The sequence below is a fragment of the Aotus nancymaae genome, unplaced genomic scaffold (assembly GCF_030222135.1).
Source record: "Aotus nancymaae isolate 86718 unplaced genomic scaffold, 86718_ANA_hifiasm-v0.15.2.pri h1tg000006l, whole genome shotgun sequence".
NCBI lineage: Eukaryota > Metazoa > Chordata > Mammalia > Primates > Aotidae > Aotus > Aotus nancymaae.
The window spans coordinates 74197410-75235000 of record NW_026988417.1 but is presented as its reverse complement, the minus strand read 5'-3'; the positions used below and the strand labels follow the sequence as shown (position 1 = coordinate 75235000).

General features: G+C 38.9%; 4 protein-coding genes, 1 long non-coding RNA gene, 2 other non-coding genes and 5 pseudogenes across 16 annotated transcripts in view; 2 read left to right on the top strand and 10 right to left on the bottom strand.

Moving 5' to 3' along the window:
* HNRNPD (heterogeneous nuclear ribonucleoprotein D) overlaps positions 1–8616 on the top strand; it is a 28767-nt gene extending 20151 nt beyond the window's left edge. For all 4 annotated transcript variants that reach the window (XM_012446938.3, XM_012446936.3, XM_012446937.3 and 1 more), the window contains one exon: positions 1–8616. This exon is cut by the window's left edge and continues 556 nt beyond it. The gene's annotated coding sequence lies outside the window, so the exon portion shown is untranslated.
* Positions 8617–42815: 34199 nt separating this feature from the next.
* On the bottom strand, positions 42816–44075 carry LOC105713363 (cyclin-dependent kinase 4). The gene has a single exon (XM_064364604.1). It carries the CDS (start codon positions 43982–43984, stop codon positions 43076–43078), a length of 909 nt encoding a protein of 302 aa, XP_064220674.1. The 5' UTR covers positions 43985–44075; the 3' UTR covers positions 42816–43075.
* Positions 44076–141034: 96959 nt separating this feature from the next.
* On the bottom strand, positions 141035–141846 carry LOC105713298 (prohibitin 1-like; annotated as a pseudogene).
* A 14287-nt stretch (positions 141847–156133) lies between these two features.
* LOC135272029 (U6 spliceosomal RNA) lies at positions 156134–156238 on the bottom strand. The gene has a single exon (XR_010340138.1). It is a non-coding gene; the product is annotated as a U6 spliceosomal RNA (small nuclear RNA).
* Positions 156239–198743: 42505 nt separating this feature from the next.
* On the bottom strand, positions 198744–199804 carry LOC105713268 (heterogeneous nuclear ribonucleoprotein A3-like; annotated as a pseudogene).
* An 81527-nt stretch (positions 199805–281331) lies between these two features.
* On the bottom strand, positions 281332–282948 carry LOC135269936 (uncharacterized). The gene is made up of 3 exons (XR_010338183.1): positions 282866–282948; positions 281796–281853; positions 281332–281441 (listed from the first exon to the last, which is right to left on the bottom strand). It is a non-coding gene; the product is annotated as an uncharacterized LOC135269936 (long non-coding RNA).
* A 642-nt stretch (positions 282949–283590) lies between these two features.
* Positions 283591–889125, top strand: RASGEF1B (RasGEF domain family member 1B). Of its 7 annotated transcripts, none has more exons than XM_012447000.3 (17): positions 283591–283707; positions 408299–408346; positions 492331–492384; positions 720252–720335; positions 858586–858768; positions 860498–860620; positions 861351–861488; positions 869015–869230; positions 869716–869790; positions 871160–871255; positions 871369–871471; positions 874602–874681; positions 876032–876127; positions 881507–881602; positions 882250–882373; positions 884145–884217; positions 887727–889125. In XM_012447000.3, exons 1-17 carry the CDS (start codon positions 283639–283641, stop codon positions 887749–887751), a joined length of 1683 nt encoding a protein of 560 aa, XP_012302423.2. In that variant the 5' UTR covers positions 283591–283638; the 3' UTR covers positions 887752–889125. The 7 variants fall into 7 exon arrangements, with proteins under 7 accessions (XP_012302423.2, XP_012302424.2, XP_021525308.2 ...); XM_012447001.3 differs by having other exon boundaries at positions 283592–283707; positions 869018–869230; XM_021669633.2 differs by lacking the exons at positions 283591–283707; positions 408299–408346 and adding an exon at positions 691057–691191 and having other exon boundaries at positions 492351–492384.
* LOC105713331 (ATP synthase subunit d, mitochondrial-like) lies at positions 350046–350644 on the bottom strand (annotated as a pseudogene).
* On the bottom strand, positions 549561–550864 carry LOC105713330 (large ribosomal subunit protein uL3-like; annotated as a pseudogene).
* Positions 748039–788908, bottom strand: LOC110568023 (zinc finger and SCAN domain-containing protein 5A-like; annotated as a pseudogene).
* Positions 838383–838736, bottom strand: LOC105713332 (small ribosomal subunit protein uS8-like). The gene has a single exon (XM_064364586.1). The coding sequence runs from the start codon at positions 838734–838736 to the stop codon at positions 838383–838385; it is 354 nt and encodes a 117-aa protein (XP_064220656.1).
* A 107487-nt stretch (positions 889126–996612) lies between the features above and the next one.
* On the bottom strand, positions 996613–996727 carry LOC135271899 (U5 spliceosomal RNA). The gene has a single exon (XR_010340024.1). It is a non-coding gene; the product is annotated as a U5 spliceosomal RNA (small nuclear RNA).
* Positions 996728–1037591: the final 40864 nt, after the last annotated feature.

The window sequence follows — 1037591 nt, the reverse complement described above, 5'->3', positions numbered from 1 at the left end:
ATGTAGCAACTAAGATTTATATGAATATTTTCCCAAATGCCCAGTTTTTGCTTAATATGTATTGTGTTTTTTAGAGCAATTCTGGATAAACGTGCAAAAGTACCCCTTTGCACAGATAGTTAATGTTTTGTGCTTCCATTAAATAAAAAGTGAGGACTTAAGAAAATCTGTTAATTATAATAGAAATGCAGCTAGTTCAGAGAGATTTTTAGAGCTGTGGTGGATTTCATAGATGAATTCAAGTGTTGAGGGAGGATTAAAGAAATATATACCGTGTTTATGTGTGTGTGCTTTTTGTTTGATTTTTATTTTCCATTTCTCAAAAGGTTTTATTTTTTTGGTTAGGGGCTTAAAAATTCCAGACTGGGATTAGAAGGTGTTATGCCTAAGAATTTTTTGAGTTACTGTAGTGAAGAGTCTTAAGTGATAACTATAGGATTAAGTCAGAATTGTTTTTCCTGTCATTTGTTGGATGGTTCTGGTTTCTGTTATTAGCATTCAGGGTATTGATACCCATCAGCTTGGATGGAAAATCCTTTGTAGGTATTACTCAAGTGAATGTTAGAGTTCCGCACTGAGTGGTAAACTAAGACTTTAGTCAGTTACTTCAGAATGCTCGGAATAGTGTATTAGAAAAGTAATAAATGACAAATGGTATTATAATACAGTTCTATAGTAGAGTGAAGTGATGGAATACCTTTTTTCTTGCTTTTGTGGAGTTACATCTGATGCTAAGAATTTGACCTCCAACTAAGCAAACATTTTAATGAACAAAAGTTAGTGTTACTAAAGTAAAACTTTCTATGTTAAGAGATCCAAGTTGGGGACCTGTGTCCTGTTTTTATAAAATCGCAACACAGGCTCGTTTGTTTTCTGTGTATATGGCTGCTTTTGTGTTAACAGTGTTAAGTAGAGTTTAGTAGTTAGGACAGACCTGCAAAGCAAAATAATGTACAGTCTTGTCTTTTTACAGAAGAGTTTGCTGACCCATGGTCAAAATCAGTGAAAATTTTTTGTTATGGTTGTTAAGCTTAGGATTATTTTTGGTATCAAAGAAGCACTATGCTTATTTTCTGTAAATATGGCAAAAAATTTTTAGAGACAGAGTCTCCCTCTTGCTCATGCTGGAGTGCAGTGCTCACTGCACCCTCCAACTCCTAGGCTCAAGTACCCCTTCTCAGCCTCCTGAGTGACTGGGACTACAGGCGCGTACCACTGTGCCCACTAATTGTTTTATTATTTGCAGAGACAGGGTCTTGCTATGTTCCCCAAGCTGGTCTTGAACTTTTGGCTTCAAGCAGTCCTTCCTTGGCTTCCCAAAGTGTCAGGATTATAAATGTAAACCACTGTGTCCGTCCATCACATCAAAAACTAAAAGTGTGGGTAGAGGGTAAAACCAGATTGGATTAAAATTGGGTTTAGTGTGACTGAAAACATGCTCCCAGATTAATTTTGATTCTTTGTTAAAATGTTCACAGGCTACACATTTGGCAGATAATTAGTACGTACTGAGAGACCAACGCTACTTAGATTTAATTTTATGGTTAATTTTGGAGATCAAACCTATTCTTAAAAAACAACTTGTAACCTGATTTTTGTACTATTTTATGTATGTCTGACTCATTTAAATTGCAATTCTTAGCCATTTTTAGCATTACCTCTTGGCCTAGGTAATTTTCTGTCCACTAGACACGAATTTTTGAACTAACAAGAATTGAAGAAAAACAATTTTTTTTTTTGAGATCGAGTTGCTCTGTTGCCCAGGCTGGAGTGCAGTGGCACAATCTTGGCTTGGTGCAACCTCCACCTCCCAGGTTCAAGCGATTCTTCTGCCTCAGCCTACTGAGCAGCTGGGGCTGCAGTCGCATGCCACCATGCTCAGCTAATTTTATTTTAATTTTAGTAGAGACAGGGTTTCACTGTTAGCCAGGATGGTCTTGATCTCCTGACCTTATGATCTGCCCGCCTTGGCCTCCCAAAGAGCTGGGATTACAGGTGTGGGCCACCGAGCTTGGCCTGAAAATTTTTTTTATATATGTTAATTTGGTAATGAGTTTCATGTTTTTCTTGATGGTTTTCTGTATTCTAATCTGAACTGTTCTTTTTGAATTGTTGAGTACTGTTAAGTTGGGGCTTTGCCATTGTTCTGGGGTTCTCTGCCTCTCAATTTATGATCTGTTTCCCAGATCCCATGGCTTTGTTGTTTGGGTGCAGGACATCTTCCAATAGCTTTGAGACCTTCCTGTCTGTAAAGTTCTGTTTTGCACTGGATTACTAATAAATTTATTTTATCTTTGAGACAAAGATTTATTTTATCTTTGTCACCAGGCTGGAGTGCAGTAGTGCTGTCTTGGCTCACTGCAACCTCCACCTCCCTGGTTGAAGTGATTCTCTTGCTTCTGCCTCCCAAGCAGCTGGGACTACAGGTGCATGCCACTGCACCCAGCTAATTTTTGTGTTTTTAGTAGAGACGAGGTTTCACCATGTTGGGCAGGATGATCTCAATCTCCTGACCTCAGGTGATCCACCCACCTCGGCCTCCTGAAGGGCTGGGATTATAGGCGTGAGCCACTGTGCCTGGCCAGAAGTTTATTAATATTTTCTGAGATGGAGTTTTGCTCTTGTTGCCTAGGCTGGAGTGCAATGGCATGATTTCAGCTCACTGTAACCTTCGCCTCCCAGATTCAAGCCATTCTGCCTCAGCCTCCTGAGTAGCTGCGATTACAGGCACGTACCACCACGCTAGGCTAATTTATTTTTGTATTTAGTAGAGATGGGGTTTCACCATGTTAGGCTGGTCTCAAACTCCTGACCTCAGGTGATCCACCTGCTTCGACCTCCCAAAGTGCTGGGATTACAGGCATGCGCCACTGCACCTGGCCCCAGAAATTCATTTTAGATCTTGGGTCTTATATATGGAATCTTTCTTAACTCTGAAATCACTTGAGATTTTACCAGTGTTCTTATATTTCACAACTATATCTTGGGCTTGTTTCATACATTATACTGGGCACTCTGAGTCTTATCATTTTGCTCTCTTCATCTCCCACCGCAATCTTTGTTCTCTGGAGTTCTTACTTGGGTATAAGACCTGGACATGTGTTTCTGTAGTTTAATCTTTAAATTTTTATAAAGACTGGTCTTGAACTCTTGGCTTCCCAAAGTGCTGGGATTACAGGCATGTGCCACGGCACCCTGCCTTATCTTTCAACTTTTAGAAACATCCCAAAATTTCAATTGTGTCAATTTCTTTTTTTTGGGTGGGGGTGGCAAGGGCAACCGGGTTTCTCTCTTGCTGCCCAGGCTGGAGTGCAGTGGCATGTTGGCTCACTGCAGCCTCCGTTCCTGGGTTGCAATTCTGCCTCACCCTCCTGAGTAACAGACTACAGGTGCACATCACCATGCCCAGCTAATTTTTGTATTTTTAGTAGAGACGGGTTTTGCCATGTTGGCCAGGCTGGTCTCTTAACTTCTGACCTCAGGTGATCCACCTGCCTCAGCTTCCTAAAGTGCTGGGATTACAGGCGTGCGCCACTGCACCTGGCCCCAGAAATTCATTTTAGATCTTGGGTCTTATATATGGACTCTTTCTGGGATTACAGGCGTGAGCTACGGTGCATGGCCGATTGTGTCAATTTCTTTTTTTTTTTCTTTTTTGTTTTTGAAACATCGGAGTCTCACTCGGTTGCCTGGCTGGAGTGTAGTGGCATGATCTCGGCTTGCAACCTCCGCCTCCTGGGTTCAAGCAATTCTGCCTCAGCCTCCCGAGTAGCTGGGACTACACGTGTGCGCCACCACACCCAGCTAATTTTTGTATTTTTAGTAGAGACAAGGTTTCACCTTGTTGGGCAGGATGGTCTTGATCTCTTGACCTTGTAATCCACACCCGCCTTGGCCTCTCAAAGTGCTGGGATTACAGGTGTGAGCCACCATGCCCGGCCAATTGTATCAATTTCTAAGACCACCCCCCATCTGTTATAAATGACATACCAACATACCTTTTTCTCTAAGATTATTAATGATAACCTGTATAAATGTTTGTTTCCAAGATACTTTGTTTTCCTGTTGCTTTGGCTTGTTTTCATGTTAGAAAATTTCCTTAGATGTTTGCTGATCCTTGGCTCATATTTAGGAGTGGAGCACTTTAAAAGCTAATTGGATGTTATGTGTGTGGGGCTAGCAGGGGAGCTTTTCAATCATTGGCTTCACTGTTGAGTGATCTGGCTGTGTCATTTTATTGAGAAATTACTTGATATATCCCTTGTTTTGTTTTCTCAAGCTGGTCGGGCTCACCAGAGAAGTCTTACACTCTCCTCGGTTAAGGATTTAAAAGGTGGTCAGTTTCTGATCCCAGTGGAGGAAAAAGAGGTTGAGGGATCTCAAAAAGTAAACTTTTTTTTTTTTCATCACTGTGCCTATTCGGTCTAACAGCCCATTCTTGCTTAAGAGTACATCTTCAGTTTTCTGCCAGGGTTGGGGAGTCAGTTGCCAGCAGAACAGAGGATCTGGAGGTTTAACTGATTATTATTATTATTTTTAAAGACGGGGGTTTCACCATGTTGGTCAGGATGGTCTTGAACTCCCGACCTCGGGTGATCCGCCCACCTTGGCCTCCTAAGTGCTTGGATTACAGGTGTGAGCAACCATACCCGGCCGGTTTAACTGATTGCTAACTGAATTTCAGTCAATCCTCTTTTGACTTGTTTTATCTGTGTTTCTACAGGTACTTGGGCTGCCAATTCCTATATCTTTCGAGGGAGTCAGAGGGTTCTGTGATGTAATCTGTGATATCCACACTGTGGACAGCTGGCAGAATATTGTTTTTTCTTTTGCTTTTTGAGACAGCCTCGCTCTGTTGCCCAGGCTGGAGAGCAGTGGTGCGATCTTGGCTCCCTGCAACCTCTGCCTCCCAGGTTCAAGTGATTCTTCTGCCTCAGCCTCCCAAGTAGCTGGGACTACAGGCATGTGCCACCAGGCCCAGCTAATTTTTGTATTTTTAGTAGAGACAGGGTTTTGCCATATTGGCCAGGATGGTCTCGATCTCTTAAAATGTTGTCTTTTCCACCCCGCTTCCCTCAGTTTTTTAGATTACTTGTTTTTAGTGTGACTTCAGAAGAGACTGGGCATGACAGACTATTTTTTTGCAGCCTTTTTGTATAGGTGGGTGGTTGGTGTAAGGTTTAGGGGAACAAAAAAGGACAGGTAAATTGAAATACTAACAGGGAGCTCAGTACTCTTCTAGAATTTGACCAACAAAGTAAAATTCACAAGTAGTTTGCTGGTTTATTATCAAATCAACCTGTATTTACTAATGGGTAGTGTTATGTAGCTTTGGTCTGAATCCCCAAAATAGTCTTGTAGACTCTGGTTAGAATCCCACTTTTTCTCAAGTAATGAGCTTTCTAGGTCTGTTGTGAATCAGATTTTGATACCTTTTGGTTTAGTAGGCATCTGCTATCAGGTGAGTTAATTTCTCTTCCGTGGGTCCTGGGTTTCCTTTTTTCTGTTTCTTTCCTAACCTTCAATGTGTATAGGGTTGCAAGTCATGTAAGCATATTAGTCTTTACAACTTGGGATGTCATTTGCTTTATTGTTGCACACAGTTTAGAATGTATGTTGGTGTGGAACACCTGTCCAGGTGTCAGTTCATGCTTACAGTTTTGAAAGGTGGTCTCAATGTTAGGATCCAATTATTAAGCCCTATGTTGTATACTTGAGAAACTAATTTAGTCTATGCTTTTACTATTTTAGTGCTTGGGAAAGTTTCTTTTTGTAGTTAACACTAGTACTTCAAATGTATGTGTAGGGCCTTTGAGGTATTAGGAATTTTGGAAACTGGAAGGATATAATCTCTTTACCACAGTATTTGTGTTGATCCTGAAATGTCTTGAGTTTATTTTGTTTGGAGTCTAACCTGAAATGTCAAAACCTAGGATTATAATATAGCATCACATCTCAATAAAGTAAGTTTATTTGGAAGCAGTTTCTTAATATATCAATGAAGTAACATTTAAGGATGATCCTAAACTATTCATAAAAATTGATTTTTTTCTTTTTTTTTTAGAGCTACCTTTCTTCTTTTTTTTTTTTTTTAGAGAAAAAGTCTTCTTGCTCTGTCTCCCAAGCTGGAGTGCAGTGATATGATCACAACTCACCTCAGCCTCAACCTCCTGCAAGTAATCTTCCACCTTAGCCTTCTGAATTGCTGGGACTGCAGGCAGGCACCACCCCACCCCCCTTATTGACTGATTGATTGATTGATTGATTGGAGACAGAGTCTTGCTCTGTCGCCCAGGCTGGAGTGCAGTGGCGCAGTCTTGGCTCATTGCAACCTTCCTCTCAGGTTTAAGCGATTCTGCCTCAGCCTCCTGAGTAGCTGGAATTACAGGTGCATGCCACCACACCTCGATAATTTTTGTATTTTTAGTATATACAGGGTTTCACCATATTGGCCAGATGGGTCTCAAACTCCAGACCTCAGGTGATGTTCCTGCCTCTGCCTCCCCAAGTGCTGGGATTATAGGCATGAGCCATTGCACCTGGCCTAAATTAAACTTTTTTTGTAGAGATGGGGTGTCACTATGTTGCTCAGGCTGGTCTCCAACTCCTGGGCTCAAGTATCTGCCTGCCTTGGCCTCCCGAGGTGCTGGGATTATAGGCATGAGCCACTGTGCCCAGCCTAAGATAATTTTGACAGGGTTGAGAAGGGTATATCTTTTCTTTAATACTGGCCATATTCAAATTATTATTAAGCATAGTTTAGGAGTCTTGCCTGAAGATTTCCATGGGTAAAATGATTCTAGCAAGATGAACATTCAGTTGTGCAAATGGAGTCTGCTTGTCCTGTAAGTTGCTAACAGTTGCTTGTAATCTGGTAAATTCAGGAAGGGTTGATTATAATCTGGTTGGCACTTCAAAGAGGCTTGTAGGCATCTACATCAGAATCACTTAGAATTGTCTGGGAGTGTTGCCTGGGATTCTGTATTTCACACACCCCAAGTAATCTTAGTTACACTCATGTGTTAAGGACTTTAATGTGTTAACTCTTTAAGATAGAGTTAAACACACTGTTTCCTAAGGGTTTGTTTTTACATCTTCTGTAAAAAGAAAGGTATATGTTTAGTAAAACCACTCAACATTTTAATTATGGACCTTAAGTCTAGCTTGAAAAAAATGAAACAATTTTTGGTATTCTAATGAGTACAAGATGACAGTGAGCAACAGTAATGTACTAAGTCAGGGAAAGTAGATGATGGGGGTGGCTGCAGGTTGGGAACATGGCGAGTTGGTCTGTATGGTTTTAAAATTCTCTACAGCCAATACATTCCCCTTATTGTCTGTATCTTGCCTCTGCCCTGATCTTAGCCATCCATTGCATTATGAATTGGTAATCAACAACTCTGATAGAAATTGATTTGCAATTTTCTAGAGTTGGGCGGGTTATGTATTGCCCTATTGTCCTTAGCGACTTTTTGATTCTCAAGAAGGTTGCATAATTCTAGCAGCCTTCCATTATAAATGGCAATAGTGTAGAGTAGCTGAGATAAAGAATAGTATCCAGGGGACTATATAATTTAGGAAGATAAAGCAGTAGGGTGATTCCTAAATGTTAATAAATTTCCTCAGCCCTGTAAAGGCAGGGAATTGGAGGGGCGACAGGTGTTCTCATAAGGGCAAGGAAAAAGGACCTTACAAAATTATTATATTAAAATCTGAAATGCTTTATAGGATTTAGGGCCTAAGTAAGAGTATGGTGTCAAGTCTTCAAAGAAAGTAGAGATAGGCACTAATTTATTAAAGAGTGATAATAGAGGTTGTTGGATTCTATTTTGGGAAGCTTTAAGTCATTCGGTATTGGGGAAGGAGTACTTCAAGGTTAATTCATATAGATTTAATTTTGTTATAAGAGACTGTATTCTGTTTGCACTCTAGAATTAGGAAGGTTACTTTCCTGGCTTTTGTATTTCTCAGGAAAAAAAGAATTGGAAGAAACTTAAGAGGTCTGTTAACACCAGTACCTAAACGTGACATTTAACTTGGCATGGAAGCTATGCTTTGAATAAACACTTGAGAAAAGGAATTTTATAATTTCTTTTTTGTTGTATGGATGGCCTTGGATTATACAGAGCTTAACATTTATATAAAACACCAGTCTGAGACTGATAAAATGAAACCCTTTTTATTTTAAAAATTGGAAGAATGGCACTTTATTACAGTGTAGTTAAGATTGGCTAAGGCAGTAAATAAAACTTAGAAATGCTCAAATTTGTTGTAAATTGCTTTTACAATCATTAATATATAAAGCATGCTACTACTAATCAATTAGTTTTATGTATTAAGACCTATCAGCATGTCTTTTTTTAGTATCTGGTTGACTTTGACATGATGTTCTCTGTACCATTTAACATTTTCAAGACATATTCTCCCCAAGCAAATTCTGTTGGAACCAAGTGTTTCCAGTTCTAGAAGCTTACTTCTAGAGTCTTCATATGAAATTTACATTGGGCTTTCATAGGGTTTTAATTTGCACTAAATCTTTTTTTCTGAAAGATTACTTATGTTTAAAGTATAATGTAGTAGTGCTTTTGTCTTACAATTAAACTCTTATAGCACTCATGCATTTTTTGCACTGTCTTTTTTTTTTGACTTAAGCTTTTTTCTCTTGGATCAATACCTTTAAATAACATAGGACTTATTAGTTCAAAAGGTAAGGCAACTACTGTAATGTTGAACACATCACATAAAATTTTTAGATGATGGGATTCTTTGTAAAGTTAGATAGCTTATGCACAAGTAGTATTACAAATTGATCACTGAATTTGATGGAAGGAAAATGGCAATTTCCAGTTTTCTCCAGAATGTTTATGAGGCAGGATATTGAGGGCAGGAAGATTTTGTGGGGATGTTCAATCTTTGTCATCTGCTGGGCTTGCTGTTGAATGTGAGACCACTGTAAATGCTAGTACGTGTTTACCATTTTATGTTACAACACTTTTGGATAATGGTAAATTGAATTTCATAGCTTGGAGCAATAATGTTAACAAAAGTACTCCTCCTTAATATAAATGCACTTTGTTTCACTATTCCAGTTTTTACTTTTGTGTCTCGAGAACTTTTAAAAGAATGTGGGTCGCTTAGTGCTGCTCTGCTAAGAGAGAAGTCACCATTATGTTGGGTCATGGTGTGGTGCTAAGCAGGTCTGCTCCTCAACAAATGACCCCTTTGTCTGTAACCAGCTTGTGATTTGCCTTTTTGTTCTAAAAAATCAGAGGCCAGAATTAAATAATGGTTTTTGTTATTCTATGTTCTGCCATGATTCCATAATGAGATTCTATGAGTGGCTTGATTCTATAATGGGATAATATAAACTTTCAAAACAATTTAAAATAATCCTTTTCAGACTTATCAAAATGTGTGGGACATTCTATTTGGCAAATTGACAAAGTTTCCAATTTAATACATTCAGTGGAATAGATTATTTCAAATGAATGCTTTTGTGGCCCAGCTCTGTCGTTTGCCCAGGTATACTGGGTAAATTAATCTCCAAGCCTCAGTTTTTCCAGTTTTAAAATTATATTACCTTTCTCAGGTACGGAGATTAAATGATAGTCATGTAAAAAGTGCTTTGAGGTTAGCAGTTCTCGACCTCATTGTGAGGTTAAACACACACTTTGAGGCCCTATCCCAGGCTTATGCAGAATCTTCAGGGGTGGAGCCAAGGAACATGTATTATTAAGATCATTGGGTGACTGATGCTGAGGACTGAAAATGAAAGCTTCACATTTGTTGATATTACCATGTTTAAGAGCTATGGAAATCATGCATATGAAAATATCAAATGTTAATACTTATATGTGCTGGGCAGACTGAATACAAAGAGGAGTGTGATGTGGCCAGGCTTGTGGGGAGTAGAGACAGCCATCAACCATGATGGGATGAGTCCCCTTTCTCAAAGTTTGCTTGAGCACCCTCAGGGTTGTCCCTACTTTTGCTTCTGCAGCTCTTCTGGACTTCCCTGGCTGATAAACCTAAAGGAGATTTGTCATAGAAGCCCTATGATTTTGGTGACTATTAGGAAAGAGAAGATGAGCAGAAGGGAGGAGTCAAGGTAGGCTAACATAGTCTGTAGATTACAGGACAGCTGTGATCCTGTTTATTGAGATTGGAAATAAAGTCATTATTAGCAACTTAATAGCAAGTTTTATGGGGGAAAGGAAAAATATATAGTTTGGGTATCTAAAACTGAAGTGTGTGCATGATAGTCAAATGGGTATATCTAGTAGAGAATCGGAAAATGATTTGGAATTCAGAAGAGGGGTTAGATCTGGAGAGGGCAATGGCATGGGAGTGAATAAGAGAACCTTGGAAAGTGGGAAATGAAGAGAACCAAAGCTCTGCTGTAGGCCACTTGAATGACTGAAAGATTGCATAATTGAACTCCACGAATGCATAGTCCACTTTGCGCCACCCCCACAGCAAGCTGTTCCTTTCTCTTACTAGCGCAATAGACTTGGGCCTGTGACAATTTATACTTCAGTTTTCTCATGTGTAAAATGAAAATAATAGTAGCGCCGACATCAGGGTTGTGAGGATTAAGGAATTTCTAAAGTACTTACAACAATTACTGGCACACAAATGCTCAATGAGTTAGTTGTTGTTAACTGCACTGCCTTTATCTATTGATATAAATTCAATTTATGACACTTCATGGTAGAAATAAGTTTGATTTCTAATAAGATCCAATTCCCATCCCACTTATAACCAGTGGGATCTTCCTCAGTTATTTGAGCCTATGTTGATCACCATCTCTTAATTTATTCTCTGCCATGCAACGTACCACTTAAATATTGACACTGTTGCTTTAACCTGTTTATGATATTCGTTGAACTTCCTCCCTCAACTGGAATGGAAACTTTCTTAAAGGATTAGAGACAGGACTTATACTTTTTTTTTTTTTCAATTTTGGCTCACTGCAACCTCTCCCCATGTTTAAGTGGTTCTCCGTACCTCAGGCTCCAGAGTAGCTGGGATTACAGGTGCCCGCCACCATGCCCGGCTAATTTTTGTGTTGTGTTTTAGTAGAGACAGGGTTTTGCCATGTTGGCTAGGCTGGTCTCAAACTCCTGACCTCAGGTGATCTGCCTGCCTCGGCCTCCCAAAGGGCTGGGATTACAGGCATGAGCCACTGCGCCTGGCCGGGTCTTACACTTCTATATACAATCATTTTATTTGTCAAACATCAGTTAGTTCTATAGATGTAGTGGCTTAGGATAAACCATAATGTTTTATAATTGTTTTGGTGCAGAGTAGGAGCTTAATAATATTTGAAAGCATAAATAGATGAAAAATCTAAGATCACTTAATATTTGTTTCTGCCATGTTCTGACAGTTCTAGCATAAATACCAGGGAAACGATCCTTACTAGGCAGCTTTCAACAGCTCATAAAAATATAAATTATCTTGAAAACTCTTAAATTCTAAAGACTGCCTTAGAAAACAAGTATTATGTGGGACTTCTTGCTTGGAACTAGGGCGATAGCCTGGCTTTAAGCATGCTACTAGTGAAGAGGGAATTGCAAAGACACATGATTCACTTAGACTTTTGGGTCTTGGTATCCTAATATGTAAAGTGCAGGGGTTAGATTAGGTGATCTTTAAGTTCACAGTTTTCTATCAATAATTATACTAGTACTCATTGGTGATTAGGATACAAATATGTTATCTTACACATAATTTTAAATTACAGAGATGGTTAAGAGGCAAGTTTTATAGGGTTTCAAAAATAATGGCAGCAAAATACATGACTATTCGTCTTCCCACTACTCTTGTCTTTACCCTGCCAAAACAACTTACTAAACTGGCAACAAGTGAAATAATACAGTGTATCTTGTGTGACCCATAATTAAGGGATCTTAATTATTACTCTCTGGGTTCCATGGCTATATGCCACAGTAGGGCTTATCTTAGCAGTCGGTAAAATCTTAGCTTTCCAGCTGTGTGACCTTGCACATGCCATTTAACTTTGCTATTTTCTCATCTGCAAAATAAAGCTGATAATATGAACTAACTTACATAGCACTTTTATGCCAGCCACTGTTCTGTGTGCTTTATGTGATACTAACTCACTTATTAGTGTTATTATAAAATTAAACAAGACACCCCTCTTCCAAAATACTTAGTACATTGTAACAGAGTAAGCATTCAACATATTGCCTATTTTTCCCTGTGTCTAAACTACAGAAACTCCAAAATTTCTAACATTTAAGATGCTTTAAAAAATATTTTGTGAATGGAAATGTGGTACTGGATTGGGAGGAAAATGAAGTTGGTGATTATTTAAAATGCTGATATTTGATCATTACCAGAATTAAAATGAGTTATCTAGAAGTCAGGCTGTCTGTTCCCCAGGAATCACTAAAGGACTTTTAAAACAGACTTCAGACCTCATTTTCCCACTTGGGAAACAGAACTCATGACACCTTGTTACTAACTGCAAATAAAGTTGGATGCTTTAGTTATTAGAAATCTTAATAAGTTGAGGTTACTGGAGGTAGTGTATTTTTTTTAAAGGCTGTTAAGATGGTAAGATAGGAGGAGAGGACCTATGATTTGTTAAGAGAAAATGATATAGTCATTTAAGTCTATTAGTTTTTTAATCCTTACACAAGGAAATACATAGTATAAAACACAGTAGTTTGAATTTTCATTTCAGATGAAAAAATTGTAGAAGAGGTAAATGTGTATCTCTGAACTGTACTCATGTTAAAATTCTCATTTCTAAAATCTGATTTTAAGGTCAAGGTCATTTCACTTCTGGGTAAGCAGGAAGATTACGATAATTTAATCAATACCATAAATGCAATTATCTTTTTCTATTAAGTAATGGTTAACATGTAAATAGCATTTACTATGTGAGAGACTTAACTACTCATTAAGTATTATGAACCGCCCCATTTTACAGATGAGGAAAAGGTGCACAGGTTAATTAGTCTGTCGACATTACAGAAATGGGAAAGGAACAGTGACAAGAGTTAAGGGACAAGGAAATACTTCCAACCTCCTTTTCCTGCAGTTTATTACCACTAGAGAATGATTTCAAAACTGCTGGTTGTAGAAGTCTATAATTACCTATAGCCATTTATTGGTGCCTGTCGAGGATGGGGAGGAAAAGGGTCATGTTGGTATTACATTGTACTTAAAAGAATGATAATAATTGAAAGGAGAATTGCAACAGTGATAATTACGATCTTTTTGAAGTATTTCCACCAAATCCTCCTAGGAATCTTTCTTGTTTTGTGGAATTCTTTGGCCTGAAATAAAAATAAATACAAATGTCATGTTTTGCTTTCTTTCTGGATTAATGTGTACACTCTAATACTTCTCAGAGCTATCTGAAAGAACAGATGTAGCTTGATTTTGACCAATCCTAAAACCTCTTAATAGGATTCAACAGATTTTTATAAAGTGATGCATCAGGGTTCCAGGTGGCTGCCTTATTGTGTTCAGCTGTAATTTTATTAGCTTTATTAACTTTGTGACCTTGAACAAGTTATAATTCTTTGAGCCTCAATTTCCTCATCTTCTTGTACAATTTTACTTAAATGCTATCATCTCTTACAATCATTGCTGCCTCCATTTCCATTCTGAAAACCCTATTCTCCTTCAGTAGTTTTTCTCCATAGTACTTATCTCTTATCTAACATTACATAAATTTTATTTATTGTTTGTCTGGAATATATGGTCCATGGAGGCAAAGATTTTTGTGTTTCAGTCACTGCTGTAGTCCTAGAATGGAACACTGCATGACATACAGCAGATGTTCAGTAAGTATTTGTTGAATGAATGAATACATAAATCTATAAAATTGGGACAACAGTGCATACCATATAGTACCCTAGATTATGTGGATTAACTGAGATACTGAATACAGGACATCTAGACAGCCATATAAGAGTAAATTATGTCATTATTCTTGTTACACATTTTTTTTTTAAGACAATTACTCCATCATCCAGGCTGGAGTGCAGTGGCACGATCTTGGCTCAGTGCAACCTCCACTTCCTGGGTTCAAGGGATCTTCCCACCTCAGCCTCTCAAGTAGCTGGGTCTACAGGTGTCAAAATTAGTCACCATGCCTGGCTAAGTTTTGTGGAGACAGTTCACAATGTTGTCTATGCTGGTCTCCAACTCCTGGACTCAAGTGGTCCAGCTGCCTCAGTCTCCCAAAGTGCTGGGATTACAGGTGTGAGCTACTGGGCCCAGCCAATTGTGCCATTTTTTAAATGAATAATGAGATACAGATTTTGTTAAGTGTTTTGTGATACAAAAATGTTTCATATTTTAACCCAGTTAAAACTAAATAAAATAGCTCACTTTCATTAACATGCAAATCATTATTAAAAGAATTCAAGGAGTGCTGGGTGCACCAGCTCACACCTGTCATCCCAGCACTTTGGGAGGCCAAGATGGGTGGATCACTCAAGATCAGGAGTTTGAGACCAGCCTGGTCAACATGGCGAAGCCCCGTTTCTACTAAAAATACAAAAATTAGCCAGGTGTGGTGGCGCATGCCTGTAACCCAGCTACTTGCAAGACTGAGGCAGAAGGATGGCTTGAACTTGGGAGGCAGAGGTTGCAGTGAGCCAAAATTGCACCATTGCACTACAGCCTGGCTGACAGAGCAAGGCTCTGTCTTAAAAAAAAAAAAAAAATATATATATATATATATATATATATATATAACGATTTCTGCTTCTTATATAGCTATGATACAAACACATTGCTTGCTGTTTACATGGACTTCTGCTATCTGCACCTGGATAAAAAGTAAAATTGTAACATATTTCGATTAACATTCTTCATGTATCAGATAAGTTTGTTTACTCAATATGTATGGTGACTTTCCACAAGCAAAGTCAACTGTACACCATTACAGTGTATGCTATAAGTGGCCTTGGTCCTGGTATGCCACAGCCTCACAATTCTAATGTATATAAGTATGGGAGCCCCAGCTTTATATATCCAAGATACTATTGGTTATTTGCAAGGATCTGGCATATGGAAGCAAGGTGACTTGCAGGACGTTATAATTTATTGAGTGCTTTAGATGCAAGTACTATATGACACACATGTATTTTCGCATCATAGTATGCAATACTCATCATAATCTTGTGAATATTCCTATTTTACAGTGTTGAGGAAAATGAAGCTCAAATAGGTTTGAGTTACTTGCCCAAGGTTGTATAGCTAGTAAGTGGTGGAGATGGAATTCAAATCCAGAATTGCATTACTTACACTGTTGTATGTAGAATTTTTTTTTTCTTTTTTGTAGGAATTTTTAACTAAGGTATGAATGGAGTTTATATTCTCTTAGATGATTTACTTTTTTTTTTAAATGAAATATGCATATATAGTTTGAAAAGGCAGAAGTCTACGAAGTTTATGAGTAAACACAGAAGTCTCTTGTTCTATTCCTTGCCACCCCTGAACCTATTTCTCACAGGTAACTACTTTTAGTTCTTTTTGTCTGTTTCGTTTATTGCTGTATCCCTATTATTTAGATCAGTGGCCCTCAACTAGGGGTGATTTTGCCCTCCAGGGGACATTTGGCAAAGCCTGTAGACATTTTTGATTCTCACAACTAGAGAGCGTGCTACTAGCATCTAGTGAATAGAAGCCAAGGATGCTGCTAAATATCCTACAATGCACAGGACAGGCCCCTCACAGTACTCAGTTCAAAATGTGCTAAGGTCAAGAAATCTCAACCTAGAACAGTGTTTGATATATAGTGGGTGCTCAATAAATATTTGTTAACTGTACCTCATTTAGAGGTTTACTCTTTCCCTGGAGTTTGTTTTCCTCTGCATTTCTAGAAAGCATATATATATTTATTGATTTTTCTGTTTTCATCTATGGAAAAGAGGATTTAACTCTTACCATACTCCCACATTCCCCTTCCTCAAACATACATCTTTTCCTTCTTTTCTGTTTGTTTAATCAAAACTTTGTAAATATTAACTGAGCCATGGATTAAATTGACTTTAATGCATAACTTTTTGGTTTTTCTAGAGCTAATAATATGCTTTTTTTTTTTTTACACTGCTCCTTGCAGAGCAGGGCTACCCCGTAGGCACTGTGCCCAGAATAGCCATGTACCTATTATTAATTTGGTTGTTACGTTGCTTCTCTAGAGCTAATAATATACCTATAATTAAACAAGATGTTTTCAATCCATTAACCATTATTTAATTCCCAAACTCTCCAAAGGAGCTGAAAAATATCCCTCTGTTGTTCATTCCTGTGTTGGATCTTTCTGCTTTATATTGAAGAAGTCCTTAATGAAGACTTTTGAACTGCTGTAGTCTGGTTTGGTGGGGCTCCATACAGGTTTGCTATAGAACTTTAATCTTGGGATCATCACTAATATCCTGGTAGTGTCCCCCTCTGGTGTTGTTTTCTGTTTTTTCAATCTCATGTCTTTCTTGATTTATTCACTATTATTGGTGGAAAATACCTGCTAAAAACTTTATTAGAAAGGATACATGGAAGGTATATTTTTGAGAATGTAAATGCCTAGAAATGTCTTTATTCTACTCTCACATTGAATTGGTAATTTGGTTGGGTATATAAACTTAGTTTGGAAATCATTTTCCCTCAGAATTTTGAAAGCATTCCTCCATTTTTCTTTAGCTTCCAGTATTGTTATTAAGAAATTCAATAGCATTCTAATTGCCAAACCTTTTCTTTCTTTTGCCTCTCTCTCTGAAAGATTTCACAGTCCTCTCTTCTTGTTTCATGTTCTGTAATTTCAAAATTACAGGCTTTCCTGTGGTCCTGATTTCTGTTTGCTGAATCTAGAAACTGATGTTATTTAGTTGTAGGAATTTTTCTTATATCACTCTGATTTCTTCATTTTCTTTTTTGGAACTCCTGTTATTCATATGTTGGATCTCTTAGATTGATTCTTACTGTCTATCTCTCTGAATGAATATTTCAACTTTATATTACACTCATTCTATACTGAATTTTGATTTTTTACTATTGTTTTAGTTTCCAAAAGCTCTTTTTTTCTGTGAATAATCTTTCTGTTCTATTTTAGGAATATATTTTCTTCTATTACTTCTCTCAAGACATTAGAGACTTTTTTTTGAAAACTGAAACTTTCTTTTGTTCCTGCTTTATATGTTTTGTCTGAGTTCCTTTCTCCCATTTTTTTAATTATAAAGAATTTTCTGAAATATCTCATGATCTTTATTGTTGATTTACTAAAATGATGACTGGAAACAGTATGAATGAGTGAGGCCTGTCATTTGGTGGGCTTCACTGTAGAATAATTTGGTGTGGATCTAGCCATTTCATTGAGGGTATCTGTAAGTTTTTTCCTTGGATGAGTCAGCTTTTGTAGAGAGGAATTTTCTAATCTCTTGCTGGGGTAAAACTGGGTAGGGTAGATGTTGGCGAGTGAGCACCGCATTCAGGTTGTAGACTTCCACTTAGGTTATCTGATGTTAATATACTCATCACTCTGGACTCAACTGGACCTCATTTCTGAGTTTAGAGCCTCTCTACTGAGATGTCTTTAGAGAATAAAATTTCTTATCCTTTGTGGGGGATAAGGCGGGGAGGCAGCATGGCTGTATAAAATAGGGAAGGGGCTCATTCGGTAACATGATCCTTTTAAAGACTTTACACGTACTTTTTTATTTCTAGACTCATACTGTATGTCTACATGTCTACTTTTAGATGTACCATGTGTCTCCAACTTCTTATCCTTTCCAAGGTTCTATGGCTTGGATAATTTGCATTTTAATGCCTCTTCCTGCTATTAACTTATGCTTTGTCTGCTCTACTGAGGCTAATAACAACAGACATCCAGTTTCAGGGTGAAATAAAATATCTTAAAAATGTTCTTTTGCCATAGTTTTCTCAGATTTAGATGTTGCCTCTTTTCCTGTAAGAGACACTTCATACAGTCATATGCTGCATAATGGCATTTTGGTCAATCATGGACATATACAATGGTGGTCCCATACAATTATAATGCCACATTTCTCCTGTACCTTTTCTATGTTTACATATGTTTAGATACACAAATACCATTTCGTTTCAGTTGCCTAGAATATTCAGTATGGTAACATGCTGTACAGGTTTGCAGCCTAGGAGTAACAGGCTATTCTATATAGCCTAGGTGTGTAGTAGGCTAGACCATCTAGGTTTGTGCAAGTGAACTCTATGATGTTCACTCAATGATGAAATCACCTACTGATGTGTTTCTCTGAACGCATCCCAATTCTTAAGTGATGCATTACTGTATATTTAATGAAAAAAATTAATAGATCCATTGATATGGTGGATTATGGATCTCTATAATCCTGCCACTATTACTACCTAGAAATACTAGATAAATGACAAGGAGCAAACTTTTAAATGCAAAACTGAACTTAAAAGAAAGTAAGAGTAAGGCCAGGTGCAGGAAACTAGGAAAGCAGTGAAAATTCACACTGATGCTGCTGCTTCTCTGGATTTGGGAGAGTGATAAAGATGTTGGTGTCTGTCGTCCATGGCTTAGGATTTTGGTGCTCACAGGGGACAAGAGGCTAAGCCTGGGCTCTCATGAGGAGTACAATGGAACCACACTGAGGTTCCATCCTTTCTGGCTAAATAAAAAACAAACAAGAAACTAGTAAGTGTTGGAGACAATGTGGAGATATTGAAACCCTCTTACATTGCTAGCGTGAAGTAAAATAGTTCAGCCAATATAGAAAACAGTTTGGCAATTCCTCAAAAAGTTAAACATAGAATTACCATATGATCCATCAATTCTACTCTGTTGTATACACAAAAGAGAATTGAAAACTGGTTTTCAATTATGAACAAAGTTCTATTCAAAAAACAAAAACGTGTACACAAACATTCATAGCAGCATTATTCACAATAGCCAAAAGGTAGAAACAACCCAAATGTCTATTAACTGATGACGAGATAAGCAAATTGTGGAATATGAGATATTGGAATAATGGAATATATTTTAGTCTTAAGAAGGAATGAAGTACTGATAAGTGCTATATACAACATGGATCAAAACATCATGCTAAGTGAAAGAAGTCCAATACAAAATATCGCATATAAGTCAATTAATATGAAATATCCACACTTAGTAAACCCATAGAAACAGAAAGCAGATTACTGGTTTTCAGGGGCTGCTTAATGAGTATGGGGTTTCCTTTTAGGGGTGATGAAAATGTCTTGGAACAAGATAGAGGCGATGGGTTTACAACATTGTAAATACACTAATTGCCACTGAATTGTACACTACAAAGTGTTAATTTGATGTTATGTGAATTTTACCATGTTAATTTGATGTTATGTGAATTTTACCTTGATCAAAAAAAAAAATTCTGCTCTGCAGTAGAGAACAGATTGTGTATGTAAACTTCCTACTCAAACCTAGCAGCCTCAAGGTTGTTGCAAATAAAGAAAGATTAGGAGTGGGAAAACAGAACTGACCATAAGTGCAGGATGGAAATGAATTACAGTCATCTTTCAGTATCCATGGAAAGAGGAGGGCTTGGTTTCAGAACCCCTGAAGATATAAAAATCCAAGGATGCTTAAGTCTCTTGTATAAAATGACATGGTATTTGCATAACCTATGCACATCCTCCTGTATACTTTCAATCATTTCTAGATTACGTAGAATACTTACTACAAAGTATTATGTAAATAGTTGTTGTATTATTTATTTGTTTTTTAATTGTTGTATTGTTATTTTTAATTTTTATTTTTTTGAGTCAGGTTCTTGCTCTGTTGCCCAGGTTGGAGTGCAGTGGTGCAATCATGGTTCACTGCAGCCTTGACCTCCCAGGCTCAAGTGATCTTCCCACTCAGCTTGTTAAGTAACTGGGACTACAGATGCATGTCACCACACTCAGCTAATTAAAAAAATTTGTTTTAGTAGAGAAAAGGTCTTGCTGTGTTGCTCAGTCTGGCTTCAAACTCCTGAGCTCAAGCAATCCTCCTGCCTTGGCCTCCCAAAGTGCTGGGATTACAGGCATAAGCCACTGTGCCTGGCTTCTGTCATTATTTATATGTGGTATGACTTCTATGTAGAAAATGCAAAGAAACTTGTAGACAACAATATTACAATAATAGAGGAGTTCAGCAAGATTTGGGTTATAAAAAATACTTGTAAAAACTGATGTGTTGGGCTGGATGTGGTGGCTCACACCTGTAGTCCCAGCACTTTGGGAGGCCGAGGTGAGCAGATCACTTGAGGTCAGGAATTCAAGATCAGCCTGGGCCAACTTGGTGAAACCCCATCTCTACTAAACACACACACACACACACACACACACACACACACACACACTCTCTCTCTCTCTCTCTCTCTCTCTCTCTCTCTCTCTCTCTCTCTCTCTAGCTGGGCATGGTAGCAGGTGCCTGTAATCCCAGCTACTCGGGAGACTGAGGCAGGAGAATCACTTGAAACTGGGAGGCAGAGGTTGCAGTGAGCTGAGATCATGCCACTGCACTCCAGCCTGGGCAACAGAGCAAGACTCCCTCTCAAAAAAAAAAAAAAAAAAGAAAGAAAAAGCAAAAACTGATGTGTTCTTATTCAGAAAGAAAATTATTATGGATTTAAAAAACTACTATCAAGCAGAGTCCTATGAATAAAAAATATTAATTTATAATAGCAACAGAAACTGTAAAATATAAAGGAATAAACCTCACAAAAGGTATATGAGAACTTTATGGAAAAAATGATAAAAATCTATTGAAATATTTTATAAGAGACCTAGAAAATGAGGAGTATCATGTTCAGAGATGGGAAACAATATTTTAAAGATGTCAATTCTCTCTATATTAACATAATTCCAATGAACATACCTATATTTGTGTGAGAGAGTGTGTGTGTGTGAGAGAGAGAGAGACCTGAGATGTAGATTCTAAAATTCATTGAAAGACAAGCCTTATCAACCCAAATTTTAGTAAGTATAAAGTAGGCAGGCTTATCCTACAAGATATGAAGAATCCTTCTAAAGACATAGTAACTAAAATGATATAGTACTGGCCCAACGATATATACATAGACCAGTAGAATAGGATATATAAATCAAAAGGATAAAAACTGTTTGTAATCCCAGCAATTTGGGAGGCCAAGGAGGGTGGATCACCCGAGGTCAGGAGTTCGAGACCAGCTTGGCCAACATGGTGAAACCCTGTCTCTACTAAAAATACAAAATTACCCGGGTGTGGTGGTATGCGCCTGTAATCCCAGCTACTCAGGAGGCTGAGGGACAAGAATTGCTTGAACCTGGAAGCCAGAGGTTGCAGTGAACCAAGATTGTGCCATTACATTCTAGCATGGGTGGCAAGAGTGAAACTGTCTCAAAAAATAAATAAATAAAAATAAATAAACAAATTAAAAACCCCACTTTGTCTATGAAAATTTTATATGTGACAGGGTTGGCATTATAAGTCAAGTAGGAAAGGATAATCTAGCTAAAAAATGATGTTTGGACTACTGGTTATACAGAAAATAATAAATGATTCTTATCTCACATACCATATGCAGAAACAAATTCCAGGTGTTTCAAAGATCTGTTTGAGAAACAGAATTTAGAGCTATTAGGGACAATATAAAAGTATCTTTATAACTTGGGGTAGGGAAGAGTCCTTAAATAAGACATAGAAAGCACAAACTATAAAGGATAAGACTGGCAGATTTGATTATGTGAAATTTAAACGGTTTTGTCATAAAAGGTTACTATGCACAAAGTTAAAATTATTTATTAAAAATTATTTTTTCCCTACCACATTGTTAAAAATTATAACCTGGTAATCCCAAGTATTAGAAAGAATAGACCAGGTGTGGTAGCTTATACCTGTAATCCTAGCACTTTGGGAGGCTGAGGCAGATGGATTGCCTGAGCTCAGGAGTTCGAGACCAGCCTGGACCACATGGCTAAACCTTGTCTCTACTAAAAATTCAAACAATTAGTTGTGGTGGCCCATGCCTGTAGTCCCAGCTACTCAGGAGACTGAGACATGAGAATCTCTTGAATTTAGAAGGTGAAAGTTGCAGTGAGTGGAGATTGCATCACTGCACTCCAGCCTGGGCAACAGTGCAAGATGCCGTCTTAAAAAAAAAAAAAAGAATTCAGAGTGCAACAGGAACTCTCAAGTATAAATTGGCATAACACTTTGGAGAGCAATTTTGAAATATCTGGTAAAATTACACTTGATCTTAGCTGAAAGGCCGAAAAGCGATATATCTGGTAAAATTAAAGATGCACATATTTCAAGATTCAGCAATTCTATTTCTATGTTTATATTGTAGAGTAAGGGTCTCCAAAGTGTGGTGTAAGCATATTTAAATCTGGGGATTACCACAGTCAGACAAGAGATACAGAGCTTGCAGTGAGACTGTGAGTGGTCTGGGGGTGAGCAGGAGGGGAATTTTAAATATGATCCAGCTGTTCTGTGGGATATTATTGAATAATGAAAAGGAATGAGATATTAACACATACAGTGGCATGCATGAGTATCAACAACATTGTGCTAAGTGAAAAAAGTCAAACACAAAAGATTATGTACTGTATGATTCTATTTATATAAAATTCTAGAAAAGGCAAAACTATAGTGACAGAAAGCAGATCAGTGGTTGGTGAGGCTGTCAAAGGGCATGAAGATTTTAGGATGAAGGAACTCTTTTATATTTTGATTGTGGTTGCATACTGTATACAGCTACCAAATTCATCAAATGCTACCCTTAAAATGAATGAATATTATCATACGTAAATAATACCTTAATTTTTTTAAGTGAAAAAATGGAGCTAAGAAAAAAGATTTAGGAGGTAGAATCAATAGAACTTGGTACGGGCACATTTTGCTTTACATAGTGGCTGTGTTTCTAGAAAAGATGTACAAAAATAAATTGAAAATGCTCTAAGGGAACTATCCAAATTAGTATTTAGACAATTTCTAATAGAGAATTTCAAACATACACAAAAGTTGACAGAATGACATAATGAAACCCAATACACTCAACAGTTTTAACAATTGTCAATTTCTGGCCAATTTTGCTTCATTTATATCCCGTTCTACTTTTACCTTGCTACTCAGTTATTCTGAAGCAAATGCTAGACATCGTATCATTTCAATCATGAAAGTTTTAGTATACATCTCTAATAAGTAGAGTTAAAAAAAATAACCACAATACCATTATTATACCTAAAAAATTAATAGCAATTCTTGAATGCCATCTAATCTCCAGCCATAGTTCAAATATCTGATTATCTCATGAAGTTATAAATTTTCATTTTTACTGTTTGTTTGAATTAAAATCCAAATAAGGACCATACATTGCAATTGATATACCTTTTAATTCCATTAAAAAAATTATTATTAGCTGGGCACAGTGGCTCACGCCTATAATCGCAGCACTTTGGGAGGCTGAGGCGGGTGGATCACCTGAGGTCAGGAGTTCGAGACCAGCCTGACCAACATGGTGAAACCCTGTCTCTACTAAATACAAAAAATTAATTAGCCAGACATGGTGGTGCATGCCTGTAGTCCCAGCTACTTGGGAGGCTGAGGCAGCATAATCACTTGAACATGGGAGGTGGACGTTGCAGTTGGCCAAGACTGTGCTATTGCACTCTAGCCTGGGCAACAAGAATGAAACCCTGTCTCAAAATAAATAAATAAATAAATAAAAATAAATTATTATTATGGCCGGGCATAGTGGCTCATGCCTCTAATCCCAGCAGTTTGGGTGGACTGCTTGAGCCTAGGCAACATAGAAAGACTCCACCTCTACAAAAAACACATAATTAGCCAGGCATGGTGGCGAGCCCCTGTAGTCCCAGTCACTCAGGAGGCTAAGGTGGGAGGATTGCTTGAACACAGAAGGTCAAGGCTACATTGAGTTATAACTGCACCACTGCACTCCAGCTTGGGTGAACGAGTGAGACCCTCTCTCTCTCTCTCTCTCAAAAACAAATCACTAACATTTTACAGAGACGGAGATCTCACTGTGTTGCTCAGGGTGGAGTGCAGTGAATATTCACAGGCACGATCATAAGGCATTGCAGCCTCAAACTCCTGAGCTCAAAAAACCCTCCTGCCTCAGCCTCCCAAGTAGCTGGGACTACAGGCTTGTGCCACTGTGCCTGGCTTTAACTTCATTTTAAAAATCAGTTCTCCTTCTCTTCTTTTTACCTTTGTAATTTATTTGTTGACTAATCTGTATTTTCTTAATGTAAGGACTCCTTCTATTATGCAAATAAGAACCATTTAATTTAGTGGGTTTCTTTTGTTTTCTTTTTTCTTTTTGGAGACTGTCTTGCTCTGTCACCCAGGCTGGAGTGCAGTGGCATGATCATGGTTCACTGTAGCCTCAATCTCCCAGGTTTAAGCAATCCTCTTGTCTCAACCTCCCAAGTAGCTGGGTAACTGGGATTTCCCCAAATGCCTTACCACTGCGACTGGTTAATTTTTAATTTTTTGTAGAGACAAGGTCTGACTATGTTGGCCAGGCTAGTCTGAAGCTCCTGAGCTGAAGCCCTCCTCTGGCTTTGGCCTCCCAAAGTGCTAGGATTACAGGCATGAGCCACTGTGCCTTGCCATGGGTTTTAAAATTTGGATTGTTTTATAATTATTCTTTTAATATTTTAGTTGTATTCCAAGAATTTTTTTATGAAGTCATAGATTGGTGACATAGGATGATCCCACAGTCTGCCTACTGTGTTTTTGGTTTTGGCAATTTGTCTCAAGGGCCACAATCCTATGACTTACAGCACTGTTTGGACATCAACACAGGTGTGAATCACTTACAGTTGTTTGGAGATCATCCATTCTATCAAGGAAAGTATTCAATCTTTCTTCTTTATCCAAAATTTTATCAATATTTTGTGTCATAACATTTTTTACATCAGTCACTTGACGGCTAATTGTGGAAATGGTGCTGTCACCTTGATTTTTATTGTATTTTATCTATATAGAAATGAAATGTAGAAATTTTGTTTTTATAAACAAAATCCATTATAATATACTGTACAAACTGGAATGATAATGTGAAAGGCATATCTCACTTGTTTTTCAGTATAGGGAATCAACTAAATTTCATATTGTCCCACCTTAATCTTGCAAAAAAAAAAAAAAGGCAGAGGGAAGGGGTATATCAAAGTATTCAATCTGCAGTGTAAAGTTTTAAAAAATTTAAATGTATTTATTTTACAAAATATACTTTATTTTTTTAGAGCAGTTTTAGGTTCACAGTCAAATCGAGCAGAAAGTACACAAATTTCTCATATTTATTCCCTTGGTACCACAAACACAGCTTCTCTCACTATCAACATCTTGGACTAGAATGGTACATTTGTTACAACTGATGACCCACAGTCATTATCACCCACAGTCCATAGTTTACATTAGGGCTCACTCTTTGTGTTGCACCTTTTATGTGTTTGGACAAATGTAAAATGACATGTGTCCACCATTACAGTATTATACAGAATAGTTTCACTGTCCTTAAAATTCTATGCTCTGCCCATTCATCTCTCCCTCTTACCAGGCGCTGGCAACCACTGACTTTTTCAGTCTCCGTAGTTTGTTTTTCCAGAATGTCATAATAGTTGGACTCATATAGTGTGTAGCCTTTTCAGATTGGCTTCCTTTAAGTAGTAATATGCATTTAAGGTTCCTCTATGTCTTTTCATGGTTTATTGGCTCATTTATTTTTAATACTGAATAACATTCCATTGTGTGGAATTACCACAGTTATATCTATTCACTTATTGAAGGACATCTTGGTTGCCTCCAAATTTTGACAATTACAAGTAAGGTAGCCATAAACATCCGTGATAGTTTTTGTACAGACATGTTTTCAACTCAATTGGGCAAATACCAAGAAGTGTGATTGTTGGATTGTATGGTAAGAGTATGTTTAGTTTTGTTAGAATCTGCCGAATTGTCTTCCAACTTGGCTGTACCATTTTGCATTCCCACCAGCAATGAATGGAGCTCCTACTGCACCACATCCTTGCCAGCACTTGATGTTGCCAGTCTTTTGGATTTTGGCCATTCTAATAGCTATTGTATTTCCTTGTTAAAACTTGCAATTCCCGAATGACATATAATATTGAGCATCTTTTCATATGTTTATTTACCATTTGTATATCTTTTTTTGGTGAGATGTCTGTATAGGTTTTTTTTTTTTTTTGGCTCACTTTTTTTTTTTTTTTTTAAACCATCATTCTCAATGAGCCACTTGATGCTTATTTTAAAATCAGGTTCTAAAAAATTATTGTTGTTGAGTTTTAAGAGTTCTTTATATATTTGGGATAGAAGTCTTTTCAGGTTTGTCCTTCTTTTCTTTGTTATTTATTTATTTATATTTTGAGACAAGGTCTCACTCTGTTGCTCAGGCTAGAGAGTAGTGGTGCAGTCACAGCTCACTTCAGCCTCAACCTCCTGGGCTCAAGCGATTCTCCCACCTCAGCTTCCCAAAGTGTTGGAATTACAGATATGAGCCACGGTGCCTGGCCATATTAATCTTTTGCAAACATTTTCTTCCAGTCTGTGGCTTGTCTTCTAATTTTTGAGAGTGTCTTTCACAGATCATTTAAAGTTTTAAAGTTTGTCATTTTAATAAAGTCTAGCTTATCAATGATTTCTTTCATTGATCATACCTTTGATGCTGTGTTTAAAAAGTCATTGCCAGCTAAGTACGGTGGATAACACCTGTAATCTCAGCACTTTGGGGAGCTAAGGTAGGAGGACTACTTAAGACCAGGAGTTCAAGACCAGCCTGGGCAACATAGGGAAACCCTGTCTCTACAAAACACAAAAAATTAGCCAGGCATATGGCATATGCCTGTGGTTCCAGCTACTTAGGAGGTGAGGTAGGAGGATCACTTGACCTTGGGGGGTCAAGGGTGCAGTCAGCTGTGATTATTCCACTGCACTCTAGCCTGTCTCAATAAGTAAATAAATAAAAATCATTGTCATACTCAAGGTCACTGACATGGTTTGGCTGTGTCCTCATCCAAAATCTCATCTTGAATTGTAACCTTAACCCCCATAATCCCCATGTGTCAAGGGAGAGACAAGTTGGAGGTAATTGAATCACAGGGGCAGTTTCTCCCATGCTATTCTTATGATAGTGAGCAAGTTCTCATGAGATCTGATGGTTTTCTAAATGTGTGGTAGTTCCTCCTGTGTTCATTCTCCTTCCTGCTGCCTTGTGAAGAAGGTGCCTTGCTTTCTCTTTGCCTACTGTCATGATTGAAGGTTTTCTGAGGCCTCCCCGGTCATGTTGAACTGTGAGTCAATTACACTTCTTTCCCAGTCTAGGGCAATATAGCAGTGTAAAAATGGACTAATACAGTCATCTAGATTTTTTTCCTATGCTACCTCTCGGGAGTTTTATAGTTTTGCATTTTACATTTAGATTTACAATCCATTCTGAGTTAATTTTTATGAATGGTGTAAAGCCTATGTCTAGATTTATGTTTTTGAATGTGGATGTCTAGTTGTTCCAGCACTATTTGTTGAAACAACTATATATTTTCTCCATCATATTGCCTTTGTTCCTTGACTATATTTACATGGGTTTATTTCTAGGCTCTCTATTTGATTCCATTGGCTTATTTGTCTATTCTCTCACTAATACCACACTGTCCTGATTATTGTAGCTTTATAGTCTTGAAGGTGGGTAGTGTAAGTACTCTAACTTTGTTCTTTTTCTTCAATATTGTGTAGGCTGCTCTAGGTCTTGACGTCTGTGTATAAACTTCAGAATCACTTTTTTGACATCCACAAAATATTATAATGCCTTAATTGAGACTACATATCCCAGTCAAAAGTTGGGAAGACCTGACATCTTGGCAATATTGAGTTTTGCTAACCATGGACTTGGAATATCCCTCTATTTATTTAGTTCTTATTTGATTTCTCCCATCACTGTTTTGTAGTTTTCCTCATACAACTCTTGTGCATAGTTTGTTAGATTTACACCTAAGTATTTCATTTCTTAGCTGTTAATTCAAATGGTATTTGTGTTTAATTTCAAATTCCACTTGTTCATTGCTGATACATAGGAAAGAAGTTGACTTTTCTGTATTTATCTTATATCCTGCAACCTTGCTATAATCATTAATTAGTTACAGGATTTTTTTTTTTTTAATGATGATTTTGGCTTTTGTTTTTGTTTTTTTCTTTTTTTTTGAGATGGAGTCTTGCTTTGTCACCCTAGCTGGAGTGCAGTGGTGTGATCTTGGCTCACTGCAACCTCTGCCTCTAGTGTTCAAGTGATTCTCCTGCCTCAGCCTCCCAAGTAGCTGGGATTACAGGCTCGTGCCACCATGCTTGGCTAATTTTTGTATTTTTAGTAGAGACGAGGTTTCACCATATTGGTGAGGCTTTTCTTGAACTCCTGACCTTGTGATCTGCCCAGCTTGGCTTCCCAAAGTGCTGGGAATACAAGTGTGTGCCACTGTGCCTGGCCTGGATTTTCTATGTATAACATGATCATGTTATCCACAAACACAGCTTTATTTCTTCTTCCCAATCTGTACACATTTTATCTCCTTTTCTTGTCTTATTGCATTAGCTCAAACTTCTAGTCCAATGTTGAAAAGCAGTGAGGAGGCTGGGTCAGTGGCTCATGGCTGTAATCCCAGCACTTTGGGAAGTTGAGGGGGGTGGATCATCTAATGTTGGGAGTTTGAGACCAGCCTGGCCAACATAGTGAAACCCCGTCTCTACTAAAAATGCAAAACTTAGCCAGGTGTTGGAACATGTGCCTGTAACCCCAGCTACTTGTGAGGCTGAGGCAGGAGAATTTCTTGAATCCAGGAGGTGAAGGCTTCAGTAAGCTGAGATTGTACCACTGCACTCCAGCCTAGTGATAGAGCAAGACTCTGTCTAAAGAAAAAAGAAAAGAAAAGAAAAGAAAATCAGTGAAGAGTGATGAGAGAGGACATTTCTTCCCTTGATCCTGATTTTAGTGGAAAAGCTTTGAATTTCTCACCACTAAGTAATATTAGTTGTAAGTTTTTTGTAGATATTCTGTTTTTTTTTTTTTTTGAGACAGGGTCTACACTGTCACCCAGACTGGAGTGCAGTGACATAATCTTGGCTCACTACAACCTCTGCCTCCAAGATTCAAGCAATTCTCATGCCTTAGCCTCCTGAGTAGCTGGGATTACAGGTGCATGCTACTGTGCCTGGCTAATTTTTGTATTTTTGGTAGAGACGGAGTTTCACCATGTTGGCCAGGCTGGTTTCAAACTCCTGACCTCAACTGATCCACTTGCCTCGCCCTACCAAAGTGCTGGAATTACAGGCATGAGCCACCATACCCAGCCAATATTCTTTATCAACTTGAGGAAGTTAACCCCCATTTCAAGCTTTTTTCTTTTTTTTAAATCAAAAATAGGTGTTGGATTTTGTCAAATGCTTTCTCTGCATCTATTGATATGATCATTAGATTTTTGTTCTTTAGCCTATTGATATCAATTCAAAATTGATTTGAAAATCAATTATACTAATTATATTAATTGATTTTCAAATGTTGAACAAAGCTTATATACCTGGGATAAATCCCACTTGGTTGTGGTGATCATTTTTCTTTTTCTTTCCTCTTCTTTTTTTTTTTTAGTCTCTTTCCTGGGTATAATTTTTTTGATACATTGTTGTATTCAACTTGTCCATATAAGTTGATTTTTGCATCTATGTTCACAAGTGATATTGGTCTATAGTTTTCTTGGCTTGTAATATATTTGGTTTAGAATATTAGGGCAATGTTGTCCTCAGAGAATGAGTTAAAAGGATTCCCTCTGCTTCTATCTTCTGAAAGACATTGTAGAAAATGGATAACATATCTTCCTTAAATGTTTGATAGGATTCATGAGTGAACTTATCTAGGCCTGGTGCTTTCTGTTCTGAAAGGTTATTAATTATTGATTCAATTTCTTTAATAGATATAGGCCTAATCGGATTATCTATTTTTGATACATTGCCTATTCAGTTTTGGCAATTATAGCTTTCAAGGAATTAGTCATTCTTCTAGGTTATAAAATTTGTGAACATAAAGTTGTTCATAGAATTCTTTGGTTACATTTTTAATATCCAAGGGATCTGTATGTCTCCTCTTTCATTCCTGAAATTAGTAATTTGTTCCTTCTCTTTTTTTTTTCTTAGTCTGGTTAGAAGCTTATTGATTTTATTGATCCTTTCAAAGAACTAGCTTTTGGATTAACTGATATTATTTCCTGATTTCAACGTCTATTTATGCTTCAACTTTATTATTTATTTTCTTCTGCTTACTTTGAGTTTAATTTGTTCTTCTTTTTCTAGTTTCCCAAAGTGGAATTGTAGATTGTTGATTTTATTATTTATTTATTTATTTGAGACAGAGCCTTACTCTGTCACCTAGGCTGGAGTGCAGTGCTGCAATCTTGGCTCACTGCAACCTCCATCTCCAGGGTTCAAGCGATTCTCCTACCTCAGACTACCAAGTAGCTGGAATTCCAAGTGTGTGCCACCACACCCAGCTGATTTTTTTATTTTTAGTAGAGATGGGGTTTTACCATGTTGGCCAGGCTGGTCTTGAACTCCTGATCTCAGGTGATCCACCTTGGCCTCCCAAAGTGCTGGGATTACAGGTGTCAGCCACCGTGCCTGGCTGATTGTTAATTTTAGATTTTCATTCTTGTTTTTGTTTTTTTTCGTTGGGGTCTTGCTCTGTCATCCGGGCTGTACTGTAGTCATTAATCATGGCTCACTGCAGCCTTGACCTTCCAGGCTCAATCGATCCTCCCATCTCAGCCTCCCAAGAAGCTGGTACTGCAGGTGTGCAGCACCAGAGCCAGCTAATTTTTTTGTATTTTCAGTAGAGATAGGATTTTGCCACAGTGCCCAGGCTGTTATCAAATTCCTGGGCTCAAGTGATCCACCTGCCTTGGCCTCTCAAAGTGCTGGGAAGCACTGCATCAAGCCTATTCTTTTATTACATATACATTCAACTCTATAGATTTCTCTCTAAGTATACTATGTATTAGTCTGCTTTCACACTGCTGATAAAGACATACCCAAGACTGGGAAGAAAAAGAGGACTTACAGTTCCACATGGCTGTAGAGAACTCAGAATCATGGCGGAAGGTGAAAGGCACTTCTTACATGGTGGCAGCAAGAGAAAAATGAGGAAGAAGCAAACATAGAAACCCCTTATAAATCCATCAGGTCTCGTGAGACTTATTCACTATCATGAGAATAAAATGGGAAAGACCAGCTCCAGTGATTCAATTATCTCCCCCTGGGTCCCTCCCACAAGATGTGGGAATTCTGGGAGATAAAATTCAAGTTGAGATTTGGGTGAGGACACAGCCAAACCATAGCATTCTGCCTCTGGCTCCTCCAAATCTCATGTCTTCACATTTCAAAACCAATTATGCCTTCCTAACAGTCCCCTAAAGTCTTAACTCATTTTCATTTCAGCATTAACCCCAAAGTCCACAGTCCAAAGTCTCATCTGAGACAAGGCAAGTCCCTTCTGCCTCTGAGCCTGTAAAATCAAAATCAAGCCAGTTACTTCCTAGATACAATGGGGGTCCAGATATTGGGTAAATATAGCCATTCCAAATGGGAGAAATTGGCCAAAACAAGGGGGTTACAGAATCCATGCAAGTACAAAATCCAGTGGGGCAGTGAAATCTTAAAGCTTCAAAATGATCTCCTTTGACTCTGGGTCTCACAGCCAGGTCATGCTGATGCAAAAAGTAGGTTTGCATGGTCTTGGGCAGCTCTGACCCTGTGGCCTTGCAGGGTATAGCCTCCCTCCCAGCTGCTTTCATGGGCTGGCATTGAGTGTCTGTAGCTTTTCCAGGTGCACAGTGCAAGCTGTCAGTGGATCTACTATTCTGGGGTCTGGAGGATGGTGGCCCTCTTCTCATAGCTCCACTAGGCATGCCCCAGTAGGGACTCTGTGGGGGCTCCAACCCTACATTTCCCTTCTGCATTGTCTTAGAGGTTCTCCATGAGGGCCCCACCCCTGCAGCAAACTTTTGCCTGGGCATCCAGGTGTCTCCATACATCTTCTGAAATCTAGGTGGAGGTTCCCAAACCTCAATTCTTGATTTTTGTGCACTGGGAGGCTCAACACCATGTGGAAGTTGCCAAATCTTGGGGCTTGCACTCTCTGAAGCCACAGCCTGAGCTGTATATTGGCCTGTTTTGGCCATGGTCGGAGTGGCTGGGACACAGGGCACCAAGTCTCTAGGCTGCACACAGCACAAAGACCCTGGGCCTGGCCCAGGAAACAGTTTTTTCCTCCTGGGCCTCAAGGCCTGTGATTGGAGGAGCTGCTATGAAGGTCTCTGACATGTCCTGGAGACATTTTCCCTATGGTCTTGGGGATTAACATTAGGCTTTTTGCTACTTATGCTAATTTCTGCAGCTGACTTGAATTTCTCCCCAGAAAATGGGTTTTTCTTTTCTATCTCATACCCAGGCTGAAAATTTTCCAAACTTTTATGCTCTGCTTCCTTTATAAAACTGAATGCCTTTAATATCACCCAAGCTACCTCTAGAATGCTTTGCTGCTTAGAATTTTTTTTCCTCCAGCTACCCTAAATCATCTCTCTCGAGTTCAAAGTTCCACAAATCTCTAGAGAAGGGGCAAAATGCTGCCAGTCTCTTTGCTAAAACAGAACAAGAATCACCTTTGCTCCAGTTCCCAACAAGTTCCTCATCTCCATCTGAGACCATCTCAGCCTGAACCTTATTGTCCATATCGCTATCAGCATTCTGGGGAAAGCAATTCAGCAAGTCTCTAGGAAGTTCCAAATTTTCCCAACATTTTTTGCTTTCTGCACATCGCTAGCCAGTTTTTCCAACACCTGAGCCCTCCTAACGGTTCCAACCTCTGCCTGTTACCCAGTTCCAAAGTCACTTGCACATTTTCAGGTATTTTTTCAGCAACGTCCCCCTCTACTGGTACCAATTTACTGTATTAGTCTGTTTTTATGCTGCTGATGAAGAAATACCTGAGACTGGGGAGAAAAAGAGGTTTAGTTGGACTTACAGTTCCACATGCCTGGGGAGGCCTCAGAATCATGGTGGGAGGTGAAAGCCATGTCTTACATGGCGGTGGCAAGGGAAAAATGAGGAAGAAGCAAAAGCGGAAACCCCTGATAAACCCATCAGATCTTACAAGACTTATTCACTATCACAGAATGGCATGGGAAAGACCAGCCCCCATGATTCAATTACCTCCCCCTGGCTCCCTCTCACTATATGTGAGAATTCTTGGAGATACAATTACAGTAGAGATCTTGGTGGGGACACAACCAAACCATATCATATGGCTTTCACTGTATCCCATGTTTTGATACATTGTATTATCATTTTCATTTAGTTTGAAATATTTTAAAATTTTCTTCAAATTTCTTCTTTGACTTCTGTTACTTAGAAGTATGTTGTTTAATGTCCAAGTATTTGGGGACTTTCCAGCTATCTTTCTGTTAATGATTTCTAGTTTGATTCCACTATGGTTTTAATCATTATATATTGCTTAATTTATTTAAAACTTATTAATGTGCGTTTTATGGCCCCAAATGTGATCTATATTAGTGAATGTTTCTTGTGAGCTTAAGAAAAATGTGTGTTCTGCTGCTGTTGAATGAAATACTCTGTAGATGTTAATGATAACCAGTTGATTAATGGTACTATTTAAGTATGTTCTTTCTAATTTTCTGCCTGCTAGAACTGTCTGTTTCTGAATGAGGGGTGTTGAAGTCTCCAAATATAGTTGTGGATTCATCTATTTTTCCTTGCTGTTGTATCAGTCTTTGCCTCATGTATTTTGCCATTCTTTTGTTAGGTGAATACACATTAACAATTGTTATGTCTTCTTGGAGAATTGACCCTTTTATATAATGCCCCTTTTTATCTCTGACAATTTTCCTTGCTCTGGAGACTGCTGTTTGAAATTAAAATAGCTACTCTAGCTTTCTTTTGATTAGTGTTAGTATGGTATGTCGCTCTCGATTCCTTTACTTTTACTCTCTATGTGTCTTCATATTTAAGGTGGGCTTCTTTTAGCCAACATATAGTTTTGTTTTTTTGCTCCACCAGGACAATTTCTGTCTTTTATTTAGTGTATTTACACTATTAATATTTACAGTGATTATTAATATAGTTGTATTAATATCTACCATATTTGTTACTGTTTTCTGTTTGTTGCTGTTTTCCTTGGTTTCTATTTTTGTCTTCTACTCTCTTCTGCCTTTTTGGTTTTAAAAAATTCACCATTTTATATGATCATATTATTTCCTTTTCTCTCCTTTTAAAAAAAGTATCAATTATACTACTTACTTTAAAGAAATGGTTTCCAGGCTGGTGCAGTGGCTCACATCTGTAATCCCAGAACTTTGGGAGGCTGAGGTGGGTGGATCACCTGAGGTCAGTTCATGACCAGCCTGGCCAACATAGCAAAACCCCATCTCTACTAAAAATACAAAAATTAGCTGGTGTTGTGGCAGATGCCTTTTTGGCAGCCATTCAACAAGTGTCTAGGACTACTACCCAGCTACTCAGGTGGCTGATGCAGGAATCTCTTTAACCTGGAAGGTGGAGGTTGCAGTTAGTTGAGATTGTGCCACTGCACTCCATCCTGAGTGACGGTGAGACTCCATCTCAAAAAAAAGTGGTTTCCCTACAGTTTGCCATGTACATTTACCACTAATTCAAGTTCACTTTCAAATAATACTATGCTAATTTATGGGTAATGTAAGCAGCTTTATAATATCAAAATAATCCTAACTCCTCTCTCCTGTCCCTTGTATCATTTCTACCATTCATTTTACTTATATATAAGCTATAATCATCTAATATAGATGCTCCTTAATTTGTGATGGGATTATGACAAGATAAACTCACTGAAATTTGAAAATATTATGTGTCAAAATGTATTGAATAACACCTAACCTGCTGAACATTATAGCTTAGCCTACCCTACCTTGAATGTGCTCAAAACACTTACATTAGCCTACAGTTAGACTGAATCATCTAACACAAAGCCTATTTTATAATAAAGTGTTGAAAATCTTATGTAATTTATTGAATACTAAACTGAAAGTAAAAAATTGAATGGCTATATGGGTACTTGAAATACAGTTGCTACTGAATACATATTGCTTTTGCACCACCAAAAAGTTAAAAAAATCATAAGTTGAATCATCATAAATTGGGGACTGTTTGTATATCGTTATTATTTTGAACAAACTGTTACCTATTAGATCAATTAAGAATGAAAGTTTATATTTTACCTTCACTTATTCCTTCTGATCTTCTTCTTTTTTTTTTTTAGCATACATTGTGGTTTGAATGTGTCCCACAAAGCTCATGTAATGGAAAGTTAATACAATAACTCAATAAATGTGTTCATTATAATATCCAATAATCCAATAAATTTCTGTTGATTATAAATTTCCCACTTTGTAGTATTCTGTTCTAGCAGCACAAAATGGTTGAAGACAACACAGATCCAAGTTTCTGACAGATACATTTTTCTTTATCTTAGATTCTATATGAGTGTCTTATATTTTTAAATCTTTTCTTTTGTCTTTAACATGATATACTTAGGTGTAGCATTTTTTTTTCTTTTTGTATTTATTCTACTTGGTGTTCTCTGAACATCCTGGATCTGTGGTTTGATGTCTGACATTAATTTGGGGAAATTATCAGTCATTAGTGCATCTAATATTGGCTCTTTTCCTTTCTTTCTTCTCCTTCCGGTATTCCCCTTACATGTATTGATCCTCACAAAAGTCTATGACTGGGCCTCCACTGAAGCAATTTGTCAGTTACTGTTTAGGTTTTTCTACCCTATTACTGGTTCACTTGAAGGTTTCTGCTCATGGGTTTCTGTTCTGGTAAGTTGTGAATCTCTGTATTCGTCTGGAACTTCAAGTGGCAGCAATTCGCCCTATGATAACACTTCTCTGATGGATATACAAAGAATTTTTGACTTTACAGTTTGGCCAGTTTGTTACTTGTTGTTAGGATAGAGTGGCAACTTCCAAGGTCCTTATGTGGTGGACCCGAAACTGGAGGGCCATACAAATATATTTTGTGATTATTATTTCTTTCTTTTTAAATATATATATATATATATATATATATATATATATATATATATATATTTTATTGCATTTTAGGTTTTGGGGTATATATAAAGAAAATGCAAGATTGTTGGATAGGTACATACATGGCAATGTGGTTTGCTGCCTTCCTCCCCATCACCTATATCTGGCATTTCTCCCCATGTTATCCCTCCCCAACTCCCCACCTCCCACTGTTCCTCCCCTAGTTCCCCCTGACAGACCCCAGTGTGTGATGCTCCCCTCTCGTGTCCATGTGTTCTCATTGTTCAACACCTGCCTATGAGTGACAACATGCAATGTTTGATTTTCTGTTCTTGTGTCAGTTTGCTGAGAATGATGGTTTCCAGGTTCATCCATGTCCCTACAAAGGACACGAACTCATCGTTTTTTATGGCTGCATAGTATTCTATGGTGTATATGTGCCACATTTTCTCTGTCCAGTCTATCATTGATGGGCATTTGGGTTGGTTCCAAGTCTTTGCTATTGTAAACACTGCTGCAACGAACATTCATGTGCATGTGTCCTTATAATAGAATGATTTATAATCCTTTGGATATATACCCAGTAGTGGGATTGCTGGGTCAAATGGAATTTCTATTTCTAAGTCCTTGAGGAATTGCCACACTGTCTTCCACAATGGTTGAACTAATTTACACTCCCACCAACAGTGTAAAAGTGTTCCTATTTCTCCATATCCTCTCCAGCATCTGTTGTCTCCAGATTTTTTAATGATCGCCATTCTAACTGGTGTGAGATGGTATCTCAATGTAGTTTTGACTTGCATTTCTCTAATGACCAGTGATGATGAGCATTTTTTCATGTTTGTTGGCTTCATATATGTCTTCTTTTGTAAAGTGTCTGTTCCTATCCTTTGCCCACTTTTGAATGGCCTTGTTTCTTGTAAATCTTTTTTAGTTCTTTGTAGATTCTGGATATTAGCCCTTTGTCAGATGGGTAGATTGCAAAATTTTCTTCCCATTCTGTTGGTTGCCGATTCACTTTAATGATTGTTTCTTTTGCTGTGCAGAAGCTCTGGAGTTTGATTAGGTCCCATTTGTCTATTTTGGCTTTTGTTGCCAATGCTTTTGGTGTTTTAGTCATGAAGTCCTTGCCTATGCCTATGTCCTGAATGGTTTTGCCTAGGTTTTCTTCTAAGGTTTTTATGGTGTTAGGTCTTATGTTTAAGTCTTTAATCCATCTGGAGTTAATTTTAGTGTAAGGTGTCAGGAAGGGGTTCAGTTTCTGCTTTCTGCACATTGCTAGCCAGTTTTTCCAACACCATTTATTAAACAGGGACTCCTTTCCCCATTGCTTGTTTTTGTGAGGTTTGTCAAAGATCAGATGGTTGTAGATGTGTGGCGTTGCCTCCAAGGCCTCTGTTCTGTTCCATTGGTCTGTATCTCTGTTTTGGTACCAGTATCATGCTGTTTTGATTACTGTAGACTTGTAGTATAGTTTGAAGTCAGGTAGTGTGATGCCTCCAGCTTTGTTCTCTTTGCTTAGAATTGACTTGGCTATGTGGGCTCTCTTTTGGTTCCATGTGAAGTTTAAGGTGCTTTTTTCCAGTTCTGTGAAGAAGGTCAATGGTAGCTTGATGGGGATAGCATTGAATCTATAAATTACTTTGGGCAGTATGGCCATTTTCATAATATTGATTCTTTCTAACCATGAGCATGGAATGTTTCTCCATCTGTTTGTGTCCTCTCTTATTTCCTTGAGCAGTGGTTTGTAGTTCTCCTTGAAGAGGTCCTTTACATCCTTTGTTAGTTGTATTCCTAGGTATTTTATTTTCTTTGTAGCAATTGTGAATGGGAGTTGGCTCATGATTTGGCTCTCTGTTAGTCTGTTATTGGATTTTGTATCCTGAGACTTTGCTGAAGTTGCTTATCAGTTGAAGGAGATTTTGGGCTGAGATGATAGGGTCTTCTAAATATACAATCATGTCATCTGCAAATAGAGACAATTTGACTTCCTCCTTTCCTAATTGAATACCCTTTATTTTTTTTCCTTGCTTAATTGCTCTGGCTAGAACTTCCAATACTATATTGAATAGGAGTGGTGAGAGAGGGCATCCTTGTCTAGTGCCAGATTTCAAAGGGAATGCTTCCAGTTTTTGCCCATTCAGTATGATATTGGCTGTAGGTTTGTTGTAAATAGCTTTAATTAATTGTTTTGAGATATGTTCCTTTGATACCTAGTTTGTTGAGAATTTTTAGCATAAAGCACTGCTGAATTTTGTCAAAGGCCTTCTCTGCATGTATTGAGATAATCATGTGGTTTTTGTCTTTGGTTCTGTTTATGTGGTGGATTAAATTTATAGACTTGTGTATGTTGAATCAGACTTGCACCCCTGAGATGAAGCCTACTTGATCATGATGGATAAGCTTTTTGATATGCTGTTGCAATCGGTATGCCAGTATTTTATTGAAAACTTTTGCATCTATGTTCATCATGGATATTGGCCTCAAGTTTTCTTTTTTTGTTGGTTCTCTGTCGGATTTTGGTATCAGGATGATGTTGGTCTCATGAAATGATTTGGGATGGATTCCCTCTTTTTGTATTGTTTGTAATAGTTTCAGAAGGAACATTACCAGCTCCTCTTTGTATGTTTGGTAGAATTCAGCTGTGAACCTGTCTGGACCTGGACTTTTTTTGGTTGGTAAGCTATTAATTGCAGCCTCAACTTCAGCCCTTGTTTTTGGTCTATTCAGGGTTTCAAATTCTTTCTGGTTTAGGCTTGGGAGGGTGCAAGTGTCCAGATATTTATCCATTTCTTCCAGGTTTACTGGTTTATGTGCATAGAGTTGTTTGTAGTAATCTCTGATGGTAGTTTTTATTTCTGTGGAATCAGTAGTGATATCCCCTTTATTGTTTTTTATTGCATCTATTTGATTCTTCTCACTTTTGTTTTTTATTAATCTAGCTAGTGGTCCATTTTGTTGATCTTTTCAAAAACTCAGCTCCTGGATTTATTGATTTTTTGAAGGTTTTTTTGTGTCTCTATCTCCTTCAGTTATGCTCTGATCTTAGTTATTTCTTGTCTTCTGCTAGCCTTTGAATTTTTTTTTTTTTTTGATCTTGCTCCTCTAGCTCTTTCAATTTTGATGACAGGGTGTCGAATTTAGTTCTTTCCTTGCTTCTCATGTGGGCATTTATTGCTATAAATTTTCCTCTAGACACTGCTTTAAATGTGTCCCAGAGATTCTGGTACATTGTTTCTTCGTTCTCACTGGATTCAAAGAACTTTTTTTTTTTTTTTTTTTTGAGACAGAGTCTTGCTCTGTTGCCAAGTGCCAGGCTGGAGTGCAGTGGCATGATCTCAGCTCACTGCAACCTCCAACTCCCGGGTTCAAGCAATTCTCCTGCCTCAGCCACCTGAGTAGCTGGGACCACAGGTGTGTGCCACCATGCCCAGCTAATTTTTGTATTTTTTAGTAGAGACGGGGTTTCACCATGGTCTTGATCTCTTGACCTCGTGATCTCGTGATCCGCCTGCCTCAGCCTCCCAAAGTGCTGGCATTACAGGCATGAGCCACCGTGCCTGGCCTCAAATAACATCTTTATTTCTGCCTTCAATTCATTGTTTATCCAGTCGACATTCTAAAGCTCGTTTCAGTTTCCATGACATGGTGCTGTTCTGAGTTAATTTCTTAATTCTGAGTTCTAATTTGATGCCTGTGGTCTGAGAGACTGTTTGTTATGATTTCTGTTCTTTTGCATTTGCTGAGGAGTGATTTACTTCCAATTATGTGGTCAATTTTAGAGTAGGTGCAGTGTGGTGCTGGGAAGAATGTATATTCTGTGGATTTGGGGTGGAGATTTCTATAGATGTCTATTAGGTCCACTTGGTCCAGATCTGAGTTCAAGTCCTGGATATCCTTGTTAATTTTCTGTCTCATTGATCTGTCTAATATTGACTGTGGAGTGTTAAAGTCTCCCCCTATTATTGTATGGGAGTCTAAGTCTCTTTGTAGGTCATTAAGAAGTTGCTTTATGTATCTGGGGTCTCCCATAATCAGTGTGTATATATTTAGGATCATTAGCTCTTCTTGATGCCTTGATCCTTTTACCATTATGTAATACCCTTCTTTGTCTCTTTTGATATCTGTGGTTTAAAGTCCATTTTATCAAGAGACTGGGATTGCAACTCCTGCTTTTTTTTGCTCTCCATTTCTTTGATAAATCTTCCTCCATCCATTTATTTTTAATTTATATGTGTCCTTGCATGTGAGATGGGTTTCCTGAATACAGCACACTGATGGGTCTTGACTTTTTATCTAATTTGCCACTCTGTGTCTTTTGATTGGGGCATTTAGTCCATTTACATTTAAGGTTAATATTGTTATGTGTGAATTTGATCCTGCCATTTTGATGCTAGCTGGCTGTTTTGACTGTTAGTTGATGCATTTTCTTCATTGTGTTGATGGTCTTTACCATTTGGTACATTTTTGGAGTGGCTGGTACTGGTTGTTCCTTTCCTTGTTTAGTGCTTCTTTCAGGAGATCTTATAAGGCAGGCCTGGTGGTGATGAAATCTCTCAGCAACTGCTTATCTGTAAAGGATTTTATTTCTCCTTTGCTTATGAAGCTTAGTTTGGCTGGATATGAAATTCTGGGTTGAAAGTTCTTTTCTTTAAGGATGTTGAATATTGGCCCCCACTCTCTTCTGGCTTGTAGGCTTTCTGCTGAGAGATCCACTGTGAATCTGATGGGCTTCCCTTTGTGGGTAACCTGATCTTTCTCTCTGGCTGCGCTTACCATTTTTTCCTTCATTTCAACCCTGGTGAATCTGATGATTATGTGCCTTGGGGTTGCTCTTCTTGAAGAATATCTTTGTGGTGTTCTCTGTATTTCCTGGACTTGAATGGTGGCCTGCCTTGCTAGTTTGGGGAAGTTCTCCTGGATAATATCCTGAAGAGTGTTGTCCAGCTTGGATTCATTCTCTCCATCACATTCAGGTACACTTACCAAACATAGATTAGGTCTTTTCACATAATCTCATATTTCTTGGAGGCTTTTTTCATTTCTTTTCACTATTTTTTCTCTATTCTTGCCTTCTCATTTTATTTCATTGAGTTGATCTTCAATCTCTGATATCCTTTCTTCTGCTTGGTCGATTCAGCTACTGAAACTTGTGTATGCTTTGCAAAGTTCTCATGCTGTGTTTTTCAGCTCCATCAAGTCGTTTATATTCTTCTCTAAGCTGCTTATTCTAGTTAGCATATCACCTAAGCTTTTTTCTAGGCTCTTAGTTTCTTTGCATTGAGTTATCACATGTTCTTTTAGCTCTGAGAAGTTTGTTATTACCCACCTTCTGAAGCCTGTTTTTATCAATTCATCAGATTCATTCTCCATCCATCTTTGATCCCTAGCTGGTGAGGAGTTGTGATCCTTGGAGGAGGAGAGGCATTCTGGTTTTTGGTGTTTTCATCCTTTTTGTGCTGGCTTCTTCCCATGTTAGTGGCTTTATCTACCTGTGGTCTTTGTAGTTGGTGATTTTCGGATGGGGTCTTTGAGTGGACATCCTTTTTGTTGATGTTGAAGCTATTTCTTTCTGTTTCTTAGTTTTCCTTCTAACAGTCAGGCCCCTCTGTTGCAGGACTGCTGGAGGTCCACTCCAGACCCTGCTTGCCTGGGGATCACCCGCGGGGGCTGCAGAACAGTAAGGGTTGCTGCCAGTTTCTTCTGTTATCTTTGTCCCAGAAGGGTACCCGCCAGATGTCAGCCTGAGCTCTCCTTTATGAGGTGTGTCTTTGGGTATACAGGGGTCAGGGAACTGCCTGAGGAGACAGTCTGTCCCTTATAAGAGCTCAAGTGCTGAGCTGAGAGCTTGGTTCTTTTGTACAGAGCTGCTGGGCAGGTACGTTTAAGTCTGCTGCAGTGGAACTCATAACTGCCTCTTTTCCCAGGTGCTCTGACCTAGGAAGGTTGGCTTTATTTATAAGTTCCTGTCGTACTGCTGCCTTTTTTCAGAGATACCCTGCCCCACATGGAGTAGTCTAGTCACAGTCTGCCAGCAGAGGTGTTGCTGAGCTGCTGCAGGCTCTGCCCAGCTGCTGTGTGAACTGCCTTGGTATTGGTGGACTGCCTTGATAGTGGCAGACGCCCTTCCCCACACTGAGCTGTACCATCCCTGGTCCAGCTGCGCTTGCTGCGGAACTCTCAATCCAGAACATTTTGCTTGTTTTGTGGAGGTGGTACCTGCCGAGCCAGATCACCTGGCTCCCTGTCTCAGCCCCCTCCCTTTCAGTTGAATGGGCAGCTCTGTCTCCCAGGCATTCCAGGCGCCACTTGAAACGGCTCCCTAGATTTGTGTGAGTTTCTGTGCGCCAACCCATGGCACCAGCTGTGCTGAAAATTTGTGGCACTTTTTGGCCCAGGAATCTCCTGGTCTCTGGGCAGTGAAAACTTATTTGGAAATGCTGTTAGCACTCACCCTCTGTGTTGTTCTTGCTGAGAACTACACTCTGGAGCTGTTCCTATTCAGCCATCTTGGATCCTTCCCTGTATCTCCTATATTGGGCTTAAGAAAAATTAGTGGGTTTAGGTGTTTTGAGCCTGTTTCATCCATTATGAAGTTCTGTATCAGGTTTTTACCTAATTTTTTTTTTTTTTTTGACCATTTTTTCTTTGTTTTGTTTTTCCTGTATAAAAAAAGACCCCCAATATAAAGGTAGGGAAAGGGACACAAGGGAACATACCCCTTAGTGTAGAGAAATAGGGGGGCAGAAGGAGAGGCCTCAGAAGGAGAGGTAGGAGGGGAATGTCATTAAGGCAGCAAAGTAATCCCTGTAGAAAGATGGAGGTGGAGCCTCCACAGCCTCAGAGACAAAGGCAGAGACTGCCCTCTCAGTGTCCAGAAGGGAAACGGCAGCTTTTCTTCCTTCCATGGCAGCCACTTCATTGCTCACTCCGGATTACCTTCATCCTTATGTAGATAAGAGTGCTGCAGAGCTCGAAAGGCAGAGATTCGCTTGTGTGGGTTAAAAGTCAGCATTTCCAGCAGCAGATGTGCTCCCAACTCCTCCATCTCAGGTACCACCGACTGCACTGGGCGGGGCCCTCTGGGGTGAAAGGCTCCACGGGGCAGAGATACATCTCGAGGCCAGTCATCCTCTGGAGGCAGTCCAATCAGGTCAAAGATTTTGCCCAACTGGTCAGCTTCAGAGTTTCCGCAGAAGAGAGGCTTTCGACGAAACATCTCAGCAAAGATACAGCCAACACTCCACATGTCCACAGGTGTTGCATATGTGGACTGCAGAAGAACTTCAGGAGCTCGGTACCAGAGTGTAACAACCACGGGTGTAAGTGCCATCTGGTAGCTGTAGATTCTGGCCAGGCCAAAGTCAGCCAGCTTGACTGTTCCACCACTTGTCACCAGAATGTTCTCTGGCTTCAGATCTCGGTGAACGATGCAATTGGCATGAAGAAAATCTAGGCCTCTTAGAAACTGGCGCATCAGATCCTTGATGGTCTCAGCTGGCAAGCCTGGTGGGGGTGCCTTGTCCAGATACGTCCTTAGATCTTGGTCTACATGCTCAAACACCAGGGTTACCTTGATCTCTCGGTCAGTTCGGGATGTGGCACAGACATCCATCAGCCGGACAACGTTGGGATGCTCAAAAGCCTCCAGTCGCCTCAGTAAGGCCACTTCACGAACTGTGCTGACGGGAAGTCCTCCTCCAGCTCCTCCATTGGGGACTCTCACACTCTTGAGGGCCACAAAGTGGCCACTGTGGGGATCACGGGCCTTGTACACTGTCCCATAGGCACCGACACCAATTTCAGCCACTGGCTCATATCGAGAGGTAGCCATTCTCAGATCAAGGGAGACCCTCACGCCAGGCCGGGGTGCTGCGGGGGCGGCCCGTTATCGGGGCCCCGGAGCCGGTTCCTGCGGCCCCATACACCCGAGCTCGGTCCCGGGCAGCTGGACGCAGAGGGCCCGACCATAGACACCCCTAATTTTTTTTTATCAGCTATTGATGATGATTGTCTAGGTCCATTATTTCATTAGGGATTGCACAATGGTGGCATTTTATCACCTCTTCATCATTTATTAGCTAGAATACTTCCATAAAGAAAAATGACTTTTCCCTATCAACTTTCTGGCTCGTTTGAGGTATAGTTTATACAGGAATGTTAGAATAAATGCTTGATTCCTTCTTTTTATGTTTTCCGAGTAATGAGGTGGATCAGTAGTACTTATCAAAGTTGACTAATGAAAAATTTTTCCACCTTTGGTAGTATCTAGGAACTCATGGAGTTTAACCTATTTGATGAGTTAAAATTCACTGTAGTTAGGGTCTTTTTTGATGCTCAAATGATTCTATTACTGGCCAGAGGCAACTTTTTCAAGTTGTCTCCTAAAGTCTTTTGACATGAGCACAGACTTTCATACCATCCTTGTGTTTGATAGGACAGCATATTTCTGGCTTATATGTTTCCTTTCCCATATTTGGAATCAGGCTTGATTTCTTTGAGGGGAGGGTGCTGAAGGAAAGTGCTGAAGGAAAGAAGTATTTAGAGACTATAATCCAGAAACTAAGGTGGCTCACTACTGTTGAGGTTGGTCATTGTTTCTAGGCTTTTTCAGTGGATAGGGTAGGAAATTTTTTTTTAAGAGAAAATATATCATTCATGTGATATATTTTCAATTAAATATTTTACAGTATGTACTTTTTTTTTTTTTTTTTCCTTGAGACAGGATCTGGCTCTGTCTTGCAGGTTGGAATGCAGTGGTGTGATCTCTGCTCACTGCAACCTCCGCCTCCTGGGCTTAAGCCATCCTCCCACCTCAGCCTCCTGAGTAGCTGGGACAAGTACGTACCACCATGCCCAGACAATTTTTTTTTTTTTTTTTGCATTTTTTTTGTAGAGACAGGGTTTCACCATGTTGCCCAGGCTGGTGTGGAACTCCTGAGCTCAAGTCATCCGTGCCCACCTTGGCCTCTCGAAGTATTGGGATTACAGGCATGAACCACTGTGCCTGGCCCTAATTTTCAATTAAAATTTGGGATTAGAAGTTTTACTTGACTTTTTTTTTATTTTATATTTGCAGCTCTTCTTTCTGAAAATCTTGAGTCTTTTTTTTTTTTTAATTGCATTTTAGGTTTTGGGGTACATGTGAAGGACATGCAAGATTGTTGCATAGGTACACACATGGCAGTGTGATTTGCTGCCTTCCTCCTATCACCTATATCTGGCATTTCTCCCCATGCTATTTCTCCCCAACTCCCCACCCCCCGCTGTCCCTTCCCTAGTTCCCCCTGACAGACCCCAGTGTGTGATGCTTCCCTCCCTGTGTCCATGTGTTCTCATTGAAAATCTGATGTTCAGGATATATCATTAATTGACAGAAGCCGGGTGGAGAAAAGTGTGCATGATGTGCTATTATTTATCTATCACATCATAAACTACCATACGGAAGTTCGAATGTATATACAGTAGTCTGTCCAATTTGTGGCTTCACTTTCTGTGGTTTTTGTTACTCATGATCAACTGCAGTCCAGAATAGGTGAGTAAAACGCAATGAGATATTTTGTGAGAGAGAGAAACGACATTCACATAACTTTGTTACAGAATATTGTTATAATTGCTGTATTTTATTATTGGTTATTGTTGTTAATTTCTTTTTGTACCTAATTTATAAATTAAAGTTTATATTAGATATATATGTATAAAAACACATAGTATATATTATAGGATTTGGTACTGTCTGTGGTTTCAGGTATCCACAAAACTGGGGGTCCCTCAGATAAGGGAGGGCTACTGTATGTACTCTATATTGTAGTCTTTTTTTTTTTGAGACAGGGTTTGGCTCTCTCATCCAGGCTGGAGGTCAAGTGTAATCTCTGCTCACTGCAACCTCCACCTCCTGGGCTTAAGCCATCCTCCCACCTCAGCCTCCCAAGTAGCTGGGACCACAGGTGTGCGCCACCACACCCAGCTAATGTATTCTTATAGAATGTATTTCTTATAGGAAAAAAGAAAAGGAAAAAAAAGAGAAACCAAAAACTTGTTCAAAATGGTTACCTACACTGGGGGAAAGAGTAGTGAGGAGAGGAACAGAATGAAAATTAAACTTCTTGAAGGAACTGCTTTGCAGATTTGACTTTGGAACCATATGCATGTTTTGCATAATAAAAATGTTATTAATCAAACTTTCAAAAAAGTAACCATTAGGGCCTGGCGCGGTGGCTCACGCCTGTAATCCCAGCACTTTGGGAGTCCAAGGCAGGTGGATCACAAGGTCTAGAGATAGAGACCATCCTGGCCAACATGGTGAAACCCTGTCCCTACTAAAAATACAAATATTATATGGGTGTGGTGGCATGTTCCTGTAGTCCCAGCTACTCGGGAGGCTGAGGCAGAAGAATAGCTTGAACCTGGGAGGTGGAGGTTGCAGTGAGCTGAGATTGCACCACTGCACTCCAGCCTAGTGACAGAGCAAGACTCCATCTCAAAAAAAAAAAAAAAAAGTAACCATTAGAAATCAGAAACAAAATGAGAAAGAGGCAAGAGATGATGGTGGCTTGGTAACTATGTGGAGAAGAAAAGCAATGGGATTTGCCAATGGATTGGATTTCAGTGTAAAAGAGCCAAGAGTCAAGAATAATATAGGTTTTAGGCCTCAAGAACTGGAAAAGTGACATGTGGAAGACTTCTGCAAGAGGCTTAGCTTTGGACATAAGATTGAGATACTTTAATTAGACATTCAAGCAGAGTAGAACAAGTGGATATACAAGTCGAGTTCAGAGAAAAAGGTCTTCAAAAGATTCAACTTGGAATGCAGAACATAAGTAAGCAAACAGCAAATGAGGAAAGTATCTCTTTTTAAAATCATTTCAGCTAATTTTGTCTGTGAAGACAAAACTAGATTATTACCATTTTGCACTCCCTAATAAATTAGTGGCTCTTGGGCCTAGCAATGAGCATCAATGGCTACTAACATCTCAAAAGGAGATATAATCAGATACTATGTACCATCTGATGGAAAAACATTTGTACTATAGTCCTGCTGAAGGGATCGAGCCTCTGGGTCAGCTGCTTGGTAAATGGTGAACTGAATTTTGAGTATGCAATCAACAAAGCTACACTGTGGGAAACTGTCGGTTCTTCAACAATAAACTGCAAGGAAAAAAAGAAGAAATGAAGGGGGAATAAGTGGATTTAAAGAGATTTAAAAGACATCAAATATAAAAATAGGCAGGACTGGGCTCTCATCTGAGGATGTGTATTTGGGTGCTGAGGCAATGAAGAAAGAGGGAAATGACTACTATAGAAGCTGGGATGGTGTTTGATTTTGCGGGGATGGAGGAAGCAGAGATTGGGAGACGACAGAACATATGGTGGGGGTGGCTGGCAGGACTCCATTTTCTTTGGCCTAGGTGATAGTTGCTGCTGGGGGATTCCCTTGCAACACCTCACAAAGCTATACATTCATTAGATTGACTTCTTTGTATCTCTGCTTTACTTATAAAACAAACCTACTCTAAAAAAATGAAGAGCCTTAAAAATAATAGAAGCTTTCTTTTCCCTCAATTCTTCCTTTACTAGCAACTGTTTTCAAGGCTGATTTAGGCCATACCATGTAATGTCCTAAGTGAAGCTTAAGAGTGATGTCCACTGTTTTTTTTTTTTTTTTTTTTGTTGTTGTTTTGTTTTGAGACAAGGTCTTGCTTAATTGCCCAGGCTGGAGTGCAGTGGTGAGATCACAGCTCACTGCAGCCTCAACCTCCCTGGCTCAGTCAATCCTCCCACCTCAGCTTCTCGAGTAGCTGGGACTATACAGGTATTTGCCACCATACATGGTTAATTTTTTTGTAGAGACAGGGTTTCACCATGGTGCCTAGGTTTGTCTCAAACTCCTGGGCTCAAGGGATCTGCCTGCCTTAGCCTCCCAAAATTTTGGTATTACAGGCGTAAGCCACCATGCCCAGCCAGCCACTGTTCTTGTTCTTTTTAAAGATATTTTAAGGTAGATGTTTCCTTTTCTATTAATGAAATGTTTTGGGTATACCCAAAAGAATGAAGAATAAGATAATAAGAACACTTTTAGACACGGTACCCAGTTACAGATACCGTTAATTTATCTCCTGTATACCCTTCCTCAAATTTATTTTCTCTTTTCCATTTGAAGAGGTAAACACTATCTTAATTTGGTATTTATCATCCCCATTCGTGATTTTATACTTTACATATAGAAGTTCTCCTTTCTGAGGGTTCAATCAAGAGTATGTGTAACTAGTATTTATGTCATCATCAGAATTATTTTCTGGTAACTGTTCAAAGTAGATTTGTATTAGAACTTACCTTACCTCCCCATTTGAATTATGGTCTTTGGTTTAGCTCTAAGAAGCACTAATCTAAGCACTTTTGCTGCTGCTTCCTAAAAATAAATTGTCAGCATTTACTTTGCAGAAGAGTGTAGTGTCTTTCATTATTCTCCTCCTATATTTACCAATGTTCTGATTAGTTTATTAAGAAAAACCAGTTCACTAGGAGAACTAATGAGTGGGGATTCATAATGCATGATAACAGTCAAGTAATCCTGAAATATTCATATGAGTCTGAAGAAAAATATTAAAGTCATATAAATATGCATATAGTATATGTATATACATGTGTATGTGCAAATATAGGTTGCACTACATAATCTTATTTTTACAGTCATATCTTATACATGGTTTCAAGGCTGGGAAGCACTATCTAATCAAACATCTTTTCAGTAACCACTAGCTACTGAAACTATAAATAAAATGTTAACAGTTAAGGATATTCAGCTTTTATTTTCTGAATACCCTAAGCAGTCTCCTTACCTATTTTTTAAGATAAAATTTTTTATTCACTATTGTTCACTGATCTCTTTATAAAAACCAAACAACTGCTAAGAACTCTTACACCTGTTTCTTTCTTTCTTTCTTTTTTTTTTTTGAGACAGAGTTTCGCCCTTGTTACCCAGGCTGGAGCGCAATGGCGTGATCTCGGCTCACCGCAACCTCCGCCTCCTGGGTTCAGGCAATTCTCCTGCCTCAGCCTCCTGAGTAGCTGGGATTACAGGCACGCACCACCGTGCCCAGCTAATTTTTTGTATTTTTTTTTTTTTAGTAGAGACGGGGTTTCACCATGTTGACCAGGATTGTCTCGATCTCTTGACCTCGTGATCCACCTGCCTCGGCCTCCCCAAAGTGCTGGGATTACAGGCTTGAGCCACCGTGCCCAGCCACACCTGTTTCTTATAAGGTTCATTATTTGGGGAGAAATTTGCAAGATACTATGACTATCCAGAATACCTTAAATGTAGGCAATTATATGAAGTCCCATTAATTCACTTTAGAAGTGTGAAAGAAATCTGAAAGTTACCCAAGAAGCCTTGAATGGTCATAACACCAATTAGTTTTTCCATTTTCACAAAATAACACAAAATAAAAACTTTCATGGAAGGGTAAAAGTTATTATTAATCGTAGAAAGTAAAACCTGAAACTCTTGGTATTGCCTGAAAAGTCCTGGTAATATTTTCTAGAGAAGGATTTCCTAAAAAACTTGAAAAATTAAAGAAATACATAAACTCACAGTTATTAGTAATGGAATATATCCCCACCTTTTCCCCCAAGTGTACAGCATAAACATGATATCGTAGCAAAATTTGAAACAAAACAAATGGCAACATGAGGTGGTAAATAAGTGACAAAGTGGGTTCTAGTTGTGTTTCTAGAATTAATGTGTTGCATGACTTCATGACTTGTCTGGGTCTGTTTACTTGTGGGGAGAATGAAGAGATTGGACAGATGAGCTCTAGAATCCTGTTCAGCACTAGGATTCTAGAATAGCAGTTAGTTGGATCTCATGATTAAACTTTGGTACTAATATTTTTCAAATGGATATAAAAGTTTTTATATCCTTGGCATGGAAGGAAAACATGATACCTTTTCTTTCCTTTTAACCTGAACGATCCCTTGAAGCTCCTTGCTATTCTTTTTCTCCTCCCTTGCCAGCTTTCTGCACAGCAGTCATTCCAAGACTTTAATCCTCTCCTCCAATTATATACCGCCCTACACCCTCTACTTTCTTCCTTTCCTGTATGCTTCACCAAGAGACGCCACTTAAGGCTTATGAAAGATTTTAGCTTTCTCTCTCCTTTCTTAATTGACAAATTAAACAAACATTTATTGAGAACTTACTGCCAATTATGTATTAGGCATTGTATACTGGAAAGACAGAGATGAAGACTAGCCCTGTCCTCGAGTTTGATGGCAGAGACAGACAAGTAAAAGAAGATTCTAATTCAGCCTGGTAAATAGTTTGGTAGAGGAACGTATATTAAATTGTGTGTAGAGGAGGCTTCAAGGAGAAAAACTGAGAAGAGCCTCAAAGCATAGAAGTTATACTGCTCAAAAATGGAGAAAAGTAATGTCCAGGTAGAGGGAACAGGAGATGCAAGGGGAGACCTTGGTGAGATTGGAGAACAGCGTGAAGTTTGGGATAACTGGAGGACGTGGGTATGTGGGGAAGGGAGGGAGGTAATCAGAGAGGGTCTTGAGTGCCAGGCTAAGGAGAGTAGGTAATATAATCAGTAGCCACCAAATTATTTTAAGCAGGGGAGTGATATGATCCTATTTGCTTTTAGTAACTATCACTGGAGCAGCAATGTGAAAGCTGTTTTTTAGTAGGACAAGGCTGAAGTCTGAGAGATTAGTTAGGAGGCATTTTCAATAAGCCTGGTGAGAGGGGCTGGGATGAAGACATAGTTCAGAAACAAGGAGACAGAGTTGAGATACACTTAGGAATACAAAACTGATAGAATCGGGTGATGTATGAACAGATGTGAAGGGGAAGAAGGGAAGCAATTGAAGGTGACTCTGTCTCTAGGTTAAATAGCTCAGTAGAGCTACTAAGCAAGATCAAAAATACAGTCACGTGTCACTTAACAGAGATATGTTCTAAGAAATGAGTCATTAGCCAGTTTCCTTGTGCAAACATCATAGAACGCACTTACACAAACCTAGGTGGTCTAGCCTACTACATACCTAAGCTATATAGTATTATCTATTGCTCCTAGGCTACAAACCTGTACAGTATGTTACTGCACTCAGGTCTGTAGGCAATTCTAACACAATGGTATTTGTGTATGTAAATATCATAAACATAGAACAGGTACAGTAAAAATGTGGTATTATAATCTTATGAGCCCTGTCATATATGTGGCCTGTCATTGGCCAAATCATCATTAGGCAGTGCACGACTGTATATGAGGAGGAATCTGTTAGGAAAGACAATTAATTTAGTTCTGGACATGACATGTTCTATGAGGCAATCTAACTCAGGAGAGAGAACTTTGGAAGTGGGTTTGGCTGTAATCAGAGGAAAGGTGTTCATGGATGTGAATGAGTGTGTCAAGTTAAAAGAGGACTACAATGAGAACCTTAAGGAACACAGCATGTAAGGGACTGGTAAAGATGAGAGCCCCAGGAGGAGACTGAGTCATATGTCTATATACACACTCTCCTTTCCTGAAGACAAAGAGGGTATTCCTCTAATCCAAGGCTCACATCCCTTCTACCAAATTGGATTCCATCCTTTTGTGCCCCTTCAAGCCTTACTCCACCAATAGCCCCCTCCTCTCTCATATCTTCTACCTCTTCTTTCCATTAACTTAACATACATGTGAAAGTTTTCCCTATATTAAAGAAATATAGGGAAAGATCCAGGTGCCTTCCTGGATCATGCTGTGTCTAGCTTTCACTCCATCTTATTCCCTTTCTAAATTTTTGAAGGAACTGTCTAACCTCATTCTCCCTACTTCCCTATCTCTCACTCACTTGGCCTAAAGCAACTGGGCTTCTGCCTCTGCTCTTCTCCCAAACTGCTCACAGTACAATCATCAGTCATCTCCCCATTGTACAGTCCAATGAACACCTTTTAGTTCTTGCTCAAGGTGTTGACTGGACTAGACATGAACTTACTGGGGACATGCTCAACTTACTGGGGATATGAGAAATTCTTGTAAATTTCTTCTTTTGCTTGTAGGACACCACAGTTCACATTTGGTGACCCATCTCTCTACTCTCTTCTTAAACTATGTTACGACGTTTGGTCCTCCTCTTTTCTCACTTTCTATACATATCCTGGGCAATCTTATCCATTTCTACTCTTTTTAACAGTCTTGACTCTGAGTGCTAGAGCAATATATTCATACCTACTAGACATTTTTCTGACTTAAAACCTTTTGGAAACAAGGTGGAAAAATAAATACACAAACAGATTGGCCATTTTCAACAAGCAACAAAATTCAAGTCCCAAAGTCTATTCTTCTCCCCTACAGTCCCTCCCACCATTTTGCTCCTCTTTCTATGTTCTCTTTGTAGTTCAATGCCACGTATGAAAAAATTCTAAGACTCATCCTATACATTACCTTGTCCAGCATTCGACGTGTTCAACCAGTTACCAACTCCTGAGAATGAGGTTTAGAAAGTCTCCTCATCTGCACCATCATTGTCGTAGTGCAGGCCCATAGATCTTTTACTATAAACTATAACAATACCATGCTAAATGGATGTCACCCTCCCAATCTATCTTCCGTAACCAGACGAAACTTACCAGAAGGTAAATCAGATCTTGCTATTTCTCTATTTATAAATCTTAGTTGCTCCCCAGGTTCTCTGGGATGAGAAAACAGCTGTATATAGGACCCTTCATTTGCTGTCTTCTGCCCACTTTCCTGGCCTTATCTCCAGCCTCTAGACACTGCAGCCCTGTGCTCCAGCCACACTGAGGTTCGTGGGAATCCCCAAACATACCATGCTCTCTCCTCTGCATGGAGTTATTCTTACCCTTTCCTGTGCCAGGCCAGGACAAATTCTTACAAAGTTTATAAGCCAAGCATCCATCTTGAATGCTACAGGAACATTCGCAACCTACCTCCGTTGAAATGCTTTTTACACTCTAGGACAACTGTCTATAGCCCTCGGATATAAAGGGATAAACGCCAAGCTCGTGTTCACTGCTGAATCCCCGACATTGTTTACTCTGGGATTTTGCAACAAAGACACGTTCGATAAATGTGTGCTTAACTGCAGGTCATTTCTATGCAGGAGAAAAAAATATTAGGGTCTATTGGAGTTGGACCTGGGTACAAATAGTCATCAAACCCAGCACGTGAAGCGCCAGCCCTGACCCCTAGGTGGCGCACGTGCGGCTGCCGCCGGGACACCAGCCTCTCGCGGGGACGGGCCTCTCGCGGGGGCGGAAGCTTGCGTCCCCGGAGCTGGTTCTGGACGACCTCGCAGCTCCGCGTCCTGAGGGGCGGGCTTGGCGGTCTCCACCCTCGAGGGGCTGAACCCGCGGGGGCGGAGGCGAAGATCCCAAGGTGCCTGATAAGAACCCCCAGTCCGGGTCAGTTCCGCTAGGACCGTTCGGCCATTAGCAATGCAGCTGTAGATGATCGTCAGAGCGTGCGGACCAGTGAAGGAAAGGCTTCTCTAGACCTAACCGCCCGCGACACCCTCGGGGCGGGGCTTCGGGAGAGGACGGTGCGTGCGCAGGCGCGAAGAGGGACTGATTGGCAGGGAGAGAGGCGGGGCCGTCTCCGGCCCCGAGAAGTGCATTTGACGGGACGGGGGCGGGGTCTCTGGAGAAACCTGCTTTGAGTGACAGTCTTCTTAAAATCATTTGTCGAGCGCCAGTATACTTCATAGTGTTTACCTCCTTATGATTCATTCATAATCCAGAGCATGTGAAATGTAGACCTTGATTTCAAGTAAAATACGGTCATTAATCCAAGCATTTATTGAACGCCGGCTGTGCGGTAAATGCCTTAGATTCCTGTGTATGCAAATAGGTCGGCCCTGACCCTGACATTGAGGAGTTCATATTCTAGTAGTGGTTACAAAGGCACATGCGGACAAACGCCAGTCTCAAGTGATACGTGTGTGCTATCAGGTAAAGATGAACAAAGTTGCAGAAGCTGGGTTGGAGAGCTAGCAAAGCTTTCAAAGTTCCTGACTTAGAGGATGGGTTGGCATTCTCTAAGTGGAGAGGAAAGAAAGACAGGCGAGTCTAGGCAGAGGGAATAGCTTCTGTAAAGGCTTGAAAGAAGGCAGGTGGGTTTGGAGGATGACTGTGGCATCAGTATGGCAGAGAAAAGGTGTATGGAAAAGTGGGTAGGAGGGCAGAGTGGAAGGAGTGGTAGCATGACTTTTGTTGTCTTAGACCTTGGGTGCCTTGACAAGAATTTTTTAAAAGTGTGTTCTTACATATTTTCATCATCAAGGTATTATGATAGAGTGGAAAGAGTTTGCCTTTGATGTTAGACAAACTTAGATTCAAATATGGGCATTGCCGTGTACTCTATGCGTTTATATAACTTTTTTTTGACCTCTGAGCTTTTTATTGACCTCCTGCTCCCCAAAAGATCCCCTGCTTCTGCTGGCTTAATGTCTTAGACATTAATGCTTTGGTGTCATTGGTCTCAAACTCCACTTTGCCATCCACTATCCAGCGGGTGGTGGTCTTTTGGATGGTTTGCATGGAGTTGCACTACCCAGGGCACCACCAAGATCGAAGTCCTCACCATCTTCCAGCAAGTGGCGGTAGGTGGCGATCTCAGCCTCCAGCTTGACTTCGGTGTTCAGCAGGGCCTCATACTCCTGGGCCTGGCGCTGTCCCTCTGCCCGTGTCTGTGCCAGCTCTGACTACAGATGCAGCAGGATCCTGTTGAGCTGCTCCATCTGCAGGTGTAGTAGGCCTCCACCTCCCTCAGACTGTTCTCCAAGTTGGCCTTCAGATTACTCATGGAGTCCAAGGACTGGACTCATATCAGCAGCTCCAAGCTCGGCGGACTGCGTGGTGAGCACTGTGGTGCTCTCCTCAATCTGCTGAGACCAGTACTTGTCCAGTTCCTCTTGGTTCTTCTGAGCCAGCTCGTCATATTCCGGGCCTGGATGTCTGCCATGATCTTGGTGAGGTTCTGAGATTTGGGGGCATCTACCTTCACGGTCAACCCAGAGCTGGCAATCTGGACTTGCAGGCCTTTTACTTCCTCTTCGTAGTGAGCAGCTCCTTCTTGAGAGCCTCGATCTCTGTCTCCAGCTGCAGCTGAGTGACATTGGTGTCATCAGTGACCTTGCAGAGCCCATGGATGTCACTTTCCACCAACTAGTGCATGGCCAGCTCTGTCTCATCCTTGACTCTAAAGTCATCAGCAGCAAGACGGGCATGTCAATCTGCAGAAAGATGCAGGCATTGTCCACAGTATTCGCGAAGATCTGAGCCCTCAGGTCCTCGATGGTCTTGAAGTAATGGCTCCAGTCTCTGACCTGGGGTCCTTTCTTCTCCAGGTGCTCCTGGATTTTGCTCTCCAGCTTCTGGTTCTTGGTCTCCAGGCTTCTTACTCTGTCCAGATAGGAGGCCAGGTGGTCATTCAGGCTTTGCATGGCCTCCTTCTCGTTCTGGATGCCTCCCATTCCTGCCAGACCCCTGGCTATCCTTGTGGCTAGGACTCTGGACCCCATTCCGCCTCAGAAGCTGGTGGAGTGGGACACTAGAGCCCCCGGCACCTATATAGACACTGGTTACGTTGCTGACCAGCTGGGTGCAGTAGCTGGGCTCCTGGATGGAGCCCAGGGACCAGTAGTTGGTGGAGAAGGTGGAGCCAGTGGTGAAGCTCATGCTGTCGGGGGAGGAGAGTGAGGGAATAGGACTCAGGCTTTGCCAACAACCGCGTTTATGTAACTTAATCTTTCTGAGAGTCAGTTTTCTAATTTATAAAATGAGGGTAACTGTCACGTTTAAATGAAGTAATTATGCAAAAATATTAGCATACAGTAGTTATGCAATTGCAATCGTTTGTGATAAGCACACATATCACTTTCTTGCTACCAATGGTGTAATCTTATTTTTTTGGTGTTTTTTTTGAGAGAGTCTCACTCTGTTGCCCAGACTGGAGTGCAGTGGCATGATCCCAGCTCACTGCAACGTTCACCTCCTGGAGTCAAGTGATCCTCCCACCTCAGCCTCCTGAGTAGCCGGGACCACAGGTGTGTGCCACCATGCCTAATTTTTGTATTTTTAGTAGAGATAGCGTTACTCCATGTTGGCCAGACTGGTCTTGAACTCCTGACCTCAAGTGATCCACCCTCCTTGGTCTTCCAAAGTGCGGGGATTTCAGGTGTGAGTCACTGCACCTCAACCCAATGGTGTAACCTTAAAGAAAGACAATCAGTATCCTTTTGGGTGCCTGTCCGGGAGGTAGGTAGTCAATTCCATTTCCTTTAACACAGTGTAATCAAATTGGATTTGACAAGGAAGGAGCAAAACTGGATGTACTATAGCTCCTGAGAAAAATGCCTTGTTGAATCATGTATCCTATATACAGGAAATCTCAAATCAGTGTATCTTATCAGCTTGATAAGTGTGTCTGTGTTACAGGCAGGGTGACTGATTAAAAGCACTGGTCACATTACTTATACTGGGAAGGGGAAATTTGTTAACTCTGGGGTAATGCTTTTGTATAGTCTTAGTTACGGTAAAAACAAGCCGAATAAACCTCACCACAATGTAGTGCGTTTAGCAAATAGTGGAGCTGAAAGTGACTGGGCAAAGAGATTGTAAGTTGTAGTAATGACAACAAGCATTTGATAATTGGAGAGGTGTCTTTGGAACCTCCCCGTCTTGCTCTCCCCTTGTCATATTTTAAAGTCATCCTGTGAAGCAGGTGTGTTGTGTGCACATTGCATAGTCCGTATATTCAGGCCTATAGCAATGCAAAACTTAATTTATAACAGAAATCTGTCTTTTTTGAGCCCTTTCTCCCTGGTGAGCTTTCAGCACAGCAGTCATTCTAAGCCTTTAATCCTCCCCTCCAATTGCATATTGTCCCTTGTGCTTTCCTTCCTGAATGTTTCCTGTAGGCTATATTCTCCCTGATAGCCAAGGCTTACTCTAGTCAATGCCAGGTTTCCTCAGTTAACTCAGGATTTCTCCCTTTCCTTCTTTCTCCATGGGGTAGCATCTCTAAGTACAGGAAACTTGGTGGAGGGAAAGATCTTCCGATTCGTGACCTTCGTCCCTCTAAGGTGGCATCTGCAGCTACTGTTTGTTTTCTGTCTGTCTCTGATCATCAGTCACACACTCCACTTGGAACCCCAAGGCCCCTTTAGGTGCTCTGGTTCTCTCTCAACCACTTTTGTGGTCCTCTTGGGGGTGAAGAAAAATTCCCACTGCTCCCACATGCCATTCCGAGGCTGCAGGAGGCTCCAGAGGCTGCATCACACCATGCTCTCCTGTTGCTTTCTCCTGTCATGCTGTGTCACTGATGTGGGGAGCGGCTTTTAGACCTTACCTATTTGGGAAGCAAGCCCTTGAATCTCCAATTTACTGGGAGTCTTCTCATCACCACACTCCATCACCCCTCACCTCCTAGAGAGGACTCTAGCTAGTTGGAGTGCTTCTTTCTCATTCTGTCCTTCTCTGACCTGTCATGTGGACATTCCAGCAAGTCTAGGTAGGGAATCTCTGACCACCCTAGGTATTCTTCCAATTTATGCCATGAACATTGGTTGTCTGAAACCTTTTTTTGCCCCATATACTCTGTTTTCAGAGAGTTCCCAAAATCTATTTTGAAACTTTTGAGAATGAGAAGCTTTTGTCTTACCCTCTTCTTCCTCCGTCTCTCCTTCCTCCTCTTCCATTTTTTTCGTTCTCCATTTTTGTGCCAAAGAGAATAATTGAGAATGAAAACCACGGCAGGTAATATAAAATATCACAGACATTCCACCTTTCCCTTGATAGACTTATAAAATCTTGAGGGTGAGAAGCTAGGATCCTGGGAAGGCAAAATGAGACATTTCACTGTTGTTAATTTCTTTCACAACATGCTTTTAGACTCATCACTACTTTCATTGACTGGTGAATGCTACTATCATTGCTTTTTATTTTGTGGATTTATTTATTTCTGAGACAGAGTCTTAGTTGCCCAGGCTGGAGTGCAGTAGTGCAATCTTGGCTCACTGCAACCTCTGCCTCCTGGGTTTAAGCAATTCTCCTGCCTCAGTCTCCTGAGTAGCTGGGATTACAAGTGTGGGCCACCACACCTGGCTAATTTTGTGTTTTTAGTAGAGACTGGGTTTCACCATGTTGGCCAGGCTGGTCTTGAACTCCTGACCTTAAGTGATCCACCCGCCTCAGCCTCCCAAAGTGCTGGGATTACTCGCGTGAGCCACTGTGCCTGGATTATCATTGCTTTTTAGAGGTTAGCTTTCCAGTAGGAAGAGCCAATGCTTTTTTAGTCATTTGACTTCTTAGGCCACTAGAGAGTTTGTAAGTGTTTTATTAGTTGGAGACTTTCAAGCACTCACTAATTCAAGATGCGTCTTATTAAGTATTGAAGTTCTCTTATAAAGAGTTGCTCTTTTACTTGTTGTTGTTCAAAATGGAAAATTCTTATAATTTTTTTCTTTAAGTATGTGATCACTGTAAACATTCAGGCTGGGTGTGGTGGCTGACGCTGGTAATCCCAGCACTTTGGGAGGCCCAGGTGGGAGAATCACCTGAGCCCAGGAGTTCAAGACCAGCCTGGGAAACATGGTGAAACCCCATCTCTACTAAAATACAAAAATTAGCTGGATGTGGTGGTGCACAACCTGTGGTTCCAGCTACTTGGGAGGCTGAATTGGGAGAATTACTTGAGTCTGAGAAGTCAAGGCTGCAGTGAGTCATGATCGCACCACTGCATTCCAGCCTAGGCAATAGAGTGAGACCTTGTCTCAAAAAAAAAAAAACAAAAAAAAAGAAAAATCAAACAATACTAGAGTAAATTCTATTTTTACCATCCCATAAAAAACCACTGTAATAATCTTACTTATATTTGTCTTTTCATTTTTGTGCATTTTGTATACATTTTTCTGAAAACTTTTTTTTTTTTTTTTTTGAGATAGGGTCTTATTCTGTTTTCCAGGCTAGCATGCAGTGGTGGGATCATAGCTTACTGCAGCCTTCAACTGTTGGTCTCAAGTGATCTTCCTTCCTTTGCCTCCTGAGTATCTGGGAGTATGGACATGCCACCATGCTCTGCTAACTTTATTCTTTTGATTTTTAGGCAGGGTTTCATTGGTCACCTAGGCTGGAGTACAGTGGCACAATCTTGGCTCACTGCAGCCTCAACTTCTCAGAATCAAGTGATCCTCCTACCTCAGTCTCCTGAGCAGCTGGGATGACAGGTGCATGTGACCATGCCTGGCTAATTTTTGTAGTTTTTATAGAGACTGAGTTTCACCGTGTGGCCCTGGCTGGTCTTGAACTCCTGTAGTGAAGTGATTCACCTGCCTTGGCTTCCCAAAGTGCTGGGATTACAGGCATGAGTCACCATGCCCAGCCTGTTCTTTTTTTCCTTTTTTTCTTTTTTGAGATGGAGTCTCCCTCTTGTTGCCCAGGATGGAGTGCAGTGGCACGGTCTTGGCTCACTGCAACCTCAACCACCCAGGTTCAAGTGATTCTCCTGCCTCAGCCTCCCAAGAAGCTGGGATTACAGGTGTGTGCCCTGCACCTGGCTAATTTTTGTCTTTTTAGCAGAGATGAGGTTTCACCATGTTGGCTAGGCTGGTCTTGAACTCCTGACCTCAGGTGATCTGCCCACCTTGGCCTCCTGAGTGCTGGAATTACAGGCATGAGCCACTGTGCTTGACCTGTTTTTAAAATTAACAATGTTTCTTTGACTATCATATATATTTCAGATGTCTCCTCTGAGTTTTGTCATTTGATTTTTCTTTTTCTTTTTGGTGTCTATTTCTTTGTAGACATTTTTGTTGGACTGTAGTGCCATGCTAGGCAAGGCCTCTTTTTCTATCCCCATCCCCACATGTAAATATTGTCTTTTTTTTCTGTTACTTTCATCTGTTTGCTTAATGTTTAACTCTTTAATCCACCTTTAATCTATTAATCTTGTTAATGGAATTTGTTTTTGTGCCCTTTGTGAGGTAGGACTTTGCATCTTCCCAGATGGACAGCTGACTATTTCATAACGCTTACTGAATATCTTTTTCTCACTATTTTTTTTCTTTTTAAGGGATGGAGTTTCACTCTTTTGCCCAGGCTGGAGTGCACTGGGGTTATCATCACTCACTGCAGCCTTGAACTCCTGGCCCCACCCTCCCATCTCAGCCTTCCGAGTAGCTGAAATTACAGGCATGAACCACCGCACCTGGCTTCCACAGTAATTTGAAATGCCACTTTTACCATAGGTTAAAGTCCCATATATATATATACGGGACTTTATATATATACATATTTGTTTTTCATTGGACTTTAGGGTTGATTTCTGTGCTAATATTACAATGATTCAGTAATGGTAGCTTAAATGACTACATTTAACAATTTGGAGAGAATTAATATATTAACAATATTCAGTCATTGAGTCTTCTCATCTAGAAACATGAGTTGTCTTTCTGTTTATTCTACTGACTTCCTATAAAAGCTCTATGAGTTTTTTCATAAAGGCTTGACAAATTTTTGTTAGTTTATTCTGCGATATTCTGGTTGTTCTTGTTAATGGAATTTGTTCTCCACAATGTTTTCAAACTGGATAATTCTGGCATGTAGAAAATCTATTAGCTATATTTAATTATTTGCATATAGTCCGTGCTCCATTATATTTTAATTTTTTAAGGCCGGGACTTCCCATAGAGCACAAAGAGCGCTGCTCAACAATCTGAACATGACATTAGGATACTGTTGCTGACTGTCATATTAGACTTTTCCACTATGCTTAGCAACAAGTGGAGGAAACCTCAGATAACAATATTTGTGGAAACTGGATAATGATTTGAGGTAGTGTAGTAAGAAGACATTGAAGGGACTTTGGCACCAGGCAGACCTGGATTTGAATCCTTACTTTGCATCTCTGAACTATAGTTTGTTCTTTAGGCTCATCTCTGTGCCTAATTTGTAAAATGAGCTAAGGCATGAAAAGCATAAAGTGTATAGTGACTGGTCCCTAGTAGGTGTCCATAATGGGGGTAGCCATAGCAGATGGCAGTTATGATCATGATGGTTTCATATTGTCTTGTAACCAAATCTATCCAATAAGATGCACATTAAAATATTTTTTCTTTTCTTTTTTTTTGAGACTGAGTCTTACTCTCTCATCCAGGCTGGAGTACAGTGGCATGATCTTGGCTCACTGCAGCTATCCTCTCACCTCAATCTCCCAGGTAGCTGGGATTACAGGCATGCACCATCACACCAGGCTAATTTTTGTATTTTTAGTAGAGACGGGGTTTCACCATGTTGGCCAGGCTTGTCTCAAACTCCTGGCCTCAAGTGATGAGCCTGGCTCAGTCTTCCAAAATGCTGGGATTACAGGCATGCACCACCATGCCTGGCTAATTTTTGTATTTTTTTGTAAAGATGGGATTTCACCATGTTGCCCAGGCTGGTCTCGAACTCCTGGGCTGAAGCAGTCCGCCTGCCTCAGCCTCCCAGAGTGCTGGGATTATAGGTGTGAGCCACCGCACCCAGCCCAAGATGCATATTAAAGAAAGCCCAGCCTGGACTATGTGAGATGCCTCTTTATACATTTAGAGGACATGTTTGAGTCATCATTTAAGGCACATGTTACAGAAATTTTCTAAAATTCTTCCTTTCGAAAAATGTGTTATACGTCAGTCTCCCCTCGCTACCTTATAAATTTCCAGAAGACAGGGACCACATATTATCAAATCTTTTTATCCTCAGTACCTCACACAGTTTTGGACACAAATTAAGTGGCTGCATTTCATAGTATGAAGTACAATAATTTATTTAATCATTCCCCTCCTATCTCCACTTTTTTTTTTATAATACAAAAGAAGTTGAATTCTAATTTTGCTCTAGGAACTATAGTCAAATTTAAGAGAGCACGTACAAGTGGCAAACATCGCCGAAGGCCATCCAAATGTGGGCACTGTACTATCCCGTAGTTGGTTTTAAATGTAGTCGGCATGTGAGAGCCAGCAGAGGGAGCACAGAGCACAGCTTTGAGGGAGAAAGCAGCCTACAGTTGTGCTAGGGAAGAATTGAAAGGCTGCTCAGGGCTTTTGCAGAGGAAGGAAATGAGAGCTGGGAAGAAGGTGTTTTCTCATCTTCATTCTTGTCTGCCTTGTTCTCTTTTGTAATTCATTCATGCTCAGACAGGCCAGTTCTCATCTTTTGTCCCCGGCCCTGCAGCTTTCCACAGCTCATCCCTATCCTTTAGTTAATTACACAAGAAGACCCACAAGTGCCACCATGTTCTTCATGTTGGTTTCTCTTTGGGCCAGCTCAGTTACTTAGCTCAGATGCAGTGGGTGAGTATTGGTGAGATTCCCAGAAAAACACCGAGGAACCCAGGAGCCTTGATCACACATCTGTACTGAATAAAGCCATGTAGGGACCTGAAGGATGGGAGAGAGGACTGGCCTTAGCTCATCTCTGCACTAGGATTTAAAGAGGCAAATGAAGGCTGGCCAGGGAGTATTGTAGGGAGTGGAGTTTCTGGAGAGAGGAAAGATACCACTTCCCGTTACATTGTCTCACATAAGCAGATCTGTGGCAGGCACAGAACCACATGTGACATGTCCCTGGCCACAAATAAGCTAATGTAGGCTGGATTTCTCAACTTTTTCTCTGTAATACTAGAGTGTTAATAGGTATTGTGTAAGAATAAGATTTATAATCAAATATGTGTATGGATTAAAAAAATTAAACAGTTTACTGTGGAAGTTCTTAGATCCTTTTTTAGGCACATTAATATGGTTTATGAATTTCTGATAGAAGGGTGTATGCTATGTGGGCTTTCCCAACTTATGTGGACTGAATTTTATTTCATTTTATTTTATTTCAGAGACAAGATCTCACTACCTTGTCCACACTGGACCTGAACTCCCATACTCAAGCGATTCTCCCCACTTAGTTTTTTGAGTAGTTTGAACTATAGGTGCATGCCACCATGCCTGGCTTAATTTTTTTAATAAATTGTATCCTATGAGATGAGTATTCTATGAATTACATTTTGGAAAGTGTTGAAACAAATTTGCCTAATGTTTAGGAAATTAGGTAATTAAACCACGAAATATAGCCATAACACTTTCAAAAGGCCACTGTTTTCTAAGGTCTCCTGTGGCTTTTAATTCCCAGAGAAGTGTGGAGGTGTGAGCAGGGTGGTGAAGGGAGGCATATCAGAATCCTGAGTGGGGCTTTTTGAAATCTCTCCCTCTCAGTTATTTCTATAACATTCTCACTATCTCTTCACTATGTTTGAGGATCTTTTGAATAGTGAGCCACTGCTATTACTGGAAATAATTGCATCTCTCAGCTGTATTGGAGGAAAGAAAGCAGTTGTAAACCATTGTTATACAAGTCGAGTCAAAAATTCTCTACATGGCTGGGCACAGTGGTTCATGCCTATAATCCCAGTACTTTGGGAGGCTGAAGTGGGAGGATCGCTTGAGTCCAGGAGTTCAAGACCAGCCTGGGCAACTTAATGAGACCCCATCTCAACAACAACAACAAAATAATAAATAAACCCCAAAATTCTCTGCATGTTGTTTGAAGTTTTCTATTGTATTCTCCAACTTCAGTGTCTTCCCTACTTTAACCTTCTCTGCCCCACATTAACCACTCATAAGATACTCATGTCATAAGACACAATCTATTAACCACTACCATAGCCAATTTAGTTTACTCACTTACCTGAGATTATATTATGCTGGTTACAGACTGGAAGCTTCTGGTTATACAGTCTTTCCCATGCTCTCCTAATTCTTTCTCCATCTTTCAACATTTAACTTAAGTCTTACTTCCTTCTGAGGTCCTTGGTAATCTACACCTATATCACTTAATTTGTACATTACTGGTTTTAGTCATTAATTGCATACAGCCAATTCTTTGTTACCAAATTTATTTGATTTCAAAAGTTTATAAAGTTGATTGGTTTGGAATGTAGAGCACATTTCTCTGCAGAAATATTGTAGCTAAGTCAAGGCACATTTGCAATAAAAATAGTAGAAAGCAATCTCTAGCGATTAAACAAATCAGAACTCTAGTAATTAAACAAAACAGGGAATCAATAAGACTGAATTAACTTATTCTCATTTATCTTGGGGTGCTGGTTTTTAAGGAAGAGTAGGTTTAATTAAAAGAGGATGAAGAGGTATTAGAAATTCATGGATATTCTGAATGGGCCTTATGGGGCAATTTCATAGAAGACATGGGCTCTTTGTTATGTCTTCATTATTTTGCAACCTCTAGCCCTCCATTTCCATGATGCTGGTATCTAGCTACTAGTGCTTTTGTACTTAGTTATGATTTGGATTATTTTTGGCTTTAAAAAGATTGTGGGAGAATGTCAGCAAAAATAGCGGAGTAAGGACCTCACAAAATTTTCCCTTCCATAAGAGCAATGAAAAAACTGGCAAAAATATTCAGAATTAACATTTTCAGAACTCTAGAAATTAACCAACAGCTCGTAGAAAACCAGGGATCATTTTTGTAAGAACAATAGCTGCATCTCAGTAAGAACAGTGAAGTCTGTGGCATTTTTAACTAACCCTAGTCCTACCTTCCACTTTCCAGCTATCAGTAACATTAAAAAATAACAATCTGTACTTTTGGGGCAGCCACCAGAGTGGATCCATAACTCTTTCAAAGCCTCGTTCTCCAAGAATTGTCATCCAACTTGTCTGAGGGTTCCCTAGAAGACCTCAAGCCCCTTTCTGCCCTGGGTGGGGTGCATTGTAAAAAATAATTGTAGGCAAATGTTTTAACTTTGCCTACAAAGTTGCCTGAGGTGATGGACAATAGTTGGGGCAAAATAGACTAACAAAAAGTTTAAAAGGAATAACTGGAGAATGAAATATGCATAGGGGCTTTGAAAAGCTTTGATATATTCCTGGTAATCTGAAGGTGATTTAAATGGAAGGGCTGTAAGTATGCTTAGAAAAGAACTGAGAAGACTCTAAGCTAAGCTCTCACTTCTAGTTTATCTTGAGATTCTGTACAAGCAGGAAGTGAAGACTAAGGTGGAATTGTAAAACATTCTAGTTTTAAAGGCATGCCCCAGTACCCACACAAAGTCGCTCAGAAAACTCTGGGAGATGTATTGGTTCCAAGTATTTAAGGAAATCTCTGTTTAATCATTAATTTGTAAAAAGTTAACCAAGTAAAGACAGGAACATGGCAATGAATACAGACTTTACAGAATTAGTTCAGAATAGTCACTAAAACGAACAACAACAAATCCTGTAGATGATGGGAAAGGAATTTGATTGTAAGAGTTGTAACATTATATATATATTTTAATTTTTAAATTTTTTTGAGATAGAGTCTCACTCTTTCGCCTAGGCTGGAGTGCAATAGCGCAATCTTGGCTCACTGCCGTCTCCTGGGTACAAGCAATTCTCCTGCTTCAGCCTCCTGAGTAGCTAGGAGGCAATTATAGGCACCTGCCATTGTGCCCAGCTAATTTTTGTATTTTTTGTAGAGACAGAGTTTCACCATGTTGGCCAGACTGGTCTTGAACTCCTGACTTTAGGTGATCTGCCTGCCTCAGCCTCCCAAAGTGCTGGGATTACAGGTGTGAGCCACTGTGCCTGACCAACATTATATTATTTTTAATGTCCAGTTTTCAACAAAAAATGAGTGTGCTTTACTAAGTTTTGAACTTACTTGGAATCCATTACTCTTTCTTATTTTCTATTTTTCCCATTTTGTATGGGAATGTCTGTCCTATGCCTGTCCTACCATTGTATTTTGGAAGCACATAACTTTTTTGGTTTTATAGGTTCATAGCTAGAGAAGAATTTTGCATCAAGAAGACTTGTCACTTGTCTCACCCATATCTAATTTAAATTTTTTTTTTTTTTTAGAGAGAGTCCCACTCTGTTACCCAGGCTGGAGTGCAGTGGCACAATCATGGCTTACTGCAGCCTTGACTTCCTGGGCTCAGTCAATCCTCCTGTCTTAGCCTCCTGAGTAGCTGGGACTATAGGCATGTGCCACCATGCACAGCTAATTTTTGTATTTTTTTTTGTAGAAACAGGGTTTTGCCATATTGCCCAGGCTGGTTTCAAACTCCTGGGCTCAAGGTATCCTCCTGCCTCAGTCTCCCAAAGTGCTGAGATTATAGGCATAAGCCACTGCATCTGACCTGATTTAAATATTTAAGTGAGACATTGGACCTTAGACTTTAGAGTCAATCTGGAATGAGTTAAGATTTTGGGGGCTGTTGAAATAGAATAAATATATTTAGCATGTGAGAAGGACATGAATTTTGGGGGACTTGGAGTAAGATGCTATGGATTGATTATCTGTGTCCCCACAAAATTCATATGTTGAAACCCTATTCCCCAATATTATTATTATATTATTATTATGGTATTTGGAGATAGGCCTTTGGGAGGTGAGCAGGTCATGAGCTTGGAGCCTTCATGCTGAGATTAAAATGCTCTTATAAGAAGAGATGTAAGAGAATTTACCTCCTCCCTCTCCGCTGTGTTAGGATACAATGAGTCTACAAACCAGGAAGAGGCCCTTGCCAGACACTGGAACTGCTAGTGCTTTGATCTTAGACTTCCCAGCTCCCAGAACTGTAAGAAATACATGTTTGTTGTGTAAGCCACCTGGGCTATGGTATTTTTGTTATAGCAGATGGAAATAAGAAAAAGTCCTTCAGGCTGAATTGAAAGAACCTTATACAGGAACTCAAATCTATATGAAGAAATAAAGAACACCAGTAAGGTAATCATGTAGGTAAATATTAAAGGCATATACATGTATTTGTTGTTTATTATTGATCTTTTTTCTCAAATCTAACTTAGAAGATAATTGCATGGGGCAATAACTATAGATCTGTATTGATGAGCACATAATGATAATAGCATAGAGGAGTTGAACTATTTACAGCATTTAAGAAAATATGCCATTGGGTCAGGTGTGGTGGCTTACGTCTATAATCCCAGAACTGGGAGGCCGAGGTGGGTGGATCATTTGAGGTCAGAAGTTTGAGACCAGCCTGGCCAACATGGTGGAAGCCTGCCTCTATTAAAAATATAAAAATTAGCCAAACGTGGTGGTGGAGACCTGTAGTTCTAGCTACTTGGGAGGCTGAGGCAGGAGAATTGCTTGAACTTGGGAGGCAGAGGTTGCAGTGAGCTGAGATCACACCACTGCACTCCATCTCAAAAAAAATTTACACACACGCACACACACACACACATATATGTATACCATTGAAATTAAGTTGGTATCAATTAGGACTAGATTGTTATAAACTAAGATGTTAATGGTAACTCCCAGGGCAGCCAGTAAGAAAATAACTCAAAAATTGATAATAAAAGAGTTGACAAGGGAATTAAAATGGTACATGAGAAAATATTTATTTAACACAAAAGAAGGCAATGTTGGGGGACTTGAGGAACAAAAAAGACAAGTAGAAAACAGCAAAATGGCAGACTTATGTCCTACCTTATCAGTAATTAAATTAAATATAAATGGATTATGCTCTCTGTTTAAAAGCAGAGATTGGTAGAATGATTTAAAAAAAGATCCAACTGTATGCCATCTACAAAAGATACACTTTAGATTTAAAGGCACAAGTAAGTTGAAAGTAATGGATGGAAAAAGATATGCCATGCAAACAGTAACCAAAGAGATGGAGTAGCTTTACCAATATGAGACAAGTAGACTTAAGACAAAAAACTTCACTAGAGACAAAGAAAGACATTTTGTCGTGCTTAAAAGATCAGTCCATCAGGAAGACAAATTTATAAACATATACGCACCTAATAACAGAGTCCCACATTAAACAAACTAAGAACTCAGAGTTGAATTTAAAAAAAACCAGAAAATTAAAAAAATTGTAGTTGGCACTTCACTTTCAGAAGGGGAGACGACAATTAGGCAAAAAATAAGTAAGGAAATAGAAGACTTAACACTATAAAGCAATGATGCCTAATAGCTAACCATAGGACACTCCAAAAGCAAAATGCATAATATTCTCATGTACCTATAGAAAATCCTACCAGGTAGACCGTATATTAGGCTACAAAAGAAACCTCAAGAATTTAAAGGGATTGAAATTATTACAAAATATATTATCCAACCACAATTCAATGACATTTGAAATCAATAACAGAAGGAATTTGGAGAAATTCAACATGTGAAAATTAAACAACATACACCTAAATAACTGAGAAGTCAAAGAAAAAAATCACAAGAGAAATTCAATCACACTTTGAGATGAATAAAAATGAAAACACAACGTGCCAAAATATAGGATGCAGCTAAATAGTACTTGGAGGGAATTTATAGAAATACAAATTTCTAAATGCAAATTCTATCAATTAAACAGTCGACAACTCTTTAGATTTAGTAGAAAATCCTAAAGAATCCACTAAAAATCTGTTAGAACTAACAAATTATTTCAGCAAGATTTCAGGATACAAGATAACATGCAAAGTTCAATATACAAAGATTAATTATAGTTTTAGACACTTGCAATGAACAATCCAAGATAAAATTAAGAAAACAATTCCATTTATGATGTTATCAAAAATAGTTAAAAGGATAGGAATAAATTTAACAAAAGAAGTACAAACCTTATAGTTTGAAAACTAGCAAATATGTTTGAAAGAAATTAAAGATCTAAATAGAAGAAATCCTATGTTTACAGATTGGAAGACTGAACATTGTTAACATGACAGTATGCTCCTAATTAGTCTACAGATATGATACAATTCCTATTAGAATCCCAGTTGACTTCTTTATAGTAACTATCAAGCTGATTCTAAAATATGTCCAGAAATATTAATAGCCAAAACAATCATGAAAAGGAAGAACAAAGTACAATAGTTACACTTCCCAATTTCAAAACCTACTACAAAGCAATGGTTATCAAGACAGCATGGTACTGACATAAGGATAGACATGTAGATCAATGGAGTAGAACTGAGAGTACAGACATCAGTCCTACATTTGTGGTCCACTGATTTTTGACCAGGGTGCCACGACCATCCACTGGGGAAAGAATAGTCCCTTCAACAAATGTTGCTGGGAACCTGGATAGTTATACACAAAAGAATGAAGTTTGACCTTTACCTTACACTGTATAGAAAACTAACTCAAAATGGATGAAAGACATAAATGTAATAGTGACAACTATAAGACTCGTAGAAGAAAACACAGCCAATAGGTAAATCTTCTTGACCTTGGATTTGGCAAAGCATTCTTAGATATGATGCCAAAGGCATAAGTAACAAAAGGAAAGATAGATAAATTGGACTTAATCAAAATTAAAAATGTTTGTGCTTCAAAGGACACCAACAAGGAGGAGAAAGGTAACCCACAGAATGGGAGATAATATTTGCAAATCATATATCTGATAAGGGACTTGTACTTAGAATATATAATGAACTCTTACGACTCAGTTATAAAAGACAAGTAACTCAATTAAGAAATGGGACCTAAATAGCATCTCTCCAAAGAAGATATACAGTGTCCAATAAACACATGAAAAGATGCTCAGCATTATTAGTTATTTGTAAATCAAAATCTTTTTGAGATATCACTTCAAACCCAGTAGGATGGCTTGAATCAAAAAGCCATATAATAACAAATATCACTGAAGTTGTGGAGAAATCAGAACCTTTATGCACTACTACTACTAGGAATATAAAATAGTGCAGCTGCTGATAGTTTCTCAGATGATTAAGCATAGAGTTACCATGTGACCCTGGAGTTCCACCCAAGAGAAATGAAAACACATAAAAACTTGTACATAAAATTTTAAATTATTTTTAGTTGACACATAATAATTGTACATATTTAGGGGGTACAGTGTGAGATTTGAATACATGTATACAATACACGCATATATGTGCAATGATCAGCATATCCATCATCTCAAATATTTATTATTTCTTTGTGTTGGAAACATTCAAAATCCTCTCTTCTAGCTATTTGAAAATATAAAACAAAAAATTGTTAACTATAGTCACCCTACAGTGTTATAGGACACTAGAACTTATTCCTCCTATGTTGCCATACTTATGTACCCATTAACCAATCTCTCCTTATTCCCCTGTCTTCCCACTGTTTATAGCCTCATGTAATTACTATTATACTCCTTATTTCTATATCATTTTAAAAAGATTCCATCAAACAATATTGTAAATGAGAAAAAATAAAAAAATAAAAAATTAAGATTCCATATGAGTGACAATATGTGTTATTTTTTTTTTGCCTGGTGTGTTTCACTTACGAACATAATCATGGCTATACTAATGTATATTCCCACCAACAGTGTGTAAGAACTCCCTTTTCTCTACATCCTCTCTGGCATTTGCTATTTTTTGTCTTATTGATAAGACATTCTAACTAGGCTGAGATGATATCTCATTGTGGTTTTGATTTGCATTTCCCCGATAAGTAATGTTGAGCATTTTTTCATATACTTCTTGACCATTTGTATGTCTTCTTTTGAGAAATGTTCAGATCCTTTTAAAAATCGTATTATTATTATTAATTATTATGTTGAATTTTTTGAATTCCTTGTGTATTCTGCATATTAATCCTTTGTTGGATGAATAGTTTGCAAATATTTTCTCCCATTCTGCAGGTGGTCTATTCATTCTGTTGATGGTTTCCTTTGCTGTGCAGAAGCTTTTTAGTTTGCTAGAATTTTATTTATCTATTTTTGCTTTTGTTGTCTGCATTTTTGAGGTCTTATCCATAAAATCTTTGCCCAGATGAAGATCCTGAAGCATTTCCCCTGTTATCTTCTGGTAGTTTCTTAGTTTTGATCTTACACTAAAGTATTTAATCCATTTTGAGTTGCTTTTTGTATATGGTGAGAGAGAGAGCTCTAGTTTCATTCCTCTGCATCTGGATGTCTAGTTTTCTCGGCATTATTTGTTAAAGAGACTGTTCTTTCCCCAATGTATGTTTTTAGCACATCTGTTGAAAATCAGTTGGCTGTAAATATTTGGATTTATTTCTGGGGTCTCTATTCTGTTCCATTGGTCTATGTGTCTGTTTTTAGGCTAGTACCATGCCATTTTGATTATTATAGCTTTGTAGCATATCTTGAAGTCAGGTAGTGTGATGCCTCCAGCTTTGTTCTTTTTGGTCAGGAGTGCTTTGGCTATTCAGGGTTCTTGGTGATTCCATGTGAATTTTAAGATTGTGTGTTCTTGTATGTGAATCTTTATAGCAGCATTATTCATAGTAGCTGAAAGGTAGAAACAACCCAAATGTCTGTCATGGGTTGTCAACCCAATGTCTGACAAATGGAAAAATAAAATGTGGTGCATACTATAATAAAACATTATTAAACCATAAAAAGAAATAAAGTACAGAAAAATGCTACAACTTGGTTAAACTTTGAAAATATGCTAAGTGAAAGATGCCAGTCAAAAAGTCTACATATTACATTATTCTATTTATAAGAAAGTCCAGAATAGGGAAATATATAAAGACAGAAGACAGAATAGTGATTGCTTTGGGCTGCAGGAGGGATAGCAGCCCAAAGGGAGGATTATAACTAAAAGACATATTACCTTTTTCAGGTGATGAAACTGTTCTAAAATTGGTGATGGTTGGACATATCTGTAAATTAAATCTGTGAACTAAAAATCATTGAGTTGTATACTCTAAATTGGTAAATTGTATGGTATGTAAGTTATAGCTCAGTAAAGATTTTTTTTTAAATCTACAATCTGATCTTCTATCTTAAATAGAAAAAGAAGAACAAGACAGGGTGTGGTGGCTCATGCCTGTAATCCTAGCACTTTGGGAGGCCAAGGTGTGTGGATCACTTGAGGTCAGGAGTTCGAGACCAGCCTGGCCAACATGGTGAAACTCCTTCTCTAATAAAAATACAAAAATTAGCCAGGTGTGGTGGTGCATGCCTGTAATCTCAGCTCCTTGGGAGGCTGAGGCAGGAGAATTGCTTGAACCTAGGAGGGAGGCAGAGGTTGTAGTGAGTTAAGATTGTGCCACTGCTCCAGCGTGGGTGACAAAGTAAGACTCGGTTTCCAAAAAAAAAAAAAAAAAAGAGAGAAAGAACAAATGAAACCCAATATAAACAGAAAGAAAAAAATTAGAGTGGCAATAATGAAATAGAGAATAGAAAAACAGTAAAGAAAATCAACAAAACAAAATGCTGGTTCTTTGAAAAGACCAACAAAATTGAATGAAAAAGTAACTGATTGGAAGTTAAATAATAATAATAATAATAATTATCTTTAGAGACATGGTCTCATTCTGTTGCTTAGGCTGGAGTGCAGTGGTGTGATCATAGTTCACTGCAGCCTTGAACTCCTGGGCTCAAACGATCCTCTCACCTTAGCCTCCTGAATAGCTGGAACTATAGGCATGTATCACCACACCTGGTTAATTTTTAAATTTTTAGTAGAGATGGGGGTCTTGCTATACTGTCCAGACTGGTCTCGAACTCCTGGCCTCACTGTCACCAGGCTAGAGTGTAGTAGTCCTTCCACCTCAGCTTCCCAATGTGCTGGGATTATAGATGTGAGCCACTGTGCCTGGCCAAATAATTATTTATGTATTTGGAAAACTGGATTTGAGACCTAAATCTGCTACTAAATTTCCGATGTGAGTTTGAGAATTTCCCTTAACCTTCTTAGGTTTCAGTTCTTATTTTTAAAATTAAAGCAGTTCCCCAGTTTCTACTAAAAATACAAAAATCAGCTGAGCGTTGTGACACGTGCCTGTAGTCTCAGCTACCTGGGAGGTGGTGGTTGCAATGAGCCGAGATAGTGCCACTGCACTCTAGCCTGGTGACAGTGAGACTCTGTCTCAAAAAAAAAAAAAGCAGTTCATTTGGATTCAATAAAATCTATTTCAACAAATTTAGCATTTGCAAGGCAAGGTCCCACCATTAATAAGATATAATTCCTGTTGTACCAGATGTGAATTATTCTGTGTTGCAAACTGACCTCAGCCAGTTTGGCCATTGTCAGTGGGCAGATACTCTCAGTTAAGGCTGGTACCTCTGATTATTGGAGGTGGGTGGAAGCTGTATCTCCTTTGCTACAACCTTGCTAGCCAGAGCTTTATTTGTTTCGACAAAAGCAAGCTTTGAATCAAATTTTGCCTCAGGTACAAATATCTATTGTTCCGCAAGCACTAAATTGTATAGCCAGTTCCTATAATCTCAGTGAAGTCCTCATTCTCTCTCCTTTTAGGTTCCTGAGCAAGATGCTTGCATGAAAGATTCACTCTAAGGCCAATGCAAAAATATTGTGAAAGCAGGATCAGCTAGCCTTCCAGTTGGGTGAAGCAATCAAATTCTTTGTTTTGATGTAGGTAGGGGGTATCATAGCATTGAATGCACTTCTATTTCTAGAGTCAACTCTAAAGATGTTAAGCTGCTAGCCTTGCCTGATTCTTATATCCCATTCATCAAAGGGCAGAAGTGTCTGCACGATTTGTTAAGCTAACTTAACTACACATCGAGAACATCACTCATTTCACCAATGAAACATTATATCTAACCTTGCATCTGCTATCTATTACCACGATGATACTGCATAATAAACAATCAGAAAGACTTAGCACATTAAAAAAATAAGTTTATTGCTCAAGTGCCTGAGTTCAGTAGAGGGTCAATTAAGCAGCTCATCTGTTCTTGCCTGGGTTTCCCTGTACATTTGGGGTCAGTTGGCTGTTGGCTGGGGCTACTGGGGCAGCATAGTTCTGATCCATGTGCCTGTCATCCTCCAGAAGACTATGCAGGGCATGTTCTCATGGTAATAACAGAGAGGCAAGACCAAATAAGCTTAATGAGCAAACTCTTTCCAAGTGTGTGCTGATGTCACGTCTGCTAACACCCTACTGGCCAAAATAAATTATGTGACTGGGGCAAACACACTCTCTGTAGTGGAAGGGCACTGCTGTTCTCACTGTTATTCTTCTCTGTAATGTTGCCTGTTTCTGTTTTTGAATTAGGTGTAAAATTTAAAAAACCCAAGATAAAAGCAGTGCAAATTATGTTGCTTTCATTATCCAAGGTCTGTGGCTGTGAATTAATACATGCCATAAATTCCTATGTCAGAAAACTGCTTTAGTGTTGTATACTAGTCATTGGTGTCCATGGAGGAAATATTTGCCTACTGTTACACATCCTTATCAGCAGTGTTAGATACCATGGTTTAAATGGTACTGGAAAATGATTTTTTAATCTGGCTTATCTTTTGAGGCTGTCAATCTTCAAGTAGTGAGTCTTGCTGGGGCTTTATTAACTAGATCAAATCAAGAACACTTCACTAACCTATGAAGTTGGAGAATAGAAATGGAGAAAGTTGAACATCATATAAACTAATTTTTGTATTGTCCACTTGGTGGTAGAATTGTTTTCAGAAAGTAATGTGAAGAGTAATGAGCCAAGTAAAAGAGAAATAGAATTTTATGAATTCTTAGCCAGGAGAAAAATACAGCATATGTTTTAAATAGGTATTCTAATCAGCATTATTATTTTTATTAAGGCATAAAAGATAATGTAATCCAGGGTAGGTGTGTTTATATAATAAGGTTTTAATGTTTTTATTTTTTTAAGGAGTAGTGATAATTCTATTTCCCACCACATCAAATAAGGCTACTTGCTTACTGGTTAGAGTTCAGTGCTCAGAAATACAGATTTTAGAGATTGTCTTAATTTGGGTATTCCTTAGCACCATTTAATCTTTTTTTTCCTCCTTTTAAATTTAGAAAAGTCCTCATATGAAATAACACTATTCTTACTACGTTATGTTAGTCCTTCCTACTCAGAGTGTGCCAGGAGTTCAAGATCAGCCTGGGCAATATGGCAAAACCCTGTATCTACAAAAAAAAAAAATATAAAAATTAGCCAGATATGGTGGTGCACACCTATAGTTTCAGCTTCTTGGGAGGCTGAGGCAGGAGGATTGACTGAGCCCAGGAGGTCGAGGCTGCAGTGAGCTGTGATCATGCCATTGCACTTCGGCCTGGGCAACAGAGCAAGACCCTGTCTCAAAAAACCCCCAAAACAAAAAACAAAAAACAAAGTGTGGTCAGCAACATTAGCATCACTTGAGAGCTTGTTAAAAACATGCAGAATCTTGGCTTTCACCCCACACCTACTGAATCAGACTGAAATTTACATGGATGATCCCCAGGTGATTTGAGTATAGTTTTACATGCACTGTTCTCCACTGGTGGAATGCAAACAGTGGATGATGAGGTACAAAGGGAAGAAAAGTGGGACAGATGTCAGGACTGGAACCATTTAACAGGTATTCATGGATCTATTCTGAACTTTTAATTGCCCATGCTCCCGCACTGGAGATTGTGTTCAAGAAGCCACCTGCAGTTCTTTTAGATTCTAAAAGAAAGAAAGCAGAGTGTGTCACTAATTCACCAACTTATCAATAAATCATTAAAATACAGGAGATTCTATTTTGGCCTAGCCAGCCACTGATAGTGTGACATTTGATAGGGCATTAATCTCTGAGTCTTTAGCTTCCTTATCTGAAAACAATAAGATGGTTGGGCAAGTTCATCCTTTTCAGTTTTTTGGAAAATGCTATGCTTTTAGGCAGGGTTGATAGTCAACTGGTAAATGCAGGTGGCTCTGTCCCCATCTTTACACTGGGTTTTGTTTGGAGTGGCTGGTGCCAGTGACCTACTGGTAGTTGGGTTGTTTGAATATTTTTCCAAACAAATACAGAGGAACTTGCCAGGTGCGGTGGCTCTGCCTGTAAGCCTGGCACTTTGAGACACCAAGATGGGAGGATTGTTTGAGCCCTGAAGTTTGAGACCAGCTTGGGAAATGTAGCGAGACTCTGTCTCTATAAAATTTTTTTTTTTTAGGCTTGGCACAGTGGCTTACACTTGTAATCCAGCCCTTTAGGAGCCTGAGGTGGGCAAATCGCTTGAGCCCAGGAATTTGAGACCAGCCTGGGCAACATGGTAAAACCCTGTCTCCACTAAAAACACAAAAATTAGCCAGGTGTGATGGTGTGCGCCTGTAATCCCAGCAACTCAGAGGCTGAGATGGGTTGATTTCTTAAGCCTGGGAGGTCAAGGCTGCAGTGAGCTGTGATCATGCCACTGCCCTTCAGCCTGGGCGACAGCGAGAGACTGTGTAAAAACATTTTTTTTTTTTCTAAATGTAAGAAATAATTATAAGGCAGCTAAGTATCAGGGACTGCTAGGGACTAAGTATCACCATCATAAGTTCCAGAGTACTTACTTGTCATGGGCTCAGATACATGTCGATGTAGAACTGAGGTATCAGAAAGTTGAATTAGGCAAAGCAGAGAATGGAAGGTACATGGGCTTTAGTGTCAGTCTTGGGTTTCCAAGACTAGTTCTGTTGTTTACTAGTTATATGGTTTTGAGTATATTACCTAAAATCACTTAGTGTCTTTTTTAGGCTCTAACATGAGATTAACATAATAATAACATGTACCTCAAAATAAAATTGTGAGGAATTGATAAGAGAATTTATGTAGAGGGTCTGGCAAGTGATAGATGCTCAGGAGATGTTAGTTTCCTTTTCACTTGTGTGTCCATACCCAAATAATTTGTATATAGAACTTTACTTCTGCAAACTTCTGTAAGGTGATAACAGAAAATGAACAAAAACAACAAGTACCTTAATAAATTACAGAAAAAGATAGCTAATTGTTAGAGCAATTCTAGCTGGGGTGGAGGGAGATTATACATCCACCTGAAACTCTTGCCAAAATAAAAGGTGGACTTTCTTCTTTCGGCCAGTGATCTTTCAACATTTTTGCTTGCATGCCCTCTTCAAGCATTCTGAAAAAACAAATACACAAAAATAGCTATGTATTCCACATACGTTTTAAAGTTGACATCTATAATTTTTCATCATAAGTTGAAATAGTTGCAAAGGATATGATTTCTGGTATAATATAAATATTACCATTTGAAAATAAAACTATGATTTATTTATCATAGATTATAATATTTAAAGTAAAAAGCATGCTGGGGTATACCAATCTACATGGTGGACCATTCTGAATTTTTACAGTTCTCAGTGAGAAACAGCTTGGTGAGGACTTGCTTTCCCCAGCATCTCATTCTGTGTCCTGGGTGCTCATTTAACTTTATTTCAAGGAAGGGAAGGTGAAAGGTTACATATTTATTTCTGACAGTTCAACATTGCATCTTTGAATAAAAGCTGGGGTTGGCAATCTTTTTTTTTTTTTGAGGAAGAGTCTCACTTTTGTTGCTCGGGCTGGAGAGCAATGGTGCAATCTAGGCTCACTGCGACCTCCACCTCCTGGGTTCAAGCGATTCTCCTGCCTCAGCCTCCCAAGTAGCTGGGATTACAGGTGCCCGCCACCACACCCAGCTATTTTTTTTTTTTTTTTGTATTTTTAGTAGAGACAGGGTTTCACCATGTTGGCCAGGCTGATCTTGACTCCTGGTCTCAGGTGATCTGCCCGCCTCGGCCTCCCAAAGTGCTGGGATTACAGACACCAGCCATCATGCCCAGCTGCCAAACTTTTTCTTAAAGGACGAAATGGTACATACTTTAGGCTTTGAGAGTCATACAGTCTCTGTTGTAACTACTTAGCTCTCCCACTGCAGTGTGAATGTGGTCACAGACAGTACATAAATGAATGCTCAGGCCTGTGTTCCAATAAAACTACGTACTCTTTTAGCAGTCACTCCTCATCTCCCCCATCACACTCATAACCCCCATCTCCCATCCTCTGCCCCATCCCTAGGCAACGACTTACCTACTTTCCGTTTCTGTGGATTCAGTTATGCTGGACTTTTGGAAGCCTACTTAGAGCTTGCTCTGGTGATTTGGTAAAAACCCAATTCTCTTTATTAAATCTCTTTTTGCTTAAAATGCCTTGAGTGGTTTCTGTTTCTTGTACTGAACCCTAACTGGTTCAGTCAGAGTTAAAGGAAAAAAATGAATGATAAAGAATTTTCACTTTTAAAGAAGAGTTTTTTTCATTTTTTTTTTCAAGATGGAGTCTTGCTCTGTTGCCCAGGCTGAAGTGTCATGGCATGATCTTGGCTCACTGCAACCTCTGCTTCCCAGGTTGAAGTGATTCTCCTTCCTCAGCCTCCTGAGTAGCTGGAATTACACACATGCGCCACCACTCCCAGCTAATTTTTGTATTTTTAGTAGAGATGTGTTCTGGGAACCTAAGCCTTTGACTTTATACTTTCTGGCTTCATTCTTTAAAATATGTCTATTAGCTTTACAAGACACTTTTGTTTGATTCCCACAAAATGCCATGTATTTATTATTTAAAACTTTTGAACAGTACAGACATGATGGTCTTACCTTTAACTACACTTTCTAGGGGTCACCATAATTAACAGATTTTATCCTTTGAGATCTTTCTCTGACACAGGAGCTGTAAGGGAAACTTACTCTGTACAGTAGATGACTTCTTGAGGTGTCTCCTAGGATCTAAGATCTACATACAAAATTAGTGTGTTTCTTGAAAGCCTAGCACAGTGCCCTAATGGTGATACTTAAATCAATCTTTGTTGATACTGACCTCTAATTTAAATAATTCAGAGCCTTGACAAGGAGCTGAAAAGTAGATCATATAAGACATGAGTCTGAAGTGCACATTTTTATAAGATCCTTTTATAAAAATGCCTCATAGCCAGTGCTTTTTTTTGTAATTAAATACTTCATTCACTTTTTAAAAAATGTGGATACCTAAGTGGGAGCTGAACAATGAGAACACATGGACACAGGGAGGGAACATCACACACCAGGGCCTGTCGGGGGTTGGGGGGCTAGGGGAGAGATAGCATTAGGAGAAATACGTAATGTAGATGATATGTTGATGGGTGCAGCAAACCACCATGGCATGTGTATACCTAGGTAACAGACCAGCACATTCTGCACATGTATACTCCAGAACTTAAAGTATAATAAAAAATGTGGATACCTGTAATACAGAAATAACAAATGTCCTTTTTGTCAAGTGTTATTTTTGTGATGTGAACAAAATGAGGTGATTCTTTATGCTACATCATAGTCAGTAAAAATAATACTGACAGTACCTGAATTTATAACTGTTTTATTAATTGCTTTATATTTTACTTCATAGGACTTTGAAATGTATCTTATTTGATCCTAGTGAGGCAGACTTAATAAGGTTATGCCCATTTTAGAGATGAGTAAATAGAGGCTAACAGAGGTTCATCAACTTGTGAAGGTCACACAGTTAGTGGTAGAGCTTCAACAAAAACATTTTGACCTTAGCGTTCTTTTCCCTATGAATACACATAACATTGTCTAGCAATTGCCTTTATTAAATGATGATTGGGTAAGATGATTTTGGGGGACAATTTTGGGACAGTTGGCATACGCTCTGCAATTTTCGTGTATTGTTGCATCACTTTCTTATTTTGAAAGCCAAATGATCGTTTAGCACAGTTACTATAACTCAATAAATTAGTTGTGGCCTGATGAGGGTGCTCTTATTCAATGCATGATTTGAGAATTGATGCTCAGTCTAGTTTATAACATCACATATTGCTTAAGTAAATGAGTGTGTGAGTCTGTTTATCTTGGACCAAATGGAGTATTTAGTTTAGCTCTTCCCCCCTTTTCAAACCTGTGCAAAGAACTGGAACCTCAACTCTCCCCCTTATTCTGAAGACACCACAGTATAGATTTAAAACAGTAAAGAACCTTCCAAAGATCAGATTGATTTAACTCTGATTCTGGAGGGAGAGTGTGGGAATACTGGAAGGGAGGCTGGATCTGTCAAGCACCAAGAATGGTAAGCAGCTGAGGAAACGCCTTTAAAAAGCCCTTCTCACCCTCTTCTCCCAACCCAGGCGTAGCAGTCCAGGCATCACATAAGTAGGATTCCTTTGTGCAAACCCTCAGTTCTTAGATTAGCTTCCCTAAACTTTTGGCTGACAACAAAAGTTTTGAAGTGTACATTTGTCCTTCTTGATTTACTGATGGAAAAATTACCTTTAGGTTCTGCTTTTGTATCCTAGCTGCCCATTTATGGACTGACATGGGTAATGCCTTCCTAGCTGGACCTTCTTCCCCACTTCCACCATCATACACACACACACACTCAAGTGTCTCTCTCGAGCAGGTGCTGTTATACCCCCTAAGCCTGGGAGGCTCTAGGTAGTATAGGAACACACTGCGCTCTGTCAACGCGTTAAGCATTTTCACTGGCTTGCCTTTGGACAACATATTAATTTATTGAAACCCATTATAACTTGGAATATTTGATTCCTTAAATTAAATAGTGTCAGACAGCAGTGACTCTGCCACTTCCTAGCCGGGAAACTCTGGACAAGTTACCTAACTTCTTTAGTTTTCAGTTTCCTCTTTTACAGAGTAGGGCTAATATAATGGTACCTACCTTAAAGTTTTCTGTAGGAAAACCAATTAGCTTATGGCCTGATCATTATGTCTAGACTATCCTTTGAAATGAACTGACTTTGTACTTTGTGGCTTCAGTCTTTTAAAAAATGTTTATTAACTTTTAGAAATCATTTTTCTTTGATTCCTTAAATCAGTGGTCCCTAATCTTTTTGGCATCAGAGACCGGTTTTGTGGAAGATAATTTTTCCATGGACCATGGAGGTGGGGTGCAGGGAGATGGTTTCAGGATGATTCAAGTGCATTACATTTATTGTGCACTTTATTTCTATATTACTACATTGTAATATACAATGAAGTAATCATACAACTCACCATAATGTAGAATCAGTAGGAGCCATGAGCTTGTTTCCTGTAACTAGACAGTCCCATCTGGGGGTGATGGGAGGCAGTGATAGATCATCAGGTATTAGATTCTCATAAGGAGTGTGCAGCCTAGATCCCTCGCATGTGCATAATAGGGCTTGTGCTTCTGTGAGAATCCAATGCTGCCACTGATCTGACAGGAGGCGGAGCTCAGGCAGTAATGGGAGCCATGGGGGGCGGCTATAAATACAGATGAAGCTTTGCTCCCTTACCTGCCACTCACCTCCTGCTGAGCAGCCCAGTTCCTAACAGGCCATGGCCTGGTACTGGTCTGTGGCCTCGGGGTTGGTGACCCCTACCTTAAATGATAAAACATCATGTATTTATTATTGATATATGACAAATACCCAGTATTATTAAACATACTTGGTCATAGGCCCCAACTTTAGGCACCAGGGTATTTTGGAGGAGGGCAGGACTAGTAAGAATAATCGTAGGAACAATAGCTTGAAATAGCGACCAAAGAATAAATCCTATAAAGTCAAAAGTAGGAGCTTAATGATAAAAACTTAGGGTAGGAGGAGAGATTCAGGGTCCACACAGGAACTTAGTTGTCATTTTGGGATGTAGCATCTTTGGTATAAGTGGCAGTAAAGGGTGCTCAGATTACATTGGGAATCCCAGTAATTCCTTCCCTAAGCAGCCTAATAGGAAGGATGACTCAGTGAAACATCCCCAGATTGAGTGCTGGAGCAGCTCAGGGAAACTCGGATCAGTCCATGCATTACACCCAGAAAGAAAGAGGTAGAAAAATCTACAGATTGGCACCTGAAATGATAAAATACAAGTATTTGCCTTCCTCCCCCCGTGTTTTACTCTTTTACAGTTTAATTTTATACATTTGAGATGATGTAGGTGCCCAGGATTTTTCTAGACAAGAAAGTGCTCATTTGGAGATCTTGGATATTTTTGGTTTGGCACACTTTTTATAGCAATGGATTATTGAATTCCAGAGCATTTGAAATGATACAATTGATATGATTTTTAGTGCTGAAAAAAGATGACTCTCCCAAGCTTTAGAGACTTAGATTTGAACTTTCCCTGCTACCTCTTGATGTCTCTGAGACTTCAAGTCACTATTAAAATGATTAATTATTAAAATTTTCTGAGTCTCAGCTTCAGCATCTGTACAGTGGGGAAGTAAGTTGCACTTCATGGAGTGGTCCTGAGGACTGAATGCAAACGGTACACAAAGCACTTGCAAAGCCTCCCAGCACAGAGTTTGCAGTCCAGAGTATAAAACCTATGATTTTTAGTGCTGAAAAAAGATGACTCTCCCAATATATATAAAACCTATCAGTGATGTTCTTTTTCTTACTATCACGAAATTGGTGTTTTAAACTTATCCTTGTCTTCCTTCTCTGTTTTCAGCTTCTTAAATGCTGCATTGAAAGGATGAAATAGAATGGATGTGAAAAAGAGTTTTCTGAGAAAGGACAACTTTTAGAGAGATAAGATACTTACTGGACTCAAGAAAAGATATCAAATCATGGTGTGCATTTCTGCGTGTGTTTGGGAGAGGAACTGAGGATGGTTATGTAAAAGGAAGGATGTGTTCAACTTAGAAGAATTAAACCTCAACCATCTGTCTTTTCCAAATGGCATTCTTGATTCCAGAATCTTAGGTACAGTGTAAAGTTATTGATGGATACTATAGTAGCCAGGCTAAGCTGAGCTATTCAGTGGAACAGATAAACCTGAAAATCTCAGTGGCTTAACACAACAAGATTTATTTCTTTTTAATATCACAATCTGATGTAGATTGGGTTGGTCTCCTGCTTGGCTTTCCATCAAGTGACAACTCAGGGATCCAAGTTGCTTTTATTTGGGAACTGTCATCTTGAGAGCATTTTGTTTCCAGCTGTATGGACAGGAGATAGAGAAGGTGTGGGGAAAGTGCATCCTTCCTGAATCACAAGTGATACATCACTTTAGCTCACATTCCATTAAGAATTAGTGACATGATCCCACTGGGATTCATGGGGTCTTGAAGTATATGGAGCACATGGATATTTGGTGAGCATTAACAATCTCTGCCACAGAAACATTACCTCTATTATGTTATTCCATATACTTTATCTTCTCATGGTAGATTTTGCATAGAATTAGTATCAGGAAAAGGCTTTTCTCTCCTAAAGTGTTGGTATGCTTTTTGTTTTCCTCTGGAATCAGGAACTTTAGATTTAATATTAATGACTATCTAATCTGAGATTTTCAATAGCATCGTGTATCCTATTTCTCTACTATGTTTCTTGAATCATTTCATTATTGCATTTTAACTGACAGATTGTATTTGATTTTTTAAAAAATTGCCATCATCCTTTCTAGTTTTAGCTCTTCATTTAATGAACACTTACCAATAGCTGATGTATTAAAGGACGGTTTTGTCTGCAACAGAAAAACGAATAAGTGGTTTAAGCAATAAGAGTTTTATTATCTGATACAAGAAGTCTGGCAGTTCCAGGATAGGTTAATTCAATGGTGTGATATCATAGAGTATCATGTATACTCACTTTTTCTGCTTTATAAATCTCAGTATTTGGTGGAGTCTCCCCTTCCTGTCACATACAGCTTAGTAGTTTCAGGTGTCACCTGCCATGGTAGACCCTAGTCAGGCCTGGGTCTTGTGATGCAGGAGACAAATGATACAGACTGGTCATCATGACAGGGCTGCAATGTGGTGCCACCAGGCATGCATCACACTCATCATATAATATTAGATTATATAATCTGTGGAAAATGTTGCAAAATGATGCTGATGGCAGGGTCAGAAATTGTATCCAGATTTGGATGTTAGATCCAGGCAAATGGCTTATTGAAAAGAGATTTCTCTTTAGAGAGAAATCATGTTGGTGTACCAGGTGACATGTTTGGTTGGGGGTAGGGTAGGGGACTGTTTGGATAGCGTGGTAGTGATAGAAGTGGTGAGAAGCTGGATTCTGGATATAGTTAGAAGGATTTACTGATCAGTTGGATGTGAGGAGCGAGAGAGAGAGGTGTTGGGAATGACTCCAAGTGTTGGCCTGAGTGATGGGAGAAATCGAGTTGCTATTTATCAAGACAGGGAAGACCAATGAGTTTGGTGCTGTCATAAAATAAAATGCATTTTTAGCAACAACTGGAAGTAAGACATGGCAAGGAGTCTGGACTGGGCTGAGAGTTCAGATGGAGCTGGAATCAGAGTGCCGCCCCAGGTCCTGGGACTCTGCCAGGCAGGAAAGACACTTGGCATGGGCAAGGACTCCAGTGTGCCACAGCCTCTTCATTTTTTCCCAGGCCACATTTGTGTCCACGCGGAATTTGGCTACAAGTGTTAAATTTACAAAGACCTCTGATACCCATTATCCCACCCAACCCTCTGGAGAGCCTTTGTAATGTGGTAACTGCTCTTACGCACATAATCAAAGATTTGAAAACAGTCTCAGAAAAGCCATAATTTCTATATTCATTGATTTAATGAACACTTACTAAATGCTTATTTATTTATTTTTAGGGCAGAGTCTCAGTCTGTCACCCAGGCTGAAGTCCAGTGGCATGATCTCGGCTCACTGCAACCTCTGCTTCCCGGGTTCAAGTGATTCTCCTGCCTATCTTCCAAGTAGCTGGGATTATAGGCATGTACCACCAGGCCCGATAAATTTTTATACTTTTAGTGGACACAGGGATTCACCATGTTGGCCAGGCTGGTCTCAAACTCCTGACCTCAAGTGACCTACCTGCCTCTGCCTCCCAAAGTGCTGGGATTATAGGCTTGAGCCCCTGCACCTGGCCTCAAACTTTTATTAAGTACTTACTGTATGTGATGAAATAAACCCCAGTTCTTCTGATTCAAGGCTAGTGTTCTTTCCACAAATCTACTTCAATACATCAAGTCCTACTTCTCTTTCTTTCTATATTTACCTCATAAATATTCCTCTTCTGTCATTTGTGGTTTTGAAATGTCTACAAATTCATGGATACTATTCACTTCTAATGAATAGAATAAAGCAGAAGCGATGGAATAAAACTTCAGAGCCCATTTCATAAAAGCCACTGTGGCTTCCTACTTGTTCTCTTGCTCTCTCTCTCGGATCACTTGCTCTGGGGAAGCCAGCTGCCATATTGTGAGCAGACCTATGAAAAGGCCCACTTAGTGAAGAACTGAGGCCTCTGGCTGATGGACAGATGGGTGACCTTGCAATCAAGTCTTTTATCCCCAACCAAGCCTTCAGCTGAGACTGCAGACTCATGAAAGATGCTGAGCTAGAAGCATTCTGCCATCCTAATAAGCTGCGCTTGAATTTCTGACCCTTAAAAACTGTGAGATAATAAGCACCTGTGCTTTTTTTTTTAAGTATTAGGTTTAAAAACCCTGAAAAAATAAAGAAGAAAAAAGATGACTCATAATCTCACCATATTACAAAGAATAGCTATAGAAAAATTCCAGTAGTATAAAAAGGAAAAATGAAAATAACTCCCCACCATCCCTGATCTTTAGTTCTTTTTCCCACAGTGACATTTTCTTTCCCAAGAAAATGTTCATGCATATGCAATAAATGTGTAAATCCTTTAAGATGTTCACAAAAGAATCATATTGTATTCATCTGTAAAACTTAATATTATATCCTGAAGATGTCTTCATATAGTACATATACATCTATCTTATTCTTTTTAATGGATTTCCCATAATTTAATGTACCATGTTTCTTTTAACCAGTCCCCATATCTGGACATTTAGGATATTTCTAGTTTCTTTTCTGTTATAAAAATGTGGCGATAAACATTTTCATGCTTTTGTGAGTACCCTCAAGTGAAGTCCTCTGGATGGAATCCTGGCATCAAGTTGTATGTGCATTTAAAGTTGATGCTATTCACTTGTTTCACAATCTTTGCGCCGAGTTTACACTGATGAAATATGAGAATGCTATATCGCCACAAACCTGTGCATATTGTTGATAGTAAGCATCATTTACTATTTTCTGACCATATGCTTTTCTTCTTTTGAGAATTTTTGTGCCTAGAAGACTGCCTATCTTATTATATGTAAGATAATAACGTGATAGCTAGCATTTCTGAGGCTTCTTGTGCTTTGCATATATTTACTGTTTTGATACTTACAAAGACCCAATGAAGTAGGTGCTATTATTATTTACTTATGGCTGGTGGGAAAACTGAGCCATAGAGAAATTAAACAAACTGTCCCAGGTCATACAACTAGGAATAGGGGAGCCAGGATGTGAATGATATGGAATTTTAAAAAATGAGTAGTTGAGTGAATGAATAAATGGATGACCTGTTTACATCCTTTCTCATTTTAATTGAATTTTGTTTCTTTTTCTTTCTTATTTGTAGGATCTTTGTATATATTATGAATATTAACTTCTTTCCTATTCTACATGTTGCAAATATTCCCTCTGGTCTGTTACTTGTCTTTAACTTACTTATTTGCCACCTTTTGATCAAAGTAGTAAAAAATATGACCCCAGATATTGTTGTTAAAACATATTTGAGGAAAATGGTGATGATAATTTAGGTGTACAGAGAAATTCTGATGTGGGTAACACAGAGTCTTACAAAGTTAATCTAAATATGAAACATAACCACAGGGGAGTTAGTCACTTTGTTCACACTGCGGTACTTTAACATTACAGGTCCCCTTTAGGCATATTTATAATTGAAAAAGAAGGTGTTGGGGGCTTTTATATTATTAGATTGACATTTGGGGAAATGAATTTTTACTGTATATGCAAATCTATAATCCACCTGGAATTGGTGTGAGGAAAGAGCTCCAATCTATTATTATTACCATGATTATTATTTGAGGCAAGGTCTTGTTATGTTGCCCAGGCTGCCTTTGAACTCTTGGACTCAAGTGATCTTCCTGCCTCAGTCTCTTGAGTAGCTGGGACTACAGGTGCACACCACCATGTGTAGCTTTTATTATTATTTTTTAAATACAGTTAACTAAATATCCTAGGAGTATTTATTGGTGTCTGTCCTATTCATTGATCTGTTGTACCAGCTCCATCATATCGAGTTTCCATATGTGTGAGAACTGTCTGTCCCTTCACCAATACCAGTATCTTAAAGCCTTGTAATATTTTTTGATATCTGGTAAGATAAGCTCCTTCACCTCCAACTTGTTCTTCTTTATTGCTTTCTTGGTTATTCTCAGACCTTTGCTTTTCCATATGTTCCTTATAGAATCATGTTGTCAAGATCTAAAAAAGAGCATCTTTTGAGAATTTGATTAGCATTACATTCAAACCATGGATTGGTGTGATGAGAATTAACATTTTTATGACACTGAATTTTCTAATCTGTCAATATGATATTCAGCCTTTTTTTAAAAAAATGAAGTTTTATAGTTTTATCAGAAAAGTATTGCTCATCTTCGAATAGGTTTTTAATTAGGGACTTTATATGTTTTTGTGCTATTATATATGGTATGTATTCATTAAATATTTCCTTTTTGTTGACAGGGAATGGAAATGCAGTAGATTTTTATACCTTGATTTTGTATTGCTCAACTTTGCTAAACTCTCTTATTAATTATTAACTTTCTTATTAATTCTCTTATAGGTTATTATTTAATCTTTTACATAGACAATTACATCATCTATAAACACGACTGCTTGTTTCTTCCTTTTGATTCTTTATTTATTTATCTTGCATTACTACACTGGTTAGGATACCCAACCAATGTTGAGTAAGAGTGGAAGTGCAGGCACTCTTGTCTTGTTCCTAACCTTAAAGTGAATTCTTTCAGTGTTTTTTTTTTTTGAGACAGAGTTTTGCTCCGTTGCCCAGGCTGGAATGCAGTGGTGTGATCTTGGCTCACTGCAACCTCTGTCTCCTGGGTTCAAGTGATTCTCGTGTCTCAGCCTCCTGAGTAGCTGGGACTACAGGCACATGCCACCACACCAGGCTAATTTTTATATTTTTAGTAGAGACAAGGTTTACCATGTTGGCCAGGCTAATCTCAAACTCTTGACCTCAAGTGATCCGCCCACCTCAGCCTCCCAAAAGTGCCAGAATTATAGGCCTGAACTGCCGTGCCTGGCCACTTTCAGGGTTTTATCATTAAGTGAAAAGTTTGCTATAGGTTTTTATAGATATTCTTTATTTTTATTTTTAAGTTCTGGGGCACATGTGCAGGATGTGCAGGTTTGTTACATAAGTAAACATGTGCCACGGTGGTTTGCTGCACCTATCAACCTGTCACCTAGGTATTAGGCCCAGCATACATTAGTTATTTTTCCTAATGCTCTCCCTTCCTTTACCTCACTCCCCAACAGGCCCCAGTGTGTGTTGTTCTCCTCCCTGTGTCCAAGTGTTCTCATTGTTCAGCTCTCACTTACAAGTGAGAAAACGTGGTGTTTGGTTTTCTGTTCCTGCATTAGTTTGCTGAGGATAATAGCTTCCACCTCCATCCATGTCCCTGCAAAGGACATGATCTCATTCCTTTTTATGGCTGCGTAGTATTCCATGGTGTATATGTACCACATTTTCTTTATCCAGTCTATCATTGATGGGCATTTGGGTTGATTCATGCCTTTGCTATTATAAATAGTGTTGCAATAAACATATGCGTGCATTATCTTTGTAACAGAATGATTTACATTTCTTTGGGTATATACCAAGTAATGGATTGCCGGAGTCAAATTTTTATAGATATTATCTGCTAGGGTAAGAATTTCTAGTTTGCTAAAAGTTGTTGCTATGAGATTTATCAAATACTTTCTCTGCATCTGTCGAGGTAATTGTATAATTCCTTCCATTAATTTTTAATGTGGTAAACTATATTTTCTGATTTTCTAATGTTAGACTAAGTTTTCATTCCTGGGGTAAAACCAACTTATTTGTGACATATTTTCTTTTTTATGCATTGTTCTATTGTTCATCAATATTTTCTGTATGATATTTGCATCTGTGTCTCCTGGAAATATTGGGCTGTAATTTATTTTGTCCTGCCCTCAACAAGTTTTAGAATCAAGGTTTTCCTAGGCTCATAATAAAATGAGTTGGCTTGTAGATGTATCACTCCAATCTCTGCCTACATCATCAAATGACATTCTCTCCCTGTCCGTGTATCCAAATGCATCTCTTCTTTTAAAGACATCAGTCATTGGATTAGGGCCCACCCTAACTCAGTAAGACCTCATCTCAACATCTGCAAAGACCTTATTTCCAAATAAGGTCATATTCATGGGCACCAGGAGTTAGGACTTGAACATATCTTTTTGGTGGACACAATTCAACCTGTAACACAAATATGTATATGTAAGTCACCTAAGTGTAAGATTAGTCAATATTTTTACCTTCCTTTAGACAGCATAAGGATGTTAGAGCATTTTACTGCTTTCAGTCCCTTTCACTTATATGATATCATTGCTGTTTTTCTTTACCACACAAGCTTTTTTTTTTATTGTTGTGTTTATAGTCTGCGTTTGTTTAGATTTAAGCATGCATTTGCCACTTTGGTTATCAATCCATTGTCTTCTTGTCTACATTACTGCTGTTGAGCAGTCAGCTCACAGTACAATTGCCATTCCTTTGCAAATAATCTGTCTTTTGTTAGGGTGTTTTTTTTTTTTTTTAATTTCTTTTTCTTTTCTGTTCTGTAGTTTCAGTATAATTTGTTTAGTTGTGTTTTATATATCTTGTTTGAAACTCATTGGAATACTCGAGTCTGTGGATTGGTATCTTTTTATCAGTTCTGGAAAATTCTTAGCTATTATATCTTCAATTATTGCCTCTATTCTCTATCCTCTTCCTTAAAAAAACCCTTCTATTAGAGGTTTATTTTATATATTTATTTATTTTTTGAGACAGAGTTTTGCTCTTGTTACCCAGGCTGGAGTGCAATGGCTCGATCTCGGCTCACCACAACCTCTGCCTCCTGGGTTCAAGCAATTCTGCTGCCTCAGCCTCCCAAGTAGCTGGGATTACAGGCACGCGCCACCATGCCCAGCTAATTTTTTTGTATTTTTAGTAGAGACGGGGTTTCACCATGTTGACCAGGATGGTCTTGATCTCTTGACCTCGTGATCCAACTGCCTTGGCCTCCCAATAGAGGTTTATTTTTAGTCCCTTTCATTCTTTCTTCCATGACTCAATTTTATTTCATATTTTCCATCTTTTTGACTGTTTTTTATTCTAGATAATTTTTTTCAGACTCATCTTCTAGTTCACTAACTCTTTTGTCAACGATGATACTTTTTTTCCAAATCTACTTGGGTATTTTTATAGTGTGTTGCTCTTTACTCATATTTTCAATGCCTTCATTTATTCTTTATGTTATATTATACTAGGCTGTATTATACTTATAGCAAGATGCATCAGAGTATTCTAATAGCTGAAGTCTTGCAGGTCTGATTCTGCCAACAGCTATTTCTGCCTCTAGCATATGTTGTTCCCATATGTGTTCAGTGTCTCTTTTGTTTGTACAATGAGCTCATATTTTTTGGAACTCATTTGTGATCATTTCTTTTAGTTTAGGCTGAGGGTATCTTACTTCAGGGAGAATCTGCCCTTGTATCAGATAGCTGCAGCTATCACCAGCCTGAGGTATTTTAAATTCTGAGTGAATCTGAATTTTTTAGGTAAGAATTTGGGCTGCTATGAGGCCCAACTGGTAGATACAAAAATTCTCAGGGTTGATATTCAACACCAGGATTGAAATGGGCAATTTCCCTTTTAGAGATCTGGTTTTGGTTTTCTATTCCACATGAATTTCAAGGATGTAGTTTCTTTGGGGATAGGCAGTTCCTGCTCTGTGTGGGACCATCCTCTATGTGCCTCACCTTTTGGGATGGCTTTGATTTCTATCCTCTATGGCCTGTGGGTTAGTCCATTCTCACACTGCTATAAAGAATTATGGGAAACTGGGTAATTTATGAAGAAAAGAGGTTTGACTCACAGTTCCACTGGCTTACAGGAAGCATGGCTGGGAGGCCTCAGAAAACTCACAATCATGGTGGAAGGTGAAGGGGAAGCAAGGACCTTTTTCACATGGTAGCAGGAAAGAGAAAGAATGAGGGGGAAAATATCACATACTTTTAAACCATCAGATCTTGTGAGAAGTCACTTGCTATCACGAGAACAGCAAAGGGGAAATCTGCTCTCACGATTCAATCACTTCCCATCAGGCCCTTCCTCCAATTCAATATGAGATTTGCATGGGGACACAAAGCCAAGCCAAATCAGCCTGTGAGGCCTTGAAACTCCTGTGGCTCAGCTTCATACATTTCAGTGAATCCCTCAAGGTGAAAGGTAGCTTCTGTGTTCTTCCTCTCTGGGCACCATTTCCACCCAGGGTTTTCCCTCTGAATATTTATTACTAATTGGAATACTCAGCTTGTCATTTAGAAGACTAAATATATTTTATTCAGTATTGTCTATTGTTTACAATGGTAGTATTAGCCATAGTACTTAGTTATCCAGGTTGCTAGAATTGGAAATCCAACATTTTTGTTTATTTGGCTCTTAAGCGCAGTTGAAAGCTAGCTTAGTTACATGCTATTTAGTATTTTTTTAAATTTAATTTTTTTAATGCCTTGCCCCTTTGTGTGAAAGTGTCTTAGAAGTAGGGACTCTGGCTCATATTTATTTATCTATATTTTATTTTCTGGAATGATTTAAAATTTCCTTCTTGTTCTATGAACACCATAAAAAATTCCATTGCACTGTAATCTACATTATATCATACATATTGGATATTACATCCAGAAAGTGACACAAAATAATTTCTCAGATGATGTCTTGATATGTACTATGTAAAATATGACCACTGTCTTAGACGATTTCTGTGTTTTTGTTTCTAAAGATTGTATACATAAAACAGATCCAAGTGTATAAGAAGTACTCAGGGGCTGGGCATGGTGGCTCACGCCTGTAATCTCAGCACTCTGGGAGGCTGAGGTGGGTGGATCACCTGATCCACTTGAGATCAGGAGTTCAAGACCAGCCTGGCCAACATGGCGAAACCCAGTCTCTACTAAAAATACAAAATTAGCCGGGCGTGGTGGCTCACACCTGTAATCCCAGCTACTAGGGAGGCTGAGGCAGGAGAATTGCTCCAACCCAGGAGGCAGAGGTTGCAGTGAGCCAAGATTGCACCACTGCACTCCAGCCTGGTCGACAGAGTGAGACTGTGTCTCAAAAAAAAAAAAAAAAGTTTACAAGGATGCTTAAAGATACTTTTGCAGTTCTACACTTAAGGTGGTGGGTTTTTGGGGAAGTCTGGTGCATGGACTTGGATGTCAGACTGGTCTATTTGGATTATGCTTTTTCTGTACTGTACTAACTATATGTACTTGGTAAATAACTTAATTTCCTGGCCTTCAGTTTTCTTATTTGCAAGATGGGTACAATCATTCTGATATCGTGGAGTTGTTGTATTAATAATGTTTGCAAAGAGTCTGTCATATGGTAGACATAATTATTATTATAGTTAACTTGACCATTTCCCAGGGCTTCTAGCCTAGTAGCAACTTGGTTTTTAGGTATCCGAGCCCTACCATTGGGCTCCTAATAGTCACATTGTTAGTTAAGACTATCCACGTACCTCCTGGATTACTCCGGTCCTATCTATCAGTCCCATAGCACTACCCATTTTACGGACCAGCACCCTAAATGGGAGTAGGAAGTCAAGTAGATACTGCCACAGGTGCAGCCTTGACCCTCATTCTCCAGGCTTCTGTGTCTTGGTGAATTTGGCTACTTCTAGATTTTTGCATAGTGAATATTACTATGGCAGAAAATCCCTTGTTCCTTTGTAGGTAATCAAAAGACGAATATTCTTTGAATTTCTTATTAAGACCAAGTCATTCAATATTACCTGTAGTCACTGGTGAAATTTACTTAAGAAGATAGGGAAATATTGCCAGAGGGTGACCTTCACGAGTTTGTCTTTTTATTCTTCAATACAGACTCAAGGAGAAGGCCTGAGAATAGCATGGAAGCCAAAGGCTGTAGAACTTACTGTTATTCCTCAAGCCACTTACACCTTAACCAAATATGAAGAAAATTGAAAATTCAAAATAAGTTTTGATGAAGACACCTTTTTTCCTAATTTACTTCTACATTTGATGTGTATAGTCAATAGTGTTGATAATATTAATGTGACTACTTCATGTATTATTACTAGTTTATTCATTTAAAAACTAATTTATCTATAGGGCAAGGATTTTCTCTGTCTCTTTTTTGAAAACTCTGACTCTAGAAACCATCAGAACTTTTCAAATACAGATTTTCAGTGCACTGTAACCACTTCAAGGCTGACTTCCAAATCTGTCCTAGTGGTACTATGGAAACCTTTTAATGTGGTGCATGGGTCATATAATTATAAATTATAAACTCTTGCTCATTTTGATACTTTTGGTATTCTTAAATAAAACTTGAAAGGGCAGGAAAAATGCTTCACAGGGGAAAAACAATATAGTAATTGTATTTTCTCTTCATTGAATCAATGCTAATTTATTTTAATTACTCTTTATTTAAAAATTTTGTGAGAAATAATATATATATTTTTTGAGACAGGGTCATGCTCTGTTGGCCAGACTGGAGTGCAGTGGCATAATCATTGCTTACTGCATCCTCAACCTCGTGGGCTCAGTTAATCCCCCCTCCATAATCTCCTAAGTAGCTGGGAATGTAAGTACTCACAACAATGCTTTGCTAATTTTAAACTTTTTTTGTAGAGGTTAAGTTTCACTATGTTGCCCAGACTGGTCTCAAACTCTCAGACTCAAGGGATCCTCCTGCCTGAGCCTCCCAAAGTTTTGGGTTTACAGGTATGAGTCACTGCATCCAATCTGTAATTTATTTTGGTCTTGTAAAGTGTAAGTCACTCAAACTACTGACCTATCAAAAAAATCAGTTTTGAAGTAGACAACAATATAGAATTCTCAAACTAGGCTTTGTTCTAGTTGTTTTTTTTTTTTTTTAAGGATAATCAAATTCTAAATATAGTTTCTAATCAATTTATACATCATTAGAAGCCACATATTTTAAACCAGTTTGGATTTTCTGTGATTATCACTCAAACTTATTTACTAATTATTTTTCTAAATAGGAAGATAAATCTCCACACAGTCTTTTCCCCTCTGATGATCCCATAAGAAATCATTTTGCTATTAGCCTGGAAATGTTCCAAAAATCTAAGTGTGGTGGCAGTCTGCAGCATGGTATCAAGGGAGACATCAGATGTTAGTTCAAATGTGACTTTTATGCTCTTGATCCCACATCTGAAAAGTAAAGATGCAATGTGTCTCTCAAAAGGTGGTGCTGAATAGGAGTGTTCTATCTCTGTCAGCTCATCAGCCTCTGGGGAAGTACAATCTAAAAGCCATCAGTAGGCTCCTGGGCATTGCCTTTAATCTGGGTCTTTTTTTGGGTCTTGAAATATGGCAGGAGTAACCAATTTAAAGCAAGCAAATGCTAATCATGCAGAAGCCAGCTGTATGAGCAGCTCTCATCTGGGGATTTAAAAACACTTTGCAAAACACAAGTCATTAATCTTTACAGTGGTCCTTTGGAGTCATAAACATCCATCACCACCCATCTTTGCCACTGGGAAATCTGGAATTTCAAAGGCATGGTGCAGAGCTGTACCCAAGGTCCTCAGCAGGTCCCATAATCCAAGCTGTGGCCAGACCATAAGGCTCTCGAATTAATCTAGTGAGCAAGACACAGTGGGCCAGTGGGGACTTGTGGCTGACAGGATGGGGCCACTTTTGGGTCTGTGAAAGTGCTGGCTCTACCTGGACCCTGTTCAAATTCTCTGTGTAATCGAAGACGTGTTAATGGGAAACAGAGTGAGCTGTTACTTCTGGCTTTGGTCTCTCCCTTTCCCTGATTATTTCTCTCTCTACAGGTCTCCCTTTCCTGTAACCACTCTCTTAACTTGATTTATCATGTTTGAAGCCATAGATTCATAGCCTTTTAGGACAGGAAGAAAGCTCAGAAATCTACTGCTTTTAATCTCTCCATGAAATTGTGATAATCTGGGCAGGGGTGAAGTTATTGGCAGTGAAGTCTTAGGCATAAGGGAAAAACTCTATTCCTGTTGCTTTATCTTTTCCTCTGAAAATTATTTGCTCGTGGCAGGTGCTACATAAATATGTTCTGAATGAATGTATGAATGAGTAAAACCATGTTTGGGGTAATGGTTGGAAGAAAAGGAATTGTGGCAGTGGTAATTGTTCCAACATTGTTCAGGTAAGGCTCAGAGATTTGCTGATGATCCTTGTCTTCTGATTGTTATCTTAGTGGCTGGTACCTTTAACCTGTTTACATCCCTAATTTTACAGAACAAAATACTAAGGACTGCAGAGACTTTAAGTGATCTGCCTAAAGTGTCGTAATTCTTAAAAATGCAGGCATACAGCAAACTATGAGAAATTACTGGATTCTTTCCTACTTGATGTAGAACCAAAAAGTAATTGGTATAATGTCTCTGGACAGTGGGTTAAAGTCCTGATCTGTCCTTTATTATTTGTGACTGGCCAAGGTCACTTAATTTTAATAAGCAGTTATTTCTTCATCTGTAAAATGCTAATAGTGATGCTAACTGAACAGGGTCATTGTGGAGATTAAATAGGAGAATGAATATGAAACTGGTTAGCAGATGGTAGAATATTATATATTAATAAATAGGTATTTTATAATTCTGTTTAAATGTTAAGGTTCTTATTGAATTTTTTTCTTACTGAATTACATATTGCAACTTATTCACCATGACTTATTAGACTTCCAGACAAGTTTGGTAGTTATTTAACAAAGGCTGTATCACTGAGGAACGAGATTTTGTAAATATGTCTGGGGCGTGTCAACCATACCCAACAAAGAACAATTAGGTATTGCATCACTGACAATGTTGAAATAAAAATATTAGGAAAGATATTGCAGGAAGTTTGAGGCTTCCTGTGTGTGAGAGAGAAGGGAGTGGGTGAGGCAGAATGTCTGTGAATATTATAAGCCATGAGATACATAGTTGATAGAAAACTTGAAGGTAGAAATTTGGGCTTTACAGTTTTAGAAAAAGACTTTATCTATATATAGGTAGGTAGGTATGTATGCATGTATGTGTGCGTGTATGTATTCACCCATCTACTCACTCCCAACCCCATCCATCTATCCTGTATCCATAACAGATGCTTGGTTGTCTACTCAGTAAACATTTCCTACTACCTCTTCCCTTCTGGAAAACACACCTCTTAAGTGAAGCTGAAAATGACAGATTCCCCTTTTTTCAACAGTGAATCGTATTTATATGACTCCATTTTGACCAATGAGATGTAAAAAGGATTCTTCCAGGGTGTTTTGGGGGAAGATCTTTCTCCCTGTTAGATTTGTATGAGGAGGGAATTTTTTTTTCTCTTCCTGTTCTGTGCCCTGTGGTGAGAAGACACGATATTTGGAGTTGTTGCAGTGATCTTACTTCCGTAAGACAATCAACCAAAGGATGAAAACCCAATATGGTGAGCATACCAGAGCCAGAAGATGGAAAGTGCCTAGGTCCTGGATGACATCGCAAGTTGCTGGACCAATTCTTGAACTACGTGCCGTCAGATTTCATCGTACTTGAAATAATTAGATGTCTTTGTTGCTTAAATGACCCTAAGTTTGGTATTACCTTAATGCGGTCATAGGTATACAAATATTCTCTCTTATTTTACTTTATTTTTAAAGAGACAGGGTCTCACTTATGTTGCTTAGGCTGGAGTGAAGTGGTGCAATCACAGCCCTCTTCAGCCTTGAACTCCAGGCTCAAGTGATCATCTCTCCGCAGCCTCCCATGTCCCGAGTAGCTGAGATATAGGTATGAGCCACTGTGCCCAGTATACAGGTATACTCTTAATTTATTTTTTCACTTTTTTGTCTTAGAAAGAATTTAAGGTATGCCACAATGCAGCATGGTTAAAGAAATTTGGAATAGGTGAAAAAAGAGGCAAAAAAAAAAAAAAAAAAGGAAGATAGAGAGAGGACTGATGTTAACACACAGAAGGTATATCGTGAGATCTTGTATACTTACTAGGAGAAAGCTAAAGTTTTATTTTGTGGGAAAGAAACACTGTTAGCATGATGTTCAATAGTTTCCCATAAAAGTTTGTTGAATTAAGAGTAATAGCCCCTGTGGGCAGAAGCTCCTTCCTTCTCTCCTTCCCTCTTTTGAGTATGAAGATTTTAGCATGGAGAGTTGGGGAAGTCTCCAATGAACAAGTGTTGAGACTGAGGCACTAAAGTGCCATTATCAAATGGTTTCCTGACCCTGGGACTTTTCTTTTTTTTTTTTTTTCTAATTGTACTTTAGGTTCTGGGGTACATGTGCAGATCATGCAGGATTGTTGCATAGGTACACACATGGCAATGTGGTTTGCTGCCTCCATCCCCCCATCACCTACATTTGGCATTTATCCCCATGTTATCCCTCCCCTACCTCCCCCCCGCTGTCCCTCCCTTGCCCCCTCAACAGACCCTAGTGTGTGATGCTCCCCTCCCTGTGTCCATGTGTTCTCATTGTTCAACACCCGCCTATGAGTGAGAATATGCGGTGTTTGATTTTGTGTTCTTGTGTCAGTTTGCTGAGAGTGATGGTTTCCAGATTCATCCACAAAGGACACGAACTCATCGTTTTTTATGACTGCATAGTATTCCATGGTGTATATGTGCCACATTTTCCGTGTTCAGTCTATTGTCGATGGGCATTTGGGTTGGTTCCAGGTCTTTGCTATTGTAAACAGTGCTGCAGTGAACATTTCATTGGCTACTCTGCCAAAAAGAAAAAGGGAACTCATCTGCAGAGTGGAAGGCTGAGAAGATTAGAGACTAGTCCTTGGATCTCAATTCTAGGAATCTATTAAAAAGTGACAAAACATGGAAAGTGTTATCACTACAGAATTTGTAATGGCAAGTACTAAAAAGAACTTAAATCGCAACCTAAAAATATGGGGACCATATTGTACAGTTTCACATTGTAAGGGTAAATTATGGTTTATCCATTTGATGAAATGTTACGTGGTTAGCATTTATTTACACACTTCTACCCATATTTACATTTTCCACAACAATCACATGTCCCTGTCTAAGGTTTCACAGTTGACTCTGGGTCCAATGGAAACACATTTTCTCCCCAGAACAGCGAAATGTAGCATCCTATCAGTCAATGCCACCACCTCTGGGGGATGTTGGTTTCCCCCACCCAACCCCTTTAGATCCAGCTTGCAGAACTGCATTCATTATCCTCCTTGGTTCAGGATACACTCTCATCATTGATTCTGAGTGATGATCATACCTGTTTTAATTTGGTTAGAATCCCAGCTTGATATCCTATATTTCAAAGACTATATTATAAAGTTAATCACACAATATACCTTATATAAAATGGGGAAAAAGTGGATAAAAAAAGTATAGATTAAGAAGTAAAGAAGAGAGATCACTCAAAGATGGCCGCTTAGGAGGAAGTCGGGATTGCAGCTCCGAGAGAAGGCGCAGAGGGTGAGTGGACGCCGCATTTCCAGACGGACTTTTACTGCCCACAGACCAGGAGATTCACAGGAGGAAAAGCCCCACGGGTCGCCAGCACTGCTGGTTTGAGCGGAGTGGCCGCTCAGCCTACGCCCTGGAGCGGAGGGCAGTGGCTTCTTATGCAGAGCGAGAGAGACAGAGTTCCCTCTGAGCCAGAAAGGGGAGCTGAAGCAGGGAGCCAAGCCAGGAGACCCCCGGGCAAGGGAGCGCCAGGAATCTCAGAGCCGCTGCTTCAGCTGACGCAGCGGCACACAGGGCAGCAGATTTTAACTGCCCACAGACCAGGAGATTCACAGGCGGTAAAGCTCCCTGGGTTCCCAGCGCCGCTGGTTGGACCGGAGCAGCCGCTCGGCCTGCACGGGGGGCGGGGAGCAGCGGCTCCTTGAACAAAGCAAACAAGACTGTGTCCCCTCTGGGCCAGCAAGGGGAGCTGTGGCAAGGAGGCAAGCCAAGAGATTACCGGACAAAGAGGGCCCCTCTGGAAACACGGCTGAATCCGGGACGGTCCAGCTGTGGGGGAGGGGCGTCCTCCATCGGGAAACACCCTGAAGTTCCGGGGCAATTTTCCGTAACCAAGACAACCCGCCACTACAGAGACTTCGTCACTACAGGGGCGGGCCAGCATAGCGGAAGCAGTTCTAACTACACTCACAGGACTGCAGGGAAGCTCACACGGAAGCTGGGCGGAGCCCACAGCAGCTCAGTGAAGCCTCTGCAGGCTGAGTGTGACTAGACTGCCACCTTGTGGGCAGGGAAAACGGTAGCAACACAGCTGAAAAACATAAAGTGCTAAACCCCTGAGCCAGAACACCTGGGGAGAAGAAAAGGGGGTTTATGAGTTCAGCTGCTGCAGACTTAAAATTACCAAAATCAGAAAGACAGCAACTACAAAGTCAATAGGCGGATAAATCCACAAAGATGGGAAGAAACCAGCGCAAAAAGGATGAAAACACCCAAAAACAGAACACCTCTCCCCCTACAAGGCAGCGTAACTCCTCACCAGCACGGGATCAAGACTGGACGGAGAATGAGTGTGATGAAATGACAGAATCAGCTTTCAGAAAATGGATAATAAGAAACTTCTGTGAGCTAAAAGAACATGTTCTAACCCAATGCAAAGAAACTAAGAACCTTGAAAAAAGACTTGATGAAATGCTAACGAGAATGGACAACTTAGAGAGGAATATGAATGAATTGATGGAGCTGAAAAACACAACACGAGAACTTCGCGAAGCATGTACAAGTTTCAACAGCAGAATTGACCAAGCAGAAGAAAGGATATCAGAAGTTGAAGATCAACTCAATGAAATAAAACGAGAAGGGAAGATTAGAGAAAACAAGGTAAAAAGGAATGAACAGAGTCAACAAGAAATATGGGACTACGTGAAAAGACCTAATCTACGTTTGATAGGTGTACCTGAATGTGACGAAGAGAATGCATCCAAGCTGGAAAATACTCTTCAGGATATTATCCAGGAAAACTTCCCCAACCTAGCAAGGCAGGCCAAGATTCAAGTCCAGGAAATACAGAGAACACCACAAAGATATTCCTCTAGAAGAGCAACCCCAAGGCACATAATCATCAGATTCACCAGGGTTGAAATGAAGGAGAAAATACTAAGGGCAGCCAGAGAGAAAGGTCGGGTTACCCACAAAGGGAAACCCATCAGACTCACAGCAGATCTCTCAGCAGAAACCCTACAGGCCAGAAGAGAGTGGGGGCCGATATTCAACATCCTTAAAGAAAAGAACTTTCAACCCAGAATTTCATATCCAGCCAAACTAAGCTTCATAAGTGAAAGAAAAATAAAATCCTTTGTGAACAAGCAAGTACTCACAGATTTCATCACCACCAGACCAGCTTTACAAGAGCTCCTGAAGGAGACACTACACATAGAAAAAAACAACCAGCACCAGTCACTCCAAAAATGCACGAAATGGTAAAGAGCAGCAACACAATGAAGAATCTGCATCAACCAATGGGCAAAACAGCCAGCTAGCATCAAAATGACAGGACTAAACTCACACATAACAATATTAACCCTAAATGTAAATGGCCTAAATGCCCCAATCAAAAGACACAGACTGGCAAATTGGATAAAAAGCCAAAACCCATCAGTGTGCTGTATCCAGGAAACCCACCTCACATGCAAGGATACACAAAGGCTCAAAATAAAGGGATGGAGGAAGATTTACCAAGCAAATGGAGAGCAAAAAAAAGCAGGAGTTGCAATTCTCATCTCTCATAAAATAGACTTTAAAGCAACAAAGATCAAAAGAGACAAAGAAGGACATTACATAATGGTAAAAGGATCAATACAACAAGAAGAGCTAACGATCCTAAATATATATGCACCTAATACAGGAGCACCCAGATACATAAGGCAAGTTCTTAAAGACTTACAAAGAGACATAGACTCCCACACATTAATATTGGGAGACTTCAACACACCATTGTCAATATTAGACAGATCAACGAGACAGAAAATTAATAAGGATATCCAGGACTTGAACTCAGACCTGGAACAAGCAAACCTAATAGACATTTACAGAACTCTCCAGCCCAAATCCACAGAATATACATTCTTCTCAGCACCACATCACACCTACTCTAAAATTGACCACATAATTGGAAGTAAATCACTCCTCAGCAAGTGCAAAAGAACAGAAACCATAACAAACAGTCTCTCAGACCACAGTGCAATCAAGTTAGAACTCAGAATTCAGAAGCCAACCCAGAACCGCACAGCCTCATGGAAATTGAACAACTTTCTCCTGAATGTTGACTGGATAAACACTGAAATGAAGGCAGAAATAAAGATGTTCTTCGAAACCAACGAGAATGAAGACACCACATACCAGAATCTCTGGGACACATTTAAAGCAGTCTCTAGAGGAAAATATATAGCAATAAGTGCCCACATGAGAAGAAATGAGAGAACTAAAATTGACACCCTATCATCAAAATTGAAAGAGCTAGAGGAGCAAGATCAAAAAAACTCAAAACCTAGCAGAAGACAAGAAATAACTAAGATCAAAGCAGAAATGAAGGAGATAGAGACACGAAAAACCCTACAAAAAATCAATAAATCCAGGAGCTGGTTTTTTGAAAAGATCAACAAAATAGACAGACCACTAGCCAAACTAATAAAAAAGAAAAGAGAGAATAACCAAATAGATGCAATAAAAAATGATAAAGGGGATATCACCACAGATGCCACAGAAATTCAAACCATCATCAGAGATTATTACAAACAACTCTATGCACATAAATTAGAAAACCTGGAAGAAATGGATAAATTCCTGGACAGTAGTCTCCTCCCATGCCTAAACCAGGAAGAAGTCGAAACCCTGAATAGACCAATAACAAGGTCTGAAGTCGAGGCAGCAATTAAGAGCCTACCACCCAAAAAAAGCCCAGGCCCAGATGGTTTCACAGCCGAATTCTACCAGACATACAAAGAGGAACTGGTACCATTCTTACTGAAATTATTCCAAATAATCCAAAAAGAGGGAATCCTTCCCAAATCATTTTATGAGACCAACATCATCCTAATACCAAAACCCGGCAGAGACTCAACAAGAAAAGAAAACTACAGGCCAATATCCGTGATGAACATAGATGCAAAAATCTTCAATAAAATACTGGCAAGCCGACTACAACAGCACATCAAAAAGCTTATCCACCATGATCAAGTAGGATTCATCCCGGGGATGCAAGGCTGGTTCAATATACGCAAGTCTATAAATGTAATTCACCACATAAACAGAACCAAAAACAAAAACCACATGATTATCTCAATAGATGCAGAGAAGGCCTTCGACAAAATTCAACAGCCCTTTATGCTAAAAACCCTCAATAAACTAGGTATCGACGGAACGTATCTCAAAATAATAAAAGCTATTTATGACAAACCGACAGCCAATATCATACTGAATGGGCAAAAACTGGAAGCATTCCCTTTGAAATCTGGCACTAGACAAGGATGCCCTCTCTCACCACTCCTATTCAATATAGTACTGGAAGTTCTAGCCCGAGCAATCAGACAAGAAAAAGAAATAAAGGGTATTCGATTAGGAAAGGAGGAAGTCAAATTGTCTCTATTTGCAGACGACATGATTGTATATCTAGAAGACCCTATCGCCTCAGCCCAAAATCTCCTGAAACTGATAAGCAACTTCAGCAAAGTCTCAGGATACAAAATCAATGTGCAAAAATCACAAGCATTCCTATACACCAATAACAGACTTAAAGAGAGCCAAATCAAGAACGAACTGCCATTCACAATTGCTACAAAGAGAATAAAATACCTAGGAATACAACTAACAAGGAACGTAAAGGACCTCTTCAAGGAGAACTACAAATCACTGCTCAACGAAATAAGAGAGGACACAAACAGATGGAGAAACATTCCATGTTCATGGTTAGGAAGAATTAATATCGTGAAAATGGCCATACTGCCCAAAGTAATTTACAGATTCAACGCTATCCCCATCAAGCTACCAATGACCTTCCTCACAGAACTGGAAAAAACCACCTTAAACTTCATATGGAACCAAAAGAGAGCCCGCATAGCCAAGTCAATTCTAAGCAAAAAGAACAAAGCGGGAGGCATCACACTACCGGACATCAAACTCTACTACAAGGCTACAGTAATCAAAACAGCATGGTACTGGTACCAAAACAGAGATATAGACCAATGGAACAGAACAGAGGCGTCGGAGGCAACACAACATATCTACAACCACCCGATCTTTGACAAACCTGAAAAAAACAAGCAATGGGGAAAGGATTCCCTGTTCAATAAGTGGTGTTGGGAAAACTGGCTAGCCATATGCAGAAAGCAGAAACTGGACCCCTTCCTGACACCTTACACTAAAATTGACTCCAGATGGATTAAAGACTTAAACATAAGACGTAACACCATAAAAACACTAGAAGGAAACCTAGGCAAAACCATTCAGGACATAGGCGTAGGCAAGGACTTTATGACCAAAACACCAAAAGCATCGGCAACAAAAGCCAAAATAGACAAATGGGACCTAATCAAACTCCACAGCTTTTGCACGGCAAAAGAAACAGTCAATAGAGTGAATCGGCAACCAACAGAATGGGAAAAAATTTTTGCAGCCTACCCGTCTGACAAAGGGCTGATATCCAGAATTTACAATGAACTAAAAAAGATTTACAAGAAAAAAACAAACAAGCCCATTCAAAAATGGGCGAAGGATATGAACAGATACTTTACAAAAGAAGACATACATGAGGCCAACAAACATATGAAAAAATGCTCATCATCACTGGTCATCAGAGAAATGCAAATCAAAACTACATTGAGATACCATCTCATGCCAGTTAGAATGGCGATCATTAAAAAATCTGGAGAAAACAGATGCTGGAGAGGATGTGGAGAAATAGGAACACTTTTACACTGTTGGTGGGAGTGTAAATTAGTTCAACCACTGTGGAAAACAGTGTGGCGATTCCTCAAGGACCTAGAAATAGAAATTCCATTTGACCCAGCAATCCCATTACTGGGCATATATCCAAAGGATTATAAATCGTTCTACTATAAGGACACATGCACACGAATGTTCATTGCAGCACAGTTTACAATAGCAAAGACCTGGAACCAGCCCAAATGCCCATCGATGATAGACTGGACAGGAAAAATGTGGCACATATACACCATGGAATATTATGCAGCCATTAAAAAGGAGGAGTTCACATCCTTCGTAGGGACATGGATGAACCTGGAAAACATCATTCTCAGCAAACTGACACAAGAACACAAAATCAAACACCACATGTTCTCACTCATAGGCGGGTGTTGAACAAGGAGAACACATGGACACAGGGAGGGGAGCACTATACACGGGGGTCTGTTGGGGGGGAGGGGGGATAGTGGGGGGGTGGGGAGTTGGGGAGGGATAGCATGGGGAGTAATGCCAGATATAGGTGAAGGGGAGGGAGGCAGCAAATCATACTGCCACGTGTGCACCTGTGCAACAACCTTGCATGTTATTCACATGTACCCCAAAACCTAAAATGCAATAAAAAATAAAAAATAAAAAAATTAAAAAAAAAAAAAAAAAAAGAAGAAGTAAAGAAGAAAGTATATAATATATAGCTACTACAGTCCTCATTTATGCAACTGGCCAGAAGATTAGAGTTGGTATTTATAATCCTTTTTTTCTACCATTTATTCTGTGTTCCATTTGCTCTCAGTCAGCAGGTTGTGATTTTTTTTTTTTTTACCTGGTGGGTGATCCAAACTCCTATTTCTATTGCATGTGAGCCTTTAGTTTTCCTGAATGAATTAAGTGGCTAGGTTTTCTATTCATATTTTACCAATGGGCATGGCGGTGCTAGGAGCCACCATCTCCTGGTTCCACACATATTCCTCCCTGGCCTCATGGCTGTAGACAGCATTGCCTGTTTTTGATCTCCAAGCCCAGTAGGTAGGTCTTTGTTTTCCACTGTTATTTGTCTTTAGATTTTCTTTTCTGGGTGACAGATAAACTTATTTTATTTTTCAGCACTGCTATACCTTTGAAATATTTTAAATTTCTCATTACTGTACTTTTGCAAAGGAGGTGGGAGTGAGATCAGCTCTGCTCTACTATACTGACACACTGTGGTGCCTCAGCCTGATTCCCTCCTCAGGGATGGCACTCCCCTGGCTCCCAGGTTCACAGCTGTGTCCTTCACTGCGATTTACCTTGGACGCAGGTTACTGCCTCACCCAGGCTTATGCTTCCTTTTGGCTGATGTGGCTGTACAAATGTCTACGTGCTTGCTTCAGTTTGGAGCAACTTCTGCAGGGCCATCCCAACCCAGAGCTCCCTGTAGATGGGCTGGTATCTCAGCTGCAACTGCTTTGCTGTCAGCTGCTCCCTTTAAGCCCTCCTGCCATTCTCAACTCCCTACAGGTGAAGCAGCTTATTAACCTCCTTACAAGTGAGGTGGAGAGCAGAGTGCTCCTGAAAACACTCAGCTCTCCACCTCAGAGTCTGTTTGGGAACCCGTCTAAGACTGGAAGTTCGCCAGAGAAACCATTCAGTGCCCTGCTAATGAAACCTGTGCTTTAACTGGTGCGGTGGGTATCTATTATATTTTTCCTAGCAAGCCTTCTCTTTTCTGGAACTTGTTCTTCTTTTGGAAACTTTCATTCCCTGTGACGCCAGTGACATTATTTATTGTTAAGAACCCATATTCTTATATGACTTTACTTTTTATAATTCCTCTTTTGGCTTAATCTAGTTCAAACTTGGATTTCTGCTTTTTACAATGAAGCATTCAAAAGTAGTTCACTAGGTTAAAGCGTTATTTTACCAACCAGTATATTAATAGGCATGGTTTATTAGATTAACCAACTTGCAGCCCCCAAAAGAGCAGGTTTTAAGATAAATGAATTAAGAAATATAGTATTTGTTATTTATTTTTCTTAACATAAAAAATTGTACATACTTATTGTGGAAAACTTGGAAAGTAGGAGGAAGAGCTCATAATCCCACTGCCTAGAAATACTTAACTGTTTATCATGATTATTTCGTATATTGCTCTATTCTTTTATCTAGAGTTTTATGTTATGTATAGATATTTTCTTTTAGAACAATGGAATCATACTGTTGGTGAGCTCTTTAAAATGTTCTGATATACTATTAAAATATTTCACGTCATTAAGTATTCTTCTATCACATGCTTTTTTAAAAAAACTTTTATTTTAAGTTCAAGGGTACAAGTGCATGTTTGTGGTTTCTGTTAAAGTTGTGTCATGGTGGTCTGTTGTACAGATTATTTCATCACCCAGGTATTAAGCCTAGTACCCATTAGTTATTTTTCCTGATCCTCTCCTTCTCCAACCCTTCACCCTCTGAAAAGCCCCACTGTGTGTTGTTCCTCTCTGTGTGTCCATGTGTTCTCATCATTTAAACTCTCACTTATAAAAAGATGCAATCTTTGGTTTTCTGTTCCCGTGTTAGTTTGCTAAAGATAATGGCCTCCAGCTCCATCTGTGTCCCTGCAAAAGACATAGTTTCATTATTTTTTATGGCTGCATAGTATTCCATGGCGTATATGTACCACATTTCTTTAACCAGTCTGTCACTGATGGACATTTAGGTTGATTCCAAGTCTTTGCTATTGTAATAGTGCTGCAGTGAACCTATGCATGTACGTGTCTTTATATAGAATGATTTATATTCCTTTGGGTATATACCCAGTAATGGGATTGCTGGGTCGAATGGTATTCTGTCTTTAGGTCTGTGAGGAATTGCCACATTGTTTTCCACAATGGCTGAACTAATTTACGCTGCCACCAACAGTGTATAAGCATTCCTTTTTCTCCACAACCTCATCAACATCTGTTATTTTTTCTTTTTAATTCTGACTGGTGTTAGATGGTATCTCATTGTATCATATACTTTTTAAATAACTGCATAGTATTCTACCATATGGTTGTATTATAATTCATTGAATGAAACATAAATTCAGGTTGCTTCCAAATTATTGCTGTCATCAATGATGTAGCAAATGAGGTCTTAGCCAAATCTTTAAGCATAATTCCTGGAAGTGTAACTGATGAATCAAAACATTTGTAGATTTTAAGAGCTTTGATATGAATTGTGAGATTGGTTTCTAAAATGAATATATAACCTTACACAACAGCAGTTTATAAGAGTACACTTTTCTAACACTGAGTTGTTTTCTTTAAAGAATGTTGTCAATTTGATGGGCAAATGGTGCTTTCTTTAATTTATGTTTCTTTAATTACCAATAGATGAGACATATTTTCATGTTTATTGTTTCTCTCTTTGGGGTGTGTGTGTGTGTTTGTGTATGTAAATTGTGTCCTTTGTCCATATTGTTTTGGCATGTTAAAAATTTTCTATATTTTACGAAGCAGATATTTTTTCCAGTTTGTCATTTGCCTTCTAATTTTATTCATGGAGTCTTTTGATGTGTACAGTCAAATTTAATAAGTTTCTTCTGTGGTTTCTGTTATGCTTGAAAAGGCCTTCTCCCACCCAAAGGAAGAGGAACTTTGCTGGGAGGTGGGGTGACCTCTGAGGGGAGACAAAAGGAAATAGACAGAGAAGAAGGCGGACTAAACCTGCGGCAAACTCCAGAATCCTGACAGGGGCCCTGGAGTTGTGTCTTCTACCTCCCTCATTTTACAGATGAAGGAGCAGTGGTCTGGGGAGAATAAGAAATCAGACTGAAGTAGCAGATTACAAAGTCTCATAATAACAGCATTATCCATGGAGGGATATATTATGTTTTTGTAAAAAATAATTAATTTAGTGATGTTTAAAAGCTTAAAACTTCCTTTCATGCTCATTTTATATTCTAATGCTGGCCACAATATTGAAATAAGGAATTAAAATTGCCCCTGCAAGCTGATTACATGTTTACACCTAGAATTGATGGTTCTAATTTCTTTTTATTGATTGTGTAGCATTTTATAAAAGCTATATGGATGTCATGGTGCTTACCCAAAGCAAACTCACTGTAGCGATCATCATCCATCTATAATTGTTAACAGTGTCCACAAATTAAACTGGAGGAACTTGAATCTGAAGAGGAAAAATAGGCTGTGTAGCATTCAAATTGTGGTAGCTTGTCTTGTTGGCTCAAGGACTGGAAACAAATGGCAAGTAAGTGAATGTTCCAGAATCAGGCCTTCCGTCCATGAAGTAGTATGTAGGGCTGCCAGATTTAACGAATAAAATGTGGGACACCCAGTTAAATTTGAATTTCAGATAAACAATGAATAATTTTTAATATAAGTCTGCCCTATGCATGATTTGGGGCATACTTGTACTATAAAATTGTTCATTGTTTATGTGAAATTAAAATTTAATGAAGCATCCTGTTTTTAATCTGGCAATCCTAGCAACAGGGACGATTTGTTATACATATTAAATACTAAACCCCTTAATTGCATGTATTATATGAGGTTCTTTCTTTAGCACTCCAACTGTAGTAGCTGAATGAACAAGATACTTTCAAGGAAAAGTGGACCAAGAATCTCACCTAGATGAGAAAAATGGCATGAAGAAGTAGAAATACTCTATTAGTTTCCAAAGGCTGCTGAAACAAAGTAGCACAAACTGTGTGGCTCAAAAACAATAGAGATTTAATGTGTCATAGTTCTGGAAGTCAGATGCCCTGAAATCAAGGTGCCAGCAGTGTCCTGCTCCCTCAGAAACGTGTAGGAGAAGCCTGACTTGCCTCTTCCTGGCTTCTGGGTGGCTTGCAAATAATCCTTCTTGTCCTTGGTTTGCAGCTACAGCGCTTTAATCTCTGCCTCTTTCGTCACATGGCAAGTGTCCTGTGTGTCTCTCTTCATATGACATTTCCTCATTTTATAAGGACAACAGTCATATTGGGTTAGGGTTCACACTAATGACCTCATCTTACCTTGAATACATCTGCAAAGACCCTGTTTCCAAATAAGGTCACATTCATAGGGAACAGGGGTCAGAATTTCAATGTATCTTTTTGGGAGAGACAATTTAACCTATAACAGACATGCTTGCCTAATATCCTTGGTTGCATGTTAAAAATTAGAAAGCAACTTTTACTGAAGTCATTTTACTGTTTGCCAATTACAAGTGCAGATACTGCCAAAATCAGTTTTTGATTGGAAAGATTTTCATTTTTGAAAGAACATATAGATATTTTTATGTGGGATTCTAGAATTTAAGCTTACATGTTTGGCCAGCAGCCCAAACTTCATGCTAGAAGGAGAAAGCTCTGAGGACTGCTGTATTAATCAAGCAGAAGTTTATATTTTTCTGACCATAAGGTAAATTGTTCCTTTAAAAGAAAATAATAGTATTGCTCTTAGACTCTCAGATGTGATGGTCAGGTGAAGGCCCCCTCTGCAGTCCTAGAGGGATCCCTCATAGCACTTTCAGTGACTTTTAGAATCAGTGTCATAAGAAGTGTGTGTGTGGGGATGTTATACAATTTCCAGGAACTTTTGCTCTAAAAAAGCATTTTAATTTTAAAGTACTTTAGGGGAGCATTTAGACAACAAAGTCAGAAGAACTCCTTAGTGGTGGATAAGTAACAAGAGCCTAAAATAACAGTAAAGGTGTCCAAGTAACACTTGCAATTAAGTTATGGGGTTGGTATCACATGGTATAGTTCATCATAGGCTAGATCAGGTCAATTTTCTAATTCACACTGAGTCAAGAAAAAAAGGGCATTTGAATATATATATTCTTGGAAAGACGACATAACAGCATTAAAGGAAAATTTGAAAAAAATTTTTTGAAAAAATTTAAAATTGCCATAATCTCAGAAACCTTATGCAAATATGTTCATTTCTGCATTCTACCTCCCACTCTTTTGTAGCACAGTGACATACCATTTTAAGGTTGGTGATTTCCCTATGATAAAGTAAAGCATATTTTTGTAAATTCAACATGTTTCCTTCTTTGAAAATGAAGGCCATCCCAACTTTAAAAGACATCTTCAACTTTGACCTGTCATATAAAAAGATCACAATAAAAATATTAAGAAATTGTTTGGCATGATGTATAAGGTTGGGTTGTTGAAACAGAGGACATTGGTTGGCCTTGGGAAGGACTGTAGGCTGAGTTTGTTTTTTTTTTTTTTTTGAGATGGAGTTTCACTCTTCTTGCTCAGGCTGGAGTGCAATGGTGCAATCTCTGCTCACTGCAACTTCCATCTCCTGGGTTTAGGCCATTCTCCTGCCTCATCCTTCCAAGTAGTGGGGATTACAGGCATGCACAGCCATGCCTGGCTAATTTTTTGTATTTTTGATAGAGATGGGATTTTTACCATGTTGACTAGGCTGGTCTCAAACTCCTGACTTAAGGTGATTGGCCTGCTTCAGCCTCCCAAAGTGCTGGGATTACAGGCATGAGTCACTTCACCCAGTAGGTAGGCTGAGTTTTTAAAGTACAAACTCATGATTCAGGTTTACAAATGTTTTACCCAAATTGTTTAAGTCTAGACGTATTAATCTGTTCTCACGCTGCTAATAAAGACATATCCAAGACTGGGTAATAGTAAAGGAAAGAGGTTTAGTGGCCTCACAGTTCCACGTGGCTGGGGGCGCCTTACAGTCATGGTGGAAGGTAAAAGGCACATCTTACATGGTGGCAGGCAAAGAGAGAAAGAGAACAATGGAAAGAGGAAACCCCTTATAAAACCATCAGATCTTGTGAGACGTATTCACTACAGTATGGGGGATACTGCCCATGATTCAATTATCTCCCACTGGGTCCCTCCCACAACATGTGGCAATTACAGGAGCTACAATTCAGGATGAGATTGGGGTGGGGACACAGGCAAACCATATTATTAGATATAACAAATTATATTGCTTCTCATTATTTTTGTGTGCTAGTTTGAGGAGAAACTGCCTTTTGAAATGGATTCATCTCTGATATGTTAATTTCACAGGATATTCTTTGGCAACATCTATTAGTCGCTAACATAGAGCTTCTCTAAAAGCTTTCACAGTGTAATCAGGCTAATGCATTTTTTCTTGGCAAATCCTGACCCAGTAGACCTTTGGGTGCTTGGATATTCCCAAGATAGGAAGGACCTTGATTGGGAATAAGTGGACTAGGAAAGTGATAGGGGAGCCTCATGTGCATCTTTGCTTGACCACATTTTAAAGTTGAACCACTGGTTGACTTAACCCCTTCCCATCATCACTTCCTCTACTTTGCCATTTCTGGTGTTTCACAGCTGGTAACAGAAGCCTCTTACCTACTGATCTCATCTTGACCCAGGTTCAAAGCCAGTTCTCATGGAGGCCGGACATCACAGTCTTAGGTTCCTTACTCTCTGCTTAGCGTGAATTGTTTTCCCAAACCTGGGATTTGGCTACACCTCTGGGCTTCAGCCAGACTGCCTGACTCTAAGCCCAGGTTTCAAGCTCCAGTGACTACTGGGCTCCAATTCTATTCCCTGTGCCTCATCCTGTCTACTCCTGTATGCATTGCTACCTGCTCTGGTTGTCAGCTCTGGTGCCTCTTAAATTGCCTTGTTCTTGCCAAGCCTTTTCCCAAGAGCCAGGACCCTGCCTTGACTTCTGAGCTGGGTCATGAAGGCTCTGCTTTTACCCTGGACAAATATTATAATGTCACTCTTCTTTTCCCTTTATTTATAGCTCCTATTTTTACCCATGTGCTGAGAACCCTCCTCCATTCTTCTTTTGGATTTTCTTGGAGGACCTTTGTTTCAACAACTGACATTGTTTTTATTGTACCCAGCCCATGTCCTTATGTTGGCTGGGTCTGTCATCGAGTGGCTGTCCTAACCTGGTTCTGAGGCCTATCTGCTGAATATTTATTTATTTTTTTGAGACAGAGTCTCTCTCTGTCACCCGGGCTGGAGTGCAATGGCGTGACCTTGGCTCACTGCAACCTCCGCCTCCTGAGTTCAAGTGCCAGACACCATGCCCAGCTTAGTTTTGTATTTTTAGTAGAGATGGGGTTTCACCACATTGGTCAGCCTGGTCTTGAAATACTGATCTCACGTGATCTGCCTGCCTCAGCCTCCCAAAGTGCTGGGATTACAGGCATGAGCCACCGTGCCCAGCCTATCTGCTGAATCTTTAATTCCCTTCCTCCCTACCTGCTCTGTGCTGCTGTGAAACTCTATTTTGTCTTATACCAAGTTCTGAGACACAACAAAATGGGCCCACTATTTCTGAATGATTTGTGGATTTTTGTCTTGAGAGTTCAACATTCAGGTTTTGAGAGTTCAAGTTCATACAGTGTGATACTGGTTTATTCGAGTTCCTTCTTTTCTATATTATCTGTTAAGGACCTTCATAGAGATAGCTTGTAGCACATGCTGAAAAAGTATTTACTGACTAATGAGTGCATGAATGAATGAATGGGTAACCCATTGAAGGTTGTTCAGATGAAAAAATCCAAAGCTCAGGAAGGATATCTGCTTGAGGTCATTCATAGTAGATAGTAGAAGAACTGGTATTCAAAACCAGTTCTGTTTAACTTCAAAACCCATAGGAAAACACCAAAAGTGACAGCTAATTTGTGTAGTGGAAGAAATACCCTTGGGAAGCCAAGGTGGGAAGATTGCTTGAGGCCAGGAGTTCAAGATCAGCCTGGGCAAGGCAGCCAGACTCTATATCTACAAAAACTTAAAAAAATTAACTGGGCATCTTGTGCAGACCTGTGGTCCCAGCTACTTGAAAGGCTGAGGTGGGAAGATGGCCTGAGCCCAGGAGGTCGGGTCTGAGGTGAGCTATGATGGTGCTACTGCACTCCAGCCTGAGTGACAGAGAGAGACCTTATCTCTGGGGAAAAAAAGGAAATACCTGTAATTGTCTCTTTAAGAAGGGAGTATTTCAACAGGTGAAGAGGAAACACTGATAGGTTTTAACCTTTTCACGTGGCTTCTAGTTTTATGGATTGTGTCTTGGAATGTTGACTGTGAGCTATTGTATTGCTGCAGCATCTGTGATTACATTGGAGAAATGGCAATTGCTTTGTGTGTGACCCAGTCAATGTGTGACGCTCCTCGATAGCTGTGAGAATAGAGTTCTCTTGAGAGACCCCTGGAAGAAGAAAAGCACCAAATGAAGATTCAAGACTTGATTCATCATATGTTTATAACATGGGACAAACCTGTACCCCAAGCCATAGGTCTGATGTTTTGTGGTCATACACCAAGGCAGGCCTGAAACAAAAATGTTTTTTTTCCCCCTAAGACCTAAGGAAGGTGTTAGGAAGGTCTTCAGAGGCTCCTACAGACGCCTCAGTACTTGAGATAACTTTATGTAGAGGATTTTCATCTTTTTTTCTTTTTTTGGTGCCATGGATCCCTTTGGAAGTCAGAAGGATGTTTTTGAATGCATTAAATGAAATATATAGGATTACAAAGAGAACTAATTTAATTGAAACCTGGTTACGTTACAGTAGGTCTAATAGCTGCTGTGATTTTGAAGTAGAGATGTTAGTAAATGATATGGCAAGGATCCAACAACAATGTGATGTGATATGGAAATATTTGGCCTTTTGATTGGTGACAGATTCATCGGTGCTGCTGAAAGTACCGTGGCTTATGCCCTGCATTATGATAGAAACTTAAGTTAGGGGTTTGTAAAAAAAAAAAAAAGAAAATAATTTTTTTTTCTCATCCATGTTCATAGTGCTCTAGGTAAAGAACCCCTTCTCTTTGGGTAGGAGTATAAACTGGCTGCAGAGCAGCCACAGCAAACTCAGTCACCCAGGCCTCCCATAGGTGGCAGAGGAATCTGTGAGGCAATTACTATGTGACAATTGAGCCCAGGTTCATTACTTCACTTCTTTATGCATCACTTTCTTCTGTGTCACTGAATGAGATGTGCTGGCTCCATCCTTATCCGAAGGTTAAATGTAGTGGTCTATGTCAAATAAAATACGTCACATGCCTTAGAAGCAAAGTCTATATTTAGTAGGTGTAATTTTACCCAGAGAGAGGAAGGGAAAATTAAATGGGAGAGATTAGTTTTCATTATTCATGATTCTTTCTTTTTCCAGTTTTTTTTCTCTTTGATCCCCTTCCTAATAAATATTGCCTCATGATGATAAGGCATCATTGTAGGATCATCATTTTCAAAAGATCTGAATTAATCCTGTATCTTCCTTTAACAAAAATTTGGTTTGTTATCATATTACTATTAATAATTTAAAATTTTCTTTGCTAGTTAAAAGGTACTGAAAGAAAAGCCAAAGAAAAGAATAAAATCACCTGCAACTGTTCAACCATTTTTGGGAGATACATAAAGAAATGAAAGTGATTCTGTTCTTTGCACCTCTACCCTACAAGAGAAAGACAATAATGGTGTGATTTTTAAAGAATTGCCAACTTTTTGCAGCAATGGCGTGTGTGTGTGTGTGTGTGTGTGTCTGTGTGTATATGAGTGTGTATTTTATTGTCTTTTTAATCATCGTGGTAATACTAATGCTTTTTTTACAGGGTGCTTTTCTATATCCTTTCTTTGGTAAGGTTAGTGTTTTTGGGAGTGGCAGTTCTATTTCTTGTGGTCCTTGAGTTGATCACAGAACACTGCTGTCTCCTGACACTGAGACAAAAAATTAAGACCAAAGTCTGGTTGACCATAGGGATTCATTGGTCAGGAATAGGTATTTGAAGGATATTCTCTAGATTGGTGCATTCAACAATCTTTCAACATCTGCTTCCTTTGCTATAGAGCTTGGAATGCTAATTTTCCCAGATTCCTTTACAGAGGTGTGGCCTTCTGACACTATTCTGCTAATAAAAAGTGAACAGAGGTCTGCTGAGGGTTTTGGAGGAAGTCTTTGCTTTCTTGAAACTGATGCTGCTACTTCTTTATTATCACCCTGTCCCCAGTGATGTGTTAGTTGGAGCAGCAGTATATTAATCTGTTCTCACACTGCTATAAAAAAATACCTGAGACTGGGTTTTGCTTTTCTATCACGTTGTCAGTCTGCAAATTTTCCAAATGTTTATGCTCTGCTTCCTTTTTAAGCATAAGTTCCAATTTCAGATAATTTTTCTCAAGTTCAAAGTTCCACAGATCTCTAAGGCAGAGGCAAAATGATACCAGTCTCTTCACTAAAGCATAGCAAGAGGGACTTTTGCTCCAGTTCCCAAGAAGTTCCTCATCTCCATCTGAGACCGCTTCAGCCTGGACTATATTGTCCACACATTATCAGCATTTTGGTCAAAGCCATTCAACAAGTCTCTGGGAAGTTCCAAACTTTCCCACATCTTTCTGTCTTCTTCTGAGCCCTGCAAACTTTTCTAACCTTTACCTTATTTCAAAATACAATCATGCCTTCCTCACAGTTCCCCAAAATCTTAAACTCATTCCAGCATTAACTAAAAAGTCCAAACTCCAAAGTCTCATCTGAGACAAGGCTAGTCCTTTCTGCCTATGAGCCTGTAAAATAAAAAAGTTAGTTACTCCTAAGATACAATGGGGTATAGGCATTGGATAAATACTTCTATTCCAAAAGGGGCTAAAAGAAAGGGGCTACTGGCCTCATGCAAGTCTGAAACCCAGCAAGGCAGTCATTAAATCTTAGAGCTCCATAATAATTTCCTTTGATTCCGTGTCTCACATTCAGGGCACACTGATGCAAGGGGTGGGTTCCCAAAGACATGGATGACTCTGCCCCTGTGACTTTGCAGGGTTCAGCCCCCAAGGCTGCTTTGCAGGTTGGTGTTGAATGCCTGTGGCTTTTCCAGGTTCAGGGTGCAAGCTGCAAGTGGCTCTACTATTCCAAGGTCTGTAGGGTGATGGCTCACTTCCCACAGCTCCATTAGGCAGTGGCCCAGTGGGGACCCTGTGTGGGGGCTCCAATCCTACATTTCCCTTCTATACAGCCCTAGTAGGGATTATCTAGGAGAGCCCAATCCCTGCAGCAGCAGGCTTCTTCCTGGACATTGAAGCTTTTTTTTTTTTTTTTTTTTTTTTTTTTTTGAGACGGAGTTTCACTCTTGATACCCAGGCTGGAGTGCAATGGCGCGATCTCGGCTCACCACAACCTCCGCCTCCTGGGTTCAGGCAATTCTCCTGCCTCAGCCTCCTGAGTAGCTGGGATTACAGGCACGCGCCACCGTGCCCAGCTAATTTTTTTTTTGTATTAGTAGAGACGGGGTTTCACCATGTTGACCAGGATGGTCTCGATCTCTTGACCTCGTGATCCACCCGCCTCGGCCTCCCAAAGTGCTGGGATTACAGGCTTGAGCCACCGCGCCCGGCCTGAAGCTTTTTTTTATACAGCTTCTGAAATATAGGTGGAGGCTCGCAAGCCTCAACTCTTGCACTCTGCACCTGCAGGTTTAACAACACATGGAAACTGCCAAACCTTATGGCTTGCAGCCTCTGAAACAGTGGCTTGAGCTGTACCTGGGGCCCTTTGAGCCATAGCTAGAGCTGAAGTGACTGGGATGTGAGGAATAATGTCCCAAGGCTGCACAGGGCAGTGGGGCCCTGGTCCTGGCCCAAGAAACCATTCAGTCCTCCTATGCCTGTGATGGGAAGGGTGCCACAAAGATCTCTGAAGGCCTGGCATGGTGGCTCATGCCTGTAATCCTAGCACTTTGGGAGGCCGAGATGGGCGGATCACTTGAGGCCAGAAATTCAAGTCCAGCCTGGTCAAAAAAGCACAACCCCATCTATTACAAGAGGAAAAAAAAAGAAGAAAAGAGAACAAGATCTGTGGAATGCCTTCGAGGGCTTCTCCCCATTGTCTTGGCTATCAACACTTACCTTCCTTTGACTTATGCAAATTTCTGAAACCTGCTTGAAATCCTCTAAAAATGGGCTTTCTTTTTTACCATATGGCCAGGCTGCAAATTTTCCAAACTTTTATGCTCTGCCTTCCTTTTAAATGTGAGTTCCACGTATGAGCATAGGCAGTTAGAAGCAGCCAGGTCAAATCTTGAATGCTTTGTGACTTAAAAATTTCTTCTCCAAGATATCCTAAATCATCATTGTGAAGTTCAAAATTCCACAGATCCCTAGAGCAGGGGTACAATGCAGCCAGCCTCTTTGCTAAAGTATAGCAAAAGTGATCTTTACTCCATTTCCCAATAAGTTCCTCATTTCCATCTGAGACCTCCCCAGCCTGGACTTTACTGTCCATATCATTATCAGCATTCTGGTTACAACCATTCAACAAAGTCTGTAAGAAGTTCCAAACTTTCCCTTATCTTCTTATCTTCTGAACCCTCCAAATTGTTCCAACCTCTGCCCATTACCCAGTTCCAAAACTGCTTTCACATTTTCAGGTATCTTTATAGCAATGCCTCACTCCTCAATACTAATTTTCTATATTAGTTAATTTTTGCACTGCTGTCAAGAAATACCTGAGATTAAGTAATTTATAAATCAAATAGGTTTAATAGGCTTGTGGTTCTGTAGGCTGTACAGGAAGCATGGTAGCATCAGCTTCTAGGGAGGCCTCAGGGAGCTTTATCTAATGGCAGAAGGTAAAGCTGGAGCAGGACTGAGAGAGAGAGGGGAGAGGTACTACATACTTTTAAGCAACCAGATCTCATGAGACCTCAGTATCATGACAGCACCAAGGGGCATGGTGTTAAACCATGAGAAACCATCTCTATGATCCAATCACCTCCCACCAGGCCCCATCTCCAACACTGGATATTATAATTTGACATGAGATTTGGGTGGGGATACACATCCAAACAATATCAGTCCCTTGTAGTCTATTGACTATTGACAAATATGGGGAAATATGTCATTTAGGGAATTTGATGTAATAAAATGATGAACTATTTCCTTTTTTTTTTCTTTTTTTTGAGACGGGGTTTCACTCTTGTTACCCAGGCTGGAGTGCAGTGGCACAATCTCAGCTCACTGCAACCTCCGCCTCCTGGGTTCAAGCAATTCTCCTGCCTCAGCCTCCCGAGTAGCTGGGACTACAGGCGCGTGCCACCATGCCCAGCTAATTTTTGTATTTTTAGTAGAGACAGGGTTTCACCATGTTGACCAGGATGGTCTCGATCTCTTGACCTCATGATCCACCCGCCTCGGCCTCCCAAAGTACTGGGATTGTAGGTGTGTGCCACCGCACCCGGCCAATGATGAACTATTTCCAAGACCTAGCAAGACATTTATATCGGACATAAGCCTTTAACCCTTTCACAATAAGCCTTTAACCATTTCTCAAGTTCCTTGAGAAGACTCTCCTTCTCTTGAAGGAGTCACCTTCATTTCAGTGCTTCTGCCTTTGTTGGTTCATTTACTTTTTGGAATCTGAGTTGAAGCTTGGATCTGTTTGGCATTCACAATGCAAATTCTGGGCCCTACCTGAATGGAATTGCCTATTTACTCTCATATTTGGCTACAACACCACTCAAGGCATGGTATCTAGTCTCCTGAGCAGGTTCTGAGGGGTGGGATGGTCAGTTCCAAGTGGATCTTGATTAAAGGACGCTGGAGACAATAAGGAACAGGACAAATAAGCCCTCCTCTTTTTTTCCTTTACTGGACTGTTCCAGGATGGTTATTCTTGTAGCCAATTACAGAGAAGTCCCTGTACTAAGTGAGCTCCTGCTGAGTGAAATGTTGTGTCTCTGCAGATTGTTGTGGTCAGTGGCTGGTTTCACTTGCGTAAGTGACACAGCAATACATTGCTTCATGTATTTCCTTGCCTCCCTTTCCTTTCTTCTTACTGAAGCCTTTTTGGGCTTATAACTTCCTAATAAAAATTTAGCACTTTAATTCTTACCTCAAGTTCTGCTTCCTGAAGGATTTGTGCTAAGATATCACTCAGTATATCTTTTGTGATGGTTATCCTACCTAGCAGACCTTAAGGCTATGGATGATTGTAAGATGCAGTGAACTCTGATATTTCCAGAAATGCTTGTTTCAAAAGCAGTTCAAACTAAGGTCTCATATCTCGTGATATTACGCTATGGTTTTTGAAGTTCACCAAAAAAATTCTTATTGAGAAAAATAAGATGACCACTTTATCATATATGATTATCTTTTCCTGATCATACATGTAATATATAGTCATTGCAGAAATCTCAGAAAATAAAATAAACTAGAGGAAAGACACCACAATTGGTTGATTTCTTTTTAGACATTTTCTCTCTCTATATATGCATATGCAAGTATGTATGTATATGGATGTGTGTATATATATATTTATAGATATTTACATGCATCTTTTTATAAAAATGGGACCAAGCGATCCATTCTGTTTTGAAGTCAGCATTTTACATTCAATATGTTATGGATATATTTCCATTCCATTAGTTCTACATTATTCTTTTGCCTCACTGTATAATATTCCGTAATTGTTATAGGATGGGCTAATATTAAGTAGGCTGTTGTGAGAATCAAATATAGAGTAATATATTTAAATGTTGTTAGCAAACTATAAAATATGATACTAGTGTAAATTATAATAATTATTCTTATTTGCTGGACTAGAAAGTTGAAGACATTTTGTTTGTGGTTATGTTTTTCTGTTGAATCTATCACTTTAGCCTTTTTCTGAGTCATCCATTCTGAAGAGGTTAAAATAATAGTAATTGAAATTAGTGAAACTTTTCCTGCCGTAGGCATGAGATTTGAATTATGCTGCTCTGGAGATAATGTGTGAAGGGTATTGTGTGAGTTTAAGTTATCTTGCCTCTTTGGAGGGCTGGTGAGTCTGACTGATAAATGAACTCATTTTGTCTAACTTCTTTATGCATGCTCATCTTTTTACATTTTTAACAAAAAATGCATGACCACTGCATACGCTTAAGGAGCAAATGTGCAGTGTAATTTCAGACCTGTCAACCCTTTCTGATATTGCCGAATGACTTTGGCTGTGCAAAGAATAATGTCACCTGGAGGGGCTGTAATAATGAGGAATTTTAAAATCAATAATAGATAGAACTAGTCACTGCCAAGGTTTAAATTGTTAGGTAAATTAGGCACAAGTCCCTAGTGGTCATTTTTGTTTCTTCATGATTATCAGGATTTCACTTACTGGATGACCAGAAAGCCAAGCAAGTGATTTGAGTGTCTCCTAAAGGATATATATATATATATAAAATAAATACATATATAAAATAAATATATATATAAAATAAATATACATATATATAAAATGAATAAATAAATATATGTATATTTATTTTAACCTAAGAGTGAATGCCTGGATTTGGATAGGAATTGGCAGAATGTTGGGTCTTTTGTGTTGAAATAACCTTTAGTTAAACAAGTTGTTAAACATTATCATTTGACATTACAGCCTACATAATGTAAGACACTGCTTGTTTGGCAGCTTAAGACAAGGTTTCATTTCACTCAAGTATTTGACTCTGGTGTTCTTGATAGCCAAGGCATTTTTCAACTTTGAAGATTCTTTGAGGATTTTACTTGAGTCAAAAAACCTCAGTGAAAGGAACAAAGCGTTTTCTTTAAGGGTAAACAATTCTGAATTTGGCCCAGAAAAATGTGGATTGTTCCTTAGCACAGCAGTCTTTTTTTTTCCAAGCAGGGTTAATAATGATTAATGTTTTATTTATAATATTAGCTCGAGAAACTGCAAGGCTGTTGCTTCAGAAAGCTGCCTGAGGAATCAGAGAGGCTCCTTTCCTTTTCTGGGAAAGACACTGTGCACGGTTGTACCTGAAGGAGGCTGAGAAACACCTCTGGTGTGCTTCAGGCTTCCCTCACTTTCCCTGCTGCTGAGGGAATTGCCTCATTGCTACTCACCCTCTCCTCCCCCAGCTTTCATTGGAGAGAGATGGATGTTAAGCTGCAATTAAATGCCTAGAAACTTATTTGTGTTATAATAAAAACATATAGTATTCCCCTAATCAACTTGCAGTGTGGTAATGAAGCAGGGGAAACATGAAATTGATAAAATTTTTTAAGCGTTTTTGGTAGTACTGTTTAGAGTTTTGGATTCTGTTACTGTCAAAACACAAATTCACCTCCTGTGGTGCTGATCAGATTGTTTGTTTTTCTTATTTATCAATTAAACACTTTTATGTTTACCTTATTAGAAGGTATTTTGTTTTTGTGGGAGGGAAGGGAAGCAGGGTGGTAGCTATTTATGAATATTGGTTATTAAGATGTGCAACTTGACTGTGGATCTGCTTCCTTTCAGAAAACAGATTCTAACTAAGATTTGTGGTTACTCTTCGGTGACATTTGACACAGTTTTCTTTAGCAAAGCTGCCCTTTGTTCAACCCCAGTAGCCTTTGCAAATGATTTCTTTATTCTCTTTTTCTTCTATGAGTCTTAGAAAATGGCTTGTCCTTGGTATGAGCTGTCGCTCAGCCATTAATTAGCATGTGTCAGTAAGGAGGTGGTACTAAGAGAGGTCGAGAAAGAACTTGAAGTTGGGGGTGGTCTGTGCAGACATAATACCAACTCTGTCTTCATTGCCCCCTCATATTCAGCCAGTGAACCCCCCCACCCCACCATATTATTTCCAGAGACTTCAACATCATTCTCTGTTACCACGCTGGCTTTTACATATTTGTTCCCTGCCTACTCTTTGATTACTTCAAGTGTGAACAGGTAACAACTACATCAAGGACCTACTCCTTTTCAAAAGACACAAAGGAAAGACATTATTTCTCTTTTCTATTCAATGGTATAGACATTCTGCCCACATTTGTTACTGACATTTTGTTATTGATTGTGGAGATCTGATGTGGGCCCAGGAACATGTTAAAGGGAAAAGAGGATTCCTCATTCTTCAGAGCTGCTTTTCAGTTACATAATTGTGCTTTATTTAAAGCATCACGACAGGCACATAGTAGTTGCCCAAAAATATTTGTTAAATTGCTAAAAGTAATATTTAACTTTTGCAGAGTGCTTACAATATGCTGGACACTATTTTAAGTGCTTTATATGCACTAGCTCATTTAATTTAACAGATGAATGAATGTTAGGAACGATAACAAAAGAAACTGCCTTTCATCTGGGCAGATGCTAATCTGGTCAATATTTCATTAAAATTCCAGGACATGTTCAAACTGGCTTTTGAGGCTGATAGAAAATATTTACTGTATGTACCCAGCTTTGAAAAATTTTTACTTTTAATTTCTGCGATCAAGGTAGATGTTTAAATAATCTTCTCAGGGATCTGAAGAAACAGAAATAAAATTCTCTCTCTCTTTTCTCAGATTTGATAGAGTGATTGGATGTTTGGAAGTTGTTATAAATTAAAATTATTAAATCTTAGTAGTATTATCTCATACATATTTGAAAATGGATATTATAATTTTATACCACAAATGCTGTATAATAATAAACTCTTAGCAGATTGTTTTGTGATCATACAGTGTTTCCTAAGAGGTCTTCTGCAGGGAGAACATGACTGTTCAGAATATTATAAGAATTATACATCTTTGTTGTAGTCTGTGCCTTTTACTTAGGATCTCAATAAATGTTTGCTGAAATCAAAGATAATTTGGAAAACACACAAAAAATTTACATTCTCATCAGTAAACACATCCACTATTAGTGTTTAGAGGAATGTCATTCCAGATTTTTTTTTCTGAAAGGATAACAAGCACATATTCCATTTATTACAAGCTTTGTAACTATTATTTCAACTATTTTTTCACAACAGAAATATCTTTACATCCCTTTTCTTGTTATAATAGGAAATATATAACAAATTCAAACATTTAGAAATGCATTAAGTACCAAATGAAATTTTTTATAATTTTACTTCCAAGAGGTAACATTTTTAACTATTTTATTCATCATTTGAAATACCTACTTATTATTCCATTCAGTTGGTATAACCATAATTTACTTAGTTTTTTCATTATTATTGGGTATTTAAGATTTTTCTTCAAAATGTTGCTGTTATATATACTCCAATGAATGTCGTTGCACATAAAGCATTTCCTATATTTATTTCTCTAAGACAAATTTCTCAAAATGGAATTATTGAGTAAAAGGCTATGAATGAATGATAGACCTTTGATAAATGTTTTAAATTACTTTCAAAATGGTTATGCCTGTTTATACTTTCAATAGGGGTATATACAAATATCAGGTTTGGCCGGGCTTGGTGGCTCACGCCTGTAATTCCAGGATGAGGTAGGCGTATCATGAAGTCAAGAGATTCAGACCATCCTGGCCAGCATGGTGAAACTCTGTCTCTACTAAGAATACAAAAATTAGCTAGGCATGGTGGCACGGGTCTGTGGTCCCAGCTACTCCGGAGGCTGAGGCAGGAGAATCGCTAGAACCCAGGAGGTGGAGGTTGCAATGAGTTGAGATCTCGCCACTACACTACAGCCTGGCAACAGAGCGAGACCGACTGCCTCAGAAAAACAAACAAACAAACAAACAAAATCAGGTTCACAACATTGTTGCCAGTATGTATTATTATCATTCAACAAAGCACTTGCTAATTTCATGAGAAAAAGTAGCACTTTTACTGTAGTTTTATTTTGCATTTCTTTAATTTCTATTAGAACATTTCCCAATGTTGGTTTGTCAGCTGTAGTTTCTTTTGTGGATTATTTATTATAAGGCTATCAGGTTTCCCTTATTGTATATGTGAACCTGTAAGTTGCAGAAAGAGTTATTGTTTATCTACTACATAAGCTAAATTTTTTTCTCAGTTTATGCCTTTTAATTTTTTTTGATTTGGAGAGATTTCCAATTTTTATGCGGTAAGGCTATTGATCTTGTTTCCTCATTGCTTTTGAGCTTAGGAATACCTTCTTCCAGAGGTTTTTTGGATTTTCTTTTTCTTTTTTCTGTTTGTCCCACTTAATTGATGCTAGGGGGCAGGAGGAGACCTGGAGGAGTGTATAAGGGTAAAGGGCCCCAGGTCGGGACAGGGCAAATATTGACGCCTGGCTATTACTGGGCAGGGAAGACGGTTTCCACTGAATGCACAAAGGGTGAGTAGCAGCTGGTACTTAAGGGGCAGGTGCTACTTCATAAGCACGTGCAGTGAGACATGGTCTGTGACCAGGACCTTTCTGGAGCAGAGGAAGAGAAGGGACAGATAGAATCAGCACTCCTTCACCTAGCACCTTCCCCTTCCACCCACTGAGAGTTTTTCTATGCTACAAGCTATAACTACTCAACTTTTTGATCCATCTGGAGATGACTATACTTATGGCAAAAGAAGAAGTTCTCTATTAGTTTGTTTTTCACATTTTTATTTTATTTTATTATTTATTTATTTATTTTTTGAGACAGGTTCTCACTCTGTCACCCAGGCTGGAGTGCAGTGGCACAATCATGGATCATTGCAGCCTTGACCTCCTGGTCTCAATAGATCCCCACCGCAGCCTATCAAGTAGCTGGGACTACAGGCACACACCACCATGCCCATCTAATTTTTTCTATTGTTTATAGAGACAGGGTCTCACTAAGGTGCCTACGGTGGTGTCGAACTCCTGGGTTCATGTGATCCTCCCACCTTGGCCTCCCGAAGTGTTGGAATTACATGTGTGAGCCACTGTGCGCAGCTGGTTTTCACATTCTTGTCTCATTTTCTCAGCATCATTTATTAAGTAACTTTTCCTCTCCTGCTTTATAATGGCTACAATATCATACTGTTAATTTTTAGGGTCTAAGTTTTAGGGCCACAGGATGTAATTCTGGTTATTTATTTGAATTTAGGCATATGGGCCTCTTACTCTTTGTATATATATTATTTTAACTACCTTAATTTTGTGATTGGTTCAGCAAATTTTTTGAGAGGTTACATGTATCCAGCTCAGTAACTTACAAATTTTTATTTGTAAATAGTCTTACCTGCTTATTCTTTCAGGTGAATTTCAGAACATTTAAAGTCTTCTTAATCCTGTTGGGATTTTAAATACAAATATACATTTTGGAAGTCTTTATATATTTATAATAATTTTCCTATTCTTGTTATTCAAATATTATTCTATAAATATTTTTGTTTTTTTTTCATGATGTATGTATCTCTCATGGAAATTTTCCCTTTAAAATTTTTGTTCTATTGTAAATAAAATCTATTTTAAAATTATATTATCTAATGAGACTACTATATTGGAATGTTATTGATTAAAAATATTTATGTTGTATCATGCCATTTTTTTAAACTCTTTTTTTAGTTTTACTAGTTATTGGAATTCTCTATTTGAATATTCAAGGTAGTCACTAATCTGCAAATAATGATAATTTTGTCTTTTCCTTTACTGCATTCATGACTTTTGTTTCATATATTTAATACTAAATATTGATAATAGAAAGCTTCCTTATTTTGTGCCCAATTTTAATACTATGCCTATATAATTTATTAAGCATGAAGCTGGTTGTTTGTTTGATATATAAATTAGTTTCTGTTTATTGGGTGTTTATTATGTGCCACACTCTGCTATGTATACATGAGGTTAGTGGCGGCATTTTTATTTGATCTGGGTCTGTTTAACAAAGTCTTTTCTCCTTTTTGTCCTTTTTTTTCTGGGACGGAGTCTTGCTCTGTCATCACCAGGCTGGAGTGCAATAGTACAATCTTGGCTTACTGCAACCTCAGACTCCCTGGTTGAAGCGATTCTCCTGCCTCTGCCTTCCGAGTAGCTGGGATTACAGGCATGAGCCACCACGCCCAGCTAATTTTTGTATTTTTGGTAGAGACGGGGGTTTCACCATGTTGGCCAGGATGGTCTCGATCTCCTGACCTCATGATCTGCCCTCCTCAGCCTCCCAAAGTGCTGGGATTACAGGTGTGAGCCACCGCGCCTGGCCCTTTTTGTCCTATTTTAAAGCTACTAATGAAATCAGGAATGGAGGTTAATTTTATTAAATGCCTTTTTGGCATCTGGGTTTTATTTATTGATGTTATAATATTATGAATGTATGTTTCATCTTTAGTATAAATTGATATTCTTCCTTATTCAAAGAAAGTATTTCAGTGACTTCTAAGTATTCATATATTAAGATAAAAATACAAATGACAAGTTGGGGCAAATGATTAAATGGTAAATTATAGATTTTTTTGTTTGGCTTTTTCTGTTACAGCACATTGTATTCAAAATTTTCTCACTACTGGGTCATTTTTGTTTTCTATGCTTAATTTTATTTGGTTATCATAGGTGATATTTTGTTGAATTATATTTGCTAACATTTTATTTGTAATTTCACTCTTATACTCTTAAATGAAATTTTTCTAAGTTTCTTTCAGCTCTTTTCTTTCCTTTCTCTTCCCTGTCCCTTAGCCTTTCCAATTTGTGCTGTCTTTGTGAAGTTTTAGTATTCAGGCTATATTTGCTTTTCTAGAATTTATGAGGTTGTTTTCCATTTTTAACTTATGTTCTTTCTGGTGCTAGATCCATTTACTTCATGTGATACTATCTGTTCCTCAAATTTTAAAAGAATTTACCTGTAAAATATGATGAGCTGGGAACATAACCATTCTGGTAAACAAGATAAGTGGGAGAGGAAAGTTGGTATGTGTTTTTTATTCTTTGAAGATTTCTGCCCTTCTTTGCAAGTTAATTTTCTTTTAAATGAGAATAATAACAAGGACCTTTGTACCTTTGAGATTAAGCAGTATCTTCAACTGGAATTTTCCTGGTGCAGTAATTACATTTGCTGCTCCATCAGTTCAGACTTGATGGTCTGTTGACATTAGTGTTGCCTGAAAAACTTCTTGATGTTCTTGCTCTGCCCAGGTGACAAACCCACTTATTTTCCTCTTTGTTGGCATCTTGTTAAGAGCATTTCATTGTAGTGAGGGTACAGTGTCTTCCTCCTTTGGGAAAAATCATGATGTAGTGCTGAGAGCATGGACTACTTTGGAGATCGATGAATCTGACTTTCCAAGCCAACCACACTGCTTATTATAATGTCAACTTTTCTTATCTCTTAAGTGAGACTAGAAATAAAGTCAAGCCATTGGCTTTATGGAAAAATTAAGTGAAAGAATCTTTTTCAAATGCTGAGCACAGATGGTAGTTCTTTTTATTCAATGCTTCATATTCATTGCTTCTTTTTTATTATACCAACAGTGTCAAAATATAGTCAGAAATGTGAAAGATGTTAACTTTTTAAGTAAAAAATTAACTTTATTGAGGTATAATTTACATACAATAAAATGCTTCCATGAGTGTATATGTATATTATTTTTAATTTTTAATTATTATGGGAACATAATAGATGTATATATTAATGGGATACATGTGATGTTCTGATACAGGCATACAATATGTAATAAACATATCAGGATGAATGGAATATCCATCCCCTCAAGTATTTATCATTTTTGTGTGTTAGGAACATTCCAGTTCTACTCTTAGTTATTTTTAAATACACAGTAAATTATTAATGACTGTAGTCACCCCATTATACTATCAAATAATAGATCTTATTCATTCTATCTATGTATATTTTTGCACACATTAATCACCCACTCCATTTCCCCTCCCCCCACGCTACCCTGCACAGTCTCTGATAATGATCATTCTACTCTACATCTTCATGAGTTCAATTGTTTTAATTTTTAGTTTCCACAAATGAGAGAGAACAGTGAAATTTGTCTTTCTGTGCCAGGATTATTTCACTTAACATAATGTCCTCCATTTCCATCCATGAAACTGACATGAAATAACAGGATTTCATTATTTTTATGGCTGAATAGTATTCTCTTGTGTCTTATGTACCACATTTTCTTTATCTGTTCATCGATTGATGAACACTTAGGTTGACTGCAAATCTTGGCTATTGTGACTAGAGCTGCAATAAACATGGGAGCATAGGTGTCTCTTTGATATACTGGTTTCCTTTCTTTTAGATATAAATCTAGCAGTGGGATTGCTGGATCATATGGTAGCTCTATTTTTAGTGTTTTTGAGGAACCTCCATACTGTTCTTCATGGTGGCTATACTAATTTACATTCCACCAACAGTGTATGAGGGTTCTTCTTTCTCCACATCCTCTCTGGGATTTGTTATTAGTTTTTGATGACCATTCTAAATTGGGTGAGATGATATCTTTTTGTGGTTCTGATTTGCATTTCCCTAATGATTAATGGTGTTGAGTATTTTATCATATACCTGTTTACCATTTGTATGTCTTCTTTTGAGAAATGCCTGTTTAGATCTTTTGCCCATTTTTAAATCAGATTATTTATTGAGTTGTTTGAAATCCTTATGTATTCTTGTTATTAATCCCCTGTCAAATGGGTAGTTTGAAAATATTTTTTCCCATTCTGTGAGTTGTCTCTGCACTTTGTTGATTGTTTCCTTTGCTATGCAGAAGCTTTTTTTACTTGATGTAACCTCATTTGTCCCTTTTTGCTTTGGTTGCCTGTGCTTTTGAGGTATTACTAAAGAAATCTTTGCCCAGATCAGTGTCCTGTAGAGTTTTCTCAGTGTTTCCTTTTAGTAGCTTCATAGTTTAAAGTCTTATATTTAAGTCTTTAATCCATTTTATTTGATTTTTATATACGGCAAGAGTTTCATTCTCTTGCATATAGATAACCAGTTTTCCCAGTACCTTTTATTGAAGAGACTGTCATTTTTCCAATGTATGTTCTTGGCATCTTTGTCAAAAGAGCTCACAGTAGATGTGTGGATTCATGTCTGTGTTTTCCATTCCATTGGTCTATTTGTCTGTTTTTAATGCCAGTACCATACTGTTTTAGCTATTATAGCTTTGTAGTATAATTTGACGACAAATAATGCTACTCTTCCAGTTTTAGGCTTTTTTTTTTTTTTTCTCAGGATAGCTTTGGCTATTCTGGGTCTTTAATGGTTATTATAAATTTTAGGATTATCTTTTCTATTTCTGTGAAGAATGTCATCTGTATTATGATAGGGATTGCACTGAATCTATAGATTGCTTTGGGTAGTACGGACACTCTAACACTATGATTCTTCTGATCCATAAACATGAAATATCTTTCCATTTTTTGGTATCCTCTTCAATTTATTGCATCAGTGTTTTATAGTTTTCATTGTAGGAATGTTCAACTTCTTTGGTTAATTCCTAGATATTTTATTTCATTTGTAGTTATTATGAATAAGATTACTTTTTTGATTTCTTTTTTCAGATTGTTCACTGTTGGCATAAAGAAATGCCATAAAGATTTTTGTGTATTGATTTTGTATCCTGCAAATTTATTGAATTTGTTTATCAATTCTAATAGTTTTTTTGTGGAGTCTTTAAGTTTTTCCAAATATAAGATCATATCATCTACAAGTAAGAATAATGTGACTTCTTCCTTTCCAATTTGGATGTCCTTTATTTCTTTCTCTTGTCTGACTGCTCTAACTAAGACTTCTCGTACTATGGTGAATAACAATGGTGAGAGTGGGCATCCTTATCTTGTTCCAGATCTCAGAAAAAAGGCTTTCAGTTTTTCCCTGTTTAGTGTGACACTCGCTGTGGATCTGTCATATATGGCTTTTATTGTGTTAAGATATATCACTGCCTATTTTTTAAGAGTGTTTATCATGAAGTGATGTTGAATTTTATTGAATGTTTTCTCAGTATCAATTGAAATTATTAGATTCTGTTTATATGAGATATCATTTTAATTGATTCGCATATGTTTGACCATCCTTGCATTCCTGGGATGAGTCCCAGCTGGCCGTGATAATGATCTTTTAAATATGTTGTTACATTTGGCTAGCTAGTATTTTGTTGAGAAATTTTCATCTACGTTCATCAGAGATGGTGGCCTGATGTTTTCTTTTGTGTGTGTATGTCTTTGTCTGATTTTGGTATCACGGTAATACTGGCCTTGTAGAGTGGGTTTGGAAATATTCCCTCCTCTTAATTTTTTTTTTTCTGGTATAGTTTGAGTAAGATTGATGTTAGTTCTTCTTTAAATGTTTAGTAAAATTCAGTAGTTAAGCCATTGAGTCCTGAGCTTTTCTTTGCTAGGAGACTTTTTATTGCTTCAATCTCATTACTTATCATTGGCCTATTCAGATTTTGGATTTCTTCATGGTTCAATCAGTAGGTTGTATGTGTCTAGAAATTTATCCATTTCTTTTAGGTTTTTCCAATTTATTGGCATATGGTTGCTCATAATAGCCTCTAATGATTCTTTGAATTTCTGTGCTATCAGTTGTAATGTCTTCTTTTTTATTTCTGATTTTGTTTATTTGGGTCTTCTCTTTTATTTAAGTTAGTTAGGCCAGTGGTTTTTCAATTTCGTTTATCTTTTCAAAACACCAACTTTTCATTTTATAGCTCTTTGGTTTTTTTTTTTTTTTTTTTTTTGCTATCAATTTCACTTATTTCTTCTCTGATCTTTATTATTTCTTTTCTTCTATAAATTTTAGGTTTGGTTTGCTCTTTCTTTTCTAGTTCTTTAAGATGTATCATTAGGTTATTTATTTAAAATTTTTCTACTTTTATGATGTGGGGACTTATTTGCTATAAACTTTCCTCTTAGTACTGCCTTTGCTAAACCTGATAGATTTTGGTATGTTGTTATCCCATTTTCATTTGTTTCAAGAAAATTTTCAATTTTCTTCTTAATTTATTCATTGATCCACTGGTCTTTCAGGAACATACTATCTAATTGTCATGTGTTTGTATAGTTTCCAAAGTTTCTCTTGTTATTGATTTCTAGTTTTATGCCATGGTGGGCACAGAATATATTTAATGTTATTTCAATTTTCTTTCTTTCTTTCTTTTTAATACCATGGAAAGATCAAGTGAAAGATTTCAATTTATTTGAATTTTTAATGATTTATTTTGTTGCCTAATATACAGCATATCCTTGAGAAGATGAATATGCTGAGAAGAAAGTGCATTCTGTAGCTATTGGATGAAATGTTCTGTAAATATCTATTAGGTCCATTTAGTCTATAGTGCAGATTAAGTTTGATGTTTCCTTGTTTATTTTCTGTCTGGATGATCTGTCCAATGCTGAAAGTGGGGTGTTGAGATCTCCAACTGTTATTGTATTGGGGTCTGTCTCTCTTTAGCTCTAAAAATATTTTCTTTATATATCTGGTGCTCCAGTGTTGGGTGCATATGTATTTACAAATGATATATGCTCTTGCTGAATTGATCCCTCTATCATTATATAATGACCTTCTTTGTCTTAAAATCTATCTTATTTAATACAAGTATAGTTACTCCTGCTCTTTTTTGGTTTCCATTTGCATGGAATATATTTTTTCCATGCCTTTATTTTCAGTCTGTGTGTCTTTATAGGTGAAGTGAGTCTCTTGTAAGCAGCATATAGTTAAGGTCTTATTTTTCAATCCATTCAGCCACTCTATATCTTTTGATTGTAGAGTTTAGTTCATTTACATTCACTGTCATTATTGATAGTTAAGGACTTACCACTGCAATTTTGTTATTTGTTTTCTGGCTGTTCTGTGGCCCTCCTTTCTTCCTGTCTTCCTTTATGTAAAAGTGATTTTCTCTGGTAGTATGTTTTAATTTCTTTTTTTTTTTTTTTTTTTTGAGACGGAGTTTCGCTCTTGATACCCAGGCTGGAGTTTAATTTCTTTTTTTAAATTTATCTGTTGTAGGTTTTTGATTTTAGGTTACCACGAGGCTTGCTTGCAAATAACATCTTATAACTCATTATTTTAAAATGATAACAGCTTAACACTGATGACCAAAAAGCACTCCACTATTAAACAAGCAAAAAGAAAACTAATAAAAACTCTACACTTTAATACCATCCTTCCCCAACTTTTTAACTTTTCACTGTTTCTGTTTCTATCTTTCAATACTATCTATCTGTTAAAAAGTTGTTATAGTTATTATTTTTGATTGGTTTGTCTTTTGGTTGTCTCATTCAAGATATGAGTGGTTTAATATCACTATTATAATGTTACAGTAGTCTGTATTTTTTTGTGCACTGTTTTCTTTTTTCTTTCAGCAATTTGAATATGTCATGCCATTCTTTCCTGGCCTATAAGATTTCTGTTGAGAAGTCTGCTGTCAGATGTATTGGAGCGGCTTTATTTTTTTTTTAATTATTTTTTGTTCAAAGTAATTAATTCAAGATGGAGCTCCTTTACATGTTATTTATTTCTTTTGCTGTTTTTAGGATTCTTTGTTTATCCTTGACCTTTGGGAGTTTTGTTTATTAAATGCCTTGAAGTAGTCTTATTTGAATTAAATCTGCTTAATGTCCTATGACCTTCTTGTACCTGAATATTGATATCTCTCTAGGTTAGGAAAGTTCTCTGTTATCATTTCTTTCAATAAACTTTCTACCCCAATCTCTCTTTATACCTCTTCTTTAAGATTAATAACTCATAGATTTGTCCTTTTGTGGCTATTTTCTAAATCTTGTAAGCATATTTTATTCCTTTTTGTTTTTTATTTTTTCTCCTCTGAATGCATATTTTCAAGTAGTCTATCTTCCAACTCACTAATTCTTTCTTTTGCTATATCAATTTTGAGTTGAGAGACTCTGAAGTATTTTCCAGTTTGTCAACTGAATCTTTCAGCCAGAATTTCTGCTTGATTTTTTAGTTATTTAAATCTTGTTGTTAAGTTTCTCTGAGAGGATTTTCCTAATTATTCCCTGTATTTTCATGAGATTTTTTGAACTTCCTCAAAACAGCTATTTTGAATTTTCTCCCTGTAAAGTCACATATCTCTGTCACTGGGGGATTGGTCAGTGGTGACTTAGTTCATTTGGTCGGGTCATATTTTCTTGCTTGATGTTGATGCTTGTGGATTTTCATCCATGTCTAGGCATTGAAGAATTAGGTATTTATTTTAATCTCTCAGTCTGGGCTTGTTTGTACCCATTCTTTTTTTTTATTGCATTTTAGGTTTTGGGGTACATGTGAAAAACATGCAAGGTTGTTGCATAGGTGCATACGTGGCAGTGTGATTTGCTGCCTTCCTCCCCTTCACCCATATCTGGCATTTCTCCCCATGCTATCCCTCCCCAACTCCCCACCCCCCGCTGTCCTCCCCACTCCCCCCCAACAGATCCCCGTGTATAGTGCTCCCCTCCCTGTGTCCATGTGTTCTCATTGTTCAACACCCGCCTATGAGTGAGAACATGTTGTGTTTGATTTTGTGTTCTTGTGTCAGTTTGCTAAGAATGATGGTTTCCAGGTTCATCCATGTCCCTACAAAGGATGCGAACTCATCGTTTTTGATGGCTGCATAATATTCCATGGTGTATATGTGCCACATTTTTCCTGTCCAGTCTATCATCGATGGGCATTTGGGTTGGTTCCAGGTCTTTGCTATTGTAAACTGTGCTGCAATGAACATTCGTGTGCATGTGTCCTTATAGTAGAACGATTTATAATCCTTTGGATATATGCCCAGTAATGGGATTGCTGGGTCAAATGGAATTTCTATTTCTAGGTCCTTGAGGAATCGCCACACTGTCTTCCACAATGGTTGAACTAATTTACACTCCCACCAACAGTGTAAAAGTGTTCCTATTTCTCCACATCCTCTCCAGCATCTGTTGTCTCCAGATTTTTTAATGATCACCATTCTAACTGGCGTGAGATGGTATCTCAATGTAGTTTTGATTTGCATTTCTCTAATGACCAGTGATGATGAGCATTTTTTCATATGCTTATTGGCCTCATGTATGTCTTCTTTTGTAAAGTATCTGTTCATATCCTTCGCCCATTTTTGAATGGGCTTGTTTGTTTTTTTCTTGTAAATCTGTTTTAGCTCGTTATAAATTCTGGATATCAGTCCTTTGTCAGACGGGTAGGCTGCAAAAATTTTTTCCCATTCTGTTGGTTGCCGATTCACTCTATTGACTGTTTCTTTTGCCGTGCAGAAGCTGTGGAGTTTGATTAGGTCCCATTTGTCTATTTTGGCTTTTGTTACCAATGCTTTTGGTGTTTTGGTCATAAAGTCCTTGCCTACGCCTATGTCCTGAATGGTTTTGTCTAGGTTTCCTTGTAGGGTTTTTATGGTGTTAGGTCTTATGTTTAAGTCTTTAATCCATCTGGAGTCAATTTTAGTGTAAAGTGTCAGGAAGGGGTCCAGTTTCTGCTATCTGCATATGGCTAGCCAGTTTTCCCAACACCACTTATTGAACAGGGATTCCTTTCCCCATTGCTTGTTTTTATCAGGTTTGTCAAAGATTGGGTGGTTGTAGATATGTTGTGTCACCTCCGACGCCTCTGTTCTGTTCCATTGGTCTATATCTCTGTTTTGGTACCAGTTCCATGCTGTTTTGATTACTGTAGCCTTGTAGTATAGTTTGATGTCTGGTAGTGTGATGCCTCCCGCTTTGTTCTTTTTGCTTAGAATTGACTTGGCTATGCGGGCTCTCTTTTGGTTCCATATGAAGTTTAAGGTGGCTTTTTCCAGTTCTGTGAAGAAGGTCATTGGTAGCTTGATGGGGATAGCGTTGAATCTGTAAATTACTTTGGGCAGTATGGCCATTTTCACTATATTAATTCTTCCTAACCATGAACATGGAGTGTTTCTCCATCTGTTTGTGTCCTCTCTTATTTTGTTGAGCAGTGGTTTGTAGTTCTCCTTGAAGAGGTCCTTTACGTTCCTTGTTAGTTGTGTTCCTAGGTATTTTATTCTCTTAGTAGCAATTGTGAATGGCAGTTTGTTCTTGATTTGGCTCTCTTTAAGTCTGTTATTGGTGTATAGGAATGCTTGTGATTTTTGCACATTGATTTTGTATCCTGAGACTTTGCTGAAGTTGGTTATCAGTTTCAGGAGATTTTGTGCTGAGATGAGGGGGTCTTCTAGATATACAATCATGTCGTCTGCAAATAGAGACAATTTGACTTCCTCCTTTCTTAATTGAATACCCTTTATTTCTTTTTCTTGCCTGATTGATCTGGCTAGAACTTCCAGTACTATATTGAATAGGAGTGGTGAGAGAGGGCATCCTTGTCTAGTGCCAGATTTCAAAGGGAATGCTTCCAGTTTTTGCCCATTCAGTATGATATTGGCTGTTGGTTTGTCATAAGTAGCTTTTATTATTTTGAGATACATTCCGTCGATGCCTAGTTTATTGACAGTTTTTAGCATAAAGGGCTGTTGAATTTTGTCGAAGGCCTTCTCTGCATCCATTGAGATAATCATGTGGTTTTTGTCTTTGGTTCTGTTTATGTGGTGAATTACAATTATAGACTTGCGTATATTGAACCAGCCTTGCATCCCCGGGATGAATCCTACTTGATCATGGTGGATAAGCTTTTTGATGTGCTGTTGCAATCGGCTTGCCAGTATTTTATTGAAGATTTTTGCATCTATGTTCATCATGGATATTGGCCTGTAGTTTTCTTTTCTTGTTGAGTCTCTGCTGGGTTTTGGTGTTAGGATGATGTTGGTCTCATAAAATGATTTGGGAAGGATTCCCTCTTTTTGGATTATTTGGAATAGTTTCAGTAGGAATGGTACCAGTTCCTCTTTGTATGTCTGGTAGAATTCGGCTGTGAATCTATCTGGACCTTGGGCTTTTTTTGGGTGGTAGGCTCTTAATTGTTGCCTCGACTTCAGACCTTGTTATTGGTCTCTTCAGGGTTTCAACTTCTTCCTGGTTTAGGCTTGGGAGGAGGCAACTGTCCGGGAATTTATCCATTTCTTCCAGGTTTTCTAATTTATGTGCATAGAGTTGTTGGTAATAATCTCTAATGATGGTTTGAATTTCTGTGGAATCTATGGTGATATCCCCTTTATCATTTTTTATTGCATCTATTTGGTTATTCTCTCTTTTCTTTTTTATTAGTCTGGCTAGTGGTCTGTCTATTTTGTTGATCTTTTCAAAAAACCAGCTCCTGGATTTATTGATTTTTTGTAGGGTTTTTCATGTCTCTATCTCCTTCAGTTCCGCTTTGATCTTAGTTATTTCTTGTCTTCTGCTAGGTTTTGAGTGTTTTTGATCTTGCTCCTCTAGCTCTTTCAATTTTGATGATAGGGTGTCACTTTTAGATCTCTCCTTTCTTCTCATGTGGGCACTTATTGCTATATATTTTCCTCTGAGACTCTGTCCCAGAGATTCTGGTATGTGGTGTCTTCGTTCTCGTTGGTTTCAAAGAACATCTTTATTTCTGCCTTCATTTCAGTGTTTATCCAGTCAACATTCAGGAGAAAGTTGTTCATTTTCCATGAGGCTGTGCGGTTCTGGGTTGGTTTCTGAATTCTGAGTTCTAACTTGATTGCACTGTGGTCTGAGAGACTGTTTGTTATGGTTTCCGTTCTTTTGCATTTGCTGAGGAGTGATTTACTTCCAATTATGTGGTCAATTTTAGAGTAGGTGTGATGTGGTGCTGAGAAGAATGTATATTCTGTGGATTTGGGGTGGAGAGTTCTGTAAATGTCTATTAGGTTTGCTTGTTCTAGGTTTGAGTTCAAGTCCTGGATATCCTTGTTAATTTTCTGTCTCGTTAATCTGTCTAATATTGACAATGGTGTGTTGAAGTCTCCCACTATTATTGTGTGGGAGTCTAAGTCTCTTTTTAAGTCTTTAAGAACTTGCCTTATGTATCTGGGTGCTCCTGTATTAGGTGCATATATATTTAGGATCGTTAGCTCTTCTGTTGCATTGATCCTTTTACCATTATGTAATGTCCTTCTTTGTCTCTTTTGATCTTTGTTGCTTTAAAGTCTATTTTATCAGAGATGAGAATTGCAACTCCTGTTTTTTTTTGCTCTCCATTTGCTTGGTAAATCTTCCTCCATCTCTTTATTTTGAGCCTTTGTGTATCCTTGCATGTGAGGTGGGTTTCCTGGATACAGCACACTGATGGATTTTGGCTTTTTATCCAATTTGCCAGTCTGTGTCTTTTGATTGGGGCATTTAGTCCGTTTACATTTAGGGTTAATATTGTTATGTGTGAATTTGAGCCTGTCATTTTGACGCTAGCTGGCTGTTTTGCCCATTGGTTGATGCAGATTCTTCATTGTGTTGATGCTCTTTACCATTTTGTGTGTTTTTGGAGTGGTGGTACTGGTTGTTCTTTTCTATGTGTGGTTCCTCCTTCAGGAGCTCTTGTAAAGCTGGTCTGGTGGTGATGAAATCTCTGAGTACTTGATTGTTCACAAAGGATTTTATTTTTCCTTCACTTATGAAGCTTAGTTTGGCTGGATATGAAATTCTGGGTTGAAAGTTCTTTTCCTTAAGGATGTTGAATATCGGCCCCCACTCTCTTCTGGCCTGTAGGGTTTCTGCTGAGAGATCTGCTGTGAGTCTGATGGGCTTCCCTTTGTGGGTAACCCAACCTTTCTCTCTGGCTGCCCTTAGTGTTTTCTCCTTCATTTCAACCCTGGTGAATCTGATGATTATGTGCCTTGGGGTTGCTCTTCTAGAGGAATATCTTTGTGGTGTTCTCTGTATTTCCTGGACTTGAATATTGGCCTGCCTTGCTAGGTTGGGGAAGTTTTCCTGGATAATATCCTGAAGAGTATTTTCCAGCTTGGATGCATTCTCTTCGTCACATTCAGGTACACCTATCAAACATAGATTAGTTCTTTTCACATAGTCCCATATTTCTTGTTGACTTTGTTCATTCCTTTTTACCCTGTTTTCTCTAATCTTGCCTTCTCGTTTTATTTCATTGAGTTGATCTTCGACCTCTGATATCCTTTCTTCTGCTTGGTCAATTCGGCTGTTGAAACTTGTGCATGCTTCATGAAGTTCTTGTGTTGTGTTTTTCAGCTCCATCACTTCACTCATATTTCTCTCTAAGTTGTCCATTCTCGTTAGCATTTCATCAAGTCTTTTTTCAAGGTTCTTGGTTTCTTTGCATTGGGTTAGAACATGTTCTTTTAGCTCACGGAAGTTTCTTATTATCCACTTTCTGAAAGCTGATTCTGTCATTTCATCACACTCATTCTCCATCCAGTCTTGTTCCCTTGCTGGTGAGGAGTTGTGCTCCCTTGTAGGAGGAGAGATGTTCTGGTTTTGGGTGTTTTCATCCTTTTTGCGCTGGTTTCTTCCCATCTTTGTGGATTTAACCACCTATCAACTTTGTAGTTGCTGTCATTCTGATTTTGGTGATTTTAAGTCTGCCACAGCTGAACTCATAAACCCCCTTTTCTTCCCCCCAGGTGTTCTGTCCCAGGGAGTTAGGGCTTTATGATTTTCCGCTGTCTTGCTGCTGTTTTCCCTGCCCACAAGGTGGCAGCCTAGTCACACTCAGCCTGCAGAGGCTTCGCTGAGCTGCTGTGGGCTCCACCCAGCTTCCGTGTGAACTTCCCTGCAGTCCTGTTTTTATGGGTGTAGTTAGAATTGCTTCTGTTATGTTGGCTCGCCCCTGAAGTGACGGAGTCTCTGTAGTGGCGGGCTGCCTTGGTTATGGCAAATTGCCCTGGGAACTGCAGGGTGTTTCCTAATGGAGGATGCCCCTCCTCCACAGAGCTGGACCGTCCCGGGTTCAGTTGTGTTTCCTGTGGCGCTTTTTTTTTTTTTGCCCAGGAATCTCCTGGCTTGACTCCCTGTTTCAGCTCCCCTTGCTGGCTTAGAGGGGACTCAGTCTCGCTCACTCTGCACAAGGAGCTGCTGCCCTATGCCCCAGGTGCAGGCCGAGCACCGTGCCGGTCTCACCAGTGGCGCTGGCAGCCCATGGAGCTCCTCTGCCTGTGAATCTCCTGGTCTGTGGGCAGTAAATATCCACTGCCCTGTGAGCTGCTGTGTCAGCTGGAGCAGCGGCTCTGAGATTCGTGGCGTGTTTTTGCCTGGGAATCTCCTTGCTTGACTCCCTGTTTCAGCTCCCCTTGCTGGCTTAGAGGGGACTCAGTCTTGCTCACTCTGCACAAGGAGCTGCTGCCCCCTGCCCCAGAGCACAGGCCAAGCGGCCGCGCCGGTCAAACCAGCGGCGCTGGCGACCCATGGGTCTCCTCCTCCTGTGAATCTCCTGGTCTGTGGGCAGTAAAAATCCGTCTGGAAATGTGGTGTCCACTCACCCTCTGCGCTTTCTCTCGGAGCTGCAATCCCGAGTTCCTCCTAACGGGCCATCTTGGATCCAAATCCTGTTTGTACCCATTCTTCTTGAGAAGGCTTTTCAGGTATTCAAAGGAATTGTGATCTAGATCTTTGGTCACTGCAGTCATATTTTCACTAGAGAGCACCCTGTGTCCAGTAATGTTATTATTCTTGCAGACTTCTACTGCCTTGGTGGGCTTGGGTAAGATGGGGAGAATTCCCTGATGAGGCAGTTTCTCATTTTCTTTCTTCATTTTCCCTCAAACAGGAGTCTCTTTCCTTCTCTCTCTGTGCTGGGCTGCCTGGAGTTGGGGGCGGGGTGACACACACACTCCTATGGCCAGTACAGCCAGGACTATCCTGGGTCACATCTGAAGCCAGCACAGTACTGGGTCTTGCTCAAGGCCTGTGGTGACTACTGCCCAGCTACTACGATATTTATTCAAACCTCCAGAAATCTTTAGTTAGCAGGTGGTGAATCCTTCCAGGACTGGGTCCTTCTCTTTGGGCAGCAGGTTCCCTTCTGGCCCAGGGTGAATCTAGAAATGATATCCAGGAGCTAAGGCCTGGAATTGGGCCAATTGAGAAATCTGCTTGGTGGTGGTGGTGGTGGTGGTTGTTGTTGTGGTGGTGGTGGTGGTTCTTCTTCTTCCTCTTCCTCTTCTGCTGCTGCTGAGTTGGTACCCAGGTTGCAAGATAAAGTCCTCTTTGCTTTTCCCTCTCCTCAAATGGAAGGAGTCTTTTCCCCAGCTGCACTGCCTGGAGTTGGGGGAATAGTGACACAAGCACTCCTTTGGTCACCGTAACTGGTGTCTTGATGGATTATGTGCACTCCAATTCCACTGGCTTCCAGCCCAGTGCAGCTCCCAGACTTGCCCATGGACTGCACTCCTTGTGGCCTGACTGCCTGTCAAATTTATTCAGGACTTCAGGGCTCTGTACTCAGCTGGTGGTAGAGCTGACTGGCACTCAGGTTCCTTCCCTGGGGCAGAAGATTCCCCTCTGGCTGAGGCTAGTTTAAACGCTCCCTTACTTCTCTAAGTACACAAATTCTCTCTCTGCCGGCTACTGTTGGGGGTGAGATGCCATACAAGACTGTCTTTCTTACCATTTTCAGTGCCCCTTTCCTTATTTTTTTTGGCCTGTTTCTTGATTCAGGCCCTTTTCCTTGATAGAATGTTAAAACCAGGTGTAGTGATTGCTCACTTGATTTTTGGTTCTTATGATGGTGATTTTTTACATGGATAGTTGTTCAATTTGGTGTTTCTGTTGGGAGACGATTGCTGGAGAGTTCTATTCAGCCATCTTGCTCTGCCTGTCTTCCATAAGTTTTGAGAAATGTATACACAATCAAAATATAGGACATTTCTGTCCACCCAAATGGTCCCCCGTTCTCCTTCCCATAATCCCCATCTCCCAATCTCAGTCGTAGGCAACCACGGATCTGCTTTCTATCATTATGGATCATATTTCTCTTTCCTGCAGTTTCATATGAATGGGATTATGAAGTAGGCACTCTTTTGTGTTAGGTTCCCCCCTGCCTACCCTCCAATGTAATGTTTTAGAGATTCCTCTATGTTGTGGCATGGAACAGTAGGTTTTTTTTGTTTTTTTTTTTTTTTTAGAAACGGGGTTTCACCATGTTGGCCAGGCTGGTCTCGAACTCCTGACCTCAGGTGATCCGCCTGCCTCAGCCTCCCAAAGTGCTGGGATTACAGGCGGGAGCCACTGCGCCTGGCAGTAGTTTTAGTTTTTTTGGTAACTGAATTTGGGTTGTTTTCAGTGTTTGGCTATTATTATTATTATTATTATTATTAACATTGCTATAAACCTATGTGTACTTTTAAAAATAAGTTTGTAGTTTTGTTTTCAGTGTTTTTACAGAAAATTAAAAATTATTCTTTAGAATTTTTGTGGGTACGTAGTAGGTGTATGTATTTATAGGATATGTGAGATGTTTTGATACAGGCCTGCAGTGTGAAATAAACAAATCAAAGAGAATGGAGTATTCATCCCCTCAAGCATTTTTCCTTTGAGTTTCAAACAACTCAATTACATTTTTAAAGTTATTTTATTTATTTTTTATTTTTTGAAGTGATTTTACCTTTACTTCCTTCACTTTAAGCCAATCATGAAATTTCGCAGTTATTTCTGGGGTGGGGGCAGAAGGAAGGCCGTGTTAAGAATCATCCGGGCTGTGGCCCAGTCAGCCCACAGAGGTGCAGGCAGTGTGGGTCCTCACTGAGGCAGCTGGAGGAGCATGGACTGTGCCACTGGCAGGTAGGTGATGATCTGAGAGCGTGACAGCTGGTACGTGATGCCCTCTGCAGCTTCCAGCTTGTGCAGCTCAATCAGGCCATCCCCTGTGATGGCCATTGAGTTGGCAATCAGCTCAGCTGCCTTGGAGTCGCCCTCAGCAGAGATGATGGCTGCCTTTTTCTGCTGCTCAGCCTTTTCCACCACAAATCTGGCCCTCTCTGCTTCCCGCTGAGCCACCTGTTTGGCTTCCACCACTTCTGCGAACTCCTTCCTTAAGGTCAGATGCATCAAGAACATGTTGTCCAGGATGAGTCAAAAGGTGGCTGCTTGCTCCATAAGTCATTGTTCACCTGCCTGGAGACCAGCTCTCTCTGGGTGATTAGCTTTCCAGCATCAAAGTGAGCCACCACTGACTTGAGATCTCAGTTGTGATGGACGGTAGCACAGGCTCATCATAGTCCTCTCGGATGCAGTTGAAGATGTGAGGAAGCTGGCTAGCAATAGGCAAAAGAGGATGCACAGTGTGATGTTGACATTCTGTAAATCTTTGCTACCAGTAATGACTGGCACATTATGTGGCCAAGAACAGCAAAGATAATTGGTTTCTATACCCATGGGATGAGAAAGTGAGTCCCTCACCCTACCACAATGTCCTGTACTCCATGGAATCGGTCAAAGATGACAACTTTGTTCCTATCATTCATATTATATAAGGCAGAATTCATCATGCCTCCTGCATCAGCTAAGGCCAGGCCAAACTTGCCAATGGACTCAGACACTTTGGCAGTCATATTTTCTTCTGCTGGACCCTCTTACATCTGCTTCCACTGTCAAATAGTTTATCCAAGTGGCTATATTGTTTTACGTTTCTACCAGCTATGTCTAAGAGCTCTAATTGCTCTATATCCTTGCTAACACTTGATATGCTGTCTTTTACATTTTTAGCCATTTGAGTGGGGATGCTGTGGTAACTTATTGTGGTTGTAACTGTATTTTCTTTATGACTATAGATGGGAGTATCTTTACATATGTTTTTTGGCATTCTATGTACTCCTTTTGTGCAATTTTGGTTCAAATATTTTTCCCATTTTAATTGGGTTATTGGTCTTCTTTTTATAGAGTTACAAAAGTTCTTTATGTATTTTACCTACAAGTCTTGGCCAGATATATGTATTTTTTTCTAGAAGTTTTATAGTGTTGTTTTTATGTTTAGGTTTATAACCCATTTCAAATTAATTTTTGTGAATAGTGAAGTAAGGATCAAGGTTCACTTTTCCCCATTTGGATATCCAGTAGTTCCAGCACCATTTGTTATCAAACACAGATTGACCATATATGGGTGGGTGTTTTTCTGGAGTCTTTATTTTGTTTCATTAATCTATGTGTCTATTCTTATGCCAATGTGACTTTGTTTTCACTACTGTTGCATAATTAAGTCTTAAAATCAGGTGGTATGAGTACTTTGTTTTTATTTTTCAAAATAGTTTTGGCTTTTTTAGGTCTTTTACTTTCCTTATAAATTCTATAATCAATTTGTCAGTTTCTACAGTAAAGCCTGCTGGGATTCTGATGGAGATTATGAAAAATCTATAGATCATTTTGGTAAAAATTAACATCTAATCAATATTGAGTCTTCTGACATGAATATAGGTTATGTCTCCATTTTTTAGGTCTCTATTTTGTCTCAGCAATATTTTATTATTTTCAGTGTAAGGCCTTGCATTCATTAAAAAAATTTGTCCCTAATTATCTAATATTTTTTGATATTATAAATGGTAGTATTTTAAGATTTCAATTTCTAATTGCTTCTAGAATATAGAAGTAGAATTGATTTTAGGTATTGTTTTTTATCCTGCTACCTTCCTAAATCACTTCTTTCTAGTAGCTTTTTTCTAGATTCCTTAGGATATCCTATGTTCGTTACCATGTCATGTCTACTAATATAGGAAAATTTACTTCTCCTTTTCCAATTGGTAAGCCTTTTATTTCCTTTTCTTACATTATTGCACTGGGATAGGACTGCTAGCAAAATGTTGAGTAAGAGTAGTGAGAGAAGGCATCATTATTTCTGATTTTAGGGGGAAAGTATTCAGTTTTTCACTATTAAGTATGATTTTTTCATCTGTCAGTTGAAGAAGTTCCATTCTATTTCTAGTTTGTTGAGAGGAATTAACATGAATGAATTTAGATTTTAATTAAATGCCTTTTCTGTATTTATTGAGAGGATCATACTGTATTTATCCTTTTTTGTTAATATAGTGAATTTGCATTGATCACTTTTATTTTATTTTTATTATTATTTTTGAGATGGAGTTTCACTCTGTCACCCAGGCTGGGGTGCAGTGGCATGATTGCAGCTCACTGCAATCTCCACCTCCCAGTTTCAAGCAATTCTCCTGCCTCAGCCTCTTGAGTAGCTGGGATTACAGGTGCCCACCACCATGCCTGGATAATTTTTTGTAATTTTAGTAGAGACTGGGTTTCACCGTGTTAGTCAGTCTGGTCTCAAACTCCTGACTTCAGGTGATCTGCCTGCCTCTGGCTCCCAAAGTGCTGGGATTACAGGCATGAACCACCGTGTCTGGCCACATTGATTGCTTTTCTAATGTTAAATCTTTTGTTTCTAAGACAAACCCCATTTGAACATGGTGTTTTACTCTTTATATATTGCTGGGTTTAATTCTGCCTAAAGTACCAGTTATTTCATAAAATTGGGTACAGATCACATAGGATTTGACATAGCTTTAGTTCTGTTGAAAGAGATAGTGAGATGCAAGGTACAAGGTAGAGCAGCTTTTTTTCTAAAACTAAGACTAAGAGTAAGACTGTAATAATTGACGAAAATTGGTGATTTGTTTTATTGCTATAGTACTAACTGACACTAAGCCAAAGCTTTCTGTTTTATAGAAATGTCCTTAGAAACATGGGGAAATTCATAGTGAATATAATTTCATAAGAATTTCCCTTCCTTTTTTGTTGAACTTGTCAGTTTATATTCCGGCTAGTGAGTTATGGAAAGCTTTATAAATGGACTTCAATTACTCTACCTGCCTTGAGAGTTGACAAATGCAATAGCCTAGATGTTTTACGTGGGCTCTGCAATCCAATATCAAGGCCTTTCTTCCCAATAGAATTTAAGTAATGTAAACAAAAAAAGGGCATGGGGGAATGAAAATGTACAGAGCAAAGTCCTTAGGAGTAAATCAGTTTGAGTGATGATATAAGGGTTATGCTTGGGTTACTATTGAGGATTGTTCTGCATTGTATTATCTGGGCTATACATGTAGAGTGGTCTTTAAGATTGCCGCTAGATTTCTCACAGTGGAATCTCTGCCTCTGGTGAGAAGTAAAGTTCCTACTGGAGCCTTCAGGGCAAATATGTTGTGAGCACCTAAAAATATTTAAAAAAACATCCCTTACATTTGTGTGGAAGTGTATGTGTCCTTTTGAGATGACCATACTTATTGCCCAAGGACCTCCAGGTTCTTCCAGTGCCTCTTGCTGTGTCCACCTATAGAAAGCGATAGCCATCCCAAGAATAACCTAGAAGGCATGATTAGTCAGCAATCACCAGTCAACACATTTCCTATATGTATGAGACTCAGGAGTTCTGCTCTAGTGTGAGGACCAGAAAGCAAGGTCTGCACACAGTTCAGTGTCTGGTATATTTTAGGGGCACATCTAATGTCTGTTTATGAAATGTATGAATATTCAAATGAAAGAATGTTTGCTAGTTTAACTGAAAGTTATGATGTCAGAACTACCTGCATGTGATAACTGTAGACACAGTTCAGTTATTCCTGGGATATAGATTTTAAATATTTGAGGAATATTAGCTCTTTATTGATAAGGAATATTAGAGGAATGAGGAAGAGAGGACTAGCTGCTACAGGTTTAACCTTATTAGGAAGGTAAGCAAAAGCCAATGGTTTTTAAAGTGTGGTCTGTGTTATGTGGATCAATAGCATCAGCATTACCTGAGATGTTAGAAATGCAAACTCTCAGGCTCTATCCCATTTATTCGGAAACTCTGGAAATGGGGGCTAAGCACTGGTATTTTAATAGGCCCTTTAGATAAATCTGATGTATGCTAAGGTTTGGGAACACTGGTATAGCATATTTGTTCTCAACGCTGGCTGCAAAGGATACAATCGCGTGAGGAGTTTTTAAAATATACTGATGGCTGGACCCCAAACCAGATCGATCAAATCGGAATTTCTGAGAGTTGGGGACTTGATGTTTATTAACACTGGAGCAAGGATGTTTGTTATATATTCCCCAAGTGAGTTTAATGTTCAGTCAGAGATAAGAACCACTGACAGAGAGCACTGGTTTGATTCTGTTACTACTTGTTTTGGTTGGTTTTATATTTGTATTTTTTATTAAAGAAAAAACTTATATATAGAAAATTGTGTGTGCAACTTGATAAATTATTATAAGATGAGCATATCCATGTGGCCAACACCTGGGCCAAGGTATAGACCATTACCTGCACCTTATGATCTCCTTGAGTCCTTGAACTTTCTCCTAATCACTACGGTCTCCCACATCCTCTCGTTATGATCACTATTTCAACTTTAAGCATTATTGATTTGTTTTGTAGGGCATTATTTTTAAAATGTGTGGTCCTATATCATTGACATCAAAATCATCTGACATTCCTATTAAAATACATATTCATGGACCCCACTTCAGACCTTCTGAAAGGGTAGAAGTAGAAATTTCCATTAGGGATGGAAGTAGAAATTTTAAAACAAATTCTATATTTATTCTTTTGCACTAAGATTTGAGAACAACTGTTAAAACAATTATTGCTATCACTCATTGAGACTCTCTTATGTGCCAATCCTATTCCAAGTGTTCTTCATATATGCACCTTATTTAATCATTACAACAACTCTCTGAAATAAATCTTATAATTACTGCCATTTTTTGATAGTTGAACAGAGTCTCATTGAGGTTCAAAGACTTGCCCAGAGGTCTTTGAACCTCTCCTGCTGGTGAGAGCTGGATGCAGCCTCCAGAGACTGCGTGCTTAACATGCTTATTCTGTTTCCCTTAGGGAAAGCAGGTAGGAAATGCAGATATATCAGAATAGCACTGCCCCATCACTAACCTTTTTTTAAAAAATTGATCTGGAATTAGGAAACATTCCAAATTTCTGTTGAGAACAACCCTTGTTTCCCCCTCCTTCTTTTGATGTTCTTTTATTTTGCATATATTGTTCAAGATTCCCACATAAGGCCAGGCGCGGTGGCTTATGCCTGTAATCCCAGCACTTTGTGAGGCTGACTCAGGTGGATCACTTGAGGTCAGGAGTCTGAGACCAGCCTGGCTGACATGATGAAACCCTGTCTCTACTAAAAGTACAAAAATTAGCTGGGCTTGGTGGCACACATCTGTAGTCTCAGATACTTAGGAGGCTGTGGCAGGAGAATCACTTGAACCCAGGAGGAGGAGGTTGCAGTGAGCCAAGATTGCACCATTGCACTCCAACCTGGGCGATAGAGCAAGACCCTGTGTCAAAAAAAAAAAAAAAAAAAAAAGATTCCCGTGTGAGAAAATAAAAATTATTGTTAAAATTTTAGTGACTTAAGGTACTGTCCCCTTTAGATGGTTTCTCAAAAAAATTGTTTAGTACTAAAAGGTGAAGTTTGGAATGGAGGAATTAGGCAATAGTAGATGGGCCATTTCAGGTAGAAATGAGATATGTTTGGCTCGGGCCATATTAGAAATTATGGGTGAGTGCTAGTACAATATATCTCCTGGTCTGTTTGGTGAGAATGTCTGTTAGAAAGAAACTGCATTCTCATTAGCATTGAAATTTCAAAAGTAATACAATGGTTGAAATACTTAGCGTCATCTTTTTTAGTACTATAATACAAAACACAAAAAAATATGTACAAGTGTTAGCAAATTAGGGGCCCTTGGGCCAAATCTTGGCCTCCAGCTATGAATGGTTTTTACAATGTTAAATATAAAATAAAAAGACTGTTGGCCTTTCTATTAGAATACTTGCTTAAGAACTGAGGACATTGTCTCTTGGCTTGCAAAATCTAAAATGTTCTTCTGGTATAGAAGATAACTCAAACATTGCAATTTACACCAACAAAAAGGGGTGCAGTCATGTTTATATCACAAAAACATAATTTTAAAAAATAAAACATAAAAACTCAATTAAGATGTGTTTGTTGGATGGGTGTGTGTGTGTATAAGGCAAAGGCCTGGGATCCTGCTCTCAGTTGTGTTTGAGTGTAACCCAATATGGCAGTCCCTGGACTCTGATTATTGACTGACAACCAGCCTACCTGAGCCTTCCTTGCAGTTGGGCAGTTAGATGAACATCCCCCCTGTAGCACATCTGTATTTTCAAGGGCCTGCTTATTTTCTTCCTAAGAAATCAGTGAGCACTTGATAACTATACCTAGGAAACATAGCATTAAGATTTTATTGTAATATCTCAGACAAGCCTGGAGCTTTTTAGGAAAAATAAACTCTCCAAACCTGCTTTCCTCAACTCCTCCCATTACTGATTGCCTTCCTCATATCGGATGTTGGCCTAGGTCCTTTAGATGGTCTCATTTAATTCTCTTGACTTCTCTGTGAGATATTATTATCTTCCTTTTACAGATGCAGAAATACAAGACACAGAGAATTTTCTTAGAGCTTTGGCTCTGATTCTTCAACGTGTGATGCAGGGATAGGGAAACCAAACGGGTGTTAGGCAGAAACACAGGGGAAAAGGGGAAATCTCTACAATGAACAATAACCTAGGAGAGCATTATTATTGGAATCTCTAATTCATACATAAATAGGAAATCTCATTTTTTTCTGGAGCGTGCAAGCAAATTAAAAAACATCCTTCATGCATAGCACGAATTTCAGGAGCAGATGCTTACTTTGCTGTTTTTTTGTTCATTTTCTATTTGTTTTGCAGGCCTTGGCAACAGGCCAGCTCTATATGTAGGTGGTACAGAAAATGGCCCAAATGCTTGACTTCTCTGTAGCTACAATGTGAGATTAAGGATTTGGGATGTGGGCTTCCTTCCATTCCACCGTCTTTTTTTGCCTATTTACTGATGTGTGAAATGCATTTAAAAAGAGACAAAAACTTTCAATCACTAATTGAATATACACTTCTTTTTTTTCTTATACTTTAAGTTCTAGGGTACATATGCAGAACGTGCAGGTTTGTTACATAGGTATTCACATGCTATGGGGGTTTGCTGCATCCACCACCCCATGATCTACATTAGGTATTTCTCCTAATGCTATCCCTCCCCTATTTCCCCATCCACTGATATCCCTCCCCTAGCCCCCCACCCCACCCCCTGCTATCCCTCCCCTAGTCCCCCACCCCCTGACAGGCCCCAGTGTGTGATGTTTCCCTCCCTGTGTTTATGTGTTCTCATTGTTCAACACCCACTTATGAGTGAGAACATACAATGACTGGTCTTCTGTTATTGTGTCAGTTTGCTGAGAATGATGGTTTCCAGCTTTATCCATGTCCCTGCCACCTTAAACTTCATATGGAACCAAAAAAGAACCTGCATAGCCAAGAAAATCCTAAGCAAAAAACAAAACAAAACAAAAAAACAAAGCTGGAGTCATCACACTGCCTGACTTCAAACTATACTACAAGGCTACAGTAATCAAAACAGCACGATACTAGTACCAAAACAGAGATATAGACCAATGGAACAGAACAGAGGCCTCAGAAATAACGCCACACATCTGCAACCATCTGATCTTTGACAAACCTGACAAAAACAAGCAATGGGGAAAGGATTCCCTGTTTAATAAATGATGTTGGGAAAACTGGCTAGCCATATACAGAAAGCTGAAACTGGATCCCTTCCTTACACCTTTTATAAAAATTAACTCCAGATGGATTAAAGATTTAAACACAAGATCTAACACCATAAAAACCCTAGAAGAATACCTAGGTAATACCATTCAGGACATAGGCATGAGCAAGGACTTCATGACTAAAACACCAAAAGCAATGGCAACAAAAGCCTAAATAGAAGACACACTTCTTAGCAGCAACTCCCAAATACTTTCATACCACTCCCTGTCTCAATCCTGGCACATATCATGCTGTGCAGACAGGGACTGCAAGTTATACTTCCATGTCCACAACATCCAGCACACTGTCAGGCCTAAAATAATTTGCTTATTAAATATTTGTTGAATGAATGAGAGCATACATTTACACTTATGGAAAAAATGACTGACACCAGAACTCTCTCTGATAGCTGCTTTTGACAGAAATGTGTCTGGGTGCCTAATTGGTGAGGAAAGATCTCTAGGAAAAAGGGGAAAGAGTCAGAGAGAGGAGACAGAGAACACTAAAGCAAACTTTGTCTCTTTCATAATTTCCCTAACAGTCAACTTCACCTTGGCTAGCTGAAAATGGAACTATTTGAGCAACATGAGAAAAATCTCATAAATTTATTCTTGTGCAAAATTAAGCCAATGGGTAAAGTCTTTCTAGTGTCCGAAGTGCCTAGCATGCTACCTAGAGCTACAATACTAGCGACAATAATGAAGCCTTTTTTGGAAAATGAGTCTTAGCAGAGTACTTCAGTTTTGTGTGTTGGCAGAGTTTTTGTTTTTCCTTTTTTTCTTTTTCTCTTCTATGACTTGTTTTTAAGATGTGGAGTTAGCAGCCATCTACTTCACTGACTTAATCTGTAGTTCCTAGGGAACTGTTGTGAGGCGGTGTTCATTGAATCTAGTAAGCTGGAATTAGTGGCCTGTCCACAGCAAACTGGAAGTGCTAGACTGGAAATGCTCAGAAATTAATCCCTCCAGGGAGTAGTCCTCAACCAATGAGTGATGGGAATCTGAGGACAAATACCCCAGCCCCCTTGCCTCTCTGGGGAGGCATCTTAGGTAGGTGTTTTATACCGTTTCCCGTTTTCCCATAGGGTTCAGCTCCATTCACTCCCAGTAGTAGCTGCTTGAGAACACAGCCTTTATTCTCAGCCTTTCCTTCCATCTCTCACTTTCCACTCACCTACTGCAGGTAGTGCTTCTTGTGTCTCCTCCAGAAACTTCTTGCATTTGAATTCTTGCCATGGGGTCTGTTGAGAGAATGAGTGGCAGGGGAACCAAATGTCACAGAGAACCCAAATGAAGACAATGGGTTTTGCTCAGTAAACACAAGTATTTTGTGATCATCATTTAAAACAAACTTGTCCAACCCATCACCTGTGGGCTACATGTGGCCCAGAACAACTTTGAATGCAGCCCAACACAAATTCATAAACTTTCTTAAAACAGAATATTTTTTGTGATTGTTTTTTTTTTTTTTAGCTCATCAACTATCATTAGTGTTAGTGTATTTTATGTGTGGCCCAAAACAAGTCTTCTTCTTCCAATGTGGCCCAGGGGAGCCAAAAGATTGGACACCTTAAAAACTGCTGTGTGTGTGTGGTTTGGTTTTTTTTTTTCTTTTTTGCTGTGTTGGGGTTGGGTAATGGAGGGACAGGGATGGGGTGTATGGCTTTCCCTTGACACTTGACTTCCCTGGCTTACTGTGGGCTGTTAACCCATTTGTGTTGAGGGGGTGAGAGGCATTCTCGTCTACAAGTAACTGCATCATTCAGGAAAATCTCCTTTGCTTCACAGAGTCCTTTGCCGTGGGCCTATTCATCAGCTCTGGCGCAGCTGATATTGATGGCATTGCTCAGAACACCTCCTCAGAAAAGCCCAGATGAGAAAAGCTATTTAGTTTCCATTTTAATCAGGTGCCAGTGCCCCTTTGACCTTGTCCCTGTGCACTTCCTTTCCCTCACCCGGCAGTGTTCCAGTCGCACCAGCACGTGGTGCATAAATAGAGCATTTAGTGAGGGTAAGGGGTGAGGCTGCTTTGCTCCATGCGATGTGTCTCCCTGAGTTACACAATGTGGGCTGCAGCCCTGTAGCACGGGACATAATAGGACAGCAGTGTCACACATTATGAACGTGTCAGGATGATGAATTTACTATTACAATATCACCATTGGCAGCACACATCATGCACTATATCTCAATCAGTCATTTTCCATGGTTACGTATTGTGTGGAATCAAGCTTTTTTTTTTCTTTTGGTTCTGAGTGATGCTTGTAATAGTGGTGGTGAGAAGAGAGGCAGGAGTGGATAATAATTTTGGATAGCCTTGTTTAACTGTTGTTGGCAGGAGGCTAGGGGCCGTGGAGGGGTGTGTGTACGTGTGTGTGTGTGAGAGAGACAGAGAGAGAGAGAAACAGAGAAACAAGGAGAGACAGAGGGAGAAAGAGAGAGTCAGAGACATGGGAAATGGGAATTGGGAGAGGGAAAAGAGGACGGAAGTAATGTTATTATTAAAGCGATTAAGCCTTAAAGTAAAAGTCTTTATTAAAAGTCATTTAGGACACTTATGCCACATAAGAATTTACCTGTATTCCAAATTAAAAGTCATTTAGGACACTTATGCCACATAAGAATTTACCTGTATTCCCCTTCCAGGGCCAATTTGCTCAAACCTAGGGTGGGAAATTAGAAGCTGCTATTTGCGGCCACTACTGGGATATCAACCTGGAAAATGATCTTTAGCGTCTCGTGTTTCCTCTGTTGCTTTCAGCTCTGCCGTGAACCCTCACTCGCCCTGTGGCTGCCGGTTACTGCTGGAACACTTAGGCACGTCTCACTGGTACAGAGACAGGAAGGAATGCAGGGACATGCATAGGACATGCAGAGAGTTTGATCTGAATGAGGCATCCTTTCTATTGCTGCTGTCTTCCTTTATTCTCCATTGCAATATCAACACCACACACAAGGCGATGGGAGTGTATCTGACTTACTTTGCTGCAAAATTGAGGGACAATTAAAGGGTGTGAATTGAAAACTTAAATCTGTGTGATAAGTATGACCTTTAAGAAGGTCTATGAGGGAAACATCAAGAAATGAAATGCTTCACAGTAGGGTTCCTGTCGTAGGCAGATTAATAGTTAAACCAAAGATGTCAGATTCTTATCCCTGGAGCCTATAAATGTTACCTTATAAAGAAAACGTGTTTGCATTTGTGATTAGGCTAAGGATCTTGACATGGGGAGATTATGCTGGATTATCCAGGTGGGCCCTGAATCTAGTCACATGTTTCCTTAAAAGAGAGACAGGAGATTTTGCACATAGAGGAGAAGCTGATGTGGAGATGGAGGCAGAGATTGGAGTGATATAGCCTCAAGCCAGAGTGCGAACAGCAGTGAAGCCTGGAAGAAGCCAGGCCCAGGTGCTTCCTGAAAGCCTCTGGAGGCAGCAGCATTCTCCTGATGCCTTGACTCCAGACTTCTGGGCTCCAGAACTGTGAGAGGAAACATTTGCATTTTCTTTTTCTTTTCTCTCTCTTTTTTTTTTTTTGAGACAGAGTCTCTTTCTGTTGCCCAGGCTGGAGTGCAGTGGTATAATCTTGGCTCACTGCAGCCTCTGCCTCCCAGGTTCAAGCAATTCTCCTACTTCAGCCTCCCAAGTAGCTGGGATTACAGGTGCATGCTGCTACACCCAGCTAATTTTTTTTATTTTAGTAGAGACGGGATTCACCATGTTGCCCAAGCTGGTCTTGAACTCCTGAGCTCAGGCAATCTGCCCACCTTAGCCTCCCAAAGTGCTAGGATTACAGGCGTGAGCCACCATGCCTGGCCAACATTTGTGTTTTCTTAAGCCACCATTCCTCTTCTCTTTCCTCTTGGAGTCAGTTTTCCCAAGTCTGAGTGGCTGGGCCTAAAGTAATTGTGGCCATCCCACTCTGGGAGATACAATAGTGGATTAAAGCATGATAAAACTGTCCAGATGGAAATGGAGACTCTGGCAGTCTCACATTATGGTCCAGGGTGAATAGAAATCTCTCTTTTGTGTCCTCTTTAAGCTCTCACAAAAGTATGAGTGCAATCACTTCTGTTTATTCTCTGAACTTACATGCATGCATGAGTGCATGAGCGGACACATACACACACACACACACACACACACACACACTCCTTTTGGGGTACATGTGAATTCTCAGAGACAGTGCAGTCTAAACTCATAGGAGAAAGAAAAAAACCCATCCCTGGCTGCCTTGTAACTTGCAAGGTGTGATGCTCTCCACAGAGTCAGGCAGTTATACTATTATGCCAAATGGTGTGGATTCCTTTCTTTTCTTTTCCCTTTCAGATTGCACCCCTTTGGGGTCTTCTGGAAACAGAAGGTCTAATACTGAACCATTGGGCTCCTGATGGCTGTCCCCTTAGTTACCCAAAGATGAATACTGAGATTATTGCCTTGAGAAGGATTCCATTAAAATTATAGTCTAGGTTTTACAAGGCAGAAGGCAGGTGACTGACTTATTTTCCAGTTCGCTCAGTTGACTGGGACAGTGGGACCCTGGTCAGAAGGGCTGAGAGAGAAGAACTAGTTCTATCACAGATGCAGGCAGAGGAAGCTCTGCTTCGCTTGGGAGTTGTGTTGCCAGTTGATGGTGCGGCAAGATTTAAAGGAGGGCTAAAAGCTCACATGCCCAAAGATACCCTAACCTCTTCACCAGTCAAATTCTCCACCATTAACAAGAGCTCAGTATGTTACAAATCTGGTTTCTGGAAAGCAAAGTGGAGCCTAGATTGGGCTGTCTTTCTCAAGCTCTCTCCCAGGACACCTTAGCTATGTTTGAGAATGCCCATCTTAACATCTCTGCTAATAGTGTTAGACTTTTTAATCTTGTGTCACTCTTTTAAGTAAGAAATAGGGTCCTACTCTGATTTTAATTCACATTTCCTTGATTACTAGTGAGATTAAACATCTTCTCATATGTTTATTGATGATTTGGTTTTTTTCTTGTACAAATTTCCTATTAATACCCTTTGTTCTTTTTCTGTTTGTGCAATTTCAGTTTCTCATATTATTAATTTGTAGAAATTCTTTATGTATTCCTGAATATATAATACAATTAGATGTTGCTATATCTTCTCCCAGTCAGTTGCTTGTCTTTTCACTTTATTTTTTTAAGGAGGGGTTATGTGGGATTTTATTTTCTTATGTAATTGAATTTATTAATCTTTTTTCTTTATGGTTTGCCTTTGTGTATCTCATTTAATAAATTGTTTCCTACTCTTAGGTCATAATGATATACGACTATATTTTCCTGCGAAAGTTTCAGAGTTTTTTTATATTTAAGTATTTCAATCCATGTGGATTTTAGTTTTTATATACAATATAAAGTAGGGATATAAATTATTTGTATATGTATTTCCATTTGGAATCTGTGTTTTAGAATTATTTATTTTGATTATAATGCCACCTTTATATGTAAGTGTGTGCATGTGTGTGTATACATGTATAAATGTATATATATGTGTGTGTGTGTGTATATACATAAATTATATCATATGTAAATTGTCTCTTGTTGGGCGTGGTGTCTCACCACTATAATCCCAGCACTTTGGAAGGCTGAGGTGGGCAAGATTGCTTGAGCTCAGGAGTTTGAGACCAGCCTGGGCAACATGGTGAAACTCTGTCTCTATAAAAAACACAAAAATAGGCTGGTATGGTGGTTTGTACCTGTAGTCCCAGCTTGGGAGCTGAGGATCACTTGAGCCTCGGGGGTTGAGGCTGCAGTGAGCTGAAATCATATCACTGTGCTGTAGCCTGGGTGACAGAGTGAGACTCTGTCTCAAAATAATAATAATAAAAGCAAAACAAGCAAAATGAATACATAAATAAAGTTTCTGTTCTCTTCCATTGATCTGTTTGTCTATTTCTGCCCTAATACTCACAGTTTTAATAATTACAACTTAACAGTAAGCCTTGATATCTAGAACAGTAAAATTCCCCTCCTCCTCTAACTTCTTTAAAATTATCTTATTATTCGCTTTTTGCCATATTTTTGCATGTTTTAACATAATTGAGAACATGTTATGTATATAATTTCATAACCTGCTACTTTTCACTTAACTTGATAACATATGCATTTTCAAATGTTATTAAAACTCTTGACATTTAAAACAGCTCATGCTATTTCCCTGTGTATGCATCGTATTTTATTTAACCATTCCCATATTGCTGGATAGTTGCTTTATTTCTGTATTTTCTTATTATAAATAATAGTACTATAATGAACATCTTTGTGTATAAAGTTTTTTTTCCATCTTTAGGATGATTACACTAGAATATATTCTCATAAATTGAATATAATTAAAATTTTATTTTTAAGAGAATTAAAAATTCTCCCCAGGAATTTTTGAGACTGTGCATTTAACCAGGTCTTTATTAGCACTGGGTATTCTTACTTTTTAATTGAAAGACAAGCTCATCTTGTTTAATAATTTTGCCTCTAGCTGGCTCTGAAAAGATTAACTTTTCTAACAATATTGAGCAATATTCCTAAATATTGAAGAAGGAATAGGCTAACAATAATTGTTTGCATGGGATGACATTTGAATGAGAAAGAGAGAAGGGCCTAAAGAAATTAATCCTGAAGTGACTCTTCTATTTTCATATCAGGAATGAGGATATTTCTGTTGATTGAACTAACTATTCTCATTTCTTCCCCATGTTTCCTGATTACATATGCAGATTTTAGAATATAGGGCTTTTTGACAGATTACTTAAATCCCAGTGAGGTGGAACAGCATTCAGATTGTTTATAATGACTATCATCAGTGGCAAATTAGTTTAGCCTGTCTCAGTTTATTCTGTTTGACAGCTTCATGATTATTTCACACCATAGAAGCTGAAAAAGAAAACACGTGTAAAAGAGAACTTGTTTTATTTGTCATTTAATTAAATGAATAATAAAGACTGTCTTTAGGACCCTGTCCTGGCCACAAAAAGAAGCTGAACCTGAAAGATGAAGCCAATTAGAGTTTCCTAGTAGGTTTGCTTTACTATTTTCTTTCTGACACACTAACTCCTTTTTTATTGAATTCTGTTAAGTTTGTGTTTTTCTAGGAAGGAAAGTTAAGAAATAGACAACTCATGGTAATTGCATGATTGTTTGGCCTTTAGAATGTATTATCTGTGACCCATATCTTCTAGCCATGAGTTTGAAAAATGATGCACTTTTACCTGTTACTTATTACAATCAAAAGGTTAAGAATATTTTTTTAATAGTGTCGTCGTGCAGGTGCCATGCTAATCTTCTTTGTATCATTCCAATTTTAGTATATGTGCTGCCAAAATGAGCACAAGAATAGTTTTGTTTCTGCAAATTTGCTTCTTGATGATCTGCTTGGTTACTATCTTTTCTTTAGGTTCAACAGATGTTTTGTTCTAGGCCTGTTTCACCAGCTTCTAATCAGTGTCTCTAATTAGTGCAAAGTAGTGTTGGTAGCATAAATTGAACACACTAAGAAAAATGGATTTATTCATAGGAAACATGTTATAATTTCCTTCCAATAATCTGGTTTCACAAAGAGAACATGGGTACCTACCTGGGACTGGACATTTATCAACATGGGGAAACAGCCATTCACCAAACTCACCGACATGAGGGGTAGTGTAGAGAAGAGATTAGGAGAAGGGCTGCCTGTACCAGAAACTGCCTGGGTTTGTGCGCTGATACCACTATATTCTATTGTGTGACCTTGATTAAGTTTCTTAATCTCTCTGTGTTTCAGTTTACTCATCTGTGAAATAAAGTTGTAAAGATTAAATGAATTAACATTGTGTACATTGTTTGGCACATATAATGACTCAGTAAATATTTGTGATTATTATTAGTTTCCATCTGGAACCTTGAACACAGTCCAAAGGTGGTGAACACATTGGGTCTCAGGGAAACTTCTGGGGCCTCAGTCTATTCTGAAGAAATTATATGCTAATGTCACAGGTTGAGTTGCCTTGGAAGAAGCCTCTGAGATTAGCATGCAGGAACGGTTCTGAGATTAGCACTAGGGACTGTTCTTGGGATTATCCCCTGTGGAAGGGAAGAAGCAGATTGGGTGGAGGGAGTAGTTGGGCTGTGATGTTGTCTCAACAAACCCCTCAGCTAGCCACATGGGAGTCTGAAGCTGGTATGGCCCTTCAGAGTTGTATTGAGTTGGGGCTAGAGGTGGAGGCCTTTATATTCCTGAATCAACCAGTCAGTGGCTGTGGGCTTCCCAGGAAGCCGATGTGACCTTGGGAGCAGAAGGTTCTGGAATCCAAGGTGGTTCTGGAAGAGGGCTGGCAGCTGAGGACAGAATGTCAGCAGTACTCCCAGCAGCTAGAGGAATAAACTCCTCAATCCTGAAGGCTTACCGGGGGGGTACGTCATAGTATCCACTGTAGTCAGAGTTCCACTGTGAACTTTGAGGTCACTGAATCCTACCTCACCTTCCACTCCTGTCCCATTTGCTCATGTGGTATTTAAGCCACCTCTACATGTCTACCTTACTGCACTTTGTCCCAATTGATCCATTCTTTCACAGCTGCTCCTCCTGTGGACCTTTAACCTTCTTGTCACTGTTATCCACTGTTTTTCCCCGACCTCCTGGTCAGATCTTCACATTCATTTGGGACGCTGACCCCTGACACACAGTCTTCCTCTTCTGTTTAGCTCTGCTCCCATTCTAGGCAACTTCTCCATGTAAATGATCCAGTTAACAACAAATTGGCTTCACAGTTCTTCATCACTCAGAGTAAGGCAAGTTCTTTCCATCATCATTACCCACTCCAGGTCAAGCCAACTCTATTTCTCACCGGGACAGCTGCATTTGCCTTTCCAGAGCCATATGTGCCCCACTCAAACCTGTTCTGCAGCACTGGGAGTGTTCTTAAGACATGGATGATGTCTTTCCTGCCCTGCTTAAAACTTGTAAGTGACTTTATTTTGCATATAGAATAAACCCTTAACCCACAGTCTGCAAGGCTGTCTACGTCCTCTTCTCTAGTTGTATCTTGCACCACGCTCCACAGTGTACTCTGCATTCTGACTGTACTGACTTTCTAAGTTATTTGAAAACTCCATGATCCTCTTGCTTTCTTTGAGTGTCCATTACTGTCCATCTCTAATAAGCCCCCACCTCATCACCTAGTCAGTACATGCTCCATACTTCAGGAGCCATTGAATCATCTCTCTGTTAAGGAAGAATTCCCTGACTCTCAAGACTGTATGGGAGCTCCTATTACAGGCTCTGGAAATACATTTCCTTTTCCCAGAACTTAGAACAAACTGCAATGGAACATTTGTATGGTTTCGATTAATATTTGTCTTCTCCTCTTGCATATCTGGAAGTGCTTGCCCTCAGATCTATTTCTTACACTTTCCTTGTTTAGAACCCTGCTGCAGGCCATGGCTCCCAGGCTTCTGACTCTGTGAGCTTCAGGCTGGGTTTGCCTAGTGTCAGGCAATGGCAAGAAATTGGGGACTGGGAAGAACAAGGAAGATTATTTCTTGCTTTGATTTTCTGCTTTGGACTGTAGCTCCAGCAGCAGCTCTCTTCCCAGTGGACCCATCTCCTCTACACAGACCAATCTTCTGGTAGGTGGCCCCAGCCCCTGGGCTCCACTAATATAGTCTCTTTCCTTTGTCCTTCTACCTAGGGGTGATAATGGATTCCTGCTGTTACTCTCTGGGTACTTGCTGCCCTGTTTGACTTTTCAGATACTCCATCCCAATACCCTGCATTAAATTCCCTATGTAGAAAAGACTTGAAGTGGTTCCTGTTTTCCTGATTAGACCTTGACTGATATATACCTTCTGTCTCCTCCAATTCAGCAGAAAACTCCTTGAGGGTGGGACCTGTGTTTATTTTTGCTTATTGAGGTATAACTTGGATCCAGCACAGAGACTGGAAGGAATCTCAACAGCAGTGTAAGAATCACTGGGAGTTCCTGTCCAGTGATTTGTACGCTGGAGTCACTGGGAGTCCTATCCAGACTATTTTGTGAAATGTCAGATACTAACATAACACAGTCTGATGGCAATTTGAATCTTCTGACTCTTTCACTCTACTTTCACCACAGCTAAAAAACAGTTGTATAGAAAATATAGAAGCAGAATTTGTAGATGTTTTTTATAGGAATCTTTCATCAGAAGATTACTATAATGTGTATTTTAATGTGTATAATAATTTTCCCTCCCCTCCCTTCCCCTCCTTTTCCCTCCCCTCCCCTCCCCTCCCTTCCCCTCCCTTTATCCCTCCCTTCCTCCCTTCCCTCCTCTTTCTGTCTCCAGTTTTCTCTGTTGTTTTTGGAGTTGAGCCCAGTCTCTCTCCTCCACTGCAAAACCCCATTGCAGTGGTCCCTACATCTCTCATGATGGTCCTGAATGAAGTCTGTCTTACTGTTCTTTACCAAGTGTCATGAACAATTTTTTCTTTCACAGATGACAAGGTAAATTAATTAGAAAATTAATTAATTAAGGAAAAACCCCAGAAGGAATACAATGCTGGGGGTGGGTGGCTGGAGTTTAGTTTTAGCTTTTGCATTTAATATAATATCAGTTGCAAGCTGTGATTTGACCTAAGCCATTTTGTTTTTGCATAACTGTGAGGTTTTTTTGGGGGGGAGGGGTTGATAATAGTAACCACCAAAAAGTCTAAAGTGGACAAGGGCCAGCTGTACTCCTATATACTGGTATCAGGTTACATTAACAGCAAGTCCAAGTCTTAAGAACAATTTCTCCACACACGCAGATTTTATATATAAGAATTTATTAGCAGCAGTCACAAAAATCATTAGTATCAACTGTTTTGTAAAGTTGATGGAACTTTACACTCTGTCCTCTTAGCTGTCACCGTGACACCTACTATGTATTTATAAAAATTAAAAAAATTTAAAAGTTAGTTGCAGAAAAAATAGTTCTTAGTAGAAATTTAAAATAAATGATATGGAGGGGTAAAAGTCTTATTTACTGATATTTATTTAAACCTTCCACTCTCCAAAAAGAATTTAAAGTGGCTTAGAGGGAAGAATAAAGATACATATGAAATAGTTCACAAAATAAGAATCAAGAGGAAAATTGTACTATAAAAGAAAAAGGGTAGAAATAAATATGCCAACCATAAAACTCCTAAAAAGATTTCCAATTCAGATTTTTTCCCCAAGCACCAGATTCACATATCCTGTTGCCTGTTGGATTTGAATTAGGATATTTGTACTTTAAGACAGGGTTGAATGTATGTTTGCATTAGTAAATTTAGGTGGCCCCTTAAGTATTCTCAGTTGCCCTAACCAGAAATCAGCATCTGAAGTGGGGTCAGCTAGTGCTCTAATCAAGAAGCCCAGCTCCAGCACTATACAGATGTACTAGTAGACGTACTTCTCAATCTTTTTCTTTGATCAACACCAGAGCTTTAGTAATAATTAGCATAATGAATGTTAAAAACAGAGTTTCACTGATAAAATTAATAGCCCAGAGGATGTTAGCAATGAGATCTCAATGGAGAAATTAGTGAGATTTCACTGGTATTTACTGAATAAAACATGTACTTCTGAGACACTCTTCTCCCTCACAAGACAGAGTGTAAGAAGATAGCTAAGTCCATAGTCTCAATCTTTATGGACAGTACTTGAGATTTGGTATCTAAGAAGTCTTCTGTCCAGTCATTGGGACTGAAGACTCTAGATACCTAATGCATTTGCCACAGGTGAACTTTTTTTTTTTTTGAGATGGAGTCTCGCTCTGTTACCAGGCTGGAGTGCAGTGGTGCGATCTCTGCTCACTGCAGTCTCCACCTCCCAGTTCAAGCAGTTCTCCTGCCTCAGCCTCCCGAGTAGCTAGGACTACAGAGATGTGCCATCACACCCAGGTAATTTTTGTATTTTTAGTAGAGATAGGATTTCACCATGTTGGTCAGGATGGTCTTGATCTCTTGACCTCAAGATCCACCTGCCTCAGTCTCCCAAAGTGCTGGAATTACAGAAATGAGCCACTGTGCCCCACCAAGTGAACTTTTCATGACAGTGTCTGTCTAGAACCATGGCATCTACTCGTGTCGCCCTGCTTATGTGACCTCTCTGGGATGCACTTCTTTTTTAATTTTTATTTTTTATGGGCATAAGTAGGTGTATTTATGGAGTACATGAGATATTTTGATACAGGCATGTAGTGCATTTTTCATACAGGCATATGGGTTACCCTGTGTGATAACCCATCACATCAGGGTAAATGGGTTATCCATCACCTCAAGTATTTATCATTTCTTTGTGTTACAAACATTCCAATTATACTCTTTTAATTATTTTAAAATATACAATAAATTACTGTTGACTGTGGTCACCCTTTTGTGCTATCAAATACTAGATCTTATTCATTCTATTTAACTATATTGTTGTACCAATTAATCATCCCACTTCTTCCCCCACCTGCCACCCACCACCCTTCCCAGCCTCTCATAAACCATCCTTCTACTCTTTAGCTCCATAAATTCAATTGTTTTAATTTTTAGCTCATGCATGGGAATAAGAACATGTGCAGTTTGGCTTATTTTACTTAATACATGTTCTTCAGTTCCATTCATGTTTTTTGCAAATGATAGGATCTCATTCTTTTTTATGGCTGAATAGTACTCCATTGTTTATATGTACTACATTACATTTTCTTTACCCATTTGTTTGCTGATGGACACTCAGGTTGCTTCTAAATCTTCGCTATTGTGAATAGTGCTGCAATAAACATGGAAGTACAATTACCTGTTTGATATACTGATGCCCTTTCTTTTGGGTATATACCTAGTAGTGGGATTGCTGGAAAATATGGTAGTCTATTTTTAGTTTTTTTGAGGAATGTCCGTACTGTTCTCCATGGTGGCTGTACTTATTTACATTCCCACCAGCAGGGTAAGAGGATTCCCATTTTTCTGCAACCTTGTTTGCATTCATTGGTCCCTGTCTTTTGGATTACAGACATTTTAACTGGGGTGAGATAATATCTCCTTGTGGTTTTGATTTGCATTTCTCTGATGATCAATGATTCTGTGACTAACTTTTAAAACTATGTGCAGGGTATTTACTGTCCCTTCTATTTTCATCACTTTCTTTAAATTACTTCATATTTCAATTCAGTTTTTGATATGGATACACACACACTCTGTCATGCATGCACACGCACACAGACACACACACACACACACACACACACACACTGTTTTTTGGTTGCAAACAATGTTTATTTGGGCAAACTTCCCTGAGCAATGAAACCGATGCACCTTGCCATTAAGCTGACAAAAGCAAGATTTTGTCCTTCGTATTTTCAGGTAAGGACTTAAACCTAAAATTTTTTGTTCTTGTTTCCTTCACTTAAGTTATCCTGCCCTCAATTGCTTGCCCCCACACACATCAAGCTCAAGCATCGCAGTTTGACTTTAGACTGCTGTGCTGGCAGTGAGAATTTCAAGTCAGTGGATCTCAGCTTGCTGGGCTCCATGGGGGTGGGACCCGCTGACCAAGACCACTTGGCTCCCTGGCTTCAGCCCCCTTTCCAGGTAAGTGAATGGTTCTGTCTCGCTGGGGTTCCAGGCACCAATGGGAAATGAAAAAAAAAAACTCCTGCAGCTAGCTTGGTGTCTGCCCAAATGGCTGCCCAGTTTTGTGCTTGAAACCCAGGGTCCTGGTAGTGTAGGCACAGGAGGGAATCTCCTGGTCTTTGGGTTGCAAAATCTGGGGAAAAGCATAGTATCTGGGCCACATGTCTCTGTTCCTCAAGGTACAGTCCCTTACAGCTTCCCTTGGCTAGGGGAGGGAGTTCCCCAGCCCCTTTCACTTTCTAGGTGAGGCAATGCTCACCCTGCTTCTGCTCACCCTCTGTGGGCTGCACTCACTGTCTAACTAGTCCCAGTGAGATGAACTGGGTACCTCAGTTGGAAATGCAGAAATCACCGGCCTTCTGTGTTGGTCTCCCTGGGAGCTGCAGACTAGAGCTCTTCCTATTTGGCTATCTTGCCAGATCCCCTGTTCATGTTTTTATAAATTCTTTTGTCTTCATCTTTGTTTGGGTTAATTTGAAAGCTTTGTCTTCAAGCTGTGAAGGTCTTTCTTCTACTTGTTTGATTATATTTTTGAAACTTTCCAGTGTACTTTGCATTTCTCTAAGTGTGTCTTTCATTTTCAGAAGTTGTGATTGCTTTTTATTTATGCTATCAATTTTTCTGGAGTTTTTTTGTCCATATGCTATATTATTTTTTAAAATTTCTTTAAGTTGTTTTTCACCTTTCTCTCGTGCCTCCTTGAGTAGCTTAATAATTGACTCTCTGAATTCTTTTTCTGGCAATTCAGAGTTTTTTTTCTTGGTTTGGATCCATTGCTGGTGAGCTAGTGTGATCTTTTGGGGATGATAAAGAACCTAGCTTTGTCATATTACCAGAATTATTTTTTCTGGTTCCTTCTCATTTGGGTAGAGTATGTCAGAGGAAAGATCTAGAGCTTAAGGGCTCCTCATCAGGTTGTTTTGTTTCATGGAGTGACCCGTGATGTGATACTTTCCCCTTTCCCCTAGGGATGGAGCTTCCTGAGAGGTGGACTGCAGTGATTATTATCTCTCTTCTGGGTCTAGCCACCCAGCAGAGCTACTGGGCTCTGGGCTGGTACTGGGGAGTGTCTGCAGAGTCCTGTTATGTGATCTGTCTTCAGGTCTCTCAACTGTGGATACCAGCACTTGCTCTGGTGGAGGTAGCAGGGGAGTGAAGCAGACTCTGTGAGGGTACTTGGTTGTAGTTTTGTTTAGTGTACTGGTTTTCTCAAATGCTGGTTGTGCTAGCAGTGAAGTTGTCATATGGACAGACTCAGGACCTCTGGTTAGCCAGGATGTTATAGGTGATGGAGTTAGCTGTTGTTTTCTCCTTTCTTGGAGCAGCATTGTTCTTTTATGAGTTGCTGTAATGGTTTGAGTTCATTGGCCTCCAGCTAGCAGGTGGCACTTTCAGGAGAACATCAGCAGTAATAGTACAGGAGAGATACAGGTTTGCTCTAAGGTTACCTGGATAAGTGTTTGGGTTTCTCAGGTGATAGGCAGGGCCATAGAGCTCCCAAAAGGTTGTGTCCTTTTGTCTTTGGCTACCAGGGTTGGTAGATAAAGGCCATCAAGTGGGAGCAGGGTTAGGCATGTCTAAACTCAGACTCTTTTTTGGTAGGGCTTGCTGAAGTCACTGTGAGGGATGGAGTTGTGGTTCTCAGGCCAATGGGGTTATATTCCCAGGGCGATTATGGCCACCTCTGCTGCATTACATGTTGCCAGGGAAGTGAGGGAAAGCCAGCAGTGATAGGCCTCACCCAGCTCCCACACAGCCAGCAGGGATAGTCTCTCTTCCACCATGCCCCACCAACAGCATCAAGTTTATATGCAGGCAGCAGGTGAGCAGGGCTAAGAACTTGCCCCAGGCTATAAGCCTCCCTGCTGAGAAAGCAAGAAGAGCTTTCAGGTCCCACCCCTCCCTGCCTGCTGTGGCTTCTGTGCTCATATTTGTACTTCCCATTCACCCCACCCCTGATTCTGCCCAGGTAAATTTATGCTTGGTCAAAATTTTTAGAAAGTTCAGCTTGAAGTTTCCTTCTCCCTGTGGTCCTTCCCGAATTGCACTGGCAGTGCCCACCCTTCACACCCCACCCATTCCAAGGACCCTTAGGAGATAGAGTGAGAAATGGCTTCCCCGGGAACCGAGAGTGCCTATGGGGCTCTTCCTGCTGCTTTTTCTTTTCTTTCCCTTTTTTTTTCTGTTTGAGATGGAGTCTCACTTTGTTTTCCAGGCTAGAGTTCAGTGGCATGATCTCAGCTCATTGCAACCTCTGCCTCCTGGGTTCAAGCAATTCTTCTGACTCACCCTCCCGAGTAGCTGGGACTACAGGTGTGTGCTACCATGCCGAGACAATTTTTATATTTTTAGTAGAGATAGGGTTTCACCATATTGACCAGGCTGGTCTCAAACTCCTGACCTCGTGATCCACCTGCCTTGGCCTTCCAAAGTGCTGGGATTATAGGTATGAGACACTGCACATGGCCTGCTTTTTCTACTTTTATATTTCTCTCAGCTCTCTCAATCTGTTTCATCTCTAGGTAAGGTTAAATTCTTCTCCCATGATCTAGATTTTCAGGCCCCCCAGTGAGGATGTGTGTTTGGAGGTAGACATTCCTTCTCTCACTCTTTGGACACTCACAGTTTTTTGACTGTCTCACAGAGTTTGCAGCAATAAGCTGCTTCTTTCAAAGGGTCTGTGAATTCTTTCAGTTTCCTTGGTATGTTCCTGCAGTAGTTCTTGGAGCAAAAGTTCGCAATGTGAGTCTTCACATGCTGTTCTGTTCATCCGAGTAGGAGTTGCAAGTTAGTCCTTATACTTTTATGGTTATCTTTGATTCTAGATTAAGTCTGCATCCTTGTCTTATCAAAGTTTAATATAAATGAGTACTTTTACCTATTCTAAGAAATTCAAGACCTAAGAACACACTGACTCCATTTATACACATCAGGATCTATCATTGTTATATATTTAATTCTTTCTGTATTTTAAGCCCCACAAAATAGCATTTGTATTGTTTTATACAATTAGTATTTATTTCCCACTTTTTAATCTTCATTCCTTTATTTCTTGTATCTTTAATATTCTCCCTGAGATGATTTTTTTTTACTTGAAGGACACTCTTTGGTATTTCCTTTTGTGTGGGTCTAGAAGTGGCAAATTCTCTTATTTTTCTGTTTGTATGAAAATGTCCTTATTTTATTAGCATTGTTACAGAATATTGGTGTTGGGGATAGTTGGCAGTTGTTTTCTTCTTTCAGCATTTTGAAAAAATAGTACTCTTTTTTTTTTTTTTTTTTTTTTACTTCCAGGTTTCTGTCAAAAAGTGATATTTTCTTTTTTCTGAAGGTAGTATTTCATTTTTGGGGGTGGCTGCTCTCGCGATTTTTCTCTGTTTTGTTTTTCAGTATTTTTATTATGGTTTTCCCAAGTGTATTTTACTTCCATTTATCTTGCTTGGGGTTGACAAGGCATCTTGAAATTTTGACTTGATATCTTTCACCAGTTTGGAAAAAATTCCCTGCCATTATCCTCCGATTACTTCTATCCTCTTTCTTTTAAATTCAAATTACCCTTTCACTATAGCCCCTATATGTCTTACCTTCTTCTTTTTTTTTTAACCCCAGGCAATCTTGTTTATTTTTCTTTCAGTTGGCGCATTTTTTGATTTATTTTCCAATTCATTAATTCTCGTTTTGTATCTAGTGTACTGTTAAGCCCATATAGGTAATTTTACATCTCAACTATTTTATTTTTCAATTTTGTAATTTACCTTTGGTTCTTTTTTATATTTTCTGGTTCTCTCCCCAAATTAAACATTCTATTTTTATTTCTTTGAACATATTAAGCATAGTTATTGTTTTGACACACAGCTCCTAAAATTGTTAGAATCTCTGGAGTGATGAGAATGTCTTTTGTGAGACATGAGCTGACTGGTAGCTGGGGCTCCTAGATAGCTTCAGGATGTTCGCTGGTCACCAGAAAGACCAAGGAAGGATTATGGAGATGAAACTTTCAGCTCCATCTCCCAATCTCCAGGGAGGGGAGAGAGGCTAGAGATTGAGTTAACCAACAATGGCCAATAATTTAATCAATTATTCCTACATTAGAGACCTCCATAAAAACTCCTGACAATTTTGAAAAGCTTCTAGGTTGAACATATCAAGGTGCTGGAAGGGTGGTGTGCTCAGAGAGGGCTTGGAAGCTCCACTCCACTCTTCTATCCCTATATCATGCCCTCTGCATCTTTTCCATTGGGGTGTTCTTGAGTTGCATCCTTTGTACAAAACTGCTAATAATAGATAAAGCTCTTTCCTGAATTCTGTGAGTCATTTAGCAAATTATTGAACTTGAAGGAGGGCATTGGAGAATCCTCTAACTTTGTAACCAAGTTGACAGAAGTGCAGGTAACCTGACATCTGACATTTGTGACTGGCATCTGAGGTGAGGGCAGTCTTGTGGGACTGAGCCCTTACACCTGTGGAGCATGATGCAAAAGTTGGTTATTTAGCATCAGAAATGAATTGAATTGCAGGACACCCAGTTGGTATCAGAATTGGCTGGGTGTCAGGAAGAAAAAGCCTCCCAGTTTGGATCTATTATCTCCATCCATTTTTTAACTTGTATTTTACATTTATGCAGGAGTATTATGTAAATAAACTTGTGTTGTGGGGGTTTGTTGTACAGGGTATTTCATCATCCAGGTATTAAGCCTAGTACTCATTAGTTATTTTTCTTGATCATAGTATACAGCCATAAAAATGAATGAGATCATCTCCTTTGCAAGGACATGGATGGAGCAGAAGGCCATTATCCTTAGCAAACTAACATAGGAACAGCAAAGCAAATACCACATGTTCTCACTTATAAGTGGGAGCTAAATGATGAGAACACATTTCTTTATTTCTGGTTGTTTGCTGTTGTTTACTTTTGTCTTCAGTCACTTTGTCTTGTCATCTCATGTTTCTTGGTAATTTTGACTGAGTGCTTAAGATTATGAAAAACTAGAGATAATTTGTAGCTCTAGCTGTTATCTTCCTTTCAGGGAAAATTTATATTTGCATTTATGTAGGCTAGGTACACTAGCAATCCCAGATCTTCTTAATCAAATCAACATTTGAAATGACAAGAAGTTGAGTTTCAACCTCTGATTTGCTTTTAGTTTATTCTTACTCACACTCATAGTGGGTAGGTCCTCAGGATCTCAACCCAGTGTCAGAGGATTTGTCAACTGTTACCCTTCTTAGTGGACCCTGAATTCCAGTCCTTGTTGTCATAGCCCTGTGAATGTGTTAAAACCTCTGATCAGCTTCTGAGCCTCTCAGCTGTTTCTACTGGAACACTGGCAGAGTTCTTTGTTAGAAAAGCGGTTCCGAAGTCCAGGCTCAGTGCTTGGGTTTCCTTATTTTTGTGTATGATGGCTATGTAATTCTCCAATTCTTTACTATCTTTCTTATGCCTTCAAACAGATTTTTAAAAATATTTATTCAGTTTTTCAAGTAGTTTTCAGCAACATGTTTGGTCTGATCACTGTATGCATTAGTTAACCCTCTTTCATATGCCTTTAATTCTCAAAGGACTATATTCTTGGTACTCAAGAATTTCTGGAGTAAACACAGTGACTACTTTAAATTATGATGAGAATATTCATTTAAATATGCTTGAGATTGAATGAAAAGATGTGCCAGTTTATAAAATAATTATACAATTGAACTATCTGTCTCCTTATGTCCCAAGTTGCCTTTTAAACTTGCCCCAATTATAGGCAAAATGACCCTGAATTTCTTTCCTTTTTTTCTAAAATGGTACATTTATTTTTGGTACAGTGTGAGTAAATCACACTGCACCTTAGTCTTTTAGCACATCTGAGATCGGATTTTAAATAAACAGGGCTTCTGAACCATCTATGTAAGTCAGCTGAGATCAGGAAACTATACTTTGTAAGTTTAAATCTTTTTAGGTTTCTTATGTTTTTAAATCCAATTTAGAAATTAACTTTTCTGTTCTGTGGACAAATGAAGTGGATTTTGTTCACATTTGAGCCAGAATATTAAAGAGGAAATAATATCCTCCTGAATGTCAGAGTGTTGACAACAAGGTGGATTTGAGTAAGAGACTCTTTCAGAAAGAGACAGATGAAAGTCAATAGGAAATAAACAAGTTTCCTACAAATCTACTCACGACTGAGAAAATTTCCTCCAAGAGCTTGTTTCTACTCCATCATTGTAAAGATTTTGTCACCTTCATGCAATTTCTCTCATTTAGTAGACAAAGCGCAGTGTGGATTTTATCATTAGTTATCATGATGTATGCCATATTATTATTTCATCCCCACTTATTAGTTGCATTGTCCTAGCTAAGCATTGTACCACAGTGTACCCCCAAACCAAGAAAAATTGAACTGATTTAATAATTCTTCCTGCTCTCCTGAACCTGGAACACTTGGGGTTTGACATTTTTTGTTTTTGGACTGGGAAAACCGTGTAAAATTTATGTAGAAAGCATCAATTCTCCAGAGATATGAGTGAGCCAAAATCAATTTCTTTTCATGTTATATAACTATACTGCAAGTGACTAGATAAAATGGAGGGAAGTAAAATGAAATGTATAAAGTGGGTTTCAATGGAAGAATTTTAATGTTATAGCTTATCACATATGGGTATATCACCTATATTATTTAAACAACTATGGTTAGAAAGAAAAACAAGATAATTTCATATTCTATGGGGCAGAAAATGTGCTCACAGTATTTTTTTATTTAGTAAGGTTTGTGGCCCATTTTCTAGAAAATGTTCCTATATTTAATGATATGTATATATGCATAAAATCCCACATATTACTTCTGATTATATTGGTTACTTACAACTTTTCATATGGCGGTTATTATCATTTTATAGTTTATATATGCACATTATATTAACTATTTCTTTAGTGTCGATGAGAAAACAAATCATTGGTATGAGAAAACACTGGCATTGTAAGATATTCTTCTGGAATTATTCAACCTTTCACAAACAAATGAGAAAGATTATAGGATTAGACCAAATCCTGGATTTCTTTTCTTCTCTGCCCATCTGTATTCATTATAGTTGAAAGATGGACAAATGAAGCTATTGGTAGCTCAGTCTTTAAAGCTTTATTACAATTTAAAAGCATTGGAAGAGAGAAAAAATGGAAAAATCTTATCAAGGGCTGGAAATGATCATCATATTAACTAGTTGAATATTCCTGTTTAAAGACAATGAAGAATGAAGATAGGGTTGTAAAGATATGACTTCCTTATTGGTATTACTCTATATTCTCAATTTCAAAGAATTGAGCACAGAGCTGTTAAAGGCCTGTGTCAGAATGCAGAACTGACAATTGGGCACAGAAATGAAATCGGTCAGTGATTTTCAGTTCTATATAAATTGCATCAGGCAAGTCCACAGCCCTGGCTAGAACTCTCACCAGAACCCAATACTTCTCTGGACTGTTGCTCTGGCTATTGTTATACTTCCTGGATCCCAAGAGAGTAGACAGAGAAAAGAACAAAGCCAGGGAGCACAAAGCTGCCCCAGGAAATGCAGAGGCTATCATTAGTCTTCTCCCCATATTCATTCTTCTCTCCTTTCCCCAAAGCACCCTTCTTTTAATACAAGAATTCAACTTTTGTCAACACAGTCCATGGGCTCTAGGGGAAGCTGAGTACATCTCTGTTTCCTGGGACTCCTTGAATGGCATCAACACAATTCTGTCTCTACTGCCACAGTGATTGATTCTGGAATAGATGTGTGTCACAATAACAGATGATTGCTGGGGATCTTGGATAGAGTAGTTTCTTTGTCTTTAAGAGAGGGCTTCCTGGAGAGATGCCTACTTTTCCTCTGGACATGTTTTTGATGTTAAGCCTGCAACTACTATGGTCAACTTGAAGAAGACATATGGAAGAAGAAGGAAGAGAAATAGGCCAGAACCCTGACCAGACCGTATCTGACCAATGCTTTTAGAGCTGTGAGCTAATAAATTTCTGTAATTGTTCATGACAATTTAAGGGTTGTTTACTTCAGCAAAGATTATCTCTCCTGATAGAGAAAGGAGGTCCACTTTAAACCCAAGTGGTTTCTTATCCAGAGGACCACCCACAGGGTCTGTTTCAAGGACTCCTTGGCTTATTTGATCTAATAAGAGAGCTACAGAGATACTCTCCTCTGGTCCAGATCTATGTAAAAATTTCACCATTTGTGGTCACGCTTTTCAAAGTTCTCTGATTTATAAGCCTAGAGCACACCTCCATAGGCCACCCCTGCTAGAATGGATTCTCTGCATGCAATCTGATCTAAATCCTCATGACTGGTGCCCAAAATGCCTGCCATGATCACCTCCAGGTTATGGAATACAGATCAAATGGTTCATCTCTCTGCTAGGGCCTCATTTCAACACAATGTCTAAGAAGAAGACCCGTTGGTGGAAGATTCATTCTCACTCATAGACTTCTTCCTGGCTTCTCTAATTCCCATGCTACTTTTGTGTTTTATAAAAGTATTAGTCCAGCAACATAATCATTTTCAGGAAAACCTGTTGAGTCCTTCTCATCTGAAAGTGGAAGCTATTTTGATAGAGGCAATTTGCCAGTGGAAAGGCTTGCTTAGGTGTGATAATAAAGCTGGCACCTAAATGATCTCTAAGTAGGCCCAGTAAGAATATCTGGTTTGCACTCCAAGGATAAATTATCTATACTGGGGCTATGACATGCTACAAATAAACTTTTACAGTGAGAGATCTATGATACTCATGTTGTAGCATATTATAAGCTTGCAATCAGATAGGAATGTATTCTATACTTTCTTTTAATAGTTACCATCAAGTCAAGAGTAATGGTTTTCATGCTTGGTTGAGAATTGGGGGTAGAGTAGAACAGAGCATGTGGAAGTCATAACACTTTAGATATGACACCTTAAAGCACTCATGTATTTATTACTATTCTAAGCACTAGGCAGATTTTGCAGGTAGAATATCTGACTCTGTTATGTATTTAATTCCAGTGCCACTAAGCTTCTTTGTTCTAACCATAGGGCCTTTCTCTGTTCATTGTTCTAGCCACAGAAATACCAGTCTAACATCTAAAAACAATTGCAAAGCAATTACAACTTTTGCTATAATCTCTTGAACAATGCCAAATAAAGATGACATAACACACTGCAAAACTTCTAAAAGCTTTTACTTGTCTTATCTTGCTAAAGTCTCATGTATCAGGGTATGGTAGATGACTTGAATCACTCCTACTCTCTCCAAATTCTTTGGAACTTCAAAAGCAGCCCTTACTGGCGTTTATTTTCTTGTCCCTACTCTCTTATTTTCTGGTTCTATTTGCCTAGAGTAAATTTTGGCCCTTTCCTATAAAAATCAGTCAAGCCAATATAGGATTTTCTGATTCTCCCTGTCACCCATTTTTAAGATCTACATAGTGAGACCCAGGAATTGTGCATATGAAGACATAATTTTCCTTAGCATCATTTAAAAAATTGTATTTATTCATTTTTTTTAGCATCACTTTTGATGTGTCCAACAGTTGCCTCTCCAACATCTCTTCCCACCACAGCCCCATTTACATGGCACATTTCTGCCATCAAAGGGTTTTAAACAGAGGAGTGACATGATCATACTTGCATTTTAGAAAGATCACTCTGATGGTTATTTGAAGAATAAGTTGAGATTTAGTTGGAGTAGGGAGGAGGAGAAGAGTAGGGAAATCAATTTAGAAACCATAGGATTGTCTAGAAAAGAGATGTTGATAGTTTGGACCAGGGTGGTACTAGAGCAGCAGCAAAGGAGATAGAAATGAATTGAAAGGTTTGAGATATATTTTGGTGATTTCTGGCTAGGGAGGAAATAGAGCTGCTATCCAGAGTAGGGAATGTAGACAGAAGATCTAGTTTATAGGGTAAAATATTGAGATTGGTTTGGAGCATGTTGAGCATGAGTTCTATGGGATATCTAGTTGAAGTGTTCATTCAGCGTTTGACTTAGGTAAGTTTAGGGGTGAAGGCTAGAGATATGGTTTTTGGAGTCATCAAAACCAGCTTACAGTTGGCTTTTGAGCCCATGTATTGTGATGAACCTATCTTGGGAAGGCGTATGTACTACTAAGGGTATTAGAGGGCTGACAGCAGCAGGCCTGGGAGCACTGCTGTCTAACAAGCGAACAAAGGAAACTTGAGGGAAACCAGGAAAAAATAGGACAGCCTCAGAACTACTGGTTTAGACCAAGGGAAATAGAATCCTTGGTCTGATCAATAAATAAATTAGACCACTGCAGATATAGTGCTTACTTCTGAGTGCCAGCCTTTTAAAAGGGCAGTGATAATCACAGTGTGTCAGAAGGAAAACCATCAGATGCTGCAGAATCTGGAACCCATGTCAAAACAGAGTGGTGAATACTTTCATATAGAGATGATATTTACAGGGAACCTATTTGCTATGCTGAAGAGGGATTTAACTTGGTTTTTTTAGTTCCAGAAGGAATAATGAGGGATAAAGGAAGCACATTTCAATCAATATAAAGAATAATTTTTACCAGCTATTGAAAAATGGAATAGATTTGTTTAGATTGAGCACCCTTTAATAGAAGTGTGTGGGGAGGACCTGGGTGACCCCCAATGAGGCATGGTGGAACAGGGACTCCTGTCCTGAGTAAAAGGTTTAACTGTTGAGGTAGTTTCTCATTTTAGAAGTCAGTGATTCCGTTAAATTGTTGTCTTTCTACGTATACAATTTAATGCATATATTGTAGGCCAGCACACACACAGGGTCTGTGTTTGTGTCATTCAGTAAGCTTAGGGTGAATAGAAGGAGTGACATTTTATTCTTTGGAGATTGTAAGTGAAAGTGACATGAATCTACACCACGTTCACATGGGCACTCATGAAATTTTGTTGAGAAGTCCTCTGAGGGAGAATGTTTCAGTATTGAGTCAGTTTTGTGGCCTTGAACTGAGACAGTTGATGAGACATCTTATAATAAGAATAAGAGGGCAGGATGCCCTAAGGGCTTCACATACATTTATATCAAAATGCTGTGAAGGAAAATCAATGTTTTGCTTCTGGCAGTGAAAATCCAAACCTCACCAAATTACTGGGGATGAACATTTTATTTTCAAACACTAGAGAGAAGAAAAAAGTCCCCCCAACCTTAGCAAGTGCTTCACTATTGCCTCTGGTTGTGACATGGTATGATAGGCTTGGCAATGACCCTATTTTGGAATTATAATTCATTCCTTATTTCATTCGAGTGTTTTTTTCTAAATTGCCTTGGTGAAATGCTTCCCAATCACCCAATGTAAAATCTCACATGACACAATATTTCATTTCCTCTTTCTATGAATTATGTTTTTCCTTAATACTTGTCTTCTTCAGAAAGAGGATCTATTCTGCACAGTAAAAGAAACTATCATCAGAGTGAACAGACATCCTACAGAATGGGAGAATTTTTTTTTTTTTAATTTTACTTTAAGTTCTGGGATATATGTGCCAAATGTGCAGGTTGTTACATAGGTATACATGTGCCATGGTGGTTTGCTGCAACCATCAACCCGTCATCTACATTAGGTATTTGGGAGAAAATTTTTGTAATATATCCATCTGACAAAGGTCTAATATCCAGAATCTACAAGGAACTTAAACAAATTTACAAGAAAAAACAGCTCCATTAAAAAGTTGGCAAAGGACATGAATAGACACTTCTCAAAAGGAGACATTTATGCAGCCAAAAAACATATGAAAAGAAGTTCAACATCACTGATCATTAGAGAAATGCAAATCAAAACCACAATGAGATACCATGTTGCACCAGTTAGAGTGACAATTATGAAAAAGTCAAAAGACAACAGATGTGGGCTGGGCATGGTGGCTCACATCTGTAATCCCAGAACTTTGAGAAGCCAAGGTGGGCAGATCACCTGAGACCAGGAATTTGAGACCAGCCTGGCCAATTTGGTGAAACCCCATCTCTACTAAAAATACAAAAAAAAAAAAAAAAAAAAAAAGTTGGGTATGGTGGCAGGCATCTGTAATCCCAGCTACTTGGGAGGCTGAGGCAGGAGAGTCGCTTGAACCCAGGGGGCAGAGGTTGCAGTGAGCCGAGATCTCACCACTGAACTCCAGCCTGGGCAACAGAGTTGAGTGAGACTGTGTCTCAAAAAACAAACAAACAAAAAACAAAAAATAAAACCAAAAAATAGATACTGATGAGGTGGTGAAGAAAAAGGAATGCTTTTATACTGTTGGTGGGAGTCCAAATTAGTTCAAACATTGTGGAAGACAGTGTGGCCTGTCTTTACACTGGGTCTTGTGGAGGGCGGGTGGGGAGAGGGACAGCATCAGGAAAAATATTATAGCCAATGCACGCTGGGCTTAATAGGTGATGGGTTGGTTGATAGGTGCAGCAAACCACCATGGTACACGTTTACCTATGTAACAAACTGGCACATCCTGCACATGTATTCTGGAACTTAATAAAATAAAATAAAATAAAATACAAAGAAGGATCTCTTCACAAGGATTTGAGTGCAAGTGGTTTATTTGGGAGGTAACTGCAGGAAGCCCAGTAGGGGAATGGGAGGGTGAGACAGGGAAAGGAAGGAAAGCAATTCAGGGTGTGTCAATCAACAGATTACTACCGTGGACAGCTGGGATTCAGTCCCACTGGGGATCTCTGGGAGCCTGCACAGTATGCCTTGGAGTTGCTACGTGTGAGGCAAAGGAAGCTGGTGTGTTTATCTACCCACTCTCATCACTCTGTGGTCAAAGGCTACTGTGTGGGGGATAGGAGCTTTAAATTCCCAACTCTTCCATTCTCTGTGCTTGGACATGTGTCTTCCAGCTGTCAGAGAAAGCCCCCTGCTTTGCTTTGTAGTAGAAGCCTTGGGGTCAGAGTGGATGAGAATGGGGAGTCTCAAGGGAATTTGAGAAGGGCACTGACAGTATCTGCTAGAAAGCATGTTATTCCCTAATGGACTGGGTATTTTACTTGTTTATCTCTATTGTGTCTGTCTCCCATTATCACATAAGCTTCATGAAGACAGAGACTTTTCTCCGTTTTGTTCACTGAGTGGTACTAGAAGCATGACCACTGGGTTATCCATTCAGTATTTAACAATGATTAATTAGTGCCTACTCTGCCCCAGGCGAGAGTACTGCTCTCATACTCTTTGATGCTGCCATGTCCAGCAGGTAGGTAGATCTCTGCTGTTTTTGCAGCTAATCCTTAGCCTATACTGGGTCAAGAAATTAAAGGGTAAGATGATAATTAGACAAATACTTTGCTGTAATACATATTTTTGGTAGCTAAATAAATAATGACAGCATGACCTGCTAGGCCAGAGAAAGATCAGTAGGGTGTGGGAAAAAATGCAAACAATAGATTATAGAGCTTACTCTAACCCTGACTTCCGTAGATAGTCTTTTTGCTGACTGAGGGGTCTGGATACATGGAAACCCAAAACCAAAGCCTGCCACTGGCCAATGATTGGATTCAGGTCTCAGGAAGTTGCAACCTTAGGATCATAATCAAGGAAGATATTTTTGCTTAAATCTGGCAAATTGCACAGAAGACTCATTGAGTTTATGATTAACACCTCTTCGGGAGCATTTTAAAAAACGATGTACAACTGTTAAATGACATTGCATCTGCACTGAGCTTTTTTCCTGCTACTGATTTGTTTCTACCTAAGTTTAGAATATTTATTTAAAAATATTTGGCCCATCTTTTCAGCTCATCACTGTTCTCTTTCTGAGTTCCAGTTTTATCACATCTAGCTTCCTATTATTTCTTAATTTACAAGCCAATATTTAGTTCTCACTTATCTGCTCTATCCTTTGACTCTAATCCACCCAAAACTTACTCCATCCCATACCCATGCCCAAGCTCCTATTCTTTCTGAACACATTATAGATAATTAATTATTCTCAAAAACTATGAGTCCTAGTATATTTTTAAATTTTAATCAATAGGCAAATGAATTTTGATTATACATTATTTGTATATAGCAATACCTCTTTTCCCTTCTATTAGTGATGTTAATCAAGGGTTGACCAGACTGAAAACACTTTCAAGTTACATTTCTACAATTTCTACCTTTGAATTTTTCCTCAGTGGCCAAATATGTAGGCAGCCAAAGGTATAGCTAGTCCATAGCTCTGGTAATCGTTCTTGTTAACACTCTTCAGTGTTGCTTCTAACAGGAGACTTTCCTGTAACCAGCACAAGAATATGTACCGTTTTTAAATCATTAGTGGGAACCTCTAGACTGTATCCCAAAGTGGGGAGGAAATTCATTTCTAAATGCAAATTGGAAACATTTTAAAGTTTAAAGCAGGGAGAAAAATTTAGAGTTGTTTGTTTTATGTAGTCACATCTGGCTTGGTAACAAAACTTCAAGAAGAGGCAACTTAGGGAGGTTTTGGTAAATTAGGTTATCATCATTTAATAACATTTTTGAATATTATTTATCATGCGTTATTAAGCTAGGCATCACGTGAAGCAAGATAGTCATAGCTAAATGCCTGTAGGAGAATTAAACATGGTTGGAAGGTTCTGTACCCTAATTTGTTAAGGTTTACTAACAGCGTCTGTGAGTAGAACTAGTGTTTACTGGGTCTTTTTTGTCCCAAAGATGGTATTTAGACAACAGCAATCAGCCAAATTATTAGGCCATGTGGGATCCACTAAGGCCTTGCTGGAGACCTTAATCTTTCAATTCACAGAAGCAACCAACAACAGCGGCACAAATATGCAAATGAACAAACCATGTGGTTCTGCAAACACTAAAGAATAAATTAGAAGAGTAGAGAAAAAGCCTTTACATTATGTTAAAAATTAGGAACAACAAAATGTATGTTTTAATCTATAAGCTCTCTTGGTATTCCATAAAGGTTTTCTCTCAAGTAAAACAATGCACTAGCTGATGTGATAAATTAGCAGACACCTTCTTTGGCGTGAAGTATTCCTGTGTTGCAAATCACTGATTTTATTAGATGGTAACACTAGCAGCAGTCTAATGCTGCCTCATGAAAAATCCATAATAATTCAATCTAATTTTAATGATCCTGGAAAATAATAGTAGATATTTGAGAACAGTCTACTTGCTCATATTTCTAGTATCTAGTCATATCTGTGGAAGGGAATGTGATTCATAGACTTTTGTTGCTATTTTTTTTTAACAATGGATGAACCCAACTCAGTTTATCTTCACCTGTCCAGTTCAAGATCATCTCTCCCCTCAGCATATTTCTTGCATCTTGTTTACAGCTTGTTTACTTATTCACTTGGGTTCTAAGCTCATTGGAGGAAGATCAAAAGTAACTCAGTTGAACATTTAAACCCATTATAACTCTTGAACGTGGTAGAAATACATAATGGTTTACATTTTTATTTTGGAGAATAACTGGAAATAATTGTGTGGAGTATTCTCTTTGGACATATCTCTAAGATAAATAAAAAATGGATGAATGCTAGTCTTGGAGTAGACTGTTACTCTGTCTTACTTGCCTTCTAATTTCATTTGTTTACTGATATGTAAATCTTTATTCATGTGACACCTCCATTGTGTGAAAGTCATGCTATTTCCTGCTAATGCAAACCCTCTGGGAATTCACAAGAGCTTGACGAGTTCTCTCAAATAGGGCTCTATATCTTTTCTCTTTGACTATAGGGAATGATTTATCCATCACAGGGTCAATATTGGAAAAGAACAAGACATTACTATATTTTTGTGTGTTCTGATTCTTGTGTGTTAGCACCACTATCTACCCATCAATTAGACCATATGCATTTTTCAAATATCTCACAATAAGAGAACATGAGAACATGCGACTTCTCAAGTTCCACAGTTGTTTAAATTACTTTTCTAGATACAGATAGGTATATTTATTATATACAAATAGTTATCAGAATATGTTCTTTGCCTGATTTTGCCTGTTTGAACTATCATTTACCAACAAAAACTGCAGTTACTTTTGCACCAGCCTAATATTTACTTTAATAAAATATTACTTGATCAGTTACCCATGTTTCTATTACTGTCCATTTTCTTGTACATATGCTGTTAGTGTGGTGTATATTTATTGGTGTACAATTTTAGCAGTATGAGGACTGATATTATTCTTTTGTTTTATTACATTTTATATTTATTTATTTGAGACTGTGTCTTGCTGTGTTACTCAGGCTTGAATGCAGTGGCATGATCATGTCTCACTCCAGCGTCTCACAGTCAACCTCCTGGGTTTAAGCAATCCTCCCACCTTAGCCTCCTGAGTAGCTGGAACCACAGGCATGTGCCACCACGCCTGGCTAATTTTGTATTTTTTGTAGAGATGAAGTTTTGCCATGTTGTCCAGGCTGGTTTTGAATTCCTGGGCTCACATAATCTGCCTGCCTCAGCCTCCCAAAATACTGGGGTTACAGGCGTGAGCCCCTGTGCCTGGCCTGTTTTATTACATTTTAATGGCTTTAACAACCATTTGTGTCTGATGCTACTAAGAAACTTATCCTTTAATAGATATGTAATACTTTGAAAATAAGTGGTAACTGGAATTTCTTAACAGAAAACCTGATTACTAGAATTATGATAAAAGGGTCTGTTCAGTTTCCTCAGGAAGACTTAGAATAGACTCTAGGTGGAGAAATGCTGATTGAAAGTAATGCAGAGTTTACTTGCTAAGTTTGCTTTATGGGTGTGTATGCCTATAACAGACTGTTTACCTGACTCACTATTTTTGGAGGTTGGGGAGGCTGCATTCTATTCTCTGACATATTGGACAATTACTGTTTCTGCAGATATTCATGACTAGCCCTAGAAGTCCTTGTGTTTTTATGGCTCAGATTCCATCTATTTCTTTAGTCTTACATTCATATACTTTTACTGCCAAATCTACTTGGTCCATCCTATTGTTCCTCGGTGGGTAAAAGGTTTATTGATTCTCTAAAGATAGAGAACATATTCCAGATATCCTCTTTATCTGGAAAATAACTGATTTGGACCAAACCTTATAATAATTTATTCTCATAAACCTAAAGAAGAAATAACTGTCTTAATTTAGAAATTTTGGCTAATCTTTCTTGTGGCAGATGGAAATGTCAATAACCATTCATAATCTCTCCAACTAAAGTATGAAGAGTATTTTGTTTTTAATTGGATTTTTTTTAAAGTGTGAAAATATCTTACTACAGCACATGGTTTTTGCTGTTGTTGTTTTCCTCCTGAAATATCTGCTAGGACTTAGCCTACAGGATAGTTGACTCTATCTTCTCCAGCGAAAACAAGTACTGGTACTGATATCTTCAACATATAGGCTCAGTCTCTCCAGTCCCTAAGTCAAACCTTAATTGATCCTGAGCAAGGTGGACCTTCTATTAGACTCTTGGGCAGGTGGGTAAAGAATGCAGCTGTAGTTGTACAGCTGTAGTTTCTGTATCCTGTGTGATTGGAGTAAAGCTTGAGTTGTCAGGTAGAGTTGGACTTTGGGGGTATGCATACTTTAATACACATACAGCTCCTTACCAAGATGGTTCTTTCTTTCTTTCTTTCTTTTTTTTACTTTTTTAAAAAAATTTTACTTTAAGTTCTGGGGTACATGTGCGGCTTTTGCAGGATTGTAACATAGGTATACACATGCCATGGTGGTTTGTTGCCTTCATCCCCTTGTCACCTACATTAGGTATTTCTCCTAATGTTATCCCTCCCCAATCTCCCCACCCCCTGCTATCCCTCCCCTAGCCTCCCATCCCCCAACAGACCCAGTGTATGATGTTCTCCTCCCTGTGTCCATGTGTTCTCATTGTTCAACACCCACTTATGAATGAGAACATGGAATGCTTGGTTTTTTGTTCTTGTGTCAGTTTGCTGAGAATGATGGTTTCCAGATTCATCCATGTCTCTGCAAAGGACATGAACTCATCTGCATAGTATTCCATGGTGTATATGTGCCACCTTTTCTTTATCCAGTCTATCTTTGATGGGCAGTTGAGTTGGTTGCAAGTTTTTGCTATTGTAAACAGTGCCACAATGAACAGACATGTGCATGTGTCTTTATAATAGATCAATATATTATCCTTTGAGTATATACCCAGTAATGGGATTGCTGGATCAAATGGTATTTCTATTTCTAGATCCTTGAGGAATTGCCACATTGTCTTCCACAATGGTTGAACTAATTTACACTCCTACCAACAGTGTAAAAGCGTTCCTATTTCTCCATATCCTCTCCAGCATCTGTTGTCTCCAGATTTTTTAATGATCCCCATTCTAACTGATGTGAGATGGTATCTCAATGTAGTTTTGATTTGCATTTCTCTAATAACCAGTGATGATGAGCATTTTTTCATGTTTGTTGGCCACATAAATGTCTTCTTTTGAAAAGTGTCTGTTCATATCTTTTGCCCACTTTTTGATGGGGTTGTTTGTTTTTTTCTTCTATGTTTGTTTCAGTTCTTTGTAGATTCTAGATACTAGCCCTTTGTCAGATGGGTAGCTTACAAAATTTTTTCCCATTCTGGGGATTGCTGGTTCACTCTAATGATTGTTTCTTTTGGTGTGCAGAAACTCTTAAGTTTAATTAGATCCCATTTGTCTATTTTGGCTTTCGTTGCCATTGCTTTTAGTGTTTTAGTCATGACGTCCTTGCCTATGCCTATGTCCCAAATGGTATCGCATAGGTTTTCTTCTAGGGTTTTTATGGTGTCAGGTCTTATGTTTAAATCTTTAATCCATCTGGAGTTAATTTTTGCAGAAGGTGTAAGGAAGAAGTCCAGTTTCTGCTTTCTGCACATGACTAGCCAGTTTTCCCAACATGATTTATTAAACAGGGAATCCTTTCCCCATTGCTTGTTTTTGTCCAGTTTGTCAAAGATCAGATGGTTGTAGATGTGTGACATTACTTCTGAGGCCTCTGTTCTGTTCCATTGGTCTATATCTCTGTTTTGGTACCAGTACAAGATGGTTATTTCTTTTATATACTGATTCTTCCTAATACTAGCTTATTGCCTTCTTCTTGACCACATTTCCAAATGCTCTCACTTGGAGCCCTACTTCCAAGAGATCTAAGTTGCCTGGACATAAAAATAAGATAGAAGGAATCCAGTTGTCCAGAAGATAGTAAAGACCATCTCTAGAGCATGTGGGGGACCTATTTCTGGTTTGGCCTAACCTGTATCCACTCTCTGAATTCTTATACTCCTCCTTATATCTGTGGTGTTTCCTAAATAATGGATAGCCTAATTTGGGAGGCACCTTGTACCCTATACTTACTGTATCTTTTCTTTCTTTCTTTCTTTCTTTTTTTTTTATAGAGGTGTAGTCTCACTATGTTGCCCAGGCTGGTCTCAAACTCCTGAGCTCAAGTGATCCTCCTGCCTTGTCTTCCCAAGCTGCTAGGATTGCAGGTGTGAACAGCCATGCCTGGGCATGTCTCTTTTCTTAACTTTTCCTCAGTTTCCGAAGTTTTCCACAGCATTAGAGCAATGAATAACATGGACTTTCCTGTCTGTGATGTTGTGGTGGTTGGTGCTAGAGTATGGGGAAGATATTTAATAGCATTCCAAGGGATATATAAAACCACAAGATAAGTTGGTATCATTTCCCAAAAGTTAAGCTATTATTTCCTAAAGTTCTCCAGTTTAACTTGGGCTCAGTGTGGGCAGTTCTGCTGCTCCACTTAGTGACCACTGGAGTTACAGTATTTAAGGTGGAGTGTTTGAATGATTAAATCAGAAATGGGATCCTTGGTAAACTGAAGACTTTATTTGGGAACCAAAAAACCTAAAAACCAAAAACCTTCCATTCATCACTGAACTGTGTATTTTTCCTGAAAAGTATGTGTTTTTCCCTAGCAAAATTTTGTTGGGGGTTATGTTACTGAAGCATGAACAGAGATGAGTAAGTGGAGGTGTTATGTAAAGGCATACTGTACTCAAAAAACGAAGACCTGCAGCAGATTTAAATTCCAACTCTTGTTATAACTTCAAAAGATTGTGAAAATACGAAAATGTACATGAATCAAGTTTTAAAATACTGCATGATGGGTGGATGAGGCTGTCCATTGTACCATTTGTTTGAATTCTCAGGCATGGTTTGGCAGTACAAGAACTCTGTAACATTAACAAATTCAATGAAAAGTAAATATATGGAAAAAAAAAGATGGAGTGTTTGAGATGGTTTCTTTACTAATGTGACTGGTGCTTCAGCTGCAAGGGCAGCGGGAGCTGGTGGTTAGCCAGGCATCTCTGTCTCTCTCCACACAGTCTTTCCATTAGGGTAGCTGAATCTTTTTACATGGTGGCTCAGGACATCAAGAGAGAGAATTCCAGGAAGACAAAGCTCATTGTGAAAGTATTTACTAAACTTCTGTTTGCATTGTACTTGCTAATACCCCACTGGGCAAAGGAAATCACATGCCCCCACCTAGAGTCAATGTGGAAAGGGCTTGAATACTGAAGACATGATTCAGTGGGAGTCAGCAATGGAGTAATGTGCCATGAATTTTAAAGATGAAGCATGTAATTTCAAGATAACTTTACTCTTAATGGTGGGCCAGGACTCAGCTATACTGGATAGTGCATTTCCTTTTTTCTGTTGTTGAGAACCAGTCCAAGCCAGTTTAGTATGCACAACTATTCACTTCTTTTTGGTGTATATTGGGAGTTGTTAATGATTGGAGGTAATGAGGGTTAATTACTCTCTCATAACCTTGTATCAGGTTATTAGAATAGCAAGTCCCAGACCAAATTCTACTATTCACATAGAGTAGCATGTCTGAAAGCAGGCACAAAACAATATTGAACTACTCTGTAAACATAGTTTAGGGATCTAGCCTAGGGCTCTATTCCTAAGTATGTAGGTTCCAGAGCTCACTAGAATCTCTCATCCTCTTTGTGTAAGCATGGAGAACATCCATAAAATATTTCTAATTTCCCAAGTGGAAGCTGAATTTTTATCAATTAACCAGCCACAAATCCCACCAATAAAAACCCACTTCTAATATTATGCTGATTAGAAAAGCTCCAACATTGAAGGAAGACAATAATGACTAAAGACCTTTTAGTCTTTTCTAGTGTATGACCTTTCTAATAAAATTAGCTAATCATCCCTAAAAGTAGATATATGATCAGGGCAATATCCTGTAACAAGTATGTAGCTGTAATAGACACACACAATCTATACTAAAGAATATTAAAATAAAATGGGGATAAGTTGGTCAAAGGGCACAAAGTTATAGCTACACATGATAAATAAGTTCTGATAATCTAGTGTGCAGCAAGAGCGTAGATACTAAATATTCTCCCCATAACAAAGATGACAATATGTGAGGCAATGGTATGTTAATCACCTTGATTTAATCATTTCATAATGTATACATATATTAAAACATCACTTTGTACACCATAAGCATATGTGTTGTTAATTTGCCAATTATACCTTAATAAAGCTGGGGTAAAAAATGTATAGATACAATAGTATGTGCCTTTAAGGGTGCTTTGGTGGAAAAATTGGAGAAGGCTTTACCAGCTTCACCAGAAAATTAGTACCTTGAGGATTATGCCTTGTGGATGAATTGCTTCTGAGAACAGCAGTATCCCAGTTCTCAAGTAACTGTTTCCAAAACCAATCTAAGTTTCATGCACATATGAAAAATCCATAATGTTAAAATATTTTATTGTATTTTAATTATTTATTTTCAAACACACACAAAAATAGAAGCTGTACCGATCACTCAGTTCAGTGAATATCAGTACATGACCAAGTTGCTTTATCTCTAACTCGCCTTTCACTTTCCTCCCTGCTCTTTACATCAGATACATTATTTAAAAGTAAATCCCGGATATAATGTCATTTCATCTTAAAGCACTTCAGTGTATATTTCTAACAAGGAATAAGAGTTTTCCTATTAGCCTAAGAATGATACTATTAATACACCTAAAAGTGAACAATTTCTCTGTGTTGTTAGTGTTCAAATTTCTCTGAATCATAAATGTGTATTTATAATTGCAGATGCTCCTCAACTTACAGCAGGGTTATGTCTTGGTAAATCCACCATATGTTGAAAATGTTACAAGTCAAAAGTGCATTTAATACACCTAAGCTATGAACATCATAGCTTAGCCTAGCTATGTGCTTAAATATGCTTAGAACACTTGCATAAGCCTACAGTTGGGTAAAACCATTTAATACAAAGCCTATTTTGTAATGGTGTTTAATAGCTCATGTAATTTATTGAGTACTGTTTTGAAAGTGAAAACCAGGATGGTTATATGGGTACTCAAAGTATGGTTTCTACTCAATGCACATCAAAAAAATTGTAAGTCAGGGACCACCTGTAATTTGATTCAGGATTCAAACAAGGTTGCATTTGGTTGGTACATACTTTGGGCCCCATATTTCCGCAAATTGGTAAATTCAGAGCAGGGTTTTTCAACCTCAGCACTCTTATCAATTTGTACTGGATAATTATTTGTTGGGTAGGGGGCACTGTTCTATGTTCTAAGTTGTTTAGCAGCATCCCTGGCCTCTGTCTACTAGATGCCAATAGCACTGGCTTCCACTGTGACAACGAAAAATGCCTCTAGACATTTCCTAATGTGCCCTGTGGGCAAAATTACCCCAGTTGAGAGCCACTGAATGGGATTTAATCCCACTGATATTTAATATTTTGGCAAAAATCTTTCACCATTGATATTTCTTATTCCACTACATTACAAGCATCTCGTTTTGATCATGGGTTCAAGTGTTAGGAACATGATTCATTAAGTTTCCCATTTATCTTTTTTTTTCCTTTTTTTTTTTTTTTTTGAGATGGAGTCTCTGTTGCCCAGGCTGGAGTGCAGTGGCACCATCTTAGCTCACTACAACCTTTGCTGCCCAGGTTCAAGCGATTCTCCTGCCTCAGCCTCCTGAGTAGCTGAGATTACAGGCACCTGCCACCATGCCCAGCTACTTTTTGTAGTTCTGGTAGAGATGGGGGTTTCACCATTTTGGTCAGACTGGTCTTGAACTCCTGACCTCGTGATCCACCTGCCTTGGCCTCCTGAAGTGCTGGGATACAGGCATGAGCCACCGTGCCCAGCCAGTTTCCCACGTATCTTATGCCAAAGGATTTCAACAGCTGTTGATGATCATTGCCTAGACCAATTGTTTTATTAGGGATTGCAGGAGAGATTTTCTTCCTGCAATTTTATCTTCTTTCAGCACTTATTTTCTGGAATTGTTCTATATAGCAGAACTTTTCCTCATTAACTATCTGATCATCATAAAACAACTTCTGCAGGAGTAGGAGAATAAATTTTGTTAATTCTCATTATTTACCTTTTTTCTGAAAAATGAATTGGTGTCCAATGAGTCTTTTTTTTTTTAGTATAACTCTGAATGCATGGCTTTAAAAATATATTTGATGCATTTTAATCCACTGTGATCATTATTTTTTTCTGATGCTTGAATTGCCCTGTGGGAAATATGAGCCCCTTAAAGTTTGCTCCTGTCTCTTTTGACAAGAATGTGGTCTTTAGTAAGTTTTAAATTTTCTGGTATGACAAGGTGTTATAGGATCATCTCATACAATTCCCTTTTCTAGTCTTGAAGTCAGCCATTTTCCTAAGAAGTCTTGGTTTGTTTCACTGGGAGTTTTTATTTAGTGATCATGATCTGTGTGCTAGGGGTGCTCATTGATTTTGAGTTTGTGTCTAGGTTTTTCTGGAGAATAGAGCTTGAAAGTAAGTTTTTTCTTTTAAAGAGAAAAATTCGATGAGTTCTCACTGATGTTTCTAATCAAATTTAATAGTATAAAGATTTTTATTTAATTCCTTTGATATACTATTTGCATTTCATTTCTTTTACACCTAACATTTTATTTCTAATGACTTAATAATTACTTACTGGACGGCAGAATAGGAACAGCTCCGGAGTGCAGTGCCCAGCAAGAAGAATGCAGAGAGTGAGTGATCACCGCATATCCAAACAAGTTTTTACTGCCCACAGACCAGGATATTTCTGGGCTGAAAAGCACCACAAGTTTCCAGCATGGCTGTTTCAGCCAGTGCCGTTGGTCTCCGAACAAAAACTCGCACAAATCTGGGCAGCTGTATCAACAGGTGCCTGGAACAACTGGGAGATAGAGCTGCCCATTCAACTGAAATAAAGGAGGCTGAAACAGGGATCCAGGTGATCTGGCTCAGTGGGTCACACCCCCCACAAAGAAGCAATCTGAAATGCTCTGGATTGAGAGCTTCACAGCAAGCCCAGCTGGACCTGAGACAGTACAGCTCGGTAGGGGGAAGGGTGTCAGCCATTACTGAGGCAGTGCGCCACTACCGAGGCAGTAAACCACTACCGAGGCAGTCTGTCATTACTGAGGCAGTCCGCCATTAGCAAGGCAGTCCACCATTACCGAGGCAGTCTGCCTTTACTGAGGCAGACCACCATTACCTTGGCAGTTCTAACAGGAAGTTCACATGGCAGCTGGGCAGAGCCCACAGCAGCTCAGTAATGCCTCTGCTGGCAGACTGTGGCTAGACTACCACCTTGCTGGGCAGGGCATCTCTGAAAAAAGGCAGCAGCACATCAGGAACTTATAAATAAAGCCCCACCTTCCCAGGACAGAGACCCTGGGGAAAAAGTCGTTTATGAGTTCCACTGCAGCAGACTTAAATGTACCTGCCTGAAGCTCTGAATGGAAAATGGAGCTCCCAGCTCAGCACATGAGCTCCTGTAAGGGACAGACTGTCTCCTTAAGCAGCTTCCTGACCCCCATATATCCGAAGAGAACCTTGTAAAGGAGAGCTCAGGCTGACATCTGACAGGTACCCTCTGGGACGATGATAACAGAGGAAGAAACTGGCAGCAAGCCTTACTGTTCTGCAGCCCCTGTGGGTGATCCCCAGGCAAGCAGTGTCTGGAGTGGAGGCCTCCAGCAGGCCTCCAGCAGGCCTACAGCAGAGGGGACTGATGGTTAGAAGGAAAACTAAAATACAGAATGAAATAACTTCAACATCAACAAAAAGTATGTCCACTCAGAGATCCCATGAGAAAGTCACCAACTACAAAGACCACAGGTAGACAAATCCACAAAGATGGGGAGAAACCAGTGCAAAAAGGATGAAAACACCCAAAACCAGAATGCCTCTCCTTGTCCAAGGGATCACAACTCCACACCAGGAAGGGAACAAAGCTGGGTGGAGAATGAGTCTGATGAATTGACAGAAACAGGCTTCAGAAGGTGGGTAATAGCAAACTTCTCTGAGCCAGAAGAACATGTTCTAACCCAATGCAAAGAAACTAAGAACCTTGAAAAAAGGTTTGATGAAATACTAATGAGAATAAAGAGCTTGGAGAAGAATATAAATGACTTATGGAGTTGAAAACACAACAAGAGAACTTCTCAAAGCATACACGAATTTCAATAGCCGAATCGACCAAGCAGAAGAAGGGATATCAGAGATTGAAGATCAACTCAATGAAATAAATGAGAAGGCAAGATTAGAAAAAAAAGAGTGAAAATAAATGAACAAAGCCTCCAAGAAATATGGGATTATGTGAAAAGACCTAATCTATGTTTGATAGGTGTACCTGAATGTGATGGAGAAAATGAATCCAAGCTGGAAAGTGATCTTCAGGATATTATCCAGGAGAACTTCCCCAACCTAGCAAGGCAGGCCACCATACAAGTCCAGGAAATACAGAGAACACCATGAAGATATACCTCAAGAGGAGCAACCCCAAGGCATATAATCATCAGATTCACCAGGGTTTAAATGAAGGAAAAAATGCTAAGGGCAGCCAGAGAGAAAGGTCAGGTTACCCACAAAGGTAAGCCAGTCAGACTCACAGCAGATCTCTTGGAGGAAACCCTACAAGCCAGAAGAGAGTCGGGGCCAATATTCAACATCCATAAAGAAAAGAACTTTCAACCTAGAATTTCATATCCAGCCAAACTAAGCTTCATAAGCAAAGGAGAAATAAAATCCTTTATGAACAAGCAATTGCTGAGAGATTTCATCATCACCAGGCCTGCCTTACAAGAGCTCCTGAAAGAAGCACTAAACATAGAAAGGAACAACCAGTACCAGCCACTCCAAAAATGTACCAAATAGAAAAGACCATCAACACAATGAAGAAACTGTGTCAACCAACAGGCAAAATAACCAGTTAGCATCAAAATGGCAGAATCAAATCACACATAACAATATTAACCTTAAATGTAAATGGGCTAAATGCCCCAACCAAAAGACACACACTGGCAAAAAGCCACTGGATAAAAAGCTGAAACCCATCAGTGTGCTGTATTCAGGAAACTCATCTCACATGCAAGGATGCACATAGGCTCAAACTAAAGGGATGGAGGAAGATTTACCTAGCAAGCAGAGAGAAAAAAAAAAAAAAAAAAAGAAAAGAAAAAAAGGCAGGAGTTGCAATCCTAGTCTCAGATAAAATAGACTTTAAAGCAACAAAGATCAAAAGAGACAAAGAAGGGCATTATATAATGGTAAAAGGATCAGTGCAACAAGAAGAGCTAAGTATCCTAAATATATATGCACCCAATGCAGGAGCACCCAGATACATAAAGCAAGTTCTTAATGACCTACAAAGAGACTTAGACTCCCACATATTAATAGTAGGAGACTTTAACACTCCACTGTCAATATTAGACACATCAATGAGACAGAAAATTAACAAGGATATCCGGAACTTGAACTCAGACCTGAACCAAACAAACCTAATAGACATTTACAGAACTTTCCACCCCAAATCCACAGAATATACATTCTTCACAGCACCACATCGCACCTACTCTAAAATAGACCACATAATTGAAAGTAAATCACTCCTCAGCAAATACAAAAGAATGAAAATAATAAACAGTCCCTCAGACCACATTGCAATCAAATTAGAACTCAGGATTAAGAAACTAACTCAGAACTGCACAACTTCATGGAAACTGAACAACTGGGTCTTGAATGTCAAGTGGATAAACAATGAAATGAAGGCAGAAATAAAGATGTTCTTCGAAACCAATGAGAACAAAGACAGAACATACCAGAATCACTGGGACACATTTAAAGCAGTGTCTAGAGGAAAATTTATAGCAATAAATGCCCACATGAGAAGCAAGGAAAGATCTAAATTTGACACCCAGTCATCAAAATTGAAAGAGATAGAGGATCAAGATAAAAAAAAAAAACTCAAAACCTAGCAGAAGACAAGAAATGACTAAGATCAGAGCAGAAATGAAGGAGATAGAGACACAAAAAAACCCTTCAAAAATCAATAAATCCAGGAGATGGTTTTTTGAAAAGATCAACAAAATAGACAGAATGCTAGCCAGATTAATAAAAAAGAAAAAGGAGAAGAATGCAATAAAAAATGATAAAGGGGATATCATCACCACCAATTCCACAGAAATACAAACTACCATCAAAGATTATTACAAACAACTCTATGCACATAAACCAGTAAACCTGGAAGAAATGGATAAATTTCTGGACACTTGCACCTTCCCAAGCCTAAACCAGGAAGAAGTCGAAACCCTGAATAGACCAATAACAAGGGCTGAAGTTGAGGCAGCAATTGAGAGCCTACCAACAAAAAAAAGCCAAGATCTAGATGGGTTCACAGCCAACTTCTACCAAACATACAGAAAGGAGCTGGTACCATTCCTTCTGAAAGTATTCCAAACAATACAAAAAGAGGGAATCCTTCCCAAATCATTTTATGAGAACAACATCATCCTGATACTAAAACCTGGCAGAGACTCAACAAAAAAAGAAAACTTCAGGCCGATATCCATGATGAACATAGATGCAAAAATCTTCAATAAAATACTGGCAAACTAATTGCAACAGCAAATCAAAAAGCTTATCCATCATGATCAAGTAGGCTTCATCCTGGGGATGCAAGGCTGGTTCAACCTACACAAGTCTATAAATTTAATTCACCACATAAACAGAACCAAAGACAACAACCACGTGATCATCTCAATAGATGCAGAGAAGGCCTTTGACAAAATTCAACAGCGCTTTATGCTAAAAACTCTCAATAAACTAGATATAGATGGAACATATCTCAAAATAATAAAAGCTATTTATGACAAACTGAATGGACAATATCATACTGAATGGACAAAAACTGGCAGCATCCCCTTTGAAATCTGGCACTAGACAAGGATGCCCTCTCTCACCACTCCTATTCAATATAGTATTGGAAGTTCTAGCCAGAGCAATCAGGCAAGAAAAAGAAATGAAGGGTATTAAGTTAGGAAAGGAAGAAAGTCAAATTGTCTCTATTTGCAGATGACATGATTATATATTTAGAAAACCCCATTGTCTCAGCCCAAAATCTCCTGAAAGTCTCAGGATACAAAATCAATGTGCAGTAATCACAAGCATTCCTATACACCAATAACAGACTAAACGAGAACCAAATCAAGAGTGAACTCCGATTCACAATTGCTACAAAGAGAATAAAATACGTAGGAATACAACTAACAAAGGATGTAAAGGACCTTCTCAAGGAGAACTATGAACCACTGCTCAAGGAAATAAGAGAGGACACAAACAGATGGAAAAACATTCCATGCTTATGGTTAGGAATAATCAATATTGTGAAAATGGCCATACTGCCCAAAGTAATTTACAGATTCAGCACTATCCCCATCAAGCTACCTATGACCATCTTCACAGAACTGGAAAAAACCACCTTAAACTTCATATGGAACCAAAAAAGAGTCTGCATAGCCAAGGCAATCCTAAGCAAAAAGAACAAAGCTGGAGACATCATGCTACCTGCCTTCAAACTATACTACAAGGCTACAGTAACCAAAACAGCATGGTACTGGTACCAAAACAGAGATGTAGACCAATGAAACAGAACAGAGACCTCAGAGGCAATGCCACACATCTACAACTATCTGATCTTTGACAAACCTGACAAAAACAAGGAATGGGGAAAGGATTCCCTGTTTAATAAATGGTGCTGGGATAACTGGCTAGCCACACGCAGAAAGCAGAAACTGGACACCTTCCTGACACCTTACAATAAAATTAACTCCAGATGGATTAAAGACTTAAACATAAGACCTAACACCATAGAAACCCTAGAAGACCTAGGCAAAAACCATTCAAGACATAGGCATAGGCAAGGACTTCATGACTAAAACACCAAAATCATTGGCAACAAAAGCCAAAGTAGTCAAATGGGATCTAATTAAACTCCAGAGCTTCTGTACAGCAAAAGAAATAATCATTAGAGTGAACTGGTAACCAACAGAATGGGAGAAAATTTTTGCAATCTACCCATCTGACAAAGGGCTAATACCCAGAATCTACAAAGAACTAAAACAGATTTACAAGAAAAAAATCAAACACACGCATTCAAAAGTGGGCAGAGGACATGAAGGGACACTTCTCAAAAGAAGACATATATGAGGCCAACAAACATATGAAAAAATGCTCATCATCACTGGTCATTAGAGAAATGCAAATCAAAAACACATTGAGATACTATCTCATGCCAGTTAGAATGGCAATCATTATAAAATCTGGAGACAACAGATGCTGGAGAGGATGTGGAGAAATAGGAATTCTTTCATACTGTTGGTGGGAGTGTAAATTAGTTCAACCATTGTGGAAGACAGTGTGGCGGTTCCTCAAGGACCTAGAAATAGAAATTCCATTTGACCCAGGAATCCCATTACTGGGTATATATCCAAAGTAGTATAAATCGTTCTATTATAAAGACACATGACAGGTATGTTCATTGCAGCACTGTTTACAATAGCAAAGACTTGGAACCAACCCAAATGCCCATCAATGATAGACTGAATAAAGAAAATGTGGCACATATACACCATGGAATACTATGCAGCCATAAAAATGATGAGTTTGTGTCCTTTGTAGGGACATGGATGAATCTGGATACCATCATTCTCAGTAAACTGACACAAGAACAGAAAATCAAACACCTCATGTTCTCACTCATAAGCGGGTGTTGAATGACGAAACACATGGACACAGGGAGGGGAGCATCACACACTGGGGTCTGTTGGGGTGGACTGGGTGTTGGACAGTGGGGGGTAGGGCAGTTGGGGAGGGATAACATGGGGAGAAATGCCAGATATAGGTGATGAGGGGATGGAGGCAGCAAACAGCATTGCCATGTATGTACCTATGCAACAATCCTGCATGATCTGCACATGTACCCCAGAACCTAAAGTACAATAATATATATAATAATAATTACTTACTGTTTTTCCTACAACATATAAATTTCAAAATAATATCATTATTATTATTAACAATATTATTATTGAATATAGTTTAGGATTTCCTTGCAGTTATTTTTATTCTTAGGCTATATACCTTTGGGGAGAGAGATTGTTTTATTCACTTTTTATTTTTAGAGTTTAGTTTTATTTTCAATTTTAAATTAATTTTTAATAATTATGTAAAACATTTACTTGGTTTCTCAATAAGTGCTATGAACAAAAAATAATCAGAGAATTTGCTTGCTTATGCTGCTATAACAAAATACCTGAGACTGGGTAATTTATAAATAATAGGAATTTATTTCTTACAGTTTGGGAGGCAGGGAAGTTCAAGATCAAAGTGCCAGAAGGTTCAGTGTCTGGTGAGGCCTTCTCTATGCTTCTAAGATGGCACCTTGTTGCTACATCGCCCTGAGGACATCACCTCTATGTCTTCACATGGCCCCACCCTTAATATTATGACACTGGTAATTAAGTTTCAACATATGAATTTGGAGGGACACATTCAGATTATAGCAGAAGTCTCGCTTCCATTTCTGCCCCCTCTACTCTATTCCCTCCCTTTTCTTAGAGCATGCACCCTCAATGAAGGTGATACTCTTCCCAAGGGGGTAAAAATTTGTTTGGGTGTTGTGTGAAAAAATTTGAATAGTCATAATGGTTTGTGGCCCTCCAAATCTCAAATTTACCCAACGACATCTTGTTTCTTAGTATTTAATGTTTGTCATTAGAGAGAATTTAAGCACTTGAATTTTTCCTTCAGGAAGATAATAAAGAGATTTAGAAACACTGCTTACAGGTGATCATCTTGTTATATTTGGATATCCTTCCATTTAATCAAAAATATATTCATATAAGCATACAATTATATGTTTGTGTTTTCTTCTTTCTTTGTTAAAAGGCACAAGCCTTATACCTGTGCATACACACTGTTTTGCCCTTGCTTTTTTTCACTTAATAATATATTTTGGAGAAAACTCTACTATGGCAAAATGATCCCCAGCTGAGAGTAGTGCTCTATAACAATACTGAGAGCTTTCTCATTTCAGCATCATACCATTTTGTGCATGTACCATAGTTTATTCAAGCAGTAGCCTATTGATAGGCATTGAGTTGTTTCCAGTGTTTTGCTATTATACAAAGTGCTGCAATAAATGCCTTTATGCTTACTTACATAATTTTACTTCTTTGCTAGTGTATCTTTGGTAGAATTCTTAGAAGTGGGATTGCTGAGTCAATTTGTAGAACTGTATGTAATTTTTCTAGATATTGCCTGAATTCCCCTCCTTGGGGACTGTACTACTTTACATTTCCAACAGCAAAGTATAAGGGTGTCTGTTTTTCCACAGCCTCACCACAGAGCATGTTGTTAAATATTTGGAATTTTTCCCATATGTTTAAGAGACATTTACTTTTCTTTTTCTGTGAACTGTATCATTTGCCCATTTTTGTATAGGTATCTTCATATTCTTTTCTAATAGTTCTCTATTAGAGGTATTAAGACCTTACAAATGATTTATGCTGCAAATCTTTCCCCAGAAACCTCCACAAAAGTTTATGTTTGTCTTTTGATTTTGCTTGTGTTATTTTTTAATACAAAAGTTTCTTTTTTGTTTGTGATTAAATTTATCACTTTTCCCTTATCACTTCTGGATTTTAAGTCAAAGAAGTTTTCTCAAATTCCAGGTAACAAAAGAGTAACCCATGCTTTCTACTAATACTTATATCATTTATTTATTCATTTATTTAACATTTAGATTCATTTAGAATTAATTCTGGCATATAGTGTAAGAAATGACTCTAGTTTTAAATTTGTATGCATAACTAACCAGATGTCCTTTAGATAGTACATTTGTTCCCTACTGATTTGAGATGCTGCTTTTATAACTTTCTAAACTTCTGTATTCAGTGTAGTATACTTTTGGATTTTAATTTCTTTTCCTATTGGTCTATCTATCAATTTGCATGCTTATACTGAAGGCTTTATAATATGTTTTAATATCTGGCGGGGTGCTAGCCTCCCTTCCCCATTGTTATTTTTTAGTGTTTCCATTGATATTATTGCTTGTTATTTCATATAAAATATATAGTTAACTTGTCTATCTCTGAGAAAAAAATGATATATACAGGCATACTTCAGAGATATTGTAAGTTCAGTTCCAGACCACTACAATAAACAGAATATCACAATAAAGGAAGTCACATGATTTTTTTGGCTTCTCAGAGCATATAAAAGTTATGTTTACACTATCGTATAGTCTAAGTGTGCAATAGTATTATATCTGAAGAAACCATGTATATTTCTTTTCTTTCTTTTTTTTTTTTTGAGACGGAGTCTTGCTCTGTCACCAGGCTGGAGTGCAGTGGCACAATCTTGGCTCACCGCAACCTCCGCCTCATGGGTTCAAGCAATTTTTCCACCTCAGCCTCGCAAGTGGCTGGGACCACAGGCACGTGCCACCATGCCTGGCTAATTTTTTTGTATTTTCAGTAGAGACAGAGTTTCACCGTGTTGGCCAGATGGTCTCGATTTCTTGACCTCGTGATCCGCCTGCCTCGGCCTCCCAAAGTGCTGGGATTACAGGCGTGGGCCACCGCGCCCGGCCCATGTATATTTCTTAATGAGAAAAATACTTCATTGCTAAAAAATACTACCACCTGAGCCTTCAGCACGTGGTAATCTTTTTGCTGGCAGAGGGTCTTCCCTCATTGTTGATGGCTACTGACTGATCAGGGTGGTGGTTGATGAAGGTTGAGGCAGGTGTGCAATTTCTGAAAATATGACAACGGTAAAGTTTGCTGCATCGATGGACTCTTCTTTGATGAAAGATTTCTCTGTAGCATGCGATGCAGTTTGATGCCATTTAACCCACAGTTGAACTTCTTTCATAATTAGAGTCAATCCTCTCAAACACTGCACCTGCTTTATCAACTAAATTTATGAAGTATTCTAAACTGTGTGTTGTCATTTCAACGATGTTAACAGAATCTTCACCAGGAGTAAATTCCATCTCAGGGAACCACTTTCTTTGCTCATCCATAAGAAGCAAGTTCTCACCTCTTCAAGTTTTATTGTAAAAGTGCAGCAATTCAGTCATATCTCCAGCCTCCCCTTCTATATAGTTCTCTCGCTATTTCCACCATATCTGCAGTGACGTCCTCCACAGAAGTCTTGAACCCTCAAAATCATCCATAAAAGTTGGAAGCACCTTCTTCCAGACTACTGTTAATGCTGATATTTTGTCCTTTCGTGAATCAGGAACGTTCTTAATGGTACTTAGAATGGTGAATTCTTTATAGAAGGTTTTCAATTTACTTTTCTAAGATCCAACAGAGGAATCACTGTCTATGGTAGCTATAGCCTTACAAAATATATTTCTTAAATATTAGGACTTCGCCGGGCACAGTGGCTCAGCCTCTAATCCCAGCGCTTTGGGAGGCCGAGGTGGGTGGATCACCTGAAGTCAGGAGTTCGAGACGAGCCTGGCCAACATAATGAAACCTGTCTCTACTAAAAATACAAAAAATTAGCCGGGTGCCTACAATCTCAGCTACTAGGGAGGCTGAGGCAGGAGAATCGCTTAAACCTGGGAGGCGGAGGTTGCAGTGAGCCAAGATCACGCCATTGAACTCCAGCCTGGGCAACAAGAGCAAAACTCTGTCTCAAAAAAAAAAAAAAAGAAAAAGAAAAAATTAAGAGTTGAAAGTTGAAATTACTGCTTGATCCATGACCTACAGAATGGATGTTGTGTTAGCAGATGTAAAAACAACATTAATCTTCTTGTACATCTCCATAAGAACTCTTGGGTGACCAGGCACATTGTCAATAAACAGAAATATTTTGAAAGGATTTTTTTCTCCTGAGTAATAGATCTCAAAATTGGGCTTAAAATATTCAGTAAACCATGCTGTAAACAGATGTACTGTCATCCAGGCTTTGTTCTTCCGTTTATAGAGCACAGGAAGAGTAGATTTAGCATCATTCTTTTTCCCCCCAATTCCTTTAAACTTTATTTATGTGAACAAAAGAACTTGAGACAATTTAGCTCAATTATAATAAAATGTTCTCCAAGCATTATTTTGACCAGGTACCCAGGTTTAAGTTATGAACATTGACAGTGTCCATTATATAACCACACTTGAAGTTATTAAGGACTTAACCATTTTCTAATATTAGCCCATTTTCTAACTGCTTTTCACATATATGCCCATTAACAATGGAATGTCTGTTACATTTATTGGGTTGTGAGTGTTTCTGGAAAACTGCAGTATGTGTGAAGACCAATTTCCATGCTGGCATTGCATGCATGCAAATATTAATGCACAGAGGCACAGAATTAGCGCAAGAGAGCATATTCAAACATGCCTCATTCCCCTTTTTATTGCTTGTTTTGCTTAGTACTTCTTAAAACAAAAATAAGAATCTTGAATTCATTGTTCAACTGCCAAAGTAATGGCAGGGCACATACTCAGGGCTTGAATGAAATTGTAAGCACTAGCTGGCGCAAAACAGTAGACATTGGTGTATGTATACCATATATACATATGACCTTATTATCCAAAACTCTTCTCAACCAGGGCCTTTCAAACAAATTGGTAACAACATGATTTATGTTAAAATATACACAGAAAATAACAGTGTGTTCTTTGGGAATTTAAGAACTCAGACTATCCAAATTTGAATTCATGTCTGTAGGAAGTGAGAAGCTTGTACTAAGCAACTGTGCTACATTTCTGCTGCAGCTAGGTTATTTTGGACAATTATACCTAAACTATCCTTGGTTTCATCCAGCAAAATGTATAGGGTACCAACAGGAAAGGATGCCAGCCAGTTAGGGGTTTAATAACGCATTATTTTTATTCTCTTGCTCTGAGAAATTGTATAAAAAAATTTAAACCAAGGAAAATAACTCAAGATGTATGGACCTCTTATGCTTTAAAAAAAACAAAAAAAAAAAGGCACCCACCAATTTGCTCAGATATAGCAGGCTTAATGGTCCTATATTTTGAAAAGTTTTTAAGAATGGTTTCTAACATAGGAGAGGGAAAACATCCACTATCCCTTTTCAGAATTTTAAATGGAGGGAAGTAAACATTCTTTACACCCAGAACCTATGGCAGCAGTTCAAATTTGACCAAGATAAATGTAGAATGGAGATGTTCTAAACACAGCTAGGACTCAGCAAGTCTAACACAGTAAAATCATATGATTACATTTTAAAAGAAAATGCGCAAAAACCAAATATAAATTTTGAGATTTTTTTTTATTTGAAGGTAATCTTAATGCTATTCAATTTACAAATGCTAATTTAAATACTCAATCCTATTTATCTAAAACACACACTGCAAATACACAGATATCTATTCTCTTCACATGTCAGTGTCCATTCATATCATGGTTTGGAAATGGGGAGAATAGATTCCCCTTAAACTGCAAGTCAGCAGGTGTTTCTTTTCAGTTAACTTTAGTAAAATGCATACAAAATAGTAATTAACAATGATCTTCTTTACTTGTTAACTCACAAGGAAACACCTTCAAAACTGCATTTTGTTAAAGTTTCTGTGCTAAAACGTAGAAAGACTGAAGTACACAAATATTGAAAAGTTAAAAATTCCTCAGTTTTTTATTCCTGGTACCACTACCACAATTTACAGGACAATATACCTGATGTAATGAAAAGAAAAAGACAAAGACAAAGCTACAATAGATAAAAGACCTCAGGAACGTACATCTTATTGACACTACATTGTATTTATCAATAGCTGCAGTTTTTGCAAACTGTGGCTATGACAGTCCTGAACAAGAAGGGTTTCCTGTTTAAGCTGCAGTAACTTTTCTGACTATGGATTATCATTCCTTCTGTGGCAGATTTTTACATTTCCTCTAATGCACTGGGGACAACTGTCTCAACTTGCAGCTTTCCTGAAAGCTATTCACTCTCTCTCCTGCTAGGAACTGTAGCCCTTTACTGCTGTTTTTAGAAACTTCTGCTGTCATATTCATCACTTCCACCACCAGATCCATAACCACCACTGTAGGAACTGCCCGAGCTTCTTCTACTGAAACTGCCCTCTTTCATGGGTCCATAATTTGATTGTTGTCCACTGTAATTTCCAAAATTATTACAGTTCCCACCATCACCATAGTTACCACCACCAAAATTTCCTCCTTCATTGTAACCATCATGTCCTCCACCACAGTCACCATATCTACCACCTAGGTTTCCATATCCTGGTTCACTACCACCATAGCCCCCTCTACTACTGTAACCAAGACCACCGCCATAGTTGCCACCATCATCTCCAAGTGTATTATATCCACCATCACCTCCTTCATAACTACCTCTGCTACCACCACCTCCACCACCATAGTGCCCTCTTCCACCAAAGTTTCCACCACAGCCAAAATTACCTCCACCACCTCCAAAGTTTCCTCTGCGACCCATAAAATTTTGCCAAATCCACTTTCACGACCTCTCTGTGATCCAGCAAACTGCATCTCTTATTTAGAAAGGGCCTTTTCACTTCACAATTATGCCCATTATTAGTGTGGTATTTCTGAACAACAATTTTATCAACTGTATCATGATCATCAAAAGTCACAAAAGCAAATCCTCTTTTTTCCACTCTGCCTGTCCTCCATAACTTCTATGGTTTCAATCTTGCCATACTTTTCAAAGTAGTTTCTCAAATTATATTCTTCTATATCTTCTTTAATACCACCAACAAAAATTTTCTTCACTTTTAGATGGCCACCAGGCTTTACAGAATCCTCTCTAGAAACAGCTCTCTTTGGTTCCACTACACGCTCATCAACCTTGTGTGGTCTAGCACACATTGCTGCCTCCACCTCTTCAACACAAGAATAAGTTACAAAACCAAAGTCCCTGGAACGTTTTGTTTGGGGGTCTTTCATCACTACACAATCTGTGAGTGTGCCCCATTTCTCAAAATGTTCTCTTAAATGCTCATCTGTAGTTTCACAGCTCAGATCACCAACAGACAGTTTTCTCAACTGCTCTGGTTCATTTGGATCATGGCCCTCCTCCCCACCGCGGTGGCGACAGTGATGGTGGAGTTGGCTGGGGGCACCCGGACAGTGGTTTTACCTCAATTTTGAGAGATTTAGCATCATTCTTAAGGGCCCTAGGATTTTTGGAGTGGTAAATGAGCATCAACTTCTTCAACCTACTAATTCAACCTGCTGTATTAGCCCCTAACAAGAGTCATCCTGTCCTTTGAAACTTTTAAGCCGAGCATTGACTTCTCTCTAGCTGTGAAAATCTTAGGTAGTGTCTTCTTCCAATAGAAATCTGTTTCATTTATGTTTTGTTATTTAGTGTAGCTACCTTCATTGATGATTTTGGCTAGATCTTCTGGATGAGTTGTTGCAGCTTGTACATTGGCACTTGCTGCTTTTCTTTCCACTTTTATGTTGTGGAGACAGCATCTTTCCTTAAACCTCATGAATCAACCTCTGCTCCTTTGCTAGTTTCCAGCCTTTCTTCTCTAGCTTCCTCACCTCTTCCAGCCTTTGTACAACTGAAGAGAGTTAGAGCCTTGTCCTGGATTAGGCCTTGGCTTAAGGGAATGTTGGGGCTGCTTTGATCTTCTACACAGACAACTAAAACTTTCTCTAGATCAGCAAGAAGTCTGTTTCACATTCTTATCATTCCTGTGTACACTGGGGTAGTACTTTAATTTCCTTCCAGGACTTTTCCTTTGCATTCGCAGTCTGGTTAACTGTTTGGCACCAGAGGCCTATCTTTCAGTCTGTCTTGGCTTTCAACATGCCTTCCTCACTAAGCTTAATCATTTCTAGCTTTTGATTTAAGGTGAGAGATGTGCAACTCTTCCTTTTACTTGAAGACTCAGAGGTCATTGTAGTGTTATTCATTGGTCTAATTTCAATACTGTTGTGTCTCAAGGCATAGGGAGGCTTGAGGAAGGAGAGAGATGGAGAAATGGCCAGTCAGTGGAGCAGTCAGAACACACACAACATTTACTGATTAAGTTTACTGTCTTTTATGGGCTAAGTTCATGGCACCCCAAAACAATTACATTAGTAACGTCAAAGGTCATAGGTCACAGATCACCATAACAGATATAGTAATAAATTTTTAAAAAATACTATGAAAATTACCAAAAAGTGACACAGAGACATGAAGTGAGCACATGCTGTTGAAAAATGCTACAAACCTTCAATATGTAAAAAATGCAGTATCTGAGAAGTGCAATAAGGTGAAGTGTATTAAAACGAGGTATGGCTGTATTTTTCATTGGGATTATGTTAAATTCATAAAGTCATTTAGGGAGAAATGACATTTTCATGATGTTGAGTTTTCCTAACAGAAGCACAACGTGCCTTTTCATTTGTTCAAGCCTATTTCTGTGTCTTTCCCAAGTGTTCTACAGTCTAGACACATTTTGACTGTCATACAATGTAAAGAGCGAGGCTGTCTCTCTCCCATCCCACACACAACTTCCAGTACATATGTTTTCAGACTCATCCTCTCATTTTTGTAGTTAAGATCATTTAAACCTGATTCTTCCTTTCTGGAAATTTGGGAGATAGGGAGAAGAACTGCACGTAGAATGGTAAGGGTATGGGCTTTGGAGTCAGACTGCCATTGGTTTAAATTTGGCTCTGTCATTTATCAGCAATGTGACCAACAGCAAGTCCTCATTGGCAAAATAGAGATTTTTACCTGTACATTACTTCATTCTTATGCTGCTATAAAGACATATCTGAGACTGGGTGATTTAGAAAGAAAAGAGGTTTGATTGGCTCATGGTTCTGCGGGCTGTACAATATTCTGCTTCTGGTGAGACCTCAGGAAACTTAACAATTACAGCAGAAGGCGAAGGGGAAGCAGGTACATCTTACATGCTGGAGCAGAAGGAAGAGAGAGTGAAGTGGGAGGTGCTACACACTTTCAAACAACCAGATCTGGTGAGAACTCTATCATGAGACAGCATTAGGGGGATGGTGCTAATATTGGAAACCACTCCCATGATCCAATCACCTCCTACCAGGCCCCACCTCTGACGTTTGAAATTACAATTCAACATGAGATTTAGGTGGGGAGACAGAGCCAAGCCATATCACACCTTTTGTGAAAGTAAGAATTGGATAGGATAACATATATGAAGCAGCTAGCACAGTGCCTGATATGAATAAGAGCCCAGTTTAAGTGGTAGTTGTTACTTGCCCTGGGCAGTAACAATTCTGGTAGTGAATAATTTCCAGTATGGAATTGAAAACCCTATCACAGGCCTCCTGATGTGTTTGTAACATATCATACACTGTTACATATATTTTTAAAGAATCTGTCCATCGTCCACCCATGTTAATTTCATTGATTTCTGGCAATACCATGCTATTTTGAGGTTTTCTTATTTTACCATGAGTTGGCATTTTTCAGACTTTATATTTTGTCTCACTTTTACAAAATGCTGGAGTAACCTGAACATAGTGGCAGAAGCTTCACTAGTCTGAACAGTGATGGATCATCTTTTCCTGGAAGCCATCAATCAACAGTAGCTAACAAGAATATGGAGTGGGGTAGGAGTGGGAGGGGGTACGAAGGTCACTTTACTTGGTTCACTGACTACTTGCTGAGAGCCCTTTTGATTGATATAGTAAAAATTTCTGCTGATTGCATCACTATTTCAGGAGAGTGTTGACTTGCTCTCCTCAAGCAGATTTCTGATTTTAGTTGAGAATCAGCATTCTAAACTTTTACCATTTCATGCAGACAGCAACATTAATTGAGCACCCACTGTCTACTGAGTGCTACTGAGTGCTATGCAACAGAGTTAATAGTAAGTAGAAGGCCACAGATGGCTTGTCTTAGGGGTTCGGGCTGGCTGTACTGGCAGAACATGGATCTGGCCGATGGGTCAATTTATTGATTTAAGGAAAGTGGGCTGGTGAGTGCTCAGACACCATGGAGGGTGCAGGGCTGGGTGTGCTAGTTGACCTGACATGAGGGTCACCACAGGGAAGCCAAGGTAGGGGCAGGAATGAAGATTCTTTGTTGTAGTTGCAGGGAGTGAAGCTTGGTGCTGTGGCCAATAGACCAAGAAGAGGCAGTCATGTAGTCCTAAAGCCTCGAATGAAAGCTATGGAAATCGAGCAGATGGTGGGGCAGAAGGTATGTCAAGGTCAGAGGCAAGTAGCCAGCATTTCTCTTGAGAGGTGGGTTGCCCTGATAGGCTGTGAGGGGAGGTGCCACCCTTTGCAGAAGACAGCACAGGACAGCCCTGGGAGTCAAGCCAGTGAGCAGGGTCTCAAAGAACCCTGAACTCAGGGTGGGAGAGGCCCTGTACCTGGAGCTAACGGGCATCCAGCAGGGATGGAATCATATCAATAATAGGAGCATCTTCATTTATTTAGTGCTTTTAATGCTTCAGAGAGCTTTCTCCTCTCTTACTGCACGTGTATAAAGTGCTGCCCTTTCCCTGGGGAGACAATGCCAGTGGCTTCCCATCAGCGCTTGCCCTTTACATTGTTTTCCCAGAAGTGTTTATAGACTTGTTTGATTAAATCACACTTTTCAGTCTCATGATAGCCCACAGGAGTTAGAGATGTCAGGGTGAAACCATGTATTGTCCATATCCTTACACTTTTTGAATTAAAAAATTTTTTTAATAGATTTGGGGGATGTAAGTGGTGATGAAGTATACTCACACTTTTCTGAGATACGAACATACAGATATTCATTTTTTCAACTGAAAATTCGTATTGTGCATGCACAAGGTAGCAGGCACTGCTTTGGTGCTATACATGTACGCATATTTCTATGTAAAAGATGTGTGTATATGTTATTATCCTAGAAAAGCTCCTTATACCCAGAAGTCAGACTGGTGGTGGCCTCAAACATTCAGAACACAAGTTGGAAAAGGGTCATGAGGGAGGCTAGAAGCTGCAGAGGGGTAGAGACTTTATTCCATAGGAAAGACAGAATTGCCCTCAGGCAGTTGCTCAGAACCACTGTGTGTATATGCAGCAGATGACAGCAGCAGGACTCACAGACCTCGGTGAGAAATGACAGCTGACAGCAGAGGGAGGGGACAGAAGAACTCTTGAAAGCAGAATCATTTCTTTTGAATTCTCTCTGGTTCTTCAGCACAATGGTTTGAGACCATTTCGTTCTGAGCAGTGCTGCATTAAATAGCACAATAATTAATAGCCCTAATGCCACTAGCTCCTATTTGCATAGCTTTAAAAAAATACAATTCTTTACACTACATTGTCTTATTAAATCAACGCAAAGTCTCTATGGCAGCATTCGTCAGAATCACCTGAAAGCTGTTAAAACACTCATTGCTGCTTCCTTGTCCCTACCTCCTTCCAACTTGACTTTCTATTTCAGTAGGTCTGATGTGGGGCTCTGAATCAGTCTTCCTGACAATTTCCCACATGACTCTGCTGCTGCTGGCTGGGGCCACACTTTGAGAACCACTGCCCTCCGAGTATGCATGGCTTCTTGTATTATTATTGTCACTATTTTACATAGGAAAAATGAAGTTTCAGAAAAGTTGAGTTACTTAACCAAAGTCACACAGGTGGCAGATTTTAGACTTCAGTTTGTCTTTGAAGAATAAGCCATATGTTTTTTCAACTTCGTGCTATTGTCTCAGATTTTTTTCCTAAAAAAAGATAGTTTAACACACGCTAGATTTTCTTCAAAATACTTGAAATTAAAACCTTGTCATTCTAGTCTATTAGAAAATTTATGTATATAACATATTCTTCCTTGACAACACTGGATAGGGTTCTTGGTATGTCTAGGTTCTGGAGCACTTAGAACATTTAAGTAAATGCTAAGACATTAGGGTGACTGGGTAGAAAAGGAACACATGGAGGAAGTAGGATTTGAAGTGACTGGGGCAGGTGCAAATCCTTTGGAAAAGAGCCATGAAGTAGTGGAAAGGCATGAGAGTTAGGAGATCAGAAGGAAGCTGGTATTTTAGGAGCACTTCCCTGCATGGATAATTTACCTAACCCAGAATGATTGTATTGACTTTGATTTGATGTTGCTCTTCTCTAGAGGGAGTCTGTAAGGGTTTTCTCCAACTAAACAAGCATTCTGCTTCCATGTTTAGAATGCCTAAGAAAATATCCTATTATGTTCATGGAAAATATCCTATTATGTTCAAGAAAATATCCCTTATGTTCATGTTTATGTGTCTATTTTTCTTCTCTGTGAGTGATTTCCCAAGTCCTTTCTAAACCAATTACAGAATTATGAAGAAGCCTCTTAAAAAGCATCTCTAAAGGTATTTTAAAGAAAATTCTGAGATCACTTATGTCCTTTCATTTCAAGACTGTGATAGCTGCCATTAGTGCAGAGATGTGACATTTGTCTTTCATGGTGTAACCAGGCTGGATCATGTGGGGTTCAGTCAGGAAAACAAAACCCCTGTAGACATTTTAAATATGGAGAGATTTAATATAGGTATTGAGGTGCTTACAAAACCACGGGAAAAACTGGAAGAGTGAAAATTGTAGGGACTGCCATTGGCTTCGGGTTTACGGCCACAAAAAAGCAGAGGGCTATTGCTGCTCGGAATCAGGAACCTGCAGGAATGCTGACGGTGGCATCACAGCTTTCCTCAGTCCTAAGGGGCTGAAATGAGAAGGAAATAAAGAAGCCACTGAATAAACATTATCTGTGAAACTCACGTATTTGTCTGCCAGTGCTGCCGGAGGAAGAAAAAAGAACGTCTTCTTCATCTCTTTCACCTTACGAATCTTGCAGGAGTACAGTTTTAATGATGAAATCTAAGACATTTCAAGTTTGCAGGATCCATTTGGAGTAAAATTTATGTCACTGCACAGATGTGACTTTTTCTTCGAATTATCAAGTAGGGGTGGACACATGGAATTTTGCTGGAAGTAGATGTGTTCACATCTCATTACCAAATCTCTGAGCTATGAAGTTTCACTGCATTTGCAGTTTCTGTATTTGGTTTTGCTTGACAGGTATTAATGACATACTGATTGTATTTTTATTTATAATAAAACCTAATTCTTAGGAATCATGCTTCCATTAATTAGATTCCCTCTCCCATAGGCCTTCTTTGGAAAGAAGTTTTATCACCGGAAAACAGGAAAGTTTTAAATTTTATCCCCCAAATTTAACAATATATCTAATTACTCAATTAATACAAGCCTGTTATGGTTTAAATGTGTCCCCCAAAGTTCATATATTGGAAATGATCCCTAATGCAACAGTGTTGAGAAATGGGACCTTTAAGAAGTGATTAGGTCCTGAGGGCTTTGCCCTCATGAATGAATTAATGTCATTATTGCAGGAATGGTTTAATTATTGTGAGAGAGGCTTTATTATAATGGCAAGTTTGGCCCTCTCTCACTCTCTGGCTCTTGAGCATGCTCTCTTGCTCTCCACCTGCTGCCCTGGGATGATGCAGCAAGAAGGCCCTCACCAGATGCCGGCCCCTCGACCTTGGACTTCTCAGACTCCAGAAATGTAAGAAATAGATTTCTTTTCTTTGTAAATTACTCTTTGGCATTCTGTTATAGCAACACAAAATGGACCAAGACAAAGTCTGTTATACAAAAGTGGGAAAAAAAATAGTATTTTATATATTTATTTAACTAATATATATTTGTTTAATCTGTGCTCCTTTATTGGAATTCTAATTGATTGCAGGTTTTGTTTTTCACTTTAATTACCAAAGCTGATATAAATGCTCTGATTTATGCATCCTACAATAAGCAATATCCTTGGATAAGTTCCTAGCAGATTTTTAGCACCTAAAATGATATACTTTTAGAAGATTTTAAAATACATCTTTATAAACTGACTCCCAGGAAGATTAGAACACTTTTAACCTACTACCTGTGAATAATAGTTCCCAGTTCTCTGAACTCTTACCAATATTGGGTCTTATATTTTAGAAAGCTTTGCTAATCTCATATTTAAAATGTATTTAATTGTTTTAACTTGATTTTCTTTGATAACTAGAGAGGATGAAGATTTGTTTATATGTTATTATCTTTTTACATGTATTCTCCTAATAAAATTACATCTTTAGCCTATTTTTCTATTGGGTTGTTAGACTTCTTTTAAAATTGACTTATAGTAGCTCTTTATTAATTAAGGATAAAATCACTTATTCCTTATTTATGTTGGATATATTTTTCTCAAACTACTGTTTCCCTTTTTATTTCATTGTTTTATTTCTGAAGAATTTAAATTTTTTGGTTAATCAAAATTTCTGTCTTTCAAGTAAATGGTGTCTGCTCTTGGGGTCATACTTTAAAAGTCTTTCAGCACTCCAATATTATGTAAATATTCAACTATATTTTCCCATGCTTTTAGAATGTTATTATCTATTTTTATTTATTTATTTTTGAGAAGAGTCTTGCTCTGTTGTCCACACTGGAATGTAATGGCATGATCTCAGCTCATTGCAACCTCCACCTCCAGGGTTCAAGTGATTCATGCCTCAGCCTCTCTAGTAGTTAGAATTATAGGCATGCACCATCATACCCAGCTTATTTCTATATTTTTATTAGAGATGGAGTTTCACCATGTTGGCCGGGCTGGTCTTGAACTCCTGACCTCAAGTGATCTGCCAACCTCAGCCTCCCAAAGTGCTGGGATTACAGGCTTGAGCCACCATGCCCAGCCTGGAATTTTATTTTTAATTTACACTTTAATTATATGAGGAATTTCTTTCATTATGGAGAGATCAAACCAGGGACAATGTTCAAAGTAGTTAACAACCATATGCTGTAGGTACTGGCCAGTCAGAATGAATGCCAGCCATAGAACCTGGGTGTGGCCAGATTTGTAGTTCTTACCAAATACCAGCCCTGGATGAGATTTATTTTTTTTTCCCAGTCAGTGGTTACCCTGATACAGATTACATCCTTTCCCCATTGACTAAAAATGTCTTATCCTATATTAAATATTTTTGTATTTGGATCTCTTTCTAGACTTCATGATTGACTTCTATTTGTAAAGTCAGCACTGATTATTGTAGCTTTAGAATATGTTTGAATATACGGTGCAACAATTCATTAACTCCAGGGTGGCAGGGAGACCATCAGAAAAAATAGCTAATGCACGCTGGGCTTAATGCATAGGTGATGGGTTAATAGGTGCAGCAAACCTCCATGGCACATGTTTTCCTATGTAACAAACCTGCACATCCTGCACATGTATCCCAGAATTTAAAATAGAATAAATCAACATAATGTAATAACCAAGCGAGTTAGAAGGAAACGCCATGCTCTGAGTTCAAATTATGAGTCTTTTATTCAGCTGGTGACAGAGAGTCAGCTAATGCTCAAAATCTCTCGGCCCCGAGGAAGGGGCCTGATTTCCCTTTATACCTTGATTTAGGCAGAGGAGGGGGCAGCCTAGCTGAAGCGGAATTTTACAGAAGCAGAACAAGCAAGTTAGTAGGAAGAGGCTGGTAACCAGGGGGCAGGAGGTTCCCAGGATTGTTGGTTGCTAAGGGTATTTCCATACAATCACTAAGAGGGATAGCAGGGGGAACTTTCCGTACAATCAATCACAAGGAAGGTATTCACAACAGCAGGTAGACTTGCCAAGCAGGATGCAGCTACAGTGGTTACAGGTGCCGTGAACAGTGTGAACCACTCTCAACGCTTCAAAGCTTTGAGTGCAGCGTGACCCAGTAATGCACCTGAGGGGCTGCGGCAGGGAGGGACAGGCTCGAGAGAGCTTGACAGGTTTGCTGCTAAGATGAAGTCAGTTAGGCTAACCTAGGTTAGGTTATCACAATAACATAAAAATTAAAACTGATAAAAGACAAACCAACAAGCAAACAATTCATTAACCTTCTTTTCAAATCACTGTGACTAGCAGGCAAGGAACGGTGTCACCATATTGGTGACACATAATCTTCAGGAGGTAATAGTGCTTCTGTTACACAATGAAGGCAAGGAAGAATATGTTTTGCTCTCCAGTGTCCCATTGGCACGCCTTTTGATGCTGTCATCCCCAGTGTCAAAGGTAAGTGGACAAATACCACAGCTATAGTCTTAGATGGACACCATAACAAAGGGCTTAGACGCCACAAGAGTGTGGATGTGAGCCACCTCACCAAGCAAGTGCCCAGAGCAGAGGAGTGGCTAGTCTGTCTTCCCTTCCTCCCTCCTTCCCTTCCTCCCTTCCTTCCTTCCTTCTTTCCTCTTTCCTTCTATCCAACCATCTTTCTGTCTGTGTTTTTATCTCTCTCCTCTCCTTCCCTCTCTCTCACCCCTTCTCTCTTTCTCAAAAAAAGGCAAGATACTAGTTAAGTGGGCTCATACATTTTAGAAAGGCCCAAACAGAATTGCCAAGAACTGCATAAGAACATTCTGTTTCATAAAACCCATAGTTCTGTAAGAAGCTTCCACCTAGATAATGACATAATTAGGGATGATTATGTCATTAGGGATGATGTAGGCAAATATAAGCTCAGCAACCAAAGTCTACAATAGAACATGTGTGAAATGTTTAAAAATTACTGAACAAATGCCATGAAGGAATTGCTTGCTGTCTTTTGGAAGTTAAAAATAAACTAGATGTAGGTTTCTCACTTTTGAAAGTAATAACATAATTTTCGTAAAAAATTAAGAAGGTCATATGGAGGCCTTCTCATAAAGCAAGACCTCTTCCAAATAGTTTCTTGTGTATCCTCTTAGAAAGTTTCTACATATGCACAAAAATAAAGAATATCCCTTAAAAATACCTCCACCATACAGACGTGAGATAATACCGAATGTAATATTCTGCAGTTAATTAACACCAAATTTTAGACCTCTTTTTACATCCCTATATAAAGACTTATTAGTCTTTACTGTATACAGTAATATGCTCTATAAATAAATCGTAGTTTATTTTACTAGGTGTTTTTAGATGCTCATTTGACAGGTTCCAGAATTTAAAATTTTATTATTATTTTTTAAAGAGATGGGGTCTTGCTGTGTTGGTCAGGCTGGTCTTGAATTCCTGGCCTCAAGTGATCCTCCCACTTTGGCTTTCCAAAGTGCTAGTATTACAGCCATGAGCCACCACACCTGGCCCTGGTTCCATATTTTTGTTCTAAGAAAAGCTGCTGCAATGTGATTATTGTACAGTTAACCTTTTTTTTTTCTTCTGAGATGAGGTATTGCTCTCTCACCCAGTTGGAGTGTGGTGACATGATCTTGATTCAGTGCAACTTCTGTCTCCCAGGCTCAAGAGATCCTCCCACCTCGGCCTCTGAGTAGCTGAAACCACAAGCCTATGCCACCATATCCTGCTAATTTTTTGTATTTTTTGGTAGGTGTGGGTTCTTGCCATGTTGCCCAGGCTGGTCTCAAATTCCTGAGCTCAGGCAATACACCTGCCTTGGCCTCCCAAAGTGCTGGGATTACAGGTGTAAGCCACCATGCCTGGCCTATTGTATAGTTAACTCTTAAATAACACAGGTTTGAACTCTGTGGGTCCACTTACAGGTAGATTGTCATCCACTTCTGCCACCCGTGAGACAGTAAACCTCCTCACCTTCCTCAGCCTACTCAACACGAAGATGATGATGATGATGACCTTTATGATGATCCACTTCTACTTCATAAACAGTAAATATATTTTCTCTTTTCATGATTTTCTTAATTTTCATGATTTTCTTTTCTCTAGCTTACTTTATTGTAAAAACATAGTGTATAATACATGTGAAAATCAAAATATGTTTTAATTAATTGTTAATGTTATCAGTAAGGCTCTGGTCAACAGTAGGCTTTTTGGCAAGTCAAAAGTTATGTATGAATTTTTGCATGGGGGAGTCAGCACTGCACTGTTCAAGGGTCAACTGTATTTATATTTATTGTGTATTGGTCAAGAAATTTGTGGATAAAATCTCTGAAGTAAATTCCTGCAATAGAAAGTATATGCATGTAAAACTTTGGTAGATAGTGCCAACAGCCCTCAAAATATGGTGCCAATTCATTTCCTTACTGATAGTGTATACAAATATAGAGGAATGGTTAACATACATATTTCAATTAAAAATTGTTCACAAAATCGATTGAATTTGCCTAGTTTCAAACCAGAGTGCTACACCAGGCTCCTAGAAGCAGAGGTCTCTGAGACGCTAATTCAGAAATTACTAAAAATCAGAATTATTTCAGAAAATAGGCTAAGTAGACACTAAGTCCCTCTGTTTTCCATTTTTGAGTCATAGTTCTTACATAATTTTCCTTAGGAGATTGTTTCTAATATTTCTCTTTTTAATAATTTCAGCTTTTATTTTAGATTCGGGGGTACATGTGCAGGTTGTTACCTGGGTATACTGCACGATGCTGAGGTTTGGGGCGCACTTGATCCCATCACCCAGGCACTGAGCATAGTACCCAATAGTTAGTCTTTCCATCCTTTCTTCCCTTGCCTCCCTTCCCTTCCTTCCTGCTCTAGCAGTCCCCAGTGTTTATTGTTGCCATCTTCACGTCCATGTATACTCAATGTTTATAACTTATAGGTGAGAACATGCAGTATTTGATTTGCTCTGTTACTGTGTGTATTCGCTTTGTTTCTAATATTTTAATCACATATTTTGTTGGCTATTCATTTCCCTTCCTTTGAGTTCCTTCTGATTGCCCTGATTTAATTCCCTTTTAATCATATTGAATACTTTCTCTCATTTCCTTTAGAAGTTATTTGTTTTCTCCACTTCTCAGGTACTGCCTAATTATTTGCTGTGTGGATTGTGGGTGCCTTCATGCCTGCATGCTTTCATATTTGCCTACCTTAGTTCAATGATAGTGTCACTGATGTTATCTTCAAATGTTTCAGTATTTTCCTTGATCAGTAGAGCTTTATCCATGTGTGAGATTAGTGGTCAAAGTAATAATTATTTATAAGACTTAATGTGATTAATTTTATTATTTCTGTTATGAATGTAAATAATGTATCTCAAGTCAGATGTGATCTTATGTAACTCTTTTGTTTTATAAAACACAATCTCTATAAGTAATTAATATTCACATTATTTTTTAAAAATCACTTTATAAGAATACAGCTGTCGGGCCGGGGGCGATGGCTCATGTCTGTAGTCCCAGCACTTTGGGAAGTGAGGGTGGATCACTTGAAGTCAAGAGTTTGAGACCAGCCTGGGCAACATGGTGAAACCCTGTCTCTACTGAAAAATACAAAAATTAGCCGGGCATGGTGGTGCACGCCTGTAGTCTCAGCTACTGGGGAGGCTGAGGCACAAGAATTGCGTGAACCTGGGAGGTGGAGGTCACGTCAAGATCACACCACTGCACTCCAGCCTGGGTGACAGAGCGAGACTCTGTCTCATAAATAAATAAATAAATACACCTATGAAACCATCACCACAATTTATGCCATAAACATACCCTTAACATACCCATATGTATCACCTCAAAAAGTTTCCTCCTACCCTCTATATTATTTTTTTGTGATAAGAATACTTAATATAAGATCTATTCTCTTAGCAAATTTGTAAGTAGAAAATACAGTATTGTTATTGTTTATTTTCTTTATGAACATTCACTAATGATTTCTCAAAATAATTCTGACAGCTTTACATTTCTTTATTGTTAAGCAATCTGTATAATGAGCTTGTTTATTTAGATAAGACAAGTTCAAATTATCATTCATAGTTTTGTGGAAAATATTAGATTGAGATCTGATAGCAATGAAAATATAGTAACAAATATTAACAATTGTTACCTCTGGATAGTGGGGAGTTCTTTTTATTTTTTTGCTTACCTATATTTAAAAATTTATTAATAATAACCATGTATGGCTTTGTTTAAAAAATAAATAATATTTTAAACACAGTGTGTTTTTCAACTGTGCTCAGAGAACACCCATGGAGAGAGAAAGAAAAGAGTGTAGAGTGTATGAGACGCTGGCTCACAATTTATGATTCTGTTCCTTCACTGATTCTTAAGGGAGTTGAGCAAAAATAATTTTTGTGTCCTTTATTCTTACTAGAAATGGATTATTTAAGCCAGTGAATATACTTAATTTTTCAAATTTTATGACCTTGTATATGAAAAAAAAATCTGTGAACACTGGAGACTTTCTACTTGCAAATAGTCTTTTCAGTTTTTCCTGAGCAGAATTCTTTGCATTCCAAAATGAATATATTAAGAATCTGTATTAATTTGCTAGACTGCCATAATAAAGTACTACGAACTGAGTTGCTTATATGACAAATTTATTTTCTAACAGTTCTGGAGGCTACAAGTCCAAGACCACAGTGTTGGCAGATTCGTTCTGAAGGCCATCTTCTTTTTAATTATTTCAGTAGTTTTTGGGGTACAGATAGTTTCTGATTACATGGATGAGTTCTTTAGTGGTGATTTCTGAGATTTTAGTGCACCCATAACCTGAGCAATGTACACTGTACCTAATATGGAGTCTTCTCTCACCCTCTTTAAACTTCTCCCTCCCCCAGGTTTCCAAAGTCCATATAATTCTTATGCCTTTGTGTTCTCATAGCTTAGCTCCCATTTATAAGTGAGAACATACAATATTTGGCTTTCCATTCCTGAGTTACTTCACTTAGAATAATGGCCTCCAGCTCCATCCGAGTTGCTGCAAAAGACATTATTTCATTTCTTTTCATGGCTAAGTAGTATTCCTTGGTGTATATATACCATATTTTCCTTATCCACTCGTTGGTCAATGGGCACTTACTTGGTTCCATATTTCTGCAATTGTGAATTGTGCTGCTATAAACCTGCATATACAGGAGTCTTTTTCATATAGTGACTTCTGTTCCTTTGTGTAGATACCCAGTAGTGGGATTGCTGGACTGAATGGTAGTTCTACTTTTAGTTCTTTAAAGAATCTCCATACTGTTTTCCATAGTGGTTGTACTAATTTACATTCCCATCAGCAGTGTAAAAATGTTCCCTTTTCACCACAGCCACACCAGCATGGACTGTTTTTTGACTTTTTAATTATGGCCACTATGGCCAGGAGTAAGGTGGTATCTCATTGTGGTTTTAATTTTCATTTCCCTGATGATTAGTAATGTTGAGCATTTTTTTATATGATTGTTGGCTGTTTGTATATTGAAGGCATCTTCTCTTTGTGTCTTCACATAGTCTTTCACCTGCCTGTGCCTATGTCAAATTTCCTCTTCTTAAAGAAACAGTAGTCATACTGGGTTAGGACTCACCGTAATGATCTAATTTTAGCTTAATTCTGTAAAGACCCTATCTCCATATAAGGTCACATTCTGAAATACCGGGGTTAGTACTTCAACCTAGGAATTTGGGGCTGGGGGAACACAATTCAACCCATAACAACATCTGAAAAACTTTCCTCTCTGTTGAGAAGTCTTTTGGTTCTATGACCACATAGTGGATGTTATACAGTAGTATTTAACGTTTTTTGAGTTAGAAATTTTTTTGAAAATGAAAAGTAGGGGCATGGCACCCAGAAAAAAAGCACACATATATTAAGTTTCACATCAAGGAGTTTACAAACAGCTATCCCCATCCTCAACCCTCTTTCTCTCTATGGATCCCTAGGATCAAGAATCCTGGTGCAAATGCTATTAAAACCACGAAGTCAGGGAATTCAGTGATCAAATCATCAACTAGCTCTTCGAAAGTCACACAACTTAGCAAGCAAAGTTCATTGGTACTAAGTTACAATTTTATATCTTTCACCTGAATATTGATAATTGAAGAAACTGAAAGCAGTCCTGTAAAACTCATCCTCAGTCCAGCAAAACCGAAGTCTAAGTATAGGTCAGCAACTCTTCCAAATGACTGGAGCAGTTCTCTCAGTTTCTAAAGATGTCTCCTGATGCCAGATTTTAAGCACAGATCAATTGTAAGGGATGACAGTTCTGCTTTTGGGCATTCCCTGGGTTTGAGCCTATTAAGGGTGAGATGCAGCTATGCTTGGCTGCACCTGGAACTCCAATGAGGTGTGGTCCAGCTTTGGTTAGTAGTAGATAAGAGAAATGTTGGCTAATTGGGTAGACATTCCACTTGAGGCTTTTTTCCATACAGAACCCATCAATGCATGAGGCTCAAAAGGAATTTAATATTACTTGAAGCTGGGTCAGATTTCCTGAGCCTGGGCCTCTAATCAGTTCCTGAAAATGAGGAGGATTAAGATATGGTTAGCTTTGTTATCATTCATAAATAAAGAAGATGGAAAAATTAAAGTCAGCATTTATAGAAGTGAGCTTGAGATGGGCCCTGTACCATATCAGTGAGCTTTCTATAGAATATGTGGACTTGAATTAATGTTTGGACATGGTGCCGAAAATATTTGAATGATTCTGGGTTTTTTTTGTTGTTGTTTTTTTCTGGTACATTATATGAATGTGTCCATCTGAGGCCAGTTCCTTACTTTTTGTTTTGTTAGTACAACACCTTGGAAGGGTTTGTGAGGAAAAGTAATTAATTTGGGTTGATTTTATTTCAGTGTTCTGAGACATTATGTAGTTCTAACTTTTGCTTTACAATTCATTTAGATTTGATTTAAATCTATTGTCAAAACAAAATTTAAAATGCTTATTCAAGAATACAGTGAAACTGGAAATCATATAAAATTCTGCAGTATATAGGTACATCAAAATTCTGTACACAGGCCAGAAATACAGTAAAGCAAAAAAAGCTTGCAAATATAACAGAAAATTTTAAATTAAATTATAAACTTTTAATGGATCTGTAGTTTTATACCAATGTATTTCATTTTCTTTGTCTTTTTATTCATATGAAAATTTATGTACTTTTGAACCTATGTTGTTTTAATTTTTTTTTCTGGAAATTAATTGCTCACTAAAAATTATTAACAAAATCTAATTTTACTTAAAGCAAATTGATTGATTAATGTATGAAATAAACCTATATAATGCATAAAACAAACTTATTTAAAGAAGGGAATTAGAGATCCTATACTGGATAAATTAAATCAGTATCAATATATTAATATTTTTATTTTTTTCTTAAATATGAAAACGCTTTCAATGTACTGGTTGATTTTTTTTGTCACTTAATTAACCTGCAATTGTCTGTGCTATTTAAAAAAACCTCACAAATATACAAAATTAATGTTTTTCTCTTCCTAACAAGACTCTTAGGAAAAGGTTTATGGGTTTGACATTACATGAAATACTCAAAACAATGCTAAAAGACTAAACAATTATCAAATTTTAACCTTACTAGTGGAAATGGTATTTACAGTTTTGCATACAGATGTCAAGAGTTCCTTAGAATTAATTTTTTTAAAAAATCTGGCTTAGAGTTTATTCAGATTTCATCAGTTTTCCTAAAGTCTTTTTTCTGTTCCAGGAGTTAAGCCAAGATACCTCATTGCATTTACAGTGCATTTTATTTTAGTCATTTATATATTTTAGTCATTTCTATTGTACCCATATTTTATTATAATTGCCAAGCAGCAGAAATCTTGACCGGGGTGTGTGTGTGTGTGTGTGTGTGTGTGTGCACGCATGCTTGGATTTTTTTTCTTTCCTCCTGTATGGAACAATGGTAAAAGTCATCTTTTGGGATTTATGGGATTTAGAATCAAAGTGACCTAAATTTTTTTTAAGTGACCAGAATTTTAATCCCAATTTTGCTACTTAATTTTGGGGCATTGATTAAATCACCCAAGCTCTCTAAATTTCAGTTTCTTCTCTGTAAAATAGAAATAAAAATGATAATACTTATCTCAGTGAGTTGTAAGGACTAAATATGAATATACAATAAACTACAGTAGTGATTGTTGCTATTATTATTACTTATTGTCTAGTGAAGATGCTAAAGGAAAGAGAATTATCTAGCGAACAGATTGTCAAGGATGATTTTTTAAAATGGGGGTGGGGGAATGACACAGAAAAGCCATAACTTGAAAAATCAACTCTGAAATAATCAAGAATCAATTGCTTGGTAAAATTAAGAAGGTTTCCTATTTCCTGCCAGCATATTTATATCAAAGTGTGTAACATGGAGCCTGTTTTGTTACTTGGCATGTTCCTGGCCATTTGTAAAGAAAATGTTCAGCAGCTGTTGCTCTGGGAGGCAGATGGATGGATGACATTTATGAATTGTATTTTTCTGATGGAGAAACTGAGGTACCAAGTGGTTAATTGTTTTTCCCAACCTTCCACATCCACGAAACATCAAATTTGAAATTATAGTTCATGAATATCTTCTGCCTTCCAGCTATGTGCTGCAGAAAGGAGTTACCAGTGGATGAGATGGGAAATGTGGCGGGGCTTGCTCTCAGGGAGGCCAGCTGAAGAGTGGTGCTTTTGTGTTTGGTACAGATGGCCAACTGGTAGTGCTTACCAGGGCTTCCCTCCCCTGAAGCCCCCACCCTCAAGTGACAGCTTTCTGCATCTTCTTGTCTAATTAAACTACCAACAGAGAATGCCAGTTATCTGCTCGTGTGACACCTCTGAATATTAAGTAGCTTTTGTAATTAATTATTTTTTGAAAGCCTTGATCCTCCATAATTAAATAAATCTTTGAGAATTAATAATTAAATAAATCTTTGAGGTTAGCACAGAATATGGACTGAAAACCGCCATGAGTGACAACTTGGCTGCTAGGGAAGAATTTTGCATCCAATATAGTGTCTCTATTGATCAATCTTTGAGGCTCTGAATGCTCCCAATACTAACATCACAATGTTTTTTCTTTCTCTATATTCCTGTGCACCCAAGTGGAACCAATAGTTCTGCACAGGATAAGATATAAAAATGCAGATTGGCTTAAATAACTTACTGCCCAACAAGGCAGCCTGTGTAGTACATGAGAACATGCCATAAGCAGCTGTCTGATTCATGTCACCCTTAGAGTTGTGACTGTCATGCTATTCAATAACTTTTGTGTCCTTTTGTACTGGCAGTGACATGGAGACCAGATAATGGATGCTGACAAGATCTGGAAATCAAAGCCATGGAAATGGTGCCGTTAGTCAGGTGGCCGTGTTCTCTGAAGAGCTTGTGGGGTTTTGCAGACAGGGCTGGCTCACCCCGGAGGACAATCTAGTATGTCACCACTGGTAGCTCTAGATGGGGAGTTTGCTTTCTTTTTTTGCCTTGGTGGGGTCAGACAGCTGGGGAAGCAGGACAGACCTGCTGCTGCAGGGATATTCTGTCTCCAGGACCTGGCATCATGTGATTCGGTTTGTTTGATAAAGGGGTCTAGGCTCTTTGCTGCTTGAATTGTATAGTGCACGTGTTTAACCAGAAGCAGCGTGGTGGAAGGAACTGTGAGTAGAGTTAGGTGAGCAAAAGTGGAAAACAGGTCATACCCATGCATACATTTACAGATTATATCCTGTCCATTCTCTTCACCCTGTCCCCTTCTCTTTCTTCCTTCCTGCTTTCCAGTTCCCCATCTTTCCCCTTGTCCATGTGTCCTGAGTTTGTATTCTTGTTTGGTTGGCATCTAATCATGTGCTTAGATTTCATCTTTGAGAGTAATGGGATTATACCTTAGCATTACAGAATTTTACATGTAGATGCTGTCTTAGGAGTTCTGGACAAGCCATAGAGACTCTTGAATCTTACATATTCTAAAAAGATTCCAGGGTTCCTGCCAGGGGTTTGACTTTTTGTTAGATAAACTAAGAGAACCTGTGAAAATGCAAATCAGCAAGAACCTGGGAAGTTCTTACCAGCCTAAGTGAGGCAGGATAGCCTAAAGACAAAGATCATAGCTGATTAAGTTAGAGGGGGTTGGGGGTATCCCAGCTCCACCATCCTGCTTTGTTTCTGTGAGTAAATTACTCAGCTAGAGCTTAATTCTAGTTGTAAAATGAGGTAATAACAGCTATTCCACATAGGGCTGCTATTTACAATAGCAAAGCCATAAAACCAACCTGAGTGTCCATCAACAGTTGGTTGGATTAAAAAAATATGGTGTGTGTATATTTATATGTATATACCATGGAATACTACACAACCACAAAAAAATGAAATCATGACCTTTGCAGCAATGTGGATAGAGCTGGAGGCCATTATCCTGGTGAACTAACACAGAAGCAGAAAATCACATATCACATGTTTTCACTTATAAATGGGAGCTAAATAAGGGGTGCAACATGGCCATAAAGATGGTGAAAACAGACTCTGAGGACTCCAAAGGGGGTAGAGTAGGAGGAAGGTAAGGGTTGAAAAATTACCTACTGGATACAATGTTCAATATTTGGGTGATGGATACACTAGGAACCCAACCCCCATCATTACACATGTGATATCCATGTAACAAACAAGCACATGTGCCCCTGAATCTAAAATTAAAACAAAAACTTAGGAGTGCTATCTGGCTCAGAAATTTAGGTAAGGTATAAGGATAATGGTTCTAATGATAATTATCATTGTAATGATATACATTGAATGATGTGTACTCCATATATCTTGTCTTTTGACATAGTTGTTTATTTTGAATAAGTACTATATCTGTATCACTTAAAATTAAAAAATTTTAAGAGATATTTAGTAAAAGTTTTCCTCCTTCCATCTACTGAGTTACCATCTCCCAGAGAAATAAATAATGAATGCTTTTCATTTCTTCTATAAACTCCCAGAGGTGTTTTACACATAGACAAGAAAATTTGAAAATACACACACACACACACACACACACACACACACCCCTATATCTTTTTCCCCTGCTTCATGGCACACATAGTAACACATTCTACATTGTTCTCCACTTTGTGCTTTGTCTTTAGTTAATCCTCACAGCAGTCCTACATGGAATAGCTGTTATTACCTCATTTTACAATTAGAATTCGGCTCTAGCTGAGTAAGTTGCTCAGGGCAACATAGCAGGATGGTGGAGCTGGGATCACCCCTGCTGTCTAACTTGATCAGCTACGATCTTCCTGCCTCACTCAGGCTGCTACAGACTCCCTAGGGTTCCTCCTGATTTGCACAAGTTCTCCAGGGAACCCGTGCAGTACTGAGTCTAACCACAGACTCCAGCCAATAGTTAGGAGCAGAAAGACTCATTCAGCTCTGCAGCCATTGGCAATTTTTCCCATGAAGTAATGATTTTTTTAAAATTGCAGTCAAATACACACATAACACACAAAATTTACCATTTTAACCATGTTTAAGTGTGCAGTTTCGTGTTAAGTACATTCCCATTGTTTTGAAACCTATCTCCAGAACCCTTTTCGTTTTGTGAGGCTGAATTTCTATACCCATTAAACAACTCTCCGTTCTCCCTTTCATCAGCCCCTAGTAACCACCCTTCTACTCTGTGTCACTAAGAATTTGACTACACTAGGTACTTCTTATAAGTGGATTAACACTGCATTGTCTTTTTGTGACTGGCTTATTTCACTTAGTGTAATGTCTTTCAGATTCATCCATGTTGTAGAATGTGTGAGAGTTTTCCTTTTTTTTTTTGAGATGGAGTTTCGCTCTTGTTACCCAGGTTGGAGTGCAATGGCGCGATCTCGGCTCACCGCAACCTCTGCCTCCTGGGTTCAGGCAATTCTCCTGCCTCAGCCTCCTGAGTAGCTGGGATTACAGGCACGCGCCACCATGCCCAGCTAATTTTTTGTATCTTTAGTAGAGATGGGGTTTCACCATGTTGACCAGGATGGTCTCGATCTCTTGACCTCGTGATCCACCCGCCTCGGTCTCCCAAAGTGCTGGGATTACAGGCGTGAGCCACCGAGCCCGGCCCGAGATATTTCCTTTTAAAGGCTGAATGCGACTTCAGCGTATATACCACATTTTCTTTATCCATTCATTCATTGATTACACTGGGGTAGATTCCACCTTTTGACTGTTGTGAATAATGCGCCTGTGAACATGGATATACTAATATCTGGGTCTCTGCCTTCATTTCTTTTGGGTTATATATCCAGAAGTGGAATTTCTAGATCAGGTGGCAATTCTATTTTTACTTTTTGAGGAACTACCATACTGTTTCCACAGTGCCCACAGTAGTTACATTCCTACTGTCAGTGCCTAAGGGTTCCAACTTCTCTATATCCTTGCTTACACTGTTATTTTCTGTGTGTGTATGTGTGCTTGTGAATGTGTGGTTTTTTTTGATAGCAATCATCCTAATGGGTGTAAGGTGGCATTTTTTACAGCATGCCATTAAACATATTTCTTAATTCTTGTATTGGGCACACCTGCCACAGACTTCAAAGTTCTTCTCACCTCCCCAATTGTTTTTTTTTTCTTTTTTGTAGAGATGGGATCTCACCACATTGCCCAGGCTGGTCTCAAACTTCCGGGGTCAAGCGGTCCTCCTGCCTCAGCTTCCCAAAGCCTTGGGATTACAGGTATGAGCCACCGCACCTTCAAGAGGGAGCCTGGCCAGGCCCTCCATAGGAAAGGGTCTATGGAGGAACATCCAGCTCAAGGCCAGGCGAGGCTGGCAGCTCAGCCCAGCATACCTGCTCAGACCCCTCCACCCACCTGGGGTCCTTGGTGGCCTCACTGTGACTTAGTGTGGTTGCATCTTTTTGCTTGTGATTCCCCAGCAGAAGGACTTTCCTGACCTTTGTTAAAAAGAGAGGATGGGCTTCCAAATGCAGAGGAGCCTTTCCCGTCTCATGGGTAACTCACATTCTCCATCCTTCCTGGATGATTACTTGCTTTGTTAAATTTTTCATTCAGTAAGTAAAGTCATTGTGAGATACGTCCACACTCCACTTCACGATGTCCTTTTTTGTTTGAGACAGAGTCTCGCTGTTGTCACCCAGGCTGGAGTGTGATGTTGTGATCTCAGCTCACTGTAACATCCACTTCCTGGGTTCTAGCAATTCTCCTGCCTTAGCCTCCCATGTAGCTGGGATTACAGGTGCCCGCCACCATGCCCAGCTAATTTTTTTGTTTTTAGTAGAGACAGGGTCTCACCATGTTGGGCAGGCTGGTCTCGAACTCCTGACCTCAGGTGATCCACTTGCCTTGGCCTCCCAAAGTGCTGGGATTACAGACGTGAGCCACTACGCCTGGCTCACAGTGTCCTTTTAAAAAATCCTCCCTGAAAGAAGATGGCAATATTTTTCTTCTTCAGGGTATATCATGTCTTATGCAGACTCCCTATGTCAGTGACTCAGTTGGACAATTTATTTATTTGTTTTAAATTTATTTTATATTCCAATAGGTTTTTAGGGAGCAGCTGGTGTTTGGTTACTTAAATAACTTCTTTAATGGTGATTTCTGAGATTTTGGTGCACCCATTGCCTGAACAGGATATACTGTACCCAATATGTAGTCTTTTATCCCTCACCCCCTTCTCACCCTTTCCCCTGAGTCCCCAAAGTCCATTGTATCATTCTTAAGCCTTTGTGTCCTCATAGCTTAGCTCCCACTTATGAGTGAGAACATACAATGTTTGGTTTTCCTTCCTGAGTTACTTCACTTAGAATAATAGTCTCCAATTCCATCGAGCTGCTACAAATGCCATTATTTCATTCCTTTTTTAAGGCTAAGTAGTAGTTCATGGTATACCACACTTTCTTTATCAGCTCATTGATTGATGGGCATTTGGGTTGGTTCCATATTTTTGCAATTACAAATTGTGCTGCTATAAACAGACATGTACAAGTATCTTTTTCATAGAATGATTTCTTTTCCTCTGGGTAGATAGCCAGGATTGCAGGATCAAATAGTAGATCTACTTTAAGTTCTTTAAGGAATCTCCACGCTGTTTCCATAGTGGTTGTACTAGTTTACATTCTCACCACCAGTGTAAAAGTGTTCTCTTTCACTACATTCATGCCGTCAGTCAGGCAATTGAAGTGAGCCATTTTTTCTCATCTCTGGAGATCTTTCTTGGAAATGAGTAGGTGGCTTGAATCACTCAGGGACCAAGTGTGGCCTGTGCTCAGTACCACAGTGAGGTATTTATCTGTATTCTGAGACTTCGCCTCTACATCTCCTCCAAGACTGGAGGTTACTAGGAAGGAGGTAGAGCATGTTAGTGTGTGGTGCAATCTATTCTCAACCTATCTCCTGTATGTCCCTAAATACAGCAATTAAACATATATGACAATATAGAGATAAATGTTGATAAGAGGTAGCGAAAAGAGAAAACCTTCCCTTTGAGTTAAGGTGAACAGTACCTGGGCACTGACACTAACTCCAGAAAACTCAACATCACTATTGCTTTGCCAATTTCGTTTGTTACCCAGAGTTCTAAGATGTTTAAAATCCTCCTATTTCTCCTTCTCTGCTGTTGACAGTCCTGATTAGTGGAAGCCTTGGAAATATCTAACAAATCCAAAAGCCTTTATTTATTTTGTGGGCTGGTAGATGATCTTAGCAGCCTGTTTTCTGAAGTAGCCTGTACTTCCTCTGGATGTCCCTTTAGTTCTTACTGTACTGATAAAGAGCATGATATCATTGTTATTCTCATTGTTACTCTGGCTGTGTCCTCTTCATTGGTAATGTACTACCAGAAGTCCTGGCTTTTTCCCCACAACATGTTCGTGGAGACTGTGTCCTCAAAAAGATTTAAGAAACTCCTAATTTCTAATAAGAATAACACCACAATTGAAGACCTACAGATTCCTACCAATTCTCTTAGAATCAAATACATTGAAGGTATGATAAAGAATTTGTCATTAAAACAAGAAATATCTTTCTACAAATTTTTCCTTTGAATGCCCCCAAGTGGCTCCACTAATTCAGGTCATATAAAGTAAGCATAAATGTATGGCATGTGTTGTTTATTTAAAAGGCCCCAAATATGCATAGAAAGTAAACACATCTCTACAGTGTGAGAAATTTGGCCACATCTACACCTTTAGGGTTGAAGAAACTTGAGGAAGATTATCCTGCCTCATTTGATAGATAAGGGGAATGACCCTATAGCCTTAAGGTCACCATGCTTACATTAATTCAGATGTAATTAATGACAGTTTTTTTGGAGACAGAGTTTTGATCTTCTTGCCCAGGCTAGAACCTCCGCCTCCTGGGTTCAAGCGATTCTCCTGCCTCAGCTTCCCGAGTAGCTGGGATTACAGACATGTGCCACCACGCCCAGCTGATTTTGTATTTTTAGTAGAGACAGGGTTTCTCCATGTTGGTCAGGCTGGTCTCGAACTCCCAAACTCAGGTGATCTGCCTGCCTCAGCCTCCCAAAGTGCTGGGATTACAGGCATGAGCCACTGCGCCCGTCCTAATTAATGACAGTTTTGGTGCCTTTCTTAGAACTTAAGTGCAGTGTGGTATGCTTATCAGAAACCTTCTGTTATTATGTTATTATGGAGGGATTTATTACAGAAGGACTTATTACCCCAGCTGTAGGAGTGTTGGCCTTGGACAGCACCTAGCCGAGTCCCTCTCTGGGACTTGCCCTTGGCTGCAGACCCTTGCTGAACTTGCTGATTCTTTACCCAACGTCACCCTCCTATTCCCAAGGCAGTTTGCACCTAATGACTAGGGTGTCTTGGTTGATGCAGCGGTATAAATGCCTGGTGTCTTCAGCCCTAACAGGAACAACTCTGAAAAGTCAGTAGGATCAGCTGAAGCCATAGTTGTCCCTGCATTGTGACCCAGCTCCTCCTTCTGCCCAGTGCTGCTCTCCTCCCTCCCCTCCAGGCATTGGTCCTGAGAGCACTGCCCAATAAATGTCCTGCATGCAACTTCCATTTCAGTCTGCTTCTCAGGGAGCTGAACTGGGGCATTAGACAAACCTTTGAAGGATATTCTGGATTAATTGGGTCTTTTAAAAAATTGTACCAAGAAGTTTGAACTGTCTTAAACTCTTTGTAAATTTTCTTGGAGAGTAAACATGAAAGTGATAAGTTAACTCAAGTTTCAATATATATGTATATGAATACATATGTAATATATATATATATTACTATTGTTATCACTTCTTTTTAGAGACAGGGTTCTGCTCTGCCACCCAGAGTGGACTGCAGTGGCTTGATCATAGCTCTCTGCAGCCTCCAACTCCTGAGCTCAAGCAATCCTGCTTCAGTCTCCCCAGTCACTAGGACTACAGGTATGTGCTACCACATTCAGCTATTTTTTTTTGTTGTTTTTGTAGAGACAGGGTCTCCCTGTATTGCACAGGCTGGTCTCAAACTCCTGGTCTCAAAAGATCCTCCCGTCTTGTCCTCCCAAAGCACTGGGATTACAGATAATATGCTACTGCACCCAGCCTATAACATATTATATACAAGATATGTTATCTACAAGTTTATATGCACACACATTTCTAGTAATACTGCAACATCTCAATAAGAACTTTAATTGGGACAGGTTGGAAATGATATATTCTCTTAATTTACTAGGTTTGTTTTTTTTGGCATTCTTTCCTTTCCTTATGCAACAAATTTACAGTTATCAAAGGGAGCAGGAAACTCCCTGGGTTTTGTGTTTGGGAGAAGGGCAAGATGATCGGTGGGAATAAGGAGATGGAAGATATTTATGAGCTGGTTTTGTGAAAATTAAATCTGAGGATTAAAAAAAGAAATATGCAGAAAATAAATATTTGTGGATCCTATTATCTAGAATTAATAGTTTTAAAAAATTGTCATATTTGCTCTTTAAACATATGAAATAAGATATTACAGACACAATACTTAAGATTTTCTCTTAACAACCCTTTGAAGCCCTTGTCCTTTCTGCTCCCAGAGCTTGGCTGAGTCACTGGCCAGCACAGCAGCAGATCCTTGACATGAAGAGCACTGATGGGTAAATGCGGGCATGAGCCAAGCCTGGGGGTTTACTATTTAGCATCAAATGAGCAGAATGATGAAATCAGTGTTGAAAGCAAAACACACCATTTCTGAATATGGACATTCAATAATAATGGAGTTAGGAAGGTACAAATCGAATTCCAGCCAATGAAACTTCAGTGAACAAACCCTTTGGGAAAATAGCTCTTTTATGATACTGCCAGTAACATTTTTAAAGTCTTCAAAATTTGCCGGGATTGCTTGGCTTGTGTAAAGGGGTTTGGAGTTCGTAATAAATTCATGCATAACACATCCCTGAGTAAATATCTTCTCCTCCTTCCCCGTTCCAGTAAACCCACTGCTGAGTCACATGAGTCAGAAACCTGGGACTCTTCCTAGAATTCTTCTCTGGCATGCCCAATTGACTTAGCCTCTAAAGAGTTGTTCAAATCCCTTTCTTCATCTTTATGCTTACGTCTGTCTATTTGGACCCTCGTTAGTTCTGGATTGTTCTATTGCAGAAGCTTCCAGATGGCCTTGATACTTTAGATCTTGCTCCCCTGCCACCTACCCCACTCCACCCCACCTTACGCGCAGGGTTTACACCACCACCATAGGTGCTTCCTAAAATGCAAATCTGGCAGAGCATACCTTAAACAAAACACTCCTTGGCAGTTCTCCACTGCTCATAAATTAAATCCTAGCCCTCCCCCATCCCCCCAGGGAGGGCTCCAGCCCTCTGCCTTCTGGCCTCCGCCTGGTCTTCAGGTTCATGCACCATCTCTCCAGGCTCATACTTTATATTCCTGTAATGCTGAACTGATTGTATACCCCCACCTCCAAATATTTTACAGCTCCATGCCTTTCATCAGGCCTCTTTTTTTGTCTTGTAATATAACCCTAGATTTGACCACTTCAGTTGGCTAGCTCACGCTTCAAGACTCAATGCTGGTGATTCAGGAAATCTTCCATCATCTCTTTCAGTGGGGCTCTCTATCTGTTTTTATGTCTGTCCTTCCTCCTCTACTGTAAGCTCTGAATCTTATTAAACTCTGCATCCCAGCATCAAAAACAGTACCTACATTTAGTTGTCCTTATAAGTGTTCATTGAGTGCCAGGTCAGGGCGGGTGGGAGAGAGGTTGAATTACTCTTCAGAAACCATGAGTGTGTCCAGATCTAAGCAGCATGTGAAATCCCTGTTGCTGGATGGAGCATCAGTGAGACAAGGGGAGCATGCCCAACATGGGCGTGAGCAGAAGCCTTGCCTTACCTGCAGTGGTCTCCTCTCTAAGAAGGAGGTGGACGGCTGGGCTCCAGGTATGTTTGAGTATTTGCTAAATCTCTGAGAGCCTCTTGGGATCACATGGGCTAGATCACTGGAGTTGGGAGAGATAGTATGGACTTCATGTCATGGGGCAAGTGGAAGGGAAGGGTGAAGGTGGTAGATGGGACAAGATGTTATTGAGCACTGCTGGTGTACAAAAAAACAGTAGCAAATTTTGCATGGAAGGGACTGCTCAGATGACGTATTCCTCCCTTTCTTTTTCTTCTGCCTCTTCTTTTCCTTCTTTTCCCTTTTATTATTCTTTTCACTTCATCTTCCTCTGCCCTTCTCCTTTAGTTTTGCAGACATACTACATTTTGTGTTCCAAATGACCCTTTAATGGTAGTGATATATAAAAAACTGTAGAGAACATCTGTAGAAGTACAAAATAAATTTGGGCCCAAAAGGAGGATTGAAATTAAAATGAAGGAAAGTAAAGTAGTTCATTAAGTTTGGCATCACCAGCTTTAAAATCAACTGTAAATTAAGCACTGCATTACACAAAGCACATTGCCTTGATGCATAAATCTAGTATTATTCTTGCTGCTAAAACAAAGTACATGTTCAAGATGATGAGTTGTGAACCCCAATGGGAAAATACATGGGGTTAGGTGATATGGTACAATGCTTAATTTCCCCTAGCCTCTGTCCATCATATGTAAGGTATTGAGTTCCTTTGGTCATTTGTGGATCACAATTGGCATAAAATAGTTATGACTTTTTGTCAATGGTTTGAGATGCTCAAGATGAATACTAGACTTTAGAACATTTATATTGCAGATAAAACCACCAGTGATAGGACCACATAAATACCTGATGAAATTGAATTTATGGCATTTTTTGCATTTTCTGTGTTTAGTTTAAAATATGTCCAAAGGCCAGGATATCATTTCAGACTCTTTTCACAGTGTGGTCTTTTGACGTGCATTAGAATAACCTGAAATGTCGTTTTGATCCCTGGGCCCCACCTCAGAGCTACAAGATCGGAATAGCAGGGAGCAAGTCCTGGGCTCTGTGGTTTGTCTGAAAGCCCATCAGAGCCCATTTTCCACGTATGCTCACTTAGAGTCTTCTGATTGTGCATTATGAAAGTGATGGCTGGTATCAGAGTAGCATGGACTGAAGCAATGAAACATACCTTAAGCTCCAAATGATGTTGGATGGAAGATAGAGTTTGCTGCCAGAAATAGCTGAATTGGAGTTAGAAAGTATAAATGTGGTACTCCTTGTGCTAGACAAATGGCAAAACTAGTGAGCTTTGAGGAGGCTGACTTAGTGGTGGGGAAGGGTTCCTGGGTGGCCAGGGGAAACTCTTAATGTAGTGAGATGACAAAGCAGTGGCTCAGTGTCATGACCCAGGAGGTCAAGGTCTTAACCACTGTCAGAGAGTCTTAGCCACAATTGTATTTGGCTCCCTGAATCATGCACAGGAGGTTTTTTCTGAGCACAGTCCTGACCTTCAACAAAACCACACAGGGAAGTGGGCTGTTTTGTAGGCTGTGAATTGCATCTGAGCCACAGCCAATTTCATCTGCTGCTCTGTACAGCTCCTGGGCCTTCAGCTAGCCAGCCCTTCTGCCACTGTGGTGAGGCAAGCCTGCAGTAAAACTGCGGTGCCAGATGCATATGCAATCGGCCCCTTTTTCTTTGTGCATGAAACAGAAAGTCATATCATGATCCATCTTCATGGCTTCCAACCCATTTGGGGGTATCTCAGAAGCATTTAAACACATTTTCCTGCTCTGATCCATTTCTTCTTCTGACAACTTGAACAGCACTCTTTTATATAACTCCTGTATCTAGCAACGTAATTCCTAATAAAGTATATCAGTAAAAAGGGACCCTCTATTTTATTTAATAGAAGCATCACTGTCCATGATATACTTATATGATGTCTTAGAAAAAGATATTAGATTTATTGCAAAAATTTTTCAGGCTACTCTAGCATTGGGAATATGTGAACACTCACTACTAACTTAGAAGCTGTTGCTTCTCCACTGCTCTGCCCAGATTCATCATGAGCAGATCGAGAGGGTTATGGCTCACTTGTTTAAACTCTGAGTGTTTCTTTCTGGCTACAAGAGAAAATATTTGGGCACTGTGAGGTCTTGGACGTGCCACCATCCTGATCGCATAGAGAACCCAGAAGCTCTGCTTCTGTGCCAACCAAAGCTAGAACATTCTTGCAGACCTCCAGATTGTGGTGCTTACAAAACTTTTGGGGGACGCAGCAAGGCTGCCTACACTGAGCTGAGAGGGAGGATAAAGTAAGGCAGAGAGTAAAGGCCTTCTACCTTCGGGGTCTGTGACAGTGTTGCCCACCGGTTCCTGCCTTCTTGCTGAATCTCTCTGATATTTCTAGACTCTGGGCCTTGTCTGTCTGGAGCTATGACACCTGTTAGTGCCTCCCAGCTTACCTGACCTCCCTGGGATGCACTTGCTTTTTAATTTAATTTTTAATTTTATGCATACATAGTAGGTGTATGTATTTATGGGGTATGAGACATTTTGATACAGGAATGCAATGAGTAATAATCGCATCGTGGAAGATAGAGTCTCCATTCCTTCAAGGGTTTATCCTTTGTGTTACCAACAATCCAATTATACTCTTTTAGTTATTTTTAAATGTACAATTAAGTTATTATTGACTATGGTCACCTGGTTGTGCCATCAAATAGTAGACCTTATTAATTCTTTCTAACTACCTTTTTGTACCCATTAGCCATCCCCACTTCCTCTTCGCCCCTCCCACTCCCCTTCCCAGCCTCTGGTAACCGTACTTCTACTCTCTGTCTCCATGGGTTCAATTGTTTTGATTTTTAGAACCCACAAATAAGTGCAGTGTTTGTCTTTCTGTGCCTGGCTTTTTTCATTTCACATAATGACCTCCAGTTCCATCCACATTGTCACAAATGACTGAATCGAGTTCTTTTTATGGCTGAATAGTACTCCATTGTGTATAAGCACCACATTGTCTTTATCCAATCATCTGTTGATAGACACTTAGGTTACTTCTAAATCTTGGTTATTGTGAACAGTACTGCAATAAACATGGGAGTACAGGTGTCTCTTCCATATACTGATTTCCTTTCTTTTTAGCATATACTCAGAAGTGGGATTGCTAGATCATATGGTAGCTCTATTTTTAGTTTTTTGAGGAACCTCCATACTATTTTCTATAGTGGTTGTATTACTTTAAATTCCCACCATTGATGTATGAAGTTTCCCTTTTTTTCCTCCACATTCTCGCCAGCAATTGTTATTGCCTGTCTTTTGGATACAAGCCATTTTAATTGGGGTGAAATGATATCTCATTGTAGTTTTGATTTACATTTCTCTGGCAATCAGTGGTACTGAGTACCTTTCATATATACCTGCTTGCCATTTGTATGTCTTCTTTTGAGAAATGTCTATTCAGATATTTTGCCTACTTTTTTTTTTAATTGTACTTTAGGTTCTGGGGTACATGTGCAGATCATGCAGGATTGTTGCATAGGTACATACATGGCAATGCTGTTTGCTGCCTCCATACCCCGTCACCTATATCTGGCATTTTTCCCCATGTTATCTCTCCCCAACATCCCCATCCCCCACTGTTTCTCCCCTAGCCCCCCAGTAGACCCCAGTGTGCGATGCTCACCTCCCTATGTCCATGTGTTCTCATTGTTCAATACCTACCTATGAGTGAGAACATGCGGTGTTTGATTTTCTGTTCTTGTGTCAGTTTACTGAGAATGATGGTTTCCAGATTTATCCATGTCCCTACAAACGACACAAACTCATCATTTTTTATGGCTGCATAGTATTCCATGGTGTATATGTGCCACATTTTCCTTGTCCAGTCTATCATTGGTGGACATTTGGGTTGGTTCCAGGTCTTTGCTATTATGAACAATGCCACAATGAACATACGTGTGCATATGTCTTTATAATAGAATGATTTATAATCCTTTGGATATATACCCAGTAATGGAATTCCTGGGTCAAATGGAATTTCTATTTCTAGGTCCTTGGGGAACCACCACACTGTCTTCTACAATGGTTGAACTAATGTACACTCCCACCAACAGTGTAAAAGTGTTCCTATTTCTCCACATCCTCTCCAGCATCTGTTGTCTCCAGATTTTTTAATGATCACCAGCTAACTGGCATGAGATGGTATCTCAATGTGGTTTTGATTTGTGTTTCTCTAATGACCAGTAATGATGAGAATTTTTTCATTTGTTTGTTGGCTTCATAAATGTCTTCTTTTGAAAAGTGTCTGTTCATATCCTTTGCCCACTTTTGAATGTGTTTGTTTTTTTTCTTATAAGTCTGTTTTAGTTCTTTGTAGATTCTGGGTATTAGCCCTTTGTCAGATAGGTAGATTGCAAAAATGTTTTCCCATTCTGTTGGTTGCTGGTTCACTCTAATGATTATTTCTTTTGCTGTACAGGAGCTCTGGAGTTTAATTAGATCCCATTTGTCTATTTTGGCTTTTGTTGTCAATGCTTTTGGTGTTTTACTCATGAAGTCCTTGCCTATGCCTATGTCCTGAATGGTATTGCCGAGGTTTTCTTCTAGGGTTTTTATAGTGTTGGGTCTTATGTTTAAGTCTTTAATCCATCTGGAGTTAATTTTAGTGTAAGGTGTCAGGAAAGGGTCCAGTTTCTGCTTTCTGCACATGGCTAGCCAGTTATCCCAACACCATTTATTAAATAGGGAATACTTTTCCCATTGCTTGTTTTTGTCAGGTTTGTCAAAGATCAGATGTTTGTAGATGTGTGGCATTGCCTCTGAGGCCTCTGTTCTATGTTCCATTGGTCTATATCTCTGTTTTGGTACCAGTACCATGCTGTTTTGATTACTGTAGCCTTGTAGTATAGTTTGAAGTCAGGCAGCATGATGCCTCCAGCTTTGTTCTTTTTGCTTAGGATTGTCTTGGCCTTGCAGGCTCTCTTTTGGTTCCATATGAAGTTTAAGGTGGTTTTTTTCCAGTTCTGTAAAGAAGGTCATTGGTAGCTTGATGAGGATAGTGCTGAATCTATGAATGGCTTAGGGCAGTATGGCCATTTTCAAGATATTGATTCTTTTTTCTTTTTTCTTGCTTTGTTGTCCAGGTTGGAGTGCAATGGTCTGATCTTGATTCACTGCAACCTCCACCTCCCGGATTCAGGCGATTCTTGTGCCTCAGCCTCCTGAGTAGCTGGAATTATAGGCATGCACAGCCACTATGCCTGGCTTTTTTTTTTTTTTTTTTTTTTTAAGTGGAGGTGGGGTTTTACCATATTGGCCAGGCTGGTCTTGAACTCCTCACCTCAAGTGATCCACCCTCCTCAGCCTCCCAAAGTGCTGGGATTATAGGCGTGAGCCACCACACCCGGCCTGGACTTCTTATTTATTCTGGTTATTAATCTCTTGTCAGATGGGCAGTTTGCAAATATTTTTTCCCATTCTGTGGGTTGTCTCTTCACTTTTTTGACTGTTTCCTTTGCTCATGGGATGCCCTTTTTATTAAGACTGAATCTTGCAGCCTTGTTCACCTGCCCTCGCCTCTCTTGCTGGCAGTATCTATCAGATCCCCACCTAGGAAACCAGGCCTTGGGTACTGACTCCTCCTGGCTCTCCAGCTTCCATTTCCATCAGAACCTAGATCCTACTGAGACATTGACTTAGGCCCTATGTGGGCAGGCATTATGTTGATTTGCTCATTCTCATATTTCCTGCATAGTAGCTACTCAATTATTGTTGGTCAAGTGTAGAATGAAGCTGTGTACAGACTATGGCATTTTAAAAAGGAAATCTACATTTTAGGGTTTGGAACCTTGAAGGAAAATCATTTGAATAAAAGAACACGAAAGCTATGATTCCATTTCTGTTCACAGTAATTCCTGTAGTTCCCTATAGTTATCAAGAGATATTTCCTACATTCTTTTCAGCTCTTAGGACTAACAGATAAAAATAGCTTTACCATTCCAAAATACTGACTTAAAAGCATTATCCTTTCCACACCCTCTGTAATATGAACATACACAGAAGGGTAAAAAAACTCTCTAAATCAGAGACTTAAGTTGAATAGTACTGAGGCTTAAAATCTAGAACAGTCCACTGTAATTGATGATTCTGACTCCAGAAAAAATACTCTCATCCCTCCCCCCAGCTCAAATATTATAAGAGCCAACTTTTCCACCTAAAACTTCTTGGTAAACAAGATTGAAAAATGAAACCAATGATACATATTTTATTATCTCAGTTCTTATATATTGTAAAATGAGAGGAAAAATCACTATGACCCTGCTGCCTTAACTAAATCCACTTCTTGCTACTATGTTCCTAATATTGGGATGTTAGTATCTTTTCTGAATTAAAGCCTGAGCTGAACTAACACAATTCATCCTTTTTTCTTTCGTGTTTTAAATTGATTGGATTTGACTTCTTGGTGGTGGTCACTGCAGCATGGCAAATGAACTGAGGCTGATATCACAACCAAGTTTTTCATGAAATAAATTAGAAATTTTATTCTTCTTAAACAGAAGGAACTAAAAAAAGCAAACAGACTCTTAAGACAAACCAAACCTCAATAAGAACATATGTTTTTACATCAATTTTAAAGGAGCAGAATGTACCTTAAAATAAGAGGAGCCCAGTGAATCCTTAAGTTGGTCTCTGTGTTTATGTGGTAGAAAGATGGACAGAAAAGGGATTCTACTATCTTTCCCATGACAGTTTCAAGGAGCAATCATCGTCATAGTGATTAGTACTTGCAGGAAGCTGTAAGTTTGCAAATGTTTTCCCATCCCAGCCTCTCAACAATCTTGTGATGCAGTAGGATAGGGAATCTTGTTTCCTAACCTCATCTTATACATAAGAAATGGGTGCTCAGGATGTTATAAATCTTAGTAGTAAGAAAGCAGTGGAATTGCGAATCATACATCTTGCTCATTTCCACACATCACCTCCTGAGATAGTGACTGCTATAGTTCTTTGGAGGCTGACCAATTTCATTAGCTATGGATGGCCTGAAGATTGGGGTTGGTATGAGATATTTACTTTTCATGCAGTTTTTTGGGGAGTTTTTTTTTTTTTTTTTTTTTTGAGACTGAGTCTTGCTGTATCACCCAGGCTGGAGTGCAGTGGTGCGATCTCAGCTCACTGCAATCTCTGCCTCCCAGGTTCAAGTGATTCTCCTGCCTCAGCCTCCCGAGTAGCTGGGATTACTAGGCACCCACCACCATATCCAGCTAATTTTTTTTGTATTTTTAGTAGAGGTAGAGTTTTACCATATTGGCCAGGCTGGTCTCGAACTCCTGGCCTCAAATGATCCACCCACCTTGGCCTCCCAAAGAATTGGGATTACAGATGTGAGTCACTGTGTCTGGCTCTGAGTGGGCTTTTAAGGTGTAATTTTGTCAGGCTGCTTTCTACCCAAACCCCTTCCTGAGCTTCCCTTGCCTCAGGAATGATGATGCTACACCATGTGGCCCCTGCTCCGGCCTCTGACACTCCAGCTTGACCCCCTGCTCACAGCATGCACCTGCCTCCTTGAGTCTCTGGAGCAGGGTGCTCTCCACTGCCCAGCTGGTCACTCCTACTGAAATCACAAAAGTCTGCTCCAGGAGAGACATCCTGACCATCCTTTCCTGAGCATGGGGTTTCACCATATTGACCAGGCTTGTCTCAAACTCCTGATCTAAAGTGATCTGCCAGTCTTGACCTCCCAAAGTGCTGGGATTATAGGCCTGAACCACTGCACCTGGCCAAGTTTCTTCTTTTAACATGTATTTAGGATGATTGCCCTAGCATACCATTGCTTATTTGGTCCATATTCTGGAATAAACATTGGAATTTTGTCTACCTGGAGTTTATTCAAATAAACTATTATCTTTGATATAAATTATGTCAAACCTACAATAAAAATAAATTTGAAGGATGTCCAAATTTGGTTTGATTTCCTTTGGATGCTTTGTTGTTGGGTTTAAGTGATGACATAATTCAGTTCCTGACAGGAAGTAGAATGAAAGTCTCATGGCACTGCCAAAATATGTCATTTTCCTTTTAAATTCCTTACTCACTTGAGTTTTGCTTTTTTTCTGTTGGAGAAAGAGACATTAAAGCAGATTTACTCTATAGCTAATTCTTGGTTATATTTGTGCACAGTCCATTACCTGCAATTCTGAATTCCTGAAAGCATTGAAAATCCTCAATTTTTCTATAAGTTTGGTACAAACTTATTTGGTGGAAATATCAGACCTAAACTAAAACGAGGCTATTTCTAGTTATTATTTATTTCATTTAATGTGGATATTTATGTATTTTGCTACAGAAATACTAGTACAAGGTGCTGTTCAAATCTTGTTTAGGGTATTACCTAATTATGATTGTACCATAAAATCAAAAAATTCTGAATTCTGAAATGCATCTGGCCCCAAGGTTTTTGGGTAAGAGATTCTAGATTGGTTCTGAAGAAGAAGAGGGAGAATAGGTGTGGATAACACAGAACAGTGGAGTGCAATAGGGTAGACTACGTTACCTTTCATCCACATGAGTGCCTTCCATTGTGGAAGATTACACATCTATACCCTGTTGGACTCAGGTACACCCATATGACTTTCTTTGGCAAATAAATATGAACAGAGGAACCACTGTCATACAAATTTTTAAGAGGCAATACATAGCTCTCCATTCTCTCTTTTCTTTCTGCCATGAGCTCAGCAATGCTCCAGATGAGGGCTGGAGTCCTGCCTCTTGGGTCCCCAGTGATGCCTGACATGGAGCTCTGGCTGATCTGCACTGGAGATGTAGCAGGAATGAGAAAAACACCTGTGTTGTTTAAGTCTCCACAGAATAACTTAGACCATCTTCACCGACACATACAAAATCATATGTCCTGTGATGGAGACATCCTTTCAGGTAACATCTGTGGGTACTGACACAGTTAAGGTGACCAATGCCGTCATCGTCCTCTAGGCGTCTGCCACCTTGCTACACAAATGAACGGTTAAGAAAGAGATGCCGTATCAGGCCTGACCTGCAACACAGCCTTTTTTCCTTCCCAACCCCAGTTCTGGTTTCCATATGTAGGCCCAAGGCCAAATGTCCCCTGACTAAGTATCCAAATACATGCTTAGATATTAATACATACATTTTTTCTTACCTTACTGGATTTAATAAATTATATAAGTAAGTCGTGCTTACTATCATACATCAAATGCAAAAGTATACATAGAAAAAAATGTTATTTTCCTTTCATCTTGTTTCAAGGCCACCCCTAAGGTAACCAATGTTAATAATTTGTTGTGTACTCGTCCATACCTTTTTCTGTACAAGGCAAATATATATAGATACGTAGGGTTAGTTTTTCATATTATTCTACTTGGAACATTACTTTGCCAAGGACATCCATCCAATAAAAGATTAGGCTTAATTAAGTCCTTTAATTATTAATACCTTCCTTTATTGAATGTTTAGGCTGTCCAAATTACTCTGATAAAGGCTTACATATATGGAATCCTTTCGGCAACTCTGTGAAGTAGATACTGTTATTATTGGCATTTTCAGTTTGAGAATGAAAATTGAATAATTTGTGAGTCACCTAGCTTAGAAAGTGGTAGAGCAAGAAACAGGCAGTCTAGCTCTTAACCTCTGAGTTATGTTGCTTCTCTAATTGCATAATAATCCATGAATGAGGGGAAAATAATTTATTCAATCATTTCCCTACTGATTGGAGATCGAGGTGATTTCCTCTCTTTTTTTTTTGCCACGGTCATTGATGCTGAAATAAACCACACTGAAATAAACAATGCCAAAATACATACTGATACCCTTATTTCTGTTGAAAAGAATATCACATTGATTTCTTCTTGTGCCTAATTTGAGAATATTCTACCCACTCTGGCAGTCTCAGTCCTGATTAGGCAAGGGGTCCTGTTTCTCATAATTCCTACTCCAAGGACCAGTTAGGAATTCTTGTTTCACCAGATCCTCTGAACACTCTCTGCAATACAGGACAGAGTGGGGAACACTGTTTAAGTCAATGCAGCCTACATTTAGAAACAGGAAGAAGTGAACTGTAAGGGATTATCTTCTCCTAGATGTGTCAGATGCAATCACACGACATGAATTTATGAAGTGAAGTGAAATATTTGTTTTGATTGTTCACTGGTTAAGAATACACTCTAGTGCACAATCTTGACAGACATCTAGGGCAGCTACTCTTACTGTAAGAATCTAGGTCAGGGTTGCCCAACTTCTAGTGTAGCAGTCTCATTTCATTAAGGAATTATGCAAAGAAACCTCAGTCGGGTCTGTACAATTGGCTGCTTCATCTTCAGTATTTAATATTATGGAAGCCCCAGCAATTGCCGTTGTTATTGTCTATTGATTTGTAATGTTTTCTTCTTTGTTGTTCAGTATAGAGTTTGGAAAAGCAATTAGCTGGGTACTTTAAAAAAATGGACATACTATATTGAAAGTGGACAAATAATTTAATATTAAATAATTATTGAAGATATTTATATCAGACAAACTCCCACATATTGAAGATGCTTAAATTGGGGTTTTGCAGAAACCTGAAAATTATTTAAATGGAAATCACTAAAAATCTCTAGAGGTATGTTTTAAAAATTTAATCTAGAAGCACTGCAGGGTAGGTATTTATCAACAGATTGCTACAATGTGCTACCGTATGAAAATTGGACAGTGAAACAGACTCAGTTACTTTTAGGTAAATTATTCAGTGCAATGCAGAGAACAAAGTCATAGCATAAATTGAGAGATCTTGTATTTGTGGTTGGGAAGTGTGTTTTTGTGTTGGATAGGGGTTGAGGGTAACCTGTTCTCCTTTAAATTGGTTCTTTTAGTATGATGTAGGCTTTAGGATAACCAATAGTCTCTCCTACTGTATGTATTTGAAAAAAAAAAATGCATTCAAAATCTTAAAAATTGAGGATTGCATAGTTAAGAAATTCTGCCGTCAAAAGCAAAGCATCACAGCATCTCTGTCCTGGAATGCCATTTTGTTCATTTCTCCCCTCAGCACTTCCTTCCTTTCTGTTTGCATTTCTATTAATGTAGGGGAAGGGCACAGGACCATTTAGGTATGAAGCCTCACACAAAGCATTCAGGATGGAGGCCTCAATCAGTTCTTCTACTCTGTTCATGTGAGGGTAGGGAAGGTGACAAATATTTTAACCGGTCTTACATTATCTTGAATGCCACTATTTTCACTAGCAGGATCCTATTTCTACATTCATGATGCTGATTAAGATGCCCCCTAATTTAACCAAAAGAACTCTCTTTCTGGAATTCTTTATTGTAATTAGCAAAGGCCAGGTGATGGCCAAGATACGAATACATGAAGTGCAAGCAGTAGTCCCTCCGGTGTGTGGACTTTTACCCCGTTAATATGGGCTCCTGATTGGGACAACTGACTGTCTTTGAGTAGAGCTTAAGGTAACTGACATGGTTTGGCTCTGTGTCCCTACCCAAATCTCATCTCAAGTTGTAATCCGCACATGTCAAGGGAATGACCTGGGGGGAGGTGATTGGGTCATGGGGGCAGTTTCCCTCATGCTGTTCTCATGGTAGTGAGGGAGTTCTCACAAGATCTGGTGGTTTTAAAAGTAGCAATTTCCCTTGTACTCTCTCTGCCTCCTGCTGCCCTGTGAAGAGGTGTCTGCTTCCTTTTCATATTCTGCCATGATTGTAAGTTTCCTGAGGCCTCCCCAGCCATGTGGAACTGTGAGTCAATTAAACCTCTTTTCTTTATAGATTGCCCAGCCTCAGTTAATATCTTTATAGCAGTATGAAAACAGGCTAACACACTAACACATTCTTGTGTTCCATTGTCTGTGCTGAAGACTTTTAAAGTAAATGATGGACACTGAACCATGATGGACACTGAACCATGATGGACTTATGCAAACCCTTAAACTCAGCTGCTCTCCATGTTGTTGCTATCTTTCCATATTCATGCAGATTTTGCCTTTGGCCACGTACTCATTTCCGTTTCTAGCACAGTTCCTGCCCCAGTTTTACTCATGACAACAGTTTTCCTTTTACATGTAAGTGGATGAAGAGCAGTAATCTGGTTACTTTTCTGAGTGATCATTTAAGTTACTTTATTTACTATTGCCATTGAGCTAAATGCAGTTAGTTTTGGCCTGAAAGATTTAAAGATCTGCTAAAACAGAAAAAATATTTAGAAGTTTCCCTTTGGTGTGGAAAGATTTCCACCTTAGTATTTTGGGGTTCTGCTTCCTTTCACCTCTAAAATGAGGGGTTTGGACCAGAGTAGCTCTTCCTTCCCTGTAGCTTTGATAATCTGAGGAGGTCGTCCTTGCCCCAGCAGAGGCTTTCTTAGGCTAAGCTTGCAGCTGCCTGAGAAGTCAAGCTATGGAATGGGGCCTGCATTTTAAAAGGACTGCTCACTTGAGTATGGGTCTTTTCCCTCATGATGGTGAATCAGAGAATTCTTGTCATCACTATTTGATAATTCAGTCAGCTCTGTTCTGGTAGTGACAAATGGATGTGTATGGTAATAGTACCAAGACTCTGCTATCGGTGGGGCATCCTTTAGACTAGGAAGTACATCAAAGGGGAAATCTGTGGGATTCAACTCCCTTCTTTCAGTTTTTATGCAGTCATCGATCAAAAAAACACGATGAGTGTAGCACATCTCTCCATCTTTGCTTTTAAATATAGTTCTGCTCTCTTAGCAGGTTGCATAATTTGTTCAAGGCAGCAAAATCTCTTTGCTTTTGAATATTGAGAGTTGTCTTAAAGGAATAATGGGGCTGGTATTGATGTCTGTATTTAATCTCAATTTAAATATTATTTTATAGTAGCCTTTTGCTTCAATGTCCATTTATTCTTTAATGATAGAGTTATTCCTCATTATACAGAAATTCATCATAGTGAAAATGAAAAGAAGAACTTATAGATATAGATATTTATTTGATACACAGTATCTGTTGATTAAATTCAAGGAATGTGCATATTCCTTGTCTGATGTTCTAACAGAAGGACTCCATTTGTTCATTTGTTTCTGTATTTTCTTTGCTGCTTTCCTCTCTGTTGTCTCTTCTTCAGTTCCTGAGATTTTGCTCATTTCAAAAAAGGGAGCAGCTTAGACCATGTGGTTGGACATTGTCTGAGCCTACTAGTCATGAGAAAATATAGAAAAAAGAATTGGCAGAAATTGGCCACTTTTCCAGTCCATTTTTTTTCCCTAGAGAGTTTAGTTTAACTCTCTCTGCCTTTCCTTTAAGTCATCAAACCATCAGGTTAAGCAAGGACAAACCATATACACTTAGAGTCATATTTTGATTATTCTTAATTTATCAGATATTTAAAATTCAGGGATGTAATATATTTTTTCTATAATCTTAAATTGTAATTTGTATTATGTTTTAATCCAATCTTTCTCTCTCTCCACCTCCTGCTTGTATCTTTTGGAATAATATACTTTTCTTTGCCTTTTGTTGCTGATGCTGAAGATATCTCATGACACCCCAATTCTTACTTAAATTCATGTTTGGTCAATCTGTTTGCTTTCTCAGGCCTACTCTTTGCATTTTCCCACCATGTTCTGTACCCTGACAGTTGGACAGTTTCAATAGGCTAACCTCACACTCTGGCTTTAGGTTGGCTTGGCCAATGGGAGTGTTGGCAGGGATTAGAGGGAGGAAGGAGCCTGAGGCCTGAAGGTGACCTCCCTTCTCTCTTTTTGTAGTGTTCCATGGGTAGGCTCTATTTCTGGCCTGGGTTATAGTTTCTGAAAAATGCCCCTAGACACACCTTCTTTGTCTCCAAATTATAGTAGTCACATTGTCCCTTTAGGTTTGCGGGTATTAACAAGGACCACTGATACTAACTCTGCATTGTCTCTTAAGGTTTCCCCACCTGCTGGCAACCCCACTGTAGACAGGCCCTTTATTATACTTTCCAATTGGTGTTCGCCATCAGTTTCTTGCAGGGGTCCTGATATGGTTTGCCTGTGTCCCCACCCAAATCTCACCTTGAATTGTAATAATCCCCATGTGTCAAAGGTGGGCCAGGTCAAGATAATTGATTCATGGGGGCAGTTTCTCCATCCTTTTCTCATGGTAGTGAATAAGTCTCATGAGATATGATGGTTTTATAAATGGGAGTTCCCTTGCACAAGCTCTCTTGCCTGTTTCCATGTAAGTCATGACTTTGTTCCCCATTCTATTTCTGCCATGATTGTGAGGCCTCCCCAGTCATGTGGAACTGTGAGTCAGTTAAACCTGTTTCCTGTATAAATTACCCAGTCTCAGGTATGTCTTTATTAGCAGCATGAGAACAGACTAATACACGTCCTGATAGATAAGCTAATTCAATGATACTCATATTACTGAGAATTAGTAGGGTATAGTGGTTACTTCCGTTTGGGGAAAGACTGATCTAGGTTTGACTACATTTTCATCACTTACTAACTACGAGTAGAAATCACTTAACCACTCTGAGCCTCAGTTTTCTCAAATTTAGAATGGGGATGATATTACCAACTTTACAGAATTGTTACAAAAATATGTATGAGTTATCAAAAATGTTATTATATTAGTTTGGATATAATATATATAACATAGAGTAATTAATATAATATAATATAGTATACTATAATAATATAATGGTTAAGTTCCCCCTTAATATACACTGAATACCTTCCTACTGGTAAGGTCTGGTAAATTACCAAGCAGCTATTTATTTATTTTTTTGATGGAGTCTTGCTCTGTCTTGCTCAGGCTAGAGTGCGGTGGTATGATCTCAGCTCACTGCAGTCTCCACCTCCCTGATTCAAGCAATTCTCCTGTCTCAGCCTCCCAAGTAGCTGGGACTACAGGCGTGTGCCAACACACCTGGCTAATTTTGTATTTTTATTAGAGATGGGGTTTCATCATGCTGGCTGGGCTGGTTTGAACTCCTGACCTCAGGTGATCCACCCATCTCAGCCTCCCAAAGTACTGGGATTAAAGGCATGAGCCACCTTGCCAGGCCCAAGCAGTCATTTTTCTTTTTCTTTTTTAGCTCCCCCACACTTTGTGCTGCTGATATTTGTGTTTCACATTATGTGGACTCCCTCCACCCACCATGCCTCACAAGTTCCTGCTTATCTAAATGGCACTATGTTTCCCATGGGTGGTGGCAACTGCTCTGACGATCTTACCTTAAGTCTGTGGGATTTGCAGATGAGTCTTCTTCAGATGGTGAGTGGTGGAAGCAGGGGTCCCTGGTGAAGTAGAAGTCATTTGCTGGTGTCTTCATTCTGAGCATTGGCTGCTGCTGACTGTTCAGATACTATGCATTATTGGGCAATCCAACTGCTTAGAGGATGGGTTTTTTTTTTTTCTCTCTCTCTGTCTCTAAAAAAAAAAAAAATCTCTAAAATATTATGAGACCATTTGCCAAACCCTGAGAGGTGTTGCAAGGATCAGCTAATTGATTATTTTAAATGTTTTGAAACTGGCAGAGTGTTAGTAAGAAAGGCAGGCTAAATAATTTTAGCAGGCTCAATGGGAGTACAAACTGTACAAAATGACTCTCTTAATTTGCTTTGGTATCTAATAGAATTTGCCTATTGTATAACATGCCCCATTAAAATGAGTTATGTGTGTTATTACATTAAAACATGACCTGTGAAAATGCTTTAAGATAAAAAGAGGTATTTGGGAAATATACAAAGCTTTTGTCAAAAGGAGTTGCAGCTTCAAAAACCACTTGGGTTTTTCTGACTCAAGGGAGGCCCTGTGAAGCATGATTCATTTGTTAAGAGCCTATTGTGTGTCAGGTGCTGGAGATGTGTTACCATAGTTCCCAGCCTCAAAGGCCCATGGAGTAGAAGAAGAGGCAGATATACAGTCAAAACTCTTTATGTATGTGATAGGGTTACCATGGATGAATATACAATGTACAGAGTGATAAAATCAAGTGGTAATTAGCTCAATCTAGGGGGAAATCAGGAAGGATTCATAAAAAAGAGAAAGCTTGAGTTGATCTTTAGGAATAAGAAAAATTTGCCACCTGATAGAGGGATGAAGAACATTACAGACAGCGGGAACAACATATGAAAAAAATTTCTCTCTGTGTCATTCAAATATCTTAAAGAATTTCAACTTCCTTTATATCCGGCTTCTGTCTTATTCTTTGCACAAAGTAGATATTCAATTAATACTTGTAAATGAATGGTAGTGGGTGGTAGGATTATACATAGTGATTTCAATTTTATTTATTGGGCTTGTCTATATTTTCTAGATTTTCTGCAATGAACATGTCTTTCTTTCATAATTAGAATATTTAAAAATATTTGGAGTAGGGTTGTCAGAGCCTGGCTGCAGTGGAGGTGAAGGTTATTGTGGTGAAAGAAGTCAGTAGACTTTGGGCTTTGGTGTTTGGGGACAGCGGTGGGGCAGAGGCTCGATTGTCAAGCATATTGTTGCAAATGAAGCTAGAAAGATGGGTTGGGGATCATATTTTTGGACTTTATGTTGCAGATGGAAAACCATTGAAATTATTAGGCAGAGGGATCATAGTAAGTGTACTCTGGCAACACTGAAAAGCATAATTTGGTTATGGGAAAGATTTGAGGGAGGAGGACCATTTGTGAAACTTTTATAATCCAGGTGGGAGGTATGGAAAGTTCTGTTTGGGTAGGGGAAGAATATGATAATGCATTTGGTTTTAGACAGGATAAAGTTAAAGTGTTGGTGAGATCATCTTCAGGAAGGCTAAAAAGTCCTCAGAACAGCTCGAGGAGACAGATCAGCACCTAGAACATCACTGAGGCCGGAGACCTGGGAGAACTGGGGGAGGAGGACGTCTGGGATGTCACAAAGGCAAGAGAAAAGCAGGATAAAATGGTCCTGTAAAAGCCGGGGGAAAGGAGGGGAAGGTGGTTTGGAAATGAGCAATTTGTCAGGAATGAGGTTATTTTCTTTTCTCCAGACCTTCCTCTCCCTCTCTGCTTTCAGGTTTCTGCTCAAAAGACCTTGCTTCAGAGATGTCTTCCCAGACCACCTACCTAAAACAGCACGCTTCATCACTTCCTATCACCTTCCCTGAGCGCCGTTTTAAAATGTAGATTTTAGTATTATTCAGATATGATGAGATCAACAGATTAGGAGAGAGCTGCCCTTAAAAAGGTAGTTTGTTACTCACAGTTCTGAAGAAGACGGGGCATGGCATGCCATGGGAGGCTGGTGGCGGCAGGGTGTCACTCAGGGAAGGACCCAGAGTCAGTCAGGAGGAAGAGGGGAGTGAGCAACAAACATTAGCAGGAGCGTTTATTGTTGTTTTGTGGGAAGGAGCAGGAGAAGCAGGGTGAGCAGATTCGGGATTGCCTAGTTTGAATAATTTCACTGCTTTGGGGAATAGGGCTTGTCCCTAGCTGTTTGGTACCTGGCTCTGGGATGACTAGGGCAGGGAAATAGTGACCTGAGTGTGAGAGCCCAGTAAAGGAGGTGATTGGGATATGGGCTTCCAGTTGGCTGGTTTGCACATGAAAGACACACTCTAAGAATTGGCCAGCTCTGGGAGGAGCAGTCTCTCCAGAATCAGTACAGCCCCAGATGTCAAAGCATCACAATAAAAAGACATACTTTCTGTTCCTGAATTAATTCATTTAGGATGTTGGCCTCCAGCTATATCCATACTGCTGCAAAAGACATGGTTTTATTCTTTGTTTATGGCTGCATAGTATTCCATGGTGTATTATGTACCACATTTTCTTTATCTAATCCACTATTGATGGGCACCTAGGTTGATTCCATGTCTTTGTAGAAGCTAAACATTGAAAACATATTGACATAAGCATGGAAACAAGAAACACGGTAGACTACTAGAGGCGGGAGGGTAAGAGGGGAGTGTGGGTTGAAAAACTACTTATTGAGTACTATGCTTACTACATGGGTGACAGACTCTGTACCTCATGTCAGCGTCATGCAATATACCCACGTAACAAACCTGCATGTGTACCCTTTGTATCTAAGACAAAAGTCAAAATTAAGAAAAAATGAATAAAATAAAAAGTCATGCTTAGTATGAGCACCAGCTGTCATTATACTGCACGTTTATTTGCTTATATGAAGTGGTGCCAAGACTGGAACTAGGGTAACTGAGTAAGGCACTCCCCTTGGGCACAAAATGTAAGGAGGGCCCCCAAACTATCGTCAAGATTAAAAAAAAAATCTGTTTATTATAAGAAGCACAATTAACACAAAAATATGAACAAAATATTAAAATTTTATTTATGTATTTATTTATTTTTGAGATGGAGTTTTGCTCTAGTTGCCCAGGCTGGAGTGCAGTGGTGTGATCTCAGCTCACTGTAACCTCCACCTCCTTGGTTCAAGTGATTCTCTTGCCTCAGCTACCCAAGTAGCTGGGACCATAGGTGTGTGCTACTATGCCTGGCTAATTTTACATTTTTAGTAGAGATGGGGTTTTACCATGTTGGCCAGGCTGGTCTCAAACTCCTGACCTCAAGTGATCTGCCTGCCTCTGCCTCCCAAAGTGCTGGGATTACAGGCGTGAGTCTCCATGCCTGGCCAAAATATTGAAATTTTAAATAAAGACAGGATTAGTAGCAGTGTTGTTCTGAGCCGTGAAACAAAAGAGCCTGAAATAAAAAGAGAAATCATTATCTTTTGTTTTTTAAGAACGATGGTATTAAAATAGTGTTTATCTTGGTTACTGAGTTTTTTTTTGGCACACCCTTACCATTTGCATGATGGGCAAGTGCCTTGCTTGCCTCACCCTCCTCCTGGGGGGAAACACCATGCGGGACCCTGGGATGGGGTAGAAGGTGGGAGAGAAATCAGGAGCTGAGGTTTGGCTGTTCTTCAGAGAAGGTGTGCCTTTTACAATTATCATTGGTTTAGAACCATTTAGTTTTAATGAGAAGAACCATGTTAGTTAAGAATATGTTTGGCAGCAAATAACATAACACTTTGGCTTAAGCAAGTGATGATTTATTTTTCTCACATTGCAAAAAATCTGGAGGTGACCACTGATGGAGTTGTTTCAGTGGCAGTGTAAGTTGGATCTGATGTCTTTCTGGGTTTAGTTTTTGTTTTTAGAAGAAGGAGCACAGTCCACCTCTGTCCTTCACATCAAGAAAGCTCAATTCTTATAAGGAACATGATTGGGGAAAAAAAATCAAAGAAAAACAAAAAGAAAAGTCTGTCCTTTTCAGAAATATTGTTCTTCTTCTTCTTTTTTTTAAAAATTGTACTTTAGGTTCTGGGGTACATGTGCAGATCATGCAGGATTGTTGCATAGGTACATACATGGCAAGGTGGTTTGCTGCCTCCATTCCCCCATCACCTATATCTGGCATTTCTCCCATGTTATCTCTCTGCAACCTCCCCACCCCCTGCTGTCCCTCCCCTAGCCCCCAACAGACCCCAGTGTGTGATGCTCCCCTCCCTGTGTCCATGTGTTCTCATTGTTCAACGCCCGCCTATGAGTGAGAACATGCGGTGTTTGATTTTCTGTTCTTCGGTCAATTTGCTGAGAATGACAGTTTCCAGATTCATCCATGTCCCTACAAAGGACACAAACTCATCGTTTTTTATGGCTGCATAGTATTCCATGGCGTATATGTGCCACATTTTCCTTGTCCAGTCTATCATTGATGGGCATTTGGGTTGGTTCCAGGTCTTTGCTATTGTAAACAGTACTGCTATGAACATATGTGTGCATGTGTCTTTATTATAGAATGATTTATAATCCTTTGGATATATACCCAGTAGTGGGATTGCTGGGTCAAATGGAATTTCTGTTTCTAGATCCTTGAAGAATTGCCACACTGTCTTCCACAATGACTTAACTAATGTACACTCCCACCAACAGTGTAAAAGTGTTCCTATTTCTCCACATCCTCTCCAACATCTGTTGTCTCCAGATTTTTTAATGATTGCCATTTCAACTGGTGTGAGGTGGTATCTCAATGTGGTTTTGATTTGCATTTCTCTAATAATCAGTGATGATGAGCACTTGTTCCTATGTTTTTTTGCCTCATATATGTCTTCTTTTGAAAAGTGTCTGTTCATATCCTTTGCCCACTTTTGGAAGGGTTCGTTTTTTTCTTGTAAATCTCTTTTAGTTCTTTGTAGATTCTGGATATCAGCCCTTTGTTAGATGGATAAATTGCAAATTTTTTTCCCATTCTGTTGGTTGCTAGTTCACTCTAATGATTGTTTCTTTTGCTGTACAGAAGCTCTGGAGTTTAATGAAATCCCATTTGTCTATTTTGGCTTTTGTTGCCAATGCTTTTGGTGTTTTAGTCATGAAGTCCTTGCCTATGCCTATGTCTGGAAAGGTTTTGCCTAGGTTTTCTTCTAGGGTTTTTATGGTGTTAGGTCTTATGTTTAAGTCTTTAATCCATCTGGAATTAATTTTAGTGTAAGGTGTCAGGAAGGGGTCCAGTTTCTGCTTTCTGTACATGACTAGCCAGTTTTCCCAACACCATTTATTAAACAGGGAATCCTTTCCCCATTCCTTGTTTTTGTCAGGTTTGTCAAAGATCAGATGGTTGTAGATGTGTGGCATTGCATCCGAGGCATCTGCTCTGTTCCGTTGGTCTATATCTCTGTTTTGGTACCAGTACCATGCTGTAGCTTTCTAGTACAGACTGAAGACAGGTAGTGTGATGCCTCTAGCTTTGTTCTTTTTGCTTAGGATTGTCTTGGCTATGCAGGCTCTCTTTTGGTTCCATATGAAGTTTAAGGTGGTTTTTTCCAGTACTGTAAAGAAGGTCATTGGTAGCTTGATGGGGATAGCATTGAATCTATAAATTACTTTGGGCAATATGGCCATTTTCACAATATTGATTCTTCCTAACCATGAGCATGGAATGTTTTTCCATCTGTTTGTGTCCTCTCTTATTTCCTTGAGCAGTGGTTTGTAGTTCTCTGTGAAGAGGTCCTTTATATCCTTTGTTAGTTGTATTCCAAGGTATTTTATTCTCTTTGTAGGAATTGGGTGTAATGGGAGTTCACTCTTGATTTGCCTCTCTGTGAGTCTTATTGGTATATAGGAATGCTTGTGATTTTTGCACATTGATTTTGTATCCTGAGACTTTGCTGAAGTTGCTTATCAGTTTCAGGAGATTTTGGGCTGAGACAATGGGGTCTTCTAAATATACAATCATGTCGTCTGCAAATAGAGACAATTTGACTTCCTCCTTTCCTATTTGAATACCCTTTATTTCTTTTTCTTGCCTGATTGCTCTGGCTAGAACTTCCAGTACTATATTGAATAGGAGTGGTGAGAGAGGGCATCCTTGTCTAGTGCCAGATTTCAAAGGGAATGTTTCCAGTTTTTGCCCATTCAGTATTATATTGGCTGTGAGTTTGTCATAAATAGCTTTTATGATTTTGAGAAACGTTCCGTTGATACCTAGTTTATTGAGATTTTAGCATAAAGGGCTGTTGAATTTTGTCAAAGGCCTTCTCTGCATCTATTGAGATAATCATGTGGTTTTTGTCTTTGATTCTGTTTATGTGGTAGATTATGTTTCTAGACTTTTGTATGTTGAAACAGCCTTGCATCCCTGTGGAGAAGCCTACTTGATCGTGATGGATAAGTTTCTTGATGTGCTGTTGCAATCGGCTTGCCAGTATCTTATTGTAGATTTTTGCATCTATGTTCATCATGGATATTGGCCTGAAGTTTTCTTTTTTTGTTGAGTCTCTGCTGGGTTTTAGTATCAGGATGATGTTGGTCTCATAGAATGATTTGGGAAGGATTCCCTCTTTTTGTATTGTTTGGAATAGTTTCAAAAGGAATGGTACCAGCTCCTGTTTGTACGTCTGGTAGAATTTGGCTGTGAACTCATCTCTACCTGGGCTTTTTTTGGTTGGTAGGCTATTAATTGCTGCCTCAACTTCAGCCCTTGTTATTTGTCTATTCAGGGTTTCGACTTCTTCCTGGTTTAGGCTTGAGAGGATGCAAGTGTCCAGGAATTTATCCATTTCTTTCAGGTTTACTGATTTTTGTGCATAGAGTTGTTTGTAGTAATCTCTGATGGTAGTTTGTATTTCTGTGGAATCGGTGGTGATATCCCCTTTATTTTTTATTGCATCTAATTGGTTCTTCTTTCTTTTCTTTTTTACTGATCTGACTAGCATATGTCTATGTTATTGATCTTTTCAAAAAACCATCTCCTGGATTTATTGATTTTTTTGAAGTTTTTTTTGTGTCTCTATCTCCTTCAGCTCTGCTCTGATCTTAGTTATTTCTTGTCTTCTGCTAGCTTTTGAGTTTTTTTTATCTTGCTCCTCTAGCTCTTTCAATGTTGATGATTGGGTGTCAAATTTAGATCTTTCCTTGCTTCTCATGTGGGCATTTATTGCTATAAATTTTCCTCTAGACACTGCTTTAAATGTGTCCCAGAGATTTTGATACGTTGTGTCTTCATTCTTGTTGGTTTCGAAGAACATCTTTATTTCTGCCTTCATTTCATTGCTTATCCAGTTGATACTCAGGAGCCAGTTGTTCAGTTTCCATGAAGTTGTGCGGTTCTGAGTTAGTTTCTTAATCCTGAGTTCTAATTTGATTGCACTGTGGACTGTTTGTTATGATTTCGGTTCTTTTGCATTTGCTGAGGAGTGATTTACTTCCAATTATGTGGCCAATTTTAGAGTAAGTACGATGTGGTGCTGAGAAGAATGTATATTCTGTGGATTTGGGGTGGAGAGTTCTGTAAATGTCTTTATTTCTGCCTTCATTTCATTGTTTATCCAGTCAATATTCAAGAGCCAGTTGTTCAGTTTCGATGAAGTTGTGCAGTTCTGAGTTAGTTTCTTAATCCTGAGTTCTAATTTGATTGCACTGTGGTCTGAGGGACTGTTTGTTATTATTTTCATTCTTTTGCATTTTCTGAGGAATGATTTACTTCTAGTTATGTGGTCAATTTTAGAGTAGGTACGATGTGGTGCTGAGAAGAATGTATATTCTGTGGATTTGGGGTGGAGAGTTTTGTAGGTGTCTGTTAGGTCCGCTTGGTCCAGATATGAGTTGAAGTCCTGGATATCCTTGTTAATTTTCTATCTCGTTGATATGTCTAATATTGACAGTGGAGTGTTAAAGTCTCCCACTATTATTGTGTGGGATTATGTCTCTTTGTAGGTCATTAAGAACTTGCTTTACGTATCTGGGTGCTCCTGTATTGGGTGCATATATATTTAGGATCATTAGCTCTTCTTGTTGCATTCATTGATCCTTTTACCATTATGTAATGCCTTTCTTTGTCCCTTTTGATCTTTGTTGGTTCAAAGTCCATTTTATCAGAGGCTAGGATTGCAACTCTGCGTTTTTTTTTGCTCTCCATTTGCTTGGTAAATCTTCCTCCATCCCTTTATTTTGAGCCTATGTGTATGCTTGCATGTGAGATGGGTTTCCTGAATACAGCACACCGATGGGTCTTGACTTTTTATCCAATTTGCCAATCCGTGTCTTTTGTTTGGGGCATTTAGCCCATTTACATTTAAGGTTAATATTGTTATGTGTGAATTTGATCCTGCCATTTTGATTCTAGCTTGTTGTCAAAAACATTCTTCTAAAACAAGTTCTTCTTAAACTTCTTGCTCAATCCTGAATCAGATGACACCCTCACCCCTTCCCTCCAGCCACACAGGAGGCTGAGAAAGTGAGGAACAGGACTGACAAGACTGACTAGGACTAATCTTGCTCTGTTGCCTGTGGTTGGGCATTTTGTCCTTTTTACAGGGTTGGAATTCTTAGCCTGAAAGATTAGGAAAGCAATTAATGGTGTCTGCCACGGGACCTTTGACTGTTGACCTCCTTCCACAAAAACAGGGATATTGGTACCTTGGCATATTTACGTATTTTTCTCCTTTTACGTATAGTAAACATCTTCCTTACTGTCCTGCATGGTATCCAGCCTACTGATTTTTATGGACTTAGAACCCTGTGGTATTAAAGGGTTAGTGTGTTGTATCCCTGGGGATCAAGCCCTCCAGACCTGAGGAGAGGTGAACGTGGAAAGCATTACAATCATGGCCTGCTTTCTCATAAATGACTCTGAATTGGCTGTGTGTTTAAATCTTTACTCCTGCTGGGCCTTCTGTCCAGGATCCTTACCTCATCACTAGAGACAGATGCTATTCCTGGGGTGAAGACCCACGGAAATGGATCATGACATTTTTCTCTTTAGCTGTACACTAAATAAGCAATCACTATTTATTGATTTAGAAAAGTTCCTGTCTCGGATTTAAGATCCAGTAGAATGTGATAGAGGTATCTGGGATTCTTACAGCATCTCATTAAAAAAAGAAGAGTATGCAAATTCTATGGTCTGGATGTCCAAAAGTCAAACCCATGTCTATCTACTTCCTATGTGGGAGTATTTTAATATGGAAGAAATGAGTTTACTAATACTGTTTGGAAGGAGAAAAGAAATGGAGAACACATCTGAAGAAGTAGCAAGGAAGTTTAGATGTGTGTATGGAAAGCAGATCCTGATTGGGTGAGTGTGGAAGAATCTGTGTTGATGGACGTGCACTATGAGTCTCCATATCAGCTTTGACTGCCACTTGCTTCTTTACCTTTTGTTCTCTGCTTCCCTGAGCCACGGTAAATCCATTGCTTGTTCACGTGATTCCCTTCTCTGGTATATTTGCCGAGGAAAGTCTTCATTTTATGCACACATAGCATACTTTTAAGTTGAACCATGTTTTACTCTAGATCCCTAAAGTTAGATGAGTCCTAACTGAGTAACTCAGTCTAGAATTTCTTTCCTTGCCCTTTGAAAGACTTTTCCAGAGATAGTGTCTTCATAGGAACAGTGAAAAAGACTTTGCAGGGCTGATCCTAACTGCATTAGTTGCAAACCGGATGTGAAAGCCTTGATAAATATGTAACTGCACTTGGTTGTTTTCTAGGTAGTGTTCAAAGAAAGAGGCCCTGGTCCTGTCTTTTGGATACATATTATCTAAAATTTTTTTAAAGTGTAGAATAATTGATGGTGGTGATTGTTCTACTTCTTATCTATAATGCAAGACGTTGTTATCTTTATTATTTTTCAGTAGTGAGAATCAGAGGAACTGTCCTATCAGCTCTGTAATTATAACCTTAGATTGCCTTGCTTCTTGCTCAGAACCTTTCTTTGCTTGCATTGACTCACTTTAAGAAATCAACCTTCCAAAGATGCACCTGCTTTTCATACTCTGTCTGAAAACTCTGAGCCTAATCTGTAAGCTGTGAAAAATGGACACTCGCTTCCCCTAACGAGACAGTATTTCAGAACCTGTGTGGTGTTCTCTCTTGCTTCAGTAATTCAATAACATTCAAAATAATATTAAAAAAAATAAAACTCCAAATAAAAGTTAGTGTGTATTCTCATCGGAGATTTTCTACATAGCTAAAATAAATACATCTTTTGAGTTTGAGGGTGAAGACTGAGGAGCAAGTCCACTGAAGTGCACATCCAGTCTAGATCTGCTGACTAGACAGTGTGATTGGGTGCTTTGGACTATTCCAGCCTTCCTCAGTTGGGGTACTAACTTTTCTAGGTTCTCTCTGATATCCCCAAGGGAGGTTCTTCCAGAATATTTTCAGTATAGTTTTATAATTCCTGGCATAAATATTTGTTGGATGATCAAATGTCTGAATACCATGCCTCTCTGAGCCTACAATGGACTCTTGACATTTCTGGTGACCGTCTCTGGAGACATTCAAGAATCCCCAGATTTGTGCATACCAAACACTTCTGGGGCATAGAATTGTCTCACAAAAAGGATATTTTTCCCACTGGCTAGAGCAGTCACTGAAAGTTCAGGATTTTCTACCCTGTCTTCATATAGAGCATACTGATTCTTTTAAGTCCTAGATCCAAGTCCATTGCCAAATTTGACATTCTACTCTTTAATGTGTTAAAAATTCTAGTGGGAACTCAAACCTGGATTTCAATTTGAAATGCCCTTGAGATTTCCTCATTATGCTGCAGGTACTAGGTCTCTTTCATTCGTCTGGTGACATTTACTCTGGTATTACAAGATGGCACCTTGTCTGTCTCACGGCAATTACTCTGTCCCACTGTGGCAATGTTTCCGTTTGCGTTTGTCCTGAGAGTGGTTCCTACATGGCTGATGCCCACTGAAGCTGATGCCTCTGTTGCTAATGCCAGCCAAGTCCTGTGCCCAGGAAGCACAGGATGCCAATGTCTGATGTCAAGGCCCTGCTGTCTGTACTAGGAGTGCTGGTTTCTAGGCCACAGAGCTGCCAGCATGAGGGCTCGGAGGCCCTGTGATGTTCTATCTCATAAAGGGCAAAATATTATAATTTTGCTATTTTTCTGCTTCTTAGGCACCCATTCCTTATCCAAGCCAAATTACAAAATAATTCAAGTTGTAATTCAGAACTCCTTATAGCATAAGAGTGTATAGGAGAAATGCAATTTAAAAAAGGTAATTTAAGCAATGTGAAAAGTCTGGTAGTCTTTCTAACCACTGTGTCTGTAATATGCCAAACTTGGGGAGTTTATTCTTTTTTTGATTTTGGGAAGGAATTGTATACTATATGTGACTAAATTCTCAAGTCAACATATAAAGAAAAATAATGAAAATAAGCAAGGAGTGCTCAAAATTCTCTTAAATTGCTCATAGATAAATATAGATGGCTGTATTTAATGTCACAATGACGACTGACATACCATCTTTTAGTAAATCTAACATGGCTGGATTTTCTAGCAGCATTGAAACAAATTACTATTTATTTGACTGCTAAAAGTAGTTGTGTTTAGGGGCCATGTTGTATCAGAAATATAGCTTTAGATTCTATAATCCTATGGAATCTAGCAAGATGTTCCTGCTGTGAGAGGTGAAAAACAGAAGCCAACTAAGGGAAAAAATGGGGCGTATTCACTTCTTCCATGACATAATAGTAAAAGTAATAAAATTAACATTTATCAAATACTTTTAAGCACATTACATACACAATCACTTAATCCTTATAAAAAACTAGAAAGTGTCATCATTCTACCCATTTTATAGAAAGTAAAATCGCGGCACAGAGAGGTAGAGAAGTCAAGAGACTTGCATGGTGAGAAGGTGGCAGAGGTGGAGTTCAAACTCAGGCAGTCTAGCTCCAGTGCTTTTGTTCTTAACTGCTTTGCTCTACGCTTTTCACCACGATTGCACTAGTTCACTGATCTTTTCCCCTTTTCTCTCTAGGAAGGATGGAATTTAACAACTTAAACATTTTTAATGATGAGATTTTCTTGTTGTAGCAAAAATTCAAATGATACTAAAAGGCATAGAGTATACCATAAAGAGATGATCACCCATATTCTCGTCCCCACATATAACAAATGTTAGGGATTTGTGTATTCTTCCCCCTGGGATTTCTTTTAGCATGCACTCAAACATATATTGTTGTTGTTCAGTACATACTTTAATTTCTCTTTTCACTTATCAACGTCATAGGCCCCTTTCTGCATCTGTTTATAGAATTCCACCTCCTCCTTTTAAAGAGCTATTTTTAGCCACACGCTAGTCCACTAAATGAATAAACTATCATTTATGTTTGTGTGTTTCCCTATTGATGAACAGTCAGGATTTACAATTTTTTGCCAGGTTTTTACTATTATAAACTCTTGGCAAACATGCTCATTTGTTCTCATAGTCTTCTGTGGATTTATTTTTTAGCTTTATATCTTTAATCCACGTGGAATTTATTTTGTGCAGGAAGTGAGGTGGGGATTACAGTGATTTCTTGACTTTCCTCATTCTAATGATTACTCACCTGAAGAGATCCAGTCTCCAGGCACCCAAGTAAACACATTGCATCTGTTACAAAAATACATCGAAAACTGTAATAAGGGGGAATCTCTGTGGTGGAAAATAGTAGGTAGTGTTTAGGGAAGAGGCAGCAGAAACAGCAGGCTCGGCCAATATAGAACTGAGCAGAGAGCTCTGCTTTCAGGTTGGAATGCTGCATTCTAATTAGCAATATTACTCCCAAATGTTTAGCTGCAGTGGTGGGGGGATTAGAGACCCCTGCTTTCTCATCGTAATTCAGAACCTGAACATCACAGTGTCTAATTAGATCTTCTCTCTTTTGAAAGGTCAGCCAATAAAATTGTCATGTCTTGTCATTCAAGGTCTAGAAGTTACTCTGCTAGAAGCTTGATGGATTTTTTTCAAGTTAAAAATTGTCCTGTTCCTGTCTAGTGTCTTTTAGTAACCTTTGCTAGACTAAGATTCTGGCAGACTATCATGCAAAAGACATCTGAAATCCTTCAGCCACTTAGAACAATTCTAGTCCTTTACGTATTTTTTCTTTATCACTTTGGACATTATGCCAGAGAGAGCCTCTCTACCTTAAGTCTTGTGGTATGTTTTCTTGAGTGTTTATTCACAAATCAACATTCAATTCACTCTTTGTTTTGGATCTTGGATACTGTAATTGAATATTACTTTCAATTAATTTCCATGGGAAAGAAATCCTAAGATAAGCTATGCTCTTCTGGAAACATTATCTTTATACAGAAATTAATGAAGCCAGATTTTTTCCCAATTTTATTGCTTGGCTGTGTCTAAGTTGGGGAGATATCTTGATTCTTTTACATCACAAGATTCTTAATTAGAATTCTGTATGGGGTGACAAGTTCAGAGGACAAAAAGTGCAATTATGGGCAACCCTTCTGTATGGCAGTTGCTGCTGCCTGGCTCCATTGACTTAGCCCCTCCTGTAGAGGCATCCTCTTGGTTCATTGGACCACCCATCTCAGTGCTCAGAGCTGTTTAACTAAAAAGTCTAAGGATCTGATATATGGAGAAGGGTATTCAGGGCTGACAATGATCATTATTACTATTTTACTACTTGTGATTGTCATCTAAACCACTAATTTCACACACAGGTAAGACCCAACTATTTTAGTTACATTCTAGGTTAAGTTTTGTGGGGTTATGAAGGAAATCTCATCACTACAAATACCAATATTTTCTAAAGTGTGGCTGCATCAGATTACCTGGGTATTTAGTCAAAATGCCAGCTGTTGCATTCTATCCCAGAACCAGAATCTGGTGGTAGACCTCAGGAATTTATTTTTAACAAGTCTCCTATGCTATGTACATTAACGTTTGAGTATCTGATTTATAACATTTCTTCTACAGGAACAATGTACTGCTGTTTCTAACCAGCTGGCTTCAAAGTATACCTTTGTGATTTTGTGTGTGGGTATATTGGGTTTTGCCTGTGTGTGAAATCAGTGGTCTGAATGACAATCACATTTCTAAAGTGTATAGTAAACAACTGGTGAATAGATTATGGCTCAGGACGTTTAAGGTTTAGTTCTAAGGTAAGATGCTGGGGACTACACTGAGAATTACTACGAGAATTAAAGCACAAAATGAATATTCAGTTGGAAGGTGAAACTGCAAGATTTTTGCAAATCCTGTGAGACTTAATCTCCCCAGGGTTACTTCTGGAAGATCCCTTTTTTTGTGCTTTGTGTCTAGAGATGACCCTTTATCTTCTCTTTCCCAGTGTGGTAGACTCCTTCTTGATCTATCCAGCCATAAACAGAATTTGTATAGAGGACTGAGGAATCAAAGGGAAGTAGTTGGTCACACTGCCGTATCACACAGCATAGAATTCAACTTACAATCATGTATTAAACATTCCTGGCCTTGACAGTGTTTTTGGCCATCTCATCACAGGATATGTCTCACCAGTCAAAGTCACTTCATATCATATCCTGGCCACTCTCTTTCTGGCTCCTTGGTCTCCTTCACTTCTGTCACCTCTCCAGGCATGCTCTCAGGACTGCCAAGTTTTTATCATTCTTTTATTCAGAAAACATCAACTCATTCTTGTTTGAGCTCCTACTCCCAAACTCCCCCTAGAGCCAACACCAACCAAGGTGCTTTGTTGCATAAAAGGGCTACCTACCTTGTCTTTTCTTTAACAGAATCCATCCTCCTTAGAATATAATTTTGGGATTAAATAGCATTTTCCTAAGGTCTATTATATATTTCTATATAATATGTAGAATATATAATACATTTCTATATAACAAGGTCTACTATATATTTCTTATGTGGAAAAATTAATTCTATGTTGGCTTTCCCAAATGCATAAAAGCTGAGAAGAAGTTTTTCCTTCTTACATTATCAAAGAATCTTTTTGCTGGGAGATGGTCATCTAGAAAAAGTTAAGCAGAATTTTTGTAAGGTTTTAAAAGGCAAGTACACATCAGGGCCTCTCAATTAATCTCATCAGCCTTTATGACACTTTTACTAACATATTAAAAAATACATCATTTATATTTGTGGCCAAATAAAGGAAATTAGAATTATTTCCCACTTGCTAGCAAAAAGAGTTCCGTGATGCCAGGTCAGTGGCATCTACAAGGTCACTCAGGGCGTTCTGTGTGACAAATCATATTTTGAGAATAAAGCAACAGAATTAAATTGTTTTCAGTGGGATTTGCTTTCTTGCAATCTTATCTTTTGTATATCTGAGAGCTTTCTGTTTTGCCTGGAAAGTCATTTTCCAGACGAGAGATCATTTTATTTAGTGCTCTTATTTTCTTGGTAAGTATTCTAAATTTTTCCTAATAATTCTTATTTTTATGCACAGTGATTCTCAATTGGTGAGAAAATTATGATCTCATAATCTCTTTTCCTTGTACTTGCTGAATGATTAGCCTCATTTGCTGTGTGGGTTCCACTTCATGGTTGTGAAATGATGAGTCTCCCTGACTCTGGCTGAGCATGTCGTCTTGATGGCTTTGACCTTTTCCACGAAAACAAGGGAGATGAAAAGATGTGACATGTGTGTAAATTGTCACTCAAATGGGGTTATTTTGGCCAACAGTTCAAAATATATGCTTTGCTAAACTCCCAGAAGGTACCAGTAGGCATGTTTTGTGTTTGGGTTTTCTAAGGCATATAAGAGTCTCATTATTTTTAAGCAATAAGGGTTTTTAAAAATCCGAATTGATCATTAAAAATAAACAGTGAATTTATATCCTGAATCACAAGATGTGTGAATAAATGCATTACAGATTCCCAAGGAAAATTCTGCTCTTGAGTGGTACGGTTAAATTTGCTTCATCTGAACTGTAATGGATATTACTTCCATGCATTTAATTGGGGTAACTGACAAATTTAGATTCAGAGCATTTTGATGACTTCAAGGGATGTATAAATATCTTACCAAATCCATCAAATGGTATTCTCGATTTGGTTAGGGGGTCTCACTGTAGTAATTTGCAGGTGTGACTGATATTAACTTATAAATTTCCTATGACTAGTCCTTTGTTGATTTCAGGCTTCCCCGCATTCGGTAATGATTGCTCAGCAAGCATATTTCACCTTCCATCTCTGCAGGCCCTTTATTGCTTTGAGATGTGCCTCTGTGTGTGTATGTTTGTGTGTGTGTGCACTTATGTTTTTAATAGTGATACATGAGACAATATTTCCCACCAGAGCATATTAATATGAGCTTTTGAAGCCACTTCTTACTTGACACATTTCTCTCTTCACTTGGCTGTGCTTTTAGTTAAGGGGGCTTGGACTGTGTTTGACTGGCTAGGCGATGACAAAGCAATAATGACAGTGTTGAAATATACACATGCTCTAATAATCTGTATAACATCACACCTGGTGGATGGTCCAGTACTGTGATATTATTTTTAGTAATCCCCATCAGGGTGGGCTTAAAGTCCAGCATCATAACTCTAATATGTTACTGTCATGGAGCTGATAAATTAACATATGGGTGAAGTGATTAATCTTAAATTTTGTTTTTCATTTTCATGACTGAAAATGAGATTGTCGTTCTCTGACATTAGAACATGATTTTTTAAAGTCATCTGCTTTTCTTTTCTATCGCTAAAAATTTAACCCTATGCCATTAGATTGCATAGGGTTAAATTTATCACCGGTTTTTGACTCATTTTGGAGACTTTAGAAACAACTGAAATTGAGCTACAAAGATGAGTATAAATTTATTTAATCCTCACAGCAATTCTATGAGGTTGGTACTTATGTTATCCTCACTTTAAGAATGAGAGACTTAAGTACAGAGAGATGAACTAATTCGTCTGAGGTCAAACAATCAGGAAACTGCAGAACCGAGAATTGAACCTAGGAATGGTTTTGATGCTGGAGAAAAACACACAAAAACAGAACACTCATGTGGTACTTGTCCTCTTTTTGTAGTATTTCAGACATACTAACACTAAAAAAAATTCATTGTTTATCTGACATTCCAGTTTCAATATAAATGAGTTCCCTGTATTTTATCTGTAAATTCAAACCTAAGTTCTTTGAATTCCATGTTCTTAACCTTTGTGCTAATTCTAAGACCCAGGCTTAATTGGTTGGTGTTGACTTTGCACATCTTACGTAATGTTTTTCTATATCTACCCAAGGTTTTTGGTTATTGTTGTTGTTGTTTGTTTTTAGTTTTTTTTTTTTCTATCCAAGTTTTTATTGTTCAAGGAGATTCTTCTTTAGGGGTATAGCTCACTATCCATGGTAGTGAGAAAGTTAGCAAAGTCTTTAATTTGCTTTATGACCAGCATTGTGTCAAAGATTAATGAGGGTTTGTTTTGCCCCTAATGGAGCTCATAATCTAGTAGAAAAGATGAATATGTAAAAAGCTCATTCTATTAAAATAGAATAATAGTTTTTCTGTATTATGAGCTGTTAACTACCCTTAACAGCTTTGGGGATAGCATCAGAGAGTAGGGAACATTTGAAGTGAGCCTTGAAGGACGAATAGGAGTTCATCAGAGAAAGACATTCTGGGTAGAAAGGAAACGATGTGAAAAAAGGCAAATATCTGTGAATGTGCATGGTGGAAACATGTTTTTGGTTTATTTTGAGATAGAGTCTCGCTGTGTTGCCCAGGCTGGAGTGCAGTGGTACAATCTCGGTTCACTGCAACCTCCTCCTCCTGAGGTCAAGCGATTCTTGTGCCTCAGCCACCTGAGTAGCTGGGATTACAGGTGGGCATCCTCATGCCTGGCTAAGTTTTGTACTTTTTGTAGAGATTGGGTTTCGCCACATTGGCTGGGCTGATCTCAAACTCCTGGCCTCAAGTGATCCATTTGCTTTGGCCTCCCAAAGTGCTGGGATTATAGGCGTGAGCCAGTGTGCCTGACCTGAGACATTTTTTTTTTTTTTTTTTTTTTTTAACGTAAGGTATATGTGATCTGCTTAGTAGTGGATGATGAGAATTAAAGAGTGGGCTATGGATATGACTTCAAGGACTTCAATGCTATACACAGAAACTTTATGCTAGACAATTGGGAGCCATTAAAGACTTTTAAACAGAGAAGTGATGTGATCAGATATATGTTTTAAAAATATAACTGTAGTAGTAGTGTGGCAGATAGGAAAAAGACTATGGGTAGATTGGACAACTGAGCCATTTTAAAAGCACTGTTGATCATTTCTTCTTTGTGATGGGTTGGATGTTGCTATGGGCTGAATTATGTCCCCCCCCAAATTTCTATGTTGAAGCTCTACCCCTCAAGGTAATGGTATTTGAAGATGGGGCCTTTGGGAGATAGGCTTAGATGAGGGAATAAGGCAGGGTCCTCACAATGGAATTAGTGCCTTTTAAGAGAAGACATCAAAGAGTGCTATCCCCAACCCCTCTCTGTGTCCTCTTCTGAGGACACAGTGAGAAGATGGCCATCTTCAAGCCAGGAAGAGAACCCTCTACGGAAACTGACCATGTTGGCACCTTGATGTTGGACTTCTAGTCTCCAGAGTCATGAGAAGTAAATTTCTGTTGTTTAACCCACTCAGTCTATGGTATTTTGTTATGACAGGTCAAGGAGACTAAAACAGATATGCAATTTGTTACAGGCAAAACTTAAGTCAAATGCTCCAAAGTTGACTTTGAGGACATACTCTGTAAGAATCCATTCATTTTATTTCTATGATGTCCCAACTTCTTAATTAATGCATAGAAAACAAGAAAATAATTTACATGGGAAAGTAATATGGTCCAGTACTAATGCAGAGTATTAATATAAAAGAATTTGTCTATTTTGTCGTGCCATTAGAGAAAGCATGCTACCTACCATTGATGAAATTTTGTTGGCTAATCCACTTTGTTGGCACTCTTCCTGTTTGCCCTAAAGACAGGTTCTTGGTTTTCTTCAACCTCATGAGTGACTGCGGAAGCTTGTCTATCAGGACTAGAGATCCCTTGCCTTCTGGCTTCTGGTTGGGTTTTGCCAATGCAGGGAACTGAGAGGACATCTAAGAGAGGCAGGAGTATGCAGTCCTGTTCTTACTATGCTGGACCACCGAGGTTGGCTGCTTCCGTCTCTTGAAAGGCACAGTCTCAGACTCAGGCATGCCCCCTTTGAAAAAGTTCTTCTCTCTGGCTTCTGATACTGCATGTCCTATTCAGGTCTTGGGTGGTAATCTTTTCCTTCCCAACCACCATCATCTTACTAGCCCCGGGTATGGTTCTATTCCTTGCTGATTTCCTTCTTTTTTTCCCATTGAGAAGAGAGAGAAGATTGTCCTAAATCATCAAAGGAGCTCTGCTGGCTTCTAGATATTATATTGGAGAGGAGAACAGCTCTGTGCCTATGTACAAGTCCTTGGCTATTCCTGGAGTCTGCAAGAGGATTTGGCAGACCAAAAGCACGGTATTGGTTAAATTAACCAAATGCATAACACAGTTCCATCTGTCTTGGTCATACTACATTAGCTTGTAAATTTTATTTTTTTAGAGGTAAAGTAAAATTAGGGAAAAATTGAGAAACAAATGTAAAGTTGCCTGAGAATGTATACTTCAGGGTATTACAAGTCTCGGAAGGAAAAACAAATTGCTTAGGCACGAGTATGGAAGAAAGAGATCTGGATGTATGTTATCAAAAATGTAAAGGCATTTGGCTGGGTGCAGTGGCTCATGCCTGTAATCCCAGCATTTTGGGAGGCTGAGGCAGGCGGATTACCTGGAGGCAGGCAGATCACCTAAGGTCAGGAGTTCGAGACCAGTCTGGCCAAAATGGTGAAACCCTGTCTCTACTAAAAAGACAAAAAAATTAGCTGGGTGTAGTGGCACATGCCTGTAGTCCCAGCTATTAGGGAGACTGAGGCAAAAGACTTGCTTGAACCCAGGAGGCAGAGGTTGCTGTGAGCCAAGATCATGCCATTGCACTCCAGCCTGGGCAACAAGAGTGAAAGTTCGTCTCACAATAAATAAGTAAATAAATAAATTATATGAAAACCAAACACTCATTCATTTCATCACATGACATTAGAATATGCAGAGGGATTACATAAGATAGGCATTGAGTAGGAAACAAATATACAGTACACATTTTGCAAATTGTACCATGCTACATAAATGAAAGTTATGTATTACAATAGTAATCCTATTTTTCAATATTCTACCGTTATTAGGGTATTCTGTCCAGACCTAATACAGGACTATTGTTTTTTGTAAAGATGGCTTTAATTTAATCTCATCTGCTGCAAGTAATTTATGATCTCCTTAGTTATCTTGCAACCTTGTGCTTCTGTGAGACATAAGACATAATGGGGGGAAGATGCTTTAGCTCTCAAAAGGAAATCTGAAATGTATTCTACACATCACACTTAGATGATGATAATGTTAATTATTGAACGTTCTCATAAGAGGATCTGAATGCATTGTGAATAGAATAAGCAACAGGAAGTCTGAGCTAGGTAAAGATGGGAAGTGCAAATCATTCTATTAATGTCTTAAATGCATGTAGGTCTCAAAGGCATACAGTTTCCACTCCTGTACATGATCTTAATGGAGCTTCCCCCTATTTTGTGGAAAAGGAAGTAGAAGCTGTTTGAGTTTGGGACCCAAAGTGAATATGTACAAAACTGAGACTATAATCTAGGCCTCCTAACTTTTACTTTTATGATAAGTTGCCCCAGCTTCCGCTCTTTAAAATGCTACAATTTTGATAGGAAATTTGTGAGCACATTGAGGGAGAATGAAACCAAACAGCCCAGTCAGTCTCTTAAAAATATGTGACTTGCCACCATAAGGTTCTATTCATCTGAACATTATGTGGTTGGAATGCACTTGTTATAATTAACAAGTTCAGCAGGACCTTGGTAGCAGAGGATAGACATTGAATTCAGAGAATAAATGCTGGTTCTTGGTAACTTTTGACATTGATTTGGCTGTATTTGTATTTGATAAAGTTGCTTTTACTACTTTAAAATACTTCAAATGGGAAACCTTTATTTTGACCTCCTTGGAAACCTTTTGTAAATAAACAGAACTCCAAGTCCCAAGTGAATAATAGTGCTCAACTGTAAATTTAATGCAACAATTATTTCAGTGCTGCCACCCAACTCAAGTAAATCAATAGCTTCCTAGCTGCATTTGTACTTGAGGATTGTTGTGGCAGTGGCAAATTTATTGCTGCAAATTTGAAATGTGAGTAATTAATACCAATGGTGTAGTATCCTATCGATACAGCTCTGGTTGCCCAGTTGGAGTAGGGAAGGATGCTCTGGTGCACTTTTCATGGCTAATGCAAATTAGATACTTGTGGGAATAAAGTTCTCTCCTTGATCTGTGGCAGGAGATAGCTAGTGTGCAAGAGTTCATTTCAGACTGTAATTAGTTTATTCATTAAGGTTTGGGAATTTAATGACACAGCTGCATGAGGTACCATTGAAAGCCACCTGAACATATGGCAGAAGGCTAATGCAAATTCAGTTCCTGAAAGAAAAAGGCAAAATGGTGCAGCTCTGTGCTCTTATTTTACATCCTGCAGTGATTCCTTGAAGCAGGGGTAGTGATCTGAGTATATTCCAAATCTTCTAATATGCATTGATTTTAGATGGGGGTGATATTTATTTTCCTTGAATGCTACACAAAGTACATATAAATGTATATAATACATCCCCACATGCATCCTTAGACATCTAGATACATAGACAAAAGACTGAACACTGTTCTTTGATTCCCAGCAAGAAAGGCTAACATCTATATCTACTAATAATGATTGTCGCCCTTTCTGTTTTTTAGAGTTCATTATTAGTCTAACAAGATTTTAAGTTTGATTAGAGGTGTTTACACACAGGTGAGATAAAACTATTAGTTGTATCTGACCTTTGTAAGACTTATGGGTATTCATACATATATGTAAAATTCAACCTTGCTTGTGCAATATAAGCACTTGGATAGAGAGCTTATCTGAAATCTGTTTGTATTGTAAAGACTAATCTAACTTCAGACTTAGCCATATTTATGTAAAGTTTAAAATCCATAGAGCACTTGACTTACAAAAACCAAGGATTGTAATTCAAGTAGGTTATAGAAGGAATCAAATTTTCATTGTTAGGAAAGAAGCCCAGTAGGTTGAAAACATTGATTGGAAGGAAGCAGAACTCGAATTGAACCATTATGCCAAGCCGTTCTTATGCCTTTCTCTATTCTTCGTATATCTCCTATAAACATTCTAAATGAAAATGTTATGAGCATCCAACCAGAGAAACAAACAAGTGCTGAATTGTGACAGATCCCTCATACTTTTGTTCTTGGCAATTGATTTACTCTACAATTAATGCCAAAAGCTATTTATTGACTACATTGTGTGCCTATAACACTGTGATGTCTTTTTCTTGTGACTCTCAATCCATATTGATGGATCACACGAATGAAACAAAATTCTTCTCCCATAACTAAGATGTTGAAACAGGAAGGATTTTGCAATAATGCACAGTAAGATGATACTAGAGGCCATTCCTGAAAGTCTCAGTATAAGGAAGCTTTATATCCTATTTTGTGATTTTCTGTATTGTCTAAGTTGTGTTAAAATGTGTGTGCATGTTACTTTCATAATAATTCAAAGGTTTTCATTTTCAGAAATAGAGTTGTTTATTTTTTCTGGGCAGAACCTAATATTTGTGGCTATGGGAGGCAGGTGGTTGCAGGTACAACCATGGCTGTACGTGGTAGGCTACGGAGATGTTAGGCTTCAGAGTGAGAACGGGGGCTGAAACTATCCATATCAGAACAAGCCTAGCAGCAAATTCAGCCAAGAAATGGGTTGAATTAAATGAACATAAAATTATTTTAAGTGGTGATAAAATCAAGGACTCAGGCAGGTAGCATAATCCAAGATCTAGTCTGATGGTGGTCATGGAGCTGAAACAAAAGGAATCAGTAGTCAGATGAGACAGTGCTAGGATCGAGAGACTTTCCTAGGTGAGGCAGCTTTTTACCTCATTCCCCTAAACTTTCATATCTGTAGGAAAAATAATCCCCATGACAGAGAAATAGCTACACAAATGTATATAAGAAGAGGCCTGAGGACATACGTGATGGATGAGGGAGTGCAGGCAGACCTTTACTCCAATCTTATTTATATCCCTGGTGTTAACCTCATGATTATATTACCACAGAGAATAACAAGATATTTTTCCTTACAGTCTATGGACAATTCTGCTATTAAAAAAGACAAAACAAAAACCTTTCACTGAGGCATGGTGGCTTACGCTTGTAATCTCAGCACTTTGGTAGGCCGAGGCAGGTGGATCACTTGAGGCCAGAAGTTCGAGACCAGCCTGGCCAACATGGTGAAACCCCATCTCTACTAAAAATACAAAAATAACTGAGTGTGGTGGCACACTCCTGTAATCCCTGCTACTCAGGAGGCTGAGGCACAAGAATCTCTTGATCCTGGGAGGCAGAGGTTGCAGTGAGCCAAGATTGCACCACTGCACTCCAGTTTGGGCGACAGTGAGACTCTGACTCAAAACAAAACAAAACAAAAACCAACAAAAACCAACTTTCCTGTGGGGGTGAGGGGAGAAGCAGCAGAGTTCCACTTCTCCTAGGATCACACGAATTTGGCTGGATTATGTTTAGACTGTTTTGTTTTTTGCAAAGACGGTTAGTGAAGGCTGTTCCTCCCCAGAATATGTGTTTTCTAAGGAGTATCTGTTGAGGCTAATTTCTGATTACTCAAACTTCTGCTGATGTTTTATGTGTGAAGAAGAAATAAAAGTTAAAATCTGCCATTGTGAATTTTATAATACTTTTGAGGAGACAAGAGAAACAATCATTTTTTCATTTTTACATTCAATCATTCAGCAATTATTAACTATACTAGATGCGATATCTAAAACAACAAACAGGGTAGACACATTTCTGCCTTCATGGACGTTACCATTAAATGAATTACTTAAATGTCACAAAACTTCTGTTTTGCTTGTCTGCTCCAAATGCCCTACCTTCTCACTTGAATCACTTTATTTTTTCTTTATTGCAAATGAAGAATAGTTCAAAAATTAAACAAGGCCTTGTAGTGTTAAAGCTTTGCTAATTTTACAAGATGATTTCAGCACATTTACTATTAGCTGGTGAAGAATTGTGATAATTAAAATTCAGCTATATTAATTAAAACAAATGAACAAAGTCTGTTTAATGTCCTTTTCCTTATAATTTTTAATTTCTGTTTTGCTTATCCTAACTTTGCAGAATTCTGTAGTTCTCACTCGGGTTTTCCTGTCATAAGGGAAATTTATGAAATTATGCAGCCCAGGAAGCATGAAGGACTTCTACAACATAATATCTGAATAAATGTAGGGCCCTTTGGGTCGGCTCCTTGAGACCAATAAATTTAAACTGATAAATTCTAAAAGTCAACCTTTACGCAGTATGTTTATATGGTATGTTTTAAATTTATATATAGTATGTTTTAAAATTCTGATCAATGTTTATTATTTTAATATGCTGGAGTTAAAACTGAGTTCCTGTATGTTTACATTCCCCAAATCTCCTTGGGAATTAAAAGCTATATTTGTGATATGAAATCAACTAAATGAAAGCTACATAGAAAATAGACAGGAAGCAAGAAATTATAACAAAATGTTAACAAGTTTGCCTCTGGGTACTGGGGTCATGAGGTTTGTGTTTGTTTACATCTTTTCTATATTTCTAAGTTTTCAAAAATGAGCACATAGAATGTTTTAGAAACTACGGTAATAGAAAATGCTAAATAATTTCGTGGGTTGAGATGTTTCCAGAGATAGGACTTTTCTTTCAAAGCAGGTCTCAACTCTCCCTTTAAACAACCCATTCACATTCAAGATGGAGACATCTTTGGCTCATTTTGTTTTATGCATTGGTGTTTCATAAATTTCTTTAGAACCCTAACTCTTTAGGTCCTTTTAAGTGAGTTTGATCCAGTGGAAAACTTAGCTTGATCCATTCCATTTAATCCAACTTTGGCAGTATAGTGCTGCCCTGTCATTTAGTGTAATATCAACAACAATAATAATAACAATATCTTTGCAAAGTGCTAGATCATAGTCATGAAGACTTTTGAGGGAAATCAGATTCCCATCTGCCAATATGATTTCCACCCCAACTCTAGATCCCCAGAATAGGAGAAACTTAGTAAGTGGTTCCAAATGAAATGACAGGAAGTTGAGGCTGGCTTCATGAGAGTGGGGTGAGGTTTTAGGATATGCATTTTATACCCAATAAAGATATGGACTTTGGAGTCCAGGCTTTCGTTTCAGTTCCTAACTCTGCCACTGGATAGCTGTATGAGCTTTGACAAATTAGTTAGCCTGTCTGAGTTTCTCATCTAAGAAGTATACTAATGTGGAAGGTAGCTTCTACCTTTCAAGGTTATTGTAAATAGATGATGTACATAAAACATTTACCCTCGTGCTTAGGACATGTAGTTATTATTGTAACAGGAGAAAGTTGCCTATGGGGTAGAAAAGTCCTCAGATAAGTTAATATCCCTGACTACCTAATTTAGGAAAGTCAGTCCTTTCCAAGAATAATTCCCAACTCTGACAAGAAGTTATGAATTTCTGTGGCTGAACACTATTGGGGTTTAGAACCTTGTTAATAGCACTGAATGGTTCTGCAAGGAATCAGTATCGTGGCCACATACCAATTAACTTCATCCTTCATTAGCAATGTGTGCCTGCCGACATTACGTCTTTGCTTATCTTACCTCACAAGGATGCCATCCAGGAGAACATGTAAATAAAAATCCACTTGTTGTGTCTTCTGTTAGCAGAGCAAGTGTAGGGTAAGCACCATTAAGGTTCAATGTATTACACTAGCCTCAGTTGAATGAGCCACAAGAAGTACTCCATCTAGGTTGAGGAATGCCAATTTTGAATGACAAAATGGCACTTTCTAAACTTAGACCTGAGTTTTACTGGAGGTGTTGGGCATTCTTTCTTCATATCACAAGAGGAACACAGTTCAAAATTGAGCCTGCACTCGAGCCTGTTTGTTGCCTCTTCAAGATTACAATTGAGCATATTTTACATCCTCCTCCTTTTCCTTTTCATTCTTATCAAGAATTATTTACTGAGCAGCTATTATGGCCAACACACTAAGCCAAATTTAGAAATATCCAAAGACGTAAGACAGAATCTCTGTCCTCCATATCTGCTTGGGCAGTTTAGTTATATACAGGGGCTGTAAGAGCCATAATAGAAGGTAGTTTTTGATGATGAATACCAGATGAATTTTTTTATAAAATATCCTGTATTGACAGTTTGGAAAAAGTAGAGACCACGCCTTTTGGTCTCCTCCAATAACAGTAGTTGAAAACATTTTACTTGCCTTCAATTTTCTCAGATCACAGCAGGTGCTGCTGCCTGATCTACCTTTTCTGTGGGCAGTAAAAGTCTAAGGTGTCATTTGGAATTTGACAGTCATGCTCCATTAACACTAATGAGTGACTTATGGTTAAATCTTCATGGATCAGCCTGAACATCTCCCTGTAGGTATTGGTTCACATTTCATTTCAATGGGCATCACATCAGCCTGCACTAAAACTGTTTGCATCATTTAACCTGTAAGGTTGTCCAACAAACCCATGATTTATAGTTTGGAAAGTATTCAGCTTAGTCCAGGCTGTTACTGAAAATTTCCTGATTTCTTGATTATAGTTTCATGTTCAGGTCAAATACAATTATAAATTTCCAGGACCTAATTGTTTCCTGTAGGACTTGGGTCAAGATATAGTATATGTGGAATAGTAAGACTTTTAAATGACTGTGCTAACAATAATGGAATCATATAAATTTAGTTCTAAAAGCTAGAGGTTTAAGCTACACATCCTTGACAACTGAGTTGCCAAACTACATATATGTAATAAACTATACATAGTTGACTTTCTAATGATTTATAAACTAATTTTCAAATTCACAGGCATGTAGGTGAGTAATTTTTAAAAATGCTTTCATGAACAAGATAAGAGACCTCCCAAATCCTATTTCTATTTTATACACAACTCTGAATAGTGCTTATATTAATTGTATTTACCTTGATCGCAAATTTAACGTCAGGACACATTGTTTGGATGTATAATTCAAGGTCAGTAAGAAGGTGTTTTGTTATATGATTTAGTCATGAGCCACAGCTTGAGGCATCACCCTCCTACCACTAATGAGTTGCCTCCAGATTTTCCTCTATAACTACAAGATTCTGAACCTTTGAACTGCTCCAGGGGTGGGGGTGTCTTTGTGCCTGTGCGTTTGCTCTTTCGTTTGGGGAACTGGTTGTCTACAACCTTTTTGTAACAAATCAAGTGAATCCCTGTTGCAGTCTGGCTATTACATTGGGAGACATTAATAATTGGCAACTTGTAGCTGTCATAATGATGCTGGGGATTTTCCAGATGGCTTTTCCCTTTCTCTTGAGAAGGACTAAGACTTGTGCTTATTCCCTTTGATGGGGTTTTAATCAACAGACATTGGTCATGGCCCTTGACTCACAGTAGAGACAGGAGTCACATGCTTGCCAGAACTTTGCTTTTCTGATGAAGGAACAAGGCTACAGGAGCGCAGGTATAGGGTGTTTTAGGATAAAGATGGTGGAAATATTGGAGCGAGTGGGAGTGAGAATTTAAAAAACAATTGGCCAATGGGTATAGTTAGTGGGTACAAAAATATATTTAGAAAGAACAAAACCTACTATTTGATAGCACAACAGGATGGCTATAGTGAATAAAAACTTAATTTTACATTTTAAATAACTAAAATGTACAAATAATTGGATTGTTTATAACACTGAGGATAAATGCTTGAGGGGTTGGATACCTCATTCTCCATGAAGCGATTATCATACATTGCATGCCTGTATCAGAACATCTCATGTACCCCATAAATGGTACACATATTATGTACCAACAGAAGTAAAAAATAAAAAATTGCCTAATTAAACTTTAATAATAACTAAGTCAGTTTTAAAGGGAATAGAAGCAGGAAGTTGAGAGCATTATGTATCCTTTGGGCCTTGGTGCAAATTGAGGTAGGCACTCAAGTTTAAATTAGGAACAATATGGTAGTTTCTACTATTTTTATAGCAAATAATTTTCTCACATTCAACTTTGTTCACCTCCTTGTCCCTCCACATCTCTCACTCAATCTTAAGAAAAAGAGGAAAAAAAGTATTCTGTATGAAGTTTCACAGTTTAATGTTCTCTAAGGAACATTCTGCTTCAGCATAGGGACAGTGGTGGTTGGAAAGTCTCTTTCCTGTGGAGCTGATGAATGTCCCAGCATCAAGCTGCTTTCTGCCTTACAGTCGTTGTGAACAGGCTTCCCTTGGTCTAAACTCCTGTTCCTAGGCAGTCCTTTAGGACTCGGCTTAGATGTTACCTCCTTACCTACTTTCCTTGACCTGCTCTGTCTATACAGCTCCTCCCCTCCCTGCTCTGTGACACCCTCAGCCTCCTGACTCTGCTCCATACTTCTTTGTGGCGCTCATTCCTCCTCTGTAACTGTGCATTGTCTGCCTCTCTCACCACAAAGGAAGCTCCATGAGGACAGGCACTGTGTCTCTTACTGCTGTACCCCCAGGTATTAGTACCTTATAGAGATTCAAAAACCATAAGTTGGATGAGTGTATTCACCTTCCACCTTAGCCTCAGAATGTAGAACCTGAGCCTCTAAAACATGCAGCTCTCCTCTGCTTGTTGCATTATCATGGATCCTCTATTCTCAGATGTGCAGTTTCCCATACTTTAACATTTCTAAAATCAGGGTACACATTAAAAACACACCTTTAATGTGGCAGTGGTTCCCACCCCTTAAATCTGCTACTAAACTGTTATACAATTAAATGTGTCTTAGAATCAAGAACATTATGGTAGATAGAAAAATTACTGCCTTCCCCCAAGATATTCATGTCCTAATCCCTGAAACCTGTAAATATGTCACCTTACATGTCAAAAGGGACTCTGCAGATGTGATTAAATTAAGGATCTTAAGATAGTGAGCTTATCCTGGATTATTCTAGTTGGCCCATGTATTCACAAGGGTCTTTATAAGAAGGAGGTAGGAAGGTCAGAATTAGAGAAGATATGATTATTGAAGTAGAATTTGGAGTGATGTGGGGACACAAGCCAAGGAATACAGGCCTCTAGATGCCAGAAATGGCAAGAAAAGGAATTCTTTCTCCCTTAGAGCCTACATTAGGAACACAGCCCTGCTGACCCATTTTAGATTTATTTCTGACCTCCAGAGCTATCAGATCACAAATTTGTAGTATTTTAAGTTTGTAGAAATTTGTAACAGCAGTAATAGGAAATTAATACAAACATGCTATTACAAGCAATAGGATATATTGCATTCGGGAAATTTTAATGTCCAGTTTTATAATCTTTTTGTACATTGATAAGTTATGTTATTGATTTTATCTCTCTGGTAACAAAATGTCATTGATGTTTCAGGATCTAGACAGGTTATAATCGTGGAATCTTTTGATGCCGTTTTGCAGATGCTGAAAATGCCCCCTTCATATCCTCTTGATCTACATCAGAGGTCACCTGTAGTTATTTCCTATAATAGGGTGAACAATCATCTCAGTTTGCCTGGGACTTAAGAGTTCTCAGGATGCAGAACTTTCCGAACTAAAATCATGAAATTCTTAGGCAGACAGAGATGGGTTGTTCACTCTACTTGTACATGGGGTGGCTCATGCATATGATGAGGATGTTCTTTGGCTGTAGCCCTTCCGCTTCAGATAGACACGGTGGGAGTTAACACTGCAGAAACATTTATCAAACAATGAAGAGTAAGAGTTGGTGCATATGTATCCAGCTTCCCTGCTTCCCAGTGGGAACATTCTGAGGCATGTTTCATGCAATCTTCCAGACCGAACCCAATTGCCCATAGCACTCATCAATGACCCTCTTATTGGCTCACCTTCCTTCCTTGTCTTACTTCTTCAAAACTCACTGTGCTTCCTGGATTACTTCTCAAGTAAAGCATTTGCACTCAATCCTTGTCTCATGGTCTGTATTTGGATGAACCGAAACTAGGACATCACCATAGCCTCAAGCGTCTTACGTAATGAAGTGCAAAATCCTTAACATAAGCCCAAACATATGAACCCTGTTTTCCCCTTGAGCTTCCCTCCTGCTACCCTTTCTCTTGCTCACCAGTGTCAACTACACCAGCCATGATTCAGAAACTAATCTGTTCCCCATTCTTTCTTTGACATAGGCATTTTCTTTTTTTTTTTTTTTTTTTTTTTTTATTGCATTTTAGGTTTTGGGGTACATGTGAAAAACATGCAAGGTTGTTGCTTAGGTGCATACGTGGCAGTGTGATTTGCTGCCTTCCTCCCCTTCACCCATATCTGGCATTTCTCCCCATGCTATCCCTCCCCAATTCCCCACCCCCCCGCTGTCCCCCCCACTCCCCCACAACAGACCCCCATGTATAGTGCTCCCCTCCCTGTGTCCATGTGTTCTCCTTGTTCAACACCCGGACATAGGCATTTTCACTTGTTGCCAGAATGCTCCTGTCACGGTCATCCTTTAGGTCCCCACTTGAATGTCACTTCCTCATAGAGACTTCCTCCCGCCCTCCAGACTATGAATAACTTTCCATGATCCTCCTGTGCTCTCCTTCATGGTACATGCTCCAAATGACATGAGCCAACTAATTATAAGGATGATTATCTGTTTATATGTGGGTCTTGCAAAGGATCTGAACACACTAATATCACATGGCATGAATATAAAGTAAGGTTTATTGAAAAAGTACAGGCAAAAGGGTTATCATGGTGCATGTGTTCTTATGATCTGTTCTCTGGCTGACTAGCTGAGATGCAAGCTGGGCTAGGCACATCTCGACATATTGTGGGAAGTGCTCCAAGAGAGGGACCCTGCTGTGTACCATTGTACAGATTTATAAGGAAACTGGAAGAGGCAGGGACATCTAGTCAATATGTAATAGTAGAAGCTTCCTGGACAGAGAGTTGATGGCCTGATTAGATAAGTGCTTAGCCAGGAGATGTATCATCCCACTATTTTTTTTTTTTTTTTTTTTGGTGAGACAGAGTCTCACTCTGTTGCCCAGGCTGGAGAGTAGTGGCATGATCTCAGCTCACTGCAACCACGGCCTCCTGGGTTCAAGCGATTCTCCTGCCTCAGCCTCCCAAGTAGCTGGGACTATAGGTACGTGCCACCATGCCCAGCTAATTTTTTGTATTTTTAGTAGAGACAGCGTTTCAGCATATTGGCCAGGCTGGTCTCAAACTCCTGACCTTTTGATCCGCTGGTCTTGGCCTTCCAAAGTGCTGGGATTACAGGCATGAGCTACTGCACCCTGCCCATCCCAATTTTTAATGGAAAATTCCATTAGTTAAAAAAATTTGAGTTTGTACTTCCAGTGTATGTATATTTATTTATAAGTTTATACATGCACCACTATTAAGCTAAATGTTAAATTGCAGAGAAGCTGAGTTTTTTTCTTCTTTAAGATAATAATAAACAAAAAATAAATAAAAATGAATAGAAGTTGAACAATGTCTTTCCATATGGTAATAGACCACATATCACACTTTGAAGATTATTGCCCTCGAGCAGTGCTTTCATGAGCAGACAAATCACCTGGGGAGCTTGTGGTTTGTGATCCGGACTTTCAGTAGTCGGCCTTTAAAGAATCTTGCTTTCCAAATATTTATAAGCCACTGAGATGTGGATGCTCAGGTTAGACAGGCTGAAACGATCTTTTCTGTTATTTTGGAATGATTTTCTTCTGTCTCATGCCTTGCTCTTACCAGGCCGAATCAGTGGCATGTGTGTGACCTCCACTGTGTTGCCCACTGGAAAATACACAAAGCAAAGAGCAACTGGGCAGGGTGAAAGTTTGTTGACTCTTCATTTCTCCTGGCCTTTGAAATTGAATTATCTATTTTTATTCCTCTGAAGAGATTGCAAGAACACATGGAATCCCACAAACAGGCTCTACACTGGGTGCTTTTCCTGCTCCATTTCATTTCATATCTGGCCATAACAGCAGAAACCAGTCTGAATATAAAGAGATGCTATGTGTGTGTGTAAAGCTTGGCTTTCCCTTCTGATCCTCTATTTGACCTGCTGTGAGGGATGGGGCAAACCTCTCAAGCTCCCTGTGCTTTGGGATGTGGGGAGGATTTCCCAGTCAGTGACAGTCTGAGTGATTTGTAGGCATTTGTGTGCTCATTGTCTTGCCCTCTAGGCATCAGCAGTGTTGTATCAGGAGGGCAACAGGGTTCCAAATAGATTTAATATTCCTTGTATGAGCTTCAACCATCTGCCCGCCAGCTCACAGTGTGAGCATAATATATGTTTCCAGAATCAAACACAAAGGGCCTATTCTTTCCCTTTCGTTTTCATTTTTTTTCAAAGCCTTTTAGTTGAGATCATTTGTGTTTTCTTTGTCTTTTGTAATAGGTTACTAGGGTCACCCTTTCTGCAATCATATTTACTCTCACTTTGTTTTCCGATGCCTCTGGCATATTTAAATAAATCATCTCCCTTTTCCTGATTTCCATCTTGCCCCTACAGAGTATATCCCTGAAATAAACATCTATAAAAATCTTGTGATGAGCCCATGAGGTGATTGGGATTAAATGACAGGTATTCCCGGTGGGGACAGATTAGACCATGGATACCTGAAAATTCTTTCCAGGCTAAATCTGAGTGCTGTTTTCCTGAGGGATGAAACTTTAGTTTTTTTCCTCCTTTGAGAGAAATCTTGTGACTGTTGATGGGCCTATTCTAGTAGCTGTAGCTCATTGTACGACTACAGTTATTTGGTTATTGGGTCTTTGAACTAGAATCCTTTTCTCATTTTTTTAAAAGGTAATTGACATGAGTGATCTTGAGCTCTAAAGAGAAGAATATAAGCTGAACCAAGCAAATGGAGTTCTTATCTTAAAAACTCACTTAGGTTAGAAAAATTTGGTAGCAGAATTTGGAAAACTCTTTAATTTACGTGAAAGTTGGGTGGGCATACCACTGCAACTCTCCTAGCACTATTCGGCAAGTGTGGGCAGGGGTGAAGATAGTAAAGTAAACTTGGAATGCTTTCTTGTGCAGGCTTAAAAGCGTAGGGATCAAAATTCTTCAGTTCTGCTCATTTTTATTCTGTCAGCAAAATTGGCATTGTTTTGCATTAGACAGTGCATAATTAAAACTGCTTCCTCTTTAAACACATTCCACATTCCCTTCTCACTCTATGGTGAGGCTGAGCAAGCCCAATTCTTGCTGCTCTTCTAGTCTAAGGATGATGGGATGCCAGGTGAGGATGTGGGTATGGAGGACTTCCTGGATGCCTATTCAGGCTCCATCTCTTCCTAGCTCTGTGACCCTGGGAAGGTAATCAGCATCTCATGCAGTGTTTTCCTCAGTTGTAAAGGAGGGATTATGAAGGTATCACCCAAAGGAGTTCATGACATGATCACATGTAATAATGCATAATAATATATGTAGAGGGCTTAGCACACTGCCTCCCAAATAGTAACATGCTGGTTATTGTTACTGTTATTATACTACAGAAATGAAACACGGAGAAAAATGGACCTGTTGATTCCAGATCATGACTTGTTCTGTTTGGCTCTGGAAGATGTCTGAAACACACCTCTGTCCATGGAGAACTGAGAGGTCCTGAAGAATGAGAAAATAGAAATGGCATAAAAGAAAAAGCTTTGGTTTAAGTATGTGGCTGCTATAGAATTCATGGAGGTGTGTGATTGGATGGAAACGTCTCTCCTTTTCAGGCTGGTGCAGGATTAGCCTTGCTCACTCCCCAGTACCCTCAGGTGTTTAGATTTGGTCTAACTCGAGTCATTTTTGACCTATATTGATTGCGAGACTGCTAGAGCCCTCTATCAATGGTGACAAAGGGGTAAACTTGTCTAGAACTCTTTAACCAAGTATCAAACACAGAGCAGATCTGGACTGTGGCGGATAGGGAGAAATGAGCCAAAGTTTAGGGGATGGGGTGGATCTGGCCAGAGGCAAGAGTCTGTGCAGCACTTGTCCCAGTTGTCTCTCATGTGGACTTCTACTGACACAGGCTGCACCAGTTAGGTGATGGACCAGTCCAAGAAGGGGTGGAAGCAATGAAATGCAAATAAAAATGATACTTGCCTCAAGTCCCTTCTGGGTGATTTTTTTGACCTTTAGGTTTCTGGCTCTGTTTCCCAAAGAGGACCCAGGCTGGCTCACTGTTCAATACTATACCTCCTGCACCTCTGCTTTGTAGCAGCTGGCTCCCTTTCTCTGTTCCTTTGCCTGTGACCTTTATGCTCTTTGATCTCTGCAGCCACCATTACTTACTTGGCAGTGCACAGTCCTGGCTCGGATGCTTCCTTACCTGCTATCTAGCTATGATCCTACTCACTGCTGCCTGCTGGGCTCCAGGGGCTCCAGATTGATGCTTCACTTCCCGCCGAAGTGAACACTAGCTCTCCACTCTTGAGCTGTGGTTCCTAAGGGGTGGCATAGCCTTGATGCCATTGTGGGTTTTGTGGTTGTCACACAGTACCAGTCTCCTCATTGTCATTAGTGTTGGTCCAGGCACTCCCACTATCACCATGGTGAACCGGGTCCTTTGCCACAGCACAATGACTCTTACATCAAATCCCATACTGAGGAGAGGGGTGGCCTATTCTTGTAGTTTATTAACACAGCTGTAATATTGTAAGTTTTCAATTTTCTCCAGTTTCTCTCAGCTCATTTTCTCCAGGCTGTGCCTCTCCTGTGAGTCATAATACAAGTTCCCTTTAGGGCTGGATTAGGAGGGAACTGGCATCACATTGAATGGCTTAACTCCTTAAACAGCCTAACCTCCTTTGGTGCTGACCATTAGTTGATTAGACTGACCTGAATCTTGAATCTTTCCCATATTAGAGAATGTGTTCTTCCCATCCAGGACAGCCAGGGCATGAGTTGGAAGGTTATGTGTATTTGTTAGCTCATTAAAGAATCTCTGGTCATCAGTTTCAAGATATAGTGCAAAGATCCTTCCAGGGAGTCCCAATATAGTGTTTCAAATAAGGAAACTTAGGCTCACTGTGCCCGGACCTCAAATTGTTATATAAGAGGAGTAAAGTTGGCTGTGATGTGGGAGTGGTACCCCAAATCCATGATGCTGAGTTCTCTCTTCCTTCATCTGTCTTTCCCTTCCTTCTTTCTTCTTTTTTTTTCACCTTGCTCAGAGAAAAGTTCATTTTTCAGTCAAAGTCTCAGTCCAACATGGTGTTGGGGCAATGCCTCAATGGAAAGGGTATGTGTTATCTATCAGGAGATTTAGAATCTGGCCGCAGCTCTACCAATATAATAGCCATGTAAACTTGGGCAAAAAATGTAACCTCTCTGTGCCTCTGATTCTTTAATTGTAAACTGGGATTTGAGAGAGAGAATATGTATATGTAGTGGGGATTGGATGAAATAATCTTAAAAACACTCTTTTGAATGGATATTGGCTTCTAGCAACTAGTGATGGAAAATGCCTGGTATACACAGGCTTTGCCACCCACCTTCTTTAAGGCAGAATGGGGGCCCAGACAGACACGACATGCTTGCTTACTGTACCAAGAAAGAAATGAAACAAATATTAAATTTAAATCAATAGCATTAGGTGAACACAGAAGACAAAACTATTTTCTCCCAAATTGTTTTGATTGCTGCTAGTAGCTGCTATTTGGTATGCAATCCATTCAGATCATCAAAAGCCAAAGCAACATACAGTGCATGAAAAGCTGTTGTAATTGGCACCATTGTAACTCTATACGGTGTGTGATCTTAGCCGGGAGGAGGGAGAGTTGGAGGATAACTTGTAATCTAATTTTCTTTGTTGTAAAATAGAATGTTACCATTGAATTTCTGTGGAATAATAATTATAACATCTTATACAAATAGAGTGTCTTTCTCAGAAGGTGCTTAAAGAGCTCAGTAGACATTCATTCAACCTTGTAAACGTAGTAAACCTGGCTTGCTTGCATTTCTCTCAACTGAAAATTCCTATTAACCAGCGTCTCTCCTCATCTGTCCTACTATGATAAATGATTGTTACGCTGGTGAACCTGACACCCTGAGAAACACTGAGGTGCCTTCTGAGTCATCAAATAATTATGAAACCTTCAGTAGACTTTCAATGTTAATTGCAATTTAAGACAGCCTAATTTTTTGAAAAGTAGTAATTAATATGCCGCAGAGACAATAATTGGTCAGAATAGTTGGTTAATCAGACTGCTCTATTTCCTGACCATACGAAGTGCAGAGTTTACAATAACTGTAACACAGGATCTCTCTTTAAGAACCACAAAGGAAGCAGGGTAAATGAAAGTGTTCTTTGTGACTTGACAGGCATAAATTACCCAGAATTAATCATTCTGGGCAAATGACAATTTCCAAAGGTTGATTCTTCAACTTCAACATTCTCTTGTAAACTAAATCAGAAGAGAAAATAAGTATGTTTTAAACATAGATTATATTTGCCTCTTAAGACTTTCACATTTCTAGTTATTAAGGCTATTGTTGATAGTTGTTGGCTCTTAGCAGCAATGGTGAGTGTCTTTAAAATCAAATTTTGGATGATATTTAGTAGAGCCTTTTCACAAACACCAGAGATTACTTCAAGAGACTGTCAGTGCAGTAGATTTAGTTGTGTTAACTGGTCCATCCTAAATGATTTATTAAAATGATAAGATCTTAATTAAGTTAAACTTGATTACTTAAAAAAAGTCTAAGTTCTTAATTATGAGATTGTAAAAAAGTATTTAAATTGGTATTACACTCAAGTTCATGGCAGAGAATCTAGAAAATTAAAGAATGTGTAAAGAAAAAATAAAAATAATCCATAATTTCATCACTCACAGAGAACTATTAATGCCTTTTGGTGTATTTCCTTCTATTTTGCCCCTAATCTATACACATATATGTTAAGTATTTTACAAATTTAGGATATGCTACATATACTGTATGCTGTCCCCTCTTGACATTACATAAAGACATTTTCTAGGTCATTAATTATTCTTTTAAAACACACTTAGTTTTGATTATATGTACCACACTATATTAAGCCACTACCCTGTTGTTTTTATGGTTTACAAATTTTAGCTTTATAATGCTGTAACAAGTCTCCTTGTTCATTTGTTTGTTCATATATTCATTTATTTAATCAATTTTTATTGAGTATTGCATGCCAGGCTTTGGGCCATAAGCTGAGGATATATCATTAATCATCACCCTAGTAAGAGTTAACATATTACTATTATGTTAGGTCCTTCATTTGTATTAGTATAATAATTATATGAATATAATCATTTTAATAACTGAGTATAATAGTATTACCTAATTAAGTTCAGGTATTATTATCTAACCAAGTTCAGGTATTATTGTCCCTGTTTTCCAGATGTGGAAATGGAAGCTTAGAGAATTGAAGTGACTTGCCCAAGATCACTCAGCTGGCAATTGGGAGAGCCAGAATTCAAGCCCAGGCAGCCGGAGTTCAGTCCCAGTCTTTTAGCCATGGTGATTACTGTGTCAGTAGAAAAGATACTCACTTGCCCTTACAGACATGAAACAATTTTAAATGCCAAAATCTTTGAGTGATTCTCAGATTATTTTCTTAAGATAAACTCTAGAAATAGAAATACTGGGTGAAAGAGTATGAACAACACTTCTAGCAAACAATACTGCAGTCACAGTCCTAAATGGGGAAAGACTGTAGATGATAAGATGATTTTTTAGTGTGCTTTCCTTCCTTTTCTTTTTTTGTCCTGGGTCTCTGTCCTTGCTGTACCAGCTACAGGAAGAAATAGACATGGTAGTGATTCAGGCCTGGGCATGCCCTGGAGAAAGTCTGGGCAATGCTTTTGCTGTTGAGGCAGGGTCAGTGGGTTGCTGCCTTTCAGACGTTTATTTCCTCTACAAGACATGAGACATCACAGAGGAGGGGGCATAGGGAGGAAGAAGCCATCAAAGGAATGAGTCTAGATTGCAAGTAATGTATACCCTCTTAAGATGAATGTCACCACAAGAAAATGCATCTGCTCAGTAAAAATCACCAGGTTCAGTTAAAGATTGTTTTTTTTTAATAGCTGCTCCTTGTAGAAGAGGGCTAACTCCTAGGCAGTGTGCCCAGAGTCAGCCTAAAGACTTAAAACATTTCAATTAGTATTTAGTACAGTCTCCTTTGCACCCACACCAAAGATTATTCATATACAGCAAGTGACTATTTGTAAATATTCCCTGTGCTCCTCATTATTGCACTCCCCTTCTCAAGTCCCTCTCTCTCAAATGAACATCATCTGTCCTTTGCCCTATCTCCTAGTGCTCAGCACAGACTTGATTGATGGATGTTCTAGGTTTGATTCCTGGCTCTGCCATTAACTCTCTGTGTGGTCTTGGATTGATTCTCAGTTTCTCTCCTTTAAAATAATACAGAGTTGTGTCAATCAAATGAAATGCCATGTGTAGCCACTGAAATAGCAAATCTTTATTGAGTTCTTATTATTGGTATCACAAAATAAAACACTGTTCCAAATGTTTTAAATACACACCTTTACTTATTCCTCAAGATAATCATGCAGGAAGCAGGAGTTTATGTAGCTTCATGATCTTCACCCTGGAATTACTTCTGCAATATTACATGGCAAAAGCAACTTTGAAGATGCAACTAAGGTGACTAATCAGCTGACTTTAGAATAGAAAAATTATCCAGGTGGGCCCAGTGTAATCACATGAGACCTTTAAATGGTAAACGTTTTCTCTGGCTGTTGGCAAAAGAGAAAGTCAGAGAGATTTGAAGCATGAGAAGGACTCAATGCGGTTTCTTCTTGAAGATGAAGGGGGCTGCATAAAGAGGCCAGGCAGCTTCTAGAAGCAGAGTGGCTTTTGGCTGATAGCCAGCAAGGAAACAAGGACCTCAGACTTACAGCTGCAAGGAACTAGATTCTCCCAACAACCTGAATGAGTTTGGAAGTGGCTTCTTCCCAGAGACTCTAGGTAAGAGCACAGCCTGGTTGGTTTTAACCTTGTGAGACTCTAAGCACAGAACCCACTTGAACCCACAGACTTCTAATCTACAGAACTATGAGATAATAAATGGGCATTATCCTGAGCTGCTAAATAGTGGTGATTTGTTATGATAGCAATAGAAAACTAATATAAACCACTTGTGGTAGTTGCCTTTATTATTAAACCCATTTTGCAGATGAGAAAACTGAAGTACAGAGAAGCAAAGTCACTTTTCTAAGTGTCACATTTATTAATTATATCTTAGACAATTTTGTGCTGCTATAATAGAATACCACACACTGAGTAATTTATAAAAACAGACATTTATTTCTTACATTTCTAGAGGCTGGGAAGTCCAAGATCAAGGTTGGCATCTGGTGAGGGCTGCTATCTGCTTCCAAGATGGTGCCTTGAATGCTGTATCCTCTGGAAGGGAAAAATGCCACTGCATCCTTACATGGCAGAAGACAGGACAGGAGGGGTGAACTCCCTTCATGAACCCCTTTTATAAGGGCACCCAATCTCATTCATGAGGGTGGAGCCCCCATGACTCAATCACTTCCCAAAGGCCACACCTCCAATACTGTTGCACTGGGGATTACATTTCAACATGAATTTTGGAGGGAAAAATTCATATGTCAATCCATAGCAGTATCAGAAATGGGATTTAAATGGAGGTAGTCTGCCCCCAGAGCCCATGACACAGTGCCTGAGGCATTCATAGGTCTTTATTACACATTAGTTTTCTTCTATTTCCGTTTTAGTACAGCCTGGGGGTACCTTGCTGCCACATTTCTTGATTTTGCTGCTGGGGGTTAGCTGGTGGTGTGGCAGCGTTCTGGAAAACAGAGAATAAATAAAAATAACTTACTTAGAACATTAGTTTTACTCATGGGGGGTAGGTCTTTTTGTTTTATAACAAGCCTGAATATTTCATAGGGTAGAATGCAGAAGATAAAACCGATAGCCAAAAAAGTTTGAGAAGCACTGAGATGGCATATTCAAATTAATTTAGTGTGACATCTTTCCTCTTTTATCCCTTAAATTCACAGTGAATTTGCTGCACCAGCTAGAATTCTGGAATGGCAATTAACGAAATCGAGACCCAGCTATTTATCAGCATCCATCTTCTGTTCATCCTGTCCAACAGGCATTCGTAGAGTGTCCACTCCATGCCCTGGGTGTCACTGATACAGTATGACTTCAAGTAATAAAAACTTTTCTAGTTCTGTTTCCTTGCAAATAAAATCAGGTGATTTGACACAACTTTCTCTAGGGTCATATCTGTCACCAAATCTAGTGTTTTCTCAGTCCTCATAAGTTTACGTCAGCATTTTTTACATAGTAGGGCCATGTTTCTCAAAGTATAGCCTGGGGTACCATCTACATCTGAATCTCCTGAGATGGCCCAGGATCAGAATCAAAATCACTGGATCAGAAACATAGGTTGGGGGCCCAAGACCTCTCATTTTAAACATGCTGTATAGGTCATGCCATTCTTATGCACGTTAAAGCTTGAGATGTACAGCTATGGGGGTGCAGAATAAATACATAATACAGGCCTGGCCCTAAAAATGTCTTTTTAAATGAAAAGACAAGCCTTACACGTTTGAGACAAGCTCAGGAGCCGGGATTCTCGCTCCTGAACTTCAGTGAATCTTTTTCAGGTTTTGTTTCTTTCCCTCCCCAGTTTGGAGGGAAAAACAGGGCCACACCTGTCTCAGTCACCTGGCTGTGCCGGTCCTTGGCTCTTCTTGCCGGAGCTAAGGACAGGGCGGGAGCTGTGATCTTGGAGCGTATCCGGCCCAGGCCCTAGTGCATACAGTCACCTTTCCCTTTTGGGGGCTTACCTGGGCCTGCCCGATTCACTGGTTTGGGATAATGTGAGAACAGGAGGGGGAGTTCCTCCTCCGAGGCTTCAGGAGCCTTTTCCCTTTCCCAAAGGAAGGGCGGGGCGGCGCCGGCCGGTGCGGGAGCCCCTGCGGGCGGCTTGCTCCCGGCTGCAGCGACTCTCCCGGGTCAGTCAGCGGAGCGAGGCGGCCGCCTTTCCACCTCCGTGAGCGCTGCCGAGGGGAAAACTGGGGCTCGCATCCACAGACCTTCCCCCGCCCCGGCCGCCCGCTCTACCCTGGAGCTTCAGGTATCTGCTCCCGCCCGGCGGAGTCGCCCGAGTGGCCCTGCCCAGGGGCGGGGCGGGCCCGTCCCTGCGCCACGGCGCTGCGCCCGCCGGCGGCCCTTGCCCGTGCGCGGCGCCCGTCCTGCGGCGCCGTCGGCCCGCCCGCCACCCCCTCGGCGGGGCCCTTCCCTTTACTATGGTAATAGTGACATTCAGCGGGAAAGGCTAGCGCGGCGGCGGCGGCGCCCCTGCTCCCGCAGCGCGGGGCTCTGGCCGCTGACCCAGCTGCGCCCACTCGCAACGTTGGACGCCGGGGGCGGGCGGCCGCCGCTCTCTCCCGGCCCGGCCCGGCCCGGGCCCTCAGCCGCAGCCGCAGCCGCGGGGCAGCCCCCAAGCCACGGCCCCGGCTGGCGTGCGGGCTGCAGGCAGGATCCCGGCGCTCGGGCTCTGGCGCGGGGTTAGGACAGAAGCGGCGCGTCGGGAGGGACCCTGCCTCACCGCTTGTATATGGCAAAGTTTCTCGCCGAGCTCCTGGGCTGCACGTTGCCGAGCAAGGGCGCCTCTCCCATGTTTGAGGTAGGTGGAGGGTGTGTCCCCTGAGGGACCCCTGGCCGGCCCGCGGTCCCCGCGAGTTGACACGTGTGCAGGCTCACCTGCCTGGTTTCCACCTGGCCATGGGGGCGGGGCTGGCAGGGGAGGAGGGCGAGGAGGAGACCCGGAGCTTAGGAGCCCGGATTCTGGCTCCTGAACCTCAGTGAATCTTTTTCGGGTTTTGTTTTTTTCCCCTCCCCAGTTGACAGGTGAACACGTTTTCTGTCAATCTGGCTGAGTTCTGCCAGTTGCTCTTTACCTAAAATGCCAGGATGTCTAAAAATGAGCAGTATCCTGCAGTCCTCTTTGCTGCCTACTTTGTTTTTTCCTTTTAGTCTGAAAAACAACAGAAAAATCTTCGGGCAAAAGGTTTCCACCTTCTTACCTCCTCCAACTGCTCCCCTCCCCCAATCTCCCGCACAGCGCAAACTCCATTTAAGTTAACTTGTATCTTCTGTGAGTGAGATACACCAGGGATGAGGAGGGTTAAAAAGGGATTTGCCAAATCAGGTGAACAGACGGCAATTCCTAAGGCAGGTTCGTCTGATTGCTCACACCTGCTTGCGGTGGCAGTGCTGCTGCGGTGAGGCAGCTTCGCACGGAATCATTTAGGAGAGGGCTGGCTGGCTTTCCTATACTGACCACTCAGTAGGGAGAGTTTCATGCTGTGGAACCCCACCCCGGCCTCATCTCTGCGGTGAGAACAGAAAGTGTCCTTTGTCTCTTTACCCTGCCCTTCCTCAAGAGACTGCCTGACACGCCGGCCTGACGGACTCGGCCAGGTTAACCAGTGCTGCTGGCCGCGTTGCACTGCTCTCCTCTCTCAGTCACAGTCACGGTAGCCTGACGACTTTCCAGGCCAGCCACTCCAGGAGCTGCCCCAGCCTTCCCTGTCTGCAGTTTCCTGACTGGCCAGAGAAACACAACTTGGTCTCTTCTCTGGTGAACGCAGGAGTTTGTCCTTCAGCAAGGCTCCTCTTCAGGTTCCAGACTCTTAATATGTTCCCTGGCTGCTGGTGAGTCTCTTCTCACCTTTGGCACCTGTAGCTGTTCTTACCTTCTGAGATTTTAGGATCACATACCTTTGATTTTGAAGCTCAAATTACCCAACCCATAACCTCCACTGTGTGACAGAATGGCTTTTAAGCAGGGAGATCCCAATAGTAGGTGATAAGGAGGAGCTGGGAAAACGAGAGTGGTGTGGGAGAAACCAGGCTGAAAGGCTTGGGCAGTTGGTAGCCTGAAACCTATAAAATAATGAAGAACCTGGAAAAGTTGTTTTCCAGACCTGCTGGGAAAATTAACTGTCACCTTTGGCATGCGACATCACTGCCCATTTGCTGGTCTGTGAAGTGTTATGTAGCATTTGGGGGTCGCTCTGGAGACCTGAGATACTCCCTTAAATTGCTTTTCTCTTTGGCTTTCTCTTCACTTGTGTTTGGATTTTTGTTCTTAAATCACCAAACATGCCCAGCGATTTTGGTTGTGTATACTGCCTTTTGGTTATATATTTGGTTGAATATTTCTGCTGCTTTTATCCTCCAGCCAATAGATGCCCCATCTTGATTTTTCAGAATGATTGGCTCCCAATCATTCCAGAGAGGAGGCAGCCTATAAAAACTAGCCACAGACATATTTAGACAATTAAAAAAATGAGCAGCTGTTTTGTCTTTGAAGAGTTCCCAGGAAAGGGAATTCCCTCAGTCCTTGGTCACGCCTCATGTCTTGTTCTGTGTTATTTTCCACCCATCTAGATTCAGGAGCTATTTGTAGCATTTGCCTTCTCTGTCTTTTTACAAAGGATTGAGTCATTATTGGCTGACTTGACCTAACACATCCCACCTAGGTATTGTTCTTAATCAGTATTGCTGGACAATCTAGGTAATCATCCCTTTCCTACCTCTGGGGAAAATCAGTGCCCAAAGATGAAGAACTGAGTTAGGAATGTGCTTGAGGATGCTGGGTTCTCAGGCAATAGCCCCTTCAACACACTGTCGCTCATAAATGAAGAGGCAGTCATTCGGGAAGGAAGGAGAGAGAAATGTGTAAGAAAGATATTCTTAAACCTTTCTAAATATTCATTTCCAAAAGTGAAAGTGCTAGGACACTTGAGAGAAATTTAGGCAGCTTTTCATTTTCACCAAATGCTCCAATTCTAACTTTGGTTATCTTTAATTTCAGAGAGATCAGGAGAAGAGATGGATGTTTTTCTAATGAATGGCCTTTGGTTTCATTTTGGTTAGAATGTGGACAAGAATGTAGTTTCCTCCCACTCAGGCCATTTAGGTTTGCACAGAGGATATTCACCCTGAGAACTGAATCTGGGACCTCTTAATGTGTTTGCAGTTGTCTGGCAAGAGGGAGCAAATGACAGGTTATAGAGAAAATAGGGCCAAAAAAGTCACTGTGGTTGAAAAGGAGCTCCAGTGTGTGCCTTGCGGCACGGAGCATGTATACCGGAAACACAAAGTGTTTTAATGATCATTTTATTACCCTTTTGCTTTATTTTATCTTAGTAAAGTATTTCAGTTTGCACACCAAGTTGTTGAGAACAATTAAATTTCTAGAAAAAAGCAAAGGATCTTGTTTACCCCAGGACCATGGCTGTGCCCTGAGCACTGGTCTGGATATTTGGAATAATGATTGTGCCACACCAATGCAGAGCACCTACAGAAAGAGTGGGCTTGCTGTGTTTTCTGATGTCCAGAAGCATGCAGGCAGGTGGGTTTCAGACCTTGCAGGTCCCTGTGTGCTTGAATGGATGGATTGATGTCTGGCCCTGGCATCCATTCCTCCCCAAGAAGCTCTGAATTATGAACCTGACCTCCCCCTCCAGCCCCAGTCTTGCTTTTCATGGTGACTTAGTAGCATTTGGGGTGGTAGTCAGTGATGGTGTTTGAGTTCCAGGACAGGAAGTGGTGGGAAAATAATATAGTCAGAGGCTGTTACTTTTTCATCTTTTGTGCCCCTCTTCCCTCCAATCCACAAATCCGCATTTTTATTTTCTTGTGTGTGTTTTTTTTTTTTTAGACGGAGTCTTGCTCTTTGCCAGGCTGGAGTGCAGTGGCACAATCTTGGCATACTGCAACCTCCGCCTCCCAGGTTCAAGTGATTCTCCTGCCTCAGACTCCCAAGTAGCTGGGACTACAGGTGTGTGCCACCACATCCAGCTGATTTATATGTTTTTAGTAGAGATGGGGTTTTACCATGTTGGCAAAGATGGTCTCGAACTCCTGACCTCATGATCTGTCTGCCTCAGCCTCCCAAAGTGCTGGGAGTATAGGCGTGAGCCAGCACGCCTGGCCAATTCTGCATTTTTAAATCCCTGTTATTCTTCATCATCTTACCTGGTGGTACACCTTTAAGAAGCCAAATTCATTGGGCTGAACACGTAGAAAAGGGATGTTTAATTCCATACCACTATTCATGATTATGGTCTCCAGAATTGACAAACTCATGTATACTGTCTGTGTTTTTGCATTGTTTTCTGTCTCCACTTGTACTACTGCCTAACTGTGACAATACATGATAACTATCAGTTATTGCCTACTCTAGGCCAGGCATTGTTCTGAAGGCATACTATACATGGATCGCAGCTATCCTTTACGTAGTCTCATGATATAGGTGTTAACAACCATGTGTTACAGATGAGAAGATTAATGTTTAGAGAGCTTAGTTTGCTTAAGATCACTCTTGTAATGTATGCTGGAGAGAGGATGCAAACACAAGTCTGCTTTATCTCAAAGTTCACTCACCTTCTCCAACTATAGTTACTTGATATTCTGCAGTTTGTTTTGTTTTGCTTTTTGTTTTACCTTTTGTTTTGTTTTTTAGCTTCATTCTTAGATATATTCTTTTTGGAAGAAGGAAAGACAATCCCCTATTCTCTCACTGCCCTGACTTTGTTACCATTGAGATGTGTATCAGTCAGTTTTCACACTGCTATAAAGAAGTACCCAAAAACAAAAAAAAGAAAAGAAGAAACAAAAAGAAGTACCCAAAACTGGCAATTAATGAACAAAAAAATTTTAATTGACTCACAGTTCTGCATGACTTGGGAGGCCTTAGGAAACTTTCAATCATGGCAGAAGGTGAAGGGGAAGCAGGCACCTTCTTCACAAGGTGGCAGGAAAGAGAGAGACAGCAAAGGGGGAAGAGCCCCTTATAAAACTATCAGATCTCCTGAGAACTCACTATCATGAGAACAGCATGGGGGAACCACCCCCATGATCCAATCACCTCCCACCAGGACCCTCCCTTGACATGTAGGGATTATAATTGGAGATGAGATTTGAGTGGGGACACAGAGCCAAATATATCAGGATGGCACAAATGTCTTATTCCCAGAGACATTTAATCAAAGGCTGATCGAACTTGAAGTTGTTAAGGGCAGATTCAAGTTCAATTGCCATGGTGATTTATAGATAGCTTCTATTTATTGAGCATTTCTGTGTATTGGCTTGTTTTATCACCCCAATGATGCGGTAAGTGATATTGTCATCCCTGTTTTGGAAATGAAGAAGCCAAGGCTCAGAGTGGCTACATGAATTGTCCAAGGTCACTCACCTACTAAGTGTCTGATCTGGAAGGTAAATCCTGGATTCTGGTGCCACAGTGCTTTGCTAGCTATCCGTATTGACTTACCTGGTTTTGTAGCCTCTGATTTTTTGTCTCATCTACTCTATCTTTAGTACTATTACCAAAATCATCTTTCTAAAAGCCCAACTCAACATGGTGCCCATTTACTTTCCACAAATGCTTAATTTTTTTAAGTCTGGCATGGTGGCTTATGCCTACAATTCTAGCATTTTGGGAGGCCAAGGCAGGAGGATTGCTTGAGGCCAGGCTGGGCAACATAGTGAGACCCTGTCTCTACCAAAAAAAAAAAAAAAAAAAAATGGCCAAGCATAGTGGCGTGTGCTTGTAGTCCTAGCTACTTGGGAGGCCAAGGCAGGAGGATCGCTTGAATCCACAAGTTCTTGAGCTTGCAGTGAGCTATGATAGTGTCACTGCACTGCACTTCAGCCTGGTGACATAGTGAGACCCTGACTCAAACCCAGTTTTTTAAAGTTTTATATATTTATTTTTTAGAGATGGGATCCAGCTATGTTGTTCAGGCTAGCCTTAACCCGCTGGACTCAAGGGTTCCTCAAGCCTCAGTCTTTAGAGTAGCTTGGACTACAGGCGTGCACCACTGCACCAACTACTTACCCCAGTTCCATTAGTGGTTCACCACATGTGCAGATTCAACAGGGTATGCAGACTTCCTCCACAGTATGGTCACTGCCTGGTTAACTTGCCTAATCGTTCCTTCCTATCTTTATATTCCTAATATTCTAGCAAGTTTACTCCCATTTCTTGATTATGTTCTCTCACTTCCAAGCTGTTACTCTGCCCAGAATATTCTTCCCCTAATAGTCATCTATTGAAGTTGTATCTTTCTTCAAGGTTCAGCTCAAATCTTACTTCCAGATCCACCCATCTTGAACAATATCCAGCCTCTACCAGAGGCCCACTGAATATTTTATGTGTGTGTGTGTTTTCTGAGACCTTGGACAACTTCCTCTTTGAATTTCTCTAAGCTCCAGTTATGTCTTCAATGGGGATAACAGTAGTGCTTAATGCAGGGTGGTGACTGTTAAACGAGTTATTGCCTGTGAAGCACTTATTTAGAATAGTGCTCAATACGTGTTAATTGTTGAGGCTCTTGCATGTGTCTCTGTCCTCTTCAGTGTCAGGAACCATGTATTTCTTAATTCTCTAGTACCTGGCATGTATTTTGGACACAGTTTTGCATCAAATAAATGTCTGATGGATCAAAGTGATTTTTTAACCCTTAACATTCATAATTTTCTTTGCCTTTACATTATTTACTGTTTTTCTCAAATCCAGATTTAACTGGGTACCCTGTATTTTTATTTGTCAAATCTGGTGACCCCATCTTACCTTCTCCCTCTTTCCTCTAGAACCCTGCTCCTAGAGTCCAATCCCACTTACCTGCGGAATCCTTGTTCTTACCCTTCTCTCTTTATAGCTCCTACTCTGCCCAAGATCTTGTCCCAAGCCAAGGGAGCCACTTATAGGGAATTGCAGCTGGGTCAACTGTCTGTCCACACTGCCTTACTAGTATGAAAATGTGGAAGTGAGCAAACTTCCTATTGCAGTATCAGGGCTGTGACTGAGAAGTGTGTAACTAGCATTCTATTTATTCATTCTTAATGTGTTCACCAACTCAGTCATTCATTTACTCAGCAAATCTTAAATGCTTTCTTTGTGCTAGGCACCCTATGGAAGCCTTGTTAAGAGACACTCAAACTGTTTTGACTGTGACTTATGGTAAGAAATATATTTTACATTGCAATCCTGGATGCACTGAGTTATTTATAACAATGAAATTAATTTTCAAGAATAATACTTTTCCTTATGACATGGGATATCCTCTGATCTTTGCAGTTTTAATCTTTCTTTTTTATTCTATTAAAAAATAAACTGATAAAGACCCACTAAATTGATTTCATGGGTTATGACCCACAATTTGAAGAGCACTGCTATATAGGATAAGATTCTATTTTTACTAAACAGTTTGTATTACCCCATTATCCCAGTACTATATTTATACATCATTACACTATACATTGGGAGATTCTTGTTGTCTGTCTTGGGAAACCAGTCACCATGTAATAACATTATTTTTTGGGGGAGAAAATGTTTTCAGAGTTTCAAACTACTGACTTGCCAAACAGAATTTGATAAATATTCTGTCTCTGAACTGGGAAGCATTTGGGTAAAAGATTTGGCATGTTACCCAAACATATTTTATGGTATGGTTTTTAATTTAAACAATGTGCCTGAATTTCAATGATTTCTCTCTTAGCACCCACTAATGACAAATGTGCTCCACTGGTTGGATTGATTTCCCGGGCTACATTTTATAAATCTTTCAATTTTTATATTTTAGTTAACTCCATCCCTTCTCTCCTTAAAATGGATATACTTTCAAGCAGTTTTTTTCTTTCACTCTCATTTGCCTGTTAAAGACCTTAATTTTGCCCATTACAATTGAATAGCTGCGTTCCTTTGTCTAAGTGAATCTTGTACACTCGCATCCACTTGGTCATTCTGATGGGCTTCAAGCATCTAGAGGATGAAACTCATGATCAGACTGTTTTGAAAGCAAATAACTTGGACAAGTATGGCCATAGCTTCTCTGACTAAATGTTGGTGGATGATCAGAAGAGAGAAGTTTACTTCGAGAATAATAGCTCCTATTGCCACAGCTGGGCTGTCTGTGAGGGTCATTTGAATTTTAAGCTAATGGATACTGGGTTTGTCTTGTAAATTCACAATTCAGTTTGTTTGAGGGCCATTGGATTGCTCTACCACATCTGAGCCATTGTATATGCAGGGGCAATTCTACTTACCTTTTGTGTTGCTGCTTTTAAACTCCACATGTGGTCCTAAATGCTCGCATTTCATTTATAAGAATATTTGGTCCCATTATGATTACATCTGTCTAATGGTTTCTTGCTGAGAAACTGTTATATGATTTTTTTTTTCTTTTTTTAGTTTGATAAGGAAAGGCTGGTGTTTCAAATCTGCCAAATGGCCAGTGCTGACAGCATGTCATAGGGAGCAGGGATAGGAGTTTAATTCTTTGATGTATTTCCCTTTGCTTAGTTCTTTTCAGTTTATAATGGTGTTCTTGTGTATTATGAATTTCTTTACTTTGCATGTCTTTGATAAGATATAGTAGGTCCAATAGTGACATGCACATTAGGAGAGTTCTACCTACCTAGAGTTGCCTACTGAGGTAGCCCATAAATAAAATGGCAACTTTTATTTATCTGAATTTGTGATGAGTAGAATCTGTGCTTTCTACCCTTCAAGATTCTTAAATGTAGTCTAGGCTTCGTTCTCCAAATACCTATAATATATTAAGAGTATCTTATATTCCTTTCAAGCCCCTACATTTTCAAACCAAAATGGAAGCCTCATTTTCCTCCTGGCATCCACCTGAAACCCAGTTCTCCTTTCCAACTCTATTTCAGCCAAAAGTGCCCATTTTCTTTTCACCTTAAGTAGCACTTTGGTGCCATCTTTGCTTTTTCTCCCTTTTCCTCCATGGACAATTTGTCAGTGACTCCTGCAGATTCTTTCTTGGATTTATACCTTTCTTTTTATCCGTATAACTCTTCATTCACTGATCTGACAAATGTTTATTGAATGTCTGCTATGACCTAGGAGCAGTAGGGCCCAGAGAGAATTTCATAATAAGTGACTAATTGTTTTTCTTTCCTCAAGTCTTACTTCTCTCGACTCTTCCTGAATAAACTGCTATTATACCACAATGCCTTTTCATCATCACTTTCCTGCATAAGAGTCTACATGACTTCCTATTTCCAAAGGGTCAAGTCCCTAAATTCTGCCTAGATTATTTCTAAGGTGTTCTAGTAAACGTCTCACCCTGCCTAGCCAACTTTATTTCCTGCCATTGATTTTCTTCAAGGATCCTCACATGTTCAAATACAAATTCTTGCCTTTGTTTATGCTATTTGGCAGTCCTCTAACATGACTTATGTCCATTCTTTCTGCTCTTCCTTAACTGAACCCTACGTAATCTTCAGGGCCATATCAAAGAGGCAACCCTCCATGAAGCATTCCCCAATATAGCAAAGAAACTCAGAACATGCAGGCTGAGGAACATATATTTGACTTCCAATCCTGTCTCCTCTACTTCTCAGCTATGTGACCTTAATAAAGTAAGTTACTTCTTTGTGCCTCAGTTTTACTTTCTGTATAATAATAATAATGATAACTATTTCATTGAGTTGTCATAAGAATTAAAGTGGTTCAAATAAAATACTTAGCATAGTGTCTGGAATATAGTAATTGACAAATAATATGTATAATAATTATTATAAATTTCCCCTTGACCCCAAACTCTGAATTATTCCTCTTCTTTGACTATCTTAGAACATATTGTATACTTTTCTGAATGTTCTGCACTGCTGAGAAAAACATAGGTGCTAAATCAATGCTTATTAATTTTGAAAACATGCCTTGTGCTGCTTTAGCAGAATCTAGGAACCAGTTTATTTCTGAATATATTTAATTATATTTCATGAAAATGTGACAGCCGCTGTCCTTTAGTGATCCCATCTCTGATCTATGGGATGTGTATTAATGTTAACTTAGGCAGCAGTTGTGTAAATGATGATAATGTACTTTTATATACAACTGTGACAGAAGCAGTACTTGAAAAATGTGCCAATTATAAATGCCACTTAAATGAAATTCAACCATAGTTTGCAATATAATTAAATACAGAGTATTTTTTATTTTTCAATTGGGTTGCAAACATGTATCCTCAATGTAGGTCAAGTGAAGCGAATCCATGCCATAAGTCAAGATTTTATTAATCAGACTTTTGTTTTCCATGCCGTTGGTGGAGGATTCTGGCTGGAAGTCAGGTTAGATTACTCCAAAAGTAATTTACTCCAAAGAACACTTACCCAGTGGGTTTCCGTATCATATTTCCAGTGGGAAAGTAATGATGCCCTACTTCTCTGGAAGCTCTGTTGGGTGCCTGGAGACATGGGAATTTACTTTCATGGAGATTATCTGAACTTGACTGTAAGTCAAGTGAGGGTACCTACAGGGAGGCACAAGGGGCTGAAAACTAAAGAATGACAGTGTTACCAATTGCAAAGAACCTGCATGGGGAGTCCTTAGACCTGGATTTGGAGTCTAGACCATCTCCTCACAAGTTGTGAGCTGTTGGAGGAAATCTCCTTACCTCTCTAGTGTCAGCTTTCATAGCTTGAAAATCAAAGTATCAATATTCAATTTGCTTCACTCACAGAAAGTATGTGAGGCTCTAGTATGGTAGTAAATGCAAATGACTTTATAAAATGTCAGGCATTACACAAATGTAAATTGTCATTACTGATTCAGTAATGATGAGAACAGAAACATAAGGTGTATACTTGGCATCCTGGGCATGCAGGAGCTTGCTGGGGAATGGATTGTTAGGGGTGGTATATAAATGATGAAGGATCGAAATGTTTCTATTTGAAGGGTAGAGAAGGAAAGATGAAGCAGTCAGAATTTTCAACTAGAGCTCAAGGTTTATGAATCCAATGCTCAGGTCACCAAATAGGCATCTCATCTTTCTTCGAAAAGGTGTTTTGGAATGCTTAGGAACTTTGGTGACAGGCTGAATTTCAGGCAGCCTTAAGATGCTATGGTTTTATTTTATGGAGATTTTTTTCCTAGAATTATGTTATTCTGTTTAGACTATGATTGCGAAGGGATATGGTGGGAATTAATCTGACCATGATTAAGACCTCAGAGGAAGGCTGCAGGCTTGAATGCATTCCTAATGGTCAGTGGAGTTTACAATTTGCCTTGGGCAGAGTCTAATTTTCTAGAGAAAGTACTTGATTTATTTTTAGTTTCTCACCATGTCTAGTATATTTTACCTTAAACAGTGCGTCCTGCCTTGGGGGAGCCCTATGGAAGATACAAAGTAGGGTAAGGTTAGCCTAGCCTTAAGCTCATAGACAGATGGGGAAGAGTGACTGCTTGAGTGGTTCATTCCCCTTTTATATGTAGGTCCCCACAATGGCTGTAACCACCGAGGCATATGACAGGTTCATATGTCTCTTACTTTGAATCTTCATACTTAGCTTTTGTGAAACTGGGTTAGGCATAGACATCTCTGGGATTTAATTTCTTCTCTGTAAAGTTGATGTTTTAATAGATCCTACCTTATGAGGTAGTAAGGTAGTGTATGTAATGTACTTAGCTCAGTATCTGTGACATAGTTATTCATAACAGCAATAATTTGTCTACCAAACTAGTCCTGGAGCATCCCATGGTTTTAATCTTTAAAATTCTTATTAGTAACTATCTAGAATTGTGCTATTACTTGCAATAGGCACAACTGTATTGTAGTCAAGGGGAAGGGAGGGAATAGAGTATAGAGAAAAGGAATAGTGAGCATTAAAAAAAAAATCTGAATTGTTGGGTCAGAAATTCCATTTCATTCTTTGTTCCAAGTGTAATGCCAACTTTGTTATTAGAACCATGTTAAAACTTTCTTCTAAGAGTTCAAAATACTTCCATACTTACCCTTTTATATCTGTGACTACTGATGCCTAGAAGGAAAAATAACACACTCGACATTCTCCAGGCAGTCCCTATCTGGTAAATGAGAACTTCTCAAGGATCAGTAAGTAGAAGTAACAGAGGCAATGTTCCTAGATGGTATTAAAAAATTTCCCAGAGGTATATAATACATTTATAATGGAGGGCCCCCTTGCCATGTCAGAGCTGAGATTTGTCTATGTCCATTGTATGACAACCTCTGGAGTCTGTATGTAGCCAGATAGTTACATAGATATTAAAGTACTTCCTGAGAACTCAACTTTGACTAGGTTTAAGAATAAAATTCTATCAACATAGGGGAGGAGGGATATCAGTGACAGAAGACCAATTGGAAGGGCTGCTGGGCTAGATTCAGAAACAGGGTCTGAGGGTCTAGGATTATAGACTGCAGAAACAGATAGTGGCTGGTGTTTGAACTCCCTCCTCTTTCTCTCTGCCCCCTGAGTCTAGTGCCCTGTGCCAGGAAAAACAGCTTAACATATCATGACCCAAGCAACCCTGCCACAGTGCCCTTTCAGAGAGCAGAATCAAAGGAAGCAGCTTTTTCAATGCAAGGGAGCACTGGTGGCCTGGGCAGAGCAGTCATGGGCAGTTTGCTGCAGGGGTGGTAGGGGTGCACAGAGCACCTGGAGCCAGCCTGGTCCAATGGCTGCCTGGATTGTTTCAAGTGCTTACATGACATAATTCCCCCAGAGGACACCTCCTGACACCAGAGGGAGGAGGGATCCTTGGAAGAGAATTTTATATTCTTAGGGTGGGAGTGCGATTATGTGGCTAACACTATTTGAGTGTAAGTGATAAGGTGACTTCCTTCGTAATTGTATTTGTGTACATAAAATGGGTCCATATAATCCTGTCAACTTCCTTCTTTCCTATTCCATTCTTGAATCAGTGTTTCCCACAGGTTACAGGTTGGTCTTTTGTGAAATCGAATCCTCCACTGATACGGTTTGGCTGTGTCCCCACCTAAGTCTCATCTTAAATTCTAGTTCCCACAATCCCCACATGTTGTGAGAAGGACCCAGTGGGAGCTAATTGAATCATGGGGGCAGTTACTGCTATGCTGTTCTCATAATAGTGGGTGAGTTCTCACAAGATCTGATGGTTTTATAAGGGGCTCCCCACCCCCGCATCCCCATCCCTGCTCATTCTTCTTCTTCCTGCTGCCATGTGAAGAAGGACTTGTTTGCTTCCCCTTCCACCATGATTGTAAGCTTCCTGAGGCCTCCCTGGAACTGTGGAACTGTGAGTCATTTAAACCTCTTTCCTTTATAAATTACTCAGTCTCGGGTATGTCCTTATAGCAGCAGGAGAACAGACTAATACATCCACCAAGCCATTTTTTTCTCACAACGAGCTTACTTTTGATGTTCATTTTAACCACATTTTATATGTGTTAAAAAGTATTGTTTGTCTGTTAGGAGAAAGTGGGGTGGTCTGGAGAGGTCAGTCACACACATAGCCACATGCAGACAGAAGGACAGACAGACAGGCACACAATGATTTGCAACTGAAATGGCCATGATGATTAAACCACATCATGACCAGTAAAGTGACTCAAGAAATCTCACTGATTTTATTTACCAACTTTGCTCCAGACCTTAAACATGCTTGTGTACCTGAGGCCAACCTCACAGGATACTTCTCAGAGGTTAACAAACTGAACTTACTTTCCTTTAGAAAGGGAGTTTCTCTTGTGCCTTTTTCTTGTCCTCCAGCTTAGGGAGTTCCTTTCTAAGAATCTGTGACATAGCTATGTGCAACTTCGTTTTTTCCATCTTACTCTGCAAATAGAAACTGATTTCATTTTTTCTCATGTATAAAGAAATAGTGCATCTGATTTCACAAGCCAGAAAGAAATGATTGGAAAGCATCCAGTCAAGCCCTGGGGAACTCCCTAAAATTACCCTCTACCTTATGGACTATCCAGATTGTTTGTATGTGTGGCTGGGGAAGATGGAGGCAGGGAAGAGGGACTTGGGAAATACAATTTTCTCATGCCCAGATGCTGAGAGCATGTCAGATGGCTGGGTGAGTACTCCTGATGCCTCCTGTGATTTTTAGGAGTCTATTTGCTTGGTGCCAGGTTTGCATGTCCAAGCAGCTGGGCAGACCCTCGGGGTTCCTAGTCAATGCAGCTCTGTCTCTCTGCATGTTGTGTGGACTTTCCTTACATGTGAATACTTCCTAGACAAATGGGGGGACTTTTCTTGGCCTACCTTGGGTTGCATTTTTGATTTGGAATTGCTGTGGGTTGGAGTGACTAAGAAATGCTCTCATTTTGCAGAGTTGATGGGCAATAAACAATATTAATGGTTCTTTAGAATTTATCAAAGCATCTTATATACATTATTTTACTAGAAACAGAAATGTCAGGGAGCTATTTTATCCTATGTACAGATGGAAAACTAAGGATCAAAGAATTAAGAAATATTAGCAATTGGAAAAGAGCTTGAGTCTAAAATTGTTTAATCAGTTTTGCAGATAATTAATTTACCACCTTTTTCCATGTAAGCTTTCCTTCTTAATAGGGTAATGGTTATCAGGGATTGGGGTGGGAGCAGGAAATGGGAAGATGTAGCACAAAGGATACAAACTTGCAGATATGTAGGATAAGTAAGTCTAGAGACTGAGTGTACAACATGCCGTTATAGTTAATAATGGCATTTTTGTGAAGAGAGTAGATTTTACATGCTCTTACCCCCCTCCCCACACACAAAGGGTAACTGTATGAGATGATAGATATGTTAATTTGATTGAAAGCAGTAACTATTTCACTATGTATAAGTACATCTAAACATCATGTTGTGTACCTTAAATATATTCAATAAAAAGATAGCACTAGAAAATCATCACCAATTGAAATCATTAATATGAAATTTTTGAAAATCACAAAGTATTACAAAAATATAAGGTATCTATCTCAAATAGAGTTTAGGACAATGCGGGGTGCACCTAAATGCCATAAAATGTTATTGTTATTTAAATGAAAAATTTCATCATTAGTAAAGGGCCTTTACATTTCTGGCCTTGCTCATTTATGTGAATACAAATAGGAGCAGCTTTAATGATATGTTTCCAAAATCATTCCCAAGGCTTTTCTGTCTCACAACATTAGTATAAATCACATCTGTCATTTCTGACCATCTCCATCTCTTCCTTTGATTTCATTATATCACCGGGTGAAGAGTACCCAAGCTATGAACTGTAGAGAATAGTTATATTTTTCTCTCTGGACAAATTATTCCTAAGGTGCAGCTGGTTGGGGTGATGACCCAGGATTTTATGTTATGGAATCTTCTGTTCTGCTGACTGAGAGGATTATCAGTGGTAGAGAATAATCAACACATTTCATGGGACAGTGCTTTGTGGATTTTGAAGCACTTTCACCAAATCTCTCTTAACAGCTTTTGATACTTTATTATTCCCATTTGATAGATTTAGAAGCTGAGGTCCAGAGAGGTAAGGTGAATGTACTGACATAACAACAGGCAGAAACTGATGCAGCTAGGACTTGAGCTCTAGGTCTTCTGTTTCCAAGTTCTTTCATTCCTTCTAGGGTAACCTAGGTGTTAACTGTGTTCTCTCACCAGTATAAGGAGGCAAGCAAGACTCATATACATTAATCATCTCCGTGATGACTTCAACATCACCAAAGCAAAGAGGTGACACTTCCCACTTTCTGTATCTAAGGCTGCCCTTTAGTGATTATCCTCTAGAGTTTAACTTTGAATCATTATTCTCACCTGACACTATCTGTGTGACCATAGACAAGCTACCTAACAACTCTAAGCTTCAGTGTCTTCATCTGTAAGGTGGGGACAGTGGTTATTATGAAGGTTTAATGAAGAAATATATGCAAAGTGTTAAGCACTATGCCTGGCATGTAATTAACATTAGGTGCTACCTCTCTTCTTATTTTTCTTGTTTTCTACTTTATGACTGGGCTTGATTTACAGGTTAGCCAGGTTCCTCGTGTATTAACATTTTTGGAGGGGCAGGTATTCAGTGGACATGTGATGAGGGTGAGAAAGGCCTAGGAGAAGACACCTACTATAGACTTTGTCCTCAGCCCACATGGAAACCAAATTAGACTCCAGAGCACTTGCGGTGATAGAAGATTGGTTCGATTTTTTTTCTTGGTAAATAAACCAGTGTTTGTTTTCCTTTGTGACGTCTCTTGCCCACCACATACAATGTGCTATGCTGATTGTTCGTTGAACAAGTTTTTACATAGTCCCAATTATGTGTTCCATATGTGTACTTGTGGCTGTAACGATTACAAATAGAACAAGATGTTGTTTCTGCCTCAAGTTTACTTGAGGAGGCTTGATTTCTAAGCACAAAAATAGCGTCCTATTCTGAGCTGAGGTGTGGTAGAAAACCACTATGTCTGTTCTAGGGTAAAGATTTCATGAGCTAAGTCTCTTCCCAACATGCTTCCAAGTGCTGTGACACCACTTAAAATATTTCTTCAAAAGGAGTTCATTACAGAAGAAACAATGCTTTTCCAAATTGATGCTATAAATAGGCAGAATACATTATCATTTGTATCTTGCTACTTTCTAAGACACAAGTAATGATTAAAAATGGTAAAAAATTGAGATTATGTCTGGGGTTGTATCTGGTTGTAAAACCTTTTTCAAATAACGGTTCTTTATTGGATTTTCTGATTTTGTTTTGTAGTGCCTTAGGCAAATTACTTTCCTCATATGTAAAATGCTCTAAATGAAAAGATCTCACTGGACTGTGCTGCACATTAAATGAGATATGATGTGAAAACACTTAACTTTCACTCAGCGCCTGGCACATGGTAGCAATATGCAGTTAGCAATATTTTTCTTTCTATATTGATGAATATGCTCCTTGTCTTTCCTAGACTAGAGGTTTAAATGAAACCTGCTTTTGGAGTCCCTCCTCCTGTTGTTCACTTTTATTCTGCTATCCCCTGGAGCATTTTGATGTTGTTTACAGCTTGTCATGGCTCCTCATGCATAGCCCATCAAAGAGTTAATAATGCTGTGCTTCAACCTTTCTGGTTTGCTGGAGCTACTTAATCAGAGAAATCATTATAGCTCATTTCGTGCAACCCATTGATGTCCAGAGCAACTAATTAGAGAGAGAGAGTATAGAAAATCAATCTTTACTATAACATTGACACTTCTTCCAACTTAAGCAGTTGGTTTGCTTACATTCTTTGTGCAAACCTGTGGAGATCTAAAATTATCCCAGATGACTACCTTAAAGGGTTCTAATAGGCTCTTGGTGTTAGAATAAAGATTATTTGAACATTAAATACATAGTCAGAATTTGGAAGGGATCTAACACATTACATGAGCTCACTGGACAAGTAGTTTGCACTCATGACATCATTAAAGAAGCTCTTGGAGAATCTAGCCCATTTATAAGTAGAGGGAAGAGGATTGTGTTAGGTATTTCCTTTAGCACTGCAGTTCTTGACCTTCCCCACCACAAGTTCCAGGAAGCCAACCTGCATGAAATACAGCAGTAGAGTTCTCTTGGCCTCAGTTTCTAATTGGGTTTGGCCAATGAGGAGTTTTGCTGAGAGAAACTGGAGGCAGTGAAGACTGGGCAGGCAAGACATTTGTTGCCACTATTCCCTACATGTAGGATTTCCTTAGGCTGGCTGTGTCCCTCTACCTAAGATCACATCTCTTGTAAGGTGGTCCTCACCATACAGCCTCTCTCCAGTTTCCTGTTATTCTCCCTTCTCTTGCTACTTTAGGGTTAGTAATTGGGCATGTTACTTGCCTTAAAATATTGCACGATGTCTTGTGGTTTTCTTACATCTTTCCTGTATTTTTGTAAAGAGTCAAAGTTTTATTGAATTTTCCTTAAGTTACCTAATTTGAATATAACATCTGTTTCCTACCAGAATACTGAATGATAGAGGAACAGTAGCAACTTCTTGAAAGATCTGAGTGACCATCTGAATGACTGGTTTGTCAACAATTCTGTCAATTCATTAAAATGCTGTGTGGTTCATTATATATGCATGTAAAAGTGGATAAATTCACAACATGAATTCACAAGAATGATATATAACGATGTAATTTGTTTGGGTTGCAGTTTGTAGTTAAATGAAAAGTGATTTGGGTTGAATGAGGATATTATTAGAGCTTCTGTAAATGTCAGTCTTAAAACAGTAGAGTGTTTACAGATGTAGTAGAACACAAAATCATTGCATCCCTGCTTCTTAACTTGCAAGTGAGGAATTTGAATCCCCAAGAAGTTAGATCTGAGTTGGCCAAGGTCAGATGACTAGTATATTGGTTCATTATACTGCTAACACAAAATATTACCATAAACTTAGCATTATAATTAACCAAAATTTATTTCTGTCAGCTCTGGAGGCTGGGAAGTCCAAAATCAAGGTGCCAACAGATTCTGTGGGTCCTCACAGAAGCTGTCTTTCAGTTTAACCTCACTTGATGGAAAAGTTAAGGAGACTCTCTTAGGCCTTTTTTGTAAGAGCACGAATGCCACTCCTGAGAGCTCTGATCCCATGACCTAAGCACCTCCCAAAGTCCCAATTTCCTAACTCAATCAACTTGGGGTTGAAGATTTTAACATATGAATTTTGGAAGGACTTACATATTCAGACCATAGCAACTAGTGTGTGGCAAATATGGGTCTTAAATCTCATCTTATGACTCTAAAGCTAGTGGTCATGGATTTCCATTTGTTTTTGAAAGGGGAATTAAGTGCAAGTGAGGAATTTAAGTTTACAGTAAATCACCTGTCATGTCAACTTGGCCAAACAAAACAATGTTATGATGATATTAACACTGTTTTTAAATTTGTTTATTCATAAGAGGATTTTTTGCTGCATAGTACTTTTTGCTTTAGAAAATGTAACATACTTGTGATGAGTGATAAATTATAAAAACATTTAGAAAGGAATCCCAGTTCCCAAATATATTTTATTATTGAAAGAGTTTCCAGGGAACTGGTCTCGCTTCACTCTTTCATATTAGAAAATTACTGTATTTTCTATTGTGTATGTGGTATGTGTACCCTGAGAATTAGAGTGGTTATTACACAGAAAGTGTCAGTGTTTCTGCCCTTAACATAACAGCCTAATGCAAGGGAGATAGGGTAGGGATGATACCCAAAACTGACACAAGAACAGAAAACCAAACACTGCATGTTCTCACTCTTAAGTGGGTGTTGAACAATGAGAACACGTGGACACAGGGAGGGAAGCATCACACATCAGGGCCTGTTGGGGGATGGGAGAGCTAGGGGAGGGATAGCAGGGGGTGGGGGGATTGGGGAGAGATAACATTAGGAGAAATACCTAATGTAGATGACAGGGGCATGGATGCAGCAAACCACCATGTCATGTGTATACCTATGTAACAATCCTGCACAATCTGCACATGTACCCCAGAACTTAGAGTATAATAATAAAAAAAGATAAAAGTAAACAGGGTAAAATTTTCTGCTTAAGCCAACTGTTAGGCCTTACTAGATAACCCCTTCAATTAAAGGGTAGGGCCCTGAAGTCGAGGATGAAAATTTACATTTTTAAACAGTCTCTTCTACCTTTTACATGTAGGCAGGGAAAATGATAATTGTTTAGTAAATGTTTGGCAAATAAATAAATGAAACCACAGTAGGTGTTATTTCAGTATTTCAAGAATAAGAAAGGGAGTTTGGGCTGGGTATGGTGACTCATGTCTGTAATCTTAGCACTTGTGGAGGCTAAGGCAGGAGAACTGCTTGAGACCAGGAGTTTGAGACCAGCCTGGGCAATGTAGTGAGACCCCCATCTCTAAAAACATATATATATAGTAAAAAAATTAGCTGGGCCTGGTGGTGCATGCCTGTAGTCCCAGCTATTCAGATGACTGAGGTAATAGGATTGCTTATGGCTGGGAGGTTGAGGCTGCAGTGAACCACTGCACCACTGCATTGCAGCCTGGGCAACAGGGTAAGAGAGACCCTGTGTCAAAAATAGAAAGGAAAGAAGGAAGGAGGGAAGGAGAGAGGGAAGGAAGGAAGGAAGTAGGAAGGAAGGAAGGAAGGCAAAAGTAGGTAGGTAGGTAGCTTTGGTCTAATCTGTGTTTTATCCAGCTCATAGTTGCTAGGCTAGATGGCTTATGCATTGGGACTATTATTTTGCTATATATTGTGTGAGAGTGTGGTGACAATTTTTTCTATTTGGGTTTGTATCTAGAAAACCCAATTGGATTATCAATTCAATATTATCTCTTTAATATTAAAAAGTGAAACTGTTTAGGTAAACAAATCAATAACATGATGGTTTAAATCAATTTTACTATGAAACAACCACTTTTCTTGCGCATAAAACCTTGAAAATTAATTAACATAATCTGTATATTGGGTTTAGTTTTTATACTTTTATATTGATGCATAACAACAGTCACTCACACCAGTCGTTGTGCTAGTTTGCTTGCATTTTTATAATGTACTAAGATGACCTTTGCTCTAATTCTGCTTTCTAGTGCAGAATTATATAGTAACATTAGAGTACACATTACTATATTAAATGCATATGTTAGAATTTTAAACTCTAAAATTTGCTTCTGTGTAATGCAAATATGTTCAATTTGTTTAAAACATCATATATGGGTTCTTGTCTTTTTAATATCAGCACTGGCTTGATTATATTTTGAATGGTGAAGCTTTCTAAGAAAGATCTATAGAAAAGATAATGGGCAAGCATGTTTACTCAAATGTAAAAATTATATTGTGATCATGGCATTTCCTTTAAAAAGAAAGTTAAATAGAAAGTTATACCATTATCCTGTAGGGAGGGTGACCAATGCCATTTCATTTTATCAAATTAGTTCTCTTTGTACCCAAAGGTGGAATAATACAGACCTAACAGGTTGCAGGACTCATAGACTGGGCCATATGTGAGAGTAGGTAAAGTCACTATATGCATATGTTTGTCTCTCTTTCTTCTTCCTTTCTTCCTTCTAAACTGATAAGGGCCAGGAAAAACTCCCACCTGTAAAAATGCACAGGTATTTCTTTTTCTTTTTTTACTCTTTCTTTTTCCTTTCTGTCTTTTAAGAGTAGAAAGCTCTTTCTCAGAAAAGATGTGGCAAGTTTTCTTGCTATCCCTAGATTCACTCTCTTCCTTCCACACTTCAACAAATGTGAAGTTACTGTCCCAGCAAGAATCTCAATATTAGAAAGTCATAACTATATCTATTTTTTCATTGTTGGATCCCAAGCATATAGCAGTGTTTTCCAGAGAGCAAGCTTGTAAAATGAATATATGAATGAATGAATTTATAAAACTATACCTTCTTTTTTCCACGTCTTCCCTTCCACTATCTCTTTCATCGTCACTAAGAAAACTTGAATGATATTCTATTTCATGAGTGTACATACTTAAGAATATAAGTTGCTTTTTTTTTTTTTGAGACAATCTTGCTTTGTTGCCCAGGCTGGAGTGTGATCTCAGCCCACTGCAACCTCTGCCTCCCAGGTTCCAGCGATTTTCCTGCCTCAGCCTTCCAAGTAGCTGAGATTACAGGTGTGCACCACCACTCCTGGCTAATTTTTAGCAGAGACTGGGTTTCACCACATTGGCCAGGCTGGTCTTGAAATTCTGACCTCAAGTAATCTGCCCGCCTCAACCTCCCAAAGTGTTGGGATTACAGGTGTGAGGCACTAAGATGCTTTTTTTTTTGATAGGCTCCTTCACTCTTTCTCTTTGGCCTTGAAGGTTTTCAGATTTGACTCTCATATTAACCTGATTACATTTGCTTTAAATATTGAGGGTGGATAGGAAGGAATGCTAGTATCCCTAATGTGCTTTTCCCTTCTCTGGAAAAGCACTGGGCCCTCAAATATTTTAGGGTGACACTGATTGTAAATTCTAAGATTTATATTGTGATAGCAACTTTAACATTGTTTAAATTGATTAAAAATATGTGCGTATATCTGACTTTTTAAGTTGATACATTTAAAACTGTTCAAGTTACTAGTATCATTCAACAGAGGAGTACAGAAACAAAATTTAATGCATTTATTTCACTTTTTTGGAGAATTTTTTGTGTGTTCATTTTTATTTCCTGAGGCATTTTCTGTACAGATCTTTAATCAACATTAATTGGAACAGTTAGATAGTAAATACAGGAGGTTTTCTTCTCAAGGAAAATAGTATCTGTTTTATTCCAAGATGTTGATCATTTTGAAAGGTGTTACAAACAATGCAAATAGAAAAAATTCATTATTACCATAAACATTACATTAAATTGAAATATTAAAACTATCGGCCAGGTGTGGTGGCTCATGCCTGTAATCCCAGCGCTTTGGGAGGCCGAGGCGGGTGGATCACTTGAGCCCAGGAGTTTGAGACCAGACTGGACAACATAGTGAAACTCCATCTCTACAAAAAATACAAAAAATTAGCTGAGTGTGGTGATGTGTGCCTGTAGTCCTAACTACTCCAGAGGCTAAGGTCGGAGGATCACTTGAGCCTGGGAGGCAGAAGTTTCAGTGAGCTGAGATCTTGCCACTGCATTTCATCTGGGTGACAGAGTTAGACCCTGTCTCAAAAAATAAAACCAAAGGCAAAACTATCCATGAACTTTTGCTACAATAACTTTTAAAACAACCCTTTTAGCTTTTCTCCTTTTCAGTGGCCTTTCCTACCCATGGTGACTGTCCATGGTGCTGAAATTATACTATTATACTGTCTTTTTAGACATTTTATTCTAAGTCCCTCATTTTCAATGAATGTTATGGAGTGCTTAACCTACAGCTTGTAATGCTGATCAGGAGAAGAATCCATGTGCTTTCCCTATTACTCAAGACTGGCAAACTTGTCTTCAAACCTGGAGGATCCCAACTAGAGTTAGTTAAATGTGTAAAACTCTAGGGTTCAATTTAAAAAATGAGTTACTGTATTATGAGTCTTCATAAACTATTTGGATACAAGAAAATACAGAGAGACTTTTTTTTCTGTGTTGGATACACTGATGAAATGTCACCCGCTTGTAACAATCCTTTTGAGGGCTATAAATCCTGTTTGAATTAAAAAAAAAATTCTGAATTATTTCTCACCTTTGAGTTTTTTGAAGGCCTTCTTAAAATTCTGACTGACTTTGAGGTACATTTCTTTTTTTTATTGCATTTTAGGTTTTGGGGTGCATGTGAAGAACATGCAAGATTGTTGCATAGGTACACACATGGCAGTGTGATTTGCTGCCTTCCTCCGAGGCCATCACCTGTATCTGGCATTTCTCCCCATGTTATCCCTCCCCAACCTCCCTACCCAACACCGTACCTCCCCTGTTCCCCCCAACAGACCCCAGTGTGTGATGCTTCCCTCCCTGTGTCCATGTGTTCTCATTGTTCAAAACCCACTTGTGAGTGAGAAGATGTGGTGTTTGATTTTCTGTTCTTGTGTCAGTTTGCTGAGAATGACGGTTTCCAGATTCATCAATATTCCTACAAAGGACACGAACTCATCGTTTTTTATGGCTGCATAGTATTCCATGGTGTATATGTGCCACATTTTCCCTGTCCAGTCTATCATCGATGGGCCTTTTGGTTGGTTCCAGGTCTTTGCTATTGTAAACAGTGCTGCAATGAACATATGTGTGCATGTGTCTTTATAATAGAAAAATTTATAATCTTCTGGATATATACCTAGTAATGGGATTGCTGGGTCAAATGGAATTTCTGTTTCTAGGTCCTTGAGAAATGGCCACACTGTCTTCCACAATGGTTGAACTAATTTACACTCCCACCAACAGTGTAAAAGTGTTCCTATTTCTCCACATCCTCTCCAGCATCTGTTGTCTCCAGACTTTTTAATAATCACCATTCTAACTGGCGTAAGATGGTATCTCAATGTGGTTTTGATTTACATTTCTCGAATGACCAGTGATGATGAGCATTTTTTGATATCTTTGTTGGCCTCATATATGTCTTCTTTTGAAAAGTCTCTGTTCATATCCTTCACCCACTTTTGAATACATTTGTTTGTTTTTTTCTTGTAAATCTGTTTTAGTTCTTTGTAGATTCTGGATATTAGCCCTTTGTCTGATGGGTAGATTGCAAAAATTTTTTTCCATTCTGTTGGTTGCTGGTTCACTCTAATGATTATTTCTTTTGCTGTGCAGAAGCTCTGGAGTTTAATTAGATCCCATTTGTCTATTTTGGCTTTTATTGCCAATGCTTTTGGTATTTTAGTCATGAAGTCCTTTCCTATGCCTATGTCCTGAATGGTTTTGCCTAGGTTTTCTTCTAAGGTTTTTATGGTGTTAGGTCTTATGTTTAAGTCTTTAATCCATCTGGAGTTAATTTTGGTGTTAGGTGTCAGGAAGGGGTCCAGTTTCTGTTTTCTGCACATGGCTAGCCAGTTTCCCCAACACCATTTATTAAACAGGGAATCCTTTCCCCATTGCTTGTTTTTGTCAGGTTTGTCAAAGATTGGATGGTTGTAGATGTGTTGTGTTGCCTCTGAGGCCTCTGTTCTGTTCCATTGGTCGATATCTCTGTTTTGGTACCAGTCCCATGCTGTTTTGATTACTGTAGTCTTGTAGTATAGTTTGAAGTCAAGTAGTGTGATGCCTCCAGCTTCGTTCTTTTTGCTTAGGATTGTTTTGGGTATGTGGGCTCTGTTTTGGTTCCATATGAAGTTTAAGTTGATTTTTTCCAGTTCTGTGAAGAGGGTCATAGGTAGCTTGATGGGGATAACGTTGAATCTGTAACTGATGGGGATTACAGTTGAATCTGTAAATTACTTTGGGCAGTATGGTCATTTTCATGATATTGATTCTTCCTAACCATCAGCATGGAATGTTTTTCCATCTCTTTGTGTCTGCTCTTATTTCCTTGAGCAGTGGTTTGTAGTTCTCTGTGAAGAGGTCCTTTACATCCTTTGTTAGTTGTATTCCTAGGTATTTTATTCTCTTTGTAACAATTGTGAATGGCAGTTCATCCTTGATTTGGCTTTCTTTCAGTCTCTTATTGGTGTATAGGAATGCTTGTGATTTCTGCTTGTTGGTTTTGTTTCCTGAGACTTTGCTAAAGTTGCTTATCAGTTTTAGGAGATTTGGGGCTGAAACGATGGGGTCTTCTAAATATACAATCATATCGTCTGTAAATAGAGACAATTTGACTTCCTCCTTTCCTAACTGAATACCCTTTATTTGTTTTTCTTGCCTGATTGCTTTGGCTAGAACTTCCAATACTATATTGAATAGGAGTGGTGAGAGAGGGCATCCTTGTCTAGTGCCAGATTTAAAAGGGAATGCTTCCAGTTTTTGCCCATTCAGGATGATACTGGCTGTTGGTTTGTCATAAACAGCTTGTATCGTTTTGAGAAACGTTCCGTTGATACCTAGTTTATTGAGAGTTTTAGCATAAAGGGCTGTTGAATTTTGTTGAAGGCCTTCTCTGCATCTATTGAGATAATCATGTGGTTTTTGTCTTTGGTTCTGTTTATGTGGTGGATTATGTTTATATACTTGCAAATATCGAACAAGCCTTGCATCCCTGGAATGAAGCCTACTTGATCGTGATGGATGAGCTTTTTGATGTGCTGTTGCAATTGGTTTGCCAGTATTTTATTGAAGATTTTTGCATCTATGTTCATCATGGATATTGGCCTGAAGTTTTCTTTTTTTTTGTTGAGTCTCTGCCAGGTTTTGGTATCAGGATGACGTTGGTCTCATAAAATGATTTGGGAATGATTCCCTCTTTTTGGACTGTTTGCAATAGTTTCAGAAGGAGTTATACTAACTCCTTTTTGTTTGTCTGATAGAATTTGGCTATGAACCCATCTGGACCTGGGCTTTTTTTGGTTGGCAAGCTATTAATTCCTGTCTCAACTTTAGCCCTTGTTATTGCACTATTCAGGGTTTCGACTTCTTCCTGGTTTAGGCTTGGGAGGGTGCAAGTGTCCATGAATTTATCCATTTCTTCCAGGTTTACTGGTTTATGTGCATAGAGTTGTTTGTAGCAATCTCTGATGGTAGTTTATATATCTGCAGAATCAGTGGTGGTGTACACTTTATCATTTTTTATTGCATCTATTTGATTATTCTCTCCTTTTTTAAATTAATCTGGCTAACAGTCATCTATTTTGTTGATCTTTTCCAAAAACCACCTCCTGAATTTATTGATTTTTTGAAGGGTTTTTTTTTGTGTGTGTCTCTAGCTCCTTCAGTTCTCTTCTGATGTTACTTATTTCTTGTCTTCTGCTAACTTTTGAGTTTTTTTGATCTTGCTCCTCTAGCTCTTTCAATTTTGATGATAGAGTGTCACATTTAGATCTTTCCTTGCTACTCATGTGGGCATTTATTACTATAAATTTTCCTCTAGACACTGCTTTAAATGTGTCCCACAGATTCTGGTATGTTGTGTCTTCGCTCTCATTGGTTTCAAAGAACATATTTATTTCTGCCTTCATTTCATTGTTTATACAGTTGACATTCAAGAGCCAGTTGTTCAGTTTCCATGAAGTTGTTCAGTTCTGAGTTAGTTTCTTAATCCTGATTTCTAATTTGATTGCACTGTGGTCTGAGAGCCTGTTTGTTATGATTTCTGTTCTTTTGCATTTACTGAGGAGTGATTTACTTCCAATTATGTGATCAATTTTAGAGTAGATGTGATGTGGTGCTGAGAAGAATGTATGCTCTGTGGATTTGGGGTGGAGAGTTCTGTATATGTCTTTTAGATTTGCTTGGTTCAGATCTGAGTTCAAGTCCTTGATATTCTTGTTAATATTCTGTCTCATTGATCTGTCTAATATTGGCAGTGGAGTGTTAAAATCTCCTACTATTGTTGTGTGGGAGTCTGTCTCTTTGTAGATCATTAAGAACTTGCTTTATGTATCTGGGTGCTCCTGTATTGGGTGCATATATATTTAGGATCGTTAGCTCTTCTTGTTGCATTGATCCTTTTATCATTATGTAGTGCCCTTCTTTGTCTCTTTTGATCTTTATTGGTTTAAAGTCTATTTTATCAGAGACTAGGATTGCAACTCCTGCTTTTTTTTTGCTCTCCATTTGCTTGGTAAATTTTTCTCCATCCCTTTATTTTGAACCTATGTGTGTCCTTGCATGTGAGAAGGGTTTCCTGGATACAGCACACTTACGGGTTTTGACTTTTTATCCAATTTCCTAGTCTATGTCTTTTGATTGGGGCATTTAGCCCATTTATTTTTAAGGTGACTATTGTTATGTATGAATCTGATCCTGCTATTTTGATGCTAGCTGGTTGTTTTATCCATTAATTGACGCAGTTTCTTCATTATGTCGATGCTCTTTACCATTGTTACATTTTTGGAGTGGCTGGTATTGGTTGTTCTTTTCTATGATTAGTGCTTCTTTCAGGAGCTCTTGTAAGGCAGGTCTGGTGGTGACGAAATCTCTCAGCAATTGCTTGTTCGTAAAGGATTTTATTTCTCCTTCGCTTATGAAGCTTAGTTTGGCTGGATATGAAATTCTAAGTTGAACGTTCTTTTCTTTAAGGATGTTGAATATTGGTCCCCACTCTTCTGTCTTGTAAGGTTTCTGCTGAGAGATCCAGTGTGTCTGATGGGCTTCCCTTTGTGGGTAACCCGACCTTTCTCTCTGGCTGCCCTTAGCATTTTCTCCTTCATTTCAACTCTGGTGAATCTGACAATTATGTGCCTTGGGGTTGCTCTTCTTGAGGAATATCCTTGTGGTGTTCTGTGTATTTCCTGGACGTGAGTATCGGTCTACCTTGCTAGGTTGGGGAAGTTCTCCTGGATAATATCCTGAAGAATGTTTTCCAGCTTGGAATCGTTCTCTCTGTCACATTCAGGTACACTGATCAAACGTAGATTAGGTGTTTTCACATAATCCCATATTTCTTGGAGGCTTCGTTCATTTCTTTTTACTCTTTTTTCTCTAATCTTGCCTTCTCATTTTATTTCATTGAGTTGATCGTCAATCTCTGATATCCTTTCTTCTGCTTGTTAATTTTGCTATTGAAACTTGTGTATGCTTCACAAAGTTCTCATGTTGTGTTTTTCAGCTCCATCAAGTCATTTATATTCTTCTCTAAACTGTTTATTCTCGTTAGCATTTCATCAAACCTTTTTTCAAGGTTCTTAGTTTCTTTGCATTGGGTTAGAACATGATCTTTTAGCTCAGAGAAGTTTGTTATTACCCACCTTTTGAAGCCTGTTTCTGTCAATACATCAGACTCATTCTCCATGCAGCTTTGTTGCCTTGCTGGTGAGGTGTTGTGATCCCTTGGAGGAGGAGAAGCATTCTGGTTTTTTAGGCGTTTTCTACCTTTTTTGCGCTGGTTTCTTTCCATCTTTGTGGATTTAGCTACCTGTGGTCTTTGTAGTTCGTGACTTTTCGATGGGGTCTCTGAGTGGACGTCCTTTTTATTGATGATGAAGTTATTTTTTTCTGTTTTTTAGTTTTCATTCTAACAGGCCCCTCTGCTGCAGGACTGCGGGAGGCCCACTCCAGATCCTACTTGCCTGGGGATCACCTGCAGTGTCTGCAGAACAGTAAGGCTTGCTGCCAGTTTCTTCTTCTGTTATCTTCATCCCAGAAGGATACCCGCCAGATTTCAGCCTGAGCTCTCCTTTATGAGGTGTCTCTTTGAATATACGGGGATCAGGGAGCTGCTTGAGGAGATAGTCTGCCCCTTATAGTAGCTTAAGTGTGAGCTCCGTTGTTCTGTTCAGAGCTGCTGGGCATGTACGTTTAAGTCTGCTGCAGCAAAACTCATAATCGCCTTTTTTTCCCAGGTGCTCTGTCCTGAGAAGGTCGGGCTTTATTTATAAGTTCCTGACGTGCTGCTGCCTTTTTGCAGAGATACCTTGTCCAGCAAGGAGTTAGCCTAGTCACAGTTTGCCAGCAGAGGCGTTGGTGAGCTGCCATGGGCTCTACCTGGCTGCTGGGTGAACTTCCTTGTGGTTTTGTTTATAGAGGTTTAGTTAGAAGTGACTCGGTAATGGCGGTCTGCCTCAGTAATGGTGGACAGTCTCTGTAATGGTGGGCAGTCTCTGTAATGGTGGACAGCCTCAGTAATGGTGGATTGCCTCAGTAATGGCAGACTGCCTTGGTAATGGCAGACTGCCTCAGTAATGACGGACTGCCTAGGTAATGGCGGACCCCCTTTCCCCTACGGAGCTGGACTGTCCTGGGTGCAGCTGGGCTTGCTGTGAAACTCTCAGTCCAGAGCATTTCAGATAGCTGGTCTTTGTGGGGGTGGGGCCCACTGAGCCAGATTACCTGGCTCCCTGTTTCAGCCCCCTTTTTTCTGTTGAATGGGTGGCTCTGTCTCCCAGGCATTCCAGGCACCAGTTGAAATGGCCACCCAGATTTGTGTGAGTTTTTGTGTAGAGACCTGCTGCACTGGCTGAAATAGCCATGCTGGAAACTCATGGCACTTTTCAGCCTGGGACTCTCCTGGTCTGTGGGCAGTAATAACTCGTTTGGAAATGCAGTGATCACTCACCCTCTATGTTGTTCTCACTGGGAACTGCAGTCCAGAGCTGTTCCTATTTGGCCATCTTGCTCCTTTCCATCTCCATATTTTTTAATGATCGCCATTCTAACTGGCATGAGATGGTATCTCAATGTGGTTTTTATTTGCATTTCTCTAATGACCAGTGATGATGAACATTTTTTCATATTTTATTTTATTTTAACTTTAAGTTCTGGGATACATGTGCAGAATGTGTAGGTTTGTTACAGAGACTATAGCTAGTAGTAATGTATTGTATATTTCTGAGTAGCTAGAAGAAAGGAGTTTAATGTTATCACCACAAAGAAATGATAAATGTTTAAAATAATAGATATGCTAAATACATTGAGCATTTAGCATGAATGATCATTTTACAGTGCACACATGTACTGAAACACACTGTACCCTGTACATATGTACAATTATTATGTGAAAATTCCAATTAAAATAAAACTTTAAAAACTGGATTGTTCACTTATTCACAAATTTGTCTGTAAATTAATATCAAATTTAATCCTATAAACATATATTTTGATTCTAAAAAAAAAGAATAGTTTAGAGGCTGGTACAAAGGATTAATTGTATGTTGTTGAAGCACAGGCAATGAATGATGAAGGCCGGTTAATTAAAATAACACAGACAACTTTGAAAATGTCTTCAGAGCCAATGATTTCCTTTAAGGGCTTTTTAAATTTTTTATTTTAAGTTCTGGGGTACATGTGCAGGATGTGCAGGTTTGTTATGTAGGTAAATGTGTGCCATGACAGTTTGCTGCACCTATCAATGCATCACCTATGTACTGAGCCTAGTATGTATGCCTTAGCTATTTTTCCTGATGCTGTCCCTCCCGCTGCCACCTCCACCCCTGGCAGGTCCCAGCGTGTGTTGTTTCCCTCCCTGTGTCCATGTATTCTTATTGTTCAGCTCCCACTTATGAGTGAGAACATGTAGTATTTGGTTTTCTGTTCCTGTGTTAGTTTGCTGAGAATGATGGTTTCCGGCTTCATCCATGTCCCTGCAAAGGACATGATCTCATTCCTTTCCATGACTGCATAGTATTCCATGGTATATATTTACCATATTTTCTTTATCCATTCTATCGCTGATGGGTATTTGGGTTGATTTCATGTCTTTGCTATTGTGAATAGTGCTTCAGTGAACATACACATGCATATATCTTTATAATAGAATGATTTATATTTTTTTGGGTATATACCCAGTAATGGGATTGCTGAATTAAATGGTATTTCTGGATCTAAGTCTTTGAGGAATTGTCACACTGTCTTCCACAATGGTTGAACTAATTTACATTTCCACCAACAGTGTAAAAGCATTCCTATCTCTCCACAGCCTTGGTAGCATCTGTTGTTTTTTTGACATTCTAATAATTGCCATTCTGACTGGTGTGAGATGGTATCTCATTGTGTTTTTGATTTGCATTTCTCTAATGATCAGTGATGTTGAACTTTTTTTCATGTTTGTTGGCTGCATAAATGTCTTCTTTTGAGAACTGTCTGATCCTGTCCTTTGCCCTCTTTTTAATGGGTTGTTTGTTTTTTTCTTGTAAACTTGTTTAAGTACCTTGTAGACTCTGGATATTACCTCTAACTCTGTCAGATAAATAGGTTGCAAAATTTTTCTCTCATTCTGTAGGTTGTCTATTCACTCTGATGATAGTTTCTTTTTCTGTGCAGAAGCTCTTTAATTTAATTAGATCCTTTTTGTCAGTTTTTGCTTTTGCCCCTTGAGGGCTTTGAAATACACCACCTGTGGTCTTCTGGTTGAGGTATAGTTCAGGGCCAGTGCCTATTAGTGGACAGCACTTAGTAGCTATGGAGGCAGATGCAGAGTCAGAAGATGAAGAGGAGGAGGATGTAAAACTTTTAAGTATATCTAGAAGGCAATTCACCTGTGGAGGTGATAGCAAGTTTCCACAGAGAAAAATAAAACTTGCTGCTGATGAAGATGATGATGATGATTTTGATAATGAGGAAACTGAAGAAAAAGCTCCAGTGAGCAAATCTGTATGAGAAACTCCTGCCAAAAATCAAACCAGAATGGAAAAAGACTAAAAACCATTAACTAAAAGATCTAAAGGTCAAGAATTCTTCAAAAAACAGGAAAAAAAATTCCCTTTTTTTTTGAGTTCTCATGAGATCTGAAGGAAAAAAACTCTCAAAACACCAAAAGGACCTAGTTCTGTAGAAGACACCAAAGCCAAAATGCAAGCAAGTATAGAAAAAGGTGGTTCTCTTCCCAAAGTGGAAGCACAGTTAATCAGTTATGTAAATAATTGCTTCTGGATGAATAACCAGGAGGCTACTCAAGATCTCTGGCAGTGGTGAAAGTCTCCTTAAGAAAATAGTTTAAACAGTTTGTTAAAAATTTCCCTTCTTAGGCTGGGTGCGGTGGCTCATGCCTGTAATCCCAGCACTTTGGGAGGCTGAGGTGGGTGGATCACAAGGTCAGGAGTTCAAGACCAGCCTGACCAAGATGATGAAACCCCATCTCTACTAAAAATACAAAAATTAGCTGGGTACAGTGGCGGGTGCCTGTAATCCCAGATACTCAGGAGGTTGAGGCAGGAGAATTGCTTGAACCCAGGTGGCAGAGGTTGCAGTGAGCTGAGATCTTGCCACTGTACTCCAGCCTGGGGGACAGAGTGAGACTCTCTCTCAAAAAGAATTTTCCCTTCTTATTTGATTTCTGTAACAGTTGATCTCTGGATGACTGTTTTATAACACAGATTAAGAACTTTCCCTACTGTGTTTGATAAATAAATGTCCAGGTTCCACTGCTAAGAATGTGTTTTCCAAAATGCCTATTTGGTTTTTAAAGATGGAACTCCACCCTTTGCTTGGTTTTTAGTATGTATGAAATGTATGCTAGGATATAGTAGTTGCAGTGGCCAGACATGGAAATGGTGGGAGACAAATATGTACATGTGAAATAAACTCATTGTTTTAATAAAGTAAGAAAAGAATTGTAATATTCGGCCTTCTGACATCAAACTATACATTTGTTTTTCTCCCAGAATCTTATAACTGAAAAACTATATTCGAGTATGATATTCCTGTATTAATTTATTTTGTAAGCTTTATTTTGTTTCATATTCTCAGTCTTTGCCCATATGATAACAAACTTCTTAATAAAAATGGAAAAAGCATTAGCTTTGGATGACTGTGTTCATTTTAATGGTCGTGCTGAATTGACCAGACAACTTTGACTAAATTAACTGTATTTATGTGTAGTTCCATTCACACTTTTTAATCTGGGTGTCCTCTGTCAACCTCTCTTTTTTTTTATCCCTGTTATTCCTGTCCTGCTCAAGTTGGCATCCATACCCAGCAGTTTCTCCATGGGTTTTTGTCCTGGAAGGAAGCTTTTGTTTCTTAATTTTGAGATTTTATAAGAGCCACCCTCCTTCAGCCCCTTCAGCCCTTCCTTACTGAGAACCTTTTGCACTCTAAATTGGAATGTGCACTTCTTTCGAGTCTCAGCCACTGTCCTCATTTGGCCTGCTGTGCTTTCCAGTGACCACTGGTTGATAATTTTTGAGTTTTCCTGTTCTCAGATCCCTTAGATATTCTGCTTATTTCTCTTATCTTTTACATGGTAGCTGATACCCTATAGGTCTTGTGGCTGGCTGGTGGTTTATCTGCTCACATTTTCAGGTTGCTGGGGAAATTTTAGCACCTCATTGTTACCATAATGCAAATATTGGCTATGAGTTTTTGGTTTTGATATTCTGCTTGCTTTGTCTGTTTTTATGGAGTGGGGGCAGTGGGTTGGGGAGATTTAAAAACTGTATTGTGGTTGCCATCATGTTCCCAGAATTCCTCCCTGAGCAGTCCCTTTTACACATTTATCTCTCTATTTGAGATATTGCCAACAGTTTTCTGGAAGTGCTGACCCACAGGTTAATTAAATGGAAACTAGACTGTGATAAAAGAAACTAGCCTCGCTGGAGGAGGCTTGCTGGTACAATTCTTTTAATGCAGGAGTTTAATTTTTCTGGATGTGTCTGTCTGGGGCTTGGGATACATTACTTCCTTATTACTCAATTTGCAAATATGATGGCAGTGTATATATCATTTTTATGCATTTCAGATATGCCATGAGTCAATTTCTGTTCTCCTGTTCTATAAACATGAGAATTACTTTAAAAAATAGATTTAGCACCATTAGCTTAAGACTCAGGTATTGGTTCTATTCTCCATCACCAGAATTGTAAAGAGATTTTACTTTTCGCCATGTTGAGTACTTTTTTAAGTCTTCCCATGAGAGAAGGTTGCTTTCTTTTCTTTCCCTGACCTCATGTCTTTCTTGGTCTTAAAAACCATTCAGGTTGGGAATAAAGGAGGTGAAAACATTCTTAGGGTTTTCATTGGCTTCAAATCTAGTGTCAATATTTCTTTGGGAACTTTGCCTCCTTTTTAAGGAAATTAATCATTGTAGAAATAAACATGTCATTTGATCATTTGAAACCTTATGAATTTTTATTTAAGTTTAAAATTGATTAGAAGTGGTGCTGGTAGTGATCTGGGGTGAGTGAGAAAGGAAGGAAGCAGAATTCATTATCCCCCCAGATCTATCACACTCCAAGGACATTTTCTGAAGAATGATTATTGTGAGTGTGTTGTTAGACTTTAGCATAAAAGGTGAGTGTATTAGCAATTTTACCTAATTCACAGGAGAGGAAAATGGGAATCTGAGAAATTTCCAAAAGACCAAGAAGATATAATTAATTCTCAAACTTCTTCCTTGTGTTCTATGCTCAGCTATAGAAATGCCTGAATTTTCAATAGCAATAATCATTGATTACCTACAGTTTCTCTTACAATACCAATTTTTACTTAATTTTCAGGGAGATGCAGAAAACCCTCATTTTGGGAACTGTAGAAATTGCTACTGATTATACACATTTTTGTGGGGTGCATAAATGGACTTTGATGTACTGGAGTTGGATGATTTACAACAGGAGATGTTTTCTCCTTATTTGACCTCACTTCTTGTCCCAGCACAGCTCATCTGCTCCTCTCTGGAGTCTTGCTGTGTGTGGTGCCCAGTTCATGACTACTTAATGCCCAGTTCTTCACCCTTGCCAGGCTATTTGCCACCATCTGAAAAGCCTCCCACATCAACTACATTACTAAGGGTTAATCTGTCGATTCTTATCTCGATCAAAACTCTATTCCTGCAGGAAATCTTCTATAAATGCTATTCCTTCTGAGTGTGCCACTGGGGCAACATCCCTCTGGCACGTGTATATTCAGTTTGAATAATAATGCTTCTCGCTGCATTTAATGTAGCTTTCAGTGCAAGCTGAGATCTTAATAAATAATTCTTAACTAACTAACCTATCACCTTTCCTTGTGGGAAAACCAGTAGGTTAGCTTCATATATCAAAAGTTTTTATTCAGGATTTGAGTGTTTTAGCACAAAACAAATATTCTATGAAAACTAGAGGAGGATGAGTTTAGGTGAATTAGGTTTCATAGTAGAACTTAGTTATTTGTATATCAGAACTTAAATATAGCATGTAGTAATAACTCTATAAATGTTTTTTTGAATTATAAAAGTAACCATTATATATTACCGTGTGCCAGGCACTCTGCCAAGGAATCTGGACCATCCTTTTTAATCCTGACAATACTTGCAAGTATGTACTATTACTGCACTTACTTTATAAATGGTGATCTTGATACTTAAAGAAGCTGGGTAACTTGTGGAAGATTACTCAGGCAATAAATGGTAGACCTGTGTTTTCTTTACAGGCAATATGAATTTAGAGTTTACATTAACTACTTCATTCAATCCTAATTCCAAGAATAAGAACACCATGATAAATCATCTTTTTTTCCTGCCCATTTTACCATACCTAGGCAGATTGCAGATTTCAATAGCCCAGAACAGTGTTTCACAAAAACTTTTTCTTGATAAACAGCATCAGAATCACTATATTGTATAACTGATTCTTTGAATAAACATTGCCAGGTGGGATGTAATCTAAGTGCAGCTTTGTTTTTTTCTCTCACTATCCTAGTTTTGTTTGGAGATCCACTCCACACTAATTCGTGCTTTAGGAAGTTCTCTGCAGCAGAATCTAAAACAATTTAAGTCCTGCTCACTGTCCTATGAGACCTATCTGGTATAGAGTAAACATACATATATCCATTACCCCCATAAATTCTGTGAGCACAGACTAAACTAAGCTGGTGGGACTGAGTTCAGTCTGTGTTCCCAGAATTTATGGGGGTAAGGGATATATTTAAGTTTTCATATGTACATATCCTCAGACATTGTCACTTTTTTAGCAGTAAGTTGAGCCTGCTTTCTTTCAATAGCCAGGAACACATTTCAGGCCCTATGAATGATCTTGTGGGAGTCCCCTCTCTTTTCATACTCTGACCCTTTTTTATATCCTTGTTTAGATGAAGCATCCAGTGTTATTGAACTAGGTTTAATAATTTCTTTTATGGATTCTGCACATGGGAGGAGTGAGTGAGTGAGGGGTGTGGTTCACACTTACTTTGATATCTACCATATTGCTGCCAGTGCAGGACATTTCATTTTGTCCCTCCAGAATCTCTCTCAGGTCCTCTCTATCCTCTTGGGCAGCCCAAGAGACTGAGCTGCATAAACTGTATCAATGTGCTCCTAAGGGAACCCTCTGACTTCCTGTTGAGATTTGTTAAATGAGAGTATCAGAAGAAGCAGGAAGAAGTGGGGAGAGTAAGGTGGGGGTGTTGTTTCCCTGGGTTCCCTCTCTGGGTTTCCTCTCTGGGTTTCCTTGGGCTGCCTGCTTCCCTCAACAAACAACACAGCTCTTGTCAAGCAGTTCTCTCCACCCACCGCCTGTACCCTCCGATTCTGGTAACCAGTCTCTTTCCTTGCCCTTTTGGGTCTAAGGAAGTTAATAGATGCCTTACTGTTACTAGTCCTAGGATGCTGCATTACCCCTTGTGGCTTCCCTATACGCTGCTCACACCTTTTGTGAATTCTGCCTTTATGAAACATCCCTCAGTTATCTCACTTCAGTGTGTCATGTCTTTCCTGATGGGATCTTATTTGATATGACACCTCAGTTGACACTGACAGAGAGATGCTGCCCTTTTAACATCCTGTTACACATGTTAAAAATATAGTTTCCTTAGATCCCCATCAGACCTACCTAAACACAATCTCTGGTGGTAGCCTTTGGGATCCTGCATTTTAAATAAGAATCTGAGATGATTCTAATGCTCACTAGAGATTCAGATTTAATAGAAGCTATATTAATCTGGCCTTACACTGCTGTAAAGAAATACCTGAGACTGGGTAATTCATAAAGAAAATAGGTTTAATTGGCTTATGGTACCACAGGCTATACACAGGTAGCATGGCTGGGGAGTCCTCAGGAAACTTTCAACCATGGCAGAACATGAAGGAGAAACAGGCACATCTTACATGGCTGGATCAGGAGGAAAACAGTGAAGGTGCTACACACTTTTAAACAACCAGATATCATGAGATCTCACTGTTATAAGAACAGCAAAAAGGAAATCTGGCCCCATGATCCAGTCACCTCCCACCAGGCCTCTCCTACTACATTGGGGATGACAATTTGACATGAGATTTGGGTGTGGACACAAATCTAAACCATATAATTCCATATCTGAACCTCTCCCAAATCTTATGTCCTCCCACATTGCAAAATACAATAGTCGACTGGGTGCAGTGGCTCATGCCTGTACTCCCAGCATAGGCATGTGTTGAGAGGCTGAAGCAGGTGGATCACCTGAGGTCAGGAGTTTGAGACCAGCCTGGCCCACATGGTGAAACACCATCTCTACTAAAAATATATAAAAATTAGCTGAGTGTGGTGGCATGTGCCTGTAGTTCCAGCTACTCAGGAGGCTGAGGCAGGAGAATTGCTTGAACCCAGGAGGCGGAAGTTGCAGTGAGCCAAGATCACGCCATTACACTCCAGCCTGGATGAAAGAGTGAGATTCTGTCTCAAGGAAAAAAAACTAATCATCTGTTTTCAACAGCTCCCTAAATCTTAACTCATTTCAGCACTACGCTAACTCAAAAGCCCATAGTCCAAAGTCTCATCTGAGACAAAGCAAGTCCCTTCTGCTTATAAGCCTGTAAAATGAAAAACATGTTAGTTACTTTCAAGATACAGTAGGGCTACAGGCATTGGATAAATATACCCATCTCAAAAGGGAGAAATCGCCAAAAGAGAGGGGCTGTGGGCCCTGTGCAAGTCCAAAACCCAGCAGGGCAGTCATTAAATCTTTAAGCTCCCAAATAATCTCCTTTGACTCCCATGTCCCATATCCAGGCCACACTAATGCAAGGGGTGGGTTCCCAAGGGCTTGTGCAGTTCTACGGCTGTGGCTCTGCAGAGCTCAGCTTCCATGACTGCTCTCACAGCTGGCATTGAGCGCCTGTGGCTTTTCTAGGTGCACAGTGCAAGCTGTCAGTGGATCTAACATTCTGGGGTCTGGAAGACAGTAGCCCTCTTCTCACAGTAGCTCTCTCATGGTAGCGGTGAGAAGAGGACTACCATGTGTGGTAGATCTGTGTGGGGCTCCAACCCCACATTTCCCCTCTGTACTGCCCTAGTAGAGATTCTCCATGAGGGCTCTGCCTCTGCAGCAGACTTTTGCCTGGACATCCAGGTGTTTTCACACAACCTCTGAAAGCTAGACAGAGGCTCCCAAGTGTCAACTCTTACCCTCTGTGTACCTGCAGGCCTAACACAGTGTGGAAGTGCCAAGGGTTAGGGCTTGCACACTGCGGAACAGCAGCCTGAGACATATCTGGGGCCCTTTTATCCATGGTTGGAGCTGAAGTGACTTGGACGCAGGGAGAAGTGTCCTGAGGTTGTGCAGGGCAGTGGGGCCCTGGGGTTTTTCCATGAAATCACTCTTTCCTCTAAGACCTCTGGGCCTATGATGGGAAGGGCTACCAGGAAGGTCTCTGAAATGTCTTGGAGGTATTTTCCCATTTTCTTGGCTATTAACATTTGGCTTCTCTTTGCTTATGGAAATTTCTGCAGCAGGCTTGAATTCCTCACCTGAAAATGGGTTTTTGTTTTCTACCACATGGTTAAGTTGCAAAGTTTTCAAACTTTTATGTTCTACTTCCATTTTAAATAGAAGTTCCATTAAATAGATGTTTCATTTTGAAACATCTCCTTGCTCACACATACACTATTGGAAGCAGCTAGGCTATATCTTGAAAGCTTTGCTGCTTAGAAATTTCTTTTGCCAGATACCTTCAATCATTGTTCTCAAGTTCAAAGTTCTACAGATCCCTAGAGTAGGGGTACAGTGCTGCCAGTCTTTTTGCTAAAGCATAGCAAGAGTGACCTTTACTTCAATTCCCAATAAGTTTCTCATTTCCATCTGAGATTACCTCAGACTGGACTTTATTGTCCATATCACTATCAGCATTTTGGTCATAAAAATTAAACAAGTCCCTAGGATGTTTCAAACTGTCCCTTATCTTCCTGTATTCTTCTGAGCCCTCCATGCTCTTGGGAGGGTGTATGTGTCCAGGAATTTATCTGTTTCTTCTAGATTTTTTAGTTTATTTGCATAGAGGTATTTATAGTATTCTCTGATGGTAGTTTGTATTTCTGTGGGATCAGTGGTGATATTCCCTTTATCATTTTTTATTGTGTCTGTTTGATTCTTCTCTCTTTTCTTCTTTATTAGTCTGGCTATCTATCTATTTTGTTGATTTTTTTAAAAACCCAGCTCCTGGATTCATTGATTTTTGAAGGGTTTTTTTTTGTGTGTGTGTCTTTGTCTCCTTCAGATCTGTTCTGATCTTAGTTATTTCTTGTCTTCTACTAGCTTTTGAATTTGTTTGCTCTTGCTTTTCTAGTTCTTTTAATTGTGATATTAGGGTGTTGATTTTAGATCTTTCTTGCTTTCCTTTGTGGGCATTTAATGCTATAAATTTCCCTCTAGACATTCCTCTAAATGTGTCCCAGAGATTCTGGCATTTTGTGTCTTTGTTCTCATTGGTTTCAAAGAACTTCTTTATTTCTGCCTTAATTTTGTTATTTACCCAGTAGTCATTCAGGAGCAAGTTGTTCAGTTTCCATGTAGTTGTGTGGCTTTGAGTGAGTTTCTTAATCCTGAGTTCTAATTTGATTGCACTGTGGTCTGAGAGATGGTTTGTTATGATTTCTGTTCTTTTGCATTTGCTGAGGAGTGTTTTACTTCCATTTATGTGGTCAATTTTAGAATAAGTGTGACACAGTGCTGAGAAGAATGTATATTCTGTTGACTTGGGGTGGAGAGTTCTGTTGATGTCTATTAGGTCCACTTGATCCAGAGCTGAGTTTCAGTCCTGAATATCCTTGTTAATATTCTGTCTCATTGATCTGTCTAATATTGACAGTGGGGTGTTAAAGTCTTCCAGTATTATTGTGTGGGAGTCTAAGTCTCTTTGTAGGTGTCTAAGAACTTGCTTTATGAATATGGGTGCTCTGGTATTAGGTGCATATGTATTTAGGATAGTTAGCTCTTCTTGTTGCATTGATCCCTTTACCATTATGTAATACCCTTTTTTGTGTCTTTTGATCTTTGTTGTCTGTCTTATCAGAGAGCAGGATTGCAACCCCTGCTTTTTTTTTTTTTTCTGCTTTCAATTTGCGTGGTACACATTCCTCCATCTCTTTATTTTGAGCCTATGTGTGTCTTTGCATGTGACATGGGTCTCCTGAATACAGCACACCATTGGGTCTTGGCTCTTTATCCAATCTGCCAGTCTGTGTCTTTTAAATGGGGCATTTAGCCTGTTTACATTTAAGGTTAATATTGTTATGTGTGAATTTGATCTGTCATTATGATGCTAGCTGGTTATTTTGCCCATTAGTTGATGCAGTTTCTTCATAATGTCAATGGTCTTTACAATTTGGTATGTTTTTGCAGTGGCTGGTACCTGTTTTTTCTTTCCATGTTTAGTGCTTCCTTCAGAACTTGTAAGACAGGCCTGATGGTGACAAAATCTCTCAGCATTTGCTTGTCTGCAAAAGATTTTGTTTCTCCTTGGCTTATGAAGCTTAGTTTGGCTGGATATGAAATTCTGGGTTGAAAATTCTTTTCTTTAAGAATGTTGAATATTGGTCCCCACTCTCTTCTGGCTTGTAGGGTTTCTGCTGAGAGATCTGCTCTGAGTCTGATGGGCTTCCCTTTGTAGGCAACCCAACCTTTCTCTCTGGCTGCCCTTAACATTTTTTCCTTCATTTCAACCTTGGTAAATCTGACGATTATGTGTTTTGGGGTTGCTCTTCTCGAGGAGTATCTTTGTGGTGTTCTCTGTATTTCCTGAATTTGAATGTTGGCCTGCCTTGCTAGGTTGGGGAAGTTCTCCTGGATAATATTTTAAAAAATGTTTTCCAACTTGGTTTCTTTCTCCCCATCACTTTCAGGTACACCAATCAAACGTAGATTTGGTCTTTTCACATAGTCCCATATTTCTTGCAGGCTTTGTTTCTTTTCACTCTTTTTTCTCTAATCTTGTCTTCTCACTTTATTTCATTGAGTTGATGTTCAATCTCTGTTATCCTTTCTTCCACTTGATCGATTCAGCTATTGATACTTGTGTATGCTTCACAAAGTTCTCATGCTGTGTTTTCCAGCTCCATCAGGTCATTTATATTCTGATGGAGCTCTAGCAATTCATCTAACTTATTCTAGTTAGCAATTTGTCTAACCTTTTTTTAAGGTTCTTGGCTTCCTTGCATTGGGTTAGAACATGCTCCTTTAGCTTGGAGGAGTTTGTTATTACCCACCTTCTGAAGCCTGCTTCTGTCAATTCATCAAACTCATTCTCTGTCCAGTTTTGTTCCCTTGCTGGTGAGGAGTTGTGATCCTTTGGAGAAGAGGCATTCTGGTTTTTAAAATTTTCAGCCTTTTTGTGCTGGTTTCTCTCCATTTTCATGACTTTATCTGCCTTTGATCTATGATGTTGGTGGCCTTCTGATGCAGTCTCTGAGTGGACGTCCTTTTTGTTGATGTTGATGCTCTTTTTTTCTGTTAGTTTTCCTTCTTACAGTCAAGCCTCTCTGCTGCAGGTCTGCTGGAGTTTGCTGGAGGTTCACTCTAGACCCTGTTTTCTTGGGTATCACCAGTTCAAGCTGCAGAACCGCAAAGATTGCTGCCTGTTCCTTCCTCTGGAAGCTTTGTCCCAGAGTGGCACCCACCAGATGCCAGCCAGAGCTCTCCTGTATGAGGTGCCTGTCGGTCCCTATTGGGAGATGTCTCCCAATCAGGATACACGGGGGTCAGGGACCTACTTGAGGAGGCAGTCTGACCCTTAGCAGAGCTTGACCTCTGTGCTGGGAGATCTGCCACTCTCTTCAGAGCCATCAGGCAGGGATGTTTAAGTTTGCCAAAGGTGCACCCACAGCCGCCCCTTCCCTCAGGTGAGAAGGGGGTTTTATCTATATTTATCCCTATCCTAGGGAGAAGGGGGTTTTATCTATAAGCCCCTGACTGAGGCTGCTGCATTTTTTTTCTTCAGAGATGCCCTGCCCAGAGAGGAGGCATTTAGAGAGACAGTCTGGCCACAGTGGCCTTGCTGAGCTGCAGTGAGCTCCATTCAGTTTGATCTTCCAGGTGGATTTGTTTATACTGTGAGGTTAAATGCCTGCATAAGCCTCAGCATTGGCAGTTGCCCCTTCCCCACACCAGGTGTGCCAGGTTAAGCTGAGACTGCCGTGCTGGCAGTGAGAATTTCAAGCCAGTGGATTTTAGTTTGCTGGGTTTGTGTGTGTGGGACCCACAAAGCCAGACCACTTGGCTCCCTGGCTTTAGCCCCTTTCCAGGGGAGTGAATGGTTCTGTCTTGCTGGTGTTCCAGGCACCACTAGGTTATGAAAAAAAATAAACAAACTCCTGCAGCTACCTTGGTGTCTGCCCGAATGGCCGCTCAGTTTTGTCTTTCAAACCGAGGGCCCTGGCAGTGTAGGCACCAGAGGGAATCTCCTGGTCTGCAGGTTGTGAAGACTGTGTGAAAAGTGCCGTATCTGGACTGGAATGCACCGTTCCTCATGGCACAGTCCCTCATGGCTTCCTTTATCTAAGAGAGGGAGCTCCCCAACCCCTTGTGCTTCCTGGGTGAGGTGACACTCCACCCTGCTTTGGCTCACCCTCTGTGGGCTGCACCCGGTGTCCAATCAGTCCCAGTGAGACGAACCAGTACTTCAGGTGGAAATGCAGACATCACCCACCTTCTGCATTGATCTCAGTGGGAGCTGCAGACCGGAGCTGTTCCTATTTGGCCGTCTTGCCAGCAACCCTCCCCACAACCCCACCATAGCATTCTTAATATCCAATCAAGTTCCTCATTCTCCCAGGCTTGATTCCCAACAAAGTTTCTCTTAGTCATTTTCCATCCAATGGCTCACTCATTCTGCCCATTGGATATACATCTCCAAATGTCCTTGTTATATTTAGAGTTGAGTTCAACCTGTTTCTTCTAAAGTAGTCTCAACCCTATTGCAATGATCTTGAATAAAGTCTTTCTTGCTTGCCTAACTAGTCTGGTGCAATTTCTCTTTGACGATGTTTCTTTGTAAAAATTCTTTTTCTTATTTTTGTTATTGTAGTATCTTCTCCTATGAACCAGACAATACTAGTGACTTTTAGAAAACTTGTCTTTTTTCTGCTTTGTTTCTACAGATTTGGAGAGGCTTTTTTTTTTTTTAATCCCTAGGAAATATCTTTTTCTCTGCTTTTTATATTTAAGAATGGGGCACTATTTGGATTGGAACTTCTGTGTGTGAATACTTATCAACTGGTAGCCTTTACTTCAGGATGATTGGGCTAAGCCATTTCATTGCCTCTACCTCCTTCTTCATTGCCCCATGAATACTTGCTCCTCCTTTCTGAGGGGCTGTTTAGTTTCTCCAGAAAGAAATTTCCCAAGCTTCTACTTGTTGGGGGAGACAAGTGCAAAGTTAAGTGAGTTCTGGAAGCAAGGGTGGATAAGAATCTGGGAATCTCACCTTTAAATGTGTGGTTTTGTGTAATTGCCCTATTACAGTAGTCTCCCTGTACCCATAGGAGATACATTCTGGGACCCCCCAGTGTATGCCTGAAACTGCACATCATGCCAAACCCCATATATACTGTTTTTTCTTCTACATACATACCTTGATAAAGTTTAATACACAGTAAGAGATTAATAATAAGGACTATTACTAAAATTGGACATAAAACATACTATAATAAAAGTTATGTAAGTGTGATCTCACTATCTTTTTCTCTCAAAATATCTTATTGTATCTTACTTATTTTTGGACCTGGTTGACGACAGGTAACTGAAACCACAGAAAGTGAAACTTCTGATAAGAGGAGACTACTGTATTCGTTCAGATATTCCTTACTTTCTGTGCCCCTGGCATCCCCAGCCCACAATGCCTCCTATTCACTAGATTTAGTGAATCTAGTCTCTTGCAGGTTGGGAAGGATGTTTAGAAGTCAAAGGGCTTTTCATGCAGATGCCCAGTCAATCTTCCTGTTTTCAGCCCTGCACAATTTTCTACTCTATGTAGAGATACAGAGTAATTCTAATTACTGAACATTTTCATGATTCTGAAGACATAATCAACTGGTTTCTTTCACTGCTGACTTAAGATTAAACTTCCTTAGGTCTGCTAAATCAGGATCATCTGTCTGTCTGTTGTCTCCTTTCCTTCCTCCAATACTTTGTTTCTGTCTTCTAATTTTTTTGGTTGGCCTTTCCCAAAAGTGGAGTATCAGAGGTATTCAACGCATCATGTTTAACAGGAAGTAAATGTGTACATTTTAGAAAGTCTTTCAAAATCTTTCTTAGCTAATTATCTTCTCATTTCCTTTCAGTCAATAAGAAATTCAATTCACCTTAACATCCCAGTCCCTCCCAACAAACTTAGAATTAATAAATGATGATGGAACTATTGATTTATTATGTAAATAGATACACTGTGTTTCCTTGGTACTTTTTAAAGGTTATAAAGCAGTACTATATTAAATAAATCCAACGAAGGAAAATAATTCACAATAAAGAGAATAAATTACCTAAGTGAAAACTACCTCACCCACCATATTGCATTTAAGTTGAGAATTGTCATAGTAATCACCTAACAATAGGGATCCATATTGATTTTTACTGCAAATTACATCAGGGCTCTGCCCTGGAGTTAGATTTTAAATCTAATTCAACATTGTCTGAAAGTGCTTTCCGAACTATAAGTGAGTTGTAATTTAAACAGAAAAAAATTACAGACCATGGCAAAACAACATATCTGACTAGCTTATCCCACATGAACTGAGTTGAGAGCTTTTTCATCATCCTTTATCATAGCATGGTCTGACCTTGTATTTTGGACCAAGGAGTTATAAATTGGAATATTTAAGACCAACCCCAGTGGAATAAAACTTCCAACAAATTAAGAATTAATAAATGATGATGGAACTATTCAGACATTAAGATTGGATATTTCTTTTGTTTGTCAAAGCCATTTGAGTGAAAAATGAAAATCTGATTAGAATTTAAGGAGATGTAAATGAAGTAAAGAAGTAGCAGGATTAAATTCCTGTTTGCAAAAATCCAGGGCTTGTCTTTCTTTGGGCTAATGCCTCAAATCTCTACCTTCCTTTTAAAGGATATAGAAGTAAACACTGACAACAGCTTTTTCTAAAAGTCAAGAATAATTCTTGGATCAACTTGATCATGTTTATCATTTATACAAATTACATTTGGTAGTATCTGAGATTTTTGAGAAATGTTTTAGTTCATTGATCAATTCAGCCACCCAAAGGACCCTGTTTAGAGTAGGGTCCTGAAGTGTCACACAAACAGTACATTTTCTTGGATGTTTGGATCCAGCACAGGGTTTTAAATACCTTGTAAGTAGACAGATATGAATTTTTGGTTGTGAAGGAAAGGATATAGAAGATTAGCTCAATTGACTCCCTCCACATTCCATTCCAAACTCATGATACAATGTTACAGAACACTCTCCCACATTTAAAAATGCCTCTTATAGTTCAATAACTTGACACCTGGTGATGAGGCAAATCAATTACTGAAGAATCCTCTGGCATACTTCTGTTTTGATAAGTAATCCTTAACAATATCCTTTCAATAAACCTCTTTTACCAGTAAAATGAGATTTATTTTCAGATATTCTTTCAACAAAGTCAAATGGTCTTCCATATAAGGAAAGATATAGTTAGACTATTGTCAATATTTCAGTCTACAGATATATGTTAATTAAATATCTCAATATGTCCTGGACTATAAAAAAACATGTTTTCTTGTTTAATTTTATGAATGCACCTACCATAGTGCCAGTCATATATTAGATAACTAATAAACATTTTTTTGTATTTCAATAATGCCCACTATAAAATAAGTCTTAATAAATAAAATATCAAATAAGACTTCAGCCTTTTAGGCAAATGAAGAGATAGTCAAATAATAGTCTTAAAGTAGATAATAGTTACCTATCACTTTTAGGCAGAGTTGATATTTAATTAGTATTGAACATAAACTATATCAGTTGGTGTATAGCCACTGCTCTGAACACCTACCCATTCCACTGCCCTCAGTACCCTGGCTGTCTACAGTCCAGCAAGTAAATAATGGAAGCCTGGCACAACAGGATGTCTGCAGGGCTGAGGGTCTATTTTGATTGGTCAACATCTAGGATATATTGTTAAATATCTTGACTATTGCCCTTGTTAATATCACCTTTCCCCACTCACCAGGTGATAATTACTTAGGGAATGTAAATAAATTTTAATAGTAGCTGGATGTAGATTTTATTAATATGCAAATCAGTTCTTTTTGGGTGGGGAGAATAGAATGCATTATTTCCCAAGATCTCTTCCTTGGAAATGTTGATGATTTGCTTGAAAAATGCTGGATCTCAGAGCCTTGAACACATGACTTTACATTTCAAATCTTTAGGAAGGGATATCATATCTCTGTTTCCCAAACTTAATTGTGGAGCCCTTTTTTGCCTTGAACAGCAATTAATATCAATGGATATAATGCTAACTAAAATCCTAAATATTTAGGATACCTCTTTGCTTATCTTCGTATGTGTAAAAGATTAGGCTTATTTTTCAATTATCATTTTTTTTTGTTATTGTTTTAAGAGAAAGAAAACTTGTAGACTGTTGTTTTAGTTCAGCTACGCTAGGTCATTTTGTGGGAACATATAATCCATAAATGTTAGTGTTCTGACATAAAAGAAGTTGCTTAACAACACAAAAGTTGCTGTGAGTGGGGACACTGTTCTTCAAGTAGTGACCCAGTGATGGGGCAGTTTTTTCTTATGTTGGGGAGCAGTGGGAATGTTTGGTGAGCCCTATTGTCTCTACCACGACTATATTGAAAAGTCAGGAATATTGTCTAATATGTTGATTGTCCTTTGGTTTTATTTTAATAAATAAATAACAAGCTACATATTTTTATCTCCCTCCAAAAGATTTTTATAGTTCTGCAAATTAGCCATTGAAAAGTATCAGTAGGCTCTGCCTAGCTCATTCTTAGAATATATGTCAGCACTACATGTTCAGACATTTTGTTCAATCTGTGCTCTAGACAGACAGGGTTGAGTTTGGTTATCAGATTTCTGTGCTCTTTGGCATCTTGTTTACATATCATTATCGTTCATTTCAGTGTTTCTTATTCTTTGTGTCCGTTTGGTTAATGTGTGTCTAGATACTCAAAGAACAACTCTATTTTTTTTCTAGACATCAAAAGTACTGTCTTTTACCATGATTGTTTTCCTAAGAGACAGGTAAGAAATCTTCCCTAATTTTGGCACAACTGACTGTCTCTGTTGAAGAGATGTGCTTGTCTTTGTTATCAAGGAGATAGTGCAAAAGGATATGAACACTGACAGAAGTTGAACACATTATCCTGCAGTGCCTGGTCTAACCTAATTGCTGTTAATTTTTCAGTTTTGTAAGTAGCACATTCACTCACATTTATTCAGATGTTGGTAAAGCCTCCATTATTACCTCCTACCTGTCAGGCTCTCGGGTGTCATCTACCTGAGTCTGAACATTTTTATTGGGAGGAAAGAAGCTACCTTAATCTGGTGTAGATCAATGCTGAAGGATGCTGTAGTAATGCAAAGGATGAGTCCCTTCTTCTGATGAGTTAAAATTTTTCCAAAGTGATTTGGACTTAACAACCTTCACTAGTGTAGTATTTTTGTTTTGTTTTGTTTTTTGTTTTTTTGAGACAGTATCTTGCTCTGTCACCCAGGCTGGAGTACAGTGGCATGATCTCGACTCACTGCAATCTCCACCTCCTCGGTTCAAGTGATTCTAGTGCCTCAGCCTCCTGAGTAGTTGGAATTACAGATGAACACCACCATGCCCAGCTAATTTTTGGTATTATTAGTAGAGACAGGGTTTCACTGTGTTGGCCAGGCTGGTCTCAAACTCCTGGCACATTAGTGTAAGTTTTCATCATGATGCTGTGAGTAAATATCCAGGAAAGCTCAGTGGCCACAACTGTACCTGACACTTTCTTTCTTGGGTTCTCTTACTCTTTCTTTTTCTTCCTAAATTCTCCTTAGCAGGTATGGCCTTTGTGAATTTAATTTTAAAAATTCATAATTTAAAAAATTCAGCACGTACTGGTTTGCAGCCATATTATACTAAGCCCCTATTGGCAGTCTTTTCTCCTGGCTTTGAGAATTCAGAATTCAGTGTTTTAAGAAAATAGTTTTCTTTACCAAAAATTTTGGGACCCAGTTTAGAGTGTAGAAAAGGAGAAATAATTTCCTTTCTACCCTCTGTAGTTCTTAGTTGGAATAGACCACTGTAATGACAGACAGATTAACAAGAGAAAACAAGCAGAAGTTTAATAACGTGTATGCCTCCTGTCTGCATGGGGAGTAACCCAGAGAAATGAGTAAATGTCTAGAGTAAATCTTAAAGAGTTGTCAGGCTTAAATACCATTATTTTCTTTTTCTTTCTTTCCCTTTTTTTTTTTTTTTTTTAGTTGGAGATTCTCTCTGTCACCCAGGCTGGAGTGCAGTGGCATGGTCTCGGCTCACTGCAACCTCTGCCTCCTGGGTTCAAGCGATTCTTCTTCCTCAGCCTCCTGAGTAGCTGGTTTACAGACGGATGCCACCACGCCCAGCTAATTTTTGTATTTTTAGTAGAGATGAGGTTTCACCATCTTGGCAAGGCTGGTCTTGAATTCCTGACCTCGTGATCCACCTGCCTTGGCCTCCCAAAGTGCTGGGATTACAGGCATGAACCACCATGCCTGACTGGATCTTTAAAATAAAAAATAGAATTTAAATTTAAATTAAGAAGCAATATATGCTTACTGTAAAATATTAGAAATAGCAGGGAAATAAAAAGAAAAAAAATTGCCCTTAACTACCACTCTGCCCCAAAAATAACTACCGTCACCATATTTGTGTATAATATGGATTTTGTAACTTCTTCTATTGGTATAATTTCTCATAGTTGCAATAATAACATAAATACATTCCATGTTTTTTTATTTGCATTTTGTAGACTCTGTTCCATGTTTTTTTTTTTTTTACATGATCTTCATATTTATCATTTTAGTGGCTGTTTACTGCTTTACTGGGTTAAAGTGATGATTGCAAAATGAGTTATAGTTAGAAGAAATTGATTCTTTGTGAAACATTTCTGCTTCTGTTTTGTTTGTTGTTTGAGCAGGGTTCTGGGATACAAAGGTCATTCTCCTCTTCACCTGGGCCATGTGCACACCTATTTCTTTATTACTCTTATTTTCCCCTTTTTGCTAATACTTGGAATAATTTTTCACGTATACATGAATAATATTGGAAACTTATTTAGAATGAAATAATGAGTGAAAGAAGTGGTCTCTGAAGATGATCTTTTTGGATAGTGTCAAAGGCAGAGGTTTTCATTTTTAGCTGACATTTCATTCCAAGTGAAAATAAGACACTGAAGCTGTATTTTGTTAACTGCAAAATTGTGCATATATGTCTGAGGAATTTTATCACACATCTTATCAAATGATCATCAGTGTTTCTAATTGATTGATTACAATATGTGTACTTATTTGAGCATATTCTTGGGTCCTCTGCATTCAGATGGCCTGATTTGTAATATATGCCATTCTTTTCCATGGTTTGCATATCAGAGATGATGCTTCCCCCTGCCCCGCCCCCACTGCTGCTGCTGCCTCTACCTGGGATTATGCAGATTCTGGTTTAAACCTCTTTATTCTTTTCTGCAAGTGCACAGCATGATGGACTTCATTTCTGCGAGTAAATGATAATGGATTTCAGTTCTTACCAGTGACATTTGGAAACTACATATCTTAAATGGTATGTGTGCCACATAATACAAATGATTACCCCGTTATAACAATGTGAAAGTGTAAATAAAAATGAATGCTGTAAATATATAGAGGCTAAATCTTAAAATGAAAGTAAGGAGTCCTAATTATTTTAATGGAGCCAATTTTATGATTTTTTTCAAGCTGGATGTAAAATACAATCTTATCTATAGTGGGTACTTTGGATAATCAAGGGAAGGCCGTTAGGAAGGGCTTAATTTATTCTGTCAGATGTTCAGGGCTCTAAAACATTTCAACAAATCAAAGCCATCACTTGAGAAATAACAAAGATTAAAAGCCAGCATTGGATACCACAAGCCTGCATCCTTCCTGCCCTTTAATCCAAGTAGCAGTTTTACATTAAATAAAGCATACTTATCATTGATTAGCACTTATTTTGATCTCACTGGGTGTACAGTGCTTTTTGATGCTCTAGACGTCAGAAAATTCAGTTTCCTGTCTAAAATAACTGAGTTTCTTTTGTTTATAAAGATAAACATAATGTGTGAAGGGTGCTGAAAGAGTTCTGATAAATTTGTCAGACCTGGGCTTTACAGCTGGGATCTAGAGGAGGAGGAGAATCAGAGCAACAGGAAAGGGCCCGTGGAGTAAGGGTATTTGGAAAGAGCAGGGGTGTTTCCCTAAAGAGTGGTGACCTTGAGAGATGAGATTATTGGAACCTCAGATTCCAGTGATGCTTCTTGAGGCAAAGAAACCGTTGCCTTATTCCTTTATTCCCATTTACTACTAGCAGAGAATGGGAATCAGTTTCCTGCCTTTATGAAAACATTGTAATGAGCTTCTTTTTCTCATGCTGCTATTCTGTAAGAGGAAGAGGAGGCTTTTCTGTTCCAAATGCCCGGGGAGGACCCTTCCTCATTTCATATTCTTGAATCATCTGGGCCTTTGCACTTGGAGTATTGACTTGTAGCAGTGACACCTCTACCTCTGCGTGATATGTCTTTCAAGTGAGAAGGGTTTCCTGATCAATACTGAATCAATTTATGCTGGCAGTCTAATTGAATGCCTCCCTCAGACAAATAGGTCACTTGGGGAAAGGGTAAAACCTTGATATGCAGATCTGAATCGAAGCCCCCAGAGAAAGATGTTTTAAAAATATATATTCCTCTTGACAAGTAGCCTATGTAACAAATGCAGTGCTAGTTATTTGCTCAGCAAAATGAGCATAAATCAATCTTTTATATCCTTGTTTTTATTGGATTACTATTATACTTTAACTTCATCTCTGCAGAGAGAGTGCACAAAACTCTAGAATGACCCCTAGGATGAGAAATTGCTGCCCTAAAGTTTTGGGTATGTGGGTATCTCTTTATTAAATGGCATACCATTTCCATTTAGCAAATTATATTGATGATACTTAAATTATTTGACATTTTTAATATTCACAAATTACGGCTTTTCTAAAGATGAGCTTGGTTTTTCTCAGTGTTCTCTTGGGAACTGATGAGAAGAAAGGGTCAGAAGACTCTCAGCTGAGTGCTCAGCATTGCGTTTGCTTCTTCCTAAAAGAAGCAAAAAAAGAAGCAAAAAAGTGTCTTCTCTCTTTTAGTCCTTCGGTAGCACTATATCCAATTTACAGCAGGAAACACAGAAAGCTTGGCTAACTTACTGGTATGAACCAAACTCTGGTGTCTCCAAGGCCCAAATACTTTTTTTCCCTACAGGGTTAAATAAATTTTGATATCACTTATTAAGATGGTATTGGGGATAACCCATTTTATTAATCTTTCATCTACTGAAGGAAGCCAGAATATATCACTCCAAAGATGTCTCTTTGACATAAAACTCATTTTGAGCTGAGGGCTAATGGAAGGCCGCAGTCATAGGAAAGGCTCTCTGCTCTTCCTCCACCCCATCACCCACCTTTTTGCCCTTGTACGTATGTTTACAGCAGGACCTATATTTACAAAGGCAAAGGTGTCTGGCCTCCCTTCCTTACCAGGGAGAACAAAGGTTAACCGCTGAGGACAAATCTAGACCCTTATCAGCCTGGAGAGGACACCAGAGTTATCTACATAACACACTTTACTAACTAGTCTTTACCATTTATTTGCCTTACCACAGTTTGCTGCCCCTAGAGACTCAAATGTTCTTTACCTTTGTCTTGACACTTTTCTAAAAATTTACTGTTCTTTTTTGAAGATGCTATATAAGCTGGAATTCAAAACCTCCTCTTAGAGAATTACTCATTCCCTGAGTGTCTCCCATTTATGCATATGGAATATGCATTTTAATAAACTGCTTGTTTTTCTCTTGTTAATCTGTCTTTTGTTATGGGGTCTGTCCCACCAGTGAACCTAAAAAGAGGAAAATTATTTTTCTTCCCTTATACTACATGACATGAAAATTTACGCATTCTTTGTGTATTAGTTTCTCATTGTTGCTGCAACAAACTGCCACAAACAGTGGCTTAAAACAACACAAATTTGGTTGGGCATGGTGGCTCATGCCTGTAATCCCAGCAGTTTGGGAGGCCGAGGTGGGTGAATCACAAAGTAAGGAGTTCAAGACTAGCCTGGCCAAGATGCTGAAACCTTGTCTCTACTAAAAATACAAAAATTAGCCTGGCATAGTGGCAGGTGTCTATAATCCCAGCTACTGGGGAGGCTGAGGGAGGAGAGTCACTTGAACCTGGGAAGTGGAGGTTGCAGTGAGACGAGATCATGGCCACAGCACTCCAGGCTGGGTGACAGAGTGTGACTCTGTCTCAAACACCACCACCACCACCACCACTACCACCACCACCACCACCAAAACAAATTTATTATTTTTCACTGCTTGAGGTCAGAAGTTCAAAAATGGGTCTCACTGGGCTAAAATCAAGGTGCCAGCAGGCTTGCATTCTTTTTTAGAGGATGTAGGGTAGAATCTGTTTTCTTGCCTTTTCTAGCTTCTAGAAGCTGCCCCAGTTCCCTGGCTCATGGTCCCTTTCTTCATCTTCAAAGCCAGCCACGACTGGTTTAGTCTTTCACACATTGTATCACCCTGACCTCTGATTCTGCCTCCATGTCTCTTGTCTCTGACTCTGACTGTTTCTTCTACTTTTTGCCCACTTTGTAATCCAGGATAATTTTATCATCTCAAGGTTGGCTGATTAACAAGCTTAATTCTTTCTGCAACCTGAATTCCCCCTTGCCACATAATCTGACATATACACGAGTGCAGGAAACTAGGACGTGTACATCTTTGGGGGGATATTATTCTACTTCCCATACTCTGTGAAGTCTTTTAGCAGAATAATACAGTGGCAAGAGGCTCACTGAAGTCACACTGCCTGAGTTCAAGTCCTAACCTTCTGCTTCCTCACTGTATGATTTGGGGCAAGTCAGTCAAATTATCTGCCTCTTGGCATCTGTGTCTGTAATATGGAAATAGTAATTTATGGTGGATGTTGAGATACTGTATACAAAGTGCTCAGCATATGCCAGTTTATGACATAGGGTAGATGTCCAATAAATATTAAACATGGGGCTCTGTGTTCCATAAGGTTTCACAGATATTGTAATGTTTATATTCACAGTATGGCTCTTACTGTAAATACATCTCTAGTTGATTTTAAACTTCTTTTAAATCAAAGTTGTAATTGTAGAAAACAATATGGCTTACAATTAAAGGAAACCTAATGGGGGAATCTACCATACTAATTTTAACATAATCATTTGATTTTTAAATACTTCTAAGTCTTTGCCTACAAACATTCTAGAGTTATTTGCAAGCTTCTAGAGAGTAGGGACAATGTCTTTGTTCATTTTGTAGGCACTGGATAGAACATAAATAGCAGGCAGTGATTGTAGGTGAATTACTGAATGAATCCAAGGAGGCTGAAGTGGCCAGGGGTGAGGACAGAGGCTGGGAAGTGGTAAGGCTTTTGCATTCTCACAGTCCTTTTGCTGCACCAAAAGTACACCGGCAGGCCACTTAACCTTGCCGTGTTTAAATCTTCTCAACCCAGCAAAGACGTAGCAACTTTTTTAGAGCTGCCTTGATGAATTCAGTGAATTTGGCTTTAGTCATGTGCAAGTAACAGAAAACTGGGCTCAAACAGGCTAAAGCAATAAGATGTTTATCAGCTTTTGTAACTGAGAAGTCACGGAGGTAGGTCAGGCTTGGGGCCAGCAGTTCACCTGTGCCATCATTTTGTCTCTACCTTTCTCTTCTCTGTTTTCACTATGTCTGCTTTAGTCTAAGGCTGGCCTCTCTTATCACAAGACAGCTGCTAGCAGTTTCTAGTGCTCTTTGCTTCCTTGCTTCTGTCCTGCAGGAGAAAAAAACTCAGTGGTAGTCACAGAGGAGTAAAGAACTAGCTTTCTTAAAAACTAAGAAGCTTTGGGAGGCCGAGACGGGTGGATCACGAGGTCAAGAGATCGAGACCGTCCTGGTCAACATGGTGAAACCCCGTCTCTACTAATACAAAAAATTAGCTGGGCATGGTGGCGCGTGCCTGTAATCCCAGCTACTCAGGAGGCTGAGGCAGGAGAATTGCCTGAACCCAGGAGGCGGAGGTTGCGGTGAGCCGAGATCGCGCCATTGCACTCCAGCCTGGGTAACGAGCGAAACTCCGCCTCAAAAAAAAAAAAAAAAAAAAAAAAACTAAGAAGCGTCTCTTCACATCTCATTAGATTGAGTCAATGATCTTGACAATTTGGACCAATCACAGTGGCCAAGGAAAAGTGGTTGCTGACCAACTTAAGTCAATTAGAGTCCACCTTTGGCTGTGTGTGTGTGTGTGTGTGTGTGTGTGTGTGTGTGTGCAGTTTTTTCCTAAAGTGAAGTTACCAAATAAAATGTAGGATGGCCAAAATACTCAAGCTGCATGGCGGGAGACGTTTATTCTGAGCATCAAACCCAACAAAAATGTAAACAGCTCAGCCCATCTGGGGTATAAAAGAGGAAACTTCTCCCAGGCAATGAGATCTGGCAGAGTGGAGTCAGGGTCTCTTATACCTTTATAAGCAAGTTCCTTTAATCATCCTTCTTGCTCATCATCTTGTTAATTTATGGAGTATTTCCTAAGGCTTTCAGTACAGAGATTTGCTTTTAAAGCATCAAGTACTTCATTTATTCACTTGCAAGGATTTATTAAACACCTACTCATGCAAGCTGTTCTGCTGAGCACTGGGGATTCAGAACTGAATAAAAGAACAGCCCCCAAGTTTAAAGATCCTACTACCAAATAGAGCCCCTGAACTGCTAGGATTCTTGTTTGGTTTCAAGGATAAATTCTTGTCAGATTCTCAGTCAGACTGTAATTGGGTCAAGAAAGTGAAGTCTTTATGTCTGTACCTGAGCAGAAAGAACTCACCCGCTTATATCAGAGAGTTCAATGTTGGGGGACAGAGCTGATGCATTTTGGAAAGGTCTCAAGTAGTCTGGAAGACAGGTCCATAATCAGTAACAGAGATTGACACAACTTAAACTTCTTGTATTAAGGTCGTAAACATAGGACAACAGGGAGATGGGACAGAGCAATTGAAATTGGGATATAGAATATTGTTGCTACCTGAAATGCATTCCACAGGGATCTAGGGTGAACTGAATTGAAAGTGGTTTGAAACTATGCAGTTGCATCACAGTTCATGACCTCTACCGGGAAGCCCTTGGGAGGAACCTAGGATCCAATCTGTCAATTAAAATCCTTCTTTCTATCCTAGAAGTAGGCCATCTGGGTCATCCTGAGAGTTTCTACTGTTGATGAACTTCACATCCTAACTGCTTTCTCTCTAAATTACTACCTCCCTAGGGTAGAAGTTGTAGATCCCTAGATGCATATGAAACTTACTTAAGCAATGAAGTGACTTCCTGCAGGTCACCTTAGGAAATCCTGAAGGATAGGGGTCTAGGCTGGTGGCAAAACCTAGGGTTAAGCCAAGTTGCTTAAACTGTATCCACTCATGTGGTTGCCATTCCCTCTCAATTTTGTAATGTTTGAGTGCTGGATGGATAGAGGAAGCCTAAGTATATTAAGACACATTTAGTCTTATAATCAAATAAAATTTCCAAGAAAACTAAGAGGACCCACATTTATTACGTTTTGGTCATTATTATACATGTGACAGTAGTCATGGTGATATTTTCTGCCAGTTATTCTAGTTCGTATTACTTTGATATAGCCAGACCAGTTTTAAGTTCTCCATTCTTTTTGGTAGTTTTCCAGAATCCATAAAACCAATTAAGACAAATTGTCAAGATCCCTAAAGGAGGCCTGTCAAATAAAACCCGCCGTCCAACTGAGTGCTAAGGAAGGTAAGAATTAAAGCAAGAGAGATACCATCTCACGCCAGTTAGAATGGCGATCATTAAAAAATCTGGAGACAACAGATGCTGGAGAGGATGTGGAGAAATAGGAACACTTTTACACTGTTGGTGGGAGTGTAAATTAGTTCAACCATTGTGGAAGACAGTGTGGCGATTCCTCAAGGACCTAGAAATAGAAATTCCATTTGACCCAGCAATCCCATTACTGGGCATATATCCAAAGGATTATAAATCGTTCTACTATAAGGACACATGCACACGAATGTTCATTGCAGCACAGTTTACAATAGCAAAGACCTGGAACCAACCCAAATGCCCATCGATGATAGACTGGACAGGAAAAATGTGGCACATATACACCATGGAATATTATGCAGCCATCAAAAATGATGAGTTTGCGTCCTTTGTAGGGACACGGATGAACCTGGAAACCATCATTCTCAGCAAACTGACACAAGAACACAAAATCAAACACCGCATGTTCTCACTCATAGGAGGGTGTTGAACAATGAGAACACATGGACACAGGGAGGGGAGCACTATACATGGGGGTCTGTTGTGGGGGAGTGGGGGGGACAGCGGAGGAGGTGGGGAGTTGGGGAGGGATAGCATGGGGAGAAATGCCAGATATAGGTGAAGGGGAGGAAGGCAGCAAATCACACTGCCACGTATGCACCTATGCAACAATCTTGCATGTTTTTCACATGTATCCCAAAACCTAAAATGCAATTAAAAAAAAAAAAGAAGTAAAAGTAGAACTACCGTTTGATCCAGCAATCCTACTACTGGGTATCTACCCAGAGGAAAAGAAGTCATCTTTTGAAGAAGACATTTAGATGTGCATGTTTACAGCAGCAAAATTCACAATTGCAAAATTGTGGAACCAACACAAATGCCCACCAATCAACAAGTGGCTAAAGAAACTGTGATACATGATGGAATACTACGCAGCCATAAAAAGGAATGAATTAATAGCATTTGCAGCCACCTGGATGAGATTGAAGACTATTATTCTAAGTGAAGCAACTCAGTAATGGAAAACCAAACATTGTATGTTCTCACTGATATGTGGAAGCTAAGCTATGAGGATGCAAAGGCATAAGAATGATACAATGGATTTGGGGGACTTGAAGGGAAGAGTGTGGGGGAGGGATAAAAGACTACAAATATGATGCAGTGTATATTGCTGAAATAATGGTGCACTAAAATTTGACAGATCACCACTAAATAATACTCATGTAACCAAATACCACCTGTACCCCCCAATAACTTATGGAAAATTTTAAAAATATATATTATAGTACCTTCTACTATTTAAAAAAAAAAAGAAAGCAAGAAAGTAAAGAAGATGAGAGTTCAAAATGCCAACTTTACGACTCCTAAAGGATCACTTGGAGTATGTGTTTAATCAGATGTTCCTATCTAGTCGTAGACTGTGCTAGACCAAGGCCCATTCTCTGTGGGTTGGGGTGACAGATGTCAGGGTTGCTCTTAGAGGACTACAAAATAACTAGGAAATAAAAGAGAAGAGCTGAGCATGTCCAGTTTACTCCTTTAAATTTATCCTTTAGGCAAGTCACTCCCTTAGCTCATGGGTGTTACATTAAATAAACTCCCTCCATGTGGAAATCTTCATCAAAAGCAGAGGAGTGTTCCTTTTAATGCATAAACAGTTCTTTTCATATTGTATACAGTTTAATCATCTGTTTATAAACAGATTCAACCACACTATCATCCAAAGACATGATCTTGGATTTAAAACAACTGTAGACCTCCTCTATCCATTATTATCCCCTCTTCTACCCCTGTTCCTCCTCTGCATGCACTAAATCTGGTCACTGGGCTCATGCTTCTGGAGGGTCTCTTTTGTATTTATTTTAAATTATTTGATTATATTAACTCTCATTATTTAATGCTACTCATTGGGATTGTAGCTTGTCATATGCTAGTCATTTTATATACATTATCCCAATTCATCCATAACAAGCATTAGGAATAGGATTTATTCTCATTTATAGAAGCCAAAATTGTCTTTTAGAGAGGGTAATTTATCCACGGTTATAGAGATAGTAAGTAGTAAAAATAGAATTCTAACTTGTGTTTCTTCACTCCAAAAGCCTATACAAGAGCTGTGACCGAAAGAAGCTGGTAACCCCAAGTACTTATTTCTGTGGTTTTGATAATGTTGAAGGCTGGATCTGAAACAGGTGAAATGCATCTATCATGTTATATAAAGTGAGCAAGGCTACGTCAGTCATTCTTTCCTAGGAGAGGAATGGTGAAGAGCATAGTTGGGTATTGAGCTCTCTGGAAAGGGAGAGGAAAGGGTAGAGAAAAGGCACTTAATATAGGCATCTGTCCTCCTAACCCCCCATTCTACATAGAAGTTAAAAGCTAGAAGGCTACAGCGTTGTTTTCTAGCTTTCCTGCACATAGTAGGATGTGGACTTGGAAGAGGCTTGATTTACCTTTGGGTGGGAGCCCTGAGGCAGAGAGAGTCAGGTGTGTAAACAAACAGTGAGTTGCGTAGCTTCTTGACCTACTGTTTTCAGGCGTCCTCAGTCACTGACTCCAAAAGGCCTCCTCCCTTTTAGGCTCCTCTTTCCTTTCCCTCCTCCAGGAAGGACATAGGGTTTTATTTAACAGGCCCCCTTCAAGAATCCTGACAACTTATCTTAATGGTATTTATGGATGCTGGAAAACAAACAAAAAGAGTGGAGAACTTAAAACTGGTCTGGCTATATCTAAGTAATACTAATTAGAATAGCTAGCAGAAAATATCTCCATGACTACTGTCACATGTATAATAATGACCAAAAATGTCATAAATGTGGAACCTCTTAGTTTTCTTTGAAATTTTATTTGATTGTAAGACTAAATGTGTGGTTTCTTTCTTTTCTTTGAGACAGAGTCTCATTCTGTTACCAGGCGCCAGGCTGGGATGCAGTGGTGCAGTCTCGGCTCACTGCAACCTCTGCCTCCCGGGTTCAAGAAATTCTGCTGCCTCAGCCTCCCTGGTAGCTGGGACTACAGGTGCACGCCACCATGCCCAGCTAATTTTTTTTGTATTTTTAGTAGAGATGGGGTTTCACCATGTTGGCCAGGATGGTCTCGATCTCTTGACCTCATGATCCGCCCACCTCGGCCTCCCAAAGTGCTGGGATTACACGCTTAAGCCACTGCTACCGGCCAACTAAACGTGTTTTAATATACTTGGGCTTCCTCTGTCCCTCTAGCATTTAAACGTTATAAATTGTGAGGGAATGGCAACCTCATGAATGGATACAGTTTAAGCAACTTGGCTTAATTCTAGGTTTTGCCATCAGCCTAGACCCTTGCCCTGTGAGATTTCCTAAACTGACCTGCAGGAAGTTACTTCATTGCTTAAGTAAGTTTCATATGCTCCCAGGGATCTGCACTTGCACTGCTAAGAACTCATCGCCCCATAGTCAACAAGGGATTCTCTGCTGTTAGCGGAGGAGGAGAAGGACAATAAAGTGAGTGTTCAATGTTTCTCTTTAGGGGAGTAGACAGCTGTGCACATGCGTATCTGTTTCTGAGGATACATGATTTCCTGATTATCTTTGTCTCTGGAGCAGAATGCTTTCCTTCACTTTCTTCCTGGTGAATAATGCCATAAACATCTATTACTTTCATCTCTGAAAGCCTTGTGTGTTCCACTCCATCTACAGCCATGTCCCAAACCTCTAATCAAAATATTAAGGCAACCTGTCATTCAAATCCATCTACCTGCAGCAGTGCCCTAGACAAAGTCATCATGTTGACTACCACGTGCACAGAAAGTTGCTTTTTGATTTAAGAGACACTTGAAATTGTTGTAGCTCAGTAATAGTGTGCTGGTAATGACTACTTTTCTTCTTTTCTGATTATCTGGATGTCTGAGAAGAATAATGAACATCTCACCCAGAACTATAGGCAAAAACCTACACCTCTGGTGTGTGAATGACTAAATATTTGGTGGAGACTTGTGGGATACAGTGGTGAGTTATTGGCTTGTTATGTAGTGTGGGCCTGTGTCACACAATCAAATTCTTAGTTGAAGAGAGATGGCAAAAGGAGATTTTAGAATATTATTAATAATGTTTCTGAAACAGTTAGGATTTCTCATGACAGGGAATTATTCCCAGGTTTCTGGTTCATTGGTAATTTGAGTTTGCCTTTATAGATTTGCTCATTTTTTTTAATTAACATTAAAAAGTAAAATAAAATTAAGGCCACAAAAACTCATTATCTTTGTTTCTGTACTGCCCAAGAATGCTATGGAGTAAAAACTCCAGGAACCTAAACTTGATTTTAAATTCTATCAATAAATGTAAAAAAGGAAAAGAAAACCACGTTTTATTCATTTTTCTCACTCTCTGTCCATCTTCTTTAAAACAAAAGTGGAACTGCTGACAAGATTCTGTTCCACTGGTTTCATTCTTAGTTGGGGTAAAGAAGGAGTCTATCAGTCCTTTCTTTAAAATTGTACCTTTGAGACATTCATGTTGTTCATGGAGTACTTAAGAGTTTTGCTCTTGAACTGATTCCAAAGCGGGAACTCATTTACAGGCTTCAGTATGAATATGTAATCCACATGTCCTTGAGTTTGGCAGGACCATTGAAAAAGAACCAACATGTTATATGTGATATATTTTTTATAAGGCACATTAGTGCCATGTATTAGATTGAAATGGGCAGGTGATTCCAGCCTAAAACATATAGTTTGATGAATCTAGCTAATCAAATGTGGGAATTTGATTTGTGTTTAAGTTTCCTTATCACTAAAGAATAGTTTGACTCAATTTTCTTTGTGTAATTGCAAAGAATTGTTTGTGGTAGGAAAAATTCCTTGAACTTGCCAGAGGGTCTTTTTGCCTTTTCTATTAATAGCTCACATTTCTTGAGAGCTAATATTGGCCAGCTCTTGTGCTGTATACACTGGTGCACTGGTAAATATTTAGGAACTGACTCTCAAAAATAGTTCCAATTTGTGGCCTTTGCCAGTTTCTATGGTGTAAATACTCCCACCATCATCAGTTTCAAGCCACAAATGTGCTGTCACTGAAGGGAGTTGGGAAGTAAGAAGACATGCTACCAGAAGGCTCTTGTGTACAAATAGGAGTCAACTTCGAAACAACACTGGCTAGATGGGTACATGTGCTAACTCTTAATGCAGCGCTATGATTTAGATACTGTAACTGCCACATTTCAAAGATGAGAAAGCTGAAACACTGAGAAAATTAACTTATCCAAGTGACAAAGCTGGTAAGTGGGGCATCCAGGATGGGCACACAAATAAAATGGCTTCAGAGTTCATGCTGGTAAACACTGCACAATCACCTTCAGCCTTAGTAGTGGTTTCACCTCCAGTTCTGAAGTTTGGTGGACATATTGTTTATTAATATGAGGTCACTGAGTATGAAAATTATAAAGTAGAAAATTGTATTAATCTGTAATTCATCTATATTTTTATATCTTTGTATGTAAGTTCATCTTTGTAAATTATTTAAGATAATGGTTATAAGTGGTCATCATATGGGGGCTAAGATTCTGTCCATTTGGGGAATATGTCTTAGGGTAAGTAGAAACCATCTCAAGAGTGAGTGTTCTAGTAGAAAATGGAGGGTGGAGAGCCCCTGTGGACGGATGAGGGATGATGGGTAGGGTCTGCCAGCAGGGACTGAGAGCCCAGGTTCCTGGCTGTGAGTCACATGTTACCTAACTGGAGCAGCTTTCTGGACCACTTCTACCTCAATTTCCTAGGAGTGCCTCTACGTGTCTGCTCATCTGCCCATGAGCCCCAGAGAGTAGCTTGAACTCAGCATCTCATAAGTGCGGGTGTCTCCATCATTTGAGCTGTGAACCCCAAGTGAAGGTAATATGCCCCTCAGTAACCTCTTGATGTTGAAATTTTGTTCTTTGGGTAGAGATTTAAGTATGTAGGAATGAATGATCTTTTTTAAGGAAGCCTTGACTCTGATTTAGGTATAAGATTCTGTTACCAAGAAAATTATAATTAACTAATTACTATTTATTTAACATTCAAACTCAGGGCACCCACAATGGTATCTATTAGGTTGTTGCAAAAGTAATTGCAGTTTTGCCATTACTTATTTTTTTTTTTCTATTGCTGTCTTTCTTTTTTATCTTTTTTTGGTCTTTTTCTTTTGCCATTCCTTTTAGTGACAAAAACCACAAACACTTTTGGACCAACCTAAATATATATTTATGTAAATATATATTAATATATAAGTATAATTCTTATGTAATGTATGTAATATGTAATTCATATGTGCCCTGAAGGAAGTTGCTTCCCATCACCTCTAGTACTGTTTATAAATCATCTCACTATTTCATATGTGCTATTCGAGCATTGCACAGTCTACACAAACAGAAAAAAAATGCCTTTTCTTGATAGCTCCACACCTCTACTGCTGTGCGCCTCCCCTGCCTCACCTCATGCCAAACAAGCACCAAAACCACTCACCTAAGATCTTTGCGTCTGGATCAGACTTCATTGTGAGTCAAAGGGGCTTACATTCTTCAATAACATTAGTAACTTGAAATTGAAATTTAATTTTTTGTATTATCATTCACAAAAAAGCCTTGTTGCAATTTCCTCCAACCTAAACTCTAGTTTACTTTCATTTTCTTTGTTTTCAGTTTCTCTTTTCTGTCCCCAGAAAGTTCTTCTATTTCATTGTCTGTTTTTCTCTATTCAACTGCTGCCAAAGTCAGCTCCAGGCACCATTCTCTTCAAACTAAAGTCCCATTAATACTGACCTTTTCCACCCTCCTCCACTTGCCTTTAAAGGGGGAAGGGCCATGCAGAGCATTCGTCCTCACCGATGTGAGATATGCCCTTGTGCACACACCCCCAACCTGTGCCCACCGGGCAGAACCAGCTCACTTTGATTCTGGTAACAATTTGATTTGATTTTTCCTTTTCACACAGGAAACATGTAATTCTAGGATTTTCTCAAATGCAGTGTGGTTATAGACGTAGTAATGATATAGTAGGTGAAATTATTGCTTAGTATGATCGTTCAACCATGCAGTCTGTTTTGTCCTTCAGAGGCTCCATCTTGTTTATATCTTTTAATTTCAATATCAGTTTCATTGTTTAAATTAATCCCATTAGTGTAAGGATGGATTTTATGGAATAGAGATTATAGAATTATTTGGTAACAAGAATCTGTGTTCAGGTGTGTTCAGAGGGTGGGTGCCTTTTGTAAACAGGCCCAAACAAACTTGGATAGGCTTTTGGGTAGATCTTAGTAGCTACCTAATAATTAGAGGGTATAAGGATTAGCTATCCACTCCTCACCCCCAAACATACACATCCTTGACGCCAGGTTGTAATGAAAGCAAGTCTTAGATTAAATTTTTCCACTCATGCAGGTGCTTATTAGCAAGCACAGTTATAACACTTGTTCTGCAGGTGAATGAAGCCACAGTTCTCTCCTTTTTGGTCTCCCAAAATGTCTTACAGGCAAGGTTCACTTGAGGCAATGCAGCCCTATTTCAGTGTCAGGAATCAGTAAACTATTGGGAAACCAAAAATCTGCCGACCCACTGGCTGGGCACAAGATGTTTAGTGATTAAACTACAGCTATAAGGCTCATTATATTTTGATACTGTTTTCATGTATTAATACATGTAGGGGTGTGTCCCAATCCACCTGTTTGGAATCCCTCTAATTTCATCTGTGGTAACCCATTTCTAGAATCTGTTATACGAATTACAAGCCACTAATTGCACCCTGAAAACCCTTTTCAGCCTTTATTAAGCCACTTGTCAAAGCCTCTGGTGTTGATCAGAGATAACGATAGCTGAAGGCTTGTAGTAGTTGCCTGTGATTACATGGTGGTTAACTATCCCTGGAGTATGAATTTCCAATAATGGTAACTATAGTTAGATTATAGTTTAACAGTTATATAATACCATGTTGTAACCATACAGGAGTTTAGAAGGAAATATCCTTTGTCCCAAGATATTTAAGATTTTGAATGTTCTTTCTAATCACAGGACATTATTATTCCTCCCCTCCAAAGGATATCTCCAAGACTACAGAGACAACACGATAGTGTTCCTTTTTCTGCAGCACAAGATTACAAACAGAAATAGAATACACAGTTGGAAATGAACATGAATGAACCCAGTCTGCTTTGATAGAGATATATCTTGGATTCATTGTGATGGGTTAGACCTTAGAACTTTCTAAAGGGATAGATACTTTTTTGGTCTATCAACTTTGTTTCCCTAAAAAATGAACTAAAAAGAATGCTAGAAAAATGTAGAAAATGAATCTCTAGAAACTTCTATGTGGTTCCTCTGTATTTTATTTCTTTTAAATTCAGTTTGGTAAATACTGTTTATGACATGCAGACCAAATAAAATCCACAGCAATTTGAAACTCTGCCCACCATTAAGTGTGGATTTTTTTTTTTCCTGGTAATTTTGTGTCTCAATTCAGACAAACTCATGGCTTGTTCCATTAAGGAGAAAAAGACAAATAAGGGGAGTAGGCAATTAACCCTCCTAACCAACCTGCAAAATAAAATATACATGGAAACTATGGTTCTTAATTAGCCAAGGACAATGGGAAAACAAGTTTATGCAAGGCCACTTGAAAATTGGTTACAAACATGTCTGCATTTTTACATTATTTAAGTTAGATGGCAAATTAATATTTCTAATTAGGAGCTCAGCTCAATGGTAAAAATCTTATATTGAATTCCTTTGGAGGAGTTAGAAATGAGTTAATAATTTTGTTGATACTTGTGTTCTAGAGAAGTGAGTTCAAATTGTGATGTATAGTATTTTGAAGGTAGATTTGAATAAATGGCTTCCTGTCCGTCATGGTGGACTGCTTATGCGTGCATATTCTGGCTGCCACATCTTTCAACATCATTGTCCTATTCTCTTACTGCTCTTTCCCTGACCTCTCCAATCTGAACTATATAACTTTTATTGTGCTAAGCCTGTGATTTCTTCAACGATAGGATGGTGAAGCCAGGGATGATATTTGCATTTGGATCTGGATTCATTTGGGATCTTGGTAGTAGGATGGGAAGGAGATACCCAGTTGCTAGTTGGAAGTTAGTAAGTGTAGCATGGTAAACATGGTACCTAGTAAGGAAGGAAATTTAAAGTAGCTCATGATGTAGGACTAGAAAGGATATAGCCTTTGTGCTCACCAGCCCTAGCCTTCTACACCATTGAAAGGCATCACTAATTGATAATGATATTCTTTTTTTTTTTAACCTGAACGTGGCCTTGGACTTCTTTTCAACAAAGTGCTCTAGTCAGCCAGTACACTTAAATGCATTGATCCTTGTAGTCTAATTGGACAACTCAAATAGCAGACAGATCTAGGTGTTAAGAAATCACACAGCAGGCAGTATCTGGAACAGCAGTCATAGGCATCGTTGCTAAGAGCAAGCTCTTAGTTACTAACTAGCCTGGAATTCTAGTCCTTTGGAGAGTGACAAGCAAAAGCAAGACGTGATGTACCTGTTAAGATAACAGGATGTGGGAAGGTTACCAAGATGGGGAGCAAGACAGAGTTCCAGAAATGGGCTATCAAGTGGAGACTGGCACTCAAGAAGAAAGAAAAGTCATCTTTATCAGGCCTGGGGAGGGTTAGCTGCAAGGAGAGCTTGATGTTATTCCCTAGAGTGATTGGGGCAAAGAGGGAAGGGAGGGAAAACAGTCTTCATTGGATATCTGCTGTGTGCCAGAGACTGTTTAGTGCTTTACAGACTTGATCTTATTTCAGAGGCAGCTTCTATAACCCCTTCTGCCTCAGAGTAGGTTCATTCCTGGTCTAGATCCAGGCCAAGCTATAGAGACATAGCACCAGGCCAGAGCCACACCTGCCACCTACTCTCTTATTAGTTGTCTTTTAAAATCCTCAACTGTATTTTAAGCTCTCAAGGAAAGACACCAGGCCTGCTGCTTCTTTGTATTCTCCTCAGGGCCTTACTTGTCTTAGGTACTTGATAAATATTTAATTGATTGCTATTTCCTGGTACATGTGGCATCTGCTTTAGAAGAAAAGTATTTCTGAGGATTGTGTCTCAAAGCATATCTTTGTGAGATGAAATCCTGACTGTCCTTGCACATCAATCTCATATAGTCATTGTCTAAGTAGATAACACCAGTAAGAAGTAAACTGCAGATCTCAATATGTCATAAGTAATTAGACAGAATTCAACCAATGGGATGTTTTTCATACTGAAACTCTACGTGAAGAAGAGTCTGGGCTGCCAGCTATGAGGCCTAAAAAAGGAAACACAGTACCAGATTCTCACTACCTCTGTAGGATGAGACACCAAGAATCCCAGGTATGTCCCCACAAACCCACCGTTCACCTCAGTGTGCCTTTCGTTTTGTCTGAAACTCCTGTAGTACTTACCTGTACCTTTGAGCTAAGCGCATAAGGGTATATGTTAAAATATAGTTAGCCTCTGGAGGATTTACATTAGACCATTATCAGTCTTCTGTTTTGCAAGATCAAAATGATGATTCTTGGCCAGTTGTGGTGGCTCATGCCTGTAATTTCAGCATTTTGGGAGGCTGAGGTGGGTGAACTGCTTGAGCCCAGGAGTTCAAGACCAACCTGGGCAACATGGCAAAACCCCATCTCTACAAAAAAATACAAATATTAGTTGGGTGTAGTGGTGTACACCTGTGGTCCCAGCCTCTCAGGAGGCTGAAGTAGGAGGATCTCTTGAGCTCAGGAGGTGGAGATTGCAGTGAGCCAAGATTGTACCACTACACTCCAGCCCAGGTAACAGAGTGAGACCCTGTCTCGAAAAAAAAAAAAGTGACACTCTTTCTCTAAGGTCTGTCCAGTTAAGCTTTGCACTGCAAAATAATTTGAGAGGAAAATTGTGTCCAAATGAAAAATATTAACCCTAAAAAGTCAAGCCCAATTGTAACTGGGTTTTTTCTTGAGTTCTGGTGAGGCACAGCTCCCCCGAGAGAATGCTGTGGGTTCTTAGCCTCCAATCTCTCTCTTTTTTTTTTTTAACTGTATAGTTACTTTTATTTTTAATATCCAGAATGTGTAATATAAGGGCCAGAGCCTCCTCCTGGACGCAATCTTATAAATTCTCAATTGGTTGGTGAGGCCAGTAGGGATACTTTTGCTTGTCCAATTTGGTTTCTGGGAAAGCTTCGTTCAAGTCCTCAATGGTCATCTGTTCAAATGGAATTAAGTTCTTATACTTCTCCATCTGTTTCTCATATTCTACAACCCTGGCCTTTGAGAGAGACACCCACTCAGCACAAGACTTCACATCTTCTTTTTCTTCAGCATCCACCAGGGCAGTATATGGATCCTCTGGTACAGGAACCTTCAGGGCATTAACTTCTTCTCAAAGTCATCCACCAAGCCTGCCTTGGCCACATTGGCCATGTAGTAAGCCCAGTCAATAGATGGTGGATTCTCAGGTAAAGCAGCCAACCTGGAGGTGAGGATCTCATTCCAGGATTTCAGGGAATTAGCAATCGCCTTTTGGTTTTGGGGTATGATCTCCCAAAAAGCTATCCAGTCAATGGTTTTTAGAGCAAGTTTTCTCCCAGCCATCTTGGGATCCTTCACCGACCCCGGCTGCCTACCGTCCACAGCCTCTTAGCCTCCAATCTCTTAAAGAATAAGCGATGGGACCACTGCAGGTGTGCCATATGCTCGTAAAGGTAAATGTTGAACCCAAGAAATGTTGCAGAAAGGTGATTTTATTTAGGTAGAGAAAAGAGAAGGAAAAGAGAAGAAGAGAAAGACTTCCACAAAGAGTGTGGAAGGGGATTCCAGAGGGGAAGTCCCAGAGGGGAAAGGGAGCTCCCACCATGTGGGAGGGGATTCCAAAGAGCTGGAAATCCAGTGTGGGTGAAGGAGCAGGGGGATTTATCCTGGGAGACATTCCCACCTTCCCAAGTTCCTCTGGCCAATGAAAGGAGTTCCTTTAAACTTCTGCTGGAGTGACTGACTCTTAGTTTCTTCCCACAACCATGAAATTAAAACTTTAACTGTTAAATCTCCAGGATGGAGACAGATGGGAGGGGGCCATGGCACTGGGAAATCCTTGCCCTTAAAACCATGCCCCCTCATGGACCCGGAAAGAGAACACATTCCCTCACAATCACCATTTATCCATAGGGGCCATCACCCTTCAGATATTCATGTTGGATGCTGACACATGCAAGTGAAATAGCATGCGCTTTGGAGTTAAATGGTATGTTTACTAGGCCACTGACTTCTTTGGACAAGGTAATAAACCTCTTTAATTCTCAGTTTATTCATCCCTAAAATGAAAATAACAATGCCTGCATACATGTTTTCATAGGGATCTAAGACTGCTCATAAACTACATAGTATGTAGTAGATGCCCAGTGAAGTATGGATGTTATTACTACATTTTAAAATTTGTTTTTGAAAAGTAGGAGATGAACTGTTTCTTACCCATCTTTATTATTTTCTGACCTTTTCATTATCCAAATAAAAAAAAAAAGAACCAACAAACAAAACATAAAATAAAACATAAAATCATTGTGATGCATTGTATTTTTAGTATCTTTATTCATTGATTATGCAAGTCTTTATCATTTATTATTTTATCACTGAGGTAACATATACCGTAAGTGCAAATGCCAATATTGAGGCATATGCTACAGGGGTTACAGCATTTTACCCAAGCTGTCAGGGAATTTAGTTGATAGACAAGGGCAAAATGAGCCTTTGATGGACAGATACTACTGAAAGAAGCAAACCTGTGTCTTAGAAGACACGAGAAATCCAAAATGCAAATATTGAGGATGTCTTCCTACCACACCCCCATCCCTGCCATGTCCTTCAACATTATAGTTTTAAGTATTTGTTCTAGCTCTCAGTGACCTTTCAATCCTAACTGATATTCTTATTTATCTCATATCTCTTACACAACCATGACCAAATCGTAGTGAGATGTACAAAGACAATCCTAATCCAACAGTATCTTGGCACAATTAGCTTCAGGAAAGATATTAATTCATGATAAAAGCCTGCTGTGTTGTATGTAAGTGTGTGTGGCCCTAGTCACTACAGAACTGATTAATATTCTGCAAAAATATTTTTACAAGCTCAGTTTCAGTTACTATAATCATGGCAATAATTTTTCACACTCTGGCACCTATTGAATTAGCAACCAAGTTCTTTTCTTGAGCCATTATTCAAATGGATTCCATCTGCATTCAAATTAATCTTAAGATCATAGAAATTAACAATAGGAAAGGTACATTAAATCACGTCCATTTCTCTGTGATGGGAGAATTAATCTGTACATTATAGTCTCTAGTGCTTTGTCTGGTGTGTTTTAAATGTCTCAAATAAGTGTTATTCTGATTCTGGGTGGTCATCTCATAAAATTTCAGGGGAAATTCTTTTTCATAGCCTACTGGTGTGTGTGTGTGTGTGTGTGTGTGTGTGTGTGTATTTTCTGATGTTGTGCAATTTGCCAGTGCTCAGAGCCTCTAGGAGGCAATGAATTTTCCAGAGGAATGTGTGTGTGTGTGTGTGTGTGTGTGTGTGTGGTGTATATGCATGCAATGAAGGGGTTTAGGTGAATCATGGTGAGAGGGAGAGAAAGAAAAAATCAGGGCAACTTGAGAAGGATGGTATGTTTGATTGTATTTGAGATTGGATAGTTTTTGCTTTCATTTAGTAATACCCTGGGTGGTTTGGGGAAGGGAAGGGGAAAAGTAGGCATAGTCACTAAGCCAAGAGAGGGGCACTGAAAAATGTGGATGAATCTGATGCCAATTTGAGTAGTAATTATGACATTTTTAATGAGGTCAGATATCTAGAAGCCAAGTGAAAAATTGTTTAACTTAGGTTATATATTCTTAATCTTACATATGGATGCTGTGTAAGTTATGGGCTCTAAAGTAAAAAGTCAGAGTCTAGGCATTCTAATGTTAGTTGTTTTTCTTTCTAATTCTGTTGCAGCCTTCCAATTAGACAGTCAGATAAAGAGATAGACAGAATAGTCATCCATACTTAACATAAAGCTTGAGAATCAAAGCATTATTAGCATAGTATAAACTCTGCCCTGATTGTTGCTTAACAAATGTTCCCAGTTTTCTTATTTATAAAATAAGATAAACAGAAGATAAACTTCAAAAATGTTAGGGCATAGCATAAATGTTAGGGCGTAAAATATAAATAACAGCAAAAATGCTAGGAGATAACCCAAATTATATGATTAATAACACATTCATTATTAAACTTAAATGAATTTAATAGAAGAGGGAGAAAGAGTTGTCCCTAGAATTGACATGAAAAGCACAAGGATTTCCTCTTTCAGAATCGCATGAAATATAAGGATCATAAAGGACTTTAAATTTGTTCACTATCTGTTGTGTTGCTTGAATTTCAACTGTAGCATCCAGGACAAGTAGCTGTTCAAGTCTTGCTTGAACACCTTCTGTGATGAAAAAGTCATTAGTACTCAAAGCTTCAGTTAATAGTGGTTTGAAAGTTCTTATTTCCATTGATACTCAAACTCTGCCTCCTCAACACTTTCACCTGTGGTCCTATACTTAAGGGTCACACAAAACTAATCGAATCTCTTAGAACAGCTCTTCACGTTGTTGAACACAGTTGTCATTGCTCCTTGCCTCCACCCTCTGAGTGCTCCCACTTCCAGTTTCTTAAACTGATTCACTCTTTCCCAGACACCATTGCTCCTTCTGCTTGTTTTGCACATGACTGTCTTAAGTGGTGGTTCCAGGCAAGCCTATTCTTCACAGTCTTTATGAAATGCATTCCTTCGGTGTCTGGAATGTAGCAGGGACTTGATATATATTTGTTACATGGAAGAGCATATTCTAGCTAACCCCATAGAATATGCATCTAGTATTGTAAACCTCAGTTTAGAAAAACAATTTCTTCAATACTTCTCATGTCATTTTCTTCCCAAGTCTCAGTCCTCATTAGAAGAGTTGAGCACATCACTTTTGCTTCTAACTCCTTCAATCTCTCACAAAGTGATCTACCTTTTTTGATAAGTCAAAAGCACACCAAGAATTACTTCAATTAATTCCTCTCCTCCTACTCTTCTAAAAAAGGAAACTAGTTTGCATTTCACACACACAGAACTCTCTCAATAGCTAGCTAAAACGTATTGAGCCTTTACTTTGCACCGACTACACAGCCCTCCTGTAACCTCTGAGAGGCCATGTGTACATTTTACTGCAGTGACATGATGGTATTACTTTTTATACTTTGCACAAGGACTTTATATAGATGAGGCTGCACATCTATATAAAGTCCTTGTGCAAAGTATGAAAATGTTTCCTCTGTGGTAGACTCCTAGAAAAGTCCTCTCTGCTCTCCAGGAAGCCCCTGCCCTTCTCTATCAAACGCCTTAGTGGAATCACTCTTAGACAAGCCAGCAAATCAGTTCTGATAACAGAAAAGCTCTTGGAAATGCTTGTTGGTTTAAGAACGATGCTATGAAAAGAAACAAACCAAATGCTAATTAGCTACTTCAAGGGGAATAAGCCAAAATAATTTAAATTTAGCCCTGCCTGCAAAGTAAGGCAACTTTGCTCAGGCTGTACAATTTTACATAGAAAAATATTAACAAAGTCCTCAAGGTGAGGAAGGTTAGTAATTTGAAACTGGACCTGCTGTGGTTCCTGATGCTGTTGAGTCCACTGACTACAGATTGCTAACCTTGCCTTTTCAGTTAAGTGTTGCTGTACAGACAGAAGGTGGAGAAACCACCCCAGCAGGTTGCCTGCTGCATGATGGTCCCAGCTCTCCATCCCAGATATTTATTTAGTGATGAAAAGCTGAGCTCATAAAGAAGTGGGGAGTGCTGGAAGAAAGAATTAACACATCTCTCCTAGGGAGGCCAAATGTTAGATCAATCATGTCTTCCAGCCACTGCAGTGATTGCAGGGAATGAGATGTTAATTTATGCACAGTGCCATCAGGAGCCTGGGAAGCAAGTTCTATAATCTGTCTGATTCTTCAGCCAATGTAGCTGCCTCTCTGTAACCTTTGGGCTCTTGGCAGGTGCAGCCCCCATGACTACAGTGGCCACCTATGGGATCTGCAGGCCATCTCTTAACTTTCTTGTCTCTTTCCACACTCTCCAATGTTCCTTCCCTATCCAAGTCTGAGGTGCTCTGGTGGTAGGACAATAAGGAAAACTTTGCAGTCACATGGAACAATTGCTGACCAACTGAAAATACATTTCTACAACCTGCAGGGAAACAGTGGTGTGTATAAAAATGAAATAGGTTTATTTATGTGGTTTTGAAGAGGCCATTTGGAACTATGGAAAATAGTACCCAGTTTTGCAGTACTGGGAAGTTGACCTTGCCATTTGTATATGGCTATCTAACCCCTCCCCAACCCACCCCCAAAAGTCTACAATCTGTCTTTTTTTGTGAAGGCGGATGGAGAAGAGGTAATGGAACCATCAGCAAGAAAGCCAGAATTCACCCCCTAGCAATATGAATAATTGGACGTTCTTAAATGGAAATTGGCATGGTTACAGATGATGTAACATTTCTTGGTGTAAAATGGAATGTCCCCAGCAGCATAGATAGCTTTAATTATTCCTATCCCAGAGCTTTTATAAAGCCAGTGATAAACTATATTTTGTAGTATTTTTGTGGCAGATGCCCTGGATGGCTAAAAAAATATGTAAAGTTATCTTTCTAGACAGAGTGAGAAGGCTCAAAGAGCAGTGCTTTGTGCTCCATTGCAAGTGTAATAAGCCAAAGGTAATTTTCATTTGCTTTTCGTCTGTGTTCTAATTCACAGGATATAGGACACTTTGTAGGACTGAGCCATGTGCTTGATCTTGATGAAGTGCTCTGTTCGTTTTGTTACTAATTTCCTCATCTCTGCAGTGTCTCTTATTCAGAGGGACTGGGAGGGAGGATGACCTGATAGGAGTTTGGAGAAGAGGATGAGAGAGTTTCTTGGTCTGGTGTGTGGAAAGGTCAGATTGAATGAGGGGACCTTTCTGGTAGACCTCTTATGCTGATGGCTCCTGTCACTCTATGAGAGCTTGAACAAGTGTCATGGCTCTGGGTCATGGAGAAGATGTTTGTGCCATTGTTTCCAAGGCTGGTTGATTCTTGATGTGAACCTGCCATCATGGTTCAGTGATTATTCACAGACTCACAGATGGAAAAGCCCAACTTCCAGGGGCCGTCTCTGCAATGTGTCCAAATTCATATTCTCTAATTTCTAAGCCACATTTCAGTAGAAGCTATCTTTGAGCATACCGTATCCATTTTAATGCACTACACTCACTTGTCTTCTCAGTAAGATGTTTTACACAGTACTCTGGTACAGCAGTACAAACATCTGTGGATTGTGAGAAGTTCAACCCACTTCCAAGGCTCCAACTTGGCTTCAGCTAGGACTGGTTCATCACTGAGGCCTAGACACTGTGCATTTCAGATTCACTCTCTTTCTTTGCATTGCTCTAAATCTTCTTGTATTGCCTCTGTTTCACTGTGGTGTCTGTGCTCTGGACTTTCCTCTGGGTCTTTCTACCACTCTGGTCTCCACTGCTTGTGCATTTCATGGCTTATCCCTTCATTCAGCACTGTTCTAAAAACAGGAAAAGAAATCCTTGTCCTTATGGAGCTTACATTCTAGTTAGAGAGAGCAAGTTAAAAAGAAAATAAGTAAAAAAACCCCCAAAACACCCCACATACATATCTGTATGTAGAGCACAGTGCTGGTGGCAGGGTTAATTTTGTGATACAGTCAGTGCTGCTCCTGTTTCCATGCTGAAAAACTCTACTAGGTACCTATATATATGGATGTATGTATACTAGATTTTCTTTATCCATTTGTCTGTCAAAGGACATTTAAATTGTTTCTATATCTTGGCGATTGTGAATACTGCTGCAGTGAATATGGGAGTGCAGATATCTCTTTGACACAGTGATTTCATTTCCTTTGGATATATACCCAGAAGTGAGATTGCTGGATCATATGGTAGTCTATTTTTGATTTTTTAAAAGAAGCTTCATACTATTTTTCATAATGGCTATACTAATTTACATTCCGAACAACAGTGTACAAAGGTTTCTTTTTCTCCACATCTTTACCAACACTTGTTTTCTTTTGTCTTTTTTGATAATAGACATCCTAATAGGTATGAGGTGATAGCGCGTGGTTTTGATTTGCATTTCGCTGATGGTTAGAGATATTGAGCACCTTGTTGTATGCTGTTGAACATCTGATGTGTTTTTTTCAGATAAGTGTCTATTTAGGTCCTTTGCCCGTTTTTAAATTGGATTTTTGTGTTTGTTGACACTGAATTGTATGAGTTCCTTATATGTATTGAATATTAATCTTTTATTAGATATGTGGCTTGCAAATATTTTTTCCCTTGCTATGGGTTGCCTTTCATTTTGTTGATTGTTTCATTTGCAGTGTTGAAGCTTTCCCCATTTGCCTATTTTTGCTTTTGTTGCCTGTGCTTTTGGTGGATATTCAAAATGTTATTGCTAAGACCAACATCAAGAAGGTTTTTCTCTATGTTTTCAGTTTATAGTTTCAAGTTTTATGCTTAAGTCTTTAATTCATTTTGAGTTGATTTTGTGTATGGTGTGAGATAAAGTTCAACTTCATTTTTTTTTTTTTTTTGAAGAGATTATTTCCCTATTGTGTGTTCTTGGAATTCATGTTGAAGATCAGTTGACTGTAAATGCATCTGTTTATTTCTGGGTTCTCTATTCTATTGCATTGGTCTGTATGTCTGTTTTTATGCCAGAACTATATTGTTTCGATTACTATAGCTTTGTAAGGAATTTTCAGAAAGTGTGATGCTGGCAGCTTTGTTATTTGCTCAAGATTGCTTTGACTATTTGGGGTCTTTTGGGGTTCCATATACTTCTTGGATTTCTATTGCTTACCCCATTGAAATTTGATAAAAGGGGAAATTTTGCTGAAGATGGAGAGCTGCTTCGTTAACACTGTGGAAATAGACTCAGTGTAATAATCTGAAAATCTAGGTTTTTTCCTTTGTCAGAGTCTACGTATTTGATTTGGGCTGATTGAATTAATTAATTGCAGCACTGAAACGTTGTGCTCATTACCTGTCACTTCCAAATGGATATACATTTCATACTTATGGTGCTTTTCCATTTTAGTAAAATGTTTTTACAAACACAGTTTCATTTCAGTTTCACAACAGTTTAGGGAGGCAGGCAGATCAGATAGCATCTTCCCCATAACAATATCACACCCATGAATTCAGGTCCTACTGTGTTTCCCTGAGCATGTTACTTAAATTCATAAAGCTTGTTTCTTCACCTCCAAAGAGTGGGGATACTAATACTTACCTTGCACAGTTCTGGGTGAGGGTTGAATGAAAAAATATAGATAAAGATACCTATTAATAGATAGTGCCTGACACATCATAGGAATGCTAAATGACAGCTATTGTTATAATCATTATTATTTGCAGTTGAGAAACAGGTTCACAGAGGGAAGCAACTTGGCTGCTATGGACCGAATGTGTGAGTTCCCCCAAAATGCATATTGAAGCCCTATTCTCTACCGCAATGATATTTGGAAGTGGGCTTTTGAGAAGCAATTAGGTTTAGAGGAGATTGTGAGGTGAAATCCCAATGATGGAATCAGTGCCTTTATGAGAAGAGGAAGTGGCCAGAACAAGAGGCAGCTCTCTGCAAACCAGGGAGAGGATCCTTACCTGCCACTACTTTGATCTTAGACCTCCCAGCCTCTAGAACTGTGAGAAATAAGTGTTTGTTACTTAAACCCCCCAGTCTACAGTATTCTTGTTATAGCTGCCCAGCCCGAGGTTTTTAATGATGGACTGAAACCCAGATTCAGAGTTTGTTGTTTTTTTCCATGGCAACACCAAGTTTCTGTGACACTGTTGTGTTGTTGTTAATAAACTCTGTGAGACATCCTTATTACATTTTAGACACATAGCCTTTTAATACTATAAAAATATTAAAGGTCAACAAATAATTAGTGTAACTGATCTTGTGACATGGTGCTCATTTCAGGGAGAAATGAAAACTGTAATCAGAGACAAAATGATTTTTTTAGTATTTGGATAGTCTCTTAGATCCCAAAATGTTATCTATGAACTGGAGAGAAGAAAACACTGGGATAAAGTCAAAGAGTGAGAAAGCTTCTGGAGAACCTGGGCGGGTGAGTAAAGAGATCTCAATGCCTTTCCAATTCACTGGGGAGCTTCATTTTCCTGCTCTCAGAGGATATTTTTCTAAGCGAAAGATAGAATTTTCCCACCCCAAGGCATCTAGATGAATTAATTCCCTAATTGTGAATGATTGAGATATATTCCCTGGGCTCCTCCCTGAAAGGATTATTGGGATGGATATATTGCTTGAACAAAATTGGCACTAAGAAGTGTTTAAAAACAACTACAGCACCCACCAGCTTTCATGTACCCTCAAACAAGACTATTTTCTACAATATACAAATGTAATGCTGAAAATGTCCAGCATTTCAAATAAGCAGCCCCATTTGTGTAGTGCTTTATGATGATGAAGTACTTTTACATACATAATCTCATTTGAGCCAAATGACAGTTTTGCTAAGTAGAAGAGCAGGTGTTCTCCCTGTTTTCATGGTTGGGAATGAAACCCATGGAGGGTGATCAGTGCTGCAAACTCAAACCCCATCAGTTATGAGACAATAGGGAGTGGGAGATAATTGCAAAGAAACTGCCTGCTCTGAAAATGCTTAGATCTAAAAATGTGAAAAACCTTGAGCTGGCCTCTGAAAACATGTCTGTGGGTCAGCCTGGCCTCTTATTTATAATGTTTCTGAAGTCATAATGCTTGTAAGTGTTAGGCCTAGCTCCCAGGTTTCTGTCTCTATATTCAGTACTCTTTCAACAACACCTTTACATTAAGTCCCTTGGATTTCTATGAATAATAACAACAGCTAATATTTATTGATCAGTTTACCATTCTCACTTTGTTCTTCCACTCCCTATTTATTCATTCATTTAAGTCTTGCAACAACCCAATGAGGTGGGTACTGTATTGCACCCATAATGCAGATGAGGATAGTGAAGCCTCAAGAGAGGAAGTGGCCTGCCCATCAATATGTCACATAGTGCATAAGCAGAGGAGCCAGCATTGGAAGGTGTGCAAGCTGGTTCTAGAATGTATGACATATGCATAGTATTAGAGTACTGATTTATTCTCTGAAAAAAAAAATCTGTCAGCCAGAATCACAGGTGCATTGTCTTCTTGATAAAAATATTGTTTTTACAGTACGGAGATTTCTCAAAAAACTAAAATTAGCATCACCATATGATCCAGCAATCCCACTGCTATGTATTTATCCAAAGGAAAGGAACCCAGCATGTAAAAGGGATACCTGCGCCCTCATGTTTATTATAGCGCTATTCGCAAAGATGGGGAATCAACCTAAGTGTCCATCAACAAATGAATGGATAAAGAAAATGTGGTACTTATATACAAGTCAGCCACAGAAAATAATGAAATCCTGTCATTTGCAGCAATGTGGATGAAACTAGAAGTCATTATATTAAGTGAAATAAGCCAGGCACAGAAAGACAAATATCACATGTTTTCATATGTGGGAGCTAAAAACATTGATCTCATGGAGACAGAGAATAGAATGATAGTTACCAGAGGCTGGGAAGGGCATTTACGTGTGTGGGGGTGGTGAAGAGAGGTTGATTGATGAATATAAACATACAGTTAGATAGAAGGAATAAGTTCTTGTGTTCAATAGCATAGTAGTTAATATACTGTATATATTGTATACTTTGGGGTAGACAGAAGATTTAAAATGATCCCAACACAAAGAAATGATAAATGTTCAAGGTGTTGGATATCCTAAATACCCCAACTTGATCATTATACATTCTGTGCATGCATCAAAATATCACATGTACCCCATAAATATGTACAAATATTATCTATCAAATAAAATATACTGTTTTTGAGAAATCTCTTTATGATCTAAAAAGCAAAGTAAAGACTAAACAAGCACGTTTTTTAGGGTACCAGCTGATTCTGCAAGCATTGTCAAGGCTGTTGCCTAGAATTCAGGGCCCTGCAACAGTGGGAGAAGCCTTAACAGTAGCAGGGACGGAAGGAAAATTAACAGCCCTGGGAGGGGCATGCTTCTCTCTTTGGTAGGAGATGTGATGAGAGTATAAAGAATATGTGTCCTCAAATTCATTTGAATATTTTTTCATATCTTTCCTCTCCTGATCAAATTTTCTACTTTGCTTTTTAAACAAAAATTATAAGAAACGTTTCCATTGCTTATTAGCTATAAGACTTTGGGAGTGTGGCCGAACTTCCCTGCACTCTCATTTCCTCATCTATAATAATAGACCTATTATTATAATGTGAGGAATACATACGTATATTTAAAGCACTTAGCATAGTTCCCGGCATCTCCTTTATAAATGCTCAGTAGGTGTTAGCTGCCATCATTGTTAGTGATTTAAAAAGTGATGGTAAAATCTTAGGACTGGTATATTTCATCAAAGTCCAAATTAGAAACACACAAGATGATCACTTGGGTTAGTGATTTGTTTTGTTCTAACTTAAAAATACAAGCAAAACATTTTATTGCATTTCACTGTACATCAGGCCCTCTGCTGAGAGTTGACATAACCCATGACTGATTTGATCCTAGTGCCAAGTTTAAGAGATAGCTTGGGCAGAAACTAATATTATTTCCATTTGATACATGTGGAAACTGAGGCTGGAGAGGATAAATGGTTCTCAAAATCACTTAGCTAATAAAAGGAAAATCAAGACTGTTAATGAAATCCAGACTTTCTGACTTAAAACCCAATGCTTTCTCCCAGTTCCCACCCTGTCACTCCCCTCTGCCTCGCTTTAATTTTCTCTGCTGATTACCCTGCTGTTCTAGAATTCTGGCTGAACACAATGGCAATCCAAATGTCTTTGCCTGAGGCCTTCAGGCTCCGCTTTTAGCCTTCTCGCTTTACAAATATCTTTTTTAATGCTTAAAAAAGTTTTTCTTTCACATTTAAAATTTTCTGTCTTGCAATTTTCCAAATCTGTGAATTCAATGTCCTACATTCTATATCTCATTAAAGAGCTGAATGATGGCTATATTGAATACTCTTTAAGGTTTATGCTGAGTAATTTGAAAAGCGATCATATTCAAAGGAAGATAAATTGAGAACTGGTGGCTATTCAATCTATGAGAAGGACTTAGAGCACCATGGTATCTGTGTGTGTGTCTCAATTAGTGAATGAAAATTTGCCAAATTATGCAATTGATTAGAACAAAAGAGTCAATGGGGTAATTTTTCTTTATGAAAAGAAAAATTCACTAATTTTTAAAAGTAACTTTTGCTTGATCTTTGGACTCATTTTAGTTTTGTCTTTGCCTTTCCCCTCTCTGGGGTATGTCTCCCTTCACCAGTCATCCCGTTGTCTTAGTCTGACAGTCCACTTGAATGGACACTGCAGACCACTGAACAGATCTAGCAATAGTCGAGGCTTGTGTGCACTGGGCTGGTGCTCTGTGCTGCATACTTAGCTGCAAAGTAAGTGCTGCAGCTCAGAAGGAAGTCCATGTCAATTGGGTCCAGAGTGGGATGGGGTTAACCTTCTTACATCCTCTTGCTGTAGGCTAAAGTCAGAATTATTTAGTAATATGCACAGTTTCTTATCTGTTCCAGTGGGGAGAAAATGCTAAGGATCAGATACATGGGTGAGTCATTCATATACATACATTCGTCAGAAAGTTATCAAGGCCTCCTGTGTGTTTCTCTCTAGAATGTAAACTCTCAAAACCTAGCACAGTGCCTTCTGCAGTTTTCTGCTGAATGGATGAATTAATGACCAAGGAGAAGAAAAACTGCTTTATGGGACCATGTAATAGGGAGGCTTGATTGCTCAGAGAAGACTCCAGGAGGAAGAGACATGTAAGAGGGAACTTGATGGATGAGTATGTGTTAGTTATGAAGTAAAGAGGTGTGTGAGGATCTGACGCTAACAGGACAGTATTCTCTAGAATCCTCATCACAAGGGCCTTTGAAGGAGGCCAGGATGGGCACAGCCAAGCACAGGGAGACACTCCAGAATAAGAGCTACTGGCAACATGAGAATAGAGCTGGACATGGGTGAGAGGTGGCTTGATCTGTTTGTTATGTGCTTGTTTATTTAACATATACTAGTACTATGTAGTGGACACTATTCCATATGTTTTATATATTCATTCTCATAACAAAACTATTTTTACTTCCATGGGAAACTGAGGCACAAATAAATAACTTACCCAAGGACCCATGGTAAGTGGTAGATAGGGCCAGGATGGAAACCCAGACAGCTCAGTTGCATTTTCTTAATCCCTTCACCATGCTAACTCTTGTTGATGAGCAAAAGAGAGGATGAGGGACTTGGGCTTTCAAGATAGGAAAGGCACAGCTACACCTAGACTCCTAGGGGCTATCTTTATACAAACGCAAGGAAGCTTCTACCAAAAGCAGATAGGCACCTTGCTTTGTGATAATACAGTAACTTATGTTCCTGTTGCATTTACATAAAGAGAAAAAGGTTCATCTTAACTTTTTCTGACCTTTACTGTTGTGTGTGAAGCGGGGGAGCGGGGGACGGGGAGAGAGAGAGGGAAAGAAAGAAACTGGATATATAAACAGGGGAATTTTTGTTGAGTGTTATGGGAATTCAGCCAGCTTTTTGTTCATTCTTGGAGGGTAATCACTGCCAAAGCCTGGTCCTGTGTTCCTGAAGCTGCCCATTATGAAATCTGGAGTGTTACTTTTGATTTCTATTGCTTCAGACACAATTAGAAACCCCAAGTAAACCTTGAAATGGTGGTAGATAGAGAGAGCCTGGCACAGAGATAATTTGAGACTCCCTTCCTCAAATTACCTAGATGAAATCTTGATGGACATATCTGGAATGTTTTAGCAAATATATTTGTAATTATTACCCCAAATAAAGAGTTTGTCTACTTCTGAAATTTCTGGAAATATTTTAAAACAATTTGTGTTTAGATTTAAAAACTGACCACTTATTTTTCTTATAATCTTCTTTACGTGGAGCTCTTCTGTTGTCAGTGAATATGATCCCTATGATGGAGTCAGGAGGAATTCCATGAAAGGCCAATGTGGATAAAATTCATGAAATGAGCCAGTTGATGGAGCATTGGTAATTCAGATTTGCTAGGCTGGATTGATAGAATGACCTTTGGTGAAAACAGCATGTAGCTATTGTTTACAATAGATTTTGCTTCTAACCAGTATTTAGTGAGTAGTCCCCACAGCCAATTGTGTATTGGCTACTGGACCCAGGAACTCAAGCTCATTTTTCTCTCCCTAAAAGCACTATCATTTCCAGAGGCCAATGTGTGTTAGAAACCTATTCCTGGGGTTGCTTTGTCAGGAGAGGGAGATATAGTAAGAGGTTGTCGGGAACAAACAAAGACATCCTTGACAATAGCAATTTATCTTGCTACCTGCAACATGCCCTTTGGTTTGATAACTGCATGGGCTGGCTGGGATTATTTATCTTGAGCTTACACTGATATATGGAAGTGTGCTCCTGGCAGGCTTCCTTCCTTTCTTCCTTCTCTGCCTGGCCAGTTTCCTTCGTTCATTCTGCCATATCAGAGGACTATCTGCCAGTGTTGTCCTGGGGAATTAGAGGGGAGGGCAAATGCCTAGAAATATCTTAGGAGAAATGATCTTCTTTGCAAGAAGGACTTTATCTAGTTTCTTTTTCCCTGTCAGTTAGGCCTTAGGAAATCAGAGATACCTAGGAGCATATCCAGCATGTGCAGGGAAAGTTGGACTGTGCTTCTCTCTAGCAGTGGATCTCCTTCAAGCAGACTGTCTCTCATCTTTTACATTCTCAAAGAACAGCTTCCCTTATGTTTCCTTCTGCTGCCTGGGCTTGCTCCAGGTGATGTTAACATGTGACAGGTACAGGAAGACCTTGGGCAGCAGCTTTTCTATGTTCGAGCCTAGGAAAATGCTGCTCCCTCTCTTAAGAATCTTGTTTCCTGCTTACTCCAGACTTCCCCCTGGCTACCTCCTGCTGGCTATTTACACATTCAACTCAGGGATGACCTTTTCTCAACAGCCCTTGCCTGGCTTCCCATCTTAGACTGTGAGTTTAAAGTCTTAGAGTTTTTCAGGGTAGTTGAAGGCTGAAGAAAGTTATTGCTCATGGGTCCCTGGGCACTGACTCTGTTATCTTCTGCCCCATTCTAACACAAATACATGTGAGTGTACACACACACACACACACACACACACACACACACACACACACTTGCACCCTACCCCAAAAGAGAATGTGACCATATCCTTGCTGGTTTAGTCCACAAATCAGGTGAGCCCAGTGTTTGTAAATAGAATCAGGTTGGCAAGACTGGTTGTTGTTCTTTGAAGACTAAACTGGCAAGAGTTTAATGAAGGGACAATTTCCAACAATGTGGGTGAGTTTAAGAACCAACAGGAGGCAAAATACACAGGGACTGGTGATGGCAAGAATGGGCAAGGCACAGGAACAGAGCTATTGATGCCTTGAGAGAGATGTCACTGAGAAAGAGAGCTGTCAAAATGCAGCTGTCTACTGGAAGCCCAGTGAGTTAGGGAAATTCATCCAACTGCCATTCTTCTGCTATTGTATCTCCCCAGGGCCACTCCCAACCAGAAGCTGAGGCAAGGGGCAAGGAAGCCCAGGTGATGATTCCATCAGGGTCACACTCCAGAACACAGAGCAAGGCAGGGAAGCATAGAGTGTGCATGGCCCAAGGGCAGGGATGCAGGGTCGGCAGTGGTGAGGGCAAATAGAAAATAGCATATAAACATCTATTTTGTTGTTCCAAGAACCCCCTTTGGGCAGTCTGGAAAACTCTCAGGTCCATTTTCAAAATAATCTTAATAAATATTAAAAAAATAGAATACAGAGGATTACAAAAGAAACCAATTACATTGAAATACAGTTATCAAAATACTAAAAATGTGAAATTGGGATTAAGTAGTATAGATGCTTGTTTATTAACACATGAAACTATAAAATCTAACAATGACCAAATGTTCTAAATAAATGTAAGTGATATTTCAAGATACCTGCAATGCGGAAATGCCTGTGAAAATATCTCCTGTGTTTATTGGTGATAAAGTCTTAGGTGCTTCTGGCACTATTATGTTTTGTTGCCTACATTCCTAACTGAAGAAAATTCTAAATTGCAGTTAGGGTTTGTGATATAAAGACATAACTTTCCCCCATCTAGGTACAGGGAGCACTGAATTCTATCCAGGGGCTCCATAGGAGTCTGAGAATCTCACATTAAGAATGCTCACTTTAAATATAAGTGCAGGGATTGTTAAATTGTAGGGCAATGATAATATAAGCTTGAGTATGAAGGGACAGAAGTGAAGCCAGAATACAGTTTAACAGTGGTAGGATGCTTGCTGTGCATGTCCCAGGAACCTGGAAAATTCAGGCTAAGAAATGATGCATTTGCCCAATTCAGTGGTAGCCCTCTGCTTCCATGAAGTACAATATCATTGGCTGTGCTAGAATATAAACTTCATGAAGACGTGATTTAAAAAAAAACTTGTTTTGAAGTTTTTTTATATAAACATACATATATACATATATATGTATGCATATATCCTACGTTTATGACTTGATGAATTTTCATGAACTGAACTCACTGGTGGAAGCAGAACACAGATCATTACCAGCATCCCTGGAGCCTCCCTCAGGTCTCTTTCCTGCAAGGGTAGGTACCCCATCTCCCCCAAGGGTAGCTAGTATCCTGATTTCTAACAACACAATGAAGTTATGCCTGTTTTTCTTATTTATTTAAGTAGAATAATGCAGTCTGTATTATTTTGTGTCTGGCTTCTTTCTCTCAAATTATATTCATGAGATTTGCCCATATTGTTCCATGTAGTTGTGGGTTAGTCATTCTCATTGCTGTATAGCATCCCATTGTAGGAATATACCATGATTTATCTGTTCCGGTATTAATGTGAATTTGGGTTGTTTTGAGTTTTGGGCTATTATAAGTAATAATTGTTATAAATATTCTAGTATATGATTTTATATTGAATTATTTTTGTTGAATACATACTTGGGAGTAGAATTGCAAGGTCATAGGGTCTGAGTATATTCAACCTCAGAAGATATTGCCAGTTTTCCAAAGAGGTTGCATTGATTTATACTTCCACCAGTTCCAGTTGCTCCAAATCTTCACCAACACATAGCATGTGCTATCTTTTAAATTCTAGTCATTCTGGTGGTTGTGTAGTCATAGTCCCTTGTGGTTTTCTTTTAAAAATGTATTATTAATATTATTTTTGATTGCTAAATAATTATATATATTTATGGGGTATTTTGTCATGTTTTGATGTATACGTACAATGTGCTTCACTTACCTATCTTTTTTATGGTGTGACATTTGAAATTTACTCAATTATTTTGAAATACATAATACATTACTATTGACTGTAGTTACCCTGCTATGCAATATATCTCAAAACCTGTTCTTCCTGTCAGTCTGAAACTTTTTACCCTTTGATCAGCAACTCTTCCATTCCCTTCCTTTCTACCCTCCTAGTCTCCTGTAACTATCTTTCTACTCTCTACTTTTATGAGTTTAACTTTATTAGGTTCCACATATGAGTGAGATCATGTGGTATTTGTCTTTCTGTGCCTGGCACATTTTACTTAGCATAATATCCTCCAGATTCATCCATGTTGTTGTAAATGACAGGATTTCTTTCTTTTTAAGACTGAATAACTTTGGGAGGCTGAGGTGGGTGGATTACCTGAGGTCAGGAGTTTGAGAACAGCCTGGCCAACGTGGTGAAACACCCTCTCTACTAAAAATATAAAAATTAGCCGGGTACGGTGGCGGGCGCCTGTATTCCTAGCTCCTCGGAAGGCTGAAGCAGGAGAATTGCTTGAACCTGGGGGGCAAATGTTGCAGTGAGGTGAGATCACACCACTTTACTCCCGCCTGGGCATGAGAGTGAAACTCCATCTAGAAAAAAAAAAGACTGAATAATATTCCGTTTTATACATCACCCTTTCTTATCCATCTGTTGAAGAGCCCTTAGATTGTTTCTATATTTTGGCTTTTATGAATAATTCTGCAATGAACATGGAAGTACAGATGTCTCTTCAACATATGGATTTCAATTCCTATGGATATCTTACCCAGAAGTGGAATTACTGGATCATATGGTAATTCTACTTTTAGTTTTTTAAAGAACCTCTATACCATTTTCCATAAAGACTTACTAATTTACAATCTCACCAACAGTGTACAAGAGTTTCCTCTTCTCCATATTCTAACACTTGTTATCTGTCATCTTTTTGATAAAAGCCATTTTAACAAGTGTGAAGTGATACCTTATAGTGGAAAATTTTAATTTGTGTTTTCCTAATGATTAGTGAGGTTGAGCATTTTTTCATGTACCCATTGGCCATTTGTATGTCTTGTTTTGAGGAATGTCTGTTTAGATCCTTTGCCCATTCTTTAATTGAGTTGTTTGAGTTCCTTATATATTTTGGATATATAATTGCTTATCAAATGTATAGTTTTAACATATTTTGTCTAATTCTTTGAGTTGTATTTTTGTTAATAGTTTTCTTTGCTGTGCAGTTTTTTAGTTTGCTACTATGTAATTTGTTTATTTTCATTGTTGCTGCCTGTGTCCTTGTGGTTTTAATTGGAATTTTTCTGATATCTAGGGAAGTTGAGCACCTCTGAGTTCATGCAGGTATTGGCTATTTGGATATCCTCTTTGATGAAGTGCTGTGTAAGTCTGTTGCCTATTTTTCTAATAAATTTTTGGTGAATTTATGTTGTATTTATCCAAGGTAAGCCACCTTTGAGTAATCCAGAAGGAGAAAAATTATATTATTATTATTGATAACAATAGTGGTCATAATTATGCACTGTTTTATGAAGCTTACCAAGTGCTATTCAATGCATGCTCTGATTTGCCCTTCCCACTATCTCCTGAGAAGAATAGATATTGCCATCTATGTATCATAGGTGCAAGACTTGAGGCTCAGAAGGGCTAAGGGAAACAAGTCAGGAGTAGACACTAGTTTGTTGCTGGAAAAAATTCAAAGCATAGTCTATATGATGACTATTACATCTGTGCTACTTACGAGACAGATGAAAAGGAGTGTTGATGAGATGTTTGAATGGAAAATAATGAACGGAGATGTTTGGAATGGAGAGTCCAGTCGTGGCCACCACCCTCTGGCTGGCACACCATGACAGGCAGTCTTATGGTGTGCCTCTAGATTGTGTCAATTTTGAGTTTTGATGAGGTCCTAAGACACCTAAGACAGGGACTTGGTATCAGTATTCAATGTAATGACTTTTAAAATGATTATATATGCTGTATAGATAGTATTTTTGAGGGTGTTATTATTCTTTAAATCCACCATTTTAATCACTACATATCCTGGAATCTTCTGTTTCTTTTGAATTCCTTCAATTATAACTTCTCCCATTAAAAGAGCACCATATTCCATACCACTTGATTCCCGAGGCCATTTACTTAGATTCATTGAATGGTAGACTTGGGAAACTATATCAAGGTCACCAAAACAACCCTCTCAGAATTTTGCAAATGAGGGCATTAGACCCCGAGAGGCAAAGTGATGTTTTCTACATCAAAGAGCCAGTTAATGTGGAGGATGATGTAAAATAAGCTTGGGGAGAGTGGAACGGCGGATTTGACTTTAAATAGGAAAGATTTTCAACAGGAATTGATTTTTTTAAGTTTTATTGAGGTATAATTGATATACAAAAACTGCATATATTTAATATACATGATTTGATGAGTTTGGACACATGCACACACCTATGATAAAGTTTATTAAGCTGAGTTTTTAAGGGAGGTGAAAAATTCTGGCAGTTCTATGGACAGAGGATCGTTTTCAGAACCAACAAGAATTTTACATATCTGGATACCACTTTCTGGAATGTCCCCACGTTCAAGAGCATAAATTTAGGCAAAAACAAGCCCTTTGAGGATTTCTAGTTTTCTCTTGGGGTTCCTGGCTGATATGTTTCTTCATAGTCTAACCAGTGAATTATGCAGGCTGCAAGCAGCAGCATTTTCAGAGAACTGGCTCACAATCTATGTGAATTCTTTTGCAGAGAATTAATTTTCCAGTGAGTCAAATCAAGCTTTATTAGAAGCTTTACTTGAGGGAAGATAATATTCGTGGAAACCTCTCAGAGATTCAAGGTAGATCTTCCTGTACTGGATGGAGTACTTCTTATTTTAAGCAAAGTCTTTGCTTGCTTGAAGAAAAAATAAGCCTTTCTGATATATAAGGGAGCACACTGGTGTTTTCCTGCTTTGTTACAGTGTTTTCGGGGCTATCTCTTAATTCCTTCCTGATCAGATGTACTAATAAAACAGCATTCCTTTCTGTTTGGAGAGGAGGACTTAGACCTTTGAAAGGGACCAGCCTTTTTCTTCTCTAATGACAGTGTCCCTTTGTGGAGTGGTGGAGTGGCACTTTTTAACTGCATTTCTGGTGGCTCCCCTGCTGCAAGTCTCTGCTCCATAGTGCTGAGCCCTCTCATTGTGTGGGGGGAAAAGTGGGGTTGGCAAAATTCTAGCTCAGGAAAACAGCTGGTGGCTTTTATTTGTGACATTTTTAGTATACAAATTCAGAAATGTAATTCTTTATTTCAACCCTCAGTTGTGGAGGAACACTTGTAAAGAAACAGTTGTTCTAATAATCCTCAGCTATATCCTCCTGATTAACCTAGATTTTGTGCATAGTCAGCCCAAATCAAAATGATTGACAAACCTCTGACTTTGTGGGTGGCGTAGAATTGTGCTTTCAGAACTCATGTCTAATCAAGGTGCCCTAAGAGGTGGGAGCACAATAGGTTTCCATGGTGCAGTGTCCAGGTTCACTTGCCAGCTGTAACCCAGAAGGGGGAAAGGGATGAAGTGAGAACATGCCTTCGGGGAAACATCTCAGATCAGGGCAAGTACGTTCAAATTTAGAAAGAAATCTGTAACTGAGAGTTCCTACAAGTGACTCCACTCAGAAAAGCAGAAGTAACACTGGATAAGACTCCATTCTTTATTACCAACCAATTGTGTAACCTTTGCCAATACGTAGAACTGTTTTGAGCCTCAGTGTTCTCAGGTGAAAAAGCAGGTATTTCTGTTAGAGTTTTGTCTCTAAGCAGCACAAACTAACTCTCACCACCTTAAGTGGAAGAGCATGTTTTGGAAATTGCTGCAATGCCCATAGAATCTGCAGGAGGCTTAAGATTCAGGCTTGAGAAAGGGCAAGAAACCCAGCAGATCCAGGAGCTGGGAGCAGAACACCTGCCTTGGTAATGAATGGGCTCACCTTTTTAGGCTCTTAGTTAGAGGTGTACTTCTGTTCTATGTAAATATAGACAGACCATGGCTGGTACAGTCTTCACAATCCTTGGGGATCCTGCTGATTGAGTCCCTGGTTTTTGATTTCTCAGTGAAGAGCTGTGGATTTGTAATACCAGTACTTAAGTTTACAAGAAAAAAAGTGATGGACATTTACAGTCTTTTCACTTCTGATACAGTTTCTCTTCTGTAATATATGTATTTATTCAGCAGAATTTTGATTTCCTTGAGGATAGTATACTTACTGCCAAGATGAAGCTTGAAACATTTGATACAATTTTAATTTTATTATATAATTACATAAATAAGACGGAGAAGGCTCTGGAGCTTAACATACTTGACATTTAAATCTAACTTTGCAAAACCATTTACTGGGCTGGAAAAGAATTCACTGTGCTTTCTCAGCTCTACCTGGAGATGCTGTCATAGGAAATACAGGGCATCCCTAGAAGGGGCAAAAGGTATGGTTGAAGTTGATTTTTACTTTCTATTCATTGAAATAGATGATCTCGGTTATGCCTTTCTTTGTGCTGGCCATACATTTAGCAGTGGTTACCATAACCATTACATCCTTGGGAAATATTTTTGTGAAAATACACTGTCATTGAATACATCAGAGCCTTTTTTTCTGCTATTCTGAAAGTGATTTGGAGCTCAATTTAGAGAATTGCTGGTTTTAAGGAGCTGAAATTCATGCTATTTGTTTAGTGCTTTTTAATCACTTAAGAGTTTAACTCTTTCAGGTCTTTTTCTTCATCTAAAAATTACTGAGGATATTTGTGTATTGCTGCCAGATATTTTCAATCAGCAAGAGTTATGTAAACACAGGTATTGATTTCACATTTTTTTTTATACTAGGGGATGGGTAGGAATTACAAGAAATAGCCTCAATCTTGGTTTTACAGTCATATTTAGGAAAGGTGGTCTGTCTATGTATCTAGCATTCTCAAGGAGCACTGCCCTTGCAGCCATCAGTGACATGGATGAGCTGTGGAAATAGTGTCCTATTATTTTCCCATCAGTTTCCCTGGTAGAGTCCCCCATAGGCATAGACTGTCATGTATGTCTGAGTGGTGGAGAGTCCACACAATCTCCATGGGATGAATGTGGCAGAGGTGGCCAGACATACCCCCAAATTCATGCTCCATTTTTATAGTAGACAGTCATCTCTGATAAGTAGCTACCCAGCAGGAGCTAAACTTCCCAATCTTTCTTACATCTAGGTGTGGCCATGTAACTTTTTCTCACTAATAGAACAGTCATGGAAATGATGTGTGTTGTATCTCGGCCATAGCATTTAAGAAGCAGGGATGCCACTGTTTTGTTCTGTTTCCTCTTTACTGGCTGCACACAGATGATTCCACCTGAGCATGGTGGGGCCATTGCGAATGCCACCTGTCAATTCATAACACCCACCTTTTTATTCTTACCTGAGCAAGAAATAAATTTTTATTGTGTTTGAACTGTTACACATTTGTAGGTCTATTTGTTGAATCAGCTAACATTACCCTATCATAGAAAAGGAAATAGACTCCCTTGGATAGACCTCTGACCTTGTTACTCTATATTTATTGTGTCTTTGAAAAATCCTTTGTCCATCTGAACTCATAGTAAGAAGAGAAGACTAGGCTACATTTCCTGTGCTTGCAACATCTATAGGTGGGCACAGATGTATGAATGAAACTAGTGTTCCTTAGATTTATAAGTCCCAAATTATTCTCTCAAATGCTTAGGTCATTGAGAGGAAGCATGGCATAGTGGTTGTGTGTAGTCTATGGAGCCGGATGGGTGTAAATCTTGCTTCTGTTGCTTACTGTCTTTGTGAACTTGGGCAAGTTGCTTAATCTTTCGATGTCTTTGTCTCTCCACCTACAAAATACTGGTGATAACACTACCTATCTCAGAGGAATGTCAGGAGATTTACATGAATTAATAAATCTAAGTGCTTAAGATGTTTTCTGGCTTGCAGTAAGCACACACAAATATCATTTCTTGAAATTATTCAAGGACTTTGTTGTGATTTAGCTTAGGACTTCCAAAGACCTTTGCATTTGTGCTTATTTTCACATAGCATAAGAATGCAGCAAAGCTCTTTTTTTTTTTTTTGTAAGATGATAGATCTCTTTTTTTTTAATGATGTGAGATGATAGATCTCTTTTTGTTTATTTAATTTTATTGCATTTTAGGTTTTGGGATACATGTGAAGAACATGCAAGATTATTGCATAGGTACACAGATGGCAGTGTGATTTGCTGCCTTCCTCCCCATCACCTATATCTGGCATTTCTCCTCATGCTCTCTCTCCCCAACTCCCCACCCCCTGCTGTCCCTCCCCTATTTCCCCCCAACAGAACCCAGTGTGTGATGTTCCCCTCTCTGTGTCCATGTGTTCTCATTGTTCAACACCCACCTATGAGTGAGAACATGCGGTGTTTGATTTTGTGTTCTTGTGTCAGTTTGCTGAGAATGATGGATTCCAGGTTCATCCATGTCCCTACAAAGGACATGAACTCATCATTTTTGATGACTGCATAGTATTCCATGGTGTATATGTGCCACATTTTCCCTGTCCAGTCTATCATTGATGGGCATTTGGGTTGGTTCCAGTTCTTTGCTATTGTCAACAGTGCTGCAGTGAATATTCGTGTGCATGTGTCCTTATAGTAGAATGATTTGTAATCCTTTGGATATATACCCAGTAATGGAATTGCTGGGTCAAATGGAATTTCTATGTCTAGGTCCTTGAGGAATCGTCACAATGTCTTCCACAATGGTTGAACTAATTTACACTTCCACCAACAGTGTAAAAGTGTTCCTATTTCTCCACATCCTCTCCAGCATCTGTTGTCTCCAGATTTTTTAATGACCGCCATTCTAACTGGCGTGAGGTGGTATCTCAATTAGTTTTGATTTGCATTTCTCTAATGACCAGTGATGATGAGCATTTTTTCATATGCTTGTTGGCCTCATGTATGTCTTCTTTTGTAAAGTATCTGTTCATGCCCTTCGCCCACTTTTGAATGGGCTTCTTTGTTTTTTTTTCTTGTAAATCTGTTTTAGTTCTTTGTGGATTCCAGATATCAGCCCTTTGGCAGATGGGTAGATTGCAAAAAATTTTTCCCATTCTATTGGTTGCTGATTCACTCTAATGACTGTTTCTTTTGCCGTGCAGAAGCTGTGGAGTTTGATTAGGTCCCATTTGTCTATTTTGGCTTTTGTTGCCAATGCTTTTGGTGTTTAGGTCATGAAGTCCTTGCCTACGCCTATGTCCTGAATGGTTTTGCCTAGGTTTTCTTCTAGGGTTTTTATGGTGTTAGATCTTATGTTTAAGTCTTTAATCCATCTGGAGTTAATTTTAGTGTAAGGTGTCAGGAAAGGTCCAGTTTCTGCTTTCTGCACATGGCTAGCCAGTTTTCCCAAGACCATTTATTAAACAGGGAATCCTTTCCCCATTGCTTGTTTTTGTCAGATTTGTCAAAGATCGGATGGTTGTAGATGTGTTGTGTTGCCTCCGAGGCCTCTGTTCTATTCCATTGGTTTGTATCTCTGTTTTGGTACCAGTACCATGCTGTTTTGATTACTGTAGCCTTGTAGTAGAGTTTGATGTCCAGTAGTGTGATGCCTCCTGCTTTGCTCTTTTTGCTTAGAATTGACTTGGCTATGCAGGCTTGCTTTTGATTCCATATGAAGTTTAAGGTGGTTTTCTCCAGTTCTGTGAAGAAGGTCATTGGTAGCTTGATGGGGATAGCTTTGAATCTGTAAATTACTTTGGGCAGTATGGCCATTTTCATGATATTGATTCTTCCTAACCATGAACATGGAAGGTTTCTCCATCTGTTTGTGTCCTTTCTTATTTCGTTGAGCAGTGGTTTGTAGTTCTCCTTGAAGAGGTCCTTTACATTCCTTGTTAGTTGTATTCCTAGGTATTTTATTCTTTTTGTAGCAATTGTGAATGGCAGTTTGTTCTTGATTTGGCACTCTTTAAGTCTGTTATTGATGTATAGGAATGCTTGTGATTTTTTGCACATTGATTTTGTATCCTGAGACTTTGCTGAAGTTGCTTATCAGTTTCAGGAGATTTTGGGCTGAGACAATGGGGTCTTCTAGATATACAATCATGTCATCTGCAAATAGAGACAATTTGACTTCCTCCTTTTGTATTCGAATACCCTTTATTTCTTTTTCTTGCCTGATTGATCTGGCTAGAACTTCCAATACTCTATTGAATAGGAGTGGTAAGAGAGGGCATCCTGGTCTAGTGCCAGATTTCAAAGGGAATGCTTCCAGCTTTTGCCATTCAGTTATATTGGCTGTGGGTTTGTCATAAATAGCTTTTATTATCTTGAGATACGTTCCGTCGATACCTAGTTTATTGAGAGTTTTTAGCATAAAGGGCTGTTGAATTTTGTCAAAGGCCTTCTCTGCATCAATATTATAATCATGTGGTTGTTGTCCTTTGCTCTGTTTATGTGGTGAATTACATTTATAGACTCGCATATGTTGAACCAGCCTTGCATCCCCGGGATGAATCCTACTTGATCATGGTGGATAAGCTTTTTGATGTGCTGTTGCAATCGGCTTGCCAGTATTTTATTGAAGATTTTTGCATCTATGTTCATCATGGATATTGGCCTGTAGTTTTCTTTTCTTGTTGAGTCTCTGCTGGGTTTTGGTATTAGGATGATGTTGACCTCATAAAATTATTTGGGAAGGATTCCCTCTTTTTGGATTGTTTGGAATAGTTTCAGAAGGAATGGTACCAGCTCCTCTTTGCATGTCTGGTGGAATTCGGCTGTGAATCCATGTAGACCTGGGCTTTTTTTGGGTAGTAGGCTCTTAATTGCTGCCTCAACTTGAGACCTTGTTATTGGTCTATTCAGAGTTTTGACTTCTTCCTGGTTTAGGCTTGAGAGGATGCAAGTGTCCAGGAATTTATCCATTTCTTCCAGGTTTTCTAGTTTATGTGCATAGAGTTGTTTGTAATAATCTCTGATGATGGTTTGAATTTCTGTGGCATCTGTGGTGATATCCCCTTTATTGTTTTTTATTGCATCTATTTTTATTCTTTCTTTTCTTTTTTATTAATCCGGCTAGTGGTCTATTTTGTTGATCTTTTCGAAAAACCAGCTCCTGGATTTATTGATTTTTTGAAGGTTTTTTCTTGTGTCTCTATCTCCTTCAGTTCTGTTCTGATCTTAGTTATTTCTTGTCTTCTGCTAGGTTTTGAGTTTTTTTGATGGTGCTCCTCTAGCTCTTTCAATTTTGACAATAGTGTGTCGATTTTAGATCTCTCCTTGCTTCTCATGTGGGCATTTATTGCTATATATTTTACTCTGGACACTGCTTTAAATGTGTCCTAGTGATTCTGGTATGTTGTGTCTTTGTTCTCGTTGATTTTGAAGAACATCTTTATTTCTGCTTTCATTTCATTGTTTATCCAGTCAACATTCAGGAGAAAGTTATTCAGTTTCCATGAGGCTGTGCGGTTCTGAGTTAGTTTCTGAATTCTGAGTTCTAACTTGATTGCACTGTAGTCTGAGAGACTGTTTGTTATGATTTCCATTCTTTTGCATTTGCTGAGGAGTGATTTACTTCCAATTATGTGGTCAATTTTAGTGTAGGTGCAATGTGGTGCTGAGAAGAATGTATATTCTGTGGATTTGGGGTGGAGAGTTCTGTAAATGTCTATTAGGTTTGCTTGGTTCAGGTCTGAGTTCAAGTCTTGGATATCCTTGTTAATTTTCTGTCTGGTCAATCTGTCTAATACTGACAATGGGGTGTTCACATCTCCCACTATTATTGTGTGGGAGTCTAAGTCTCTTTGTAAGTTATCAAGAACTTGCCTTATGTATCTGGGTGTTCCTGTATTGGGTGCATATATACTTAGGATCATTAGCTCTTCTTGTTGCATTGATCCTTTTACCATTATGAAATGTCCTTCTCTGTCTCTTTTCATCTTTGTTGGTTTAAAGTCCATTTTATCAGAGACGAGAATTGCAACTCCTGCTTTTTTTTGCTCTCCATTTGCTTGGTAAATCTTCCTCCATCCCTTTATTTTGAGCCTTTGTGTATCCTTGCATGTGAGGTGGGTTTCCTGGATACAGCACACTGATGGGTTTTGGCTTTTTATCCAGTTTGCCAGTGTGTGTCTTTTGAATGGGGCATTTAGCCCATTTACATTTAAGGTTAATATTGTTATGTGTGAATTTGATCCTGCCATTTTGATGCTAGCTGGCTGTTTTTCCCATTAGTTGATGCAGATTCTTCATTGTGTTGATGCTCTTTACCATTTGGTTTGTTTTTGGAGTGGCTGGTACTGGATTTTCCTTACTATGTGTAGTGTCTCTTTCAGGAGCTCTTGTAAAGCAGGCCTGGTGGTGATGAAATCTCTGAGTACTTGTTTGTTTGTAAAGGATTTTATTTTTCCTTCGCTTACGAAGCTTAGTTTGGCTGGATATGAAATTCTTGGTTGAAAGTTCTTTTCTTTAAGGATGTTGAATATTGGCCCCCACTGTCTTCTGGCTTGTAGGGTTTCTGCTGAGAGATCTGTTGTGAGTCTGATGGGCTTCCCTTTATGGGTAACCCAACCTTTCTCTCTGGCTGCCCTTAGCATTTTCTCCTTCATTTCAACCCTGGTGAATCTGATGATTATGTGCCGTGGGGTTGCTCTTCTTGAGGAATATCTTTGTGGTGTTCTCTATATTTCCTGGACTTGAATATTGGCCTGCCTTGCTAGGTTGGGGAAGTTTTCCTGGATAACATCCTGAAGAGTATTTTCCTGCTTGGATTCATTCTCTCCTTCACATTCAGATACACTTATCAAACGTAGATTAGGTCTTTTCACATAGTCCCACATTTCTTGGAGACTTTGTTCATTCCTTTTTACCCTTTTTTCTCTAATGTTGCGTTCTCGTTTTATTTCATTGAATTGATCTTCAACCTCTGATATCCTTTCTTCTGCTTGGTCAGTTCGGCTGTGGAAACTTGTGTATGCTTCATGAAGTTCTCATGTTGTGTTTTCCAGCTCCATCAACTCACTTATATTCCTCTCTAAGTTGTTTATTCTGGGTAGCGTTTCATCAAATCTTTTTTCAAGGTTCTTAGTTTCTTTGCATTGGGTTAGAACATGTTCTTTTAGCTCACAGAAGTTTCTTATTACCCGCCTTCTGAAGCCTGATTCTGTCAATTCATCACACTCATTCTCCATCCAGCCTTGTTCCCTTGCTGGTGAGGAGTTGTGATCCCTTGTAGGAGGCGAGGCATTCTGGTTTTGGGTGTTGTCATCCTTTTTGCACTGATTTCTTCCCATCTTTGTGGATTTATCCACCTGTCATCTTTGCAGTTATTGACTTTCAGATTGGGTCTATGAGTGGATGTCCAGTTTGTTGATGATGAAGTTATTTCTTTCTGTTTCTTAGTTTTCCTTCTACCAGTCAGGCCCCTCTGCTGTAGGACTGCTGAGGTCCACTCCAGGCCCTACTTGCCTGGGGATCACCTGCAGCGGCTGCAGAACAGTAAGGGTTCTTGCCAGTTTCTTCTTCTGCTATCTTTTTCCCAGAAGGATACCCACCAGATGTCAGTCTGAGCTCTCCTTTATAAGATGACTCTTTGGATATACGGGGGTCAGTGAGCTGCTTCAGGAGACAGTCTGTCCTTTATAGGAGCTCATGTGCTGAGCTGTGAGTTCCATTGTTCATTCAGAGCTGCTGGGCGGGTACGTTTAAGTCTGCTGCAGCAGACCTCATAAACCCCCCCTTTTTTTTCACCAGGTGCTCTGTCATGGGGAGTTAGGGCTTTATTTATGAGTTTCTGTTGTGCTGCTGCCTTTTTTCAGGGCTTCCCTGCCCAGCCAGGAGGCAGCCTAGTTACTGTCTGCCTGCAGAGGCTTTGCTGAGCTGTTGTGCGCTCCACCCAGCTGCCTTGTGCGCTTCCCTGCAATACTGTTCATACGGGTATAGTTAGAACTGCCTCGGCAATGGCGGCCCACCTCTATAATGATGGACTGTCTCTGTAATGGTGGGCTGCCTCGGCAATGGCGGGTTGCCTCAGCAATGGTGGACTACCTCTGTAGTGGTGGAGTGCCTTGGTAATGGCGGACGCCCCTCCCCCACAGAGCTGGACCATCCTGGGTTCAGCCGTGCTTGCTGTGAAACTCTCAAGCCAGAGTGTTTCCAACTGCTGTTTTTTTGTGGTGGTGGGACCAGCTGAGCCTGATCACCCGGCTCCTTGCCTCAGAGCCCTTTTATTTATTATTTTTAGTTGAACGGTCGACTCTGTCTCCCAGGTGTTCCAGTTGCCAGTTGAAAAGGTGCCGGGATCTGTGTGATTTCCCGTGCGGCGACCCACTGCACCAGCTGAAACAGCCACACTGAGATTCCTGGTGCTTTTTTGCCCAGGAATCTCCTGGACTGGCTCCCTGTTTCAGTCCCCTTTTTTTATCAGTTGAATGGGTGACTCTGTCTCCCAGGAGCTCCAACTGCCAGCTAAAATGGCACCCGGACCCGTGTATTTTGTACAGAGAACCACCGTGCCGGGGCACCGGCCAAAACAGCCGTGTCGGCCAAAACAGCTGTGCTGGCCAAAACAGCTGCGCTGGCAACCTGTGGGGCTTCTCTGCCTGGGAATCTCCTGGTCTGTGGGCAGTAAAAATCTGTTTGGAAATGCGGTGTCCACTCACCCTCTGTGCTTTTGCTGGGAGCTGCAATCCTGAGCTGCTCCTAATCGGCCATCTTGTATCCGTCTCCAGCAAAGCTCTTCCATGAAGGAGAATCCCATTGTTAGTGGGACAGAAGCAAATCTAATATAAAAAAAACAAATCAAAAGCACTAACTTTTGGTGGATTAGGAGACAGTGGTGATAATAATAATTTATAGTGCTTACTATGTGTCAGGCATTGTTTTAATTTTACATATGTTAGCTTATGTAATCATCACAATAATCCTATATATTAGACATTACTATTTCCTTCGTTTTACAGATGGGAAAATTGAGGCACAGTGAGTTTAAGTTGCCCCAGGCCACACAGCTAATAAAGTGGCAGAGTTACTGCTTCATGTCCAGACAGTCTGGCTGCAGAGGCTGTGCATGGGAAACCCCTGCTCTTTTTTAGCACCTAGGTGAGGGGCCTCTCTTTTGTGATGTCTTCTGTGAAGCGTTTCGTGCTATGTTTGGGAGGGTTGTTTACTGCTACCTATGCAAGCCACCACTATCTTGTAGCAGTTTAATTGTAGCAGGAACCCACACTGTATTGTAGTCATTTGTTCATATTTCTGTGAGTTCCTTGTACATGTAGACTAACTATCTCATGTTTCTTAAACTTCAATATATTTATAAATAGCCCAGAGATCTTGTTAAAATGCAGGTTTCAATTCAGTAGGTGTGATGGTTGATTTTATGTATCAACTTGAGCAGGCCACAGAGTGCTCAGATATTTGTTCAGACATTATTCTTGATGTTTCTGTGAGGGTGTTTTGGATGAGATTATTGTTTAAATCAGTAGTAGACTTAATAAAGCAGATTGTCCTTCCAAATGTGGGTGGACCTCATCCAATCAGCTGAAAGCCTTAATAGAACAAAAAGGTTGACTTTCTCCTGGAGTAAGCAAGAATTCTTCCTGCCTGACTGTCTTTCAACTGGAACATCAGCTTCTTCATTTTTAAAATTATAGATGCAGGGGGTATATGTGTAGGTTTGTCACATGGGTATATTGAGTGATGCTGAGGTTTGGGCTTCTAAAGATGGCACATCAGTTTCTTCATGGCTTTGGACTTTGACTGAAACATCAGGGCCCCCCGCCGCCTGGCCCCCAGGTCTTGAACCTGCTGACATTATGACTAGAACTAGCCCATTGGCTCTCCTGAGTCTCTCATTCTCTAAGTCACCCAGTGGATCGTAGGACTTTTCAGTCTCCATAATTGTACGGGTCAGTTCCTTATAATAAATCGATCTATATATAATTAAAGATATCAATCAATAGGCTATTGGTTCTGTTTCTCTGGATAGCCCTAATCTAGTAGGTCTGGAGTGGGGCCTGAGATTGTACATTTCTAACCAGTTTCCAGGTGATGCTAATGCTCCTGGGCCATGGGCCACATTGTGAGGAGGGAGGATGAGACTGTGTCATTTACCTTCATATCCTTGGTCCCTAGCAGAATGGGCACCTGGCACTTTCTATTGAAGATTTTGGATAAAGTTTTGTTTTGTTCTGTTTTTTTTTTTTTTTTTTTTTTTTTTTTTTTTTTTTACCAAGTGAAAGATTCCTTTTTAAAAAAAAAACTCAAGGAAATAATAATAAGAATAAATAATTCTGAAAACTGGAACTCCACCTTTACTATAGTCCAAATTCGACCTAAATAAAGGGAAGAAAAGAGAAGGTTAAATCAGAAAAATGACAGACTGTAAGAGCTAAACACAGCAAATGGAAAGCAAGATTAATGGGAATGATTGGGATTACTGAAATGTACCCATGGTTAAGCATAGAAAAGATGAAATTAGCTTTAGTATTTGTGGTTTTAATAGCATGGATTTGAAACTAGGCACTGCTGGTGTATCTTAATATTATGTAAAACTTGGTTTTATGCATTCATGCATTGAAAAGTCATTTTAATCATTGGTAAGTGTGATAAGGTATCCATAAAGTTTAAGCCTGATAACCTTCAGTTAGTTTCATGGATCATTATTTTCTACTGTGGAAATGGTGCAGCTCACCTGCTGTGTTTTCTCTTGGAACTTTGTTCCTGAAGTTTGGTTACACTATAATAAGCTTAACAAATTCAAGCTTTAATTTCTGTGTGGTGAGTGTTGATGTGATGTTTCATCAGTGGGCTTACTCATTTTCTCTTAGTAACTAGTGTTTATTTACCAGATTTATAAACCTGTGAGTTTAAGCTTAAAATTAATATAGGAAACACATAAAAGATGAAAATGCTAAGATAATAACAGAAGACGTCAGTAAGAGTAAGACATATACACAGACTACACACATACAATCCAAGATGCCATTGATTATAATATGGTGTCATCTTTCAATGCACATGTCCTATAGTATATACTGCTGCTAAAACTGAAGACATGCAGCACCAAAATACATTATTATATTATGATTATATAATATATATTATATATTACATATGTATGATGCATCCCATTTTCAGAGATATTAACATGTGAAAAAATATTGCACTTTAGAATTGCTGAACTACATTGTATGTTTATGTATACATGTATGTGTGTGTAGATATGTGACTAAATTAATACATAGATTTATTTGTACATACCCATTCAGCTGCATAGACAATGTTAAAAGCTATGTTTCTATATATTAGAAGTCAGACTCTGTCTGGAATGCTGTAGATACTCTATATAGAAAGTACAGAAAATTGTTTTTCTTTTGGCACTGTACAGCTGGAATCTGAGACTGCTATACTTTTGGGCTTATTTTAAATGTTGGAAATTACTTGAAACAGAAGTCCATTGTAATGTTCTTAGGGCTTAAGCTATTTCAGGCTTCAAAAATAATGCTTATTTTGACTTCTGAAATTGAGGATCTTTAGCAAAATAAATAATTTAAGTAAAAGTGATTTGGTTTTTCTTGCAAAATATGTGTTCTGTGATATGTCCTTCTGTTATCTTTTTTTTTGGTAGACATTTTAGTACAGATCTGCCACTTTAAAAAAATGTTTTTTAATCTGGGGTCTCACTTAAATTGACCCCGTTAATCAAACCAAATTGCCAAGGCTTTCACTTGTATGACCTGTTAAAATTGCAGGGCAAGTTCAGAATTGCTTCATACGTACAGATCTCCCAAAAGTTCAATAATGATTTTTAGTGTATGTGGACTTTGTGACAAGTAGCAGTGGACTTTATGTAAGAAACAATTAAAATAGCATCAATACTCAATAAAGTTGTGCACCAAGGTACTGGAATTGTGAAAAAGCTATGGTCTCCAGGAGCGTGATGGATATTGTAGGCAAAACAGAATTGTCATGGAAAAGCTAATGATCATTGTTTTTCATGGATGGAATTTTTGCACTGCCAATAAAACCTTTCAAATGGGTGAGCATGTGTCCCTCAGGAAACATGTATAGGCATTGTTAAAATCTTTTTTCTCCTTTCCTTATCCCCAGAGCATCTTTAAGAGATAGATCATTTAATGTTGAACCTTGTTTTTTTCTGTTTATATCTTGTATTTGGACTAAAAAGGCTAGTTTATTCACTACAAAAAGCAGGAGATAAAGGATGAACATTAAGGGGCTATCAAGATAGCAAGACTACAGCAATCAATAGCAATAAAAATTTCATTTTTAAACAGAAGAATCATGGACATCTTGCAAAATAGTATTATTAGGCAAAACAAATTGCATTTCTGCCTTGATAAAAAGTCCACACTGTTTGAATAATGACAGGAGATGTAATATACTTGGAGTAATTGAGTAATTGCTGTGTGCTAGGCACCTACAACAACCATAAAAGCAGTACTCTGACTAGACTGATTTTATAGATGCAGACACCGAAGCCCAAAGAAGTTAGATAACTTGATCAGTCAAGGTCCTATGAAGAAACACATTCAAATTGAGTGTTTGGAGGAGAGTTTAGTTAAGAGATTATTTATGAGGGTGTTAGCAAGGTTCAAGGAACAACGAGTTAGCAACATTGGGAGTCAGTTCTACCCATACAATTAAGGGGACAAGGAGAGGGAACAGTTCCTGGATCCAAAGCTCTGCAAAGAGGACTCCCTGATGGGGTCTGTGGGTTTGGAGAGAGGTATGCTGCCAGGCTCATAGACTCTGCAGGGAGCTAGAGTAATAATAAATATCTAGCCTCACTCTCCTGCCCTCCGGCATCCTGCTGGTGCCTTTCATTGGCAGAATCCCACTGGAAGTTAAAGGGCAAAAGAGCCACTGATGCAGTCACTATGGTTTAGCCTCCAGGACACAGAATAGGATGGCACATGGATGTGGAGGAACAACAGGGCGACAACCAACTGCCAGCTCTCTAGGTGTTAAGAGTTAGTAATTGGCAGGGCACAGGAATAAATGCAGGTAGTGCTGGTTGCTCTTATGCCTGCTGCCAGATGCCTTTAGTTTTCCTTCAGAGTTAATCTAATATTCACAAAAATTCAATGAAATGTCTTAGCAACCCCAAACATTGGTTATTTATTCTTTATTACTTACTTCAAATGTAATCGAACCTTCATTTCTAGTTATTACTGGAAGAATATCTTGTCTTTCTTCCCTGGGTTCCATGAATACAGGTCTGTTTTTGGCTCTTGACTGTTTTGTTACTTCACCATCCCTCTGTGGGGTATTCTGTTATTTTTGGGAGTGCTTTTCCAATAATTATTATAGTTGAAAAGAAATCAGTTCTTATCTTAAGCCAGGTAGATTTGGGAGTATTTTGCAGTGTCAAGAAAGTAACTGTTTCCAAAAAAAAGACAAGAAAATTGCCTTTTAGTGTATGTGTCAAGGAACCAAAATTCTTTTTTTTTTAATTGCATTTTAGGTTTTGGGGTACATGTGAAAAACATGCAAGGTTGTTGCTTAGGTATACACGTGGCAGTGTGATTTGCTGCCTTCCTCCCCTTCACCTATATGTGGCATTTCTCCCCATGCTATCTCTCCCCGACTCCCCACCCCCTGCTGTCCCCCCCACTCCCCCCAACAGACCCCAGTGTGTAGTGCTCCCCTCCCTGTGTCCATGTGTTCCCATTGTTCAGTACCCGTCTATGAGTGAGAACATGCGATGTTTGATTTTGTGTTCTTGTGTCAGTTTGCTGAGAATGATGGTTTCCAGGTTCATTCATGTCCCTACAAAGGACGCAAACTCATCGTTTTTGATGGCTGCATAATATTCCATGGTGTATATGTGCCACATTTTTCCTGTCCAGTCTATCATCGATGGGCATTTGGGTTGGTTCCAGGTCTTTGCTATTGTAAACTGTGCTGCAATGAACATTCGTGTGCATGTGTCCTTATAGTAGAACAATTTATAATCCTTTGGATATATGCCCAGTAATGGGATTGCTGGGTCAAATGGAATTTCTGTTTCTAGGTCCTTGAGGAATCGCCACACTGTCTTCCACAATGGTTGAACTAGTTTACACTGCCACCAACAGTGTAAAAGTGTTCCTATTTCTCCACATCCTCTCCAGCATCTGTTGTCTCCAGATTTTTTAATGATCGCCATTCTAACTGGTGTGGGATGGTATCTCAATGTAGTTTTGATTTGCATTACTCTAATGACCAGTGATGATGAGCATTTTTTCATATGCTTGTTGGCCTTATGTATGTCTTCTTTTGTAAAGTATCGGTTCATATTCTTTGCCCATTTTTGAATGGGCTTGTTTGTTTTTTTCTTGTAAATCTGTTTTAGCTCGTTGTAAATTCTGGATATCAGCCCTTTGTCAGACGGGTAGGCTGCAAAAATTTTTTCCCATTCTGTTGGTTGCCGATTCATTCTATTGACTGTTTCTTTTGCCGTGCAGAAGCTGTGGAGTTTGATTAGGTCCCATTTGTCTATTTTGGCTTTTGTTGCCAATGCTTTTGGTATTTTGGTCATAAAGTCCTTGCCTACGCCTATGTCCTGAACGGTTTTGCCTAGGTTTCCTTCTAGTGTTTTTATGGTATTAGGTCTTATGTTTAAGTCTTTAATCCATCTGGAGTCAATTTTAGTGTAAGGTGTCAGGAAGGGGTCGAGTTTCTGCTTTCTGCATATGGCTAGCCAGTTTTCCCAACACCACTTATTGAACAGGGAATCCTTTCCCCATTGCTTGTTTTTGTCAGGTTTGTCAAAGATCGGGTGGTTGTACATATGTTGTGTCACCTCCGACGCCTCTGTTCTGTTCCATTGGTCTATATCTGTGTTTTGGTACCAGTACCATGCTGTTTTGATTACTGTAGCCTTGTAGTAGAGTTTGATGTCCGGTAGTGTGATGCCTCCCGCTTTGTTCTTTTTGCTTAGAATTGACTTGGCTATGCGGGCTCTCTTTCGGTTCCATATGAAGTTTAAGGTGGTTTTTTCCAGTTCTGTGAAGAAGGTCATTGGTAGCTTGATGGGGATAGCATTGAATCTGTAAATTACTTTGGGCAGTATGGCCATTTTCACGATATTAATTCTTCCTAACCATGAACACGGAATGTTTCTCCATCTGTTTGTGTCCTCTCTTATTTCATTGAGCAGTGGTTTGTAGTTCTCCTTGAAGAGGTCCTTTACGTTCCTTGTTAGTTGTATTCCTAGGTATTTTATTCTCTTTGTAGCAATTGTGAATGGCAGTTCGTTCTTAATTTGGTTCTCTTTAAGTCTGTTATTGGTGTATAGGAATGCTTGTGATTTTTGCACATTGATTTTGTATCCTGAGACTTTGCTGAAGTTGCTTATCAGTTTCAGGAGATTTTGGGCTGAGATGATTGGGTCTTCTAGATATATAATCATGTCGTCTGCAAATAGAGACAATTTGACTTCCTCCTTTCCTAATTGAATACGCTTTATTTCTTTTTCTTGCCTGATTGCTCTGGCTAGAACTTCCAGTACTATATTGAATAGGAGTGGTGAGAGAGGGCATCCTTGTCTAGTGCCTGATTTCAAAGGGAATGCTTCCAGTTTTTGCCCCTTCAGTATGATATTGGCTGTCGATTTGTCATACATAGCTTTTATTATTTTGAGATACGTCCCGTCTATACTTAGTTTATTGAGAGTTTTTAGCATAAAGGGCTGCTGAATTTTGTCGAAGGCCTTCTCTGCATCAATTGAGATAATCATGTGGTTTTTGTCTTTGGTTCTGTTTATGTGGTGAATTACATTTATAGACTTGCGTATATTGAACCAGCCTTGCATCCCCGGGATGAATCCTACTTGATCATGGTGGATAAGCTTTTTGATGTGCTGTTGCAATCGGCTTGCCAGTATTTTATTGAAGATTTTTGCATCTATGTTCATCATGGATATTGGCCTGTAGTTTTCTTTTCTTGTTGAGTCTCTGCCGGGTTTTGGTATTAGGATGATGTTGGTCTCATAAAATGATTTGGGAAGGATTCCCTCTTTTTGGATTATTTGGAATAGTTTCAGTAGGAATGGTACCAGTTCCTCTTTGTATGTCTGGTAGAATTCGGCTGTGAACCCATCTGGACCTGGGCTTTTTTTGGGTGGTAGGCTCTTAATTGCTGCCTCGACTTCAGACCTTGTTATTGGTCTATTCAGGGTTTTGACTTCTTCCTGGTTTAGGCTTGGGAGGAGGCAACTGTCCAGGAATTTATCCATTTCTTCCAGGTTTTCTAGTTTATGTGCATAGAGTTGTTTGTAGTAATCTCTGATGATGGTTTGAATTTCTGTGGAATCTATGGTGATATCCCCTTTATCATTTTTTATTGCATCTATTTGGTTATTCTCTCTTTTCTTTTTTATTAGTCTGGATAGTGGGCTATTTTGTTGATCTTTTCAAAAAACCAGCTCCTGGATTTATTGATTTTTTGTAGGGTTTTTCATGTCTCTATCTCCAATTCTGCTTTGATCTTAGTTATTTCTTGTCTTCTGCTAGGTTTTGAGTGTTTTTGATCTTGCTCCTCTAGCTCTTTCAATTTTGATGATAGGGTGTCAATTTTAGATCTCTCCTTTCTTCTGATGTGTGCACTTATTGCTATATATTTTCCTCTAGAGACTGCTTTAAATGTGTCCCAGAGATTCTGGTATATGGTGTCTTCGTTCTCGTTGGTTTCGAAGAACATCTTTATTTCTGCCTTCATTTCAGTGCTTATCCAGTCAACATTCAGGAGAAAGTTGTTCATTTTCCATGAGGCTGTGCGGTTGTGGGTTGGCTTCTGAATTCTGAGTTCTAACTTGATTGCACTGTGGTCTGAGAGACTGTTTGTTATGGTTTCCGTTCTTTTGCATTTGCTGAGGAGTGATTTACTTCCAATTATGTGGTCAATTTTAGAGTAGGTGTGATGTGGTGCTGAGAAGAATGTATATTCTGTGGATTTGGGGTGGAGAGTTCTGTAAATGTCTATTAGGTTTGCTTGTTCCAGGTCTGAGTTCAAGTCCTGGATATCCTTATTAATTTTCTGTCTCGTTGATCTGTCTAATATTGACAATGGTGTGTTGAAGTCTCCCACTATTAATGTGTGGGAGTCTAAGTCTCTTTGCAAATCTTTAAGAACTTGCCTTATGTATCTGGGTGCTCCTGTATTAGGTGCATATATATTTAGGATCGTTAGCTCTTCTTGTTGCATTGATCCTTTTACCATTATGTAATGTCCTTCTTTGTCTCTTTTGATCTTTGTTGCTTTAAAGTCTATTTTATCAGAGATGAGAATTGCAACTCCTGCTTTTTTTTGCTGTCCATTTACTTGGTAAATGTTCCTCCATCCCTTTATTTTGGGTCTTTGTGTATCCTTGCATGTGAGGTGGGTTTCCTGGATACAGCACACTGATGGGTTTTGGCTTTTTATCCAATTTGCCAGTCTGTGTCTTTTGATTGGGGCATTTAGTCCGTTTACATTTAGGGTTAATATTGTTATGTGTGAATTTGATCCTGTCATTTTGATGCTAGCTGGCTGTTCTTCCCATTGGTTGCTGCACATTCTTCATTGTGTTGATGCTCTTTACCATTTCGTGTGTTTTTGGAGTGGCTGGTACTGGTTATTCTTTTCTATGTGTAGTGCCTCCTTCAGGAGCTCTTGTAAAGCTGGTCTGGTGGTGATGAAATCTCTGAGTGCTTGCTTGTTCACAAAGGATTTTATTTTTCCTTCACTTATGAAGCTTAGTTTGGCTGGATATGAAATTCTGGGTTGAAAGTTCTTTTCTTTAAGGATGTTGAATATCGGCCCCCACTCTCTTCTGGCCTGTAGGGTTTCTGCTGAGAGATCTGTTGTGAGTCTGATGGGCTTCCCTTTATGGGTAACCCGAGCTTTCTCTCTGGCTGCCCTTAGTATTTTCTCCTTCATTTCAACCCTGGTGAATCTGATGAATATGTGCCTTGGGGTTGCTCTTCTAGAGGAATATCTTTGTGGTGTTCTCTATATTTCCTGGACTTGAATATTGGCCTGCCTTGCTAGGTTGGGGAAGTTTTCCTGGATAATATACTGGAGAGTATTTTCCAGCTTGGATGCATTCTCTTCGTCACATTCAGGTACACCTATCACACGTAGATTAGGTCTTTTCAAATAGTCCCATAAGTCTTGTTGACTCTGTTCATTCCTTTTTACCCTGTTTTCTCTAATCTTGCCTTCTCGTTTTATTTCATTGAGTTGATCTTCAACCTCTGATATCCTTTCTTCTGCTTGGTCAATTCGGCTGTTGAAACTTGTGCATGCTTCGCGAAGTTCTCGTGTTGTGTTTTTCAGCTCCATCAATTCACTCATATTCCTCTCTAAGTTGTCCATTCTCGTTAGCATTTCGTCAAGTCTTTTTTCAAGGTTCTTGGTTTCTTTGCATTGGGTTAGAACATGTTCTTTTAGCTCTCGGAAGTTTCTTATTATCCATTTTCTGAAAGCTGATTCTATCATTTCATCACACTCATTATCCGTCCAGTCTTGTTCCCTTGCTGGTGAGGAGTTGCGCTCCCTTGTAGAAGGAGAGGTGTTCTGGTTTCAGGTGTTTTCATCCTTTTTGCACTGGTTTCTTCCCATCTTTGTGGATTTATCCACCTATTGACTTTTTAGTTGCTGTCTTTCTGGTTTTGGTAATTTTAAGTCTGCAGCAGCTGAACTCATAAACCGCCTTTTCTTCCCCCCAGGTGTTCTGTCCCAGGGACTTAGAGCTTTATGATTTCCCGCTGTCTTGCTATCGTTTTCCCTGCCCACATGGTGGTAGCCTAGTCACACTCAGCCTGCAGAGGCTTCGCTGAGCTGCTGTGGGCTCCGCCCAGCTTCCATGTGAACTTCCCTGCAGTCCTGTTTATATGGGTGTAGTTAGAACTGCTTCCGTTTTGTTGGCCCGCCCCTGTAGTGACAGAGTCTCTGTAGTGGCGGGTTACCTTGGTTACAGCAAATTGCCCTGGGAACTGCAGGGTGTTTCCTGGTGGGAACGCCCCTCCCCCACTGAGCTGGACCATCCTGGGTTCAGCCGTGCTTCCCATGGTGCCCTCTTTGCCCGGAATCTCTTGGCTTGACTTCCTGCCTCAGCTGCCCCTTGCTGGCCCAGAGGGGACCCAGTCTTGTTCACTCTGCACAAGGAGCCACTGTCCTCTGCCCCAGGTGTTGGCTGAGCGGCCGCTCCGTTCCAACCAGCGGTGCTGGCAACCCGTGGAGCTCCTCCGTCTGTGAATCTCCTGGTCCGTGGGCAGTAAAAATCTGCTGCCCTGTGAGCTACTGCATCAGCCGAAGCAGCGGCTCTGAGATTCGTGGTGCACCCTTGCCCAGGAATCTCCTGGCTTGATTTCCTGCTTCAGCTCCCCTTGCTGGCTCAGAGGGGACTCAGTCTTTCTCACTCTGCTCAATGAGCCGCTGCCCCCCGCCACAGGGCGTAGGCCGAGCGGCCACACTGGTTAGACCAGCAGCGCTGGCGACCCGTGGGGCTCCTCCTCCTGTGAATCTCCTGGTCTGTGGGCAGTAAAAATCCGTCTGGAAATGCGGTGTCCACTCACCCTCTGTGCCTTCTCTAGGAGCTGCAATCCCGACTTCCTCCTAATCGGCCATCTTGGATCGATCATCTGTTTGATTTTTACAAATTATTTTAATCTCTTTGTTAAAATTATCTGATAAATTTTTGAGTTGCCTTCTGTCCTATTTTGGAGATCACTGAGTTTTCTTATAACTGCTATTTTGAAGTTTTTATCAGAGAGCTCACCTATTATTGTCTCATTTGGGTTGATGACTGATTCCTTGCTTTTTCTTTTTGGTGGGGTCATGTTTCCCTGTTTGCTATTGTTTCTTGCGAATGTACATCTTTGTATTCACATTTAAGGATTAGTTATTTCAGTCTTCTCTATTTGGCTTGTTTTGGTTTTTATTCATTATGTTTGCTTAGAGATTTCTTTGCAACATATCTGTTTAATATCTTTTCGGCTAGGTCACTGCCTCCTTTTAAGTACTTGATGGTGCCTTATGCCCAGGTTTGTTTTGGCTCTGGCAAACTTTGGAGCTCTGTCTGTCCCGGATGGGGGATGTCACAAAAGTTATATCCCTGCAGTGTAGGAAGGATAGGTAGGGGTTCATACCCAGAGAATCCATGGAATAAGCCCCTACAGTGTGCTGCTGAACAACCACTCTGATGTGATGTCTCATGTGGTCCAGATACAGAGTAGCATTTTCTGGGCTGGCAATGCTTGTCCCACTTCCCTCTCTTGGTCTCTGGCTGTCCTCAGAAGTTTTTCTCCTTTCAGGCACTCATGATGTTTCCCACTGGTTGATGCAGGAGCAGTTCTCCTGCCAGGGAACCCAAAATGGTAGGGAAACTGGTTGACCACCTCAATCTTACTTTTTCCGTATAGTAACTGTGACTCTGAAACAATCCTGAAAGTAGGTATTAGTTTACCAAAGTAAGAAGTTTCTGTTCAATTATGGGTAGTAATCAGTATGCTTTTCTCCCATAAATACAGTATATTCATTAGGGGTTACACAATACTCAACTTTTGGTGAAAATACTTCTATTTAATTGTCAAATAGCATTGCAACATTTTGGTGCCATTGGAAGTGTTTAGCATCACACAATAAATCTTGTGTTGAGATCATTAGATAGGTATAAAGCAAAAAACAAACAAAACACAAACAGAAAAATAAAACCAAAAACCATAACCCAAAAAACTCCACAAAAGCAAGCTAACAAACAAAGCCTCCCAAAGTAATGTGTCAAAATTGTGTAGAAAGAAGATGGCTTCCAAATACTCACCATATTAGTAAACCACAACTACTTGTTCAAGTAGTGAATACTTTCTGAGAAATGAAATAATTTTTCTCTTGAGAATTCATTTATGCTTCCAATTAATTAAGGGCTTTTTGAAATGTGTCAAGGGGTTGCATATGCTGCAAAAATAATTGTCTAAAACCTTTTTCCTTTTTATCATACTGGAGACAAGTTGTATATCTAGTGAAGCTTGTACCTAATGCAAGGTCCCTCATGGTTACTTCTCATGTTTCTGTGCCCTTGATGCAAGCACCTCTCCCAAATCTTTTTGTTTTCCCATGGCAGGAGTGGCAGTCCAGGTACTCCAGAATCTTGCAAAATATTTGTATTGGCCTGTGACATCTGAAGCTGTGTGGATTTTCATATGCCCATTGATAGTAATTGAGAAAATTTAGTTGACAGTTGGGGAGAGAGCAGAGAAATCAAATGAAGAGCAAAGAATGGTATAAGATGTCTTCACAATGCAACATTGAATTATACAAAATTTACTAATGTCTTGGGACAGCATTTCTATCATTTAGAACATAGCACACATGAGTTATGATTGTGGAACCTTGTGTCTTCAAGAACTGGCTAAAGAAACAACACAATGGCACGTGAAAATTGCACCTTAGCTAACCATTACTGCCACCACTGCCACTACTATCACTGCTGTAACACTATACCTTCTTGTCTGTTTTTTACTGGGTCAGAAATTGTGCTAAGTGATTTATACCATTTTCTCATAACCTTATGGGAACTCTCTGAAGTAGCTATTATTAGTATTCCCATTTCATAGCCAAAGAAACCAAGGCTTAGAAAGCTTATGTAGTGGCCAGGCATGGTGGCTCATGCTTGCAATCCCAGCACTTTGGGAGATCGAGGTGGGTGGATCATGAGGTTAGGAGTTCAAGACCAGCTTGGCCAAGATGGTGAAAGCCCATCTTTACTAAAAATACAAAAATTAGTTGGGTATGGTAGCAGGTACCTGTAATCCTGGCTACTCAGGAGGCTGAGGCAGAGAATTGCTTGAACCTGGGAGGCCGAGGTTGCAGTGAGCTGAGATTGCATACTGCACTCCAGCCTGGGTGACAGAGCTAGACTCTGTCTCAAAAAAAAAAAAAAAAAAAAAATTTAAAGGCAAGTCTCTCTGACTCTGGAACGTGTGTTAGTAAAATTCCAGTTTAAGCATCTAACTGTATATGGGAACAGCCCCTATAAGACCTAAAAGCAAAATGAGCGTCACTAAACTTATAACCTGTCTACAGTGGTGTCATGAAAGTACCAAGTGGGATGTCTGGGAAAAGGGAGCATATAAATATGCAATTGGGAAAATTTCTGGTTAGTGGCTATAGTTCCTCTAAGAGCCTAGGTCTTAGATGGAGATGGATAAGGGACAGTTGTGACCCTAGAACCAAGTCAAAGTATTTTTAATCCAGGAAAAGTAGAATCATCTTTTAGGCTTTTGGAATAGACTAACAAACAGAATTTGGAGGGAGTGGTGGCTATGCATCAGACTCTCAGAAATTGCCTTTTGGGTACAAGTGATGGTCTCTTGACACTGAGACATGATTGGAGAAATCCAATTTGAAGTTCTATAACAGAGTAGGTAGTGTGGAGGAGATATACTTCATATTAAGAGGAATTTATTCTATTCTGGGTCTCTAAGACATTCTTGTGAAGTAATGGGGACTACTCTAACTTAGGAAAAGAACCTCTTGTGAATGATAGATGTATAATGTATAATAGAATGTTGTAAAGAACAACACAGCTTTTACTAGATACTTTTAAAGTCTAGGCTTTCTGCGTATTTCTCTCCATTATCTTGAAAGTTGAAAGGAGTGTAGTGAAAGTTGAAAGTTGAATGTAGTGAGAGCACGGAAATACTGGCCATAGCCTTTATGCCTTCTTACATTTTAAGAAAACATAGGGTCTGTTTTTTGCTATTCATATTAAATTGTCCAACTAAATGTTTTAAACTTAAATTTTGGATTCTTCTTTGGAGGAAAGCAGGGTCTTCACTGTTTACAAGGTTAGTTTTGAGTTGCAAAATTCTGTTTCTTCTCCGTATTCCCACATTCAGTTTTGGCTGTCACAATCAGAAAGCTTGAGGACACTCTTTTCTTTCTTTTTTTAATTGTACTTTAGGTTCTGGGGTACATGTGCTGATCATGCAGGATTGTTGCATAGGTACACACATGGCAATGTGATTTGCTGCCTCCATCCCCCTGTCACATACATCTGGCATTTCTCCTCATGTTATCCCTCCCCAACCTCCCCACTCCCCCCACTGTCCCTCCCTTGGCACCCCGCAACAGACCCCAGTGTGTGATGCTCCCCTCTCTGTGTCCATGTGTTCTCATTGTTCAACACCCACCTTTGAGTGAGAACATGTGGTGCTTGATTTTCTGTTCTTGTGTCAGTTTGCCGAGAATGATGGTTTCCAGATTCATCCATGTTCCTACAAAGGACACAAACTCATCATTTTTTATGGCTGCATGGTATTCCATGTGTATGAATTTGGGTTGGTTCCAGGTCTTTGCTATTGTAAACAGTGCCGCTATGAACATACGTATGCATATTCTTTATAATAGAATGATTTATAATCCTTTGGGTATATACCCAGTAATGGGATTGCTGGGTCAAATGGAATTTCTGTTTCTAGGTCCTTGAGGAATCGCCACACTGTCTTCCACAATGGTTGAACTAGTTTACACTCCCACCAACAGTGTAAAAATGTTCCTGTTTCTCCACATCCTCTCCAGCATCTGTTGTCTCCAGATTTTTTAATGATCACCATTCTAACTGGCATGAGATGGTATCTCAATGTGGTTTTGATTTGCATTTCTCTAATGACCAGTGATGATGAGCATTTTTTCTTATGTTTTTTGGGCTCATATATGTCTTCTTTTGAAAAGTGGAGGTCATTCTTTTCTTGCATCTGTAGTGGAAACCATAGTAGTAGATAATAACTGCCCCAGGTCTGTCAAATATATGCATTCTCTAATCGATATTTTTATTTCAAAGAATCTTACATTTTAAGGAAAAGATTCACTGTAGAATTTTTAAATACAGTTATTAAAGTACACATTTATACATCACAAATTATTTTGAAGTGACTAAAGAGAAGGGATATACATGTTAAGAGTTAGAAGCTACTTTAATTGGCTGTCAATTGGAGAGCAATCAGAAACAAAGATAAACTTCTCTTAAGGCAAAATATGAGTCAATTGGAAAACTGGATTTGTTTTACAAAACTTCTCACAGACATAACTTATCAAGCATACTTGTATCGTGTAATGTTGTTGATGATCTCTTCGTCTTGGTGTTTTTACGTAGTTGATTCCACAGCTATTGTTGTCAACAATGGGAAGTCAGCTTTCAGTGACAATTCGTATGATAAGGATCCCCTCCTTGGGTAAGAAGGCTGCCCCAAAGATAGTCATCTAGCATTTATTTTTGTAATTTCAAATCAGTGTTCAACATTGGCAATCTATCAAGTAGAAAAATAATGGTAACTTACCTTTATATAATGTATGTTTTATGAAATTTTTACGTGTTTCTTTATAGGTGAGTTCAGTGTTATATTTGGAACTTTGTGTTTCTTATATTTTAGTCATTTATAAATAATACAGAGGCTATCCATGACCTTATTTTTTAAATTACAGGTATCCCTGTTTAGACTGGTATAATATGTATTTGGCTGTGGAATGAGAAATGGGATTAGTTTCCACACTTTTTGAACATTGTTTGTTATTAAGTGAAAGAAAAAAGAAATAAAAGATGAAAGAGAGATGAAGGCCCCAACTTAAAGCCTGCTTTCATGATCCATAGGTTCCCACTCTTTTTGTCTAGTCAAAACCCTTTACATAAATGGAGTGATATGATCCCCATATGTCTGGCACTGTGCTAGTCACTTAAGATACAAAATGGAATAGAATATGGTCCCTAGTTTTAGGGAGTTTGCCATCTAGTTCAGGAGATGGACCAGTTTACCATCAACTATTTTTCAGTTTGCTCAATGCTATTACAGATTGGTTTAAATGAAGTGCATTTTCAGAGTCTAGTAGTGTGGGTGAGCAATTCTGCTTGAGTAGAAAGAGAGAGCTGGATAATACTTCACAGAAGCCCTAACATTGGAAGTGGGTTTGGAAGGTGAATTGGGGTTGAAAAGGGGATGAAGAAATTAGTAAAGCTTACATTGGACCTATAAGCCACAGCCTGTCAGACAACTGCTATGTCTGGCACATGAAGTAGGTGGGAGCCACCCTTCTGCTGATATGCTGTCTGCAAAGTTAGAGTGGAACTTGCTTATTAGTCATGGGGCAGCCATAGGTGGACAGGAACTCATGCAGTAATGGAGGAAAGGTGTGTGTGAGAGAGACATGGGAGAGATGACCTAGACAGAGACACATTCCCTGTACAGTCTAATTTAATTTCATATTAGAAGCACATAACTGTTTTTTTTTTTGTTATATTCAACTTCACAAGTATTTGCTGAGCATTTAACAGGTGTTTAAAAAGAGGTAATACAGGGCTATATTTATGTGGCATCACCATGGGTGTGAATGATATCTCTCAGGAAGACCATGCAGAGAAAAAACAAACTGTAGCAGGGTGGGGAGGGGAGGAACTGACATAAGAGATGGCCAAAAATAGCATGATTGACAAGGTAGGAAGAGACCCAGGGGAGAGTAGCTGTGGAGGCCAAGGATAGAGATTGAGGCAACTAGGAGTGGTTAACGGTGTCAAAATCTGCAACGTGGTCAAATAAGAAGAAAACTACAAGTTGACACTTAGATAGTTATGAATGCGATACAGAGCAAGAAGGCAGTGAGGGTCCTAGGGGTGGAGGGTAGCAAATAGCCGTGTCCCAATTTCACCTAGAGCTGACCCTGTACAGAGGAGTCTTACTTAAGGCAATTTGAATACTTTGTTAACAGCTCTTAGAAAAGGTTGGTTGAGGAAGGAGATTGAAGCTCTTGGCTTAAATTAAGGTTCTGGATTATTTATGGATTTAATTTATCCCTGTGATCCATGTCCCCAGTTGACACAAGCTATCAAGAGTTAGCTGCGTTCTTTTCTTCTTGAAAAAGTAGGAAGAATATTTAATCATAACTGAGTGGCACTAATAGAAATTTTAATAAAACTGGGCTGAGCTAGGACTGGGAGGTTGCATAAGCAATCAGAGAGTGTTAATGTTCCTCTGGGTGCACTTTGTGCACTGGCATAATTCTTAGGACTGAAATATAGTATTTAATCCAAAAAGCTCACAGGGTTTTTATAAATGCAGTTTAATTTAAAGTCTATGCAAGCACATGCAGTACATAAAGCACAATTTTCTGGGACTTTTAAGCCTCTCTGCAACTTAGATAAAACTTAAAAGAATAAAATCTTTGATAAATTTGATAGCACATTTATTTAAACTGTTTACCTTCAATAAAAATCAAAGTAAAGTTGAAACTCCACCTGCCTTTCTTTCTATGTACTCAGTTTTTCCTTGATGATAAGTAAGAAGGCCTGAAGAATTATTGCCATCTGGAGCTTAGAGGTCATCTAGTACAGTGTCTTCATTTTGCAGTGAGGAAACTTAGAGCCACAGAGGAGAAATGACTTTTCCAAGGTGCATTACTGTTAGTGTCGGTGCTGGGAAAAGAACTAAGGTACTTGCAACAGGGTGAAACCCCACATTGCTACTATTGCTGGCAATAAAAAAAAGCAATATGACTAAAATACTACCAATTTGTCTAACTCCTCCTTCAGACCTCTTTAATCCTGCTAGAGTTTTCTTTCTAAAAACAATCTGATTGCATCATTCCTTCCATGTTAAAGTCTTCTATGACTCCTCTGAATAGTAGCCAGACCCCTACCTATTTCTCTGGTCATATGTACCCAACCACTGATCCTCATGCTCTACCTGACCATGTGCAGTACTGGGACTCATCTTCTTTCATGCCTTTTTATGATCTCTTCCTGGGAGTCATGTCCACCTCCTTGGTGCTTAACTCCTGTTTATCCTCCAAAATTTAGCCTCATACTGCCGCCTCCCAGAAGCCTTCGGGCACCTTCTCCCTTTGTGCTTCCATATTCTACGTAGTTGCATTTCTGTTATAATACCTGCTACACTGATTGACAGTCACTTGCTTATATGTTTGACTATTCAACTAGGAGATCCTTGAGTATAGAGAGAGGTTTTACCCATTTTGACATCCTGAGTGTGCAATGCCTTGTACGTATAGTATTCAGTAAGTGCTTATAGAATTGAATTGACCACTAACAACAAATCCAGAGAATTGTCTCTAATAGAATATTTAGATAAGAGTATATCCTATGAGCCCTTACCAGTTTGAAACGAGCCTAGTTCGTCCATCTCTTCTGCCTGTTTTCCATAACCTTTTGAGAAGCTGGTCAACTTGTTATTCCCTAGGGACATCATATGCATTTATTCTTTCCTCTGTGCCTTTGTCCATGGCATTGCCTCTGTCTGGTAAGCCCCTCCTTGTTTATTTAGCAGTTATTGATTACCTTTGTGTCTGACATCATGTTGGGCTCTTATCTTTTCCTTCCTAAACAGGACTCCACTGTTTGAGGCCTCCTCAAGTCCTACTCACACTTGCATCTTCTTCTAATCAATGGTCTCAGTTCTCATCACTTTAGTACTTCCTATAGGTGTAGCACATTTGATATTTAATAAATGTTACCTTTATGGTTATTTTTCCTCCTGGGCATATTATATACCTATTTAACTAAATTATAAGGCTCTTGAGGGCAGAGCTATATTTTCAGCTCTAAACTTTATGTAGAGTCTTAATACATGTTGGTCTATGATTGAGAGGACTTGGGGCACACATTTTTATGTTGAGGCTCTGTCATTGTGCAGCGTGTTTGTGAGGATGCTATTCATGGAGACAGGTCAGGATGGCTGTGGTCAGGGATTCTGGAATTGAAGGGCAACTTTGGGAAGCGTAATTGTCCAAGTTCATTAAAAGTAAATATCTCCCAGATGGAAAGATTAGATCATGTAAAGATTTCCCCAAATTGCAGTGATTTGTAGGCTTAATATAATAGCAATTAAAATCTTATTGGGATGGGGAGAAATTTATCAGAAAAAATAAATAGAATTTACAGGGGAAATTCTGAAAAAGTATATTGTGAGAGGCTACTTTATTTAGACTTTAAAAAGCTACAATTATTAAAATATTTTAGTACCCATTCACAAATAAAAAATATATTTTTCTTTTGTTGTCTTATGTATGCATGCATGTTTTATATTATACTATAATGCAAATTTTAAAAATGCCTGTAAACAATCTCATCTTGATCTGAGTCTTCATTTGAAGCAATGGTGGAAAAAAGCTTTAATATGCTTTCCCTGCCTTCCCAAACACAACAGGGCAAGAAGCTGGATTACTCTGAAAGAAAAGGCATTGGGTAGTATTTTTTTGAAAAATTATGATCCCTTCACATAAAAAATAATTATATTATTCCAGACATAACACAAAACAGAGACAAAGGGCAGAATTTTTCTATAGATATTGTTAGGATGTCTGATTAGCATTTTTGGGGGCAGATAGGGGAATCTAGTAAAATAAATACCAAATAGATTAAGTAATTAAGTATAAAAATCAAACACAGCCCAGTGTGAAAAAAACAAACTGAATATTTGTCAAACTCTGGAGAGGGTACACTTTATATATGTGGGTTTAGAAAGGGCTTAGTGATGGCTTCATTGCACATGAAGGTCTACAGCACTTGTACTGACCCTGTCCAGCACTGGGTCCCCAACAGCAACTGGCATAGGTCAGGTTCCATGGTTACTTGTAAGAATGTGGGGATGCGTGGATGTGTAAATGAACGTGTAGACCTTCAGATTGACCAGCTTTGAGAGTTCTCCGTGTGCATGTGTATGTTTTGGTTCCTTTTGAAGTCTAGAAAGAGGAGAGAAGAGGAAAAGGCCTCATGGACTCTGCTTCTGACACTTCAGGACTGTGTCATTCTTCATGTGTTATTGCAAGGAGGTGCAAAGGAGGACAAGATCTCAGAACCAAAAGAGAGAGAGAAAAAAATGAAGCTCTTTTAAGGATGTAAGATGGGGAGTGGGGCATGGTGGGAGTGTATTTCTAAATGCTTTTTAAGCAATTTTAATCATCTTTCTATTTCTGCAGTGGCAAATAAAATGTCTGCCTCTCAGGCTTTGTGTCTTTTTCTCTAGCTAAAAAGTAGTTGAAAAGTAATAAGCTGGAAAAGAAGCTCCTCCATCTGGATTTTTGTTAGTTTCATAACTGCTTTGTTACAGGCATCAATATGCCTATCACACTGAGTCATAGCTGGCTTATTTGGCTTTCTGAGGGCAGGGCTGTATCTGCTTGGCTCACCATTGCATCCCCTGCACTTATCTGTCACCTGTTTTAGAGTAGAAACTTGAAAACATTTGTGGAATGAATAAATAAGTAAGTGCCTATTATGTGTTTTCAGAGAATGGTAGAGACTTCTAAGACATAACCCTTGATTTGGAGTTTATCACATGAAAATATCTGGTCTTTATTAATACTTTCTTTGTGGCACTGTGTTTTCAGAGAACGCTCAGTATTAGACTTTCCTACATTAATTAGCCTTAGAGACATATGAATCCAGAATACATTATAGTCATTTGTCTTGGACTTGTTCATGTATTGAGTTCATTGTTTTATTTTGAGCACAGCTCCTTCTTCCCCTCTGTACTATAGAGTTATTAATAGAAATGGGAGCTTCCCAGCTTCAGTGACATGCCTGAGAGGGATGTTCAAAAGAGATAGACAGATTCATCTCCTAAGTAATTTGTATGCTTGGAGTACCACTCCATAGAAACCCTGCTCTTTGTTGCTGACGTGGTTCATGATATGGCTGGCATTCAGGAGTGAATCAAGGCAACCAGGGAAGACAGGGAGAAACTGGAGCCTAGAACTAAAGCCCTCCTATCCCCACCCCAGGGTTAGACAGAGGCTAAGGGTGGGCCAGGCAGAGGCATGAGCTGGTGGTGGGAAGAAAGAACAAGGCAAGTAGGCAGACCACAGCACCCAAGCAGTCATGAGGCAGTTACGGAAGAGGGTGTAAATGTAGACAGCAGGCAGAAAGGCATCTGGGAGATGATTAAGTATAGTGGTTAAGAATAGTAGGTTTTGGAAGCAACTCAAGTGTCCATCACTAGATGAACTACAGACTGTAACTCCTTTGTCCTCTGCCTTCCACTTTGGTTTGGCCAGTGGGCACTGGCAGCAGGTGATAGGAGGATGACAGGAGAGAATTCTCCAGCTCCTCGCCTGCTGGGCTGCATCCTGGCAGCCACTGTGCCCCTGCAGTACTTTCTCCTGTGGCTAAAGCTCTCAGAGATTGCCTGTGTGGGGTTAGTGATGATAATCGCTTCCTACTGTTGTTAGCCTGGGGTGCCTCCCCGTCTCTTACTGGTTTCATTAAATCTATTTGGACCTCTGTACAACATCGCTTTATTAAACTCTCTCCAGAGAGCCTTGTGTTTCCTGCTGGGTTCCTGGCTGTTGCAGTGATACAGTGCTGTTACCAGAAAGAAGGGGATGGATGCAGGGCAAGTGATAACAACAGATGTCTGGCAGCAACTGACGCTGACCCACTATGGCTCCCTGGATTATAACTCTCCAGTCATCCCCTGAAGACAGGATTGGGTCCACAGCTGTCCAGTTACCCCAGATGTGGGAAGAGAATAAAATTGGAAAAAGAGAATCTAGAAGGGCTTGATAGCAGCCCAGAATGACCAGAGAGGAGTTTTTCCCTAAACGTTTGTACAGATAATCCTCTAAAAGGAAGGACTCCTTACATTTCTGTTGGTAAGTCAGATACTTTCTCTTTCCCTAGTGTGGACAAGGAGATGGTGATCTTACATTCTAAAAGAATTGCAGTTCAGAGTGTCATAGGACTTTTTAATTTAAAATATCTTCAAGATTTCTTTTAAAGAAGACTGGATTGAAAAACAGCTCCCAAATCAAAGGAGTATCTTCTGTCAATGCTGTATAGTCAGTCTTGACTGCATTGTTAGTATCCTGCAAATCGTTAAGTGACAAACACTCTTGTATTTGAACTTTCCATTTTAGCCATTTCTTCTTGTATCATTCTAGAAAATAAGCAACACATGGATGTGAAGTGGGAGGCTTTCTTAATGTCATATCAGCTCAGAGGTGTCCCCGTGCCACTCTCTGAGCATGGGGTGACACTTTGAAACAGGTTATTACTCCCATGAGTAATTGGGTTGCTAATCACCCCATTTACAGAGTGATCCCGTTACATTACCCTGCAGTGTTCAATTAAGGGAGCTTAGACCAAAGCCCGTATTTAAGAGTGCTGGCTTGTCTGTTTCATCTTGGAGTTTAAATTGAATAATGTTGGTAGAGCAACCTGAATCATTTCCTAATTCAGCTAAAAATAGCAGAGCGGTCATAGAGGTGGGCCCCTTTCTCCATGTGAGTATCACTGGTGGGGAAAATGCGTGGTATTTGCTGGGAGAGGCCACTTAAATTCCCTTTTGGTTTCCATTAAAGACCTGCATGCAATGTACCCAATCACAGCTGCAGGCTTAGATGTCAGAATACTCATTTTCATAAATAAGCCTGGAAAACATAATCACATTCAACCCTTGCTGTTTTGAACTCTGGAGTAACTTTAGAGAACACACTATTTTGATTAATACTTACTTATAAAAGTTAAGGTCAAAATACTAGACAGCTTGTTATGATTCAATTATAGAAGGAAATAGGGAATTTCTTTTATAAGGTTTTCTTCTGCTGTCGTTCCTTCCTCTTTTGAGTATGTGTGTGTATGTGGGAGTCAAGGTAAGCTTTGTTAGGTAGGCTACGTTTATTTAAATGTGTTCAAGTCTGCAATAAAACATTACACAGACATTCTCCAAGTTGCCTTCAAGGTTACTTTGTGGAGCTGGAGCACCGGCCGTGCAGGCCCTGAGGGCCTGTGGTCCCAATGGGGAGGCTGTGGTGTGCTCCATGACATCTGGAGGTGGCGTTTTTAGTGATGATGAGCAGATGACTGGATTGGAGAGGGAGGTCATGATGGTTGCAAGGAAGGGACTGAACCTATATATTACCTCAAAAGGCAGTTTTAGGCAGCAAGGAAGACCCTAATTTAGTTTCCTCCATCACCAACAAGAGTATAGTAGTCTGCATCTGTGAAGAGGACAATGGTACTGTCATCTGGCTTCGGCTATACAAAGGCAAGACCCATCAATGCCCTAGCTGTGAACCCATTATAAGCTGATGCCCCACCAGGTGGCCCACTGAGCCCATGCACTAAGTTTCTCAAAATGTGCCGTACAGTTTCTTCTTTCCAATTAAGACCAGCTGTTGCATAGGCTCCTTCTCCCACAAAAAGTTTCTTGCATATGTGGTGCCAGTTACCACATAATAACTCCTCCTACCTTCCCCACTGCCAAGCTATTCTGCTCTCCTTTTCTTCTTGACATTCACTGGTTCCAGAGAGCAATCTTGGGGTCCTTGACTACTAATGCCAGTTAAAGTCTGACTTAGGCAAATTTCTGACCTACTTAACTCTTCTTCATGACTTTCCTTCTTTCTTTTGAGGCAGTTATTCATGTAGCATAGTTTTTGTTGCCTTATCTTTCCTTTCTTTTCAAATTTTTACTCAATTTTTTGAGAAAAGCAAGTTTTTTTTTCTTTTCATGTCCTCTTCCCATTTCTGCATTTTCCAAGCTAGGGCACCGGTGAAAGCAGGCAATAGTCCATCTCTGGTGAGAGCTGGCCTGGGCCAGTGTGCTTGCCTCAGGGAACCGTCTAACAGCCTTTTTAGTTCCCTTGCTGCTCCCTACCACTAGGCGTCCCGAGTGGCCCTATTCATAGTTGCTAAAGATCACAGCAATGCTGGTGATGCACTTGAATGGAGAAAAGCAAAACCATCCACTTGGAAGGGGAGGGCGAGGGGCATCGGACACATTAGCTGTGAATACCGTGTCTTCAAATTTCTATAAAGGCCTCTACAGAATTCCAGAATTTCTACCTGGGTTTTCATCTTCTTCAAATTAAATATACATTTTGATTTACACTATTGTTCAAGATATATGGAAAAAGTAAAACAGGTTCTTAGTTGATTTTTATTATTTTCTGCTTTAATTGTCAGTAGTGTGGTAGTTTACTGCTTTTTATTGTGATTACATAGCATTTCAGTTATATTAGTGATTAAAGAGACCTTTGTGTGTAGCCTATAAAATTATCTCTATGGAGCAAATAAACTCTAGTCTTTAACACCTAACTTATGAAAGAAATTTTTAGAAGGCCACCAGATTGTAAATAGGAAACCCATTCCATAGCATGATATGTGCAACACAGGTGATCTTTATTAAGTCCACCCTCCATTCTGTCAGGACCCAAGAGCTCATTTAATGTCAAATAAAAAAAGGTATTTCTTTAGAACTAAATTGGCTTTTAATCCCCTATAGAAATTGAGGGCTTTTCCTTTAAGTCATGTTGACTGTCATGACTTTGAGTTGTATATAAAGGCCATATTCATAGATATTTGCAGAATTTAATACGGTATAGAAGCCCAGCTAAATTTCTAAAAAATATAAATAAACACACAATTTGTGTGCTTCTTCTTTTTTTTTTTTTTAATTGGCGAGGTTAAAGAACTGTTGTAGATCTGCTTTTGGGCTAGTGTGAGTAATTTGCCAACATTTGCCCTGTTTCAATTCTCCTAGCCCAAGTTACCACTGTCCTTGGCAGGTGAGTGGTTCTCAAACTGTTCTTTGTAGACTGTATATCTATTTCAGTTCTCTGGGGTGCTTGTTAAAATGCACATTCCAGGGAGACAGCCTACACCTGCATCTTCTTACTTGGAATTTTTGGAGTTGGAGTTGGGGAAATTGAATGGTTAACAGCCCCCTAACTTATTTTTATGAACTCTGGAGTTTGAGAAGCATTGATCCAGACTTCCTTTCTCAGGATTTACATAGTTGACAATGAACGTGATGGTAACAAGTCTATTTTGATTCAGGGCTTAGTTTTGCTGGACCTCCATTTTCTGGATTTTTGACTTCTTCTTTGGACTAGATTTGTCAGGGTCTATGTATTAGTTTTCTAGGGCTGCCATAATAAAATACCACAGGTTATGTAGCTTAAATAGCAGAAATTTATTTTCTCACAGTTAAGACTAGAAGTCTAAGACCAAGCTGTCAGCAGGGTTGGTTTCCTTTGGAGGCCTCCTCTGTGTATGTGTATTGTCTGTGTCTTAATCTCCTCCTCTTATAAGGATGCCAGATCATATGACCTCATTTTACCTTATTTATCTCGAAAGCCTCTATCTCCAAATACAATTGCATTCTCAGGTACTGGGATTAGAACTTCAGCATATAAATTTTAGTAGGAAGTAATTCAGCTCATAACAGTCTAGATGGATCTCAAAATGTGATATGAATAAGTAAAAGATGAACACTTGATATCATCTTAAGTTTCTTTCCCCATCCTGGCTTCTGTCCATTAGAAGGAAGTCTACTACTGATTTGTCTCTCTTGTCTAAGGCAGCAGAAGGGAAGTAGGGGCAATAACAACTTGCTTTTCATTGGCCTGTTTCTCAAAAGATCTATTTCTTTGCTTTAGGCTCAACTGTTAGGACTAAGGGTGGCAATGCTCAAAGGGAATCTCAGAAGTAAAAACTCTTGTCAAGGCCAGGCATGGTGGCTCACGCCTATAATTCCAGCACTTTGGGAGGCTGAGGAGGACAGATCACCGGAGGTTAGGAGTTCAAGACCAGTCTGGCTAACATGGTGAAACCCTGTCTCTAAAATAAAAATAATAATAATTTAAAAAACTCTCGTCGTAATATTAAGAGAACATTCTTTGCCTTTTTTACTGGGTGACATTTGCACTGATTGTGTAGAAGCAATGGCAGCTAAAATTGTCGGTGCTTTAGCATGTCTTAACGGAGTAGCACCAAACTGTATAGTAATCTTTATAATTTCACCTCTGGCATTTGCACTGCAGGAAAAAAAATGCCTCTTTCATTTAAGAATGTCCTTGATGAAATACCAAAAATTATTAAGTTTGTTAAATCTCAACCCTTGAGTACATATCTCTTTAGTATTCTGTGTGATAAAATGGACAGTATGCATATAGCACTTTTGCTGCATTCAAAGGTTCAGTGACTGTTTTGAGGAGGAGCACTGTGCAGTTGAATTGCGAGCTGAACTAGCCTCTTTTTTCATAAATGGCCATTTTATCTTAAAAGAACAAGAGATGAACTACGATTATTTAGATTCAGGTGGCTGGCAGACATGTTTGCAAAAATGAATGAAATAAGTGTATTACTTCAAGGAAGCAACTGACAGTATTTGTTGCCTGCGATAAAATTCAAGCTTTCCAGAGAAAATTAGAATTTTAGAAAGCTTGTATCTGTTACTATGAGCTTAATAGCTTACAAGGAGTTGAAGATTTTTTCAGGGAGGTTGGTTATTAACAAATGTGATTTTTGGGATATTATATAATGAAATGGGTCAACATTTGGGAATTCTGCATAAGTCACTGAACCAATGTTTTCAAAATGACCAATGCAAGATGCTACAAAAGATCTATTCAAAGTGTAAGATAGACCAACACATTTTAATGTAACAGAGTATAAAATGTTCATGATATGATTTCAGATTATATATTGCAACTAACCCTTAAGAAATGGCCACTTGTCAAGTTTTGGTATATTATCAGAGAAGAATATCCACAGTTTTCTGAAAGGATTATTACAAATACTCGTTCCTTTTCCAACCTCACATCTGAGTGAGGCTGGATTTTCTTCATTTGCTGAAAGCAAAAACCTATCAAAATAGATGAAATCAAAAGCAGGTATGAGAATCTAGCTATCTTCTTTTTAAACTAAACATTAAATAAATTTGCAAAAATGTTAAATGTCATCTCACTAGTTTTTTCTGTTTTGGTGTATACGTAAATATGTTTTTTAACATGTAATGAACTTATTCTTGCTATTTTAAGATGAATTAATAAATATATGTTTAAAAATTTCTGAACTCCAATTTCTAATGAGGTGAATATCAGTAGATATAACCCACATAAACAAAAGCTCTTTGGGAACTTCAGTATTTTTAAGAAGTATAAATGGACTCTAAGACCAAAACGTTTGAGGACTGCTGTCTTAGGAAGACATTTTTCTAGCTATGTTGCCACAAATGGTTTAGAGTTAACTTTGATTCATAGTATGCTTAATATATATATATATTCACTATGTGAATACTAAATATAGTAAGCTTGACTTGCTTTTTTCTCATTGGGAGAAAAATCATAATAATGTTCCATATCAAAATATTCTGATGCATGGCTTAATGCCTGGTTTACCTTTGCTAATCCCAGATCAGTTAGATAATCATGAATAAACTGGAAAAAAAAAAAGCCCTATATAAGAACTAATGTTTTTGAGAGCTTTTTTCAATATAACGCAAATTTATTTGAATTAACAGATTAAAATCTGCCCTTGGAAATCTTGTATAAGCATGCTGTTTTCTTCATTCTGCCTGTTTTATTGTGTTCCAATTTATAGGACATTTGTTTCTTTCCTTTCCTTTCCTTCTCTTTTTTCTTTCTTGCCTCTCTTTTCACTCATTTTATTCCTTCTTTCCCTTTCCTTTATTAGAGCTGTGGGCATTTCTTTGTGTGCTGCAGTTTTTAGTTTCTGCCAATGTCCTCTAAGAAAAGATGCTGACTTGGTAAATATGAACAAGGCATTGCCAAAGTGTAGGTCAGTCTTTGTATTTTCAGCTCTAGGACTTAAATAATATGTAAATTTCAAGTTTTAACCCTGGAGCCTGTGCTGTGTTTCTAGTCTTTGATTTCTAGAGGCTGTGAAGGAAGTTTAGGGGAAAGGATTTTAACTTAAAACTTAGACCTATAATAGAAGAAATGACTTCAAAATAAGTTCTACTATTATACTGTGTTTTTCATAGATTTCTTTCTCATTCTTCCTTCTAGTCCAAAAGTCATTCCCGAGTTGGCCTGAAATCAAGCACCAAGCAAAAGGTATGTTTTTTCTTCTGTATTGTTCATTATTTTTGTTTTTTCTGCTGAAAAGAAGGACTTGTCTTTGGGTTGCCGGGACATACCCAGAAACAAAGTCGTTCTTATTCTCATTTGCTTTGCCTTCATAATAGCAAAACTGAAATTGGAGAGAAATCCTTGAAACGAAATATAATTTGAGGGAGACTCTTGAAACTCAGTGACAGAACCTGAGGATTTTCCCATGGCTTACAAACAATTCTGAAAGCAAGGTCAGAAGATACAGTACTATATTCAGCTCTTTTGTTTTCTAAGCACTTCACAGTGAAGGAATGTGTTCCTATCTCAGTTCATATTTTTACTCAACTTTATTGTCTTAGCATCTGTTGTGGAGAATGACCCTCACTTATGACCTGTGATGAATTGGTTAAAACATGAGCTCTGTGAGTCAGAAAGAATTGGTTTCAATTCTTGGTTCTGCCACTTTGCTATGTGACCTTGAACATATTTGTACCAAGAAGATGATCATGCCTACTAGGGTAGTATATATTAAGGATAAAATGAGATAATATATGTGAAAACACTTATATCCCAGTACCTGGTGCAAAATAGCCTTTTAATAATTTTTAGATTCTATATTTCATTGATAGTTTAGAAATTCAAACAACAGAAAATTTGAAATTTCAAAATATTCTCAAACACACATGAATACACACATACACACTTAAATTATGTTAATTCCTGGTGATACATGGGGCAAGTTTGGAGAAGTTCATGTTTAATTTTAGAGAGGTTCATGTTTACATATTATTCTTCCAGTAGAAATTTGCACTGATGGGAGTACTTGCCTAGCCTTTCAGGATAATAGACATAGTAACTCAGAATACCTTTCTTGATGCCAATTTGTCAGAGAAAGAAACACTGCAGAAATTCAAAGCATCTAAGAGGTGATGAAGAGAATTAAGAGAGGCAATGTATGTGGAAGCACTAAACCTGTGCCTGTGTAAACAGTAGCTGTTTTTCTTAGAGAAACATATTGATTAGGAAGATGGACAGACTCGGGTTCCCACCCAGCTCCAACACTTATTGCATGGATATAGCAAGCCCTATGCTCCTAATCAATTATTACATTGATATAGCAAGCCCTATGCTCCTAATCAATTATTACATTGATATAGCAAGCCCTATGCTCCAGGTACAATAGGAGCATTTTTCTCAGTGACCTAATGAGATAGGTGTTCTTGTTTCTCAGGGCTTATCAGGAGAATATTACACCAATAATTGGAACAGGGAATCTAACTGGTTAACTGGTTGCAATGTTTTAACTAGGTAATTAAAAGGGTAGAAAGAGAGCTGTAAGGTATCAGGTAGGTAGCAAGCAATTCCAGGGAGCAGCTGCTATCTCCAGGGCTGAGGGAGCAAAGGAAAGAGCTGGGATTACTAACACTTCCTGGACACTTAGAGGAAGGGCCCCACACAGTTGAAAGTCAGACCTCTGAGGAAGAGGCAGGTGCCAGTGTCCCGGGGGCACATAATGAAGCTGATTCTGGAAAAACTAGAAACTGGCTCAGTGGCTTTGTAGGAAGGAAAGGATAGTAATGCTGAGGGGAAGCTCACAGGAAGCACACAGGAAAGATCAAGTCCCATCTTCCTCCCTCGGGCTCTGCCCCTCTCGCTAGCACCCCCCTGTGGCAGATATAATAAGAAGCAGGTGACTCTGGAAATCGGGTTATGTGGTTCACAGAGTTCCAGACCCAGTATCACAAAGCCCATTATAGAAAGGTGGGCTTGGAGATGAGTGACTATAATTTAGTAACTGGCACAATTATTAGCTCCATTTTTCAGATGAAGAAACCAAGGCACAAATATGTTAAGCTGTGTGTTTGCCCAGAGTCACACTGCTAGGAAGAGGCAGAAGCAGAATTTAAACCTAGTCAGTCTGGATCCAAAAGTTTATGCCTTTAACCCCTTAAACAAGTGACTGTGGACAGAAACACTCGTCTGAGTCTTTTTAAAAATCTGCAAAATGGAAATAATACTTCTTAATGTGTAGGGCTGTCGTAAGAGTTAAGCAAAACAATATAAATGATGTGCCGATTATACTTCTTGGCATGTAGTAGGTTCTCAGTAAATACTAATTCTTGTTAAATATATTTTTCTTGTTTTAAGTATGAGAAGTTCATTTTGCCTTGGTGACTTTATGTGTATTTATGAAAGTATCTATATTGCCTTTGCCTTGGAGTGGTTCCATCGCCAGTGGATTGTTTATTTAGCTGATTGTTATTCCTCCAACTTAACATATTTTAAAGTTTCCTGTGTTGGAAAGTAAACAGCAGAGAGGAGTTAATCCTGGAGCTTGGTCAATGGAGGCTTTGTTGAGGTTGTCCTTAATAACTCAAAATTTATCAGGGGCTATGTCAGAGCACAGAATTAGTCTTTCACTTCAGATTTTAAGCTGTGGGAGAAATCATTAAACTTATTCATTATTTAATGCAACAATTATTTATTGTGTGCCTAATTGTACTGGATGCTCTGCTGGCCATCAAGGGTGATATAAACCCTGACAGACGGACCCTGCTTTCAAGTCTGTTTCTTACAATTTAGTAGTGAGTATGATGCAACACCTCAGCTGCACATAATCCCTCACTCTTTTTCATCTTGGCAGGTGTGTTATGTATGTGTATGTCTCACTACATAGATGTAATGCTGTCTTGTGAGTAAAATACTGTTAGGCCCATGACCGAGTTGACTTATGTCCAAGGGAGATTAATGGGTGTAGGGAGGTATGAGGGGAGGGCAGCTGCCTCCCCTGAAGGACAGTGATCATTAACTGGGGAAGAGATAAGTGTCAAACTAGACACAGGGAATTAGAGGGAAAGGCTGGGAGGCCAGGCACACTGGAAATCTCTTGGGTCCCTGGTGGTAGGTGATAAGAAGTTTGTATGCAGGGATGTGAGAGTTAAAGGGTCCAGGCTGGATGCCATGATGCTTAATGGACCTTTTTGCTCTAATGTGGTTGATAGCTTGGGAGACAGTGCCTAGGACAGCCAAAACCTTAGAGTCCTGGTAGTAGGTAAATGTGATAAGCTCAGGAACCTCTTTTATATAAGTCAGACTTCTTAAAAACTGTTTATTCCCCCTCTACGTTTACTTTTCTTTTGTCTAAAAGTGTCAGCTGCCTGAGTAGCCCTAAGTGAACTAATGGAAAAGCTTTGTGTAGGCACTTTGGTCACAACTTTAAGGTGAAGCTGGCCTTGGAGGCCAGCAAGGTGTAGTGGTAGTGTCCAGGATCATCATGAGAAAATTCCAAGGTCATAGTCATGTACCCAAGGTCTTGTAGTGTTTTCTGGAAATTCCGGAAAAATTAAAGAGATTAGATTTTGTGGAGATACAGTCTGTAGGATATGGGAATATCCAAAACCTGTCCTTGATCCCTGTGGTTCAAGAGAATCAGAGGAAAATAAATAAATACAGGACAAAAACTTGCACATGAATATTGCTTTCTTAATGTAGAACTTCAGTGAGCTAGGCTGAGAGAAATAGAAGACTCTTTTGTCTCCTTTCCATAAAATCTACTCACTGCTCCCTAAGTATCTTTTCAAGAGTAATAACAATAGTAAAATAATATTCAGTCAATGCTCTGGTTGCTTTGCAAATATTGAGTGGTTGCATTGTTTTCATTAAAATTTTTTTTCAGATTATACTTTCTTTTTTAAGAGCAGTTTTAGAGTCACAGTAAAATTGAGTGGAAGGTACAGAGATTTCCTGTATACCCTCTGCTCCTTACCCATGCAAAGCCTTCTGCATTGTCAGTATCCTCTACCAGAGTAGTACCATTTATTACAATTGATGGGCCTGCATGGACACATCATTATCACTCAAAGACCATACCTTACATTAAGGTTCATTCTTGGTGTGTTAGGTCATTCTTGTGTTGATATGAAGAAATACCTGAGACCGGATAATTTATAAGGAAAAAGGTTTTAATTGGCTCATGGTTTTGCAGGCTGTACAAGTGTGGTGCTGGTATCTGCTTGACTTCTGGGGAGGTCTTAGGGAGCTTGGCAGAAGGTAAAGTGGATCAGGCATGTCACATGGTAACAGCAGGAGCAAGAGAGAGAGCAAGGGGAAGATTTCACACACTTTTCATTAGTCAGTTCTTGTGAGAACTCACTATCATGAGAGCAGCACCAACATGATGGGGCTTAATCAGTCATGAGAAATCTGCCCCCATGATTCAGTAGCCTCCTGCCAGGCCCCACTACCAACACTAGGGATTACAATTCAACATGGGATTTAAAGGGGATAACATCTAATCTATATAACTTGGTGCATTACATTATATGGTTTTGACAAATGTATAATGATGCGTGTCATTACAGTATTACATAGAATAGTTTCATTGTCCTAAAATCCTCTGTGCTCTGCCTTTCATCCTTCTCTCCTCTCCACCGCTGGTAACCACTGATCTTTTTACTGTCTTCATAGTTTGCTTTTCCCAGAGTGTCACATAGTTGGAATGATACAGTATGTAGTCTTCTCAGATTGCCTTCTTTCTCTAAGTAATATGCATTGAAGTTTCCTTCATGTCTCTTCATGGCTTGATAGCTCTGACCCTTTCAGCACTAAATAATATTCCATTGTCTGGATGTACCACAGTTTATCTATTGGTCCAATGAAGGACATCTTAGTTGCTTTCAAGTTTTGGCAGTTATATCCATTCCTGTTGGATGGACGTAAGTTTTCAACTGTTTTTTGGTAAATACCGAGGAGTGTGATTGCTGGGTTGTATGGTCAGAGTATGTTTAATTTTGTAAGAAACTGCGAAACTGTCTTTTGCATTGTCATCAGCAATGAAAGAGTTCTTATGGTTCCACATCCTTGCTAGCATTTGGTATTGTCAATGTTCTGGATTATGGGCATTTTGATAGGTCTACTGTGGTAACTCATTGTTTTAATTTGCATTTGCCTGATAAAATGTGATATGGAGCATCTTTTCATATGATTATTTGCCATCTATATATCTTTTTTGGTGAGGTGTCCACTAATGTCTTTGGCCAATTTTTAATCTGGTTGTTTTCTTTCTCATTGTTGAGCTTTGAGAGTTCTTTGTATATTCTGGATAATAGTTTTTTTTTTTTTTTTTTTTTTTTTTTTTTTTTATCAGATCTGTCTTTTGCAAGTTCTTTCTCCCTGTCTGTGGCTTATCTTTGGATTCTTTTGAAGTGTCTTTTACAGAGGAGAAAATTTTAATTTTAATAAAGTCCAGCTTATCAATTCTTTCATGGACCATGCCTTCGTGTTTTCATTCCATTTTTTTCTGAAAGAAAATTGATTTGCTAAAGCCTATAGTTAATAGAATGTTTTAAATATCCTCGGTCCCCCAGTCAAACATTTCACCATGCCATGGTGTTCAGTGATCTTGAATTTACTATATCCTTTTTCCTATCAAAGCCATCTTCTCAGATCAAGTAAATACACTCACAGTAAGTTACACTTGATTTATATGACTTCAAGTCTAATATTTCCTAAGGGTATTTGCATTTTAATAGGTTGCAGAAGGGTACATGTTAGCAAGCAGGGCACATGTTTTGGTTATTAGAAAGGCCTTATCTTTGCTCTTAAAATTACATTGTTTACCTTCAAGATTAGTTTGGCAGGAAACATTAACTGGTTAGATGACCTAGGGTCACAATGCATATCCTTGGTAGGGAGCCAATACTCCAGTTTGGAGCATTGAGGCTAGCACTTTTGTATGCAGTCCATGATCTTCCTCCCACCCCAATTCCCCATGAACCTCCTCACTTAGGAGTGTAGTGTCCTTCATACCCACTCAACTGCAAACTCTCCTCCAAAGAGAGGTTGTATTTTGTTAATATTTTTAATTTTTCCCAACTTCCTTCTCTCTAGTATCTGAGAGCTTCATAAATCATGATAAGAACACCCAGTGCCCCACTTTACAGCAGAGCAGACCAAGCCATGGACAGTGGTGATGCCTAATGTTAGTCCCAGGTCCCTGGAGAAGTAGCTTTTGATTTTTCCTGCTAAGGACTAAAAAAGGCTCTTGAACATTTCTGATGTTATTCTTGTTTTCTCATTTGATTCTAATGCTCCATTAGCAGTGTTCTTTTGCCCTTCTAATCTCTCGACTCATTTCCCCCTCCCTTGCCACCATGCACAGCCTCCTTCACTTTCAGCATCCTGCACCAGAGTGGTACGTTTGTTATCATCAATGAAGTCATGTTGATGCTTCATTATCACCCAGAGTCTATAGTAGTTTACATTAGGGTTCACTTTTGGTGAACATTCTAGGGTTTTGATAAATGTATAATGGCACGTATCTATCTAATATTATAGTATCAAACAGAGTAGTTTCACTGCTCAAAGTACTCTTGTGCTCTGCTTATTAATCTCCCCTCCCCTCAACTCCTGACAACCACTGAACTTTTTACTGTCTCCGTTGTTTTTTTTTTCTTTGAGATGGAGTCTTGCTCTGTTACTCAGGGTGGAGTGCAGTGGTGCGGTGTTGGCTCACTGCAACTACCACCTCCTGGGTTCAAGTGATTCTCCTGCCTCAGCCTCCTGAGTAACTGGCATTACAGGCACCTGCCACCACGCCTGGCTAATTTTTGTATTTTTAATAGAGACAGGGTTTCACCACAATGGCCAGGCTGTTCTCGAACTCCCAACCTCAAATGATCTGCCTGCCTTGGCCTCCCAAAGTGCTAACATTACAGGTGTGAGCCACTGCACCCAGCTGTCTCCATTGTTTGGTCTGTTCCAGAATGTCATGTAGTTGGAATAATGCAGTATATAGCCTTTTCAGATTGGCTTCTTTCATTTAGTAATATGCATTTAAATTTCCTCCATGTATTTTCATGGTTTGATGGCTCATTTGTTTTTAGCACTGAATAATGTTCTGTTTTCTGGATGCATCATAGTTTATTTATTCATTCACCTACTGAAGGACGTCTCAGTGTCTTTCAAGTTTTGGCAGTTATGAATAAAGCTACTCTAAACATCTATGTGCAGGTTTTTGTGTGGATGTGTTTTCAACTCATTTGGGTAAAAACCAAGGAGCACAATTACTGAATCAATTTTCATTTATCTTTTTCCCCCCACAGATGACTCAGAGCCTTTGCTCTATTTCTCTCAAGTATCTGATCCAACTATTGTGCTTTCTCACTTGTGCTTCCTTGGTTTTGGCCATGTGTTTCTTGCATTAAGCCTCCAGAGTCCCCAAGAATAATCTATGTTCCCTTGGAGGAATGTAAGAAAGAGTCAGATGCTATATAACAGTAATGCAGGAAAGTGTTTTTGTTTTTGTTTTTGTTTTTGAGATGGAGTCTCACTCTGTCTCCAGGCTGGAGTACAGTGTCGTAATATTGGCTCACTGCAGCCTCTGCCTCCTGGATTCAAGCGATTGTCCTGCCTCAGACTCCTGAGTAGCTGGGATTACAGGCATGTACCATCACACCCAGCTAATTATTTTGTATTTTTAGTAGAGACAGGGTTTACCATGTTGGCCAGGATGGTCTCTATCTCTTGACCTCGTGATCTGCCTGCCTCAGCCTCCCAAAGTACTGGGATTATAGGGGTGAACCACCATGCCTGGCCCATGCAGGAAGGTTTTTAATGTAACAACTAGATTTGGACAAGTCAAGAAGTAGAAACTAGAGGATGAGTTTATAGCACCCAAGAGTTAAATTCCAGTCCTGCCTTGCAGTTCCTACTGTCATCAGAAAGAGGGATTTGGGCCTTTTACATCACTATAAGGGTCTGAACACTGAATCTACCTTAAGGGAAAATAAAAGTCACGGCTTTCTGGTGGTGACAATTGCCCTTGAAGGTCCTGACAGGAGATGGAAAGGGAATCAGGCTCCCTAGAGCAAAGCCTGTATTATCTTTAGACCAATGTTATCTTTCCACGGCTTGTGAAAGGTGCCCAGTGGCTTTCTGGAAGATGCTGCCTGAATAAAAGTGACAAAACAAGCAAGCTGAATTTAAAAGTTAGAGATCCTCTCTACAGACTCACAGCAATAGGGACTTTAGGAGAGTCTATTATTTCTATTTTTTTTTCCAGAAAAAATGCTGACTTAACATGTTAATATTTTGGTTAATTAAAAAATACTAATTAACTTTTCTAGATAGAGGGAAATTTTTGAGGCAAGTATTATTCAAAAGATCAAAGGCTATGTGTTAGACAGACTGACACTAACTTTTACAGTCATCTCTTCGAATTTTAGCCATAAAAAGACTCAAAAGGACAAACTTGGCATTTTAGCAATGTAGGTCAAATTCTATTGCCTACAGGGGACAGGCTGTCCAGTGCTTTTATTCTTCTTGAACTTGTTGTATATTGACTAGTGTTTGGAGACTATCAGCCTGGGTCTGAGGCTTTGAGAGTACATCATAGATTTTTTAAAAATTTCGTTTGTAATTGACAAATAATTTTATATCTTTATAGGGTCCAATGTGTAATAGATTTTTAATGTGATAGCGTGTGTTAAATGGGAATTGAAATCATTTCACTTTTTGTCTTATACCTTTTCTCTTCCCTTGCCTTGGTAAAGAGCAACCTAAGTCTTACCGAGGTGTGTACTCCCCCTGTATCCCACTGGCTCCCGTCAAGGATCTCCTTCACTTTCATCTTCTCTCCTTTAATTTTCAAATATCCTGAGACATCCCAAAGATAGACTGCATGCTCAGATTTGCTTAAGTTACAGCGAGGCATTTCAAACTCAGAAGAGTGGGCTTCAGGAATGGTGTAGGCCAATGGCTTTAGGAGCCCTCTTCAGCAAAGAACAGGTGTATTCTCGTAAATTCTGTGAGAAGGCCCAAGCTGGATTGCTCAAAGCATTTACCTTGTATTTCTGGAGCAAAGGAAAAATAATAGTGGCTCAGAGTACAGCTCATCTTGTTATATATTCAACATGGTCACTTCCCAGTTCCCCTGTGGTTCCCTGAGTTTCAGCAGGTTTCTTCAAGCTCATCCTCTAGAGTGCATTTCTAACCTGCAAGTTAAACCCAGTGTTTTGGAATGACAGTCACTCTTGGAGGTGGGGCCTAGGTGAGGTTTTGCTGGGAAATGTTGGAAAGGAGCTGTAAAGCCACCCAAATGTGATGCAACTTTTTTCTCTTCTTTAAGGGACTGACAACTGGAAAACTCATGACACAACTCAGAAAAGCTGGTCAGACTGTTATGAGGTCAAAATTTTAATTTTGTGTCTCTATGTCCTTTATTTTAGGTTAATTAAAACAAAGGTTTTCATAAAGTCTTCAATTCTTCATAAATGTTCAAGATAAGATTTAAGAAGTAAAGAATGACTCAAGCCTGTAATCCCAGCACTTTGGGAGGCCGAGGCGGGTGGATCACGAGGTCAAGAGATCGAGACCATCCTGGTCGACATGGTGAAACCCCGTCTCTACTAATACAAAAAATTAGCTGGGCACGGTGGCGCGTGCCTGTAATCCCAGCTACTCAGGAGGCTGAGGTAGGAGAATTGCCTGACCCCAGGAGGCGGAGGTTGCGGTGAGCCGAGATTGCGCCATTGCACTCCAGCCTGGGTATCAAGAGCGAAACTCCGTCTCAAAAAAAAAAAAAAAAAAAAAAAAAGAATGAAAATCCATCTCATTTCTCCCACTTCTTACAACAAATATCATTCTCTGTGCAGAGATTAGAAAATCAGGCTGGGTGCAGTGGCTCACGTTTGTAATCTCAGCACTTTGGATAGCCAAGGTGGGAAGACTACTTGAGGTCAGGAGCTCAAGATTAGCCTAGGCAACATAGCCAAGACCCCATTTCTACAACAAAATTTAAAAAATTAGTCAGACATGGTGGCACACCTATAGTCCTAGCTACTTGAGAGACTGAGGTGGGAGGATTGCTTGAGTCCAAGAGTTAGAGGTTACAGTAAGCTATGATCATGCCACTGCACTCTAGCCTGGGTGACAGAGTGAGACTCTGTCTCAAAAAAAAAAAAAAAAAAAAAAAATCACAATTTAGTTATGTTTTATTTTGCCCATTTGAGTGATTTTAAAAAATATGGAGCCAATATTTTAAATGTGAGTGTTATCACATAAATACCTGTATTTCTGGCTTGTTTTAAAAAATTGGAATATCTGGAACGTTATCATGGATTTCCAAATGCTAATGATCAACCATGATGAGGGACACCCCCTCCCTCTAAACAGGGCAAGGCACCTGCAGTTAACCATGGTCCTCACATTTTCCTGTTATATTCCTGATCCTCTCCAACTCAAGCCTTTCACTACCTTCCCAGCCCCTAGTAGCACTGAAGTCTTTGACTTCTAATCTATGGGATACTATGCTACTATTTTCCCGAAGAAGTTTGAGGTCCTTATGTTTTACCTGAGCTCAACCCTGGGCTGTCTTGCGAACATATTCTATTTGGCAAATTCGTTAATTATGGTTCAGATTTTCTTTGAAACATGTTAGGCTTCAACAAAATTAATTTGAACAAATATTCTTTGTTTTAAACTTACTTTCTTGCAATGCATTATGACATTAATACTTTTTAGTAAATGATAATTCCATTTCATACAATTTTGCATTTCCCAAGAGTCCCTGGACTTATAGAATGACAGTTCTACATTCTATTTAAGCTAAGAATAATTTTCTATTAAGATGAAATTAAGGATAGATATTAACACATGAATATGTTGGCTTCCTACGTAATTACATTAGTCCAAGTTCATATGTTATTCCAAACAGGAATCTTTCAGGCCAAAATATATTCTCAAACATCCATACCTAATCATAAAACAACCAATATAGGGATTAAATAGGAGGGAGAAATACTAATATATTCACAAAAGGGAGAAGTAGCAAGGAAAATCTGGACTTTAAAATGCAAATGATAGGATTCTGTATTGATGGGTCCAGAACCTCCAGAACCATGACCAGGCCCAGGTTTAAGGTAAGGTGAGTGAGGCAGGCACAGAATTTCAGAAGGTTCCAACAATCTCAGTTACCTCTGCAAATAGTTTATTAATAAGATCTATTATTTCCCATCCTCCCCATTTTACAGCTGAACAAACTGAGGCTTAAAGATATTGAATAACTTGTCCAAGGTAACAGCTAATAATTGACAGAGCCAGGATCCAAACAGCTTGACTCCAGAACCTACCCATGTCCATGAACTATAAAGTCTAGTAATGCTTGGCTGACTCAGCCCACGCTCATTGGATGTTGACATGACTCCACCATCCTGATGGTACCTACGAGGTTCATGACCTCAGCACAGCTGTACATAGACTGGCTGGGGAGCTGAATTAATTTAGTGGGAAGATGTGACCTGTTGGTTTTCTTGTACTTCACGCCTTCTGTTCAATGCAGTGTTAGGGAGGAAAGGGAGGACGCAGGGAGAGAAGGAATGGGAAAGAATCGGGAAATACATAGACACAGAGAGAGACTGGAACCTAAAGACCAAAATGATGAACAGATACCTGTGGTTGCTGGAGGCAAGAGCAGTGGGGAAGGGACTGTTTCATCATAAACTTTGAGCCCAGAATGAAGAGCACAGGGGCATCCTGCAGCTGAAGAGAATTCACATAACTCATACTAGAGCTGTATTGAAATGACCTTCCAGTCTCTGGGAGTGTGTCTGAGGTCACTCAAGGTTGTTTTCTGGCTTCCTTGCTGTGTTCTTCTCCTATCCTTCCCTAAACATCCATTTTGAATTAAAAAAAAAATTTAAATTGACAGTCCATATATTAATAAAAATAGCCTAAGGTGTTTAATGCAACTCAGAAGAGCCCAGTGGGCCACATTCTTGCTTTCAGGACTCCCTATTCCCCATCTGAGGTATCTGTCCTCCTGTCTTTTCACTGACCTTCCCTTTTCCCTGGCCTCTGCCTCCCTAGCCGTCATTACGCTAATGTAAGAGCCTTTATCAGTGGAGCCATGTTTTTCCTTTGCGATGCTTCATGAAATAGTAAAGAACCCAGTTTTCTGTGCTCCTGTAGCTGGGAGTGCTTCATTATCTGTCAGTTTCTCCATGCCTTCAGGGCCTGAAGCAGAGGGTGAGGAGGAGAGGGATGGCAGTGTCTGAGAGGGAAGGCATGCAGAGCTAAGACGGAAGTTCTGTTACATTTGCAGTACACTGGAAGCATGTCTGTCTATTTTACAGGAATATTTCCTATAGAATATTTACCTTCAATTTCAGACTTGCTGCTACTGCCATAACCAGATTTAAAATACATTTGGTAGATTTTCCAGCACCACTTAGCTCATTAAAAATATTTAACTCTCTTATTCAGCGATTCTGAGTCCTGTCACACTTAATAACCCATTGGGCAAAAAATATTTAACATTTTGTAATGATGACTCCTTCATTACTTGTGTGGATAATATAACCTATTTATGCATATTTTTAAAAATTCTCTAACTGTACAAGAAAAAATAACAGGAAATTAAGTAAATAAGTAAATATCAATATTGGGCAGGACTCTACCAGAGAAATATGTCTGTCAGGTATTTTTACCTCTTTTTAGCTGGGACTGTGAATAATGCAGTCCGATAAGGTGTTTTATATTAGCCCCTCAGAGCAATATGAGTAGTTACTATGTGAGTACTGTTATATTCCATGACATGGTTGCCTGAAAGGGTGACTGTGGCAAGCAGAATAATTGTTCCTCTCAAAATGTTCATGTCCCAAACACTGGAACCTGTGAATACATTGCCTTACATGGCCGAAGGTACTTTTCCGATATGATTAAGTTAAAGATCTTCAGATAGGGAGGTTATACTGCATTGTCTGGTGGGCCTAATGAATCACAAGGGTCCTTGTAAGAGAGAGGCAGGAGTGTTAGAGACAGAGAAGGGAGTGCGACAGCAGAAACAGAGGCTGGAGTGAACCAGGGCCAGGAGCCAGTGTATACCAGCAGCCACTAGAAGCTACAAAAGGCAAGAGAAGAGGTTATTCTTAAAAATTCCTGAAGGACCACAGCCCAGTGGATCACTTTAGACTTCTGATCTCTAAAATTGTAAGAGAATAAATTTGTGTTGTTTGAAGCCCCTACGTTTGTGGTGATGGTGATTTCTTACAGCAACAATAGGATGCTAATACAGCCATTAACTCTTGGAAAATTCCGCACTATCAAAGTACAGTCTTTATAAAATTTATATGATAGCTTCCTTCTTGAAAATTCATTATGTATTCAAAGCATGAAAAAATACGTTGTAATTATATGTAAAACAGAGCTTGATTCTAGACTCAAATAATTATCAGGGTTTTCCTTCCATTGCCTACCAAGTCTTCTGTTTTCTCATTCTTATGTCCCCTCTCTTCTCTGCTAGTACCCACTTGCAGTTTTTGGTTTATATTTCATGCCACGCAATTTAGCTGCCTTTTGAGGTCTTCTTGCAGACAATGTCCTTGTGGCTTTGCCTTGCCTTTGCAGAGCAGCCCTTTAAGATGTTTTCCACAGGCATGGTTCCTTCCTCAAGGATGCCAGCTGCTAAAATTATTGTATGAGGAAGTTGTTCTTCCTTCAGCCTAAAATGACCTTCAGCTTCCAGTTCCTGAGTTTGGCTGATGCTCAATGGTCCTTCAAAACTCACCTCAAGTGCCTTATTTTCCAAGTAGCATCTTTCACCTCCACTTTATGGAGGTGAAACTTACATATCTTTTATCTTTTACCTACTTTGTTTTTTCTGTGTGCAAACACTATGCTAAGTGCTTTAGATATATTTTGTCGTTTATCTTCTTTATCAATCCTATGAATTATTATTTATCTTCATTTTATAATGAAGAAACTGAGACCCAAAGAGTAAATATTTAAGATTTATGGATTAAAAAATAAAGGAATCTTGTTATTAGAATCCTTGATGTTTATAAAAGATTAAGTTTCAAAGGATTATCTTTAAAAGGATTAGATGTTTACAATCTTTTACCCATTAGTTATCATTTATTATGTTTGTATGTACATAGAGAAAAGTTTTCAGAGTATGCCCCAAACTCTTCAGGATGCCTGGGCTTACTTTATGCCTTTGTATCATTTGAACTTTTTACAATAGTCAATTAGTGGAGTCTAACTTATTTGACCTTCATGTATAAAATTTAAAGAAAAGAATTAAAGGTTTTAATGGTATTTTAAATATTTTCTAGACCAATTCCTTGCTTTTATGTTTTTAAATATAATTTTTCATGTGCAAATAACAAATTTCATTCACATACTGATTTGCTCCATACATACTTACTTGAGTGTCACTATGAACCAGGTTCGGTTCTAGGCATAGGGTATGACAGTGAATGAGAAAGAGGAGGGCTTTGGCTCTGTGATCTCACATTCCAATGGGGAATCTGTTCAACACTGTAGCAGGCAGCCATAGTATTATGAAAAGAAAGAAAGCAAGGTAAAGGCTAGAGAATAGTGGGGAGTTCTCTGATATATAGCCAAAGGAGGTCTCTCCAGGGATCTGGTGTGTGAGCATGGGCCTGGGTAAAGTCAGGAAAAAAGCCATGTAAACATCCAGTGAAGTGTGTTGCCGAGTGTCATTTGTAATTTTTATGTAATAATTTGGGTTTTATTTTGAAATTAGAGTTACTCATATCAAAGGTATCTATTAAGCATGTACTGGGTGCTTGGTGGGTGGGGTTGGGGTGGATAACAGGGGAATCTGAGACCTGACCTTGGCCACCTTGTTTATAATCTTGATGAGAATTGAGAAAAAATACGCATGTAAAAATATAGAATAGTAAAACATTATGGAGTTATTTGACACCAAATTATATGACACGAATTCTAGGTTTTGAAGGAGCCCTTTGAGTCTTTCATCTTTTAAAAGTAATTTTGTTAGATTCAAACATTTTTAATGACAAGGCAAGAGAACTAAAGTAAGAAGGTGAGAAAGATTTTCTTTAATGGAACTTTAGTTCTCATTCCTGTAGGGATCTTCTTCTCTTAGGAGCCTACTTAGGGAGCTTGCAAAGTATGATTCTGATTGGAGATAGAAATCTCTATTGGAAACCAGACAGTTGATTCACAGTATATGGCATCCACAGATGTGGTAGGTTTCCTTGGACCCAGACTCTTGTGTCACTGAAGTATGGTGGGAAGGGTAGCAAATACGTTATTTTTCTTGCTTCTCTTCTCTATGGCTCCCATGTGCTATCAACAACTGAGATTTTAATTTAGACTTAAAATCAAATTGAGACTATGCATTGTCTTGCACCAGACTTAGTTCATTTGGGGATGTCAATAAATGATTTGTGACTAGAACATGAATATGCTAACAATATTTGTGCTAGTGGGATTATGACAGTTACTGTATTTTTCAGTTTTCTGCTTTCCACAAATCCTGATTGTTCATAACACAGTTTCTAATTACACTTCCATTTCTGATTATATTACCTATGAAATAAAAATGGTAAAAATTAATTTGAAAAAGCATTAGGTTTATTATGTTAATGAGTACATTTCCAGTTTGCACAATAGACTTTTCTCTAAATTTAATATTTTGCTTCAAAGATTGATGCTTGAAGCAACTCTCTTTTATTTTAATAAGGAGTATCATTGTAAGCATTAATTATAATATGTAGTATTCACACTATGATTTTCACCCAAAAAATGTAGAAACATATTTTTAAGATCAGTAATCCTTTAAATAAGCCTACCATAGCAGATAGGCAGCAAATATTTACATTTTTATGGAAGGGCTTGGAGGTTAGCTGACAAGAAAAAGAACGCAGTGATAAAAAAAAACTGGGTAAGTTTTTCTTCTGCTTGATAGGAAATACACTTTTATGCGAAGCTGCCTAGACTGTTCCTCAAGCTGATGCTAATGAGGCTAGTGAGGGTTCCTGAAATACTCATGAGGGCTGCTACAAACCTGAGTATTTGGAAGGCTTGCCCTGTGGTTTTGATTTATAATTTCATTAGCTGCAAAATCAAAGACAAGACTCCCCCTTGTTTTGTTCTCTGGTGCTAGAATTCCAGGCAATGATCTCTACATATGCTGCTTCTCCGATGGGGGCCTTTTATTGTTTCTGATGCTCTTTCCTGCAATTGCACCTTGGCAATGTGCTAATCCTGGTCCTGTTTGCCTGCACATGCCTGCCTTGCCTTTCCTCTTCTCTGCCCCTGTAACAGTAGGATCAAACCTTGCAGATTAGATTGATTCTCACGCTCCTCCTTTTCAGTTGATTTCTGGCAGGAGTTAACCAATGGAAGGTTCTGGAAGGTTGGAGGGTGAGAGAAGCCAGGGCCCCCCAGCTTCCTCCAGGTGACCTCAATATCTGCCACCTCTCTTTATGCCTGTAGCTTGGGGAGGAGGGTAGTGGCTTTCTGCTACTGATAATCTCTAGGCTGCCTGACTTTCCTATTTGGCTCTCAGCAGCTCTCCCATTGCCTGTACCACCAATTCTCTGTTGTTAAAGTCTCTGTTTTAGATATAAAGTGGTTTCTGATTTCCTACTTAGACGTTGGCTGATATAGGTATCATTTCCCAAGGATACTTGCTAACAGAATAAACTGTTTTCATGGAATTTTTGGAAAATTAAAGTTTATAAAATTTACTTCATTTTAGACCTGAAGGAAGAGAATGGTATGGGAAAACTTAGAAGGTAATAATGATATCATTTTGTAGGCAGCTATTTCTGAGCTGATGAATTATTTTATATATTGCCATAAAATGAGACATTAATTTCAGAGACCTTTGAGTTTCTTTAATATGCACTTTGGATTTATAACATTTTTGTAATTAGCAAATGATCTAATGTGAAAGAAAATGATCCCACTACAACATATTAATTGAAATACTTAAACGTTTATATATAACAGCATAACATCATTGTCCTTATTTGGGAACGACATAACCATAAGATAGACTGAGAAACACATTTACATGATTCTTCTGAGATAGAGAAAAAATGTCTATCCTGAATCAGGTTACCAGCATTGATAAGTAAGGGACTAGTATCCAGCATCTTCCACATTTGCTTAGTCACACAGCACTCTGCAGTGGGAAAGCCACTGGACTTGGAATCATAAAACATAGTTCTTGTCTGAAGTTAGGTTTGATAGAGACAGGGATGTGCAAGGACCTGTAAGGAAGTGAGGGAATAGGATGGGAAGGGAACCAATATTAGCAAAGATGTGTTTCAGCTGAAGTCTAGTCTCAGCCTGATTGCACAGGGAACTTCGGAGCTTGAATGTCACCAAGGTGGCTGGGCTTTGGTACCCCTGTATCAGCCAGTCATTCACTGTGGGAGGCCCCTGGGGTAGATGTATATAATCTCCCAAGCATTAACATAGAGGGAAATTCTCTGGAGAAAGGTGCAGCTATGGGCCGTTAGCAGCAACAGCCACAGGTTGCTGAGAGAAGGATAAACTGACCTAATAAAGGAGAGATGTGTGAAACAGCCACAGCATCTACTGTAGATACCAAGAAACATAGTGCCATGACTCTGTCACTTACAAGCTTTTGGTACCAGTCAAGACACATAAACCCTCCAAGCCTCAGGTTTTTTATCTTTTTTAAAAATAAAAAAGTCAGGGAGTTGGTAATAGTAACTACTTTGATTATCACTCATAAATATGCTTTGAAGCTGGAGACTATTATCCTAAGTGAATTAAAGTAGAAACAAAATCAAATACTTCATATTCTGACTTGTAAGTGGGAGCTGAACATGGGGTATTCATGAATGTAAAGATGGGAACAATAGATGCTGGGGACTGGTAGAAGCATGGAGAGAAGGAGGAAGGGGTACAAGGACTGAAAACTACCTACTGTTACTGTGCTCACTATCTGGGTGATGGGACCCTAGGTGCTGACCTCAAACCTCAGCATGATGCAATCTACCCATGTAACAAACCTTCCCATGTACTCCCTGAATCTAAAGTAGCATAGGACATAGATATATAAGCAGTGAACTATGTTTTATAATTGATGATTTTAATATAGAGAGTACAAAAGCAAGAGTAATTAATCCTGCCAGGAGAAATCAGAAAAGGCTTCATATAGGAAGTGGTATCTGGGTTGACCATTAAAAGGTAGTATGAGTTTTCAAAATGGACATTGGTAGATAGAAGGCATGCTGAGTAAGAAAAAACAGCATCAGCAAAGGCATAGAGACATGTAATAACCTGGAATGATGAGCTAATGCCAGGTGCTTTAGTGACTAATGCAAAGGGTACGTTGTGAGGTGGGGTGGGGATAATTAGATGGGGTAGAATATGCAGAGAAAGGTTGAACTGGGCTGTTTGGCAGTGCCCTGTATTATATTCTAAGGAATCAGAGCAGACACCTCTAACATAGACGTAAGTGTATAGACCATGTAGTCAGCCTAGGAGAAACATTAAGCCAAGGGGTGACTGGTTGACAAGCAGTGTTGGAGTGAAGGTCTTGCTGGAGTTGAAAGGAGCCTTACCTGCCATTTTCAAGTGCGTTTCAGAAGCAGTCTTACAGTGGAAGTTAGCATGGTCTAAATGTCAGAGTTATGCTGATGGAATCATTGAGGGTAAAGAGTAAAAGTGGCCTGTAGAGAAGGGGGCCAGAGACCTATCTGAGTGTCCCTTTGCTCTTTTTGTTTAGCAGGTGAAAAAACAAAAAGCCATATGAAATTGTGTGTGATTTACCTTAGGCTAGAACACGAATCTGTGAAAGTGTTGGAAAACCTTCCACCTTATGTTTGTGTTCTTCATATATCTAAATGTTATGAACAAAATCTCAAATGACATGTGAAATTTTGTTTCACAAAATGTTGAGTTGTAATAAGAGTCTAGTCAATGTTGGCTCTTGTTACTATTTTAATAATTAACCAAAGCACTCAAGTGTGTTTGGGAAGCAGGTATGGGAAGGGTGAGGGAGAGAGAGTGAGAAAGTGCTGAGTCCCTTGTTGGATTTGGGCTGGGGAAGGGAAATGGGAGTCCTGTGTCTGGACTGATGATGGGACAACTGTCAAAAGTTGTCTCCTGCAGGCTATAGTCCCTCTTTTTGTAATCATGCCGTGGTCTCAACATCAATCTTGGCATGAGGTGGTGGAGGTAGGTTGTAAAATGTTCTATGTCCTAGTTGCTCTGAGCTCTTATCTTCTGCTCCATGGTGACACATACCTTCTTCTTAATTTGATTTCTAAATGAGTTATCTCAGTTGGATGAAAGGAGCAAAATGCAGAGGGAAGGCGAGCAAAGGACACAGGGCCTGCTAGAATTACCTGTGGGGTTTTTCAAGCTACTTAGCTCTCTTCTTCCACTAGAAGAGAGGCCATTATGCCCCACTTGGGTAAGGGGAGGTGACTGGTGAGTCTCTGAGTTATGGAGAGTGCTCTATCCCTTAGCCATACTGGGGAGAAAAGTGGTTCAGAACCCCTGATGTAACCTTTACTTTTTTTTGGTCCTTTTAATAAATTCTTGGGAGAATCCTTTCTAACTTCATGTTAGCCATGACACCTAGCAAATTGCTAGCTCACAGTATTTATTTATCACAGCCCTTAGAGTGTATAATTAATCCTAATGATAGTATGATAAAAATGATAAGCATCACTGCTGAAAGTTTTAAGGTCATATGGTAGATGGTTCTGGACAAATGCCAACATTTCTTTCCTGATTTAGCAATAGGGAATGGAATAAGAGGAAGGAGATTTCATATGTGATTTCTGTGATCCTCTGTCTTAAAGATATTCTGTATTCTGTGTCACTTCTAAACATCTAGAGTCATGAGTGAATAATAATAATATGAAAAAGAAAGATGGCTGCAAAGAGCTTTGGACTTTGGTAATTTGTAGGTAGAAAGGATAGATGAGGGAAGGAATTAATAATTTATAACTAAATCTTTTAAATGAAATAAGCTTAGTACAAATGCATAGCTTAGTTCCAGTGGAGAGGGTTTCAAAAAATTTCCCCAGTGCATTTTAGAAATTTTTAAGTAGCAGAAAAGAAATGGTATGAGGTTAACTATACTATAATTTTATCCAATTTTTTACTTAAATTTAAAAATTTATCATACAAAGACATGAAAATAGTTATAAAAGCCAAAAAGTACTAAAAAACATATATACAAAAATAGCAGTCACCTTCTTCCTTGCCCCAACTCAAGACCATTCTCCAACAGTAATAAACTGCTTACAGCTCATTTCTTGTTCTTTGACTTCCTATACTATGAAGTTGGAATCTTTAGTGTCATACCCTATCTCTCACTGCCTATATCCTTCAAATATAGTTTTTTAAATAATATTTGGTTAAATCCATATTCATGGGGATTTTTTTTTGTTTTGTTTTTACTAGGTAAATAATAGACTATGATCTCATAGCTTTATTTTATAACGTTCTGTTTTTCCTGGATGTAATAACTGCCTTATTCTTTTTTTAAATCTGCTTCACTGCCTTTAAATCTCTGGTCCAACTCTTCCCATACCCTACAACAGCATTGTCAAATGTCTTTCTTAAATTTTTCTGATAATCAAACCTGTAAAATAATCTATCATATCCACTTTTTCTGAGACACCTGTACCTTTCAGCTACTCTTTCATCCTAGGTTGGTTTCTCTCGAATCCTGTTACAGACTGATATTTGCCGAATTCACTTTGCTTCTCTCTCTTGTGTTATGGATGCCATGCCAGGTTTTTTTTTTTTTTTTTTTTTTAGTATGTATGTATTGTATTCATCCTTCTTTAGCTTCCTGAGAAGTCATGAGAGGTAAATGTTCTGAGACTCCAATGTTTGAAAAAGCGTTATTTATTCTACCTTTATACCTGATTAATAGTTTGGCTAAATTGAGAATCCTTGGTTGCAAATAATTTTCTCTCAGAATTTTGAAGATATGACTACGTTGACATCTAGCTTGTAATGTTGAAGATATGACTACATTGACATCTAGCTTGTAATGTTGCCTTTAAGAAGACGAATGTTTTTCTTATTCCTGGTCCTTTGCCTGTGACCTGTTTTTCCTTGCTGGAAACCTTTAAGATCTCTTTATCTCTGATAATCTTGAATTTCACAATGCTATCCTCAGTGTGGATTACCTTTTCATTCATTTGTTTCATCTTTTAATCAAGAAGTTAATGTCTTTCAGTTCTGTAAATTTCCTTGGATTGTTTATTTCAGAATTTCTCCATCAATGATTTCTCTGTTCTCTCTTCTGGAACTTTTATTAGTTGGATTGAACCTCTAACTTTCTTAAGTGTTCTGCCCTATTTTCTATTGCTTTGTCATTTTGTTGTTCTTTCTGGGTAAATTCCTTGACCTAATCTTGTTCCCTTTTTGCTATTTCTTATTTTTGAATTTTAGCACTATTTTAAAGATAGTACCTAAAATAACTTTATTAAAAAAGTTTTTTTATAGCATCATGTTTTAATTTCATAGATGCAAGTTTTTAAAAAATTACTTTTAAACTACTTACTTTTTTCCTTTCCCAGTAGACATGCTAATACATCCTCCATGCAGGAGTGGACTGGTGCCAAGAGTGTGTCTATCCCTATGCATGTTGGGGAGAAAAGTCAGAATTCCTGAGACTTCTGATTAGAGTGTCTTGGAAGTTTTCTTTTTTTCCTGCATTGTATCTGTTTCTTGTGAGTTTCTTTTATTTTCTCAATTACCAATTTGCTTGTCTCACTTTAATATTGCCGACTTTCCCAATATCTGGAGTTCTTGACTGTCTATTCATATTTAAGAAAAAATCTTTGGAAAGCTGAGGGGGAGGTTTTGTGTCTATTCATTGGATTTTTCAACTGGTGGGCTTCACTGTAGGGCCATTAGGATGACATGGCTTTTTCAGCAGGGACCTTCAAATGTCAGAATTTGTAGTATTTTGGCTGAAGGGTGCTCTGTGTTGCTAGAGAAGTTTCCTCCAATAATCTGGCGGCTCATTCTGTGCAGTCTGCCGACTTTCATTTCATCTCCGTTTTCGCTCATATGTGTCACTTCCGCTTGACCTTCTACCTCTTGTCTCTGAGTTTGGACCCTTACCTCCTCCTGCAGGGCTAAGAGATCAGGAGCCAGACCCAGCCTCTTCCCGCCTTCAGAGGCATTTGTGCTCCGAGCCTGTCTGGATTCTGTGGGCATTTCCACAACTCACTTCTCATCAGTGCCTCCCTTTGCAAGCACTTAGCTGTGTCCCAACTCCTCTCTGGTGAGCCATCTTTTTCTCTATTGCTTTCTGCCATGTTATGATTTAGTTCACAATTAAAACTGTCTCCAAAATGGATGAAAGTTGACTTTCTATTTCTGATTCTTATTTCCTTAGGTGTTTGGGTGATGTTTAAGATGAGAGAGGTTGGGCTGGGTGGAATGCCTCATGCCTGAAGTCTCAGCACTTTGAGGAGCCTAGGCAGGAGAATGGCTGGAACCCAGGATTCTGAGGCCAATTTGGGAACCATAGCGAGATCCTGTCTCCATAAAAACATTTTAAAATTAGCTGTGTTTGATGGTACACACCTGTAGTCCCAGTTACTCAGGAGGCTGAAGTGGGAAGATTGCTTATGCCTAGAAGATTGAGGCTGTGGAGAGTCATGATCGCACTACTGCACTCCAGCCTGGGCAACAGAGTAAGACTCTGTCTTGAAATGAAATATATTGGACGTATCTATTGTCTTGAAACTGAAAATCCAGTAGTTATCACTTTAATTAATAATGGGAATTAATTGGTGGTGGCTAAGTAAATTGCTGTGTAGAAGGATATTTTTTTCTTCTTAAATTTTGTATCTGCTAAAAGCAGATGAAAGTATGCTTTTTTCTTAAATTTGTGAGGACAGGTGGGAAACAATGGAAGTGATTGATTGTGGCTGAAAATCGCATTGCAGCATTTTTTCCCCCATCGATAGAGTGGGGATTTTTTCCCTGATTTTCATACAAATTTATACTTTCAGATCACATCAAGGTTAGAATACAATGGAAGGTAGTAGTGAATTTTCCAAGTGGTCTGTAGTACTCTGAATTTTTGCACAAAACTCCCAAGTACAGTCTTGACCTATGGAAAGAGTGCTCGGTATTCTGGTGTCATGTAAACTGATACATCATGGTTAAAAGCAGCAGAGGGAATAGGAGAAGGGTCAAATGGTAGGATTATGATGGGAAGAGGGTACGGAAGTATTTTCTGAGAGAGAACGGTTTTATGGGATTGATACGAACAGAAACCAGATTATAGGTGATCAAAGAGGATAGTTGATGATACTAAGTACTTATTTTACATGGCAGGGCCTGTGCTTGGAAGTGCTTTACATACATTATGTTATTTAATTATCATAATAACCCTGTGTGGAAGATGCTGTTACTTTGAATTTATAGGTCAGGAGGCAGAAAATGAAGTAACTTGCCCAAATTTACACAGGACCAGGGTTCAATTCTTGGCAGGCTTACCCTGGAGCCTCTGCTACTAACCCACTCTGTGGTGATGAAGAGACCATGGAGATACTGAATATAAAAAAGGGAGGCAGCCAGTATTAATGCACATCCAAGAAAACTGTGCCCCAGGGGTCTCGTGTGTATTGCTGAGAAGAGGGATAAGGAAAGGAACTATGTCAACATTTGCTTCTGCTTGAATGTGCACCTCCCAGCGCTCCTCCATCAATTAGGAGAACTGTCTTGAAGAATGCTGCCTCAGCTTCTGAAGAGAAGACCCCAGGACATGCATTAATGAGAGGAGGGGGACTCACAGATGACAGAAGAATAAAGCTCTCTGAGGGAGCCTAGGGCCCCCAGTGAGGCCTGGAGCTTGTTGACAGAGCAGCAGGAGACCCCTGCTGCTGGGCTCCCCCTGCCTGCTGCATCTTGGAAGAGCTCACTCTTCCCCCCATGACTCGCCTTATATGGGACAATTAATGAGCAATGCCGTGGCAGGAGATACTTCTCCATGTTGTTCGTAGCTTGGGCTTGTGACCAGACGATCCACCATCGCCCTCCTGGTTCCCTTAGAGAGGTGCCTTTTCAGCAGTTTGCAGAATCAGGATGTAAAAGCAATAGGGGAACAGATTTAAATGCATCACATCTTTCATTTATTTAGTCAATTGCTTTTGGGAGAAGTACGGATTTAGAAGGGAGTGCTCCTTTGTTCTGAGAGGTAATCCCTCTTTGGTCATTGATTACTAGGATGCTTATTAGAATTACTTTGGACAAGAATGACTGGATTCTGTTACTCACTAATTCAATACAGAAGGAAATCCCTTAAACAAAGCCGAAGTTTTGAAGGGCTTTCCTCTGTTAAACCTGTTTTGATCCTCAGAGGAAGGTATTATTATTACCTTTTTAAAGACTAAGAAACTGAGGCTCAGAGATGTTTCTGTAAATTCTATACCCAAGGCCACACAAGTGTTGAAATGGAAGTAGAACTAAGATTGCCTTGCTCTTAATTAGCATGGTGCTCTTTCTTCAGCCCTTGTCATTGGTCCTGTTGCCAAACGTTTGCTAAAAACAGCATATTATTAAAACACTTCTTTTCACATGGTACCATGAGATCACCCTGGAATGGTCAGTTAATCAGCTGGTTGCTCATTAGGCATTTCTTTTTTGGTTATATATGTGCTCAGTATATTCCTAGGCACATGGAGAATAAAAGTCAGGTCACATTTTCTGTCTTTAAGGAGTCTGCGGTCACGTTGGAAGACGTAAATGTTAAAAAAAAAAATGCTTGGAGAACAATTAAATTCTTAATCACAGCTATGTGGTAAATGTAGAATTGCCAGGAAAAAAAGAAAAAGAAAGCATAGCACAGGCTGGAATACTTGGAGCATAGGCAGGGTGGTATGCAAGTGGATGTGGAGGGATGGATACAGGTAGAAAGATGGATGAGACATAGGAGGATGAAAAAGGGTTTTCTACCAGTGGCAACAATTAGAACAGGAAAGGGGAGTATTCTGGGCCAGCTTCAGAGATTGGGGAAGTGGTGAAATGGTGGAGGGAGTGAGGAATGCGTTCATATGTATATATACATTTATTTTATCTCTTTTGTTCTATTTGGCTTTTCCCTTTGACAAGAAGGTATAATTTGAAGTGAGATTAAGAAAGAAAAAAAATGCCACTTTTTCTTGAGCCCACATTTAATGTATTTTTTAACCTATTTATTTTACCAACCAGTTTTTGAAGGCATAGGATGAAAGTAACCAACTCTCAAAATATTATTTTTAGGACAGTTACTAGTAATTACTGAATACATTGCCTGACTTTACATTTTAAGCAACACCTCTCCAGAATTGATTTCAGGGATTTTTTTTTTTTTTTAAATAGGTCTTTCTGTCAGAAAATCCACATGAGAAGAATTTGTATTAATACAATAAATTTAGAAAAATAAGTACAAATAAGATTACCACATGAATGTCAGCCTATGAATGTCAGCCTACATAGGGGAGAAATGAGACCAAATGTTTCCATAATGTTGTGATCTCTTTTCTTCCGTGAACTTCTAGAAGAAAGTGACTATGTTATGTGCAATTTTACATCCCCAATGTTGAATATATGCTTAATTGGTAGAGGTTACTCAAATAATGTTTAGTTAAATGAATAAATGACTATATAGATGGAAGTCTAGGCTTCATCCTGTACTAATTAGGATAATGCTAGTTGCTATAACAAGTAAGCCGCAAAATTAAAGTGACTTTGCACAGCAAAAGTATAGTTATCACATTTAAATCGTCTAATGTAATGTTCATAGTTGATGCTGGCTTTCCTCTACTTGGTGATTCATGGATCTGGACTCCTGTCTCATGGCTGTGCCTTCCCCTAAGTCTTGAGACCACTGCATATGGTTCGCAGGCAGACAATGGAGAATGCTGAATGCCCAAGTGACATATATCACTTCTGTTCACATTCATTTAACTGGGACTAGCTGCATGACCTACCTAGGTACAAAGAGGACAGGAATATGGTCCTTGACTGGACAGTTTTCTCAAAGAGACCACTCAACATATGGTTGAGATATATGGCTCTTAGTGACAGCTAATCATTTCTTCCATATCCAGCCTTTAGCACTTCCTACCTGTGTCATCTCAGGCAAGTTCATAGCATCTCTAAGTTTCTGTTTCCTTACTTATAAATGGGGATAATATAATCCTGTTAAGGATATTGTAAATATTAGATGATACAGTATATTAGAAGTATCCAGCAGTAGAGCTTAGCATATGCTTAATATATGAGACCCGTTACAATACTGTTACTTTTCATATTTTGATTCAGTTAAGATACTTAAGGCACTTAATGTGTTAACACATTTTTCTTCAGCCATGATCATGGCACATGCAAAGTAGGGCAACTCAAAGAGGACATGTAGTTTCTTGTCTTAAGGTGGAAGAAGTGGAGACTTTTAGATTAATAACTCCTACTGGGCCCATGGCGCATACTAAGGCTAAGGTAATGTATGGTACCCATTTGGTAGTGTGGACTTTAGATAAAAATTACAGTTTTCTTTTTAAAACATTTTCTAAATAAGTTAAAAAACGTAGTTTAATGAGGTACATGTGCAGGTTAGTTACATGCGTATATTATAGAGCACTGAGGTTTGAGGTACAAATGATCCCCTCAGCCAGGTAGTGAACTTAGTACACAATGGATAGTTTTTCAGCCCTTCCATCTCCTCCTTCTGTCTCCCATCTACTAGTCCCCCTGTCTATTATTCCCATCTTTATGCTGATGAGTATCTAGTGTTTAGCGCCCACTCCTAAGTGACAACATGCAGTATTTGGTTTTCTGATGCTGCATTAATTTTCTTAGAATAATGGCCCCCAGCTGCATCCAAATTGCTGTAAAGGACATGATTTCATTCTTTTTTGTGACTATATAGTATTCCATGACTATATGTACAACATTTTCTTTATCCAGTTTATCACTGATAGGCACCTAGGTTGATTCCATGTCTTTGCCATTGTGAATACTGCTGTGATGAACATACAAGAGCATTTGTCTTCTAGGTAGAACAATTTATTTTCTTTTGGATATATACTCAGTAATGGGATTGCTGGACCAAATGGTAGTTCTGTTTTACGTACTTTGAAAATCTCCAAATTTCTTTCCACAGCGGATAAGCTAATTTACATAATTGCCATTCTGACCGGTATGAGATGATATCTCATTGTGTTTTTGCTTTACATTTCTTTGATGGTTACTGATGTGGATCATTTTGTCATATGATTGTTAGCTGCTTGTATGTCTTCTATTGAGACATGTTTGTTACTGTCTTTTGTCTACTTTTTAATGGGGTTGTTTGTTTTTTGCTTGTTGAATTAAGTCCCTTATAGGTTCTGGATATTAGATCTTTGTCAGATGCATAGTTTGCTACTATTTTCTCCCATTCTGTAGGTTGTCTCTTTATACTGTTGGCAGGTTTTTTTGTTTGTTTGTTTGTTTCTTTGTTTTCTATGCAGAAGCTCTTTAGTTTAATTAGGTACCAGTTGTCTGTTTTTGTTTCTGTTGCAATTGCTTTGGAGGACTGAGTCATAAGTTCTTTCCCAAGGCCAATGTCAGAATGGTGTTTTCTATGTTTTCTTCTAGGATTCTTACAGTTTGAGATTTTACATTTAAATCTTCAATTCATCTTGAGTTAATTTCTGTTTGTGGTAAAAGGTTGGGGTCCAATTTCATTCTTCGGCATATGGCTAGCCAGCTATCCCAGCACCATTTATGAAATATGAAGTTCTTTCTCCATTACTTATTTTTGTTGATGTTGTTGAAGATCAGATGGGTGTAGGTGTGCAGCTTTAATTCTGGGTTCTCTATTCTATTCCATTGGCCTGCGTGTCTGTTTTTTTTTTTTTACCAGTACCCTGCTGTTTTGTTTACTGTAGCCTTATAGTGTAGTTTGAAGTCAGATAATGTGATTCCTCCAGGTTTGTTCTTTTTGCTTAGGAATTCTTTGGCTATTCAGTCTCTTTTTTGTTCTGGATGAATTTTAGAATTTTTTTTTCCGAATTCTTTGAAAAATGACGTTAGTAGTTTGGTAAGAATAGCACTGAATGTGTAGATTGCTTTGGGCAGCAGGGACATTTTAATGATATTTGTTCTTCTAGTCTATGAGCATAGAATGGTTTTCCATTATGTCATCTATGATTTCTTTCAGCAGTGATTTGTAGTTTTTGTAGAGGTCTTTCGCGTCCTTGGTTAGATGTATTCTTAGATATTTTATTTTTTGTGTGGCTATTGTAAATGGGATTACATTCTTGATTTGGCTCTCAGCTTCAACATTATTGGTGTATAGAAATCTGCTGATTTTTGTACATTGTTTTTGTATCCTGAAATTTTATAGAAGTCAGTTATCAGTTCAGGGAGCCTTTTGGTAGAGTCGTTAGAGTTTTTTAGGTATGGAATCATACTGTCAGTGAAGAGAAATAGTTTGACTTCCTTTTTGTATTTGGATGCTTTTTATTTCCTTCTCTTGCATGATTGCTCTGGCTGGAACTTCTAATATCATGTCAAATAGGAGTTGTGAGAGTGAATAGTCTTGTAAAAAGAATAATTTTCTTTTGAAAATTTACTGCAGATCTACTAAGAGAAATTACATATTATCACTGTGAAAGGTTGATTGTGTTGTAGGCTTACTCCATCCTAGTGGAGCTAGATGGAATGGAATTAATACAAACTTGTCCCGTAAACCAAAGGAAATAAGAACCAGGACACTGGGGAAAGGAGATCAAAGGAATGCAAGGGCTCAAGATCATGGGAAAAAGAAGAGAAGGGAAGGAAAGGGAAGGGAAAAGTAAGGAAAGCAAATGGAGCTGTGATGGGCCACTGAGATTTCCCCTTCAGAATGGAATTATTCCATCTCCAGCTGCTAACAGTGCATTGGCTGCTGAAGGCTCACAGCTGAGTCCTCTCTCAGAAGTTGCCCTTGCTTGAAGGGAGCGGCTTAGCTCAAGGTTACAACCCTTCTCTAATCAAGTTGGCACTGCCAGGACTCACTGGAGGGCCATCCGGCTTGGTAGTTTCTTGTGGAGTTATCTGAGGCTTCTGTTGCTCGAGTTCAACTTCTCCTTCTGCCCAGGCCTGTTTCTCTTACCCTTTACAGCTGTGATTCTTCAAGCACTTCCCAATAAAGTTCCTGAATGCAAATCTCCATCTTAAAGTCTTTTTCCTGGAGAGCTGGACCTATGAGAATAGAGAAAAGAAGGGAAAGTAAGGAGAGTAAAAGGAAGGGGTGAGAACCCAAAGGAGAGGGAGTTTTTCCCTGTGGATGATCATATGCCATCATTCCTGAAGGCCTCTAAATTGAAAGACCCCTTTCTGTTAACCTCCAGAAAAACTCAGTATAGTTAGACAAATGACTCCAACTTGAAGTAAAGGACTCTTTGTACTTTCTTCTGGATTCCCTTGATGTGCTTGCTCAGCTAACATTGAGATTATTTAATAATGAATTATTCTGCTCACCTTCCACTATAAGGGCCAGTACTGGGGTTAGGTAGTAATTCTGTATACAGAGTCTGCTTTATTACAAAACCTGGTTTCTCCATTCTCTTCCTGCTCTGCACCACCATCTTCAAACTTAACCAGCTCTTCTCTGAACAGAAAAACATTGGATGTGCAGAAGAAAATGTATGTGTTAGAAGAAAAGGGGAAAAATCTACTTACGGCTTCTATAGTGAGGACCTTTCACCAAGAGAGCTTATGCTTCTCTCTCCTGCTAGTAGGATATGGAAGTGGGTTTCATGGTCTTCTATGCCAAGTATACAGCGGGCTTGCAAAGGTTACATTTTAAAATAAATTATATTGGCACTGTAATCAGCGTGGTCTTACTAGCTGGGGTGGGAGGGATTCGCCAGAAACACGACTCTGAGATGGCTGTTCCCCTTCAGGCATTCTCAGTTAGCTTTATCTATTTGCTGCCATTTATGGACTTGTTTCCTAACAAAAGCTCCCACTCAAAGTATACCATTAATATTCTATGATTTCCTTCTATTTCAAGAAGTTCTGTTTTCTTTGTGGGTTTGCCACTGTGAGATTCAATTTCCCTGATAGATGTGTGTTTTCTGGCCTCCCTTGTGTGATTAATTCAGAGGAAGCATTTATCTGTTGTGATCTAAATGTGTATTTGTTTTACCCTGAGCCAACAAGACAATTACAAATGTTGTCTTTCCTGCAACCATAGGCTTAGAAATGCAGTTGTCAAATGAAAGCCACAAAGCATATGACTTCTGGGCTCTATGCTGACACTTGACTAGCTGAATACATGCAGAAGCCAGAAAGTAGGAAATTTTTTACTGGCGATGATGAATGATTTTCTGCCCTGCAGAACTGGCAATGGACTTTGCTTGGACCTTAATTTGACCCAGAGTTGTTCCTATAAGTATGCAGAGTAACATGACTGAGGAAACTCCAGCAATATCAATTGTGTGGAAGTACCCTGACTTCTCCCACCTGCCTCAGGGTTCTCACAGACTCTAAAAGCTCTCATTAGCCCCAGCATCTGGGACAGACTCTGAGACTGAATGGAACTTGAGGAAGTAGCTCATCCTGGTTTCAAGAACTGGGATAGGGCTGTTGCTTACACAGGAAAATTCAGGGATGGAGCAGCTCCATTGGTATCCCGGAGAAGGTGGGGCCCCATGGACTACAAATCCACATCCTCATACGTATCTGCTTGAAACCCAGTAGTCCTCTACCATCATGTGCTTAACATTCATAACAGATTCTTTTCTGCTCTCAGGGACAGGCCAAATAAAGTTCTGAAGGCAAAGATGATAATGAAAAATACTGGTAACTGTGCCATCTTCGTTACTAAAGCTGAGAAAAATATGACTTAGATGGTACCCTTCATAGTGACAACCCTGAGTATCTAATGCTATCTTGAGATGGTTCCTCAGGGAGCAGTTTTATGTCATTTTCTTGTAACTGTCACTCTAATGTGCAGAAGGGAAGTTTTATTGTCATTTGCATATTCTGAAAGTTTACTGAATTTTAAAAACGTGTGCCTGAGAAATAGCTTGTCTTGATTATATTTAGGAATTTGGAGTTTTTTTTCCCCTGGTTGGAAATGCCACAAACCTAGCGGTACTCTAATCGTTTATTTAGTATAGCTTTATGTGGAGTTAGTCCAAAGACTTAAGATTTCAAAAGGTATACTTTTAAAAGTCATGATTCCCATTTACAGTGAAATGAAGGAGTCATACGTGCAAGAAAATACTTGGAGTCTAGAATTCCCAGTACAACAGTAAGTATTAAGTGCTCTAAGAGTAGGGAAGAAAGTGAAAGGGAGCCTTAAGCATGTCAACTTGAGGTACTTTCACAGTGGGAGTGGCATTTAAAGTAGTTTTTGAAAAATAAGTAGGAGCTTGGAAAATGAAGAAAGATAGCAAAGACCATTCCAGACAAGGGACAAAGTATGAAAAGGCAGGAGATACAACACAGAGGGGGATGCTTGTGGATTTGAAAAGTGCTCTGTAGTCAAGAAAGTATATAGAGATTGTAAAGAAGCTGTATATGATTGCCTAAGGGATTTACAACAGGCATGTGGGGCCATGGGAGGCTTTTAGGCAGGAGAACGACAGTGGGCAATAGTCAGAACTACAAAGAATAAGGTGACTGCTCCTGTAAGAACCACCAGTGAGGGACTTGATCTATTACAGGAGCTGGAAGGGAGGTGAGAGGTCCTAACTTCCTGATTTGCTGGCTTCCTGCAGGCTCCAGTGCTCTTCCTGTCCTGATACAGGAGGTATGGTTCTACTTCCAGCGTTGGAGAGAGGAGCTTTTTAGATCACAGGAAAGGATATATGATAATGGGAGCTGTTCCTGGAAGCTTAGCTTAGTTTATTCCGCCTTTTTCTTTAGTGATTGTGTTAAGCACTTAATACCTGGCAATAAAATATTGTTTTGCTTAAACCAGCTACCATAGTGTCTGTCATTTACAAGTGGACCCAAACTGATATAGCATCCTGCCAGGCCTGCAGGCTGAGCTAGGAAGCGTAGAAAGAGACAGCTGAGTTTTGTCAGACTTATTGAGTAGGAGAGTAGATTCAATGGGGAGTAGGAACCAGGGCACAAATGCAAGTAGAGATGGCTCATAGGCAGACAGGAAGACACATGAAACTAGGTGGAGACAGAACTGGGGAGGGTGGAAATGCCTTCTGGCATTTGTGAAGATAAGGATTGCTTTCACTGAATGCCAATAGGTGAGGTATACCTTGGCATTAATAAGGAAAACATGCGAATAATTTTGTGAATCCCCCAATATGCTATTACTATGGTAAAATTTAAATCTGATCACAGAGGGCAGTAAAGCATGACTGAAAAATTTAATGAACCTGTTTTATTTTGAGACAGGGTCTCACTCTGTCACCCAGGCTGGAGTACAGTGGCACAATCATGGCTCACCGCAGCCTCGACCTCCCCAGACTCAGGTGATCCTCCCACCTTAGCCTCCCGAGTAGCTGGGAGTACAGGTGCATGTCACCACACCCGGATAATTTTTTTTTTTATTTTTAAATTTTTTTCTAGAGACAGGGTTTTGCCATGTTGCCCAGCTGTTCTTCAACTCTTGAGCTCAAGTGATCTGCCTGCCTTGGCCTCCCAATCCAAAATGCTAGGCTTACAGGCATGAGCCACGATGCTTGGCCCCTCTTTTAGACATTTAGTAAAAAATTTTTTGGTATGTGATGAGGAATAGAAAACAACAAAGCTGCAGAGAGATGCTAGTTTGCTAGCATGCTAGGCAGTTGCTAGATTCAGTCACCAAGTCCATTGTCAACAAGCTGAGTGATCTTTGCAAGATATGGCCCTTTAAGGTTCACTTGCACTTGAAAGCACGGATGTTAAATTCATCAATACTAATGATCTGTGATTTGTATGGTAATTGTAGGCATGTTTTTTAGTTAAACTAATAGATTAGAAAGTAAATCTGTCAGACAAAGCTTTTCTTTTTAAGTACTTCATGTGTTGATTGGAAGCTTGTTATTTAACAAATACCTGATAACTAAATTATCAGTCGTGTAATCTTAGTAGTCTATGGACAAAATTGAAGCCATTTCATTATTAATGTTTCATTTATAAAGCCTTTAATGGCTATCTTTTGCCTCAAGTATTTCAGATATTCCTCAGTTTGCCTCATTTAAAGCTAACAAAGATCTGGATTTGTGTAGATAGCAAATTTTTTTTTCTGGAATTTGGTCAGATAATTAGAAAGTAGACATGCTGCTTCTGGCCTTCCAGTTGGATTTTATATTTGAGCAGTTTATCAGAAATTACAAACTGAAGACTGATGGTGGCTGCAAATGTGTTTTGTTTGCATGGCTTCTCTAAAATGCTTGAATTCGTTGCCAACAGTAAAAATTGAGAGATCTTACCAGAAAGCCCAATTTTCCCAGCAATGCGTGTGCTCATCTGGCTGGAGCTGAGTAGCCCTGATACCATTGGAAGGGACATGGCACGCCACCTCCAGGTGGCCTCAGCCTGTGCGCTGGCCGTTTCTCTCATTTACATTGCCTGCCTGACTCCTATGGGCATTCAAGTTTATGACTCAAGTTATGGCTTATGATTGAATAAATAAAAATTATCACCTATAACTGGAAATACAGGGTTCTCTGAAAAATCATGATGTTAATATCCAACTATTGGTTATTAAAATTATATTTATAATGTAATCTTCCTTGTGAAAGAAATTTTTTTTCAATTCACCGTCTGAGCTATGCAGAGTTTGAAGAGTCACCAAGTATAACCTATACTACATTATCATTACCCTCTTTATTCAGCATTTATTGAGCACCAACTTGGAAAATAATTTTGTAATTAGGGCATTTATTTGTCTGGTCCCTCCTGTGATCATCCAAATTGTTTATTTACTCCATCATTTAGGCTTCTTTATCTTCTCCATGTTCTTGGGGGACCTGGTTCTGCTCTATTTCCTTCTTTTCCTCCAATGTGTTGTTTGATGCACTAATATCTGTATCATCTTTTTTCTCACTCTTTTGGCTTGCAAAATGTATCCTTTAGTAACAAAGTGCATGCCTACAAAATAAACATAAACCTATAGTCACTATTTTTGTAAAATATTCAAAGAAAGCCAACATAGCTCCTCTAATTTATATTAAAAAATTTTATGTGTCTGTGTATTCATTTGTTCAGCAGATACTTGTTGAACACCTAATGTATGCCTGATGTTTCTAGTCTGAAGGGTGCCATGATGAATAGAAGAGAACAAGATCCAGCCACATCCTAGTGGGGAGACAGGCACTGAATGAGCATATTGCAGTGTCATGTCAAGCAGTGGCAGTGCCATGAAGAACCATGATGCAGGATAAGGTGATGGAGTCACATGGGTGCCCCCCTAGCTGGGCTAGGAAAGTAAGGTAACATTTGAGCAGAGACCTGAGTAAAGTATGGGGATGAAGCATGTGAATGTTTGTTGGATGCTTTCCTGGCTGTGGGAACAGATCTTACAAGGGCCCTGAGAAAGGATGTTCATGGTGTTTTCTGGAAGATCCTGAAGGTCAGTGTGGCTGGAATGGAGTACCAGAAGTCAAGTAGGATGTGTGTGTAGGCTTTGTAGGCCATGAAAATGACTGGATTTTACTTTAATTGTGATGAAAAATCATATAAAGTATGCTTGTTTATTCATTTAAAAAGTAGGATATGTTGAGGAGCAGAGAAGGCCATGGAGAATGCCTGACCAATGGTGGGATTATTCCTGAAATCATGTTGAGGTCCCATATGATTGAGGTGGTACACAGCTTGACTATAACTATGGCCAGTTGTTCTGCTCTTGCCCTGCCAGAGCCTCCAAGCTCCTTCCCTTCTCTTTGACCACCCTTAACTCCCTCCTGCTGGTGCAGGGTATTCACTAGAGAGTGTAACACAGTGCAAAAGCATTGCATGCAGGCTTGTCATAAACTTGTGATTTGTGATCTACTTGCATTGGTGCTCATTTGAAGCTTCTGAGAGAACGTGTATTCTAGGAACAACGAATGCGTGATCTAAGCAATATGAGTATCTGAATATTCACTCAGGGACGCATCTGCATTTATTGGAACTGACAGCAGAAGTCCTGGCTTGGCAGCATTGTGTTTAAAATCCTCTAGGTGCACATTTGGATGGGTATGCATTTATTTAGGTGCATCTATTAGGAAAGGTAATTTTGATAGAAAAACTACTTTGTGATACCCCATTGACCAAATGGCAAAGCATTTACTTTCCCATACTCTAATGCATCTCAGTAATGATGTAACTGTTTGGAATGATCATTCTCATGTTAAGGACATTATTACTTTTTCTCTTGTAATGCCTTATCAGAAGGACACTGATTTACCTGTTTTACTAGTAGAGAAGGTGGTCCACCATTAATTTCTAACTAAAGCCCACTAATAAGTGTTCCCATGTCAAATGTTCATTTTCATCTTAAGTTAGATTATTATAGTTTTGATTTGTTCCTGTTTTCACTTTGGCATGATTTTAACTCCAAGTAATTCTGCAGCACAGTTCAGAACGTTACCTCATCTCCTGTTTCTCTGCCCTTTAGTCATAGTACTCCACGCATCCTGGCTTTCTTGTTCCCAATCTCAGTTTTTGAACTTGGTGTTTGCCTTGAACACTCTTTTACAACATGTCTGCATGGTTCTGTCCCTCACTTCCTACAAGTTTCTTCTCAAAGTTTAGCTATGATTGAAGCCTTTTCTGACCATGTTTTGTTAAATACTCCACTTAAATCCAAGGCCTGATGCTGACCTCTTTTATTCTGCATTACTTTTCTCCATAGCATTTATCACCCCCAGCATGCTGTTTATCTGCTTGGTTACTTGCTTATTGCCTCCCTCACTGGAGTATGAGCCTCATGAGAGCAAGAACTTTGTTGTGATCATTGCTCTCTACCTAGTTCCTAGAACAGTGTTGCTTACAGAGGAGTCACTCAACAGTCTTAAAAATGAACTATGATGGCTGGGTGCAATGGCTCACGCCTGTAATCCTAGCACTTTGGGAAGCCAAGCTGGGTGGATCAACTGAGATCAGGAGTTCGAGACCATCCTGGTCAACATGGTGAAACCTGGTCTCTACTAAAAATACAAAAATTAGCCAGGTGTAGTGGTGCATGCCTGTAATCCCAGCTTCTTGGGAGGTTGAGGCAGGGGAATCACTTGAACCCAGGAGACACAGGTTGCAGTGAGCTGAGATTGTGCCATTGCACTCCAGCCTGGGCAATAGAGCAAGACTCTGTCTTAAAAATAAAATAAAATAAAATAAAATAAAATAAAATAAATAAATAAATAAATAATGAACTATGCTGATAAATGGCTGATGAAGTCAAGGCCAAGTTCTAGACCTCTGTTAGTAGCATATTTTTACCAAAAGAGCTACTTTCTATGGAATATCTCCATCAAAAGCCCAAAGTAAGTAATCCTTCTAGCCAAGTATTTGTACAGGCCAATTTTCTTTGGATATTGGGCTGATTTTTCTGAGAAAAGAGGAATTTGCAAGTGTTGTTCTTTACTAATAGACTGTATTGGAGTGGGTCTCTGAATCCTTGTTCTTCGAAGTGTGGTCCATGGGAGCCATCTTATTGCCATTGCCTGGGAACAGGATTTCAAGGCCCACCCAACCTACTTAATCTGAAATTGCACTTTAATGCAGGTGATTTCTGTGTATAAATTTTGAGAAGGACAGCACTAAATCACCTGACTTTTACCTAGCAATCGGAAGAGATCTTCTTTTTCACTTAATTCTGTTTTGGAAATCATCATTAGTAAATGGGCTAACTTAAATACTTGATATATATATATATATATATATTTTTTTTTTTTTTTTTTGCTTTTTAAGTTGAAAGTGAATATGGATTTTGAGTTAGTCACTTAATCTCTTCTTAAATTCCATTTCTCTATGAGGAGGCAGTGGTCTAAAGTATTTGTATGTGTATATATGTGTGGAGTATGCCTTCTAGACCCAAGCCAGAGCAGATCTGTGGATATCTTCAGTCCTACTTTCCCTTCTCCATTTCCTAACCAGAGTTTTCCAGTACCCTGTAGAGCCACAGATGGAGAAATTGCCCTTGTCAGGAAAATAGTGATAACATTCCATTTGAAGAAAGTCATCCAATGCCCTCATTCACAGAAAGAATCCCAACTGATATGTTAGTTGGATTGGGAAAAAAAATTAATTTTTAAGCCCTTACTCTTGTGTCAGATACTATTCTATATGCTTATAAATTTTTCTAACAATAATTTGGTAAGATGAAAGTGATGCTATTTTCATCCTCGTTTAAAAGTTATGGAAACCAGCTCTTGAAAGGGATCAATCATTTGTCAAGTTCACACAGTTACTAAGTGAAGAAGCTGAGATTACAACCCAGGTGGTCTGGTCCCAGAGCCTGAGGCTTCACTATTTTTGAGGGAGGATCTTGTAATTTTACTGCTACCTGTTAGAGAAAAATATGGATTAAATGTTGGTAAAAGGCAATTGCAGGCACTTCGGTGGGACTCAATTTGAAAGGCAAAAGTATGAAATACTGAATTTTGATCTGAATTATCAAGCATTATTCCCTTCAAGGCTCATAGTTTAATCTTTTGTTATGCAAAGCTGCCAGTGTGATTTTTTTCAATGCAGAAACTGTCCAGAATGATTAACAAGTTTTATTTATTATTCACTGTAACTACACTAACAAGTAGAATAACTTGAGATTGTTAAAATTGCTCTCAAACCACCTTCAGGCAATCATTAGCATGCATGCAAGAGGAGGCCGCCCAAAATAGTAATTCCAGTGACTTGATGAGGGGAAGGGGAGGAGGGTGGGAGAAGGAACCAATGTGTGTTTAACACCTTTTATGTGTGAGGCCTGTGCTGGGTGTCTTACATACATTATCTTATTTAATCTTCACAACACATGAATTAGGTAGTATTTCCTCTGCTTTACAAAAGAGGAAAGAACAAGGTTTGGAGCTAACTACTAACCGATGGAGGCAGGATTCCATATGGGATTACCTAACCTTAAAGCCCATCCTTTTCCCAACTTAGCATTTTGAAGAAAAACAAGGAGGGACAAATGGTGATATTTAAAAAATATTAGAAATATTTTAATAGAAAGAGATCAACATATTTATTTTTAAAATAAATATTTCCCCACCCTAGTTAAAATAATGCTGTTCTCTTTCTCTCCAAGCTCAGGTTAGTTGAGAGTGGTAATAGAGGTAAATTTAAAAAACAAGAGTAGTGAAAAATTGATCCATCTGTATTCAGATACATTATCTATTACATGTCCAGGTCTAAGAAATTACCCGTTTGTCCACTTTATTTGAAGGAGGGATTGGCTTTGCTTGGAGGTATAAATGTGTACATGGCTTCGGCTGCTTCCCTAGCTTCGTACTCCGTGGCTTGTGTGCATTGATCTGTGTGGTAAACACAGGCGGCAGGAAGTATACCCTAAGTCTTCATTGTAGTGATTTCCTTTGCTGGATGCAAGTGCCCTAATGCTGGTGAATTCTCCAAATTAAAAACCCATGTTGATTTTACCTGTCTTTGTTCTTATTTCCTACGAAGACAAAACAGACTTTGATTCAAATAGCCTAGCCATCCCTATAAGGCAGAATTTCTTGACATATTTCCAGGCGTGTTGAAAGACTGCAAAGGAGAGGAGAATCTCTTTTTACTTCAAAATGCATACTGTTTTTCACATTCCAAAAGGAAGGCAGCTGGGCCTCTCGGTCACCGTGGAAGCAGGCTGGCTTTCTGCATTTTTGCAAAGTGGCTTTTATAGCCTTTAATGAGGCAGCAGCCCCAGAAATTGCTAGCGAATCAGCATATTGAATGTCTTTCCCCTGTTCCCAGTTCAAGTGGCTTCTCCACTTTAAAATTAAGGACTTCCTGAGAGTCCTCAAGACAACTCATTCTTATGCTGCATCTTGTGTGGACTTTCTTATATAGAGATCTTACATATTCTAGTAATTTGGGGCATCATTTTTGAATGTGGAGTTATCAAAGCTTACAGACTGATCATTTTAATTTGAATAACCCTTGCAGTGTCTGGTGCAGAATGAAAAGGGAGGGCAATCATGTCTCCTGTGCCTTTTCCCTATCCTGGGCTTCTTAAAATCTGTCCAGTTATTCTCTAGTGACAGTGTTTTTTAGCTTCCTGAGGCAGCCAGCAAAACTCTGATGTGAAAGGATTTGTCATTTTGATTCTAGTCGAAATGAAGCATTTTGTACAGTACATGAAAAAATATAGAAGTCTTTTCAGTGGATGAACAGCCTATTATCCATAGCAAAACTACAGTGTTTTATGTCTGTCTGAGAATTACTGATTACAGCAACAGCCCAGGCAGGAAGCAACTAAGCTGCTGCTGAATTGTTGTGGCCTGAAATTAGATGGGAGCTTTATTTATTTATTTTTTTAGAACACTTTCAATTGGTGCCATGGTCTCCATTTTCTAAAACATAAATAAGATATTTGGTTAGAAATCCTGAGGGTAAAAGGCAGCTACATAAATGCAGGAGACATTCTCTGACTGCCTGGTCAGTTTTGGAGTTGGAAGAGAATGGTGGATAACTGATTCATTCCGCTAATGACAAAGCTTGCCTCTTTGAAACCTGTTTACCTTCATAGGATGAAATCTATCAGCATTTCCCAGCTGTGTCTGTGACAACCAATTTGAAAGGAAGATCAGTGCCATTTATGACTAATATGTCTTGATTTGGAGGAAGAAAACAAACACGTCTTTTACGGAGACTTACTACAGCTTTGGTATTCAGACAGCATGACCACCAATGTTCGAGCTTGGTCTTTTTGTTTCTTGGTACAAAAATGCTAAGTATAGGAGAGGAAGACAAGAAAAAGATGTAATCACAGAAAGGGTTGTTTGATATTCTGAGAAATTTGTGGTAATCATAAGCACATGGAGCACTTCATGTTCTTGAACTCAGGGTCTGCTTCATGGGCTTGTGACCTGTGTGGTCACACAGAGCTGGCCGTCAGAAGGTTGCACTTGGTTTAATGCTCTACTGTTGTCTTCTTACAATAGTTGTTCATTTTTGAACAAGGGATGCTCCATGTTTATTTTGCACTAAGCTCCACAAATTATGTAGATAGTCTTTCTTGTAGTTTAGAATTAAAAGATGGGTGATGTGAGGATTCTGACCAAATATTCCAATCTTTAGTTTGTTACCAATTGAGATTACTTTCCTATTTCCTTCTTATTCTGTTTTTCTCCTTTTGTTCTTTCCACACAGATAGAAAATTTGTATAATGTGTAGTTGAGACAGTCTGAGCTGAGGTCATTCCTCATTTACTTGCTGTGTGACTTGAGCAAGCGACTTTATTTCCCCAAGCCTTTGCTTAATTACTAATAAAGTGGAATGATAATAGCATCTGACTCACAGCCTGGTTGTGAGGAGTAAATTAGGTAATGCTTATAAAACATCTAGCATAGTACCTGACCATGGTAAACACTCAGTAAGTAAGAGCTATAAATTTTCTTTTACTCCGATATTTGGAGACATTCACATACCTCTAACATTTTAATATAAAAATTTTCAAATATACAGAAAAATTAAATAATTTTATAATGAACACTAATATCCATGTCCTAGATTCTGCCATGAACATTATACTATACTTGCTTTATTGTATACTTGTTCATCTACTCATCTCCCTGTCCATACACAAATTCATCTTATTTTCTGATACAGTTCAAAGTAAATTGCAGACATGAGTACATTTCCCCTAAACATTTAATTAAACATTTAAGCATGAAAATCTTTAGAGTTCAATATTTGTTACTTTTTTTTTTTTTGAGACAGAGTTTCACTCGCATTGCCCAGGCTGGAGTGCAATGGCACTATCTCAGCTCACCATGACCTCTGCCTCCCGGGTTCAAGTGATTCTCCTGCCTCAGCCTCCCTAGCAGCTGGGATTATAGGCATGCGCTACCACGTCTGGCTAATTTTGTAATTTTAGTAGAGATGGGGTTTCTTCATGTTGGTCAGGCTGGTCTCAAACTCCTGACCTCAGGTGATCCATCTGCCTTGGCCTCCCAAAGTGCTGGGATTACAGGCGTGAGCCACTGCACCAAGCAATATTTATTACAATTTTTTCTCTTGTGGTAAGGCAGTGAAATCCCCAAATCTTAAGCGTATTTTTTCTGCGTTTGAACAAATGCTTGTACTCATTTGTTAACTTACAGTCATAGACCAAGCAAAACTAACCTAAGTTAAAAAAAAAAAAAGTGCCTCTGTGGGTAAAGAGTGGGGGTGGCATTGACTGGGAAGGAGCATGAGGGTATCTGGGTTACATGAGGTGAACTGCGTGCAGGCAGCTCTGAAAAGAAGCCTCAAGATAACCTTGTCTAAACATGGCATGGAATCTCTCCCCTTCCCATAGGGTGGAGCATATAAGGGTAAGAAGAGAAGACAGAGGAGAAGGTCTCCTCTTAAAATGAGAGAAGTGGGTCCAAGGTGTAAGTGTTGAAAGAAGAATCTCTGCTTTCAGTCATGGGGAACTGACTCCTTACCAGGACAACCTATTTATTTTAAAATATCTCATTTTGTGATAAAGTTCTTCCTTGTTGTAAGTTGAAGCTGCTTTTTAAATATTCTACCTTTGGTCCTAGTTCTGTTTTCCTGACACTCATGGAATAAATTTACAAATTATTTTGGCAGAGTTGAAGTACTTGAGTATGTTGTTGTATCTTTATTCTCTGGTCTACATTTAGCAGTTCTTAACTTTCTTGCATCTGAAATGTAAACCTTATGTTTTTATTTACCCAGTGTCCATTCCCCCATTCTTGAACTCCTGAGCTCAGGTAATCTGCTGCCTCAGCCTCCCAAAGTGCTGGGATTATAGGTATAAGCCACAATGCCCACTCCATTCCCCCATTCTCTTTTATTTTAACAGCATCCAATTTTTCTTTAGGGAATCTCTTCTTTCATTTCTGAACTGTTCAATTGGCTGGTGCTATGGTTTTTAATGTTTGCATTAACTCCAAAATTCATGTTGAAACTTAATCCTCAATGCAACAGTACTATGAGGTGAGGCCTCTAGGAGGTGATTAGGCCATTGAGGGCTTCAATTCAAGAATGGGATAAACACTTGATAAAAGGACTGGAGAGACCTAGGTGAACCTCTTTTTTATCTTTCCACCACTTCTGCTATGTGAGGATAAAGTATTCAAGGTGCCATCTTGGAAGCAAGGACTGGGCCCTCACTAGACACTAAACCTGCCAGTGCCTCGGACCTTAGACTTCCCAGCCTCCATACTGTGAGAGATAAATTTGTGTTGTTTATAAATTACCCCGTTTCAGGTATTTTTAAATTATAGCAGCACAAACAGACTAAGACAGGATTAAACGTTGCTTTTCTCATCTCCCTTTTCTCTGCCTCTGGGAGCAGGTACTCGATTTCATAGCCAGTCAGTAGATTTGAAACACCAGGGTCAGGAACTCACATGAACTTTGACTTCCAGGGAAATATTTGCATGCTTAGAATATTTATTTTCTGTCATACTGCAATATCAAAGCCTTATGGGAACTCCAAATATTTTATTGATGCCAGGTTTAGCATCCAATTTTCAGGAAGAATTAGACACTACCCAAATAATTCTTTAGTTGTATCGACTTGCTATCATTGGAATGACCTCTAGAATGACTGGAGAGAAATTTTTTGGCTATTTATATCTGGATCCTCTGCCCCTTGGTAGCACACATATTGCTATGAACAAACAGTCAAGGTCCTTTCTGCTGGATGTGATTGCCTCAGTGAAGCTGAACTGTTCTACTCAATAAAATAAAATGAAGTAATCTATACTTCCCTTTGGATTCCTACAAATTACAATGAATAATGAAGTTTTTATTTTGCCGTCCTTATTTTCTATAATTAAGAATGAAATTTATTTAGTGAACTGTACTGGCTACTTAGCATTTCTGCATTACCCAAAGTAATTGTTACTTAGAGCCAGTTCTTTATTGCCTGCATTTAAAGGTTTATTTTTCTTTTGTTGTGGTTTCTTGGCTTTGCTCCTGGCAAGGCTGACAAATAATAGGCATAAGATACTAAAAGATTTGCAATTAAAGCAAAGTGGTAATAAAGGTCACCTGTTCCAAGAAAGCTTTTCTTTCAAAAATCCTGCTGAAATCAATGCACATTATGTATAGATTGTTCTCTGTGCTGCAGCTCCTTTTCCAAAATCAGGTTTCAAACATTTTTCTGCTAATTCCAAATAAGTAATAATTGCAAGTGGTAATTTTTCACTTTACTGCATTTCTTCGTTGTCAACTGTATTTAGAAGAGATCTCTCTCATATAAACAAAGGGAGACAGAAATAACTGCACTGTTTTAGCCCCCACCCACTCATTTAATTCAACAAATATTTACTGAATACTTCTTTTGTGGTCAGAATTGGAAATGTAGAGACATAAAGCTATAGACTATCCCCTTGAAGAGTCACAGTCTAATAGACAGGGATAGAGAGAGTTGCTGAGTGACGTGATTAGTTAACAGCAGAGCAATGTTGAAAGTACAAGGGAAGCTGCGATTAATTTCATCCTGAAAGGTAGAATGGGGTAGAATAGATTGTCAGGTGGAGGGAGGAACCTGTGCAAAGCAAGACAGTGTCAAACAATCTCATTTTGGAAACTTCAAGCAGTGTGGTGTTCCTGGAATGTAAGATATGAAGTGGAAGATCTTGAAGTCTAGGCTGAGTGATTATGTCATGAAAGAACCTGTGTTGGAATTTATCCACTGGGAATGAAAGGATTTTTAAAGCAGACAAGTGACATGATTACCAATATATTTGGGAATACTGGTCTGGAAGTAATCTATGAGTAGATATTACTTGCTAATTTTAAGGGAATGGGAATGTGTGGACAGTAGCCAATTATTTGTAAGTTGGGTCTAGGAAAGCATAAATAATTGGAATCCTTAGATGAAAATTGTTTGGCATAATAAGTAAAAAACTGGTATCAGGTTGGGTCCCTATTCCATTGTCTCAGATAACTGTGACAAAAATAACTTCTCTTTGCCTCCTTCCTCTTGTTTCCTTATCTGACCAATAAGGCAGTTGAACAAATTCTATGAAGTCTCTTACAATGCTAATATTTTATAGATATCATCCAGTGGATTCAGTTTCCTTCCCTACCATATATATATTTTTTGAGACAGAGTCTCGCTCTGTCACCAGGCACCAGGCTGGAGTGCAGTGGCGCGATCTTGGCTCACTGCAACCTCTGCCTCCTTGGTTCAAGCAATTCTCCTGCCTCAGCCTCCCAAGTAGCTGGGACTACAGGTATGCACCACCACGCCCAACTAATTTTTGTATTTTTTAGTAGAGATGGGGTTTCACCATGTTGGCCAGGATGGTCTTGATCTCTTGACCTCATGATTTGCCCACCTCGGCCTCCCAAAGTGCTGGGATTACAGGCGTGAGCCACCGTGCCTGGCCTCCCTACCATATTTTTTAAGAGAGCTTGAGCAGAAAGCAGGATTTTCTCCTGTCAATAAAGACTAGGACATATATTCCCTAAGAATAGGATAGTTTATTTACTCTGATTAATAAAGAATTGCTGGGCCTCTTTTAAGTATCTCCCTCCCCACTCCTCACCCCCAACTGATACTATTATATGCTTTGATAAATCTAAAATTTCCTATCTTGGATTCCAATTGAAAGTTTAAAAATATGAGAAGATTTAAGGCAGAAATCATTTCATTTATCTATGCAGCTCCATTATCCTTAGTAGATTTTCTTTCTAAAGAAGTAAGTAGCAGAAATCTTTTTAGTCCCTTTTAATTGGCGTTCTCCGTGCTTACCATATTTTCTATGCATCTACTTTTCTACTTAATTTGAGGAATTCTTTTTCATTTATCTCAAGGACTACAGACTCAACAGAAATGGCAGTGAAACAGCTGTTCTGTGTTACCAGAATAGGTTGAAGAGTGGGCTTTTTCCTATAATGGTTTTCTTCTGAAGTAAGAATAATGTAGTGTCGAAATAGTTGTTCCTCAGTAAAGGAGTTAGTCAATGCAAATTAACTCAGATAATCAAATACTTGGAAATTTTTTATCCTGTGCACTAGAGTTTGTTGTAAATCAGAGATTAGGATATACTCATGGTTAGATTGAGTCTTTTGAATTTAATGATACCAGTTCTGATGTAACATGCTTAATTTTTGATGTAAATAATACTTCTGCCTTTTAGCACCAGTGCGAAAGAGCAATAGCATATGGTATAAGGACTGGAGATCTGGAAGTAAAGAGTCCTAGAAGGCACATAAAACCCATTTTTAAATTACCATAGTGATATAGGGATTACAAAATCTTCTTTTTTAAAATTTAATTTTAATTTTTATGGGTACATAGTTATACATATATATATATAGTATATGAGATATTTTGATGCAGTCATATAATATATAATGATCACATCAGGGTAAATGGGGTGTCCATCACCTCAAGCATTTTTCCTTTCCTTGTGTTACAAACAATCCAATTATACTCTTTTAGTTATTTTAAAATGTATAATAAATTATTTACTGTAGTCACCCTTTTGTGCTATCAAATAGTAGATCTTACTCATTTTATCTAACTATTTTCATACCCATTAACCATCTTCACTTCCCCTGCCCAGCTCCCATTATCCTTCTCAGCCTCTGGTAGCCATCCTTCCACTCTCTACTCTATGAGTTCAGTTGTTTTCATTTTTGCCTCCCACGGATGAGTGAGAATATGTGAAGTTTGTCTTTCTGTGCCTGGCTTATTTCACTTAACATAATGCCCTCCAGTTCCATCCATGTTGTTGCAAATGACAGGATCTCGGTTTTTTTATGACTAAGTAGTACTCCATTGTGTTTATCACATTTCCTTTATCCATTCTTTTGTTGATGAATGCTTAGGTTGCTTCCAAATCTTGGCTATTGTAAATAGTACTGCAATAAACATGGGAGTGCTGGTATCTCTTCCATATACTGATTTCTTTTGGGTATATACCTAGCAGTGGGATTGCTGGATCATATGATAGCTCTATTTTTAGTTTTTTGAGGAACCTCCAAACTCCTCTCCATAGTGCTTTTACTAATTTACATTCCCAGCAACAGTGTACAAGGGCTCCCTTTTCTCCCATTCTCACCAGCACTCATTATATCCTGTCTTTTGGATAAAAGACATTTTAACTGGGGTGAGATGATATCTAATTATAGTTTTGGTTTGCATTTATCTGATGATTCATTATGTTGAGCATTTTTTTCAGGTACCCGTTGAACATTCAAGTGTCTTCTTTTGAAAAATAAGTATTCAGGTGTCCATTAAAAAAATTGGATTATTAGATTTTTTTCTATGGAGCTGTTTGAGCTCTTTATATATTCTGGTTATTAATCCCTTGTCAGATGGATAGTCTGCACGTATTCTCTCCCATTCTGTGGGTTTTCTCTTTATGGTTTCCTTTGTTGTACAGAAGATTTTTAACTTGATATAATCCCATTTGTCTCTTTGTGCTTTAGTTGTCTGTGCTTATGGGGTATTACTCAAGAAATCTTTGCCCAGACCAATGTCCTGGAGAGTTTCCCCAGTGTTTTCTTGTAATAGTTTCATAGTTTGAGGTGTTAGATTTAAGTCTTTAATCCATTTTGATTCGATTTTTGTATATGACGAGAGAGATTGGGTCTAGTTTCATTCTACATATGGATATCCAGTTTTCCCCAGCATCATTTATTAGAGACTGTCTTTTTCCCAATGTATGTTCTTGGTACCTTTGTCCAAAATAAGTTGACTGTAAATGTATGGATTTATTTCTGGATTTTCTATTATGTTCCATTGGTCTACGTGTCTGTTTTTATGCCAGCCAGTACCATGCTGTCTTGTTACTGTAGTTCTATAGTATAATTTGAAGTCAGGCAATATGATTCCTCTGATTTTGTTCTTTTTGCTCAGGATAGTTTTGGTTATTGTGAGTGTTTTGTGGTTTCATATAAATTTTAGTATTGTTCTTCTATTTATTTGAAAAATGTCATTGGTATTTTGATAGGAATTGCATTGAATCTGTAAATTGCTTTGGGTAGTATGGATATTTTAATAATATTACTTCTTCCAATCCGTGAACATGGAATACCTTTCTCTTTTTTTGGTATGTCTTCTTCATCCATGTTTTATAGTTTTTTCTTTCATATTATTTCTTTCATCCATGTTTTATAGTTTTCACTGTAGAGATCTGTCACTTCTTTAAGCTTATTTCTAGGTATTTTATTTTATTTGTAGCTATTGTAAATTGAATTACTTTCTTGGTTTATTTTTCACATGGTTTGCTGCTGGCATATAGAAATGCTACTGATTTTTGTACATTGATTTTGTATTCTGCAACTTTACTAAATTATTTTACCCGGAATAATAGTTTTTTTGTGTGGAATCTTTAGTTTTTTCCAAATATAAGATTATATCATCTACAAAGAAGGATAATTTGACTTCTTCCTTTTCAATTTAAATACCCTTTATTTATTTTTCTTGTCTGATTGCTCTAGCTAGGGCTTCTAGTACTATGTTGAATAACAGTGATGCAAGTGAGGATCCTTGCCTTGTTCCAGATCTTAGAGGAAAGACTTTCGGTTTTCTCCCATTCAGTATGATACTAGTTAGGGGGTCTGTAATATATGACTTTTATTATGTTCAAGTATGTTCCTTATACACTCAGGTTTTTTTTTTTGAGATGGAGTCTCACTCTGTTGCCCAGGCTGGAGTGCAGTGGCAATGATCTTGGCTCATTGCAATATCTGCTGCTTCAGTTCAAGTGATTCTCCTGCGTCAGTCTCCCGAGAAGCTGGGATTACAGGCACCTGTCACTGTGCCTGGCTAATTTTTGTATTTTTAGTAGAGATGGGGTTTCACCAACTTGGTCAGGCTGGTCTTGAACTCCTGACCTCATGATCCACCCACTTCAGCCACCCAAAGTGCTGGGATTACAGGTGTGAGCCACTGTGACCAGCCTTTTAAGGGTTTTTGTCATAAAGGAATGTTGAATTTTATCAAATGCTTTTTCAGCATCAATTGAAATGAATTTTTTTGTCCTTTATTCTGTCAATATATCACATTGATTTGCATATGTTGAACCATCTTTGCATCCTTAGGATAAATCCAACTTGGTCATAATGAATAATCTTTCTAATGTGTTGCTGAATTCTGTTTGCTAGTATTTTGTTGAGGATTTTTTACATCAATGTTCAGCAGGAATATTGGCCTGTAGTTTTCTTTTTTTGATGTGTTTTTGTTTTTTGTATCAGGGCAATTACTAGCCTTTTAGAATGAGTTTGGGAGTATTCTGTCCTACTCTCTCTCTCTCTATATATATATTTTTAATAGTTTGAGTAGGATTGGTATTAGTTCTTTAAATATTTGTTAACATTCAGCCATGAAGTCATTGGGTCCCAGACTTTTCTTTGCTGGGAGACTTTTTATTACAGCTTTGATATTGGTCTATTACTTGTCATTGGTCTATTCAGGTTTTGGATTTCTTCATGGTTCAATCTTAGTAGCTTTTATGTGTCTAGGAATTCATCTGCTTCTTGTAGGTTTCCCACTTTATTAGCAGGTAGTTGCTCATAGTAGCCTCTAATGACCCTTTGAATTTCTATGGTTTCAGTTGTAATATTTCCTTTTTATCTCTGATTTTATGTTTTTGTATTCTCCCTCCTGCCCCCCGTCTCTCTCTCTCTCTCTCTCTCTCTCTCTCTCTCTCTCATTCTTTTGCTAGTCTGGCTAAAGTTTTGTCAGTTTTCCTTCTTAGATGCCAAGCTGCTCTGGACGAATATCAGCATAGGGACATCCCTATAGGTTGGTAATCTCTAGCTAACTTATCAGTAGTCCATGGACTCCATGTTCAGTCAAAATGGCTGGTGTCTGCTCCCAACCAACAGAAAACCAATCCTGAGTTTCTCCCTTCAGGGAAGTGGGTTCCCCTCTAGCCTAGGGCAGGACCAGAAATGCTGTCCAGGAGCTAAGGCCTGGAATCAAGGACCCCAGGAACCCCCTTAGTGCTCTTTTCCTCTGTGGCTGAGCTGGTTCCAAAGGTATAAAACAAAGTCCCTTTTATTCGTCCTTCTTTCCTCAAGATGAAGGGACCTCTCCCATAGTCATTAGTGGGAGTGTGCTGGGTCACACCTGAAGCCAGCACAGCTCTGAGTCTTACCCAAGGCCCATAACAAGTACTGTCTGGCTACCACTGCTGATTATTCAGAACTTAAGGGCTCTTTAGTTAGCAGGTGATAGATTCTACCAAAACTGAGTCCTTCCCTTCAAGGCAGTGGGTTCCCTTCTGAGCCAGGGTGTCTAGAAATATTGTCCAAGAACTGGGGCCTGGAATGGGGGCCATAGGACACAACCCTATTCTAGTGCCCTATTCTACTGTAACTGAGCTGGTATCCACGTTGCAAAACAAAGTCTTCTTTACTTCACCCTCTCTTCTCATCAAGTGGATGGAAGGAATCACTCCCAGAGCTGTAAGCGGCACTGCCTGGGGCTGAGGGAAGAGTGGTGCAGGCACTCCCTTGGCCATCCAATCTGGTGTCTCAGTAGGTCATATGCATCCCAAGTCCACTGGCTCTGAGCCCACCACAACACCAGAACTTGCCCAGGAATTGCAGTTTGTGTGGCCTAGACTGCCCTTTGAGTTTATTTAGGACCCCAGAGTACATAAGGCTCTAGTGGTGGGGCTTGCCAGAACTCAGGTTCCAACTGCTAGGATGGATGGTTCACCTCTGGGTAGGGCTGATCTAAATGCTCCCTTTGTTGGTGCCAGTTGAGTTCTGCCTCATGTTGCTTTTTGCTGTGACAGGGCAGCACTGAGTTCCAATGCAAAGTCCCACAATCACTGTACTCTCCCTACCCCAAGTACACAGATTGTCTCCACACCACACTGCTACAGCAGAAGGTAGTGGGGAGGGGAGGGGTTGGCAATTCAAGACTATCTTTCCTACCCTCTTCAATGCCTCTTTAATGTAATGTTAAGACCAGGCACTGTGATTCCTCATCTTATTTATGGTTCTTATGAAGGTGCTTTTTTGTGTGGATAGTTGTTCGATGGGGTGTTCCTGTGAAGGGGATGATCGCTGGAGACCTTTATTTGGCCATCTTGCTCTGCCTTCCCCTTAAAGTTTTGTATAGCGTTTACATTTTTTGACTATGTAGCTAATTCAGTTTTCTATGGGCTAGACTTTAATGTACCTGGAACATCATGCCATTGTGAAATTCATATTCAGTACCCTCTCTCTTCATTTTGCAAGGTGTTTACATAAGGCTTAGTGAAAGAAAAAACAATCACAGATTCTTCCTATCTTCATGCAGCTTTGCATAGTTTGCATGTGATTTGCATAATCTAATGTCAAAATGAAGAGAATCTTCAGTCTTTGCAACTTTCTTACCAGTGTCTTTTAGTTTTTATTTTTTTCCTCCAAATAACATGAACTGTGTTTCTTGATTTACTTGCTCTTTAGTTTCTAGGATAACACAACTATAGTTGCAGGAAATCCCATCTTGACTTTGTCTAATAATATTCTTTTTATTTGTGCATGTTTCAATGATCAGTTGGCTTAAAAGTTTCTGTTTTTCTTATTACACTAGGCTTTTGGGTGTATACCTGCTTACAGAAGTATAATGGCATAAAGTCATAGTGCGATTGACTTTATTTATGTGGAAGAGGACTAAGTGGCTTCCTTCTAGGGAAAATGTGCTGTATTTTAAAGTGTGAGGCAGTAGAACATGGCAATGAAGAACATGGACACTAGATCCAGAATAACTGGATATGAACCCCAGCTCTGTCACTTATTGGTTATATAAGCTTGGGCAATTACTCAGCTCTCTATGTTCAATAGTGATAATAAACTCGATCTTCTTACAGAGTTGTTGTAAAAATTAAATGAGTTCATTAATTTTAAAAATCTTAAGTCGAAGTTTTAAAAAATTATAGATATTATCATTATTTGGGGTCCCCACCAATGCTTTTTTTACCTTGATACCAGAAAGGGAGATAGAGTGAGGCATCTGAAAAATCTGTATTTTTTAATGTTGAAAAAAGCTCTAGAGAGTTAAATATAACTATGTAAAATTGAGCTGCCTTTAAGTTAACCTCTGCACTTAGTCACTTAAAAACAAGCAAAAAACACATAACAAAACCCTGAAACATCTGTCTAATATCCCATTAAAAAGTGCTACAAACAATAGAAAAAATTACAAGTTTCTTAAAAATTCCTTTAAAATGCTTGTAGTGTAGCCTCTTCTATGCAGTACAAAGCAGGAAATAAAAAGCTTTTCTCCATCTCTTTTTCTCTCAATTCTGTATTTTTATTAATAGATAAAATAATAATGTCCCTTATGAGAAATAGCATCCTAGATTCAGTGAAATAGGATATGTCATGTGACACACTGAGGAGGACTTCTCATATGCCCTGCTCAAACAAGGGCACTGAGGAATTGCAAAGCATCTACCTCAAAGGACTCCTCCACCACCAAATGTCCAAACTGGCTCTCGTCTCTCACACTGTCTTCTCTGCATTTCTGGATCTCTTCTCTCCTTTCCTCACCTACCTCCTGTTCTTTTTTCCTCTCCTAGTATGGATCACATTAGCTGTTATGATTCTTCTTTTCTTCAACTCATCCTGTACCTCAAATCAATGCAACATGAGATCCAGGCCTGATGACCGTCCTAGTCACAAAGACCTATTTCTCTGGCAAAGTAGAGGAAGGAGGAAAGCTGTGGTTACATTAATTTGGGGGTCACTGTTTTGCAAGGATAGCTGCAGAGGCATATTTCCAATACAATGCTCACCTCTCTACCTTATTTATCTGAGCCTGATATTACCATCTTTACTCCCATATTTCCTAGGCCTCACCAAATTAGAGACTGTATGTACATTTCTGTTTACTGTTGATGGGCAGGGTGACTCAAGAGGTTAACATGATGATAGACCTAAGAGTTCCTGAGATTTCTTTTGAAGTTGAAAATGGCTTGTGGTTTTCCAAAGTCTTTTAACCCATATAGGTATAATAATAATCTCTGCTTCATTGCAGAAGTGTTTGGAACATGTAGAAATCAGTGGAAACTCGAAAGAAAAGTGGCCAAGCTACCTTGGTGTGGAAGGGATTGTTTGAAATATAATCAAGAAGAGCTAGTAAGAAGTAATACTTGAAATGTGTCTTAAGAGAGAGTAAGTGTTGAGTAGGCATATTTCTGGGGGAGAACTTGGAAGGAATTGGATGGAAATGTGGGATATAAGTTCAGGCAAAGATATTAGCAAATGCATAGGAGACATTCAGAAGAACCCATTCAGTGGACATTAGTTTGAAGCACGGGGTTCAAGGAGAGGGCAGGGTTTGTAGGAAAATATAAATTTAATTTAGACATACTGAGTTTGTATGTCTGTAAATCATTCGAATGAAGAGATTTAAGAGGATTGTGTGTGGGTTTGGAATAATAGCAAGTTTATGAATGGAAATATGATTTGGGAGTTTAAGATATAGAACAGGAACAGTTAGGAGAAATGGAATACTAAAGTTGGAGGGGTAGATGGTTGTGGTAGTCAACTATTATATTACAATTTAGGGTTTTAGAAGTAGAGCAGTCCTGAGTTATAACAAAGTCTAGTATAAAAAGTTCATATTAAGGTGATGTAAAATTGTATACATTGTAGCATTTATAATCACATTTAAAAATGACTTTGGGCTGGGTGTGGTAGCTCATGCCTATAATCCTAGCACTTCAGGAAGACAAGGCAGGAAGATTGCTTAAGCCCAGGAGTTTGAGATTAGCCTGGGGAACATAGTGAGACCCCATCTCTGTGAAAAATATAAAAATTAGCCTGGCATGGTGGCATGTGCCTGTATTAGATACTCGGTGGGCTGAGGCAGGAGGATCACTTGAGCCCAGGAGTTAAAGGTTGCAGTGAGCAGTGATTGCAACAGTGCACTCCAGCTTGGGTGACAGAAAGGCCTTATCTCAAAAAAAAAAAAAAAAAAAAAAAAAAAGAGAGAGAAGAAAGAAAATGACTTTACTGTTTGCAGAATTCTTTTCAAATAAAATAATAATGAAGTGTATCATGAGAACATGATTAGCAGTTTGAATATCTTCTTTTCCATCTGCCCTGTCTAATTTCACATGCAGCTTAGTCTGTGATGGAAAGGAACCACTACTGGGCTCTATAAGCTTTGACCTTTCTTAGACTTCTCCAAAAGATGGAGTAAGAGTTAAATAATTTGGCAACTATAAATCTTCTTTACATGCAAAGTTAGTTGCCAGTAGTGTTATAATGAAAATATTAGAGATTAGCTGTTATAATAAATATTAATTTATCCCCAAGAAAGAAGGATAATAATGGACCAAGGGAGGTCTAGAAGGGGCTGTAGCTATAGATGAGATTGAGGCCTTTTGAGGAGGCTCTAGACTATTCCCCTACTTGTAGCTCACTTGGATATGTCCTTGTCATTCTACTGAGGATGCGAATGAACTTTGTTATTGCTTCTTCAGAGGCTGTATGTGTTATTGTCTTGTTCTTGGCCTTTGAGAGGGACTGAATCCTGCCCTCTCACCCATTTCACCCTGTATAGTTTTACAGTGATGCCCTATAGATATTATATTGTATTCACCACTCTGAAATCTTTGGGGGAGGTCATGGATTAATTTCATTTATTGAAGGCAGTTCTTGCTGATCTATTTATTTGTGTGTTGATTATGTCAAGATGATTTTTACCATGATCAAGCTCTAAACATTTAACCAGTCATTTACCAAAAATTAAGCTTTTGTTTTCTAAAGTGATACATGTATAAAAGGCAAGGCCTTTTTGGAACTGGGTAACAGGCAGAGGTTGGAACAGTTTAGAAGGCTCAGAAGAAGACAGGAAAATGTGGGACAGTTTGGAACTTCCTAGAGACTTGTTGAATGGCTTTGACCAAAATGCTGATAATGATATGGACAATAAAATCCAGGCTGAGATGGTGTCAGATAGAGATGAAAAAGTTGTTGGGAACTGGAGCAAAGGTGACTCTTGTTATGTTTTAGCAAAGCAACTGGCAGCACTTTACCCCTTCCCTAGAGATTTGTGGAACTTTGAACTTGAGGGAGATGATTTAGGGTATCGGGTAGAAGAAATTTCTAAGCAACAAAGCATTCAAGAGGTGACTTGGGTGCTGTTACAGGAATTCAATTTTAAAAGGGAAAGAGAGCATAGAAGTTTGAAAATTTTGCAGCCTGACAATGTGATAGAAAAGAAAATCTTGTTTTTTGAGGAGAAATTAAAGCTGGCTGCAGAAATTTGCATAAGTAACAAGGAGCCGAATGTTAACCACCAAGACAAGGGAGGAAATTCTCCAGGGCTTGTCAGAGGCCTCTGTGGCAAGCCCTGTTATCACAGGCCCAGAGATTTAGGAGGAAAAAATGGTTTTGTGAGCTGGGTCCAGGGTTCCTCTGCTGTGTGCAGTCTAGGGACTTGGTGCCCTGCATCCCAGCTGCTCTAGCTGTGACTAAAAGGGGTCAAGGTACAGCTTGGTCTGTTGCTTCAGAGGGTGGAAGCCCCAAGCCTTGGCAGCTTCCATGTGATGTTGAGCCTGTGGGGGAACAGAAGTCTAGAACTGAGGTTTGAAAACCTCCACCTATATTTCAGAGGATGTATGGAAACACCCTGGATGCCTAGCAGAAGTTTGCTGCAGGGGCAGGGCCCTCATGGAGAACCTCTGCTAGAGCAGTGTGGAAGGGAAATGTGGGGTTGGAGCCCCAACACAGAGTCCCTACTAGGGCCCTGCCTAGTGGAGTTGTGAGAAGAGGGCAGCAGTCCTCCAGACCCCAGAATGGTAGATCCACCATGCTTGCACCATGCACCTGGAAAAGTAGCAGACACTCAACACCAGCCTGTGAAAGCAGCTAGGAGGGCAGCTATACCCTGCAAAGCCATGAGGGAGAAGATACCCAAGGCCCTGGGAGCCCACCTCTTACATCAGTGTGACATGGATGTGAGACATGAAGTCAATGGAGCTTTAAGATTTGACTGCCCCACTGGATTTTGGACTTGCATGGGGTCTATAGTCCCTTTGTTTTGGCTAATTTCTCCCATTTGGAATGGATGTATTTACCCAATGCTTGCACCCCTATTGTATCCAGGAAGTAACTAATTTGCTTTTGATTTTACAGGCTCATAGGCTGAAGGGACTTGCTTTGTCTCAGATGAGACTTTGGACTATGGATTTTTGAGTTAATGCTGAAATGAGTTAGGATTTTGGGGGACTGTTGGGAAGGCATGATTGGTTTTGAAATGGGAGGATATGAGATTTGGGAGGGGCCGGGGGCAGAATGATATAGTTTGGGTATGTCCCCACTCAAATTTCATCTTGAATTACCATGTCTTGTGGGAGGGACCTGGTGGGAGGTAATTGAATCATGGGGGCAGGTCATTCCTGTGCTGTTCTCATAATAATGAATAAGTCTCCTGAGATCTGATGGTTTTAAAAATGGGAGTTTCCCTGCACAGGCTCTCTCTCTTCTCTTGTCTGCTGCCATGTGAGATGTGCCTTTCACCTTCTGCCATGATTGTGAGGCCTCCCAGCCACGTGGTACTTTAAGAACATTAAACCTTTTTTGTAAATTGCCAACTTTAGGGTATGGTTTCTGCTTGCCTTTCTATAGAGGGGATATGGAGGCAATGAAGGAAAGGAGAAAAATGAGAAGGAGAATGACAGTGGCGTTTTCTCCTGCTATAGGTAGGGCAGGAGTTGGGGGAGTGGAGTACAGGAGAGATAATTCAAAAGGAAGTCAGGATTCCAATGATTAAACCCAAAATAAATGCTATGGCCCCAGATCTTTAATCTTTATCACACCAAAAATGTGACCCAATATTTTCCTTGTTCCCATCATACCCACCATATATGTTCTCCTTAGGAGTGGGTGTAGGAGAGTCGGGGAGAACCTTGAGCTCCTTCTAGAGATTAACATTTGTGTTTTTTTGCTTATTTAATACATATTCATATGTATTGAGTATTGTTTAGATATTGTTCTAGTCACTGTGTACAAATATATGAAATGTGAGAGGGAGAAATTTAGAGAGAAACTGAAATTTTCATGGTTAGATCTGGATTTAAACAGAATAAAAACACTCTTTATCAGTCTGATATATTTAATCTACCTTAAGAACACCTGTCATATAGCATATGGGTGGGCAGTTTCTACACCGTCACCTGAGAGATTTTGAAGTTTTTCACTCCTTGCCTTCAATATATTTGTGAAAAAATGTGGTATTACTGAAGACTGAGAAATTATCCAAGTCCACTTTCATCTTGAGTGAAGAAATTGCTTGGGAGATGTACCAATTTATTGTCTTGGCAGGTTACTTACCATGGCTTTATGGTTTTGCGTCTTCTGAAAGCCAGAATGAAGAGTGCCAGGTTATTTGGCAAGATTTCTGTCCCATTGTGCAGTCAGACAGACATATGCTGAAGTATGGAATAAACCCAAACCTTTTTTGAAGTAGAGACCAGTCGACTTTCTGCAGATGTGGGTCATGATCATTTACGTATAACTTTATATTGAAGACTTTCCTGGAGATAGAGAAGATGGTATGTTTGTGACTCTCTGTTGGTTGGGAACAGACCTGAGCCATTTTGACTGAATATCGAGTCTCTGGCTGCTGGTAAATTAGTTAGAGATTACCAACACATAGGGATGTCCTCATGCTGATATTTGGCCTGAGAAGCTTGGCACCTAAGAAGGCTTTCCTAGCCAACTCCTATGAACAAACTGGCCCAGAGTCTGGCATTGGGAGTGGAAAATAATCCCAAATCCAAGGCTAAGGTACATCTTTTGTAGAAAGTATAAAGTTCTGTTTTTACCCATCTTGTTCTTATATATTTTCATAATTAATTTCTCTATAAATAGGTACAACTGAAAGCTAATTTGAATTCAGCCAAACTGCTCTTCTGTAATACTTTCCAAGTGAATTTCAGTTATTTCTAAAGAGAGACTCGGTAGAGTCTCTATGTTTTCAGTTAAGTTTAAGAAGTTAAAGTCTGGCCATGTGTGGTTGTGGCTCACACCTGTAATCCCAGCAGTTTGGGAGGCGGAGGTGGGTGGTCATGAGGTCAAGAGATCAAGATCATTCTGGCCAACATGGTGAAACCCATCTCTAATAAAAATACAAAAAAAAAAAAATTAGTTTGGTGTGATGACGCATGCCTGTAGTCCCGGCTATTTGGGAGGCTGAAGCAGGAGAATTGCCTGAACTCAGGAGGTGGACGTTGCAGTTAGCTGAGATCAAGTGACTGCACTCCAGCCTGGTGACCTGGCAAGACTCCATCTCAAAAAAAAAAAAAAAAAGGTAAGCTCTGTATTTTGGGGGCAGTTTAGAAGGTTCTACGCACTTCTGATGATGGGGTTTGGAAACTTCTTCCTAAGTATTGGGAGTAAAGAGTCTGATAGGAATAACTGGATGTGAAAATATAAAATTAATGACCATTTTATCATCTCATAAGTTTCTTACTCCCAATGGGAACCACTCTGTAAAGTCAGAAAACTTGAACAGCAACAGGTTGTTCTCTTCACTTGCATAATTAATTAAAAGCCCTTGATTCTTCCTTGGTGAAAAATGAGGAAGATTTCCATCAGAAGAGCAAATTATGTAGTGTTGGCATGGAATGCTGTAAGCTGAACAGCTCTGTCATCCAGACCAAACGTGGTCCAATCTTTGTGCTACCTGCTTCACGTTTTGAATGGATTAGTGTCCCTCTTGAGCGCGTATGTATTTAATCATTCACTCACATTTGACTTTCTTTCTCTAGGTCCTCATTTTTTCTTGATTATTTCAGGTTTTCATAGAACTGCATTATATGGAGGCATGATTCATATGTCTTGTTTCTTTTTCCTCCAGTTATAAAATTCTGTTTAGCAGAGATTAATGAATCTGCTCTAAGTTTCAGATAATGTAGCTTTTGTTTTTTGGTAATTAGTTATGAGCTGTATAACATAGATGTTTTCTTATAAATAATGTCCTTATTTGAATACCTGCCTATACTGCTATGTTGAAATAAGATTAGCTCTGAATTAGCATGTTTGCCAATTTCCAGGAAATCTTGAAAATGTGCATGAAAGGTGAATGCATAAAAGATGATCAACAGATTTGAAAATTTCAAGGTGCCATAGGGTGGGATAGAGAGCTAGTGCCAGAGAGCTAAAAATATATTCTAAAATCCTAATTACTCCTTTTAGATATCCTCTTCATTGATATATTTGCCTCATTTCATACACATTCTTTAATTTTTTTCTTTCCCATTAAACACGTGATTGACAAGCTTAAGTTCCATCATGTCTTGATTGAAAGTTAGGAGTTTCCACTTTTGGGAGAGCTAAGAATTTGCTTCTTTGTCTCTCTTTTGTATAATTTTGATGAGATCCTTATTTCTTATCATTAATTTTGCCTGTGAATTTATTTTTGTCTCATTTTGGTTTTACAAAAAAAGGACAAAAGAAAATAAAATATCCAAAAAATTGCCCACAAAAGATATTGTGACACAGGCAAAGAAGGTATCACTGCTGGAACTGAACAGTTAGCCAGTTGGTAGCACTACTATGCAGTGGTCTGAAATGGTCACTGGGCAGTTTATGTTCAGAAGTTTAAGATGAAAAAATTTTGTTTCGGGGTATATTTATGCAAGTGTGAATGTATCTAAGCCTAAAATTATAAAAATATGTCTTCATATAATAAATATGGCTGTGATTTTAAAAATGGTCAGATATTTGAGAAAAATGTAGAACATTGATTGACTGCTAATTAGACCACTAATTATCAGGAAGGGAAGAGAGTCAGACTCCCTCCTCCACACTGCCTTGTAAATAAAAGGTGGGACATGGTTTTCCTATAGTTTGTTTATTTGGGTTGAACTTGATAGAAGTATAAAATTAAAAGGAGGGCACTGAATGAGAAGAATATTCATTAACAGTGAATTAAACAGCTTTTGTACAGTTAAATTACGGAGATCTTTACAAAAGAGCATGTTTAGAAATATAGATAATCAAGCATCAAAATATTCTAAGAGAAAATTATTTTATGATAGCAGATACTGAAAGGTACTTTGTAGAAATTTGGCTGATGAAGTTTAAAACTTTTTTTTTTTTCCTGGAGAGGTGTTGTGTTTAACAACTATTACCTCAATAGGAAAGGCACCATGTTCAAGAGGCTGAAGAAGAGACCTGGAACCAGCAAAGGAGACATGGAGTTTTGCTAAGGGATAACATACAGGGGAGAGAGTTCACCGGTGGTGGGCTGGACAGGAGAATCTCCCTTACACACAGAAACAATCCAATGGTGGTGGACTGGACAACATACCACTTGACCCAGTGGTAGTGGGCTGGATAGGAAAACCACGACACTTGCAAACAGCATGCCATTCATATAGCATTTTCACTGATCACTCCTGCTAATGACCTCCACCTGGCAACTTTCATCAAGCCCAAAATTCAGGGCCTCAATTCTCTGTATGGTCTGTGTTCTACAGAATGGGGCTTGGGGGCTCCAGTGTTCTTCATAGACAGGAACCTAATGTCCAGGTTGGCCACTCCCTAATTCCCTAGCTTGGAACACACATTCAGGTGCATCTCTCATACAGGGTCATTCTAAAAGTATGCTTCAGTTATTGCTGTCAGGTGCATTTACCCTACAAGAGCCTCTAGTTTTAAAATTATAATGTAATAGTGTATTAAAAGCAATTCTTTGTAAATGAATTGAAAATCCCTCTCTTTGAATGAGAATCCCCCTGGGACTTCACCAGTGGCTCAATGGACAGGGGCCTCTTGGCTGCTCAGATGGCCTGGAGCCCAGAGGGCAGTCCCCATCATTCCTAATGACACATGAAATGTGATGATCTTTGGCTTGGCCACTTGTCCTGTCCTAGAGTGTCTAATTGGGTGAGTACGACAGAAGAAGATTTGTCTGATTTGATGGGTGTAACAGAAGAAGAGGATGCATTTCTGGGCAGATTCCCCCTTCTAGCATTCACTGTGCTTATCTGTTTTGTACCTACAGTGCTCCAGTCAAACTCTGTTGTATAATAGTTACTCCCCAAACACCACCAGCCTTTATACCGCTGAGGCTTTACACGTCTGTTACATCTGTCTCAAATCACTTTCCTACCTTTTTCATCCACCAAACTCCAATCCAGTGTTAAAAGTCTAGTTGATGTCAAGTAGGTTAAGAAGGGAAATTTTGGCCGGGAGCAGTGGCTCATGCCTGTAATCCCAGCACTTTGGGAGGCTGAGGTGGGTGGATCACCTGAGGTCAGGAGTTCGAGACCAGCAGGGCCAACATGGTGAAACTCTGTCTCTACTAAAAAAAAAAGTACAAAAATTAGCTGGGCATGGTGGCAGGCATTTGTAATTTCAGCTACTCAGGAGGCTGAGGCAGGAGAATCGCTTGAACCTGGGAAGTGGAGGTTGCAGTGAGCCAAAATGGCGCCACTGGACAACAGAGCTAGACTCCGTCTCAAAAAAAAGGAAAAGAAATTTTAACAACACTTCACTTCTTCCACCCCAACCAATTACAAAACTAACAAAATTATCTTCTCTCTGAACATCTATAGCACTTTTTACTTCTTTGTTACTTTCCAGTGATTACAGTAATTAGTGTACATTTTTATCTTTTCTACCAAATTATAAACTCATCAAGGAGGAAAAAAACCCACATTTGAGTTATTTGCCTACTAATTATGGATTATCTTCTGCCCTCCCCCTCCTCACTTTTCACTATACTTTGTATATAGTAGACATTCAAATAATTATCTTAAATATTAAATAAGTTTAATATTTATCTTAAACATTAAAGATAAATTTCACTCTGCTGTGTAAGATAAGATTAATGCACATGGCATGTGCCATTTAAAACTCTCTCAAAAGGGAAGTTAAAGGAAGGTAAACGAATCAAGAGACTTTGTCTTTAGTATCTCTTAAACTAAAATAATGATATTATTGTACCTAGTAGAACAGTAAAAAGGCTCTTACTGGACTATCTTACTTCAGATTTCCTGCAAACACACACTGACATGGGGATTTGTGTGCAAGAAGTTTTTAGGGGAGTGCTCTGAGGCTGGGATCAACACCTGTAGAAGAGAGGGAGCAGGAAGCAGGCAGAACAGCTCCAACATAGGTCCCAGCTGATCTGTGGGAGAGTTCTGAAACTGGACGGCACCTCAGAGTTGCTCTGCCTTGGGTCAACAAGACCAAGTCTTTATACTACCACATTGACTATTATTGGAAAGGCCTAATGACCTTGGGCTAGGCAGCACTCTGGCTAAGGGCAATCACTGGAGAATAACTCAGCTGAGAGTCATCTTCTGCTAACAGTCCCAGCAGCTGGAGGAGTGAGTGCTCCAGTCCTGAGGAGGAGATGTGGGCAGGGCACCGCAGCAGCCAAGACTACACTAATGCCATTGCGGTGTTGGTAGGTGAATTCAAAAAGTCAATCAAAGAAGAGAATCATAAAAAATATATATACAGCCACAAATGCTCTATTTCAACTTAAAATATAGGAATATGAGTTGATTTGTCTTTTATAGGAACAAGGCCTTCAAGTATGGGCCACTTGTTGATGTTTTACATCTTGTGCAGATAACGTAAGTAGATCATTGTGTAAAATGTTCTGTTTCAGCTTATGAAACATCGTTGTCTTCTTACACATAATTTGAAAGCAATATTTTTATTGCTTTCAATTATTCAGTATAAACAATATTATTGCTTTTTACACATAATTTGAAAGCAGTATTTTTAGTGATTTGTCTGTATTATGTTTTAGTTTTTAAATTTGATTTTATATTTTCTCGTATTATAAAAGTACATATTTTAAAGCATCAAACAATCCTACAAACCTTATAATTAAAAATAGTAGTTTTTAATTTCTCCCTGCTCTTAATACCTACTGTTCTCTGTAGGTAATCACTTCATCTCCCTTTTCCATTTTTCATTTGGATTAATCTCTATACAAATGTCTCTATGCTTATGTGTCAGTTTTTCACTTTTGAATATTTTCTTATTTTGAAACAGGGTCTTGCTCTGTCACACAGGCTGGAGTGCAGTGGCACGATCATGGCTTACTGTAGCCTCAACCTCCTGCACTTAAGCAATCCTCCCACCTCAGCCTCCTGAGTAGTTGGGATTACACATGTGCCACCATGCCTGGCTAATTTTTTAGTTTTTTATTGAGTTGAGGGTCTTGCTGTGTGGCCCAGGCTGGTCTCAAACTCCTGGACTCAAGTGATTCTCCCGCCTGGACCTCCCAAAGTGCTGGGATTACAGGCATGAGCCACCACGTCCAGCTAATATTGGATGTGTATTCATGCCTTCTACAGAAACTGCTGAGTTTTTTTACATCCCCTGTCTCTGTCCTCCTCTCCCTGTTCTTCAACACATACTTCCCTCCTGTCTTCCAAATAAGATTGTTTGAAAGCTGTGGCTTCTATCATTGAGCCTGTGTTACTATCATTTATAGCTGAACCACGTAGTATAATATGATTGCATTTACTTTTCTGTGTAACTTTTATAGTTTTTTTCTTTTTTTGAACCAAGAATTATTTGTCTCAATTTCTTGAACTGTAAAATGAGCATAATAACTGTACCTATCTCATAGAGTAGTCAAAACTATATAAGTTTAATTGTTAATTATCATGGACTTTGTTTTTTATGTACTAATCTCTAATTCATCTCAAACTTTCTAATAGAGCTGTAAATATCTTTTTAATACACTTGATTTTATATTAAGTGCTCAATGAATAAGTGTTGCAAACAGTAGCGAATACTCTAATCTGCACCGTATGAATAACAAAGCCATTTAATTGCAAGAGCAATGCATTTAGAATTCTTGGCAAGGCCTGGAACTGCCCCTGCCTAGCTTGGACTAGCATATTTAAGTCACAGCTTTAACATCTGCAAATGGGAGAATTGGATTAGATAGTCCCTAGCATCTCTTCCAGCACTATGATTCTATTATGAAGAAAAGCATATGCGGAAAATACCAAACTATATAAAATATGTCAATGAAAAGAGTCAGACTCTAAAATATTTTGAAGGAATTTATTCTGAGCCAAATATCCAAGACCAATGACGTGTGACACAGCCCTCAGGAGATCCTGAGAACATGTGCCCAAGATGGTCAGGATACAGTTTGGTTTTATACATTTTAGGGAGACATAAGGCATCAGCCAATATATGTAAGATGTACATTGGTTTGGTCCGGAAAGGCAGGACAACTGGAAGGAAGGGCTTCCGGGTCATAAGTAGAGTCAAAGATTTTCTGATTGGCAATTTCTACCTATGACCTGGAAGCCCTCCCTTCCAGTTGTCCTGCCTTTCTGAAACAAACCAATATGGGAGGCCGAGATGGGTGGATCATGAGGTCAGGAGTTCAAGTCCAGCCTGACTAACATGGTGAAACCCCATTCTCTACTAAAAATACAAAAATTAGCTGGGCGTGATGGTGCGTACCTGTAATCCCAGCTACTTAGGAGGCTGAGGCAGAAGAATCACTTGAACCCAGGAGCCAGAGGTTGTGGTGAGCTGAGATCGTGCCACTGCACTCCAGCCTGGGTGACAGAGCAAGACTCTGTCTAAAAATAAAAATAATAATTTAAAAAAAGAGTTAAATTATGCCTAAAGACCTTGACTCAATAGAAAGGAATGTCTGGGTTAAGATAAGGGGTTGTGGAGACCAGGGTTCCCATTATGCAGATAAAATCAATAGAAGGGGATGTCTGGGTTAAGATAAGGGGTTGCAGAGACCAACCAACCCTTATCTTATGCAGAGGAGGTCTCCAGGTAGCAGATTTCAGAGAGAATAGATTGTAAATATTTATCAGAGTTGATTTCTTTCTCCTAGACCAGAAAAGGGAAGGAAAAGGAAGGGGATTCTCTTCAGAATGTAGCTTTTTCCCACAACAGTCAGCTTTGCAGGACTATTTCAGGACATGACAAATAAAACATACTTGGACTTAAACTATTTCGATTTCTTTCTTTATCTGTCACGTGATGTTATGCCAGAGTCAGGTTGGAAAGTGAGCCACATTATATAGGGTTAAATAAAACCTCTTTTGATGGGACGTTTTGGATTGTAGGGTATAACTTCCCAGGCCTCTTAGATATAAATTTGGGCAAGAAAAGAAAAAGGTCAGAGTTTAGTTCACAATGTAAGATTGCTATGACATTAGCTGCTACCACCTCTAGCACCACCTCCAGAAGACTGGATTTTGTGATATCACTCGCACTATGATAAAGGAGAATTTTGCTGAGTCATTTTATCCAAACAATTGTCCTACCCCTTTGGGACACCTAGTTGTAATTTGCGGGCACCACCACTAAATGTCGCTATAGGTTACATAACTAAGTGGTCAGGAGTGCTCTATGTTAGTGTCTACAAGCTTTGAAAACTACCATTTAATCTCCTTATAGATTTAGAAATACGTACCTTAGGGTACTTAAGTATTAAAAAACCTTAAAATTGAAATTAAAATTTTTACAGAAGGCTGTAAAACACAAAATGCTCTTTATTTCTTCCTTCCTTATGCCTTTTTCCCCAAATGCTGTTTCTGCATATCTAGTCACTGGTATAAACCAAGTAAACTGGTATTTAAAGGAACTCTCAAGTGAGCAATTGCTTGACTCTCAGGCCTGCACCTTGATGATTTTTCTTCCTCCAAACATAAGAGATTAAGCAATAGGAGGAAAATGGGTCTCTTTGTTTTCTGTTTCTTGTGTCTATTTCCAAGCTTATCTAGAATCCTGGACACTTTTATTGATTTTACAAAAATATGCACTTATTTTCATATTTTAACATTTCTGAAATTATGCTTTATATAATTAATAGCAACATACAATTATTGGTAGCACTTCTCTTTCTTAGTAATATCTTATAATCAACTTTTAACTTGATAAAATATTGCATCTGATATTATAATGTATTCATCTGAATTAGAGCTCAGGGATGTCTTAAAGAGTTGTTTGACAGCTGAACTTCTTTTTTTAATCAATTATTAAAAAATATTTTATTTTATTTTTCGATAGAGTCTCACTCTGTTGCCAAGGCTGGAATGCAATGGTGTGATCTCGGCTTACTGCAACCTCCACCTCCCGGGTTCAAGCAATTCTTGTGCCTCAGCCTCCTGAGTAGCTAGGATTACAGCTGTGTGTCATCATTAATGATATATTTTTGTATTTTTAGTAGAAGCAGGGTTTCATCATGTTGGCCAGACTGGTCTTGAACTCCTGGCCTCAAGTGATCCACCTGTCTCAGCCTCCCAAAGTGCTGGTATTACAGGCATGACCTAACATGCCTGACCTCTGATAAAATTTTTTAGGGAGTTAAGAATGGAAGAAAGTAACATTTATTGAATGTCCAGTAGATGTCTGACCTATACACTTTGCTAATATGTTATATTTAATACTCATGTGCTGGAAAATGGGCTTTTTTTGTTTCTATTTTATGGATGAGAAAACCAAGTCCTAGAAGGTCAGTAACTTGTACAATTTGTAACTTGTGATACTACTAGTGTGGGTTACTGTTTGGAATGGTGTATTTCTGACTGCAAATCTTACATTTTTCCTACTGTGTTCCATTGATATGTTAGCATATACTACTTCCCTTTAACATCAGAACATTTTTCTAACATAGAACTCAGCCCTCTATGAATAATGTAGTTTCCTGACAATCCTTTAAAAATGTCAATTAAAAATCTTTGATTAAACAACCTAAGAATGATTTTTCTGAACTCCAGTCGCAATCTTTGTGATCGGAAAGATGGAACAAGACTCGATGTCTCTGAGAGGTGAATTGCTTTTCCAGAGAGTAAATGGTGCTCTGCAAGAGACAGCATGGGGTGTGTCAAACTCATGTAGAGCGTTTGGATCCCCTTAGTCTTTTGGTAGACCCACTTTAGGAAACGGTTTTCAAAATGCCTTGAATTGAAACATACAAACAAACACCCCCCTATCCCCTAACCGGAAAAAAAAAGTCCAAGAAGTATTTCCTCCAAGTCTCTTCCTTACAGAAAGCTAGTTTATCAGCTCTGTGTTACAGTTTCCATCAGAGTCCGTAAGTGTCCTGGAGATCCAAGCTGTAGGCCAGATGCAGTTGATAGGAAACACTTAGTCAATGTCCCTTTACTTCCCAAGGGGCAAGGCTGAGAAATGAAGAGCAACTTCCTTTGGTACATCTTCTTTGCTTTGACAGTCATCTGTGTGCAAATGGCACTGACTGGTAAAGGCAAGAAGGGCAGAGAGAGAAGAAAGCAGTTTACTGATCATCACTATGTTTGCACAGGCCAGAGGTAGCTAAATTTCAATTCCCAGAAACTCTCAGAAGTTGCTGAAATGCATTGCCTTTTAATTCCCTACCACATGTCCTGGAGGGCATTTGTTGTCTACAGGATGTACTTATGTTTTCCATTTTCAATTCTCCTCTTTCAAGTTCCCCTCATTTGTAAATGTAAAAACGAAACATTAGCAATCTGTCAGAGGTTCTGTTCCATTCATTTGTCTAGGGATTTATTATCAAAATACTTTTTATATCAGCAACTTGGGATTTTATGATGATAAATATTCTGTTGTCCCATTTCACAATGATGTCTCAAATCTTGGGCATATGATTACAACATGTATAGGAAATAATAGTTAAAAATTCAAGATCACTGAGGCATGAGTTGATTGCCATTGTTTAAAGTTTCTTTGGCTTAAAGATGATACTATATATGCTGAGGCAATTTTGAAATGATATATTTAACTTTCAATCACTTAAGGGACATAATGACTCTATTATGTGTTATCTGGTTGAAAACCATTGAATGAAAACTGCTTGCACCTATTGAGAGCCATCCATCCATCTTCAAAGTGATCACTCTGGGAAGGATGGCCAAGTGACAAGCCCTTAGGCTTTGTATTTCATTTTAAATTCTGGGACATTCCAATGTGAAACCAATGATAGTATGGGTATATGTGGCAAAATGTAAGACCAGAGTCACCTAATATTTTTCTGAATACTAAAATTGGGACCTCTTTTAGTTCTTACCTTATGCGATTTCTTAGTTGCGTCTCATTTATTTAATCATTTATCCCTCAATCATTCTACAAATATTTATTGAACACTGGCTTTGTGTCATGTATTTATATGTCAAATATTTATATTTATATGAACACTGGCTATGTGTCATGTACTATGCAAGTACGGAGGATATTCTGTGAATATGACAGAGTCCCTGTCTTTGAGGAACTAATATTCTATCAGAGTTACACATAAATAGGCAGTTAAATATATGGTGATAAGCACTATGATAGGGATAAGTATGGTGTGAGGTGAGAGGAGATAGAAGATTTTAGTCCTGATTTGGGAGACTGGGAGGGATTGTTTCTGCAAGTACTCTCCTGGGCTTGTTCTGTGACAAGATTCTCATCTGGCTCTTCTCCTACTCCTCCAACTACTTTTTCTCAATTTCCTTGACTGGTTCTTTTTTCTCTTCATCTTAATAAATATCAGTGCTTTCTGGGGCTTGCTTCAGTTCCTTATTTCTTATAATTAAAACACTTTCCTAGGCATTCTCAGTCGTATCTATGGCTTTGACTATCGTTATACACATAACTGTATCTCTAATCAGCCTTACACTATTAAACAATTAGAGTGATTTATTCAGTATTTTATCAAACATCCATTGGCTATATATCATGTACTTGGAGTGACAGAGATGAATAAAGTTGCCTTCATTAGCACTCACTGAGTTTTCAGTCTAGCTAGCAAGAACTGCATAAGATATTACAAAATACATGAGAATGAAGGACTTTAGGAACACAGAGAGGGAAACCACTAACTACCTACTCTTGGGGGATTCAGAGAAATCTTTTCAGAGGGAAATGGCAGTTGACCAGTTGATTAGGGGAAGGGATTTTTAGGCAGAGAAAATGCATTAGTATGTGCAATTACTTGGCAGTCTCCTTGGCTTGTCCAGAGAACAGTCTATGGGTTTGTGGCTAGTTTATAGGATTCTTACACTGTAAAGATCTAGTGTAAGAATATAGCCTGACAAAATAAGGTGTAGTTAAATTGTCAACAGACACCATCTTTAGATGCAAGTACATTAGGCATCAGGAAGCTAGCAGAGATAGTTAAACTGGCAAATTGCAGAATCACATTTGATTTAGGTAGACATTGTGGTAGGTATATAGAGGATGTACTGGTAGCATGGAAATCTGGTAGAAAATTAAATAGGAGGTGACTAGGGTCCAAACTAGGGCAGTGGCAAGGGCAATGAGAAAAGAAAGCTTTATGATTTGAGAATCTTCTACGGTAGCATCATTAGGATGTGATGATTTGAGAGAAATGTAAGGAAAGGAGAAGAGTCAAAAAAGACACTGGCTGAAAGAGTGAATAGATGGTCTCACCATTAACCAAGATATGAGCAATTGGAGACAGATTTGGAGTAGAGGACTATAATATGTTCAGTTCTGGACAAATTGACTTACAGATGCTTATGGGACATTTGAGTGGAGATCTGTAATAGGCAATGAGAAATAATGAATTTGAAGCTTGGGAGGGGGACCAGGGATGGACAAACACATTTAAAATGAATATTGTTTAGTGAATAATGGAAGCCATAAAAGTGGATGGTTATGTTTATATTCAACAAATCTTTAGAAATATCTACTATTTAAATATATTTTCAAAATATCAGTTGTAGGACTATGGGCCCCACAGGGTCGTGGGGTATCCCTTATGCTGTGCTAGGGTGCAGAATCCGAGAAATAAAGAGATAGGACACAGAAGTACAAGGAAGACGCAGCTGGGCTCAGGAGGGCCACATCACCTACAAGCAGAGACAGGTGAGGCCCTCAATGTCCAGAAGTGTCTGTATTTATTGGGTATAGGTTAGGAGGCAGGGTAGTGAGTGAAGTCATCTTTAAGGATAGTGATAGGGTCATGAGCAATAAAACAAGGGGTCCACCCCCCATCAGGTCACCTAGGCTAGGAGGTGGACAATGCACAGCAAGGGGTCCACCCCCATTAGGTCATTGAGGCAAAGAGGTGGGCTGTGTGTAGTAAGGGATCCACCCCCATTAGGTCACCAAGGCAGGGAGGTGGGCCGTGTGCAGTGAAGAGGGTGCAGTGTGCAATACCTCTATCCATGGGCATACTACTCCTAAGAAGAGCTATAGGAGGATGCTTAAGTCACACAGCAGTGACAGAGCTGTCAGGGTCTACCGCCACCTGCTGGCAGCTTCCAATGAGTTATATAGGAGGATGCTTTTTGAGCTAGCACAGTAACAAATGCTGATAAAGTTCACAGTCAGCAAGGTGCGATTATCCGGAGGGGTTTTGAGCCCTCAGATGCTCGAGGGATTGCCGGTCTGAGGGCAGCCTTCCACAAGAACTGGAACAAGGTCCTACAACTCCTTTATCAGGAGGAGTGGCTCTTGCCCCAAGCCTGCCATACAGCGGGTATCTTTACGATTCTGAACACTACCGCCTGGGCCGTGGATTCTTGTCCTGGTATAACTGTTTTTCCCTTAAATCATGCTCTGCACGGTGTCTGCTCCAGACATTCCTCTGACTATAAGCTGCTTATTCCTTAATTCATGCTCTGTACTGTTCTACTCTAGGCATTCCTCCGATTATGAACTAAGATATAGTTATATATATATAAAGGGAAATAACTGAGTGGTAAGATATTCTTTAGGCACTCATTCTATGAACTAATATATGATTATATAGAAAGGGTTATATAAAGGGAAATAACTGAGGAGTAACACTATAAACTGAGATATTCTTCAGGCACGAATTGTGCCAGGATTCTGCTTAGCTCTCCTTCCTCAGTACCTATGTCAGGGGTTACCCACAATCAATACATTTTTAAAAATCTATAGCCATTGTGTCATTTAGAGTAGAAGAGTATGGTTGGGTGTGGTAGCTTACGCTTGTAATCCCAGCACTTTGGGAGGCTGAGGTGGGCAGATTGCTTGAGTCCAGGAATTCCAGACTAGCCTGGGAAACATGGCAAGACCCAATCTCTACAAAAAATACAAACAAATTAGCTGGGTGAGGTGGTGTGCGCCTATAGTCCAGCTACTTGGGAGGCTGTGGTAGGAGGATCACCTGAGCCCAGGGAGGTTGAGGCTGCAGTGAGCTGTGATCATGCCACTGCCACTCTATCCTGTGTGACAGAGTGAGACCCAGTCTCAAAAAGAAAAAAACAAAAAGTAGAATAGGAGAGTATGGTGTATGGCATGGTCACTGCTTCCAAAGAGTTCTATTGAGACAAGGAACATAACAAATGCAATATAAAATGACATGGTTATTATAGAAGTGTGTACAAGTATAGAATTGGCACAAAGAAAAATGAGATCACAGGAAGGATGAGGAAGACAAGGAAGAGAGAAGGGAAGAAAACCAGAACAGAACTTAGTCAAACTTCTCAAAGAATAAGCTTCACAGCTTCATCATCTCTTGAAGGCACACATGTATCTCATTCGTCTCTATCCTCCCAGCAGTACCCAGCCTAATCCTGGAACATGAATGCTCAGTACTGTTTGTTTAATAAATGGGCCCAGGGCAGTTGGTAGAGGATGAAAAAGACAAAAAGAAGCATGGGATTTCCCCAAGCCCTGGGGAACACGTGAATCATGTCTTGTTAGCTTTTCACTTGGAAAGCTTGTGCAGGTGGAACTCAAAATAAACTCTGAAGAAATGAAGATGCAGCAATTTAGAACCAGAATAAGCACTGCATCTGTCAGTGCTCTAATTATGAAATGTGCTTATGGCAAACAAGACCTTTTTATTTTTATTTCTGGTGTGCAGTAAAATTGTGTAGCCATCGATTTTCTGTCAAACCATCACTTAGAGAGTCTGAGATAATGCCACATCACCATTCATTTACTAATGACAGTGCTGAGCTTTTAAACAGGAACCCATCATACTGGGCCTTGCAACCTCCATTCTTGTTGTTTAAATGATTTGTAATAGCTAGTAATTATGAAAATGTCTTTCTTCCTTGACCTTCTCCCTCCTTTCTTCTCCACCTGCCAAATTTGCACGTTAGTATTTTATCAGCTTGGATTACAAGTGAACATGGTTTGATGTTTTATTTTTTTAAAGATGGATCTATTTAGATATATGTTAATATGCAGAAATACTATGAAAAAGAAAAAGGAAGAAAACCATTGTGGTAAAAGCCTTACGATAAAATATATTCCCCTACTCCACTCCCTCACTCCAACATGAAGGATCTTTTCCAGGGTTTAGCACCTTCAATTTCATTGCCTGAGGTTGGTCATCTGTTTCATTCTCATTTTTTTTTTTTTTTTTTGAGAATTTTGAAGGAAGAAATCTTATCATCAAGCACACACAGCTAGGCTTGAGACTAATGTACATTTTAACCTTCCCATCCCCATCCCCACAAATAACTGCGATTATGGTATAATGTTTTTCATTTTTTTATCTAGTTGACATTTAGTTTTTCAAGTTAAAAAGTATTTTTTCCTGATTATATTCGATCTCTTGCTGCAGAAAAGATCATGGCTTTCTGGAGAGTGAGCTGTGGGAGCTCCTTGAATGTTTTTCTCAGTAACTCAAACTTGCAAGCATAACCACATGTGCATGGGTATATGTGTATGTGTGTGAATGCGTGGGTATGTGTTGAAAATGATCATCCACAGCACTTTTCTTTCCTCTCAGGCACTGCATGGTATTCACTGTGTAAGTTATTCAGGTAGCTTAACCAAGAGCTGAGAATTTACCAGTATATACTAATTCAAAGATCAGGCTGGGCAAGGTGGCTTACACTTGTAATCCCAGCACTTTGGGAGACTGAGGTGGGTGGATAACTTGAGGTCAGGAGTTCAAGACCAGCCTGGTCAACATGGTGAAACCCCATCTCTACCAAAAATATGAAAGTTAGCCTGGTGTGGTGGTGCATGCCTGTAATCCCAGCTACTTGAGTGGTTGAGGCATGAGAATTGCTTGAATCTGGGAGGCAGAAGTTGCAGTGAGCCAAGATTACTCCCCTGTACTCCTGCCTGGAAGATAGAGTGAGACTTTGTCTCAAACACACACACACGAAAATCCCCACAAAGATCATCTGAGGAAGAGAAGGCCAATCCCTCCTCCCTGCTGTCATCTGGTTGCTCTAGAGCTTGAGCTTTAAGTGAGTATGTAGCTGTTTCCTTGCTTCCCAAGCCACCATTGTGTGCTTTGGTGGCACAGATATATCCCTATAAATAGGCATTTGTGAACTCTGTAGGGCAAGTGTGGTTGGAGATGGAGATGTAGAAGATATCCAGAATTCTCAGAAATTCTTATTATGAGAGTCACTATTATTTATATAATACACATCATCTTAAACTCTTACAAAATACTCTAAAGTAGATGGTCTTGTTCCTATTTTACAGATAGTAAGTTCAGGCTCAGAGATTTCAATGATAAATCCCAGTCTATATAACAAGCGGCAGAGCTGGGGTTGCTCCATTTCCCTTTCATTAGAGGGACTGTTCCCTAGAGGGACTCCTTTGCCCACCCCACACTTTTATGTGAGCATCTTTGAGAAGGATGTCAAATTGCTAAGAGACATTCAGCAACCATGGCTTTCTTCTCAGTTCTTTGAAAGTAGGTGGTGGCGATGTGCTAGGGTGGAGGGAATGGGGAAGGAGGTGATGGAGGATGAGACTCTGGAGAGAGTAGCAGCCAGGATTTGGGTAAGACTGTGGATTTTCTCTGTTCACTTAAAACTTGAGTATGAAGAGTCAGGAACTGAGAATAAGGTTAGTGTAACACTTCTGTGTACATCAGTGAAACACAGTTGTAAGGATGAAGGGGAATTGGGATAAATAATTTGGAGAAAAAGCCCTTCTTTCTAAGAACTTGTGACCATGGTGGATTATACCAGTAATTTGGAAGAATCTACTCTCCTCAGGGACATCAACTTTAGTTCCAGGGGGTCTATAACCCCAAGCAGTGTTAGCAAATGATATTTTTTCCTGTGAACTATTTTCTTTATTCCTTGCTGCTTTCTTTGGCTTTACCTTGTGCCAGACCTGAAAATCTGGAGCTGTCAGCTCAAGTCTAGCCCCCTCCTGAGAACAGTGGCAGGGTTCCAATTCCTTATGGTGGTGTGTGTGAAGACATTTCTGCATGCAGGGTAATATTTATGGCTTTGTCAGCGGTTGGCACTATAGACATGAGCTCAAGATGGTCAAAGAAGCTTTGGTGGAAGATGAATATTTATTTAGAATGATGATCTAAGGACCCAAGTTACAGTACAGCCTCTGGGAAGTAGTCCCCTTCTAGTCCAGAACATTGCCTGAGAGAAGGAATGTTTGGTTCAACAGTACCCAAGAGTCAAATGTGACCAAAGATAGTGACCATTTGCCCTTGTTTACCTCAGAAGGCCCTCTGGCTGCTCACACTTTTGTGTGTGGTGTGCATCTTCTTGTCTTCTTTACTGATTCCATCTGAAGATGTGGTGATTGGCAGGCTTATGTGTTTGTTTCCACCCCAATGCGGACTCCATGACTCAGAGTCAGTTGATCATCATCCTGGCCTTAGTGTTAATATTTATTTCTGGAAGAGTAAGAAAGAGCTAAATCTTTCAAGTTTTCAATACTATTACTTTATGCAATGTATTTAAAACTTATGATATTTATCTCATCCTCATAATAAACTTCCAGGTGGGCAGAAAAAAAATATGCTCCTTTGAAGACCAAATGTGGTGATTCAATCAAATTTATGAGAATAGTTGGTGGAACCAGGACTATAGCGAGGTTTTTCTGATTCCTAAATCTGTACCCAGGGGTAGACAAACTAAAGCTTGTAGGCCAAATCTGGCCCATTGCCTGTTTTTTTTTTTTTTTTTTTTTTTTTAATGGTCTGTGAGCTAAGAGTGGTTTTCTCATTTTTAAATAGTTGTAAAAGAAAACAAAAAAAAAAGTGTATAATATTTCAGGACACATGAAAATTATATGAAATTCAAATATCAGTGTCTATAAGGCTTTATCAGAACATGGCCAAGATTATTCATTCACATATTGTCTATACATCCTTTCAAGCTACAGAGACAGAGTTGAGTAGTTGTGACAGAGACCTTAGGGACCTCAAAGCCTAAATTATTTACTACCTGGCCCTTTACAGCAAAAATTTACCAACCAGTGAAATAGATCAATAGAGAACCCAGTACTGTACTCCCTATATTAGTTTGCTAGGATTGCTGGAAAATGTACTGCAAACTGGGTGGCTTAAAATACCAGAAACTTATCGTCTCATAGTTCTGCGGTCTAGATGTCCAAAATCAAGGTGCCAGCAGGGCTGGGCTTTCTCTGAGACCCTGGGCAGAATTCTCCCTCGCCTCCGTCCTGGTTCCTGGTGGTGGCCACAGTCCTTGGCCTTCTTTGTTTGTAGTTGCATCTGTCTAATCTCTGCTTCTGTCCCAACGTGGTTGTCTTCACCTCATTTTCCCTCTGTGTGTGTCTGTGTTCAAGTTCCCCCTTTCCGTAAGGATGCCAGTGTTATTGAATTAGGACTCACCCTAATTACTTCATCTTAACTGGGTCGTCTGCCAAGATCCTATTTCCATATAAGGTCACATTCACAGGTTCCAGGGGTTAGGACATCGGCATCTCTTTTTTAGGGGACACAATTCAACTCATAAGACCCTTTCCACTGCAGTGTGTTGTCCCCTTCTTATCATTTGTCTTTTTCTGCCTTCCTTCCTCTGTTCCTCCTTTTTCCTTCTCACTCTCTCCTTCCTCTTGCCTCCCTTGCCCTATTCACTATACATTTGACAGATGTTTGTGACATCCCTACTGTGTTCTCATTCCTATGCCCAACACTGTGCTGAATGAAGTAGAGGGTAGAAAGATAACTAACAGTTGGTCTCTGGTCCTGGTGAGCTTATAGTGCAATGCACAAGATAAATCACCTGTGGTGAGTTTTGTAAAAGGGGTTTGTATAAAGTACATTGGAAATTTGGAGGGGCCTTAAAGATTTAAATTCCTAAATATTGAGTATTAATATTTTGAAATCATTGATAATCCTATTATTTAATGTACCACAGCTGTGACTCAAAATTATAGATGCTAATATACATTGAATTTTAATTTTTATAGATGTAGGGGGTGTAAGTGCAGTTTTCTTATGTGGACATATTGCACAGTGGTGATGCCTGGGGTTTTATTGTGTACCCATCACCCAAATTGTGTGCATTGTATTAATAGGTAGTATTTCATCCTTTAACCCCATCCCTCCCACATTTTGGAGTCTCCAGTGTCTATTATTTCACTCTGTATGTCTGAGTGTACCCATTGTTTAGCTCCCACTTGTAGGTGAGAATGTGTAGTTTTTGGCTGTTTTTGAGTCATTTCACTTGGGATAATGGCCCCCAGTTCCAGTACAGTTTCCTTACTATTCTTTTAAAGTCAAAATGCATAGAAATGTTCTACTCTCTTCTTAGCTTCAATTCTTTCAACCCTTCTTCCTTGCAGCATTGACAGTGTCAGACTAGGATACCCTGCATTGAGATGAGAGCCTGAGTAGAGGCCTTGTGCCTGGTTTGTTATATTAATGTTGATCGCTTTAGAGAGACTTGGTCTGCAGCTTTGTGAGACAGAGCCTATTACCATTCAGTGCCTTTTGTCAAAATATGTTGCTTTTTATTGTGTCTTCTTTGAGGATCTTTGTTGCTCTGCTCTCTCCTCCTGGCACTAATTGGCCACATTCAAACACTGTTGTGAAGTGCAAGAAATGTGTTTTGACAGCTTCCCGTCTTCTAGCCCCAGAGCTTAGTGTCCTGCTGGTCTCACAGGAACCTCCTTGCCAGGGTCAGGGGTACTTATTAGTTAAGAAAATGTGGGCAAGTCACTTAATCTGTTTCTTAGTGTCCTAAAATGAGATTAATAACTACTTTATAAGATTTTTTGGAAGTTCAAGTTTAGTAATGTGTGTTTGGCTGGCACGGTGGCTCATGCCTGTAATCTCAACACTTTGGGAAGCTGAGGTGGGTGGATCACCTGAGGTCAGGAGTTCGAGACCAGCCTGGACAATATAGTGAAACCCCATCTGTACTAAAAATACAAAAATTAGCCAGACATGGTGGCTGGAGGCTGTAATTCCAGCTACTCCAGAGGCTGAGGCAGGAGAAGTGCTTGAACCTAGGAGGCAGAGGTTACAGTGAGCCAAGATCACGCCATTGTACTCCAGACTGAGAGCAAGACTCTGTCTCACAAAAAAAAGGGGGGTGTCAAGGGGCTTTAGAAATGGAAAGTGTTATAAAAATGTCAGGAGGTGTCATTGGGATTGTTACTAATTAAAAGTATGCTCTGGAAATTCCAGAGACATTTTCTTGTTTTGTGAGTCATAAAAATCGTAGTTATCATCGGCGTTAACTTGCTTTAGGTATAGCTTAGACTACTGGCTCTCAAAGTAAGGTTCCAAGACTGGGAGCATCAGCCATACCTAGGAATGTGTTAGAAATGCATATTCTTTGGCCTCACCCCATCCCTTCTAAGTTGAAACCTCCGGGGGAGGAGCTTAGCAATCTGTGATTTAATAAGCTCTCCAGGTGATTCTTATGCCTCTAAAGTTTGAGCTCCTTTGGCTTAGATAAAGCTGTGCCCAGCCGGGTATGGGTAGGCTCTGATGTGCTGATGTTTTTCCAAGTAGCTTCCTTTCCTATATGGAAGGAGTTCTGCAGGCATAAATGTGTGCCCCTAGGACTGAGCTGTCATAACATCCTGCCACCGATGTTTGACATTTTTCAGCATAGGAATAGATTCTAGGATTGTAGGTTCTTGAAGCAACACCTTTGCTAAACATAAATGAATCAGGGATTATGGTAGGGGTTTAGAGAGGGGGTTTTAAGGTGCTCCCTAAGTGAGAAAATTACAGTTGGATGAGATGGCTCATAAACTATTCTGTGAAATTCAACAGAGCTGCTCTGAGCTTGGTTCCTGTTCTGGCTACTTCTGAATACCAGGCTTTTGTCTTTTTTTTTTTTTTAAACACCTTTAGTCTTCCTCACATGAACACCCATCTATTAATCAGACTGGGGCCTGCCCCCTGCTCTGCCAGGTCTGAGAAAAAACTGGGTGTTCACTGTACACCCTGTATTTCCCATCATGCCCCTGGATTGCAGCTATGCCATGTCTGTTATGATAGGTGGACAGTAGTTACTAGATGAAGTGAAAACCAGAGTGGTACATTTAAGGTGGAAAAGGGGAAGTCGTGGGAAAAACAGTAGGAGGATTATGGTGCTGTCATGTTAATTCACAAGGGCAGGGATATGTGGTAGGTATTCTATAGATGGGTATTGAATGAATGAAGGAGGAATGAATTTGGAGTTTGGGGAGCTAACCAAGCTACTTAACTTCTGAACATCTATCTTATCCCAGATGAACAGACATTATGCTTTGATTGAGTGAACTATTAGATATGTTTAGCTTTAAATGCAGACATAAATAGATTTGATCTTTCAGTAGTTTGAATTTCCTCCCATCAGCTTGCCCTTAATTATCCACAAGTGTTCCAAGCCTTCATTAGCTAAATAGGATGCAGATGATGGTCATTAGTCTGGTTAATTGAAATTTTCAGTATTGATGGACCACAAGAAAACGCTTTAATTTTATCATTTATTTGGTGGTATGTTTTTTTCTTTTGGCTGGTGTTTTATAATTATGCAGATTTTTTTTTTTTTTTAATGTGAGGCCGGGTGTTGTGGCTCATGCCTGTAATCCCAGCAGTTTGGGAGGCCAAGGTGGGCCAATCACGAGATCAGGAGATCAATACGATCCTGGCCAACATGGTGAAACCCCGTCTCTACTAAAAACACAAAAAAATTAGCTGGGCGTGGTGGTGCATGCCTGTAGTCAATCAAAAAGTGGCAATCAAAAGTGCTCAGCACTTTGGAAGGCTGAGGTGAGAGGATCACTTGGCCCAGGAGTTGTAGACTAGCCTGGGAAACACAGTGAGACTCCATCTCTACAAATTTTTTTTTAAAAATTAGCCAGGCATCATGGTGCATGCCTCTGGTCCCAGCTACTTGGGAGGCTGAGGTGGGAGGATTGCTTGAGCTCGGGAGATCAAGGGTACAGTGAGCCATGATTGAGCCACTGCACTTCATTCTGGATGACAGAATGAGACTCTGTCTCAAAATAAATTAATTAATTCATATTTAGAAAGAGTATATGAGATCTCTTTTCAGTGCTCAATCACTTTGCAAAAACATTCCTATCAGTGAGAATTGGGTAAGCAGTACACCTTCTGGAAGTCTCTTTTTGTAGGCTGGACTAAATGAACCACCAATTACTGATTTCCTGTCTGTGGGCTCTCTGGCCAAGGACTTACTAGGGACAGTTTTTTTGTTTGTTTGTTTTTTAATCCCAGTTCACTTTTTGTTTTAGGTCAGTTTTCCCTTTCTGCCCACTTGGAATATTTCTACAAACAGTTATTAATGTTAATTTAGGGAAGATATGTTGAAGTACATGTCTTCTAAATTAACCACTAATGTGGCACAAAGTCTAATGTAAAGGATTACGCTTTTGTGAATCACCCGTTGTGATGGTTAACTTTATGTGTCAACTTGACTGGGCTAAGGGATGCCCTGATCGCTGGTAAAATGTTATTTCTAGCTATATCTGTGAAGTTGTTTCTGGAAGAGATGAGCATTTGAATCAGAAGATTGAGTGAAGAAGATCTGCCCTCACCAAGGTGGGAGGGCATCCTTCAATCCATTGAAGGTCCAAACAGAACACAAATGGAGAGGAAGTGGGAATTGGTTTCTGTTTGGGTTGGGACATCTGTCTTCTCCAGCCCTCAGACATTGGAGCTCCTGATTCTTGGGCCTTCAGACTTTATGCCAGTGGTCTCTCTCCCTCTGTCTCTGGGTTTTCAGGCCTCCAGGCTGGGGCTGAATTATACCACTGGCTTTTCTGTGTCTCCAGCCTGCAGATGGCAGACTGTGGGACTTCTCAGCTGGCCTGATCACACCAACAAATTCTCATAATAGATCTCCTCTTATATATATCTATATATCCTATTGGTTCTGTTTCTCTGGAGAACCCAAATACATCTGTGAAATTCTCTTCACCTCTGTAGATAATTAGGAGCCAACCATGTTATTTAGTCAGATATGTTCTTTTATCAGAGGATGGAGAAAGGAAGGAGGCAGTATGCTCACTGATTTCCAAACAATGTGTCTGATAAAATCAGGCCCATTTTCTTCAAATTAGCTGAGGCTCTCATGACTTAAAAGGAAATGAATATGGGTTTCCTCATTTCATAGTGAAGAATTCAAGACCCCAATGCCAGTGACCCACCTTAAGCTCACAAGGAAGTCTGTTAAGAAGGGATAAGAATTAGGTCCTAGACTCCTGAGCAAATTTACTTTTCTATCCAAAGGCCCTATCATAAAAGGCCAGCAAGATTTTAGATATAATATGGGGTCATGTTCAACTAGAGTAAATCCATCACAGCCAGGATCTACCCTTGGTAAAAGCCTGTCAAAGTAAAGTAGATTGTAGTAGACTTGGTGATGCTGTGCACAGAGCTCCCTGCTGCCAGGAGTCCCGCCAGCTCCTGCCCTCAGTTCTCAGCCCTCCCAGGAAATTGCTCTTGGATCATGCTGCCTTCCCAGGGCAGCGCTCTGTCTCACTCCAGCTTGGGATGAGTTTACCCAGCTTCTGAGCTCTCCATTTTGTTGGATGAGATCTTTGTTGAGTCTGCCCCATGGTCCAACTTGTTTATCTTCTCCATCCCACATCCTTTCATATCCTTCTATGAACAGTGATCTCAGGAATACTTTCTAAAAAACCTTCTGCTTGCTAATTTCCAACTTACAGTCTGCTTTTTAGGGAACCTAACCTGTGACCTGTGTCTTTAGATTGCTTACCATCACTGTTAGTGTCCAATATCCTCATGACCTAAGTCTTCATTTCTCATCTATCAAAATCTGCTTTTGAAATTATTAAAAAAAACAGGCCAGGTGTGGTGGCTCACGCCTGTAATCCCAACACTGGGAAGGCCTAGGTGGGCGGGTCACCTGAGGTCAGGAGTTCGAGACCAGCCTGGCCAACATAGTGAAACCCTGTCTGTACTAAAAATACAAACATTAGCCAGACGTGGTTGGTGGCAGGTGCCTGTAATCCCAGCTATGTGGGAGGCTGAGGCAGAAGAATCACTTGAACCCAGGAGATGGAGGTTGCAGTGAGCCAAGATCATGCCACTGCACTCCAGCCTGGGCAACAGAGCGAGACTCCATCTCAAAAAATAAAATAAAAAAATCATTTAAAAAACCCCCCAAAAGCTCCAAGGTATAAAAATATGCTTTTGGAAGGCATCTGATAAACTCATTCCCTTTCAGGTGTAATAGACCAATGAACTATAATACATGAAGTATCCTATTTTCCCTTCTGCAAGGGATCCCCTCCCCCCAGCATACCTTAACATCCCTCATGAGTTTGTCTATTATGAATCAAAGTCTTATGCTAAAAACAGAGCTCTAATAGGTGAAATTTCGGGTATTAGTATATAAATGGTCAAAAGAGAGGTCTCACCTATCTAAATTCTTTTTGGGAAATTGCTAAAACTGTCTGTGTATAATACTGTTCACTTCATGCTAGTCACTCCACTAACAAGGTTAGGAGTCAATGCTCTAAAAAAAGTCACTGTGCTTTATTTTGCTTGTGCTCCTGTGACAAACCCAGCATCATGCCAGCTTTGGTGGAGGTGACTCATTAGGAGTTTCCTCTTTAGTAGAAAAATATTGATGCAATCATCAAGAAAGTCACAGCATGGCCAAGTCACCGTGTTTTGAGTCTTTCATTTTCAGTAATTAAAGTGAACATGTTATTGGAAGGTTTAGAAAGCCTACCCAAAGTCACTCACAATAGCTGCAATTAGTAAGCTGGAATGCCAGTTAAAGTCTTTTGAAGCGGAGAATGAAATGAGACTGACCAAGCGTATACGTAAATTCCCCTTAGAAAATGGCTGAAGTAAGGAGATGGACTCTCATTGACCTGTGCCATCCCTCTTTCACACTCATTCCAAGTATTGAGATTTTGCATACTTTGCCCTTTGGCTAAAGTGTTTTCTCTCAACAAATGTACAACATTTAAAGTTACTTACATTAATTTTTTTTAACTGAAGCTAATTTCACCCATCTCTGACTCTAAATTTTCCTCCAAACATGTTTCTTATGTTACCTGAGACTGTTCTCAAAGGTTGAATGGTATTGTTTAATTGAAGATCATATCCCCTGGGGCTATGGCACTAATGTCTGAATTTTTAGACATGTTCCTTAATTTACTCTCCCCAGTGTGGCAGTGCTGGTGTGTTTAAGCTTACTTAAAAATGCAGTTATGGTCTCTTGAGTTGCCCCCACATGGAGTCTTCAGTAGCTGGAGATTGGGTCCTCCCTATGTTCTGAGTCCCATTTCAAACAGAGAATGAAACTCGAATTCAGGGTTGAGAAGATAAATTTTCACCACTGGACTTGTGTTTTCTAGAAAAAATTTTAGTTGCATTAGCCAGGGAATCAGGGTCATTTCTATAACTAGCCCCATATAAACTATAACTGGTTTAGACCAGTTTCCTCAAATGTGGGCAGTTTTACCCCCTAGAGAACATTTAGCAAGGTCTGGAGGCATTTTTGTTTATCATAGCTGAGGTAGGTGGAGATTGTCACTAGCATCTGATAGATAGAGGCCACACATTTCTCAAAACCTCCTACAGTGCGCAGTGTGCTTCCTCATGCCCTCGAAACAGAGTTATCTAGTCCAAAAACATTCACAGGGCCATCACTGAAAAAGCCTAGTTCAGCCAAACCAAGCATATCATAGACAACAGCTTTATGCTAAATAGAAAGATGTATTTTACCATTATTTAGAAATCTTCTATCTCTCTTCTTTCCTATGTCCCTGAGCTTCACTTTATAGCTGTTATGCATAAGGCTGCTTTTCTAGTGCGGTGCTTCCAAAGCAGTGTTTTGGGATAAGGATTGCAGTTTTCCAGATGTTATTTTCTTTTGCATCTACTCAGTACATGTTTATTGGTTATCTTCTTTGTGCCAAGCACTGGGCTAGGTAATGGGACTACTGCAATGACCAAGTCTCAATGGGTCTTTACCTTCCTGGAGAAGAAACCTGGGAATCAACACTGAGGCCCCTCTGATGACACAGTGCTCATGTGTACAAATGAGTAAAGATGATGAAGAGTCATGAGGAAGACATCTGATGGGAAGGTTGTGGATGGGGTGGTTCATGGTGGCATGTGGAGAACTACCTGGTTCTTTGGCTTTTCCTCTCTGTCCTGGCCTAATCTTTGAACAGTCAGCAAGAATACTACTTCTTCCATCCCCATGCAATACAGAAATGAGAGAAACTAAGATATACCTGGCAGCACAAAGAGCAAGAGGATATGAAATTTGCAGGGCTATGCCTGTCCTTTCACCACCTGTGTGTCAGGGCTGAAATTAGGTCAACAGGATAAATCATAATAGCAAGAATGCGTCATGTGCTTTCATTCTCTTTCAGCGAAGATGACGCTTCTCGATGGAAACCATTTTCTTCTTTTTAATTTTTTTTGACAGTTCTGCTATTTGTGCCTGGTTTTTTTGGACTTTTCATCTTGTCCTTTTTGTGTTTTGCCTTTGCTCTTCTGCCACCAGAATTTTTCCCTCAAACTTTCTCAGTAACATTTATCCCTTCCCTCTCAAAGGAAATAAAAATGGCCAGCAAACCAAACTTGAGGATTACATTTAACCTAAACATTGAACCTAATTTTTTAAATTAAAGATGCATTTTTGTATCTGTATTCACATTCTATCTTTTCTGTCAACTGCATATTGTTTTGAACTGGAATATGTGCTGACTTAGATCCTTAGCTTTCTCATATGCTTATTGCAAAACAAATTAACTAACAAAAAACAAAGCAAACCAAACCCTAGATGAGGTGGTAAATATTTTTAAAACGTTATATGAGCGGAGAGTGGGAGAAAATTTATATACATTTGATTATTCTAGCCATATGCAAGCATGTTTATTGCAGCATACTTTGTAATAGAAAACAAAAGAAAACAAACAAAAAACAGCAACATAAAAGAACCAAAACCTGTTGATCAATAAAGGAAAGCATTAAAATATGATATATTCATAATATGAAATGTTGTATAGATATTAACAAGAATGAGTCAATCTGCATGCGCTGAACTGGAAAGATGTTAATGTATTCTTAATTAAGATGGTATGATCATAAGAATCATTAATGAATGTATTCTTAATTAAGATGGTATGATCATGAGACTTCTATGTAGTATGTACACACATATTTGCATGGGAATAGAGAAAGTGTGGAAGGATGAATACAAATGTGTATTATTGGTTACCTCAGAAGAATACGGGTATAAAAGAGACTAACTCATTAAGAATAAGTATTTGTTTTATAATTAAAGGAAATGTAGAAAAGATTTACTGAAAAAAATCTTAATACTGTTTGTATGGCTGACCATGGCTATGGATTTATTCATAGGATTGTCCAAAGGGAACACACTTGCATATAAATCCCTATAGCCTTGAATGCTGCAGTGCCTTTTGAGTGGTTCATCAGGCCAAGCAAATATACATACAAATGTGCAAGAAGTCAACCACAGGGAGAGTGAGTGCATGAAAGAAGGTAGAAAGGAGGTAGCAAGCCCTGGTATTGTTCAGACTCACAAATCTCTTACGTAGGCAGAAGCTCCACTCTCCCACTTGGGCTCATAACAGGTGTCATTTGAAAGATTAGGCACAGCTGACTCTAACATTATGCACATATCTCTTCAAGATAGATCATATGTGGTTGGAGGTGGGTTCTGGAGTCAGATGGCTTTGCTTCCTGACCTAACTATGTCCAAGGTATATAGCAATTAACCTAATTGTGCTTTTGTTACGTTGTTTGTAAAATGAAGATTAAGAGTCCTTACCTCACTGAATGGTTGTTGGTCCATAATGAATGTTTCAAGTTGCGTAGAGTAGCTTTGGGAATAGTAAAGCGCAGACAGATTTTAAAATTCAGAGAAATCAGTTGGGGGCACAGAAGGTAGTGCCTACCTTGGATTGGAAATGAACAGGGAAGGGTCAATATCATTATATGTTGACAATTCTAAAGTGTTTTCCATCTTTCTATTTTGTAGACCACCATTTTCAGTGCATTGGCCAGTGAGAAGTCCTTATCTGACTGCAAAAAGGTAAGTCAGCATCCAAGAATTCCAGCATGCTGTCAGAGTAATAAAGGCTTCACAGTTGGTGATACTTGAATGAAAAGCTGTGATATCAGTGGGAATGTTCTGATGGAATAATATGGCTCTGTTTTTTTAGAGGTGGAAACATAAATGGTTCACTTTAAGGATGTGGGAAACTCCATTATTGTTCGACAGCATTTTGTTATAGAGGAGCTCTGGTTCCATATATTTCTATCTCACTATTATCTGACATTTTATCCTGCCAGATGAACATCAGAGGAGTTCAGGGAATGCTGTATAAACTGCATTGCAGGCTTTTATATATTTGTTTGCAAACTTAAATCTAATACAATGTAAAAATAATTTTGTATTTTGAAAGCTGATCATATAGCATAAAAATCTGGTTTGGATTTACCACAGTTGAGCTTGAGAAGCTGTCATGCTTTGCAAAAGGATTAGCTTCACTAGCATTTGATGGAAGACATCCCTGTAATAGATCAAGTTTGAAGACTGCCTGCTATAGCCTCATGTCTAGTTCCTGGCTTTTGCAGGCCAGGGGTCATGTTTATCCACTTCTTTAATCTCAGATTTAGCTAGATATTCTCCTTTTGAGGTGAAGAGAAGTAGCTTCATAGTCCAAACAACTCAAATTCTTTGACACTATCTATTGATACAGAAAACCAGGTGCAATAGAGTTGACCTGTGCATAATATATGATTCCTTGGCATTTATTAGAATTTTACATTATGGCACTGTCTGCTATGCAGTTTCTGTTTCTAATGTTGCTTGATATGGAAGTAGGTAGCAGGGTTACCTTTAAAGGTAGTGTGAGGGCCTACTGCTCTAAGTACCATTCATTGCATTATTTTGATAATTTTAAAATCTGTTTTATTAAATCTCCATCTTAGTTGAATTATGCTACATTTGTCTTGTTCTCTGAAATGGGTTGTGTGCTGCCTGAGAATGGAGACCATGTATTATTTTTAGAATTATAGATCTTAAAGAATGAAAGAATTCTCTGGGATCTCTAAACTCACCTTTCTACCGGGGTGGGATTGCCATTGACGTTATTTATGGATGGACCCCTATCCCTCAACTGAGTATTCTATTGACAGGGAACCCAATGACACATAGTCAATCTCAGTATGTGCACTAGTGAGACAATCCAAAGTATTAGAAAGTTCTTTATGCTACTGAACCAATAGCTGCCTCCTTTAGATTTATTCCGATATATTTAAGTATGAAGCCAGTTAAAATATTTTCTGAATCTCCTTTTCACCTCATCTCCAGGCTAACAATTTTCCTTTTTTCATTTCAATGGGACATTGATATGATTGATTTCCAAGAGCATCGACTATGAGATCATGTTATCTGGTTTTGAAACCTGGCTCTGCCACTCGCTACTTATGTGATTTTGGGTTGGTTGTATAGCCTATTGGTTCCTTATTTTTATCATCTGCAAAATGGGAATAATAATTGTGCCTATCTTATATAGTCTATGAATATATATATAAAAAATGATTACAGAATTACCCGACACATAGTGAATGTTATATTGCCAGTATTATTATTGCCTCTAGACAAGGTTATCCTTTTTGTTTTGTTTTGTTTTTTTGCCCACACAATCTTTTTTATTGATGCCAAGAATTGTGTGTTATCTCCAGATGGGGTCTGTCTGGCATAAAGCATCATGGGACTTCTCACTCTACATTCAACAAGCTCTGTTTACACACCTGGTGTATGCGAGGTACATTGTAAGGTATGGGCTATGATGCAAAGCAAGCTATAGCTTTTCTTAAGTGTAGCACTACTGCAGTGTAAGATGGCATCAGTTTCTGTAATATGAGTCATATCTTTCTGTTGGCTATGTGAAGTTTGAAGTCCTTGCCTTGAGGCATTTTCACACAAGCTGCTTTCTTTTATATTTTAACAGGACTTTCTTTTATATTTATGTAAATGATTCCTTGAATATGAACATAGGACATTTAGCTATTCCTACTAGTTTTTAAAATTTTGACTGGGGGCCAGGCATGGTGGCTTACTCCTGTAATCCCAGCACTTTTGGAGGCCAAGGTGGGCAGATCACCTGATGTCAGGAGTTCGAGACCAGCCTGACCAACATGGAGAAACGCAGTCTCTACTAAAAATGCAAAATTAACTGGTCATAGTAGTGCATGCCTGTAATCCCAGCTACTCAGGAGGCTGAGAAAGGAGAATCGCTTGAACCCAGGAGGCGGAGGTTGCGGTGAGCCGAGATCGCGCCATTGCACTCTAGCCTGGGTAACAAGAGCGAAACTCTGTCTCAAAAAAAAAAAAAAAAAAAAAAAAATCAACAGTATATGATAGTTTGGATATATGGGAGAGGAAGTAGCTAAGGTCAATTCTTAGATTTCTGACATGGGCCAGTGTGAGAATATTGGTGCTATTTTCTGAGACAGGAACTACTAGCAGAGGACCATATTTAGGGAAGAAGTTGAGAGTTCACACTGGTATATATCAATTTGTTGGTGTGTGTAAGATCTAGTAAGGATAACTAGCAGACACTTTAATTTATAATTGAGGAAAGCATTATGGGCTGGATATATGGCCATGAGAGGAATATGCATAGAGAGAATGATTGAAAGAGTGGAAATGGATGAGATTTCCCAGAGAGGGTATGTAAAGTGAAAAGGAGGAGAGTTTTCAAGAGTATTGAGGAGAGTTAACATGTAAGATCTGGGAGAAAACTATGGATATTGGAAGGAAGAAAGAAACTGAGAAGCCACAGAGGTTGGAAGACACCGGAAGAATGTGATGTCTGAGAAGTCAAGTCAATAGTTGTCAATAAAAAAAGAGGTAGTCATAAGTATCAAAACTGTTGCGAAGTGATTAAGTAAGATAAAGACTGAAAAGTATCCACTGGCTTTCTTAATACCATAGGCTTGATTGTTTTATTGAGATGGAAGTGATGGACGCAGAAGCCAGATTGTAGTGGGATTGGGACTTAGCTGGGATAAAGAAAGAAAAATGTCTCCCTGCTTTGATAACTTTCACCCACATGAATTCTATCCCTTCTTCCTTCCTTCCTATTGCAAGGCAGGATGGACTTAGTGGGGATAAAGAAATAAAAATGGTAAAATAGAGTCTTCTAAAAGCAATTTGTTATAAGAGGAAGGAGAGAATTGAGTAGTTGGGTAGGTTTATGGGTTGAGGTAGAGCATTTTACAATGATGAGACATTTGAGTGTGTTTAAATACTATTAGAAAGAAAACAATAGGAAGGGAAAGGAGGGTAAGGATCCACAAGGAAGGAGGGGAATATTCTTTGAGTGAGATCATTGAGAAGATTGAAGACTTCGGATTCTAAAGCACAGAATTACCCCTCTGACGGAGGGACATATTTTGCCCTGCAATAGGAAAGAAGGAAGAAGGGCTAGAATTTATGTGTTAAGAGTTATGGAAGAGGCCAGGTGCGGTGGCTCATGCCTGTAATCCCAGCACTTTGGGAGGCCGAGGTGGGCAGATCACCTGAGGTTGGGAGTTCGAGACCAGCCTGACCAACATGGAGAAACCCCGTCTCTACTAAAAATACAAAATTAGCTGGGTGTGGTAGTGCACGCCTGTAATTCCAGCTACTTGGGAGGCTGAGGCTTGAACCTGGGAGGCGGAGGTGGCAGTAAGCCAAGATGGCACCCTTGCACTCCAGCCTGGGCAACAAGAGTGAAACTCCATCACAAAAAAAAAAAAAAGGAGTTATGGAAGCAGGAAGCTAAAATGTGGCCATACCATCAGATGACTTTGGTCACTTTATGTTTTTTTTTTTTTTTTTTGGTAGGGAAGTAGGATATTGTTCAACCTCTTTGAGTCTGTACAACTATATTATCCATTCATGAGGTAGAACATTTACAAAAGAAACATTTAAAGGTGTTTACAGAAATATTATTTGTGTATTTTATAGGCAGAAAAATACAGAGGGACTTTGGTAAATATATTATTAATGTCAAGTTATACTATTTTCACTGTGTTTATTTAGTCTATAGCTACTCCCCCATAATATTTTACATAGATAGCATCATTCACATAATCAACAATCTCTGGGCAATCTAGTTTGTTCAGACGAGATCTATCTTAAGAAAATTATTATTGAATCTGTGTCCAAAATAATGAAATATCTTCTGAGCCAGGGATCCATGCTGCTGACTAACTAGAGGTCTTTTCCACTTGATATCCCACAGACCATGTCCAATGTACATGATTTTTTTCTACATTCTGAACACTCTTCTCTTATATTCACCACTTTGGTTAATGGCTTCATCATACTTCAATATCATTCCTGGTTTCTCCCTTTCCCTTACTTCTCACATCCAACTAACTATCAAATCCTGTAAATTTCATTTTGAAACATTCCTGGAATCTCTCTGTCATCTCTTCCCTTTCCTCCTCACCCCCCATTTAGAAGGTTCCGACAACACCCTCCTCACTCTTTCCTTATATCAAGTTTCCCATATCCACTCCATTTTCCAAAATACTATGAAAGTTACTTTCTGGAAAACAAATAAACAACAAACACATCTGTTTATATCAAATCTGTAAACCAAAAATAAAATTCTAAGGCCTTCCAACCATCTAAAGGGACTTCCTCCTCAGCCAGGGCTCTTAAAACCTAACCTGAAAGACTGGTTCAGGTCATGAAGGGAACTGGTGTGGGACAGGCCTCATTACACCTCTCTGCATTAACATCAACACAGACTTTAAGTCTGATAAGAAACATTTTACAGCATGTTTCCTCTGAAGCCTGCTAGCTAAAAGCTTCATCTGGATGATAAAACTTTGGCCTCTGCCACCTCTTATCGCAACCCAAACATTCCTTTCTGTTGATCCCAGGTCTTCAGACAAACTCAACCAATTGTCAACCAGAAAATGTTTAAATTTATCTATAGCCTGGAAGCCCTCCTACCCCTTGAGTTGTCCCAGCCTTTCTGGATCAAACCAATGTATTTCTTAAATGTACTTGACTGAGGTCTCATATCTCCCTGACATGTATAAAACCAAGCTGCATCCCAACCACCTTGGGCACATGTCTTTAGGACTTGCTGAGGCTGTGTCACAGGTGCATGTCCTCAACCTTGGGTTTTCCCAAGGTTCAAGCTTATTTTTAAGCTTTCTAAGTTAACTAAGACCTCTCTCAGATTTTCTGTGTTTACAAACCTGTACTTAACAAATATCTGAGGGATTTCAATTTTATTCAAAATAAATTCCAATTCCTCTTGCAAAGTTGTTCCTATTCCTGTTGTCTCCAGTCTCAACTTAACTTGAGAAGTCATTTCCATTCTCTGCACACTTATCTCCTGGTACAGCCCTGATGTTGAAGTCTAAAGGCCTTGAGCAGACTGCTCCAGAATGTGAAACTCTTGGATAACTGTGTCTGGTGTATAAACTGTTTATGCTATCCTCTTCCTCTTGTCTGTCTGGAAAACTTTTTTTTTTTTTTCTGGAGAGGATCCTTACATTGTCACTTTCTTTGCAAAGACTGTCTCTATTTCTTCAGGAAAGACTAGAGGTTTTACCTACTGGATTCATAATATTTTGCACTTAAGATAAAATCTAACAACAGTCACACACCTTGTCCAAAGTTTACCATGTCCCCAGCCCTGTGAGAAGTGCTTTACATGGATTATTTCATTTGATTTTTATAACAACCTTTTAAGGTAGGCAATTACTATTACCATTTTACAGATAAAGCAGTTGGGGCTTCCAAACATTAAGGAACTTGCTTGAGGACACTCCAATATAAGTGTTGGAGCTACCATGTGAATTCAGGCAGTCTGACACCAGAAACATTGCTTTTAGTGTTTTACTATCTCCTTTCCCCATTGGATTTTAATGCTTATTTATGAGTCTGGCCTCCCCCTAAACTATCAGCTCTTAGAGGAAAGAAACAATGACTGGTTCAGTTAGGTATAGTAAAACAATACCTCACAAGTAGTAAGAACTCAGTTAACATTTATTCAATGAATGGATTTGCTATACACATGATTATCAATTGGTGTGAGATTATTCTAGTATCATTTTGTTTGTTATTAGAAATAATCTTTTATTCTCTTTTTTATAGGAGTTGAGATTTCAGGAAGGGAATTTCCACAACAACATAAGTGGTTAATGGATAGCTGGGGAGATGGAAGTGTTTTGTTTAGCCTGAGGTAGCAAATCCCCCAAGGCCTGCCTCCAAATACCACTTTATAGAGTTATAAGAACCCTTGTTATTTTCAGCCAAAGACCAGTTTATTCCTTAATTTGGAAAACCTAGGAACATCTAAGGGACATAAATGAATTCACTCCTTCATTAAGAATCATTTACTGAATGCCTTCTATTGCAAGACAGTTGTTATTGTTAACAGGTTGCAGAGGAAAAAGCTAATGTGCTGAAACATGAAATGACTTAACTCCAGGGCACATATTAAGCTTCAGTCAGACTCTTAGAGGACAAGCCTAATTCATATTTTCTCATTTATTCCCTGTACAACCTCTGCATCTTACACTATTTAAAGTTCATATCTAGGAGATGCATGTTGCATTGATGAGCCACCAGAGAATGCTCCTCAAGCCTGCTCCATAGTGTCTCATGCCCTGTTTTATTATTGATGTTTATGTCTTTGTATCTTGATATTTTTACATCTCTTGGTGCGGGATGTTTGGACCTAGTTATTTTGACTCGGCAATTTTTGCGCAGGGACATTCTGACATAGCACTATTAAACCTCCAACGTTTTAATTATTTGAAAGTACAGGGAAGGTGCAAAAGGGATATCCTCACCCCTTCTCCGAGGTCTCACGACTCCCACCCCAGGGGCATAGGTTAGAGGTAGGATAGGATTGATAGACAGGTATGTGTGATAGACGGGGTGAGGGTCATGGTAAAGTGAATCCCAGGGATGGGTTAAAGTTTAGGGATATCTGATTCACAAATTACTCGAAATAAAAAAATAATGATGTTTCCAGTTTGGCATCAAAATGCCATGCTTCATCCTGCTGTAATTTCTATCTACATATGGTAACCTAGAATTCCATCTGGAGTCCCTGTATGTAGTCATAGAAATAGGTTCCTGAGGTTGGAAGCATATTTTTAAAATTCAGCTACCATTTTGATGGTTTATTATATCTTTTCTAGGGGGAGGGTGTTCTGTTTCTCTCTTTGTGTGTCTTCCCCTGCTCTCTCTCCCTGGACTTCTGGTATCTTAATCCATATAAATGACAACTTTTTAAAAATAGCTTAAAAATTTCATTTAAAAGACTATTTTAAAAATAGTTGAAAAACAACATTTAGAAAATGTATTCCTATCATATAAAAAAGTATTGGTTTTAGAATATCTGGGACTTCCTAAAGGAAATCTGTCCGTTAGCCATGGTAATTTTGTGGAATTATTGGTGGCTGTGTTATCTCTTCCTTTCAACTGTTGGCCTTCACTTGGGTTCTCTTCGCTATTACTAATGATGTGAGTGTGTGAGTTTGTGGAGAATGTGCTCATGTGGTCCCTTGGCCCACTGGATGAAGTTTTTATTTTTACTAGACATCAGTAATGCTTCGTTCACATAGACAAAGTAATTTTCCTTCAGGAAGAGATAACTAAGAATAAAGAATATAATGGGCTGTTGAAAGATTCAACCTTTTCATCAATGTTGATGAATAGGTCTCTAGGTAATCACAACTCAAGGGAATAATCAGTGGTTAAGACATTTACTCTCATAGTCCTTTGAAACTGTATTGTGTCTGACTTCCTATTTTAATGTCTAGATGATGTTCAGTGACCTCCACAAAGCTGGTTGGTCAGATTCCCATGACTCCCAGCCTCTTGGCAGAATTTTCATGCTGGTAGGTCACAGAGACTTCTTCCCATGCCCTGAGAAAAGGCATGAAGACAAAGTCAACCCTGTCAGCGTGGAGGAAATTCCTCAGTTCTCCTCTGGAATGACAGAATGCCATGTTCTGGAGCAGTCGCAGCAAAGAATATCATTTCCAACAAATTTAAACACTGTTTACTTCTAAAATAGATTTTTGGAAGCAGTGAAGGTTCATTTTTGGCAGAGTGCTGTTTTTGCTGACTTGCTGTAGGGCTCTCTGCTGGATACAGGATGATATATACACATTGCAAAGTTCCTATCTTTTTTCATATGTGCCAACACAGGCCACTAATTTATGGGAAGTTGTATCACTGTTGAAAGAAGGGAGTTGCTGCAATCTTCTCCCCTTCCCTCACCCCCCACCACATCCCTCCTTCCCTCTCTCTTTTGCTGTCACTCTCCCTGCAAAGAAAGAGCTCCTAGCAGTGTTCTGGAAAAGGATTTGTGGTTTTGGATTCCATGCCCTGTCCTTTTAGGCCTTATTGCCTGGCTTTGGTTTTTATCATTGCACTTCTCCATCCTCCTCTCCTGAGATGGGTTAAGAGCACAGGCTTGAGGGCTTTATTTCTGTGACTCTACTATCGACGAGCTCTACAACTTCGTCCAAGTTACTTCTCTATTCCTCACTTGTTTCATCTATAAAATGAGACAAAGAATGATATTGACCTGTAGAATTGTTGTAAGGATTGAATTTTTTTTGGATCCATGTAATACTCTTGGAACAGTGTCTCAGTAGGTGTTGGTCATTATTATTTCATCTCTGTGCTCACAGAGAATAATTTGAGCCTTGGTAGCTTTGAGTCTCACTTTCTTTTTTGCTCAAACAGAGCAACAATATCAAGGAAAGTACAACAGTAGACTTGGGCCAACATTAGCATTTGGAAAAAACTTGGACCATAGTTGCACTGGAGAAATACCCTCAGATGGTTTTTTAAATCTTAAGATAATTCTAAATAATTGAAATAGATTCAAGTTCAGTATTGTTATAAGTTCCAGTTCTGTAGAAGCAATGCATTTCTTAATAAATGAAGCATAAAACCTTCCAAACAGTACTATATAATGAATGTACTTTTCTGTATCTCCAACACCGAACACAATTTTGAGCACATAGTAGACATTCAATAATGCTTATTAATTTTTAACTTTGGCATGATATTATTTCGCTGAAGGCTTCCAGAGTAAGGCTTGAGGTAGAAGAGAAAGGAAGGGGAAGAGTCCCCTTTTGGTATGTCTTTGTGTGCCAGCACCTGGAACATTCACAGGAAGGAAAAAAGTACCTTATTACCTGTTTAGAGATATAGAATAAATTACAAAATATCTCTTCCACAAATAAATAAATATCCATTGCTTTTTCTAAATGTTAATCTCTTTTGACCATTGGTATTATAATATGTTAGAGGAGGTATTATTTATTAATGTGGTATGGGCCAGGTGGAGTCAATACTGTGGGTGGAGTGGACTTGTGGGCTTTTCTTTTCATTGAAAGGAAGCATTTCAACATATGGAGGATTTGGGCTGATAAATATGAAGTAATATGGAAATGTACACTTCTTTGCTTGCAGTGTAGTAGCTATGGAGATAATTGAGTAGAGTGAATACTGGTGAGTTCCTCCATGTTATAGTGTTATCCCTAGGCTAGGAATTTTTTATTCTTAGGCTTATGATAATGAAATTTTCATATGGAAAGTCACATATACCCAAGGTCAAACCAAGTAGTCATAGTTTATAGGATTAAAATTGATTGTGGAAAATAGTCTCATAGCCAGAAGAAATGCAATGCCTGCTTTTGTTTAACACCCTGAGCAAGAATCAATAAATAAATAATAATCCTATTTTTGTCAAGGTAAAATTTACATTGAGTAAAATGTAGGGATCTTAAGTTTACAGTTTAACAACTTCAATTTTTAAAATTTAGCAACAGAATCACATCAGTAGCATTACCTGGTGCCTTTTGGGGTGTGGTATTTTTTGTGAATTGGCCTTACTGCTAACCATATCACTGCAAATACTAGGTATACCCATTATTCCTTCCTGGCAGCTGCTATAATTGTCACTGTCACTTCAGAATTAACAGCACATTTAGATCTATGGATGTATAATATAGTCATTGTCTGTAGAAGTATCATTGCTAATAAGAAGAAAGGTAGTTAAGGGCAAATGTCATGGAATATGTTGCTCTGATCCTCTTTGAGCTATAATTATTGTGGCTGCATCTGCATGAAAACAAGTTTCAAGATTATGACCTTTGTAGTCTCTGGTTCAGGGATATATTGGAAACAGTAATAATTAGCAATACAACCCCCTCTTCCCCACACATACACCTTTTTAAAAAAGCTATTTTGAGCCACAAATAAAACATGGATTTTTCTCATAGCAATTCCAGCCAGCCAAATAGTTTGAAGGGGGAGCAGAAATAAAGGAGTGTTGCTAATCTTGCAAACAGTACATGAAAAAGGCATTTAACAATACTACTTTTTCTTGCAATTTTTTTGTGAGCAAATGCTACAAACTATTTAGTTCAGCTGCATAATCACTAACTTGATTTCCCTCATTTCTTTGTTAAGTGCTAAAGATACTAATGCTGTGCTTTTGGCTGTAAATTGTGTTTCCCTTGAGTTTTTCTGCTTGGTTGCTATATTATTGAGCTTCAAGGGCACTGTAGCAACTTTTTCTCCTTCCTTTCACCTATTTTTTTTTTTTTTTCAGATTTTCCAGAATCTTACATAATCGAGACTGGGCAGTAGTTATTAAAGTGCATGTACATAAACACACACATGCATTTAATTTTACATAATGTATTCTGGAGGGTGAGCTTTCATAGAGATACAGTCATCCCTCAGTATTGGTTACAGGACCTCCGTAGATGTCAAAATTCACTGAGGTTCAAGTCCCACAGTCTACCCTGAGGAAACCATGGCTATGAAAAATTGATCCTTAGAATACAGGGGTTCTACATCCCTCAGATACTGTGTTTTCAATCCACTGTTAGTAGAATCTGTGGATGCAGAACCCATGGAGGAGGCCCAACTGTATTTTATCTTATTTTCTTAGTCTACAGCAAAATGTGCTAGATGTGAAAAGAAGCAGAAAAAAATTAAAATATGAGTCAGCATGAGAAATGGAGCAGAGTTCATGTAAATTGGATCTCTGTACTGGCTTGCAACTCTTTTCATAAAATACTTAATGTATTTTATGAATACTTAATGTACCTCAATTAAGAGTGATCACTCTAGCTATTGTTGCTCAAAATGGCACCAAGTCACTCCTCTACAATTGAGCTAATTGCAACCTCTGATTCAGTGGTTTAGCTTTGTGATTTTTCTTTTGTTTACATAAATGATCTGTGGAGTGAAAAGCAATCCCTCCTTCTCTCCTCCTGTTTACTGTTTTTCTTTATTATTTTAATTCCACCCTTTTTGATTGCTATAATCTCCTGAATCATTGCTCAAGCCAACCACTAGATAGAACAGTTATGTAATGGTGACCTCAGAGCTGCTAGACTAAGGAGCCGGTGTGGTGGCTGCACCATGTGACCCAGACATACCTGCCACGGACTGCTGGACCTATGAATTCTGGACCTATGAATTCTCCTGTAGGCTCAGGCAAGGCAGAGTCAACAGGATGCAGTGTCTCAGGGAGAGGGTTATTTCTGTGTTTACAAAAGGAGTTGTCCTAGAGATGACCTCTGTGGTCATGTCTAGTTCTAAAACTCTATGGTTTCATTAACTTGCTGTGATGGAAATAGTGGCAGTGGTAACAATACTGCCAGTAATTCCTTTAACAGGGTGTGTGTGTGTGTGTGTGTGTGTGTGTGTGTGTGTGTAAGAGATGGAGTATGCTGTCCAGGCTGGCCTCAAACTCTTTGGCTTAAGCCATCCTCCAGTCTTAGCCTCCTGAGTAGCTGAGTCTACAGGCATGCCACCGAACTGGCTTTCAGTGTGCATTTTTTGAGGAGCTACTGTGTTCAAGTACCAGTTTACATCAGTGACTAAAAGAGATACAAAAAATCCTGTCACCTCAGGATATATGCTATTGGCAGGAGAGACATAATATACAAAACACAAATTAATTAATTGCCTAGTATCTTTGAATGTAAAGGGAAAATATAGGAGATTTGGAGTCTCTTGGTGAGGCACATGTTACAATTTTAAATAGGGTGGTTGTTCAGAAGCTGTCATTTGACCAAATGAGATGCGGGAGTTACACAGATCTTTGGAGGAAGAGCACTCCAGGTAGTGGGAACAGCCAGTGCAAAACACTAAGACCAGAATGTGCCTGGGGTATATACAGAAGGGTAAGGAGGCCAGTGTGGCTGGGTGGATAAAAATAATAAAGGCTAACATTTATTGAAGGTTTATTATGTGCCAGTGACTATAATAAACCCTTTTTTAGGAATGAATACATTTCATACTCACAACAGCCTTCTGTTCCCATCTTTATTTTCAGATAATGGAATGGAGGCACAGAGAGGTTAATTAACCTGTTAACAGTCACCCAGTAGTCAGATGCAGATTGCCCAGATTCATATCTACACTGTCTGACTCTAGAGTTCAAGTTAATTTTTTAACCACTTTTAAAGAACACGAGAGAGTAACAAAAGTAGTTTTTACTTATGATTAATAGCATTCCAGGTCAATGTGAGAGCTCTTTGTTATTTATTGATCAACTCATTAGTGAATGCTAATTAATTATATTAATATTACTTATTAATTCATTTTGAAATATATGTTATGTGGCAGGAGTTGAATTAAATACCACCTGGCAGAGGTTTCCTCAGGTTGTTCTCTTTTCTTTTTTCTTTTGCTGAGACAAATTGAGGGAAGTGCCTGCTATTGGGAGACAGGATTTGCTTACTGGAAACCAAATGTCCAGCTTCATGACTGAATCTGGTGAAAGTGGTGAGGGCTGAGATTTTTGCCTCTCATGGCATTATTTTATTTTGTTAGGTCATGCATTTTATGTGGAGTTTTAACTTTCCTCCTGAATGAAAAGACAATGTAGGCAAATTGAGTGGGCCAAGCACTGTGACCCTGAAGCTGGCTTAGCCCTTGCCCAAGAAATAGCTTTTAATTTTATTTATTTGTTACCAGTGAAATGGAGCTACACATACTTGCTCTTTTTCAGAAGGGTTGGTATGAATCTACTCACATGGCGGCACTTGCACTGTGAGAATTTCAACTCTGTGTAGTTGAAATGGCATAAGCCAACTCAACCTGGCCTAAGAAAAGTGACCTAAATAATTGGAAAACTCCAGGAATAATTGACTCAGGTATGATTGGATCCAGATTCTTAAGTGATGTCATTTGGAATCTCTCTGCCTTTCTTTGGTTATATACTTTATACTTTTGTCAGATCCTGTTCTCCAATAGGATCTTTCCATGAAGTAGTAAAAGAGCTACTGACTGTCTATTGGAAGAAGAACTTATAATTCAAAGCAAAATCTCAGAATTGACCCTTTTTGCCCTGATTTGGGCAAATCAGCACTGATGAATAAATCACAATGTCTGGAGAGTTGGAATATATTGATTGACTAGGCCTGGGTTATGTATCCACCTCTGAGTTGGGGCTCTGGTCAGGGCCACTCAAACCTCTGGACCGAAAGTAGGAAGTGGTGGTTCTCCAGAGGAAAATCAAGGGAGATGAACTGATACTAAGCAGGCAAAAGCAACAGCTGTCTACTATTGGCCATAGGAATGACATTTTGCCACCCTATTTCCTTTCTAATTTTTTCTCATGTCCTTTGGTTCTTAACCTTTACATTTTCTCATATATTCTTAGTTTTTCTTCTTTTACTTGATAAGGCAAGAATTATAAGTATGAAAAAAAGTCACAAGTGATACTGGAGTTGAGATGGTAGAAAACAATTTTTTTTTTTTTAAGACGGAGTCTCGCTCTGTCTCCCAGGCTAGACTGCAGTGGAACAATCTCGGCTCACTGCAACCTCTACCTCCAGGGTTCAAGCAATTCTCCTGCCTCAGCCTCCTGAGTAGCTGGGATTACAGGCATGTGTCACCACACCTGGCTAATTTTTTGTATTTTTAGTAGAGACAGGGTTTTGCCATGTTGACCAGGCTAGTCTCGAACTTCTGGCCTCAAATGATCCACCTACCTTGGCCTCCCAAAGTGTTGGGATTATAGGTGTCAGCCACTGTGCCCAGCCTGAAAACAATTTTTGAAGAAAAATATACAGTATTTTAGAGAGTGCCATGTGTGCCATTTCAACATATCATCTTTCAAAACTCCCATAGAGACTGGGCCTTTGTTATGGAAAAGCATGAAAAGTATTTAACATAGATTGCATTCTGCATAGTGTTGGTCTTCAAATATTGATAATAAATTGGGTAGGGGGCAATTGCAAAGTGCTTGAGAATATGGGATTGCTGAAATATGTATAGAAAATGGGCCCTGTTAGATTACATAATGATATTTTAAAAGTGTTATTTGACTCTGGTAAAAGGCATTGGTGAAAGTCTGCTCTGAACTGAATCTGTGATGTTTCCCACTTGGGCTATGTTTCATGTTGCCTTTTCTTAATTCTGTCAGTAACATTAATGGTATCAAAAAGGTAGAGGATTTCAGCACATACCCTAAAGTCACAAAAGCATTGCTAATTTTACTATTTTATTTTAAAAGTATGGGCATCTAGAGGTATATTTTGTGACATTTCATGAAGTTTGAAGCCTCCAGAGATCCTGAAGTTCTACCCTTCATTTGGACAAGCTCCAAACCTATTACCAAATTATTACTCAGACTGTTTTTGATAGCTTAGGTTTATGTTTCTACTCAGCCCAAGCAAAGATAAGTGTCAGTTTAGGCAAATTTAGTGTGATGCCAGAAGCCTGCTTATATTTATGGAGATTGTAGTTGCTTAAGTACATTCATTTCAAGGATTAACAAAAAGATTTAGCATTTTATCATTTCACTATTACTGAGGCTTTGACCACAAAATGTTCATTATGTTGGGGAAAGAGCCTATATTTGGCTTTTTAAAATAGGTATAACCTATCATAAGGTATTTTTGCAATTATGATTTCTAGGTTGTGCATCTCAGTAGCTTTAATCTCTTTTTTTCCTCCATTCTCTTTTGCTTTTTTTTCATTTCTCTATTGAGCTTTTTCTACTCGCTCCTTCCTTTCTTCCTTTGTTTTTGATTTAATACATCAAGTAATAAAGTATAAGTTGTTTTCATGTCCCCACCCTACCCTTACCCTCACAGATACACCAAATTTATTAGGCCCTGGCTGAGAGGTTGGTTTGGATTCACCTACACTCAATAAATTAATTATTTAATACATATTGAAGGCCTCTCATGGATTATTTGGAAGATAAAAGACAAATGACTCCCTGTCATAAATGAGCTTATGGTTTAGTTTGGGGGAGATAAAATTACTTGGATCAATGAATCACAATACAGTAAACTCTATAATAAATGTACAAATGAAATACTTTGATAGCAGAGAAAAAGTTGTGAATAACCCTCCCTGGGAGAGTCACTAACTTGTTCTACCTGTTTCATTTTATACTCTTACTGGGGCAACATCTGAATGCATTTCTGGGTTACTGAATAAGTTTTGGCTGCTTGGTGGACTATTTCTGAGTCAGGGGCTTGAGGGAGGTCTTCTTAAAGCCTTGCCTGCCCCATGGAAATGAGTGGAATAATTTCCCAAGTTGCTAGTGCTTTAAATATTGTCACAAAAGGTCTTGAGCTGTGTTCTGCTCTGTTTGCGGTTGAGCCTAAATTTAATGCTTTCTTTTAAAACCACAGACCATGCAGACTTGAAGAACTCCCTACGTATGTTGAAAAAAAAATGGTGCTGCTGGTATAGAATTGCAAGATAAGCAGAGAACCCAGTAAATGACTCAGTGGGAGTTTTCCTCAAGGGAAGGATAAAGAAAAGAGTGCACTGTTTTTTTGGCAAAGGAAACTGGTACTTAACATGATTATTGCAACCTTGGGCACTTAGCTTTTCCCACTGGGGAGATCAAACGTGATAAAGGCAGAGCTGCTCTTCCAAAGCTGAGCCTTCATGAGCTCAAGTGTCAAACTGAGATGTCAAAATGGCCACTGTGTATCTCTGGCAAGGAGAGCCCTTCAATTAATTAGCCCTTTGGGCTGGCAGTTTGCCACGAAAGCACCCGAACACAGTTGCCTGTGGAAAGAACTGCAGAAGGCTCTTGCCAGCGACCTGCTGCTTCCCCAAATCCTGCCTCAAGCATCTACCTGACTCCATGGGAAAGACAGGTGCCATGTTCTTTTGATGAAGAATCTGTTTCCAGTTGGTGTTCTTTGCAAAGATATTCCTGGCGCAGTCTTTTCTTCCATGCAATCCTAGAGGAGGAACAAGGATGAAAAGAAAAGTACTGTTTTCTTTTGGAGAGTCATGAAAGTCAGTACCTAGAGCAAGCAGAAGGTGTCTAACAAGGCAGCACTCCTTGCTGAATCAGAGTTTGTTATTATGCATTGGCTCTGGAAATCTCAAGATTGTTCAAGTGTTATCAAGGTGATCTGGTGTTTTGAGGGAGATCTCCTTTCGTTACCTCTTAAGGTGATTGGGGACTCAGTTGTGACAAGTGCTGTTGCCAGGTGTCTCAGAGGAAGCATCCTGTAGATTTGCAATGTTTTGTGTGCCTTTGTTGTGCTTCCATACAGCACCCTCTGCTCATGTTGCTGCAAAGAATGCCCTTTGGAAGATGTGCTTTGGTTTACTCAGAAAGGACAGAGAACGTGCCCACCTTCCTTTACAGAGTTATACTAGGAAAGAAGTCATATAACTGCAAGGAGGGTGATCGCCTGTGAATCTTCTAGTCCTACCACCCCAGGGCATCTGGCTTCCTTCCTCTGGCTTTAATCCTGGGCCACTCTTCATCTTGGTGGGCAAAATTCTTTTTATGATTATTTCCTCAATGATCCTCCTGGCTCTCTCAAGTATTTCTAAAAACATTTGATGCGTCTTAAGAACACGATGATGTACTTTCACACATCAAATGGGGCTATTAGTTATGTATTTACTGGTGAACATGAGTTATGTAATAATATTATTTGTCATAATATGTAATATTTAAATAATTTAATATTATTTGTTATATAATATGTAATATTTATTAAATAATATTATTTAAAGCACCAGATGGTAGAATTTCCAGTTCATCTGTAACCACTAGATGACCCTGCATCCAAATTGTCTGTATAAAATTCTGCCTGCAGCGCTCATTAGCTCTATAATGCTGGGTGAAATTGCTAAACCTCTCTGAGCCTCCATCTCTTCATTTTTAAAATGGAGATAATAACAGTATCCACTTCATAGAATTACTATCCAATCATGACATTGAATCCAAAGATTAGGACCTTATGAGAGTATCTACATCATTTCTGGATGTAGCTTCTCTTGATTTGGAGACAGATCTACCTAACCTCTCCATGGTAAATTATCTAACCTGCATACGTGCCACATATAATGGTGGAATTACTCCCATCAGAAAGGGGAAATTTAGACACTTGCAGCAGCTACTGGTTGTACAGTCCTGATAACCTGTGCAGGCCGTTGACCCTTGATTAGGTCTCACTTCTGTTTCCAGGGGACAGTTTACCACACCACTCGTTCTTCCTCTGAGAGGGCTTGCTCTCACTGTTCTCCTTGGCCACATGTGAAGATGGCACTGGAGAATATGCCCTTCCTAGGGGAGGAGCTACTCTCCCAGCCTACTACCTGCTCATTGAACAGCCACAGTCCCTTTTTGTCTTAGGCTCTCTAGTGCTCTCAAAAACTTAGTTGGCATTCTCCTTTGGTTTCCAATCAGTTTCATGTGTTAATAGGCATATTCATAATTGCCTTGTTTTAAAAAAATTACATCTCTTTTTTATTTAAAGTATAACCTACATATCGAAAATACACAGCTTTTAAGTATACTAGTTCAATACATTTGTATATTCCCATGTACCCACCATCCATATCTGATCTAGAACTTTCCAAGTACCCTGGCAGACTACTTCATGCCCCCCAGTAAGACAACCACTTTTCAGACCTCTATCACCATAGATTAGTTTTGCCTGTTTTTGAACTTTAAATAAATGGAATCATGCCATATATACTTTTTTGCTTCTGACTTCTTTTGCCTAACATTATGCCTGTGAGAGTCTCTGTGGTATTGCATATAGCAATGGTTCTTTTCTTTCCAGGCTGTTCAGTATTCTTTTGCCAGAACATACCACAATTATTAATCCATTCAACTGTTGGTATACTTTTTAGTAGCTTCTCATGTTAGACTATTGTGAATAACACTACTATGATTATTCTTGTACATTTTTTTTTGTGGCCACAAGCACTCTTTCACTTGGGCATTTGTACAGGAGTGGAATTTCTAGGCCATAAGGCATAGGTATTTATTTTTAGCTTTAGTAGAGCCTTTCTAATTTTTTCCATAATAATGTTTCACTTCTTTTCATAGTCTGTAAGAGATAAGTACTATAATCTAGAGCTCTGTGAGGTTGCAAGCTCTATACCAGTTATAATAAGTTTTGCCCCATTCTCCACTGTGGTTCATAGAACCTGGATAAAGAATCTTTTTGACCAGAACCCCTTGATGGCGTGAGCTATTTCCACTTCTAGGATGCTCTCCTCCCTTCAGGGAAGGGGAAGGCAAAGTCTGCTGAGGGTTCTGTGAGGTGTGTTGGCTCCCTGGTCCTTTTTCTTGGGGGTTTTGATTAGCTGCACCTCTTCAGTGGCTACTAGTACTTCTTGGACTGGATCTGCCCTCAGCTCTTTGAAGGACCACCAGCTCCCCTTGCATTCCCTAGACATTATCAGTGACAGTCTTGGAGTCCCTGTCCTAACTGAACAGTGATCCTAGAACTTCTACAAGAACACTCCTGACAGCTAAGCTCCCTCTTTGTTCAGAAACCCCTTGGGAGAAAGCAGGTGACTACATTCCCTTTTCTTTGGAGCTGGCTTCTTCATAAGCTCTAGGGGCCAGCAGCACTGACCTTGTGCCCAGGCAGGGTGGCTGGAATTTCACCTCATCCTTTGACTCATTCAAGGATTTCCTTGGGGAAGGAAGCAGTCACAGCATCACATCTGTCTTCCAGTTTATTCTCATTAAGCGCTGGATTGATTGGATTTGCTCCAAGGTCAAAGTGTCTGAAGAATCATGGCTGGAATTCTCATCTTCTGCCTGTGCCAAGGGCCTGGGAGTCCCGCGGATGGAGCTAAACAAGGGGAAGGAAGCAGATGGTACTGGTCTATCAAGTGACTTCTGCTGGAGTGTGGTCTACATGGAGCTTTTACAAATGCAGCTTCAGTTTTGTGTGCTACAGATCGGTTGATCTTACTTAAAGGCAGAAGGGGTGGACACATGTGTCTAAGGAAATTTTGAGGAGTGACCTTTAATTTCTTAAGGCAGCCTGGTTGAGAGGAAGGTTGGAACCCGGAATCTTTGTGCTATTAAGCAGGACTACATTTACTCATTTCATTTACTGTTCTTTTATTTGAGTTGAATTCTTCATATTAAATTGTAGAAAAATCAACTATGGAATTTCTGGCTTTATCCAGTGTGTTTTGCCTGTGTGCCCTGGTCTCATCAGGCTGTGAAGAATGAATACTATATTTTGCCAACTCCTAGCACCCACCTGCTGATGTAGTCAACTTAGTTCTTGGCCAATTTTCTCACATCGTGTATTTCTGGAAGTCTCCAAGAGTTTTTCACAGGTACTTCTCAGGTTTCCTCATGGAAATCTGCCAACTAGAATTACTTGAAGGAAGATTGTCACTGCCTTGGCCTTCGGAGTTCTGTGAAAATACTGCTCCCCTGTTGGTGTGGTGGGTGGTGCCACGCCGCTGCTTGGCTGTGCTCTTTAATCCTGCAAAGTGCTGCTGTGCTTCAGTGATGAGATGGGAGAACACGTCGCTCCCCCCAGCTCTACCAAGAACTTGGGCCTTTAGGCCTCAAACCAGCTTGTGCTCAGAGTTTCACAAACTCCTTCATGAACACAGTGCTGTCAGCGTCTGTTCTTACCATCCTCCCCAATGGGTCTCGAGACATATTTTCAAATCTAAGAGGAAAGATTTTTGCCACAGTATTCCCCTCTATTGTGCTTGCCTACCCCTTCTTTGTCTATTTTGTTCTTTGCTCCTGAACTCCCTTGCACCAAAATTTCTACCCTCTCTTTCATCCAAGAACAGCTGTTAGGTATCTTAGTTTATAAATATATATACTCAGATGGTCAGTGGTCCAGTTTCATAAACAGGGAGCCTGGTAATCCTAATCTTGACTAGCTAGGATGTTCTGATAACCTGTCCAAAGTCGGTGCTCACAAGACTTTCTAGTAGAAAACGATGAGGGTAAATTAAGTAAAATTTTTGTTTTTTTGTTCCTCCAGACCCCAGACCCTAGTGAGTTGGTCGAGGAAATTCATTCTATGTTTTCAGTGCTCTTTATCTCTGTTACGTTGTTCATTTCAACAGTGTCTGGATTGAAAGGATCCAGAGAGCCAGAGTGTCTGTAGATTCTTATCTTTACCTCCATTCATAAAAAAGGAAGCTAGTTCACTTACTGATCAATCCTTGAAACCAAGCTTGCTACCTCAGCATTTAAAAAGTTGCCTTTTGTCTGCAAATTCCTTCTAGTGGGATCAGCGAATACCAGGTAAATTCATGACCTGGTCAGGAAAACCTTCCAGTTTGGCTTAATGTTTTATTGCTATTTGTAGCAGAATTTTAAAAATATATATACTTTATGTGAAGGAACAGGCACAACTCCAGAGAAAAAGAAAAACTGAAATCAGATTGGTCCTATGAAAATTAGCTACTTATAGCTATGTATGCTCTCTCAAACTAATATTGATTGATTCAAGGGAAATCATGTTCCAGTCATCATGATGTAGTTAAAAGATCAAGATCAAGACCTGGGGTCTGGTTTTGTCATATACTTGTGTGGTTTGGAGGAAGTATCTTAATTTCAGGATTTATTTTCTTATTTGGCAAATGATTGTAATAGTATTTAGGCCCAATGTACAGTTTTTTTGTGAGGGTTACTTGTATATTTGCTGGAGGGGCATTAATGTGGTTTCCTCTAGTGAGGGTGGGAAAGAGGAGAAAAGAAAGGAAGCTAAAAGAAGACCTTTCTGTGAGGTCCATGGGAGGACAGGACGGGAAGATTTAAAAAGTTGTTCTGGTTTTGTGAAGGGAGGAACAGAGCAGAAAGAATGAATTGGAGAAAATTTGTTGTGCTGTTCCATTCCTTTCTAATGAGACAAGCTGGGGCAGTGTCCATCTTCACAAATTACACTATGATGAACCCTATATACTGCTAACTCTTCAACAGCAGGAATGGCAATACTGTTATTTCTGTCTTCCCAGCACACCCAGACCAGACCCTGGAACAGAGCAGGTTTTTGATGAATGCTCGTTAAATGATGAATAAACGAATGAATGGATCCAAGGTATGACATAACCACGTGGGGATACAAAGCAATCTCTAGATGAATGATTGCTGAATGAATAAGTGAATGCACAACTTTTATCTGATGATTGTGCAATTTAGATTAATTTGAAAACTGTAGGGTACACCAATAGGAGGGTTCAAAATACAAAGTGCAAAACACTGGTGAAACAGCAGGCAGACTGTTTTGAACCCCTGCTGCTGCTGCAGCTGCAAGGGATGGTTAGGAATTTGTTTATGTGATAAAGGAAATGACCATGTAAATATGGTTATGGGACTTCCAAGTAATAAAGGTATCTCTTGCATTTTCAGTCTCAAGATTTGTCTTCCAAAAATGAGACAATGGAAAACCCCCTGTTGCTGCCATACAGACAATGTTATGCAAAATGTGCACTGGAAAAGAAGAGCAGCCCCTATAAAATTGGGTGAATTTGTGGAAATACAGCTGTGTTAATAAATTATTTAAAAGTCTGACCTTGAAGCATTTGCTGAAAATTTAGATGCTAAAGAACTGTAAACCCACTAGGGTCTTCTTTGCACACTGTCAACACTCTGTTTATGTTTGTTGCATGCATGAGTGAATCAAGGGAAATTGGATTAGGACTTTTAGAACCTTCTATTCTATTCTTCTGTTTTGCTTACTAAAATACTAGCTTCTAGAGAGATTGGAAAAATAGTGGGTCATCTAGATGGAAGAAAATGTGGTGTTTAAACAGATTTATTCACAGATAGGGTTAGGACTTGGCATGGGAGAATGAGGTTATCTGTAGGCCTATATTTTTCATTTAAGAACAAAGAATTATATCAGGCATAGGAAACAGCCAAAGATAAACAAGATATAAAAATGACTCTGAAAATTATTTAAGCAAGAATATTCAGTCATGAAACGTGTTTTAGTGGTAAAGAATGAGAATAGTTGAATTTCTTGAATCACCTCTTGGGGAGGATTTTTTTTTTTTTTTTTGAGACAGAGTTTCACTCTTGTTACCTGGGCTGGAGTGCAATGGCGCGATCTCGGCTCACCGCAACCTCCGCCTCCTGGGTTCAGGAAATTCTCCGGCCTCAGCCTCCTTAGTAGCAGGGATTCCAGGCACGTGCCACCATGCCCAGCTAATTTTTTGTATTTTTAGTAGAGACGGGGTTTCACCATGTTGACCAGGATGGTCTCGATCTCTTGACCTCGTGATCCGCCCGCCTCGGCCTCCCAAAGTGCTGGGATTACAGGCGTGAGCCACCGCACCTGGCCGGGAGGATACTTTTATGCAAAAAAAAAAAAGCTTGACACTGTAAGGTAGACAAATACCAAAAACCTAGCTAGTTTCAGGAGATTAAAGGAGAAAGAGGAGCCCTAATACTGGTAATGCCAAGCCACTTGAATTAGTTGAGATCTCTTACTGCTCTATGTCTTTCAACATGCTGTTTCTTCTACCTTTCCCTCCTACTTTCCCAGGAAGCGCTTCAGCAGGCCCCTATCACACGTTACCTCGGTGGCAGAGACTTCCACCACTTGCCGAGCTGCTTTCTGTCTTTTGTTTCCCAGAACACTGGACATGTACTTCATTTCTGCAGCACTCATTCACTGGACATGTACTCCATTTCTGCAGCACTCATTTAGTGGACATGTACTCCGTTTCCGCAGCACTCATTCACTGGACATGTACTCCGTTTCCGCAGCACTCATTCACTGGACATGTACTCCGTTTCCGCAGCACTCATTCAGTGGACATGTACTGTGTTTCTGCAGCACTCATTCACTGGACATGTACTCCGTTTCCGCAGCACTCATTCACTGGACATGTACTCCGTTTCTGCAGCACTCATTCACTGGACATGTACTGTGTTTCCATAGCACTCATTCACTGGACACGTACCGTGTTTCTGCAGCACTTATTCACTGGACATGTACTCCGTTTCTGCAGCACTCATTCACTGGACATGTATCGTGTTTCCGCAGCACTCATTCACTGGACATGTACCGTGTTTCCACAGCACTCATTCACTGGACATGTACTCTGTTTCTGCAGCACTCATTCACTGGACATGTACTCAGTTTCCGCAGCACTCATTCACCGGACACGTATTTCGTTTCTGCAGCACTCATTCACATATACTTCATGAGCAATTGTCATGTGCCAAGCACTGTGAACTCAAATATGCATAAGACAAAACTGCTGTCTGTAAGGGTCTCACAGTCCAGTAAAGGAAGTAATGTTTGCAGCAAATAAACTACCCAAAGGGTGTGGAAGATGTTCTGTGGAAGGTGACTTGGTGGGGAGAGGAAATACTGACCATTTCACTTGGAAAGAACAGCTCAGGTAAGCCTGAGGAAACTTGAGATGCCTGTGGATGCATTTCTAGAAACACTGGTGGTTCAATGTGTAACTGTTAACCTTATTTTCAGTTCTTGGAATTAAACTGATTCGTCTGTAATATAAACCAGGGGCCCCAAACCCCCAGGCCATGGACCGGTATTGATCTGTGGCCTGTTAGGAACTGGACCACACAGTAGGAAGTCAGCAATGGGTGAGTGAATGAAGCTTCATCTGTATTTATAGCTGATCCCTGCTCACATTACCACCTAAGCTCTGCCTCCTGTCACATCAGCGGCAGCATTACATTCTTATAGGAGCGCGCACCCTATTCTGAACTGTGCATGCGAGGGATCTAGGTTTGAGCTCTTTATGAGAATCTAAGGGTATGAAAGATGTTCTGTGGAGAATGACTTGGTGGGGAGAGGAAATACTATTTATTTATTTATTATACTTTAAGTTCTGAGATACATGTGCAGAACGTGCCAGTTTGTTACATAGGTAAACACATGCCATGGTGTTTTGCTGCACCCATCAACCCATCATCTACATTAGGTATTTGTTCTAATGATATCCGTCCCCCAGTCCCCAACCCCGCAACAGGTCCCAGTATGTGATGTTCCCTTCTTGTGTCCATGTGTTCTTATTGTTAAACTCCCACTTATGAGTGAGAACATGTGCTGTTTGGTTTTCTGTTCCTGTGATGGTGTGCTGAGTATGATGGTTTCCAGCTTCATCCATGTCCCTGCAAAGGACATGGACTCATCCTTTTTATGGCTGCATAGTATTCCATGGTATATATGTGCCAAATTTTCTTTATCCAGTCTATCATTGATGGAATTTGGGTTGGTTCCAAGTCTTTGCTATTGTGAACAGTGCTGCAGTAAACATATATGTGCATGTATCTTTATAGTAGAATGATTTATAATCCTTTGGGTACATATCCAGTAATGAGATTGCTGGGTCAAATGGAATTTCTATTTCTAGATCATTGAGGAATTGCCACACTGTCTTCCACAATGGTTGAACTAATTTACACTCCCACCAACAGTGTAAAAGCTTTCCTATTTCTCCACATCCTCTCCAGCATCTGTTGTTTCCTGAGTTTTTAATGATCGCCATTCTAACTGGCGTGAGATGGTATCTCATTGTGGTTGTGATTTGCATTTCTCTAATGACCAGTGGTGATGAGCTTTATTTGAATATGTTCGCTGGCCACATAAATGTCTCCTTTTGAGACATTTATGTTGAGAACAGCTCAGGTAAGCCTGGGGAGACTTGAGATGCCTGTGGTTTGCATTTCTAGCATCACCGGGAGTTCAGTGTATCAACCTCATTTTCAGTTCTTGGAATTAAACTGATTCATCTGTAATATAAACCAGAGATCTCCCAACCTTGGAGGCCTAACAGGCCACAGACCGGTATTGGTCTGTGGCCTGTTAGGAACCGGGCCATGTGGTAGGAAGTGAGCAGTGGGTAAGTGAATGAAGCTTCATCTGATGATCTGAGATAGAGCGGAGGTGGTGATGCTAGCACTGGGGAGTGGCTGCAAATACAGACTAACATTAGCAAAGAGGTTTGACTGCACAGAGACCATGATAAATCAAGTGCTTGCAAACTCATATCAAAATGCTATCAGTGAGTGGCAGGTGACAATTAAGTTGGTGGCAGGCTTTATAGTGGCAAGTAAGTTGATGTATTTCAACTGTACAGCTGCATTTGGTGACTTAAAAGTATGTTTGAGACAGATTCAAATCTCCATACATTCTGAATTAAAGTCAAGGTGGAATAACCTGAGATTGCCACGAAAAGTACTGAAAAGGCTGCTTCCATTTTCAACATTCTATCTTTGTAAAGCAGGGTTTTCTGCAGTGAGAGCAACCAAAATGAGTTTAGGAGGTAGACTGGACATAAGCAACACACTTCAGGTGTCACTGTCTCCCATCACCTCCAGATGGGACCATCTAGTTGCAGGAAAACAAGCGCAGGGCTCCCACCGACTCTACATTATGATGAGTTGTGTAACTATTTCATTATATACCGTACAATAAATGTAATGCACTTGAATCATCCTGAAATCATTCCTTCCTATGCCCTGGTCCATGGAAAAATTGTCCTCCATGAAACTGGTCCCTGGTGCCAAAGAGGTTGGGGACTGCTGATCTAAACCATACACGCTAAATGGCATTCAAGAAAATCATGTCCTGAAGGTGTCTCTCTCAAACTAGCTCATTTGGGCTTCAGAGACTGCCAACTTGAAGTTATCCATTTGGTTCACAATACCCTGGGGAATACTGTCTAAATGCACATCAAAATACACATATCCATCCTTACTTAAACTCTCAAGAAAAATATAGGGTCTGTCATTGTATCCGGTCAGATTTGTGCATTTGCGGTTAGGAAGAACTTCTCAGATGATTCTAATAGGTCAGACTCTGATTGAGGTCCTCTGCTAAACGATCTGAATTTTACCTGGAAGACATCAGTAAGTATTTGAACTTCTGTAATGTATTCGGTCAGTGATAGAAACTGCTAGGCTATCTGCCCACCAAACCTCTTCATCCCTTTTTCTATAGTAATTGGGTATGCTGGGCACATGTCTACCTAGACAGGAGTTAAATTTCCACTCCTCCTGCAATTAGTTGTTGTTAACGAGACTAAGATTTCACTAATAAAAAGTAGAAGTGGGCTGGGTGCAGTGGCTCACGCCTGTAATCCCAGCACTTTGGGAGGCTGAGGCAGGCAGATCATGAGGTCAAGAGATTGAGACCATCCTGGCCAACATAGTGAAACCCTCGTCTCTACTAAAAATACAAAAATTAGCTGGGTGTGGTGGCATGTGCCTGTAGTCCCAGCTACTCGGGAGGCTGAGGCAAGAGAATTACTTGAACCCGGGAGGTGGAGGTTGCAGTGAGCCGAGATGGCGACACTGCACTCCAGCCTGGCGCCTGGCAAAGGAGCAAGACTCTGTCTCAAAAAAAGAAAAAAAAAGTAGAAGTGATGTTTACTGCTTTTGGACTGGGACTCAGGGTAGTGAACAGCCTTCTCTGTGGCCTCCCTACACCCTTCCTGCTAGCTGACCAGGGCAGCTTTGGAAGCCACATGTTGAAGCTGGCAGAACCGTTGTCAGCCCAGGGATCTGAAAGAACACATGAAGCACAGCTGACAGCCAACCTGAAACACTCACCCCAGACTGGTACATGACAGAAAAATGAGCTTCTGTTCCTAAATAATATACAATTTTTGCCTGATCTTGTCTTACCTTGATTGTTTTGATTGAAGTTCATGCTGCCAACAATGCAGTGGTAACATTTTTGTCCCCAAAGCAAATAGTTCCAGGTTGTGTTAACTCTCCCAAAGGTTGTAGACACTACCTTAGAGAAGCCTATCTAATATAACTATTCCAGGATACCAATAGAGCATGGAGCAGACAGGTGACTTGACTAAGCTGGGCCAGAAGGGCTTCAGTCATCCAGCATGGAGCTTTACATCCACTCCATATCTGACACTGGAGTAGTCAACCACCTTTGCTCATAAACCAGAATATCAGGGAGTGTCAGAAGTCTCAAACTCTGAATAATCCACTGAAGATAAAAAATGTAACTTATGTCTTTGAATTCATTTAGCAGCTGCAAAATCTACCATTAATCAGACTTTAAAATCATATATTTATTGTGTGTAACATGATGTTTTGAAGTATATATACATTGAAGAATAGTTAAGTCTAGCTAACAAATGCATTATCTCACATACTTATTCCTACCTCTGCTTTTTTTATTCAAGAATTCAATATATAATCAACTTATTGTCACCATGCTTTACAATACATCTCTTGAACTTATTCCTCCTATCTAACTGTAATTATATATCCCTCGACCAACATCTCTCCATTCTCCTCTCCCTAAGTACCCTGGCTTCTGATAACCACCATTCTGCTCTCCACTTCCATGAGACCAACTTTTTCAGATTCCACATATGAGTGAGATCATGTAGTATTTGTCTTTCTGTGTCTGGCTTAGTTCACTTACCAGAATGTACTCCAGGTTCATTCATGTTGAAAATGACAAGATTTTGTTCTTTATTATGGTGGAGTAGTATTCTATATATGTGTGTATATATATATATACCACATTTTCAGTATCCATTCATCTGTTGATGGACTCTTAAGTTGATTCCATATTTTGGCTATTGTGGATAGTTCTACAGTAAACGTGGGAGTGCAGCTTCTCTTCAACATATTGATTACATTCATTTCATTTGGTTATATACCCAGAAGTAGGATTGCTAGATCATATGGTAGTTCTATTTTTGACATTTTGAGGAACCTCCATATTGTTTTCCATAATGGCTGTACTAATTTGCATTCCCACCAACAGTGTGCAAGAGTTCCCTTTTCTCCACATCCTCACCAACACTTGTTATCTTTTCTTTTTTTTATAATAGCCATTCTGACAGGAGTGATGTAATATCTCATTGTGGTTTAGATTTGCATTTCCCTGATGATTAGTGATGCTGAGTAGTTTTTTCACAAACCTATTGGCCATTTGTGTTTTAAGAAGTATCTGTTTGGGTCTTCTGCACATTTTTAAATTGGGTTGTTTTCTTATTGAGTTGTTTGAGTTCCTTATATATTTGCATATTAATCCCTTATCAGATGTATGGTTTGCAAATACTTTCATTCTGTAGGTTGTCTCTTCACTCTGTTGATTGTTTCCTTTTGCTGTACAGAAGCTTTTTAGTTTGATGTGATCCCATTTGTTTATTTTTGCTTTTGTTGTCTGTGCTTTTGTAGTTATAGCCCAAAAATCATTGCCCAGATCAATGTTATTTCCCCTTTATTTTCTTCTAGTAGTTTCATGGTTTCAGTTCTTATGTTTAAGTCTTTAATCTATGTTAAGTTAATTTTTGTATGTGATGAGAAATGAGGGTCTAATTTCATTTTCCTGCCTGTGGATATCTAGTTTTCCCAATACTGTTTATTGAAGAGACTGTCCTTTTTCCCATTGTATTTTCTTGGTGTCTTTGTTGAAAATCAGTTGACTGTAAATGCATGGATTTACTTTTGGGGTCTCTATTCTGTTCCCTTGGTGTATGTGTTTGTTTTTGTAGCAGATTTTTGTTTTTAGAGGAAATGGGGTAGATTTCCCAGCAGCCAAAAGATGCATAGAATTTGCTGAAATTCAAACTTACCCAAGAATTGCCCCCAAAAGATATTAAATACAGAAATGGGAGGATCTTGTCTAATGAATTATTTGTCACTTACTTATTTGTACATATGAGCAGGAAACTCAAATACTACAGGTCTGCCTTATTGCCATATTACCATTGGCTGACCTTCAGTAGCCATTCAAGACCCTGAGCATGACTATAGGGACTTTTGGTAGCCCTATTAATGATAAGACCCATTCCTACACACCAGTTATTGGAACAAATGTGCATGAACCAGATACACCCAAAATCCCAAAGTGGAGAATAGATTTGCTCTTAATCCGCAAGGACTGATAGATTGCCATTATGATGGACACCATGAACCTGACCCTATCCCACAGCTACAGTGGGTCTGCCCTTACTAAGATGGCAGAACACAGAGGAAAATATAATAGTTGCAGAGTTTCCTACTCTGTTCTTTAGGGAAATTCCTCCCTTGACAATTAATGTTTGAACTCTGATTCCAGGTATCAATTTATATGGTGAAACTAGAAGGCATGGTTCAAAATTGTGTGTGTCCAGAATCACGCATCTTGGGATCCTCATCTTCATGCTGATGATCCAAAGTAACATATTAGTGGAATCCTAGCCCCTTCTACATACAACCTGCCATTCCATGTATCTCAACACTGCTAAACCTAACATATAATGATTTAAAACCCTCCTCAATACAGAAAACCCTACAGTTTCTCTCCCTATTTTTTATTGCACTTCCAAATACTATAACTTCAATATCTGGCAGATACCTGGAAAAACTGCCAGTTACTCAAGAAGATCTGCAAGATACCCTTTTTATGTCAAGAGGCAATTTGGTGCTAATTCTTACAGACCTGGTTATCAGGAAAGCAGTCTGAATAGAAGAAACCTTATTTTCCAAGCACAAATACAGAATCTGTCCCATAAAACAATCTGGGACCACTCTTTTGAGCCATTTTAAAACAAGCAAACAAAAATGATGGCATTCTGTTTCTAATATCCTGTGCTTGTTTGCTCATTCTGGCTTTCACTGCTCGCTATCACATCCAGCCCTCAGAAACTCTGCCCTCACATCCATTCTCAGCCTAGCTCTCAGAGCCTTAGGCAGACACAGAGTATATAGAAGTAGACTTCACCATCCCAGAGGGCAACAATCCTTTCCAACACCTGATTCAAGGGAAAGTTATGGGCCTCAGCCTACCCCTCACCTGAACGATTGTTTGGCCATGTTGGTATATACCATCTGACAAATCCAGAATAGCCTTGAGACCCACTGTCCAGGGAAGGATTACAGGAGAAGGCCATGTACCAACTTTCACTTTATTCTAGTCTTTTAAAATGAAGACAACTGTGAACACAAGCTGCAAAGGTTAGCTGATAGAGTTCAGGGCTTCCACTAGTACACTACTCTTTGATTCTGACCCACTTGCTTTCACTCTGTCTCCAAAATCTGACTCATACTTGATTTCAACAACCACCTGCACCCATTTCTAAATTTGGTCATGTTTTCTACCTCTCTCACTAGGCTTTCAGACTTTTATTTTCCTTTGAGTCTTCTGGCCTAGCTCTCCCACCCCACTTCCCACCTGTATCTGAACATGCAGGCACAGATATGAACATGTATGTATACAAAGAGACACAGGCCAATGGAAGTATGATGCACGATGAGGCACATGTAGTAGTTGAAGACTGGATGATGAATGACCTCCTAAGTAGTTTGAATTCCATCCTTCAGACTGAATATTCACTGAAGAATTTTAAGCATTTTCAAATACATTTGAAAAAGGTATTTTCTCTAATAAATGCAGCATGCAATATATTTAGAACTGGTTAGCACTAAAAGCAAGATGCTACTGTATTAGCTCAAGCCAGAACTAAAAGCATGCTTTGTAACTTAGTTGTTTTTAGGCCTTTCCTTACTCTTGGCTCTTTAGATAACAAGACAATCTTTATCTACCTCTGTGTTCTGTCTGCCATATACTGATTACTTGATCAACATTTTAAAAATTAAGCTAAGCCAGCAAGCTGGATCTGCACAATAAATGCAAACTGAAACTACTAGAAGAGGCAGCAAAAGGGAACCAAGGAAGAGAGAGGTGAAATATAATAGTAGAAAAGTAAGCTTTTACCTAGGACATGGAGAGATGTGAGTGGATTAAACATGTTCTTAGGAAAAAAATATATATGTGCAAGTTACAGTAGGCACATATCACACAAAAATAATAAAGTACATGGCTTTTCTAGAATGTAAGGGGAGAAAAAAGAATACATTGTAGAAGACTAACAGTGTAGTTTATGTGGCTGGAGAGAAGATGACATAGTTTAGATATGTGTTCCTGCCCAAATCTCATGTTGAATTGTAATCCCCGATGTTGGAGGTGGGGCCTGGTGGGAGGTGGTTGGTCATGGGAGCAGACCCCTCATAGCTTGGTGCTAAACACATGATAGTGAGTTCTCATGAGATCTGCTTATTTGAAAGTGTGCAGCAATTTCCTGCCACCTCCCTCACCATGTGATGTGTCTGCTCCCCCTTCGTCTTCCACCATGATTGTAAGATCCTTGAGGCTCTCACCAGAAGTGGATACTGGCACCACGCTTCTTGGACTGTCTGCAGAACCATAAGCCAATTAAACCACTTTTCATTGTAAATTACTCAGCCTCAGGTATTTCTTTATAGCAATGCAAGAATGGCCTAATACAGAAGAGAAACGATGTAATTTTAGTTCCAACAATGAAGCTAGATACAAAGTGGAAACCCACTGTCATGAAGGAGGAAAGGAGAGGTGTACACAGGGGAGATTTCTCTTGCATGGAATCTGAGTTGGAAGATGTTCATAAAAAAGCGTGAATGCACATCCTCCTCAAAAGATATGTGGAATGGAAAAGTTAAGAATATACATTTTTCTGCATTGTAAGAATGACAGTTTGAGGGAATAACTTAATTTATATTTTGAGAAAAAATGGTGGAGCCCACAGCAACTGATTTCTGATATATGAAGTCAGCTACTTGGAATAAATCAGCCAGAAGATGAGATTGAAGCACAACATTCAGATCAAGTTTACAATATGCATATAGAATGAGAAAGCTGGTAAATGGTATTAACAATAGTTAAGTGCCACAAAAATGACAATAGATGTGAAATGTAATGTGAATAAAATACCCGTTGAAAGTTCAGCTACAGCAACAACTGAGTGGTCTAACCTTCTTGCAATAAATCTCTTAATCTGTGTCTCCTACTGATTCTGCTTTCTTTGGGTGAACCCTGACTGATACAGAGATTAACAGTAGGCTATATATAGAATCAAACCTTGTCTTGCCTGCTATGTTCTATTCCTTATACAATCACGTGTCTGCCTGGTCAATTCTGAAATCCATAGGTCAAGCTGTCCAGAAAGGAAAGCTAGAACTCTTATGCATGGGGTGAAGCTGCTACCCACAGTAGGAATCTCTTCTTTTTTTCAGACCTGCTCTTAAAGACTTTCAGCAGATTGAATCAGTCCTACCCAGATCATCTGGGAAAATCTCTGTTAAGGTCAACTGATTATGGCCTTTAATCACAACTACAAAATACCTTCACAGCAACAACTAGATTAATGTTTAATTGAATGACTGGGACTGTAGCCTGGCCAGATTGACACATCAAAAGATCATCATACTATCTTAAGAAAACTTGGAGTGTTAATGAAAAAGGATATAATTATAGAATCTCAGTCAGAGAGCATGCTGGTCATTTATTCTGATAAAAAAGAAAGGGAGCAGACATTTAAAATACAGGACTGGACTATCAGAAATGTTAGATGGAGCAAAGCCATTTATTCATTCACTTACTCATACACTCATCCATTCATCGAATATGTTTCTAGTCAATGTATGAGATAGTGAAATTATAGCAATTAAGGCACAGCCTTTTCTAGTAAGTAGCTCCCAGCCTGGTGGGAGAGATAAGGGAATTAAAAATACATACAACCTTGTGTGTTTTAGAATCCAATATCATAGAAGTATATATACTGTGGGAACAGTAAGGAAGAGCCATGACGATGGTAGAAAAATGGAAATGAGCCATTTATTAAAGGTATAGAAACAGATGATGGATCAATGAGAATTTTTGGCATGTATGAGAAGATTGACAAAGACAAGAAGAATAAAAATAAAGTTTAAAAGTGGGCAAGCATGGGAGGGTAACCTTTTCTATGCTTGTTTCCTCTTCCATATTCATGATGGGTGGCTTCTCTCAAGAGTATACGTGATCCCACCAGCAGTAATGAATATTTTGTTATGATCTATAAAAAATAGCACACTCTCAGAGCACAACTGTGCATCTACTAGGCTAAAGGAAAAAGAACATGCTGTATAGAATTTATGCACACTTCAGGGTTACTGTATTCCAGCTTTAAGAAGCCTGAAGATGACAGTGATGGGTTGGGCATGTGGTTAACTAAAATACCAGATGCCTGAGTTGTCTCAGAAGGCTCCACTGAAAAGAAATAATTTTTATTATGAATTGATCTGTCCAAAAAGGCACCAGGTTATGTTTTCTGTTTTCTTCTTTTCCCCTTTGCCTTCCAGAATAGATCCCCATTACATTAACTTTGATTCTTGGTTGTAATAGAAATCAATACAAACTGGCTGAACAAAAAATAACTTACTTGTAAAAAGGCATGAATGAATCATAAGCCCAAAGGCTGGAATTAAGCAGATCTCAGAAAGGGGCTGAGCCTAGACACGAGGATTTTCACCATATCTCTCCTTTTCTCCTTTCTGCCCAGTAGCTTCATTCTCATTGGGACCAGCTTTCTTTGCTCACCAATACACCTGGAGGAATATCTGCTGCATTGTGGAATGTTGGTCTCAGAGTTAATTATTGCTGCAGCCATACAGAGAGACCATCCCAGTTTCAAATCTGGTTGCCTGTTTTGAATCAAATGTCTTCCCTATTCACTTGGCTATGGCCCAGGGCTTGGGGTAGAAGGCTTTCAAGTCCTTAGTGGGAGAGATGGGTCATGGGCTAGTTAGAGTGCTCCAGGGAAGCACACAGAAAGAGAAGGGGGATGTGGAGCATATCATAAACCTGTGGCTACACATGTGAAATTCTCAATTGTCTTACTTTTTTCCCTAACCTGTCAAGTGGGTCTTATTTTCACAACCCTAGAATATTATGATGGCTGAGATCCATAGTGAAATATTCAATAAAAAACAGGCAGTATGCTTGATTGGTTTTTCCACTTTAGTAAAACCACCCAGCATCTTGGGAGGCCAAGGCAGGAGGATTACTTAAGCTTGGGAGTTTGAAACCAGCCTGAGCAGCATAGCAAGACATCGTCTCTACTAAACATAAAAAATAAAAAATTTGACAGTCATGGTGGCTTGTACCTACAGTCCCAGCTGCTTGGGAGGCTGGAGTGAAAGGATTGCTTGAGCTCAGGGGGTCAAGGTGCAGTAAGCTGTGACTGTGCCACTGCACTCCAGCCTGGGTGACAGAGTGAGACCCCAGCTCTAAAAACAATTCCAAGAAACCCCAAACCAATCAACCAAACAAAAACCATAATAACACATTAAGCATCCACCTTTTCCTCTTTCACTTCAATCTACCTACCCCAGAAATTTAAAAAACAAAAAAACAAAAAACAGGTTATTACATGTTCATTTAGTCCTCCTATGTGCTCAGCTTTGTGGAAATCAATATTGAGGAAACAAAGGAAGCTATAAGAAACAAAAGTGCTTGTTATCTATTGTAAGGATAAAATGCAAGATTAAGATAAGACTATATCAGATTAATTTTTTAATATAACATATCAGTGTGATACATATAGTATCACAAGGTTCCTGATGAGTAAAATACTTGGGGTGCTGTTCTCTCCTGGGCCTCTTGTGCACCTGCTGACTCAGTCCTCCAGATGTGGAGAGGGGACAAGGTTCACCCTGTATAACTCTTCTCCTTCCCCAGAGAGACAGGAGAAAGGCCAGTGAGATTGGGACAGAAACCCTAAGACATACCTGGCTGGGAAGAAGGTGGATGTGGTTTTTGAAATCAAATTTATTCTACTTCTTTCTCCATTATGCCATACTGCTCTCCATGAATCTATGAGTGATGATAATTGCTCTATTTTTCTGAGCTTTAGCCTTTGTAACAGTCCTGTAATGATAATATATTTTACATGGTAATACCCTAATAAGAATACTACATATAAGATTAGATGAATTGTATTTGACAAATTTAATTTTAAAAAGCCAACAGGAAAAACCACATCCCAATGAGATTAAATGCTGACTTAAGTCCTCAAACCAGGAAATTGCTAGAAGGTTAATTTTGCCTTTATCTCTGCCCTGCTCCCTACTCCCAGAGGGCTTTGCGGCTGCTCTTAGAGCCTCCACCCCGAAGCCTCTGAAGCACTGTGAGCTCCTGGGTGAGGGCTGGTGAACTTCAAAGTGAGTTTTTTCCTAGTTCCTGTTATTACTCATCTCTCAATGGGCCCTATAAAGATGAGTTAAGCAGATGGAATCTAAATGAATGAGTTTAGAGGTTTGTGGGGAAAGCTGATCAATAGGTTTAAAAATAATTTCGTGTTTTCTGGCTCTGGGTCATTTTCTCCTTCTTTTATATGTAGCTCAACAGAGCAAAATCTCTATTGGTTTTTGACAGGAAGTGGCTGTGTGATTTTTTTCAGTGTATTGGTGGTTTCCAAGCTTGGTTATGTAAGAAAAATGATCTCAAGATGTTTGATACAATTCTCAAAGCTGAATTTGAATGTTGAAGGTAAACATGTCACATCCATCTTTTGAGGAGGTGGAATGGAGTCTCCTTCAGAAATATTACCAGAAAGGGAGGTAATTCTGCTTGCTGTCTGCCTGCCATACTTCTTAAGGGTGTGAATGAAGCAACTTCTATTTTAAAGATTCATTGAAGAAACAGCCACAATTTTATTATAATAAGGTACATATAAAATATAAATTTAATGCTAATAGGAAATATGGTATTATTTTAGCCTATATTATATATAGAATATCCTGTCTGTAATTTTAGCCTGTATTGTACATAGAATATCCTGTCTGAGGTTGGAATGATTAATTTTATGTGTCAATTTGGCTGGGCCATCATGCCTATATATTTGGTTGAATACTACTCTGGATGTTTCTGTGAGGGTGTGTTTGAATAAGATAAACATTTGAATTAGTGGGACCTTGAGTAAATCAGATTGTCTTCCATAAGTGGGTGGGCCTTAGCCAAGCAATGAAGACCTGAGTAGAACAAAAGATTGACTTCTTCCAAACAGGAGGGAATTCTAGAGCAAAGGGCCTCTGGGCTTGAACTTCAGTTCCTCCCTGAGACTCCAGCAGAATGGCCTCCCTTGCAGATTCTGGACTTGCCGGCCTCCATAATAGAATAACCAATTAATGAAATCTCTCTCTCTCTCTCCCTATCTCTCTTTCTGTCTCTCTCTGTCTCTCTCTCTCTCTCTCTGTGTGTGTGTGTGTGTGTGTGTGTGTGTGTGTGTGTTTGGAAGAGATATTTAATATATATATTTATAGAGAGAGATTTAATTTCACATATATATACACACGTGTGTGTGTGTGTATATATATATATATATATGTACCTCCTATTGGTCTGTTTCTCTGGAGAACCCTGACAAATAGAAAGATTGAGTTCCATTATTTAAAGGAAAATATATAGAAGGAGAAAATGAAAAAAAGAAAAAAGAGGCAGCTTCCTTTAAGATAGCTTCCTGTAAAAATTTATTTAAATGGTAGAGACTCTATTTTTTTTTAAATACTGTGTCTTGAGTGTACGAGTTTATAAATAATTTAAAAGGTGCTTTATTTAAGCAAGCACTTAATGACTTAGAACAAAAACTGTGATAAGAAGTAGATTATATGGGACATATTTTAACAAGTATTAGATTGTAAATTTGTGGAAGACAAGGTCCCTTGCACAATATTTAGTTCAATCTCTGATCTGTCAGACTGAACCATATGAAATTGCTGATATTTGAATGTGTCTGATTTATTTAAAAGGGCCATTTTCATATGGTTCGATCTAATAGGAATATATTACATTTTTATATAATAAGAAAGAGCATTTTTAGGTTACTTCCCACACATATAGTTTCCTTGATCTGGAATCAGTCATTCTAGGCCCAGTAAGGTAACTATAAGTTGGCAGTAATAAAATACTTTATGTGAAGGATATACAAACTTGGGCAGGGTGATTGATTTTATTTTTCATCAAATCCTGAAATTTCAACTCTTCTTTTGAGCACAAGGAAACAACCTGAAATCACAGACACCCTCTCTTTTCACTTTTAATTCCATGCTATGGTGACTGGCTATGGGCCAGGTGTTTACATTGATTCCATTGAAGTGCCAGTTGATGTTCAGTATGTCTCTGAGGTGGTATTGATAAACCTGCATAAGAACAATTTATGACATCCCTAGTGATTCATAGTAGAGTAAGATCTATAACTATGTAACAGTTCCTGACATTTGGATAGCATTTCACTGTTTAGAAAACTCATTCTCCTTTCATCTTTGCACAAACACCATAGAATACATTGTCTTTCCCATATTTATAATGGAGAAGATGCAGTCCAGAGAGCTGAACTTACTTGCTAAGGTAACATAACTTAATGGCGGGGGCCAGAACTAGAAACCACTCCAGAAATTGTTGCTTACCCCCTTGGAATTGATTGCCAGCTTTCCTGCAACTTGCCCTTCTTCCAGTTCAGCTCTACCCATTATGTGGATCAACTCATTACCAGGCCACAAGTTGCGGAGGTTAGCAGGATTCTGTGAACGTTTTCAGGGCTGTGTTTCTAAAGAAAATTTTAGCAGCTCACTACTGTGTTCTAGTGAATGAGCTTGGCTGACTTTGGGCTTGTTCTTTTTCCAAAACACAGTGCTGACTTTGCAAACTGCCCGTAACATGTAGGCACTTTGAAAACTCAGCCATCTGCACACATCTGAGCTGGCACCAGGGCATCATGGCAGCCAGCTGTTTGTGATGCAACCTCACTTGCCTAGTGCATTCAAAGAGGAGACAACATCAGAACACCCCTGTAGCTGTTGTATAGAAAGCTGTATTTGGAAACTGGAAAATGTGAGAAGAAAGATTTGTGAGGGCCTTCCTACAGCTCTGCCTCAAGTGCTGAAGAACTGCAGGGAGTAAGTGGGCAATATGTGGCCATTGACCAGCCTGGCTCTTAACTAATGTGGGTGGAAGAGTCCTTTACCCACAAAGGTGCAGACTGACTCTAAGTCTCAGAGAACAAGCACTGGAGTTCAAGGGCTGTGCCTGACTCTGCTTTGTGCCTGCCTGAGGACTATGCATAGCACATTGATGAGAGGAAAAGAGACGAAAAATGGTCAATGTCAGCAGAATGTTCTTTGTGGTCACAGGATAACATTTCCTCTATAGTTAAAGAAAAATTGCTAACCTCTTCCTTTCAGTATGCTTCAGCACTCTTCCTGGTGTCTTTCTTTGAAGGAAAAAAATGCAATTCTTCTTTGCTATTTGGTATCTGAATCTCTCTTCACACTGCAAACACTCACAGAGCTTGTGAATATCTTCAAATTTTAAGTTTCCTAATTGTATGTTTTCTTTCTTCTTATTTATTTTTTAGGCCTCTGCCTAGACATTTATAGCTGCTTCATTCTTTTTGGCTCAGTACCACTGGGACGATTCTGGCAGAGAACAAACATTAGCAGACTAGAATACAAGATCAATCTCTTATCTTACTAATTATCACCCATATCTGCTGACAAAATCTTCAGGTCTTAAAGAGAAAACAAACAATTTACCTGAAAAACAGAGGAAAGATATGTGTGTAATTTTGCCTCGCTGGGTTTGCACTATGAGGAGAATTTTTAGCACTGACTTTTCTGTGTGGTGTACACTTTAACCAGCAGTTGTGATAACAAAGTCATCTCTGGGCTTCTGTCTCACAGCTAATGCACTAAGCTTTGATTTCCCCATCTGTAAAGTTGGGATAATCATAGCTACCTCAGTGTTCAAAGATCAACTGAGATAATATATGAGAACATGCTTTATGAACTGCAAAGTGCCATATGAGCTTTAGCTATGATGATGGTGATTATAATTTTTAGGGAGTCTCTGCACTGTCAGTTTTAAGTTGCCCTTTCCTTTTTTGCTCACTTATGATGCATGAATTTGTTTGTAGGTTTTACAACAAGAACACACATGTGATTCTTTGTAGATTTCTAAGAATGTAAAAATCTTCATTTTTAAAATTGTAAGACTATATAGTCCTGAGAGGTTTTGGCAAACTATAGCCCATGGACCAAATGTGGCCAGCTGCCTGTTTTTGTAAATAAAGTTTTATTAGAACACAGTTTTTTGAACAAGTATACCCACTTGTTCACTTCTTGTCTATAGCTGCTTTCAATGTGCAGTGGCAAGATTTAATTACTTGCAATAAAAACTGGCTGGTGGTTGGGCACAGTGGCTCATGCTGTAATCCCAGCACTTTCAGAGGCCAAGGTGGGCAGATTGCTTGAGCTCAGGAGTTCAAGACCAGCCTGGGCAACATGGTAAAACCCCATCTCTACAAAAAATAAAAATAAAAAATTAGCCAGACATGGTGATAGGCGCCACCAGCTACTTGGGAGGTGGGAGGATCACTTAAGCCAGGGAAGTTGAGACTGCAGTGAGCTCCGATCTTACCACTGTACTCCAGCCTGAGAGACAGATAGAAGGAGACCCTTTCTAAAAAAAAAAAAAAAAAATTAGATCAAAGGATTTTGGTAAAATAAAAGGGTTCAATGAAATGGACATTTTGACACACTGGCAGTATGAAAGGCATAGCCTTTCTAAAGGACAATGTGGAAATATGTGTCAAGAGTTTGGAATATTTATAACCATTTTTAGTCACTAAATACAAGTACAATGAATGTTAACAGTGTTTACTTCTGAGATATGAACTTCAAATGCTTTTGAAACACACACACACACACACACACAAACACACAAACACACCTCCCGTAGACTCAAAAGGACAATTCAATATTAGTACCAATTTTTTGTTAAATCTGTGCTGTCAACTTTCTTTTTCTGGAGCAATTCATTTCATGTTGAAAGACCTGATGTTTAACTAACAATCTTTTTTGGTAGACAGGAATTATGGTGGCTGGATGAGTTATTTTAAAGAATCAGCAAAATTGTTTATGATAGAACAGCTACAATTGCAATAGCAAAACTTTGCCCTCAAAAGGAAAAAAGAAATTAGAAAAAGAAATGGAATGAAAAAAGAAATGGAAGTTAAGAGCCCTTGCTATGGCTTAAAAATGACTTCACACTGGAATCTATTTGCATGTATTATTCTTTTGTAGTCAGTATACACTATAGTCAGTGTAGTCAGTGATAGATCCCTTCATTGGTATCTTACATTCTTCCTCCAGAGATAAATGCATCAGGGAAGGTGGTAACCCATAGCAACCAGGCACTATGTGAGAGTGGCAAACTAACTTGGAGGTGTGCTTAATATTTTCTTGGTGAGGAAACCTTATGTAAATGACTTCTTTTTTTTTAAATAATTCTCTAGGAATGCACTGTGTCAAGTATCATAATGAATGCACTGTGAGAAATGCTACTAGTTGATGGCACTTAACAACCTTTGAAGTTCAGTTTCAAGTCTGCACAACTGTGTTAGAAGGTCTGGGGCTTCTAAATACAAAACGTGAAGTGAGTGCTATGCAAAAACCTGCTTTCTCACTTTTAGAGGGGCAATTTTGGTGATTACGAAGTGACTTTTGCTTCAAGAGTCAGGAACTAGGCTCATTAAAAAAAGTTTGTGTATGTACTGCTAGAGATAAGCACACATGCATAACATGATTTATAGATAAATATGACCTGAATAGTGACAGAGTGTTACTTTCTTGGCAGGATTGGATATCTTAATGAAAAATTTTGAGAAAGGCCTGTCTTTCTCACATACAACAAAAACACAGCACAGGATGTTATTTGCCTCAGTATAGAAATGTAATAGGTATTGTTTCTTTTTTGACTGTTAAATTTTTCTGCAAAATAGGAAAGTTCACTAAACCAATGATTAAATCAGAGAATATAGACAAAGCATGAAATAATTAGGATGTAGGAGAAAGGTCTTATTGTACTTCATTCTCTAGAACAAAACTCAATGGCAGTTCTCAAATAAAAAGAAACCATTTGATTTTTAAGGATAAAACATTAATGGTGACTCTTCACATTTGCAAAATGTACCACCTTCATTCCAAGGATCGTAACACATGGTGCCTTTTTGTTAATTATACCTTGCCTTGTGAATTAAATAACAGAGCTGATTTTACCAGATGGGGAAAAATGTCATTATAATACCTAAAAGGGTGTACTTGGTGTATGTGTGAGAGAGAGAGATATGTAGATACTTACACTTGTGTGTGTGGTTGTGATATAATATATGTATATATTTTGAGATCCCTATGTATGTGTGCTTGTAATATGTATGTTTACATATATGCATATATATCATACACATGTAAACATACATACTACAGAATTATTTGCAATAGTAGAAAACCCTAGATGCAAATGTTTATTAGTAAGAAATGGGCTGAGTAAATGATGAGACTATATAGCTTTTAAAAAGAATGAAATCCTTGTGTTAATATGAATATTTTATAAGATACAAAATTAAGTAAAAAGAAAAAATACTGAACATTATGAATGATTCCATTGATATAAATAAAAGGATATATACACAGACACACATATACTAGTCAATTTCAACTTATTGGTTTTGGAAGGATACATAAAAATTTTTGTTCATAGTTAAATGTGGAGAGAAGGAGTGGGGTTTAGGGGAGAGAGAATTCTACATCTCATCTTGTGTCTTTCTAAATTACATGGTTTTTGATGATGTGTGTGTAAGACTTTTGTCATTTAAAAACATTAAGGCTTATCTAAGGGTAGAACTCATGTTTTGCCCTATACATTTCTCAGCATTTGAAAATAATGTATGTTATTAAAAACAAAGTTTGTGAGGTATAATGACAATTGATAGCCTTTTTAGCTATATGGAATAGGAAGAGAATTTTAGTTTTTGTCCCTTTTTGTTCTACAGTTAATAATGAAGTCAAGGGAAATGTAGTGCCATCCTGAGCCCTGCAGTCATTTCTGTTATCCATGCTGCCTGCCTGTAGAGAGTAAATCCAGTGGAGAATGCTTTCTGCAGTTATATTTGACAAATGTGTTTAACCACCACAGTCTCTGGTTATAATTTCACATCCTGACAATGCACAAAGTTGAACAGATCTAATACCCAGTAGTCTGATAATTGAAGGCTTATAGTTCAGGGCTTAAATTTTCTAGTGGCTTCAAATTCCATAATTAAGAGAGCCCAGATTTCTAAGCTGTGACTTCTGTCATAATAGAAGAAAACCTAGGCAAAACCATTCAGGACATAGGCATAAGCAAGGACTTCATGACTAAAACACCAAAAGCATTGGCAACAAAAGCCAAAATAGACAAATTGGATCTAATTAAACTCCAGAGCTTCTGTACAGCAAAAGAAACAATCCTTAGAGTGAACCAGCAACCAACAGAGTGGGAAAAAAATTTTGCAATCTACTCACTGACAAAGGGCTGATATCCAGAATCTACAAAGAACTAAAACAGATTTACAAGACAAAAATAAACCCATTCAAAAGTGGGCAAAGGACATGAACAGACACTTTTCAATAGAAGACATATATGAGGCCAAGAAACATATGAAGAAATGGTCATCAAAATGCAAATCGAAACCACATTGAATACCATCTCACGCCAGTTAGAATAGCGATCATTAAAAAGTCTGAAGACAACAAACGCTGGAGAGGATGTGGAGAAATAGGAACACTTTTACATTGTTGGTGGGAGTGTAAATTAGTTCAACCATTGTGGAAGGCGATTCATCAAGGACCTAGAAATAGAAATTCCATTTGACCCAGCAATCCCACTACTGAGTATATATCCAAAGGATTATAAATCGTTCTATTATAAAGACACATGCACACGTACGTTCACTGCAGCACTGTTTACAATAGCAAAGACCTGGAACCAACCCAAATGCTCAATGATGATAGACTGGACAAGGAAAATGTGGCACATATACACATGGAATACTATGCAGCCATACTAAACGATGAGTTCATACCCTTTGTAAGGACATGGATGAATCTGGAAACCATAATTTTCAGCAAACTGACACAAGAACGGAAAATCAAACACTGCATGTTCTCACTTATAGGCGGGTGTTGAACAATGAGAACACATGGACACAGGGAGGGGATCATCACACACTGGGGTCTATTGGTAGGGAACTAAGGGAGGGACAGCAGAGGGTAGGGAGGTTGGGGAGGGATAACATGGGAGAAATGCCAAATATAGGTAACGGGAGGATGGAGGCAGCAAACTACATTGCCATATATGTACCTATGCAACAATCCTGCATGATCTGCACATGTACCCCAGAACCTAAAGTACAATAATAAATATATATATATATACACACACACACATATATACATATATATATATATATATATACACACACATATATATATATAAAGGAATGAAAAGATTGGTGTAAGATCCAGTTTCAAGTAGGGAGCATATAGTACTGTTGTCACCTATAACATTTGATTTCCAAATTTCATGTAGATAGTATATCTCCAATAAGTGTATCAGTACAGGACTAACCAATATATAAACATTTATTTTAAGTCATGTTGTGAGACAAATCAGAAGAAAATATTACTAATACTGCTAACTTAGGGGCTTGTGATTTAGATAACTTTGGAGTTAGCTTATGTTTAGCTTATCCATAGAATCAATATTTTGAGAGAGATTAACCCCAAATCCACTTACATTAAACCAAAGGAGTGAAATTATTGACTCCCCTATCTGGGGATTCAGTGGTGGACGGGAGATATGTCAAATGGCTAAAACTAGAGGCCCAAACAATATTGTCTTTATTGACTTACTTCTTTCTCACTTTGCATGTTTGTGTAATTCTCTCTTAGAGCAGACATGCCTTTTTTTCTACGTAATATAAAAAATAGTTCCTACAAAATCTCAGCTCATAGAGTTATACTTTTCTGTGAAATAGATAAGGAGAGTCTTTTCCACAATGGGCATTATTAGAATGCTCCAAGGAGGACTCCTTTTGGGTTCCTGAGGATCATGTGCCAGTTCCATAGCCAATCATTGGTTTTAGAGCACATGGTTCTGTGACTAGCCTGTCTTGGCTGCCCTGTCTGTAACTGAGACTAGTGACTGAGACTAGTGAGTGCCAATCATGATTGGCAGCCCAATGAAGTTCTAGGGAAACAAGAATAACTGTCACTGTGAAGAAACAGCATTTAGGAAATGAAAAAACTACAGCTTTGATAGTCTACTATTTGTGACATCAGGAGCCATTGTTTTCCCATCATGCTTATCTTAAATGTAACTCTGTCCAATCCTGCTTATATCTACAAGTGGACTGAGGCAAGGATTAACAGGGAATTTGAGAACTCCAATTTTCTAGTATCTCTTGTTAATACAATACATTCTTAAATATATTGCCTCCTCTGAGAAGTTTCTCTCATACTTTGAAGTATTGATAATCTTCAAAGCCATGACTATTCTGTAGTAATTATTTTTAAAAAGGTCTTTGTCCTCCTAACCCTGATATTCATAAAGTTTGTTGAGAAACCTAATTAAAACAAAAAGAGGTTTAATAGGTTACCTAGATGGCACATCAAGCAAAAGCCAGAGCTTATATCATGAACATAGTTTATATCTTACAGGTGTACTTTTATTATTTTAAGAAGGTGAAGAGAAACCCCAAACTCAAGTAGAACAAATCCCAGTGGGAGATTTGGCTTTTATGACCAATTGTTATGTAATCAGAGACCATCATTACTTTGTGGCATGGCATTGGTTAGAGATGAATGGAAGACATCTGAAAAGTCTATTTCTTTTCTTTTTTCTTTTTCTTTTTTCTTTTTTGAGATGGTCTCACTCTGTTGCTCAGGCTGGAATGCAGTGGCACAATCTCTGCTCACTGCAACCTCTACCTCCTGGGTTCAACAATTCTTCTGTCTCAGCCTCCTGAGTGGCTGGGACTACAGGCCTGTGCCACCACTTCCAGCTCATTTTTGTATTTTTAGTCGAGATAGGGTTTCACTATGTTGACCAGGCTGGTCTTGAACTTCTGGCCTCAAGTGATCCACTCATCTTGGCCTCCCAATGTGCTGGGAATACAGGCATGAGCCACCACACCCAGCCTGAAAGTCTTTTTCTTATCAGCAAAATTATTAAAATTTTATCAACACTGAGTTCTCTTTTGAACGAGATATTGTAATCAACCCTTTGTGTAGCAGTTCAACTAATAATATTGCCTAGAACTCTAGGTGCATATTTGCCATTTCTAGAATTGTTTCAAGGATCATTCTAATTAGGAAGCTCTAATCCAGGACAAATTCCTTGAAGTCATTCTTCAGGTACAATGCCATCTAAATGGCCTCAAAGCGTAGGTTAGTCAATAAATTGAATATCAAAGCTATAGAATCATCATTTTTTAAAAACACTTTCAACAGTTTATTTTATCTTTCTTCTAAAAAATGCATATTTGAGTCTCTTGGTCCAATATTTACGAGAAGAAACAAGTGGGTTTCAGGCATCATTATGCTACTTCAGGAGGCAGTGGTTAAGATCATACTAGTTAAAAGTTAGAGAATCCTAAGGTTTAATTCTGACTTTGCTGTGTGACATGATTATCTCAATAGATGCAGAAAAGGCCTTTGATAAAATTCAACATTTCTTCATGCTGAAAACTCTCATTAAGCTAGGTATTGATGGAACATATCTCAAAATAATAAGAGCTATTTATGACAAACCCACAGGCAGTATCATACTGAATGGGCAAAAGCTGGAAGTATTCCCTTTGAAAACCGGCACAAGACAAAGATGCCTTCTCACCACTCTTGGTTAACATAGTATTGGAAGTTCTGGCCAGGGCAATCAGGCAACAGAAATAAATAAAGGGAATTCACATAGGAAGAGGGGAAGTCAAATTGTCTCTGTTTGTAGATGACATGATTCTATATTTAGAAAACACCATCGTCTCAGCCCAAAAACTCCTTAAGCTAATAAGCAACTTCAGCAAATTCTCAGGATACAAAATCAGTGTGCAAAAATCACAAGCATTCCTAAACACCAACAACAGACAAGCAGAGAGCCAAATCATGACTGAACTCTCATTCACAACTGCTACAAAGAGAATTAAATACCTACGAATACAGCTAACAAGGGACTTGAAGAACCTCTTAAGGATAATTAGAAACCACTGCTCAAGGAAATAAAAGAAGACACAAACAATGGAAAAACCTTCCATCCTCATGGATAGGAAGAAACAATATTGTGAAAATGGCCATACTGCCCAAAGTAATTTATAGATTCAATGCCATTCCCATCAAACTACCATTGACATGCTTCACAGAATTAGTAAAAAAAAAAAAAAAAAAAAAGTACTTTAAATTTCATATGGAACTAAAAAAGAGCCCATATAGCCAAGACAGTCCTAAGCAAAAAGAACAAAGCTGGAGGCATCATTCTACCCGATTTCATACCTGCAAGGCTGCAGTAACCAAAACAGCATGGTACTGGTACCAAAACAGACATATAGACCAATGGAACAGAACAGAGACCTCAGAAATAACACTACACATCTACAACCATCTGATCTTTGACAAACCTGACAAAAACAAGCAATGGGGAAAGGATTCCCTATTTAATAAATAATTTTGGGAAAACTGGCTAGCCATGTGCAGAAAACTGAAACTGGACCCCTTCCTTATACCTTATACAAAAGTTAACTCAAGATAGATTAAAGACTTAAATGTAAAACACCAAACCATAAAAATCCTAGAAGAAAACCTAGGCTTTACCATTCAGGACATAGGCATGGGCAAAGATCTCCTGATAAAAGTGTCAAAAGCAATTGCAACAAAAGCTAAAATTGACAAATGGGATCGAATTAAGCTAAAGAGCTTCTGCACAGCAAAAGAAACTACCATCAGAGTGAGCAGGCAATCTACACAATGAGAGAAAATTTTTCAATCTACCCATCTGACAAAGTTCTAATATCTAGAATTTACAAGGACCTTAAATTCGAAAGAAAAAAACAACCTCATCAAAAAGTGGGCAAAGGATATAAACAGACATTTCTCAAAAGAAGACATTTATACGACCAATAAATATACGAAAGAAAAGCTCAACATCACTGATCATTAGAGAAATGCAAATTGAAACCACAATGAGGTACCATCTCATGCTGTCAGAATGGCGATTATTAAAAAGTCAAAAAACCACAGTTACTGGCGAGGCTGTGGAAAAATAGGAACACTTTTACATTGTTGGTGGAAATGTAAATTAGTTCAATCATTGTGGAAGACAGTGTGGTGATTCCTCAAGGATCTAGAACCAGAAATACCATTTGACCCAGCATTCCCATTACTGGATATATACCCAAAGGAATGTAAATCATTCTACTACAAAGATACATGCACACATATATTTATTGCAGCACTAATCACAATAGCAAAGACTTGGAATCAACCCAAGTGCCCATCAATGATAGACTGGATAAAGAAAATGGGGCAAAAAAACATGGTGGAATACTGTGCAGCCATAAAAAAGAATAAATTCATATTCTTTACAGGGACATGGATGAAGCTAGAAGCCATCATCCTCAGCAAACTAACAGGAACAGGAAACCAAACATTGCGTGTTTCCACTCATAAAGTGGGAGTTGAACAATGAGAACACATGGACACAGAGAGGGTAACAACACATACCTGGGCCTGTCGGGTGGGAGGAGGGGAGGGAGAGCACCAGGACAAATAGCTAACACATGCAGAACTTAAAACCTAGATGATGGGTTGATAGGTGCAGCAAACTACCGTGGCACATACATACCTATGCGGCAAACTTGCATGTTCTACACATGTATCCCAGAACTTAAACAAAAAATAATAATAATAATAAAAGATTATACTAGTTTGAAGTCAGAGAATCCTAAGATTTATTTCTGACTTTGCTGTGTGACAAGTTTCTTGGACAAAGTTTCTTTACCTTTCTGAGTCTGTTTCGTTTTCAGTTAACAACAGATGATACTGCTTAGATAGTATTGTTGCAAATACTAATGAGTACTATTTGTAAAGGACTTATGTAAGAACCAGGTAAATGCTCATAAATGTACATTTGTTTAAATTGTTACTTTGGCCATTATTATACATTTTTATGTTGTAGGAAAAAAATCTTTGAAAAATCTATGTAAGATTGTGTTGTCTTTATTAACTTCTCGTTCTATATACTTATTTATGGAACAAACTACTTGAACCTGTCTGGACTCACTAATTATAGAAAACTTTTCTTGGTATGTAAGGTGACTACTCTAAGTATTGTTTAAACCTCATCAGGTATCATCTTTTCATATGTTTCTGTACTTTTTCTGAAATTGTAAATATGTTGTCATTATGTCATTGTGTGATCCCTGCTCCCCCCTCGCCTGGGAAATTTTTATCAGAGCTTAGTTCTAGGAAAAGCTTTATCTCCCTTGGGAAAGTAGTGGGTTTCCTCTTCTCAGATCAAAATGACTTATACAACTTATCACATTTTCCGTAGTCTTGTTTGTCAGGAATATTGTAGTTGGTCTTTTCAATCAATCACAACCACCTGACTCATTATATTTTGAATATTTACCTTTTTCTTCTTCCTTCCAATTAAAAATCTTATAGTAATTTATTTTTCCTTACTTTTGCTGTGCTTCATATAGTTTTGGGAAAGAGGTGAGGCAGAAAAAAATATATGTATGCATATGCATACACATCCTCATATAGAACTGTTTTGTTAATTTTTATTTGAAAGTTTGACCCACAACTTTAAATTTTGATGTCAGCAACCCCCTTAACCCAACTAGCTCTCTTTTGCCTTTGTTCATTTCTTTCACATTTGTTCAACAAATATTTATTGTGTCCAAATTGATGCCATATTTATTTTTATTTTTAAATTTTGTTTTATTTTTTAAGTGACACGTAAAAATTTTTATGGGGTAAATAGTCATACTTCAATACCTATAATGAATAGTGATCCACTAGGGTAATTAGCATCTTACCCTGGATTTCACCACCTGGCACATGTATTATTTCTTTGTGTTGGGAACATTCAGTATGCTGCTTTTAGCTATTTGAAACTATATAATACGTTCTTGTTAACTATAGTCATCTCACAGTACGATAAAACACTAGAACTTATTCCTCCTATCTGGCTATGATTTTGTATCCTTTAACAAATTGCTTCCTATCCTATCCTCACCTTTTCCCTTCCCTTCCCAGACTCTAGTATCCTCTGTTCTTTTTACTTCTATGTGATCAACTTTCTTCTTTAACTTTTACATGAGAGTGAGAACATGTGATGTTTAACTTTCTGTTGTTGGCTTGTTTTACTTAACAAAATGTCTGCCACGTCTATCCATGTTGCTGCAAATGACAGCATTTCACTCTTTTTAATGGATGAATAGTTTCCTTTGTAAATGCATACCACATTTTCTTCATCATTCATCTATTCTTGGACACCCAGGTTGATTCCGTATGTTGGCTATTGTGAATAGTATTGCAGTAAATATGGGGGTGCAGATGTTTCTCCCGTGTATCGATTTCTTCCTTTTCTTTAGAGAAATGCTTAGTAGTGGGAAAGCTTCTGGACAGCAAAGTAAATAATCAATGGAGTGAAAAGGCAACCTGAGGCTGGGCATGGTGGCTCACACCTGTAATCCCAGCACTTTGGGAGGCTGAGGCGGGCAGATCACCTGAGGGTGGGAGTTTGAGACCAGCCTGACCAACATGGTGAAAAAACCCTGTCTCTACTAAAAAAACCCAAAATTATCTGTGTGTGGTGATGCATGGCTGTAATTCCAGCTACTCAGGAGGCTGAGGCAGGAGAATCTCTTGAACCCAGGAGGCGAAGGTTTCAGTGAGCCAAGATGACACCGTTGCATTACAGCCTGGGCAACAAGAACAAAACTCCATCCCAAAAAAACAAAACAAAACAAACAAAACAAAAGAAAAGAAAAGAAAAAAGAAAAGGCAACCTATGGAATGGGAGAAAATATTTGTAAACCATTCATCCAACAGGGGATTAATATCCAGGAAATACTAGGAACTCAAACATCTCAACAGCAAAAAACCAAACAGCTTGATTAAAACATGGGAAAAAGATCTAAACAGAAGACATACAAATGGCCAACAAATGTTTGAAAAAAATTCTGAATATTGACTAATCATCAGGGAAATGCAAATCAAAACCACAGTGAGATATTATCTGACTCCAACTAAGGACGGCTAAAATGAAAAAAGACAAAAAGTAACAAGTTCTGGGTAGGCTGGGGAGAAAGGGCGGCTCTTACACACAATTGGTGGGAATGTAAACTAGTACAGCCATTGTGAGAACAGTATGAAGTTTCCTCAAAAAAGCTGCAAATGGGCTGGATTTTAGGTAGGCAAGGTTTCCATAAAAATGAATCAAGTTATCATCAGTAAGCTTATGTCCTATTAGGGGATATGGACTCTTGAGAGGAAGTACAGACCTAATGAGATCAGAGTTGCTTTCCATTTAAAAAGTTTAAAATTTGATAACCATGCTGTTAATTTTGATGGAAAAATGATAGCCTAGGAGAAAGATCTGGGCTTTTTTTGTTGTTGACATTATTGCTGAATCTGATGGGATTCCACTAGCTTGCCCACAGCCTCAGGTGCAATTAGTTTTTCTGTTTGTTATCTTGGTGACTTTTCTACAATAGGTACAAATAAGATATCCTTTCATATCTGTGAGGAAAGAGATTGAATTTTATCTTGTCACATCCCTGACTATGCTCTTAAAGACAGGGAGTAAATATAGCTTTAGAACCTCTGGTTGCTGAATCTCATTTTCTTGTCATTTTGTGCCACACTTTCGGGATGTTTCTCAGGGCAACTTACAATCAGTGCTTAATGTTGTCCGGTTTTCCTTCCTGAGTGTTTTTTTTAAAGACAACAAGAGGTCTTTTATCCTATTTCATGAGAAAATGCAATGTATTATTAATCGCGATTATTTTATTTATAAACCAGCCCTGCTTTGGAAGGGCCTGGGCTACACTAAGGATGACTCTTGCTGCTTTCAGATCAGGAGCCTCTTTAGAGATGTTTCTTTTCACTTCAGAGAATGTTTCTTTACTTGAACATAATAGTATATTTTATTTAGGAAAACTGTTTCTTTTGTGTTAGGGATAATGGTACTCATTTGGATTTATTTTCTCAATGTCTGTTGAACTACCACTGTGAATTTTATGCCATGTTGGGCCCTGGACTGAATATAGCTGTCTTATTCTGTGCTTTTAAACTCAGCAAAGTCTAGAAGAAACACTATAAGGTAGTTAAGGAAGTTATATCATTTTTGTTGATCTCTCAAACTTGGAGTCTAAGAACAGGTACTACATATGGGAGGGAATTTAGCATTTGGTATTGATCCTGATTATTAAAGTTGGGGTGACAAATGATCTTGGTTTTAGCACAGAAAATCCTTGGTCCTAGGAAACCGCTCTGTCCTGGACAGACTAGAATATTTAGTCACCCTAACTTCAAAGCTTAAACAGAACCTGTGTAATCAAATAGCCATAATGTGGTTTTAGATTATAGGATCCTAATTTCTAGTGAGGCTATCTTAAGCATAGCATTTTACTTGCAAGAAATAGACGGCTACTTATTAGCTTAAGAAAAGAGAGTTTATTATAAGAAGTCTTACAGAAACCAAAGAAAAATTGAGCAATCACACTGTAGGAAAGGTGAAACTCAGGGTGACTCTGAGGATCTCAGCAGCTCAAATTCAAGGAATTTTAATCCAGTGTTCTGCCATTAATATGAGCTAGCTCCAAACTTTCTCAGGTTCTATGTCTCTTAGTTCAGATTTTAGAGAACAAGAATCTCATTGACTCATGTGCCTGTGGGTTGGTTCCTCTGAAGTTTTTATCCAAATTTCGTTTATTTAGTAGTGGCTGGGGGCCCAAGTAGGAATCATTGCAATTGACTGCCCAGCATCTAGCTACCCCAGGTATCGTGGTAATTCCATTCCCTTTGCCTGTAGTTGGTTTGGGAATGGACATGTGACCCAATTCTGGCCAATGACACCTGAGGGGGGATTTTCTGGAAAACTTCTGGAAATAGTTCCTCAGTTCTCAGATTGAGACACAATGTCCTCTTGAATACCGCTATGTCTACTTGTATTGTCTGGAATTATGGCACCTATTGGCTATTGTGAATAGTGCTGCAGCCTGAGGATGCAAGCAACACCAGAAGGGCAGAACAGAGAGAGAGAGAGAGAGAGAGAGAGAGAGAGAGAGAGAGAGAGAGAGAGAGAAATCTTGAGTCTTGAATGATATCTTTGAGCCACTGAATCAACCCAGTCTGCCTCATCTCTGGATTCCTTGTAATTAGAAAAATTTAGAAAATTTATTATTTAAGTAATTTTAAGACATGTTTAATGTATCCTGTGTCCTAAAATATATAATGCATCCTAACAAGCACCAACTGGATCATGGATTGTTACGGTTCCTCCTTTGGATGGAATGTATTTGTTAGGAAAGCAGGAGAAGAAAGAAAATGAGAGGTATAATTTCTACATGGGTATACCAGAGATGTACTACAACTCTTCTTCTCAACCTCTGCTTTGATGACTTGATGCTTGTTTTGAGTGTGCTGGGTACATTCCCTCTCTCCTTAAAGAGAGCAGAAGATCCTATGTCCTTTTACCCACAAATATCTTAGCTCTAGTAATAACCTAAGAAGGGCCTAATAGGCAATGAGCCCTGCTACCTCTTAGCTGCCAGAAGGAAGGACCTCAAAAATAGAGTTATCATGATAGATTTGACATCTAATATTTACTGAATTATAATTAACCCCATTCAGGAATGTAACTTATCTGGTTACATTCCTGATACACTTAGCAAGCAGTTCATTTTGGCGCATATACAAAGAAGTTTATTAATCAAGGGTAAGTATTTTGCTGGTGTTTTACTGATATATATATTTAAATGGCCAAGTAGTCATTCGATAATATCTATTTTTATAACTTTCCAGGCTTAAAATACTGGGGCTATGTTTTCATGTTTGTGTCATTGAGATTGTTGATTCATCTGTGAGTTAGAATGGGAGAATCTTGGACTTCCCTAAGGGAGCAGGGAAGCTCTATCTAAGGAGGATATTCTTTCCAGATCATCCAAGAGCATGTCTAAGAAAACTATGACTGGCTGTTAAAGCATATGATCAACTCTGGCTTCACAGATGTGTGATCTATGCAGTCATGCACACCCCTACTCGCAGAGGGGCCTCTCTGGGTTAAATATTCTTCTATAGCCATTTTGAAATTCTTAATGATTTTGAGCAAGGAGTCCCACAGTTTTCATTTTACACAAGATTCCACACATTGTGTAGCTGGTTCTGTGTAAGATTCTGTAATTATCTGGATCTGGTATCATCAAGTAGTTATATTCTTGGTCCAGATCAGGAAATAGAATTTTGAACATATCCCTTAGTTCTTATCAAAAGCTCATAGAAAGCATTTGAAGAGACTCTCTGAAGGATTTGTGGCCTCTCCAAACTCTTCTAAACATGCTAAAATCAATTTCTGGATTAAGCCAGACTGGGTACCGATAGTGTTTGGACCTCATCATTTGCTGCTCTCCTTCTCTATTTCCCATTGCTTTATTGAATTGCTTTTGGCAAGCAGCCCTCATATTGAAGGATATCTAAAAAAGAGTGTGTGACACTCGTAAGTGTATTTGGAAAAATCTTGAGGGTATTGTTTATAACATTATCCACTATTCTTACTATGAAGGTCAATAGAAGATATTTCTGTTTGTTCTAGTACCAAACATGGCTGTGTTTTCTTGACCAGTTTACCTGGTTTATCTCTCAGAATCATTTGATTGTGTCACCCTCTTTGTCTTGGTTGTAGGAAGCTTGGGAACATGACTAACTACTGAACCTCAATTTTGTTTTTTGAGTAATAACTTAATCTTTGCTTTCATCTTCTACACCTCATTTCCCTCCACCTTCATTTTATCACCTGCTTATTGTTTTTAAATAGCATTCTATTTTTTGTCCTAATGTACAATTTTGTAAGCTTCCTTAAGTTTTTTTCTGGAATATGGTAATACCCATATATTACCTATTTAAAAAGTTACTTCTTCTTTATATCATGTTCCCACCTGGGAACATATAAGGGATGCATTTTTAAAGTAATAGTAAGATTGGAGAAATTAAGAACAATGATGGTGTTTTCATTATGCAGAGATACAAAAAAGTACGTTTACAATGGTGTTAATGTGAAATATGATAAGGAAAATATTTCATAATAATAAAATATGACTTGAAATGGATAGATTCTTACCCTGTATAATCAATTGTATTTGAGTTTCAATTCTCAATGGCTCTTGAAAAAAGTTCTTCCACCTCTTTGTGTCTCCTTCTCATCTCTGGAGTGGATTTTGACATAAGATATGTCTCCAAATATTTATGAGAGGTGTTTAATATTACTAGAGTTAAAAAAAGAATTGCCTTCAGTATAGCTATTTCTGTTAACACAAATAATTAGTTGATTTTTAATATGGCTACTATTATTTCAATGCTTCTTCTATTTTTTTTTTGGTAAAGAATGGAAGATTGTTAGCATAGTGAATATAAAATAACTTTAGGAAGAAATACATGAAATTGTGATATGTAGTTATGTTTTCTTATTTTGAAACCTGCATTATCTTGTTTTTCTCATGACATTTTTGTTCTTATAATTCATTCAGTATTCATTCAAAAATATTTATTCAGTATTATGTACCAGACATTGTTCTAGGTAATAGAAATACATCAGTAAACAAAAAACACCCTGCCTTCATAGTGCTCACATTCTAATAATTTCCTCCCAAGTCATCTCCATTTATTTCTTGAGTGTATATCCTTTTTTCAGTGCTATATTTTCTTATTAGTGTGTTAAAATCATCGTGACCTGAGATAAAACAGTTGTCCATGTTTGGGGTTTTCCTCCTCCTTCTTTACTCACCAGATAGTTAGAAGTTTCACCTAATTTGCTAGTGAACTATATATTTTACTGATTATGGGGGTTATATAATGTGCTTTATTTATGCTAATTTACATAAATTTCTGATTAATCTACATAGTAGCCTTTTGACCTTTGCACTGCAAATGTAGAGGATAATTAGCCTGTGCAATTTTATAGAAAGAATCCACATCTGCTTTTTTTTAACTTTTGCCTCAATTAACACACTTCTGATAATACATAGATTTTCTTCCAGGCAAAATATGAATAAGTTATTTTCATTCTGGTAGGCACTATACCATTGAGCATTGTCCATATTAAAACTATGCCACTTTTTGTTCAAAGCAAGTAAAAAAATATTTCAAGGAGTCTGTTAATGGAAGATAGTAATTTCTTAGCCACAGTAGCTTCCTTGTTTAACTATCTGAAGGGAAACAAGAGGGTGATGCAATTTGCAAAAAATCATGAGTTTGCAGTTAGGACTTAAATGAATATGTAGCACAATGCCTGGTTAGATGAGGATTTGAAATTTCTTTCCTTGGAGCAATGCTATTTAACTATGTAAGTCACTTCTCTGACTAGATGGAGAAAAGCCACCTAGAAATAGCTTTGTTTGAGGATAATTATGCTGGAGGAAAGAAATTATGACCTTTCTTTGGATAGCTTCACAAAGGCCAAGGAGATGTTAAGTTTCAACTCTATACTTTTCGAGGCTCACTGTTCTGGGAAGCTCTCTGGTGGATTAAAATGGCTCTAGGATGCCACTTTCTTTTCCCAGCCTAAAGGAAACTCATGAGTAAAAGAGAAGTCTTAGTTGGCAAGATGGGCTCAACAGCTGGACTTATAGGTCTGGGTGGAGAGCTGACATTAACTAACAGGTTTACTCTACCTATTACCCTGACATTGCTTTAGGAACAATGGCTGGCTGTGTTACTGTAGCTAGAGAACAAAGACCCTGGACTTCAAGGAGTTAACCTGAATGGAGCAGCATCTCATTCCTTGGGAAAACTGGCTTGGCCTGTGCAAGGATCTGAGCTAGCTGGTGTAGCCCTCAAACAATGGGGAAGGGCCTTATGGGCTGTGAGAATTTTCAATATCAATGTCGTGTGGTCACCACTAGAGCAACTTTAACTGAGAAATGAAAATGACGAATGGGCTGAATGAGCTGAGCAGAGTTTTCAATTTTCTTGAAGCAAGACATTTAGAATATGAATTTTTAGTAAACTGTTAGAGTGGGTGGTGGGTACTAGAGATAGATATTTTTAAATTTGAAAAGAAAAGAAATGAAGTCATTTAATCTGATTATATGTATACTAGTGCATGTCAAGATGTTTGCAAGTGCATTGGCTGCAACAGGTTTTCTAAGGCAGCAAAACATAGTGGTAGACCCTGTAACAAGGAACGTTTCAGCTAAGCAGCATTTGCAGATCAATTGGTAAAATAGCTAATCACGTCTTCCTATAATTAATGTGAGTGGTATCATTTTGAATTAAATTGTTACCACTGATTGTGTCTATAAATCTTCGTGTAGTTCTCCTTACTGTCAGAGAATGTCTGTGTATAGTTTTAAATCCAAACAGTTCTATAATTTTACGATTCCTCATGAGCTGTGGAAAAAAATATTTGGTCTCTTCAAAAACTTCCTCAAATTATTTCAATCTATGACCTTTTCCTATTCTTTTCTATACATAGAAATAGTTTCCTTAGAATCTAAGAAAGGCTTTATTTGGTTCTCTTGGCCTAAGTCATCTCATCATAGGGCTTAAGTTTAGAGCTCTTGTTTTTCTGTGCCCTTAATGCTCCATTAGACATTATGAACTTTTTTTTCATCTTCATTAAGATTGGTTGTAATGCCCACGGGCCCCAGCAAACTTCCCAAGGACATGTTACACAATAGTGGTTCAGCAGAGTGTGAGAACTGGTTTCCCATGGAGCTGAAGGGTGAACTAGAACACATTTCTCTTTTCTGTTTCAAGAAATATATAAAATATTTTTAAAACTAAACATTTAATGGCTGTAAGAAATTCTGGTGATAGGATAGATTAGATTATCAGAAAAAACTTTCCTGAAACACATTTAAAAATACGAAATAAGATATTAAAACTTACATACATTTATATTATATATGTAATTGAGTTGGAAGCAGAATAATGGAATTCTTTGGATTAAGGTATGATACAGAAGTTTGACTCCATACAATTAAGCCAAGTTTCAAAGCTGTTTCCGATCTGGGGTATATGCTGATCACAGGTGATCCAAAGCTTGGGTTTTTTTTTTCTCCAGTGGAAAATAACTTTTGTTGAGACCCCACCAACTGCAAAATCTGTTCCTGGCATTAAGTTCCTTCTTCCTAACAATTCGGTCTTTCTTGAGTGGTCCCATGAATGCTTTCTTCTCCTCCATGGTCTGGAAGCGGCCATGGCCAAACTTGGAGGTGGTGTCAATGAACTTAAGGTCAATCTTCTTCAGAGTCCGCCACTTGGTCTGCACCAGCAAGGACTTGTGGAGGGTGAGCACTCACTTCTTGGTTCCCACCACACAGCCTTTCAGCATGACAAAGTCATTGGTCACTTCACCATAGTGGAAAAAGCCACCCAGAGGGTTGATCCTCTTGTCAGACAGGTCATAATCAGTGGAGGCATTGTTCTTGATCAGCTTGCCATCCTTGATAAAGTAGCCCTGACCGACCTTACAGATCTTCTTGTTGATCTCAGTGCAGTGATTGTAGCCTTTCTGCCCAGCCGCGTGCCACAGGGAAGGCCACATGGGCAGGATGCCATGCGCCAATACAGGCCACCTTGCTCAGGCCTTGGTGGGTCTTGCGGGGCAGCTTCTTGGTGTGCCAATGACTGGTGACCCCTTTATAGCCTTTGCCCTTGGTCACCCCAATGACGTCGATCATCTCATCCTGCCCAAACACTTGGTTCACAGGTACCTGCTGCTCAAGCCTCTCGTGAGCCCAGTCCAGCTTCTTGGCCACAGTGCCTCTGTTCTCCTGGATCTCCATCAGATGGGCCTTCTTCTGGTGCAGAGGAAGCAGGCACATTTGGGTGTGGGCAATGATGTGGGTGACTTGGCAGTACTTCTTCATGCTACTGTAAGTCCTTCTCCAGCTGCTTCTTGCCATCCTCATCCTGCCATTTCTTGCAGTACTTGGTGAAGGCCTTCTTCTTAGATTTATGACAGTTCTTATAGAAACACCTCTTGCACTCATCACTGATGTGCTCAGCGAAGACGGTCTTGAATGTCTGGAGGCCTTGAGGGGTTTCCATGTAGCCCACAATGCCCACAACCACCATAGGTGGTGTCTCCACAATGGTCACAGACTCCACCACCTCCTTCTTGTTCATCTTGGATCCTGGCCAGTCAACTTCCCGCACGATATGGGTCATGCCAGCCTTGTATCCCATGAAGGCTGTGGGGTGGACCGGCTTGGAAGGGTCATCCTTGGGGAAGCTTTTCACCTTCCCACGATGCCTGCTGCTGTACTTCTGAGGCAGGAAGCCGAGGGACCCATGTCTGGGAGTGGAGAACGTTCTGTGAGACATGATGCCATCAAATCCCGCTGGTCAAAGCTTGGGTTTTAATAGGCCACACGTACACTGAAGTAGGAAGCAGCCTAGGGGCCCAAGCAGGTTGGAAGGTAAGATCAGAGTTTGAATGTAAGCCCACAACCCCCAAAGGCAATATGCTTAGTGGATGTGCCAGAAATTTTTCTGCCCCAGAGATGATGTGTTTTAGTTTTGGCTTGGGTTTGGAACAAAAAAATAAAAATTACCTCCTCTGATAATTCCTTAGCACAAGCTTCCACTCACATGGGATTGGGACTTGAATACACAGTATCTTGGAGGTGCCAAAACACTCCAAACTGTATTTAATGTGAGATGGCCCTGGCTGGTATGGCCTCTGGGTGGCAAGTAGAAGCAAAATGAATTCTCCCTGAAGGTATGTACTTTAAACAGGACCTCAAATATTTCCACAGATGATGTTCCAAGTAAGATGAACTCATTCATAATATAAAAAATCCTTATAGACATGAGAAAATAAGCCACTATGCCCTGAAATGATCAGATGTTAAACATATATATAATTAAAAAGTTGAGGGTATTCATTTTACTCTCAACAGTAAGACAAAGATGACCACTATCATTGCTTTGTATTCTCCCCTGGGGCAAGAATGAATCAATCAACAGTGGTGTATGTTTGTATATTTCTAACTAATAAATAATTAAAAACACAATATGTCTGTATTTGTTTTTAGGGCCTCCATGACAAAGTACCAGAGAATTGGTGGCTTAAACAACAGAAATTTATTTCCCCATGGTTCTGGAGGCTAAGTCTGAGATCAAGGTATTGACAGGGTTGGTTTCTTCTGAGGCCTTTCTGCTTGTCAGATGGTCATTTTCTTTCTGTGTCTTCACATAATTTTCCTCTGTGGGTCTCTGTGTCCAAATGTCTTCTATAAGGACATCAGTCAATTGGATTAGGGCCTACCCTATTAACCTCATTTTTATATAATTATCTTTAAAAAGAACTTATCTACAAGTACAGTCACCTTCTGAATTATGAGGAGTTAGGGCTTCAGTATGTAAATTTGGGGGCTGGGTGGTCATAATTCATCCCATAACAATGTCCAAAGGTGGTAAGAGCTGTAGGAAAAATAAAGTGAGAAAGGGGATTAGAAATATCTAGGGGCTGCAATTTTAAGTTGGGTTGTTAGGAAAGATCTCAGTGAGAAAGTGGCATAAGCACAGACTTCAAGGAGGTGAAGAAGCAGTCCCTACAGAGGTCAGGGGGTTTCTGGTGTGTTCCAGAAAAGCAACAAGACACATTTCACATCCACAATACCAGCAATAACTAACAGATCTGAGGATACCAATTTTTGGCAAGGATATGAAGAAATGGGAACTCATACACTGTTGGTGGGATGGTTATAAATTGCTATAAATGGTTTGGAAATATTTAGGCATTTCTAAGTCAGATTGAAGATGATAACATAACAGTTCCATTTTTAGGTATACAAACAAAGAAACTTGTATCTAGATATCAGGAGAAAAGTATAAGAATATTCATGGCAACCTGGCAACAGTTCACAGCAGCAAAAAATTGAAAACATCCCAAATGTCAATCAATAGAAGAATAAATAAATAAATTTGGTAATTAATAAACTACCATATAGCAGTAGAGGTAAGTGAAATATACTTACATATATCAACATGGATGATGATCAAAAACAAAATGTCAAGCATGTATACTATGAGGTTCTAGTAAGTAAAGCTCAAAAACAAGCTAAGCTAGACAATGTCATTTAGGGACACACACACACACACACACACACACACACACATACACACACCCCTCTCTGTGGCAAAAGCCCCCTCAAAAGCAAGGGAATGATTAACAAAATTCAAGATGGAGTTCACTCTAATGAGGAGGGAGGGAGGTGGGTTGAGAAAGAGTATACAGGGAAACTTAAAGGGGTTCTTATTCTATTTCTTAAGCTGGTTTGTTACTACGTAGGTACTTAGCTATTCAAATATGAAAATCTTTGGCATGTTAAAGTTAGTATAGCTAAGGTATATCAATCAAGAATTACAGGAATCAACACATAGAAGATGAGTAAAGAACAGATTTTTGTTTTCTACATCTGGTGATTGGGAAAGTACATCCTCTTTAAATCAGTGTGAGAAAATAGTGTTTTCTTTAAATACAGTCTGATGTCTGCATGGTATTTTGTTTTGTTTTTTTATTTAAGCAGATATTTTCTATGAGAATTGGGGAAATGGTACATAATTCCTTATTGCAATATTAATGCTATATTTATTAATGCACTTTTTCATATATTAAAATAAACTAATATTTTATGTCTGAAAAATGGAGAAGCAGATTCAGCACTAGGCAGAATCCAGAGCACAGTCTATTTCAATGCAGGTAAAGTCTCAAGCACTGGGCGAGCATGATGAACCCTTATTTAGACATCAGTTTCTTTCTTTTTTTTTTTTTTTTTGAGACAGAGTCTCGCTCAGTCACCTCACCCAGGCTGGAGGGCAGTGGCAGGATCTCGGCTCACTGCAACCTTCGCCTCCCGGGTTCAAATGATTCTCCTGCCTCAGCCTCCTGAGTAGCTGGGATTACAGGCACACGCCACCATGCCCAGCTAATTTTTGTATTTTTAGTAGAGATGGAGTTTCGACATATTAGCCAGGCTGGTCTTGAACTCCTGACCCCAGATGATTCACCTGCCTAGGCCTCCCAAAGTGCCGGAGTTACAGTAATGAGCTATTATGCCTGGCGGACATCCATTTCTTTTCTTTCAGCTAACAGGGATATTTAGCTTCTCTGACCAGCTGTGCCTGTTGATGACCCAATACACTACCAAAAAAAGATAAAATAAACTCAATTTCCTCACAACGGAGTATTGCAAATGTGTGATTAAAAATTCAAATCATTTTCCTTGGTGGCATGTATTCAATCATGGTTCTACATAAGCTTTATACTTCATCTGTGAGCATGTTCACATTTGTTTCCTGACTTGAGTCTTAAATAACCCTTAGAGGTAGGTAAACACTTGGAATGACAGAGGAGGCAAATGATCTTAATGCCATTAAGTCCTCTTGTTGATAAATGGAAGGGTTAGAGTTTGAGTTCAGATCTTTTCATGTCTAGTCCTGCACCCTTTCTCTTACAACATGTTGCCTTTCCCTAGTTCCCCAGTTTGCTGTTTGGGGAATACATCATTTAGGAAGGATTTTTGTTAGAAGTAAGTAAGAAAAAACACAAACAGTGGCTTATATAAAGAGTGGTTTATTCTTCACACATCAAGTCCAGGGCAGGGGTAGGCACTGCTGGTGCTGGTTTAGATTAAAGGCTCTGAATGATTCTGACTGATGTCTCTGTTCTCTTGTGATCACTATAGTTGTGGCAGCTTGATATACTGTGTCGTATTCAAGGCAAAAAGATAAGAAGTGGAAAGGTGATGCCAATAGCTTTTCATCTGCATCCTTTTGTCCAGAATTGTGACATATAAATATCCCTTATTCAAAGAGATGCTGGAAAATTATATTGTGTTGTTTGTTTACTATTCTCTATAGCAAAGGCAGGAAAAGGAGAATAAAGTTGAAACGAAGCTGAGGTTTATGTGATCCAGCCTACAGTGTGCGCCAGAAGAAACTGGAGACATAGCTGAGATGCTGATGTTGAAGGCTTTGATTAGTTAATATCTGTGTAACCATTTTGTTTTTGAGCTTCAGAAATTCTTTGTAAACCCTTTTTCTATGGGTTGTTCCACCAGTGGACCATAAGTAATTACTGAGATTCTGTCAATTTAAAACGGGGATCGCTAGGAAAGTTAACACAACCATCAGCAGTTCCTCTGTGTCAGGTGACTTCCTGATCAATCTTGTGTACTTTTGCTTTTACGTAACGTCAGACAACTTGAGGCCTAAGAGATCAAATCAGGGTCCAGATGCTAAGGGCTACAAGACATAAAGAGCCATCCTTGCTCTCTTTATATATACATCTATGTAAACCTCTGGTATATACTATAAAACAATGGTTGGCAGACGTTTTCTGTAAAGTGACACATAGTACATATTTTAAGTACTACTATTGTCTTTCTGTTTCAATAGAACTCTTTTTTTTTTTTTTTTGAGACAAGGTCTCACTATGTTGGCCAGGGCTCAAATGATTCTTCCACCTCAGCTTCCCAAGTAGCTGGTACTAGGCATGCACCATCATGCCCAGCCTATCAACTCTGCTATTATCAAGCAAAAATAGCCATGAAAAATATATAAATGAATGAGTGTGACTGTAATCTAACAACATTTTATTTACAAAAACAGGTGGAGGACTGGATTTGACACCTGGGTCATAATTTACCCACTCCTGCTCTGGAGAGGGGCTCTGGAATAATAATCAGAGAATATGAAATAATAGTAAAACCTAGACAGTGTTCATTGTGTGCTAGACCTTGCTCTAAGGCCCTCTGAAATATTATTTCATTTAGTTCTCATAGTAATTCTGTGAGGTAGATACTACTAGTAATTCAGTTCACAGATGAGAAATAAACATAGGAAAGTTGTTTTGTCCACAGCCCCCGACTGGTAGAATCCTAGTGGGTCTTCCAACTCAGAGAGTCAGCTTCACTGTGTGCGTGCTTCTAAGATGGTTTTTGTAAGTGTCTTTCAGCAAAATTAAAGAGTTAATAAAGCCAAAGTGTGCTTCTCCATAAGCCATCTGTCCACCCGTAGATCCGTTCATTCATTCATTCAACCAAGTTAACAAATATTTACTTATCGCCTCCCCTGTGGTAAGCAGTGCTCTAGGAAGTGGTGACGCAGCAGTAAACAAGGCTGACATGACCCTGCCCTTGTGGGACTTGTCATCTAGTAAGCCCAGCCAGCTGGGTAAGTAAGAAAGTAAACAAAGACCACACCAGCAAGTGAAGGAGGTCAGACGAGACAATGTGACAATGACTGGGTTTGCCCACGAAGGATTCCCTGAGGAGGTGATGCTCAATTTGAGACACAAATAATGGGAGAAACCAGCCAAAGAAAGTTTTGGAAGGACAGGCATTCCTGGCAGAGAGGAAAACAAGTGTGGCACCCTGAGGTGGGAATGAACCTGGCCAGAGGGATATGTAGCCCAATGCGGAGAGGGCCAGGCAGGCAGCTGCAGAGTCAGCCAGCGTGCTGAGCACAGAGGACCTTTTAGGCCAAGACCTAGGATTTAAGTCTTATTCTAGGTTTGGTGAGAGATGCTTGGGGGTTTTAAACAGGAAAGCTAGTGATCTGGTTTGCTGTTTGACATAATTACTCCAGCTACTCTGAGGAGATTACAGGAGGGACTAGAGGTGAGGCAGGAGGCTGGTTTGGAGGCCAATACATGAGTCCAAGTGAGAGAATGTGGTAGTTTGGCCTGGAAGTTAGGAGTAGAGAGAAAAGGAGTGTGAAGTTGTGGGTTTTTATTTTCGTAGGTAGGGTAGACAGAAGTGGTGGGTAGCTTGAATATGGCTGAGAGGAAGAGGGTAGTCAAGAGAACCCCCATGGCTTGACTTGAGCATATGGTAACATTTACAGAGATTGGGAAGTCCAGGAGAGAAGCAGATTTGGGAGGAAAAGGGGCAATCAGGGGCTCTTTTTTGGAAAAGTTAGTTTTGCCTGAACATTATATAATCAGGTGGAGATGTCAAGTAGACAGATATCTAAATCTGGATTATAAGGTGGAAGTTACAACTGAGATAAAAATTTTGGTTACATGCATGTAGGTAATTATGTCAATTAGGTTATTTCCTGCTACATGTAACAGGAAACCCAAATTGAACTAGGTTAAATGATAAGGGCATTTATTATTTCACGTAAGAGGAAACCTGGACATACGTAAGCTTCTGGATGAATTCATCCACTCCTTTTTTTTTTTTTTTAAACAGAGTCTTGCTCTGTTACCCAGGCTGGAGTGGAATACAGTGACATGATCTCAGCTCACTGCAACCTCTGCCTCCCAGGTTCAAGCGATTCTCCTGCCTCAGCCTCCAGAGTAGCTGGGATTACAGGCACCCACCATCAAGCCCAGCTAATTTTTATATTTTTAGTAGAGACAGGGTTTCACCATGTTGGCCAGGCTGGTCCCAAACTCCTGACCTCAAGTGATCCACCCTCCTCAGCCTCCCAAAGTGCTAGGATTATGGGCGTGAGCCACTGCACCCAGCCTCATCCAGTACTTCAATGAGATCATCAAAGACCCAAATATTCCCTTCTTTTCATTATACTGTAGTAGTGTCTTCCGTATCCCAAAGTTTGTTGCTTCATAGCTGAAGTCAGAGCTACAGGGTTCCTTATTCATATTGGAAGTGAGGGAGGGGAGGAGGAGGAAAAGAGAGAGAAAGAGAGAGAGAGACTGGCTAACTATGGCTTTCTCTTAAGAACAAAAAAGGCTAACTGTGGACTTCCTCATTCATATCAAAAGGGAGGGAGAAGAGGAGGAATCAGGGGATGAACTGGCTAACTATGACTCTCCTTTAAGAACAAGAAAAGCTGATTTTCCAAAAACCCCCAGCAAGCCTTTGCTGATGTCTTATTGATCCAAATTGGCTTAGGCCCGACCACTCCTGAACCAGTCACTGACAATGATCGTAGGATTTCCACTATTGGCGTAGATAACGTATTTTGTACCTGGAGTACAACCAATTTGGGAAGCCAACCTCAATGTCCATTATGTAAACCCATGAAATCATATGGGGAAAGGTAGAGATACAGAATAAGAAAGAGCCCAGGCCTGTGCCCTAAAGAATTCTAATAAAGCAAAATTAAAATCTGATATTTTTATCCTTCTTCTTGGATTCTTTTTTATACCCACATGCCTGAGTAGAGCACAGCTGTACAGAACACAGGTGGGTCAAAATCTATCCATGACTATACATGTGAAATTTGCATAGTCACCAATGACAATTCTATATTCCATATGCTGAGAAATAAAATCATGGATGATGGATGGATAGAATGCTGAATTTTCAAAACCTCTGAATAGTCAGAAGTTTAGGTTGGTACCAAAAGGGAAGGGATATGGAGGAAAGATAATAGAGCAAGTTTGGCAGGGCATTTGGGCTTTCTTGTATTTATTTGTTTAGAAATCTGTTTCTTCCTTGAATTTCTGAACTCCTTCGGTGAAGGGATTGTATTTTATTCACTTTTGTGTTCTCAGGGCTTAATGGCATGCTATGTCTGTAACAATGTTAAGTAAATGTAAGAAGGAAAGGTAGGGAGGAACATTAGATGGAATGAAATAGGTTGACATAGGACTATAGTTACATAAAGGAAATTAATAGTTTTGTATTTTTGTTTGAGGCTGTCAGCTATGTTATAAAACCTGGCTAGAGGAACCCTATGTTAAAAAATAAAAACGTTTCCTAAAAGGCCCCAGTAGTCTTCTTAAGTCAGTGGTTCAAGTAGGGGTGATTTTGCTTCCTGGGTATATTTGTCAACATCTAGAGACATTTGGGGTTGTCACAACTTGGGTATGGGGGTGTGCTATTGGCATCTAGCGTGCAGAAGCCAGGGATGTTACAGAAACATCCTGCAATGCATAGGACAGCCCCAACAACCAAAAATTACCCAGCCCCCAAAATGTTAATAGGGCTAAGGCTGAGAAACCCTGTCTCAATTACACATTGATTTTCTGCTTAATAATTGTGCATTTACTTTCCATTTCCTTTTAGAATAGAGCTTATAGTCATCCAGGGAACAATCCCTGGAGAAGAGCAGAACCAATCCTGAATTTTAGGGTCATGTGGAACTTTTAAAAATATAGTCGGCCGGGCGCCGTGGCTCACGCCTATAATCCCAGCACTTTGGGAGGCCGAGGCAGGTGGATCACGAGGTCAAGAGATCGAGACCATCCTGGTCAACAAAGTGAAACCCTGTCTCTACTAAAAATACAAAAATTAGCTGGGCGTGGTGGCACGTGCCTGTAATCCCAGCTACTCGGGAGGCTGAGGCAGGAGAATTGCCTGAACCCAGGAGGCGGAGGTTGCAGTGAGCCAAGATCGCGCCATTGCACTTCAGCCTGGGTAACAAGAGCAAAACTCCATCTCAAAAAAAAAAAAAAATATATATATATATATATATATATATAGTCAGCCCTCTATACCCATGGGTTCCACATTCGAGGATTCAACCAAGTGAGGATGGAAGATATTCAATCAATCAATCAATCGAATAGAAAATAAAAATAATACAAAAAAGCAATAGAGTATAACAATTATTTACATAGCATTTACATTGTAGTAGGTATTCTAGATGATTTAAAGTGTGCAGGGGGATGTGCATAGGTTATATGCAAATACTACATCATTTTATATGAGGGACTTGAGTATCTGCAGATTTTGTTATCTGTGGGGTCCTGGAGCAAATCACCTATGGACGCTGAGGGACTACTCGCACATGGTGTGTTTGTGTAGAATTTACAGAGACACCTTGGTTATAAATAAGTTGAGCTCTACCTGCTTATATCCATTTCTCTTGATAGAGACTTCACCATTCTTTCTATGAGGGCCTAATTTGGCACACCCAGAGTGCACAGCATATATTAAGCAATAAGCAGGTGAATGAAAAGCTGTGTAATGAAATGTGCCCTGTTTTCCATCTCCGCACTCCCCAAATGAGGAGTACTCAATGGCACAGCACTAAAGCATGTAACAATGCTGTCCTGTCCACTAGAGTTTTCTATTTGGAAATGATCAGTAGGCTGGTGTTCCACGAGCTGAAGGATGCTTAAAGAGGGCTCCACACAGCTGTAAATATCCTGGGAGATCCCCAGGATAAGGCAGGGAGTGTTTGGATAGTTCCAAATCTGGCAGACTTCTGTGCAATCACATCTGTGTGCATACTTGTGATGTCTCTCATTACAATTTTAAATGATGAGCTTGTTTTTTAATGAACATAAATTGCCTTCAATAGACTTGGTGATTGAACACAGTAAATATTTTTCTGTGACACTAAAAATAGTAATAACTCTAGAAAGCACTTCTCCTTTCTGTTCTGCAAATGCTTATCTTCCTATAGCACATGACCTCTTGACTGTGGTCACTTACACACATACATCCTTCTCACTGCCTCTGTGGCCATCTTCTTTATTAGAGTTCTTTCCGGGCCTAGTCAGATCCCACTGCCTTTGGTAAGGCTGAGCTGGCCCGGGGGATCTGTTGCCCTTGGTGTGTGCCAGCATGTTGGGGGTTGAAGAATGCCTTTGGGAAAAGCTGCTGGATTTGGGACAGAAAGGGCCCTTTTATAACAGGCTGCCTTGTCACATGTCTGGGCTCCTGCACCTCTGTTCCTTATAGCAAACAAACAGCTTGTTCTTTCCGCACATTTTCCGGGGCCTACCATCCCCTCAGGAGCTGCTCATGCAAATTATGTGTGGCAAAGGTTGTCCTTCTCTGTCTTATTGTCCTTCTCTGTCATATTTTTCTGTGAGCGCTCATCTCTTCATTGCTGTGTCAGCAGTCTTGGTATAAGAAATAAAGATTCCCCACCATCTAGGCAGCAAGAATGTATTCCTGTACCATGCCCTTGGTGGGGGAGAGGGGACTTATGTTACAAAAAAATCTGTGCTTGTGGTTCCAGGTCTGATGATCTATAGTAGCACTGAAAAAGTAGCTTTTTTTTTTTTTTTTTTTCAAATTCATATTGAGGACAAGTGGATTAGAAATGGAAAATAAGAATAAACAGCTCAGAATAAAGTTCACAGATATTCAAAAGGACAGCTTTTAGACATTTCCCTTTAAGGTCACTCCGTATTTCCAGAATACTAGTGCATTTCTATCTTGCCTAATTGTTTCAGAAAAATGAAGTGTTGTTGTGCAGGAAGAACGGGTTTCTGTTGATTCTGCCACTTTGTTTTCTCACATTATCCCCTTAAAGTCAATATATTCATATTTTGGTAATCTCATAGAGAAAATGTAGAAAATATTGCTAACATCTTTCCTTACCATTCAAGGTAGTTTTCATGATGTAGATAAATCTCCCTTTGTTGGGGTGGGATAGGAAGGGGGCTGGAGCAGGAAAAGGGCTTCAGGGCTTCCTAGCTCTAAGATATGGCTTTCTTCACTGCTGTTACAGTGTCACAGGAAAGGGCTTGCCCTCAAATAGGCTGCTTAGGAGCAAAGAGGGTTCTTGTCAGAGAGGCTGCTGCTGCTTGGGAAGGAAAGGAGAAGAGCTGTGAGTCCATCACCCTGTTGGCAGTGAGCCTGGTGGTTACAAAGGGGAAGGCTCCATACACAAAGCACAGGGGCTACACTTTGATTTCTGAATGGAACCCTTCTGGCACCTCTTTCCTGAAGCTAGATCCTCAGGAGCTAATAACATAGACTTTCAAGTGTTTTGTAAAAACAGGCCTACTATTAATGCGTTCAAGTAAAATAAATTTATTATTCAGATTGCTAAGAAAATGGCATCCCCATAATTATCTTTCATTTTCCTGTAAATGTGCAAAACACTCTGTGGTGTTTTGAAAATTTTCGACCTTTGTATAATGCTAAATGAAGGCCCCAGGCTTACTAACTAGCTCATTGAAAAATGTGTTCTTCAGGCATTATTGTGAAGAATGCAAATGAGGATGCATCTCAAGGAAAGGGAAAGGATGGAACAGACCAAATCCTACTACACAGCTCTGCTACATATTTACCTGCCAGTTCGGTGAGAGTGATAGGAACTGGACTAACAATAAGCCTAAAGAGTCTCCCCTCACCCGGTATGTAGAAGAAAACATGATTAGAATGGGTTCTTTCCAACTACATCCAACCAGAACAGTAAAGAAGCAGGCCTGAGAAACACTAGCCAAAAGATAGTATTTACTCTCAGTAAAGAACAGAATCTAAAGGAGGGTTTCACAAGGAAGGAGTTACAAACTGTTGTGACACTGGGTGCAGCAAGGCCCCATGAAATTAGGGCTGAGAAATGTCATTGGATTGGTTGATAAAGAGGCCCTTGGTTGACCTCGGAAAGACAGTTTCAGGAAAGTGGTTAAAGTACTAGAAGAGTTTTAAGTGAATGGAGAAATGAATTTGTGATAAAGAAATAGAGATGGTGCCTATGGATTATGCTTTCTAGGGTTGCTCAGGAGAAGAGGAGCAAGCTAGGAAAATTGGCCGGAGGAAGACATTGAATTAAAGGAAGGTTTTTATTAATTGAAAAGCAATGAGAAAATTTGGAGGTTGAGAGGAAGGAGCTATTGAAAACAAAAGGTTAAAATACAGGAAGAAAATGCATGGAGAAGCCCCAAAGAATATGAGAAAAGATGAAAATCAATGCACAGAAAGAGAATGCCTAGTCCTTAGTGATGACAGGGAATGAGGTTGGGAAGAAGCATGAGTATGGATAAATTTGGTGATGGCGAGGAGGAAGAAGTTGAGAATATTCATTATGAATTGTCTCTATTTTTCTGTTATGTCAGAGGCAAACTCATCTCCTGAGAGCAGCAAATAAGGAGTGGGGTAAAGGGCTCTAAGATAGGGTCGAAATATCCCCTTTGTGAAATACAAGAGGAAATTCACAAGCTCAGGACAAGGAATTGATAGGTGGTCTAGTACTTGATGTGATAGTAAACTTTTGCAAAGGTGATTTATGATCTGGCAAGAGGAACACAGAAAGTAGGTGGAGAAAGGGTTAATGAATTTGAAAAATAGGTATCAGCAAAAAGGTTAAGTGGGTGAAGCAGTTAAATATTCCACCTGGTGGGGAGTTGAAGTAATGACCTGTTGGCTTAGTCCTGGAAGAAGGAGCTGATGCTAAGAGGAGAAAAATCACAAGTCGAGCCACATGAGATCTGAAAGAAATTTAAAAACAAAGGATTCAGATTTAGGAATTTGAGAGCTGGTGAGATCACATTTTGTATTTAGAAAGTAGAAGTTTTGAGTTTAAGATTTTGGAGATGAAGCGTTCCAGGTGAAGAAAAGATCGTGGCCATAAGAAATGCCTACTCCAGCCAAATGTGGGTAAAAGCAGTTGATTTTTTTTTTTTTTTTAAAGGCAAAGGTTCATTTTTTCACAATTTACATGGAAAATGAAGTGAAATCTCTATGAGAAGTGACCAGCCAGGACTGAAGTTGCAGAAGATCTGCTTAATGCTGATTAATTATGAAAAGCTTTTCCCATAGGAAAGAGTGTTTTCTTATTTGCTTATTTTTGTGCATGGTTACTTAAATAAAGGAAATGGAGAGTCTGGTTTTTCTTTCACTTTTGATGTCAAATCTCTAGGAGCTGAAGAAAAAGCAACACACATGTGATTGCTGCTCTGAATAATAAATTCTCCCTCAGTGCTACCAAATTTCAAATAAGTCGTGTTGCACTTAGGATTGTTCTTTTAATAAAAATGTGTTTATTAACATATTCTCGGCAACATAGTAAACTTTTGTTTGCTGATATACCAGGCCTTTTATTAGCCTCTTCATGCATGTCATAGGATCCATTTTCTGCTCATCAAAGCTTTATGCTTGAATCCCTCATAAATGTCATAAGATATGACATTTATAGTTATAATACATTTAGAGAGTTTTGCCTTCCAGCACTGAGGGAAGAGAGTAGGAGACTGTACCTTTCAGTTCTACAAGCACTAAAGCCACTAAAAGCAAGATTGATGACTAGAACAAATTGAAATTTTGGATGACAGTTGTCATGGAAAGTTTTAAAATCTGTAAAGTTGTCTCTCAGTGAAATGCGGTTACCTAACTAGCTCAGATTTAGTCTTTGTTGTAGTCTGTTTCATGCTGCTATAATAGAAAACCTGAAATGGGGTCATTTGTAAAGAATAGAAATGTATTTCTTACAGTTCTGGGGGCTGGGAAGTCCATGATCAAGGCACTGGCAGATTAGGGCCTGGTCTGTCTGCTTCCAAAATGGAGCCTCGAATGGTAGATCTTCCAGAGGAGAGGAGCAACATGTCCTTACATGGCAGAAGAGCAGATGAACAGAAGAAGGGGATCCCACTCTCACAAGCCCTTTTTATAGCAGCATTAATCCATTCATGAGGGCAGAACCCTTGTGACCTAAACACCTCTTATAATGTCCCATCTACCAACACCATTGCATTGGAGATTAAGTTTCTAACACATGAATTTTTAAATTTTACATTCAAACCATAGCAGTCTTTACATTTTGTGTTACTTTCTATTTACTTACTTTGAGAACAAAGTTGATAGGAACATAGAAAAGAGATAAGACAGCTTAAAAAATAATTTATGTAAGTTAAAAAAGTCTGTAAGGCTGATCTATTTGGTTTCTAAGACTCAATTACTTCACTTTTAAGTGATTTGTTAAGCATGTTAGGTCTTAGATTATGCTCTGGACATTGTGCATTAAGAACTTTCCAAATTATTTATGGTGCAGTTTTATTCCTCATAGCTTTGTCTTAAACGCTGTATGGAAAAAGTCATAGCAACTTTACCTGAGCGTGGCTTAGGTTGGCTGATGAGGAAATGAGACTGCCAGAGTACCATGAAACATCAGTGTCTCAGAATTAACTTTAAAGGGCTGGAAAATAGCCTGCTATTGTTTACTTTTGCCTGATTTCATGTTATACATTGCCAATGATGCCACTGTCAGAATTTTTTTTTTTTTTTTTTTTTTTTCTGAGACGGAGTCTCGTTCTGTTGCCCAGGCTAGAGTGCAATGGCATGATCCTTCAGCTCACTGCAACTTTCCCCTTCCAGGTTCAGGTGATTCTCGTGTACTGGTCTAGATTAAAGAGTTTAGTCAAACAGGATGCACAGAGGAAATACTGGAAAGCCAATGCAATGTTGTTCGATAGAGCCGGAAATGAGCGGTGCGCAGCAAGCATGATTGTGCAGCTGACTCACGGGCTGCCAAGGGGACAAGTTGGCCCAGCACATGTTGGCCTGCACGCTGTGTGGTACTCTCTTCCCTCTAATCCTGCAGGTATCTTGGAATCTGGAATCTTTTCAAATAGATTGATATTCCATATGGCTGATGCTATGGTCTGAATGTTTGTATCCTCCCAAAATTCATATGTTGAAATACCACTGAGGTGATAGAATTTGGAGGTGGGGTCTTTGGGAGCTCTTTCTGCCTCCATGAATGGGATTAGGGCCTTTATAAAAGGGAACCTAGAGAGCCTGCTAGACCCTTCCACCAAGGGAAGACATAGTGAGAAGGTGCCTTATATGGTTCTCACCAGTTGCTGAACCTGCCTACCTTTTGATCTTGGATTTTTCAGTTTCCAAACCTGGGAGAAAGAAATTTCTGTTGGTTTTAAGCTACTCAGCTTACGGTATTTTATTATAGCAGCCCAAACAGACCAAGAAAGGTGCACCAATATTTCTTACAACTGGCTGTTATTCTCACCTCCCCCCCAGACCACCATTCAATATCAAAGCGTATGGATCTGCTCTTAACCAACAATACTGATGATCTAAACTCTAGTCCCTGATTTCTTTCCATCCAATCCCTATCAAAATCTTCATTGCGAGAAATAATTATGAAGTAGCATTTGTGAATGTTACAGTCCATACACTCCTCTAGACAGAAAAGTTTTTCTTTTGGATTAAGAAGACCATCAGAGAACTGTCTACCTCTATGGAAGTGCTTTAGCTTCATTGCACTTCAGTTTGAACTGCTCTTGGTTTTTAGCACAGGCTTTCCTAAACAACAGCTGGGCATCTTTTGCAATTGATTTTACTGTGGGATGTGTTTAATGACTTTGTCCACCACACCCCTAATGTCCCACAAGAGATATTGCTCTGATATCTCAGTACCAGGAAAACTCATGTTACTGTTAGTGGTTGGTTTGTCTTCCTTTTAAGGATATGATGTACCTTTGTAACATTTTTTTTTTCCGTTTTTGCTTTAGCCATTAGGAAGTTAGAGCTAAACTGGGGACATAGCTCTAAAAACCGTAACACTAATTTTACCCTTTATTATATTCTCATCCACTTTAACTTTTACACCAACTCCTTTAAGGATTGCATGTCCTTTTGTGATCTGTATAGTAAGAAACCAATAACATTTCTCTCTAACATAAAAAAATTATGATACAAAGTCTCAAAGCTTTGCAAGTAAAATAGTAAAATTACAGCTCCTGGTGCTCAAAGACAATGAAAGTAATGAGCTCATGACTAAGGATCCCCTGAGTGGTACTGGCTCAGCTCAAAGTATATGTACATGGCAAAAAATGTCAGCTGTGAAGCTTTGTGCCACTTATTTTAAGCCAAAAAGACATGGCTAAAATCAGTGTTCCCTGGAGTGTGCTCTACAGAACATTAGTTCTTTGTAAAGGGTTCTAGGATCAAATACGTTTGAGATACTCGAGGAATATATGTAGTTTTTTTCAAACCTAAACTGCAGGATATCTAGAAGTTTAACATACTTGCATTATGAATCTCCAGGACACAGACTCTATGGTACAGGGTTTCCAAATTTATTTGACCATTTATTTTTCCTGGAGCATCCCCAAGAGCTAGTTTTCTTTGAGAAATGCTGGGGTAGAATAATGCCATAATAATAATAATTATTATTAGAAGGGACTATTTCCTCTTAAAATATACAGGGCAAAGACCTAGATATTTATTGCTGATATTCTTAATTTCTTATTTTAAAATCCAAAGTGTCAATGCACTAGGAACAAAAGCAATGAATATTTTCATAAGCCAATGCAATGGTGTTTTATGGATTTATTTAGTGGAGTCTTCTATACTTAGATTATTTCTTCTTAATTTAATGTTTAAGGTTCTTAACTATAGAACAATATGTTGCCAAGGTGGAATCCTTGGCAACATGCTGATTTGATGACATAGGTGCACTTTAGGAGGGCATAGTAGTGAAATGATTGGAGTCTAAAATCAGATGACTTGAATTTATGTCTCTATTACTTACTAGATAAGTGATTTACTAGATATGTGACCTGGAACAGTGCTGATCTAAAACAATCTGATACAGTTACTCTACTGCTTAAATTCCTCAATCATTCTCTGTTGCTTAGGGAACTTCAAAGCCTTGTCTGGGATTTAAGATCCTCCATGATCTAGCCACTGCCAAGCCCTGCCACAGGGTTTCTCATCACACCCCTGACCTGCGTGTGCCATCTGCAGCTCTTCTGAGCTACTTGCAGCTTCCTAAATTTATTCTGCCTTTGTTCATGCTCATAAATCTCTTGCCAGCACCCCTGGCCTCACTGTCCTCTTCCTGGCAAATACCCAATCACCTTTTCAAACTCACCTCAAAAATAGCATCCACAGTGAATCCTTGTGCAAGCCACCTCCCAGCTTCATCCCCCTAAAACTGACAATCCTCTCACAACTTTTTAAGAAAAGTTTCTTAAATTCTAGAAGCCTTGATTTACTTTCCTGTAACATGGGGATTATAATATATGTACCTCCTAAAGTTGTGAGGATTAAATTAATTTATATGTATATATTATGTGTGTATATGTATGTACACTGTTTAGCACAATGATTTTCATATTGTAAATACCTAATGAATTTCTAACTATGATGATATTTGTTCATTCAGCATTTATTGAGGACCTGCTAGGTAAAGGATACTACATTGTGTATGCAGATACAAATATGAATGAGTCATAGTCCTGTCCTTGAATAGCATGCAGTTGCCAAGTAGACAAATAACAGACAGTTACATAAGTGTGTAAAGTGAAGTCTTTATGGATTAATAATAAATATAAGTACTCAAACAGTGCAATTGCAAAAGAGAGGATTGTCAGTTTTAGGGGGATGAAGCTGGGAGGTGGCTTGCACAAGGATTCACTGTGGATGCTATTTTTGAGGTGAGTTTGAAAAGGTGATTGGGTATTTGCCAGGAAGAGGACAGTGAGGCCAGGGGTGCTGGCAAGAGATTTATGAGCATGAACAAAGGCAGAATAAATTTAGGAAGCTGCAAGTAGCTCAGAAGAGCTGCAGATGGCACACGCAGGTCAGGGGTGTGATGAGAAACCCTGTGGCAGGGCTTGGCAGTGGCTAGATCATGGAGGATCTTAAATCCCAGACAAGGCTTTGAAGTTCCCTAAGCAACAGAGAATGATTGAGGAATTTAAGCAGTAGAGTAACTGTATCAGATTGTTTTAGATCAGCACTGTTCCAGGTGTGGCTTGTGTATTTGCTGTGTTAGTATTGCCTGGGAGCTCTATTAGAAGTTTAAATTCTCAGACCCCACCCAGAGATACTGAATAAGAATCTCCAGGAAAGGGGCCCATGTTTTCGCAAATCAGGTGACCTTGTTGAATAGTATTAAGGTTGAAGAAGCACTGTTTTAGAATCATGACTCAATGCATTTGGGTAGACTGGAGGCTCTCCAGTTACATGCAGGGAGATTAATTAGTAAAGAGCCATTGTCCAGATGAGGAATGATGGCAGAATCCGAAATAAATTAGCGTAAGTGAAGGAAAAAAGGAGACATGATACAAATATAAGAAAGTTTACTTTATGGAAACTTAGTCCCCACCTGGATATTGTATTAGATAAAGGATGATTCTCAGGTTTCTTGCTTTAGTAATATAATGCAGTATATGCATTAAAATAGGGAATACAGAAAGTACAAGGCATTTTGTTTTGTTTTTAGGCAGTGAGAGAGCTAGGTTATGAATTTTGTTTCCAACATATTAGAAGTTCCTATGGGACATGGAAATGTGCTTATTATTGACTGCTGGACCTATGGACCCAGTGCTCAGCAATGAGGTCCTGACCAGTGTTATGGATTCAGGAGTCATGAACATCCAGCAGGAGGTGAAGCAACCAAAATAGATGAAATTGGAAAGAGATCTGAGTATAGAAATGTGGGTAACAGCAGATATTTTCATAGGCCTTTATTATTGTTATCTCTTTGATCTTACCTTATACCATTTCCTCTCAGCAGTACATACACCAGTCAACCTAACCCACTTGAGATTCTCTGGATACACATTCTGTCTTAACCTCCAGCTTTTTCACAAGCTTTTGCTCTGCCAGAAACATTCCTTGCTCACTCTGAGCCTAGCAGACTCCTGTTGATCCTTCAAAACCCACCTCTAAAGCAATCCCCTCCCCAGGAACAGTACCCCTTCTAGATGCTTTCTTAGAGTTATCATACTAAATAAAATGGCCTGTTTGTCTCTCTGTTCCCTTTGTGCTTAGTTCCTGCTGGTAAGGTCTGTGTCTAGTGCAACCTTTCACCTCAGTCCTGCAAAGGTGCTTGACACATAGCAGATGATCAATAACTAATCGCTGAATGAATGGTCAGAGGACCAAGGGTTGCTAAAGGAACAATAAGAAAGCATGGTAATAGAAGTAGAAGGAATATAAAGAGAGAGGGGCAGTATGGAAACCAATAAAGGAAGTTTCTAGAAAGAAACAGTAATATTGAGAGCTACCAAGCAATCCTGTGAGATAAAGAATTAAAATATTTAAGGATTTGAATATTAGGTCAGTGATGCCTTTTATCAGGGTGGCTTCAGTGGAGTGAGCTCAAAATAGAAATCAGACTGTAGAGTTTGAAGAACAGCTGGGAGGCGAAAGAGTGGAACCTAAAACTATGAGGAACTGTCTTATGACAGGAAGGATGGAAGAAGGAGATGTAGTTCAGGAGAGGGGTCTCTGAAGTGAGAGATGACTTAAAATGCATGTGCTATGCTGTTCAATATGGCCTGACATAATAAGAAATCCAATGTAAAGAAGGAGAGAGAAGCAATGATAACTGAACAAGCTTCCAGCATAGAGGAAAGGGATCAAGCTTCACGAAGAAGGATTAAGCTTGAAATGGAAGAGGGCCTGGAAGGGGCAGAGATGAGTTGGATGTAGACAAGTTTGTAGGGGTGGGAGGAGGAAGCTTATTTAGGGAGTTGAATATTGATAGCTTAATTTTCCCAGTGAAATAGTGAGCACGTTTACCTGGAATGAAGCTGTGTGTGTAGGAGGTGGCTCAGACAGGGAGAGAGGCCTGGGGAATTTACACCTGGAGGGGTGACGTGACTTGGAAGACCCGGCAGATGGAGCTGACCAAAAATACATTATTATTTTTCTAAAGGAAGTCCCATTATCTTAAAATTAGTGTCCCTTATGAATTGTGAAGGTGTATTGATTTTGACGAGAACTTTTTATTGAATATATAGGAAGTGCTATGAGGTCATTATTGATTTATAGTATTATGCTTCAGTATCTCTCACTGAGGACAAATTATTTTTAAAGGATAGTCCTTCCAGAATTCAATGAATGTTATTTGTCTCATCTTCTAGCTATTTATACACTAAGTAAACAACCTGAACTTCTAATAACAGTGCAATCCATGTGAGATGCCCATATTACAGAAAGAAGGGAGAAGAACCCAACCATGTTATTACTTTGGTTGAGTATGTTACATTCTTTAGTTAAATGCTTGAGCAAGCCATGCTGTACTGTCTTGAATTAACTACTAATCAGTATTATATATAAAGATATGCACCTTAAAATTAAGTGGCACCACAGTATTAAACACTAACACTTACTGAGTTCTTGTAAAATAGCATAATATTTTGCTGCAAGCTTTTCTAATATAATCTAATTTAAACTCCACAATAATTCTGAGAAGTAGTAAATATTTAGATCTTATTTATAGATGAAGAAATTGCGGCTTAAACCGTGTACCTTAATAGAACTGGAAGACTTTATGTTAAGTGAAATAAGCAAGTCACGGAAGACAAACTTCACAGGTTATCACTTATTTGTGGGAGCTGAAATTAAAATAATTAAACTCAGGGAGATAGAGAGTAGGATGCTGGTTACCAGAGGCTGGGAAGGGTGGTGGTGGTGGGGTGGAGATGGGGGAAGTGGGGATGGTTAATAGGTACAAAAATATATTGTACCTAAATAGAATGAATAAGATCTAGTATTTGATAGCACAACAGGGTGACTACAATAAACAATAATTATAAAAATAACAGAGTATAACTGGATTGTTTATAACAAAGAAATGATAAATGCTTGAGGTGATGGATATCCATTTACCTTGATGTGATTATTATACATTGTATGCCTGTATCAAAATATCTCATGAACTCCATAAATATATACACCTACTGTGTACCCACAAAATTAAAAAATAAAAAAGATAAAAACATGTATCTTGCTTTACTTTTAGCTTGCCATTCAAAAAGATGTCAAGTTAAGAGGTGCTGATATTTAGCGTAGGGTTCTGCATTTTAACAGCAATTTTACAACGTTTTGAGTTTTAAAATTTAACAACACTGAATAACTAGATAGGAAGATTAAAAGTCTAGGCTAGCATGGCCTACCTACTGTGTTCATGATAGACCAAAAAAAAGGCATGTGTGCCTTTCTATTCCCTTCTATGCCCATTGTAGACATTGATAATCAATTGTAGCACACATTCTCAGAGACTTTCACAAGAGAGTGCTCCAGGCAGTCACTACCAATTGATTTTCCACTCAGAGGCTAACATATCCAATAATTTTGTGAATCACATCTGGTGGACAGAATGCCACTTCAAATCCTCCAAGAAGCAGCCAAGATGGGATAAGACTTACAAGAGTTTTATTGGAGGAAATGCCTGGGAAGATAAAGAGGAAGGGAGCCATTATAGGCACAGAGAGTTTTCAGACTACAAGGCAGGTCTGACACCTATAAAAGGAGAGAGAGAAGGAAGAATTGGGAAGATAGGGTCCCAGACTATAGCACAATTCTAAGAAAGTTTCAGCCAGGATGATGGGTTCCCTGAGCAAAACTGTCTCTTAGAAGAATTCTCACTGGGTAGCAATGGGTTGGCGCTCATACCTGCCCTCTTACCATGCTCACTTGCTGGCTGTGAGTAGTCTGGGAGAAGCATGGCTTTAGAGTGGTAAATTCAAAGGATGGCAGCTGGAACCTACAAGCCAATCATGTTCCCCACAATAGGTTCTCCTGAAGACAATTTGACCTTACACTTCCATGATAAACACAAGAATCCTTGGAAATGTCTTCATGGGTCCGCTAAAGATCAGATGTGAATTGTGATTGTGCTATCAAAGCTGGCCATTCACAGAGCCACTGAATATTCCTTAGCAGCTGGAAGATTAGAATGACAGTTCTCTTTCCTAGAATTGTGGCTCACCCTCCTGAGTTGTTTGTGGAGGCCTTGATCTTCTCATCATCAATCCCTGAGGAAGAGGAGGAAGTGCCAGCTACCCTTTTTTTGTTTGCCAGCTGACCCCTGCTCTTATCTCTTCAGCTAGTAGGAAACAGTGTTTCACTTTCACTTAGTAAAATCTGTCCTCTTTGTTACAAGGATTGTAAAAATAATAAAATATGATTAAAACAATAGTATCTACAAGAAATACATTTAAGATGTTCAAATATTCCTTGAAATTATAAATATAGAAATGTTTATACAGCTGACTGGCATTCTCCTAAATCATATCTCCATTTATCTTTTTCATGTGATGCATTTTTTTCTTAATAAAGAAACAAAGATTTTGCCACTCAAGGGTTACTAACAATAAGTAGCAACTCAGCAAAGTTGTTTGAGCTGGTAACTAAATTTATTTACTAACTGAGTTCCTCCTGTACACCACTCTCAGAGCATGTGCAATTCAAAATGTACTTGGGTAAGATGACATGTCATCACACATTGTAATGATGACAATAGTCACGGCTATTAACTACCTCTAGTGATTGCCCAGTGAGTGCCAGGGCACAGTATCTGAAAAATATTAATATCAGATATTTATAATGACTCTGTAACTCCTTTTTTTTCCTTCTCTCTGAAAGGCACTATTGCACTATTGCCTTTCAGAGAGAAGAAAAAAAGAGGAATTAGAGAGATTAATAAGGAATAAGGTTGCCAAAGTCAGCAAGTGTCAAAAGAAGGATTTAAAGCCACACGCCATTTGGCTCCAGCTCCTAAGTTGTTAATTATTATTTGGAGTTACTCAAAGAGTCAAAAGCTGTAGGTCCAATCAGTTTACACCAGGGGTCTGTTGGATGTAATATTATACCTCGCAAATTTGAAGCATCAGATTTGCCTTTTAGGCTAGACACAAATATAATTCAATACACATAGTACACATACAACTAAGGCAACCCTTACCTAAATATTACAGTTGTGCTCCACACCTCAAGGATAGCCTCAGAAAAAAAAGTGTTTGTTTTTTTTTTATGTTTCTTTAAACGAGACTTCTCTAATGCAGATTAGAAGGAGAGAACAATTTCTTCTTTTTTTTCTTTTTTGAGGCGGAGTCTCACTCTGTCACCAGGCTGGAGTGCAGTGGCATGATCTCAGCTCACTGCATGCAACCTCTGCTTCCCAGGTTCAAGCAGTTTGTAGAGAACAATTTCCATATTTATCTCTTATCAAAGTTATCTTTAGGCCAAATATAGTGTTCTAAGTTACAGGTATGCAGAGACTGTGTCTAGGTTATTCCCAGCTCCTAGGTACCATTCCTGGAACATACAGGAAGCTCCATGTTGACATTGCATGAGAGATTGCTGGCACATTCAACAGCTGAGAAAAATGTGATATTTGTTTAGTTGGCGATCATAGGCAAGATATAATGTACCAACTTCACTTAAATCAAGCTGGAAAAAAATCTAGAATGTCATATGTCCCAAATCTGCTCAGTAGTCTGCTCGTTTGGGGTTGAGGGTGGTTCTTTGTGGATCTGATTTTCCTAAAAAACACAGAGGCAATGGGCTTAGCCACTGAGAAGAGGAAATGAAAAGCAACACTTGACCACTATTTTTTTAAAGCTTTATTGTAAGGCCTGGAAAAATGTGTGTGGCAGATCAAAACAGAGTTTGGGTAACAGCCCTCTGTGGCCACCTAGCTGTGGGCAGCTGGTCATCAGATTAGATGAGAAAAACATCTTCCAAAAAATGAAGAGTTAGCCTACAGGAGGTCACAGGAAAGTACCCGATGTGTGGGAGGCTGCAGACAGACCATAAATTATATGCGTGAAGAAAGAATTAAAGGAGCACATTTTAGATGTTGTCAGGGTCTAATGAAAGATCTCTTTAATCAAGAAAGGCAGACATCCCTCTAGGGACTCAGTTGACCCTTCAGACACTGGTAGCTCAGAAGACACATTCAGCATTAAAGATATGGAGAAACCTACTTCGGTGCATAACCTGATAACATTGAGCACCTCCAGAAAATGAAACACCAAACTTAGGGGTTTGAGTTACAAGACAAGTCTCTCCAGGTTAAGTGTAAGGAGTGAAAGCCGCTAAAATTTGGATAAATACAATGTAATGGCCCTTTGGGAAAGTAATCCAAAATATACGATATGGTTTGGATTTGTGTCCCCACCCAAATCTCATGTTGAATTCAAAGAGGGGCCTGGTGGGAGGTGTGATTGGATCATGGGGGCAGATTTTCCCTTTGGTGTTCTTGTGATAGTGACTTCCACCTTCTCTGTCTCTCTCCTGCTCCGCCATGGTAACATGTGCTTGCTTCCCCTCTGCCTTCCCCCACCATTGTAAATTTCCTGAAGCCTCCCAGTCATGCTTTCTCTTAAGCCTGCACAACTGTGAGTCAGTTAAAACTATTTTCTTCATAAATTACACAGTCTCAGGTAGTTTTTATAGCAGAGTGAAAAGAGTCTAATAATGTGTCTTGAATTTTGAACTTCTTACCCAGTAAAATTACATAAGAATCACTATGGACTATATTTATCAGGTAGACATTCAAAGTGTTCCTGCTCGCTCCTTATTTTCCACTCCTTGCACTCACCTCTGACCCCCACTTGTATTTCCAAGCCAACAACTTACTGTAAATAACAATTCCAACAGCAAACATTGTTTGGCACTTACTGCATACAGGCACTGTTCTAAGTGTCTTACAAAAGTTAACTTGTTCATCCTTACAATAGCTCTTTATTATTATCCTATTTTACAGATAAGGAAACTGAGTCACAGAGAGGGAATTGACGAATAAAAAATAAAAAGAACAACAACAATAAAATACCCAGCACCTAACACCTAATAGGGGAACAAAGAAATAGCACCACTGATGTGAAAATACTGCTGATGGTTACAATAACCAAGAGCTGGAGACAAAAGGTAGGAAGGGAAACAGAAGAAGTGGGAAGAAACTAGACTAGAGGAACAAATTAAAGGGGATTAAAAGAGACTAGTCTTGAAGATAAGAACTGGACCTAAAGTTTGTAAAATTTGGTGAATATTTGCTTACTAAAGGGTCTTTAGAACTGAGGACACTCTCTAAATCCTGAAAATAAAGAAAGATACCTTTGTGCTACATAGTCAGCCTGATTATTATAAATCTTGAACAAGCCCTGGGAAAAAAAGGAAGGAAAGAGAGGGGGAAGAGACCACAGCTGAGGAGGCACAGGAGGACACAGAATGGTGCTGCGGACTGTATGGGGATGGCCATCTGTCATGGTCCATAGACCCTCAGGGCTTTGGCTCCCAAACCATCTTCTATGGGGCCCTCAGAGAAAAATTAACCAGGCTCCCACTCCCCTGGCACAGCTGTCTGTTTTTACACATACAGTTAAATTGAGACCCTGTTTTCCATGGGAAGCTGTTTTTCATTTCTGCATATGCAAGCTGAATCAGCCAACCACAAGAGGCCCAAGACCACTCCTAGCCTGTCTCTTTCCCTGTCACTGCATTTGCTTGTCTCTCTCCCCAGCTCCTCTTGCTGCCTCTGAAGCAGGTGTCTTCACCTGGAGTCCTATGGACTGGAAGTCCATGTGCCAGGCAAAAGGCTTTTTCTGCTTCACTGTTCTCAACCCCAGTCACGGAGGAGACTCTGTTGCCAAGAACTGGGCAGGAGAAAATACGAAGATGATTTTCAACCAGGCAAAAATATGCAAACAAACTGGTTTGAAGGGAGGTGTCAAGCAAATCCACAGTCTTAGTTTCTGAACTAGAGCAGTGGGAGGGAAGTCAGGGGTTATCTGTAGTTGTCCATGGCTCGGAAATGGAAGTGAAGGGGATTTATTGCTCTCTGTGTCCTTGCTAAGTCTGAAAGCTGAAAAATAAAACATGAATATTCTCAACTTTATCTAGTTGGAGTCCTTAAAATACGAGTTAGGTTAAAATTTATCTTGTCTCATTTCATAAGCTGGCTGATGTAGCTTATCTTTTGAGCGCTTTACATAGCAAATACAGAAGGTGGGGTTATTGCTCCTAATTTCCTCTCTGCTCTGATGTGACTTTGAAACCACCCAGATCTGCTTATTCTGCCCCTCATCTAGTGGAGGAAGGAAAAAAGGTCCTTACCTGCTTATTTTCCTGTATCTCAAAGGTTATCATCTCTTTAGTGAGGCGTTAGTCTCCTAAATCATCATGTTGAGGGAATGAGATGTGTACAGACGGTAATCTTCCTGAGAAGAAAGAGGGGCAGAAATACCTCTCCCAGATGGTAATCATAGCAAACTGGGGCAGGCAGAAGGAAGGGTGTGTGTGTGTGTGTGTGTGTGTGTGTGTGTGTGTGTGTGTGTGTCCATCAACTTGATTGACAGCAACATCTGACTTGTCAATTTATTGGGTAAATCTTCAGGATTAACTGATTACCAGCCTCTATTTGGGCTTGTCTTTGTTTTCTCAATGTATTGTGAGACATAATTATAACTACATTGTTTAGCTTAACTGTGGTTCTCAATATTGGCTGCACACTGTTATTATCTGGAGAGCTTTACAACTTCCGGATGGGTGGATTCCTCCTCCAGAGAGTCAGGTTCAATTGGTCTGGGTGTGGCCTGTGCATCAGGAATTTCAAAATCTCCCCAGGTGATTCTAATTCACAGATGGGGCTAAGAACTGAAGGTTTAGAGTTACTTTCTAATGAGAAATTTAGGAAGATTCCTCAGACTATTGGGTCACATGAAAGGACATGTTATAGGGACATCATTAGTTAAAAGGAGAAGACACTGAAAATAAATACCTAAATGTAAGTCTTTCTGTTTACAAAACAGCAGCATCCATGGCTAGGAGTCTGTTAGAGGAGGCCAGAGAAAACACTTCATCTCTCCCAAGTTTTCTTCTTGTCATTAATCTGTTTGTATCCATGAAAGTTATGGTCCCCTTCTCTTAAACTTTAATACCCATTGATACTCAGGAAGCCTGCAGGCCAGAGGTACAGCTTTATTAGCAATGTGTCCATTGGTTTTCCCTGGAGTTCAAGCAACAAAATAATCTCTACAAACAAAAACTCGGTTTTCAGTAAACATCAAATAGACACCAAAGCCAAGAGTTTAGATCTGTCACCTCCAATCTCCGGGTGAATAGACTGTGAAGCCAGAAAATTATGCCACTGGGGACTTGGAAAAGAGAATGTCGGTCAGATTCACATTGTCTTTCAGCATCTTGGGACACTCAGGTAACTGTCAAGACATCCTTGATTGTAGTTAAAGAATTCCCTTCCTTGTAAATCTATCAAATACTATCAGTGGTAACATATAGCCTTTGCTGAGCACTTGCTATGTACTAGGCATTCTGCTGAGGGTTATGTGTGGATTATTTTATTTAATCCTCACATTAATTGTAGGAATTACATGCTGTTTTCTCTATTTTACCGGTGAAGAAATTGAGGCTTTGTGTGGCCCTATGATGTGGTTATTATGTTGCTATTGGTAAATGTAAGGGCAATGATTTAAGCCTAGATCTGTGACTTCAAAATTCAAATTCTTATTACTGTTCCCCTTGCTTTGTAGACCTCCAGGATAAGATAATTCAATTTTGCTTATTTCTCAGACCCTTAGATTAACCCTCCCTAAAAATTTAATTGAATTTTAATACAATTTTTTGGTTGATTTATTTAAAAATTAAGTTTTTTTTGTAAGAGTTTGCCAGAGCATACATGACCCTCAAACAACAGCTGAGTTTATGACTGGGGACTGAGATGTTTCTTTATGCAATTTAGTAAATCCCAAGAAGGAAACAACAACAATAAAATCCAAAATAATAAACAGTTCTGGGGCTGGGCACAGTGGCACATGCTAGTAATCCCAGCATTTTGGGAGGTTAAGGCAGGATTGCTTGACGCCAGGAGTTTGAGACCAGCTTGGACAACAAAGTGAGATCCTGTCTCTACCAAAAAAACACAAAAACAAACAAACAAAAAACTAAAAGAGTTGCTGAATATGCTCATGTGTTGACTCATATTATTGGTGCTGTTATTTTGTCTACATCAAAGACCAAATTTAATACTTTATAAAATTTATTTTTCTGCTTTAGCTAATGATTATTATAACATTTTGCTCATGTGCCAGAGATACCTGAAAATCTTCCCAAAGCTATCATTAGCAAGCAATATAAAACAGGGCCAGGATTTCTCTGCCTATTAATATTTGGGTATATTGGATGAAGACATGAGGCATGATGGTGTGAGGTTTTTTAACACTGACTATGTTGCTACAACACAAATAAACAGTTACAGAGGACAGGAAGTCAGTAAATGAAGGTTTTGTTAATCTGCATTTGGTTTTGTGTGTATATGTATATAGAGAGAGGTCCCGGTGTACATGGCTTTCACTAATTTCTGTCCTGCACATTTAGTGTGATGCTCTTACCTCTGAGAAATCCTGTCATTTCAGTGCACTCTGAGTGAATGGCTTGCACTTCGCTGCTGTCTGAGATTCCTGTTCTTCTGAGGGTCCTGATGTGAGGCTCTTCTATGACAGGGATGTTTATCTGGCCACTATAGAGCCATCAGGAGCTTTTCTTGCTTGGGGCTCTGCACTTGAACTCAGTGTCAGTGGGTGAAGGCCATCCATGTGGATATATGGAATCTCTAGCACCTCTAAAATATGTTGCAGCTTCTCAGTCTTATGGGACCAGTAAGCCTAGAGTAAGTCAATGTAAAGGATAGGTTTATTTTCTTTTAAATCTTTTTCTCCTCTGAGGCCAAGACTGCATTTTCACTTCTCCAAATAAAGCATTCAGCAACCTATCTTTTAATGCTGCGGGTTCCTCTGACTTCTGGGCTCAAGGACAGAACAGAGTTGAGGAGGTGATGGAAGGAGGAGATGCTCCTCCTCCTTTGTTGACAGAGCAGCCCATGAATTCACTGTCCTTGAACTACAGGAAGATGCACATGGCAGAATGCTGGGAATGTCCTTTGATGATGGGACCAGGTTTTGTTTCTTTCTGATTATAATATATATTATAATTTATATCATTGCAAATGTATAATTATATATAGGTATACTATAATATAAACTATAACTAAAATGAACTTCATCAAAATGCAATGATAGGTACAAAACCTAGAGAGAGGCTAGAGTGGTCGGAAAGACATTGTGGGATTCACAAGGGCACTCCACAGCTCACTCTCCTTCCAGGTGTGCAGTACAATATAGAACTGCATCCCACACTCCCTTGAATTAGATGTGGCCTTATGACTGTTGGGCCAATTAAGTAAGCATGGAAAAGAAACAGGGCTTTTCTGGGCAGAAGCTTTAAGAGCCAGCGTGTGCTTTGCAACACTCTCCTTTTCTGCTAGCATGGTGAATGGGGCTGCTCCATCAGCCCAGGTCCATGATGGAATCTCCTTAGTGACCTACTATGGACATGTAGAGAGAGAGCAAGAAATAATCTGTTATTTGAAGCTACTGAATTTTGGGGTTATCCACATAGTCTGATTGGTAAGGAAATCATGTTAAAGCTCTGTATTAAAGTCTAATAGCAATGTTGACAAAGGAAATCCCTCAAGAGGAAAGGACTTGAAGATTTCTTGTATGTTTGTTTTAATCTTAACAACTGTTGGGGCCAGTAAATGTATAGGACCTTTAAAAAAGTGTTAAAATGCCCAGGACAAGCTCCATAAAGCCTCTGTTTTATTTTGTTTTTAATTATGGTAAATGTACGTAACATAACATTTACTATTTAAACTATTGTATTTTTAAGTGTACAGCTCAGTGGCATTAAGTACATTCACACTGTTGTGCAATCATCACCACCCATCTCCACAACTTTTTCATCATCCCAAACTGAAACTTCATGCCCATAAAAGAATAATGCCTCATTCCCTCTTCCCAGTCTCTACCCCACCCTTGCCCCTGGCTGTTCTCCTTTCAGTCTGTACAATTTTGACTACTCTATATAACTCATATAAATAGAATCATACAATATTTGTTCTTTTGTGTCTGGCTTATTTAAATCCTCTTTTTTTCATTTTTGGTATAAAAGATTAGATTTCAGTTTTTGCTGGCAACTCCTATATCTATCTAGCTATTTCAAAGACAGTCTTTGCTCCAAGAAGAAGAGGGATGACAAGAATCATAAGGACTGACTCTGGCTGTGTGTTGAGGTTGCTTCATGCTTTCCAGGCCAGAGGTCAGCAACCCTTCCCAGCTAAAATGCAAGTTCCAAGCCCTGTGCTTCCCTTGGGTCAGGGATTAAGGGTGCTTTCAAAGCCAGCGTGTTGAGGTTCTGCCTTCTGCTCATATGAGGAAAGGATTGCCATAGTCTACAAATTGAGGAAGAGAGGCAGTTTTTATTTCTTTTAGTAGCAAAGGTTGGCCCAGTGTCAGCAGATAGTTAGAGCTTTCAGAAGGGATTGTGACAATGGGCACAGATCCTGAAGTCATATTCAGTCATCCTGTGGACCATCAAAGACAGAGGGAGTCTTGTTTATCATTCTTTTTGCTTAAAGAAAAGTAACTTGTCAGAAGTTGTCTGGGGGTGTTATTATCCTTTTTGGTGATTTCTTTTCTTTCCCTTTCTTTTCTATTCTATGGAAATATCATATCAATAGATACACCAGGATTAACATACACAAAGCTATGAAAACCAGTGATGCCACATGGCACTGACTTTTGCTTTTCTTTTCTTTAGAATTGCACTTGTTAGAAGCACATGTATAGTCTAAGATGGACATCAAAGAGGTGAAGGATGGTGGTAGGAGTGGGTCAGAGGATGACAGGTGGAGGTACAAACCCAACTGCATTGATGTAGTCCTTGAATTCCTGTTCAGGAAGACAGGCAGCCTGTGGAGGAGATGGATGAGTCCTGGAGGTCCCTGCTGAAATCTAGCTTTTGCGTGTTCTGTCAGATTTGGCCACCTGGAAATAGTGTTGAAATCCCTGCCTTCTGTTCATATTGGAGTTTTTGTTTGGAAATGAAAAGAATCAAAGTTTATTTTTTAAAGGGTCCTGAGAAATAATTGTCATCAAGGTAACAAAACTGTGCTCTGGTTTAGACATTTACTCAATAGATATTATCTTATTTGTCAGGCATTTTACTGGGTGCTGAGAATACAGTGGAAGAATAAACATGGTTTCCTCCTTCATGAGGTTCATAGTTCAATGAGGTGACAAGTATTATTTACTCAATCAATAAGTCAATCAATAAGTATTTATTGAATGATAATTATGTTCCTTGCACAGGGGATACTACAGGAAGCTAATTAGACACGAGTTATGTAAAACAAATGTCAAATTGTAACTGTAATGAGGGCTAGGAAAGAAAGGTGCCCTGGACCACAAGAGCTATCATGAGGGTTCACCATGGCCAGAGAGAGCTTGTTCGGTGATCTGGGGGACAGAAGAGTTCAACCAGGCGAGGGGGGATAAGAGCATTCCAGGCAGAGGGAGCAGCTCATGCAAAGGCCCTGTGGAAGAAAGGATATTGGTGATAATGAGGGATGAATGGAGACCTTTGTGGTTCAAGTGGGGAGAGAGGGGATTGGAAGACAAGTTAATTTTGGAGGAGTAGGCAGGGGTCAGTCATAAAAGCCATCCTTATGAAAATGAGAGGAGCCTGGCTTATCATTGTCTTTGTTAGAATGTATACATCCTCTTTTCCTCCTCAGCTTATTACCGTAGTTAAGAGCCTGAATTCTGGAGTCGGGCTGCCGGGGTTAAATACCAGCTCTCCCACTTACAAGCTTTGTGACCATAAGCAAGTTACTTAACCTCTCTGTGTCTCAGTTGCCTTATCTGTAAAATAAGGAATATAATAGTACCTATCTCATAAACTTGAAATTAAATGAGTTTATATATGTAAAGTATAAGCATCATAAGCACCATATAAATATGATGTAGTGTGATGATGTTGATGATAATAAAGAGCATCACTATTCAGGAGATATTTCCCAATTAGTTTATGAATAAGAAATCCATACCAAATCATATACAGAATATATAAATATTTGCATTATGAGCAGAGAAAACCTAAAACAAATTGTAGATCTCTTCAGTGTTCATTTATGGTATAGAAAAATGTGTTTCTCAAGTAAATAATCTTGGAAAAGTCTTCTCCAAAGCTAAGAACATTAAATTCTACTCTGCCTAGTGTGTATTTGAGATATTTGAAAGACAATGTATTCTTGATACTGATTCAGGTAATACTCTGGACTGAGGAATGGCAGAACTCAAAAGCTTTCATCATTTTAACATTGACGCAACTGAACAATCAGAATGGTAGAGCCAGAAGCAACCTTAGAGATTAGTTAGTCATTTGTTCTGATTTAATTGGTTTTTGGATTCTGCATGAAGTGATCACATTAGACAAAAAGAGCTGCCAGCTTAAACATTTAATAGATAAGCAATTAATTTAACTGAGACACTTTTGTGAAAATCACAAATACCATCTGCAGCTTCTTCTTTGGAAGCTGGTAATGTGTTTTCGCTGAAGGGCTTTTTGTTTTTATTTTTCACTATTCCTGAAGAAGTAATAACAGTCTTACTTTGTACCAACAGATTTGGTAACATTGTGAGTTATCATGTCCTCCATTTGAGTGGCACTATATAATCAAATGGACAACATTTTATTGAAAGCTCACTATGCGTGAGACCTTGTGGTGGATACTTTTATATGATGTCATCTTTAATTCTCACAGTAATTTTATGGAGTCTTGGACAGGCCTTGGGCCCACTATTCTTGTATACTGCCTCATCCTCCCTCTGCTCTGTCAGGGTTGCAGGAAGACTGCAGCCTCTCCTGGCCACTGGTTCCAGGCCGGGTCTGGGCATTCAGGCACTGGTGGAGGTGAGGGTGGAGAGAGGAGCCAGTCTATTTCTCTGCTTCCTCTCTGCCTTGGGCTGCATCTTCTCTATGGCTTCAGCCCCATAGGACTGGCAGGCCATGGTTCAAGCTTCCACTTGGTGGATCCAGTGGAGGTTCCAAAATAACTAAGGTTATCTCTTCCCTTAGTCTCTCCATTCAAGGGATGGTGAAACTTCTTGCTCTTGCTCATGACTGGATTAGCTCATTGTCTGCTATTTGGCTTATAATCTCCATCACCTGTATAACCAGTTCCCTGCACTACATTCTCTCTATTAAAAATATTCAAAGTAATGTCTGTGTTCTTGTTCAGACCCTAATTTATAAAGTTTCATATACTTAATTATAGCTGCTTTTTTTTTTTTTTTTTTTTGGAGACAGAGTCTTGCTCTATTGCCAGGCTGGAGTGCAATGGCGCAATCTCGGCTCACTGCCACCTCTGCCTCCTGGATTCAAGCGATTCTTCCGCCTCAGCCTCCCGAGTAGCTGGGACCACAGGCACGTGCCACCATGCCCGGCTATTTTTTATATTTTTAGTAGAGACGGGGTTTCACCATGTTGGCCAGGATGGTCTCTATCTCTTGACCTCGTGATCTGCCCGCCTCGGCCTCCCAAAGTGCTGGGATTACAGGCATGAGCCACCATGCCCGGCCAGCTGCTTTTTTAATAGAAGAGGAAACTGAGGATTATACTGGCTACATGTCACAATATTAAGCCCAATATCACAAATCTACTATTTAAATAAAAGTCCTCATACTCCTAAAGTCAAACATATTTTTTCTACATGCTTTAGTGTCTTTATAACTATCTAGAAAGGAGAAATCTTATTATAGGGAAATCCCTCTTGGAGCATTAGTATCATGATGGGTTTTCCTACAGTCCTGTGTTAGTCCCACAGGATTGAAGACCTGGAGGATGGATTTGAAGGTCAATATCTGACATGTCTCCGGAGAAAGAATTATTAGACCCTTAGGCAGCAGATCAGTAAGGTGCTCTTTTGTATGTCTACTCAAATTTGATCTTTCAGAAAATCCTCCACAGATCCATGGAGCCACCAAGTTCTGGCCACTCATTTAGGACAGGTGATGAATTTCTGATATAGTTTGGATGTTTGTCCCCTCCAAATCTTATGATGAAATGTAACCCCCAGTGTTGGAGCTGGGGCTTGGTGATAGGTATTTTGGTCATGGGAGTGGTTCCCTCATGAATGGCTTGGTGCTGTCCTTGTGATCCTGAGTTCCCGTGAGATCTGGTTGTTTAAAAGTGTATGGCACTTCCTTCCTTCCTCTCTTGCTTCCACTTTCAGCACGTGACATTCTGGCACCCCTTCGCCCTCCACCTTGATTGTAAGCTTCTTGAGGCCTCACCAGAAGCAGATGCCAGCACTATGCTTTGTGTACAGCCTACAGGACCATGAGCCAATTAAACCTCTTTATAAATTACCCAGCCTCAGGTATTTCTTTTTGGCAACGCAAAAATGGCTGGATGCAATTCCCTTTGTTCCAATGTGAATAGAAAATTGAGATGTTTCTGACCTTGAATTTACTTAAAATCTGGACAGAGATAGTTTTTTGTGGTGGAGGGGGGGTGAGGGGACAGTCTTGCCCAGTTGCCCAGGCTGTAGTGCAATGGCGTGATCTCGGCTCACTGCAACCTCCACCTCCTGGATTCAAATGATTCCTCTGCCTCAGCCTCCTGAGTAGCTGGGATTACAGATGCCTACCACCACGCCCAGCTAATTTTTGTAATTTTAGTAGAGACTGGGTTTCACCATGTTGGTCAGGCTGGTCTCAAACTCCTGACCTTGTGATCTGCCCACCTCAGTCTCCCAAGGTGCTGGGATTACAGACATGAGCCACGGTGGCCGGCGAGATACTCTTAAATTATCATTAAATCCCACCCACGATCAAATATTTTGGACTTTGACATAATTTTAGGCTTAATTTTTAGGCTCCTCTCATAAGAATAAATCATAGGCTAAAATGGTTTTGGCATACACAACTGAAGCAATCCAGCATAGCATTAATTTACTTATAGGGACTCTTGTGAAGAAGTTGGCAGTCAAAGAAGAACAAATAAAATGTTGAACCAGCAGTAAAAGAATAATCTCCATTTATCTCTTTTTGTTAAATAGTAAGAATAATAGAGGAGAGTGTTGAAGTTTAGGTGAAAGGGTGTGTGTGTGTGTGTGTGTGTGTGTGTGTGTGCATGTGTGTAGGGGGAGGGATGAAATGAGAAGCCATCAAAGAGGGAAGGACTTAATCATGTGTTAAGGAAAATAGGTAAAAATGTGTTGGTGGAACATAGCGATAAGGAAGAGGGTCTGGATGAAAGATGCTTTTATTATGCTATTATATATTTTGTATACATAGCATATATAATATGCTATATTATATATACATATTATATATACATAGCATATACTATATATATGTGTGTGTGTGTATATATATATAATGCTATTATATAGTTCAGAAGAAAAGTAACAAAAACTTGAACTACCTGACTTTGGAATAGCAGCTACAAGTGGATACACAAGGTGATGAAGATGTAGGATTGGTAAGATTTGGTAATGGATTGGGATAGGAATGTGGGAGGAGAAAAAAATTGAAGATGATTCTGAGGCTTTAAGTCTTCATGACTTTTCTTTTTTCGTATAGTTTTCAATCCAAGCAACTTTTTATACTGTTATGGAATTTTCATATTGCTGTGGGAACCTGGTTGGTACTCAGTCTTCCTTTTGTTGAGCAAAGAGCCCAGTGCTGTAGTTTCATGTGTAGTAAAAAGGGTACCCAAGAACTTCTGAAGTCATCAGGATGCTGACCCTGTGCGGAGACCACAGGATGGCAAGTAAATGGGGTGTTTTACCTGGTATACTCCTCCACTTCAGTCAGACTGGTCCATGCACCACCCTGAGGGCAGACCATGCTCTTTCTGCCCTTTGAGTCTTTTCCTCAGTCACACATGTCTGTCAGGTTATAAACTATGGCTAAATAATTTGGTATCTGCATGCCTACGAGGCTTCAATATCCTTTATCTGCCTATGTTTACATGTAGAACGAGGTCTATGTTATGGATCCTACACCTTCCTAGAAACTTGAAACATTGATAACATTCTAATAGCAACAGCATTCATAGGTTATGTCCTTCCATGGGGTGAAATATCTTTCTGAGAAACAACAGTAATTACAAACCTGCTGTCAGCTATTCTGTACATTGGAACCGACCTAGTACAATGGATCTGAGGTGGCTTTTCAGTGACAAAGCCACCCTTACACAATTCTTCGTTTTCCATTTTATTCTCCCTTTCATTATTACAGCCCTAGTGGCTGTTTACCTCCTACTCCTACATGAATGGGATCCAACGACCCTTTGGAAATTTCATCAGACTCTTATAAAACCCCATTCACCCTTATTGCACAATTAAAGATATTTTAGGCCTAGTCCTACTTGTCCTGCTCCTCCTAATACTAGTGTATTATCACTTGACCTCCTAGGAGACCCAGACAACTGCATCCCAGCAAACCCTCTCAACACTCCACCCCATCTTAAACTAGAATAATACTTCTTATTCGCTTACTTATCACACAGTGAATGGCTACAAATCCATCAGAGCTTACAGATATATTTAGATTTCTGGTACATCCTTATAAGATAAGACTTTTCTACAGGGTCAGGCAAGGGATGAGGAAATTGTCTACCTCTGAGTCACCTTAGGTGATGGCTAAGCCTTGAAGGATGGTATTCATACATAGCATACTCCTCCACTTCAGTCAGACTGGTCTGTGCACCACCCTGAGGGCAGATCATGCTCTTTCTGCCCTTTGAGTCTTAGTCTTCTCACCTGCAGGACCTGCTCCTCCCTGCCAGTCAAATCTCCCCAAGCCTGCAGAGCCTGAGTGCCTCCTTCTTGCTGCCCCACACCCTCTTAAATAATTTATTTTCCTTTAAACAATCACAGTGTACATATTTCACATTGTTTTATACTTTATGGTATATTACATTTTATTATCCTTTAATTTCTCCAATTGTGTTAGTCTTATCTTTCAAACTAGATCACAAACTCTTTGAAGGAAGAACTGTTTCTTACTCTTCATTATCCTCCTTGATGCCTTGTATGGAGTGAATACTTGTTGAATAATTAATTTAGTGTGAAAAATGTGCTCCATCTTCTCCTAGCCACTTGATCTACTTGTTGGTTACCTTTCTTCTTTAGCTTTTGGATTGCCATCAAGAATATGGACATGCAGTACAGGTTCTGAATACTGAAACATTTCTTCCAGGCAAAAGAATGCTGTGACCAAAAAGAATTCCAGATATGTAGTAAGGAGGGAGGGGAAAGAAAGAAAAATGCATTTAGAAACACAACTTCTTCTTTGACCTGGGTAAACTTGTTTGCTAGAAGTCACTGAAAAGCAAAGGTGTTCAGAACAGTGATCGGTTCATCTTCAGATTCTAGTGTTTTAGAACAATAGAAAGTGACTTAGGCCAAGAAATTATTGGTGGGACATTTGGGTAAAAAGTGTTTTCTGCTTTAAGAATTTAGATTTAAGAATGTTAGTTTCTGTATTAGTACAAGAGACCAGCAGGTTTATTGATCTGGAAATGTTAGGGCAACTTCTACCTACATGTTGATTTTTTTCATCATAAATGTAGATGTAGGTATTTTTAAATTACACTACAAAAATGATGAAACTGAGACCTAGAGAGTTTAAGTAACTTAACATCAATAAATAACCTCCTTCAAGAAGTCTTCTCTAAACTTCAGGATAAATTAAGCATTGTTATATCTCCCATAGCAATTTGCAACTATGTTTATTATACTACATATTATTTTTAAAACTTATTTTTAATATAGGTAAATAGTAGCTGTACATACTGATGAGATAAATGTGTTATTTTGATACAAGCATATAATGTGTAATGATCAAATCAGAGTAATTGGGGTATCTATCACCTCAAGTATTTGGCATTTCTTTGGATTAGGAACATTCCAATTCTATACTTTTTGTTATTTTGAAATATACAATAAATTATTAACCTGTAATAACTTATTGTATATTATTATTGTAGTCATCCTGTTGTGCTACCTAACACTAGATATATTTTCTATCTAACTATATTTTTGTACTTATTAACCATCCCCTTTTTACCCCACCTCCCTTCCAACTACCCTTCCCAGACTCTGGTAAGCATTATTCTACTCTCTATTTCCATGAGTTTAATTTGTTTTTTAGCACCCACATATTAGTGAGAACATGGGATATTTGTCTTTTTGTGCCTGGCTCGTTTCACCTAACATAATGTCTCTAGTTCCATCCATGTTGTTACAAATGACAAGATTTTATTCTCTCTAGCAGCTGCAAAATATTAGATTGTGTATGTGTAACAGATTTTCTCTATCTACTCGTCTGTCAATGTACACTTAGATTGATTATATACCTTGACTATTGTGAATAGTGTGCAATAAACATGAGTACAGATATCTCTTCCATATATTGATTTTCTTTCTTTTGGATATATACCTAGCAGTGGAATTGCTGAGTCACATGATAGTTATATTTTTAGCTTTTTGAGGAACCTGCATACAGTTCTCCATAGTGGCTCTACTAATTTATGTTTCCAACAGTATATGAGGGTTCTCCTTTCTCTACATCCTCACAAGTATTCATTATTGCTTATATTTTGGATAAAAGCCACTTAAACTGGGATGAGATGATATCTCAGTATAGTTTTGATTTGCATTTCTTTGATAAGTAGTGCTATTGAATATTTTTTCATATAACTGTTGGTCATATGTATGTCTGTTTTTGAGAAATGTCTATTCAGATCTTTTGCCCATTTTTTTCTTTATTTTTTTTTTAATATGGCAAAAGGATCTTCTTTTTTTTACTTTCAACTTTTATTTTAAGGTCAGGGGTACATGTGCAGGATGTGAAGGTTTGTTCCGTAGGTAAACATGTGCTATGGTGATTTGCTGCACAGGTCATCCCATCAGCTAGGTATTAAGCTCCACATGCATTAGCTATTCTTCCTGATGCTCTCTCTCTTCTTTGACCAACTGTATGTTGTTCTCCTACATGTGTCCATGTGTTCTCATCATTCATCTTCCACTTATAAGTGAGAACATATGGTGTTTAGTTTCTGTTCCTGCATTAGTTTGCTGAGGACAATGGCTTCCAGCTCCAAGTATGTCTCTGCAAAGGACATGATCTTATTTTGTTTTATGGCTGCATAGTATTCCATGGTGTATATGTGCTACATTTTCTTTATCCAGTCTATTATTGATGGGTATTTGGATTGAGTCCATGTCTTTGCTATTTTAAATAGTGTCACAGTGAACATACATGTGCATGTATCTTTATAATAGAATGATTCATATTCTTTGGGGTATATACCCAATAGTGGGATTGCTGGGTCAAATGGTATTTCTGCCTCTAGATACTTGAGGAATTGCCATACTGCCTTCCACAATGATTGAACTAATTTAGACTCCCACCAGCAGTGTAAGGTATTCCTTTTTCTTCACAACCTCACCAGCCTCTGTTGTTTTTTGACTTTTTGATAATTGCCATTCTGACTGGTATGAAATGGTATTGCATTGTGGTTTTGATTCGCATTTCTCTAATGATCAGTGATGTTAAGCTTTTTTTCACAGTTTGTTGGCTGCATAAAAGTCTTCCTTTGAGAAGTGTCTGTTCATGTCCTTTGCCCACTTTTTTATGGGGTTGGATTTTTGGAAATCCATTTGAGTTCCTTGAAGACTCTGCTTAGACCTTTGTCAGATGGATAGACTGCAAAAATTTTCTCCCATTCTGTAGGTTGTCTGTTCACTCTGATGATAGTTTCTTTTACTGTGCAGAAGCTCTTTACTTTAGTTAGATCCTATTCGACAATTTTTGCTTTTGTTGCAATTGCTTTTGGTGTTTTCATCATGAAATCTTTGCCCATGCCTATGTCCTGAATGGTATTGCCTGGATTTTCTTCTGAGGTTTTTATAGTTTTGGATTTTACATTTAAATCTTTAGTCCATTTTGAGTTAATTTTTGTATGAAGGTGTGAGGAAGAGGTCCAGCTTCAATTTTCTGCATATTTGCCCATGTTTAATTGGATTTTTTTCTATTGAGTTCTTTATATATTCTGCTTATTAATCCCTTGTCAGATGGGTAGTTTGCAAATATTAATATTTTCTCCCACTCTGTAGGTTGTCTCCTCACCTCACTGATGTCTTCTTTTGCTGCATAAAAGCTTTTTAGCTTGATGTAATCTCATTTGTCCATTTTTTAATTTGGTTGCCTGTGCTTTTGAGTTCTTATTCCAGAAATCTCTGACCAGAGCAATGTCCTGGAAAGTTTCCCCAATGTTTTCTTGTAGTAGTTTCATAGTTTGAGGTCTTAGATTAAGGTATTTACTCCACTTCTATTTGCTTTTTGTAAATGGTGAGGGATGCGGGTCTAGTTTCATTCTTCTACATATGGATATTCAATTTCCTCAGCATCATTTATTGATGAGGCTGTCCTTTCCCCAATGTATGTTCTTGGTACCTTTGTCAAAAATTAATTGACTGTAAATGCATGGATTTATTTCTGGATTCTCTATTCTGTTCCATTTGTCTACATGCCTGTTTTTATGCCAGTACCATGCTATTTTGGTTACTATAGCTTTGTAGTAGTATTTGAAGTGAGGAAATTGATGTGATTCCCCCAGTTTTGTTCTTTTTGCTCAGGATTGCTTTGGCTGTTCTGGATCTTTACGATTCTATATACATTTTAGGATTTTTTTTTATTGCATTTTAGGTTTTGGGGTACATGTGAAGAACATGCAAGATTGTTGCATAGGTGCATATGTGGCAGTGTGATTTGCTGCCTTCCTCCCCTTCACCTGTATGTGGCATTTCTCCCCATGCTATCTCTCCCCAACTCCCCACCTCCTGCTGTCCCTTCCCTATTTCCCCCCAACAGACCCCAGTGTGTAGTGCTCCCCTCCCTGTGTCCATGTGTTCTCATTGTTCAACACCCGCCTATGAGTGAGAACATGTGGTGTTTGATTTTATGTTCTTGTGTCGGTTTGCTGAGAATGATGGTTTCCAGGTTCATCCATGTCCCTACAAAGGATGCGAACTCATCGTTTTTGATGGCTGCATAATATTCCATGGTGTATATGTGCCACATTTTCCCTGTCCAGTCTATCATCGATGGGCGTTTGGGTTGGTTCCAGGTCTTTGCTATTGTAAACCGTGCTGCAATGAATATTCGTGTGCATGTGTCCTTATAGTAGAACGATTTATAATCCTTTGGATATAAGGATTTTTTTTCCTTCTATTTCTGTGAATAATGTGACTGATATTTTGATAGGGATTGCATTGAATCAGTAGATTATGTTGGGTAGTATGGACATTTTAACAATATTGATTCTTCCAATCCATGAACATGGAATATCTTTCCTATTTTGTGCCCTCATTAATTTATTTCATCGATGTTTATAGTTTTTGTTGTAGAGAACTTACTTCTTTAGTTAAATTTATTGCTAGGTATGACCGGGCACAGTGGCTGACACCTGTAATCCCAGCACTTTTGGAGGCTGAGGTGGGTGGATCACCTGAGGTCAGGAGTTCAAGACCAGCCTGGCCAACATGATAAAACCCTGTCTCTACTAAAATTACAAAAAATTAGCCAGGTGTGGTGGCAGGCACCTGCAATCCCAGCTACTCAGGAGGCTAAGGCAGGAGAATAGCTTGAACCTGGGAAGGTGGAGGTTGCAGTGAGCCAGATTGCGCTACTGCACTCCAGCCTGAGCAACAAGAGTGAAACTCTGTCTCAAAAAAAAAATGAATTAATTCTTAGGTATTTATTTTTATTTGTAGCTGTTGTAAATGAGATTACTTTCTTGGTTTCTTTTTCAGATTGTTTACTGTTGGCATATAGAAATTCTACTGACTTTCGTATGTTGATTTTGTGTCTGAAACTTCACTGAATTTGTTTATTAGTTATAATAAACAAATAATTCCACTTTTTGGTGGAATTTTTAGATTTTTCTAAATCTAAGATCATATCATCTCAAACAAGGATGATTTTAACTTCTTCCTTTCCAATTTGTATTCCTTTTATTTCTCTTGCCTAATTGCTCTGGCTAAGACTTACAGTACTGTCTTGAATAAAAGTAATTAAAGTGGGCATTCTTGTCTCGTTCCAGATCTCAAAAGAAAGGTTTTCAGTTTTTCCCCCATTCAGTATGACACTAGCTGTGGGTTTGTTTTATGTGGCTTTTATCATGTTGATGTATGTTCCTTCTATACCCAGTTTTTTGAGAGATTTTATCATGAAGGATGTTGAGATTTATTGGATGCCTTTCCAGCATTTATTGAAATGATCATATGGTGTTTGTTTGTTGTGAGACAGGGTCTCACCGTGTTACCTGGGCTAGAGTGTGGTGGTGTGATAATAGCTCATGATAGCCTTGACCTACTGGGCTCAAGTGATGCTCCCACATCAGCCTGCAAGTATGTGGGACTATAGGCATGTGCCACCATGCCTGGCTAATTTTTGTATTTTTTATTTCTAGAGACAAAGTTTCACTATGTTTCCCAAGCTGGTTTCAGACTCCAGGGCTCAAGTGATCTGCCCAATTTGGCCCCCCTAGAGTACTGGTACTACAGGCATGAGTCATCACACCTGGTAGATCATATAGTGTTTATTCTTTATTCTGTTGATTTTATGTATCACATTGATTGATTTGCTTATTTTGAACCATCCTTACATCCCTGGCATGAATCCCACTTGATTATGATGAATTCTGTTTTTACTGTCTTGTTCAATTTGGTTTGCTAGTACTTTGTTGAGGATATTTACATCTATGTTCATCAGGTATATTGGCCTCTAGTTTTTTTTATTGTTGTGCTTTGGTCTGGTTTTGGTATTAAGGTAATATCAACCTCATAGGATGAGTTTGGATGGATTCCCTCTTCTTTGTTTTTTTTTTTTTTTTTTTTTTTTTTAATAGTTTGAGTAGGACTGGTGTAAGTAATTCTTTAAATGTTTGTTAGAATTCAGTGGTGAAGCCATCAGGTCCTGAGCTTTACTTTGATGGGAGACTTTTTATTTTTGCTTGTTATTTGTCTATTCAGGTTTTGGATTTCTTTACGGTTCAATCTTGGTAGGTTGTATGTTTCTAGGAATCTATCCATTTCTTGTAGGCTTTCCCATGTATTGGCATATAGTTGCTGATAATAGTCTGTAATAATCCTTTAAATTTCTGAGGTATCAGTTGTAATGTCTTCTTTTTCATCTTGTTTTTATTTACTTGGGTCTGCTCTCTTTTTTTTCTTAGTTAATCTTGCTAAAGGTTTGTCAAGTTTGGTTATGCTTTCAGAAAAACAGTTTTTTATTTTGTGGGTGTTTAGTATTTTTTTAGTCTCAATTTTATTTATTTGTACTCTGATCTTTATTTCTTTATTTTTAATAATTTTGAATTTGGTTTGCACTTGCTTTTCTAGTTTTTTATTAAGGTGCATTATTAGGTTGTTTAATGCTTTTCTCCCTTTTTAATGTAGATGTTTATTGTTATAAACTTCCCTCTTACCACTGCTTTTGCTGTATCCCATAGATTTTGGTACATTGTGTTTTCGTTTTCATTTGATTCAAAACATTTTCTAAATTTTCGTTTTAATTTCTTCATTGACCTAATGGTTGTTAAGGAGCACATTGTTTGATTTCATGTGTGTTTATACAGTTTCCAAAGTTCCTCCTGTTATTGATTTCTAGTTTTATTTTATCATGTTCAGAAAAGATACCTGATATGATTTTGTTTTGAATTTTTGAGACTTATTTTATGGCTTAACATATGATCTATACTTGAGAATGTTCAATGCACCAGTGAGAAGAGTGCATATTTTGTAGCTATTGGATGAAATATTCTGTAGATATCTATTAGGTAAATTTGGTCCATAGTGCAGATAAAGTTCAATGTTTCTTTATTGATTTTCTGTGTATATGATCTGCCCAATGCTGAAAATGGGGTGTTGAAATTCCCAGCTAATTTTGCATAGGGGTGTATGTCTCTATTTAGCTCTAATAATAATTGCTTTATGTATCTGAGTGCCCCAGCATTAGGCTCATATATAATTAGAATTATTATATCTTCTTGCTAAATTGACCCCTTTATCACCTAATAATGACCTTCTTTGTCTTTTTTTACAGCTTTTGTCTTGAAATATATTTTATCTGATATGAATGTAGAGCTACTCATGATCTTTTTTGGTTTACATTTGTATGAAATGTTTTTTCCCACCTTTTATTTTCAGTCTATATGTGTCTTTACAGGTGGAGTGAGTTTCTCATAGGCAACATATGACTGAGTCTTGTTTTTATCCATTCAGGCACTGTGTCTTTGGATGGGAATATTTAGTTAATTTAAATTCAGTGTTATCATTGAAGGTAAGGACTTCACTACTGCCATTTTCTTTTTTGGTTGTTGGTTTTTGGGTTTTTTTTGGTCCTCTTTCTTTCTTTCTTCTGGTCCCTTTGTGTAATACTGATTTTCTCTGGTAGTATTTTTTTAATTTCTTGCTTTTTATTTTTTGTGTATCTACTATAGGCTTCAGTCTTGTGGTTACCATGAGGCTTACAAATAACATAATCAATTATTTTATTTATTCATTCATTTATTTATTTATTTCGAGATGAAGTCCTGCTCTGTCGCCCAGGCTAGAGTACAGTGGGGTGATCTCAGCTCACTGCAATCTCCGCTTCCTGAGTTCAAACAATTCTTCTGCCTTGGCCTCCCGAGTAGCTGGGATTACAGGTGTGTGCCACAATGCCTAGCTAATTTTTGTATTTTTTTTTTTTTTAGTAGTGATGAGGTTTCACCATGTTGGCAAGGCTGGTCTCAAACTCTTGACCTTATGATCTACCCGCCTTGGCCTCCCAAAGTGCTGAGATTACAGGTGTGAGCCACTGCACCCGACCAAATAATCAATTATTTTAAAATGATGACAACTTAACTCTGGTTACAAACAAGCAAAGAGAAAACGGAAACAGTCTACATTTTAATTCCCATCCTGCTTTTAGACTTTTTCTTGTCTCTTTTAATGTCTTTTATATTGTCTGTCTCTTAAAAAGCAGTCATAGTTACTATTTTTGGTAGGTTTATCTTTTAGTCTTCCTGCTAAAGTGCTTTCTTATATGGATAATTGTTCAATTTGGTGTTTCCGTCTGGAGACAATTGCTAAAGAATATTATTCAGTCATCTTGTTCCACCCCTACATATTATTTTATATAATAAATATAATAATATAATTGCTTTATATTTTTGCCTCATCTGTTTGATCACAGCCTCCCTGGGGTAAGGAAAGTTCAGGTTCTAAGTCTAGTGGTTTTTTTCTATATTACATTTACACTACCATTTCACATATGTCATGGACCTTGGATTTTAAAACACAGAATATCCTTCAGTTATTGATAATAATTACCGGCTTTATTATATAGTAAATGTTACTTTATGTGTCCTTCTTCTCTATGAAAGGAAATATTTATAGTTCTTTTTTTTTTTAATGAGATACCCACCTCATTACATTTTAGTTGCCAGGGATCCTCTGTTTGTAAAAGTCAACATCAAAAGAAGCTAGCTTATAGTTATAATTGCTCCTTGGCGGAAAGGTTACCACGGATGCTGGAGAACATTCATGGTTAGTTTTGTAAAACCATGGCTAATGGGACAAATCACCCAGCCATGGAGACTTTGCAAGCAGACAGAGTATAAAGAGATGCAAAGGGAGAAGCAGGTCATGGGCTCTGCCCCTGGGTTTTTGAGAGGTTCGTGTCAAAGAGAAAGCAGGCAGATGTGACTCACTCAGTCAGCTGTGGGTGGTGGTGGCCTCAGCTGTCACAGCTGGGCTGACATCAGCAACATGTGATTGATATCAGTGCAAAGACAGCTCCCAGCCAGAAGTATGTGGCAGGGAAAACCAGGGCTTGAATCTTGTAACAAGAAAATCTTCTGTTGAGGACACCCAGTAGCAGCAGTGAGCCCTCTCTTGCCACCCAAAGTGTAACTAGGCATAGGGACTGGGAGAGTTCATCTCAGATGTGTTGTGACTTGTCCTAGATCACACAGAACATTAGAGGTCAGGCTGGGACTAGCGACTGGATCATCAAACTCCCAGGCCACTGCTGTCTTCATAGACTGCACAGAAAATGGAGACATGAGCAGATTTTTAAGAAGTTGTAAAATCAGGTTAAAATCAACCTGACACTTGAACAGCTTGCTTCTTCAAAACAAAAAAGGTCTTTCAGGTATTCAGTAACTGCAGTGATTTGACACAGCAGCTTGTCATTATTTCCTAGAGGTGATTCTTGCAGTTTAACCCAGAGAAATATTTCAGTAGTGCAGTCATCATGTATTTGCTGATCTTTATTGATGTATAAGAAACAACAACAGTGATGCATGCAAAAAGGAGATTTAATTGGGGAATCTTTTCCCATGTAGGCAACACTGTGCCATTCAAACAAGAAGCAGTAGTGCATAATTAAATCTATAATCATTAAAAGAATCATTTTAAAAGATAATTAACTGCTTGAACTTACTAAACACTTAGCTTATTCAAAGTATTTTAATGAATCCTATCTCATTTGATCTTCACAGCTACTTCTGCATAACTTAGGAGAAAGCAGTAGTCACCCATTTTGTAGATGACGAATCTGAAACAAGAGCAGCTTGGCAATTTGCCCACGCTACACAGTGGTTACTACCAGAGAGGGGACTAGAATCTCAGTTCTTTAATTAGTGATTTTGTGTGATAAAGTTCACAATGTCCTATCTGAAAGTTTGAAATATAAACAATAGCCTAAGTTAATTTATTTTTTTTCTTTCCTAACTCATTTGATGGCAAAACTACCTGTTCTGAATGACTTTTGGTAACAAAACCTGTTTTGAGTTGACAGGAAGCTCTTTGTTGTCCTCTTGAGGGAGAAGATTCATGTTTTAGAGTAGAAATGTTAATGTGTTCAATTACAGGATGCTGCCCCAGACCAGTGTGTTCTATTTGTTATATGAACCATATTGTCTTTCTAAAGTCCAAAAATTTTATGTATTCAAAATCACATCTGAACCAAAGAGTTTTGGATAAAAATTGAAGTAGACTGCCTGTGTCTTTTAGCCAGGAAGTGAGGTATTTACATTAATCAGATATTCTCGTTTATAGTCACCCTAGGTGCAATATATGTATTGCTAATACTGAAAAAATTAGATGTGATGAAATGCCTTTAATATTGACTCAGCAGTTGTTGTGAAGGTTGCGTAAAATAATTCAGGCAAATCAATTGGCATAGTGTCTGGTTCATAGGACATATTTCATAACTAGAGTGTTAACCATTATCTTTCTTAATAGACTTTATGTCCCTGTATCACAGATGAGGAAATGGTAATAGGCAGAGAGGTTAAATAACCTGCCTGAAACCACATGGCTAGAAAGTGGCACCACCAGAACTGGACATCCAGGCTACCTCTCGCACTCAAAGCATATGTATAACCAGTAGGGTATATATATTCTTGGATCTTTCAAGAGGCTCTAGAAATCCTTCCAGATCATCATTATGAAAATTAATTACTGAATCATTGGACTGTAGCATGTGGAAGTGCTGTTTAATAGCCTGCTGGTTAGGCCAGATTTTGCTGGCTAAGGAGAGAGATGGGGAGAGGGAGAGAGGAGAAAAGGAAGAGTAAGGGAGAAAGAGAGAAGGATTAAACTACTAGAAAATACCTTACAAATTAAAAAGTTGAATGAGCATAGAGCAATTGAGAAACCTCTATTCTAGAGAATTATTACCAGTTCAGCCACTCCCTTGGATGGATTGAATGAAGTATTTCTGGGAATTAAAGAGGAAGCACTCTCAGGGCTTTCCCCAAAATTCTGTGGATCAAGTTGATGAAACTTATGGTTGGGGAAAAATAATTTTGTGTTTAAATAATAAGAATTTCCTCCACTCCCACACACTCCTGGCTTCTCTCCCTGTGGTTTTTTATGCCTACTTGGTTTTCTTACTCTGAACCTAGGAGCTCTCATTTTTTAACCATGCTTTGGAGGGGAGTATCTGCCCTCTGAAGGTGGGGGAGGCAGGTGGGCCCAGAGAGGAGAGGGCAAGCACAGAAGGCAGCAACACGGGAGATGAGAGGATAGCAACTTTGCCTCAGAAATGGATTCTGATCCTAAAGCTGCTTTTCTGCCACAACCCCCCTCCCAGATGGTGAGAGGAGATCTGGAGCACGTGGTGCTTGTGGTCTGTCAGAACAGGCTGGCAAGAAAGTGAGCCCCTGGGAAGCTAAGCCTGAGATTAAGAGGACTTGGTGCCATCCTGTTGGCAGCTGCTCCAGCTCACCCTGTGCGGTGCGGCCTCAGCGCATGTCTGGCTTTATTCGCTATTTGGGGCGCGGCACTTGAAAGGTGCCCCCTCCCCCAGACTCCTTGACATTTGTCCAGAGATTAATTGAGCTAATCCCCTTCTTGGAAGAATAGGTTGGGAAGTCTGTGTTCAGGGAGGGGAGGGAGGCAGGCTGGGATTGAAGAGGCATGCATTAATGAGGGTGCTGGGGCTTGCTGGACCCTTTGAAGAAAGAAAAGAGCAAATTTCTCTGCTGTTCCTGGACGAGGCTGACAGGTGGGCAGGGAGACTGCAGTTTCTCTGTTGCGCCTGGCTTTGCCAGAAGGTCTGTGCACACCAGCAATAACGACTCTTGACAGCACCAGCTGTCACTCAGGGATGAAGTACTCCCAGGACACCTTGGTCTGCCATTCTGGTCTCTTGTACTAAGGGCAGAAGGTGAGAGCCCCAAGACACGCTGTCCTGACAGGGGAGACACATATTGCTTGAATACTTGTCTGGAATACTTAGAAAAACTGGATTTAAATTTTGTTTTGAATTAGGCATTAAAATTAAACATCACTTATTATTTTAGATTTTTGATGGAGGGACGAAGACAGGGGAACATGGGCATTGTTTTTTTATGCTGTGTGCAACTGTGCATATTTTGGGAGGGGACACAAAGCTTTTCAGCTTACCGTCTAACAATCATGGCAAGAATTGGCAGGGAATAGTGGCTTCTGCCTATAATCACAGCACTTTGGGAGGCCCAAGGAAGAAGGATCATTGAAAGCCAGGAGTTTAAGACCAACATGGGCAACAAAGTGAGAGTCTGTCTCCACAAAAAATGTAATAAAATAACTAAACTAAAATAAAATTAGCCAGTTATGGTGGCATGCATTGTAGTCCTAGTTACTTGGAAGGCTCAGGTGAGAGGTTCACTTAAGCACAGGAATTCGAGGCTGCAGTGAGCAGAGATTGTGCTACTACGCTCTGGCTTGGGTGACAGAGTGACAGTTTGTCTCCAAAAAATAATAGTAACAACTAGCATTTATTGGGTTATTGTGTTCTAAGCATTTTATTTGTATTCTTCTTTTTTTTGTTATACTTTGAGTTCTGGGATACATGTGCAGAACGTGCAGGTTTGTTACATAGGTATACAAGTGCCATGGTGTTTTGCTGCACCCATCAACCCATCATCTACATTAGATATTTCTCCTAATGCTATCCGTCCCCAGCCCCCTACCCCCTGACAGGCCCCAGTGTGCAATGTTACCCTCCCTGGGTGCATGTGTTTTCATTGTTCAACTCCTACTTATGAGTGAGAACATGTGGTGTTTGGTTTTCTGTTTCTGTGTTAGCTTGCTGAGAATGATAGTTTCCAGCTTCATCCATGTCCCTGCAAAGGACATCATCTCATCCTTTTTTATGGCTCCATAGTATTCCATAGTGTATACGTGCCACATTTTCTTTATCCAGTCTATCATTGATGGGCATTTGGGCTGGCTCCAGGTCTTTGCTGTTGTGAACAGTGCTGCAGTAAACATGTTTGTGCATGTGTCTTTATAGTAGAATGATTTATAATCCTTTGGGTATATACCCAGTAATGGGATTACTGGGTCAAATGGTATTTCTGGTTCTAGATCCTTGAGGAATCATCAGACTGTCTTCCACAATGGTTGAACTAATTTACACTCCCACCAATCATGTAAAAGCTTTCCTATCTCTCCACATCCTCTCCAGCATCTGTTGTTTCCTGATTTTTTAATGATCGCCATTCTAACTGGTATGAGATGGTATCTTATTGCGTTTTTGATTTGCATTTCTCTATTGATGATGAGCTTTTCTTCATATGTATGTTGGCTTTTCTTCATATGTTTGTTGGCCACATAAATGTCTTCTTTTGAGAAGTGTTTGTTCATATCCTTCACCTATTTTTTGATGGGGTTGTTTTTTTCTTGTATATTTATTTAAGTTCCTTGTAGATTCTAGATATTAGCCCTTTGTCAGATGAATAGATTACAAAATTTTTATCCCATTCTGTAGGTTGCCTTTTCACTCTGATGATAGTTTCTTTTGCTGTGCAGAAGCTCTTTAGTTTAATTAGATCCCATTAGTCAATTTTGGCTTCTGTTGCCATTGCTTTTGGTGTTTTAATCATGGAGTCTTTGCCCATGACTGTGTCCTGAATGGTATTGCCTAGGTTTTCTTCTAGGGTTTTTATGGTTTTAGCTCTTATGTTTAAGTCTTCAATCCATCTTGAGTTAATTTTTGTATAAGGTGTAAGGAAGGGGTCCAGTTTCAGTTTTCTGCATATGGCTAGCCAGTTTTCCCAACATTGTTTATTAAATAGGGAATCCTTTTCCTATTGCTTGTTTTTGTCAGGTTTTTCAAAGATCAGATTGATTGTAGATGTATGGTGTTATTTCTGAGGCCTCTGTTCTGTTCCATTGGTCTATATGTCTATTTTGGTACCAGTACCATGCTGTTTTGGTTACTGTAGCCTTGTAGGTTTGAAGTCAGGTAGAATGATGACTCCAGCTTTGTTCTTTTGCTTAAGACTGTCTTAACTATATGGGCTCTTTTTTGGTTCCATATGAAATTTAAAGTAGTTTTTTTCTAGTTCTGTGAAGAATTTCAATGGTAGTTTGATGGGGGTAGCACTGAATCTATAAATTACTTTGAACAGTATGGCCATTTTCATGATATTGATTCTTCCTATACATGAGAATGGAAGGTTTTTCCATTTGTTTGTGTCCTCTCTTATTTTTTTGAGTGGTAGTTTGTAATTATCCTTGAAGAGGTTCTTCAAGTCCCTTGTTAGTTATATTTCTGGGTATTTTATTCTCTTTGTAGCAATTGTGAATGGGAGTTCATTCATGATTTGGCTCTCTGCTTGTCTGTTGGCATATAGGAATGTTTGTGATTTTTGCACATTGATTTTATATCCTGAGACTTTGCCGAAGTTGCTTATCAGGTTAAGGAGTTTTGGGGCTGAGACGATGGGGTTTTCTAAACATAGAATCATGTCGTCTGCAAACAGAGACAATTTGACTTTCTGTCTTCCTATGTGAATACCCTTTATTTTTTTCTCTTGCCTGATTGCCCTGGCCAGAACTTCCAATACTATATTGACTAGGAGTGGTAAGAGAGGGCATCCTTGTCTTGTGCCAGTTTTGAAAGGGAATGTTTCCAGCTTTTGCCCATTCAGTATGATATTGGCTCTGGGTTTGTCATAAAGAATTCTTATTATTTTGAGATACATTTCATGAATACCTAGTTTATTGAGAGTTTTTAGCATGAAGGATGTTGAATATTATTGAAGGCCTTTCTGCATCTATTGAAATAATCATGTGGTTTTTGTCATTGGTTCTGTTTGTGTGATGGATTATGTTTATTCATTTGCATATGTTAAACCAGCCTTGCATCCCAGGGATGAAGGTGACTTGGTCATGGTGAATAAGCTTTTTGATGTGCTGCTGGATTTGGTTTGCCAGTATTTCATTGAAGATTTTTCCATGATGTTCATCAGGGATATTGGCCTGAAATTTACTTTTTTAGTTGTGTCTCTGCCAGGTTTTATATCAGGATGATGCTGGCCTCATAAAATTAGTAAGGGAGGATTCCCTGTTTTTTATTGTTTGGAATAGTTTCATAAGGAATGGTACCAGCTCCTCTTGGTACCTCTGTTAGAATTTGGCTCTGAATCCTTCTGGTCCTGGGCTTTTTTTGGTTGGTAGGCTATTCATTACTGCCTCAATTTCAGAACTTGTTATTGGTCTATTGAGGGATTCGACTTCTTCTTGGTTTAGTCTTGGGAAGATGTATGTGTCCAGGAATTTATCAATTTCTTCAGATTTTCTAGTTTATTTGTATAGAGGTGTTTATAGTATTCTCTGATGGTATTTTGTATTCTGTGGGATCAGTGGTGATATCCCCTTTATCATTTTTTATTGTGTCTATTTGATTCTTCTGTCTTTTCTTCTCTATTAGTCTGGCCAGCAGTCTCTTTATTCTGTTAATATTTTCAAAAAACCAGCTTCTGGATTCACTGACTTTTTTGAAGGGTTTTTCATGTCTCTATCACCTTCAGTCCTGCTCTGATCTTAATTATTTCTTGACTTCTGCTAGCTTTTGAATTTGTTTGCTCTTGCCTCTCTGGTTGCTTTAATTGTAATGTTAGGGTGTCAGTTTTAGACCTTTCTCACTTTCTCCTGTGGGCATTTACTGCTATAAATTTCCCTCTAAACACTGCTATAGCTGTGTCCCAGAGATTCTGGTATGTTGTGTCTTTGTTCTCATTGGTTTCAAATTACTTATTTATTTCTACCTTCATTTTGTTTTTTCCCGAGTAGTCATTCAGGAGCAGTCTGTTCAGTTTCCATTTAGTTTTGAGTGAGTTTCTTAATCCTGAGTTCTAATTTGATTGCACTGTGGCCTGAAAGATGGTTATGATTATCATTTTTGGTTATGATTGTCATTATTTTGTATTTGCTAAGGGGTGTTTTACTTCCAATTATGTGGTCAATTTTTGAATAAGTATGACTCGGTGCTGAAAAGAATGTATATTCTGTTGTTTTTGGGTGGCAAGTTCTGTAGATTTCTATTATGTTCACTTGGTCCAGAGCTGAGTTCAAGTCCTGAATATAATTTTAATTTTCTGTCTCATTGATCTGTCTAATGTTGACAGTGGGGTGTTAAAGTCTCCCACTATTATTGTGTGGGAATCTAAGTCTCTTTATAGGTCTCTAAAAACTTGCTTTATGAATCTGGGTGCTCCTGTATTGGGTACATATATATTTAGAATAGTTAGTTCTTCTTGTTGCATTGATCCCTTTACCATTATGTAATGCCCTTGTCTCTTTTGATCTTTGTTGGTTTAAAGTCTGAGTTTTATTGGTTTTTCAGAGACTAGAATTGCAACCTCTGCTTTTTTTTTTCTTTCTATTTGCTTGGTAAATCTTCCTTCATCTCTTTATTTTGAGCCTATACATGTCTTTCCATGTGACATGGGTCTCCTGAATACAGCACACCGATGGGTCTTGACTCTTTATCCAGTTTGGCCATCTGTGCTTTTTATCTGAGGCACTTAGCCAATTTACATTTAAGGTTAATATTGTTATGTATGAATTTGAGCCTGTCATTATGATTCTAGCTGGTTATTTTGCCCATTAGTTGATGCAGTTTCTTCATAGTGTTTATGTACTTTACAATTTAGTATGTTTTTGCAGTGGCTGGTACCAGTTTTTTCTTTCCACATTTAGTGCTTCCTTTAGGAGCTCTTGTATGGCAGGCCTGGTGGTGACAAAATCTCTCAGCATTTGCTTATCTCAAAAGAATTTTATTTCTCCTCCACTTATGGAGCTTAGTTTGGCTGGATATGAAATTTGGGGTTGAAAATTCTTGTCTTTAAGAATGTTGAATATTGACCCCCACCCTCTTCTAGCTTATAGGGTTTCTGCTGAGAGATCCACTGTGAGTCTGATGGGCTTCCCTTTGTGGGTAACCCAACCTTTCTCTTTGGCTATCCTTAATATTTTCCCCTTCATTTCAACCTTGGAGAATCTGACGATTATGTGTCTTGATACTGCTCTTCTCGAGGAGTATCTTTGTGGTGTTTTTTGTATTTCCTGAATTTGAATGTTGGCCTGTCTTGCTTGGTTGCAGAAGTTCTCCTGAATAATATCCTGAAAAGTGTTTTCCAAGTTGGTTCCGTTCTCCCCATCAGTTTTAGGTACACCAATCAAAAGTAGATTTGGTCCCTTTATATAGTTCCATATTTCTTGGAGACTTTGTTAGTTCCTTTTCATTCTTTTTTCTCTAATCTTATCTTTCTGCTTTATATAATTAAGTTGATCTTTAATCTCTAATATTCTTTCTTCTGCTTGATTGACTCAGCTATTGATACTTGTATATGCTTCACGAGGTTCTTGTGCTGTGTTTTTCAACTCCATCAGGTCATTTATGTTCTTCTCTACACTGGTTATTCTAGTTAGCAATTCCTCTAACCCTTTTTCCAGGTTCTTAGCTTCCTTGCATTGGATTAGAACATGCTTCTTTAGCTCAGAGGAATTTGTTATTACCCACCTTCTGAAGCCTGCGAAACCTGCTTCTGTCAGTTTGTCAAACTCATTTTCTGTTCAGTTTTATTCCCTTGCTGGCAGGAAGTTGTGATCCTTTGGAGGAGAAGAGGCATTCTGGTTTTTGGAATTTTTAGCCTTTTTTTGTGCTGGTTTTTCCTCATCTTTGTGGATTTGTCTACTTTTGGTCTCTGATGTTGGTGACCTTTGGATGGATTTTTTTGTGGACATCCTTCTTATTGATATTAGTGCTATTCCTTTCTGTTTATTAGTTTTCCTTCTAACAGTCAGGCCTCTCTGCTGCAGGTCTGCTGGAGTTTGCTGGGGTTCCACTCCAGACCCCGTTTGCCTGGTTATCACCAGTGGAGGCTGCAGAACAATGAAGGTTGCTGCCTATTCCTTCCTCGAGAAGTTTTGTCCCAGAGAGGTGCTTGCCAGATGACAGCCAGAGCTGTCCTATATGAGGTGTCTGTCGATCCCTGCTGGGAGGTGTCTCCCAGTCAGGAGGCATGGGGGTCAGGGACCCACTTGAACAGGCAGTCTTTCCCTTAACAGAGCTCAAGCACTGTGCTGGGAAATCTGCTGCTCTCTTCAGAGCCAGCAGGCAGGAACATTTAAGTCTGCTGAAGTTGCTCCCACAGCTGCCCCTTCCACCAGGTTCTTTGTTCCAGGGAGATGGGAGTTTTATCTATAAGCCCCTGACCGGGCTGCTGCCTTTCTTTTAGAGATGCTCTGCTCAGAGAGGAGGAATCTAGAGAGGCAGTCTGATTACAGTGGCTTTGCCAAGCTGTGGTAGGCTCTGCCCAGTTCGAACTTATTGATGGCTTTGTTTATACTAGGGGAAAACCACCTACTCAAGCCTCATTCATGGTGGATGCCCCTTCCCCCACCAAGCTTGAGCATCCCAGGTTGACTTCACACTGCTGTACTGGCAGAGAGAATTTCAAGCCACTGGATGTTAGCTTGCTGGGCTCCGTGAGGGTGGGATCCTCTGAGCTAGACCACTTGGCTCCCTGGTTTCAGCCCTTTTTTCAGGGGAGTGAACAGTTCTGTCTTGCTGGCATTCCAGGCGCCAGTGGGATATATTAAAAAAAAACAACTCCTGCAGCTAGCTTGGTGGCTGTCTAAACGGCCTCCCAGTTTTGTGCTTAAACCCAGGGCCCTGGTGGTATAGGCACCTGAATGAATCTCCTGGTCTGCAGGTTGCGAAGACCATGGGAAAGGCATAGTATCTGGGCTGGAACGAACCATTCCTCATGGGACAGTCTCTCATGGCTTCCCTTCCTTAGAAGGGAGTTCCCCAACCCCTTGCTCTTCCTGGGTGAGGTGATGCCCCATCCTGCTTCAGCTTGCCCTCCAATGACTGCACCTATTGTCTAACCAGCCCCAATGAGATGAGCCAGGTACCTCAGTTGGAAATGCACAAATCACCCGCCTTCTGCATTGATCTTGCTGGGAGCTGCAGACCAGCGCTGTTCCTATTTGGCCATCTTGCCAGCCACCAATTGTTCTTCTTAACCCACAGAGTAGGTTAAAATTGTCTCCATTTTACAGAGTTATGAAAAATCTCCCAATAAATGCTAGCTATTATTGTTATTATTATTACTGGAGACAAGATCTCACTCTGTCCCCCAGGCCAGAGAGCAGTGGCACAATCTCAGCTCACTGCAGCCTCAAACTCCTGGGCTTAGTTGATCTCCCCATTTCAGCCTCCCGAGCAGCTAGGAATATACGCATATGACCTGCCTAATGTCATTTGTAAATGTGGTACCAAGACTCAAACTCACTCAGTTCAGTTTGTGGCTCTACCCTCTTAACCATTGCACTAGGCTGCATCACTAGCAGAGAGAAGAGAATAGGCATTTTGCCTGGGCTGGTCCCAGGTTAGAACATGATTTCAGTTAGATTGAAAAATTAATTGAAGACAGTGCATCCCAAGGGAACCTCAGTTCTAGGATAAAGAGCCACAGTGATACTTTGAGGCCCCTGGGAACCTCTGAAAGTTATGTGCCTAATTGTACATATCTTTGTGGAAAATGTAGAGAATGTCCTCAAGCTCACAGAATTCCAATCTCGTGCTATGTTTCTTAGTGAATTATAGTAGATAATATTCTAAGAAATATGGAAGGACTGGTGGTCAATGAAATAAACTTATGAGAAGGGAGTTCTTACAAGTGGAGTTTCTATTGATGCCTGCTATAAAAACTATTAATAACTAGGAGTTTAAAAACTGTCATTGCAAGGTGAAAGGAAATCTGCAAAGGTAGGAATATTAGTTCATTCTTTGTGAAAGGTAAGAGAACTAGGTCACAGAGATTGCTTTTGGGGAGGGGCTGAATGACAGATGCTAATGTCAGAACAATGACTGGAGAGTTTTTGGCATATCTTTATGGTTTTTGAACACAATGAGCAATCTTTGATTTTGGAGCATCTGACTTGTCCCTTCTTTGTAACCACTGTCCCAGCAGGAAACACACATGCAGCCTCTCTTCTTCTAGCCATTTTTTTTCCTGTTGTGAGGATGGGTCTTTCTCAGTTTGAGACACTGATAGCTGTTTTCAAGTGGGTTAATTAAAAGAAAGGAGAGTAGATACAGAATCAACTCACTTCCTGTTTGATTTCAAAACAATCCTAAGTAGGAGTTTTATTTTCACTTTATTATGGGGAAACAAACTAAAGTTCTAAAACGTTGGTAACTCAGGAGCACAAAAGTGTCAAAACTGGATTTACAGACAAGCTGTGACATCCAGAGTGATGTTTTCCACAGTGCATTTCCATTGTCACTATATCTCTAGCACCAGGTGGCAATGAAGATGAAGAAAGGGAAGGAAAACCTTTGTCCCTCTGCCTGGCTAAAGCCCCCTTCCCTCCTTTGCTTTTCTGCCATACCCAGTGCCAGTCTCTTTGACATAGGAGGGGGTGAGGGCGGCAGGGCAGGTGAAGGGGTGGGCACCCTTGTTTCCTAATTCCCTATTCTAGATCCTTCTCTTATGACACAGTCCCCTCTCTCGCCTCCTTCCTGTGCTTTTCATCCTGCAGAGATCCTTACTGCTCACTTGAACCTGAAAGCAGCTACGCCACTATTGACTCCTTAAGATAGAAAATGCCTTTGGTAATCTGCATTAAGCTCCACAGCATGACAAATCTGAGGGGTAAATTTTCCTAAGTACTAAGGGAGGTGGTTTTTTTTTTTTTTTTTTTTTTTTTTTCCGGTATCCCAGTACAGGGGTTACAGTTGAGACATCACTACACCCAGAGAAACTTGATCCTAGAATTTGTCAGAAGAAAACGTATTCTAAACCAAAGACTTCCGATTTAACTGTTGGAATAGGCTCTTTTTATAAACTAGGGATCACTAGCAAAATCTCATGTTTCTCCATAGATAGTCTTCAGTTTCTGATCAAATGTTCAGTGGTTTTCCAGTTGTACCATTTTTTTGCATGAAGATCAATCAACATCTTAATTATACCAGGTAAAGTCATCTACATATATCTGACTTTATTTTAACATGGTTTCATTTGATAGGTGGCAGGAGATCAAACCAAGTTGTCCCTTCTTTGTACCACCCTGGTGCCTGGAGCACATGCACTCCGCTGCATACATCCCACTACAGTCACATATTCACTCACCTGTCTCACATCAGACTGTGAACTCCTCTGTTGCATGGACCATGTTTTAACTCATTTTGACTCTTAGTGCAATATCCTTCCATTCTTACCCCGTCCAATCCATTTTCCACAGAGCAACCAAAGAGAACTTTTGAAAACATAAATCAGATTTTGTCATTTTCTTGCTTAAAATCCTTCAAAGTCTTCCCACTGCCTTAAAATAAACTGTGGTGCATGCCTGACCAGGGCTCACTACCCCATGTAGGCTCTAGCTCCCATCTGCTCTCAGCCTTGCTCCAGGCCTGCTGGCCTTTGCTCAGTGCCCAGTGCTGTGCTGCCCCAGGGCCTTGAGCTTGTTCCTTCCTTTTCTGGAATGAGCCTTTCTTGGCTTTTGCATGGTTGGCGTCTTCTCATGCCCCAAGTCTTAGATGCTTAAATGTCACCTTTAATGTCAGAGAGATCTTCCCCCGAACACTCCATAGGAACGATGTCCACCCTGTTACTTTCTGTCTCTGCACCCTGCTTCATTCCTTTAAAGAAAGTCTTCATTTAACATGTCATGAAAACTATATCTTTAAGCAAAACAATGCATAATGAAACCAATTTTACCATAGGCTAATTGACGGAAACAAGAGTTAAGTTCCCACGATGTATTTCTGGTTACAAAAACATCGCTAAACTCCTAAAGACCCAAAACACTTCTAATATTGAATATTGAAATATATGTGAGCTATACATATGTTTTTAAAAATTAATCAAAACAACTAAGATAGTTATTTATCCCAATTTGGTTCAGCATTGCGAGTGGCCAGAGCTGATCCTGCAGCTCAGGGCAGAAGGTGGGAACCAGCCCGTTGTAGGGCACACTCATGCACACCCACATTCACTCACACTGGGACCATGTAGACATGCCCATTCACCTAACATGTACATCTCTGGGATGTGGGAGGAAACCTGAGTACCTGGAGAAAACATGCAGACATGGAGAGAATGTGTAAACCCCACATAGACAGTGGTCCTGCCAAGAAGTGATTTTTTTTCCCTCAATGTTATAATGAAACAACATTGAATAAAATAATGTTATTCAAGGGTCTGCTGTATGTATCACAATCAGCAAGTACTTTGTTCATTGACTTTGGGGGTTCTCAATTTCTCTTATTGAAATGTAAGCACCATGAGGACAGGGTCCTCATCTGTTCACAGCTGTATCCTCAACACAGAGTGGCACTTAGCATTTCACATGTAACTGTGCTCCATATACATATGCTGAATAAATGAATACATGAATGAACATATAAACAATTACAGAGATTTCCTTGTAATCATTACCTAATAGGAACGATGTATCAACAAGATTCTACCAATGGTTTACAGCTTTTCTGTTTACCCAAAAGCTTTTCTGTGGCCCCTCACTTCGGCAAACACACCAGCCACTAGTTCCCAAGAGAAAGACAGCTCTTATTTGTAAGAGAGCCCTGCCTGAGAGCAGAGGTGCGGTCTAAAGGTCCCAGTGCTACTCTACATATGCTGCCGCCTCCACCCAGTCTGCCTCCCCTTTCCTGCCAAGTCCTATAGCTTTTCCAAGCCGGAGATGGCTAGACTAACTTTGAATGCTCTAAGTATAATGAGAATGAACTTGGGAGATCCTCACTCCTGAATCTGGAGATTCTCATTCATAGCTTTTTTTATCTGCTCTTACAAGAGGCTTGTGAATGAATTGGGGTGGATAATTGGGATGTAGCCCTTCTTAAGGCTGTCATCCCTATGGCAGCATCACTCTTTCCCAGAGCTGACCACATTTAGAAAAAGCTTATTTATATCACCATATCAAAAGCCCTTTTGGGGGGCTCATTTCCATATTTTGTCATAGTAACCTTAGAAGCAAAGAGTAGTCTCACCAAGTCTACAAACATTTAGGATAGCTTATAGTTTGGCTCAGCCTGATAATTCTCCAATTACCCTTAAAACAAAGGAAAGATGATTAAGATGCCAACCGACCAGGTGTCCCCAGTACCTTGATTTCCCCTCGATTTATGCAATAATACCATGGGCGCACACTGTGGAAAATAACTCCTCCAAAATATTCATGTTCTATTGATCACTTAAAATGTGTTTTCTTGGGCTAATGTGCTATTTTGTTTCTAATTTTGTATGTATTTATATTCAAAAAGCTTGCTAGAATTTCCAGTGTGGCCCTTTATTTAGTTAAGTTCCGGTAGCACCATATTACTAAAAAACAACATGGAATCAGAATAGAAAATGGCAGAAAATTTTCTAATAATATTCAGGAAAGTTTTGTATTACCTTTACATTATTAGCTTTTTTGGGATTAGAAAATAATTTTCTAAATTGTAGCCTAAGGTGATAATCTTCTAACTACAGTCTCCTTTCTCAGTGAAAGGGTTGGAGTCTTTGTTTTGTTTATTGCCTTTGAATCATTTATAGATTTAAAGCCACCCCACTGAGCACCGACTCATCTGCCAGATGCACTGGGCCTCAATGGGTTGGAAGTGAAATGAGGGGTCCCAAGCAGGGAAAAAGATGGAAACCATATTCACAGTTTATTTGCTCACAGATGTTCACATAATAGAAGCTGAAATTTAAGAAGTAGTTTCTTTGTATTTGACAAGAGACAAAGGAAAACAGTTGTGTGTGTGTTAGGGGGCGGGGAGGTGGGAAAGCAATGAAATCCTGAGAAGAATTGAGAATATTCATGTTCACCAACCCAGGAAGGGGAAGCTCATTGACAAGGGTACTGATTTTCATTCCCAGGAACACCGACTGGCATTTGACTCTTGACGAAGTCTCAGCGAGTGACTTTTACACAAGGAAAGGACCAGGGTTTGATCCTGGATGAAGACTCAAAGACTTGTCCATTGATTCCTTCCCTCTCCTCATATCCTCAGGAGTTGTAAGGAAACCATGATGCAGTGGCAGGGTCCTGACAACTCCTGATGCTTTGTGATACTGCTAAGATGGTGCCTACAGACTTTCTCTCTGCTGGTGTCAGTACAGTCAGTTTTTGTCTGTGTTTACCACAGTGACCTGTCACCCTTGTGGTATTGACATCTCTGTTCACTCATGCAAGATAGGGTAGGACAATGTAAGTGAAAAAGGGACATTACTGTAGGACATTATAGGTTTAGACTTTTTCGACTAGAAGGTTAGGAGCTGTGTTATTTCCTCCTCTGTGTTTTGTTCCCATGATCATCGTCAATGACCAAATGAATAACAGAGTCTGAATTATGATCTTTATGGTCTGAACAGCTGGATTTCTTTTAGGTTTGGCTAACTGAGTAAAAGATTAAGATGCTTTTCCAATATACTGATGATTCTTCTAAAAATTACATGTATAACATATATGTAAACATAACATATGTAAATATATTATACATAAATATTTATGTTAATATATAACATATATGTAAATTAATATAATTAATTATATGTTAAGTTAATGTTACCCTGAGTTCTCAGATTGGGAAGTATCTCCCTTCTCCCTTGCCCTGGCAAACAGTGACTGTCTCCATTAAAACTGCAATACAGACAGGTCCATGCCAGATTTTCCAGACATTGTTCTATTAATATCTACAAGTATCTTATTTTCACTGGAATGAAACTTAAAGTAAACATATATTTATAATTTAAATCCCATTCCTTACATTATTAAAACTTTGGTTTTGGATGGTGATAATAATACTCATTAGCCAAGCAGGCTAACTACTGTATGAAAAAACCCCACATTTTAGTAGCTTGATACAATAAAAATTTATATTCTTGTTCAGATAGGAGGGAGAGATGTTTCATTCAGAGACCCAAGTTCTTTCCATCTTATGGTTCTACCCTCTTTTAAATCCTTAGCGTCTTGTCCATTCAGCTGGAGAATGAAAAAACAGAGAATTTTTGTTTTTAAGTTCAATAGCTCTTGGGGTATAAGTGGTTTTTGGCTACATGGATTAACTGAATAGTAATGAAGTCTGATATTTTAGTGTACTGGTCACCCAAGCAGTATACATTGTATCCAATATGTAGTTTTTTCTCTACGTTTCCATTTCTCTACATTTCTCTCCACTTCCACCCTCCCATTCTGAGTCTCCAAAGTCCACTATACCATTCCGTCTGCCTTTGCATATCCATAGCTTAGCTCCCACTTACAAGGGAGAACTTACGGTATTAGGTTTTTCATTCCTGAGTTGCTTCACTTAGAATCATGGCCTCCAACTCCCTGCAAGTTTCTGCAAAAGACATTATTTTATTCTTTTTTATAGCTGAGTAGTATTCCACATGTATATATACCACATTTTCTTTATCCACTCATTGGATGATGGGCGGGCACTTAGGTTGGTTACCTGTCTTTGTAATTATGAATTGTGAATTGTGCTGCAATAAATGTATGTGTGCAGGTTTTAAATATATATATATATTTACTTCATTTTCCTTTATCAAATGGTATTTCTACTTTTAATTCTTCTTTTTTTCTACTTTTAATTTTTTAAGAAATCTCCATGCTGTTTTTCATAAAGATTATATTAGTTTACATTCCCACTAGTGGTGTATCAGCATTCAAAAAGGAGAGAATTTTATGCACTGAGATGTTTATGGGTCAGGCCAGGAGGAGCCCACTTACATCCACTTAACTTTATTGATTATAATTTGGTCATACAAACACACCCTAGTAAGAGGGAAGTGTAGTTTAGACATCATGGCCAGAAGGAAAAGGAGAACCTGTATACTGGTATAGCATAGCAGACTTTAAACTAGTCAGCTACATAGGCCATTAGAACATTAGTTGCAAGGTCAAATAGTGTAGAGTAAATATCTGTTGAATGACTGAATGCTTGTGAGCACCCTCATCAACATTATCTTCAACAACGTCTTCATCCAGGTTGACTCAGGAGCATCTGACGTTGAAGCAGTAGCTAGTACAGATGTAGGAGGCGGTTTGATGCCTTCTTGATCATGTTTCTGATATTTTATTTCTGGCATAGAGTAATGGCTGTCTCATAACATTGAGTAATTCTGTTTTATAACAGTAGTTGGTGACAGATTAATTTACTTAGGATTTCCTCTTACTTTTCTATTTCTTAGAAGATTTCTGAGTTAATGATAGATTCACTTGTCCAGTTAATGAAATTCACCTTAACAATCTGCATGTGTGAGTATCAAGATTGTAAAACATAAAGATATTCTAATAACTTTACCTCTGACTGAAGTTGAACTATTGGAGTATCTGGGGTACTGAATACTAGATCATCAGACATCTACTGCAAATTAAAATGAGCTTGTGACATGTCTTCTTTGCCCATTAGGCTTTCAAGGCTATTCACTCCTGGAGCCCTGGGACTTGTTTTACGCATTTTGCTCCCCTGGTGCCTACCTTGTTGTTTCTGACATGATAGGCCCTCAATATATGTTACCTGCTGTGGTTCCCACAGTTTGGCCTCAGGACAGCCACATTAGCTAGCACTACATGGAAACTTGTTAAATAGGTACTTCTGGACACATCACAGACCTACTGAATTAAAAATCTCTGAGGGTAAAGCCCAGCAACCTCTGTTTTAACAGTCCCTCTAGGGATCGAAATGTGTGAAAGTCCGAGAACCACTCCTTTCACAAACTGAAATGGACAGATCTTAACTGCAGACCTCAACACTATTTTGTAATTCATTGTTGTTCATGGTTCTCATCTGTTTTATCTTAGGTTTTAACTCAAGTTTAAATAAAGCATATTGAGAACTTTTTGTAGAATCAGATATTTCTGGGATTTACCCATAATAATGAAACTTTCTTCAATTTCACCATATGTCCCATAAAATCTCTGTTAATATCAAAGCCTAGCTTTAAGAACCACTTTTAAACATTCAAGATAATTAGAGATTTGGAGGGAGTTATTTTTATAGTTTTAAATACCATTTTCATACTGTACTGAAACTTCATTTGGAAGACTCTTAAAACAGGTAACAAAAGTTAAGAAGTGTGGTTTTTAAGACAGTAAAATAGCTTTTTGGCCAGTGAAGACATAGGCTGGAGGCCAGACACTGGTGCAAATTTAGACTGTTATGATGTGTAGCTATGTGACCCGGGACAAATTGTTTAACACTAGGTGCTTCAGTTTCCTGTGTAAAATAGGAATAATAATAGTGGCTACTTCACAGGGTGATTAGGAGAATTAAATGAGTTAATATTTATAAGTAACTTAGAATAGTGCCATGGTAAGAGCTATGTAAGTGTATGTTAGAGGAAATAATCATCTTTTTTAAGAAATTAAAAGCACATTATGAATACCTTATTATTCCAAATGTGGTGAATTGAGAGACAGTTAAGGATGGGGAGCAGTATACTTTTAAAGCAGTGTTTCTCTCACCTCAAAATTTTTCACCAAAATCAGCTGGTGTTTCAAAAATGAAATTTCTTAGATGCATCTGCACTCCCAGTCTTATTCAGAATCTCTCAGTGAGCCACACTTGTCTATACTTTTAGCAAGCTTCTCAGGTGATTCTTATTCCTAGTAGAGATTGAGGAACTTTGCAATAAAGCAGCGAGGCAGGCTGAAAAAATGGCTTCCCCCTCAAAGATATTCACATCCTAATCTTGAAACCAGAGACTGTTAACTTATGTGGCAAAGAAAAAAAGCTGGGGGACGGGGTCTTTGCAGATGTGATTAATATAAGACTCTTGAAATGGGGAGGTTTACTTTGATTGCCTGCCTGAGCCCTAATGAAATCACTTGTATTCTTATTAGAAGGAAGTAGGGGGGGAGTTTTCTTTTCTCTTAATTTTTATTTTTATTTTAAGTTCTGGAGTACCTGTGCTGGGTGTGCAGGCTTGTTACACAGATAAACATGTGCCATGGTGGGAGATTTTCACACACACTGAGAAGCAAATAGGAGATGGAGCAGAGGGAAATTTACAGATACTGGCCTTGAAGATTAGAATGATGCAGTGACAAGCCAAGGAATGCCACTAAAGGCTGGAAGAGGCAAGGGGCAGGCAGTTCTCCCGAGAGACTCTGGAAGGAGAGAGTTCTTGTCAACGCCTGGATTTTGGGCTGGTGATACTGATTTTGCACTTCTGGCCTTTAGAACTGTGAAAGAATAAATTTATGTTATTTAATGTCACCAAATAATGATAATTTGTTGCAGCAGCCCCAGGCAACTAATACAAGCAGCATCTTTCAAATCGTTTGGTTTTACAAATATAAATAAAATATTTTGAACACATTATCCAAAATATGCTGAATCATAAATATTTTTACATAACATTGTACCAATTTATACATTATAAGACACACAAAACAAAAATTTTAAATGAAGCACTAAGAAGGGAACTTAATATCTAAAGGTAATTTTATATTACTAATGGTATAAAAAATCTTTTACTCCTAAAAATTATTGCTTTACAGTGAAAGCAGTATGATCAAATATGCTACATAGTTTGAAAATCTTTATTTAACACTTTCTTAAAGATATGCTTCAAAGTTTGGCTCATTTAGATATTTCATTCTAATGATTATGTGGCTTAAAAAGATACATTATGAGGATATGCAGATTCAAAAAGAAGTAGTACATCCTTGACTATCTTTACTAAATCAGGAAATTATTTTATTTTCTAATTCCATTTGCAAATTATGCAGATAATTTTAAAAATCACAGCTAATAAATTTTCACCTTAACCATTTGTCAATCAGTTGCTTTTATGAACTAATCAGATGATATCAAGTCAATAAACTTTTTTTTTTGAGACAGGGTCTCACTCTGTTGCCCAGGATGGAGTGCAGTGGCATGGTCACGGCTCGCTGCAACCTCACTCTCCCAGGCTCAAGTGATCCTCCCACCTCAGCCCTTGCATGCCACCATGCCCAGCTAAACTTTTGTAGAGACAGAGTTTTGCCATGTTGCCCAGGCTAAGTCCATATGTTTTTAACAAATAGATTCAAACCCCATTGAATGTCTTTATCTGAAATATTTAAAAATAGCTCCAAGTTTCTAAAGAAAGCAGATAAGAGAATATTTTCAGTGAGACATAGTGTTTTCTGGCAACAAGATCACGTAATCATGGAAATATTTGCAGACATCTGTTTTCAAAATGTTCTCCTTTTTTAAGTGATTTTTAAAATTCATTGTAAAAAATGCTCCCCTCTCATGGAAGAATATATTAAAAAGGAAAAAAAAGAATCAAATCTTTAGAAAGTTAATCAGTGGATTTATTATTTCCAAAAAAATATATTCTAGATACCTTCTAGGGTTGGTAATCTGTTATATTACATAAAACTTCATAAAATTTGAACATATGTATTTTTGTAAAACAATATGAAACTCATCTTTAAGTTTGACAACTCTTCAATACTGTCACAAGATAGCCGATGAAACTCTTTGGAGTACATGAGTTTCATATTTCACATTTCATACAACCATTCCATTATAAAATACTATAAGTATTCTATTACTTAAGATAAAATAATTTATAAATCTACTTAATGTGATAGATACTTGCATTATGTTGAAAGAAAATCAGTGATTAAGGATGCCACTGTCAGCTCCTCTGAGTCTGGGACTTCCTTGATTCTTGGGATACTTCATTCACCATGTCCCATATTTAACTTTTGGATATGCAGCCAATTGTGTGAATGTGCCACTGCCATTCTGTGTATATGGTATCAGTCAAGCTTAATTTCTTTTTTTGTGTTTGGATAAAAATGAATAGACATTGAAATTCTAATATTTTTCTTTCCTAAAGTGATGAATACTTTTCAAACTTTCTGGGATGCTGACTACTTTGAAGACTATAGCTTTAAAATGAGAAGAGTTTGATGTATAGATTATAGAAAATAGAATGGGATTTGTCAAGATGGGACAGAAAAGAAGGACCTGAGACAATAAAGGGAAAGGCTTAGGAGAATGGATGACAGAAAGGGATGTGAACTAACATGGGAAAATAGAAGTGGTTGTGCAAATGTCCTGGTTAGCTTTCCCCAAAAATAGACTCTGAGATGGAGATTGGTATGCAGCAAGTTTATTAGGAAGGGCTCTTGAGGTCAAAACCTTGGACAGAGGGAGAAGTTGGGTGGTTGCTTGGCCTCAGCAAACCACATAGGGTTCTCTGAAAATGGGATAGCTCTTGAGAGTTGTTTCAAGTTGGGATGGCAGGGAGTGAGCTTTTATAGCCCACATTGACCAGTCATTGGATACAGGCTGCCTTGGAAAATGTGGCCTTGGGTGAGGCAGTGATTCCCTGCGAGTGTTGGAAGATGAAGGCATCCAGAGCCACGGTCATCAATGAACACCCTTCCCTGTTGCTAGAACAGTGAGCCCCCCAGTTCTCTAGCACAGGCTTTCCTGCAGCAAATGTTCATTCTACCAACAAAGACTCTGAGTCTGAGGGAACTGAATAACATTCTAATAAATCAAATAAATGTTGAATTAAGATATACAGAAAGTAAAATTTAGTTTTAAAATATTACATTGATTAATTGCCCTCTCTAGGCCATAAAATCTCACTGAGGGCCATATCACCTTCTAGAGGCTGAAAATTATTTCTTAGGAGTAAAATACACACACACACATATGTGTATATATACACACCCATATATATATACACACATATAGATGTATAAAACACAGACATGCAGTGCATAACAGTACCACCACGTCTTTGTGGAATTAAAATGGCTGAGAAGCACTGCTTTAGACAATTAATGGATAGTAATTGTGTGAGTGTATGTGTTGGGGAAGGAAGAGGGAACTCTGAGTATTTTAAATAAAATATTTAGAACTCAGGTCAAGAAAGATATATGTAGGAAGAGAAGGATCCTTCTTTCCCCACAGAATACCAAGAGGTCTTTACAGAAAAGCCATTTTTCTCTCATAATCTTTAGATCCTTTCAAAGTCGTGGGCATTTCTAAACCAAGCTCTTGAATCTTCTCCCTGATGCAAGTGATTGGTCTAAAGGGCAGGTGGCCCCTTGTTTGTAGCCCTGGGGTGGGAATATCAATTACCTATTAGAGAGAAGGAACTCAAGGCCCAGAGGAGACACTTGATCCAGCAAAGGTCACAGGAGTCAATGACAGCTTCGGACCTAGAATATCAACTGAAGCTTTATTCACTTGAAAACCCAATTTTCCAAGACAGAAAGCAAGCTGGTTTTCCCTCAAAGATGGATACTTCTCTATGGCATCTGACACTCCATTTTTCTTAATTACCTAGCTGTGGTGCTCAGGAAGATATGATTGTCTTTGTGGGACTGAAACAGAAGAGTCAGACTGTTCAAATATGAAGCATTGTGTGATATATTATGAAAGGGATGTATTATGATAAACTGTTAGAAGAAATAATGAGGAAAAATTCCATTCGAAGGAAACAAATTCTTTATCAGAAAGAACCAGAGTTTCCAAATACCATGCTGTGCTGTGTGTAAACGAGACTGAGCTTTAACCCATAGCTTCCACAGGGAGGGGTATAAATGGCACCCCCTTGAGCTGTATGGTGCAGAAGTCCTGATCTCCCGTGACAGCAGTGCCAGGTGCATAGCAGGTGTTAAATAAATATTTTCTGGTTGGATAAATGTGCTGGCAACTCCCTTCAGCTTCCATAATCATTTCCTTGCTAGACTCTAGCAAACCTTCCTCTAGTTGTCCTGGTTGTGACATTGAAACAGGGGGTGGAGTTGTGTGACCTAGTGTTACATGATAGGTAAAATTATTATCCTCCTTTTACAGAGAGGGTATGAATAAACAGTATATGGAAGCTTTAGGAATGAAATATCTCTGGTTTAATTTTTGCCCTCTGGCCCAATTTGCTCTATTGTCAGAATATAGTAAATTGGCCTGGACCTACAGAATGCATAGTGGCCATCCAAGTAGCTGTTCAAGAAGCATTTTTTGAAAGCCTCCTACATGCCAGGCCCTGAGCTATACTGGAGAGGTACAAAGATAAATGATATAGACTCTGCCCTTGTTAGTTCATAGTCACCTATGTTTCTTTTATTTATTAAACTAGGTTTGTATTGTACATGAGGTACTTCATGTGAAGTTTTGGATTTAGTCATATTGGCTTTATTTCTAAGATATTCTATTGATTTAATATGACCTGTTTGGTCTCATCAGAAGTCTTACCATTGGGCATTTGAACAGTGTGACAAGTGTTCCCATGGCCTTTATCAAAACATGTTTAGGAAAATGGTACTCTGATGAATTTGAATCCAAAGTCCTTTTAACTATATGTTTTCAACTACATGTTCCTTCCCAGCGGTCCCTATAACAGGAATTGTATAGTATCTTGTATTTTGTGGATAAAGGAGATGGTAGGGATTGGTTCAACATTTGGGTATTTAGGGGATAAAGCTTCATAGTTGTATAAATTTATATCATTTGTGTTGATTTTTATACATACAGATTTTCAGGACTTTACCTTTTGTTTTTTTTTTCCTTTTAGCCATCTTTTGCCCTTGTAATCCCAACTAGATAGGCTTTGTGCTCACATCATTATCCCATACCCACCCCTTTCTCATCCCTATTTGCAGGGGCTAAAGGTCTAGGTGAGACTTGGAAGGCAAGGAGCATCAGGAAATTTGAGATACCCAGGACCCTTTCAAGTAAGAATGGCCAAAAAGCCTTGTGCTGTCTTTGAGTTATCTTCAAATTATTTTCAGCCTCCATGTCATATAATCATTTCAGGCAGATTGAGGCAGCACTAACAGCTAATGACCCACATGGCTCTATTTAGGTAAGTTATCTACAACCCAGCCCTTACTTCTCTGCCCTTTTGTCAATGTTGCCTTATAATCCTTTATTAGATGATGGGAAATGGTGATGATCAGGACAAAGGTGTTAGGTTCCCATGATTTCTTATTTATTAATAGTTATGCAGAAATTTTTTTTAAGTTTCCTCCTGCTGTATGTTATTTTTGGTGATAAGAACACTTAAGTATTCTCTCCTCTTAGCAATTTTTTTTTCTGTGTTGTCCAGGCTGACCTCCAGCTCCTGGGCTCAGACAATCCTGCCTCAGCCTGCCAAGTAGCTAGGACTACAGGTGTTCACCACTGCGCCCACGAAGTTTATTTATTATTATTTTTTTTTAAGTTGGTGCTCACAAATCACTACCTCTGTTATACTGACAAGCTTTATTTCCTATTTTTTGTATCTGTTAGGTCACATTTGTATAAACATCTAGCTCACCTTTTATATTTTAACCTCCTAGAGTTAATGGGCCTATGTGGTTTTTTTTTTTCCAAGTCTTATAGCTGGTGTTTTGTAAAAGATTTGTCCAATAAATGACTTAATGAATGAAAAAAAAAAAAAAAAGTAGATGGCAGTCCCTAGAAGATTGGGGTTGTGAGAAGAGGGCAAATTCACTAGTACAGAAGTATCCCAAGATATTTGTACTTGAAAGAAGGCTGTGCTGTTGGCATATTTTGTGAGCCTCTTGGGATACCCCCATCCTGGGGCCTATGCTTGAAGATACCCCTACCCCTGTTCCCAAGCATAGGCCCTGGGCAGTACCCAGTTTCACTACCTAGGGATGCTCCTAGACAGATCACTGTGGCAGCAATCTGAGAACAACAAGGAGGAGGATGCAGTTGAAGTCTGAATTTTAAAAGACAGGCTTGGAGGCTATGGAGTAGTGGTAGTGAGGCTGGAGAGGAAAAGCTGTGTGTAAATGATGCAATTCGTAGTAACCAATGTTTATTGAGTGCTCACAATTTGTTAGGCACAGTTCTCAGCACTCTGCACATGCAGATTTCATTGAATCTTCACAACCATATGTGGTTGATATTTTTTATTATTATTATTATTGTTGTCGTGTTTTTCAGATGAAGAAAATGTGGCATAGAGTAATTAAACTACTTGCCCAAGGACACACAGTTAGTAAGTGGCAGAGACAGGTTTTGAATTCTTAACCACCACTCTATCCTGCACTGTACTTGATAGACTGGAGGTGAGAAGTGCTTTGAAGGGAGGACACAAACTACTCCTTACAATGTACTCACTATGATGGGGAACACCAGAGGGAGAAAAAAATCAGGAGGTCAGGAAGAGTGTGGTTTAGGACAATTTGGCATCTTTAAGTAGAGATGTTCAGTTAGCTGATGGTATATGGTTCTGGAATTTAGGAGAGAAATCTGAGCCTAAAAGAAATTAAACTAGATTGAAACCAGTCAATCCACATGTAGCAGGGAACTAAATAGTTTAAATAATATTTGAAAACCTGCTCTTGTACTTTGAGAAGCTGGTATCTAGAGTCACCAGATATTCTCATCCCTAGCATTTATACAAAATAAGCTTTTATACATAAAGTTGATTTCTCTGGCCCTTCTCATTGGGAGGCCAAGCTCTGAATAGTAGCAGTGATGGATTTACAACTATTCATCTACAGTCTTTCACTCAGCGTTTGTGACATCACTGACTGGCATTGTTGGTTTAGTTTGTGTCCATGGGACAATTTTCTGTGTGAAACTAATTGACATATGTGGACATCAGATGGACGGTATTGGTCCCATTGGCATCATGTACCAATCAAAGGAGCTGACTGATAGCGACATCAAGAGAGAGGGGAGATGCTGCTGACATTTTATGAGTCTGCAGAACGAATGTTTCAAAGCTTATGTATTCAGTAAATCTACTTGCAGAACTGATGGGGAAGATAAATTATGCCTGTGCAGTTCTTTGTTCCCTGTTCACCAAAAGGGGGCTGCCCACATGCAGCTGTTCTCAACAGGAAGTTGCTCTTCAGTCTTTAATGAAGGTTGTTCTTCAAGTGCAACAAGTGCACCTTCTCCAACCCCAAATCAGAATAGGCCCCCATTTTCTGCCCTTTGCCGAATGCCTATCATGGAATCTATTATATGGAGATCTTAGGTGATGAGTGGTTTAAAACCAAAGATCTTTAGGTTTAGTTTAGTGATGGCTTCCTGGGGCAGAAGTTATTCATGTAAATTCACAAAGCTTCTTCTCTCTGCCCTTCTGGGCATGGGACTAGGGCAGGGTGCTGGTGCTGTTGCACAGGAGAACTCGGAGCCTGCTGGGTTCTCACTAGTCAGAAAACGGACAGAAACTTGAAAAGGAGAAAGAAAAATAGCAACCAATGCACAGTCACTCTAAAGAAAAGATGGGCCTGCAGTTTTCTGAATAAGCGGGATGATCGGTGCCTCTAATTTTCTGTCTGTAATAGCAATTGCCTAAAGGATCGTTCCTTCTCTTCTCTGTGTAGCCAGTACTGGGTTGCTAAGTGAGTCCCCTATGTGAGAAATGAGTATTTCTTGAAACAAGTTAGCATTTTCTCACACTCTCTTGTTAAACCACTAGTCTTTAAACTTTCAAAATTGTTTTCCCCTACCAATACTAAAAACCTCAGTAAGACTCTTAATAAATGCATATATTCTTAGATTATGTGTATGTACGTGTATGTAATAACTCTACTTATAATACGAACATTATAAAATTCTATCCCTTGCCATGCAATTTAAGCATACTGGAATGCACTTGCTTGAAAATAGCATTATTTCCATAATTGGTTATTAGTAATTACCAGTAAAAAGAAAAATTGCTTGTGCTACAATATGTTCATATGTGTCTCAATATCCAAGCCAAGAAAGCCTGGATTGGGAAGAGGAAAAGACTGAAGAGAGTTCTACTAGAATCTAGCAAGGAAGGGATTATGAAAGTCAGGATGTTTGTTCAATAAATATCCACTGAATACCTAATTTGTGCCTTTAAACAAGACAGGCCCCTGCCCTAACAAGCCAGTGTTCTGAGAGAGTCCAGCTGCCCCATTACATGACTCAAGAGGGTACTTTTACATAGGCTTCATGGCTGCCCTGTGAGAGGAGGTGTTGATGAGAGAAACCGGTGAACATATGCTGTATCAGATAGCGGTAAATACTGTGAGGAAGAACCATGCAGGGTGAAGGGATAAAGTATGAGAGAGGCTGATCTTTCCCTTGGGGGAAATCTTCTGAGAAGGGGGATTTGAACCTTGACCTGAATGCAGGGAGGCAGCTAGTCCTGTGAATATTGGAGGAAGAGCATTCTGGGTATTTATTTTGGGTCTCATCCTTGCATCTTTGGTTATAGGTGACCCAAGCAGCGGGCCCGAGAATGACCTCTTGAAGGCCTGGCTGGCTCCTGGGGAACAGGAGGGCCCATCCTCGGCAGCTGTGAGCTGCCACATAAATAAGGCCCAGGGCTTTGTTACATCCAGTCTGCTCCCTGTCAGGCCTGACAAGGCAGCACCCTTTGTGTTTGCTAATAATGGATTTCCTTTCGGAGGCGCCATCAGGCTCTGAAAACACTAACCGAGTTGGTAAGCTGGGCTCCTCTTTTCCTACTTCTCCCTGTAGAAGGCTGCATCCTTAGAAGCTCTTGAAGCCATTTATGAACATAGATAGCCATTGTCTTGTACAAAATGAGTTTCTAAGCTATGCAAGCAGTTAAATTACCAGCTGGCTAGACCCTCGACTTCAGTTACCAAGTATTTTAGAAAAATGACCTTTTATGGCACTGCATGTAGGGAAGTATGAAGTTTTGATGTAAAGGCAATGGGGAGTTTTGGGAGTCTCTTTCCCCACATATTTCTACTGAATTTCTTTTAAATTATAGAAATAACACATTTTTTTTTTTTTTTTTTTTTTTGAGGCGGAGTTTCGCTCGTTACCCAGGCTGGAGTGCAATGGCGCGATCACGGCTCACCGCAACCTCCGCCTCCTGGGTTCAGGCAATTCTCCTGCCTCAGCCTCCTGAGTAGCTGGGATTACAGGCACGCGCCACCATGCCCAGCTAATTTTTTGTATTAGTAGAGACGGGGTTTCACCATGTTGACCAGGACGGTCTCGATCTCTTGACCTCGTGATCCACCCGTCTCGGCCTCCCAAAGTGCTGGGATTACAGGCTTGAGCCACCGTGCCCGGCCAGAAATAACACATTTTTAAAATAAGTCCAGTAAGACAATGGTTTAGAAACAATTGACTATCTCCAATCCTGCTTTTCTCTAGTAACATGTATGGCAGAGGCCAAGTGTGCAAGCTCTATGCCAGACTGCCTGATATAAATCCTGCTTGCCACTTGCTGGCTGTGTGACCTTGCACAAGTTATTTAACCAATTTTGTTCTCAATTTCCTTATCTGTAAAATGAGACTATAAAATGGAACATTCTTTTACTCCCCTTATGCAGTTGTTATAGTAAATGGGTAGTATGTAATACACTTAAAATAATGTCTGGTACAAAGTTAGTACTATTCTCATATTAGCTATTACTAACATAGCTATAATGAGATGCTATATTTTTCTTATATCATTTATAGAACTTGGCAACTTATTTTTCCCCCCCACTGGATCCATCAACAGGCATCCTTCTAGATTCAAATCCAAGTATATGTAGATATCATTAATTTTTAACAGCTGCCTAATGCTGCTTAATATGGATCACCAGTTGTTTGAACACTACATTTTTAGTAGGCATTTGATTGTTTCTAAGCTTTTACTCTTACAAATAATATAGCAATAGACCATTGTACGCATATCCCTTTTTATGTTGCTCTGTTTCTAAGTGATATATTCTTAAAAGTGGGATTGCTGGATCAAAAGTCATGAGATTTTAAAATGGTAATAGATATCCTGAAATATCATAGCAATTTGCACTCATACCAGAAATATATGAGTGCTCATTTCCCCATGTGCTTACCAGCAGTGGATATTTTTAATCTTCAATTTTTTCCCAGTCCAGCAGGCAAAAAATAGAATCTCGTTGTCCTTTCAATTGACATTTCTCTGACTGCCAGTGAGGTTGGGTACATTGAAAGGTTCTGAGTGGGGGCATTAAATAGTAAAATTTCCAGTTTGAAAGATCAGTAGGGCTACAACAGGGAAAGCTGAGAAGGGTGGGAGTGGGAAGGTTGATCTGGAACTAGGGAGGATCGTTAGGAGGCTGTTTCTGTTCTTCTGCCTTTACCACTATTTTGAAAATAACCTCTATTCCTGAATGTCAACCTCTAACCCTTGATCTTTGTCCTGGATTTCAGCATCATGTTTATTTTTCTGTATTAGAAATGGAAAGTCAGTTGTAGAGGCAGCTCAAACTCCACATGCCCTGAATACATTCCTATTTTTTATGTCCTCTCTCTCTCCCAAATCTACCCTTTCTCTTATTTACTGGGTTTATCTAATGACCTCACTAAATATAGGGATGTTTAGTTAATCTTGCCCACACTACAAAACTTGGAGTTACTTTTCAGTCCTTTGCTTTCTACAACCAATCAATCCCTAAGTCCTGTGATTTTACCGCTTGCCATTCAAGTCCTCCCTGCCTGTCATTCTTTCTTTTGCTGCTATTGATCACAGCCTCATCTTTTTCTAGATTATTGTAGTAGCTTCGTGGGTTCTAACCTGATCTTGTTTTTTTATTCTATTCTCTCTGCTTAGAATTTTCTTCCCACTTTTGTCCCCTGATAGTGAAATAAACTTTCTCCTAAGCTCAGCCTTGAGTGTTCATTTTTCGGGTACATCTCCTGTTATTCACATTCTTGCTCCAGGAAGAGCTAATACTTCCTTCTCTTTTGCTTCTGTTGCATTCTGCACATTCTTAGGTTTCAAAACATATTGCATATTATCATCACTTGAATGCATAGCACTTCTTTTTCCTTCAAGTATCTGTGACTTCCTTGTGAACATGGCCCATTTTTTTCATCTTTAAAAATATTTTTAATTGACACATAATTATACATATTTATGGAGTACAGAATGATATTTTAATACATTGATATTTAATATATACAATGTATAATGATCAAATCAGAGTAATTAACGTATCTATCACCTCAAACATTTATCACTTTTTTGGGCTGTTGGGAACATTGAAAGTCCCTCATCTTTTTATCCAGCACAGTACCTGTTGATTAACAGTTTGTTGAAACAAGAAAAGCAGATTGTCTTAAATTTTTGCTACTAATAATTAAATTAATTAAAAATGTATTTTCTTCTAAATTTTAAAAATTGTAAAGTAGCACTTGCTCCTTATAGAAAATTTGGGGAAAAAAATTGAAAAGTAGAAATCAAAAACAATAAAAAGTCATCCGTGTTCCCATTTATAATTTTATCTTGATTTTTCCTTCTCAGTTTAATGACCACATAACAACTGTAGTGGGATGAGTTTATTCCCCTCTCCTACTAGTTCTCGTTCCTATAATTTGGGAACCCTTTATTAAACTAAAAAGAAAGGAGCCTGCTGTAATGTCAATTAATAGTGAGAAAGAGAAGGGTAATCCGTTAACATAAGAAAACATTAAAATATCTTAACAGAAGGTTTTCCTTTACTGTGTTTTGATAGATGTAATATTTTTCCCCACTGAAGCCGGTATGGTGTCCCAGGGGTCTACAGTTAAGTTTTTGTAGGGATTGAATTTGGGGGTGAATGGAATAGACTGTGAGCACCCATCTCGAATCCCACCACTTGATATGTGTGCTTTGTCACTCACTCATCATGTATTTTTTTTTCTTAATAGTAAAGTTTCTCTCATGAGATTCTGCTTCTCTACCTTATTCATTTTCACTGACCACCTAAAGCAATCAACAAACAAGTATTTGTTGTCTACTTTGTGTTAGAGCTTGAAAAAGATGAGGTGAAATAAATCTTGTCCCACTGTATCTTTATATCATTAGAGTCACAGAAATCCTTTGGGATTTCAGATGTGTGCTTCATCAGCTAAGATAGTAAATCTGTTTTGCATACTGACTCTTCTTCTCTTTTCTATGATAAGAAATGTGGTTACAATTTTCCTTTGTTACTTATAATAGCATACTTTACATACTCAATTCTATGTTGAGTTTATATATTGAACATTTAAATTTTTAAAAGTTTTTTTAACTATTATAATTGTAATTAATAAGTATTTGCAACATTAAACATCTGTCCTCTTCCTTTTGGACAAAGCATGAAAAAAAAGAAAAAAAAACAACATTTTCCCTGTATTTTAGTTCTATATCGTTAAGCCATTTCTAGATGTAGAATTCAAAATATACGAATAATTGGAGGCTCTTCAAATATTTTGCCAAGAGTTTTGCAAACTTATACTCCTTCCTGTTATGTATGAAAGTGACCATTTTGTTACACCATTTCCAATGGTGAAGATTAACAAAAAATAAGTCCCCACTAATTTGCTAAGGTGATAGGCAGTTATAGAATTTTTACAAATTGTTTCCTCACATCTTTAGGAAATCAAGATTGACAGAGACTTCATCTGCCTGGAAAGGTTCTAACTGTATTAAAGTCTGTTATAGATGGTTTTTTTTTTTTTTTTTTTTTTGAGACGGAGTTTCGCTCTCGTTACCCAGGCTGGAGTGCAATGGCGCAATCTCGGCTCACCGCAACCTCCGCCTCCCGGGTTCAGGCAATTCTCCTGCCTCAGCCTCCTGAGTAGCTGGGATTACAGGCACGCGCCACCGTGCCCAGCTAATTTTTTGTATTTTTAGTAGAGACGGGGTTTCACTGTGTTGACCAGGATGGTCTCGATCTCTTGACCTCATGATCCACCCGCCTCGGCCTCCCAAAGTGCTGGGATTACAGGCTTGAGTCACCGCGCCCGGCCATAGATGGTTTTAAGTGTTCTGATAGTTCTGTAATTCTAGGCTACCCTGAGTATTATTCCCATCTACAAGGTGCAGGATCGTGTTTCAAAAATGGACAGTTATAAATAATATGGGATGTGTCATCTTTATGTGGAAGGAATGACAGACATCTTAAGAAGAGAAATGGCAGTTGCGTGCCCCAGGGAGAAAGGAAAGGCAAGATTTAATTAAGGAGCAGGTTGGGTGGTCTAGAGAAGGAGGAGCTCACTGAAGTTTGCTAACTATGCATTATAGTTTTATGAGCAAAGGACTGTTAGAGAATGTTGCTAGGAGCTTACTCTCTTTTTCAGCTAAAACACACACACACACACACACACACACACGCAGAGAGAGAGAGAGAGAGAGACGTGTGCATACTCCTCTAGGTTAAGGCAGAAGATCAAAAACACATGGAAAGGTGCAACAAAAACTTTAGGAGTTTCAACCACCTTTAAATCAGAACATTCTGCCCATTGAGAGTTCCTGTCTTTCATGACATTTTGTTGCCTGTGTATAACCATGTGCCTTTGTTGAGCTTAAAACTGCAAAATGCAAGATTTGGATTTCAAATCACTATTTGGAAATCATAATTTCAAATGCTTCTCAAACTATTTCTAGCACTTCACAGATATTTTCTCACTAGTTGTCATATATTTTTATTGTTGTTGTTCCTTAATAGAGAAATGGGACTGGTGAGATGAGCGTCTGCTGCTCACCCTTATTCATTCTCAATGCTTAACTAAAGAAACTGACAAATATATATTTGTCGTCTACTTCATATAGAGTCTTGAAAAAGACAAAGAAAGCTAGCCAAACCTCATCCCACCAAATATTTCTGTTTAGAAAAAAAGACTTGAGGCAATTAGTGATGAAATGTAGATCTGTTTTCAAATGTGTCGCAGTCAAGTTTGGTGGAGATACATGTTTATCAATAGTAGAATGATTTCAGTGGGTAGTGATTGGGGTGAATGCAAGACCAAGGTTAATAAATAGCTGAACTTCTTTAGAGTCTAACAATTTAGAAAGAACTTGCAAATGAATTATTCTTCCTTGAGCCTCACCAAAGCCCCATTTAGGACCAGAGTCCTCATTTTATAGCTAAGGAAATTGAGGCTCTGAAATGTTAGATAAATAACTTAAGCAGAACCCCATGAGTCAGAACATAAACAGTGAAAGACATCACAAGTTCATGATTTGATGAGGAGATTTGCCTGCTTGGATCAGAAGATTCTACAAAATAATTTGCAAGGAATAAGATTTCAGAGGTAGTGTACAGCCTTTGTAACTAAATTAGATGATTTGATTTTTTTAAGTTGTGAGCAACAATGTGATACATTAAAAGTGATGCCTGGCCTAGGATGGACGTTGAACTGGGATTGAGAGTTTAGAGAGGCTGACTAAATTGTGTTGTAATAGCCAATGTGTGAATTTAAACGTTGGGTAACAGGATGATGTACAAGGAGAGGTAAAGGTCCAAATAAAGGACATATCAATAATCCCAGCAAGTTGGGAGGCTGAGGCAGGAAGATCACTTGACCCAGGAATTTAAGACCAGCATTGGCAAGATGGTAAAACCCTATCTGTACAGAATAATCTTTAAAAGTTTAGCTAAGCATGGTGGTACATGCTTGTAGTCCTAGCTACTCAGGAGGCTAAGGCAGGAGAATAACTTGAGCCTAGGAGTTTGAGGCTGCAGTGAGTTGTGATCATGCCATTGCACTCCAGCCTGGGAGACAGAGTGAGATCCCATCTCTTTCTTTTCTTCAATTGTACTTTAAGTTCTGGGGTACATGTGCAGATCTTGCAGGATTGTTGCTTAGGTACACACATGCCATGGTGGTTTGCTGTCTCCATCCCTCCATCACCTACATTAGGCATTTCTCCCAATGTTATCCCTCCCCAAGCTCCCTGACCCCCGCTGTCCCTCCCCTAACCCCCCACCCCTCAACAGACCCCAGTGTGTGATGTTCCCCTCCCCGTGCCCACGTGTTCTCATTCTTCATCACCCGCCTATGAGTGAGAACATGTGGTGTTTGGTTTTCTGTTCTTTTGTCAGTTGCTGAGAATGATGGTTTCCAGATTCATCCATGACCCTACAAATGAAACAAACTCATCATTTTTTATGGCTGCATAGTATTCCATGGTGTTTATGTGCCACATTTCTTTGTCCAGTCTGTCATTGATGGGCATTTGGGTTGGTTCCAGGTCTTTGCTATTGTAAATGGTGCCACAATGAACATATGTGTGCATGTGTCTTTATAATAGAACGCTTTATAATCCTTTGGGTATATACCCAGTAATGGGATTACTGGGTCAAATGGAATTTCTATTTCTAGGTCTTGAGGAATCGCCACACTGTCTTCCACAATGGTTGAACTAATTTACACTCCCATCAACAGTGTAAAAGTGTTCCTATTTCTCCACATCCTCTCCAGCGTCTGTTGTCTCCAGATTTTTTAGTGATCGCCATTCTAACTGGTGTGAGATGGTATCTCAATGTGGTTTTGATTTGCATTTCTCTAATGACCAGTGATGATGAGCATTTTTTCATGTTTTTTGACCTCATATATGTCTTCTTTCGAAAAGTGTCTGTTCTTATCCTTTGCCCACTTTTGAATGGGTTGGTTTGTTTGTTTTTCTTGTAAATCTGCTTTAGTTCTTTGTGGATTCTGGATATTAGCCCTTTGTCTGATGGGAGCAAGTGTCCAGGAATTTATCCATTTCTTCCAGGTTTACTGGTTGATGTGCATAGAGTTGTGTTTAGGAATCTCTGATGGTAATTTGTATTTCTGTGGAATCGGTGGTGATATCCCCTTTATCATTTTTTATTACATCTCTTTGATTCTTCTCTCTTTTCTTTCTTATTAATCTGGCTAGTGGTCTGTCTATTTCATTGATCTTTTAAAAAAATCAGCTCCTGGATTTATTGATTTTCTGAAGGGTTTTTTGTGTCTCTATCTCCTTCAGTTCTGCTCTGATCTTAGTTATTTCTTGTCTTCTGCTAGCTTTTGAGTTTTTTTGATCTTGCTCCTCTGGCTCTTTCAATTCTGATGATAGGGTGTCGATTTTAGATGTTTCCTCACTTCTCATTTGGGCATTTATTCCTATAAATTTTCCTCTGGACACTGCTTTAAATGTGTCCCAGAGATTCTGGTACGTTGTGCCTTCGTTCCATTGGCTTCGAAGAACATCTTTATTTCTGCCTTGATTTAACTGTTTATCCAGTGGTCATTCAGGAGCAAGTTGTTTAGTTTCCATGTAGTTGTGCAGAGACCCCATCTTTAAAAAAAAAAAAAGAAAAACACAGAGTTCTTAGTAATGAAATGGACATGATTGATGATAAAGAAAAGGAGAATACCAAGTGATTCAGTTTTGAGGCTGGATGGCAGTTTATCTGACACAGATTTGGCTCCTTGAATTTTCAGACAGCCAGACAATTCTCTGAAAGCATTTGCAATGCTGGAGAAACACAGAACTAAAGGGTAGTTACATAGCAGGAGTTTTCTGGCTTGTGTATAATTATCAAGTTAATTGGATGAAGAGAGCTATTAAATAAGAGATAGGGAGACTACACACCTGATGAGTGGCTTTTATCTAAGTGACATTTCCAACACACTATTGATCAGTGTGTTTCTCTGCTCTAAGAACAGCAGCACCAAACCACTGGATCTAGTTTTCTGCCTTGTTTGGTGATGGTGTTTTTTCAAGCCGTGGCATGGGACAGGTAGGGACTAGAGTTCTTTAGTCATGGAGATTTCTATTATGAGGATGTATAAAGTTTTCAATCATCTTGCAGAAAAATAGATATCTCTGTTAGGACAATTTGTACTGCTCCATTATAGCCTGACTAGCACCATTTCTGAAGGTACCTTACAAACCTATTACTGCTATTGTAGAAATGCAAAGTTTGATCGTGTGTGTGTGTGTGTGTGTGTCTGTGTGTGTGTATCTCACACACACTGTTAAAGAGACAGAGACAGGATGTAGTGAAGGGGCCTGAACTGAGGATTTCCACCAGGATTTTCCCAGGCTGCTGTGAGGCTTTGTCCTGGTTGTCTGACTTTGGACAAATCTTTTGGTTTCTCTATACCTGTTGTCCCATCTATGAATTAGCAGTTGGGCTAGAGGCTGCTTATAATCTATGCCCTTCCCCCCAGTTCTAGCATTCTATTGTTACATTCTATTTAACTTTTGCTAGGAAAAAGTGGTAACTCCTATACGTTCAGTGTGCATAATACATTGATGTAACTATATTAAATTGATAACATTAGTAAAAGTTACTTTGCTCGCCATTCAGAAACACACTTTTCCGCATCATTGGAAAATAAATAAACTTGAATAGATTATTTGTGTAATATTCCCTTCATACCTCTTTTATCTTGGGAGTTTCATGTGTGGAAAATAAATGTAACTTTTTTCAAAAGGAATAAAACTCCAGAGTTTAAACTGACTCTTTTATTGTCTCTGCTATCTGGAGGCAAAAGAATTTTTTTAAAAAAATTTTATGGAAAAATGATGTCTTTTATTCAATAGGTTAATATGGGCACCAAATTTTCCATGGTGGGAATGGGGTGGTTAGGTTGGGCTGCAGAGTTGAAGGAATACAGTGCAGAGAGAACCAAGTAAAAGCAAAAAGGATACTAATCAAGTTCATGTTTCTTTTTAGGGGGGAAAAAAAGACCCAGTTGCGCTTATGAATCTAAAATTAATAAATAAATAATTGTTTAATTATTCAGCTACATTCTCCCTGTAAGTGATGAGAGTGAAGGGAACTCAATAATTATCTAAATTACACTGTCACCCTACATTTTTGGGGGCCTTGGCTACTTCATCTCACCCTGGAAAGTTTACTTTCTGGATTGACATCAGTCCACTCCTGAGGATCACATTGTCCTTGATGGTAGTAGTATACTTCAGGGGTAGGCAGTGAGTGTGGGGCAGCGAGGGATAGAGGGAGACTTGAGATACCTGTGTGTATTCTCCCAGACTCCATCAGGGAAGCACATGCCTTCCCCTGTAATATATTGTACGCTGTAATTCTAGGGCAAAATCACAACTCCTTTGGTTACTTCTGAGACCTGTGCTTTTGAGCCTATGTCGGACTGTTCCGTTAAGATTCCCTACCCAGAGTTTAAAGCTCACTCTGATCTATCCCCAGTTCCCTGCAATCTTTTGTTCCATTGCTTGGTTCTGTAGCCTTCAGTTACAGGATGCAGGTGCAATTTTGCTAGCAGCTAAATCTGGTCCCTTGATAACTACCAAAGGCAGTGGCTTCCAACAGGGGCCACAGTTGGCCTTGGGCATGCTGTGTGGTCAGACTGCTAATTACTGCATCTGATACTTGTCACAAATGCCCAGGAATGAAGATACTCTAGCCTAACATTCTTTTTCTGCCTCTCGTGAATTTGAAGTTGCTCATAACTGGTATAAAGAAGAGCAAGTGAGTTGCCTGCTATTAAGCTGGTTGCAGTTCCTCCCTGGTCTCACCTTCCTTATCTGATAAATGAGAGTTGTCTGAGGTCATTGTCAACTCTGACACACCAAGATATCACAATATCCACATTTTATTACTGTTTTCCTATCAGGTTCCTGCTCAAGTCCTATCCACTGCAAGAGACCTCTGTGGTCAGACTACCCTGCCCCCATAAACATTAATTTCTTTGTGATACTGTCTCATCATGTATCCTATGGTAACCCTTACCACAGCCTGCTTTGTATTTTAGGCCTTGGATTTGTGTCTGTCTCCCTGACTAGACAGTTAACTCCTGGGTGTCAGGGCTGCTCATGTCTTATTTATCTTTTCATTTCTCATAGTGCTTTCTGCATTGCAGGCAGGCACTCAGGAAGTGTCTGAGTCAAACAGAACTCCTCACTTGCAGTCATAAAGAAACAATATGTAATCAAGTCCTTAGGAATACAACAGGTAGAATCTCAATTCCTATTAACCTCTTTAGATGCTTAGCAATTGAGGAGGTCGTTAGTTTCTTCTCCCAGACCAAAGTTAATTAAAAGGACAGCTGGCTCCAAGAATTCTAGTTCCCTAATGCATTTTTAAAGTTCTTTAGCAAACAAGGTTATTTCAATTCCTGCCAGATTAATGACCCTACAGAGAAGCAGCCTGTACAAATATTCTAGAGATGGCAAGTCTTGGGCTCCATTGAGAGCAGAGACCAATCCATGCTCTTTTTCTGCCCTGCTGGGGCAGGAAATTCAAAATGGTGTCATTCAGTGTATTCATCAAGTGTTTATTGAACTCATAGGATGTTCATGGTATACCAAGCTGAAGAGAACACAGCCGCTGCTATTAAGAAGTTTGGGGTTTTATAGGGTCTAAGAAATCACTCAGGTGACTCTAATGTGAGGGTGAGCTTAATAAGTGCCATTAGCAAGTGAGAAAATACCTGTATAGGGTTCAGAGAAGAGAAAGCTCCCATCCAACAGAAAAAAATCAAAACAGTTTCTTGGACAATGTAGATTTTGAGAACGGCATTGAAGGATAAACAAGATTTTAGTAGGCAGAGGAACTGCATGAACAAAGGTAAAGAAATAGGAAACCCTGGAGCATAGCTGTAAGAGTCCAGTTTATTCAGAGTAGAGATTACCTATGTAGTTATGAGAAATAAGAGGGGAGGTGGGGAGGGCTCAGGCCGTGGGGAATATTGGATTCCAAATGTGTGGCTTGTCCTGAAATCTGTAGGCATTAGGGTACTAGGAAAAGATATTGATCAAGGGAGTGAATATTTTAAACCAGGGGTTGGCAAACTCTGGCGGGTGGCCCAAATTTGAATTGCCATAAAGTTTTATTGGAGCGCAGCATGGCCTATTCATGTATGTATTGTCTATGGCTGCTTTTGGACCACATGAGACAGTTGAGTAGTTGTGACGGAAGCATCTGTCCAAATAGCCTGCAAAGCTTTAACTATTTACTGTCTGATCTTTTTACAAAAAAAAAAATTTGCAGCTGCCTGATATAAACATCATTCATTCATATAACCATTTATTCATTTATTCTTGATTAATTTAACAAACATTCAGCATTTGCAAAATGTTAGCAATATGTTCTGGTATTCTTTTGCCTGTTATTTAAAGTGGTGTGTTTATTCAAATTATCCTAGAATTATTAAGAAAATTTATATTTTATGTAATTTGTTATTTGACAGGTAGCTTCTTCAAATGGTATGGGAAATGTTCCTTTTTCTAACACTCTTGGCTAATTGTATTAGGGCTAAAGTTCCTATATAAAGTAATGTTTATATCAATGATTCAGGTACAAGGTGAAGTTCCTATATTGTCAATTAAAGACAGAGAGGTCAATTATACTGTATACATAAAAGTTAACTTGGCCTCTTTATCAATAATTGCTTGCCTTACCTTTCATAAGATAAGATGGCAACATCAGGGAAGAGTGTGGGCAGGTCTTCCCACACCCTATCCCCACCATCACCTCTACCACTGCTCCCATTCCTGTGGCGTTCAGCTATGGAGCATAAAGGTTTTCCTATGAGGACTATATTAGTTTGTTAGGGCTGCCAAGACAAATACCACAGACCGGGGCTTAAACATAGAAATTAATTTTCTTGCAGTTTTGGAGGCTGGTGATCTGAGATCAATGTGTGGGCAGGGCTGGTTTCTTCTGAGGCTTCACTCCTTGTCTTGTAAATGACCATCTTCTCCATGTGTCTTCACATGGTCTTTCCTCTGTACATCTCTTGAGTCAGCTCTTTTCACAAGGACACCAATCAGATTGGATTAAGACACACCCATATGACTGTATTTTGCCTTAATTACTCCTTTAAAGGTTCTATTTCCAAATACAGGTATATTCTGAAGTACCAGGGGTTGGACTTAGACATATAGATTTGGCACAGGTAACAGAATTTAGCCCAAAACAATAAACAATTTGTAGAATATGTGTTTTATTTTTATATTTGAATTTAATTTAAATGATATCTCTTTATGAGAACCTCTCACATTTTAAGAACCACACTTATCTTAGTCCCATTTATAAGCAAAAAATTGTGACACTGTGGCTATGAAACAGAGAGCAAGCAGTCCACATATATATCAGGCTAGGGCTTCCATCTGTTTACACCATCCTCTATCCAGCAGAGGGAGATCTCCAATCTCCTCACATCAGTGCTGTTGAACTCATCTTTCTGAAGGGCAACTCATCATGTCTCTTCTACTACGGTGGGCATTTTAAGGGAAGAGACTGTGTTTGATTTACCTATAAACCTTAGGAGCTTAGCTCATTGCCTGGTGAAGAAGAGATATTCAGTAAATGTTTATGGAAATGAAAGTGAGATGCCAATACATAAAGCTGGTGCTATTTCAGTTAATAACTTTCATAATAAATGATCTCCAAATGTAGTCATGCAAAGCAATAACTATTTTCTTATTCACGGGTTCTGTGGGTCAGAAATTCCAACAAGGCACAAAGAAGATGCTTTACATTTGCTGCACATACCCAGAACTATGGCTGAAAAGATTTGAAAGGTTGGAATGACTTGATGGTTAGAATTTTTTCACTCACATACCTTGCAGCTAGTCAAGGCTGCCTCAGCAATACCAACTGGAGCATCTATGTGCAGGCTTTCTATGTGACAGTCCTTACAGCTGCAGGGTCATTAGACTTCTTTGCATCTCTCTTAGGGCTCCAACCATGACTATTCCAATGAACAGAGCAGAAGCTGCATCACATTTTATTACCCAGCCTCAGACATAACACCACATAATAACCTATTGTATAGGCTCTTACAGCATATTATACTGATCAAGGTTTCACAGGCCTGCCCAAATCCAAGAAGAAAGGAATTAGATTCCTTCACTTGAAGAGGAGTGGTACTCATACCTGTTATGTGAAAAGTGTAGGATGGGAGTTATTGTTGTGGCTCTCTCTGGAGAATAAAAGCTGCCATTAAAAAAGTCAAACCAACCCAATCAATAGATATTATACAGAATTATTTTTGGTCATGGAGTGTCGAAGAGGCTTGAAGATGAATACTATTATTCATCTAATGCCAACAGAGAAATGGCTAAATAAACTCTCTCCTTGGTCTTATCCAGCCGTTGAAAAAGCTATTTACAATGATGTGTAATAACATGGACATGTCAGTTACATTACTGTTTAAGCTAGATTAGAGGAAGCAGCTTGATGTATGGCCACCATCAGGCTTCCTATTAATTCCCTTCCTAAATTAAACTATTCTACTCAGAATTATAGGCCATCATCTTCCAGCAGGCTTTCTTCAGAGAGGAGCCAGCATACATGCTTATGTAGGCAAATAGACCCCAGAGAAAGGCCACTGTGCGATAAGGTTATTAACCCATTAATTTTACCCAAATGGATATGTGGACCAGTGGAGCAGTAGATGTCAGATTCACAATCTCCACAATCATATATATTACCCTTTCTGCCTCAGAGGTGTAGAGTGATGCTCGAAGTGTTTCTCCTATATTCTCCCCTGTCAGGAAGAACTTCTCTCTTAAGAGAAGTATGAGGAAATATGAGTGGAGTGAGTATGTTCCTTAACCAACATTTATGTAATAGGTGAAAAAGCATGTTATAAAAATATGTGATTATGACTATATACACATATAACACACACACACACTTAAACATTATGTATAGAAAAAAAGAGACTGAAAGAAAATATGCCAAAATAAATAATGCTACTTATCCTTTGGTTGTGGGATTATGGATATCTTTTTCTTTTCTCTATATTTTAGTATTTATTGAATAGTAATTAACATGAATTACCCTTTAATGAAAAAACTGGGCTTACTAAAATTTAAAAAATCAATGATTAAATTATTTATCTACAAATGATTCATTACAGATCAGTGAACACTTCCTAATACCTCTTTTGGAATAAGCCCTGCTATAGGATTACAAGATTTAGTAAAACACTTTGAGAAGAAACATTCTAAGAACAGATTTCTCTTTCTGGAAACTGGAAAAAAAAAAGTCAAAATCTAAAACTTAACCAGTTCATGAAGAAGTGAAAGAAAGATGGTAATATAAACCAAAAATAAAATTCTAAGGCCCCTCCAACCATTTAAATGGACCCCTCCTCTCAGCCAAGGGCATTCCAAAGTTAACCTGAAAAACTTACTCAGGACTTAATAGAAGCAGTTGTGAACATTCCTCATTATACCTTCCTCCCTTTCAGAACTCAGGGAAATACAACCAGCATTAACATCAACACAGATCCTGAATCTGATGGCTATTGTCTCTGATGCCTGATACATGGAGACTTCATCTGCATGATAAAACCTAGATCTCCACAACCCCTTATTATAATCCAGACAGTCCTTTCTATTGATAATTCTTTCAACCAATTGCCAACCAGAAAATGTCAAAACCTACCTGTGAACCAGACCTCTGCTCCCTTGAGTTGTACTGCCCTTCCAGATCAAACCAGTATAAATCTTACTTGTATTTTATTGATGTCTCATGTCTCCTTACATGTATAAAACTAGGCTATGCCCAAATCACCTTGGGCACATGTTCTCAGGATCTCCTGAGGCATGTGTCATGGGTCATTGGTCATTCATATTTGGCTTAGAATAAATCTCTTCAAATATTTTACAGAGTTTGACTTTTTTTGTGGGCAGCGATAAAAATATCAGAGTTCTAAACATAAATATATTTCAAATGTTATTTATTACCAGAAGGATTATGCTAATATGGCAACATAAATTGTCTTTGGGTCATGGACTTATATGAGTACTTCTTCTCCTCTTATTAATACTTTGCTGTATTTTCAGTTGTGAGTATGAATTACTTTAATAACCTGAAAAAAGAGAGACAGAGGGAGTTAAAGAGCCGGTAAGTCAGTGAAACTAACAGAAATGTCAAATCAGGGTATTGACTTGACTTGGACTTGGGAAGCTTCATTTTTGCTAGCAAGGTAAGGACATTTCTTCCAGAAGAAGAGGGGCATTGACAATTTTTCCTCAGCTTTGAGCTTTGTTCTGGCCTGGATTTTGGCTCGGTCATCAAGAACTTCTTGAAAGTGGGTGACAGTCATTGTCCCCACAAAGGCATAAAGCAAGGTTCATCAGCAGATACCTGTGGAATGCAGACAGTGGGCCTGAGCAATGAATTCAGCCCACTTGTGTTTTCTTTGGCATGGATGGTAGGAGACTTAGAATAAAAATCTAGAATTTTGGCTACTAAAAACTGTGAAAACATTTGGTATTCATTCCAGTATGGACACTAGATACCAGAAGTGGGTTGTAGCTGCCCTTGGTACCTATTATTTCCCTAACACTGGTATAGAGTTGTGTTAACAATTCGTTGTCACACCTGTACTGCTCCTTTGAATAGAAGAGAATGCCAGGTCACAAGGACCTAGTGTTTCAAGAAAGGAATTTTCTTGAGGAAGAGGTGAGAAGTTAAGAAGTGTCTGATATGCAAGCATTGGTCTGCTTATTCATTTAGGTCACCTGCCTGGACTGGTAGTCATTTGAAGTGGTGACCTTGCTGGGGACTTAAGAGAGTACTACTGAGAGTCTCTCTGGGGGTCACAGAGTGCAAAGGAAATGGATCTCACAGCCTAGGACCAGTCCGTGTGAGTCTGAGGGGAGGATGCAATTTTAAGAATAACATGCACCCTCTGACATCCTCCCAGAAGTTCTAAGGCGATCTTTACCCTGGTAAAAATCTGAATCAAAGAGGCTTGGTTATGTAATGGTTTCCATAACAGACCCCAAATCTCAGTGTCTTAAGGCAGTGGGTTTTATTTCTTCCTTACACTATGTGCATGTCCATTGTGTGTGAGCCAGGAGCTCTGCTTCATGGCATTATCACTCTAGCACTTCAGCCAACAAAGTAGACACCACCTGGAGCATTGCCAGTAGCTGTAGTATAGTGAAAGAGCCATGGCACACCGCTCACTGGCTCTTCAAACTTGTGCTCAGAAATAACATACATTATTTCTGCTCACATTTTGTTGGACAAAGCAAGTCACAGGGCCATGCCTAACTATAAAGATTATACTTTTTATAATTAAATCATGCCCAGATGTCAGAGTTGGAAATGTTTGGTAGATGGCTCTAAGGACTACAATATAAACTTCTAGAATCTCTCTTAATTTATTGGTCCTATAGAAGGAATTTGAATCAGTCTACCTTGAATTGAGCTCATACTAACTTGACTGTTCATGTTAGCTGTATTAGGGTTCTCCAGAGAACAGAGTCAACAGGAGAGAGAGAGAGAGAGATGTGTGTGTGTGTGTGTGTGTGTGTGTGACATAATAAATCTCTTTATATGTGTGTATATTCTATATACATCACTAACTCAGCACACTTGACTGGTTTGTATTTTCCTAAGGGAATGCATCAGTATTGTTCCCTGAAAGATTTTAATGGTTACTCAAAGGTATTCAAACAGACATTTTAGTCTTTCAGGGGAATTTTAGCTACTGAAAAGTCACATCTGTTGTCAACAAAATTTACACTGCTTTTTATTTTTAAAGTAACTCCATATGATTTGTCTTTCTGGAAAGAAGGTTATTTATTAAAAAATTTTATACAGATACTTCCATGTTTGTATTGCCCCAAAATGTGACCTGCAGCTTGAAGTTGTCTGGTCTGACTGGACATTTATTTACTTTTATTGAAGAGGGGTGGGGTGCTAAGAAATATTTCTATATTTTAATTAAATGTCTGTATCCCAGCCCTTTGGGAGGCTGAGGTGGGCAGATCATTTGAGGCCAGGAGTTTGAAACTAATCTGGCCAACATGGAGAAACCTCATCTCTACTAGAATTACAAAAATTAGCTGGGCGTGGCGGTGCATGCCTGCAATGCCAGCTACTTGAGGAGGTAAGGCACAAGAATCACTTGAACCTGGGATGCAGAAGTTGCAGTGAGCCAAGATCACACCACTATACTCCTGCATGACACAGTAAGACTGTCTCAAAAAAAAAAGAAGACACACATTACTAAAGTCCACATGTTGGGGGAATTAAATGCTAGAAAAGCTCTATATTGTTAGTTAATCTATGATTTGAAGTTTTTAAAAATTTTCATCAAGAAATTCAAAACCTTTTTGTGGGTCTCTTTATGTTTTAGCCTGTTAAGTAGGAGAAATGAAAAATATTGTTCGAATTTCTTCCTTACAAGTGCCTTCTGTTCTAAAATATGGAATCCATAGTGACATAATTGTTTGTTCTCTCCAAGTCAGGATCCATGAAAGACCCCAGACTCAGGGCTTAGAAAAGCAAGATCACAGCCAATTTGGTTGGTCATCACATAATACAAGAAGGGTATGGTCTGAATTGTACTTTCCAGTGGATTTCTAATGTCTAGTTTTGTGTAAGTGTAAACTGTTTAAATTAAGAGTAGAAATAAAGATAGCCTCAGCAAAAGAGAAGGTAGAATCAACTGTCTCTGAGAAAATGAAATATAACCCCCGAATGCCACAAACTGTCTTCCAAATGTCCAAGGCTGTTCTCAGCCTTGTCTTCTGTGGGGCCATCCTTCAGCGGCCTTTATGCAGGACAGCTGGCACTTTATTTTCCCCGAGAGAAAAGCAATTCCATTCTCCCCAGGTGGGAGGAGGCTTCATTTCTTCTTGTACCAGTACATGCCTTGTTTTCACCTAAGGATCACTGAATGGTTTGCAAAGAATGAAGAAATACTTGTAGATAACAGAAAGCATGTTAGCCCATTTTACAGATAGAGAAGCCAAGAAAGAAAGACTTAAAAAGCAAATGAACAAAAAGTCATTTCTCAAGCACAGCAGGTGATATTTTCAGTCAGAAGACAGAAATTATGGCTGTAGTTCTAATGGAGTGATCAGATTAAATTACTATTCATAGGCACATTTTATTGGCGTCTTCAAAATTAGACCTGCAATTAAAACATAATTATACTTTGCTCTTTAGAGGTACCTTTCACCCAGGGAACAGAAAGTGCTTTACAAACATTAATTAAGCAGCGCAACACCCTAAGAGGAAGGTAGGAATTATCCTGCTCTTAGATATGGTTTCATTGAAACTGAAGAGTTTAGTAATTTATCTATGATCGCCATGGGAAGTGTCATTCAGTATTCCATACGGCTGAAGTCTTTCTGTGGTCTTATCCTTCATTTGGAGTCTTTTAAATGCCTTGATAACCTTTGATGAAAAGTATTTTCAACAACTTGTTATCAGCATTTTGTGTTTTTAAAATTTTTTTATCTGTGCTTTTGTGAATTTTTTCATTATATATCTATTGTAAATTTTAAGTCAGAGCTTAAACATAGGGAAATAGTTGATACTTGTATTCATTAGAGTCCTCTAAATATCTTAAGATCTCAACGTTTTCTTTTAAATTTTTTATTGAACTATATTAAAGTAATACAGAAAAGTGCACAAATCACAAATAGAAGGCCTGATACATATTCACAAAGTGAACACTCCTATGTACCAGCACAGAGCATGACAAGCACCTAGAACCCTTTCATCCTGTGTCCCCCCTTCCAGTCAGTGCCCTCTCAAAGGTAACCACTAGTCTGCATTCTAGCAGCGTAGATTAGTTTTGCCTGTTTTTTACTTTAGATACATGGCATTACACTACAGATAATGGTTTACATCTCTCTTCTTTCATTGAGCGTTGTTTATGAGATTCATACATGTTGTTGTCTGCAGTTTGACTAAGTTCATTCTCATTGCTATAGAGTAGTCAATTGCTTAAATATTTCACAACTTTTTTCTTCTACTGTAGATGAACAACTAGATTGTTTCCAATTTGGGTCAATTTAAGTATCATTTTTAATGGTATGTTGCCACACACACTCTTCATCAATTAGGTTGAAATAAATCAAGGGTATCCTTTTCACATGCATTATCATTAAAACCAATGTCTCAATTGTTTGTTGAGAAAAATGAATGATGTGTAATAAGAGGTTACTAGATGTCATTTATGCTTCTAATAAAGAGGACTGAGAGTCTTAAGAACCTGTTTCCCAATTGCAGGTTTGGGAAGAATCCTAACATTTTTCTCAAAACCTGAAAATATCATCTGACTTTTTGGTTGGTTGAATTCACAAAAGGCAGCTCTGAGAAGTGGGAAGAGCACAGGCACCAGGTAGGCCTGGGTATGAATTCCAGCTCCAACACCTGCTAGCCGTGTGACCTTGGGCAGCTCAGCCTTACCCAACTCCACTTTTCACAACCATCAAATGGTCTCTAGGGTTGTCGAAAGACATGAAACTAAATACATAGCACTAAATAGAAACTCAGTACATAGTATATATTATTAGATATTTTTTGACCCAGTTTAACTTGAAATCCTACTGGATTATAGTTTGGATTATTAAGAATATTTATTTGAAAAATTCAATGAATATCTGTACAGTAAGTGTAGAAATATTTATATTCAAAGAGACACCCAATAGTAAAGGGACCTCCAATAGTGTTTTCCTTATTTCTTTTTGAGATATTTTAATGATGGGTATACAGTGGTCAATTAATTTTCAATTTTGGCCTCTCTGAAAGAGTTTATCATAGATGGAATAAAAAAGCAGATCAAGTATCATTACAGACAGGCTCCTTAAACCATTCGACTTAAAGTATGGTTTAGCTTAGAAAATTGTTGGTTTAAAGCTCAGAATTCTGTGTAAGTCGAAGATTGGGCAGGAAATTGCTGTGAGACTTTCCGTTTATTGGATGTTACATCAAGAACTTCATCTTAAATAACATTTTAAAGATGATAATGATTGGAGTGAACTGAATAGGAGGGGTGGATATTCTTTTGCTTGATTCTCATGGGGCTACTTACCAATTAACTACATTTCCCGTATTCCTGAATTGACATTACAAAGTAATTTGTCTATATCCATGATCCCTTTGTCACCATCTTTTCCTATTCTGCCTTCACCTATCTCAGGAAATGGTATACAATTGCTCAGGCTGGTGAACAACACTCAGGCCTAAGCATTCTTGACTCTTTATTTTCCCTACATCCAATCTATCCAAAAATTTCTGCCAATTCTATCTCCTAAATATTGTGTGAATCCACCTGTTTCTCCCCATCCCATTGCCACTATCATACTTGGGTCCACCAATATTGTCCACTGGATCACTTCAGGAGCCTTTGCCCTTTTACAATTCTACCAGTGTGTTGTAGCTGAAAGTTTTAGAATCTTCTAAAACAACAAATCAGATCTATTTTGTTTTGCTTAGAACCCTTCAATGGTTTCACATTTTATTTGAGGTAAAGTCTATAATCCTTAACTGAACCTTAATAATGACCCTTTTCTCTTTTGTTTCTATGCCTTGATGGTTTCATGCTTTAGCCACTCAGACTCCCTTGCTGGTCCTTGAGTGCATATGTCTTTTTATCACACGATTTTCTCTTTACCTTCTTTTCCCTAACAAACTCCTTCTAATTCTTCAAGTCTCAGATTTAACATATATATATATATTTTTTTGAGATGGAGCTTCGCTCTTGTTGCCCAGGCTCGAGTGCAATGGTGCGATCTCTGCTCACTGCAACCTCTGCCTCCCAGGTTCAAGCAATTCTTCTGTCTCAGCCTCCTGAGTGGCTGAGATTACAGGCATGCACCACCATGTCCCACTAATTTTTTGTATTTTTAGTAGAGACGGGGTTTCTCCATGTTGGTCAGGCTGGTCTCGAACTCCCGACCTCAGGTGATCCGCCTGCCTCGACCTCCCAAAGTACTGGGATTACAGGCAAGGTTTAACGTATTTCTTCAGGAAAACATGATCTCATGAGTTCATGCATTGAATAGTTGGGTTTCACCACTGTATCCTCTCATTGCATCATCTCCTTGTATTTGTAATACTGTTCATACTTCACATTTTACATTTAATGATTACTTTCCCTAGTAGTCTGTAAGCTTTATGGGAGCAGTTCTTTTGTTTCTTCCATTAACTTATATATCTCTACTACTAAGTGCTCAATAAATATTGTTGACTGATTGAATCATATATTTCTACAGGATAGGATTAAGTTAACATATCTCCAAAAGAAACAGTGGACAAATTTTATCTCTTGAGAAATGCTAAAGTAGCATTTTAAAATAGTGAAGTCAGTGAAGGAAACTGTACGTTGTTTGTAAAACTAAGGATGACAAGCCTCTCAAAAGAGACTATAAAAGTTTCATGCTGATACTTATTTATACCATTTTTCTTGATTTATTTTGTTATCAATACATAGAGCTTAACTTCACAATATAATTTAAGAAAAAGCAACAACAAAATACAATATATGTGGTCTTTGATAACTTAGTAATGACATGCAGCAGAAAAATATACCCAAAGGAACTCCTTTTCCAGACTACCTATTCTAACCTCGTAATGACTTTTCTTCTTTATATATTGAGCAGCTGCAAGATGAGAGCTTTTGCTCCTCTGCTACATCAGCTGTGTGCAATGTTTGTTCCTTATAGTAGTGCACAGGAACAACTTCATTTAGAATCTCCAGGGGTTTTTAGTACAAGTGCAGATTCCTGCTCCCATCAAACATTTAGTGAATTAAAATCTCTCAGGGATGAGGACTAGGAAACCACGTTTTTAACAAGAACCCAACGTTTGAAAGTTGTCAGCTTAGTGCCTGATCTTTACAGGTATAGGACCTGACGACAGGCAAAATGATGTTAACTTTGGGGAATACAGAATTACAACGTTTTCATGCCTTCATCTGTAAGGTCACAGTGTCAGCCCTAACACTGAAATAAGCTTGCATCTCTAGCATGGTAGGAGTCATAGAAATAATGCTAAAAGGACTTTAAAAGATCATTTGGTTAAGCTTTGAGCTTCAGACATATTTATACCCAAACCACACATGACTGCTAATGGTCTGTTTCCTTACTGAAGATGTTTGAGGACAGAAAACCCATTAATATATCTGGATTTTATCACTGAGACAGTCAGATAATCCCTAGGTGATCTTTCAAGTCAACTAAAACCTTTGGGCTTTACGTAGGATCTATTTATTTTGCTTGGTACTTAGTAAACATGGAGGACAACTAACACAAGTCATGATCTAAAAATACTTATGTGTAGACGTCCTATCCTCTCTCAGGACTGATGCCAAACAGTATTTCCAAACTCACACTCCCTGAATTGGAAGAAACCTTAGACACTACTTAAATTGAACTTTCTCATTTTACAGATAACTAAACAAATACACGGATTAGCATCATTCAGTTATAAATCGGATAGATTTATAGGTATATTTCAACACCCCAAATTAATTTTTATCCTGGGTTATATTTTTTCCATGGTGCAGTTGGAAAGCATCTGGTTCAAATTCTTCTCTACCACTTACTGCCAGTATGATTTCAACACATGATTGGATACACTTGAGCTTCATTTTATCATATGGTAGATGAAGATAAAATCTATTTGGTGCAAATGTATTGAGAATAAAATGAGATATAGCACAGTGCTCAGAACATAATAGGTGCTCAGTTGAAAAATGCATGTGTTTGTTGTTGGTACAATTTTTTGGAAGGCAGTTTGGCAACATATATCAAAGTGTAAGATATGCATTCCCTCTGACTTGGCAGTTTCACTTATTGTAAACCAGATTACACAAGCAAAGTTCAGAAGCCGCCTATAGGGTAGCTCACTATTAGTTACATGTGGGACAGAACTTACTTACTCAAGGAAGAACACAGAGCAAAGTCTTGATATAACCCAAATATTTTAGAACAGTGATACTGTCCTTTGACAACCTTCTAGAAGAATTTAGCTGCGTCTAATTTAGTCATAAGAAGAAAAGTAGTAATGATAAATAGTGAGAGGTAGGTAATAGTTTATTTAAGGCATATGATGTGCCAACCCTAAGCTTATTAATCTCTGCAGTAACTCTTTGATGCAAGTATAATATTAAACATATTTTAATGAAGCAGCTTGTGCATCTTGTGGGGAACAGTGGAGTGGCAGGGATTGTTGTAATTAGTGATTGAACAGATGTTGGTTTGATTCTGCAGCCAAGTTCTCAAATCTGTAACTCTATTCTGTGGAGATTTAAAATAAATATGTTTGTGCCAAGGCCCGATCCCAGACTTTCTGAGCTAAAAAGGTGAAAGACAAGCAGGGTTGAGAACAGCTGTCATAACTATGAGCTTCCTGTCTCTCTGTGCCCTTATTGTGGCTTGTTTATTAAAAAGATACAGTCAGCCCTCCACATTCATAGGTTCTTTATACATCAGGTCAACCAATGGCATATTGAAAATTTGCCACATGCCATCTACTACACTGAAGCCACAGAAATGAAGTCATGCATAGACATTGTATAAGGCATTATCAGTAATGTAGAGATGATTTAAAGTGTGTGGAAGGGCTGGACACAGTGGCTCACTTCTGTAATCCCAGCAATTTGGGAGACTGAGGCAGGCGGATTACATGAGGCCCAAAGTTTGAGACTAGCCTGGCCAACATGGTGAAACCCCATCTCTACTAAAAATACAAAAATTAGCCAGGTGTGCACGTCTATAATCCCAGCTGCTCAGACAGCTGAGGCACAAGAATCGCTTGAACCTGGGAGGTGGAGGTTACAGTGAGCCAAGATTATACCACCACACTCCAGCCTGGGCGACAGAGCAAGACTCTGTTTCTATCTATCAATCAATCAATAATATGGAAAGATGTACATAGGTTATATGCAAATACTACACCATTGTATATAAGGGACTTGAGCGTCCATGGGTTTTGGTGTCTGCGAGGGGTCTTGGAACCAGTTCCCCATGAATAGCAAGAGAGTAGTGTACACTGCTATGCACATGATGACCATCAGTTATTCTTGCTCTATTTTCACCCATCTAATACAGCATCTTCGAATTGCCTCAGAGAGTGAGGTCCCCATGTGAAAGACCTTGATGAAGAAACCTAATTAAGTACAAATGCACTTGAATATTTGTTTTACTAACTAATGATTGGGTATAGGTTTTCTTCTTTCTCCTCTTCAAGAAAGCTGGGGTTTTGAGGCAGCCACAGACTGCAATATAAATGCAAGGAGGAAGGGAGGGAAAATCTTGGAAAACTCAAAGGCCTGACATTTCCCAGACATGTCATAATCTGCTTTTGACGTTGCTCCAAAAGGCGTGGTTTCCATAACAGAATGTGCATAACGTAATGTGACCCTATTGGCGCAGTTCTGCATTAGGCTTCAGCCTTTCCTTTCTTACCACCTGGGACTGCATTTGTTGGTTCTGCCTTGCTGACTGCTAAGAGAGAATCTGGTGCCTGGACCCTGCAGTCTCCGCATACTACCTGTCTTCATGGCAGCTCCAAGTCTCAATGCTGCTTCCTTCTCTACCATCAGATTGGGTGGAAATAATGTGTGCCCCAGGTTATATGTGTAGATTACAAATGTTCGTGAATTATATCCTTCTCCTTCTAACCAGTTCTGCCCAGTAAGGAATCAGGGACCTAGAATAGTTTCTCTTTACATTTGGTAGCAGAAAAGATTGAGCAAGATTTGGGAGGTGAAAGAATCACCCAAAGCAGCATGAGGATGCTCACAGAGCTAGACAGAACTCAACTCGAAGCTTTTCCAATATTTCAGGCATGATTACCTCCCTGTTTTCCTTGCAGGCAGTCTCACTCCACATGTATCTTCTGACCTAAGCTTCCCTCCTGAAACAGACAACAAGGTTGGAAGTGGGGTCAGTCGTCTGGGTGACTTGGCAGTGGCTTCCATTAGGACTGCGTCTTTCTCCGTAATGATGAAATTTAATCTCACAGTTTAAATGCTTGTTCCAAAATATTTCGAAATGTGAAATACATATGAGCCAAATGACAAAAATGTTTTTTTAAAAAACAAAAACATGGGCTTCCTGTCACCCACCACACTAGCTGTTTCAGTGTCTGTTCAGTCAGTACATTATTCTTTCTGATCTTCATTTCTGATGATATCCAGATGGTCTAAAAGTCAATCTTTTCTGTGAGAGAGAAATTCTCTGTGAAGTTAAAAGTGAATAGCCATCATGTTCAGATGGTGTAGATAGGAATTAAGTAGAATGACACAAGGATTGTCTGTATTCAATTAATAGTAATTGATATTTAAATAATTACAGTGACTATATATTCACCTTGGAGTTAGGCTTTATCATTAATGTTCTTAACCCTTAAATGGAAACTATATCTTCCTCTTTAAATTATAGGATACTTGTAAAAGCTAAAATTGCTAATGTTAACATTTCTTCCTATTTCTCCTGAATCTTTTAGAATTAAAATATTGTTTTGATGGCTTTGAAGACATTTTGTAGGAAGCCTACCACAGGTGGATTCTGAGGGCTTGAAATGGGTCACATTGTCAATTATGGTGTTTAAGGTTTATTCTGTTTTCTTTTAAATGTAACCTTAAAATGGCTAATTAATAATAATTTATAATAATAATTTTTGTCATCACTTATATTTTTAAAAGAAAATAATGATTTTCATTTTTAAAATGAAAATATCAATGTTAGCCTCTATCTGTTCAGCATCTATCCTGTGCTAAGCACTGTAATAGACACTTTCATGTGTTATTTCATTTAGTTTTTTTTAGAACCTATAAGATGGAACATAATTATCCGTATTTTATAGATGCAAAAGTAGAGGCTAAGAGAGTTTCAGTAATTTTCCTAAAGCTACACAAATTGTGAGGGTGGAAACCCAGGAAAGTTGGACTCCAAATCCAGGCTTTTTCCACTTTGTTGCATAGTTTACCAGATTAAAAAATTGCCATAGACTATGTTCATATGCAGTGAATGAAAGGTAAGAAACTTTCTTACGCCAGTTGCTCCTTAACTGCTAGAAGCCAAATGGAAATAGGTGCTGCTGCACTTCCCCTTCCCATACACAGGTATGTTCACACCATGTTCTAGAGGGGGATCCCCAACCCCGGGCCATGGACCAGTCCTTGGCCCATGAGGAACCATGCCACACAGCAGCGAGCGAGCATTCCCACCTGAGCCCTGTCTTCTGTCAGATCAGTGGCAGCATTAGATCCTCATAGGACCATGAACCCTGTTGTGAACTGCACATGTGAGGGATCTAGGCTGCATGCTCCTTATGAGAATCTAATGCCTGTTGATCTGTCACTGTCTCCCATCACCTCCAGATGGGACTGTCTAGATGCAGATAAACAAGCTCACGACTCCTACTGATTCTACATTATGATGAGTCATATAATTATTTCATTATATATTGTAATGTAATAATAATAGAAATAAAGTGCACAATAATTGTAGTGCATTTGAATCATCCAGAAACCAACTCCCCACCCCCAACCCCAGGGAAAAATTGTCTTCTATGAAACCAGTCCCTGGTGCCAAAAAAGGTTGGGGACCACAGTTCTACAGAACGGGTATTAAATCAAATGATAGGAGGCCTTTAATTTTTTTTAATTTTACTGAGCTCCTGTACCATGCCCCAAAGACCAAAGCAAAATGGAGTCACTCATGCTAAGTGCTATATGACTAAACTGAAATTTCAAGGAAGAAGGAAAATCCTTCAACAGACTACTTTTTCCTAAAAACAGGAGATTCACAGCAAACAATTGGAAATGGCCCAGTTAACCTGAGCCAGCAGAGTATGGACGTCCTCTCTGCTTTAACCCTTATAAGAAAGTAACCTGCTATTAACCAGTCTACTTTTGCCATTAGTCTGTTTCTTTGTTCCTGCTTAAGCTGTCTTATAAAAACCAACTGTCGTGCCATGCTCAATGGAGCACTGACTTTTTTATGGATGAAGTGTTGCCCAATTCATGAATCATTAATAAAAAGCAATTGGATCTTTAATCTCAGTTTGTTGAAATTTTATCTTGATATAGGTTAGTAGTTGTTGATTTTCTTAGTGGCTAGGGTTTGGGGAGAGAACCTTACATAATTGTCTGTTGTATGACAGATACTTAGAATTTCAGAAATGCACTTAGTTATGAAAATTGTAATATCGGGATTTGAAAAATACTTTTGGGGGAAGAAAACTGCAAAATGGATGTTGTCGTGTAAGAACTGACGATGAGTGTCTCTAAAGACCTAAAAACTTGCACTTTCCCTTTGCTATCTTCCCTTCTCCTTCTCTCGTCTTTTTTCCCTCTCTCCTGTTTTTATTTCTCACTCCAACTCTATAGCTTTCTCAATATAAATAATTTTCTTTTCTAACTCGCCAGGAGGGTTTAACACACTCCACCAGTATGAGAACTCATGACTGCAGGGAAAGGAGGTGGCCTTGGGCAGCAATACAGAGTTTGCAGTTGCTTCCTAGATAAGATACTCACAGTGTGGTCTATGAACCAGCAGCATTTGTCATTATGTGGAAGCCAGTTAGAAATGCAGAATCTCAGACCCCATCTTAGACCTAAAAAATTAGAACTTGCCTTTTTACAAGACCCTCAAGGAATTTACATGCATATTAAATTTGTAAATTACTTAATTTACTGAGTCTAATGGGTCTTTCCCTCCAGAGAAGAATCACTACTTTAAAGGGAGAGGGGATTTCTCTGATGACATTGGTTCCAGGGTCCTTCTATAGTTTTCTATGGTTAGAACTGGGGCTGATCTGTGAGTGGGGAGACTTGTGTTACTACAGGTTATAGAACAGGACTGACAACACACAAGTAAAGTGTCTGATGCGGATTCTGGTTACCATTTTACTACCACCACCAATAGGGTAGCCGTAAGGTAGCTCCTTTGGGGTCTGGGCTTTTGTGGCACCATGTCTTTAATTCTCCATCAACAGATACACAGTTATCATACACGCATGCTCCTGCCTGTGTCAAAAATAGCCATGTGTGCTATTAAGGGAAAAGGAAGAGAGAAATCCAAATCCATTATGTGTCTGCTACATGCCAAGCATTGCGGTAGGTACTTTCACTATAAAACTGGAGAGAAAATATAAGGTTATTGTGATCATGCACTCAATTACTAGCCAAACTTCATTAACTAGAACCTCTGCATATTTAATAGATCTATAACTGGTATTTTTAATGATAACCTCATTAAATGATTAAATTAAATGATGACATCCTAAAAATCTAAGTCATAAAAAAGTAATTAAATTATATTAATTAGAACATTCACATTTATAATGTCATCTTAAAAGTCAGTTTCCAAGCAACTTCAAATGCAAAAAATATATTCTAGCCTAAACATTATACATTTAACCCATTATTAGTGGCTTGAAAGGGACCCTCTTTTCCAAGAGTGGTTTTCTGGAGTTGGAGACTGTGCTCTGTGCTCTGAGTACTGTAATTTAAACAGTTGTTCGCTTACCAATCTCTAGGAAGCCTATCTTTTACAGTATTTCTTTCTTTCATAACAGGTAGAAGTTTCCCAGAACTTACCCTCTAGAAGGACCAGTGTTCCTAGCATGGGATTGAATAATTCTCATCCTCTAGTCCTTTTACTGCTCTGACGGGCTGGGTGATTTGGGGCTGTCACTGAAATCCCTTTGGGTCTCAATTTTGCCTTCTGTAAAATGTTAAAGTGGTGGGTTTGACTGGGCTCTTTCTTTTCATCTCACACATATATTCTGGAGTACGTGGACAGAATATTTTAAAATAGAATATGTCAAAGATTTAAATGAGTTAAACTGGGTCTTCCCACATGCTTCCAGCACTTCCATACACCCAGAGTCTTCATTTCCTATACTCCTTCTCTTAGAGGCTTGGCTTGTGTTCGACATCAGCTTAGCTACTGGGCAGGAGCAAAACAGCCAGATGGTGGTGAGGTACTAATTGGTGATCACTGAATAAAGAATCTTGTTCTCCTGATGATACCATGACTTCATACACAGATTTGAGTCTTCGTAGTCAATGAATAGGTGGTGCATTTAACATATATTTTTGCTTTTAGAATGCTTACCATATATTCAGGATATAGTGTATTCTAATTATTTGAAAATTATAAACCCATTGATGATATAGGAGGTAACTCTCTGCAGTACCAAAGTTTTGATTGGTGACATATGCAAGAGAAAGAACATAAGCTTTGAAGTTAGGATTTGTGTTTAGATAGCACCCCTTACTAGGTGGACAGCTCTGGTCATGATCATTAAATACTCTGAAACACAGATTCCCAATCTCTTAAGTGGGGGTAATGACATCTATTTTGTAGAGTTATGATAGGGATTCAGCATAATGTATACAATGCTCCTGTTATGTAGAAGCTGTGGTTTGCAATTAGAACCATCATTCTGAAGCATGAGTTTGTGAGCCAGTGCGATATTTGGTATCATCTTCACCATTCCAATAGTGTAAAATAATTGCAGGGTAAGTAGTTTTTCACAAATTTAAATTTGTATTATGTTTCGTTTTATAAAATGATATCGAGAGTAGCAATTATTGTTTTTCACTTATTTAGCAAAAAAAGGTAATTTTTAAGATAGCTACCCATATTTTGCTTATCTAATTTGTGTGATATATGAATCCAAAATAATAAGACTCATTGTATTAAAACATCTTAATCATAACGAATATTAAGTTCTACTGAATCAGATGATTTTTCACAATGGAATCATTTTAATGAGAGCAATAGAATTCCCTAGCTACTTCATGCTACAGTCAGTTACTGTCTCCTGATTTCCTATTATATGTATCTTTAGGATAACAGTCCACACTCTGTATGTGCGTGTGTGTGTGTGTGTGTGTGTTGTTAGCACCAGTGCTCAGTGTAGTCTCAGGGTCTTGTTCTCAAAAATACTTTGGAGTCAGACACAACAATGCCAAAAAGGCAGATACTGATATGATAGCGTATGGGCCCTGAAATCAAACTGCCTGGACTCAAGTCGTAGATCCACCATTGGCTAGCTGTGTGACCTCTCATAAGTAACGCACCTTTTCTATGCCTCAGTTCTATCATCTATCAAGTTCTGAAATAAACAGTACCTATGTAATAGGGTTTTTGTGAAGGTTTACTAATATAATCCATGTAAGCATTTAGTATAATACCCGATATGTAGTAAGGAGTTGAGAAATAATAACAAAAACAAGCAGATAAAGATAAGCAAAACACTTGAGAATTGGGGAGTTAGACAGGCTTAGGATCCACCCACTTCGATCACAGTCACCTCCTTTTTGATTTCATTATATGACTTTAGCCAAGGTAGTTAGTATCTTTGCATCTGATTTTCCTCATCTATGTAATACCTACCTCACACATTTATTGTTAGTCTCAAACAAGCTGTAATATGGAAATTACTTAATATTGTGTTTGACTCATAGTTTGCACAATAAAAGCTTTATCTGTGCCTTTTACAAATCTGTATTTCACATAGCCCTGCCTCTGTACTTTTTACTTAGTAATAATTAATAGGTTTTTCTTACAGCTCTGTACCCATCGTTATCTCATTGCCTCTCACCTGCATTCTCAGTTACTCTATGAGAGAGAGGAGTACCTGATACTGGTTGGGACCAAGGTTAACTAGATCTGTTGGCCATTCCTTTACTTTGACCAAAATTGCCTCCTGATAGACTTCTTTGATTACAGGAGAGCTTAACAGGAAGGACAGTGGATTAGGACAGTCTGTGATACCTTGTTGAAGTTGGGAGGCTCATGGGCCCACACTGTCTTTTAAAAACATGCTACATTTTAAGAAGATTGTATTTGAAGTTTCTTTCTTCCTAAGAACTCCAATCTCTAATTCTTTCTTTATGTGATTCTGAAATTATCTGTTCATGAGGCCAAGGTGGACTGCCCTGTTAGACTTTATCACACAAATCCTAGCATGCATGGGGAAAACTTGTGAGACATATGTTTGGCCTTAAACTGATACATCCCTCAAGTTAAACAAATTCCATGTTCTTACGGGGGAAAAAAGCAATGTAATTTTAAGAACCATTTTGGAGTGAGATAAAGTTTCATTTTCACTGCTGGAATGGAGGGAATAAAGGAATAAGTGATTATAGAATAAATAGCTAAAATAGTTTTAAATATATTTAAAAACCTCTGCCTTCATATGATGATGTAATGTATAAGGATGCAACATTCCTTACTTCTGCCCTGTTCCTGTGCCTTTTCCTTTTCTTAATCTCTTGTAACTTGGTGCCTGTTTCTTTTCCTTTTTCTTTTTAATGAAAGCAGCATTTTAGGAGAGATTCCTTCCAAATAAGAAAATGTAAAGGAATAGTTCTCTGACTCTTTGTGAATTATAGTATAAATTCTTGACTCTTTGTACTATAAAAGATATAGGGTGAAACAGTGGAAAACATTTTCTGTAGAGGGGCAGAGCAGTGGTGAGCTTCCAATCAGGCAGCCGATGACATCTTGCCAGGAACAGGAAAGGAGCAAGCACTTGTGACTCCCATGTTCTCTTGGGCACCTTTACTGCAATGTGTCACACCTCAGGAGCCCTGCTCAGAATAGAACATAGAGACACAAAGAGGAGCAAGAAAGCAAACATTTGTTAATATCAGCCACACGACCTCAGCTTTTCTCAAATCTAACTTACTCAAAGACCATTTATGATTTGTTTCTGTGTCTATATACTACCTCTTCTATTACTTCCAAGATTTCTTCTTTAAATGAATGTACCTTAAAAAAACATATTGTAGTTTTGTCTTAAGAAAGAAATTACAGGTTTTATGTTCTACTTTCCTAGCACATAAAAAAGAAACCCATGACAACTAAAATTAAAATTTAAAATATGTGTATTACTTAAAATCATCTTGTGTAACACTAGTGATAAGCATACTAAACTTTGGGAAACGTTGAACTGGATTGTCCTGTTGAAGTTGCAATCAGGAATCTTGGCACCTTTTTTTTTTTTTTTTTTTTTGGAGACAGAGTCTCACTGTATCACTGAGGCTGGAGTGCAGTAGTGTGATCTTGGCTCACTGCAACTGCCACCTACCGGGTTCAAGCAATTCTCGTGCCTCTGACTCCCATTAGCTGAGACTACAGGCACATGCCACCATGCCCAGCTAATTTTTGTATTTTTTGTAGAGACAGGGTTTCACCATGTTGACCAGGCTGGTCTCCAGCTCCTGACCTTAGTTGATCCTCCAGGCTTGGCCTCCCAAAATGCTGGGATTACAGGGGTGAGCCAATACGCCCAGTCTTGCCACATTTCTAATGTGGTATTAGGAATGTAGAAGATAGGTTGCAAAGCCAAGGTTGGTAGAAATACCTGTAGATGTGCCCAGACATTCAAACTCTCCTTCCCTTTATGTCTGCTTTCAGCTTCTCCATTCTAATCAGCTATGCCTGAAAGTCAGGACTTCTCTGTCGTCTGCTTTCTTTATCTCCATTCTTAATTGCCACTTCTGCTTCATCACTGATTGTGGTCTGGGGGTTGCCAACCTCAGGCTGATGATGCCCTCATTGCATTGGTTTCCTTTTGGCATTTTTGACTGTGGACTTTTCCTAATTTTTATTACTATAAAACTAGTAACAGCAAATTAGTACAAAAGGGCTAAAATAGCTCTGGGAAGAACATTGTCTGGGAGGATTTTTTTGTGACCAGGAATGAAGCTATTATCAGTTAAAAAGAAATCTTGTAAGAAGAGAATTTCTGAGAAACTTAAAATAAAACACTGTGTCTGCCTATATCCCTCATAAACATTTTATATCTTAAATGTGAAAAATGCGGACCACCCTCACTGGTCCTCTCATTATCTCCTGAGCCAAAATAGTGTTCAGTGTTGTAAGAGAGTAATGATTTCCAAATATTCTTAAACATGATTTCACTATTCTTCACATGCATCCCCAGAGGCCATGGACAGTTTTAGGACTGGGTAAATGTAAGTTCAAAGACACTGAGGAAGTTTACTAGTCTAAAACTCAATCTTCTGCCTCCTGGTTTAGTACTGTCTGCACTGATCTGTGTTTCTCTCTCTCTTTCTCTCTCTCTCTCTCTCTCTCTCTCACTCACTCTTGTCGCCCAGGCTGCCATGCAACAGCATGATCCTGGCTCAAGGCAACCTCCGCCTCCCAGGTTCAAGTGATTCTCCTGCCTCAGCCTTCCGAGTAGCTGGGACTTCAGGGATGTGCTACTACACCTGGCTAATTTTGTATTTTTGGTAGAGAAGGGGTTTCACCATGTCGGCCAGGCTAGTGTAGAACTCCTGACCTCTGGTTATTTGCCCCCCTCGGCCTCAGAAAGTGCTGGGATTACAGGTGTGAGCCACTGTGCCTGGACTCATTTTTTTTTTTTAAGCTGAAAATAATATACATAATCTGACACAAAATAAAAATATCTAAGATATAAGGAGACAATGAGAAGGCCAGAGAGGCTGATCCACCTTTACCAAGATATTCTCTGAATGAAATGTGGATTTTTTTTTAGGGACAAGATTTGTAAAATAGCACTAGTAAGTTATATTACTACCGTAGTTGGTTTATAAAATTCACAATAATTCCAATGATAAAAATATCAACTGAATGTTATATTTCTAACAAATGAGATTAATCTGGGGCCATGAGGCTGTATGTCTACATTCATAGTTTTAACCAAGAGTCTAATACAACTCTTCAAGTCACCTGTTGGGTAAAGAAGGTCACACCATCTGCTGAAGTATTAAAATGTAAGAACATGTAGAAACCTCAATGCTTTTGAATTCTTCTTGTTCTAGAACGTCTGAATTTCAACTAGGTTTTAGAAATATGAAATTCCTAAGTCGTATTTACCCACATAAGCAAGTGTCAAACCAAAATGGCACTTCCAAAATAGGTTTATTGCCAAGGGTGGAGGTAGAAACCAGGTCAGTGTCTCTGAGGCTGAACAGGGTATTATTCACATTGTGTAGGCAGCTGTTACATTGAAACTCTTCTCAGAGTACTGCTGTGCCTGCAATACTGACTCCTTTTCTCTGTCCCAATCACATAGTTGCATGCATCTGGTAGTTGCAGACCTTTTACAACGATACCTAAAATTATTGCTCTTGGGTTTGCTGGATGCATGGAACTGGTCTCTCCTTATCACATATGCATGTCTTGAAACCTAAAACAGGTAAAAAAATAAAAATAAAAAAGCATGTTACAGAAGTAGAAATAGTAATTTCACACCATTTCTAATGATTGTTTTAGAATTGTTAGACATATTGAAAATGTTTACTAACATAGCTGAATCTGAACTTTAGATTGAGAATAACAGAATAACAGAGGCCTGAACTTTGCTGATGAAACCTACCCCAAAATGAACACAGATAGTGCTTCCAACAAAAGCAAGGTCAAATTTCCCTCTTTACTACTCTGCATTTCTATGCCCTATGATTTCTTCCAATTCTCTACGTATCTACCTTGTGTCTTCAAAACTCGTAAGGCAAGGATAAGCTGGTAAGATGTAAAATGATTTTTTATTTGTGGTTAAATTCATAGCTCTTCTTAAGTAAATACACTAATAAATAATTGCAGAGTTTCTTAATCCTAGAGCTCTGTCTTTGGCACATTTAATTTCTCCACTTGACTTTTATATCATAAACACTGATAATTCATGTATGGAAAGAAAAAGATGTTGTTTGAATTTTTTTTGCTGAGCAGCAACTCATTACCAGTTCCATCTACCAGATGTCTGGCATTGCCTTTCAGAAAGAGTCTGCCCTGGTATTATCCATAGATACTTAGACCTATGGCTGGGAATTCAACTTGCATGAGCCCACAGACCAAACCTACTGTGCCGTAAGTAAGGTAGTGCATCACAATAGAAAGAGCACTGGAAACCTTATTTTCAAATCTTGGTTTGCCACTGTGACATGAAGCAAACTGTTTAACCTCTCTTGCCTTCATTTTCAATGGTATAAAATCAGATCAGCTCTGGACTTGTCTCAAGTGCCAATTCAGATTCATTGATGGTGGTATGCTGGAGAGTGTGGAGAAAGATTATAAGACTGAATGCAGGCACAGTGGGAATGAAGAGCCTGATCTATTGATTCAGATCCAGGCTTATCCTAATTGATTAGCTATGTCTATGCTGGATAGGCAATGACAGGAATGCCTTTTATTAACCTTAGCTAGTAATATACTCTATGGTGCATTTCATCTCTATTTTAGAGAAGTGTAATGCATCGTTCTGAAGAAGCTGCAAGAGTATTCTGTAATTTTCAAAAGCAGAAATAGAAGTTCTCTTGACCAAGATAGGTTTTTAGAAACTTGATTCTTTCTAATGCTTTGGCCCAGCCTCTCATAATCTGCTTTTGATTATCCATAACCAGTTGGAACAAATGGCCAGATGATATACCCTGTCTGGGGAATGAATGAAAGTACCCAGACATTTCTTCCTCACTCTCATTAAACAGGACTTGGAAGTTTTACTTTGTTTACTAGTCAATCAACTCATAATACATTGGTATGAAGGGCTTAGAGCTAGTTGTAAACTGGAAACTTTATAATTTTCATTTGATGGAATCAGCTCTGAGAGGTCTTTAAATCAGGCAGAAGTCATACAATTATTCAAGGCTATACAATCTTAAGGAGAAAGTTTGCCATATAATTATAATGTTGACTTGTATGCCTTGGGATTTATAAGTGCCCTGAAGAGCTTCAGATATACAAATCTGTCTTTTGTCTGCTAATTTAATAAAGAATTCCAAGGTCCTAAGAATCTCAGAAGGTTCTTTGAAGATTTGAACCATTGTCTACCTACCTGGGAGGCTAATTTGCTTGAATTAAAGCTGGGGCTTTGGAATCACTGTTCATTACCATCTGGCAGTGTACTTTATATTTGAGTAGGAGTTGGAATTTGGGGTTCTGGACCTATTTTATTTAACTGGATCTATTCCTAAATTTAGACAAGTTGCTGAAGCATCTTATATCTACTTTGCTTCTCAAATAATGGGATATTTAGTTCTGCCCTTTGACTCTACCTCGAGAATATTCCAGGAATCATAGACATCCCAGGAGGTCCTTTAAGGCTATCTGGTGAAACTCACTCATGTTACTAGCATTTTTGATGTCAGTGAGGTTGTTACCTACCCTGTGCTTTTATGTTAAAGAGCCGTACGTATTCTCTTAAGCACAAAGATACCAGTAACAGTGCCCAGAATCGGAAGAAGTCATTTTGGATGTGAAATACTAATGTGATTTTTACCTAAATCCACAAACAAGTTCATCCACTTCGGGATTTCTCAAATATCTGGAATAATTTAAGCAACAAAAGCAGCTGCCAGGGCATAAGCATGTGTTGGCAGGTGACCAAATCAGACTTTATATCCTTCAGCCTTCTGTACTCTCTTCTCTGACATACACTTGTTTTGTAAAAGGCAAAAACAAACAAAAACAGGAGTCATGTGTCATGGTTGCACTTTCCTGAAAATCTGTTAACTTCCAGAGGCCAGATCCGCATATCTTCAGAGAGAATACGATTTTATTTTAACTGATCCTCTCCTGAACTATGAACTTAGTGGACTTTCTTCATATTACTGGAAATGGTTACTGTTTTTCTGCCAATGTTTGTTCTTTCTTCTTCTCAACCAATTTTCCTTTTCTTTTTTCCATATGAGCAAAGGTGTGAGGGTACAGCTTTAACAATTAGATCTCTAAAGAAAAAAAGGAGCCCTAATTCGTGGGATTTTCCAGTTTTTGTGGGGTGAATACTCCCACCATGGCTGTTTTTAAGCTACCAACATGGCATCATTAAACACAAGGTTGAGAAGAGAAGTCCAGCAGCACACCATTCTATGGTCCTACCATCATGCAAAAGCCATACATGTAAGTAAACTTAAGAAAATAGATAATGGCCAGGCACATTAGCTCACGCCTGTAATCCCAGCACTTTGGGAGGCCAAGCCGGGTAGATCATGAAGTTAGGAGTTTGAGACCAGCCTGGCTAAGATGGTGAAACCCCGTCTCTACTAAAAATACAAAAATTAGCTGGGCGTGGTGGCATACGCCTGTAATCCCACCTACTCAGGAGGCTGAGGCAGAAGAATCGCTTGAACCTAGAGGTAGAGGTTGCAGTGAGCTGAAATCGTTCCACTGGACTCCAGCCTGGGTGACAAAGTGAGACTCTGTCTCAAAAAAAAAAAAAAGAAAAGAAAATAGATAATAGTAAAATGTAGCAAAATAATTAGAAAGTGATGAGTTTTGAGTATATGTTACCTGTTTTACACATAATTCATTTGTTCGTTCATATAGTTTAATTTTTAGTAACAGTTATGTTTAGCAACTGGGTCACAAAATTCCTGAAAATTTAACAGTTGGCTCTTATGAGCTAGTATGGACTGGTTCCAGCACGCCATTGCACAAGATTTTCAGGACTGAAGTTTATTAATTCCCTGGGAATTCTTGAAAAAGTAGACAGGGAAATGTAAGTGATTATAAACTCTTACCTTGTGCAAAATAAAGGCAGGGATGTGTCCATTTAACTTGCTTTATTTAGTGCCAGGTGAAAGCCCTGGCATTTGAGCAACTTAATGCTTAGATCGTATCAACAGCAAAGAGTGAGGAGACCAGGCTTGCCAGATAGGCCACTCCTGAAAACATCGAATAGATTCTAAAATTTTGAAAAGAAAATAAACACAACCAAATATGAAACCAAAAGAATTTGGAGAGATACATTTTTACAAAGTTAATCTAGACAATATAAACACAGAGAGATAGTATTAAGTCTGTCTGGGAAGGCAATACTGTAGGTATCATTGTTCATTGTGTGTGAAATGAAAGAAGTAAAGAAGAAAGGCCAAATGGAAACAGAGCCTTAGGGTTTGATGTATGTAGGTAGATTAAGAAAATATAATTTGTATTTACCTTGGCTACAAGTAAATGGATCCAAGACTACCATAAGTCAGTCTTCAAAGCTTGACTGATTGATGGGAATAGCTTGAGGTGCCAGGAAGGAATATGAATTTTACTGTGTCTAGCAACAGTGGGATAAAAAAGTAAAACCCTTTTTCTATTCTACAGATCTTTCTTCTGTTTCTGCAGAAATTGCCTCCAATCAGTATACTTCCTTACTTCCCATGTCTTTGTTGATCCTACTTTCTCTCTTATAAGCAAGCATTTACCTCGAAATATCCTTATCCATTTCTTGCATAATCCCCCTCACTGTGTCCTCTCAACTTCTGCTGTCCTTGGAATTATAGCTTATCAGTTCCAGAAACCTTCCTTAACCCCCAAGTCCTACCTGGAAGACATACTGAGTTGAAATTACTTGCTCACTAGTTTGTCTCAGTAGACTTAAACTCATTGTAGATGAAAGTGTCTTATTCTGTTGCATTCTGTGTGCCTAGAAAAATCCCAATTATGTAGAAGGTGCTTGATAAATGCTTTTTCTAAATTAGTAAAATAATGAATTAATGCCCACATTGACAACAGGGTCTAATACAAGCCAAGATGTAACATTTAAATTTATAGTGCACCTGGTAACTGGGCAGAACAACTTGGGTGCTTCTCCTAGATCTCTCTGAAACAGACCTCAAGGAACCTGAGAGTCTTTCCACTGCTTAATATACATGGTAACATTTACATTACTAGTTGATAATATTGCCTTTGCTGCTCTTTCTGAATAAGTGAGAGGAACAAAGTCAATTGAGGACTTTCTTTTCATGAACATACCTTCTGTTGGCCTTCTTTATGCCAGTCCCTGTTATTCTTTTATCAGCTACATTAATATCCTTTTTTCTCCTTTCTCTAATTGACTTTTGGGGATTCTTGCTTACCATACCAAGTATAATAGATAGTCTTTAATTATCTGGGGTGAAATGAAGAAGAACAGTTGATCCCAATGCTAGCACTCACCACCTTTGAGCACCTCCCTTCACCTCCACCTAAATAATTAAATGCATGTTCCTTTGTACTTCACTTTAGCACTCTGGCAACCACTGTGATATGCATATTCATGGAGACAAAATAAAATGGAGTAAGAAAAAAATTACAGGTTAGACAGCTGTCTGGCAAGAGCCTAAATTATTATCTGTGCAGAAAGCAAAATGTTGACATAGGCCTCTTATATATTTCCAAAGACGTGAAATTCAGGTTCTAAATTAGAGGCAGAATTCCATTATGTAGCTTGATAATGTATTCTCAGGTGTGTGGGAAGTGTTTGGAACAAAATGGCTTTAGCACCTATAGAGTGGAGCTATTTAAGTTGCAAGATATGTCACATGTATGATTTTAAATGAGCAATATGCCTTGTGCTTTGAGTTTTCAGAGATTTACTCCCTTCAGTCTATTAAACTTATTAAACTAAACATGGGTGTTCGTCATTGCCCTCTTGAAGCAATCTGTCAAGAGTGAGAACTTTTGCTGCTTTTGTGACCCCATATTCCGTATGGAATGTCCCATTGGCATGGGTGAGATGATTGTCTTGATCTGCACTTTTTCTGCTTGATCTTATTACCTCTACCAAGTATGAGAGTCTCAGGTGCCCTCATTACTCCTTCAAAGACGTTCAGAACAACACGAGCAAGTCTTCAGTATTGTATTATGTGTTATGTCCTTAGCCATTGGAAATGGCCATTTTGGAGGCCTGGGTATTTGTTAATGGTCTCTTCTTTCTTTGTTGAATTAAATAGCAACTTTTGTAACAGTCAATAATTTAATACCTTGAGGTTCCAAAAGAAATTTATATCCAAATTCTTAAAAGATAAAAAATCTTAACTCTCTCTCCTGTTTTGCTTAATGTAGAATTCTATCTCTGTCAGTCCTTTAGGACTCCACTGAGAAGTTCAAAACAGTTTACACACGTTATGTCCACTTAAATCTCAGGAGTGTTGGTTCAAAATATTTTATTTGAATGAAAGTCATTAAGAAAATCTATGGTAATTATTTTCATTGTAGACTCAAAACATTGTTTCCCAAAGCATGGGCCAGTCTTTTTGTATCACCTGGAGAACTTGCTGAAAATGCAGATCCTTGGACCTCACACTAGATATTCTGAATAAAATATGTAGAGGTAGGATCCAGGAATCTATATATTTAATAGGTTTTTAGATGACATTGATATACTTTGTAGAATAAGGACCATACATTTAGAACATTAAAAAAAAGTAAAATGCAAGAAACACCCTGTCATTCCTCTGTAAACAGAATAGAAACACGGCTTTCCCCGTTGCTGCTATGAGTTGTGAAAAGCGTATTATTGGGCAGCCATGTATTGGTGAGTATGTGTGGCAGAACATGGAACTCACTCATATTGGTGAGTATGTGTGGCAGAACGTGGGATGTGGTACAGAAGTTTGGTACAATATCTAAACATTGGCAGACTTATGAATCAATAGCAGAATGGCCTAAAATTGAACATTTATATTGTATAGGAAATTACCTATTGTAGAATAATCAGACTCAATAATAGAGATGGGATTGAACAAATAAATTTCCTGGGCCCCAAGTAATGTGTGCATTTCTTCTCATGATGTCTGTTCAGTAGGTGATCTAAGGACCAGAATTTCTCAGGCCCATTCATACATTCATTAGTTAACAGATAGTTATTGGCCACTTACTTTGTCTCAGGCGCTATGCTAGAATTTGGTAATATAGATGTGAACAAAACATATGTGTTTCTTGCCTTTATGGGGCTTACAGAAGCATGAGGAGGAAGATATTACATTATAATCTTTGAACCTTGGAATCCTAATAGACAATCTACCTACTAAATAGATAATCTTAGAATAAGTGAAAACTTGTGGTAAATGCTTTGAAGGAAAAGTTCATGGTGCTAAGAGCTTACGACAACAGGATCTAATACAAACGAAGATATAATGTAAGTTTATGGTGCAACTAAAAACTCAGCAGAATAACTTGGATGCTTCTCCTACATCTCTTTTTTATATATAACAATGTCATCAAAATAATAGCTACCATTATTGAGTGCCAAATATCTGTCATGGTACTGTGGAAGATTTTTACAAATGTTTTCTCAGTTATCCTTCACAATGAACTTATAAGGCTTCTAGAGCTATTAAATGCCTCAACTGGGATTCAAATCCTGTCTATCTGATCCCAGTGCCTGTATTCTATTCACTGTAATATATTAGACAAATATCATAGATTCACAGAGTGTTCATATTGGATTGCACATCAGAAATCATCTAGCCCACTACTCAACCCATTTTATAGAAACCAAAACAAGGGTTATGTAAATGGACTGAACGACTGAACGCTCCAGTCAAAAGACATAGACTGGCTGAATGGATGAAAAAAACAAAACCCATTGATCTTTTGCCTACAAGAATCACACTTTACCTATAAAGACACTCATAGAATGAAAATAAAGGGATGGAAAAAGATATTCCATGCCAATAGAAGCCAAAAAAGAGCAGGAGTCACTATATTTATATCAGAAAAAATAGATTTCAATATAAAAAGTATAAGAAGAGACAAAGAAGGTCACTATATAATGATAAAAGGGTCAATTCAGCAAGAGGGTATAACAATTTAAATACACACGCACCCAATACAGGAGTAACCAGATATATAGAGGAAATATTACTAGAGCTAAAAAGAGAGATAGGCCCTAATACAGTAATAGCTGAAGTCTTTAACATTCCACTTTCAGCATTAGACAGATCTTCCAGATAGAAAATCAACAAAGAAACATCAGACTTAATTTGCACTGTACATCAATTGGATCTAATAGATATTTACAGAATGTTTCATCCAAGAGCTGCAGAATACACATTCTTTTCCTTGACACATAGATCATTCTCAAGGACAGACTGCATGGTACATCACACAAAAAAATAAAACATTCCAAAAACTGAAATAATATCAAGCATTTTCTCTGACCACAAGGGAAGAAAGCTAGAAATTAATACCAAGATGAATTTTGGAAACTATACAAATACATGTAAACTAAAAAATATGCCCCTGAATGACCATTGGGTCAATTAAGAAATTAAGGAAACTGAAAAAGTTCTTCAAACAAATGATAATGGAAACACAACATACTAAAACCTATGAGATATAGCAAAAGCTGTACTAAGAGGGAAGCTGGTAGGTAACCAGTGCCTATATCAAAAAAGAGGAAAAACTTCAAATAAACAATCTAGCAGTGCATCTTAAAGAACTAGAAAATCAAGAGTAAACTGAACCCAAGATTAGTAGAAGAAAAATAATAAAGATCAGAACAGAAATAAATGACATTGAAATGAAAAAATAAATACAAAATAATCAATGAAACAAAAAGTTGGTTTTTGGGAAAGTTAAATAAAATTGACAAACCTTTAGCTAGACCAAGAAAAAAAGAGATCCAAATAAAATCATGAAAAAGGAGACGTTACAACTGAGAACTGCAGACATTCACAGGATCATTAGTGGCTAGTATGAGCAACTATATGCCAATAAATTGGAAAATCTAGAAGAAATGGACAAATTCCTAGACACATACAACCTTCCAAACTTGAACCAGGAAGCAATCCAAAACCTGAACAGACCAATCATAAGTAACGAGATTGAAGCCATAATAAAAAGTCTTCCAGTAAAGAAAAGCCCAGGACCTGATAACTTCACTGCTAAATTCTGCAAAACGTATAAAGAACAAATGCCAGTCCTACTCAAACTATTCCAAAAGATAGACAAGGAAGGAATCCCTCCAAACTCATTCTATGAAGCTAGTATTACCTTGATACCAAAACCAGACCAAAGACACATTAAAAAAGAAAACTAGGCCAGGTGTGGTGGATCACACCTGTAATCCCAGCACTTTGGAAGGCTGATGTGGGCCACCTTGAGGTCAGGAGTTTGAGACCAGCCTGGCCAACATATTGAGACTCCATCTATACGAAAAACACAAAAATTAACTGGGTGTGGTGGCACACATCTGTAATCCTAGCTAGTCAGGAAACTGAGGGGTGAGAATTGCTTGAACCTGGGAGGAGGAGGTTGCATTGAGCTGAGATCACGCCACTGGACTCCAGCCTGGGTAAGAGATAGAAACTCTGTCTCATCAGTATCTCTGACGAATATTGATGCAAAAATCCTCAACAAAATACTAGCAAACCACATTCTACAATGCATTAGAAAGATAATTCATCATGACCAAGTAGGATTTATCCCTGGAATGCAAGAATGGTTCAACATAGGCAAATAAATCAACATGATACATTATATGAACAGAATGAAGGATAACAACTCTGTGATCATTTCAATGGATGTTGAAAAATAACCTTCAACATCCCTTCATGATAAAAAAAAATTACCCTCAAAAAACTGGGTATAGGTTGAGTGCAGTGGCTCATGCCTGTAAATATCAGCTCTTTGGGAGGCCAAGGTGGGCAGATCACTTGAGGTCAGGAGTTCGAGACCAGCACGAGTAACATGGTGAAACCCTATTTGCCTCTATTAAAAATACAAAAATTAGCTGAGTGTGGTGGTGCATACCTGTATTCCCAGATATTTGGGAGGCTGAGGCTGGAGAATCACTTGAACCCAGGAGGCAGAGGTTGCAGTGAGCTGAGATCATGCCACTGCACTCTAGACTGAGTTGAGTGAGAGTTTGTCTTAGAAAAATAACTGGGAATAGAAGGAACATATGTCAACATAATAAAAAGCCATATATGACAGCTAATATACTGAATGGGGAAAAGCTGAAAGCCTTTCCTCTGAGATCTGGTACATGACAGGATGTCCACTGTCACCATTGTTATCCAACATAGTACTGAATGACCTAGCTAAAGCAGTTATACAAGAGAAAGATAAAGGGACATCTTGGAAAGGACGAAGCCAAATTATCCTTATTTGCTGATATGATCTTATATTTGGAAAAAATCAAAAGAATCCACAAGAAAAATACTGGAACTGAAAAACAAATTCAGTAAAGTTGTAGGATACAAAATAAACATACAAAAATCAGTAGCATTTTTATATGCTAGCAGCAAACAATGTAAAAAAGAAATTTAAAAAGTAATCCCATTTACAATAGCCACACATAAAATTAAATACCTAGGAATTAATCAAAGAAGTGAAAGATCTCTATAATGGAAACTATAAAACACTAATGAAGGAAATTGAAGAGGACACCAAAAAAATGGAAAGATATTTTCAATCTATAGATTCAATGCAATCTCTATCAAAATACCAATGACATTTTTCACCAAAATGGAGAAAGCAATTCTAAAATGTATATGGAACCACAAAACACCCAGAATAACCAAAGCTATCCTAAGCAAAAAGAACAAAACTGGAGGAGTGACATTACCAGCCTTCAGATTATACTATAGGGCTATAGTAACCAAGACAGCGGGGTACTGGCATAACGACAGACACAGACACCAATGGAACAGAATCTAGAACTCAGAAACAAATGAGCACACCTACAGTGAAGTCATTTTTTACAAAGGTGCCAAGAACATATACTGACAAAAGACAGTCTCTTCAATAAATGGTGCTGGGCAAACTGAATATCCATATTCAGAAGAATGAAATTAGACCCCTATCTCTCACTATATACTAATACAAAAATCAAATCAAAACAGATTAAAAACTTTAAGATCTCAAATTGTGAAACTACTACTAAAAAAACCATTGTGGAAAATCTCTAGGACACTGGTCTGGGCAAAGATTTATTGAGCAATACCCCACAAGCACAGGCAACCAAAGCAAACATGGACAGATGGGATCACATCAAGTTCCGCACATCAAAGGAAACAATCAATAGATTTAAGAGACAAACCACAGAATGGAAGAAAACATTTGCAAACTATCCCTCTGATAAGGGATTAATAACCAGAGTATATAAGGAGTTCAAACAACTCTACAGGAAAAATATCTAATAATCTGATCAAACAATTGGCAAGATATTTGAATATAAAAGAAGACATACAAATGGCAAACAGGCATATGAAAAGGTGCTTAACATCACTGTTCATCAGAGAAATGCAGACCAAAACTACATTGAGATATCATCTCACCTGAGTTAAAATGGCTTATTTCCAAAAGACAGGCAATAACAAATGCTGGTGCGGGTATGGGAAAAAAGGAACCTTTGTGCACTGTTGGTGGGAATGGAAATTAATACAACCACTATAGGGAATGGTATGGAGGCTCCTCAAAAAACTAAAACTAGAGCTACCATATGATCCAGCAATCTTACTGCTGGGTATATACCCCAAAGAAAGGAAATCAGTATATTGAAGAGATAACTGTACTCCTATGTTTGTTGCAGAACTGTTTACAATAGCTAAGGTTGGGAAGCAACCTAAGTATTCACAAACAGATGAATGGATAAAGAAAATGTGACACATATACACAATGACATACATTCAGCCATAAAAGAGAATGAGATCCAGTCATTTGCAACAACAGGGATGGAACTGGAGATCATTAAGTGAAACAAGCCAGGCACAGAAAGACAAGTATTACATGTTCTTACTTATTTGTGGGATCTGAAAAGCAAGTTGATTGAATTCATGGACATAGAGAGTAGAAGAATGGTTACCAGAGGCTGGGAAGGAGAGGAGGGGTTTCAGGGAGGGAGGTGGGGATGGTTAATGGATACAAAATAAAGAGAGAATGAATAAGACCTACTGTTTGATAGCACAATAGGGTAACTATAGTCAATAATAACATAATTGTATATTTTAAAATAACTTAGAGTATAATTGGATTGTTTGTAACTCAAAGGATAAATGCTTGAGGAGACAGATACCCCATTCTCCAGGATGTGCTTATTTCACATTGCATGCTTGTATGAAAACATCTCATGTACCCCATACATATACACACCTACTATTTACCCACAAAAATTAAAAAAAAACAAATATTGTTAACATATAATGAGGGAAAAAGCATAAGGGCTAAGCACCTACCAAAATGCATATGCAAACTAGCTGGTAGCACATCTGGGTCTGGAACTCAGGTCTTGAGTTCCATTCCAGTTCCCTTCCCCTGCTACCTTGTTGCCTCTGTATATCTTAATTATTTGTGTCTTGCTGGGAATTGAACATTTAATTGAGTCTCTGTCCTAGGTTTTAAAAACTGATTTAAGCTGCAGAAATAATTCCCTGTCATCAACATTTTTGCTCTACTGCTCTTATTTACCAGTGTATCTGTAGTCACCTTCTAAGTATTCAAAATCTACCTTATGATCCTTAATAGTAATGAACTGCATTTTAGGTGCAAATATTACCCTATTGGCACACCCATTATAAGGAAGGTACTTTTTAGTTATATTTTCTATAGTGGAAATGGATTTATTTTTTCTCTTTTTCACCCTGGGGTACAGTAATCCCAAGGGCAATGGCAAAGTGCCTAGCACCCAGAGACTAGCAGGATAAACATGGCACATTTTCCTAGACCACTAATTTAGTCAATGGCAAGTATTTTTAACCTTTTTTTAAATGTTATAGCAAACATCAATATTTATAGAGTAGAATGCAAAATTAGAATAAAATTGTTAAGATAAAGAGAAGTCTTCAAAGAAATCATGTGCTTGCAACCGAGTGCTTCAGACTAACATCCTCAAAATCATACTATATCTTTTTCATTTCCAACATACTCATTCACCCACTCTACCACATATATTCACTCTTCTCTGCCGTTACAGATAACTTGATGAAAACAATTAGATAAAATGTGCCGTAACGTTACACTCTCAGGACTTTTCTCTTCCTAAAGGTGTCATGTAGAGGAAACATCTTGGGGTTTGGAATCACTGAGACATGAGTTTGACAACTTCAAACCTTTCTAGATGCGAGACTTCCATACTGTGATCCTCAAGTTGTTTAGCTCTATAATGGAGATGTTATTGTGTACACCATAAGCGTATGTTCATGATTAAATGGGAGACATGTAAAGTACCAAGTGCAGTATCGGGGGCATAGGCAGCACTCGAGACATGACAGTCGATTATGATCACATAAATCATAATTACTCATTTGGGAGATGGCAGGCAGAAGGCAGGGGAATGGGGTGTGGCCAGGGAAAAGAGAAAGTTATTGGTCCAAGAAGGGTTGCCACAATGTCTTGGCTTCTGGAACATTGAAATAAGATGTAAGAGTGAAGGACACATATGTACACACACACAAACACATGCATGCACACGCATGCATGCATACACACACACTCACATACCTGCACTTGTGGGAAGAGGGGAGAAGCAAATAATAGGTGGGAAAGATTGGATCACGGGAAAGAGGCTAGAGGAGCTTGAAGCTTTTGAGATGAGGGGAGTATGAATCAATCTGCCATAAGAAGACCAAGAGTCACCTTTCCATCTTGTTTTTTTCCCATCAAACACTAGTTTATGTATAAAAAAGTTAAGAAAACAATTGAGATATATTTTTCTCCCACAGACATTTTATTTTAACTCTAGTCTTTATTTCTTCTCAAAACAACTGCTGCAAAACTAATATTATTTGTGATGTCAAGATTAGAAAATACATAGTGCCAGCATTTTCATGACTCTTGGATTTTGCCCTAAATTTGAACTGTTTTATTTTCCAGTTTGGTTTCCCACTTCCTGTTTCCATGGCCATGATCTTTAAAAAGCTCAGAAAATAATTATCACACAATATTAAACTCATAGAAAAAGTGATTTTTATGAGTCCGGTGCAAATTAATCAGAATTATATGTCTTAAAATATTTTCAGGGGCTATATATAACCTTTCAGGCAAAAAAAAAAAAAAAATTGAATTCATTCATCTGAGCTGTAGAAACTACTGTCAGTTGATGAAACCAGCCAACAAATTCCTATACTCTGTGTGCATTATGTTTGCAAGTGTCTCCCACACACACCCACAGTACATGGAGGCCCAAACAACAGTTTTATGTGGATCCCCCTTCAGTCTGCCTCTTTCAGGGAAGAATTGAAGAGAGGCCAATTGTTCTGAAGATCAGAAGAGGGTTGTGCTTGGCTGCTGGCCTGTGGAAGAGAAAGCATGAATTCCATACCCTCCTCCAGAGAAGATATTCCACCCACCTCTGTTCAGCTGCCACCTGCAGCTCATGCCACTGATCTCACCACACTTTAGGAATGAGAAGATAAGCGTCCCAGTATCACCTCCTCTAGCTATGGAGAAGATGACTTCATTCTGTCTTTCAGTAACATCTTCATGTGTTTCTTGATTAAGCCTATAAGGAGTTTTAACATCTTTATACTTAAAACAATTTTAATGTTATTTCTAAAAATAAAAATATCAAAGATAAATGAACCTCCCTGAACTGCATTCCCTCATGGCTGTATCCTACTTTTCACTCAGATATACTTCTCTGGGCCTCTCTTCATTGTACTTTTTGAGAATATTCAGAGATATCTACCCCTTTAAGCAACTGGAACTGGGTGGAGGTGACAAACCTCTCAGAAATGCTTACTTTTTATCTTCCCTGCTAAACATCTCTGACCATTGCATCACACCCAGATCTGCCATGGTACGTTCTTACCTAGTTAAAGGCATCATTGCTGGCCTGCCTTGGGGAGAAGACCCACTGATCTTCTCTATAGAGTGTGACTAATGCATAGAAGAAGGAAAATGCTGACAGTTGTGATCAAAGACAGGGGTGGTCTAAATGGGATGCAGGTAATTGTCAGGGCTAAAAGGTTAGGCCCAATGAATCATGCTTGCCTCAAAGAGAAATCATGAAGTATGGGGCCCTTAGGAACTTGTTCTACTTTGTGGCACCAGGATAAGGTGAAAAGAGAGGTATGGAAGGGAAACCAGTAAGTACCTTTTAAGCATTAGCTTACAAAGAAACTGGGTCTTTGGTTTCACAGAGTAAAGAGTTTAGATAAATTTGCTTCTCAACTGAATTGACTGTCATTTTATAGATACCAGCGTAATTAGGAACATTTGTTTTCATAATATGTACTTTTAGATGATGGTTGTCAGTGCAGAGGGTCAATAACTGAGTCCAAGAGCACTTGGCATGTGGAATGAATCATTGGTGACTATCTCCTTTTTAGCAGGATAGATAAGTTGAGGATTTGAGGCTAAGTTCAGGACTTCCCAAAACTTTTCCTAGCCATGGGCAGTTGCTTACAGAATGTGATAAGTAGAGCGTTTCCTCATTCAACAAGTATTTAATAGATAAAGTACTATAGTTCACAATATATTTTAAAAGAATTTCTACAAATCAGTAAGCAAAGACAAATAACCACCTAGAAAAATGTGCAAAGGATGTGAACAGGCAAGTCATAAAGAAGGCAATCTGAACAAGGACAAACTCAATAATTTACAAGAAGATGAAAATTCAAACAACACGGGACATCTTTTATTGTAATATGTCAGGTTGGCAAAAATTAAGACGTCTGACAATATTGAGAGTTTTCAGGATGTGGGTACAATGGTAGTCACCTGCATTACTCTTGGGAATGTAATTTGATAGACCCACTTTCAAGATATACTGAACATCATCTAGTAAAATTCAAGATTTAATATTAAAGTCTCCATAATTCTACTTCTGTATACATATCCAACAGAAACTCTGGTATATATGCACCTAGTCATATAATACAATGGGTATTGTAGCATTGTTTGTAAGAATAAAGAATTGGAAACAATCTAAGTGTCCATTTTTAGAGGAATGGTTAAATAAAATGAGCAGTTGAAAGTAAAGACCTGCATCAACTGATTACATTTTAAGAATATTATATTGAGTGAAAATAAGGTGGAAAAAAACTCAGAATGAATCATTTATATAAACAAAAAAGAATAAAAATAACATATTGTTTTCTGATGCATGTTATATGTATATCGTTTTTAAAACATAGAATTATACAAAATTTATGATATTTGTTGTCAGAAAAAGATAATGGAAAAGGGATGGGCTAAAAAAGTCGTTGGACTATATCTGTCATTTATTCCATTTAAAAAAAATACCAAAACCTGGAATAAATGCAATCAAATGTTAACAGTTGTTATATATGGACCACAGAGCCACAACTGTTTGTTGTTATATTTTTATTTATAGTTTTCTGCAACATTCATGCTTTTGAAAAGTTTAAAAGGCAATCAATGACCCTTCATTGTTGCGTAGCTGAAGAAACCCTATTTGGGTAGATGAGGTGGTGGTTGCTAACAGAAGTGCGATGAGTGATACTGGTATATCTACTGAGTGGGGGTTCTGGGGTTGGCTGGGGAGTATTGGAGGTCCTCAAAAGACTTTCAGGACTCACCCATGGAGAGAAGACCCCAAGAATATGAAACAAGTATAATTGTATTTGTTTTTAATGCTCTCAGCTACTGTTTATGTAGACAGTGAAATTACCAGTCAGAGACCCAGAGAATAAATAGCTCTTTTTCTTCTCTTCCACATCCCCCTTCTCACCCTACGCCTGCCTGTGGTTTGGCAGCAACACTTGACTGCTTTACAGTTGGCTGCTCCTCTCGGTTTCTATTTTATCTTCCTGTCTGGTAGGTGGTTGCTGTGGGAGTATGAAGGAGGCAAGCAAAGAAGAAAAGAAAGAGAATGTAATTGACTCTAGATAAAGAAGAGTATTTCTTGGCTTTTTGTTCAAAAGATCAAGTTTTATGATCTGAATGAAACGTGATTTTAGAGATGAAGGTACTGGGCATTCTAACTTCCAGGTGCCTAAGCAGTTTTGTAGAGATCCTTAAGTTCTTTGCAGCCCATCCTCCAGAAATGCTGTGCATGCACACATACACACATACACACACACACACACCCACGCAAAATTCCACTCCTGCCTCCTACACTTTGGTAAAGCCCCGAGCTAGTTTGAACAGCATCTCTATCTGTGAATAGAAACCAATGTGTTCAAGAGAGTGAAGTAGAGGCACCACATTCATTTCAAATTGCTTCCTCATGTGTGCATTTAACTTCCAAACTCCAAATAGTACCACTGAAAGAAAAAAAAGGGTTTAGCTATTTGTCTTGACAATTAATGTGTTGTCAAAGACCTTTGGCATTGATATACTACATAGGTTTTTCTCTTCTTCCAAAGACGGTAGGTGTTTCTAGATTCTGTCCTGCTAGGAAATAGATGCCTTGGTATAGTATAAAGCAGTGGTTTCCAAAAAGTGTGGTTCTAGGACCAGCAGCATCAGTATCACCTGCGAACTTGTAATAAATGCATATTATTGGGCCCTGTCTCATACTACTCCTGGTTGAAGGTACAATAATCTGTATTTTTAACAAGTCCTGTGGGTGATTCTGATACATATTAAAGTTTAAGAACCTCTGCTATTAAGAACCAGCACTAAGCCAGAAACCAGAAGAGAAAAATTCAGGTCTCCACTCCTATACTTAGTGGAGTAAGTGCCACCTTGAACAAATAGCTTGTTAGGATCAAGTGTCTTTTTTTCAGCATAAGCCCAGCAACTGTTTAGTGAATAAGTAATGCCAATGAAAGTTCTCTGAAAATTGGCTGGGCGTGCTGTAATCCTGGCACTTTGGGATGCTGAGAGGGGGCAGATCACGAGGTCAGGAGATCGAGACCTTCCTGCCCAACATGGCGAAACCTGTCTCTACTAAAACTACAAAAAATTAGCTGGTGTAGTCCCAGCTACTCAGGAGGCTGAGGCAGGAGAGTTGCTTGAAACCGGAAAATGGAAGTTGAAGTGAGCCAGGATTGCTCCACTGCACTCCAGCCTGGTGATATCTTTGTCTCAAAAATAAAAAAATTTTTCTGAAAATCATTGAGTCCAATACAATTTAAGTTATTGTTGTTATCTCATCTGGAAAGCAGTTTTGTTTGCTAAATCATATGTTCCAATTGAAGCCTCTTTTCTGCTTCTCTTAGAAGGTGTCTTTTTTTTTTTTTACCATCCAAGAAGAGTTGCCAGCTTTAGTAAATACAAATAAAGGATATACAATTAAATTTATATTTTAGATATAACGTAAGTATCGGTTTAAACATACATGTCCCAAATATTGAATGGACATTGTTGGCCTAAAAAAAAATGACTTGTTTTGACAAGTCCTATATTTAATCTGGAAACTTTATCTCTGAGGTCTTTTGTTAAGGTTAGGGACCAGGTTTTATTGATTTCAAAATGCTTATGTATAAGAGGGAAAGTCTTAAACAACCAGCAAAAGGAAATCTCACAGCGGTTTTAACAAACAGAATTTCTTTGTCTTACACAGCAGGTAGTCTTGCAGGGAGGTGATTCTAGGAAGGATTCAGTGGCTCAAAGACAACAAGGATCTTGTCCTGGGTTCCTGTGATTCTCTTGGTCTGTCTTTCATTGTTGCAAAATGGCTGCAGTGGCTCTAAGCATCAAATTCTAACAGAACTTTCTTGTCAAACAACTTTATAATTTAGTCAGAAAGAATAGTTTATTTCCAAGAGTCTTTCCAGCAAACTGGAAAATATCCAGTTTTCCCAGTCTCTAGATTGGAGTTAACCAAGGTGGGAAGGCTTGGAAAGCATCTGGAGTAGCTAATTGAAAGTGTCTTCCAGTGTTGAGCAAGCATCTATTAAGTGCCTACTATATGCCAACCCCTGTGCTTAGTGTTAGAGAGATAGAGATGTGTAAGATAAAGTTCTTATCCTCTAGGAGCTTATATTCTATTCAGGGAGGCAGATATGAGTCAAATGAATTGATATTACTAGGCATATGCTTTGTTAGAAATAAGCTCCCTGTTTAATGGAAACTCTCAGGAGACCACTTTTCTCAAGCCAGGAGTTTAGGAAAGATCCCTTGAAGAATTGCTACCTAGCATGCAGTATATATTTGGGATTCTGTGATAATTAAATCAGCTTATATGTAGTTTCTGGCACATAGTAAAGAGCAATGGATGTTAGCTCTTGTAATGATTAGTATCCTTATGGGAGCCAGTGGTTGATGTGTCACATGGGTGTTCATCTTTTATTGGCTGATCTAAATTAGGGAGTATAACCAATGTTACCTGTTACAAGATTAGGAAGTTGGAGAAGGAGTAGTGAAAATGAGTAGAAAATAATCAGATGGCAGAACCAGGGAAACTAAAATCCATAGATCTAAAGAGCCACAGAATCAGTGCTTCTCAACACTTGTATAGCCTATGTTCCTTTACATATATGTGTGTGATCCTCATATGATTGTTAATACATTAATGCTAGTTGAAATCTAAAACAAAATCAAGAGTGTAACTAAAACAAACTAAAACAATGGGAAAATATGCTGCTTTGTTTTCAACCTGTAACACATCTTTTTTCTCTCCCTTCACAAAACCCATTCAGATACCCTCACTTCTGCCTACTCTATAAATAAATTATTGCTTTGGTGATCAGATGAATTAGTAGTTTTTTATTCTGTGATTTTCCAGGTCCCTGGAGGGTGCCATAAAGTCCACTGAAGGGAAGGCCCAATTTTCTGCAATGTGATGTCTAAACAACCTCACACGTCCCCTCCCCAAGTACACACACACACACACACACACACACACACACACACACACACACACCCCGAAACAGGACTTTTATTTAGCCAAGGCAAGAGAGTCAGATTATCTGTCATCTTCTAGCTGTGTGGCCTTGGCCAAGATTCTTAACTTCTTTGTGCCTCAGTATATTTGTTTGTAAAGTGGGAATGAAAATAAAATGTCCTATTTTATAATATTATTAAGAATGACAATTAAATGAGGTAATTCACCTACAGCACTTAGCACAAAGCCTGGCAGATTCTATTTATATAACAGCTTTGAATTATTTTTATTATTAGATATTAGAGGTTTGAATATTATTTATCTCAACAATGAAGAGTTCCACTGTAGGGGGAAAATAAAAGGCTCTGGTTGTAGTCAAATTTCCTTGTATTGCTGAAGCCATTGAGGTTAGAGACATGAAATGACTTGTCTAAGGTCTTTGGTTAGTGGTAGATTTAGGCCCAGACATCAGATCCCAGACTGTCAGATCCCAAGCTTTGCAATCAAAGCTTGTATAAACTCATAGTTTTCAAGGCTTCACTACTTAAAACAATTTTTACTTGAATTATTATAAACTAGCACCAGATAGCAACAGCTCATAAAAATATATTTCAAGCACTCATTTCTATGCTTTGGGGTCTGATGTAAACAATAGATATACCTACTTTAACAGCATATATTAATATCTACCTAACAGGCCCACTGATAGGATACCCATCCAAGTCTCTTTTCAATTGCTACCCCATTCCCAGTTTCACTGTCATCATCTTAGAGAACAATCTCTCCTCCCAATAGACTGAACTCTTGCTAATCCACTAAGCACATTTTGAGAAGTGGGTAATATGGTTTGGCTGTGTCCCCACCCAAATCTCATCTTGAATTGTAGTTCCCATAATTCTCACATATTGTGGCAGGGACCCGGTGGGAGGTAATTGAATCATGGGGGCAGTTTCTTCTTATGCTGTTCTAGTGATAGTGAATAAGCCTCACGAGATCTGATGGTTTTATAAATGGGAGTTCCCCTGCACAAGCTCTCTTGCCTGCCACCATGTAAGATGTGACTTTGCTCCTCAGTCGCCTTCCTGCATGATTATGAGGCCTCCCCAGCCACTTGTAACTGTGAGTCAATTAAACCTCTTTCCTTTATAAATTACCCAGTCTTGGGTGTATCTTTATTGGCAGTGTGAGAACAGACTAATACAATGGGCTTATAAAACTAATAAATTCTCTCCAAAGGAGAAAGTCACCATACTCCTCATAGGTCTTTCCGTTCTCATGGGCTCCCAGTTTAGAAACCCAGAATTTATTTTTAACTCTTCTTTCTCTTGCCCACATTCCTGCATTACTTTCTATTGAATGTTCAAAGATTATTTTCTAGACCTGGGTCTACTTGGTTTCACTAACTTAATCTCTTCCATTAGTCAGGTCATTCTCCTTGCTGGACCTAGCATGTAATAAATCCATCCAAACTGGGCTTTGACAATAGGCACTATTGTGTCACATGACAGGAATCCCAAGGAAGGCAGTTATAGAGTTGATTCAATGGTTCTATATCATTAATGGTGCTGGGGCAACTTCTCTATAATTTTTGTGTGTCTCCTTCATGGTACAAAGTGGCTACCATAACTCCAAGGATTATGTCCTTTCAGAATAGGGACCTAGTCCTAGGGAGGACAGACCTGTGTATGTCATTTCTTATTCATGATGGAGGAAAACCTTTCCCAGAATCCATCAGTAGCCTTACCCTTTTGTGTCAGGATGGGCACAGTTGTTTATGCCCTGGCTTCAAAGGCAATTGGGAGACTTTGTGGTAGGGGAGGGGCTTTGCCAGGTAGGATGAAGGAAGGGAGGAATGGTTGTTTGGTAGGTATATTAGTTTACTAGGGCTACCCTAGCAAAATGGCTTAAACAACAGAAATGTATTTTCTCACAGTTCTGGAGGCTGAAAGTCCAAGATCAAGATGCCAGCAGGGTTGGTTTCTTCTGAGACTTCTCTCCTTGGCTTGTGGGTATTCCTCATTTCATGTGGTCTTTTCTTTTTATACAGACACTAGTCAGATTGAATTAGGGCTCATGGCCTCATTTTAACTTAATCACCCATTTAAAGAAAATATCTTCATGCAAAGTCACATTCTGAGGTACCAAGCATTAGAACTTCAATGTATGAATTTTGAGAGGAGACATATCAGCCCATAACAATAGACAAACAGCTTTACTTGTCATATAGAGGCAGGTTTCCTTCTACCCACCCTTGAACCCTTGTGTGTGCTCTTCCTTCCTATAGGGAATCATTATCTCCTCTCTAGGCATTTAAAATACACTCACTGTCCAAAATGGATCCAAATGGGACTCCGAGAGTCTTTGCCTTTACCTTTCCTCATCTTCCCCACCCACTTCAGTTGAACCTCTGCCTCCATTCATATGCATGCATCTTTATCATTGAAGATTTGTCAGCCTAGGAAAACTTGATTAGAGCTGGACAAATATTATAGACAAATCATGACAAATCACACAGTATGAATGCTTGTTTAGACAAAACTAGGGTTTTAATTTTAATGAACTTTGGCTGAAGTGGGGGAAAGCTTCATCATGCTGAGATGGGAATGTGATCTGAAGTCTACTAAAACCTGCATGTTAATTCATCCATGTTACATGTCAAAGGGGGAACTTGGGGAGAACTTGGAGTTCAGCCTGGGATCTCCTAAGGGCACTTTAGAATATGAAGCTGGAAAATGAGTCTTTAGTTCAAAGGAAGAATTGATTGGACACTTTTTTGTATAATGTTGGATTCCTGATCAGGTAATTCTCAACAGGCTGAGTGTGGTGGCTCATGCCTGTAATACCAGCATTTTGAGAGGCTTGAGGGATCACTTGAGCTCAGTAATTTGACACCAGTCTGGACAACATGATGAAACCCCATCTCTACAAAAAATAAAAAATAAACTTGGCTTGGTGGCACCCACCTGTAGTCCCAGCTACTTGGGAGGTTAAGGCAGGAGGATCACCTGAACCCAGGAGGTTGAGGCTACAGTGAGCCATGTTTGCACCACTACACTATAGCCTGGGTAACAGAGCAAGACCTTATCTAAACAAAAAAATAGAAAAAATATTTTCAACAGAATTATGGTCACATACTCTGTGCTTTCTCCTCTCTACCTATCATCCTTATATTGTGCTAGTATGGAGATGGAAGAGTGGCAAATTCAAGATTAAAAAAAGCTCTTCTATTTTATAGTGGCAACCATGCCTCAATTTGATTTTGAACTGTGTATTTAACTTCTTAGTCTTCTATAAAAAAAAGTGTATTTCTCAGAGGCAAGATCTAGAGTCCCTTATTGATACAATCCTCTTGAGTATGGAATTCTTATTTTTCACAGCTTCTCTTGTTGACTTTAAAAAATTGACTATTGCAAGGTTATTTTGAATCTGGAATTTCAAAAAAAAAATAAGAGACTATGACTATGTGAACGTGCTTATTAAGGCATCATGCTTTCAGGTCTCCTCTGCAGTACAAAGGTTTTTTTTTTTTTTTAATCTCTGATCAGTGGTGAACTTCAAAGAGAGGGACACATTTTGCACATCTTCCCTTTCTGCCAGTTCCTTTCTATGTATCTTTTAGTGAAAGGAAGCCAGCACACACCTACACACACGACATGAACACAAAATAACAGGTTTCCTGGGCCAGAGCCTTCCAAAGGCTAGCCCCAACCCAGTGATGTTCTGATTTGTGAAAATGGTCCACATCAACAGCACTTTGTTGTCAGGCTGATAAGGAAAGCAAAGTGTCAGAAGTTGTTTTTTTATGTTTGAGTGATCCACTATTTTATAACATGCACATTTACGCTTTTTAAATTTAAAATCAGCACAGAGGCCTATCAACTCTAATACATTGTGATAAGCTCTAAATGACTGGTATAAATAATGGGCAATAGGAACATGAAGCGAGACACCATCAGTTCTGCCTGATAAGGGAAGAATCATAGATGAGGTGAGAAAGAAGGAAGCCTTGAAAGATGAATAGAGCAGAATCTTGCCAGATTGAAGGGTAGGGAAATCTGGGCAAAGGCAACAACACAGAGGAGTGAAAATGAAAGTCTGTTGAAGGAGTGACCTGTCTAGTGGCAACAAGTTAGAGGCACCAGGACAAAGGTGCGTAGACAAAATTTCAGAGAAAGGAAACACACTCACAAGTTAGGTCTTAAAGGTTGCAAGGTACTGAGAAGTCAGAAATGGGAACATATGTGGGATAACAAAGCATACAGGAGAAGATCTTGGCACTAATATTTTATACAATTGGAGGGAGTGTAGACCAATACTTGTAAAGTAGTTAGAGAACAAGAAAAAGTATTGTAATATCATGTGCCCAACTCAACTGTCTGGACTGTAAATGCATACTTAGTTGCAGAGTTTGTTTTGAGGTTGGCATGTTTAAAGAAATCTTCCTGGAGTGGGGAGAGATCTCAAGATCTGACAGGTTAGGAGACTTAACTAGTAGAGGAAAGGAGAAGGCATTCTCCCTGAGCAAAATCTTAACAGAAGTATTAACATTGTGGAAAGAGAGGTGGTAGATATGAGAGACAATAGAGATTAGCTCAGTAGTTATGAGAAAGGTTTAAGTTGTAGTCAGTTGTTTTATTTCAGTGCTTCTCAATCTTGACGGCACATTGGAATCATTTAGGGAGGTTTAAAAAATACTGATGCCTGGGTCCCACCCCTAAGGATTCTAACTTAACTTATTTGGAGTGTGGCTTGGCAATGGGATTTTAAAAAGCTCTAGTGTACAGCTAGATTTAGAGGGTATATTGGGGAGACCCACATATTCAAAGCTGAGGAATTTAGATTTGGTTCCATAGGCGTTGCATATTCTTAAGTGATGGAGACATAGAATGGAAGTGATCTGTAAGAGAGAGCAAGCTGGTAATGGAAAGTGGATTGGAGAAAGGGTGGAGCTCCTGGAAATGAGTGGGAATAGAAATCCATAGAGAAATCCTGGCATGAGTTTTCAGAGCAACAGGATAGCATTGTGCCCATGATAAAGGAAAAAGGAGGGCAAGTCCCAGAGATGCACTAAATAATCATCCCAAGAACCTGATAAAACAGACAGCAAGATTTAGCAGGAAGAATGGGGATTCTGGAGGTGGATGGAATTGGGTTTGAATTTCACTCTGCCCAGCTTCCAGCATTATAACCTGAGCAAGCACTGTAACTCCTCCTTTAAATGGGATCTCCATTCTGGGAATAGAGATAATAATCCTGACCTTGCAGAGGCATGGTGAAGAATAAATGAGATCATGTATAAAAGTACTGGATGGCACAGAGCAAGTATTTAGTAAAAGCAATTATGTTTTCATTCCTGTAGAAAATTTTTAAAAAGCTGACTGATTAATGACATCCTCTTTGCAGACAGACTGGTGATCTAAGCCTAGCTCAGCCCCTTGATAATTATAGACTTTGGATAAGGGGCACAATTTCTCTAAACATAAATTTTCCCATATATAAATGGGAGTAATATTCTCTACCTCATGGTCACCTAGGATTGTGCTTGGTACATAATACAGGCTCCTTAAATGTTTGTCAAATAAAATATTTAATGAATCAGGAGTTTTGAGAATAATAGAAAACACACAATGCTTATTATGTTCCAGTCAATGTTCTAAGTGGTCTCCATATATTAGATCCTTTAATCATCACAAACCCATTAATATGGTTCTCCAACCATCCCCATTTTATAGATACAGAAACTGGTCCAGTAACTTGTGCAAGGTCACACAACTGGTTTATAGCAGGCCAAGACTGTTCGGCTTCACTTCCTCCTGTTAACCACTGCTTCACACATAGTGTCTCGCTTATAGTAAGCACTAAATTTGTTATTAACACATTTCATATACAGAATTACTATTATTGCTATTTAGGGAACAAAGGAGAAACAGAAGCCTGGTGGTGCCATCTATAGAAATAGGAGAAAGAGATGACAGGACAGAAAATCGTAATTCTTCAGGAAATTTTCCCATATTAGGCCTTGCTCAAGAGCATTCTTATTTCCCTTAAGCCCATTCTAGAACTAGACTTCAAAGTCAAAGAACTCCTCAGACTCCTGATTTTCTAAGCTAGAATTCCCCTTGAGAATCTGTGTTAACCTAACCTCAGTAGGACAGAGTCACTGAGATAGGGCTGTCATGTATGGCTGTTCATATTGTTCACTATGCAGCTCTACGCACCATCCACACCATGATCTATGGCAAACCCTAGAGTTTTGCTGTGTGCAATTTGCAAGATCATACTCTCCCTGGGCAGGGCCAACTATATAATTTGGACCCTCACAGGTGCCCAGGGATCCCACCCTGCAACTCAGCTCACCAGCTTCCAGGTTTCCTCTCTCTCCAGATGCCAGGCCTGCCAACAGCTGTGTCCTGGCAGGAGGCTGGGGGTTGAGGGGTGGGAGGAGTCAATCTTCCCTTCCCATGGGCCTGCTATCTCAAGGTACAGTGACTGGTGGCCCAAGGGGATTGTATCCTCCAAACCGGGTACGTGGATCCAGGTGGGTGAAAGACTTACCTACCTTCCCCTCTCCTCACTTCCTGGCCCATCCCCACCCCACCCCCTGCAGCCACCCATTAAGCATGCATGGTCCTGCCAGTCTGGAGAGGAGATGGCAATAGCCATGCCCTGTCCTGAGATGCCAGGGCCCGCATGCTCTATCTGGATCCTCCCTATACCCATGCCTAGTCCCTGCAGGAACAAATCGTGGCAGCAGTCACTGGTCAGGGTGGGGAGAGGCAGCCAGCAGGGTTTGCGCAGAGATTGACATTGGCAGTTAGTTTAGATATATAACATGTATATATACAGCCAGTCTGTATGCTCTCCCAATATAAACCTATAATGGATATATTCAAGTTTGCATATATTTTCAAACTAAGATCCTGGACCATTAACAATCCCTTCCTATTTTCCCAGCAGTCTCCCCCAACCCCAGCCCTAGGAAACCATGAAGCTACTTTCCATTTCTATGAATTTTTCTATTCTGGACATTTCATATAAGTGGAGTCCTACAGTATGTGGCCTGTTGTGTCTTACGTCTTTCTGGCAGCGTGTTTACAAGGTTCATCCATGTTATCGCATGTGTCAGTGCTGCCTTCATTTTTATAGTGGCGTATTCCATTGAGTATACTACATTTCATTATCCATTCCTCAGCTGATGGATATTTGGGTTGTTTCCACTTTTTGGCTCCTAAAATTGTACTGCCATGACCAGTTGTGTACAAGTTTTTGTGTGCTATTTGTCAATTAAAAATTAACTGGTAAATTTTTAAAAGATGGTTATCTCCTTAATGGTGGAGGCTATGGTGTTTCATCCTTCCCTTGCAGGAAGGAGCAGGGTGGACGTGGGAAATGGACCCAGGAGGGGCACTGAATAGACAGACAAAATCTGATCAGCCTTGAATCATTTTTGTGAGATGATGTAAGAAATTAGGTGTTGTTTTCTCTGACACTAGGTCTGAAAAAACCTTAAATTGCCAGAGAAATTTATTTATAGACATTTCTGAAAGACACCTATAATTATTCCATCTACATAATTTGTGTCAACTTCTGCTTCATTCTGGGTATGTGCCAGAGATGTAGAACAGGCTTATCTCTACTTCGAAAATCAGAACTTCCTATCCTTACAGAGGTTACTTCTTTACAATTGAATATAGGATAGAAAGGCACAAGTAACATGAGTATTGTCTATTTAGAATTTTCCTTTGAAGAACTGTGTATTTATCAATTTGAACTTGCAATGTGGATGTATTCTAGAGCACTTACCATCACTGGAGCCTAGTACTTTGAGGTTCTAGATCCCTTTCCACCTGCTAGGCTGAGAGTTTGCAATCTTCCTAGGAGATGCTTTCAAATTCAAAATATATGTGGATAAAAAGCTGTTGTAGTGGTTCCTAATGATGAGCAGAATTACACCTGGAGGATGTTTAGAACGGTGTTGCTGTCACAAAGACTGAGGGGACTACTCGTATCTGATGGATGGGCAAGAGATGCTAAATGGCTTTCAATGTGAGACACTGCACAACAAAGCACTTTCCCACCCAGAATGTGAAGAGGACCCCCTGCACTGAGAAACTGATCATTTGCCTGAGCCTGAGTCTCGTCTCTGTGCTTTTGAGAGGGTCTGGTAACCAATAATGAGGAATCACAGGATGGTCTAACGCAGTCATAGCATCACCTGGGTCTTTGGTGCTCATTTCCCTTCCTGCTTCCCTGAGGATCTACATTCAGCTGAGCTCTGTCTCTTGGTGTCATCTTCCTCCCATAGCCTCATTCCTGCCAGCTGAACCTAATGTTCATCTGGTTGTTCCTATGAATAATTCCTATTAATAATAATAACTGATCCCTCATCCCAGACTCCTTTACCTGGCTAACTCCTACTACATCTTTCACCTCACTTCCTTGGGAAACCCATTCTGGGTTAGGAGACTCATCTCAGTGCACCCTCTCTTTCCTCAGTCACTAGGAATGATGACAATGTTATAAGTACTGTTCATGTGTTCACCTTATAAAGTGCTAAGGGACTATGACTTACTGGGCACTGTGTCCTTGATGCCTAGCTGTGGCCTGGCACTATTCAATTGTTACACAGATGCTTCTGGGTGTGGAGAAGGCACCTGGTCTCACCTCTCTGGCTATTCCCATTCCAAGAGTGGGTCCTGTGGATACCTTCCTCTAGCCCCAGCCCTCTGGTTACAACCCGTCTTCTTGATTGAGACCCTCTGCCAGGCCAGCTCTCAGTGGGGAACTTGAGCAGAGCCTGAAGCGGGAACAGCACTAGTGGAGAAGGGAGGCAGGAGTTTCCATGTGAAAGCAGGCAGGAAATTTGTGGTTCCACAGCAGGATCTATAGGACAAGATGAGCTGTGGTGGTGTGGACTCCCTGGGGCCACATAGGGAATTAGAAATAGCTTCCTAAATCATTTCTTCTTTTCTAGCCTTAATGCAATTAAATTAGAACAAAATCTGGATCCAGTGGGGTCCCCAACTTTGAAAACCCTCCAGCCAGCTTGATAGGAAAGAATGTTGTGGGTTTTATAAGAAAAAAAAACAATAAGAAAGAATATGTCTTGAGTAATACTTTTGGCATTTAACATTAAAGAAAACTAGTTTATTACTTCGAAGTCAACAACTCAGGCAAATTTTTATAGGATTTTATGGATTCTCCACATAATCGTTACATTGTAATGGCGCCTACAATATGCCAGGGACACTAAATATGTGCACGCCTGGATCCATGTATTTACTTATTAATTTTCCCCTGCAACCCTTACCACAATCCTAAGAGTGAATATTGTTTTTCCTATCTTTATACATAAGGAAACAAATGTTATGTAACTTGCCCACGGTCATGCACCTTGTAAGTAGCTGAGATGGATTTGAACTCAGATCTGTCTGAATTTCAAGTTTAATGCATTGCGGTTTGCCTCCTACAGACCTAGCACCGGCCTTTTTATGTACCAGCTTTTCTTTTGCACAGTCCTTTTACTTCCTCATTCTTACAGAGGCTGTGTTCTTTGTCATGTGGGGTGAGCTAATGGGTTAAAGAAGCATGAGGAAAAGGAGACTCAGGTATAGTGGGTGGCTATGTGGACAGGAGACACTTGGTAAGACCTCTGCCAAGTTGCAGGTGTAAATGATCTGTGAGATAAATGAGAAGCCTTCCCCTGTACAACTGCTTTTCATCAAGCAGAAATGATTGAAAAGATTCTGGGTCAAATAATTCACCTAAGTTTATTTTTATAGAAATTTTGTGTTTTAGATCCTGAAAAATATTTAATCTGACTCAACTAGGAAACCTGTACTCATAAATAGATTCTCCTGAACATAATCAAAATGATAATTTCCTCCTCTGAGCTCGACCAGCCCTGGTTACCCCACTGCAATTATCGTCTCTCTTCCAGTCTCCTATGCTATTTCATTTTGTCAATCCATACTAATTTTCAGGCAGTGCAAGGAGTTGGGTGTTTTTTTTTTTCCCCTGCAGCTCAAATCCTCTCAGTCTCCAGAGGCAAGCATGACTGCTGTAAGTCAAATCAAATTTGCAATTCCCATGGTAGCCTTTATCACTGTTGTGCAAACACTGTCCTCTTTAAAACCTGTCTGAGGAATAGCACTTGATACCTGTGCATCACCTGACTCCATGAGGCCAGTGTTGAAAAGCTTGCTGTCCTTCTCATCAGGCCAGTGCAGATATGGCCTAGTCATAGGGTAAAATGGCTGTTCTTTTCCTCTGATGCGTTTCTTACATATACTGCTTATCAATAGGAGTGGGCCATCATTAAGCAAAAGAAATGAGCAGGCAGAGGGAGAGGATTGTCAGTGTTCCCTGGAGGTTAAACATTTTAAGTGTGTATGTAAGTTATGACAGAGTCACTTCCTGTCCTGAATTCCCTCCGCAAACACAGGACAATGTCACGAGGTATACAAGGTAGATAATCACATGGTGTGTTGCAGCAACAAATTTAGATCTTGTCATCAAGAGGACTTTTGAAATAGGCAGGTGAAGACTCCATTTCCATTGTCCAGAGAGAGCTGAGAGTGAAATTTCAGCATTATAGTCTATGTGCTGTCAACATGGATGCAATCAGCTTTTGATAATTTACAGGCTGTTTTTCTGCTCAGTGAATGATTTAGGGCCTTTTATTCTGTGACTGCCAGCGCTTCTTTCAAAGGGCGGGCATGGGGAGGGGAAATGAGATAAAACTCAAACATGACCATTTTCCAACTCATTTCCAGTGTTGCCGAAAAACTTCCTGTGGGGCATGCCATCTAATCCCTAATAGCTGGGATGCCCTGGGATGATTTTGGATGAAATTGTATTTAACATGTCAGTATTGCCCTATTCCTTATAGCTGGCACAGATTAATTTTTTTTTAAAATATGAGATAGGAATTTCCATTTCTGTGCCCTAAATATGAGATATAGTAGCTACATCCAGGTCAGTGTGATTAAAGATCTCACCCCACGTTTGATGCCATAGTCCATGCTCTGCTTTTTGAAACTGGCTCCTCCTCTGTTTCCCTTAGTTTGCACTCTTTCTGCTTGCTCCTACCTCTCAGACACACCCACAGCCTCCTTTGCTAATTCTGAATTTTTCCACTCAGCTTCATGATGGAGGAGTTACCTTAAGATCTGTAGTCACCCTGCTTCTCTGCTCTGTTCTCTTTCTTAGAGCTATTCCATCCACTCCTTTGCGCTCACTTACATGTAAATCCATTAGTGTCAGAGCTGGATAGCTCACTGCCTACTGGGTATGAACCTATAAACACCCAGCAGACATCTTAGACTTAACAAGTTGAAAATAAAACTAAATACTATTCCCTTCTTTTTTCTGCTGTACTCAGGACTCCAGTTCTCAGAGTTGCTCATCATCAGTAAGAATTTTCATTTATCACATAAATTGCTTCACCTTCTTTGAAAAGAAATCTGAAAGACTTAGTTATAATTAAAAGTACATATACTGGCTGGGCACAGTGACTCACACCTGTAATTCCAGCACTTTGGGAAGCCGAAGTAGGTTGATCATTTGCGGTCAGGAATTTGAGACCAGCCTGGCCAACATGGTGAATGCTGTCTCTACTAAAAATACAAAAATTAGCTGGGCATGGTGGCGGGCACCTGTAATCACAGTTACTTGGGAGGCTAAGGCAGGAGAATCATTTGAACCCAGGAGGCAAAGTTTGCAGTGAGCTAAGATCATGCCACTGCACTCCAGTCGGGGTGACGGAGTGAGACTCTGTCTCAAAAAAAAAAAAGATATACCTTTTAACCCAGCAATCTCACTTTTAGACACTATCTTATAAAATTCAAAGCACCTCTCTATATAAGGATATATTTCTAAGGATGTTCACTGTTAGTAATGGAAAACTGGGAACAAGCTGAATTCCCATCAGAGCAGAATAGATGACAACGAATTATGGCCATTTTGTAGCTCTTCAGTGTGAAAACACATCTATGATATGCTCTGAAGTGAAAAGGCAGTGCAAATTAGTATGTACATCATCTCATTATCATAAAAACAAAAATAAAAAACTCCACCTGTGTATATGTGTTTGTGTGTCTGAATGGACATGGGATGTGGAAGGATAGTCATCTGACTTAATATTGTTTCCTGGAGTGGGGTGTGATGGGGATGAATAAGCATGTGTTGCCTTTGTAGTATTTGAAAAAAGTGTTTCATTGCTCATCCTTCCATATTTCTTGCTAGTCCCTCAAGTAGGAACCTTAGCATAATGTTAGACTCCTCCTTCCCCCTTCCTTTTGACAATGATTCATTGTTTCTGTGTCTCAATCCTCCACTGGACTGTAAAGGCATTGAGGGCAAGGCCTGTGTATGGTAATGTTGTCTCCTGCATAGTACCTTGCACATTTCTTTCAACATATGGTTATTGACTTGAAATAAAGATTTTAGTGTGTGATTTATCCAGTTTTCTATATGGATATCTCTTAGTTTTTACTTATAATACAGAAGGATGCCTATGCTTTTGCCAAAATCCTTAAATCATGTACCACCCTCCCCCACCTGCCATACATCACGTACTCTTCCATCCCAGGTTTAGTTGCTTAGTTTTATTCTACAGATATTTTTACCCACCTCTGCATCCTGCTTTCAGTATCACTTAGAATCCTTTGGATAAGAGGCAGACAAATGGGGTAAATGGGGTAACTGGTCTCTGAAGGACTGTGTGTCTATATGCTCTGAAGTAAACATAGAACAGTACCTGTGTCAAATATGGGATGAAGGTTGGTCAAACATCCAGGTATTTCCTGATGTCAAATATTTGGCAATGTGAAACATTTAGACATTTTAAAACCAATTTCTAAATTTTATTTCCTCTATATTAGAGATTAAATAGAGAACCCAATCTAGGGAAACTTTCACCACACCTGTGGCCTTCTTCAAACACGTATACCCACACACGTGCACAAACACGCTGCTTCATTGCACTTTACTTCAACCTCAATTTGCTGAATCATGATTTAACTGGCTTTGCTCCCATGGCTACCCAGGACTGATGGTTAATGTCTGAGTTGCCTGAAAGGGGAGTGGCAGCTGTTTGGTCAGAATTGAAGGATGAATTACTCCACTGATCTTTCTACCAGTTCTGCATGCACTATTTCATCCTGCATTCCAGACCTTTGACCAAATTCTGATGCAAAGATCTGTGATTGGCCATCCTCAGTTTGTTGGATTGTATAGCACATTGAATAACCAGGCATGATGTCATTTTCATGCAAAGTAACAGCAACACATGATCTCTTAAACCAGATTGAGTTAAATCATCAAGGTGCTATTTATATCCCTAACACTTCTCAGGCTGTGAGTACAACAGCCTAACAGCAGGTATCAATCACAATCCTCATTTGTTCTTGGAAGTTGCTAATAGGGGAAGTAAGACGCTGTTCCTTATCCACAAGATCCCTGCTTATAAGAGAGAGAATTTGGCATCTCATTAGGGAATATAAACTTCACAAACAGTGAGAAATGAGTAGTTAAAAATAATTGACTGGAAACATATGGTGGTTCCTAAAAAATGCGACCCTTTGGGATGATCCCTAAACATAGTTATGAGGTTCTAGGCTGAAATAGTCAACAGATAGAATTTTATGCAGGAGTTATGCTTCTTGCCTGAAACTCCTCTCTGTATTTTGCAGTTTTAAGAGTTGATGTCAAGATAGTAACTCTTAAGGGGCTTCCTTTTCCTATATTGGAAGTGAGTTCTGAATATGGGTTTCTCACTTCAATCAGTTGGCTGTTCTGATTTAAGTCAAATCATTGGAAAGATATTCATATTACATCTTTCCTCTTGACTGAGCCCTTCTCTCCTACCACCCTTCTCTCCAAATAAACAGGAAATGCAACCCCAAGCAACAACATCTCTTTTGAATGAGCATCAGAAGTTACTGGTAGCTTTGCCCAGGGAGAGGAATTAGAAATCAGCCCATAAAAATAAATGAATCTGTTTCCATAGCGACAGGAATCTTTCTCTCCATAGTTTTTATCCTGTGTTCCCCCACAGATCCCTTAGGCAGAATAACAATAAAGTCGAAGACAACATTTTATTATCTTAATGGATTCTTAATTTAAAGCCAAAAGTCTTTAAATTATCTTCCCAAAGATACCATTGGTCATAACTTTTGGAATTGAATACCTGAACATAGTTGCAGGAGGAGTATCATCTCCTAGAACCCTAGCTTAGCAGGAGGGATGAAATGGGGAAGACCTCGTGGGTTACACATGCATTTTGTATGCAACCTTTCCTGATGAGTAACACACCTGTCATGTTTAATATTTCATTGGTGACGAAAATGTGCATCTGTCTGTGTTCATCTGCTGAGTGAAATTTCACACTGATGAAGGCTGTGTGTGGTGAACACGACAGGGTTCCCTCATTACTTCCCTAAATTGTATTCCACAGTAAACAGGAGAAATCTGTACCAGCAACAAAGCCTAAGCTACTGCTCTTTACCCAGCAGCCAGCTTCAGGGGGTCTTTTACCTTTGTTTCTGCAGCTGCGACTAGGCCTGCCTCTGCCATCACATGAAGGAGTCTCAGAGAGGCCCAGCAGCTGTAGTTTCAGAAGCGTGGATGTAGAGACAAAGGACCCGGAAGAATAAACTCCTGGGCAGAATTGTCCTAGGATGCAGGTGAGGAACTGGGAGCCCCATTAGGAAGACTGAGCTGGTAGAAATGTCCTGTAAATACATGGCAAACTCTTTTTTTTTAAATTAATTTATTTTTTTAATTGTACTTTAGGTTCTGGGGTACATGTGCACACCATGCAGGATTGTTGCATAGGTACACACATAGCAATATGGTTTGCTGCCTCCATTCCCCCCGTCACCCACATCTGGCATTTCTCCCCATGTTATCCCTCCCCAACCTCCCTACACCCCCACTGCTGTCCCTCTCTTGGCCCCCCACAACAGACCCCAGTGTGTGATGCTCCTCTCCCTGTGTCCATGTGTTCTTGTTGTTCATCACTGGCCTATGAGTGAGAACATGTGGTGTTTGATTTTCTGTTCTTGTGTCAGTTTGTTGAGAATTATGGTTTCCAGATTTATCCATGTCCCTACAAAGGACACAAACTCATCATTTTTTATGGCTGCATAGTATTCCATGGTGTATGTTTGCCACATTTTCCTTGTCCAGTCATCATCAATGGGCATTTGGGTTGGTTCCAGGTCTTTGCTATTGTTAACAGTGCCACAATGAACATACATGTGCATGTGTGTTTATAAAAGAATGATTTATGGCCGGGCACGGTGGCTCAAGCCTGTAATCCCAGCACTTTGGGAGGCCGAGGTGGGTGGATCACGAGGTCGAGAGATTGAGACCATCCTGATCAACATGGTGAAACCCCGTCTCTACTAATACAAAAAAAAATTAGCTGGGCACGGTGGCGCATGCCTGTAATCCCAGCTACTCGGGAGGCTGAGGCAGGAGAATTGCCTGAACCCAGGAAGTGGAGGTTGCGGTGAGCCGAGATCGTGCCATTGCACTCCAGCCTGGGTAACGAGCGAAACTCCGTCTCAAAAAAAAAAAAAAGAATGATTTATAATCCTTTAGATATGTACCCAGTAATGGGACTGCTGGGTCAAATGGAATTTCTATTTCTAGGTCCTTAAGGAAGTGCCACACTGTCTTCCACAATGGTTGAACTAGTTTACACTCCCACCAACAGTGTAAAAGTGTTCCTGTTTCTCCAGATCCTCTCCAGCATCTGTTGTCTCCAGATTTTTTAATGATTGCAATTCTAACTGGCATAAGGTGGTATCTCAATGTGGTTTTGATTTGCATTTCTCTAATAATCAGTGATGATGAGCATTTTTTCATGTTTGTTGGCCTCATATATGTCTTCTTTTGAAAAGTGTCTGTTCATATCCTTTGCCCACTTTTGGATGGGTTTGTTTGTTTTTTTCTTGTAAATCTGTTTTAATTCTTTGTAGATTCTGGATATTAGCCCTTTGTCAGATGGGTAGATTGCAAACATTTTTTCCCATTCTGTTGGTTGTCAGTTCACTCTAATGATTGTTTCTTTTGCTGTGCAGAAGCTCTGGAGTTTAATTATATCCCATTTATCTATTTTGGCTTTTGCTGCCAATGTTTTTGGTGTTTTAGTCATGAAGTCCTTGCCTATGCCTATGTCCTGAATGGTTTTGCCTAGGTTTTCTTCTATGGTTTTTATGGTGTTAGGTCTTATGTTAAGTCTTTAATCCATCTGGAGTTAATTTTACTGTAAGGTATGATAGGAAGGGGTCCAGTTTCTGCTTTCTGCACATGGCTAGCCAGTTTTCCCAACACCATTTATTAAACAGGGAATCCTTTTCCCATTGCTTGTTTTTGTCAAGTTTGTCAAAGATCAGATGGTTGTAGATGTGTGATGTTGCCTCCAGGGCCTCTGTTCTGCTACATTGGTCTATATTTCTGTTTTGGTACCAGTACCATACTGTTTTGATTACTGTAGCCTTGTATTATAGTTTCAAGTCAGGTAGCGTGATGCCTCCAGCTTTGTTCTTTTTGCTTAGGATTATCTTGGCTATGTGGGCTGTCTTTTGGTTCCATATGAAGTTCAAGGTAGTTTTTTCCAGTTCTGTGAAGAGGGTCATTGGCAGCTTGATGGGGATAACGTTGAATCTATAAATTACTTTGGGCAGTATGGCCATTTTCACAATGTTGATTATTCCTAACCATGAGCATGGAATGTTTTTCCATCTGTTTGTGTCCTCTCTTATTTCCTTGAGCAGTGGTTTGTAGTTCTCCTTGAAGAGGTCCTTTATACTGTTTATTAGTTGTATTCCTAGGTATTTTATTCTCTTTGTAGCAATTGTGAATGGAAGTTTGCTAACAATTTGGCTCTCTGTTAGTCTGTTATTGGTGTATAGGAATGCTTGTGATTTTTGCACATTGATTTTGTATCCTGAGACTTTGCTGAAGTTGCCTATCAGTTTAAGGAGATTTTGGGCTGAGATGATAGGGTCTTCTAAATATACAACCATGTCATCTGCAAACAGAGACAATTTGACTTCCTCTTTTCTTAATTGAATACCTTGTCTAGTGCCAGATTTCAAAGGGAATGCTTCCAGTTTTTGCCCATTCAGTATGATATTGACTATAGGTTTGTCTTAAGTAGCTTTTATTGTTTTGAGATATGTTCCTTTGATACCTAGTTTATTGAGAGTTTTTTAGCATAATGGGCTGATGAATTTTGTTGAAGGCCTTCTCTGCATCTATTGAGATAATCATGTGGTTTTTGTCTTTGGTTCTGTTTATGTGGTGGATTACATTTATAAACTTGCATATGTTGAACCAGCCTTGCATTCTTGTAATAAAATCTACTTGATTGTGATGGATAAACTTTTTGATGTGTTGTTGCAATCAGTTTGCCAGTATTTTATTGAAGATTTTTGCATCTATGTTCATCATGGATATTGGCCTGAAGTTTTCTTTTTTTGTTGAGTCTCTCCTGGGTTTTGGTATCAGGATGATGTTGGTCTCATAAAATGATTTGGGAAAGATTCCCTCTTTTTGTATTGTTTGGAATAGTTTCAGAAGGAATGATACAAGTTCGTCTTTGTACGTCTGGTAGAATTCAGCTGTGAACCCGTCTGGACCTGGACTTTTTTTGGTTGGTAGACTATTAATTGCTGCCTCAACTTCAGCCCAAACTCTTAAAGCAGGTGGTCCAAGTGTGGAATGAGGCAAATGATATGAATGGGAATTATCTCAGGATTGCTGCAAAACTGAATGTGAAAAGGCTTAGTAAATATCCTTGACTTTCCACAAGAAGTCATCTCAATGGAGGGAAAAAAAAGGCTTGACTATCTTAATCCCTTATAAGCATTAATTTATGTTCCCGTTTTCTTGGAAAAATTGAGAGTTTGATGCCTGTTGCTGAGGATAACTTTGTTTTTTGAGATGGAGTCTTGCTCTGTCACCCAGGCTGGAGAGCAATGGCACAATCTCGGCTTACTGAAACCTCCGCCTCCCAGGTTCATACGATTCTCCTGCCTCAGCCTCCTGAGTAGCTGGCATTACAGGCATGCACCACAATGCCTGGCCTTTTTTTTTTTTTTTTTTGAAACAGAGTCTCTCTCTGTTGCCCAGGCTAGAGTGCAGTAGCATGATTTGGCTCACTGCAATCTCTGCCTTCTGGATTCATGCAATTTTCCTGCCTCAGCCTCCTGAGTAGCTCTGGATTACATGTACGCACCACCACACCCAGCTAATTTTTGTATTTTTAGTAGAGACAGGATTTCACCATGTTGGCCAGGCTGATCTTGAACTCCTGACTTCAGGTGATCCACCCACTGTGGCCTCCCAAAATGCTGAGATTACAGGCATGAGCCACCACACCCAGCCTATATTTTGTATTTTTTAGTAGAGATGAAGTTTTACCATGTTTGCCAAACTTGTCTGGAACTCCTTACCTCAAGTGATCTGCCCACCTTGGCCTCTGAAAATGCTGAGATTACAGGTATGAGTCACCATGTCTGGCCCTCAGGATAACTCTTAATGCCACCCTTTTCCATTCTTACAAGCATCTCAAAGGTTTGAAATAAATGCTAAGGCCACCCTACTTAGAGTCCAGTATTGTAGGTCTAGTCTTCCATCACTGATATTTTCTTTTTCTGTGTCTTTCTGTAAATACACATGCTGTTTCTAGGCTGATTTGTGTGACTTTCTGATGGAGCAGCTGCCAGGTATAGACCCTTTCAAACTAAAGATAAGTGGAACCATGAAGACATTTTTCTCAAGATGAAAAGTAGAGAATGAAGGAGTTCCTTCTTTCTTATAGTGTAATACTGAAATTATGTAATAATAACCCATCAATTAATCGGCCACCCTAGATGTGAGGTTCTTGTGGACAAAGGGAGAATATTATTTATCTTTCTAGTGCCATGGGCAGGGTATAAGTACTCAGCAGTAATGTGTAGCTGCAATTGTAAGTGAATGAATATAGCAATATATAAGGAGAGAGTTAATTGAGCCTAATACCAAATAAACTTTGGAGGAAGGGGGTTAGGTACTAATACATAGCAATGAGATGGATAAGGCAGGAAAAAGGAATTTTGGAGACTCATTTTTTCTCTTCTTCTTATTTAACTCTTTCCTAATTACAAAATATTACATTTTCATTGTGAAAACTTTGGAAAGAGAAATGGAAGAAAAAAAGAAGAGGAGGAGGAGGAGGGAGAGGGAGAAGAAAGAGAAAGTGAAGGAAAGCAAGAAGGAAAAACATTGCTCACTTCCTAGAATAATCATGATTCGCTTTCTGTGGCATAGATGTCTTGTGTTTCTCACTCACATTCACATATGTGTAAATGTGTGCCTGTATAATCACATGATTTTTTAGAATATAGTGTCTTATTAGGATCACTGTGGTCATCAGCAAGCTTTTTCATAAAGCGCAGTCTTAGAATCAAGTGGAGATTTATGTGAGTACCCCAAGTGGTAGGGGAGAAATGTAAAGAAATAGTAGGGATTATTTTCATTTTATTTGGGCTGAAGAATGTTCTTTCCAAGGATATTCTGCCTTTGCCAGAGTCGTTCGTCTCTAGGATCAAGTGAGTACAGTAGGAACGCTGAACTTGGAATCAGAAGGTTGGTATGTATATTCTGAATTAATCATTTTCTTGTCGTCTGACCCTGAGTTAGTTCTTTAACAACTTCACATCTCAGTTTTATCACCATGGAAGTATTTATTCTCGCCACATAACATCAATGTGAGAATCAAATGAAATCTAAAACATACTTGACAGTATCTAGAACATATTCAGTAGATGGTGGCTGATATAAAGAGAGATAGATATGTTCTTTACAGTTCTTTATGGAATGGTGTTGGTGGGGAAAACATAGGGTTTTGGACATGAAGATGGTTTGAGATTGGGCTTAGCCCACAAATGATGTGATTATGAGGCAATTCATTTAACTTTTTTTGAGCCTTAGTTTCCTCATCAACTACTTGAAATCATTTCTATAATAAAATGTTAATTTAACAAATTTTACATAATAATGATGATAGTTTCCTTACTGGGAAAGTTGGAAGCAGAATGAAGAAGAGAAGAGGGAGGAGAAAAGAGAATATCTATTCTATAGTGCTATTCTGAAGATAGATGAGAAAATGACATTTTATTATTAAATATTATTTCTCAAATCCTGTACCTTCAAATTGAGGCTATATTTCAGTTGTTTCCAACCAGGACTATACACTACAATCACTGAAAGAGTTAAAAAAAAATGAACAAACAAACAAACAATGCCTGAGACCCAGTTGAATGAGAATCTCTGAGGGATTGGGCTGGATATCATGTTTTTAAAAGCTCTCAAGATCATTTTCATGGGCTGCCAAGGTTGAGAATTGCTATGTGTCCATGCTGCCAAGGGATGCTATTGGTGAGAAGCATGGCTGATATTCATAACTCAGGGGTCTTGGACAGGAAACTTGTTGATAACCAGTACTGCATGTTGGCAGGAAGATGGAAAAGCTGGGAATGGACTGATTAGAGCTGGTGGAGCCAACCTATCAATGGAAAGTAGCTTCCTCCAAAGTTACAGGGTGCTTTAAGGTGTAGAGTTCAAAGGCAGTGATGTGCTCACTGCAGCAGGGAAGGAAGGCCCCTATGAATTTCAGAGGTATATGTTCATTGCAATTCTGGGCATTCGTCCTGTGTCTGGATGACTGCAGCACCCCCCTCCCTGACTCCCTGTCTCCAGTTTTAACCCTTTCCAAGCTGTTTTCCACACTGCCTAGCAGTTTTTCTATTCTACTATTCTAGTATAACAAATTACCACAAGCACAGTGTCATAAAGAAATACCCATTTATTAGCTCACATTTCTGTAGGCAAAGAGTTGGTGGATCTCTGCTCAGGGTCTCAGTAGGTTGAAATCATGGTGTTGCTTGACTGTGTTCTCATCTGGAACTTGGGATTCACTTCCAGGCTCATTCAGGCTGCTGGCAGAATTCAGTTTCTTTCATTGTAGGACTGAGGTGCCATTCCCTTGCTGGCTGTTAGCCAAGGGCCCTCTCGTTTCTTACAGGCCATTCCCATTCCTTGTCACATGGCCCCAGCCGAATGGAGAATCGTCCTTATATCCAACTTATCAAAAATGCTCAGGCTGTGTGCAGTGGCTCACACCTGGAATTCCAGGACTTTTGAAGGCCAAGGCAGGTGGATCACTTTAGATCAAGAGTTTGAGACCAGCCTGGACAACATATTGAAACTCTGTCTCTACTAAAAACACAAAAATTAACTGGGTGTGGTGGCACACATCTGTAATCCCAGCATCCCAGCTACTCAGGAGGCTGAAGCAGAAGACTCACTTGAACCCAGGAGGTGAGGTGGAGGTTGCAGTGAGCTGAGATTGTGCCACTGCGCTCCAGCTTGGGTGACAGAGTGAGACTCCATCTCAAAAAAAACAAAAGAAAAAAGAAAAGAAAAAGAAAGCTGAGCCCCTTTTAAGGGCTCATCTGATTAGGTCAGGTTTACCAAGAATAATCTCCCTATCTTAAAGTCAACTGATTTGTGACCTTAATTACATCTGCAAAATCTCTTTACTATATACATGTATGTGTATATATATATATCAATTACATAATATATACTAATATGTACTATATGTAATATACACTAATATATGTATATTAATGTCCTTATATAATATATATCATATATACTAATATACTATACTAATTGATATATATTAGATATATCAATTTTAATATCATAATATATCATTATATATGTTATGTTATATATTAGTGTTTACTTCAATAACTGAGAGAAAATATGGATGCCACTTGGGCTGGGAATTTGGGGAACTATCTTAGAATTTTGCCTACCATATAGTCCTAATATATGCTTAAAATATTTCAGTGGATGCACTTCACCTACTGGATGAAGCCCACATTTCTTAGCATGGCATCTAAGACTGCATAATCTGGCCTATCTATCTAGACTTGTCTCTAATTACTGTGTCCCTGCACCTTATTTCAATTACACTATATCTGTGCCAATTCATTCATATTTTTGTGGCTTTGTATACTATTTTGTTTCTTGATTCTGAGCTTTAGTTAAAGCTATTTCCTGTGCTTAGAATGCCTTTCCTATCTATATTCACATGAAAAACTGTTTGTGACCCAGCACAGCTTCATCTTCTCTAGCACCTATCTCTGGATTTATTAATTCACTAAGCAAATATTTATAGAGCCCCTACTACGTACTGTCCTAGGCACTGGAGATACAGTAGTTAATCTGACAGTGTTACTCTGTCTTGCCGAGTTCACCTTTTCCTTAGGGAAACAGACGAAACACAAAAATAACTATACGATTTGTCAAGTGGAGATAGTGCTATGAAATAGAATAAAACAAAATGAAGACAGAGGGAGAAAGTGATGGGCAAGATGTCATTTTCTAAACCATCAACTTGTAACGCTTCTGTCATAGGTGACATTTAAGCAGAGACCTGAAGAAAGGCAGGGAGGAAACAGTACTGAAACATGAGGTACAGCCTTAGGGGCTTTGCCCTTGCTGTTTCTTTTTGTCTCCATTATTTGCTGAAGGGATGAATGGGAAAGGGGGTGCGAGAATGTTCTAGGCAGAAGGAATAGGAAGGGCAAAGGCTCTGAGGTAGGAAGTCCTTGAATGCTCAGCTAATAAACATTAGGGACATATATTGATTTAGTATCATAATTAGAACTAAAACTAGAAAGCTCTCGTGATACAACTCTAAGGAATAATAAAGTACACTCATCCACCTTCTTTCTCTCTTTTCTTTTCTTTCTGGTTCCACCACCCAATGTCAGATTTGTTTTCCTTTCTTTGCTTGGAGGCTTTTTCTGCTGTTGCTTCATGATTTTGGATTTCATGTGCCTGGCTGTGAACCCAATTCTGCTTCATGGTGCTTTTCCTTCAGCTCTAATTTATACCACCAACTGGTATAGTCTGCTTGCATAATTTAATTCAAATTTAGGAGACAGAGAACTTAGTTGTCCAGGCTCTTTTTTTTTGAGGTGGAGTTTTGCTCTTGTTGACCATTGCCCAGGCTGGAGTGCAATGGCATGATCTTGGCTCACTGCAACCTCCACCTGCCGGGTTGAAGCAATTCTCCTGCCTCAGCCCCCCGAGTAGCTGGAATTACAGTCATGCACCACCACCCCCGGCTAATTTTGTATTTTTACTAGATATGGGGTTTCACTATGTTGGTCAGGCTGGTCTCAAACTCAGGTGATCCGTCTGCCTCGACTGCCCCAAAGTGCTAGGATTACAGGCCCGAGCCACCATGCCTGATCCTTATCTTTTTTTCAATACCAGCAAGCCAAGGATTAGCTAGGCTCAGATGGTGTCATTAGTGTAATTACCTGAAGCCTGGAGGAGTGTGGGAGGAGGGAAGAAAGGAAAAGGATTGTGTGTTTAAAATGTGGCTGCTTAGCTATTGGGAGTTAGAGTGGACAAAAGTTATCTCAAAAGACAGCCGGGGTGAGCAGATACCAAATGACTTCTCTAACTTGGGAAATGAGACATATTCTTGAGGGAGAGTGAAAATTAACTGAGGATTTTAACTATCAGCACTAAGTTCAAAGAATCAAGAGTAGCTTGGGAAAAAAAAAATGGAACCAATATTTGAGAGTGCAGCAAAGACAAGTTTGGAAGACAGGAAGAGGCAGTGAGCAGTAGGGGAAGGAATCTAAGAAACATCGCCAGTGGAGGCTGATCTGTTTATTTTCAGAGCTAGTATCTGCCACACTTTACTGGGCAATGAAGGAAATAGGGCAAATTCTCAAGGCCATATACTTATAAAGAGATGTATTAGACCGATCCAAGAGAAAAACTGCAAGGAAGCCGAGCATTTGTACAAAGGCAGTTAGTATGTTCTGGCCCTCATTCACTGAAGACTTGGTGCCAGGCACTGTCATAGATATCAGGAATATGGCAACCCTTCTCTGCCCTTGACACTCCCTCTCCCCTTTCCCTGATTTATCTTTGTTGCTAGCACTTTTAACTTTTTGAAATGCTACCGATTACATTTACTGATGTTTCATTTCACCCACAGAATCTAAGTTCCATGGACTCTAAGCTCGATGAGGGCAAAACGTTTTCTGTTTTGTTTAGTGTTGTATTTGCAGCATTTAGAGAATGCCTAGTTCAGTCATTACTCGTTGAACAAATGAATGAATTGCATAATTTATTTGAGCTACTTGCACAGGAATGAAGAGTGATCACACGTACGTCAAAAACTGTCTGAAAACTAATGATAATGACATGAATGTTACTGCACATGTATGAACAGTACTTAAGGCAATTTTTTTTTCAGTAAATTAAAGGAAAACAACTGCACTCAAAGGTAAAGATGTAGTCATTGGCCCACTCAGGTGATTCAGTCAAGACTTACTGGCCTACCATGAAAATTTGTACCTGAACCAGTACCTTTCAGTACTCATTTCCTTTTCCCTTATTGAAAGGGAATTTGTTTTTAGCCCTAAAATCTCAGTGGCTTAAGTCAATATAACATATACAATGCTGGGCCGCAGGAGGTCCTGTTTTTGTGAAGTTGCTCCAGCAGAGTCCATCTTTCTGAATAGAGATGTCCGTGTGGACTTGACCCCCTAAGACCCATTAAGCAAGACAAGCAAGTGCCCCTATCTTCTAAAGACAACAGATTCTGGCTTTTTTATCTTATTGTGAAGGAAATTCTATCGTATCAGCCCAGTCACTGACCTTGAACACTCAGGCCTGGCAAGAGAAGCTGTGCAGTGTCAATAGGCCCAGTTTTTATCATGGTGAATTTATCAATTCCTCATGGAACAGGTTGAATTTATAAAATGTTTGCAGGCAGTGGTTGTAAAAGTAGGCAGTGCCAGAAAACAATTAGACATTTCCTATTTCTTTTTTTAAAATTATAATTTCTGGGTAGACTAATAGACAAATTACTCATATAAGGAAAAGAAATTTACTTAAATGAGAATATTAAGAGAGAATATTAAGCATTATAAAATACCATTCTTTTCATTTTTATAAATATAGATTATAAATTTTTTAAAGAAAATACAGAAATAAATTTATTTTTATTTTTCTAAGTATACACATATGTGTATATAACTTTAAATGAAAACAAGTTTATACTACATAATCGTTTTCATTTTTTGGCATGGCAGTGCATATGGCACTACTTTAATTTTTTTTTCAATAGATAACATTTCGTTGTATTTTCTTCTAAACCTTTTATTGGAATTTTTTAATATTATCTGGCTACTTTTATTATAAATACTTTATCATGTCTTTACAAATCTTTTTTTTTTTTAAAGCTACATGTGCCTCTGAAATAGTGGGCACCTTAGTTTATTTTAAGAGAAATATGTTAAGATGCCCTAATTTATATATGTTTTATTGTACTTTAGGTTTTTGGGGTACATGTGCAGATCATGCAGGATTGTTGCATAGGTACATACATGGCAAAGTGGTTTGCTGCCTCCATCACCCCATCACCTATATCTGGCATTTTTCCCCATGTTATCCCTCTCAACCTTCCTACCCCCTGCTGCCCCTACCCTAGTCCCCCCCAACAGATCCCAGTGTGTGATGCTCCCCTCCCTGTGCCCATGTATTCTCATTGTTCAATACCCACCTGTGAGTGAGAACATGCGGTGTGTGATTTTCTGTTCTTGTGTCAGTTTGCTGAGAATGATGGTTTCCAGATTCATCCATGTCCCTACAAATGACCCAAACTCATCATTTTTTATGGCTGCATAGTATTCCATGGTGTATATGTGCCACATTTTCCTATCCAGTCTATTGTCTATGAGCATTTGGGTTGGTTCCAGGTCTTTGCTGTTGTAAACAGTGCCACAATGAACATACGTGTGCATGTGTCTTTATAATAGAATGATTTATAATCCTTTGGATCTATATGCAGTAATGGGATTGCTGGGTCAAATGGAATTTCTATGTCTAGGTCCTTGAGGATTTGCCACACTGTCTTCCACAATGGTTGAACTAATTTACACTCCCACCAACAGTGTAAAATGTTCCTATTTCTCCACATCTTCTCCAGCATATGTTGTCTACAGATTTTTTACTGATCGTCATTCTAAGTGGCGTGAGAAATGCACACAGAACACAACTCACCAACAAGGACTCAAAAAATATTTTCACTACCACTTGTGTGTTGCAAGGCAGACTAGTAGGTGCTAGGGATACAGCAGTGAGGAAAGCAGACTTCTTGCCCCCATGGAGTACTATTCAGAGATAATAACTGTTAAACACTTAAAGATGAAATTGAAATCAGTGTTTTTTGACTTGACTCCTGATTTTAAAGAAGAGGGACCTTCTTTTATTTGCACACACACATTTACCTTTAGGACACTGAAGCAAATGGGCACAGCCATAACCTACAGCTGCTTTGGGTGTAGCCTATTCTCAAATCAAAGTCCCTCTCAGAGGGCATCAGACCTTCCAAATCAAGACACATGCATTGGACTGATATCATAGGTTATGAAAAGCAAATAAACAGCTGCTTCTGCACCATAATTTTCACTAAATTAACAAAATCCATAGCTACATTTCAAATGTGTGGATGACACCCATAGAAAATAAGCAGGCAAGTGAATCCTCTCAGTTTATTATAAAATTTAATATTAAGCTTAATTCTTGACTAATGGTAAAGCTAACATTGACATTAGCTAGATTTCAACTTTCAGCCAACACAAATAGGTTTCACAGAGACCAGAGTTCAGGTTCAGTCAAAAGCAGGGATATCTCCTATATAAAAGTTGGTAAAATAACTCTTCCTTACTCTATGAATTCTGTCATAATGCTTTCTGTTACACTCTCATTTATTTTGTGATTGGTACTAGAACTTCTCAATTCTTATCAAGTCAAGTAGAGTCCAGATATAGACCAAATGTAATAATAAATTAAAGTGGATCAACTTGTGTTTTTGTTTTTTTGATTATTTATATGCATATACTATTATTAACAGATAAATTGTAAAGTTAGAGAATGCTAAGAAGAATATAATGGCTGTGTTGTCATGTCTTATTTGTATTTTTAGCATTCTCTAAGAGTTTAAGTCAATAAAATCACTAAATACATTGGGGAATGGGAATTAGAAGGTAGGTGATTCAGAGAAACTAAATACCAGGTTGGAGACACCTTTGGTGGTAAGGACACCTAAATACCAGGTTCCAGATCTGCAGTGTTGACTCATCCTCAGAGTTCCTTAGCTGAGTTTTTGAAAAACTTTCAGGGCCTAAATGGATTGTTCTCCATCAAGAGCTGAATTATACCTCAGTCTGTCTTTAGCTATCAAGTGAATTTTCATGGTTCAGAAATCATCTTTTAATAATTATGATTATAAATTAAATGCTAGGGACACTCAAAAAGAGTAGATTATCCATTCAGAACTTGAATTACTGGGATATACATTTTCCTGGTATTGAGCAACTGGGCTTTGCATCCGCTGAGTGTCTGCCCTTCTCCAGAAAAGGCTGCCTTTCCCAGACAGTGGGAAGACAGTTCCTTGCCTATGAATGTGAGGATGAAGTATATTAAGATGTTGAGGCTCACCTGGTGTCATTCCTGAGGGAGTCAGCTGCCCACATTCGGAAGACAAAGTGGCACTCCTTGAAGTCGCAGCTGGTATACATGTGGCTGCTAAACACTCACATCAGCCTAAACTGCAAAACTAGAAAGTACTGACACCAAAAGTTAGCTTTGCATTTGAATGGAGGACACAGTCATCGCTTCTCTTTAAGGCTGATTAATTATACAATTTACATGTAGCAATAACTTGTAAATTATAAGCAGCAGGCAACAGATGATACTGTAACTGTCTGTTCAATAGTAATTTTTAGAGAGAGGCTTTCAAAATAGAATTGGTTTATCAAACGATGTAATTAAATAGGCTTCAAAGAGAAAATATTTAAACTCTTCTTCTTGCCCTACTTTACCGTTTCCTATTTGGCCAAGGGAAGTCCTTGCTTAGGGGTTGTAACTATTGATTTCCAAGTAGATTCCAGTGCTGCCCTTTGATGTAACATGACTTTATAGGTGCTACATGATATGCAAAATTGACCTTAGTGTGTTCTAAATCTAGTCAGTTTTTAAATTTTTCTTTTTTATGTCACATGTGTTTTAAAAATCATAGAAACTTAAAAAGAGAATTGAGGGAAATCTCATCCAACAAAGGGAACCTCTATATTTGAATAAAGTGTCCCTGAGGCATTTGTCAGGGGTCATGAACCAGTAAAACTTTATGCCAATCACACATCAAATAACATTACCAACATAACAACAACAAGGCCAAGCACCTTTCCACACCAGCCAACCAACCAAAATGCGTCAATACTTTAACATGTAAAATTCCTACAGGTTAAATGTATACAGTATTTTGATAAACTGATTCAAATTTTGTATTTAACTATAAGAATGAAATAAAAACGTAACAGTAAACAAAATTATATTTCCTCTCTACATTCACCCTGTGAAAAGCAGCATCTTTTAAAAAAGGACTTGAGTGTAGAGAGTGAAAAAATGTATGGTATTTTGTGACTTAGCAGCATTCTGACCTGTAATGCGTTAGAAATGCAAAATATTTTATGATTATGAGTTACCATTATTACCTAAGACTCTGTTTTGAGTATATTGGAATGCAGCATCAGTAGCTGGCAGTGAATGAAGAATATTCATAAACAGTTGTCATGCACTCCACTCCCTGGAATGTTCTGTTTTTCTCATGACACATCTACTGTCTTGCCTAGGTTGCTCTACACAGACCCTGGAAAAAATGAAAGGTAGAACATGGCTAGTGATGTTTGAGGTTATTAAGAGTTAACAGAATCTGCTCTAAATACCCTTTATAAATGAATCAACTCTTTTTTTTTTCTGAGACGTAGTTTCACTCTTGTTGCCCAGGCTGGAGTGCAGTGGCGTGATCTCGGCTCACCGCAAAACCTCTGCCTCCTGGGTTCAAGCGATTCTCCTGCCTCAGCCTCCGGAGTAGCTGGGATTACGGGCATGCACCACCACACCTAGCTAATTTTGTATTTTTAGTAGAGATGGGGCTTCTCCAGGTTGGTCAGGCTGGTCTCAAACTCCCAACCTTAGGTGATCCACCTGCCTTGGTCTCTCAAAGTGCTGGGATTACAGGCGTGAACCACAGTACCGGGCCTGAATCAACTCTCTCTTGGGTTTAAAACTAATTGATATCAATGTGATATATTTGTGAACAGCAGAGTCTTTGGAGACTCTAGTCTTATTCTAAAAACAGTCCAGGGAGGACTCCCCTGTTATCAAGAGAAGCACATCTATTAATAGGTCAATAACTACTCTTGTAAAACACTATTTTCACTCCTAAAAAATACCTAAAATAATGTCAATTATATAGACAATATTTTTAGGAGTATTTACTTGTTTGCCCTGTTAGACTGGAGATTAAAATGGAGAGCTCTGCTTTTGGCTTATAAATCACTGTGGTATAGAACATGCAATCAGGGAATACCAAGACCCAGTCATAGAGCAGATGCAATCTTGGGTTCCCCACTGCACCTTCCCTCTCAATTGTAGTCACTGGTTACTCCTCTCTGCTCTATTTCCTACCAAAACCTGATGATAAGAGTTTATTCTCCCTCAGCTACTTTCTCCTTATTGTGAATAAAAACCAATGTGTTATCTCTCCCAGGGAATTTTGCACATTAAGCCTTTTGCTAATTATTAATCACAGAATGAGTGTCTCCTGCCATCAAGAAAGTTCAGGTGCAGGTAATCAGTGGGTGGGGCATCTTTAACCTTTACACTTATAATTGCCCCACCTCTCCACTTGCTGGGTGAATTAGGCCAATGGATTATCACTCCATTTGGCATGTCATCTGCAACTTGCCCCACTTAATTTCTAGTAACACAGAAATTTTTAGGAAGACTAGTTAAAATCTATATTTTTTGGAAATGTTACTGCTATACATGCTTCTTAGAAATATTAGAGTCATTTTGAGCGATCTTTTAGCTTCAAGGAAATTAAGGTATCTTCCACACTACTATATTCAGAGCTATTTGTCTTATAAGAAGAGTTAGTTAAAAAATGAATTCAAGAGTCACCATAAGAAAGATTTAAGATTGTCAGCCAAAATGCTTCTGTTTGTGAAACAGAGAAAGCCTTGAAAATGTGAGAACAAAGGCTTTTTCTCTTTTCCTTTAAAGTTGCATGTAACTAGAAGTGCATGGATATATTTCTTGTTTTTTATTATTTTAGCATTTCTTAAAATTTATGCTAATACTGATTGATTTAATCTTTGAGAACAGAAATTCTGTGTGTCCGTATAGTCTCAGAATCCAAAGCTTAACTTCAGCCTGTAGAGTATTCACAGGTGCATAGACCACACGAAGCTCCTGAGTTTTTAGGCAGATTGTTTTCGGTGATTTTGGGATCCAATTTGACTATCTCTGTCACTTGTATTTTACCTGAGCTCCTGATTTAGGAAAAGTGCTGTAATGTGTCAAGTACAGTTCATCACAGGACTCTAACATTAATATACATGCCACTTGGTAGACCGTGAATGCCAATGCAGTTTACATAGACAAACCAGTTTTTAAAACTGAATTTTGTCAGTAACTTTTCTAACTGCTCACCAACAGGATTGGTGATTGTCTTGTCTGTGCTTTGGTATCTGGAAATCTTTTCCTTTTCAACAGGGCTGGTTTCATTAATTGCAGGGCTGGCTTCATTAATTGCAGGGCCCCTTGCAAAATGCAAATGCAGAGTCCTTTGTCAAAGAAGAAGGGAAAAAATGTCGTTCAACATGCTGAAACATAAAGTGTTTTTTATTCTTCTGTAGTCTCTCTCAGGATGTCATGATGTCATGGTTTTTTTTTTAATTTGTGATTTGTTGTCATTCTAAGAAAAAATTTAAATTATTAATATGAATTTTATCATTCATCTTTATATTGTACAATATCAGCTTTGAATGTAAACATAATATTAAATTCACATCCAGAATCACTGAAATTATACAATTTGTATTTTGTAGCTTATACATGCATATGTATTTCATGCTTACAGAACAGTAGACATGCTATCCAACTGATTCAACAGTGTTTGTTCCATTTCTTGATACACATACATTCTACCAAAACTTTCTACTTCTGCCCAATATTGATGAGTAAAGAAGGACTAAAAAGAAAATGATTATAGATTGCCTTATCTTTTTTTTTTAACCTTCTATGCCATTGTTATCAGCATAAGCAGCTAATACAGGAAAATAACATGAATAAAAAAGTATACAGGGTTTCTTGGTTGTTTGTGTTTATTATAACACCACTATCTTCATGTTGCATATGAAGCCAGTTCTGGTTCAAGTGGAAAGCATGATCGCTTGGGGCTGTCAGCATCCTTGTTTACTCAGTTGAAGATACAACCTTGTACTTGTTTTGAGTCTTCCTGAACTTCCATGCATTGTGAGTTCACTGGAATTCTATGCTTACAGGACACTGCACACATTACATGCACATGGGGTGGCAAGGAGCAACAGACATGCATGTGGTACTCATCTCCTCTGCTGGTGTGCATCCACCATTGTTCCATCCACCTTCACTTATAAAACTAAGTTTAAGAATACAGTTATTAAGAATTTTTAAATGGCAACAGCATAGCATTATACCAAGTGGGGGCCCTTCTGAGGACCAAGTTCAGTGCTAGTGTGCAGATCAAACATTCATAGAGCTGGCCTTGAATGAACTATCGCAAAGATAGCTTGTTGCCAAAATGTCATCCAGAAGGACATACTACTATGATTTATTTATATCTGGATTATTTATTCATACCACCTGTGCACATTTTGTTCTTTTGGCATGGAACAAAAGCAGCACACCTTATTCTAAAAGATGAAACTCTGCATCTCCAATCAATATACAGGTTTCTGTGCCTTTGACTGGTACCTTTCCTTGCCCATTCTCTACCCAAACTCTAAAGGCACCTTCATGCTCTTCTTCTTTTATTTTTTTGGACCACAAAGACACAAGACTAACATGGATCTGAATATATGTAGAAGATGAAGTGAGGGCATTCACTAAGCACAGGCACAGAGACAAGTCATATTAAAGAAAACTTTAATGTTGTTCTACAGTGAGCTGTGGGAAACAGACTGATTCTCCTGAATCTGACCTCTTTGTAAACTCAGATTCCATCATCGTATTTTAGCTCCCAGGATCCCGCCTGATCTCTGGGCCTCCAGCCTCAGACGCTATTTTTTTGTTTTGTTTTGTTTTTGTTTTTTGAGACCGAGTTTTGATCTTTCTGCCTAGGCTGGAGTGCAAAGGCACAATCTTGGCTCACTGCAACCTCCACCTCCTGGGTTCAAGCAATTTTCCTGCCTCAGCCTCTCAAGTAGCTGGGATTACAGGCATGCACCACCATGCCCAGCTAATTTTTTTTGCATATATATATTTTTTATTATACTTTAAGTTCTGGGATACATGTGCAGAACGTGCAGGTTTGTTACATAGGTATACATGTGCCATGGTGGTTTGCTGCACCCATCAACTCATCATCTACATTAGGTATTTCTCCTAATGCTTTCCCTCCCCTAGTCTCCCACCCACTGACAGGCCCCAATGCATGATGTTCCCCTCCCTGTGTCCATGTGTTCTCATTGTTCAACTCCCACTTAAGTGTGAGAACATGTGGTATTTGGTTTCCTATTCCTTTGCTAGTTTGCTGAGAATGATGATTTCCAGCTTTACCCCTGTCCTTGCAAGGGACATAAACTCATCCTTTTTATGGCTGCATAGTATTCCATGATGTATATGTCCATCTAATTTTTGTATTTTTAGTAGAGACGGCGTTTCACCATGTTGGTTAGGATAGCCTAGAACTCCTGACCTCCAGTGATCTGCCCACCTCTGCCTCCCAAAGTGCTGGGATTACAGGTGTGAGCCACCACATACAGCCTCCAGCTCTTCTAATCCATTCTTCACTACGACACCAATGAGAAGGGGGGATGAAGGCATGAGAAGGAACAGAGGGATAAATAAGTATAGTGTATGCATGACAGACAGTAGAAAATTTTAGCTATAACAAAAAGTTAAAGTTGAGATAGGAAGACAGGTTAAGGCCAAAATTCAGTGCAAAATTTACGCCAAATAATAATACATTTAAAAGCAGAGCTTAAAAGTGGTGAATGCTCTTTGTGGCTTTTGGTTCTGAGCCATACCTTAACCTAAATTAATGACAGTCTGTCACCTGCCTGTCACCTGCACTCTTACCATGTCCTTCCCTTTTCTTGTAATTCTAGCAAGATTCTGTACTCTTTGGCGTAATTCCTCACTCCACTTCTAGAAACCTGCCAGTAATCCTTTTTAGCTCAACCTCCATTTCCAACCAATGGGTAAGTTCCGCTGATTTCTTCAGACTGCCTGCTCTTCTGTAGTCTTTCTGCTATTTGCTAGTGCCAATATTCAGACATTAGCCTACCTTTCCTGGTTGTGGTACCAGCAGCCTAAATAGTTGCCTAGTTTCCAGTCTTTTTTCCCTTCAAACGCATCCTCCTCTCCACTGAGGAAATCCATTGAAACATTGTTAAAAAGAATCTGATGGTTCTTGCCTTGTAGTTCTTTCTTGCACCATGTCTCACCATCCCAGTCTCACTTGGAAAGATCAAGCAGCAGAGTTATTTGCAGTTCACAAAGAAACTCAGCATTTCTTTTTATTCCATATCTTTTTTCTTGCACTCATGAGATTTGCTCCTCCTCAAACACCATATATCTCTTTTCATATCCTCAGACCTGCTCTCTTCTCCCAGCCCACACCACTTCTTTGTCACCTAACTTTTATTCTGTCCCCTTGTACTCAGCTCTGGGGCCACATCCTCCTGGAAGCCTCCCAGCAACAGGGGGTTTCTATCCCAGATGTGTTAGATGCTCCTCTTTTTGCTCTCCCTGCATCTTCTGCATACCTCTAGCCTTAATATGCACCACCTCTTTTAAATAGAATTTGTTCATCTCTTTCCCCAACTACACTGTGGGAAGCTCCTTGAGGGTAAGGCATATGATGTCCCAAGTGCCTGCTCAGCACTGCCATGCAGATCTCCACCCCTTCACATGTCTGCATCTGCTTTGTCACTGGTCACTGCAACATCCTCTCCCCAGTTCACTGGAAAACTTTTCCCATGCTGACTACCTTCTGCCCTGAGTCCTTTTTACCAATACTGAGGCTTTTTTCCCCCCTAGGATGCCTTGTGTTTGTTGACTAGGGCTACTATAATACAGTACTACAGACTGGAGGGCGTTAAGTAATAGAATTGTTTCCCTCACATTTCTGAGGGCTTAAAGTCTGAGATCAAGGCATGGGCTGTATTGGTTCCTCCTGAAGCCTTGCAGATGGCTGTCTTTTCCCCAAGTCTTCACATGGTCTTTCCTCTGTGCGTATATGTACCCTAATCTCTCCTTCTTATGAGGACACCAGTCAGATTGGATTAGGGCCCACCCTAATGACCTCATTTTAAGTAATTGCCTCTTTAGAGACCCTATGTCCAAATACAGTCCTATTACTATTTATCATATTCTGAGGTACTGAGAGTTAAGACATATAAACTTGGAGAAAAAATAACCCATAAAGTGCCTCTTACCCATTAATACCTTTCCCCAAATTTGCTGCCAGTCTCAAGCAGCTCCCACCTTCGGAGATGCAGGTTACAGCATCCCTGCCTCCCTCTTTCCCACTTGTTGAAAGCACTGTTATGAGCTGTTTGCATTTGGACCTCCCTTGCACCTCATAGTTCTGGGATTTCATGTATGATGTTGACCTCCAGTGATATATGGGAACTATGGAAAATTATTTCTTCTTCTATGTGATACTTTCGCATGTCTGTAAAAATGACTTGCTATTTTCATTTCTCTTCTTATTTTTTCTGAATGCCTATAGAATCTAGAGTTTATATCATACAAGTGAATGAACTATCATGCACTGTAATATCACCTGTCATGGTTTGACATTCAAAGAGAGGTATAAAAGATTGTTGCTTGTTTTCTGACAAACAAAGAAGATTGGATCTTCTTTTATATATATATATATATATATATATATGAAAGCAAATTATATACTATACTTTTTTTTGCTAAAGAAATAAGCCCCAAAGACGTTATATATCAAGTAAGTGTCAAAGCCAGTTTTCAAATTCAGGTCTTCAGACTACAAGGCCAACAATGTGCTTTTCACTATATCATTACCTTATTTATAAGGTCCTTAGAAGCAGACATAAATGTATTTCATAAGCACTTACTTTTGTAAACCTATGCTTATTTTATTAACTCAATTAATTACTTTTAAAAAATATTTAAAGTATTTGCCCATTGTAGAAACTTTAACTGTATGTTTCATTTTAAATGAGTTTAAAATTTATAATTATGGCTTATAATAGAAAATTATTGGATATGTTTACAATTTAAAAGTAAACATACTCATTTAAACTTATTTAATAAACTAATCTATTTTGTACCTTTTATAATTTTTATAATTGTTATGCTTTTTATTTAAGCATTTTAAAGATAATTTTAACTTTTATTTTCGATTCAGGGGTACATGTGCAGGTGTGATATGTGGGTGTAGTGCGTGATGCTGAAGTTTGGGGAAAGAATGACCTCATCACCCAGGTATAAGCATAGTACCCCATAGGTAGTTTTCCAGCCTCTGCCCTTCTGCTCTCTCCACTCTACTGGTCCCCAGTGTCGTTTGTTTCCATCTTTATTTCCATGGGTACCTAATGTTTAGCTCCCACTTGTAAGTGAGAACATGTAATATTTCTTGTAAGTGAGAACATGTAATATTTGGTTTTCTGTTCGTGTGTTAATTTGTTTAGGACAGTAGCCTCTAGCTGCATCCAGGTTGCTACAAAGGACATGATTTCATTCTTTTTATGGCTGTGTAGTATTCCATGGTATATCTGTACCACATTTTCTTTATCCAGGCAGCTGTTAGTGGGCACCTAAGTTGATTCCATGTCTTTACTATTGTGAATAATGCTGCAATGAACATATGTATTCATGTGTCTTTTTTAGTAGAATGATTTATTTTCCTTTGAAAATACTGAGGATTTTCCTATACTCAGTAAAGGATGAGTGGGTCGAATAGTAGTTCTGTTTTAAGTTCTTTGAGAAATCTCTAATCTGCTTTCTGCAGTGGCTGAACTAATTCACATTTCCACCAACAGTATATAAGTGTTCCCTTTTCCCCACAGCCCTGTCAGCACTTGTTTATTGACTTATTAATAATCGCCATCTGACTGGTGTGAGACAGTATCTCCTTGTGGTTTTGATTTACATTTCTCTGATGATTAGTGATGCTGAACATTTTGTCACGTTTGTTGGTCACTTGTATGTCTTCTTTTGAGAAGTGTCTGTTCATGTCTTTTGTCTGCTTTTTAATGGGGTTATTCAGTTTTTGATTGTTAAGTTTTTTAAAGATTCTGGACATTAGACCTTTGTCAGATAGTTCGTGAGTCTTTTCTCTCAGTCTGTAGGTTGTCTGTTTACTCTGTTGATAGTTTCATTTGCTGTGCAGAAAGAAGTTCTTTAGTTTAATTAGGCCCCACTTGTCAATTTTTGCTTTTGTTGCAATTGCTTTTAAGGACTTAGTCATGAAGTCTTTGCCAAGGTCAAAGTCCAGAATGGTGTTTACTAGGTTTTCTTCTAGGATTCTTGTAGTTTGAGGTCTTACTAGTAAATATTTAAGCCATTTTGAGTTTTGCATATGGGGAAAGGCAGGGGGTCCAGTTTCATTCTTCTGCATATGGCTAGCCAGTTATCCCAGCACCATTTATTGAATAGTGAATCCTTTCTCTATTGCTTATTTTTGTCAACTTTATCGAAGACCAGATGTTCATAGGTGTGCAGCTTTATTTCTGAGTTCTCTATTCTGTTCCACTGGTCTGCTAATATTTCTGTTTTTGTACAAATACCATGCTCTTTTGTTTACTGTAGCCATACATCATAGTTGGAAGTTAGGTAAGGTGATGCCTCCAGCTTTGCTCTTTTTGCTTAGAATTTCCTCAGCTATTCAGGCTCTTTGGTTCCATATGAAGTATAGCATAATTTTTTTCTAATCCCACAAAAAATGACATTGGTAAGTTTGATAGGAATAACATTAAATCTGTGGATTGCTTTGGGCAGTATGGCCATTTTAATAATATTGATTCTTGAAATCCATAAGCATAGAAGGTTTTTCCATTTGTTTGTGCCATCTGTGATTTATTTCAGCAGTGTTTTGTAGTTCTCCTTGTAGAGATCTTTCACCACCTTGGTTAGATGTATTTCTAGGTATTTTATTATTTTTTTGTGGCTATTGTAAATAGTATGGTTTTCTTGATCTTGCTCTCAGCTTGAACATTATTGGTATATAAAAATACTACTGATTTTTGTACATTCATTTTGTAGCCTAAAGCTTTACTGAAGTCACTTATCAGTTGTAGAAGCATTTGGTAGAGTCCTTAGGTTTTTCTAAGCACAGAACCATATTGTCAGCAAAGAGAGATAATTTGACTTGTTCTTTTCCTATTTGTATGCCTTTTATTTATTTATATTGCCTGATTTCTCTGGTTAGGACTTCCAGTACTAGGTTGAAAAAGAATGGTTAGAGTAAGCATCCTTGTCCTGTTCCTGTTCCTAAGGGGAATGCTTCTAGCTTATTTACATTTCCATAAACTTTTATATTACTTATAAATAAATATTTTTATATAAAATTTTTATAATCTTAGCAAAGAACTAAGTTACAGTACTTAGAAAATATTTGCTGATTAATGATAGGGGAGGAAATCTATTTTTAAATTATAATAGAGATTAACTGATACCTGCTGTTTTACTCTGAAGAAGGCACCAGAGAAGACTTACAAGAAAACATTTTTTTATTAACATGAAATATAATAGTAGCACTTATTACATAAGTTCATTTGCTGGACTGAATTTTAAAGTCCTTCAAACAAGCCTGTGATATAGGTATCATCCCATTTTACACTTGAGGAAACTGAGGCTTAGCAAGGCTCATTAACTTATGCATGGTCTCAAAGGTAGTAAGCTACGGAGCCAACATATTTCTGACTCAGTGCTCACTGTTTCACTGTGACACAAGCTGAAGAAATTACAGGATGGAGACATAGTCAGCAATTACTCATTGAAACTAGGAACATCTTGGATACAGGCACTTGAAGCCAGTGAAGCCCATAAAAGGGACATTGGTCATCTGACACTGAGTTATTTAACTGCTGTGGTGTTTAGTGTCCTAACTTATAAATATGAGGTTGATCATGGCAGTTCCTCAGGGATTTGCTGTTAAGCAAAAAAGAGTTGGGTGTGTGTGTATGTACATACATGTGTACTATATCTCTACTACATATACATAGTACATAAATATGTACTATACCTCTAATATATATACATATACAGTATATATGTACATATGTATATATAAATATATAGTACCTGTGCATATATATTTAAGATAGCCATATAAACCAGTTCAATCCTTTTGAAAAGCAATAATTGGATAGTAAATAAAAAGAGCCATAAAAATGTCTATATGTTTGGCCCAGAAATCCTACTTTTAGAAATATATTCTAAATAAATGACTCAAAAGACAAAAATAAGAGCATATGTAATTACAGGGAGAAAATGTAAATGATAAAAACATGTATCAGGATACCAAATACATTATAGTCTATGTTGATGGAACATTTTATGATTACTGAATATTGTAACTCTAGAGACCCTATGCAACAATACAAAATATGTGATAAGTGATGCTAAGTGGATACAAGAGGTTAATACAAAGTGATGTTCTAGCTTAATACACATGCATTTGGATAAACCCTGGCAGAAAACTCCAGGATATGTGGGTATGGTGAAGGGAAGGTGCCTTCTTCTTTCAGAAGTCCCATCAGGGCCGGGCGCGGTGGCTCATGCCTGTAATCCCAGCACTTTGGGAGGTCTAGGCGGGTGGATCACGAGGTCAAGAGATCGAGACCATCCTGGTCAACATGGTGAAACCCCGTCTCTACTAAAAATACAAAAAATTAGCTGGGCATGGTGGCGCGTGCCGGTAATCCCAGCTACTCAGGAGACTGAGGCAGGAGAATTGCCTGAACCCAGGAGGCGGAGGTTGCGGTGAGCCGAGATCGCGCCATTGCACTCCAGCCTGGGTAACAAGAGTGAAACTCTGTCTCAAAAAAAAAAAAAGTCCAATCAATGTGGTGTGTTTCTTGTTGTAATGTTTTTTGTAATTGTAGCCTTGTGGTGAGCACAGGTGGTGCTGAAGATGCATGAAACATGGGGAAGGAAGGTAACCATACAAGGGACATTTTAAAAATCAGCATGTAAAACATTCAGGAAATAAAAATTTAAATGCAAAAGTTTAGCAGAGCATTCAAGGGAAATGGGTACTGAGGGAGGTGCTGAAGAACACATTAGCAGGTCAGACAGACTCTAGCAAGATCCTGCCAAAAAAAACTGAAAACCCAGAATGCTTGTGAGTTTGTTCTCCCCTGTGACCTTCTTTCTGCTGGCAAGCCTGTGATAATAGCCCAAATGGAAGGAAGAAAATGTAGCAGTATGCACAGTTTACTTAAGTTCACCAAAATTTTCAAGTGTAGAAAAGGGAGGAAGTCTGGTCAAGCCTGAGTGAGTCAACATTTAATCGCCCTCCACCCAGTTCTCCTCCCTTCCCAAGGCCACCTCAGCTTTATGTCTGTGAGCTTGACCCTTCCAAGGAAGGAACTCCAGCTGCGACGGGAGGGGCCAGCCCAAATGCCTATTGGCTGGTCTCAACAGCCAGGTTGAGAGGCCAGAGAGAGCAGGGGCCAGGGCATTGGTGATTATCTGCATTATATCCCCCTTTAGCAACTTTCTTTTTCTTCTGTTCCCTCTGAGTATTTGAAAGGCCACAGCTCCCTCCATATCCTAGGCCCCAGAAACAGTTTGTAGCCTTTGAGCAGCCTGAGGAGCAAGCAAAGTGCTTTGTCACGTTTGTTGAAAGCACTCTACCAATGCAAGGTGCAGTTATTTTTGCTCCTTAAATAATGAGTGACAGGGTGAGGGTGGAGATGGGAATGACAATCTTTAAGGTAGAATCTGCTTCCATCTCAAAACAGAACACACTGTTACTAGCCTTGAAGGGTGGGGAGGAGGGACAGGCATTAGATGGACGTGAACATCCTTATTTTATATGGAATATAGAATTAAGACTTCTGCGAGAGTAGGCATTCTTTCTCTCAGAATTATTAGGATTGTTTGGGTTGCCTGGTGACTCAGCCTTAAGCAGATGCTACTTAGTCTGATCCCACCGCTCAGTCAACTAGCTGAGCTTGCCAGATGATCCTCACATCTATTTTCCTTAAAAACCTAGATTATCTCTTTCCTTTTGCACCAGAAGTTGCTCTTATATTTCAGGCATCAGGATAAACATTGAAGGTAGTAATTACAGTTCAAGGCCATAACAACTTCTTTGGTCTCCTTTTAGGGCTCCAATATGGAAAGTTAACACCAGATACCTTTCATGTGGAGATTTTCTGAGAAGTTCTGTAGCTCTTTGGAGTTCTGTAGCTCTGAAGTTATTATGGGAAGAAGATAAGGGGGCAAGTACCCTCATTTCCCAGAGGTCTGGAGAGGATGGCTGGTTTGCCAGAGGCTTCAACTTCTAATTCTCTGCTAGTTTCTTTATTCCAAGTCCATCCTCAGCACCCACACTCCCACATTCAGCAAATAGTGAGTTAGTGTGAAACACTTTCAAGCATCAGTCACCCAGACTGTGTGTGTGTACATACATATCTTGCGTACATATAATACATACATACATAGTGCATACAAAACCCTGCAGGTGGGAAAAGCCTGAAATGAGGATGGGGGATAGGAAAAGGGAAATGCTATTTAATAACAACTATATGTCCATCACTGCTCTGTGTTTTGCATATGAACCCACTGTTTCAGAAGTTCCCTTTTATGTGTGGCCCAGACTTAGATTTTCCAACCAAATACATAATTTATTAGTAAGAAATCTATGCTTTGCAACTGCTAAGTTGTTTTGGTCTTAGGTATACCCAGTATAAATGTATCAGGGGAATGTTTGGTCTAAAGAAAATTAGGCTGCATAACACCCTAAGAAAGCTAGTTATGTGTTGCCATAGCAACTGGAGGAGCCTCTGCGTGAAGGGCAGAGTTCTTCAGATTCATCTACTACCTCTGCAGATTGACTTCCTTGAAACAATCATGTTTCACAGTCATCAATACTGAACAGTTATTTTCATTTTTAAAATGTTACACTCTTAAGTTGATATATTTTGGCTTTTTCTCTGGTGCCATTCAGTATCTTTTTATCTTTAGAAGGTGGGAGTTGGTAACTGTATCCTTTGAAACTTGCATGCATGCATTCACTAATATTGTTGGGAGCTATGCCAGTGGGGTTTGATGGTCGTTACTCTTTGATGGCTGGAACATGACCTGTGAAATGAGTTGCTGGTCTCACTTTAACTCCTAATGGACAGGAATCCACATCTCTCAGAATCCAACTATAACCCTTGTTTTCAGATCCTGGGAAGAAGTTAGCGGTTTGAATGGCTTCTCCTGAGGATAAACTATAGGGCCTGTTCCCCAGGAATTATACTGTGCCTTTCTAAACCACAGATATCTTTGCAATTAGTCTCAAAATACCCTGCGAGATGTGTGTAAATAACACAAACCACATTCGCAGACAGGGCCACCCTGGTTGAGAGTACAAATAATTTGCCTTAGGGAAAGGGGGTAAAATAATTAGTAACAGCAGGGATAGAGATTCCAGAGGGTCATACTCCATTCCTTGCTAAGACTACAGGAAAAAAATCTTCCTTTTACTCAAGAAACACAGCCAATTAATGGTCAGTATGGGTGGGGATGGGTCAATATTTGTTGATTAATTTTTGAAGTTCATTTTTATTTTATGGGATTTATTGGTACCTACTTTTTTTTTTTTTCTAATAACAAGTCTCTTGATGTCTTCTTTACCAAGACTGAAAAAAGTGGGTGAAAAATGTGTGTAGTGAGAATTGGGGCTGGATGTTGGAGAGAGCTGGATCTAGTGGGGTGTTTTAGAAATTAGTAAAGATATAAAGAAAAAGATTTGGCTGACAAAAGAAAAAATTAATTGAAAAAAAAGAGCACATACATTGTATAAGACCTGTTTTAGATATGAAGGATACAAGATAACTAAAGCATGAGTTCTGTCCTCTGTATCTGACATTCACAGCAGATCGTGACAAGTACTCTGTCTTAGTCAATTTTCTGCTGCTATAACAGAATACCACAGACTGGGTAATTTATAGAGAAGCTATTTATTTGGCTCATGGTTCTGGAGGCTGGAAAGTCCAACAGCATAGCACCAGTATCTGATGAGGGCCCTCCCATGATGGAAGATGAGAGGAAGTAAGCACATGAGACAGAGAGAAAATGAAAGTTGAACTTATTCTTTTATCAGGAACCTATTCCCAAAGATAACTTAACACATCCCCATGATAACAGCATTAATCTATTTAGGAAGGGAGAGCCCAGATAGCCTAGTTACCTCTTAAAGGCTTCATCTCTTAATACTTTTGCAATGGCAATTATGTTTCTGACATAAGAACTTATAGGGGACACATTCAAACTATAGCACATTCTAATAATAGTACCATGGGACTTGGTAGAGAGAAATTTATTGACTCTAGTAAGAAGTAGAGGAAAATAGTGAAATGTTTCTTAGGGAATTTGAGCTGGACTTTTTAGAACAAGTAGGAATTCACAGGCAGATAAAATTGCAGAAAGGCTATTTTAGGAATCAGGAGCAGCATAAAAAAGGCATAAATTAGAGACATTTGTGAAAATCACATGGACCAATGTGACTTGAGATTTAGGGTAAACTATAATGCAGAGTTGGAGTCAAAACTGAAAAAACAAAGGCTCTTTGAGAAGGCTCTGAATAACAGGTAGAGGACTCTGGAAATTATCCAATATGGAATTAAAGATTTGGAAAACAGAGGGTTACATGGGGTCATTTTTTTTCTTTTTCTTTTTTTTCTTTCTTTTCAAGATGGAGTTCACTCTGTCACCCAGGCTGGAGTGCAGTGGTACAGTCTTGACTTACTGCAACCTCTGCCTCCCAGGTGCAAGCAGTTTTCTTGCTTCAGCCTCCCAAGTAGCTGGGATTACAGACATGCACCACAACACCTGGCTAATTTTTGTATTTTTAGTGGAGACAGGGTTTTGCCATGTTGGCCAGGCTAGTCTTGAACTCCTGACTTCAAGTGATCTACCCTCCTCAGCCTCCGAAAGCACTGGGATTACATGCGTGGGCCACCAGGCACAGCCAAGTCATTGTTTTTATGCAATGATATATTAGTAAAGTTATTTTTAAGAAGATTCACATAGTCTGATCCATGTTCTAGGAAGATATCTTTAAGAGGTGAACATATTCTGAATTTATGTCAACATGTGTGTATTAATTCCTTCAAAATACCATAAATGGTGTGCCTGCACAAGGTTAAATGGATTTGCACAGGCTGCAAACTAAGGAGACCAGGCAAAAATGCTGACTCAAGATTTTCAAGTGACAGCCATCAAATTTAAATGCTTGAGGGGCACTGTTGTGAGTAAGAAGAAAATGGTTCCATGCAGCAGGAAAGCCATTCACATCCCTGAAATTTCCCTCTCTCTGTTTCCTTTCTTGCAGGAACAGCAATGGAAACCTTCCGTGTACAGCAACATAACTCCAGTTTGCTTTCCAAGCCCTCTGATTGAGAAGCCAATAGGCAAAGTAAGAATGAACCTACTTTTATCAGACAGTATGATTCAAGCCAATTGGCTGTTATTTCTTTTTGTCTTGAGCTATTTGGGTGAAATAATAAAATTGATCTCATATAAGTAACTGATATAATCCAAAATTTGCACTATTTGGTTGGCCTTAGTAGGACTTTCTCAGGCAAAATGTTGAGCCTGAGGATCTTTGATCCAAGAGTCGCTGGCCTCAGCAACTGCCTCCACACCTATCCTATGACATCCTCCCCATCTTCCTTCACCCCTCTGATCTCTCGACTCTGATTCACCTTCTTTCTTATAAACTTATAAGAAAGAGGGTGCATTTAGTCACTGACATCTTCATGTGGAAATCAGCCACAATACTAACTGTACAATATTTGTCATTTAAACTATCTTGTGAACTTAAAGACGTTGCTTCTAGAAACTGTAGGTATATGGTTGAACTGTTCCTGTTCTGGACCTGCAGTCACAGCCATCAGTCCCACTGGGGAGTGTGGAGCCCTAAGGGATGAGTGTGGGGCTCCCTAAAGCCAGCCTACGGCTCAAATCACAGGTCTGCCATTGACTGGCTGTGTGACTTGAGCAAATCCCTTGGGAAAAAAAAAAAAAAAGGAAATAAAAACTCATCATAATGGTACCTGCCTTATGGGGCTATCACAAAAATTAAATAATTTATATATATATATATTTGGAGACAGAGTCTGACTCTGTTGCCCAGGCTGGAGTGCAGTGGTGTGATTTTGGTTCACTGTAACCTATACCCCTAGGTTTAAACAATTCTTGTGCCTCAGCCTCCCGATTAGCTACAGGCATGTGCCATCATGCCCAGCTAATTTTTTTTTATTTTTAGTAGAGACGGGGTTTTGCCATGTTGCCCAGGCTGGTCTCAAACTCCTGAGCTCAGGCAACTCACCCCTATCGGCCTTCCAAAGTGCTAGGATTATAGGCATGAGCCACCACACCCTACCTAAATAATTTAATATAAATCCACAAAAGCAAGGAATTTTTTTAAAATTTATTTTTACCTATTTTGTTCACTATGTATTCAAGCACTCAAGGACTTATGCAAATGAATTGAATACATGAATAAATTAAAAGCTAACTAGTAAGCTTAGAGAGACTACATCCCTAATTTACTTATCTCAAGAAATAGAAGAAAGAGGTATTGTATTTCAGAAAGAGAAACCAAATTCTGGCTAGTAGATCAAGCACACCTTCCAGGTATACCTTAACAGAAAGACCACAGTGTTCCTGGGATTCCCACCACCTTCCTGTCTTTTGCTACTGCAGTGCATCTCCGGACCACACACAATTCAACATCCAGTATGAAACATCATCACTGCCAGGAAAAGCCAAAAACAAACAAATAAAAATTCTTTAAATAAGGTTCTTATAGATATATGTGGGTAGAACCAGAGGGGGGTTTTTGCAGTTTTTAAAGGAAATGAATCTTGTTTTCCTAGCTAATTCCTGGTAATTTTGCCTTGGCCACAAGTCCTGCCAAGGCAGCTGTATGGGGAGTGTGAAATCCCGAGTGAAGCAGAAGCCTCCTGTCATCGCTGTCAGCGGGGCTGATGTTTTGCAGGTGTAGCAGGGGAGCAACCCAAGTTTCCTGGGGCTGTGTCTCTGTACTTTGTGTTTGGTGAAGTCTGCACTTCCCCTTTGCTGACATCAGTTCCAAGTAAGAGGAATATCCATTCGCCCGAAGATTAAACCAACCAACCAACAACAAAACACACCCTGGGTACACAGAATGTGTTGGTAACTATTCCAGTGTTCACGGCCTGGCCTCCATGGCTGTCCTCTGTAGCCCCACGTATTTTGACATTGTTTATATGGCCTCTAAATAGATCATCAGTTTGTCTGTGGAGACACAGAGAAGCCATTTCAAAGGCTAAGGTCAAAAGTCAGTGAACCCCTCAGGAGTCTCTTCACTAAATTTCATTTCAATTCAGTAAGTGGTCCTGACTTTACTCACTGGTTTCCTAGGCATGATGAAGAACAGAAGCAGCAGTATACAAATGTTAGAGAGTGACTTTTTGAAATGCTTTTCAGAGGGTGGAAGTGAAGTTAGCACAGTATGACCATCCATGGTTCCGTGATATTGTCTCTTCGTGTGATTCTCGGGTCTTCCTTCCCCACTGGGGCGGAGTTAGAAGGTGGGTCTTCCGTATGGTGTCACCAGGACTTTTCTGGGTCGAGTGAGATCGCTCCCAAAGGACGCTCTTGCTCTCTTTTCTCTTTTCTCATAGCTCTGGCTTCCGGGCTTAATATACTTGCTATAAATTACTCTAATGAATTTATTTTGCAGTCAGCTCTGATATTCAGCTACCTGGAGGTGAGAAATGATACTACAAAATGTAAGCAGAGTCAATCTATAATTATGGGGGTCCATGGAAGGCAGCATTTGGGGTGGATAGTTGAAACCTATAGTTACTCTGCCCAGAACCCAAACTATCTTCCTCACTACCAAGAAATTTTGAGTGTAAGGCTGAAAGCTGGCTCAGGATGGGATTTTCACCACCCAAACAATGATTCTCCAAGCTGAATCAGGAGCCAGGATTTTTTTTGTTGTTGGGGAAGGGAGGGTCTTGTGAAAACCCACAATTGGAAAACAGAGGATTTCAATGTGGACACATAATACAAAACAATATTTTGGAGCCAACTCAAATATTACAACTAAATGATAATTCTTTTCCTTAATGGTTATGATTTTGGTAGGCATAAGGGAAGGAAACTCTTGGAGCAGAGAGGAAGAAACCAGTGAAATCACTCTGGGCAACAGGCAAGCAAACCTAGAATATGTGGTTATCTACCCATCAGATAAAGAGAAATCGAATGTTTTATTTTACATAATTGGAGTCAGCGCCTTTTGAATGGAATATACAAATTTATGTAAATAAGAATGCAAATGTTAAAAATATGTGTCTTGGGATTTCCTGGGGATAACCTGGCAGCTTTGTCTTCCTTTCCTTTGCAGCTGCTAAATATTGTGTTGTGAAATCTCCAACTGAACTTATCCCATCAAATCCCACAATGTTACAACTAGAAGACTTTTCTTTGTAACTTATAGGAGATACTGTGGAGGATGAATTAAGACAGAGTAAACTTTAAGATATTTGACAGTGAACGTTACTCCCAAGAGGTTGAACAGGCCAACAATACATGCAAAAAGAAAAGCAGGATTTTAATAAATTAATGAAAGATCCAAAGTAGACTACTGAAAGGGAATTGGACAATGATGATGAAGACAAAAGCAGAGATTTAGGGATATGGGTTACATTAGAGGATAACATAAAACACTACCAAGCTCTTCACTAAATTCTCATTGGTGCTACTGGTGAGGCATTGTGCATATTATGCCAAGTTAAAACAACCCAGTAAAATGCCATGACCTCAGCAAACTGTGCAGCTTTCTCCAGATACACAAGCAGATAGAACTGTTTTGAATAAGGAGCTGCCCATGACCATAACTGCCAACCTGCCTTTCTCAAAAGAATTTAGGAGACAGCTTAATCTGATTGACTTGTCCTCAATAAAAAAAGTAATAAATAAAATTATTTCATTTGACCAGAAGGAAATGTAGAGATAAACGGTTTGAAGGATAGCAGTACTATTAAATGAAAGAGTGTCTAAGAAAGTAAACAAGACTCCTTAAGCGTTCTGTATTTCTGAGTGAGTGAAAGGGAAACTGAAGGAGCCAGTTGGAAGCAACTGGATAAACAACAGATTAAAAAGAAAGGAACTGGTGAACTTTGCATAAACAAAACATAAAGCTGCTTTATTTCAAAGTTGGGAGGCATCTGTGGGAAGAAAAAAATAGAAGTATCCTTTTCATAGACTAATCTTTAGCTTCCGTTACCACTACATAATTTTTCCTAGCAAAGGAATGAATAGCTTAACTACTGGGGACCATTTAAAAAGTTGTCCTGTAAGTCACAGGCTATTCAAAATCACTGAATATTATATGATTATATTATGGCTAGATCTAGATGGACATCACCAAATCTACTGGTGTCTTAGGACATAATATTCACTATTAAGGGCTGTCAGTGACTCAAGAAGATGGAGAAGCCAACTCAAAAACTAGGGTATAGACCACTGCTGCTTCCAAAAAATACTGAAACTTGTATGTAGAATAATTGGAAGATTATGATTCTTAGCAAAGCAAGCCATTACAATTACTATAGTTGTAGAAGGACATGATCTTAGTTTTCTTGTGTGAGTACCCCTGATTTGGCTGGAACTCTTTCTCTATACATTTAGCTTCTGGTCACTGAGGCAAAATGTATTAAGTGAAATAATTTTCTTCTGGGGCTTTTTGTGATGAGGTGAAGAAAACCTTCCAGTTAAAGAGTCTATTTTTTTTCTTCTAAAATAATTGAAGTTTCAGTTGGGCATATGTCCACCCAAGTAAAAAGCACATTTTTTTCAGCCTCCCTTGCAGCTAGATGTGGCTATATCGCTAGATTATGTCCAATGGGATGTGAGTGGACATGATGTATGTAATTTATAAGTCATGACCTTTCTAAGAAAGCCCTGCCCCTCTTATCAGCTGGAATACAGATCTGGTAACAGAAGCTAGACTGGCCACCTGAGACCAAGAGAGGAGGGCAGAGAGACAACATTGAAAAGCTGGGGTCTCTGATTCCATAGAACCCTTGGCTGCTTGTGCTCTGTCTATAATTGCCTAAGACAGAAATCCACTTCCATTTGGTTTACGCCACTACTATTCTGGTCATTATTACTGTGGCAGCAATAATATCTTATTGCACAGTTACACAGAGCAGAGAGTAGGCTGCCTGCTCTGTGGGAAGTCACTGAGAGAAACTGGTACAATAAATACCAGCTAAATGAATGGAGATGCTAACTTGTTAGCACCCACTTCCCAAATTCAGAAGAGATAAAGAAGCTAACTTCTGACTTGAAGAACATGGTGGTGAGCAGGACTCTGCTTAGCAGAGAACCCTGTCTTTGAGTTCTGAAGGTAGTACACCTAGGTATCTAGTCTCAAATAAATTCCCCTTAGAACTGAGGCAAACAGATTCTACTGAAACTACTCAAACTCAAGAGTCCATTGTCTATCAAATAATGTTTCTATTGATACTTACCGTATGTCCACTGTAGTGGAGTCCATTGTCTATCAAATAATTTTCCCATTGGTAATTACTGTATGTAGGAGGTGTCATTAGTTTGGAGATATTCACAAATATCTTCATGTCTGTATTTCACATGATATTCTACTCTTTTATTATCTGAAGCAGGTTTGGATTCTCTACCATGAAATGTACATAGTAGGCAGGCAGTGCTTGTCTATTGATGGTGAAATGAATGCCCAATTTTAGTTTGTTATTTAGTTAGGTCTTTTCATCTTCTTATCCTCGTTCATAATGGTTGTTGAAGTAGTAGTCTATGTTAGTAGCTTACTATTTTGACTAAAGACAAAGATTTTTTAAAATCAGTATTGTGAGTACTATCTTGTAAATATTAAATAGTCAGAGGGGAGAATATAGTTCTCTTAAATTTAGAGTCCTGGGTTCTCACTACCACTACCAACCAAGCGTAACCTAGACTGAAGTTTACTGCATTAGTTCCATCCATAAGAGTTCAACTGGGTAAAAAAATGCAGTCTGATGCTTAAAGGTGAGAAGTTTATCCAGCCTAACATTCCTAACAGGCAAGACAGCACTATAAATAGACTCACTAAACTCAGAAGAGTTGTAACAAAATTTAACAAATGAGCTTAAGCCAGTGGCAATTCATTTTATGTCCTCCTGTAAGGATAAAAATATTTAATATTGGCTCTCAAAAGCCACAGAAAATAAATGAAATCTGAACAACTAATATCTGTAGAGTATTAGACTTATAAACTGATTAATTTTAGAAGTATATAGATGCCTCCTCCCTATAAAACTGAGAAACAGTAAACGTGAGAAACAAGTATCATTCTTGTTCTTCTGATCCTGCTTTACTGCTTCTCCATAAAGGTTAAAACGTATAGTACAACATGTATGGACTAAATGCACACACACATCACCATATACTCATGTTCAAATATTAATAAATGTTTTGTTAACAGCATACACACACAAACACAGCATACACCATCCCCAGATCCTTGCTGATATGGAATATGCTACTATCAAAGGTCACAGAGTCACATTTGTATTACAGAGATATTGTTTATTCTTTCCTTGTTGCAATGTCCTGATACTTTCCATTAACAGCACCCTAATGTCTCTTCCAAAACCCAGCTTAAAAATATAAAGTGGAACTTCTGATGGAAAAATGCTAAGTAGACAGCCTGGTGTATTACTGAAGGAAAAAGAAACCTTAATTTGTACCACCTGAGAAAACGAAAAAAAACATGACCTAAGGCTGCCATAGGATGCTTATACCCTCTTTTCACATAGATAGGAAAAAATATATATCATTGAGCTCTGTGAGGCTGCACCACTGAATTATCAGCAGGATTAATATAGAATTAAGGCAGTTTTGCTACCCGCCCAATCTCCTTGCCCTTGAGTTCCTTGTGTTATCTTCCCGGTACCCTTGAGAAAGCCAAAGGAAGCACTCCTTGGAAATATCGCACTCTCAGCTAAAAGCTAGCCAAGCATCCACTAAGAAATAAACAGACATTGAATACCTACCGTGTGTGAGACAGTGTGCTACAAACTGTAATCCAGGGCAATTTGGTATAAATAATAACAGCAGTAATAATTATTACAACAATTACCATTGTTTGAGGACTCTGTGACAAACACTAACATAAGTTCTTTATAAGCAGTATCTCATTTAATCATCTTACAGATGAAGCCTAGCTGATAAGCAACTTGTTCAAAGTCACATAGCTAATAAATGGTAAGTTGGCATTCAGACCCAGGCATGCTGACTCAAGAACCTATGTCTTAACCACCTGCTAGAGAATTTTTTTTTTTTAATTTGGACAATCTCTTTCCTATTGCTAGTTGAAATAAAATCAAAGTTTCCTGAGAGGACACAGAATGATGCCAAAAAAAGTATGACCTGGCTTATGTTATGGGTCACTTTGGCTACAGTTAACCAACCTTAGATTTTCATTTTCTAAAGGCCCCAGTTATAAATAGCAACTGTGCACAAATGGGAAATAATGTGTGAGCATGCAGCCTTAGGCTGATCCTTTAAAAGCAGTTGCTTTACAAAGAACTTTAAAAGGGATATGAGCTGCAAAGATGTCACCATGAGGTTACTCAGATCAAAATAGTGTTCTTCAGAAGCCATTTCATATATTTAGGTGTCCCAGTTTATCTCCCCTGGGAGAAGAAGACTTAGTATTCATCTAATCCATGAGGTTATACATTTAATTTTCAGAACTTTAACACTCTCAATGAAAAGACTCAAAGTGATGTTATTAAATATCATTAAAGTTCAGTTTAATGAAAGGATCACAATAAAGTCAAGGTTGGAGCTAAAATCTTCACTCACCACTAATACCTGTAAAGTTTTTGCATATAGGCAGTTTGGATGCCTGTTAAAATAAACGAGTACAAATGAGGTGAACAGAGAGCAGATCGCATAAAAATTTATGGTCTGAACAGTAGGGAGGTAATTAGTGGAGCAACAAACTCCCCAGTTATGTCTGTGTTTTTAAAGGTCACTTCCTGTATTTCATAAAAGATGGGGGATTACATCTGGGCCCTCATAGAACTTTGCTTGCACTACTGTGAACATTTATTTCAGCCCACCTTATTTTAAGGTTGGTTGATTGCACATCTGTTTTTTGCACTGGCTTGTAATCTCCTTGACTAGGGGCTGAGGTAGGGAAGGATCGTACCCTATTCATTAATGTCCCCAAAGCACCAAGCACAATTCTTTCCACATAGTAGCTGCTTGTTAAGGAGAGGTAGTGGCAGAAAAAGGAAAGAAAATGCATTTAGGCAGTCACCAAATTTAGATGGTGCTGGGTCCTTAACATCTTGCTCCCTTCTTCTTCATTACGAATTTGCAGCCCTCATCATCTCTCATCTGGACACTGCATACAAATTGTAAATATGATCAACTTAATTTCTCCACTAAGATGTGGAAAGAAACTCTCAAACTGACAAGTCTGAGATCTGTTTTCTGATTATCTGGGTTCAGGTTGCTTTGTATTACATGTCTTCTAAAATCTCTCTAATGAATTCCTTACTGGAAAATTTAACTTTACCTTAAAAGAGAGTTGCTTACAGAATGATAAGTCTTAAAAGGCTCTATTCATTTGCAAAAGTCTGAAACTGAAATTTTTACACTAAGGAGTTTCTAAAGGAATCAGCCATAAGAGATGTTATGTTGAGTTTAAAACAAAATAGAACCTGGCCCTGTGATGTGTGCCTGTAATCCCAGCTGTTCGGGAGGCTGGGATGGGAGGATCGTTTGAAAGCAGCCACTGCACTCCAGAGTCTGGGCAACATGGTGAGACCCCATCTCTTAAAAAAAAAAAAAAAGAAGAAGAAGAAAGAGAGAGAAAGGAGAAAATGAAAATGTTCTCATGCTTTGTGAAAGGAAGTTGTTTCCTTCATTCACAGCACCAGTGAAAGTGATGTTGCCAGGATCAGTAGGAAACCCCTAACTGCCAAACCCGAAGAATACATTCCAATTCTTCTCTGACTTGATCTTCACAGCATTTGACTCAATTGCACTCTTCTTGAAAGTTGTTCCTCTCTTGGCTTTTATGAGAGCAGACTATTCTAATTACTGTCTGACCTTCTTGTTCTCTCTTACAACAATACCTTCAATTTTGCATTATTCAGTGTTCCATCCCTTGTGCACTTTGTGTGTTTTTTTTTTTTTTAATCAACTCTCTCTCTTTGAGCAGTTGTCTTTATTCTGTTGGTTCATTTACTCAACATGTTCAGAACTGAACTAGTCAGCTTCTCTTTCCCTTCTGCTTCTCCTGCTTTACAAATGTTCCATTTCTCCCTTAGTAAATGGTCCTATCTTGTACCCAGCAATTCAGCCCAGGTGTCTGGGTGTCATCACAATTCCTCCTTCTCATGCATTCAGCCAGTCACCAAAGGGATTTAGATGGTCCTAGGTCCTTAACATCTTGCTCTCTTCTTCCTCATTAAGAATTTACAGCCCTCATCATCTCTCATCCTGACACTGCATACAAGTTGTAAATATGATCAACTTAATTTCTCCACTAAGATGTGGAATGGCATCCCATTGGCTACTGAGTTGGTCTGCATCACTGGATGGTAGAGGGAGGCATATGGGACGTATCCACCCCTCTGGCCTCAGTGCCCATTGCCCATTCCCTCCAATACCGTACCCCACTCTTAACTTTACAACTTGGCACCATCGTTCATCCTGCTCCTTCTGCTTGTTCTTTCCTAGTTCCTTTCTCTTTTAAAAAAAATCTATCTTACAATTCACTTCCACTCCTTTTCCTCCACTGCTAGAACCTCTATTCTGGGTTAAAACTGTACCTTGCACTTTCTTTTATTACAGCATTGCTCTCACTCGGTTGAAATAGCATGTAATTGTCTCCTCTGAGTAATGAGTGTGTCTCTAATCTTTGTCTTGAATGTGTGGCACATGCTAGGCACAGTATGGTCCAGAAATCCTGCTTGTGCCTGTGAATACCTTTTCTATTCACATCACCACATACTCAGAATGCAGAGCTCATTCAAACCTAGAATTCAGAACTCTTCTTCTCACTTACATGTTTTTGCATTCTCCAGCCAGAGTACCAGAGTCTTAACTTCATTAATGAGGAAAACGAAACAGTTATTTTCCTTACAGATGATTAATGCCTATTACTATGCTGAAACTCATCTTAGGAAAGGAAAGATTTTTATCAGTTGACACCATAAAGACTCAAGCCTTGGCCAGTGTGAATTCCTCTTTATTAACTGGTAACAATGAGATAATAGAGGAAGATAAGCATATTAAACAATTTAGATGATTCTACCCAATCTGTTTTATTAAAGAGAATTGTAATGGGAGTTCAAACTGCCTGTTGTGGCTTTAGTAGGCAAGAGTGATAAATGTGATTAGCACTTCCAGATGCTGCATGTATAAAGAGAAGGAAAAATGGTTACTGACTCTAGCTTGGACTTTTGATATGAGACCAATCACAGAAGAAACCTAGGCTTCCTGTACCTTGAAAATATCTGACCTGTTTATAGTTAGGCATTCTGATAGGGGAAAGCCAAGTGTAAAAAGATAAGAGCTTTGCATCTATGAATTTAAACATCACACAAAGAAGAGCTTATTGCATTAAAATTTGTAGTTTTTGGTTTTAGTCAAAACTGATAATTACCAAAACAAACTTTAATGATATACTTCTAGAGGATATGAGATACAAACAAATCAAAATCCTCACATACTTTAATTTCAGCATGGAACAACTCTTACTATGGGGAAACCACATTTATAATGATACAACCAACAAAGTTTTATCAAATGTATTAGATGAATATCATTTGATCAATAGGGCTAGCTATTCTGAAACATACTAAAGAAGTTATTCCATTCTTAAGGGATACAGATAGACTTATTCAGCGCTGGAAGGTCATTTAAATGCCACCTACTCCAGCTCCCCATCTGTTGCTTAAATCTCTTCTACAAACATCTGCCAATCCTCTTGCAAATACCTACAATGATAGGGAACTTTCTGCCTTGTGAGGCAGCTCATTTTACATTTATACAGATCTTATTATGAATAATAATAAAATTTATTGAAGGCTTATTATGTCTCAGACCCCAAGTTAAGTGCATCTTCAAAACTCCTATTTAATCTTTATCACAACCTTATAAAGTGGTACAGTTATTAATTCCATTTCATAAAGGATAAAACTGATACTTAGCAAGTTGGGCAGCTTACCCAACAACACATAGCTGGTAAATAGAGGACCTGGTTTTGACCACATGGTCTTCATTCATAAACAGTCTACAAATGTGACCTCTCTACCTCAGCTTCCTTCCTATGTTGACCTTAAACTTGCCTTCTTATAGCTTCTATTCATGGGTCCTAATTTTTGGTGGGTTGACACTAAACATGTCCAATCTCTTTTCCACATGGCAACCCTTAAATCAGTTGAAGGTAGCTATCTAACCCATTAGACCCTTTCAGTCTTTCTACTGAATTTACAGTTCATTGCCTTCCAATTTTCCTTATGTAAGATGGTTTCTGGACCCTTCACCATCATGGTAACTGCCCTCTGGACTGACTCTATTTTAGGCTCTTATACAATTAACACTAAATAAAATTAATTTTTATGTAGAATTAGCTTTGTTGGAAGACTGGAAACACAAGGTTGAGTCAGATGCTTGTGGTCAATCAAAGCGACTAAATGTTTTGCATAAATGTTGGTAAGCTCTAGCTCTGCTTTCCTATATTCACAAGTTGATTTTTTAATTTGAATTTAGAGTTTTGCACTTATCACAGTTAATTTTGTCTTAATTGTGTGGTTTATTATTCTAGAATGCTGAAATCTTTTGGGATTGAGGTTCTGCCATGTGACATTTTTATATTCCCTTTGTACCCATCAACATTTGCCATACATTAAGTCACCCAAGACTTAGTGAATTTTAAAATTGCAACTTTGCTTCTAATTCCATGTGTCAGCAGTTAGTTTAGGCTCAGCTCAATGGTTCTTTTAGACTTGACTGGGCTTACTCATGCATCTGTGGTCAGATGGGAGCTGGTTTAGAAGAACCTTAGCCGGGATGGCTAGTCTCAGCTCTACATGACCTTTCATCCTCCATCCTCCAACAGGCTAGCCTGGGAAAGGGAGGGATCCCATAACAGCAAATGAAATAAGAAGGCCCCCTGAGTCCTCAGCTCAGGACAGGCACATCATCACCTGCCCCACATTCTATTGGCCAAAACAAATCTCAAGGCCAGCAACATTCAAGGCTGGAAAAATAAACTCTATCACTTGATGGAAGAATATGCAAAAATCACTTTCAAAGTTCCTACACATAGGAAGACATGGAAGATTGTCATTTTTGAAATCTGCCACCCTCTTAGAATCATGTCATTCATGGATTTGATAAGCATGCCATCAAAATTACCCCTTTAAAACTTCTTAGCAATTTCAATTTAATAATGTCTAAAAATAAAGTCCTATATCATATCACTTTTGCTGATACAATCTAGTTACCAATACACTGTAACAATAAAAGAAAAAAATGTATGTTAATGGTAACATTCTGTTTCTAAGAGGCATAATTCAAAGGACAGAAAGATCTGCAAGGGCCACCATCAGGAAAATGCTTCTAGATGAGATTAAACTTGGTCTAGATTTTTGAAAAGGCTAAAATCTGAATTGGAAGAAAGGTGTTTACGTTAGGGATTGGCAAGTGTAAAAGCACACAGGATCAGAGAACGGACTAGAGTGACAAGATTAGAGAGTTAACTGAAAAATGACTGGGAGAAGAAAGCATGGCTAAGTGAGTGGTAAGGGATCTACAGTGAGAGAACATGAATTTCAATCTGATTTGGTAAGTAGTGAACTATAGATAGTTCTTGAGCAAAAACATAATGTGATTAAAATTTTTGCAAGGCCAACCTAGCATTAATTTGAATGGAAATTTTTGGAGTCAGGAAAACCATTCTTAATAAGCCTTACAGCTTTTTTTTTTTTTTTGATTGAAACCAAACATCTGATACTGTTTTTCCCTAAGGTAGAAAAGAAATGGCCCAAATAATTGCTTTCACAATAAGTTTCATTTCGATCAACTTAAGGAGCAGGCACAAAGTGCCAAAATTTGGAAAGAGTTGAATGTGTTCCTTTTCTTAAAGAAGGGGAAAAGGAAATGTAACTACTTCTGCTTAAATTTGAGTTGTATGTCATGTGGACAGATTTTTCAAGGTTATTTCCCTCCATGGCAAAACGATGGTTTGCAAAATAAAAAGCTGACAGTTTCAAGATTCAAAAACTTAGTGATTCAACAAAACCCTGAGTAATCACAGAAGTGTTAGTTTTCCATTCTGGTATAGAAGTCCTACTCACTGTAAGAGAACACAACAGACACCCAACCTTCTCAGATATTCACTGAAACTGAGTCTTAGTGTAGGGTCTCTGTAAATAATGAAACCTCTTTCTACTCAATGTTCTAATGCCAGAACGCTGAGAGCATTGGAAAAATTTTTAAATGCTTAGAAAACAGTTTAGGATTCCCCCTAGAAAAACACTGTAGCTAGTTAGAATTCCATCACTAGATGGATGGTGTGATAAAGGCCATTTTGATTACTTGTCTTCAGACCTTTCTAGGACACATCCTTTCTAGAAGACATCAAATTAAATCTTAATTTACCTTGTACACCAAATGAATTTCAAGAATTGAATGTTAATAAATAAATAAGTAAAATTCTGGAAAAAAAATACTAGTGATTGTTTAATGATCTGATATTTTAATAGAGTAAGACTTCCTTAGCTTAAAAATGTTGGAGCCACATTATTATTGGTCATTAGAGAAATGCAAACCAAAACCACATCGAGATACCATCTCACACCAGTTAGAATGGCAATCAATAAAAAATCTGGAGACAACAGACGCTGGAGAGGATGTGGAGAAATAGAAACACTTTTACACTGTTGGTGGGAGTGTAAACTAGTTCAACCATTGTGGAAGACAGTGTGGCGATTCCTCAAGGATCTAGAAATAGAAGTTCCATTCAACCCAGCAATCCCATTACTGGGTATATACCCAAAGGATTATAAATCGTTCTATTATAAAGACACATGCACATGTATGTTCGTTTCGGCACTGTTTACGATAGCAAAGACCTGGAACCAACCCAAATGCCCATCAATGATAGACTAGACAAAGGAAATGTGGCACATATACACCATGGAATACTATGCAGTCATAAAAAACGATGAGTTCATGTCCCTTGTAGAGACATGGATGTATCCGGAAACCATCATTCTCAGCAAACTGACAAAAGAACAGAAAACCAAACACCGCATGTTTTCACTCATAGGCGGGTGATGAACTATGAGAACACTTGGGCACAGGGAAGAGAACAACACTCACTGGGCTAGGTGAGGGGGTGGAGGGGAGTGGAGGGGAGGGACAGCAGGGGGTGGGGAGGATGGGAAGGAATAACACCAGGAGAAATGCCTGATGTAGTGGGGGATGAGGCGGGGATGAAGACAACAAACCACCATGGCATTTATGTACCTTGCAACAACCCTGCAGGATGTGCATGTGTACCCCAGAGCCCAAAGTACAATAAAAAAAAAAAATGTTGGAGCCTTAGTGTGCTAATGGATCTCAGCAACAATTATCAATGACTGTTAAAAGCATTAGCTCTTTGGGAATTTTATAAAGGATACATCAGGGTAACAATACCTGAAATCACTAATTAATTTTAATGTTGCTGAAAGTGGGACACTCGAAATTATGTGTTTCATGACATGATGCAGGAGGAAGTTTATGGCACCACGTATGATGTATTCTGCCTAAACATATTCAACCTGAAGTTTATCAGATCTGTAAATCTGACTACCACTTGACTGAAAATTTAGTGATAAAGGAATATAGTAAATGACATCACAAGGGTATAATCATCCAAACCCAGAAAGTGGGATATTCTTTAGGACAAATGACCCAGTTTCCTCAACAAATAAATGGCCTGCAATAGAAAAAGGTGGGAGGACTTAAATAACATACCAACCAAATATAGCACATGGATCCTGTTTGAATCAGGATTCAAAAATCCAATTCTAAAATGACATTTTTTAAAAATCAGGAAAAACTGAGCCTGATTGGATATCCGACATGAAGGAATTAATGTTGATGAGTGTGTTTATTGTATTTTAAAAGTTCTTATCCACTAGAGACATATTCCGAAGTATTTATATGTGACATGACATTATATCTGAGATTTACTTTAAAATGCTTTAGCAAACGAACCCTGGGCAAAGGGGATAGAACTGATGAAACAAGAATTGCAGAGTGTTGATAATTATTGTGTCAACTAGTACAACATGTGGGTTTATTATAATATTCCCACTACTTTTGTATATGTTTGGAAATGTCCATTCAAATTATTTCAGTCATTGGAAAAAATCACAAAGGAAAAGGTTAACATATTTTATTTAAATGACATTAATAACTTCTATGCCTTCTTAAACAGCAAGTTAGGGAAAATATTAGTCATAAATGTGGCAGACAAAGAATTAACATCTGTTTTTATACACATACATGCATACACATATACATGCAGACTGATAAAAAATGCTAAGCATCCAATAGCTAAGTGATATGAACAGAATTCAGAAAAGGAAAAGTAAATTGTTTAAAATATCCTTTTGGAAATAATCATTAAAAAGCAAGCTCAATTATTTAAAACTGCTAAAGCAAGCTGTCCTCCAGAACATCTATGCCTATTATGTCCTGGAGAATAGTTATTTCCTATGATCAATGAGACATTTTTGAAAATAGTAACAGCCTTCTTATTAAATGCCAAAAAAGTGTCATGTGCTATACAGTAAGGACTATTTTGGGAAAGTCTTTCTAACACTTCTTCAGTGGTGATAAAATCCCAGCCAAGAATCTCTGCTGGGTCGGAGAGGTGGTGTTTCAAATGAACTCAGGGAGTGGGTTGTGACAAGAAAGGGCTTCATAGGATGTTTCTAGGGGTGTTGACAATGTTCTTAATTTGGTTGGTAGCCATATGGATGTTCCTTTGTAACTACTTATTAAACTGTACATACAGATTTTATGCCCTTTTAGGTAAATGCATTATATTTTATAATACAGAATTTTTTTTAAAAAAACTTCAACAAGTGTGGTCACCCTTGAGTTGAGTTGCTTTATGTGGTGGTTGGCTCCAAATCATCCTGAGTGACCAAAGTGGACATAACTGCTTTAGAATGGAGACCAGCATAACAGTAGGGTGAGGGCTCTATATGGTAGAAGCTGTTTCCAAGAGGAACTCCTAACTCATGTTTGGCTATTTGGGTTCCCCAGAGGCATTATTGGCTGTTGTGCGGGTATTCAATTCTGGAACCACTCTAAAATATGATACTCCAGGAATATTAGTACTGGTATATAGTACTCCAAGAATTCTCTGAGAAGTTGTTTTTTCTTTTTTAAATCCCATCCATATGGGATGTTTTTAATGATCAGAAGAACTCCCTATATGTGATAAATTAAGATACTGTCCTCTGGACTTTCTATGAATAGGCAAACTCTGAGATGGCTTTCTAAGATAGATTTATTCTTAATTATTTTAATCTTCCTACCTAGCTCTTTCAGGGGAAGATGGGAGGCTTGAATAAAACAATGGATGATTGGATTAAGCTATGATATTAAAAAATCAATCAAGTTCCTTCTCTAATGTTAACTTTCAGCTCTATGATGTTGTGTGCAATTTGTAATTGACATGTCCAGAAGGCTTATGTGCTAAGCAATTATATCTGGTCAAGATCAAATCCTATTCTTAGTATCAGGTGCTCAAAAATTTGTTGTCCATTGTCATGCAAAAACAAAGATTAAAAATGACCCAAAAATATCAAAGAAAGATGTTACCATTTATTGATAAAATTGTGGAGATAATCTATTTTAAAGTTATTTTTAGAAAACCCATTAAATGTCTCAGACAAATGGGAAATATAAGTATAATAATAATTCATCTAAATTGGCTTCTAATAATTAAGTGCCTTCATCATTTAGAGTAAATAACTAAGGCTTTTCATGAAACTATACAACTCTTATTATAGTCTATAATTTTCTCTTCCCACCTCTTTCTCTAATCTCTACCAACTTTATCAAATTATCTGGGACCAGAGTGGTATCTTTTATCTTCAAGAAAGTCTCTTCCAGGGACAAGAAATTTAATCTTTAAGTTTCATCCATGAGTTTGGAAAAATAGAAATGTCATTTGATTATTTACAGTACAATTTGGATGTCTTTTCTTGGTTTAAAATAAACACAAAGCTCTTTTTCTGATTATGGGAGTAATACTTTATTTTTTCCTCATTATGAGTAATTTGGAAAATTCAGGAAAGGTCAAAAAGGAAATGAAAATTTCTACAATCCAAAGATAACCATAGTTAATATTTTGCTGTATTTTCTTTCTATGAGTGCATTTATTTGTGTTATATAACTTAGCTAATTCAGCATATGTAGTTTTCTACCTAATTCATTTTAGCTTCATATTATAAGCATATTCATATTCATAAGCATTTTACATCATTAAATAGATTTCAAAGATCTGAATTTTAATAACCAATATTTGAGTGTATTACTATTGCTTAAGTTATTTTTCACTTTTTTTTATTATTACACTTTAAGTTTTGGGGTACATGTGCAGAACCTGCAGGTTTGTTACATAGGTATACACGTGCCATGGTGGTTTGCTGCATCCATTACCCCATCATCTACATTAGGTATTTCTCCTAATGCTATCCCTCCCCTATCCCTCCAGCCCCTGCTATCTCTCTCCTAGTCCCCCACCACCTGACAGGCCCTAGTGTGTGATGTTCCCCTCCCTGTGACCATGTGTTCTCGTTGTTCAAAACTCACTTATGAGTGAGAACATGTGGTATTTGGTTTTCTGTTCTTGTGTCAGTTTGCCAAGAATGATGGTCTGCATCATTCTCCATGTCCCTGCAAAGGATGTAAACTCATCCGTTTTTATTGCTGCATAGTATTCCATGGTGAATATGTGCCACATTTTCTTTATCCAGTCTATCATTGATGGGCATTTGGGTTGGTTTCAAGTCTTTGCTATTGTGAACAATGCCACAATAAACATCTGTGTGCATGTGTCTTTATAATAGAATGATTTATAATCCTTTGGGTACATACCCAGTAATGGGACTGCTGGGTCAAATGGTATTTCTAGATCTAGATCCTTGAGGAATCGCCACACTGTCTTCCACAATGGTTGAACTAATTTACACTCCCACCAACAGTGTAAAAGCATTCCTATTTCTCTACATCCTCTCCAGCATCTGTTGTCTCCTAATTTTTTAATGATCGCCATTCTAACTGGCATGAGATAGTATCTCAATGTGGTTTTAATTTGCATTTCTCTAATGTCCAGTGATGATGAGCATTTTTTCATATGTTTGTTGGCTGCATAAATGTCTTCCTTTGAGAGGTATCTGTTCATATCCTTTGACCACTTTTTGATGGGGTTGTTTTTTTCTTGTAAATTTGTTTAAGATATTTTACCAAAAACCAATTCTGGTAGTTTCTAATTTTTGTCATTATAAATAATGTTAAAATAAATGATGAACATACTTATACATAGATCTGTGTATGTTTCTATAATTACTTCCTTATAATTATTCCTAGAAATGAATAACGAAGATTAGAAACAAAATTTTACAATATGTATTACCTGATTAGTTTTTAAAAATATGTCCAGTCTGTGTTTTTACTAGTGATATGTAAGAATGTCAGTCTCACTATACCTCCATCAGAATTGAATAATATAGTTTTTTTTTTTTTTGAGACAGAGAAGTCTCACTTTGTCACCCAGGCTAGAGTACAATGGCGTGATCTTGGCTCACTGCAACCTATGTCTCTTGGGTTCAAGCGATTCTTCTGCCTCAGCCTCCCTAGTAGCTAGGATTAAAGGCACGGACCACCACACCTAGCTAATTTTTGTATTTTTAGCAGAGACAAGGTTTCGCTGTGTTTGTCATGCTGGTCTCGAACTCCTGACTTCAAGTAATCCACACGCTTTGGCCTCCAAAAGTGCTGGGATTACAGGTGTGAGCCACTATGTCCAACCTGAATATTACAATTTTTAATCTTTACTGATTCAATAAATTAAATCTCATTGTTTTCATCTGCTATTTTTTATTTACTAGCAAGGTTTATTTTTTCCCATGACTGTTTTTTATTTATTCATCTGTATAATACATGTTCATTTCCTTGATCCATTCTTCTATTCAAACTTTATACTGACTTTTAAAAAATATATGTGATAGGGGTAAAAGAAAAATATATTAAATCATGTATTTGTTTAATTGTGGAATTGTTGTGTAATCTCTCCACCTTTCCCCTTCTCTCTTTTCTGTTACTCATTTCTCCGCTCATAAGGAGGAATGTTGAACTCTGCTGATTGGAGTGAGGTGGGATTGGGAGAGTATAGGCTAAATTGATAAACATAAGAAAAGGCATGGACATGTATTTTAAAAAATAAGATGTGGAAATATAGAGATACCTGATTGGCGGGGGGGAAACTTATGAAAACAGTAAGAGGTTGGAGTTACGTGGCAAGAGGGACAAGAGGAAGATAAGGAAAAAGCCAGAAGGGGCTACAGTCTGGGGACAAGATGACAAAGAGTACCAGCAGCTGCTCTGATGAATGAGGCTTTGATGAAAGGGATGGGAAAAGAGGATTTTTAATAAATTTTACTGTGTTTCATGAAGCGAAACCTCTTTTTTCCTGCTATTAATACCTCTACTTCTCCAAACAAAACAAAACAGTCCTTAATAAAGTGTCTACAGTGCTCTTCAAGGTCATAGAATTTGATTTGTGCTTTGTTTGCATGTGTCCTTGGGCTAGGATTAGCCTTAACAGAAGTTTGAAAAGCCCAGGTTTATTATTTAGGTTAAACTCACATAATAAATGTAAATAATCCTATTATATTTTTAAGCAAATATGTCTCCTATTATTTGTTTCATCTTTTAAGGCTTTCATAAAACTTTATGAAGATGATATACATGCAAATGTTTTTAACTTGGCGTAAAAGATGAATTGGTTGAGATTTTAAAAATAAGTTTTCTTTTATACTGCTTTAGAGTCAGAATTGGCATGGACATTCTAGGAGGTGGATATAGAAACTTACAAAACTTAGACTGAAAAACAAGTCTCTTCTATCTAGGAAATAAGTTTTCTTTAACCAAATATATAGCATTAGACACACATATAATACAGCGACATTTGAGGAACTTTCCCCTGGGCCCCTTCCAGTGAAGCAGGTAACTTGGGTCAATTGTGTCACATTCATACCTCAGTATCAGCAGGGATTGGTAACAGGACCCTGTAGATGCTAAAATCTGAGGTCCCTGCTGTATGCTTAAGTCCCTGATACAAAATGGTGTAGTACAGTGGCCTTCCATGTCCCTGAAAAAAGATAAGGCGAAATACTCAAAAAAGAGGACTTCATATTCAGAGATGCCTCTGCTGCTTTCATTAAATGGAGGGCTGACTATATTATGCTTCTACTGTATTATATTTCTGACTCCTAAATCATATACATCAAATTATAGATATATTCATATATTACCAAATTATAAATATCTGTGTATGTGTATTATATGTGTCTATTATATGCATTAGACACACATATACATTAGATACTCATGTAATACTGTCTCTATATGGTTAAATCTACAGGAGTATGTATGTGTTCATTGGAGTGACCCAATCTCATTACCTTTCTTTACTTCCAATTTTTCTGTAATGTCAGTAATGACATTTAACACTGAAACAATGATGGGTTGAATGACTTTGATGATGTATAGGATGAGGTAAGAATCAAGGCTGATTTTTTTTCTCCAGATTATACCATTTTTTCTAATGTCATTGGGAAGTTAATTAATTCCCTGTTAGTATATGATACTGAAGAAAGAAAAATAGCTCAGAGCAGTCCGAGCTGGGATATATAAAATTTATTAGGCCCAGAGACATGAGTATGGGAATTCAGCCCCATATTCATCCCTCGGGACAATTATTTAAAGTCATTTTTTCTCCTAACTGCCTCACCCATTATCTTCATGTTCTTGCAAATTGTGATACAACAATCAATATATAGTCAATTAATAGTTTATATTAACTTCATATAAATTTTTGGTAAACACCTTAAGAACTACCTCTTCTATTTTCCCAAAAAACCCACCTATAGCTACCACTAATGAGAGTATATATTGAAGACAACTTGTCTATGCCATCAGGTGGCCATTCTCAAGCTTTGGGTGATGGTTAAGTATTGAGTTTTTTATAAACTCTGTATTTACGGACACAAGACTGGAATGCCCATTAAGACTACTAAATATAGAGTTTATTATAAACTCAGTATTTCATCACTTCTCAGCCTTTTGGCTGAGATCAAGTGTAAACTCAATATTTAATCATATTTTCTAGGCCAGGCATAGTGGCTCATGTCTGTAATCCCAGCACTTTGGGAGGCCTAGGTGGGCGGGGATCACTTGAGCTTAGGAGTTTGAGCCCAGCTGGGCAACAGGGTGAAATCTCATCTCTACCAAAAATACAAAAAATATCAGCCCAGTGTGGTGGTATGCATCTGTGGTCCCAGCAACTTGGGAGGCTGAGGTGGGAGGATCACTTGAGCTCAGGAAGTGGGGGTTGCAGTGGACCAAGATAGCACCACTGCATTCTTGCATGGGTGAAACTTTGACTTTGTCTGAAAAAAAAAAAAATCATGTTTTCTACACATCTCATTATTTAAGGTTCACAGTACATAGAACAACTTGTGAATTTTAAATATCCATTTTGACTTTGACTTTGATCACCACACTGAACCTTTAAAACATTAATTATAATGTTTTATTCACTCTCCTGGGCTTTCTAAAGAGATGTATACTCTATATAGCTAGAAATAAAATATCTAGAAAAGAGATAAAATCAATTTCACCTTTTATATTTTTGACTGGAAGATTTTCCAGGAAAGTTTTTATAATATTGGAAAGCAATAGCCAGCCCATAGCTAATAATACGACACCAGAGACATTCCTATCTAACTCTGATGCCATTAAGACCACTTTTTATGGCAGACACATTACAAATATCATTTAATATTCTCATTAACTTAGTAAGGGAGGCATCACTAATACAGAATACATTTAACCTTGATTAAATACATAATGCATCAATGATACTATATTATAGATGAGAAAATCTTTTATTTATTAAATTTATTTATTTTAAAGAGACAGGGTTTCACCATATTGGTAAGGCTGGTCTCAAACTCCTGACCTTGTGATCCACCCGCCCCAGCCTCTCAAAGTGCTGAGATTACAGGTGTAAGCCACCGCGCCTGGCTATAGATGAGAGAATCAAAACATGAGTGGTGAGGACCTTGCCAAGGGTCAAACAGGTAGTAAGATTTGAAGCCAAATCTGTGATGTTCCAGTCTGATGTGTTCAAAAGACCTCATTGCCTATTTGTCCTTCCAGCAAAAGCAAAGCACTCCATTTGGAGGGTAAGTAGATTTAAATATTATAAAACGCTTGTACATACTTTATTTTACGTTTTCTCAGAAGTAATGTTTAAGTAGATCCACAATAAAGTCTAAATCATATAAATAAACACAAAAACTTTATATCCCTTACCTTATAGGCTGTTTATCGACATCACAGTATCTGTCATCCACTCCCTGAAAACACAAAGCAAAGCACTCACAGACTACTTTCTATTCAGAGATGCCTTTGCCTCTTTAATTAAAACTGTGAGTGTCTCTCTGCTGTATTCAATAATATTGAATAGGTGTAATTTTATGAAAGAATTAGTGTGAGTTCAGGGGTTTGGGAGAAACTCAGATTAGAAAGACTAATTGTCCTATTATGTTGGGAAAGAAGAGCTAGTGGAGAATTTTCAAGTTACCATGTGGATAAAATTTGTGTAAGGGAAGGGGATAGACTTTTTTTTCTCAAGCAATATCCAAGTTTGCACAACATTTGATATCATATTTTGAATGGAGCCTAAATTCCTGATAGCTTGCTGGAGGCTTTGCCAAGCATTGGTGCCGTCTATGAGCTGATACCATTTTGACTTTTCTTATAAAGGTAATTATGGCATTTTATATTCTTTTTATCTTTCTATTAGAAAGAAAATGTAAATCTATTGTTTAGGTGCACCTGTTGTTCCTGTGTACCTAACCTGCTCATCTGAACTTCACAGTGGCCTTTGTCCCAGATTTTCTTGTTCCATTACTAAGATCAGGTTAGGGTGGGGCTATGTCTGAATTATGATGGCATGGGGAAGCTGGAAAATACCCACTGTGCCCTCACAAAAACATTTGTAATGGGTTAAGTTGGGAAAGCAGCACTCAAGAGATTTTTTGAACTCAGGCTTAATTTCTCTATGTTAAATTCTACTGATTAAGCTGTGTGTGTGTGTGTGTGTGTGTGTGTGTGTGTGTGTGTGTGTGTGTGTTGCCTCTTCTGGAAGGTGAAAGGATTCTTGAAAGAATGTTGGAGCTTTTCCAGAATCCTTTGGGTAACTGCAGGTCTTAGATTCCTTAATACCTAGGGAATAATTCTAACAGCATTAACAGTAATCAGCTTCACTGTCATTCAGGTTCTTTATACAATGTATCCACACTATAAATTATTATTTAGCCATTAAAAACTATGCATCTAAAGCATATGTAATAATTTGGGGAAATAGTTTATAATCATCAATAAAATATCTCAAGTCAAATTTAAATTGAGTCAGGTCTCTTTTGGTTGGCAGTGACATTGACCCAGCTCAGAGAAAAGGACTTTTAAGTATGTTTCAGGAGGCTTATGAGAATCAAAGCATAGGAGTCAACAACAGATGGACCTCTTGGAAACTGAATCTGGAAAATTACTGAGTACAAAGGTCTTCTCTCAGGCTACTAGATTTTCCTCTCAGGACTTCTCTCTGCATGCCTACTCCGTATTTCTCTATCACTTCAGCCTCCTCCTCTTAAATATAATTTTGCTGTCTTCATAACTTGAGCATCCACATTGTCCAAAATGTTTTCCTTAGCTTCTATTATACCATGCATCTGCTCATCTCAGTCTCATTACTAATTGATTTCATCTCTCTCTCAGTATTCCAATTACAAATTCCTAAATCGAGTTGTCTAACTCATTTTTTTTGTTTTGTTTTGTTTTGTTTTAGGCAAACCACAACTCCTAAGTTCTTTGTGGCCAGAGAGATCAGGTCGTATTGGTGTAAGGTATTACACTCAGGCTGGAGGAGCCCTAGGTGAACAAACATTATACATGTGTCTAGTACTTAAGTATTATGTAGAAATATGCATAAAAATAGAATTAGAAAAATAAAAATATTAACAGCAGTGATTTTACAAAGATTTTTCTCTTTGTCTAATTTTTCTTTAATGAATCATTTTATAATCACAAACATTATAAACTTCATGCACAAAAACATGTTTAGAAGATTGATAATGTTAAAACTAAAAAAGACTTCAGGATAATATAATTCGGCACCACCTTGATTTATAAAAGTTGAAACAAGCCCGCATAGATTAAATGACTTGCCCAAAATCACAGCACAAGGGAGTGGCCAAGCTATGAGTTTTCCAATGCTATTCTTAAAGGATCTCAGCTGCACATGATACTGCCTTGCCTGAACCAAATGAGATAAAAGCCTCTGATTGCAAGTCAGAGCCTGTAGGTAGCAGATCTTTGAGTGTGCCATATACCTGTAAACTCTGCTCTACATCTTTAGAGCTTGGAAGTTTGTTAACACCTTGTTGACTTAAAGCAGAACTCTAATCTTTAGGTTTCATTATACCATCATTTTGCTATGAGCTACATTTTGTTAAGGGCCTCTATTTATACACTTCAAATTGTTAGCTTCATTTCATGTTAAAATAATACCAACAGTAGAGAAACAAAAGAGGAATGAGGGAATTTCCAGATGTGAAGTACAGTCTCACTCTACGCTTGTGTCTGTCTCTCTACTCGGGTGGTTTTGGCTTCCTACTCTCCAGTGTGTTTCTTCTTGATGGATTAACATGATCTCTTAAGAAGAGAATAAAGTCTTTTGCGGTCAGGGTGAAGTAGAGATTGGGAGGAGCATAAAATGAGATCTACACTATGGAAGAAAAGGAAAGGAAAGGAAAGGTAGAAGTCTCAAGCTTCCATTCGAAAACAGGACTGCAAGCTGGCAAGAAAAAGAAGATTCTTGCACAATTTAAAACTTCTCCAGCTTAACCTAAAGCAAACAAAAGTCCTGAGGCATTTAGTCATTTCTGGGCATCAAAATGCTCAAAGATAATTCTGGCTCAAAGGCACTTAGAACAGGTAAATTTCCCCTGCATCGAGCCTTAGAGAAGCTGAAAATAGGATTCAGACAGAAGTTCCTGGACTTGATTTTCAGTTTATTTAGTATTTATTTCACCATTGGTTTAGGAGAGGATAAGCTAATACAATGTATGTCACATGAATGACAGACTCAAGACTGAAAAAGTCTCAGTAGCCTATAATGATAGTTTGAAATATGCAAAAAAATGAGATGAAAAAAATTAAATATAAATAAATTTAAACTCTAAACTCAGAAACAAACAAAAATTAAACATACAAATAAAGGATAGGCTGATGTTGTGTAATAGTAATGACATAAAAACATCTTTTTTTTTTTTTTTTTTTTTTTTTTTTAACAGTCTCGCTCTGTAGGCTGGCGGGAGTGCAGTGGCATGATCTTGGCTCACTGCCACCTCCGCCTCCCAAGTTCAAGTGACTCTCCTGCCTCAGCCTCCTGAGTAACTTGGACTACAGGCGCATGCCACCACGCCCAGCTAATTTTTATGTATTTAGTAGAGATGGGGTTTCACCATGTCAGCCAGGAAGGTCTCAATCTCTTGACCTTGTACTCCATTTGCCTCGACCTCCCAAAGTGCTGGGATCACAGGCGTGAGCCACCATGCCCAGCCATAAAAACATCTTTGAAGTGTTAGTTAATATCAAGCATGTACAAGACAATGATCATAGAAAAAAAAAGTCCAAAATAATTTTTTTCAGGTTTTAGTATTTCACATTAGAAAAAATGCCATAAGCAGACTGGAAGATGCCCAAAATAGGGATGAGGGGTTGCAAACCATGTCTTAGGGAATACGAATGTTTATTTTGGATGAGAATATTCAGTTTGAGGGGAATGGGGGGAAGGGATCATAATAATACTTCTCAGATATTTGAAGGATCTTCATGAAGTTAGAGGGCTTTCATATAGAAACAAAGCATTGAATTTATGGGAGGCAGAATTCACTTCCAAATGAGGAGGATTTTTATATAATGATCAAAGCTATCCCCTAACCAGAATGAGTTACCATGTGAGATAGTATCTCACTATTATTAGAAGAGTTTAAGCAGAGGTTAAAGAATATGTTAGATGATGGCAGGGTTTCTCATAAAGCTATGATATGACACAGTACGTAGAAAACTTAACAGTCATTTAAATTGTTTTATATTCTTTTCCACCATTTTTTGCAAGATATATCATTGCCTTGTTACTTAAAAGTAGATACTGGCTAAATTTGGATAATAAAATGACTTAAAATAACAACCAAAACACCAGCAGTCAAGCTCGACCCCATGCATTCCATAAGTAATGAGTTTGCTTACACTTGAGGAAGTGCAATGAGACCTCTGAACTATTTTCTTATAATTCTCTCAACAAACATTTATTGAACATCTACCATGTACTAGGCAGGCACTGTGCCAGAGTCCAAGACACAAACATGGAAAAGACATGGTTTTCAGGTTTATTTGGGGCTATAACCCAAATGATGTGCAGGATGATATATTCTTAATACTAAAATGAACTTCCATTTTAAACTTTTCTTGATTTAATGTTCTCCCATCTTATTAGATGCTTTGACATCCTTAGGAGAATATGTATATGTACATATGTACCTTAGTGAACCACTTGTAACGTTTTGGTAACTTTCATGCGAAACACTTCAATATATGCCAGTTAAGAAAAATGGTTTTACTACATTCTTTTAAAGTGAAGTAGAAAACAAGTGAACAGTATTTGTTACAGGCATCTTCCTCTGTGCTGCCATCTTTGAATATCTAGCAGGTTTATTCAGGTGCTTATACCTAAGATACCTTTTTATCTTACTAGTTAAACTAGTGAAATTTAAGTTCTGAAGAAATCTCAGATAATTAGAGGCCCTTTGATCTGGAGTATTCCACAGTTAATGTGTGAGCAGATGCTGGCCTGTATTAAGCACTAAGATCAAAAAAGAGTTAAATGGGAGGTTAACTTTGCAGGCTTCAGTGGGATCCAACTGATTCTGGACTTCTACTTAGACATGAGGCAATTGGCAAGTTAGGTTCCAGTGTTTTTTGCTCTTTGATTACTTTGCAGCTAGCTGCTTGCTTTCTTTCTTTTTATGTATGTATGTGTTATGTGTATCTCTCTCTCTCTCTCTCTCTTTTTTTTTTTGCAAATTACATCAAGTTGTTGTTTTTGTTGTTTAAAGCAATCTCTGAACTCACATTCAATTTGCCAAACCACCACATTCCCAGCTGGGTGTGTAGGCTCAGTGTGGGGTGGAGCTAGGGGAGAAGTCCTTGACCAAGTCTATGTTGCTACTTTTTTTTTTTAACTAAAAAATTCTTTATTTAAAACACAAATTTACCCAGACGTTGTGTATTTAATCTGGACACCCTCTTTGGACAACTGTACTTTACAGCAAAACAGTGGGTAACAGCATGTCAGTCAGGACACTCAGTTTTTCATTATACAATATTGAAAACTAATAAGATGATTGTTTATTGTGAAAGAACAGCAACACAAACCAAAATAAACTTATAAGAAAACAACAGACATAATGAAACAGAAAACAAAACTCACTGGGGAGGATACATATTTACTCAAATATCCTTGGAATTTATATCAAAGGCACCCCTTCTGTGTGCCAGGCATCTTTGCCCCTGTCATATGTCATCTGATAACATTGGAGAAAAATCATCATTCACCTCTTGTTGGTGCAAAAGACATAGACCTGATTATGGAATCACTAGGAAGTGGTTTCTGGATGTGTTTTCTGGCGGCGTCTTAATGATTTCAGCCAGCTGTAGGCTCTTGGACACTTGGAGCATTTATAGGGTTTCTCTCTGAAGTGGATGCGCTGGTGCTCCTTCAGGTTCTTCCTGTAGGTGAAAACTTTCTTGCAGACTTTACATTTGTATGGCTTCTCTCCTGTGTGCCTCCTCTTGTGACATTTCAAGGAGAATCTCCTGGTGAACCACTTCTGGCAGACGTCACACGTGTAGGGCTTCTCACCAGTGTGGGTTCACTGGTGAAGTTGGAGGCCTATGGGCTGCATGAAGCACTTCCCACAGAGATTACATTGAATGTGTCTCTCTCCTGTGTGTGATCTCTTTTGGATGACTAGCTTGCTGTAATACTTAAACCTCTTACTGCACACGTCACATGCAAAGGGCTGCAGTGCCATGGCTTCTTGGCCATTGGGGTGACTGCCTGCGTCTGCAGGGCCTGGGGAATTAACTGGACTTATCCCAGCTGGTTCCTGCGAGTCTCTGTTGCCCACAGGTGTGGCTACTCCTTGAGGCCCTTCTTGGGAAACAGGTGGCATCTAGTTTGCTTCTTTTGGGACTTCTCGGATTCAGAGAGTATCCTCTGTTCTCATGGTGAGTCGAAGCTTCTCTCTCCACCATGCAGGCACAAGCTGTGTCAGCATCCACATTTTACACAGAGGCTCTTTTTTGGGGTTCCTTCCCCTCTGTTGTTCTCACCAGATCTGTGGGACCCTCTGGAAGCTGAGGCTCTGGAGATGTAAGTCCTGGGTTCTCTTCCCTGTCTACATTCAGATCCTTCTCCAAGGTCTGCTTGGGTCCTGGAGACTTTGGGTCACCTTTCATGACAGTACTCTCTGGCAGCAGGAAGTCCTCTCCTTGCCTCCTGGACGGTGCACTTTTGAGCTGAAATGTGATCTTTTCAGCAAAAGACAAGACAGACTAATTCCCCTATGGAGAAAAGCCAGGCTGCTTAACAAGCTGGCCACATCTTCATCATTGCTTGTTGCTTAGGGTTGGCTGTCTAATGAATCTGTGTTCTGAGGACTCAAGTATGAGACCCATGTTCTTAGAAAGATTCATAACCACTTTTCTGAATACTCCTCCCTTTAAATGCAAAAGACAACACAGTTGCGTGTTGGTTTACTCCAGAATGTCCAGTGGCTATTTTAAAATAATCATTATAACGAAATACTATTTTTGTTTGAACAACGTGTATCAGCACTGAAACAAGTCACCATTGATTAAACTCACACTCCATCACCAATGGCAGGCACGACTATGGGAAATCACGTAGATTGCCATATTAATGGTGAACTACAGTGTCCCCAGATTATATGATACCTTCCTGCTTACCTAACGCAATCTTATAAAATGTGAGAAGGATCCCTTTTCAAAGCTGTCTGTGTATATTAGTAAAAGTAGAAATACTAGAAAGAAGCACTGATTTATATCTTTCCAGTCCTGGTGATCCCCAGGCAGGGGTTGGCTGAAATATCCATGCCAAGCGGTGTTAGAGGAGTTCCTTCTAGTGTTACTACTCTTGCCTGGTTATGCTGGAAAGACTGCCTTCCTAGTCCCCCCTGCTGTTACATCTGGGCTCTGGCTCTTGTGGAAGACAGGCTTGTGACTATTCACTGAAGCAGAGGTCACATCAATATACTCACAGTTCCTTGCAGTACTCAACAGTTGTGTCAAAATGAGCAGAATAAGAGCACACTCAAAAAGATCCATATGACTTTTATTTGTTTTAAGTTTTCATCTCAAGCAGGACAGGGAGGGTCCAGGTAAATAACTCTCCAAGAATGACTCCACGTTTTTAGTATGTAATGGAACATCTTCAGTACTGCTATCCCTACCAGATGATCCCATCCTTTCAGCTGAGCCCTTGCTCATATCATCCAGCATGATACTATCGACACAGATAAGTTTCAAGGCCACAATTTCTGAAAGTCAACTGAGGGAACTACAAAATTTATTGTGGAAATTCCCAGGTACCACTCCTGTATATGTACAGCGCTGTGATTATTAATATGAGGATGGAGCAAGAAGCAGTGATGCTATTTTGCAAAATTATTAAGGAAGTTCTAAAGACTTGAAAGAGCCAAGTAGGTTCTAGTCTAAAGATTGTTAATCACTTTCTATGACTTTACTACAGTACTATAGTGCTGCACCTTTATATTTTTCTCAAATTTTACTCCAGACTATTAGTCATAAATTCTGACTAAAACATTTTCTTCTTTTAAATAGTTTTCAGAAGCCTTGCATGTAGTATGGCCAAGATGGAATATGCACATCTGAGGAATTAAAACTGTTCACAAGCCATTAGTATAAATGTCTTGCTCATAAACGACGAATTCTAGGGAGGAAATCCTGCTATTATTTCAAGGGACTCTGATTGTTGTCTTCTCGTAGTTTGACATGCATCAGTTTGAGCTCCTACCAATTAAATGTACATTCTTATTATCATAAGAAGATGAACCAGAGGCTTTCAAAGTCAAAATATCTGTTGGAGCTGGCATACAATAAACTAAAGTCCACCTTTCCAGATGGTTCTGGACGTCAACTTTGGGTATAATATCCCTTTCAACCTCAATAAACCATTCAACAAAAGACTCCAAAATTTACCATACTTAATGATGAATCTAAGTAGGACATTGATAACCCAAAGGCACTAGCCAGTGAGACTGTATTAAAACATGCCAATGAATTTACAGCTATTAATGATGGTATTATCTCCAAATTTAGACCAGCCAAAGCCACAGGCCAATGAGAACCAAACAGGTTTTGCATTAGGGCTGCTCCCCATCTCCTTTCACTTGCAAGTGGAGTCTCGAAGCAGTGTTTCCTCTACATTGCTAGGTGAGCAGAAGCCTAGCGCCCATGTAAACCCTGAGCTACAGCCTCCCCTAACCTTTGTGACACGGCAGTTCTGCCTGCCTGGCCTACCTGCTAGGCCTACCCCCTTTAACTCTTCAGGCCTACATTACTTTCTCAGCTAGTTTCTATGGGACCATTTTTCATTGAATTAGGACTTCCTCACTGTTTTCACCTTGGGCTTCCAGGCTTACTGGATAATCCTACCATGGCTACTGAGGGCAAATACCTCAAAATCTGGACAAGCAAGATGACTTCCTGACACCTCTAAGATTCGTTTTTTACTCTGACCACTGAGTCTGTCCCAGATTTGATTGGAGTTTCTCACACCCTCCTTCAATATTTGTTTTGATCTAACAATGCTACCCTGCTGTCTAGTGGGGTTTTCCAAGGGCCCTGACTTGGTGCTGCTTCAGTCTTTCCTCCCAGGCAAAAGCTTCTATCAGAGCATGACCTAGGCTAAGCTATATATGAAATCTAGAAATGCATATTATAACACACAGGTAGAGGGTACTTTCCAAGAACATCGATGATCTGGAGAAGTTTAGATATTCTTACAGATAAGAGACTGCAGAAGGTAGCCATTAACATTCTGTTTGTAGATTCAAGGGCATGTCAAGCTTGAACAAATATGCCTTGCAAAATTTATTAAATTGTAAGCCAGGAGTGTGTTGTAAAAGTCACATCACATGGACTTAGTTAATTTTTATTATTCTGTAATGTAAAATATATGAATTGGATATATTCACTGGGCACTGAGCGATAGGTCTCAAAAAAATTCAGTAATAGCTGTTAAATGATTCTGCTGTAATGAGTATCAGGAAGAGTTGATTTTTGTTATAGTTTTTCAACAATCAGAAAAATAATATATCCCAAGGTCCTTTGCTAAAGTTGGGAGACTATATAGGCATAATTGGCACTGCTCAAGCATCAGTGTAAACATATAGAATTGGCTTTCTCAGAGAAAAGCTTCCACTTAACCTTGTGAGGGGCCTATGAAAAATCTCTTGGAAAGGGAAACAGTTTACAGGGAGAATGAATATTTAGTTAAATCACCAGAAGAGATCAGTTGTACAAAGTTGCCAGCTGATACACTATCTGGTTTTTATTTAAGAAAACTGGAGCGTCCAAGTAGGATCTGTGCTGTTACTTTTGGAACCCACCAATGTTTGAATATTTTTATTTGAAGAAATAATTGGTGGCTGAGGTCTAGAAATAGTATAATTTTTAAAAAGTGGTCCTCAAGCATTCCAGTGCATGAGAATCATCTAATGGGCTTATTGCAAATGCAGATATCAGGCCCTACTGTGGGACATTCTGGTTCAGCAGGTTTGAAGTGAGGCCCTATAATCTGCCTTCAAAGTAAGTAGCCAGGTGATTTTGATGCCATCTCCATGAAACACCTTTGAAAAATTGAGGAAAGAGCATGGATTTTGATAGTGGACAGAAGTAGACAAATCCTAATTTAGACACTTATTTGTTGGTAGTCTTAGGCAAGTTCCTGCACTTTCTGAGTCTCAGTGTCCTTATCTGTAAAATGAGGATATAATACTCCCATAGGGTCGTTGTAAATATAGAATAAAATTTGCATAGAACGCACATGCAGCATATAGTAGGTATTCAGTAAATGTTAGTTTTCTTCCAAAGTTTTCTACCAGGGTTATGTAAAAAGTAGAGTGATAAAATGAGACTTGGAGAGGAACTGTAAGTCTATTATTAGTACATGACTGTGTAGTTTATTGTCCAAAGTGGGACACTTTTGAGAATTGAAGGGAGGTTCTAATAATACTTCTTGTTTTTAGAGATGGAGTCTCCTTCTATTGCCCAGGCTGGAACTCAGTGGCATAATCATAGCTCACTGCAGGCTTGAACTTGTTGGCTCAAGCAACCCTCCTGCCTCAGCATCCCAAGCATCTGGGACTACTGGAGCACACTACCATGTCCACTTTGCTATTAATTATGCTAAGGCAGCCAGTGTAAGCCCAAGACTCTATAGTCATCTTAATTATCAGGAAGATAAAAGATCATATATTTGCATTGCCTAAGCTCAACCTACTTGATATAGTTTGGATGCTTGCCCCCTCCAAATCTCATGTTGAAATGTGATCCCCAATGTTGGAGGTGGGGCCTGGCAGGAGGGGTTTGGGTCATGGGGGTGGATCTCTCGGGAATGGCATGGTGCCACCTTTGTAGTATAAGTGAGTTTTCATCTTATTAGTTCACATGAGATCTGATTATGTAAAAGAGCCTGGCATCTCTCTTGCTGTGCCTTTGCTTTCTGCCATGTGAGTAAAAGCTTCCTGAGTCCCCACCAGAAGCAGATTCTGGTGCCATGCTTCTTGTACATTCTGCAGAACTCGGAACCAAATAATCTCTGGATAAATTATGTGGCTTCAGATATTCCTTTATAGACAAACAAAATGGACTAATACATTACTCTCCATGATTCTTAAACTGAAAGAAGTGGATGTGATCTTTTCAGTTGACTTTGGAAAAGCTTTTCAACTCTTGGTAAGCTCCTTGCTGTCTGGGCTTGTCCCTAATGCAGTTTTACTGTCTCTGCAATGGCTGGCATTGGTACAATGTACTTAACATAGTAGATTCCTAAGAAAAGATTTTTGAATGACTAAATGGATTATTATAAGCAATTTAGTTTCTGTATCAATCCAATTATTCTCAAATAACAGATATTCTAAATCAATAACTTCCATTTTCTGTTTTGTCTGAAAATTTCCAAAAGTACCAGAATGATGAGGATCATAGCACAGTTCTGTTCAAATTTCTCTATTTTTTTCTATAAAGAATTATATGGAATAAAACCCACTCATCCCATGAATCTCTAAATGCAGGCCAACTGACAGCTTCATATACCAAAGGATGCTATTTTAATAACAGAAGCTGGTTGGTCTTTCTTTTTAACAGGATATCATACTTGCTGTCAATATATACTTTGGTAGTCATGAGAAGGATGACAGAAAATAAAAGTTTTTTTACGTCTTTTAATACCCTTGAATTTGAAAATAATTTAAAATAAAAAGAAAATGAAATATCAAGAAATGTTGATTTAAGGATATTTATTGTAGAAATGTTTGTAGTGCTTAGCATGAATCAAGGTAGTGGCTCCAACTATCCTACTAGTTGTCATATTCTTCACCACCACAGTTTCATTTGAAAAAAATAAAAGGCCAATTTTACTTAAGAATATCCTTAATGAAGCAGTATAGATAATGACCAATTTCATTAAATCTTGACTCTACTCTTGAGTACTTGTGCTTTAATATTCATGTGACAAAATGGGAAGTATGCAAAAAGCATTTTGGCTGCATATCAAAGTGCAGGGGTTGTCTCAAGAAAAAGCACTCTGCAGTTGTTTCAGTTGGAAGTTAAACTATAGTGGAGTAACATTTTACTTGAAAAAAATGACTGACAGACAAAATGACAGCACTGAGTATTCGAAAGATACTTTCTCAAAAGTAAATGAAGTAAATTTGTCACTTCAAGGAAAGCAGTGGACCATATTTCTTGACAATGGTACAATTTGAGCTTTCAAAGGAAAATTAGCAACTTTGAAAAGCAGGCCAGCACAGTGGCTCACTGTAGTCCCAGCAGTTTGGGAGGCTGAGGCAGGCAGATCACTTGAGGTCACAAGTTCCAGACCAGCCTGGCCAACACGGCAAAACCCTATCTCTACTAAAAATACAAAAATTATCTGGGTGTAGTGGCATTCACTTGTAGTTCCAGCTACTAAGGAGGCTGAGGCAGGAGAATCACTGGAACTTAGGAGGCAAAGGTTGCTGTGAGCTGAGATTGTGTCATTGCACTCCAGCCTAGGTGAAGAGCCAGTCGTCTCAAAATATTTTTTGAAAAGCATATATCTGCCCTATAAACTTGACAAAGTCTCTATATTTAATAACTTTCTAGGAAGATTGGTGTTGATATCAATATATATAATATTGTAATATATAGTAAAATATGTCAACATTTGAAATAAATGGTTAATGCATGATGCTACAAAATCATGTATGGGTAAATGATTGATTCAAAGTGTAAGACAGCTCAATAGATTTTAATATAACAAAGTAGGAAAAGTTTATTGAGTAACTTAAAATTCTGAAATGCAACTAACTTTTAAGAAACTAGTGGCCAGGCGCCATGTCTCATGCCTGTAATCCTAGCAGTTTGGGAGGCCAAAGTGGGTGGACCACAAGATCAGGAGTTTGAGACCATCCTGGCCAATATGGTGAAACCCCATCTCTACTAAGAGTACAAAAATTAGTCGGGTGTGGTGGCCCCCACTTGTACCAACTACTCAGGAGGCGGAGGCAAGAGAATCGCTTGAACCAGGGAGGCGGAGGTTGTAGTGCACCAAGATCGTGCCACTGCACTCCAGCCTGGGCAACAGAGTGAGACTCCCTCTCAAAAAAAATAAAAGAAAAGAAACCAAAAAAAAAAAAAAAGAAAGAAGCTACCACCTTGGCTGGGCTCAGTGGTTCATGTCTATTATCCCAGCACTTTGGGAGGCTGAGGCAGGAGGATCACTTGAGTTCAAGACTAGTCTGGTTAACATACTGAGAACCTGCCTCTAAAAAAGTTTTTTAAAAAATTATTCAGGCATGGTAGCATGCACCTGTAATCACAGCTACTTGGGAAGCTTGAGGCAGAAGGATTACTTGAGCCCAGGAGTTCCAGGCTGCAGTGAGCAATGATGACACTATTGCATTCCAGCCTGGGAGACAGAGTGAGATCTGTCTCTAAAAACAAACAAACAAAAAAATTACCACTTTGAATTTCAGTGTAGTTGGAGAAGAACATTTACAATTATCTGAAAAGCCTATTAAAATACTCCTCTGGCAGGGTGCAGTGGCTCACCCCTGTAAAGCCTAGCACTTTGGGAGGCTGAGGCAGGCAGATCACTTGAGGTCAGGAGTTTGAAACCACCCTGACTGACAGGGTGAAACCCTGTCTCTACTGAAAATACAACAATTAGCCGGGTGTGGTGATATGCCTTAATCGAAGCTATTCAGGAGGCTGAGACAGGAGAATCCCTTGAACCCAGGAGGTAGAGGTTGCAGTGAGCCAAGACTGTGCCACTGCACTCCAGCCTGGGTGAGACTACGTCTCAAAAAAAAAAAAAAATACTCCTCTCTTTTCCACTTCCATATCTATGTTAGGCCAGATTTACTGCAACTAAAACATCATCTTGCTACAGATTTAATGCAGAAGCAAATATGAGCGTCCAATTGTGTTCAATTAGGTCAAACATTAAAGAGAGTTACAAATTTTATAAAGTAATGCCATTTTTTCTCCCTAAATCTTTTTATTTTGAAAAATATGTTAATTTTAATTTTCACCAAAAAGTGAAATTCATTTATATGATTTTCACATTTATATGAATATGCAATGGGCTTATAAATTAACTTATAAATATATTTTTTAATATATCAGGATTAATTTCTGATACGTAGACATTGAGACAGATGGGTAGATAGACAGAAAAAGAACTCTTTGAAATCTTTAGTAATTTTCAAGAGTATAAAGTTTTCAGAGACCAAAAATGTTTAAAATTGCTGAGTTGTGGTATATTGATAGTATAGAGTTTTCCAAAGGGGGAATGGTGGAAGGGTGGTGAGGGTTAAAAACATCACCTATTGGGTACAGTGTTTACTATTCAGGTGATGGGTACACTAGAAACCCAAACCTCACCATTATGCATTATATCCACGTAAGAAACCTGCACATGAACCCCCGAATCTACAAAAAAGTGGGGGTGCTATGCAATAGTGAAAGAGTGAAGTAGATTTATATGTATGTATGTGAAATTTATTCCATACTATATTGTTATGTGAATGAAGCAAGTTGCATTATAATATGTATAGTATACTTCCATTTGTATAAAAAGGGGAAAATAAACATGTAGAGAAACATAGTTATATATACATATTATTAATGTGTGTGTTATATAAACATACATATACACATTATTATTATGAATGAGCTGTGTTTACATTTGGAAAAGTGGCCTGGGATTCGGGTACAGGGTAAATAACTTTTCATGGTATATCTTTTTCTATTTTTAATTTTTTTACAATGGATTTATGCTATTAAAATTAATAATTTTTAAAAACAAGAATTATATAAAGAAGTAATAAATTGTCCAATATTTGATTAAAATGCTCAATAGGACAGAATTGGTAATAAACCCTAGAAATATTAACACTGAGTTTCCCAAGTTTGTCTCATTAACTATTGAAACAATGTCTCCTTTTTAGTTCACAGTTTCAAATTTTAAATTCAACCATAGCAAATAAGTACTTTTTGTCCTGCTCCCTATCTTTCTACAAACATTTATTTTTCATTAGTGTTAAGCAATTTTATTGGCAGTGCTTATTTTTGTTAAAATGGAATGGGACAATTTCACAAGCAGGAAGTGTCTTTCCTTCTCACTGGATTCAGTTTATATCGGAAGAGGGAAAGAAAGACAAACAGACCATGAAGGACAGAAAAGATAAGGATTGTGGGGAGGAAAATTACCAAAAGAATAAGGGGAACAAATGAGAATGAGGAAGGAATGGGTGACAGTGGGAGGGGCGTGAGGCCAGAATGTGAAATGGGACAGAGGGAAGAACAATCTGGAAAGAAATCAGGAGAGGAGGAGGTGGAATTAGTGCAGGATCAGAGAGCAACTGGCTAGGGAGGAGTGAAAAGGGGAAAGAAAAACAGAAACTGAAACAAGAAACTGGGCTGAAAACAAAACAAAACAGTTGATTGAAGAAAAGTAGCCCCCTCAGCAAGTGACTGAGGGATTACTAACCTTGGCTCCAAGAAAAATGGGAATAAAAATCCCCATAGAGAAATTCAGTGGGAATTGAGGGGGGCATGACACTTGATAAGAGAGCAAGTATTTTGATTTAGATGAGACTCTTTCCTTTTAGATATAAATTCTGGGTAGTTTCCAGGTGCCAATGATGGGTCTCTCTAACTTTCTGTCCCCATGTTCCATCTAGGAGGCAGAAGGCTAGGGAATGGGATGCTGTGACAGGCAGGTAAAGAGCAAGAAAGGAAAAAGAAGCTCCTGTGATCCCTTATCCTGTGAGGAGAAGAGAGGGTGCTGAAAGGGTCCTTTATCCACTAGCTGTGCAGCTGGACACTGTGTCTGTCCCTCCAGCTGAGCAGTGGCCCAGCCACTTCTGACCCAGACAGTCCCTGACAAACAGTGTTCTACCCACCAGCTTCGTATTGTGGCCAAAGAGCTGTGGGAGGCGGGGGACTCAGCAGAGCAACCTCCAGACTAGAAGATGAGGGAAATGGAAATGTTGAGAGAGAAAGGCAAAGAGGGGACTGACAATCACAAAAGTGACGTTTTTACATGAGAAAAACTTGAGTACCTAAATGGAGGAACAAGGGTAGGAAGAGGAGCCCTCACTCAAAGGAACAAGTCAAAAATACCCCAACTGGATTTTGACCTAAGGGTTTGCCTATGATTCATTTTAAGGAGCGTTATTTATTCTGTGATGATAAAGAAATTGGGGGTTCTGTGTCACCAGTTTGTCAGTGTTATCATCACCCGGATGCTAGATCCCCCAATTTTAGGGCTAAGCTCTGGGAACTGGAACCTGGTTCTCCGGGTTTAGAACTGTGTCTAACCCTGATCTGCTCTTCGCAAGCAGCTGGCTGTGCCATAGAAAGGACACCAGCGAGTTCTACCAGGCAACAAGAGAACTAGCTGCACAGGAACAATGAATGTACTGGTCTGCCAATGTAAGACATGTATTAGTCTACTGTGAATGCTGGGATGAACATCCACAGAAAGCAAGGACGCGACAAGCTAGTCCCATTCTTGTCTTTTGGTACCATTATGACCTGTCTATACAGATTCAGTTGGGCAGAAATATTAACATAATAGCCCTAATATTGGGCTAACACTAAGAAAGAAGCAGATATTCTCAAGTGATGCAAAAAGTAAGCAAAAGGTTTTTTTTAAATTACCATAAAAATGACTCATCCCTAAAACAGCTGGGGATGAGTCATTCAACATAGTTGATTATTTGTCCCTTGAAACACTAGATTAATTTTATCGTAAGCTTTTTATGTGGAATTACATTAAGCAAGGTAATTCATTTTTTAGCTTCTTAAAAAGTATATTCTGGTTATATTTTTGCCTTTCCTTTATTACTCAGTGTTAACTGTTGTTAAAATGAGGTTATTTTTCTCTACGATTATGTATTGATGATCTGGGACCTACTGAAGAATGTAGACTTGTTTGCCCCTATGCACAATCTGTATATTAACCTTCAAGATTTTCTTTTTATAGGTTTCTGTTCCTTTCCTTGTTGCCACACTATCAGTAACTACTCCACCCCTTCTTAACCGCCTTTCAACTGGTTGGATCTAATCTACTAAAGGCTTGGAAGTCAAGTAGCTATGTGTACAAACAATTATGGATAAGGTAACAGGAAATAGGTTCTAAATCAGGATGTGAGCAAAATATCTGAACTTCAGTGTGTCAGATTTGTCAGTCTGTTGGTTTCAGTGTGTGAACCTCGTGGCATTATTTGGATGCCTATAGTTATTTTGTTTTGTTTTATATGCTGATCTATGATGTCATTAACAGATACTTCCAGGTGAATTCAGGAAAAATGGAGTACTTTTAACCTAAATTGAGGAAATCCTAGCCAGTTGTTGAGCTTTATTGAACACAAACTTGACTGTGGAAATAATATTCTGCAGAAAAGGAGGGCAGATTATTTTCTCCAAAATGAAAACACATTTATTACTCTAAAAACTTTAATTCCTGGCTATTTTACTAAGTTTTTAAAATACAAATTTTTTAGATCTCAAAAATTTTACCAAAGATACCCACTATTAATATATGGTCTTTCAGAAACTACCATTTAAATGACTGCTGGTTTTCTTTTAAATGGGAGTAATAAGATGGAATTATAGAGCTCATCATTTTGTATATATGGTATACATTTTGTATACAAGTTTGTAACATCTCTACATATCATAAATATTTTTGCTTTGCAACATAATCTCCATGAACAGCTCAATTATTGCATAGTATATTGAATGGGTGTACTCCAATGTGTATATTTATTGGCCATTGTACATACCAGTGTATTTAGATTTTTCCACTTATTTTACGAATTTATGTATTTGATATTTGAACATAATTGTTTTTTACCAGATTAATTTTGCCTTAATACCTTATTTTCTTTTGTCAGTTTTAACCACGCTGTATAAATTATACAAGATAAATTAATTTTTCGAGAAAGATGTATTTTACAAAGATATGAACTAAAAAGTAGAATTTATTTAGACGGAAACTTTCTTGACAGCAACCTCTGTGAAAACACTAATCAAAGACATCTGAGGTTGTTTTGCTTACTCAGATGTCAAAAAGTGTTTTCTCTCTTGCTCATCTTGCTTATTTTAAACTTGGTCTTCCTTTTCTCATTTAAAATAATGATTTTTAAAAGGCTACTCCTTTTCTGAATTTTCTGTATTCTCCAACCTATAAATAAAATCTTTTGACTCCTTTTGAAGTAGCAGTGATTCAAGCCTTATATTTAAACCAGGTGTATTGTTTTTATATTTATTGATAATATGTTACTTCATAGCATCCAAATGGATAAAGAGAATTTTGGTAACAGAATGTCCATGCTAGAGGCAAACCTACTCACCATTGATCTTCCTTACAGATATCTTGAGACAGAAAATATAGGTTTTATTCCTCTGTTTCTGAAGTACATGGAAACTATAGCAAGGAATTTAAAATCAGATTATATCGCTTATCAAATTTATTAGGATTTACGAGTTGTACCCATCTAGCATGATTTTCAATAAGAGGAGAAACTTCCATGTGGAAACTCAATAATAGATTTAAAATACTGAGTCAGGTATTATACTTCTCTCAAGGTTTTAAGACATCCTTGAAAAAGAGTCTAAATGCAGTAAGTTAACATAACATAACCAGTCTGCTGTGGGACATTTTTACCATGTCAGATCTCCCAGTAACAGGCTTTCTGAACTTGGGCTAGTCTAAAATGAAATTATTTGGTTACATGAGGAGATTGCAGATAAGCACAGGGTGCTACTCCTGGATAGAATCTCAAAGAGAGTCAACATTAGAATGTTGATCTGATAAAGCTAAGGGATAGGAAGAATATTCTTCAGCTATGACACAGACTCCACAACCTATACAGGTTGGAAGGAAAAAATACTTTCTCATTTTCATGATTACAGCTGCTGGTTTCATTTCCTCCTTTGTAGGAACCCCCTGTTTTGACGTACAGGAAGGATGCTTGAAATAGAAGTGAAAGCAGAAACTCCAGGCAATATAGGAAACACCAAGTGAATGTATATGCCTGCAAGGGAACCTAGCTCTTTATCATTCTGAGTAATTTGGAAGGAAAGGTATTTAACAATGTCTGCTTCCTCAAATAATACCTTCCTTAGGTGAATGTACTGCCTAAAAGATATTAAACATCTGAGTCCAAATTTCAAAGTAGAATTTCCCAAGGAATTTTCTTACAATAGAAATAAATATTTCACCAACTATCAGAGGTCAATTGAAATTTTTTGTTATAAATTCCTATCAATTTACTATTAGTAATTAGATTGTTAGGGTCCATCAAGTAGAAAGGTTGTCAAATGAGACTGGAGATATAGATGGCTTGTAAAGAGAACAGATTCTCCAAAGATTTCTTAATGAGTAGCTAGTTCAAGGCAATCCAAAGCACCTCTTCATTTTGCCAAGCATGTTTTTGGTTTAGTTATGGACATGGTGCTCCTGCAAAGACATTGCCCCAAATTCAGCATCTTTCTGCATGGTTGCTTATGCTTCAAGCTGTTTAATAGCCACAGCCTCCTTCAAGGCTGGGCCTAGAGTAGCATTTTAAAATCGTTTTTGATCACAATCCACAAAAGAAATGCACCTAAACCATGATCCAGGACTCCCATATGTGAATGCATGCTTGTACATATATCCATGCCAGTCAGAATGGTGATTATTAAAAAGTCAAGAAACAACAGAGGCTGGCAAGGTTGTGGAGAAATAGGAATTTTCCCATTGGTGGGAATGTAAATTAGTTTACACTGCTGGTGGGAATGTAAATTAGTTCAAACATTGTGGAAGATGATGTGGTGATTCCTCAAAGATCTAGAACCAGAAATACCATTTGACCCAACAATCCCATTATCAGGTATATACCCAAAGAAAAATAAATCATTCTATTATGAAGATACATGCATGTGTATGTTCATTGCAGCACTATTCACAATAGCAAAGACATGGAATCAACAGAAATGCCTATGGATAACCTGGATAAAGAAAATGTGGTACACATACACCATGGAATACTATGCAGCCATAAAAAGGAATGAGACCATGTCCTTTGCAGGGAGGGACATGGATGAAGCTGGAAGCCATTATCCTCAGCAAACTAACACAGGAACAGAAAACCAAACATGGCATGTTCTCATGCTGAACAATGAGAACACATGGACACAGGGAGGAAAACAACACACACTGGGGCCTGTCGGGTAGCAGGGTTGGAGGAGGGAGAGCATTGGGAAAAATAGCGAATGCATGCTGGGCTTAAAACTTAGATGACGGGTTGATATGTGCAGCAGACCACATGTTTATGTAATAAACTGCACATCATGCACATGTACTCCAGAACTAAAAATAAAAATTAAAAAAAAAAAAGTACATCTGGAAAGAGTCTCATGAAATGTTACTCTTACCAGGTAGGATGAGATTTCCTGTTTTAGCATATGTTGCTTTATTGATTAAAATGCTGTGATGACCCACTATGCTGACGATACAATCCACAAATAGGTTTCAGTCTACAGTTTAAAAGACATTGATCTAAATTAATAATAATTATGATAAATATAACAACAGCAAATAATAATAAAATAAAAGGCTTCAACCAACAGAACCCTGGATCTTCTTTAGAAAAATTACTTGTTTACGAGTGACCTTAAGTAGGAGATATAGAGGGACTATTTTATAGTGTATAAGGATTTTCTGAAAATTAATAAAATTGTGACAACCACTTTGGAGACTCTGTCTAATTCCACCTGTGTTCCTGATTTATCTAAATACTGTTGCATTGGATATTTGAAAGATCTGCTTCTATATATGCTCGGATCTTAACTGGACTTGAGAGTTAAAAGAGAATTTAAATGTCTAACACACTATAATTTTCTGAGCTGCTAGGAAAGAAAAAAAATGCTGCTAATTATTATTATAAAATCCCATGAATTCTGTGACATTTAATAGGCATGTTAAAATATGAAAAATACATACTTTCTTTAAAAGTATTGCTTTTAAAATGAACACTGAACTAAGTCTCACTGGGGGGCTCATCTCAGGCTTTCTGGGTCCTATGTTCTTCCCTTGATAAGACAAATGGGAGTTTTCTTAACTGTGGGAAAAATTAGGATTGTATTTTTATTAATTTTATGGAATTTTTTAGAATTTTAAATTTGAAAGCCATCCTTAGTGACAATCTGGAACCTACCTCCTCATGTTTCAGTTGAAGAATCTGATACCCAGAGAGCTAATGTGACTTGCCCCAGATAACATAACAAAGTAATGACAAAAATAAGTTTAAAAGATAAAAGAAAAAATAAATCTAGTTGTCAGATTGGAAAGGAGAAGTGGTAACCCAGGGAAAATCAGGGATAGAACCTAAAGCCTCTGGTCTATTTGTTATATCTGGTCCAGCTTTTTATATGGAATTGGTCATATTAAAAACAAGATCTTTTTTTTAAAAAAAGAAACTTCCACCCTTTTAATTTAGTATTTCCATTCTGTGAAGAGATATAAATTATTGCTGGAAAGTCTTTCTCAAACATTATTTTAATCATGATACTAATATTTTTTCCTTCCTAAGACTCAGGAGCTGCTTTGGTTTCAAACCAATTATTTACTTTCTGTCAGGTGATCAGGATCTTCCACTATCGTCTTAATTTGTTTATTTATGGTTTATACCCTACACACTTTTTATAAGAATTAGCTGGATCAGCCTTTCCACCTATTTAACTTAATCCAGTCACACTATCCTATCTACCGTTTCAGTGAATCCACCTGCCATCACCCACAAGCGGTGTGAGACTTCCCAGTCATGTGACTTTACAAATGCTCCTCATTGTTAACCTCTGTCCATATTTTCCTGTAAATCCAGCATGTGTCTCCTTTGGAAAACAGTCTTTAATTAACATTGTTTTGTGATCCATACATATTTAAAATATAGTCTACATTCCTTTCATTTTTACTCAACAATTGACTTGAAAAATGCTTTCTAACTGGTCTCAGCTTTTATGTATTATGTTCCCTTAAGGGTACCACTTTTGCACTGCCCTGACTTCAAGGATGATGCTCAGTCTAAAATGTTTCCTGACTTATGTGGTCCCTGTCCTCAAGGAGCTAACAACTTAGTAGGCAGGAATATTCATACACACACACACACTCCCCACTGAGTTACAGGAAGGAACACATGCACAAAACAGCAAAAGGACTTATTCATAAATGGTTGGTTCATCACCTTGTGAATAGCAGAAGGTACAGAATATTTGGCTAATGAGAGACTCTGACCTCACCTCCCAACACTCACTATCTGCATCTTAACACTCATCCCATACTTAATTATCTCCAGTTCCTCAAGGATGCTTTGTCACACATTTGTTCCTTCATTCATAAGCTTATTAGCCTAGAGCAACCCTCACACCCTTGTTCACCTGGACCACACATGTCCTTTACAAAATCTCTCAAGAAACTTTCTTTCCCACCACCACTCTGCCCCTACTCCCCTTCACCATGCAGCCATGAAATTTGAGCACCTGTGGCCCGTCACAGCACTTGTCACTGTTTCCTAATTGCTGACATTTCCCTTCTCAGCCAGCCTGAGAGGTACTTGTGGTAAGGTGCCAAGGATCCTTGGCACCTAGAATGGTGCTGGCAACTATAATCTGTGGTCAATTCCCATTGTCCCCCCACCCCCCAAAAAAGCAGAAAGAAAATAAATTTGATCAAAATGCCAAATCTACTCCTAAAGGAAATGACACTGTGAGGTTAGTGAGCAAACAGAACCGCAGTTGCACATCCTAGATATTAGAAGTTATTCTTAGAGTCAGGTTGCTCTTCAGAGTTCATTTTTGATGGAGAATAAGTCATATAAGCTTGTTAGCCATATTTTAGAAAAAATTCCATCTTCTGAAAGGTTAGAGCCAGCTGGATTTCTGTTTCAAAGACTCATCAGGTAGCCTTAGAAATGCTCTCTCTCTCTTCAATGCTGCAGTAGTTTTATCACTGTCATCATATTTTCCAGGTTGGGTAACTCCTAATATATTGCTGAGCTCATTTTCTGTTGTTTCTTTACCTTTTAAAACTAGTTATATGCATATTAACTTTAATAAAGTTCTATTAATTCATTTCAATTCACTTTATCCTCTTCTATTGCATATACCCCATTGACAATGTTTTCAGAGCCAGGTAAGGTTCTTCTTAAGGAAGGAGAAGGCAGTTGAAATTTATTTTCGTGTACTCAATGAAAAACCTAAATATCAGTTGATTTGCATTCTGGGATTCATAATCTAGAGGTTTCCCTGTGTCTTGAACCACACAAAAAGTACATCTCTGGACAGATCTTTGGTGGGACCCAAATATGAATCATATTAGAGTATCTAACTGTCCTGCTTTACTAGAGGTCAGGAAGTTTAACCTAGTAGAAACTAAATGGACTCTTGAGTCATATAAATATCTGCAGAATGCCACATGCATTGTAAGGATAATGCAAAGCGCATCTGAGTCACACAAAGCTTGATGTATCCTCTTCTGCAGCTTGCCACTTGGGCAGTGTCATATATATTTAATGTAAGTTACATATTAAGTGCCTTAAAACGTTGGTTATTGCTAATGTTCTAGGCTATTTTATAAAATTGCTACAATATTACATAATTTTTCATTAGCATCTCACATTATTTAAAGACTTAAATTTAAAAAGCAGTCAATAGCCTATTGGGCTTCAACACCAGCACTGATACTGTAGATTTGGGATTTCTTTTGTCACTTATTTCATTTTGTTTTGATTTTCATTCAGGAGTGACTGCTGGCTTACTCTGTGCCAGACACTGGTATCGTTACGAGGTTGCATCACACATGGATCTAGAATACTATTATTGATATTCAACAGAGTTCCTTGTATGTGGAGTCCTTTGTAAAGCTCTCTAGTAGCTTCTTTTGGCTGAATTAATTACTTTTGAAAACTTTATTGATCTAGGAAAAACCTGAGTGGGGGATTTGACTTTATTAAATGACTCATAAATCCAAGAAGCAGCTTCCAAATTATTTTGTCCATGATATGTAGGAAGAGAGCGCTTATAAATTCAACAGGACACAAGAGGGATTTATTCCAAAAAATATAACCTTGCCTACTTAGGCTGTGAGAGGTTACCTCAAGATTCTGCTTAAACATTCAAAGTTGTGGAGGCAGATTCTGTAAGCAGGATGTCTATTTAAAAGAGCATAACATTTTGGAAAGTTCTTTATAATTTAAGGGTAAAGATAGATTACTAAATAAATAAAATCTAGATATATAAATATTAAAATAAGAGGGATTGCTGGGATTGCAGGTAGATTTTTTTATTTATAATTCCTTCTAACTTTAATGAGAAAAGTCACATAAAAAAGAAATCAAATGCAGTTCAAAATTTATCAGAATGAAGTTCACAGATCTTTATATCAGTTCCTATCACCTGATATCAACTCATCTTAGCTACTGATATAACTGTGAAATGAGAATTGGATTATATTTAAAGGATCTGAGCTGAAGTGCCCCTAGAAATTGCAGTGTTTGCAGCAATACTCATATATACCTGGGAGAACAAGATAGATGTCTATGACATTTTTTTCCTATTCATGTGGATAAGAGCATCTTCCATAGAATATTTTCAAAGGTACTTTAGCCTGGATCACTGAGACCCACATGCATCCTTTAATATTTCAGTTAAAACAGTGGTTAGAAACTGTGTTGCTTATTCATTAAAAAAAATAATTAAAGAAGTGTCTGCTTCTTATTGCAAGGAAGTGGCACAGAAGCCTCTTACTAAATAACTGACTTATCTCAAAGGATTAAGAAGAACTGGACAAAGAATTTCACAAAAACAAATATGCAAGCAAACAAACATATTTACAAAAATTGAGATACATCATATGAAGCAGAAACTTTAAAAAATGAGTAAGCTTGTCTTGCCTTCCAAAGTTAAAATGTTAGAATTAGAATTCAGAAAGCAAACAATAGAAAGACTTGCTGAATAATTCTTACCACCAAAGAACAAAGCATGCCAAATGTCAGCTCGCAGAATCACACAGAACTCAACTTTCTAAACCAGGAAAGATGATGGAAACCATATAATAAAAAATGCTTTAAAGTCTCTTTCCCAAAATGAAGCCAAGTAATCTTAAAGGCAATCTTGAAGGTCTGTTGGCTAGAAGTCATTCAACATTGAACTTTCAGTTAGACTTCAGTTAAACAAAAACTCCAAGTGAAGAAAGAAAACCCAGAGTCAACTACCTTGAGAGACTGGAATAATTCCACACCTACTGATGGCTGAGCCTCACCCTTTGTTGAGTAAAAGTTTGTGTTGATTATGGGAAGGGGATCTGCTGGGTATTCCAGGGAAATGTATGCTTGTTCATTTTTGTATAGTTATTCCTTTGAGGCATGAGTCCTTCATGATAGAGGAAGTAGAGTGTAGGTTTATTATAGGTTTTAGGTGTATTTTTGAAATTGTGTTTGGTGCATTTAATGCAACTGGTAATTGCAAAATCCACCTCACCTGTGTAAGTGAAAAATACAGACTGTTACCCTGTTGGCCCTATGAAATTCTGCACTTGATATTTAGTATATACTCTACATTCATTAGTTGCTTCTCACAAGATGTTCTGCCTTAGCACTCAGTTGCATTCTTTTCCTTTTCTTTCCTGTTCATTATGCTTTAATTCTGAGGACCATATGAAGGTAGAATATGCTATCTTTTAAAAATTACAAAAATTTGTATAGGCAAACCATTTCTTAAAGTTTATGAACAAATGTTAGATTGTTATTTTTCATATCATTTATAATCTTGTCACAATCCACTTAATGAAGTTTGGTTAGATTTCAGTGAAAATTATCTTCAGAGTAGTTACCCTCACCCCCCACCTCAGGAAGGGTATAACTTTACTACAATAAGTAAGTATGGTGCAGATTTCATGCAAATGAGGTGTGCCAGAGTGTACTAATTTAAATGTATTTAAGCAAACAACAACAATAAAGAATGCACAAAGTCACTGTCACTTAGATCACTGGAGCTTCTAGGACCAGTTTCTTTTACTGATTTAAAAACAGAAAAATCCTATAATATTCAAACGAAGAACTCCTCACTCAAATAAAGTTTTGTGATTAGTCTCTACCTCTACCTGCCACTCTAAACACTGCTTATTGTGAATGGCAAATTATGTTTTGTGAATTACTGATCTTAGTTATTAATCCTTATTTACCCAGAAATCCCATAGATAAATAGACCCCACCAACAGATAGTTTAAGCAGTGACAGGTGATAATATTTCTAGTCTTCTCTTTAAAGACTTTTCAGGGTGGGACACAAAAGGAAACTCTCCAAATGGTTAAATACACATTTAGTTGAATGAAGGGTGATTTCTACAATTATAGCAACATCATCCCAACAGAGAGAGAGTCGAGTGAAACTGTATATTGGAATTGTTACATATTATATAACTTTGCCATTCATTTGTTACAGTAGTAATAGGGTTTGGTTCTGTGTCCCCACCCAAATCTCATGTTGAATTGTAATTCCCAGTGTTGGGGGAGGCACCTGGTGGGAGGTGATTGGATCCCAGGGACAGATTTCCCCATGCTGTTCTCATGCTAGTGAGTCAGTTCTCACACTAGTGAGTCAGTTCTCACGAGATCTGCAGGTTTAAAAGTGTGTGGCACTTCTCCCCACCCCCACAACTTCTCTCCTTTTCCAGCCCTCTCTCCTGCTCTGCCATGGTAAGATGAGCTTGCTTCCCCTTCACCTTCCACCATGATTGTAATTTTCCTGAGGCCTCCCAGTTATACTTTCTGTTAATTAAGACTGTGGCACTGTGAGTCAATCTTTATAAATTACCCAGTCGCAGGTAGTTCTTTATAGCAGTGTGAGAATGGACTAATACAAGAAAGCAGAGTAGAAACTAGATTGTGAGACTTCATGTAGGTATCCTGTCAGTCAGTATTTATAATACCAGTAACTTTAATTATAATGAAAGGTGTGATTTTTCTCCACATATCTTTTATTTTTGAAATTTTATTAGCAGAATTTTTATTGGTGCAGTCTTTCCCAGATATTTTTAAGCCAAGTAGTATTCCATTTTTTCCCCACAAATATGATAATTTGATCACTATAAAATCTAGCCCTTATTGAAAAATGTTACTATATATTATCAATGTTGCTAAATATCTAGCTGTGTGATTTTCATTTTAAGGATAGATTCTTAATTGTTTGTCAAATAAATATTTAATGAGCATCTGTTATTTGCCAGCTAGTGGGAATTCTGATCTCAAGGCATTTCAAATCTAGTAGGGGAAACAAATAAGAGACAATTAAAAAAATCAATAAGATAAAGGTGAACTTGAAGCATAAAGATAATATTCTATAATAAACTTAGCAATTTATTGGCTTACTTTTCTGAAATGTATAAGATTACACTAGCCTCAGGACCAGCTATATCTGGGGGCTCAAACAATATTATCAGGACCAGAATGTCTTTCTCTTTCCAGCTTTTGACTTTGCTTTCTTTGTGATGGTGTTATTCTTAGGCAGCAGATTGGTTCCAACAGCTCTGAGCTTACTCTCACCAAAACAGAAACCCCAACTCATTAGTTCCTGAAGAAGTCTCAGGGCTGGCTCTAATGAACCCTTCTTGGCTCATGTGACCACTTCTGGTACACACACTGTGGTTCCTGTGATACACCATTGTCATTGGCTGTCTGGTAATATGAACTGAGTTAGGGATGGATAAGTCTACAAGGAAAAACCAGGGTGCTACTAGCAGAAGAAACAACAGATGTTTTACCATACATGATCACTAATTATATGAAACATGAATTCCCACAAACATTAGATTCATTTACTTTTTTGTTTGTATCAATTTCTACTTTATACTAAGTGTGTCTATTCTATACGTGAATATTGTCTGTAAGGAGAGGTCTATACCAGGTTTTCCAAGAGAGAGACACAGAATCACTTACTGAAACTGATGTCCACCAAAGAGTTAAACAGTATTCCAGTGTACCACTGAAGAGCCCAAGGCATGAACAGACAAGGCTGGAAAAAGGCGACTGAAATGAAAAGTAAGATTGAATAAAGAAAAGCAATGTAAAAAGTAAAGCAACATGATACAATCAGTAAACCATATTCCCAAATCCTTTAATTCATTGATATTTAGGAGCTGTCTATATGGATGTAGAGATTTGTCCCACCAGTTCAGAAAAATAATATAGATCAAATGAGCTACAATGACTTCTAAGTAATTTAAAACTTATTAGCTATAAGAAATATTTTTAATTCTTTAATTTTTATCTCAGAAAACTGAATAAAAGCAAGAAACAAATTAAAAACCTTAAAATGATCCTTTCTATTTGTAGAAAGATATTTGTTCGATTTTCCAAAATGTTAATTTAATGCTTTAACATAGCAGATCAATTACATAAGCAGGAAATAATTTATCAATAAATAATAACTGTGTTTTTCCACAAGACCAAAATGTTCTGATGACTTCTCAGTAAATGAGTTTACTTTATAAAATCTCTATTTTCATAACCCAAAGGTCATCACTAGTCATTTCTACCATAATTATTCCATAAATAAACTTAAAAAAATAAGTACATTCAGGAAATACTATACTAGAAATTCAGGCCTAGAATAGTCATGTATGAAAAAATTAAGCCTAAGTACTTATCATTTTTTATATGTTCATAAATCTTTCCAATTTAGAGACTGCCCTATGATTCTAGTAAAAATGGTAAAAATTATAGCAAAAATTAGTTTCTTCCTATACTTTAGAGCACTTTATGTGTCTGTTATAGCATTTATCATGTTTCATTTTTATAAAATGTATTATGCCCACATTTTGTGGAAAAGGATTTATGGTGGGTATCATTTTCCTGTTTACATGTCTGCCTTTATATCTAGACTGTGAGATCTTTAAGGACAGGAAGTAAATATTATTTTTTTTATCTTTACACACTGTATTTAGCACTTACAAAAGTACTAAATAAATGCTGAGTAAAATAATGAAGAGATGAATTAATAGACTCTTCCATTTAAATGACTTCTTGAACTCCTCTATCTTCTTTGTTAGTTTCACATTTTAAGTGTCTCAAAGGTCAGTTCTCCTTAAGTAAACCAGCTCTAGTTGCTGTACCTGCTTACAAAATGAGATTATGATTTATGCAGAGTTGGGAATGACAACCTGGGCCTGGGTCAGATTCACTTCTTAAGTGTAGACATGGCTGGCAAAGTCTGGTTAACTCACAGGACAGACCCACAAGTTGTCTTTGTATTGTGTGAGGAAGAGATTCTTGGTGAAAATACACTAAAGATAATTATTGCTGACATTATAGACATATATAGTGTGTGTTTGGTAAATTCTTGGTCTGCTGCAAAGGTTTTCAGGGAGGAAGGGGACTGGAAGAGAATTAATTCTAAGGGAAAATAGCCAAGTGTGACAGGTCAGTGAATGCACCAATGGCACATTCTTTCTTTCTTTGGAAGGAAAGGGGGCTCTCTGCACTAGTGGCTGCCACTTGGATTGTCTTCTCTGCCAGCCCATTAGACCAGCAAGGCAGGAAGATGATAAGCCAAAGCTGAAAGAACTCTCTTAATAAACTTTCTAACACTTGGGAGGCATAGACTAGAGTGCTTTGGGATCCCTCAAACAGAGTATAACACAAAGTAGGCTCAGCCATTTTCCCTCTGCTCTTTCCTCACCAGCACTTCATCAACTGCCTAGTCTAAAGGAAGAAATTTAATCTACCATCTTCATGTTTTTACAGAGGAGGAAACTTCTTCCCCTCAAGGCTGTGGCTTTGAAAGAAAGCTTCTAGCTTCTCTGCCAACCCCATCCCTGCTTCCCTACAAAGGAGAAGGGTAGCTCCTTGGACTGGTGACAGCCTCCTATTAGGAAGAATGTCCCTATGTTAAAAGTGACTGCTCCTGTACAAGTCTCTTGCTCTTTATGACTTTTGTGCTAGCAGTGGCGCTCACGTTCTGCAGCCCTCTGCTTCCATGGGATAAAGCACAGTGAGAGAGAGTCAACCTTTTACTCTTTCCTCTTTATACTCTGGCCAGCCAGTAATGGGGTCAAATGGGACAGGACTGTGATGTTCCCTGCACCTGGCTTGATGGCGAGTTTGCTCTGAAGATCTATTTCTTCCTTACCCTCCCAGTCCACCCAGGCTCCAGATGACTCCAGGGCCTGAATGTGAGTGGGGATGCAATGACACACTTTGGCTTTGGATCCAAATTGCATTGTCCAATCCAAGTTACTGTGGTTCTCAGGGCCTCTTGGGCACTTGCCCAGATTGCTAATAAATCTGGTTTACTAATAAACCCACAAGTGATCATAAACTATCTTTCAGTTCCTAGAATCTGTACCTTATCCATTGTAACCAGGGAGTCAGGGTGGATCATAATCTCATTTCCTATACAACCCAGATACTGCTCGTACACTGTTGAGGCCCAGGAAATCAGTGTGCCTAACAGGGTGAGGCAGAGGAGTGTCGTGCACCCTGGAAAAGCCAGCACAGTGGTGTGATATAGTATTAGTGAAGCACACTAGCCAGAGCTGGGCCTTGTAGAGCAGCAGGAGAGGCTGTGGTGCTTTGCTGAGCATTGTCAGAAGAGCCGCAATACCCAGCAGGCATCTACTCATAATTCCATACGAGAGCACGAGATAGTGTCTCGGGACTCCCAGAAATGTTTGACACTGGGGAAGCTTCACATGGCTATTGAGAAACTGCCTCATGTAGGTGAAGCCAGTGAAAATTAGATTATTAAGTGATCTCATTCATATGCTTAAGCTTATGGCCCTTGGGAAAATTATAGTTACCCTCATTTTACTTTCAATCTGAGCATGTGTTCATCAGCACTTTGTCCAAAATGGATGATTATATTAGGGATATCAACTGATTAATCCACTTGAAATGCCGACATTTTGCATGTTGCTGTTTAAATGAGTATCAGTTAAAATAAACAAGCTACTGTTGTCATGAGGTATTAATGTGCTAGTTCAAGCATTTAAAATATTTTTTGTTAATTTCTGTGAGCTCTGAGTTTGGAATATGGTGAAGAGTAAGCCTGCAGCTAGAAATGAAGATTACTCCTGAAATTATTTTTCAAAGCCGATGTCATTATCTTAAGCTGATTCTCTGTATCCCCCAAAAATTCTCTTTCTTGCCACCTCAAAATCACCTTGAAGATCAAGCTGTTTGGTCTCAAAGAGAATTTATTTCAGCTAAGTTGTTATTTCAAAAGGTAATGCAAAATCTGTGTACAGTTTACATTTGAAGTCTGTTCCAACAAATAGATGCTACTTAATACATTTTTTTATATTTGATTTTTGACTCAGCACCTAAATATAATATATGCTTATATAAACATACCTATACAAATTTTTATTTTGCTATAAAATATAGCTTTTCATTTATAAATATTATCGTTATAATTATAGACATTTCCCAAATTTTATGATTCATTTCAATTTTTCTGTCATAAACCAGTTATTCTCTTACAGGTGGTAGTAATATTTGTTGCCTATTTTCAATGAAATAAAATATAATGTAATCCTGAAACTATGGAAATACTTTTATATGCATTAGAATATTCATATGTTTTCTATTCTTTTGCCTCTCAAGAATCAGAATTAGAACCAGGCACAGTGGTTTATGCCTGTAATCTCAGCACTTTGGGAGAATTGCTTGATCCCAGAAGCTCCAGACCAGCTGCCTGGGAAGCATAGTGAGATCCCATTCTAAAAAAAATTTTTTTTTAATTAGCCAGGTGTGCTGGTGCATGCCTGTAGTCCTAGTTACTTGGGAGGCTGAAGTGGGAGGATTGCTTTAGCCTAGGAGGTCGAGGCTGCAGTGAGCCTTGATCATGTTACTGCACTCCAGCCTGGGTGATGGACTGAGACCCTTTCTCAAACAAATAAGATTTAATCCCTTACTCTCCGTAGCCTGGGTCAGTATTAGAGCTTGGGGTTTTTCAAATGGAAAATTCACATCTAAATTGAATTTGATCAGCATTCATATCAACAATCTATTCCATATATTTAAGGAAGTCATTTCAAAATGACATATGTTCTCAATATTTTTTATCAATTGGACAGTCCTTAGGGTGTTTTTCTAGCTGTATTGACAAATTGACAAATAAAAAGATATTTTTTCTGTAATTCTGCCCAGTAGCTTTTCCTAAAAGGTAATGATGATGCTTTGACCATAGTAAGGTAATTTGGCATGATGAGGTTAGAGAGTAGACTTTGAAGAAAAGGAGATGTGGCTGTACATCTCAGCTCCACTACTTACTGACTGTGTCATCTTGAATAAGTCACTGCAGCCTTCTGAACCTCGATTTCTGCATATGTGAAATAGGAATTGTGTATGTGTGCTGGGCAGATTAAATGAGACAAGGTTTATTGATTACCTGTAACATGTTGGGCACTAAAATAATGATGGTTTAATATCTAATAACATATTTCTCTCTGGAAGTCCAGCTATTTATGGGTTTTATTTATTTTTTAATAATTGTAAAGTTATAGAACTTTGAAGCTAGAAGTTACCTTAGAGATCAATTAATTAAGTGGTATTTCACATATGGGGAAACCAAGGCACCACAAAGTTAAATGGTGTAGAGTCTTTGCCTATATGCTTTGTATAATAAATTAGAGGTGGAATCTTACTTGTTTATTTCCATCTTCAAATGGCAGGAAAAACCAGCCTTCAGAGCAGTAGTAACAGGTATGAGGCAAATCCCAATGACAGTGTTCATATCTAAAGTAAGGTAAATCCAACCTATTCAAAAGGAGGGAGATGTTATTTTACTTTACTATTAGAATGCATCTGAATGCTTTGGAGAATCCTGAAAAATATGAGCTGTATGCATATAATCAGTTGTCTAATATCTGAGGAAGTAGGCATTCATTGTGATTGATGACTTCTATATCTTAAAGATATTTTAGATATACTTAAGGTATTTTTATCTGAGTCTATTATAGGGATTTAAATTTGATTCTGAGAAGTAAAAATTGCTGGGCCCTAATCCCATTAACTTCCATGTATGGAGGGCTTCATTTCCATCTGCAGAACAAAAGGATTGGCTTAGAGGAGTATTTCCCACATTGCAGTCTTTACATTACCACAGTCCTAATTTTTATTGTATACACACCTCTAATGTTATTTGCTTTCTAAAATGGCCTCACTTTTTGAACTTAACCTCATTCTAAATGATAATATCTAGAAAGTGACACATAGACTGTACTGATTATATCTTTTCTCATATAAATTTGTGACCGTTATAATAAAATATATGCCTATACCACCTGAAATTATCTCATCTACCACGCTTTCTTACAGCCATAGCATGATTTCACTCTTATTCCTGCTCATTCCTAAGGTTGTGTAGAATAAAGTGAGATCCGCAATGACAAAGCCCTTTCTATTTTCAAGCTTTTAGTCTCTGGAATAAAAAGAGCCACCATCCTAGATCCATGTGCTTTTTTTGGGTGAAAAGGGTGAAATTCTTGTGCTTTTCAATAGACACTAGAGAATATAAAGGCAAAGAATAATTTCCTGTTTGAAATATTGGCTTAAATGATTGAACCACCACCACTAGGAAAGATTGTTATTTTCAGGTTACTTCCAATAACATCAAATTAAGTCCAAATCCTTATCATCAATTTGAACTTACCCAAGGAAGCTTCACATAAAAACTAACATTCTTAAAAGCCTTGGAAATGTTAACGGCCCCCAAAACAACATGCCTTCTAAAAATAACGTATTTGAATAGGAACAAGTGGAAGAAAGTACATAAAAATTAGCCCCTGTTAATGAAGAAGATGTTTTGGAAAAGATCTTGAAAAGTAAAAGGAAATCCCAGCCCCACAGAAACGTTCCCCAGTAGACACTGATGTCTTGACTGACTTTTCACAAAATTTCTTCTCTTAACCAGAAACTTAACATTACATTCCACCATTTTTCTCAAATCTAATAAATCCATTTTCCTTTTATGTTTTATTAAATGTATACACAGAATTATGGCTACTTTTACTAGATACATGGATGGATAATAGTTTAATTGATATATATCTATATATACCTGTGTGTGTGTGTGTGTGTGTGTGTGTACACCTGTGTGTGTGTGTATGTATCTATGTCCATATAGTTAACACAGACTTGACATGCTTTGTTTGGAAGGGCTTCAGTTATTACCTCAATATCACTCAAACTGTGTTCCACAATTTCTATGCAATGTTAAATGAGTATTCTATTAAAAAAAGAATGTATGATCAAATAACTTTGGTTAACATTGAATTAAACAAAATTAAACCATACATAACACTACATACATTTTGAATTTTTATGAAGAGCATCTAGTAGTACTCTCAAACTAAAATGTGCATATAAAAATGCATTTTACTGAGTCTAGAATGGCACCTGAGGTTCTGCATTTCCAACATGATGCTGATCCAGTTGGTCCAAGGCCCGTATTTTAAATAGTAGGGGTGTCTTTCTTAAAACCTTATTTCAGCAGTGAATTGTGCCCCCTTACATACAGTCATTTTTTAAGGTTTTTAGTTGACTGTTTGGGTGAGTAGTGAATTGGTTGGTATTTGTTGGTTTTGAAAATAAACTTCTTTTGCTGAGAAGAAGCTCTTTAGTTAGATCCCATTTGTCAATTTTGGCTTTTGTTGCCATTGCCTTTGGTGTTTTAGTCATGAAGTCTTTGCCCATGCCTATGTCTAGAATGGTAGTGCCTAGGTTTTCTTCTAGGGTTTTTATGGTTTTAGAACTTACATTTAAATATTTAATCCATCTTGAGTTAATTTTTGTATAAGATGTAAGGAAGGGGTCCAGTTTCAGTTTTCCCAACACCATTGATTAGATAGGGAATCCTTTCCCCATTGTTTGTTTTTGTCAGTTTTGTCAAAGATCAAATGGTTGTAGATGTGTGGCATTATTTCTGAGGCCTCTGTTCTGTTTCATTGGTTTGTATGTCTGTTTTGGTACCAGTACCATGCTGTTTTGATTACTGTAGCCTTGTAGTATAGCTTGAAGTCAAGTAGCATGATGCCTCCAGCTTTGTTCTTTCTGCTTAGGATTGCCTTGGATATACGGTTCTTTTTTGGTTCCATGTGAAATTTAAAGTTTTTTTTTTCTAATTCTGTGAAGAAAGTCAAAGGTAGCTTGATGGAATAGCATTGAATCTATAAATTACTTTGGGCAGTATGGCCATTTTCACAATGTAGATTCTTCCTATCTATGAGCAGGGAATGTTTTTCCATTTGTTTGTGTTCTCTCTTATTTCCTTGAGCAGTGGTTTGTAGTTCTCCTTGAAACGGTTCTTCACATCCTTTGTAAGTTGTATTCCTAGATATCTTATTCTCTTTGTAGCAATTGTGAATGGGAATTTGCTCATAATTTGACTCTCTGTCTATTATTGGTGTATAGGATTGCTTGTGATTTTTGCACATTGATTTTGTATTCTGAGACTTTGCTGAAATTTCTTATCAGCTTAAGATTTTGGGCTGAGACGATGGGGTTTTCTAAATGTACAATCATGTTATCTGCAAACAAAGATAATTTGACTTCCTGCCTTCCTATTTGAATATGCTTCATTTCTTTCTGTTGCCTGATTGCTCTGGTGAGAACTTCCAATATTATGCTGAACAGGAGTAGTGAGAGGGGTATCTTTGTCTTGTGCCTGTTTCAAAGGGAATGCTTCCAGCTTTTGCTTATTTGGTATGATACTGGCTGAGGGTTTGTCATAAATAGCTTTTATTATTTTGAGAGATATTCCATCAATACCCAGTTTATTGAATGTTTTTAGCATGAAGCGGTGTTGAATTTCATCAAAGGCCTTTTCTGCATCTATTGAGAGAGTCATGTGGTTTGGTCTTTGGTTCTGTTTATGTGATGGATTACATTTATTGATTTGAGTATATTGAACCAGCCTTGCATTACAGGGATGAAGCCAACTTGATCATGGTGGATAAGCTTTTTAATGTGCTAATGGATTCAGTTTGCTGGTATTGTATTGAGGATTTTTGCATTAATGTTCATCAGGGATATTGGCCTGAAATTTTCTTTTTTTGTTGCGTCTCTGCCAGGTTTTGGTATCAAGATGATGCTGGCCTCATAAAATGAGTTGGGGGAGCAGTCCCTCTTTTTCTATTGTTTGGAATAGTTTCAGAAGGAATGGTACCAGCTCTTATTTGTACCTCTGGTAGAATTCAGCTGTGAATCCATCTGGTCCTGGGCTTTTTTTTTTTTTTTTTTTTTTTTTTGCTTGGTAGGCTCTTAATTACTGCTTCAATTTCAGAACTTGTTATTGGTCTATTCAGGGATTTGACTTCTTCCTAGTTTAGTCTAGAGAGGGTGTATGTGTCCAGGAATTTATCCATTTCTTGTAGATTTTCTAGTTTACTTGCATAGAGGTGTTTATACAGTCCTCTGATGGTAGTTTGTATTTCTGTGGGATCAGTGGTGATATCCTTTTAATCATTTTTATTGTGTCTATTTGATTCTTTTATCTTTTCTTCTCTATTAGTCTGGCTAGTGGTCTATTTTGTTAATCTTTTAAAAAAAACCAGCCACTGGATTCATTGATTTTTTAAAGGGCTTTTTGTGTCTCTATCTCCTTCAGTTCTGCTCTTAGTTATTTCTTATCTTCTGCTAGCTTTTGAATTTGTTTGCTCTTTCTTCTCTAGTTCGTTTAATTGTGATGATAACGTGTTGATTTTAGATCTTTCCTGTTTTCTTCAGGGGGGGCATTTAGTGCTATAAATTTCCCTCTAAACACTGCTTTAGCTCTGTCCCAGAGATTCTGGTACATTGTATCTTTGTTCTCATTGGTTTCAAAGAACTTACTTATTTCCGCCTTAATTTCATTATTTCCCCAGTCATCATGCAGAAGCAGGTTGTTCAGTTTCCTTGTAGTTGTGCGATTTTGAGTGAGTTTCTTAATCCTCAGTTCTAATTTGATTGCACTGTGGTCTTAGAAACTGTTTGTTATGATTTCTGTTATTTTGCATTTGCTGAGGAGTGTTTTACTTTCAATTATGTGGTTGGTTTTAGGATAAGTACTATGTGGTGCTGAAAATAATGTATATTCTGTTGATTTGGGGTGGAAAGTGAACAGGAAACCTACAGAATGAGAGAAAATTTTTGCAATCTGTCCATCTGACAAAGGCTGATATCCAGAATCTACAAGGAACTTAAACAAATTTACAGGAAAAAAACAAAAAGTGGACAAAAGATATGAATAGATACTTTTCAAAATAAGACATTTATATGGCTAACAAACTTATATAAAAAAGGTCATCATCACTGGTCATTAGAGAAATGCAAATCAAAACCACAATGAGATACTATCTCATGCCAGTTAGAATGGCAATTTTTAAAAGGTCAGGAAACAACAGATGCTGGAGAGGATCTGGAGAAGTAGAATCACTTTTATACTGTTGGTGGGAGTGTAAATTAGTTCAACCATTGTGGAAGACAGTATGGTGATTCCTCAAGGATCTAGAACTAGAAATACCATTTGATCCAGCAATCCCATTACTGGGTATATATCCAAAAAATTATAAATCATTCTACTATAAAGACACATGCACACATATGTTTACTGCAGCACTATTCACAATAGCAAAGACTTGGAATCAACCCAAATGCCCATCAATGACAGACTAGATAAAGAAAATGTGGCACACATATACCACGAAATACTATGCAGTCATGAAAAAGAATGAGTTCATGTCCTTTGCTGGGACATGGATGAAGCTGGAAACCATCATTCTCAGGAAACTAACACAGGAACAGAACACCAAACACCAGATATTCTCACTCATAAGTGAGAGTTGAACAATTAGAACTATGGGCACATGGAGGGGAACATCACACAATAGGGTCTGTTGGGGGGTGGGGGGCAAGGGGAGGGTTAGCATTAGAGAGATACCTAATGTAGATTACAGGGTGATGGGTACAGCAAACCACTATGGCACACGTATACTTATGTAACAAACCTGCACGTTGGGCACATGTATCTCAGTGCCCAAATTAAAATATAATTTAAAAAAGAAAAAAATAAAATAAACTTCATTGTTCTACAATTTTTGGAACTGTTGATATAGCTGAATGTCTTCATTCTATAGGATGGTGAATGTCACTTTTAAAAATCACTAAATCTAAAAGGTAAAACTTACTTTTACCTTTACAGTGGTTTGGGCTTCTTTCACTTAGGTTGTTTTTAGGAAAACTTTAATTCCTATACTATTGCAGGAAGGGATAAATGGCTTGGGAAATGAAGGAACCTGTGTCTTTTAAGTTCTGTTAAAATGTGCAGTGAAGGATGTGCTCACTTCATAAGCGTACTTTAAAAGGTCCTGGGCTCCTATAGCCAGACTAAAATTTTACTAGCAAATAATTATATATTATTGACCTTTTTTGATTTGTTATTGACTACGTAATTATGAGATCATAGAAAAATCACCCAACTGCTTTAGGTACCGAGCAAGCCAGGCACTCAGCATTCATCCACCCACTCATCTACTTACTGCCATTCACCTGTCCGTTCACCTGTCCACCTATATGCTCAGCCACTCACAGGTCCAAGTCCCCACCCACCCATTCAGTTACAGCTCCATCACATATCCACCTACCCATTCATCCACACACTCATTCTTTTATATATTATTTTGTTCAACCATATTTATGTGGTTATTTCTTTGTAAACATACAGCAAAAGAAAATAACGCATTATGTGTGTTACTCTACAGCCTACCTTAAACTCACAGGTTCATGTCCTAATATACTTCCTTATGTACTAAAGTCTCAATCTGTAAAGAAGAGTTATTTCAAGGGTGGATGTTAAACAATGGCCAGGATGAGGTACGTGTAGGGAAAGAAGTGTGTCGCCTGTGAGCTAGGATCTAAGCTGTTCAACTCATCTCCTCGACCTGATGTTCTTAATCCTTCTTTCCATGAAGGATTCATTGAGGCCTTTCCTATCGTATTTCTTGGTTTTCCCTTTCATGCCAGTGAATCTGAGCGGCTTGAAATTGCCTAAATCGTGGCTTTGTTTATACCTTTTCCTCTGTCTGGATTGCACTTCCTGTCCGTCCTGTATGTCTAGTTCATAGCCAGTCCATTTCTTTCCTGTCTAAAGTTTATGACATCTGCTTGTCCCTGATTTGTCACCCACACTTCTCTTGTGATGCTCAGCATCTTTTGCCTGTGGTCTAGTTATTTATGGGGATTTCTGATTTCACCTATTAGACACAAAGTTCCTAGAAAAATGAGGTCTACACCTGATTTATCATCGCCTCCTTCACAGAACCTCACGCAGGGCCATTTAGTACATATTTCTGGAATGAATCAATCAACTCATCTATACTTCTGATTGAATGAAGACTTTGAGTGTGCTGATTTCATGGGTAACTGAGGAGTTTGAGGCTAAAAAATGTCCAGTGCCTATAAAATACTTATCTAACTGTATGAGTGGATTATAATTGATGAATCTTTTGTAAAGTATTTTGCATTGCCTTCACCTGAGGATGTTAGTGTGTTTCAAAGTGATGGTATAGTCTTGATTTATTTAAAGGATTGACTTTCTGGAGTGTAAGCTAATAAAATGTCTTTACTCTTAGATACACTAATTCTTACACTACTTTTTCTCTCTAAAACTTTCCTTCTATTAATCACCAACTCAGTGTCAAACTTGTAAAGAATCACCTAGATTTGTCATCTGGAACTTATGATCCAATTACAATTTTCACTGTTGTTTTTCTTTTGAGACGGAGTCTTACTCTATCTCCCAGGCTGGAGTGCAATGGTGCGATCTCAGCTCACCACAACCTCTGCCTTCCAAGTTCAAGCGATTTTCCTGCCTTAGCCTCCCGAGTAGCATGCCCAGCTAATTTTTGTATTTTTAGTAGAAACAGGGTTTCGCCATGTTGTTCAGGCTAGTCTTGAACTCTTGATCTCAGGTGATGTGCCCACCTCAGCCTCCCAAAGTGCTGGGGTTACCGGCATGAGCCACCAGACCTGGCCAGTTTTCACTCTTACATTTGGCTTTCAGATCATGTTGGAGATGCATCAGCAAAATTCTTGCCTACCTTTTTTTATTTAATAAAATGATTATAGCTCTTGCTGTTGCTGTTCATTCCTTTACATCATCCCAAACACTACATTAATTCTCAATAATTATTATATGAAATAGAAGAGAAAAGATGAGGGGAGAGGGGAGGGGAGGGGAAGGGAGGGGAGGGGAGACTGACTTGGTTGATAGTTCAGAATAAGAACCTAGAGAATTGTCTCAAGGCTGAAGACAAGAATGAATTTGTAAAAACGTATTTTCACCATAACATATTTTTTAAAGACGTAGTCTAATACTTTTCAGGTTCTCATCATAGTGCCTTTGCTAATTTGCATGATTGTATTGAGGTAGACCTAAATTTTATCTTAGTTTTTCTCATTCTTCCCTTATCATCAAAATCTTAGTATTTTAAAATGACAACTTTCAAAATTATTGAGTAACCACAGTTTTACTCTGAATTGTTACAAGAAAATATAAAAAGCATGTTATTAACATTTATTCAGTTGTCCGTGTAAACTTACCTGGACCTTTTCACCAAAAGTGGAACTGGCAAGCTCTTAGGCATAGAGCTGCTTCCACAAATGCCCAGGATCTCCTGGCATCCTTACGCAGCCACGGGACTGGTACTCAGCATCTTAAATATGCTTAGTCAGTGCTGTCAACTGAATGGACCTTTTTTATGCTAGAGAGAATTTCATGTTGGTGACAATGAATAATAGTATTTAACACATATATAGAATCTTCCCATGACCCGCAGGTCCTCTCCATGGTACTCCCCATCAGGATCACTCTTGTTGCTCTGCTATGGCCATGGTTTCATTGCTTTTAGTTTAGGTCTGTGGTGCTGGTGACCACCAGGACTGGAGATGTAGCTGTAGGTACCGGGGATTTTTACCCCCTTACTAAAGAGGAGCAAAAGAAAACAACAACAAAATAAGTTCATGTCAGCTAAACATAGTAGTTTTCCCTCTCTGGGAGCTTTGATCTAGTAGACAAAGGTTTGAACATACTTTTTAATTTCCAACACCCCTGGAGGCCACTTTTTCTTCAGTACTTACAAACAGGTCCTGCAGATACCCACTGAAGTCCCATCTGGTCTGCCTGCCTTTGAAAGTCTCTCTTGACACTGGCATCCTGCAGTGAAAGGCCCTCCTTTTTATATCCTCCCTACTCTCACTGTCGGCTGCCCAGGGCTGAGTGCCACTGAGCAGTATCCCCAGAGGGACATGCCCCAACTTTGCATTTAATAGTTTTTCTTTATAGGACATTTCTGCTGACTGTAGATTCCTGCCCCTTGGTCTTCCCCACCAAATCCTTTCACCCTGCTGAGGCCTTAGAGGCAAGAAGGACTAGGGCCACTATCAGCGCTTTCCCCTTTAGAGACCTGTTCCATCATTTCTAACATCATCTCCTTTGGAAAAGATAATTTGCATCCCAAACAACTAACTCTCCAATAAATTTGGAACACAGACTGTTTGATTTGAGAATTGTGTGTAGTTACATTGAGGAAGAGAGGTTGCATGTACGTAAGACTCTCTGCTCAAAAAAATGTTCAATGTTAACATTTAAAAAAAAAATTAATTCTGTGAGGACAGCAAACTACAGACAGCTTTTCTACACATTCAAGAATCACTTTGCTCCATTATAGCAAAAGAGCTGAACTATGAAATGAACTAGGGGTTTGGATTGGAGCTAGGTATTTTGGTAGCCATTCAAGAGTCCTTTGATAGTAGGTCCATCAAATAGCAAGTTTGTGAAGCACTGCTATAGAAATGCTTAGCCTTTTTTTTTTTTTTTTTTGAAGATTAGAGCAGGAGAGAGAGAGAGAGCAAGAATCCAGAGTTACGTGTAATTTTTCCTTGCAGCTGGAGAAACTGAGGCAATGAAAAGAAGAACATTATGCAAAGTCATAGAGGAGGGTCTGCAATTTTGAGAAAATGCTCCTTATTTATTCTGTCATTTCCAGGAAGCTAGTTGAAAGCCAATCTTATTCTTAGGTGAGTTATCTGGGATATTTCTTATTGATCACTCCATCATAGGGAAAGGTGCGGTGTTTTAGGAATAAGTTTAGTTACCAGACTTCTTTTTTAAAAAAAAATTGATTTATTTTCTTAACAAATTTCAACAAGTTCACTTCTTATTGTTGGATACAATCAAAACAATATAACACAAAATTAAGAATGTATTTAAGTTTTGAAACAATAAAACCCATCTTCTAGCTCAAGAACTAGAATACTAACAACGCTATGGAAACTTCTTGTGTGCTCTTCCCTTATCTCCTCCACTTTCTCCCCAATCTCCATACAAAGGTAACTACACTCCTAGATTTTATGTTTGTCTACTCTATGGCTTAATTTTAATAGTTTTATCATATAAGCATGTATCACTAGTCAATAAAATATTAAATTTTGGCTAGGGTAGTGACTCACACTTGTAATCCTGGCACTTTAGGAGGCTGAGCTGGTAGAATCACTTGAGGCAAGGAATTTGAGATAAGGTAGACCCAGCCTCTACCAAAAGGAAAAAAAAGAAAGAAAATTAGCTGGGCCTAGTGGCAAATGTATGTAGACCTAGCTACTTGAGAGGTTCAGGTGGGAAGAACCCTTGAGCTCAGGAGTTTGAAATTATAGTGTGCTATGATCATGCCAGTGCCCTCTAGGCTGAACAACAGAATGAGACCCTATTTCTGAAAAAATGAAAAAGAAGTTTTGCTTGTTTTTTGAGTAGCATAGAAATGATATCTTAGTGTATGCATTTTTCTGTATTTTGGTTTTTCATTCCAATATTATGTTTCTAAGACTCATCTATACTGTTGTTTAAGCTGTAATTTACTCATATTCACTGCTATATAATATTCCATTATGTGACTACATCAAAATTTATTAGTGAATCTTGACAGCGGCATTTTGGATTTGTGAAGGAAAAATAATCCGGACTAGGCTGATGCACTTGTCCAGGAATTTTTCTAGGACAGTGGATTTCAATTTGTTTTTACTGTTATGAAAAGGAAATACATTTTGGCTGGCATGGTGGCTCATGTTTATAATCCCAGCACTTTGGGAGGCTGAGGCCAGCCAATCCACCTGACATCAGGAGTTCAAGATCAGCTTCTTGAAACTCTGTCTCTACTAAAAATACAAAAATTACATGGGCACGGTGGTGGGATCTGTAATCCCAGCTACTCAGGAGGCTGAGGCAGGAGAATGACTTGAACCTGGGAGGCAGAGGTTGTGTGAGCTGAGATTGCACCTTTGCACACCAGTCTAGGTGACAAGAGTGAAATTCTATCTCAAAAATCAAAACAAAACATTTTATGTTGTATCCCAATACACATACAACCATAAATAATTTTAACAAAGTTTAATAAAATAATATTTTTACTGTGTATGAAATACTCTGATATTTCTATTCTTGTCCATTCTATTTCATTTTTACTTTGTAGTGTTTAACTGGCATTTGGTGAGGCTCACCATATTGATTTCTTTCCCTCTGTATTGCAAATCACAATTTGAAAAACATTACTTTAAGTCTTACAGTCAGAAATGAATTACAAGGTCAGAAAATATAGCATGCTGGCCAGGTTTACGCCTCTAATCACAATGCTTTAAAAGGCCAAGGTGGGCAGATCCCTTGACAGACCACCAGCCTGGGCAATATGGCAAAACCCCATCTCTACCAAAAAAAAATACAAAAGTTAGCTAGGTGTGGTGGTGCAAGCCTGTAGTCCCAGCTATGGAGGAGGCTGAGCAGGGAGGATCACTTGAGCCTGGGAGGCAGAGGTTTGCAGTGAGCTGAGATTGCACTACTGCACTCCAGGCAGGTAAAAAAAAAAAAAAAAAATGTATAGCATGCTTATTTTTAACATTATGAATTTTATTCAGACTAGAAGAAAACTGTGTAGTAAAATCCACAAAATATTTATGCACAGTGTTTTTTATTTGTTACAATCACTATAATTATAAGATCTTGTCTTCCATATTAGTGAAGCTCCTCAATGAGAAAAAAAAAAAGTTCCACATATTTAGGAGTCTTTTTATCTGAACTGAATTTTGAAGAAGTCCAGCACAAGATACTAATTCTTCAGATGACTTTGGAAAGTAATTAAATTTTGTCATCATAATGAGAAAAATAAATTTTATTTTCCTTGTAATAGGAAATAGTAGGTAACTTTCTAGATTAGGAGTACGAAAGCTAAACACCCACAGACCTTACACCTGAGCATCACCTCCCCTGTGACTTTCTAACTCTAAGTAGCAGACAAAAGTACCGATAACAGATCTACACTCACCTCTCTCTGACTGCATGAAGACACTTTAGGAGAAAATTCCATATTCTAGCTTCTTGAGGGGAACATTGGAGAAAAATCTCTTTCATCTAACCTCAAAAGCAAAGAAGTACTAAGAGTTCATTTTTAGATTTTATCAGAGCTGATGGAGGTTGATCATTTTCTACCTCAAAATACTGGTATCTTCAAGCCTCAAGGGACAACATTCCTTCCTGTTGTGAATGAATTCTCCAAAGCTGGGGGCATCTGGGTACTAGGTATCCTCACTTCAAAGAGAGTAGAGTTAAAAGAACCTATTCTGCTGCTGCTTTCCCCTTGCTCCTCTCACACCTAGTATGAGGAATGGATCAAAAAATTTAGAACCCTCAGTGAGGTGCCTGAGATCTTAGAATATTCTGTTTGTCTCTAGACCCTCTCTCTCTTGCTTAGGAAATGGAATTATTCTATATTAAAAGAACCTCTCTAAGTAAAGCTGGAAATATTTTTAGGATTAAAAAGAATTTTATAATTATGATAACATTGAGTTAGACTTACATCATAAATTAATCTCTTCCTTTTTAACCTTCCTTTCTCTTTTTGAAGACTAGTCAAAAAGCTAGAAATATTTCAATTGCTAAATCTTTAAACAGATTTTTAATTGTTCATTATCTTCCTTTTATATGATTTTATTAAGTAGTTTTGATCAATGTTTACATTTCCTTTTATTTTTGTTAGTAAATTATTGGCAGTCTTACAATTTTTACTTAAGAAACAATGTTTATATAAGAGACAATTTACATTTGGAAAGAGTAGCAATTAACTGTGAGAGCTCTGAAGCCAGACTTCCTTGGGTTCAAAGCCCAGGTCGGTCGATTACTAGTTATGTGACCTCAGGCAATTTAGACATTTGTGCCTAAATTTCCTAATCTATAATATGGAAATAATTTTATCGTCTTCATGGGATTTTTATAGTATTAAGCAGTTTGACACATGTAAGTACATGGACTAGTACCAGATGAATAGGAAAGGCTCAATTCATGTTAATTATCTTTACAACTGTCATCATTTCTACATAACTACATAGTTACACAATATGACAATCATGGCCTCCCTCTTACTACCTAAGTACCTAAGACTGATTATTTGTTTATAAATGTGTTGAAAACCAACACGTTATTTTTTCCTCTCTGGGGAAGTATGTTATCCAGTATAACATTCTGGCGAAAATTCAGCTTTGCTTAGTTGTCAAATAAGATAAAGCATATTAAGTACCTTGCCAACCATAAGGTACCATACAAATGTCACTTATTATTCAATATGCAGATCAATGTTCAGTTGCTGGATGTTGTTTTCTTAGACCATCAACACGTCATCAATTTCCTTTTGTATATACAATGGAACTCTCCCCTAAATAAGACTTTATCATAATATATACTATCCTTTCTCAAGCTGTCAGTCCTACTGTCTGTCTTTTTGTTATATCAGTGCATAATGTTACCACATCTGAGAGTGTTTTCTGTGTATATATTTGCTTCCCCAACTAAATTTTAAGCCATTGAATCAAGAATCATCTTACCTTACTTATAATCTCTTTACAATAGCCAACAAAGTGATAAGCATATACTAATTGCTCAGTGAGTACTGATTTGATTGATTAATTGAAATTCACATGAGCCTACTTTAGAATTCAGTGAGATAAGGCCTACATTCTCCCCAGTATGAAACAAGACCTCATTACAGAAATCCTTTCACTTTTTCTCAACGTTTCTACAGGATTCTCTGATGCATCCATTACTTGCAGATATAGCAGTACAAAGGAGAAAGAACTCCAGCTGGAGTTAAAATGTCTGGGTTTCAGTAATGAACTTAAGCAGATAATTTTATAACCTGAGCTTCAGTTTTCTTCTCCATAAAGTGAGAAAAATAAAATCTCTGCCTCTGTATTTTGAAGATTGGAGGAAATATATAAGATGCCTAACACAGAGCCTTGTTGGGGTGCAATATAAGGTAGGCTGATAAATACCTACTTAAGTGTAGATGCTGATTTAATTTATAGCTGATTTTCTGAAGGACTCACTGTGCCCAAAACCAAGTTCATGACCTTTTGCAACTCCCAAACCTGGTCTTTCTTCAGGAAATGGCACCATTATCCATCTCGTTACACAAACCCAAATCTAGAATTCTCTGACACTTCTCATACCTTCTTTCACATTTCCCATTTGCAAACCAGTGCAAACTCTTTATCTCCTCACCTTCCACAACCACCAGATTAATTGATTCTACCATCTTCTCTCGCTGGGTCCATCACTATACCTCCATTTGAGCTTCCTGTATCCTCCATGAGTGGCTCCAGTCTGCTTATATGCGAGAATAGCCTTCCTTTATGAATGGCAAATCTGATCACATTATTCCCTGGCTGCCTATCACTTTCAGAAAAACCAGCACCTGAATCCTTTAATTGGCCAATAAGATGGTATGATCTGCTTCATACTCTGCAGGGTATTTTCCATTTACCCCTTCAGATGCACTTTATCCTTCTTCACCTAGTGCTGTGCCCTGGGAGCTGATCTTTCTAGCCTGCATCAAAGAGCTCCCTCTCTGACTTCCAATTAGTTTGATTAAAGAACAGTGGTAGATGGGAAGGTGGCTGAGATTACAGTATGGTGTTTATTCCCTTGAATTTCTCCCTGCTGCCTAGCCTCAGCTTGACTGCATCTCTTTACAGAAGGTCACAGCTACTGTGTGGTGTTGATGGCAGTGGCATCCTGTCTAGCAGTCACTGCCATGATGCCAGCTGCAGTAAGAGAGGCGTGGCTGAAGCTGCAGGTTCCACGGAGCTAGCAGGAGCCAGAAACAGACAGAAGCCCCAACCCATTCCAAGTTAGAGGGGCAGGAGCCCTGCCCTCCTGGTGCAGCTGCAGCCACCCAGCTGGACTTGGGCTTCTGTCTCGGGCATCTCTGCACTCTCAGGGACCCCGGCCCCACTTCCACTCCAGGCTCGGAAGTGCCTGCTCCCATTGTTTGGCCTCTCCCTGCTCCCAGTACCAGCTCTGATTTCAAAGCAAAGTTGTGACCAAGCCCAGGTGTTGTCACAATCTGGCTGGGTGTGCACACACTTGGGGCAGCACTGATATGCCACCCCCTGCTGCCTCAGCTGCCTCTGGACTTTGGGTGCTGATGAGCACAGGAGGGAAGCTGAGGGGGCTTAAGGGCAGCTTGGCATGGCCTTGCAGACAACTCTGTGCACAAACAGCCTGGGTGCTGTGGGCACCATGGATGGCTGTTTAATGGTGGCAGGAGGCAGACAGGCTCCTGGGTAGAAAGGAGCGGATCCCTGGTGAAACCCCACCTTCAGGCCAGGCTGCCAGTTCCAAGGACCAGAGTGAGAAATTATGGTGCTTTTTCCTTGGCTTTCTCATGGCTGCCCAATAAGCACATACCTTCCCTTCTGAAGCCCATAAAAACCCCAGACTCAGCCAGACTTGGGCAGATGATGGGACAACCTGCCTACAGAGAGGAGCTGCCCACTGGTTATCTCCTCTCTGCTGAGAGCTGAACACTGGTCAGGAGGGCCTGCCTGCAGAGAGGAGCTACCAGCTGGTTATCTCCTCTCTGCTGAGAGCTGAACACTGGTCAGGAGGCCCTGCCTGCAGAGAGGAGCTTAGCCACTGTGGGTCTCCTCTGAACTATTCTGTCTCTCAATAAAACACCTTTTCATTTTGTTCACCCTCAAATTGGCTGTGTATGTTATTCTTCCTGGACACAGGACAAGAACTCAGGACCTGCAGAATGGTGGGGCTGAAAGAGCTGTAACACAAATAGGGCTGAAACAGTCCCCTTGCTCACCATGTCGCAGGTGATGAGAAGGAGAGAATTGCTGTGGCCCTTTGGAAAGCCCAGATCTAAGAGCTCCCTGTGCCAAACCTTATTTGGAGCTCTGTGGTTCCTAGCATCTCCAAGCTTCTGGGGGCCACTGCATTCCCTGGTGCCAGCCATAGAAGATGCTTGCCATATGCTTGGTCCAGCCATAGCCTCACAGGGAGCCAGCATCCCTGCTGGCATCTGGAACTGCCCACCCTACTGCAGCCAGCATCTGTGACTGAGCACAGTGGCTGGACCCCATGCTCACTCACTTACACACCCCTTGCTGCTCTGTGTCTGCCTTGCCCTTGACAGGCATGGGATCCAGGCAAGTAGTGCTAGCCGAGCGCAGCTCCTGTCAGGCTGAGTTGGTGGAATGAACTGAGCAGGCCCAAGCAAAACTTGGGCAAAAGCACCATGGGTCACAGAGGTTTCCAGCTGGAAAAGCAACACCCCAAAGATCCTGTATAGCTGGCTTTCTCAAATACTCACTATGCCCAAAACCAAGTGCATTTCTAGTCAAAAAACTGGAAATATTAAAATTTCTAATTATTTCAATAGATTTTTAATTTTTCATTATCTTTTTCCTTTTTATATAATTGTATTCAGTAGTTTTGATCACTATTCATATTTCCCTTTATTTTTGTTTGTAAATAATTAACAGCTTAACAATATTTACTTAAGAAACAATGTTTATATAAGAGACAATTTACATTTTGGAAAGAGCCTTCTTACATTTTGGCTGCACCTCTTTATGGAAGGTCACAGCTACCATGTGATGTCTCTTTCCTATTACCATTTTCTCTGATAAATGCTCCCACCTTCCATTTTGATGCCTAGGCATAGAAGTAGTTTTCCATTCTTACTTATCCTGGAGTACTGTTCATTCCTTGTTCCTTTCCCTTAACCATTCAGACATCATTGTAAAGAGCCCCTTTATTAAAGTGTCCTCAATTGCCCCAGTTGAGTGTGCCCTCTGTTTTCTGCCAGCTCTTGATGGATTGAGCCATTCTTCTCTCCTGGAGCCACTGACCTTTCAATTCTTCAAATATTCCGTGCTTCCTTCCATCTCGACCTAGATGAATCTTTCTCTTTTCCTAGTTAATGCTAACTCATCCCTCAAATCTCAGCTCAAATATCACTTTCTAGTGGAAGCTTTTCCTGACTCTCAAAGTAGGTCAGGTAACTTAGTAATATGCTTTTCTACTTCTATGTAATTTTCCATAGCCCTTTTAATAGATAAATACATCATTTAATTGAAGTAGGTCTCTGCTATGAATGGGGGAATCGTGTCTGTTTTGCTCAGCACCACACCACAGTCCTTAACATAGTGTCTGGTATATGTGGTACTCAGAACATACATAGTAAAAGAATGAATACGTTCAATTTGTTAGTCCCTAGCTAGAGGTACAGGTGTATACAAGTTGACCACATTTATCTATTTATTTTGTATGGCCATGTCACATACACTAATCACATTTTGAGCAAAAAGATTGTTTTTTACTATTCCATCCAATCACAGTTTCTAAAGCCAAGCATTTTAAAGTTCCATAATATTAAGAATTTCCTGGTCACCTCCTTGCTGTAAATTACTCTTCCTGTCTTCTTCCCATACTCTGCTATTTTTATTTTTCTCAGCCAATAGTTTCCCCCTTTCTATTATCTCTTATTTGTAGCCTGGAATGACTTCCTCCCGTCCCATATCAATTGGGCTGAATCATCTCCTTCAAGGTTTTGCTCAATAGTTTCCTCAATGAAGTCTACTAATCGTACTATTTAAAATTTTAGAAGCAACCCTCTCTCCTAATCCCCTGGGCCTTGCTGTGTTTTTTTGATAACTGTTATCATCCTCTAATATTATCTGTATACTGAAAATGCTTATTGTTTATTGTCTTTCTCCCCTAGTAAAATCTATGTAGTGCAAACACCTACAGCAGTGCCTGGCACAGAGTGGGAATTCAGACATCTTTGATGAATGAATTATATAGGTATCCTTTTCTCACTCTTGATCTGCCCATACCTGTTCATTCACATTTACTCTTCTCCCACAAGGCAAAAGGCAATTATATATGTAAGGAGTCTCCCTTGCTCCTTCCTCCACCTAGGCAAAACTTTATAATGCAAAAATTTTAAAAGAAGTCTCATGTGATTTAAAGGAAATACCCTTACCACACATAATTCTTAAATTTGTAATTAAGTAATGTGAACACAGTAATTATGCTTTTTGGATTAAATGTCCTGCACTCAGTAAATACTTTGTTATGAGAGCAATAAAATGAAAGCAAGTGGTAATGAACGTCCATAAAGGTGTAAGTGAAGTGCTTAATCTCTACTTCCCGAGCAATTAATTTTTATCTCCATTCTATCTCTAAGTCACTTTAGAAATATCATATAAAAGCAGATTTGTCAGGTAATCTAGCAAAGGGAACTCCTTATGAATTTGTACTTTGGCCATTCTCTGCTATTTTCATCATTGATATACAACACGATTAGTCAAGGCTCTGCAAAACTGAAAGAACCTTCTGAATCGTTACATGTTAAATTTTCAAAAGCATTCTAGGCCACATCTTATTTATTGAATATTGGTTATCCATGCTCTGTATACACGGTTACTCTCTTGTAACCATAATATTCCAGCCAGTCAATCCAACAGGAAATGTCTTTTAAACGACCAGCATTTGCTTATCCTAGCATTGCTTTATTAACCAGAACAGTGAACCTCTGAGCATGCTAAATGCTGAGAACTTGCTGTCTTACTGACAACTATGAAATGTCTGTTAGTCTGAAATTACTTTTATGCAGATGCCACTAAATGGCTGAAGAAAAGAGAGTGAAGTCTGGCTAGCATGCATATCAGTTCTCATACCTCCATGACACTGCCTGTTCTCAGAGGCTTATACCTCCCATCTGTGCATGATTATTCTTGTCGAAGCTCTAATTGTTTTTTCCTCTTTTAAGTGAAACATGGTAGGAAATTTTGCCTGAAATATATATGTCTTTTCTCCTCTTGTTTACATTATGTGTTAGTAAAAGAGCAATTATGAAGTATGAGGTTGAATAGAGAAAAATTAAGTCCCAATTTTTTGGTATATTTCATCACTAAAGGTAACCACTATTAATTTTAGAACTTATATTTTTTCATGTGTGTTTTTTAACACACAATCACACACACACACACAACAGTGATCTGAAACTGTCAAGAGTGGTAACTAGAAAAAGAACAGCCTCAGCCTATAAAAGTGACATCTATAAAAAACATACCAAAAAGAAAAAGAAAGAAAGAAAGAAAAAAAAAACAAAACCTAGCCTCTAGGGTAAAGGTTAACAACTGAACTGTCACTTAGTGTTGATGACTTGCTTTCCCCTAAGCTTAGAACTTTCAGGGAATTAGTTTATGATCCCAAGCAGCTTTCTCGGCATTGGGGAGGGTGCCTAGTTAGCCCTAATTATTACATTTTGTTTCACATTCCCACTTAAACAGCTAACCTTTTTTTCTAATAGGTCTGGACTCTGGCAGCCATAGCTTGAACTGACTGCACTGTTCTTTCTCTAAATGGCCTTTTGTGTGTGGATAATGACCCCACTCTCTTGAGTAGGGTTTCTCTCTACATGCTGTAGCTAAATGCATCCTTGGAAAAAACAAAGCAAAGAGAAACTGCAGTAAAATGCTCCATAATGGCCTCCTGTGTTGGGGTTAGGCTAGACACTCAGACTTACACACTTTCCTTCTTCTAAATTTCATACAGAATAATGCCATACCTCAGAGCAGGGAGACTGCACCTTATGGGATTTTGACTGTGTTCTGGTTTGTGGTTTGAAAGACAAGCTGTCATGAAATTAAAGGCTGCCTCGGTCTTCTGGGTGGAAATACTGCTCTGCTTCTTCATCCAGTTGATTGAATCAAAGCCTGCCTCAGAATAAGTGCTGAGAAGTAGGATTTTCTTCTTGGTCAGCCCCAGGCTTTGGAGGGCATTTGGTCATTTATACCTTGTGCTACAATTCTGCTGTGATAATCTGAGTTTGCCATGTTCGTGGTACAGGGAAATCTTGTGAAACAGATGAATGAAAGCTCTTAGAAACCTGTCTCCTGACTCTATGTATGAAGATTTAGAAATGTCAGAGCAGAACATGGTGGCTTGCACCTGTAGTCCCAGCTACGTGGGAAGCTGAGGAGGGAGGATCACTTGAGTCCAGGAGTTTAAGGCTACAATGAGCTGCGGTTATTTCACTGCTGTCCACCCTATCTCCATCTCTTAAAAAAAAAAAAAAAAGGTAGAATTCAGAATGAACTTTTTTGTTCAGTTGAATAACAGGAGTCATGGTGTCAAAGCTTACAAAACTTTAAGCCAGATTTTGACCCACCTATTTTTTACATTTCAATATAATTAAAAGCATATGTAAGTATCCCTGTAGTCCTCATGAATTCCATTATCTCCATGGAACTTAAAATAAGGTAATTTTAAGGTCTAAAGAAAATGTGTTAGTGAAGCCTCCCTACCTAGTCTAATTCACTACCCTCTCCTCCACTGTGTCTTTTTGTTCTCCTCCTTTATGTAAGAGGACTTTATAAATTATTAGACCTTATATAAATATTAGTCAGTGTGAGCTAGTCACTCACCCTCTCTCATGTACTAAATTCCCTCTGTTACACCATATTTACTAATTCTATCCAACCCGTTTCTTCCACCTCATCCCCTGGGTATTTTAATAGTTTCATTTAATGAAGTAATAACCCATAATGGGTTAATAAAGGGCAGTTAGGGATGCTAGGGTACAGCCCTTTGAAGATCTGTAAGGTAATTTGCCAAGGTGATTTGTTCACTCCTTTTGGGTGCCTGATCTTAGAAAAGGGATATGATAATACACATCTTTTTTACTCAAACTAGTAAAGATATAGGTGTGGCATTTGTGTGTGTGTGTGTGTGTGTTTAGTGTTTTTTTTCTTTTTTTGAGATGGAGTCTCTTACTGTCACCCAGGCTGGAATACCATGGTGTGATCTTGGCTCACTGCAATCTCTACCTCCTGGGTTCACACGATTCTCCTGCCTCAGCCTCCTGAGTAGCTAGAATTATAGGTGCACACCACCACAGTCGGCTAATTTTTTGCATTTTTAGTTGAGACGGGGTTTCACTATGTTGGCCAGACTGGTCTCAAACTCCTGACCTTGTGATCCACCCGCCTCAGCCTCCCAAAGTGCTGGGATTACAGGCGTGAGCCACTGCACCCAGCCCGTGTTTAGTATTTTTTAAGGACAACCTCTGCATAAGCAAGAGAGGAAGAACCGGAGTGGAAACACGCACAGAGGAAGCTGAGGAGATTGTTTTCTATTATTGGCTAACCTTGTAAGGAAAGACAAATATTAGCTATTATCCTATATTAATTGAACATTAATTGAATATGACAATTTTTGTTTCATCACAAAAATTCAGAATAGGTCTTCAGCTTATTACAATTTTACAAAATGCTATTTGTTTTAAAAATCAACGAAAAATGAAGTTTGAAGAAAATTCAGAAGAGCAAATTCATTCTCTATGAAGGTGTACTCCAGCCATTTATGTAGACTTCTAGTCTTCCCAGAAGATTTTTTGAGGCAAGTACAACTTTGCCCAATAGCTTTGGGCTGCAGCTGCTGAAGAGGAGAGTGGTACCAGAGAAAAATACTGACTGCCTTATAAACCTTGATTTTTACACATAGATGAAGCGCCTTTTGATTCGAACTGATATGATCTAGTGTTTATCATCCATGCGAGAATCTGGAAGGTGATTACAGTTTCTAACACTATACATTGATATATTTTAGAGTAACACTCTTCCTCTGAAGTGCTTTTTGTTGGTCTATAGATATGTCATCATGAGTTGAACCATTTGCTAGTGGCCTGGATCAGTGTAGATAGGCTTGGAACACTTTGAGAGCAGAAGCTAAGTATGGTGGAGGCTAAGAGAAGAAGGGTCAGAGACTAGGGGCAGGCAACTACCATTAGATCATTACTGACGAAATAGTCAGTGAAATTCTCTATCACTTTGCCTTGGGGAAATCATTCATTAATGTAGTCACAACTTTTTATTGAGCATTTTTTATTTGCTAGACATGGTCTTAGGGTCCAGGGCTACAGAAGATAAATAAATAGGTGATCACTACCCTCAAGAGGTCACATTCCACTGGTAGAATTGAAATTGTAAGCAGATTCATTACAAATAACAAAATCATAGCTCTCACTTATTTCAAGTGAGTTCCTGTCACTGTTCTAAGTAATTTGCGTTCATTAGTTCATTTAATCTCACAACTCTGCAAAGTAAGTATTGTTATTATCTCTTTTCTATAGACAATTGAACCAGGGCACAAGGAGACTTTTGTACTTGTTCAAGGTCACACAGTAAGTGATGGAACCAGGATTATCACCTGTTCTTCCTCACAACCTCTGACACCATATTGTGAAATAGAGGTATAAAAAAATGGATCAGGAATTTCCTAGGAGAGATTAGCATTGTTTTAAAACCTTTGTTTTATTCCTGTCTCTCATATATAACTATTATTAAGAGTTTGGTGAATTTCTTTTCATCTTTCTTTGCAATGAATTTTGCTGCTTTTTTTTTTTTTTAAAAAAGCATAGTTGTAATTATGTATAGTTTGCATATACAGGTTGAACATCCCTAATCTGAAAATCCAATCCAAAATGCTCCAAAATTCAGAACTTTTTGAGTGCCAACATAATGCTTCAAGTGGAAAATTCTATGCCTGATCTTATATGATGGGTCACAGTCCAAACAACGTCAAAACTGTTTCATGCACAAAATTGTTTTAAAATGTTGTATAAAATTACCTTCAGACTATGTGTATGAGGTGTATATAAGACATAAATAAATTTTGTATTTATTGTAGAATTGGGTCCCATCCTTGAGATATCTCATTATTTATATGCAAATATTCCAAAATCTGAAAAAATTAAAAAATCTGAAACACTTCTTTTCTGAAGTATTTCAGATAAGGGATATTCAACATGTACAATTTTTAACATGTAATTTGAAGTTTGTCTACAGATTTTGCATATTATTAAGCAACGATGGAAGTCCTCGAAAATCATTGTTTAAGGGCTTTCATAACCCAAAAGATGCTATTTTTTAGGTACATTAAAAAAACTAAGTCACTAGAACATATTTACTAGATAAAGTATATATTATGATAATAACTTACCTTTAGGAACCATCGTGAAGGCTCACTTTAAGTTCAGGTATCTAAATATTTTAAACTTTGATATCTTCTTGTTACTTAACCTACTCAAGTTAAATTGGTTTGTCAGAATTGTAAATGCATTTAAAGTTGTAGACATTTTCAACAAATACTCAACAAGACCTCAGTCAGAATAATGTTTCTCATATAGCAATTTTATTTAAAAATTAGAAATGGGGGAGGGGATAAAAATTATGATTAGAACCAGTCTTTCCATAAAGTGTATGTCTGTTTAAATTTTAATAATGAAATAAGCAGGAATACCCTGCATTCCATGGGTTGCACATCTCACCTATTAAAAAGGCATGTGAAACTCTTGTTAGAAATAATAAGGAAGTGAGTGGGGAAAATGTGCTTCAGACTGTTAAACTGTAGCTACTGGCTTTTGTTCTCAGAAGCCAATTCTTGCATTTGAAACCCCAACTGATCTAAGCAAATTTTTCAGCTTGCCAAGTAATGAGTTTAAAAACGAGGGCCTCCTGTTGTTGCTTGATTTTCTTTCTACTTCAGTTGTTCTTTCAAATAACGTGCTTAAATGCCAAGGAAGCAATTTTCAGAAATGCACTGGTAGCTAAATCACAGCTGAAGGTTGAGATCGCATGTAGGTGGACCTCACCAGTGTTACCTAAACCCTGTATGATATTCTAGTATTACTTAAAGGAGAAAGAAATCAATGTATAAGAAAGGGAACTGCTTAGCCTGGGTGGACCAAAGCAGAGTGAAATTGCATGGCTATGTACTCAGGAGAAGACTGTAGTCTTTATGATTGTCAGATTCAGTAAAACCTCGCTCTAACATTGATTTGATAGTAAATTCTTTAATATAAGACAAATTTGCTTAAATCTTTATTCAAGATAAGCTTTTAAAAAAGAAACTCTGTCAGACCTAAGCACTTTCCTTAGATTATCTTATTTGATTTGTATAACAATGCTAGGAGGTGGCTACCCTAACTTCCCTCATTTTGTAGAAAAGAAAATTGAGGCACAGAAATTAAGTAACTAGCCTATGTTTATAGTTAAAGAGTGGCAGAGCTGGAATATGAACATAGGCAAAGCTTTCCAAAGCTTTATATTTTGCCACTCCCTCATCTAAAACCTCCAATAGCTAATAGCTTATCAATGCAATTGACAAGAGATGAATGGGCCAGAGCATATCTTTGGAGAGTAGGGAATGAATGAAGGCATAGGGAAGTGAAGGCAGAAATATTTTTTTAAACCAGCTTTACATTCCAGTTCACCCCATGGGCTAGTGATTTTCTTTGTCCCCATTCCCAGATCCATCCTCCAATCTTCTCTGCCCCGCTCCCAGGCTTTCTGGATTCTAGATGGATTTAGTCATTGGAAGGCACTGGCAGGAGAATGAAGGGCAAGAGAAGAAAGGTCAGGGGGTCTCTTCCTCATACTCTCTCTACTTCAGTTCACTTCTCTGGATCTTTTTTGGCTAAGGAGCTGCATCTTTTTTGGCCAAGGAACTGCTCCTGCCCTTTCAGGCTTAGCAGTATTATTAGCCTCCTGTTGCTGGCATCTGGGTGGCTTCAGCATCTCTTATTTCTTCCCTTAACCCTGTCATACCTCTTTAAGTCATCCTTTCATTAAAGTCTCTTCTTTTGAATTATCTGGGGGAAATTCTGTTTTCTGCTGGGACCTGACCGATAGGCCATGTTTTCTAATTCCTCTCTCTACATGCATTCACTAAACAAACATTCTCTGAGCCAGGTACTCTTCCAAGGGCTGATGATGAAGAACATCAAGGGGAATAAGCTAGACAGGTTCTTGCTTTTCTGGAGCTTAAAATATCTCATGCCTTCACTTCTTTATGCTTTGGTTCATTCCATACTTCCCACTCACCTCTTGTCAATTGTAATTCTTTAACTCCAAGTACTTCTTCAGCAAAATTCCAACATTTAGATACTTTTTGAGCACTGTAAAAGGCTAGTTTCTGTGCTAACAATAAAGATTCTAAAATAAATTCAGAAGTACTCCCTTGTCAACCTAGCATTCCAGGTCTTGTTTCAAAGACTCCATAACTCTGAAAAACCCACGGGAGCAGATAGAATTTTCCTGAGTGAACTGGAGCTGATTATTTGCCTCTTTAGAATGGCCAGCTTCCCAGATGATAAGAAGATGCTTGTGTTGTAGGATAATTTATGGAATTATTAAGGTATTTTTCCCTAACCGTTTCCAAGGAATTAGCAAGGTTTGGGGCTCTTTTGTCTCAGAAGAGAGATTTTTGAAGAAAGCAAAATTTTTCCACTTGCCTTCCTGACTTTTGTTTCTTGAGGCCTGTGCTTTTAAGGAAATCATGGTAGTGAGGAAGGGAGAGATGAAGGTGGTTGGAGGCAGGCCATGAAGATGACAGTGCTGAAGATTTAGGAGCAGGCAGAGGCTGCATGCGGCCCAGCATTTCAGAGAGGTGGCAGTGGCTGTCTGTGTCCCCAACAAGTCTGACCTCTAAGCTCTGAGCCAATGTAAAGCCCCCACAGAGGCCAAACCAAGGTGTTCCTGAGATCCCTGCAGCATCAAGGATTTCCTTGTGTGTTCAATGGCATGAAACCCCCTGCCTTTAAGGGACACCAGTAGCAAGAATACCTTAACTTATTCTGAAGTTTGGTTTTCAAATGAAATTATTACATGCTTTCAGATTCCAATGCTGCTTGATTTCCTAGCAGCTGGAAATATTTTCTACTATTTTTTCAGCACCAAGGTCATTTAGTTGATATCAATGCAACTCAAATTTGTATATGAATCATTTACTCATATTTACAAAACTCTAAGCTGCATTTAAAAGAAAGAAAATTGTAGCTCCTTGGGTAAGTAGGAATATTCCTTCCAAACGGGCCTTTAGTTTTCCCTCTCTGCTTGCTCATGATAGTTGGGGAATTGGGGTGTGGGGGGAGAGAGTGAGTTGATTGACCAGATTATCCAGTTATCATTTGGAGTAGGAATTGGCAAACTATGACCCGGAGGCCAAAGCCAGCCCACCACCTTTTGCATGGCCCATGAACTAAGAATGATTTTTATATTTCTATATAATTGGGAAAAAAATCAAAAGAATAATAATATTTCGTGACACTATATTAGTCAATTTTGTATTTGCTATAAAATAATATCTGAGACTGAGTAATTTATAAAGAAAAGAGGTTTCATTGGCTCACAGTTCTACAGGCTGTATGTACATGAAGCATAGTGCTGGCATCTGCTTCTGGTGAGGCCTCAGGAAGCTTCCAGTCAGGGCAGAAGGTGAAGGGGAGCCAGCATGTTACATGGTGAGAATGGGAGCAAGAGAGGAAGGAGAGAGGTGCCACATATTTTTAAACAACCAGATCTCACAAGAACTCACTATCATGAGGACAGCAGCGAGCCATTCATGAGGGATTCACCCTTATGACCCAAACACCTCCTCTTGGGCCCCACTTTCAATACCGAGGATCATATTTCAACATGAGATTTGGAAGGGACAGATATCCAAGCCATATCAGACACATGTAAGTTATATGAAATTCAAATGTCAGTGTCCATAATAAAATTGTATTGGAACATGGCCACACTTGTTTGTTTATGTGGCTGCTTGGTGCTACATAAACAGTGCAACATAAACAATTCAACATAATTGTGCTACACAAACAATTCAACAATGCAAGGTTGAATAGTTTTGACAAAGACCCACAAAGCCTAAAATATTTCTATCTGGCCTTTATAGAAGCTTGCTGACCCTTGAGATAGGGTGAAAGTGGTCATTTAATAGCTAGATTTATTTCTATTTATATGGTTGTTACTCAACCAAGAGTACAGTTGGCATCAGAATAGACTAAATCCAAAAAGGGGGCCATCCCCGTGAGTTAAACTCAACACATATCAAATGAGCTTAGCCTGACATAGGAAGTTCTCCCAGAGGCATTATAATAATGATAGCTTCCATTTATAGAACTCTTACTATATGCCATATACTTAGCAACTCAATCCTCAAAACAGCCCTGAAAGATGGATATTTTAAAGCTCTTGTGAAAGTGGTGCAATTAGTTAAAATACAGAAATCAAAAGGTCTATCCAATGTGACTCTAGAGGCAGGAAATGTAGAGAAAGTAACTACTTCAAACACACAGTGCAAAGAGGGAGGTTTTTCGCCCACCTGCCATGACATTTCATCTTGTGGTAGACCAACTTTACAGAGTTGATGTAAGAAATCAGTGACCTAACTTGTGGGAGAACACTTTACAGCATCTGGCAAGTAGTGGTGCCCAGTGAATGTTGATTTGCTTCCTTCTCTTTTTTTATTCCAAATTTATTTCGTATTTACCAAAAACATATTTGGGGTATACACAAAGATCAGAATAGCAAAGCAATAATTAATAAATGTTAGCAAAAAGTCTGGGGAATGGGTGGGAGCTTTGCTTCACCATTCATACTTTTCATGTTGTTTTGATTTTGAATCCTGTAAATGTATTAACTATCAACAAATGAAATTGCAAATTTATAATGAGGCTTAGTTTGGAATCTATAAAATTTAGAGCCTCTCTAGTATATATGCTTACTCAATTTTTTGATGATGATTCCCCTAATATTTATTTTATTTGATTTCATTCTTTTTTTGCCTCTAGTTTGGAATTAATTTATTCCTTGACTTGGAAACATAACAATACAATTTTTTAATTTATATAAATAACTCCTATGGATGTTAGTGATATCAGCCTTTAGTTCATTTTTGTAACCAAAACAGGTTTCTAGAGGTTGTCATATCTGGCTTTCATGTGTTTTCTATATACATTTATTTCAAACCAGTAGCATTATTGGGGCAAACACATGTATTCTGTGGTGGGTAAAATACTGACTATTTAGTCAATGCTCTATCAAGTTAAATAGTAACATATTTAGAAGTTACAACAGGCCAGTCTCTGTGGCTCAAGCCTGTAATCCCAGTATTTTGGGAGGCCAAGATGGATGGATCACTTGAAGTCAGGAAATCAAGACCAGCCTGGCCAACATGGTGAAACCCATCTCTACCAAAAAATACAAAAATTAGCCAGGTGTGGTGGTGCATGCCTGTAGTTTCAGCTACAGGAGGCTGAGGTGGGAGAATTGGTTGAACGACAAGAGTGAGACTCTGTCTAAAAAAAAAAAAAAAAAGTTAAAATACATTTATTTATTTTCTAAATGTACCAAGACATTTCACTGGCTTGCATCAGTAAGAGAAATACATCCAAGTTCCCTCACCAGGAAATCCATGGCCCTCTGTGTCCTCTCATGAGGGCTCCTACCCTCCCCTCTGTACCCACTCCCTAATGCCATTCCTTCCTTCTCCAGCATCACTAAACCACTTGCAGGTCTTAGTACCCCCATGCTGTTTGTCACTTAGTAGGTGCTTAGTTAATATTTGTTAAATTGATGATAAACATGAATGGCCAATAACCAATAAACTGGAATGTCCCATGAACTTTCTGACACTGGTTTAATTTTCCAGAAAGTGTTCTTATTACAGAAACTAGGTAGGCTAAATTCTCTAACATATACGCACCCCTCTTAATAATACTTTCTATATTATTAACAACATAGAAATTCCTCTTAATACTTTCTATATTATTAAATTAGCTTTTATAGGCCAGTCTCTCCTGAGTTTAGTGAACATGGATTGAACCATCTATATAGGAAAATTGGTGAAACAATGAGCCTATGGCTTGGAACACACACTCTAGAAAGAAGCATCCAAGTAGCACAAAACAGCTTAACTCACCTCCACACACATGACCCTAGTAGAGTTTCTGGCCCCAGACTTTGGCTCCAGTCCATCCTAGATAGCAATCACCTCTCCAAAATTATGCTTGCATTCTTTTTCTGAAGGGCTCTTAGATCAGATGATATTAGTTAGGATAATATTCAAGGCTTTTTGTCAACTTGTCCCTGTATACTCTTTTTGAGCCATTTCACCCAATGAAGCTCTCTGTTCCAAGTAGATCAGTTTCTCTAAGGCAAATCCTTTGTTTATTTCTACCTTCAAATCTTAACCTATCTTTTTTCCATTAAAGAAGTCTCCTGAGTTTATTTGTTTTTAAAGTGGTCTGTTTTGCTTATGCCAATTAAAATTCTATGTATCAAAAGAGCCTATATAAAACCCATCTCTTTCCCATAATTTTTCTTGGCATCTGCTGTTTATACTATAACATCTAATAACTTGTCTATATGTGCTCTACTTACTTCCCACTTGTATTTTATTCATACATCTTGTCTGCTCAAACACAGGACTGTTGTTTTGAGACCTAGGTTTGGTTTTTTGCTTATTTATCATTTCTCCTAATGCCTACCACAGACCTGGCTGGACTGAGTAGGTGTTCTAAGGATACCAATTAAACTGAATCTTCAGAATCCATTTTCAAATTGGGAGGCAGAGAATGAATGAAATGGATACATAATATCTGCTGTGATGGGTGTTTGTTATCTAAAGCAATCCTCACAAAATGCTGCCAAATATTTATTGTTAAGCTTACCTTTTAGAGATGAACAAGCAGATATTCACAAAAGCTTAGTGACTTGCCAGTGCCACATTGCTACTGTGTGGCAGAGCTGGAATTTGAAAACAGATCTGTTTGATGTCAAAACTTTTCCTTTTTTCCCTCTTTTCACTCAATATTTTGCAAGGGTAGCAATCTTTAAGACTGAGGAGTATGAAATGTTACTATGGGATCCAAGATGGCTGAATAGGAACAGCTCTGGAGTGCAGTTCCCAGTGAGAATGCAGAGGGTGAGTGATCACCACATTTCCAAACAAGTTTTTACTCCCCACAGACAAGGAGATTCCCAAGGGGAAAAGGGCCACGAGTCTCCAGCATAGCTGTTTCAGCTGGTGTAGTGGGGTCTCCGCACAAAAACTCACACAAATCTGGATGGTCTTTTCAACTGGCACCTGGAATGCCTGAGAGACAGAGCCACCCATTCAACTGAAAAAAAGGGGGCTGAAACAGGGAATCAAGTGATCTAGCTCGGCGGGTCCCACCCCCACAAAGACCAGCAATCTGAAACACTCTGGATTGAGTGTTCACAGGAAGCACAGCTGGACCTGGGATGATCCAGCTTTGTAGGGGGAAGGGAGTCCATGATTACTGAGGCAGTCTACCACTACCAAGGAAGTCCACCATTACCAAGGAAGTCCACCATTACCGAGGCAGTCCACCATTACTGAGGCAGACTGCCATTACTGAGGCAGTCCGCCATTACTGAGACAGATTGCCATTACCAAGGCAGTTATAACTATACCTCTGTAAATAAAACTGCAAGGAAGTTCACAAAACAGCTAGGCAGAGCCCACAGCAGCTCAGCAATGCCTCTGCTGGCAGACTGGGACTAGTCCACCTCCTTGCTGGGCAGAGCATCTCTGAAAAAAGGCACCAGCATGTCAGGAACTTATAAATAAAGCCCCACCTTCCCAGGACAGAGCACCTGGGAAAAAAAGGCGGTTATGAGTTCCACTGCAGCAGACTTAAATGTACCTGCCCAGCAGCTCTGAACAGAACAGCGGAACTCACAGCTCAGCACTTGAGCTCCTATAAATGACAGACTCTCTCCTCAAGCAGCTCCCGATCCCTGTTTATCCAAAGAGTCACCTCATAAAGGAGAGCTCAGGCTGACATCTGGCAGGTATCCTTCTGGGACAAAGATGACGGAAGAAGAAACTGGCAGAAACCCTTACTGTTGTGTAGATGCTGCAGGTGATCCCCAGGCAAGCAGGGTCTGGAGTGGACCTCCAACAGTCCTACAGCAGAGGCGCGTGACAGTTACAAGGAAAACTAAAAAACAGAAAGAAATAACTTCATCATCAACAAAAAGGACGTCCACTCAGAGACCACATCCGAAAGTCACCAACTACAAAGACCACAGGTAGATAAATCCACAAAGATGGGAAGAAACCAGTGCAAAAAGGATGAAAACACCCAAAACCAGACTACCTCTCCTCCTTCAAGGTATCACAACTCCTCACCAGTAAGGGAACAAGGCTGGATGGAGAATGAGTCTGATGAATTGACAGAAACAGGCTTCAGAAAGTGGGTAATAAACTTCTGTAAGCTAAAAGAACATGTTCTAACCCAATGCAAAGAAGCAAAGAATCTTGAAAAAACATTTGACAACATGCTAATGAGAATAAACAGCTTAGAGAAGAATATAAATGAATTGATGGAGCTGAAAAACACAATACAAGAACTTCATGAAACACACACAGGTTTCAATAGCTGAATCGAACAAGCAGAAGAAAGGATATCAGAGACTGAAGATCAACTCAATGAAATAAAATGAGAAAGCAAGATTAGGGAAAAAGGAGTAAAAAGAAATGAACAAAGCCTCCAAGAAATATGGGATTATGTGAAAAGACCTAATCTACATTTGATAGGTGTAACTGAATGTGATGGAGAGAATTAATCCAGGCTGGAAAACCCTCTTCAGGATATTATCCAGAAGAACTTCCTCGGCCTAGCAAGGCAGGCCAATATTAAAGTCCAGGAAATACAGAGAACACCACAAAGATATTCCTCAAGAAGAGCAACCCCAAGGCACATAATCATCAGATTCACCATGGTTGAAATGAAGGAAAAAATGCTAAGGGCAGCCAGAGAGAAAGGTCAGGTTCCCCACAAAGGGAAGCCCATCAGACTCACAGCAGATCTCTTGGCAGAAACCCTAAAAGTCAGAAGAGAGTAGGGGCCAATATTCAATATCCTTAAAGAAAAGAACTTTCAACCTAGAATTTCATATCCAGCCAAACCAAGATTCATAAGTGAAGGAGAAATAAAATCCTTTATGAACAAGCAATTGCTCAGAGATACAGGCCTGCCTTATAAGAGCTCGTGAAAGAAGCAGTAAACATAGAAAGGAACAACCAGTACCAGCCACTCCAAAAATGTACCAAATGCTAAAGAGCATTGACACAATGAAGAAACTGCATCAACTAATGGGCAAAACAACCAGCTAGCATCAAAATGGCAGGATCAAATTCATACATAACAATATTAACCTTAAATGTAAATGAGCTAAATGCCCCAATCAAAAGACACAGACTGACAAATTGGATCAAAAGTCAAGACCCATTGGTGTGCTGTATCCAGGAAACCCGTCTCATGTGCAAGGATACACACAGGCTCAAAATGAAGGGATGGAGAAAGATTTACCAAGCAAATGGAGAGCAAAAAAAAGCAGGAGTTGCAATCCTTGTCTCTGATAAAACAAATTTTAAATCAACAAAGATCAAAAGAGACGAAGAAGGGCATTACATGATGGTAAAAGGATCAATGCAACAAGAAGAGCTAATAATCCTAAATATATATGCACCCAATACAGGAGCACCCAGATACATAAAGCAAGTTCTTAATGACCTACAAAGAGACTTAGACTCCCACACAATAATAGTGGGTGACTTTAACACTCCACTGTCAATATTAGACATATCAACGAGACAGAAAATTAACAAGCCTATCCAGGACTTGAACTAAGATCTGGACCAAGCAAATCTAATAGACATTTACAGAACTCTCCACCCCAAATCCACAGAATATATATTCTTCTCAGCACCACATCGCACCTACTCTAAAACTGACCACATAATTGGAAGTAAATCACTCCTCGGCAAATGCAAAAGAACGGAAATCATAACAGTCTCTCAGACCACAGTACAATCAAAATAGAACTCAGGATTAAGAAACTAACTCAGAACCACACAACTTCATGGAAACTGAACAACTGGCTCTTGAATGTTGACTGGATAAACAATGAAATGAAGGCAGAAATAAAGATGTTCTTTGAAACCAATGAGAAAGAAGACACAATGTACCAGAATCTCTGGGACATATTTAAAGCACTGCCTTGAGGAAAATTTATAGCAATAAATGCCCACATGTGAAGCAAGGAAAGATCTAGAATTGACACCCTATCATCAAAATTGAAAGAGCTAGAGGAGCAAGATTTTAAAAAAAAAAACTCAAAAGCTAGCAGAAGACAAAAAATAAGATCAGAGCAGAACTAAAGGAGATAGAGACACAAAAAGCCCTTAAAAAAAATCGATAAATCCATTAGCTGTTTTTTTGAAAAGATCAACAAAATAGACAGACCACTAGCCAGATTAATAAAAAAGAAAAGAGAAGAATCAATAGATGCAATGAAAAACGATAAAGGGGATATCACCACAGATTCCACAGAAATGCAAACTACCATCAGAGATTACTACAAAAAACTCTATGCACATAAACCAGTAAACCTGAAAGAAATGGATAAATTCATGGACACTTGCATCCTCCAAAGCCTGAACCAGGAAGAAGTCGAAACCCTGAATAGACCAATAACAAGGGCTGAAGTTGAGGCAGCAATTAATAGCCTACCAACCAAAAAAACTCCAGGTCCAGATGGGTTCACAGCCAAATTCTACCGTACATACAAAGAGGAGCTGGTACCACTCCTTTTGAAACTATTCCAAACAATCCAAAAAGAGGGAATCCTTCCCAAATCATTTTAGGAGACCAATATCATCCTGATACCAAAACCCAGCAGAGACTCAACAAGAAAAGAAAACTTCAGGCCAACATCCATGATGAACATAGATGCAAAAATCTTCAATAAAATACTGGCAAACCGATTGCAACAGCACATCAAAAAGCTTATCCATCATGATCAAGTAGGATTCATCCCAGGGATGCAAGGCTGGTTCAACATACACAAGTCTATAAACGTAATTAACTGCATAAATAGAACCAAATACAAAAACCACACGATTATCTCAACAGATGCAGAGAAGACCTTGAACAAAATTCAACAGCCCTGTGTGCTAAAAACTCTCAATAAACTAGGTATCAATGGAACATATCTCAAAATAATAAAAGCAATTTATGACAAACTCACAGCCAATATCATACTGAATGGGCAAAAACTGGAAGCATTCCCTTTGAAATCTGGCACTAGACAAGGATGCCCTCTCTCACCACTCCTATTCAATATAGTATTGGAAGTTCTAGCCAGAGCAATCAGGCAAGAAAAAGAAATAAAGGGTATTCAGTTAGGAAAGAAGGAAGTCAAATTGGCTCTATTTGCAGATGACATGATTGTACATTTAGAAGACCCCATTGTCTCAGCCCAAAATCTCCTTAAACTGATAAGCAACTTCAGCAAAGTCTCAGATAAAATATCAATGTGCAGAAATCACAAGCATTCCTATACAGCAATAACAAACTTAAAGAGAGCCAAATCAAGAATGAACTGCCATTCAGAATTGCTACAAAGAGAATAAAATACCTAGGAATACAACTAACAAAGTATGTAAAGGACCTTTTCAAGGACAACTACAAACCACTGCTCAAGGAAATAAAAGAGGACACAAACAGATGGAAAAACATTCCATGCTCATGGTTAGGAAGAATCAACATCATGAAAATGGCCATAGTGCCCAAAGTAATTTATAGATTCAATGCTATCCCCATCAAGCTACCTATGACCCTCTTCACAGAACTGGAAAAAACCACCTTAAACCTATGGAACCAAAAGAAAGCCTGCATAGCCAAGTCAATTCTAAGCAAAAAGAACAAACCTGGAGGCATCACGCTACCTGACTTCAAACTATACTACAAGGCTACAGTAATCAAAACAGCATGGTACTGGTACCAAAACAGAGATATAGACCAATGGAACAGAACAGAGGCCTCGGAGGCAATGCCACACATGTACAACCATCTGATCTTTGACAAACCTGACAAAAACAAGCAATGGGGAAAGGATTCTCTGTTTAATAAATGGTGTTGAGAAAACTGGTTAGTAGTGTGCAGAAAGCAGAAACTGGACCCCCTTCCTGATACCTTACACTAAAATTAACTCAAAATGGATTAAAGACTTAAACATAAGATGTAATGCCATCAAAACCCTAGAAGAAAACCTAGGCAAAACCATTCAGGACATAGGCATAGGCAAGAACTTCATGACTAAAACACCAAAAGTATTGGCAATAAAAGCCAAAGTAGACAATTGGGATCTAATTAAACTCCAGAGCTTCTGCACCACAAAAGAAGCAATCATTAGAGTGAACTGACAACCAACAGAATGGGACAAAATTTTTGCAATCTACCCATCTGACAAAGGGCTAATATCCAGAATCTACAAAGAACTAAAACAGATTTACAAGAAAAAAACAAAAAAACCCATTCAAAAGTGGTCAAAGGATGTGAACTTTTCAAAAGAAGACATATATGAGGCCAACAAACATATGAAAAACTGCTCATCATCACTGGTCATTAGAGAAATGCAAATCAAAACTACATTGAGATACCATCTCATGCCAGTTAGAATGGTGATCATTAAAAAATCTGGAGACAACAGATGCTGGAGAGGATGTGGAGAAATAGGAACACTTTTACATTGTTGGTGGGAATGTAAATTAGTTCAACCATTGTGGAAGACAGTGTGGTGGTTCCTCAAGTACCGAGAAATAGAAAATCCATTTGACCCAGCAATCCCATTATTGGGTATATACCCAAAGGATTATAAATCGTTCTCTTATAAAGACACATGCACACATATGCTCATTGCGGCACTGTTTACAATAGCAAAGACCTGGATCAAAACCAAATGCCCATTGATGATAGACTGGACAAGGAAAATGTGGCACATATACACCATGGAATACTATGCAGCCATAAAAATGATGAGTTTGTGTCGTTTGTAGGGACATGGATGAATCTGGAAACCATCATTCTCAGCAAACTGACACAAGAACAGAAAATCAAACACTGCATGTTCTCACTCATAGGCAGGTGTTGAACAATGAGAACACATGTACACAGGGAGGGGAGCATCACACACTGGGTTCTGTTGGGGGTGACTAGGGGTGGGACAGCTGGGTGTAGGGAGTTGGGGAGGGATAACATGGGGAGAAATGCCAGATGTAGGTGACAGGGATGGAGGCAGCAAACCACATTGCCATGTATGTACCTATGCAGCAATCATGCATGTTCTGCACATGTACTCCAGAACCTAAAGTACAATATAATATTAAAAAAAGAAATTTGTTTTTCAAAATATAAAATAAAATATTACTATGTATTCTTAATGGGTAATTTGATGAAAAAAATTAGTTTTGCCTATAAAATGGCATTATCGTCCTTCTTTTAAAATAAAATTAAAATTATATAGAAGACAGTTTATCATTATCAAATAAAATATGGAAATATAAAGGAAATCATCAGGGAAATGAATTCAAAAGTTAGGGAAATAAAACCTTGCCCAGCTTAGTTAAGTAAGAAATCCTGAGTTTAGACAAACTTCAGGCTCCCAGACATTTTGGAGAAGCAGTGAGAATATCAAGGTATATTTTCTATTGCCTGGAAAAGTGTCTTTCAAAGATCCACATTGTTCTTCATTTCTCTCTTGCTTGACTTTAGAAGACAAAGTAAGATAATGCAAGTTTGATTTCTAATACTTTCCAAAACAAAATCTAGGCCCAGTATAGTAAGAAGTCAAAACAGCAAAAAAGCAAATTTTAATAAAAATTTTCATTAAAATCCAGTTCCCTTTTCTACCTATAAACCTCAACCACATTACCCAATTTCCCTGTTCCTGTGCCCCCAGCTGCCCTGGGAACAAGAGTATTTGTTTTATCTCTTTTTCTCAGTTAAGCTTTTTCTTTCTGTTCAGTTTGTCACTGAATGGGAGACACCTGTGTTGTGTAGTGGGCGTGCTGGGGGAGGCCAACTGCATCTCCTGAGCTGTGGGAGACAGAAGGGAGGGTTCAGCCTGTCTCACAGCAGGAAAACTCCCCCTGAGGAACTTTCAAGGCCCTTTTGTGAGATGACTACAGAAAAATACATTTTATTGACATCTTCGTCGTTTCCAGTTATTCTCATGATTTCTCCTGCCTGTGAGATCTGGAAACTCACATGCTAAGTCACACACATGTAATTCCTCTAGCTGACAGACATCATTCGGAGGTTGCATAATAAGAGGAAAGGAAAGGGCGAAGGGGAGGAGGGTGCTTTCCGAGGAGGCTGAAGCTTTCCTTACATAGAAAAACCATTTCCCTTTATTCTAACCCTAGGCTTGATTTAATTTCAAGCTATTAATTTGAAATAGCTAATCAGTTGCTACAGGCATACACACACTGCTAGGATTGCAAAATACCTGCCCTTTTCTAATCAACCCCAAAGTGATAATGATTTATATGTATAATGTGCACTTAGTCTGTAAAGCCCAGGCACTTTCCACAAGATGATTTGTAGAGATTATTCAGTAGGATTTTCTAATTCATACTAATGGCTGGGAGGCCCATGATATTCTCACATTTTCATGATTGAACAAGAGAGTGAACACACACATTTTTTTAAAAACATAAACTCTAGGAAGACATTTCACAAAGCTTATTTTATACGTTTCCTTGGACAAGTATCATTTTGTTTGGAATGTTTATCATTCTCAATGGGGTACTAGTGGAAATGCCCTAAGAGTCCCTAAAGAGAAGTAAGGTTTACATGGCATGAGTTCTCATTGCTGCTTCAATACCAAATAGTTACTGAGAAGCAGTATGGGTTTCTACATTTAAATGAGAATTATTTGGTTTGGCTTAATGAAGCAAGAATTAACTGTTGGCCGTATCACTTAACCCACTGCTGTGATGTATCTATCTTTATTAAGGAAATCTAATACATTCTTGGCAGGTTGCAGCAACCTACACATTTGAGGAAATTGGTAAGAAAGAAGACTATTGATTTTAATTGAAATGACAGCAGGAATTTGAACAGAATGCAGTAATCTACACTGAAATGATTGTTAACACTATCCCAGTTAGAGTTTGTGTCCTGTCTTCCACCCGAATGGCCAATAAAATCATCACTGACATTGCAGAATGATATCTTGACTACCCCCTTAAATCCCACTCTGGAGATTCCATTCTCATAATGGGGCACTCTCTCAAGGGAAAACATAACTGCAGCATCACTAAGTGCCAAATCCAGCATGGCAACTTCCCTTGGAGTTCTACCATTCAAGTCAATTGTAGTATTGACCCAACTGAGATTACTAAATATCTTGGGAACATTATAATCCCAAGAAACATGGTGGCCAAAAAACCAATTTATTTACTTAAATTTGACTCATCTTTTCCAGAAAGACTTTCTCAAACTAAAGTGTATTCAATACCATAACTGAAATATATTCACCATCCATATGGGTAGATTCCTGGGTCAAATACTTTAATTACTGGGGTCATTATAACATTAGAGACAGCGAGTCATGAGAAAGAAAAAGACTGGCAAACAAGGGAAGCAACTGAGGATTTGTTTTTCAAATAGAAATTCTATTTGTATGCTGCTTCACAGAAGTGCTGTTTTATTTTCGTGCCTGCCTCTCAACGATCTCAATATACTTTACCAGTAACACCTTTTTATCATTTATGTGTCTCAGGTTCTGAATTTTGTAACTTCCAAAATATGCCTTTTGCCAGTAATAAGTGAGAATTTAAAAAAAAATTACAGCATATTCCTGAAACATCATTTGGGTAGAATAATTTTTCATTCTTTTCCATAGATCCTTATTGTTGGTTCCTAACCTAATATTTTAAGAGGGAAGGAAATCCATCATGCCTAGAATAGATATAAACACGAACATCTTCAGGGCCCTCTTTATGGACTTTGTTTACTACTCAATATTGGATATATGGAAAAATAAGCAGAAGAATACTGAATTATCTTGTGTTGCATGTTCCTAAGGTTGCAAATTTGAAGTCTGACTTCAGATCCAATACTTGCCCAATACTGTCTGGACAGTTATACTTTGAGCAATTATTTGCTAAAGATATGTCTGTAGAATACATGGATACCTTGGGAAGAGGTATTGATCATTTCAACTTCCCCCCAGGCAATTCTGAACACAGTCCTGTACATGTTGTTAAGGGAACTGAGCGTGTTCTCTAAAGATGCCCTGTAGTTTTTCTGGTCCAGTGTTTCTCTATTCCTGTTATCACAGTCATATTCCAGCTGAGGTAATTCCATCTTAATGTGCCTGTTACCTATCAAAATGGATGTCACAGTACATTTCCCCCACAGGAGACCGCTTCTGTGGGTAAACGAGGCACATATATCTGGATTGTCACACACTCTAGAAATCCCTTGGGTCTTACAAATGGTCCAAATTTATAGCTGCTAGTTTGAGTGTATGCGGGTGTGCGGGTGACTGTCAATCAAACATAGAGCTTAACATTTACTGTGACTATTTATATTGAAATACAATTTCTTTTCTTCCTCTGTGGTAAGCTCAGAAATGGAGTGGAACAAGTTAATTAAAATACTAGCGGCTTAATACTTTTCAGCCACCAATAGTTTCCAGTCAGCTCTTCTCTGGAGCATTTTTGTCATTGTGAAGCTAATCTGGAGCCAATAGGAAGATTTTTCTAACACAAAATAATTTCTTCTAGGGGCTTTCTGCCCTCTCTCATAAAATCTGAAAGAAACAATCTCATGGACTATTCATTAATGCTTTGACCCCTCTGTGCTACCATAGAATGTGGGGGTTGGGGGGACATCACATTTTATGAGCACCTACCTGGAAAACAGCTTTATCAGCAGGGATCAATTTGTCTTTTCCTATGCATTACTATTGAACTGTCTTCCCATCAGCAATCAGCTGACTCCAGAGGAATAAATACCAACAAACTTCTTTGTAGGTTTTAAAGATTATTTTGGGTCCTTGATGTCCTAGAAATAGAAATATAAAAAAAGAAATTTATTTGTATGTTGACTTCCTTGCTCTGGGTGAAATTATTTGAATAATTATTTTTAAATTAAAATATTTTATTATACAAAGAACGAAAATGTAATCATGAAATGTTCCTCTTCTAGAAGTTGCAAACTGGCAACCCACACACGCCTGCAGGGATACTTTTTGTGGTCTGCCTGTTTTTGGCTTCTTTTCTTCTTCTTCTTGTTTTAGACAGGATTTCATTCTGTCACCCAGGCTGGAGTACAGTGGCATGATTATATCTCAACTTACTGGGCACAAGTGATCCTCCTGCCCCAGCCTCACCAGCAGCTGGGACTACAGGCACGTGCAAGCACACCCAGCAATTTTTTTTTTTTTCCAATAGAGTTGCTATATTGCCCAGGGTGGTCTTGAACTCCTGGCCTCAATTGATTATCTCACCTTGGCCTCCCAAAGCACTGGAATAACAGGAGAGAGCTGCCATACCCAGTTACATGTTTTTTATTAATTGAATTAGGAACCATTGTATGTGACTTGGAAATTTCACATGGAAATATGGATTTGGAGTTTATTTTTTTTTCAATTTTTTTTTTATTGCATTTTAGAAAATCTCCCAGTATGGGGTCTGTACTGTTCCCAGAGAGGAGCTAGCAGCAACTGTCCTCTCTATATGAGGCAAGGCTTCCAGCAGCCACCTTTAGGAGAGATGGGACCCCCTTTTATGAGGCATAAATCCTTTAGTTGCCCTCTTTGGATAGATGTGGCCCTCCAGTTTGCCACAGCTGTTCCCTCCCAATACAAATCACAAATTCTACTGCAGACTTACCAAAGACACTTGATTTTGTAATCCTATTCTTGATGAGAAACTGTAACAAATGCTCATTTGAGTTTCTTAAGTAACTTCCTTCCCAAGAAAACAAATTGTTCTTTGAGCACCTATCATGTGCCAGGTACTTTTCTTGCCCTGTCTCATGTGATCATCACAACAACTCCAGTAGCTATTTTACAGACAAGAGAAGTGGAGCTTGAGAGACTCAATAACTTGCCTGAGGCCATACAGCTCATAAGTGGCAGAAATAAATTGTATTTCTGTTGTCTGGCTCCAAAGCCCAGACTCTTCCACTAAACCTCTCAAACACTTCAGATCACGCTACACAAAATCTTACTCCTTTTACCACATCCCTGTTGAGAGTAAGGAATTGAATAGGGAGGTCTAAGAGGGAAGGGAAAATTTTGATTTTTTTCCCCCTCACTTGCTACATCATCATTTTCTTCCTAGACTTGTAATAACATCACCTACTTTGGTTTTTGAAATTACACATGACAAGCCATGAAACCTAACATGTGTGGCTTCTGTAGGCTACTAGAAAGTTGGCATCCACATGGCTGTCATTCCTTCGCTGGCTGTTTAGTCTTCGCTTCAATTGCTGCACAGCTGTATGGAGCTCAATTTGTAATAAAAGTGGTTTAGTGCAAACCATACATACATAATGGTCTTTGATTTCCCCCTTGGCTTTGAAAATCTCTCTTAATTATCTGCCTGTAGGCTTGGAATTTCTTTGCCAAGTCTATCTTCATTTACTGAAGTGTCTCCAGAGTACTACTTTTAGAGGAATTTCTTCAGAAGTGGAAACTGGTCCTAAGCCCTCATGTTGAAGAAGGTCAGTGTAGCAATAACATTGACTTAAAACTTACTTCAGTAAGGAAGTCCCTTTTAAAAGGCACTCTGTACCCACTCTGTTAAAAAGGGAAAGAAGTTATGAAAATAGGAGTGAGGAAAGCAAAGAAGAACACTATAAAGCCACAGCTGGGAGAAATAACAATTTAGTTGAGCTGATTCCCTGGTATGAGGAGGATGCCTTTCTTCTGTTCTTTGTGCCTCCAGATTCTGCTTACCCCAACACACTTGCACAACTTTCCTGATACCTTCATTCATAAATTCTGTCATCTATTCAGTTATTCATTCAAGCCTTATCTGAACACCTATGTAAAATGATACTTCTCTATTCTTCTCTATCCCCTTGCTAGTCTTTATTCTCCTCTTGTAACACTTATCACCAGTCCATTATATTGTATGTTCAATTGTTTTATATTTACCTGTTACCTAAATGTACAGTCTCTGAGGACAAGGACCTAGCTTGTTTCACTTATTGCCATACCCCAGCACCTTGTGCATGGCATACAGTAGGAACTCAATAAGTATAAGTTATTGAATTCCTATGTATTTAGGATCTAAAAATGAATAAGACATGATTCCCACCTTCAAGGCATTCATAGACTTTTTAGAGACAGATATAAACATAAATGCATCTAGCAGTATGAAAACTTGACTGGTATGCATGACTTCAGCAAAAGTGATTTAACTGACTAACTGTTGCACTATGTGAGTGTGATGATTAATTGTATTCATTACCTTGAATGGGGCCTGGGGTTCCCAGATATCCTGCCAAACATTATTCTGGATATGAATGTTCTGGGGATGAGATTAACATTTAAACTGATTGATAGACTGAGGGAATCAGATTGTCATCCCTGATGTGGGTGGGCCTCATTCAATCAGTTGAAGACGTGACTATAACAAAAAGCCTGACCCTCCCAGGAGTGAGAGGGAACTCCTCTCGCCTGACTTCCTTGAGCTGGAACATTAGCCTATTCTGACTTTCAGAATTAGACTGAAACACAAGCTCCTTTTGGGTCTTGAGCCTGGTGGCTTTTGGACTGGAATTACACATTGGCCCTCCTGGGTCTCCAGCTTACTGAAAGCAGATCCAGGGAGTTTTCAGCTTCCATGATTGCATGAGCCAATTCCTTAGTGTGTGTGTGTGTGTGTGTGTGTGTGTGTGTGTGTATGTGTGTGGTGTCTCTATATGTATGTCTGTGTGTGTGTGTGTATATATATATATCCTGTAGACTGATAGGCTATCTCTACATATCTACATATATAGATATGTGAATATATCTATAGGCTATATCTACATATATAGATATATCATATTGCTTATATTTCTCTGAACCCTCGATAATACAGTGGGCCAGGCATACAGACTTTGAAAAACATCATACCCTGCTTCTCTAAGAGACAGGTGCCAACTGGAATTAGATGTGCAAGAGGTTTACTAAGGAAAGAACCTTACTAAGATAGATAAGATAAAGGGTGAAGTGGAGGGAACTGGAGGAGGTGGAGGAAGCCTGCAGCCTACGATGCAGCTCTGAGACCTATGAAAGGAGAAACAGAAGAAAGGATTGAGTAGGAAGTGCTTCAGGCCAAAGTGCAGTTCTGGGAGTTGTGGCCGGATGGAGAGTCCCTGAACAAAAAATGCCCATTTGAGGAATCCCCCTTTAGGCAGGAATGGCCCAGCTCTAGCACCCACCACTGTACCCAGTCATTGACTGGGGCAGCCTGGAGAAGTGTGGCCTGGGAGTCAATGCTGCAGTCAATCCAAGGTACAACAGCTGGAGGCCATCAATCAGCTAGGTCCCACACAACAGGCCCTCCCACAGGGAGATTCAAACAGGGCACCTTTGTGGCCCATTCTTCTGGCATGCCCTTCTGAGGCTGGGGGTGGGTTTCCACAAAGTTCTGACAGTCATAGAATTATGGGAAAGATAATATGTTCTTAAAGTGGGGTAGGGGCTCCCTAGGAACTTGTCTTGAAGCATATGTTTTTATTTAGATTGTATATTTACTGTAGCCAATCTTGGAGCCACCTCTGCTCACATGCAAGAGTGGGCCAGACTGAGGAAGCATGATGGTAGAAATCTAGGAAAAGAAGGGGCCTGAAAGCTGGACTCTGTCAATTCTGCTGAAGCCAGAGACTTGGGAACAGTAGAAACCTACCATCCCAAGGTTCTGGGATGGGAGGAGGACCTGGTTTTGAAACCAGTAATACATCAATCCGTGGGCCAGCTTTGGTACCCACACTCTATTTGACAGACCTCTGGCTGATCTCAGCCATGCTTTGGATACATTGCAATGGATCTGGGAGAAATATGGCAGACATCAGCTCTCTTCAGTTGAAGCAGAAAATCCTTCAAGGATGGGCAGGAAAAGATACTAGACTACCTGTTCTTCTCATAAATCATATAATGCTTGTTTGTTAAATGATTATAAATCTAGTTCTTTCTTTTATTCCTCCTTTAGGATCAAAATTTATTACCAATTCAGAAGATTAGTGTGGGCTGGGCTTCCCCTGTAAACATTTCCCTCTTTATTATATTTTCCCTACTCTGCAAATTAAAAGAACTGCCACTTAATGCCTGTAAAAAACAACCCTGTCAATTAACTCTGATGGAGTCATAGTGATGAAATATTAGCTAGTGCTTGACAGGAATCTGGAGATCCTTTATTATTACATATAGGGAGAAATGAGTGATTACCCAAGGTCACCTGGCCGACTAACCACAGAAAGAGGCTCGCACCCAAGGCTTTGGTTCTGAGACTGGAGCTCTGCTCACCATGGCAGCCTTGCTTTCTTCTCTGATTGTACCCTGTTTTTAAATTTTTATTTTAAGTACTTTAAAGGTAGAGAATACTTGGTTAGCCAGAGATTTTTTCATAACTCCTGTTAAACATGAATTTCGGGCTGGGCGCAGTGGCTCACGCCTGTAATCCCAGCACTTTGGGAGGCTGAGGTGGGTGGATCACGAGGTCAAGAGATCGAGACCATCCTGGTCAACATGGTGAAACCCCGTCTCTACTAAAAATACAAAAAATTAGCTGGGCATGGTGGCGTGTGCCTGTAATCCCAGCTACTCAGGAGGCTGAGGCAGGAGAATTGCCTGAACCCAGGAGGTGGAGGTTGCGGTGAGCTGAGATCGCGCCATTGCACTCCAACCTGGGTAACAAGAGCGAAACTCAAACTCCGTCTCTAAAAAAAAAAAAAAACATGAATTTCCCTTTTCTAAGGAAGCACCTTTTCCCTCTGGCTAAGAATTTTGTTACCCAACTTAATGGAAAAAAAAAACAAAAAAAAAACCACTGTCTGGCTGCAGGAGCCTATAAAAATGCCACTGACTTGCAAACTGGCAATGGTTAAAGCCTAATGTACAAACCTCTGAAGAGAGAAAAGGATGGAGAAGTTGAGGTGCACAAATCACCCAGCTTTGTGACTGGTAGAACTAACACGTTTTCTGATGTGGAGGGTTCTAACAGCGGCTTGTCTCTAGATTCAGAAACTTCTTGAACTAGAAGGAACTTTGACAATCATCTATGAGGAAACAGAGCCCCAGAAAGAACATGTCCCGTGAGCACTGTCACAGGGCAGAGTCAGAACAGGAACCCACGCCTTTCAACTGCTAGTCAGATGATTGTCTGTGACAGAGTATTTGGAAGACTCCAAGGATGAGGCTTTTAATTTAAGACAAGCAAGTGCAAATTAGGAAGTATGTCAAAAGTCAGTGCATTTACCATGATAATCATTGTTGAGCCCTTATCATGTTCCAGGTGCTGTTCTAAGGGCTTTACATGGATTGAGTACTTCTTTACATTGGGCTGTTAGTCAGCTTTCGCCAGGCTGTGTTATAGCCATAACCCCCAAATCTTAGTGGTTTACAATAACAGTGGTTGTAGGGGGTTGTGATGGGTGCGACTTCTCCAAATGGCTTCTTCAATGCAGGATCAGGGTGAATGAGAAGACCCTGTTTGAGATACCTCATTCTGTGACAGAGAGAAAAGGGCGCAATGGCCCAGATAGCCTTTGCTCGGTCAGGGCATATGTCATTTCCACTCAAATGCCACTGGTCACGGCAAGTCACATGGCCAAGCCTGATGTCAATGAAAGGAACACAGCAAGTCACATGACAGTTGCCAGGGATAATGCAGCAGACTAAATATTTCTGTTCTCCTAGAACTCATATGTTGAAATCCTAACCCCTAATATGATAGTATTAGAAGGTGGGATCTTTGGGAGGTGATCAGGTCATGGGGGTGGGGCTTCATCAATGGGATTAGTGCTCTTATTAAAGAGACCCAAGAGATCTCTCTCATCCTCTTTGCCACGTGAGGATACAAGAAGTCAGCAGTATGCAACCCAGAAGAGGGCCCTCATCAGATCCCAAGTATGCTGGCATCATGATCTCAGACTTCCAGCTTCCAGAACTTTAAAAAATGAGTATTTGTTGTTTAAGCCATCCAGTCTATGGAAATTTGCTATAGTAGCCAGAACAGCAGCTAAGACAGATGTATGGGTGTGTGTGTTTTAACATGAAAAGCTAAGACAGATGTATGGGTGTGTTTTAACATGAAAAGTAGCAAAATGTTTGAAACAATATTGCAATCTACCATGATGGCACTCACCACTTAACATTTATTAGCTCATCTGATCTTCACAACATCACAACAAAACCGATTAGATAGGTAAAAATATCATCTGATATCTAAAGCTTATACAACAAATGAGAGACAGAGCTAGTATCTGAGCCCAGGCCTCAATCCTGACCCTTAATCAATAGGCCATGCTGCTTTTCATGATTTGCTGCCTTTCATCTGCTAACCCTCTATCAGACACAGTTCCCTTCTCCCCCACTCCCTCCACCAACTGGTAAAGTCAGCCAAATGCCTAATGCTGAGACTTCAGCCATCTGTTATTTTTACCTGCATTGCCACATTCATTTATTTATTTAAAAATATATATTGAGCATCTGTGGACATGACGTGATACAAAGCAGTAGGCAGAGAGTGGGTACAAAGATACAGCAGAAATAGATGATGGGTTCTGTTCCCATGTACCTAGTGAAGATATATATAACTAAAAGAATAAGTCATAAACACATATGAACCTACAATTAAATTGCTGTGGGAAAACCAGAAGAATAAGAGAATTATTCTGGTAAAAGAGCCCTAGAAAAAGATGGGAGAGAGATATTTGGTTTAGTCTTTGAAGGATAGATGGAGTATGAAAATGGGCAGATGGAAGGAAAGGAAAAGAATGCATGAAGATAGGGCATAAGGACATGTGGTGGGGCCACAGAGCCATTAGTTCCAGGCCACACATTCAGGAAGGCCCACAGAAGAGTTTATGCCCTGACTCAGTAATGCATACACTGGCAATGCTAAAGAAGTCCTCCATCACCCTATTTGAAACTGTTCCAGTACTGGATCACACTGCCTGTGCTGACTAGGAATGAATATTTTTACAGACCCTGTAATTATCTTTGAATAGCACAATTATGTTACATTGTGTTTTGTAGACACTAAAAGCACTAATTTGATAAATGTTATCTTTGAAAATATATCAAATTTTAAAAATCTTGTTTTGGCTTTTCTTCATTTCTGAAAAAAATATACCAGCAGCTTCAAAAAAAGACAGCGTATTTCATGTCTTTCAATGTCTTCACAGTAAAATACAGTGGGAAGAAAATACAATAATTTTGCCTGCGAAAAATCATTCAATTCATACTTTGACAAATATTTAACAAGCACTTACTATAAACAAGGCCTTATTCTAGGTGTTGGGGTCTAGCAGTGAAGAAAGGGTACACATTTCTGTCGTCATGGGATCTGCATTCTACCGAGTATGCCAGAGAAGCAGTGAGAACTGAAAAGCTAAATTGTGCATTTGTGGAGGAAGCAGACCTTGATTACCAGGCTAACTAGTATCATTTTTCTTCTGCAGACAGTGGGGTGTCATTGAAGGTTTTCTGCAGGGACATGATGAAAGCTAGGCTTTGGGGGTTAATCAGGCAGCACCGTGGTACGTAGAGGTGAACTAGAAAGGGGCTTGGGTGGAAGAAGGGCCATTCAGAAAGCAGTTCCTGCCATGCAGAAGCAGTTCATGGTTTCCAGCAGATGCAAAACTGGTCCTGAAGCAGGGTAAGGAGAGGGAATGCAAAGGTTGGACAAGATGTAAAAGATCCCCATGAGATAGAACAACAGGGGAAGAATTCCTCATTGTGTGAATGTGAAACCAAGGGTAAAAAGAAAATCAAAGTTCCAGTGATTTGCAGCCTCGTCTCTGGTAAGGGCAAAGTGGTTTAGCCCAGAGTGGGCTTTGTCATCAGATGACCCTAGCTTCAAAATCTGGTCTGACATTTAAAAGCTGTGAAATTTTGGGCAGGTTGGTTAATCTCTCTGAGCTTCAGTTACCCCATTTGTAAAAGTGAAAAATAATTCCTAACTGTAGGATTAAATAGATAATAAGTGTAATGCACAGAACACAGACAGCTCCCAGTAGCTTTTTATTGTGATTATTATGGTTACATGGAAGATGAACTGCCTTGGGACATGCATTTGGAGTAACTGCAGGACGTCCAGAGAGAGATGTTGAGCATTTTCTGTGCTGAACATTTGACAAGCCTCATCTCAGTTTGTCCCCACAACAAGCCTATGAGGAAGATATGGTTGTCATTACTATTTTACAAATGAAGAGAATGAGATTTAGTTAACTAAACTTAGCCCAGCCTAAGCAGCTAGTGAGGTGCAGAACTCAGGTCCCCCTGACTCCAAAGCCCATACTCTTAAAACATTCAAGGTTTGGAGCAAATCCAGAAGAGGCACTTAATTTAGTTTAAAAACTCCAACTCTCTCTGCCCACCCATCTTCAAACACCTCCCACACCCACCACTTGGCTGGCCCTGATTCTCCTGCCTGAGTTCAGTCTGAAAGGGACCACGCTGCCCATCTCAGCAGCCTCTTTTGGTGGATTAGGACAGATTTTTGCTGCTTCTGCTCAGATACTTATCAGTCAGCACAGTCGAGGTCATAGACAGCTCTTTTGGCCCTAGACAGGTATCTTGTAATATTCACCAAGCTTCCTGGGGCTGGGAGTTTAACATGATTGAAACACACCAACCCAGGAGTCAAGACCTGGGTTCATTTTAGGCCTTTACCACTTACTACCTGTTTGATTTGGGGAAAGTTTCTTGTCCTTTTTGAGCTTCTTTTTCTCCTTCATTTGCAAAGCAGAGATAGTGACCCCAGGTTCAAGCCAATCAACAGGGAGATGAAGACAATCTGCAGAAGGAATCACCGTGCAGTTAGCAACCATTCTCTGTGACACCTCCCTGTCCTAACAGTGTCCAGTGGAGGAATGAGAAAGATGTGGGCTCTTAGCCCCAGAAGATGTCAGGAGATTCATGAGCCACAGAATGTGCCCAATGGAAGCATCTTCCTGACCCTTTCATCAGACTACCTTGAACTTCTGTTATACCTGTTTTAATTCTTCTTTGGTTTCCCAAGTGCAGTCATATTGACTCATTTTTCACTCAAGAAAAAGTGTGACATTCACAGGAACAGCTCTGTCCCTCTTATTTTGATGTTAACTTCAGCATTACCTGTGTAGATTACAGGTTTCTGATCCAAAACAAGCTCTGCTTAAAACAGAATGGAAGCAAGTCTCTGACTCACTTGTTAATGTCAAGCATGTTAATAGCTTTGCCATTGCTCAGTGAACAGATTCTAGCAACAAAGAGTACTATGGTGTTCTTTCCTAATCATTTTCTGTATATAGATTCACAAATTGGCTTTCAGAAATTCATGGCACAAAGATGACATTTGCCGGCCAGTATTTGGAAAGAATCTGATATTCTCAGAAGAAAGTATGATGCAAATTGTTCTGTGATGTTAGGGGAGCTTAACTTTGCTTCTATTTGAAGTCAATGCCTTTAACATATTGGTGGGGCATGGTGGCTCATGACTGTAATCCTAGCACTTTGGGAGGCCGAGGTGGGCGGATTGCTAGAGGTCAGGAGTTCAAGGCCAGGCTGGCCAACATGGTGAAACCCCATTTCTACTTAAAATACAAAAATTAGCCAAGTGTGGTGGCAGGTGCCTGTAATCCCAGCTACTCGGGAGGCTGAGGCAGGAGAATTGCTTGAACCTGAGAGGTGGAGGTTGCAGTGAGTCAAGATTGCGCCACTGCACCCCAGCCTGGTCAACAGAGCAAGACTCCATCTCAAAAAATAAATCAATAAATAATATATTAACTCATCTCACTGAGGAAAGAAAGACTTGCCTTTTTATTAACATTCCCTTTTCATGCTGCCTCACAAGCAGGCGTTTTCGTGTTTTCCCTTTCTTTTCCTTTAATGTACGATCTGGCCTGTCTAAGGAGACACCAAAATGCCAGAGCAGTCGAGCGAATAATCGGCATTTACTGTGGGCTCTGCCACATTTTCCAACCAGAAGGACAGCAGAGTTGAATGAGTGGGGGTCTCTTTGCATGTGGCTTTGTGCAGCAGGCCTGCCAAGCATTACTATTCCAGCCCTTAAACCTGTGCCAGACTGTTAATGTCTTAATGCTTATTCAAGTGTCAGGGAGTGCTGGCAGATGTCAGAGAGAATGGGAGGCTGTCAATAAGGAAATTACTTACATTCACAGGGTGATTGCAGCAGTCTGTCAGGTAGCGTTTGAGAGGATGTCATGCTGAAAGAAGCAAGCCAAGGAAAAAAAGAGGGTGGCAGCAAACAGCATTGGGGGAGGGTCTTTTAAAAAATTGTTTAGAGATTTTTTTTTTTCTTTTTATTTCTAGAGCTAAACTTCAGATACAGCAGTCACAGGTCAAGAAATAAACAAGAAGGTATTTCCTATTTCTGGAGACCTTAAACATAAGAGCTGGGTGACAAGGGGGCTTTTGTTGCTTGACAACAACAAATAATTCAAGCTGTTTTCTGAGATGGCAGCAGGAATTAGCAATGCATAGGGTGTTCCATACGTTATATATGCCATCCCACAACGCTTTACCTACCTACTATGTGCTAGGTGTGGTCAGTAATGCAGTGACTAAATGTACACAGGAAATAAATTTTTAAAACACATTTTTAAAATTCTAGGTGGGTAAAGACATCTTCTTTGCTGTGCAGTTTTAAGATGAAGAATTTGAATGAAGTAGTATCTCACCCATGTAACTTTCACAGCGCCTGCCTGTCTTTGCATGGGGAAGGGACTTGAAGAATGAGCTTCTGGAGAAGGCAATCTTGCCTTTAAAAGCCTCTCTTAGTTCCAGGTTCGCCATGGTGATTCTATTTATTACCTCCTTATATCTGGAAAGTTCTATTTCTGTCTCTTTTTTTTGTTGTTGGTCTTTATACTCTCTCTGTCATCCCTCCAGGGAGAGCCTCCTCAGGAGCTTATGATGGTGTTATATCTCAATTAACCCATCATAAGTCAAAAATGTCATAAATAGGAAATACACTGATACTCTGACAAACCCGTTGTAAAGTTGAAAACTTTTAAGTTGAACCATCCTTAAGCTGGAGTCCATGGGTCTGTGGGTTAGCTTGGAAGAGGAGGGAGCAAAGATACTGTTGTCATTAGTCAGTAGTCAGATGCAATTGTCTAATTACATGGGAAAAGATGCAATCGTAGTTACAAAACTTAGCTTTTAAATGAAGTCAGCCCCTCAGAATTGCCCTGGAAACATGAGACATCTCCAGTACTCATCCCTGATGATGGGAAAAACACCCTTGCATTTAGAGAGAACATGGCGATTCCATTTATAGTTAATGGTGGTTTTTTAGGGCTATCGTTACTTAATGTCCCACTTCTATTGCAACATAGTTCCCTTTCATAGTTCAGAATTTATCTCAGAAGGAATAAAAGAGAGGATGTCAGTCACATTTGTTAGTTAGCTTTAGACTGACTAGTCAAGGAAAAGCAAATATTATACTGATGGAATATCCAGAGCTCATGGTGTTCAAGAGTACAGGAATCAAGGACAGCGCACTTTTTTTTTGTTGTTTGGTTTTTTTTGAGGCAGAGTGTCACACTGTCACCTGGACTGGGGTGCAATGGCACGATCTCGGCTCACTGCAACTTCTGCCTCCCGGGTTCAAGTGATTCTCCTGCCTCAGCCTCCTGAGTAGCTAGAATTGCCAGCCAGCATGCCCAGGGAATTTTTTGTATTTTTAATAGAGACGGGGTTTCACCATGTTGGCCAGCCTGGTGTCGAACTCCTGACCTTGTGATCCGCCCACCTTGGCCTCCCAAAGTGCTGGGATTACAGGTGTAAGCGACCATGCCTAGCAGACAGGGAACTTTTTTACAGAGTACTCGGTCAACCAGAATCCTGAAAGGTGCCACTGCTGTGATTGTCTCTTTGGGGACAAACACCAGCTGGGTGAAATAGGGGGTAAAGCTAAAGTCCATATGTGGCCTGGACAGATTCCCATGGCTTCACTCTCTACTGCCCTTCCTGTCCACAGTTCCTCTCTCCTCCCCCAGATCAAGAGGTGTGGAGTTTGGATTCTGGATAAGAATGCGCTCAGGTCCACATCGGCACAGCCCTCTCCCCAAGAGCTTCCTGCCTACCTGCTGGCCTGCCTGTGTACTCATGGAATTTGCAGGGCGCATACCTCAATCAGTTTACACCAGTCATGGATGAGGCTCCGGGCCTTTTGAAGTGTCCTCTGTACCTTTGAAGTGCTCTCCCCAAGGGGGCATAACCAAATTTCTGGGAGAAAAATGTAGCAGGACTCAACCTATCCCCAGGGAAATTCTTCCAGAGATACCTCACAATTCTGGAACGAGTAAATAAGTTTTTATGAAGACACCAAAGGCTTTCCATCTTTTTCTCACTAAGCTGAAGCAGAGAACAATCAGATTAGAAACCCTCTGTGATCCACATATTAGCTCTGAAATATCTTTCTTCCTTAGAGCTATAGCTTCTCAGTGCCCACCTCCATTGCCATTTACACCAACTACAGATGACCTAACCTTTTCCCCTACATGCTGCAATATTAAGCTGTGGGTAGAAGGAAGATCATATTAATCAGTCAATCCAGGAATAACACTGAAAGAAATACTTAAAAACGCAGAAAAACATGCTATCTGTAGACATAATCAATATCATGGTAAAATTCTGAAAATGCCAGAAAAACCTTAATGAAGAATTACATTTCCCATGTGCATTTATTTTCCCACTTGGTTACTGCTTATTTTACTAACTCTGTTAAAAACTTAAAACCCATTGGAATCACTCTATTTTTTTACAAATTAAAATCCATAGTATTCTAAAAATATTTTCTTCCTGCCCCCATCCTTTCTAATGTTATGATGGCTATTATGCTCAATTTTCACGTTTCTTGTATCCTATTCTTCAATTGGATACCTGTCAAGGGGCAAAGAGAAAAATAATATCACAAAGCCAATGACTATCGTTTATTAACTACTTACGAAGTGCTGGGATAACCTATTTGCATTTATTATGTTACTAAGACTTTAGGACAATCCATTTCCCTTATTTCATAGGTGGGGGTTAGGGTTTAGTAATGTCAACTCAAGAGCCCTAAGACCAGGAGTGTTGGCTTACACCTGGAATCCAGCACTTTGGGAGGCTGAGGTGGGCAGATCGCTTGAGGCCAGGAGTTCAAGACCAGCCTGGCCAACATTGTGAAACCCCATCTCTCCTAAAAAATACAAAAATTAGCCGGGCCTGATGGTGAGCACCTGTAATCCCAGCTACTCAAGAGGTTGAGGCATAAGAATCACTTGAACCCAGGAGACAGAGGTTGCAGTGAGCCAAGATCGTACCAGCGCACTCCAGCCTGGGCTACTGAGTGAGACTCTGTCTCAAAACAAAAAGAAAAAAAACCATAAAAACCCTAAATTAGTAATTCTACTTCAAAGGTCATTTCCTCAGAACCACCACCCTCGACTAGGACATATACCTCTTCCATGTTTTTTTTTTTTTAATCTTATCATAACTTTTTGTATCTTTCCTTCGTAGTTCTTTTAAGAGTTTTGTAATTTTATATTTATTTGCAATTATTTGATTTAAGTGTATCTCCTTGTTAGACTTTAAATTTTAAGATAGCAGAAACTATCTCTACTTTTGCTATTACTTAGCCCGTTACATAGTAGGATTATAATACATACTGAATGGATGAATAGTAGAATGGCTTAATTAATTAATAAGTGACCCTGCATCTGTCTAACTTCTGAATTTGAAAGTTTTACTTTAGATTAAAAAATTACTTTTTAAATTAAACCTTAGGTGAGGAAATATACAAAGTGATACACAATGTGCAACACTGAGTAGTGCTAATCAAGCTACATGGGTTTGAATCCCAGCTCCACTACTATGTAGCTGTTTGGTCTTGGACATGTTCCTTAACCTCTCTGTGTCTCAGTTTCTTCATTTGCAGAATAAAGATAATAAGAGAACCACCTTATACAGTCATGAGGGTTAAATGAATGTGCAACTTCTCAGAATAGTACATAGTATTTAGAATGTTCTGTGTATGTGTACGATATTATTATTACTCAGTAACTTACTTGGTATAGAGAAATAAAATATCCCAGGCTAATTTCATTCAAAGACACCTATGTGATAGCATTTTCTTTTTCTTTTCTTTTTTTTTTTTTTGAGATGAAGTTTTGCTCTTGTTGCCCAGGCTGTAGTGCAATGGTGCGATCTTGACTCACTGCAACCTACACCTCCCAGGTTCAAGCAATTCTCCTGTCTCAGCCTCCTGAGTAGCTGGGATTACAGGCGCCAGCCACTACACCCACCTAATTTTTGGTATTTTTAGTAGAGATGGCCAAGTTGGTCTCGCATTCCTGATCTCAGGTGATCTGCCTGCCTTGGCCTCCCAAAGTGCTGGAATTACAGGTGTGAGCCTCCGTGCCTGGCCATTATAGCATTTATTCATTGACTCAAACCACCTGTTCTGGTCCTTCTGGTTGGAGGGTCCTAAAGGTGTTCATCTTAAAGAAGATCTTTTCTCTTTAAAGATGAAAACACCTGGCCAGGCAGGGTGGCTCACACCTGTAATCCCAGCAGTTTGAGAGGCCGAAGTGGGCAGATCATGAGGTCAGGAGTTCGAGACCAGCCTGGCCAACATGGTGAAATCCCGTCTCTACTAAAAATACAAAAATTAGTCTGGCATGGTGGAAGGTGTCTGTAACCCCAGATACTCAGGAGGCTGAGGCAGAAGAAAAATTGCTTGAACTCGGGAGGTAGAGGTTGCAGTGAGCTGAGGTCATGCCACTGCACTCCAGCCTAGGTGACAGAGCAAGGATCTGTCTTACCGAAAAAAAAAAAAGAAAAAAAAAGAAAACACCCAGCATGAATCCATCTCGAGATTTTTACTAATATTTTACTCTACAAGTTTAGAAAGGAAATATTTAGTGAAGATAAATAATGTTTACATTTTGAGCATATATTCCCTAAAAAAAAGTCTCTAATACTCTCCCATTTGTCCCACATCCTCTACGATCTTTATCAATAGTTGTGGAATGAGGCATAGTGATAAGGGGCCTGAACAGAGTTATGCAGTTCCAGATTCATCACAGCTCAACCACCTAGTAGCTGCTTCTTGTCCCACTTCCTCAATTATTATTATTATTATTATTCCTCAAAATGGAGATTACATTGACTGGATTGTTGTGATGGTTACATGAGATAAAGCCCTAAAGACCTTGGTAGGTCAGAAATGCTTAGTAAAAGTTTTCTGTAACATCCCTCCACCCATATACTCTTTCTTATAACCGTCCCAGCCAAGACTCGATCACTACTCTCCTATCCTTTCGTGCTTTCTCTGATCACTTCCTTAATGTTTTTCCAGTCTTCCTCTGACTGCCGTCACCAGGTGATCCCTCTCCTTCTTCACAATTTCCATGAGCTTTCAAGGCCAAGTAGTAGAATTAGAGTAGTACAGACATCAGTCATTCAGTCAAAACATGTGAATGAGAATTTGTCTTCACTTCTACTTCTGACTGGCTACTTGATTTTGAACAAGTTACTTAACCTACCTAGGTTTCCTTTTGCTCTTCTGTAGGAGTGAGACTCCATGAAACATGTTACGGAATCAGTTTTTTTCTCCCTCTGCCCTGTTTATATCTGTGTCATAATTGCAGTAACGGTAGTACTACTTTCATTTATACTTTCCAAAATCTTTTACATTTATTGTATTATTTGGCCACTGAATCAACATTGTGAGGTATTCCAAGTTAGGCACTCCACCCCCAGATAAAGAAATCGAGAGCTAAGCCAGGGAAAGGATGTTTGACTTGGCAAGGCCACAGAGATCTGAGAACCCATATAATTTACTCTGGTAGGTCAGATTTTTATGGTGCACCTATTGTATGCATTGCAGTGGGCAAAGTGCTAATGATAACAATCCCATACTTTTTGGTAATAGAATACATGCACAGAGATAAGTGACACCCAAAGTAGTAAATGCTTAGAGGCAAATGAGTAAACCACAGTCACTTTTCATCTTATTGATTTGTTTGTTAAAAAAAAATAATTCCTTCTTTTCTTAGATGAAATTTTCTCGATCGTTGTGTGAGATAGCATTCCCCTTTCTTGTGGATTCCATGGAGAGCTTGACGGGAGAAAAAGATTAATTTTACTTTGATGCCATTACTTCAGTGTTACGTAAGCACATGCCTTGGATATCTTTCAACAGTGGTCTGTTTGGATTTTAAATAGTGCATATTTAAGTGTAATATAAAACTTTGAAATTCCGTAGAGCAACAAAAATCAAGATTGGAAATTATCATGAGAAGGTTTTTTTCTGAGTTTTTTTCCCGGAATCCATTTTTAGGACTGAGGATATGAGACGTATGCAGTGTTTCATTTTCAATTTTAGAAAAATTGGAAGTAATAGAATTGATTCTAAAACTCCACAACAAGAATAAGGGATATAAGAATGTCCAGAATATTTTCTACTTAAAAACATACATTTCCCAGAACTTTTGATAGGGCTTTTCCAAAATATTTAATTTTTGAATATGTGCTATATTCATGCAGTTCAAACAGAATAAAATATGACAAAATGTCTTGTGAAAAGTTTCCTTCCTGTTTCTCCCACCCACTGTCTTACACCCACCAAGTTCCCATACCCCTCCTCAATAGCTAACTACTTACCAGTTCCTTATTTATCTGCCCTCAAATTTTTTATGTATAAAATAATTCAGTATAAATATATGCTTTTTCATGCTTCCTTTCTTTAAAAAACAAAACAAAAACAAACAAACAAAAAACAGGGTCTTGCTCTGTTAATTTTTGTTGTTGTTGTTTTTTGTTTGTTTTCTTTTCTTTTTCTGAGACAGTCTCACTCTATTGCCCAGGCTGGAGTGCAATGGCATGATGGTGTGATCTTGGCTCACTGCAACCTCCACCTCCTGGGCCCAAACGATTCTCCTGCCTCAGCCTCCTGAGTAGCTGGGATTACAGGTGCCCACCACCATGCCCAGCTAATTTTTTGTACTTTTAGTAGAGATGGGGTTTCGCCATGTTGGCCAGGCTGGTCTTGAACTCCTGACCTCAGGTGATCCACCCGCCTCGGACTCCCAAAGTGCTGGGATTACAGGTGTAAGTCACCACACCTGGCCTTCAGTTAATTTTTTAAAACATCATTTTCTCGCTATGTTGCCCAGCTGTTCTCTAACTCCCGGCCTCAGGTGATCCTCCTGCTTCAGCCTCCCAACGTGTTGGCATTACAGATGTGAGCCATCATACCTGGTCTCTTTCTTTTATATATATTGTAGGATACTCCACATAATGATTCTCTATCTGTTTTCACTAAACAATATATTAGCATTCCATATCAATACGTAGTGTCCTTGTGGTTTCCTATTATACAGCAAAGTGTTTGATTTTGCTACTATATTTATTTATTTATTAAATGAATAAAATTTATTCATCAGTTCACTAATGATGGATATTTAGTTGCTTCTAATCTTTTCTCATGATGGAATGAGTAATGTTCTTCATGTGTTATTTCACATAATGAGTGGAGTGTATCTATACAATATTTTTCCTTAGTTGGTATTATTTGATGAAAACATATATGCATTTGAAAAGATACAAACTGTATGTTTGTATCTTTTTATGATTTTCTGTTGGATTATTAATGATTTTCACTTAGTAACAGTACAGTAAATAAGTGTATATTTATCATTTCCTAAATTTGCTATGGTTCTCTTTTTTTTTTTTTTAAGAAGGTAGTCATTCTTGACTCCTTTTTATCTGAAGCTACAGGTGTAAAATTGTGGCAATCACTTATGAGTCATCCACATTTTTTCATTCCGTTCCTAGGATCTGGCCAAAGTTGAATTTTAACAAATAGAAGCATAACTATACCCCAAATCCTTCTTTTTCTATAGCATTCCTCCACATGGTTAAAATTTGCTCAGTATCTTTAAAACAACAACAATTACAACTAAGACAAACGCCTGATCTTTCTTTCACTTCAAGTAATTTTGGAATCATTCTACCCATCATTAAAATAAGAACAGGAAGAACTGGTAGTGTGAAAAAAACAAAACAAAACAAAACAGAGAGTGAACTGTCTGCAGCAAAACTAATCTAACATTATAGCTCAATGATTGCTCTTTTTCCTTTCTCAGAAGTTTTAAAATGATTCTTTTCACATTGATATATAGTTTTCAGAAATTTGCAGAGTAGTGGCCTATTGCATTTCAATAAAGATGCTGTAAAATTAACCTGTTGGCTTCATAGTATGCCATGTAGTTAAAAAGAGAAAAGTCAGAGTATGAAAGGACAAAGATGAGGTTGCCTGTATGCTGAATGCTAATTAATTAACAATTAATTCAGCATGTATTATTTAGTAGTAATTATGAGCCAGGCCATCTGCTCAACTCTGAGAATATGTAGTAGTAAATAAGAAAGGTATATCCTTTGCCTTTCAGAACTTATATTCTAAACCAGGTCCTTTTTGCTCCAGTTAACACATGAAAATCACTTGGGAAGCTTTACAAAAATACCAATCCCTTTGTCCAAATCAAGAATTTCTAGGGGTATAACTTGGGAACAAATATTTTTTAAAAACTCCCCGATGATTTCTAAGTGAAGCTGGAGTTGAAAGCACCAGTCTAGCCAGACCTCAGAGATATAGCTAGGAAACCACACAATATTTTGAAGAGGAAGTGGTGGTGGAAATTTTGTTGTGACGTAATATGAACTATGTAGCATTAACTTGGAAAGATTCTTGTCACAACGTTTCACTTAAAAGCAATAGAGGTAAAAGACCTGCATTTCAATGTATAGAGAACATAGAGGATAGAAGAACAAGTTAAGTGGCACTTTGAGGGAAAACTATCAAACAAGTTTAGAAACTGGTACTAAGCCAAATGGTCTGGCTTCTTCAAAAAAGACAATGTCAGGAAAAACAAGAAAAGGTTAGAAGTGAGGTAAGAACATATATAAATTAAAAGAGAATAAAGAAACACCAACCAAATATAACAGATGAATCTTGAGTGCATCCTGGTTCAAAATGTCCATGGGGACAATTTAGGAAATTTAAATATGTACTAGAAATTAGATCATATTAAGGATATCAGGAGATATTGTTGCTTTATCTTAGGTGACAATTATGTTATTATGTATGCATAAGAATGTCCTTTTTGAAAAAAAAAAAATTTCAGGATAGAGTCTTGCCCCAGGCTGGAGTGTAGTGGCATGATCTCAGCTCACAGCAACCTCCGCCACCTGGGTTCAAGCGATTTTCCTGCCTCAGCCTCCTGAGTAGCTGGGATCACAGGCTTGCACCACCACACCCAGCTGATTTTTGTATTTTTAGTAGAGACGGGGTTTCACTATGTTGGCTAGGCTGATCTCGAGCTCCTGATCTCATGATTTGCCCCAACTCTGCTTCCCAAAGTGCTGGGATTACAGGCATTGAGTCACAGCATCTGGCCAAGAATGTCCTTATTTTTAAAAGATTCACACTAAAGTATTTTTATGGGTGTCTGCAGTTTTCAAATAGTTCTTCAGCAACACAAAATGAAATCACACATATAGATAAGCAAACACTTGTTAAAGGAGTTTGGAAGAGGCCAAGGTATTAAAGATGAAAGAGGCTACTCAATAGTGATGATGATTCTATTTAATTAACTACAATTTATTGAGTGAGTTCTGTGTTCCAGATAATGTGCTGATGACATTATATGCATGATTTAATTTTATTTTTAAAATAAGCTTGATTATTTTAATCTTATGAATGAGAAAACTGACGCTTGGAATGATTAAACCACTTGTTCAAGTTCATCCTGAGCTAGGATTTGAACCAAGTTCTTCCTGTTTCCATTGTGGGTGATCTTGATCATCCTGCAGCATTGCCTCCACCCTAAACTGTAACATTAGCACTGAGGTAATGGAAAGTCCATGTGCTTTGGATTTACTTCAGTTACAGCACTTACTGCAATGCACATTCACCTAATTATTTATGTGTCTGCTCTATAGACTATGTCCTCCTTATTGTACAAAGAACATAATCTTTGGTATCAGGCCCAGCTGGGTCCAAATCTTCACTTTATAATTTATTAGATATCTGTTCTTAAGCAATTTATAAACACTTTTCTGAGCTTCAGTTTTCTCTTCTATGAAGATAGAAATAATACTAGGTGCTGCATAGGGATTGTTATTCAGATGACATAAATATATGTGGAAAGCACTTAGTACAGTCCTTGGTGCATATATATATATATATATATATATATATATATATATATAGTGCTCAATAAATGTTAGTCATTCCCCACCCACCCCACCTTCCCTGAAATTTAATTTGGATGGCTATAAATAATTCCTGCTTATACAGAAAATCCCCTGATATTCAAAGTGATTGCCAATGTTGGATCCCCCAGTCACTTGAAGCAACCATTAACTGTCAACTTGGCATCAGGGACTATGGTTTCGAATACCTGAAAGCTACAATGGAACTTAACTAGTATTCAAAAATATGTGTTTATTAGTGTTAAACCATCAATATGATTGTCATTATGATTTATTTATTAAGTCTGTGTCAGGTATTAAATTTTCCCTCTAGGAACTTAAAATTAGGATATTTTCGAAGAGTTTCTAAAACTTAGGCAGAAATAGTTATTAGTAATCTATTTTGGGACTATGCAAGTTCATTCCAGATAAGTGGAATAGTATGAGGAAAGTCATAGACATAGGAAAATTTAGGATTTTTTTCCCCCAAAGACACGAAGTACACTCAATTGAATTACCGTGTATCTAAAAGTCTAAATAAGAGAGGCCAGGTGCAGTGGCTCACGCCTGTAATCCCAGCACTTTGGGAGGCCAAGGTGTGTGGATCATCTGAGGTCATGAGTTCGAGACCAGCCTGACCAACATGGTGAAACCCTTTCTCTACTAAATGCAAAAAATTTGCTAGGTGTGGTGGCACATGCCTGTAATTCCAGCTACTTGGGAGGCTGAGGCAGGAGGATCACTTGAACCCAGGAGGCAGAGGTTGCAGTGAGCCAAGATTGCTCCATTGCACTCCAGCCTGGGCAACAAGAGTGAAATTCTGTTTCAAGAAAAAAAGTGCAAATAATAAAAAAGATTGGAAAGTTTGGTTAAGACTCTTGATTTCCTAAATATAGTAAACCACTGTCAGTTTGCAGCAAATGAGCAGTGGTAGTCTAAAAGAACAGTATATTAATATGTGAATCTGTGTGTGTGGTGGGGTGTGGTAATCAAGTAGGTGGTCATTTCTCTAATTTCCACATGCAATGGGACCAGGAATAGCAAAATAAAGTAGGGGGACTTTGTAGGGTACAAAATAAGAGAATATAGCCACTGATTGGATGTAGGCAAGCAGCCTGAGACAGGAGGTCAAGCTGACTCTGAAGTTTCAAGCATGTGTGTCCAGGAGAATAAAAGTATCATGATCAGAAATGAGAAAATCAAAAGGGGGACCTGGCTTGGGGGAGGTGAGAAATTTCCTAATGGAAATGATGAGTTTGTTAGATCTCATCTCTGTGCCTTTTTAAAATGAGTCACACTAAAACCCACCTTAAGAGTCAGGTCATCATAAGGCTGAAGGCTTAAAACAGTGAGATATATCTTTTCTTAGTTAGCAGAGCAGGGCACCTGACATCTTTAGGAGCCAATAAATGGACTCAAAACAAAGGAAAGGGCTTTCAGAGTTTCTCTTTGAGTCAGTAAGCACAGACTAGCCCAGAATACACCTACCTTAAAATTTATGGGTGTTCCATGGCCCATAGGGTCTATAACTCAATCTTCTTTATGGATAGGGTAGTTGCAAAAAAGGGGAATAAGTTCAGTTGTGGTGATTCATGCCTGTAATCCCAGCACTTTGGGAGGCTGAGGCAGGCAGACCCCTTGAGCCCAGGAGATTGAGACCAGCCTGGGTAACATGGCCAAATCCTGTGTATACCGAAAAATACAAAAATAAGCCAGACATGATGGCACATTCCTATAGTCCCAGCTACTCAGAAGGCAGAGGCAGGAGAACCACCTGGTTCCAGGGAGGTCAGTCTTGTAGTCAGCCATGATCGTGTCACTGCACTACAGCCTGGGAAATGGAATGAAACCCTGTCTCAAAAACAAAACAAAAGAAATGAAGAAAAAGAAAAAAAAGGAAAAGAGGGAGTAATTCTGGAAAGTGAGTTTTGGGGAGGTATGTAGTAGATCAAAAATGCAAAATATTTTGTCTCATTAGGATTTAGACAAAATTATTGTTAGCATGTACTTTTAATTCTAATTGTCCTATTAGAATTTGTATTCTATTTCATTGTGGTTTTGATTTTCATTTCTCTAATGACCAGTGGTGATGAGCTTTTTTTCATGTTTGTTGGCTGTATAAATGTCTTCTTTTGAGAAGTGTCTGTTCATGTTCTTTGCCCCCTTTTTGATGGGGTTGTTTTTTTCTTGTAAATTTGTTTAAGTTCTTTGTAGATTCTGGATATTAGCCCTTTGTCAAATGGATAGATTGCAAAAAATGTCTCCCATTCTGTAGGTTGCCTGTTCACTCTGATGATAGTTTCTTTTGCTGTGTAAAAGCTCTTTAGTTCAATTAGATTCCATTTTTCAATTTTGGCTTTTGTTGCCATTGTTTTTAGTAATGAAGTCTTTGCCAATGCCTATGTCCTGAATGGTATTGCCTGGGTTTTCTTCTAGGGTTTTCATGGGTTTAGGTTTTAAGTTTAAGTCTTTAATCCATCTTGAATTAATTTTTGTATAAGGTATAATGAAGGGTTCAGTTTCAGTTTTCTGCATATGGCTAGCCAGTTTTCCCAACACCATTTAGAGAAATGCAGATCAAAACCACAATGAGATACCATCTCACACCAGTTAGAATGGCAATCAGTAAAAAGTCAGGAAACAACAGATGCTGGAGAGGATGTGGAGAAATAGGAATGCTTTTACACTGTTGGGGGGAGTGTAAATTAGTTCAACCATTGTGGAAGACAGTGTGGTGATTCCTCAAGGACCTAGAACCAGAAGTACCATTTGACCCAGAATTACTGGAGAGAGATATATATATATATTTATATATATATACACTAATGTTCATAAATAATTCTACTATAAAGACATGTACACGTATGTTTACTGAAGCACTGTTTACAATAGCAAAGACTTGGAACCAACCCAAATGCCCATCAATGATAGACAGGATAAAGAAAATGTGGCACATATACACCATGGAATACTATGCAGCCATAAAAAAGGAAGAGTTCATGTCCTTTGCAGGGACATGGATGAAGATGGAAACCATAATTCTCAGCAAACTAACACAGGAACAGAAAACCAAACACTGCATGTCCTCACTCATAAGTGGAAGTTGAACTATGAGAACACATGGACACAGGGAGGGGAATATCACAAACTGGGGACTGTCAGGGGTTGGGGGGCTAGGGGAGGGATAGGATTAGGAGAAATACCTAATGTAGATGACAGGTTGATGGGTGCAACAAACCATCATGGCACTTGTATACCTATGCAACAAACCTGCACATTCTGCACATATATCCCAGAACTTAAAGTATAATAATAATTTTAAAAAGAATTGTATTCTAAGTGTATAAGTATATAAACAACATAATTCGCAAGAGTGTTAATGTCCTCCTTAGCTCCTGAGGTGCCACTTCATTCTTAGACATGACCTAGAACTAATCTGTCCTGGCAATATTCATGGCTGACTCCTTCTCATACTTCATGTCTTTTTTTTTGTCCATGAGGCATTTTATTTGTAAATACATGTATTACATCCCTAGAAAAAGAATCCAGGATTTTCCCTCCTGTGCATTTTCATCTTGCTTCTTCATGGTCCATGATGCCAGCTGAGGTTGCCAGTACAATGAAACCAAACTGGCGGGACGGAAGCAGATTGTTCTGCCATTTTTCTAAATCTTTGAGTTGCACATCAAATCTGGGGCTGATCATGCCACACTTGTTTAGGTTGCCTGCGAGGTTCAAAACAATTTTCCCAGCTCTGTGATCATCAATGATTTCAAATTCACCAATGTAACCATGCTTCATCATCACGGTGAGAAACCTGACAATGACTTTGGAGCACAGCCTAATAAGCACCTGGCGTTTGCCTCTCTTTTCGGCATTGTTGATGCTCTTGAGAGCATCAGCCAGGACATTCATGTGCACCATTGTGGCAGCGCAGAAAGCGCACTTCATGTCTTACTATAAGTGAAGCCTTCCTTGACTCCCTCTAAGCAAAGCAGGTCCTTACAGCTGTTTTTCATCCCGTTCCATCCTGGTAATGGTCATCATATGTAATGACTGACTGTTCATTTATTCCTTTGTATAATGTCTGTCTTGACCTCCTGGATGGCTGTTTTGTTGGGTTCTCAATACCTTTTTTTAGAGCCTGGCTCATGGAAGGTTCTTAAGAAATATTTGTAATTAGGGTGATTTAGCCATCCCAGTTTGCCTGAACTGAGGATTTGCCTAAGACATAATGCATTCAGTACTAAAACCAGACCAGTCCTAAGCAGATCAAGACAGTTAGTTTCCCTGTATGAAATGCACCTGCAAGATAAAAATATTAGTCCAGAAGTAGAACTTCCATCATTGAAGGTGAATCTCAAGTCTGTTTAAATCATGCCATGATCCACTTAATTGCAGCCACTGCCTTTAGTACAGGCCGGAGCCTTAGGGAAAAGTCAAAGCAGATCCCCGGGGGATCTTTTGGGCATCATAAAGATTAGAATAATGCAGATATTGAGCTTCAGAGAAAAGATATGCCTGTAATCCCTAATATCAGTGTGGTTAGGTCACGTCTATCACTTCTGGGGCTCTGCAAGCCTCTAGACTGCTAAGGTATCCAGAAAGATCCAGCCTAATCCCTTCATTTTACAGTTGAGAACACCAAGAATCTAAAATGTTAGCTTCTCCCACAGCAAAGCCAGTATGACAGGTTCCTGTATTTGTTTCTACACTGACTAGAGTCTCTTTGAAATGTCGGCCAAAGGTTCTTGCTCCCCAGGTGAGACAATGAGTCTCTTCCACTATTTGCTCTCAACAGGTTGTCCTGTTCTGCATTTCCTCCCTCCTCCTGTGTGCTCTGGAATGAGTTCTGCCAGCCTTTGTGCAAATGACTCATTTCAATATGCTGGTTGTTTCTTCCTAAAATAATTGTTTAACAGGTTCAAACATTCCCTCCTTGAAGCATGGGTTGTTACTGTTAAATCTGAAGTGAAAAATTTCTACCGCTATGTAGTTTACAGATCTTAAAAGAGAAAGGATGGAAGGAAGGAAAAAAGGAATTAAGAAAGGACCCAAAAACTCCTGTATTCATGTATGAAGTCTACTAGGTACCTTGTCAGGTGAGATATGCCTCAGGTTTGTCATTGTGATAAACTTTGAATTCTGGCAGGATATATGCTTTTTTTCTCACCATTGGAAAGACACAGAACAAAATTCATGTTCATTTTGTTGTTGTTGTGTGTTCTGAATCAAAAGATGGCAATATATCTGCCACTAGCCTTAATGCAAGAGCAAGAATAGGACTAACCAAAATTGTATCTATTTAGTGATGTTTTCAAAGAGTATGTCTTAGTTCAGCTATTTTGGAGAAAAATAAAACTTCTTAGCATTTTGGAATTTAGCAATTTGGGTTCATGACTGCCTTTTGTAAACAGCTGGTGTTTGACTTTTTAACTTAAGAAGGCAGGACATTGAAGAGTTTGTTGTGAGTTCTTAAAGAAACAACAAACAGACTAAAGTCACATGTTTTATTTATCTGTGGAATCTTACCCAGATTAAGAGATTTTATTTTGCTCTTGGCTGTGAATTTCTTACTATGAGAGGTGTTAAATTCAAACCTTAGTCTTTCTTAGACTTATTTCCTTACATACTTACGAGATAATCTCTTTCAAATTATTGAGCAGTAGTCTAGGTCAGAAAATGCCTCATCTCTTCAACACTTTCCAAACTCCACTTTAGGCAACAGTCATATTCTTCCATCACATCTCCTCTCCCAAATACATCTCCAAACACACTCCTTCACTGTCATGAAAGACCTAAAGTAAATGCATCATCCCCCTAATAGGAAGACATATCCTTACATTCAACCTCCATTTCACTTTGGTTCTTGACCACTCTTCAGAGACAGTTAATTGGAGACAATTATGTGGATAATTGTAGTTTCTAAAATTATCACTGGTTAAATCCAGGTCCTGGAAACATTAATCATGTGCTAATGGTGTTAGTCTGTGGGAGATTTGACTTTAAAGCAGGTTTAAGTCACGAATCAAAGCTCATTTGTGTGTTAACCATGTGTCACAATATACATCCCTGTTTTAGAGGCAACACACACAATCACATCAAAAAGCAGGAGGGGCCTAATCTGATAGGCTATGTGAGATATACAACATGCTTTAACAAACTTCATATCACAGAGAGTTTAATTTTGTACAGCAAGGCCAAATAAAATTCTCTGGACTGTTGATTGACAGTTATGCTTTATGTGATCAATCAATGAGAAGAAAAAGGCAAAGGCATAACATTATCAGTATATATTGCCTTAAAATGTAAGTTTTAAATATAGAAATTTAAGGTTATATAGTATAGGTACATGAAAATATCCAATTTTGGTAATAAAATTCTTTAATTTTTTAAAGAAATTTACAAAATAAAGAAGTATAAATACCCATCTACCTATGATGCACAAAAGATAATAATGAACATTTTGTTGTATCAGCTTTATGTTGTTCTTTAGGAAAGAAATCAAATACTACAGGTAAAATTGAAGTTCCATTGCCATTCCCAGAGATAGTCATGCTCTCTCTCTAGTGAAATACAATTAAATTACATAATGTTTCCTTTTATTTTTGTGCAGAAAATGGATTTAGCATTATGCTTTTCTATAACAATGTCTAAATATATTGTACAGAAATTCTGGCTTTACTACTGAAATAATCTGTGTGTCAAAATGAATGTTTAGACATTTTACAAGTTTAAACTTTATAGAATCATTTAGAAATCATACGAAGACTTTAGGGAAATACTCTAATAGTCTTGTGAAAATTATTTTGTTATACAAAATAGAAAATATCTTAGGTATATGCTTTCCTGGTGACAATAATAAATGCTAATTAGAGAAGCTTTTTTGATTGACATATTTTTTGAATTTACTTTATGAAGTCTAATTCATAGTCTAGAGTATGGCTACTTTAATGAGAAAGCCACTAAAGAGCTTACTATTTTACTACCTTGAATATTAAATAAGATAATAAATGGCATTAGCAACATTTAGAACATTCTAATAAAATGTAATATCTAGAGAATTTATTGTATCAAAATATATTTCATAGAGAATAGTTGTGATCAATATTTGAAAACAAATTATACTTCTATAATGTGAAAGTAGCTCTATAGATCTACCCCTACAGGAATAATTAGGAAGTAAAATCATGTAGCATTCAAAGTCCTGGGATTATCTGTGCTCTTTGACTAGTATAACTTTGCCATTATCTTGTTGGCCTAGGAGAGATCATATAATCTCTCTGGGACTCAGACTCCTCATTCAAAAATCCCTTGGTTGGTGGCACAGGGATGGGGAAAGATTAAAAGAGATGATCATTAGTACTTTCCCAGCTCTAAATTTTTATTATTCTATTACACATTTTCTCCCTTGACACTTCCTATACAATGTGCTAGACATAGATTGGCAATTAGTTAAAACCAAGGGGATCTTCTAGCAAAATAATCAGAGTTAACATTAAAGGCTACAAGAATCTGACTTAGGAAAACCTATTCTTAATTCATTATAAGACCAACTCATTCAGAAACCAAAAATGGCTAGAGAGAGAAATTATACACAGAGAAATATGCATATTTACTGTAAAGATTTTTAGGATGAATAATATTTATCTAAATAGATTCAAGTTAAACATATTTGAATTTCTACATAAAACAGTAACATATCTAATCAAAATGATGCATGTTTAAGAGTATTAAATATTTCTTTGTCAGTACAGAGACGATAAGTTACTATGTGTTATATAATCAGTGAAGAGGATAACTGTCTCATGACCTTGTGATCAGGCCAAGTTATATTACTTCTCATTATCAATAACCTTCCTGAGGGTGTTACAAATAATTACTTTGTAAGAGTAAATAAAGTATTGGCAAATGAGTAAAATAATGACGCTTATTAAAGAAAAAACAGTAAAGTTGCCTTCAACAGTTCTTGTCTATAAATGGAAGATATAGTAGTTTTTTTACATCTTCTTAGGGGACTTGAAAACCTACTGTCTGTTGTGGGATTTTCCATGCGGTTGTTACATTCTTTCATACAACTTTAGGACCTGGGAGATAAAAAGTGGCAGCGATGAAGAATCACTTGGATATGTGAACTAGACCTCCTGAAGTTACCTTTTTAGCCAGTTCTCTTCTGTTGAGGAGTATCTTCTTAGCAAGTTTAAATGAATGGCTATCTATAATATTTTAGTGATCCCAGAAGAGAAAAGCATATGCCTTCTATCATGACCACTGTCAGAATTGAATGACCTTCACAGACCCCATGTTCTTCCTAAATAAGATAATAGATGTGAAAGAACAGTGTAAACTATAACAAATGTTGGAAATTATTATTGAAATGACCACTCAAAGGCTGACCCAGTCATTTGTTTCATCACAGAAATTCCTTGTAAGTATCAGAGTTCATTTTATTTTATTATTTATTTATTTATTTATTTATTTTTGAGATGGAGTCTCACTCTGTCACTAGGCTGAAGTGCAGTGGCACGATCTCAGCTCACTGCAACCTCCGCCTCCCGAGTTCAAGTGATTAGCCTGCCTCAGCCTCCCGAGCAGCTGGGACTACAGGCGTGTACCACCACGCCCAACTAATTTTTGTATTTTCAGTAGAGATGGAGTTTCACCATGTTGGCCAGGATGGTCTCTATCTCTTGACCTTGGGATCTGCTCATCTCGGCCTCCCAAAGTGCTGGGATTACAGGCGTGAGCCACCGCGCCCGGCCTCATTTTATAGTTATGTAGGGATTGATAGCACTAGACAGGGACTCGGAATTTTGAATATCGAAGTCTTTGTGTCCGGCTGTGGTCAACCTTATCATATTTCAGGGCTATGTATGTACAAAGGTTGATGCTAAACATATACATACACTTTTTTAAATTACTCTGAAGTTCCAATATGGTCCCCTATTAATTTTATTATTTTATTACTCATTTTCTCCCTTGTCCCTTCCTACTCAATAAGCTAGACATAGATTGAAAATTAGTCAAAACCAAGGGTATCTTTTAGTAAAATAATCAGACTTAATATTAAAGGCTATAAGAATCTGAGTTAGAAAAACCTGTTCTTAATTCATTATAAGACCAACTCATTCAGAAGAAACCAAAAAGTCTGACCCATGGACAGCCTTCCTTTTACTCACGCTAGCAGCAGGAAGAGGGCATGAAACCAAAACACACCAAGCAGCCTCCTTCCGCTTTTTCTCTAGGCCCTCAGATGATGAGGAAAGGGAAGTCAAGGAAAAGCATACTTAAATAGCAAGGGGAAAGTAAGGGATTTTCTCTAAAGTATGTAGCTGGATTGGTCTAATTGGCCTAAGACCCCATAGTCTTTTGTCATCATACAAGAGAGGCCATGTACATCAGACTTAGCAAAAAAAGGTTCATGTTTTTTAGCTTTGAAAGTGAGAAGGCCTAGGCTAGGGTCCAGATTGACTGTTGATAGGTGGTTTGATCAATGCGTTTGTTTTCTTCCATTTATAATCTGAGGCTAAAATTACATATCCTTGAACTGCTCATCTCAGTGTTTTTGGGAGTTACATGGCCATTTCACAAGGCCCTTTAATATGCACAGAGCAGGAATTTAATGCTGAAAAAGGATACCATTCTGCTTTGGACATTTTTAATGTTTTTCTTACACTGAAGCCACAATCCATTCCCTTATACCATTCCTTTTTAAATCTTATCTGGTGTTCTGGTGACTCATTCTTCTTTAAAATGATAAATTTTAAATATTTGAAGACAATACTTTGCGAGATTTTCATGGAAGGTTCAAGTGTTCCATAAACTACAAATAATAGTGTTAAACTCATGTCTATGAAGAAAAGTAAACTTGTGTCTTTGAGACAAATAATATTGCTTTGCAAAAAAATAATGGGCTTCTAGATTAACTTAAATACACATATCTAGTAGTTTTAAACATTATTTCATAAGTCCCACAGTAATTGAATGAATTTTACGAATTGGGAAGGCAGGAGGATTAAATCACAGATATATAGGTTTAATTCATGGCCTTTCCAGATGACTGGCCTTGGTCAGTGACTCACCTTCCCAAGCCTCATTACTTCATCTCAGAAATGGAAATAATAGTACTTATCTCTCAGAGTTTTGGTGAGGATTGATGATAATGCAAATAAAAAATAGCTCCCTGCTAATAGGATTTATTTTGGTCTTCTCAACACCCTATGAAAAAGTTACTTTGATTAACCATGATGCTATTTTTCAGATGAGTAAACTGGTCCAGAGTCCTTCAGTGCCTTTTCTAAGGCCTCATAAGTGGCTCTGTAAGAGAGATAGGATTAGGGTTCAGGATGCTTGGCTCCAGAACTGTCTCTTTATTTAATACTTGGCATACAGAAAGTTAGAAGGAACCCAGAGGGATCTGCCAGAATAGGGAGTGGGAATGCTATTTGGAAAGCAATGCATTAATATTATCATGGTATCCAGTTTACATCTTAAGAATCTAAACATCTTTGTTGGGGGATACTTTAGAAAGTAAAACTGGGCAAAATCTCCTGGTCTAGTGTGCATATCCAGAGGTTACAAAGGATATGTCAGATATTTCCATTAAGAAATCCTGATTTTGTCCAACTCTTAATTTCTTGCTACAGGACAAGTAATGTCAAGAGCCTAAGCGACTGGCCCAATGTCATATGGCTTGTTTGTTACAAAACTAGAGAAAACTAAGCTTCAAAAATCAACCAAGCAGCACAACCACAACTGCAGGGCAGGGCCACCCAGCCTCTGTGTTTCACTCTGCATGGCTGGCCCACCAAGCTCCCTTGGCCTTATGGCTTCTCATTTAAACTGCAGAGAAGTGATGGTTAAGTCAAAGGCTCAGCTAGGTTAGAGTGAATTCCTGAATCACGGGAGTCAGATTTACAGAAGGGAGGGAAGGAGCATGTTAAAGAGGAAGAAAAGTAAAAGGAGGCATAAATGAAGGAAATGAAGGAGGCATTAACTAAGAATAAACAAAGTGTGCTTCAAGGTGACTCCACCCCAGGAAGGAGAGTGGGAGGGTCCCATGGAGCAGGAGGGAAATGATTCCTCCTCAGTCAGTAATCTTAATTAATAGCAGTATAGGACAGGTATGAATAGTGTTGTTTTATATAGGAGAAAACCGAAGCTCAGAAAAGCTTTATCACTTACTCAAGGACATATAGTTGGTAGTCTCCTAATTCTGTAAATTTTTTCTTTCCATAGGTCTCTTTCTTCCTGTGTTTCTATCATTACTACCCTCTGGCCTCCTTTATGTACAAAGCTAAGTACTGAGGTTTTTTAGGTTTTTTTTTTTTTTTTTTTGAAATAGTTATCAAGTATCCTGTTTTGGAATGAGTACGTGGTTACCATGACAACACAGCCCTCACTGAGGACTAACTTCCCTGCCTTGCCTCCGGAATCATGTTTCAGGAAACAAGCTCCTCTCCTCCCTGCAACTTCTAGGAGCCGTAATTTCACATTTTGTTTGGGTGATCATTTGCTGAATGTATGTCCTCCATTAGACTACGTAAGCTTCACGATGGCAGAGACCAGCCTACTTTGCCAACGGTGTGCCTCCAGCGTTTTGCAGAGTGCTTAGCACCAGGATCTAAGTGGTATTTGCTAAGTAAATGTTCTGTGGTTCCTCTCCGCTGTCTTCTGAAAGTTACATGAACAGTAAACTTTTAGCTCACAATTATGTTAACAGATACTGTGTAACGAGTCGGGCCGGTATTTACAGATAGTATACACGTGAATGAACACGAACACCCCCCCACACACACACTCACGACTGCACAACAGCCGCGGGCAGGCAGGTGCACTCCAGAGGAATTGCGCGCACTCGGAGCCAGCCCAACCAGCGCCACTAAAAACCCTGCGTGGGAGGGCGCCCGGGCCGACGCGCTACGGGAGTCCCGGGCCCACCCGGACTTGCCAGCCGGGCCCGGGCGGCGGCGGCGTGGGCGGCGAGCTGCGCGGTGATTGGCCCGCGCTTGCCGGGGGGCGGGGCTGGCGCCGGGGTGGGCGGGGCTGGCGGCGGGAGGCCGGCGCTCGAGCGGAGGGGGTGTGCGCGGCCGCGGCGGCCGTAGTTTCAGTATAAACAAGGAACCCGACTGGTTAGGGAGATTTTGTTTTTCTTCTTCCCGCGCACTTTCCTTCCGTGTCCTTTGGTCGCATTTGTGGGCCCGCGGCAAGCAGCCGGGAGGCGGAGGATCCGGAGTCCACCTGCGGGTAGGTTGTACCCGAGCTGGGTTGTTCTCCCGGGGGGGACCACAGCCCGGCGGCGGGAACTCGGGACCCTGCTGCGCGCTGCGCTCTCCCCGGAGACCCCGCGGCCGCGCGGGGAGCGAGCGGGGCTCTGAGACTGCACCGGCTGCCGGGTGCGCTCCGAGGCGGCCGGAGATCCCGAGGCGAGAGAGCGCGAACGCCGGCGCCAGGAGCCCGGCTACAGCCCGGGACCGGGGAGGAGGGCCCCTGCCGGCCGCTGCGGGCTCCCGGGACCGCCGCGGCCCCAACAGGTGCGAGGCCGAGCCAGTGGGACCCGGGCGGGGACGGGCGGGTCGGGTTGTGCGGTGCCTCTTTCTCCCCGATCCCGCAGCCAGGCCTTCTGTCTCGAGATCGGTGGTTTTTGAGGATTTGTCTTGAGTTGTAGTCGGCGTCCATCATTTTTTTCATCCCATCTTTCCTTGGTGTGTATACCTAGGTTGGTGCTTCCACTTCTTGACTAGTTTCGTGTGCGTGTGTGTGTGTAGGGGAGCTGTTTATTTTTGTTGTCAGTGCCATATAATCTAAAGTCTGACTCTTAGGGAGGCACACGGGAACAGAAGCCACGTACTCCCCTCCGACGAGGCAATGTGCTGTCATCCCTCGGTGTTCACCTGGCAAACTTGGGAGACACGGAGTCGCCTTGCTTTTGCCAGAGCCCAGTGGAGTAGTCTCGGGTCACCTGTCGGGGGACTCTAAGATAAACTAGAGGTATCTGGGAGCCTCGCGGGAGGTCAGCTTGCGGGGGGGGGCTCTTTCTAGGGGAGCTGTGAAAACAACTTCAGTGCTGCACCAGGGAAAAGGGCGAGACGGGGGCTGGGGTGCACGGGCCTTTGTGTGTGTATGGACACACACATTTGAGTACTGCTTGCTGTCCTGCCCCAGCCAAATCGGCGCAGTTCAGGCAAAAGCAGCGTAGCTTAGTCCTCTGACACTGCCGAGGGTGGCACAAGTGTGGCAGATAGCACGAGGAGATTGTCTAGACAGCGATTTTTTCTTCAGAACGTAGATGTGTCCATCATCCTTGATGAATTCGGTGGATATGGTGTATATAGCTGAATATGCACACAAATTTTGTGTATATGTTTGGGTTGAACGCGTCTCCAAGGAGTCCTTCGTCAGCAGCACCATGTGATGACGATCAGGAACTGTGTGTGTAGATCTATATTTAGCTCAGATGGTCTAATGGCCGAGGGAGGGTCTCTGGACTGGGTGCATAAAGGGGAAGAGTCCAGGGATCAGGGTGGTGCACTCTTGAGTGATGTCTGACACAGTCACACTCAGATGGGGTGAATAATTGCCCTTTCCTCGTGAAAACAGTAGCTAGAGCTTGGCATGTGATGGCTGTGGCTTAATTTAACAAATAGTTAGACCATGGCGATAAGCCTCTGCTAAGAAACAAGGAGGTTTACGGTTAAGCAGAGTATATATACCTGGTTGGCGATTTGGATGAAAATAACTGGTCACATGAGATTTAAAACAAATACAGAAAGGATTTCTTTTTTAAAAAAAGAAAATAAAAATTCTTTGCTGTTGAGGTTTTCATAACAGAAAAAAAGAATGGCAGCTTGTTAAACCCTATCATTAAAGGTAATTTTATTTTTTTAAGTGAGGGGCAGTAGTTGAGCTAGAGAGGAGGACCTTAGGGCACTTTTGACAGAATCAGGGTTTACAAGCGGTGTTATATTATGCCTCTCCAGCAGATTTTCTAGTGAAGATGAGATCAGCCACTGATTAACAAGTTTCTTGTTGGCATTCTTCCACTGCATGTCGGCCAATCCTTTGTTTTCTTGGAGGTGGCAACATTTGTGACTACTAAGCATACTGGCCTTGTACTTTCCAGTTGTCTAACGAAGTGTTAAATTCTTAGCATTTATTTCTCCTGTGGTGCATTTTCAGCCTTGCTTCATTTTATGTGCTCCTCTAGATATTTTATCTGATACTACCACACCTGATATTTGGGAATCATACTGTCTTTTGGAGAAGAGAATCACCAGAAAACATTCACACGTATTGTCTCCTGCCAACCCCCTCCAGCTTAGCATCTAGATAGATTACATATATATGTGTGTATATACATACATATATGTACGTATATGCGTATGTATTTATACATGACTAAACCGAAGTATTAGAATAACACATAGTTCTTATATAACTTTTTATTCTTAGACTATAAAATTAACTACTGATTAATAGAGTACAATAGATCAAATAAAAATAATTCAATATACCTTTCTAAGGGAAAAAGAAATAGTAAGAAAATTGAAGGGGAGAAGCTGGGATCCCTAGTATGGCCTGTGGCTCAGGAAGTGTTGGGATCAGCATTGTCAATACCCACAGAGTACCTGGAAGAATTGGACTGGGGAGGAACATTGTGGTGGCCCCAGGAGAGTACCTCCCTGGAAAGGGGATGAGGGGAAGGAGTGTCTTTTCCTTTGCTTGGGAGAAGAATCTAGAATCCTTGAAGCAGGATTGGGAAACTTGATTCTGATGCCACACATAATAAATGAAAAAGCTATGGAAACATTTTGTGACTCCTTAAAGAGGCCAATTGCACTGTTGAAAATGCTAAGATTTATGGGATTTTTAGTAGTAGTAGTTGAAGTCAGGTATTTCCACCCCACCCCCCTCACTCTTTCAGACCTATAGTTGTCCTTTTTGGTTCTCCAGTTAAAACTACTAAAAAGATCCATGCAACCTTTGCTTATCCTAAAGGGATAGATGTTGTAGCCTAGTGCTGTGGGCATATTTCTGCCTTGGAAATAAGGAGACTTGGGTTCTGGCCGATCTGGAACCCTAACCAGTGACTTATTTTTTTCTCTATACCTACAGTATCTGTAAAGCGACTGTGGGGAGTTGAATGGAATGATTTATGAGTTTGTTTAGGTCTATCATAACTGCATTATTTTGTTGTACTATCACTTCATGTAGTTATACCCTGTCTTAGGGATGGACTAATGAAGGGGAAGTGATTTGCAGTTAAATGTTCACCTACTTTCTGGGTACATGAAAATGAAAAGAGGAGGGTGAAATTTCATTTTATTGATGAATTTATATAGAAATTTGATATTAAACTGCTTTTTGTTTTTGTTTTTCTCTAAGTATGAATATTAAAAATGACTAATTATCAAAAGGGTTGGCATCAGAAGATTTTTTTTCCTATTAAGTCAATATTACTTGTAATCCACTAAGTTTTTAAATTTCTTTTGAACAATCATTTTTTCTTAGGTTTATATATTATTTCATTTTAGGGTATGCCTATGTCTGGAAATCATTCAGTTGATTCAAATTTTATTAGGAAACCCTGCTTAGAAAATTAGTTTAACCCAGAGAAAGTACAAATTAGCCTGGACTACCAGTATCTTTCTATTGATCTCAAAGAGAAAAATGGAGATGGATGAATATAGCTTTTCAAAAACTTGCAGCTGGAAAATTTTCCCAGTAACCATGTTACATACTAAAATATAAATAGAAAACTCTACTTTTTAATAAACATCCTCATTAGGTATCAGATTATTTTCCTGAGATGAATTAGTTGTAGAAAAATAAAACCTTTTATTAAAGAATGTTCTCCAAATGATGTTATTTATATTTGTCTTGAGCTCTACCATGTATAAAGGATGATTCAGCTACTCATATCTGTGCTGTTCAGTATGGTAGCCAGTAGTCATATGAGGATATTTAAACCTAAGTTTATTTAAATTAAACAAAATTTAATATTTAGTTTTTCAGTTGCAATAAGCTACATTTTAAGTGTAGCTGTATTGGATAGTGCAAAAAAATAACATTTTCAGCATTCCAGAAAGTTCTTTCTGACAGCACTCAATTAGATAATGATGATTTTGATTATCCAGAGATCATTTTTATTCTTCTAGGCAAATATTTAATTCCCATTGTAGATGAGCACCTATAACGTAAGGCATTATGACCAAATGGCATTATTAGCCAGTACGTCTTCCCCTGTACGACATAAGATGCATAGTTCAATAATATGCCAAGATTACAAACACCAGTTTTTCAATATATTTTCCCCATCAGTCTAGTTGTCCCTTTGCTTTTCTAAATCAGCACTGTTACTGCTAGTGTCAACCCTTTGAAAGACAAGGAATGAGGAGCCATCTACCGTCCAGTTTAGGAACTGCATGGAAGATGTAGCTGATTAGAAAGTCAATGCATAATGTACGCATTACATTCTTTACATTCAGTATGTCCTGTGTTCAGTTCCCACACAGTAAAGATTCATTTCATAGAAGAGTTTTAATTGACTGTTCACATCATGTGCTGAAATGTCATTTGTGTTTTAACAAACTGCTGATAACATATCCCCAAGACGAAAGATGACAAATCTTAGCTTTGTTTTTCTTCCAAGGAAACCAAAGATAGTAAACTATTTGAGTCAGAATCCCCTTCCTCCATCAATTAGGAATTAGGAAATTTTTAAGTAGAATCCAGGACAAATCAAGTGGAATGTAAATTCACTTTTTGTGTAGATGCCAATAAGTCAAATCAGGAAATAATATCACTGTTTCATTGCAGAGAGAAATAGGATCTTCCTTCCTCAAAAAATACTAAATGTTTTTTCCCTCAACTTTGAAATCTACTAAGTATTTGGGACTCAGTTTCAAAGAAGGTACTTATCTTGGAGTCTTGGAATTTCTTTCTGTTCACATACCAAAGAAGTGAGTTGATTCTGAGTTGGTCTTCTCTGTGTTGTTTGCCCTCTCAATACAATACCTTTTTTTTTTAAAGGAGGTAAGCAGAGGTGTAGCATTTCTGCATTTCCAGAGATGCTGTTAGAAATCTGTGATTTTAGGACTTCCTCTGACTGAGGACAGAAATGAGAAGATAATCTAGACTTTTTCAATCTTAAGTCATGTTTTAGACAGTGTCAGAAACTTGACTTTTGCCTTTCATCCTGGCTCAAATCCAGATACAACCCGTGGAAGGTGCAGTCAATCTTTGTGTTCTAGCAGACCAAAAGGAGGCGGGCTGCAAGTACTTAAGGTAACAGCTGGAGTGAAGCTGATATGTGAACTAATTCAGATCTATGCAACTTCAAGGGAGAAAAGGAAGAAACAAGTTGTTGAAGATGAGTCTCACCAAAGGGCAAAGTTTCTCTGGCATCTAGATGGGAATTCAGGAACCTGTAATTCCGGAATATTACATTAAACCTCTCCCCACTAAACAAATATGCTTTCAAAATTCAGCTGTGATACAGAGGCCTTCGTCTACTTAAGTGTTTTTTTTTCCTTCTTTAATTGGGACACATGCCCAACATTTGAACAGAAGCTAAAATATTATGACAAACATCAAGTCATTGGATTTACTAAATATTTCAATGAAGCACTCTATATATGATGAAATAGGGATTGAAAAAATATACCTTTTTTATCTTTGACTCTTACATTTTCTGTCTCATTCCAAGTGTAGAGGAAATGCTGACTTGACATTCTGGTAGAGATTTACAGAGCACCTATTACAGACACTGAGGGATAGCTTTTGATTTAGTTCCCATACTCGTCTTTTCCTCAACCTCTTTTCCAATTCGAATTGTCACCTGAAACCACCTTATCCTGGTGCACCTGCTTCATCATAAATAACATTGTGCAAAAGCAGTCGCTAATTCAAACACAGTCTGCTGTTTAGAAAAAGGCAGCTTTTCATCTGGTGCTTTAGTGGGTTTGAAACCATTAGGCATGCCTTTCAAATCCATTCATCTCGTAAATCACCCAGAGCTTGCTTCCTTGCTGCTGGATCAATGTCAGGCTGAACTTTTTCAGGGTCCTTGGAAGAACATGATCTATCTTTGTGACCAAATTAGCTGCCCCTGTAAGATGTCTTGTCTGTCAACTTAACTTTTCAGCTTCCCAAATTAATTTTAAGAAAGAACATTAATCTTATATACCTGGGTTGGGTATATCTTGACTTCCTGTTGGAAGATTTTCCAGCATAACATGTAATCTATATGCTAATTTTGGTGGCTCTATACTTTCTTTTCACCTGGTTCATTGTTTTAAAACCAGGATCTGTTTCCCATTATCTCCCTGCATCTCCTCACATCCGAAAGTGCTGCCTCAATTTACGCAGAAAAGAAAAAAGAAAAAGCCCATTTCAATAGCTGTACCCAAACCAAAAGAATTATGATTATTTTATTCTCTTAACTCAATTTGATTGGTACTACCGGAAAATACAAGAATTCCTTGATTTCTAAGGAGCCAGTCTTGAAAGTGTTAGACCAAGGTTACTGTGAGAGCCATCATGTTCTCCTTCCTTGGGGAAGATACATCATATCTAGGTTCTGTGTAAGCCAGCACATGGACTTCTTAATCTCAGGTCTGTAAACTCCCTGAAAGTATATGAAAACTGGTTTGTAAATTTCTTTTGGGGTGGTGATGGGGAGAGGTTTGTGGATCTCCTTAAAAAGTTAAGAGCCACTAACTGGATTGAATTTATTTTGAGTTGTAAGAAACTGGCTTACAAATGAAACTTTGTAAGGTGAGAATAGCTTTTGAGATTAACTTGCCCTCTGCTCTATGTTTATTGGTAGGATTTGCATAAAGCTAGCAGCTTTTTCTTGTATCTCATACAAATCTCTTATTTTCTGAAGGAATTAGCTACTTTGAAATTGGACTTTATGATAAATTAATGCCAGTATTTAGCTTGCTGTTCAATCCACATATTCTAATTTTGGAGAAGAGTCAGTTTTTCCCAAACAAAATTTTTAGCTGGTCCCCATTGATAGGTATATTGAGCTAGGCAAAATTTGTGCTGACGACAGATGGCAGACAGTGGAGAGGCTGGTTTTGAGGCTGTGTTGCAAAGTGTTCAGAGGAGTAAGTTGAGAGTTTATGGTTCCCAGAAACAGAAAATATTAGTTGTGGAAACTGAAAGGAAAAGATTTGCTGCAAATAAGGAAGGCATGAGAACTGCACTGACTGAATGAAATAAATGGAAGTTATGGGTTAAGAGTAGCCTCACACTGAGCATTTCTTCCCCTGGAGAAATCATTAGGAAGTGATTCCTGGAGTTAATAGTGCCCAGGGATAAATACTTGTCTGGATTCTCATGTCCAGTACTTTGGATATTGGATTTATTTTCTTAACAGGAACTAAACCAATATTTAATCTTTTGGGCCCCTCTTTCCAATTCCAGAACTGAAGCAGTTAAGACTCAAACATCAAGTCTGAGTAACACCGAACAAACAATCGCTCTTGGTGTGGTTAATAAGAGAAAAGATACTTTAGAGAAAACAAACCATTATGTTTGTCTTCGTAGGTGTTTAAAATTCTCTTTCACAATCAGTACTTTCTGTACTATTATGCTGATTTTTCCTTGTGTTTATCAAATGCCTCTATTACACAGGCAGTTGATCCTTCTGAAACAGCTAGACTGGCCACTTGTTAGACATTGTCCAGGAATGAGTGATGAATACTGTGAGCCATGATTTTCTCTTGGTCATTTCTCTCATTAAAATTTTTTGCTGGAAATCTATAAAGTACACACAAGCAAATATTACTGTATTTCACTGAATCTAAGAGGCGATCCGTTGTTAGATGCTCTGTCATTGCATATATCACTTAAAAAGACTGTTAAGTAAACATGTTTTCTTACCTCTCAACTGTTTACATGCATCCTAGTTTTGAGGATACTGTAATATTTTTTAACATCCATATTAGAATCTCTGGAATCTCTATGTCTCAATGAGATTATGTTTTGATGGCAAAGGCCAGTAGCTTAAATACTGTTGTTGACAGGTGGATTTTTTAATAAGAGTAATTAATGGTATTAATATGTCTTTGGAGCAAGGATTTATGTAGAACATGTAAAACATATGAATTATTCTAATAGCCTATAATTCGAGACAGACTGACAGGATTTTCATTTTATGATTAAACATTAGAAGTTCAAAGAAGATGATCCGCAGCATATCATGATGTAGCGTAATAAATTTTGAACCTAGAATCTGAAGACCCATCTCTGAAACCCTACCCTGTCTGTCCCTTACTCCTTGTCTAACCCCAAGCGAATTATTACAGTTTTTCTGAACCTCAGCTTCGTAGTCAAGAAAAGGTGAGGATGCCTGCCAGACGAGGTGGTTGTAGAATCCAGGAAGGCATTTGTAGTCAGTAAAACATGACACAAATGGAGCCAGTGAAATTCTGAGAGCCTTCCATATCACAGATGTCATGAGAGAGACCTTGACGGGGGATTCAGAGAGGGAAAGATCTGTGAAATGTGAAGACATTTTCCAGCACACAGTATCCCACAGTGAGAAGAATTATGACTAATGAAGGGAGAAGGGATTAAGGAATTGAAAAGATTCTGTCTGGAGTATATAGGGAGGTAGAAAAATAAGACTATTGTGCATAACAAATAAGGGGCTGAAGTGACTTGAATATCAGTAGTTGGTTATTGCTCTGTGCAAGTTCGACAATCAAGGTGGTTTCATGGGAAAATGAAATCAGCTAATTAGCAGCATAACTTCGGGCTAGTTAGAAGACAGAAAATAGCCTTTGACATAACTTTACTTACAGTTGATTTTTATGTACAGTAAGCCATAACCCTTATTCATTTACCTCAGTTTGGTTTCTATCGCTATTTGCATTATTTTCTTTTGGTGCCTTGTTGAAGGAAGTTTTCCAAGTATTGATATTATTCACCTCTTCAAAGAGATACTCTGAGTGATATAGTTCCAAAGAACAGTACACAAGCCTTTTGCCATTGCACTAATCATAATGCTCTAAGAAGATCCTTGCACTAAAGAATATAAGTAGTTTTGTTAATATTTAGGATTTTGGAAGGGATAAGCAAAATTGGAAATAACAGATGGAAAACATACCTGGTAGTGTTGAGGGTTTGAAGATTTCACAGCCATTAAGTGTCAGAATTAGGACTTAATTCTGAATCTTTAAATCTGAATCTTTGTCCAGATCTGAGTCCTTGCCTACTCTTAAGACAGGAGTAAATAAATAAGTACAAATATTTGGTGGCTTTTGGTGCTGATTCCTTGAAAGTGAAATCTGAGTGACCCATAATCATTCTGTGGGTTGGTGCTTAGGCTAATTAGCGCATGAAGGGAGAGTAGTTGATGCAGGGGAGTTCCATCCAGCAAGAGTGCAGCGATGTGCTGTAGCCTCATTGTTGGGTCATCTTAGCCTGCTCACCTTACCCCCTTGGTCTCAGTGTGAGCATTTATAAGAAGAGGAGGTTGGAGTAGATTGCTATGGCACATGGGCTGTGGCTCCTTCCATGACTGCCTGACAGTCATTGCTAATCACTTAGAACCCACATTCTCCCATGGAGTTACAGCTTCCAAATCCTCCTTGCTCATCCATACTTTAGATGACCACTTTAATTGACTGCAGTTGGAAATGAAAAGAAATGTTTTCTAGATCCTGGGCCAGGTGATTTCTATAGTTCCTTTGAATATTTATCATTTTCGGATTTTCTGGAATTCCCGAATCCTGGCCGACCATCTTTCAAAAGCACTTTGTTAGAATGGTTGCACTAGCAATGAGTAAGTGCTACAGTGAAAGAAAGTGTGTGGTTCCTGAAAGAAAAAAAAAAATCCCAATTCCAAGAGCATGACACTCCTCATGCTGTAGGTGGAGGACACTGTGGTTATAACCATCTAAAGCTTTTTTAAGCCAGAGGCAACCAAATCCAGACAAAGGGTTTTCTCTCTATTATCTGAAGGAACGTTTAGGTGCTTCTCATCTCAGATCCCTGCCTACTACTTTGAGGACATTACAAGTTTCTCAGGGCAAGGGCAGACTGGCTCTTCTTCTTCCCACCAAGGGCAGTCAGTTTGCAATGACTGTATTGCACAGGAATTGTACTCACAGAAACCTGGCAATTTTTAAAGGAAAAAAACATACCTTGTCTATTGCCTTATAAAATGTTGACATTGAATAATTTATTTAACTGCATTTCCTACATGTGAAGTCTTGCAAACTAAGGGAGTGTGCAGACCATTGTGTTAACGTTATATCCCATAGTGCCTGACACTTTGGCTCTTATAACCATGTGCTACCTAAAGGAGAGCCATGGGGCCAGTGACCCTGGTAGTGACAAATCCCCCTGGATAGAGTGGTTCTTAGTCATCACCTTCTTCCCATTTGTGGCGTTTTCATGGATCCCTTTAAACTGTCCTTCAGCACTGGTTTGTGGATGGGACAAAGTACACAGAAATGAAGTTGGTTTTTTATTTCCTATTTATTTTTCTTGATGAGTCTTTTCTCTAATGATGTTTTCATCTGCCAGGTAGGCTTTATAATGGATGTTTTCTCTTAACACCCCACCCCTGGCCAACCCCTGCTGAGGCACGTGCACAGGTTGTGACGCTCTGTGTCCCCCTCTCAGCTGTAGCTGGAACAGATGCTCAAGGAGTGATGGATGTGACTCTCAGACAGAGCTCCACACACCTCCCACATTGAGATGCAAATATCCTTTGGCATCTTGAAAAGAAAGATTAGTCCAGGTTGTGTCCTCCTGCTGCCTCCACACACCCTCTCTCTGTCAGTCCTCGGCCTGGAGTGTGGCTTCCCCTCATTGTTTGCCTTCTGAAGCCCCTAGTCTCTGCAGCTCTTCAATGCCTCCATTGTGCAGACGTGGTGCCAGAGAGGGAGTCTGTTCTCAGGGCCGGGTGCTCTGTCCCTAGGAATCCAAGTAATAACTTAATAGCCTCTGGCCTCTGCAAAGCACCCTCTGACAAGGCCTTTGTGAATTACAAAGTACACAGATGGAGAGAAGCAACTTATCTCAGGACTGTCACAGTACTCCTTGTTTCCCAAATCAGGTGCCTTCTCAGCCTGCATGTTTATTGAGAACTGAGGCTTTACAGATAACCATGCCACATCCCCAGGAGAATTTAACACCAAGGGGTGAAAATCAACATCTGACTTTTCAGTCCTTTCAGTGAAAACTGAGGAGTCTGCATGAAACCTTGTGTGTACACACATACCTATATAAACATGCACACAGTGTACTTTGATTCTAGGCCTATTTTGCAATTTAGTGTTTTCGCTTCAATTTTGGTTGTCTTCCAGTACTTCGGATAGCTCTTCAGTGTTAGGTAACTTTTCCCACCCAAATTTTATGGTGTACACATTTTCACCTTAGGAAAATACTTGACTCTGTGCAATAAAGCAATCCAAGTTCGGTTTCCTTGCCCGCTTCCACAATCTGCTGTGAAGGAGTGACATCTAAATATGACAGCCAGAGACTTGACTTTTAAGTCCAGATGGGGCCGTTGGTCTAAGCATTGTCTGATGTTTGATTGCATGAGAGTGGTACTCAAAAGTGTGCATACATGTGGTGCTCAGAGAGCAATTTGGTTCTTGATGGGCTCTGATATTGTGTTAGAACCTGAACCATTATTTTAATTGCCTCTTCTCTCATTACTATTAAATCTTAGTGCCTATTAAAGCTTACCTTTATTTTCATACTGCATATTGCTGACACTATTTTTCATCTTTTTTATTCCTTTTAGGAAAGCATGCCTCAGACTCCTCCCTTTTCAGCAATGTTTGACAGCAGTGGTTACAATCGAAACCTCTATCAGTCTGCAGAGGACAGCTGTGGAGGGTTGTATTACCATGACAACAACCTCCTCTCTGGATCCCTGGAAGCACTCATCCAGCACTTAGTACCTAATGTGGATTACTATCCAGATGTAGGTATTCATGTTTCTCTGAAACACATCCTTGGCAGTGAGTAGAAATTACAGTACAGTAGGCAGGGACCATAGATGATACAGAATTATATCTAGGTTGCCAAGAGTTTTTCTAATAAGAAATTGCATATTGATTATCAATTGCTTTGAAATCAAATTGAGCCTGGATAAGGATCAGATTTTGGTGTACTGTGCATATCAATTTCTTTTCAGGTTAGGTACCACATTGTAGGCAGTCTGATACTATCTAAATGAAGTATCTGTAGAGTTGATTCATGCATATAGCTTAGTCCTTAAATAGAAATGTCAGAGAGCATTGGATGCTCCCAGAATATGTAATGCTTTTTTTTGTTTGTTTCCAAGACCATCACTATGCTAAGAAAAGTGAATGTAACAAAGGAAAGTATATGGAAGAGAAAACAAGATTTATGCTTAAGATGTAATTCTTTATAGATTTGACATCAGATGACATGTTTGCTTTGTTTTACCTTGGTAACCTACATTTATGTAGGTAGCGCTTTCCAATCTAGGGAATTTGTTGTGTATTTTCTCAGTCTTTGCAGTAATTCCGAGAGGGAAGAGAGGAGAAAACTAATTCAGAGTGTTGAGTATTTGCTCACGGTCTCGCTCCCAGCAGCGGCAGTCAAACACAGGTTTTCTTTCTGGGATAAGTGATTTTGCCCCCTTCCCTTGTGCCGCAGCTGCCTCTATGGAATTGAGCTTAGTAGTAGGAGATTTACTGAGCAGCTGGTTATTGATGAAGATCTCATAAAAATATCCAGAGACTGCGTTCGTTTGTTTTTATAAATTTAATGATAACCTTGGTGTGCAAAGGATAGTTTGTGCTTGCCACAGTAATTCACCATAGTGTTTCTTACTGAGTTATCTCTCTTTGTGTATTTTGTTACATGGCATTTTCAGATGTGTTGCCATACAGGGAAAACTTGTAATCAAAAGTAAAAGGAACCCCTTGTTCAGCCCTGTAAGTGTTTATGAGCTAGTAAAGGCGCCTAAGGAAAAAAAGAAAAGTCCCATGGAATTTCTCTTTTCATTGGGAGTCTGAAATTATTATAACAAATAAGCACTACTTCATTACTGGCGTCTTGCAAGACAATGTGGTTAAAGAAAAGTATATAGTGTTATATTGTGCTTTATTAAATTGCTTTGCCTTTAAGCAAATAAATAGGTTACTTGAAAGCCTGCCTTTGAATGTTCTGACACAAACACTTCAGTGTGACATGCTAGACACACTGGAGAATTCTTGAGTGTTGTTACGTGCATTGGGTAGGTTGGGTTTTTTGTTGTTATTTTTTGTTTGGTTTTCACTGAGTTACAACATATTTGGACACAGAACCATGTTCTGTATGGGTAGGATATTCAAGTAAGATTTATCTCACTGGGCTGAATTTCATTCTTCTTTACTAAAGTGAGTTATGTGTCTTGGTATCCTGGCTTTCTGAGGATGGATGTAAAAATGTGCTCTGAATAATTCCAGGAGCCAAACTTATCCTGTACTTCTGTTTTTTTAGTGTGGTTTAAGGGAAAACATAATCAGAAGATAAAGGAGAAATCCAGCTTACACTGTTTTACTACTAGTAGGCATTACTTTTGAAACTGCAGCATATTAACGTGGTCAGGAGAACTTAATGAAATAAGATTTATAGTATAAAGGAAAAATATTAATTGCGGAGAGAATGTAACCATGATGACTTTTTTTCTCTTGCTGCAGAGAACATACATATTTACCTTCCTACTCAGTTCTCGGTTATTTATGCATCCGTATGAGCTAATGGCCAAAGTTTGCCACTTATGTGTTGAGCACCAGCAACTAAGTGATCCTGATAGTGATAAGGTAATGGTACATTTTGAATATTATAATATTACAATTTGTTTTATTAGGAATGTTAACTCTATGGCTTAGATTCTGTGGAATTGGTTTTTTAAGTAACCCTGGCTTACCCTCAGGCTGAATTGCATAAATGGCACTGGGGCTATGTAAGGGGAATAGTGAATGGTATAAAGAAAAAAGAACACAGTATAAATCAAATGCAGGCTGGGCATGGTGGCTCATGCCTGTAATCCCAGCACTTTGGAAGGCCGAGGTGGGCAGATCACCTGAGGTCAGGAGTTCGAGATCAGCCTGGCCAACATGGTGAAACTCTGTCTCTACTAAAAATACAAAAATTATCTAGGTGTGGTGGCGCGTGCCTGTAATCCCAGCTACTCTGGAGACTGACACAGGAGAACTGCTTGAACCTGGGAGGCAGAGGTTGCAGTGAGCAGAGATCGCACCATTGCACTCCAGCCTGGGTGACAGAGCAAGACTCTGTCTCAAAAGTAATAATAATAAAAAGATAAAAACAGAAAAAAAAATCTAAAAAAAATACATGCAATGGAGGAACCCTAGGTCCTGCCTTAAGTTGCTGGCACTTGGCATTGACACAGAGGGAGGGGGGTTGGAGCTTCTTCATCCCTAAAGACTTTACACTAGAAGTTTATCAGTGAAAACTGTTTGTAACTATTTATTTGATGTCTTCTGTAGTGATAAATATCACTGAATTAGATTTGCTTTTTCTTCCTAGAACCAGATGAGAAAAATTGCACCCAAAATCCTTCAGCTCCTCACGGAATGGACGGAAACATTTCCCTATGATTTTCGGGATGAAAGAATGATGAGAAACTTAAAAGATCTGGCTCACCGAATAGCCAGTGGCGAAGAGGTTGGTAACCTGAATTTAGCACAGCCACTGGAATTCCCAGGCAGAGCCTGGGTGGGAAATGGTGCTGAATTATGCATCATAATCTCTACTGCTTTCTTTTTGTTTTGCCTTTGGGCAAGCCCTTCACATCACATATTGGTCTGTTTAGTATATCAAGTGGGAATGATTATACCATCCCATTTCAAAGGGATATGATCTAGAGTTTTATGTGATTAATTTGGGGCTATATTCATGTCACCTCATGCACAGGATTTATGTTGCAAGTGTGATTTAATTTTACTTTACTTATACCTTTTTTCCTTCCAAAAAGGTTTGCCACAGCTAGTTGATAATAATAAATGGCATGTTAATAGATGCAAACACTAGTAGATACAAAGTAAATAACATTAATATATTAATAGATGATAAATTTAGACTAATAAATCATAAATAGAAATAGACATTCTGGGCCATGGCAGGGAGAAAACAAATATGCTCATGTTGAGAACCAGTAGAGGAGGACAGGACTGCTGTGGCATGAGTTTAAGTTCCAGATGAAAGGGAAATACAGCTGGTCATGTGATACTCACTGTCAGAAAAGGGAAAGTATACTAACTCTTGAGGGAATTAAATGAAAAATTTAGTAACTATCTTCTGAAGAACTTTGTATGGGGGCATAGAATGAGATCCTGGAAACTGCTCTTTATGGCGTTTATAACACACTTTCCTGGATAGAAGGCTAAGTTCATAGATTCATGTGCAAATTAGCTAAGGTAATTCTTGAGGGAGGAGAAGACTGAGAAAATGAGGCAAGTCTTCCAGTGCCCAGATGTTGATTTAAGGATAGAATCTAGTATAGGTGGAGATTAAAAGTAAGTCTCTGAGATAGTCTTTCACAAATATCACTTCCCTCAGTTGAGCCTTTGATAAGCACCAACTACTAGCTGTGACAAATTCAAGGTTAACCTTTCTGAAGCAGACCCAGAGGGCTAGTATTCTGTGTTGAGACTTGTTGGGCAAGGATGTCCTTGTAGTTTCTGTGTTGCAGGTCGGCTTCTGGGAACGAACAAGTTGTTTAGGCACAGATACACTTTCACCTGGAAAAAGACGAAGCATTTGGCATTTGCACTGATGTTGCATTTCATTCGTCTTAAAATCCGTTTTCCATTATGAATAATCTTTCTTGAGCACTCTTTCAGTGGTGTGCTGCAACATATAACAAGATACCCTATCTTTTTTTTTTTTTTTTTTTTTTTTTTTGAGACAAAGCCTTTCTCTGTTCCTCAGGCTGGAGTGTAGTGGTACGATCATGGCTCACTGTAACCTTGACTTCTCTGGCTTAATTCTCCCACCTCAGCTTTTCTAGTAGCTGGGACTCCAGGTGCATAAAACTGTGCCTGGCTAGTTTTTAGTTTTTTCTATTTTTTGTAGAGACAAAGCCTTACTGTGTTGCCCAGGCTAGTCTTGAACTTTTGGGCTCAAGCAATCCACTGGCCTTGGCCTCCCAAAGTGCAGAAATTATAGGTGTGAGCCACGGCACCCAGCCGTAAATTTGTGAGTACATTTTAATGCCCTTTCTCCCAATTTAAGAAAAAATCAGACTAAAATTATATAAGGACAGCTCTTGAAAAATTTGTATGGGCTTTCCTGTATTACATTCTCCTGAAAATGGGATTAACCATTTTGCTGTTACTTTATGACATTATATTATTATGAAACCAAGTGCTTGAGACAGCCATTATTTCTGCCAGGCTGAATGAGTCATTTCCTGAGTCACTGTGCAAGTTATGACGATTATAATCATTTTGCCAGTTTGCCTGTTACAGGTTCTAGCCAGGTATGAATTGATAGGTTCCTTGCTTACAAAGGCAAAAGTTAAGCATCACAGTGCAGTTTTGTAGTAAATCTTATCTTAGAGGGGTTAGCTGTTGAGTTCTTTGGAAGGGTCAATACTGGCTCAGTGACCTTGGTTTATGTATGTGAAGCTGCTCAAGAGATTAGTGACATCATAGGGCTTTTTCTTGTATGAAGGCTGAGACCTAAGTCAGACAGTTTTCATTTCGGCCAAGTTTTCTTTAGCTACTTAGCATTATATGTCAGTCATCTTATTTTCCCTCTATTGCCTTTATAACTTAGTTCTTCTAAGAAAAAAAAACCTTAACAATCTTTTTCTTTTTAGATAAAATGTTGGTGTTTTGAAAATACCAAATGGATGGTCTTTCTTGTTGTGGGAGTCAAAGGGGAGATCATTTCTCTCTGTGTTTACCAGATGGGAATCGGTCTTTGTGTTTAACAGAATCAAGCCATTAGAGAGCTGGGTAGAACAGAGAGGAGGGCCAAACAGCCTTCTGACCCTGGCTTCTTTTCAGCACTCCTGTGTTAATAACATATTCTTGATGGAAACCTTGAGAAGTTCAGATGGTTTTGAGCATGAAAAGAGGAGATAAGAAGACAAGCCAGTTCTAACTGAGAAATTGATTAAACTAAGGGTTGAGTAGAGAGGTGTCACCTGCCTTGATCAGGTTGGGTTTCACAGGGAGACGTTGTTTCTTTAGCTGCTTCTACTCAATATTCAGAATTCAAATCCACACTTACCAGCTGGTTTATCTGAGTGTGTTTTGGCAAGTCTTCTAAATCCTTACTCCTTCCTCATCTCTATATATCATAGAAGTAACTGCCTTGTGTTAATGCCCTTTTAGCTCTGAAACTGTGTGATTGATGTTGTTCCTCCAGCTCTTTGCCTGTAAGGCTCCCTATCAGTCATGTGCTTAAGTGTTTCTCCTCAGAGAGACCTTCCTTCAGCACCCCACCTATGATCATACCCCTCCCATTATTGGTTGTCACTGCTCTTCCCTTCACAGTGCTTCCTAGCACTCTGTGATGAGTAATTATAACTTGGCCCTCTGTATTATGGGGTCTCCATCCATGGGTTCAACCAACCTCAGATTGAAAATATTAAAAAAAATTAAGTCTGTATTGAACATATACAGACGTTTTTTCCTTGTCATTATTCCCTAAACAATACAGTATCACAGTGATTTACATAGCATTTAGATTAGGTATTATAAATAATGTAGAGATGATTTAAAGTATACAGAAGGATGTGCAGATGTTGTATGAAAATACCATACCATTTTATGAAAATACCATACCATCTTATAAGAGACTTGAGCAGATTTTGGTATCTGAGGGAAGTCCTGGAACCATCCCAAGGATACTGAGGGATGACTGTACTTACATTTTTATTGCTTGTTTTCCCCTCTAGACCCCATGCTGCGCCATCTTTGTTCACCACTGAATCCTCAACTCCTAGCTCAGAACCTGGCACCTAGTAGTCTCTCAGTAGTGTTTGAATGAATGAGTGAATCAGTGAATAATGAACAAATGAATTACTGGAATAGGGAAAAATTACTTCCCTCTACTGGAAGCAGTGTGGGCCTGGGTTGGGATTTGTTGCTTCTTGCCTGGGACTTATTTTTTTTTCTTTTTGGCAGTCAGTGAATCCAGGTGTGCCCTATATATAATTTAGTCAGGTTCTTCTGAATCTGCCAGGACAGTTCTACGTAATTTGGCTTAATATGTTTCCCCCCTGGGGATTTGCCCAAAATGAAGTGGTTTATTAGGACTTGCATGCAAAAACTATAAAATGAAACTAATGATTGAATTACATGACAAATGACTGTAGTGGGTAGAATGCAATTTTCTCTTCCTTAAGGGGCTGGTCTTTATAATAAGAACTTCTATCTTTATTTGCCAGGTAATTACTGTCACTGGCATTTGAAGTTATAAAAAAGAATAAGTGCATATTTAGTAATTCATGACTCAGGAACCATGCTTAACAACACAAAGCTTGATTTCTCAAATGGAATCAAATGGCAGCAGGAAACTTTTAAAAGAGGTCACATACATACCCTCTCTCACATGCTCACACACCAGTTGTTGAATAGCTTTCCCCATACTCTATTGCATACATTTTTCCCTTATATTTTGATGCAGTTTTTTGCTAACAACCTGACTGTACATTTCTCTGCCTCTTCCCCCAATAATTTTTTTTTAATTGCAGAATAAAAGTTTTCAGCAGAATAAAAATTTTCAGCAGATATGCAGGCAGAGTGTTGCTTCTTACACTTGGCTTATACAAGGATCAGCTGAGGAGCATCTAGATCATGTGACCCAAGCGCACTACAGACCAAGTCAATCAAGATCTCTGGGGTGGAACCCAGGCTGCCCCCATTCAGCTATTTGTTCTGCTCATTGCTTCTCAGTGGGTACCCTTGGTGGTACCCTGAAAAGAAGTGGTCATTTCTGAATAAAGTATTTTTTGTGGGGATCCTGGGAAGGGGCAAGGAGAAGGTGCATGATGTAGGAATGATAACATGCATGGAATAGCAGCTGAGGCATAGAATAATGAATATTTTTAAATGAGTTGTCGGCTTTTTTAAGTGCAATGAACTTTTTTGTACATGTCTCATACTTGTGTTATCCAAGAAATCCCATTCTGTGGGAAAGTTTTAAAACATTTTCTTTTTAACATATTAAGTAATATAGGAATATATTCACTTGGATTTTTTAAAAAAGAAATAGTTCATACAAAGCAAAAGAAGCCAAAAAGCTTCCATCATTCCTACTTCTCTCTTAAAATAACAGCTGTTGTCAGTTTTGTGTGTATCCTTCTAGAGCTGCTCCTATGTATACAGGTGTTCATAGAAAGTAGTGTGTATGGCTTTTGCCTCCCTATGTGTTTACCTAGTATTCTTGATCCTGCTTGCTATATCAGTGGTATGTCTTGGAAATTTTTCCACGCCAGTGCAGATAGCTGTATCTTCTTTCAGCTGCTGCACAGTAGTCCAGTATGTGATTGAACCATGTTTCTTTTTCTTTTTAAAAACTATTCTATTGGACACAAGTTAAATTTGTTTATACAGAAATCTCAGGCATTTTCTGAGAAAGACTTAGCATAGAAGATAAGTCCCTTCTTCATATAAACTATGTTTAGTAAAGTAGTAACATATAGTTGTGGGTTGCTTTTTTAAACAGGCTTTACTGACTGTGAAACTTCAACTTTGTAACATGTATTTTCTATTCTGCACTTGATCTTAGCCAATGACTGAGAAGTGATTCTATCCTGGATAGCACATGCAGTAACTAAAGTATCTCCAAGAAGTTGTTTATTAACCATTCTGTATAATACACTGTGAAATATTTGCATAATTATTACAAGTAGTATCTAATTCTCAGGTAGGCATTTTTATAACATTTGGGACAATGGACTGAAGAAGACATTTTAAGTTGGTAGATTTGTTTGTTTTGTTTTTTGAGACAGGTTCTCACTTTGTTACCCAGGCTGGAGTGCTGTGGCACAATCAGGGCTCACTATAGCCTCAGCCTCCCTGGCTCAAGCAATCCTCCCACCTCAGTCTCCCCCAAGTAACTGGGACTGCAGGTGCCCAGCTAATTTTTAAATTTTTGTAGAGGCTGAACACGCTGCCTCACACCTGTAATCCCAGCATCTTGGGAGGCCAAGATGGGCAATCACTTGAGGTCAGGAGTCTGAGACCATCCTGGCCAACAAGGCAAAACCCCGTCTCAACAACAACAGCAATAAAAATTAGCTGGGTGTAGTGGCACACACTTGTAATCTAGCTACTCAGGAGGCTGAGGCACGAAAATCTCTTGAACCCAGAAGGTAGAGGTTGCAGTGAGCTGAGATTGCACCACTGCACTCCAGCCAGGGTGACACAGCAAGACTGTCTCAATCAACCAACCAATCTATATATAAATAAATTTTTGTACAGACAAGGTCTCACTATGTTGTCTCAATCACCTGGGCTCAAGAGATCCTCCTGCCTCAGCCTCCCAAAGTGCTGGGATTACAGATCTGAGCCACTATGCCTGGCCATAGATTTTTAATGTAACTCAAGTTTATAAAAGTAAAAAAGGAGAGGGAAATAGGAATGAGAGATTTAAGATAACCCTCAACTTAGCCTTGAACAGCTTTGAATTCCAAAAAAGAGACATTTCCCTTGAGTGACAAACATATTACCAAATAGAATTTTCTTAACTGATAACCTTAATGCTATATGGAAGGTAGGATGTTTGATGGTTCCATTTTTAAATACGCAGGTGTTTCAGTAGTGATTTTAGGGTGGCCCGTCACTGTAGAGAAAAATAGAGGTCATCTAATGGACCAGTTGAAAGAACTCAGCAGAATGTACACTAACAAAAGGCGAAGAAGAGAAGGAAAAGAGGGCTGTGTATGCTTTTTATGCCTTGACTATGTGAGAATTAACCATTTCCAGATACGTTGTCATTCTCATAAGCAGGTATCTTTTCATTAGGGTTTTTGTAATATGCTCTGATAAAATTGCCTCAATTAAAAAAAAAACTAAACTATGGCTCTTATACTTGCAGGTAAATGCCACTTAATTTTCAGATAATTAATCTCAGCAAATGATATTGTGGTATTTTTGTTAAAGGCAGTGGAGTTATAAACATAGGCCTTTCTACATTTCTAGGTTTACTAGGGCCATCCTCCTTTGGAGATTTAACCTAAGGACACTGTTAGCATTGAATCAGCCTGTGTGCCTTTTTCTGATACAGGCATTATCATTTACCTAGAAGAATATTGTTTTGGCAATTTTTGGCTAGAAAAGGAAGACTCAATGGACTCTGCAACTTATATCATGATAACTGTGCCCTGGGATTGATGGACTGTGATGTCATTTCTTGATTTAACAAATGTTTTAAGAACCAGGAGATCGACAGTTATCTAAATTACTTGCAATGCTTTCTTAAACCAGTTTCTCTTAAGCATGTGGCTATAGCATTATGAAGTAGTAAACAAGGTGGCCCCTGAGAATAGTGTTACAGGGAGAATTGCCATGTGGAAGAGTTTGGTTGTGAACATTAATGGTCATGAATGCAAAAGAAATGAATATGAGCCAAGTAGAGGTCAAATGCCAAAAGTGAATATCTGCCTCTTCCTCATGGTCATCTATGGTTTATGTGTAAGTCAAGAAGCTAGTTTGAAGGGTGAGTGGGAAGTAATGGTGTGTTTCTCTTAGGTAGCCAGACTGATGAGATTGGGGATGATAGGACTAGAGAAATCAAGACGGTGGCCCTAAAGAAAAAGTGTTAGGAAAAGGATGCATTGACTTGTGATCAATGTATGTATTCCAACCCACCAGAAGTAAACTGGTAGGTGTATTTCTTTGCTGGAACAGAGGATATTTAGTTATAGTCAGCACTCGTCATACTGGATTCCCTCAAGAGGTAATCTACATTGTCACTGTAGTGTTTTCTTGGCCCAACCTGAATTGTACTCTCAGTGGCAACCCCAAAGAAGAAATAAACCTTACAGGTTTGAAAAGATGCCTTATGCACGTGTCTTAAACTGTTAGAGCCAGCTGAATCTTCCTGCAACTGCCCTTAACCAAATTTATTCTCCAGTGTCCAGGTACAATCATCTGAGGACATAGTCTCTGAGTTTGCGTAGTGGCAAAACCAGACATGCAGAGCACAGATGTAATTATTTGCTTATTCCCTAGCAGACGTACAGAAAGAATGTCCAGCAGATGATGCAGTGTCTGATCCGCAAACTGGCTACACTTAGCCAGTACGAAGAAGTCCTGGCAAAAATCAGCTCCACATCCACAGATCGGCTCACAGTTCTCAAGACCAAGCCACAATCCATACAAAGGGATATCATTACCATATGCAACGACCCTTACACATTGGCCCAGCAGCTGACTCATATAGAGCTGGTAAGGCTGTTATCATGCTTGCCCTTTACAACCACAAATGTGCTTTGCTTTGGCAACCAGACAATGTACTTGTCGGCAGTAATGTCACAGGGGAGGTCGGAAAAATCCAAATGGGAAATCATTTGAGATAGCCGAAACATACTTTGTTTATGGATTTGAATATGAAGGTTTCTGATATTCTGGGAATTCACTTGTAAATAAATACTGAAGAAGGCTGAAGAGCAAAGAGTTTATTGATCTTCTTAACCTTCTGCCCCTAATCAGTTTTTCCAAAACCCACTCAGTCTTTCACTATTTTGTGGAACATTGACCCAAGCAGAAAATTGCCTCTGCTCAGATCTTGAAGGTGATGAAAGTATTTAGGGTTAAAGGCTTATTTTATAATCTTCATTAAAAAATGGGGAAAGGTGCCAAAAGTCATAGAGGGAGTTGACAGTCCTTTTCATTTTCTTTAATACTGTTGACATGCTGCATTTGTGTTTCAGGAGAGGCTCAATTATATTGGGCCAGAAGAATTTGTTCAGGCATTCGTGCAGAAGGACCCTTTGGATAATGACAAGGTAATCAGTCTACCCAAAGGTCAGCCCTGAAACCAGAAATGGAATTTCTCAGTCTGTGATAGTGGGTATAAGGGACAGAAGTTAGAACTATATTCTGTTGTAGATTTCAAAATCAGAAAGTTTATTTATTTATTTATTTTTCCCATCAGCCATGTCTGATACATTACAGTTTTCTTGAATGAGATCTCCAAGCTCCTTTATAACATTGCCCCATCACTGACGTGTAGCCTCTTCTTCCTCCTTATTGGGAAATTTAATAAGACCTTTACAGCAAGTAGATGCAGGCATTTGTGGTGATTAAAGTAGGAGATGAAAGCATAATGGTTTTAGCAGATGAAGTCAGAAAGAAAATAAGAGAGAAGGTTCTGCCCATGATTCAACAATAGCAGGTGCAGGAAAGACAGGATGCACATTCAGCTTGCTGAGCAAGGGGCTTGACTGCTTTGCCTCTTGTTTTAAGGTGAATCTCTCGTGAGAGGTTTATTGCCTAGGGGCAGCCCACTATTAAAGAAAATAATGCTGGGCATGGACTGTCAAATCAATGTATGCATATGAGAATGTTTTTCTCCCGGTGACCTGGAAGTATTTTGAATTGTTAGGCAAAGACTACAACACCCGCGGATGAAAGCCCCCTTCTGGGAATAGGGGCAACAGCTGTTTTCCAGCCTTAGAATAGTTTCTGCTAATACAGGAAGTGAAGAATTTGTTTTGCAGTAGAATCTAGTGGACTTTTTGTTTGTTTCTTTTGGAAGAAAGGAAAGAGGGCTGTAATTAGCCTCTTCAAGCTGCCCTTGAACTTCAAGTTGAGATTAACTTTTTTGCCTTTGAACAATGTGTTACTCACCCTACTAAAGACCATAATGGTATAGACTTCTGTTTATGTACTTGGAAGATATTTAGTTTGTTGCGACATCGTGTTCTAAAATTTTGTCCTATGCTTAATTTTAAGGGAAAGTTTTCTGCTCAGTACTCTTAGCCACTTTTTGCTGTGTTAATAGCAGTTGGTATTTGCACTCTATTAACTGGGTCAAGATTGTTTTGGAATGCAGCCAGAACTCTTCCTCTGGATTTTGTGTTTCTGAAGACACAATCCAGACTAACTTAGTTTCTTGGGAAGGGAGGTAAGGACACCTCTATAAATGCATCAGAGTACATTTCTAGACCTCAGGTGTTTCACTGGACTATCCTAAATGACTTCAATATTTCTGTAAGGATATTAAAGAATGCTAGTGGTTGTCTTTCTCTTTTTCTTGTTCTAAAAAGCTTTCCTAATCTATAAACTGAGAATAAAGGTTTGTATTTTACAAAATGAGAGCCTAATACATTCCTTTTTTCTCTAACTCATCTGTTTACTTGGTTTTCTCTAAAGAGTTGCTACAGTGAACGGAAGAAAACACGAAACTTAGAAGCTTACGTGGAATGGTTTAACCGCCTCAGCTACTTGGTTGCTACAGAAATCTGTATGGTGAGGAAATGAGTTTTCTGTCTCCTAGCTCTTAGTATTATATTTTCATACTTACTTTAGAACTGTTGGGCCTTCGTACTGGGTAACTCCCTCTATTGTCTTTTTCTGTATAGCCCGTTAAGAAAAAGCACCGAGCAAGAATGATTGAGTATTTCATTGATGTAGCTCGGGAGTGTTTTAACATTGGCAACTTCAATTCCTTGATGGCAATAATCTGTGAGTATTTTGTGGAGGATACATGTCCTTTATCTTTACAGATCCTGTAAAATGACCCATGGAAAATTTGGAAATAATATGGTTTTGTTAATACAGACTGTAGTATTTAATCCTGAGTTATTTCAGAATGTCCAAAATGCTTTAAATAGTCAAGGGGGTGAAAGTATTTGTATAATCTTTATTAAGTATGCAAGAATTATTGGAATGTTTTAAGTTAACTTAACATCAGCTAAATATTCATCATCTGCAAAGGCTTATAGGTAAGATATTTGTCTAAACAAATAGTTTTAAAAAGTATTTGGGCAGCTTGCATATCAAGTATTATAGAAATAATGATCCAAGACAAAATTATCTGATTTCTTGGACAAGGGGGTGGGCTAAGAAACTGGCACGTTTTCTAACTGTTCAGGCTTCTAGTACTTATCACCCACAGACCTTATACTCTAGTATACAAACTCACTCCTCTATGTCATGGAGGTTTTAAATCAGAGGCCAAGTTTCTTTCCTTTCATTCTGTAAATACAAGATGTGTTGTAACAATATGTCTTGGTTGTCCCAATTTATACGTGTTGTCTTAACATAATTATTGATAATAGCTTTTGATAATAGCTCTTTCATTAAAAAGTGTCCTAGTTAGTATGATCAATTATATGGCCATCTTACAAATTGTAGGTGCCCAGTATACATCGGAATACAAGAATAGAATGGGTGTGGTGGCTCATGCCTGTAATCCCAGCACTTTGGGAGGCCGAGGCAGGCAGATCACTTTATCCTGACCAACATGGTGAAACCCTGTCTCTACTAAAAATACAAAAATTAGCTGGGCATGGTGGTACGTACCTGTAATTCCAGCTACTCAGGAGGCTGAGGCAGGAGAATCGCTTGAACCAGGGGATCGGAGGTTGCAGTGAGCCAAGATTGTGCCACTGCACTCCAGCCTGGCGACAGAGTGAGAGTCAGTCTAAAAAAAGAAGGGAGTTGAGGTCTTTTTGGAGGATCAATTTGAAGCTAGAGAGTCTACCAAATTTAATTCAAGAATCTTGACCTAATAAATTCTCCCTTCTACCAATTTAGTTTTCCATTTTTATATATATATCATTTTCCTTTTCTCTCCCCCCATAAAAATACTGGCCAAGTCTCAGCTCATTTTCTCATTATTTATCTGACTAGCTTCATGAAAATAGCAAGTAGAAAGATTATCTGAATCAGGGACTGAAAGGCCCACAGTCTAGATTAATAGATTACTTAATTTCCCTCTTATACTAGTAAGAAAATGTCAAGGCAAGCCATAGCATCGGAGAAAATACTTGTAATACATAGAGCTGACAAATAACTTGTATCCAGAATCTACAAAGAATCCTGCAAATCAATAAAAAGACAAATAACCCATTGAAAAAAAGGGCAAAAGACTGAAACAGATATGCCATGCAAGAAAATACTGTAAATAATGGCTAATGAGTATCTGAAATGGGGTTCCACATCATTAGTCATCAGAGAAATACAAATTAAAGCAAAGTATTAACATCATTTCACACGCTAGAATGAAGGAAATTTTATAAACTGGTTACATCAAGTAGTGTTAAAGATGTGGAACAAGTGGGGCTTTTATTACACATTACTGGCAGGAGTATAAAATGGTACTACTACTTTGGAAAACTGTTTGGTGGTTTCTTACAAGGTTAAGCATTTCTACCCTGTAATGCAGATATTGCACACACCTATTTACTCCACAAAAATGCAAACACATGTCCACAGGAAGATTTGTAACAGAACTGAGCTTTCATAATTGCCCAAAATTGGAAACAATCCAAATGCCCATTTACAAATGAATGGCTAAATAAATTGTGGCATATTAATATAATGAAATACTGTTCAGCAATAAAAATGAACAATTGATACATATAAGTAACATGGATGAATTTCAGAATCATGTTGTGCAAAATAAGCCAGACACAAGAGTAGGTACAGTATGATTTCATTGATCCGAAGTTCTAGGACAGGCAAAAAGATTTGGTGGTTTTAGGCAGCTACTGATTTCTGTGGTGGTGGAGAGGTGTGGAGCTTGACCAGAAGAGGGTCTGAATGAGCTTTCTGGGATGATGAAATGTGCTACTATATCTTAATTGGAGTAGTGATACATGATCTTAGACATTAGTCAAAATTCATCCAATTATGTGTTTAAGATCTGTATATTTTTTTGTATGTAAATTGTACCTCAGTTAGGAAGAAATCTCCCAATTCTGGTCCTTAAAATATGAATGTTGGGTGGCATAGAATTAGTATATGTACTCATTTAGGCTAGTGTGGATTCCTTTTCTGTACAACAGCCCCTGTAATATTTTTCTGAATAGTTATAGTACATAAAGTATCATTCAGGAGAAGCAGCATGGTGTGTTGGAGTGAGTGTGAATTATGGTGTTAGCTCTGTGTGAGCTTCCATCTCTGTTACCTGTTAACTGGATATCCTTGGGAAAATTTCTTACTCCCTGGAACTTTAGCATATTCTTGTAGGAATGTTGAGGGGATATATGAGATAATATGTGCAAAGCATGGTTGACACATTAGTTTCTAGGTCAAGGGTCAGCAAACTACAACCTGTGGGTCAAATATGGCCCACCACTGATTTCTTTATGGTCAGTGAGCTAAGAATGGTTTTTATCTTTTTAAATGATCAAAAAAAATTAAAAGAATAGTATTAATATTTCTAACGTGACTGTAAGATTAATTCAGATTTCAGTGCACATAAATAAAGTTTCATCGGAACACAACCATAACCATTTGTTTATGTAGTTATCTACATAACTGGATTGTGGCTGTTTTTACACCACAGTGATAGTGTCTTGTAGTGATGACAGACCATATGGACTGCAAAGCCTAAAATGCTTACTGTCTTTCCCTTTATAGAGAAAGTCTGCTCACCTCTGTACAGAGTAAATGATAGCATTTATGCTGTTTCTCAACTCAGGGAGAATTTGCAAAAAAAAAAAAGTTATAAAATTGGAGTTTGTTATTTACTAATTTTAGAATTCTCACTTAGTAATGAATGCTTTTTAGAAGTATATGTTTATGGTTTTTCTTATTTCTCTCTTTCAATTTTCCTTTTTTCTCCCCCTCCATTTCAAATGGGAAGCTGGTATGAATATGAGCCCAGTTTCTCGACTAAAAAAAACTTGGGCCAAAGTGAAGACTGCAAAATTTGACATTCTTGAGGTATGTAAAGCTGATGTTTTTCTGTAAGTAACACTTTGCACTTGGAAAGTGGGATTTTTTTATGTGTCTTGTCTCTCCATCAGACACTACAACAGAGGAAAAAGCCCATCTATCCTGACAGACCCAGGGAAAGGAAAGTGGGTAGAATTGGAGAGGAAAATAAATCAGGTTTTGTACTAGTTGTTTTATAGGTAGAGATGTCCATTCTGAAGGTTAATTGACTGGGGAAATAGTGACCTGTCAGTCACATCACCTTAAATGCCAGAATGGAATTTTGGTCCTGAGCAGTTGAGAGTTTTACTTCACTGTGAGCCTATTAGCTTCATTATCTTCAAGAGTTCCCTATCCCTGTAGTAACATTTATTCATCATCCTTTCAGCAAATTTAGCTGACCTGTGAAAAAAAAGCCCTTCCCTTATAATTCTAAGGATAGTAAGAATTTTGGGCCAGGTGCAGTGGCTTACACCTGTAATCCTAGCACTTTGGGAGACTGAGGCAGGAGGATCACCTGAACTCAGGAGTTCAAGACCAGCCTGGGCAACATGGCAAAACCCCATCTCTATGAAAAATACAAAAAAATTAGTCAGGCGTGGTGGCACATGCCTGTAGTCCAGCTACTTGCAGGGCTGAGGCAGGAGGATTACTTGAGCCTGGAAGGTGGAAGCTGCGGTGAGCCAAGATCACACCACTGCACTACAGCCTAGGTGACAAAGTGAGACCCTGTCTCAAAAAAAAGAAACAAAATTGTGTACAAGAGTTTATGTATTTGAATCACATTCATCTCAGCACTACTTTGGTGTGTCAGTGCTTTGAATCACTAGCTTTGGAGATAATGTGGAAGTGTTCTTTCCCAAATTTTCTCCCAAATTGGAAATTATCATTATATATATTATATATGATCTATTCATACTACCTAAGACATTTATTTTCCTTCTTACAAACCTGTGTGCTTCTATTTTTTGTGTATGATTTGTCACTACAGAGGGTTGGGTCACTATACATGGCTAACCATCAATGGGCCCATTGACCTTCAGATGCAACCAGGAAATGTTTCTGATGCTGGCATTTGACTCTTATTTGTATTACGTCTAAGCTCAACAATTAGCCTAAAAAGAATGTGGTTTAGGTTTAACATTAATGAAGCTGACATCAGCTTGCATAATTACACCAAAACTCAGGAAAGAAAACACTTGTGTAATGTGTGTCATTTGCATTTGTGTGTATGAGAAGGATAAATCATATTCCCACTGAGTTTCCTAACTTATTTTGAATTTTATGTATAGCTAAATGTGTGATACAGTAGTTTACAATAAATAAATAAGTTAATATTCTTCTCTCTTTTATCTATAGCATCAGATGGACCCTTCAAGCAATTTCTATAATTATCGAACAGCTCTTCGTGGAGCAGCCCAAAGGTCTTTAACTGCTCATAGTAGCAGAGAGAAGGTATGCACTTAAGGTAGTGTCTTTCTTATGGTAGAGTTGCTGTGTTTTATGCTAAAATGCTGTGTGAACTACACTGAAGGAAATTTTTTTACTTGTTGAGATTTAAGAGAGAGACATGTATACTCTAGATATGATAATACTTGCCACACAGAGAAGGAGAATGCTACCAGAAAGTTTGTTAGAGTGGATATTGCTGTGTTATTATTACATTACTTAAATAATTACTCTGTAGTGCCTCTTAATTGTGTTTCAAGCAATACATTAAGTCATATGTTAAGATGACTAATAGCATTAGAGAGTAATTTAGTTTAATGGAAAATAGACATTTAAGCTCTGCAAGGTAGCTGACTTAATGTAACCTTTTCTCTTATAAGAATTAGCTTACCTCCCATGGTTAAGTCATTTATTTTCAGAAAGTAGGTTAGTTGCTATAGCATTAGGCGTGCAGTTACTAATTGGATTATGGGGTAGCAGAAAAAGTACAGGGGTAATGTCTGAGAAATTAATGGTCCTTTCTCACTCTATCCTACTGTTAAACAAGTTAATACCATCTTGCATCTACCATGTTCTTGATTCTGAGGGTCGTTTCTTGGCACATTTTGTTGTCAAATTTCCTTACAAAGGAAGGATAAGCTGTTTCAACATTTGGCAGTCATGTTATTTGAGAAGTGAATACTTGGTTATGGTAACTGGGTTAATGAAGGTTGCTTGATGGAGGTTATTTTTGGTTTAGATTCCATCCATCTTTTAACTTAAACTATATCTTCCACAAATAAAAGAAAACGAGGTAAAAAACATTGCCCGGCTTCCTAATCACTTCCCCTGAAAAAGCTTCAACCTCAATGATCTAAAAGAAAAATAAACACAAAACCCCACCTTCAGTAAATGCTAGTGTGGTTTTCTATCAGATCTGAAATAGCGGTTCTAATAATGTTTGAGGGATATTGTAAATACTTTAACTTTTTTTCTTTAAATAAAGAAACTTACAGGATCAGAGAGGGTATGAAGCAGAGGTGATATGTCTTACTGTAGCCTTATAGCGTTTGCCAGCTTTTAAGTTTTACTTGCCCAATCCCAGTACTTTTGTGATTAGATTGAGAAAAAAATCTAATAAGAGGTCTTTAAAGCTTCAGACAATGAGCACATGTGGGAGGATTGCAGCACACTGATGAGTAAGTCCACTGAAGGGGCTGTACGTGGCCTCATTCCCCTTCTCTGTGATGCAGGGCAGGCAAGGCTCTCTCTGCATGGGCTTCAGTGAGGGCTTGGTGGGCTCTGCCTTAGTGAGGAGGCTGTGGAATCATATCTGTGAGTGGGGAGCTGCAACATTGGCCAAAGAAATTCTGAAGTGCAATCCCTCTAAGATCTCTCAGTTGTGGAATTGAAGTTTTTTTTTTTTTTTCTAGAAAAAGTCCCAAGTATTTACCCTTTACATCATTTAATAAATTGTATCTGCTTTAGATTAGTTTTGTTTTAAACATATTCTATATGAACATATAAACTTTCCTCTGTAGTTGATAAAACAAATGAAATCACAACCATTCGATTATTAAAAGTCAAGAAACAATAGATGCTGGTGAGGCTGTGGAGAAATAGGAATACTTTTACACTATTGGTGGGAATATAAATAAGTTCAACATAATTTACGTAATTGTGGAAGGCAGTGTGGCTGTTCCTCAACGATCTAGATTTAGAAATACTATTTGACCCAGCAATCTCATTACTGAGTATCTACCCAAAGGAATATAAATCATTCTGCTATAAAGACACATGCCCATATATGTTTATTGCAGCAGTATTTACAATAGCAAAGACATGGAACCAGCCAAAATGCCCATCAATGATAGACTGGATAAAGAAAATGTGGTACATACATACCATGGAACACTATGCAGCCATAAAATGGAATGAGATCATGTCCTTTGCGGGAACATGGATGAAGCTAGAAGTCATCATCCTCAGCAAACTAGCACAGGAACGGAAAACCAAACACCACATGTTCTCGCTTATAAGTGGGAGTTGAACAACGAGAACACATGGACCCAGGGAGGGGAACAGCACATAACTGGGGCCAGTAGGAGGCTGGGGGAAAGGGGAGGGAGAGCATTTGGATAAATACCTAATGCATATGGGGTTTAAAACCTAGATGACGGTTTGATAGGTGCAGCAAACCACCATGACACATGTATACCTATGTAACAAACCTGCACGTTCTGTACGTGTATCCCAGAACTTAAAGTAAAATTAAAAAAAAAAAAATCACAGCTATTTAAACAAAAGCCATCTCTTTTTACAGTTAGTCTCAAAGACTAAGAATGAAAGCATTTCTAGTTAAATCCATCTTTTATTCAAGAAAATTGAGATTCTTTTTTCTCTTTCAAGCTAAGGGAGGACTTACTTTATTCCAAAGTAATTTACTATTTTACAGGGTTGCTGGCTAATAGAATCTTTGGTATTCTTTTAAATCTCAAGTTGTGTGGTCAAAGTGGCATATCTCTGGGTACCTAATATAGAACAAATCAAATGTGTCTTCCACACAGCAGCCCTTAAATGTTCTTTAAATAGCTGGGGTTTTTTTTGTGGGTACTCGTGTCTCCAGATTTTTAACCATTCCTCATATGATTACATGGCTTTCAGTCCTCTTGCCATTCCAGTTCTGCTCCTGTGAACTTACTTGGTCCTGTTTATCAGCATTCATTTATAGGTTTGGAACTGGTAAACCCTTATGGTATAGTAGCTGGGTTTCTGAATTAAGAATATTTTGAAAGGAAATTCAAAAATATTATTACTTGAGGAGTTCTCCCACTAAAAACATCATCGACAAGATCTTCAGGAAAATAAACTTTTGTTTTCTCCTACTAATAATGTGTACATTCACTTAGCTCATGGAAATCTGAAGTCCTTAAAATCTGATTTTTCACCATATTAGATTTGTATAGGGACTACAGATCTAAAGGCAGTTATCCATGAATAAATGAGAAGTTGAAACTTGTGATACTTCTTTCTTGCATACGGGCATAAGGAACAGAACAGTAAACACAATATTTTAAAAGTTATAACTAAGTAAGATTAGTGTTATTTCTATTTCAATGAACGAGTGATTGAGACAGTCAATAGTGGAGCATCTTGCAGGCACCCCTGAATGCAAAAGTCATGTTAGGTATAGCCTCTGCCACCTAGAATTTATAATCCAGCTATAGGAACATGGTGTGAATTTATGAGAAGTTTAAATATCAATAAGAAACACCACATGATCTCACAGCTCAGCACCAAAGAATGGAACACAGAAATAAAGTTCTTGTTTAAAAGCTGCTACAATATACAGATATTACATCTTGATTATAATTTTCTTATTTCCCTGGGGCTGTCTTATGATGATGTACCCTTATCCTCCAAGTGCATATTCACCTTGGATACAGTAGCACGGAGGCAGACATAGATAGTATGGAGATGAATGAGTATGGCTGTCTTCCAGTAAAGCTCTATGACCACTGTCATTTGAATTTCATATAATTTTTATGCATCTTGAAATACTTTTTAGACTTTTTAACTACTTACAAATGTAAAATGTGTAGCTCCTAGGTCATAAAACAGAGGCCTGAGGGCCACAGTTTGCCAGCTCCTAGCTTATACCACCAGTAAATTCTGAAGCAAATTTTTTTACTGTTGTCTGGCAGCATCCAAAGTCTAGCATTCCCATTCACAAATAGTCTTTCACGGAGGCAAGGTTCAGTTGTACTTTTATTATTGTTACTATGCTGTTTAGTTCTAACATAATGGAAAATAGACAATCATATTAGAAGGAAAGGTAATGAGATCTTTACTAATGTGGCTTTAGAGACTTTCAAAGATAATAAATGATTAAAAGTATATTTAAGTGAGATGTCGAAACTGAAGATGCATTTTGGTTATTTTCAGAAATCAATGAAACGAAAGTAATCAAAACTTGTTTTTTAAATGACTTTGGGGAAAATCTGAATTTTTCCTTAGAAGGGAATAGATACTTAAAAGTATGTTTTCCTGTTCACTTTATATAGAAGTACCACCTGAGTCATAAGCTTAGGAAACTTCAAAGAACTGACCTTGGGGAAACAAGATAGGCGCACAATCAGTGTTTAGTGCATTTCTACATTGTAGGAAATTTAGAGTCTTCAAAAATATGTTGAAATTTGAGAGAAAATTGAAATTACTGTATGTGAGCCTTTATCTCTGTTTCTTGTGGGTTTAGTATGATTTGGGGTACTTACTGAGAGATTATTGCTTTAGGTTAATTAATTAAATGCCATCTCATCAAACCAAAGAATTCAGATGGGAAAGTATTTTTAAAGGTTTATTGTTTTTAAACAACCATTAATTTTAATTTATACATTCATATTTCCTCCTTCACCTGGGGCACATTTGTCTCAAAACATATTGTGCAAGGTACTTCTTAGGTGATTTCCCATGAGAACAGGTGCTAACTTGTTCTGTCATACACAGGACAGGTTTACAGTAGAAAAGTTTGTAGCAACTATTCTAAAACCTTGAGCTCTCACATTATCTTGAGGAATGTCTTCAAGAATAAATAAAAAGTCCATTTAAAAAAAAGTTTATCTTAAATGTAGACATGTAATAATAAGTAGTACAGCTTCTAGCAGGGACATGGGTCATGCATCTTAAAATATTAGTACATGGCTGGGCTTGGTGACTCATGCCTGTAATCTGGGCACTTTGGGAGGTGAGACAAGAGGATTGCTTGACCCCAGGAGTCAAGACTAGCCTGGGCAACATAATGAGACTCTTATCTCTACAGAAAATTTTAAAAAATTAGCTGGGTGTGGTGGTACGTGTCTGTAGTCCCAGCTGCTTAGGCTGAGACTAGAGAATCACTTGAGCTCAAGAGTTCAAGGCTGCAGTGAGGAATGACTGCACCAACGCACTCCAGCCAGGGTGACAGAGCAAGACCTTGTCTCTAAAAAAATAAAAATTGATGCCTGCAGTGATAGATATTCCAGTAACATTTTGCTGAGGGGTTGCTAAATGAAGGCCAGAGTTCTTTTAGGTATTTTTTTCTTTTATAATAGCTAGAGTTTTCAGATTTTATTGCATACTACTGCATTAAGAAAAATTAGGAAAAATTGTAATAAAAGTACTAACCTATTCACTTCCCAATGAATACTTGTCCTTGCTGTCCTTTGGTTATAAATAGCAGTTGTATTGTAAGCAAAATAATGTAAGGGAAGAAACTGCAGTTGCGTAAGAAACAAAACACTGAACCTTAATTATTTGTGGCCTTTCATATAATCAGAAGTTAATGTTGTTCATTTATCTCATGTATTCTTTTATGTGAGGCTAAATATTTGTTTGCCCAGACAAACCAGTATCTTTTGTTTCCTCTAGATTGTGATACCATTCTTCAGTCTCTTAATCAAAGATATTTATTTCCTCAATGAGGGTTGTGCCAACCGCCTTCCCAATGGCCATGTCAATTTTGAGGTGAGTGTGATAAAGTAGGATACAAAAATTTGAGCACAAGGATGGGGGCAGCTTTTCCAACACTGCATTCCAGGCCAGGCAGCCAAAGCCAGTTCTGCAGTTTCAGTAAAAATTATCTCTTTCTATATTATTTTGCAAGAAATTAACAATAGCAAGTAGAAGAGAGCAGCTGCACCATTATGATGATGATTATTACTATTTGGGGGAATTTGAGTAAATATTTATACCTCACAAATATAGTTTTATTAAATTAAGAAAACCATATAATTCAGAAGATTAAATACCAGAAAGGAACTGGCTGCAATGGCTCACCCTGTATACCAGTGCTTGAGGCCAGGAGTTTGAAACCAGCCTGGGTAACAGTGAGACCCTATCTCTACAAAAAATTGAAATATTAGCTAGTTGTGGTGGTTTGCACCTGTAGTCCCTGCTACTTGAGAGGCTGAGGCTGGAGGATTGCTTGAGCCCAGGAGTTTGAGGTTGCAGTGAGCTATGATTGCACCACTGTATTCCAGCTTTGGTGACAGAATGAAACACTGTCTCTTTACGAAAAAAAAAAGGAATCATTTCAAATGAAATTGCCTCTCCCAAGTTCATAATTTTTTTTTATGATCACCTTTATATTCTTTTTTAAAATTACCTTCCAGAAATTTTGGGAACTGGCCAAACAAGTGAGTGAATTTATGACATGGAAACAAGTGGAGTGTCCATTTGAGAGGGACCGGAAGATCTTGCAGTATCTACTCACAGTACCAGTCTTCAGTGAAGATGGTGAGGCCATTCAATGGGAGCTACCACTAACATCCCCAGATCCTTTATTTAGGAAATTAGTATAGAAATGCTTGGTTACTCATAAATTAATGAGGCCTGTCCTCTGATCTGTTCTATGTTAAGAGTTTTCTGTTTCACAGAAAATGTTTGATATGTCCCTAAAATATTTGCACTTAATATTCATCTATGAATAGTATGTTTCTGTGTTTAAGCATTCTTTATAATACCACATCTACAAAGTTATGGGCACAAATGGGGTTATCAAAGAATTTTTTTTTCTTGTTTGGGCTTACTTGAATAGACAAAAGGTATTTTATGTTATGTTGATAGTCAGTGTAATTTGAAGAAAAAAAAAAAAAAACCGAAGATAGTAAATTGCTATACCCTGCTGTTGAAAAAAGTACTGGAATATTTTGACCTGTTAAAACATTAGGGAGTTGAAGCAGAAAAAGTGATTGAATAGATACAGAAAAAAATCATCAGAAGTCTGCTCATAAAATAGAGATTTTGATTTGTTATGTATCCTAATATTATAGAAATTAATAGCACCTATTAACAATTTCTCATAGTAGATTGATAGTATTTACAATAACGACTGAAGAACTTTTTTTTTTTTTTTTTTGAGACAGCAACTCGCTCTGTCACCCAGGCTGGAATACAGTGGCACAGTCATAGCTCGCTGCAGCCTAAGCCTCCTGGGCTCAAGTAGTCCTCCCACTTTAGGCTTCCAGATAGCTGGGAGTACAGGCATGCACCACCATGCTCAGTTGATTTTTTTTTTTTTTGAGATGGAGTTTTGCCCTTGTTGCCCAGGCTTGGAGTGCAGTGGTGCAATCTCAGCTCACTGCAACCTCCACACCCCCGGGTTCAAGTGATTCTCCTGCCTCAGCCTCCCGAGTAGCTGGGATTACAGGTGCATGTCACCATGCCCAGCTAATTTTGTACTTTTAGTAGAGATGGGGTTTCTCCATGTTGGTCAGACTGGTCTCCAACTCCTGACCTCAGGTAATCTGTTTGCCTCGGCCTCCCAAAGTGCTGGGATCACAGGTGTGAGCCACTGTGCCTGGCCTTCCTTTTTTTTTTTTTTTTTTTAATTTCTTGTAGAGACAGGGTTTCACCATGTTGCCCAGGCTGGTCTCCAACTACTGGGCTAGTGCGATTTGCCCAACTTAGCCTCTCAAAGTGTTGAGATTATGCCATCACACCCAGCCAGGAGGACATTTTGAATTAATATCACCTATGCCAGAGGGGATTTGATTGTTATTAATCTCTGTGTAAAGAGGATTAATAACAAACTTTTGAATTTTTAAATGAAGAATCTTTCTGCTTTAAATAGGAAGGAAAATATTAGAATGATAGAAAATTGGCCTAGAGAACCTGGCTTTTTACCCAGTAAAGGGTTTAAAATACAAAAACAAAAGAACAAAACAACTCAGGCTACCAGGAAACAACTCCCACCCCTGTCTTTGTGAAGAACATAAGTCTGAGTGTATGATAGTGTCATATGACTTGCATTTTATAAGCTTTTTTTGCCTCATACATTCTTAGGTAATTAAGTGCCTTTTTGGCCTAAAAGCCCTTGGGATTTCATTGAGATGGTCCATCAGAGGCAAAGTGACATTCTGTGTTGAAGCTTCTTGGTCATGATTTGATATTTTGAAGAGTATTTTGCTATGGGGTTTGGCTCAAGTTGAACAATGGATGGATGGTGGTAGATAATATGTCAGGAGAAGGCTTTAATGTTAATGCACTTTCTTTTGGTTGATTGTAGCTCTCTACTTGGCTTCTTATGAAAGTGAAGGACCTGAAAATCATATAGAAAAAGACAGATGGAAGTCTTTAAGGTGGGTCTCATTCTTCTCATTGCTGCCTAAGTCTGAAGGAAATTGGCTTTACTTGAAGAAAGCCACATGCGTTATATGGGAAGCTGCTGTCATCTGTTCCAAGTCCTCTGTACTTCATCTCTTGTGCACCAAATCTCTGTGGCTCAGAATTCTCACTGCCGTCATTCTGCTTTATTGCCTTTCTTTTTTTATACTGGCAGATGTATAGTGACTGTTCTTTTGCTCTCCCATTATTTAATAGAATGAGGAACTGAACCATAGTATGGTAAAATAAAATGCATTAACTAATTTTCTTTGTCTAAAGTATCAGAAGTTCAGACTTTATTTCCGAATAGTTATTCAAACATAAATTTTTTTTGACCTGAGATTAAGAACAAAAGAAGCACTGGTAGGCTTTATATAGTTGGGTTTGCCACCTTCCAGGTAGATCTCAGTCCCCTCTGAGAGAGTTGGGACTTTAAACATAATCTAGAGATTTTTCAGATTTACAACTTCTGCTATTCTATGAGTATTTTTGAACAAAACTAGAATAGGATTAGATTTGTATTTTAAGCATTTGAGATACTTTAATAGGCAAAAAGCAGCCCAAGAAATAGTATAATACAATCAAAATTGTTACCATATTTTTAATGAGAAACTCGGAATGTATACCTTTTTGTACTAGGGTTTGCAAGCACATTTTTCTCTTCCTTTTATGGTCCAAGAATCATTTGAGACCCTTCATTATACTTGATATTAGGCTAGATTTTACAAACCAGGATATCTGAGATATACTTGGTTTTGTGTGGTTGGGTTTGTTTCAAAGGAAAGCTTAGGCCTTCTTTGTACCTTCCCATGATGAGGGATAAGGTATAAAGGCATTGGAATTCTTATCCTTAGGACATCATGGTGATTGGTAAAGGATTGAAGATGTTTCTTGTATCCCCAGGTAAACATAAAGAAGGTTTGGCCAATGCCTTGAGCCATGGTAATGTGATGGGTTTGTTGGGCTTATGCATATAATATATTCCTACATGTACAGGCTGATGCCTAATTAGATATATATGAATAAAACACATAATTTTGTGCCTAGCAGTGGCACATTTCAATTAAAATTTTGTATTACTTTGTGTTTGTATTAAAATATTTAATTGTGCTATTTCATATTATTCATGTGCAAAACATGAACTGAACTCAGAATGCATATCTTGCTCTATAAAAGACTTGAAAATTACTCATTTTAGTTATCCTTTTTTGATATATTTTGCCTTCCATATGTCTCCTTTTTAATCCTTTATATATTTTTTAAAACATTAAGTTTTGTGGGGCCCCTGGGTATAACTTAGCTTTTGTTGCTTTTCTTGTAGATTTTTTTAAAAATTGGTAAGCAGACAGATTGGCTACACATAAATGATACCTGGTATCTGCATTACCTGTGGTCTCCAGACATTTTAAATTAATCCATACCTACCTACAAAATTATTTTCTAGTTCCTGTTATTTTATGACATTACTATTAACTAGTGATTAGATTGGAAAGGTTCATAAAAGCTAAAGATTGAATTATATAATATCTTCCCACATCTGTACTGTTAACATAATATATGCTCTCCTCAATGTCTTCTCCACGACCAGCTGCTTGCATCTTCTGCTGCCAATGTGTTCCTCACGACATCCAGCTACTTGTGTGTCTGCCTGCTAGGGTCTCAGGTTTTTACAGGCCCAGGATGGGGGTGTGGTTGTCCAGGGTGGTCTTGGGAAATGCAACATTTGGGCGGGAAATGCAACATTTGAGCAGGAAATGCCTGTCCTCACCTAGGTCCTTGGGGGTGGAGCCCTAGCCAGGGACCCGCCTTTCTCTACCCAGCACTTCCTTCCCTCATTCCATATTATTTAAAGGGACTGTGCTCTTCCCCCCCAGCACTCCCGTATCAGTTGGTTGAAATGAAAGTTATATTCTTTGGTATAAAACACAGTTTCCATGTTAAAATTGTTTTTTAAGGAGTCTTGAAGAATAGTTCCCAGCTGTGTTGGTGCTGAAGCCACACACTCTGCCTTTTCCATATCCTGTTTGTTCTCATGGCCCAGCTCCAATGCCTCCCCCATCCCTGGCCTGTTTTTTCCTTAGAAAGAATTTCTCCAGAACTCATACAGTCAGGAGGCAATCTTCCTCTCTCGTTACCAGCTATGTGGTTTGTGTAGTGTTTGTGGTTCTTTTCCCGATTGATGTGTAAGCCCCTTGAGGGCAAGCACAGGTCTTTCCCCTAATGTTTGCCCCAGCTCTGGACACAGTGTCTTGCTCTCCAGCCCATGCTCCTGTAATGTCATTGAATGGTACTGGGTTATTGCAGGTGTTGGCCAAGGCATAGCAACCACAAAGAAGTTAAAACAAAACCAAACAGCCTATTATAATTTACAAGATACATATGTTAAGTGGGTACTAAGATGAAGCATAATCACCCCTTTAGTATTCATGGGGGATTGGTTCCAGGACCTTCTGCAGATACCAAAATCTGAGGATGCTCAAGTCCCTGGTATAATAAAATGGAACTTTTTGTTGCTGTTGTTTTAAGAAACATTCTTTTCTTATGGCCATCAATCTTACTGAGTCAATACAACATGACCTGTTAGGGTAAATTCAAAATAACAAATAAATAGATAATACTTAAATATAACCATACACATCCTCCCTTATATTTTAAATCATCTCTAGATTGCTTATAATACCTAATATAATGTAAATGCTATGTAAATTGTTGTTGTACCATAAATCAACTCTAGTTACTTATAATATCTAATGTAATGTAAATACTATATACGTAGTTGTTATACTGTATTACTTGGGGAATAATGACAGGAAAAAAGTCTATAAATATTCAGTACAGACACTTGATTTTGTTACAAATATTTTTGATTTGCAGCTGATTGAATCCACAGGTGCAAAACCCACAGATAGAGAGGGCTGGCTGTATTCTGGAATCACTGTACTTAACCTGAAAACGTTTATACATTAGCTTTGAAGGCAGTAATTTACATAGATGTTTTCCTTGTTGGACCTAGAGGCATTCATTGCAGACACGTAGATTGATCAATAGCAATGACAAATACACCTCTGATGGCAGACACCCTTACTGTCACTTATTAAACTCTCCCAATGTTCATGGAATGTTTTGTGAAAATGCTTATATCTACCAAGTAAACCCATCTGTGATAACCCATACCTAAAAGCTCTTTATCATTAATGATCTTTGCTTTTTTCTTGTTTTTGTTATAATATAAACCTACTCAAGATATAGATTTATCTGTTAAACCTTTTGCCATCTCCCTTAATAAATGTTTGTTTTAAGTGACTAGCAGTTTTCCCAGAGAGCCAATAGGACTTTTTTTGAATTTTTTTTTTCTTCCTGGTTTGCCTTTGTAAAATCAAACTTAAAACACAAGAGATAAAATTGGTATCACACAAGGCATTTTCATCCTAGTTCAAGTAGTCTGGTACATTCTGTCTTAGGCTGTGTTGTTTTTATTACTCAGGTCGAGCCTCTTAGGCAGAGTTTAACACGTGGGAGCTGCCTGCCTGCTGCTGCTGCTGCTGCTTCCTGCAGATCACTGAAGGGCTGGCCTTTGTTTTCTGGTATCTAGTACTACGAACACTTAACGAAGAACCCTCAGTTATTGGAGCGCCCAGGTCAGCAAAGCAAGCAAGCTCGCTCAAGACCAGATGGAGAACTTACTTCCAGATAGACTCCGATTTTGTGAGACTGAAATGTTCAGTGAAGACACTTGAGAAAGAATCCTCTAAAAATCCCGGCTCTGCACATGATTCATCTCCTGGAATTTCCATGTGAATCACAGCTCTGCACCTGGATGGGGTTTTCTTTTGTGTGTGTTTTTTTAATTTGGTTGAACATTTGCTGCTAATGGGACTTGCCCAGCTGAGTGCTGGCTCTGAGGAAGCCCATGTTTCTTTTGTTAATTTAAATGAAGAAGGGCGTGGAGGGAGGGGATCAAACCCTCCCTAACACCCATCCCCCAGTTTAGATTCCAAACTTGAGTTCAGTCAGTATTGCCAGGAGGATAAGACTGGTTGGAAGCTGACCGTGGACTTTGTTTCCCTTTAGTGTGTGCTGTGTTGTAAATTTTTCTCCTCCCTCCTCCTACAAGGTTTTGAGTTGGCTGCTGGTTAGCAAACTCCTTTTTACCCATATAAGTTATTTAATATAATAATGAAGCTCAACACTGTGGTAGGAAAATAGCCACTAGGAAGAAAAAAAAGCAGAGTTTGTCATTGGACTGCTTAACACACTAGATGGACTTTTCTTTTTCTTTTTTTTGCCCTTCTGAGCTGTTTACAACTGACCACTGTGTTCTACAGATGTATTTTTCAGTAACTTTTTGTTCCTTAGTTTTCCATGATGCCTATTCTTTTTCTCTTGTAAATTTAAATGAGTTGACTTTAAGGATCTTGGGAAAACCCATGGCTTAATAACAATTAATTTTTTTTAACCGACTGTTATTTTTCATTACTTTTGGGAGTCTGTGTTGGTAACTAAAGATGTCAACAAAGAAATTGGAAAAGTTTCCACCCATCCCCCACTATAGCAGTAAACAAAACAGATGAAAAACACCTTGCTGTTAACTCAGTGGTTATCTAATTGTGAAATCGTTCACCTTGTTAAACATCTAAGTAAGTCTGTAGTCGCTCTGCAAACAGCCATTATATTTATTTACTCTAGGAGAAATTGTAGAGTAGTAATTTGTGCTAATGAAAAAAACAAAATGCCATGTTCAAAACAGATGTATTTGAAAACTTAATGACATGGCTCCAAAAACTAGAGCATGTATGTATGCTGTGCATCATGTCAGCAGACCTAAAATATCCCCAAGTTGTCCCTTTACAACCATCAATATATTTTACACTCTGCGGCCAGGAGTTGTGGCGTCTTTCTTTTCTTTTATGGATGGAATTGTTGGAGGTGGGCATGGGCTATAATCACAGTAGATCAGTTCAAGAAACTGGCTAAGAATGTATCTGAGGAAGTTGCCTTAACAGTGTGTGCATGGGCATTTGTTTTCTAAAAATGAATGATTGTATCATTTGCCAGGCATTTTCTAAGTGTTTAGCATAGATTCATCTCTACTTATTAGGGGTGGAAAGGGGTATACATTAATAATTACTTGTGCAACGCCACATAGCTAATGAGAAGCACAAATATTTGAAATGGACCTTTTAATTCCAGACCCTAAGCTTTAAATCCCACCACCACAGCATCTCAAACTTCAATATCCTTGCAAATAACCCGGGGATCTTTTTTACATGCAGATGCAGATTCTGTCGGTCTGAGATGGGGCCCAGGGGATGCTGATGCTGCTGGTCCTGGGATCTACTAAGAGTAGGAAGGCACTTCCGTCTCATGATACCTGTTGAGATTTTAATTTATGGGGGTAGCTGAGTGGTGACACAGAGAGGTCAGTGCCACTGAAAGCTTTATATTACTCAATTTCCTGAGAGGGAAGGGCACATGCCATGCCATGCCAGGCCACAGGGAAGCACTGGTGTCGGGGGCAGAAGCAGGAGCAACAAGAAAGCATAGGCTTGACAGGTTTCTGCAGGGAGGCAAGGCAGAGCAAAGCCAACAGTTTCAGATTGGCAAGTCTGAGTAATTCCAGCAGAGTCTGTGCCTGGAGGGGTGGTCTCCATTTGCGGGTACCTGGCACCTGGGGTGAGTTAGGACAATTTCTATATTGGCTTGGTGTGTGAGAGTTAGACATAGGGGAAGGTTGGGGCTATGTTCTTGGCAATAGTTGGGTATGCTCGGGGGCCCAGTCCTTTGCTGTCTCCAAGAATTAACTAGTCTTGGAGTCTCTTTCTTGCCAGCAAGATTTATAAGATATTAGAACATCATAAGATACAGAAAAAAACCATGATTAATGCAACGTCACAATATTGCCTCCTTTCTCCTTGCACTGCCTTTCCCTGATCCCTCTACCACTTCGGTTATTGCTGTGACAGCAACAAGGTTTACCTTTGAACCATCTACTATGGTTCAAACAACTGGCTAGATCTGGCCCACAAGGTAACGATGGTTGAAAAAAAATCAAAAGATTTCATGATGTGAAAATTATCTGAAATTCAAATTTCCGTGTCCTTATGTAAAGTTCTATTGGAACGTGGCCACATATTTGTTTATATATTTTCTTGTGACTGTTTTCTGCTACAACTGCAGCACCTTCTACTTGTAACAGACTGCATGGCTCATAAAGCCTCAAATATTTACTTTATGGGACTTGATGGAAAGTTTACTGACCCCTGATCTGTTTTTTTTAAGCATTGCAAAAATAGTTTGCAAAAATGCTATGAGAGCTCTATTATAACATTAGATACCTAAATGTAGCCATTGAAAAAATTTCCTGAAGTGGTATTAGGCCTAAAAAAAAAAGTGAGTCTAAGGCAATAAGTTTTTACAGAAAGGGTTACATCTTCATATTCATTTTAATGTCCAGGTAAGCCAGAGCTTTATTTAAATCCCGTGTTTGCCCGTGGAAGTATTTCATATTCTCCCTTTCGTGCCATGTGTGCATTGGATTCCCCAGTGGGTGTATAGATGAATTTATAATTTATGTGGCTGGGTGGAAGCCTGGGTAAATACAAGCATAAACAGCATCGGGCAATGCCAGTCGATAGACTGATTCAGGATGTGTTCTGTCTAGGCATGCCATTCATTTCAAAGCTTTGCATTTCAAAGCTGCAGGCTTGGAGCTAGGACTGCAGGGAAGGTTGGGGGCAGGGTTCAGAACTGGTTGAACTTAGGAAAATAACAGGAGAATGCACCTTCTAGTACTTGAAATGACCATTTTGAGGACACAGGAGTGGCCTACCTTTCATCTAACAGACTACAGAATTGAAAGCTGATTGTCTTTGTCTTCGAAGGATTTTTGCTTTACCTCTTCATTTCACCTGGCTCTGGCTCCTCTGTCATTTTCTCATTTTTTTTTTGTCTAGCATACTTTTAACTTCTTTTTGTTCTTTCTTTTTCCAACTGCTGTCCACATGACACCTGTGTGTAGAATCCCAAGAAAACATAGTCCACCGTTAGAATTTTAGTTGTTGAACTATATAAGAATTTTGAGCTGTAGATTGTTAATATCCTCTACCTTCCTTTGGTGCCTTTTGTTTACCCCTTAATCTGAACAAAAGACAATACCTGCCCCTGTTCCAAAGGTGTCTTACTATTCCGATAAAGAATGCATGCCTGGGAATAAAAAAGAAGCTTAGACTAATTTTCCGTTGGAGCTAAGTGTTCAAAGAAATTCCTGAATTCGTTTCCTGGGGGAAAAAAATGTAGTAAGTGACCTGGAAACTACTAACAACATATAAAACTCAATACTCTGGTGGTGACTCCGTTAGCTTTACCCTTAAGACATTTTAAAAGGAAAGACTTTTGTCAGAGTTGGTCTTCTAAAGTTTTAATAGGAAATTGGGGCACTTTCTGTATAATTCAAGCCAAAGATTTTTTTTTTTTCCTGGGCTTGAATGATTGGATAATTGCCTCAATTCTCTGTTCCATGTAATTGAGATCACTTGACTCTTTCAGTGCTAATAAAGAGATGTTGGAGTTTACGGTTTATTAACCAAACCTTTCAGTTTGTGGACTTGTCATTCAAAACTGCAAACAAGACTGATCCCATGCAAAATAAGAATACTGCCTTAATTTTGTAGTAAGACGTCCTCTTAAAAGATGCATTTTTAAATTTTATGCAGTGAGGAAATTCCCAGGTAGCCAATTTTCTTTATACTGCTAGCAGCCTTAGCAAGATTAAACTCTGCTCTGCAAGGCTGAAACCCTGCTTTACCTCTCTAAGATTCTACATAACAGGAGATTAGACATCCAAATATGTATAATCACATTCTGGACAGTATGAAGAAACTGTCTTGGAATATTGTTAACTATTAGAATATTAAAGTGTGCACATCACCCAATTCAGGATTTCTAGGTAACAGTAGCTTATATTTTAGAAAATTAAAGACGAAGAAGGGGCTGGGCACAGTGTCTCACACCTGTAATCCCAACACTTTGGGAGGCCGAGGTGGGCAGATCACTTGAGGTCAGGAGTTTGAGACCAGCCTGGCCAACCTGGTGAAACACCGTCTCTACTGAAAATACAAAAAAAAAAATATTAGCCAGGTGTGTTGGTGCACGACTGTAATCCCAGTTACTTGGGAGGCTGAGGTAGATTGCAGTGATCCAAGATTGCCCCACTGCACCTCCAGCCAGGGTTACAGAGTGTGACCCTGTCCAAAAAAAAAAAAAGGAATAGGAATAAGGAAACTGATATTTAATTTATGAAAATAAAAAGGATAATTACTTCTTGATGGGTGTCAAACCAGTGAGTTTTCTACAATGAAACAAAGTTTGCTTTCTTTCTCTTCACCCACACTGGAGAAAATGAAAGTTAGCATAAAATCACCTTTCTCCAGATGAATCATAGTGGGAAAGTAAGTTTAGCAGAATGTGCTGTTAACTTGGTTGAGATAAGGCAGTTGGAAGACTGGCATTATTACAGTTTCTGCAGTGCAATTGGGAGTACTCCTAAGTGCAGGTGAGCTGTGGTGAGGAGTTAATGTATGCTCAGTAAATATGTGTTGACTGCATGAGCAAGGCAATTAATCTGGTTATCACTGAGGATTCACAAATTTCACTTTATATGTTGTAACAAATCTCAAATGTGCCCGTGAAACATCTGGATTTTGAAAATAAGTATAAATGTAAGTGATTCCAATCCGTTGTCACGGGTGGCACTATTCCCAGAAATCAACAAAGGAAATCCGAGCCACTGAGGGTTTTTACAAAATTTAAAATTATTAACTAGATTGTTATACTCTTCTGTGTTTATAATTAGTACCAATAATCAAGAGAATAAATCCAACCTTAACAATAACATAAAAAGCCATCATTTAAAAAAAACCTGGGACCAACGTGGTTTAGGGTTGTGGGATAAATCTGAAATATACCATGTGAGAACTGTTGTCTAAGAATGTGAGAACGAAGCGAAGCGCTAAACCTCACTCTCCCTGATTTCTGGGATTTTGTGGAAGCCTTCCCACCTTTCTGAATTTCTGGGTCCTCATCTGTGAGTAATGTGTCTGGACTAATTGAGATGGAATGGGCCTTCAGGGGTCTGTGGTTTGGTAAAGCACTTTCTGAGCTTGCTGGATTAAAAGGTAAATTAGCAAGTAAATGCAGCATCCTGCATGTGTGACTCCAACCTCTTCCTGTCTCACTCTTTTCTGTTTTGTTTAATTCTGTTTGAAGGAAAAAGGAATAAGAGGCTAATTGCTACTCGGTAGGACACAAAGGAGTGATAAAGGCTTAACTCACCCCTACCCCTCCAGTTGCAGGCAGTTACACAAAATACACAGTTCTTCATGATAAAGAGTGATTGTAACCCAGACCAGGAATTAGAAAATATCCTTTGTGAAAAGTCAGTTGTATGATTTCAAAGGTGCTAGATTAAGAAAACATAGTCTCTGAAGACTGCAAAAATAGCTTTGTTGTGTAGACTACATCTTTGTCATAGCAGCTGTTGTAATTGTGCTTGTTGACATAGATAAAATAACATATAACTTGCCTGTTCACACCTAGTCATTTGCAAATGAGTCACTACTTGGCTCAAAGGACCAAGACTTAGAGTAGTGATGGTCAGAGTCAACTTCTGCATTTTGTCAACTTTCACTTCTTAGACCATAGAGGGGACCTCCTTGAAGGCTGTCCAGACAGGGTAAGCTGTTGAATTTGACATACATGTTAGGGAAAGTCCTCCAGCGAAGGAAACCAGGGCATGTATCAGTCCCAAGAGGGTGAATACCTTCTTTCCTTGGGCTGTACTCTCTGAATCCTATTCCAGGTAGGCCTTTTCTGCAAAAGAGAAATGATCAAAGAAAAAGACAAAAACTAATAAGAGGAAGAAAAATGTTGAGGGAGATGTAAATAACAAATTAAATAGCTTTTGACAAGGGAAAGTTTAAGAAGAGGTATGACATTAGTAGCATTCAAGCATCCGATACATTTGAACTCATTTAAAATCTAGTAAGAAAACAATGAAGCTAGGAAATATATTCTCTTGGGAGGTCACAAATTATTTGCTAATAAAATATATATTAGGGAAATGAACTGAACTAGATAACTGGGGGGTTATTTTCAATTACAGTAAGTCATTGAACTGACTCAATAAAATGAATTTCATAAAATTCTGGAAACTAGGTGTCAGCAACCCCTTTCTACCGATTCTAAAATTAGCAAGGTCTTTGTGAAGGGCAAAGAGGAACTAGATGGAGTGCTTACTCTCGACCAGTTCAGACCTAGAACAAAGAATAACCGAGGAGGTTCTTAGCACTTCCCCTAAAAGGCTCCAGAACTGTAAAATTCTCTTTCCTTTAGGATATTTTTACAAAATTTCCTTAAAGATTAATCCAACCTACAATGGCCCAGGTTTATAGTGGAATACATGTGATCCCTTAGCTCTGTTCTTACATTTTATGAGAGCAGGTCAGAGTGAGGTCTATTACTAAATTTTATAAGAAGGTGTACAGAGTCCTTCAGCTGTGTACAGAATGCAGGTCTGTTACCAAAATATTCTTTTTTTTTTTTTTTTGAGACGGAGTTTCGCTCTTGTTACCCAGGCTGGAGTGCAATGGCGCGATCTCGGCTCACCGCAACCTCCGCCTCCTGGGTTCAAGCAATTCTCCTGCCTCAGCCTCCCGAGTAGCTGGGATTACAGGCGTGCGCCACCATGCCCAGCTAATTTTTGTATTTTTAGTAGAGACGGGGTTTCACCATGTTGACCAGGATGGTCTTGATCTCTTGACCTCGTGATCCACCCGCCTCGGCCTCCCAAAGTGCTGGGATTACAGGCGTGAGCCACCGCGCCCAGCCCAAAGTATTCTTAATAGTAGAACTTCTTGTGTTCAGAGAGTTCACAGCACAGTGAAGGCAGTTCTTTGGTTTTTCTCCTCAAGGTTGACTGTCAATCTTTTTTTTGGATGGAGTTTCACTCTTGTCGTCCAGGCTGGAGTGCAGTGGCGTGATCTTGGCTTACTGCAACCTCCGCCTCCTGGCTTCAGGTGATTCTCCTGTCTCTGTCTCTCAAGTAGCTGGGATTACAGGCGCCCACCAGCACGCCTGGCTAATTTTTTGTATTTTTAGTAGAGATGGGGTTTCACCATGTCGGGCAGGCTGGTCTCGAACTCCTGACTTCAGGTAATCCATCCTTCTTGGCCTCCGAAAGTCCTGGGATTACAGGTGTGAGCCATCAAGCCTGGCTGACTCTTTAAATCTTGAATGAACCTGAAGAGGTCTTTACTCGGTTTTCCTGTAGGCCCAGGTGTAGGCTGTTGGAACTTCAATTTCGAGGCTCTTGCTAGTTCCATGGTTCTACGAGAGATGAAAGGAATGAAGGAGGAGAGTTCTGCTGCTGATTGGCTACCCCTTATAGCATGACTCCCAAGTGATATGATGTCTAGAGAACCTCTCTTTTCTTTGCTTTAACAAAGAGTCCTATCTATTATACTTGCTTCCTGGGTCTGGGCCCCAGGAGGTCGGCGGGCATGTACCCATCCGCACCTGCAGAGGATTGGGGGATAAAGAGAGAAAACTCAGCCCCGCCAATAACAGATGACAGCATTTCCAATAAGGCTGGTAAGTTCCCAGCTCTCATCCCACTTCCTAACATGCTCTATGTTTTGAGGCTTCCCATCAGTCTTCTCTCCAAATCGAGATGTCTGTTTCTTCATGGTTTACCCATCTTAGCAAGGAATTTGAAAAAATTGGTGGTTTAAAATTGTTAATCTAATTCATACTGTAATGTGATTGAGAATCCTTTCACGTTAGCTTTCTAGCTGCTAGAGTTTTAGGGCATATAATAGAGTGAAATTTAAAAATTCAGGCAGCAAGGGGAGAAATGTGAATGGAAGGGCCCTGTAAAGCCCTAAATTATGAAAGGTTTAAAGGTATTACCAAGTGATTGGTTCATTCAGCCATCAAGCTGGTTGGTGACTGGCCTGGGACTAGAACCACAATCTAGGACTGCTCTCTTGCATTAAGCAGATTGATTCCCTACAAAGTAGGCCAGTCTGCCTGGGATTCTGCCCAGTTGCACTCTCCTAAGCAATTCTTAGTGTTTTCATCTATTCCAGCATTTTGAATTCTCTAATTATCAAGAAAATATGGAATTCTTTTGAGATTAACTGAGTACCTACGTATACTACATACAATGCATAGCGTCAGAGCTATTGAAATGTGATGAACACCCAGCTCCTGTGTTGTAGGAACTCAACTTCTGAGGAAATTGCCCTTGCAGTGCAGCAGGTGTTCAGAATCAATCTCTCCTTCGTGCTGCCGCTGAATCCTGTAATCTTAGCTTCCTCAGCTTAGAAGGTCAGGGATTTCTCATGGTGGAGGCAAACCTGAGACTTTACAAATGTTTGCCTGGGAACTCCTACTGCATGTAAGTACAGGGCCAGGCAGCCACATGTTGGCATATTGTTTTATCCTGCACAAGGTGGAGGAGGCTGACTAGGGACTGAAATCCAACCAGTCCCTAGTCCTCCAGCTGTGTACTGAGCCTGCACCGAGGCAGCCTCCACCAGAGGGAGGGTACTTTATTGTAATTCATCCTCCTTGAGGGGGCTCTTTTTGTTTTTTTTTTGAGACGGAGTTTCGCTCTCGTTACCCAGGCTGGAGTGCAATGGCGCGATCTCGGCTCACCACAACCTCAGCCTCCTGGGTTCAGGCAATTCTCCTGCCTCAGCCTCCTGAGTAGCTGGGATTACAGGCACGTGCCACCATGCCCAGCTAATTTTTTGTATTTTTAGTAGAGACGGGGTTTCACCATGTTAACCAGGATGGTCTCGATCTCTTGACCTCGTGATCCACCCGCCTCGGCCTCCCAAAGTGCTGGGATTACAGGCTTGAGCCACCGCGCCCGGCGAGGGGGCTCTTTTCCTAATTGGCACAAATACTTTTGATATGCTAGCAGCAGCCCTGCAAAAGGACACTAACAAAATGCTCTACTGAAAGAACTTCTGTTGTTTGTGATGGCTGAGAACATGGTAAAGTTGAGGCTTAAGAGGTGGTTAGTAGCCAAATTTGGACTCTCTGCTGAGGAACTGCACTTTATTTTAAAGATCAATGTAAAACCACTCAAGGATTTTTAGCAGTAAAGTAGCAAAGTCAGGGGTACATTTTAGCAAGATAGCACTGGCTGCTCAGTAGAGGATGAGTGGTAGGTAGTTGGGGAAGGAGGGTCGTGGAGTAAGTTAGAGAAACTGGATACGACAGTCTTATCTTAGATCAGAAAATAAACTAGGAGGGTCTGAGCTAAAGCAGGGAGGATGAAGAGGAGCAAATGGATTTACAAAATGTTCAGGCGGTAGAGATAAAAGCCCTGGGTGAAGGCGATGGACTGGACCGTGTGGGCACCCTGTGGATGAAGAGGAATTGAGGCTGGGCAGAAGCTGTTGTGGGTAGGTCTATGTTGTAGGGCACAGAGCAGGTGATCTCTTCCCTCCTCACCACAAGGGCCACAACTAACACCCCCATAACAAAGACAGGTTAACAAGGGAAAAGCATAACAAATTAACTGATTATAGTTTCACATGACACAGGACCCTTCAGAATGAAAACCCAAAGGTACGAGTGAAGATTCTGATTTTGCGCTTCAGTTCAATGAAGCAGGGAGGGTGGTGTAGAAGGGTGATTGGACAAAAGAGAACAATCTAATAGGCTGGGCCCAGAAACCTAGCAAAGCCTGTCTGCTTAGGTTCTTCTTACCTCTCTGTGCAGCATTTCTTCCTCTCAGCTATGGGGTAGGAGGACCTCTCTGAAATGCGAGTCTGAATTTCTTATGGTCAGCTATTGCACAGGAAGACAAGGGGAAGGTTAGAGTAGTATTTTTAGGTTTTATGGTTGGCTTTGGGGAACAGGATTCTAGTTTCTATGGCTTGCCTCGGTGGGAGGCTGGGAGTTGAGAGATAAGAGGCCAGGAGGAGGTCAGAGGGAAACTGCATCTGAGGACTTCAGCTTGGAATGCCATTTTCTCAGTCCTGTGGGTTGAATTTTGTCCTCACAAAAAAGGTATGTGGGTGTCCTAATCCCCTCACCTCCGAATGTGACCTTATTTGGAGGTAGGGTCTTTTACAGAGGTAATGAAATTAAAATAAGGATTATTAGTGTGGGCATTAAAAGCATACAACTGGTAACCTTAACAAAGGTGAACATGTGGACATAAACACGCACACAGGGAGAACCCATGTAAAAATTGGACTTATGCTGCCACAAGTCAAAGAACTACCAAAAGTTAGAAGAGGAGCTAGGACAGATAATTTCCTAGCCCCTTCAGAGGGAGCATGGCCCTGCAGACACCTTCGCGGATAGCTGGCCTCCAGAACTGGGAGATGGGGCCTTTCTGTTGTTTAAGGCACTTAATTTGTAGTACTTTGCTATGGCAGCCCTAAAAAGCTAATACAGTTTGTTTTTTATGAATAAATTATTTATTAGCTAACATCTTTGATTAATGAAATCCCTTTAATAAAGAGGAGATTTATAAGGGGATTAAACAATACTTCCCACACTTGACCTTGAACTCCTCAACTACAGTCATTCCATGTTATTGCCAAACATCCTTTGAAGGCTTCGTATTTCATTTATTTATTACCTTCAATTGTTTCACATCTTAATCAATGTAAAGCAAATAGGGAATTTGAAATGTATACTTAAATCAATGAATGCAATTAAACACATATCCTGGAAACTGATGTGATCTAGTCCTGAGGCCCAGCCCACCTCAAGATGGAATGCCTAGGCAAATGGCAGAGTCAGAAAGGACTCTAGAGAAAACAGTGTATGTCTTCATTTTATTGATGCATACAAAAAGGTCTTGAGAATTTATATGACCTTGAGCAAGTGATTTAACAAACTGGTGACAGGGCTAGAAGTTAAGATTTAATCTTTTGACCTAGAGACAGTTTTTTCTCCTTATACTGCTGATTTAATGCTGAATTTCATTCTGAACTGAGTTAGTTTGATACTATGCCTAGTTTTTAAATACAGATGCTGAAAGTCAAATGATTGGAGACTCTCCATCCTGCAGCCGATTAAAAGGTGCAATAAAAATAAATAGCAGTCTATAGGAGAGCAAGCATGAGGTAAATGTAAAGAAAAAATAAAATTATTTTATCAAATACATCACATTGGTCATTTCTCAATCTCCATTTCTGATTATACCTCAATCTCAAAACATAGGATTCTCCCAGGATTCAGGAGCTCTTTTATTTATATCCATTTTATAGATGACTTCATTCATTCCTGTGACTTTAAAATCCTCCACTACCTGATGACTTCTCATTTACAGAACTAGGCCTTCTCACTCAGGGTTGAATTCACCTTTAAATGTATGGAGCTTAAACTTTAGGGCCTCTCATTTGCACAACCTCTTTTTTTGTTTGTTTCCATAGGTTTTGGGGGAACAGGTGGTGTTTCATTATATGAGTAAGTTCTTTAGTGGTGATTTGATATTATGGTGCACCCATTGCCTAAGCAGTGAAGCAGTATACACTGTATCCAATGTGTAGTCTTTTATTTTTCACCCCCACCCCTGCCATTCTTCCCTATTACCCTGTGTCTCCGAAGTCCATTGTATCATTCTTATGCCTTTGCATCCTCATAGCTTGGCTCCCACTTGTAAGTGAGGACCTATGATGTTGATTTTCCATTCCTGAGTTACCTCACTTAGAGTAATGGTCTCCGATTCCATCCAGGTTGCTGTGAATGTCATTATTTTATTCCTTTTTATGGCTGAGTAGTATTTCATGGTATATTTATACCATATTTTCTTTATCTACTCATTGATTGATGAGCATTTGGGCTTGTTCCATATTTTTGCAATTGCAAATTGTGCTGCTATAAACATGCGTGTACAAGTGTCTTTTTCATTTAATGACTTCTTTTCCTCTGGGTAGATACCCAGGAGTAGATTACTGGATCAGATGATAGATCTACTTTTAGCTTCTTAAGGAATCTCCACGTGGTTGTCCATGGTGGTTACACTAGTTTACATTCCCACCAGCAGTGTAAAACTGTTCCTTTTTCACCACATCCACGCCAACATCTATTATTTTTTAATTTTTTAATTATGCTATTCTTGCAGGAGTGAGGTGGTATCACACTATGGTTTTGATTTGCATTTCCCTGATCATTAGTGATGTTGAGCATTTTTTTCATATGTTTGTTGGCTATTTGTATATCTTCTTTTGAGAATTGTCTATCATGCCCTTTGCCCACTTAATGATGGGTTTGTTTGTTTTTTTCTTGCTGATTTGTTTAAATTCCTTGTAGATTCTGGATATTAGTCCTTTGTTGGATACATAGTTTGAGAAGATTTTCTTTTTTCTCTTTTTTTTTTTTTTGAGAATGAGTTTCGCTCGTTACCCAGGCTGGAGTGCAATGGCGCGATCTCGGCTCACCGCAACCTCCACCTCCTGGGTTCAGGCAATTCTCCTGCCTCAGCCTCCTGAGTAGCTGGGATTACAGGCACAGGCCACCATGCCCAGCTAATTTTTTGTATTTTTGGTAAAGATGGGGTTTCAGCTGTTGACCAGGATGGTCTCGATCTCTTGACCTCGTGATCCACCTGCCTCTGCCTCCCAAAGTGCTGGGATTACAGGCGTGAGCCACCGCGCCACTCTGTGGGTTGTCTGCTGATTATTTCTTTTGCTGTGCAAAGCTTTTTAGTTTAAGTCCATCTTTGTTTTGTTGCATTTGCTTTTGGGTTCTTGGTCATGAAGTCTTTGCCTAAGCCAATGTCTAGAAGGGTTTTTCCAAAATTATCTTCTAGAATTTTGATGGTTTCAGGTCTCAGATTTAAGTCTTTGATCCATCTTGAGTTGATTTTTTTAAAAGATGAGAGATGAGGGTTCAGTTTCATTATTCTACATGTGGCTTGCCAATTATCCCAGCACTATTTGTTGAATAGGGTGTCCTTTCCCCACTTTATGTTTTCGTTTGCTTTGTCAAAGACCAGTTGGCTGTAAGTATTTGGCTTTACTTCTGGATTCTTTATTGGGTTCCATTAGTCTATGTGCCTGTTTTTATGCCAGTGCCATGCTGTTTTGGTGACTATAGCCTTATAATATAGTTTGAAGTTGGGTAATGTGATGCCTCCAGATTTGTTTTTTTGTTTAGTCTTGCATTGGCCATGAGATCTCTTTTTTGGTTCTAGATGAATTTTAGGATTTTTTTTTCTAGTTCTATGAAGAATGATGATGGCATTTTGATGGAAATTGCATTGAATTTATAGATTGCTTTTGACAATACAGTCATTTTCACAGTATTGATTCTTGCCATCCATGAGCATGGGGTGTGTTTCCATTCATTTGTGTCATCTGTAATTTCCTTCAGCAGTGTTTTATAGCTTTCTTTGTATAGGTCTTTTACGTCCTTGGCTAGGTATGTTTCTTAGTATAATATTTTATTGTTCATTTGCATATGCTCTTCTAAGACTACATTTAATTTTGTACATGGTCTGGCATTCCTTATCTCAAAGGCGCTTCCCCCCAGAATATATACACTCCAGGTTCCACGAGCCTGGATGTACCCTTTGTCCTCCCCTGAACTTTAGACTAGTACACTATACCTCCACGGGAATTGCCATGTCCAAAACACAAAAAGGAAACTCCTGGTTTTCTCACTGGTGGCAGTCATTAGTGCTATTCACCAAATATTTCCAACTTTATTATATTATGCGCAGGCCTGTAGTAGGTTGTGCTTACATTTAACCCCTTTGAAGTTAGGCAGTGCTCTGTGATTGCTTTGTTTGATGAAATGTGAGTGGAAGCAACTTCACTTCTGAGCAGGCACTTTGGGAACCAGAGTGCAATTTTATATGCTCCTTCTTGCTGCTGTGGTGGTGAAGGCAACCAGTGTTGAAGTGAAGCCTCAGACCCTGTGCGTTCCTAAGTGAATCCTTTGAGTGGAGGCCCCTGCCCAACTGGCAATGGACAAGTCCTATGAGCGAGAAAGAGATTTTTGGGGGTTAAGTCATTGAGATGTTAGAGTTGTTTGTTACCACAGCAAAACCTAACTTATGCTGTTAGATATACCTCCCAAATCTGTGTCTCTTCCTGGCTTTCTAGCTCAGTAAACACAAATTCAATCTTCTGGGTTGCTCAGGACAAATCACATGATTTCATCCTTGATTTATGTTTCTTTCACTGCACATCAATAGTCCCAGAGACTGTGCCTTTAAATGTTTCTAGAAACTGACTGCTTCTCACCACTTCCATGTCAAGTCACTGTCATCTTCTGCTGGATTATCACAAAAGTCTTCTAAAGCCTTGCCTTCCTTATGCTCTAGTTGTCATATGTCAGCTAGGACACCTAGGACACCTGTTCAGAACACAAGTCCACTTGTGTCACTCATCCTATTACTCATATTTTTTTCTTTCCTTTCCTTTTCCTTTTTTCCCCTTCCTTCCTTCCTTTCCCAGCCCACCCCCCGGCCCCCAACAGAATTTCACTCCTGCTGCCCAGGCTGGAGTGCAATAGTATAATTTCAATTCACTGCAACCTCCGCCTTCCAGATTCAAGCAATTGTCCTGCCTCAGTCTGCAGAGTAGCTAGGATTACAGGCTCCCACCACCACGGCCAGCTAATTTTTTGTATTTTTAGTAGAGACAGTTTCACCATGTTGGCCACGCTGTCTTGCAGTCCTGACCTCAAGTGATCTGCCCGCCTCAGCCTCCCAAAGTGCTGGGATGACAGGCATGAGCCACCGCGCCTGGCCTACTCATATTTCTGTAATGGTTTCAAGAGAAACCCAAGGCTCTGTAAGACCCAACCTTGCTGCCTCTTCAGCCTCATCGCCTGCAAAATGCTTTGTGATCATTTGGGTGTAGCCACACTCTCCTCATTAGATCATGCACATGCTTGGCCCTTTCCTTGCCATTTCCTTGGCCTGGAACATCTGTCCAAGGCAGCTCTGTGGCTCATTCCCTCTTCATCATTTCTCTGCTCATATGTTTCCTTCTTCATGAGGCCTCTGGTCTCCTCTAAATCAGCTACTCTCTTCTCAACATTCCCATTAGTTTGGAATAATAAGAGAAAACGTTACTATTACATGTTAGGTTCTCTGTTGAACTCTTGATATATAATAAATAACCTCATTTACTTACAGCTAACCCATGAAATGGAAACTATTATTCTTATTTAAAATGTACGGCAACTGTGGCTTAGGGATATTAAAATGAGCTTAAGTTCACAAAGCTGGTAAGCGGCAGAACTCGGATGGATCCATCTGTCAGACTCTTACAGTTATCTTCTTAATTGCTATGTAAGTCTGCTCCATAGATTAGGAAGATTCTAAAGACATAATAAAACTGGATTTTGGCAATTTTAAAAATAATTATTTATATCATCCTATTGGCAAACAAAACTGGACTGTATGAGAGCATAGTTAGGAGAATTCAGAGCCTGCTGAGCAATGGCCCCCACGGAGTGTGGATTATTAAGTCAGTACCCGCTTCGACACAGGTCTGTAATAGTGTTGCAGTGTTCTGGCTCTGCCCTGGTCTTGCTCTCATTTCTATTATTGACCAGGATGAAGACTGGAGAGGCCAAAAAAACTGATGTGGCATCAATATTCAAAAAATGTTTTGATGCAGTAATGAATTAAATCAAACCAGATAAATCTCTACATACTGAAGTTAAACTTTGCTAGGTTCAAAACTCAATCTTGTAAATTCAGGTGGGGAGAAAACATTTCTTTCTTTCTTTTTTTTTTTTTTTTTTGAGATGGAGTTTCACTCTTGTTACCCAGGCTGGAGTGCAGTGGCGCGATCTAGGCTCACCACAACCTCTGCCTCCTGGGTTCAGGCAATTCTCCTGCCTCAGCCTCCTGAGTAACTGGGATTACAGGCATGCACCACCGTGCCCAGCTAATTTTTTGTATTTTTTTAGTAGAGACAGGGTTTCACCTTGTTGACCAGGATGGCCTCGATCTCTTGACCTCGTGATCCACCCACCTCGGCCTCCCAAAGTGCTGGGATTACAGGCGTGAGCCACCGCGCCCGGCCCCATTTCTTTCTTTCTGCCTTTCCTTTTTTTTTTTCTTTTGAGACAGAATCTCACCTTGTTGCCCAGGCTGGAGTGCAGTGGTGCGATCTCAGCTTACTGCAGCCTCTGCCTCCCAGGTTCAGGTGATCCTCCCACCTCAACCGCTGGAGTTGCTGGGACTACAGGTGTATGCCACCATGCCTGGCTAGTTTTTGTATTTTTTGTAGAGGTGGGGTTTTGCTATGTTGTCCAGGCTGGCCTCAAACTCCTGACATCAAGTGATCAGCCAGTCTTGGCCTCCCAAAGTGCTGGGATTGCAGGCATGATCCACCACGCTTGGCTGGGAAATAACATTTCTTACCAAAGTTCATGTAAAGAAACTTAGTGATTTTAACTGACCTTTCTCATCATGTGGACCCAGAGTGTGACATCAACCACACAGGTGTTTTTAGAAAACATCTTAGTCTCATTAAGAAAAACCCCTCATCCAGATTGAGGAAGAATAGAGGTGAATTGGGCTGCTAAACCATATCTTTTATATTTAATCCTATTGTTTTCATTTATGAATAACAAGCTTTAAAGGAAATATTTACAAACTCAAGAGCACAAAGAAGACTGTGATAAGGGTGGTGAATTGGGGGAATTAAAACCATGAGAGACTCTTCCTGGATTCAGAGTTGTTAAATCTGAAGGGAAGATGTTGGAAAATTAATCATTGTCTCATTTAGGCTTACTCTACTGTATAAAAGGGAAGAATTGGGGCCAATATATGAAAACTACAAGGGAGCAGATTTCAAGTAAATGTAAATTTTTTTTTTTATTGCATTTTAGGTTTTGGGGTACATGTGGAGAACATGCAAGATTGTTGCATAGGTGCATACATGGCAGTGTGATTTGCTGCCTTCCTCCCCTTCACCTATATGTGGCATTTCTCCCCATGCTATCTCTCCCCAACTCCCCACCCCCTGCTGTCCCTCCCCTATTTCCCCTCAACAGACCCCAGTGTATAGTGCTCCCCTCCCTGTGTCCATGTGTTCTCATTGGTCAACACCCGTCTATGAGTGAGAACATGCGGTGTTTGATTTTGTGTTTTTGTGCCAGTTTGCTGAGAATGATGGTTTCCAGGTTCATCCATGTCCCTACAAAGGACGCGAACTCATCGTTTTTGATGGCTGCATAATATTCCATGGTGTATATGTGCCACATATTCCCTGTCCAGTCTATCATCGATGGGCATTTGGGTTGGTTCCAGGTCTTTGCTATTGTAAACTGTGCTGCAATGAACATTCGTGTGCATGTGTCCTTATAGTAGAATGAGTTATACTCCTTTGGATATATACCCAGTAATGGGATTGCTGGGTCAAATGGAATTTCTATTTCTAGGTCCTTGAGAAATCGCCACACTGTCTTCCACAATGGTTGAACTAATTTACACTCTCACCAACAGTGTAAGAGTGTTCCTGTTTCTCCACAACCTCTCAGCATCTGTTGTCTCCAGATTTTTTAATGATCACCATTCTAACTGGCATGAGGTGGTATCTCAATATAGTTTTGATTTGCATTTTCTCTAATGACAAGTGATGATGAGCATTTTTTCATGTGTTTGTTGGCCTCATGTATGACTTCTTTTGTGAAGTATCTGTTCATATCCTTCACCCACTTTTGAATGGGCTTGTTTGTTTTTTGCTTGTAAATCTGTTTTAGTTCATTATAAATTCTGGATATCAGCCCTTTGTCAGATGGGTAGGCTGCAAAAATTTTTTCCCATTCTGTTGGTTGCCGATTCACTCTAAGGACTGTTTCTTTTGCTGTGAAGAAGCTGTGGAGTTTGATTAGGTCCCATTTGTCTATTTTGAGTTTTGTTGCCAATGCTTTTGGTGTTTTGGTCATGAAGTCCTTGCCTACGCCTATGTCCTGAATGGTTTTGCCTAGGTTTTCTTCTAGGGTTTTTATGGTGTTAGGTCTTATGTTTAAGTCTTTAATCCATCTGGAGTTAATTTTAGTGTAAGGTGTCAGGAAGGGGTCCAGTTTCTGCTTTCTGCATATGGCTAGCCAGTTTTCCCTACACCACTTATTAAACAGGGAATCCTTTCCCCATTGCTTGTTTTTATCAGGTTTGTCAAAGATTGAATGGTTGTAGATATGTTGTGTTGCCTCTGAGGCCTCTGTTCTGTTCCATTGGTCTATATCTCTATTTTGGTACCAGTACCATGCTGTTTTGATTACTGTAGCCTTGGAGTATAGTTTGATGTCTGGTAGTGTGATGCCTCCCACTTTGTTCTTTTTGCTTAGAATTGACTTGGCTATGCAGGCTTTCTTTTGGTTCCATATGAAGTTTAAGGTGGTTTTTTCCAGTTCTGTGAAGAAGGTCATTGGTAGCTTGATGGGGATAGCGTTGAATCTGTAAATTACTTTGGGCAGTATGGCCATTTTCACGATATTGATTCTTCCTAACCATGAACATGGAATGTTTCTCCATCTGTTTGTGTCCTCTCTTATTTCGTTGAGCAGTGGTTTGTAGTTCTCCTTGAAGAGGTCCTTTACATTCCTTGTTAGTTGTATTCCTAGGTATTTTATTCTCTTTGTAGCAATTGTGAATGGCAGTTCGTTCTTGATTTGGCTCTCTTTAAGTCTGTTATTGGTGTATAGGAATGCTTGTGATTTTTGCACATTGATTTTGTATCCTGAGACTTTGCTGAAGTTGCTTATCAGTTTCAGGAGATTTTGGGCTGAGATGATGGGGTCTTCTAGATATACAATCATGTCATCTGCAAATAGAGACAACTTGACTTCTTCCTTTCCTAATTGAATACCCTTTATTTCTTTTTCTTGCCTGATTGCTCTGGCTAGAACTTCCAGTACTATATTGAATAGGAGTGGTGAGAGAGGGCATCCTTGTCTAGTGCCAGATTTCAAAGGGAATGCTTCCAGTTTTTGCCCATTCAGTATGATATTGGCTGTTGGTTTGTCGTAAATAGCTTTTATTATTTTGAGATACGTTCCATCAATACCTAGTTTATTGAGGGTTTTTAGCACACAGGGCTGTTGAATTTTGTCGAAGGCCTTCTCTGCATCAATTGAGATAATCATGTAGTTTTTGTCTTTGCTTCTGTTTATGTGGTGAATTACATTTATAGACTTGTGTATGTTGAACCAGCCTTGCATCCCCGAGATGAATCCTACTTGATCATGGTGGATAAGCTTTTTGATGTGCTGTTGCAATCGGCTTGCCAGTATTTTATTGAAGATTTTTGCGTCTATGTTCATCATGGATATTGGCCTGTAGTTTTCTTTTCTTGTTGAGTCTCTGCCGGGTTTTGGTATCAGGATGATGTTGGTCTCATAAAATGATTTGGGAAGGATTCCCTCTTTTTGGATTATTTGGAATAGTTTCAGAAGGAATGGTACCAGTTCCTCTTTGTATGTCTGGTAGAATTCGACTGTGAACCCATCTGGATCTGGGCTTTTTTTGGGTGGTAGGCTCTTAATTGCTGCCTCCACTTCAGACCTTGTTATTGGTCTATTCAGGATTTTGACTTCTTCCTGGTTTAGGCTTGGGAGGAGGCAACTGTCCAGGAATTTATCCATTTCTTCCAGGTTTTCTAGTTTATGTGCATAGAGTTGTTTGTAATAATCTCTGATGATGATTTGAATTTCTGTGGAATCTGTGGTGATATCCCCTTTATCATTTTTTATTGCATCTATTTGGTTATTCTCTCTTTTCTTTTTTATTAATCTGGCTAGTGGTCTGTCTATTTTGTTGATCTTTTCAAAAAACCAGCTCCTGGATTTATTGATTTTTTTTGAAGGGCTTTTTGTGTCTCTATCTCCTTCAGTTCTGCTCTGATCTTAGTTATTTCTTGTCTTCTGCTAGCTTTTGGGTTTTTTGATCTTGCTCCTCTAGCTCTTTCAATTTTGACGATGAGGTGTCAATTTTAGATCTCTCCTTGCTTCTCATGTGGGCACTTATTGCTATATATTTTCCTCTAGAGACTGCTTTAATTGTCTCCCAGAGATTCTGATAGTGGTGTATTTGTTCTCATTGGTTTCAAAGAACATCTTTATTTCTGCCTTCATTTCATTGTTTATCCAGTCAACATTCAAGAGAAAGTTGTTCAGTTTCCATGAAGCTGTGCGGTTCTGGGTTGGTTTCTGAATTCTGAGTTCTAACTTGATTGCACTGTGGTCTGAGAGACTGTTTGTTATGGTTTCTGTTCTTTTGCATTTGCTGAGGAGTGATTTACTTCCAATTATGTGGTCAATTTTAGAGTAGGTGTGATGTGGTGCTGAGAAGAATGTATATTCTGTGGATTTGGGGTGGAGAGTTCTGTAAATGTCTATTAGGTTTGCTTGTTCCAGGTCTGAGTTCAAGTCCTGGATATCCTTGTTAATTTTCTGTCTCGTTGATCTGTCTAATATTGACAATGGTGTGTTGAAGTCTCCCACTATTATTGTGTGGGAGTCTAAGTCTCTTTGTAAGTCATTAAGAACTTGCCTTATGTATCTGGGTGCTCCTGTATTAGGTGCATATATATTTAGGATCGTTAGCTATTCTTGTTGCATTGATCCTTTTACCATTGTGTAATGTCCTTCTTTGTCTCTTTTGATCATTGTTGCTTTAACGTCTATTTTGTCAGAGATGAGAATTGCAACTCCTGCTTTTTTTTGCTTTCCATTTGCTTGGTAAATCTTCTTCCATCCCTTTATTTTGAGCCTTTGCATATCCTTGCATATGAGATGAGTTTCCTGGATACAGCACACCAATGGGTTTTGTCTTTTTATCCAATTTGCCAGTCTGTGTCTTTTGATTGGGGCATTTCGTCCATTTACGTTTAGGGTTAATATTGTTATGTGTGAATTTGATCCTGCCATTTTGATGCTAGCCGGCTGTTTTGCCCATTGGTTGATGCAGATTCTTCATTGTGTTGATGCTCTTTACCATTTGGTATGTTTTTGGAGTGGCTGGTACTGGTTGTTCCTTTCTATGTGTAGTGCCTCTTTCAGGAGCTCTTGTAAAGCAGGTCTCGGGGTGATGAAATCTCTGAGTACTTGCTTGTTCACAAAGGATTTTATTTTTCCTTCACTTATGAAGCTTAGTTTGGCTGGATATGAAATTCTGGGTTGAAAGTTCTTGTCTTTAATGATGTTGAATATTGGCCCCCACTGTCTCCTGGCTTGTAGGGTATCTGCTGAGAGATCTGCTGTGAGTCTGATGGGCTTCCCTTTGTGGGTAACCTGACCTTTCTCTCTGGCTGCCCTTAGCATTTTCTCCTTCATTTCAACCCTGGTGAATCTGATGATTATGTGCCTTGGGGTTGCTCTTCTTGAGGAATATCTTTGTGGTGTTCTCTGTATTTCCTGGACTTGAATATTGGCCTGCCTTGCTAGGTTGGGGAAGTTTTCCTGGATAATATCCTGAAGAGTATTTTCCAGCTTGGATTCATTCTCTTTGTCACATTCAGGTACACCTATCAAACGTAGATTAGGTCTTTTCACATAGTCTCATATTTCTTGTTGACTTTGTTCATTCCTTTTTACCCTGTTTTCTCTAATCTCGCCATCTCGTTTTATTTCATTGAGTTGATCTTCGACCTCTGATATCCTTTCTTCTGCTTGGTCAATTCGGCTGTTGAAACTTGTGCATGCTTCACAAAGTTCTTGTGTTGTGTTTTTCAGCTCCATCAATTCACTCATATTCCTCTCTAAGTTGTCCATTCTCGTTAGCATTTCATCAAATCTTTTTTTTAACGTTCTTAGTTTCTTTGCATTGGGTTAGAACATGTTCTTTTAGTTCATGGAAGTTTCTTATTACCCACTTTCTGAAGGCTGAGTCTGTCATTTCATCACACTCATTCTCCATCCAGTCTTGTTCCCTTGCTGGTGAGGAGTTGTGCTCCCTTGTAGGAGGAGAGGTGTTCTGGTTTCAGGTGTTTTCATCCTTTTTGTGTTGGTTTCTTCCCATCTTTGTGGATTTATCCACCTGTCGACTTTGTAGTTGTTGACTTTCTGATTTTGGTAAGTTTAAGTCTGCAGCAGCAGAACTCATAAACCCCTTTTTTTCCCCAGGTGTTCTGTCCCAGGGAGTTAGGGCTTTATGAGTTTCCACTGTGCTGCTGCCTTTTTTTTTTCCTTCTTCTTCAGGGCTGCCCTGCCCACAAGGAGGCAGCCTAGTCACTCTCAGCCTGCAGAGGCTTCACTGAGCTGCTGTCGGCTCCCCCCAGCTGCCATGTGAACTTCCCTGCAGTCCTGTTTATATGGGTGTGGTTAGAACTGCCTTTGCAATGGTGGCCCACCTCTGTAATGATGGACTCTCTCTGTAATGGCGGGTTGCCTTGGCAATGGCAAGCTGCCTCAGGAATGAAGGACTGCCTCCGTAGTGGTGGAGTGCCTCAGTAATGGCAGACGCCCCTCCCCCACAGAGCTGGACCATCCCGAGTTCAGCTGCCCTTGCTGTGAAACTCTCAACCCAGAGCATTTCCAATTGCTGTTTTTTTCTTTTCGTTTTTGTTTTTGTGGGGGTGGGACCAGCAGGGCCTGATAACCTGGCTCCCTGCCTCAGAGCCTTTTGTTTTCTAGTTGAATGGTCAGCTCTCTCCCAGGTATCCTGGTCGCCTGTTGAATAGGCGCTGGGATCTGTGTGATTTCCCGTGCGGTGACCCACTGCGCCAGCTGAAACCGTGGCTCTGAGATTCGTGGTGCTTTTTTGCCCGGGAATCTCCTGGCCTGGCTCCCTGTTTCAGCTCCCCTTGCTGGCTAAGTGGGGACACAGTCCCGTTTACTCTGCACTGGGAACTGCTGCACCCAGGCGCAGGCAAAACAGCCGCGCCAGCCAAAACAGCCACCCTGGCGACCCGTGGGGCTCCTCCACCTGGGAATCTCCTGGTCTGTGGGCAATAAAAATCTGTCTGGAAATGCGGTGTCCACTCACCCTCTGCTCTTTCACTGGGAGCTGCAGTCCTGAGCTGCTCCTAGCTGGCCATCTTCGCACTTCTTTCCTGTAAATGTCAATATTTTTTAATCAACAATGATGTCCTGCATCCCTAATGATTACAGAAGATATTCCAGTGGATCGTTGCATAACCCTACCCCTACCTTCAAAGTGCTCACTGACCAGTAAGAGAGACAGCTCAATTATAAATGTTGACCTGCTTAAATGCAATCACTGAAGTTGCTGTAAGAGTCTGTAGTTGCACAGAGGAAGGAGTGATTAATTCTCTCCCTAGGTGGTCAGGGATATTTCACAGAAGTGTTAATTAAACATAACTTAGAAGCATAGGTAAGAATTTTTCAGGGGGATAAGTGGTACAGAAAGCTCCCTGGAGAAACTAGTAAAATAGTTAAGTTTATCATATAAGGATGTGAAGAAGCCAAGTAAGGGTGTGTTAGTTTGTTCTCACACTGCTATAAAGAAATAACTGAACCGGGTAAATTTTAAAGAGAAAAGGTTTAATTGGCTCACAGTTCTGCAGGCTATACAGGAAGCATGGCTGGGGAGGCCTCAGGAAACTTTCAATCATGGCAGAATGCAAAGGGGAAGCAGACACGTCTTACATGGTTAGAGCAGGAGGAAGAGAGAGGAGGAGGAAGGTGCTACACACTTATAAACAACCAGATCTTGTGATAACTCACTCACTATCACAAGAGCATCACTCAAGGGAAATCTGCCCCCATGAGCCAGTCACTTCCCACCAGGCCCCACCTCCAACATTAGGGAATTATAATTTGACATGAGATTTCGGTGGGGACACAGACCCAAATTATATCAGGGTACAATTTCAAATGAAGTCCCAGACTCGGCCTGATCCCATGGGGAAATCTGCAGCATAATTTACACCTCGGAGTTCGTTCCCCTTGAAGCAAAGGAGCTGAGCTTTCGTACGGTCACACTAGTCTATCCATGGTTATGATATTCCATAGAAGGAGGGGGTTGGAATACAAAATGCCCAGGCATGCGATGGGCAGGGCATCTCCAGAGCAATGCTCTGAAGGTCGTAGGTGTAGGATGTGAGCCATTGGCAGCAAGGCATGAAGAAGTTGGAGGGTGAGTACATGACATGCTTAAAGGGATCTGGTGAAAGCACCATCAGTGTCCTTTACTAGGGACATGAAAAAGAGGGTCTTGGCTGGGTGTGGTGGTGCATGCCTCTAATCTCAACACTTTGGGGAAAAAAATGTGCTGTGTGGAAGGTGGAAGGATTGCTTGAGCCAGGAGCTGAAGACTAGCCTGGGTAACATGGCAAGACTCTGTTTCTTAAAAAAATACAAAATTAGGTAGGTGTAGTGGCATGCAACTGTGGCCCCAGCTACTCGGGAAGCTGAGGTGGGAAAAATCTCTTGAGCCCAGGAGGCAGTGAGCTATGGTTACAACACTGCACTCCAGACTGAGTGACAATGCAAAACCCTGTCTTAGAGAAAGAAGAGAAGAGAAGGAGGGAAGGAAGGGAGGGAGGGAGAGAGTGATGAAGGAAGAAAAAAGAAAGAAAGAAAAAGGAAGGAAGGAAAAATGGAAGAAGGAAGGAAAGAAAGAAAGAAAGAAAGGTCTTCTAGCCAAAGAACCAGCCAAGTAAGGGTGTGGAATATGATGTGTGCTTAGAGGGACTGGTGCAGTTTTACTGGAATAAAAGGGTGAATAGGAAGAAAAAGGCTAAAGAGCTAAGGTGGTCAACTTTTGTGGTACTAAGGAAAAACGCCTTCAGTGGGTTGTCTCAGGAGAGAAGGGAATCCCATGGAAATTTTAGGGAAAAATCTATAGTACATCAATACTTCATGGAGGCTTTTCTGGATGGCAATTCAGGGTTCAGGTGATACAGATATCTCGTTGGAGGATCAATGGGTTATTATTTTAGTTCTCTAGAAGATTTTTTTTTCTACCTTTCCTGATTCAAAATCTGAGGTTGACCTAGCAAACCATCAGTGACCTAGTCTGAGAAGAACATTTTGTATCAGCATATTTCTTAATTTGCTGGAAAGCCTGGGCCTGCTGGCCATCAGCTGTCACTGGGAATATAGATTAACATGTTATTGGGCATGACAGGGAGATTAAAGTAAGAAAGGGAGTAGTGGCCGTAGTCCATGTGCCATGATTGACCAAAAGAAGCCTTTCTGGAGCCAGGTGAAGAAAATCCTTGTATCAGTCATTCATGGTGTGGAACCAACTTCTCAGGGCCGTACAAGTGGTAAGTGAGTCGGGTGAGGCCACTGAGGTGAGTGCGGCAACAGGGGCACACAGTTTAAAGAGGTGCTCACTCTTATGGCTGTGGAGGTGCAAATGAGGCCTCCTTAAATTTTGCACCCTAGGTGCTTCACTTCCCTCAACTTAGTCCCAGACTTAGAACTTAACAGTTTAGCTTATGTACCATGGGTTAGTACTTTGGGATGAACTCAGCTGGTCAGTTCTTCTCACTCCCAGTGCAGCCCTGTGAGCTTTAACTCTGCTGCTTCTCCAGCCTCAAATCCTGGTCTGCACTAGGCTTGTTCATGTGTCTGTGCTCAGCTGGGTTTAACTCATTGATGATGGCACTGGCTGCAATATTTGGTTGTGAAAATTGTCACTCCAGCAGCTAGAGGAAGAAGCATTGGTGAGGTGAGACTGGAGGTAATGACAAATCAAGTGCAGACAAAAAATAATGACTCCTGTTACAAGAAAGTAGTAGGATGGAGAAAAGAAGAGGACTGAGAATATTTAATAGAATGTATACGTATTGATAATATAATTGGCATGCTGGAAAAACAAAAACAAACAGACAAACAAAAATAAACCACTAGAATTTTAGATTAAATCCACTCCAAAGAGAGGGCTTCCAGTTTCAGTTAGGTCCTAAATTTTTCCCTCTGTCCATGGCTATTCCAGCGTTTGCTTTCTTCAAGTCTTTCCAACTTCATTGCTATTCACTCTCAGCCAATAATCTTGCTTCCTTATTCATGAAGAAAATTGACGTCAACAATGGCAAATTAACTCATCTTCCATCTGTCTCCATCTACTCCCCACCCTCCTTTCCACCTTATCTCTGGCCGCCCCCACCATGACTATTTCCTAGGGTTCTCAAAGGGCAGTCTCTTCCTGTGATCACCATCTCATTTCCTCTCCTCTTCTTGGATCTTGCTCCAACTCCTTTTACAAAAGGTTATGGTCCCTGTTTCAGTATCATGGGGGAGAAAGGCATTAAATGTACCGTAATATATTGTAGAGGTATACTTTCAAAAATTCTATTATGGGTGTAACTAGCAAATAACCAAGTACTTAAAAACAGTTCGGACATTTTATATAAATATGGGAGACAGTTATATAGTTTCTTTGTTTCTGATTCTGACTTTGGAACTCTATGAAAAGTGTTAACTCTCCCCTGAATTCACACAGCACATTATTTTTTAGTTCTGGGTAACTCTGGTATTTTACGTGAAACACTAAGTAGTCAGTGAGATGCTCGGGGGCTTGAAGGAGATAGAAATACTGGAAGGAGATCAGAGAGTAAGGATAGACGTGACTGAGGGAGTGGGAGGGATTCATTTATGTGGAAACATGAAAGCAGAATTAACTAGGCAATGACTAATGATATGATAACTGTCTACAAACACCAAACGTGTATGATGTGAATGCCAAAACGTCAAATTGCTTCACTTGGCACAAAGATACAATCTGTAGATAAAATACAGCATCCTGAATTACCGTCACAGAAAATCGCCCAAAATAAGTAGATATCAAAATGATTTCATGAAGACCACTTCCTTTCTTAGGACAAATCCTATCCATCCATCCAGCCAGCCAGCCATCCATCCATCCTCCATCCCTTTCCTCAGTAAACTTTAAGTACTTAAGGAGTTATAAAGCAACCAGCTCTTTGGCTTTCCCCATTCATACCTCAGGGGCCTCAGCCTCTATCCTTTCCTTTCCTTCATTGCCTGAGTGGCCTTCCTGAATCATCTTTATTGTTACTTTCCAATAATACCCAAAAAAATTATTGCTAAAAAGGCCAAAGCAATAGCATCTTGATGTATAAGTTAACTCAGGAAAAGAAAAATCTGCAGCAGCCTTGACATTGCATTCAAAGCTACTGTTGATCCTGGAGGAGGCATACCAGCCTAGAGAGTGAGTGTGGTTTGGTGCAGTCCATCACCATTACTCTAAAAGCACACCAACAGTTGTGTCATTGACTCCCATTACTTACAAATTATCCCTTTCTCCTGTGTGATACTGACTCACCCCTCCTGTCATCATCTTCACAGATCACCAGGGCAGTGGTAAGCCCATTTCTAAGTAGAGGTACTGAAAGTATCCCTTTGCTTAGGAAATTTACCATCAACATCACTGACACTAAGGATTAAATAATAATTCCACAATCACAATTTATTCAATAAACTCACATCGAGTATTGGCATCATGCTAGGTTCTTGGCTGCAGCCTAAAAGCTGGTGTCACACAGAATGCCAAGACAGTCTCGTTTTCAAGGAACTGTTTAGGTGCTGCTTGCACCAGTAAAGATAATCAGTTCACAGCTGTATTTATGTATTTATGTGTTTATTTATTATGAGACAGAGTCTTGCTCTGTCGCCCAGGCTGGAGTGCAATGGTGCGATCTTGACTCACTGCAACCTCTGCCTCCAGGGTTCAAGCGATTCTCCTGCTTCAGCCTCCTGAGTAGTTGGGATTATAGGCACCTACCACCATGCCTGGCTAATTTTTGTATTTTTAATAGAGACTTGGTTTCGCCATGTTGGTCTGGCTGGTCTCGAACTCCTGACCTCAGGTGATCCACCAACCTTGGCCTCCCAAAGTGCTGGGATCACAGGTGTGAGCCACCGCCCCCAACTGGAGCTGCATTTTACAAAGTTTCAGTGTCTCAAGCCCTGTGGTGGACTATAGGTACAGATATAGGAGTTACATGTGTGAATGGGGTAGGGCCAAACAGCAATGAGTTGGTAGAGGTATTTTAAGAAAGAATCCAAGAAGGTTTAGTTTATTGTAGAAGGTTGGGAATTGGAGGTAGAAAATTACTAAATTCATTAGAACAACCAAGGAGAAAGTATGATTCTGTGAATTCTTGCAAAGGCGATGGACCCAGGGAATGGTTGGGGCATTCTACTTCCAGACTTGAACAGGATGAAACTGGAAAGTATTGATAAAACACTAGACTGCTGAACTTTTGAAACAGACCTTCCAACTTTCCAAAAAGAAAATGAACATTAGCTATTTAAGGGGTCTTTACTGCCATCAAGTGGTGGAAACAAGGATAGCGCTAAAAGAATTTAATATTTTTTTTTCTAAGTGGCAAGGAGGCTGGAAGATATTAAACGTCAAAGTAATTATTGGGTTTAAAAGCCTTTATTTAATTTGGGTACCATCACAGATTTGGAACCTTTCCTGTATTTATAAGTTCTATATTAATTATTCTCCTGATTTCTACTTCTGGCTCTATCATCCAATTCCTGTCGCGTTAGTTGATGATGACTATATCATTGGAGAAATGCTGCCACCTGCGGGAGATGTGAAAAGAAGTACTGAGAGCAAGTGAGAAATCGTGTATTAATTTTACGAAGAGAAATTTGGACTCTTTATAGTAGGAATTTATCTCTGAGCAAAATTGCCAAGCCAGCAGAATTAAACTTTAATATTTTGCAGAATGAATCTTTAATATTTCTGTCCTCTTTTTTTGTAGGCAAAGGGCATATATTATTTTGGAGTTGTTTGGTCACTTCTGTGAGACTTTGGGTAAATTGATTAGTCTCAGTTCTTATCTGGAAAATGTGCAAATGGACATAATAACATATATAAAACAAAATAAGTATCATTTCCCTTTATTATTTGCCTCCTTTTCACACTAAAGTATGTATGACTGCTGTGCTGTTTCTCTTTTTCTTTTTTTTTCCCCCTTTTCTTTTTTTTGAGATGGAATTTTGCGCTTGTTGCCCAGGCTGGAGTGCAATGGCATGATTTCGGCTCACTGAAACCTCCACCTCCTAGGTTCAAGCAATTCTCCTGCCTCAGCCTCCTGAGTAGCCTGGATTACAGGCATGTGCCACCACACCTGGCTAATTTTTTGTATTTTTAGTAGAGACAGAGTTTCACCATGTTGGCCAGGTTGGTCTTGAACTCCTGACCTCAGGTGACCCACCCACCTCGGCCTCCCAAAGTGCTGGGATTACAGGCGTAAGCCACTGCGCCATACCGTTTTCTTTTCTTTTCTTTTTTTTTTTTTTGAGATGGGGGTCTCACTCTGTCACCCAGGCTGGAGTGCAGTAGTGTGATCTCAGCTTACTGCAGCCTCAATCTCCCCAGGCACAAGTGATTCTCCCACCTCAGCCTCCAGAGTAGTTGTGACTACAGGTGCATGCCACCATGTACAGATCATATTTTTTGTATTTTTCTTAAAGATGTTACCCATGTTACCCATGTTGGTCTCAAATGCCTGGGCTCAAACAAGCCACCCGCCTTGGCCTTGAAGTGCTAGGATTACAGGTGTGAGCCACCATGCCAGGCCTTGTGCTGTTTCATATAGTCATGGCAGGGCAGAAAAAATACATTTTTATTTTTGTAAAGAAGCATACTTTTCTAGACCTTGAATCCTCCTCATCCCTCTCTTTGACAATTTCTAGTTTTTTTTGAACCGAGAAGTTCAGTCAAATAGATTCATTTAACTCAGCTCCTGTTTAAAGCCTCCACTTCTACTTCCTCCCCACAGGCTGCATTTTGCAGGTCGCCACTTCCTTTGATGCTTGCCATACACACAAGGCAGATCCTGAATGCAGGGGAGGCCATGAGATCCACAAAACACAGATTTCCCATAAAGAGGCCAAGGACACAGTCCAAATCTTACCTACTTAAGAAGAATATGGAACCCCTGCTTACATTACTTTTCATCCTGTTTCTTTACAGTGGTAAAGGGAGCAATAGATTGTCAAACTGGATAAATATCTCCCATGAAATTTTGACAACAAATAAGAAACAGGGCCATTTATTTCAATTTTCTTTAAAAAAAATTTTTTTTATTATTTTTTGATTTCAATTTTCTAAAGTTCACACCTCTAAAGATGATAACCCTGAACTCACAACCCAGAAATCCCTCCAGGACTGAACTTTCCCAAAAGATTGCCCTCATTTTCCACAGGTCTCAAGTGCTGCCTTCTTTCATCATTAGATTGTTAAGAAAAAACACAGTTCCCCACATCAGCCCTGTCTGGTGGGTACTGGGGCGCTCTGGAGGTTCTGGGAGATGTCCCTTCTTCACTTCACCAAATATCCAGCAGAGGAGGCCCGTGCTTCCTCGGGAGCCAGTGCTGCCATCGGCTTGGGATCTCCCCAGACCCACCCCACTTCCGTTTTCACAGTATCTTTCCTCCTTGTGATTCTTAGCCTTGTTTCTCTTCAACTGACAACACCTAAGAACTACACAGTCATAGACCTTTCATATATATATATATACATGGAACGTATAGAAAGTAGAAAGCCTTAGCCTTGCATTTTAGGTAAGTACAGAAGAAAAAGCAGTTACGTGTTAAAGCCATTTCTGTATCAAGTATAGGAATTTATATGAGGTAAGGAATGTGTCCAAGTGGGATATGTGAAATCTTAGAAAATTACTTTACAAAGGTTAGAACATTCTCTAGGCAAGGCGAGTGGATATTGTGGTCCTGCTTTGTCACCTGTTACCTGGTAGTGCTTTGTTAGAATATAGAGGGCATGGCCTTCGGGGAGAGGTGGTCTCCTCCTCAGGGAAACCTGGTCTCCATTACTGCCTCAGTTTCCTGCTTTCTTCCTGAATGACATTCCAAGTATCACAGCGTACCTACCCATGGGCCCAGTACCCCCGCTGTCCCAGTCACTCACAAGTCCCATAGGGAAGCATTCCTCAGATCGCTGTCACTTAGTGACAAATGCAGTTTGCCTCCTACTCAATTTCATTTCTGCAGCCTGTGGTCTTCTGGCCTCCTGGAAACATTTCAATCAGATGTGGATCATTTAAGAAGGAGGTATGCACAATTTCCTTTGTAGGACGTTGGGGCCAGGACAAGTCAGCCTGCATGAGCAAGGCACATGTAACACATATGCTTGCACATGCCCCAGATTTTAATCTCATAATCTGGGTCTGTTGTCATGAACATGAGAGACCAATTGCCATGTGCTTACTGTTTTCCAGTGTGCTGGAACAGAATTACTGTAAACCAGCGATCCTGACCTGGAGTTCGTGGATGGGCTTCAGAGGACTTGGGACCTTCTGAAATGGTATGTAAACTCTGCATGTATGTGTATGTTTTGCTATGTCTATATTTTGGAGGAGAAAGTCCATATATTTCATAGAGTATTTAAAAAGATTTGTAATCCCTCAAAATGTTTGAGGTCAACTAAATGGCTTTCCAGAGTGTAAGAATTTGGTCCTCTTGCGACCCAACTATCTCATCTATGAAAGGAAAAAATGAAACATAGCCAGTATCTATGAAGCATAGAGTATATGCCAGGCATGCCCATTTAGTGTATCTCATCTGATAATCTCACCAACCATGCAAGGAAAGCATCATTCCCCTGCTCTCAGACAAGAAAGTGGAAGCCCACAGAGGTCAAGTAGCATGCTCAGCAAAAGCTGGCGTTCAAACTAGCATTGCCAGGCTCCAACACTCCTGTCCCAGCCGCCACCACAGCGCTCTGATGGTCTTTTGTCCTGCTTGGCTTCTCTTTTTGTTTTTTCCTTAACCAACTGTCTCTTCATTCTTGTTCTTTAGCCACCCTTCTGCTTTGTGAAAATTAAATCAATCTATTCCCCTCTGAAGGGTGCCTGCTCCTTCTCTCACCCTTTCTTCGCTCACTGCTGTGCATGTCATTGAAAAGTATTCAGCTCATAAAGGAAGAGTGAGCCTGTTGGTTAGAGAGCTTTGACCCTGGTGGCCCTTGGGTCAAATCTGCCCTGCAGATATTTTCTTTATGATGAACAACGTTTTGTTAATATTTAGAAACTGGAAAAAAATCACATAAAAGTTTGGATTTCAAACTGACCTTGAGAAAATCAGAAGATCTAGCAACCCCAAGCCCACAATCTCTCTTGATGAACGGACACTGGGCTGAGTTGATGGGACATGGGTTCTCCAGTTCCCTGCAGTCCTTACCACTCCCTATCTGGCCCCTGCATCGCTATCTTGTGTCATCTGCTGGGGGCCTTTGGCATCTGAATTTTAACTCCTGGCATCTCCCTTGTTTTTCCTTTCCTCTTTCCCCTCATTCTGCCTTGCATATTCACCCCATTACGGGATCTCTCTCCCTAGAAGAAACACCTTTTATTTATCCTTTATTTATTTGCCTTCTCTCTCAGGCTAATCTCCTCTGTCTTCCTCCTCTCTCCTGGTATAGAACTAAATACAAAGTTTGACTATGCTGTCTGTTATGTGTCTGAATGCTGTGGGACGAGGGTACTAAGTAGGGCAAACCCGGCTGGGGCTTCCCTTGTCTGTTAGTATTGCCTTTCTTGTGCTTCCCTTAAAAAGAAAAAGAACAACCTGACACACATTAAAGTGTGTTGCCAGTTTTATCTCAACTGTATTGCATCTAAAAAAAAACAAAAACCCATAAATAAATTTTAAAAAAGCAAAACAGGCAAGTTGGAGGAAGTGAAAACGCAGCCCTGGGACCTTGATTTATCTATGCCTGCCCCATCTTCTCGACACTATAAGACACATGGACATTGTGGTGCTTCCGCTGTGGCAGGCTTTTTCTGTGACACGGGGCATCTGATTCTTTGATTTCCAATATCCTGCTCTCTCAGTTAAGGTTTTTGAGCCTAAAATGATTGGAAGATCTATTTGTTTTACAAATAATTTATTTAACAAAAATTATGGGAAACTTCCAACATGTCACCTTTTCTATTTTACCAATCTGGAGAGGCAGGCAATGAGAGGACAAGATGGCCTTAGACAGATACAGTAATATTAAGGGTTCCTGTCCTGGACTCCAAAAGTGCATTTCCCAAGTTCTCTAGGATTACTCTGCCCACTCATTACAGTGGTGTTAAAAGGAGAAGGTCAAGCTTAGCAAGGGAGAAGGTGGCACATATCTGAAAAGAAACCTGCAAAACCCTGGAAGTGGCCCCATTCCTGCATGTTTAACTTTAAACACATGTGGTCTTAATTCCCACTTTTTGTTCAACAAATGTGTCCTCTATCATATGTCATACCACTGAATTTGGTGAATGAAAACATATTTTCTCATTGGAAACAAATGTCTCACTTCAGAGATATTTAATTGGAATATCTGGTTGACCTTTAGCTGATAGTGACTCTCATCTGTCTGTTTATTTATCTAGACAAATTTCTTCATTACATTTTCTATAATGGATATACTTTAATACATGTCAAGGAATCACCTAGTCCAATAATTTTAAACTTTAGGACCAGAGGTCACCGAGGGCAGCGAAGGTAAAGCACGGGACCAGAATGCTAGCACTGTGTGGATCAGTGTGTCCTCAGACACACCGGCTACTTGAAGTATCACATTTTAGATTCCAAAGGAGCTGAGAACCACTGGGATAGACTCTTTTTCACAGATGGGAGCTCCCAGATGGGTTAATCTTGTTGGACAAGAAGACAGCAAGGGAGCAGTGGGGCTCGTTGCTCCCAGACTGGAGCTCCTCCTGTCATAATCTGTCACCTAAACCAGAAGTCCCTGTGGGGGAATCCTTTGGCTGTAGCCCCCTCGGTAGTTCTGTAGTAATATCATTCGTGGTATTAGTCTGAAAGCATTTGTTGTTCTCCTCTTGATTTTCCAGTGTGGTATGGAAATGGAAGACCAATTGGAGGAATAGATACGGATGGGAAATTATCTGTACTATAATTTCTTCTTGCTCTTCTTAACCCACTTCCCTTTGCCTGCAGTGGCAAAGGGAATATGTGGATATTGTCCCCTTAGCCAAGAAAATGTTCCTTTTAGGCATTCCTGGGCCTGTCTCTGTTCTCCTAACGCCTTTGACTGAGGCTACAAAGCTGATGTGTGGAACATCCAGGAAGTGCACTCTCTCTGACAGGATTCCCAGAAGATCTGCCACTTGCCAGTTCTGTTCTGTTTTCCTGATGAACCATTGCTCACTGTGAAATCAAACATTTGCAGAAGGCCTCAGATCTCCTTGAAGAGCTCACTAAGATTCAGGAGCCTTGATTTTATCGTGGAATCAGGATGCTCTACAGTTCATTGAGTTCCTCTAGTTGTCTCTTCTCCCTCTCACTCATTCATGTGTAGGATTAAGTGAGACATTTTCCCCTTCTTTGTAAATGTTAGTACTTATTTTCAGGAATTCAATTTAGATATTCCAAATGTCTCCCACATGCATGTAAAACACTATAGTAAACACTTTGGGGCAGAATGTAAAGAAAAAACTAAGAACTTTATGATGATGATGTTATTCCTATTTTATGCATGAGTAAACCAAGGCTTGGTGAAGCTAATTATATTGCACAAAGTCACCAACCTAGGAAGAGATGGAATTCAAACCCATGCCAGTTTGATTTTGAAGGCTATGTTCTTCTCATTGTCTCATGTTTGCTACAAAGATGATTGGAATATGGCTTCTTTCTCCAAGGGGCTTTAAGCCTAGAACAGATGAGAGTACATATACAATAACTATAACTCAAAGGGTGTTCTGTAAATTCTGCAAAATATAGAGCTATGCAAGAATGATAAATGTGAAAATTATTTAAAGTTATGTATGGTTCTTTGTTATCGGTTATGTTGTTACCATGGCTATAGCTTGAACCTCTCTTATAGTTCTGAATTAAAAGCTGCACAGATGTATATGCAGATACATTGACATTAACGGACAAAGTCATGCCACAGATGACAGCAAATGCTAATGTCAGAGATGTTCAGGGAACTTTAAACTTTCCAATAGCTGTGAGGAGCAGGCACTGGTGTAATTCCCTGACTCGACACCATCCTCTCCAACTATAGTTTGCAACTGAGCCCTCTCCATGGTTCAGTGACACACAGCTGACTCCTCAAGAAATCAGTGCTGATCTGAGCTTGTCCTGCTGTTGCTACCTAAGGGCAAGTTAACACCCTTCCCCAAATGTGGGAATGAAGGATTTCAGAAGTCCCACTGCAACATTCTGTAAGGAATCAAACACTCATGTTCTGCAAAGGTTAAACCCCAGGCCAGATTCCAGATTCTTATCCTCCAAAGCTCTATGAGAGAACTGTTACTGCCTTCAGAGACTATGGATCTGGCTCAATAAAAACAAACCGATTTATAACTGTGTTACAGACACATTCCACTTGTAGCTCCATTAAGAGGCATTACATGCTAGATGTGCAGCCCCATGACCATTGTAGCTGCCAGACCCAAAGCAAAGATTCATTTGCTTTTCAGACATGACCTTCTTGGGATCAGACCCACCAAGCTCTGGATGCCCAGAAGGCTGCTCAGGTTGGAACATCTGTAGCCCCGACCTTGGGGATTAAGAAGCACTTGTTCCAGCTATAAGCCTTGCCAAATGTCTCTGCATCACAGAAATGAGATCTGGCCAGCGTGGAGTGCAGGGGCCCCCCAGCTTGCATCACATTCTTCCAGGCTTAATCTACTCAACAACAAAAGTGGAAACAGCTTTCTAGCCCCTCTTAGCCAACTGAATGTACAGTAAAATCTAACGTTGCTATATGGCAGCCTTAACTGTAATGAACTCTACACCATGTTCCCCTAGAGAGCTGTGCAGTGCTTCCTTCCCTGAAGGCACGATTTTTGGAACAACAGTTTTTCAATAGGAAAAAGAATAACCTAATGTACACTTAGAAAAGGGTGAAGCTTTAAATGGCAATGACAGTTTGGTGAATATGTGTCTTTAAATTCTTTCCTTTATTTAGCTGAACAGATAAGAAGTTCTGTATGTGGCACAATAAAACAGCACAAGTAGTTCTGGGACTTCTATGTAGGAGACTATACCTTGTGTAAGTGTGGACCAAATACTTAGGCAGACACACGGCCTTTTTAGTGTATCTCTCCATAACATTATTCCTAGGAGCAGGAACTGAGAAAGCCAACTCGGAGCTGCCTTCACAAAGCACGGCAAAGTGAGTGCTCCGAATTGGTTCCAGGAGAGCTGGAGCCCTGATTGTGGTCGAAGATACTTAGACTTTCTTGACTGTCTCAGCCAAGCCCCTGGAGGAGAACTTTTCATCTAGTGTTTGTTTAGTAGTTTCTTGACACTAAAGCCGTAATTAAAAATATTATTTCTAACAAGGGCCCTCTTGCCACTTAAGTTGTCTCATTTTTATTTCTTCTGTCCTGTTTCTTTCTTCGGAGATAATATAATATTCTGGAAAAGACTTGGAGCTCAGAGGTTTTTTTTTTGTTTTTTGTTTTTAAGAAACTCTGGACCGGGCTCAATGGCTCACGCCTATAATCTCAGCACTTTGGGAGGCCGAGGTGGGTGGATCACGAGGTCACGGGATTGAGACCATCCTGGTCAACATGGTGAAACCTCGTCTCTACGAAAAATACAAAAATCAGCTGGGCATGGTGGCGCATGCCTGTAGTCCCAGCTACTCGGGAGGCTGAGGCAGGAGAATTGCTTGAACCCAGGAGGCCGAGATTGTGACACTGCACTCCAGCCTGGGTAACAATAGTGAAACTCCGTCTCAAAAAAAAGAAACTGAAGAAAAACCAAGAAGAATGTCATTTAAAAATTGTATATTTAGAAGACCTTGTCATCTCAGCCCAACATTTCCTTAAACTGATAAGCAACTTCAGCAAAGTCTCAGGATACAAAATCAATGTGCAGAAATCACAAGCATTTCTATACACCAATAACAGACTAGCAGAGAGCCAAATCAAGAGTGAACTCCCATCACAATTGCTACAAAAAGAATAAAATACCTAGGAATACAACTAACAAAGAATGTAAAGGACCTCTTCAAGGAGAACTACAAACCACTGCTCAATGAAATTAGAGGACACAAACAGATGGAAAAACATTCCATGCTCATGGTTAGGAAGAACCAATATCGTGAAAATGGCCATATTGCCTAAAGTAATTTATAGATTTAATGCTATCCCCATCAAACTACCATTGATCTTCTTCATAGAACTGGAAAAAAACCACCTTAAACTTCATGTGAAACCAAAAAAGAGCCTGCATAGCCAAGACAATCCTAAGCAAAAGAACAAAGCTGGAAGCATCACACTACCTGACTTCAAACTATTCTACAAAGCTACAGTAATCAAAACAGCATGGTACTGGTACCAAAACAGAGATATAGATCAATGGAACAGAACAGAGGCCCTGGAGGCAACGTCACACATCTACAACCATCTGATCTTTGACAAACTTGACAAAAGCAATGGGGAAAGGATTCCCTGTTTAATAAATGGTGTTGGGAAAACTGGCTAGCCATGTGCAGAAAGCAGAAACTGGACCCCTTCCTGACACCTTACACTAAAATTAACTCCAGATCGATTAAAGACTTAAACATAAGACCTAACACCATAAAAACACTAGAAGAAAATCTAGGCAAAACCATTCAGGACATAGGCATAGGCAAGGACTTCATGACTAAAACACAGAAAGCATTGGCAACAAAAGCCAAAATAGACAAATGGGACCTAATTAAACTTAAAAGCTTCTGTACAGCAAAAGAAACAATCAGAGTGAACCGGCAACCAACAGAATGGGAAAAAATTTTTGCAATCTACCCATTTGACAAAGGACTAATATCCAGAATCTATAAGGAACTGAAACAGATTTACAAGAAAAAACAAACCCATCCAAAAGTGGGCAAATAACATGAACAGACATTTTTCAAAAGAAGACATATATGAGGCCAATAAACATGAAAAAATGCTCATCATCACTGATTATTAGAGAAATGCAAATCAAAACCACATTGAGATACCACCTTACGCCAGTTAGAATGGCAATCATTAAAAAATCTGAAGACAACATGCTGGAGAGGATGTGGAGAAATAGGAACACTTTTACACCGTTGGTGGGAGTGTAAACTAGTTCAACCACTGTGGAAGACAGTGTGGCGCTTCCTCGAGGACTTAGAAATAGAAATTCCATTTGACCCAGCAATCCCATTACTGGGTATATACCCAAAGGATCATAAATCATTCTGTTATAAAGACACATTCACATGTATGTTCATAGTGGCACTGTTTACAATAGTAAAGACCTGGAACCAATCCAAATGCCCATCAACGATAGACTGGACAAGGAAAATATGGTACATATACACCATGGAATACTATGCAGCCATAAAAAATGATGAGTTTGTGTCCTTTGTAGGGATATGGATGAATCTGGAAACCATAATTCTCAGCAAACTGACACAAGAACAGAAAAGCAAATGCCGCATGTTCCCACTCATAGTCGGTGTTGAACAATGAGAACACATGGACACAGGGAGGGGAGCATCACACACTGGGGTCTGTTGGGGGGGCAAGGGAGGGACAGCAGGGATGGGTGGGGAGGTCAGGGAGGGATAACATGGGGAGAAATGCCAGATGTAGGTGACGGGGGGATGGAGGCAGCAAACCACATTGCCATGTGTGTACCTATGCAACAATCCTGCATGATCTGCACATGTACCCCAGAACCTAAAGTACAATTAAGAAAAAAAGAAAATTAAAAAAAATTTTTTAAGTTATTTTCTGCCTTATTAGAAATGGAGGGTTGATTTTACTTTTGGGGTATATTATCTTAATTCTAAATATTTTTTATGAGGTAGGGTCTCACTATGTTGTCCAGGCTGGTCTGAAACACTGGACTCAAGCAATCTTCCCACCTCAGTCTCTCTCAAGTAGCTGGGATTACAGGTCCATGCCATCATGCCTCCTATTCTTTTTGTTCTGGTTTTATTCTATTCTAGTTTTATTCAAAACTAAAAACCAAACGGAAATATTTTAATGGTAGACCCATTTCATTAAACACAAATATATACCATTGGTTCTTGGAAGAAAAATTAAACACAGTAAAACAAACCCAAAATGAGAAATTAAATGTTCTATTGGTAATGTAGCCACTGATTTAAACTTGAGATTAGTGACATTGTCTTCTCCTTCTTATATTTATTCTGTATCCATCACACAGTGGTGTCCAGCATAGAGCAAGCATTCAGCACTTATATGTTGACTGCCTGACTTGTCTCTACTGCTTTTGTAGTTGTACAGGTTTCTTTGTTCCAGATTGGGATCATCTCTCATCTTATACTGCAATTGGGTGGGCCTTATCTTAGCAAATGTTATATGTTTCTCAAATTATATGTAACTTAAATTCTAATAAAATAATCATTTAAAATGCACGAAGGGAAAACCATTTTGAAAGCCCTACTGTGAATTATTTTTGGTGATCATCTTAGGAAGATGAAAGTGGAATATGTTTTATGTGTATGATTCTGTTTTATAAAACTAGACCACTTTTACAATTAGAAAGGGCTACTACCATTGATATAATTGATAGTCTTTGCCACCCCCACCCCAGAAAGGTCTGTGTTGTTTTGTTACATATGTACTTATTAGAAATGATTTCTCACTATACTAACTTCCCCTGAATATTTCTGCTGAGATTTTACAGGAAAGTCTTTTCTGGTTTTATGTAGCTTTTGTTTACTGATAGGATGGCATCTTCTTCTCATTGGAACATTAAGAGGGGAAGAATCTGGAAGGAGTGAATTTTGTTTTGTTGTTTCTCAACTAACCACTATATGAGTATAGTAAGAAGCAGAGGGCAAATGGGTAGAAAACAAATGTAAGTTGGAAAATTCATGCAGAACCCCAAGGAAGAGGACAAGTGAAGATAAAGCATCAACAGAACTAAAGTTACCATATACATTCAAAAAAGAATCCTATTCATGCCTACAAGATATAATGTATTACTGAGGAGACAAACTACTGTCAAACGTATGTCATGCCAATAAAGAAAGGAGAAGAGCTGGGCATGATGGTTCACACCTATAATCCCAGCACTTTGGGAGGCCAAGGCAGGCAGATCACGAGGTCAGGAGTTCGAGACCAGCCTGACCAACATGGTGAAACCCTGTCGCTACTAAAAATACAAAAGTTGACCAGGCATGGTGGCACGTACCTATAATCCCAGCTACTCAGGAGGCTAAGGCAGGAGAATTACTTGAACACGGGAGGCGGAGGCTGAAGTGAGCCAAAATCGTGCCACTGTACTCCAGCCTGGGCAACAGAGTGAGACTCCGTCTCAAAAAAAAAAAAAAAAGGAGAAGAAATCCCAGGAGCCAAAATCAATAAAAATTGTTTAATTATATAGTATTATGGCTGCCTAAATGCATTTTAAAATATTATTTTCTCAGATAATGAAGAATCTTCTCATAATACCTATTGATTACATGGGTTCAATGCCCTGTAAGTCTAATGATGTTCCCAGAATCGCTGCAACTATAGCTTATAACAGCCTAATGAATCACAGTTGTTGAGCTCCTAAGGCAAGTGTGAATCCAGTCCCTTTGTCCTGTAGAATAAAGGGTTTCTGCTGTGCATGTCATTTAAAAGTATTCAGCTCACAAAGAGCTATAGCTAACAAAAGGTCCAACAAGGTAGAAGAAAAATAGATCGATTTAATTCCTCTGAGCTCGACATCAACATGTTTTGGGCTGACAGGTAAATATTGACCGAAACAGACATGAGGGCTTCAGGACATGCAGAAAAAAAATCCTTGCTCTATTCCTGGACAAAAGCCACAGTTTTCGTTTTTCTAAATGATAACAAAAGGTTATTGTAAGTCAGGCATTGCATGGCATAGCCACATAGAACTTCCTTTTACCTCTTTAGGAAATGTAGAAAATCCTGTCACCTGCCTCAGGAGATGACAAAAACTCCTAAAGATGGAGAGAGAGAGATAAATCAGGAGTGTGGTGCAGTGATTACATAATGTGTTACAATATGGAACTAGTGCTGGATAACTGGCCAGAGGTGACTAGAGATAAGGGTTAGAGTAACTTCTTTAAGCCAAGAATGTGGGAAATTTGTTCCAAAATGAAACGTTCTGTACTCATTCTGAACAAATTTGGTTTTTACAAATTCTGCTGCAATATAGCAAATTGTCTCTGTAACCTGTACCTGAATATGAATTAACTTTGTGGTCTATGGTAGGTACAATATTAAGTAGGGGCAGTAAGTGGGGTGGTAACATTTTACAACAAATTACTTTATGCTTCTTAGGAGATTAAGACATAATTCCCTGCCTGAATAATGAATACCAGTAATAGAGAGCATTATTCAGACACAAAGGCAAACTGTAGTACATATGGTGAATGAAAATTACACCTAATATTTATTGTATCACTTTTATGTAACAGGCACTATTCTAGGTGTGTGACATGTATCAGCTCACTTAATCCACATTCCATCCTGTGGTGTAGTAGAGTGGCCAAGGCTAGTTAGTCCTCCATGATATTTCTTACTGTGTTCCATGCCCTGGGTCCTATGCTAGTTCAGCCCTCACCACTTCTCTCCTGGAGCTCTGTGGTGCCATCCAATGAGTCCTCTTGCCTTCACCGTATATGCTGCACTCACGTTGATTTTCCTGAGGTCAACCCAGTTCTTAGCTAAATTAGAAGCAGACGCTTACTTAGAACAGGTGAAGAATCTGCACTTTTATGGAAAAGCTATTGTAGACACTTTCAGGCAAATGAGCAGGACTGAGAGAAAAGGATTAATGGGCAGAGACATGGAGCAGGCCAGAGTCAGAGCTGTGTTATGAAGAGTGAAGAAGGCAGATTCAAAGGCAAGTCAGGACTGTTGCTGCAGGCTAGATCAAAACGTGCTTTTCTCAGTCAGGAGATAAAGGGGGAACATGCTGGAGGTTGGCAGACGGAATATGCAGGGGCCAAGCTTGGCAGAGCCCACAGCCCCAGGTTCCTTGAGGTCTAATGTAAGAAAGAGCGAGCCTGTTGGTTAGAGGAGAATGGTACCAACCTTTGTCTCCCTTTGCTCACAGGTCTTACTTTTCCTTCTCTCATGCCTTTTCATTGTTGACTTAAGAATACCACATGTCAATACGTTTCCTTAGAACGATTTGTGGAGAAGGCCTCACTTTAGACAATGTGCTACCCCATATCCCCAAACTCAGCTTCAATTCTGATGCCTGGAGCCAACCCAGACAAAACAGCTTTGTAAATAGTCCAAGAACCTGTCTAGATCCTGTTTGACACTGGTGCCAAGTGCAAACTACTGTGGCTGAGCAGTGTGGCCCATCCCTGGTCCTGACGAGGCTGATAAGGAGGAACTAGACTCTGGTGAGCTAACTACTTTGGGCTTCATTAGCTTACCATGCTCTGAACTCATCCATGTCTCTGCTTTTGTGTTTTCCTTTCTTTGCTTTGGTTGTTCTTCCACTGTTGTAGTTGCCTACATCTAAACTCAGCCTCCAGGACCCCGAATCCAAATTTCAGATTCCTTAACCAGTTTACTAGGTAGAGCATCCTGAGGAGTGGAAAGAGGATGACAAAGAGGTTAGGAGCACACACTTAGAGTCAGAATTAGGTAAGAATCCTGCTCTTTAATATCTATGTGGCCCTGAAAAAGTTCCTTTCCCTTGTTTTTTTCCATGACACATGAAGATAGTAAGTCACTAATAAAACATTTTAACAATTATATAATATAGGTAAAATGCTTAGTATAAATGATAGTCCATAGTATAATAAAAGCTTATAAATGAAATTTTTTTTCTTTTCTTTTTTTAAATTTTACTTTAAGTTCTGGGGTACATGTGCAGATCTTGCAGGATTGTTACATAGGTATACACATGCCATGGTAGTTTGCTGTCTCCATCCCCCCATCACCTGCATTAGGTATTTCTCCTAATCCTATCCCTCCCCAATCTCCCCAACCCCTGCTATACCTCCCTAGCCCCCCACACCCCAACAGACCCCAGTGTGTGATGTTCCCCTCCCTGTGTCCATGTATTCTCATTGTTCAACACTCACTTAATGAGTGAGAACATGCAGTGTTTGGTTTTCTGTTCTTGTGTCAGTTTGCTGAGAATGATGGTTTCCAACTTCATCCATGCCCTTGCAAAGGACATGAACTCATCCTTTTTTATGGCTGCATAGTATTCCATGGTGTATATGTGCCACATTTTCTTTATCCAGTCTATCTTTGATGGGCATTTGGGTTGGTTTAAAATCTTTGCTATTGTAAGCAGTGTCACAATGAACATACGTGTGCGTGTGTCTTTATAACAGATCAATTTATAATCCTTTGGATATATACCCAGTAATTGGATTGCTGGGTCAAATAGTATTTATATTTCTAGATCCTTGAAGAATCACCACATTGTCTTCCACAATAGTTGAACTGATTTACACTCTCATTAACAGTGTAAAGGTGTTCCTATTTCTCCAAATCCTCTCCAGCATCTGTTGTCTCCAGATTTTTTAATGATCGCCATTCTAACTGGCATGAGATGGTATCTCAATGTGGTTTTGATTTGCATTTCTCTAATGACCAATGATAATGAGCATTTTTTCATATGTTTGTTGGCCATATAAAGTTATTCTTTTGAAAGGTGTCTGTTCGTATCCTTCACCCACTTTTTGATGGAGTTGTTTGTTTTTTTCTTGTATATTTGTTTTTACTTCCTTATAGATTTTGGATATTAGTCTGCTGTCAGATGGGTAGCTTGCAAAAATTTTTTCCCATTCTGTTGGTTGTCAGTTCACTCTAATGATTGTTTCTTTTGCTGCGCAGAAGCTTTTAAGTTTAATTAGATCCCATTTGTCTATTTTGGCTTTTGTTGCCATTGCTTTTGGTATTTTAGTCAAGAAGTCCTTGCTTGTGCCTGTGTCCTGAATGGTATTACCTAGGTTTTCTTCAAGAGTTTTTATGGTCTTAGGTCTTATGTTTAAATCTTTAATCCATCTGGAGTTAATTTTTGTAGAAGGTATAAGGAAGGGGTTCAGTTTCAGCTTTATGTACATGGCTAGTGAGTTTTCCCAACACCATTTATTAAACAGGCAATCCTTTCCCCATTGCTTGTTTTTGCCAGGTTTGTCAAAGATCAGATGGTTATAGATGTGTGGCTTTACTTCCAAGGCCTCTGTTTTGTTCCATTGATCTATATCTCTGTTTTGTACCAGTACCATGCTGTTTTGATTACTGTAGCTTTGTAGAATAGTTTGAAGTCAGGTAGCGTAATGTCTCCAGCTTTGTTCTTTTGCTTAGGATTGTCTTGGCTATGCGGGCTCTTTTTTGGTTTCACATGAAGTTTAAGGTGGTTTTTTTCCAGTTCTATGAAGAAGATCAATGGTAGTTTGATGGGGATAGCATTGAATCTATAAATTACTTTGGGCGGTATGGTCATTTTCACAATATTGATTCTTCCTAACCATGAGCATGGAATGTTTTTCCATCTGTTTGTGTCCTCTCTTATTTTGTTGAGCAGTGGTTTGTAGTTCTCCTTGAAGAGATCCTTTACATCCTTTGTTAGTTTTATTCCTAGGTATTCTATTCTCTTTGTAGCAATTGTGAATGGGAGTTCACTCATGATTTAGCTGTTTGTTGGTGTATAGGAATGCTTGTGATTTTTGCACACTGATTTTTGTATCCTGAGACTTTCCTGTTGTTACTGATCATCCTAAGGAGATTTTGGGCTGAGATGATGGGGTTTTCTAAATATATAATCATGTTATCTGCAAATAGAGACAATTTGACTTACTCTTTTCCTAATTGAATACCATTATTTCTTTTCTTGCCTGATTGCTCTGGATAGAACCTCTGATACTTTGTTGAATAGGAATAGTGAGAGAGGGCACTCTTGTCTAGTGCCAGTTTTCAAAGGGAATGCTTCCAGTTTTTGCCCATGCAGTATGATATTGGCTGTGGGTTTGTCATAAACAGCTTTTATTATTTTAAGACATGATCCATCGATACCTAGTTTATTAAGCCCTTTATTTTTAGCATAAAGGGCTGTTGAATTTTGTTGGAGGCCTCCTCTGCATCTATTGAGTTAATCGTGGTTTTTGTCTTTGGTTCTGTTTATGTGATGGATTACATTTACAGATTTGCATATGTTGAACCAGCCTTGCATCTCGAGGTTGAAGCCTACCTGATAGTGATGGATAAGCTTTTTGATGTGCTGTTGCATTTGGCTTGCCAATGTTTTATTGAAAATTCTTGCATCGATGTTAATCATGGATATTGGCCTGAAATTTTCTTTTTTAGTTGTATCTCTGCCAGGTTTTGGTATCAGGTTGATGTTGTTCTCATAAAATGAGTCAGGGAGGATTCCCTCTTTTTGTATTGTTTTGAATAATTTCAGAAGAAATGGTACCAGTTCCTCTTTGTATGTCTGGTAGAATTTGGCTGTGAACCCGTCTGGACCTGGACTTCTTTTCGTTGGTAGACTATTAATTGCTGTCTCAACTTCAGACCTAGTTCTTGGTCTATTCAGTGATTCAGCTTCTTCCTGGTTTAGTCTTGGGAGGTGTAAGTGTCTAGGAATTTATCTATTTCTTCTAGATTTACTGGTTTACATGCATAGAGTGTTTGTAGTAATCTCTAATAGTAGTTTGTATTTCTGTGGAATCGGTGGTGATATCCCCTTTATCATTTTTTATTGCATATATTTGATTATTCTCTCTTTTTTATTAATCTGACTAGTGGTCCATCTATTTTGTTGATCTTTTAAAAAAACCAGCTCCTGGATTTGTTGATTTTTTGAAGTGTTTTTTTGTGTCTCTATCTCCTTCATTTCTGCTCTGATCTTAGTTATGTCTTGTTTTCTGCTAGCTTTGAATTTGTTTGATCTTGCGCCTCTAGCTCTTTTAATTTCAATGATAGGGTGTCAATTTTAGATCTTTCCTCACTTCTCATATGAACATTTATTGCTTTAAATTTCCCTCTAGACACTGCTTTAAATGTGTCCCAGAAGTTCTGGTGTGTTGTGTCTTCATTCTCATTGGTTTTGAAGAACATCTTTATTTCTGCCTTTATTTCATTGTTTATCCAGTAGTCATTCAGGAGCAGGTTGTTCAGTTTCCACGTAGTTGTGCAGTTTTGAGTAAGTTTCTTAATCCTGAGTTCTAATTTGATTGCATTGTGGTCTGAGAGACTGGTTGTTATAATTTATGTTCTTTTGCATTTGCTGAGGAGTGATTTATTTCCAATTATGTGGTCAATTTTAGAGTAAGTGCAATGTGGTGCTGAGAAGAGTGTATATTCTGTGGATTTGGGGTAGAGAGTTCTATAGATATCTGTTAGGTTTGCTTGTTCCAGGTCTGAGTTCAAGTCCTGGATATCCTTGTTAATTTTCTGTCTGGTTGATCTGTCTAATATTGACAGTGGAGTGTTAAAATCTCCCACTATTATTGTGTGAGAGTCTAAGTCTCTTTGTAGGCCATTAAGAATTTGCTTTATGTATCTTGTGCATATATATTTAGGATAGTTAGCTCTTCTTGTTGCATTGATCCTTTTACCGTTATGTAATGCCCTTCTTTGTCTCTTTTGATCTTTTTTCTATTTTATTTTATTTTCTTTAAAAAATCTATTTTATCAGAGACTGTGATTGCAACCCCTGCTTTTTTCTGCTCTCTATTTGCTTCATAAATATTCCTCCATCCCTTTATTTTGAGTCTATATGTGTCTTTGCACAGGAGATTGTTCTCCTGAATACAGCATAATGATGGGTCTTGACTTTTTATCCAATTTGCCAGTCTGTGTCTTTTGATTGGGGCATTTAGCCCATTTACATTTAAGATTAATATTGCTATGTGTGAATTTGTTCCTGCCATTTTGATACTAGCTGGTTGCATTGCCTGTTAGTTGATGCAGTTTCTTCATGGTGTCGATGGTCTTTACCATTTGGTACATTTTTGGAGTGGCTAGTACTGGCTGTTCCTTTCCATGTTTAGTGCTTCCTTTAGGAGCTCTTGCAAGGCAGGCTTGGTCGTGATGAAATCTCTCAGCAATTGCTTGTCTGTAAAGGGTTTTATTTCTCTTTCACTTATGAAGCTTGGTTTGGCTGGATATGAAATTCTGGGTTGAAGGTTCTTTCCTTTAAGGTTGTTGAATATTGGCCCTGACTCTCTTCTGGCTTGTAGGATTTCTGCCAAGAGATCCGCTATGTCTGATGGGCTTCCCTTTGTGGGTAACCCAATCTTTCTCTCTGGCTGCCCTTAGCACTTTTTCCTTCATTTCAACCCCAGTTAATCTGATGATTATGTGCCTTGGGGTTGCTCTTCTTGAGGAATATCTTTGTGGTGTTTTCTATATTTCCTGGACTTGTATCGTGGCCTGCCTGGCTAGGTTGGGGAAGTTTTCCTGGATAATAACCTGAAGAGTGTTTTCCAGCTTGGATTTATTCTCCCTGTCATATTCAGGTACACCGATCAAATGTAGATTAGGTCTTTTCACATAATCCCATATTTCTTGGAGGCTTTGTTCATTTCTTTTCACTTTTTTCTCTAATCTTGACTTCTCATTTTATTTCATTGAATTGATCTTCAATCTCTGATATCCTTTCTTCTGCTTCATCAATTCAGCTATTGAAACTTGTGTATGCTTCATGAAGTTCTCATATTGTGTTTTTCAGCTCCATCAAGTCATTTATATGCTTCTCTAAGCTAGTTATTCTAGTTAGCATTTTCTCTAACCTTTTTTCAATGTTTTTAGTTTCTTTGCATTGGGTTAGAACATGTTCCTTTAGCTCAGAGAAGTTTGTTATTACCCACCTTCTGAAGCCTGCTTCTGTCAATTCGTCAAACTCATTCTCCATCCAGTTTTGTTCTCTTGCTGGTGAGGAGCTGTGATCCCTTGGAGGAGGAGGAAAGGCAATCTGGTTTTTGGTGATTTCATCCTTTTTTCTCTGGTTTCTTCCCATCTTCATGGATTTATCTACCTTTGGTCTTTGAAGTTGATGACTTTCGGTTGGGGTCTCTGAGAGGACGTCCTTTCTGTTGATGTTGAAGCTATTTCTTTCTGTTTTTAATTTTCCTTCTAACAGTCATGCCTCTCTGCTGCAGGACTGCTGGAGATCCACTCCAGAACTTGCTTGCCTAGGAATCACCTACCAGGGCTACAGAACAGTAAGGGTTGCTGCCTATTCCTTCTGGCATCTTCGTCCCAAAGGGTAACCGCCAGATGTCAGCCAGAGCTGTCCTTTATGATCTGCCTCTTCGGATATACAGGGGTCAGGGAGCCACTTGAGGAGGCAGTCTGTCCCTTATCAGAGCTCAAGTGCTGTGCCGGGAGCTCCATTGCTCTCTTCTGAGCTGCTGGACAGGGACATTTAAGTCTGCTGCAGTGGAACTCACAATCACCTCGTTTTTCAGGTGCTCTGTCCCAGGAAGGTAGGGCTTTATTTATAAGTCCCTGATGAGCTGCTGCCTTTTTTCAGAGATGCCCTACCCAGCAAGGAGAGAATCTCATCACAGTCTGCCTGCAGAGGCATTGCTGAGCTGAACATCCTTGCAGCTTTGTTTACACAGGTAAAGTTAGAACTACCTCGGTAATGGCGGACTGCCTCAGTAATGGCAAACACCATTCCCCCCATGGAGCTCGACCATCCAGGGTCAGGGAGCTCGAGCTGCTGTGTTGGCTGCAAAACTCGTTTCAGATTGCTGATCTTTGTTGGGGTGGGAACTGCCGAGCCAGATCACCTGCCTCCCTGCTTTCAGCTCCCTCTTTTTCAGGGGAATGCGTGGCTCTGTCTTGCAGGCATTGCAGGTGCCAGATAAAATGGCCACCCAGATTTGTGCTGGTTTTTGCACTGGAAACCCATGGCACTTGTCAGACAGTGGGAATCTCCTGGTCTGTGGGCCATAAAGACCACAGGAGAAGTGCAGTATCTGAACCAAAGTGCTGGAGTGGCCGGAAAAGCCCCTGATGGCCTCTGTAGGGTAGGAGGGGGTGTCCTCTGGTCCGCTGCACTTCTGGGGTGAGGCATTGCCCCACCCTGCATCGGCTCACACTCCTTGGCCTACACCCACTGTCCAACCAGTCCCATGGAGATGCACCTGGTACCTCGGTTGGAAATGTGGTGATCACTCGCCCTCTGCATCACTCTTGCTGGGAACTGTGCTCAGAAGCTGTTCCTATTTGACCATCTTGGCAGAGCTCCAATGAAAATACTTTTAATTTATCTGGTACCTAATAGTGTTTGGAATATTGGAAATATATAATGATTGGAGATACATAATAATATGTTCATTGAATTTAATTGCATTTTTTTTTTTTTAGTGGACATAGTAAATGTAGTGATATGGTAGGAATTTAATACAAGGTTCTAGACATTTTCAGGACCAATCTAGAGTCATGAGGAGCTGTCACTTGGTCTGTGAAACAAGCTCACTAATGACCCATGAGTCTTCAGGTTTTAGTATGTTTGCTTTTACACAGATACATGGACCTTTAAACTGAAAGCAAAAGTAGCACCAGGGCACTATAGCCAGGATCAGTTGCTGCGTGTGCTCCCATTTTTATGCACATCTTTATAGTTCACTAGAAAGTGAATTGCACCTCCTTGCTTAGTCACCAAAGACCAAAGCCAGACTAGGTCCACATGTGGCTCAGTTCCCCAGCCCTAAAAAGAATTGTCTATCTTTTTGAAATATTCCTTCCTTTGACTTTAAAATAGTGAAATAAGCTGTTCAGTGAAATTATTTCTTCTGAGGAAAGCTCCACAATTTGAAATGATACAATAAGCTGCCAATGAAAATGAGAATTGATACAAGAAATCGCTTGAAAGGGGTTTTCCTAGGAGACAGACAGATCAGTCACCCAATCAATGATACTTATTGACTTCTGTGTGCTAAAAATGATGAATATGCAAACCATAGGACCCAAGGTTAAGAGAAAAATGACTGAAGTACATAACATGTTCTATGAATTTAGACAAAGGAAAGATTGGTAGAATATGATGTGAACTTAGAGAATTATCTAAGTATTCCTGCTTCCCTGCCTCCTTTTGCACCCCAATGAACTCACAAACTTTGGCCCAGAGAGCCAGGATGGTAAGGGGATACCTCCAAGCCACAGCCAGTGAGTGAAAGAACTGTTGACCCCTGTCCAGAGCTTATAGTCCTGGATGTCTTCTCTGTCCCTTTGGGGCAAGATGGGGAAGGTCTGGGCAGGCTCTTTGGATAATGAGGACCTACATGGGTTTTGATGGATGGATGGATTTTGGAAAAGTAGAAAGGTGGGGAAAGTTATTCCAGCTAGGGGAAATGATGAAAGTATGCAAAATTGGAAAAGTGGGACAATAAAAGATACATTCCCAGAACACTGCATGAATGGGTTTTATTGGTGGGTGGGATCCATTTATGGGATTTAACAATAAATATAGGGCAGGTCCTTGAAATATAAGCATCTGGTTCTCTCATTCTTGCTTAAAATCTTTGAAGACAACTCATTGCCTAGAGAATAAAGTCCAAATTCCTTAATAGAGAATTAAGAGTCTTTCGCACTTTTGGCTTAATCTACTTTCTCTGTTTCTCCTCTGCCACTTGAGATTAACATTCCTCAATCAGGTCTTGGTTCCTATTATGACCCTATCATGTACTTATTAGGTTGGTGCAAATGTAATTGTGGTTTTTGCCATTACTTTCAAAGTAAAAGCCGCAATTATGTTTACACCAACCTAATGTAATGTTCTTTGATAGAAAATGCCTTTTTTCTTTTTTGCCTAGCCTCTGTGAAGCCTTCCTCCAGCCTCACTTCCTCTGCTTTGAAGGTAGAATCAGTCATTTTCTCCTTTGCTGCCCCAGTGTCAGAGTTCCTCCCCCATGATGGCACTGTGTGTGATCAGGACTTTTTTCTTATCTATACTGTGAGTGACTTGAGTAGTGACACCTACCACAATGCCTGAAATTTTATAAGCATATGTCATTCATAAATGTCTCCTGAACTAATATGAAGCCTGAGTGAAGATTTGCCTATTAATTCCCAATGTAATGGAATTCATAAGGCAGCTCCTCCAGAATGGTCAGTTTTGTTCTACAGCCTGTAGGAGGCTGGAACCAAAGGGTATACAAGTATATTTTGGAGTGAGGAGAGTGGTTCCTTGATTGGGAGAGTTTTAATGATGAGATAGTTGTATACAAAGTCAAATGTGAGTGACAACATATAGCAGATATTTCAAGGTGGAGCAGACTTCTTACTGAGGAACATGAGGGCTATCTAACCTCCTAAATATTACCCCGTGTAAGGGGAACTGTAGACAAGAGAAACTGGATCTCAGTGCTTCCTAAAGTTTCTATAAATTGTTTCGTGGATGGGGAGTGGCTTGGAATTCCCAGTCACTGAATACTTGGCCATAGTATAGATTTAGAATACTCAAGACTAATGCACTCTCTTTACTAAAATCTGACAATTTGGTATACAGAAGTGGGTTGACTTGTTTGAGGACATGTTTTTCCTCTCTGTCTTTAGGTATAAGCCAAGACAGTTGTACGTTGGGGACTCCCTGATCTCTTGCTTATGTTTGCCTATGTCCACCAGATGCGTCTATTCTTACCATAAAAGGGACACATGAGAGATTTGCACTATCTTCATGCCTGCTTTCCTCTGGGATCTATGTTAGTCTCCTTCTTGCCTCCTGAGTTTCGGGAACCCCTGATCGTAAGAAGTCCTTAGGTTTCATCTTGCCAGGCCAACATAGGAGTTAAGACATGAAGAAAGCTCACTGTGCAGAAGGAAAAGAAGAGAGCTAAAGGAATAAGAGCACATTCATGCTAGTATATTTCTGATAAGAACCCTTTTTTGCCTCACTAACATATCCATCCTGTAATTGATGGCTTTGTGTCTCCATGAGTCTCTGACTTTAGTTTTGTGTTGAGTAGATTTGGGAAAAGCCTAGTGTGTCCAGGTCAAACACATAGGATTCCATGAACTAAGAAATAAATTACTCCTCAAATTATTTTATTATAGCCTACTTGGCCATCACGAAGCCATTGATGAGCTTCTTTCTACTCGGGTGAATTTCTGCTTAGTTATGAGTATCTACATGGATACGAAATAGAAGCAACTCCTTAAAATAAATATAGGTAACATTTTAAGGCTGGTTTCCAAGAAATCATCAGATCAAGATCTCACTCTAATTTCTCCAATCAACTGTGGTTATTTGCATTTTAACTGTACTGTATTTTAACTTGTGTGTCAAAATAACTTTAGCTTTCTCTTAAGAAAAAAGCTGACCTAAGGAAAGGAATTGCAGAGATAGATTGTCTCAGACATAGAAAATAATACTATGTCATACATGCTTCATTGTCTTAATATGTTTTTGTGTGAAGCATTTAAAAAAATTAAACTTCATATAATTTTACTCATACATACTTAGGGGTGTGCCCTAGAAATTTAGATATTTTCTGACATCATTCCAATGAATCATACCTAACACTGTTAATAATTCCTTGGTATCAATCTAATACCAATAACATTATCAAATTTTTCTGATTATAACAATTTTTTTTAGAGTTAGCTGACTTAGGGTTCAAAGTCCACACATTGGATTTGAATGTTAATCACTTCAGCTGGATGCAATAGCTCACACCTGTAATCCTAGCTGCTCTGAAGAGAGGCTGAAGTCAGTGGATTGCTTGAGGCCAGGAGCTCAAGACCAGCCTGGGCAACACAGGGAGACCCCATATCTATCAAAGAAAAAAAAGAAAAATTATCTGGGCGTGGTGGTGAGTCTATACTCCTAGCTTCTAGGGATGCTGAGATAGGGGAATCATCTGAGCCCAGAATCAAGGCTGCAGTGAGCTATGATTATGCCACTGCACTCCAGCATGAGTGACAATGTGAGAATCTCTTGAGAAAACAAAAACTCACTTTAAATCTAGAGCAGTTCCTAGCCCACCTGAAAGGTCCCACATTCTTGATTTGTGCATTTTCTCATTGCATCATTTGATGTGATTTTTTCTGTCTCCTATAAACTGGATCTTAGTTTTGATTACATTAAGTTCAACATTTATAGAGGGTGGATGGGTGCACAAATACTTTATAGATGGTCCTGTGTCATTCCTATAGCATCACATCAGGAGGTATGTGATATCTGGTTGTTCCACCTACATGGTAGTTCAAGACAGGTCCCACAAACTATAGCTCATGCACCAAGTCCAGCCTGCTGCCTGTTTTTGTAAATAAGGTGTTATGGGAACACAGCCACGCTCATGTGGTCTATGATAATGGCAGAGTCGAGTACTTGCTACAGAGATGGTATAGGCTGCCAAGCCTAAAATATTTATCTGGTCCTTTACCAAAAATATTTGTTAACCCTTGGTTTAGTGTGTACATTTAATAACAAACTTATCCAAATGTGGAACCAAGGGCTCCAACTGAGAAATTGAACTTGCCTAATATCACACAGTCAGTAAGTGGAGCAAGCAGGGTCCACTAAGCCTTCTTTCTGTAGATCCTGTCTTTGCTCCTTCCCTGATCTTGCTGCCTTCCACTAAGCCATTCTGCTTCCTAAATATCAAGTAGGCAGGTATCAGCAAAAGTTTTATTCTATCCCTACCCTGGCCCACCAGCATTCCAACAAAGCTAGGATTCAGACACTTGAATGATGCACAGAGAAGGAGTTGTAATCTGATGCTCTTAGCTGTTAAGTGACAGCAAATTAGACTCAAACTAACTTTAACAGGAATTTATTAACCATCTTAACCTGAAGCCAATGGTGCTCTCAAGGTCACATGTTCATTCTGTCCCTCTGTTCTGTCTGCTTAGTGTTGATTTCACTTTTTTATGTTAGTTCCAATCCTTATTTCAGATGGTGGCCAAAGGGCTACATGCATTCTTGCCACACCCAGCGGGAGAGAAGGAAGAGAAACCATACTTTCAAAGATGGCATATTATCCAGGTGCAGTGGCTCACACTTGAAATTTCAGCACTTTGGGAGACCAAAGCAGATAGATCACTTGAGCCCAGGAGCTCAAGAACAGCCTGGGAAACATGGCGAAACCCCATCTCTACAAAACAAACAAACAAACAAAGAAAAACGAAATTGACTGGGTGTAGTGACTGCTCCTGTAGTCTACCAGCTACTTGGAGGCTGAGGTGGGAGGATTGCTTGAGCCCAGGAGATTGAGGCTGCAGTGAGCTGTGATTGCACAAGTGCACTCCAGCCTGGGCGACAGAACAAGACCTTGTCTCAAAAACAAGAACAAACAAACAAAAGCCAGATGGCATATGAGTGTTTTTACCTTTAGTCTAATTAGGCCCCCACCTCCATCACCAGAGTACTAATTGTAGCCAGGAGAACCACATACATTAATTGGCTGGGAATAATCAGAGTCTCCTTCTGGGGCTAGAAGTGGAGTGGATACTTGAACAGCAATTAGGATTTTGTTAGAAAGGAGTGTGGGCAGGGGCAGGCAGGGAATGAAGGGGAAAATCAAGTTTTGGGAAAACTGTGGTTCCCGGTCTTTATGGGGGCTAATTTAGACATCAGATTCTTTATGGGCTAATAAGACCCCTATGTCCCTGTTGGGGAGAAAGAAATTCAGACGAAAGCCACTGTCTCTAATCAACTGTGTCTATCATTCATACACTAGGATGAGACTTGGTCTCAGGATGGAACATTTGTATGATGTTTATATTTTATTAACTTTTAAATCCAAGGGTATCTTCATAGAAAAATTACAAATTTCCATCAATATATGACATTTACACATTTTTTCACAGATTTAAAATAAATTTGAAGAGAATAGCACTTAGATGATAATGAATTATCAATTTGTTTCAGAAACGTGCAGAAGTAGATCTGCAGTAATGAAGGACAAAATAATCAGTAAGAACCAGAACATATGAAGCATGGGATTTTTAGCCTAAGGAAAAACATGTTAAAAAAGCAACTGTAATTTATTTCTGTACTAGCAACTTCTGGACATAATTATCTGACATAATTTGGATAATGCCAAGAACATTACCTTTTTTGTATACTATGTGTTATGAAGTTTGGAATGAGAAAATGTAAAGGATGGATTTTTGGAATATGTAGTCAAGTAGTTCTAAAATGTAACTGTCTGTTATAATCACCTGGAAAGTTTTTGTTAAATTCAGAAATTTTATTTTAATTGAGGTGGTGGTGATTTTTAAAAAACTCCCCAGGTGATTCTAGTGTATAGTCAGCTTTAGTTGAATCTAAGGACAGCCCAAAAACCCTACCGAGGGGCCATCCACTCTAGGCCTGGACCTCAGAGCTCAAGTCTAAACCTGAGAGACTAATTATCATATTTAATTGATTCTAAGATAGGCTTCATAGCTTTTGCCCACCTCTGCCAAATGCATCTCTGAAATTGGGTCATGGTCAACCAAGGCAGGCACATAGACAGCTTGAGCAGGTGCATCATCACCTGCAGCCAGAGTGACAGCAGGTTGGAGGAAAATGCCGAGGCTAGTGTTCTCCTTTAAGAAATGCAGCATCACTCTCACTCACCATACATAGCTACACACAAGAGAAATATATGAGAAAATCTGTCTAAATAAATCTAGAAGATATTTCAAAACATATAAAGAGAATAATTCTAAGTGAGAAGAAAACTTTGAGTTACAATTTAATTGGTAGCCATTTTGTTTTCTTTCTTTATGGAATATAATATTATCAGTGTTAGATTTGATGAAACATGGTAGCAATCATCTAGTGTTACAATAAATAGAAACCACTATCGATTATAAGTGGACAACAATGACAAAAAATCCTTGTTTTTTATCACCTTTCTCTGTGGTAACTACTTAGTTATTTGAAAATTAGCTTGTCTCTCTTCTCATGATAAAGTTATCAATGCACTCCAATCAATTTTGAGCCCTCTATCCAGGTAGTTGTTTTTTTCCAGCCCTGCTTTTAACATCCATTGTCAACACTGCTTTTAAGCCGAGTCATTAGCTGCCTTTATGGTTTGACATGAAGGGTGCTGAGAAGCTTGTCCTGGACAAATACACTATCTTTCATTAATGCCCAGACTTTAATTGATAGAAATTTTTTTACTTTGAGTTATCATCATTGGATGCTGTTCAATAAATGCCTGATAGAGGTGGTACATTAAACACCTCTTTCCCCACTAATAACTTAGTAAATTAGTTTATCACAACATTTTAAGTGTGTGTGGCTATATGAGGATAGTATTTGATACAGAACGGGAAGAAAAAAGAGTAGAGAGATCTGTCCCAGGCACTGGTATGTTGGTATGTGATTAAAAATGGGCTAGACTCCAGGAAGAAAAAAAGCCCCGATATGTAAAACTTGCTAATTTCCATGGTGTAAATATCTCCACCATGACTGATTTCAAGCTACCAACCTCCTGTTACTGAATGTGAAGTTGAGAGCAGAAAGAAAGGGAAACCTGGGGAAATTCTTGGAGCAAATAAAAATATTAGAAGGCAGGTGAGAGGAGAAAAGACTCTGTTGCTTCCTCAGGTCTGTGAAGGGTAGCCGTGTTAAAAGGATGTACCTCCTGATTCAGGATGGATCCTTAACCTACTCCTATTTCCCAGTTTTTCAAGTATAATGGAACAGAATTTTAGTCCCACTCTTCTTTATATTTTTTTAATTAAAAAATGTATGGGGTGATTTTATGACTTCATAGTTAAATCAAGAGGGTTTATTTCTCCAAATAACATCTGTAGAATCAAGCTGTAAATCTGTGTATCTGCTGTGTTCAGTTGCCTCTGTGCACATGGAAGACATACACGTATTTTTGCCTTTCGATTTAATAAATTAGAAGATTCTCATATTTATGGTCTTCTTGAATATGTGTATGTACACAGACATATATATTCCCCATTATTTGTGGAAAAAAGGCAGATGCCCAATTAAAATTACATGCAAAGAAAACTATTTTGTCATTTAAATTTTATTATTGATTATTCTTTAAAAGAGAAAATCTATGCTACGTTCTCTGAAAAGGAATCATTGGGAGTCTTATGTGGTTCTAAACATTTCACACTTTTGAGAAAAATAATAAAATAGTACTTGAAATAGGCATTTCAGATTTTAAATAAAGAATAAACTTTTCCTAGAAAGTGATGTGGGTTAAAGGCTGCCTTTGTGATTTCCCCCGCCTTCTAATTAGTTATGTGTTGATGTTATGTGTCTCATGTTAATTACTTAATTTCTCTCTTGAGATCAAGACCTCAGTCATCAAAAATCAGGACTCTTTGCTCAGGAAGAGACTGAAACAATTTTATTTATAATGACACAGTGGATATAGAAGATGTAATGAAATAGAAATCTTAAGATGTAGAGAAGTATAATATAATCTCTTTACCATTTTTATCCAAAAAAAGGAATTTTTTCAATCTACAAATTTATGATTCTACATGAAACTCACATATGGGATCATATTCAGAAAATAAATTGTCAGGTTTTTCTCCCTTAATACTTTTCCCCATCTTACTTACTCTCCTCCTCTTTCCCTGTCTATACGGACCTCTGTCTCAGGAGAGGCTCATGGATGGTAAGTAAATGAATGCTCTTCTGCACTGTTTGGATCTGTTTATGGAACTCTCACTTAGGGATGGTAGCCTATAAAATGTTTGTTGAACTTGGAACAGTGTCAACATTCTTCGATGGGTCTGTAATAGTTTCCCCTACTCTCTTGTTTTTGTTTTTTAAGCAAAAATGTCATGCCCCAGCAGCTATTTAATGGAAAAAAAAAAACAAACAAAAGCAAACAAAACCCCCAGGTTTGGTACCTGAAATATAAATTCTGGAAGAATTTCTAATTTGCAGGCTGTATATCTTGGTTGAACAAATCTTTGTTTAGCTAATCAAGGGGAGAAAATTGGACTAGGAGTTTTCGGAAGACAATATATAAATAAATAACACTGATAGTGTCAGAGACAGATGGATATCTTTCTCTAAATATATCCTCTAAGGATATATTTAAATATATACATATACGGCTGGGCACGGTGGCTCATGCCTGTAATCTCAGGACTGTGGGAGGCTGAGATGGGTGGATCATGGGGTCAGGAGCTCGAGACCAGGTTTCACCAACATGGTGAAACCCTGTCTCTAGTAAAAATAAAAAAAATTAGCCGGCATGGTGGTGTGCAACTGAAATCCCACCTACTCAGAAGGCTGAGGCAGGAGAATCGCTTGAATCCAGGAGGCGGAGGTTGCAGTGAGCTGAGATCACACCACTGCACTCCAGCCTGGGTGACAGAGTGAAACTCCATCTCAAATAAATAAATGCATGTACGCACATATATTTCTAGACATATCAGTATTTTTCTATGAAATATTCTCATTGATTAGGTTTTAGCAAGCGTTCTATAGCCTTGATTTACAAACAGGATGACTTCCTTGTCCTCCATTTGCTATTTTTTGGTAATTTTTTTCTAAATTTAAATAAGTTATTTGTAACCATATGAATATGCATGCTTTATGACAACGAAGCAAAACCTTCCACATGCTGACTGACTTCTAAATTCCCAAGGTTTCCTGGCACTACCGTGTGTGAGAAATACACAAATTCACAGAAAGGGTAAAGTTGAATATTTGTGTTTACTTTTTTGAGCTGGAGTGGGTGTTATATATTTTTCTTTCTTCCCAGGCCACCTCTTGCTGTTTTGTGTAGTTAATAGCCATCTCAGCCACAAGGTCCATATGCCTCCAAAGTGTTTATGGGGCACCTGCACCTGAGAATTTGATAAGGAATTCCTGCTGTGATAAAAAGTGCTCTTAGGTCAAATGTGTAGTGGTAAAATTAATTGTTTTGAGACTATGTGTCTCAAACCATCTATAAAAGTTGTATTATTTACTGCCTAGGATACCACCTGTGTAATGCAGCTGTCTCAACCATTTTATGCACACATACACACCCACACACACATACACAGAAAGAAAGAGAAAGGGAGGAAGACAGAAATTATATTCAAGGAGTGGTTTTATTTGGGTTAAAGCCATACTCTCTAGAGGTTTTGCTTTTCACCTAATTGAAAACATCTACAATACTCCTGCCAAAGAACTCCAAACACAGGCCAACATGGAGATGGCGGCCTTCCCATCTCCAAACCATGAATCATTGATGATCTTGCCTCAAATCTAGGCCCAAGTATAAGGTTTTGCTTATCAAACAAAAATAGTAGCAAACAGCAGGATCACTGAAGTGACAGCTACTTGATTCTCGGCCAAAGAATTGTCATTAGGCTTTTGGTCCCCAAATGTTTCGTGGAAGTAGCTGAAGTGAGGCTAATTTTAAATTCTCAGGGAGCTCAGTGAAAGAACGTTCCTACTTGTACTCCCTGGAGCATACATTTTATGGCCATTTGACATTTTCTTGCCCTCTATACCCCGCCTCCATTTGTTAGAATAGATTCAACAGTGACAAAGCCCTGTTTGGTTAATGTATCACTGTTAATTAATCAGTCTCAGTTAATTTACCTCAGAGGTCAAGTTTCTTTCACAGGACACAAATGAGGAGAGCAAAGATCATTCTGAGGCTAAAAGCAAGGAGACTGAGGGGCCTGGTACAGTGGCTCATGCTGTAATGCTAGCACCTTGGGAAGCCAAAGTGGGCAGATCACTTAAGGTCAGGAGTTTGAGACTAGCCTGGGCAACAGGGTGAAACCCCATCTCTACTAAAAATAAAATAAAATAAAATAAAATAAAATAAAATAAAATAAAATTAGCTGGGTGTGGTGATGGGCACCTGTAATCCCAGCTACTTGGGAGCCTGAGGCAGGAGAAACACTTGAACCCAGGAGGCTGAGGTTGCAATGAGCTGAGATCATGCCATTGCACTCCAGCCTGGGCAACAGAGGAGTGAGACGTTCTCTCAAAAAAAAAAAAAAAAAAAAAAAGGGACTGAAGAGGCTGCTGATTTTTTATCTTAGATCAGGGAGGGCTTGGTGAACTACAGTCCACAGGACAAATCCTATCCTTTGCTTATTTTTCTAAATAAACTTTTATTAGAAGACAGCCATGTTTATTTATTAACATGGTGCCTATAGCTGGTTTCACAGTATAAGAGCAGAATTGAGAAATTGTGACAGAGCTAATGTAGTTCACAAAACCAAAGATATTTACTTTCTGTTCTACTATACAAAGTGCCAATCCCTGACCACTAGAGGTTAGTGTTTAAGGACTTTCCTGGGTTTTGCTATGAAGCAAGCAAGTGGCCAAGGCCCCTGAGCCTGTGGACTAAAGCATGAGACAAAGCTCCTGGAAATGATGGTAACAGGGCAAATTTGGCCTTTGCACACATCGAGCTGTTGGTCAGAATTCAAAACCGGGATGTACAGCTGACCCTTGAACAATAAGTTTGAACTGCACAGCTCCACCTATCTGTGAATTTTTTCAAGAAATATATGAGAAATGTTTTGGAGATTTGTCAGAATTTGAAAAGCCTTGCAAACCAACGTAATGGAAGAATATTGAAAAAAATTGAGGAAAAATTATATCATAATAATTTCCTAGTCACCTCCTGTTGCTATTGCAGTGAGCTCAAGTGTTGCAAGTATCTGCTTACAACACCATGTGATGCTAATTATCTCTGAGTGAGCAGTTCATCTCTTCGGTAAATTGCATATCACAGTAAAAAACGATTCTCAAGGTTCTTGCATATTTTTCACTGTGTTTAGTGCAATACCATAAACATTGAATAACACTGTGAGACCCATATGAAGTGCCACTAGTGATGCTGGAAGTGCTCCCAAGAGGCGGAGAAAAGTCATAGCATTACAAGGAAAAGTTGAATTGCTTGATATGTACTGCAGATTGAGGACTGCAGCTGCAGTTGCCTGCCATTTCAGACATAATTCGTCTTGTAAATAGACGACTTAAACTTTCCATGTCAATAAACACAGTACAGTATTGTAAAGGTATTTTCTCTTCCTTATGACTTTCTTAATAATATTTTCTTTTCCCTGGCTCACTTTAAGAATTTAATGTAGAATAATGTGTTATAAAATAGAACATGCAAAATATATGTTAATTAACTGTGTATGTTATGGTAGGGCTTTTGGTCAGCAGTAGGCTATTAGTAGTTAAGTTTTTGGAGAGCCAAAAGATACACACAGATTTTTGATTGTGTGTGGGGTCAGTGTCTCTAATCCCAGAGATTTTCAAAGTTGATAATTTGGGCAAAATTTTATTTTCTTCTTTTCTTTCTTTCTTTCTTTTTTTTTGAGACAGAGTCTCCCACTGTTGCCTGGGCTAGAGTGCAGTGGCACGATCTCTGCTCACTGCAACCTCCTACTCCCAGATTCAAGCAATTTCCTGCCTCAGCCCCCCAAGTGGCTGGGATTACAGGCACCTGCCACCACACCCAGCTAATTTTTTGTATTTTTAGTAAAGATTTCACTATGTTGGCCAGGCTAGTCTCGAATGCCTGACCTTGTGATCCACCTACCTTGGCCTCCCAAAATGCTAGGATTACAGGCATGAGCCACCGTGCCTGGCCAATTTGGGTGAAATTTACTAAACATCATTGCAAAGAACATTAGTGCCATAAGAAAGATTGATAATTTCCTGACAAAGTGATTGCTTGGGGGAAATAAATTTATTATATGCTTGGTCCAAGTAAAGTTTGAGAGTTTCTTCACTCTATGTCTTATTTACTAATATGTAATTGTTATTATACATTATTATATAATTATAATTCACTAATGTGGAATATAAGAGGAGTGTAATATGCATGTTATAGTATTTCTCAATCTTACTTAACCACAGAAACATATTCTCTTGGATCATCTAGAAATATCTTATGAGCTACTGTCTAGAAATCCTCTCCAGGGTCTCAGCACACCTGAAATCTGTTTCCTTTTTTCAATATTAATTGCTCCAGTTCTCTCTTCCAGCTGGCAATGCTGATATCTTCTGGGTACACAACAGTATAGCCTGTCCAGTTGTTAAATGTCTTGAAATACTTCTGTAACAGTTGGCAAACAATAATTTCTCTGAACCCTTAAATGCACCCTGTATCACTTGCTATCTTGGTTTCTCTGCTGAGATCTTCCAGACTTCTACATATTCTAATGAATAAAGGTTATCACTTGGCAGGGGTGTGGGGATGGGAGGAAGAGGTTCAGGATCCTGCTCCAGCACTACCAGGGTGTGTGTCCTGTCTGGTCACTGCTCATACCCTACAGGTTTTTAAATATTTTGAATAAAACTCTCCAAATTCTAGGATGAGTGCATCTATTTTCTAGCCCACTATAAATGTCTGGCCTGTAATGATATAGATGCCACAGCATCACTGAAGCCAAACAGACTGTGGTGGCACAAGTTTAGAAATATCAGGACTATTGTGCAAGTACAAATGGGGAATTGAAAGTTTAGAGCAATGGCCTAAATTTTCACACAAGCACCTGATCCCTCCCAGCTGAGTAAATATAGCTTAGTACAAGTGAGTAGTGAAGATATCAGGTATATCTTGAATATTCTCTAAAAGGCGATAAAAAGAGAAAACATTAGTAACAAATTTGTGATGTATTTGAGGAATATTTGATCCATATTAATATGTTAATTGTTGGTCTAATGGGGGACTCACATAAATAAACAGTCATGGTAATATGATGGATAAATGCTGTGATGGGGAGAAGCACAGAGCTGAGCACCTCAACCAGACTGGGGCAGAGCAAATTAATCATAAAATATTTTCTAGAGGAGGAGACATAGGAGCCAAGTCTGAAAGTATGAGCTTGTTAGGATGGGAAGGGAATGGAAGAGGGCATTTCTGATAGAGGAAACGGCGTATTCTGACTTCAGCTTTGCTTCTCATGTTTTCTCCTATTAAACTCCTGTCTCAGAACTCAGCTCAAATTATTATATTTGTATACTTGTCTTATCTCTTCTATTAGAGACACTACAACTTTGTTGAGGGCAGAGTGTTGATCATCTTTTTATACAGTCACCAAATACCTTGACCATTATATAAGCTTAACGTAAGTTTGTAAAATTAAGTTGGGAAAGTGTACATTTGTATTAAGTTAGGGTTCTCCAGAGAATAAGAATAGGGAGATGGCTGAATAGAAGCCATTATCAATAGTCCCTCGAAACAGGAACACTAATTTAATAACTACCTGCACAAAATGCACACCTTCATAAGATGCAAAATCAGGTGAACAATCACAGTACCCAATTTTAACTTCATATCACTGAAAGAGGCACTGAAAAGGGTAGGAAAGGCAGTCTTTAATCACCAAGGCCATTCCTCTCCCATACCCTGGCAGTGGCTGCATAACAGCAAATCTGTGTGATTGATGAAGTGACAGCACAGTGATTGTGGGACCCTGCATTGAACTCAGTGCTGCCCTGTCACAGTGGAAAACAAAATTGTGCTAAACTCAACCAACACCCACCCATGGAGGGAACACTTAGACAGCCCTAGCCAGAGGGAAGTTGCCCATCCCAGTGGTCAGAACTTGAGTTCCAGCAAGCCTTGCCACTGTGGGCTAACATGCTGTGGGGCCCTAAATAAACTTGAAAGGTGGTATGGCTACAAGGACTGCAGTTCCTAGGCAAGTCCTACTGCTGTGCTGGGCTCAAAGACAGTGGATGTGGACACCAACTGCGGTGGCTGAAGAAGTGCTCATGTCACCCTCCCCCAACCATGGGCAGTGCAGCTCACAGCTGTGGGGAGATTAATCATTAATAGTTCTATTGTGACTCCTCCAGTAAGGTGTATTAATAGGTGACAGGCTGTGATGTTGGTTGTTAATCGTACTGCTAGTGCTATCGGTTGGATAAATAGGCTAATAGTTTCGATAATTACTGATATAGGAATAAGTGGTGTAGCTGTGCCTTGTGGTAGAAAGTGAGCTAGGGATATTTTTGTTTTAAAGTAGAATCCTATAAGCCTGCTCATAAGAGAATTGCTATGTCTAGATTTATTGATAGTTGAGTGGCTGGTGTGAATGAATGAGGTATGAGTCCAAGGAGGTTGGTTAAGGCAATGAAGGAAATTAGGGACATTAGTATAAGGGATCAAGGAATTACTACAAAAGTAATTATTTCCTTCTGTTTGAGGAGAGGAGAGGGAAGAGGAAAGAGGACTTTGTCTTGCATCTTGAATACAAGATCAGCCACAGTAGGATAGGGCACTGGGAAGAGTTTTCAGGCCCCTATCCCAGGTCCTAGCTCCCAGACAACATATCTAGAACACCCTGGGCCAAAAGAGAACATGCTGCCTTGAAAGGAAGGCTCCAGTCCTGGCAGTGTTCATCACCCACTGACTAAAGAGACCCCAGGTCCTGAAAAAACAGCAGCAATCCCAAGGTAGTATGCAACAGGCCTTGGTTGGCACTGGGGATGTGCTGGCTGTAGGTACCAGCTCAGCCACAATGGGGTAGGGCATCAAATGGGCTCTTGGGGTCATTGATTCCAGGCCTTGGCTATTGGATGGCATTCTGGACCTTCCCTGTGCCAGAAAAATGCCCACTACCCTGAAGGATGCATCCCAGGCCTGGCAGCATTCACCACAAGCTGACTAAAGAGCCCTTGGCCTTAAAGAAACATCAGCAGTTGCTTGGAAGTACCCTCTGTGGGTCTGTGATGGTGGTAATGGCCATGGTGGGGTGCTCCTCTGCCTGTGAAAAGGAGAGGGAAGAGTAGGAAGAACCTTGTCTCATGGCTTGAGTGCCAGCTTCACTGCAATAGAATAGAGCACCAGGTAGACTCCTAGGGTTTTTGACTCCAGTCTCTGGCTCCTGGACAGCATCTTTGGACCTGCCCAGGGCTTGAGAATCTTGCCATTCTGAAGAGAAAGACACAAGCCTGGCTCGCTTAGCTACCTGCTGACTATAGAGCCTAAGGGCTTTAAGTGAACATAGTTGGTAGCCAGGTAGTGGTTACACTGGTCCTTGGGTGAGACCTGGTGCTATGCTGGCTTCGGGTCTGACTCAGTGCAATGCAGTCCCAGTGGTGGTGGACACAGGAGTGCTTGTATTCCCCTAGTCCCAGCTCCAGGTGGCTTAGCACAGAGAGACTGCTTGTCTGCAAGAAATTAAGGGAGGAGAACAAGAGTCTCTGCCTGGTAAACCAAAGAATTCTCTTGGATATTATCCAAGACCACCAAGATGGTACCTATATAAGTCTGCAGGAACCACAGCATTACTGGGCTTGGAGTTCCTCTAATGCAGATACAGGTTAGATCACAACACTCAAGACTCTTTGAATATCTGGAAAGCCTTCCCAAGAAAGATGGGTACAAACAAGTCCAGACTGTGAAGACGGCAATAAATTCCCAACTCTTCAATGTCCAGACACTGAGGAACATCTATAAGCATTAATACCATCCAGGAAAACATGACCTCACCAAATGAACTAAATAAGGTGCAAGGGGCCAATACTGGAGAAACAGAGATATGTGAGCTTTCAGACAGAGAATTCAAAACACCTGCTGTGAGGAAACTCAAAGAAATTCAAGATAACATAGAGAAGGAATTCAGAATTCTATCAGGTAAATTTAACAAGAAGATTGAAATAATTAAAAGGAGGCAGGCAGAAAATCTGGATTTGATAAATAAAACTAAATACTGAAGAATGCATCAGAGTCTTCTAATACTAGAATTGAAAAGCAGAAGAAAGGATTAGTGAGACTGAAGATAAACTACTTGAAAATACATGGCTAGAGGAGACAAAAGAAAAAAGAATAGAAAAGAATGAAGCATGCCTACGAGATCTAGAAAACAGCCTTAAAAGGGCAAATCTAAGAGTAATTGGCCTTAAATAGGAGGTAGAGAAAGATATAGGGGTAGAATGTTTGTTCAAAGGGATAATAACAGAACTTCCCAAAACTAGAGAAAGATACCAATATTGAATGAAGTACAAGAAGGTTATAGAACATCAAGCAGATTTAGCCCAAAGAAGAGTATATCAAGTCATTTAATAATCAAACTCCCAATGATCAAGAGTAAGAGGATCCTAAAAGTAGTAAGAAAAGACATAAATAACATACAATGGCATTCCAATACATCAGGCAGGATATTTTTCACTGGAATTCTTACAGGCCAGAAGAGAGTGGCATGATATATTTAGAGTGCTGAAGAAAAAAAACTTACCCTAGAATAGTATATCTGATGAAAAATCTAATGAAAAATATCCTTCAAACTTAAAGGAGAAATAAAGACTTCCCAAACAAACAAAAGCTGGAGTTTCACCAACACCAGGCCTATCTTGCAATTAATTCTAAAGTGAGTGCTTCAATCAGAGAGAAAAGGATGTTAATGAACAATAAGAAAGCATCTCAAAGTACAAAACTCACTGTCAAATACCCACAAGAACACAGAATATTATAACACTGTAACTGTGGTGTGCAAACTATCCTTATCTTAAAAAGAAAGACTAAACAATGAAGCAATCAGAAATAATAAGTACAACTTTTCAAGACATAGTCAGTACATTAAGAAATAAATAGAAACAATACAAAGTTAAAAGTAGGGATGAGGTTAACATGCACAGTTTTTATTAGTTTTCTCTTTGCTCGTTTATTCAGCATTTTCTTCAGTTTTAAATAATGAGCTAGAAGATAGTATTTGCAAGCCTCATAGTAACCTCGGAAAACACACAAAAAATACACAATAAGTGAAAAGCAAGACATTAAATCATACCACCAAAGAAAATCACCTTCACTAAAGAAACATGGAAGGGGAGGAAAGAAGGAAAAGAATACCACAGAATAACCAGAAAACAAATAACAAAATGCCAGGAGTAAGTCTGTACTTATCAATAATAACATTGAATGTAAATGGGCTAAATTTTCCAATAAGAATATAATAAAGTAGTTGAATGGATAAGTAAACAAGACCCAGTGATCTGTTGCCTCTAAGAAACACACTTCACCTATAAAGACATGCATAGAATCAAAATAAAGGAATGGAAAAAGATATTCCATGTCGATGGAAACCAAAAAAGAATAGGAGTCACTATACTCATATCAGAAAAAAGAGATTTCAAGATAACAACTATGAGAAGAGACAAAGAAGGTTATTGTATAATGATAAAGGGGTCAATTTGGCAAAAAGATGTAACAATATGTACAAAAAGATGTAAATATATGTGCATACAATGCTGGTGCACCAAGATATTTAAAGGAAATATTATCAGAGCTAAAGAGAGAGATAAGTTCCAATGCAATAATAGCTGGAGACATCAAGACCCCACAATTAGCATTGGAAATATCTTCTAGGTAGAAAATCAACAAAGAAACATCAGATTTAATCTGCACTATAGACCAAATGGACCTAATAAATATTACAGAACATTTCATCCAATGGCTGCAGAAAATGCATTCTCCTTCTCAGCACATAAAGCATTCTCAAGGGTAGACCATATTTTAGGTCACAAAACAAGTCTTAAAACATTTAACAAAATTAAAATAATATCAAGCATCTTCTCTGACCATAGTGGAAAAAAACTAGAAGTTAATAACAAGAGGAATTTTGGAAACTGTACAAACACATGGAAACTAAATAATATGCACCTGAATGACCAGTAAGTCAATGAAGAAATTATGAAGGAAATTGAAAAAATTCTTGAAACAAATGATAATGGAAATACAACATACCAAAAAACTGTGGGATGCAAGGAAGGCAATACTAAGAGAGAAATTTATAGCTATAAGCACCTACATCAAAAAAGAAGAAAAACTTTGAATAAATGGCTTATCAATGTGTCTTAACTGGAAAAGCAAGAGCAAACCAAACCAAAAATTAGTAGATTAAAAGAAATAATAAAGATCAGAGCAGAAATAAATGAATTTGAAATGAAGAAAACAGTACAAAAATCAACAAAATGAAAAGTTGGTTTCTTAAACAAAATTGACAAATCTTTAGCCAGACTAACGAAGAAAAAAAGAAAGAAAACCCAAGCAAATAAAATTAGACATGACAAAGGAGACATTACAACTGATATCACAGAAATTCAAAGGATCATTAGTGGCTACTATAAGCAACTATATGCCAATAAATTGGAAAATCTAGAAGAAATAGATGAATTCCTAGACACATATAACCTACCAATATTGAACCATGATGAAATCCAAAATCTGGACTGACCAATAACAGGTAATGAAATGGAAGCTGTATTAAAAAGTCTACCAGCTAAGGAATGCCCAGGATTTGATGGCTTCACTGCTGAATTTTGCCACACATTTAAAGAAGAATTAATATCAATAATACTCAAACTATTCCAAAAAACAGAAGAGGAAGGAAAACTTCCAAACCCATTCAATGAGGTATTACCCTCATGCCAAAAACAGATGAAGAAACATTAGAAAAAGAAAACTACAGGCCAATATCCCTAATGAATATTGATGCAAAATACTCAACAAAGTACAGCAAACCAAATTCAATAACACATTAAAAAGATCATTCATCATGACCAACTGGTAATCATCTCAGGGATGCAAGGATGGTTCAACATATGCTAATCAGTTACTGTGATACATCATGTCAACAGAATGAAGGACAAAAACCATATGATCATTTCAGTTGATGCTGAAAAAGCATTTGATAAAATTCAACATTCCTTCATGCTAAAAATTCTCAAAAAACTGCATAATAAAAATGATATATGATAGACCCATAGCTAGTATCATACTGAATGGGGGAAAACTGAAAGTCTTTCCTCTGAAATCTGGAATATGACAAGGATGCCCACTTTCACCACTGTTATTTAACACAGTACTGGAAGTCCTAACTAGAGAAATCAGACAGGAGGAAGAAACAAAGGGCATCCAAATTGGAAGGAAGAAGTCAAATTATCCTTGTTTGCAGATGACATGATCTTATATTTGGAAAAACCTAAAGACCCCTCCAATAAAATGATTAGAACTAATAAACAATTCAGTAAAGTTGTAGGATACAAAATCAACATACTAAAATCAGTAGCATTCTTATATGCCAACAGCAAACAATCTGAAAAAGAAATCAAGAAAGTAATCCCATTTACACTAACTTCAAATAAAATTAAGTTCCTAGGAATTAACTTAACCAAAGAAGTGAAAGATTTCTACAATGAAAATGGTATAACATTAGTTAAAGAAATGAAGAGGACACCAAAAAAAAAAAAAAAAAAAAAAAGGAAAGATATTTCATGTTAACAGAATGGAAAATCGATATTGTGAAAATGTCCATACTACCAAAGCAATGTACAGATTCAGTGTAATCCCTGTCAAAATATCAATGAGATTCTTCATAGAAATAGACAAAAACTCTGAAATTTATATGGAATCACGAAAGACCTGGAATAGCCAGATATATCCTGAGTATAAAGAACAAACTGGAGGAATCACATTACCTGACTTTAAATTACACTACAGAGCTATAGTAACCAAAATAGCATAGTACCAGCATAAAAACAGATACCTAGATCAGTGGAACAGAATAGAGAGCCCAGAGATAAATCCATACATCTACAGTGAACTCATTTTTGACAAAGGTGTCAAGAACATACGTTGGAGAAAAGACAGTTTCTTCAATAAATGGTGCTGGGAAAACTAGATATACATATGCAGAAGAATGAAACTAGACCCCTGTCTTTTGCCATGTACAAAAATCAGATCAAAATTAAAGGCTTAAATCAAAGACCTCAGACTATGAAACTATTACAAGGAAATTGAAGGTTTAAATTGAAGACCTCAGACTATGAAACTATTACAAGGAAACGTTGAGGAAACTAGAGGACATTGGGCTGGGCAAAGATTTCTTGAATAATGCTTCAGAAGCACAGGCAACCAAAGCGAAAATAGACAAGTGGTATCACATCAAGTTAAAAAGCTTCTGCACAGCAAGAGAGACAATCAACAAAAGGAAGAGATGACCCACAGAATGGGAGAAAATATTTGCAAGCTACCCATCTCACAAGGGATTAATAACCAGAAAATATAAGGAGCTCAAACAACTATATAAATAAATATCTAATAATCTGATTTTAAAATGGGCAAAAGATATGAATGGATATTTTTCAAAAGAAGACATACAAATGGCTAATGGGTATATGAAAATGTGCTCAACATTACTGATCATCAGATAAATGCAAATCCAAAACTATCATGAGATATCATCTCAATCTAGTTAGAATGGCTTTTATCCAAAAGACAGGCAATAAAAAATGCTGGTGAGGATATGGAGAAAAAAGAACCTTTGTACACTTTTGGTAGGAAGGTAAATTAGTACAACCACTATGGAGATCAGTTCAGAGGTTCCTCAAAAAATGAAAAATAGAGCTATCATACTATTCAGCAATCCCACTTTCAGGTAGATACCCCAAAGAAAGGAAATCAATATATCAAAGATATATCTGCACTCCCATGTTTATTTCAGCACTATTCACAATATTCAATATTTGGAACCAACTCAAGTGTTCATCAACAGACAAACTGATAAACATAATGTGGTACATACACACAATGGAATACTATTCAGCCATAAAAAGAATGAGATCTTGTCATATACAACAACATGGATGGAACTGGAGATCATTATGTTCAGTGAAATAAGCCAGGCACAGAAAGACAAACTTTGCATGTTTGTTTTATTTGTGGGTGCTAAAAATTTAAACAATTGAACTTGTGGAGACAGGGAGTAGAAGGATGGTTACCAGAGGCTAGGAAGAGTAATTGGGAGGTTGGGAGGAAGTGGGGATGGTTAATGGGTACAAAAAGTAATTAGAAAGAATAAATAAGAACTAATATTTGATAGCACAACAGGTGACTGTAGTCAATAATAATTTAATTATAAATTTAAACATTATGGAAAGAGTATAATTGGATTGTTTGTAACACAAAGGATAAGTGCTTGAGGTGATGGATACTGCATTTACTCTCATGTGATTATTGTGCATTGCATGCTTATATCAAAACATCTCATGTACTCCATGAATATGGATATCTACTATGTACCCATGAAAGTTAAAAAAAAACCAGAATAGGATTTATTCATGTATTTATTTATTTTTAGAGACAGCGTTTTGCTCTGTCATCCAGGCTGGAGTGCAGTGGTGCCATCATGGCTCACTGCAGCCTCGACCACCTCATTCAATTCACCTGCCTCAGCTTCCTAAGTAACTGAGATGACAGACTTGTACCACCATGCCTGGTTAATTTTTGTATTTTTTTTTTAATAGAAATGGGGTTTCATCATGTTGCCCAGACTGATCTTGAACTTAACGGGCTCAAGCAATCTGCCTACCTTGGCCTCCCAAAGTTCTGGGATTACATGCATGAGCCACCATGCCTGGCCTGATTTTATTGTATTTATTAATCACTTGAAAAAAATATCTCCACCAATTGCTCTGGGAGACCTACCTTACACCAGTAAAAATGATGCATTTAAAAATGTCCATTTTAAAATCAGGTTATTAGATATAGTAAAAAGGAGGTTTTAGTTCTTTTTTAGGACTTCCTAAGAATCTCCTTAAATGTGTCCAAGAACTTCATACTCAAAGGATATAAAGTGATTACCAAAAGAGTACATTACTGTGTTAGTTGCTGTCCTATGGACATTAAGATATGACTTTAGTTAAATCTCTTATGATTGCCAAGTGACAAATATTCATTTCCAACCATTTCATGCATCAGAGAAATTCAGTGTAAATCTATCGAATTATCTCATGGATACAAACCCAAGAAGTAAGTTAAATATCATGAAGAGGGCCTAGGTACTGGCCAGCTATCAGGAACCCAGGTGAGGAGTTCTCTCCTTCTTTCTTTGATATTGTTTGGGTGTGTCTCCACCCAAATCTCATCTGGAATTGTAATCCCCACGTGTCAAGGGAAGGACATGTAATCCTCACGTGTGGAGGGAGGGAGGTGATTGGATCATGGAGGCAGTTTCCCCTATGCTGTTCTTCTCGTGATAGTGAGTGAGTTCTCATGAGATGTGATGGTCTTGTAAGTGTTTCACAGTTCCTCCTTCACATGCTCTCTCTCTCTGTCTCCCTCTTGCTCCCACCTGCTGCCATGTAAGACGTGCCTACTTCCCCTTCTGCCATGATTATAAGCCTCCCCAGCCATGTGGCACTATGAGTCAATTAAACCTCTTTTCTTTGTAAATTATCCAGTCTTGGGCAGATCTTTATAGCAGTGCAAAAATGGACTAATATATTCTTCTTCAGTCTTTCCCTTTTTCTCTTCCTCTTCAGGCAACTTTTCTTGCTTTGGCAATCATATGGCTAAATACCACCACACACATTTCTATCTCATCAAGTAGCCAATCTAGATTGCCTGGTGTTTCTTAGTTCTAGGCCAAGATTGTGGAAAGATTTGTTTGGATCGCTTACTTTCTATTCAGTAATGGATATGGGAGAATGTCACACAGTATAGACATTGCTACTTTGATTTTCTTTGCTCCTCTGTGTCGATGGAATTGTTAGAGAAGCACAAACCTTTATTATGTTTGTGCTGTTAGTATAACAGCAATCTTAGTAGGCAGAAATTATTATTTCCATTTTATTCACCAGGCAACTGAGGTTCAGAGGGAAATAATTCCTCTAGATCATAAAGTTAAAACCCCAAACTGAGCCTAACTCCAAAGCTGTGACCTGTTCTCATCTATTTCTTCTCAGTTTCTGGCTAGTAAACGATTTGCTGCAGAGAGAAGATGATAACATACGTGGACAAAGTAGATCAACTACTTTCCTGAGATTGCAGGAATTGTGATGGCAGGATTGCCATTCCCTACCCAAAGCAGAACCAGAGGAAAACATTTTCCTGGGACTTGTCTCAAAGGGAGGTGGCAGAGCCCTCGGTTCAAAGTGCCATGAACTTGGGTAATACTTCTGAGGTATCCACAGCACCTTCTCATTTCACAATCTACTTGTATCTCTGAGATACTGGACGAATTGTGTGTGTGTGTGTGTGTGTGTGTGTGTGTGTGTGTGTATAAATTTAAAAAGGCATTAGCTAGAAGTCAAGGTTCAGAAATCATCCTTAATTTTTTCTTTTCCACTTTTAACAGAATATATCTTCATATATAAAGTAGAACTGCTTTACATTATTGACCAATGCAAATGAGATCCTAAGATTGTCTTCATGGTATATTCACTATTCAGTCCCTGAAAAGTCTGAAAAACAGGGATGCATATGGTCTCAATTATGGATCTCACTCATTCCAAGGTTTTGCTCTTTTTCACATAAGCAGGATTTTTTAGCGGGTTTATGACACTCAATTAGACAAAGAACTACACTGCCTTGCCTGACTGCACCTTTCCTGCATTTCCCCCTGAGGAACTTCTAATTATTTTTTCTCTCAACAGGCAGTTTTCTCCTCAGTCTGTTTCTCATCTTTTCAATGTTTTGTTCTTCATCCTTTCTTAATCCAAGGGGTACTAATGCATTAGCTTCCCTGTCAATGTTACACGCATTTATTTACCCTCATTTAGCCTGGGTTTGTGTGAAGTGACTTGGGGATGTGCTTTGGCGGTGCTGTTGTCAGGCACCTTTCTGCGGTTCCTCCCACTAAGCTCCTAGCCTTTCTCCGGAGGTGTATTTTTTTTTAAATATATGTCCCCAAGTTGACATTGATAAATCCTCTAGTGAACCCCACCATTTCTGTGACAATTCCAGACACCCCATCTGCCTTTTGCAAAGCAAGTAGGCAGCAAATCAAAACTACCCAACAAATGCAAAATGCAGCTTTTTTATCTGTGTGATCTGGGAATTATCAATCAACACTTATCTGGGAATTATTGATTAAGCACTTACCTACACTGTCCTCAGCACTGTGTGGAAAGTCCCAGATGTCCCCCGCCACTCATAAAAGAAGAAAACACGATTCTTGTTCTGGAAAATAATATAATAAGGACACTATGTCACAAGAAGACAACAAACGATAAAAGAAGACAGAGCAAGTGCCAAAAGAATGTGTGGGTCATGAGGTGCTTTTTGAGCCCCGAGGAGGAGGAGAGCGCTTCTGCTCTGGGTGGGTTGTGCCAGCCAGCCGGGGAAGGCATCAGTAAGAGTAAAGGTGAGAAAAGCTTGGGCTTTGTTTAATACAACATGCTAAATGCTTCGTCTAAGATGGAGGGATCTGGGAGAGGCTAGTGAGAGGCAAGGGCACAACAGTATTTGGGACAATTTGGAAATAGGACTTAGATTAAAAAGATTAAAGTAGCTTTCCAGCCCCGGCCCGGGATCCTACAGCCGCCAAGATGTGATGCCTAAGAAGAACCGGATTGCCATGTGTGAAATGCCTTACAAGGAGGAAGTCATGGTGGCCAAAAGGATGTCCGCATGCCTAAGCACCCGGAGCTGGCAGACAAGAACGTGCCCAACCTTCATGTCGCGAAGGCCGTGCAGTCTTTCAATCCTGAGGCGCCCTGAAGGAATAGTTTGTCTGGAGACGTTTCTACCAGTACCTTACCAATGAAAATATCCAGTATCTCCGTGACTACCTTCATCTGCCCCTGGAGACTGTGCCTGCCACCCTACGCCGCAGCCGTCCAGAGAGTGGCAGGCCTCGGCCTAAAGGTCTGGAGGGTGAGCTACCCACAGGACTCCCAAGAGGGGAAGTGAAGAGAGACACCTGCAGACAAGAAAGCCGAGGCTGGGGCTGGGTCAGCAACTGAATTCCAGTTTAGAGGTGGGATTTGGTCGTAGACATGGTCAACCACCTGAGTAAAACTGGAGAGGATTATTTTGCATTGAATGAATTTACAGCCAAAAAAACTTAAAAAAAAAAAAAAAAAGATTAAAATCAAGATTTATCCTAAAGGCAATTCTAAGTGTAAATTCATTCATATTTATAGTATGACCTCTCATTCTCCCTCTCTCTCCATTTATTTTATATATCTAGAGAATGAGATCTGGAAAATATTAGAAATTTCTTTCTAATATTTACTTTAATTATAATATTTTAATATTTTATAATGTATTTCCGATCAAATATTAGACTTTTTTAAGTGGTAAGATTTGGGATTATGTGTGGTTTTCTTTTTTGTATTTTTCTTATTTCTTAACTTTTTGTTTTGTTTTGTTTTTCGTTGTTGTTCAGGTAATTCTGCCTCAGTCTCCCAAGTAGCTGGGATCACAGTCATGCGCCATCACGCCTGGCCAATTTTTTTTTTTTTTTTTTTGTATTTTTAGTAGAGACGGGGTTTTGCTATGTTGGTCGGGCTGATCTCAAACTCCTGACCTCAGGTGATCCTCCTGCCTCGGCCTCCCAAAGTGCTGGGATTACAGGCATGAACCACCACACCCGGCCTATTGCTTAACTTTTAGAAATATTGAATGTGCACCATTTTTATGAAAACAATGAAGTCATCACTGTAAAAACATCATAAATGTGAAGTCACTTGGAAGGAAGTTGCAAAATGATGTCCTAAGTCATATTGCCACTTAGAGGGCAGGTCACAAACAGGCAGTGCACCCTTCCGTTACCCACAGTGATATGGTGGGAGTAGAAAAAAGTCTTTCCATTGAACTTTTTGTAGGGACTGATATGGCTGAAAAGTAAAAACTGAAGTCTAATTTTTTAACATCATGGAAGTCAAGTAGGTGTCAATTGTTATATGAATTTTCTAATTTATTAAAAACAGGTTTTGGGTTTACACACCCAACAACTTTCCACTAAGCTAGCCTTTTTCTATCAAAGAGAAAAATAAGAAATAGCTAAACATGAAACAAGCACATTTAAAGCACTTTTTAACTATACCACTTATTTGGGATTTCTCTGTTTACTCACCCACATTCTAGAGGTCCTGGAAGCCTCGCCAGTGTGGTCCAAGGAGACACTGAGTGTATGCCTAACTGTAGGGGTAGTGAACAACTGTAATAGCATTCATTCCCAAACTAAGGGTTATTGAAGACCTTATAATGTTCACTGATGGATTCAGGTCAAAGAAAGAGAGGGTTAACATAGATTCATATATATGTTAAGTCAGAAAAAAAACTTAGGATATTGTTCTAATTATAAGGCATTTGGTTGGTTTTTGAGAAAATATTTGAGAAATTGATTTTTGAAAAAATGTTTATTGGTTTATAACAAATTCTGTAAATTGCAATTTCAGCTACATTGTCAAACATTTAACCAAAACATGCCTTCACAGATTGCTGCATAGGTAAAGCCTGATATACATACCACTGTGAGCCTGTAAGGCTAGTTTTTATCCTGTACCCCACTGCCAGCATTTTGTGGTGAGAGAGAAATTTTAAAGTGAAGATTTGTTCTGTTTTTTGATAAAATTTAAATTTATGTTAGTAAAACAGCACTTATATGATTATATGATTGAGAAAGGATAAAAACTGACACACTTCTGGAAAACACACGAGATTGTAAAATTTAGTTCCCAAAGGACCAATATATAGAATGTTGACTGAGTGAAAACAGTGGGTATTACATAAGCCTCATAAGGACATTGTACACTCACTGAAGACTTAATACAAAGAAAAACTCTACTCAACTTTTAAATAATTATCTGGATAGTAGTTTCAATTCTTTGGTTTGCTTTGTTAGTGAAAAGTGTCCTACTTATAGAATAATTGCATTCTGGAGCTAGAAAGACCTTGGAAATGATTTCATGCAGCTTTGCAAAGACTAGAGCAAATGAAAACATCTATGAAAAATTTTCAAATTCTCCAGTTAGAATTAATTTTTTCAAAAAACTTCACTTATTTATGATGATAAAACTTACAAGATATTTAGTAAAAAATTTGATGAATATAGACAAAATCTCATTTCAACCTGTTCTATTTTTTTCCAGAATTTCCCCACATACCTATTACATAAAGTTTTATCACAAAAATTCTTAAAAAATTTTAATGGCAGTATGGCATTTCATCATGTGGATGAACCATAATGAATGTAATAGTTGTATTATCCTTTTGGAAATACAGATTTTTTTTCTGAGTTTTTATTATGACAAATGAAGCTGTGATGCCCTCTCTTTGTATGCACTTGTGATTATATTTTAGGATTAATTTTTAAAGGTGGAATTATTGTTGAATGGTAGAGATTGTTAATCTGCTTTCCAGAAAATATTTCCCATAGCAGCCTATGAGAATGGCAATTTGTCTTTCTTGACTGTAGCAGTTAATACTTTCATGAACACACTAATTATGTTGTTTGCGGTGCTATAATTATCTGGGGACATGTCTACATCATTAGAGAGATAAGGAAACCAAAATTCAGACCTTGTATTTGAATTGCCCATGTTCACATAATTAGTGGCAGAGCTAAAGTTAGAACCAGACTATCTTGACTTCCAATCTGGTGCTATTTTGCTATAATTTTTAATGCATTTCTTAACTATGTGTATTATCATTATGGCTTTAACTATATTTTAAAATCCATTTTCTTTTAAGATATATCTAGATGGCTACTTAGATACCAAAGTGTTTAGGGTTTTATGCTGTGCTTTCTTATTTATTTAGGACCTTTCTTGTTTCCCCCACCCCAGTTCAAGTATTAGGAATTCTAATATCTTGCAATATCAACATCATCATCATGTGTGTTTGTTAGAAATGCAGAATCTCAGCTCCATTCAAGCCTACTGAGTCAGAATCTGCATTTTAATAAGATCCCTAGGTAATTTATAGACATTAACATTTGAAAAGTGTAGTTCTAACGTTTGGATGGGTCATCTTTTCTGCAACGTGGTAGGCAATTAAAAAATAAGTAATTGTATTAGAAAAAAATAAAAACATATATAAATACCACGAATTGATGAATGATAATACCTTTCCCCAAAATATGATTAAATAATTTCTAGATAGTCATTACAAGTTAGGCCATACATAATAGTAAGACTCTTACTTCTTATGGCACAATAATAAAAGATTGTGTGGCTGGAAACCCATTTTTACCCACCTCTCGGGGAGGTACGATGCCCATTGACTTCAAAGGAAGTTCTCTGAGAAGACCAATCTGTTGACTGTGATGGAGGAGTGGAGCGGCTGTAGAGAGTACACATCCATGGACTGAGGACTCTTCAGGACTTTCAGGCAATCAGAAAAATATGCCACATACCAAACTTTAGCCTTTCAAACAGTTAGTGTAAAAAGACCCTTGAAATTTCAGGAAGAAAAAAGGAAACACTAGTAATATGAAAATTATACACTAGTAATGTGAAAATTATAGAAACTCCTAAAATATTTTAAAAAGTTCCTTTTTTTAAAAAAAAAAGTTATTTTACAGAATTTAATGAAAACTTGCTGTATGAGACAAAAATATTTTGTTTACAAAGATAAGATTCATTAATTTGGACTATATGAAACCAAATAATTCATTTGATTATGAAAAATTCCCCCCCCCCCCGCAAATAAAAATGTACTCCTGGACGTTGATTCAACCTTAGTTGCCCTTCTAGAGGAAAGCAAGTTTCACTGCTTACTCACAAAACCTATATCTTTTCTATCGCAGCCCAAACTTCTTTAACTTATGGTATAATATCGCCACTTTTCAAAATGCTCTCAGAAAAGAAAAGGAATAATTCTAACATAAAAATTCTAGCCAAAGGGGATTTCCTTTTTCAAACACACTCTTTGTAAAAATTGATTTCTTCTTTATAATGTTGATAATCAATAAAAGCCTCTACTCAAACTCCCCAAAGTGCCCGTGGTAACCCAGCCCTTCGATAAATCTAGGGACTCTCCCAGGGGTTTCCAGCCCAAACCACCCCACCACTTTTATGATGATATATGAGGGTCATATACAGGGACTTACCCAACATCCTCTAAATTAAAAGTCATTGGAGCAGGTAGTTTAAGGAACAGATTTATAACAGGTTTCAAATGAAACAAAGGTATTCCTTACAGCTGTGAGCCATCTGCAACCAATTTCCCCATACTCAGGGTATATTGAAGATAAATATTCTCCCCATACCCACCCACCCGCTCAGTACACTCAGAGACTCATATAATATGCCACCCAGAGGAACCTTAACATTTCCAAAGCTTACAGCTGCTCAGCCTTGCTTTGGCCTTTCTCTTGTAGTTCATATAGGTTTCAAATCATTGCTGCACTCACTACCTAGATCCTTACATTGTTGTTTAATCTGAAAATGCTGGTTAAAAGAGTCAGGATCATTTTAATTGCCAGAAGGTTCACAGCTATGACTGATTATTCACTGTGGTTGTGAGTAATATTAGAATCATAGTGTGAATAATTTCCCATAAGAGTGCAGAGAAAAATATGGATAAAGAGCAGTATATCCTAGTGGTCCATAGAAGGCTTAGATCTGACAGATGTGGGTTTAAGGATTTCTACTAGCTATGAGACCTTAGGCTCCATTTTTTTCAACTGTAACCTTGGAATATAAATAGTATCTACCTCATAGGGCTCTTGGGAAGATTAAATATGATAATGCATGTAAAATGCTTAAGAAGATCTCCAGAAGGAATGTAGCACCAATAAAGATTAGTTTTTAAAAATAAATAATATACTCAGTTACCTTTATTAACCATAATAAATATTAATAATAATAAGATATTAAGATTAGACCACAACAGGTAATCTCTTTGATCTATCACCTCATAATATTGCATCCTATAATACACAATGAAAGCTATTAATTGTGTTTATCCCTGCATTTATTTACCAAACTGTTCTTCATAGAACATTAGCATTGCAAAAGATATAATAGGACACACACACACACTCTCTCTCTCTCTCTGTGGATAAAGAAGATCGAAAAATCCTGGGTTGAATATAGTTAAATAGTCTTTCCTGCAGAACTTCCCAGACTGTTTAGTACACTGATTGTCATTGTCAGTTTCAACATGGTGGTGGTAGTGATGGCAAAGACTATAGGTTACATTGTTTTCTAATCTTATTTGATGAAAGAACCCACCACGTCACCACCCAGAATACCTATATATGTGGTTTATTTAATGGTCTGGAGTTGATGTGATATAAACATGAAATGCTTAATTTTTTTCATTACTGCCTTCAACTGCACACTTGGTGTCATAATGATAAGACTGGATCTCATAGTTTTCTGGTCATTGTAATGAAATAGTCCAGTTAACAACTTCAGTCTCCTTTCCTATGTAGTACTGTAGACCATTCTCTTCCCCAGCACGGGCATTCACAATAGGGAGGGAACTTGGTCTGATCCTTCACCTTTTCTGTCCTCCTTCTTCTGGGTTATCTTTTATTTGTGTTGGGATAGGAAAGAACAATTAATGGTTTAGAGTAAATGTCCTTTTTAAAAAATAGATGGGAGTGCATATTAATATACCATTGTACATCATGACTTTTTTTTGAAAACTAGTTAGCTGTGGAGCCCTATGTGTGATTTGGCATGACTGACATCCAAATGCTAATTCTCTCAGAGGGCCCTTGCTTACATTCTGTGGGAGATGGATCTTTACTACATAATGCCCTGATGATCTCCTGGATTGACCTCTTCCAACGCCTCTCAGTTAAAACCTGCATGGTCCTCTTGCTTCTGGGGACCCCTCACTAGCTGGCTGCCCTCTTAGGTGCAATACTGGTACCATGGCTCAAATCCAGCAATCTTCCATGGGAGCCTAGTTTGTTCTGCTACTAAGCCTTGCCACCTTGCCTTGCCTCTCTGATTCTCTTCAACTCAACTCAGATAGCCACAGATGGTAGACTAGCAAGTCTGCTGCATGAGTAAGGCTTTAACTAGGGAATTAGATATCCATTGCCCTTTCTTAAAGGCACTGCCAATTTCTAAGGGAATCTCTACTAGCCCTTTCTTCACTTGGTATTTGAAGTGAGGAAGCGACTTCTCTTTTCACAGGGAGGAGAAGCCAGAGCTATGGTCCTATCCATTTCAGGCCCAAAACTCTTAAACTAATTTTTTTTTGTCTTTCCCCATCTCCCTCTTTATTCTTCATGCATAAAAGATGGGGTTAGGCTTATGTGATGATGGCAGTTCTTGGAGGTAGTTTAGCTGCTATTTACTAAGCCTGAGAGATAGTGAGCATCTGGTCTCCAGTTGCAACAATTCTCTTTACTCTTCAGAATGCAGATTGTTTCTGGTTTGGGTCTAGTTAGCAGAAAATTCTGCTCAACATTTTGTAACAACTGTTAACGTCTTGCAGGGCACTGAGGTCTGTGCAAGCCAGTTCAGCAAATGCTGGATTCAAAGTTTCATGAAAAGAGGAACTGTAATTGTCTTGTTAATTTTTGTTTTCCTCAGTTCTTAACAGGAGCTCAGTAAATATTTGTTGAATGGACAAATAAATGAATGGATGATCTAACCTATTCATTCTTTAAACCATAGTATGGATAAGAATCACTTGGGTAACTTGTTTTTAAATACAGATGCCCAGACTTCAATGGCAGATATTCTCACTTAGTAAATATGAGGAGGGGTAGAATATGCTTTGAGAAATATTGCCTAATCCATGGATAGATTAATCTTATATGGTTGAATGACTACTGGTTAACGATTGCTTAAATACACATTTCAAATGCATTTTTCAGCAACTCTCTTTCACTTGTATATAAATAAATGTCAACAGACATATTCAGGCACAAACACACACATGCCATTTAGGTAAGAGTGAAGAGGAAATAAGGCATGAGATTCATAGCTGAGTCAATGCTTTGGGAGTAATGAATATATAGCTTCATGGAAAATGTCTTTGGGAAACCCTATAACCATTTCCGACTTTTGCATGTGGGTAAAATTTCCTTTCTTTATTGTGATTAAATCATATGTTTATATGTTACAAATCAAGATTCCTTCATTCCCTAGGTCCTTGTCTGTGGCAAAAACCAGGAAGGAGCCATGAATGGGAGCTGTGGTGCTTCCATTTAGCAGGTGCTACCTGTTATGAGAATAAATCATGGATTTGATTCTCTAGAGTTTTCAGTACAATGTATTTTACAAGCACAGAATACAAATTGTAACCCCAATACTTCCCCATAATGGTCATCCTCATTGCAGGTGAAGAAAATACTTTTAAACTATACACCAGGGGTATGTGAACCCAAAGAACTTGATTTAATTAGGAAAGATTTGAATAGACAAAGATAATATTTTTAACAGAAATGAACTCAAATAGCCACAACTTACTATATTTCTTTAAAATATCTTTTTATTGAAATAAATGTATACATAAAAATGTATTTCACATATTTGTGTTTATTCTCAATTGCATAACTGAAGTTCTTTTAGACATATAGAATACTTTAAAATATATTTCTTATTTATAATGAAGTTTCAGTATGACCGCCTAATAAACAGTTATAGAGGTTGATCTTACCAGATCAGGTTATATCTTGTAGATCATGCCATTTTCTTTTTTTTAAATTTTAGATTCAGGGGTACGTGTATGGGTTTGTTACATGGATATTTATTGCACGATGCTGAGGTTTGAGCTTCAGTTGAACTCATCATCCAAATAGTGAATACAGTACCCAGTAGGTATTATAGTTTTCCAACCAGTGCCTCCCTCCCTGCGTCTCTTGTTGTGGGGTCCACGGTGTCTATTGTTCCCATCTGTATGTCCATGTGTACCTAGTGTTTAGCTCCCACTTACAGTAAGAACATGTGATATTTGGTTTTCTGTTTCTGCATTATTTTTCTTAAGATAATGGCCTCCCGCTGCTTCCATTTTACTGCGAAGGACAGGAGACAGGATTTCATTCTATTTTTATGGCTGTAGAGTATTACATTGTGTATATGTACCACATTTTCTTTATCGAATCCACTGTGGATGGGCACCTGGGTTGATCATTGTGGTTTTGATTTGCATTTCTCTGATGATTAGTGATGTTGAGCATTTTTTCATATGTTTATTGGCCACTAGTCATGCCATTTGCTGATATTTTCTAGAAAGGTAGAGCACATTATTTGGTATTTTACTATCTGATAAAGCTCAGAGAACAATCAGGCCAGGTGTAAGTAAAGGCAGTCACAATTTCGAGGGTATGAAGTGATAAACTTCTCAGAGCAAAAGTCAGGAAGAGCCTACAGCTTTCAAACTTGTGAGTGATGAATAGGGCTGCAACAACTCCTTTACCTCAAGGTTAAGCCTTAGAGTGAGATCTATTACTATAAGACAGAAATCTAGGGCAACCCAGGCCAAAGTTTTCTTAAATAAAAGTAGAGACTCAAAGACTCATGGCATATGTAAACTGTGAGATGAATAAACATGTCTTCTCATGAAGAAATAAGTCAGCAAAATTGAAACCTTCTATCATGAAATGCAGTAAGCTACTTGGAGTGAATAGTTAGCTGTGCCCCTCTCCTTTCCTTTCCTTCTCTTTCCTTCCCTCCTTTCTTTCCTTCCTTGTTTTTTCTCTCACTTCTTCTTTCCTACCTCCTCCATCCCTTTCTTCCCTTTTCTTTCAGCTCAGATTATTAATTTCTATGTGAACAACCTTAAACCACTTATAAGGTAGAGACTATAGTCTAGATAAGCAAAGTAAATCACGATTTAATCCCGAAATCCTATCAGAGTGGACTTTTTAGAGCCTATATTATCTCTGGCCCCTCAGGGATATGTGTGGGAGTGAGAAGGGTTACGAGAGAGAGGGAACTTGGGAAAAGGATGGGGCCAAGCATTGTCAATAATCTTATGATGTCTACTCAGAGCTGGCTTATTTACTTGTCCTAAGGATTCCCAAAGTTTTTATTCCTTTCAGCACAGAGCTCCATATACTTCCAGAGTGATCACAGAAAACCTGATTTGATCTAGATTCTAAGGACAGCCTTCAGACATCAACAGGGAATCTACACAATCTCTGTAATGCTTCAGAGTTGGTGCTGGGACAAAAGACAGGTGTAGGAATCTGCATAGGGGAGGACATGAATTCTCAGGTCACTTAACTCTGACTATAAACCCTAGTGGCTCACTGGTATTGTCCAAAGCATTGCATTGTTTATTGGCTGCAAGGGGGTGGGATTTGGGACACCTATATGTGGCATATTTCAATTTAACCACTTCCCAAACATTTTACCATAAAAATTGTTTTTTTCTTTCTTTTTTTTTTTTTAAAGAGAAAAGATATCTAAGTGTTGTTAATCCTAAAATAGCCATCTCTCTGCCTGGACATAATTTCTGACACTGAAGCTGGGCCTATTCCCTATTCACCAACCAATCATTACCTTACGCTGTGTTCCAATCCCCACCAGGACCCCAGCTGGAGCAGCAGAAAGGGATTAACTTACCAACTAAGGAAAAAAAAAAACCTTCTGTGAGACATAAACCCGTAGGTTTCAAACCTAGAGGATTCTTATATAATGCTGAGTGATTTGTGGATACGAAGGGGAAATTTTAAAATGTATTCCATCTTTAGTGCTCCTTATAACTGTTATGAATGAAAAAAATTCAGTGAAATGTTTTAAAATGTTCTCACTGGTTTCTTTGCATTAATTACTTAATGGAAGTACTCATGCAATGGAATAAAAACACATAATAATGCAAGGCATAATTATGACTTATAATTGCAATTATGAATCACTATTATGCATACATTTATGTGTCCCATATGCAGCTAATGGCTCTCTTTCAATGATATTCAGATACTTTTCTGCTGAATTAACACAAAGACATCTTGTATTTTTGTGTTGAATTTCTTTTTCAAGTGTACTAACACAATGCATTATTTTAAAATGTACATTAATTAACAGTTATAGGTGAGTTCCTAAAGGTCAGCTGCAGACGGACAATTTTATTATTCACAGTCTGCACTATTCCTCCTCATGATTCTTCAGACGAGTCTATGTCTTTAGGGACAAGTGGAGCTAGAAATAGCCCGGACACTAAAATGAAGTTAGTACATTTAAATGTCTATGTCATATGTGTCATTTAAAAACTGATATACATCTCTAAAGTTGATAGCTAAATATAAATTAATTAAATGGAGCTTTTTATCCAACCATTTTCTATCTCTTTAAGTGGGCCTACCCTAGTAAGAGAGATTTTACAAAATTTTCAAATGCGTCAAATGCTAACCTTTGATTCTTGGCCCCTAGAATAGCTTTACCAATGTACTTGCTCTGCATATTAGGACTGATTAGGTAGCTTTGCATATGTCAAGTAAAAACACAGGGCAGTTAGGGGAATATTGGTAAACTTACAAAACTTATATGTTGATTCGTAGATGTATCTGCATTATCAGCTGAAAGTCTGTATTCCCCGAAATTCCTATGTTGTGGCCCTAGTCCCCACTGTGATGTTATTTGGAGGTGGGGCGTTTAGAAGGGAACTAGGTTTAGATGAGGTCATTAGAGTGGGATCTTCATGATGGAATTAGTGCCCTAAGAAGAAGAGGAAAGGTGGGGGAGCTCTTTCTCCACAAGTCCACACTGAGGAAAGGCCATAGGAGCACACCAGCTATCTTCAAGCCAGGAAGAGAGCCCTCACCAGGAACAGAATATGCTGGTACCTTGATCTTGGACTTCTAGGCTGCAGAAATGTGAGAGAGATATTTCTGTTGTTTAAGCCACCCAATCTGGTATTTTGTTATAGCAACCTGAGCTCAGCAATCTGTTAGGAATATATTCAGTTATAAATAACAGAAAACTCTACAACAGCAGAGTCAACATTAGGATTTACTTGTTGTGTTAGTCTGTTCTCACACTGCTGTAAAGAACTGCTTGAGACTGGGTAATGTCTGAAGAAAAGAGGTTTAATTGCCTGTACAGTTCTGCAGGCTGTACAGGAAGCATGACTAGGAGGCCTCAGGAAACTTATAATCATGGCAGAAGGCAAAGGGGAAGCAAGTACATCTTTCCATGGCAAAGCAGGAGAGAGTGAAGGGGGTGGACCACACGCTTTCACACAGCCAAATCTCATGAGAACTCACTCTCACAAGAACATCAAGGCAGACGTCTGTTCCCATGATTCAATCACCTCCCACCAGGCCCCTCCCCAGTCACAGGGGGTTGCAATTCAAGATGAGATTTGGGTGGGAACACAGAGCCAAACCATATCACTTGTCTCACAAAAAAATGCAGGGAGTAGTAGTCAGTGCTAAACACGCGTGGTGGTTCAGCAGTGCCGCTCTGACCCACTCACAAACAAATTCAGGGAGGAGCAGTCAGTGCTAAACACGGGTGGTGGCTCAGCAGTGCCGCTCTGACCCACTCCCCAGTCTTTGACACTTAGGCCTTCATTTCCATGCCTGTTGCCTTATAGTCATGGAATGCTGGCAACACCCCCACACTTCCTGTGTTTCAAATAAATGCAAGAAAGTTGAAGTCTGTCCAGTTTTACCCATGAGACCTTGTCTTTTTACTTGGGAAAAGTTGCCTTCACTAGGGATATCTGTCTCTCATTGGCTAGAATTATGTCATATGACCACTTTAAGCTGCAAACAGACAAATAAAAAAATAAATTCTGCATCCATCTATAGGTTCAGGGATCTTTTAGTAGAGAAAAGATATCAGAAACCTTGTACCCCTTGGACCATCCACCATCCATTCATACCTTTCTTTATACAAATATTCTTTTTTAAATTTTACTTTAGGTTCTGGGGTACATGTGCAGGTCATGCAGGGTTGTTGCACAGGTGCATACATAACCAGGTGGTTTGCTGCCTCTATTCCCCCTTTGACTATATCCAGTATTTCTCCCCATTTTATCCCTTCCCACCCTCCCCACTCCCCACTGTCCCTCCCCTACCCCCCCAGATGCCCCTAGTGTGTGATGCTACCTGAGTCCACGTGTTCTCATTGTTCAACACCCACCTATAAGTGAGAACATGTGGTGTTTGGTTTTCTGTTCTTGTGTCAGTTTGCTGAGAATGATGGTTTCCAGATTCATCCAAGTCCCTACAAAGGACATGAACTCATCGTTTTTTATGTCTGTGTTGTATTCCATGGTGAGTATGTACCACATTTTCTTTGTCCAGTCTATCATTGATGGGCGTTTGGGTTGGTTCCAGGTCTTTGCTATTGTACACAAGGCTGCAATGAACATATGCATGCGTGTGTCTTTATAGTAGAACTATTTATAATTCTTTGGGTATATACCCAGTAATGGGATTGCTGAGTCAAATGGAATTTCTATTTCTAGATCCTTGAGAAATCACCACACTATCTTCCACAATGGTTGAACTAATTTACACTCCCACTAACTATGTAAGAGTGTTCCTATTTCTCCACATCCTCTCCAGTATCTGTTATATCCAGATTTTTTAATGATCGCCATTCTAACTGGCATGAGATGGTATCTCAATGTGGTTTTGATTTGCATTTCTTTAATGACCAGTGATGATGAGCATTTTTTCATATGTTTGTTAGCCTCATATATGTCTTCTTTTGAAAAGTGTCTGTTCATATCCTTCACCACTTTTGAATGGAGTTGTTTGTTTTCTTCTTGTACATCTGTTTTAGTTCTTTGTAGATTCTGGATATTAGCCCTTCATCAGATGGGTAGACTGCAAAAATTTTTTTCCATCCTGTTGGTTGCCAGTTCACTCTAATGATGGTTTCTTTTGCTGTACAGAAGCTCTGAATTTTAATTAGATCTCATTTGTCTATCTTGGCTTTTGTTATCATTGCTTTTGGTGTTTTAGTCATGAAGTCTTTGCCTATGCCTATGTCCTGGATGGTTTTGCCTATGTTTTCTTCTAGTGTTTTTGTGGTGTTAGGTTTTATGTTTAAATCTTTAATCCATCTGGAGTTAATTTTAGTGTAAGGTATCAGGAAGGGGTCCAGTTTCTGCTTTCTGCACATGGCTAGCCAGTTTTCCCAACACCATTTATTAAACATGGAGTCCTTTCCCCACTGCTTATTTTTGTCAGGTTTGTCAAAGATCAGATGGTTGTAGCTGTGTGGTGTTGCCTCTGAGGCCTCTGTTCTGTTCCCTTTGTCTATATCTCTGTTTTGATACCAGTGCCATGCTGTTTTGATTACTGTAGCCTTGTAGTATAGTTTGAAGTCTGGCAGTGTGATGCCTCCAGCTTTCTTTTTGTTGCTTAGGATTGTCTTGGCTATGCGGCCTCTCTTGTGATTCCATATGAAGTTTAAAGTGTTTTTCCAGTTCTGTGAAGAAGGTCATTGGTAGCTTGATGGGGATAGCACTGAATCTATAAATTACTTTAGGCAGTATGGCAATTTTCATGACATGGATTCTTCCTAACTATGAGCATGGAATGTTTTTCCATCTGTTTGTGTCCTCTCTTATTTCGTTGAGCAGTGGTTTGTAGTTCTCCTTGAAGAGGTCCTTTACATCATTTGTTAGTTGTATTCCTAGGTATTTTATTCTCTTTGTAGCAATTGTGAATGGGAGTTTGCTCTTGATTTGGCTCTCTGTTTGTCTGTTATTGGTATATAGGAATGCTTGTGATTTCTCCTCATTGATTTTGTATCCTGAGACTTTGCTCAAGTTGCTTATAAGTTTGAGAAGATTTTGGGCTGAGATGATGAGGTCTTCTAAGTGTACAATCATGTCATCTGCAAATAGAGAGTTTGACTTCCTCCTTTCCTAATTGAATACTGTTTATTTCTTTTTCTTGTCTGATTGCTCTGGCTAGAACTTCCAATAATATATTGAATAGGAGTGGTGAGAGAGAGCATCCTTGTCTAGTGCCTGATTTCAAAGGGAATTCTTCCAGCTTTTGCCCATTCAGTATGATATTGGCTGTATGTTTGTCATAAATAGCTTTTATTATTTTATGATATGTTCCGTCGATACCTAGTTTATTGAGAGTTTTTAGCATGAAGGGCTGTTGAATTTTGTCGAAGGCCTTCTCTGCATCTATTGAGATAATCATGTGGTTTTTGTCTTTGGTTCTGTTTATGTGGTGGATTACATTTATGTACTTTCATATGTCGAACCAGCCTTGCATCCCTGGGATGAAGCCTACTTGATCATGATGAATAACCTTTTTGATGTGCTATTGCATTCAGTTTGCCAGCATTTTATTGAAGATTTTTGCATCAATGTTCATCAAGGATATTGGCCTGAAGTTTTCTTTTTTAGTTGAGTCTCTGCCTGGTTTTGGTATCAGGATGATGTTGGTCTCATAAAATGAATTAGGGAAGATTTCCTTTTTGTATTGTTTGATATAGTTTCAGAAGGAATGGAACCAGCTCCTCTTTGTATGTTTGGTAGAATTCTGCTATGAACCCCGTCTGGACCTGGACTTATTTTGGTTTGTAGGCTATTGATTTCTGCCTCAACTTCAGCCCTTGTTATTGGTCTATTCAGTGTTTCAACTTCCTCCTGGTTTAGTCTTGGTAGAGTACAAGTGTCCAGGAATTTATCCATTTCTTCCTGGTTTACTGATTTATGTACATAGAGCTGTTTGTAGTAATCTCTGATGGTAGTTTGTATTTCTGTGGCATTTATTGCATCTATTTGATTCTTCTCTCCTTTCTTTTTTATTAGTCTGGCTAGCAGTTGTCTATTTTGTTGATCTTTTCAAAAAAACAGCTCCTGGATTTATTGATTTTTTGAAGGGTTTTTTGTGTCTCTATCTCCTTCAGTTCAGCTCTGATCTTAGTTATTTCCTGTCTTCTGGTAGCTTTTGAGTTTTTTTGATCTTCCTCTTCTAGCTCTTTCAATTTTGTTGATAGGGTGTCAATTTTAGATCTTTCCTTGTTTCTCATGTGGGCATTTATTGCTATTAATTTCCCTTTCGACACTGCTTTAAAGGTGTCCCAGAGATTCTGGTAAGTTGTGTCTTCATTCTGATTGTTTTTGAAGAACATCTTTATTTCTGCCTTCATTTCATTGTTTATCCAGTCGACCCTCAGAAGCAAGTTGTTCAGTTTCCAAGTGGTTGTGCAGATTTGATTGTGTTTCTTAATCCTGAGTTCTAATCTGATAATGCTGTGGTATGATAGACTGTTTGGTATGATTTCTGTTCTTTTGCATTTGCTGAGGAGTGATTTGTTTCCAATGATGTGATCAATTTTAGAGTAAGTGGATGTGGTGCTGAGAAAAATGTATATTCTGTGGATCTGAGGTGGAGTGTTCTGTATATGTCTGTTAGGTTTACTTGGTCCAGCTCTGCATTCAAGTCCTGGCCTTGTTAATCTTCTGTCTTGTTGATCTGTCTAACATTGACAATGGAGTTTTGAAGTCTTCCATTATTATTGTGTGGGAGTCTAAATCTTGTTTTAGGTTGTTAAGAACTTGCTTTATGTATCTGGGTGCTCCTGTGTTGGGTGCATATATATTTAGGATAGTTAGCTTTTCTTGTTGCATTGATCCTTTTACCATTATGTAATGCCCTTCTTTGTCTCTTTCGATCTTTGTTGTTTTGAAGTCCATTTTATCAGAGACTAGGATTGCAACCCCTGCTTTTTTTTTGTTCTCAATTTGCCTGGTAAATCTTCTTCCATCCTTTTATTTTGAGTCTATGTATGTCTTTGTATGTGAGATGGTTTTCCTGAATACAGCACACTGATGGGTCTTGACTTTTTATCCAGTTTGCCAGTCTGTGTCTTTTGATTGGGGCGTTTAAGCCATTTACATTCAATGTTAATATTGTTATGTGTGACTTTGATCCTGCCATTTTGTTTCTGGCTGGTTTTCTTGCCCATTAGTTGACTCATTTGCTTCATTTTTGCATTTTTGGTCTTTGCCATTTGGTGTGCTTTTGCAGTGGCTGGTACTTGTTCCTTTCTGTGCTTAGTGTTTCTTTCAGGAGCTCTTGTAGGGCAGATCTGGTGGTGATGAAATCTCTCAGTAATTGCTTGTCCATAAAGGATTTTATTTCTCCTTCACTTATGAAGCTTAGTTTGGCTGGATATGAGATTCTGGGTTGAAAGTTCTTTCTTTAAGAATGTTGAATATTGGCCCCCACTCTCTTCTGGCTGGTAGGGTTTCTGTGGAGAGATCCACTGTGAGTCTGCTTGGCTTCCCTCTGTGGGTTACCTGACCTTTCTCTCTGGCTACCCTTATCGTTTTTTTCCTTCATTTCAACCCTGGTGAATCTGACAATTATGTGCCTTGGGATTGCTCTTCTTAAGGAATATCTTTGTGGAGTTCTCTGTATTTCTTGGATTTGAATGTTGGACTGCCTTGCTAGGCTTGGGAAGTTCTCTTGGATAATATCCTGGAGCATGTTTTCCTTCTTGGATTCATTCTCCCCATCATATTCAGGTACACTGATCAAGCATAGATTAGGTCTTTTCACATAATCCCATATTTCTTGGAGACTTTGTTCATTTCTTTTCCCTCTTTTTTCTCTTGTCTTGCCTTCTCTTTTTATTTCATTGAGTTGATCTTCAATCTCTGATATTCTTTCTTCTGCTTGATTGATTTGGCTATTAAAACTTGTGTTTGCTTCACGTAGTTCTCATGCTGTGTTTTTCAACTCCATCAAGTTGTTTATATTCTTCTCTAAGCTGGTTATTCTAGTTAGCATTTCGTATAATATTTTTTCAAGGTTTTGGTTTCTTTGCACTGAGTTAGAACGTGTTCTTTTAGCTCAGAAAAGTTTGTTATTATCCACCTCCTGAAGCCTGTTTCTGTCAATTCGTCATACTCTTTCTTGGTCATGTTGTGTTCCCGTGTTGTTGAGGAGTTGTGATCCCTTGAAGGAGAAGAGGTGTTCTGGTCTTTGATGGTTTCATCCTTTTTGCGCTGTTTTTTCCCCATCTTCTTGGATTTACCTGGCTGTGATCTCAGGGAGCTGCTTGATGAAGTCGCTTGTCTGCCTGTCAAGGCGCTACTGGATTTCTAGGTTGCTACTCCTTCAGGTTACTAGGTAAGCTTCCTGTGTCTTTTTTGTTTACACTGGGAGGTTATGCCCATCTCTTCCACTGACCTGGAGGCACTGCTGGGTGGTCAAGAACACCATCCCATTGATACGTAGGCTTCCTGTGTTTTTTGTTAAAACATATAGCCCAGTCCCACCCCTCTAATGGTGGGTTGTGCCATTACAAGTTAGAATTCTTGTAAACTTAGATTCCGCAAACTTTGTGGTCTGGGCTAATTCATTGGGCTAGTTGTGCCATGTCTATGAATCATCAAAACAACTGGTGGACTCAATGAAGAAAAGCAGAATCATGGGTTAATTCCGTCGGTATGGTCAATCTTGTAGTTTTATGTAGACACAGCTTCCAAGTTTTTGTTTTCTCATATACAAACTCTAAAAAGAGCCACACCAAACAAACAAACAAACAAACAAACAAACAAATCTTAGATAGACTTACAACTTTCACCTGTACCTCTTTATAACATTTGGCATTTTAGAGAATTATTCCCAGCTTCTCCAGTCTTCCTGCAAAGTCCCTACTTCTTCCTTCAAATTTGAAGAAAATGTCAGAATTCCTAATAAGGGACCTGCATTCCACATTCCATTTCATTGTAAAAACAGCAGTGCCATCTGATTTATGCTCCCTCTGTAACACGTAAAAGGAAGGCACTGCTTGTAGAGCACACATTAATTACCACCACTGTCTTCTCTATGCACATTTGAGCTTTCTCTTGTTTCTGATCAAAGGAAAAAGAAACAATAAGAAATGATTTGAAACCTGAAGCCCGGGAAATGAAGCATGTTTCATTTGCCTCACACAATCGTTTTGAATCCAAGTCCCATTCCTGGATTACTGGGCAGTGAGACTGTGGTTGTTCCTGTGCTGTTAAGTAAATGCAGGCAAAGTATTTTAATGTTGGTTTGGCCTTAAATGTGGGTATGGGGGAGCCTTAAGAACATGTAGCTTCTGGGCCCTTAAGAAGATGTAAATGAGGCTTGAGCTGAAGCCGCATTTACTTTAGCCACTAGAGGGCAGCATGGCCCAGAAAGTGTGGGCAGGTAGATGCCACTTCCTTGCTTTAAAGGGTTTGTGGAAGGTTTCCAGGGCTAGGGCAGGTGAGGAGGGAGTACTGAAAAACCAGACCAGCTAAAAAATAATCCCTACAATTACCCCTATGGAAAAAGTTAAACAGATGTGCAAAGATCGCTACATTTCTTTGGAAATCATGGTTACTAAACAGAGTAAATTAGATGAATATACAGCACTTAGGTATTTATCCCCAACACTGATAATGGAAGAAAAGGGAATCAGCTACTTGGCTAAGAAAGCAAGGTACCAAAGACAAGAAGAAAGTCAAAGTAGAGTTTTGCTCTTTTGAAGGTAATGACACTTAAAAGCATTTAGAAGCAGACTGGCCTACGTTTATATGCCAGTTCCAGCATTTACTCGGCCTTGTGATGTTGAGCAGGTTGTTTAATTCTCTTAGCTTCAGTTTGCTCAGCTGAGAAATGTGGATAATAGTAGTGGCCACCTCCTGGAGGGGTGGAGAGGCTTCAGTGGAGTAAGGCATATGAAGAACTCAGCTTGTTAGCCCTCAGTAAATACAGGCCAGGACTATGGATAAGGTGACTTCACAGTTCATTGCTGGGAATACATGTTGCCCTTCCATAGCCTTTTAAGCCTGAGACTCAGATTCCTAAGTAGGATACAAAGGCCAGGCATACATGACCCTGCCAGAAGGAAGAAGAGGTGCCAGTGCAAACATGCTGGTCCTCCTGGAGGCTTAAGCAAGCTGACATGTTCCAGGCAGGGCACTGTGGCTGGCCAGGTGGCTGCATCCTGCAGGCTTCTTACAGAGAATGAGCAAGCTGGGAACCCAGCATAAAGGTGGGCTGAAGTGAGCAATAGCGGCTGATTCCTGCCCCTCATGCTTTTACCTTTAAAATGCTCTGCTCATCTTGAAGCTGCTTTGGCAGGAGAGTTAACAGAGTGGGTGGTTGAGCAGGACCGCCTGGCTGAGAAGGACAGACCCTGACTCCTGTTTTTGTTCTTTCTACTATTTTGGACTCTTCTTTTTGTCTCCTTCCATTCTTGCTTCTTTTAGTCTTGCTTCTAAGATGATCAAACTTTGTTCTTTTCTGCTTACAGAAGCGTTTTTTCTTTATTCATCCCTTCCAACAGGTATTTATTAAAAACTTACTGTATGCCACATGCTGGGAACACAGTGACAAATTGCGATCAGGGCTCTGCTCTAAGGAAACATTTTCTAGTGGAAAACAGACAGTAAACAAGTGAACGAATCTCTTTTAGTGAGATTTCTTTCCAAAAAGTTAAATTAAATTCAATATTCTTTATTAGTTGATCAGTACTAATAGGATAAGGGCTGCATGAGGGAGACTGGGGGAGAAATCTGGGCTTCCTGGCATCTGGAGCCACAGCAACCACTTGCTCACATCTCAAGTGGTTGCATTTTTTTTTTTAATAAGGTACAGACAGTCACTTTCCCCTCATTAATAATATAATATGTGATGTGGAAGCAGGGACAGTTCTGGGAGTCTCTCTCAATAAACTCAGCTCACTGTCACTTTGGTCACTCCATCCTGTAACCCCTCTGCATGCTGCTGATAACTTTGGTCCAGAGCCAAGACAGCACAGTTAAAGACTAGGCAAAATTACTGGCAACTGGGACATAAAATTCTACCATGCTGAAAGAAATGTAATTTTTATAACCAAGTATCTTTTCTTGCTAAAGACTCAATTTATCCTTTCCTTCATTCATTTAACTCATATTCATTAAGCACTTACTATATGATTGGTACTAGATAAACAAGGATAGACAAACATATATTCTATCCTGTAAATTTCAGTATATGTAGAACCAGAATTTCCAATCATCCAGAGCCTAGGCCACTCATGCAAACACATGAATGTGTTTGAGTACTATTGCAAGCACAGTGGTAACTAACATTGGGCCTTAGTGTTGGGTGAACAAGGAGAGTAACGAGGTCAATGGCAGATTAGAGAGTACTCTCCCAATCTAAAGGAGTCAATGTTAATCACTCTAACATATCAATGCTATGTGGGAATGAGGGCCCAGTGTTGCTTCATTTTTAGCTTTTTAAAAAAAGTAGGAAATCTATGCTGTTACATAAAATATACTATTTAAAAAAGTACTCAATTAAATTTTTGTGAGGAACAAAGTGAAATTATTTTAATTAATGCTTATATTAAAATTAACATATTACATAATAATATATTTCTTATATATATCATATAGATAATTCAGATTTTTGTTAAAATCACACTGAACATATCTATATATGTGCACTCTGATTATGGTATGCACATATACATATGGACAGATATAAAGATTTATAAAAATGTTGATTGTATGTATCTTTAAATCCATCTATATCTAGATATCTATATCTACACAGTAAATTTGACCAGTAAGCTTCTAGCTTGCATCCTCTATTTAGAGGCATAAAATTTAATATCACTATCTACTTTCATGAGAACATACTCTATCTTTGACTTATTGATGGCTTGTATGAACTTAAAGGGCTTCAATTCAAAGGGCAATGCAAATGGTGGTAGAGCAAGGGAAGAAAAGATAAATAGACGCGTTCATAAAAAGCCTGTGTGAAGTGTCTCTAGTGTAAAAATGGCATAAGAAGAAATACAATTCCACCTCGTTAAGTGTCAATGTGTCTGTGGGATCTTCACAAATATGAATCTTAATACCATGGCTTTACATTCCTTAGATGGAAACGGTCCAGAAAGAAAACAGGTTTCTTGTTGGAGAGAAAAATGATACATACTTAGTAAGCTGGATAAATTTATGAACCAAAGAAATGTAACTGAAATAGTTGAGACCTCCTTCCATGCCACCTCCTGGGTGAATAATGATTAGATAATTGTTTTTCACTCTAGGCAGAAGCCTTGTCATTAAAACTCATTAGTTGCCTTGCAATTTGCTTGCCTTCTGAAGAGAATTAATGTGAAAATAGTAGCTGAAGGGTCATCTGAGCAGCACAGGGGCTGGCTTAGATACATGGCGGAACAACGGGAAAGAGCATTAGGAAATATGAAGCCAGCACATGTGTTATCACTGGCAATTTAGAACAGAGCCTTCCAAACAATAATCCCAAACACTACCTAAAAGAGCAAAACCAGCTGAGAGAAATAGCCCAGATGCTTTCCACTGCTTGTAAAAGAAAATACCACACAATAAATTGGGAGAGATGACATCAAAGTTGTCTGCAAAGCCAGGGTCTTAATGGAGTCAAAGATATCGATACAGCTTTTGCGCGTTTTCTGCTGTACCGTGGCATGAGCTCCTCTGGATCTGGCCAGCTCATATTGGACAGTACACATCTGGAAACATGTCACAAATGCTCCAAAAGCTAATTCTTTCATTGATAAGTAGTTGCTTCTTTAGGAAAAATAAAATAGCACAACAAAAGCACATTCTGTTAGGCAGATTATTTACTGAAAATAAAAAGTAAGTAAGGAGTTCCATGTGTAATCTAAAACAACACAACAGAGAGTAATCAAAGCAGAGTTTTACTCTTTTGAAGGTAATGACATAAAAGCATTTAGAAGCAGACTGGCCTAGGTTTATATGCCAGTTCTGGCATTTACTTGGCCCTATGATACTGAGCAGGTTAAAGAACCAGTTAGAATGTCTGATACGTCAGAGCCCTTGGCCTGATTTTTTTTCAGTGAAGCCAGAGTGCTGATGTGAGATCTATTTTGTGGGTGTGTTCTGCTTATATCCTCTTAAATCCTTAACCATTTCCATGCATACCAGCCAGGTTTACAGTGGCCAATATCTGCTTTTGGGCTACTGGAATGCACTTTGCCTATTGAAATACCTAGGAATTATCTACCCCCTAGGAGCATCTTTACAGATTACTTGAGAGGGTAGGAATATGAATACTCCAGCTCTGCTTCCCCTTAGCAGGATAACTTGGATGTGTGTGTTTTATTTCCTTTCCCAGAGCTTCCCCGTTGGATTAAACTCCAGTTGCCCACTGAGTTAGCTGGCTTAATAATGTGCCTGCACTGAACGCCTTATTTTCTCCATGTTGTCTGTCCCTGGATCTCCCAAATAAACTATGTGTATTCAGTCCTTATTTCAGGGTCTGCTTCTCAAGGGAACCCCACTAACGCACACCCCTACTGAAATAATTGCCCCTCTTTAACATTTATATGGAAAGGAAGCACATCTCAAAAGGGAGGGGTACTGCCGATAAAAATCAGCTGAAGTTTTTTGTTTTTTTTTTTTTTTATCAGAATGCAGCTGCTTACTGGATGCATATCCATAATGACTTTAGAATTACTAACTCTTCCCTTGCTCAGTGCCTTTCACATTCTTCTGTGCTCTGCTCTGTATGCAGTGTGAGAGGAATTCAAGTTCAGAACAAACTACTTGGCACTATACCCTCCCCTCAAACAAAACATGGCGATTGTGGGATATCACAAAATACTCTTGACTGAAGCAATATAGTGAAGTTGGAACTTTATGTTAAATGGGAGGTTGTAAGATGATATGTAAATCAAATTTTGGTCTAAATTTGGGATTATTTATTAAAACTAGATTTCTAGCCTCAAGCCTCAGAAAAATGGATTAATAGGTCTAAGGTAAAACCCAAGTATTTGCATTTTGAATAGCTATATCAGTTTTAAAACCTGGTCCAGACATTCGTTGATGCTCCTTGTATAGAGAGCTGAGTTCTGTCTTCTCTCCTTGAGTCTGAGTAAAGTCACAGTTTAACCAAGAGAATGCAATGGAAGGGATGCTGTGCAGGGTTCTGGGCCTAGAATTTGAACAGTAGCTTCCACCTCTTGTCTCTTGGGATACTTACTGATGAAACCAAGCCATAGTGCTTAAGGAAGCCAAGCAGCCGTATGGTGAGGCCCTACATAGGTTTCAGCCAGCAACCCCAGCTAACACCCAGCAACAAGCCCAAGACACGTGAGTGAGAGAGTGGGCCTTCTCAGGTTTCCAGCCCCTGGATGTGAATCACCTTCAAGCAGCACCAGCTGACACTGTGTGGAGTAGAGCTAAGTCAAGCTTACCATGCCCTGCCCTAAATTGATGAATGAATAATTCCTGTTTTAAGGCACCGTGTTTTGGTCTGGTTTGTTAAACAGTAATAACAACCAGAATAACAACTTATCCAGTTAACTCTTAAGTTTATGGCCCATGTACTTTGAAAAATACTCTTTCTCATAATCAAATAACAGGAGATTATGCAAAATGTGTGGGTAAAAACTATTAAAGAAAATAATGTGTACTTTTCAAGATGTCTAACATAGTGACATCAGATGCCAGTTCTACTCAGAAAGAAGATCGAAGTTAATGGTGAATGGACAAGCTTCAAATGGAAAACTGAGGGAAGAGAGCCAAGATCTGATAGAGAGTGCAAAGGAAGAAGCTGGGCTGCAGAAAAGGAAAGTAGCAAGAATCTGGCAGAGATCAACCCCTGAGGAACTTGGAGCCCTGCAGAAAGAGAGGTGGGAGTGCTTTTCTGCTCCCCTCACCTCTCTGACCATCTGCTGACCACCAACTATCGGAGAGCCCCTCTCCCCTGGTGACCCTGAGCAAGGCTGTTGGTGGCAATTTTGGAAACTTTCCAGGGATGGAAACCTGGGTGGCCAGCTCGTGCAGGCGTGCCCACATGCTCTCATACCTGAACTGAGACAGCAGGTGCCATACTGATTGTGCACCCATAGTGGGCCACTGCCCTGGCCAGAGATTCTCTGCCATTGAGTCACCACACCACCATACCTCACAACCTACTCAGACTATGGCAATCATAGGGGACAGTGGGTCCCCAGGAAGCTGCAGAATCCCTGGAAATCTAACAGTTGGCATGGGCCACCCCTAAGGGAAGGGGGAGTGCAGCCCACCAGGGCCTCCCTTGGGAGAAAGGAAACAGGGGTGTGGTGGCAATCACTGAAGGGGGCAGCACTAATGCCTGGAAATGGATGTGAAGTGGGGGTTATCTCCTGCCCACCCACCCCCACTCCCATCCTCTGTTGCAGACACAGCAGTAGGTTCTTCTCACTGTAGGGGTGAGTGTGTGTGCATGTGGAGAAAGCATTTTTTCTGGTTTTCATGCCAGTTTCACTCCCACTGAAATTGAGCCAATGGCACTTGGATGCCAAAGGGCTGGACCTAACTACTCCTCCCTATGCAGAGTGGCAAAGTCTTGGCAACGGAGGACAGAAAAGTTATGGAGCTGCCTGCTCTGGACTTGGGGAAGAAGCTTTGCCCTAAACTCATTTTGGTGGTAGCTATCAGAGGGACATATCCATGGTCTGCAGCCACACTGTGGTCAGGAATCAAAGGTCAAAGTCGTTACGGATTGAAGTTCACAAGACCTGTGACAGGGGCATGAGAGTAAAGTGTGTTGCTTTCTTGCCTGCTTTGAATGAGGAGCTGGTGAATCCCTCCTGCTCCTTCCCCAGAGACCCGCTCCTTCCTCAACACAATCTCTTCCTACCTTATGACCCTCCATTAGAGAAGGTGTTTTCAATCTTCATCAGCTCATCTGAGGATGAGCTGGCTTTTACTCTAAGCACCACCAGTGTGGCTGCAGGCTACGGATAATGTTTCAGTTCAGTAAGTCTGAACTGCACTACCAAATAAAAATCCTGACATCAGAAGGGCTTAGTGCTAGTCCAGAGATAAGCTTCTTGATTCCCCACACCCTCAGCCCTGCAGGAGATAGTTAATAAGCTCATATGATACATAACTATAACAAACAGAACCTGAGAAGGCACACAGAAGCTATCCACAATCAAGGAACCAGAACAGAGCCTTAGACCTCTGAAAGCGCCCAGAAACAAAGTCAAATGACCATATACAACATACTCCACAGTCATATCCTCAAGGAAAAAAAGAATAAAGAATTTACAAGTTTCATCCAAATGATTGCAAATTCAAAAATAAGAAGGGGCAGCTCCCTCAAATGAGAAAGAATCAGTGCAAGAACTCCAATAATACAAAAAGCCAGAGTGTCTTGACACCTAGGATTGCATTATCTCTCTAACAACAGATCTTAATTAAATTTAAAAGTCTAGAATGACAAAGAATTTAAAATATAGATTTCAAAGTAACTCAATGAGATCCAAGGGAAAGTTGAAATTCAACACACACACACACATACACAGTGAAAAAATAAAATAGGCCATCTGGAGTTGAAAAATTTACTACAGGAATTTCAAAATACAGTTGGAAGCTTTAACAATAGGAAAAGCAGAAGAAAGAATTTAAGAACTTGAAGACTAGTCTTTTGTATTAACCCCATCAGATAAAAACAAAAACAAAGAGATTGAAAGAATGAACAAAGCCCTCAAGCACAGGGGAGAATGGGGATTATGTAAAGTGACCAAGCCTACACCTTACTGGCATTTCTGAGAGAGAAGATAAAAAAGTAAGAAAATAATCAAAGGAACACTTCAGAAAAAATGTCCCTAATCTTGCTAGATGGATCAACATTCAGATAGGAGAAATTCAGAAAATACCTGCAAGATATTATGAAAGACAACCATTCCCAAGCATTAGTCATCTGACTGTCCAAGGTCAATGCAAAAGAAAAAAGTCATAAAGGCAGCTAAAGAAAAGGATCAGATTATCTGTAAAGGAAATCCCATGACTGACAATAGAATTCTCAGCAGAAACCTTACAAGCCAGAAGAGATTGTGGACCTAATTTTAGCCTTTTTAAAGAAAAAAAAATGCCAGCCAAGAATTTCATATCCTGCCAAACTAAGCTTCATAAATGAAGGATAAATAAAATCTTTCTCAGGCAAACAAATGCTAAGGAAATTGATCACCACGAGACTGGGCCTATGAGAGATGCTAAAAGAAATTCTATGGTACTACACTTGGTACCATAACAGCACACATAAGTACAAAGCTTACAGATCCTATAAAACAGTTACACAATTCAGACTACAAAGCAATTAAGTAACAAAAATATGACAGGAACAAAACCTCACATATCAATATTAACCTTGAACACAAGTGGCCTAAATGCTCCACTTAAAAGACATAGAGTGGCAAGTGGGATTAAAAACAAAACAAAACAAACAAATGAAAAAAAAACAAGGTCCAACCTTCTGCTGCCTTGGGCTCGAAGTAAAGGAATGGAGAACGATCTATCATGCAAACAAAAACAAAAAAGAGCAGAGGTTGCTATTCTTGTATCAGATAAAACATACTGTAAAGCAGCAACAGTAAAAAAAAAAAAAAAAGGTTATTATGTAATGATAAAAGGTTCAATTCAACAAGATTTTACTATCTTCATTATATATGCACCCAACATTGGAGCACCCAGGTTCATAAAACAAATACTGCTAGATCTCAGAAAAGAGATAGACAGACATACTATAATACTGGGAGATATCAACATCCCACTGATAGCACTAGGCAAATCATCAAGGCAGAAAACTAACAAAAAAACTCTATACTTAAATTGGACTCTTGACCAAATAGTCTTACAGGCAATACAGAATACAGCATGCAACAACCACAGCATATACGGTTTTTCTCATCTGTGCATAGGAAATTCTCTAAAATTAACTACATGCTCAGTCATAAAGCAAGTCTCAATAAATTTAAAAAAATCAAAATCATACCAAGCATTTTCTCATACAACAGTAGAATACAATTATAAATCAAGAGTAAGAGGAACTCTCAAAATCACACAAGTACGTGGAAACTAAACAACTTGCTCCTGAATGACTTTTGGGTAAACAACAAAATTAAGACAGAAGTCAACAAAAATGAAACTAATGAAAATAGAGACACAACATACCATAACCTCTGGGATAGAGGAAAACCCGGGCTAAAAAGGAAGTTTATAATGCTAAATGCCTATCTAAGAAAGATAGAAAAATCTCAATTAACAACCTAATGTCACATCTAAAGGAACTAGAAAAATAGGAACAAACCAAACCCAAAGCTAGCAGAAGAAAAGAAATAACAAAGCCCAGAGCAGAACCAAATGAAACTGAGACCAAAAAACCCCACACAAAATGAAAAGTTGGGTTTTTGAAGGAATAAACAAAATGGATAGATTACCAGCTAGATTAATCAGAAATAAGAGAGAAGATTCAAATAAGCACAATCAGAAATGACAATGTATAATTAGGTGACATTATGACTGATACCACAGAAATACAAAAAATCCTCAGAAACTATTATGAACATCTCTATGCATACGAACTAGAAAACCTAGAGGAAGTGGATAAGTTCCTGGAAACACACAACCTCCCAAGATTGAAGTAGAAAGAAATTGAAATCTAGAGCAGATCAATAATGAGTTATGGAATTGAATCAGTAATTTAAAAAAATCTACCCCCCCACACACAAAAAGCCCTTGACCAGCTGGATTTGCAGTCACATTCTACCAGATGTACAAAAAAGAACTGGTACCAATCTTACTGAAACCATCCCAAAAAATCAGAGAGGAGGGTTTCCTCCCTAACTCATTCTGCAAAACCAGTATCATACTCATACCAAAATATGGCAAGCACACAACAGAAGAAAACTACAGGCCAATATTCCTGATTAATATAGATGCAAAAATCCTCCATAAAATACTAGCAAAACAAATTCAGCAGCACATCAAAAAGATAATTCATCATGATCAAGTGGGATTTATTCCTGAGATGCAAGGATGGTTGAACAAATGCAAATCAATAAATGTGATTCACCATATAAACAGAATTAAAAACAAAAACCATATGATCATCTCATAGAAGCAGAAAAAGCACTTGTTAAAATCCAACATCCCTTCGTGATAAAGATTTTCAACAAAATGAAATCATATCCTCTGCAGCAACATGAATGCAGCTGGAGGCCATTATCCTAAGCAAATTAATGCAGAAACAGAAAACCAAATACCACTTGTTCTCACTTACAAGTAAGATCTAAATATTGGATACTCACAGACATAGAGATGGCAACCATAGACACTGGGGACTACTGGCGGGGGGAGGGGGAGGGGCAAGAGTTGAAAAACTAACTGTAGTGAACTATGCTCAGTACCTGAGTTGACAGGATCATTTGTACCCCAAACCTTTACACCCAGGTAACAAACCTGCACATGTACCCCCTGAATCTACAATGAAAGTTGAAAAAAAATCTTCAACAAACTAGGCATCAAAGGGACATACTTCAAAATAATAAGAGCCATATATGACAGACTCACAGGCAACATCATCCTGAATGAGCAAAAGTTGAAAGCATCCCCCTAAGAACTTGAAAAAGACAGGGATGTCCACTCTTACCATTTCTATTCAACCTAGTACTGGCAGCACTAGCCAGAGCAATCAGGCAAGAGAAAGAAATAAAAGGCATTCAAGTAGGAAAAGAGGAAATCAAATTATCTCTTCACTGATGACATAATCCTATACCTAGAAAACTGTAAAGATTCCTCCAAAAGACTCCCAGACCTGATAAATGACTTCAATAACGTTTCAGGATACAAAGTCAACATACAAAAATCATTAACATTCCTATATACCAATTATGTTCAAGCTGAGAAACAAATCAAGAACTAATCCTATTTGTGATTGCCACACCCCAAAAAATACCAAGAAATACATTTAACTAAGAAGATGAAAGATCTCTGCAAGGAGATCTACAAAATACTGATAAAAGTAATCATAGATGACACAAAATAATGTAAAAGCATTCTGTGGTCATGAATTGAAAGAATCAATATCATTAAAATGACCATACCCCGCAAAGTCATCTATAGTGTCAATGCTATTCCTATCAAATTACCAACATAATGTTTCACAGAATAATAAAATTTTTTTTTTAATTCATATGAACCAAAACGGAGCCCAACTAGCCAAAGCAATCTTAAGCAAAAAGAACAAAGCCAAAGGCATCACATAATCCAACTTCAAACTGTACTACAAGTCTATAGTAACCAAAACATCATGGTGCTGGTATAAAAACAGACACATAGATCAATGAAATGGAATGGAGAACTCAGAAACAAAGCCACACATCTACAAAAAACTGATCTTTGACAAAGTCAACAAAAATAAACAATGGGTAAAGGGCATCCTATTCAGTAAATGGTGCTGGAAATACTGGCTAGCCATATTCAGAAGAACGAAGCTGGACCCTATCTCTTAGCATGTACAAGAATTAGCTCAGGATAGATTAAGACTTAAATGGTAGATTGAAACTATAAAAACACTAGAAAGAGCATAGGATACCTCTTCTGGACATTGGCCTCTGCAAAGAATTTATGACTTAAGACCTTAAAAACAAATGTGACAAAAACAAAAACAGACAAATGCGACTTAAATTATAGAGCTTCTGCACAAAGAAACTATCAATAAAGTAAACAACCAAGAGAAAATTTTTGCAATCTACCCATTTGACAAAGGTCTATTATCCAGCATTTATAAGAAACTTAAAACAAATTTATGAGAAAAACACAACTCAATTAGAAAGTGGACAAAGGACATGAACAGAGACTTTTCAAAAGAAGACATACATTTGGCCACAAGCATGTGAAAAAACGCTCAACGTCGATGATCATTAGAGAAATGCAAATCAAAACCACAATGAGGTACCATCTCACGCCAGTCGGAATGGCTGCTATTAAAAAGTAAACAAAAAGAACAACAACAACAAGATGTTGGTGAGGTTGCAGAGAAAAAGGAACGCTTGCTTATACACTGTTGGTGGGAGTGTAAATTAGTTCAACCATTGTGGAAGACAGTGGCAATTCCTCAAAGACCTAAAAACAGAACTGCCATTTGACCCAGCAATCCCATCACTGGGAATATAGCCAAAGGAATATAAATTGTTCTGTTATAAAGACACATGCACATGTATGTTCATGGTAGCACTATTCACAGTCTCAATGCCCATTAATGGTAGACTGAATAAAGAAAATGTGGTACATGCACACAATAGAATAATATGGTACTATAAAAAAGAACAAGATCATGTCCTTTGTAGGAACAAGGATGGAGTTGGAGGCCATTATCCTTAGCAAACTAACGCAGGCACAGAAAACCAAATATCACATTGTATTAGTCCATTCTCATGCTGCTATAAAGAAATACCTGAGAATGGGCAATTTATAAAGAAAAGAGGTTTAATTGACACATAGTTCCACATGGCTTGGGAGGGCTCAGGAAACTTACAATAATGGCAGAAGGCATCCCTTCAGGGGCAGCAGGAGAGAGAATGAATGCAAACAGGGGAAATGCCAGATGCTTATAAAACCATCAAATCTCATGAGACTCATTCATTATCATGAGAACAGCTTGAGGGAGGAAACTGCCCCCATGATCCATTACCTCCACCTGGTCCTGCCCTTGACACATGGGAATTATTACAATTCAAGGTGAGATTTGGGTGGTGACACAGAGCCAAGCCATATCATGCACGTTTTCCCTTATAAGTGAGAGATAAATGATGAGAACATGTGGACACATAGAGGGGAACAGCACACACTGGGACCTATAGCAGGGTGGAGGGTTGGAGTTGTAAGAGGATCAGAAAAACTAATTGGACTAGGGTTAAAACTTGATGACAAAATATCTGTACAACAAACCCCCGTGATGCAAGTTTACCTATACAACAAACCTGCACATGTACCCTGGAACTTAAAGGTTAAATTTAAAACAAAGAAGACAGACATGTGGCCAAAAAACATGAAAAAATGCTCAGTGTCACTAATTATCAAAGAAATGCAAATTAAAACCACAATGAAATATCATCTCACAACAGTCAGAATGGCTATTATTTAAAAGTTGAAAAACAACAGATGATGGTAAGGTTGCAGAGAAAGGGGAATGCTTATACACTGTTGGTAGAAGTGCAAATTAGTTCCAACTATATGGCAAACAGTCTGGAGATTTCTCAAAGAACTTAAAGCAGCACTGCCATTTAACCCAGCAATCCCAGTATTGGATATCTACCCAAAGGAAAATAAACGATTTATTCAAAAAGATAGCATGCACCTTTGTTTATTGCAGCCCTATTCACAACAGCAAAGTCATGGAATCAACCTAAGTGTCAAGAGTAGATTGGATAAAGAAAATATGGTGTTTAATTTTTAAGAAAATGTGATGTTTAATGTTTAAAAGAAAATGTGGTATTAATGTATACCATGGACTACCACAGGACCATAAAAAAGAATGAAATCATGTCTTTTGCAGCAACATGGATGCAGGTGGAAGCCATTATCCTAAGTGAAATAACTCAGACACAGAAAACACAATACCACATGTTCTTCCTTATAAATGAGAGCTAAACAGTGGGTACTCCTGGACGTTAAGATGGCAACAGTAGACACTGAAGACTCCAAAAGTGGGGAGGTTAAGAGGGGGCAAGGTTGAAAGACTGCCTATTGGGTGCTATGTTGGCTACTTGGGTGATAGGTTCACTAGAAGTCCAAACCCCTATGCAATATATTTGTGTATCAAACATTCACATATATCCCTCGAGCCTATAATTTAAGAAAAAAAAAATAAGAAAAAGAGAAAATAATGTGGTCAGTGATTATATGCAGAGAAAATAAGTATTTTAAAATGAGGTCTCAATCAATAGTATGGAGAGCATGAATCTCAGTCTATGTATTCAGATATATAGAAGAAATAATTTTAAAAATTCTGATAAGGTAACATAATTTGTGTTTTTCGTCATTCCATTTTCCTTCAATGCTGAGGCATTGGGAGTTTCTGATCTTGGCTACCATTTGTTCACCCTGTGGCAACTACTGACATTTCCTTGGTCCCATGTCCACTAACAGATCACTGCTTAGGGTTTCTAGTCCCTGACTGCAAGAACAAGGCTCTCTGAAGTCCAGCATTCTGAGCTGCTTCTGTCCCTGCTCAGTACAACAGGACACCATGTTGGTGCAGGGAAGTCCATGGGCTGCCCAAGCCCAGTGGTCACACTTTGCAGCTGTTTCTACTCTGCACCATGCTGCCTTCCTGCGGCCCCAAGTGGGAGAGTGAAGTGGGTAAATGAGTGAAGTGGACCAGCTGTAAGATAAAAGGTGCTGTTGCTATTTAGTTCTATCTAATTGTTGCTGTAAAGGAATTTGGGCTCAGGGTGCCAGATATTCTGACATTTCAAGAAAATCCTGAAGTGATTATTGTTATGTGGCATCTCCTGATATTAACTACATATAACAAAGACAAAAATTTAAAATATATTAAGGTGAAATGAAACGTATCTGTGGGCCAGTTTTACAGCCTGCCAGTTTGTAAGCTCTGACTTATTTAATTTTATGTGCGTGTGGGTTGAGGGGGAGGGGATATAAAGAGCAAGGCAGAACAAAGAATATAAAGAAATATTGGAACCAAAGCTTGATCCAGGAGTTTTTAAAAAATATTATCCCAGTGAAAAAGAAGGAATAAAGGATAGTATAAAACTGAAAGAAAAAGACAATTTTCAGTCTAGTTGCAAATGAGGGCAGTTTCTATGTGTCAAATAATCAGCCAATCGGTAAATCGTGCCCTGCCTAGAGTTCAAAGCTCAGAGCCCGGGGCCTAGGATATTACAACTGAAAAGGAGATGGGAATGGAAAGAGAACTCAAGAGGAGAGGGCCATGAGGCTCAGAGAAGTCAGTTTACAGAGATGTAAACAAGCAGGGTTTCTTCTCTGTCTGATGGCAATTTTGAATGTTAGGTTTATCTTCAGGCTGAAAAGGAAAAGCAATTGAAATTCACAAGCATTTCTTTACTTACTTTGAATGTGATACCATTCAGAGAGTAATCACGAACCTTCCCACTCAGATATAATTACTGCTCTCTGAGTTTAGCTCTTAAAATGTTAATTAAAACAATATGTTAAACTTAGGGTCTAAAAAATGAGCAAGGGACAGAGGAATGCAAGGTTTGCTAGATGAATATAGGTCACTGGGGAGCCAATGAAGAAGGAGATTTCTGCACAGCTGTCTCATATGCTGCCAGTCAGCCTTCTAGAGCAAGGCTGTAGCTTTACTGGGAAAGGGCCAGATTCAAGATCATAACACTTTAGGAGATAGTCCAGGGGGTTGGTCTACAGCTCTCCATACTATTAGCTCTACCTTTCCTTTTGGATGACATGCAAGAGGGCATTTGGGGACTGCACGAAAGTGAAGAAGTATTTATAGTTAAGGCTCTTGTTGAAGGTGAGAAAACAAAACAAAGCCAAAACCAACTCTAACAGAGCTAAAGCAAGAGCAGAAATATTTTCTCACATAACAGAACAGTCAAGGATAGGATTGTTGTGGCTCTCAAACGATCTTATCAGGACTTCTCTCTTGACTACATCTAGACACCAGTCTAGAAGTTCCAGGTCAACACTGAAGTTTCAGGTTCAAGTTCAATGGAAAAGGGAGCATTACATCCCAGTGGTTCGATACTAGCCTCCAAGATTAGTTCTGATTGCACCCAAACAAATTACTTGCCAACTTTTGATTCAATCCTGTGACTAAGGGAATATTAGCACCTTGACTGGCTGGGACTAGGTCAGGCCACACAATTCAACATTGGATCTTTTCTACATTTTTAAAAATCCTATCAGTTCTTTTTCTCTCTATACTTTGAGTCCTTTGCATTGATAGGTCTTTCACTTAATAGAAATTGTGTCCCATCTGCTGTTAAACCAATCTGTTGCAGTCTTACTTTCACATACTACCTTTAAAAATTTTTAAATGTTCATTTGATTCTTTTGTTGTAGATTCACACCAGACATATACAAGTATGTTCAAAGAAGCATTATTCAGAATAGATAAAATTGGAACATAAATAATTTTTTAAAATTATGTTAATAATTTTAATTATTTTTATATATTAATATATATTATATAGAGACCCTTGCCAAAATAAGGTTTCAAAAATTGATTTAAGACTCAGAGTTGTTCCTCTTCATGAAAATCTTTAGTAAAAGGAGAAAAATTTATAGTATTTGAAATGAAACCAGAGAATCAAAATAATTTCTATAAAAGTAGAATACATAAATTATCTATGTTATGTTCATAGAATGGGATACCATACAGTAATGAAAATGAACTAACCCCAACTATATCCAACATCATGGATGAAAGTTAAAAACATAAAATTAAGACAAAGCAGTCAGATACAAAATAATGTGTGATTATATTTATGAAACTAGAATAGCTAGGGACCAATGTTAAGATAGCAAAAATATAAATAAAAGCAAGGAAACAGTTATGAACAAAGTCAGAATATATACTTTTAAATAGATATATTATATTTTGCAATAAAGAAAGTATAAGATAAAGGAAAGAGGTAATCCTGGGTTTGGCAAAGTCATGAAAACATAAGCAGTTTACCTCTGCCTTTTACCTCTGTAGTCTCTTCTGCTGCCTCCTTTAAACACTATTACAAACTTTCCATAGTGATGCTCTCTCTTTTTATGGCCTGAACTCTCCACTCCTGTCCTAGAAAAATGATAAGTAATGGTATCTCCTGAAGTCCTCTGTCGGTGGCCAGAAAAGTCAGTGTGTACTCTAGAAAGAGTTAACCATGTCTGTATAATCAGTATGATAGATAGGTTCCAGGAGTAAATATGAGATAAACCATAGCTGCAAGGAAGTTGGAAATAAGACAAATAAGATTGTGCCCTGGTAGTCACACTATAAAATCAGGTAATGAATATAAACAGATTTGTAAATTCCCACATTAGGTAAGATTTGTTTAGTATTTACTAAGGCTAGTTTGTGAAAAATATTACATTCATAATTCTTACAACAATTTTGCAAATTAAATGAGATGATTTTCTTAATATTGCAATGGAGGAAACTGATGTTTAGGACATTTTCAACGAAGTCCTCTAGGTCACATGGTCAGAAAGAGCCAGAACTGAGATTGTCGGGCTCTTGAACCCTTGCCCTGAACTCTCACATTATAATATCCTTACTAAGGAGGTGCAGTGGCTCCCAGGCCTTAGCAAGACTAGAGAATTTCATCATCCATGGCATAATGTAGCAACAGAAGTCTGGCAAATCAGAGTGACTTGGGAGGTCCAATCTGGGTACACTTCAGAAAGAGAAGGTCCTGCCAATCGACTATTTCTCATGATCTTTTAGGTTTAAGGCTATTTCTACAGTGAGGGTGAACAGATCAGATTTTCTTAACCTCATAACACTAGACATTTTAATTATGAAGCTAATCTCTTGTCCTCTCAATTATTGTTTAGCAAGCAGCTTTCTGATCATAACACGTTAGAATTTTGAGTCTGTGTCAATGTGAATACTCTGGTGTGTGTGAGAGTTTTTATTTATCATTGTCTATAAATGTATTGGCATTCTTATTTGTACATAAGTTTCATGAGCTATGTAAATGTGAATTTTCTCATTAGAGGTTGGGTTTTGAAAGCTGGATTTACAAAGACTGATTTCTGAGTCTGGAAGACTAAAGACAGATCTCTGAATATTGGCAAATTCATCAAAGTAAAGTTATTATGTAAAACCCTTTGAACAATAAGCCACTGACACTTTTGTGTTCAGACTTTAAATTTGGTGTGGGTTTAAATCTCTACTTAACTTCCGCAAGTGTATCCGTTCACTTTATCTGGTGACTGTCACACTATAAGGCAGAATAAACCATGAAGCTATTACATTTCAGTAAAGTGATATGGTAGGGAGAGGTTTAAAGGAGTGCTATAGACTAAATTGTTTTTGCCTCCAGATTCCCATGTTAAAGCTCTAACCTCCAACATTATGATATTTGGAGGTGGAGCCTTTTGGAAGGTAATAGGTTATGAGGAAGTCATGAGGGTGGGGTCCTCTTGATGAGATCAGTGCCTTTTTAGGAAGAGACACCAGAGCGAGCTTGCTCCCATTCTCTATTTGTGCACAAAGAGGTCAAAAGATCACACAGTGAGACAGTGGACATAGATAAGCAAGGACATCTATAATGTCCTCGCTAGAACTTGACATGCTGACACCCTGATCATGGGTCTCTAGCCTCAACAACTGTGAGAAAATAAATTTCTGTGGTTTGAGCCACCCAGGCTATAATATTTTGTTCTGGCAGCCCTAGCAGACTAATATGAGAGGTCAATGGAAAATAAGGAATCAATTTTCCTTTGAGTGACTGAGATGCTGTGGCAGGGGTAGGACAGGCTCGAGAAACCTGAAAGGCCAGCCCAAGAGCATAAAGCAGCTGGGGACATCACCAAGAAATAAGAAATTTTAAAAACTCCCTTTGCTTCATGTAGGACTGTCAAATTTGGTATTCTGCACCAGGCCTTTCCTCTTAGATTTTTCTGTTTTCTGCATCTGTTTTATTCAGTGGAAGAGTTGCACTAGTGTCATCAACACTCAGAGCACTTTTAGAAAGTAAAAAATTTGACTCACTAAAAATGCTTCATTACATAGTATTCCTTTCACAGATCATTCTTCCCTTTCTGGAAAAGAATCAGGTTATAAAACCCAGGGAATGCAGTTAGCAGGACTTTTAAATGGTGTTTGATTTTTTAAAAGGCTGAGCATCTGACCATGGTTTTTCCAAGTCAAACAGCAGTTTAAAAACTAAGATGCTTTGAAGTCAGAGGCCTATAATGCTGTGAGCTACTCTCTCTCTCTCTTGCTCTCTCTCCTGAAATAGTGGGTGAGATCAGATGAGAAAATTCATACAGATACTGTTTGTGTTTCTCCACATAGAAGGTCATTTCTAAGAGTCTGCCCTATAAACCTTACTTAGGTTCTATAATGCACTGAGACACTTTTTTGAAATATATAAGAAAAAAATTCAGTAGGCTGAGGAAAACTTATGTAACCACACTGTTATTACTTTTAAACATGAAAAATGTCACTTTCCCTTCACTTTTCAAATAATGAACAGAAAGATCCAGACTTCATGAAGGTCACCTAGCAAGCCAAGACCAATACTGATTTTAAACTCACAAAGATAGAGGCCTCTTTAAAGAATGCAAGGGTCCCAACAATAATAGCTGTCTTTTATATTGTACCTACAACATACCAATTACTCTGCTTGCTATCTTGCTTTATTTTTCACTGCTGTAGGACATCCCCAATGTGTTATTTGTAATGGATAAAGAAAGTGAAGTTCAGAGTGGTTAAGTAACTAGACCAAGACACATACTCATAAGAGGCCATGTCATAATCTAAAACTAACTCTCTGATTCTGAAATCACATTCTCTCCACTATGCCATGTGAGATCAATAATAATATCTACATTTCTGGACACACTCAGTAAATCTGTTAATAGTTACATTTTAATTTTAGAATAGCAGAAAACTTTCATTGAGAGTAAGAATGGTCCAGTGACTTGAATGTTTTTTATAACTACAGACATTTTTTTCCCAAGTAAAGCTGATTTTTTAAAATGGTAGTATGTGTTTGCCAGGAAGGCAGAAAAGTTAGAGACATTGAGGATTGTGTTTTACCAGAAGGTTCTAATCATGCCATGGTAACCAAGCATTAAGGTATTGATCTGCATAACTAACAGTGATCATAATAATTCACACTTGTAGAGTACTTTTCACTTTGGAGATAGTTGTTTGGAAGAAGACAAGGCAACTGGATCGGAAAAGAAGCCACACCATGTAGAGAGATTAGCTTTTTCTGGGAAATGCTTAGGTCAAAGTTTTTATAGAAAGTGAGGAATTGTACTTTGCAAATTGTCACCAGGAAAGCAGTCTCCCACAAAATGCAATAAATACAAAAGGAATCGGAAATTGGGAATTGGCTTGTTATAACAATGTGTGAAATGAAGAGTGCTGAGTGGAGGTAGTTATAAATAATCAGAGTGGGAGAAATATTACCTGGAAAAATAGCAGTGTAAGGGTATATTTGTGATCAGTCTACTGCATTAAAGAAGGAAGGGTGTTTGGTCTGTTTGACAGCTCTATCCCCATAGAGGAGGAAAGAGATCCATTAGTTTGCTTTATCTTCATAATGCTTCCAAAATAATCCAACTCCGTGGCCCTGATTCCACACTCTCTAAGCAACTTTCTGATGGTAACTGGGTTTCTCAAATAGATTTCTTTCCTTGGAAGGAAATGAGTGAACAGACTGACATTATTCTGTCTGCTTGGTAGTGTGATTTCTCACTGTAGATTAAGATTTTGGCTCGAGTGATGGGTGCACCATAATCTCACAGATCACCACTGAGAAACTTACTCATGCAACCAAATGCCACCTGTACCCCAATAACTTATGGAAAGAAAAGATTTTGGCTTTTGAATTTGGTATAATTTAGTGATTCGAGGCAGGTCTCTTTAGGCCTGACTTCTCAAGGCCCTGAGCCTATGGAAATGACAACAGCAACCACTTACATTTGTATAGTAATTTATAGTTTATAAGCCTTCTAACTGATGTCATCTTATTTAGTCATAATGTGTCTGTGAGGTAGTTATTATGATCTATATCTAATAAGACTTGGAAAAGTTAAGCAAATTTCTCAAGGTCATCTAGTAAGAGGAATACAGGACACGAAACCTAGCACTTCTGAGGCTAAATTCAGAGCTTCTCCACTACCAGGGACAGGTGAGTACACAAATGTATAAGAATTCATGAGATTGAGTTTGCAACAACTTGTAGGCTTGCCAATATCTTGCTGCAAGAGAGCTTCCTCTTTCTAGATAAAGGAGTTATTTTTTTAAAAGCTTATTTAGCTGTCACTCCCAATCTCCCCATTCCCCATTCAGTCACAGGAAACCCACTAACCTGAAAACTACTTTCTGACTCTGTAGATTGGCCTATTTTTGACATTCCACATAAATAGAATCATGCAATGTGTGGTCTTTTGTGTCTGGCTTCTTTCACTTAGTATAATGTTTTCAAGGTTCATCCAAGTTGTAGTATGTATCAGTGTTTTAATCCTTTTTTATTGTCAAATAATATTCCATTGTATGGATCGACCACAGTTAGTTATCCAGTCATCAATTGGTAGACATTTTGGTTGTTTCCACTTTTTGACTATTGTGAATAGTGCTGCTATAAACATTTATGTACAAATCGTTTTGTGAGCATGTGTTTTCATTTCTTTTGGGTATATAACTAGGAGTGGAATTGCTGGATTGTATAACTCTACATTTAACCACTTGAGAACTGCCATATTGTTTTCCAAAGTGGCTCTTAATCTTATATTCCTACCAACAGTATATGAGAGTTTCAGTTTTCCATATGTTTGCCAACACATGTTCTTCTCTGACTTTTTGAGAATAGCTATCCTAGTGGGTATGAAGTGGTGTCTCATTATGATTTTGATTTACATTTCCCTGATGGCTAATGATGCTGAACATCTTTTTTTGTGCTTACTGGTCCTTTGTGTATCTTCTTTGGGGAAATGTGTATCCAAATCCTTCCATTTTTTAAGTGAGGTTATTTGTCTTTTTATTATTGAGTTGTAATAGTTCTTTATATATTCTGGATACAAGTCCCTTATCAAATACATAATTTGAAAAAACCTTTGTGTCATTCTATAGGTTGTCTTTCACTCTCTTGACTGTGTCCTTTGTATTACAATAGTTTTAAATTTTGATGACAAATTTATCTTTTTTTCTTTTATTACCGTACTTTTGGTGTAAGGAGGGATATTTTTGAAAAAGGAAAAAAGTTGATTAGATGTCCAGGTGGCACTAATTATTACTTCAATGTTGAAGTATAAAGGAAAGCACAATTTCTGAGGATAAGTGTCTGCTTTTATAGATTTTTGCATTGTGATGAAATAAAAAGTAAAGAAAGAAAAAAATAGAACATGGAAAAGAAATAATAGAAAAACTGTTAAGACTAAATATTACAACAAATTTCAATCATATCTTATTACTAGCAATGTTTATTGTCCCATTTCTTTGCAGAACAAATATCATATCAGCAAAGTAAATCTATCAAATATTTTCATTTGGATTTTTTTCACATTTTTCTAGACATGGAAACAACCATGACTATATTGCACATTTTTCTTTAAAACGAGTATAGATCAGATGAGTTGTCCAAATACATTTGTATGTGATTTAATGATTGATTTTATATTACTTTATTTTATATATATATAATTGCTAAAACAGCACCTTGGTTTATATAAAGATCTTAAAACTTCTGAACATTAGTCTCTTTTTGCAAAACAAGATATATGTATCTTTTACCCATTACACAAATAGATTTCTTTCCTCATCTGTTGACAGGTATTTTATGAGTCACATCTGCTGTAAGAAATAGTGCTGATTTCATTAGAAAATAATTTGCCTTTCAAAACACTTATGCAATACTCTAAATAGTCTCTAATAATATAACTTAATAATATATAATCAAAGAAAATGCTAGGTGCAGCAAAGGAAAAATAAACAAATTCAGTTCAGTGTTAAATGAAGACACTTTCCCTGAGTTTTTCCTTAACTCAAGTGAAGGAGTGGAGAAGCAATTTTAATCTATGAATTTGTGTATATATACACATATATATGTGTGTAATTATGATGTTTATGGTTGCTGTGTACCTAAGTTTATATCTATGTTTAGTTTTATTTACTCATCAAAATAAAATTCTGAAATGTTGATGGGCTACATATTCTAGGAATACTAGGATGGTTACAGAATTCAAACAATAAGGCTTAGGGTCTTAATCAAAGTTTTAACTAAACTGTAATTTTTTTGGGGGAAAAATCTATCAAACCATTTAAACTTAAGCATGCAAGCACTATACTTAAGATGGAAGTTCAAGGGTAATTTAGACATAAACCAAACTCAATTTCTGATGATTTCTGACCTCCTGGTTCTTTTCTTTTCTTCTCTTCTCTTTTCTTTTTCTTCTTTTCTTTTCTTCCTTCCTTCTTTTTCTCTCTCTCTCTTTCTTGTTTGTTCATTCTTTTTCTTGATAGAGTCTTGCTCTATAGCTCAGGCTGGAGTGCAATGGCATGATCTCGGCTCACTGCAACCTCCGCCTCCCAGGTTCAAGTGATTCTCCTGCCTCAGCCTCCCGAGAGGCTGGGATTATAGGCATTCACCATCAAGCCCAGCTAATTTTTGTATTTTCAGTAGAGACGGGGTTTCACCATGTTGGTCAGGCTGGTCTCGAACTCCTGACCTCAGGTGATTTACTTACTTTGGTCTCCCAAAGTACTGGGATTACAGGCATGAGCCACCATGCCCAGCCCTCCCTGTTTATTTTCAATTTTTTTCTCTTTCAACTAATTACAGTTTTTTTCTATGCACACTTTTTTACTAGAAAGTTCTTCTGTGGCTGATGCTGCTTGTCTAATATGAAATCCAAATCTTCCTAGATTTTGGGCCAGTTTCCCAGAATGTAGGATATTTTTGTAACAAAGTGACTGGACGTTTTTTTCCCCTCTTACATCTAATTGATTTATTTTTCCAAAATTTAACTCTTTCAGTGCCAGAAACACACACACACACACGCACGCACACACACACACACACACGCTGAACAGAGGATTTGAGCTCTTATTTCTTTGTTTAATTTAGTTGATTTTGTTTCTTGTTTTTCAGCCATTTCATTTTGCTTCCGAAAAGCAGGAGCAAATGCTCATGATGCACAGAGTACTGGTGCCCTCAAAAGAATCTTGTAGGCAAAGCAGGTGGCCTGATGCAAGCAAATCAGAGCTCTTTTAACTGAACTCCGCTTGGCTTACTTGCTCCAGTTTTCTTTTAAACCCACACGAATGTCCCTTGCATGTTGAAGTATTGCTGCCCTCGTGCCACTTTCTAGTTCTCTCCCTCGCTTCTTCCACACTTGAGTTGTATCCTCCCCAGTAGTCTGCTGTTTTGAAACTTAGCTTATTCATGCCAGTTGAACTCGCTATTTTTAACTATATAATTTAATAGAATACTAGGGAAACCAAAGAAAAAATGATTACAAGAAAAAGGTTTTGTTTTTATGAAAGTAAAATTAAATGTTTTGGAAAGAGTTTAAAATTTTACTTAAAATTAGTACAGAAAATGAACCGGTAAGCTTGGGGAAAAGGCAACAAAAGTAAAGTTATTTAGCTTGGTCTGAATTTTAAAATAGCCTGGCTGCATTTACTCATATATGTATTCTCATATCCTACAAACATTTACTAAGCATTTACTATGTATACTAAATAGCTGAGTAGATAGGAATATAAAAACAGGTAAATCACATATCTTAAGATAATAAATTCTAGTGGGGCAAGGAGTTGTGTGAACATGCATATTGCAAGAAAATGTCATGACTATATTAAAGGAGTGTTTTTTAAAGCCTGGAAATGTTTAAATAAACATGTCTTATTGGCTCACAAGGGACATTTAAAAATAATAATTTGTCACCTCTGACAATATGCGATGTTTTATCAATGTAAAACATTTGAAAAGCAGAGAAAAAGGTAAAGAAGAAAATAAAAACCATCTCCAACTCTACTACCCAGAGAATTACTATAATTTTTTTGGTGGATTTTTTTTCTCAATCTTCTTTTTCTCTTTCTTTAAACATTGTGTGTGTGTGTGTGTGTGTGTGTATGTGTGTGTGACATGCTATATAAATTATATCATTTTATTGTATTATATCATTTAACACTAAAATTATATAGCAATATGCATTATATATAAGTACTCATGCATAAAGCATTTTCTTTTTACAATATTGGGATAATTTTGTCTCCCTTTAACAGGTTTTAAAACATATTAGTGACAACATAGTATTTAAACACAATTTTAAATATCTACATTGAGAACAATTAAATAAATAAACAATATTAGACTTAAACAAAGGTTTTAGCTCAGGAGAAATTTATAATTTTAAGTTTGGGGTACATGTGCAGGATGTTCAGGTTTGTTAAATACGTAAATGTGTGCCATTGTGGTTTGCTGCACCTATCAACCTAAGCCCAGCATCCATTAGCTATCTTTTCTAATATTCTTTCTCTTCCTATCCCACCCCCTGACAGGCCCCAGTGTCTCCATGTCTCCATGTGTTCTCCCTGTCTCCATGTGTTCTTATTGTTCAGTTTCCACTTATAAGTGAGAACATGTGGTGTTTGGTTTTCTGTTTCTGCATTAGTTTGCTGAGGATAATGGCTTCCAGCTCCATCCATGTTCCTGCAAAAAACATGATCTTGTTTCTCTGTATGGTTGCATAGTATTCCATGGCATATATGTATTACATTTTCTTCATTCAGTATATCATTGATGGGCTTTAGGTTGATTCCATGTCTTTTACTATTGTGAATAGTGCTGCAATGAACATATGCGTTTGTTCATTTGTAATGGAATGATTTATATTCCTTTGGGTATATACCCAATAATAGAATTGCTGGGTGAAAAGCTATTTCTGGTTCTAGATCTTTCAGGAATCACCACACCGTCTTCCACAATGGTTGAACTAGTTTACATTCCCACCAATAGTGTAAAAGCGTTCCTATTTCTCTATAATTTTGCCAGTATCTGTTGTTTCTTGACTTTTTAATAAACGCCATTCTGATCGGTGTGAGATGGTACCTCATTGTGGTTTTGATTTGCATTTCTCTAATGATCAGCCATGTTGAGCTGTTCTTCAAATGTTTGTTGGCCACATGAATGTCTTCCTTTGAGAATTGTTTGTTCATGTCCTTTGCCCACTTTTTAATGGGGTCATTTGTTTTTTTTCTTGTAAATTTGTTTAAGTTCTTTGTAGATTCGGATATTAGACCTTTGTCAGGTGGATAAATTGCAAAATTTTCTCCCTCTCTATAGGTTGCCTGTTCACTCTGACAATAGTTTCTTTTTCTGTGCAGAAGCTCTTTAGTTTAATTAGATTCCATTGGTCAATTTTTGCTTTTGTTGCAATTGCTTTTGGCAATGTTGTCATGAAATCTTTGCCAGTGCTTATGTCCTGAATGGTATTGCCTAGATGTCTTAATCCATTTTGAGTTAATTTTTGTATAAAGTGCAAGGAAGGAGTCCAGAGTTCGAGACCAGCCTGGCTAACATGGTGAAATCTTGTCTCTATAAAAAATACAAAAATCAACCAGGTGTGGTGGCGCATACCTGTAATCCCAGCTACTCAGGAGGCTGAGGTGGGAGAATGGCTTGAACCCAGGAGGTGGAGGTTGTAGTGAGCTGAGCTTGCACCACTGCACTCCAGTCTGGGTGACAGAGTGACTCTGTCTCAAAAAAAAAATTTATATGTGACAAGTATTTGGATTACATTGTAGAGAAGCCACTGATTTTTTTTACATCAATTGACCATTTTGAAGTAATCTGAGCCACAGTGACATGGCAGGACATTGCAGATCAAAGCAACTCACATATAATATTTTAGTATTTAGGAAGACATTTTCATGTCTATGAAATAGATAACATCTATTTTTGAGAGAAGGGTCTCACTAATCTTTGCAGAACAATGTCCAACCCCTTCCTTGCACTTTCTCCTCCTGGCTAAGAAATAGCATCAAGAAGAGGAAAGCCAAGCTGTGGTGAAGCTGAAGGTCAGCAGTGAGACAAGGTCAGCTCTGGGCCCTACCCTGTCTGGGACCCACAGGGCGGAGTAGGGCCCAGAGCTGATTCCAGGCTCAGGGAGGTTGTGGCGGTCAGTGGCCAGTCTTCTCACATTTTGCCTTTCAGAAAGAGGGCTCTGATGGCCTCATCTATCAGGGATGTTTTTACTGAAACTCAACCTTGTGATTCTATGAACACGGATATTATGTCCATGAAACCGTAGATGCAGACTTGCTTTGAAAGTCTGACGTTCAATGCATTATGATCTGCTGACTATTCTTAAGGAATAGGTGCTTCTGGGACCTTTCTTTCTGTACTGCTATGTCAGTCTTTCAGCATTGAACATTGTCATCCACCACATGAAAATTTGCTGGGGCTTTGATGAGGGACCTGAAGGGAGACCCCGTGCCGATGGGGAAATAGTGTGAGGCACGGCTCCTGGGCCAAGTCTAGAGGAAGGCTGCCCATCACTCTGTGCACTGGGAGCTCATAGAGCTTTGTACAGGTGCCTCACTCAGGCACCCTGCACAGTGGTGTAAATAACACCACGGATTAATGACTTTATAAACCAGCCAGCGCCCTCAGGTCTCTTTCTGGGAATCCTTCAGCCTCTTCTTGAATCACCTCCTTTTATTGTTTCAGCTCTGGACTTTGTTCTTAGTCTCCACTCCTGCCTGGGAACAGAACCCTAATTCTTCACTTGACTTCCTGTCACATGTTCCTCTTAGATTTGTTTAATGATTAAAGATGATTCCCTCTAGCTATGGGTACAGTTCAGAGCCATGTGACCTGTCTGGAGCTTAGCTTAATGCCCTCCTGTCGCTGTCTTAAAATTCTTAATAATTTTTGAACAAGGATCCCACATTTTAATTTTGCACAGGAACCCACAAATTATGTAGCCTGCCCTGTCTGTGATACGTAGCCACAACAAGCCAACCCAGCCCGTTGCCATGGACACCCCCAAATACCAGCCTGGCTAAGACCCTCTGCAGAGGGGAGTCAGACCGATGAAGCTGAGGTCCCTACTCTTTCTCTCCTTGCCAAAATGGGCACAACTGTACCCATAGTTAAAGGGAATCAGCGATGCCCACTGAGGCTGCCATGGGGAAGTAAGGAGTTGAGAGCTAATTTAATAACTTAATTTGAATTGAGATGTTGGGAGCTAACACTAGTTCAATCTTTTCTTCTTGCAGACAGGCTTTAATAAAGAACAAAGAAAGGAAATAAAGCAGCAGCCAGCAGCCATTCTCCACCTCCACAGCTTGGAAACCTAAAGGAGACCTGAACTGGTGTGAGGGAGATTTAAACTGAATGAGTTTAGATTTATGTGACTTTTGAATAAGATTAGGTTTTAACTTATTTAATAGTGCCTTATTACTTAATAGTATCATGTGAACTATGAGTTCTGTCCAATATTCACTCAGAGGTAGAGAAAGAACAAGTTGGCAGTGTAGATTCAAAGAGACAGTGGCAAGAGGAAAAGTTGTTTTTTTTTCTTTTTTTAAATCTTGCACTCTATTGAATCCAGCTTATTTAATAAACTAAATTCAAGAGCCTTACTTCCTGAAGGCCAGTGGGAGGATGAGCAAGCGGATCATGAGGGCGTAACTCAAATTAGACCACAAAGCCTACTCTTGTTATTCATGAGGCTAGCCCCAAAATAATGCAAGGATTTATCTAGTTTCTACTAAAATAACGACTACTCTTTTTTTAGGTGTTTACTATGTTTTATGTATTATATAATTTCCACCTCACAATGAGATATTTTAATAAATTGTGTATGAAAAAGACTAAGTCACTAAGTCATAGAGTGGGTAAGTGTAGAAGCCAGCACTGAAAGCCAGGCTTGTCAAACTCCGGAGCTTAAGCTCTCAACCATTACCTTAGTCTGACCTTAAAGGAACCAAAAAACCGAGTTCTTCTGATTTTTCAGCATGCCTGTTTAGGTAGTCTTTTTTGTGATACTCATATAACCATGAAATTGCATCATTTCCAACCAACCAAACAAAAGCAATGAAAGACCTTTCTCACGTCTCTTCCCCTATTATCTTGCTCTTTCACATTTATACATAAAAACCATAAAACAAACAACAAACAACTCACTCAAACTGATTACACTAAAATTAAAATTTGAGCATGTGTGTAGTTTTTGAAAACCCATTCAGCTGAAAATAAAGAAAGAAAAAGTATTTTAACCTAGCCTGTTGTCTGTATCAAGTTTCATATGGTGAAGGAAACCATGAAGAGAATTACTGTTCTAGAGAAAATTTGATCAGCAAGGAAGAAGTTCTTGGTAAAGCAGGACAGGACTGTACTAAAAAAGAAGGCTGCCCCCAGTCAGATGTAACCCCAGAGTTCTCGGAAATAGCAGAAAGCTAAGAGAATAGGATTAGGATCTCAGAAATGCAAATGGCCATGAGAATAAGAGGACTGTATCCGAGAAACAGATGTAGCTACCCAGAGTTCTCTCCATCAATTTTGGTTTACACAAGAACAGGCAAATAATATGAAAGAATAAATACTTGAACCAGGAATTACATGGACCTGGATGAATGATATGAAATAGGCTAATATTCAGAATAAACAAAGGTTTATACAGTCTCTCCTTAATCCCAGCTCAAGCACCTTACACCCTCAGCATTTTCAAAGATGAGGGCACACTTCTCATTGCTGGATGAAGCTTAGAGAAAGGCTATCTGTAGATTTTGGGGAATGGAAGAGGCCAGTCTCACTTTCCCAGTCTCATGGATGACAGGGACAGCAGAGAGACCAGGTAACTCAATAACTGTCTCCCACTCAGGGAACCTTGATTTGGTCCTTCGGTGATTCTCCTACAGATTTCAGATTGTCTGGATCAGAGAAAGGAAGCACATTCAGAACACAGAATAGGATTTTCATAATAATTTTTAATAGAGAAGAAGCCTATTTCCCTCCACTGCACCCCTATCCTTTATGATATGTGGTGGAAAAGTGTTGTACTAATCAGAATTATTTTCTAGCAGAAGAATGTGATTTTGAGAGAAAATCTTTAGCCCATTTGGAGAAGGTGAGACTCTAAGCAAGGGAGCAGCACAGTGAGAACCTCAGACGTACCTACCTCAGAAGGCCATTGTGGATGTTAAATGTTAAGATCTGTAAAGCACGGGGCACAATGCCTGGCATGCAGTATAATATCACAATGTTCTATTGTTGTCATCTATAGGATCTTGCTCAGAATGAATCTCAAGATAAGAAGTCTTTTATTTGCTATAACTACATTCTCTTCTTTTTGAACATGAAAACATTTGCCCATCTGTAGACTCTTCATATCTGTCTTCTTTGTCTCTAAAAATCAGAAAATGAAAACCCAGGTCTCCTGTAGGTACTCCATGCTCTTTGCAAGCAGGATGATATAATTCATGAAGACCGAGGAGAATTGCGTACAATTTACAATTCCCTTATCTTTTTGAATTTCAGTTGTTTTCCTCTTAAATTTGGACTTAATACCACTTTCATTGATAGAGAAACTTGAGTGGAATGGGCATTTGGTAGTTCATTCTTTATATTATCCATCCCCCAAGACTAAGTCTATTATTTTCTTGCTGTTGTTCCTTCTTCAGAGTTTAAATGACCTTTTTATTTATTTATTTATTTTAAAAAAATTTTTTATTGCATTTTAGGTTTTGGGGTACATGTGAAGAATATGCAAGATTGTTGCATGCTGCTCAACGAAATAAATGACCTTTCAATAGATCTTAATATCTTATATAAAGGTGTCTAGGGGTGCACTGCTCTACCTGCCATGCCATTCCAACTCCTCACCCCTAGGGGGAGTGAGGACTTCTGAGAGGTGGCGTGGAAAATGAGTTTGGGCAATAGCCCTTCATACTAATCCTGAAAGGCAGCCCTATTTGCTAAAACAAGGGGTTGGAGAGAGAGCACAGGAAGCAGCTCAGATCCTAATGTCAGCCAGTTCTTTCCCCACACACTCCTCTGCCTCTTTAGAACCTGAGTCTTCTCCTCGAGTAGAAGGTTAGCAATATCACATGATCGCTTAACTCAGTCCAATCATGGATGAAACACTGAAATCCACCAAGGAAATGAAATTTGTGAAAATCAGTATAGAATGTGTAAAAGTACAAGTTATTTGAATACTGAACACATAACATCAAAGCTTATTTGAATATGTGTGGAGAAAATTCCTTGAAACACACCTTGTGATAACACAAATGCAACTGACAAACATTGGCAACTGGTACTTGTTCTGGGCTAAATTTCCCATGTGCTGTCACAACTCATTGCTGGGAGAATTAATCCCATCCTATGTGACTCCTCTGGAAGAAGACTCTTGAAGTCTGCTCCTGGTTTCCTCCAGACTTAGCCGCTTGAATCTTTTTCCTGTATTGATTATGCTTAGCATCTTTTAGCTGTAGTAAGTCATGACTACGAAGATCACTATAGGTTGAGTCCTGTGAGTCCTCATAGGGAATCATCAAACCTGAAGGTTGTCTTGGTAACCCCCAACTCAGTATCCTTGAAAAGTTTCCTATTCCCTGCGTCATATTGGGGCCAGTTCACTGCAGAAATGTTTCTGGTAGGGACAGAGAACTGTTTCCACACTATGTATCAATTTCCGGTCCTGCATAGACTAAATGAGAGGGGTGGCCATGTTAATTGACCCAGGGTGTAAAATTAATAATTTTTTACCCAAGTCTTTTTAACACAAATATTATAGAAGAATGACTTTTGAACTTAATTTTTCAGCTATGGACCTTTATGTTTATGTATAGAAAAACCTTATGAGAAGGCTAGCACATGAACTATTTCAAAGACTGCTCTGGTTAGGGAAGCCCTCAGAATCTTACCTGTTCACTATCCTTCCCCCTTTCTGACATCATGCTGGAAAATTTGACTTGGAGCTTACTTAAAAAAAAAACTGTATACCATAAATGAAAGCATTCTTCAAGTTTATGTCCTCACGGAGGGAAATAGATGTTAAAGTAATTGCATTATTTACTAGCTAACTTACAAATGGAATACCAAAATTAGGTTATGACAACATCGTGTTCATTTCTTTAATCAGAAAGGAAACTCTGATCATGAGAGAGTCATATATGGCATAGCTAAGGGCATAACTGAAGTCCCACTTCTATATCTGACTGTTTTCCATTAGTACATAAAAGAGAAAGTAGGGAACTAATTGTTTTTAAAGTATCTATTATGAGCACACTATGCATTATTTCTCATAATACTTAGAAAGCCATGAGAGGTACTTTCTCTCCATTTTAATGGCCAGGAGGAAAATCATCACATTGTTGCAGAATTGGGATTTGACTCTAGTTCTGACTCATTGGCACAACATACTGAACTCCTCAGTGTCAGTCTGTCAGATCATTCACTTTTTGACCCAACTCTCTGGCTTACTAACCTCATGTGCTGTGTTTCTTTTTCTTCTCGTTGCTGAAGTCATTTTATCTGAATTAAGAATGGCTGGAAGGCCCTACTTCTGTATGCCCTGCTAAACAGATAGATTAGGGGAAAGACATCTGATCGTCCCTCTTCAAATAGAAGGCATTGAAATCTGGATGAGCATGTAGCCAAAAATATCTTCAATGGTTCGGCAGTCCTTGCTAAACTGAGCACACAGGAAATGTGCTTTAATTACTGCTGGCCACGTCTATCTGAAAGATATTTTGCTGTTTGTGACTGTTTCTTAGTTAGCCTGATGCTTTTGTTTAAAAAGTTGGTTCCTGATAGCTGCTTGTCAGCCTGAGTTTCCTAATTGGCTCCAGTTTTTTTGTGTTTCTTAAAGTTGTGCTTCAGTGAATCCTGAAAGCATTTCCTCTTTCCTCCCAGCTCATGATTATCCCACTTCAGCTAGTCATACTACAGCTGCCTGGGATCCAGCTGTCACCCTCCAATGCACGTGAGCAGTCCAGCAGAACGACATTACTGTGTACCCTGGCTTCACTCCAAGACTAGGGGGTGACATTACTCCCCTTGGATGATGGAGGATTGAAGAATGAAGGAAGTTAGGACAAAGTTAATAGCTGTAAACACCCCATCAATCAGCAAGGTGTAGTTCCAACAGGTGACAGATATTTGAACAGCAGAGATAACATGTACTTTCATTTTTGTTTACTCACTCCCTCAAGGCTTAAAGACAACAGTGAGATAGTATGCACTTCTCAACACTGGCTATGAAACATGTTGGGAATAAGGAGGTTCAACTCTAGATGGAAAAAAGGTAGGGCACTAGGAAACCAGCCAGCATGACATAAAGGTGAGAGAAGTCAACAGAAAGAAGTGCACCACTCATTAGCAAAGACCAAGACCAAAAAAGAGAAGCAAAATAGATTCAGTTTGGGTCCACACTGGGCTCAAGAGATTATTTTAAAGGATTATTAAAAGGATTATCAATTTAGTTAGTATTGTACATTTTAATCCTTGTAACCTAAGAAGTATGTATCATTAATTCTGTTTTATAGGTGAGAAAATCATGGCCCTGAGAATTTAAGACCTTTGCCCAAGGTAATGTCATTAGAAAGTGGTAGAGACGGGACATGAACTTGGTTCAGCTGACCTGAAAGCAGGTGCCAATCAGCTATGCCATACTGTAATCAAAACCAAGGCAGCAGTATCAAGGTGCAATTATAAAACGGAACTCTTTATGGTCTCCCAGAAATGAGTCCTTTTTTGTTCCTTCTTTATCTTAGTTACTGGCACCAGGATTGACGGGTGCCAAGTCTGAAAGCTGGGACTCATCTTGATGCCTGCTTCTCCCCCACTCTTCAAGACTCAGCTCATACATTGCTTCCTTTACAAGTCTTCCTTTACCTCCAGGTTAAATACGGCCCCCATTATAAGCCCATACCATCTACAGCATCCTGTTAACATATTATGTGCTTATCTTCCTCTTCCACTTTATCTGGGCATCTCTAGAGGTTTAAGATGCATTCCACACATCTTTGTATATCCATCACATAGCAAATGACTGTCACATAGTTCATACTTTAAGACAATAATTGAAATAATAGAAAGGATGGACGAATGAATGAATGAGTGGATATCAGAATACAAAGAAAAGTGTATTTCCTTTCAATTTTTTTTTCTTTTTAGCATTAACTGGAAGATAATTTTTCACCCAGGAATATTGAATATTTTAGTGGACATTGTCTTTGGTGGCAGTTTTATAAGATGTATGGTAGGGAAATGACAAGTACACAATATGTTTACAGTTATAATAAACACTAATTAAGCACTTTGGATGGCCATAGGCCATCAGATATTATTAAGGAAAACAATGGCTTCTCCAGGATACTTAATAAATATTCAATTATGGAAAGCCACTTTGGGCATTAAGGATGCCAAAATTCATACTGAAGATTTGTCAAGGGCTGCATTTATTTTTTCCTGGCATAGACACTGGATACATGTGCTTTCTGAATTCTCTCCCTTCAGTTGTACGAAGCTTAGCAGAAGTCACTTGGCAAGTTTAGGACTAACTGTGGTTGATCAGCTACAGCTGTTTGTCTCAATGTGGTGCCTGAGCCCCGTGGAATTGTTGCTACTTGCTTCATATACCTGGGGAATAAATATTGTTGCACTTCTTGCATTTTTCCAAATAATGGTTTGAGAAGACCACTTTTATTATTAATAAAGTCCAGAATCACTCTCTTAATACCTTCTCCACAACACTAATTTCCCACAACCTTCAGGGTTGGGAAGGGGGCCTGGGATTAGCACAGCTTTCAAATGCCAAGTACAAAGCAAACCAGAATAGTGGATGAGTCTACTTCTGCCCTTGCTTCTTGCTGTTGCAGTCAGTTGTCAGATGGTTAGTGAATGGCTCCCTGTCTGTCCAGTGCTCACTGGTGCCCTCTTAGAATCCTAGGCTGAAACTCTTTTCATTTCACTCCCATGTGGTCAAAGGCTTTTCTGAAAGTGCAGCCACTGAGCTAAGATATATGGTGATTCTGGCTTCAGTTACCCTCTGTGCTGGAACCAGTCCTCCCACCAATTATTAAGACCTTGTGTAGAATGCAGGTCATCAAAACTGACTTCCCTTGAACAATGTGAAGTTTTTGATGATCTTTCCTGCCAGTGAAGTCTTGTCAAAGCCACTTGGCCCACTGGAGTCTCTAACTTACAGTTTCGGAGAAGTAGGGGTTAAGGCTCCCTTCTTGCTTCCAAATCCTTAGGTTCCTATACAAATAAATCCTCTTTTCTTCAGAAATCATTGCTTTTCAAAATATTTTGAGGAAGAAATTGCCTCTCTCCCTTCATCTGGAGCAGTGAGTATCATACAATGAGAAGGTCAGATCCAGTGCTCTAAATAAATATATGTATTTAAAATTCTATGTTCCTCTCTATCTCTATATTGCTATGTCTATCTCTATCTCACTCTCTTTCTCTAAATCCTTGTAACAATTGTTCATTACCCACAGAGAGAATCAGAATTTCATTAACATTTCTTTTTGTCACAGATTTTATCACCAATGTCATTGGCTACAAAAGGAATGGTGATAGAGCTCACTGGTAGACTAACCTATGCTATTGTAATTACTAGTGAAGCCTATAAACTGATTAAACTGCAGATTGTCTGATGATGAGCTGAACATCCATGAGAAGACTATCTCTCAAACATTTATATTTAATAATAACTCTACTTCTTCTTAACTGGGTACTATTTATCCTACAAACACTGTGAATGTAACATTTGATTGATTTCTTGGCTTAAAAATTCAGAATTGAATGAATAGGACCTCACAGTAAGCATGTGTTTTTTCTAATATTTCCCCTGATTTACCAAAAAGTTTTTTTTATTCTATTGAGTGGATGCATTTTCTTAATATATCTTTAAAATGTTAAATTTAAAATATTTTCTGATAAAAATTGTGTTACAAAAACAAGGAGGGGGTTTCTAGTATCTTTGTATACAAGCAACAACTTTTTTGTATACAAGCGACATTTTTTTTCTTTCCAACTTTTATTTTAGGTTCAAGGAGTACATATGCAGGTTTGTTACATGAGTAAATTGCATGTCAAGGGGGTTTGCTGTACAGATAATTTCATCACCTCAGTAATGAGCATAATGTCCAATATTGAGTTTTTCAATTTTCCCTCCTCTACTCTCAAAAAAGCTCCATTGTCTGTCATTCCCTTCTTTGTGCCCGTGTGTACTCAATGCATAGCTTAAAAGTGAAAACATGTCGTATTGTGTTTTCTGTTCTTGAATTAGTTTGCTTAGGCTAATGGCCTCCAGCTCCATCCATGTTTCTGCAAAGGACATGATTTCATTGTTTTTTTATGGCTGCCTAGTATTCCATAGTGTATATCTACCACACATGCTTTATCCAATCCAGCATTGATGAGCATCTAGGTTGATTCTATGTTTTGTTGTTGTTAATAGTGCTGCAGTGAACATATATGTGCATGTGTCTTTATGGTAGAAGGATTTATATCCCTTTGGCTATATACCCAGTAATGAGATTGCTAGGTTAAATGGTAGTTCTATTTTAAGTTTTTTGAGAAATCTCCAGACTGTTTTCTGCAATGGTTGAACTAATTTACATTCCCACCAGTAGTGTATAAGCATTTCGTTTTCTCTGCAATCTAACCAGCATCTATTACTTTTTGAGTTTTTAGTAATAGCCATTCTTACTGGTGTGAGGTGGTATCTCATTGTAGTTTTCATATGCATTCCCTTAGTAATTAGTGGTATTGAACATTTTTTTCCATATGCTTGTTGGCTACATGTATGACTTCTTTTGATAAGTGTCCATGTCCTTTGCCCATTTTTTAATGGGGTCATTTTTTTTTCTTGTTGATTTGTATAAGTTTCTTATAGAGTCTGGATATTAGACCTTTGTCAGATGCATAGTTTGCAAACATTTTCTCCCATTCTGCAGATTGTTTGTTTACTCTGTTGGTGGTTTCTTTTGCTGTACAGGAGGTCTTTAGTATAATTAGGTTTCACTTTTAATTTTTTTTTTTCATTATAATTGCTTTTGAAGTCTTCATCATGAAGCCTTTGCCAGGACTGATATCCAGAATGGTATTTCCTAGGTTTTCTTCCAGACTTTTTATAGTTATGGGTTTTATAGTGAAATCTTTAATTCTTCTTGAGTTGATTTTTGTATGTGGTGTAAGGAAGGGATCCAGTTTCAATCTTCCGCATATGGCTAGCCAGTTATTCCGGCACCACGAATAAGGAATCCTTTACCCATTGCCAGTTATTGTCAACTTTATCAAAGAACAAATCATTGTAGGTGTGCAGCTTTTTTTTTTTTTCTGGGTTCTCTGACTTATTCTATTGGTCTATGTGTCTGTTTTTGTACCAGCTCAATGCTGTTTTAATTACTGTGGCCTTGTAGTATAGATTCAAGTCCAGTAGTGTGATACCTCCAGTTTTATTCTTTTTTGCTTAGGATTGCTTTGACTATTTAGGCTTTTTTTTGGTTCTAATTGGATTTTAGAATAGTTATTTCTAGTTCTGTGAAAAATGTCATTGGTACTTTGATAGGAATAACATTTAATCTGTAAATCGCTTTGGGCAGTATGGAAGGAACAATTGTTAGCATTATCTAGAGCAGATGCATTTCAGAAAAAAAAATTAGTGTAATTTACAGCCTGTGCTACTTTTAAATATATATAGTGTAATAATATACCTTTATGGAAAAATTTCGTTAACAAGATAGTAAACTTTATTTACATGTTTGAGGGAAGCAGATAACGTCAATTGGATTTTAATACAAAAACTCTTTTGCACTCACTAAAAGAATGTATTCTTAGGATTTTAAAGTGTATGAATGCATTCATCAGAAATGATACCTAGTATATAATGAAGTTATTTGCTTAAGAATTTTCTTGAACTGGTCATGAAGTCATCTTTATGGACAGTCAAAATTAAAAACAATTTTTCTTCTCGATAGCATCTCTCACATGCCATATTTGGATTCTGTCTTGTACCACTAATGGAATGTTCACTAACCAGTTAAAGGGATGAAAGGACCCTTGGTATTCTATCTATTACTATTAAGTTAAGCAATGTTAAATAAAGAATTGAGAAATTGCCCCAATAATTCAATACAAATTTTCCTCCCAATCCAAATCTTAAATTCTGATTAGCTCATTTGATTAGAATACATTTCATTTAATATCAAAAATCAGGTTCATTCACTTCAAAGGTCAGATAACCATATGGAAAGAAATGTCTAGCACCACAGCCACAGACTACATCCTTAAAATCAACAAGCAATCGCACAAATAATTTCCCAGGATCTGAAAGAGATAACTTTTGAGAAAGGTAGGCTCCAAGCTCTTTGGCACAGACTTGTGCTAATCAGATCATACTTGAAGGGCAGAATGTTCCCTATGTTCATTGTTTAAGTGCACACCCAAGAAGCAGAGTTTGCTTATATCACGTCTAAACTTTACCTTGCTTTTGGGAGGAGCTCATCTTATCATCCCAAGAGATCTTCTGTTCTTCTTGTGGGTATCTTATTGTTTCACTCCCAACTTTGTGCCATCCAAAAGTGTGATAAGCAAATATCTTCCATCTTCTCTTATGTCAGATGGCTAAGCAGCCTAGGGACAAGTAGAAAGACACATGCCTGGCACTAAACCTCCCTCTGAATTCACTGAGACCCTTTTTATCACAGAATCCTGGCACCTTTCTCCCTTAGTCATAAATCTTCCTTAATGTACTGTCCTTATGCTCACATCTCTGCATCTGCTTCATAGACACAGCTTGCCTGCAAAAAACCTATGAGGCCTTCTCACATTCTACATTGCCCCCATCCCAGCCTAAACTGCTAACATACATTGCATTTGTGCTCTACTGTAGTATTTGCCATTTTATTTTCATTTCATTTCATTTTTATTGTATGATTTTGTGGTGTACAACATGATATTTTGATACACATATCCAAGGTAAAATGATTACTGTAATCAAGCAAATAAACACGTCCATCTCCTCACATAGTTGCCTTCGTTTCATAATAAGAGCACCTGAAATCCACTCTCTAAGCAAATTTTCAGAATGCAATACAATATTATTAGTTGTAGTCATGTTGTACATTAGTTCTCTAGACTTGCATTTCTTTTTCTTCTTCCTTTTTTTTTTGTTTTTTTGTTTTTTGAGACAAGGTCTCACTCTTGCCCAGGCTTTAGTGCAGTGGCACAATCTCAGCTCAATGCAGCCTCGAACTCCTGGGTTCAAGCAATCCTACCATCTCGGCCTCCTGAGTAGCTGAGACTACACATGAGCACCATTACATCTGGCTAATATTTTTGTATTTTTTGTAGAGACAGGGTTTCACCATGTTGTCCAAGCAGGCTGGTCTCAAATTCCTGGGCTCAAGTGATCCTCCTGCCTCAGCCTTCCAAAGCACTGGGATTATAGGTGTGAGCCGCCATCATGCCTGGCCAGATCTGTAGACTTGTTCATCCTATGTATCTGCTACTTTATACCATTTAACCAACATCTCCCCATTTTTCCCTATCTGCACTCCTGCTAACCCTCATTTCACTCTTTGTTTCTATGTATTTGGCTTTTTAAGATTTCACATATTAGGGACATCATGCATTATTTTTAATTCTATGTCTGGCTTATTTATGTAGCATAATGTCCCCGAGGTTCATCCATGTGTTTGTAAATGGCAGGGTCCCCCTTTTTTTAAAGGATTAGTAATATTCCATTATGTGTAATATACATATACCACATCTTTTTTATCCTTTCAACTGTCAGTGGACACTTAGATTGTTTCCACGTCTTAGCTATTGTGAATAGTGCTACAATAGACATGGGTGTGCCGATCTCTCTTCAACACAATGATTTCATTTTCATTGTGTGTATTCCCAACAGTGGGATTACTGGCTTGTAGGGTAGTTCTATTTCTAGTTTTTTGAGAAACCTATATATTGTTTTCCATAACAGTCTACACCAAATTATATTTTCACCAACATTGTACAAGTGATCCCTTTCCTTCACATCTTTGCCAACACATGTTATCATTTATGTTCTTAATACTGGCCATCCTAACAAGTGTGAGATCATATCTTATTGTGGTTTTCATTTACATTTCCCTTATGGTTAGTGATGTTGAACACTTTTTTATGTACCCGTTGATCATTTTTATGTCTTCTTTGGCAGAATATCTATTCGAATACTTTTCCCATTTAAAAATCAATTTATTTGTCTTATTGAGATTCAATTGTATGGGTTCCTTACATATTCTGACTATTAATCCCTTATCAAATATATAGTTTGCAAACATTGTCTCCCAATTCATAGGCTGAATTTTTAAAAATTGTTTTCTTTACTATGCAGGAGCTTTTCAGTTTGATGTGGTCCCACTTGTTTATTGCTGCTTTGTTGCCTGAGCTTCTGGTGTGATATCCAAAAACATCATTGCCAAGACCAATGTCAAGGAGCTTTTCTTCTGTTTTCTTCTAGGAGTTTTAGTTTCAGGTCTTACTTAGTTTAAGCCTTTAATTCATTCTGCGTTGATTTTTGGGTACGGTGTAAACTAAGGGTCCAATTTTATTATTTTGCATGTGGATATCTAGTTTTCTCAAAACCATTTCCACTTTATTTTCAACTATGTTTCTTGACGAGAAAATTCTGTGGAACAATGTGTGTGTAGGAGGGGGCGTCTTTATGGGGATTAGAGTCCCTGTGTAAGACCAGGCTCCAGTTTAAGTATAGTTAGGGATGTTTAAAAAAAAAAAGGGAATCAGAAAATCAGGATATATTTTGTTCCATATTAATTGCATCTTCGGGCTTCTTTTTTTCTCACAGGGAAACTTCCAGGAAGATAGATATTCACCTGAGGAAAGAGGGCTCATCAGGAGGACTGTTGTTTTCCAACCTCAGCCCCACAAAGGCCAAGGACTGGATACTAGAGATATTTCTGTTTATTAATACTATAATTGTAGTGACTATTTTTATTGAGCATAATCTTATGTGCTAAGCAGTGTACTGGGAGCTTTAGGTACATTATCTTATTTATTCACCAACTCAGTGGAGAACTAGGAAAGAGACTTGAGGTCAGGATGGTACAATGTAAACTATATGAATCTTTGTAACTTTCTCATGTGCTTATTTAATTATTTTTACCTCTATAATAGCCTCAGTTTCCTTAAAATGATAAGATCATCGTTTTAAGAGTCACAGGAAAATGTAGGAAGCCCTCTTTTTACTCCAAATCCTGCTTTTAGGGAAAACAGAGTCATGGGCTGGAGGAGACTACTGCCAGCAACAAGAATGAAATGCAGGAGAGTCCCTGAGGCGGTCGTGTACCAGTAAATGCTTAAAAAAATTGTCCCAGGGTGGGGGAAAGCTCTGATTTGTAGTGCTGCTGGTTTCCTTAGTGTAAATATTCCCACCACTGCCAGTTTCAGTATACCAACATAATATCACTGAACACGGAATGCAAATGGCTTTTGTGAGCTGGTTACAGGCCAGCTCCAGGATACCCCTTTGAAGGAAATTGACAGGATTTCCCCTGGGCCTAGAGACTGAAGCCAACTGGGGTTCATTTAATGTCCCTGAATTATCTTTGAGCCGCGTAAAGCTAGGATTGTTACTTATCCATCTTTACATCACAACTTCTACCAAAGGGTTTGAGAGACTCAAGAGCCCAGATTTCAAGTTTGCTCTTCATTACCATGTGACAGATTCACCTTGAAGATGTCAACCTGAGCCTCATGTTTCTCATTAGAATTATTGGAGTTTGAAGTAATTCTCCTATGTCATTTGTCTCTGAGATGCTATAAAAAATGTATTGTTTTTCTTTAGTCAAGACACAGTTTTATGGGTTTTTTTTTTATTTCTCAAATAAAAAAGCATGAGAAGTTAATTAATGAGTACAACATACATTTGGATAGAATAAATAAGTTCTAATCTTAGATAGAAGTGTACAATATCTATAGTTAACGGTTTGTACTTTTAAAACAGCTAGAAGAGAGGACTTGAAATGTATCCAACACATAGAAATGATAAATACTCAGATGGTAGATACCCTAAATATTCTTAGTTGATAATTACACATTCTATGTGCGTAACAAAATTTATCATGTACCCCATGAATATATACAAATGTAAGTATCAGAAAAAGAAGCAGTTAGTTTAATGAGCCTTATTATTTGTAAGCCCATGTGGGCTCTTAGTGATAAATGTCTCCTTTACTTAGTGCTTAAAAGACAGTATTATATTGATCAGATATGAATTTTATAGGCTACCAGCTTAGTTGTGCAAAAATAGGACTTTTTTTAAAACTAAGCTTCACTTTATTTTTGAACCTTCATTATGCTCCCTAGTGGACAGTGTAATCTTCCAAAATGAAAGAAAACGATTGCATTCTGCTGTTTCTCAGGCAATTCAGGCCATTTGTACTCATGTTGGAACACCAAAGTCTGTGCCTTGTAAGTTACACCTCTGCAAATGGAAGATCATTGCAAATTCATAGGAGGAGCATAAATCTGCTGTGAGGGCTGTTTACAAACACAAACTGAAATGGAGCAGGTTGTCTTGAAGCAATTGAGTTGGCAACTAATGAGGCTTCTCAGAAAAGAGAGCCTGGACCTTTGGTTCGTGGGAGGCTGAAGTTGATTTCCTAGGCACTAGTGGCAGCCAACTCACTCCATGTAGACCTACTCGGCTGCTGTTGGAGGGGGCTGTGTCCATTGTCCCCTAGTGGATCTTCTGTGGATGTGGAGCAGGAGGCTCACACAGGATATAGGCAGAAAGAGCAAACTCAAAATGAAACCAGCTCTCTGTACCAGGAGGGGAGACAATGAGGGCATTTATTATAATATATGCCCCTCCGCTAGAGTTTAGAATCAGCCTCATGGAGGAAAGGAAAGGGAAAAAGCCCTGAGAGAGGCTTTTAAACCCTTTCTGAACTATAAACTTGAATAATTGAGAAAATGGTGGAATTTAATAGAATTTAGATTATTTTTTGTCAGATGAAATTGGGGCTGGTAGCCAGAAATCAGATTTAACTATGAGTTGTTGATTGTGGAATTCCTAACTGAGAAAATCATTATATATTTTAACATTTTGTTAGAAATTGACTCCAAGATTTTTGGTCTTGTGTTTTTCAAATACATTTCTCTCCTCTTCTTTGGAATGGGCAACTATTCCATTTTTATATTCTCAACATCTCCTCTGTTTTCTGTAATTATGCAAAAGTTATGAAAGTGAGCAATGTTCACATTTGCAGATTCTTTCAGTACTTTGAGAGGGAAATCATCTCTGTCTGGAGATTTTAGTTTATTTAAAGTAACGAAGAGCTTTTTTTCTCCCCAACTGCTTTCCACTTAATCCTGGGTTTCCGTTCCCTTGCCATCATTTTCATTCAAACCTTTCCAGCTTGAAGATTGCTCCTCTTTGTTTATTATGACGTACTTTTTATACTGAATAGAAAGATAACGCTTATTTACCGGTAACATCAGTGATGGTTGATAAATAAGGGTTTGTGCTATAATTAAATGCAGCTTTTAAATTACATAATCCAAGTGAAGTGGAGAACTAATATAAACATGCAAATGAAGTTAGTCAAGAACATTTTTAATTGATCTAAATGAAGTGGTTTTGCATCTTAAATTATTTGGAAACTCTAGGTGCCTCATTTTGCCCCTTTACAGCCCAGCAGCTTTCTTTGCAGTTCCCTGGTAAAGAAAAAACACTGTGGGAAAATCCTTAGACAATTAGAATTTGACTCTCTCGGCTAATTAAAGAAAGTCAAAGTTAGAAAAGCAATGGAAGCTTTTGAGCTCTTAATAAATTTTAGATCTCTTTGTAAGACTCTTCTCTATCACTCTTTTCTTCAGGAAGACAGAGGTGGCTCCCAGTGCCTTGGAGCATGGTTCAAGCAACGTTTCCCTACGGACATGGGTTTTTGTAAGATTTGAAACACTATAATATCTAACTGCAACCCCTTTAGGCCGTAGTTTTTTTACTCTTTGATTTCCTCTCAGTCATATTTACTCTTCAGTCAGGTGGCCTTTGAGGGGCTATGAACATTTTTTGGACTCTTTTTCCCAAATAAGATATATATTTATGGTTTACTGTCAGTTAAATTGTTGCCAGTTTTTTTCTCTGTGAGAATGGTTTTCAGGTGGCGGTGTGCCACAGGAAGGTACAGGGCCAGTGGTGGCTTGTTATACACCAGTGTCCAGTACTGGAAGCATGTGGGTAGTGGAGGAGAAACAAGGCTTGAAGTATGGAGACTCAAAACCCAATTGGTGAAAAATTACTCCAATCATTGGATGCATACAATTGTAAGCACTGTAGAGGACTACATTCCTATTGATTCCTAGTCAAAATGAACGTTCTTTCATGTTGGGAATAGAATCAACAATGCAACATATATAATTATCAACCCCCCCATGCACTGGACAGGAACTGGCAAAATAGAGCATATCCAAGTTCCTGTGTTTGTAGGACTTAAACTTGTAGCAATTGACATACAGTGAACTCTATGTGTGAGGTCATGGGTTTAAATCCTCTCAATTGCCAATAATAAAAGACGTATTTTAACCAATCATATTAGAAGAAAGAATGAGTTACCTTTTTGTTCTCTTTTCATAATATATTAAAAATCATTGTCATAGGAAGAGGTCATACAGGAGTATGCAACCAAAAATGTAGGGGAAAGTTATTGCCAAGCCATGTTAGCAGTTATTTTATAAAACTCCTTTTGCTATTTTCAAGACTTATGCAGTGTTAGAGATATTTTCAGCTTTTTAACATTTGTAATTTATGATGACTCATTTTCTCATTCTGAACAAATTTTGTAATTGTAATTCTGTATTCTTTTCCATAAATGGTCCCCCACAAAACCAAAATGTGTTTTTTCATGAGGTATCATATTTTCAAGGTGATACATTCTTTTTCTCATAGTTGAACATATTTCAAGTCTTACTTATTGAGAAGCTGTGATATATAAACGTATTTCACACCTATGGTTTTCCTTGGGGAAATTTGCTCAGCCTCCCAGAGCTGATAAGTCTTTATCTATAAAATAGACAGAACAGACTGGCATACAGTGTCACTTTTGGGATTCAAAAAGGATAAAGGATGCACGTGGAAGTATATTTTGAATTATCAGGTGCTATGTAGACAGTCACCCTGGCACATAGGCATTAAAATAGGCTACCCTCTGTTTCATTCTTGTTCTGCCTTATGAATAATATATCTCTGGACCTATTCATTTCCTCACCTTTAAAAAGGGGGGAAAGATACCCCACTCATAAGATTGCTATAAGCATTAAATGGGTGATGTCACCTAATTTTACTGAATTATGACTGTTAGTCATTACTAAGACCAATGTTAAATAATGCCTTTGAAGAACTACAGGGAGTTACAGGGACTTTTTAAAAATTAACTTACAGGCCAGGCGCAGTAGCTCACACCTGTAATCCTAGCACTTTGGGAGGCCAAGGTGTGCAGATCACCTGAGGCCAAGAGTTCAAGACTAACCTGACCAACATGGTGGAACACCGTCTTTGCTAAAATACAAAACTTAGCTGGGCATGATGCGGGGGTGCCTGCAATCCTAGCTGTTTGGGAGACTAAGACAGGAGAATTGCTTGAACCCGGGAGACAGTGGTTGCAGTGAGCTGAGATCGCACCAGTATACTCCAGCCTGGAGGGCTGAGTGAGACTCCATCTAAAGAAAATTTATTGCTTTTTACTAAAATGTATTTTACTAAAATGTTATTTTTGTACATTCATTTGTATGAGATTTACTTATTTCACAGCCATGAATATTATACTTTTAGTTTTGTAATTGATGGTATTTTTACTTTTTAGCTTGAGCATTATAAAAAAGAAATACCGCATGTAGCTAAGTCTTAATGATTTTGTCACATTTATAGTGTGAAGGCACATCAGGTCAGAGAAGCAATAGCAGGCACTAATAAACGTCCAGTACCTTGTAGGCATCATAAGATTTTGAGCATAATTTGGTAAGATAAATTAACGAAGCATCTTTTTTTTCTACTAGGTTTTAAAAAAGTCTATGGTGTTTCTTATTATTTAGTGCCTTATTATTTATCCCCAGAGAATAGGGTCAGATAACAACCTTTAGAATAAAAGTCTTTCCCAAACTCATGATCTTTCATTTTCTTACTTCAACAGGAGACATTTCTTCTTTTCTCATATTTGAAAAATTTCTTCCTATGCATAGCTGCATTTCACATAGAGTTAATCAGAGATATTGCCTTGATGCCTATATTTTGGTGGTACTTGGCATAGCTTCAGAGATCAGACAACAGGATAGAGGCTAGGAATTAGTAAGAAAGTGACAGCATTCATTGGTACCAAAAAAAAAAAAAAAGATAGGAGATGCTATATATATATATATGTACCGTGAACACTTGAGTCTAGTTTCCTGGCAACAATGTCCTTTCATGCACTTGTCAGTGTTTCCTGTTTTCTGTGAATTTCCATCTCAATGGCTTTCCTTGTGGTTCATGTTAAATGTTGCAATTACCACTGGTGCATAATAAACCAGTTCTAATTTAGTGGTAAAGAACAACAATCATTTTATTATGATCACAGATTCTGAAGGTCAGAAATTTTGACAGAGCACGTTAGGGACTCCTTTTCTCTGCTTCAGGTCTGGGGCCTTAGCTGGAAATAATGGAACAGCTAGTGGATGGTGACTTGAATGGCTGAAGGCTGGAGTCCTCTGGAGGTTTCTCCACTCACATATCTGTCTTCTGGACTGGGATGACTCAAATTTGGCTTCCCCTGGCACTGTAGACCAGAGGGTCTACTTATGGTCATGTGACTTGGGCTTCCTCTTAATATGGCATGCCTATAGCAGTTGAGTACTTCAAGAGCAAGTGCTGTAGTGAACAAGGTGGAAGATGCATGGCCTTTTATGACACAGCCTCAGAATTAACAGTGGCATTTCTGTCATACTCTACTGATTGAAGCAGTTACAAGCTTATACAGATTCCAGAAAGGGAACGTAGATCTCATGTCTGAATTTAAGAAATGCCTGTAACGTTCATTCTCACAATGCTTTGAAGAAATACTTGAGACTGGGTAATTTATAAAGGAAAGAGGTTTAATTGAGTCACAATACCATATTGCTGGGAAAGCTTCAGAAAAATTACAGTTATGGTGGAAGGCAAAGGAGAAGCAAAGCACCTTCTTCACAGGGCAGCAGGATGGAGTGAAGGAGCGCAAACAAGGGAAATGCCAGATGCCCATAAAACCATCAGATCTGGTGAGAACTCACTATTATGAGAACAGCATGGGGGATACCACACCTCTGATCCAATTACCTCCACCTGGTCCTGCCCTTGACACGGGGGATTATGGAGATTACAATTCAATGTGAGATTTGGGTGGGGACACAGAGCCAAACCATATCATTCCACCCCTGGCTCCTCCCAAATCTCATGTCTTTTCACATTTCAGAACCAATCATGCCTTCCCAACAGTTCCCCAAAGTCATAACTCATTTCAGTATTAACTCAAAAGTCCACAGTCCAAAGTCTCCTCTGATACAAGGCAAGTCCCTTCTGCCTAAGAGGCTATAAAATCTAAAGCAAGCTAGTTACTTCCTAGTTACAATAGGGGTACAGGCATTGGATAAATGCTCCCATTTCAAATGGGAGAAATTGGCCAAAACAGAGGGGCTACCAGTCCCATGCAAGTCTGAAATCCAACAGGTCAGTCATTAAACCTTGAAGTTCCAAAATAATTTCCTTTGACTCCATGTCCCACATCCACATCACGCTGATGCAAAAGGTGGACTCCCAAGGCCTTGGGCAGCTCTGCCCCCATCCTGGCTGCTTTCATGGGTTGGTGTTGCGTGTTTTTGGTTTTTCCAGTTGCACAGTGAAATCTGTTGGTGGATCTGCCATTCTGGAGTCTGGAGGATGGTGGCCCTCTTCTCATAGCTACACTAGGCAGTGACCCAGTGGGAACTCTGTGTGGGTACTCCAACCCCAAATTTTTGTTCCACACTGCCCTAGCAGAGGTTCTCTATGAGGGCTCCACCTCTGCACCCCTGGATATCCAAGCATTCCCATACATCCTCTGAAATCTAGGCAGAAGCTCCCAAACCTCAATTCTTGATTTCTGTGCACCCAAAGGCCCCAAACCATGTGTAAGCTGCCAAAGCTTGGGGCTTGCACCCTCTGAAGCAATGGTCTGAGCTGTCCATTAGGCCCTTTTAGCCATGGCTGAGATGTAGTGCACCAAGTCCTGAAACTTCACAAAGCAGCATGGCCCTGGGCCCAGCACAGGAAACCATTTTTTTTTCTCCTAGGCCTCCTGGGTCTGTGATGGAAGGGGGTTGCTGTGAAGACCTGTGACTTGCCCTGGAGACATTTTCCCCATTGTCTTGGTGATTAACATTTGGCTCCTCGTTACTTATGCAAATTTCTGCAGCTGGCTTGAATATTTCCTCAGAAAATGGGTTTTTCTTTTCTATTGCATTGTCAAGCTGCAAATTCTCCAAACTTTTATGCTCTGCTTCCCTTTTAAACATAAGCTCGAATTCCAAGCCACGTATTTGTGAATGCATAAAATTAAATGCTTTTAAGAGCACCTAAGTCACTTCTTTAATGCTTTACTGCTTAGAAATTTCTTTTGCCAGATACCCTAAATAATTTCTCTCAAGTTCAAAGTTCCACAAATCTCTAGGGTAGGGGCAAAATTCTGCCAGTCTCTTTGCTAAAGCATAGCAAGTGTCATCTTTATTCTAGTTCCCAATAAGTTCTTATGTCCATGTTAGGCCACCTCAGCCTGGACTTCATTGCCTATATCACTATCAATATTTTGGTTAAAACCATTCAACAAGTCTCTAGGAAGTTCCAAACTTTCCCATGTCTTCCTGTCTTCTTCTGAGCCTTCTAAATGTTTCCAACCTCTACTTGTTACCCAGTTCCAAAGTCACTTCCACATTCTTAGGTATCTTATTGCAATGTCCCATTGCCTTGATATCAATTTACTATATTAGTCCATTCTTACATTGCTATAGGAAAATACCTGAGACTGGGTAATATATAAAGAAAGAGGTTTAATTGATTCACAGTTCAACATGGCTTGGTAGGCCTCAGGAAACTTACAATTATGGTGGAAGGTGAAGAAGAAGCAAGGCACCTTCTTCACAGATCAGTAGGACAGATTGAATGAGTGCAAGCAGGGGAAATGCCAGATGCTCATAAAACTATCAGATCTGGTGAGAACTCACTCACTATCATGGAAAAAGCATGGGAGAGGTCACCCCCATGATCCAATTACCTCCACCTGGTCCAACCCTTGACATGTGGGATTATGGAAATTAAAATTTGAGGTGAGATTTGTGTGCAGACACATTGCCAAACCATATAAATGTTAAAGGATTTTCAGCTATGTTTTAAACTTGCCTCAGTATACAACTTTATGTTAACAATTGAGGATCAGGAATGAACAGACATAATTGATTTCTCTGGATGGCACATCTCAGGGCAGAAGTTCTGGTAAGAAAAGTGAGATGAGATATGTAATCTTTGAGAGACAGTATTCTTTCCTAGAAAGGGCTTTGTGTAGTGGGAATCGATGGGTAAATATCCTGTGTTCTCTGCTTGAGACTTTTGACTTAGAGAATCAGTTTTCCTGTAAGGACTAATAAAACCAATCAGTCTTCATGGTTGGCATGAAACCCAATGAGAAAGCATGAAGATCAATATAAATATACCAGCTTCTATTAATATGCCAGATCATCAAGGTAAAACTAAGGCAAGAAAAAATCAAAAGTCAATAGTCACTTGATACTCAGTCTTGATTTAGCTTAATGAATCATAGGTTCCCTTTCTAGAAGGGAAACTATGACAATCTGATGGCATTGTGAAGTTCAATTTTGTGAGAAGCGTCATGATGGGCAATTGCAAATGTGTCACTGTTTTAAAGACCTAGGTCACCTTTCAGGCAAATCACATATTATGACCACATTTCAGATTTATCTATAACATAAAAGATAGCAATATAACAGCAAACATTTATTTAGAGCTTACTATGTGCCAGGTATTATGCTAAGCACTTTATATGAATTTAATCCTTAACAACCATGCAATTATCTACTTGTTAGAATGGACAAACTGAGGTTTATGGAGATTATGTACTTGATTAGGATCTGGAAGCTTATAAGAAATAGAGCTGGAATTTGAATCCACCTTGAATACATTATACTGCCTAATGATACAAAACTTTGTTTGATAGCCTTTTTAGTATTATGCTAACATGGCATCAAATTAAATTCTGATCCATTCTAATTAATTTAATTGGACAGCTCTTCAATCTAACCAAACTAATATTTAGTAAGGGGTTAATATAAACTAGGTACTGGTGTATAAATTTGACAAGATGAAATTTTCACCTTCAAGGAAAACGTACAGTTAATTAGAAGAAAAAAACACATAAATAACTGTAATATTGGGAGACAAATTCCAACTTAGTTTTAAACATTGTATTGGTGCTAAGGAGTGTAGAAAAACAAACCAGATACAAAATCTGCCCTGAAATACTTGTAATTTACTTGAAGGATTTAATTCTAATATAGTTTCATCAGATAATTTAGGTAAATATCTACTCTAGGCCCAGATTTATGGTGACTGATAATTATTGATAATTTCTTTAGATTTGAAGATGGTACTACCTGATGAAACATTTAAATTTTCTTTTATGTGAATGTGGCCAAAACTGTCAGAAAATAACCAATGGTGTTTTTTATAAAAGAGCTATTCACAACATTTGACTAAAGCAACCACACAGAGTGACTGTCATTGTGGGTACATTGTCTTTTAATTTTGAAGTATTAATCATAGAAGAGGAAACTCAGCCCTGAGAATGGTCTGTTGGGTGGTTAATCATTTCTGTTAGTTACATTTTGACCCATCAGGCCATCCAGCCATCCATCCATCCAATTCATCTAATATCCATCCCACTCTGCAGGAGTATGATGGGCATTTTAATGTTAGCTGTCAGTTGTGTGCTGAGTCTGGCTCATACAGGCTTGTGAGTGATGATTGTTAAATTTCTAAAAAATGTACATTCTTTCCATACAACCATTATAAATCAAATTTTATAAACTTAAAATTAAATAAATTATATTAAAAATAAAGTTAATAGACACTAAAAACTCATCAGTTCCTAATTATTTTACTACATTTTAGTGTTACCTGTGTTCTTAAGGTTATGTACATTTACTGTATCTGTATGATGGAGATATTACATAATAGTGTGTTACTTTGCATCTCTTCTCAACTCCACATTCAGTGATGTTATGTTAGTAACCTGAAATCAACTGCAGTGGGAATATCTATATCTTGGGAACTAGCAAACACACGTTGGTATATGCCATGGAGTAAAAATGGCTGGAGTATTTTAAGTAATGGAGATCTTTGAAAGTACCACTTTGTTCTTTATTTCATAATGCATATCTTTTACTTTAATAAACATTTTAAATAAACCAAGTGCATTTGATAATTTTAAAAAGTAAATTATCTCTGGAAGCTTTATAATAAAAAAAAATCCAGTCTGATACACAGTCATACTTTGTGTGGCAACCCATTTAACACTTAACTTTTTCTTCTGGTAGTTGTTTTTGTGTTTAGAAAGAATATTCTTACATTGCTTTTATCTGAATTACCAATTCTGGACATTACGTATTAACTTTCTATTGTAATAGATGAAAACATTGCTCTTTCAAACTCCATTAGTTTCTCCATACAATCTTCCTAAGTCAGTGACATCAGCATTTTTAGTTAAATCTATCATTGCTCATCTTATTGTTACTATATGTATCTTGGTAAATGTATGTACAACTAGTGTATGTGAATTTTTCCCTTTTTATAAAGCATTTTCCCTAGAATTTAATAATTGAGTACTTGTATAATGTTTTTAGTTATATGATTATCTTTACCCCCATGAAATTTAGTTCACTGTATATTAGCCATTATCACTGGTTTTGATTCTCTTATTGTTCTCCATATATACTTACTTACATTGAAATGTTTGATTACATCATCTATTTTAGCAATTCTTGAAGTCTTCTCTGCTGAAGTCTTCCACCCTTCTCCAATTCGTACTGGTTTCTCTCTAGACTTGCTGCATAGGTGTCATCCTAGGACATAGTTAGGCTCTGGGGTTGGAGCTATTATGTTTGGAAAACATGTCTTCCTCTTTCTTAGTTTAAGCCATTGCTATACTGTATTACACCTACTAGTAGCTTTATAAGAAAGGGTATATAAGAGATAGATATTATAACACATCAAAATACTCCATTCTACCACAGTTGATTCTAGAAATTAAAATTGAAATTATTTTCTTGGAATTTTGAAGGCAATTCTTTGTATTCTAGCAGCCCATGTTACTACTGGGATATCTGTTGTCCGGTACCTTTGTATTTGACCTTCTTTTAGTCACTGGAAACTTTGTGGATTTTCTGCTTATTCCTGATATTCTAACATTTTAAAATAATATTCCTCTGTGTGTGTATGTTTTAATTCAATGAGCTGGGCATTGATTGAGCATTTTTATTTTCCTTTAGTTTACCATGAAAGAGTTCCTTGACTTTATCTCTGTGTTATTAATTATTACCATTTTTAAATTTCAGGAACCATATCTTTAAATTCCTAAAAGGTCTTTAAAAATCATTTTGTTGTAAATGTCCCATATGCTATATTTATTTATATTTTACTCTATGTCCATTCTTAGAGTCTTTGTGTTATAACCATTGGCTTCTATATAATTTATTAATATGGCATACATTGATAGTTAAATTTACCCTTTTATTTTATATTATGCTCTTTACTTTTCATTCATTTTGCTAGGCACTTGATAGGATTCTTCCTCTAAAAAATACAGCATGATATTCAAGTTTGTTAATTTCATAATCTAAGGATTCAATCATCTTTTATTTTTCTATACTTCTTCCACCAACCCTACAGTCTTAGAATAATACTGAATTTATATTGTCTGTTTAGTTAATATTATTTATTAGACATTCCACTGTGTGTTTGCTATATGGAGATTGTCAGGAACCTAATTTATTTAATTTCCCTAGTATACACTGTTATTAAATATAATAAAAATATTTACTGAATGAATCAATGAGAGGATTAGCTCATCCAGAGAATAGCTTTAAAAGAATAACTTATTGCTCCAAATTAATTTTTACTTGTGCAATAGTTGGTGGAAACACACTAGAAAACCCTACCTCTTAGAATGTAACATTATGATCTAGGAGAAAGACAGTTGCAAGCACTTCTTTAGTTATATTTTTTTGAAAGGAGATGCTATTCTCACTTACTACTGTACTATTATTTTTCTCTGGGAATACTTTATAGTAGAGGTCAGTGGGGGAAAATAGCATTTCCTTCATAGAAATTTATTTTATGATCAAAATCAATAGAGCCCATCTGTTCCAAAAAAAGCAAGTTACCTACAAAAAGACAATAAGAAAAGTATCCATTACACAATTTTCATTCTTATTATTACATTTCTTTTAAACAAGAGATGGTTAAATAACACAGTTTAATTTAGTCCTATTTTGCCTTTTTTCCCCAGGCTCTCTGAGTTTGAGATCGTAAGTCTTATAGGAGTCTAAGCCAAGTCTCCAACTCATCAATGTCTCAGTATTTCCAAATTTCTCTTTATGTTCTTTAAATGTAATACAGGTCCATATATCAAACGTTTTAGAAAGAAGAGATTTAAGACAGTTCAGATTTAGAATTTAGTAGATCCAAAATAATGTGCGGTGTAGAGTTTATTAAGGCTTTTTATGTGAAAGTGATTAGCATTGTAACTAAGCGGATACTTGGCAAAGTTCTGCACAATTATCTCCAGGATTGATCTAGAGATTTCTTTCACTTGTCTACTTCTTATTTTCTTCTTTCACATTTCCTTCCTTCATGTTTACATGAGAAGAGAAAAATTAACCCCTAACTCAGTTTTTGACAAAGTTTTCATCACTTTTCCTGGTTTTCCTGAGATTGGGTGTAGTTTGAGTAATAAGGCAAGATAGGAAAGTTGGCAAGGAGGTAAGAGTAAGGTGTATGCCAGTCCTCAAAAGACTCATTGATAGCCTATGCCAGCCCTGGCATACTGTTTATTATGGACTTAAATGGGCATTACAGTCTTGGGATTGCCATCTGGTTCTAACACTAGACTCTAAGGGCTTTGAGAAGATCACATTGCCAATCACCCTGTCTGCCTTCCTTTCTTCCCTGCAAACATCACTGTGTTCCAGACACCTTTCTAGTGAACAAAACAGATGGGAAGATACTGACAGAGACAACATACACATTAGATAATTTATATGTCTAATATCTTAGAAAGTGATAGGTACTGTGAAGAAAAGTAAAGTTGAGAAGGGCATAGGAAATGCTGGAAACAGGGAGTGAGACCACAGGTTTATATAAACCTACTGCATTGGAACATCCAAGGATGTGAGGAGCAGGTATCTAAATTATAAATGATCTCCCCAGGGGATTATGATATCTTCCAAAGTTTATTTAGATCAGTTTGTTTACTGATCTAAATAAAATTCCTTGTGTTGCACTGCATCTCAGAAGTAGAAAAGAGTATTCTTCTTCAAAAGTTTCATAGTTTTTTGTTCATTGAGGCTGTTTTTCTCTATTTGAGTTTCTCTTAAATATATATTGACGGCTTCTTAGAATCCACATGCTAATTTCCAAGGCTCCAATGCTGATAGCTGAAGGGTGGCTTTCAGAGGAAATGGGGAAGTCAAGAATACCAGAAATCTCAGTCTGTAGGAAAGACACAGTGATTGGTTTCAGTAAAATTAATCAGAGAGGATACTTAAACAATGAGTTATCATAACAAAATAATTAGCTGTCATATTACTTTATTGATTTATACAGGAGTGCTTTCATTTGACATGAGGATGCCATTCAATTTCCTTTTGCTAAAAAGCATGCAGCGTTATAAATTTTTATTATCTTTATCTGTGGAAACAGACTACTCTGCATGACTCTAATATAATACAACCAGTTGACTAAACTTTTGGACACAGCAGTAAATCTCAATGAACTTTGTCCAGTGGTCTTACTAGTGAAAGATTAAAAACTAAGATATAAAGCGAATGATTTAATAAGTAACCCTGCTCTTCAGAGGCAGAATGACTAGGGCTTTAGGAAATAGCAATGGAAGCACAAATTTTTTCTTTTAACCTGTCTTAGCAACCTTAGGCTTCTGTCTTAGTGGATTCTGTAGTCCTTCCATGAGCTAGATGTTTGTGCAAGGACATAGAAAATGGTTTTTCTGCTGACCTCTATGTAAGCCACAGGAAACAGGATTAAAATGAAGGCAGAAAATAAGAAAATAAGACATTTCCCACTAAATTTACAGTAAGAATAGGTTATTAATTTACTCTTTTAAAATAATTGCTATAGGCTAACACTGTTTTTGTATTTTAAGCATGCAAGTTGAACACCCTCCAATTTAGTTTTGGCTCCAAGCAAAAGAACATACTGGGTTTTAAACTGATGAGGCAAATATATTCTCTTTTTGCTCTAGAGAACCTGGTCCTTTTTGAATGATCCCTAACTTTTAAATTGCTGGAATTTTGTTACAGATGTTGAGGAGCTAAATAAGTGAGAAACATCTTGAATAGTGAAAAAAGTTCTTAAGTTGGGTTCAGAAAACCTGAGTTTGAATTACTAATTACTTGTATTGCCTTTCTGAGCCTCGATTTTTCATTGGCAAAAACTGGAGTAATACATAAGTCCAAGGACTGATGGAAGAATTAAAAAAAACAACATGCAAAATTTTCTGGCACAGTATCTAGCACATATAACATACTCAAGGAATGCTGGTTCATATAATATTGGTATGACATGGTGTAAAGCTTCATCCAAGGATCAGTGCACATTCCTCAGTTGGTGAAGATTTCTATGCCTGTAGGAGGAGTTTTATGTGAGAGAATTTATTATCAATGATTTTGGTAGAAATTCTACACATACTGGGAACTTTGGATACTGTATTTGCTGCATATAATTATACCAACAAAATCCCAAGAACCCTGGAGCAATATGCCTCAAGAGAGTATCAACACATTTTAATAATTCTCTTCATAAAGTGAAGATATGCTTCAAGATAACCTCAAGACTATATTCTCGATTCTGTTAGTTCCTAAGATAAAATAAAATACTGGTTAGTGTGTATGGATAGGTAGCAGAAGAGGCTGATCATGTGTGGGAAGGGATGGAACATTTCTCAGGATTCTAGTTTTAAAGGTTTATTGATGACGTGAAGAACCAGAGGAAGACACAATGCTGACTGTGAGAATACAATTGTTCTATGTGAACTTACTTTTTTCTTTTTTTCTTTAATTGCATTTTAGGTTTTGGGGTACATGTGAAAAACATGCAAGGTTGTTGCATAGGTGCATACGTGGCAGTGTGATTTGCTGCCTTCCTCCCCTTCACCTATATCTGGCATTTCTCCCCATGCTATCCCTCCCCAACTCCCCCCCCCGCTGTCCCCCCCACTCCCCCTCAACAGACCCCAGTGTATAGTGCTCCCCTCCCTGTGTCCATGTGTTCCCATTGTTCAATACCCATCTATAAGTAAGAACATGCGATGTTTGATTTTGTGTTCTTGTGTCAGTTTGCTGAGAATGATGTTTTCCAGGTTCATCCATGTCCCTACAAAGGACGCGAACTCATCGTTTTTGATGGCTGCATAATATTCCATGGTGTATATGTGCCACATTTTTCCTGTCCAGTCTATCATCGATGGGCATTTGGGTTGGTTCCAGGTCTTTGCTATTGTAAACTGTACTGCAGTGAACATTCGTGTGCATGTGTCCTTATAGTAGAACGATTTATAATCCTTTGGATATATACCCAGTAATGGGATTGCTGGGTCAAATGGAATTTCTATTTCTAGGTCCTTGAGGAATCGCCACACTGTCTTCCACAATGGTTGAACTAATTTACACTCCCACCAACAGTGTAAAAGTGTTCCTATTTCTCCACAACCTCTCCAGCATCTGTTGTCTCCAGATTTTTTAATGATTGCCATTCTAACTGGTGTGAGATGAAATCTCAATGTAGTTTTGATTTGCATTTCTCTAATGACCAGTGATGATGAGCATTTTTTCATATGCTTGTTGGCCTCATGTATGTCTTCTTTTGTAAAGTGTCTGTTCATATCCTTCGCCCATTTTTGAATGGGCTTGTTTGTTTTTTTCTTGTAAATCTGTTTTAGTTCGTTGTAAATTCTGGATATCAGCCCTTTGTCAGAGGGGTAGGCTGCAAAAATTTTTTCCCATTCTGTTGGTTGCCGATTCACTCTACTGACTGTTTCTTTCACCGTGCAGAAGCTGTGGAGTTTGATTAGGTCCCATTTGTCTATTTTGGCTTTTGTTGCAAATGCTTTTGGTGTTTTGGTCA

What these genes read in the sequence shown, in the direction of transcription:
- LOC105713363 (XM_064364604.1), bottom strand. Translation starts at nt 43,984, where the DNA reads ATGGCTACCTCTCGATATGAGCCAGTGGCTGAAATTGGTGTCGGTGCC.
- RASGEF1B (XM_012447000.3), top strand. Translation starts at nt 283,639, where the DNA reads ATGGCAAAGTTTCTCGCCGAGCTCCTGGGCTGCACGTTGCCGAGCAAG. An exon ending in TTGCTACAGAAATCTGTATG is followed by an intron (nt 871,256 to 871,368) that starts GTGAGGAAATGA and finishes TTTTCTGTATAG; the next exon opens with CCCGTTAAGAAAAAGCACCG. An exon ending in CAAAATTTGACATTCTTGAG is followed by an intron (nt 874,682 to 876,031) that starts GTATGTAAAGCT and finishes TTTTATCTATAG; the next exon opens with CATCAGATGGACCCTTCAAG.
- LOC105713332 (XM_064364586.1), bottom strand. Translation starts at nt 838,736, where the DNA reads ATGGTGCACATGAATGTCCTGGCTGATGCTCTCAAGAGCATCAACAAT.